This window comes from Podarcis tiliguerta (assembly GCF_965153285.1).
Source record: "Podarcis tiliguerta genome assembly, chromosome: 6".
Taxonomy (NCBI): Eukaryota; Metazoa; Chordata; class Lepidosauria; order Squamata; family Lacertidae; genus Podarcis; species Podarcis tiliguerta.
Genome location: NC_139539.1, coordinates 52,926,055 through 54,079,487, shown reverse-complemented (window position 1 = coordinate 54,079,487; position 1,153,433 = coordinate 52,926,055). Strand labels below are relative to the sequence as shown.

Genomic DNA, 1,153,433 nt, shown 5'->3' with positions numbered 1-1,153,433 from the left:
CAGATCTTCTTGCTTCAAATAACTCCAGAAAGCATAAATGCAACCCTATGCATATTTTCTCAGAAACAGATCCTATTCCATTTAACAGGACTGAGATGCAGATAAGTAGGTATGGGATTGCATGCTTGATTTTGGTTCAAAACTGGAATAGTGTACTACATTCTACTACCATCTTGCTTCCCATGATGATCCCACCTTCATCATTCTCACAAAAGCCCCTCCAGCTCACTATGTGCAAGCAGAATAAAGCTCCTAAACTTCTTTTATGTACTAGAACATATTTTTTTGTTTCCATGTTTTCAAGTTTGCCTAATTTAATTGGTTTTTGCCTATTGACACAGGAAGCACATCTTCCTTCTTTGCTGAACATAAAATTAGCTTTCACTGCTGATTCGTGTTTGTTTGGCTCTGTATAAACTCTGTCTAAATGAGTTTGTTCTTTCGAAAGCAAATATCGCTCACATATTTTGAAAGTGCAGGAAAAAATGGTAATCTCCTTTCTTCATTCTCCTTAGTATACATTAGCATGTATTTGCATGATTTATTCATTTAAAACTGTATGTGTTTATTTGTATAGTGGCTCAGCAAGCTTTATCACAAAAAGGAAAGACTAAGTTTCCGTACCATTCATGGATTATGGTCTTGGATTTTAGCCACAAAAAAGAAATGATTCTGAGGCTTTGTCATTGCAGTAAGAATGTTTCCAAGCAAGATGTTTTCACTCTTTTAGTAGTACTGAAGTTTAGCCCAATAAAAATGAGTCCCTAAGGTGAAACCACAAGGCAAAGGAACTCCTCCAGAGAGACTGTGAGTGCTTTCTCTACCAGTGATATGTAGGTCTTTATTTCAAATCAAGGCATGGGCTGAAGGTACATGATTCATGCAACTATTCCACCTGGGAACCCAAAATTTAGTGCCTTCAGCTCCATGGAGAAAGGGATGGAATATAAATAAATAAATAAATAAATAAATAAATAAATACCATCTAATTAAATAAAAAATTATGTCCCATCTACAAAAAAACTAACAATAGATTGAATACCACTGATGCTATACATTACTACAATAGAGATGACGTTTGAGTTTTAATTGATTAGATAACACTAATTACTGTATGTTCATAATTTTAATAAAAATGGATGTTGAGGCAAATGAATTAATAAATCTTATATCCATTGTTTTAAAAGCTTTTGTGGGATACTGATACTGTACTATTGTTGATTAGATTGCTTTTCTTCCAATAATGTACACTTAGGAGACTATCTAAAATTGACATTTTGCTCAGTTCTTCAAAGGGTACAGTCAGGGTAAGTTAGCTCACAAACCTTTCCCCCTCTGTCCCCATCTTCATATTTATGTTTACTTCCCCTTAGAGTTAACCATGCAATTTCTGGACTGATCTGTACATAATCTCTTTATAAATTGTTCAATTACCCCCACCTCCAGAAAGCTCCAGTGCTTCTATTGGTTCACCACCATTCTTGGCTCAGGACCCAAACACATCTTCCTCTTGTACATGTGAAATCACTGACGCATGTGTTTGCGAATATGCACTAACAAGATCAATAGTATGACACAATACAAGGCACCTCAGAGCACAATAGTGATCATGTCAGGTCAAACCAGTATCAATCTAGTTAAGTAGACCATGCCTGACAGCGGCCTTGAGACAATTTTGCAATGTCCACCATCTGTCATTCACAACTGAAGTCACAATTGTTTGGTATTCCATCCAATATTCTGAATTGAAAGCAATGCTTTGATTGACACAGTCATATAGCTACACATTCGTATTAATTCTATTCATTTTTAGGAATAGGCTAATGTGTTTAATGGGCTCCATGATCACTGCAGATGGTGACAGCAGTCACGAAATTAAAAGGCGCCTGCTCCTTGGGAGAAAGGCGATGGCAAACCTAGACAGGATCATTAAAAGCAGAGACATCACCTTACCAACAAAGGTCCGTGTAGTTAAAGCCATGGTTTTCCCAGTAGTAATGTATGGAAGTGAGAGCTGGACCATAAAGAAGGCTGACCGCCGAAGAATTGATGCTTTTGAATTATGGTGCTGGAGGAGACTCTTGAGAGTCCCATGGACTGCAAGAAGATCAAACGTATCCATTCTTAAGGAAATCAGCCCTGAGTGCTCACTGGAAGTACAGATCATGAAGCTGAGGCTCCAATACTTTGGCCACCTCATGAGAAGAGAAGACTCCCTGGAAAAGACCCTGATGCTGGGAAAGATGGAGGGCACAAGGAGAAGGGGACGACATAGGACGAGATGGTTGGACAGTGTTCTCGAAGCTACAAACATGAGTCTGACCAAACTGCAGGAGGTAGTGGAAGATAGGAATGCCTGGCGTGCTCTGGTCCATGGGGTCACGAAGAGTCGGACACGACTAAACGACTAAACAACAACAATGTGTTTATCAGAAACATAGAACCCTGCTAGGTCCATCTATCTAGCATCCTGTTCTCACAGTGGCCAACCAGATGCCTATGCGAAGCTTGCAAGCAGGATCTAAGTACAACAGCATTCTCCCCAGCAACTGGTATTCAGAGACATAGTGCCCCTGGCACTGGCTGATTATATATATGTAACAGTTTTTCAGGAGTAAGACCACTATTCTGAATTTTCTCTTGCTAAAATCAGCAAGAGGGTCCTGGCTGGGCTCTCAGATGGCATATAACGTAAACAAGTTTCGCCTCTAAAATGTGATTTTTTTAAAAAAATAAAAGGATGCCCACCCAGCCTCTTTAGTTTCTGCTCTGCTTCTCCTGCATAAATCTACTCCTCTAATGTGACTAGCGCCATATATTTAATATCCTAAAGAGCTATTACCACCTCAAGTCCATTCTGGAACTTCTTTCAAAGATTTGAAAAAGTGCCAAATGTGACATATACATAGTGAAGTTAAATGGAAAATCTGTAGCACTGCATGGCACTGTGTTGAATAATTGACATTAATTGCTGTTTGGAGCAGGAAATCAGTAATTTTCAATTGATGCTAAATGGAAAAAATCACTTAATGACAATTGCTATTAAATTGACACAATGGTAGAGAAATATAGTTTTAGAAAAAGAAAGATTTGGTGCATAGGAAAAATGGCATTAAGAAGGATTTTTCCAGTAAATGAATTGATGATAACCAGACTCACCAATATATCACAGTAGTATCTGATGTAGCTCAATAGCACAGTCATTGTTCTGGCCAATGTTTTAGTCTACTTTCAAAACTGAGCCAAGTGCTACAACAAAAGGTAACACTGGGCAGCTTTAATGGACACAGCACAAATTGCTATGAATCAGCCTTAAAGGGTTGGCCTTAATGGATGGAGTACAAGCCGCTCTTTGTGCCTTGGGAGCATTCCACCTATAACTGGGTTCAAAGCCAGCCCATCCATGAGGCGGACTGAAGCAGCCACCTCAAGAGGCGGAATCCAAGAAGCACCTTCATGGGCACACACATCCCACCAGAGAAGTGAAGAGAAGTGGCTGTGGTGACTTCTGGAGTCCTCCTCATGACCTTGTGGGGTTCTTGCAAGATCTCACTAGAACCTGGAAGACACACCTGCCCAACCCCAATAAGCGAGGCCGGCAGGGGCAGGCGTGTGAAGGTCTGTTTTGCTTCAGCTGGTGAAATAGGATGGGTTGCCCCTGACTGGGTCACAGTACTTCAAAATGAGCCTATCATCCCTGTCAATCCCTGAGCATACCCCAGGCTGGAAGAAGAAGAAGAAGAAGAAGAAGAAGAAGAAGAAGAAGAAGAAGAAGAAGAGTTTGGATTTGATATCCCACCTTTCACTCCCTTTAAGGAGTCTCAAAGCGGCTAACATTCTCCTTTCCCTTCCTCCCCCACAACAAACACTCTGTGAGGTGAGAGACTTCAAAGAAGTGTGACTGGCCCAAGGTCACCCAGCAGTTGCATGTGGAGGAGCGGGGAATCGAACCCAATTCACCAGATTACAAGTCTACCACTCTTAACCACTACACCACAATTCATTTTCTATACAGTTGTACCTTGGTTTTTGAACAGAATGTATTCTGGAAGTCCATTCAACTTCCGAAACGCTCAGAAACCAAGGCGAGACTTCCGATTGACTGCAGTGTCTTGCAGCCAATTGGAAGCCATGGAAGCCGCGTCGGATGTTTGGCTTCTGAGGCAAAGTTTGCAAACTTCTGGGGTTTTTTGTGACGTTTGAGTTCCGAATTGTTCGTGAACTAAGTTGTTGAAACTCCAAAGTACGACTGAATACTGTAAGATTGGAAACTGTAACAACTCTTGCTTGGAGAAGGGGCACCTAAAATTAATATGCAAATCTATGGTAACCAAATGCCTGTGGAGAGAACTCCATGTCAGGCTGCATCACCAAGCTTTTTGGGCTTATAGGCACTTTAGAACCACACACATGCTCAAACCAAGCACACACCAAAACCTTTTTCAAGACTGATATCAGCAGGAGTGTGGAGAGGTCCCTGTGGGCAGCAGGGAAGGCCTCTGTGGATGCATGTGTGCCTACAGTGGCCATGTTGGTGACCCTGCGTTAGTGAATGCCCATTGTCTGATTGTGATTATAATATGCTGCAGTGCTCTTAAGTGAAGTCTAGCAGTAAATACTCCCACGCTTTATAGCAGATCTAATTCTCTATGTCAGTGTGCTACAATCTGTCTTCTGGCCTGCCTCTTCACAACATCTGCTGTAGTTTGTGGTAGCAGTTTGATTTCACTCCCATATCCATGCTTCCCCCCCACTCTAATACAATATGCAAAAACAATACAAAAAGGTACTTTAAGATCATAATACTACAAGAAAGACATCACAAAGCAAAACTATTTAACCTAGAGATTACGAACTTTTAAATAGAAGGCAAGACAAATGCTTGCCTAAAGAAAAACTTGGAGCTTCTTTACAGAAATCCATGTCCAAAACATATGAATAGCACTAAGTCTGAACCGAACTCTCATTTGAAAAAATGGAGGATGGGAATAAGAAAGGTGAGACTAAATTATAAGGATACCCAAAATCAATCTGGTAAATAATACTGGAACTAATGTCTCAGTTATCCAACAGCACCCCCCCCTATATATTGGGCAGGAGGGTAGTGGAGTTGTTACTAGATTTGTTTAGGTACCTATAAAAAAAAGGTAAAGGACCCCTGACAGTTAAGTCCAGTCGCAGACAGCTCTGGAGTTGTGGCACTTATCTCACTTTGCAGGCCGAAGGAGTTGGCGTTTGTCTGCAGACAGTTTTTCCGGGTTATGTGGCCAGCATGACTAAGCCGCTTCTGGCGCAATGGAACACTGAAACCAGAGCAGCGCATGGATACTTACACTTTTTGGCGTGCTTTTGAACTGCTAGGCTGACAGGAGCTGGGACCGAGCAATGGGAGCTCACCCCGTCGTGGGGATTCAAACCGCTGACCTTCTGATCAGCAAGCCCAAGAGACTCAGTGGTTTAGACCACAGCGCCACCCGCGTCCCTTTTATACGTGTGCCTATAAACCTGTATCCTGAGGTGGCACAATCCCATTTTACTGTTTGAGGTGAAACAGGAAGTGCCATGCTTTCACTGCACTGCCACTCTGCCACCTCTGCCACTAGTGGAGAAGCAGCACTGACATTAGTGCCCATTTTGGGTCAGATGGTCTCAATTTCTGGTGCGAGCTCACCAAAATTACACAAGCTTTCATATGACTTTGATGAGATTGCACCCCAAACCAGCATGATCTTACTTGAAATCGGCACCAATGCAAGATCCTATGTAGATCGTGGTTTTGCTTCTCCATGATCATTTTACTTCAGGCTGGATAGATCAGTTGGTTAGAGCGTGATGCTGATAACACCAAGGGATAGCTGCATAGTCCTGCGTTGCAAGGGGTTGGACTAGATGATCCTCAGGGTCCCTTCCAACTCTACAAGTCCATGCTTCTGTCATTCTAAGACAAATAACCACTATGTGCCAACCCTTTCACTTTTATTTACATTCCTTATTTTATGGGTCTTGCTCACCTCTCGCTCCCATGAGAACTGGACATTGAACCTCAATGATTTGCACGTGAACTTTTCATCTTCTAATTCTCCTTTCAGTTTTGCTTGGTTTAAATGCCAACCCCAGAACGCCATATGAGTCTTGTGTCCACCTATCTTTACCTCTCTATTGGTTCATGTTGAAAGCATGTGGTCCAGGCAACCTGGGGTGTGTAGCCTTTGTCAGATGTACAAACTAGCCATGTCCTCTTTCATATTTGTGTAAGTGCAAAACCATCTTATTCTTTGCCAGCCATTTTTTTGTGAATAAATATGATACTTATAACTATGTGTGTGATCATTGCAAATTCCCCTAAACAAATAAGATAGTGTTGGAAGTTATTAGTCATTGCTAAATTCTCCAAAAATAAACAAGGTAACTTTGGATACGTCCCAAAAAGTAAGTGCTCAAGTTACTTGACAAAAGAAATTCTCTCTCTCTCTCTCTCTCTCTCTCTCTCTCTCTCTCTCTCTCACACACACACACACACACAGTCTTGAATACTGAAGGAAGCTTCAAGAATTTCATTTTAAACTGCACAGCTTGGAGTTCGCACATGCCTACTCTCCTCATGCTCTTGATGTTCTGCAAATAAACAAAAGAACTACCCCAGTAGTGAGTGGGTGAACAGAAAGCCTTACATTGCATGGGAGTTATGTAGGCATAGAAACTTGGAAGGGGGTGGTCTGACAACATCTGGAAGATACTAGGTTGTGACAGGCTCACCTACAGGAGCATGGCTCCCATTGTTTTTACGCAGCTGTTTGCCCATGTTCCAACACCTGGAAGGTTTAAAAAATGTTATCTGAAAGAGCCCCTGCTATTTACGGATTTCTGCAAAATACACCCAGGGCTGCAGTCAAGGTTTTGTCTTTATTTTAAAACATTTTTAGGGAGTGATAAAAAAATTCCTGATTAAGCTTTCTAAATAAAATGTAAATGGCAATAGCTCCTGTAGGAGTATATGGAGGTTTGTTATTTCTCTTTTAATGTGCTTTCCCCCCCACAGCAGAGATGCCACAGCCATTTAGACTGTGCTATGAAACCCTCCCCCCCCCAACTAATTTCTGCTTTCTTGTGCTTACATAGAGCTAGGTCCGCCACACCTTTAGATGCTTAATTAGTAATTTCTCCTGACAAGAAGAAAGTGTGAGTTAGCTATACAATATTTCATCTTATATTCCACTTCTGGGAACATAAGGAGAGCCTACTGGATCAAGCCAATGGCCCATCTAGTCCAGCAGAATGCCCTCACAGTTGCCAACCAGATGCCTGTGGGAAACCTGCAAGCAGGACATGCGTACAAGAGTACACTTCCCTTCTGTAGTGTCCAGCAACTGGTATTCAGAACCATACTGCCTCTGACTGTGGTGGCAGTAAAGGTAAAGGTAAAGGTAAAGGTAAAGGGACCCCTGACCATTAGGTCCAGTCATGACCGACTCTGGGGTTGCACACTCATCTTGCTTTATTGGCCGAGAGAGCCGGCGTACAGCTTCCGGGTCATGTGGCCAGCATGACTAAGCCGCTTCTGGCGAACCAGAGCAGCACACAGAAACGCCGTTTACCTTCCCGCCAGAGCGGTACCTATTTATCTACTTGCACTTTGACGTGCTTTCAAACAGCTAGGTTGGCAGGAGCAGGGACCGAGCAATGGGAGCTTACCCCATTACGGGGATTCAAACCGCTGACCTTCTGATCGGCAAGTCCTAGGGTTTGTGGTTTAACCCACAGCACCACCCGCGTCTCTCTTGTGGTGGCAGAGTATATGCTTATTTTCTAATTTGGTGGGATTATTACTAACAGTTTCTATCTGATCTTCCCTCTGGTTACCCATTCCTTGGTTACACCCAGATGACGCAATTGTTACATACCTTCTGTAGGACTGCCTTTGATTATGCTCCAGAAGCAAAACAGGATTGGAAAACAAAACTAATCACAGGAGCTAGCGAATGAATGGAGTCTTAGCTCCAGCCCAAAGCAAGGGGAGACAGTGTTTCACTCTTATCATTGCCCATTGCTACAAAGTGAAGTTAAGTCAGTCCAACTTGGCTCTTGAGTTTCATGAGAAAAGGTGTGTAATGGGCATAGCTGTCAACTTTTCCCTTTTCTTGCGAGGAATCCTATTCGGAATAAGGGAATTTCCCTTAAAAAAGGGAAAATGTTGACAGCTATGGTAATGGGGAATGTGATACAGGTGTATAAGGTTATGTGTGATGTAAAAGGTAGAAATAGATTTTTCTCCCTAAATAGTAGAACCCGGGGCCATCCAGTGAAGATGACTGCTGGGAGGTTCAGGATAGGCAAAAGAAAATTCTCCACACAGTTAAGCTATGATATTTACTGCCTCAAGATGCAGTGATGGCCACAAAGTTAGATGTCTTAAAAAAAAAAAGATTTAGACAAATTTATGGAGGATTATAAGGCTATCTGCAGCTACTAACTACAATGGTGATGTTCTGTCTCCACTGTCAGAGGATCTGCAGGCATGGGGAGTGCTGTTGCACTCAGGTCTGTTTGTGAGCTTCCCATATGCATCTGGTTCAGAAGAAGATGCTGGACCAGATGTGTGGCCTGAGCCAGGAGGGCTCTTATGATGCTCTTCACTTTTTAAGATTTGGCCATCATCTTCTATCCCTCTTGGGCTTTGCTCCCCACTTTTCTTCCACCTCCGCCCTGGAGATAATCTCTTCTACAGCATTTTCAAGCATTTTCTCCTCCAAATTGATTGAGGTCTCTAGGATCACATGCTAAAAGCTTAGCTCTGTTCAAAGTGCTATGAAATTACCGCAGCAGTAGCAGCAAATGACAACAAAGTGCCTTCCTGTTCTATCTGCTTCACCCTTGGCCCACATCATCCCTCACAGACTCCACCTCCACAATTCCCTGTTTCTGTCTCCATCGACTGGCACGCACTGCCCAAATTTTCTGTTCAATTCACCTTTCACAAGGTTTATCAAAAGTGGCCATGCATTCCCTAGTTACTTTTACACATGACAATGCCAGCCCTAAGAGCTTGATTCTTATTAAGAAATCTAAAAGGGTGGGATTTATGTTCTCAATTTTAACTTTAATAATAAAAAACTGGTCAAAAGCCATTTCAGTCGTTGGTTAAAGCTGCTCAAAACTGTGTCTGCCAGACAGACCCCTTAAAACGACTGCTTCCCTCTTTCTCCCATAATAGTTCCCATTTTCAAAGTTAAATCACGGGGGTATAGTATCATCCCAATGACAGAAGGGACAGTAAAAAGTGGATGATTCCCTCCCCCCCCCCCAAGGAGTGCTTCAGAAATGTAAAGTAACTGAAGATCAGTACCTTTTCACTGCTGGCCAGGGCTTTGATTTTGGAAATGCAGCATTTTGCTGCTTCTGTGCCCAGGATCAGAAGCCTAGAGCTTTCTATTTTCTCTGCTCTGACTCAGTGGCTTCCTTTATTTAAACCATGTCAGACTTCAGTTCAACAAATCTAAGATCTCTAGGCACAGGCTACGTGACATACAAGAAATGGAGCAACCTCTCGTTGCCATTTTGCACTGAGCACTTTCTGCATGTCCTCTGCCGAGATACTTCCCCAACAGTGGTTTTAGCCTTACTGTGGAGTCACAAATAAGCATATCTTTCCATGAATTTGTAATTGCTGTTTGCCAAACTCTTTTGAGTTTCCTGATGCTCATATATTTTGCAGCATACTCTAGTTTGGGATAGATGTTTTATTACTCTATTCTACTATACCTGGAACATTAACCATCATTTTACTTTGGACTAATTCTCCAGTTCTGACTACAAAGCATGGGGCCAATGTGGTTTGATCCATGCCTGCCCCACTCATTATGAACTACAGCACTTCTATATATTCAAAGTTATTGTGCAGCCTCAAAATGCCACTTCAGTACAGTGTGCTGTTGAAAAATTAACCTTTTCATTACACTTGAGTCTGAAGCAACCTGCAACCATCAATAGAAAACCTTTATGTCTTTTTAAGTGCATCGGAACTGAACTTTCTCTGGCTGGGATAGTCAAAGTAGTTACAATTTATTTCCTCATTATCGGATGTAATTGCTCTATTAATATGGAAATAAGGCTGTCCTCTATAGATTCATCAGGGTGTTTAATGCAGTAAAAGTAGGAGAATTGTTTAGGTTAAAGCAGAACAAATGAACATGTTATTCATTATTATATCTAGGGTAAAGATCAAAAGAAGATTTCTATCTGCAAGGGTGAAATTCTGGAAAAAGGGTTCTTTCATTAGCCATGGAAACAAAGGCTCCCATTTGTTTTAAATATGGATGGCATAAGTGCAGAAAAAACATTTAAAGATGGAGTAGAGTTTTATTTTGCTTCATTTACAGTTGGGAAGGGTAATTGTTGTCCTCAGATTCTGAGCTGTTTCTTGTGTCCTCTGAGGACTGCCTTATATGTTACTTTTTCTGACACCGAGGCTCAAACCAGTGTTTGAATAACGCATGCAATCTGTAATGCATAAAAGGCAGCACGTGTGCTTCTTCCAGCACTAAACTCTCAACTTCTCTCATGAGCATCACAGAATCATTCTGAGAACTTCCCATGTGTAGACTATGAACAGTTCAGTGAGTGTGAATTTCCTGGTGAATATTATTCATGTCTGCCCTAATGAATAACCATTTACCCTGTTGAAAAATCAGATCTCAAAACAAATGCCTGGTTATGAAAAACTTTTAGTCTTGAAGACGAGATGTTATTCAATATTAATGGGTGGAGGATTTGATCCTATATAAATCCTTATACAGGATGACAGATATTACCTGGTCACCTTGGAATATAGACCATGGTGACACCCACACCATACATTTAAAGCACTCTCTTACCACTTTAACAGTCATGCCCCCTCCCCCAGAATCCTGGGAACTGTAGTTTGTTAAAGGTGCTGAGAGTTGTTAGAAGACCCTCCACAGAGCTATAATTCCCAGCACCTCCTGTTCCGTCTGGAGATTTCTCTCTCTTTCTGGATAGGATTAACACAACTCCACAAAGCTCTCATACAAAGATTTATTGAAGAAAATCAAGGCACATGTAGAAATATTACTCACATTCCAATAGGCTGTTCTATGACTCTGAGTGAAGATTGTTAGAAGCTTTTTATGAAGTTCTCTGTGGAGCTCTGTAAGCACAAAGTGAATTCTTTTTGGGTTTGCCATAACTAGACTGCCACTAGATTGCAAAGGAGGAAGGGGGGTTTCTTTCGGCTCTGTCCAGAGCCAATAGAAGGGAGGTCCTTTCTTGCTATCTGACAGAACCAATAAAAAGTAGAATATTGTGCCTACATTTCCCAGTCTGCCTTGGGGTCTAAAAAGGAGGAAAGACACTATTTTTTCTTAAAGGAGCAGCAAGAGGCAGCATTGTTATTCCTTCTACCTAATACTAATACACAGATTTGCTATCACTAAATAACTGAACCCTGTGTGGGCAGAACACCCCCAACAAACTATATTTCCTAGAATTCTTTGGGGGAAGCCGTGACTGTTAAAGTGATACAGGAGTGTTTTAAATGTATGGTGCAGATGTGATCCACATGGTAGGTCCTCCAGTACTTGCAGCCCACTACAAGAAATATAACATGCATTACCAGAGAGAAGCAGCAAATCCAAATATAGGAGTGCTGCCATTAGGCAGAGTGAGGTGCCCACCTTGAACAGCAGTTGCTTGGGAACAGGAAGTGGCAGTGAGGTGCTGATGAACATAGCTAGGTGTGCCACACAACCTGCCCTGCAGCCCTTAAGCTAGTTGACTACCGTCGCCTGCAATGTGGAACATTGTCCCATCACTTGTGTTGACATAGGATTGGCTTCTTTATGTGGAATAGAGCAGGGAAGCCATCCTGTTCTTTGCCTCAGGCGACAAAATGCCCTGGTTCACTTTTTTGGTGTTAGATGTACAATATCATTTGCAAAAGCAGACTCTTCCTTAGAAAGTATGACATCTACCTAATCAGTGGCGTAGCGTGGGGGGTGCAAGGGGGGCCGGCTGCACCGGGCGCAACATGGGGGGGGTGCTCGCACTCGCAGCTCTCTGCCCCCTGCTAAAATCCACGGGTTAGGGGGCACAAATTACTTGCTTTGCCCCGGGTGCTGACAACCCACGCTACGCCACTGTACCTAATTGGTAGTGTTGCTATAGACTAGACTTTGGTTAACATCAAAAGGGCCTTCCCTTTAGTATTGGTTTCATTAACTAGAGATCCAGAAAGTTGTACTGCAGAAGAGGGATACAAAATTGTACAGGAGAGAGAGAGAGATTTTCAGCCACAAGGAAATGGCTCATTTGGATTGGATCACCTATTGTAGTCTTCCGATCTACATTTGGGACTGGGGATGGACACAGTCCTGTGTGGCAGGACAACTGAATCAGCACCCTTTGCCCCCATCTATATTTGGGAAACTGCTTCTGTGCTGACAGCACTGTTAAGCAAGCAGCCACTGCTTACATTTGCACACGTCCTGAAGATGTTATATAGGCTCACTCCTGGTTTCACAACAGCAGCTCATACTATTAGCGCATTAACATAACACCAAAGCTGTGAGGCTGGGTGATGAGAACGACAGAAGTATCAGCTTCACACTGCAGCCTTATTCCTCTGCTTCTTCAACTCTCTGTGACTCACATTTGAGTCCTGAAGTCAGACGCATAGCTCTCGGCTGTCACTTTGCACCTATGAACAATCTCTGTGTATAATAATTTGTAAAATGCTTTGGGATTAGGCTGGATCGAATGTGTAATATAAACATCAACTAGAGTTTTTGCCTTTGGGACAGCAAAGGAATCTAAAAACAGAAACCTGAGGCCAATAAATTAAAAACCGAGTCAAGCACATGAGCCTGTATTTAGATACCCAATGGTAATCTGAGAAGTGTTACATTGTGGGCTGGAGCAAAGAACTTCCAAATTTGTCCTTCTCCATCCTGCTGCACAGACAGGTTTTTAATTTGCTAATAAGGGTGATTTTCATCCCCCTCAGCAGCCATAATGCTTGCATGAGTTATCATACAGTGTCCCCAAGGAGCACTGGGAGCATTTGCTCTCTTTAGAACACTGTACAAAACAGAGTGGGGGTGGGGTGGGGAGTTCCTGTGTGAAAAAAAGGGTAGCTGGAAGAGCAAGGAAATCTATGTATGTGAATAATCAAGGGTAAACAAAGCTTTTTGTCATGGTCACCACCTCAAATGCCTACAAAGCTGTATCACCTTGGTGCTGATATTTTCGGGGGGGGGGGGGGTTCTTCCGATTCAGTAAGGCTGCTCTTACATTGCTTACAGGCAACAATGATTTCTTTCTGCCCATCCAACCATCCTTTTGGCATTCCCCACTGTGTTCTCAGCTGCTGTCCCCTTATGACAGCCATGGGGAATTGGATCTGAATGGTGGGCTAGTTCCTGGGATCTCCCATTCTTGGCTGGCCTTTCTGGAGGATGGGCGGGGCATTTCTCTAAGGCTTATGGTCTGAACCTTCCTAAATCCCAAGCTCTGCTTTCACCATCTCTGCTAGCTTCTCACTTCCCCACTTCCTCAAAGTTATCAATTCCTGATTCCCATTCCCTCCATTTTCCTATCCTCCTTTTACCTTGCTTGTTGCATCTCCTCTTCTTTCCTCCTTTTGAGCAAGGTCTTTCATTCACCATGCAGCTTTAGCCAGTCTGGCTGCCCTGCCATTGTAGTTTTCCCTCTAGGCTTCTCTCATCACCATCTAGACAATTAGCAAGGGGATTTGCTAAGGGGATTTGCTTTATGGGATACCAAGAGAGGCAATCCTCACCTCACAATCCTCACAATCGTCAGTCATATATTCACTCACTCACTCACTCACTCACTCACTCAGGGTAACCATGTGTCCTACTCTACAGAGGTCCTGTTTCCTCCTTCATCATCATCATCACCATCACCATTGACTGTTCCTATAGAACCCACACTGTGATGCTGTGAAGTGAATTTTTTTTGTGACCCTCCCAAGCCCCTTCATTTGCTAGTTTATATATCCCTCTAGGCCCCCTGATGTGATTCTGTGATGAAAAAAGGTATTTGTGGACCTCCTCCAAACTCTGCAAAATGTTCCATGTCTACTTTACACTTGAGCCTCTTCAAGCCTGACCACGAGTCAATGTGGCTCCTGGCCTGAAAGAGGTTAGCCACCCCATGTAAGGTCAGGCACAGTGAGAAGAAATCCCAATGGCCTCCTTTGGAGCCCAGCTCTTCTAGATTTATTTTACTATATTTTTTTGACAGATTGACAGCCAAAGCAATTTTCAACAACAAAAACACACACAATAAAAAGCATCACGGCCACAATAAAACCACCACAAAACAACCATGAAATACTCTCACTGTGTAAACACTTGGTTATTGCAGGGCCAAGAGAGCAGGTTTATTTCTTTTTGGTTCTCTTTTGTACTGTGTTTCCTAGACAGCTGGTATAAAGGGCCCTTTAAGAGTCCTACATGCCTCTTTCAGTGCCATCCACACACCAAACGGTTGGCTGCATAGTTTAATTTGAAGTTCATTTCAGTTCAGTGAAGATCATTATGGTTTACTGAAATTCGTGGTCAGCAGGTGCAGGTCAGAAAATGGAGAAACAACAACTGGAACCATACCAGTGTGGGGAGGGTGGGCAAGCAGTGCTTTCTGTTAATATAGAAACATATATAGGAAGCTGCTCAGTATGCTAGGTCAGATCCTTGGTTCATTTAGCTCAGTATTTTCTGCAATGGCTGCCCAGAATTTCAGAGAAGGTCCTACATGAGGTCTCTGGGAATTGATCTCAAGACTGCCTGAAGGCAAAATTTGCGCTCTGCAACTGATCTACCACACTTTGCCTGAGCAAAATTTTTCCCGTCCTTTGACCTACAATAGCAGCAGCACATCTAAGTATAGGATAATTAAGGAACATTACTATTATCAGTGCTGTTTATGGGACTACAAATGAGACATTTCACTATGAAGGCATAGATAATAATAATAATAATAATAATAATAATAATAATAATAATAATAATTTATTTATACCCCGCCCATCTGGCTGAGTTTCCCCAGCCACTCTAGGAGGCTCCTAATCAAGTGTTAAAAACAGTACAGCGTTAAATATTTTCCTGAACAGGGCTGCCTTCAGATGTCTTTTAAAGATAGGATAGCTGTTTATTTCCTTCACATCTGAAGGGAGGGTGTTCCACAGGGTGGGCGCCACTACCGAGAAGGCCCTCTGTCTGGTTCCCTGTAACCTCACTTCTCACAATGAGGGAACCACCAGAAGGCCCTTGGCGCTGGATCTCAGTGTCTGGGCTGAACGATGAGGGTGGAGACGCTCCTTCGGGTATACAGGACCAAGGCCATTTAGGGCTTTAAAGGTCAGCACCAACACTTTGAATTGTGCTCGGAAACGTACTGGGAGCCAAACGTATGTGGTCCCGGCGGCCACTCCCAGTCACCAGTCTAGCTGCCGCATTCTGGATTAATTGCAGTTTCTGGGTCACCTTCAAAGGTAGCCCCATGTAGAGTGTGTTGCAGTAGTCCAAGCAGATTTGAGTTAAGATAAATTAAAAGGATAACCATGGGGGTGGAGACAGTAAGCAGTAAAAAAATGCAGGGCTTGAGGGATTTTTTTTTTGGGGGGGGGACTGTGTGCAAAATCAACACAAATAATGTTAACTATCTTATAAAATAAATTGATGTAAACAGTGCTTTTTTTCTTAAAAAATGTTTAGGGGTACTCTCATTTTGACTCAAGAAAATCACCACTTTATAGTTCAAATTGGGGAGAATAAATACAGTAAATGGACAAAAGTACAAAGATTCACAAAATGTTTAGGGGTATGCATCTCCCCTGAAAAAAGCACTGGATGCTAAAGCAAATGCCAAACACACCATGATATCTGGTTGAGAGACAATGGGTTCTATTGTCATTATGGACCCAATAACAATGAAGGGTATTTTGGGTCCTAAGGTAAAGGTAAAGGGACCCCTGACCATTAGGTCCAGTCGTGACCGACTCTGGGGTTTCTGCGCTCATCTCGCTTTATTGGCTGAGGGAGCCGGCATACAGCTTCTGGGTCATGCGGCCAGCATGACTAAGCTGCTTCTGGCTAACCAGAGCAGCACACAGAAATGCTGTTTACCTTCCCGCCAGAGCAGTACCTATTTATCTACTTGCACTTTGACGTGCTTTCAAACTGCTAGGTGGGCAGGAGCAGGGACCAAGCACAGGGAGCTCACCCCGTCACGGGGATTTGAACCGCTGACCTTCTGATTAGCAAGTCCTAGGCTCTGCGGTTTAACCCACAGCGCCACCCGTATCCCATATTTTGGGTCCTAGTCCTACAATAATATAGTCCTACAGCTTCTGTTGTCCAATGAAATTGTTGGAGTTTATTGATTTTCCCTGGTTGTAACTGGAAGGCTGTTTGGTGGGCAGCACTTGTATCAACTCCAGATTCAATTCAGAGACTGAGCTTAACATGAATAACCCACTGGGTTCGCAACAATAAAGGGACTCAAATATTTACAACAGATAGGGACCTGGAAGTTTAAAGGATGCTTCAAAAGATGGAAATGCATTTTATGTTGTTTGAGATAGAGCCATCTCTGAATTGCACTTCAAAAAAATTGCATGCATCTTTAAGGAGCATTTGCAAGGGCATAGATAATTGTGTGCAGTGTTTAAATGTAGACAGTGCATGCTCACTAGTAAACTTTCATCATCTTGAATAATTTAAGACAATATGTGCATTATTATCTCATTGCAAGTTAAAGAGAAAATTTGAGAAATGAGTAGATCCCTGCTTGGGGCTGATGACTGTGTAATGCTCTGAATGATTAGAGGTGTTCTTTGGGGAATCCGTGAGGAGTTATTCTTGTATATTTATCAGAAACTGGGGTTATTAAAGATGCTGCTTTCTCTCTCTATAAAGCTGCAGAAAAACAGGAGCCCCGGAAAACGAATGCAGGAGTATTTGCTAATGTTTCAGAAAATGGAATTATTAACCATGACACACTGACACACAGAGGCTTCTAGATGTTGCCAACTGTTCAGTCCACCTTGAAATTATGTTTATTTGCTTAAGTTGTTTTTTTGTTTCATATTCTTTGGAAGAGGGAATTTCTCTATGCTTGAACCCAAAATTACTTAGGCTGTGTCCTTTTTACTGCTGTTTGTGATACCGCGGCAGCGGCAACAGCAGCACACACAGTTGCTAGCTAGGTAGCTTATTATTGTGGTCACACTCCAGCACACAGCTTACTTGTTGGAACTTTCCAGAAATATTGCACTGCAGTCATTTTCCTCGCCGTTATGCTAATGGAATCAGGAAAATCAATTGTCCTTAAGGAACAGGGGAATGAGATGTGCTGTAAATGCCACAGGATGAGTGATTGGTTGATTGCAGGGATGGTGATTCAAACGCGTCTCATCTCTACATTATCCTGATGAATTTTTATGGCCCTGCCTTTTCTCTCTCTTCTTCTTCTATAGCTGTGGAGGAAGGTTTATGGCTTGCAGCTTTTTAGTTGATTGAATGCAGCTGGCATTGTTGCAGTGCAGAACAAATAGGTGCTTTTTCTTTATGGCCTTAAAAAAATAGATGGAAGTAATTGCACACCAACATTTTTGCAACAAAAGCATTATTTTTTCTTTAAAAAAAATTGCAGATATTTTATGAAATTATATGGGTTCTCTTTGCTGCTAGGGAAAAAAAAACATAGCAGAAGAAAAGGTAAAAATTCTAAAGGATCATGACACCATTATATATGGGAAAGATAGCTGATGTTCTTTAATTAATTAATTTTCATGTGTTGTTTTCTACTAACAAACAAACAAAGGTTCTCCAACCTTATCATGTGTGGGTTTGCCCTTAGTATTTTTCTGTAACTATTTCAGTCATTATAGGCAAGGTAGTAAAGATATGTGATTCAACTCAAATCATAATAACCCATATTGCATACTGTACCTGGTATTATAGGGTGGAATTAAATAACACAGGTGATTGACTTTATGAGGGCTGCTGACAGCTTAAGCAGGGCATCCAGGCTCCTTCTATTTGGGTCAAATTAAATTGCTGATAATCTATTCTTCTATTCATTTCTTTGTACACCACATGTGATGCTTGGGCTGCACATAAGAAATCTCTGTTTTTAGGAAGAAGTCCTTATGTAAGAAGTCTTCTTCTCTGCTTCACATAGCATTCCTATCTGTAATAGCCTTTTCTTTCTTTCTTTCTTTTTTTTTTTGAGGTGGCAGTATTTTCTGACCCAATTTCCAGCTGTGATGTGTTCATAGCTTTGGACTTCCTGTGGCAATATTTTGTCTTCACCTGAATTTATTATTATTATTTAGTAAATTTAAATACTGCCCTTCATCTGAGGATCACAATAGAAAAACACAAAAATACACAACAGAATAACAAACAAAACATTAACAATACTTCAGCATTATTGAAGTGAGAATCCAGAGGCTGGCACATTCCAGGATTGCCTCTCATACACACATGTACTGGACTCTAGGGCTTCTGATGGACCAAACTGCTAAGAAAGGTACTTACCACTATGTGGGCTAATATTATCAGTGGTTATTTCTCATACTGAGGCGCACAATGTATTTTCTGTGATCCATGAGCATAGATGCTTGCTTCCTCCCAGATTTAGAGGCATGAAAATCTCATGGCTGTACCCTCCTATAAAGTGAGAGAGCTTCCTGAGAATAAGGAATTATGTGGACACTGTACATCTTCTTTTTGTCAGTTGTTCAATAACAAGCAGAGGGGGTTTGTTTCCAATGGGCCCATCCTGCATATAAATCTTTCTCCCATGCGCCATTAATACATCCATAGCTTTGTGTGAGATAATTCTGGTTTGTGAGAGAGAAACCATTTACTTCTATAACAGTCACATCATGAATGATGATTGCAATGAGCATGGCACTCGGATTTCTGATCGAACCTGCAAATAACACAGTATTTATGTTTAGGTTGGAACTCTTTTTGGTCAACATTTATTCATTCATTCATTTATTTATTTCAAATTATTTCTATCTTTTCACCTAAGTAAAACCTCTTTCTTTCTTTCTTTCTCTCTACACTCCCCCCCCCCATATAGCAAATAAAAACACAGCAGCTCTAAAACTATTTACCTATGAAAAAGGTAGAGATCATTTTTATAATTCCTACCAGAACTAAAAGTAAAGAAATAACTAGGCAAAAGCTGTTGCAAGGAAGGCAAAAGATCATGGGTAGAAACCACTTAGGTAGGCCTTCTCTAGTCATATTAATCTCCTGTACACCTCTCATTAATTTGGATGAGACTTCTTTGGTGGAATGCTTCTGATATATTGAGTTCCAGACTTTATTTCAAGAAAATTCTACTATCATAAAACACGGGGGAGGGGGGAAGAAGCACTGCAATAGCTGTCCTAATTATCTACTCTCTAAATCAGTGGTGGCACCATCGACTTAATTTCTTCCTGGTGGTGGGTGCGGGGGACAGAGAGAGACACAGACAGAGAGAGAAGGTGTGGCCCACAAACTTTTGGTTCTGACTCCACCCAATTTAGCCCAAGCCCACTCACCTTTGGCTCTAGCAGATTCACCCTAGGGAGTGTGCCCCTTGACAGAAAAAAAAAGTTGCCCACCCCTCTTCTAAATAGTCCCAAAGCCAAATGGATTTGCACCATGATCCCAATTATGTTTACCCAGTCCCAGTAAATTCAGTAAGACTTCCTTCCAATTAAGTATACAGGATTGCATCCTTAAACTTGTAAAAGCATGCAAACAAAAAGGTGCTAGGAGGCCCCCTCTTGCTTTGTCAACTGTTTCTCAATGACTTGTAGGGTTAGTAATTCACTGCTTTCATAAATTAATGGTGCTATAAGAATGTAAGTACTGCCTTGCTGGTCCATCTAGTTCAGCATATGGTTGCCAACAGCAACCAGAGAGATATTTCTGGAAGCTTAATTTCATAAGCAGATCATGAAGGCAACAGCCACACCGTATTCCTGGTTCCTAGTATCTGGTAACTCCAAAGGCTACAACATCCAAGTCTTGAGTTTTCATTTGCCTATTAATAGGCCTATGCTCTATGAATTTGTCACCACTTGTGGCATGACTGTGGCTGTATACAATGTTACCCACACCCCAATCTCTCAGGGTCGAGAGACTTATGGAGTACGAGCACATATCCTGAGTTTGGTTTCCTTGAATGAAACTGGTCTCATGCCTGAAGAGGAAAAGCCTGTCCTTTTCTTTTGGAAGCACCACTAGCTAGTCATTTCTCTGGCAACACATCTGGATTGGGTCAGCTTTTTAGCCATGCAAAAATATGCTTAACAAACTTGGTCAGAGTTTTGCCATTTCAGTAGTTCCTTCTACTACAGAATTTCATCTTACAAATTAAGCTACAGGCATGGATGAAATGGTTAGAAAAACACTGGGGCCTAATTTGAATAGTAGAATGACTGGTATCTGGTGAGCGGGGCTTTTGTGTTCTGCTCCAGAATCAGCCCCTCCCTTCAAGTGTTCAGTTAAGTTCAGTTAGAGAGACCAACTGTCATTCTTGCTTCTTGCCTCATGATGTTGTTTTAGTTTCTCTCAGACAGTTTGTTATTGTGTTACAATTTTCTTTATTATTAAAGCTTTGTTTGACATACACATGAGCCACTTACTTTGCTGAAAGAAAAGAAACTCTGCTGAAAAATGGTGGAATACCCTGAACTCGGTAAGTGAGGGCATATTCCTAGTCTGACAGGAAGATTTATTTTTTAAATCACCCCACCCTCCACATATCCAGAGTAACTGCCCAGGCCTATAAAACTTTTTTATTCTCAAGCCTCCCAGGCAGTAGGAAAAAGAAACTCAAATAATTCACATTTGTATATCTGAAAGCTGCAAATGTTTTGGATTGGTTTTACATGCATCGCTCAGATTTAAAACTGTATTCCAAGGACTGGACTTGATTCTTACTTCATAAAACATTTTAACCGTTGGCTTTTAATTTTGTATTATGGTATAATAAAAAAAGAATTCCCTGGATGTCTAGACCCAGGTTTGGGGTAACGACTCTTTGTTGAGAGAGCCCCAGCAGAGATTTAAAATCATAAAACGTGCAGCAAAGTAAAGTGTGGAAATATACGCTGTTAGACCTTTAAAACATTCCCTTCTGAATTGCTTCCAAAGTTTCCCACTTCCCTTAACATAGAAAGGGACCACACGTTTGGTAATTTACTTACAAGCTTTGCTTACAAACTCTTCAAAAGTCAGATTAATGTGTTTTTCCATACAGCAGCAAGAAAAGACAGGCAGTTTAACTTATTTTTAACATGATAAGGGTTTCTAAATTATTTGTATAGAAACACAAGGATGGCTTGCTGAAGCCATGCAGTCTAAGCTTCGAGTATCCAGCTCAGACCACCTTATTGATAGAGTTCATCTTGTGGAAGTGAGAGAACAAAGAGTTTGGTAACCCTTCCTCCCAATGTAATGGGCTGTGACCTAGCTAAGTTTGGAGGACTGGTTATTCTATGGTCTTAACTCCATTCATGCATTAATTAGGTTAATCATGTTGGTTATACAGGGTGTCTCCTTAAAAAGAGGCCCCGTGAATACAGAGTACACATGTTCCACAGGGCCTCTTTTAAAAGACTCACCCTGTATAAGGCTACATATATCCTACAATAACTTTGAATCATATTTTCTTTGCATAAAACATACACTGGGAAACTATCAACGTAGGTGAAATAAATGGCACACATAGCTTGTGTTTCTATGATTCTGAACCATCATCAGCAATACTCTGGAAAGCAGCACAGGTGAATGCTCTTCAGGCTTACCTTAGGAGAGACAATAATATCATGCTTTTTATTCTGCCAGATCAGATGACACATAGGATATTGATGACACTAACAGTTGTAAGGATATGGGAAATTATTTTTTTCTCTTTCATTTTGCTATGCCTTCCCCAACACAATCTTATGTTTCTTCTGTTTTCTGTCAGAAAATGATGCTAAGGGGAAAATAGTATTTTATAATTTTATTATTTGCTGGTTTTCAACCTGTTGTTGTTGTGTGTGTATAAAATCTACTATGGACTATCAAGAAAAGCTTATGGTGGTGGTGAATTTAAAGAAATAAATATTTTTTAAATGTAAAATGTTCATTTAGACAAAGGGACCTTTTAAAAACAAAGCACGTTATCTATCCAAAAGTTATGCACTTTCGTATTTCATCAATTTCAAAATTAAGAGTTCAACACATGAGGAAGATACCTGCATGTGATTAATCTCTTCCATTGAAATATGTAGGTTAGGGCCAAACAACACATTCTGCAGGAGATCTACAGTTGATCTCCTAACTCCTCTGCCCCCAGCTCTCCCTGAAATGCTGTCATGGCAGGCTGTCAATTTGTTCAGAGCAGTGGTAGGCAGGAGGAGGGAAGAGGTATAACCTCCAGAGGTGTTTCTCTGAACAAAATGGCATCCCTTCACTACTTTACTTTGTCAATGCAGCAAGCTGCTTCGCCTGCAAGTCAGACAGTACCTTAACCTTGAATGGTTTGGACCCATATTTCCTATAGGTAAGACTGAGCAGTTAACCTCCCCCCCCCCCCACCGGTAAAACAGTGGTTTCTGTACTCTAGGCTGCAGACTTTTGTAGGGATATTGTACCACACTAATGCTGTGTGATTAAGAATAGAGCAACTGATTATAACTGAGTTGTGCTGGTGCTAGGCAGCATCCTATGACATTTGAAAGTATCTCATTAGCAGTTTATGAGCAGAGGGCTGTATGTATCCAGTGTGCCTACATGTGGTGCCATTCAGCAGAGTATCTGAGAGAAAATCTTGTTTCCCGAGAATCTTTGTTTTCCTTTCTTTTTAAATCAAACATATGTCTGGCCCTCATTCCCATGAACAAAGGTTTTTAACTGTGAAAGACAAACGACACACCATGTGGTAACTTTTGTGTGTGTGTGGGATGCACCACTTCAGACAACAAATGGAAGGATTGCCTGATCAAATGCTCCACCGTAGGAAAACTCCAAGCAACATCCTGCACAGAGAAAACCCAGCCAGAGGAAAGGAGTCTAGGAAAGAGGTTGACAAAACTTATTATTACTTGGTTCAGAATATGAATTATAGCTCATAATGCTTCCCTGTATTGCAAATTGAGCAGCATTTCTCCCAAAATTCATCCCAACCTCATGGTTTGGAAGTGTGCAGGGTTCACAGTGGACTTTGGAAGCTTATTCCATTCATCCAAATCTTTATTACGGTCATAGATCAGCAGAAGGTAAAAGCACCTCCATATGTAAATAAAACATGTTAGAAGGGCAATAGAGTAACTGCAGAAATAGAGGATACACATACTCATATTCTTACAGTAGACAAGCATAAGATAAAAGCACACAAAACATGTAAATCAAACATTCAGTTTTAGAGCTGCTGTGTGGCACATACCACCCTCTGACGTATGTCAACCATAGCAATACAATATCTGGCCACTGAATGTGTTATATCAGGATTTATATCTTGGAGCAGTAAGGAGATATAAAGCTTATTGGAGGAAGCATTTGAATCTCATGTTCACAATCATGTAATAAAAAGTGCATTGAACTTTTCAAAGTTTCGAATGGACTCACAAGAAACGGGTTTGTTCATTTTGGAAAACAACTTAAATTATCCGAGATCATTTTGAACTGAGCTGTGGGGAGTTTTTATATCTCTAGAACTAAGGCAGCCTCCCCCCGCCCCATGAGATGGACAAACATTCAAATATGCAACCCAAATATGTATTAGTGGTTTACCATGCAATGAGCAAATTGTCTTGCCAAGGCCCACAGTTTAAGGCTAATCTTATAATGTACATAATTGATTCTTTAAAAAGGCATTATTGTTGTGGATTGCCAAGGGCTTGTGTTAGTGAGGTCGGTAAAGTATCATGCTTGATTTTGCAGACTTTTCATGTGGCTATTTTTACACAGAATGCAACCATCGTGTCTTGAAAGGCAAATGAACTAGATTCATGAGAGGGACATTGATTTTTTTTTTTTGGGGGGGGTACTCAGTTTTAAAATACATCTAAATGCAAAAGATCAGCTAGATATCTACTTTCTTCTTCTTCTTCTTCTTGTCACCCAGTATCTGAGATTGTTATGCATATCCTGGTACATTAAATCACAGTAGCAGAGAGAAGCATGGTGATAGATCTTGCTGTGCATATTTAATATAATACACCATGTCAGCAGAATTTGCATTAATTATCAAGGGGGTAACGACAACCGATTAGATTTCCTTCCCCCCAAAAGTTGCATAGACTTGGTCAATGTGTGTATTATAAATGTACAATAAACCTGATCATGTGATTTGTTGAATCAGGATTTACCATATGTAAAGCTAGGTGTATATTACTGTGGAGGAAGGGAATGTGCATGTGCAGAATCAATGCAATGGACAAAATGAAATCAGATTGGCTTTGCAGGCTTAAGGTGTCTGTTGTGCTCCGCTTAGCTGGAAACAATTGGCTTTTGCAATTGTATCCTACTCTTCTTCTCATGAGCTAACAGGGGCATCCACAGGGTGGCCTCCCATCCAGATATAGCAAGGCCTAAGCCACCAGAACTGAAGCAGGTGCCTTCAGACCATTCTTACAACTATTAGTGCAACTTCATCTGCACTTCGGAAGACATGGATTGGATCAAATAGACACTAAGAACACTACTGCTACTTCATTTTTTCACCTGTAAATATGGATAATGCATCACAGGGTAGAGGAGACAATTCACCCCCCAAAATATGACTCTTTGATTGGAATGTATTTGTGGATCTGCATTTTCCTGTTCTAGCCAGTCATGACCTACATGTGTGAATCATCAGTTGAGGTCACCTTTGCAAGCTTCAGAGGCTGGTTTATATGTGGCCTTTTCAATAGGTTCTGGTATAGCATTTTCCATATACATGAAAACATGGTAAATACGTGACAAGTGACATGATCTCAGATTTCCTATGGCTACATGTCATGTGTTTATATTATGGAAACCTGTCTGCTGCAGTGACATGTTAGAGACTTCACCATGCACAATGTTACATACCTCTGTTGTGTTTTTGTGTCTTTCCTTTCTCACTTTTTCTAAACTAAAAAGCCCCGAGCACTGCAATCTTTCCTCACAGGAGAGTTGCTTTAGCCCTTTGATTATTTCCTGGAATCTCTTCCAGCTCTACAATATACTTTCTGAAGTGTAGCAACCTGAACTGTACACAACATTCCCAGTATGACTGCACTGTAGCTTTGTGTAAAGGCATTGTAATCACAATAGTTTTACTTTTGATCTTTTCTCTAAAGATATCTAACATGAAGTTTGTCTTTTGGCCTTTTCCACAACTACAGTACTGCATACTGGGCCAACATTTTCACTGAGCTGCTCAAGGTAACCTCATGAACCATCTCCTAGCCAGTCATTGCTAACTCAAACCCCCATTAGCATGTTTGAAATTCGGATTCATGTATTTTTTTATTTCAGGAGTTGATAGACTCCTTTCTATTTCCACTTCTCTTTCACCTCACCTTCCTAGGAAACCACCTAAATAAAGAAAAAAATTAGGTGTGTCAGTTGTGGCTCTGCAAAATGACTTTATTTTTGCTTGCTATATGCAATTCAGTTTTCCTGTGCCATTTCCATTGTCACTGTAGTCCAGCATAAGGGGCCCTGACTTTGGAAGAGAACAAGCCAGGATTGTCACAAATGGCATTGAATTGATGTACTAAATGGCTGAATCTTTTTATTGCACTATGTGTTCCTTCCCCCTGTTTTTGTCTCTTTTCTTTCTCCTTTGTTATCTTCAGCTGCATCAATTTAATTGCTACTTTTTAAGCTAAAAGTCTGATAAATGGAAGTATTTTTTTTTAAAAAAATGTGAGTTCATCCTGTATATATTGCAGATGTCAACCAACATGGCAAAGCATAATAGCCACATGGCAATTAAGAAATAGTGGTGGAATGTTCAGACAAAAGCAAGAACAATTCTTTGTTAAAGGTATTTAAAGTGTTGCACTAGTAAGTCATTGTGAGTATGGCAGTGGTTTAACACAGACAAAAAAAAAAGGAGATTAAGAAGCAACCTTTCACACCGCTGACCATGTATAAAATCCACAGAAGTTAAAAAAACCAAAACACCACCTGCTCAAAACCAGTGGCAGGATTGCACCATGAAGCCTCTGAAGAAAAGGTACCGGTATTTGTATTAATCTAAAGGAATCCACTAGAGGGTGCAAGTGAGTAAATTATATCCTGCATGCAAATGTGCTAAAATGAAAAATTGCTTTTTGTCATGAAGCAGTTCCTAGAGTGAAATATGAAATGTACTAACCTTCTATACCTGAATTGCCTGGGGGATCTCCAACACATTTGGATAATCAGAGGTTCGTGCAAAAGGAAAAGCTGTTTGCCCAGGGTTACGTTAACACGGGTCTGCATAGAGGATGCATTGTGAGCACCCCTCTCACCTGTTAGTTCTGCTCACTTGCCAACTTTGGGTTGCAATCCTGCATGCAGCTCAACAACACATGTCAGTCCCATTGAAATAAATGAATCTTAAGCACGTGCAGCTGTGTGGCAATTCCCCCCCCCCCAGGGGGGAGGATCTGGCAAAAAAATCAATCAATCAATCAATCAATCAATCACATAAAGCGCAATCTGTACTGTTGCTCATAACATGGATGTCCACAACTGGAAAATGGAGCAGAACCATTGTATTGTGACAAAACCCACATTAGCTGATTTTTTTAAAATGTCAGTGCTGGGATGGTGAAATAGCATGTAAGATCTACCCTACGGCATCAGTGCCATATTATACTTGCATAATATACTGGAGTCAGTGTGCAAGACTGGCAGAGCTGTAGCAATGCTGGTGCTGTTAGCGGGACTGCCCAAGTTGTGCTCTGAAGATTCAAAATATGTGTTGGTGTTGGTGTTGTTTTAAAAAAGTCGTATTATATCTGGACAAAGAGAGTTGCACTTAAAAAAAAGAAGACCTGCTCTAGATAATCAGTAGGCAAGATGCATCGAGGAAGATCATGTTGCCATTTTAACAGCATTCCCCTTTTCTGCATTTACAATGCTCAGTTTCTGTGCTATATTCTGATAGTAACTGTAGGTTACGTTTAGATCTTTATTTTAATATAGGGGAAATGATTCAACCGGATACTTCTTAATTAACAATAAAAACCCATCTATGAACAATCACAGTATAATGACATTCTTAGCTGAAGGAAATTTACAGATGTGTGCAGCTTCTGCCAATACAATAACAGCTAGCATTAAGCCAAAGAGTTTACTGTAGGAAGCATTCTAGCAAGAGAAACCATTTTATGTAGAAATGCAGCAGATCACCCCCACCTCCTGCTCCTAAAGCAGAGATGGGCAAACTGTGTCCCTCCAGATGTTCTGTACTACAGCTCCAACAAGTTCCATCCAGCATGATCAACGGTCAGTGATGATGGGAGTTGTAGTCCAATAACATCTGGAATGCCACAAGTTCTGCGTCTAAAAAACAATCCAGTCTTTGAAGAAACCAGGAAGGACACATTCACAATAAATTCACATAAAATGATTTTGCCTGTTTGAAAAGTCTTTGCTTAATGCTATTTATTATTGTTTTCAATGGACTTAAATGTGCCAAATGCTGTGTGCTGGATTAGGACCAATGAATTAGCTTTACCCTCTGATTTAGCTAGCCAATTCCATAACTAAGCATACAGTCATCTGGCCCATAACAAGCAGTCCTTGTTTAGCATAAGCCTTCTTCTACCACTTTAACACCTATGGCTTCTCCCAAAGAATCCCAAAGTTTACCCTTCACAGAGCTACAATTTCCAGCACTCATAACAAACTGCTGTTTCTAAGATTCTTTGGGGGGAAGCTATGACTGTTAAAAATGGTATAAGAGGAATTTAAATATTTGGTGCAGATGCTACCTGCGTCCATAGACAAAAACCTAGTATGTTTACTCAGAAGTAAGCCCTACTGTTTCTAACAGTCCTTACTCTCTAGTAAACATGCTTAGTGGGACTTTGGGGGTGTGTATGTTGTGGCTGATTTTATTATGCATGCATTGTGGTATATGGTACAAAGTGCATGAATTGAATTAATATGCTGTTAATACTAAGGCAGGTTTGATTAGTGTCAAGACAGGATAGAGATGACCATTGGACAAGACACACAACTTCCAGTCTCATAACAATACAGTCTGGTGCCCTCCACATGTTTGAGCTCCAACTTTCACAGTCCCAGTCAGTATATGCTGGCTAGGGTTGATGGGAAGGTTACTCACGAGAACTAGAAATTGGGATATTTTCCCTCCTGTAGTCATCTTGACGATGATGCTCAACCACTATGGTCTCATGCTTTAATAATACACTATCTTAGGCATCTGAGCTACTGAACAACCATTAAGAAGCTTTAAAACTTACAGACATCCCTGCTTGCTCCCCTGAATTGGCAGAGGAACAACAAAGCAACAAAGCATAGCTAGCACGTTACATTAATTCTGTGTTATCTTTAGGTATGTGTAGATACTCTAGAGGTAAACTGGCTTTCAGTTACCACAAATAACCTCTTCTTTCTCCCTTTGGGCCGTCACAAGGCATGAAAACCATGAGTGGAAAGGTCATGGGTGGAAAAAAGGGGAGAGGGAAGAATGAATGTATGCTTTTATGCCATGCGATGGACCAAAGGAAGAAAGAAGTGGTGGTTATGTTGTGCATTCTAATATCATTTATTCTGTTGCCTTGCTTCCTTCAAGTTAATGAAGTTTCCTCCAAAATATGATAGAAATTTGTTCCTGGTATGCTAATGGTATGGTTTTGGTGGGTCAGTGATGCCTCACTGAAATATTTGTTGTAGTGGTTTTGTTCCACCAGCTAATCCATCATGTGGTCCATTTTGGTTAAAATGGTTGAGATCTCTGTGGTCCAAGATAAGCTAGAGACAGGCAGGTCATTTATGGGTCTTTAACCTCCCTTAAATTGATTAGGTGACAGCTACCATATAGACTACTAGCCATTTATAGCACAACAGCTCCCTTCAGTTAACAATAGATTCAAGAAGAAAGATGTAGTGCAGACATTAGATGCCATGATAAGGACAGATCCTGTTCAGTATTACAAATAGTGACCCATATACTAGTGAGGCAAAGCAGTTGATAGGCACACCTTCTTCAGGGCTGTGGACTGCAGGGTTTGCACAAAGGAAAATGGCTTCTTTTCAAGCATCAACAGCACCAGATGGTGCCTTTTGTAGCACAGCCAGTATGGCCTGGGCTGAAACAATCAAGAGAATGAAAGCTGCTTGCAGCTCCTGGCACCTCAATTCCATGGTATTTGGATTTGTCTAAAATAAACTGACAATGAGACAAATAGACCCAATATTATGGAACACATTAATAATGTGTTCTGTTAAATAATTTTTTTTTTTTGAAAAAGTGAATTGTTAAGCCTATTAATAACTGCTAAATGACAGAAAAAAACCAGCTCCAACTATTATGTGGCCATATGGCTATGTGGAGAAATTAACATTTGCCACCAAAATGTCATATATCTTTTGCCCATCCTGAGGCTAAATTTAATAAACTCACTGTCACCAGCCCTATCACGAAGTTTGTGAAGGAAGAACATGCTGGTTTTCTTTTGGTTGAAACTTGCAGTAGAAATGACTTTGTTGAGAGCTTCCATGTTGATGATCTCAGAGAAGCGCTCAAATGGGACAGGCCCAAGACGCACCAGACTCCACATCCTGTTTCCTACAGTGGACAATCTCTTATACTATTGCTCCCTAGCAGTTGGTATTCAGCGACATACGCCTTCTAAACCTCAGAGCAGCCATGTCAGCTAGTTGCTGTCACCGCATCTTCTGGTACCAAATTCCACACTTTTATTATGTGTTTTGTGGGGGGCCCTGCTAGGGGCGCATTGGAAGATGGCCGACAATACCATCTCTCCAGCTCATATGAGGTAATTAAGAGGCTAATATGGGAGTAATCAGCCTCCCGAGTTTTCCCAGGGGGAATGGGAAAACACTGCCTCGTCTGTGGTTGCTTATAAATCACCTCCAAGTTTGAAAGAAGGAGGGGGTGAGGGCACTAGATGGAAAGCCCTTGTGTGAGTTTTTTTCGCTCTCCCGGACACTACAGTGGTGCCTCGCAAGACGAAAAGAATCCGTTCCGTGAGTCTCTTCGTCTAGCGGTTTTTTCGTCTTGTGAAGCAAGCCCATTAGCGGATTAGCGGATTAGCGCTATTAGCGGTTTAGCGGCTATTAGCGGCTATTAAAGGCTTAAGGGATTAGCGGATTAGCTGCTAAAAGGCTATTAGCAGCTTAGTGCCTTAGAAAAAGGGGGTGGGGAGCGAAAAAAACCCCCCAGGAATCGCAAGACATTTTCGTCTTGCGAAGCAAGCCCATAGAGAAATTCGTCCTGCGAAGCACCTCCAAAACGGAAAACCCTTTCGTCTAGCGGGTTTTCCGTCTTGCGAGGCATTCATCTTGCAGGGCACCACTGTACTTCTGATCGTGACCTGGTTGCAGGAGCTCAAGATAAATAATTAGAGAACAGCAAATGCACATGTTTTGAGTGAAGAAAGGGAGTATTGATTGCTAACTGAATCGACCTCTGTGAAGCTGAGCGACGGGTTGGACTGAACAGGAAAATATATCAAAGAAGACTACATCAAAGATGTCGGTATGTCGGAATGGGGCGGAAAGCGGGGAAAAAACTTTTCTTTTTTTCCTCTATGTGATTACCTAACAACCCCCCTAAGAAGAACTGTTGCAATGACCGATAACAAGTGAGATGGAATGATGAACTGTGTGGAAATGAACCATTAACTAAAGGCTTTGCTTTGTGGAAGATCTGGAAAGGAAATAGAAGGCTTTTGGGATGACGCAGTTCTAAAAGAGAACTGCCATGACAAGACAGGCTCTGTTGCAGGATTGACGGTCAAGAGGGGGAGGAGGCTACGGCTTTGTTATCATATTTGACTCTGCGTTTGATCTGGCCGAACCCCCTGAAAAGATTGATGTCGGAGCAACAGGTCTGGGAAAGTTAATGAGCAGACGCTGAGACTGTATTTTATGGAAATGTTTAAATGGCGTCTGCCATCTGAATACGACTTTTGGATTAATGTGAAAATCCACACAGGACTATAACAACATTTGTTTCAACTTGCTTGTGGAGACTTTCAGAGGTTATAAAGAAAGGGAAAAAATACGATAACAACAAGAAAATTGAAAGATGATTTGTAAAGGAAAACAATAAAGAGATGAATGGACAGAACTGTGAACATCAAAGCAGCAGAAATAAGAGATGATTGGACCCTTTCTGAGCTCAAAGCATGGGTACCCCCAACAAAAATTTAAAATTCGGTTTTGTAATTTGGAACTAATGTGATTTGATTGGTTTGTTAATAAAAATTATTTTTTAAAAAATATTATGTGTTTTGTGAAGAAATCTTTCCTTTTATCCTTCATCTCCTGCTAATTTATTTCATTTGATGATCCTGAGTTATATGCTTTCCCGAAACTCACCACATCCCCATCTCAGTGACCACACTGCTGCTGTAGTGACGGGGGCACCACTGCCTCAGAACCTATCAAAAGCCACCACTGTTCTAAACTAATAATTCCCAAATACATTAGATTGTTCTGGGGTAAATTTTTGAATACAGAAAACAAAAATAAAAATGAGGGAAATATAGGAGTCTGAAACAGTTCGGCCTTTCTTTTTAGAATAATGTCATTCAGTCCTCTGAATAAATTGAGAGCCCCCCTAAACAGACTTAGGACTCAGCTATACAGCTTCAAATAAAAAGTTTTAAGTGTGTTGTGAAGGGCAATATACAAAAGTGACACTAGGTGATGATGGTGAGCTATGGCAAATTCAATATATTTTTCAAAACGTTTTTTTATAAAAGCATTTTCACAGTGTTTTTTATATGTGTGTAGATTCCACCTTTGTCTTCCCGGTGAAAGTAAACCATATCAGTACCACAGAAAACTGTAAGGGGTGTTCTTTGCTTGAATGATAGGGCAGCTAAGTTGAACATGATGCAAGAGTCATGTTCCACAGAAGGCCCTCGGCGCTGGATCTCAGTGTCCGGGCAGAAGATCATGGGAGATACTGCTCTGAGGAGTTTCACTAGAGCAATATCCTGTTATATTCCAGAACACATTATGGATTTATACCAACATCTTCAAATGAGCAGAGCATTCTGCTGCAGAGCATTGTGTTGCCAAGATACATAGGTTACATTATGTACGTTACTGGTGAGAAAAGAAGGGTCATATAATAGACTCTTCCATTGTAGTGCCTTGCTGAGATGGCATTTCAGAGTAGATGTTCATTGTAGGAGATTGACTGTGATTTTCAGGACAAAGCCAACATAGAGATGGGAGACAGATTTTGAACAAAATTCTGAGAATGAAGAAGCCATTTTGTCTGGAGCAAGCTAATTGGAAAGCTGTTTCTTGTGAGATAGGGCTCTGGAGAAATGGTGATTTTGTACCTTTGGGAACTTTTCTCTCACTTTGGTCTGCCTTTTCCAGTATTATTGAATGCTTTCTAGGCACTTTCCTCTTTAGGTAATGCACTTAGATTTGTAATTATAAAAGAGAAGTTCATTATCAATTCATATGAAAATATTGTGTTTGTGCTGTTTTTTAAAAAGATATAATCACAGCATGACCATTTAGAGAAAACAAAGGATATGACAGTTCCCCACACAGAACAGATTACTCACCTATAAACAGATGGATCCTCATGGATCTTTCCCCCACTCACTAAAGATCAGTAAGAAGACATCAGTTTTTGTATTTGTCACATGCAGAGGTGTTTCCACTCCACTGCGGTTCATCGTCTGCTGAAAACTTCTGTGTCAAAATTACTTAACATACATAACTAATTATGTAAATTATGTCAGCATGACTCTATTCCACACTATTCATCTCAGTGTAAAGGAATGGGAAGCTAAAGGGGTGATGCAATCAATTACAAATTGTTTGCAGATGGAAAGCAAGAACATTAGTGAATACTGATCATATTCCCTGCAATGATTTCTGTTCCAAACAAGGGATAAATAAACGAACATTGGCACTTTCTGCTCCTATTTCTGTTTTCATTTGACTTATCCAAAATACCTACTCTTTACCTCCATGTGTGCACATGAGCACAGGCATCAGCAAGGCAGTGTGGAGAATGGATGGTTATGTGCACCTCCTGCATTGCACATCTTTCCCTTGGATGGAGCTTGCATAACTTTACTGAGCAGAAGAAGAGGGTCACATGAGGACTTGGGAAAAAGTGGCAGCAGGGTTCAGTTGAGTCCTATGGGGATTGCTCTGTGCAGGGACATGGGATGTACATAGCAATACCGTATTTACTCTAATGTAATGCACACTTTTTTTTGCCAAATCGCATCATGAAAATTAGGGTGTGCATTAGATTCGATGGCACATTTACATTCACTAGCAAATCCTTTTTTGGTTTCAAGGTTTTCAAAATGGAAGTGTGCATTAGATTCAATGGCACATTAGATTTGTGTAAATACGGTAGATTGCATCCCTGAATATCCCTTGAATGTAGATTTTTAAAAGAAACATTAGCTAGAACTTTTGAAAAAATAATATTGTCTTACTAATACAATTTAAGAGCATTTATATATATTTTCCACTTCACCATCTGCACTGTCTCTACCCCCTCCTTGCACAGTGTCCAAATCCAAGCCTAAATTACTCATGCGTTTTCAGATTCTTTTGACAAAGGAGGAAAAACATTTTTGTATGTCAAAAAATGACTTATTTAAGGGCAATTTGTGACACGCCCACCCACCCCTTGGCATTTGTGTACCTGTTTTGAATCATGAAGCCCTGTGCTTGTTCAAGTGACCTTGCCATGCCTCCCATCAGTACATGATGACATACAGTATACTATTTACTATAAAGCATTTTGTTGGCTTTCGCCATCTCATGCATCACAGTGCAACGTCAGCCCATTTGCTACATGGCATCTGATTTGGCACAGAGATCCATTTACAGAACTGTTGCCAAAGATGGAGGCAGAAGCAGCAACAGCTTTGGCAGCTCATGGGCAGCTTGACTGGAAATGTAGTTGGCGATGAGGGAAGGATCTGGCCTTTTTTGATAATTTGCTGAATGTGATCTGATGATGATGAAGTCTACCCAACTGAAATTGCAAATTTTAGTATGACAAATGGAACCATGAAAATTTGGCACAGCCTCTTGAGTTTACGCCACCATTTAAAGATTGTAGAGCATTTTAGAAAGCCGTTTAGAGACTTTAGACTGAGCAACCTACAGGGAATCGTTGGCTTCTGTGCAACTGGGGAGGCAGAGGTGCTGCAGGAGACTCACCCTCTGAATCAGAGGAACGTTGCAAGACTGTGGCGTCTGGCCGGAAGAGCCCTAACTGAGGTCCTGGTGGTTCTCTCTCCACTCCCTGGAAGGATCCTGAACCTCATCCTCATCAGAGTCCTCTGCCATGTACTGCAGGATCCCCAAATTGTAGGTCATGACAGCATCAACTTGTTTACTAGGGACTGCATATCTACAGTGTGTGTGTTCTGTGTATTTTTTTTATGAATTGAATGTAGTTTTGTATGAATGTGTCAATTTTATAATGTATCTACGTCAATGATTTTAAATGCAAGGTCACCTGGAGAGTTTTGTTTAACAAACTACTAACAAGTCTAGCTAATAATAATAATGTATACAAATATAAGAGCAGTTATCCAGCCTTCTGCTGTTCCTACAACTTTTGAGTTTGGGGCAATTGCCTATGGCAGTGAAAAGCAAGGGTTCTTTGTTTTTGTTAGCAGGCCTTTGATATTGGGCATTTGTTGTGAAGACTTCCCCTGCTGTCATTTCCCAATGCTAGCATTATCTATTTCCTTTTGCTTTCTCTCAAATAGCTTCCATTTTCTCCTTCCAGAATCCTGGATGGTGTTTGGACACATAGACATTTGATAATGCCCTGTAGACTCTTGTAATAAGGGATATATGGTTTATGTCATCAAGACAAAAGAACAAGAAGGAATTAAATTGGATCTAAGAAGTGATTTGTTTTGCCAGAAAGGCAGTGTGAATTGGCAAGCAAAGACAATGATAGAGTGATTACCTATGAGGTTGGAAACATACTAATCAACCTGAGCAAAGCAGCCTCAGTTCAGGTTGATAATTATCAAGTGTTTGACCTCCTTGTTGACCTGGCCAAGGAAATAAATCTACACAAGTTGAAGGGGTGCAAAGGAGGAGACTACAACATTCAGCAGAGAAACAGGGCAGTTTGCAATTCAGAGGCACACAAGTAAAAGTGAATTGTTTAGAATAAATACTCCACAGTTAGAGGAATGAAAAAGTTAGGAATGGAGGGGGAGATGGAAGGAGGCAAAACAAGCAGCGGGAGGCAGGGAGGAGTGAAGGAGAAGTAGCAGTTTATGCACATCTCCTTGAAGACGGGGCTTCTAGTAATGGGGTTCAAACAGAGGAAGGTCTAACAGATAACATTTGAATTAATTCAACATGGAACAAGCAGCTGCACTGAAAGAATATATTGGTCTCATGGAACTGACAGATTTGTCTGGAAACTGGAGGTAAAAAAAACTACTACTCTCCATTGTGAAAAGATAATGGAATACAAAGCCGTTTCTTCAAAAGTGGCTTCAAAAGCTGCTCAAAAATACTGTTCATTATTATAGACATGCTCCTGTATTGTGAAAGAACAGCCTTTAAAAGACACGAACTTTTTCTGGGCCAACAGGAGAGAGAAACTGAAAAACAAATGGGACTGTGCCTTTCTTTTTAATGTAGACCCCAGGTCTACCTCTGCTTCCTGCTGCTGTTGCAGCTCCTCTTCTTCACAACTGCAAGGGAGTTGCTATTCCTGCCCCTCCCTCTCTTGTCAGCACCCCCAGGAACTGATCTGGCTGAGTGTAGGTGGCACCTGGCAGATGTTCTGCATGGACCCCAAAAGCTTTCTTGTCTGCCTCTGCCAGGCCAGCTGTACCTTGACTCCAACAAGTCACAGCTGGTGACTTAATAGACAGAAATGCAACCTGGACCATTGCTCCACTATCTCTGACATGGAGATCTCACAGGGAAAACTATACTTGAAGAAGCGGAATATTTACAGGTGCCAGTAAATTATGTTTACAGGGTGCCACAACTCCAGAAAGGGCTAGATTCTGTGATGTCTAATGGCTGGAAACTTGAGCAGCTACTAGCATCAGATCTTCCTGTCTCTGTGGGAGGGAAGCCCAGGCTGAATTTCTGTGTGTCACCATCCCTAAGGAGATGCATACTACTCCACATGGCATATGAGCCCAGTGAGAAGGGACACGATCTTGAAGGTGCGAGGCTCAAAGGTGTAATTGCTCCAGTGCTGAACATTGGAAAGCTTTTCTTTCCAATTGTTTCACAAATAATCTTGACAGTATGATTAAGTCACCGGTGTTAATGTGGATTGGAGCAGGTTGCTTGTCAATGCCTGTCTTGTCCTGCTGTGACAGGGTTTGTGTTGCCTCAGGTGTTGGCCTGTGCTGATCTTAACCCTACAAAGAATCAGCCCCACTCCAGGTCCTCCTGCTCAAGAGATGAAGCCTTTGGGCATGCAAAGGTGGCAGTTGGCTAAGCACAGTGCTTTAGGGATGCTCGATCATAGCAGCAGAGTCAGGCCATTGCTCCATCTAGGTAAGTATTGTCTACTTAAGGGATCTGCTTCGAGCATGCCCCAAACTTGGATCTTAGCGTGCAGGAATTCTTATTTTATACAATTTTTGTCATGTGACAAAGACACATTAGAGCAGAAGCAGCAAAGCAGGCTGGGAAGTGCTGGGACTGCACGATCATTTGGTCCTACTAAAGTTATTCAAGCCTAACTGCTAACTGTTGAGTCATTCTGACACGTGACTTAGCAACCAGTTTCACTTTGTGCTCTCTGTAAGATTTCAGTGAGAGTCTGTCTGCCTCAGCTGTGAACAGAGTCAGTATGTAATCTCAGTCAACCTGTTTGGAACCATGTTGTTTATAAAGAAGTTTATTTTAACTCAGTAACGCTTTTATTCTTTAAAACTCTGCATTATTAATTTACGCTGCGCGTCAATTCCCCGCCCCCCTTGAACCAACAATAAAGGCACCAACACATCTCCCATTGGTGGTTTATTCCGTTCTATGTTCACACTTTCCCCCTCCTGAAGGCATTTTGGTGTATAGTTTAGATGTGTATCCAGAGCCAGCTCTACCATTAGACAGAGTGAGGCAGGTGCATCAGGTGGATGATTCTGAGTGTCATGAAAGGGCAGCAAAAACTTATTAATTCATCATTATTCTGTTTTCTTCCAAGAAGCAGGAGATTTGTATCATTTTTCATTTTTGGTTTTTTGCCTCAGGTGCCTAAATAACCTGGCTGGCCTTAGGTATTATTATGCAACCTGATTTGTGTGTGACATTTGCTTTTCCACATCAGGAAGCAAAATGTCTTGGGCCAGCTCTGTGAGCAGCATATAGTATTTAAAAAGTAGAAATCAGTATCCCAAAGCATTTCCCTCTTGTACCAAAAGGCCTCCAGCAAGGATTGTCAAAGCATAGGTGGAGAATAATATTTTAAAAGCAAAGCCACATATACATTAATTATTAAAAGCAAATTAAAATATGGAACTCTTAAAACCTCACCATCCAGCTCAGCTCTGGCTATCAAGTGGCAGGGTGGAGAAGAAAACAATACTATGGCACATCTATTGTGGTGCAAGGCAAAATATTATAAAAACCAGAGTTTGGCATCCAGTATTATAAATGCCCCAAAGCAACTGGAACTGTAGAAGAGGCCCCTGGGAAATTGCAATGGCTTAGGTATAGCCAGAGTATGTGGAGTATGTATAAATAAATAAATAAATAACCTTCTAAAATTCACTGGGGTATAGAGTTAAATATTTATTTCAATGATATTTGAAGTGGATATATATATATATATATATATATATATATATATATATATGCACGCCTCTAGGGATAAAGCAAATAGCTCCATTTACTCTAACCGTTTGATTAAATTCCCAAAGTAGCAAAGTCACTGGGCAACACTAATAAAGTTTGTAGCTATGTAAGCTAAAATAATGATTAGCGTAATCAAGTCTAATGCTTCAAGGCATAAGTTGATCATCTGTGGAAATCAGGAAGAAAATTTTCTTCCCCCGTTCAGCAATGGATAATTTGCTTGGCATGTTCTGTAGCTTTTTATTTTACCGCCTTCCAAGCACCAGGTATTAGTTACCATTGTATTAATGTGGCTGGCCTCCCACTGATAAGAATAACTACAACAACAATATGTTGCATCAGAAATCATATTTAGCCTATGCTAATTGTGTTTCTAGAATGGGCAAACCAAAAGCTAACAAATGCCATTGCTGCAAATGCAAGTAGGAAATAAGACTCAGTACACTGGAGGATATGAACAGAATTACCTAGTTAATGCTGTCTTCATCCCCACCCATGATATGCTGTCAAGAACTAGTCTTCCCCTAGCTGATTCTCATACAGTATGTATCAGGGGAGTTGAGCCTGGTGCCTTCCAGACTCCAACTCCCATCATCCCTGACCATTGGCTATGCAAGCTGGAGCTGACAGGATTCCCTTCAGCGTCAGGCCTTTCAGAGAGCAACAGACACAGTTTGTCACTGGCTGCCTCTCCTTGGCTATCAGAAAGGGTATAAAAGGTAAAGGGACCCCTGACCTTTAGGTCCATTCGTGAGCAACTCTGGGGTTGCGGCGCTCATCTCGCTTTATTGGCATACAGCTTCCGGGTCATGTGGCCAGCATGACTAAGCCGCTTCTGGCAAACCAGAGCAGTGCACGGAAATGCCGTTTACCTTCCCGCCGGAGCGGTACCTATTTATCTACTTGCACTTTGATGTGCTTTTGAACTGTTAGGTTGGCAGGAGCAGGGACCAAGCAACGGGAGCTCACCCCGTTGCGGGGATTCGAACCGCTGACCTTCTGATTAGCAAGTCCTAGGCCCTTCAGAAAGGGTATAGCATTTATTAATTTGAAACATCTGCATAGCTATTGTACAGTTCAGAATGCAAAGCAGTGTACTACAATATGCATGTTCTCACAAAATCAAATAACATTGGCAGCCCCACCAGAGTAGGGGACCGCATCTGATGTGCTTCCCAAAGGGCAGCGATGTCAGACGGCCCTTTACTGCTTGAAGAGTTTTGGGATCAGATGTTACATCTTTAAAATCTCAGTATCTTTTGCTCCTCCTAAATCAGGCCACATTTAACACATTTGACTTTTGATCTCTAGCGTTCATGTTGAATACCAGCTGGGCTGTGTCTCACAGTATTATTCAGTTGACAGTAAAGCTTCTTTTAGCAAAAGGGGGAAGGAATTTCTGTCAGTTTCCCCTTCAGAGCCCTCCTATATCTATGGCAGAGTGCTGGGAGGTGGAGGGGGGGGGCTGCAATGGGAGAAGGAATCACTGGCAGTGGGTACCATCCTTCTTCTGCTGACAGAAGCCTTGTTGTCAGCTGAGCAACATGACTGGATATAACCCATTAACTATAGTATGGATTTTTTTTACAAGGATACTCAAAATTATTTTAAAATATCAAGTAAACTGGAGCTTGGGTCAGGGGTGGGAGAAATGTCGTTCCTCAATTGTTGAACCCCAGCTCTCAACAGCTACAGCCCAAACAACCCATGGTCAAGGACGACAGGACTTGTAGTCCAACAAAATTTGGAGGGCCACATACCTGGCTTAGACAATTTAAAGCGTCTAGATAAATAAACATGCTTTGGAATGGCAAGGAGCTTGCTATTAGGCGTGCCATTGCGAGCCCCTTCCTTGTCATTAGGAAGGGGCTTGCAAAGCTGGGTGCCACTACTGTAAAGCTGTCTCCTTTGTGGCTGAATAACCACAGAGAAGGCAATTGTAGAAAGACTTTGACAAAAGATAGTATGACATGGGCATCTGCTGGCAGCGGCCACTGCCATTATTTTCTGAAACCAAGCAGGCATATTTTGCAGGTACGTGGTTCAAGATAATTATCAGAATTGGGGAAAGTGCAATAAACCAGGCAAAAAAACACAACGGGGAGAGGAGGAGGATGATCTGGATTGTGAATCTGCTATAAAGAGAAAGTTTGTATGGCTACATGCTATTTTCAAGATAGAGAAACTATTGCGAATAAACCCTAGTTCCTATAAGGGCCTTTGAAAATTTAAAACTTTAGCCATTTTCTTTTCTTTTCTTTTCTTTTCTTTTCTTTTCTTTTCTTTTGTTGGAAATACACAACATATCAGTCCAATGGCCCATCTAACCCAGCATCCTGTTTTTACAGTGGCCAACCAGTTGCCGATGTGAAGCCCTTATGAAGGACCCTTGTGGAATGCACACTCCCCACTTGGATTCTAGCAAAATGGTATTCAGAGGCCACTTGTAAGTAAGAAAGGTTGCTTTCATTTTTCAGTGTGCAGAGTTGTTAGACCAAGGTTTGGCAGTAAATATAAAACTGCTGTATAATGATAGAAACAAATACCAGATCCTTCATTTTTTATTCTTATGTATGTGGTGTACACTAATGGACTAAATGCATTCTTAAATACTGCTGCCAATTCCTCCCCCCACTTTCAATGGGACGTTTATGACTGCCCTTTGTTTAAGTGCACATTAACAAATAATGATGTTTCAAGGGCTATTAAGATAATCATCTAAGTGCAGAAATGGCATTTGAGGCTATCGCATCTCAAAATGGCTGAACAGGATGTGATGGGTGCAGGCATCTTTGCACTCTAAAAGTTAGCAAGCATACCCAAAGGAAACAAAATGAGAACATTGGAAGCAATTTGTATGTTGTGCACAGAAGCTATCTACACCCTCCTAAAAGAGAGTGGAAGAAAGGCAGAAGAGTAAAAAGAGCACTGCTTTTAAAAAGAGCAGAAATAAAGAGAAGAAAAGAGTCCAGCTGATCTAAAATGAAAGGTGCAAAATGAAGGGGATGCAGAAATGAACCAGCTTCATAATGAGGCAAACTAAGTTGCTTTCCTCAGGCAGCAGCAGAAGAGGTGGTGGCAGCAGCCCTTCCCACTGCCTCCTGCCCTTCCCTCTCCAAGCTACATTTTGGGGTCAGGGCTGTGCTCAGACTCCGAGCTAAGATGCGCAATGTGTGGTCTATCCTTTCCTCCATTTTCTTCCACTGCGCTGCTTTGCCCTTTCCTTGGCTTCTTCCAGTTGTTTGAAAGGAGAGAGGAAAAGGGAGGGGGAGAGCAATATGGTGGTCACAAAACTAACAGCATGATTGCTGTGGCAAAAGAAGCATTATTGTTGGTGTGACGACATCCCCTATCTTGAATTACCTGGGGATGCTAGCTGCAGCAGAAATTGTGTGCCTGACTGCCATCATCACCTGCACAGACCACACTGTGTTTTGAGCTGGCCAGCTGCAGTGGCAGGAGCTGTGGTTCTTGTCTTGTATGATTGGTCAGCAGTCACCTGGTGATAGTAGTAGTATGCTTCGTTGTTCTCCCTGTGCTGATGAGTCAGCCCATTTACACCAGAAGTAGGTTAGCTGGTTAAACAACATTATTTTGGGTCAAATCAGGCCACAACTTTACTGATTACAGGTGTAAAGGTTTTGGCATAGGCATTGGGTATGACCATTGACAACCATCCCACTTGCTGGATGTACACCTTGTAGACATCAAGCAAAGGTGAGGGGGTCCTATGACATACATCAAGTAAGAACCCCAACTCTTTCCAGACCCCTTTAACATGATACCCCAAAGTCTGGAGGGGCAGGCAACAGCTACAACATTTTGGGGCATTGTGGACAGTGCCAGTGAAAAGGCTCAGCAGCAGCAACCACCAACACTCCCTTTGGAAAAAAGAAATAAGCTGCACTATTGCCACCGCTGAAGGTGAGCATCACCTTTTAAGACACTGTTGGATAATTTTTCTTCCCCAGGATAAATCTGGTGAAACGGTACCTCTCCAACCCCATAATTTCTCTAACCAGAAATAGGTGGCTAATTTTGCGAGGCCATTTGCACAAGCTCTAGCGCCATACGTCTTTTGCACAAGGAAGAAACCCCAGGGCCAAATCCATCCTTAGTTTGACTGCCAAGCAACAAAAGAGTAAGCATGCAATCGTATAAACAGATAGCTGATAGTAATACTCACTGAAAATAGTGAAACTGAATTTTGAGTAGGCATGTATAGGTAAGATTGCACTGTAGTCCCTCACTTGGCCAATGGTGATCACAAGCACCATTGTAAATGTTGTGTTTTGAGATTCTGATCATAAGATCTCTCTGATCATAAGTTCTCTCTCTCCCTCTATCACACACACACATCTTTCTCTCAACCTTCCACTCTAATATGTATATATTTCTCTCACTTGGTAAGGTACCAGGCACTCACTGCATGCCCCAAATTCTGCCAATGTCTTATTACACGCATTAGGCAGCCCCCCAATACAGTTAGTTGTGATTTTTTAAAAATCAACACAAATACCAGGCATATGATTCTCTTCTTATCCACGGCATTTGTTTATACCATAGGAAATGAGCTGATGTTTTATTTTGTTCCCAGAACCCTTCAGTAGTAATCTGTATCAAGCGAAGTAACAAAATTCACAAGAAGCAAGACTGAGCTCAGTCAAAAAGTCATTTATGACTCAATTCAATGCTTCAGCTTTCTAAGGGCAGCAGCAAATGTCAGCATGGTTACAGTCTGGAAACTCATCACTTGACATCAGGAAAGAATGGTGACCTGCCCAATAATGGAAGTTCTTTCTCTCCTTCCTTGATGGAATGGCACAAAGCAATGTGAGGAGTTTACTGGGCTTCACCTTGGCATTTGAAGAAAGAAAAGAAACTGTCTCTGCCCAAACTGTGTTAAATTAGGGGCCCCATACAGCCCTGCCTGCGAAAAGCAGAAGGTGCAGGAAAAAGGAGCGGCGTTCCTGACATAAAACAGGCCATCTTCTGGAGGGGGGAGGGTTAATGAAACATTGATGCCCTTTGTGGGAAAAGGAGGCCTGAAAGCTGGCAAAGCCACTTGTCAGGAAAACTGAAGAAATGAGAAAAGCTCTCATGGAGTGTGACTTTTTGTCACCATTAACCTCCTACCACATGCTAAAGCAGATGGGATTTCTCTGAGCTTTTGCCAAACACTGAGTTCATAAGAGACTGGAAATAAAAAGCTCAGCACCAAATGCAGCCAATGATAACAGTGAGCTTATTCTCGCACATTTCAGTGCTTGTAAAATAAAGGCAATTGCTCCCAAAGTAACTGCAAGTAGCAAGCCTCATATCAGCTTTGTTCTCACAATCTTTTTTCTTTCTTTCCCCTAGTCCACAATTCAGTTTTTAGCACTGTTCTCCACTGTCTAATGGTGCCCTCCATGTGTGTGTGTGTTTTTTAAAAAATGGACTACAATTCCCATCATTCCCAACTATTAAACATGCTGGCTGTGGCTTATAGAAGTTTTTGTCCAATAACTTGTGAAGGGAACCACATCAGCTACCCCTGCTGTAAGGTCCCATAGTGGGCTTATATTCAAAGTAGCACAAAGTCACTCATTCCATGAGCTCAAATATTTCTGCTTGCGCAATGGAACTTCCTCTCCTTTCTTTCCCCATGCATTCCCCAAAGCTATTTTGGGGGGGTCCCCACACAACCCTTCAGAGCAGATTTGGGAGAATGCAGGGCATGTGAAGGGGGAGAGAAAGGGACAAGTTCCTCTGTGCACACAGAAATCCTTTCACTAATGGAACAAGGGCATTGGATACCTCCAGCTGAGTCCTGCTAAACTTGTTGGTTGCCACACTGTAGTGGACTGTCTTTGGGTAGGATGACACCCACACCGAAACATTGAAGGTTACATTCAGGGCACACAAACCTCAAACAAGGCATGCAAAACCTCAAGTACTGAAACTTACTAATGCAAAAGTGTGTAGCCTCATGTAACCAACATGCTTAGCTCTACTTAATGTACAAAGGGGTTAAGACTATAGAGTAAGCATTCATACCAGACCTAGATAGGTCACACACCCTCACCTTGAGAAGGGTTACCAAAGCCTTTGTTTATTCTCTTCCACCATGTTAATCCGGCCAGAAAGGACATCTGAGATAAATGCTCCAAGCCTAGACTGCATGGCTTTGTCAAGCCATCTTTGTGTTTCTATACAAATAATTAAGAAACTCTTACCTTTTTGAAACTAAGTTAAACTCCACGGCTTTTCTTGTTGCTGTATGGAAAAGCACAAGAATCCGACCTTCGAAGCATTTGTAAGTAAACAGTTTTAACTTACCACATGTGTGCTCTTTTTTTCTATGCTAAAAGAAGAAGAACAAAACGGGAATTTTGGAAAGATATTTAGAAGGCAATATTTTAAATGTCTAACAGCCCATATTTCCACTCTTTACTTTGCTGAATGTTTTGTGATTTTAAATCTCTGCTGGAGCTTTCTCTCACTAAGAGAATATTTGCCCCAAACCTAGATCTTAGGGACCCTGGGATTTTTTCTTTTGTTCTTTTAATCCAGTTACAACCAAACATTAAAATAGCAACTAAAAGTGGGATCAAATGCTTGGCCATCTCAGTGGTGAACCACCAGTAAAATCAAGACAGGTAACTGGAACCAAAAATCCACACCTCTTCTAATGTTTCCCCCCAAAACAATTCTCCTAGGTCAATTCAGTCCCTCAAGGTCTCAGGAGGTAGGAACAAAATAGTAAATGTTAGCCATGCTCCCATGATCAACGGATACTCAAAAGATCCTGTATTCAAGACAGGACACGTCATGTATAGAAGGCAGGATTAAAAAATAAACAGCAAAATGAATAAAACATGCAGTTGTAGTCATGGCATGATTTATCACATGAACTGTCCTGTAAATATGAGAATAAGTGGAATGAGCCAAATGCTGCTTCTTTATTACCCAGCTTCTGATAATTATACTTCACCATTAAGCAGACTAAAAACCAATTCATATGATCATTTTTTTAAGATGACAGAGTTGTCTAGCGTACTAAGTATGTGGTAACTTGATTTATTATGATATAGGATTACTTTTCTGAAACCAGTTTGCCATATGAATATAGATGTGGAAAATCATCTTGCCTCAAAATCTTGCCTGAATCTCTATGTACCATAATTGCCTTAATTTAAATATTAAAAACTCAGTTTTTCTTATGTCCTCTCCAAAATCCCAGGGTTTACTTCCCCACAAAATTCAATTTTACACAGTGTAAAATTAAACTCCTTCTTCTCTCCCATCTTTAGCTGCTGTCTTCATTTCATTCAGTCGCTTCCTGTTAAAAAATATACATATATAGAAAAATATTCACAAATACTTCATCCATGTGAATGCAAATAAAATCAATAAATGTGCTGCTCCCACATCAGTCAGAACATTTAGCTGTCTTTTTTTCTGACTCAAAGAACAGAAAGAGGAAGAATATCTAGAAACCCTGACCCAATGAGAATTGGCTGCTATAGAGATATCAGATGGCCACTGCAGTCTTCCAGGTATGCAGAGCTCTAATGATGCAATAAGTGGCTTGATTTAGCAACATACTTCGTAGGGCAAACCTATCCTATCAATCCTAGTATTAAAGCTCACTGCAGGTATACAGATATGTAGGTTTGTTTATTTATTCCGGTTCTATACTGCCCAATAACTGGAGTTCTCTGGGCAGTTTACAACACACATTTTAAAACCCAAACTGTAAAAAAAATCTGCATGTGAAATCTAAAACAAAATAAAACAGCAATGTTTAAAACTGATATAAAAATGTATGACAGAGGAAATGGCATTAAAAGCACTTTTTCTAAAAGGTCTGGGAGAATAAAAAGGTCTTCGCATGATGTTGAAAAGAATTCAAAATGGGTGCCAGGTGAGAATATCCAGGGAAAGCATTTCACAATGTCCCTCCTTTCATCCGTTCATTTGAAATATTTACAGCCTACCCTTTAGCCTAAGATTTCAAGGTGGGGAACAATAAAACTTTCATTTAAACAGCAAACTATTCCCCAATAAAAGCAGATAAATTCACACTTTAGTAGCCAGTGGCACCCGCTTCACTTCATTTAGTGGTGGCACCCGGAGAAGGACCCCAGAAGATGGATAGATATATGTGAGTAGGTCTGTATTGGGAGAGAAATTCCTTCAACTTTTCTGGCCACTAGCCCCTTGTCCCAATCCTTCCTTTATTTTGCCATTCCTACTTTCATGGGCACTAGTCTGAAAACAGAACATCTTAAAGACTCGGACAACTGTCTTGCTCGAGGAATCATTGGGTGTATCCACACTTCACTGACCAACTAATGCTGGGTCACAGCAAGTAACAACTTGATTGTTCCTGGACATAATTTTGTCTCATTACAAGAACTCATTGTGTGCAATTGGTTCCCAGAAAATTGTTTCCACAGACTCTCCTCCATCGCTGTTGCCTATCATCTTGGTTCCATTTGTTTGTTAAGAGTGCTGAGAGTTGTTAGGAGACCCCTATTCCCCTCACAAAGCTACAGTGTGTGGCTTTCCCCAAGGTAAGGGTGCTGAGAGTTGTTAGGAGACACCTATTGCCCTCACAGGCCTTCCATTCTTAAAGTGGTTTAACAGTCAATCTCTAGAAATTGTAGCTCTGGGAGGGGAATCATACTTCTCACTGTTTAAAGTGAGATAGTGTATGATACTGTTTTAAATGTACAGTGCAGATGGGGCCTAGTTCTCACTGGTGGCTTGTACTGCTCCAGATTTCAGGTATGACTAACCTGACTGAATCCTCCTCCAGACAAAATGGCTCCGCTTTTACCTATCAGTCCATTTCCACGTAGCTTGCTTCTCAGAATGTAATCACTGTGTAGATGGCAGCTTTATGCTTCTCATCTCCCTAGTAAATATTGCCTTTGGTCTTGTTCCAAAGGAGACATATTCTTGATCTGCTCATCCTAATCTAGCCAAAGCCCCCAACCACTCTGCCCACTTGTCTCCCACATACAGGCTGTATGTGACATCTCTGGTGATGATGGCTGTAATATTTGAAATGGCAAACTGTCCAAAATGACACGAAAGACAACTGAATCATGGAACAAGAACTGACGCTGCGCAACTCTTTTTTTTTACAAAATGGCTGCACCACTAGGTTTAACTGCCCTGCTGCCTGTGCCCATCCACCCAGTCATTAAATCACAATCAGCAGAGTAGTAGTGGTTGGCAGAGAGGTCAAACCATAGTGAGATAATGGGCTAGCTCACAAGGCCACAGCAATGACTTGCTGGTGTCAGGGTCATTGTTCTTCCTCCCAAGTACTGCTTTACAGTACAATGGATGGTAGAATGAGGCTGTAAAACTGAACCTTCAATGGCCTCCATAAACCCATCCCCTTCAGAAGCTAAAATAAAGTGGACTAAATGATCACTTTCTTCCGGGCCTCACCTTATCACATCCCAGAGCCGAGAAAGTACTCTCTATACACAAATAACAATTTATTCACAGTTGTTTGTATAAAGTACAAAATAACCAGAGGAAGCTGATACATTAAAGAGCCCCAAATAAGTGAACAAGGCAGCCAGGCAAATATAGGGCACAAGAGAATATGAAAGTTTTAGCTCCTCCATATAGGCATAAGCCTATGCTCTCACTAAGATAATCATAAATAATAAACTTTTCATTTTAATAAAAAATGTACTTCCAGAGAGATAAGAATGCATTGATGTTGTTTCTACTAAACAGTGCTTGGAATATTAAGAAACTGTGTTTTATAATTTAACTACAATTGTATTTTACATCCACAGAATGTTCTTAGTTCCTGTTGTTAATTAACACACACACACAAATTGAAATGAACTGCTGAATGAGAATTTGGTAAATTGCTTTGATGCTGATCTCTCACTAGGAAATGATTTAATTCCCAGGTATTTTGCAAATTCAGCCTAGTGCAATAATTCTTGGGAGCACTTAACATTTCTATATAGTTGGCCAAGGCTTCATTGCCAAAAACTCTTTCAGATAGATGGTAATATTGAAACTCCATTAATATTCATTTCAATTATTTGGGAATACAGCTAATAAACTATTCTTCTACCTTGTCCTCAGATCCAGCTGCAGTCAACTATTGGGTAAAGATTTGGCATGGATTAAGGAGTCCACCAGAAAGGCCTGCCCATCTGCGCATAACTCTGCATCCAGCGTTTTGGACTTAAATCAGACAGGTGAATGAATATTAAACCATAGAATCATAGACTCAAAGAACTGTAGAGTTAAAAAAGGCCCCAAGGATAATCTAGTTCAGCCCCTGCAATGCATCATTTCCTAGTGAGAGATCAGCATCAAAGCAATTTACCAAATCTCAACTAGATCATACATGACAGATGGCCATCCAGCCTCTGCTTAAAAATCTCTAGTGAAGGAGACTCCACAACCTCCTGAGGGAGTCCATTCCACTGTTGAACAGCTCTTACTGTGAGAAACATCTTCCTGATGTTTAGTGGGAATCTTATTTTTTGTAACTTGAAGTCATTGGTCTGAGTCCTACCCTCTGGAGCAGGAGAAAACAAGCTTGCTTCATCTTCCATGTGGCAACCCTTTAGGGATTTGATTACCATATCTCTTCTCAGTCTCTTCTTTACCAGGCTAAACATACCCAGCTTCCTCAACTGCTCCCCATTAAGGCTTGGTTTCCAGACCCCTGGTCATCTTGGTTATCCTCCTCTGCACATGGTTCCAGCTTGTCTATATCCTTCTTAAATTGTGGTGCCTGGAACTGGACACAGTATTGCAGGTGTGGTCTGGCCAAGGCAGAATAGAGTGGGACTATTACTTCCCTTGATCTAGACACTATACTTCTGTTGATGCAGCCTAGAATAGCATTAGCCTTTTTTGCTGCTAAAACCTTTAGAACCTTTTCACATGTACTACTGGCAGTTCTGCTGTCCCCCATCTTATATTTGTGCAGCTGGTTCTTCCTGCCTAAGTGTAGAACTTTGCATTTGTCTCTATTGAATTTATTTTTAATACCTATATACCTGCCAGGAGGTAACACCCATTGAATTTAGACTCACTTTTGAATAAACATACATAGGACTGGGCTACATGTCAGTAGTGGCAACAGGCAGAAATGTCAGTTCCCTTTCCCTTTTTTCTGTTTCATGTTCCTTCATTTCTATCCTTTCAGTTCTCACCTGTGAATTCAGTACTTTTGCATGTATGGTAGCTGATCCAGTCAAAACTCTCCTTTCCTTGATGAAGCCAAACTGTAAGGCCATTAGCTGAACCCAAATGATATTGGATGCAGTATTTCAAGGCCTGTAGGGCTTTATTTTTATATTTAAACACATAATTTCCATATATAGACACATTTCCATGGAGCTAACGTGCTCCATGATGGAAAAGTAATTGTTTTTATGGACATAATTTTTCATATGGTGAGCTGGAGTTACATGTAAAATCTGAAGAAAGCCCAAGTGGTTTATTGTATTGCCACAACGAGCAAAGTGATATCATTTATAGAGCGAGTCACCATGACCTCTTTGGAAATGTACACTTTAGGGAAGCACCCTAACTTTTATTAAAGAACTGTCGTCCTACTCATCCTTATCAAACAATGTGTGTTTTTGCAATGAATCCGCAAACGGAGCTTTGGTGTTTTAATGACTAGAAATCATGAATATTAAACCCAAGAAAAGTTGACAGTATTTAAATGAGCATCATTAAGAGACACATAAATTAACAGGATTTTTAGTTCTTGTGGAACTGCCGTTTCAATGTTAATTAAACAACTGGAGTGCTCTTGTGCATTCCCAGCAAACTGTCCCTAATGTGCACTGCTGAATATCATTATGGGTGGCTGACTTGCTGTTTAATTATTTTCAAACTGATATTTTTCCCCCTGCTGCTGCAGTAGTTTTATGCTTGTCTTGCATTCAGAAGGTGATGGGGCTTATTCCCCAAGGAGTCTGTCAGTTTGATCTACATGTGGTGCTTATAGCGAAATACCCCTTTTTGTAACTACTATAACATGCACATATAACATTGCTCCCTAACCCTACTGAAAAAAGGCTTGATTACTGACTGCACTATCTTTGTACATAACAGCCATTTGATGACTTACTGGGATTTAAGCAGACATCCTCCATCACAGTGGCAATCATTACTCATTCCATTCTCAACACGCAGGTGATAAAGAATCTGAATTTAAGAAGTGGGAGGGAGAGGGAGAAGTGAAATAAGCTAGCATCAAACTGATTGATCTCCTCTTGTTATTTCTCACATATGAGCTGAAATGGTATACTGACTGTTGAACCAAACCCAAGTAGCAGAACCCTTCATTGTTTGGATGCTCCCATTCGGTTAGCTATGTTCTAAATGTGTATGAGCAAACATGTACAATGATCACCCATGTGCGATTTCACACATACTTGTCTGCACTCTTTAGACTTGCTTGTGAGTGATTGTGTACTGTAGGTGAACACATTAGCCTAATTTTGCAGGGGTTGTGGGGATTACCCTCATTTGAAGACCTCTAAAATGGTTGTGGGAATCATATGATTTGAGGGTGTGTATGTCTGTGTGATTTGGTATGATGACCCAACAAAGCCCACAAGTGACACCATCAATTTCTATACTGGAATGGAGAGCATGGAGAGTAGAATAGGGGTATTTTAAAATGAAATATAGTTTCAGAAACTGAAACTGATCCCACAAAGTGCATTGGATGCTGTCCCAGACCTATCATAACAATGGCGAAGCTGGCATGGAAATGAGTGGTTTTATCCTCTGAGTGTCTTGCAAATCTGTCACAGCAGGCCTCTGGCTATAGAGTCCCAAATATTAAGCTAAAAAGGTAAAGGCAAAGGTACCCCTGACCGTTATGTCCAGTTGCAGACGACTCTGGGGTTGCATGCTCATCTCGCTCTATAGGCCGAGGGAGCTGGCGTTTGTCCGCAGACAGCTTCCGGGTCATGCGGCTAGCATGACTAAGCCGCTTCTGGTGAATCAGAGCAGTGCATGGAAACACCGTTTACCTTCCCGCCGGAGTGGTACCTATTTATCTACTTGCACTTGACGTGCTTTTGAACTGCTAGATTTAATCAATTCTGAACTAATTCTCAACAACGCAGAATTGCTCTACTGGATGTCTTCTTGAGGACTCAAATTACAATTACAAAACTCTCATTTGGGTTAAGCTTTGATGCTAACTTTAAACCTGCTTCCAAACTCTGGTTAGAATACAAACTCTAGTTGGTAACAGCTGTGAGTTATATGCGTTCAGATGCCATGCTAAAGCATAGAGATTCAAATAAAGTTAAGGAAACCAACCAACGTTTCTGGAACCTTGCTATCAAGCTCAAGTTTTTGTGTGTGTATTTTAATATCTATGAATTACTCTCAGAAACATTTAAGTTGGATAAGAAGAGGGTTTTATGTCCAGAAACTTTTACCTACTTATAATTAATATGTTCCTTAAATATAGAAACACCTTGGGTAAAAAGGGCAAATTCGTGGGTGAATTTATGCAGGCTATAGAAGTGTGTAATGGAAAATTAATTACAAACACCTTGAACTAAATGACTCATATTTTTGTTGTGTTATAAGAATTACGGATTTTAATAATATGCAGTCACCCACAGCAATCACTTTTATCCTTGAGTAAGCATTATAAAAGTAACTCACTGGCTATACTTAGACAAACTATAGTTTAACACAGTTTTAAGAAACCTTTGTGGCCTGGTATATACCACAGAGCAGAATGATAATATTCAGCTGATTGGGGTCTTATTGTGAGTGTGTTGTAATGGATGGATCATTCCCTAGTAAGGTTTGGGCTGAATTTCGCATTGCAGGGGTAGAGGATATACTGAAGTGGTCCGCCCTTGGATAATTATGGTATATGATGGATTCCTGAATGCTCTGGGGGATTTTCTGGCTGATATGGATGGTGCTTCTGTTGAGACTGTGGTCATAATGTGAAATAGTAAGCGATAAGTCTTCAACACAATCACTCCTGAGTGTCCTCGTGTTCAATAAAACAGGAAGTTTGACAGGTAGAGTACAAACGGTGTAAATCTTGGTGTAAACCTGGCCAAACACATGTGAGGTTCCATAATTGTCCCTACCACGCGACCGTGATGGCAAAAACTTACTGCTCCCTTACCATTGCATCTGCAGTTAGCAGTCTGGAATAGTTTTTCTGCGTGGTGAATGGGCTTTTGTCACCTGGCCAAGAGAGAGTTGCTCGGATACCCTCAGCAGCTCACAAAAACAATGCTGAGAGGCACTTTGGAGCAAATTTGCTCAGATTCAAAGAGTTGGATTTCACAATTAGATCAGATTCAATGGATGTATCCAATATACTGTCTGTTCCATCTGTTCCATTGCACCCTGATAATGCAAACAAATTGCTTGAAGAAGGACAGCTAACCACTTGCCCCCTTAATTGTTGCCTATGTTGGCTTCTTAAAGCTAACCATTAGGAACTGCCTGAGTCGATCCAGGGAATGATCAATTCTACATTGGAGGGGAGGCGAAGAGGCACCATCTGCCTTTAATGAGGCAGCGGCTATGAGTGCCCATTTCTAGCTATGGCTGGTCTACCAGCTGTAGCTCCTTTTTGACAGAGATGGCTTGACAATGGTACTCCCTGTTGTGATAACTTCCAAATTGGCTTATTGCAATGTGCTCTTCATGGGGCTACCCTTGAATACAACTTGGAAACCTCAGCTGGTTCAAAATACAGCAGCCAGATTATGCCTCTTTATGCTAGCCTTTGACACCCGAAATGTGCATTTTCAGGACCCACCTTATTCCTGTGACTGTAAATTGTTTTAACTATTTTTAGTATTGAACCTGATGGTGAAAAGTATATACTGTGGTACCTCGGGTTAAGAACTTAATTAGTTCTGGAGGTCTGTTCTTAACCTGAAACGGTTCTTAACCTGAGGTACCACTTTAGATAATGGGGCCTCCCACTGCCACCGCCGCACAATTTCTGTTCTCATCCTGAAGCAAAGTTCTTAACCCGAGGTACTATTTCTGGGTTAGTGGAGTTTGTAACCTGAAGCATCTGTAACCTGAAGCATCTGTAACCTGAGGTACCCCTGTAATAAATATAATGATAATATAATTATCTACGGTAACAACAAAGAAAAGAACAAATCTTTTGTCTGTTGTTCTATGTACTTAATAGAGCTGAGATGCATTTCGCCTAATATATGAAGAATGTATATTGTGTGGATTCAACATATTCTGGTCCTGTGGGCTTCAGGATTATCTTTCACTCAGAAATAAGACTGTGGAAAGTTTTAAAATGGTTGTCAAGGAGACATGATCAAGCATTTGTTGAGGTGGGAAAAATGTTTTGCAGCCATACATCAATTTAATTAACTAAAAAGTTGTTCCTGAATGTTCTTCCTTCCTACCTACTCATAGATGCCCATATTAATAGAAACAGTTGATAGATGTCTTTAGGGGAACTTCCTATCTAATTAGTGGATATTTCATACTGCATCTTGCCAATAGAAACAGAATTAAAATAACCTAACAAAACTAATTATGAGATACTATGAAACATCTATCATGTAGCAAAAGCAGTTTTTGCTCTTAATACAATATATTGATTAACATATATCTGCACATCTGTATTGTAGTGCATCAAAGCCTAAAATTATGGCAGAAATAACATTTTGTATGCTTTTTCCTATCTGTGCTTAGGGGAATATTGCTGACCAATTTTGTCTCATAGTTCTAGAGCTTCAATTGTTGACTCAAACTAAATTTCATCAAAATGTTGAACGGGTCCTAGAAGTGCTTTTATGTTGGAGGTTCAAATTCTTTCAAATCACAAAGTACCAATGCTCTATACCAGGGGTAGGCAACCTAAGACTCGTGGGCCAGATATGGCCCAATCGCCTTCTCAATCTGCCCCGTGGACAGTCCGGGAATCAGCGTGTTTTTACATGAGTAGAATGTGTCCTTTTATTTAAAATGCATCTTTGGGTTATTTGTGGAGCCTGCCTGGTGTTTTTACATGAGTAGAATGTGTGCTTTTATTTAAAATGCATCTCTGGGTTATTTGTGGGGCATAGGAATTCATTCATTCCCTCCCCCCCAAATATAGTCCGACCCACCACATGGTCTGCGGGACAGTGGAACGGCCCATGGCTGTAAAAGGTTGCTGACCCCTGCTCTATACAACCAGTTCTAAACTGGGAATTGAGCTGTTCTCATCTCTGCCATGATGTAGTTCTCATTTCAGCTTTTCCATATGAAACTCATTGACCTTGTTTTTGAACAAAGATTATGAAATTTGGGGAGCCTGTGGTATTAGTTTTCTGGGAATTTGTATATTCCAACACTGCTTTTGCTTTCCAACCAGTATATTTAAGGACCTAAGTAGCTTTAGCAACTTCTCTTTTGTTCCACTGTTCACTTTTGCTCCTTGTACAGGGATGTGGCCTTACTTGTGAAGCTTGAAGCCCGAATCAATTGTGTGGCTTGCCCACACTATCTGTGGTGCTGATCTGTTGCTCAAGGAGCTGCTTGCCTGCATACAAAAGTCAACGCTAACTCATTCTTCCCCTGAATGGCAATCAGATATATGATGGAGTGTGGAATGAAAAGTGCAACCAAGCCACAAATAAGATGGGAGGTGGACAGAGGAGCTCTAAATGGCCAGGCAGTGACTGACTGGCTGGACCCACTTGCTGCAGTGGGAAGATTTGAAGTGCACATGAGTAAGAGTAAGAAGGATGTCTCAGTGAGTGACTACCAGCACCAGCTGAGAAGTGCTGGTGCTGCAGAGAAGTTCTGCAGAGAAAAATTAAGAAAGGAAGAAGGAACAGAGCCGACTGATTTGCTGTGTGGTGCTAGTTGGTGTGTAGGATGATGAGACAGGCCTGCAAAAAGGTCTGAGGGATATTATAAGCCTGATAAAGACCTCCAAGAGATACGAATACCTATGAAACGCTTTAAGGTGCCCTTGGAAAATGGGAGGGGAAAGGAAGACCTCTAGTGGCTTGTGGCCATGAGAGGGGCCTGGGGAAGAGAGGGGAGCAGGTCTGCTAAAGGGCTTGTGTCCTCTTGTGGAGGTAAGGAGCAGAAGGTTGCCCAGGAGTGGCCCAAATTGCTGAATACTTAACTGGCCTGGTGACTTCATGGCTTTCCTTTATAGCTTCTCTCTTCCATCTTTTGAATAAGAAGGCAAGGTTGTGTTAAAAAAAAATCAAGAAGGAACTGTGAGGAAAACAGACAGACCCCACAGCTCCCCTCCCTATTCTTCCTTTACCAACCTTCCTTTTCCGGGAGTGCAGATGTGGAAGGGACATGGGCTGATATTGTTGTATTGGCCACTTTAGGATTTGAAAATCTGAAAGTATTTAGTAAGGTTTACTAGACTAATAGGATTTTTTTCTGCCTGATTCTTGTGATTGGGTCTCTCTGTGATTTTGCCCATTGTGATAGGTCAGGAATTTGAAACAACAGCAAAGCATTATTGTTATTGTTGTTAAACAACTACGAGGGTTTTTGGATGGGTGGATCTGAGATGAGTTTGGCACACTGGATTTGAACTGATTTCCTAGAACGGAACCTCTGGTTCATGGGCTACTTAGTATACTTGTTCTAATAAGCTGCCATGTCTTGGTCAGTGACTTCTGAAAAAGAGGCCTTTGCTTGTTATTGGCTCTGATATCAGTGCCTGCTAAGAGCATGGAATCTTACACCTATAAAGATTTAAGTTGTACTCTCATCTGAGAACCCGGCCTGGCACGGCATGTATATACTCATACATGGAGGAATGAATTAGATGCAGGATAGAACCTAGGTATTTTTAGAGATCATTTGAATGTGATAAAATAGTAGCCATGATTGAAATGCTGACATTGATGAGTCTGAGCTATAAAGGAAAGACTGAGCTAATGATAAGATTGCATTATACATCCAACAACACAACTGTACTGATGATAATAATGTGTGAACAATCAGTCATAATCAGTGTGGCCTAAGATCTCTTGAAGCAAGAATGACAAGAGTGGTTCCAACTGAGTTAAAATTAAGGGTGTGCTATAGACCTGCAATCTTGGACAATATACCAATCTGCATTATGTTATCATGAATGACTTTAATTTTCCTGATATAGATCTGGAAATAAATAAAAGCCACCAACAAAAGGAGACCCCAACTACTCATGTATGTGATAACCAATCCTGTTCTCCATCATCTATCCTCCTACTCAACCAAGATGAGATGCTAAGTCAAATTTGGTTCCAGGAGAACAGCAAAATCATGAGAGAAAAGTGGTAAATTGGACATAACTTTGGCTCACATAATCATGAGTTGATCCAATTTCATTTAATAGAAAGGTCTCCTGGAACAGCTACCGAGTTCAATTTCTTAAAAGATATGCCTTCTGAAATATAAGAAGTCAACAAACAAAGTGAATTTAGATTAAAATCTGGCAGAAAAATGGATTTTTAAAGAGTATATCAGTACTGTACATAACATCCAAAATTTAGATATTGGGTTTAAAAGTATCTCCTAGAAAAAACTTCACTTATTGCCAGACCATTGGTCCATCTGGCTATACATTAACTATACTGAATAACCCTGGCTCTCCAGGATTTCTGACAGGCTACTCTCCTACCTGGAGATGCCAGGAATTGAACCAGGGACATTCTGCATGCAAAGCAGATGCTTTGTCATTGATTTATCGCACTTCCCTTTCGGATTCTTATTTGTGCTTTTATGATATATAACACCTTGAGGTGGCTTGCACATAACAGTGTCCAAAGTGTACATTAAAAAAGAGGGGGGAAATGCTGTGATGCCTAAAAATATATATTTTGGCATGATCTTTTGTAGTCAACAACCTACTATCAACAACCTACAGACTCTGAAGATGCTAGGTGCATATAGACCAGACTTCCTCAGCCTTGGCCCTCCAGATGTTTTTGGCCTACAACTCCCATGATCCCTAGCTAGCAGGATCAGTGGTCAGGGATGATGGGAACTATAGTCTCAAAACATCTGGAGGGCCGAGGCTGAGGAAGCCTGAAATAGACATTGGTTGATTATACATAGACTCATAAAGTAAGACATGAATGTGAGATTTACAGATAACAGAAATGTAAAGCACATATGCACACACATAGCTGGCATGTTAAAAGTGAATGCAACCCATTTGTTGGACTATGAAACATGAATTCTAAACAATTCCCAATTCCCTGAATAATGCCATTTATAACAAATGGGAAATTGTTATTTTGGAGGAGATGTTATTCCATCTTTCCTAAAAGTCATGAGTTAGCTTAGGAAAGAATATGTCAGGGATTGGGAACCTTTGCCACATTCCCTTCTGGGTAACCTTGCAGAGTCAGATACAAAAGTAGGTGGAGCAAGAAATGTATAAGACATCAAAGGATGTCAAATATATTCTTCTGGGGATCCTCTGAAAATGGTGTAGTAGGTGCCACTGGAGTTTATAGAGGGTAGGGGTATGTCTACCCCATCTGCCACAGATCACCAAGTACAGAAGAAGACTCTCCATCCATAAAATCTAGATCCAACCCAATGACCAAAAACATTGGAAGCAAAACAACTTGCAAATGACATAATAAAAACAGGCTGGTTGTTGCTCCAAATTATGGTTCATTCTTGATGTTCATAAACTCAAATTTGTATATAATGTCTTGAGTCCACTATTTTAGCTACAGATTAATAACTTACTCCTGAAACATGTATGATATTATAGTCTAGTGTATTTCTGACAAGCCAGTATTTTGATGGCACAGAGTGCTTCTAGACAATTTGATTATTGAGCATTCATCCTGATTTGTTTGCAGACAATGTCGGCTAACAATAACAATATTTAATGAACAGTCATTTGAATTTGTTGCAGAGAGATTAGATGATGTTGCACCAAAGTGTTACCCCATAATTTGCAGTGCATTTACCTGTCACTTTCCTTACTGCAAAAAATTCCAATGGTTTGGGAAGTGACTTTGTTGCACAAGACCTCTCAATCAACTATAACTGCTAGGGCTGGCCCAAGACATTTTGTCTTTTTGGTGTTTGTAATGTGTTTCTCCTCAGACAAATCAATTTCACAAAAATAATAGAAATACAAAAAGCAGCACAGTATAAAATGCATTTTAATCTGTGTTTTATTATTGTAAACCGCCCTTAAACAAAATGAATAATAAATAAAATTTCACATAAAAACCATGAAATAACTATATAACAGATATGTAAAGATGTTTTAATAGCTCTACTGAAGTGATGCTAATAATTTTGTATGGAAGTATCTTCATAATAGCATTTCTGATCACTATAGCTCCCATTGTTTTGCTGTTTTCATAACCACCATTCACTAACTATATGGGTGCTGGTTATAAGAATTCAGTTTTGGTGTATATGCATTAATTATTTCAGCTAGTTATGTAAATATGCTGTTTATGCATTAATTATTTCAGCTAGATGCAGAAATATAGTGCTTGTTGAAAATATATTCCATCATCAAAACTACAGAATATGTCATTCCCTTTAATGCTGTTTTCCTGCCTGTCTGATAGGTATATCTATTAATTTCCATATATGCTTAGTAGAATATATGAATTTCAAACAATATGCCATTTCACGTATTACTCGGAATTTTCTAGAACAGTGATTTGAGAGAAGAGGACTCTGGGAGTCTTGATTTGTCCTTCTCTGTGACAACGGAAACTCAGTATGACATCTGAAAGTGTCCTAAACTGCTGCTTTCTACAGTTCTGATTCTAGAAAGCAACCATCCACATACCTAAGCAAGCATGTTCATCAGACTCCCAGACATGCAATCAAATGTTGTTTTCAATAACTTTTCTTTCTTTAAATTTTCTAATGTTTGTTTCCCCCTGTTTTTAATGGCAGGTCTAGTTAAAATAATATTGCATCATTTAGCTCAGGTTACCAGATAATTAGGGTGTCTTTAAAAGAGATTTCCACATCTAAGGTAATGGAGACAATTTATAGTAGAACAGATGGTTGGCCTTCATTTGCCTGTTGACAGGTAGCGTGTTGTCAGCACTTCAGGTTGTTATCATACAGAGAACAGCAGTTCAGTATCTTAATTGGGACCCTGAAGAATACACTGTGCAGCTATTGTTGGGCATTTTCAGACATAGGAATCTATGGAAAAGTTTATATATCTGTAAATATATAAATTTAACTTTTAAGATTCCCCCCCTTTCTTTTCACCTTAGTTTGACTTTGAAGTTAGTAAAATTGCTTGTATTTGCCACAAGCAGCACTGTAGTTCAGATCTAGAAGTGTACAGAGTGCCCTTTGTTCAGATAGTGTGGGATCAGTTTCAGTTTTTGTGGCCTGGTGAAGTGTACAGAGTGCTTGGGGGAGTTTAGCCTACCATATGTGTTCTCAACCCTTGTCTATCTTTGCTGGTACGAGCCAGCTGGAGAGATTCACTTGGTGGGTCCAAAGAACGCTGGCACAGTTCCTCCTCAACAAGCCTTCCATAGTTCTAGAGGTTTGCGACAACTATTGTCAAGTCACAAATATCCCCTTTCTGGCCAAGGTGTCCAACACTGTTGATGGCTATTCAACTTCAGGTGTGCTTGGAGGAAGCTAATTATCTGGACCTATTTCAGTCTGGTCTCCTGTAACCTGGTTTTCCTATATCAATGCTTTCAGGAAAAATTGTAACTCCAAAAGGGCACATTAAGGCCTCCTTTACAAATGCAGCAGAATTGGGGGATAACATGAGGCAATATAATTATGGTATGTACCATTTCAAATTTCAGGTGGGAAATACCCTTTTTGAATAGTCCCTGGTGTAAACAAACTCCCTGAAAGTTAAATAAAATAAAGAATTCCACACCAGAGAATAATATACTAAAGACATCTCCCTTATAACATGGTAAGGTAAAGGGACCCCTGACCATTAGGCCCAGTCGTGGCCAACTCTGGGGTTGCGGCGCTCATCTCGCTTTAGTGGCCGAGGGAGCCGGCGTACAGCTTCCGGGTCATGTGGCCAGCATGACTAAGCCACTTCTGGCGAACCAGAGCAGCGCACGGAAACGCCGTTTACCTTCCCGCCAGAGCAGTACCTATTTATCTACTTGCACTTTGACGTGCTTTTGAACTGCTAGGTTGGCAGGAGCAGGGACCGAGCAACGGGAGCTCACCCCGTCCTTATAATATGGAGGAACATTTAAAAATGGGATTCTATGCCTGCCTTCTGAAGTGGACAGTGCATTCTGCCACCTCAGCAGCTCATTCCCACTTTCTTTTGCTACTTATGGAGGCCACGCTTTGAGGACCTCATTCTGCTGAAAGAAAACATGAAACTCAAAAGGAGGACTTAATTTGGAAAGGAGCTATATAGCATACTCTATTCAGATTTAACCGGCCATAGCAGGGGGAAGGCTATTTGGACATATTTTTGTAACGTGGGTAATAATGTTCATACCACTTGACTCTGACCTTCATCTCCTCTCTTCCCAGACTGGCACATGTGCTGTTTGTGGAGAGGCTTCATGGCTCAATACATGGAAGAGAATGTGCAGTGGATGGTTGTTAAGTGCAATATACAAAAGGCTAGTTTGAAAATGCATACATTTAAATATCATATTAAAGTCAGAGTGTGTTTGTTGTTATTTACTTCACTTATCAAGGCAATTTATACCGACTGGAAAAGACAGAGACAGCGGAGGTTAAATATTCAGGGTGGGGATTAAGCTGCATGAATCCCCATTAAGGTTAATGGGAGTCACACTGCTAAATCCCTAAACATAGCATGTTGAATAGTCTGCCACCCCTGTCTGCCAGGATTTGGCAGGAACTAAGAAGTAAACATCAGCGGCAGCACTGGAAAGGCAGCTCATTGGATGAGTTAAATGAAACTGCAATTTTGCAAGACAGTGAGAAACCGGTTTTAATAATGATTACATTTGGAATCTGAGGTACACTGAAAAATAGAAGAGAGATTAAGACAGAATCCTTTGCATACACACCTTCTACTGAGACAGAACTTCTCTTCCTGTGTATCTGTCAGCCTGCTTGTACGCCAGCCACTAGAAACAAATTGGCCAAGTGGGTTTAAAACTTTCCAGTTAGTAATTTTAAGTGCTGAGCACCCAATATGAGCTTCGAAGCACCAACAAAACATCATGTAGTTTGAAAGGAAGGGAAAACATTTTACCGACATAGATCATTCAGTTCAGGTTATAGAAAGTTAGTTAAAGAAAAGCAAACATTCCATTTTCATTATTAAACTCAATCCTTGGACTAGGTCAGGTAAAGTAATTGGATTAGAAAGTTGAAGTATGCAAGACTTTGAACAGACCAAGCCCATTGTGTCATTCAAAAGCTTGCATGTTCTTCCCCCAAATTCACTACAAATAGCTCTATCTATTCATAAGCACTCCCAGTCTTTTGTCTGTATCACTCGATTCAAATAAAGATAGCATCTTACCAATTTTGTCTCTCGCATTTTCCAGAACCTACACAACCACGACCCTCCAGCTCAGAAATTTGGGCCTTCTGCTTTAGAGCTCAAGTGAGATCTCATTATGAAATAATTAAAGGAACACAAAGACACAAGGGGGTAAAATGATCCTTTTTTATTGGACCGGCATCTGTTGGTTAGGGAATGTGCAAGCTTTTAAGTGCTATTCTTCATGCAGAGTTCACTGGGGTGAAAAGCTTGAACTCTCTCACTAACAGATGCTAGACCTATAAAAGCCATTTCCTTACCTTTCTGGTGTCCCTCATCCTCTGGGGTCAATGTAGCAACAGCATTCTATTTGAAGCCATTAAAGAAAGGCTCATATGGCCCTAAACACACCACTGGATTTCTGCTGCTTTTAAAATGCTATCTTTTTTGCAGCATATAAATGAAAAGAATTTGGAAGTTATGCTGTACTCTATGGAAACAGATCAAATTCTTATTTACTTGAAATTAATCCCCATCTTAAATGGGATTTAGGGCCAATCTATACAATACAATCAATCAATCAATCAATCAATCAATACATAGTTCGTATTTGTCTTTCTTTCTTTCTTTCTTTCTTTCTTTCTTTCTTTCTTTCTTTCTTTCTTCCTTTGACTGAGCCAGTGTGATGTAGTAGTTAGAGTGTCAGACAAGAATCTGGGAGACCAAGGTTCAAATTTCAACTCAGCTGTGAAGGTCACTGGGTGACCTTGGCCCAGCCACAGTGTCTCAGCCTGACTTACCTCACAGAGTTGTTGTGAGGATAAAATAGAGAGAGGGATGGCCGCTCTGATCTCCTTGGAGGAAAGATGGAAAATAAATTTAATAACAAATAAATAAAACGAGCCACAAAGGAAGCCACTCAGAGTGGGACCACAGTCGGGGTAGAATGTGGTTCACCACACTCAGAATACTGCACTTCTGGTCATCACACTTTGGAAAGGATATTGTAGAGCTAGAAAAGGGCAACTAAATTATGACGAAGAGGGAGAGACTCCACAATGAGGAAAGATCACGACACCAGAGGCTTTTCAGTTTAGGAAGCAAGGCAAGTAAATGGAGACATGACAGAAGGATATAACATTAAGCATGGCACAAGGGAAGTGTCTAGAGGTCATTTTCTATCTCATAATACACAGGGTCATCAAATAACTAAATATTGGAAGATGCAGGACAGACACTAAGAAAGCGCTTTTTCAGAAAGTGCAGAGTTAAACCATGGCATTCCATCCTACGAGAGGTAGTGATTGGACAGCTGCAAAAGTCAATTAGACCAATTCACAGAGGATAGGACTATCAGTGGCAAGTAGTCATGATGTCTATATTACTTCCAGTATCAGAGAAGGTATGCACCTGAATACTAGATACGAGAGATTGTGACTGGGAGAATGCTCTTGTGTGCATGTCCTGTCTTTGGACTTCCCATAAGCTTCTGGTTGGCCATTGCGAAAACTGACTGCAAATGATGCAGCAGGGCTATTCTTATGATCGTAACCTCCCCTACTTCCCCAACTATGGTCTCCACCCAAGTCATTCCCTAGTTACTCTTTGCCCTGGGAGAAAAACAGCTACTGCATGTGTGATAAGCCGCTGCTGCTGGTGTGTGTGTGGTAATTTTCATTGCTATAATGGCAAGGTGTACCCACACAACCATACCAAGCACACCCACAATCCCTGATTCAGTCAAGATCCAGACTAGGGCTCCTCTCCCTGTGGCAGCGGTTTTTTAAAAGATGCTACATATCTTTAACATAACTGTCAGAGCTGGCTCCAGGTCCCAGCTCACAGAGGACCAACGCTAGCCGGTAGTAATGTACAAAAGTCTTTATTGAAGTACAGTTTCCATTTTCAAGCCGGAGCGCCCCAGCTCTACGTCTAGGGTTTAGACCGGCGAAGCTCCATCTGAATCTCCGCCCCCTGTACACCAGTTTAAGATTCTAGCCTTACTCCACCTCTTCCGTCTCTCCTTTCTCCTCTGGGTCCTGCTACCCCCCGGGGTCCCTTCCTTCCTGGATTCTTCCGACGCAGACGTTGACCCCCCTGACTCCTCCCTCTCTCTTCGGCGGGCTTTGGGACCTGGCTCCCTATCCGGGCTGCCAACTGCGCCGCCCTCCTGTACATTTGAACTTGGTGCGCGCGCCCAGCCTTCAACCTTCCTCTCGACCGTTTCCTCGCTCCCCGATGGAGGCGTGGCCAGTCCTGCCTCCTGTCCTCCTGCTGGCAGCGCGCCGCCTGATCCCGATGCCTGGGACTCCTCCCCCCTACTGCACTCTGGTGTGGACGCTGGTCCTGATTTCCAACTGCTGCTCTCTGAGTCCCCTCTGGCCCCTTCTTCCTGGGGTGTCCCCCTAGGCACCCCCCTTGCCCTGACCATGGGAGCCCCTTTCTGTGAATCTTCCGATTCGCTGGAAAGACTCAGAGACCTCGGACCGCTGTCATCGCTGACATTTCCTTCGGACTCCTCCCCCTCGCTCTCCATTTCCTCCCTTTCCTGTGCCTCTGCTCCTGAACCCCTGACAATAACATAAGATGAAGTTATGAATGCAGAAAGGGGGAAAGCGAGCCATTTAAAAGGTATCAAAACAAAAATGGATATACAGGGTTTTTCACTAAATTTGGGTAAATGTATCAATAGGGGTTGGGGCAAAGAGGTTTGACATAACTTGTGAAAAAATGGCCTTGGTATTTGTAATCTTAAATGAATGATTTCATGTTGGAAATTCACTTCATAAGTGAACAAAAATACTTTTCTTGTTCAGGGAGCTCCAGCTGACAACATAAAATGCCCACAAATTATTTTCATCATTGCCAAATGTTTTAAGGCGTTCTGCCTGTTTTCTCAGGAATGCTCCAAATCCCTAGATCCGTAAAGTGTAGTAAGTAAGCTTTCCTTCCTTCCTCCTTTATTTTGCTTTGTGTACTGCAGTGCTCAGATATTGTGTTAATATTGATAAAAGGTGACAGCTGAGAAGTAAGTGCTACTCACAATTAGCAAGAAACAAGGAAGAGAATAAGCAACAAAACAAAACCTTGCATTCACCTTTGGCAACTTCTTAGTTGATTGATGACTCTGTCACATTAAAGCAAGAAAAAAATGACACAAGTGAGGGAAGTTGAATAAATACGCAGACATGACCCAAGATGACCCAGGGCAACATAGATGAACATTCTGGAATCTAAATCTGTTACACTTGCATGCTCCGGGATGTTGCATACACCTGTGTAACTTAAATATCTGCCCATTGGTGCCACCGTGCACATCAGGGCTTGCCTGTGACACTTTGCTGGCTGATGAAGAGCTTCAAGCACCCACCCCCACCCCCAATCAAGGGACATAGCACCCAAGGCCAGCCAAGTTATTTTGGCATCTGAAAATTCTGCATGCACCTCTTGCCATGACCCCATACCCCAAGTTCTCACATGCAGAGTCCTTCATGAAGGAAACAGACTACCTGAACCATACTGAGCAGATCCACTAGCACCAGCTTCTGTACCAAACCCTCAAAACCCTGAGGCTGCAGCTTTGCTGCTGATGTACTTCTCTGATGGTCAAGAAAACACTATACAACTCTCACACACCAACTCCCCACTGCCCTAAATCCCACTGCCAAGAAGAGCCAATGGCTGCACCAAAGGACACTAGCCTTCTAATAGGCTGTCGCCTCACTCTGCCTAATGGTAGAGCTGGTCCTGTGTGATTTTTGCTTATGGCGAATGACATACTTCCTGCAAACCTAATCTGGAATTTCTCACATCGCTGCTCAAACCCACACTGTGAACATAGAGAGGAGTTGTGCTGGTGTACAAAATTCAAGCTTCTGCTCAAGGGAAGCAAGTCAAATGCCTCCTATTCACCATGTGCAAAGAGTCACAGGGAATCACCAAGCATCACTGAGCAGGAATGAAAAAATACTACCACTCAGCAACAATGTTTAGGAGAACACACACACGCACACACACACTTTTCAAACCAGAAATTCTCATATAATTGGATATAAAAATGTGTATATTGGGAGAAATACTTCATGAGGCTTAAAAAAAAATGCAAAGTCATGTGTGAATATGGAGAAATGAGCTTAAGAATGGAAAAATGACAAACCAGAATTGTCAAATTTGCCCATCTCTATGAAAAAAAAAGAGTTTCTTCCGTAGTATAGCACCCCCATATGGGGTGAAGTGGGGAGAAGCTTGCATCCTCCTTTCACTGCCTGCTACAGATCCTCCAAGTGTCCCTATTTTCCAGGGATGTCCCTGATTTAGAGGAGCTGTCTTGGTTTCTTATCCCGGAATGTCCCACATTTCCTTAGGATGTCCCTATTTTCAGTAGAGAATTGTTGGGGGGTATGGAGTTATCCGCCCCCCCCCAAGCTGTCTGGAGGCAATCCTGCATAGGGAAGTTTTTAAAAAAAAATTTAAATGTTTTATTATGTTTTTATATATGTTGGAAGCAACCCAGAGTGGCTGGGGAAACCCAGTAAGATATGTGGGGTATAAATAGTAAAATTATCATTATGGAATGGGACGTCCCTATTTTCATTGGAGAAATGTTGGAGGGTATGCTGGTATGCTCTGCTCAAGATCAGAACCAAACATCAGGTGGTGATACGGAAGACCAACAAACATGGCAAATGCCCCACACAAACTCAATGTGTGGTGCAGATCGAGTGGTAGAATCCTTGGCAACGTGCTAACCTTTCTCAGCAGGGGAGCTGATCTCGAAAGGGATCCCTGAAAGTAAAAAGCTATTCATTTCAAATACCCAGGGGCATCTTAGGCATCATGATTTGTGAATATACCCTCAGTGACCTCGAAAAAGAAGCTGCTTTCAGTAAGCAAGAGGAAGACATGAAATCTACAAATATGCACAGCAAACGCCACAGGCTCTGCAAAGAGCAAGCTTGTGACTACCACATGTATAGATTTTTTACCCCTTTAAGCTAATATGATGTAGCAAAGAAGATGTGAATGAGGGAACTCCGAGCCCAGGTAAATTCAGCTCACGTTTGAAAGGAGGTTTTGCTTGTTGATTAGGTAATCCTTCTCAAGGAAATGTGCGGCACCAACTGCTTTTCATGCTAGATTAGTGCTCCCGTGGTCAATTTGCTTTTACTAATGTCAGGGCCCTACGGTGCAGGTTCATCTGTCGCATAGCAACTGCATCAGCAGCAGTGGAGGTAGCCATGCATAAAAGATTACACATGATGGCAGGGCACAAGTGTGAAGATTTTCAAAATTAGATACAATCTCAGCATGAATATGAACTGCCGAATTGACATGGAAGGTTTTTTTCTCTCTCCAAGTCATCAAGTTTTCCATATTTATCAGTTAAAAGTCATTTAACTGCAGTGCACGTAAAACTGAGAAAATTCAGAGGGCAGTCATTTAGGTGGAGGAAAAACCAATAAGGGAATACAAATAAATGTAAACAGAAAGGGCCTATGCCTCTCCTGTAGCATGCTGTTGACAACAAGGTCTACTTGTGGTGCATTGCATTACAGAGCTCCATGGCAGGGAAGATGTTTGAAAACATTTCCTCTCCCCTCCCTCCCCAAGAAGCTTGATCTCTTCAGCTGTTCCCAATGATTAGCAAGAGAGTAAGTTACTTAGATTACTTCAGTTACAAGCGGCACTTGACTTCAGTATGCAACTGCTCACACCGAAAACTGCATTAACATTGCAAGCTTTTTACCAACATAGCTTTGAATACTCTCTTTTCCATGTTGTTGTTTTTTTTTGGGGGGGGGGGTGCACACGCACACACTATTGTTGGACCACTCAGCCACAGATGTTACCTTGTTTATCTGTTGACACAGAGCACAGGATCTTCTTCCACTTGACTTGAAAGAAAAGAAACTATGGAATTGTGGCACAAACACGGTTTACGTAAGTTGAAGTGACCACTCATTCTGGAGCAGGTTCTTCTGTTATCATTTGGGACTTCGGTAGTGTTTAAAGGCACTTGTCTTCAAATGCTGCTTCATTATAAATATATACAGTGGTACCTCGGGTTACATACGCTTCAGGTTACATACGCTTCAGTTACAGACTTTGCTAACCCAAAAATCTTACCTCAGGTTAAGCACTTTGCTTCAGGATGAGTACAGAAATTGTGCTCCGGCAGTGCGGCAGCAGCAGGAGGCCCCATTAGCTAAAGTGGTGCTTCAGGTTAAGAACAGTTTCAGGTTAAGTATGGACCTCCGGAACGAATTAAGTACTTAACCTGAGGTGCCACTGTAAAACAGATTGCTTTACTATTTGGGTGGCCACATGTCCAGTACAGTGAACTTTTGGGGTATGCAACCCACGATTTATGTGTATTCCAATTCACCAGGATCAAGGATTGCTCCACTCCAGGTCTTACACACAAACTTTAAAGGCTAGGTGTTGAGGCAGCTGAGGGCATCGATTTCTCATGCCGATGTTTGAGCTTGTTACAAATAATGTATGTTGGCCATTTTACTTTATTCCAAGAGTACATCTTACAAACTATAGCTTTGAGGCCCACCCTTTCTCATATCTGTTTGCAAATATGGTTGCTTGAAAAACAGCTACAATGGCAAAAAAATGGTTTTGTAGACTTTGAAAAAAGATATAGAAAAGAGCTTGGCAACCAAAACCAGCAAGGTGCTGGAGTCCTTAGGAGGAAAAGCTGAAGTATTTGGGACCCTACAGCTTGGGCGGGGGACACACAACAAAGAAACAAGTAATAGGAGGTTAATAGAATTTTGACTGGTATAGAGAGATCAGACTGAGGTAATTTTTTGAACTAGTCACTATGTATGGGGCCATCCAATGAAACTGACTGGCAGGACACTTGTTCGTTTGACGTGTAATTTATGCTCTTGCTATCACAAGATGAGGTAATGTCCACTAACTGAGTTGGCTTAAAAATGATTGGATATGTTTATGAAAAATAAATCTATGAATATTTGTTGATGGCTTAATGAAGTTTCCATTTTCAAGAGGAGTATAACTTTGAATAACAGGGCCTGGGGAGAAACAAGAGGAAGGCTGTTTTGGGAAGCCACAAAAAGAAAAAGAAAAAGAAAAAGAAAAAGCTTGAAAATGAGATTAAATGAGGTTGATATCATTTTTAAGTATATATATATCCTGGCAGATACATATATTGAGTTTATAAGAATATAAATACTACCATATTGTTGTCTCCATGTTATATGAAAATACTGTGGTCAAATCTGTGCTTCCTCAACAATGTTATTTACCCTCCCCTTTTAATCATGTAAACTATATTTTAAGACAGCCGTCCTCAAACCGGTGCCCTCCTCCTTATTTGGACTACAACTCCCAACAGCCCAAGTCCCAGTTTGGGGAAGGTTGTTTTGATGGATACAATGGAAAGTCTGCTATTTCATACTAAACCATGAGCTACTGAACTCCTGAGACTTGGTTGTTTTTCTGTAGTAGAAAAATCAGTAGAATAGGCTGGGGTTTTTTTTCTAAGAAAAGAATTCAGAATTATAGTGGGGTTGAATTTTAATGAACTTTGAAAAATAATAGAAATTGAATCTGAAAAGGTGGCCTTAAAAATGTGCTAGACCCACCCCCAGTTGTTCTAAAAGAGTCTTATTTTTATTTTGGTGTGTTTGAGTTCCTGTATATTGGCTGCACATATTGCTTTGATTGGAAGGACAAAAGACTCTGAGAACTCTGGAGGGAGATTGTGCCTGTTTCTCTCTCACACAAGAGCAGCAGACTGCTGAAAACAGGAACCTGGGAGGTAAATCAGACTAATGAAGCAGCTCAGGTGGTGCAACTTGCGTGGCTTCGTTTGTCACAATGCCTTGAAAGCCGTGTTGCATATGGCAGTGGGAGTATGGAAGGCTAGGATACGTTGGGCGGGGGAGTCTAAGAGAAAGCTGTTTCATCAGTTCCTCTGGGCTTTGGTTTAACTAGTAGTAAGTAATTAACTCCCTTTCTCATGAGTTAGAAAAGTAGCAGCCATTCCTGTCCCTGGACAAATTTGTATTTGGGCGAGAAATTATATTGTGACAGTTGCTGCCTTTTGATGCTAAGGTACTTTTATTAGGACAATTAGAGCTGCTTTTACTCTGGGGTGAGGAAGGCATTGAGACAATGATGCTTGCGCAAAGAAAGCAGTTTGTTAAAAATGGTGTTTTACTGCAAAGAGAGGAGGGCTTTCTAGATTAATTTTTGGATTACACAGATTTCCCAAGGATAAGCAGCTAAATCATTCTCCATCTCAAAGGAGGGCAAGGCAGGATCTGATTTGGCTAATCTAAAACAGCTTTCCCCTGGGAAGGTGTCAGTAATCTTCATGATTGGTAGATACATCTTTTAGATTTAGGGGAGCTAGTCTCAAGCCCAACGACACATTCTCAAGATGGAGGGGGAGGGAACAGCTGCAGTCGCCTGCGGTTCCTGCGGAATGTTTGCCATCTTGCCAAAGGTTGCAGGCAGCTTTACGTGCAGCAATTGCATGTTGATTGCCCTCCTAAAAGACAAAGTCCAGCAACTGGAGGAACGTGTAGCTACGCTCCAAAGAATTAGAGAGCTGGAGCTCTTCTTGGAAGCAACAGAGCACACCGTCTCCACCAAGGAGGAGACAAGGGACTCCCCTGAGAAGGAGGCTAGTTCACCAACACAGGAGCACGATATGTGGAGAAACACGACTCAAAGAAGTAGGAGGCCCAGGGTTCGCTCTGATTGTCTAGAAATACACAATCGCTTTGAGGTCCTCTCCCCTAGTATGGAAGACGAAGAGCAGACTCCATTTGAGGATCTCTCCCTCATTACAGTCAATCACGTATATGAAGATGAGCAGCAAAGTCAGTCCTCAGGGAATGTGCAGGCGACCTTGGAACGGACCGCTCACGGAAGAACCCTGACCAAACCTAAGAGAAGGCGTGTAGTGGTGATAGGGGATTCCCTACTGAGGGGAACAGAAGCAGTGATCTGTGGGCCTGACAAGATGTCTCGGGAAGTGTGCTGTCTCCCCGGGGCTAAGATCCAAGATGTAACTGAACGACTGCAAGGAATCATAAAACCCACTGACAAATACCCCTTCCTCTTGGTTCATGTGGGAACCAATGACACTGCAAGCAATAGCCTCCAGAAGATCAAAAGAGACTACAAGGCTCTGGGCAGGAAATTGAAGCAATTAAATGCACAAATCGTCATCTCATCTGTCCTCCCAGTTGAACGACGTGGCCCAGGGAGAGAGTGGAAAATAGTGGAAGTAAACAGCTGGCTTCGCAAATGGTGTAAACAGGAACGGTTTGGATTCTTAGATCACGGACTGCAGTTTCTTGAGGATGGACTTCTGGCAAGCGATGGGCTGCACCTCACAACGGTTGGGAGGAATGTTTTTGCCAAAAAACTAAGAAACCTCATCAGGAGGGCTTTAAACTGACTAATGTGGGGGAGGGAGACAGTGCTCCTGAAGGTAGGAGTCTATTAATTGATGAAGATGATCATCCAAATGTCATAGACCAAATGGAGCAAACAGCAAGCAGACCTAGTGGTGGGAGGAAAAAATCCTTAAATAAGAGACACGGGGGAATGACTAATGGACTTCAATGTCTGTACACTAATGCACAAAGCATGGGAAATAAACAAGATGAGCTTGAGCTCTTGGTACAGCAAACTAAATATGACATAATAGGCATCACTGAAACCTGGTGGGATAAGTCCCACGATTGGAATGTAAAAATGGAGGGATACAATCTATTTCAGAGAAACAGACCAGACAAGAAAGGAGGAGGAGTGGCGTTATATGTCAGGGATGTGTATACCTGTGAAGAGATCCAAGATTTAGAACCTCAAAGCCAAAGTGAGAGCATTTGGGTCAAAATTAAGGGAGAGAAGAATAATAGTGACCTCATTGTGGGAGTTTACTATAGATCCCCAAGCCAAACGGAGGACATAGATGATGCCTTCCTGGAACAGATGGCCAAGCATGCAAAAGGAAGGGAGATAGTAGTAATGGGGGACTTCAATTACCCAGATATTTGTTGGATGTCAAACTCAGCCAAGAGCATAAGGTCAAACAGATTCCTCACTGGCCTTGCAGACAACTTCATTGTCCAGAAAGTGGGAGAAGCAACAAGAGGAACAGCCATTTTAGATCTGGTCCTAACCAATGTCGATGACCTGGTTAATGGGGTAGAAGTGGAAGGATCATTAGGCGCAAGTGATCATGCTCTTCTGAAGTTTACTATACAACGGAAAGGAGCAGCCAAGCATACTAGGACTCAATTTCTTGACTTTAAGAAAGCCGACTTCATAAAACTTAGGGAAGTGCTGGGTGAGATCCCATGGACAGTAATACTAAAAGGAAAGGGAGTTCATGATGGCTGGGAGTTTGTTAAGAGGGAGATAGTAAAAGCACAACTTCAGGCAATACCAATGAGACGGAAACATGGAAGGTGCCTAAAGAAGCCAGGGTGGCTATCTAAAGAACTTTTAACTGAGTTAAGATTAAAAAAGGATGTGTACAAAAAATGGAAAAGGGGGGAAACCACCAAAGAGGAATTCAAACAAATAGCCAGCACGTGTAGACACAAAGTCAGAAAAGCTAAAGCACAGAATGAACTCAGGCTTGCTAGAGAGGTTAAAAGCAACAAAAAAGGCTTCTATGGGTATGTTCGTAGCAAAAGGAAGAACAAAGAAACAGTGGGGTCACTCAGAGGAGAAGATGGTGAAATGCAAACAGGGGACACAGAAAGGGCTGAACTCCTCAATGCCTTCTTTGCCTCAGTCTTCTCCGATAAAGAAAACAATGCCCGACCTGAAGAATTTGGAGGAAATGATTCAGCAGAGGAAACACAGCCCAGAATAACTAAGGAGATAGTACAAGAATACTTGGCTAGTTTAGATGTATTCAAGTCTCCAGGGCCAGATGAACTGCATCCAAGAGTATTAAAAGAACTGGCAGATGTGATCTCAGAACCACTGGCAGTCATCTTTGAGAATTCCTGGAGAACAGGCGAAGTCCCGGCAGACTGGAGGAGGGCAAATGTTGTCCCTATTTTCAAAAAGGGGAAAAGAGAGGACCCAAATAATTACCGCCCAGTCAGTCTAACATCAATACCAGGGAAGATTCTGGAGCAGATCATTAAGCAAACAATCTGTGAGCACCTAGAAAGGAATGCTGTGATCACCAATAGTCAGCATGGATTTCTGAAAAATAAGTCATGTCAGACGAACCTGATCTCATTTTTTGACAGAATTACAAACCTGGTAGATGAAGGGAACGCAGTGGATGTAGTCTACCTTGATTTCAGCAAGGCATTTGACAAGGTGCCCCATGATATTCTTGTAAAGAAGCTGGTAAAATGCGGTCTTGACTATGCTACCACTCAGTGGATTTGTAACTGGCTGACTGACCGGACCCAAAGGGTGCTCATCAATGGTTCCTCTTCATCCTGGAGAAGAGTGACTAGTGGGGTGCCACAGGGTTCTGTCTTGGGCCCGGTCTTATTCAACATCTTTATCAACGACTTGGATGATGGACTCAAGGGCATCCTGATCAAATTTGCAGATGACACCAAACTGGGAGGGGTGGCTAACACCCCAGAAGACAGGATCACACTTCAAAACGACCTTGACAGATTAGAGAACTGGGCCAAAACAAACAAGATGAATTTTAACAGGGAGAAATGTAAAGTATTGCACTTGGGCAAAAAAAATGAGAGGCACAAATACAAGATGGGTGACACCTGGCTTGAGAGCAGTACATGTGAAAAGGATCTAGGAGTCTTGGTTGACCACAAACTTAACATGAGCCAACAGTGTGACGTGGCAGCTAAAAAAGCCAATGCAATTCTGGGCTGCATCAATAGGAGTATAGCATCTAGATCAAGGGAAGTTATAGTGCCACTGTATTCTGCTCTGGTCAGACCTCACCTGGAGTACTGTGTCCAGTTCTGGGCACCACAGTTCAAGAAGGACACTGACAAACTAGAACGTGTACAGAGGAGGGCAACCAAAATGGTCAAAGGCCTGGAAACAATGCCTTATGAGGATCGGCTAAGGGAGCTGGGCATGTTTAGCCTGGAGAAGAGGAGGTTAAGGGGTGATATGATAGCCATGTTCAAATATATAAAAGGATGTCACATAGAGGAGGGAGAAAGGTTGTTTTCTGCTGCTCCAGAGAAGCGGACACGGAGCAATGGATACAAACTACAAGAAAGAAGATTCCACCTAAACATTAGGAAGAACTTCCTGACAGTAAGAGCTGTTCGACAGTGGAATTTGCTGCCAAGGAGTGTGGTGGAGTCTCCTTCTTTGGAGGTCTTTAAGCAGAGGCTTGACAACCATATGTCAGGAGTGCTCTGATGGTGTTTCCTGCTTGGCAGGGGGTTGGACTCGATGACCCTTGTGGTCTCTTCCAACTCTATGATTCTATGATTCTATGATTCTATGAAAATAATTGAAGTTCTCAGGGGTTGTGTTTGAATGCTAGGGACATTTCTCTTATGGAAGCGGTTTATTAAAGTGACAAAGTTGCACTTCAGTGTGGCTCAGCCCAACAGTCTCTCCAACACAGGTAACGAAAACATCATTTTCCCATTTGGATTTGAGCATGGAAAGTATGTGGGTTTTTTGGCAAGGTGGAGGTAGTGTGGAGAGGCAGCGGAAAGGAACGTAAAAGCCACAGTTCTACAGTAAAGGGAAATTGTCTGAGCTAATTTGAAAAATAAGGAAGACCCCAATCTGGAGACATGGGGTGGCCATGTGTCTTACTTTGTAGAATAGAGTCTTCCATTTGAACGTCTGACTAATACAAGTTGGGCTTAGGACAGCAGCAGCCTTGAAGTTCCCCATCAACATGTTGCACCTGGAGAACAGACTGAGCAGGCACACAGCTACGTCTTCCTCACTATGAAGAGAGATACTGTATTTACATTTAAATTATAGTATATAATGTTGCTTCTGTGCATATATTTTAGCATATGCATATCTGTGCCCTTTCTTGTCCTTCAAAGATAACGCATAAGTGTCCATCCTAGGAAGTACACAAAATACTGTTTCTTTGGTCCAAGTTGGGGGGAAAATAGCCCCCAGGACTACTGCAAAACAAAATACCATGCTCCCAAAATAAAGCAATTTATTTATTTATTTATTTGCAGATGAAGAGTCATTTAGAAAAGGGTATTGCTGGGACAGGGCCGCATTTGAAAGAGACTGCTTGCTCTCTGCCTGCTCAACTAAGAGCAGGATGAAAGGTCTAAATATCAATTTGCTCTTCTGAGGTACTGTGTGGAGTTCGCAGAAACACAATTGTAGAAAATAACTTTTGGGTTGGATCCAAGAAAGTTCTACCAAATGGTAGAACTAAATTGACCTAATAGACTACCAAATGGTAGAACTAAATAGATCTAAATTGATCTTGACAAAAAAAAATCCAAAGAAAAAGAAGCAATTATACCATAATTAGTGGTCAGTGTGGAAAGGCCCCAAAATTGACATTGTACCAGAGTGCTGTTTGTTGTGTAGCATTCATATTTCTTGGGATCTCCTGGCTATTCTAATTTGTTCTTTCATTTGTTCTAAGCCCTAGACCAATCATGTTTTCTGTGAGTGATCCCCCTCCTTGGAGGGGATGTAATTTCCCCCTTTCTTCTCTCTCATGAAAAATGCCCATGCTCTTGATATTTTCTTACTGCACTCTTAACTTTAACATCTATTGCATATATGGACTATCAGTTAAGAGAGAAATTTAAGTAAAAGGAAGTGTAGGGACCTTTTCGCGTTTCTAGTGTAATATGCTAAGGGGAATAAATGATCTCCCCAACATGGAAAGCAGCCAGAAGACTGTCCAAGCTCCCAGAATGTCCCCATACTAGTAGGTTTCTGTTTAAAGAGAGAGAAAAAATGACTTTCTGTTTTATCCCAAGATACAGCTGATGCCTTCTGAATTGTACTTTTAAAGAAATAAAGGAAAATTTAAGTTAGCCAGCACAAAAAGGCCTGGATCTGATCTGTCTGAAATTGGGCAGAGTTAATCTCCTCATGATGGGCTACCAAGCTTCCAAATTTCATGCGCCTATGTGGGGGGGGGGGGGAGAAAAATGTTATGCCCATTTTGGTTTCCCAATGTAAGTCAGTGGGTGGACTGAAGATCAAGATTTCTGAAATTTGATCCAGAAATTGGGGGCCAATCTAAAATGCCACATCCAACTCTGGAGACACCACCAGGTGGCTGAATAGTGGTTTCCCCACACACCTGTCAGGGACACGGGTGGCGCTGTGAGTAAAACCTCAGTGCCTAGGACTTGCCGATCGCATGGTCGGCGGTTCGAATACCCACGGCGGGGTGAGCTCCCGTCTTTCGGTCCCAGCTCCTGCCCACCTAGCAGTTCGAAAGCACCCTTAAGTGCAAGCAGATAAATAGGTACCGCTTTATAGTGGGAAGGTAAACGGCGTTTCCGTGTGCTGCGCTGGTGCTGGCTCGCCAGAGCAGCTTCGTCACGCTGGCCACGTGACCCGGAAGTGTCTCCGGACAGCGATGGCCCCCAGCCTCTTAAGTGAGATGGGTGCACAACCCTAGAGTCGGACATGACTGGCCCGTACAGGCAGGGGTACCTTTACCTTTACCTTTTAACACACACCTGTCAGAGTGTACCTGCATGGGTGGAGAAATCTGGCCCACTGGACAAAAGGCTTCACCAAAACCATGAATATGTCTGCTTTCTTTTCAGTATCTTTCCTAATATTCCCTTAACATGCCATCTTCTGTTTATCCCTGCTATTGAATGCTGAATAGATGTTTTCAATTAGCTGTCCTTCACATACCCCTAATACCTCTTTCCTCCTGGAGAATCTCAGCCAGTTCAGATCCAATCAGCATGTATACAAAGCTGGATCATTTGCTTCTGCGTGCATCCCCTTAGACTTACCCCAGTGATGAGTTGCAGTGAAGCTTCACCATATATTGCATTATTAGCATACCTATATTGGGACTGCGATTCTTATCAAAGTATCTACATTTCAGCGAAGGTGCAGCTTACATGTGGGATTCAGCTCACAGCTAGCAGGATTTCATTATGATTTAGAGGGTTTTGGTTTTGGAGTGGAATTCATTTTAATTAAGTCCTCTGTGTCTTTTTCATCTTTTTACTGTGTTTTTCATAACAAATAATGTATTCTAGTTGTGTAATAAGTGGCAGTGGCATTGCTACTGTGATATTTCAAATCTAATGGGATGATTAGTGAATGCCAGTTACACAACCGGAACTGAACCTTGTGCATTTTAGGCAGCAAGCTGAATGCGACAAATGCGTTCTACTGGCTAAAGCTAAAGTATTTTCTTATGGCTTGTTTGCCATTACAAAGTTTTTCATATGAGGAACTGTGATGCATGATTGTGCTGCTAATCCTGGCCCCTGAACTTGTATGATACTGCATACAGGATGATTATAATCCCATGCTTGTTCATGGCAGAAGTAGAAAACCTTTGAACAGCATTAACATAGAACGCCGGTCCCAGTTTGAGAAAACAATTGTGCTTTCTTGGTAGTGCTAGCATCCTTAAACAATAGTCCCATCAGAATAGTTCCTAGGATTAGGCTTTATGGCCCAGGTGCTGAACCTATGGCAGGCTGTAGAACTGTAACAGATTTCAGAATTCCTACATTTGACCCTCTACGTTCAGAATGGAGAACCTGTGGCCCTCCAGTTGATGTTCAACTCCCATCCCCATCATCTCTGAGCTATAGCAATGGTGCCTAGGACTGATGGGAGGACCACAGGTTCACCACCCCTGATCTACAGCCTTATTAACTTCTAAACATGTCAAACAATTCCATTTGAGAAACAGGCAAGAGACTATGCAGTGGTCAGTTGGCAACTTTTATGAAAGCCACAATTGTCTCTGGATATATGTTTTGTTCAATTCTCTTGGGAAAGACCTACACACTTTTAGACTTTTCTTTTCATCAGAGTATCCTGGACTAAGCGTGTGCCAAATTAGCTTTCTAGGGAAGGACCCAGATTTGCCTAACAACAAAAGAATAATCAGCTAGCAGCTTTTATAACACATACCTGTCTTTCTAGTTAAGCTCTAGTGAACTCTTCCAATGGCAATACCTCTGTTTGCACATAGCACAGAAAATGGTGTGTCTTCCTTCTCATGACATTTTTGTTACCTGCAAAAATAAATAAATTTTCTCTTAGGTTAAAAAGTGATGGTTTTGTGTATTTGGTTAAAAAAAGAAAAAGAGAATTTCGGGCAAGGACTTTGGTGAGAGAGCCCCAGCAGAGATTTAAAATCACAAAACACGCAGCAAAGTAAAGCATGGAAATATAAGCTGTTTGGCCTTTAAAATATCCCCTTCTACATCGCTTACAAAGTTTCCCACTACCCTTAGCATAGAAAGAGACCACACATTTGATAAATTAAAAATTGTTTACTTACAAATTCTTCAAAGGTCATGTGCTTTTCCATACAGCAGCAAGAAAAGACAGGCAGTACAACTTTCAAAATTGGCAAATGTTTCTAAATTATTTGCATAGAAACATAAATATGGATAGATAAAGTCATACGATATTAGCTTGGAGCATCCACTATAGACATCCTTACTTGTTGGGTTCGCATGGTGGAAAAAATGAGAGAACAAAGAGCTTGGTAACCTTTCCTCCCAAGATGAGAGGGTATGACCTAGCTAAGCCTGGCAGGACAGTTTACTCTATGGTCTTAACTCCATCATACATTAACTAGAGTTAAGTATGTTGGTTATATGAGGCTGGATATATCCCACAAAAAGTGGGAGATGGATACTCCTCACCTACCCATTGAAGTCAGTGTCTTGAATATATAGGCTATAGGCTATTCCAATTTATGAAACCACAGAGTAAAATGACACTTGTGTCCTGGACTTTAGGAAAATGTTATCTCTGGTCAGATTGGCACCCTGCACATTTTGATTCAAAACTTGCCATCTAGCAGGGCTAGATTCCTTTTTTAAAAAGAAAAGAAAGAAAGCTCAGGTTCTGGGCCCCCTTGTAGACATGGGTCCTTGTGAAATTGCTCCAGTTACACCATGGATAATCTGGCCATGCCCATCACTCCTGATGATTGGCCATGTTGGCTGAGGCTCATGGCACTTTGAGTCCAACATCCTTGCTTGTAAAAATGGTTTGCTAAAGTTATTGGAATTCCATTTTGGTAACAAGGAAATGCGTACTATACTCTGCTTGTTTGCTGTTGTATTTTTCTTATGCTATCTTCCACATCCTTCCTATAAGAGTGTATCCATTCTGAGTAGATTTCCCCCCTACTTCACTGAATTTCTTGATTTATCCAGCTGAATTGTCCAAATTATAATATATTTCTTTTTGAACTCATATGCAAATGGGAAATGAAACAAGAACATATTATGGATGCCTTATACAGAGTAGAAAGAAAAATAGCCTTCATTTATTTTTGTCAGGTAATAGCATTTTGCTGCTTGAAAGAACAATCATGCTTCCCTTTTTATCATGTTTTGTGTTTTTTGTCTATCATACCTTTTCAGCATAAGAATACTTTGCTATCTTCTCTTACCACATGATATTTTGCTCTTGCACTGAATATTCCATTGTGCAATTAGCATTTGCTAATTAAACAATACAATTTTTCAGTATTAATAGCTCCTATATCTTTTTTCCTCAGTACAGATACCCTAACAGTACAATCCTATGCATGGTTGCTTGGAAGTAAGCCCAAGTGAGTTCAGTTGGATTTACTCCTAGGAAAGTGTATATAGGACTGCAGCCCTAATTTCTCATTAACAATTTCACTTTACACCAATGCAGAGTCCATAGCCTCTCCATCAATTAGATGTGGGAATTCTGATCATTCTGCTGCTAGTTTATGGAACAAAACCAACAAAATCCAGCTGTAATCTCTGACTGTGGCAATTATAAAAGTGTGCAATTTCATTCATCCAAATGGCTGGGACATCTAAAACATTAATATAACATTTTAGATATCAGTGCTTCTAGGGACATAGTCATTTGTGGATACATGGGGAATCACAGAATTATAGAGTTGGAAGGGACCCCAAGGGTCATCTAGTCCAACCCCCTGCAATGCAGGAATCTCAGCTAAAGCATCCATGACAGATGGTCACCCAACCTCTGTTAAAAACCTCCAAGGAAGGAGAGCCCACCACCTTTTGTGGGAGTCTGTTCCACTGCCAAACAGCTCTTACTATCAGAATGTATAGAGATTCGATCCAGTTTTAGCTACATACAACAAAGACCCCTGAAAGGAAATTCACATTCCCTATGCAGATAAGCATTATGATGCAGATTGACACCTGTTGTTGCCGCCAGGTAAGCGTGCATAGGATTGCAGCCTAAATCACCCAAGATGGTTCTGAATTTGTTTCCTCATTCTACCCTATGCTTTTATGGATTTGTAGATTTGCAGCATTTGGTGTGTGATGTAGATATTAATTTTCTTAGTAAGCGCAAGCTACATCTGTTTTTGAAACGAGATAAGCATAGTTATAACCAGCATAATTTAAGTGGCTGAAACAATGAGTGAATCATTGTGAATACTGCCACGGGAGAAAAGAAATAAGCAAAGCGGATTCAAATGCACAATTCATGGCAAATTGGTACTACGTAGACTCTCCACTGCATAGTAGTTTTGAAGTTCTCTCTAGTAACCTCTGATAGATTGATATTCCAGCTTGATACGATGGTCAAACTTTTTACATAGTTCGATAAGCTCAGCTCTTGATCCCTTTCTTTTCGCGTTCATCTCCTTCCATCTTATGCTCCCCAACTGACTTTCCCCTCCTCCAGCTAAGGTGCCCCCGTAATCAAAACCATAATGGCAGTAGCTGAAAAAGCCCGATATGTTCTAACCATAACACATGTATAGAGAAAGCAATTGTAACAAACATATTCAAATATCACATAGTATTTTGGCATCAAGGGGCTATTCCATGTTCTCATATAGCAAGGGAAGGATAAGCCGAATGTACTCCTTCATGCACGTGCCTAAATGCACTTATCAAAACCACCACCAAATACCAAGTGCTGAAAGAAGTGTCAATAGAAAAGGCCAAAAACACAGAGCAAGGTGCCACAAACCCATCTAAAGACAGGTGGTCTAGCCAAAACTGGCAAGATGAAGAAACAAACACACAGGGCAGGCAGAATCTTAGATGTGGTAATCGTGCAAGCAAGCATAGATGCAGAAGACATAATAAGGCACAGTAGGAGCACTGGGTGGCTGAGGGACTCATGTAGCCAAGGCCCTCTTAATGAGTTTGCAAGGTTTGTACTTATTACAAGTCAATCATATCAAATGGGTATGATGCAAGTTTAATAAACCGACTCAAATCAAAAGTATTGCAGTTCCTATCTGCCACAAGGTCACCTTTGTTAATTCACGGTTGAATGGTACAGGGTGCCGCAGCAGCAGAGCGAGGGTCCATGCTCAAGATGTGTAGTGCTGACAAGAAACAACTGCACTTCATAATAACAAGCAATCCTGGCTGGGTAGTCAGAGATTGTTGCAGTCAATAGTGTTCATAAGAGGCCATGGTTACAGGGCCTGAATCGATGAAGGAGACTTGCTCAGCACAAAATAGTGTATGGGAATCAAACTCCTAAAGATTCTTACTGGCAGGAATAGAAAATTTGTAATCTAGACAGAAAATGTAAGTACCAGGTGAGCCGATGCTAAAGCAGCTTTTTTTAAAAGAGAGAGAGAGAGGAAAAAGATCCACAAAGGTATTTAAAATTTCCTGTCTAATGTTTCCAGTCCATTAGACTGTCTAAATCTGTCCATCTAAGGCACCAAGAATATTCTGTAATAAAACAGCTGCACCCTCCTTCATTCTAGCCACTGCAGTGTCATTTCATTATATCATCAGCAAATCTAATATAGTCATGTGTAAACCAAAGCAGGGGATGGAACGATGCAACTGACGTTGAAATTTCAGATGCTGTTGGTACACATACTTCTTGGAAAAATGATCTTAACCTTTAATAACAAGTTGCTATCTGATTAGTTCCAAAGAAAATCCTATTAAAGAGACATATGTACAAACCCCTTTTCTTGTTACAAACTAAAACGATTCTCCCCTTCTAATCAAATTCATGGGCATTTAAGCTTTCAAGGGCTTAATGGGGTCTCATGGCTAGATGGCACATTAGAGAGAGTAGAAGATATGCCATAAATGTATTATGGAAGCTTTTACTGGGAACCTCTCCCACGTCACAAATTAGTGCAGTTTTAATCTTCTCCTAATGCAGATAATAGAATTAAATGCTTTACCAGAAGAACATACAATGCATGTGGAGTATTGAATGACGTTCCACCCATTTCCTATTTTATTGCATTTCCAAAAATAGGAAGTGACTTCTATAATTCTACAATGCAGCGAGAAATATAATAGATGTATATGTCTGCAAGGTAGCAGTTCTACACACACTTGCTTGTAAGTCCCAGTGAACCTGATGGGACTTGCTTCTGAGTAGACCTGCAGTTCCCAGAGTTGCCTGTCGAGATTGAATGGTTATAAAGGTTTTGGTCTTAAAAACTCTTGGAGTTGGTTTGCACAGTGTGGTGAGCGAAACGATGGCTTAATAAGATTATGTGAACCTGAAGCCTTTGCTCCTCCCTGCTTCTTGTCCTGAGCTAAGGCAAAGTTGGCTTAGCATGTCATCTGAACTGGGACTTGTGGTTAAGCTCTCTTCTCACTAACCACAAGCTGTAGCCAAGAATGAACCTTGGCTACAGCTCACAGCATGTGAGAAGAGACCTCAGCCACAAGCCTGGGTTCAGTCAACACTGAGTTCAATGTGGCACAGGAGTGAAAAAGACCAGAGAGGAGCAAAGCAGCAATAAGCTGCTCTCAGGGTATCCACCTACATGGTACCAGTAAACCATAGCTTGCATTATTGTATCATGCAATCCAGCTCTTATTAGGGAGTAAATCCCACTGAACACAGTGGAATTGACTGGCATGTAAACGTGGACAGGATTGTTCTGCACACCAGTTTAACTTTGTGGTATAGGTGAATATATCCCTTAAGTGATATAAGATTATTTTATTCACTTTACGGACAACAATGAGAAGGGAGTTGTGCTAGTAGTTGTTTTTTAAGCAGCATTTTAAGATTTTTGTTCTGAATGTATGAGTCATGAGGCACATTTGAGACTTAATTTTTTTTATTGTAAGGGGGAAATTCAGGTTTTTGTTTTAAATTAGAACATACGAACACAAGAGCAGCTCTGCTGGATCAGACCAAAGGTCCATCCAATTCAGCCTCTTTTCCCCACAGTGGCCAGCCAGATACCTATGGGGAGCCCACAAGCAGACTGCAGCCTACCTCATCTGTTTACCAGAAATCGAGTGACTGTTTCTATAGCCTTGTTGCTATAACTCCATTTCCTGGCATCCAATGAAGTAGACTCAACATGTATGAAATCTTACTGCCTTATAATATGACATTTGTCTCTAAGGAGCTACACAAGCTATACATTTTTTAAATATATACAACCACTGCCACAGCTTACTACTAGCATTTTGATTGTGTTCTTAATGTTATATGTCCCGAGACTTCAGGGATAAGGCAGGATAAGATTCCATAAATAAATACTGCAATTTTATCCTCTTAGAATTCAATGAATGTTGTACTTTCAAGAGGGCAGGGGGAAAGAGGTGTAAAAATCGTCTAGTCCCATTGGATCCCAATAACTGTCACTGAATATGACATTTTTAATTTCAGCAACATTTTTGAATGTTTGTAATTATTTTTACCCTACTGATTTTTTTTGGGGGGTGGGGATGGGATTCCTTCTGGGATATTCTAGAATGGCGAAGTGCTCTCCTTCTACCTTAAAGTGCCCTAGGACTAAAACTGGGCCTGGTGTCTGGCATAACTGGATTGAATCTTAGCCTGACATACCATTGTTCCCTCTCTCACAGAAGAGGGATAGTGGTGGTTAGGCCTTGCTAGAGTGAACTGAGGCTTAGCACGTAAGCATAGCAAGCCTGGATAATTGCTGATGACCCATCAAGTTGAAGAGCATACCCTCCTTTCCATGGAGACAGTGGTAGAGGATTGGGCATGGAGCTAACAAGATGTAACAGGTAAGAAATACTCTAAAACACCAGAGAACATTCAGCAAAACAAAATAATACCCTTGATGCTACAGAGTGAAGTCTAATTTGAATGGCCTTTGATGCCTTCTGTCTGTGGGGACACATTGAATAACTGTTTGCAACCATGACAGAGTGCTTTGATAATTGCATTGCTAATGGGCACTTCAGCCAGCCCAGAAAGTAAACGATGCTGCCAGAGGTCATGTGACTCAGATGTGTATGGCACCTAACCTCCATTGGTGGGTATTCAGTCTTCTGGTGTGTAAACAAACACTGAGGAGAAGTTATGTTGCCACTCTCCGAGTTAGAGCTCCCCACAAGGCCAAATTCTGAAGTGGGGAGCCACCCTGAGTGATTTAAAACCTTGCACAATCAGCAAAGTTGGGGACTGTCCAGGATGGGAATTGGGGACACTGTGCTCCAGCCATCACACTATTATCTAAACAGTCATTTCCATAAGGACTACTAGCTCAGTGATTTGATCCCATGACTCTTATGCTGTGGCGTGCCATCAGACTGTTTTGTCTTGTAAGCTGTTTTACTGTCTACATGAAATGGCTCTATGAGGTCATCTGGGGAATTTTAGGTGAATCAGTGTTAAACTGATGTTACTCTGTTCCATCTCTCCTTTTCGTCTGCTTCAAGTGAGATGCTAAGTTTGTGTTTGGAAGCAGTAATGGGCTGGAACAGGGCCAAGGAACTGAAGCTTGCACTGTAGAAGATTGAGCTATTGTTAATGAGTGGTTTGTCTGATTTGAAAACTGGTGTTCAGCCTATCCTAGGCAGGACTCAAAGATCAAGCTCATGGATTGCGGGTCCTTTTTTATTTAGCCTTATCTGGGGAGTCAAGTGGTTTCAATGGCATGATATACCTTCACTAGCATCAGTCACCTGAGACAGTTTCTGAATAGAGAATGCTAAGGCACATGCTCTGGCAATAGTTAATTTTAATTTAGTTTAGATTACTGTAATGCATTGTCTGTGGGCTATCTTTGAAGACCCCTTGATTGAGACAAAGTACAGAGGCAAGATCATGCACTGGGACCAGTTGAAGGAAACATATCGCATCAGTCCTAAAACCAAAACACTGGCTACCACTGCATTTTTTAACACAAATGTTGGTTAAAGCCCTAAATAGCCCTTTAAAGCTGTAAATATCTTGAGACCTGGGAGGCTGCCTGCTCTTGATGGGAGTAAATTCCCTCTGAAGGAATGAGTACATAGTTTGGGGGGTATTTCTGAATCCTTTGCTGTCGTTTGAGGCTCAGGTAGCCTCAGTGCTGCAGAGTGCCTTTCACCAGCTTGGGCTGGCGGCCCAGCTGTGCCCCATCTGGATAAGGATGGCCTAACTTCTGTTGTCTATGCTCTGGTAACCTCTAAACAAGGTAAAAGGTAAAGGACCCAAGGGAGCCGGTGTTTGTCTGCAGACAGTTTTTCTGGGTCATGTGGCCAGCATGACTAAGCTGCTTCTGGCGAACCAGGCAGCGCACAGAAACGCCGTTTACCTTCCCGCCAGAGCGGTACCTACTTATCTACTTGCACTTTGATGTGTTTTCGAACTGCTAGGTTGGCAGGAGCTGGGACCGAGCAACGGGAGCTCACCCTGTCACGGGGATTCGAACCGCCGACCTTCTGATCAGCAAGCCCAAGAGACTCAGTGGTTTAGACCACAGCGCCACCCGACTCCCTTAACCTCTAAATTAGATTACTGCAATGCATTATAGGTAGAGCTGCCTCTGAAGATAGTTCAGAAACTGCAACTGGTGCAGAATTTGGCAGCCAGGTTGCTCACCTGGGCAAGTTGGTTTGAGCATATTACACTGATCCTGCCCTGGCTGCCCTGGCTGCCAAATGGTTTCTGGACCCAATTCAAAGTGCTGTTCTTGACCTATAGAGCCTTAAATGGCTCAGGACCACAATACCTCAATGACCGCCTCTTCCCATATAAACTGATCCAGTTCCTAAAATCACCATCTGAGGCGCTTCTTTGTATGCATCCTCCACGAGAGGTCCAGAGGGTGGCAACATGAGAGTGGGCCTTTTCTGCAGTGGCTCCTCATTTGTGGAATGCTCTCCCCAGGGAGGTTTGTCTGGCACCTTCACTATATATCTTTAGGCACCAGAAAAAAACGTTACTCTTCAACCAGGCCTTGGGCTAATTAATAGTCTATGTCCTTATAAATATATTTGTGGGAGGTGTGATAATAATATTAATGATTATTTTCTGTTACTTATAACCTGCCCATCTGCCCCAGCCACTCCAGGCGGCTTCCAACAGAATATAAAACATAATGAACCACGAGACATAAAAAACTTCCTGATTCAGATGTCTTCTGAAAGTTGTATAGTGGTTTATCTCTTTGACATCTGATGGGAGGGCATTCCACAGGCTGTGCTCCACTACTGAGAAGTAGTTTTATTTCTGTCCTTGTTTTTATTATATACTTTGTGGTTTTATTCTGTATTTTAATGCTGGGAACCACCCTGAGATCTTTGGAGGAATTACAAATATTAATAATAATAATAATAATAATAATAATAATAATAATAATAATTAATAATAAAGTGTTAAAATCATCACCATAGGCCCTTTTCTCAGCTTCTTAGATATTTGTTACCATCTCTTTCCTTTGTTTCTTTTTAATATTTGTCAGCTGCTCTGGAAATCTTTTGTCTGAGAAAAAGCTGCAGTAAATAAGGGAGGAGAAAGAAAGCAGTCTATTGATTACATTGTCATTTGCTGAGATAGCTTCAGCGTTCGTCCAGCTTTCTTTTGACACTCAATAAGAGAAGTTTAAAAATGCGTGTTTGCAAGTTTAATTAACTTGTTGTTCATTGAACAGAAATCCTGCAAACACTTTGCTATGTAGCCACCCGCCACACACCTTCACTCAATACTCCCAACAGCTATTCTGGAATTTGAGCCAAATGTCCTCAAAAATTGTTTTCTACACTGCATTGAGCACCCGCTCAATTGGAAAGATGACTAAGAAGTGGTCTCAATAAATAAAAGAAAATGTATAAAAAACAAGGTCTAGAAGACAATATTAGCGGATGCAGTGTTTTGTGTCTGCTTAGAGGAAATGTTAATAAGGCAGCATGCTTTTTAATTTGTGCCTTGTTTATACTTCCTACATCTCTAGCTTTAAAAAAGCATAGGCAATTGATCAGGAATATTTTTACATACAGACATTTACTACCATTATTCGTACTTATTTTATACTACATAATTATTATTTTAACCTGCAGAGTATACCCTTTGTGGTCAAATAATAGCATGTATTTGCAATAAAACCCAGGCAGACAAAGACTCTCAATACACATGTGATGAGCAAGTGGAATGAAGTGAGCCAACTGAAATTTAGGACATTGCTTACTAATATGAAAAGTCTCTAGAAAAATGAGCTCAGAGATAAATAGCAGGAATGAAGCGTGTCTGTGTGTTCATGGATATATGTGCAAAGTTTCAAATAGTTTCTGTACCTGATAATAGCCATTATCCTGAGCCATGGCTGGCTGGCTTGATGGCTTCTTGGGGTAGCAATATGCATGCCCCCAAATGGTGGTAAGTAGAACTGGTGCTACAGTCGAAACTCTGTGCTGTGGAGAGGTGGTTGAGTTGCACTGGCATAGAGTTTCATATTGGGCTTTCAAGAGGATAAGTGGTGAGTTGCCAAAAAGCAGAGGAAACTGGGCAGCTCTGCTCCAGCCACTGTCCTTTGACTTCTCACAGATGACAAAGTATATACAGTGGTACCTCTAGTTACAGACTTAATTCGTTCTTGAGGTCCTTTCTTAACCTGAAACTGTTCTTAACTAGAGGCGTGCTTTCACTAATGGGGCCTCTTGCTGCCACTGCGCCCCCCGGCACATGATTTCCGTTCTCATCCTGGGGCAAAGTTCTCAACTCGAGGTAACTCTTCCAGGTTAGCGGAGTTTGTAACCTGAGGCGTTTGTAACTCGAGGTACCACTGTATATATACAAGAGTAAATGTGTGTGGCATATGTCTGTGTCTCTGTGTAGAAGGGTGCATTCAGACACCACACTATACTGTAAATTAACATGGCATGAACAAGCTGCAACAGGTCTCAAACTCTTCTAACAATACCACAAGACATTCTGAAGTTTTTACTCCCATTTTTGCTTAACCACCACCTGTCATGTTGTCCAAACTGATAAACTGTGGTTAATGGGACACAACCGTGAGCAAGTGTGAAGTGGGACGTGTGTGTTTGCATGTAATGGGTGTGAGAGAAAGAGGGAATGAATAGAGGAATAAGATATTTGCATGGGCTTTGACTTCTCTCCATGGATTGCTTGACCTGAAGCTTGTAACTTGGTTCAGTTCCCTGGGAGATCTTCTTTACATAGGTTTTGAGTTCCTCAGTACTGACCGATTGTCCTTCAGACTTGAAATTCTCAGCTCCAGTGTTTCCTGTCTGTGAAATGAGTACATGGATTTCCAGAATTTCTTTTGAATGCTCAATTCCTTGATAACATGCTGCAAATATTTGTGTTATACATGTGGCTATGTAAGCTATGTATGCTTACTGGAGCAATGCAATTTTTGTTCTTGATTTGTTTGTGTGACATTGCTGCAAATGATGAGTGTTACAAACAGTATTTTGACCAGTCCACAAAGCCTGTTTGCAACAATTAAGAACTTTCCAACTTATTTCTGGCTAATAACTGGGTCTTGGAATCATGTGACCTGATTGAACAGCTGTATAGGTCAACTAGATTTTGCCTTTCCGTGGGTATGCTTCAGCCATTTTGTTTGGTTTATTCAGTGGTCAGTCATGAGGACCTGATAACTTCATTGAGGAGAGCCAGTGTGGTGTAGTGGTTAAGAGCGGTAGTCTCGTAATCTGGGGAACCAGGTTCGCGTCTCCGCACCTCCACATGCAGCTGCTGGGTGACCTTGGGCTAGTCACACTTCTCTGAAGTCTCTCAGCCCCACTCACCTCACAGAGTGTTTGTTGTGGGCGAGGAAGGGAAAGGAGAATGTTAGCCGCTTTGAGACTCCTGAAGGGGAGTGAAAGGCGGGATATCAAATCCAAACTCCTCCTCCTCCTCCTCCTCCTCCTCCTCTTCCTCTTCTTCTTCTTCATTGGCTGGGTAAGTCTGCTATGTTTGATGGCGTTTCTATCAATTCAGATACTTAGTGAAATATTGTGATGGTAGTAGGATAAATGGCTGCTAATAAACTGCTCTTCACAGTCACCAAGAATGGAGCTGCCCAGAGAATAAAAGCTTAGCCGATGTCACTGTAGCAGAAACGCGTTCTTGAAGCGTTAACAAAAGGATTTTTGGGACCAGTTGCCAGGTTCTTTCAGCTTACACCAAAAATGCATTTTGTTGTAACGCTTTATATTTGGAAGTCAAACTCACAGCATGAGCTCAGCTATTGCTCTGAGAGATATATGTGATTATCCAGTGTAAGATTAGAAAAGCTGATTTGGGGATTCATAGAAAGGAAGCATGTACCTTCTCTAAAGGTTAACTTTGAGTTATACAAAATGCATTAAAGATGAATGCTCTCTGCCAGTATTAAGACTCTTCAGAATTTCACAATGAATGAGCTACATGTCATCAATTATTTACGGAGGGCTTCATAGTGTAGCCGTTCCAAAGTAATATCAAGATCCATGTATCCTGAAGGTTGCTGGAATGGAAAGAATGTTGCCGGTGATATTTGGTGAAATAAGTACAGTAGAAAGGTCATCACGAGGAGGTGTAAAATTACAGGATATCTTGGTCATGAAATTCAGCTGAAACAAGATAAGAAATTATTAATCTGTCCTCGGAGTGAAACCATGCATTGGCAATTCTATAGTGAACTGAATTTCACTTTGGTTTTTGTTTTAAGGGGAAACCTGAAAGGGGAGGAGGATGGACTAAGATTTCAGAATTTCCCTACAGTATAAATGTTGTTTTGACAAGGTTTTAAGTTTGATCTGGCAGCAGCTCCTCAAAGAGTCCCCCCCCCCTTTTTACTTATACAAATACAGAGTTTAGTTTTCTTTCTTGCTCCTTTCCTCTCTGTGTGTGTTTGCCTGGAGCAATCAGAAGTAGTACGTTTTCCTAATAGCTATTCACATTTAGTTTTCATATTATTGCTCTTCAAGGTTTGCAATGGTATTTTAGTTTTAATTTGACAGAAATTAATAAGTAGATGGGGAAAGAAATTGTACATCATGCCTGCATGGCAGTAACTGTCACACTTCCTAATTTGTTAGACAATAGGAATAATCTACCACTTCCAATTTAGGCTCAGCAAAATAAACACATGTATATTAATGATCTTCAAATATTTCTGTGCAGCCAAGCATGTTGCCTTTATATAGAACAGCATCAGATCAATAATTAGTGGCCGTACATTTTAATAATTCAAAGTTTTCATTAATATTGTTTTTGTTTTGTGCATTTTGCATTTTAATGTTTCACAAATTCAGGAAACTTATTGGATTTGAAGGGGAAACTATTAATAAATAAAAATCACTTCATTTTGTGTTAATGCCGCTTATCCAATGTACTATGCAAATACCCGGTAGAACCTCTTTTTATAGTAATAGGAAGAGGCTCACCAAAAGCTTGCAGAAGAAGTCCCATTTAGCACCACTTTGTTCAGCATATTAGTATTCTCTGTGGTACTTAATTATTCACTGTTTTAGATTTTAAATTAAAAATAAATACTATGCATGAATGATAATTTATGTTGAACAATGGGGATGCTCTCTTCAGTCCAACATAGAGTACATTTCCTTAAGGTGTGAATTCTGGTCAATGATATCTTCTCTTGACATATATTCTGATTGCTAGGGATTAAAATGTATTTCTAGGGATTAAAATGTATTTCTTAAAGCATTAAAACAGGAAAGATGGGTAGGACAAGCTGCAATGGCTAGACTGTTAAAGTTAGCACAGACATTTTAATTCTAATTACATGTGGGAAAGACTTGTTTCCTTCATTAGGTGGGCAGACAACAGTTCAGAGTTTCCGTGCTGTGTTGTTTGCTTTTTAAAATGGGTTTCTGTCCTGATAGAACATAATGCAAGCAAAATGTTTCACTACATTCTTGAAACATACATCACCTGAATCAGCACACAAAGTGTCTTTGTAACAGTGAGAGCCATTCATATAACCACTTTTGAGCCGTGTTTTCCATTTGGCAATTAAAGTGATTCTTTATGTCAACTCAGAATTTAAAGGTGAGGTAGTCATGCAATTGTCTGAATGTTTCACCATGAGTCCAACCCTTAATAGTGCACCGCTACAAACACTTCAAAAATATTGTGTCTAGCACTGCAATAAATCAGTGTTCCATGACCATGCTGGGATATTCAAACCATTGTTTCCACATTTGGTCCACGATGACCAAAGAAATAAGACTGCAATCCTATACACATCCAGGAGTAAGTTCAAACAAAACTCAGTGGGGCTTACTTCTGAGCAGACATCTCTATACACTGTAAGTCTTAGAATTAAAGATGTGAGTTAGTCCTTATTTTCTGTTTAGTAGAGAATTTTGACACTACCAGATTTTCCCAATAAAGGGCTGTGATTTAGTAAATTTAACATTTGTTTACAAAGAATAATAAAATATTTCCCAAAATGGGAAATAAACTTTCTAAGAAGTGTAACTGTCTACAGCAGTTTGTTACATATACCATAGCAGGCCACACAGATTACCAAGGATGCAATATAAAAAGCAAGATATATTCTGCAGCACTCGCCTATACCCACCCAACATTTTCCTGATGAAAATGGGGACATTCTATTCAACACCACCACCACCCTGCCCTTCTAACTGGGTTGCTAAAGCCACTCTGGGCAGCTACCAGCATATATAAAAACATAAAACATTAAGCACTAAAAGCTTCCCTATACAGGGCTGCCTTCAGATGTCTACTAAAGGTTGTATAGTTATTTATCTCCTTGGCTCAAGGGTCGCATAACTCCATACCCTCCAATATTTGTCGATGAAATTAGGGACATCCTAAGGAAAAGCAGGACATTCCAGGACCAAATCAGAAATCAGGATGGCTTCTGGAAAATAGGGACACATGGGAGGTCTGCACATCTACACACACAAACACACACCCTATACCTATCTCTCTACCCGATTTCTGTTCAGGTTACTTGGGAGCAATGTTTACTGGACTGCGCTGCCGATAACTATTACCGTAATTACAATGGCAACAAGGGACAGATTTGACAGAAAACTATGTGCAGGAGCTGTTATGTGATGGTTTCATTTTCTCCGTAAGGACAGCATGGTTGGGTTTATCCCCATTGCTTCACATTCAGAGAGTTTAAATAAAAGGGGGGCGGGAGGAAAAGGAAGGATAAAAATAATTCACTATTATCTCAGTAACATGGTCCTGTTAACTGGGGCACCAAATCTAGTGATCTGGTCTTAAATTAATAGCAGGGAACCAAAAATGTGGGACATTAATAATCCTCTTTATATATTAGGGTCATGGATAGCCTTTTCTCAGTGTCTCCAAAGTTTTATGCAAAGCAGCGAAAAACTTCAGTTGTATATTTAAGCTTCCTCCACTTTGAATTTTAAATAGTTTGTAAGCTGGTGATTTGCTAATATGAAAAAGAAATGAACTACAACACTAATAGATTGAAAACGGGCTTCTGAGTGAACTCCACACGTGAATATGTTTTTCCAGCCTGTTGGCTGTTGCTATAACACTTAGAATCTTGGGCTGCAATCCTATACCTGTTTACCTGGTTGTAAGCCCGGTTCTTGAACATGTGTGATAAATGGTTTTACACTGTATTTCTACTTACACCTTCTTGAGTTCTTTTCCTGCTGTTTACAAGGAAAAACATCTGAACAAGGCTTAAGGCACCTAGTTATTTGAAAACGTGCCATTCTTTGGAAAAGGGATTCCGGCCTTGGCTTGGGTGGTGGACCTAAACCCTGAACAGATGTGCTTGGAAGGGAGGGGCCACCAAGTGGCACTTAATACTTCTTGGGAATTTTGCTTGGGATCACTGCACAAGTAACTAGTCCTGGGAATGACAATTGTTCCATCAGGGTTAATATGAAGTAGCCCACTTCTCCAAAGCTCTTCTGCTATTAACAGCGGTGTGACAGGTAGAAGTGCACCAAGGGCAGGTTTCCCATTCACAATAAGCAAAAAAGTATTGCATGTCTTTTTGTTCACCTGTTAAAGTTGAAATAACCTCTGCGAGAGACAAAACAGGAATCATTGTGACATTTACCATGCAGAATCCTGAGGAGAATCCAGCTCTCGGTACAAAGGAACGCAGTAAGCACTATTAATCGGGAGAACAGAATTGTCACTTTCCAATACAGTACTCATTTGCAGAACTTAATTAAGTTATGTACAAATTGTAAATAACGCTAAGGCTGATTTTTTAAGAAACTACCAATGTAAACAAAAAAATCCCAGTTCAGGTTGGTTTAGAACTGGCCAGGTGGCTCCTAACAACATCTTAATTTCATGCAATCTGTTCCAGTGCCAAATGGTCCAATGTTATATTTATAGCATCAAACACCACACTCAAAAAAGTCCTCATCATTCTCAAAGCTGAAGTATACTGTGTGTAAAGAATATGAGCAGTAAAATGGGATATTTTTTCCCTTATGGGAAAGTGTTCTCTTGTAATCTTTGCCGATCTGAGAAATGTAACAAGTACATGAAAATTACAAGCTGCTATCAAAATTACTGAGACTAAAACTGCCATTTTATCCTGCATTAGACCCATTTTACCATTGTTAGAGGAATACATCTCAGCAATTTTAAAATTATTTGAGTCATGACAGAAAGACTCATAACTGCAATATTTATCTTTCAATTTCAGATTAGGATGTTCCTTAAGGCTTGGAAAGATGACACATGATGGTGTTTTTTTGTAGGTACTGCAGAAAAGTTTCACTAGTAAGTAATGTATTGAGATTGGAGCTACTGATGATGTAGGATTTAATTTTATCTGTTTTGCATTCATAGTATAATAAATAAAAAAAGACTTTGCTGTTGCTGAAGAGCTGTGCCAGCTACTAAGAGAAATTCAATTTATAGTTGCATATTTTTTAACAGTGAGCTTTAGAATGCATTTGATTAAATTCTGCTTTCCCGTGGACTTAATGAGAATTTTAATTCTCCAGAGGTTTTCAGCAGACCCAATGGTAAAATGAGACTATCGAGTCTCAGCGAGTGCAAGTAACTGACTTCTTTGAACATAAATAAAATCCATAAGTGTGCCTGCATATATTACAATATTGCTGTGATACATATTGGCAGAACAATAAATAGCAGAAAGATTTACAATCCATTCACTCTTCCCCTTTCTCAATATAGAAAAAAACTCTATTGTGTATACTCTCCAGAGAGCCAACATGGCTCCTCCCCCCAGGAATCCATTATTAGCAGAGTGGATTAGGTGAATTAGTTGGTTAAAAATATGCAAAAATCATAGAAGTTACTACCAGTGGCCTATCAAATGAGCTATCTTGGGTGCATGTTGTCAAGACTGCTTATCTTGGATTAGTATACCCTTGAATGTGATTTAATCATCATTAGCCATCTTTTGTTCACACAATCTGAGCAATTAAAGTGTGCAAGGAGGCTGATCCTTTCTTTCAAATTCTTTTCATGTATGTCAATTAAAGGATTTTCATATTCCGAGGTTAATCATGGTATTTTGCCAGTGTTGTAGCATTGATTGATGATATTTTGGCATTCTACCAATTTAGGATTCAAATATCTACCTGAGTTCAGTGATTAACTCCGTTTGGTGCACCTGGCCTCAATTGCATCTCAAGTAATTGCCCCCTGCACCCTCAGCTGTATGCAGCTCCAATTTCTCCTCACCAATAAGACACAACAGACATGTTGGTTAACAATTGCTGTGCGAGTGCATGCTGCAATTAGGGTTTCCACCTTTCCCCCTTTATATGAGGAAAGCTTATCTCCATCTCCTTACTCTGTAGTTGTTAAAGGCAGAGAGAGCCACACAAGAAGAGCGTAGCAATCATGTACAGTTTAGGATTGCCAGAAATTAAAAAAGGAGAGCATGATTGTGACAGGATGATCTTTGTTGTTGACTGACATGTAATTCAAAGTCTCATTTAGCGGTGGCATGGTGGACCACCACAAAACAGAAAACATGATAAAACCCAGGAGTGCCTGTCTTCTAGCTCTTTTGCTAATTTCCCATAATAAGATAAATCCTTTAGACCAGTCTGCCCCAACCGTTGGTCCTCAGATGTTGGACTGCACACACCACCATCCCTGGCCACTGGCCATGTTAGCTAGATGGGAGTTGGAGTCAAAGAGCATCTGGCCACCTGCCAGGAGTGAACTAGCAATAAATTGTATGGAGTAAGTGAAGTTAATTCTTTATTAGAAGAAACAGGATCCGCTTGGGAGTACCAGGCCTAATGAACACAGCAACTCTTCTTCAATAGGTCTTGACCCTGTGAGGCAAGTTGTGGAGACTGCCTTCCTACAGCTGCCTAAATCTCCTCCTCTAATGGGTTTTCCCCAATGCAATCTGAGACTACATCATTGTGTCTGCCTTTGCTCTTCCCACTTCATACCTCTCCTGGTCCTGGGAGACCAGAGGGTTGGGGAGCTTGTTGCAGCAGGAAGGGGAGACACCCTTGCTTCTTCACTAGCTTGACTCATCTCTGCTTCTTGGCCTCCATTCTCTTCTGCTTCCGCTTCTGATTCTGGAGTTCTCTGCCACAGATTCTCCCTGCTCACTAAACCCTGTTGCCTCTGGTAAGATTCACCTTCTGTTGTGTGGGTAGGGCGGTCCCTCCCCTTACCTGGCCGATCCCCTGGCAACACCTCCCCAGGCGGGATTGGGCGATTGGCTGAGGTAGGCGGAGACCTCCAGGTATCCAGCCTGGGGAGGGTGAAGCTAGCCCAAACTACTGGGAGCTGCACTGGGATCCGGGGGGTTGTGCATGACCATGCAAAAGGCACCCCCCCATTTGATGTGGGGAGCGGTCATTCCCTCTAAAACTCATTGTCATCCTACCACAAGTGCCTGGGCTCTTGAGTCTTCTTCTCTTCAGCATTCCCCAGATGGTGCCTCTTCTGTCCAGCCGGTCCATGACACCACCCAATATAACCATGTCAGCAAGCTGCCTCAAGCAAGCTCACTTAGAGTGGATCTACACATCATATCCGCCATCCATGGCATATTTCTCACCCCCCAGCCATGCCGTCTATTAAAACTAATTGTGTGATCTAATATCGTCATGCATAGAGTTTCAGCTGCAGCAGAAAATTACTGTATAATTTTGTTCCAATAAACAGTGCTTCAGGATCCATCTTCACATGGCTTTAATCAGAAATGTATCAAGCCAGTTCCAAATGGGAGGGCTTTTCCTAAGTGTGCATTTTTAGTTCCTGCAAGAGATTAAAAATAACTTTCCCAAGCAATAAATTGAGCAAGACAGTAACAGGACTACAATCATAGTGAATTCTAGGCAATGAAATATTAATGCTACAATGTTAAGCTGGGGGGAAATCATACAAAATCATTTTGCAGAGCTCTGTAGATCAGATTAACTAACATTTTAACTACATTTTAATGGTCAGTGTTTTCACCCACTGTACTGCTCACGTCTATGTGTATGTTTCTTATTAGGAGCATGGGCTGACAGATTTTCCACCTAAATACATAACAGCTTCCGGAATCAGAGAAAATGAGAGTATATACAGCCATAACTGACTAAAACAAGGAGTCATGTGGAGAACAATGCAGGAGAGCTGCTCTGCTCACACTGGAGTTTTTTGCAGAAATAGAGAGGGGAACTTTTATTTCTGAGGTGACAGAATTTCCCAGTGGAAGTGAAATGAAATAAAAACAGGTGGTAGTGAAGGGATATTGGCATTGCAGTTAGTGCTTGATCTTTGCATACCCCAAGGACCTACTCCAAGTGTGGGGAATCTTTGGTTCTCCAATGTACTGTAGTTCCCATCACCTTTGGCCATTAGCCATGCTGACTGGGGCTGATGGGAGTTGTAGTTTCTCAACCTGCGGAAGGCTTTACTTCAGGCAAGGAAATACACTGAAGTCAGACCCAGTTTAAAATTTCTGTATGCTGTGGCTTAATATAGGCTGTATGATAGCTTGCTTGGTAAACAGGGAATGTATTTATAGACTTGTTATATTTTTATCTCTTCCTTTTCCCAAAGCATCCATGGTAGCATAGACTGTTTCCCCCCATTTATCTTTACAACAGACTTGTTAGGCTGAGATATGGAGATCAGCCCCAGTTAACCTTCAGAGAGCCTTATGGCCTAGCAGGAATTTGAACACAGGTCTCCCCAGTTAAACTCCAAAATGTCTGCACAACTCATTTTTGTAGAGCTGGGTCAAATCAAATGTTAACAGGGCAAAACATAGTTGTAACTGAAATAAAAATTACAAACCTTAACATTGACACTGCTCAATCTGCACTTTGGAACTTTAACTTTGCCTACTAATCAATCCGGATAGGGTATCTAGAGTATAAACTGTGTCTGTGAATGATCTTATCTTTTTACATATGTGATTACATGTGTGGTTTTATGATTGCAAGCCACTTGGTGGTCATGTTTTTGTTAGGATGCAGATGTACATATGGTGTATTTAAGAAATGTTACGTTTATTGAAGGCCTGACCTAATTGGGTGCCGCTTCATAATTATAATGGAGCAGTAGTGGCATCTCAAAGAAACCACATGGGGTTAGTTGTTGCTGTTGTTTCTGCACAACATATAGTGATATAACTACAATATTGACTCAACATCTGCATTGTCTGACTTACACATCCCCTTTATATTGACAGACAACCAGTGCCGTTATTTAAGCCCTGGGTTCAAATGCTTCATGCTCCTGGTCTCAGTTTGTAACCTCACAGCTGTATTCTGATCTAAGGGACATTTCTGGGCAGTCTTCAGTTTTTGCTCAATGTGTGAAGCATGCATGTGTTTATAACATATGTAAATATATTTATGATTGGGCTCATAGTTGGCAGGGATTTCCAACATGTGAGCTCCTCATCTCTCTAATGGATTCCTAAACTTTGCAAGGAGAACTCTTAGCATTTGTAGATGTTAGATTATCTACAAATAGTCTGGTTATTCTGCTTGATTGGTGGTAGAGGGTTGCTCTAAGCAAGTCTAGTCTGTTTTTTGGGCCCTTCCAAATCTATAATTCCTTGAAAACAATTCTTTATTCAGTATCTGTCTAGTGCTGCCTCCAAAAGGACTTGTGCAGATTTTGATGGAGCAATTTTAGCATAATCAATCTTAATGGGCACAAGCTACATCCAGAAATATATTATAATAGGAAAGTGTCATTTCACTTTCAAAGTTATAAAACTTCCTCGTGCAGTTTCAATTACCCAAGATCCTGCTCTGCTCATACTTAGTTAAAAGTGACACTAATAGCAGCACCGTAAATTAATCCAGTTGGGAAATCTGAGTTTGAATTACAGAAAAGCTGTGTCGTACATAAATCTTTGCCATTGTCTTCAATGTTCTATATAACTGGGTGAGTTTTGGGGTTTGTGGAAATGGAATGTAGAGTGTATCTCAGCTGCAAGTGTCACCTTTCAGGAAACTACGTATGTTAGCTGGCAGTGCTTTCGATGTAATTTAAAAATAAAACAATTTTATGAATAAGTGGACAAATTATGACCTTGTCCTCCGGAATGCCTTCACTGGGCCAATCCTATGGTCCTGAACCCCAGAGGCAGTGATGCTTGTTGCTGGATTTGGCTTGCAGGCTGCCTTACCATGTTGCCTTCTCCCAGTGTGTTAAATACTTTGAAAGACTCCTAAATCCTGACCGAGGGAGCAGGCAGAGAGCCTGCCAACTCCGGCCACACACTCCAGCAGCCGACTTGTGTGTGCATGTTCCACTCTGCTCACACAACGTGTTTGAGTAGGCAGCAAGCAGGTGTCAGGGGAAGCAGTGAGCAAAGCAAGTGTTGGGAGGATAGAGAGCTGTGTGTGCCATGGGGCCTGCTCTGCACCACTGAAGCTGCAGCTACCTTGCTGCCTTCAGGTGTTGGGGAGGGCACTGTCCTGCTGCACATGTTGAAATAAGATACAGTTGCCCATCCAGTTCCCTTCTATATGTAGAATGTGGTGGTGGCAGGGGGTACTGACTATCCTTTACTGCAGGCAGCAAAAAGCCTTGCCCATTTCTGCCTGCAGCAGTGGGGCAGAAGAGACCCGCCCCCCTCCAAATATCTAGTTAGGTTGGCCTGACAGAACACACATTTCTGAAAGGCTGAGAAACAGATGGGTAGATCTTGATGCATGGCACCTTATACTAAGAGATGAGAGCCTGAATCCCATGTGAGGGCACTTTGGATTTCAGTATCTTGAACCACGGAGCCTCATGCTGCAAGTCAATTTGCTGTTGAAACTTAGGAGAATTTTACAAGTAATTGACACACGTGTTTGTGTGTGTGTGTGTGTGTGTGTGTGTGTAAGAGAAAGTTTCAGAAACACAAGCTTTTTTTTTGCGCCTAAAATAAGCTCTTTGTATCTCGCCGTAGATATTGTGTAAATCTGAAATGCCTATAAGAAAAAAGAGCAGTTGCACAAAACTTGGTGGGGAGAGGCCTGTTAAAAAAGCTCTGCTCCGGATGCATTTCAAGAGCAAACAGTTCCCTCAAATTGTGTGTAATAAATAAACCAAACATCCGAAGGACACACAGTGTGCTTGCTTGTTCCTGCTCTAGAGTGCTTGGCACTTTCAGAAAATGCTTGCTCAGTGTTTGCCTTTGAATAATGAAACAAAAACCTGATGGTCAGCAAAGTGAAGTCATTAAGAATAAATCAGCTCTGTTTCCATCCAGAAACAGCTTAACGTTACACTTTGCAGTACACCATTGCACCCGTTCTCAGCTCTCATATTGATTCCCCCCCACCCCTCCACAGCAGTGAACATACAGAATCAGCAGGCTCTCTCCTGCACTCAGCCACATTAAAAAAACAAAACAAAGAAGCCCTCCACAACTCCCCCATCTCCTGGCTTCCGGTATGTGTACGTGCAGCTATGACACCTGGTCCTGACCAATGCATAAACATGCACAAGGAAGGCAGGAGCTTGCTGATTCTGCATGTTCATTGTGGGGAAGATAAAATCAGCAGGGAGCAATGACCCGCATCCTTTCTGCAATGCACAGTTGTACAGAATCCCAGTAGAGATTTTTTAAAAAATAAATCTCGATTTTTTTCTTTTTGCCAAGTACACATTGAAACTGGAAGGTCTGAATCCATCTCTGAAATTAAAAACAACCTCTCCATATTTTAAAATTAGCTGAAGTCGGAGAAAAGCATCTGTTTCCCAGAAAAATGCTGCTTTGGCTTTTTAGATTGATATATTTTGTGGCATTTCTGAGAAAATTCCTATGTAGATTCTGCAGTGCCTAATTTCCATTCAGTCTAATTTTGTTTGCCATGACTGAAGACTAGTGGTAATTCCATTTGCATTTGAGATTTCTGATAGACATAATCCATTAGGGTTTCAAATGTTTGAAAAGAGTCTTTACTTTCACACCTCTCAGCCAGCAGTGTTTTAACAGCAAATGACAATTCCTCTATCACTCCTTTAATTAGACACTCCAAAAAGTGAGGAATAGCAGTAATGAATGTGAAAGTCCCACTATTAATAACTCAGCAACTAGCTGTATATTTAGACACTTTTAAATCTTACTAAGTTAAAGATCAGTAACAAGTGCTTTTCACAGCCAATGGTTTCTTCAGATTCCCAAGTAAGCTGGCAGCCTGGTATCTATAAGTGTTATGCTGACACAAATGCCTTTTAGAACTTTGCTAGTTCATAAACTCCAGATTAATATGCATTCTAGGGACTCAGCTACATTGGTAAAGAAAAAATGCTTTATATGCCTTGTTTATGCATTCTAACACCGTGACACCAGATGGTGCTGTGGAGTTCCGTTTTTGCTAACCCAATTTCTCATACAAAGTTTGCAACGCTTTTAACTGGAATGCTTCTTTGATGTGTCTAGATCTAGTCTAGGTTACAGATGGCGCTCAAAAATTTAGATCTCTTTCCTGCAATACTCTGAGAATTTTGACCTTTAAAACGTAAATCACCATACATATACTCAAATCTGTAACCAGATTATTTGACTAGTCATTTCAAATCAAGGAACCAAATTCCTCCTTCCTTTGGTCTCTCTTCTCCCCAGTGTTCCAGACCTATGAATCTGTGTGATTTATCTGCTCTGCTTCAGTCAAAAAGCACATCTATCGCCGTTTCTAAGCACTGTGTGGAATTGTTCCTCCTACACAACATTTTCAACAACTCATCCTTCCTACAATTCCCTGCCTCCTCCTCACTATTTCTTCCTTCCTTCTCCCTTGATTCTCCCATTTAGTTCCTGCTTCAAAATTCAAATGTCTATGTTTGTCCCATTTCATCGACCTAACGTGCGATCTGGGCCCTTGCTCCTCAGGTACCTTCCTCCAAGCTTTCCAGGTATGTGTTTCCACACCTTTCTGTATCCTGCCTGTGTCCCCACATTTTTTGCCAGTCTTCTGCGTCCAGTTTTGCCAGCCAAACTGATATACATTGTTTGCTTCATAATTTCCAAAGGAACTGGAAATTCCTTCCTTCATAGAATCGGTTCTGCTTGCTGATGTTCTTTGATGGAAACTTTCCCCTTAGCAGTTAAAACGTTTGTGAACATTTCAGGACACCAGAAATTGAGAGACTGGCTGGATGGGTTTTACATGGGACAACCAGCTTTGAGCCAATTATGCAGAAGATTAATTGTGTATCATAAAGAATTATGATGCAGCTGTGGATAAGAGGCAGGATCCTCCTGCTGCCATCAGTAGCTCAACATTATAGTGTGCTGCTGGCAACGTATACGATGCTGGAGGACAAAGGATTACCGTGAACAATTAATTAAGAAAAAAAAGACTGGATGGGTTAAACAAATGAACTGTTCCATAATATTAAATCTCAGAATCAGGGAAGCATAGTGCTCTCCCTAAATAGAATGCATTTCCAATATATTTCAAGATTCTTTCAAGGCCCATGCATCAGACAATATAGTTCAGTATGAATCTTCTAGGTTTAAGTGGAAAACATTTGTCATATAAAAAGGAAGCTCACAGTGCTGTAAACACGCTGTGAGATCTCTCTTTAGCATTAATATCCATCTCTAGCAACCCAGAGAATCAAACAAACTTGCCATTGGCACTCCTCACTCACTCTTTTACCCAGTTGCTGCTACTGGTATCACCCTCCGTCTGGGTAGCAGGGCACCCATCAGCTGAATGCCTCTGACTGCAGGAGGCTGCACTGCTCCCATCTTTGTCACCTAATTGCTTTATTTCCCAGTTGGATGAGGAGGTGGACAGCAGTAGGAGATGGGTGTGCATGAGAGAAAGTGGGGCAAAAATGACATAGTATTTGATTGGCTGATACACCAGACAGGTTTGGGGGAGTCCTTTATCAATATGTCCTCAGTAGGTCCCTTTCTTGTTTGTCACAGTGACAACTGCTCGTTTGTTTGTCCTCTCTCAAAGGGCAAGGCAAGTAGAAGCTGCTTCTCCTTGATGTCACTGTTGCTCCCTCCCTCAGAGAAAGGCTGACGAACTGGCAGCAGTGTCAGGGGCAGCAGTCCAGGAGTTAGACGTTGGCTGCCCTGCTGTGGACTGGGCCTCGGTAGGTGCCCAGTGATTCTGACCTCTGATAGCAGCACAGATGCTCGAGGCAAAGCTGGCAGTGTGTTCACAGCACAACAAGCTCTTCTTTTTTTGTATTGCAATTGTCTTCTGATACTTCTTTAAGCATAAAAGTGTTTAAGCAGCAGCAGCATGCTGGATGAGGTGGAACCACTATGCTAACTTCCTGGCAGGTGGGTTGCTTACCAGGAGAGCAGGGAGACATGAGGCAATGCAGAGAGGCCACCGTGGTGCAAATGCAGCAGCAGAAGCAATCAGACACTCCTTGCACTGAGCCAACCTCCCCACCACCTCTCCCTTTCAGCAAGCAACAAGGACCCACCTGCTTGGAAGTTAGCATACTGGCCCTACATCACCGCTCCGCCCCCAGGAAGCTACGTCTGGCATCAGGTAACAACTTGAAGGAGCCAATGCTCCACCAGTTTGAAGACAACTTTTGTGATCTCCATCAGTTTGAGGCCAATGAACTTCATTGTCAGTGCACAATATCAGGTTCTTATTGACTCGTGTATCCTATTTTGATTTCTCTGTCTATTTATTTTACAAGATTTATCTACCACTTGATTTAATAAGACTTTCGGGTGGCTTTCAAAAGGGGGGTGGGAGGGAAACAATAAAAATTTCAGTAAAAGCAGTTCTTTACAACATCTGAAGCATAACAGTGTATGTCCTAGTACCCCACACTGGCAGCTGTTGCTTTAACCATACCTTTAGAATCAGTCATTTGGTTGTTTTATCATGTCCGCTTGAAAATATACTGGAACTCTCTAACCTTTGAACTAACAGCACTCTTCTGACATGCTTGATACTTGAATGGCAATGTTCATGCCACACCATTGTGATTAAACCAACTGAAGGGTGTCATAAGGTTTTGATGCTAAGAATAGGCTCTAGCTGCTCTCAGTAAATTTCACTGTCTTTTCTTTTTTTAACAACTTCAGAATAGTTTGACTGAAGCTAAAGGGACTACCCAAGTAAGGAATCCACTCTTCCTGGGGATGCTCTCATTTGGTAGAGCACAATACTCTTCAGGGTCTTTGGTTCAAGCCCCACACTGGATGAAAGATTCCTGTATTGCAGGGGTTGGACTATAATCCTTGTTGCCCCTTCCAACTCTAGAATTCTATGATTCTATGAATGCTCATAAGATTATGTTCTCCCATATAGGCTTAGCTTTCATTCCCACAGTGCTTCTTGAACTTGGGTCTCCAGCTGCCAATGCACTACAACTCCCACCATCCTTAGCTAGCAGGACCAGTGGCAGGGATGATGCCCAACAACAGCTGGGGACCCAAGTTTGAGAAACACTGCCAGCCTTCCCCTAGAAATAATCCTGCAAAAGCTCCTCACATTTGATACTTTGGTTCTATCACTTGTGCTATGCATGTATCCTGTAATGTGTGACCTAGTAAATGTATTTTTCTTTTTCCAATTGGATATCGTGTGTACCTGTATGAGTCCCACTGCAGTCCTGTGCAGTGTGTACACATTGCGTAAACATGGAGGAAGAGCAGCAAGAAATCTTCTCATGTGTTACAAGGTAGTTCACACAGTGAACCTGCTAACGTTTGAATATGTGAAGAGGCTCTGCGATTATTCTAGGGCAATGGACTTGTTGACGTCAATCTTCATTTGCTTAAGTGGCTTAGTTTGAGATGGATACTATTCTTCTTCGTAATGGTGCTGGAGAGCTAGTACTATTTCAACAGCCCCAATCTCTCAGCACTAGCTAAATCAGCACAATGGCCCTGCATAGAGGCCAACTTAGAGTAAGAACTCATCAATACTTGCCTCATGCCTAGAAAGCATGGGTCCAAGTGGTTTTCTGCTTGACCCACAGTTTCTAGGCACAGGTCTGGGTGGTTTTCCCCTTGCCTGCTCCTTTGCCATGGAGAATCCACTCTTTAGTGCTAAATTGGAGCAAATGTGAATCTGGAAAAAAACCTGTATTGTTGTTTGCTCCTAGGTAAAGGTACCCCTGCCCATACGGGCCAGTCTTGACAGACTCTAGGGTTGTGCGCCCATCTCACTCAAAGAGGCTGGGGGCCAGCGCTGTCCGAAGACACTTCCGGGTCATGTGGCCAGCGTGACATCGCTGCTCTGGCGAGCCAGAGCTGCACACGGAAACGCCATTTACCTTCCCGCTAGTAAGCGGTCCCTATTTATCTACTTGCACCCGGGAGTGCTTTCGAACTGCTAGGTTGGCAGACGCTGGGACCGAACAGCGGGAGCGCACCCCACCACGGGGATTTGAACCGCCGACCTTGCGATCGGCAATCCCTAGGCGCTGAGGCTTTAACCCACAGCGCCACCCGCGTCCCATTGTTTGCTCCTATTGAGTGTTAAAGAGCGGTTTTCCCTGGGTGGAAGCAATGGGACAAGAGGAAGTGTGGATGAGCCCTTAGCAGACATTTTTGACTAGAGTGGAAGGACAGAAGGTTGTTGAGTTGAAAACTAGGTCTAAGACTTTCTTTAAGAACCTAGTGAGAAAACACACTACACATTTATTTAGTTTTTAAAATTGTACCTCCTATTTCCACTCAAGGCAGTTTACAATATGCAATTTAAATCCCATATATAAGCCAGAGAACACAGATGTTGTTAAGAGTATAGGAAGAATAGAGAAGAATTAGTTAATCCTACATGGAAAAAGGTTTATGCATTTGCTTACTATTTTTGTGAGGTATTCTGTTTATTGCTGCTTTGCATTTATTTTGAAGCTGTCTTAAATAGTCACCCACACCATTCATTTGTGAAACCAAAACAGGTGAGATCATGAAGTGTTTAGAATTATGCCTGTCTTGGGATACTTAATAAATTAAAACATATTTTCATAAATACTTTCAAACTGGCTACAACTTGTATTAGTTAAAAGCATATAAAATTCTTGAAACACATAATTTCATTTTATTTTATGATGTCCTTTTGCTAAGCTCATAAAAACATACACATACATACATACATAGATACACATGCATAACCCCCATAATCTTATCTATAATAATGTTAGAGAAGTAACCTTTTGCTGGAATTCTGTTTATGCCTCAAAAACTCCCCCTTTAATATTTTCCCACCCCCTCTTCTGTCCGCATTCCTAATCAAACAGTTGCTTGACTATATTTATTTCCTGTGCAGTCAGAGCAAATATAAGTCCAGGATGATTTGGCATTGTGCAAGAAACTGAATTGTCTGATTCTGATTAATGATGCTATCCATCTCAGAAGATAGTAATTCTCTCCTTCAGAGCTTAAGGGGGTGGGGAATGAGAAGACCATAGAATTTATACTTCACTGTTTTTCTGGGGCATTTTTAGCATTTCATAAGCTGCCGGACTGTCACTGTGACTGTGCCTTTTGTGCTAGAATACTTGGTGGCTATTCCCCAATGTTACTCCGGTCACCAAGAGCAATGAAGAAGAAACAATTCCAGACAACCATAATCAAGCCTCAAAATGTCTACAAAACTCTTAGAACAGTAAGAGGCCGTCTAACTGCATGCCACATAAACACCTATTGTTCCATCTTGCCTGCTCTATTATTGTTCCATATTGTCTGCTTGGATTGGCAGAAGCTCTCTAAGGTCTCAAGCAGGGGTCTTTCCCAGCCTTCCTACCAGAGATTGTGGAAACTGTATAAAGTCTTAGGATATTGAAACTGGAACTTAGGGCAGGGAGGAAAAAACCATGTACTCTACCCATTTGGCTTCAACCCTTCCTGCATCTGATTGCAATTTTCCCCCTAAAGAAAAGATTCCAAGCCGAACCACATGACACACAGGCACTGGTGTCGGACCCATAGATTCAGTCTGTGTGGGCTGTTTCTCCTCCCGATAGGAGCAGGAATGCATCGTCATATCCACACAATTTGAAAACAGTGACCCTGGCCACCTCTGTTGCCAATTCTGGTTATTCATAGTATTATAGAGTTAGGAGAGATATTGGGAGACCATCTATTGCTTGAATATCTTCATCTGAGAGCTTACCACCTCACAAAGCTGTTTGTCCCACTCCTTTAACAGTAAGTAAAGGTAAGGCGACCCCTGACGATTAGGCCCAGTCGTGACCGACTCTGGGGTTGCGGCGCTCATCTCGCTTTATTGGCCAGTGGGATCCGGCGTACAGCTACCGGGTCATGTGGCCAGCATGACTAAGTCACTTCTGGCGAACCAGAGCAGCGCACGGAAACGCCGTTTACCTTCCCACCTGAGTGGTACCTATTTATCTACTTGCACTTTGAGGTGCTTTTGAACTGCTAGGTTGGCAGGAGCAGGGACCAAGCAACGGGAGCTCACCCCGTCGCGGAGATTCGAACCGCCGACCTCCTGATCGGCAAGTCCTAGGCTCTGTGGTTTAACCCACAGCACCACCCGTGTCCCTCCTTTAACAGTAGTCACTGCCAAAAGTTTCTCTTAAACAGCTTTAAACAAGGTGTTGGATACTTGGGCCCTCCAAATGCTGCTGAACTACAACTCCCATCAGTCTCAGCAAGCATGGCCAACATCAGGGGAGAGCTGTACTTCAGTGACATCTGGTGGGCCAAAGGTTCCCCATGTCAACTTTAAACAATCTGAGTCTCATGTACCCTAGCGATTGCCCTTTTCCATCTGGCCATTCCTCAATGTGACTTCGGTCACCTAACCTTTAAAATCTGGGGAGAGGGCAGCAAACAAAGAGGGGCAGCTTGGCAGGGACTTGAGATATGGACTTCTCTATTGTTCCACCACGATGCAAAACAGATTACCTGCTGAGATCTGTGAAAGTTATTGCCTGTTATTTGTAAAGCATTTCAGTTTAGGCATGCTGTTAAACTCAGTTTTAATTAACATGTTTGATTTTGGGGAGCTTCAGATTTATTATTTTTTTGGTATGCTGGGAGTTAAGTTTTTTTTCCTTTTAAAGAAATTAGTTGAGTTAAAAACGATACAGACTCTGTCCATGTTGTCAGCTCTGGACTGTTCACCGGTGGCATAGGCACACTGTTGTTGTTTAGGCTCTCTTCCCCCATCCATGCTTCAGTTTGTGGTGTATGTGGACATGTATTTGCAGGTACTAGTCACACTTCCCATCATTTATCTCAAATGCAGAAAAGCAAAAGTAGAAGCTCCCCCATAAACACATGGCAAAGTCTAGGAATATTCGAGATGGAATCCTATGTTCTTTAACCAGTCTAAAAGGCATGTTCAGGGATGATAACAGAATCAAAATAACTAAATCAGTTCTAATGGAAGTGTCTTCACAGAAGACAAATGTTTCTAAAGCAGGTGTTTTTACCTTTCTTAAAAGTGTGGAGAATAGAACTCTTAGGCTCCACAAGAAATTTTAATAGTTCCAAGCTTGTAGTCTTGCCTATTGCACTGCAGAAGCTACTAGTCTGGCTGGATGTTTTCAGGTTTGTGTCTGGGGAGCACAGCGGTTGCTTCTGTGTCGCTCTAAGAATTTTATGATAGTGGTTATTTTAATTCATTTGGTTTGCTACGCTGCAGCTAAAAATGAGGTGTGGCATGCATAGGAAACTAAAAGAAAGGTGGATTGCTGGAAATATTCACCTTTTCTTGCAGCCAGGCAACAAGAAGATCAAAACAGAAAGGGTGGAGAAAAGCAGGCCTGCTGTTCCCCAAAATTGTCATCTTTGGGACTGCTGGCTACCACTATTGGCAAGCAGTGATTGAGGTTTAGTTTTGAAATGCATTGATTTACAGACAGTTCCACTCTGTTTTCTGGTCCAAACAGGCAGAGTAAGGAGTTGCATTTTTTCGAGGAAGCCTATCTCACTTGGGAAACAATTGCCCTTGAGAAAAATAAAAGCAAAACTTAAAAGCTTCACCCCCAGTGCTTGTGTAACCATAGAGCCCTGAAGCCGGTGTAGTTTTGCACTGTTTTATATTTAACTTCCCTAAGCGCCTAAAACTAAATGGAGCAAGTTCATGGCTGGCACATCACATTGAATTACCTGTTTGGTTTATCTGGTCAAAAGAGCAGCAGAAATCCCTCTGTACCATTTGAAGGAATCTGTCAGCATTTCCGTTATGAAAAGTCCTGCCTCTCCTGTGCTTTTAATTACGTTGAAAGAATTTGCATCTGCATATAAATGCAGTTTAATATATAGCACAAGCACATTTTATTTCTAATAATGAAAAGGAACAGTTTTGCAAGCTCAAACTTATGTTTGTTGCAAGCACATTCATTTGAATGCCCAGGGGGTGAGGGATGGAAACCCAAAACACTTGGATAATCTATGGTTCTTCTCTCTCTCAGGAGGACCACTGAAAATGAGAATTCATTAAAACGTTGGCAAATATTTAAAATTCCCATTGACTAGCTCTGAGGGAGAGCTGCGGTAAAGACTGTCTAGGGGAACAAAAGAATATTTCATACTAGTTTAAAATCAGCAGAGTAGTAACCATACAACTGTAAGATGTTGCAGCACATCCAGTATTATTTACATCAATGCTTACATTACTGAAACAGAATGTGAACTCAGCAGAGGGTAGTGTATCTTTATTAACATTTATGAACAGTCCATGGTGCAGTGCCATGGGCTGGTGTGGTTGGGCACAGGTTGAGACCCAAGTTCCTGACTGAGGGCCAGCACAAGAACTCTGTCCAGGGTGCTGATCCTTTACAGCATGGCTGCCTGCGTTCTGGTCCAGAGGAGGCAAATGAGTGACCAACAGAGCAAGCAAGGCATGTGTTGCTAGGGATGATGGGAGTTGTAGTCCAAAACATCAGGAGGGCACCAGATTGGCAAAGGTTGAACTATACCATGCCTTCCTATCACCATTATTCATATAACTGTCTTGGCCTAGGAATACAATGAAGACACATTTTTGATACCTGTGCAAATGTTCCTAGACCATGGTCATCTCCAATGATCACCCAACGGTTGCTGAGCAGGAGGCATTTCAGGTACCACCAAACAGCTGATCGGTGGTGCCTGCAAACCCAGCCAAGGGGCACTTTTATGCTGCCCCATACCGGCAATTAAGTGTGGTTGGGCCAAAATGGTCTGACAGGACCAATTAAGCCTGTGGGTCAGAGATGCTTTAAAATAAACATCCACAATTAAAAAGTACAACAAACAATTTCATTAAAACAGTATAATAATCAAAACAGTTAATTAAAGCAGTTTCAAGTCATGAGACATAAGGGTGTGTTGGATTTTTTAACTTTCAAATTCCGAAAAGGAATGAGGATTGCTAAAAAGTTGTAACATGATTTGGGAATCCAAAACATACATTGGTTAAATTGATACAATTTACTTTTGCTTGTAAGCAAAATGTGTGTAAAATTGCATAGAAATCATTAAAAATGATCACCAAGTAATTGCTGTTTTATTATATATATTAATATTTGTTATTATTATTTAGCATTACCTGAGGTTTTCATAAGGTAAAATTAAACATCTTTGCTTGACTCAAAGCAGTTTATGTGCTTTTTTATCCAATGTAGACTTGCCAAGATAAATGTCCAATCACAAAAATAGCAAATGTGACTTCATCACACCCAGAATTGTATTTTGAAGACCGCCTCACTGAAATTTGCAAAAAAAAAAAAGTTCCACTCTTTAAAATAACACACCCTACCTGCAAGAACTAAATCTCCCTCCCCCACTATTGCTGTTAATCCAACCTTGGCAGGGCGGGGCGGGGGGAGGAAAGTAGTGGAGGCAGGTTGAGTGCAATTTCCCCTTGCAAACTGAGCCCATCCAAGGGCGGTCTCGTAGCAATACCCATATTTCTCCTATTACCTGTTCTTATGCAGCCAAAATGGTACTCTCCATGCAAAATAGGAAACAAGCAGGCCTGGGGAGACCACAATGTTTGCAGAGCTGCAGATCTAGGAGGGAATTCCACCAAATAGTGCAAACTGGACTGATCATACTAAATGGGCAAAGAATGCACTTACTGGAAGGAACAGAAAATGGAGTGGGTGGAAATATTCAGCAGCACCCTGCCTTCTACTGTGGAATCAGGGTTAGTAGCCATTGGTAGCCCTATGCTCCAACAATTTGTCTAATCCTCTTGTAAAGCCATCCAAGTTGGTGACTATCATGCCCCTAGTTTAACATTGTGTGGAAGTACTTTCTTTTGCCCGTACAGTCTCCCAACATTCAGCTTCATTGGTGGTCCATGAATTCTAGTGTTATAACAGATGGAGACAAACATTCTCTCCATCTACTTTCCCTATATCATATATAATTTATACTTTTACCATCTCTCTTACTTGCCTTTTCTCTGAACTTAAAAACTCTAAAGGCTGTTAACAGTTCCATTTAGTGGCGTAGTGTGGGATGGGCCATGGGGGCTGTGACCCCGGGTGCAAAATCTGGGAGGGGGCATGAACCAGGCACACCCCCAAGACCCCCCTCGCACCCTGCTGGCAGTGGGGCCAGAGAGCAGAGGGTGAAGATCACTCTCTGCGTGTCCTTCCATGCCTGGCACGCCCAGCTGCAACTCCAGAGAGCAGCTGTGGCATGCCCAGCTGAGGCTCCTCCTTCCCTGGGGGCGGAGAGCGGCTGCCACCCACTCTCCTGGACTGGGCCACCCCTGCACATGTGCCACAGCAACCTCCTCCCCCCAACCCAGGCACTATTTAGATATGCTCCGCCACTGGTCCCAATGAGCATTCTGGCAGCCCTTTTCTGACCCCTTTCCAACCCTACAATATCCTTTTTGAGGTGAGGTGACGAGAACTGCTCATATAGTATTCCAAATGCAGTCACACCATAGATTTGCATAATAGCACTATATTGGCGGTCTTATTTTCAACTCTTTTCCTAATGGCCCCTAGCACTGAGTTTTCCTTTTCCACACATGGGGCAACATCTTCATTGAGCTATCCACTGTGACTCCAAGTTGCTGTTCCTAGTCAGTCACCACCAGTTCAGACCCCATGAATGTAGATGTGAAATTAAATTATTTTTGCCCTGACATGCATTACTTTACTTTTACATACATTGAATTGCACTTGCCAATTTACTGCCCGGTTTGGAGAAGCCCCTTTGGAGCTCTTCACAATCTCTTGTTTAAGCCACCCTGAACACTTTATGAACAAGTTAAAAATCACAGGTCTTAATACTTACCTTGGGAGAATCCCCTTTCTACATCCCTGTTGGAAGAATTGTCCATTCATTCCTATTCTCTGCTTCCTGATTACTTAACCGGTTCCTGATCCACAAGATGACCTCTCTTCTTATTTCTTAACTTACTTGGGAGTCTTTGGGGAGGTACCTAGTCGAAAGCTTTTTGAAAGTCCTAGTGTACTATGTCAGCTGGATCACGTCTGCTTGCTGACACTATTGAAGAACTCTGAACAGATTTGTGAGACAGGATTTACAATTTCCACATCTGCCAAATTTTCAAATAGACAATCTCAACTTTAAAATTTGACAAGATGTTTCATTGATAATGTCTAATCCAGCTTAAATTGGTCTAATAGGCACAGGTACGGAAATTAAATAATACCCCGGTAACACTCAGAAGAATGGTTTAAAAATGACAACTTGGTTTTATGGTAAATAACTTTATTACTTTCTTAACTCTGGCTTACATTGCTGGGCTAATCATAGACTTAATATGTTTGAAAGCTTTGGCAAAAGCAAGGCAGTACAATCAGAAGCTGAAGCAAGAATTTTGCATATGGAAAATTAGCATCAAGTGCAAATGTTCTTGCAACAGAACCAGTATATGAAAAACCACTGTGAGAATGACTCACTGATGGACACATTTGTTGTTGTTTTCATGATCTTTTGCAATGTGTTTGCTGGTTTCCACAGCCTTGTTTAAATTCAAGCAAAGACCTTTTTGCACCAGCTCTGTAGGATTTCATTTGCGAGTTGTACATTTAATTCTCCACAGCAGATGGTGTTGAGTGGGTGAAGTGCTGTATATTTGCAACAGATTCCTTATCCTACAAAATTAATTAAGTGCTTCATACTGAGACTTAAAATCAGAATTGTATTATTTGTTAAAAGCTAATTCATGCTTGTGGTTTTTAAGGATGTACACAACACAAGATTTGGTGTTTCGAGTATTTCCTTTAATTAGTCAGTAAATGCAGCCATGTCTTCTAGACTGAAATGCTACTGCTGTTGTAAATTTGAAATTCACTTGTAAATAAGTGTCATATTTTTGGCTGGAGTATTAGTTTTTCCAGATGTTGCTATGCAGAAGGTTGCTAAGGAAATCAATCAGTGTTCAATTATATGCAGTACAATGGAGCTCTCAAAATGCTTGTTTTCCACAAGCTTCCATATCCTACAGAGTTCTTTGAAATAAGAAATGTAAATGTAAAAGGATAACTTCTTGCTTTTTACAGAGAACTTAAGTGTGCTTGAAAATGTTTGGAAACGGTCAAATACACGGTTAAAGCACCACCATACTATTAGGCAAACAGGCAACTCATCTAGCCAAATGTATTGCCTGCAATAGTGACAAATACCGAATCTCAGAAAAAGTTTAGGAACATGAAAAAGTAGCAGGATTTAGTTTTCATCACCCATTCTAATCTCTCCTCGTCCTTAAACATTAGCAAGATATCCTCATGCTCAAGATGTGACTATAGTAATCTTGGCTAACCATTCTTGGGAAACACACCCACACACCTGGGTGCAGAGCTTCATATTAAATATACATTTTGGACAATCCTGCTCTAATAGCTGAAGTAAATTATAGGCACTCACATTACTGCAAATATTTATTATAAATGTAGCAATTTATGTCAGAAATAGAGCACCAAAAATTGACATCAGGGCCATTAGATGAAACGGGCAGGCAGGAAGCATTGAATGAAGACAGGGAAGAGCCGATTGCAGAAAAACCGGTGGATGTGAAGTACTCTTATATTCACTGCAGAAGTTGTTGGAAGGATGCCCATAGCCAGACTATTTTTTTTCCTGGTAGTGCAACTGAAGTTGTGTATCAAATACAAGTGATAGGATGAAATATCTGACAAGTTAACAGTATCCTTTTTCTAGAGCTCTGTGGTCATGCAGATGTTGTTATTGAACTATGAACATACCTATGCATCATCACAATTAAAATCAGTCTCCTTACCTAAGGAAAGTGTCAGCTCCAGGCTGTGACACGAGCAGGTATCAACAGAAATCCAGCAGAGGTGAAGTCTAGAGTAGGCTAGTTATCACAAAGGAGTCAGCCTATATGAATTCTTGACAGCTCAGTCATAGTAGTCATCAGAGAGCAATACCTAGATCTGTTCCGATGCAATGGAAACTGGGACCACCAAGCAGCACTGATTAGACTGGAAGTTAAGCAAGGTTGGGAAGTAAAAGAGAATAGCGAAGGGTACCTGTTCTCTGTCACATTTCTATATCTAATGCTGGAAACTTCTAGACACTGAGGGTCAACAGGAAACAGTGAGTTTTCATGAGACTAGCCAGATTTGATGTCCCCTCAGGAGGTGGTCTTCAGTGAAAGGTATCTATGCCTCTGAGCAACTATTGAAGCAATTCTTTTTTTAAAAGATTGGAGAACAAGAGAAAGCTGACTAGAATCAGGGATTCCAGTATTCATAGTCCAGAGGGCACACAGTTATGTCTTCTTCATAAGGAAAAAAGATCAACATTTGGGGACAATATTGCAGTTCCCAACCTCTGGTGGATGTGCTTCCACTAATTAGAACCCATAAAATACATGGATAAAGAGTTTCTATATTCCACTCTCCCTGGAATACAAGCAACCTCCTTCCACACATAATCCACAATCATCAATTGATCAGTGATCTACAATGCACACATAAACGTGATGATCTTGCAATGTTAAAATGAATACTCAAATTTATTTAAGACGGCCGTAAGCTGCAAAAACTCATCCCACAGCATGAAACTAATTATTGTCACCATTGTTAATCTCTTGCAAAAAAGAAATATTTGTTATTAGTAAAAGTCCTGTAGAACTGCACACCATCAAGCAGATAGCTGATATATTATTCCAAAGCTTGGCCATGAAGAGCAGTGCTGCAGTTTTATGTATTTCCAATTAGCAACAGAACCTGAAGGAAAGATAAATGTGGAGCAAATTTTTGTATTTATGAGATTCATATAAACCTCTAGGAGGCTGTCCGGGCTATAAACAAAGTGGAGAAATCTGTTTAAACTGCAAATGAATGTCAAAATATTGTGCTACTCTTTAAAGCAGAGAAGGGGAACCTGTGATACTCCATGTTGCTAGACTCCAACTTCAGTCGCCCCTGACAGTTGGTCAGCTGATAGAAGTGGGAGTCCAAGCATACTTTGAGGGCCACAGGTTCCTCATCTCTGCTTTAAAGGTATCCATGGGAAAGTGCTGAAATCTAGGACAACCTAGAGGATCATAATTCAGCAGACACTACTGCTATGCAAGTTCCAGTAGGGTTTAGAAGTATGAGGGAAATGAACTGATTTCATGCAGCCACAGCGTCCAATTATTTATGTGCATTAGAAGCAAACGAAGGCTGCTGAAGACAGTATTGTAGCAGAGATGCTGAATAGAGCAATTTCTCTCTGGACTCCAGATGCTTACAAAATATACAAACACTCAGGGATTCAAAATGGATGGCCAACTGGCAAACCGTCATTTAAACTATTTCATGCTATTTGAAGTGATTCATTGCTTCTTTATACAGGTTAGAGATTATCATTGGACGGTTAAGATGACTAAATCATTTGAAACAGGAGTTCCAGGTGTTCCAGATTCAACTTGCTTTGGCTTGTTTGTTTTCTAGATTCCTCTACCAGTTTCTGTATACTAGAGCCAATGCGTCTTGTGTGTATGGCCACTTAACCAAGGATACAAGGCAGGTGAGTCAAAAGTCTAAATGTTACCAAGTGCTCTTGATTCTTTCCGAAGAATTCTTTCTTGATTCTATCTGAAGAAGTGTGCATAGACACAAAAGCTCATACCAATAACAAACTTGGTCTCTAAGGTGCTACTGGAAAGAATTTTTTTTATTTTGTTTTGATTCTTTCAGTAAGCTTAGAGACTGATTCACTCTTGAAATTCTAATTCCAGGGGCTATGGGCATTTAAGGTGCTGTGATTATAGGTTGATTGATCACTTAAGTGAGTTCTCTGATGCCACTCAAATCACCAGGTTTACTAAATCCTGTGAAATTGTTTTCAACAACATCTTCATTGAGCTATCCACTACGACTACCAAGTTGTTGTTCCTAGTTAGTTAATCAGTCAGTCAGTCAGTTATAGGATTTATGTTGTGGTTTCTCATTGTCAGGATATATACAAAGGAGGTAATAATCATCAGGGGCTCAGCCTGTATTCTGTTCAGCTTTGACTAAAAGAGAGAACTGCAGGAAAACCAATGAGGTGGGGAAGAAGCCATTCAAGAGGCCCAAGTGGATCATGGATACTCTCTGATCCCTACAAACACTTAAAGGTTAGGAACAAGATTTGGCTGCTATGATTCCATTTTCACTGTTGTCCCTCCCACATTTTATTTTCCAGCTGCCACACGGTATATTTGTTTCTTCTGACTGGATTATTCAGCGGCACTCTCTCCAAAACTGTGATTACTAAGTAGGAAGTACTATTTTTCTATTCTGCACTAGCAATATAGTTAATCATTAACAAAAGCCATGAGAAATGCCTTTCACTGCTAGGGCTTCTATGGTTATGACCCGCCCTTTGCAGACAAGCATCACTCAGACAATAAAGACCTACAGCTACATCATCACAGCTCCTGAGGAATAGACACTGTTCCACCTTATCCCAAAGAGAATCTGGTTTTGGTTGGCAGCTTATAATTATGAGACAAAAATGTATACATTCTAGATGAGGAAGAGAGACTTGGGCATTATGTAGGAAACCGACTCTCTTTTAATTCCTATAAAAACATCCCTGGAACTATTTGTCTACAATTTGGGAGGCTAAGGCCACTCTTGAGAGACTTCCTTGTACCTGTAAATTTCATTCACTTTTTTTAAAAAAATGGTAAATTTGTTTAGATGTTTTTAGATTCTTGCATTACAGTTAATGGGAAAACACACAACTTCGTTTTATACAGAATGGTTTGGAACTCAAAACACAAATTGAAGCAGAGCAAGTACAGAAACAGACAGATTCAAGGCAAATCTTAGTGCCTGCATACACCCCTAGTAAGTGCATTGTTAACTGCATGCATGGAAAAGTTATAAGCGCTGGAAAGATGAAACCAGAATTTTTAAAATGGGATCTACAGGATTAAAAACTATTAAGATATATGGATGAAGCTGTGGTTATGAAAACAGCTGAACACTTTTAAAAATATGGCAAGTCCATAGCCATTCTACACACTTTCATTTATTGTCTGGACAATTTAAATACAAATAATTCAAACACAACAAGGTTATGAAAAAAAACATTTACAATACTTTCCCTCAGAAATGATCTAAACTAGCAAGTTAAACATGAAGTAATACATTATAACTAAAATATACAACTGCCTGGTCCTAAGAAAGATTTTTTTATTTTAAATTTCAGATAGTAAAACACATTGTAGAGAAAAGATTCTGACATGCCTTCCCCACTAATGCTTAGAAATTGCATCAAAACTTTCCCAGCAAACTGCGCTCATTCACAGCAGATGGTGTAGAAAGGTTTTCCCCAAACATTGAATGAGGGCATTTTCTGTTTTTTTTTTTTGTTTTTTTTTGTTTGAAATTTAAAATCATTTCAAAATGTAAATGAACTGATGACATTTAGGATGCACAGCCTTTGCTGTTAAATTATTATTGTACTACAAAATGTTTGCTGCTTCAGTGTGGAAAATAAATAAATGAAATAAAACCAGTATGTTGTTTACATGCAGTTAGTGGGTATAAGCATGGGGCGGGGAGGGGGGAGAATGCACAAAATAAGCACAAGTTATAAAGAACCATAACGTTTTATTACCATTAAGACTAAACTGGTATTGAAAAAATTGTATATAACAAGACAAGAAAAGCAATAGCAAATTTAACTATCAACTAGATTATGCATAGCGAGTAACTGTTTCTAGTACTCAGGGAAGAGCATGACCTTTTTTTTCTTTTAAATATATAACCATACAAAGCACAAACATACGAAAAGGATCAGTGCACTGAACATGGGAGAGGACTCCCTCAGTCATTTTGTTCCCTTAGCTCTGTTTTCCCCAATCTGAATTACATTAAAATAAAGACCCAGTTGTTGTTGTTGTTTTCTACTGTGCAGTAAGAAAAAATAATAATATTCACGACAAACATGACAATATATCAAACAATATTTCTACACAGGTTACCTTGATACCTCTTGCCACTTAAGTATCATTAAGAAAACATTTTAAGACATATACAAACGAAACTAGCAAAGTGTTACAACTTAGAATAAGTTAACCAAAAGGAAAAAAATAACTTCTTTTTATATATATATATATATTATATTATATATACACATATTTATATTATATATACACATACACACACAACAAAATGACACAATAATATGCTTCTTCCCATAGTTTAAGTAAACAAATAAGTAGACTAGCCAAACTAGCAATATTTGATTTTGGCATATGCGTCACATCAGCAATTAAATAAATAAGTGTTTCAAGCAACGTAAAGAGTGTTTCAAATGTGCCAACACAGCCCAATTTATATCAGTATGGGCTAGAAAGTGAATCTGAAAATTCTTAACAAATTTAAAGCAAATGTACTTTTCCCCCTCTAAACACATTACATTTAACTATGATACTAAGATATGTAAATAATTTTGTAGCACCTACTGCTCAAAGAAAGGAACTTTTTGATTAAAATTAATTTTTTTCCAAAACTTTTGTTCTGCTGATATCCCATACTGATGACTTAAAGAAAAACCATCCTGCAACTCATCTCCTTGCTTTTGGGTTTTGACTGTGGGTAACTGTGTGCCTGGGAAGAACACTCTCCCGTTCTGTATTTAATATTTTTATTACATGCTATGAAAAGATACGAAGATCATCTGTTTGTAGCCCATCCTTCAAAAAACAATCTACTTAATCCAGTTTAAAACACACATCTTGATCTCTAAAAAGTTACCAGTGCAGTATGAACATGACAAAGTTGTCAATTTCCCCTAAATTAGCCAGTCAAAATATTTTTTTCTCAAATCCAGATTCTCTTGTAAAAATTCTTTATATTTTATAAAAATAGATTTTTCTTGAAACCCATTTTCAGCAAAGAGACCACCTCTTTGGCAACATTGTTAATGTTATTTAAACTGTTATGTCATCAGGTATCCCCCCCTTTTACCCTATCCCTAACAGAAGACTGTTTAGTTCACATGATATAAAATAAAAAAGGAAAAATAAAAAAGTTGCAAAATTATGTTTCTCTTTTTTTTTTTCATTTTGCAATTTTTATTGTTCCTCTTTAATTTATGTTGGGGGTTTACCAATCTGATTGGATCAAACATTTTGGAAAAAAAAGAGAGCAAAATCTGCTAACCCCATTAGTCTGTAAAAATGGTTTTAGATTTTTTTCATTTATTTATTTATTTTTCAAATGAGTGAATGGTCATCTTAAAAAGACCCACCTTCAAGGAAGGTAGTAAAACTAGCTGGCCGGGTAAAAATCCCTGCACATTGTTATCTATGTATATTATATTCAACAACGACAGCTATGAAAGAACATTCAATGCATCAAAGGTTTTTTGTTTTTTTTTCTAAGCATTATAAAATCCTTTCCTGTTCACAGGATATCAACGTTTTAATACTTAGGCAACACTGGCTTATAAAAGTCCATGGTTGAGTATAAGCCTTGAAAGTTTTTTGTTTGTTTGTTCGTATATATATTTATATATATATATATTTATAATAATTATTAAGGATATGAAATTCAGGATTTATGGGTTTTATTGGTTTTAAAGGAAACTTGCAATACTCTGTCTCCTAAGCGATATCCGTTAAGGCTGGCAATTGCCATGGCAGCTTCATCGTAGTTGGTCATGGTGACAAAGCCAAATCCCTTGCACTTGTTGGTGTTGAAGTCGCGAATCACCTTGACGTTATTGACTGCCCCAAAGGGGCCAAAGAGCTGCCACAAGACACTTTCGTCGGAGTCAGGGGACAAGTTGTAGACAAAGATGCACCACCCAGTCCCAGTATGGCCAGGGATGTTCATTCCTACAAGGCTCGTCATCCCATCAATTGTGATCGGAGAAAACCTATCGGATTAACAAAGACAAAAGACAAAAAAAGAGAGGAGGGCTAATCTACAGATCAGTTTTCAAGCATACGTTACATAAAACCAAGACCAAGAAAAGAAAAAGAGCCTGTTAAATTCTCTGCAGTGAAGAACGCACATTCAGCACACGGCGTAACGTTCAGTTTAAAAAGCACTACTAAATGCCTCTGAAACAACAGCTGCTGAACTCCATATAAGGAACTGAAATTGAGTGTGTATTAGCGGTTCCCTTGGAGAACTTGGCTGCACCCTGCAATCAAATGAAGTCTCCTTTATGTTGTGATGTAGTACATGGTTTTATCTGAGTAGGTTGTAGCTACTACCTTTATTGCCTGATGAAAGCTTAATTGGTTCGATCAAAGGTATCTAAAGGGCTGCCACATGGCAGATGGAGCAAGCTTGTTTCCTCCTGCTCCAGAGGCTGGGACCCAAAAGCAATGGCTTCAAGTTACAAGAAGATTCTGACTAAACATCAGGAAAAACTTTCTGACAGTAAGAGCTGTTCAACGGTGGAACTAACTCCTTCGGAAGGCAGTGGGCTCTCCTTCCTTGGAGATTTTTAAGCCGAGGTTGGATGGCCATCTGTTATGGATACTTTAGATGAGATTCCTGCATTGCAGACTTCTAGACAAAATGACCCCCGGGGTCCCTTCCAACTCTACAATTCTATTGTATTCACACAGGCATCAGTGAATTACCAAGTACCTTTATTTGAAACTACTGAGGCCCTAGAAAAAGCATTGCTATCCTGTCTAAGATGTTGTGTGCAATACGAATGTGTATTACATGTGTGAGTTCTGTCTCTTTACATAGATATATTTAAATCTGTGTGGGGCTAGCTTAGCTGAACCACAACTGTTGACCCCCACAGAGGGCAGCAAGCACTTTTGTTTTCTGTAATTTACTAGACTTATTACTCGCTATACCATTAACATGACAAGTTATGAAAACTAAAGACTGCTTCATGCAAATCTTTGTCCTACATGGATATAATATCTAGGTCCTGGTAGTCAGCAGGACACCCTCCAGTTGTTGTGGACTCTAGTATTTGGGAGGCCCAGCCATGGTGGTGAATGGTCAGGGATGATGGGAGTTTTAGTTCACATTAGCACCCTGATCTAGATGGATTCCAGTGTCCAGAAACTATATGGTAGCTGTTTAAAAACTTACCACATGGTCACCTGAAATCACATGGGGAGGTAGTATTCAGTAGCATGCAATTTAAGCCGATTGTAACTGGTGCGCCCCAATCACCCCAGAAATCAAGGGAAGCGGGGAGGTAAAAAGGAACAAAGTTTAACGCTGAGATTATTCAAGTAAAACTGCTTAACCGCCCTAGTTTAAATTCATCCTTTCAAGCACCAGGTGTTAAGTTCTGAAGTGACCACTCTCAACTGAATCTGTGCAGGAAAAATAGGTACTGTTACTTCTAAAGTGCAGTAGGAATGTTTTTTCCCTGCCAGAAGTACAATGATCAGAAAGACTTGGGGAATGTATAAAACAACTGAAAATCTCTAAATGTTGGGGAGCATGGCTGCCCCACCCTGTGTGATTTCATAAGGCAGACCAGGTGCTGGTTCAAAGCTACAATCCAGAAATATTGCGTGTGTGTGGTTGCACCTACACTGTGCATACAGTATTGACATGCAGCATGAAATATTATACCTGCAGTCTGTGGGTGGCATTCTATATTTCTGATACCTACACCCTGTAATAAAAAGCTAGCCTCCAACCCACCTCACGCTGTCCTTTTAAGAAAATATCTGCACCCAGAAATTTTCATGTCATTAACTAGGAGAGATCAATTCACATCCAAAGGAAGTCAAAATTTTATGTTATTTATGCCCCCCTCCGTTTTATTGTTGTCCTGATGTATCAATAAAATCTATTTTTTGAAAAAGCAAAAGCACATCCAAAGCATCTCCCTCCCTGGGCATGTCCCCTCCTGTGTCTGCCATCTGGAGGTGAATGACCCCATTCACACCTCGCAGGAATGTTGGCAAATGCTAATGATCAAATTCTCTTCTGTGGATGTGACAAATGTGGTGTCAAGGAGAGGGGGCTTCCCCACTGGTGAATTTCTGTCCTACTTGGAAATCCACAGAGTGCCTTGCAGCCCACCCCATCTCAAAGACTGGAGTGGGTGGGCCTGTTTTGTCACACCCTACTTTTTCAACATGGATGGATCACAAGTGGACATGTGTGCACACAGCTGTGTATGTTCCATGTCATGATACGGTGAGAGGCTATACATACAGCATTTTTGGATTATAAATGTAAGAAACAGTCCTTTAACCTCTGTGCTGATGTATGTGGATTATTAACAGAGAAGTCATACTAATGTAACAGTTTCATGCCATCAGGACAGTATTTTCAAATTTCCAGTAGTGACACTATGAAATAAAAATCAGAACAAGCAATTTAACTTAAAAGAAGGCAAACCACAAGCTCCAAATTACTGGAAACACTTGTCAAACCTGCAACAAAGAAAATAAGAGGCCTGATTAAGGTGCACACAGTTACAGCGTTTTATGAAACTTGGGCAGCTCCCTTACCTTTCTAAACAATACTGGGTTTGAGTCACATTTTCAGTGACAATTTCACACTATAAGCCCAGTGACACCAAATCTTTGTTATAATAAACTCTGATTGAGTGAGACTTTTAAAGAGTCATTTAACAATACACTTAGGAAATCAGAATGCTTGTAGCTGTTGCACCTAAACCATCTTAGAAGACCTGTAACAAAAGAAAAAGTAGAACATGCACACAAAAATCACACACTATTTGTGTGTGTGTGTTTGTGCATGGTGTTAAAGAAAACGAACTGAAGTCCAAACGAAAAGACAGAAAACATTTGGCATGCTGGTGGGGGGAAAAAAGGAAAGAATTAAAAACAAAATAAAGTTAGTGATTAAAAAAAAAAATTATAGCACCAATCTGTGCCAACATGGACATCTGGCAATCTGTTCAATTCTAATTACCTCTTTACGCCATAGGCCATATTAAGCAAATTGTCCAGCCTGAAAAGAGAAGGAGGGTCTCTGGGTTAATGTCTCACAGATGGCAAGATTGCTCAATGGAACTTTTATTAATAATGCTCCATTTTCAAAGAAGAAATTCGTAACATCAACTCCTGTACATCTAGCGGGTCTAATGAATCAGCAGCCATAGAGCTGCTTTTACTTCCACAATAAACAAATGACATTTAAAAATGTGCTGGTAATGAAGAAAGGTAACATTCCACCATCTTACAATTTGATTCATCACAGAAGAATTCCCTTGCGGTTTTGCTTCTGCACACTATATTAGCCTGAAATTGTAACTTTTGCTATGATTTCCACTATTTACCTTTCCATTGTCATTAAACCTGTAAATAGAAATAATAGTAATAAATACGCTGGTGGCAGCCGTTTAGGATTGTACTAGTATTGTGAATTGTAGACATTTTTCTTTTGTTGGGAGAAATTATTTTTGATGCCTAAAAGCCAGAGCAGATTATCCTAACATTTTTCAGATCAGATCATTAAACAAAGTTGATAATGTTTAGTATGATGGGCAGTCACAATGTAGCATGTATAAAGGCCTACCCAACTTTAAAAATACGGAGCTTTCCATATTAATGTATTAGGCAAATGGGTTTTTGTTTTCCAAGGGGTCAGGGTTGTAGGCAAAAAATAACGAACTGAAATTAGCTACATTGTTCAGAAGAATTAACTTTAAAATAAAAATGTAACATCCATCACACTTCATCAGAAAAACCAAGAAGTGTTCTGTAAATGCTTTAAATGTGAAACAATTTGTGAATATTCTGTTCAGAAATCTGTATCTGCACAGAATGCTAAACTGTGGTTTTGTTTTAACCTTGGTTAGTTTAAGCAAATATCAATTTGTCTCAACTGACAAGTAAACAAGGCATGGCTTGTTTCCCCAGAACTTGGGTTTACATTCCAGCTGCTCTTGCCGCCACAGTTCGGCAAGTATCTAGCAAAGGTGGCCAAACAAACCATCATTAGGCAAGACTGTTGAGAGGACATAACATTGAATCACAGTTAAAACAACCTAGGATTTGTGTAGTCAACAACAAACCATGGCTTCACATTGTGATGGTACCAGGAAAAAACTATGGGCTGACACTCAAACACATGCCACTTTGGTTAAACTAACCATGGTTTAGTATTATGTGTGAGGGAGGCCACTTTATATTTATTTCTATCTACATATGTATTATACTCAATGAACAGATACTGAAATAAAGCTGTGTGTTCTTTGCACTTTATCTGAGCGCTTTAAAAGCAAGGCCAATAGGTACTAATGCTTTCTCTATGGAAACCAATCCAAATGTAGAAACAAGTTTACGCAAAAGGCTGCCATGAATAGGGAAAGTCCCCACAACAGTAGTTCATAAGCAGGGCAACTATACTGTGTTAAGAGACATTTAACAGGTGATCAGTATTGTCAACTTTGATTGCCAGAGGAAAAGATCTAGTATATAACCTGCTTCCTGCACCTTTTGCTTAACAAGGGATTGCTGCAAGCTAATCATATCCTGGGGCACATGGCAACAAGTACATAGTTTTTTTTTACTGTAACTCTAGTTCCCTCAACTGGGGCTTTTATTTTTTATTACCCAACTGCTATGTTAATCTTTTGTATCTTTTTGTATCAATGCACCATGTATAAATGAAAAATGAATTCTGTTTCTCATTTTTATGTGGGGTAATAATTCACACATATTCCGTTTCTTGTTTACATGATTGTCCTATCATTCCTTTGCCCGACAAAATCTGGTCAAACCACAGTTCTGTCAACTCAGGAACCTGCAAAAAGATGGCCCACCGAACTCCCAGTCATAAGATACTGAAAATTAACCTATAACTTGGTAAACAACAATAAAATAAATTATTTGGAGAATGTTACCTGAATCTCTGAGCTTGGTGGTGGAGAGGTCCCGGATAGCGTCTGTTGGGAGACTGGTACAGCTGGGAAAGGAGGGCTTGGCTTGTTTTCTGACTGGGGTTATTAGCAAACTTCACAGTAATCGGTTCTGTAGCACCACTAGGCTTCTGGCCATTTAGTCCCTTTATGGCTTCTTCTGCCTCTATTCTCTTATCAAAACGGATAAATCCTACACCACGAGAAACACCTGCGAAAAGAATATTGCATTTAAATAAGCAAAAGAAGAAAGGGAAAAAAGTTTCAAGAACCTACTACACAAGGCCACAGGAAGTTACGTAATACCACAGGAAATAAAGTGTTGCATGCATTGTTGTCGTTTAGTCGTGTCCAACTCTTCGTGACCCCATGGACCAGAGCATGCCAGGCACTCCTGTCTTCCATTGCCTCCCAGAGTTTGGTCAAACTCATGTTTGTAGCTTCGAGAACACTGCCCTCCATCTTTCGCAACATCAGGGTCTTTTCCAGGGAGTCTGCTCTTTTCATGAGGTGGCCAAAGTATTGGAGCCTCAGCTTCAGGATCTGTCCTTCCAGTGAGCACTCAGGGCTGATTTCCTTCAGAATGGATAGGTTTGATCTTCTTGCAATCCATGGGACTCTCAAGAGTCTCCTCCAGCACCATAATTCAAAAGCATCAATTCTATGGTCCAGCTCTCACTTCCATACATCACTACTGGGAAAACCATACCTTTAACTATACAGACCTTTGTTGGCAAAGTGATGTCTCTGCTTTTAAAGATGCTATCTAGGTTTGTCATTGCTTTTTTCCCAAGAAGCAGGCGTCTTTTAATTTCGAGACTGCTGTTACCATCTGCAGTGATCATGGAACCCAAGAAAGTAAAATCTCTCACTGCCTCCATTTCTTCCCCTTCTATTTACCAGGAGGTGATGGGACCAGTGGCCATGATCTTAGTTTTTTTGATGCTGAGCTTCAGACCATATTTTGCACTCTCTTCTTTCACCCTTATTAAAAGGTTCTTTAATTCCTCCTCACTTTCTGCCATTAAGGTTGTGTCATCAGGATATCTGAGGTTGTTGATATTTCTTCCGGCAATCTTGATTCCGGCTTGGGATTCATCCAGTCCAGCCTTTCGCATGATGAATTCTGCATATAAGTTAAATAAGCAGGGAGACAATATACAGCCTTGTCGTACTCCTTTCCCAATTTTGAACCCATCAGTTGTTCCATATCCAGTTCTAACTGTAGCTTCTTGTCCCACATAGAGATTTCTCAGGAGACAGATGAGGTGATCAGGCACTCCCATTTCTTTGAGAACTTGCCATAGTTTGCTGTGGTCAACACAGTCAAATGCTTTTGCGTATTCAATGAAGCAGAAGTAGATGTTTTTCTGGAACTCTCTAGCTTTCTCCATAATCCAGCACATGTTTCCAATCTGGTCTCTGGTTCTTCTGCCCCTTCGAAATCCAGCTTGCACTTCTGGGAGTTCTTGGTCCACATACTGCTTAAGCCTGCCTTGTAGAATTTTAAGCATAATCTTTTTAGCAAGTGAAATGAGTGCAATTGTGCGGTAGTTTGAGCATTCTTTGGCACTGCCCTTCTTTGGGATTGGGATGTAGACTGATCTTCTCCAATCCTCTGGCCGTTGCTGAGTTTTCCAAACTTGCTGGCATAATGAGTGTAGCCCCTTAACAGCATCATCTTTTAAAATTTTAAATAGTTCAGCTGGAATACCATCACTTCCACTGGCCTTGTTATAAGCAGTGCTTTCTAAGGCCCATTTGACTTCACTCTCCAGGATGTCTGGCTCAAGGTCAGCAACCACACTACCTGGGGTGTACGAGACATCCATTTCTTTCTGGTATAATTCCTCTGTGTATTCTCGCCACCTCTTCTTGATGTCTTCTGCTAGGTCCTTACCACTTTTGTCCTTTATTATGGTAATCTTTGTACAAAATGTTCCTTTCATATCTTCAATTTTCTTGAACAGATCTCTGGTTTTTCCCATTCTGTTGTTTTCCTCTATTTCTTTGCATGCATTAAGTTGGCCTTTAAAGAAACTATTGCAATTGCAACCGTTTTATTTTATTTAAATAATTCACACACTATTTATGTAATCTCTGCGCTGTTTACAAAGATACAGCCTTAATAACTCCACCTATATACGAACATTTATGGTCCTATACACAGTTAGGTAAAAAAGAAAAAAATTTAAAAATTGATATAGTTGTAAACATATGGCTGTTTTCCCTCTTATAAATGTGGAATATCATATTTGTCGAAATGTTTTTATGATGAAACCATGTTTATTTCAGCCTGAACCAGAATTCCCTGCCCCCATTCCAACTGATCACACATTTACAAGACTTCCCCAAATTACTAATTTGTCCCCAACCCACCATTTGGAAATTACAGCTGATTATCAACCTCCCCTCCCTTTGTCAGCAAATCTAAATATGCAATTTCCTTTATACATATTCCTGTGTAGAAAAAGTAGAGCGAAAGCACTTGAGAGCTTTAATTAAAACAGCAAATGAAGGACCTTCCAAACAAATTCAAGTTTAGAAATGTGCTTATAAATAAAACGTTTTTCAACCTGTGACTTGATCAACCAGAATTCTTGAGGTGATGATGCGCCCATATTGCGAGAAAAGCTGCTCTAGCTCTTTCTGGGTCATCGTTTTTGGAAGGCCGCTGACATACAGATTAGCATCTCTGATTGATGCCGAACTTGGACGGGCATAGGAAACCTAGGAGTTAAACAACACGTGGTTAAATAATGTATTATGTTTTAAACATAATAATAGCCTGCTGATCAGACCAGTGGACCACCTAGTCAAGCATCCTGTTCTAACAGTGGCCAAAAACAGATGCCTGAAAGCAGACAAAAACACAACAGCACTCTGCCCATTCTCAGCAAGTGGTATTCAGAAGCACTGCCTCCGACAGTGAGGGAGGAACATCACCATAGTCCTCCATGAATATGTCTAATCCCGATTTAAAACCATCCAAGTTGGCCATTAAACGTGGGAACGAGTTCCACAGTTTATGTGCTTCATGAAGAAGCATTTTCTTTCGTCTGTCCTGAGCTTTCCAACATTACTGGATGTCCTAAGTTCTGGTACTATGAAAGAGGAAGGAAAAAAACTCCTCTCGACCCACCTTCTCCATGCCATAATTTTATAAACTCCAGCCATGTCACCTCTTAAATGCCGTTCCTCTAAACTAAAGGCTATAACCTTTCTTCATAGAGGAGTTGCTCGATCCCCTGAATAATTCTGGCTGCCCTTTTCTGAACTTTTTCCAACTCTACAATATCCTTTTTGAGGTGAGGAACCAGAACCGTTCACCGTCTTCCAAACACAGCTGCACCAGGGATTAGTGCTTTTTCAAAGCTGCCACACACAGGTCGACTATCCACCATGACCCCAAGGTCTTGTACCTGGTCAGTCACTGAGTTTCTCATGAGTTTTAAGAGAAATTAAGACCTTTTTGTCCCAACACGCATCACTTCACACTTGCTTACACTGAACTGCATTTGTTATTTTGCCACCCATCTTTTTTGTTTTAATGACCTTGAACAATTTACTGTTATCAGCAAACGTGGCTGCCTCACCACTCACCCCAATCCTAGATCATATGTGGACAAGCTTAAAAGCACAAATCCCACAAAGACCTTTACATCACACACTTGGTTAACAGACTGTTTTCAACCTTTTGAGTTCCGACAGCTTGTTTAAAATAACCTTCTCACTTGATTCTACCTGCTCTTACTATAGAAACTGAGAAGTAGAAAAAATGTTGAGAACAAAAGGAAAGCTGGAAATAATTTTAAAACACATGCAAGGATAAGGTCCTTAAATGCAGGAATAAAAACAGTGACTGAAGATAGGCAGATTAATGTGCTGCCTCCCACACATCAGCTTTGTAAATTTACCCCTTTGGGCTGTGGGTGTATAAAATGATTTACTGTATCCAGCACAATCTGAACGAACCTGGTATGTACAGGTTCACTGTTGTTTTGCTTTAATAGTTAGAAACAGATGAGGCTTTCTACAGAGAGATGTTTTCTCTTTATGTATTCATACTAAGCTGGCAGGATCTGCCCTGATTGCATTACAGAATAACTAACGAAACATCTGCTTAGTGAACCCATTCTCAGCATCATGCTATTTTCAACTCAGTTCTAACTGCCCCTCAAACTGGAAAAACATCCAGCTGATGCTAGTCAATACATATTAAAATATTATGCAGAATTCTAATAATGCTTTAGCAAAATACAACACATTTCGGTGAAAGAATGATTTAATATTCATTTTAATAACTGCAGTCAACATGCAATGTATGATTTATATATAGAGGTCTGTTTAATTTGTCAATATTGTTTCCTATTTCCACCAGCTCCAGTTTGAAAATATGTATTTTTCATCTTACAAAAAGCCATTTTGCCAACCCATTCCTTGTACTGCTAGCAATTCCACACAGAGTATAAAGAGATTAAGCTTTCCGGCACACTATAATACTGGAATATACAAACCCAACAACTTTGTGAAGCTTTTCACTCTTGTCTAAAACTAAGTATTTAAAATCTAGCTTATCCATAAATTGCTGTATTACATTCAACCAACAGCATGTGTGGAGGGGGTTCAAGTCAGTAACATGACAAGCAACACCTATCTCTCAAAAAGGCAACTGATAGATAAATGTATTTTCTCCACTTCTAAAAACAGATGAGTCAACAAAGAAAATATCAGAGAAAACTAATATTTGCCTCCACAATCTTCATTAGAAGAAGATAAACACGTTACACATGTTTACACTGCAAAGAATTTAAAACCACATTTCAATATTTAGGAGTCAGACATAACTTATTTTCTAAAGTATCCCAGGGCATATAAATATAAATGTTAAAAAGAATTGTGATAAAAAGGGAACAAACAATTAGAGGGACTGGTTATAGTGTATGACAGTGGTTTTCAAATTTTAGGTTCAGGGAACATTGAGTCTTTCACAAAACTCTACAGAGACATAGGATACTGAGACACAGTGTCTTCAAGCCCCATCAGCTATCATTCGTCATCAGCAAAGCCTGTGATGTGGCAAATGTACACTTATCCACAATGGGTTTGTGAAGATAACATTTCCTTACTTACACCTCATCCCAAATTGTTTTGGGGAAAGAGCTACTGCTCTCTTCTTTTATTTCCCCATGCAAGGTTGTAGGTGGATGTCAAAGATACATTGGCTATTCCTCTTGTAATACTTGCACAATATTATTACCCCAGTCAACAAGTCCTCATATGCTGGAAATGGGCATATCTGCATGTGAAACAGATTATAAGAGTTGGGTTGGGGGCCATTAGGTAGCAAAGGTTTGGAAGTCAGCCTAACTTCAGCATTTTAAAAACACCTGTGTATGCATAAAACTAGCTGCAATAAACATAGCTTGTCAAAAACATGTTTATTTTTATCAAGTTAATTCCTATTTTGTTTCTGCAGTGATTACAATTTTTTTAAAGAGGCTTACATACAAAATACAGCCATCAGTTCTATTCCTTTGTGGGATGTAATCAAAAAATCCCAACATTTAGTCAGGCATCAGACCTATGAAAGACTGCCTGCAGTGATCCTGTAACTGCCTACTCACTGGATTTTCTTCCTCTAATCTCACATGATCTTGCAGATAAGCACAAAAATGTACTAGGCCATGTATTGTGAGGAAGGATTGGGGAGCAAAAGGAGAATTAAAAACATACTGGTAAGGCGTATTAGCAGCAAAGTACTCACTATATTTCTTCTGGCAATAAAACAGTAGCCTGGCTACTCACCACCACCAACAATGTAGGAATATTGCCAGGGTACTATGATTTGCAAGCTAGAGGCAATGGAGTGCCCAGGTAGAGTTTGATTTTATCTTGAAAAAATTAGATTCGTCATAGCAATGTAGCAAACACCTACTGTTATCCCCTAACTGTAATGACTTTCTGGCTCTACTATATACAGACTTTTTCACTTCTTCTCAGCACTTGTGTGAATGTAGGATTACATGGCATGCATCTGATAAAGTGTGTTGTAATTCACAAAGACCGATGTCACAATAACATTGTCTAAGGAGGCAAAGGTTCTTTTTTATTTTAACTATACCATACCAACACAGGTGCCACTCAAAATTTCATAGCCTAAATAATACATGCTATTTTTTTTAAGTCCTAGTGTTTTTATATAAACTGTGTTTGTGAACATAATTTCATGCATTCATCTGTATATAGTAAAACTACTTGTTGCCATTGTAGTGTCTTCAAAATATGTGGATCATAAAGGTAATTGTACCCCTGACCGTTAGGTCCAGTCGCAGACGACTCTGGGGTTGCGGTGCTCATCTCGCTCTATAGGGAGCCGGAGTTTGTCCGCAGACAGCTTCTGGGTCATGTGGCCAGAATGACAGAACTGCTTCTGGCAAACCAGAGCAGCGCACGTAAATGCCATTTACCTTTCCGCCAGAGCGGTACCTATTTATCTACTTGCACTTTGACATGCTTTCGAACTGCTAGGTGGTCAGGAGCAGGGACTGAACAACGGGAGCTCACCCTGTTGCGGGGATTCGAACCGCCGACCTTCTGATCGGCAAGTCCTAGGCTCTGTGGTTTAGACCACAGCGCCACCCGCATCCCTATATGTGGATCATAGGTTTGTCCTAATTCTGACTCCTAAGATACATATAAGACCACAAGGAGCGGAAGGGGGGGGGGGGAGAATGGAAAGTACTCATTCAGGTGACATGCACAAATACATCAGATGTAAGACTTGGAGAATGAAAACTACATGTATTCAAACTTCAATACCCAAGCAACCTGAGCTTTAACTTTCTTGGTAGCTGTCCTCTAATAATATTCTAATAATTATACGAAGCAGCTAATGCCTCTTTAACATTCAATGTTACTAGCCTCATGGTACTCTTCCTTTTCTCGTTTACCAAGACAAGTTGAACACTGGAAAAACAGGGAGAAAGCAAAATGGACAAATCTAACTTAAATAATACAACCTATGCTTTATATGAATGACAACAAAACATCCCAAAATCTTGGAATGTAAAGGACACATTCCTAAAGCTGGAATTTTAAAGTTTTGTTTATGGTGGGTAAGCACCTTCCTATTCACATAACAAGATAATTGTAATGGCTAAAGTCAGGCATAGGCAAACTCCGGTCCTCCAGATGTTTGGGACTACAATTCCCATCATCCCTGACCACTAGTCCTGTTAGCTAGGGATGATGGGAATTGTAGTCCCAAAAAATCTGGAGGGCCTGAGTTTGCCTATGCCTGGCTTAAGTGTTAAGTTACTACAGGAAAAGGGAAGGAGGCAGTAGCTCTGTCTCTTTTGGTCATACTGGTCACCATCCAACTTGTGGAGGGTGAATGTCTCAATTGCATAGCTTCCTATACTCATTGGGGTTCCCTGTCTGTTTCAGTACCCTGGAAAGTCAGGGTTCTAGAATGTGCAGGACAGTGTCTGATAAAGTGGTAGAAGCAGCAGCAGCACGCAGAGCTGCGTGAATGTTTCTTGCTGCTCCCTTCACTTACTTGAAATGGGGGGGGAGACATAACTGTGGAATTTAAACACAGTGGTAACTGGGTAGTTGTGTAGATCATATTAAAGGATGCAGATAAGAAACAGGGCTTCAAATAAGAGCGGGGTAGGTCAGAAGACCTAACTGTAGTTCAGCTGCAGAGACAGCAAAGAGAAAGGACTCAGGAGACAGCTGCAAATAAAATGTTTCACTCCAAAGAGAGGTGGGAATTATTTTCTAAGCCTTGTAGCCATGCAGCGTCTGTGTGTTTTGTGGCACCAGAAGACAGGGATAAACCTCCTTTCCCCACATGCTGCAATCCCAATAACAGAGCCCCCTGAGCATGCAGTTAAGGACAAACAAGCAATGTAGCTGCACACTATGTATTAAGCGCTAACATGCAGTTTGACCAATACATCACAACTGGAAAGAAGAGCCTAGAGTAGTAGTTTGACAAATCCTAAAATGAAGGCCAAAACACACATTTATTTACTACGTGTGGTTAGCAACTGCATATATTTTTTTTTTATAAAAAAAATTAGATACCAGGTGTGACGGTCATTTCCAAAAGGAGGGAAGATTTAGCCCTCCCTTCCCGAACCATGATTCCCAATGATAATCAGCCCCTCTTGCCCACAGAGTTACAAGGCATAGAAAAGTACAGTGGGAGCTGTTTTTCAGACAGAGCAATCCAAATACCTTTATGCTGGCATAGAGCGCTCACTACTGCCCAGTGAATTTGTGTGTGTTAACGTCCTGCTGGAAGGATCCAAAATGAAGTGTTGCAGGGAGGGGCTCAGTAGGTAGTGCATTAAACTTTTAATCTTAGGATTGTGGGTTCAAGCCCCATGTTGGACAAAAAGATGCCCACATTGCAGGGGGTTGGACTAGATGACCCTCGTGATCCTTTCCAACTCTACAATTCTTTGATTCCCTCCTGCATATATTGAAGCTTCTATATTTATAAAGCCACTTTTTAAGGCTCGTTTTCAGTGGTCACTCTAGATGGCACAATTACTTCTGATCGTCATTCAATTTTCTGCCATTTTCTTATAACATCTATGCTCTATTCCAGATGTGGGACGGATATATAGATACGTGGATGTACTATTTAGTTAGAATCATGGGTCTGGAAAGTTTGTTGAAATGTCTTTTAAAAAACAAGAGGGATCTCTGGGAATGCACGCAGCCAGAGCCTTTTCAGGATCTGCCCTAAATCCCTCCATGATCCATCCAGGAAGAACAAAAATTATATAAGCTGTCTGCAAAGTAGGGATCGGAACAAATTTGGTTCAGGTCACATTTAAAGGCGAATCTATCAAACCTGCGCTTTCCAAAACAATATGAGAACCAAAACACAACCATCCCTTGAAATTCACACTTAACCAAATTTTGTGATATAGTTACCCCATCAAACAATGGGTAGAAATCAATATAGTGCTAAAGAGACTATTCAGCTCAACTATTTCTGCTTTCTTGACAAAGCTAACTCCCCTCTCCTCTCCCTATATGCTGTTCTGGGGCTTCCTCTCTCTTCCCCTTCCCAAGCAACGGCTATCAGTTACACCCTTTGTATATTTATTCTGTATCTGTTAACTCTGAACTTCCACGGAGCGTAAGTACTAAATATGTTGGAGCTTAGTAAGTGTCTTGCTGTGGTACCCATGGAGGCAGCACAGGAAAAAACCGAATTCATGTGCAGACAGTACTTTCCAGAATGCTTTGTTTACCTTTCATAACAAGCTGCACAGGGGGATTATGTAATTGTAAGTGAAATAGGAGCATCAATAACTATTAAGTCAAGATGTTCTAGGGGATACAGATAATGCTTCAGGATATACCTAAACCAGGAAGTTCAATGAAAAGGAAAAGAAATAGATCACTCCATTTGTCACCATTTGCTCTTGGGTTTCATCAACTGCTTGAGGTGAAATACGCTGCAGGAGTTGGGCCATTTGATCACGTCACCTTTATCCTAATGTAATGTTTATTACCATGTTTATTATTAATATTTAAGTTGTGCCAGTCAGTAGCACAAATAGGTAATTTAATATGGAGGTGACTAAGTAGCTTCTGAGGGTGCACATTAAGGAGTGTAGGTAAGATGCAAGTGAGAGAGAAAGATTAGACTTGATGAAAAAGCAACAAGAAAGGAAGAAGGGAATGTGAAGCATTATGTACCTAAATGAATGGATGCACAACAGTTCAGGAAGGGTTCTACAGGGGAACAGAGAGGAACCTAAAGAGATCTGCTCATGTTATGCATATTTTCGGGATTAAAGAACCCTAAAATCCAGGTGCTTGTTTTCATGCCTGAAACACAAAACTGGATGTGGCATTTATATAACACACCATGAATATTCCTTCTTGTACAGCATCTTTTTGGTAACACCGTTAACTCTTCCAAATGGAGAAATGTTATTGTTGGGGAAGCAAAGAATTCCCCACTTACCAGAGAGCTACTTTTGAGAAAAGTGAAGAAAAATGTGCTCTTGGCAATTTAAAAAAAAATGTGTGAATCCAAATATATGTGAGAAGCAAGATAATAATCAACTCACTCCTTTCCTAAGGAGAAAAAAAGACCAAACTGGATCCTATTAGGAACATCATTATCAGAATTATTTATTGCTAGGGGCTGTGTCCCTGCTTGCTTCGTTCGTCACCTCCCCCCCAAGACCTCACCAACCCCCTCCACTAACCCCTTTAGGTCCACAAAGAAGGTCCTCAGATGATGAACACAGGGTCTGGGTAGGTTCATGCGTGAGGAGCTGGTCCTTAAGGTACTGGAATCTTGACCAGCACTTTGAACTGAGTCTGGAACTTAATTAGCAGCCAACTGTGCCAGAATTAGTATGGTATCACGAGATCACCTAGTCTGCCCTCTGAATCCTGCACTATGTGCCGTTTCTGAACTGTATTCAAACGCAGCCCGAAGTATAACACACTGCAGTAATCTAAAGCAAGAAGTTAGTACAGTGTTTATAATAGAAGTTAGGCTACCCCTGTCAAGACAGCGTCATAACTGTGCCACCAGTGAAAGCTGATGGAAGGTACTCTGTGCCACTGAGGTCACTTGTGTCTCCACAGACACCTGCTGTGTCCCTAAGCACCCCTAAACTGTATTCTTGCTCCTTTAGGAGAAGTTCAACTCTATCCAGAACAGGTAATGAAAAACAGATTTGTGTCTCTTCTGAATATTGATGGCATCACAGTCCAAATCCCTGGATGAGCCCAGTCAGTGGTTTCATGTAGATGCTAAACAGCCTGGAGGGACAAATCTGGTCCGTGTGGCATCCCACACTGGAGAATCCATGGGGCCAAGCAGCATCTCCCAACACCTCTCTCTGGAGATGGGCATCTAAGTAGGTTAGGAACTATTTTAAAGTGGAACCACCCACTCCCAAATTGGACAGCCACTCTAAAAGAATACCAGGGTCAATCAACACTCTCCCCATTTCTCATCCATCCCTAACCCAACAAATACAGAGCGACCAAGGCAGTATCTGTGTCAAAACAAGGCCTAAACCCCAGTTGAAATGGATCTAGAAAACCAGACTGGATCCAAGAGAACCTGATTCTGGTTAGCAACCACCCGCTTAAGGACTTTGCCCAGTAACATAAAATGATTAGCTTCATATTGTTATTTTCAAATTAATTTGCTATTCTAATTCAACATCAAATGGATTAGAATAACTGCTTGGCTGAAGTTATTCAGTTGGTCTGCCATCTGGTAATTCAGTCCTAGGGCTTAGAACATGGTAAGGAGGAGGCAAGAATTACATGAAGCCCTAAAGCAGGTGTGTCTGAGCTGAATTTATTTTAAGCTAGATATAAAAATATGATCCAGGATACTAGCATTATAATTATTCAGACATCGCAACTGTTTCTAGGTTAAGAGATCACACTATTTTGGGGAGGGGCAGTTAACACTAATTCACATGGACCTCACACTGAGCCAGTGTAGAGTAGTGTATTAAATGCTGGTTTTGGCCCAGATCACTCTCAGGCTAACCTACTTCAGAGTGTGAAGATGAAATGGGGAAACCCCATGTATGCTGCACTGAGATCCTCAAAGGAAGGATAGCATGATAGTACTAGGATTGTTTTCATGTAAGAATCACTTACCACGAAACATGCCAAAACAGCTTTATTGGCTGAGGCAGCCGGTGTACAGCTTCCGGGTCATGTGGCCAGCATGACTGAGCCACTTCTGGTGAACCAGAGCAGCACACGGAAACGCCGTTTACATTCCCGCCGGAGCGGTACCCATTTATCTACTTGCACTTTGATGTGCTTTCAAACTGCTAGGTTGGCAGGAGAAAAACAAACATACATCAACTATAAAAAGATATATAAAACAATTTCCAGATCAATGCAGATAAAGACTAGGTAAAAACCTTCACTTGAAAGGCTTGTGATAAGAGGAATGTCTTTATTAGGCACCCAAACCACACTAAAAGTATGATTCCTATATCATACCTCCTGATGAGAAGACATGCGCAGGGTATAGTGTTCAATTGGGTGAGTTAATCTGTGGGTGAGTTAATCTTTTAGATACCCTAGCCTTAAAATCTTCCAGTGTTCGAAACTCCTACTGTTCTAGGCACATTTTGCGACAGGGAATTTCATTAGCGCGAGCAGTTTCTGAGCTCTGGGCGCAGTACTGCAACTAAGATATCAGATTAAAACTGCAGAGTGGAAGGAAAGGAGGACCTTTTGCGGCCTCCCCACTTCTAGCTACTCTCTGAAGACTGGAAAAGAGACCCTCTTAAGAATTTAAGGGGGGTGGGCAGGAGAAGGACTAGACCATGTGAAAAATGAACACAATATTTTAGCTGCAGTTCATTCATTTTCAGCTTTGCATTCTTGTTATTAAAAAAGTGTGCCTAGACAATCTGTTGTTGCACCCATAACCTCGGTTTAAGGTGCCATTTAGCTCCTAGCTTTCACATCTCTGTTTCTAACACTGAAATCTCCTAATGATAGCTCCCAATGACTTTATACACGCTAAATGACACCGGGGGGGGGGGGAGGATGGTACCGTACAGCACCCCACTGCCAGGGGGCTGAAAAACCACCACTCTATTCTCTGAAACTGACCTCAAAGAAAGGATCAGAACCACTGTAAAATAGTAATAATTTATTATTTATATGCCGCCTATCTGACTGGGTTTCCCCAGCCACTCTGGGCAGCTTCCAACAAATTAAAACACAAGACAACATCAAATATTAAAAACACTGCTCATCTCATCAGTTCCAGACCACATCATGTTCAATGGTATCACTCAAGAATGACAGGGTCACACACCCCTTGTCCTCCTGATAAAAGTCCTATGTTAGGGTGCTCACTGTTGATTCTGTCCCCAAACCAAGCCTGATTCTTGACTGGAATATGTCAATAACTCATATCACTCAATAATACTTGTTACTGTCCTGTCATAGTCTCCTCAATCACCTTTCCTCAAGAATTGGTATTTGTGACTGGGCAGTGATTGTTACAAACGAGGGGGTCCAATGTAGGTTTTTCCAGGAGTGGTTGAATCAAAGCACCTTTCAAAACTGCCAGGACCATTCCATCCTGCAATGATGTGTTGACCACACCCAGGTCAACCTCGCTTGGCATGCTTTCATAAGCCAAGAGGGAACAAGGGCTGAGGAAGCAAATGGTTGGGTGCAGCGTTCGAAGCATCTTGCACACATCTTTAGGTGACATCAGCTGAAACCCATCCATGTCACAGCAGCCACAGCACTGGATGCCTCACTGGAGGCTGAAATAAATGCGGTGTGAAGATTGTGACAGAAGTGACAAATGTGATCGTTATATAGATCTCTGAGTACAAGGTGGACGGCAACTTTGGGCATGCTGTTATCTTTCAGTGCATGGTTGGCATCTGACAGTTAAACTGTGAGACCTGACTTTGCAATCAGCTCCTCGTGTGCACAATGGACATCTATCACGGCAGCAAAACAGACAGGTGCCCGCGGTGTCTCACATTGTGGACTCAGCCCCCCCCCCCCAAGCTGCAACTTCCTCTCTGACAAAACTGTATTTAAGAAAATTTGAATTCATGCATTTCTTCCCTGGCCTGAACTCCCCAAGCCACTGCTTTTATACTGGTCAAAAATTCTGTCTGTGTTCAAACAAAAGGTTTATAACTTCTCCACTTGTTACGCCTCCAAAGATGAAGACCAAAAATTTAAATGTTGCCCAATGGCCAATGTTTGAAATTTGATGGGCATAACAGGGTGACCAACACCATGACACACACTATAAGATGTCAAAATAATTTCTGTAACAAGGCTATTTGAAATTTGTGTTGTCTCATGGGAATGTTCTCATATATGGTGATCACTACTCCATTAAAAGTGTGATTATTTGCTAACATCTTTTTTCTTAAATGCTTGTCATTGCAAGAGCTAGGGCTGCAGATAGATGCTCTGGTCATCTACAGTGGTCTCTGACATCATGTCAAAGATGACACATGAGAGAGTTTAAAAACCTAATTATACCGGACACTAGCAATGTATTTCCTTTTAATGACAACCATTTATGTGACAAATTTTAACTACTTGCCCTCATGCAATTACTTGGCCTGTTGTTGAAGTGGAAGGAACAAAATCACTCACTTAGGTCACCCAAAAGCAGTCACTTAAAAAAAAAAAAAAGCAACAATACTGTTGACAGGCCAATGACATTAACTAATGCTAAAAATGTCAGGAATATTTATATGACTAAGCATCATAGCAACTATTACTGATTGTAAAAGCAACTGTGGTCCTGACAAGCAAAACTTACACAGTAACTTATTTTGGCAATACCATGGGAATAAAATTCGCAAGTGGGTTAAAGCACCACAGCCAACAGAACGCTTCCCATTGGTTATTGTAAGGCTGCAATCCACAGCCCTTATCATCAACTAAACTTTGCCATTAACTTCAGTGGGATGTGAATCACACCCCTAAATCTGCAATTTTCTACTTCCACATGCTGAGACAAGTATGGTAGAACAGCTATGGTATTCAAACAGCAAAATAATAAAATTTATTTCCCTGTCCTCTCCCTTTAATAATAGGAAATGTTTGAGAAAGAGGATTCCCTCCTTCCCCGACACTTTCTACCAATTACTTCTCCCTACAGAAGTTTCTAGGGCTACAGTACGTCTCAAGAATTCGATTTTGTTTCGCCCCTGCTCCCAAGCTTTGTACTTCCCATGTATTTTCTCACTTGACTGTTTGTGAACATCATTTCAAGTTTGATCTCTCTGCTCTCACATCCCGCTTCCTCGATCTCCCACCTGCTCTCCCTAGTTTCGACATTCAGGTTTCAACATTGGCCTTGCTATGGACCTCGGCTGGTTGCCGTTGAAGGGCCTGGTAGGAATTTTTCCACTTGGCAAATTGGCATGGGCCATTTGGGTTTTGCCTACCTCGTAGCAATTGTCACAGCTTTGTAAGGTTTGGCAGTTAGGCATTGGTTAGTCTTATGATAGGGGAGGGGAAGTGTAGCCATCACCTGCCCCTCTAAGCTTAAGGGTATTCCGTTAAAGGAATCCGGGGTTGTGGATCTCATCCAAAGCCTGGGGCAGGGCTAGGGACATGCTACGACCCCGTTGGGAACCCAGGAGGAGATCGAGTTGGTTTGCATCGACAGGACTCCCCCTACCAGTGGCTGACCCTTACAGGACTTCCTGCATGACGGGTAGGAGTCAAAATATAGCCGGGTCAATTCTAATGCCTAAGCCAATACCGCTCACATTCTGTAACCAATAAAGCTGTGGCCTAAATTTGCCCAATAACCATTAACCGAATATCCGTGTCCTTGTGTCTTATTCATCAACGAGGGGGTAGTTTCGGGTCTCGACATGCAACATCTCGTCTCCTTCAAATGGCTTCTTGAAACCCAGGTTTTCCATTAAGCCTTCAGTGCAATATCCTACTGTAATTAAGACTAAGGGTGTGCCACTGAAATGTAGACCCACTCCTTCCTTCTCTCTCTCTCTTCTCTGCAGCTTGACCAGCATCAGATTTCACACTGTAAACTCCTTGGAGTAGAAACCTATCCTCTTATACTTCAAAGTGTTATGCACATTGTCAGTGCAATAAAAAATAAATAAAGATTCTAGATTCTTTGATGCCATTTGCGTTGTTTCATCTTCTAGCCAACCAACTTTGTAATTCAGTACCAGAAGTATGATAAAATGTAAACTTTATTAAAACTAAATAAACTGTCACGAAAATAGTGGCAGTTGTGTAATTACACTTTTTATCATGGTCATTGATGGACAGAAGGAGCCAACTTAAAACTAGACAATATTGTTCAACGGCTGTATTTCTTCAGGAAGTATTTTCATTCATTCATAATTTTAAATGAAGCATAAAATTATGAGGACACTGTAAACTTACAGCACTGAAATGCCTCTGAATACCAGTTGCTAGGAACCAGAGGTGGGCAGAGGGCTCTTGTGCTCAGATGCTGCTTGTGGGCTCCCCACAGGCATCTGGTTGGCTGCTGAGAGAACAGGATGCTGGTTTACAAAGGCCACTGGCCTGATCCAGCAATATGTTCTTATGTACTAGGATTACAACAAGATGACTAACTGTTATCTCATCATCTAGAACAATTTACATACAGATGTTTTATCCCGGTTCTGTAATTCTACATGCAGATCACTAACTACCCTTGTTTTGAGAGCAACTTTAGTTAATCAAACTCCACCATAGTTTAATCAAGCATTCTACCAATCAGAAGGAATTAAGCAAGCTCTATGTCCTTATTTCACACATCTATGGTGTTTTAAGTACTGGTAATTGTGGTGGCTCCCCCCCCCCCCCCGTTTTTTTAGTTATATGGTAACAAATATAATTCTTTAACATGATCTATATATAATTGTATCACTTCAAACTGCAGTTAGGTGATCCTGCTGTCCCATATTTTTTTTAAAAAAACCCCTGCTCACAGAGTGTTAGTTTTTGGGGGAATTCTAGCATTCTTCACGATATATTCCCCCCGCCCCCCATGTGCAGAGAGAGTTTAGGCTTTCTTTCATGTGAAGAAATGCAAAAACAAATCCCTGTCTATTTATTGTTTTCCATATTCAGTGCATATGTGTGGGAGGCACTTTAGTGTAGGAAACAAGAAGGTTTAAAACAAAGAAGCAGTAACATTTCTAGGCCATAATAATAAAATAAGTAATTGTTAAATTATTAAATTTCAAGGTGAAGGTGTCCCATTTAACGCCAAGGAGAACAGCCTGTCATTTTACAAAGCAGATACTAAGAAGAAAAGAAAACCTTCAATGCTATAGGAAAAATTACGGATGAACATAATCCTCTCTGGTGTGTTTACACAGATCAGAACATATCACAATCGAAAAATAAACAAGGACACAGAACGAGTTATACATAAACAAATGAGTTGAAATGGCTGAACATTCTCTTTTACTTTCACACCCTAACCAGCAAAACAAACCTTTAGGGAAGAGATAGGATGTTTTTAAAAAACTTATTTAGTGCTTCTTACATATTATTTTATACCTTTGCACAGCACAGTTCTATTGGGTTTTTCCTTTATTATTTCTTCGCTAACCACCTTGATGTACCCTGGACCAAAATCATAGCCATAGTCTTTAAAAAACAATAACTATCCAAATTTAATATGGTAGACATATTCGAATTAAAAGAAGTTTGTCCTTTTGATCAAGACCACCCCTACCCCTCAAAATACACATTTTACTTTGAAGAGTAAAAAAAAAAGAGATAAACACTATCAAAATATAATGGTTTTTTAGTCATTAACTGGTTAAGTATGAAAACCTATTTAAATGCGTGCATCTAAAAGTGGATACTAGAGTCCTAGTCAATAAATTCTGCTGTTCTAAGATCCTGCTTATTATGGTTTCTCCCCACCCTGAATTTGAGTCTATAGCACTATGATAATAACATGAGAAAGCAACTTATAAAACAGCAAAGATGACCAAGCTTTCAAGCAGAATAATAATACAGAAAGTGAACACAGCACTAAAAATCTCTACCTTGAGGGTAAATTTAATGCAAGTTGGACTATTTAAGACACATACAATCTATTTTTCCTTTCTTTCTTAAAAAAGTGGAGGACCCCCCCTCTTTTTTTTTTGCTTATGGGCTTTCAGGTGAAGTCAGCAATTTCTTCCTTTAATTTGGAAGGAGACAAGGAAGCTGCTGACTCAGTACTACACTGTAATGATAAGAATATTTTTGTTTTGTTTCCTCATATTAACTCACTGAAGCAAAATGTGTAGTAATTGCAGGGAATCCTATAGTAAGCATTTTCTTAGTGTAAAAGATATCAAATTTGATACCATGTTAAGTGGATTTAGAAGGAGTATGCTAAAAATAGAATATATATTAAATTACTACAACGTACATGTAGCTATATTATGAAAGAATTTGCATGGAGTTTTTCTCTCTGAAATCAGGAAGACGTTACAGCCCAGTACTATAGTTCCCCCCATAAAGAACTACAGTACCAAAAATGCTAACAGAATGCAGACAAATGCTTTAAGATCACTTGATCTTGAGTTTCCTTCAGAATGTTCTGCTTTCTGGAAAACAAACTTAATGCTAAAAACTGGTACCTGATCACCATTTACTCTAGGATAACTACAGGTGCATCTTGACAAGAGCATCAGTCGTATGCCCAGTTATCTCATGTCAAGATAATGATAGCTGAAATAAGCAACCAAACCCCATGTAGTAGCTATTTCGTAAAAAGCCTATCCCCCCCCCCTAATTTTCTGCTATGATTTTTGTGGATGACTCTCTAAACGTTGTGCTTTTGACATGCTGACTTGAAATCCTGTAATAGTCATTTAAAGATTTTCTGCTTGTTTTTTTCTTTTCTTTTTATAAACAAAAACAATAGGCAGTTTGAAAAGAAGAAGAAAGTGCCATCTGCTATACACCTTTCCTTTGTTCCAAAGTAAGAGCTAGTTGCACCCTTTGGGCTGTGAAGAATGCAACATTGATGAGATAGCCAGACACTGTCTTAACTACACTCTTCCTCCTGAATTTAGCAAAATACTCTTTGTATTCTCTTACCTTTATGGTTTTGGTCTGGAGTCTGAGTCCATTTAAAGTGTTAATGGCTTTCTCTGCATCCTTTGGATCAATATAGTTAACAAATCCATACCCTAAACTCTGCCCTGTTGAAACATAAGAAACAAAAAAAAAGGGCTCAGTATTCTTTGCAGCACACGTGTACGATTTCCAAATGGGGGAATGAAATCCTTTTTCTCTGATAAACTTTTTCACCTAACACTTCCATTCCAATCCAGAAAGCATACCCACACAGCCAACACAGCTTTCAGGAGGACTGCTTAGAAATATTTTTATCCTGAGAGTCTGTCATTAACAGGTGCTGATTCTTCTAGATTCCATAGTGCCCTTAAAACTAGGAAAACTAAACGGATATATTAAGAATTTACTAGTGGCCACACTTACTGAAGCTTTTCCCTACAGGAATCACATTAAGAGAATAAAAGACAAGAGAGAGGTAGCAGCAGGATTACATGCAGAATTTATAAACGATTTGTGTTATTTTAATCAACAGACAGAATTAAAAAAATAAAAATTAGTTGTACAAGCAACTCAACTGCAATTTAAAGTGAAATAAATGAAATGCTTAAACTAAAACACATATCAGTAGCTAACCAAATTCTTACAAATAATAAACCTTTCTTTAGAAACCCTGCATTTATTTTACCTGATTTGGTTGAAAATAGTATTTATTTACAATATTTATATACTGCCTTTCAGCAGGGAAGGGCTCTTATTAATAAGAAGCTTAAAGAAACAGAAAGATTATCTAAAAATCAGGATGAATTCTAAAAATGAACAAACATGTAAAAGCCAATAAATTAGCATCTATGTTACTGCCTTATCTGTGACAGCACATACACCATCAGAAATGACATAATATCACATGGTAGGATAGATGATTACTTTGTGCTCTTTGCACTGTGCTCATGTGGTGATGCTAGGAAGAACAAAACAGTAAATCTGCTTCTGCATTCGGATGGCAGGAGCCCATTTTAGCAGCCAAAATTTCAACAGCTTCTGTTTTATTGTCGTGTTTCGTGTTTACGTTTCGCAGATCAACTTTATCCAGTACAAACAGCTTAGCTTTTTAACATGGTGCTAACTACATACCATAGGGCTTCACACAGGTCAGGGATGATCTTGGCCTTGCAACGCAGTAAGAACATTTGACCAAGGAAAACTTTTGTCACTCCCCCTATAATCTATCAGAACCCACCCCTCGTTAATTCAAAGGTAATGAGTATAATTACAGTAAAAATGACAACCAACGCCAATCAACACCATGCACATGCAGCTTACAGGTTTGCCCAAGTTCATATTCAGTTCTTCTGCCTCAATATATTCAGCTTTTCATTGTTTTACATATGCTATGTCCCCCCACAGGAGGCACACACCATCCAATTAAAGCGTACCCCCCCCTGTTCAAAAAATATATCATAGGAACTGCAGCTTAATCCTCATAGCTCCCATAACAAACTACGGTTCCCAAGGTTCTTGGGAGCAGTGGTGGCAAAGCTTTTAAATGTAGGGTGTGTACACAGACTAAATGCCCCTTTATCTCTATATAGCATCTTCCCCATTTGATTTGATTCAACAGCTTTTAATACACACAACTGATTTCAATGTACATGGAGAAACTGGCTGACTAAATGATAAGCGGAGGCAGCTTTCCTACATCTAGTGGGAGATCTCCATCTTTTTCCATTATGAGGCAAGAGAATGAGAGACTGAAATTCAGAAGGAGATGCCATGTTTTCTGCCTGTCTTAACACTCTGAATTTACAAAATGCCTGACTACCCACTGGGGACTAGATGCGGACAAGGCAGTGAAAACTGCACCTAGGCAAGATGAAAGGACGAGTTTTCAGGTTCAAACTGAATTCGGACAGGGAACTTTAAAGCAAGGTAAGTGTGAAACAGCCCTGAGTTACAACCAAGGAAACCTGGATCAAATCTCACTAGGTGGCTAAACGGCTCTCTCTCCCCCCACCTTACTTCCTGCAATATGGAGTTAATACGAACCTACCTTGCAAGACTGTTTTAAAGGCTGCAACAAGATAATTTACGTGATTGACTCCCTGCTAGGATTTCTAGCCACCGTCATGGGATGCATCACTGTCTCTTAGCAACCTCACTTCTCTTCCTCATTCAGGGGAATTACGCTAAGGTACGAGGCAATGATACGTGACGGGTCTCATCATGCACCACAGATTCCCAGCTGATAACCACAATCAAGGTGTGAAGAACTTGAAGTACAAATTCAGAGGAAAGTAATCATGGTTAGAAAGTCCTGTCAATGGGAATGTCAGCAGCCAAAGCACTCTACATGCACTGGGATGAAATTCAGTGATCTACTTCCTTTGCTACTGCCGTCTCGGCGCAAGCAAAGAGGAACAGAAGTGCTGGTTCAACTTCCAATCAACTGCAACATTTCTGCTGCAGCGGAAGGCAAATGACATTTCCCCTATGGTGACAGCTACTTAACTAATCTTTTAATTAAACTACGAAGTGAAGAATTTGTCACCTGCCTCCTTTAGAACATCTGTAGCATTCAGTAAAGGGTGAAGAAATAGTTTTCACACTTCTACGCACTCATGCCATAGTTTCCAGTGTAATGCTGTGTAGCAGAGAAGGGAAGATGGAAACATGGCAATTTTGCTGCCCATGAATCGGAAATGGTCAAACAAGCAGTGCACAACAGCTCAGTCCTCTATTAGTGTTCTCTATCACCAAACTTCAAACTTATTTTTAAGCATGCTCTCTTGTAAACTCCCAGGAAGAGAGAATGGACATGGGGAAGAGAAGTATTGATTGTCCAAGCAAACAGAAATAATGAGTGCCTGCCATTTGGTTTCTGATCTCCCGCAGCTTAATGAACTCGCATGGAAATCAAACAGTAGTATTCATGTTTAAAATGGGCTTGAAAAGGCCTGGCTTTTGTTTTTCTTTTAAAATAAAGGAGTATTTTTTTTGTTTGCAAAGGTACAATTAAAATTATTTAAAAATCGCCTGCCCTTCAATATTAATCCAATGGGTGTGTGTGTGTGGAGTAGGCAGCTTCAAAATATCTTGGACCAGCACTGGTCCCAATGAAATGTGCAAAAATTCCCAACCGGTGCTACAATGTAAACTCTCAAGAGGAAAGAATAAGAAGACTAATAGAAATAGCAAGAAAGGTCTTCTCAATATCTTGTGGTTTCTGCAGTTGAAACAATTTGGACAGTGCAATATTGAAGGAGTGTAAATACAAAAAAATGGCTGCTTTCAGGAATAAAGTACATGTTAAGGTGAAGCCCACATTTCTTTTTTAAAGCAAAATCAGCTTAGACAAGCTGTGTAATAGGGAAAGGAAGCTTGCTTAATTCTTTCCCCTCTGGCTATTCTGTTTAAAACCACTTTTTTCCTGGTGCTTTTCACCTACAAGAGGGGTGGGCAACCTGTGACCACCCAGATGTTGTTGGCCTACAACTTCCATCACCCCCAGCAGCCTACATCTATATTCTCTCTCTCTCTCAGTCATATGAACAAAAAGATCAATTTGAGGAGGGTGATTTTGAGCTGAATTATCAATAATTAAGTAGGCCTATATCTTCCCTGCCTTGCAGCCCGATTCCTGAAAGTATCTTGTTTTAAAAAGACATCTAAAACTGCCAATGAAGTAGAGGCAGCAAGCATTTCGCACAAGGGTTCTGTTCCTGACCCCTGTGCGCATGGGCAGAGTGCGCATAAGCCCACAATGCTTTGGGGGCTCTTCTGGGTCGGCAGCAAGGAGCATGTGCACGATCAGACACATGTTAGATGGTCTCTGCCTGTAATATGTAATTTGAGCCTCAGTCCAACTTGGTCCACTTGGTTGCCATCTTAGATGACTAGTAATTTTTCTTTGGTGGTGAGTGAGCAAGAAAGCCAAAGTGGGAGCAAGTATCCAGTCCCTTCTCCAGCTACTTCCAGCATTTTTATGCTGGGTGTGGAGGAAAGTACTTTGACCCCTCCATGCCTAATGCAGAAACTGAAAGGCCCCCAAAGGGAGGATGAAACAATTGGGGCCTTCTGTGGGTGGAATTCAATGTTGCACTGTAAAAATAATTCAGCTTGCAGATGGAATGATTCCCCCTCTCCTCCCTGCCCCCTAGCTGCTCTGGGGGTTCCCCTGACCTCCCCAGAGCCATTTCTGCAGGGGTGGTGGAAAGCCCTGTTGCACAAGAAGAGCTCCTTGCATGGGGCTTCCGCTGATAGGGCTCATTAGGTGAATCCTGCCCTGCGTTTCGAGAATGGAAAGATCCATGCTTTCTACCCAGCCTAGAAACCAAGCAGGTTGCTGGTGAAGCTATGAATCGTTCCATCCTTCTGCTGGCAGCCCTTTAATGCTTCTATACTGAAGACAGAAGAGGTGAAGCTCTTTCCTGTGTGATAAGAACAGAAAGCAAGAGGAAAAGAATGCTCCTTCACTCCTCTGCCGGCTTGCTGTTTTCCTACGAAACCCAGAGGACTTACTGCGGACTGGGTGTGCAGGAAAGTTTCGCTTCCTGCATATCCAGCACATAAATGCCAACTTAGGTTGATGGCAAAGGGATTGAGTGGTTTTGTGCCACCACTTGCCACATGATTGGTTTCTATGCTGGATGTACATCTAGCACAGGTGCACAGTGGGTGAAGGGGTACAGTAATCTATGCAGAGTTTTTTATGCTGAATGTGCGAGAGCTGAAGCCCTCTCCCGTAGAAATAAAATGGCATGGATCACTTCACCTCTCATCTGCTTCAAGGCTGGATGTGCAGGAAGCAAAGCCTCTTTCTGCACGGTCAGCACAGAAACCAAGTGGGCTGTCAAAAGAGGCACAGAGTGCTCATTTCTAGCTTATAAAATGTTTTATTCATCCACTATTTACTCATAAGAGGGACTGGCAAAGGAGGAACAGAGTGATCTGTCCATCCTCCTCTGCCCTGTTATATAAAAAGCAGATGAGTAAAACATTTTGCTGGCTAGTAAACCTTAACAGAGGTTATTTTCCAAGGCTACCTTAGCTTCATACGACATGTCACAGGATTGACTGCCTTTAAGTATTACCAATTGTAAGGATGACCAGACACAGCCGTGTTTGGATCAGAAGTAAACAACTCGATTAAAAAGAGACCATATACTGAAACTTAAGTACATTAAGAAGAGCCTGCTAGATCAGGAAAGTGGCCCATCTGATGAAGCATCCTGTTCACACAGTGGCCAGCCAAGACCCCTATGAGAAGCCTGCAAACTCCCCTGTGAGGAAAGGTTACAGCAATTGAGGCTTCAAGCCAAGAGAAAAGGCAACCAAGAGGCAACACAATAACTTTGGTTGTTCTTTTCTGAACCTTTTCCAACTCTACAATATCCTTTTTGAGGTGAAAGAACCAGAAGTGTGCACAGTATTCCAAGTGTGGCCGTACCATAGATTTCCATAATGGCATTATGACATTGGCAGTTTTATTTTCAATTCCTTTCCTAATGATCCCTTAGCATGGAATTTGCCTTTTTCACAGTCGCCAAATATTGGGTTGGCATCTCCTGCTCCAGAGGGTAGGACCCAAACCAGTGTATCCAAGTTACAAGAAGGGAGAATCAGACGAAACATCAAGAAGACGGCAAGAGCTGTTCAACAGTGGAACAGATTCCCTACGTAGGAAGGCGGTGGTGCACTCTCCTTCATTGGAGGTTTATTAGCAGAGGTTGAATGGCCATCTGCCATGGATGCTTTAGTAGAGATTTCTGCACTGCATTGGACTACAATTCTAGGCACTCATTTCTAATCAATAGTGCTAGTTCAGACCCCAGGAAGGTACATTTAAAATTAATACATTTTTGTCCTGACGTACATCACTTTATGGTTGTTTAGACTGAATTGAATTCTCAATTTCACCACCCATTCATTCAGCTTAGAAAAATCTTCTTGGGGCTCTTAGCAATCCCTTTTTGTTATAACCAACCTAACCATGTAGCCTCAACAGAAAACCTGGTTACCTCATTGCTCACCTCCTTCTCTAAATCATTTTAAAAGCCCAGGTCCCAATTCTTTCCCCCTGTGACTGACTCCACTTTTTACACCCCTCCATTTGGAGAACTCTCCATACAGTCCTATTCCAAAAGAGGGCCTCTCCTCTTAGTCTATGACTGTTAAACTTAGTCATGGGTCTATGGTGATGTTGAAAGCTTTTTGAAGGTCCAAGTACACTATGTCAACTGGATCGTATGTACAACTATGACAGCATTAGTTTAAGAGGTAATATTGTTTGGGACAGTCCAAGGGTGCAAATAGATAAGAATGTAGGAGTCCCCAGTTTTTCAAAAGTAAACACAGCTGGGGGAAATTAGATTGAAGCTTCCCTCCATCACTCCCCCATCTAAACTGCCCCTTACAAAGGTATTTGCTGCAAATAAGAAAACACATTTTTTTTGCAAGTAGCACCGCACATTTTCCAGTTTGATAACAGCTGCGTGGGGAAATTAGCCACTCCTCCCACACAAAAATGACCCCTCACACAGCAGTTCAACTATCACACAAAAAGAGATAGGCCCCTTTAAAGTCATTTGGCTACTACAATTTACCGTATTTTTCGGTAGGGCGCACCTAGTTTTTTGGGGGGGAAATAAAGGGGAAAAAATTATTCCCCCCCCCCCCCAGGCGCGGGGCTGGGGCGGGGGAAGCCGGAGCTTCCCCTGACCCCATCCCCCAGAACAGGCAGCTGCGACTTCGCGCAGCCCTCCCATGGCTTTTGGAGAGCTTCCTGAAGAGCGAGAGGGATCGGCGCGCACCGACCCCTCTCGCTCTCCAGGCTTCATAGAGAGCCTGCATTCGCCCCATAGGATGCACACACATTTCCCCTTCATTTTTGGAGGGGAAAAAGTGCATCCTATAGGGCGAAAAATACAGTAAGTGAATGTTAAATATTTTCCTTGCCTAATTCCTTCTCCTCTCCTCTATTTCCCCTGTGGGGAGACTAAGTTCCTCAGGGTGTATTGGTGTGTTATAATATGTTGTACACTGCCCTGTGACTGCATGGTGGAAGGCAATATAGAAATAGCCAAACAAGCAAACAGCTGATGTGGAAGAATCCAACCATAATAGCTGATGTGGAATGAATTGAGTTAGCTTCACTAGGAGCTCAATTTATATTCTTCACATAAAATTAAAACAGTATGGAGCTTGCTTCATTGAAAAGGACCTCTCTGTTGTTATCACTGAAGTGTTTCCATAACAGATAAAGTAACTACAGAATTTCAGCAAAATATTGCCATCCTTATGTTGCAGAACACTGTATCCTGCTAATTTTGATAAATGGAGTGGGGATCTTGAAATACATGACAGCATGAAGTTTGCACAGTATTCCCCTGAAGTGGGAAGCACCCTACCTTAAGCAAGGCAGGCTGACAGCTACAGGAAGTCAGCAAGCACCAGTGAGTATGACTAATAACTGATGATTCCCTATAAGAATCAGGAAAATAATCTTAGGACAAAAATTGTAGTAAACTGTAAGTAAGATGGAAAAATATATTTAAGCTTTAAATGCAAGGAAATGTACTCCGTAAAGTTGCTTTTTGGCTGCCGAAAAACATTTCCTTCAGTAAATGAGAAAGGTCAGTAACAAATCTATAACAAATGCACCAACATTATCTCGCAAGTATAATGCCATTTACAGTTTCTGGTCCTGTGCTCTTCTCTCAAATCTGTTTTCCAGCCACAGCCCTAAACTGCTTTTGTAATATTCAAAAAACCAATAATGGATTGTGCTACCAAACTTGGCAGGTCTAGTGATGAAAGCAAATTGGTTTATATGGATATGTCATATCACTGAAATGCTGGAGTACTGGAGTGTTAATTGTGCTAGCAGGTGTAAAAACTGCCATTAAATACTTAAGCCAAGGCTTGGAAATATCACTGGGTATTTGAAGATGATTTAGGTTTTGACTAGGAACAATTCTGCAGGACTGGTTACTAAGCCGTGATTTAAAAGGACATCCTAATCCAGTGGTTCTCAAAGGGTGTGGCAGCATAAATGGCAAGTATGGCGGGAAGATTCAAGGACAAAGAAACATTTAAACATTTTAGTGTAGTGTAGTGTAGTGTAGTGTAGTGTAGTGTAGTGTAGTATAGTATAGTATAGTATAGTATAGTATAGTATAGTATAGTATATTTTTAAAATTATTATTTACAGGATATAATATTATCAAAACAAAGTGCAAGATAATCACATGATACTGCAAGTTCACACCTCTCATTGGGTTTGTATACATACCTAAGGTACATATGTAAGAGGTTCATTTATAATTATATTTTGGGAATGATTCATGTTATTATGTAGCTGCATTGTTTTATACTTTCTGGATGTCCCATGATCGTAATATAAAGTAGTCGTGCTCTACATTATAAATCAAACACTGCTAGTTGTTCTTTCTTTTTGTTTTTCCAATGTGGAACGAGCAAATTTCTATTCTTAAAAGTGTGGCCCAGAGAAAAAAGTTTGAGAACCACTGTCCTAGGCAATATAGGAGAATGTATCAAAACAGCTTTCCTGATACAATAAAAGAATGTCCTTTAGTTAAAGTATATTTTGTGAGATCTACGGATGAAGGGTGGTATACAAATTTAGCTAATAATAATAATAATAAAAATCAGCTTATGTAGATATCTGGGCATTAAGTGGTAAATTAATAAATAATAATTAGTTGCGTGGAGACGACAAGTGGCCAACTTCTGACAACAAGAGTCTCAAGTTAACACACTGCACTCCATGTAACACTATGCAGACACTGGAAGAAAATGTAAAAAATATGTTTGGGGCAAAGGTCTGTTTTGCAAAAACAGGATTGCTTCTGACCAATATAATAAAAGAACAGCATTGTAAGAGAAAGAAAACTTTGAAAACAGAACGGGCCAGAGGACTCTAAGGGTAGCATTCAATGTTGGTTTAAAGTAAGCTGAACCCACTTATTTCAATGGGTCTGCTCTGAATTAGCTCTTACAGCGGGGCAGAGTCATCTATAAATAAGGAAAACAATGTTGGAAATTCTGAATACAACTATATAAATTATATATTTTGCTCCGTTTGTTAAAAACATTTAGAATGTACCATAATGCATCCCCTAGAAAAACATCCCGTATCTTCGTCTGTAACAAAGTAACAGCTAGCAAAACAGTTGCCTCCCTACACATCCAACTTCTTTCATGAAACCAGTGAGCTAGACAGACCTATCCTTGCCAGATGTTATTACTCCTAATTGCTTCTCCTTGATACTAAGAAACTAGACTGCAATTCTATACACATTTACTACGGAACATGTTCCACTGAAATTAGATCATACTGTTGAGTAAACATGCACAGGACTGTGTTGCATATCTGCATCTAGGAATGCAGGAATTCTCTTTGAGAATCCACCATGGCACTCCTACAATATTGCAGTATTATGCAGAGAAAACAAGTGGGACAGGCTTGATATGTCAACTAATTGTAATAATGAACTGATGCTTCTAAACATCATGCAGGAATTCAACTGTTCATTTTCTTCTATAGAATAGAAGAAAATACAATGAGAAGAATCTTGCAAACAATTCACGGTTGGAAGACATAGCAAAACATCTCAGGACCGCATCTCCCCATATGAACTGACCCAGACCCTGCGCTAATCATCTGAGGCACGTCTTCAGATGCCCCCTCCACGAGAGGTCAGGAGGGTGGCAACACAACAGCAGGCCTTTTCTGTGGTGGCTCCCTGCTTGTAGGCTGCTCACCCCAGGGAGGCTCGCCTGGCGCCTTGTTTACATATATTTAGGCGTCAGGCAAAAACATTCCTTTTCTCCCAGGCCTTTGGCTATTTAAACAACCTATGGTTTTTGAAACTGTGGGGAGGGTATGTTATGTATATGTTATGTAAAATACTATGTTATGTATTTTTATGTTGTAATAATAATAATAATAATAATAATAATAATAATAATAATAATAATAATTTATTTGTACCCTGCCCATCTGGCTGGGTTTCCCTAGCAACTCTGGGCGGCTTCCAACAAAGACTAAAAATACATTAAAATGTCACACATTAAAAACTTCCCTGAACAGGACTGCCTTCAGATGTCTTCTAAATGTCAGGTAGTTGTTTATCTCTTTGATATCTGATGGGAGGGCATTCCACAGGGTGGGCGCCACTAGCAAGAAGGCCCTCTGCCTGGTTCCCTGTAGCTTTGCTTCTCGCAGTGAGGGAACCACCAGAAGGCCCTCAGCGCTGGACCTCAGCGTCCAGGAAGAATGATGGGGGTGGATACGCTCCTTTAGGTATACTGGACTGAGGCTGTTTAGGGCTTTAAAGGTCAACACCAACACTTTGAATTGGGCTTGGAAACATACTGGGAGCCAACGTAGGTCTTTCAAGACCAGTGTTATGTGGTCTCGGCAGCTGCCCCCAGTCACCAGTCTAGCTGATGCATTCTGGATTAGTTGTAATCCGCCCTGTGATCCTTGGATGAATGGAGGTAAAGAAATTTAATACACAAATAAATTACATAAATTGCCCACTCAAATGTTGATATTCGGGCTACAAGAAATAGATCAGCAAATACCAAATACATTGGATTATGCACCTATTGAAAACACACTCATTCATCTATCTTACACACATATACAGGCAACTCCTAACTTGTGCAGGAGTTCTGTTCCTGGCCCTATGCACATCAACAGAACATACATAAGCCCGCCCTGGTCATCTTCCGGGTCAAAAATGACCTGTGTGCCAGTGGTTATGTGTCAACTGAACGCACGCAAAATGGTCGCCACCTGGACTCATGTTTATACTGAACCATAAAATCAGGACAGTAAGACTGCAATCCTAACCTCCCATACCTGGGAGCAAGCCCAAATGTAAGTCTCAGAAGTGAACTTGCTTCTGAGTAGACATGGTTAGGATTGCTGCAACTGATGATTTTGTAATGGGCCATCAGCCCCTTCATAAACGTTGTCCTTAAGATGCCACAAACTCTTGTTTTTGCTGCAAAATAGTAAGAGGGCTACCCCTCTGGAAATGCATCAACTTTGAAAGGGGATACAGTGGATGATGAAATAAAAGAAAAAGTTGCACAAAATAAACCAATTGCAGGGGAACAGAAAATGCCAGGTGAAAGTGCAAAATGTCGGAATGGATTGAGGACTATTCACACATCCTTAATACGTACACACACATGCGAGAGGATACAGAATTATTTTTGGGAATGTACTAAAAGCCTTAGCAGCCTACGTGTATTTGAATTCTGCCAATACTAATGGGGAACAATTGCAATTATTCTGCACTATAACTGGATATAGATGGCGTAAGGATTCAAGTGGCATTTCTAATGGGAACTCTCCTCTTTGGGTTGCTTCTGCCAGCTACTTAAATCCTCTATAAACATCTAATCCATTTTGTGCATCGTTTGCTGAACAAACAAAATGCAACCATTTATAAAATATAGGCAACTTGCAGGAGAGAAATTAGAAGGCAAGCTCCCTCTTCATCAAATGCTATACGAATGGTTAAATAGATTTGGAACATGTAAATCAAAAGCACTGTTTATGTAGACATCATGAATTGAAAGGTAAAAGCTGAACGTGTCTTTGTGCCCTATCTACTTCTACAACTTAAATGGACACAGTCGCCAAATTGGAAAAAGTAACTGGGGTGGGTTGGAAGCAATGCAAACTCTACAGATACCTAAAAATAAATGATAAGAGAAATCACATCTATTAATAATACACCATCTTAAAAGAAATAAAACTGCTATTTAGATGTCATTAAAAATTATTAAACTGCAGAACTTTAAGCAGTGCATGTTTTGGAAAACAGTGTTTATGTTTGTAGGAAGGGCAAGATGCATTTGCAGAAATTAATAGAAAAAAAATGAGGGCAACAGCAAAAGACACATTTATTTTGAAACATGAACAAAACCAAGTGCAAACACCTGGCTTTCTTGAAGTCCATAGAGCTAGGTGTAATCTTACCCTCTGGTGCTTAGATTTTAAGAAAAGTGTTTGCAATTTGGTCGTTTGACAAAATCAAAACCATTTCACAAAATACAAACAAACTACCTTGTACACAAGCATTTATGCCCCACCCAAGCAATCCACCACTGAGATTTCTTCTCATCCCCAATACTAAGAGACATGCAACCATGTACATATCCTTAGGTGGAATATGCAATGTGGGCATTGCATGTGGGGTCCCCCTCTCCACTGCTTAGGAAATGGAAACGTACTTAAAAAGCTAAGCTTCCACAGATGTTGTTCAAGAGAAAAAGGTGTCTTCCCTTCCAAACAAGTGATCAGACAGATTTCAGCCTTTTAAAAGGGCTCATTGTGAGCTGCACTGGGACTGAAGAGGGGTCATTTTGAACAATGTTTCAAGACAGCCTTCTTAAGGGCAAAATCCTACTTCTTCTTTTAAAAATTAAAAAAATGGTGCAAGCTCAAGAAGCTAGTTTAATTCAGAAGCACCCATTAGGATGTATTCAGTAGAGGCAGCCCCCCGTTTACGCACATTCAGTATATACATGACAGTGAATACATGTATTGCGCCGAACCCAGAAATGCCATAAAAATGTCACTAAAAGGGTAGAATGAAGGAGGGGGACATTACGGGGTGTTTGCAGGCTTTTTCAATGGGATACAGTGGTACCTCAGGTTACAGATGCTTCAGGTTACAGACTCCGCTAACCCAGAAATATTACCTCGGGTTAAGAACTTTGCTTCAGGATGAGAACAGAAATCGTGCTCTGACGGCGCAGCAGCAGCAGGAAGCCCCATTAGCTAAAGTGGTGCCTCAGGTTAAGAACAGTTTCAGTTTATGAACGGACTTCCAGAACGAATTAAGTTCTTAACCCGAGGTACCACTGTACAAGTATATGCGATTTCACTGATGGGCATGGTGCCTTGGGATGTAATACCTGTGTAAACAGGGGGCTGCCTGTACTTCAATTCAGCTACTCAAGACATCAATTAAAGGCAAACCTAGGTAATATATATTAAACTCACAAAACATTACCCTTGGATAGATCTCCAAAGGGCAAATCCCCATCCCTACTTCCCCCCTGCCAGAATCCACCCTTCTTAAACTCAAGCCTAGTTAGTACCTCAAATAACTATCGATGTATTTCAAGATACTTGTTTTATAGCATACATTATTTGAAAACCTTCACAAAGCCTAAAGCCAAAAAGAGCAGCAAAATAATTTTAAAAGAAGTAGCTTCTGAAATTTATTTTTTTATGTCCAGGAAGACTCTTGTCAGGTTCACACATTCACAGGAAGCTGTATCTACAAATTCAAATTTGTCAAGGATCTCATACTTGGGGCACTTTGAAAAACCTTTAAAGCTGTGCTGGTTGGTGGGGTGGGGGGAAGAATCAGCTGAGGAAACCAATTCACAGAGCTAAGTAAAAAGGACACTGTCAGAGCTGGCTCCTGGTCCCAGCTCACAGAGGACCAACGCTAGCCGGTAGTAATGTATCAAAGTCTTTATTGAAGTATAGTTTCCATTTCCAAGCCTCAGCGCCCCAGCTCTACGTCTAGGGTCTAGACCGGCGAAGCTCCATCTGAATCTCCGCCCCCTGTACACCAGTTTAAGACTCTAATCTTACTCCACCTCTTCCTTCTCTCCTTTCTCCTCTGGGTCCTGCTACCCCCCGGGGTCTCCTCCTTCCTGGACTCTTCCGACGCAGACGTTGACCCCCCTGACTCCTCCCGCTCTCTTCGGCGGGCTTTAGGACCTGGCTCCCTACCCGGGCTGCCCACTGTGCTGCCCTCCTGTATATTTGAACTTGGCGCGCGCGCGCGCGTTTAACCTTCCTCTTGACCGTTTCCTCGCTCCCTGACGGAGGCGTGGTCAATACTGCCTCCTGTTCTCCCGCTGGTAGCGCGCCGCCTGATCCCGATGCCTGGGACTCCTCCCCCCTACTGCACTCTGGTGTGGACGCTGGTCCGGATTTCCAACTGCTGCTCTCTGAGTCTCCTCTGGCCCCTTCTTCCTGAAGTGCCCCCCTGGGCACTCCCCTTGCCCTGACCATGGGAGCCCCCTTTTGTGAATCCTCCGATTCACTGGAAAGACTCAGAGACCTCGGACCGCTGTCATCGCTGACATTTCCTTCAGACTCCTCCCCCTCGCTCTCCATTTCCTCCCTCTCCTGTGCCTCTGCTCCTGAACCCCTGACAGACACTAACAATTCCTCTTGCGTGGCTAGGTACAATAGAGAATCAGTTCATTTTAAAATAAAGGCATCTGCCCTCAAAACTGTCGGGAGAAATCAAATGAGGAAAACTAGTGGAAAATTTAACTTTCTGAATACTTATTCATCCCCAGCCCACAGATTTTAATGTGCAACTGCAGATGTGGAACTTTGCACATTAATCTGCCCAACGGGTGGATGATGGTGGATGGGCAGAGAGGATATGGAAGACAATGGGATTTCCTAAGAAGAGCCCAAGTTCAAAAAGTGAACTTTGTGACCAAAAGGTAACAGATCACAACTGTCAATGGATCAGGACTGCCATTGAGTCAACTATATCTGAAAGGTCTCCATGTACATGGAGCATGAGGTTCAGTGAAATATCTGGAAGGGTCTGCTATCCTTTTGAAGACAGCATTTTCTGAATTCTCATTCACTTTTATTTAATACTGTTGTAGAAAATTAATGTTTAAGTACTTGGCTATTATTTGGTAATATTTCTCTAAGGTTTTTTGGGGTTTTTTTTATATTGGTTAAATGCCAATCTTAGAAACACTATATGCCGAGCAGTATGTGAAGGCCATATGGGGTTGGCACTAGCACAAAATCTATCTCTAGCAAATCTACAAATGGGAAGAAAAAAACCCATAAAAGGGGTATTTTTATATTTCCTGGTCCTCGTTTATAACACATTTTATTCTTATGAGCACACCTGGTATGCAATCAGACCTACGTTTAATTACCTCCAAAAACAAAAAGAAGTGAGTTTCTAGGTGCATGTATTTGGCAAATATCTGGTATTTCTAGTATCTTGTTTACAAAATTGGGAGATGGGGAATGACACATGTAATGTGCCTAATAGTGATCAATTTGAAAGGGATTCAAGTTTCTATTTCCTAACTAGTCCCTGAGGAGAAGATAGCATGAGAGATAACCATCTGTATTTCAAAATGAGGCATTTAATCACTTCCCGCTAGTTCACATCAAATCTTACCCTTCTAAAAAAAGACAAGAAAAAAAAGACTGTGTACAGCAGTTCAAAGTCTTAAGTATTCTTCCTCAATAAAGCTGACCATTCAGAGCAACTGGCAGTGAAATGACAGGGTGCAGGCAAAGGTGACAGAGAGATCCTCTTTTCAATCAAGCCCCTTTAGGAAAGTATTCCATAGAAAAGGGGCTACTACTGAAAAGGCTGATTACCTTGTTGCCACTGTCTGAACAGCCGCAATTCAGAACACAAACATAAAGGCCTCTGATGCTAATCGTTGGGCATGGGAAATGGGGTCCTGAGTCGTAAAAGGCTTTATCAGCACAACTTAGAAACAAATTGACAGCCAGGTTTTCTTGATGGCATTAATTGATAAAATAAATGAGGACTGCACTGATTCTTTCTGATTAGAGGTTAGGGCACATCATCTTATCTGCTGAAAACACAAGGCGCACGTTAAAAGAAAATGATAAAACAAATACTAGAAGGGCACTTAAAAGACTTCCACAAAGCTGAGTCTAAACACCGCTAAAAACCTCTTCCTGTGAATGGAATACCTCTTGCCCTGTGCGGAGGGCTATCCCACCACTCTCAAGCAACGCAAGGGAGAGCGGCACTCAAAGCAAAACGAAAACGTATTTGAAGTAAGAAGTGGATAGGAAACAAACAAACAAAAAAAGTTACTACAAAACCAGCAAATGAGTCCAACACTAACAAAGCAGCAATTAGCACAATCTGTTTGAGAAGGATTCATGTGACTATCCAGGGTGGGCAGATTGTTCTTTCCAAGCGAAGTACAGAAATTCTGAAAATATTAATTTCCCCTCCTCCCATCACATTGAAAATTAGAACAGCAAAAAACTGCTACATCTTAAGGAAGGGTAATAAATCCTACACACGCAAATACCATGGTTCTAGATTCAGGTAGGTAGCCGTGTTGGTCTGATGCAGTCAAAATATATTTTCAAAAAATTGTCCAGTAGCACCTTAGAGACCAATGGTCTCTAAGGTGCTACTGGACAATTTTTTAATTTTTGAAAATACATTTCGACACAAATACCATGATAAGCCCTAGAGACTGGAGCAGACCCTGCAGTACAGCAGTGAAGTGAAGGTGTCTGTCCTGTTAACACTCTGAAAAGGTCTGAAACACGTGACCACCCCAGAATTTTTATTTGTAGGTGGAGGTAGCAGAGAGCTTGTGGGGAACTATGCTGGACTCAGCTTGGCTTTGCAAATGTGCTAGCAGTTTTATTTCTGCGCGAATACTGTACTGAATTGACTGGGTTTTTAATATTCAGAATCAGGTTGGAGAGCATGTAGCATGACTGGCTACAGGGGTCAGTAAACTTTTTCAGCAGGGGGCCGGTTCACTGTCCGTCAGACCTTGTGGGGGGCTGTACTATATTTTGAAAAAAAATAATGAAAGAATTGCTATGCCCGCCCCACAAATAACCCAGAGATGCATTTTAAATAAGAGGGCACATTCTACTCATGTAAAAACATGCTGATTCCCGGACTGTCCACGGGCAGGATTTAGAAGGTGATTGGGCCGGATATTAGTTTGCCTACCCATGGGCTACTACCAATCCCTGGATAAGTGGAAGTTAAGTAGCCTTTCAAAGGTGTATTGGTAACCTAGAGTTAGATGGGAGAGGAAAGAGTGCTTCTTGCTAAAATGCTGGATTCTGATACGAAACCTACAGCCTCCCTGAAACTGCTGGGGGAGGTGTCCCTCCTCCTAGGAAGATGCTTTTAGCCATGTTTGTCTGGTTCCATGGAGGGAAGATCCAACCAATGAACAATGGTCTCTTACAGGAATATATTTTAACTCTCTGCAAATTTGCAAATCAGGTATTAATCACCACCACCCCAAATTCATATTTCACTTAACACTGGGATAGTTCTATGCAGTTTAAACCCATCAAACTACATGTTTAAATACATGTAGTTAGAGAAAATGCACATTTAAATGCATATTGTGAAGCATTTTTCTAAAATAAAAAACTTATGCGGGAGAAAGGCAGGATTATGGGTAAAAAAATGTAATGGCAATGCCTGGAAACAGACAGAGCAAACATCGTATCAACCAAACGTATTTTATAAATCCAGGTATCAGAGAACTGTTATTTTCTACTTCTTGGTGCTAAATGACATACTACAAATATTGGGTTCAATGATTTACCAAATGATGGTAGAACACTGCATGGTCTATGTAAATGAATTTTATGACACACAGACGTGTATGACACACACACACAAACAGATACATTTGAAGAAATAATAACTCTTCCCCAAAAAAACAAAACCAACAGTGGATTAAGTAGCAAAAATAATGCACCAAGCTAAAAACGTATTTAGTAACTCTAAGCTTCACAGAACCAACATATCCATATTTCAGTGTCTCTTCTTTGAATTTCTGCTTCATGGCTATAGTGCAGCAAAAGGCAGGCACTGTTAAGAATGTAATAGCAGCCTGCTAGATCAGACCAGTGGTATGTATCTAACAGTAGGTGGCCGGATGCCTTTGTGAAATCTACAAGTAAAGTAAAAGCAACATCACTCCCCAATTGTTTTGCTCCCTGGCAACTGGTATTCAAAGTTACGCTGCCTCCAAACAGGGAGGTTCCCATTAGTTATTATGGTTAGCAGCCGCTGAAAGAACTAAGAAATTTGTCTCAATTCCCCTTAAAAGCTATTAAAGCCAGTGGCAGTCACAGTATCTTGTAGCAGCAAATTCCAGGAGACTTTCCTTTTCTCATCCTGACTCCACTGCTCATCAATTTAACTGGGTGACTCTGACTTCTATTATTACGCCAGAGAATGAGAAATCAGATATACTCACTTCCTCTGCATTCTTTAAAGGCCTCCTCTATCATGACCCCTCCTTAGATATAATTTCTAAAGTGAAAAGCTTCCAAGTGCTTTAGAAGCCCCCGTGGTAATTTTGGTTCTACTACATCCCCTTCGCGTTGGATGCCCTTCTGGCAGACATTTATCTGGCTGGTGGGACAAGGTAAAGGCATTTTTCAACACAGCATCCGAATTATGGAATACTCCCTTCAGAGAGGTCTGACTTGCCTCACCTTTGCTCACTTTTAACCAGGTGATGAAAACCTTATAGTTCTTGTTTATTTCCTCCTCTCTCTTGACGTTTGAAGACATTACTAAATATAAATTTTAAGATAATATTGTACACAATAGTCCAGATGTAGCTACACCATCCATTTGTTTTAATGTTTGATGCTTTATTATGTTTTTATATGTGTTGCAAACCACCCAGAGTCGCTGGGAAAACCCAACCATATAGGTAGGGTATAAATAATAAAATTATTATTATTATTATTAACAGCAGCACTACAATACAGGTTGTATTAACTTCCATCCCTAACATGGAAATTTCCTAGTTCACTAAGTGCGTATTTTCACTGAGCTATCTAACATGAACTCATAATCTATTTTTCCATGCAGTTAATTATTTAATTTAATTTACGCAAATGGATTAATTCCTCACAATGACTCTTTGTGGAATTCTAACATCCAGTTACATAATGGGAAAATGTCCTTGCAGAACTCTTTACAGTAGGACTGGGCGTCCTGGCCAGCGACTCAAACCATTAAAAAAGAAAAAAATCTACCCACTGCTAGATGGAAGCTACTTCATCACATCATTCAGAATAAAATGGGCTCTCCCCCATAGTTCAGGAAAACAGATGAAAACCAAAGCAGATATACCACTTTGCCCAAGGGTTTGAGAGAACCAAGTGGTGCTGAGCTCCAGACAAAGAATCATACTACACGTTGTACTTTTCTGTGCAGCATCCAGCTCTCTGTCTCTTGTTTTTCTTAAATTGTATTTTTGCTCTATAAGACGCACCAGACCACAAGACGCACCTAGTTTTTGGAGGAGGAAAACAAGAAAAAATATATTCTGAATCTCAGAAGCCAGAACAGCAAGAGGGATCGCTGCGCAGTGAAAGCAGCAATCCCTCTTGCTGTTCTGGCTTCTGGGATAGCTGTGCAGCCTGCATTCGCTCCATAAGACGCACACACATTTTCCCTTACTTTTTAGGTGGGGAAAAGTGAGTCTTATAGAGCAAAAAATATGGTAAGTACAGCTGCGAGAGCCCAATGTTATTAGGGTTACAGTTTACCCCTTCCTTCCCCACCACAATCCCCTGCAAACTGGTGCCTATTGGAACATTTTTTTCTAAGCCTGATATTCATGCTGAGGAAGAAGGATTTTCAGGTGTGCATGTCCAGACAGGTCAGGAATCCATGCATTGTGACCTCAGCAATTCTCTCCCTTCCCCTATGGCTGTAATTAATTTAAAGCAACACCACCACCACCACAAGAGACCTATCTGGATGCTGTGCATTAAGCACCATGCATGGTTTCAAATTATTCAAGTATGTACACAGGCTATTGGGGAAAGTAAGGTGCACAGTTACACAGAGTTCCCCCTCTAATTCATGCCTCAGCCCTGTGTTTAAGCACTAGCCTGGTAGTTACAGGCAACTAGGAATTACATGTAGGTGACTGAGTGGACTGACAGCAGAGGAATGGTGCACCCTGTTCCTCTTCTGTGCCCAGCACAGAACAAAGAACTATCTCCTATATGTCCAGTATAAGAAGGGAAAGGAATATTACCAGAAGGATGAAGCTTTCTTTCTGTCTGTCCCTCTTCTGCCAGCCTCCAGCAGGCTATGGCTATTTATTTACTACAGGCCAGCAACTGTCATGGGTTTATCTACAAGGCTTCCATAGGTTTTCAATTGTTAAGATGGTACTACTTCGCAACTGCTGCTTCGGGTTATATGGAAAAAAATTAAAAAGTCCTGAATATAAGGAAACTAGATCAAAACAGGCATAATATACTTCTTAGGAATGCACAGAAAACTGACTTGTATTTTAATTATTGGCCAAAATACTCTGGCACTATTGCTTATCTGTAGGAAGAATCATATCTTGTTTATCATACACGAAGAGTAATATAATTTAGGAAAATAATTTGCTTCAATTCGGTCTCAATTTTTAAGCCCTAGGTTTCAAACCCCACCCCACCCAAATGAGAAAAGTATTTCCTCTTTCTGATATTATACCTTCGCTGTGCAAGATAGTTCACTGACTCAAGGTTCCATTGTTTTGTTTTTGTTTTGGAAGAGCAGCTGATTAAAACTCACAACTGGGTTATTGGGCAAAATATGCTGCAGCTTCGAAATGATACAGCAGGGACCAGTTTCAGAGTTAATTTAAAATGCTAGAATTAATTAGGTAGTGTAAATGAAGAATTTAATAAGCACACTTTACAACTAGAAGTTATGCTTTTATTAAACATCTCTGCCAAACAAAGCTAAACATCTTTGGCCTATCCTGACTTCCTTTTCTTATGGGCTCATTCTTTTAAAACTCTGAAATTAAGACATTTCCCCTATTGCAAACTCTGTCACAATTAAAGTTTGTCCCAAGTTATAGCAAATATAGATCACTAGCATTTTATGCCTGCTCCAGGAAACTACTAAACACAATTGAAGTTTACAATTTTGGTTTTGAAGTCCAAATTAAAGGCTGTCTCAGAAGCTGTCATTCCCAGTCAACTTGGTTTGATATACTACCAAATTAGCATTTTTTCTGTAAAAGAATATGCTTGTTTAAAAGCATATTCAAAAGCAATGCGCAACATTATGAATCAGATTCTAAAGTCTACCTACCTAAAAGCCAGCATGAAGACTCTGAACATTATTATTAAGTTAACTGAAAGCTGGAAAAATATTTTAAATTCTGTTGTGTTAGCACCCCCATTTTAGGTACTCCAGCAGGTAGATATTTGGGATTTATTCAGCCCTACAATAGCCATTTAAATACTTGTCTAAAATATCAGAACTGCACACACCCTGAATTTATCATCAAATTATTTTGGATGTTAAGTGTTAGCCTATTAAAATCTACTTCCTTTGCAGAAGTGGAAGTACTGAGGTTTTCATTATGCCAGTCACTCTAGACTATAAATACTGTGGGTTATAAATATGAACAGTTTCATATAGTACAGGTGTGAAACCCGCAATATTAACTAATTCCTCAAAGGGAATGCACATGGCCATTCCAACATAAAAGCCACTGCAAGTTGTTTTGACATAAGAAAGAAGTTACATGAATGCTTCCAGCACCTATCAATACATACCTTCAACACCTATCAATATATTACCCAAATATGTCAAACTGTGTAATGCAAATCAGTCACAATTTATGAAACTGAACTAGAACTCAACGGCATCCTGGAAACCAAGTTTTGGGGTAAAGGAATCTGGGTCAATACCCGCCCTGGAATGTCCCAATCTCCAGATATTGCAGACAGTATTTCCAAACTACAGGGGATCTCTATGGATATAGGCCAGCAGGTGCTTGCCTCAAGAATTTCAGACTCAAAGCCAGATTGAAATCTAAGGCAATGCAGAAGAAACATTGTAAGACCAGGGATTCTCTCGAAAAGAGAACAAAAAATGTACAGCTCCACAACCTCAGTTACAGCCCAAGACCTATCATTCCCTCTAAATTGCTGGCAGAGAAGAGAGAACGCTCACATGGAGACTAGCAGGAAATGCTTGAGCATAGCCGTCAACGTTTCCCCTTTTTAAAGGGAAATTCCCTTATTCTGAATAGGATTCCTCACAAGAAAAGGGAAAAGTTGACAGCTATGTGCTTGAGTGAAAGGCTCTACCCGATTCATTGTCTGGTGGCTCTTCGCGAAAGAGAATGGATCTTGGGGCTCATGAGGCTGCTTTGCCATTTAGCTTATGAGCTCATGCCCCCGCCAAAACAATGCCTGCTGGCTCTTCTAGAATCTTGAGCTCTCCATGCTATATGGAACTGGCTCCCAAGAATGTTGCTCAATGGCCCCTAATTGATACCATGCAACTCCAGCTCCAGCTGAACCTTGCTTGGCTCTTAGTACAGCTGGGACAGGATAAGCATGGGCCAACAAGTACCCAAAAACAAATTTCTTATGAAGGCTCACTATCAAGAGGAGCAATGCAACTTAATAATTAGCAACTTGAGTCTACCTTGAATCTCTTCAGATTTATTCTGTCCACTGCTGCATTGCCTAAAATGTAGTGCAGCTGGTGACAGTGTCACAGCTCAGTGGTACAGCACTTGAGATGCATGCAGAAGATCCCAAGCTCAATCTCTGACTTTGCCTGGTAGACAATACTAAGCTAGATGAACCGATGGTCTGATTTGGGATATAGCAGCTTCTTGTGTTCCTTCCAACAAAGTATCATTCACAAGGGTGACAATTCATATATAGCTCACATATGTAGAAGTAAACATCCTATCAGGAAGGATGCTGATGTTGCAAGCCATCTCTCTGTCCACAGGACTGCACAGCGACTAACAAATGCAGTTCTTTCTTCACTAAGATGCTGATGAGAAGGCCAGGTGCCATACCGCTTGTGCCGCACATTACACTTTTTTGAATTCAGCACATTATATGGCAGGGCTTATTTGCTAAAATATATACTAAGCATTTAACATCTGAATCTCAATAGAAATACAAATGAGCACTGTTCACCTACTAGACCCATAAATTCATCTTCCATATAACATAAACCTTCCCCTTACCCTACAGGAAATGTTGTAGCCAAGCAGAAGTGGACACAATCCAGTTAAAATTTCTATCTACTGTACATTCTCCAACCCTCCATATGATCTTCTTTGGTCTCTATTTTCCAGCTCTGAATCAGCTTCAGTTCCATTACCTGCATCCCATCTCCTTTGGGGTTTTTTCAGCCTTGCTTCAATTTTCTCATCTACTTGCCTTCAGCCTTTTCTATCATCCTCTGCTTACTTCTTGTTAGCATGCCTACACGTAGATGATATCCATTCTCATTGCTTTTCCCACTAACTGTATATAGATATTTTTGGTCACTCTTTGAGATACCAGTTTTTCCTTGACTCCTCCTGCTTTTTTCTTTACTTACACTCAAGCAGCCTCTAAATCTCTTTCAATGTCCTGTATTCAATTTCCTATTTATAGCTGGGATGGAGATTCCCACGGATAACCCCAATAAATTTTTGGCTCCAGCTTCAGTTTTTCATGGTATATATATATAGGGTGACACTCTGGAGAGTCTCATGAGTTTTGGAATTGGGTTTTGAAATGATGTACGGGTCTATTAAATGTGGTAGAGGGAGGTTTAAGTCTCTCTTAGATAACCAAACTTCCCCTTTCCTAGTCCTCTTCAACCACTTCTACTCTCTTCAACCAAGTCAAAATGTGTCACTTCAAGCCTTTACATTGATTCCTTATCATGTTCTATGCTTCTAGTTCTTACTTTTAAATCTTCTCAATTACTGCACTCTCAACTAGCTCTTCTCATCTGCATTTTCTTGCCTTCTCCATGATCATCTGAACCACCACTGTTCCCCTCTGCAGTCTCATGATTATTCACCAAGGTCTACAGGTCTTCTGTGTTCCACCTGAAGCTTCATCACTGTTCCCTTTGTCTACAAGTCTTCCCTGTTATTCAAGTCATATCCATTCCTGCTTCAGCTGATTTTATAATACCCATTCTTTCACCAAACCCTTTCCTAAACATCCCTAACTTACCAGCCCCTCCCAAGACACCATTCATCCTTGACCACATGCTCCTGTCAATTTAATACAGTTCCTAAACCTTCTGGATTACAAGGCTTGCTTCTTCACAATGTGTCGTATATTATTGTTGTTACCATGAAATAAAGAAACTAAAGCAGGAAGTTTGTTAACTCCTCTGCACATTTTGGCAGCAGTCATCTCTTCTCAATAACGAATGAAGCAAACAAGATGAGCTGTTTTACCAAGCTAATTGGGCAACCCTGGCTTGTTAACCCCAACAAACTATGTCCAGAATACACCAAATTTAGTGAACCTTTCTGGTACTGGGAAAAGGTTGATAACCATACTGTATCTAAGCTGTACCAAACTGTCTATAGAAAACAACCCATAATGATGAACTAAACTGAATCAACATAAGAACCATATTTTAATTTATAAAGTGGAGGAGGGAGAGGAACAGGATGATAACTTAAAAGAGAATACACATTTTGATTACAATAAAAGAAACTAAAATGGTCCTAATTTTGAAAGGGAGCTGAAATTATGAGTTAGTTGTGTGACCTACTTGCAAACAGGTTCACTTCCATGGTTCCAGCCCTTTCTGCGTTGATTTAGAAATTCAGTCCCCATGAGAACTCCTGCATCTACTTCCACCACCTAGGCCTCATGGTACTACATTCACAGTAAACATCTATACGTATTCATTGGGCAGTCTGTAGGCGTGTTGGTGGGAGCACTGGACTGGCTCCACCGCTATATCCACATATTGCTGACATCCCCACTCCCCTCAGCCCCTTACCCCTCACCCCCTTGGTAAGTAGCAGTGTAGCCTGGAGGTGAGGTGTGCAGCAGCGCCCCTCCTCGTGTGTTACATCAAAGCTATGGTTAATGCCTGGTCATATGGATGATACTACTTTCATCTAGGTCTAAGGCATCTCAGCTTCCTCATCTTGTAATTTCACACACAGGCACTTGTGCGATTTGCTCTTCTTCAGAATATCTAGCATACCTCATGCCACTGGTGTTGGATGACTGAGGGAAGTATCGTAATGAAACACAGACACATGATTTCTATATTGCTGGGCAATGTAAAGTGTTTTTATAAAAAAGATGTAGTAAACTTTGGCAACTTGTAAAGACCTTGTCAGAAGTCAAAGAAAAAGAAGCCCACGGCATGCAAGTCCCAATCTCAAGTAATAAGAAAACAATGAAGCACTTTACCTGTAATTTTGTCTCTCACAAGCTTGCAGGACTCTATTTCACCAATGCTCCCAAAAAGGCTCCTGAACTCTTCCTGGGTCATATTCTGGGGTAAATAGTTGACTATGAGGTTTGTTTTGCTGTCATCTGTAGCAGCCCCCGTCTGCATAGGGGAAGGGCAGTTCCTACTGTTACTGGCAGGTCCATTGGTTGTATTGGATGTTGGGCCATTTGACACCTGAGGCTCCATGGTGCTAATTATCTAGAACAGAAAGGAAAAGGGAGGGAAATACCATCTTAAAAGTCTGAGATACAGTTGCTATTTTTAAAAAGATACTTACAAATGAATACGTAGGTAGCATTCATGGCCAATTTAAGACAGTTAACAAAAAAACCCAGCTTGATTCTTCTGCTATTGTTGTAAAGTAGGTCATGCTAGTCTTTGGCAGAGAGCACATACTAAGATGCAGAGGCAAATAAAACCTCCCCGTCTATTTTTTCTCCTCCTCTTTTTGTTAATGAAAAGCTAATTTCTCTTTTCCTGGTGTAACCTTTTTCACAAATGTGTATTTACACCACACCAATTTAATTGATTTAAGGTATAATGACTATGATTAAAATCATAGTTCCATTTAAGTGGAAGAGTCCCATATAGAAGTAGAAACTGAAAAGGTAAAAATACATTAGCTATTTAATTACTGTAACACCCAGCGCTGTGACAGGTTTATCTAGGGCATTCAAGCTACAGAAAGATGTGACTGTGATCAGCTTGAAGCAATAACCTCTCAAGTCTCTACCGAACACACTTACTTGTATCACTGAAAGGCCTGGATTCTTCAGTTACATTTATCACCAAGGGCTTCTTTTGATTTATTCCTACACTAAAGGCCTGAAACTGCAAATACTTATATATTTGAGCTAATGTTGCACAAGTAAACAGCCCCACTTTTGCTGAAACTGGAAGAACCTCTTCATTTTGTTTGTTTGTTTAAAAGGGGGGTACAAGATAGGGAATGTAAAACTCTTATTAAGCCAACTTCTCTTCTTTTAAGGATACGTAAGCTTTAAAATCATACAGAATTATTCAACATAATTCATTAAGACGTAAGAAATTACCTGCTCGATCAGACCAAATACCTATCTAGCTCAGAATTCTGTTTCCCAGTGGCCAACGAGAAGCCTATCATGCACTTATGCTGATTGTGATCTAGGGATGTTTGCTTTTCTTAACTTGAAAGAAATGGGGATTGGAAAAAGGGAAATGCTATCATTATTTCCTTTTACCAACTGTGCAAAACCAGTGTCCTATCTTCCACAGCAGATGGGCAAAGGAACTGAAAGAGGAGGGCAGAAAAGTTGTGCACTCTTTCAGTCTTTTAAAATGATTCAAATGGAGAGCTACCACCTCTAGACCTAGTGACCCCACCTGGTCCTAAAGATGCTTTAACTTTATTTCTAAGAACAATCTCTCACTGTTCCATCACACTATTATTGGGTATGCCATAGTGAGTTATGAAAGCAAACTGATGCATTTAACAGTTCTATTCTTATCATAGAAGAGAAAAAACAAAAACATGGTTCTGAGCATAACCTACAATTTTCAAATGCTACAGATTTCAAAGTTGTCTCCTTACATAGGCCAATAGCAATGAAAGTTCAGAACTAAATTTTACATATGAATAAATGAAAGGAAATTAGTTAGGCTTTCATTATGCAAGATATTGTGCAAAAGGAACATAAAATAGTTGGGGGCAAACTACTGATGACACAAACTACTCTGCAACAACCAATTAACAAACTGTATTTGTTCATAGACAGGTTTGTGAACGTAAGGTGCATGCTGCCTTGTGTGAAATTCTCACAAATATTCACCAGGACTGCAAATGTTAGGAAGCGGGAAGCCACAGCTCTGTCACCATCATCTTTTGATGCATGCATAGACACATCCTTTGCCGCATCAGAATCTTCTTGATGCATAGGAGTAGGAGAAAAATCAAAATACTTATTGGGTTCCCAAGGAATCCTTAGTCATCAGTGGATGGTTACCCTTTGAACTGGACAGCCACTTTACAGGAAGGTTCACTGCATCTTTTGAAATAATAGAATTACCACCAGGAAGATGACACTTCCTCTTGCAAAAATGGCTAGGAGAACAATTTTCTTACAAGCCTCAGAAAAACTATCTTAGGGTCTGTTTGGGGGGGACTTGCTGACTTGGTAGAAAAAGTAAAGACACGGGGGTGAGGAAGTTAGGCAAGGCATGGGTTCCAATCTGCCCCTCCAAAATATACATACCTGCCTAATATGATATCATATGTGACATCAGGTGTGGGGCAGAGGCACAACTGGGCCAGCTGTGTGACCGAGTTCCCTGTGGGGAACTTTATCATGCAGCCAGTATATGCACAAAGAAGGGTTGAAGTCACCACCTATCAGCTGGTGGGCAATGTCTTCAAGTCTGCCAGATAAAATATGCAAACTGGTTCCCTGTAGGAAACTCTAGCACAGCTGATCCTTGCAGAAAGTAGCTCTGCCAGCCATGTGTTCAGCACTTGGAAAATGCCAAGGACAGGGCTGGCACAAACCCTTACACTGCGGTTCCCAAGTGCCTGGCAACCAGCTGGCTGTTGGATGCTTGGGAAGCACTGGGCAAGGGACTTGGGCAGGTGGGCAAGCTGCCTCGCAGGGGCGGAGACCAATGTATAGTTATGGCAAACTCATTCTCAACCTGCCAACTGTTACGCAGCCAAAGCAACACCATTCATGCAAATAACATTGCCTAATGTCAATGGCTCAGCAGGCATGGAATGCTGACTGGCAGGGCGAGGATGGAAAAGGGGAAGGGGCTGAAACTGGGTGAGGGCACAGCTGGCTGTGATCTTAGGCAGAAGCACTCCACATTGCAGTATTTTGTTTCATGCACCACTTGTAATCAAAAGCTTTTCTCAAGAGCTTTCTTGTTTCAGAAAGACCACATACATGATATTGGAAGTTGTGGAAGTAAGGGGGATTTAGCCTACTGCTTAATACTCTGCTTCAAATTCTAAGAGTGCTAGCAAAATCAAAATACGATTATTCTCGGTGTTTAACTTGATGTTGGTTTTTGAAATTCTGGAATGCAATCTTTGCATTAGTATTCTAGATATAAACACAGGAAGCACATATACCTCAAAGTGCAGTTCTGAGAACCAATTTGTAAAGACCACTTTGCAGACCTAAGAACAGTGGAGCTGGCAGCGCAGGAGCAGGTGGCAATTAATGACAGACACAAACTGTTATTGGATTAAATTGGGCCACAACTTCATGGGCTACAGGGGAATCCTGGTTATGCAGGGGCATCTGTTCCTGGACATGCCCAAGTCCATTCCGCCCCCACCCCCTTTTGGCACTGAAAACAACACACGTGTCAGCCGTCACACGTGTGCTGATCATGTGCAAGTGAGGATGTGCCTATACAGTGCAACAGGTATAGCAAAGGCACTGGACATATATCCTTATGATCTAGCAGTGCACGTTATAATAGCTGCAACAGGCATAAAAATCATTAAGTGCTCCACCAAGACCTTCAGTAATTTTCAAGCGATCTCTTGGTGGTGGTGGTGTTTGTGTTGGGAGCCACTGATGTAGAAGATCAAGGTAATGGCTCCATCTTACTACCAGTACACAACCAAAATACATAACCAACCTGAATAATTTCCACATAAATCAGAACAAGATCTAAAATAAAGACAAAGCCAACAGCAAGAACCTCCCTCAACAGAAAAAGCCCCCAAAGCCCAGCCCAAGAGTCTGTTCAGCAGCTTCAGCTTTGGTAGCTGGAATCAGTCAGGGCCCCACCCTCCCAAGCCAGGTAAGAAAAGGCCTGAAATGCAGGGAACAGGTCTCCCAGGACTCACAGCCATTCAGGAAATTTCTGCCTTGGCTCTTCCTCCCACAACTGTATGTTCATGGAACATGGAAGATTCAGAAAAAGGCTATGGCAATATGAGCGGCTGCTAAAGCAACATTCCCCCCCTGCTCCCACCCACATTTCAAACCTTAAATCTCCATTTGTATTCTAGAGTCCCAATTCAACTGAACATACCCCGCCCCCCCGTGCTCACACAGCTGCATCAAGCAGATTTCAAATCTAAATACTGATGGATGCTGTGGACCAGCAAAATAATTCAAGAAGCAAAAATCCGCATTCCTTTAAATAAGACAGACAAGTCAACAGTCAGCCTGTATATACTTCATGTAGAGTTGCCACTTTTTGACCCATGTTTAAAGAGCTATCTGTGCAGAACATAAAGCTGTTCCTCTCCTATCCCCTGTCCATCAACAAAAAGTTTGGACTAAAAGGTGAGAAGAGGAAATGGAGCTCCATTTGCCTTATGCAAGTGCTGCACCTAAGCATTAGCCTCTAATTCTCTGCCCTTTCCTGGAACACCCTTCCTTTTTCTTCAAACAACGCTCAGCAATAAAAGGGCGGGGCAGATGCAGCATGCTGTTCCACAGAGCATTAAGGACCAGAATATTGTAATTCAAAGCCTAACACCCAGACACACATAGAGCTCCTGATAGGCGGGCTTTCCTATTCCCATACACACTCCATGTTGAACACTTGGTAGAGCCCATCCCTCTATATTTAAGTTAGCAAGGAAGCCTTCAGGATGCACAAGCATCATGTGCATACTGGAGTTTCCAAACCTAGATGGAGCTGAACTGGGGCACTGCTGTGAACTTTGCAGTAGATTGAATCTTTCAGAGACAACACACCATTGCAAATATGCCTGAAATCTCACAGGATATACAGCTATATGTCGGGAACCCTGCAAGGGAAGTGTGGCTTGAGGAACAATCACTTGGAATAGTATAATGGCAGGTCGATAGGTGGTTCTCCCTGTTACTCTATATCCACTCTGTTACTCTTGCCTCTTCTGTTTACATTCCCTCTTCCTGTTATCTCCACTTGTTTGGCAAAGTGGTGGTATCAACAAGGACAACTTAAATGGCAATAAACTTTATTGCAAGCTTCTAAACTCAGCTGCCCCATAGCCTAAAGAAGAAGTTGCCAACGTGGCTTATTCCAGACATTATTGGACTACAACTCCCACTACCCCTGATCAATACAGGCAAGTGATCATTTTCTTTAAAAATGTTAATATTCCCAGATGTCAAGCAACATCTGGGTATTGAACTGGAAAAAACCTTGCATTGTAGAAATAAAATCTTTTAAATCCCAATCTGACTAGTGCATGTACATTCAATAGGAAAATATGTTTGAATGAGCAACAAAAGTAAAAAAAACACACCCCAAATTATTAAAACAAGTTTGATCAGCATTCACAAACTAGCAATTTCTAAGTGTGCAAAGGGAACTGGGAAATATGGTAATAAAATGGAATCACTTTCAAATTGGTTGGATGGGTTCTGAAATTAAAAGGGAGGGAAAATACGCAAAGGGACTGTGAAAGTTTATAATGGCAAAGAAAGTCACTGTGGTAAAATATAACTTATCAAAAATTCATTAACTATAATTTCATATTATTTCTAAACGTTAATTAATGAACAGACTTAGAAAATTATTCCATAAAATAAACACTGATAAATAATGCAGCATTCTGTTGTCAAAGGCAATTCTTTCATTATCATTCCAACATGCTTTTGCATGTCACAACAAAGTGTCAGAGGGGACCCATTGCAAACTTAAGACTTGTAGAAATGCACTCCTTTAAAATAATTATTTTCAACACTGTGCTCTATTCTGCAATTGCAAACTACACCATATATAACATCCATGTTTCAGAACCTGACTTGTAGCTGAAAGATTATGGTAGCTAGTCTATGCATTTAAAACAAAATACAAAACAGTTATACTCCAAAATATATATATATATATATAAAATTGTCCAGTAGCACCTTAGAGACCAACTAAGTTTGTTCTTGGTATAAGCTTTCGTGTGCATGCACACTTCTTCAGATACCATGCCCATGAAAGCTTATACCAAGAACAAACTTAGTTGGTCTCTAAGGTGCTACTGGACAAATTTTTAAAATATTTTGACTTCGTCGGACCAACACGGCTACCTACCTGAATCTACAGTTATACTCCTTTCTTGATTATCTGAATCCAGTATGAATCCCTATATTAACTCAGTCCAAGTTACAGCTAATAGACAGAAAACCCATGTCCAATTAATCAAGTATTTTGAACACACACATTAAGTAATTAAGTTAATATGATAAACTCAATCTAGGGGTATTAGTTCCATCCATCATGACTTTAGTAGTGTCAATTGCCGACCTGTGGTCCCCTGCATGCTCCTTTTACAAACAAACAAACAAACAAACAAACTCCCTTCTTGTTTATACAACACCTGGCATCATAGAGGTCTCACTCCGACTATACTTCTAAAAAGCTGAAATGAACTTTGCCAATAATATTGCACTGGGAGATTGTATTCTTGATCCCCCCCCCCCAAGTCTTCAGATTCCAGTAAATTAGGTGGTGAGATACTCCTAACTTTTTGTGCCACACACTTTGGCAGCTTCTTGATTCTTCCCTTGTGGCTGATAGGGATGTGGGAGAAATTCAGTTTGCATTTAAAAGCAAATTTGCCCAATTTACACTTTTTGAAATAATATGCAAACTATAACACAGCCATCCTCCACAATTCACATCTCCAATGTTTGCAATATTGTTCTCCAGCCATGTAATATGTAAAATATGCCTACAGTGGGGTACAGTGTGCATATAAATGCATTCATTAGTGAAAAATACAAATAGTTTGCAAAAAATATGCATGTTAAAAAGAATCCATGCAAAAAATTGTATATTAGGAGAAATTTGCATTTAAAAAATCACAACCTGATTTGAAAATGTGAAGAATCGAACTTAATATTGCCAAAAAAAAAGAAGAAGAAGAAGAAGAAGAAGAAGAAGAAGAAGAAGAAGCCAAAAATTAACATAGTCACCCATCCTCAGTTGCTGGTATAGCATTACTACTCCAGGAAATGAAGAATTAAAATGTGAGACCCCAAAACCTTCATCTTGTGCAGACATGATAAACCCATATTTCCACTAGCCAAAATGTTGGAAGAATACTAGATATACTCATACATGCAAACTCAAAAGGAAGTCTCAATAAGATCACTGGGGCTTATTCCTAGAGAAGTGGACATAAGGTTACAGCTTTAAACGAATACTTAATTTCTTCTATTTAAAACATTGGGATAAATGCTTAAATTTGTTTAGATTGTGCAATCAATGTCTTCTTGTTATGTGTTAGCTATTGCATAGTGTTTCAGTATTTTATTGGAAGTAATCCTGATAATGTGCTTCAAGGACAGGGCATAACTTCTTAATATATCAATCAATAAACTTATTCTTGCTTAAGTGGGCTGGTATCTGAAAAAAACGCCATGGAAATAATATAAAAGCTTATCTGTGGGACCTTCAAAAGTGTATTTTCTTCTCAATAACACAACTGCCAAGTTTCAATGTCAATTACTATTTTTATTAAAGCTTCTGTACTGCACAACAAGACTTGCTATTATTTACTTAATAAATACATTATGAACTCCAAATAAAAGTGGAAAACTAGGTTTCAGAGTATTTCTGCCTCCAGGCAAATCCAATATCCCCAAAATAAATCTTTAACCCTCTGCATTTTGAGACAACAACCTGCAAAAATGTATGAGGGTATCATCAACATTTTCCCAAAGAACCTTGGTGAAAAACATAACTTCTTAGTTGCAGAAAAATTAAGCTTCTGGTCTAACGGATGCTTATCAATGTTTAAATTTTTGAGTGACAAAACGTTACAACTTTTTTATAAAATGTAAGATTCAGCCTGTAACATGATTAAGATAAAAATTGGCACTTTTATGGTTTCATACTACTGGGCACCGTAACAGGCAAAATACCTGCATAATAACTGAACTATAAATAACAAAAATATATTGAAGTTTATGTTTTAAACGTTTACAGGGTTTTATATTGTATTTTATGGGGTAAGTATGCCTTCATATCATTGTAAATTGCTTTCTAAAATCATATATAATAGTGTCAAAGGCCAGGGCAAATAGGTGCATCTTCAGCCATGATATACACTGTGTAACAGATGCACCTATGCTAGGCAGAAATTCCACAATTTCAGAGATGCTAGAGAGAATCTTCTCTCCTGGGCTAACAACCCCCAAGATTTTGAGAGGCAATCTTTCAGCTATTGGGACCTAAGTCATTTAGGGGTTTAAACATTAGCATGAGCATCTTAAACTGGGCCAGGAAACAGGCAATCAATGCAGCTGTTCTAAAACAGGGTTTATAAACTCTAAGTGGAAACCGAGCCAGTAATCTGGCTGCTGCGTTTTAGACCAACTGAAGTTTCCAGGTCATCTTCAAAGGCAGCCCGAAGTAGGTAATAACAAGTGCCTTGAATTGGAGCAAGAAACAAAAGTGGAAGCCAGTGTAATTTAAGCAAGACCAAAGTACCATATTTTTTGCCCTATAGGACGCACCTAGATTTGGGGGGGCGGGATAAAGGGAGGAAAATTATTTTTCCCCCCCCAGGCGCGGGGCTGGGGTGGGGGAAGCCCAAGCCCTCGCTCCGACCCCTCTGGCTCTCCAGGCTTCAGCGAAAACCTGCATTAGCCCCATAGGACGCACACACATTTCCCCTTCATTTTGGGAGGTAATATGGTCAGAGAAGTGAACAGTAGAAATTATTCTGGCCAAAACGTTTTGTACCAGCTGGAGTTTTTGAACACTTTTCAAGGACAACCCCACATGCAGCGTGTTTCCATAATCTAATATGGATATGATTAATGGCTGTGTAAGAATGGACGATCTGCTTTCTTCAGGAATGTGGGCACTTGTACGCTACCCAAAGCTGGGAAAAGGCATTCCTAGATATTGCAGCTGTCTGAACATCCAGAAACCCCTCTAAACAGATCCTCTAGAGAAAGTACCAGAACAGGTTGTAATTCTGATCCCGGACTCGCATTTCTACTTTTGCATTTCTACTTTTGTCTCAATTACATTTGTTGGTTTTTGACATATTGCATGAGAGAAATGGACTGGTATGCACATCATATGTACAAACTGTATCTTAATGTACATGCTTCTGAAAAGTTATTGCTCTGCTTATGCTACGCTACCAGAAACAAGCCAGAGTCTGGTTTGTCACAACAATCCAAATCCAGGCTCTTGGTTTGTTTCCATCAAACCGTTGGGTTATCACTTTTGGTGTGTGAATCTGTCTGGTTTCAGATGCAACAAGCAAAGACACCAAGAGTAGGGTCCAGAGCAGAATGAGTGTGTTCCAGGAGCAGACTGCACACTCACATGAAATGACCATTTGTTTTTACTATACTTAATGTGGTGCATGAATTAGGCCAGTGATGGCCAAACTTGGCCCTCCAGCTGTTTTGGGACTACAATTCCCATCATCCCTGACCACTGGTCCTGTTAGCTACGGATGATGGGAGTTGTAGTCCCAAAACAGCTGGAGGGCCAAGTTTGGCCATCACTGAATTAGGCCAATGTCAATTCCAAAAAAGAGAGAAGCATACGCTTATGGCTACGACTTTATTTAAAAAGCATCCAAGCATAATGTTAGGGCCAAAGAAGACTTGACAAGGTCTCCTGCTGGTTTTTATTTTTCCGTAGTATAACAGAAGTCATTGAAAAGGGAGAATCCAATCAGAGAGGCAGTAGCTCAATGGTACAGCCTGTGTTCTGCATTCAGAAATTCCCAGAATTTTAAAAGATGGCTGTGCTTCAGTTTGAAAAGTGCAAATTAGGTAGGTCTGCCTTTAAATGAGAATCATAGAACAGTGTCCCAAGAGTCAATGGACTGCAGGTATCACAGCTAAGAACTGAATCAGACATAAGAATCGAATAAAACCTCTGCTCCATCCCTATCTCACACGCTATTACATTTGCTTTAGCCCTTGCTCTGCTACTGAGAGAGCCACCCAGACAGGAGTGGCGCTCTCTCTCTCTCTCTCTCTCACACACACACACACACACACAGTCATGGGCTGGTCAAATCAGGACGATGCAGGTACAGTGGTACCTCGGGTTAAGAACTTAATTTGTTCTGGAGGTCCGTTCTTAACCTGAAACTGTTTATAACCTGAGGTACCATTTTAGCTAATGGGGCCTCCTGCTACCACCGCCCGATTTCTGTTCTTATCCTGAAGCAAAATTCTTAACCTGAGGTACTATTTCTGGGTTAGCGGAGTCTGTAACCTGAAGTGTCTGTAACCTGAGGCGTCCGTAACCCGAGGTACCACTGTAGATGGTTTGTAGGGACCCTGGGGAGGTGCCCGACTTGGGGGAGCCCGACAGTGAGGATACTGGGAAGGAGCTAAGTGGAGGATCCCTCAACCTGCTCGCCTTGCCTGTCCCTGCAACAAGAACCCCATGCCCTTCCTCCCTCTTCAGCCCTGCTTTCATCTCCAACACTTCCTCTGTGCCTCTAATGCCACCCATCTCAGAGCTGTCAGACACACCCATCACCTAGATTCTGAAAGTGGCCCAAGAAGGCATGAACAGATAGAGCAGAACCTGTCTACCAAAAAACTATCCCAGAACTTCAGGCTTGGGGGGGGGGGGATGGAGAGGACACCACAGAATGCAGGAAGAGTAAAAGATTCTCTTACTATCTGCTCCCTCAGAAATTCCAGTAGCAATTACGTTTTTAAAACTGCCTGCCAATGGCAGCGCCATGAGGGGGCGAAGCCAAGGAAGATACAGTGCAGGCATTAGCAATCGTGCCACTGCTCTCTCAATGTGGCTGCCCTGCATGTGTTAGAAGCTGCTGGGAGTGTGCATGGGGTGAACCTTCTCACAGCTCACATACTTTTCTGCTGTTATCTAGTTTGCATTCGAAAATAAACTTGCTTTCTAGCCAAGAAATTCATTTTCTGTTTAAAATTACAGTGGTAAGGTTAAGAACTTAATTCGTTTTGGAGGTCTGTTCTTAACCTGAAACCGTTCTTAACCTGAGGTACCACTATAGCTAATGGGGCCTCCTGCTGCTGCCGTGCCACTGCCACATGATTTCTGTTCTCATCCTGAAGCAAAGTTCTTAACCCGAGGCACTATTACTGGTTTAGCGGAGTCTGTAACCTGAAGCGTATGTAACCTGAAGCGTCTGTAACGTGGGGTACCACTGTATTAAGCAATCTTTTGCTGTTTTTGTTTTGTTTAACTACAGTGTTCCTTATACTTGAAGCAAGTATCTGCAGAGATGAGAGGCTGGAGAATGACATATACGAACAGCATCACAATGCTGAGAACGTCTATCTTTAAAAATAGGATTTTATGCTTTGCTTCCAGTTTGAGGCAGTAATGCTTCTGAATACCAGTGGCTGGAAATCACAGGAGGGGAGAGTGGCCCTGTGCTTGAATCCTGCTTGCTGGCATCCTATGGGCCCCTGGTTGGCCACTGTGAGAACAGGATGCTGGACTAGATGGGCCACTGGTCTGAACCAACAAGCTCTTCTTACGCTCTTATGATCAGATCACTCGTTGTTTTAACTCCTGAAATCTCTCCAACAAACTATGCACAATGGGAAGGTGAGCTTTCAATTTCCGCCACCTATCTAAAAAATAAATAAATTTAAATTTCAGAAATGTATGAATACATAGGCCATCTCTGCAAACACTTTGCAAATGGCTTAGCCCGTGACCAGCTAGAAAATGCTGAGGTTGCTAAGGAGGCAAGAGGCAATCTCGGTTGTGAGTCTTGGCGTTTTATTAAGTTATTTTTCGTTTTATATCTTTACGTTACTATCTTCAGATAGATAGAAAAGAGCAAGTAAGTAAGTAAGTTAATTTTATAACGGTTGCACCATAACCTATCCTCATATAGGGTCAGTGTTGCTTTCCTAAGTACTTGGGGGATGATAATTTAACTATCTGTTGTAATCTTCTACTGCTAGGAAATAAAGGACATAAGGGTCATAGTTCAATGACAAACAGTTTAATAGCAGAACATGTCATTCATATATTTAGATTTCAGATTTAATTCCTCCAGTGTAGGCCAGGGGAAACACCTCCCTCCCACCTCCACCTGAATAACAACCCAACAAAATTCACCGCCACAGAATAAAGTGATGATGACGAGGCTAAGTATGTTTCAGAGGACATAATCAAGGGATATCTGCCATCAAAGCCAGAAAGAAAATATACATGTGCCAGGTGATAAACCTCTACTGCCAGTTGCTGGGGACAAATAAGAGGCTGGCAATCATTCTGTCCTGTCTGCAAACATCTTGGTGACAAGAGACTGGCCACCATCACAGACAATGCTATTCTAAACAGACCTCTAGTCCAATTAAACAAGTCCATTTTTATCAGAGAAAGTGGGTCAAGTATGCATGGGTGGTGAGCCCAACACTATGGATTGTATCCAAGTAAACTATGCTCAAAGAAGGCCGTTACTTTCAATGGGTGTACTCTGAGTAGGACTGGATACAACCTTGAGGTGCTACACATCTACAAAGCAATGGGCAATGCTAATGATCTATTTCTGCTCCCCCGTTACCCAGTCCTAAAACACACTTTCATTTGATGAAAATGAAAACAGTGTGATTAATGATAATGTATTTGATTCTGTACAAGTAACTATCTTGAGAGAAAAAGAAAAAGTAGTGCAGAACAACATCAGCAGTGATTTCTTAGGAAGGGAATTGGGGCTAGAGTGAAATTTGTAGAAAGCAGTGCAAGTGTATAATGTCCGGCCATCTAATGTTTGAGTCGCTCCTTTAGCGGGTACTTAATATTAAAAGCTGGAAATAAAAACATACTACTTTCTCTCACCAAATACCTGGAAATAAAAACATATAATCCTGTCTCACCAAATACATATCTTTTTATCTCCTATATCCAACCTTAAAATGGATTGTGGCCTTTAACAGGCAGGCACCAATTACGAGTTTGCAACAGAATAACAAACCATTCCTTGGGAAAGTATTTACAACCAGTTTATCTGGCAGATCTAGGATGAAGATAGAAAGTATTTTAGTGTTTCTTATTTGTGGAAGAGACATGACCATCTAAAGTGCTAATTCACTGTAAAATAAATGAAGTCTCATGTATAGACTGATGTGAGCATGGTTGGAAGGGAATGAACAACTTTGCTGAAGCAGCATCTGATGAAATGCTCTGGGTGGGAGCTCACTTGGGACTCCTTTGCATGCAACCTTCAGTTTCACGATGAAAGGAAGGTAGGACATAAAAATATATGTTATTAAAACAGATCCTTAGAAACATTTGATAATACTGAAATGTTTGTTTTACAGGTACGATTCTTTGGATATACACTGGTGCACACTTTGTCATGTAATCTAGGTCTGAAACAGGGGTCAGCAAACTTTTCCAGCAGGGGGCTGGTCCACTGCCCCTCAGACCTTGTGGGGGGCGGACTATATTTTGGGGAAAAAAGAACGAATTCCTATGCCCCACAAATAACCCAGAGATGTATTTTAAATAAAGGGGCATATTCTACTCATGCAAAAACACACTAATTCCTGGACCGTCTGCGGGCCGGATTTAGAAGGCGATTGGGCCGGATCCAGGCCTTAGTTTGCGTACCCATGGTCTGAAACATATTCACAACTATTTTTAAAGGGGGTGGGGAGAGCTGAAATGATGGAAAGATTAGAAACCAAAATTTAGAGAGTAAAGGTATGCCAAAATGTTAAATTGTGGAAGAAGCTGAGAAGAGGGCACTAAATACTTCATGTAGTCAGATATTACTATCACTGATATTACCACTACCTGGATGAACACAAGAGTATTTGTTTTCTACTTCTATCAGTTGAACATCATGGCACTGTTACTCAAGTTCCCTCAGCAAAACTATACTACTAAATCAGTTTACATATTTTGTTTACAATTAAGTAGTATCTAAATTTTTGTTTTGTTTTTAAATGTATTTTTATTAAAGATTTCTTGGTGTTCAAAAGTATGTGCAATGTCTCTTTCCAAGTTACAGTTTCTACAGAAAAGTTGATATGTTGTTTTGCCTTTGAAAACATTTCTGATGATATATGGTTATATTTAGAAGTTTAACACTATCACACCTGTAATTACAGCTGCTCACTAAAATTCCAGCAATATTTATTTAATAGATGACATTTTTAAAATACAGTGCCTCAACTCCTTGAACAGAAAAACTAACAGTCACAAAACCCCCTTCGAGGAATGTGGTGGAGAGTGTTGTGATAGGGCAAGCTGCAAGCATTCTTGGATAGCACTTCTATTGAGATCCATTTCTGTTTGGGTTATGATCTGTCCACGGAACCTTTACAGAGATCATGACTGGGGGTTGGGGGTGGGACTGCGACCTGGTTCTCACTTCTGGACCTTGATGCGGTGTTTGATATCACTGAGCATGGTATCCTCAGCTTGGCTAGAGCAGCTGACAGAATGAGGCGTACAAGGAGCCATCCAACCATCTTAGGGACTCTACTGTGGATTTGTGTAGGCTTTAATCCTTAGCCTTTTCATCACCCAAAGATATCCTCATCATCAAGGCTCTGAATTGCAGTTGTTGCAAAATGAAAACTACATGTCCCAACAACAAAAAAACTCCAGTAAGTTTAGCTGCTGCATCTGAACAAACTGGAGCTTCTGTAGACAATTTTAAAGGCAACCCCATTTAAGGATGTGGCAGCTATCTAGTCCCAAGGTAACTAAAGCATTTCTCAGCAGTCTGAAATGCTCAGGAGTAGGTGAAGCTGAATAAAAGAACAATACATTTTTGGTGCTTTGAGGTGCACTGTGTACCATGGTGAAAAGAACACTAACCAAAGGGATGGCATGGTATACATGTGGTCTAAGGGTCATGACTCCAGCATAGCTCTAGGTATGAAAAGTATATTCCAAGGGCAAAAAATGCACAAGATCTGCACAGAGATACCAAACACCTACTGCTGCAACTTTTCAGTTATTCTAAAGCTTTTGAAAGACAGACAAGATGGTATATTGCTAAACCAGCAAGTTTTGCAAAGATGAACTTAAGTTTGCACGTGAATAAAATACTTCATTGCTGTCAAATGTGACCAGCATGTAACAACACAGGTGAATGCTACACTGAAGAACAAACTGCAGATGACATATTACAAATGGGATATACCTCCTGCATAAAACTCTAAATGACCATTCAGTTATAGTCAGCTGGACGTTTAAGGCAGTAATAAAGCCCTCTAATATATACTTTGACAGAGGAAAATAGGAGCGCTTGTGTTACGTTATGCAAACAAGGTTTCATCATTGTGAACAAGTCAAGCCAATAAGAAACTATTTTCAAATATAGGTTATAAATGTGTATAGTAATTGTCATGCAAAATTTCACCCTGAAAATATTAAAGTATACAAAATTCATTATATTCTATCAAAGCCAATATCTGATTCCCAAGACAGCTGAAGTTGTGACAGTCAAATAGGTAAACCTGACATATTAAAGTTTAAACTACAGTTGTATCCAATATAACCATACAATATAAATGGTGTTTCCTTTCTTCCTATGTGCACCTCATCCTACAAAGAAATCTCAGATTAAAATGGTAAAATATAGATTATAGGATTATTATTATTATTTTAAACCACACAATTGGTTACCCTAAATTAACTAAAGTTTCCTCACCTGAAGTTGATCATGGCACTGCATACCATAACAAAATAATTGTGAAGAGAACAAGACTGATTAAATTCTGGTTACAAAACAGCTCTGCCCCTACAGGATTAGTAACACCTCGCAAATGGTGCATGATGTTCAATTACTGTCCACCTGCATTCATACTGTCTCCTACTTTGTTCACAAATTGAGAATAATCTATCAGTTCATTTCAAGTGTATAGGACATGACAATGAAGTGATAATACAGAGAGCTAGCTATGTCGCTATGTGCAACTACAGCCGCAGAAGGGCAGCTTAGGTCTGGTCTGCATATTCAGCAAAACGAGGTGACACAGACAGGTCACAGGATGGGCTACAGGTATAAATAATTTTATATATATATATATTAAAAAATCCCCCTATGCAGAAGTTTCTCTGCAAGTGGAAAGCTAGCATCTTAGGGCCTGGCACTCCCTATCACCTGCAGGTTTAAGTGGGTACTGCCTCATTCTACCATCTCATTCTGTTGCATGCGTATGCCAGGACTTGCGACCGCTGGGATTCAGACTGAAGCCTTTTAAAGACCAAAACTGTGGTGGAAAAATATTGTTTCCTCCTCCTTCACTAAAATGTGTTGCTAACTCACACCTCATGATTTCCACACCTAACTAAACTTCCAACTAAAGTTGTATAAGAAACACAGTGTTAATTTCAGCTTTTATTTTCCACTTCATCAAATATTCAACTTACAAATATTTTTTTCAGATCTAGTGCTGGCAAAGAAAAGATACTAAAAATACACTCATTTTACGGAAATAGCAGTTCTACTGTTAAATATATACCACACTTTCTGAATGATCAAACATGATGTCAACTCATTAACCACATTCAAGATTCTCTGAGTAGGTTAAACTCGCAGTAAAGTTTTTGAAGTGTTCCAAACACATATGCTACTATGCAGAGCTACTGAATTGGTTCCTTAAAATGGGCACATTCAAAGCCGTTTTAGTTGCTATACTAACACTGCAATCCTAAATACACTTACCTAGGAGTAAAGATGCAATCTAAACCCCTCTTAATTGGGACTAAGCCCCACTGAATTCAGTAGAACGTGTGTTGATGTAGCCATGGCCAGGATTGTGCTGCAGGTCAAAATGATTTCAATGAAGCTTACTTCTGTATAGATATGACTAGGATTGCATTATAAGTTTGCCTTTACAATGCATGAATCTGTCTAGACCTGGCTAATTCGCTACAATAGCTGTTCTTACAGAAAGAACAACTGATGCTCCAAAGCTGTAGCCCTCCTTAAGTAGGATTAAGCCTCAATGAATTCAGTGGAGCTTGCTTCTTAAAAGACTCCTGCAATGTTTCACGGTAAAAGCTGCACCTTAACAGCACACCTGGCACACATTAGAAAGAGATATGGATATTTGTGTAATCAAAAATACACGCATTTCAACAGCAGCACAGCAATACAGGCCAAAAGAAAAAGGGGGGAAGAGAGACATCACTGTATATGTTAATTATAAAATTATAAAATATAAATTATAAAATTTACAAGTTCAAAGTTAACACTGAAAATGAGCTGTTAAAAACTGCTCACTGCATTCAAGCAACGTTTTGTCTGGATCCCATTTCTATTTCTGAAATACCACGTTTGTTTCGGACTAAATGTAAGAACAAAACCTGTAGATAAAGTTGGACCAATATGTTATACCATTGCTTCCCATGCCTTTTGTGTGGGATGCTGCTGTCTGGTGGATCAGCAGCCGCCAGGCTACGGCCTCCCCAGACAGTTCTTGCAAGGTCCCACAGGATCTGGCAAAAGTACTAGGTGGGCAGGATGGTCAAGGTCATTCTGTTATGCATTCTATACTTTGTGATGACCTTGGGTGGAACAGCATTGGGCAGGATCTAAACATAAGGAGAACCTCCATAAGAGGCCTTGGGATGGGGGGGGGGGCCTAATCAAGCCACACCCCTAACTCAAAAAGGGCCCGCCCCCCCAGCTGCCCAGTGGGAACCCAGATGCCTCATCTACACCACATCAGAGTCTAATGCTGGCCAACTCTCATGGGTGCTTCCCAACTGTCTAGCAGCAGTATTTATTCCAACACTGATTCAAATGAAGACCAGATCCTTGCCCGACTGCCACGCCAACACTGCTTATCTGCTGAATAATCCAAAATAAATAAGTGGCCTGCTTCATCCCAAAAATATGTATTTGTTGCGCTCATTCCCACTGCACTTATGAGCCGCAACTGGTGAACTAGGATTACCTTCAGTTCAATAACTAATTCAGTACTAAGAAATGCTTAGAGTTGGAGCATGCATTGAAGGCAGCACCAAAAAAGTGCCAGTGTTAGATGGATGGTGGCAGAAGAAAAGACCACGTATGCTTCTTCTTTGACTTTATGAGCAGACAGTTAATGTAACACATTTTAGATGGTGGTTCAACCTTCAAAACACATGTCTCGTTCAACTCCCAATAGCTGGTGGGCATACCCTGTTCTAGTAGCTTCATTTTATATGGTTCAACCTTCTCCCTTTGTATTCTACTTGAATGCTTCACCTTAGTTCAACTACTAGCACTTTTCAAAATATCCTAAAGGTTGCAGAAGATTTTGGAAAAGGTAACTGAATGTTTCAGTGGGCATTTCTATCTGACTCCAAAGGGAATTAAAATCTAGTTTCTAGGTCTGCAGGTAAAAAGAATACTGTAATTCAACTGTCTTTAGGCCCGGATTTTGACAGGAAATTCTGCAGTTAGACTTCTTAAATTTCATTGAGGTCACTAAGATTTAAGCAGCTTGAATGCAGAATCACAGCCTTTGTCTTTTAAGCTTGTGATAAACACCAGACTGATTTCCATTTTTATATGCACTGACAGGAAGCTTTCAAGGCCAAATGTATGTTAACACAATTCTCATATGAAATATGTCTAATCTTAATTATCAGTGTGCTTTAGTGATGATAAACATTAACAGAATAAGAATACCCTTGTATTCCACAAAAAGTAGAACACAAGTGTAGGGTGTTGTTTTTAATGGAAAAGCTGTTTTAGGGTTAGGTTTTTCTTATGACAACCAATATGTCTTGAAATCCATGGGGCAGAGGCTTCTGCAATTCTTATGTAAGCTGATAATACACTAGGGTCTTAGTCATTAAAAGGCCAGCTCCGGTTAGAACGAATTGGTGGGCAAAGTTACCCCACTACAACTTACTTCTATGTTAATTCCAAAATACCTTTGTTAGAGAACGCGATGGAAAAGACAACACTCCTTTATTAGCTATAATTCAGCTTGGAGAGTTTTTAAACAAGTTTGACTGCTACACTTTATTTTTCACAGCTCTTTCCCACTGCTAAGTCTGCTTACAGAGGGCACTTTATGAAGATGGAGCCTGTCTGCTATTTTTCAGGTGCAACCTGGAGAATAAATACACTAACCAGCAGAGTGAATATCAAAAAGGCTATTCTGCAAGGCCAACTTACATTACCAGCCAGAGTGAAGTACTGCTTATTGTTACAATACAAGTGAATTTCTAACATTGCCTATAAAACTTCTAGGTTACAACGCAGGCGTATTTCTGGTCAATATTCCAATCTACAGGGAGTTAGAAATTACGAGTGTCTACGTATCATATCAATCAAAAAGCAAATATGCCTAGGGCAATGCAAAAGTGATCAGAATTTAAAGATGTTGTCTACTGGAAAGGGTCCAGTGGTATCACAGTCCAAAGCCAACACTTAAGCATGCACAGAAGCGCTTTGCAAGGATTTTCCTTGAAGTGTTACAAATGACTACAACTTCTACATTCATGTGCATCAGTTTCAAGTAAACAGGCAAACAGAATATCCTCTGTATCATCAAGGTTTAGGATCACTGAAATGGCACACAACACATTGGATCAACACCCAATCCAGTGCTCCTGCATGTGCAGATAACCACATATGCCCACAGCATTGTCTCTGCTGGTTTTAATGATACAAGCTAATTTAAAGCTTTAATGATACAAGCTAATTTAAAATTAAAGTACCTCTTAAGAGGCCAGGCCAAGGACATCTCATCTGCCCATCACGGTAGAGTACTGGGCATAATTGTGTTCACCTTAGCAACAAAGGAACATTTCAGCATTTTATATATGTTCTCATTCCCAAATATAGCCCCAGCCAGCCTTGCATAGAGCATTTCTAAAAAGCATGTTCAGCCTTTAACTGACCTTGTTTCTTCAATGTTCTCTCTGCCTTTTTATCCAATTTAATTAAGGGTTTCTCACTGCTTCTTGGTATTTCCTGGCTCTTCTAGATTACTACTTCATATTAAAAGGTACAGTTAAGGGAAGAATAATGGATGGGAATTATTCTCAGTTTCCTCTTTACTTCTACAGGGCCCCATGGGCACAAAAGCTGTGCCATGGCTAAAGCAAACTAATGTAGTTATTAGAGAAAATAAATAGCCCTGGCCATGGAGGTAATTCTTAATGAATTAATAGATAAATGATTTCTAGTTGTGGGAACCCCATCAAATTATTACAAATATTAAATATATGTTCGCCATATACAGCTATACGGCTTTTTAAAAACACTGCTGCTTCAAAACTATTGTCAAAACAATTAAGAAGGGATTGTTTTTGCTGCCCCATGCTATCATTTAAGAAGAAACATAGATAATATTTAAAGCAAAAAGCATACGTACTCAAGCTAGTGATACTTCTACTACACAAATTCAAAATTTGTCCATTATCTCTCATACTGGATTGGTACATTCCCTCCTCTGTTTATCCCTTCATTTTCCCTTGACAGCTTAGTTTACACAATTTTTGCAATAGCATATAAATTTACTACCTCTGCTTTCTTTTCTTCAACTCTGAAGCTAGTGACCCATAAGTCTTCTACACTTTAAGGTGTTTAGGAGATCGCCTGAAGGAATAGCTAAGTAAATTTTGAACATTACTGATAGCTCTCCTGTACATAGTAAATCTGTGTTTAATGTAAACGAACATATTCTACACTGATTATAATAAACTAAAAATATAGGATAAGTTTAGCCAAAGTACTTTTTAGAAAGGGGTGAAAAGAACAAATGTTTTCACTGAATTATGTATTTTTCTGCCACAGGATTATGTACATCTCATGCATCCTTGTCTGTTCTCACAGAAGACCAAATGTGTTTAGCCTTACTAAACCAAAGCAATCGAAGCACAAGTGCGCACATGCTCGCATGCATAAACACGCAGACACATACACCCCACTCACTCATCTACCTCTGAGAGAAGAGCAGAAATGGCACAAGATGGGTAATTGCCTTTCCAAAAGGTACTGGCCAATTTTACAAAATCTGATGCCATCAGTGATTCAGCCCTGCCTAAAATTTCTTGCAATTCTTTTCTCCCTAAACCCCAATGACATTGAAAAAAATACTGCATTGCAGTATTTGCCAGTGTATCAGAGGGTATTCTGTCAGATGCCCCAAAGTCAAACCAAATAAGAAGGCATATAATCACATATAGTAAATGCCACACAACAGAGAAACTGAAAAGTGTGACAACGCTGCGAGTGCAATTAAATATTCAAGCTGTACTCCATGCCCACTCTATCTTAAGGTCCTGGATTATGTACAAAAATATCAAGGATTTATATACTCCTGAAGTTACTTTATGTGGGTAATCATACACAACCTAGAACCATAACCTCTCCACAAGGTCATGCATACGCAAGACTTAATGTTACATATGTAGTAACTCCTAACATGCATTCCTAGCGACATACTAGGCATTCAAAGTTTTTAAAACATAACTTAGGGGGCAAAACGTGTGGAAGATTGAAAAAAGAAAAGGTATTACCAAAAAACAATTTATTAAGATTCCAGAACACTGAAAAAATAATCCATTGAAGTTTGAACTCTAGAGGTTTAGAACTCTTCTATGCCTATTAAGAACAGAATATAACCAAGCCCACCACTGGAAGCATCCTTTTGTTGTGATTCTATTCTTGGTCACCCTTTTGTTGTGATTCTCTAATACAGCATGCTAGTTCTTCCTTTACCAACGCAGCCAAAAGAGGCAACAAAAAGAAAGGAGCCAAAGGAAAGATGTCCACCTAGAAGAGCATCTTTCTACATAACGTGCCAGTTTCATTAGTTATGTGCACTGCAATAGGAATAATTATACATTAAAGGATGGAGTCAATATTTAAACAATCCATAAACTGGACTATTTGTCCTGACTAGAATTTTGTAAACTATAGATATTTAAATAAAATGCTTCGCACATCTCACCTGCTTTAGGTATCCAATTAAAGGTTCAGTGCAGAAACAATCATAAATAATCTGCTGGTTTTATATATTTTTCTTCTACAAAGGTTCTATTCATAAGCTTTCATGTTACCCAAGAAAATCTCCCGTGTATAAACTAACAGTAAATAAAGAGCTACATATACATAGAAGCTATGGATATTACATCCATCTCTGGCACCAAAAATCTGATAGCTCAATGCCAATGAGATATATGTAAGGAGGAAATGAAAATCTACACTAAAATTGTGTAGAGTAGATGAAAGGAGAACCCTAAAAAAACACCTACCAAAATGATTCAAGAAAACAATAGAGCTGTATGCCGATACTCTTTGAGAATGGGGAGGGAGACACTCAATAATCTGAATGTGGAATCAAGATTATGAACATAATATTGCATCTGAAAATGATTTTTAAAAATTCATCAGTGTTTCCATATATGAACCCATACAACTTTCTTTTCCTATATAGCGACATGGTCAATTTCGTCTACCCTGAAGTCTCCAAAAGAATTAGTTAAGGAATGAAATCCAAGCAGACTTGATTTCTCGTCTTTTAATCCTTCTAAACACTAGCATTTCCATTCTAACTGATCATTCAAATAATGTGCCAAAGAAAGGGAATGCAAAATTTGGCAAGCATAAAAGGTGTGCCCCTTTATTTCTGGTATGCTTCTCTTTTATCCTTGCCACACATTCCGGGCATGAGCATCCTTAGCCTTCTGTATTATATTTACCATCACCTGCCAACCAACAAAGTCTTCTAATGCTTTACATGCCTATTACCTTCTTTTAAGAGATGCTATGCTATTATTTTGTGCCCGACAACATATGGCACCATAAAAATTAGCAACAGATACTTAAGTTTGTTCTTAACAGCACCTAGCTTATATTTTTGTATTTTAAGTACTGCTTCACAAAAGACAGATAACGTATTGCGATAAAAGATCTGTAAGACTGTGGAAATTAAGTTGGGTAGGAAAGAGAGTAGTTTCATTATATTTGAAATCTGCGATTCCATGCATAAACTAAATGATAGGCTGTATTTGCATTAAATAATGATTCCACTACAGAACCATGGCATTTCACAAAACACACAACGAACAGCACTTCCACATAAAAACCTTTACTTAGGGTAAGTTTGTGCACAGTTCTCACCCTGACATTTGATGAATACTCTAAGAGAGCATTTGCAAGTCTGCTAGTTCCATTCAGCATCCTGTATCCTTATAGTGTTCTGCTTCCCTTGCGCCTTGTACTTTCTTGCACATGCAATTTCACATCAGAAATAAAATGGTTAAAGAGCCCCCACCCACCATATGCAGAAAAAGAACAGATGCAGAAAAAAAAGGATTCTAGAAATCACTGTAAGCTTGAGCCAGAAATGTAATTAACACTTATTTATAAAGAATAATTAAAGTTGTGACTGCCACAAAGAACACCAAAGATAATTGAGGTAGCCCCAGAATTTTTTTACGCTGTTTGCAGTATTCCCACATGACTGCCACCTGCTCCCCCACTCAGCTTCCCCAATGCTCGTTTCCCCGGCAACCTTTCATTGGCTTTTCCTCCCAGCTATCGCTTTCAGTTCGGCTGCTCAGTCTAATCTTATTTGTTTTACACCCATCAAAACAAGCAGCTAGACAAAGAAATCCTATAAGAATAGGGAAAAGACCATAGCTTTGTTTCCCAGTTTATAATAAATATCCAGAGAGAGAAGAGGGAATGCCTGCAAAATGTTTAATTGAAACAAAAGTAGGAAGAATGAGGTGAATGTTAATGCCTTTTCCCTCCCTCCTGCTGCCCCCCACCTCCGTGATTTGCTCTGTTCTGAAAGATTCAAAAGTCCATATTTGATAGAGCCATTTTGCACAATCTATAAGGAAAGCACAAGAAACAGCGAAGGGGGTGGTGGGGAGAGGGGGGGGGAGTAGAGAGAACAAGTCATGTAGTTTCTGATTTTTCTCTGCTGGAAGAATGCTCCAAAAATAGAAATACTACTATCACACCAATGGATTTAACTTCCTTCGGCAGAAAAGAAAGCACCCTTGTTTCACAATAGCGTTTGGATTCTACGGCAACACTACATGCAGTCATTAGATTTCAACTTAGCAATCGTGTAGCACAAATGAAGATTAAAAGGCGTCTTGTGCTGGGGACACACTACAAAAGCACCGCGACTGTCAGCGGAGATCACCCAAATGCATGCTCACTGGATGAAACACTCAGTGCCACGACACTTGACTATATTTATATAATAGTTGTACATACACATTACATACACAGGTGCCCCCATTAAAAGCCAAAACGACCTGTAATTTTATTTATGGCTCACAATCTGCCACCCTAAGCAAGCATAATTCACAAGGCATACCAACTGCCTATATGGACAGTTTGCTGCCGGCATCCACTTACCATTTTCAAGCCATTCCACTCCATCTGTGATCACAAAGATGGACCCTTACAGCCCCACACAGTGTCAAAAGCAAAAAGAACGTTATGTAAAAGCTGACATTCCTTCTTACAGAACTCCTGCCCAACGATGCAACAAATCGGCATATACTAGGCGCTGGTACACATACAAGCCGCCTCCTCTTTTTATGAGGTCATGACAGGAAACTCTTTGAAATACAATATGCAGCATTTACTGAAGCTCCTATAAATCACTCTCTTAAAAAAAAAGGAAGGAAGGAAGAAATACCATGCCTACTGCGCAATACACCAAACCAAAAAGTATCAGTCCCAAGGCAATTGCCTCCTTATTTTATTTTTTTCAAGGATTCCATTTTGCATGTGTGATGCCCGCGTGTGAATGTGGGGGCAATAACCACCCCAACCCCCGCCTTCAGCATTTCTGTTGGCCACACGCAGCCTCGTGCTGGAAACCAGCCTTTTCTTTATTCCAAAAGAGAAATGATAATGACCTTAAAATGGCAAAGTACATCGCGGCTGCCCTTTATTAAAAGCGAGGCAAGTATATCAACGCGAGAGAGAGCAGGAGAGAGCGAGAAGGAAGATAAATGAAGGGAGAAAGACATTTAACAAGCGAGTCAGCGGGAGCAAACTAAACTCATGTGACAACACAGACTGATCAAAATGCAGACTTGGGGAAAGCTATATGTTCTATACACAGACTATGAAAGACTGCTGTAACAAACAGATTTTAAAAACTACTAATACCTACCATAACCATTCTTAATGGCAAATAATAGGTCTTGCAAGGCTTCAATTCCTCTAAGGATTTGATATGGTTTCAGGGAACTAAATGTGTTAGAATTGTATCTTTTTTTATAAATTAAAAAATCAAAATCAAAAATCCACAAAACACACAGTGCTGTTGTAGGGTGCAGCAAAATGAGGAAAACAAAACAAAAACCCAAGCACTGTGATGAAGCCCCCTGATTTTAGAACGTAGCTAACAACTGAATAGAGCCTTGATGAAATTGGCTAGCAGCTTCTCCTTTTTACATCCATTTATGGGACCATCTGTCAGCTGAAAGCAAGATCCGATTGGCTAGGGAAACTAAAGGAGGCGTTGCAACATCAGGTGCTATTGAAATTAGCTACTGCCAGATTGACAATGTTAATGATTTGGTGACCTCTACAACAACAGAGACCAGATTTCTGAACTGCTGCTTGTGTCTAGTAATTAAGGGCCAGTTTAGGAACATCACACATGCATGGATTTTACCCACACCTCTTTCCCCCTTCCTCCATCAGTCACTCAGAGAGAGGGGCAGTTTCAGGCCACACCTTAGAGTTTCCAGCACTTTGACACTCAAGTGTTAGACCTCAGCCATGCTCCACTGACTCCATCCTCTCACCTCTTCCATGCAAGGCTGTGAAGTCTAGACCATTTAAACCACCTTATCTTTCTCGACAGTTGCTTTCCAGAGAAATGCATATTTAATGATCTGCCTCTAGGCTTAAAAGATATGACAAAAACACTTTAATGCGAATCTTAACTGTATTTATTCACTGGTGCTATAGTGTTTAGTCTCTACGTAATTCCCGAAGATCTGCCCATAATAAAGGACGTTCATGTATTTTGTAAATTTGATTTACAAAATTACAGTCACGGGATATTTCTCAGGACAAAAATTTAGTCAGAATGTTCAGGTAGAAAATGGGGGGGGGAGAAAGATTTTAGGGATTTGTTTTAGGGACTGTTCTGTTCTGGTTTAAGACAAAAGACAGTAATGCCTTTCTACACTATACAAGAGAGCATTTTTAAGTCTTAGTATGGTTGTGGAAATTTCTTTGCTTATTTGCATCTGAGAAAATAAAAATCACAAATGTGACACAAAATGTCACAAACTTTTCATTGTCCACCCACTTAGTGAAAACACTTTCGATAAGGATATTTTCATTTACATTTGCAATTAAAAAGAGTTTGTTTCCAAAACGCATTCACTATTCTTATGTTTGTTTTAAGCAGCCTAGTCTATAAACTAGAACCTGCTCATACTATAGCCAACTCAGATTAACAATTTTACACACACACAAAATATGCTCTCACTGAATGTTCTGAGCAAAACTATTCTGTGTGCGATCTGAAATTAGCTAAAACGTTTCCAAGCTATTAGAAACTGATTTGTTTGTCAGTTTCCAATGCAGCCACATCTGAGTAAAACACTACCATGGGCCATGCAGCATACACATCTTCCACTGAGACCACAATATTACTACACAATGAGCAAACATAACCCATAACGAAAATAAAGAAGTGAAAACTGAAATAAAAGCAACTCACTGAAAAAGAAAATTGTACATTGTTTAAATAACTGTAAGCTTCCCTTTTGCTTCTGGATCTGATTGCTGTCTACTTAAAACTAAGAAATTCAACTAACCAATTTCAAAACTTAAAAACATCAAGTAGTACGACGGTAGAGTAAATGGCTGGGCAAGAGGATGGTGAACCCCAACTGTAACAGGCAAGTTTCATTTGTAATAGTGATTTTGAATTCATTTCTGAGAGGTTAAAAAAAATTAAACAGAGTAAAGAAATCCTTTCTCCATCCTTTTCTCCGTCTCAACGCACTTCATTAGCCACCGTTTTTTAAATGTCCAGAATCATTATTCAGCTCTTTGTCTTAAAATACAATTGCAGATACAAGCATAAATTGGCTGTCTTGCCAACCTAAAAATCCATGCATTTTGTACAATGTGCACCAACACTGAGAACCACATAAGAAAAATATTTAAGAGAATTGAAATAAATAAATAATAAAGCAAGTGGGGGGAAAAACCACAAGGCAAATACACCAATGTCCACAGAGGCCTCTCTCTAAAGACAAAGGCAGAATCCTATTGTTGGGGCTGGGGAACAGTCTTATTATCAGATTTCCAATAGGACCATTCATCTTTCGGGGGGGGGGGGGCGGCTGACCAGTGCATCACCAGCAGTGACACAATTTGTAAAGCATCAAAATTTTCAATAAAGTCTCTCAACCATAAACCGAGAGAAGCCTCCAAGTGGAGATGCTATTTTCATGAAACCCCCTTTATCTCCCCCTCCCCCCCAAAACTTGACTCAAAATGCAGCTAATCCATTTTCAAAATGAAACCACACGAGTCCTTTTGCCCTCCCCTCTTCTTCCTTACCATAAATGAGCAGTTTCTTGACTCATTAATGACAGTTTCCCTTAAAAGAAGTGATCTCATAGCACTGTGTCCCTCTCCACCATGCATACATCCCAAAGGTTGCGGGTATCTTAGCATCAGGAACCGCCAGCAAGCTTTCTCATACAGAGTCCAGATGGACTATACTAGAAGCCAATTCAGCGTTAATAACTGCCTACACTGTGCAGTTAAGAAGGCTTGCGTGGCATAATGTCCTAGGCAACAGCAGCTGATTAAAACCACAAATAAAAGAGAATCCTGTTATCCAAAATGATTGATGGGAGGTGTTGTTTAAAAAAAGAAAAAAGAAAAATAAAGCGAAGGATTTCTATTCCCCCCCTCTTTTTCCCCCCTTTTAAATCTCTCACTTTTGAGGATGGAATCTTTTCTAAACATATGGAGAAGAAGAAGAAAAACCAAACACTGCCCAGAAGATGTGACAAAATATTACCTCATTATTTAACAAAGCAGCACTAAGCGTCCTGGTGATTTCAAACATCTTGCCACAGATTTTGGTTTTAGAGAAACGGAAAAGAGAATCCTTTGCAAATCCAGTCCTCTATCAGCACAGGGGAAGTCAAATTTCCTGCACACAACAATGTTTTCTCCCTAGATTTAACACATTAAAACACCTAGTCAGTGAGCTGCATTTTCCCTCTTCGCATACAGAGCAGACTCACTCCTGTAACATGTACTGCTCTCTTTTGCCTGCTACTCCAAAGCATGGTTGTTACTTAAACTGTTCTTTAAAGTAACAGTTCACTCTCTAGCCACCAGGTGGGCAGCGTGGAATGATTCAAAATGAACATCTTGAGATTGCAACTGAACAGCTCCTAACTGTGGCTCCTTATACAAATAAAATGCCAAGTATTTATAAGGGACAAAGGTGTGGCTTGCATGATTGTATCATCTGCTTTGTCAATGAATCATGCACAGCTTTTTTTTGGGGGGGGGGGATAAATGAGCCATTTCAAAAATTACTTACCAGGGTTCTCCCCGCACCCCTAAGAAAACAAGGCATCTTAAATGAAAAGCCCCAATTACCACTTTTGAAAGGGTTTAGTAAAATGTTCATTAAACTTCAGCACTGTCCCCTTTGCTCAGTTTAGCGGAATTCTACAACAATCCCATTTAACTTGTCTAGTTGCTTGGAATACAGTAACCCTGCAATTTATGTGCATTTTACCTTGTGCGCATTCAGCTTTACATGGTTGGCAAATAAATAAATAAATAAATAAATAGGGAGCGGAAAGGGGGTGGACTTCCAGGAAAAGAGACTTTGGCAATCCACCCACCATTGAATCCAATGTATTTTGACTACACACGATTTTGGCTTTAGATGCGATCGCTGGAACACGACCCCCACGTAAATTGCAGGTTTAGTGTAATGTTTGGATGAAAAATTTACAATGCCTACAGAAAAGCTGAGCATCCTAGCTTTTATGCCACTTGCAAGTTCTTGCTTGATGTTTATAGTCCTTGTGACTGAACGGATAAGCTAAAAGTGATGATTAAAATAATTTTTTAAAAAATCATCTCAGTGTCTTCAGTGTGTGATTTCCAGCTAAAACAAAGCACCCTTGATTTCAGGTTGTGGTACTGGGAACAAAACAGTAACTTTTCTAAACAACTGCAAGGCCCCATTCAGGTATCTACAATTCAGATTTGTGTATGACATTTCATGGAGAATATAAACAAGATACAGAAGACTACAGGAATACTATATTTATTAGTAGCAGTAGTTGTAGTAGTAGCAGTAGTAGTACTCCATAAAGTTTAAAAGGTCTGCTCTCCGTCCCGAGGAGCTTAAAATCTAAACATGAGCTCAGAAAGACAGCAGATGGAATGAAGAGATATTGAGAATAATGTATGTTCATTCAGTTGCATATACTTCACCTTAGGCTGTGTACACATGCAACCCATTTGTAGCACCATTTCATTTTTCTCAATCAAGAATTGTCCTCAACATGCTGTTTTTGATCTACATTTAGTCCTGCCTTCCACAAGGGTGGGTGTGGTTACTTGATACACATTGGTACCCATTTGAAAACCCACCATTGTATACGCCCACCCACAACATCACTAGGTAAGTGTGGATATAATCCCAGTGATGCAGAATCAATGATATTTTAATTTGGGCATGAAACAAGTTTTTCAAGAAGAGCTTTTCAAGGGCAAAAAATATGCAGTGGATCTAGACAGCATGTGGACTACGTAGAAAAAAGAAGAACTTCCATCTCCATTAATTCTAGAATGTCATGTGTATGCAGCCTTAAGTTTCAGTAGGTGCTGGAGATTTCAGGAATTCTGTCAAAAGCTTAACAGAAAGCATTATTTTTGGTAAGATTCAATACGAGAGAGTGCTGTAATGATCCAGTCCATATGCACTAGAAGACTCAACTGTGTGCTGTAATCTACACTTGGACAATTCATATGAAGACAGCTTCTGAGTCCAATGAATGATTGCAGGACCTAGGGGACTGCTGAGCAAAAAAGTCTACAGGGCCTCTTCTTGATACCTCAGGGATGCAGGAGTATGTGGCTTATTGCATCTAAACTATACCCCCTTAAGGAGAGACACTCCCCTTCCCTACTCAGCTATAACAAAGATTTCCATTTCCACCCCCATTCAGCAGGCACCTACCTAAGATGTAGCCTAGGAGGTTTCCAATTTTAGAATGTGGCTTAATAAGCTGCGATATGAATGAGCCTCACACACATGCATCCACTTTGCTGCTTCTTTTGTGCAAGCAAGGAAACAAGACAGGGAGTTGCTGTTAACCATAACATCCCAGGAGGAAACTATTGTCAATGGCCATCAAGAAAAACAGGCCCTGCTTGGAAGGCATTAACCATAGTTTAACATATAGGAACATCTTCCAGTTCATTAGTAATGAATGGAGGCCAACTGCAAATACATTATTGGGCAAGCTTCATCGTTTCCACGTTTTTAACTTTGTTTACTAAGTAAAAGTGAAACATGCATTGCTAAATTAGATCACTGAGACCATTTGAATTTTTGTTGACACAAATATAAAAACCACTCGTTCACACAATATGAAAACCAACTGCTCTAAAAACACCTCACTACAAAAGTCAGCAGCCTAATACACAAAAGTCTCACTTTTAAACTTGGCTACAGAGTTAAGGTTTTAGCCAGCCCTGAAAACTAAGCAAATTTGGCACCAGCCAAATTTCACAGCGGGAGGTCACTCCTAAAGACTAGAGCCATTGCTGAGATCGTAGCTTGACAAGTTCAGAGGTGCAAATCTCAACTCAGCAGTGAATTAACAAACAGGGCATCTCCAGCAGATTGTAATTCCCAGAAAGGAATATACAGGAAGTGGTGGTCTTCAGCTAACTGGGTCATGTATTAGAACCTTAAAGTGAGCTCAGTAGCATATAGGCAGACAGCAAAGACTTTTAAGACAACACTCTTGCTGCAGCATTCTGCACCAGCAGCTTCTAAACAGTCTCCAAGGGCAGCCCCATGCAGAGTGCAATTCAGTAACCTAGACTGGAGGTTATCAAGAGCATGGATTATTGTCGCCAGACTACTTCTATCCAAAAATGGCTGTTCCTGAACTTTTAGAAATTCATCAATTTTCTATGGTTTGCCCATGGCAAGCATTACAAATCCATCAGTTGGACCATCAACCATAGTAACCATGGAAAAGACCAGTTCAGAGTATGACCTGCCAATATGCCAGGGCAGTGATGTGTTGAGAGCTCCATGGTTGTCCTGTTAGCCACGATGTCCTGAGTAGGCACAATTCAGGTGGCTATGGATTGCATGTTGAAATTGCCCAGGACAACCCTTTGAGGTGCTCTGGATAAGGGTCTTGAATTTAGATTAGGGTCCCATTTCTGCTGAAATAGCCCCCCAATGTTTGTGGGTAAACAGCAGTGATGTGGAGAGTGATTTCAGCAGAAAACTGGCACAGAATGTTTGTTGTTTCTCCAAATGACTATTTTTTATTGAATTTATATACCACCCTATACCTGGAGGTCTCAGGGCAGTTCATGGAATAAAATCAAAATATAAAACCACAAAATACATAATCAAAATAAAAACAACAACCCAAAAGCCCCTTTCGTAGTCTGGACTATACCATATTTAAAAGGTCTGGAATGCACCGATGCAAATTTATTAGTATTTTTATTATCCTGTTTGTTAAGAGCACTGTTTTTTAATGGAGCCAAACAGCAAAGGGAAATGACCAGGTTAAGTACTTATTTAACACATAACTAATGTCAACATCTTTTTCTCCTGGTTAGTCACTGCCAATGTAGGCAACATCAGTGTATATATGTTTTTCTTATTGCCCATATGTGCATCTCTGCACTTACACTGATTCACCAATATGGAGGTCCATGTGGAACTCCTTGCCGTATTGATTTGGCTTTTCACTTTCCTGAAACATTTGGTGTCATCTGTAAACTTGGCCACACTGCTGATCACCGCTGACTACAGCGCATTTATAAATTAATTAAATAATTCTTAATCAGATAGGTCAAACAGGCAAGTCATTGTTTGTTGCTGTATTTCTCCAACATTAATACTGTTGTATGTAATAAAATAAAGCATGGTCCTAATATAGATCATTGTGCAACCTTACCACTAATCAAGCTACCTCCATTATAAAAACTATCCCCATTTTCTCCTATTTTCTGCCTCTGGAAAACCAGCAACACAGTGGCAATCTAAACTGGGCTACTGCTCTTTTCTCAATACAGTGGTACCTCGGGTTACATACGCTTCAGGTTACATACGCTTCAGGTTACAGACTCCGCTAACCCAGAAATAGTTCTTCAGGTTAAGAACTTTGCTTCAGGATGAGAACAGAAATCGTGCTCCGGTGGCATGGCAGCAGCAGGAGGCCCCATTAGCTAAAGTGGTGCTTCAGGTTAAGAACAGTTTCAGGTTAAGAACGGACCTCCGGAACGAATTAAGTACTTAACCTGAGGTACCACTGTCCTAATAAATCTACTCAGGTGACTTCGATTTTTAAAGGCTAAGTATGAAGGTACAGAACATTGAAATCCAGGTATATGAAGGGATGCATCCAATTAATTGTCCAAGCAGAACAACTTTCACTTGTGCAAGAGGATGCTCACTCTCTCCCCCTGCCCCTGAGCCCCCACACTCACCCAGATCTGCTTTGGGTTTCTCTTCAATCCTCCAAGCAGATTTGGTGGTAGGGATGGATACCTGGGAGAAGGCAAAGTTCCATGGTGCAAGCAAATTTAACTCCCCTCACATAGTGACTTAGTTAGATTCCCCGCAGAGAATTCCAGACTCAACGGTGGTGGTTGAAGAATATGTCTCCTAATGTTATCAAAATGTAGTGCAGTTTCCTTTGAGAGGCATACCCTCACCTGACACAATTAGTATTTCCCAATGAAATATATGATGATCCCAATCATTTTCTTTTTCTTCACATAAACATCACATTTCTTCCTGCCTGCTATTACTATTTCCCCATATTTACATTGAAAATAAATACATCCCTTTTCCAAGGAAGTATTGATGTACACATTTTCTTCTGTTCAATTAGGTCCCTCTGTTAATCTCCCGAACACTAATTTTAAAGTGTAACTTCAAAGCATAATTACTGTTTTGAATAAAATATTCATGGTTTCCTAGATTTTCAAGATTTTTATTATCCTGTTTGTTAAGAGCACTGTTTTATAATAGAGCCAAACAGCAAAGTGGAGGTGAGCAGACATAAGACACATTTTTAAGAAGCCGAAATCCCCAGAGCGAAACGCAGCCAATCAATATCAAACAACTGACATACCACCATATGCCGCACTGCACACCAGACCAACGTGACTGAAACAGATCTCCAACAAAAAGAGCAGTACTCTCATTTTCAATCTATTAGTGAAGGAAGAAAGTTTTCATGTGCAAGGAGTCAACACTACAGTTCAGAATACGACTACACACCTTTCTCAAACCCAATTCAGATGTTATACAGACCCATTAAATAGTCCCTCAGCTTCAAAACATGCAGGGAACACACCTAAGGCGCGGGCAAGGAATGAATGTGTCAAATGCCATCCTGAACCACATTATGAAATAGAAATCCTGTTAAGATCCCAAGCTAATCATAAGTTATTTAAAAGATGTGCTGAAAACTATGAAAACCACTTTGAAACGACAAAATTATGCAGCAACCACAATTATGTCCTACATAAACTAGTACAGTGGACACTCGGGTTGTGAATGTGATCCGTGCGGGAGGCACGTTCGCAACTCGCAGTGTCACGTCTGCGCACGCGCGGGTTGCGATTCAGCACTTCTGCACATGCGCAAAGCGCGATTTAGTGCTTCTGAGCTGAAACCCGGAAGTAACCTGTTCCAGTACTTCCAGCTTTGGTGCAGTGTGCAACTCAAAAACACGCAACCTGAAGCGTCTGTAACCTGAAGTATGACTGTACAGTGGTACCTCCGGTTGCAGAAGAAGAAGAGGAGTTTAGACTTGATATCCCGCCTTTCACGCCCCTCAAGGAGTCTCAAAGCGGCTCACAATCTCCTTGCTCTTTCTCCCCCAGAAAGGGATCCATTCCGGAGCTCCTGTTGGATCCCAAAGTTTCTGCAACCGGAGGGACTGCTTCTGCGCATGCGGCGGTAGAGCACTTCTGTGCATGTGCGCGTGGTGAAACCTGGAAAAATACTTCCGGGTTTGCCACGTTTGCATCCTGAAGGATACGCAACCGGAGGTGTGCGTATCCAGAGGTACCACTGTACAATTAACGGACACTACTACAGAGCAGTCATTTGGAAGAGAAATATTTTTTAAGGAAATGTTCTAGGTACAAAAAGTGGCTCAGAGGACCTCTTGAGTAACCAAAGTTTGTGACATAACACTATTAAAGCTTTAATTGTATAGTAAAGAGGCCTTTGAAGAAATTCTGCAACTTCCCTGCATCTCTGTTCCTCAGAGTTCCAAGCTGGTTCTGTTCTAAATCTAGGACTCACACTCGCATAACAGGACATAAAACTCAAATGGGAAGTCTTTTTCAAAACCCCTGAGAAGGATGAGCCTTTACCCATGTGGAAACAATACCATTTGGGTCAGAAGGAAGCAAGCAAGCAAGCTGGGATTTTCTTTTATCCTCCATTTATTGAAGTCATTTTTATTCCGCCTTGAATAGTAATTCTTTTCAAAGGCAGCTTACACAATTAAAACAATGGAACAGGAATAAAACGATTAAAACTGTATCGAGTAAAAATAATAAAGAAATCAACCACATATATCAACATTAAAAATTTATATAGAGGCAATCACAAGTCACTCATTAAAAACCTTATGAAATGAAAATGTTGCCAGAGCCCTTCAAATGCAGAAGATAGTGGGCATGGCAGATCTCTCTAAAAAAAGGAATTCCTAAGTTGACCTTCCTTTCGCCACCTCCCCTCCCTGAGTATAAACATTGCACATTTTCAAACCAAGAGGTTTCTTAAAATATTCTAGCAATGAAAGACAATTGGCATTAACTGTAGAAAAACTAGCAGCACAGAGATCTACACTGCCATATGCTACTAACTTCCAATGGAACATATTCCAATCCAGAAACAGATTTATGGTTCTCCCCCCCTGGCATTTCCCCTCACGTTTTTAAAGGATTCTTCAATGAAACAAGCGCTCTCTCTTAATATCACTACGTGCTTTGTTTACCTGTGTCTAGAGACACCCTGCTCCGTTCAGATAAAACTTAATTGTTCTTCTGACACTGGACAATAAGGGACCTTTAAACTACCCTAATAAACTAGCCGTGCTTTGTTTTTAGAGTTGTTTCGGAACAAAAACAATTGCACCAGATTACCTGTTCCTACACTGCACCGGGTGAAAATTTTTTATTTTACCTGTGTCAACAAAGCAAAAAAGCTCAGTCAGTAGGGCTATGAGGCTCTTAATCTCAGGGTCGTGGGTTTGAGCCCCACATTGGGCAGAAGATTCCTGCATCGCAGGAGGTTGGACTAGATGACCCTCAGACCCCTTCCAACTCCACCATTCTGATTCCATGAACTTTGCAACTGCCACATATTTATCAGCAACTGGCATCCATTTTCCACAAAACAATAAAGGACTGTAAGAAGGATCCACTCGTCACTGAAAAATTCAAAAATAGCAAAATAGCAAATACAGTGGTACCTCAGGTTTAATACGCTTCAGGTTACATATGCTTCAGGTTACAGACTCCGCTAACCCAGAAATAGTGCTTCAGGTTAAGAACTTTGCTTCAGGATGAGAACAGAAATCGTGTTCTGGCAGTGCATCGGCACCAGGAGGCCCCATTAGCTAAAGTGGTGCTTCAGGTTAAGAACAGTTTCAGGTTAAGAACGGACCTCTGGAACGAATTAAGTACTTAACCTGAGGTACCACTGTATAACAACAGGAATTAGAAATGAATTCACCATAATTTCATTCCAGTTACAGTCATACCTTGGGAGGAATACGCTTCGGGTTAGGCATTTTCGGGTTGCGCTCCACGGCGACCTGGAAGTAACAGAGTGCGTTACTTCCGGGTTTCGCCGTGCGCACATGTGCAGACCGTCAAAATGACATCACACTCATGCGCAGAAGCGCCGAAACGTGACCCGCGCACACGCAGACACTGGTTACGTTCACTTCGGAATGCGAACAGGGCTCCGGAACGGTACCACTGTACTCATCAACCCCTTTTTTAAGACAGTTATCCTTTTATTTACATTATCACTACAGTTGAACCTCCGTTTATGTAACCCTCTGGTTACGTAAACTTTGGGATGCACGCGCGACAAACCTGGAAGTATTTTACCAGGTTTCGCTGCGCATGCGCAGAAGCAGTCCTCAGGTAGCAGAAACCTCGGGATCCGACCCGACCTCCGTAACGGATCCCGTCCGCAACTGGAGGTACCACTGTATGCAACAATCTTGTTCAAAAAACTTAAAATCAAAGTTTGTAAAAAACTTGCTTTAAGTCGTTCTCTCTAGGAAACACATACATTTGTTGCACAGCTCCTCAGGCATGCTGATATGTATGTTTTCAGTGCCTTTATATTCCTACCACCATCTAAATAATGGAAGGGATCTATATGCTATTGAATGATCTTGTCTTCAAATATTTACAAGTAATCCAATAAAAATAATTTCCAAGTAAAGCTTTGAATTTCTTATAATACATTTTTTATACCACTTTAAATGTGCTTCATTGATTTTTCCTAGTCTAATATTTCAGATCAACTACTTCTGGCTATTGGGGAAAAATGAGATATTTATACAGCACATAAAAAACGAAGGTGGCATTTTTTTTTAGTTTTGTTTGCTAAGGCTTCAATAGTATGCACATGCAATAGGAATAAGCTCCATGGTGCTCAATGGGACATACTTCTGAACAGACATGCATAGGGTTGCACAGTCTGCTTAACTTCATTACACGTTAAATCAGATCTCAATCTATTTACTGTAAAACTGTATTAGCATCTTTATTTGCTGTCTCTCTTCTCCATTTTTAAACTCTGTTTTCAATCATTTTATGGTTTTTTTTTTTTTACTGTTATTTGATGTAAGTGCTTATGAATGTCTCCTTTGAGACAAAATGTGGGCCATAATTAATATAAATGAATTAGAGAAAATGAAAACTTTCCAGTTCCAGTATTTTCTGGAAAACTTTCAAAGCTGGAAAAAAAGCATGTTTGATGCAAAGTCCCATGAAAACAACCAATCTCAAATACTGTATGTGATAAATGCACACATGGACAGGAGGCAACTGCAAAGTGTGGATAACTCAAACTCTGGATTATGGTACCACAATAAATCTCCTGACTTTTTTAGAGAAGTAACAGAGGCACAAACCACTAAAAGCCATACAAAGATTACTTTTAGGCCATATTTTTAAACATATGTTTTTATTTTGTGAACTGCCCTGAGATCTACAGGTGTAGGGTGGTATACTACCGTATTGGCCCGAATATAAGCCGCACCAGAATATAAGACTCACCTTTAAAATTGGAGGGGGGGAAGAGAGAAAAAAATACCAGAATATAAGCCACTCTCTTCCTCGCTGCATACTTGGGGGGGGGGGGGGGGGAGAGAGCCGTGCTGTGTTGCTGGTGGCCTATCCCCTTCCTCGCTCTCTCTTCCTTCCCAGCCTTGGGGAAGGGGATGACGGACTTGGCGTCGGCTGGGCGCCGCTTTGTCACACTCCTGCCACTGTTTGCTCCACGTTCCTGGCTGTATACTGTAAGGTCGCGAATATAAGCCGCTCTTTAACTTTTCAATCGGAATGTGGGGGGGGGGGATGTGGCTTATTTTGGGGCCTATACGGTACTACTACTACCTTATCCATAAACTATATTGTATTTTAAAGGACATTTCAAAACAACAGTGAAAATTTAAAATGTTGGCCTAAAATGTGGAAGGATTTCAAAATTGCCTGATGGCTGGAGGTATCATTATAACCGTTCCCAATTCACCACCCCCACCCCATAAACGCTGGCCTTTGGTGGACCACTTAATTTTTTTTTGGGGGGGGGGGATTGCTGCTATAGCAATTGTGATGCACTGTACTAGATACTGTGTGATTCTTAATTGCATTTTATTGCTTCTTTTATTTCTTATATTCTATTGTATTGTATGACAAATTGCATTCCCTTGAGTGTTATAAGATTGAGGGGTCAGTCTGGATAACATCCATGTGGCCCTTCCAGGACTGTGATGCTGTGTCCATGATGTCTGGAATCTAATAAAAGCTTATGAAATAAGTGCATGAGAAAAACGACTAGGGAAGAACAAAGCGACCCCAATCTGCTCTCCTGCACACCCACTGCTAAGCTATCGTTTGATTTAACATGCAAACTAAGCCTCAGTTTAATTTTGGTCAAATAAATAAATTGGACTAAATTCAATGGTGTTTCTCCAGGGACCATTCAGGGACGATTTAGGGGAGACACAGGGGGGGGGGGGGCTGGGGAATTACCTCCCTCCACTTTCCACTGACAGAAACCTTCCACCAGCAAAACGACAGCTGGGCACAATCCATTTACAGTGGAACCTCTACTTACGGACGTAATCAGTTCCGGAGGTCCGTCCATAAGTCGATCCGGGTCGCTGGTAGAAGCACTGCTGTGCGCAGACGCATTCAGCGGCAGTGCACTTCTGCACATGTGTAGACAGTGGCAGCCGCATCTGCACGTGTGCAAACAGCAGAAGCCGCTTCTGCGTGAATTTACTTCCGGGTTCACCACGGTCACAACTTGGATCGGGCCCAAGTAGAGGCAGTCGTAAGTAGAGGTTCTACTGTACTTCCATTCAAGTATTTCAAAGAATAGCATTCATTTATTTCTACTCAACCATACAGTGGTACCTCGGGTTAAGTACTTAATTCGTTCCGGAGGTCCGTTCTTAACCTGAAACTGTTCTTAACCTGAAGCACCACTTTAACTAATGGGGCCTTCCGCTGCCACTGTGCCGCCGGAGCACGATTACTGTTCTCATCCTGAAGCAAAGTTCTTAACCCGAGGTACTATTTCTGGGTTAGCTGAGTCTGTAACCTGAAGCGTATGTAACCCGAGGTACCACTGTACTTATAAACGTACTTACTTTGATAAGAGAAGCCTGTAGAAAAAACAGAAATAACTCAATAGCATTTAACTCAATTTTTAAATACATTATACTCATATAAACACAACATCTCCGTTTCACCTTTTAGAAGAAAACTGAAAAATATTTTGCATAGCACTGTGGTGAAGGTAAGTAATCGAGAAGACTAATAGCTTGCCTCTGAGCAGCAAGGGAAGTTAAAGCTTTTTTTCAGGGTTGTTACTCTGAGGCATTCCACCCTTACTTTATCTGGCTGCAGAGGTTGCAATCCCAGGGTTATCATGAATTAGCACCTGTCTACATACACAAGGGTGTTTCAGCCACACTTCCTCTCTAACGTTCTTGGGTCACTGGCTTCACATTTTATAGTACTGTACAAGCAAGGTATTAATTAACACTTGCTCTGTATGCACTTATATCCTGTAACATATGAGAAAGTCACATACCTCATATTATGAGGAAAATGTGGGAAAACTTAGAAATGTAGCCATGCCACATGTTAGAGTAGAAGTGGGCATGCATGACTTTAAACACCCTGCAAAAAAACTTCTAGAAACTCCAGTCCTGGGGATTACTTTCAGACACACAAATGCTCCTAAAAGCATTGCAGAAGAGACCGGATGGAGCAGCAATAGAAACACTAACTTTGCTGAAATGTATGACAAAGTGAGGAACTGATCTTGTGAGGAACTGATTGATGATCCACTTTCAACTCATGTCAACTTTAGTCCCTGAATGTCCAAATAAGTCAGAGATTCAGTGAATGCACTCAATCTGACCTCTGCATTTTTTTTTAAGGAAATCAACTACAAAGAGAAAAGAGAGCTCCAATTCTCTGTCCGCTTTAATTTTTATTACAAAATCAGAATGTTTTACAAACATCATCATCAAGATTTATTATAGCAAATATGAGAAACAAACTTGGGGGTGGCCATGGATATGTTTTTCTGAGTCCTCTATGGACTCAGTTCTGTCTACTTTCCAAGGCACACTGGGGAACAAAATCTAGTCTACTGTATAAAACAAGCAAGTTTCAGATAAGAAGTCAGCTTCTATGTTTTTATCCAATCTCATTCTCCCTCCTCAGACATTCAAAAAGGATGTGGAAGGGCTCAAACTGAGGAAGGAGAAGTACACTCTGCCACTGCTCCCACTGTTCCTGCACATGGCAGACATGCCTGCTCCATGCTCTACCTTCCTATGTTGAGCTTCTAAACAGGTTCAGCTAAACGCACTTGGTAGCTTCCCCAAGATCTGAAACCCTATGCTATAAGTGTTTCATATTGTGAAAAGCCTTTCTGCTTCATTGGGGAGGCTGAGAGTGGAACAGGTACCTGTGGTTTGAGCCCCTTAAGACTACAGATATTCTCAAGTGTTATGGGTTAAAACATTTGAAGAGAAATTTAATCGTGCCAATTTTATAGAAAAATTAATGGAGAATAGCATGGAGAAAGTGAAATTATTCATCACTTATTGTAATACCAGAGCTACGATCACCTAATAACACTGACTGAAATCTAGCAACAGCTTTAAATTATGAGAACTAAATGGAACGTTACGTTCGGAGGCAGTATAGTTCTCAGTACCTGATCCTGAGGACATATAGGGAATGGTCACTGCCAACATGCCCTGCTTTGGCGCTTAACTCCCTGCCTATTAACATTTAGCAGGCACCTTATTATCATGCTTCAGATGCCAGCTAAAAACTTTAAGTTATCAAGTAGCCTGGGACATATAATTCAGTTAAGTATACTTACTTTTAAATTCCGCGGATTTTATCTGTGTGGTATTGAAAAATATTTTCCTGTTTTATTAAATTTTCATTATAAGTACGTTCCATATATATACGGTTTATAACATTTCCCAAATTAAAATATTAAGGTGAGGAACCTGAGGCCATCTCAACGTTCTTTTAAGTCCAAATCCCATCATAAGAGACAACTTTGGGATTGGATCTTCTGGACAGAACCCAGAAGGGATTTTCATTTAATTAGGAAACCCAGATTCTTACCATGGCTCTCATTTCTGAAAACAGTATTTTAGAGCATATTATTTGACCCAACTCATTCCTGGTGCCTTAAGAAACGCCTTTATAGAGCTAAGATTCAAGGTGATGCCCATAGCGGTCTTGGATAGCCGCTATCATAGGGTTCCACAAGTAAGATAGGTATGAGCTAGCACATTACACTAATTAACTCTTGACTCCCTTTCCTTAAATCCTTGATGCCTTCTATTACATAATTGATGTATGCTGTATGTTATGGTTTGTAGTTTGGCAAATTGTAATGAAATTGTTATTGCCTTTGGCTAATAAAATAAATTCTTTGGTTGGTTGCTATCTAGGGTAATTTGTCTTACTACAGTCCAAAAATGAATGCTGCAATAGACAGACTGATCTAATCCAGTAGGACAGTTCTTATGTGCTTAGGTATTATCAACAAAATGTTAAGGTTTCATTCCTCAGCTGATCCACATACTGTACAGATATATCCAATAACATAAGCGTGGGTTCAGGTTTGCAGTGGAAACTCTCATCTACTTCTAATGAAAGCAGTACTCTCACTACTACTTTTAATCGGCAATTAGGGGTAACTAGAAAATTGTAAGCTTCCATTAAACTGCTATTTGCAAAAGGAAAAACACTTTGTATGGGAACATATTTTGTAAAAGTAGAAAAAAATATTTTGCAAATGTTTATAGAGCGTGTATGCAGCTGCCCTTTTTTATACAATTGACTTGCAAATTATCCTTCCTTTAGATGTGTTATCTGTAACATTTTCCTGCGCCTTTTGTAAAAGGGGCGAGGGAATAAGTAGCAGCTTCCAAATAAATATATATTCTTGGGAAACTGTCAATTGCGTTTTGATAGGTTTGTTGCTCTTTCATAGACAGAAGCTGTATGCCTTCAGCAGGTGAAGTTATTCCCATCACTGTAACAAGGAGCAGCTCCAGCAGTTGATTTCCGGTATGCAGCTTTTAAAGGCACTGAGAAATTGTCCATAAACAGCAGTCCCGGATATTACCATCTAAATTGCATATACTTGAAAACATGTGACATATATTAATTTAGTGCGCATTTTAAGGATCCTGTAATGCAGATCTTGCAGATGGGAGGTGGAGACAGCATTTCCATTTGCAAAGGCCCCTGAAGATGCGAGATTCTAACCTGCTAAAATTCTTAGGCACCACACTACACTGAGATTTTCATTATCCACCCAGCATTGACAAGAGACTTCAACAAAACAAAAACCACTGCTAAACTGAAGAGACCACAGAACTATAATCTATACCCCAAGCAGCAAATGTGGAGATTTCAAATGCTTTATGTTGTGCAACAGCAATGCCTTTATTTTAAAAGGGGGAACGGGGCTAACTAGGAAACGTCTCACAATTATTAAATAACACTTGGATTGAATTGTTTTCATATTTGATCTTGAAGTAAACTTTACACTGAATATTTCAGAGAGTTGTCTGAACTTCCCTCAGGACCTGGAAAACACTGATTTACTCAGGCCAGAATACCAAACACACTTCCAGTAGTCTAAGCCACAACGTGCAGTGGAGTTTACCTGCGAGTAAACATGCTCTCACTTTAATATTGTAATCCTACGCTTACTTTCCTTGAAGCAAGCCTCACTAAATTCAATTCACGGTTAGTTATAAACCTGAAATAAATCTTATATCCACCTAGGGAGTAACCTCCATTGAATTCAAACGGGACTTACTTTTGAGTAAGATACTTATGCTAAGGTTATCTCCAAAAGCAAAGGAAGCCCCTTCTGCCCCAGGCAGAAATTTGGGGGGAGGGGTCCCCGACCTACAAAAGGGGCTGTTCTAATCCGCAAATACCTGAGCGGATGAGATCCTGGCCGCATTCTGATCCCGGCAGAATCGGCCCTGCTGCACGAGGCGTGGAGGGGTGGCCGTTACTTTGCCTTTCAGGCGCATTTTCCCCTCTTTTTCTTGGAGCAACGGCCAGGAGAAAGCAAGCGAGGGACGCGCTCTCCCGCCCAGGAGAAGGCAACCCGCCCTGGGAAGAAGAAGCTGAGCTCCGAAGCCTCGGCGTCTCAGCAGCAACGCCCGAGCACCACGGAACGCTCCTTCGAAGGCGGCAGAACTTTCCAAAGCGCGCCACGTGACGGCGGCGTGCCAGTAAAGGGCAACGCAACGTTCCAAGCGCGCGCGGCTCGCCCAATGGGAATGCAGCTCTGAGCCTGGGGAAGCGGGAGCCGCTGACACGAGGCAGAACAGGCGGGCGTTGCAAGCATTTACGTATCTTTGGCAGGCGTTCTGAGCAATTGCTTTGGGCGTTAGATTTCGACTTGACGGGGCTGGATGGAGCGCGGCCTCTCTTTCTTTGTTTGTTTTAGCTGGATCCAAAAGCCCTACAGCAGTATTATTATTTTTTATTAAATTTATATACTACCCTTCGCCCGAAGATCATAGGGCGGTTTGCAATATTAAAAAATATCAGAAACAGCAACTACTGCCCCGTGTCCCATCATGCCATTGCCATGCTGCTCAGAGGCACGGTGTGTGCATGGAATTAAGGGTGCAGACGGAAGAACATCGGTACCAATAAAGCAGGGAACTTATGTTGGCGAGGATCCCAAACAGGGCATGTTGTGAATTAACCCCGAAGGATCTACCAGAAAACACGATCGGGGCAAAGCGGGTGGGAATGGGTGACTAGGGCTGCGCACTCAAGCAGACAGGATCTCGCGCAGGACAGTTCCGCGACCAAAGCTTAACCATATAACGCAATTCAGGGATTTCGCCCCCGTTGCCGCCACGTAGATCGGCGATTGTGCAGAACTCCCAAAGAAGGCCAGACATTTCCCGCGCTCTCCTGGCGCCCTTACTCCTGCTTGTGTGCTAAGAGGGATGGGGGAGTATTCAGGCCAATCCAGAGGCTTTGCTTCTAGGTTTCTATAAATACTAGAACGTGGCTTTTGGGGAGGAGCTCCTCATAATCGCAAAATACGAAACAAGCCCTTAAAATTCTCTCCCAGCAGCCGGAGCGCTTATATAGCACCAATGGGAGGACTTTCACACATGCAAAACACGGGGTTCTTGCATTTACAACAATTGGACAGATACTAACTAGATAGTGGGGATATACGTGTAAAACGTTCGAATGCTATTAGAACTTGTGCATTTGGAAAACAACATATTTGCATATGGCACTCAAGGTGTGTGCTCGCTTACTTGGGTAGCAAACGTCTCTGAACACGCAGGAACTTATTTCTAGCTAATTTTGCCCAAGTACTTTTGGGCTTGTCAGAAAATGCACGTTAGAAGGTGATTAAAGCAAAACGTACCGAAGCCCCAGCTGTCAAGACAGCCTGTAATTCTAGCTCTTGTGTTTGAACAGAGAATATGGCTGCAGTATACAGTACAGCCAGTTGGGAGAACAGAACAAATAAGAATGGGCAATATAAATATTTTCTTAAGTAAAGAAATGAAAAAAATATAAATTACGTTTGGAAAGAGGTTGCAGCCCTCAACTTTACCATGCAGAAACAAAATGCAATTCAAAGTTTCTGCAACAGAAGAACTCTCATAATCTTTTTATCTTCATTTAAAACCTATGAAAATAGTAAGAGTGGTGGATTCCCTACCCTTCTTCATTTTTCCTTAGACTTGAATATCTCTGATCAACAATCAACAATATTGTAAAATTGAAAGTTAGGCCTTCCCTAACAATTCCCAGAGAGTCTCACTGGAACCAGGACCCCAGAAGCATATACTAAAATACATGGCACTTATCCTATTAATATTTTCTTCTTAAGCCATTCTTTAGTTTTTCAACATTTACAAATACCAGATACTCCTGTGATTTCAATGTCTTTAACAGAACTCTGCTAGTACAAGTGATCTCTGAATTGTCTCAATGCTAGAAAGTGGTAGAATTATCTCTACCAGTGTACCAATACTAAATTGCTACTTTGAGTGTTGCTATAATTCGTTTTAGTGGGGTTTCTATCACAAAGTGAAAATAATCTAACATTCATTAAGCTGTTTAAGATTTCCACAGGAAATTTCAACATTGATCAGATCTGTCTGGATGGGATTAGGTGGCACTACTGACGCTTGATTCTGTTAATTGACTTTCACACTGCTCTGTATTATCATTGAAACTAAGGAAGGTACTAAAGACATTTTTACTCCCTATGCCCTGTACTTGAACAAAGGCAGATTAGCATTGAATTACACTCAGTGTGTATAATATGAAAACCCATCTGTTTCTAATATTAGCATATGGACGTCTGATCTCTGGCAAAATCTGTTCAGTCCAAATGGACTCAGCTTTTTTTTATTAAAAAAATAAGAATAACCCTAGTTGCATATGATTTATATGATGATAAAATACAAAAAGTGTCCAATTCATTATGTAGGCTGTTTTCAGTTCATTAATAAACACTTAAATACAAAAATTGGATTGTTATTAATAATATGGTTCTGATTGGTTAAGTGTGTAGAAATAAAATACATGGTAAAAGTTTCTAACATGTGCAGAGCTATTCAGTCAGTTTGAAGGAAATGTTCATTTCCTCTAGCTCTGTGAGAACTTCTAATAACTTTTTAAATATACAAATACTCCCCAAAAGAAAGAAAGTGTCTAGAAGTGTTATAAAGCATAAGCTTGGTCACCAAAACTGATGAACAGTCATCATAAAGCAATCTAAAACAATACTAAAAATAAGAAAATGTAAAACGAGATGTAAAAAAGAAGTAAAAATATCAAGAGTATCAACCGCCCATCACAACACCTTCCGGAACAGCGAGGCTTGTCCTGCTGAAGATACATCCCCAACCAATCACTGCTCTGCAGGAGAGAGCATCCTGCAGATATCAAAAAGGTATCAAGCCATCTGTTATGATATTGGAGTTGGGCTTTTACTGTGATGACACCTGCCGTTTGGAACTCCCTCCCATTACATATCAGGCAGGTACCATCTCCGTAGTATTTTCAATGCCTGTTGAAGACTGCCTTTTCAACAAGTCGAGCTGTTTATCCCCGTTAACCTATGTTTATCCCAGGCAAGCTATGTTGCATTTTATTTTTTGTTAAATATGCAATGGTTTTAGCTGTTTGTATATAAGCAGTTTATAAGGGACGCGGGTGGCGCTGTGGGTAAAACCTCAGTGCCTAGGACTTGCTGATCGTAAGGTCGGCGGTTCGAATCCCCGCAGCGGGGTGAGCTCCCGTTGTTCGGTCCCAGCTTCTGCCCACCTAGCAGTTCGAAAGCACCCCTAAGTGCAAGTAGATAAATAGGTACCGCTTTATAGCGGGAAGGTAAATGGCGTTTCCGTGTGCAGCACTGGTGCTGGCTCATCACGTGACCCAGAAGTGTCTTCGGACGGCGCCGGCTCCCAGCCTCTTGAGTGAGATGAGCGCACAACCCTAGAGTCGGTCACGACTGGCCCGTACGGGCAGGGGTACCTTTACTTTACCTTTATGTAAGCAGTTGTTTTACACATGTATTTATTGTATTGTGAAATTGCTTTGAGATGCTCATAAGAAGTTGTTCATAACTTAAATAAATAAATGACAAAACCCAACAGAGATTGAGCTTGCAAAATTGAGATGGGTGTTGATTGCCAGATGGGTGTTCCTCATGCATTCACATTTAATCAATTTAATCTGAATTCCATCATTTTGTTTGTTTTAAAAAAACCTTGATGGTAATTTCCTGTTTGCAATATCTTATTAAGCCCCTGAACCAAATATACTTCAGTGACCAAAGCATTTCAGCATGTGGGCACCACTACTCTTAGCAGTTTTAATGACAGACATCAGACAGACACAGAACACACATGCATCTTCCTATGTTTTAGGGTAAGTGAAACAAAGATATGTAATTTTGTATACATTCAGCGTGGTTAGGATTTTGGACAACACTTACAGCCATGAGTTTGATATTAAATTTCCAGTCTAAAACCATTCCCAATCATAGTGTGTCTCACATGTAGAAATCTGATAGTTACCATTTTCCCCAACCTTTCACTTGCTGAAACTATTTTTAAAAAATTAATATAGATTTGATGCTTTCACATTTCATTTCTTCTAGTACTTTAGTGTTTTACATTCAAAACAATAATAACCACACACCAATTATTAATAGAGCAACTCTTTCTATATAACCTATTTTTAAATATGTCCAATTCAGAATACATCCCTTTGACAATGCATCCTTCATGTTTACTGCCTGAGCCATAATCCAGTTAAACCAAGGTTCATTGATTTGGGATTATAATGCGTCAAAAACTGTTGTTATTTTCAAACATCATTTCTGCAATAACCTATTTAAAATTATTGCAGAAGTAAGTATATTATACCAAAGTTGTTCACTGTTTAGAAATAAGCTACTATTCAAGTAGTAAACACTCATATTAGCCCTCTAAATATATTTATAACTTTCATTTAAAATAGAACAGATTATGAGCTGTTGCTCCAGATTGAATGCTTCATATTAATAATTTTGGAAAATTAATGGTTTTAATGTTAGAATAATTTTGCCACAAACAAAATAGCAATCGTCTTAAAATTAGTATGAAAACAATGAAAACTTACATTGTTCGCAGGAAAAAGTCTTGTATGTGTTGTATGAAATTCTTAATCAATTGCAAAGGTTCATTGTATGTATGAACTGAAAAAAACACCTGTTTTTACTTTGTCTATATAGCGTCCTCTGTACCTGAGCATGTAATTTGTGTTACTCCGCCCACAGACCGCCCTGTTTCTTTGTCCTCCAACAATAACAACCTCTGGAAGAAATGGATATGATTAGAACTGACCCAATTTATAGAAAACTGCACGCTCAGAACAAAAATCCAAAAGCAAAATATTAACTTTTGCTAATAGTGTTTCTTGACTAAGTGTAGAATCTGAAATTTGACAGTGCTGTTAGAGTACAACAGGCAAATTATTTTGTGAACTTACACCCCAAATCATTTTGTCATTTAGATCTACTTCACATTTTTTAAAATTGAGACTAGACAACGGAGTCTTAAAATAGCTGTTTGGTACGAAGAGAAAGAATACTATGCACATTTTTAAGATGTGCTAGGGAAGCTTTTATAATACTCTTTTTAGACGACAACGATAGTACCATTACTGAATAAAAGGGATGGCAACACCTGTCTTTAAACATTCAGAATTTCCATTGAGTCTGGTGTGAGTGCATTCATTTTTAGATAGCAGATCAAAACATATTTATTTGATCGGGTCTTTGGGCATGAGAGATGTGTTGCAGTACAGTGGTACCTCGGGTTAAGAACTTAATTCATTCTGGAGGTCCGTTCTTAACCTGAAACTGTTCTTAACCTGAAGCACCACTTTAGCTAATAGGGCCTCCTGCTGCCGCCGGAGCACAATTTCTGTTCTCATCCTGAAGCAAAGTTCTTAACCCGAGGTACTATTTCTGGGTTAGCGGAGTCTGTAACCTGAAGCGTATGTAACCTGAAGCGTCTGTAAACTGAGGTACCACTGTATGGATTTTAACTCCTGCTGTTTCACATGTGGCTACGGTTTTTATGGTTTTAAAATGTTTTATTGGTTGTTGTTTTTTATAATATTTTAGCCTGTAAATATCCCTGAGATTCTCCAGCAGTTTGGCTTCACTCTATTGTCTCTCGAGAAAGACAGAGGCTAACCATTGTTGTGAGTTTAGGTGGGGAAGGTAGGCTGTATTCCTGAGTCCCTTCTAATTCCTGGATCCATCAAGGGTTAAAATCTAATGGGGGATCCCATTGTTGAAGTAGGCAGGCCAGCTTCTTGGTAGTGTCCTTTAAGCATCGGTTGTTAGTATAATATAGGAAGTTGCCAAAGAACAAATGGGTGGGTCCCTTCCCTCACCTTTCTGGTAGTGAGGTGAATAATGAAAGCTGAGTGTGTGAACTAAACTAGAAGCAGGCTTCAGGAAGGAGCTTGAGAATGAGAGCCACGATTGAGTTCTGCTTCAATCCAAGGCTGTGGCTATGGGGAAGGAAGATCTTCTGAGGTGTTAAAGCTGTGAGCCCTTAGGCAGTGGCGGAGCTTCATGCTCTGGCACGGGGGGGGGAGAGCAAGGGGCCGGGGCTGGCACGCATCCTGGGGGCATGGCGCTCTTCCCGCAGGGGCATGGTGCCCAGCGCAGGCAGTGGACAGCCACGATGGCACCCCACCGGTATCGCGCTGCCGGGGGCGGTGTGCTCGCCCCGCACTCCTTCCGCCAGTGACCTTAGGCTCAGCTTGTATATACAGTGATACCTCAGTTTTCGAACATAATCTGTTCTGGAAAACCGTTCGACTTGTAAAATGTTCGAAAACCAAAGCATTTACTTCCGGAAGCATTTACTTACAAAAAACTCGACACGGAAGCCGAATGGCACGTTTGACTTCCAAAAAGCGTTCGAAAACTGAAATGTGCGGCTTCTGAGACGTTAGAAAACCGAGGTAGCACTGTATGTGTAAATAACCACATATCAAAAAGACACCACAGTTTCTGCTGTCCCTCATCCCAAGGAAACCAAATCCTGGGTAAGCACTAGGAATCCCTGGAATCTCATACCGCTCTGAGATTGGGATGGTGTACAACAATGCACATGAATAGCATCATAGTGAGAGAAACTATATAATGAAGGGGCGTAGACCCTTTAACTCTAAATACTCACCTGGGATTAAGGTCTGCTGAACTCAATTGAGCTTACTTCAGAGTAACTGCATAGGATTACATTGTTGGACTCATATGACGGCCTGACTCTCAAGAGCAGTTACCCGTCTATAAGATGGGAGCAACAGGGTTGTTGTGAGCAAACCCAATACAGACCGAATGAATCTTTGCGGATTAAAACACTTTTAAACAACTGAAGGGGATAGCTTTTATTGGACATACTAGATTACATTGTCTTCTAATGCCTCTTCTTTCAGACACATGTAACAATGCTTCGGTGGAAGATACTACCATTTTCTATATTTATAGTCTTCACAACAGGAAACAGGAAACTAAATTTATCAATAGCTTTTATTAAATTGGCCCAGAAAATGAAATCCCTTTTATTGACAGCATTCTTCAGATTGCTCTGCTAACACACCACTCTTTCATATAAATTAGTACCTTCAGTAGCTGTCCCATTGCTGCTACTGTCCATGCTGTGAAAAATCCTGGCTGAATAGTTCTCAAGTAGCAAGTGAGTCAGTCTGCGGCTGCAGTAATGCTTGTAATGAGCATCTGAACATATCTTAGGATAGCTGCAGAGGCACTTTCAGTTTGTGGCAGAGATAGCATTCTCTCCCCACATGCGATTATTCCTCTGAAATAACAATGCTTCTAGTCTCTCAGTTCTACACGCAGAATAACTAACCTGTGGTTGCTGTTCTCCAACTCCCATGATCCCTAACAACATGCTGGCAGGGGCTGATGGGAGGTGGAGCTGAACCTCATCAAGTCCCCCTCCTGGTCTACACACTTACTATTGATATAAATTAAGTAGGCATATGAATGCAAGAGCAATAATCCATGTTTTTAAAGTGTGAGCTATTTGGCATGTGTTGATTAACACTGATATAGTTATTATGAATTATAAGGGAGTGTCTTTAAACCTTGATGAGAATCTGTGCTTGCCCTTTCACACTGAAATAGCAAAAATGGTTTTTAGGCATACTAATTTGGAACTAGACTGAACAAAAAAAAAACTATTAGTGAGTGAAAATAAAAATAATGGGACGGAATTTTGCCAACATAAGTTTTTCATTCTTTCTAGCAATATGATAAAAATGGAACTGCGGAGGTAAGAATCATTCCAAACCTTTTGTGTGGTTGTGAAGCCTGATATTTAAGCTGTTCCTAATCAAACAGTATAACACCTGCTGAATGCTGCAAGACAGATTGTACTTAGTAGAAAATAAGCAGTTATTTGAAGTATAGGTGTGAAAGGTATCATAAGAATTGAATAGGGACCATATGTGAAATGTGTGCTAAAATGTCAACATAGCAAAAACCATTCTAATCTGCTATTATAGGATCATGCATTTTAGTTGTTCAACAGAAGTAGGTCAAAATCCTTAGCAGATAAATGTCTAATCCAAGATAAACATTAATAAATCCAAAAATAAGATTAAGTCTTTACCTTAAATACCCAGCAAGCCAACTGAAGTGAAAACCTTTGTCATTTCATAGTGTGCCACTGGCGCAAATATTTGGACCACTCTTTCAAAATATAGAAAATAGGTGTTGTAGAAATGAATTATGTTATGAAGACAGCCATTGAAAGACAAGCAACAGGAAAACAAGTCTGGCACAACAGGTTTCACTAGATACCAGCCAGGATTGCTTTAGGTTTGTTCCAAAGTTATCTTCAGTCTCTGCAGAGTCACAATATGTGGCAACTGACTGTGCATGTCACTGTTGTTAAGAGATGTACGCAGGCTCCCTTAGCCCCACAGATATGTCTGCCAATAGATTACGGTCATGGTTATAATGTATGCAATAATAACACTTATGTTCTTTAGAGCATCCTTTGTCCTCTTGGTGGCTCCAGATATTTTGAATTACAACTCCCACCAGCCCCAGCCAGGAGTTGTTGAAGTTTGCTTTAAAGCATGGGTAAGCAATCTAAGGCCCGGGGGCCGGATCCGGCCCAATCGCCTTTTACATCCGGCCCGTGAATGGTCCAGGAATCAGTGTGTTTTTACATGAGTAGAATGTGCCCTTTTATTTAAAATGCAGCTCTGGGTTATTTGTGGGGCATAGGAATTCATTCATTCCACCCGCCCCCCAATATAGTCCAGCTCCCCACAAGGTCTGAAGGACAGTGGACTGGCCCCCTGCTGAAAAAGTTTGCTGACCCCTGTTTTAAAGCATTGGTTGCTTCTTTTGAAACCTGGCCTTTTGCCTACTACCTGCCCGTGGCTGCTTGTTTGCAGTCTCTGGATCTATGCCTGCCCTGGATTCATTCAGTCATCTCTAGTTCTTTGGACTGACAGCCAGTATCCCAATACAACACACACACACACACACACACACACAGGGTTGCAACATTTGACCACTTGTGGTTATAACCACACTGGGAATAATAATAATACTGCAATAATAATACTGCAATAATAATACACCAAATTATAGTTTGGACTATTCCATTAGAGGCACAGCCACTTCTGCTGTGTTGTTAATGTGAAAAGATGAACAGGAGATACACTGGGCAGTTATATGGACTTTTGTGTATACATTCAGGCTAGATACCAACACCTCAACCAAGTGTCATTTTGTTGGAAACTCTTATAAAACATAAGACTGTTGTTTATATAGTTGTCCTGTTGTACTGCCTGGGATGAATTACTTTTTTGTATAACTGCAATCAGATTGAACCACTGATTCCAAAGAGATAATGGTAATTTCTGTACTTACCCAGCCATGAATTTATATTTTTCTGACCTCGTTTTGGGGCAATCTATATCTGGAGACCATTTTGCTGTTAGAGAGGAGCCACTGGAGAGGGTGTTGGTTTAATGTATCCATGCAGGTCGTACATAGCACCTCCCCTGTGTACACAGTTTACTTGGTTTTAATTATTTTTATCTTGGAAGGTTATGACCAGTCTATGATTTTGGGAAGTTGATTTAGACTCTAAACATTAGAGATTGCCTCTTCAGAGTAAATATTTTTACAGTATTATTCTCTCAGAAGAAAATAAATGCAAAGGTAATCCTGGAATTTTTCATTTTTTTTGTTCCCTTTTGTGAAAATGCAGATTGTAGGTTGCTTCAAATACAGGAACATAGGAATATACAAAGCCATCTTATACCAAATCAAGCCATTGGTCCAGACACTACTTTGCTATTACTTAGCAGCTCTCCAGGGTTTCAGGCAAGAACCCTTTCCCAGTCCTACCTTGAATGAACCTGAGACCTTTTGCCTACAGAGTAGATGCTCTACCACAGGGGTAGGCAACCTAAGGCCCATGGGCCACAAGCGGCCCACAGGGGTCGTTTAACCGGCCCATGAACCACCCACAAACTGAGCTGCCTGCTCGGCGAGTCCCCGCGTGCTGCGCTAAACCGGTGCAGTGCAGCATAGTGCGGGGACTCACTTCCATGGTGCCGGAAATCGCACATGCACAGACGCTGGAAATCGCGGACGGGCGCACTCTCTCTCTCTCTCTCTCTCACACACACACACACACACACACACACATGATCTGGCCCATGGAGGGATCTCTGCTGGAGTGAACTAGCCCAGGGGAGGTAAGCCTTGCCGACCCCTGCTCTACCAGCCCTTCCCATGTTCCAGAACTGCTCTGTCTTTACCACAATACACACCTACAGAAACGTGATGCTGTATGATAATCTAAATTAATGATGTTCTTCTTGTTGGTTTAAAAAAAGTGAATAGTGGACTCTCCTTCATTAGAGGTTTTTGAACAGAGGTTGTATGGCCATCTGTCAGGGATTCTTTAGTTGTGGTTCCTGCATTGCTAGGGGGGTTGGACTAGATGACGTTTTGAGCCTTCCAAGTTTTTGATTCCATGTTTATTGACCACTTTTGTAACTATACACAAATACTTTTTTCAAATAAGGATTCCCTTATAATCAATGAATCTATTTGAGTGCTTTTGATTTGCCTCTGAACAGAGTAATGTGTTTGTTTTTTCTTGTTTAGCCGTAAGATTCATGCTTGAAATCCTTAAACTCACTTGACCCACATGCTAAAATCCCAGCAGAGCTGACTCAGCTGTTCATCTTCCCCACATGGATGTCACTTTTATTGTGTGTGGAAATGTTTGTCAGATAAAAATCTAAAAAGAGAAGACCTACATGATCAGCAAGAAAATAAAATGCACGGTTTTGAGGTTTATATCCACGTGCCATGTTAAAATTTACTTTCTAGAAGGCTCAGTCTCCAATAGGACATTCCAACTGTGAGCTACGTGTGACAGAGCAGGAACAGGATAGGATAGCTTCTAGGCACTCTTGAGATAGTGGAGCACAGCGCTACACAGGTGGGGGAGATTAACATTAGAGGAGATATATTCTTGCACTACCAGAATGCCCATGAAGCATTCCCAATGCCAAAGCCAAAAAGGGCAAGAGCAGGGGAAGAATAGAGCTTAAGAAAAATCATTGGCTTATTTAAAGCTTGTTTCCAAGCTCTGCAATGTGTAATATCACACTTGCAAAGGAGACAGTATTAAAACATTCCTACTGGAGTCAAAGGACAGGCCAAGATGGCTTCCCTCTACCCACTTTCTGCCCTCACATCGTGCAACAGAGGACGGGATCTTGGATAACTCTGAAGCCAATAAATTCACAAAGCTGTGTAATTCAATAAGGTATACGGAAAGGGTCTACATCTGTCAGTCCACACATGTCCACAAACTTAGAGCACCTAAGCAGAAACCAGTTAAAGGGCATTTTGTACAAACGGCGAAGACTTCCAACAAAGAGGGAAGGACAGATTATCAAGATTTGTCATGTCAATTGTGCATAGCATATTCCTGCACAATGATTGCTAAGCATAACTATGTGACAGATATATAAGTATATAAATATTGAATGGCAATGCCCATCGACTTTGGCTGGGGAGCGACGGTGGCGATGGCAGGTGTGAGCAGGTGGGGGCAGCAACATGGTGGGAGAGGTGCCTCGGATTTAGGGGGGCCCCAATGTGAGTCATGTGCATGACTGTCACGCTCGGCCTCCTCTGCTCCCTCAAGAATGGGGGCTCAGCCCCATCCCAACAGAAATGGGGGGCTCATGGGAGGGGCTGAAGACACCTCAGCCCTATAGAGTTGGTGCCTATGACTGGAGTTTAGTCCCCTAAACCCAGGGCCAGATTTAGGTTTCATGAGACCCTAAGCTACTGAAGGTAATGGGGCCCTTTATATGTCCAGCTGTCCTTTGTCAACAACAAATTGTCACTGTTTTCTTGTGTTGAATATATACTATATGGTAATTTATGGACCTAACAGGTATATAAAGACATTTGCACTTGCAGAATGTAGGCACCCTATACATATATAGAAACATGCAAACCAATGATATTTTAGGGAGCAGGCTAGCAGATGGGGCCTATTACTAACATCATAGGAGCCTACACAACACAAAACACTGTTGCTGTATATAGGTTTTATTTTATTCGTTTTTTATCTTATATTTTGGAAATGTACATCCAGGTTTTTTTTTCCTTTAAAATTTTTGGGGGGCCCCAAGAGACCGGGGCCCTAAGCTATAGTTTGTTTAGCTTATACATACATCCGGATTCCTCAGCCCTACAGAGTTGGCGCCTATGACTGGAGTTTCGTCCCTTAAACCCCAAGCACAGGGTATATTCGGAAAGGGTTATCGTGTAGTTCGGGTGATGCGTGCGAAATTCCTGTTGAACTCAGTAGGGCTTAACGTCCGAGCAAGCATGGCAAAGCTTAGGCACAGATATTTAGCCACGCGTCTCGATCCTGTGGCATGTTTACTTGCAAGCAACCTCCACTGTGCTTAAGGGGGCTTATTCCCTCCCGTGCCAGCGTGCCTTTGGACATGAGCCTTCCTCAGAGAGTCGCCTGGAACTGGTCGCCGTCGCCTCTCTGGGCTCTTGCTAACCCCTTTCCCCTCCCTCGCGCCGCTCAGCTTTCCAGGAGGAGCAAAAGAAAAGGGGGACTCCCCTGGCTGTGACGTGCGTTGCCATGGTGACGTCCGGACAGCGTCTCGCGGAGGGAGGGGGAGGGAATGAAGGGATGAAAACAAACATGGCGGAGAGAAGCAAGACGGCAGAAACGGGTCAGTTATTATTCTAGCGGCAGTCCCGGGCGGCGTGGGGTTGAGGGGCGGGGGGCGAGGGAGGCGAAGGCGGGAAGAGCTGGCTGGAGTCTATGGAAGCGAGCGACGGGCGGTGGAAACAGCCCTCGTTTAGGCGGCAGGGAGGTGCGGCCTTGGCGGAGGGAACCACCGAGGGAACTTGGGGCCCCGCTGAGGCTTTGGCGGGGGACGACCTTGTGGGGGGACAGGAGGGGCTGTGTGAGGAAGCCCTGCCCAGAAGGCAAGGGAAGCGTCGCCCTGCTGGAATGCGGGGGTCGGAAGGAAGCCTGCTCATAAAGGGGATATCTGAGGGGTCAGACCCCCCCCCACTTTGGTGAGGCAGAAAAGGAGGCCCCCGCTAGCCTAAGCACAAACACCCAGCTGAGGAGAACGGAGGTTTAGGGCGCAGGGAGGTTTAGAGCACATTTCACAAGGTATGAGGTAATGGTGGTGGGGAGTCAGCCAGAAAAGCAATTCGGGGATCGGCTGGGATTGCAATCCTGTGCAGACGTACAGGGGAGCTGAGCAAACATGTTTAGGGTTGCTCCGTCCTTCAGAAATCGCAGCCCACTCTGGAGGAGTTTGATTATGTTTAACCCCAGAGGAAAGCGTTGCTGAAGGACTTGCTCCATACAGATGTGCATCGGATTGCAGTCGTTTTTAAAAGGGATCATGCTGACAGTTCAAATATGTAAGAGGAAGGAGGTACTGAGAGATTAAGATTTGCCCTCTGAAGGTAACACACTGATGTATAAATTTATGAAAATCCTACTGATGGGGATTAAGTTGCTTGCTATCAAGTAGGGTGTGAAGTTGCAAACTTTTGAATGAGAGAAAGACATCTTGCTCTGTTGGGTGCTGCATATAAATATGCAGAGAGGTGTGAAAATTAGTAAAAGCATGAGAGGGAGGAGAGCTGTTCACACAACTTTGTAAATCTCATATTTAGCATCAGATCTATTTTGCACCATCTTCCCGCTTTGGGAACAGTGCCTAATCATACCTATGCTGCCATGAATAAAATGCATTTTGACCCTCCTGAATTCTAGTTTTTCTCAAAGGCCCCACGTATTTCACTAATTTAGTACAGTTTACATTTCTAGATGTATATTAGAATGTCAAACTGGCAGACATCACAATCCTTGACATGTCTATTTAGAAATAAGTCCTGCTTTGTTCAAAGGTTAATGTCTGCAGGACTGCACCCTAAAGATGCAGTCTTACATCACTGTACATAAAATGGATTTTAATTTTTTGTAAAAAAAATATATGAAGCAAGGGAGGTGAGTTGGGCCCTTAAAAATGATATCGACATGTGCAGTAAATGTAGAGAGAGTCCCATATTTCAAGGGGATCTAATCTATTTTACCAAGATAACACTTCTTTTGTGGGGCTATTGCATTTTCCTTGCAATAGAATATTGTGTTTTGTGTGCTGGAATTATAGAGGTTTTCCCCCAATACCATGCAAATTGTGAAAGCTGTATATAGAATTCAGTTGTATGAGTGTCACTGGGACCTCTTTGACTGTGTCTAGGCCATTATTGTAGTGCAGTTTCCCCATTCATTGCTATTATGTGCTTTTAAATAATTTCCTTCTCATTCTACTGAGGTAAACATTGCCCTACAGTGCCAATTAAGCATAGCAGTGTTAACATGACACTTTGGCACTTTTTGTAGTTGCTATATATCAGGGCTATTCTTCTTCACATTTGGAGGAATGTCTTAGAATTTCATTAACTTGAAGTGGGGGTAGAACTTTAGTTATCTGCAGTTTCTTTGGATTTTTTTTTTTAAATTAAAGCGGAGAACACAGTCTACCTGCAGTGAGGTCATACTCCACCTCAGTTATACAGGGATGAGTTTCATGATGCTGTCTTTTAAAAGAGACTTGTGGGAGTATACTGCTTGAAGCAGCTCACTTTCTTTTATCATATGGAAGAAGATTGACATTTTGCTTGTGGAATCAAGACTTTCATTTATTTATCTGAAGCATTTTTAACCTGCTCTTCAGCCAAAAAAGGTTCCCAGAGAGACTTACAAAGATCAGTAATAAGACAGTCCCTGCACTCAAGCTTATCATCTTAATGACATGACACAAAAGGAAATGTGTTTGGAAGGGAGGAGGAAAAAAGCAAAGTCAAGCAGAAGGTTTTGTAAGGACCACTTGAAATGGTGATAATGTGAGGAGCGGGAACCATAGTTTCTGGTCCCTCAGAGCAGAGCTAATGGAGTGAACCTTTTCATTTCTTTTGCATCATGGTGAAATGTCTGCTGCTAGATGACAATTGATAGAAATAGGAGCTGGCTTGTCAGCAGAGATGATGGTGGTGTGCTTTCTCTCCTCTCCATCTCTGATGCAGCCTTTATAGCAAGAATAGTGAATCTATGACTCTAGATGTGGTTGCACATCAACTCTCATCAGCACCAGCCAGCATAGCTAATGGTCAAGGATAGTGGGAGTTGTAATCCAACAACATTGGGGAGCCATAGGTTCTCCATCATTTCAGGAAGATCTAAAGAAGATCTTCTTGGTCTGATACCTTGCTGGGGAAGTCACCTTCTTTAAGTATTACTACTCTCAGTGTCTGCTAGTTGTACTCTCCTGGACACCATGTCTCCTTATGTGAAATTGTACTTTGTTACCTTCCTTAGATTTTGTGTCCATGTGTTTTATAGTATCCATGCATCACACAGAAACACAGTACTAGCTGGTATCTGTATTGGAAATTGATTTTAAGTATATGTTGTTTTTATTTTAAACTAGATAGCTAGATAAATAGACAGACAGACACACAATTGTTTTTAACTATTTATATATATGTATCTGTTTTAAATATTTATATATTTATTATAGTGTAAATTTCTTTGAAATACCACATAGGAAGCATATAAGGAAATAAATAACAATAAAATGATAGCCAGAACTAGGATTTTGGAAACTACTAGTGTAAACAGCACAGTGTGCAGGGATTATAGACTGGTCAGAAGAAGGGACAAAGTCTGGATTGTTGCCTATAGGGACTGACATTCTTATTTATCCCTCTCTCACTCAAAACAAAAAAGGCCTCTTGTGAGGCCAGTAACAGTCTGGGGATCTAATTTTCACCAAGTAAGTAACTTTTTAAACCAGCTTATTTTTGTAGTTGCAATAGGGGTAGTAACAACCATAAGAAATGTGGATTTCAAAGTAACAGACATCTGTCCTCTTGTCTGGCTATCATTTGGGATACTTTCCAAACCTGTTGGAACTTTTCAAGCCACACATTTACCCTCCGTTATCTTAACATTTCATTGTTCCTTTGAAGTGGTAAACTCTGCTGGCTAGATTGTTACTCTGCTGGCTAGATTGTTTTGTCGTATAAAAACAACAGCAAAGAGTTTTGTGGCACATTAAGGACTAACAAATTTATTAAGGCATAAACTTTTATGGGCTGAAGTACACTTCATCAGCTGCATCAAATGTTATCTTTAGTTGGTAGGTTCTGTCCACATGGGTGTAGAAAAAACTAACAAAACTTGTACCACCATCTTCAAATGACATAATATAAATTATTGAATTTAGCTATTCAACAGTGGGATCCTAAACTGGGGGGAAAGGATTTTATACTACCTGAAGATTCTATTTTATTCTCAGAGGAACATTTTCTCCAATTTCTAGATAAAGCTACTGAATTCAGTTTTCTTTTGTGTATGTGTTGTTGCATGCCAGCCACCCCAATTGCTGAGTGGTGCAAGATTCCAGGGGTTCTCGGCCCTTACCCAGGGTTTGTGTTTCCTTTTGGAAATGAGGCACAGCAGAGACCATGGATCTTTATGATACATGGTTTATTACACCTTAAGCCTGTGATGGAGGTGTTCACAGCATTAACACCCCAAATGGGTCTTATTTCTTCCTTAGTCACAGCGTGGCTCGCTCTCTGTGCTTGCTGCTTTGCTTCTGGCCCACATCACTGCAAACTCAGCTCTAAACTCTGCCTTTTGTCCTTCTCACTAACTTCAGGCTGGGGGAGCAACCCCACGGAGCTCCATTCCTTTGTTTCCCTTGTTGGCCCATCCCCCAGGCAGTCACCTCATGAGGAAGCTAACCTGGTTTGTATTTTAACACTTGCTGGATCCAGGGGTTCAGGAAGCTAGCCTAACCTGATTAGCTTTTAACACTTGCTGGGTCCAAAGATTAGAGGGGCCTGGCACATAGGCATAGGATTTTTGTTAGGAATTTTTTTTTAAAAAAATCACGGGTAAAGATACCACCAAATCGGTGACATTAAGAGGGGCACGCTTGGGTTGGGAGGCTGGCTTCTGCTGGGGTGTGTGTGTAGAACCTCAGTTAACTGAGTACTTTCAATGCTTTTCAATAATTTTTGTGGCTCGGGGGAGGGGGAAGCTGCCCCGCTGCCCTCCCTAGGTTATGCCCATCATCTGGCACCCACAAACCCACACCCACCCCTTTGTATATTTACCTGCCAACTGAGAACAGCATTACATGCATCTGATAAAGTGGGCTCTGATCCACAAAAGTATATCCCATAATATGTAGTCTTTAATGTGAACTAACAAAATTGTTGTTGTGGCTACACTAATGCAGTTAGCCTTCTGGAAGTAATGTTATAAAGGAATCTAAACTGGATAATGCTTTGTACCTACTGTTAACATATTAAGGTTGAGATCATATTCATTGTACATGAGAGTAAGTTAAATTGACCTCCGGGATTTACTTCTGCTTGCATTGTTATCATTTGCTGATCCTAAACAACATCTTAAATTAGCTTAGGGCAAATACTAAATTCCTCCTTCCCTTGAATCCCTTCTCTTGAAGATATGACTATGGAAAAGGGAAATGAACCTTCTTGCTGCTGGAAAGCAGGCCCTTACAGATTACCCAAAGGGAATACAGTGGTACCTCGGGAACTTAATTCGTTCTGGAGGTCCGTTCTTAACCTGAAACTGTTCTTAACCTGAGGTACCACTTTAGCTAATGGGGCCTCCCACTGCTGCCGCACCACCACTGCACAATTTCTGTTCTCATCCTGAAGCAAAGTTCTTAACCCAAGGTACTATTTCTGGGTTAGCTGAGTCTGTAACCTGAAGCATCTGTAACCTGAAGCGTCTGTAACCTGAGGTACCACTGTATGGTCCTTTACAGAAAAAAGACCTCCCACTCTTGAGTTAGATGTCGGATGATTCATAAGTCCTGCCCAGAGAAAATAACCTCTTCAACCATCTTTCCAATGGTGCTAGGTCTTTAGTGCTAGGTCTTTACCTCTGAGGCACAATCTGGAGGGATAGTGTTGGGTCAGACCCTGTAAAAAATATGAAGGGTTAACTTACTCAGAGGAACAGTTATGTACAACAACTGGCCCTTGAAACAGTTTCGTTCGTATTGCTAAAGAACACAGTGTTTCAAGCTCTGTTCCTGAATACCATGCAGACTTAAGCACTTCTCAGTGTTTTCAGTAAAGTACATTTTAGGATAATTTGCCCTGTCTTTTTGCTATTTTAAACCACTTTTCTTTTCCAAAGATTAAGGAAAAGACTGGCGATTGCAGACTTTGGCAAGAGTAATAGTTTAGCAATAGCAGTTCTTTCTGATTTAGTCCTATTAAAGTCTACTTTGCTGTACACTCTCTGCAGAAGGAAATGTTTCATTCTTTGTCAGATTAGACTACTGTAGTTTGGATCTTTCTTTTACAGAAAAGTGTAGTGATGTTATAATAAGTATGAGCTAGATAAAATAAAACACAAATGACCAATTTCTCAAGTGATTTCATTAAAGAGGTGCTAGGTTTGTTGCAAAGAAACCATGCATTATATTTACCTAACTAACTGGGTTAAACAAAAACTAACAGATATCAAAGTCTTTCCAAATTCTAATTTGAAGAGGATATAAAAGTAATCAGTCTCAGAAGTATTGAAAGTAATTGTGCTACACTCTTGCTTTTACTGATGTTGAAAAATAATTTTTGGTAGAGCAATTGATGTTGGCATCTGTGCATCAGGTTTGGTATTTTAGAGCAAGCATGTAGGAAAATCACCACAGTTTTCTTAAAGGAAATACTGTGCTTTCCATAGATATGAACTCCCAGATAATTTGCCTGGGTTTAGGGATGCTTTCAGAATTGTCTTCATTTGGAGTTAGTTGTGCTAGCAAAGTAGAGCTAATGCATTAGAAATCCTGCTCTGTTTTGCTTGTTTCTATTTTATTTTTTATTTTTTTACAAACAACTGCTATGCATGCACTGTTTGCTGCAGCTTTCAGTTCCTTCATGTTTTATTACTGCTGTGCACACATGTATTGATAAAATATTGTGTGATTGTGTATATGATTAAACCAAGATTCTATTTGTATAGTGTTTTACCTATGCACATGTGCACAAGGAGCATTTGTGAAACATTAGAGGAATGAATTAGGTAATCCACTAATTTCTAACCAAAAGCGTATGTGTTCATTTTAAATTAAAAGTTGATTTCCCCACATAATTGAATATAAATGTAACCATATATTTACACGATAAAAGCAGTGTGTCAAATTAACCCAATATATGTTTTTCTGAAATCAACATTCCCAGTTAGGACTCTGAATCATTTGAGAATGTGAGTTCTTGATTACAAAGGGAGAATAAAATAGTTAATGTAAGTAAGTAGAGGGCTGCATACGGCAGCCATATGTTGGCTGACCAGCAGATGGAAAAAGAGGTCTCCCATGGCCGTACTTATTTGACCATGATTGGAATTTTAGCAATTTTATGCAGTGATATGGATGAACCCTATGTGTATTATTCCATTATCAGTTCATTTGGTTAGAACAAAATTCATAGGATTCCAGCATAGGAGTGCACAAATGCTTGGATCCATTCCCTATTACAGTACGCTAGCCACCATTAGCAGTCCACTGAAGTTACTGTGCATGGCAGCTGTGAATTTTAAAGCCCATTGTAGGAGCTCTGTTTTAATGTTTGTGTACCACCTTATCTAGTGCACAATTCACTGGTTGAATTTGCTGGCCATCTGATCTGGGAGATGGTGATCAGGTTACCACAGTGTCTTGCTGTGGAAAATGTTTATAATATATGATGAGGCTGTCTCTTTAGGGAAAGCTCTGAACTTCATGCTCTGCAGTGCAACTGTGGGTCTATTCTAAATAATAATTAGCCTCACACATGTTGATGGGGTCCTATGCAAAAGACATTATCTAATAAGGCCTTGTTTCTAGACCACCTGTTATTGGGGGGTGTTGAGGCAAGGTAATTGCCATTGCCAGATCATTAGCTCCTGAAATCTCATTGCTACTGGGAAATGCTGTTTATCAGATACTATTATAGAATATACTTGGAAAACATCATAGCATATGAGTGAATATTATGTTTCATCACCTGTACAAACTATTAAAACTGCAAAGGAAGATAATCTCTGTGTTCTATTTTGGTATCAAGTTTACAATAATATCTAATTAACTTATTTTTATTCCAACAGGTAGTGACATAGGAATAGATGAAATTATCACAGGAAACTTAAACAAATGCACTGCTGTTCCACCAGGGTATTTTGGACAACCGAAAAAGGGACATCTCATATTTGATGCCTGCTTTGAGAGTGGTAAGTATAATGTTGTTTATAAAACAACAATGCATGTTGCAGACATCTATGAACTTGCCAGCTTAGACCACAAAACGTTTATAAACAGTGATAACCAAGAATTGCATATTTGGTGAATTGATTTCAATTAGTCTATTGTTTTGGATGTTGCAAATGTATACAGCATGTGTTGAATGTTGCTTCAACATGCATAGACAGACTTGTACTACTGTGGACATAATCTAGAGATATGGAACACTGATGAATTATTCTGGCCACTGTCATCATCATTTCATTTCTGTTATACTTTTCTCTATATGTTACTCTTAGACCATGACAAAACTTCAAGAGAATAAATACATCAGCAATGCATTGCTATCCTTCATACCTCCATGTATATACAATTTAAAACAGTTTCATAATCAGAAATAATACAATAACCTCAAAATAATTCTTTCATAATTCATTACTAACAGGAAGAAAGTGAGATGCCATGTCGCCCAGCAGGTTGTAGCAGCAGAGTAAATCTTTTTAAAGACCCACAGAAAAGGATGGGTCAATCCTTAGTCCTAGATGTTTGCAAGAACAAGATAAAATTGGTTTTGTCTAGAATGGTTTTATCCAGTCTTTTCTATATAAATATTCACAGGACAAGGAACATTGTTCATGCTTTGTAAACAGAAAGTCCTAGGTTCAGTCCTTAATATTGTTGATTTAAAAAATCAGAGGTGAACTCTCTTTCCAGTTGCAGTACTCATTAGTGGTCTAGAACGACAAGTATAGTATAGGACAGATTTCTATGTCCACAGGGAGTAGTGTAGTTGACTGTTCTTCAGCTCTCTAGCTGTTATTTTGCAAGGTGTTTTCCATTTTGACTTCAGGTGACATCTTTGAGAGATATATGACTAAAATGTTTTGCAACTCTGAACACTTATTAGTGTTTTACTTGTGAGGTAGAGGTTTCATGAAATTATTTTTCTGACATTTAGTTTATTTCTTCCAGAAAACTCTTGCAGTTTCTAATGTGGAATGTTGTCTCTTTGCCCTATTTGAACATAATGGATTGGGGGTCATAAATAAGTATTGGTTAGGTCATAAGTTTTAGTTTTGATACTTCTGCTCAGAACAGAGTGCTTTCAAAATACTCCGTAATGATGTTGAAAATAGTTGGCCTTTGTAAAGGTTCATTTTTTTCCAGCTTGTTAACTTTAAAATGGTAAGTAACCTTCAATCATCTTCTAACTTGTATTTATCCATTTTATCTATATAATAGTAAAGTGATAAACAATGTTGCACTTTTAAACTAGTTAATACAGCTAGGTGCTGTTATAATCTCTAGAATATGACCTATCTTTTGTTGGGCAGTACACATGACAAAGTTAACTAGCTATATTTTTGTTTTGAAAGCAGTTATAATAGAAGCAAAGAATCTGAGGGACCAACAACAGCAACTAAATGTTTAAAGTGCACCCTTTCCTCACCCATTGTGGGCAACAAAAATGTTATCCACTCCCCTTTTCGTCCTTGCTCTAGATATCATTTGGTTCCTATCCTTTTTGAGAAGTAGCATTCTGTTACATGTGTTTGCATGCAATTTTTAGTCAGTATTAGAACTGTGGATTCTAGAATTGTGGGGTGTCTCTTGTTCATAGCCTTGAACTCAATAGGTGTCTCTAGACAATCTCAAGCACAGCCTTCCCACCCAGCATATGCAGAATTCTTGCAGCTGTTTTACGAGCATTTATATAAATTATCCTGAGCACTCAGAAATACTGTATAAACATCAAATGTTGCTTGAAATTTTAATGCAGGCACTACCCTCCATATCTTAGTGGGCAACACTTGAAAAATAGTTTTGGACAAAATTGGTTGTTTAGGTTTGAATAACTGCATAGACTTTTCTATGTATATTGTCAGGGCTGGCTCCGGGTCCCAGCTCACCAAGGACCAACGCTAGCCGATAGTATATTATCAAAGTCTTTATTGAAGAATAGTTTCCATTTCAAAGCCTCAGCGTCCCAGCTCTACGTCTGAACTTTAGACCGGCGAAGCTCCATCTGAGTCTTCCCCCCCTGCGCACCAGTTTAACACTCTAATCTTACTCCACCTCTTCCTTCTCTCTCTCTTCCTCTGGGTCCTACTACCCCCCGGTGTCTCCTCCCTCCTGGACTCTTCTGAAGCAGATGTTGAGCCCTCTGACTCTTCCCCCTCTCTTCGGCGGGCTTTAGGACCTGGCTCCCTACCCGGGCTGCCCACCTTGCCGCCTTCCTGTACATTTGAACTTGGCGCGCGCGCGCGTTTAACTTTCCTGATGACCGTTTCCTCGCTCCCTGCCGAGGGTGTGGTCGCTCCTGCCTCACGTTCTCCCGCTGCCCGCGTGCCACCTGATCCCGATGCTTGGGACTCCTCCCCCCTACTGCCCTCTGGGGGGGACGCTGGTCCGGATTTCCAGCTGCTACTCTCTGAGTCCCCTCTGGCCCCTTCTTCCTGAGGTGCCCCCCTGGGCACTCCCCTTGCCCTGACCATGGGGGCCCCTTTCTGTGAATCTTCCGAGTCACTGGAGAGACTCAGAGACCTTGGACTGCTGTCTTCGCTGACATTTCCTTCAGACTCCTCCTCCTCGCTCTCCATTTCCTCCCTCTCCTGTGACTCTGCTCCTGAACCCCTGACATCCATATTCACACATACACACATGAAAAACAAGCTTATTGTGGGTAGCATCACATCATTTTGACTGAGTGTGTCCTAACGATAATCATTTTTAGCTTAAAATGTTACATCAATGCTGTTGATAGATATCCTTATAGTAGTATGTTGAAGATATTGTTACGATGGTTCACAAATATTGCAACCGCTACTCAAGGAAATTGTTTTATAACTACTTTTTTGTAGCAACTCATCCTGTTTCCAGATGCCTGATGTTTTATTATTTCAGTGTAAGATAGAACTTACACTGTTATTATATAATCTCACTTTGTGTGTATCATAGAATTGTAGAGTTGGAAGCAATCCTGAGGGCCATCTAGTCCAACCTCCTGCAATGCAGGAATCTTAACTAAAGTATCCAAGGCAGATGGACATCCGACCATCTGCTTAAAAACCTTCAATGAAGGAGATCCTACCATCTTCTGAGGGTGTCCATTCCACAGTCAAACAGCAGGATAGGATGTGGAGGATATAGATCTAAACTAGATATTTGTCATAGCCTGTTTCAATAAAATTTGAGACCAATGAAATTTAAAGGAGATTCCAACTAAACATTAGGAAAAACTTTCCGACAGTAAGAGCTGTTCAAGAGTGGAATGGGCTACCTCAGAAGGTGGTGGACACTCCTGTGTTGGAGGTTTCAAAACAGAGTTTGGATGGTCATTTGCCAGAGATCTTTATCTTTGATTCCTGCATTTCAGGGGGTTGGATTATATGACCTTTGGGGTTCCTGAGTAATTCTCTAAGTGAAAACTGTGGCTCATGTAAGCACCATGAAGAAACCCACGTTTTGCATCAAGAAATCCATAACACACTTCACTTGAAAATACATACAATCACAGAAATAAATGTGCATGTGCAGTTATTGTTATTTTATTTGGATAATTTATATTCTACTTATAGTTAAACTCTTAAGTGGTTTGCGTGTATATTGATGGTGAATATTCCAATAAATATAGCAGTGTTTATTTTGAATTGTTCATGTTCATTTGGACTGTGTAATATATTTGTGCCTATGTATAGCGTAATAGATACAGTGGAAGCTAATTAAAAAACTGGAAATGGGGAAGGAAATGTAAAGATTGGTTGTGACTCAGTCTTCATTTAATTTTAGTAACTACCTGAAAGATGATAATATGCTATTAAAATCACTGCTCATAAGTATTTTATGAGACATAATCTGGCAACACTTGTGTAGGAATAAAGAGGGGGAAGAATAATGCTTTTATTTTAAAATTCCTAGATAATGAAAACATTTGTTCAGGAAATGCTTTTTGAAAAAATTGAATACTTTATAACCTTTTTGATATGTTAAACCATTTTCTGTTCTCTTGAAATTGCTATCTGTATCACCACAATCAGACCAGGGCACTGAATTTATTTACTCATTTATATTTTTTTATAATAAAAGCAATAGACCTTTCCCTCCCCCTAACCGTCCCCATAGGGACATTTGAAGGGCTATCTTTCCATGAGAGCAGGGGCAGGGGAGAAGAAGCAATGTGACAGCTTTTTCTTAACATGCAAGAATTATGCATGCTATGGTTATGTTCTGCTTGGACTACTGCAATGCACTCTGTGGGGCTTTCTTTGAGGGTGACTCAGAAACTACAACTAATACAGAATGAGACTGCCAGACTGGTGACTGGGAGTGGCCTCCAGGACCATAAAACACGGGTCCTAAAAGATCTGCATTGGCTCCCAATACGTTTCAGAGCACAATTCAGTATTCATGCTGACCTTTAAAGCCCTAACAGGTAATACCCGTCCCACATAATTGATCACATGATGTGGCACATGCGCATCATTCAAATGGCAGTGCCCATGAACTGGGGGGTGGGGGTGGCCCCCTCAAATATATTATTGTGAGGGCTGAAGGGACCTTGTCCCCTAGGAGTTGGCTGCTGTGCGTGAAGGAGAGCTTCACTCCCATTGTCAAGTCTGCACATTGAGATCCAGCTCTAAGGACCTTCTGGTGGTTCCCTCACTGTGGGAATTGGAGTTACAGGGAACCAGGCAGAGGGCCTTCTTGGTAGTGGCGCCAACCCTGTGGAAAGCTGTCCCATCAGTTGTCAAACAGATTAAAAAAAACTACACAACTTTCTGAAGACATCTGAAGGCAGCCTTTTATCAGGAAATTTTAAATATTTGATGTTTCACTGTGTTTTTATATTATGTTGGAAACTGTTCAGAGTGTTGGGGCAACCCAGACAGATGGGTGGGGAATAAGCAATAAAACAACAACAACAACAACAACAACAACAACAACAACAATTCTATTGTGGGTGATTCTTTTTTTAAAATGATGCTGGTTGTTGTAATAATTTTATGTAAACCATTTTGTGATGTCTACCTGAAAAGTGCAATAGGAATTCTTCAAGTAATGAATAATAGAAAAGCATACAAAACCATTAAAAGGCTGTACATAACAATCATTAAAATGACTAGCTACTCAAGTAAATTTTAAAAATCCACTTAGACGTATCAACATAAAAAGTTTTTAAGAGATGTTCAAAAGTCAAAAGTGAGTAATTGCGACCCATTGCATGACTTAGCTGTCTGCAGTCTACAGATACATTTTGGGCAGGTTTCATGAAATAAACAATGGTCCATATTTTCTATTTCTTTAAATTATATTGCTTAGAGAACCTATTTAGGAAGATTTGTTGCTGCAAAATCAGCAATTTTACTCTATTTCAAGATGAACATGCTCTGTAATGAGACTCAGAGGGAAATAATTTATTAACATCTTTCCTGATAAGCTCAAAATTCATTTGAATACAAAATGTTACCTTTGAAGCATAATATTCCACTGGTTAAGCACATAAAATTCCTCTGATTAGGCACATAACTCTTCACGTTTGCCTTTATTGATTCTGTTCAGTGGTCTAATTGCATTCTAGGTTTAGCCTTTACCATGCTAATTTTGATTTAGGGTTTGTATTTCTTAAAAACAAACTGGGTGCACACCATCTATTATAGCTGCATGTTCTTGCTAAAGCTAGTGGGAACTTTGGGATCAACTATAATGACACAAAGTGGAGGTAAATTACTACAATATATAAAGGGGTTTTTTTATATGGTAGCATTTTGCAACAGATTAATAGTCTGAATTGCACCTAGGAAGAATTATTTGTTTTCTGTGGTGTCTGGTGTAATTGGACTTTTGGCATCACAAACACTGTGTATTTTAAAGAATTGTTTTTAGTGTGAATGTATTTACTTGGTAGTCAATCCACCATTCCTGCTCCCTGGAAGTACAGTTGGAAGCTTGCTCATGTTGAAGGTATTTTGTGTCCAAATTAAACATTATTATCACGCTTGTTCATAAACCAAAAGGTAATTTGTGTCATGTCCATTTCATTGTTGTGGTTTCATCTGCTATTGCACCATCAAGAACATTCTTTTTCTCTTCTTCAGTGCAAGTGTCATTCCATACTCTCCAACATTTCTCCGATGAAAATAGGGACATCCTATTGACCTGGAAGCTGTACGCCAGCTCCCTCGGCCAATAAAGCGAGATGAGCACCGCAACCCCAGAGTCGGCCACGACTGGACCTAATGGTCAGGGTCCCTTTACCTTTACCTTCTTGACAAAAGAATGCACACCTATACAGCAGCTTCTAAGGTCTACCACATGCGTACACAATTTTAACTTCTATGTAGCTGTTTTCCGGGACACGGGTGGCGCTGTGTATTAAACTACAGAGCCTAGGACTTGCCAATCAGAAGGTCGGCGGTTCAAATCCCCATAACGGGGTGAGCTCCCGTTGCTCGGTCCCTTCTCCTGCCAACCTAGCCGTTCAAAAGCACATCAAAGTGCAAGTAGATAAATAGGTACCGCTCCGGCAGGAAGGTAAACGGCATTTCCGTGCGCTGCTCTGGTTCACCAGAAGCGGCTTAGTCATGCTGGCCACATGACCCGGAAGCTGTATGCCGGCTCCCTTGGCCAATAAAGCGAGATGAGTGCCGCAACCCCAGAGTCGGTCACGACTGGACCTAATGGTCAGGGGTCCCTTTACCTTTATTCAATAATGATGATGATGATGACAATACTTATACCCTGCCCTTCTGACGGGGTTGCCCTAGCCACTCTGGGTGGCTTTCAACGCATATAAAAACATAATAAAACATTAAACATACCTCAGGTATCTTCTAAAAGTTGTATAGTTCCTTATCTCCATAACCTCCAACATTTCTCTGATGAAAAAGGGATGTCCTACCATACCCACCAATATTTCTCCACTGAAAATAGGGACATCCTAAAGAAAAGCATGACATTCTGGGATCAAATCAGAAATCAGGATAGCTTCCAGAAATCTGGGATTCCAGAAAATGGGAGGATCTGCCATTCATGGGACTCGAGCAAAGCCATTCTTCGCATTAGTAACTGAGTCTTGTTAATTTTTTATCAGCAGCTGCTAAGCCTCTTTGCTGTTTCTCTGTAATTTCTCAGCAAATATGTTTGAAGTGTACAATCCATTTCCCATTTCCCATCACAGGTACTTATTCTTACAGCTTTTTAGTATAAAGGTGTTTCAGTGCTCAGATTCACAATATGAGTCTGGGGTTTTCTTGCAACTTGACAATTAAAAATAGTGCGGGAAGTGACCACACATCGATTCCTGTATGATTCAATGCACAAAAGGGGTCTTGGGAGTGGGGGCGATGTGTGTTTGTGTGTGTGGCTTTGTGTTTGCAGGTATACAGGAAGTGCGGTAATTTTCTGCACCATTTAAAAATGCATTTTTACTTAATGTTGTGGAGGTACCATACATTGAAGCTGTATGGTATTTACTTTGTTAAAGCATGATAGCAGTACTTAGTTCACCGTATAAGTACTACGTGTAGTCAAACTAGCTTTCTTGATAGCTCTGCAGAATAAACCACAAATCTAGGTTTTTTCCTGAGGTCTGGTTCAATGGGACAGATGAGGGTGCACTTCAGCAAATTGTGAACTGGACTGAAATCCGCTGACATTTCTACATGTGAGTGTTTAAATCATTAATATGTATTTATGGATGACACAACTAAACAAACATATAGACACTTTGCAGTTAATAATAATAATAATAATAATAATAATAATAATTTATACCCTGCCCATCTGGCTCCAAGTGTCCCTATATTCCTGGGACATCCTTGATTTAGAGAAGCCATTCTGGTTTCTGATTTGATCCCAAAACGTCCCGCTTTTCCTTAGGACGTACCTATTTTCACCAGAGAAATATTGGAGGGTATGGAGTTATTCAACTCCCAAGCTGTCTGAAGGCAATCTTGTATAGGAAAGTTTTTTAAAAAATGTTTAATGTTTTATTATGTTATATATGTTGGAAGCTGCCCAGAGTGGCTGGGGCAACCTAGTAAGATGTGTGGGGAATAAATAAAAATTATCATTATGGAATGGGCTGTCCCTATTTTCATCAGATAAATGTTGGAGGGTATGATAAGTAGGCCCCAGAAGCTGCTGCACAGTGATAGAATTCTCTGTCTTTTAAAATTCTACAAAGTTCTACCTTTGGCAAGTTTTGAAAGTGTTTTAAATTGAAAATTGGTATTTAGGATTTCTGTTTAGCAAGATTTTGAAGCTAACATTGTAGCTGTTAAAAGACTGTTTATTTCTCATTTTAAATTGGATTTTATATTTGTTTTATTATATTATTAGGCATCACAAGACTTTAGGGCAGGCTTTGCAGTAAATATGAACAGATTATTTTACCACTGTTGTTGTTGGTGTTGTTATTGTGCCCCACCTTTTCCCTTGACAGGCTGCTTCCTTGAAGTTTTTTTGAAATGTGTAATAATTTCCTGAAGATAGAAATCAAGTTAAATGTAATCCCCTGTCTCCATGTTGTTGTTGTTAAAATATAGGCACTCTGTTTTTCCCTTTGCTATCCTTACATAATCTTGCCAGTCTTTCAGTATTTTCAGATATAATTCCTGTGTGCTCAGAATTGTTTGCATTTTTTCTTTGAGCAAATGTGGGTGCTTTAATCTTATCCTACCATGCTATCCCCTCTTTTCCTGTCATACATTTGGGATCAGCTGATGATAACAATGTTTTTCCTTCAAATACTAATGTATGGGATATATTGTGTTTCATTTTCTTTGTAAGAGCTTGTGTTCTCTGTTGATTATGTTACTAGCTGCTACGCCAGTTCCCTACATGAGGTTGGTCAGCTCAGGTAACCTCATAACATAAATCTACAGTTCTCAGAATGATATAAACCTCATATGATATAAATCCATGGTCAAGACAGCCAAAACTGCTGCTGACATCAGCAAGGAACTCCATCAAGGACTTCAAGACTCCTCTACCAGTTGCTATCAAGTCAGCTGTCTGTGCAAAGAAATATATGGCAGCTCTCAACATTGCTACCTGCTCTTTTCCTAATTCTGAAATCACCCAAACTCAAGCACTTTATGCATAGTTTTCTTAAAGTTAAATAATTAAATGGGGGTGGGATGGGGGCTTGCCATGTAGCAATATGCCCTCATAGCTCTGTATCCTGGCCCAACTGCACTGGTAGTAATTACTGGTAGTAACTACTGGTAGTTTCCGGGCCCAATTCAAAGTGCTCATGTTGACCTATAAAGTCTTACATGGCTCAGGACTTCAATACATTAAGGACCACCTCTCTCCATACAAAACAACCTGGACCCTGCACACAAGTTTGAGGCCCTTCTCAATGTTCCCCCTCCCCAAGAGGTTTGGAGGGTGGCAACACAAGAAGGGGCCTTTTTGGTGGAGGCTCCCCATCTATGGAATGCTTGCTGGTGCCATCGTTACATGTTTTTAGAAGACAGACAAAAATGTTCCTGTTTACCCAGGCCTTTGACCATTAAATAATCTATGGCCTGGTAAAGCTGGGGAGTGGGGGCAGAGACTGTTATGCCATTTATTTTTATGATTTTTAATATGCTTTTATTATTGTGTTCCATAACATGTGTTGCACACCACCCTGAGATCACTTGATAAAGGGGCAGTATATAAATAAAATTAAGGACCTTTCAAGGATAAATCAGCTGATATCAAATCTCTTATAAAACCAAGACATGAATATTAAAGGAATGCAAGGCTCCAAAACTAAGCTTGAGTTTTGAATTGTAGCTGTCAGGCACTAAAGAAGTTGACATGGTGTGTAGTAGTGCTAAGGCCGGAAGGGGTTCAAATTTACTAATGACCTGTCAAGTGATAGGAACATGGCAAAAGATTTTAAAATCTGCATAAGTAGTTTGTGGGAGACTGGCAAGTAATGTTATCACCATTAGATAATAAATTGTCAAGTGGTTCAATCACAGGTGGCAGGGATAGGAAAACAGCTAGTGAAGCTCTTGACTTCAGTCTCTACCATCATTTGAAAATGGTGATGAGGTGCAGATTCTTTGGGAGCAGCAGTAGAATAAATCCCACAGAGTCAATATTTGGGTCCAAGAGGTGCCTGCCTGAACTGGCTCCTCTTCTCTTGGACTGAAGGATACTAAAGGGCCTTGCAGATGTAATCTCAGAGCCTCTGTCTATAATCCTGGAGAATTCCTGGAGAACAGGTGAGGTCCCTGCAGACTGGAGGTCTCCCTTGATATTCTTGCAAGGAAGCTGGTAAAATGTGGGCTGGACAAGGTAACTGTTAGGTGGAATTGTAGCTGGTTGACTGACTGACTTCAAAGAGTACTCATTAATCATCCTGTAAAAAAGTTACAAGCGGAGTGCTGCAAGGTTCTGTCCTGGGCCTGTTGTTGTTCAATGCCTTTATAAATGATTTGGACAAAGAAATTGAGATGCTCATCAAATTTGCAGATGACACCAAACTGGGAAGAGTATCTAATGCTGCAGAAGACAGATTCAGGATTCAATATGACCTTAACAGATTGAAGAACTGGGCCCAAACTAACAAAATGAATTTCAATAAGGAGAAATGTAGGGTTCTGTACTAAGGCAGGAGTTATCAGCTGCACAAATATAAGATGGGGGGCACCTAAGCTTACTACTAGCACATGTGATAGCACAGGATCTATGGGTCTTAGCAGACCACAAGTTTAACATAAGTCAACAGTGTGATGCAGCAGGGAAAAAAAGCTAATGATATTCTAGACTGCATCAATAAAAGTATAGTGTCAAAATCGAGGGAAGTAATAAAAGGTAAAGGGACCCCTGACCATTATGTCCAGTCATGGACGACTCTGGGGTTGTAGCGCTCATCTCGCTTTATTGGCCGAGGGAGCCGGCGTACAGCTTCCGGGTCATGTGGCCAGCATAACTAAGCTGCTTCTGGCGAACCAGAGCAGTGCACGAAAATGCCGTTTACCTTCCCATCGGAGCGGTACCTTTTTATTTACTTGCACTTTGATGTGCTTCCGAACTGCTAGGTTGGCAGGAGCAGGGACCAAGCAATGGGAGCTCACCCCGTCATGGGGATTCGAATCACGACCTTCTGATCGGCAAGCCTCTGCTTAAAAACCTCCAGTGGTTCTCGGCTCAAGTGATGGGGCTAGGCAAGGAGACACAGACATTCTTGTGGGTGGACTGGGTCTACTTGCATCCTTGCATATTTCTGATGGGGATCATCCCATCTTGCAAGCTGAAATGCTTGCACTGACAGATCAATTGCCAATGCACTACATTAAACTTCTCCCAATGGGTTCTGCTTCCAACTAAATACGGCTATGGGATGTTTTATAAGTATTAATGTGAGCTTTACATGTATTTTATCACTTATTGCTATTATATGCTTTGTTCCATGGTCAGTGCAATTAAATAAAAATAAAGTGTAAATTAATTTTGACTTTTCTTTGCTGAAGTTCATAGTACTACTTTCATAGCCTTTTGCCTTCCTGTGTTGTCCTTGGTGCTGAAATTGCTTTTGCATCTAAACAGCAAATTGTATTTATAGGGCTATAGAATGTGAGATAAATCTAGCTGGTCAAAGAGATTGGAAAGGAAGGTGGAGGTTACATAATGTTTAAAAAATTGATTATGACTACTAGGCTTTGATTCTAAGCCTTGTGTATTTTTGGACTGTTTGCAGATCTGTATATAAAGCTACTTCTGTTTTGACATATGACCTTGCTTGTATAGATTGTGGATCAGATTTTTTTTTCTCATTTAGTGCAACAGCAACTAATTATGAGAATGACAATGTGTCTTTCATTATTTTAAAGCAGTCACTGAATTACACACACACACACAAAAAAGGTTTAAATTAAAGTGAACTTTACTAAGGCAATTTTGCTGTGAAAGTGATACATTCAATGTGGAAGTGAGACAGAATTTCTCTTTTCTCCTTTCATGATATGAACACAGTTTTCTAAGACTGGCATTTCTTTCTTTCTTTTCTTTTCTGTTTTTTAACCTTTCATGCTAATGTGGACTGGATGGTAGACCAATGATTTTTTTTCCTATGGAACTGTTTTGACATTCTTAGTATTTTTGTAAATATCAAAGAAAGGACAAAAACTGCAATTTTATTGCATTAATATTAATAATAATTTATCTGCCAGGAAAACATTTAAATATCACTTGACATTTACAGAGAAAGATTAATGTTTAATTTGCCACAAACCCTGAAATACATTGAAATAAAAGAAACTGCTTCTGTATTTGGTAAAAGGAAATAACAGAAAAAAGCTAGTCACTTGAAAATAGTCTAATCATAAGGAGGACCAAAATATATTTCAAAATGTCAGTATTTTAAAAGTATATGGGTGGAATGGAGGGAAAGAGGATCTCACTAATGTGATAAGCATTTAGAAATAATGAAAAATATCACATAAGAAGAGCAAAGAGGATACAACTAAGGAAAGAAATTGTAAATATGATCTATTATGTAAAGAAACCAGCCAAATGTGACTATTCCAATGCCATATGATATTTTAAACTACAATGCAATATATCAAGCATCCAAACAAATTTAGCAACACCAGCAAGAAAATATTCCATTATAAACTCCTGGAACAGAGACTAGGGTGCAGATAAAAAGAAGGGTCCCTTATGCGTCTGTTATTTAGTCTGTGCTACTACACTCCACCCCTAGGTCACCTCATCAAATCCCATGGCTCTCTGTACCACCTGATACTTGGTACGCCCAGAACTTTAGTCTAATCCAGTTCAGTATCTCTAGCTGCCTATTGGATAATTTTCCTTAGATATTTCATCACTTTGTCAAGTTCATTATGCTCAGCAATGAAATTCTTATCTTTTCTCCCAAGCCTCCCTTCTCTTTATACTCTGTGTATCAATTAATATCATGACCCACTCTGCTAAACATGCACAAAGCCTTGGCTTTGCCCACAGTTCCTTTCTCTTCTTTGTTCGTTATATTCATATAGTCATGTCACATCTTCTTTTTCAACACTGCAAAAATACAGCCTCATGCACATGTCATCTTTCACATTGACTTGTGTCCTTCTGCTTTCTTCAGAGGAAGCTTGTCAGATGGTTAATGGGTGCCCCCATGTCCTGTGCACACCCAGCCAAGGAAGGCAAATGGCAGATAGTTAATTCTTTCTTGACAAAAACATGCACACCTATACAGCAACTTCTAAGGTCTACCACACGCGCACACAATTTTAACTTCTATGTAGCTGTTTTCCGGGACACGGGTGGCGCTGTGGGTTAAACTACAGAGCCTAGGACTTGCCAATCAGAAGGCCGGCGGTTCAAATCCCCATAACGGGGTGAGCTCCCGTTGCTCGGTCCCTGCTCCTGCCAACCTAGCAGTTCAAAAGCACATCAAAGTGCAAGTAGATAAATAGGTACCGCTCCGGCAGGAAGGTAAACGGCATTTCCGTGCGCTGCTCTGGTTCTCCAGAAGCAGCTTAGTCATGCTGGCCACATGACTGTATGCCGGCTCCCTCGGCCAATAAAGCGAGATGAGTTTCGCAACCCCAGAGTCAGTCACGACTGGACCTAATGGTCAGGGGTCCCTGTACCCTTGTCTGATGGAGTGCACACATGCAACCTGAGACTTCTGCACAGAAATCATTGTTGTACCTCCCTCTTCAAGCCCCTCCTGGTTCTAAGAAATAACTGTCACGATCCATTCCAGATAAGGAAGACACACGTCTGATATTTAACTCTTTATTAGCAAGAGAAACACTGCAGCTTCCATGGTGCTCTGGATACACACACTCACACGCTTCTAGCCTGAATGCAGCTGTCCACAGGTCTGGGCCCTATGAAGCAGTTGCAGCAACAGTGTGGCACCACCTCACCTCCTCTGGCTTATATACCCTTCTCTGACAGGTTGCATGTCCACAACCTGAGACTTATCCTGCATTGAATTCATCCATGCTCTTCCCTTTTCCAGTCCTTCCTGTTTCTAGGAGACAGTGGGGTGAGCGAAAATCTACTGACCCTCGCCTGAACCATCCCTTCTTCCTCTGCCACATTCTATGTGTCTTCCTCTGCCTCAGACTGCCCTGATTCTCTCTCCTTCCCCAGGCTCTTGTCTTGTGGGTTGTGTGACACTCCATAAATCACTGGTCCCCTCTCCTGGGTCTCTCCCCTGGTTCCCTGCCTCCACCACACTCTCTTTAGAACCCTGCCAGTCCCTGACAACAGTGGGGGCAGATACAGTTGAGATTTGACTGGCCTGCCCCCCACCTGGACAGCCTCTTCCTCTGCTTCCAACCCACCCTGTGCCCCTAGCTCCATCTTTGACTGCTTGACCTTTCCCCTTCCCTGTCCCCTTCCCCAAGGTCATGAAATGGGAAAGGAATGGTGGGAGGCCTGTTGAATGTCAGGGATGAGGGGATAGTCCTACTCCTGCTTTGATGGTTGGGGTGAATGAGCAGTAGAGCTAAATCAGAGACCAAAAAGACGAATGAACTGGCAGCTGCTTTGCTTTCCTTGGTTGCTGCAGCCACCATTCTGTGGATCCATCCTTTCACATGTTTAGGGATCTGTAAGGATCATGGGCAGTGGGAACAGGGCTCCAGGAGGCAGTTGATGGTTTGGAGAGCTGGCAGAGAGAATGGGCTACCCCATTCGTATAAAAGTCAGGGAACCACATTCTTTTTTAAAAGTACCTCATTTATAATTCTCATCAAACAGTAAGAACAATAGGAGCGTAAGATAAAAACCAAAGGCCTTCAGCCACTTTCTCCAAAGGCCTGTGAAAACAGATAATTTTTAACTTGACAGAATCCCCAAATTATAGTTGCACCCTATACCTTCTGGCTGGGTGCCACAATTTTATTCATTTATTTATATAACAAATATACTGCCTATAGTGAAAATCTTCAAGCAATTTACATGAAACTGTTTTATCACACAATTGCAGCTTTTGGAACAACTGGTCCCCTTTTTCAGCAACTTAGATGCATGTTCGTTGAATACTTACTAATGTTTCCCCTTCCTTTTGTAGGAGTGTTGGTGGTGAAGCAGTTAGGCTTTTACTGGGAAAACAACACTTTGTAGGACCCCAGAGGGGGAAACAAAGTGGGATAGAAGCTTTTAGATGTTTAGCTGGATCTATGACTTCCAAGATTTTGTCTCCATTACAGACTTGGCTGTACTTGGTTCATAAGAATGTTTTGTGACTTAAGAGCAACAGAAAGCTCCAAATATACTCTATGCACCTCAAGAGAGCATGGTGATAATGGTGACAGTATCTGCATCCCCATAGGGGACAACGCCATCTACTTACGTACACCAAGAATAGGTGTGTTGTTGTTTTTTTTAACAGATGCTTTCTGAATAGTGGTGTATATGGTGAATATGATTTTTTAAAAAAGTTTTATTACTTTTTGTAATTTTGTTGTCTGAAAAAATGGATTTGACTGCTTCCCTTCACTGTATTTATCTTTTTTCATGAGTAAAAAAATGAAATGTGTCACATGGTTCTCTGGGAAAATATTTTTAAAGACTTTTTTTGAGAAGTTTCCGCTTTCACTTAGAATATAATCTATATAATTGCTTCATTTTATCACCTCAGTTTTGTTATCTTTTCAGTAGCATTCAGCTGATGGCCCATTCTAGAATGAATATTAAAGTTCAATGCTTTTTTAAAAAGTTTATTTGAAAACATAGATTAATTCTGCTTGGCTATCTTGAGCACAATTTCAGACTCCGAGCTCTGTAAATGATGTATGTATTATGCAATTCTGCACATTTGTTCCCAGGTTGTTTTTATTTAAGGGTTTTGTATAGATTGAAATGCAGCTGCAAGTGTATTAATGATTTTCTATTGCCATCTTGTCCAGATTTTTATTGTTCAGATGAAAAATAGTATTTTGAGGCCTGGCAATGTATTGACAAAAACAGAGGAGTACTTTATATATTTCTTTTGAAAAACTACTCAAAATTGCCTTGGCTAATTCTATTCACGTGTATTTTAAAGAATGGATTAACTGTGAGCTTTCAGTTAAGGTTTAATTCTTTTTTCTTCTGTTCACCATGGTGCTCACTTTTCTCTATTTAGTCAAACCAGAATTATATTCCTGCAAGCAAGGCACACAATAGCCAAATGTTCTAGGTGCAAAAGAGGGCATCTGACCTTTTGTTACTAAGCTTTGACAGGTGCAACCTATTTTCGTCCAAATGGTGTTAATTTGCGTGTGCAAATTCATCTCCTGAAATCTGTATTCTGTATAGCAACCACAGGGGAATTGATCATAATCATGAATAGTGTAATGGACAGCTGAGAGAGATAATTACTGATATTTCAACACATTCATGCCTGCAAGTTGGATTTTTGAGTGCACTCCTGTTTTCATTGCTTGTTAGGGAAGCTGAAGTTAGTTATTCATTGCTGGACAAAAAAAAAGGTGTCTGCAAAAGTTCATGTGCAAGGAATAGCACATTGTTACAAATTAGTTTCCTTTACCATTTCTGGCAAACTCATTACAAAGTAATCGTGACCTGTGTTGAAGTGCACTTCCTCTGGGACCAATAACTGTAAATAAGCAGGGCTGCAAGCTGGCTGATAAGTTGTTGTTCTGAAGATAACAGTCCTTTTTAGCAGTGTGTTTGACCTTTTTCCTTTATATTGCCTGAGGCTTGTCAAAGACCCTCAAGGTCTATTTTTCATCTTAAAATTCTCTGTAGAAAAGCACAATGTGTGGTTTAAGAAGATTTTAGGATTGCTTAACATATCTGTGTTTTCTTGCATTTTTATAATAATTGTTGGCATACTTAAAAACTCCAGCTAGCATTTACTGGAACAGGATTTCTTTTGTCCTGAAATGCAGCCTTTCTTATTGATCTAGGATGCACCATGTTTTAGTATTTGATGAAGAGTTAAGTTCATATTGTAGGTTAAATAAAGTGGTAGTAATCGTATGTGTGTGTATTCCTAGTGACATTCATCTTTAGAATTAGTTTATAGTGTTTGTATTTTAAATATGTTACAGAACATTATTCTGAGGAAGTTGTTCTTTGTGAATTCCAATGTGAACTGACCTGATCCACACCTCAGAGACTAATGTGCAAATCAGAGTGCAGTTATCCCTCATATTTCACATTTTCCTGAATTTTGTAGTGTAGTTATTGACTCAAAAAAGTACCAAAATGCATATGAAATGCATATTATATGATAAAATGCATCTAGAAATGTAAGAAATGTTTATAAATATTTATTTAGACACAGACCTGTATGTAGTTAGGAGTAAAGTTGAACTTAGTCCTAAGTAAACATGCATAAAATAGTACTATAAATTATTAACCTCTTATTGCAGAACAGATCGATATTCTTTTTTTACAAAAAAATTTTCCTTGATACAATAGACATATGGAATAAAATATTAATCTTTTGATACATATATGTTGTTGTTGTTTAGTCGTTTAGTCGTGTCCGACTCTTCATGACCCCATGGAGCAGAGCACGCCAGGCACTCCTGTCTTCCACTGCCTCCCGCAGTTTGGTCAAACAATACATATATAGTTTCTGTTTAATAGTTTTTAATGCATTTCAGTGAAAATAACTATTTTATTCTGTTCTGGGTACCTTTTTTTTTTACAATTCTTTTAAAATTAAAAGATGAAAGTTAAAACCTAGTTTTAAAAATCCCACTATATGCTAAACAAGATTTTATTTAAAAACTACTTTCTAACTTTATATCATAAGCTTAGTATAGGTATTCGTGATCCTTTCAGTTAATTAATCTAAAGTTATTGGCCACTCTATTTCTGCCACCAGCAGAATGATTCTTTATTACGGGTGATGTTTATGGGCACAGCCAAGGTGGGACAGGGGGCAATCAAGTAAAACAACAAGCAAACTTTACTGAGGTTCTGCCCCCCAACATAAAGCCTGCCCCCCCAACATAAATCCTGGCTATGCCTATGACAATGTGCTGAACTTTGTCATTACTTTTGTTTTGAATATGAATTTACCTAACAGAATGCTCAGATGTACTACAAATTAAATGTCATTTCCTGCAAAAGTAGTTGCGTGGACAAGCGGAGTCCCCAGATCCCGAGCAGTCCCCCCCCCCCCCCGTCATGTGAAATAACGACTCAAGACAACGTGCTATGACATGGCCAGGAGGTGCTCCCCTGTATACAATGAATAAACTCATCTGCCCTCACTTATTAATTGGCTCTTGATTTGCTGATCTTATATTTCAATAAATATAACCATTCTGCCAATATGTTGGCTCTAGAGGCTTCTTCAGGAATGTGTGGGCTGTCCTGAGTAAGGCATTGTGAACATTGTAATATTGTAAACAGCTCATCTGGAAAGCAAATGCACTTTATTTTATTTTTTAGAAATGAAACAGCCAACAGTTGTGGATTAGAATTTTCCATACAACTTTACTGAGTCTTTTGGTAGAATATTTCTCTAAGAGAGGTATCACTGATCAAAGGGCTTTTCTGGAATGTGTTAACATAGCATTCTGTTTTCTAATTTTTTTTAGGTAACCTTGGACGTGTGGACTATATTACTGAATTTGAGTATGACCTGTTTATCCGACCAGATACATGTAATCCCCGTTTTCGAGTCTGGTTCAATTTCACAGTTGAAAATGTGAAAGAATCTCAGGTAAGTGCAATTTAAATGAGAATGAAGTAAACTTTTGCTTGACAACTAGAAATGTTCTGAATATTTAGATAGCTGTTATTTTCTGGCTGTTCTGTAGCTGAATTAGAGATGGCCTGTACTAAATTGTTGCTATTTAGACATGTTAATTTGACAAGAAACTTGTTTCCTAGGTGGTAAAATGTGTCTCTCTCTCACATATGCTGGGCTGAGTAAGATATTTGGCTAAAAGATACCTTAAACTGGGGCTGAAGATCTCATGCTATGGTTACTGCTAATCTGTCACTCATAGCTGCTTGCCTCAAACCAGTGTACCAGCTGTCTAGGAGATAAGTTAACTGATCTACTTTTAAACCAGTTTTTCCTATTTATACTTCTGTCTGTTGGTAACTAGCTTGTTGTACTCCAATACACATTATAATGGGATGTAGGATGCATTCTCAGCTTCCTTTTATGGTTCACCTCTTATCTCTGCCTTGGTTGTCCCCTAACGAACAGATATGTGCATTCACAAACAGCCGAAGTACATGGGCTGTATTCAGTTCCTTTGTGGGCATGTTTGTGCTTGGCTCCAAGAGAGTTTTCGTTTTGCTATGTTTAAGATTTAAGACACCATTTTAGCAGAGCACCTAGTTGAGTACTTTGCCATTTCTTATTGAGCACAGATGAAATGTCATCTTGGTAAAAAATTCCAGTAACATTTTTAGAAAGGAACTATAAACAATCCACATATGGATGCCTTTGTGAACTTTTTCTGTAATGTTTACTTTTTGTACAGTTACTGGCTTTTAAAAACACACATAATATTTTAATAGAAAGACACCATTTTCCTTAAGCTTCCAAGAAGTGTAAGACTATCCTAGCACAAATTCTTATGAAAGATCAATTGCATGTCGACAACCTTGCCTTCATGCTCATCTAGTAGCTGTATGTTATAGAAAGTGTGTCTGTGGATAGTGGTGGAGGCAGATCATAGGGCACATGAGTTAAGGTTAAGAAATGTCTCCTTGGACTGCACAAGAGCCAAATGATTAATCACAATGTTGGCAAGACAACTTACAAAATGTTTTGTTCCTAATGGACAACTAATTGTAAGGGGTGAAAATGGGATAAAGATGTTTGATTAGAGAACAAGAGCAACACCAGTGTAATAGTATAAATAAAACCCAGGAAAATGTGACAGATCATAAATATTGTCTGTCTGCTTGGCATGTAGAGGTCCTTCAGTTGTGAAAAATTCCTCCCCGGCCCTGAATTCATCAACCATAAAACCATAGCAAAGTCAAGCAAAGCACAACACAAGTAAAAGGGGCGCCAACCATGAGATAAGGGAGGATGGATGGAAGATCCTGAAAGCACATTGCAGTCCCTAGCAAAGGTCAGGGCAGTTTTTATGCCCAGGGAGCAGACCTGAATGAAGTCTTCTAAGAGTCTTTGTCAGACCTGCCCCCCAGGCTCAACCCCTTCACCCACCTGTGATTGGCCAGTTGTGCCCAGTGGGCAAATTTGAATCCAATAGCTGGTGGGAGAGGTTGTTGCTTCTCCCGTCAGCTGTTGGAGCCTGGGACTGAAGAGCCTGGGACCACTGGATGGCAGTGGGGCTGTGCCAGGCCATATATACCACTTCACCTTCAAGCAGGTGAGTGGATGTTGTCCAGATTTAACCCAGTGATACTACTTTGCTTTTATTCCACAGTTCTTTCCTTAATGTACATTTTCTCAGTACTAATATGGCCCAGCTGTTCACAGTATGTAGGTCTGTATACATGTATGTCTGTGCATGATTTTGTATCATTATGTCTTGCCTGGAAAAATCCCATAACTAAAATAACATTTTAATGGAAGAATTATTCAATAATAATTCCTCTTTTATATGACTATTCTATGTTACAAGGAAAAAACCATGAAATGTGTTATCAAAATTTGTGGCGCTGCATAGAAGATTGGTCCCATTCCCCTGTTTTGTTCCTTAGTCAACAATGATGAGATTGTAAAGCCATGAGATGATTGAGTACCTGTCTCAATGAGCACCAAGATCTCATGTAGAGATACAATATATATCTAGAGTTCACAGGATATTTGTTTTCATGGTTGTATACATGAAAAAGAATGGGTTTACTATTAACTTTGACTTGTGAGGTGTGTTTTTATAATATGTCTTCCTGCAATCTGCTTTTTTTATCTCTCAAATTTCCGTTAAAATGAGTCCTACATGAATATAATGAAATCTTAAGCATCTCTCAGACTGGGCACCACCAGACACTGCAACCTTAGTGTATTAAATAAATGTTACAAATTGTTGTATCAAATGTATGTGGTGTGTTTTTTATTAACTATATTGTGTCATATAAGAAACATATTGTAAAAGTCTCTTTGTTGTATTCTGAACAGGTTGTAAAATCATTTAAAGTGATTTATTTAATATTATAAAATATAATTGCACCTTCTTCATAACCCCTCCTTAATGGCATTAGAGCTGCAGTCCAGTTCATAGTTAAGCATGTTTATATGTCATTATTTCAGTGTGGTAGGTCTTGATTAACTTGATATAACATACTTACAATAAGCTTACTTATTGATGTAACATTTATTATTGTTATTGATGTGGCACAGAGAATGTAAAGAAAGCAAACTATGTTTTCAGTATCATTAATCCACCTGTGATACCCGTATACAATTGTATGGCCTGCTACAGTGATTTGATGAGATTCTATCATGAAGAGTTTGCAGTCCTTTGACAAGGATAGCTTTGCATAGATTTTTTGTTTGTTGCAAAGGGCTGAACTCCACAAGATCCCTTTACAACTCCAAGTCTATAATTGTTTAATTGCAAAATTAAACCTACAAAGCGATTACTTAAAAGAAAAACTTTTTCACAAATATACTGCCCTGGGTTTTAACATAAGGAAGTTTCCTGCCCCCTCCTCCCCTCTGCATCTATTTGTGCCCTTGAAACAGCTGATAAACAAAGGTCTCTGTGCCTAAACGGACTTTTACAGTTATTCCTGGTGTGGCTAGAGAAAAGCTTTTCTCCCTTTCCCACAACAGTAGAACATGTGGACATCCAGTGAAGCAGAATGTTAGAAGACCTGAGATGGTCAATCCAGAGCATCATCTACTCTGATTGCCCATCACCAGCATGTGTCCTGACAGATTCACCTAGATTTGTTTGCTTTGTTTTCTTACCAAAAATTTAAGCTGTTTCAAGCTGAAATTGAAAAGTGGTTGGGAATAGTTTCTGTATATTACATTCCCATGTTATGAAAAACTATCCTTTTATTACGTCTCAACACTGGAGGATGGACAAACAAACAAACGAATGAATGAATGTAATTAGTGTTCATTATGAGCAGTTTTTTCCCTTGTAACCTTCTATTCCTGAATTGATAAATGTTGTATATGATTGCATTATTTGTTTGCTACTCTGTGTGAAATGTAAATTAAATGCAGAATGAAGCAGTGATATCTAAGAGTTTTAGACATGCCTCATATTTTATATAGAAATATCAGTTCCATACATACACCATTGTTCTAAAATTAGTAACTTTGCAGTTGTGGAAACTTTTGCAGATTAATAATCTTCCAAGTAGGATTCTTTCAAGTAGAGACATTTCTTTTGAATCATTACAATGTAATGCACAGTAAGCATTTTATGTAATGCTTCCTTAACATGTTCCAGCTTTTAGAATATAATTAATATGGATTGACATAGACAAAATTGTGTTAAATTTATACACTTAATTTCTAATGTCTATGAAACCATCTTAGTTGCCAATTTTTTGAAATTACAGCAAGCATATTCATACTTTTGATTGTTACACTGATGTTTCTTGAGTAGGATCTAAATAGCCAGGTGTGTTTACTTACTTAATATGATGACATCTGTCAATCAGAATGTCAAAATTCTAAATAGTACAAACAAGAAGGATGCTTTGTTGTAATTATCATGATATTAGTGATGTGACACATTTAGTTTTGCTTCTATTTAGGAACTTATTTGTAGCATGCTTTTCAAGTCACACTTGTTTTTGGCAACTGGCAGACCTCAGGACAAATCCAGCATACAGAAAATACTGCTGCAATATCCCACTTTAAGCATTCACAATTTCTCTTCCTCTTTTCTTACTACTTCTCTCATATTCTTCGTTCTAGGGGTTTGGTACCACCTACCGTATATATGAGTTTTAGAGTCTTAATAATGGCTAAAGTTTTCTGAAGCATTGACCTTAACTATGGTTAATTCTAACCAGGCTTCATTATTATTCAGAGTTTGAAATCATGTTTGAAGAATAGAGAGTGGGAGTATGTAGCTATTACCTGTAAGTGCCTTACATTCACTTTGGATCAGAGGACAATTTTTAGTGGTGGGGAACCTTTCCTTTCCTTTCCCCCCTTGAATCTGCATTCGACTTTGGACAAGTCTCTGAGGGCTGTGAGCCAGCAGTGGGTAGACGTGGGGGCATATTCCAGGGGAAATTGCCTTGTGGGCCAAATTAGGACCCATACTAAGCTTAATTTGGCGCACTGGCCAAAGTTTTCTACACTTAGCAGATACATCTGCTGGGTCAAAAGTCCTTGCAATCATGGAAGGGCACCATTTGGATACAAGTCAGTGACTTTTCTTTTTAGGGTACAGCCCTCAGAAGAGGTTGTGTATTTATCAGTATAATTTTCAGTTCTCAAATGTATAATATTACTTCTGAAATATTTCGTTTATTTAAAATGTAAAGTTTCTTACCATTTTAGAAGGATAACAGCTATCATGAATATATATGCATTATTCTTATGCAGTCATAGACTTTCAAGTAACGCCTTTCCTAATGTACATATAGTCACAATATTCTAACTTTAAAATAACATGGAGAAGCTTTCCCCTTTTTGGTAAATTGCAAGGGCTTATACAAAAGGGATGTATTTTATTGCAGAAAACTTAACACGGTATCACCACAGGGTTTTTATTTTTTATTTTTTTTAATCATTTCTTTGACATTTTTGGCTTACACAACAGGGTGCCAAACATTTATGACAGCTTACAGTGGAAAAACAATATTGCTTTTAGTTAACAACGTTAGCTATGAATATATATTGACAGCATTTTCACTACAGATTTGTTACCAACATAATACAAAGCAAATAGCATTCAATATGTTGGAACACTCAAGGGAATTAAAGAGTTTCAGAAACAAATTTATGGTATTAGGTGCTGAATGTTGAAATCTAATGAAAATGCAAATCTAGAAGCATCAGCAGAACATACTTTATGCAAAGGAATATAGTTTATCCAACTGATAAAATTAAGATTAAGCTGAAAAGAATTACTTTAGAATATCTCTACTTGTTTTAGTAAACTAAAGAGTGAAAATCAGCATCAATGTCTGAAACTTTCTTGCTGACTTTTTAAACAGCCAAACCCAGGTGAGATGAAAACGACAGCCAAAACAGGCCCTCCCCCATTTTGTTTTCAAGGTCTTGCACCCCCCCCCATTAATACCATAGAGCAGGCTTCCTCAACCTCAGCCCTCCAGATATTTTGAGACTACAATTCCCATCATTCCCTTAGTCATGCTGGCCACATGACCTGGAAGCTGTATGCTGGCTCCCTCGGCCAGTAAAGCGAGATGAGCGCCACAACCCCAGAGTCGTCCATGACTGAACCTAATGGTCAGGGGTCCCTTTACCTTTTTACCCTGCTTATGGTTATGTTTGGTCTGGTATTTTCTTCTCTTGTGAAAATTCCTTTGTTTGAGCCAATATGTTGAATTTGTGTGTGTGCCTCCTTAGTTTTTCTTTCTAGTGTTTTTCCTTCTCTCTTTTTTTGTCTGTATATTTGGGACCATATATGGTTATTTAACTACCATCTACCTTCCCCCCCCGGGAAACGCGGGTGGCGCTGTGGGTTAAACCTCAGTGCCTAGGACTTGCCGATCGCATGGTCGGCAGTTCGAATCCCCGCGGCGGGGTGAGCTCCCGTCTTTCGGTCCCAGCTCCTGCCCACCTAGCAGTTCGAAAGCACCCCTAAGTGCAAGTAGATAAATAGGGACCGCTTACCAGCGGGAAGGTAAACGGCGTTCCGTGTGCTGCTCTGGTGCCGGTTCGCCAGAGCAGCTTCGTCACGCTGGCCACGTGACCCGGAAGTGTCTGCGGACAGCGCTGGCTCCCGGCCTCTAGAGTGAGATGAGCGCACAACCCTAGAGTCTGTCAAGACTGGCCCGTAAGGGCAGGGGTACCTTTACCTTTTACCTTCCCCCCCTGTCAGTTTCCTTAGGGGCTTTTCCTTGTCCTTCCCTGAAACTTTCTCTTAAAAGTAAAAAAGAAAACTTAATTTCCTTTTGGGGGGCATTTTCTGTTAGCCTTGGTACCCTTTTCTCCCCCCTCTCTTTCTCAATACTGTTTTCCCAAGCCACTCCACAACTGGCTCATGGAAGGCAGTTTCTTCAACTGATATTTTTTTCCCCTTCCTCCTCTTCTACAGCTCCTGCAAAGGACATCCCAAGTCCTGAACAGTTTGACCTGAGTTGCATGGGTTCCTCTGCCCAATTTCAGGCGCTTCCTCCTTTCCACTGTAGCCCCATGCAACACAGCCAACATTATTCAAGGGAGCTCCCACAACCCCCTGGAAAGTCTTTTTAGAGGATGCAAATGAAAAGGCGAGAAGAGAAATACCATATGTTTGTGCAAATTGCTTTCCACCTGCACAACTGCTGGGTGCAAACCTTAAAATTTAAAATGTCTGGATCAATATCTATTTGGACACCCCAGTCTCCCCAATTATAGTTAATCAGAGACCCATCATGGAGCTTTCCTAATTTGGTTTGTGTTTGTTCAAAACACTGTCCTCATATATATGACCAAGTAACAAGCAAAATGTCATGTATTTGCCAACCTAAATACAGACCAGGGAAAAGGCAAGAGGAAAAAGGAGGAGGATCAGAAGCAAAAGTAAGAAGGGGCTAATGGGGCCTCTTGCTGCTGCCGTGCCGCCGGAGCACGATTTCTGTTCTCATCCTGAAGCAAAGTTCTTAACCCGAGGTACTATTTCTGGGTTAGCGGAGTCTGTAACCTGAAGCGTATGTAACCCGAGGTACCATTGTATACATACTTTCTAAAACCTGCTAACGATTGTGCATATTGACTGGAGAATGTACAAAATGCAGTTGCGATATGCACATTCCTCAAGGCTTGTTGGAAATTATGTATATTGACTGAGAAATGTGACAAAATTCCTTTTTCATGGACAGGTTATATGCATATTCTCTATGAGGCCTGGTGAATATGCACAGTGTTTGGATGTTGTGCACATGAACTGTTCAACATACATTATATGCCTTCCCTCATATTATCCAAACCATCATAATTATTGACACCTTTCTAATTCATAAAATTCCTTAGTTCTGTTTAGTTCTGTGAGTTTTGGTACAGTAAGGTGATTTCTTTGTGAGCTACCCATAGGGAAATTAATATTTTTTTTAAATAGTAAAACTATTTAATAATCCAACATCGAGAACTGGATTTAGGGCTGTTTGGGAGGTTCCACTGCACAGGGTACCAAGCCAAGTGGGTGCAAAATAATAAAAACAAAAACACAAAACCCTGTATTTATACAGGTAGCTACTGAGAAGATCCATAAAAAGCTGTACTTAAAGGAATTATTGTGAAAATAAGAAATATTTAGGGAAGGGCACCAAATTTTCTCATTGCTCAGGTTTCCATATTATCAAAGTCTGCCCTTGCAACATAGTCACTATAGTTTACTGGTACTATCCTCCCCCCACATACCATACTATGAACTACATTGGTGTCTTCCTTTGTTTATGCTTCAAAATGTTGAGTTTATAAGTGAGGGAGACTCTTTTTTCCTTGGAAGAATGAAGTCACAGAATTCAATAGGACTTTTGAGAAGGCTGTTTCTAGACTGTTGGAATTAAACTATTGGTACCGAGAAATATGCACTTAGGAAAGGCCTCCTCCCTGATGAGTTATCCCCCTTTTCAGCAGAAAACAATTACTTGGAATTGTCCCATGAGTGACTAATATAGAGGCTGAGAAGTGAATATAGTAAATAAGAAAGATAGTAAATATAGATCAAAACATCCTCATTTACTGTCAGAAATAAGATAGGAGCAGTATTAAGGCACATCGATGAAACAAACCAGCACTTATTCACGGTGAAATCTGTAAAGTGTCTTCGATTGCTCAAGGGATCTTTAGATATAGCATTATTTTCTCTGTCTTATGGATGACTTGACCACCTTTGCTATGAATTTTTCATGATTTTCCTGACCCAGCATCTCTTGCCTGTGGAGAGAGTAATACAGTATTGATTTGGGTGTTAGATTTCTACCTTTTTCTTTTCTTTTGCGACAACAAGATTTTGTAGCCTAGAAACCTCAATCCCTGATTACTCATTAGAGAATTGAGCAGTTCTTTTTAGATCTAGAATGAAAAAGAGAGGTTTGAGTGCTTGTGTTGTAGGCAGTCTTTACTGGAATTTCAAATGATCTCCGTGCTAAGGTTTAATGTTGTTAAAAGCTTCCTTAATTGAACCAGGAGTGCAAGGAATACAGATTAAAGAGACAAGACCTCTATCTGACAATTAGAATGTTGTGGGTGATGTTTGTGAACATGCTCATTTAAAAGCATACCACAAGCTAGAAAACTAGGGGGAAAAGGCTCAACTGCTGCATTTTTTCCAGTCAATGACTTCTGCTGGCTTATTTTCTGTGCCTCTCAGGCATATTAGAAAATTGAAAAGAGTCCATGATGCTGCCACTTTTCAGCTAAATTGTTTTGTAAGAGAAAAGGGAAAAAGCCGTATCTTACATCCCATGCAAACTTACTGTCAGCATTGCCATGGAAACAAGATTTTTAAAAAGGAGTTAACTGAAATTTAGCAGCATTTTCATTTCTTTGTGATTCATACGTCATAAAAATGCAAATCTCACACTAATACATGTTTTACCTTAATATTTTATACTACCATTTAGATTTAACTGATCTAATGTTTTGCTTAATTAAATTTTGAGCTTCTTTGAATGCTTTACATTTATATTTTTAAAAAGTACTCTGGTCCTATCAAGCTTCAGATTTTGACAGTGTGACACACTATTTAAAATACTGTCATTGAGAAAATCATTCGTTTCAACCTGTAATCATAAGCAGAACAAAGTATTGTAAAAGCATGACTGATTTTTTTTTTTTGCCATTATAGTCTTTATTTATGCTGCTTTATCAGATTAGAAAGTATTGTATTACTTCAGTTTCTTTCTCTTTTGTTTCATTCCATGCTAAAGAAGAAGAAGAAAAATAGTCAAACTTATTTTTCTTTTCTAGCACTCAAACCGTGTGTGTGTGTGTGTGAATATTTGGGTGGGCACATAACGACTCTAGCAGATTGATAATATTTTGAACTGTTTTCTGATACCTTTTTCCACAGTGTGGCTGCTTGGTTTACCAGATGCTGGTTCAAGGACATTCCTCATCTGTAAACAGATTATCACAAATAAGGCAAACTCCATTTTTAATCATTGCCTTTGTGGTTATCTATAAATGGTGCCTTCAGGTGGATTGATGCTTCTGTTATGCCTGTAAAACAAGGGTGGGCTATATTTAGCCCTTCAGATGTTGGAATACAACTCCCACCAGCCCCAGCAAGCATGGCCGGAGATCAGGGATGGTGAGGGTTGCAGCCCAAGAACTACTGGAGGGTCATAGTTTACTAGTCTTGGTGTAAAAAATGTTAACCAAGTGTAATTTCCAACATCCTAAACTAGCCTAGCCAAGCATTTTCTTTATGTGCTTTACTATTGTATGGAATGACCAAGGAATACTAGGGGAAGGTTGGGTTTGGTATCTAGAAAGATACAGTTTCATTGTTATGGCTCATATAGTCCCAGTGCAAGAGCTTGAAGAATGACAGCAGAGTCCATTATTTTAAAAGAGTAGTGATTCAGATAATTTCTTTTTAATGAATAATATAAACAGACAATTGGGAGCCCTTTAGTTCCATTACCTAACATTTAGTTCCATTACCTAACATCTTTACACTGTAGTAGTAATTTGGCAGCATTGATTCAAATATCATGTATAGGCAGAGTGTTTATTTTCTATTATATTTTTCTAATCTCCTCTACAGAAAATATTCATCATGTTTTGTTGTGTATTTTATGCATTGTAATAATAATTTTCAAAATCTGTCTGCACAACAAACTACCAGACTCCATCCTTCCTTTAAAAAACCCAAACCAAACCGCCAATTATTCTGCCAAAAATGAAATTCAGAACTAACTCAGGATCCAGTTATATAGTGGCAGGGTACCCAACATGTTGCACTCCAGATGTTGCTAACTACAACTTCTATCATCCCTGATAATTGAACATACTGGCTGGAGCTGATGGGAGTTGCAGTTTAACAACATGTGAAAGGCACAACACTGCTTACATCTGTTCTATGGCATTCAGACTTGAGATAAGTAGATGAAAAAATGTCAGATAGGCAGGCGAGAACATGGTTAGCATTGCACTGTTATACAGTCACACTTTGGAAGTCGAACAGAATCGGTTCCAGAAGTCTGTTTGACTTCCAGAACGTTCGGAAACCAAAGAGCGGCCTCTGATTGGCTTCAGGAAGCTCCTGCAGCCAATCAGAAGCCATGGAAGCCCCGTCGGATTGTCAGGTTCTAAAGAACATTTGCAAACTATTCTGGGTTTGCGGTGTTTGGGAGCCAAAGCATCCAAGTACCAAGACGTTTGGGTTCCAAGGTACGACTGTATATCTAAGGAGCAGTGCTTCTTTTCTTAAAAAATGTTTAGGGGTATTCTCATTTTCCTACTCATATTGAAATACTGCCCCTCAATGAGGCCAAACTTAGATTCACAAAATGTTTAGGGGTATGCATCCCCCTGCACCCCCCCCCCAGAAAAAAGCACTGCTAAGGAGTAAATACAAATAACTCCAGTGTATTTTATCAAACGATTTATGAGCATCTATTGAAGCAATCACACATGGATTCCACAACAGTTTCCCATAATATACTGCATTCAGCATCTTCTGTATGAGATCTGCTATATGTCTATGTTTAACAAAACCTACTTGTTCTGCATGGATTATACTAGGTAATATATTTGCCAGTTGATATTAGCTAGAATACTAGTAAATGTTTTAGCACCCTGCCCAATGCATGAAATGTGTCCAGAGTCTCTGAATCTTTACGTGGTTTCAATATTACCACTATTCTAGACACTTTCAAGGATCTCAGGACAATTGCCCCGTTAGAATGCTGTTAAACATCCTGCCCATATTGGGGTTCCCTCCCTGCCCCAATATTTCAGAATTTTTTAAAAATAAAATTTATCTGTCAGATCATCTATATCAGGTGCTTTATGCAGTTTAAACTTTTCCATATATTTTCTAGTTGTATACTAGCTTTCACAGAAATTAAAAACCTTTTAAACATGGCTGCACTGTACATTTATATAATAACACTAAAAAAAAAATATTTCTAGCCCATTTCCTAATCATTTGCAAAACTGAATTTTACTGTTTCACTGGTATAGCAGTGAGCTCTGCACTATGCCTGCAACCTCTGTTTCTTTGTGTAGTAACAGCAAATTTAGACCTTATCAGTGTATATGTGAAGAAGGGAAATTTTCTTGTCCCATGTGCATCACTCTTTATTTAAGGAAGGAAGAAGGCTGAAGCGTGTGATAGAAATTATGTAGATTAGCCACCATAATTAGCTCAGCATATTTGCATGTTATGCTAGTTATCTTGATTTAGGGGTTGGGTTATGGCAACCCTACTTCAGCTGATTAAATAGTGGTTCTTGCTTGAATAAAGAAGGCAACCATTTTGAAGTCTTGAACTAATTTAAATAAAATTACACTGTTTTACAATGTTTATCTTCCTAGTTTCTTTTCCTCTGAACATGTAAATTACGGCTCCTTTGGCAAAGTCTTCGTTGTTTTTGCTTTTATAAAGAAATGGGTGGGAGGAAGAAGAGTTAATTATTGGGTTATGTCCTCTTACTGAAAGGTTAAAAATTGTTCCTCACTTTCATTGGAATGACAGATTATAGAGCATGAGAACAGAAGACAATAATTTTAGCTAGGGGTTGTAATTCTCAGGAGAATGTAATTCCCAACACAGAAGGAAAACAAATTAGGATAATATTACAGTTGTGTGTATATTTTTGGGATCTTAGTAGCCATTCTCAACATACACACCTCTCATATTGCTGAAAACAGAAACAAAGAAGATTTGACTATATCCTATATACTCCTACAAAGTTCCTAGCAGTAGTATTTATGTTTATAGTTTTTGTGGTTTTTAAATTATCCACCAATATTCCTAAAACTGGGAGTCTAAATGTTTCCAAACTGAGCCTCTACTTTAAGAATGCACAGACTGATGGAGACCCAAGCACCATGCCACTCATCTGAAAATCCTATAGCTAATCTACAAAGAGTTTTCTGGGTCCTTGGGAGAAGAGGTGGGAAAAAGCATGAAATGAAATGAATTGGCTGCTGTTGGCGACCAATTATAGTTTGCCTTTGATACACCTCCATTATTTACTTATTTAAAATATTTTTATGCCACTCTTCTTCAAAGGTATGAGGGTTTCCCCCAATAGGCACAAAGAAACAATCATATCAAAAATAAAATACAGTGAATCACTTAAACTACATTATTAAAATCCTATAGAGAGGCAGCTAAACAAAGTGAATGCCTCTCTAAATGCCTGGACAAAAAAAAAAAAAAGTTTGGATCTGGCACAACAATGATTCTAACATTGGTTCTAGCCGTAATCCTTTGGGAAGGGCATCTCAGAGAATGGGCAGCAGCACAGTACAAGCTTCCTCTAACACATGGGAAAGTGTTTCCATTGAATTCACAGGCGTGTTGGTGTAGAGAAGGCACTTCTTCAGATATCTGAGTTCTTTTAAAGGTTGTAATGGTAAGTACCAAGAGATTAAGAGTCCCTACCGATGATCCCATCCCATACATACAGTCTTGTGAATGATGAAAGAAATGGTTTGAGTTTGATTCTAAAGTTACACACTAGGGCTTTTCTAAAATTCCTCTCCCATTTTTGTTGGTGAAAACAAGTCATAAACTTGCTTATAATTTTATTAATTGGATTGGTCCTATAAAAATAGTCTTCTGTTAGGAGCGAGCCAGCAATAAATCACATGGAATAAGTGAAGTTATCACTTTATTAGAAGAAGCAGGATCTGCTTAAGAATGCCAGACCTAATAAGCACAGTATCTGTCTTTGGTAGGTCTTGCCCCTATGTGGCAGTTGTGGAGACTGAAGGTTCTTGCCTTCCCACAGCTGCCTAAGTATCCTCTTCTTCTGGGTCTTTCCCAAGCAATCCGAGGCTACACCAACATGTCTGCCTTTGCTCCTCCTGCTTCATACCAGGGAGGGAGGGGAGTTTGGTGCAGCAGAACAGAGAAGACACTCGTGCTTCTTCATCTCTGCCTCATGCCGCTTCGCCGTGAGTTGTGGGGAGGGCTCTTTCCCCTGCAAGCCCACTCTCCATCTTGGGCCTGGGGACAGGCCCCATACCCCACCTCAGCACTTAAGGCTCCAGGGAGGCCTCGGGACACTGCTGCTGCCGCTTTGCCGGTGAGTCTTGGGGAGGACCGCTCCCCCTGCAAGCCCATTCTCCATCTTGGGCCTGGGGGCGGGCCCCAGACTCCACCTCAGCATATAAGGCCCCCAGGAGGCCTCGGGACACTGCTGCTGCCGCTTCGCCGTGAGTTGTAGGGAGGGCTCTTTCCCCTGCAAGCCCACTCTCCATCTTGGGCCTGGGGACGGGCCCCATACCCCACCTCAGCACTTAAGGCTCCAGGGAGGCCTCGGGACACTGCTGCTGCCGCTTTGCCGGTGAGTCTTGGGGAGGACCGCTCCCCCTGCAAGCCCATTCTCCATCTTGGGCCTGGGGGCGGGCCCCAGACTCCACCTCAGCATATAAGGCTCCCAGGAGGCCTCGGGACACTGCTGCTGCCGCTTCGCCATGAGTTTGTGGGGAGGGCTCTTCCCCCAGCAAGCCCACTTTACTAGGCCAGGGGGCGGGGCCCACATTCACCATCGCCACAACTGTAAGGACACTGGTGCTGCAGCAGCAAATGTTTAAAATGTTTTTATATATTTTTAAAGGGTTTTTAGTTTTTTACTTTGTTGTACCACCATAAACGGTGGTTTTTATCCATGTATTTTTATTTTGTTTTGTGTTATTTTGGGGTGGGGTGGGATGGTTGTTGAGTGGGGTGGGGATTGGTTTTGTTTTAGTGTAACTGTTTTGCCTGTTTGCTTGCTTTTATATTTTGTAAATCGAGGAGAGTATGAGGCTTGGGATTCCTACTGTGGAGGGGCGAGGGAGGTATGGCGGTGGGGGCAGATGTTATAGGCGAAGGGGATCGAGATACGGATATGCTCGTACCCCTTCCAATCTGCGCCCCATCCCGAGAGACGAGGGTAGGGTGAACAAGGATTACTCACCTCCGTCACTGGTGTTGTGCAATGCCAGGTCTATAGGCAACAAAACCGCCACCCTGCGAGATTTCTTCATCTCGCAGGGGGTCGACCTGGCTTGTGTGACGGAGACCTGGGTGCGCGAAGGGGATACTGTTACCTTACGACAGATGGCGCCCCCGGGTTTCTCCGTCCTCCACCAGTCACGGACTGTGGGCCGGGGGGGAGGGGTGGCATTATTAATCCGGGAAAATTGTTCTTTCAGGGCTCTACCATCGCCATCGATCCCCGGCATTGAATGTGTTGGCCTAGTGTGGGGCTCCGAGGTGAGCTTGGCTGTCTGGCTGGTGTACCGGCCACCTAGCGCACCAGCAGCCACCCTGTCAGGCCTGCTGGAGGCTGTGGCCGGCTGGGCCTTGGAGTTTCCTAACCTATTGGTATTGGGGGACTTCAACATCCATGCTGATGCCACTCCCTCCTCACAGGCTCTGGACCTGGTGTCTTCCATGGCGACACTAGGGCTCTCCCAGTTTGTTTTGGGCCCCACACATCAAGCAGGCCACACGCTGGATTTGATCTTTGGGGCCGGTATAGATGTGATCATGTTTCCTTCGATGAAGGTGCCATGGTCTGATCACTACGCTCTGAAAGCCAGGATTGATGTTCCACCCCCACCCCGCTTAGGTGGCGAGCCGATTTGGGCTCGCCCGCAGAGGCTGATGGACCCTGATAGATTCCGCCAAGCCTTGCGGGACCTTGCTCCCCCTGGCGACTCATTGACTGAGCTTGTTGAGGGCTGGAATACCCAGCTCCTGGCAGCCATCGATGAGATCGCACCTAAGCGCCCTCTGCGACCCCGCAGAAACCGGGCTCCCTGGTTTACCGAGGAGCTCCGGAAAATGAAGCGGGACCTCAGACGGCTAGAGCGAATATGGCGGGGTGCCCGTGACGGAGCTTCAAGAACATCTTATAGGGTTTTTATGAAAACCTATGAGATGGCAGTGAAGGCCGCTAAGAAGTTCTACTTCTCGGCCTCCATTGCATCCGCTAGCTCTCGCCCGGCGCAATTATTTAGTATAATTCGGTCTTTAACATCCCTTGAAGGACAGCCAAATTTAAATAATAATTTGACACACAGCTGTGAGGCATTTGCGAGCTTCTTTGCGGAGAAGGTCCTGTTGCTCCGCCATGACCTCCCTGCCAATTTGGATACAATAAAGGAACTGGAGGCCCCTCGACTGTCCTCGGGTCCAGTATTGGACCACTTTGACCGGATATCCCCAGCCGATGTGGACAGACTCCTCCGAGCTGGAAAGCCCACTACTTGTCCTCTCGACCCGTGCCCGTCCTGGCTAATTAGAGCGTGTCCAGACGAGGTGCGGGCCCCCCTGGGGGATATCATCAATTTGTCCCTTGGCACCGGGACATTCCCAGGGGAACTGAAGGAGGCAGTGGTGCGCCCGCTCTTAAAGAAAACATCATTAGATCCCTTAGATCTATCCAATTACCGCCCGGTCTCGAATCTTCCATTCCTGGGTAAGGTGATTGAGAGAGCGGTTGCTGAACAGCTTGGTAGGTTTCTGGATGAAACATCGGCTCTGGATCCATTCCAGTCCGGCTTCCGCGCTGGTCATGGGACCGAGACGGCTCTGGTCGCCCTAACAGATGATCTCCGCAGGCAGCTGGATCAAGGCGGGTCGGGGCTGCTGATTCTTCTAGACCTGTCAGCAGCCTTCGACATGGTCGATCACGAACTCCTGGACCACCGCCTTGCCGATGTGGGGATCCAGGGCACAGTCCTTCAATGGCTGCGCTCGTTTCTCTCCGGTCGGGGACAGAGGGTGGCGCTTGGGGGGAATTGTCATCCCGCCACTCCTTGGTGTGTGGAGTGCCCCAGGGTGCGATACTCTCCCCGATGCTTTTTAACATCTTTATGCGCCCCCTCGCCCAGCTTGTCCGGAGTTTTGGGCTGGGCTGCCATCAGTATGCTGATGACACCCAACTCTATCTGTTGATGGATGGCCACCCTGACTCGGCCCCAGACACACTGACCAGATGCTTGGAAGCTGTGGTTGGATGGTTACGTGGGAGCCGGTTGAAGTTAAATCCTTCGAAGACAGAGGTCCTCTGGCTGGGACGGGACGATATGGGATTGAGGGGGCAACTCCCATCTCTAGCGGGGGTGCAATTAGTGCCAGCACCGTCCGTTAAGAGTTTGGGTGTAATCTTCGACACCTCCCTCTCCATGGAGGCGCAGATTGCAGCTATAACAAAGGCGGCATTTTTTCATCTCCGCCAAGCTAAGCAGTTGGCTCCTTACCTCTCTCGCCCTGACCTAGCCACTGTGATCCATGCGACGGTCACCTCCAGACTGGATTATTGTAACTCGCTCTACGTGGGGCTGCCCTTGAGACTGACCCAGAAACTCCAGAGGGTGCAGAATGCCGCAGCGAGACTCCTTACAGGGTCTTCACTGCGAGATCACATTCATCCGGTGCTATACCAGCTGCACTGGCTCCCGGTGGAGTACAGGATCAGGTTTAAGGTGCTGGTTTTAACCTTTAAAGCCCTATACGGCCTAGGACCCTCGTACCTACGGGACCGCCTCTCCTGGTATGCCCCACAGAGAAACCTACGCTCGTCAAATAAAAACATCCTGAAGGTCCCAGGCCTCAGAGAGGTTAGGCTGGCCTCAACTAGAGCCAGGGCTTTCTCGGCTGCGGCTCCAATCTGGTGGAACGCTCTGTCACAAGAGACTAGGGCCCTGCGGGACCTGACATCTTTCCGCAGAGCCTGCAAGACAGAGTTGTTCCACCAGGCCTTTGGTCAGGTCCCAGCCTGACTCCCTCCTCTGGCAACCTGCACAGAATTTTGCTCAACGGTTGCCATTAATTTGACTTTAATTAATTTTATAATGGAATGTTTTTAGAATGTTTGATTATTTGATTGTTTGATTATTTAATTGTTGTTAGCCGCCCTGAGCCCGGCTTCGGCTGGGGAGGGCGGGATATAAATAAAATTTATTATTTATTATTATTATTATAACCTCCCTCCTCACCTGCTTCCATTTCTGATTCTGATTCTGGACTTCTTTCTGCCACAGATCCCTGTTCACTAAAACCTGTTGCCTCTTCCTCCCAGTCTTCTCTCTGACCACTCATCTTTGTCCCACCATAAATCCCTGGGCTCTAAGCCTTCCTTTGAGAAGAATGGGGGTGCCTCCCACCATTCCAGTGGCGTTGCGTGGGTTGTCAGCACCCGGGGCAAGGCAAGTAATTTGCGCCCCCTAACCCGGGGCAAGGCAAGTAATTTGCGCCCCCCGCTGCACTGTCCCTCCCCCAGATAGTCCCTCGCTCTCTCTCCGCACCGCACCGCATGCCTGGCACCCCCCCCTCCACAGTGGGCGGCGACCCGGCGGCTCGGATCGGATTTGCACAGCCAGCACTGCAGTGAGAGAGAGTGAGTGAGCCAGGTAGGGGCAGAGAGCTGCGAGTGCGAGCGCGCCCCCCCAGATGTTGTGCCCGGTGCGGCCGGCCCCCCCTGCACCCCTCACGCTACGCCACTGCACCATTCCTCTGTGTCTAGATAGTCTGTGACATCTTCTAATGGACTAACATGGCTGCAAACATTTGCCAAATAAACTAGTTCTCTTTAAAGCTTTTTTCTGGGTGTTCTCATTGCAAAATCATGAGTTAGCTCCCCAAAGTCAGTTTCTTAGGAAAGTTCAACTCAATAGACAATATAATGATGAAGATGAAGATGATTTATATCACCTTTTCCACAGGCCAGAACTCGACTTTCCGATAAAATAAAAACAACTAAAAACATAGAAAATAATAATTAAAAAGCAATTAAATACGAATAGAATTAAACAATATATACTTATCACAATAAAAACATAACAGTACCATCCTTTTCCTTCACAGCCGTTAGTTCCCAAAATGACTACTATAGTTGGCTTAGTAGTTCTTGCCCCATAGTAAACTCCTGCAGTTTTTACAAGGGAACTTATCAGAAAAATCTGTAGGATACTTGTGAAGCTTCTTTCAGTTCTTCTGGAACATAAAACAAATGTTATTGATTACTCTGAATCTTTGCAACAGCTTTCTTTCCATTTGTGATTCCCACCAACTGGTATAAATAGATCATTTTGGTTTCTCAGTAGCCCATGCTTTTTTGCAAATATTTCGTTTTGTATTCTTTACTTTTCAAATTCTCTGTTGGTTGTTTACAATGTAATCTGTTCTTATTTGAACACATTGAAAAACAGATGGTTTGCTCTCTATATCGTGTATGGCTTGCTCATATGTTTTAAGTCATACCTAATTTTGATACAGATATAACCTGCTGGTTATCTATGTCTGGAAATTTCCTAGTTGTCCATTTAACTTAGGTTTCTTATTGTTAATTACTGATGCTATTTTGTTAATTTCTAGTTATAAAACTTTCTTATATCTCTCTCAGGTTTTAAACATATATTGATCACGTAACTGCGCCCATTTTAATGTTGTTTTCCTGGTGAGTTTAGACAACCATAATGGATTCCGGGTGTAGTTCTCAGTATAGACCCTTCTGTTGGTCTAAAATATTTATTTGCTTCTTTGAACAACTGATATTCACTGCAGGACTCCAGCACTGTAGTAGCTAAATAAATCGGGAATGCCCAACGCCCTTTCTTTTCATGTCTTGTAGCTTACATTCTTGTCAGCTTTAGCTCTTTTCTCATCCCAAATGAATGAATTTGTTTCTGGTATTCCTCCGTATCTGCTTATGTTAGACCCGTATATTACTATAGTATCTGCATATAGTCTCAACTTGTGTTCAGTATTCTGACTTGCTATTTCTGTAATGCCTTCATGTTACCTTATAACAGTAGTCACTGGCTCTAATGCACCCTTTCTGTGTGCCTCTTTCAAGCGTAGTTTCCTGGAAATTCTTCCATTAATTAGTAACCTGGCAGTTGGTTCCACATACATTAACACTATCTGTCTGCAGAAACTGCTGCCAAACATCCGGGTTTGCCATACACCCGGGTGTTCCTTGACATTTTGCCGATTCACCAAAATTTCCCCCATATACCATTTTTGAACCCCCAAACCAGGACATGTCAGGAATTTTCCTGATGTATTGCAAGCCTATTAACAACACAAAGTTTTACATAGCCCTTTATACCTGGGGACCAGTATACCTTAAAAAAATATTTTCATACCTTAACTTATATAGTCTTTATAATCTCTATCACCGCAATCTGCAGGATACCATGTTATCAGGAGTTCCACTGCATATGATATAGCAGTCGATCCCATAGGGTGGTGGCACCTACCCACTGGAATTCACTCTTGTTACATATTGGACAGACACCATCTCTGTTGTCTTTTTGGCACCTGCTGAAGAGCTTCCTCTTTCAACAAGCCTTCTAAGTTTGTGTTTGTATTCAAATTGTTTTTAGATGTTCTGATTGTCTTATTGCTTGTGTGTTTGCCGCACTGGACTCCTTTAGAAAGAAGGGCAGAAAATAAATAAATAAATAAATAAATAAATAAATAGTTTTAGTCTTGCTGATTGTTGTATTTCCTCCCTTAAAGAATAAATAAACAAAAACTCATTGTTCTCCCCCCCAATGTGGTCCTTGTGTTTTATATAATTTATATATTCATGGATCTCATCCCATCTTGTCAGGTTAATTAACCTATCTTCTTAGTAATCAACAGATATTTATACGTTTTATTTATATGTATCTATACTATTTAGTTTATTCCATGCTTCTTTCACTTTAAATTTTACTTCCTATGATCACTTATCCTTACAAATCTTTTCTAATTTGGTTAGAAAATGTATCTAAAACTTAATCTGGGTTGCACATAAACCTATATTAGATGCAAGAGTTAGAAGGAATTGCATCTCATTTGATAACATACTAATGTCCTTGTATTTCTGTTGCTGCCAAACATTTTGGATGTCTAAGTACAAGCAGATAAAAAATTTTGGGTTTGGGGGAACTGGAGTTTGTTTTCTTGGAAGGATAGGGGTATGGGTAATCTATTTTACTAACAGATAAATAAAATTTCTGATAATTAAATTGGTATCTTTTTAGTTCACTCAAGCAATTCATTTGGGACTAATAAATTCTGTACTGTTTTTGAACAAAACCATCAGCCCAAAGTTGTAATTGATGTTCAAGGACATAACTTTATATCTTAAATTCTAAGCACTTTGTCATATTCTGCAGAACTTGTCTTTTTGCCATTTTATTTGGAAATTTATTTCCCTCAAGGGAATAGGCAATTAATTGATTGAGATGTCCAGGGTTGTTGCTGTTGCTGTTGTTGTTATGAAAGTTAAGGATCTAGACCTTCTGCTTGGTGTGTGTGGTGTGAACATAGAATCATAGAATCATAGAGTTGGAAGAGACCACAAGGGCCATCGAGTCCAACCCCCTGCCAAGCAGGAAACACCATCAGAGCACTCTTGACATATGGTTGTCAAGCCTCTGCTTAAAGACCTCCAAAGAAGGAGACTCCACCACACTCCTTGGTAGCAAATTCCACTGTCGAACAGCTCTTACTGTCAGGAAGTTCTTCCTAATGTTTAGGTGGGATCTTCTTTCTTGTAGTTTGGATCCATTGCTCCGTGTCCGCTTCTCTGGAGCAGCAGAAAACAACCTTTCTCCCTCCTCTATGTGACATCCTTTTATATATTTGAACATGGCTATCATATCACCCCTTAACCTGCTCTTCTCCAGGCTAAACATGCCCAGCTCCCTTAGCCGTTCCTCATAAGGCATCTTTTCCAGGCCTTTGACCATTTTGGTTGCCCTCCTCTGGACACGTTCCAATTTGTCAGTGTCCTTCTTGAACTGTGGTGCCCAGAACTGGACACAGTACTCCAGGTGAGGTCTGACCAGAGCAGAATACAGTGGCACTATTACTTCCCTTGATCTAGATGCTATACTCCTATTGATGCAGCCCAGAATTGCATTGGCTTTTTTAGCTGCCGCGTCACACTGTTGGATCATGTCAAGTTTGTGGTCAACAACATGAAAATAGAAATCATTCAAATTGAATGATATAACTCAGTTCACCTTTAGTTCACCTGGGAACTTATGGGAACTTCTTTCTGGTGCAATTCAGAGATTTTTCAAAACAGTTCAGTGCACTTCATTCAACTGAACTAGTTTGTTCCACTGTAAATATTTGCCAGCCCTACTCAGAGTAGACTCATTGAAATTAATGAACCTTAGATAGTAATGTACATTAATTACAATGGGGTTTTTCTGAGTAGGACTAGGATTGGATACAATTTTTAATGAACCATTGTGAACCATGCATATACAATAGATGACAATATAAAGTAACAGAGGGATATCTGCATTTATAAATACCTGTAGCATTAGTTTCATTCACATGCAATTTTTGCTATTGAATTTCCAGATTACTTTGATAAAGCACAACATTGTACATGCTACTATGTTAGAAGAAAGATAAAGTTCACATCCATGCCTGCATATGTGTCAATTTAAATAGGTTCTTAACTGCCATGGCGATACAATTGAACTTGTCAGTATGGTAATAGAGTAGCTCAATAATAAAAAGTCAGTCCAAGGAGAATGGGACAAATTTTGTAATAAGTAAGCTGGTTTTAGTATTAGAGATTTATTTTTCTAAATGGTGAATGTGGAAAACACACTTTCTTGGTGTGTGCTTGGTGGCTGAATTTCTATACTCATGGGGATTTCTTTTATCAGACCTTCAGCACTTTGCTGCTGGGATCAGGTTTAAAGCAAAATTATTCCATCTATACGGTAATGTATTCCAAACCAACATTAAAAATAAATTAAACTGAGACAAGCAAACCCCTTGGGTAAGTTTTCTTCTAAGTCTAATGTCCCTTTCTACAGTCAACTTATGCCCTTCGGTAGCTGTACACACTTCCTGCACTGCTAGATGCGACTGTGCCCTCCCCAGTTTTCCATTACACAGACTGCCGAGCTTAGCAGTTTCTGTTGACTCTGAAGTAACTTCGATCACCAATTGCATCTCTGCTTTGTGTTAACATTTTGACTGTGTATGTTCGTCAATTTTCTATACTATGCGTGCGTTAGCAGGTTACACAGCTTTTAAAACTGCAGTGCTGTGGAACATAATTGGATTCTTCATAAATAGTGAAGAAAGAAAGTTCTAACAAAAACTAGTTACCTTTGAACTACATTTTTAAAAACTTGAGTTATGTTATTGCTCACACAAAAATAGTGCAATCTTAGTGTATCATTTTTACCACTAGAGTGGAACTATTTTTATAACCTTTTTGTCTCCACTTTCCCCTTAAACTAAGATTTTGTTCTTACTGCATGGAACTGAAAGTATTAAACTACCATTGCCCTTGATTTAGTTTGCTGCTTCTTCTTGGCAGAAATTGCCCTTCATGCATAGCTGAGCTTGTAATGTGTGCCCTAGATGCTGAGTAAACGCTTTTGCTGTCTGTCCCTGGCTTACTTACTCAGGCAGTCTGAGTCACCTTCAAAGCATCAAGATTATGTGTGTATACACTGTAATAAATAACCACCTGTGCCAGACTAATGCAAATTGAATTCATTGAAATATAGCCTCTTACACAAAAATTTATGTTTCTATTATAATTTTTATTATATAAAACAAGTTGAGCAGTAAAAATAGAGATCTAAATTCATGTTTCAAAAACTGTTAAACAATATAATCCTACTAATCCTGTCTTTTTAACACACACATTTTTAAAATTTTAAATACAAGTTGTAGAACATTTGCAGAACTGCGAAGGGTATTCTTAAACATAATAGTTTAAGTATGTTCCAATAAACTGAGAGAAGATTGCTATCACATTTCTGCTTCTGTAACTTCAGTTTTTTTTATTTTAAGTACCGTATTTTTCTGTGTATAAGACTAGGGTTTTTTTTTACCAAAAAAATAGGGGCTTGTCTTATACATGGGTAGTGCTGAGGGGTGTTTTCTTAATTTGGAGTCCCCCAAAATAGGGGGCGTCTTATACATGGGGCATCTTATACTGTACATGGAAAAATATGATAGTTATTATTTGTTAAACTTTTATATTGTCTATCTAACTGTGTTGTCTAGGCAGTTCATAACATGAATTATTGAATAAGCATGAAGACTAAGGTAAACAGAACTATAGAGGATGGGATGGTTCAGTGGACTTCTACTTCCAAATGAATAGATGTGGGCTAAAGTAAAGGTCTTTGTTTGCATCTCAATATTTTGGTAAATGCACAGGGAAAATAATTAGAGATTTTATGAATTTTCTATAGATTGGCTCTGCTACACAAACTCCATCTGTCTTCCAACTTTACATAGACAGTTTCCGTAATTAATATTAGAAATCATGCATGTTCAGCTTTGATCTGAATCTTGCTGCACTTTCTGCTGTGTGATTTACTACTTTTGTTACATTTAGCAAAGCGATGTGCTGAAGCAATTTTATGGGGTATCCCCCCCCCCCCCCGCTTTATGCAGTGATTTGCACAATTGCATTAACAACATTCATTTTGGTTAATGAAAAGGTCCCCAAGTGTAAGTAGTTAGGTGCCTGTATATACTTTTTATTTTAAATTGAATTTACTTGTTCTGATTCTAAGGAGCAGATTAGAAAACTTCTAAACTATATTATAAATAACATAGCAAAATGATACAACAAAGACAGGCATTAAACATGTTTTAAATACAGTGGTAAATATGCAGGCTTTGAATTAACCTTCATTTCATGCTAGTTCAGGATTATTGAATTAAACTACTCTTTAAAAAGCTTTTTCTCCTGTTCAAAGTAATATACAGTATATCCCAATTAGCATTCTTCCATTTTGGCTGTGAGAGTAAAGCTGAAAAGATGATCAAAAGCAGTGGAACAAAAATGCTCAGAATCATAGAATTAAAAAATTGTAGAGTTGGGACAAACCCCAAGTGCCATCTAATCCAACCCCCTGCAATGCAGGAATCTCAACTAAAGCATTCATGACAAATGGCCATCCAGTCTCTACAATGTATTATAACACACAAATGCACTTGCATGTGTGAACAGTGCTGACTTTGTCCCTATAAATCTCAGACATTTCCCATCTTCCCTGCATCATATTGTGATCACCAATCCTGAGAATGAATGACAAAGGTATTCCCAACCATGGTGAAGGGGATGCAGCCTAGACTAGTGAGACAGGTATATTGGTTGCTGAATAATATCCTCTGTGCATAAATCCTAACTTCCTGTCATTTTATTTATTTATGTTGCTGATGATATGATGCAAGATTGCCATTTTATTTCGCCTTTACAATCTAATTCCCACGTACCAGTGGGGAAGTGAAAGGTCATGCTTCCATTTCTCTCTCAAGAGTTCACTTTGAAAACTGCATGGGCATAAGAAAATGTATCCCTTTCATTTCCTACTGTCTTTCAGATGTCTAGAAGTCACAAAAGACAGCTTCAGTTACACTCCCAAAGCAGGTAGTACAGTCTGTATTATGCTGTGCCCTTTGCTAGTATGTAAATATTTATAACATACACACAAATACAAATGTGCACACCTCCTTTCCTTTGAGCTGGTGTTACAGACACCTTTTGGAAAGCAAGGGCCTTCCAAGCCTTTGGCATATATAGATTTCTCTGCACCTGCAAAGGGACTGCTCATAGCGCCCATCAGCTAATCAGAGAACAAACCCATTTAAAGTCTGATTGCAGGCATGGTTCGGATTCACTTCCTGCCTGTAAAGACACATTTATTTTCCTTCTGCACAGCAGCAGTTTGAATCAGCAACCTGCTGATTGATGCCAAGGGGCAGCCCCATCAGGTGCACTCGATCCCAGCCGTGCCTTTGCCTGTCCCACACCTGACATCACATATGACAGGTGGGCATGCTTTGGGGGGGGGGGGGCTTCAGGAGCCTAATTATGTAAGTTCCCCACTTCTGATTTAAAGCCCTGAATATACTGAGACCAAGTTGCCTAAGGATTGCCCCGCTCAGCTTGGATGGGGCACTACTAAGAGTACCACATGCCCCGGACGTACATTCGGTATGTACTAGAGCCTGGGATTTTGGTGTTGCATCTCCAGCCTTCTGGAGCAGTTACCAGCCAAGATTAGACAAATCCCTACTGTTTTGACGTTTAGGCAGCCATTTAATGCTTATTATTATCGAATAATAATCGAACAATTGTAGAAATTGTTTTAGTGCTTTAGTTTACTGTGTTTGTAATCTTATTATTTTGTTTGTATTTTGTTTTACTGTATAGCACTTCAGAAACTTTTGATTGTGAAGCAGTTTGTATATCTGCAAATAAATAATATTTATTTATTTAGAAATATAGAGGGCCGCTCTCTTTCCCTCCTTTGCCAGCCCCCAGTGGTAATCTTTGTGTGCTTATTTATAAGCCTGACAATAAGCATGAGCCTATGACTTGCATTTTGGCATGGATGATCTGGTTCAGATCTGAACAAGCACATAGAAGTTTCTGCACAACTTCAGTGATTGGATGTGGCAAACTGGGCTTTCTTCCAGCTTACTCTTTTCTGTTTGTGACTCAAGATCAATATCACAAGACACAGCAGCTTCAGAGCCATGGTCTTAAAGAAATGGGCACTATTTGGAAGAACTCTTTGGTTTACCACTCCTTGGATTTTTCACTGACGATATACACAATTATCTTAAACTAGTTTTTAGGATTTAACAATTTACAATCCAGGTATTGACTTCTGGATTTTTATTTAACCACCTCAGATTATTTCAACGAAAGTAATTTGCAATTTTTAACTGCTACCATTTATTACTCTTCCAAAATAATTATCTCAAACTCTCATTAGTCTAAGTACCAAACGCTTAATCAGGAGCCCCAAAAGAAGTCCTAAAATCATAAAAGAAGTAAATTGTACACTTGAGAAGTATTGTACACTTCTTGTGTTTCAGCCCAACATTAGCCCCATGCAGGTGTTACCAGTAGGTAGTATGGATGCATGAGGGGAGGACAAGTGTGCAAGTTTCAGCTCATGGAAGGTGACATCTTTTGACATCTTTAACTCATGGAAAATTACTGAAGTGAGGAGCCTTTTGTATTCATGTAGGCTCCCATGTATTTTAGAACCCTGATTTTCCAGATTTCTAAAATCTTCAGAGAACCTCCACAGATTTGGAATGTCGTATTCCATGAGTTAAAATATGTCACACTGATGTGGGGTGGAACCCTTCTCCTATTTATATTTTTCCTATTGGTAATTCTTGCATAGGGCTGTGATCTGGGATAAAAAAAGATTATAATATATTGCTACAAGATTATCACCTAAATGAGCAAAGGAAGCACCCTGTAATGCAGTCTTTCAACTATTCCACATGGTTATTGATGGTTTTCATATGCGGAATTTTAGAATTATGCTTAGACAATATATTGTTATGAATTCATTTTAATGAACATAGTAGAGTGTGCTTATTTTAGATCCAAGAGGGGCATCACTTTTAGGCAAGCAATGCTCTGATGGTCCTTTTCAGAATGACTGACACCCATATGCCCCCTGCTAAGAGAGTTTGTTCCTTAGTTTAGAAAGGTTTCAGGGTACTCTGACACTTGAAACTTATTGATGTGAACTCTGTGTTGAATTGTGGCTGTTGTGTCAAAGATGTGGGTTGGTTATTTCAGTTCATGATGAGTGCTGTTGTTTAGTTTAATGTTGTTATTTGTTTATTAATTTATATTCTGCCTTATCAACAAGTGCTCAAGACAACTTACATTCAGTCACATTATAACCATGTGTGAAGCAGGCTGGGCTAACCTTGGGCAGGCTGCCCAAGGCTGCTAACTCAAGTATCAGAAGCATTAATTGTCCACATGCTTTAAAATAATGTTTCCTGTTTCTTTCTTGCATTTTCAATTATTTTAATGTTGCTGAAAATGACAGCATGCATGTTGGAATATTTTCAAGGTTTTTCTATGTAGACCATGCCCTTTTTAAAACACAGCTTTCTCTTTCAGGCTATTGCTTTAAGTATATCTTAACAACCACAATACCATCCTTCAGTTCCTTGAGAATGGTGCTTGTTGACTCACACAAGTATGAGGAGTTTATATCAATATAGTATGATAAAAGCATATTCTTTATGGATGACATCTGCTGTTACCTCATCTTCTTTCATTAGGAGTGGGTATTCATTTAAAAGATCAGATACAAGCATTCAGGCTTATCAAAGAAAGTGTGTATAATTTCCTATTGAACTGCATCCTTTAGCTAAACATTCTACTAAATCATTCTAAATTTCATGTGATTATTCCCACTTAAAAGCTCAAACCTTAGTTTCATACTTAGATGTCTCAGCTATTGTTACCTTTTGATATTACTGCCTCCATTGTGGTCATCTTCCAAAGGAAGTGTTTTAGTTCTGACCACTCTTGTCAAGTGGCAAAATAAATAATGTCCTAGTGTTTTCTGTTTATCTTTTTTTTGCCAAGGCCTTGAGAAGCATACTCTCAGAGTTAACATGAAAGGAAGATTTACCAAACAATTCTTCACTCTGACATTTGGTCCAATCTAAATTTTGATGAGAACCTTTTCCAGGCTTTTTGTGGCAGCGCAGGGAAATTATGGCACGTTTCCCACCAAGAGCACACAATTTCTTTTTGTGATTCTTGAATCTAATTTTTCTTATAGTCTAGTAAATACCAATGAAACATCATGGAGGTAATTTTTTATTATAGGTTGTTAGATTTGTTATAGATTAAAGTTTTAGGCAGAATATAAGGAAGAAGCACAGTGTACTCTGATTGAGGAGGGGCTCACTCAGATTGAGGTGGGTTCATCCGCCGCATTACTTCCACAGTCCTTAATACATACTTCTTGCTACTTTTCTTAGTGTCTGGAAAGCACATGGGAAAGTGGGTTACATATCAGGGTATGAGAATTGCTGGTGCCCAAGTACTGACACTGGCTGTGGGATAATTCTCTTTGTTTGTTGTAATCTGACCATTTCCTAGACACAAAAGCATTTAAGGTGGATATAAACCAACTAACTAACTGGTTATTTTAAAACCACCCCATAAAGTTGAAGCTGGTCAGTAAATTTGATTAATTGTATTTAAATTAAATCAGTTTTCCTGGAAGCCCAGTTTCTATAAAAACTGGATTCTATAAAAACAATAACGTCAGAACCAAAGAAAATAGAGATAGTTCAGTATGGAAGATATGGAGTACAGTTGCTACTGTTCTGTTGTCAAATCTAATAATACCTGGTAATTCAGCCTTCCTGTTTCTTGTACCTTAGTTCGGTGGTCCATAGATGGAAAGCCAGTTTATATGTAGCCAAGGTATGAAGGCTATACATATAGCAATATGCAGAAGCAAACCCACCATACATATACTCTTCATTGTCAATGACCTATGCAAATAAATGCCCACATGAGAATGCTTTACTCATGCAGTCCATCCATCTTTTTTTCCTTGGTTCCTGGACTAACTCTTTAAAAGTCATTAATAGTTTTGATGGACTCAGCAACCATGGAAATTGCTTTCTCATTCGAGAAATGAATTATCTCATTTTAGATGTCAATACTATCTTCTTTTGCTGTGCTGATTTATCACCAATGACCACTAGGGAGTGTGTCACACCAAGTCATCTTTTCACTGCACCTATGCATCTCCTTATGCAATACAAAATTAAAGTTAGCATCCCAGGTTTCCTTACAAGGGCATAAATAACATTGAACTTAATGGGGTTTACTTCTGAGTAAACATGCATAGGAATGGGCTGTAAGGCTACACTGTTTTACGTATAAGCCCGATTGAACGCTGAGGACTTACTTCTGGGTAAACATATGCAGGCCAAGCCACATCAACTGGTGGATATTAGCAGTAAGGCCTAAAAGGTTTAAAGTACAAACATGTATTTTTAAAACAACCTATGAGGGGGGAAATCCCCTGAACCGTTCAACAAGGAGTGAACATGCTCAGTAGGCAAAGAACACTGAATCGGTTGGAAAAGAAAAAGGGGGAATGGCGTCAGCTGGCAGTCTGGCTGGCAGTGGCTGATGAGAAGAATATTGCTACAGCAACCTCAGAGACTTCAGAACACTGGCTGGAGAGGCTGGCTGGCTAGAGAAGCTATCTGACAGGAACACACAGTCAAGGAGTATGTTGGTGGTAAGGATGAGAGGAGAAGGCCAGTGGTATCTCTTGTCTCTTCCTCTGTTGCCTCTTTTCCATTTTCTTCTTCCTCTTTTTCCTCCTCCAAGAGGAAAGGTATTTTGAGAGCAAAAGAGAATGATTACTGTAGTTTACCTTATACCGTATGAGGGTCAGACTCTGAGTGGTTTACAGCACCCCATGCAGTGTTGTCCAGAGGTACTAAACCCATGTTGCAGGTTGGAGGCTGGGCTGAATCTGATAGAATAGATTCCCACAGTTCTGCAATGCACCATGTTGCAGGTCAGACTAAGAGAATAGTATGCTACAATCCTGCAGTGTAGTTCACAGTTTTAGCCCTGTTGTGGGTGGAGAGAGGGGAGGGGAGAGGGAGAGACTCCACTGTTGATCTTGCTGGTCACAGGTGGTCCTGTGTCTGGCCAGCGGCGTATGAAGGGGGGGGGGGCGTGATGGAAAAGTTGGTTCCACAAGTGTTTCTTTTTACTTTTTTTTCTTGCCAGCAAATGGTTTAGAACGGCAGCCTCTGATTGGCTGTGGTTCCAGGAGGGAGAGTTTAAAAGGAGAGGTTTTGTAGGGAGATAGAGTTAGTTGGGGAGTTTAAGGTGGTTGAGGTGAGGTGGTTGAGGAGGGAGGTTGGGAGTTAGGTAGGGAGATAGGATAGGAGTCAGGTTGGAATACAGAGTGTTAAGGAGGGAGAGTTGGTTCTGGAGAAAACATCCACACCGAGTATAAAGTGAAGGACTGAGTGTAGTGTCCTGCAGGAGTAATAGGACCGGATCTTGCTGGGAGACTGAGGGTGAGACAGGAAAAGTAGGAGCTGAAAAAGATCAGTCTACTTAGGCCTCAAACTAGTCTGGAGGGGAGAGACTTCTGAGGAAAGAAGAGACTTCCAAAACCCAGTGAAGGGAGGGGTGTGTGGTGGGCCCTTAAGACTGTTACTGAAAGTACCTCAGGAGCGGGATTTGTTAATGGGTGGGTGGTGAAGGAAAGTACCGCCTTGGAAAGGAACCAACCTATAAAGTCGAAACCTCTGAAAACGAATTGAACTGAACTAGCATATTACAATGGTACCTTGAGTTACAAACGCCTCAGGTTACAAACACCACAGGTCACAAACTCCACTAACCTGGAACAGTTACCTTGAGTTGAGAACTTTGCCCCAGGGTGAGAATGGAAATTGTGTGCCAGCAGCGCAGCGGCAGCAAGAGACCCCATTAGCAAAAGCGCGCCTCTAGTTAAGAACAGTTTCAGGTTCGTAACTAGAGGTACCACAGTATTATTGAAGTAACCTAAGTTTCTCCCCTTGTATTATACTACTTTGTTTTGAAAATAAATATTTATTGTTTATTTAAAGAACACCCGCTTGAGACTCCCAACTTATTGGTTATCCCCCTCACAAAGATGCCCCACAGGATACTCTGGGATAGTTAGGTTTTGTTTTTAAGCCTTCGGGTAAAAGGTTGTTCAGTGAGGTGGGGGCAATATATTTAAGTGAGAACGGGCACATCAGTGTGAGCGGTAAGTGTGGTGCCAAGCCTGTTGCAGGGGGTGGTCTGCCCCAGGTGCCACCCTGGGGGGGGTGACAAGATCGCCTGCTGCCTCCCCCCAGCTGTAAAGTGGCTGAGGGCGCGCAGCGCCCATACGGGCTGCCACTGTCTGTACAGGCACCGTGTGTGTGCTGCCAGGCAGTTTGCCCCGCCCCTCAGTGCCCCCACCCTGGGTGCAGGAGAGGCTTCCTTCGCCACTGTGTCTGGCTTCTGTGCCCAGCCAAAATTTCCCACATCCTTTGTGTTGCAGTAAAGGTCAATCTAATTAAACTGGTCCCTCAGACCACTCAGTACAAATCAAGGACTCAGTTGTATGCACCACTGACCTATGTTTAAACTGGTTGTACCTTAAATGTCCAAAAACAAATAGTAATTAAACTTTGCACATAAAGTGAGGCCTGAGTTAGAGCATCCTGGCTTTGATGTCAATGTTTGTTTTTTCAGCTTTTTATCACTGGTTCAAGTGGCACATGCTCACCAGGGATATGCTGCAGTGAAGGTGGAAAGAATGCAGTTGTTGTCATTTAAACTCTCTATTCTTTTTCTTTGGGGTTGGTTTTTTTTTTTTCAATATATCTCAACTTCTATTTTAATGCCTCTGAGGCATTCATTTGTGACAGCCACAGAAGCATGCACCCCGGTACCCACAAGTGCAGGTAAATCTGCTGTAGTGATATATTTTAATTACAGATGGTGAATCAGAAGTAATTAATGTTTTTTGTTCAAAGGATGGTGCAGAAATTCAAAATATGTGATTTTAGGCTTTTGGAGTGCAGAGTTTGTGACATGTTGCTATGCAAGATAACACTATACCCTTGGTGTTAGATAAATTAATACAAAGAAAATGAACTTAATGGGGCTGGAAAGGGGGGAAATGTGTGCCCCTCCCTTGTATATCACACAGATGGAATGATCATCCTGGGATTGTGATGGGGGACAGTAATTGCATTTTAATTACAATGCTGATGGCTTGTGCTTCCTACCAGATGGAAGGCCCTTCTAAAATAGCAACACAATAGCAACCCTCTGCTTATTTTCTCCTCTGATGCTGGCTAACATATACTGACACAGGACAAAAGCTATTATGTTATTATTTGATCAGAGAGACTGTCAAACTTCTAATACATTTCGTTTTGAAGCAAATATATTCTCAGCATAGATATTAAAAGGGCATTTCTTCAACTTTCAGATTTTTTTAAATCTAGGAATTATCTATTGCTTTTATTAGCAGCATCCCTATTTAATTACACTAGTTCCAGGTTGGTAATTTTTTTTAGATGGCAAGATTGATGATGGGGACTGCCTTTTTGAATGGAAAAGTAGTTTAATGATTCCAGTATACTGAGCAAGGTGATTATACTGGCTCAGAATTTTAACAAATGCCAAGTTTACTCATATAGCTGTGGTTTTGTGTGGTTTCATAATACCATTTAGTTTATGTTTTTTTCATAATAAATGTGCACTTATTTCCTACATTCCACATATCTTTGTTTAACTAATTATTTGGATGTAGGAATGCACACTTTTTGAAGAGCCATGGTAAAGTAAGAGTGGCCATTAAAAAAAACATTATATTTCATTCAAGTCTCCAAACTGAAAAGTGGGAGTAAAAATAACCTGGCTATCACAGATCATGTGAGGATAAAAAAAAGGAGGGATTATGATTACGTGCCCTTTTTAGTAAGCTTTATTACCTACGTCTTCCTTCTGGGAACCTGTTATTTAGTCCAAAGTAGCCTTTCGTCACAGTCTCTTTACTTCTGAATTGCCTGTTCCTTAATTTCCCTAAGTTTCAGGTTCTAGTTTCATTCATCAGCTGTGTGAGGTTTTAATCCTAGCAAACAACTTTTCTTAAGTGAAGCTAGACTAGTTTTGTTCCCTGGACATTGATCCAAGTGGGAGAAACTTGGATGCCACCACAACGGCTTAGCCAGTTGGTGCCAGAGGCTTCACAGCTGCAAATGCAATATCATAGAGATTTGGAGGTGGCAAGAAGAAGATATTTCACATGAAAGTTTGGTGTCCTAAAATAAGGCCTAGTACAATGTGGAAAGTAAGATATGATGTGGCTTTATGTGTCTGCAAGCAAACTATGTGTGCACAACCGCTGATACTCTGGTGAAATTACCACCTACTTCTTAGGAACAATGTTCAGGTGGACTTTTCCAACCATGCCACTACTGCACAACATGCTTAGACATCTCAGCATTGTGCTCTATGCTTAGCAGTCTCACCTACAGCAATGATTTTGTGCTTTCTGGATTCCATCAGGAATGATAAGATCATGGCCTAAATTTCTATATTATATACAAATTTGTTAGCTAGGAACAGAAGAATATTGATTTTCCAGGAATGACCTTTCAGTCAAAATAAATTATAGTAGCGAGTACATTTATTTGCTTGTATACTTATTAGATTTGTATGTGGTTCAATAGTGTGATTCACACTAAGTAATATTATTGACATGAAAACAACACTTGTAGATTGAAACAAAAAAAGCTAGCTTTTCAGTATTAGGATGGTACTTGACAGAAAGGTAAGAGTTAAGATTATTAAAGCAAATTAATGGAACACATGATTCACTGAACATTTCTCTAATCATTCATGTTCAAATTGTTGAACTGTTGAAAGGTAGTCTGTTTATTTCATTGAATATTGAATATCTTGTTTGTGTAGAAAACCATTTATATCTTGATTCACTATGCACTGAAGAAAAATGTTTTAGGATTTATTGATTATTTTAAAAAGCACCAGCAAATTTCTAGGTAAATTTAGAGTATTGACTTTTCACAATAAAAATGGCAATTACCCAGTTAAAATAGAACTCATCCCTTTTGCAGCTTTGTGCAGTTGAAGAAGGCATGAGTGGAATGATGATATGCATATAAAATAAACATCACTATCTACATGCTCCTGAGGTTAACACAAACAACCTTTCCCAGACAACTTATATATGTTAATGAATTTATTCGAGTAAAAACAGATGATAAAGAGAACAGATGACTCAATTGTTAAGAAAGCTTTTGGTTCTTTAAATTAAGTGTGCACAACATAAGGCACAGACTTGCATGGTGGCCCACCAAGTGCTGGATAACCCTTGCCTGTGCCTGTGTCATAGTGTGGGTTGTCAGCGCCCAGTGCAAGGCAAGTATTTTGCCCCCTCTTCAGCAACTCCCCCAACACACAAACACATCCCTCACACATCCCTACATATTGGGGGGGGGGGGGAGCTAGGCTCCCTTAAGGCTGCACACAAAGTTCTGGAGTTGTAGTGCTTCCCCGGCAAAAGTGCTGAAGGCCTTATTCTAGCTACATTGCTGGGGGATGGCCGAAGGGTGAGGGGAGAGGAGGGGTTGGGGCGAGCAGCAACCTGCCTCCACAAGAGGGTGTGAGAAGAGAAGAGGAAGTTAAAAAGGAGGGAGTTTTCCTCTGCGCCACCTTATATGCCGTGCGGGTGCCACCGAACAGCTTCAGTTCTGAGGCAGAAGCAGGTCTCCGTGGCCAGGGTGGGGTAGAAGGGAAGGGAGCAGTGGGGGGCCCCTCAGCAGAGAAGGAGGGTGTTGAGTGGCTTCTCTCTCTCCTCAACCCCTGCCCAGGCCATTAACTCCCCGCTCCAAAGGGAGTGAGGGGGCTACGGCTCCTATACCCTGCACTCCTTCAGCTAACTGAATAGGTGCCACAGCCTCTTCCATCTCTTAGGGATGGCAGTTTTGAGCGGGAGAAGCATAGCCTCAGCTCTCACCAGTCACTGCCACTGCCACCAGCTATTATCTCTCCCACTCTCTTCCCCACTTTTATATAAGCATAAGGCAAGGAGAACAAAATGAAAGATGGAGAAACAGAATGAATTGGCTGTGGTGAGCAAGGGCACATCTCTCCGTCACAAGCCCCTTCTTGCTCTGTTTCACCCTGTTACAATCCTTACTGCCTACCACTCCCCACTTTTGCTCTGTCCCCTATCTTTCTGAGCCTAACTAGCAGCTGCTTCCATTATAGTAGAACCTGCAGTCCCTTGCTTACAAGCACAAACCCAGGTCTAGGTCCCGTCCTTTCTGCCCTGCCACTGGCTGATGGAGCCAGTGCTCTGCAGAACTGGCTGTGGGTGCTGCTGAGAAAATTTCTGAGGTGCAGCTGCAGTTCAGGGGCTTTGAGGGCTCAGATGAGTGAGGAGCAGAAATTTTGCACCCCTAAGAATTTTGTAACCGTTTCTGTGCCCCTCCTATGCTCTGCATGGAATGAGCAGTCTACATAGAACAGAAGAAATACTAATGCCTTGCACACAATCATACTTCTTGATATTCACACACACAAAAAGTTCCTGGTTATCAGATTACCTGAAATTTTAGGTAATTGTGTTTGCTAATTGCTCTTGAGGGATTCTTAGAGGCAGTAAATCAGAGGTGGATAATCTTTGTTCTATGAAATCAATCGAGGGCTGGAATCAATGCCAGAGTTGTTGATCAGCAAAGCTACTCTCCTCCTCCTCCTCTTTTTTATATAATAAAGTTTTATTAACCACAGTTTTGCCAATTATACAGATTCCAATTAATATCAAAATAATTCCAATTATTTTCAGATTTATGCAATTTAATCAAAGTGATTTCCTGTGCTCCTTGATCAATGTTTTTTGGCCAGTTATTATATTGCTGCAGCATATTTTTTATTAATATCTAATTACCTTTCAGTTGGTATATTAATCATTTAGATAACAGCTGCATTTTTAGTGATTACTATTTGTGTTAATAAATGTCCAATTATCAAGTCCTTGGACTTTGTCTGCTGTCCCATTCTTGAAATTCCTCCAGCTGATGTTGTCTCTTAGCTTAAGGCTGAGAGGTGGGGCTATAATCCTGGAGAATTCTCAAAATATCTCATTAGCTTCCTTCCATCATGCTCTCATCTTGCTTGGTGTTTCCAAACAACAACATACGCCATCAGTCCACTCTTCCTCACTACTCATTCAACATTTAGAAATTTTGACAGCCCAAGAAAGTGGGATCCAGCTTCCACTGCATGGGATATTGGAGTACTTTCATTTTAATTAATCACCAATTAACAGGAGAACCTCTGCTTCTTAATGATGGTGTAGGAGGGTTTTCACCAGGTGAAGTGCTTTTACACTCAGTGCCTCCCCACTGAGGCAGACTGCAAGTGAAGCCTGTTCCTCCCTTCCCTGGGAGGAATTTCCAAGAATGATTTACCCTCTATCATTCTTGTTTTTCTCCACCTTTGATCCCTGTGATGTTGTGGGGACTGCCTCCACTAAGGCAGATAGGAACCGAAAACCCTCCTCTCCCTCATTCTTCAACCCTCATTTCTCTGTGAGGTATTTTTTTTGCCTTCCCTCTTTCTCCAGGTTCCTTAACACTCCTCTGCATTGCCTCATTTCTTGGAACTTCAGAAAGTGGTTGGGTTCTTGCTGTCTGTATGGAGCTTGAAAAAATAGGGTTTTTAATATTAGGAGCATGACAGAATTCAAATGTTCACAGGCAGACTGCAGCCCCCCCCCCCCTTTTCTGAAGGGAGGTATGACCTAAGAGGGACAAGTGCTTCCCCCTTCATTCCTTCCCTGGTTTTGTGCCTTTCCTTCTCCCCAGCCTTCCTTCTCCTCTCTAGAACTTCTATTCATCTTTCTCTGTCTCAGCTTCTTCAGGAGCATCGCCTATTCCTCTGGCCACCTTCCTAGAATTCCAGCTAGCTGGGAAGTTACGACAAGCTGTAGCACAAGGTGCATAGAGAGAGAGAGAGAGAGAGAGAGAGAGAGACCTCATTCCCCTTCCTGTTTCACGCTTATTACCATTTAGTAGTCTGAAAGAAGGGCATATGACTGAAAACAATGAATATAAAAATAATGTCTCTGTTACGTAAGAGGAGGATAGTATTTAAGCAGTTCAAAGCTGACAGATCCCTTAATCAAAACAAATGGATTATTTTTATCCTCCAACTGCTCATCTAGGACAAATAGACTATTCTTAGTTGTGAATGTTAATTCATTATCTTTCTTTTCAAACTGTACATTGTAAGGAATGTTTGGAGAAGTTTCCATAGTACAATGAAAATAAGTATTTTAAGGACAAGGCAATTGTTTCCATTATTAGCATAAATATTATTATTATTATTATTATTATTATTATTATTATTATTATGTAGTCCCTGATAACCTGAATCATCAGCAATAGTTTATTTAGGCTATAATTCTGTATTATCCTGAGAGTAAGTCTTATGCTCTGTTAAGACTACACTCTTTACACAGTTTTCTTTTAGATTGTAGTATATGTGCACACATATGGACAAGTAGGTATGTTTAACAGTTTACAGAATTGGAAAAAACTGTGATTCAGACATCAATGATTACATAAATCTGCGAGTAAATGGAATAATATTCTTGGTAGGCTTGTATTTCCAAGCAGACATAAAACATATTTGGAATTTTGATTTCCTGAGGATTTAAAAAGGCCTTTATTTTATTTTATTTTCTAGTCACGTTTCTTACACTATGGAACCAAGACTACCTTGTGCTTCTGAGCAGACAGGGGAAGCAATCTCAAAGGCTTACAATCACCATTAACTCCCATAGCCATTGCAGATATTAAATGTAGAAAATTCAGATTTTACATTATTAGGATATAGCTACACTTCTTCGTCAATGAAATTATGTAAAAAATTATATACCTTTTTAAAGAACAGATTTCCATCTCTTGAGTAAGTTTTTAAAATACCCCACTTCTGTGCATATTTTATGCTGTCTTGCTTAACACCACATAATAATGGATTGCTTTCTTTGTTGAGTATAATTTGTTTCTTCCATACTTTATGAAATCTTGAGACAAATAGGAAAATGATGGGAAACAGTAAAGATACACTTGCAGTAAACTGATGTGTACTCTGACACCTCAAGTATTTTGTTTTACAGTAGGTTGGATTTTTTTATTGTAAGTAACATTGATATAATAAATTTGAACGGGTATAAATCTAAAGAATAAGCAAATAATAAAATGCATCTAGGGGAATGCGGAAATGGATATATTTATATTGACTAGAGATACCTGATATGCTACAATGGTTTTAATTGGGCTGTCTGCACTACTACATGTGCCACATAACACCTGTTTTGCATTTGTGAGAAACCAATCATTTAATGTGGCAGCACCTACACTTTGGAACTCCCTTCCTATTGATATCCAGCAGGTGTCTTCACTGCAATTTTTGGTACCTGCTAAAAACATTATTGTATAGACAAGCCTACCCAGATGCTTAGTCTTTTCAATCAAGCGGGGTATAATTTTTATGAAATAACTAACTAATATCAAGTTATGCTGAGTTCACTGATGCCATGAACTACAGAAATAAAGCATGTAAAATGGAACCATCTTCACAGTACCACTGCCTTTAGCCATGCCGTTTCTTTTTGAATCTATATATATATCTGCATTTAAATACTTTAAATGGTTGGCATCCATTCTCTAAGAACAATCTCCTCCCAGGTTTAATGGAAAGGCCCTATTACCTCCTTCTGCTGGCAACAGTATAATTATATTTCACTCACAGCCTTTCCTAGAGCCTTGTAGCTTTCACAACCTGTTATAAACTCTCCAACACTGAGCCCCAGAGATTCTTGTCCTGAAGGTCAGTCCCTAAAGATAAATTTGTAGCACCCAAGTCACTAAACCTATGAAAGAAAGGCCCTCTGTCTTCCACATACAGCAAACAATCCCATAGAACATAAGCAACCATTTAGAGTAAATTCTGCTTACCCTCTACAAGCCACTCCAAGGAGCACAATGCTTCCTCAAAACTGAACAGACTAACTTGTCTCTGCTGGCCTTTCACTTTAGAAAATAAAAAATCCTCCATCTGTGAGCAAAAGAAGAGTATCGTCCTACCTGTAGACCCTATCTCCCACTGTCTTTGTTTTTCATCTGAGTCTCTTTAACACAACTGAAAATATTCAAACAGGACAGTGACACCACAAGAAAAATGTCCCTCTGTCCAGAGACTTCCTGGCCAGAATAATCTGCCGTATATTTGCATTCTACATTTGTCACAGAATTGTTTACATTTAGTTATAAATTTCTGTTGCTAGCTATTTCAGCTAGGAGGAGCCCAGATTGTTGAAAAGATGCCATTTTGTGTTTGCCTGACTGTGAACTAGAGCAGTCATAATTTTAGTTGTAAAAAGGACAAATTGGTGCTAAAAAGCATTGAGAGATAATAAACATTAGCTCCACAATTCTGTGTTGCTGTCATATTCTTAAAAATTGGTTATAGTTTGAAAATGCAGAACAAACTGATATGAATAAATAGTAGATACTAATCATTCATATACATGATGCATCTTATATTGCAGATACATTTTAAATAATCAGCTCTTTCATTCTGTGAACAGAGTGGGTGGGAAGAAAGACAAAGTTTGTGTTGCTTCAAGTAGATTTCATAAAATGTCACATTTCAAATATATCAAACTGAAAAATATGTCACCAGTGGAAATAGAGGTAGCTGATTCTAAAGAGCTCCTCATAAATCATAGGACTGGAAAGAATCAACAGCAATCTGTTCTAGATAAAGGTATACCAAAAATGGCTCCCAGTTTTGCAGTCTATTCCACACACAACATGGGGGATGGCATTTTTTCCACATACACTTTTGTATGGAAGGAAAATAGGAAGGAGAGACTTTAATATCAGTCCATATACAGATGGCTTAGCACTATTTATGCATGGTCCCAAGACCTCATGTGGAATATACAGTGGTATATTAAGAACGTAATTCGTTCTGGAGGTCCATTCTTAACCTGAAACTGTTCTTACCCTGGAGCACCACTTTAGCTAATGGGGCCTGCCGCTGCTGTTGCGCCACCGGAGCACAATTTCTGTTCTCATCCTGAAGCAAAGTTCTTAATGCGAGGTACTATTTCTGGGTTAGCGGAGTCTGTAACCTGAAGCGTATGTAACCTGAAGCATATGTAACATGAGGTATCACTGTATAGCACGCGGAACATGTTGGTGAAGCACACCCTTGCACCCACAGCCAAACTGAGCAGGATTGCATTGTTCGCTTACCAGCTGGTGAATGCAGGGTTCAGTCCTGCAGGGTTCTGCTTCACCAGTGCATTCCATGTGAGGAGCAAACTAGCGAAGCAGCTCCCTGCAACAAGCTAGCGAGCAGAGCATTCAATCCTGCTCAGTTTGACCATGTGTGCAGTTCCCCTGCTGGGGAGAGTCATGTACAGCTAAAGGGCTGCTAGAAAGCCCTCTTGTAAACAGTTTCATGCTTCTCTTTCTGCAGACTCCATGTGTCTCTCTTCCTTCTCACTGCCCTGCCCCTTGACTCTGGATTGTTCCTGGCTGCTTGATCAGGGGCAATCTGGTGAGGCACTTAAATCATATTTACATTGAAAAATTAAGTAACTTCATTATGTATTGGTGCAATAAATGGCAAGAACATGTAGAACTATCTACACTTTTAAGAATACTGAAAACAAAAGAAGACAACAAATCTGTATTATGAAAATACCATAAATATATCTTTTAAAAACAATATTAATTGTAGCACATAAATGATCACTTCACCTGATTAATCTGTGGGGTGTATTTGTATTACCAGCACTGCTGGAAACTTTGACACATATGAACAAGTTGTGATGCTAAAAGAAGAAAACAAATGAGCAATTTTAGATCAGAACTGATGCATTTGAGGAAGAGAACAAACAGAAAGAACAAATATTCTGCAAAAATGAATTGATTGTTCCCTCCAATATCACAACTAGGATGGAAGCCAGCAATAACATTGATTTGTTTAATCTGGTCAGTCCCCTGTTATTCAGGATAAACCAGTTTTATTTCAGTGCATATTGTTATTATTATTTTATGAGTTGCTCTTAATGTTTTAGACTGTGCAGAGACCATGAAATCAAGAACAATAGCCATGATTATGACCGTCAAGCTTTTCCTTTTTAACTATATTCTTTTTCAGTTTATTATTGCACTTTGACTGAGTTCCATTTCAGTGATCTCACCTGTAACAATGGACTTTCTTCACTGGGTTTCAAAATACGGAGAAAGATAATGGGTGAAAAAATACTGTGGCAAAGCAGTAGTAGTGGCTTGTAAAATAGTAAAACAAATGCCTATGGTTCACAATCCAGATGTTTTGATTGTAACAAGGTTATGCACATGAATTCATCAATGGTAAAGTTTGTTAAATTCTCATTAAATTATGGCATACTGTTCCGTCAAGGCTGATTCATTAGTGCCCCCCCCCCAAATCCTGTTATATGCCTAGTTATATAAATAAAAAATACAAATAAAATGGGTGCAATCACTATATAATAAAGGAGGGGGAAGAAGGAAGTTATGAGGCAGGGCCCAGCAGCTCTGCATGGATTCATGTGTCTGCCTTCCTCATTCTCCACTCGTGGGCCTTTGAAAGGTGAAAGGCATGCTTTCACTCAATTTTCATGCCTCTCTGTGAAAAACTTGATATTCAGTAAGTGCTACAGTAGGGACTGATCATTGCTCTCTTTGCGCCTGTAAAATCCAATAAATGGAATTCCCCAGGCAAGCGCTCAAGGAGTAACATTTACAGGTAAGTGGAATCCTGCTTATTACATTACAGGGAAGAGTATTTTATCTGTCTGTTTGGACAGTTTGAGTTCCATAAATAAAAGGGACCTGCTTCACAAAAAGAATGCATTTTTATTGCATTCTAAATGCCAGATCCAAAGTTCATTTTTGTTTGCACATCTTGATTCTGGGCATATTGTTCATTGTGTAATATACTGTGATGAGAGCCATATGCCTGTTCAGCACAGGTGCAGAGGTAGACCAAAATGTTTTTTTTAAGAGACATAAACGATATAACAACTTACAGACAAATTCTTAAGACATTTAGTCAAAAAGAAACTCCATTGCATTCACTCTTTCTGTGGTAAGTATATTTCACATTATTCAGCTATTTTAGATGAGCCCAGCCTTGGCTGGGGAGGGCGGGGTATAAATAAAAAATTATTATTATTATTATTATTATTATTATTATTATTATTATTATTTTATTTTAGATGAACGATTTTCATCTGGCAATACCTGTATTCAGAAAACCTTGTTCACACTCATTAATGACATAAATGGGAACTAAAATACATATTTTTGTCCCACTTTACATGTTAATAGTGTGTCATCACATAATTCTTGCAATAGGTATACAGAGATGGGGTGGTTTGAACTTTCAACTAACATTAAACATGTTTATATTTCTAGTTATCATACATTGTGCAAATTCAGCAGAAGATTTTTTAGTTACCAAGTCAATAGGCAGTATAATAATAATAATAATAAAAACAGCTACAATAGCTGCAATAAGTGTCACATTTTGGCCAGTGTGTCTTTATTCATTTTAGATTAGCATTTTACCTTTCAGTTTGCAATTCTGTATGTTTACTTGAGTACAAGTACCACTGAAATAAGTGAAATTACTTTTGAGGAAATGAGGATCAGGCTACATGCATATGAATGTAATTCTCATTCTATCAATTCTGTATTAATTTTTAAGAAAAGAATTATTTTTTTATGAGAGCTCCCACAGATAATCTGTTCTTGCTGTACTTTGCTGTAGAATCATTAGATATTTGTTAGGAGAACAACAGAGAGCCGCATAAGGCTGCATGTGTGTTGCAGAAGGTAGAATGTTTGTTCATTTGTTAAGCAAAACAATGCTTTTCCTGCCAGATGAACTATAATGCACACTCCCAGATTATTATTTTTAAAAATTACTTTTCTAGCATTTGTAAATCTAATATATGAAACAAAATGTATACTCCCTATTTGCTTTGCAACAAATTAGCTTGTACCAGCCTTTGAGTGTTTTTGCCATTAAATGAAGTTTACTATATAGCTAAAGACTGCAGAAAGCTGAAAACAAGCACTTTTGCATTTCCCCCCTAGAGGCAGCAAATTGTTTCTGACATGGGGCTGTCGAGTGATTAGTCAAAGAATCTGGCTGCAGCTGTATCAGAGATGTTCTCCTGTCTTGTTGACACTTTGTGTTGCCTCAGGCTGGTGATTCTTTGCAGCTTTTCCATCATCTCCCACACTTCATTTAGGGAGGAAGCACTCAATTATTTCTGCTTTGTGCTTAGCATCTCCAGTCTCCATGTCTATTAACTCCTGGTGACAGCAGGAGCAATTCTAAGCAGTGACTGCATGGTTAGTTGCTGCAAAAGGAGTCGAAAATGTATTTTGCACTGCCGTGTGAAAACAACTTAAGAACAACATACCCACATGGCTTTTGGGCTCATTAGACACATACTTTCTCAGGGGTATACTACCACAGAGGCTAACTTCATAATAAGGAAATACTATTGCCGCTGAAAACTTAATTTTCATCATTTTTGTTAAATTCCATTCCAGTCAAAGCAATTTAAGTTAACTCGTTTAGACAAATTTCACATGGAATTTTATAGAACTGGTAAGGATTTTGAAGGTCAACTAGTGCAATGTCCTGCTTGATGCAGGACCTGCAATACAACGTGCAACTACAGTATCCCTGACAAATGTCCACCCAGCCCCTATGGAAAAATACCTCTGGCAAAGGATTGCCCACCATATCCTGGAACTGTTTGCATATTAGGTGACTTGGCTTGGCAAGGAATGGGAGATTCTGATTCAAATTCCTGGTCATTTAATGGAGTAGTTTTGGAAATGTCAGTATCTCTTTTTAATACCACATATATAGCAACGGGAATAACTAGATAAGTTTGTGGGGCTTAGATTGTAACAAGTGGAGACCTATGAAATTGGCTGGAAGTCTGTAAAGTTGAAGAAATAGAGCTCTTGTATTTCTACTTCCTAAATATTGGGCTCCATGTCCTTCAGACAGTTCTAATGAGAGGATTTGGAGCGAAAATAACCATTCTGGTTTGATTTCCCAGAGTTTGAAAAAGGATATAGATGTGTGAAATTTTCTGCAAAATGTTCTGTCTGTAGAGAATATTGTTATGGGCTACTCTAATCTCTGCCAAGCTGTAGCAAAATTCCAGGGGTCTTGGTACTTAATCGAGTTTGCATTTCTTTGAAATAAAGCACAGCAGAGACTACGTTTTGTAAGAAATATGGTTTATTTTGCATGTATTCTCCTTTTTTATTTTTATTTTCTCAATTTACAAATATTTTAACAAAGAAAAAGAAATTACACAATCAATCCAAAAACATTTTTCGAGCCCTCTTTCTGCAGTTACTTATGTTATATATTTTTCTGGCTTTAAAAGCCTCAGACACACTTTTCCTGTGGTGACATCACACCCCCTGTTACCCTGGCATCTGCCTCCTCCATGCCGGGATCCTGTTTGGCTGATGGCTCCCATTATCAAACAAACCAAGACATCATAAGCCTTTCTGAGCCATCACCTGGATGAACATATGAGGAAGCTGGTTGGTGTTATTTCATGAATTTAAGAGTTCAAATTCTGACCCTTCACTGAATGTAGAGATTATGGGGGGTCTGCCCCCCAACTCATAACCAGTGCTATTTTTCTAGAAAAATGAACACCTCCCTTGTTCTCTTATAATAGCAATGGCACCCACCGGAGAGGTGCCAGAACTGAGTTCCAGTGAGTTCTGGCTGGAAAAAAGCCCTGCTTATAGCAATATAATATGCATGTGCTATAAGTGTGGTTCATGAAAGGATGCACTGAAAGCAGGAGAATTATATGGATCACTGACAGAAGAAACCACAATATCCAACCTGGTTTATTTAAAATTTAGGCAACATTTCTGCTGTTGAAATAAAAACACAGTGGTTCTGTTGTGGATAACCAGAAAGTGCTTCTTCACCCAAAAGGTCTGTATGAACTTTAATGTGCTTTGACAATGCTGCTGGCTTTAAAGCACTACCTACTATCCTGTCAAAGGAAAAGCAGGAGTTCACATATGAGTATCTTCCAGAACAAAGCACTATACTCCTCATGCTTTGGATCAGTTAAATTTTCTTACACCTTTTCTTTGTATAAATAAAACATTTCAGATGTTCAATTAAGATAAGTACCCTTGATTTAAAACCTCAGCCAGTTATGTGCTATAATTATTCAGAGCACTGTGTTTGATATTTCTCACAATTACTTTCCTTTTGTGCTCCAAGTGAAATTACTGGTAATTTCTGGTTTCCCATTTATTAACAGGACAAAAGCATGGCTTTGCAAAGCTGCCTTATAAAGAGACTAATGCTTTTACTTATTAACAACCACCTCCTGTTGAGTCCTCTGTTTGAGAATTGGAAAAAAGCACAAGACTTGTGTATCATTCATGTGATAAGCAGCACAAATGGGAAACGGTAGTATTTTGGTAGCCCATTCTGCATTAAATCTGACCAATTCACAAATAGTGCATTTGCATAAAGATTGACTGATATTTTACTTTAAAAAAAGAAGAAAAAGAATTAGCCATAGGAGCCTTTAGTGATACCATTTCTTGCACTAGAACTAAAAAACCAGTAGAGGTTATTGCTGTGTCTAAAGTGTTGCAGAAATACACATTATGATTTCAAGATATACATTTATGTAATAAAAGAAAGTGATATGGCTGGCCCCATGAAGTCCAAATCACCTGGATAGCTATTACAATGATTGTTTGGATTAAATGTGCTGCCTTTTATCTGGGGTAGGGTAGGAAGAGAATTGCTGGATATCCAGCTCCCATAATCAGCAGGGGCAGTTAGTCTTTTTGAAGAGTTTTTATTTTGTATTTTATATTATTCATTTAAAAAAAAATCTTTATATTATATATATTTAATTTAAAGTGCAGTAGCAGGGTATTGCATCATACCATATACAAAGCAAACAATAATAATAAAAAATATATGTGGATATGCACTTAACAGAAGAGTTTGAAATCAGAGAACTTGTAGATACACAAATAAGATTTTTCTTTCCTCTCATATACTGCCTTTTGGCTCAGGGAGGCCCTCAAAGTGGCATTCGGATATAAAGCAGTGTCATGTCTAATACAAGCAACACCCATAATTCACTGTCCACTGTTCCCTTGTTAGTAAATTGTTCCCAACTGTCAAGTACATGCTGTGCTAATTAAATGAAGTATCTTCTTTCTTTCTTTGTGCATTTCATGAGAATTCTCAAGTTTACCTCACTTAGAAGGCAAGAGCATCTTGCCAAAAATATAGATTGAAATGCCGCCATTTCGAACAGTGTTTAAGCTCTAGCCCTGCAGTGGGATAATTAACTTGATCACCGATGTTACAGAAACTCATGCCTATGTTATTGTCTTCTATAATGGCACTCAGGTCCATGCCTACACACTTTTGTGGAGGTCTAGTGGAGTCTTCCTATTTTTAATCATATGCATATGAACCACCCCAGCTCCTGCCAACCTAGCAGTTCAAAAGCACGTCAAAGTGCAAGTAGATAAATAGGTACTGCTCCGGTGGGAAGGTAAATCGTGTTTCGGTGCACTGGTCTGGTTTTGCCAGAAGCGGCTTAGTCATGCTGGCCACATGACCCGGAAAAACTGTCTGCAGACGAACTTCGACTCCCTCGGCCAGTAAAGCGAGATGAGCGCCGCAACCCCAGAATCGTTCACAACTGGACTTAACTGTCAGGGGTCCTTTACCTTTTTTTATATATCGGTCCACAGTATAAAACATCTGCAGGGGGGAAGTGTGCATGCCTAAGCCTTTTCAGCAATATTCCTAAGGGTGGGTCTGCAACACAATATTCCTGTGTACCTCCATCCCCATGTTTTATAAAGCTGCAACTGGGATAAGGTAGTCCTTTCCTTGATAGAAATGGATGACTTAAACTGTAGGTGCTGCCATAGGATTTGGGTTGTGATGGCCCATTCAGAATCTGAGGGCTATCACCAGAGACTTCAGTGCCTCTTTAGACAGTAGCGTAGCTGGGGGGGGGGGGGGCGGCTTGCACCCCAGAGCCCAGCACGTTGTTCCCCAAAGCAGCACGGCCTGGGGCTGGTCTTGCAGCACGCCGAAATGCAAAATTTGCAGTGCTCAGAAGCATGTTTGTTATTTTGGCTAGCTAGTTGGTTAGTTACAACGTTTGTAGAGAAGACTGGAGCAAGTTAGATTAAATAATATGGAGTATGAGGAGGCTGAAGTGGACATTAGTATTGTTGACCCAGAAATAAACATTGTAATGGTGAATGTAGAGTCTCCTCCAGGAATGCTGGAATAGAAGAGGGTAGACTCTGCCTGGGTAATGGCAAGAGAGGAAGCCGTGCACATCTGGACAGTGACTCAGAGGCAGAAAGAGAGGACTGTTTAGTGGGAGGTGCCGGGGACGCAGCCAAAGTAGAGGGCATAGAGATGAAGAGGATTGGACGCAGTGGCTAAAAACTTTCATATCACCCCATCAGTTAATTAAGGACAATCAACTCAGTCCGACTGTAAATCTGGAGAGAACTGGGAGAGGGAAAAATCCCTGAATTTCATGCTGGAGAAGATGTTTGCACATATTTGAATCGCTTTGAAGTGACTTGTGCCTGAAGATACAATGTGCCTGAAAGGGAGTACAACCAGATCCTTCGCTTGCATATGTCAGGAGAGCTTGCAGAAGTTCTGGGCGAGTTACCCGAAGAGGATGCACAGAACTATCACAAGTTTAAGCAGTTGGCGTTACATCAATTTGCTTTAGTCAAAGACCAACTTAAGTTCAAACTTTGAAGAGCATTCCCTAAGCTAAAAGAACCTAGTACTGTCTATAAGGCAAGGATTAGAAAGACTGTGAATCTATGGATTCATACAGCTGGTGTAACAACTCTAGCTGAATTTCATGATTTGATAGTTAGAACAATTCTGTCAATCACTCCCAGAGGAGGTGGGTGATTTATTCCAGGCTCGAAACCCACAGGATTTAGAGGAATTGGCCATTTTTACTGAGCAGATTATGGCCAAAAGGAGCAGGCAATACAAGTCTTGTTTTAGTAAATCCACAAGTGAAAGTTATATTCCTCAAAAGGACAATCTGGGAGCTAAGCCAAAAAACTGCTTAGATGAGACCTGGTCCAGGGGCAGAGTTGGAAACTTTTCTTGGGGGGGAGAAAGGTTTTCAGCCGGTTCTTCTTCAGGTCCGGTGTGTTTTTATTGATGTCAGATCAATCATATAAAGAGAGACTGCCTTAAATTAAATCAGAGACAATTAATAAGGCCAAGAGTGTAACTCACAATGGAGGTGGTAGAGCTCAGAATCCTGTTAATTCCCCAGGCAGCTTCGAAAGCTAGGAAGATGACTATTGAAGAGAAGAGCCTAATAATATGGCAATGAGAAAAATCACTGAACAGTCCCATATACAGCAATCTGATTGGGCCACAACACCAGCAAGAACAAGGGTAAACTATGCATCTGGTACCGAAGTGGCCTAGCCTGATGCAGATGGGGGAGTTGTTAGAATTGCTTCAGCTGTAGTAATGAATCAAATGGATTGTGTGGATGTTTCACAACTTATTCCTCCTGAGCAGCAGGCCTGGCTTGATAAATTAAGAACTGAATCTGTTATTTTGGACAGAAGTGTGATCATTAGGGGTTCTATGGACTCTGGGGCTATCAGCTCGGTTAATTGCAAAGTGCTTGAGGGTTTAAAGTGGGAACCAGCCGGCTTTATTAAAGTCGAGCCCTACAAAGGCCAACTTAAATGGGTGGCTCTTGCTAAAGTGCATGTGAAATTTAGAAATTGGGAGGGTGATCACGTACTCTTGGTTCATCAGAAGTGTGGATATTATTTTGTCATGGGGCAGATTTGGTAAAAGTTAGTAAAGTGATGCCAATTTGAACGTGTTCATGAGTCAAAGCATCTGGGGGAATTCGGCAGTAACTTAAAAGGGAGCAGATAGTCAACCACAAACAGGAGTTAATCAGATTGTAACTTCTGCATTGTTTAAAGTTGCAGAGCCAGAGGGTCCAATGACATGTAGAGAAAGGGCTGGTGTGATATTCCCTATTTCAATCCAAATTGGAAATAAAGAAGAACTTTCTGGATTGGTTCTACTGGTGAATGGCGGGGATGATATTGGTGAAATTTAAATGCCTGATATCTGATTGTTTAACAACAAAGGGAATTTGGAGAGGAGTTACGATGTTTAAGTCATTATTTGCCACTGTGCAAGATAAATCCAGTTTGATTCCACATTATATTGGTAATTATCCTTCCATTAGAATGGATGTCTTTCTCTTTAAAAGAATTGGCTGTTTTGATCCTGTATAAAGCTATAATCGTGTCTATTGCCACTTATTATAGCCTTTAAAAAGGGCTTATGGTGATATCACCCCTTTAAGACTGGTTCATGGGAATGGGTTAGAACAGGCATAGGCTACCTTGGCCCTCCAGATGTTTTTGGCCTACAACTCCCATGATCCCTAGCTAACAGGATCAGTGGTCAGGGATGATGGGAATTGTAGTCCCAAAACATCTGGAGGGCCAAGGTTGCCTATGCCTGGGTTAGAACCTCAGAAATAATGAGCTTACATGCAGCTGTCTCCCCTTAAGGCTTCAAAGCCAGTTTCACAATGTAATTTAGGTGGAAGAGGTTCGTGCCCATGGTCTATATTCCCATAAAACCTGGGTTAGTGGAAGTTCTCAGCAGCCAGCCAACTGAAATGTCTATTTAGGCTTTTGACAGAATTTTGTTCTGTTGCTCAGCCTACTGAGATTTAAGTATAAGCGTTTATGTTAATTAGCGGGATAATTTAATTTAGTGTTTGTTGTTTTCTTACCTTCTGAGCCATTTTAATCTGTGTAATTTGGAATTTTTCTCTCTTGTAGAGTTTTGTTTTAGTAAAATCTGAGTATGATTTTATAAAATGTGGTTTGGTTATAGTTCTTGAACCCTTTAATTTTCAGATCAAGGTTCATCCACCACACCCTGTTTCGGCATGCCCCGCCTCCATGGTGCAGTGCACACCTGCCCCAGTGGCAACCAGGGCTCCCTATGCCACTGCCTCCAGATATAGACATAGTTGACATTGGTCAACTAAGTGACGAGTGAAAGAACTCTGGATTCTACCTTTCTGGTCACCTCACCCCCAAAGCATCACCATTAGTTATAGGATTGAGCATCAATGGAAAGCATTACTGAATCAGTCTTTTGGCATGATGAGGAGTTAATAAATTCTGTCTTTTCTCAGACATGGAGAACTGTGCTGACTTGACATGTGCATTGCATGCAAGATGGACACAAAGTAAAGGGAAAGTAGACTTGACATGTGCATTGCATGCAAGATGGACACAAAGTAAAGGGAAAGTAGTATGATGAGATGGCCAGATCTATGTGTTCCAGGGGTCATTCAAAGTTTTACTATAAGGACATTTGTAAACTTGATTTAAGAGACTTTCACATGAACAAATGGGAAATTCTGGCACGTAGAAGGGACATCTGGTGTTACAGACTCTAGGCTGGCAGACAAACCTATGATGAGAAATGAGTTCGTACAGCTCCACAAGAACTATGAGCATAAGAAGTAGAATGCTTTGAACTTCCTAGTGAAGTTTATAAATACCATACTATAGCAGTTCCTGCACATCCAACATTAACTCTTTCAGCCACACATGGAAATATGATACAAAAACCATCCAAGAAGGATGATTGCCTTACATACCCGCCCCAGAGTGCCTGGGGCAACCCAGTCAGATGGGCAGGGTACAAATCATCATCACCATCATCTATGCAGTCCTAAAAACTGGGCACTTACTGTGCAATCATATGCATGTTTATTCAAAAGCAAATACTATTTAGTTCCATGGAGATCATTCCCAATTAAGTGTGTTTAAGGCTGCAGGTTCAGTTAAGATAGTTTCCCAAGTTTAAATTTACTTTGACCCTCATTTATGTATATAGCTTTGTAGTGTGTACCTCCCCAGTATGTTCCCAATTAGCCTACTTCCACCATATAGCCATCCTATTTTCACCATATACTATGACTTCTAATGTGAATTAATATGTGCTTCTATGAATCACATATGGACGGTAAGGCTTCCATTGGCTATTTGTCATAATGACTGTGTTCTGGCTCTATCATCGGGGCAGTATACAGTGGTGCCCCGCAAGACGAATGCCTCGCAAGACGGAAAACCCGCTAGACGAAAGGGTTTTCCGTTTTGGAGGTGCTTCACAGGACGAATTTCCCTATGGGCTTGCTTCGCAAGACGAAAATGTCTTGCGAGTTCCTGCGATTTTTTTTCACTCCCCACCCCCTTTTTCTAAGACACTAAGCTGCTAATAGCCTTTTAGCAGCTAATCCGCTAATCCCTTAAGCCTTTAATAGCCGCTAATAGCCGCTAAACCGCTAATAGCGCTAATCCGCTAATGGGCTTGCTTCGCAAGACGAAAAAACCGCTAGACGAAGAGACTCACGGAACGGATTCTTTTCGTCTTGCAAGGCACCACTGTATTTCTGAATAACAGTTGCTGGGAATCAGTCCCTGGGGAGAGTGCAGTTGCACTTAGCTTCTGCTTGTGTGCTCTCTATAGGCGTCTGATTGGCAAGTACTACCACCTTACTGTACACTTGTGAAACATGGACCCCTTACAAACACCATCTCCAACTCCTTGAAAGATTACATCAATGGTGTCTCCAAAAATTTTTATATATCTTTCGGGAAGACATGTGAACAAATGCCGGTGTACTGGAAGAAGCAAAGATCACCAGTGTCGAAGCAATGATTCTTCAACGTCAACTTTATCGGACTGGTCATGTTGTTCGGATGCCTGATTATCATCTTCCAAAGCAACTACTCTATTCCAAACTTAAAAATGGAAAGCGTAATGCTGGTGGTCAACAAAATAGATTTAAAGACTCTCAAGACAAATCTAAAAAAAAGTATAAACACTGACAATTGGGAAACACTGGCCTGTGAGTGCTCCAGTTGGAGAACGTTTACCAAAGGTGTCATGGACTTTGAAGACACTCAGACTCATGATGAAAGGGAGAAACATGCTAAGAGGAAGGCAAGTTTGGCAAACCCTCACCTTCATTAACTCCTGCCCGGAAACCTACGTCCTCACTGTGGAAGAATGTGTGGATCCAGAATTGGCCTCCATAGTCACTCACTGTTAAGACTGCGTTCATCTTACTTGGCAACGAGTGATCGCCAAAGGAGGAGGAGGATTGGCCACTGCGAAAGCAGGTTGTTGGACTAGGTGGGCCTTTGGCCTGGCACGGTGTGGCTTTTTTATGTTCTTATGAAAATGTGCCATGAAAATTATGCCTTGAAAATGTGATAAAATGTTTTGTTTTAAAAGCTTTCTCTTTGGAGAGCACTCCCTTTTTCTTAAAAGCCTAATAACTAATGAAACTGAAAACTATTCGGAGATTATTTTCTTGAGACTTCTGCAGAAGAGTATTGTGGCTTTAATTTCTTAATATAAATTGTGCAGACTATAAATAGATGAATATTAATTAGTCTTATAGCACCCTAAATACTTCTATGGTACTGGAGATTTTAATAAAGGAGATATTTTTTATAGAAAAGGCAAAGTAACAAAGCTTCTTTAACAAATTATCCTTGGGAGATTGCTAGAGTTTTAATCGGTTTCTTCTACTTAAACTCATTTTCCCAGCATGATGTACACTATCTGTGGGAGCTTTTTATAAGAAACTCACACTATGATTACAGCACCAGTTATTTCAAGTGAAAACATTGTGAAATGTTACCATTGTTTGGGCAGTTGGAACTGAAATGATTGAGTGAAGGATGATCGTTATGCTGTAGGCTAATTACATGGCTAATGTCTTTGCTTTACATATCAATAGATACTTTCAGAGACAAGCAATATCTGTGGCTCCATTATCAGTCAAATACAATACACTTAAATTAGCTACCATTTAAGAACACTTAAAATAAGAGCTGGCTACTACTTAGTGATGATGTTGCACTTGACATGTTTTTTTTTGTTCTTGTTATTGGTCTATAGATATAGCATATGGGATATGGAACAGTTTTGACATAAATAGAGGAAATACTTTAAAATATTTTGTGATTAGTTCAGTCTTTAATTTTCTGTAAGAAAAATAATCATTCCTGGGTATAAGTAGATATAAAAAGGTACTTAATATATATTCCGTTTGGCCTTTCCTAATTGATTTTTGTATGATCTGTAAGGTTTATATCCAAATATACAATGAAATATACTGGAGATGTCTCAGAGATGTTCAGTAGTTAAGTTTTACTAGATATGTGCTTTTTGTTTTATCCAAATAAACTCATACTAAAGGTATGAAAAAGGTAATATTTAGAGCCTTGTCCTAGTGTACATTCAGTTCCAGTACCATTTGCTGCATGGATTTGCACTCATGTGATGCTCTTAATTAATTTGCAAAACACAAGAATATAAATTACCCCAGTTCAATGTATTAGTTCTCTGAGAACAAACATCCAGATTATGTCAGAAGAGCAGTGATCACAGGATACTGTTAAGACTGCAGTCCTGTGCTCACTTAAATGGGAATAAGTCCTATTAAACACAGTTGGGCCTACTATTGACCAGGGATGTTGTTAGGTATTCTAAACACTCAGAATATAGGCCCACAAATTTGCATAACATTTGCATATGCCAAAGTAAACATATAGATACAAATTTAGGCTGTTTTTCGGGGAGAAAAGCATTAGCTCTTGATATCAGGCTTACTCTGAGCCAGGGGTCAGCAACCTTTTTCAGCCGTGGGCCAGTCCACCACCGCTCAGACCATGTGGTGGGCCAGACTATATTTTGAAAAAAATAAATAAATGGATTCCTATGCCCCACAAATAATCCAGAGGTGAATTTTAAATAAAAGGACACATTCTACTCATGTAAAAACCACACTGATTCCTGGACCGTCCGCGGGCCAGATTGAGAAGGCGATTGGGCTGCATCCGGCCCACGGGCCTTAGGTTGACTACCCCTGCTGACTATGTGGTGGCAACAGGATTTTCTGGGCCCAATACACTGTGTGTGGAATGGGCTCTCCACCCAAGCTTTTGGCAATAATTTTATGTACATATTAAAAGTAAGTATCTTACTTAAGAACAGCCTTGTTGGATCAGACCAGTGGTGTCCAAACTTTTTCCAAAGAGGGCCAGATTTGATGAAGTGAAGTCAGACCAAATATCATTTAGTATCTTATTCTCAGTGGCCAGCCAGAAGTCGGAGTGGAAGAGCACTCACTGCATTTGCGATTTCCCACAACTGGTATACAGAGGCATTGTACCTTTAACAGTGGAGACAGAACAAAGCCTAATATCTACTAGCCATTTATAGACCTATCTGGCATGAATTAGTTTAATGCTGTTTTAAAGCAATACAAGTTGGTGGCCATCAAATCTTGTGTAAGCAAATTCCATAGTTTAGCTATGCACTTTGTGAAAAAGTATTTTCTTTTGTTTGTCTTGACTCTTCCAACATTCTGTTTATTTAGGTGGTTCTAGTATTATACTACCATGCATTATTTCATAAAATGTTTCTCTATAACCAGGTCCTTGGCTGATTAAACAATCTTTGGCTTTTAAAATGTGTTTGTGGGAGTGGGGTTATTGGTTGGTTTGTGAGGTATTTTTGGTTATGTGTTTTGTGTTCTCATTTTGTATTTTTATGTTGTGAACCACCTTGTGATCTTGGTGGTACAATCAATTAATCAATTTCATACATTAACACATCCCCCCCTTATTCCCCCCCCTGCCCATACCTGCCAGCCAGGATCACTTATGATACAGCTTAATTTACACAGGGGATACATTGGCATATCTGCCTGTTGTCAGTTATCCCCACAGAGCTTTCTGTTTTCAGCTGTTAATGCTGCTTTCAGCAGTTTACCCTGCTTCTAGAAGTTGTATTGTCTTCACTTTGGCAAGTACCACTTTCATAACAATAATCTGAGGCTGCTTTTTTAGGACTACTCCAGAAGACTGTGCTATCATGATTACAATACCTCAATTACCTTTCAGATTGCAGTGTTGGTATTCTTTATAGCAATGTGGGTTATGCTAGCTGGGTTACAACGTTTCATAAAGAGCTCTTGTGTTATAAATGAATGAGTAAATTTCTACAGTAGTTTTTGTCATGTTTGCTTCAGTATCAGTACTAGCAAGAAACAGAAACTTGTTTATGCTTCGCCTTAATATTGCCTCTTGTTGCATCCTATCTGGGCTGTTTGTCTTGTTTATTTACTTATTCACTTTATTATATTTTGTCTATTAAAAGTAAGGTCCTTAGAGCATGAATGTTCTTTTATAAGTGTGTAATAATATATAAATTGCTACTGTGAACAGTTTTCACTGTAGCAGCAGCAAAAATAAATAAATAAAGGCTTAGTTTTCAGGCAGACTGCTCTGAAAGATAGTATCTTGTTTTTCAAGCACATAAACACACTTAAAATACTTGACCATATGCCATCGACTATATTCTTCTAATTTTAAATGCCACATCTTCCCTCTTTACCTGTAAAGGGTGTAGCCCCCAGAGGTTCTCAAGCAGATAAATGTTTCTCTTCACTCTGTGCACGTAATGCAATGCTGAGGTAATAACCTCAAAGATTAAAGTTTCCTCAGTGAGTAACTGTTAGTTTTGCAGACTATAGAATTGCTGCAAACACACTTTTACTCCAAGTTTTGTCCGAGTGTGGCAAAGCATTTTCTTCTTTACTTTGTAGCAAGCTTAAATAGGAAAAGATTGGGATCTTGCTGCAAAGACCTCTAACAGGTTATTTTTTTGTCTGATCAGTACCAAAGGGGATTCATTACTTAACTTTGAGGATTTCAACAAAATAAAAGCAATTATCCATTTAGTTTCCCCTTCACATAGGTCAAAGATGTTGGGTTGTCTTTTAAGTCTAATTTGATTTTGTTTTTATTCATTCAGCCAATTTAAAGTCCCCAATGACCCCAGGAGTTATTGGGAATTTGTATGTTAGTATTTTTGACAGAAAACACATTATTGATTTTCTGTTTCACAGCTGTTTTTCTTTAACACTCTTATATATTTGCCATCACCAGCACCAATATTTTAGAATACAAGCCTGTATTCAGGGCAATGCTTGATTTTTATTCCTGAATCACAGCCAGTAAATTTCAGCACCTAAAAAAATAGATAATTATGCAGCTATCTTTATTGCCTTATACCATTACTGATAATTGAAACAACCATAGGCCATAGTTAGACATGGCAGCATTTTCTGTGTAATTTAGTTGTATATTTGAAGATCTGATCATGTGAAAAAATGGTTAAAAATCATTTTTCACTATTTTGTTTTGCATTAAGATGACCTCACAGTATAGTTAAATATCTTTAGTCAGTGCTATCCTGACCATTCAAAGCAATAACCTATATCCATAAATAACAATGTGACTAATTTGCATGTATTTATTCTCTGGTATACGGTATTACTGTTAGTATTGATTTGCCTGAATAGCAATATTCACATTAGCTTGTTTGGATAGTTGGTTATTTTCAAAAACTTGTGGTTATTTTCAAAAACTTCTGGTTATGTTTCAAGCCAAGCCAATGATTCTCCCCCAAACCCCTTCCTGTTAAAGACTTACTGGCCATTTTTAATAGAGAAGTAGAGGCATGAAGGAACATGTTGTGTAGTTGGGAGATGTGGTCCTCCTGGGCAAATGCAGTGGTACTTCTAGTAGCTGGTAAGTCCCTCGCCCCATCCTCCATTTTTGACCTGTGACCTGAGGCCCCCCCGCCAAATGGGATGGATCACTGCCAGTTTATTATTTTGTGAGTAGATCGCAGTCTCTTGGGAGTTGGATGTCCCTGTTCTAGACACACTGCTTCTCTTTTTTCCAACCATCTGGCCTCTTTTTCTAGTCCTCAACTGCTCTGCAAAACTACTTTATATTGTTAAGGAATGTTTGTGTTCCTTTCATCAAAGAAGTGAGACTGCAAAAAAATACTGACAGCTTTGTGTTTTGTTCATTTAGAATGTTTATGAAAATTCCATGCTATCTCAGTAGATTATCACAAGTGTAACACAATATAGATGTCTTATGTCTTTTTAAAATAAATTTTAGTTCCAAGGATGAAGTGTGATTAATAATTACAGTACATGGCTGTACTATTCTTATAAATGATCAATTTACTTTATATTATTGTTACCTTAACTCTATACTCTGGATTGCTTAAATTCTTATTTTTTATCTTACATTAAAGAAAAATAATATGTATAGCAACATGTACCGTATGTACTACTGAAAAGTATTTATTTCTGCCTATAAAATTCTGAAGTAGTGATAATGCTAAGACACAGTTCCCTATCAGCCATTGCACAGATATATAGCTCTTCAACCAGACTTACTGCTAAGAAAACAAAATTCATGGTAGATTTCATACATTGTTTTACACTAGCTGTATGATTGCCTGTGGGAGCCCTGAAGCTACTCACCCCCAAAATTCACCGTTTCTACTGATTTGCTGAGGAATCTTGGGCATTAGACTGACTGCTATCTCATGAGCTTTACTGGTGAAAATAACATGCTTTTAGAAAGCAGGAAGACTCTTAAGACCTTTAGAGATAGTCAGTAAGTATTATTTACTATAAATTATTTTAAAAGTTAATTCAGATGTTTACTTACGCAAGTGCAAACATGCAGAGGTATATATAAGCAACTTTCCGTCACTGTTTTGGAAACTGATTTTAGTATATGTGCTGCCAAACTGCAAACTGATTTAATAGAAAGTCATTATCAAGAAATGAAGGACTGTATTCAACCAGTGGTGGAGAAGGCCTCTCAGGCACCTGGGGCAGAGTGCCCAGGGGCGGGGCGAACCACCCATAGGGGCAGGAACACCCATAGGGACGGAACAGGGTGCCACACGCTCTATGCTGTGTCATCACGTGCTGTCGCTATGGGTGCCGCATGCCACGGGGTGCACAGCGTCCATAGGGATGAGACCCATAGGGATGAGACGCTGCGCACGGCACTCATAGGGACAGGGCGCGCTGCGGGGCCTCAGCTGCCCTACAGTTGAGGGGGAGGCAGTGGGCAGACAGTGTGGAGCCTGTGGGCACTGAGACGCATGGCTCTTGCATGGTGCATTCATATATATATGAATGATGTTTTAGTGACAGATTAACTGTTTTTATTTTGTTCATATAAAATGTACACCTTACTTCTGATAAAGTACTTAGTTTTAATAAAAAGAACTTAACAATCACATTGAAATGTGGATAATATTTAAAAAGGACTTGTTTTCCTTGAATAATTCCTTCTTCCATCCTGGCAAAGAATATTGAGCCAGATAGTCTTTATACTCCTTTTTACTATTAAAAATCCCCAAAGAGGACTCATCTATATTTTATACAGAAGCACAGAGAAACAAAGTGCTCACAATGAAGCACAAGTCAAAGAAAAACTGTTTGGGAAAATAAGTCAGCCCATAAGGTCCACCAGCAGCCTTGACCCTAAGGCACTCCCAGAGGCAATTGTGAAGATGCTAACTGCTCTGGAGCCAGTACACATTCAGCTAGAGACATAGTTTAGAAAGCCCTTAGAGACACAACTGCCATTGCTGCTAGGGAAATATTTTCCAGGTGTTAATTCTGTAAAAGAGAAAAGACTATTAAAGCTGCAGTGTTCAGTGCAAGAATATGCCAAAACAAGATCTATACTCAATTTGTAGGCTTGTACTAATTTACCTTGTGCCTGTCAAGCTATTTCAAAAGGGTTCTGCATTCCAGTGCATGCCCATAGCTTTTATTGAGCTCAGATTTCTGTAGCTGTGGTTTGCATGTTCACTGAGCAGCAATATGTAGTGCTTAAATTAGACATTTTCCCATACTACTAAATATGTTTCAACAGTGTATATTTGTTTAACTATTAATAATAATTTCCTCTGTGTGAAAACTGTTTGACTTGTGTTGGAAAACTAGAAATTATCTTATTTGGTGCCTTTAAGATGAATCTAGAAGTCATCTATCAGGGGTATTTTAAGTTTTAAGTTTGTAGCTTTTCAAGTCTTGCCTTGGAAGAAATGCCTTCCTTTCTCTTCAGTTGCTCTCAGTTCACTGCTGGCATCTAGTGTCTCCCTACAAGGTTTATTCAACCTCCCATGGCCAGGCACACACACTTCAGACTCCATCAATTTCACAGTTTCAGCTGTTCATTGTGTAGTATTTCCATTTTTCATGCACTTCTGTATTTGGTATGCAGCAGTTCTTTAGGTGTAAAAGATTTTCTGTCTACACAATGACCTCTGTACATATAATAGGATTTTACACTCACTTCAGTGTTGATGTGAGATCTTGGAATGAATGACCCATACTTACATGAAATTGTTCTCTTCTCCACCCCCCCCCCCGCCCCGTGTGAAGACTACCCAGGAGTTCCTATACCTATGTTAGCTATTTCTAGCTATAGCTGATGCATAGAGCGGTTTTTAGTCTTATATTTTCTTTTTATTACATAACCTGTAATAGTTAAGAACTGACAGTGGAAGAGACAGGGTAAATACAGATGACCAACATCCTCAGTATTGAGAATGGATGCTGGTCCACTCCATCGGTGCAACTGAGAGACCAGCAACATTTGGCCTCTCTTTGAACTTTTCCATCCTACCTGGTCATTCAAGCAACTTGTAATTTAAAACTTGTATTTGCTTATTTTTTCTCTGTCCCAATCTATTTTTCTTTTACATCATGCCCTTTATTACTGTAAGCCTGGAGGGAAAGACTATCTTGTTGGTACTGATCTGGGAACCCTTTGTGTCTGAAAAGCTGGATAATATATTTTTTTTAGATAAAATAAAAAAAAATACAATGTGGTAAGCTTTCTGTAGTTGCTAGGTTATCTGCATTAATACACATTTGGTGTGATTATTCATTTGCTGTATTTATTTATTGCCCCACACTCTAGTGAGTAGTATAGGGCTGCCATATTTCAAAAAGTAAAGCCCCCCAAATTGTTGAGCTTTTTTATTTTATTTTTTTACAAAAATGCCCCAAAAAACCGTTTTTGTGAGATGTTCCAAAATTGTTTTTGTTTTCGTGCATTACAAAGTAACTATACTGTGATGTCTCTAAGCCTACTAGTTCACATGGTGTGTGATGAAGCTGCTGGGTGGAGCATGGGTCTCCAACTCAATTTGTACATTTAAATGCTTTCTGTCAAACACAGGTGTCTTAACTTAATTACCAAGGGGAAAAGAAGAAAGGGGTCATCTATAAACTCCCAACCAGACAATCCCTTCAGGGAACGTATATAAATTCTATATAATACAGAATTTTATATTGTATTCTATATAATAGAGGTTATTATGTGGAATAATTGAGCTTTCACTCAATTAGTATATCACTTTAAAAAATAAAAACACCTCTTCCTTGAGACCCTGAGGTGTCACCATTTTTAACTTCAAGATCCATTATATTTCTTTTCTGAGTAAAGTTATGTGTGTGTATCAATAAACACCTTTTTGTCCTGGGTCTACAAAGTGAGCAACCTTGCCTTAGATTAAATAAGAACTTAACAACAAGAAAGGGACGCGGGTGGCGCTGTGGGTTAAAGCCTCAGTGCCTAGGGCTTGCCGATCGAAAGGTCAGCGGTTCGAATCCCCGCGGCGGGGTGCGCTCCCACTGTTCGGTCCCAGCGCCTGCCAACCTAGCAGTTCGAAAGCACCCCTGGGTGCAAGTAGATAAATAGGGACCGCTTACTAGCGGGAAGGTAAACGGCGTTTCCGTGTGCGGCTCTGGCTCGCCAGAGCAGCGATGTCACGCTGGCCACGTGACCCAGAAGTGTCTTCGGACAGCGCTGGCCCCCGGCCTCTTTGAGTGAGATGGGCGCACAACCCTAGAGTCTGTCAAGACTGGCCCGTACGGGCAGGGGTACCTTTACCTTTACCTTTACCTTACACTTGACAAAATCCAAAGCTCTGGGCCCTCTGAAATATTTATAGAGTAGAACCAAGCTCCATTTAAACTTTCAGATCAGTCAGTGTTCCTACACTGGGTTTATATATTGACTTGACATTCAAAACACTCAACTTTTAATGATATTATTAATTTTTTGCATGTTAAATAGCTCCTATTTTGTCTGTCTCATTTGTAAAGTGAAAGCAGTTACAATTGTTAATGAGTAATATGAGCCTAGACTGGTATCATGAGTATTACATTACTAACTAGTGAAAATGTTTAGAGCATTTAAGAATTTCTCTAATTAGTTCCCAAGTAGCCAATTCCATTGTGAATTAGTGCTGAAACACAGGAAGATACAGCTTTGCTGTTGAGTAATCGACACAGTGAAGTGTAAATTTTTAAAAATGTAAATCCCATGAAGAAGAGCTGAAATATTCCTCTGTAATCCTGAAGAATGTAGTTAAAAGATTTTGTCAGATAAAAGTTTCCAAAACCAATGTCAGTGGCATTTGGTGACAGGATAAATAAATTCCTATATGTGATGGTGAATAATATATGTTCATGGTTCATTTCACTAGTGTATCTTTTGTGAATTTCATCCTAAAAATTATATCTTAAAACTAAAGAGAATCCAGTACTGAACAATTCCTTGTCAACCAAGTATTTGAGCTAGAAAATGAAATACGGTATTACATTACCATCTACATTTTGATGTAACAAGAAGCCAGGAATGTGTTGCTACTGTTTTCAAATCATGAAAACATTATAAAGTTCTCTGGAATATCAATTGCCATTTACAAAGACTAAGTAGAGTAAGAACAATAAATATTACACAGTGATGGTAAACATTTTATTTTGAAGTATGATTTGTAATGTTTACAAGGAAAGTTTTAATGCCCCCACCCCACCCCATGAATGGCATTTAGGACACAAGTAAGTAGTATTTTTCACTGAAGCTCATTTTCAATAGGAAAAACATTATACAATATAAAATATATTACAGACATAGTATACCCACCTGCAGATATCCACTGTACCTAACTGTGGATAAGGCAGAGTAGGCGAGGGTCTCCACTGATTATAAATACTCCTGCTCTTACAAATGAGGTTGGAATTATTAGACTAATTAGGTTGGAATTATCACTGCCTCCTTCAAACCTTTCAAACTGGTATGGGTCAAAGACTGTGGATGTTTGTGGTCCTTGTGTTGACAGGGGTAGCCTTCATAGCAAAGGGAGCCAGCTAGATGAGCAGTTCATTTCCCTTCAGTCTGGAATCTAAAGGTGGTGGGAGGATGTGGTGAGGCCTTACACCTCATCCAACAAATTTCCAAGGGCTCTTTCAGCATGAAGCAGAGCTGGTTGTTCATTCATGGGTAATTTCTTGTAAGAATATATTGTCCTGATGGTTTTACCTTCATTCATGATATACATAAATGTACTTTGTGTTTTTATATTGTGATTTTATGTTGTAGCTGCCCTGAGACCTGTGGTTATAGGGCAGTATACAAATTTAATAATAAGAATAAGAATAATAGCAACAGCATTACATTTAAAGAGACTGTTAAATGCTTGCTGGATAAAACAAGAACAAAAAATTATAGGTAATTATAGATCAGCTAAGTGGACCGGAATTCCTGGCAAGTCATATACATCAAACAAAATAGGAATTAGTTGTTCCTTTGTTTTGTTAAGATACTGCTCCAAACCAGTGTACACTGTCTTTAAGATTAATAGCCTAATCATATCTGGGTTTACATTAGTCTCATTTATTTAAATGCAACTTCAGTAAAATGAACTTAGTCATACTTGGAACTTTATTGAATAGATACCTGCATTATTATTACCCCCATGTTTTGTTTCATGTTTCTTATTCTTTCGCCTAGTGTTTGTACTGCTTTTGGTTCGTTTCATTGTGCTTCTTCAGATACCATTCAAGTATTAAGGGGGAAAAGAAAAATAAATGTACTGGTTCAAAAAACAAGATGGGACACTTACAAATAAATTTACTTATGGATAGGCACTTCAACCAACTGTCTATCCAAAAATGGGCTTATTTATTGCACTGGAAATGGGGGTGCTGGAGCATGGACTCCAGTACTTGCACCTGTCACAAGTACTTGCATGTGGGAGCTGTAGCCTGCCACGTGTGAGTGAAAAGAAGTGACAAACATATTGAATCAATGGTGCACTTACATACGTGTTGTACTGATGTTGATGCAAGTAGAAAGAGGAGTCTTACATTAGATCTTCCATAGAATGAAAGGCTAAGTGTTGTCTGTGGCCCCAAACATTGGATTTTTTCTTTTATCAATATGATGCTCAATTGATCAGAATAGGAATGCCTAATGCCCCTGATATTCTTCCTTAATTTCTCATACTTCCCTCCCCTCCCATTCTCTCTTAACTATTATACGCTAGGAAAAGGCTGCATGAATGACCTTGTTGCAATATGTATGAGGTGCCCAAGTGGTTTAAATCATTGTATGTTGATCTCACATATAGCCATTGCATGGGAGTGTTCCCATACTGTTGTGCTCTACTCCATTCTATGATACTATATACTGTAAAATACAAACTTTTCTTGTTGCCATAAATTTGCAGACTGTTGACGCTTTTTAATGAAATGTTACTAAGTACCATAATAAATGGACCATAACAGTTTAATGAATAAAAACTAATTATAATTTTGATTCCTTTGTGAGGGGAGGGTATTTTAGACTATCTGAAAGCAAATCAAGCTCTGAATACCTTTTACTTCAAATAGAATAACTATATGAAGAAAAATCTCTTATCTGGGCAGGCTGGAGTCACTTGAACCTTCCCCCACTCTTACATATTTTTGTCTGTCATTGTAGTAGCAGTGACTTTTCACAGTGACATCCAACCATCTTTGCACACTGTAGCTGTCTACAGTCACTGAAGTGTGCCTTGTCTGCTTTTCATGGCTTGATTTAAGAACTGACATACCTGAGTATTGTATTGATTTTAGCAGTCTACTTTAGTCTATATTTGGAACTTAAATACTTTCAAATATCTTTCTTCTTTGATTACAATAATACTGAGTAAGTGCAAATTTGGGCAGTGGGGAGGAACAGAAAATGCAAAGCAGAAGCTAACATTCTATCATTAATTCACCCAATTTGTTTTCTTACAAAGTGTCAAATTCAGCTTCCTGGCTTTTGTCAGTGTCTGTCACAACTCTTTCGGATGCTGTTCTTGGAAATTCAATGCAAAAATAGAAAGCCAAAAGACTTGTCTATTAATCCCAAAGTGTTTTTGTAATTCAATGGGATTTATATATTACACTGGATATAGATAAGTCTTTATTGCCTTGAGGAAACTTTCAAAATGAGGATATAATATTGAATGGAAAGACAACCAAATTAAACTTATTCTGCACCATTAAACTCTAATGATTAAGGCTGCAGTCTTAATCCCATTTACCTGGGAGAAAGCCCTATTGAATTCAGTGGGACTTACATCTGAGAAAACATTTTTAGGATTGCAGTCTTAGATGTCACTTTTTCAATTAGTCATTCCAGAGAAGGATCCAAAATACTGCCTAACCTGGTTTTGGGGACTGTGTTTCAGTTGTGACCTGAGGATGTGGATAAAGTGCTGTGGGAATCTGGCACACTAGTTGCGACTTTGGCTCCTGCACTTCATAACTTCTTTTGTCTAGTGAGACGGACTGACTGGCTGAGTTTCAGAGGTAATAAGTGCCCTGTTACTAGAGTGGGGAGTCCAAGTCACTTCAAAGGAAATAGTTGTAGGACCCCTCATGAAAACACTTCCTTGGACCCTCAGAATATTTTTTTTTTACAATTTTTAAAATCAATTTTCCAAATTATTACAGATTAAACCAAATTTAATTTAATACAATTACTTAATAAAACTGGTTTCCTGCCCCATTACAAAATATGCCCAAGATTTTTCCCAATTTGCTGGGTCCATTGTCACTTCAGTCTCTAGGTGACAACATTTCACTTGCCGTTGTTTTCCATTCTTCAGCTGCCCTTTTTTTTATCACCTTACAAACAGCAACTTCCATTTAATCCTTAACATATATAATCCATCATGCATGTGCAATCCTTTATTTATTTTTTCCAGACATGGTGTGTTTTTACAAGTTCAGTTCCTTGGCTCTTTGAGCACTCATACATCCTTCCCTGGTTAGAGGTTTCACTGCAGTGTTATCTCTTCAAGGCTGCATTCCAGTCCGGTAATAGCAAACAAGCAGGCAAAACCGAATATAGAGTGAATTTTTCTAGGATTTATCTCCGCCATTAATTTCCCTTCTGCATTTCATTCTCGGTCTTTCTCAAATTCAACTTTTTTTGCAGGTCCATACCAGTCCAGTTGGTGCTCATTTTACCATAGCATTTTTCCTCCCCCAGCACCATGTCTGGAGATGGCCATAAATAACATCCATTCACCTTCAGTTGGGGGGGGGGTTAGGCATAGCAAAACAATAGTAAATTGCTTGTAAAACATAAATCTGAAGTGCATCCCCCCTCTTTTTCAAAGTACCAGAAAAAATAGAAACTGCACACATCTCTTCATTATGTTGTTGTATGGGGAGGGCAAAGGAAAATTGAACCATCGCGACAAGAAAAACACAAAACACCCTGCCCTCCCCCTTTCCTTCATGGCTGTTGTAAGGATTTTAGAGCTTAGAAAAACCATTCAGGAATCCATCCAAATACCTTCACAAGTCCCAATTCTGTTGGCATCTAATTTATTGCAGCCTATTTGTATATCTTGCTTTGGGGCACCTCTAAGTTAATGCCAATGATCCAAATTGTGGAGGAACCTTCCACAAGTCATGCTGGTAATGGAGGCTCATCCACTGCAGGAGCCCAGATCACTCCCGTTCTGCCTTCTGAAGTGACAGACACAGGACTGCATGGTGCTGTGGGATGTGGACTCCCCAGAAACCCTGGAGAGTTTAAGGGGAGGATTTATGCCTCATTTCCTCCCTACTTCCCTGCCTGAACTTCTTCGCAGCCCTGGAGGGGCTGCAAAAAGCACCCGGCATGAATTGGGGTGTGTAGCCGAAAACGGACCTTCAGAATTGTAACAACAATTGATTGGATGCCAGTCTCCCTTTACTAGGCAATATGGTGGAGTGAGTGCTTGCCAGCCAACTCCAAGCACTAATGAAACTGACTTATTTGAGCCGTTTCAATCGGGATTTGGAACTAAAACTGGCTTGATTGCCCTGATTATCTGATGCCATGATGAATGACATGTACCAGGGGAGAGAGAATGGTAATTTAACTCCATGATTTCTGTTGGATCTCTTGGCAGCATTCAATACCACTAACAATGGTATTCCCTTGAATAAAGGCCGTTTGGAATAGGGGCACAATTTTCCAGTGCTCTACTCCTACCTGAAAGCAAATTCCAAAAGATAGAATCTGGATACTTTACTTCTGCCCCATGACATTTATATCATTTTGTCCACCACATTGCTAAAAACTTATATGAAGCTTCTAAATGTGCTTCTCAGAGGATTTGCAATTGAGTGTCATCAGTATACAGCCAGCTCATTCTCTTGCAGCAGAGTCAGGCCATGCAGTGTTTTTCTATATAGATCTGTATACAATTAGTTTGTTTTATGAAGGGACAATTATATCTGTGCAGATGGAAGCCATTATAAATTACCACATTAGTTGGAAGCTTCACATCTTTTCATCCAGTGGCCTTATGTACACACTGAAGGGGGGAAAACAAAATGGAAAATTTTTAGAAGAAGATGAAATATCTGTGATCAGTGTGTATAAGAACTGCCTGCCAGGAAGTAATGGAATACCAGCCAAGTCCTGCATCAGATTGCTTGCATTGTGATGTAATAGTTTATGAGCATAAATGTAGAAGAGGAGATTATAAGAGGCAGTGGAAGACAGATTATTTTATTAAATGACCCTTTATATGGTTGGTCTATAGCACAATCATAAGGTCATTGTGAATTTGAGCATGTATATTTGCGCTGACACAGTGTTAAACTGTTTTATCCCATAATAGCTAAGGTGGGCAAAATTCAGTGTTGATTTGTTCTGTGTCTCAGGAAATCCTGTTGGTTTCAACAAGAGTCCCACAAGTTGTAAATCAATGCCAAATTTGGAATAACTGGATGATTAAATAACTACTTGGAGTAACGTGTCATAGAGCCCCTTGTGCAGTCTTTCATGCAATGGCAAATTCCATGCATCTTGATTTATAACCATGGAAGACGCAGCAAGTTTATGGCAATGTGCATGCAGTAACAACAACATTTTATCCAAAGTGATGAGCACTGCAGTATTAGGTATACTGTTGGTTATTGTTTTTTATTAAAAAAGTGTGGTGTGCACTGAAATAAATTAGAATAGCTTTTAAAATGGAACAAAATTATATTTGTGAAAAACGGGTAAAAATATAATCAAGCACAATAAAAGCCATAGGAAGTTGGAAGTTTTAAACCTTCCCTTTCACAATCATGATGGAAATCACCCCCTTAGGAAAAAAGCTATTAGCAGCAAAGGGGCAATCATCATTGAAATCCCAGGAGAGGGAAGAATGAGCCAAGTGAGGAAGCATAACCCAGCAGGAGAAAGAAAGGGAAGGAGAAGGGAAGAGTATAAAGAACCTCTGGTCCCACCTATTGCCATTTGTGGCCCCGGTTCACAGCAGGTAGATTACCACCAAGAGAATTTTGCTCATGATAGGAAAATGTTGCCCATTCCTCCTGTCACTGCTGTAGTCTTTCCAAGGCTCACACCAGCTGGGGTGGAAGGTGAGCGGACAGAAAAATGGCTGCATGTGCATGTAGACCTATTGGGCCTGGTGGCATCATGTGGTGGCAGTGAGGCTGGCTATGCTCCTTCCACCCACCCATCCCTAGGGATTTGCCTGCCCCAGCTGGCACTAAATGTTCTCGGATTCACTAAAGTGGTGTGGGAGTTAGTTACTATCTGTTAGTTTTTTCACAATGGGATGTAAGCCATAAATCTATAATATTTTGCCCATTTTTAATCTGTTTTGTGGGATGTTAGAAATGTTCTCATATTGATTGGAAGATGAATTTTCCTTCTATCACATGACTTCAGGGATTAGGTATAGGGCCTGTGTCATTTTCTGGCAAGGCCACTGTCACATTTGCAGCCCTCCTGCTCATGCCAGCTGGGCAAAAGCTGACAGTGGGGAAAGCAGTTTGCTTTGAGGGTAGGGCGGAGCTGACTCCATTGCTGCCACATGATGGCCTCAGATTTAAATGGGACAAGGAAACCGTAATAACATTTGAACCCTTACAAACCAAATTCACCAAATATTTTCACTAGTATGGGCTTTACTTTGCAAGAATATTTTTTTTATATGTCAGTAGCTTTCACCAAAATTGGAAAGAAATATATGACTTGCTGTCTTAATAACTTGAAAATAAGGGGTCAAAGTGTTAATTTTCAGCAGTTTTAAATTTGATGTATCTGTGACGATTCTTATATGCAGCAAAAAGCTCAGTGGCCACGATGGAGCAAACAGTTCAACTCCTCTGCAGAGTGATCAAACTGTTGGACTGGCAGCTCCAAGAGCTTGCTTTGCCTTACATTGGCAAATATAAGCATCTCCCAGAAACAGAAGCAGGAATGAGGGGATACAATGCATGTATTCACTAATTAAAAAATAATAATGGGCAGGGCAGTTCAAACCTCTTGCTGGGAGCAGTGAAGCAGCATATTCAAAATCCTGCTGCTCACAGCCAAGGTGAAAGTTTCAATGTGAGTTTTCACCCTTTTTTGCAGCATCAGCACCAAGACCACACTCTTAACATCTGTGGTGGCTTTCAGTTGGGCTTATGGGGTGCTGCATCACATACCTGGAAGGAACTGGCTCCTGTGGATCTAAAGTTTCTGGTGCCCAACCCTGCCCTGAAACACCCCAGGGGGGGAGGAGTTTCCACTGATATCATCATCAGCAGAATCACTGGTGGTAGATTCCTATCTGTGTGGTTGGGGGTCTCTGCTGTAGTGGAGCCTCCCCCCCCCATCCCACCATGGTACTTCTCTCTGCTGGGCAAGGTCAGCAAAGAGGGGCCTGTACACTAGCCTCTCAGTGAGGGGTGAGGGGTTAATTATCTGCCCTTCATGCCAAGGCCCCAGGTTGGGTTGCCACATTAAATCACAGTATTAAAAATAGTTTAAAAATCATTTTAAACAACTTAATATCACAGAAATAAAGTGGGTCCTGAAAACATACATGTCAAGTGTCAAAGGCCAGGTTTTTTTAAAAATGTGGCTTCAAAATTTGATGTACTCTGTATAATGAAGGTACCAGATGCACATCTGTGGGGAGAGAATTCCACAATTTAGGAGCTGCTACAGATAATGCCCTCTCTCAAGCCACACACCCCAACCTCAGCTTCTGAGGGCAGTGGTGGAATAAACCCCTCTGCCAGTCTTAGTACCCAAATGGGACTGTAGGGAAGGAGGAAGTCTTTCAGGTATTTGGTGCATGAGTTGCTTAGGGCTTTAGACGCTAACATGAGCACCTTGAATTGGGCCTGGAAATGAACTGTGTGTGTAAGTCCTATGGGTGTTTGGAGAAGCTAGATTATATAAATGATCTTTCTTTGGGCGGAGAGCATAATTTGGCCTTCAATAAACCTCAAGCAGGTGCTGATTTAACTGATGTTATTCTTCAGTAAAATTTTAATTTCTGGTATTATTATGCTTGATGCAACTGTCAGAGCCAATGACAATGCTATCTAGCTTTCCTTTGCACAAAATGCAACTAATTTCTGTATGAAAACAGCAGATGATACTTTCAATGCTGAAAAATATAGGATAAAACAAAGCCATTTTCTCTGTGTAAAGTAGCAATTATGACCTCTTTGACTTAGCACTTACTCTACAGAAATAAGCAATTGCCATTTGGCTCTATTCATTTTGTACTTGTTTCACACTTTCATAAGATGTATCAGCAGGCTTTTAATTATCCTGCAAATGATTCTATTAAGAATTCTCCTTGCATATTAAATGCAGGAGACATTGTTTTAAGCCTCCATTACCTCCTGTGAGTATAATGTGTGCAGACACAGAAAAATGAAATTATTTTGCTAAATGAAAACAACCTAAGCAGAAGAAATCATTTTGAATAATGACAATTTGGGTTATAGTGTCACCATTCCCTATCTGTTTACTCTGATGGAATGTTTAAAAAAATGTGTCTATTAAAAATAAGCAGCGACACTGTCTAAGTAAATGAAATAAATCAGGAAGATTTTCAAAGGGAATAAAAAGTGTCATTTATGATGGTTACAGCTTATACGCCCACTATGATTCTTGTACTGGTACATTTATATTCTCTCATGGTGGATAACATTATTACTTGATCTGTCAAAATGGAGTGACAGAATTTCTGAGTTTAGACAGCTTATTTAAGAACAGTAAAATTCTATTGTGTGTTTTCTAGCTTGCCTCAAAGTACTATTAGTAAGAAAACAAGAAATGAATAAAACCAGTAATTGTCCAGAACGTTGTTTTATAAAACTGAAAACAGAAAGCACTAGCAAAGAAAACTGAAAATCATAGTGTTACCCACAGGAATTTGCCAGGAAAGCAAACACACATTTTCATTTGAAGTGATAGTATTTCAGTGGCCCCTGAGATCTAAATTATAACACTTTTCCTGTGGTTGTAATGAATTTGTTAATTCTTGATGTATTTTTTAAAAAAACCAACCACATTCTCTGGATTATAATATACCTACAGTATCATCAAGGGAAAGAGCCTAAAGTTGGGTATCTCTTGACTGGACCCAATTGACAGTTGACATGATTAGTCCCAAGAGCATGCCTCTGCTGAGCACAGCCCATGCCACTTCTTGGGTATACACTTGAGTTCAGGGCAGTGAAGCAAGTTGTGTGGGTGGTGGGTAGGAGAAGTATCTAATGCAGATGGAGGAAAATGTATGATGAATGTAAAAGGTAAAGGGACCCCTGACCATTAGGTCCAGTTGTGACCGACTCTGGGGTTGTGGTGGGGAGTGTTTGTTGAAGGTATGAGTGAAGGAGGGAAGATGAGCAAGGGAGAAAATGAAGGTATGAGCTCTCATCCCAGTTCCTAAGTATATGTTGTGACTAAGGGTGTAAGAAGGCAGCCTTTCCATTCCACTCTGTATTTGCTGGGTGCAAAACTATTTCCGTTTTGCAGCACTTCATCTTCTACCCAAAACTATGTTATTCACCTCATTGCTCACTGTGGCAAATTTATGTAACTTAGGTAAGTTACATTGTCATCACATTATTCCACCCCATTCATTTCAATGCAAATTGTGCACAAATTGTTTGAGGACTGCTAGCAACAACAGTAAATATGAATCATACTCAGCTGACTGCCATTCCAGACATGGGACACCTCAGCAAACATCAGCAATTTCTGTACTCATTTCTCTTTTCCTCAGAACTCTCCAACTTCCCAGCTGTGACTGGCATATGCTTGCATGTGGGTTTGCACTTGTTTTCATTCCTCTTAAACCAGTCCAAACCAATATGAGAAAACCCTGTCCTATATATTTACAGTGGACTCATTCTCCTAGCATGACTTCTATCAGCAAAATAGACAAGGTGGAAGTATCATCAGGCTCAGAAGAACCCCAGTATTGTAAGTTCCTTTGAGCTGTCATGGCAAAAAAGCAACTAGTAAATTTAAATAATAATAATAATAATATCCTGGAGAAAGGTACGAGTAGCAGGCTGAAACCTGAACAAAAGCAACCCAGACCACAGTTTTGTTGCAGGTCCCACATATTAAATATTTGGCTTATTTGGCTTCTGATAAACTTGAAAATTAGAAATGAACATAAGTACACAGGAAGAATCTGCTGGATCAGGCCAATGGCCTAGTCCAGCATCCTGATCTCATGGTGGCCAACCAGATGTCTGTGGGAAACTGGCAAACAGGACCTGAGAACAAGAAGAATCTATGTTCCTTTGACTTCCTGCAACTGGTATTCAGAAGTATTACTGCCTCCCACCATGGAAGCAGAGCATTGTGATTAGTAGCCACTGGCAGTCTTATGCTCTATGAATTTGTCCAATACTCTTTTAAAGCCATCCAAGTTGGTGTCCATCACTGCCTTGTGTAGAATCAAGTTCCATAGTTTGATTACGGGCTCCTGGTTGGTATTCCACAACTTCAAGAGGGACCTACGAATCTGCATTAGCTTACTTAGCCCCACATGTTGGGAACTAGGAGACATCAACAAAAAATAGTAGTACTTTGCATTTGCTAGCGGCATATTGGTTGCCTCATGTAATGGAAAAAGCATGAAGTCAAACAGACCTCTGCTATATTGAGTGAAGGCTGAAGTGTATGCCGCATTGTGCAAATTCACTGAGTCCTCTCAGACAATATGGGTACAAACAAAGCTGACCCCACTATGCATCAGGGTGAAGCAATTTGTTTTGGGTGGCATCATGGGTGTCTATGGGTATAACAGACAAAGTATCTGTTGCAGCAAGGCTTTTTAAAATGTTAGTCCAAGTTGCAGGGGGCAGGTAGTGCAATCTAGGCTCTGCTTTTGGCAGTGAAATGGCTTGGGCTGGCCTAGGTTAATTTGTACCTCTTTCAGGTTGCTTTATCTGCATTGGTTTATCTGTATCTGTCTCAGCTTGCTCTACACACTGCAGTATGGGTCATTCTTGTAAAGCTTATGTAAAGATTGTGTATGTTGCTTTCCACAGAATGTGCTAGAAATATAAATGAATAAATAGAATCATGAGGACTCTTGCGTTTTCAAACAACCATATCCTTTTGGTTTGTTGAGTGTAGTTATTGAAACTTTCACTTCCTGGATTAGTCAACTGTGTGCATCATTCAATCACTGTTATCTGAGGAAAAGTGCCAGGGAAACAGTTAAGTCCACAATTTTGAAATCACTGTGTGGGATAAGCCAAAAGGTCATAACAGAGGAAAATGTTTTCCTGAGCTTTTACCCTGGCTTTGCTTCTGTTAGAATTCAGAATGTTTGTTTTCTTTAGCTTTGATGATTAGCTTGTTGTTGTTTATGGCAACTGTGCACTCTGTCCTTGAAATAATGGACATTCTAAGGAAATGGGGGGAAAATCCAGTATCCATTAGCACAGCAGATAGTCTTACTTGGCAAATAATAGAATTCATGGTAAAAGTAAGCGACATCAAACATAGTATAGACTTTCTTTTTAAAAGCAGTGTCTTCTAAATATAGATTATAGTAATTTACTTTCAAACAACTCATTTTAAGCATGTGACATGTTCATTAACCCCAGGTAGAAAAATTATTGTGGTGCATTAATTTTTCACCAATGAAGACATTAGTCATATTTGCAAGTATCATTAGTGTCTGCCACCGAGGTGGAAAAGTCTTACTGTCTCGGTCCAAATGAAGGAAGCATTTGAATGTTAATGAGAATCTGTTAAGTTCTGTGGGTTATCAGCTCTTGCACACTTTTATGCTTTGAATCTTAATTAGAGACCTCTAAAGCACATCATTAAAGGTATTATAAAGAACAAGGATAAATATGTAATCCTTTAGTGAAATAACATTAAAAAAATTAAAGGATTTGGTGCAGGCGTTCTTCTGTCCTTGTGACCATATTCAAAGTGGGGGTATGTAGATTTCTTCATGGAACAAATGTATTCTGCAGGTTTTTTATAAAAATAATAATAATCTGCCTCTCTTAGTTTTGATGGTGACTCCATCTGCAAAAGTAATCCAGCAAAAAGCAGAAGCATCATATGGCAGTAGTTTCTGACCCAGCCTGTTACTTGGAAGAAAGAAGAACCAAAATACTCATTGGCTAATGTCATCAGAATGTAAACACACACAAATGGTCAGATGCCCTTCTTGCTCTCACAACTAATTTAGCAGTGCCTCTAGTTATGGAAATGATTCAGGAAGCTTTTAAAGCCCCTGTGAAATCCAACAGATCAAGGAGTTAATTTCTTTAAGTAGATTAGGGAATATTTAACCTGAATACTACAACAAACTTATGCCAAAACATTCCTAATGTCTAGTACTATGCTGTGTCCACAGTTTTAAGTTGCTTTAGTTTTTTAGTAAAAGATCTAGAGAGAATTCATCACAGTCACTTCAAAATACAAAAAGAGCAATGTGATAAATTAAAATATACAGAATTATATTCAGCATGATTATGTAGTTTAGTTTTGCACTTAACTGAGCCACACATTTGTTGGGGGAAGGAGGTACAAACTAAAAACTCCTAGATACTATAGTCTTTCCTAGTTGGTACTCCAAGTTCTTGACTATTTTGCCACGTGTCCACAATATCCTTCTTGATACAGCGGTACCTTGGTTCTCAAACTTAATCCATTCCGAAAGTCCGTTCCAAAACCAAAGTGTTCCAAAACCAAGGCGCGCTTTCCCATAGAAAGTAATGCAAAATGGATTAACCCATTCCAGACTTTTAAAAACAATCCCTAAAACAGCAATTTAACATGAATTTTTCTATCTAACGAGACCATTGTTCCATAAAATGAAAGCAATAAACAATGTAGTGCAGTCACACAATCAATCAATCAATCAATCAATCAGTCAATAAATCAGTAGCTGAACTGGGTTCCACACAGTCACAAAAACAAAAAAGAGCCACAAAAATGCAAAATAAATAGCAAAAACAGACAGACCTCAGCATAACACTCGAAATGGGAGTGTGGCATTCAAATCGGAAGCACAACACTCAAAATGGAGCACATTCGGCTTCCAAAAAAAGTTCACAAACTGGAAGACTTACTTCTGGATTTGTAGCGTTTGGATTCCATGTTGTTTTACTACCAAGGTGTTTGAGAACCAAGGTACCACTGTATTGGGTAATCATTGTAGCAGGGCAGCTGGTACACTAGCAGAGCTCCCAGTCTGTCCCTCATTCCCAGTGTTACAAACACGTGTCAAAAGTTGGACAAAGTTTGCACGAGATAGTGAGTGAAGGAAAAAATGGTCTTGCTGAAGTTATAAAATAGGAATTAAAAATGGAAGGTTGTTTGTTGGATAGGGGCTTTCCAGCAGTGCTCAGAGGAACATAACTAAATGTTGAGTGAGGAGCCCACCATCGTGTATTAGACAGTGTTACTTCTTGTTGTAATCTTTGTCTTGTTTTATTAATTACATGCATAAACACATTTTTTCCATTCTATTTGCATTGTCTTTTAAAAGAATTAACTAAATTAAAACATATTTTCCATGAACTTTCCACTATATCAGCCAAGTAAGTTTTTTAAGAAGCAAAACCTTAGCTATAAATTTGTAACAATAATCTTGTTTAGTAGCAAATAATGTTTTACTGATATTTACACAACACAAAAGTTGTGTATATCACTTTCATTTGTTTGTCTTTCAGTTCGGATGAAAAAATTATACCTCTCTCTAGACAGTTTTGTTGTATTATTTAAGCACTTTTTGTTTTTGCTGAAAATTACTTTGGTAGGATGAAATTTACCGCTTTGACTGTGATCAGGGCCACAGCTCAGTCTGTAGCATTCAGTGCTGACATGCCTATTTCCTACCTGTCAGAATGAAATACTAATGGTAGGTCCTATCAATTCTGACATTGCCTTCTTATATTTTATATCCAAGGTCACTTTCTTCATGTTTACATTTGACATGGAAATAGAAATGAAACTATACAAAATTTTAAAGCAGTGTTATGCTGGTAGTTCTTATTGCAACAATTGCTGTTGTAGGGGATACAACCTTTGGAGAACACAGTGAAACTTTTGCTTGTAGGAAAACAACAGAAAACTTGAAGGATTTTAAAACATTATTATTTAATAGATATCCAATATTGGACTTCTCCATCTATCATAGTATGTCAATAGCTAAATAAAGTATTTGGAAAATTATTATTATTATTATTATTATTATTATTATTATTATTATTATTATTATTATTATTATTATTATTATACCGCCCTATACCCATGGGTCTCAGGGAGGTTCAGTTCACAGAATAAAATCAAAATATAAAAAACACAAAATAAACAATCAAAATAAAAACAATCCAATAACCCCCCCCCCAAAAAAAACCACACCCCACATTTTAAAAGGGCATAGGATGCCAATCAGATGCATTTCCCAAGTAATGCCCTCTGGGAACGACCATCCAATTAAGACTGGAACCACTGCAAAGCAGTGCCACCCACCCCTAGTTCTGACAGTCACTCCAGAAGGATACCATGGTTAATGGTATTGAAAGCTGCTGAGAGGTCGAGAAGAATTAACAGGTACATGTTTCCCTTCTCTCTGTCTGTCTCTCATCAGAGATTATCATACAGGGTGGCCAAAGCTGTTTCTGTGCCAAAACTGGGCCCAAACACCGCTTGAAATAGATCCAGAAAACCAATTTCTTCCAAAAGCACATGGATCTGGACTGTGACCACTTGCTCCAGAACCTTGCTCAGGAAAGGGAGATTAGCAACTGGCCAGAAGTTAGGTTTTCCAAATCTAGGGAAGGTTCCTTAAGGAATGTTTTTACCACTGTCTCCTTCAAACAGGCAGGGACCACCCCCTCTTGTAAAGAGGCTTTGATGACCTCCCTGGCCCAGCCAACTGTTCCCTCCCTGCTGATTTGTATCCAGTGTATTGTGTTTTAAGTCCTCTAACAACAAATTATGCAAATATGAAGATGCTATATTTTTTTAGGTATAGAGAGGTCAACCTCAGATATCTGAGATCTCAGAACCTTTGCTGTTTAATCATTTTTCATTATTGTTTTTTATCATGTAATATTTATTCTACATTTGGCCCAAATAAGGATGCATGTTTAACAGGAACAGCACAATTTATTTCCTTTGCCTACTCAGGGGTATTACATAGAAAGCATTCTAACATTATACTATCAATAACCTTAGTCCTAAATTACGATGTCTTCCTCCTTTGCAGATCAAGATGTAATTTAGCATGGTTGCCAAGTCAGCCAAATCGTATTTGGGAAATGTCTAATAAGAATTGTTATTTGTTATGCATTTATTTAGTTTTGACATGAATTGACTGTCACCTACCTTCCTCCCTCTGAGCAGTTCACAGTTTTTCAAAAAAGCAGTAATATATAAGCTATCAAATAAATGTAAACAATAATATCTATAAAGTAGTGTTGGGGAAACTAGTGTTGGCTGAACCCACAGGGTATTGAGCATTGAACCCCAAATTTTCCCCAACACTAGCATTAAATTATTCCAAAACAGCATGAAATCCCAGCCAAGAATAAATTGTTCCAAGGACTAAAAAATACCAAAGCATAATTTTAATAAACCTGGAATAATTAAAAGATCTTCACATAACACCTAAAAGATTTTAAGTGCCATGTAATCTTCAGTGGGGAGGGCATTCCATAACCAGGGTGCTACCACCAAAAAGGACCTCTACTTAGCCACCTGGCTCACCATACTTGGCAGGGGAATATAGAACAGGACCTCTGATTAAGATCTTAATGTTGACAGATGTACATAGGAGGAGATGATCTTTCAGGTAACCTAGCCTCAAGTCATTTAGAGCATTAAAGGTTAATACCGGGCCCAGAAATTGATTGGAAGTCAATGCAGATAACAAAGGTTGAATCTGGCTAGTGCTGTTGTGTTTTAATCAAAATTATTTGCATGTTTTTAATAGATCGTATAATTAATGTGTGTGTGTGTTTAGTTGTTGTTTTTATTGCCCCCCCCCCAATGTTTTAGCTGTTCTTAATTTATCTAAGTTGCCTTGAGTCCCAGTCAGGGAAAAATGTGGGGCATAAATAATAATTCTTCTTCTTCTTCTTCTTCTTCTTCTTCTTCTTCTTCTTCTTCTTCTTCTTCTTCTTCTTCTTCTTCTTCTTCTTCTTCTTCTTCCTTGATACATTCAACCAGTAGTATGATTCAGTGGGGTTCCTTCAGTGGGGTAAAGGAATAACATTCAGGAGATCAAGTCTTCCAAGTGTTTATATAGAATTATTGAGACCAAGATATTCCATCCCTTCACACATTGCTTCTTTGTTTTATTTCTAATACACATCTTCCTTAACTTCTTATACACTACTCAGTTTCTTCCTTTTCCCTCAATTCTACAGGCAAAGCATGGTACTCCCAGTCATGCCATATGGGTTCACAGTCTAAGCTGAATGAGTGTAAAGACTGAGGCAGTACCTGCACAGAAGCATAGATCGTATTGCAGGGCACGTGCATGGAGTCTGTCCAAAGCAGCACAATTGTAGGTCTTCTAATAATAGTCTACAGTTATGGATCAGATTTTTAATAGTCATATTTTTTTTAGTATAGGTCCTACTTAAACTCCCATCACTCCTATTTCAGTTATTCATGGTTTTTCATTCAATTGTTCTTTTATGACACTAATTTTGAGAAGGCTCTAATTATAGCTACTATTCTTCTTTTCCTTTTCTTTTTTTAAAGAAATGCCTAAATGCATACTCAAAGGGGCTTTGGAAGTGCACAAATGAGAATTAGTGATGTGATAAGCAGGCATCAAAAGCCTGCTGGGGCTTTTTCACTCACCAAATCTCAAATGAGAATTAGAATATTCAGATGCTAACTAGAGACCTGGGAAAGAAAATCAAATGAATAGGATTTTATATAAATAAAAGATAATAGAGATATTTAATTGTGTGGATCGATGCACTGTGTCAAGTTATGCCACATTTTATCTTTGTTTCAACAGAGCTGTGCTTTACTTGGAAACACTGTTTTTTATAGCGCAAGGAGACTGGAAAATAAAAACGAGGAAGTGCTAATAATAGAATGTGTAGGAGTTAAATTGGTGAAGGTGCTGCAGAGAACTGCTTTGTTTTAAAACACACACATACAAACACACAGTTTCGACCCTTGTTATATCATAAAATAGTTACATTATAACAAATTACACTAATAATGTATTTATTAATTAAAGCAGTACAGATTATAGACACACACATAAAAAGCCTGTTCTTTTCAAGCCTTGGTTTTCTTTTTCCTTTTTAAAACTTTTCAGTCTGCTCTTTATTTTTAGTAGCTGCCTCATATTATTGTTAATGCTTTGATTTTATTGCATTAAAATAGATTAAAAAATAGTGGGGCAGTGATTCATGAGTGGCATTAATACACACACTTCATTTGAGTGGAATTGTGCAGGGCATACCTGTCTGTGCTTCAAGATGAGAGAGCTGGCAGGGTCTCAAGGTAAAGTTAGCTGTGGTTGCAGAATGTCTAACCTCTTAAGGGCAAACTCATTACCCTTGCCATTTCTGCACAAGCCTTCTTAAGGACCAGATATGTCACTGCTGTAGCGATTTTCAAGGCTAAGAATTTGCTGTAGGATGCTTTAAATCCCTGCCTGATAAAACATTTAAAGACTTAGATGCTTTTTTCTTTTTCTTTTTTGCTTCTTTGCTCCCTATAAAAGCATTTGTCCAATTCCCATTATTTACTATCCCTGTAATCTTTGTAATGCATTTTATGTGTTAGCATCACTTCTACAACAGTATGAATAACGCCCTGTTTGGAGTGGCCTTAGGGCCAAACTACATACTATCTTAAGTGGGGCTAGCGGTGTCCTGGGGACAGGGTGCAGCAAATTTGCTTCAGGAGAAAATAACTTAGGGGAGGATTTTGGACAGAAAAACACAACAAGAAAAGGGTTAAAATCCTCATGGTGTGGTCCTGATCTGGAACACACACACACTCATCATCAAAGCTGGAATTTAGGAATGAGGCATGGTGGGTCCTAATTGTGTTTTTAACATACAATATACTTTGTACCATCAATGTAGTCAGAAGCAGCTTAGTCATGCTGGCCACATGACCCAGAAAAACTGTCTGTGGACAAACGCCAGCTCCCTTGGCCTGTAAAGCGAGATGAGTGACGCAACCCCAGAGTCTTCTGCGACTGGACTTAACTGTCAGGGGTCCTTTACCTTTACCTAAAGGTCATTACTTTCTCTGCCTGATGTATTTCCAAGTAAGAGGATTTCTCCCCTTCTCCCCACTATAAGTCATAATGTCTTCAGGCAAATGCATGAATAGGGCTTGTGTTGAGTGGGATTTGTTTCTAAGTAGGTGTGCATAGGATTGCAGAGTTAGCCATATAACTTTTTTCCTCCCTGCGTTTCCATATCACAAACATTTACACTCACATAATTCCTTATCTTTCTTTATCTCCTTTTTAGGACCTCTGCTTTTCTTATCCCAGTACACCTAATTTCTCCCTCCTTCTTATAATAATAATAATAATAATTTATTATTTATACCCCGCCCATCTGGCTGGGTTTCCCCAGCCACTCTGGGCGGCTTCCAACAGAGTATTAAAAACTGTCTCCCTTCATTGTTTTTTATGTTTGAAATGCTTTGTACTGAGAAAACCCATCGGATATTTTGTTTATTTCTCCCTTAGTAATTTATGTGAATTGCTTGCAAAATGGTTACATCATTTATGATTGCACTAGCAGGGCTTTTTATCCATATATTTTAGGGCTTACCCCAATTCATTTTTGGTTTGTCTTGAGAAAAGTGGTTGCAATTCTCTATGGTAGATTTCTCTCAGATTTAGCTTATTAGAGAAAATAAACATTTTGTACATTCTCTTGTAACCATGAAAGTAGCTATTATGTAGACCAATATTATACTCAGCTGACTATCAAACAGAATTTGCAGTACTTGGTTGCTTACATATTAAAAGATTAAATCTGCAATACCTAAAATGTTGTGCTGATATCTTTGGACATAGTTTTCACTGGGACAGTTTGTTTGATGTCACAGCCTTAGGGTGATATCTGACTAAATCATACTTGGAGTAAACATGAGTAACCATCGTATGCAACTCTTAGTGTTAAATTAAACATAGGTCTTCATTCACAATTGCTGTGAAAGCTTCCTGCCAAGCAATCTGTGTGTACCAAATTATTATTTAAGTGTTCCTGCCCTATGTACTGATTTAAAAGCATGGAGCATTAGTGTCACATAGCCCAGGGGGTAGCTCACACCAATGTGAAACTGTTCAGATGCTAAACTGGCACATGCTGAAGAGGCATTTAAGCATTATCCTTGCTAAATGGATTGCATGGACAGGGAAGAGGTTTTTGGTGGGAGTCATGGTGGGAGTAGCATCTTATGTGTCTCTTTGTTACATCAAGCAGGCAGTGGCCTAATTACAAAATCTTTAGCACTTCAAACACCTAGAATTCAATACATTAAGCAGCAGGTAGTGACAGACTGCTGCAGTGATCCAAGATGCGATCATCACTTACAAGCAACAAGGGCTTGAAGTTTAACTCTTGGCCACTTCTTTGAAAGTGTTTCAGGACAAAGTCTTTATAGTAGGATGAACAGTTAGTTATGTTGGGAGAAAAGGTCCACCCTGTGTAGTCTTGTCTATAATAATGCTTTTGTATAATCATATAGCTATATAATATAATTTGAAATCAATTCACTATTACTCACATATTTGCCATTGGGATACAGTAATGGCTTGCAACCCCTTCATGGATCACTGCCTTGCCGTGGCGAAGGGGCTTGAATAACTCAGAGAAGCTATGAGCTATGCTGTGCAGGGCCACCCAAGATGGACAGGTCATAGTGGAGAGTTTTGACCAAACGTGATCCACCTGGAGTAGGAACCGGCAATCCACTCCAGTATCCCTGCCAAGAAAACTCCACAGACAAAGGCAACAGGCATATAAAAATTATGACGCTGGAAGATGAGCCCCTCAGGTCGGAAGGCGTCCAACATGCTACTGAGGAAGAGCGGAGGACAAGTACAAGTAGATTCAGAGCTGATGAAGTGGCTGGGCCAAAGCCGAAAGGACGCTCAGTTGCGGATATGCCTGGAAGTGAAAGGAAAGTCCAATGCTGTAAAGAAAAATATTGCATAGGAACCTGGAATGTAAGAACTATGAACCTTGGTAAGTTGGATGTGGTCAAAAATGAGATGGCAAGAATAAATATTGACATCCTGGGCATCAGTGAACTAAAATGGACGGGAATGGGCGAATTCAGTTCGGATGACCATCATATCTACTACTGTGGGCAAGAATCACGTAACAGAAATGGCGTGGCCTTCATAGTCAACAAAAGAGTGGTGAAAGCTGTACTGGGATGCAATCTCAAAAATGATAGAATGATCTCGATACGAATCCAAGGCAGACCTTTTAACATCACAGTAATCCAAGTTTATGTACCAACCACTGGTGCAGAAGAAACTGAAATTGACCAATTCTATGAAGACTTACAACACCTTATAGAAATGACACCAAAGAAGGATGTTCTTCTCATTATAGGGGATTGGAATGCTAAAGTAGGAAGTCAAGAGATAAAAGGAACAAGTTTGGCATGAGTCTGACCGAGCTGCGGGAGGCAGTGGAAGACAGGGGTGCCTGGCGTGCTCTGGTCCATGGGGTCACGAAGAATCGGACATGACTAAACGACTAAACAACAATGGCTTGCAAAATGTATTTCTTTGTAAGTAGCCATACTCCTAAAACAGAAGGCTGCAATTTAAAAATAAATTATCATCAGTTGCCTGATGTGGGGAGTTGCTGCTATATAAACATTTTAAAATACAAATATTTTAGTGGTTGGGTTTATGGATGGTCTTAGTAGCCTGTCTTCATATGCTTTAGAATGTTTTGGAAAATAAAAACACCTTTTATTCCAGGCAGAGGGCTCTATTGTTCATAATGCATTTTAAATGCACATGTAGTGTGCCTTCTACTACTTTTTACAATGAGACCCATGTGTAATTCAATGGCTATCAGAGCCAATGACTGTAATCAGTGGCTCAGCCAAGCCTCACAACAGAAAAGGATATAATGGGGAACAAAATATATTGAAAACATGGTTATTACATGCTTTCCACTGCCCCCCCGCCGGCTAAAATTCACTTGCTAAAAGAGTTCCTCTTTGATTTATAGTGATTAGATACAATTTAAGTTGTTTGGGATTAAGGATTCCCCTTCCCCCCACTTCCTAGATTGATCTACCATTTGCCCATTCTAAAGGACATGATAAGGATTGAATATTGCTCTCTTGCATATGACATGACAGCCTATATTCATTATGTGAATGATTAAAATTCATCAAGGTATACAATTTAAGGCAGGGTAAGCTGACTTTTCCTGTGTACTATAATTATATGAAGACATTGTGCATACTTGGGAGCAGTGCCACAACGATAGAAGCTCAGTGCAACTTATAAGTCGGTGTCTTGAGCTAGCAACTGATGTGGGTGTGTGTGTGTGTTTGGGTGTAAAAGTATCTAAGTAACTGGTATCCCTGTAAAACAAGTAGGAAGCTGGAATTTGAGAGGTGTCCATCTTCCAAGAGGGAAGGCATACATGCTGGGGCAGTTAAGAGGGCATGAGGGTTCCAAGGGAATTGAGGAGTAGTTTAGCTGAAGAGTAGTTCAATTGACTATTTAATTACTATTAAATTGACCTATTTGTTTATTTAACAGCATTAAGGTGCATGTTGCATTACAGGGTACAAGAAGTTAGATCTCTGCCTCGGGGAGCTTAAGATTTTAAAAAGTTCACTGGGTACACAACAGAGGAAGAGGAAGGAAGGAAGTTGAGGCAGAAACAAAGGGAAAAAATATGTGATGGTTTTGTTTATATATTGTTATAGGCTACCCCAATCTCTGCCGAGTGGTGCAAAATTCTAGGGGTCTTGGCACTTTACTAGGTTGCATTTCCTTTGGAATGAGGCACAATGTAGACTGTGGTGTCTTTAAGATATATGGTTTCATTTACACATCTGAGTCTACTGTGCAGACAGGTCAGAGCATTCACATCTCAAGAGGGAGTGCAGCATTAGATTCCAGAGTAGCCAGAATGCCACCTCAGTGTCTCTGACCCAGCTTGTCTCAGCCAGCCATTCCAAGAGTTCTGCCTTACCCCCACTTTCCAAGCATCTTGCCATGATTTTTCCTGCAGACTACGTCACTGTCCACTGCCAACATGGAACTCCCCTTCCCAGTTTACACCATCCAACGCTGAAATCCTAATCCCGGCTGTGGTCTCTGCTCAGCATTCCCTCATAGGAAGAGGGACTCACATTCCTCTGCTGCCCAACACAGGGTAACTGTTTTGCCCATTATCTTTCTTTGTACTACATGATTCTTCTCTCCAGCTCTTCTTCTCAGCCTGCATTTTTAAACTGTTAACCTGCCTGGCACCCAGGTGAAGACACCCAGCATTTAGTAATTCCAAATATTTAGTAATCTTTGCCATTTGCTAATTATGCCTTTGCACCCACGGACTCCACAACCAAGCATCAAGGGCAGCAAGGGACAAAGGACTGTGTCTTTTGAGAGAGAAGGAGGTGCTGAGGCTGGTGCAGCTGAAGCAGGGAAGGCTATGTGCAACTAAATATTGGTAATTCAAGACCAGAGAGATAAAGGAAACAAGGCCAGGGAGCGATTTGAAGGTAACAAGGAGCTTGTGTTGAATTCTAGGAGTGCACAAGAAGTCAGTGTAGGAGTTTTATTGGAATAAAGTGTTCCAGTTTTATGTTTCGTTTATCTGTGTAAGCCACCTTGGGATTACTTTGACCAAAAAGGTGGCACACAATTTCTTACATACACACTTTACTAAGATTTTGTTAAATGCTCTCTTATGTAATGGTAATTCTTTTCTAGAGGCTTCTATCCTCCTCTTCCTTCTGTGGGAAGAGATGAAGGGAGTGAATGCTTACTTCCCCCATTACTCTCCATGATGGAGGTGGCCTAACAACTATTCTGTGCAGATCGCAGCACAATGAGAGGCTAAGTCTCAGTCATTCCTCACCACTTTTCTGAAGTGTGGGGAGAAGAGGAATAATAGCTTAGCTGAACACCCATCTGCTCAAGACACAAATGAGCCTCTAGGACCTCTCAGAAAACAGACAGAAAACACCCCCATCCCCATAAAATACCTTACTAAAAAAGAAGAAGAAGAAAAGTGAAACTGTACTTTTCCCTTGCAGACTTTAGTATGTGGTAACTGAGCAACTGAAATTTCTGTGACAACATCCTGGGATTTTCTTTCCTCCATTACAAGACTGGTTATAATTTGCCACCAAACTACAGTTTTAGCTACAAAGCACACTTTCTAGCATCATTATCTGAAAGCTAATAGCCTAGTTCACAAAAAGGAGACCAGCGATATAAGTTTTCTTAGCCATTAAAATGCTATTCACAATCCTTTCAGAAATCACTATTTTATTTTCAGAGTGATACAATATTAATGCCTATCCGCAGAATGAAGAGAGCTATCCCAATTCACACAGAAACAATTTGTTTCATTAAATCTATATTACATAACTATGTGGAGGAAGGAGATACACTAAGTTTCCATATCTACCTATACTACCTATGTCTACTTACTGGCATGCTCCTATTTATTTACTGGGTCTGACCTTGAAGAAAGTGGCCAGTGAGTTGTCCAATATAACACTGAAGTAAATTTGTTCTTAGATTCTTGAATCAAAGGAAATAGCTTCCTGCCTGGAAGGCACTCATAAGATTAATTATGAATGAAAGTAAGAGATTCAAATGGTTCCTCTCTCACATGGGAAAGGATTTATACCACTGCTGAATAGTAAATGATAATTATTGACTGACTTCACTACTGAGGTCAAAATCTTGAATAATATAATCCTTTTTTTAATCAACTATGCAAGGAAGTGGATGCTGCCTTAATATTTCCTGAGAGACGTGATACAGCTAAATATTTCTGAGCCATATAAAAAGGTAGAAAGAATTGTAGAATTATCTAGGATACTTTGGGTTCATTCTTGCCTAATCAATTGTAATTTTGCAAGAATCACATGCCAAGGAGAGCAAAGTATGATTTATAGTTGTTTCTGTTTGACGATATGCAGGCAATTTGTTTGCTAGTGCACATGCTTTGTATTCAGAAGGTCTTAAATTCAATCCATGGAGAGTCACTACCAGTCAATGCAGACAGTACTGAGTTGGACGGATCAATGGTCTGATTCAGTGTTAGGCAGCTTTGTATGTCCCTATGTAATTATAATCCCATCTCCATCCATACCTCAGTTTCCCAACAACTTGAACATGTGATCTAAATGCAGTGCTTTCTTTGCATACTCTTTTGTTCTTTTCTTTATCCTCTCTGGTCTTATCCAGTCTGGTTTCCAACTTTTCTGAATAAAGCTGTTGTTTACTCAGGTTTCCAGCTATCATCTTCTGAATATGGAATAGTTCTTACTAAAAGAACTAACCCCTTTTTGTTTTGGCAAGCCTACTCAGGCATGTAATTTTAACATGTAATTTTATTATGTATAATCATTTTTAAATTGTATTTTGTATTTATTTCTATTTTGATATAATTATATGTCAACCTGCTTTTAATATTTGCTTTAATCTGTATCTAAAAAAATTGAAAATTTGTTTATTTTTATCTGTATTTTTAATGAATATTTTAAATTTGTTCTTTGTAAACCACTTGGAGGTTTTCTATCAAGTGAGCAATATAAAAATGTAATTTAAAAATAAATGAAATAGTAAACCGTCTGTGGTCTGCACCACTTCAGACAGCTGTAGGGGCTGCAATTGCACATACCAAATGTTCTTCATGCAAAAATAATAATGAAAACCTGACACACGAAGAGCTAGATTTCAGGGGAACGGTAAGTGCCATGTTCTTATAAAATAAGTACTTTTTAAAGTTGTCTCCATGCAGCACAGATAATCAGTTGTTGGAAACTGATTTACTAAAATAACAATCGTATCCAGCTGAATCATTGCATGCACAAAGTGACTTCTGCAAGTACAACAGAACTTCCCCTCCCTCTCCTCCTTTCACATGCCCCCCCAACTGCTCTGGGTTTCTTCCCAAACAGATATGGGGACAGTGCAGGGGGCATAGGGGGTGGGGAATAAAGGGGAGGAAATTCTGTGGGACTTTTGGAAATTGCTCCCCACACAGAACAATTCAGTTCAGGGATCCTCAAACTATGGTCCATGGGCCAAATCTGGCCCGCCAGGGTCCTGAACCCGGCCCGCTCGGCAATTGCAGAGCCCGCTGCTGTCTAATGGGTCTATGGCGCAAAGAAGTATGGCGTCCCATGCATGACTGCGACCTCTGCATCTGGTGTCCGTTGATACCATGAGTGGTTGGTTCATTGGTTGCGGGGGGGGGGGCAAGCGATGCATGTGCAAAAGGAGGGATGATGCGATCCTGCACACGCGCAGCAGGCGGGTTGGTGCTTTTGCGTTCTCATCTCTCTATGGTCCATGGCTGAGAGTTCCTTCAGCTGCTCTGCGTAAGGTGAGTGACTCAGGTGAGGCAGCCGCGGAGCGGGGGGGGGGAAGCTTGGCTGCCCCCCACTTTCTCTTTTCAGCCGTTATGCTCCAAGGCAGGACAGGGAAATGGCCGTTTTGGGGCCGGGGAGCCTCATTCTACTGCCCAGCAGAGCAGGTGGGAGGAGGCCCCGCCTCAGGATTGAGACTGGCAGCTGCTGAGGCATCTCTCCTCCAGCCTCCTTGGTCGGGGGTCAACCAGCAGTTGCAGGAAAAACCAGCAGTTGCATTCCCAAACAAAACAAATGTGGATTTACTAGAAATGTTGCAAAAGGAGTTTCAAATCAGATTTAAAGAGCTTCATCTCCATGAACAGGACATAGAGCTTTTCCGGAACCCATGTTCTGTTGATATTGAAATTGTTGATCCGATTTACCAAATGGAATTGGCCGAACTACAGAATTTTGACTCTCTGAAAGACGCATTCAAATCAAGCAGCCTCATTAATTTCTATGCATCTCTCAGCTCTTGAGACATAATCTCAATTCTTAATTTCAGGAACCATGCACTCAAAATTGCAACCATCTTTGGCAGCACCTATGTCTGTGAACAGACTTTTCCCCGAATGAAACATCTGAAATCTCCAACCACATCCAGACTAACTGGTGAACACTTGCATCGCTTGCTACGACTAGCAGTGACAAATATGGAACCGGTTGTTGACCATCTCATTAGCCAAAAGCAGGCATATACTTCCGATTGAAATACTTATAAGTTTATGTTGATTAAAATCGTTTTTCAATTTAAATATTGTATTGTTTTTCCTGTTTTTTTGTGTGCACCACAAATAAAATATGTGCAGTGTGCATAGGAATTCATTCATATTTTTTTCAAACTATAGTCCAGCCCCCAACAGTGTCTGAGGGACAGTGAACTGGCTCCTTTTTAAAGAGTTTGAGGACCCCTGATTTAGTTGGATACAACCCATTGTTTGTACAAGCTGGGCTGGCAAACAAATGTGTGAAGGGTTTTAGCCACTCCACTCCCCCCCTTGTTTTATGCCCTCCCCAATATTCACTCTGCATTCTATGCCAACTGAACATGCTCTCTGTTTTTAGGGGATGGGTACATTCTTCGGGTTTTTCTCTGAAATTTTCTTTTACTTTTTGGTACTTCCAGAAACCTTGGGGTTCCCCCAAGCTTGTTGCTATCTTCGTCTTGTGGGTGGTGCCATTTTAGGTACAGAGGGACCAGTACTCAGAGAACTTAGCTTTCTGTTAGTGAAGTATACACGATGAATCCACTTACTTCACATTGCCCACTCTCCATTAAGAACAACTTTTTGACATAATATTATTTAATTTAACTGCTTTCAGTGGGCAGTAGTTCTCTGATCCCAGTCGCCAGAAATATTGTTAATAGCTGCTTCTACTGATATGTTTTTGGTCTGTGGTCAGAGAGCTTCACTTTTTTGGTAGTAGTGGGAGACCTAAAGCATTCTGAAATGATACCAAAAATCATTTGCTGAGCGATAAGAATTTTTCCTATCTATAGCCTGCCCATATAGAAAATTCTGTAATTGTACTAGACATACTTTGGAAACTTTCCCAGAGGAATAATAGATAAGTTAACAGAGCACTTTTTAATTCTGCAAAGTGCACTCTTCCTTATAATTTACTTAATATAAAAATTTAATGTACTTCAGTTTACTGAACAAATTGCATTTAAAGTATTTTAGAGTTAGCAAGGGAGTTCTGCTTTGGTGCCCAGTTGGACTTTATGATTTGATTATCCAGATAACAACAAGCAGTAACAGAGTTCTCTCAATAAGTGGGTATGGAGATTGTCTCTCAGTGATGTTACTACTAAAGCAGAATTAGAATCCATAAAAGCAGGAAGAAAATTGTGCATGTCATGTGTGATTTCACACACTTTGGCTTAGATTCCTAAGGGCAATGCCATATGAACAAAGTCTTTTAGAGATATTCCCTTTGTTACCTCCTTCCTCATCCTGGGACCAGATTTGAGGGAGGGGTTTCAACAGTAGTATAGTTTCATGTAGAGTGTGATATTCCAGTTCAGTCCCTGGCATCTCCATCTAAAATGCTCCCAGGTACCATAGCAGGCTAGGGGAGACCTCAGCCAGAGATTTTGAAACACCACTAACAATCAGTTAATGTATAGGCTAAATAGATCAATGGGTGGAATTGGTATTAGACAGTTTCAAATATTTAAATAAATGGGTCATTGTTTAGGCACTTTGACAATGTTTAAGAAGGGGAAAGTACTGTAGATTGTTGCATTATGAATGGATAAACCAGTTTTTTCCACAGGTAATAACTATATTACTTAATACTTCATTCAGTGAGTACACTAGTATAATGTTGAATTTACTCCAGGGCAGTGTTTCCCAACATGTGGGCCATTTTCCAATGCAGGTTGTGAAGCCTGTCTAAATGGCTCACAGGCTTTAGAAGTAAACCCCAAATAATTATTGGTTACAATCCTTAACTGGTATGATAAAAACCAACTTTGTTTTGTTGGCATACTCTAAAGCTGTATTGACACTTGTAACTGATCATCAAAAAGTCTGAATTTTAACATTTGCAAACTGCTCTCTGGAGGCTGGCAGCAGAGCTGGTGACAGTTCACCGCAAGTTGCTTACCATCAGAACTGAGCTGTAATAGTAATTCAGAACAACACCCTGTACAAGCACCTTGTGGTGAACCATCACTGGATCTGCCAACTAGTCAATAGTTAAGCCAAGGGTGATAGAAGTTTGCTTAGTTGAAATAAGGAATAATATGTCAACATTACATATCAATAATTATGTGAGACTATCTCTGACAACCATCAAATCCTGCATTGACTTCCCTATTGGCAAAATACAAGTTCAGGCACCCCACTGATACTTGCTAAAATGACTTTATCATGAATTAAACTATAAAAGATAGCCACAGTTAATTATATCTAACACTGCTCATTTAAGCATTTGTTTTTAGAATACATTGTTATAGCTTATGAAGCAATATCCTGTAATCATATGGTTGGTGTACTTACATTCCCATAAACAAAACTGTGAATAACTTTGTAAGTACTATAAATATTTCAACAAATTCCACATGAATAGGGATGTTAAGTATTTTTTTGTTTGGATCCCTCATGTAATGGCTGTGAAATAGGCAAACACGTAGTTAAAAATTAAATGCAATGTCTACCAGAGACCCACGTTCCAAAATTCATGTGTCAATAAAGTGATGAATCATCATACCAAGTACATCTGGACTTGTGGGTCACCATAAAAAAAGTTGGGAACTATTGCTGTACAGAATGCCTTTGACAAAATAATTATTGGTGCTTGTGGCATTTGTCAAGTGTAAAAGGCCTCTACAAAGTACATGTGTGTCTTCGTTGACACTCAAATAACAGCAGTTCCATGTACAGACAGTTGTTTCAATGCCTGTCACTTCCACTCCTAGTCACATAGCCTCCATCCTACATCAGACCTGTTCCTAATGCACATGCCCAACCTGGTGGTTTAAGCATAACTGTAGGCCAAGAGCCCAACTTTGTATCCTCTTTCTTTTCCCCATATTCTGTTCCCTTCCTTTCACTTGTCATTCATTCTCTGACATCATTGATGTATAGAAATAGGCATTTGCACTTACCTCATTAACTGTAATAGATGGCCAAGGGATCTTTAGGCTGTTAAAACTTTAGAAAAGTCCTGTGCACGTTTGCAGCACACGGTTCTCTCCTGCAAATTCCCAGCTTGGCAGCATTTCCAGGAATGTGCATGACATCACATGTTACTGTCTGGTCCCATAGGCATGTCAGGAAGTTCTGCCACACTGGAGAGCCTCAGGCCACTTGAGCACTCATGGGGTTTTTCTAAAGTTTCAAGAGCCATAAAGACCTCTCAGTCACTTCATACACTTAATAGGCTAATTACGGTAACTCATATTAAATAAGTTAATTAATCTACAGTTAATAAGGCAAGCACCAACCTACCCTCTTCAAGGACATCTTCAATATCCCCCCATCCCAGTCTTGATCCAAAGGAAATTGATTGCTTAGCAAGATGTAAATCAGTAGGCCTAGAGTTTTGGAACAGGGCTTATTCACAATTGCTATTTGTAGCGCTTCAGCTTTAAAGAGTGGGTTTTTGTGGGGAAAGCTCTGGGATGAAAAAAAAAGGTGCTCAGGGAGGAAACTTTAAAGCACAGCCCTGTGCCTGGAACCTGAAGGGCAAAAGCTAAGTGTGGATAAGCCCTAAGGCAAAGAGAGGTTATGGTCCTTGTCCAAGGTGCTGAATGCTTGTTCAGGACTGTAGTTAGCAGTCCTGCAGCTGAGGCAGAAGATAAAATTTGTCAGCTGAGTCTTGCAGCAATTTGCACAGCTATACAGTCTAGTTTGGGTAGTCAGGATGGAAGACCCACCCCTGAGTGTTGCAACTGGCCATTTTCTAATAGTTCTTGACTGTTTTCTAGGCTCTGGCAACTGGTTTGAGGGACACTCATCAATGTTTTTTTTTTATCCTCCAAGACAAGGAGTCTATGACCGAGTCATAGAATCATTGAGTTGGAAGGTGTCCTGAGGATCATCTACATATTATTAATATTAATATTAATATTTCATATTCCACCCTTTCTACCAAAGGAGTTCAGTGACATAGATTTTTTCCTCAGACTTCAAGAGACAAGATGCAGGCTTTTTTTTTAGTCAGTGGATCCACATGGGAAGGACAGCAGAGTGGATTCATCTTCTCAGGGCTGCCATCATAGGATTCTGTAGCTGAAGAATTCCTGTTTGGGGACCACAACCACCCCTTTCAAATGGGTGGAAAACATTAGTTGAAAGATTTGGCTGTGCACTAGTTTTGTGAGTGTTCCTATTATCGGGCCCCAAACACGGTGCATAGGGGCTGTCATCTCCTAAACACCCCATCTGCCATGACAGTTATGGGGATAACTTAAAACTGCTAAATGTCTGTTCCATAAGTGGTAGTTATCTTGGCATGGCTCCATAGACTAATAGGTTTTGCTTTCAGAGTGGGATGTGGTTTGTCCTAGTTTTCAGCAAGCCTAAATGGTCTCTGTCTACATAGGTATGCAATCTTGATGTGAAATGTGTGCTCCAGAATCAAATTTAGATGTTATAACTCTTTTTTGTATGTATGGGTTCTTAGTGATTATGAAAATTCATGATTCAAATTAGATGCATTTATTATTTTTCAGTACATTTTGTGCTGATTGAGCAGTGTGCACTTGAATTCCAGAGGGCAAGTATAGCAGCCTTTACCAAATAAATAGCTGCACCAGGTTTAGAAATGGTTTTAGCTGTCCTCCAATGAGCAGCAGGATGGATAGCACTGAAGTGGGGCAAATTGCTTAAAATTCTTAAAAGTGACATTTTTGTCTCCGTTCTGTTCATAAAAGTTCAGGGTAGTGTGATGCAATTTTGCTGATATGGTAAAAGTTTGACAACCTGCTGGTTTCATAGAATGCATCATTAATATACATTAAATTCTTCTGAAATGCATTTTAAACACTTTCTCTCTTTTCTATACAGCTGCTTACTAACTGCAATGCATCCTTCTTTGCCCTCCTCCTTCCTTCCCCAGCCAATATTTTTCTCACTTATCTCCATTGGGAAATTAATATTTCTCAACTTCTGTACATTGAAGACAGCGCTCTGAAAAAAGACTTTCAGATGTTTAGAAATGTCACCCATTGCAAGAGCCTTTTGAATTAATATCTACGCAAAAGGTGGTGGAGTGAAGGGTGAACAGATTGGAGAGATCACAGCCCAGTAAATTCTAAAAACCTGTTCTCCCTTTGTTTTAATGGAAATTTCAAAGACTGGATAGCAGATCAACTGTGAGATAAATGTGAGGTGTGAGCTAGCTCAGTCTCTCTCCCACCCCATCCGTGCTTTTCTGCACATCTTCTGTACGTTATTTAGGTACCATTGCAGAGAAGCCTCTTATCAAATTTATGCTTACAGTTGAAAATGACACACCTGCCCAGTATCTATGGTAACAAAGGTTCTCTTCAGTCTCAGCTTTCTTATTCCTCTTTCATTAAAAAAAAACTAAACTCCAGAAATAGTAGCATTTAATAGCAGTTTTAAATCTGTTTTCATTTTTTAAAAAAAGTATTGCCATTTCTTAGTATCACTTCAAAAAGGATGGGATAATCTTTTCACTTAGAAGCATTTCAGTGCTGCTTAAAGAAGTTTGCATTTATCATCTAGATTGTTACAAAACAGAAATGTGCTCAGACATGCTCACCAATGCAAAACCTAGAGAATAAACCAAAATCTTTATAGGCCACCATCATAAAAAATCCATTAGAAATTGAACTTTTCTGCATAGTAGAAGCAACTTGAGTTGCTGCGAAATTTTGCCAACATCAAATTTGCAAGGTAAAATTGGAGATTTCTGCTTAGGCAAGGAATTTCAAGGAATGTAAAGGTTGTTTTTAAATACAGTGTGAACTTTTCTGGGGAATTCTGATAGACCCTGGTAGGTACAAGCTATCATTGCAATACCAGTTTCTGGGGAACAGTGCAGTTACATTTATGTTCCGCTTATGGTCTTCCAAAGAGCATCTGGTTGGCCACAGTGGGGAAAGAATGCTGGACCAGATGGGGCTTTGGTTTTGTCCAGCTGGGCTCTTCTTATGTGTCTCTCCTGCGAGTCAGGAAGTAATCCTAAAAACAGTTCCTTGGCAAAAACTGTAATTGTGTTGTTATTGTTCTTTTTTTTTTTTTGCAATACACTCTTTCAAGGATTTTTGTTATAAAGCTTAATATTCTTTAGTTCTGTAGTGATTTTTTACCAAAAACAAAAGCTTTTAAATGGTTTGATGTGTGTTCCAAAAGGAAAGCAGATATGAAATATTAGGGCAAAATAGAAACCTAAAGCATAACCTTATGATGATGGAGAGTGCTTCTGTCTTTGCTGTACATAGCTCCATTTCCATTAAATAACTGCAATTCTTGGTCTTCAGTAAACCCATTTCTTGGCACAGTCCTTGAGCGTAGAGTTAGAGCCAGGGGAAATAATGTCATATACTGATTTCCTCCTGATGATATAAGAGTCCTTGTAACTTTGCCTAGAATCTTTTTTTAAGGAGGGATGTAAATGGTCAGTTATCAATTTGCACCCCTGGGGTGTGGCATAATAGTTGTTCCAAGAAGTTATTTATTTATTTGTAAGTGCCTCAAAGTAACATACATTAAAACCAATCAAAACAAATTCAACCAGTAAAAGTCTCAAACGACATCTATACTGATAAAAGATGAGTCTTACTGATCTTGCCCAATATTATTCCTCTCAACCTGTTACTTGAAGGGGGTTAAAATTTTGTCACTGTGACAAAATGGTCTTTAGGCCAGATAAGGTCCTTGTCTACAACATGATTTTTTTTCTTACACAGTGATCAGGAAATAATTTTACCCTCATTCTTAGCTAGTTCTACTCATCCTCAAGAACACCGTTGGTATACCTTAGATATTTGTAGAGCACTTTGCTTTTATTTAGTTTGCAGGAAGTCTGGGGTCCATTTATTTGTTTGGATGCAAATGTATTGGAAACAAATTCTCTAAAACAGGGATGTCCAACAGGTCAATCTGGATTGACTGGTCGATCCCCGGGAGGTTGCAGTCAATAACTGTTGATCACGGGCTCATTTTCCTTTCCTTTTGCCTAAGAGCACCTGGCCCCGCCCCCTCTCCCCTGTCTGGATTTTCTCCTGATATCTGCAACGGAAGACAGAGTTTTTCACAGCGCTGATTTGGTGAGCGACTAATCCTGTTTCCCCTTAAAAGTCCCCCCCCCATTGAACCCCCCCCCCAACATAATGGGCATAAAATGGTCCATTCCCCCTCCTTAAAAAACTTTGACCTAGATTTTAATTCTGAAAGTAGCTTGCAGTCCCTTGGGAGTTGGCCGCCCCTGCTCTAAAACTACCATTTCTAGCTGGTTAAATGAGTAGATGTTTCAGATAGCATAGGCAACCAGCTGCCAGGAAGTTACAACCCATAATCGGAAAGCCATCCAGAAGTCTTGGAGAACAGAAATTCATGGTAAAGCAGTTTCCATCTTGGGAACAACTGCAGTAGTTTTTTCAAATTCTATCCTCATTTTCTGTTTTGTTTGAGCAAGAATAATGGTACCTTGTCCACATTAAACACAATGGGAGTGCTTGCCCATGACTTCATTGGAGACTAAAATGAAAGTTATATTATAAACCAGAGGAAGCTTTTGTGTGGTGTTGTAATGTGAACAGCTGTTTAGATTGAAGATAATTTAGGTCAACTGTTCTGTGGTGGGTTTTTGTTTGTTTGTTTCTTGGTAGTGCAACACTTTTCCCCCACTGCAGAAATTTGTCAGAGAAATATATAATCTGTAAGTAAATGTGTTATTTTGTTTGTTTGTCAAATTACACGTTATGCTTAGCTATAATATTTCTTAATGAAATTAACTTGAAGAAATACAATTAATTCTGTTTGGAAAATCCCCTAGGAAAAAGCTGTACACAGTTAACTATGATTTTTGATGAAGGTGACATCCTTATCAAATTCTGTTATTGCATACTATATTAAATGTCTGCAGCTTTATAGGTACCGTAGGTGTTTCAAATATTTTAATTATCACCCTTAAAGTGAAGAATAGTACAAACCTACAGTTCCATAAATATGGAGCTTGTTCTGATGTATTCGTTTTGATATTGTTCTTTACTTAATAATCATAATAGCACATTTGTGATCAAAAGAAAGTTAAAGCTCCTGGTGTTACTTTATTTTTTAATTGTTGGCTCACATTCTTCTAAGACCCGTGTTGCTTTGGTCCTTTGTTTATCTTGTGCATCCCTATTTTTCCATCCTAGGCACTAAAAGGCTATTTATATAAATCTGAGCATGCTTTCAGAGCTAAAAGCAATTTTGAACTTAAAATAATTTATCGCTTTGACACTGGCCTGGTTCACATGTAACATAAAGCTGAAATATGTCTTGGGGCAAATGAGCAACTTGTGTGCATTCCTGGAGTGAAGATCATGACCACAGTGCTTCTTTCCTAATCCTGCTCCTGCTATGTTATCCTGGACTAAGTGAAAGTTTGGCTTCGCATGGCATATGAACCGAGGTTCATGGTTTCTCTCACTCTGGACGAGGTTTGTTCTTGGCTTAATGTGTGTGGTTTAGTGAAGGGAGACAAATCACAAGAAAAAAACTGAACCATTGTAGAACTGTGCTCCAAGCCCCATGGAAGTAAAACAAGGAACTGTAGCTACCTTGGAGGTTGTATCAACAGAATAGGGAGTGCGGGACATAAAGATTTTGATAACTAAATAATACTACTTCAAGGAAGTATGAGGAAACAGGAAAAGGCACTTCTGTTGAGGAGCAGAGGATCTATGGTTGTTTCTCAGTAGCCATCTCAGTTCAAGAAAAATGTAAATGGCAAACCTTCACATATGAAAACAACAACTGCATGATAATGACGTTATAAAATGAGCATGAACAATATGCTAATAAGGATGGTATGAGCAATGATATTGGAGGTGTAAAAGTTATTTAACTACATAAAAATTCACATCGGCACTTAAATGACTGAAAGTGCACATGCTTCAACAATGTACAAAAATACACAACCCTGTTTTTCTTCTTCTTTCCTTTGCTTTGCCAGCAGACCTTCTTTCACCATGGGAAGAGAGGAGGAGACTGGGCAGCACAGACAGAAGGCACACCACCAAATTGATACTCTGGAGGAGCTAAGCAAAGGATCTGGCTGTTAGGATGGGCTAAGTGGAATGGACATTTGTTTCTAAAGAAAGAATGTCAAAAGATAATTCCTTATTTTTGCTAAAGGGAAGCACTACTTTTGTTGGCCAACTTTTGGCTGAAATGATAAGCATTTTACAGATGTTTACTTTCTGTTTTTTGTTTTCATTGTCAAAAATAAAGGTATCTCCTGTTGATATTCTTCATTTTCTCATGTGGTTATTTTTAAAACTAACATACAATAAAAAAATAGACAAACAAGGTCTATTTGTGGAAATCTTCATGGGACACGGCTTCTTCAATGTCTTTTCCCTCATGATTCTGTTCATGCTATTCTACACCTGAGACCTCTTCCAAACCCTACTCTTCCTCCTGCATTACAGGTGAGAAAAGAGACTGGGCATTTTATTTTTATTTATTTATCTATTAAATTTCTATAACACCCTTCATCCGAGGATCACAGGGCAGCTTGCAATATAAAACCACAAAATTTTATAACATAGTAACAAACAAGCAAAATAATGCCCTCACCACCAGTTTAAAAGGCCATATGTTGCTTAATTAGCCAGAGGCTTAGGAGAAGAGAAATGTTTTTGCCTGGCACCTAAAGATTTGCAATGAAGGTGACAGGCTTGCCTCAGGGTCATGTCATGCTACTGTTTCTTGTAAAAGCAAGCATCTCAACATTTGAAGGCAACAGACAAGTTTTCCTGATACCAACAACAAACCCAGCTTCCAAACAGCCTCTCTGAAGAAAGTCTTGCTGGTAGGCAAGACAAATGGTAAATTTATAAAGACGTTGAGCTGGCTTATTATCATTATTTTAAAACTTTTAAACTCCAGCATATCCAGATATTCTACAGCTCCATTTCAAGTACCTTACCATTGAATAGACCTTTCACTTTTCCCTCCAAACCAGAGTGTAAAAGGTCAGAGACTTCAAACTGTGTCACCCCACTCCACTCTTTTCAGGCTTCCTGGGACTTCTTTTTTCATTTTCATAACTGCATTTTCAAGATTTCTTGTCAAGAGAGATAATATACATAGTCCTTTATCCTTCTTGCTTTTCCTACAATGTCTCCAGGTGAGCAGACATCAAGGATGGTCTCTGAAGGATAAGGGATGGGTCAAGAAATGCAGCTGTGCAGTAGCTCAGACTCAGTCTGATTTATTGAAGGTGTTTTTGTTGAGGGTGTATGTAAGCAGTTTATTAAGGCCCACATCTTTGTTGACCACCTCAAGCCTTGCAGCACTCTTACCTTGTGCCCACTCACTGTCAGGAGCAAAGTAATTTCCCCCACTGCTGTGCCGTCTCAAATAACATAGCTGGCTGATCAGCACACATGCTCTAATTATGGCTTGGGTCTTAATCTATGCTACATGAAGGAAATTTATGGAAGGAAAGTTTTGTATCCTTTTCTAGATCCAGCAAAACCCCTATTCCCAGAAAGCTGCTCTGAAAAGTTGGTTAGGTCTTCCTCAACAATGTTGGATGGGGTGTAGGAAGCTGTTGGGGGATAGATAGAGTTATCCAAAATTGGACTTGGGTCCTAATGATAATTAAACTCTCAGGCAGCCTCTTACACCTCATTTCAGAACTACCCTTTGACTTCCTGGGGCGGCCTTTTAAGGGGTCACAGGGAGCTACAGGGAAACAAGAGATTGAAAACTTTCCTTCCTTCCTTGAACTTGCTTAAGTTACCTTATCCATTCCTGTACCTGCTTTTTTTCTTGCATTATTTGTTACTTGCTAGATGCTGGCTGTGTAGCCTCCCAATCATATAAAATTATCATTCCAATGGGTAGTTTTGTCTTGTAGTATTTCAGAGTAAGGCAAGTTCATGCTGTTCTGCAAGTGCTTTGGGTCTTATGGTGCTTTTGCAGACCATCTGAACTGGGCACAGAGGTTACTTGCTGTTGTGATACTGTGCCTAGTTCTGCACCAGCTGTCCTAAGGAAGGGGTTTGCTGCTGGGTTTATGCGGTACAAGACGTGGCATCTGTTGAAGACCTAGATCCTGAAGTGTATTGTCACTTGGCTATAACGTAACCCAACTATTGTCAGCCATTTTCAAATTATCAAATGACTTCCAGCGTGTCCTGCTATGTTAGTCCTTGGAAAAGTTGACAGGGAGAAGACTGCTTCCTCACCTACAATCCTTGAGCCATGATCTGAGTCCATGTTTATGACCACTGACTAAATTCACTATTTGTGGGCTGGTCTACATGTAAGCTGTGATCTGCACCTCATTGGTCTTCAATCGGGTCTTCAAGCCACCACAAAGGACAGTTTAGCGCAGTTTTCCTGGAAAGGTAACAATGGGGAAATACCTTCAAGGAAGATAGTGATAAACCAATGAAAGTCAGAAACCTTCTCCTTCAATATACAAGCATGGGGGAATATCCACTGCATTGGAAGCATAGTGCATTGAGAATCTTCACTTTCCTGTCAAGTGGTTGCCACTCTCATGGCTGTTTCCAGTCTACCAATTTCTCCTGGTTATTGATATGTGGCTTTTTTCTCCTTCATCAGCTGAACATAGCCCTCAGGCATTGACCAGCAAATATAAAGGCATCAAAACCACCAACCAACAGATAACAGCAAATATAAAGAAGGAACTATAACACAACTGCAAGAAAGAAATATGCCAAAGGAGCATTAAAATACATCATAATTTATCAGTGGCTGTTAAATCAGCTGGACAAAACTACTCAAGTTACACCTTCAAAGGTTAATCGAAAGACAGTATTTTAGTATTTTAAAAGTAAACACTTTGAACTTTAAACTAATCGAAGTTTTCAACAGACTTCAAAGGCAGCCTCATCAACTCCAGCCTGGAGGTTGCCAAGACCTGAATGCCAGTGACCAATTTGACCTTCTCCAGGAGCAGCCACAGACTCACCAGTATATGTTGCTGAAAGGCATTCCTTGTGATAGATGCCAGCCAGGTTTCAGGAACAGAGTTTAGGTCTAGGAGCAGCTCAAGAGTGTATATGGGAATACAACCTTCTACTGAACCTTCACCTTCTCCTGTGTTAACTGGAAGAACTGTCGTCAACATCTCCATTTTGTCTGGATCGAACCTTACTCATTCAGCTCCTCCCTGATTCCAAACTCTTGCAATTTCAAAATTGCAGTATGTATAAAACTGAGAAGTTCTGAACAGAACTCCACAAGCTCCTTGATTCCCCATAGCTGCACTAAAATAGAGCATGGTCTGTTGTAAATAGGATTTAATAAACCAAGGAGATGTCAACAATTCAAAATTAGACTGTCTAAACTTCTTCTGAGGGCAAGATGTTGGTGATCATAATGCACAGCCTTAGAACATAAGCAGTATCATTGCAAAGAAAGGATTTTCTCTAGTTCCCTGTAAATGTTTTGCTACCCACTGTATACATATGACCTTCTCTATCCAGATATGCTCGCTTAAAACCTATTTAACTGAGTGCATGATTGCAAACCTTAGGTTATACTGTCATGAACTCAAAATTATATGCCTCTGCTAGGTTTTAATAATAGCTGTTATGTGAATCTCAACTAATATTGTGTGTGTAAATGTATTGTTTCGTCTTTCTTCAGCTCTCCTTCATTCACCATACGTTTTTTCAGGCAGACTTGCACAGATAAGATCACTTTCATTCTCCCTTTCTAAGCATTCTTAAAACAGTACGATTGTTGTCATAGTGATACTGTAATATCATGAGAATGGGGATGAGTATTGTAGGAGGAGGAAGAAAGGAAGTGACTGACTTGTATTTAAATGCATACACAAACAGGATTACTGACAATTTCTAAATAAAGTAAGATAACTTATGAACACATTAATGGTAAATTAATGTTTGATTAAATGTGGTTTTAATTTTTTCTCTTGTGAGAAAATTATTCTCTAGATAAAATGACATAAATCCTTATCTCTATGTGAAGACAGTGCAGAAATTTCCAATTAGAAGCACGCATGAGCTGCAGACAAAGTCAGAAGCTTCTATAATGCCTTGTTAAATCTTTTCCACTGTAGTTATAGGTGTAATATCAATAGAGATAACATTTACAGGGTTAAAAGGTAAAGCAGGAAGCAGCTGGTTTATGTTTGGTAAATGCAGCCACAACAGTTGGGATCTATAGAGACATGCAATTCCTGCCCACGAGCCAGAACTTCCTCATTTTTGACTGCATCAGAGACAGTTGAATGTCACCTCTGAAACCTTATTGTTATCTTGCAAAGTTCCTTGAGCAATCTTTTGGATCCCCACCCTAAAAAAAGAAAGAAAGGTCATTTAATTTTCATTCTAGAACATCAGCTGTTAATTCAAAATTAGGTACAAAATATTTCAGGGGCTATACATGTAGGGGTTTCATAGCCAAGTACAGTGGTACCTCGGGTTAAGAACTTAATTTGTTTTGAAGGTCCGTTCTTAACCTGTTACTGTTCTTAACCCGAGGTATCACTTTAGCTAATGGGGCCTCCTGCTGCTGCTGTACCGCCAGAGCACGATTTCTGTTCTCATCCTGAAGCAAAGTTCTTATCCCGAGGTACTATTTCTGGGTTGGCGGAGTCTGTAACCTCAGGTACCACTGTATTGGATTGTATAAGTGGGGAAGAAGCTAGGTGACCTATATACACTTGTTTATTTGTTGCATTTGTTCATGGCTTTCTTTACAAAAATGCGAGGATGCTCAGCACCTGCTTGCTCCTGGAATGCCTGATTCCAGAACTTTCCACTGTCCCCTTCATTGGGGAACACACTGGCCGCACTTCCACTCACCTGCATATTGGGTACATGGAAGCAGAGCTATGTGTTATGAGAGTGACTCTGGCATCTCAGAGGCCAGTGGAGGGAAACCTCCACCCAATGCTGCAGTACCCCCAAACAACCTAGCACAAAGTGGGGTGGATTGTTCTGTAAACCATTGAGATGATTGGTCTATATTTTTCTGTTGATAAATCTAATCTTGGATAAACCAGCAAATTTACCAAAGTACTTACATATCTGTTACATGCAGATGTTTACTGTTTTCATTTTTTTGTCCATTAAAAATATATACTGCATTGTTGATGAACAAAGGTTTGAAAATGAACAAATAAGTACCGTATATTGCATCACAGATACTATTCATTCTTTTGAAAGTAGCATAGGATATGGAAAGATGAGACAAGGAACATAATGGAATTGGCTTCTGCAGGGGGTGTTCTACGATGCAATAGCTATGAATTTTTATTATAAACATTAATACATTTTTACCAGTTTTCATGTCTTAAGCCACCAAGGGGCAGCATGGTGCAGTGAATACTGTGTTTGGATTGGGTGTGAGAAATTTAGGTTCAAATACCTGATCAGAATATAGATGAGCATATTACTATGGTCACAATCCAGAGTTGCATTACTGGTTTTACATGCCCACTGAAGTTTGGGGCTTGTGTTTCTCAGAAGCTAAATAGCAAACTGTGTTTTTAAAATTTGAGATAAGAATTGCAAATTATTTTGCATTTTTAATATATTGTTGGGAGCTGCTCTGAGTGGCTGGGACAACCCAGTTAGATGGGAGGCATATACATAATCCATTATTATTATTATTATTATTAGTAGTAGTAGTAGTAGCAGTAGAAATGGCATGTCTTGAAAATATTATCTGTTGCACACCCCCATAGTACTGAGGCAGTGTAACTGCTGAACTTTTACCTAAGTAGAGCCAGTGTGGTGTACTGGTTAAGAGCGGTAGTCTCGTAATCTGGGGAACCGGGTTCGCGTCTCCGCTCCTCCACATGCAGCTGCTGGGTGACCTTGGGCCAGTCACACTTCTTTGAAGTCTCTCAGCCCACTCACCTCACAGAGTGTTTGTTGTGGGGGAGGAAGGGAAAGGAGATTGTTAGCCGCTTTGGGACTCCTTCGGGATATCAAATCCAAACTCCTCCTCTTCTTCTTCAAGTAAGCATAGTTTGTTGTATAACAGTACATTCTACTCTGATTGGCAACAGCTTTCCAAAGTCTCAGACAACATTCTGTTCTAGCCCTACTATCTGAGGTTTTTTTTAATCAAGTTTGAACTTGGGATCTTCTCCATGTGACATATACGCTCCATCACTGAGCTGTAAACCTTCCTTCTTCTTCAGCTTCTTTAGTCCTTTTAACTGCATCAACGTAAGTATAGTGTCCAGATCAAGGAAAATAAAATAGTATCATTCTATTTTGCCTTGGTCAGACTATTTTGCCTTGGTCAGGTTTGAGCAGGACTTCCCTGAATTACATTCTCATTGGATCCCAGAATGTCCCTTTTTTTGTCCAGTGCTCTGGCGTGAGTTAGCTGGTTCACACCAGAGTACAAGACCAAAAGACACACATTTTTTTGGTCTTGCACACCTACAAGAGCTCAGGACACTCCCCCCCCCCTCCAAAGAGTGTCCTGATATTGATAAATGGGATGATGGAGGATAAGCAATTCTGTGAGATCGGGGATTTAATCTGAGACCTCTATGCAGAGCATGCACTCTATCTACCACAGAGCTACAACCTTTCTGAAGCAGCTATGCTTAATTCCAGTCTACCATTCTGCATATGGGAATGCATATCGAAAATCTGTTGTAGCTCATGGACCTTGGGAAACACAGATAAAAAGGAAAACAGAGAACTGTAAAGGGCAGAAACAACAGAGCAACATGAGGCTTTGCAAGGGCCCTAATCCATTGTAGGCAGTTTGACACTGTGCTTCAGCGTGATGGGAGAGGAAGAAAATGCATCAAGTCACCCTGCTTTACCTCATTATACAGACCACACACTGAACTGCTGTACACCTTTATGTAGTTTGTTCTGGAACAACAGAGTAACTTTTTTTATTTTTTCATGACAAATACAGATGTGGTCTTTTATTCTGCCCTGTGTTACAAATGCTGTACAACTTAATTGGGCATTGGCAGAACGCTTGCTTAAACCATTATACATTACAAGAAATTAGTAGAAATCTACAGGTTAAGAACAGGGAGAAATGAGAAGGCAATGTTTTATGTGAAAATTAGATACAAATAAATAAACTGTGTGAACATTGGTATAAAAGCAGGAAGCGATATCATTACTAATCAATCTTGAACATTCTGTCTCTTGCAGATGTCGATACAAAGTTATGTGCTACAATAATTGTAGTGTAGGCTCTCTGGTAATTACTGTTGTTCATTTGGCATGTTTGGAAAAAAGAAAGAACGAAAGAAAAGAGTCTTGCAGTCAGCAGCTGCAAATCTCTAAGGAACAAGCAAAAAGATAGCAGAAGGGTGATAGTCATCCATCATTCCTGACAATTTCACAGCCTAGAATAACTTGACAGAGACCCAGAACAAAATGTTATTGAGAATTGAATGCTGCTAAGCTGAGTGAATTGACTTTCTGATGACAAAGTGGGACTTGCTTAAAGTGGCTGGTCATGTTTTTGTTTTATTTATTTATTCTGCGCTATACCTGCTCCTCTGTAGTGGACATTCTGGAATCTCTTTCTGGCCCAGGGTCATTTTGGGATGCCACATCTTTGCAGGGAATTACCTTCTAAAAAAAGTAAAAAAAAAAGTAGGGCTGTCATGCTTAACGAATTGCATAGTTGATTAATGATCTCATTTCCACCAATTAATCATTCAATTAAATCTAAATAAATATGCATGTTAACACAAGCTTCCATTCACTGTTAGAAAGAAAAGCCTATTCTGATTCTTAATACAAGAGGAAACTGAAATAGACTCAAAAATAGAAAAAAGTGTTTTTAATTCATATCTTCACTGATTAACATTGACCCCACAACTCAGACAAACAACTCAGACAAACTATAATATGCTAGCCATTATTACAACAACATAGCCTAAATCTAAGACAGAAGTTAAGCATGATTAAGGCTAAACATTTCAATGGGTTAAGCAAGATTAAGTCTGGGTTGAATTCACCCCAGTTGTTGTTGTTGTTGTTGTTTGCCATAATAGATAACCCTGGCTATTATTTAAAAAACACGTTAACGCAAGTATGAATATCCACTTTAGCCTTAGTTCTCCACTGGTAAAAGGAAAATGGAGATTCTCAGGAAGATTATAGGGATGAAGTGGAATTGCAAGGCACTCTGTACCTTTAACTTGTATCTGTTAGTGCTATTGCAGTAGTGGAATTTTAGTCCACTACAGGTGTTAATCACTTTGCCAATGCGTAATCGTATTTGCATAATCAGCAACACTGCTTTGTGAATGGTCACTGCAATAATTCTACATACATTTATGCTTTAACGCAGTATCACTGTATTTCTTTCATTTCATTTCTCTCTGGCATCACTGCTAGCATTTCTCTCTCTCACTGCCAAGTGTACCTGTGTCTACCAGCTGAGGATAATGCTGCATCTGATGAAGTGGACGATAATACACAAACGCTTATGCCATAATAAATCAGTTAGTCTTTAAGGCTTGAAAAGACTTTCTGTTGCTTTCACTTTGAGAGACTGACAAAGGTAGCCCTCTGGAAATTGCTTTCGAAACTTGTTTATTTCAGGCTTGGCCAACTTTCAAATTCTTGAGGGCCACTCTAGACCAGGTGGTGGAACAATCCAAATCCCTCACAGATGGTCAGGCTTTATAGCAAGGTTGGTTTGCTTGGTAGTAAGTGCTTCACAGGTATGTGCTCAGATAGCATTAAGTCATTGAAGGGAGAGTGGCTGCAAACCAATGAATTTAGCAAAATACACTTTCAAAAGGCAGAATTGACAGTGAAGAAGAAGAAGAAGAAGAAGAAGAAGAGGAGTTTGGATTTGATATCCCGCCTTTCACTCCCCTTCAGGAGTCTCAAAGCGGCTAACATTCTCCTTTCCCTTCCTCCCCCACAACAAACACTCTGTGAGGTGAGTGGGGCTGAGAGACTTCAAAGAAGTGTGACTAGCCCAAGGTCACCCAGCAGCTGCATGTGGAGGAGCGGAGACGCGAACCCGGTTCCCCAGATTACGAGACTACCACTCTTAACCACTACACCACACTGGCTCAGTGTTCTTTGCCCTTCATAATATGCATGAGAGGAAAAAAATGGGTGGTATCCACTGTTACTCATAGTCAGAGTAAACCCATTGAAGTCAATGTATTTATTGAAATGCATTTATAAACCACTTAATATTTCAAAAATCTCCTAACAGTAGTTCTTTTATTTTAGTAACTCAACTCTGGTTATGATTTAGTTGGCTATCACCCAATAATGTAAAAAAATACATTGATCCATTGATTTTTGTACCATTGAAGCTGCTTAAAAAAACCCCAACTACTACTATATCTTGATTTGAAATTTGTTGGCATTACTTAGAGCCATATACATTTTTTTTAGGGGTTAGATCCAATGTAAGGCTCACCATCTGTCCATCTCTGATTTATTTAATACCAATAAGATGTTAGGTGCAGTGTTGTTGTTGTTTAGTCATTTAGTCGTGCTCGACTCTTTGTGACCCCATGGACCAGAGCACGCCAGGCACTCCTGTCTTCCACTGCCTCCCGCAGTTTGGTCAAACTCATGTTTGTAGCTTTGAGAACACTGTCCAACCATCTCGTCCTCTGTCATCCCCTTCTCCTTGTGCCCTCCATTTTCCCCAACATCAGGGTCTTTTCCAGGGAGTCTTCTCTTCTCATGAGGTGGCCAAAGTATTGGAGCCTCAGCTTCACGATCTGTCCTTCCAGTGAGTACCCAGGGCTGATTTCCTTAAGAATGGAGAGGTTTGATCTTCTTGTAGTCCATGGGACTCTCAAGAGTCTCCTCCAACACCATAATTCAAAAGCATTAGGTGCAGTAAAAAACATATACCGGTAAATCCCTAGCTACAGTGATCATCATCCAACACACAGGACATTGTGTGTATATACACAATATGTGTATTGGCACGTATATACATCATTAATACAGTTTTCTTCATATGTTTTAAATTCATTTTAGGAGGAAAGCACCTGCCTCAGTTCAGTAAAGTTGCTTTTGTGTTCATGCAGCTTTTAGGAAAGTTTACTGTTAAAAACTGCCATTCGTTCAGAAGCTCATGGTAGCTATACACATTTGTTTGAAAACAATAACACATTTACTTATCATACCTCCAATAAAAGTGCACATTATTTTTATTACCCATCTATCTGAATGACTGGAAAATTTATGCCAAGCACTGCCCTATCTGAAATGACATATTTCATGAGTTTATAGTTCAAAAACTTGCACTGTAAAAAACTATTGTCTATTATAAATATATGGGAAAATATGGAATTTGATCAAGATGAATGGCAACTTAAGCTTAAATCCAAAGGACCACAAGCAGAGTTATGCTCATTCAGTGGGCATTTCCTACCTTCTTCCCACTATTGAAGGTTGTGGAACCTTTTCTAACTTTGCATGACACATTGCAGGGTGCTGCAGGTGGTGGAGGAAATTGGCAGAAGTGGTCACACACCTGCATAAGTGGGATCGGTATCACAAGTTGCTCTTTGGATCCAAGTTGGAGGAAGCATTGTGTTTAGCTGGATGTATTTATTAATATGCCTTTACACATTAGATTAGCAGCAAATGACTATGGAATGTGTATACTGTGTCAGAAATGTTCCCCAAAGCTCAGCTGAAAATTTGTGCTTTTGTTTTTTTTAAAAAGGTTACTGAAATACATGAGATGTTGCCCTAACAGACTTTGACAACAACAAGCTTTGAGACTGGTTCATTAAGTCCTTGACAAAGGCATTTGTGGCCAAAACGAGTTGGGCTTGTTACAAAAATAAAGAGCCCATCCTTTTTCTTGGCATCTGTGAGAGATGTATTTCTTTTTTTGTATGCAACTCTTCAATGCTTCCCTTTTTTGGCGCGTTTTACTAAAATGTGTGTGCCTGATAAGTGTCCTAATCCAACTCTAGGCATATTTTAAAGATGTATTTATATATGACTAGTTGTACCAGAATGTGGATGGCTATTAAAATTCAAATATATACTCAGCTGAAAGCAGTGCAGTATGGATGAACAACATCCATATTCAGATGCATATGCCAATGCACACTTGAATCTGAATCAGATTGAGGCCCCTAGTTCCTGATCCAGCAAGTGAAAAGCATATTGATTTCCTTAGCAGAATTGGGGTAAAGGGCTGCAATTTGCTGTAAACTCCTCTTGTGTACCCCCTGTGGAAATGAGTTGCAAATTGTGTGAGAATGTAACTTGTTCTTCTTGAGACATGTTCAAGAGGATTGTAGAATATGAAAAATGCCTTGATGCAGCAGAAGTGTCTCATACATGCATAGACCCTAATCTGGTTTCACACATGCATTTCTGGCCACATAATTGGCAAGAGTGCAGATGAGATGTTAAGGGAAAACAGAATGGGGGCGGTCTAAACAATTACCTGACTAGGGCTATGCACATGCAACTGGTTTTGGATTGAGCTAGGGAAACTGTGTGAAATATAGTTCCTCATACAATTGGGGTGTGTGTGTATATATGGAAACGTCATTCTACGAGTACAGAAACATGCCCCTTTCTGGACCATGTACACAACCTAATTCTAACATACTTTCAAAATTTGGACTTAAATACTCCCATAAAAGGTAATCAGCATTTCAAACTGACATAAACTGAAATTACAAATTAAATTGAGACATGAGCATTATTTTCAGAATGCCATCGCAAAACAGAACCCACCCCCCCAAAAAAAAACCCAGCCAAAGGGTTATAATATATACAGTACTGCTTGCAAACCGTAGTTGTCAAATATCTCTGTTGAGGAAAATATAAACTGGTAATATAGAGTCAAAGATTAAGTGACCACATTTAATTTAAATTTGAAAGTAAGTTTAGAATCCACTACATTTAAGTGTGAGTTTTCTATTTTTGCTTGTGTTTGTATGAAAATAGTAAAATACACTGGAGTTTGGGCCAATAAGAGTTAGGTTTTTGAAGCTGATTACAGTTTTGTGCTGTATGCAGTGCAATGTGATCACAAAGATAACTGTGTAAGTTGCCTCTACCCAGTTTCTCCCACTGCAGTTCCCTGTCCCACATCCCAGGATTCTCTCGATGATCCTCCAACTCTGTTTGGGAGTGCATTGGCTGGAGTGGAGAGGAGCAACTGGAGAATTCCCCTTATGCACAGCACTGGGTACCTTGCTACATTTGTGGAATGAATACAGTGATTTGAACTATGGCACTAAGTGTCATTCTACCTCAATTCACTGAAATGGAAAAGACCTAGACATCCTCGTGGTATTTTGCAGTATTCTGCCTCTAAAGAATAGAAAACATAAGAATGGCCAAAACCTGTCCTCAGATATACATTACATTTGACAAATATGGCTATACATTTTCATTTTTCAAAATGAAATCAAAATTAATTAATTCCAAGGCTGATACATATCAAACACTGACATAAGCAAAGTTCCAAAAGAGCTCTACATTGCATACACATTTTTATCCTAGCAAAGAACAAGGGCAATTCAGTTGTCTTTGCTTCTTTACCCCTTGGGATGACCTTTCACAATAAGAATTGTCAGTGCCTTATTTATAATGGCAGATCTCAAGTTTGATTCTGGCAGGTTTTGATCTCTTGATGGCCCAAAAGCTTTCAAACACAGAAGAATCTGATGCTTTTTTGGCATCCTGCAGTGTGTTTAAACCTCAAAAGCAACTTTTAGTCCCAGAAGTGAATTACTGAAGTGGTGTAAACAAAACACGAACGTCACAAAATGATGAAAATCTCATACAAAATATCTTTGTCAGATGGATGACAATTCCACATTGCCTGAAAGGCATCTGCAACAAATGTATATTCTGTAAATAAAATTCTGATTTACCAAAGAAAGCTGAAAACAAACAAGCAGAAACATCAATAATTTAAATGATTATTTGCTTATGAAACACAGAAAGCTGCGCAAAACATCAAATATCAATTATTTATCACTGCTCATTGTTCTGTGACAGCAGAATTTTAGAAACATACTCTTGGGTCACATTAACATATGCAATATAACAGGTCACCAAGAATGACAGACTGCTTTCACAAGACTTGCTTGAGTTTGTTCTTGAATTCCCTGCACCTGCATTAAGCTTATTCAAACATTAATGTTCTGTTTTGCTTTTTAGCAAAAGGTTATGCCTGCACTTATATACACTGATATTGCTCAAATATTGTGCCCCTTTGTGTTCTGTTGCGTGTAAGGTTGTGCTGAATGTTCTCCACAAAGTATTTTCAGAACGAAAGGGAGGCTTTCCAGGACATTGGGAAAGTTTCTCAGAATACAGAGCCCCCTCCCCATGCAGAATACAGAGCTCCCCTCCTCCTTTCAGGCCTTTTCTCTCTAGCCATGACTTGACCAGCAGCACCAGTTTTGACATGAAGGCATTTCGCCCGTTTGCCATTCTTCCAAGTGAGGTTGTCATGTAGCAGCTCAGAAGTGTTTACATGACAGCATTGCTGAGGGCAAACAAAGCTAGTTCAGAATGATGACAATGTTTATATATTTATGGTATCACAAACGAGAAATGGGGTGTTGAGCAGGGACAAACATTTGCTCACCTTGTTGGACAAAGAATGCCAATTAAGATCATGTCCTTCAAGAATGCCATTCTACCTATCCTGTGCTGCGGACAGGGCTTAACATACTTTTAAAATGTATTGACTAGTAACTTCCACCACTCCCTTGATTCTATGTAGGTCTGGGTGAGGAAGAAGTTTATTTACCTGAGACGAGGGAAATAGTTTTTAGCAAGCTCTCTGGTTGCTGCCCGGACAGGGCCTGAGTGTTCGCTTTCTCTCTCCTTCTTAGCTTGTAGCATGCACCAAACAACTTGGCACATAGAGGGGACTATCAGCTAGATAAAATACCGTGTCAATTCCAGAACTCAAATCAAAAGATTTATTCACGTTGTCAAAATAAGAAATAGCAAATAAAGTGAATAAAACATTTCTAAATAATTCTATCCTAGGCAGTCCTACAGAGTATCGACAACTTGCCATGCTAGGCAAAGACGCAGATCAACCTAGTAACGTTTATTTCCCTATGGTCAGGAGAAATAGATTGATGTGGGGTGAGGCAATTACAGATTAGCCTTGGATGGACTTCTCTGGCAAGAGATCCTTGATTTGTGTATCTTTGTGTTTGGAAGTAAATATATTGGGAGATAGTAGGAATATTTCCTCATTCCTTCCTGCTAAACTGAACTTTGATTGAGTACTTTGGGTGTGACCAGCCAACTCTTGTGGAATGGAGTTCATAGTTTATTGACTCCATTCCACATATGGAAATAACATTAAAGAGGCAAGTCCTGTACCTCCACAATGACCAGTGATCAAAGCTTCGGAAAGCTGAATGGAGGTATCTGAGCTGGCAAGCACTTCCTCTCTTGCAGATTATTATAGCCTTCTATTTTGGTCATGAAGCATTAACACAGTAGTACACTCCCTTTAGAGATCTGCCATCCTTTTTATTCTGCAAAAGTGTTAAAAACGCACAACAGATTGATCCTGCTCACACACAATTACCCAATACTAGTGTCCTCATTAAGCTGATGGAGCAGGGGCACAGAAACACCTCCTTGCCAGCATAATAATAATAATAATAATAATAATAATAATAATAATAAATTATTTATACCCCGTCCATCTGGCTGGGTTTCCCCAGCTACTCTGGGCGGCTTCCAACAGAATATTAAAATACAATAGTCTATTAAACACTAAAAGCTTCCCTAAACAGGGCTGCCTTCAGATGTCTTCTAAAAGTCTGGAAGTTGTTTTTCTCTTTGTTATCTGCTGGGAGGGCGTTCCACAGGGTGGGTGCCACTACCGAGAAGGCCCTCTGCCTGGTTCCCTGTAACCTGGCTTCTCACAGGGAGGGAACCACCAGAAGGCCCTCAGCGCTGGACCTCAGTGTCCGGGCAGAAGGATGGGGGTGGAGACGCTCCTTCAAGTATACTGGACCGAGGCCGTTTAGGGCTTTAAAGGTCAGCACCAACACTTTGAATTGTGCTTGGAAACATTCTGGGAGCCAGTGTAGGTCTTTCAAGATCAGTGTTATGTGGTCTTGGTGGCCGCCCCCAGTCACCAGTCTAGCTGTCACATTCTGGATTAGTTGTAGTCACCTTCAAAGGTAGCCCCACATAGAACACATTGCAATAGTCCAAGAAAGAGATAACTAGAGCATGCCTGCGAGACAGTTCGTGGGCAGGTAGGGTCTCAGCCTGCGTACCAGATGGAGCTGATAAACAGCTGCCATGGTCACAGAATTGACCTGTGCCTCCATGGGCAGCTGTGAGTCCAGAATTCAGCATCTTGGGTGCTTACTGGAGCCAGGCAGACCAGTAAGGTTGGGGGTGCTTGTGCACACTGGCAGGAGCACCAGACTGGCTTTACTCATGTGTTCACAGAGTCCTGACATCACCTCACTGCTGCCTGTCCCATCCCCACAGTGCAATCCTGCTGTCTGATGGCTTGCTCTGCACTCTCACCTCACTGCACCAGCCACTCCTGCCACTTGGCTTCCACATTAAGAGTCCTAAAATGGTGCTTACAGTACTACTTTTTTCACACTTGAATGCATTATGCACAAGTCTTTTTCCCTGAGTGGGTGCTTTCTCCCTGGAACTCCCACCAAATATATCCCTTCTGAACTACAGTAAGCTGAGGTTGACTTTGTTGACTCAAAACTGGTTTTGGTGTGTTGATACTGCGTTTGTGGCTTTCATACTGCGAATTCATCATTTGGGATTACCTCTATTGCTTTGTTTTATCTAGTGTTGTACTTTACATTTTGCTGTTGTCATGGGCTGTATTGAAACCTTTTGGAAGGCCAAATCGCAGGTTACAAATATTTAAAACAATTCATTTAGCAGTCAAGCTTAAAGAATCAGATATCCACATTTCTCTTATTTTCTTCTGAGCAGATGCATGCTCAAGAAAGAAATTATGCCAAAAAAAACACCCAGTAGTGACATTACAGTACATAAGAGATTTTAATTTTAGCACTTAGAAAGAATAAAATTGGCTCAATGCAGTTAGATTTTCCATTTTTATAAATCCCAGGGTTGCTCTAAGGTTACAACAGATACTATAAAGTACTGATTCTATGCCTTAATATAATAGGTATCATTTATTATTTGGGTGACAGATAGTGGGAGGGAATGGTATGGACAAATTGCTTGATGCTATAATATTTTTATAAGGCTATAACTACATTAATATTCAAATTACAACTGATATAATAGCATCATTTGGTGCTTAGGAGTTCTGAATATGTCAGCTTCACTTGCCAGTTTACTTTGGAAGCAAATTAGTAGTCAAGTTGAGCATCAATCAGTACCTATCGTTGCAATGCCTCCTTTCATAAGAAAATATAGAAAACAGGGATGTAAGAATAAACATTGACGGGTTGGGGGACATCGTCAAAAGCAATTTGGTATGAACTTGGGTATGAAGTATCACAGGTGTGAAAATGAATGTGTGAAGCTTCTCATATTTAGGAATTCTGGTCATATGGTATATGTTTTACCCTATTTAAATACCAAATGTGAAAGGGGATAAATCTTTTGCTACACATTGACCGTGAGAGGGCATAATAATAATAATAATAATAATAATAATAATAATAATAATTCCCTTAGCCGTTTGCTCACCCACTGCCCCCTGCTTAAGCAAATGGACAGGCTGCATTGGTTCCTTTCCTGCTGCCTGGTGAGAGGAAGAACAGGTACTCTTTTTTCTTTAAAAATCAGGACGGCTGTACAAATGCCTGGTCATAGGAAACTAACCAGCTAATTAATACCACAATTATGCAGATAAAAAACTGTTGCTTGATGACACCAGCTTCAATATCACCATTTATTACCAGCATTTTTGTCTCCAATTAACAAAGCAGATGGAACCTGCTACTATCAATGGGAGCGAGGACTACAGAGACAGACAGGCAGGGTAGCCGAGTGTCTATCAGCATAACACCCTTTCTGAGGGTGACATGGAGTGGATGTTGTGGTGGGAGGGTTTTTAATTTTTATTTTGCCACCACCATTGCCCCAGATAAAGGTCTGTGATAAGCTGTAGCTTGTGTTTGACCATATTTGTCACAAATCTGCCATTATCACTTGAGTACTCTTCCCTGTCATTTCTTTGCCAGCATTCCTCAAATCACATAATAATTAACTTGGCTGAGCTCCACTTCCATGGAGAGAATGTTCAGGAGCAATCATGTAAATGTCCCTGGCTATTTCTCTGTTCCAGAAGTCGACCGCAGGTTTGACAGGATCAGCAGCTGGTGTGATAGGGAAATCCACAAGAACAATCAGGAAAACATTCTGATCCTTTAGTCTTTTGGGTGGAGCCATCAGAACAGATCCCCTGCAAAGTTTTGGGATGCCAGTGATCCTAATTCTGACCGGATAACCATCTGTCCATGAAAACAGAACTGTATCTAAGCCTGTATCTAGATTACTCTTATCCTATCCAGCACCAAAAACCTAGTCCAGGCTGTGTCCAGCTGAATGTGTGGGGCCAGAAATCACCAATTTTGCAAATCAACAACAATGAAAACCTTTCAATTTTATTGTTGATCTTACAACTGAAACTAGTTTTCTGATATTAGAATAGTAATGCTATACAACAACAAACATGCATTGTTCCACTACCATTATCAATGAAATTTGAAATTAAATCTTACTTTTTTTTACTATTCTGTAGTATGAAAGATTATGAGACCCCTAAACTTGAATAGCAAAGCCTGTGATTAACCTTGTAATAGCAATAAAAGCCATTCAAACTACTACAAAATATCACCAACAAAATGTCTACCACTGAATTAAACCCAATCTGTGTTTAATTATTGGAGAATCTCTTATTTCTTTTCTTTTTTTTAACAGAAAGACATAATCCCTGTGATGCTACCAGTAATTTAGCTAATTTGCTTTTCTGGAGACCATCTGTTTTCCCTACATTCGGCAATATAGTAATAATTTTTTGTTCCCTCCTTATGTATCAAGTCTTCCTGCTTCCTTCTTTCAACATTACACTATGTATTGCTCAGTTTCTCAACAGTCATGCAACAAAGTGTCCGTTGGCACCTTAAAAGCTAACACATTTATGATGGCATAAGCTTTTTTGAGATAGAGCCTACAGCATCAGATTTATAAAGGGATAGCCTAGCTGGGAGAATTATATACACATTGATAATTGAAGAAACATACTATTTTGGCATTCATTGTTTTAAGACCACACAACCATTATATATCTGCCTTCTGAGATGCATCTTATAGAAGGAGATGTGAAAAACCAGAGGATGTAGAGAGTCAAAGTTATAGCCTGCTCATATGATCAGGGCAAAAAGTAGATAGGATCAAATGCAAGGGCCATAGCATTAGTGCCCTGTTGCAAATCTTGGTGTTGCATGATGACTAAGGAGGCTGCAATTTCATTGCGAAAAGGCTTTCACTAGTCTAATAGGGAAACAGTAGGAGATAGAATGAGGAAACAGGAACCATAAGAGCAAATCTATTCTCATCACTATGTCTTGTTGTTGTAGTATAGTCATCTTAGTCGTGTTTGACTCTCCATGACCCCATGAACCAGAGCATGCCTTGGAAACTCTCACTTTCTTCTCAAAGCTTCTCCTTTTTTATGTCCATGGAGTTTTCTTGGCAGAATACTGGAGTAATTTGCCAGTTCCTTCTCCAGATGGATCACATTTAGTCTAAACTCTCAGCTATGACTTGTCCGTCTTGGGTGGCCCTGCATGGCATAGCTCATAGCTTCTCTGAATTATTCAAGCCCCTTCGCCACAACAAGGCAGGGATCCATGAAGGGGTCACTATGTCTAAGGGACCACAAAACGTTAACTGAAAAATACGTGTAAGCTTCAAGGCTGGTAGCCCAATTATTTTCACACAACACAGGTAGACACACAAATGACTAATTTTGTAGCACACACTGACCACGTCACAGACACAGTTGGGCATTGTCAGATTCTATTTCCAGACTTTGATTTACATATCACAGGCAAAGGCAACCTCGGCCCTCCAGATGTTTTGGGACTACAACTCCCATGATCCCTAGCTAACGGGACCAGTGGTCAGGGATGATGGGAATTGTAGTCCCAAAACATCTGGAGGGCCGAGGATGCCTATGCTTGACATATCACATCTGGTAATCTACTATAAAAGCATTGCTTCATTGGTAAAAAGACCAAAACTGTGAAACCTTGACTGATAAAAAGTAAATAGAGAGACTGCTGTTACAGTGTTGTCACTCAATTGTAACAAGAGAACAGTTGTGAAGAATTCAAAGGCCTGGAAACGATGCCTTATGAGGAACGGCTAAGGGAGCTGGGCATGTTTAGCCTGGAGAAGAGGAGGTTAAGGGGTGATATGATAGCCATGTTCAAATATATAAAAGGATGTCACATGGAGGACGGAGAAAGGTTGTTTTCTGCTGCTCCAGAGAAGCGGACACAGAGCAATGGATCCAAACTACAAGAAAGAAGATTCCACCTAAACATTAGGAAGAACTTCCTGACAGTAAGAGCTGTTCAACAGTGGAATTTGCTGCCAAGGAGTGTGGTGGAGTCTCCTTCTTTGGAGGTCTTTAAGCAGAGGCTTGACAACCATATGTCAGGAGTGCTCTGATGGTGTTTCCTGCTTGGCAGGGGGTTGGACTCGATGGCCCTTGTGGTCTCTTCCAACTCTATGATTCTATGATTCTATGAAAGGGTTTGGCAGTTTTTATTGCATCAGATTATTATAAGAAACAAGGTTAGACCACTACAAATTTTCTGTAGGCCATGGATTTTCAGTTTGCAAATGAAGGTCCTGTAGCTAGAATGTGGTAAGGCCAAAATTGCATAGGATGACATTCATTATCACACTGTTCCAATTACTTCATGTGAAGAAGCACTACAGATTGCCTTATGGAACAATCCCCCCTCTCCTCCTACAGCACAGTGTTCTGGAGGTTCTCCTGACCCTGCCCCCTAGCCTATTTCAGGGTTGGGGTGCCAGGGTTAAAGGCCCACTGCACAAGGAGAAAGCCTTGCACACGGCTTCCATTGACAGGGCTGGTTAGGTGACTCCTGCCCATGCATTGAAAACTCTGTTTTTGTGCACAAAATTGATCTGGACTTCCTTTGTTGTATCTCTGCACACAGTGGCACTGCACACGTAGATATTGTCACGTATTAGCAGCACATTATTTTTCCTAATACAGTGGTGCCTCGCGAGACGAAATCCATTCGTTCTGCAAGTTTTTTCGTCTTGTGAATTTTTCGTCTTGTGAAGCACGGTTTCCCATAGGAAATGCATTGACGGTTTCCCATAGGAATGCATTGACGGTTTTAAGAAAAAGGCGCAAGACGTTTTCGTCTTGTGAAGCAAGCCCATAGGGAAATTCGTCTTGCGAAGCAACTAAAAAAAAAACCTCTTTCGTCTTGCGAGTTTTTTGTCTTGCGAGGCATTCGTCATGCGAGGTGTCAGGACTGGTCGTTGTCCTCTTCAGATCACCACACAAACGCTTCTTGTTCTTTTATAACTTTTTATTGTGCATTAACAAAATAATCTTATAAACAGTTCTTAACTATTCTTCCTCAGAGTCACTTATTTCAGATATCTTCTGAGCTCTGCTTCTCCGTGACCAGCCACCCTCAAAATGGCGAAGGCGCCTTTCCCTTCGTTTTTCCCGCTCTTTTTTCTAACCTCCTGGCTAGAGCTGGCCTGTATCTCCCCTCCTCCGAATCTGAGCTGGAACTTAACCCTTGCCTTTCCTGGGAACAGCCGGTCCTTCCCTGTTGTTCCTCTTGCTCCCTTCTATTAGATTCACTGCTCTCCTCCCCCCCCCTTGGGGAATGCTTTCTCCCTCTGAGAAACTGGAAACTTCTAACTCTTCCCTGACACGAGGTACCACTGTACTTTTGGAACAGGACTCCCATGACGCTGGTTATTGTGAAGGAAGGAGAATTTCATCAAAGACATATTAAAGCAATATTACAAAGAGGGGGAAAATGCCCGTGATGAAACATTCTGTCCGTACAACAGTTAATGCAACAGAAGTTCTGTCCCATGGAAAGTGAATCATGGAACCCTACCCAGTATACAGTTTCAATTGCAATGTTAACATTCCTGAATCTGCGGTAATTTCTTGCTAAACTTCATAGTGTTGCTTCTTTCTGCATAATAATGCTTACCCTTAAGAATGGAAACTTGAATCACTCAGCTGCCTTCTCTTGAGGATTAAGATATCAGCAGATTTTGCAAGTAAACTTCTAAAGCAGCCAGCTGTTACCACCCACCTGCAGCCATAATAGTGATTGAAAAGAACATGGATGCCTAAACATGGATAGCTTCTCTAATTATGTGGAAACTGAGAAGTTTAATGCATGACTATACTTAAAATACTTTGTTGCAAAGACTACTACCAAGGTACGGAATGTGCATTGTGGAATTTAAAAGTTATAAACCAAAACAAACCACACATGGATTTTATACCAACTATCTTGGAGTTATTGCCAGAACAAAATAATCATTTCCAAATACTAATTGTCAAAAGTTTATTCATAAGAATGCACAAAAAAAACCATCTGGCTATATTTTGTTAAAGGAAAGATAGTTGCTTTTTGCCATGTTTATGTTATAATGTATTCAGCTAAATACAGTCATTCTTCTCTGTCTTATTTTTGGGTTTTTTTCTCCTCTTAAAGCATCTTTAATAGGAAGTCCAAGAAGTGGGGGAAAGCATGCAAATATGTAAGCTCTCCTCTTCATTGCCATTTTAAATGAGTTCAGTAGCTACCTATGCTTTGACAACTTAAACATAACAAGGCACAGGTGCTCCTGATTAACAAATCAGCTAGGGCTCTGTACAGTTCCCTCCACAGGTGGGAATGAATTTTCTTGCCCTGACAGCAGACAGGCTTTAAATATTTGTTAACTGGTAGGGGAGGACTAAATGCCATAAATATTTAATTTTTTTAAAAAAAGAAGCAGCAGTTATGTATTATGTGAAAGGAGTGATTCAACTGGATATTTAAAACTGTAAATATTGCTGGCTGAACTAAAACTGAAAGATGTAATGTTTACCAGTCTTTCTTGGCAGGTTTGTACAGAAGTTTGATTTATTTGCACAGTCACAAGCGGTACAAAAATTGGTTAGTGGCTGTTGTTATTAGTAGGCACCATGGTTTGAACACCCAGAAAGTACAGTAAGCCCATAACCTATGTGGGGGTTATATTCCAGGGATCATGCCTAAAGCCAAAATTATGTATAGTCAAAGCACATTGGTTAATGGTGGGTAAGATTGCCAACGTCATTTTTCCTGGACACCTGCCCCCTTTCCATTTATTTTTTTTAAATTGTGAAGGTCATAAATCCAAATGCATCCAAGTGAAATGTGCCTAAGTTGCAGGCTGTATAAAAATGGTATTATCTACCTTTGACAAATGTTCACATGAAATTTAACACATACAGGATTAAGTTAATAGCTCAGTTGTAGAGCATTTGCTTTTCACACTGAAGTTCCTAATCCCCAGCATATCCAAACAAGACTGGAGAACACTCCTTTCTTAAACCCTGGGGAATCAATGCTAATTCATGCAGAATAGGGTGAGAGAACCATTGGTCCTCCAGATGCTGTAGAACTACAACTCCCATCTGCCTTAGTCAGCATGACTAATGACTGAGGATGATGGGAGATGTAGTTCAGCAACATTCTGAGGGCCAAAGGTTCCCCACACCTGAAATCAAAGGGCTTTAACGTCCCTCTGCCCTCAAACATGAAATAACATGAAATAATGTAGCACATAAAACACTATCTACACTGCTTGTCACTGGTTGGAATGGGATGGTGGTGCTTATCCTGGAAGATAGGGTAAGTAGTTGTTGGTATGGGGGAGGGGGGTTAATTCAGGAAGTTTGAGACATGTTTCATTATGTTTTTATATATGTTGGAAGTTGCCCAGAGTGACTGGGGCAACCCAATTCAATGGGTGGGTCATTGTTGTTGTTGTTATGCTGGTTAGTATCACCAATATGATGCAAGTATTGTATTGCTGAAATAAATGCCAACTTTGTATTGCATGATTTAGTATCAGACTGTCACAATTAACCAAAAAAACGTGTAAAGAAGGAAAAAGTGCTTACGTAAAGCCAGCAGGAATATTTAAATTGCCTGCAAAAGGGATGTGTGTGTCAAATCTAGCAGCTATTTATTTTATTAATGTCAGCAAATGTTTCCTTACTGTATCACAAACTTGTATTACACTATTTCACTTCAGGATATATTTGTATACTTTAGTGAGCAAGCTGCATATTTTCTGTTTCTGTTAAGGTGTGTATTGACATTATTACATTTTATATACTTCACTTGGTAGGCTATCTAGTAGAGTTTTACATGTACTGATAATATGCCAAAGCTCCCTATTTTAATTTTAAACCTGGGGTTTATATGTTACATTAGACTAGGGGCATAGTTTGATAAAGTTAATCACTGCTATGAAACGATTTTAGGTAGCATAGCTTCCTGAAAGGACTGAAACTGCTTGCTAACTGCACTTTGAGAGAAAGTGGTTGAAGCTGTATAATTATAATTTTTCAAATATTTATAAATTCACTGCTTAACCTAGTTCATTAAATTTACCCAAAACAAGTAGCAGAGATGTGTGGGCACCCACTTGGTTGGGATGAGACCATTCTTAGTGTCTGCCACCTGTCCTGTGTTAGTCATTATCCACTTCGTAGAATTAGAAAGTTCCTTCCTGCCAACCTCAGCATAATTGCATTAAAGTAATAGAGGCACTTTGTTAGTTTAGATTATTCACCAAGAACATCAGGTTTAACTAACCAATTTGCTCCAGCTTAATTTGGTTTTATAAACAGAAGTCAAATTAAACAGCTTCTATTTTATTTAAAATGTTTCTATTTTACAGTTTGGAATGAACACATTTTTACTATTGAATATTAATATCACAAACTGCCATATTTCTATTTTGGGAATGTAAACAGCAGAAACACAGAAATTGTACTTCATGGACATCCTGCCCATTAAAAAGTCAGCTTGAATATAGCAAATTGAATACTTAATTCAACAGACCCTCAAGAGCCCCAATTTTGCCCTATTGGCAGTCCCTGTTTTCAGTCAGGTGCCCCAGGGTTTTATTTTGGATTTGGGGCACCCCACTTTTCGGCTGCGACAGCAGCATCGGAAGGCAGCATGAGGGTTTATTCCCAAAGCCTCATTAATGCTTAATAACCTTTGGGATGGAGAAGGTTGGATTCTAGCACCCTGCGGAGCCCTCAAGCTTCCTGCCCTGTTGGTCTCTCCTCTTCCCTCTCCTGAGGCCACAAATGAATGTTGCTTTGCTTTACTGACAATGCCAACATAGCCCCTTCACCTTGAGCCTTATTAGAAATGGACTAGAATAAATTTTGGGGAAAGAGTGCACTTCCTGGTTTTTTTCTTATACATAGCTTGAGACAGTTGTTGGCATTTAGCATATTCTCCATGGGCCATAGATAAAATGGAAATCTGATCATTTTGTTTTGGATTACCAAAGGAAGCAAGGGAGAGAGGAATTTTTCTGAAAAGCATTGAGGTGCTTCAAAATAATCACACATGTACCCTGAAAGCACGGGGAGATTCTCCTCGATTAAGTATAGAGCTACAGAGCTCAAGGGATACGCGCTTGTTTTCCCCTCTCCTCTCCATGGTTGATTGTAGGACTCTATGGTTGACTGTAGGAGTCTTTGAAGTCATGTGCGTTTCAAGGAAAGGGCCGAGGATTGAAACTGGGTGGCAGTTAGTGTGGGAGTAAGAGGGCAAGATGGGGGAAACAGTAACTGCTAGCAGGCTTGTAGAGAGGGAGATAGTAACGTCCCCATGCACAGGAGAAAGCTGTGAGGAGGAAACATGAGTCAACTGACTCCTGCTCGCCCCGAATTTGTTCAGTCAAATGTTGGACAGTATCATTTAATTCTAACCTACAGTGGAACCTCAGGTTAAGAACTTAATTCGTTCTGGAGATCTGTTCTTAACCTGAAACTGTTCTTAACCTGAAGCACCACTTTAGCTAATGGGGCCTCCTGCTGCCGCTGGGCCGCCGCTGCATGATTTCTGTTCTCATCCTGAAGCAAAGTTCTTAACCTGAGGTAATATTTCTGGGTTAGCGGAGTCTGTAACCTGAAGTGTATGTAATCCGAGGTACCACTGTATTTGCCAGCTGCTGACATGAAAGACAAAAGCCTTCCAGTTGGCACTGCCCATTGGTAATCTAATCAGAGTGCTCATTTACATTTTTTAAGGGTGCCCCCCCATTCTGCACATGAGACAGCCTTGTCACTCAAAAATATGGAATGGACTTGGGACACTTTCTCCTTATTGGCTCACGCAATCCTCACTTTTGCTCTCCAAGACTGTCTAGTCATCCTGTGGTGGGAAATTTATATTGTCTTACCTCCATAAACCTTATGTCTTAAAGAATCCTGCCCCTCCCCTAGCTTCAGCCTCAGCTTAATCACCTTTGTCTCAGGTAACCCACTTAAGAATCCAAGTCCTTACAAGACTTATGTTTTTGAACTTACTTCAGTCATTTCCCCCTGACTACCCAAGGGAGTGCTTGTTGGATTAATGTCCTAGTTTACTTATCTGTGGATATACCCTGCTGTGTCTTTGAAACTTATTTGACCTACATAGTATATTGGTTTGAGCATTAAAGATTTTGGCAGAAACCATACTTCATATTCTTCATCTTCTGGTTAGAACCAGCACACCTGACACAATATCTATGCCATCAGGTGTAAGGCAAATGGCCATTGTTTGTCCAAAATGGCCTGGTGGGCCTAATTAGGCCCATGGGCTGGAAGTTCCCCACCCCTGGTGTCAGGAGATTCATCTAGGCCCCATCTTATTAAATATTAAGAAATTGCTTACTTTTTAAATTAGAAACTATTTCCACTAATGGCTACTTTCTCAAATTCATTAGCCAGTTCTTAATCTGGTTCAGGTGTTCCACAAATACACTGTTACGATTTGTTTTTTAACTGGAATGTCACACTGTGCCTAACATAGCCTGTGGTGTCTTATTAGGTAGGAAAGACCCCCCCCCCAAAAAAAACCCCAACAACCTGGTGTTTTGGTTTTGTGGTAGGTTCAAAACATATTCCCATGGGTTTTCTTTCATATCTTGTTTCTGGCAAGGAATACACTAGAGGCCGAGTAATAATAAATGTTTTCTTTTTTTACACATTTGCTCATAGCTCCTTTCTTGTCTTCCCGTTTTCTTTTCTCTTTCTTTTCCCAACTGGAATGATTACCAGTAGAACACAATTAGCAACTTTCAGCCGTGCAACGAGAATACTGGGAAAATTAAATATATAAGCAAAAGCATTCTACATGCCCCTGAAGGATTTTTAAAATTATTGTCTTGTTTATATTTCAAAATTTGGTATCTGGTTACACAGCTCTAACATTGGTGATCTATGTGAAATATATTTAATAAACAACTGAGATTCTCCCTCACCTTGTGTCTTTCAGAGAGTCATTTTCAACATTGTAAACTTCAGTAAAACAAAAAGCCTCTATCGGGATGGGATGGCTCCAATGGTGAAATCCACAAGCAGGCCGAAATGGTAAGTTACCACACCAGTTAATAATTGTGGTTTTGGAAAAAGCTTTGCCCACAATACATCTTGGAACTGCTGCTCTTTGTTTTATTTGGTTAAACTTGGATAATCTTTGTTTTCTTTGTATATACTTCAGCTATTGTGCTATTTCTCTCTCCACAACAGAAGCTAGTTGTTTTTATATTATGGCTTAACCTTGCGAGTGGCAGCTTTGGCACAGGAGGGTAGTTATACAGCCCATACCAGAGTCAGAGTCAATAAACAATTTTCCTTTGCATTTTCACATATTATTTGGCAGTTGACTCAGTTGGATGCTTTGCTGGTAAAGATTGTTGCAAATTTTCACCAGTAGTCTCTTATAGTAAGATATGTGTATACAATTTACCTGATAAATGTGGAGGAGGCATTTGAGAGGTTAGACACAGCAGAACAAGCATGGAAAGCTAGATAAGATCAGGCTGCCATGTTTTAGTTTTACTTCATGCCACCCAAGAAGATCCCAATTAATTGGGATTTTAGATGCTGAGATCTTGCTAGCCAAGATGTCCTTTGTAAATTAGCCTCTTAGAACTATGAAACTACTAATTTTGGATGGAGTAAGACCCATAAAGTACCACATATGCAGGCAGATGAACTATTATTGTTCTCTCATCCATTCTGTCCCCCAAAATCTTATTTGTAACAGTTTCAAGCCAAATACATCAAGTACACCAAGCACCTTCTGAATCTTTCTATTTACAGAATTAATTTCTAATTTTTGCTGTTAATTAAGTACCACTGATTTCCTCTTCATTATTCCCCTGATGTGGTTTCACATTGAAACATCAATCTGTAAAAATCTGTGTAAAATAGGCCTACAAATATACAGACTTTTCTGTTGTCTTAAGGGATATTCTTGCACATATTCTTCAGTAACTTAAATATTTCAGTGTTTCAAATTGTTGTTCATATGTACATTAAAACAAAGATTGCTGTGCTCCCGAGAAGGAACTTTCCCTTGTTCTTCTTCTTTGCCTTCAGGCATCTTTCCCACTATATACAAACAAGCTGACTAAATCAGACCAGTTACAATTTCATCAAACAGTGACAAGTATCAAATACTGAAGGGGAAAATAAAAATAAAAGGCAGAAGGGGTACCACTCAAATAAATAAAGCTATTTCTGCATGCACACAGAATGGCATAGCTTCATTTGGCAGCTATGTTGACTGTAATCTGTCTATAGATGCCATGTGCAGAACTTATTTTATTTCCTATATGGAAAGGGGTATGGCCATTTTCCTAGATTTGTCTGGAAATGGTTGGAGCATAACTAATGCCCCTACACTTCAACAGTCATGGAATATAAGATACATTTTAGAAGTAGATTAAAGCATCTAAAATTATGTTATTATTTACTTACATAAAATATTTTAAAGCCACACTTTCATATAAACATCACAAGGGGGCATACAGACTAAAGACACACTATTATGATAAAAACATTGAGCTTCCAGTGGTTCCACTCCTCTAGGCATAGGAGCCAACTCCTAGGGGCTGAGGGGTTTTCATCTTCCCCAATAAAATATTTAAGGGGGCTGGACCCCCCCAAAAGTTGATGGGCATTGCCATTCAAATGGTGTGCATGCGCCACATAATGTGATCAGTTATGTGGGGCAGGGCTTATCTGCACCCCTTACTCCAAAATTCAGGTTGGCACCCCTGCCTCTGGGAGAGCTGTCTGCAATATTTAAAGCAGCGCTTTCCAAACTTGTAATGTTGGCGACACACTTTTTATACATGCATCATTTCACGACAGAGTAATTCAGTTTTACTAGCAAACTGGAGGTTAAGCAAACTCCTTTCCAGCCCCGGCGGGAGAGTGGGGAGCATTTGTGCGACACACCTACACACTGCAGCCGACACACACAGTTTGGAAAGCTCTGATTTAAAGAGCCTGTACTGTAACCTATTCTACAGTTGCAGTTTCCTGTGTGGTTCTGGAGAATGAAAAGCTACAGTGGAATCGTCCACAGATTCTGAGGCGGATGGAAGAGCCATGTCAAAAGACTCCCATCAGGTTGAGGGGCTCCCTCGAGTTGGGGTGACTGCTGTAACATCTGTATCAGAGTCCTTCTTAGACCAACCAGGGACATGACAGCCCCAGGAACTCCTTGTGGTTGCTGGTTGCTTGTGCGGAGGTTGTATATGAGAAGCACAGGCTCAAGCTGTTCGACTTGTTGGCATCTATTGTTAGTAATATATCAAATATATTGCAAGCCGCTAAGTGACAAATACTAAATATCATTGTATGTTATCAGATGCCATCATATATATTCTGAAAACTCATTGTTAGGGGTTTTATGTCAATTATGTCAGTCAGAACTCATGGCACTAAACCACAACTTCTGTGAAGTAACATAGTGTTATGTCATATCAAGCTATATTGGTTGCATTTCACAGCAGATAAGAAAGACACAATGAAACAGGTAAGATGCTAAATTAAACCAATGAGATGTGATGTAACTTGTCAGGTAAAATTGATCAAAATGATTTGCTCATTAAATGGCAAAACCTCAGGTCTTTTTTTCTTGATGATTCCTCTTACAATTGTCAACAAACTCTTATTTTTCCTTTTTAAAGATGTGAAGATGTTTTTTGGGGAAATGTGTTTATGCTTTCGTGGATCTCTTTTGTGAGTTGATACAATAGACCTGTGTATACTGCCCTTATTAGTGATGTGTGAGCTCACACTAGCTTACCATAGAAGGCACTCCCTTGTTCTTTCTAGGAAAATTATCAAAAAACTGTTAGGGTCTTACAGTACTTAATTTTTTAAAAAAAGAAAGCTAGAGATCAGCCCCAGTCCTCTATGCCATCTCCATACTTCCCAAGCAAGCTTGTTTTGCAAATGAGAACTGGGAGTGGAGATAAAAAATTAAAGAATAGTCCAGTAGCACTTCTGAAGAAGTGTGCATGCACACGAAAGCTTATACAGTGGTACCTTGGGTTAAGAACTTAATTCATTCTGGAGGTCCGTTCTTAACCTGAAACTATTCTTAACCCGAGGTACCATTTTAGCTAATGGGGCCTCCTGCTGCTGCTGCGCCGCCGGAGCACGATTTCTGTTCTCATCCTGAAGCAAAGTTCTTAACCCAAGGTACTATCTCTGGGTTAGCGGAGTCTGTAACCTGAAGCATCTGTAACCCAAGGTACCACTGTACCCAGAACAAACTTAGTTGGTCTCTAAGGTGTTACTGGACTATTTTTTATTTTGACTGCATCAGACCAACACGACTACCTACCTGAATCTGGGGGTGGAGAGAATTTGCTGAAGATAGGAAATGTCTTAATAGTTCCCTTTTTAACTAGCCAGGATGCTTCTGAGCTTGCTTAGGATCATTAGTTCCTACTAGGATGCGTGCAACATGTAATTTTCAATGCTTTCTGTATGAATTGGGCAGAGACACATTCTGAACCAACAGTGTTCACATTTGCTGCCACTGCTAGTTACTGTTGGGTGTGGTTTTCCCGACTCACCTAAGTAGTTTGGCTTGTCTGAGCTTTCTCAAGAGAATTTTCAGAAGAAGGTGGGGACTTTCACACAAGTTCCCTGAGAATGCTTGGAAGGCGTTGATGGGCGAGAGCTTGAGCCTAACTTCTTCTGCCATCTTCCACCCAAGGAAGCATACCATTGTGTGGAGTGCGGGGCAGGGGGTTGATTGTACAGAGATGAGAGAGATGGCAGTAAGAAACGAGCTGGGAACCAGGAGATGCACCAGAAGATCAGAGTCAAGAGACAGAGCCAATAGTCAGGACCAAGGTGTAAGTAGCAGCAAGGAGAAAGTCAGAGGCTAGGACCAAAGGACAAACCAGGAGGCAGAATCAAAGGGCCCAAAGAATACAAGATAACAGTGTTGCTCAGGCAAGGCTCAACTAGAACTGTCATATATTCCTTCCTGTCCAGAAGAATCCAATGGCCAGCCTCACCAGACAGTTCAGGGCTTGAGGGCACTTTGCTGCCTAGGTAGATGCTGAATTTGATAGCTTATCTCTTGAGGAAGCTACACACAGATGTACCTTAAGTCCCAGTAGCTCCTCCGACAGGAGGGTTGGCCAGTGGAAGAAAAATTAGATATTCCTGAGCATGTTCAGGAGCATCTTTTTGCACTTGCAATGCATAGGATTCAAAATTTTAGTTTCTTAAACCACTAGCCCAATTCATTTCATAGAATAATAGAGTTGGAAGAGACCACAAGGGCCATCAAGTCCAACCCCCTACCAAGCAGGAAACACCATCAGAGCACTCCTGACATATGGTTGTCAAGCCTCTGCTTAAAGACCTCCAAAGAAGGAGACTCCACCACACTCCTTGGCAGCAAATTCCACTGTCGAACAGCTCTTCCTGTCAGGAAGTTCTTCCTAATGTTTAGGTGGAATCTTCTTTCTTGTAGTTTGGATCCATTGCTCCGTGTCCGCTTCTCTGGAGCAGCAGAAAACAACCTTTCTCCCTCCTCTATGTGACATCCTTTTATATATTTGAACATGGCTATCATATCACCCCTTAACCTCCTCTTCTCCAGGCTAAACATGCCCAGCTCCCTTAGCCGTTCCTCATAAGGCATCATTTCCAGGCCTTTGACCATTTTGGTTGCCCTCCTCTGGACACGTTCCAGTTTTTCAGTGTCCTTCTTGAACTGTGGTGCCCAGAACTGGATACAGTCCTCCAGGTGAGGTCTGACCAGAGCAGAATACAGTGGCACTATTACTTCCCTTGATCTAGATGCTATACTCCTATTGATGCAGCCCAGAATTGCATTGGCTTTTTTAGCTGCCGCGTCACACTGTTGGCTCATGTCAAGTTTGTGGTCAACCAAGACTCCTAGATCCTTTTCACATGTACTGCTCTCAAGCCAGGTGTCACCCATCTTGTATTTGTGCCTCTCATTTTTTTTGCCCAAGTGCAATACTTTACATTTCTCCCTGTTAAAATTCATCTTGTTTGTTTTGGCCCAGTTCTTTAATCTGTCAAGGTCGTTTTGAAGTGCCCTCCTCCAGTCTGCCGGGACTTCGCCTGTTCTCCAGGAATTCTCAAAGATGACTGCCAGTGGTTCTGAGATCACATCTGCCAGCTCTTTTAATACTCTTGGATGTAGTTCATCTGGCCCTGGAAACTTGAATACATCTAAACTAGCCAAGTATTCTTGTATTATCTCCTTAGTTATTCTGGGCTGTGTTTCCTTCTGAATCATTTGCTCCAAATTCTTCAGGTCGGGCATTGTTTTCTTTATCGGAGAAGACTGAGGCAAAGAAGGCATTGAGGAGTTCAGCCCTTTCTGTGTCCCCTGTTTGCATTTCACCATCTTCTCCTCTGAGTGACCCCACTGTTTCTTTGTTCTTCCTTTTGCTACGAACATACCCATAAAAGCCTTCTTTGTTGCTTTTAACCTCTCTAGCAAGCCTGAGTTCATTCTGTGCTTTAGCTTTTCTGACTTTGTGTCTACACGTGCTGGCTATTTGTTTGAATTCCTCTTTGGTGGTTTCCCCCCTTCTCCATTTTTTGTACACATCCTTTTTTAATCTTAACTCAGTTAAAAGTTCTTTAGATAGCCACCCTGGCTTCTTTAGGCACCTTCCATGTTTCCGTCTCATTGGTATTGCCTGAAGTTGTGCTTTTACTATCTCCCTCTTAACAAACTCCCAGCCATCATGAACTCCCTTTCCTTTTAGTATTACTGTCCGTGGGATCTCACCCAGCACTTCCCTAAGTTTTATGAAGTCGGCTTTCTTAAAGTCAAGAAATTGAGTCCTAGTATGCTTGGCTGCTCCTTTCCGCTGTATAGTAAACTTCAGAAAAGCATGATCACTCGCGCCTAATGATCCTTCCACTTCTACCCCACTAACCAGGTCATCAACATTGGTTAGGACCAGATCTAAAATGGCTGTTCCTCTAGTTGCTTCTCCCACTTTCTGGACAATGAAGTTGTCTGCAAGGCCAGTGAGGAATCTGTTTGACCTTATGCTCTTGGCTGAGTTTGACATTCAACAAATATCTGGGTAATTGAAGTCCCCCATTACTACTATCTTCCTTCCTTTTGCATGCTTGGCCATCTGTTCCAGGAAGGCATCATCTATGTCCTCCGTTTGGCTTGGGGATCTATAGTAAACTCCCACAATGAGGTCACTGCTATTCTTCTCTCCCTTAATTTTGACCCAAATGCTCTCACTTTGGCTTTGAGGTTCTAAATCTTGGATCTCTTCACAGGTATACACATCCCTGACATATAACGCCACTCCTTCTCCTTTCTTGTTTGGTCTGTTTCTCTGAAATAGATTATATCCCTCCATTATTACATTCCAATCGTGGGACTTATCCCACCAGGTTTCAGTGATGCCTATTATGTCATATTTAGTTTGCTGTACCAAGAGCTCAAGCTCATCTTGTTTATTTCCCATGCTTCGCGCATTAATGTACAGACATTGAAGTCCATTAATCATTCCCCCGTGTCTCTTATTTAAGGATTTTTTCCTCCCACCACTAGGTCTGCGCGCTGTTTGCTCCATTTGGTCTATGACATTTGGATGATCATCTTCATCAATTGATACTCCTACCTTCAGGAGCACTGTCTCCCTCCCCCACATTAGTCAGTTTAAAGCCCTCCTGATGAGGTTTCTGAGATTTTTGGCAAAAACATTCCTCCCAACTGTTGTGAGGTGCAGCCCATCGCTTGCCAGAAGTCCATCTTCAAGAAACTGCAGTCCGTGATCTAAGAATCCAAACCGTTCCTGTTTACACCATTTGTGAAGCCAGCTGTTCACTTCCACTATTTTTCCCTCTCTCCCTGGGCCACGTCGTGCAACTGGGAGGACAGATGAGATGACAATTTGTGCATTTAATTGCTTCAATTTCCTGCCCAGAGCCTCGTAGTCTCTTTTGATCTTCTGAAGGCTATTGCTTGCAGTGTCATTGGTTCCCACATGAACCAAGAGGAAGGGGTATTTGTCAGTGGGTTTTATGATTCCTTGCAGTCGTTCAGTTACATCTTGGATCTTAGCCCCGGGGAGACAGCACACTTCCCAAGACATCTTGTCAGGCCCACAGATCACTGCTTCTGTTCCCCTCAGTAGGGAATCCCCTATCACCACTACACGCCTCCTCTCAGGTTTGGTTGGGGTTCTTCCATTTGGCTGAGATGTATTAGAAACTACAACTGCCATACAACCTGGTGACAAAGGATGCTCCTAAGCATATTCAGGAACACATAGGATTTAAGAATAGGCCTACAATAACTTTTCTGCCACAATCTAGCCTACCTTCCAGTCTGCCTTCCTGAAAATATAACTTTGATGGGAAAGGAGATCTACAGGAAATGATGGCTGGCAGTGAACTCATTGCATACTAGACCTGTGCTCTGGAGGAAGTTTTGGCTTGATTCTAAATGGCACTAACATTTCTGAATAGCAGATACCTTCTCCAAACTCCAACAATTGCTTTCAATATGCATCCCTTATATTATCCCATTTCCCCTCCCTTGTTCTTCCGCCTTGTTTCAAAACTCCCTCCTTCCCCCTTGTTCATTTTAGTGTTTGTTGTTGCTCCCTAATTTCATATACTAGTCTTCACTCTTCCAAACCATTAGTTTTACTGCATAGGCTCTAATACATTATATTTTATGCGTTTCACACACATGCATTGCCATTCCCTTGATTCCACAAGGTTTTGCAACTTTTCAAAGTGAAACGGAAAAGTGACTTGTTCAGTAAGCAGCAGATTTTCTAAATGATGAAGTGAGCAAGCACTCTCTTTGGGTAGGCTAGCTATAACTCTTGATTATTCAGCAAGAGCATTGCCTCATTGGGGACATTAGTTTTCAAATTGCGCTAATCTTTTTAAAGTAACAACTGGCCACTCATCACCTTAGGTATTCCAGCAAAGATCCTGTGCAAAACTCTAATTAGTATTTATGAAACAGCAGCTCGTCCCTGTAGAATAATAGCTGTAGCTGGCAAATATCTATTTGACACCTGTTAAGTCTTCAAACATTCTGCATCTTAATGAGGAGAGAGTGCTAGGTGAAGTCCAGACAATTCAGAGGTAAGTGTTAACAAAGAACAAATCAGCAGTGGTGATGGTTATTCTCTGCAGGTGACAATCTTGTAACAAGCCTAGTATTAGCAAGTGACATAGTCAGGCATATGCTGAGGCCCATTGACCAGTGGGGCCTCACAACTGCTTGGAGATGCGGATGAACTCCAATCTGCTGCCATGTTCTGCATGCTGTGGCCAGGCTAAGCTTTCTATGTGCTTCAGAAGCAGTGTGTGAAAATTGCTTCTCATGCCGCTGTTGTGTACTCGTACAACTAGGAAACGGGAGCTCATTCTAGAAGCATCTGCAAAGTGTAAGAGAATGAGAGATTTCCCCAGTGGAACGTGCAATGACATGAGGGCCACTGAGGCAATATCCAGTTTTCTGTTGGGAAAGCTGACCAGCTCAACTGTGGGCCACGTATGTTCACCTGAACTTCCTCTCAGGGGAAGGAGGCCGTGACTAATGTCACCTCTGTACCTGCAGTATGACAAGGAAGGCGAAGGAGGGCCCTGCAGTTCTCTTGCCCAGGGTATTCAACTCTCCGAGAAGCTTGTCAGGTGTACATTTGTCAATAGTTATATCAGTCAGCAAATAATAGGACATTAACTGCACGAAGAGAGAAGTTATAACTCTCTTTATATATAACATCAGGTTCCAGGCTTCTGGCCTTGGCAAAATTGTCACTAGTGTTCCTTTTTTATATTTCATTCTTCAAAATGGCTGTTAAACATGGACTTGTCTTTCTAGTCAAGCAGTGCTTTGACATCTATTACATCTGCTACAAAATTATTTTAGACTCTGCTGTAGTATTTCTCCCTGTAGTGGTCTGGGTGCCGGAGAGCTTCCTGTGGAGTAACTTAAATGTTAATTTATATAGATGTCAGTAAACTTGTTTTCCTTTCACATCAGGAGGGTTACTGTTTGCATTGCTTTTCTATAAATCTATCAAATAAAATGCAAATGTAAAGAGCTGTATTTCATGTTTTATTGATCAGGAGAAGGCAGAGTTGTTGTGACAGCATCTGAATTTTGATTAGCTGTAACTTGTCTGTTTTAAAGTTTATTTTTGGGTGTAGACTGCAGTCACCTCAGTTTCGTGGGTAGGTATGCCCTTGTCACTTGCATTCTGTAGAAGATGTTATTGGAGGTTAGGTCATTGTGCGGGGGAAAGTGAGAAGAAATCTAGTAGTTAGTGACCATTGTGTTAGGGGGGAGAGGGGCTTCTTAACCATAGGGGTCTTCTGGCTTTCTCTTCTTCCTTCCACAACTCCAGTGCTCACACCAGCCAATGGAGTGAATGGGCAAAGAGGCCTGTACTGCCTTCTTCCTCAGCATGTGGAATATACTGGAGTAGAATGCACAGTGAACCCTGGGAGATGTGATTTCTGCAAGGCATTTGACATTTCTCAGGCACTGGGGAGAAACAGCACCTCCCAGGATTCCAGGCATATACCTCCCTAGTAGCATTTCAGCTGCTGGGGAGGGAAAGAGACTGAAAAAGGGGAAACTGAGACCTCTTCTTCCCATTACAGCTGTTGCTAGAGCAGAAGCCTAGCAAGGCGGGTGGAGGGAAGAAGAGTGGGAGGGAGGATTAAAATGAGAATTGTAATGTTCATCTTCAGATTGAATACGCATTCCTACCTCTCATTCTTTCCAAACTCTTTGGGGGAAAAATACAATTGTGAAAATTGGTTATTTGTATAATTAGCATTTGGTAACATAAGGGATTTTTCTCTAATAAATAAGAGGGATTCATAAAAGAATCACTGCCAAATTTCTGGGATGACTGATATGTGTTGGCAAAAGTTACTTCCTCTGATAGTGAAGTGGAAAAAGATAATAGGAATTTTTTAAACTGTTGTAGTTTTTAATCACATTTTAATCACATGCCTAGGTACACAACCCTGTGAAAGTTAAGTATGTGCTTGGTTAAAGGGCAGGACCTTTAGCTAGAACCTGCCCATATATTCTATTTTAAGCGAATGATTAAGTGTTCTTACCTGGGGGAACTGACCATTATGATTACTTCACCTGCTGGTTTCTGGAAATGGAAAAGTGGATGAATGTTAACAGACTGGAATGATGAATGCAGTTCATTTAATTCAGTGGTCCTTCAATGTTTTTATTTGGATATTTTTTTTGTGGACCGTAGAGCAGGAAGTACGCAGTCCAGTGTGGGGCCAGCCAAGATAAAAATAATATATAGAATCAATATTGGATTGAAATAGCCACAACTTTTATTGATTACAGATGTAAGTAGGCTTAGAGGAAGGCGTGTCAGTCAGCCCACCTGCTGACTGATAAGAGGTTAGGTCAACCCTGGGTAGAGGGTCACCCTGTGATGCATCACATTGGGGTGAGCCCAGCAGGGTTGCCACTTGGAAGGGTGCTATCAGCCCCTGTGTGGACTCCCAGACCGAGACACCGCTTCCAGGATCCCTTTAGCAGGATACCAAGTAAGCTAATATGCAACTCAATGCTTTACCCACCAAAAGTTGTGATGATTGCTATCAGGTAGGTGATGAACCTGTAGAGCAGCCCATTTGTCTAGAGGGAATGCGGCAACTGAGTCTTCCATAGCAAGGTCTGCCCACTGCCTGCCCACTCGCCTTTGGGCAGGACCTATAAGAAACAGGGCAAATGATTTGAGGTGGCCATGACCAGGTATGGCATGGCTTTAAAGGAGATAGGCAGTGGTTTGTGCAACATATGTATATGAGAGCTAAGGAGCATGAGTGAATATGGATGCCAAAATGGTATGTGTTTGCATGAAGAATGTGAGTGGTGTTTATTCATGAAAGAAATGTGTGAGTACTGTGCTCACGTGTGTGTAAATGTACACAGACTACGTATGACAAACAAAACATTTTCAGAGCCCTCTTCCTTCATATTCTTCACATCCATTAAGTTGCACAAGGCATGATTTATAATAAGTATAAGCTGGGATACTGAACCAAAAAACCCACAATGCTCCCCACATATAATTTGTGCCTTCCAAATAGATATGAATGAATAGCTGAAATAATAGGAACTGTATGAGTAGGTTAAAAATACTATTTTGCTAGTAATTGCAGTTGGCAACAGTGAGTGCAGAGCCAGTGCCCATGAATATACAAAAGGGGAGATCATATATGTTCAAGGAAACATTGTCTACTCAAGCCTTCCATTAGCTTCCCACTGGAGCATGAAATAAGGACATTCTCTGCAGTAACATTGCAGCACATCCCTAGTTAACAAGGGCACCCCCCTTAAGATTACAGAAATGTGCATTAAGACTAGAAAAGTCTCAGGGTAAGTGAAGGCAAGATACAGAGAACACACCATCGTTTTCACAAATATCAGTTTCACATCCTGCCTTGTAGCATGAATCATATGCTTGGGAAATTTCTAAAAGCTGCTTTTGTCTTTATCACTTACTTTCTTAAGCAACTGTTCTTCTAAGTAGCACTCAAATATAATTGTCCTGGTGCTTCCCTCAGTCTGTCCCCATATTCACTGTGCAGATTGATAGCAATTGAATTTTTGGCAGGGATTCTAGGACTTGACAATGATGTTCTAATTATCTAATTCAATATTTGTTTTTAACTCTCTTTTTTTAAACTGATAGTTTTACAGTGGTACCTCGGGTTAAGAACTTAATTCGTTCTGGAGGTCTGTTCTTAACCTGAAACTGTTCTTAACCTGAGGTACCACTTTAGCTAATGGGGCCTCCTGCTGCCGCAACGCGATTTCTGTTCTCATCCTGAAGCAAAGTTCTTAACCCGGGGTACTATTTCTGGGTTAGCGGAGTCTGTAACCTGAAGCGTCTGTAACCCGAGGTACCACTGTATTCTTTTTGTAAACTGCTTTGAGATTTTACTACAGTCAAGCACTATATAAATGTTGTGAAATAATAAAATGATAAAAATCTCCGCTCTTCACTTTTACAGCCTTATTTGGGGGCCAGAATCCTTCTTTTTGTGCATGGGTCCTGAAGATGTTATGGCTCAGTCTGGGTGTGGTGATTACTCCTGGTGTCCATCAGTGACTTGTGATTAAGTGAGGTTGGGGAGCCTGTAATCATGCGCCAGAGAGGAAGTTTAGCCAGGTTCAAAATGGCTCTTGAAAATACCATGGCCATGAACTTGTGACGCTGGGCCTCAAGCAACTGTAGATTGGCCCAGCTACCTGCTTCTGCCTACCTACTGCCTCCACAGCTGCAAGGGCCTGACTACTCCATGCCTTTGACTGTGGTGAAAGTCTAGGTCCCTGGAGACAGGGCTGCCATGTGCCTTACTGTACAGCGAGCTGTCCTCTGTTTAGGTTATCAGGTCCATGGTTATGTTTAAAGAACCATAATAATGGAGAGCAGAGGCCTTGAGGTTGCCCATCACCAACACTTTGACAGCAGACTGAGCAAGCTTACAGGTTTCCTGCCTTTGTTGCATTGCAGTGCAATGGCAGGCAGGAGTGCTTCTGCATTACGCTGGGGGAGTAGATTTGGGTTGATGCCAGAGGATATGTTATGCTTGTATGCGCAGAGCACCAAGCCTTTGTTGATATGTAATATTCCATACCATCCAATTTTTCTGATTGAAAACCAAGATGCATATCTTCTGGACATGCTTCCAGGAGAGTCACATGACCTGCACCAGACTCTTGCCCCTCCCCTTAAAATGCTTTTTTCAGGACACAATCTTACATGGTGCCCCCAAACAAGCATTTTGGGGTGCTGCATGAGATTGCGGCCACCCAAAAGTGCTTTTTTCAGGGTCAGAGCGCAGCGCATGAGCATGTGAGATCGTGGCACCCAAAATGGCTACCACAATCTTGTGTGAAAAATTGGGCACTTGGCAGGTATGATATTCTATTAATTTTTCCCCCCACTGCTTATTTAGCTGATGCTTTGCTTGTTTTATTATTTCATTATTCTAGTTATTGTTTAATTGCATGTGTTTTATTTTGACAATGTTTTAATAAACTGCTCTGAGGGTTGTTGTTTTACAATCAAGCAGTATATGATTTGTATGAAATAAATAAATCAAAATAGTATTTGCTGGTAGATAACTCTGGACATCAGTTGCTGGAAAAGCAAGGTGTAGTATTTTAGAACAAATCACCCTAATAAAAACCAGGAATACAATGGTACCTTGGGTTACATACATTTCAGGTTACATATGCTTCAGGTTACAGACTCCGCTAACCCAGAAATAGTACCTTGGGTTAAGAACTTTGCTTCAGGATGAGAACAGAAATCGTGCTCCGGCGGCGGCGCAGCAGCAGGAGGCCCTATTAGCTAAAGTGGCGCTTCAGGTTAAGAACAGTTTTAGGTTAAGAACGGACCTCCGGAACGAATTAAGTACTTAACCTGAGGTACCACTGTAATCAAGTTTATATAGTAGCACAGACTAAAACATGTACATGGGTGGCTGAAAAACCATCTAAAAGTTAGCAAAAATCCATGATGAGGAGCCAGCAAAATATAGTCTCTTATATAGATCTTTTTTCTTAATATTTTAAAATCCTGCATGCATTCTTTGATGGGAGATAGTCCCAAAGCACGCCTGTAGTGAGAAGCATTAGATCAATGTAGTTCAGGTGTGGTGGACGTAGCACCAAGTGCATTGCTCTCAGTGGACAATATTTCTGAGATCTAGAACTTCTGTATACCGAAATCCTCCTCTCCCCAATTAAAGCGTCTGAAATGTGGATTTTAAACTTTACAAGAACAAGAGAATCTGATCCATTGTTCATGCAATCCCCAAGGCCACTATTTCTCAAAAATGCCTGCATACATTTTACTTCCTCAACAACAATATAAAAATCTATATAATTGCCCAGCATATGAGTGAGGCTGGCTCAGAAAATCAAGCAACATGGGACCTACTTTATGCAAACACTGCATATTAATCATCTTAATATTTATAAGCAATTTAATTTGATATAAAATTGCAATTGTGATATATTCTGTATACAAGCAAATGAGTCATTTCTACTGCTCAACTGAAGAACTATAGGCTTTGCATACTAGAGAACAGTCACGGTGTGCAGGGAAATAATGACTTGCTTGGGAGAGTAAAACAAAATACATAAATCTATGCTAGTGCTCAGACAAAAAAAGTGAAGAAGAAAGAAGGAGGAGGAACGGAAATACTAAACTGGAAGAGGAAAAAAATATTTTTAATTATAAGCTGCCAGCACCTCAAATAATGCCAACATATCCTCTTCCTCCTCCTCCTCCTCCTCCTCCCATCTAACTCTGTTGCCCAAGCCACTCTGGGTGGCTTCCAACAGAATAAAAACACAGCAAAGCATCAAACTTAAACAACTTTCTGAAGGCATCTGAAGGGACGTTTTTTAATCTCCTTGACATCTGATGGGAGGGCATTCCATAGAGCGCATGCCACAACCGAGAAGGCCCTCTGCCTGGTTCCCTGTAACTTCACTTCTCACAGTGAGAGAACTGCCCAGAGGTGCTTGGAGCTGGACAGTGTCCAGGCTGAATGATGGAGATGCTCCTTCAGGTATACAGAGTTGCAGCTTTGTATATCTGCTACATGGGACAGCAGTTACTAGACGGTGAGCTAGTTCTGGGAAGTGGCTCATGACTTGAATGGGGGGATTTTCTATAACCTGCTACTGCTTTCCTGTTTGCAGGTGGGCAGGAAGTTGTACGGATGAAATCCCTTGATGAAATCCCATGGTGAGCCAGTTCACCACTGATGCAATCTCTACAATGTGCACTAGTCCTTTGACCAATTGATTTAGAAACTGAAAAAAAATACAGATTAGTGGTAGCCACTTGGCAAGCAGTTATTGTGCAGTGCCTCTCCATCTGAATATTACTTCAATATAAAGAAGTAGCATAGGATGAATAAAATTATTGGTATAGATCCACTGGCGGAGGAAGAGGGGGCAGGGGGAGTGCACCGCCCCTGGCACCACAATCCCGGTGGGGTGCCATCGCGGCTGCCCCTCCCACGCTGGGCGCCATGCCCCACAGGTGGTGCACCACACCCCCAGGATGGTGCGCCATGCCCCCGGGACTCGTGCCATGCCTCCGCCTGCTCTCCGCTCCCGGTGCCAGAGTATGAAGCTCCACCACTGTATAGATCCATGTCATTATTTTATTTTATTAAAAACTGCAGGTCGATGCACCACTTGAGATGTGGGCAACTGGCATTGCTTGCTGCTCCATCCTTGCATCAAGTAAGGCTGGTAGCAGCTAGAACAAGAGTCTTTATGGTGGTGACCCCTAAGCTGTGGAGCCTTCCGCACAGTTACATAGATTAGTATCCCTGCTGGGATTCAGAAGAGAATGTGAGACTTTGCTTTTCCAGCAAGCTTTGGGTTGGTATTGTTTCATTTTCTCTGGTGACTATATTGCTTTCTTGTATGGTGCCTGTGTGTTTTCATCTCTTTGGTTAAGAACAGCTCCAGGAATGGGACAATGTCTGTGAGGGAAAGGATGGAAATCTTTTCACTCTCAAACCCCTGCACCATGGCCATGATCCATATCGCCCCTCCCCATTTGCTTTCAAGAGAATGATATGACATCCAGCCACTGATCTTGCAGTTTGTTCCCATGCGACCAGATGTCAAACCTTCTATGAAAAATCTTGACTTGCTTTTTAGACCTTTAGGAAGCTATGGAAGTCCTACCTTCAGGTGCACCATTTAGGGAAGATGGAGTGTAGTCACTGCCCCTGTGTTTCAAGCCATGCAAGATTATTTCTCCAGTACCCTTATTTTCAGCCAGCCTACCTGTTTGTTGTATCATACAGCACTGCTATAAACAAATTATACATGCCAAAGGCACAAATTCCTTGGCTTTATTTTTAAACAAGGGAAGTTCCTTTTGTTCTGGTTTCACAACATTGTTTCTGAATCAATGATTTAACTTTTCATCCTCTGAAGCATTTGCATCTGCTTTACAATGTGACTGTGGCCTCTTGCCCCTATTCCTCCAGTTCTCTCTTACACACATTCAATGTTAAGTCTTCTGTTGTAAGTAAATGAGGTTAGTACTGGGTTTAACACTTCTTGGAAACACTTTACTATTCATTCTTTCCCTGTATAAAATGAAAAAAAACAACAACAACAAGGAAAGACTGCTTGCCTCATCAATTTATATTTGAAAATAAGATAGTAATATGACAGAAGTTCACGTCCTGCAAATGTCACATTAAATTTGTTTCTGTGACTTTGTGATTTGCTCTTTTAACCATTCTGAAAGCAAAGAGCTTAGCTTGCTTATGGATTCAGATACACAGAAGCTTTCTTATGTAATTTAAGGAACCTCTTTACATCTTTTCCTATATAGCAGCATCATCCACTGGTAACCATGGGCCACACTTAGATCAGAGTAGTTTCTGATTATTTGATTTTCTTACTTTCATGAATGCACTGCAAGTGTGTTATTCGCCTGTTCTGTAAATGTCTTGGTCTGGGTTTGGCCTTTTGAGTTCTTTCCACAATTGCTCATAATAGCAAACGCCCGTTACAAACACATAATATGGGGTGCAGACCCTGATATTGGTGTAATTGTGCCCCTTCCTTTTACCGTCAATGTATTATTGTCAAATTGTGATATAGATCATCACTGTGAGTTTCTGTAGCCACAACAAATGAATACAGTAAAAATCAGACTAAATGAATACTTTTAAACAAGTCAGAGCACATTGTTAAGCCAAAGGTTTGACTAAACAAATAGGCCTTGTGACGATGAACATGGATACTTGATCAGAGCTTTATCTTGATCTGAGGGTCTAAAGTTGCAATCCTGGTGTCTGCTACCAGTGAGTAAACCTCATGAAATTCATTAGGACTTATTTATGAGCAGTCATTTCTGAGCCATTCTCAGTTAACTTTCCCCATCAAGGCAGTCACCAAGGCAAATGTTTCTTACTGCTTTTCGTAGTTTTGTTCTTTCTTTGAAGAGTTGCAGCCTGCAAGGTTGCTGCTCTGGGGCAAAAGAACACCATACTCCTGCTTCAGAAGGTGAGCTTCTGCACAACCATCCAACAGCACTTTTAGCAAGGACAGCTCTTCAGTGTAGCACTTCAGCCCACAATCTTCTTTGGCTCCTATTTTAATATGAGCTGGAAGAACTGGCTGTTTTCTAATGCTGGCTTCTGCTTTGAGGTAAATATTAGTAAGCCCCCCCCCCCCCCCGCAACTCCTCACTAGGCCCTGAAGCCAGTGACCTTCACCAGCATCTTTAATTGACATGAATGTGAGCAAAACACTCAGCGTCCCTATGTATATAACAGTCTAAAAACCACTGTGCTGTAGAGGGAAATGAGAGGATCTACTGGGAAGGAGCTATTCAGACAATAGTTAGCCTTGAGAATCCACTAGGGATGTAATTTACTTTAACGGGAGAGAAATGTTCCTCTTCTATTTATTTGCCAATTCAGCAAAGGTTCCTAATTGAACATGTCTATGTTTTGTTGCATGTTTATGATATGATGATCATTATTTGGTTTGACCTAGTAAAGTACTTAATAAAGAATAGCCATGAGCTCAAATTATATTCTCTAGTCCAGATGCAGCATACAGAGGAAAAAAGAGTGTGAATTTTTAATTTTATTTAAAGCTGTGAGCATATCCACAGTTGAACGAATAATGAGAGGGGTGGCATGGGTGAAAGTAAGCAAGAACAAGAAGAAGAGGGGGAAAGGGGGGGATTTTAACATTCTATATTTTCCATTTAGGGGTGGGTGGCTGTGCTTGGATTCATTGCAACAAACACTCAACTCTGAGACTGGATGGGCTAAAATCCTAGAAAAATCAAATCGGGGATCACAGTCAAGTTTTTAAGCAAAAATTATGATACACATGCTTTCATAAATATCCAGACTGAGGGTACTACAAAGATTTAACTATAAAAATATGTTCAAGATACTATTCAAAAACTTTAATAGTATAGGAGAACTGGAACTGGCTGAGAGTAGCTCTGAGACAAGTGCAAAGTTTTCCAGGAATGAAGCCAGACCATGTTTGTCTCATAATTAATATCTAGTTCCACGAGACAACAGAATTCTCACTCACTTTTACATCATCTCTGTTTATGTTGATCTAGATATCAGTGGTGTTATCACATTACAGAAAGTGTTATCCCCACAATCACTAATGGGTTACCAAATCAAATGTGAGCTTTTCTGAAGCATTCTCCATGGCTATTTCACAGTGCTTGGCTTATTCCATCCATTCTGTGGTGGGTGCAGGCAAGATAATTCACTCATATTTAAATTCTGGACTGATTTGCTGCTAGGAGGTGCTCAATATTAGTTTACAATAGATAATCAAGATCATAAAACACAAACACAATTCAATTTAAACAATTTCATTCTGAAACCAGCAGTCCAAAACAACAATAGAAAATATCTTACATTCTTCCCCAACCCTAAATATTGGCATTCCCCAGAGCCCATTTTAATGTTCTCCCTTCAGCTCTGTTAGAGGGCAGATATCATGATATCCCAGTTGAACAAAGATTATGCCCATGCAACTCTAATGACAGGCATAGGCAATCTCAGCCCTCCAGATGTTTTGAGACTACAATTCCCATTATCCCTGACCACTGGTCCTGTTAGCTAGGGATGATAGGAGTTGTAGTCCCATAACATCTGGAGAGCTGAGTTTGCCTATGCCTGTCTAATGAGATTGAATCCATTGGGCACGTTCTTCTATACTGCCCATTGTATTGTGATACCCAAAGAGAGCTAATTCAACTATTATTAAGGAAATTACCTAGCCGTTTAGAGGAAACTTACGTTAAATACCTTCTTGCTGATTAAGTTCTGGATATCATCAGGCATGTTGTGAAATTCTGTTTTATGGCAACAAGGACAAGACAGGCTGCGGTGGGACAAACTCCTTTAAGCTCATTAAAATTTCCACAGCCATAAGCGATCGCTGCATTCATATATGTTGCCAAACTACATGTTGTCCACATTTGCCAAATTTTGTCTGCAGTATTTCTTGTGCATATATACACTATTAACTGTACATTCACACCCATGGGGAGCATCTATATTTATTGCACAAGAACAGACCTTCTGCTCATGATCTGGGAGGAGTTTAAAATGATTAATGCAACTTTTAAGTAGCTAGGTGATAGGAATTTTCTTATATGAATCTAATAAGCCCTCTAGGGGAGGCAGGAGCTGATGATGCATAGAAAAATTGAGTTATTAAAATATGCTTACTTTAGTAGCTTATTTTCATTTGTCCCAATCCAGAGATAAACCTGCATAAGAGTGGGTTGTCCACACTCTATTGTGCTATTGTAAATGTGTACTTAGCCACCAACTGATGGTAAATTCCCATTTGAAAAGTTTCTGAGTCCAAGCTTCACTCCATCTTTCCCATTCTAACCCACTCTTGACCTCTATCATCCTCCATTTTAAACCATGGGACCTTGTTGAGCCTTGTAAAATCAAAATAATATTGTGTGAGTGGAGTCTTTATACTACTTTAGGTTAGGTATTGCTATACCCCCTTCTTTCTTGAACCAATAAAAGGTTTTATGAAGTAGCCAAGTTTTCTTGTTTGCATGAATAAAATTTAGTAGATACCTCCCCCCCAATTATTAACATGAGAAGTGGGTATGCTTATTGGTGGGACTCTGAATAAGTAAAGAAGGTGTAGTAATAACATCATTTTTGTTATAGAAATTGTCCAACCATGAGGATGTTAGCTTTGATAATGTTTTTATCTTAGTTGTTCAATCTTTTATCGAGGGAGTAAAGTTCCATTTTTCTAGTTTGGCTAAATTCTTAGGTATATTCACTCCCAGGTATCAAAAGTAGGCATGACAAAGTTTCAGGCCAGATGTTTCGTGCCAATGCAGTTCTAGGTTTGGCAGGGTGAAGTTGATAGTGAATCCGAATACTGTGCCATCTATAGCAAGTTGGTGCATTAACAGCAGGTAACGAGGTTTCAGAAAGGAATACTCAGTATCACCTGTGAACATATGGATGAGTTTTTCCAAATAATTCAAAACCTTTTACATCACCACCTGCTTTTAATACCTCAGCTAAGGGTTCCATGGTCGGGGTGGGGGTGAGGTGGAGCAACAGAGGAAACGATAATCCCCCAGCCAATGGGAAAAGCCAAAGAATGTTCCTCATTCACCAGAACTTGGTCCAGTGTTCCATAGTATAAATTATACAGCATATCAACCCAGGATGCACTAATACCAAAGGAACATAGAATTGTAAAGAGATAATTGCCAGTTTAAATGATCAGATGTCTTGACTGTGTCCAGCATCAGGAGAACAGTAGGTTCTAGATGTGATTGCCTCCAAAAAATTGTATTGAGAACCCTTCTAATAGGGAAGGCTATTAGATCTTTGCTTTATGAATCCAACTAGGTCATGGTGGACATAGTTCGGCAAGGTTTTTGAAAGCCTACTGGCCAGTATGCCTGTAAATAATTTAGTATCCACATTAATCAATGAACAGATCTATAATGGGTTTTCACCCCAACTATTTGGCATATTCTTCTCCCTGTTGCTCTCATTTGCCTTCAGCATGACAAGACAGGGTGTATATCCATTCAAGGAGTGACAGGGGGTCTGTTCAACCTGGCACATCTCTGTGGCAGGACAAAAGTGTAGTGAGTCCTTATCAGAGAGATACAGTTTGTAGATTATGCAGCCTTAACAGTGCACTCTGGGGAAGCCCAACAGAGGCTCATCAACTGTTTTGCCCAAGACTGCAGGGAATTTGGACTTGCCATCAGCCTTATGAAGACCAACATCCAGGGTCAGAACATCACCAGCACTCCACACATCAAAAGTGGTGATCACATGCTTGAGGTGATGGATGATTTTATCTACCTGGGTTCTATCATAATCAGCAACGTCTCCATCAATGCTGAACAGGACAATTGTATTGGCAAGGCAGCTATAGCAATGGGTTGACTTGCTAAAAGTGTATGGGAGAATGCCTTGATGATGCCTTGATGATGTCACCATTACCACTTTCTTTCATTTTTAAAGGCTGTGAGCTGAGGCATCATGAACATAAACTGAACTTTGCATTCTGTAGTTGCCAAAGCTGGTGAGAAATTAAACAAATATCCTAATGTATCTACTTGCTTTACAAACTGAATGGTTTTTCTATTGAGGGGCACTGTATAACTGATGAGCCAAATAGAAAATTTAATTTCTGTTTGAGTATCTTAAAGAGGTTGCAGTAGTACTCTACACCACCTTGTGAAAAAGCAGGTCAAATATTTTTGCCTTTTTGCTACAAGCTTCCATAAGATCCAAGGTGAATGGTTTTAAATAAATTATTTGAAATATTTTCTTTTAAAGTTGAGTGGCTATGAGGGCACTTAAATAAAAAATGTTTGAATAATGTTTTTGAAATGTTGGATCTTATGGAAACTTGCAGCAAAAGGCAAAAATATTTGACCTGCTTTTTCTTCAGGTTGTGTAGATTACTATAGTAACCACAGAAATTAATTTTTATCTCTGACTCTTCAGTTGTACAGTTAAATCTGGCCATCCTAAATCTTCCCTTCAGTTGGAAAAACCACTCAGTTTGTAATAAGTTTAAACTGATACATTGAGGACACATATGAGCCAATTTTACTTTACTACTATAACTTCAAATATAGAGTTTATATGTAATTATGAAAAATCAGATAGCATTGTCACATTTGATTGGTTTTCCTATGAAGATTTATTTTTATCCCAGCAAAGGAAGGATTTCTATTAAAACGAGGAGAGAGACTTACAATGAATAACTGTTATAGCTCCATTTGGTCTAGAACAATGAGTGTCTAATTCAAACTAGCAAGGAATGAGTGTTAACATTTTCAAAAGCACTTTAGTGACTTTGAAGTCTAAGTTCCATTGAAGTTCTGGCTTTCTGTCACACACTGAAAGCACTTTTGTTCTCTCAGTATTTACTTGAGGGTCAGGAGAGGAAATATAAGCAGTGCTTTTAATACTTCAAAATGAAAATGCCTCTTAATGCTTTCAATAAATAAAAGGAATGGATTGGTAAAGTGGTGGTATTCTTGTTGAGCCAAATTACAAAAGGCTCAACAATGTTCACTGTGGTTGTAAATGAGTAATATCACACATTCTGTTGTTGCTTTCAGCATTGTTCCTAGTGTATACCCTTCTGTGCTCACTACCCTTTTCAACACGGCTGTGACATGCAGCTGTTACTAGAAAAAGTATAATATGACAGCTGTGTAGGCAGATGTTGAGATGTGAAGGAAACATCTCAAATTCTTCAGGGCTCATCCTGGAAAGAATTGATATCTTTAGAGAGGATACATCAGAAAAGAGTGTGATTATTTAAAATGCTCAGGATTTTTTAAAAATTCAGTATTAATGCAAATGATGGTTTCCAAATAAATAGTCAAATGAGTCACAGCATGAATCTCTCTCTCCAACTAGTAACCTTTTAAATATTACTATTACTTGACTTCTCTTTCATTGTGTGGTTTGACTTGTACTTTCTTGGGCATTATTGTTTGCTTTATTCTTTGGTCACTCTTTGCAGTCTCCTTGTGATACATGGTCCCCAAAACATGTAACAAAAACCTCCACATAGATGGCACAATGTGAAAAGATTTGGCCTTCAGGCAGTTGGCATCGATTATTGTGCTTTCTGATCCCTGAAAGTTCTCTGATCATATGATTTATAAACGTTTAACATTAAAAAGTAAAATCTCATCTATTCAACTTGTATCCCATTTCTCTCCCCTATCTGGTGACCCAAAGCAGTTAATACATTACATAAAGGATGTGAAATAACCATAAAATTAACAAGATAGAATTATATAAGATCAGCAGTTATGGCCTATGGAAAATCCAGTATGCTTCTACGCATGTTCCAAGCCCTCACAAATCTTGCTTTGAGCTAGGTAGAATAGGAATCAGAGCTTTGGGTGATGATCTCAGAGAGCAAGGAAATTAATACAATATGACTCAGAGATAAAAGTAGATCTGTGTGAATTTGTTGACCTCATAAATGTGAGCCACATAAAACCTATAGTGTGAGATTCACCCTAGGAACCCTGTGGGTGGAAGTCCTACACAAAGACTTTCACATATGCAGCGGGATCTCTCCACTGCCTCTCCCCCCACCAGTCCTCCCAAAATGGGATTGGGGAGGTTGAGAGAGCCCCCAGAATAGCGCATAGTGGGAGATGAGGGAGACTGTTCCATTTGATAAGCTGAAATGCTTGTGCAGGCAGAAGGTTTGTAACAGCATGAAGTTGAATTCCATGGATTGCTGTTCTTTGACTCAAACTTTCTTGCTCTAGTGAGCAACCTTGCCACTGAATTCTACCTCAGTTGAAGTTTCTGAATCATCTTCAGAGGCAGCCTTGTGTAAAATGTGTTGCCGTAATCTAACCTAGAGGTTATAAGAGCATAGACAACATAAGTTAGGCTAGCTCTGTCCAGATAGGGGCCCAGCTGGGCCATCAGGCAAAGCTGATGGAAGTCACTCTATACCACTGAGGTCACCTGAGCCTCACGTAACAGCAAAGAATCCAGAAGTAGCCCAAAGCTCCTTCAGAGGGAGTGTAACCCTATCAAGAGCAAGCAACCTCCCATCCATCCAATCTAGGGAACCACCCACTAACAGCATCCCAGTCTTATCTGGATTCAGCTTCAGTTTATTGCCCCTCATCCAGTCCATTGGTGAGGCAAGACAATGGTCTAGCATATCCACTGCCACATCAGCAGTTGTAAAGGAGAGGTAGAACTGTTTCCTTCAAAAGCCCCTTGATCTGGTCTGTAACCATCCACTCAAGAAGCTCCCAAGAAGGGGAGATTGCCCCAAAGGGCAAGATTTTCCAGTTCCAGGGAGGGCTTCTGCAGAGGAGAGCCTAAATCTCAACAGGAAGTGATCTGGCCATGACAAGGGACAGATGTCAATATCCCCCCGCTTTCAGATCACTATATTCCTCCCCAGCTGAGAAAACAATGTCCAAAGTATTACCTGAATTGGGTTGATGATACATTGGGACAGCCCTATGGCCATGAAGTCCTGAGCCCCCTCAGAGCTGGTCACCCTGGCATGGAAGTTGAAGTCCCCAAAACCAGTAGTCTGAGAGTCCTCGACATTGCCTTTGAGACCAGCTCTGTCGGCTCAGGCCAGGAGACTACTGGATAGTGAGGCAGCTGCTAAACCAGCAGAATCCCTAATCTGTCCCAAATACACAACTCCAGGAACACTCTAGACCCCCACTCAACTGGACAGAGAGCCTGCTGCAATCTCATAATGTATCCTTCTTTGAGTCAAATTCTAATCCCTGCCACCTTACTCCCAACACAGTCATTATCTATATTATCCTGGAGTCCTGGCTGTCTATGAACCCTGCATTATATGGCAGCCCCCCCATCCTGTGACCCCTATAACTGCCACCCTAGTTTTCTCACACAATGGATAAACTGCTTTGAGAGAGATCATACTTTCCTGCTTATTTAGTTTGTAAGGGATAGCGTCTGTAACAGCATTCATTTCTTGCCAAAGAGCAGCAGTGTGATTTTTCCCATATAGCTTTAATATGGACAAGGTTGACACGATGGAATCCCTATTTGTAGAGTTAGTATGTCCAGCTGTGCTGAGAATTGCAAACGTTGTGTAGCATTGCGAGAATATATTAAAAAACATATTGTACACTGTCTTTGAAATGTATCTGAGATTATGCATGACTCATCTTCCCGAGTTTTAAAAATAAGAACAGGAATAAATTATAACGGCATATGGTGCAAATGGATTTTGTAGTCCATAAGGGAAAGCTCAAGATCACAATGAACGAAAACAGTAACATTCAAAGTGTGTCGTTAAAAAAATGACTGCAAGTTAAATATAATTTCTCACTAAGTATATGAGAATCACACAAGAACAATATTGTGTCCTGTTGCTTATCTTGCCTGTTTTGTGGCTAAAGAATGCAATGGAGAAAACTCATCTTTTATCACAGTTGTATCCTATTGTCCTCCTAGAAGCAAAATGTGGTGTGAGGGACTGGTCTCCCATTTTACCTGGTGGTGGGTAGAGCACTTCGTTGCTCAGTTTTTCTTTTGACAGGCTGGCTTTGATTTCTCTCCGATTTACTTTCCTATTTGTTGAAGTTACCTGCTAAATTGTTAAATTGCAGTGGGAAACTTTGTCTGCATTTTACAAATTCCCAGGCACTCTGCTTAAATACAGTTTTCACCCACACAGTTTCATTTGCACAAAAGTCATAATGGCAGAATATCAGCAGTTCCTACGTAGCTGACAATCCAAACTTGTATTTCATAACTGGTGGCATTTCCCGAGAGAATGTCAGCAATGGCATATATATCTTTTGGTCTCACCCACTGCCACCCATTTTAACCTCTTAGTACAGATGATTGCTTGTAGGGCTTTAATAACTTGTTGATTTTTGTGGAAGCAGAACAAGAGAAACTATTCTATAAGAGTATGATGGAAATTAAACTGCAAATTTAACTAATCCGTGTACGAAAGCAGCAGGGAATAATGAATCCCCAGTAAAAACACCTGAAGAATACCTAATTGAAAAGCAGGGTTACAGAATTAGATTTACCACTGAACATTCAAATGAATAGTGTTACAAGTTTTTTGGGGGGGTGGGTGGGTAGGGCGAATGCCTGGGGCCCTTCTAATTACTGGGAAAGCTGAATTAGGTTCCTGGTAAGGTGATGGGCCATTAAGGAAGTAGCTCTGTGCAAGACAGAAAATGGGTGGGGCCCCCTCCCTCAACTTGTGGGTAGTTAGACGTAAAAAGCCAGAGTTGTGAGCAGATAGTGAAGTGATGTGAGCTAGAAGAAAAGTAGCAAGCTGGGAGAAGAGAGAGAAAGAGTGATGTAGATTTTTGTTTGAATCCAGGGAAGCAAAGCTACTAGGGAAGCAAGGCACTCTTGGGGTATTAATGTTGTGAGCCCCCCCCCCTTCATTGTAGGTTCAGGTTATATATATGTGTAAGTAAACCACATATCATAAATACACCACAGTTTCCACTGTGCCTCTTTCTGAAGGAAACATGAAACCTGGGTAAGTGCCTGGAACCCCTGGAACAAACTGCTCAGAGATTGGGGTGTCATGCAACAGTATTCTTGGGCAAATGATGGTAGTGGCTTCTTCAGTGCTATTTCATTGTTCCTATTGCTGCTTTGTCCTGGAACAGCACTGCATTTTAAACTTATCCAAAGACATATGTCATTGCTTATTTGTCTTAGCACATATGTTTTCATGCTTCAGAAAAGGCAGATTTTTTTATAGCAGTGCTGCTAGTCCTTGGAGAAGTTTGGTTGACAGTTAGAAAAATGAATAACTCTTTTAGGAGAAAATCCAAAGAAATTTTGGTCCAGTGTGCACGCAGCATTAAACCAAACCACAGCTTGCTTCAGACAAACCATGAACTGTAACCAAAGTTAGTTCTTGGTTTACTACTTGTGTTATGTCCAAATGTGGGTTCATGGTTTGTTTCCCCCAAACAAATCATGAGCCCACATTTAGACACAACACATTAGCACTAAGTCATGGCTTGATTTAGTGTTATATGTGAATCTGTAACATTTGCTCGTGTTTGTAACTACTCCCACCCTGAACCTGCCATACCAACTAAGGTTTCCCCCCCACCACGTTTAGTTTAGCAAAGGGAATTGCCCATATACTCAGCTGTTTTAGCTGTTACTTTCAAAATAATCCAGAAAGTATTGCCCCCAAAGCGCTGGCTTATTAAGAAGGCATTTGAGATCCACTCAGTGACTATTTTCTGGTGTGCCTGCCAGATGCATGTTGAGTTTGTTTTCTTAAGCTTTTGGTGTATACCAGTGACGGTGTACACAAAATAGGGCTGTTAATTGTACAGTATGATCTTATTTAGCATGCTTGAGATGTAGTGATCTGAATTATGCTGTATTTATTATTTAAACATTTTGCTTTTTATACTCTGCACTCTGAATGCTGCAATATCAATGTCATACATACCCCTATGCATGGATTACATCAGGATGGGAGAACCTGCGGCCATCCATGTGTTGTTGCACTACTAGTATCTGTTCATATAGTATACATTTGTCTAACCCCTTCTTGATTGGTTAAGGGGCCCTTGAAACACTAACTTAGTCACGTGGCAGCTACTTTTTATTACCACGGAGGCTTGTAGAAGCTGCTGCCTATTGGGGCTGTTACAGTAAAAGGCAGAGGGATTGACAGTAGGGAGAACTAGAGCCAATGGCAAATGGAGCTTCAGATGACTTGTTAAGCCAATCCTTGACTTGGTTTAGCATGGCAGGCAAAAAAGGGCCAGGGAGGAGTAAGGTAGGTATAAGCTCCTTTTCAGGAGCCTGCACATTCATGCAATCCGACTAAACTGAAGTTTGGCTTCTGCATATCATATGAACCAACACGGTAATGTGTTTCTTCATCTATGCTTAGTTTTGTTCATTCTTAACAAAAAAAAAGCAGCTGCTGGTGGTTGTTGTTTAGTCGTTTAGTCGTGTCCGACTCCTCATGACCCCATGGACCAGAGCACGCCAGGCACTCCTGTCTTCCACTGCCTCCCGCAGTTTGGTCAGACTCATGTTTGTAGCTTCGAGAACACTGTCCAACCATCTCGTCCTCTGTCGTCCCCTTCTCCTTGTGCCCTCCATCTTTCCCAACATCACGGTCTTTTCCAGGGAGTCTTCTCTTCTCATGAGGTGGCCAAAGTATTGGAGCCTCAGCTTCACGATCTGTCCTTCCAGTGAGCACTCAGGGCTGATTTCCTTAAGAATGGATACGTTTGATCTTCTTGCAGTCCATGGGACTTTCAAGAGTCTCCTCCAGCACCATAATTCAAAAGCATCAATTCTTCGGCGATCATCCTTCTTTATGGTCCAGCTCTCACTTCCATACATCACTACTGGGAAAACCATGGCTTTAACTATACGGACCTTTGTTGGTAAGGTGATGTCTCTGCTTTTAATGATCCTGTCTAGGTTTGCCATCGCCTTTCTCCCAAGGAGCAGGCGTCTTTTAATGTCGTGACTGCTGTCACCATCTGCAGTGATCATGAAGCCCAAGAAAGTAAAATCTCTCACTGCCTCCATTTCTTCCCCTTCTATTTACCAGGAGGTGATGGGACCAGTGGCCATGATCTTCGTTTTTTTGATGTTGAGCTTCAGACCATATTTTGCGCTCTCCTCTTTCACCCTCATTAAAAGGTTCTTTAGTTCCTCCTCACTTTCTGCCATCAAGGTTGTGCCATCTGCATATCTGAGGTTGTTGATATTTCTTCCGGCGATCTCAATTCCGGTTTGGGATTCATCCAGCCCAGCCTTTCTCATGATGAATTCTGCATATAAGTTAAATAAGCAGGGGAGGAAGGGGTTTAGCCTCAACACTGCAGTCCTCATGTGGATTCCTCCTCACCCCCACTGCCGTTGGTTAAGCAATAATGAGCTAAACATGTAAGACGTGCTACAATTAGTTTGGCCCAAAGGCACAACAGTGGTGCTGATCATCTAATTTGTTCTAAATAAAGCTACAGCTTGACTAAAAATATTCTTCTTTTTTCCTGAAAAATCATAATAGTATGCACATCTCTCAACCAAATCCACAGTTTTAATTCCTAAAAATAAAGGGTAGCTCGCTGTTCATAACATAATCCATTAAATAGGTCTTGAACAATTTATTTTCATAAATGTTTAACTTCTTAAAATTATTGCCAATAGACAATGGTACATATATGAAAAGCTATATTCAGAATAACATTTTTTAATTAATTTCCATGAATGAGACCCTATTAGATATTCATTCTTACAATGTTGTATTGTGTTGTGATGCACTTTGGCGAAATTAACTTGAAGAACTGCTCTTTGCAATTTTAATATTCCACTGGGTTTTCCATTCTAGAAAAACTCATTATTATACATGTACAAAGCTGAAAAGAAACAAGAGAGAGGCATATTGTGTGAATAACAGTCAAGGAAAAGAGACAGCTGGCATGATAATTTTCTAATAAAGCTTAGAAAAGGCTGCTGTGTCTTGGAGAAAAAAATGAAAGAGCTTTAATTTGAGTGTTCTCTTTGTTTGGATTTGCTTTGTACTAGAAAGTTTAGAATCTTATTCACACCTTTTATGAATGCTAACAAAAAACAAATATACCTTGTCAAAACTTTCCAGCAGCCATGTGTACAGAAAAAAGGGTGGTGGCAAGAGAAAACAAGTGTCTCTCTCTCTTTCTTTGTTTGTGTACATGCAGGGGATGGGGCCTTCCTTGTAGTGTTTGGCTTTTAAAAGAAAGATATCTTCTTTAACTCATGTCATGAAAGCCCTGTGCAGATGGCTCAAAAGGTATAGAGGTATGAAATGAGACTATGTTGATTGGAACTTATGCATAGGGGCCTCTATACATATGACCCAGGCTCTAGTCCAAACAATCAATCAGTACTTTGCCAAATGACTGGGAGTTCAGAACTTACAGGTACGTTTGTAGGCACACATTTTCTGACCAATGAATGGAGGTTAGGGGCGAAGCCAACCTAGACTGTGTGTGTCCCCATTTCTGTTTTGGGCTTTGGCGGCAGGTTTGTGGTCCCACTTTCCACTTTTTGTAGCCTTTCATTTGACTGCTTGTTCCCGAAACATAGCTAGTATGCAGCCCTCCTCACCAAGGAATAGGCTGTGCAATGATTTTAGGGTTCTGGAACCAGGATGTAAAATGACACACACAGGCCTAATAAAATACAATCACTGCCAAAAAGAAGGGCTACCATGTTGGCTACCCCTGCATTAGAGGTTGGTGCTTCCTCACTGCCACCTTCTCCCCCCACCTGCCCTGAATGAAGACATCTGCCAGTATGTGGATGCAAGGTCCTTAACTTTACATTATTATTTTTTAATTCAGTGAATTTATTATTTTTTAAATACAATGGAATGTTATAAGAATACAAGAAACTCCAGATATAAATTAAGTCATACTTGCAACTTTATTAATCAGTAAAGATCTGCAACAAGCATTGAATAACTAACATTCTCCACAACTGCACAAGTACTCTGTAACTCACTGGTAGCCAAGAGGTTTCACCTCAAATACTGTGGACTCCATTTCCCATAAGCTTTAGCCAGCATGGTCCCTGGTAATAGACAGTACAGTGGTGCCTCGCAAGACAAAATTAATTCGTTCTGCGAGTTTTTTCGTCTTGTGAATTTTTTCGTCTTGCAAAGCACCAATGTGTATTGACGGTTTCCCATAGGAATGCATTGGTGGTTTTTTAAAAAAGGCGCAAGACGTTTTCGTCTTGCGAAGCAAGCCCATAGGGAAATCCGTCTTGTGAAGCAACTCAGAAAATGAAAAACTCTTTCGTCTTGCGAGTTTTTCGTCTTCCGAGGCATTCGTCTTGCGAGGTACCACTGTACTTTTCCCCAGGGAGTACTCAACAGTACACAGAACCAGCACCTCTTTTTGTTAAAAAGAGTGGCGCTTACTGTAACAACTTCATGGTGAGTACTGACACCTATTCTAGGGGAAAGCGCTGGTCATGGACAGTGGGAGTCAAGAGTGCAAAGCATCTCAAGGCACCACATGGACTGTTGCTGCTGTAACTTGAGGAGATATGCCACTCTCCCTCAGTGTACTGGATCACACTTTATTGATCCATGCTTTTCATCATTTGCTCACCTTAAAGGTGAGCTGAGGGGGCACTTGGCTGCTCCCCCTCCCCGCTGCTGGCCAGCAATTGAGATGCGAAGTTTGCTTCATACCATCAGACAAAATCCGAGGTACATGTGGGAGTCTCTTTTACATTTTCACACATACAGCTTCAACCTTAAGATTTGTAAATGAAATCTGGGCTTCTCTGGATTTCATAATGGGAGCTGATGAACTAAACATGGAGCCTAAATGCAGTCCATGTCCACATGCTGTCCATGGCCACAGTTTTATGTATAGCATCCAGTTGTTTGTGTGTGTGTGTGTGTGTGTGTGTGTGTGTGCGCGCGCGCATGCACACACACACACTTTTTGGCATCCACGGATATGCCAACACTTTGCTTTGTACGTTTGTACCTTCTGCTGATAGAGCTTTTATATCCTTCAGCATCCAAATAGTTAAATGATTTTTTTTCTATTATTCCTGTTCAAAAAAATATGGTGGTTATTTTAAAATGATAACATAATGCTAATTATTGTGCGGTTGGGAGTGCACCTCACAATGTTCACTTGTTAATAGATAATAAATTGTAACATGTGAACCACAAACCATTAGTGGATTCAATAGATTGTGAAGTACAGTTTAGAACCTTGTATTTACAAAATAGTGGTAGTTTCTATGGACCTTTTCAACACGATAACTTTGTAAAGAACATCTGAATTCCAGAAACTGCATTAAAGCATGCAGCCATCTGTGGAAGGAACCAGGACACTCAATTGAGGAGACAAATTAACCCATTAGTCCTAGTTTGATTTCCTGGAGTGTATTTGAGCAAAAAAACAGTGGAACTGACATTATCTCTGAGCCATCTCCTAGTGATGAATCTAATGAACCATCTTACACAGGAAGCTAAAATACACAGTTGGTATTGTATTGTCTTCTGTGACATCTAAAGTTTGAGTCATTTTTGTTACTGTAACTGTTTTCCTGAATTTCCTGAAATGATGGAACAAGGCTGTGAGATCGAGTCATTTATTTGAAATATGGGGGCTTCTAGCCTGAGGGATTCTGAATTCAGAAATATCTTTGACAAACTACAAGCATTCATCTGTCTTAAGGGTTCTACTTCAATAGAAGTGCATTGGCCTGGGCTGAAAGAGGCAAGTGATGTTCAGACATGAAATTGGGTTTGACGTTTCACAGAAACCACTTTTACTTGGAATAATAGCACAAATCCTTTCCCTGCACCTTTACTTTTTGCCGTTGCCCTAAAATTTGTGCAGCTGTTACTGCGTTGTACGCTGCTAAATCAATACTGTATATTTTTGCATCCAATTTTGAACTTTGACTTTGAATTGCTCTTTATGTTCAAGGCACAATCAAGTGAAAGCACTGCATTGACCGTAGACACTCTACCACTTGTTACAGTAACCTGCATGCTGGTAGCTGAGCTAAAAGGTCTAGCAGCCTGAGTCACTGAGTGAGAAAATTGGCTTGATTCTTCTTCTCAAGATTTTTATGAATTTTAGTTTTTTATTTAATGTGTGTGTGTACACACACACATGCATCACTTCATTGCTTTTTTACAAAACACACCCTCAAAGTAGTTTACAAAAAGATAAAACAATAAAATCACTATTGTAATTTTTAATGAGAGAACTTCCCCCATTTACATGAAATGTGAACCTTAAAATATGCAATATAATACAGAATACAACCCATTTAAACAGTTTTACAACATGTTTAAGACAGAAATTATGTACTGAAAGTGAAAGTAACTGGCAGTCCCCTTCACTTTTGTGTAAGCCAGCCTTTCTCAACCTTGGGTTCCCAGGTGTTGTTGGACTACAACTTCCACCATTCCTAGCCAGTATGGCCAGTGGCCAGAGATGACGGGAGTTGTAGTTCAAGAATATCTGGGAACTCAAGGTTGTGAGATGCTTTTCTATGGCTTGAATTATTAAACTGTAAAATTTTCATCATATCACCCAAGAGCCCAGATTCTATTTTAAATTCTACATGTTGTTACTGCCTTAACACGCTATAAACGTTTGCATACATGACGACCACTATCTTAAATAAAGCTGAATACATAAGTTTGGATTTGCAGGTGTTGTATTCCAAGAAGATAGTGGCAAGAGACACGGTGGCCCCTTTGTGTTTCAGCTGCCATGTTGTGGGTGGATAATACTCTCATTTTGCAATGCCACATCTCACAAGTTGCACCAGTGTAGAGAGAATCAAAGTCCCCACCCCCACCCTGGCATAAAGAAAACTATTCAGCCCATACAAGCCACTGTACATGAATGGCATACTGTATGGTAATAGCTTTCAAGTGGAGTGATCTGAGAAATCCAAAGTGTGTGCTCATATGTTTTAGTTACTGGCTGCAAGCTGTGTTGAGTACCTTGCGGCAGAAAAACAGGATATACATAGAAACATAAACTATATACATTTAAAATGTCTCTCATGTGATGATTGTAATGTGGGTATGTGACCATATGTGCTCTTTATGCCTGTTGAGTTAGTTTCCTATGCTTTTGATGGCTGCTGCTTCTGCATGAGGTTGTGCTAGTATTATTAAAACTCTCTTGGCTTCTGTACAAATTACTCCGATGTTTCACTTGAGGAGGAGCCCCCTCTTTTGCTTTGAATTTAATTTTACACAGGATTTCAGTGGCAATTCTAATCTATATCCATTTATCCCCATCACTTTGAACCTTGTGTACCAAGACCAGGGAAGAGCTAGTTGAGAGCTGCAATTTGTCTGCTGCAGCCAGGTACTATGCCTCTTAAAATACGCTTTCGGGCCTCCCCTGCCCCCATCCACAAACACCTTATTTGGCTTCTGAGCCAGATATCTATGCAAGCGAAAGCTACAGCTTCATGACTGATAGAAAAAGTGGCAAAGATTAATAAACTTCATGGATGGCTTGCAGTATATCAAAAGAAAAATGTATACAGAACTGCACCCATATTTTATCGTTGTTTGAAGGTATCCTTTCCTTAAAATGGTTACAAATGATGTAATTTGCACCATTACTGCTGAAACTGCTGCTCCAGATATGTTTCTTGTGCATTAGATTTTTGAAACTGGCATATCAGGAATTTTGTTATTATCATTCTCAGGTAATACTAAGCATCAGTCACATCGCAGTAAGGTATTGATAAAAATTGGAACCTGAAAATAGAATGTGGGGTTCTGCTTTGCTGGCTTTGATGGTAGATGTAGCGTCTCTCCGACAGATTATATAGTCAATTTTACTGCGCTGGATTAGATGATTCAGTCACTCACAGCCACAGGCTTAATAGCATTTCTGTGGTGAAGGCAAACAATAACTGTTTTGAACTGGCGCTGGTAACATATATTAAAAAGCTCTGACATTTTTATCCTAAGAGGACTTATTAATAATTTAATGCATATTTCATACAAAATGGACAATGGCTATGAAAATGCTTTCCCCATCAGTGATTGTATTTTGATTACATGCCATGTCATGGTTGACTTGAATAATATTTGGTTACGTTGTTTCTTCTTGATTTTAGCTTTAAAAATACTGCATCTTTTAGTTACATATAAGGGACCCAATATAAAACAATATAAACTTCAATAGCTAAGGATGGCACACCAATAAAGGATAGCGGAGGTGCAATAAAACAAGGATTATTTAAGATGCCTGAACACCTTTGCATTATGACTTGACAGAAGCCCTGGGCTCTTCAGCAAAGCTGTGAAGATCTGAAGGTAGCTAGTGTGAGGGGGGGGGGGGACCTGTGATCCTCTCGATGTTGCTAAACTACATTTTTCATCACCCATTACCATTTGCCAGGTTGTCTGGGGCCGATGGGAGCTGGAGTCCATTAACATCTGGAGAATGACAAAGTTTCCATTTCTGACCCAGTTTTATTTCAAGTAAACATTCCACACCAGCAACAGAAGGCATGGCTTCTGCCTTTCCCCTCAACTCTCCCTCTCTCTCTCGCTCTGCTTGCTATTGCTGTAAGAAGACACAGCGATTATGTTGTCAAACTGGTTACCATTTTGCATATTCTGCCTTGCCCCTGACTCAGCATCATTACAGGGCACTGTGAGGAAAAAATGGTGGCCATCATAGGAGCCAACTCCTAGGGGCTATCGGGGCTTCAGCCCCCACAACAAGATATTTGAGGGGGCAGGGCCCCCACAAAGTTGATGGGCATTCCTATTTAAATAGTGTGTGCGCACTGCGTCATGTGGGGATGGGCTTACCTGGCCCCCCCCCCAATATTTTATTCAAGTTGGCACCCCTGATGGCAATCACCAAAGTGGGCAGGGCAGGGGGAGGCAAAAATATTTTATTTTTTCAGCATTTGATGGCACACCATAAAGTGAAACTCTCTGGACAACTCACAATCAAACAAACAATGGTACCTAAATGTAGCAGAAACAAAACAAAATGAAAATACTTTGCAAAATGGTCCTTTTTTCAGATGTGGGTTATAAAATTCTCAGAAATAGTATCAGAAAATATCTTCTCTGGCAAATTTCAGCTCAGTTCTAATCGGAGCATTCATTTATGATCATTTTAAGATTAGCACAAGAAGCATAACTGAGAAAAGGCAAGAATATTCAATAGCAAGAGAAGTATAGCTAAACCTTACCCTTTCCCTCACCACAACCAACCAATCAATAAAACCAGCCATAGTTGTTTAAAGAGCATTGAAGCCGGGACTGGGAAACTTGTGGCCCTCCCAAAGTTCATTGGACTCCAACTTCATCAGCTCCAGCTAGCATAGCCAATGGTCAGGGATGATGGAAGTTGTAGTCCAGCTACAACTTGGGAGCCACATATTCCTTATCCCTGATCTAAGCAAACACAAAAAGCAAAGGATGCTATGTAGGTTCTTAAGAAAAACGGCAAAATCTACCATAGGGTCATGCCTTTGTTTGATGTCACAAAGTAGTAAGCAAGCTTTTGAGTTCTCTAGAAAAATTCCTCATGTTGGATGTTTAGCAACTGTGTGGGCGGAGGTGAAAATGGTTTGATATTGAAACTATAGCTTTTGTTTTTTTTTGTTACAGTCCTAAAATGAATTGTACAAGAGAATAGCAAACCTGTAGGTCGTATGCAGATTCCAGGTTTCATTTAGCATTCATGATACAGAGAAATATGGTAATTTTTATATTGACAAATCTGGAGATTAACTTATTAGGTGGTGAACTAGTTAAAAAAAGTCAGTGAAAGCCAAATCGGATAGCATTACCTAATGGATAGGGAAACTATAACCATAGTGTTGCCATATTTCAAAAAGTAAAATTTCTGACACCCACAAAGTTGTTTAGCTTTTAGGAAACCACCCAAATTGTTGAGTTTCTTTGGGGAAGCCGAACCCCAAAATTGTGACTTAAAGCTTTTTGAGCTGTTTCTGCTTTTTCCATTACGTTGCCATACATCTGGGTTTTCCCTGACATTTTGCCAATTTGTCAAAATTCCCCCCTGATGCCATTTTTACACCCCCAAACCAGGACATGTTAGGAATTTTCCTGACGTATGGCAAGCCTACTATAACCATCAGAAAACAAAGACCATTTTCAAGTGGCAAAAATTAATTTTCCTCCAGTTAGCAAAATTTCTCTGCCCACAATATTATGTAATTGCCAGGAAGTTGGTCATAGATTAGGAGATTTGAATGTTCATTTTAGACTATATTGCACTGCAATGTTTGATTAAGAGTATGCAAGTGCTTACATGGTACAAGCTGAATTTTACTACAAAGCAGTATTGTTAAATACAGCTAGAGCCAAACTTAATATGATTACATTCCGAAGTAATTCTGTACTCAGTGCATATAACAAGAGTTTAAAAATTGGACTGTAAAACACATTTAGCTACATTTTAATTAATGCCAGTCTGCATAACACTATGCAGTACTTGCTATGGTTTACACTGACCAAAGAATCAAAGCAAATTGGTGCACATAAAAAATACCCTGTTTTGCTTCGGGAGCAGGAAGGTAAGAGTACTGGAAAAAAATTCTTTTAAATTAATTGCACTCTTCACATATCAGTCTCTGTTTGAAGAGTGGAATACACATTTAAATAGGAGATTTTTAAAATACCTTGTTATGAAGGCTTTTCTATGGTTAAGAAATATGCATAGATACTCCTAGAGGAGTTGGTGGTGATCAAATGTAGTTTGTATGTGTAGCTTGCCTAATGAGACTAGTGCTTGTAGGATCCATTTCAAAATTGCCCCTCTTTTCCTGAAGGCCTTTCTGGGTTTTAATTACAGTATCACATATTTAGAAATTGAGTTTGTAAGTGCTGAAACACTTGGAGTGAAACATTTTTTTGTGGCATACAACTGTTTCCTTGAATGATAATGAATGTGTTGTATATAATTTTTTTAAGTGTCTTAATCTTACACTTTCTTACACTTGCATTCATACCTTGTAGGGGGTATAATCAAACTTTATGAAAACCGGGATAATTTAAAAGAATACATACAGCTTTCTACTCCCCCACCTCTGTTTTTATACATTAAGCCTTTTTAATGAATTCCCGTGGTATTTGCAGCTCTATAAAAATAAACCTTTCAATTGCCATACAAAGATATTTAATATAATGGCCTCAAAGTATATAATATACTTAACATTAAGAGAACTCTTACTGTAAACTGTCATCATGGAACTGTATGCCAAGAATCCAGCTGGGCTCTATTCCAGAGTAGACAAACTGGAAATAATGTCAGCAGGACAGGAGTAAAGTAGTTTAGGCATTTTGGTGAGGAGCATTTCGGTTAGGGGCTTGATGCGTACAGTTGTGCTGAATTGTCAGAGCCCTGAGTAAAATTTGTGAGGCTCATGGGAAACTTGAGAAAATCTAGCTATTTAACACTTCTCAGTGCAGTTTATGGAGACATCTACAGTCTGCAACTCTATTCATTTTAGATGCAAAAGAATTATGTTAGTAAAGGAACTTGCTGAGAATCACTTCCTGAGTCCCTCCAAATTGTTCCAGATGACAGCAGCTCACCTTTCTTCTCACTGCTTTGGCTCAAAGAGGAACCAGTCTGGTGGTAGCAAGGCAGCTGCTGTGGCTGCATTTGCTCACTAGCTTACTGCAGAAGCAACTTGCTTTGTAGGATGGAATCACCACAATAGTCTCCTGGCAACAGGGTCGCTGCCCCTTACAGACAGTGGGGGTGGAGCTACACATGGAGCTGGATTGGCTCACCCACACAGCCCCGATTTTACCCCTCCCAGTATGTGGCTGCAGCACTGCTGAAGGGAAGCTATTGCTATGGCTCCACCATACTGGCCAAGTCCCTCTTGACTCACCCTCTAGCATTTGTTTCCCATTGTATGGCAGCTTCTGCTGTGGTGGAGCCAAAAGTTATTTCCAGAACTTTTTAAAATTGAAGTTGGGAGCTTCACAAAACTGCTCCTCACAAGTCTTTCTCAGCAGCTACCACTCGAATGTGTGCACTCCCAAGTACTGTCTGTGCTGTGTCCCCCCCCCCTTTTGAGACCCCCGAGTAAGGGCAGGAAGCACTGCTCTCAACTGGATTTAACCTCACAATGATGGCTCCCGCCAGCAACCAAGGGTGTTCTTTCTTTACTTTCATTCCTTTTATGGTTCTTCCCTTCTTAATCACTGTATCCCCAACTCTGCATTTAGTAAACAAGGTGGTGTTTTGGCATGGTGGATTTTAGATCGTCCCTAGTTTATGCTCATCCTCCTTGCTTCTGCTATCCCATTGACTCGAGGAGGTGGAAGCAGGCAGATAAAGCAGCAATGATAGCAATTGCTTCTACTCCTCAGTCCTACTAGTGTGTGTCCAAGGAGCAAGTAAGTAAATGTAGGAAGCTGCTTTATACTGACTCAGACTTGGTCCATATAGCTCAGGATTGCCTACACTGACTAGCTATGACTCTCCAAGGTTTCAGACAGGGTTCTCCCTCTGCCCTACCTGGAGATGCCAGGGATTGAATCTGGGACCTTCTGAGTGCAAAGTAGATGCTCTACCAATGAGCCCTTCCTCGTAAAGTGGAAATGGCAAAGTGGAGGAGGAGCAACAGCAGCAATCACTGCCAACCTAGGAGAGAAGACCATCTCATCCATTCAGTTGCCCCAGTGTGTGTAAGAGTGTATGTTCAGGACCCACAATAACCTGAAATTGGGCCTGTCATTTTGTTAGTCAAGTTTATCACAGAGTTTATGAATATATGACATTTCAGGGCTGGGAGCCAATGAAATAGACCCAAAGAGTCCCCTGAATATATGTCACCTTAACAATTATATAGCAGTCCCTTCTGCTATTATTATTACAATTTCTCTGAGGAGGAGAGCTGACCTTGCATAGCTAGGGAATAATTTCAGATTCAGTATGTCAAGTGTAGTAAATTCCACACAGGTGATTTTGGTTCAAAGACTTAAAGCACTGATGTGAGTTTTCCAAGTCCCCATAGTAGTTCTCTGTCAGAAGTGATCTGGTGATTGCTGCTAACCCATCATACAGTATTTCTCAGTCTGGAATCAGTGTAAAATTTATGTCCAGTTACTTCCTAGTGATATCCAGATGCAAAAAATAATAGACACTCAGATGTGATTCACTTTCTCTACATCCCTACATGAATTTAAAAACACTTTCATAATAAAGTTGAACTAATGCTGTTAGGCAGCTCTGTGATTCTCATCTTCTCTGCTTCCTTCTTCCTGTTATCCTTTATGCTGCATTGGCAAGGTTACACTTGCATATAAAAGGACAAATTCTCACCTTGACAGCACAGTACCTACTGAGGGATGCTTGAGGAATTGGATCTTTGCAAATTCCTATATGAAATAAGACCTGACCCACAGCTTTTGGACTACTGTGCAGTTCAGACCACAGCTATTCACTGTTTTTCACAGTTCTCTTTGAATATTTATAAACCATCAAAACTTGCAAATTACCATAGTGTTGTACAACAACAGATAAAAACAATTTTCCAAAGAAAAATATAAGATTGTCAACTTATCCTTCTGGTAAAGCCTGTAGAAAATAGGAGAGTTTTAAAACATCCAGCAAAATCTGTGAAATGGTGGAGCCTATCTAACTTCAAGGGGCAGCATGTTCCACAAGGCAGATGACATGGCAATACAGTTCTCAGCAGTTTAAACATAGCAAAATAAATCATTTAAATATATATTGGCAGGGTGGTGGATTTTTTAAAATAACAGCACTGAATGGTTGCAACTGCTCTACCAGCTAGAGCTAATAAAAGGTGCTTCTAGCCACTGGGGGCACCTGGCCTTCCAGTGACAAATTTGGACCCCTAGGCTGCATACCTGCTGCTTGACTAGGAGTGAAACGTCTTTAAAAGTTCTTTAGGCTTCTTTAGGAGTAGCCGTCCACCCCTTCACACAGTGAAAAGTTAGCCATGCTCAGGACCCAACGAGTCAAAACTCTTCTAGGCTTAATAAGCCCAAAGGGACAGAGATCAATGGGGCATGTGGTGAGCCATAGGGATTCAAGCACCTTATTTACACAATCAGGTTGCATAAACTGAAAGTGATCCCATAGCACATCACAGGCGGTGGCATTAGACGCTGGTGGGGACATCAGTAACAAGGTCTCTCAGTGTGCTGCCAGTTGGTCATAGTGGTTCTTCATGTGTTCCAGGGGTCAGGAATCACTTGAATCAGGTTCTTGTCCCTTGCACCCCCAGAAAAAACTGTTGGTTTCCTGTACAACCAGGAACAGTGCCAGGCTATTAACCAGCAGCCTTTCTACATATCCTTCACTTTTTGATGAAGCAATTTGTTCCCTCGGAGCTCTCTCCACTCCTGCCTTGTGCCCTGTGGACTTCTCATCAGGAGCAACACACACTTTTCCTTTTGGGCACTGAGGGGGAAGGGATGTTGATGATGTTCTGAAACTCTCAATGGGGCGGGATCCCCCCCCCCAGGTTATTCATTAATTACTAGTCCTGAGGTGCTTACTTTCTCCCTACTGAAATATCACTTCAACTCACATTCCGAAACTATAGAACTGCTATGGATACTTTAATCAGAGTGGTATATGCAAAACCTTGTTGCAGTTAGAGGAGTTGTGTTTCAGCGTCTCCCTTTTAAAACTTTCCCAAATATATACCATCTGTTCCACACTAGAGACATACTGGTTTGATCAAATTAAAAGGCATGCCGAAAAGGAAAATAAAGGTTTCTTCAAGCTGCAGCACTGCTGTATTATGCTGTGAGTATTATCACCAGTTAAGTACTATGAGGGTGAAGGTGAATATAGTGAAAAAAATATCATATAAAAATTCAAATTAAGAGTGAGGAAAGCACTTGAAGCAGGTGTGCTCAACTATGAAATCCAAGCAGGGCTTCTCACAGAGAACAGAATCAAAACAGGCATGGCCCTGGCTTTGGGGAGTAGCAGATTTTAACCCTTCATTCCCCACTGTTGGCCAAATATAAAACTCCCAAAGGAAAAAATAAATACAGATTAATTATTGTATATAGAGATAAAAATGTAGCTTTCTATCTTCAAAATGGATTATCTAGGAATGGAAGAGGTATAAAATCACAGAATCATAGAACTGTAGAGTCAAAAGGGAGCCACAGGGTAATCTAGTCCAACCCCCAACAATGCAGGGATCTCTTCTAAATCATCCACAGTAGATCGCCACCCTCTGCTTAAAAACCTCCAAGGGAGGAGAGACCATCGCCTTCCATGGGAGTCTGTTCCACTTATAAACAGCTCTTACCGTCAGAAAGTTCTTTCTGGTGTTTCATTGGAATCTTCTTTTTGTAACATGAATCCTTTGATTCACGTCCTATCCTCTGGAGTAGGAGAAGCCAAGCTTACTCCATCCTCCATGCAACAGCCTCTTAAATATTTGAAGGTGGGTATTATATCTCCTCTCAAGTCTCCTCTTTTCCAGGCTAAACATACCCAACTCTCTCAGCCATTCCTAATAAACCATGGTTTTCAGACTCTTTAAATCAACTTGGTTGCCATCCTGTGCACATGTTCCAGCTTGTCAATACCCTTCTTAAATTGTGGTACCCAGAATTGGGCACAATACCCCACATGTGCTGTGACTAAGGTAGAATAGAGCAGCACTATTATTTCTCTTGATCTGGACACTATTGGTAGTGTCCAGGCCAAGGTAGCTTATGCCTACTTGCACCTCTTTGTGCACCTATTAGTTCTGGTGATGCATTTTGTTAACAGGCAAGTCTAATCATAGTTACTATCTCCTTGAGTTTAAAACAAGTACAAAATTCAAAATGTAATGTGAGAAAATATCCTAACCTTTAGTTTGAATATGGTAGGATTATTTTAGATTCTATACCTCAGGCATACTTCTTAAGAACATATGCTCCAAAGTATCTTGTTTTCAAGTCGATTTTTTAAGGACCAATCTAAAATAGAGCTTTAGGCATATGAAACATTGTCAAACTAATGGGAGAGGCTATGAATATTGTTACCAAGACACCTAAAAACAGGGTCTACTGGAAAAGCTAAAGCTTCATTGCAGTTTTCTCTATAAATATGTTGCATGCCATATCTAACTTAGATTCTACTTCCTGTTAATTTCTGAGCTAATGGAATTCTCCACATATTTCAGTTGGATAAGAAATTCCTGACCTAATATACCCTAGGTATACTGAGAACATAATTTCTCCTTGCCATCTACCTGATTGTATTTTCAGTGGTCTCATCTTGGTTTAGTCCACAGTATCTAAATGCAGGAGAATGGATTGGCAAGGAAATGGAAACATCTGTCAAATTTTTATCTATGCCTTGAATTATTTTTGTTTTAATCATTCTTCTAATCTTGAGACAGCTTGCTTGAGGCTAAAGTCTTTACCTTTAAAAATTCCATCTGCCTTACTTCAGGACTTTTATATCAATTGACATTCTTAGAGAAAAGCACAGTTTTGGAAGATTTTGTCAGGAGCTTCAACAATAAGGAGCTATAATTACATAAATTCAATGTCACTGTATTCTGAGTGATGGGCAGAGCAATTGTAAGCATATTTACTCAGAAGTAAGTTACAGGGACGCGGGTGGTGCTGTGGTCTAAACCACTGTGCCTAGGGCTTGCCGATCAGAAGGTCGGCTGTTTGAATCCCCAGGATGGGGTGAGCTCCTGTTGTTTGATCCCAGCTCCTGCCAACCTAGCAGTTCGAAGTGCAAGAAGATAAATAGGTACCACTCCAGCGGGAAGGTAAACTGCATTTCCGTGCACTGCTCTGGTTTGCCAGAAGTGGCTTAGTCATGCTGGCCACATGAACGGGAAGCTGTCTGTGGACAAATGCTGGCTCCCTTGGCCAGTAAAGCGAGATGAGCGCCGCAACCCCAGAGTCATCCGCAACTGGACTTAACATTCAGGGGTCCCTTTACCTTTAAGTTACATTACTTTCAATAGGATTTCTCCACTAGTAAGTGTGCTAAGGATTGTTGGCATCCGTCTTTTGGGAGACAAGGAAGGTGTGCAGATTTTGGGGGTGAAGTCAAACTGTTGAAAGATTGCAATGCCTGCTGTGACTGTAGAGACCAATACGAGAGGGACATGTTTTGTTGCAGGTGGGGCAGATGAAGGCATCTGGTTGTGCTGATGCAGATGCACCATGACATTTTTTCTCTTTGCACTCCTGGAGAGGAGAGGTCACTTAGGTGCTGCAAATGCAGTAAGAATTCTAGCCATAATAATTAAATAATTTCCATTCAAGAACAGGAAATATTTAAGCCTGAAGAGAGCCTCCCCCCAAACTTGGGAAACACTCATTAAGCCTCCAGTAGTTTGGCCAGTTGCAAAGTAATACTTCTGAAGCAATTTTTAAAATACTGTATGTTTTATCCAAAGCAATAATATATACAGTTGCCACCTTTCATGTCTTTCGAAAAGCATATGGGCAGAAAACGACATGACTTGAGAAAAGTGTCAGATCCCCTAAACCAGGCTTCCTCAGCCTCGGCCCTCCACATGTTTTTGACCTACAACTCCCATGATCCCTAGCTAGCAGGACCAGTGGTCAGGGATGATGGGAATTGTAGTCTCAAAACATCTGGAGGGCCGAGGTGAGGAAGCCTGCCCTAAACCATCACTATAACCTAGGATTCCAAGTCAACTGCAGATCCAGAAGCACCCAATGACTACAAGCATGCGAGGTCTGTCTTTGGAGGCAATGGAGGTCTGCCTTTGGGGGTAAACCCAATCTACAATGGAAGTGTCAAGCTCTTCCAGGTCAAATAGCCAGTTGACCAACATTACTTTTGTCTTGTAAAGATTTAGCTTCAGCCAGCTCGCTATGAACATGCATTGGATAAAACACCAGTGCCTGAATCATGAAAAAATAGAAGCACAGTTAAGAGTCATCAGCATTTGGGTGAAAACTAACAGCATACCTTGTAAGAACTTCACAGGCAGTTTGTAGAAGAGAAGGGACAAGGTGGATCTTTTGCAGGACCAAGAGGGAATTTTATAGGAAGATGCCAAGCCATTTGGGACCTGCTAGCAATGAACAAGTAGTATCAAGAGCAGTCCAAGAGCCTCAAGCTCCTGCAGTTATAACACCCATACATCAGGAATCAACAACACTAAGAGCAACAAAATGGTTTGGAAAGATTGGTTGGCAATAAAATAAAATAAAATAAATAAGACAAGACAAGACAAGACAAGCAGCCAGTAGTGCAGTATCCATTCCATGTCTGAGACACCTGTAGAATTTGATCTTTACAAGTTCTAATATGAACTGATCTGATTTGCACCTCAGGGAATGATTTGCAGGACAGAACTTAAAGTACAATCCTAGCCTAAAGTGCAATGTCTACTCAGAAGTAAGCCCTAATGAATTCAGTGGGCCTTAATCCCAGGTAAGTGAAGGTGGGATTGCAGTCTTAGTTAATCACTGCACTTCTCAATTGTTCTCATTTCTTTCTCAGCTCATAGTCTAAATACAGGGGGATAAAATAATAGAAGTATTTTAAGGTGGATTTTCATGCTTTTATGTGTATGTTTTAATAAACAGTAGATTATTACAAAAATAGAACAGAATGAAATCACGGCTGAGCACAAGCACTAGTGACACAGACTGAAAAAGGACTGATTCAGCCATGGCTAGGTTGAAAGCTAGACTGGTTGATTTATAGCAGGGATGTCCAACAGGTAGATTGCGATCTACTGGTAGATCCCCGCGAGGTTTTGTTAGATCGCGGTCGATCTCTTGCTCCCTTTCTTTAGAGCTCCATCGCCCCGCCCTCATCCATAGTGATCTTTCTGTGAGTGACTTTACCTCTTTGTCCCTTGCCTTTAACTCCCCCCAAAAATGGAAGTCCCCCCAAAAGTTTTTTCCCACCCCTAAAAAGCTCAACAACTTTGAGCTGATCCCCAAAATGGGGGTAGATCACTGCCAGTTTTTAATTGTGAAAGTAGATTGCAGTCTCTTGAGAGTTGGCCACCTCTGATTTATAGGAAGCTGCGGTTATCTATGAATGCCTAAAGCTGCTAGGCAGCCACCTGCTAAACTGCTTTGTCCCAAAATGGAAGTTTGGGAATTGACAATATCTGACTAGGGAATCCATATCCAAGTTCAATTTTTAAAAAATTAAAAAATAAAAAGAACAGAAGCTGAACAAATCATTGGGAGTGTTTTCCTATCAAAATATACAGCCAAATGTCCCTCAATCTTGACCTTACCTGCTATTTCAAAGAGGAGATGCATTCCATCAGTCAGAGCATCTCTCTGTGCAGGAGACAGACTGGAAACCAAGTCCAAATTTCATTCCCTCTTCACAGTGCACAGTATAGAATATTGTAGTTCAGAAGAGAAATCAGGTTTTTTCTTTCTTTCTAGACTAGTTCATAAAATATGTTTTTGAAAGTTAACCCACCTATTGAGTGGCATATGCTGCTTGGGTTTTGAAAGAAGTGCCTATCACTGAAATTGTCACATATATTAGTGTTAGTTGGCATGATGTTCATACATATCTTATTAAGCTCTTTGCTTAAAGTCTTTAGATTTCAGGGATATACTTGACAGCCCCCAACTGTTGGACATTCTTGAGGGTTTCACATCAGTGGAGAACATAGTGTTACTTGACAGCTGCATCTGACTAGGAAATTTAAAAGTAGTTTACTCTCCTTGACTCTTTTGTAATGGCCACTGCTGGGTGGCTTTTGTGAATGCCGGGAGATACATATATTCATATATTTTATTTTCCAAAAAGTCGGCAAATATTTATATTCGTTAACCTGAATGATGCTGAAATGTTTTTCTTTTTCCTCTTTCCTGCTGTTTGACAGCCAAAATCCTAATAAATAATATTTGGCTATAATGTAAAGCATGAATTGCTGACTTGAAAGTGGTGTGCTGAGCTAAGTTAAGCCTTCTGCCCCACTCTCAATAGTGAAATTTGAATCAAGAATGGAAACATTGTATATTCCTTCCTTAAAGTTGTAGCTAGTTGGTTGCAGTGTGTCCTCAAATGTCCCTGAGGTCCGTCCCCACAGTGGGAGTCAGTAAGCTCTGGGGCAATCAAAATAACTTTGCTGGCAGACTATTAGAGGTTGCAAGATAAGCTGCAAAATTAACCTCCTTTTCAGCTTGCACTGCCACATGGTAGTTATATGTGATAACCAGTGTTTTGTTGGCTTTGTTGGTGTGAAACTTGCACCATTTATGGTTTAGTCTTCATGAGAGCTGGACCATAAAGAAGGCTGATCGCCGAGGAATTGATGCTTTTGAATTATGGTGCTAGAGGAGACTCTTGAGAGTCCCATGGACTGCAAGAAGATCAAATGCATCCATTCTTAAGGAAATTAGCCCTGAGTGCTCACTGGAAGGATAGATCGTGAAGCTGAGGCTCCAATACTTTGGCCACCTCATGAGAAGAGAAGACTCCCTGGAAAAGACCCTGATGTTGGGAAAGATGGAGGGCACAAGGAGAAGGGGACGACAGAGGACGAGATGGTTGGACAGTGTTCTTGAAGCTACAAACATGAGTCTGACCAAACTGCGGGAGGCGGTGGAAGACAGGAGTGCCTGGCGTGCTCTGGTCCATGGGGTCACGAAGAGTCGGACACGACTAAATGACTAAACAGCAACAACAAAAGCTTGCATAGCCCATCATAGCCCAAAGCTCACCAGAATACCAAGGAGCCATTCTCAATCCACAATGCTGGAGAACAGACTGGAAGCAATCTTATCAGTTGCCTGCTTCATCTTGCTATTTCCAAGCAAGACCAGATCAGATCATCAGCTTTCTCTGCTGGAAAATACCCCAGGGCATTCAGGAACACATTATTTTCCCTCAATCTCCAAGAGAAGGCCATTCAAATGGGCCCACCACCCTTACAGGGTGTTTATTCAGGATGTCTTCCAGCTCATCCTGAAACTGGTCTGTCAATGTAGCCTCACTGACACACGTAGGTGACACTTATTAACAACATAGTGACCAGCCTTTAAAACCAGAGAGCCAATAAATTAGAGTGGGGAAGTTTTTATAGAATTCCCAGCTTATGGTGAATCTATTTTTCAGTCTGATATATTGTATTTATTTTAAACATTCCAAGACAGAAAACATAACACCCAAAGAATTATTTAATTAATCTTACAAACACATGACTATTTCAGAAGATCACTAAATCAAATATGCTTGCCATTCAAAAGAGAAAATCTGAAAAGGCTACAGAATTATGTATATAGACATGATTTTTGTTTAACTTAAAGTATGAAGTCTGTTTGAAAGGAAATCCCGATAACAAGGCACCCTAATTGTTTGCATCTTGTGGACTTTAAAAGTGTCAGAGCAATTTAGCCTTTAAAGAACTACATAAAATATTTTATCACATCTTTGCCTCAGTAAGTTTAATAAACTACACAGCCTTCAGGGACTAAGCTCCTTATAAATTAACTGCCTTCAGCTTACTGAACAAGGGTCTTTATCTCCTGTCAGCTTAATTATGTGTTTAATTTTATTTTTAACATTTTTAAAAATGACCCACACAAAGAGAAGCCTAGATTGTTTAATTAAACAAATGAATATAGTTATATCTAGCATGATCAAGGTACTAATTTGTCATAGCTATGTTTTATTCAAAGCTGAAATGCCAGCCCATCCTATCCTGTCCTATCCAGTTCACCCAGTCCAATCCAGAGTGGCTACACCAGTCCATTGTAAAGTTTATCTATGCTCCTTCACAACAGTATGTTAGAATTTTAAATTAATTTCATGGCCTTCTTAATGATAATTATCTGCAGGTTTTCCCATATGACTTTACATTATGGTTTACATATGACTTTACGTTATGGTTATTTCAGATTACCACATCAGTTTAGTGTTATATTTTAAAAAGGTCCTCATCAAACTTCATCATAATTTTATTGCATGTTTCTTCCAATAAACACCTTTTATGCAATTTTGCCACTATATATTTTAAAAGCGATTTCCTCCCAATAATTGTTATTTTCATTAATACGTGTCTTTTAGATACCCATATTTAAACATATATTTTGGTTGGAGAATTGCATCACTAAATTCAGATTGCTCTATACTGCCGTTGACACAAGGTAAAGGGACCCCTGACCATTAGGTCCAGTTGCGGATGACTCTGGGGTTGCGGCGCTTATCTTACTTTATTGGCCTGGGGGAGCCGGCGTACAGCTTCCGGGTCATGTGTCCAGCATGACTAAGCCGCTTTTGGTGAACCAGAGCAGCGCACAGAAACGCCATTTTTCTTCCCGCCGGAGCGGTACCTATTTATCTACTTGCACTTTGACATGCTTTTGAACTGCTAGCTTGGCAGGAGCAGGGACCCAACAATGGGAGCTCACCCCATTGTGGGGATTCGAATCGCTGACCTTCTGATCGGCAAGCCCTAGGCTCTGTGGTTTAGACCACGGCGCCACCCGCGTCCCTTGACACAAGATAGCTTACAGACAAAATAAGGCAATCAAAAAACATGATACACAATAAGCAAAAATATTAACAAAAATACTTAAATAATAAGTGAAATTTAGTGGCACACTGTTACAGGTGTTCTGTCTGTGCAAGCATTGCAGCTTGCCAGATGGGATGAACCTCCCCTCTCCTCCCCTGTGTGCTGTTCTGTGGGTTCTCCTGATCCCCCCTCCCCCAAGACAAATTCTGGAGAAGAGGAGGGGGAAGCCCCGTCGCACAAGCTGATGACCTTGCATAGGGCTCCTGGTGCTGGTGCTGGTTATGTGAATCCTACCCAGTATAGTTAGTAGTATCAAAACTTAAAAATGACCTCCCATCAACTTCTAAAACCTGATATGAAAGATGTGGGTTGATCCCATGTAGAGCCAGCAGGGCTCTGCTGCTGTGGTGGGACTTCTGCTTCTTCTCCCTTTCCCATTTCTCCAAAATCTGTTCCAGATGCTTCCTTTACCCTCCAGAATTGCTTTTGAATGTGTCCAGGTGGATGAAGGGGAAAGAAGAGGACAAGGGAGCCTTGTTGCATGCACGGAAGTCCAATGTACCAGTGGAACTACAATGCTGGATAGATCCATTGATTACAGCATAGTGCTGATAACGCCAAGGTTGCATACACCCCAAGTTTTTACCTAGCATCCAGGTAAAGAGGCTCTTCCATGGAGCCTCACACCAAGCCCTTCATTTAACCCAGGAACCAGCAGCAACCTCATCTGCTGATCTTAATATAGGCACGTTTATACGAGAGAAGCTGCTTTCTCAGATATTTGGGTGTCAGGTAATTCAGGGCTTTAGACATCACTAGAAACTCATTGAATAAGGCCAGTGCAGTTGTTTGAGAATAGGAGTTATAATGTGAACCGAACCTAGTTTATCCCCCATCCCTAATTGTAGACCTGCTAATGGCCTGGCTTAGAAATCCTTACAAGTCCCAAGTAATCTGCTCAGCACTTTTACAACATGTTTAAGGCAAAAATTATGTACTGAAAGTGAAAGTGTCTGGCAGTCCCAAATAATCTGCTCAGCACTTTCCAGAGGAAGGGGGTATGCAGATATAATAAATAATAGTACTTATGAAGTAACAAAATGGGCATGAGGAGGTCACATGTTGTTGGAATCAAGATCTCATCTACAAATAACTAATTTCATTCCTTTGTCTCTGGTCCAAAGCAGACTGCTTATTGTACTTAAAATATTTATGTGCTTTTGAATTATTAATTTCACCAAGGACATCTGCATTTTTTAGCTACTAAAATAAGTACTTTATCTCAACAGAACAGAGTATTATAATAAATCTATAATGTAAATAATGTTTGACTGAGGAGAGCAGGGATATTGGTGTGAACAAAGACCTCAGCCATTATTCCTTTCTCAGAAAGTGTGTGACTGAAGAATAGAGATCAAACTGCAATTGTTTCAATCCTGCTTCTTTCTTTTTTATCATTATATTATTACCGTCTGTTGTTAAAATAAGGTAGAATATGACTTAGATAATTTCCCCAACGCCCACCTTAGGAAAAGCTGCTGCTGCTGCATCATCATCACTGTTGTCATATTTTCCTCTTTGTTTAAATTAGACTTTTTTGTGTTTGGTTGCTGAAATTAGACCACCTTCTTTGTCTTTTCCTCTGCATGGGAGTCTTTGGTGTATGTGACCTTGAAGCTGTCATCCAGCCTTAGTATGCATAGAAAATCTGTAGGTAGCAGCTATTTTATTTCCCAAACAGAAAGATAATCAGAAGCAGTCAAGTGCATAGCATTTAGGCATTCCTTACTAGAGACAGAAGCTAAAAAGAGGCTGATGTCCCCATGAATAAACTAGAGAACAAAAGAATTAAGATTATTCCAAATTTCAGACAATAAAATATATAAACACAAAATAATAAATATGATCAAGTATAAAGCAAATAAGTTCAAAAATATGAAAAATCTAGAATGACTATATAGCCTTTCTTTCTGTCTAATATTGTTGCATATGCGTCCATAGGGATACTGCAGATCCTGTATAATGAAAGATGCAGTTGATTCAATCTGGCTTGGTTTCTTGGGGATATGATGGATTCTCTAAAGTAGTAAGCAACTGACAAAAATAAAAGCATCTCATTGGTTTTGAATATATTTGTTCTCAGTGACCACAGAAACTGTGGCGGGATTTTCCTGTCAATTGATTTTTGTAACTTTGTGGCTTTGGTACTTTTGGAAATATTGCCATTTTTCAATCACCCTGAAATAGAATTGGGAATTAATTGTAACAATGGGATATATTGTCTCTGTTTATTGACTTATGAACACACTGATATCATGCGTTTCCATCTTGTATTTTTGGTAGTGGTTAGAACGTTGGACTAGGACCAGGGAGACACAAATTCAAAAATCTTTCTTAGGTGACCTTGAATCAGTCACTATCTCTTAACCCAGCCTACCTTACAGGATTGTTGTGAGAGTACAAATGTGTGAGGAGGGGAGAAGAACCATGTAGCCACCTGAGATATGGCTTTTGAGGGGTGTGGGTTTTTTTAAAAAAACTTTTATTACATTTATAAATCCTGATTATTATGTGTTGATATATTGTTTGCTTTTCAGAGTGATCCTAATTTTTGTTCCCTAGTTGCTTATTACTATTTATCACCATTATTAATTTACTAATACCCTTCTACATAATTATCGCAAGGTAATATACAATAAAAACAGCAAAAACACAGTTAAAAACATAAAAAGCAGATATATTTAAAACAATTAAAAATAGACACTCGTGGCAAAGACCCATTTATCCAGTAGGAACAAAAATGTCTCAAGTTGTTTCTGTAAAGTGCAGGTCATGGGTGCCTGTTGTATCTTGAAGGGTATGCGGAACACAGAACAGAGACAGCCACCCGGAAAGCTCTACTCCAAGTAGGTTTCTGAGATTTTTGGACCTTAAGGAGAAACTCTCCTGCAGACTACAGTGATCTACTGGCTATATAAGAAACCTGCTGGTTTCTATCCTCTTGGGTTCATTTCTACTGGAGGCCATGTTGTGCAGAATCATTGTAGACAATAAGTAGTCATTGTGGTGTGTATGGTGGAGCCGCCACCCAAACACCAGCATTGCTGCAGCTTATTTGGAAAGGACTTTTGCTGGGTGGTTTCACCAGCAGAAGAAGTGGTTTGGCTCCATCAGTGCTTCTGCACCAACCTCACTGCCCTCCTACCCCACCCAGGTAATCTGCAGTGACACCTGTGTCAGGACTCAAGAGAACAGCTCTGCCCCACCACTCTACCTGCTACTGATTGTAGAGATTCCTAAAGACAATGGGCCTGCTTGTTTCTCAAATTGTAATCATTTGTTTCAAGTTATTTTCCTATCTTGCTGCTGTTTTACATTCACTATGCCAACAATGAGGGACTGGATTACGGATTTCCAGTAGAGGCTTCCTATTTAGAACTCTTCTCACTGCCTGGTTGTTGGTTGTTTCAGTCATTACATTGCTTTCTCTCATTAATTTTATGTTTGATTTACACACGTCAGTATCTTGGGCACCTGTCACAATCTTTATTGCTGGACTGTCTGCCAATAGTTGGACTTATTATCCATTTCCTTGTAGATGTTCACTGCCTTTACATGACCTTCTTGTGGTTGTGCTATATACAAAAGCAAACTCATTGTGGTTCGAGGGCCCGACCCCCGCGATGTGAAATGAACACACAAGGACACGTGATATAAGGTTAATGGGCAAGAAAAGGCCACAACTTTATTGATTACAGCAGTGAGAAGGTATTGGCTTAGGCATTGGATTTCTAAACAAGGGGGGTTTATTCACCAGTAGGTGGAGCCTGTTGATGCTAATACAACTAAAGGCTCACCCCCTGATGTCACCGAGGGTCGTGCCATGGCCTCCCGCCAAGCAGGCATCGGACAGAATACACGACCGCCAGATTCCTTTAACGGAATACCCAAAAATTGAAGGCATAGGCGATGGCCACACCTAGCTCTTCAACACACCACAACACAATTCCAATGCCTAACCTACCCACCAATACCACAAAAGTTGTGACGATTGCTACGAGGTAGGCGAAAAAACCAAAAAGCCTAATGCCAAATGGAAAAATTCCTACCAGGCCCCCCGGACAACCAGGGCGACCAACCTAAGGTCCATAGCAAGGCCAATGAACTAAGACCCTGAACTAAAAGGGGGAGTGGAGGGTGGGTGACTCGCGATGAGATGACGAAGGTGAATGAGGCAGAGGAGGGGCTGGTGTCACAGCAAAAGGCTGCTGTAAACGCCCCCTCGGAGGCACCTGATTGGGTGCCTGCCGTGGGGGGGCGTGGGCACCAGCCAGGTGGGCGGAAGAGGCAGGGGGCTCACGCCCCCCCTGCAAGAGGCGGAGCTCGGGCTCCCGCCCACAACCACTCCCCTCTCTTCCAGGGAGGAGAATCTTTCTCTGAGTGTGGATCCTTATGTAGCCAAAACAGCATCATCCACATACAAAAGAGTGCAAGAAACATTTAGAAAAAGAAAAGAAAAGAAAATCTGAAGGGGAGGAGAAAAACCAATGGTGACTGAAGATGCTTGGTGGCCATAGGAAAACAACTGGATGTCAGGGAGATGGAAGAGTAAGGGAAACGGGAAATGTAGTAGAATATCTTCAAAAAGGGCATGGCTGACTTACTGAACCTCTAAACAATAGCACTTCACACTGCAACAGTTTGCTGTGGGTCCCCCTTGTTGTATCTATCTAAATTATTTCATTCATCTTGTATTATTTCATTCATTCACTTTCTACTACTGCCTCATCTCTGGCCCAATTTCATCCACATCTTCTCTTCTTTTTGCTTCCATGCCTTTGGGGAGGCTGTCCTAAAGGCCAGTCAGGGACTCAAGGAACCCTTTGCATTAGGCTCGCTCATGCACTTCAGTTTTGCTACTCTACCATTGCAGACCAAGGGATTGGGACTCATCCTCATGGTTATATGGGGAAAATATACTCTGACCTCAACTAGAAATGCTTTTTTAAAAGTCTACCAGGAATATGTATAATGTCTTCATGGAAGAAATTTAGCAAAAGTGGTGATTATGATAATTGTTACGCAGGTTTGGGAGATGTTTTTGTTTAAATTGAAAAATGATTTATGTCCTAAATGGATTAGCATATAATGAAACAAAATTAGCTTTCTGTTTAGCATCTACAGTAATTGTGTGTGTGTTTAAAATGTGAATGTCAATATTGTTTGTATAATATCGGACACATCTTAGACCATATTGGTTAGATTTGTCATATCAAGTTATGCTCACATTATGAAAGAAATAGTAGTTTACTTCTTGCTTGTAGGTAGGAAGCTACAGTGGTACCCCGCAAGACGAATGCCTCGCAAGACGGAAAACCCGCTAGACGAAAGGGTTTTCTGTTTTTCGATGCGCTTCGCAGGACGAATTTCCCTATGGGCTTGCTTCTCAAGACGAAAATGTCTTGCGAGTCTTGAGATTTTCCCCCGCTCCCCACCCCCTTTTTCTAAGCCGCTAAGCCGCTAATAGCCTTTTAGCAGCTAATCCGCTAATCCCTTAAACCTTTAATAGCCTTTAATAGCCGCTAATAGCTGCTAAACCGCTAATAGCGCTAATCCGCTAAGCCGCTAATAGGGTTGCTTCGCAAGACGAAAAAACCGCTAGACGAAGAGACTCGCAGAATGAATTAATTTCGTCTTGGGAGGCACCACTGTATATTACTTCCTTTGCTATGCCGCATACTCCCATTCTTTTAGCAGACTAATGTTGAAATTCTATTTGTACATATGTGACAGCCAGCCAAATTGAATCCATTGGAGCTTGCTTTTGAGCAAACATGCACAATATCAAGTTGCACTCCTGCCACTTGCTGTTGATTGTAAATATTTAAGCTCTTTTTACCTGGTTTGAAAACATGTATAAGGAATACATGGAAGATGAACAGAGTCGCATGTGTCTGCTGCCCCTGTCTTCCATATGTTGGTCAGTTCCATGTTCACAAAACCAATAAGCCCATGGAAATCAAAAGTAAAGCAAAGATGTTACCTTGTTCTCTCTGCATGCATTCTGTATACATAATTTCACAAGCTGTGGAAAGTTTTGAAGATTCAGATACGAGCACTCAAAAAGTGAGTATTCCTACTGGAATGCTCACAGTTGTGTGAGAAGAACAGATAGGACTGTTAACCCAAATCCTGGAAGCACCAACGGCCTTTAGGGCACAGAAATGTGAACGTACCTTTGAGCAGGGATGGGGCTCTCTGCTATGTGTCTGCCTGTTTGCAGGTCTGCTTGTTGTCATCATGCAGGTTCCGTTCCTGTCAATACTTAGTCGGTATAGGCTCGGCCCATATTGGAAATGTTGACCATGAACTTGACTTCTCAAGATTTAGACCATTGAACCAAAAATGTTGATCTCTAGCTCAAAAAAGGCTTGACTGATGTTGACTCTAATGCAAATCATTTGCCCCCAAGGCACACAAGAGCAACACAGAGAAAAATGGTGTGTTTTGAAACTTCTTTCTGTCTACTATATATTTTGGAAAGTGCTTTGTCTGTTTGTCCATCTGTTCAGCTGCCTCTTGAGATGTCATTGCCCAGGGGTCAGCAATTTTTTTCAGCAGGGGGCTGGTCCACTGTCCCTCAGATCTTGTGGGGGGCCAGACTATATATATATTTTTAGGGGGGTGAATGAATCCCTATGCCCCACAAATAACCCAGAGATGCTTTTTAAATAAAAGGACACGTCCTACTCATGCAAAAACACCAGGCAGGCCCCACAAATAACCCAGAGATGCATTTTAAATAAAAGGACACATTCTACTCATGTAAAAACATGCTGATTCCTGGACTGCCCGTGGGCCGGATTTAGAAGGCAATTGGGCTGGATCCAGCCCCCGGGCCTTAGTTTGCCTACCCATGTCATTACCAAACACTGCACATGTGTTTCTGAGGTGGAGGCAGCAGTCACCATTAATGTCTGGATGGCGGCTGTCATTCTGAAACAAGGTGGTGGACCAAAACATCATTTTGGCATGACTTTGTCTGGTTGTTGTTTTTTGGCATAGGTTTGATTACTTCTCAAGATGTTGCCAAACTCTGCTTGAGGGTTCCTGAGGTGGGGGCAGCAATCTTCATTGATGTTTGGTGGCTGCAGGCCAGTTTGATTCAAGATCAAGTGATTCAAAAGTTCCTGGGTGGGAGCAGTCTTAAATGCGTTTTGATGCTAGCTGCCATTTTGAGCCAAGATCATGACTTTGGCATGGCTTTATCTTATATTTGGTGTGAGGGGTCTAAACTCATAAATTACACTATCCATTTAAAAATCACAATATTTTTTGCTTTGAACAAATTTCTGGGCCACAGTACTACTAGTACTGTATATTCTATAATATGATATGCACTGTACTTGCTTTAACTCTATTAATGTCACCTCCACAAAATAAATAGTATTGCTCCCCCATAGTTCTGCCATATCTGCATTATTATGAACATTTGTTCACCCTCCAGTCCTCTTCACTTCAACCAGCCACCTCCTCAGCACCCACTTCTTTGTTTGCCTGCAGGGCAGAGACAGCCAAACAAGCAGCATTCATTGTTCTTCAGCTTAGCCTTCTAGAATCATAGAATCATAGAATCATAGAATCATAGAGTTGGAAGAGACCACAAGGGTCATCGAGTCCAACCCCCTGCCAAGCAGGAAACACCATCAGAGCACTCCTGACATATGGTTGTCAAGCCTCTGCTTAAAGACCTCCAAAGAAGGAGACTCCACCACACTCCTTGGCAGCAAATTCCACTGTCGAACAGCTCTTACTGTCAGGAAGTTCTTCCTAATGTTTAGGTGGAATCTTCTTTCTTGTAGTTTGTATCCATTGCTCCGTGTCCGCTTCTCTGGAGCAGCAGAAAACAACCTTTCTCCCTCCTCTATGTGACATCCTTTTATATATTTGAACATGGCTATCATATCACCCCTTAACCTCCTCTTCTCCAGGCTAAACATGCCCAGCTCCCTTAGCCGATCCTCATAAGGCATTGTTTCCAGGCCTTTGACCATTTTGGTTGCCCTCCTCTGTACACGTTCTAGTTTGTCAGTGTCCTTCTTGAACTGTGGTGCCCAGAACTGGACACAGTACTCCAGGTGAGGTCTGACCAGAGCAGAATACAGTGGCACTATAACTTCCCTTGATCTAGATGCTATACTCCTATTGATGCAGCCCAGAATTGCATTGGCTTTTTTAGCTGCCGCGTCACACTGTTGGCTCATGTTAAGTTTGTGGTCAACCAAGACTCCTAGATCCTTTTCACATGTACTGCTCTCAAGCCAGGTGTCACCCATCTTGTATTTGTGCCTCTCATTTTTTTTGCCCAAGTGCAATACTTTACATTTCTCCCTGTTAAAATTCATCTTGTTTGTTTTGGCCCAGTTCTCTAATCTGTCAAGGTCTTTTTGAAGTGTGATCCTGTCTTCTGGGGTGTTAGCCACCCCTCCCAGTTTGGTGTCATCTGCAAATTTGATCAGGATGCCCTTGAGTCCATCATCCAAGTCGTTGATAAAGATGTTGAATAAGACCGGGCCCAAGACAGAACCCTGTGGCACCCCACTAGTCACTCTTCTCCAGGATGAAGAGGAACCATTGATGAGCACCCTTTGGGTCCGGTCAGTCAGCCAGTTACAAATCCACTGAGTGGTAGCATAGTCAAGACCGCACTTTACCAGCTTCTTTACAAGAATATCATGGGGCACCTTGTCAAATGCCTTGCTGAAATCAAGGTAGACTACATCCACTGCGTTCCCTTCATCTACCAGGCTTGTAATTCTGTCAAAAAATGAGATCAGGTTAGTCTGACATGACTTATTTTTCAGAAATCCATGCTGACTATTGGTGATCACAGCATTCCTTTCTAGGTGCTCACAGATTGTTTGCTTAATGATCTGCTCCAGAATCTTCCCTGGTATTGATGTTAGACTGACTGGGCGGTAATTATTTGGGTCCTCTCTTTTCCCCTTTTTGAAAATAGGGACAACATTTGCCCTCCTCCAGTCTGCCGGGACTTCGCCTGTTCTCCAGGAATTCTCAAAGATGACTGCCAGTGGTTCTGAGATCACATCTGCCAGTTCTTTTAATACTCTTGGATGCAGTTCATCTGGCCCTGGAGACTTGAATACATCTAAACTAGCCAAGTATTCTTGTACTATCTCCTTAGTTATTCTGGGCTGTGTTTCCTCTGCTGAATCATTTCCTCCAAATTCTTCAGGTCGGGCATTGTTTTCTTTATCGGAGAAGACTGAGGCAAAGAAGGCATTGAGGAGTTCAGCCCTTTCTGTGTCCCCTGTTTGCATTTCACCATCTTCTCCTCTGAGTGACCCCACTGTTTCTTTGTTCTTCCTTTTGCTACGAACATACCCATAGAAGCCTTTTTTGTTGCTTTTAACCTCTCTAGCAAGCCTGAGTTCATTCTGTGCTTTAGCTTTTCTGACTTTGTGTCTACATGTGCTGGCTATTTGTTTGAATTCCTCTTTGGTGGTTTCCCCCCTTTTCCATTTTTTGTACACATCCTTTTTTAATCTTAACTCAGTTAAAAGTTCTTTAGATAGCCACCCTGGCTTCTTTAGGCACCTTCCATGTTTCCGTCTCATTGGTATTGCCTGAAGTTGTGCTTTTACTATCTCCCTCTTAACAAACTCCCAGCCATCATGAACTCCCTTTCCTTTTAGTATTACTGTCCATGGGATCTCACCCAGCACTTCCCTAAGTTTTATGAAGTCGGCTTTCTTAAAGTCAAGAAATTGAGTCCTAGTATGCTTGGCTGCTCCTTTCCGTTGTATAGTAAACTTCAGAAGAGCATGATCACTTGCGCCTAATGATCCTTCCACTTCTACCCCACTAACCAGGTCATCGACATTGGTTAGGACCAGATCTAAAATGGCTGTTCCTCTTGTTGCTTCTCCCACTTTCTGGACAATGAAGTTGTCTGCAAGGCCAGTGAGGAATCTGTTTGACCTTATGCTCTTGGCTGAGTTTGACATCCAACAAATATCTGGGTAATTGAAGTCCCCCATTACTACTATCTCCCTTCCTTTTGCATGCTTGGCCATCTGTTCCAGGAAGGCATCATCTATGTCCTCCGTTTGGCTTGGGGATCTATAGTAAACTCCCACAATGAGGTCACTATTATTCTTCTCTCCCTTAATTTTGACCCAAATGCTCTCACTTTGGCTTTGAGGTTCTAAATCTTGGATCTCTTCACAGGTATACACATCCCTGACATATAACGCCACTCCTCCTCCTTTCTTGTCTGGTCTGTTTCTCTGAAATAGATTGTATCCCTCCATTTTTACATTCCAATCGTGGGACTTATCCCACCAGGTTTCAGTGATGCCTATTATGTCATATTTAGTTTGCTGTACCAAGAGCTCAAGCTCATCTTGTTTATTTCCCATGCTTTGTGCATTAGTGTACAGACATTGAAGTCCATTAGTCATTCCCCCGTGTCTCTTATTTAAGGATTTTTTCCTCCCACCACTAGGTCTGCTTGCTGTTTGCTCCATTTGGTCTATGACATTTGGATGATCATCTTCATCAATTAATAGACTCCTACCTTCAGGAGCACTGTCTCCCTCCCCCACATTAGTCAGTTTAAAGCCCTCCTGATGAGGTTTCTTAGTTTTTTGGCAAAAACATTCCTCCCAACCGTTGTGAGGTGCAGCCCATCGCTTGCCAGAAGTCCATCCTCAAGAAACTGCAGTCCGTGATCTAAGAATCCAAACCGTTCCTGTTTACACCATTTGCGAAGCCAGCTATTATCCTTTCTATTATTTGAAAGGATTACCTAAAGTACCAACTACATCCACTGCCCCATCAACTGCCCATGCCTCATTTCCCCTGCTCAGAGGTGCACACTTAACCCTTTAATTGTTGGATCACTTCTGTAAAAAATATTTTATTATCTTGGACTGCAACTGTGTCTGGCTGGCTTTCCAAGTCTGCATCCACCATCTCCTTCCTGCTGCACTGAAAGTGTTCCATCCCACCAGAAATACAATATTTCTAAGCAGATTTAATGTTAGTGTAACGTTTTTAGTTTACCAAGCTGCACTGACAAAACAACCACTTCCCAAAAACAAAGTGTATTCAGTTATTTCCTCTTTTTTTTTTTTGCTTTGGCAAATGCATCTTGCTGATGGCTGACAGTCACATCAGCAGTGGAGAGAATCTGCATTAAAGGAAACAGAACAGACAGTTTCCAATACACATTGTAATCACGTCAGATCCAGCGGGAACCACAAGAACAATGACAGCAAGTCATGCATAATTGTGAGCTTAGGCTTGGCTATTGAGAACAGCAACAACAGCTTTGGGGTGAAAAGTATATCTGAAGATTGGTATCAAATCATGAGGTATTGTGTGTGAGTTATGAGACCAGTTTGTATATAAGTGTGCAAGCTTTGATGGAGCTCACTCTTCTGCTCACCTGCTAAGTACTCACAAAGGGTGTGTGCTTTTGTGAGTGCTCAGTAATATGCTCGCAAAAACTCAACTCCTTGGGGGTCATACATCAGGCAGCTTGCGTATCCATAATGAGAAGGGCTTTTGGGAACCAGAAAGCTTGTTCACCAAGCAAGGAGCATATGAACTTGGCTTTAACTGCTATCTCTATGTTAGTGGGACTCCCTGTGTTCTTATAGACAAATTCCTGGAGCATAAGTACTGGTCATGATGGCTGTATTACCGTCAGTATCAGAGCTGGCATGCAGCTAAATACCAGTTGCTAGGGATCACAAGCTAGCGTGCTACTGTGGGCTCCCATAGGCATCTGGTTGGCCGCTGTGAAAACAGAGTTCTAGACTTGAAGGCAGGAGGGCTTTGCCTGTTCTTAACACCACCAGTCCACTGCTGTACCACAGTAAAAGGCTGCTTACTATTGTTTGCTGTCAAAAAGGCCTTTTGAATAATGAATTTTGGAAAGGACCCTCTTTTTCTTTAAAGGAAGACTGGACCTTCTTTAGATAACAGAGCATGTGAATGGTGCTGAAAGAGAAATTTGGACCCAGGGGTCAACTGCTCCTAACTATTGGCCTTTTGTCATTGTAAAAAAACACACACCCCACCTTTAGAAACACCAATAAAAAAATAGTTACTGTCAAGTGCAATATTAGCAATGAAACCAGCATATTCTGTACACTATGCTCACACCAAGTCTCTTTTTAACATTATAGATTTAACCATCAAAACCTTGTGGGTTTGATGAAGCAAAACTGATAGTCTGAAATATGTTATCCCTTTTAGATTTGAATTCTTATAAAGACCAAAGGGATTCTGAGATCCCCATCAATTTCAGAATAGCAAGGCCACCTGGAGCTTCTAATTAACCAATCCTGTTGGGGACTAAATTTGGGAGACAAGGAACCTGCTCAGCAGTGGCCTGGGTGGGATATACCAATGTACTGATGCATTTCTGCTGGGCATCTCAAGCATACTTGTTTAACAGATACCAATGTATATTTTCCAGTTGTTAATAAGAACAAGAAGCAAGGAACCTTGGAGCAGTGGGAGTTATTTGTCAGGATCTATTAACAAGAGCTGAGACTTTATAGAGAAATCATTTGAGAAGGAAGCCATTGGTCCCCTGCAGAGAGGCCAATTATAGAACACCACAGCAGCAGCAGAATAACAGGGGAAAAGAACACGGAGTCCAGAATCCATCATTGTTGTTAACATTACGGTTAAGTGTTGCTCCTATTAACAAATGTAAAATACATGTGAGTGTTAAGGGCTGCCAGCAGGGTGCCAAGCACTGGGAGAAAAAAGATGCAATGTCACCTGTATTTTCAAATACATTTTCTCCAAAGTGCAAGTAGAGTTATGCATCAAGTCGTGTTAATAGGCAACTATGATGGATTTGTGATAATCTTTGCTGGAATGCACTGTGTACAGCTATCATATATTTTTTTCAGAATTTCAAACACACTTCCATTGAGTCATTCACTTTCCCATTAGCTGAAGGCTTTTTGTCTATGAGATTTCATCTGAAGTTTGCTAGACCTGGTAGTGGATTAGTAGCTCTGTATTTAAAAACATGGAGATGAGCATAGTAGCTGTATCTTCACATTAGGTTTACTCAAGAAAACTAACCCATTTCCCCTGTTCAAAAAATAATATGAGTTGGTTCATATTAGTTGGTTCATATCAAAAGACCCTAGTCTTTTTTCTTGACTTTACTGCTAATTTTATTTTAATGTTTTCAACATAAAGCATTTTTTGGGCCACCTTAAAATAGAAGATGTCCAAAGCGGCATTTAAAATAGTAAAAACACATCAAATCTATTAAGGAAGAAAATTTAGAGGATGTGGACCATTTGGATCCCTTCCAGTTGGGATTCAGGTCTCATCATGGAACTGAAACCACCTTGGTCATGCTGGTCGATGATCTCCGGCAGGCTAGGGACAAAGGTGAAAGCTGTTTCCTATTTCTGCTGGATCTCTCAGCGGATTTTGATAACATCAGTCATGGCATCCTTCTGGACCATCTAGAGGAGCTGGGAGCTGGGGGCACTGTTATACAGTGGTTCTGCTCCTTTCTCCTGGGCCGTGTCTAGTAAGTGGTGGGGGGGGGATGAGTGTTCAGACCCCTGGGCTCTCACTTGTGGGGTGCTTCAGGGTTCCATCCTCTCCCTCATGCTTTTTAATATCTACATGAAGCCACTGGGAGAGATAATCAGGGGGTTTGGGCTGGGTGATCATCAGTATGCAGATGATACCCAGCTCTACCTCTCTTTCAAATCAGAACCAGTGAAGGCGGTGAAGGTCCTGTGTGAGTGCCCGGAGGCGGTTGGAGGATGGATGGCTGTTAGCAGATTGAGGTTGAATCCTGACAAGACAGAAGTACTGTTTTGGAGGGATAGGGGACGGGTGGGTGTGGGGGACACCCTGTTCCTGAATGGAGCAACTGTGCCCCTGAAGGAGCAGGTGCACAGCCTGAGAGTCATTTTGGACTCACAGCTGTCCATGGAGGTGCAGGTCAATTCCAGGGCAGCTGTCTACCAGCTCCATCTGGTACGCAGGCTGAGACTCTACCTGCCTGCAGACTGTCTTGCCAGAGTGGTGCATGCTCTAGTTATCTCCCGCTTGGACTACTGCAATGCGCTCTACATGGGGCTACTTTGAAGGTGACCTGGAAACTGCAACTAATCCAGAATGCGGCAGCTAGAATGGTGAATGGGAGTGACCGCCAAGACCACATATCACTAGTCCTGAAAGACCTACATTGGCTCCCAGTACGTTTCCGAGCACACTTCAAAGTGTTGTTGCTGACCTTTAAAGCCCTAAATGGCCTCGGTCCTGTATACCTGAAGGAGCATCTCCACCCCCACTGAGGTCCAGGGCCAAGGGCCTTCTGGCAGTTCCCTCACTGCGAGAAGTGAGGTTACAGGGAACTAGGCAGAGGGCCTTCTTGGTAGTGGCACCCTCCCCGTGGAATGCCCTCCTATCAGATGTCAAGGAAATAAACAACTACCCGACTTTTAGAAGACATCTGAAGGCAGCCCTGTTTAGAGAAGTTTTTAATGTTTGAAGTTTTATTTTGTTTTAAATGTTCTGTTGAAAGCCGCCCAGAGTGGCTGGGGAAATCCAGCCAGTTGGGCGGGCTAGAAATAATAAATTATTATTGTTGTTATTATTATTAGAGACAGTAGTAAAAGTAATGTTTTTCTTTCTCTGAAATTTATTGATGGCTCCAATTATTTCTTGACTATCTGTTACCACAGATTTGATGGTTCAGAGTTTCCATCCGGTAGGTTTCCACATTCCAAGCTAGCATGAAACCAAAAGAGATGTGTGATTTCCAGTGAGTGGCTATTTCTAATCTCTCAGCCACTGAGAGCAAGACAATAAATCCTTATGCAATACTTCTTCTGCAGAGTTCTCAAATACTGAGCAGGGTAATTTAGAACTGTGAATTGCTCATAGCTTTGCTCTGAAAACTCCTGCACAAATAGGCACCATACCATATTCAGTAATATGATCATGTGAAGTTCAAATATACGAGAAAAATATTGATGGTTAGTCTTAAAGAATTCAGGAGAGTGTGGCACAAAAGTATTTTCAAATTGTCTCAAACTGATTGCCAATATCTATGATTTGGGGGGAAACTCTTTAGATCAAGTTTACAGTTAAATACAGCAGAATGGGAATATTTAATCTTCATAAAGTTTTTGAAAATCAGAACTCTCACCGCACATCACTTTACTCCACACTGATTTTAGACACATTGCCTTCTTTAAGTCTCTCTCTGTCCCTGTCCCGTCCCCCCCCCAATTTATTCTATTAAAATAAAAACCGAATGATAACCCAGAATGCACAGAAGCTGATCAGTTAAATATATTTTATTATCTGAATAACCTGATCAATTCTAGCCAGCAGAGTATGGGCTATTCCAACTGGCAGTGGCCAGTGACAGATTACCAAATAGGCAAAGTAGGTGCCAGCCTACAGGCCCCATGCCTTTTAGGGCCCCCACCACTTGGTTTATTAAAATTGTTGGTTGGTAAAGTCAAAAACAGATAATCTGTGAGCCCCCCACCCCAAGATTTTGACTGCCTAAGGGCCTCCACAGGGTTTAATCCGGCCCTGGCAGTGGCTCTCAAAGGTTTCACACTGAGGTCTGTTGAACTGGCACTTTGGAGTTTCTTTTAGCTGAAAATGCCAGTGGTTAACTATGGGATCTTCTCCATGCAACACATGTGCTCGTTCCCATAACTATGTTCCTTCTTTCAAAAACCATGAAATTCACAAACCTAAAACTGTAGCATTTGAAATTTGCTAGCATTGTACACTGAACAGAAGACAAGTTACCTAATCTCCAAAGAACTTTTCTTTGTCTCTTATGTAATTAAAGTGTATATAAAGAAGGATGCACAGAGTAATCTGGTACGATGCCATCAATGCCCAGCTTTGCATTTAAGTACCGAATGGCATATCATGCTTTACGCTTAAAATGATAAATTCCACATCTACATTCTTGCTAAAATGCCAGCTCCCATATCCCTGTAATAATCTGTATTGCTGGTGGGTGTGTGGGAGAAAGCATTTGTTGGCTTCGTAACTTATAAGGTTCCCCATCATGCACCATGCTCCTTATGATGATATATTTACTCTCACCATTTTCCCTGAAAAGTCTCTTGCAAGATACATTAGTTTCTCATTTTCCAAATGTGTATTTAAAACCTCACTGTTGCATGATGTGTGATCGGAGCATCTGCTGGCAGTGATGCTTCTTTTATTTGAATAAGCATTTAATGGATGAATATGGAAGAATCTGTACATAGAAAGATGTATCTTTTTTTTCATGCGAAGGTTATGTTTTGTGATATTTTAAGCTGTAAATTGGTTTGGGTAGGGTTGCAATTTGCCCTGAGAATAGGTGCTTTATAAATCTAAAAAGAAAAGACCACAATGATATATAACAATGAGAAAGGCGGAGCAAAGTTCTATTATTACAATAATACAAATCTAAATTGACTATATCAGCACTTTACTGGTATCACAAACATGCTACTGTGTGCTAATAGGACAATATCCGGTCTTTATCGCAGTCTTTATAGATAGAAAGTAATGGTAGTCTCTGGAATTTGTCTGCCAGATATAGCTCAGACTGGAGCCAATGAATGAAAATCTGTTTTTGCTTAATTTACAGCAGACACCAATCTAATCATTTGGGTAGACATGAAGAGGCACAGTTTTCCATCTCCCTGTAAAGCATGGAATCCTTCACCCCCCACCTGTCTATTATTAGACAAAGAATGATTTCCTGTGAAATCAGCATTGTGACTCAATGCATTAGAGATTCAAAAGATGACTATGTGCTCAAGAACATTCAGAACAATTAAGTTACATTAATTATATTATGAAGCAATTATAGTTACAAAGAGCTCGGGGCTTTTGAAAAACCCCATTTAGGGAGCATTTTTGCTTTGTAAACCAAGGGGAAGCAGGTCATGGTAAAATCAATGTAAGAGCCTGGGCCAGAAAGCAAGAACTCAGTAGTTGCATTAGCAAGGCATAGACTAGCTTTTCAAAGTAAGGAAGAATGTAGCTAAGCACTTCCAACATCTGACAGCTATTGGGGAGAAAGACTGTGATTTGGTCTTTGCTGTTCAGTAGAAGAATCAAAGACCTTTCGTGGCCTTCTGAGCCAATATGCAGTTTCTTCAAAGTCCCACACTGTAGCTATGGAACCTGGGATAGCATGAGGGACCAAGTATCTAGGCATGAGTGACCTGGAGAGCAGAAGAACTGCAAACATATTTATTAAACCAGGAAGCCGAGATTGTACTGCTAAGTCTGCTGTGGTGCCAGAGTTATGGTTTAAACTGATCTGATGTGGCCTTTCTTGGACATTTTTCTCATTTCATTCTATGCTAAACAGGCAACTTTATATTCAATATATTCAAAGATCAGAAATAGCCCTTTTGTCTTTTAGTTAGCTCATTGATGCATAATATTGGAGGGTGAAGGCATATCAAAGAGTCCAAGGTAAGAAGGTTGAGTGACTCAGTAAAGTGCCAGCAGTTATGTTAGGGAACAGGTAGTCTAATTTTCAGAGAGCTGATTCTGTTAAACGTAAGAAATAGCATGTTTAAAAATCAAGGTATATTTTCCATGCATTTCCCCAACATGGATAAAATTGCCATAGGTTAAGCCGGTGCTTTTTTCTGGGGGGTACGCAGGGGTACACATACTCCTAAACATTTTGTGAATCTTTGTACTTTTGTCCATTTACTGAATTTATTTTTCCCAATTTGAACTATAAAATGGTGGTTTTCTTGAGTCAAAATGGGTTTTTAAAGAAAAAAAACCACTGGGTTAGGCATATATACAAATGGATCTTACAAATCCAATTCATCATCAATCAGAAATAGGAAAATATTAATATTCCTCATCAAGCAATATTCACCATCAAGCAAAAATGGGATAAAATTGAAATAAAAATAGGACGCAATGTTTGCATGCAATATTCTAGGATTAAAACAAAAAAAGCAGTACTCCTTTTGCTAATATTATTTATGTCTAGTATATATAAGTGGAATAATTTAGAAGAATAAAAGCAATACCATGAAATGAATATATAGATATGATGCTTATTGGGTGGGAAGAGTTGGCCCCAAGCCACAGTTAGATTGGCACACTTCTAAAATTCTGTTCATAAAAAACGACAGGCACTAACTTTGTTGTTAGCTGAGTTACCATATGCCTTACCTGGAGATCCTGAAAGAATGTTAGGTGAGAGCCTTCCACAGGAATAGTTAGTTTCTCTTAGAAGATTATGACCACTAGTCACCAGTTTTCTCTTGCCAGAGTTTGAGATCTTGGTTGTGATGTGTCAGTCGCCAGTGAATTGTATAGTTCTGAAGTGACAACCCAGGGCTTAAGAGATGTTGCTATTTACTAAGTCCAAATCTTAGAAGTAGTTGCTAGAGATGAAAGTATATTTGGGTTATGTAGTGAGCTTCTTCCATAAAGAAGGCTGATCGCCGAAGAATTGATGCTTTTGAATTATGCTGCTGGAGGAAATGCTTGAGAGTCCCATGGACTGCAAGAAGATCAAACCTATCCATTCTTAAGGAAATCAGCCCTGAGTGCTCACTGGAAGGACAGATCCTGAAGCTGAGGCTCCAATACTTTGGCCACCTCATGAGAAGAGAAGCCCCCCTGGAAAAGACCCTGATGACAAGGAGAAGGGGATGACAGAGGACGAGATGGTTGGATAGTGTTCTCGAAGCAACCAGAATGAGTTTGACCAAACTGCGGGTGGCAGTGGAAGACAGGAGTGCCTGGCCTGCTCTGGTCCATGGGGTCACGAAGAGTCAGACACAACTAAACGACTAAACAACAACAACAACAACAGGGAGCTTCTTGGTTTGCACTGTAATAAATCCCAAATAGTCTTGTACTTCTGTTAATAATGTATTTAACGTACTACTCTTTTGTAGTACCTAGTTTACCTCTTGACAATTTGACCCTCTCTTGGACTCTCTCTTCAAAGTTATTTTAAACTTTCCCTTATGGTACTTGTTGACTATCGGTCTCATGCTGGTATTTAGCCTTAGGTGAAGTTTACCACTTGCTTTGGACTGCATGATATAATATATACCATATTTTTCGCTCCTTAAGGCGCACCTGACCATAAGGCGCACCTAATTTTTAGAGGGGGGATTCTAGAAAAAAAATATATTTGAAGGGAGTGCTGAGCAGAGCCTGCATGCATCCCAGGCTCTGCTCAGCACTCCCTTTCACGAGCTGTGTGGAGCGTGTGTGTGGCGCTTGCAGGCTTTTCCCCGAGGAGGGACAAGGGCAGCCAAACTTAATCCATTCTGGAAGTCCGTTTCACTTCCAAAATGTTCAAAAACCAAGGCGCAGGTTCTGATTGGTGCAGGTGCCCTGGAAACAGTAGCTGACAGTGGCATCGGATGTTCAGCTTCTGAAAAACGTTCGAAAACCGGAACACTTACTTCCAGGTTTTCAGCGTTTGAGAACCAAGACGTTTGAGAACCAAGGTACCACTGTACATAATCTGAAAATATGTTAATTTATTTCATGGTCTGGTTATCAGTAGTATTTGAACAAAGAACTACTAGCCCAGAAATGTATAGAATTTCACTGAAACTAAATTTTGATTGTTTCCCTTATCTACCATTTTTGTTCAAACATACTAAATAGAATTTTGTGTCTATAGACAACTTGGGTATCACATCAGCCATCAGTAATGAGGCATCTGAGTAAAATAGCTGATAATATATTAGATTCACTTGCTGATGTATTTCTATTTACAGCCTGCTAACCTCAATAGGAAGGTTGTAGCTGTTTCTGTCCACTCCCTGGTGAGCATTAGTGAAGCAAATTTGCTACCTTAGTTTGACACACAAGATATTCCTTGATACACAGTTGACTATTTTATTTTATTTAATGATTGTGAAGTTTAAAGGGTATATATATTTACTTTCTCCCCCACTCTTCACAGACCCTAGGTATACATACATACAGGCATGGCATTGCACCAGAAACTTTAAGGAGGGTTTTTGGTGGAAATACTTCTACTACTAATGCAGGATGAGAATGATGACAGGCAACTGCTCTGACTAAAGAAATACATTCAGTGTACAGTAGCAAAAAAACCCCAAAAAACCTTGTAAGGTTCTATCCTGTAAAATCAGACAGAAAGCAATTTTCCATTATTAACTTAGTAAACACTTGCAGTATTGCAGTATCACAGTATAATCTTATTAAGATAGTATCTGATTTAATTATAAGCACACCATAAATATGTAAAGCACAGTGTAACCTTTACTAGAGCAGATGTCTGCTGTTTTTAACAGTAATTTAATCGAACGGCACGTGCTTGCCCATTGTTCTGTATGTGGTCTAATAACACAGAAGGTCACACCACAAATTCCCTTAACCCCGAGGAACAGATGGCTTGAAGGGAAGTCCTTTCTCTTAGCCTGACAAAACCTTGCATTGAGTAGTTTCCATTGTCTGATTTCCTGTCCTTGATCCATTCATCTGAATACTCTTATATGTCCAGATTTAATTGACTGAATTGATGGGGCTTTTACTATATGTGTGAGCAAAAACATCTAGTATTGGAACAATTGTGCACTCTAATGGTGCTTACTTATAGGAAGGTTTTGGCTTGTCTATTTGTCTTCTTTGTTCCTTAAATTGGGGTTTTTGAAATTTTAAGATCTTTCATGACTCTAGGCTATAGTTACAGCATGACAGTACGGGTACACATAAACAAATATAACAAATAGTATTATTTTTGCTATAATTCAACCACATATGGATTATAGGGCAGTGTTCATTAGAACTTTATTTCTCTATTTATTTATATGTTGCCTATGCAAGAAGCCTCTAGACTGCTTACAATGAAAACAAAACATGTAGAATACCATTTTTAAAAATACCTAAATTGAAACATCAACCAACAGGACAAGTTTGAATAAAACAAAGGATTGCCTTTCAGAAATAAACAATGTGAAATAAACACTAATAACTGTTAATAGCTGCTAAAAACCTGGAGAAGAAGGGCCTTAGAAAGCACTGCAAATAACAAGGCCAGTGGAAGTGATGGTATTCCAGCTGAACTATTTAAAATTTTAAAAGATGATGCTGTTAAGGTGCTACACTCAATATGCCAGCAAGTTTGGAAAACTCAGCAGTGGCCAGAAGATTGGAGAAGGTCAGTCTACATCCCAATCCCAAAGAAGGGCAGTGCTAAAGAATGCTCCAACTACCGCACAATTGCACTCATTTCACATGCCAGCAAGGTTATGCTTAAAATTCTTCAAGGAAGGCTCAAGCAGTATGTGGACCGAGAACTCCCAGAAGTGCAAGCTGGATTTAGAAGAGGCAGGGGAACCAGAGACCAAATTGCAAACATGCGCTGGATTATGGAGAAAGCTAGAGAGTTCCAGAAAGACATCTACTTCTGCTTCATTGACTATGCAAAAGCCTTTGACTGTGTCGACCACAGCAAACTATGGCAAGTTCTTAAAGAAATGGGAGTGCCTGATCACCTCATCTGTCTCCTGAGAAATCTCTATGTGGGACAAGAAGCTACAGTTAGAACTGGATATGGAACAACTGATTGGTTCAAAATTGGGAAAGGAGTACGACAAGGCTGTATTTTGTCTCCCTGCTTATTTAACTTATATGCAGAATTCATCATGCGAAAGGCTGGGCTGGATGAATCCCTAGCCGGAATTAAGATTGCTGGAAGAAATATCAACAACCTCAGATATGCAGATGACACAACCTTGATGGCAGAAAGTGAGGAGGAATTAAAAAACCTTTTATTGAGGGTGAAAGAGGAGAGCGCAAAATATGGTCTGAAGCTCAACATCAAAAAAACGAAGATCATGGCCACTGGTCCCATCACCTCCTGGCAAATAGAAGGGGAGGAAATGGAGGCAGTGAGAGATTTTACTTTCTTGGGCTCCATGATCACTGCAGATGGTGACAGCAGCCACGAAATTAAGAGACGCCTGCTTCTTGGGAGGAAAGCAATGGCAAACCTAGATAGCATTTTAAAAAGTAGAGACATCACCTTGCCAACAAAGGTCCGTATAGTAAAAGCTATGGTTTTCCCAGTAGTGATGTATGGAAGTGAGAGCTGGACCATAAAGAAGGCTGATCGCCGAAGAATTGACGCTTTTGAATTATGGTGCTGGAGGAGACTCTTGAGAGTCCCATGGACTGCAAGAAGATCAAACGCATCCATTCTTAAGGAAATCAGCCCTGAGTGCTCACTGGAAGGACAGGTCGTGAAGCTGAGGCTCCAATACTTTGGCCACCTCATGAGAAGAGAAGACTCACTGGAAAAGACCCTGATGTTGGGAAAGATGGAGGGCACAAGGAGAAGAGGACGACAGAGGATGAGATGGTTAGACAGTGTTCTCGAAGCTACAAACATGAATCTGACCAAACTGCGGGTGGCAGTGGAAGACAGAAGTGCCTGGCGTGCTCTGGTCCATGGGGTCACGAAGAGTCGGACACGACTGAACGACTAAACAACAAAAACCTGGAGAAGAAGAAAAGTCTTTGCCTGGTGCCAAGTGAACTTCTCTGGTGTGGGGATGAGGAGAGCATTACGGAGGCAAGGTGCCATTGTTGCTGTTTTACAAATTGCAGCAGTAGAGGGCAATCTGAAGAATCATAGAATCGTAGAATCATAGAATCATAGAGTTGGAAGAGACCACAAGGGCCATCGAGTCCAACCCCCTGCCAAGCAGGAAACACCATCAGAGCACTCCTGACATATGGTTGTCAAGCCTCTGCTTAAAGACCTCCAAAGAAGGAGACTCCACCACACTCCTTGGCAGCAAATTCCACTGTCGAACAGCTCTTACTGTCAGGAAGTTCTTCCTAATGTTTAGGTGGAATCTTCTTTCTTGTAGTTTGGATCCATTGCTCCGTGTCCGCTTCTCTGGAGTAGCAGAAAACAACCTTTCTCCCTCCTCTATGTGACATCCTTTTATATATTTGAATATGGTTATCATATCACCCCTTAACCTCCTCTTCTCCAGGCTAAACATGCCCAGCTCCCTTAGCCGTTCCTCATAAGGCATCGTTTCCAGGCCTTTGACCATTTTGGTTGCCCTCCTCTGGACACGTTTCAGTTTGTCAGTGTCCTTCTTGAACTGTGGTGCACAGAACTGGACACAGTACTCCAGGTGAGGTCTGACCAGAGCAGAATACAGTGGCACTATTACTTCCCTTGATCTAGATGCTATACTCCTATTGATGCAGCCCAGAATTGCATTGGCTTTTTTAGCTGCCGCGTCACACTGTTGGCTCATGTCAAGTTTGTGGTCAACCAAGACTCCTAGATCCTTTTCACATGTACTGCTCTCAAGCCAGGTGTCACCCATCTTGTATTTGTGCTTCTCATTTTTTTGCCCAAGTGCAATACTTTACATTTCTCCCTGTTAAAATTCATCTTGTTTGTTTTGGCCCAGTTCTCTAATCTGTCAAGGTCGTTTTGAAGTGTGATCCTGTCCTCTGGGGCCCTCCCAGTTTGGTGTCATCTGCAAATTTGATCAGGATGCCCTTGAGTCCATCATCCAAGTCGTTGATAAAGATGTTGAATAAGACCGGGCCCAAGACAGAACCCTGTGGCACCCCACTAGTCACTCTTCTCCAGGATGAAGAGGAACCATTGATGAGCACCCTTGGGTCCGGTCAGTCAGCCAGTTACAAATCCACTGAGTGGTAGCATAGTCAAGACCACATTTTAACAGCTTCTTTACAAGAATATCATGGGGCACCTTGTCAAATGCCTTGCTGAAATCAAGGTAGGCTACATCCACTGTGTTCCCTTCATCTACCAGGCTTGTAAAAAAAAAAAAAAAAGAGGCCCTCCATAGATGATCTCAAGGCCCAGGTAAGCTCAAATGGGAAAAGTCACTCTGTTAGCTACTGGAGTCCCAAGTAATGTGAGGCATTGAAGGTTAGAAATCCTCTTTGAAAACCATCCAAGTTGGTGGCCAACATTGCCTCCCATGGGAGTGTATTCCATAGTTCAACTATGCACTGTGTGACTTCTTTTTGTATCTTGTTTTCCTGCTCAGGAGCCCTTTATATTTGCAACAGCCCTGTGAGGTAGGCTTGGCTAAATTAATTAACCTACAGGACTGGTTATTCAAGTAGGTGCAAAATCATCCTGTCCCTAATTTGGACATCTATCCCAGAAATATTCAGTGATTGATGATAGTGAAAGCCAGTGAGAGATCTAGGAAAACCAATAGGTCACAGTCGCTTTGTCTCTGTCCTGACACAATTATCCTACTGAGCAACTAAGGTGGTCTGAAATCCCAGTAAGAATGGATCCCAAAAATAAAGTTTCATTCAAAACCACATGTATCTGATCTGCAACCACACACTTCAGAACTATTCCTAGGAAGGAAATATTTGCTATTTGTTTATCATTACTTTCTGGGTCCAAGGAAAATTTATTTACTAGTGGCCTTAACACCCCAACCATGAAGCAACATCAGACCAATACCACTCACAGTGAGGAATTAAAACCACATTGGCCCAATGAGCTGTTCCTTCACTGCTAGATTTCAGAAGCCAAAAGGGACAAGAATTCAGAACACATGCATTTCTTTCTTTCTTTGATTAATTCATTTCCTGCCCTTCCTCAGAAAGGAGCCCATGGCAGAAAAAAAAGTGGTGAAACAATAAAAATACATTTAAAACAATTCCAATACAGATGCTGACTGGGAAAGATCTCAAGTTAAAAGGCTTGTTGGAAGAGGAAGATATTTACTAGGCACCAAAAAGACAACAGATGGTAATTGTCTAGTTTTTAAGGGGAGGGCATTCCAGAGGGTAGGTGCCACAACAAACGGACTGATTTCTGTATTGTGTGGAATGGACCTTCTGAATAAAATGTTATCTGCAAGAGGACCTCATCTGCAGAACACAGTGATTGACTGGGTATGTAAGGGCTTAGACCAGTGGTTTTCAACCAGTGTGCACTGGCACCCTGGGGTGATTTGAATGGTGGTCAGGAGTGCCGCGGGCAACACTGGCCTCCATCCCTTTTCCTTCCCTGCCTCCTCTGATGCCATGGCGGTGGCAGCGGCTGCCCAGAGGACTACCCAGGAGAGGAGAGGAGGCAGAGGGAACAATCCACAAGGGAGAGTGTTCAAAAAGGAGTGAGGTTGCTGGCTCTGCAGGCAAGAGGTGACATAACTGGGCTGCTGAAGCTTGGAGTGCTTTTCCCCACAGGGGAAGCACAGAAAAAAAGTAGTTGGTCAAGGGAACCATGGACTCTATCTTAGACTGTCCTGGTCCCAAGCTGTATAGGGTTTTATATACCCAAACTAGCAACCTGAATTTAGCTTGATAGCTAATTGGCAGTCACACACACATACATTTTAAATTTATTCTATGCTGCATCTCATTCTTGAGATTTATTATGACGGTAGTATGTGTGTGTTTTATGTGTTTAAATACACATGCTCGTGAACAATACAGGGAATCATTCAAACCTACAACATTTGCCATTTAGATATGCATTTGGTACAAACATAAATTCCAGAACTGTTTGCAAATGGCAAACAATAGTGCACAAGCTATTAAACACTGCAGAACCATAACAGCAGCATACACTTACTAGGAAAATGCATCTAAAACAATAAACTTCATTCAATAAATTAGTTTGTAATATCTCTAAGCACTAGAATATTTAATTTCCATGTTGGTGTTTTGATGGGGGAAAGTAAATTAACTTGTGGAATTAATCATTTTATGTTTAATGAAAAAATATAAATACAGAAACACTGCTGTACCTATAATATGACTAGAGGAGATAATGATTCATATTGAAAATACGATTTTACTGGAATTTATTCTGCTATTTGAGATAATTTAATTTGTGTGATTTCCATATGAAAATAGGCAGAACCTAGCAACCAAATAGACCCTTTCACAATTCTACTGCACTATAATATACAGGACATTACACCTATTGGTAAGATTAAAAGTACACATTAATTTTACAAAGAAAACATTTCAAGTTTAGGTATCATAATCTTATCCATGCATTATAGTGTGCAGTATATTTTGTATGTGGCTTATTCTGTATGCTCTCTTTTATTATTGATGCAAAATTGCATATACTATTTTTATGCACTGACTCAGTGGTTTTGCAACAGCAAATGTCTTATTGGTTAGAAACCTCTATGGGTGGACAAAAAACACATAAGCTGAAATTTAGCAATGTAAGAGTGACATTTATATATTAGGTGACTTTTGCTGTGAGGTTTGTGTTGGAAACTGCCTATGGATGTCAGGACTAACAGCATCATCCCATGTGCATAGAAATGACACTTACTGTAGGTGGGAATTAGCCTGACTGAATACAGTAGGATTTACTTCCATACAACCACACATGGTGTAATGCTAATAGAATCAGCTCCATGTTTTACGTGTTCCAGTTCACCAGGAGGAGTTCCATTCCAGGTGTTGTTGTCATTGTTTTAAGAGCTCTAGAGAGGACTTTTTTTTTCAGCCGGAACTCACCAGAACACCGCCATATTTTGTTGCAAGTCTCATTTGTCAATCTTTATTTTTATCAATGGTGTACCTTGGAGTCTCAAATTTCAGTGGCACCCTGTGCGATGCCAAAATTCAGTGCCCCCTGTCTCTTGCCTTCCATTCTACACCATACTTGTGGCACCTCCAAGGCTCCGCTCCCAGTGCAGCCAAACCAGTCACACACCCCTAAATCAACCTCTGGTTTTTTAATATCTCTCCCTCTGTCTGAGAATCATCTGATTTTGCATACACTCTTTATAGGCCCTGTGATGGAAACTACTATGAGAAAATAGCCTCCTAATCAAATTGCAGATAGTGGCTAGTATTCAACTAAGTTTTAATCAGAGCAGACCCATTGAAATTAATGGACCTAACTTAGTCATGTTCATTCATTTCAACAGATCTACTCTGAGTAAAGCTTAGTTGAATGCCACCCAATATCCCTACAGTTAGCGGTTTATGAATGGTTAATTACAGTAATTCAACAATTCTCCCTGTTGGCCTATCACTGGTTCGTTTAGGCTGCCTGTACTAACTTTCTGCAGCCTGAATCTTATGAACAGAATGAATTATTCTGGCCATCTGTATTTATTTACGCCTGTGCCATAATCTGTCCTCTGCAAGCTCTTGTACTGCTTACACATGCAGTTCTTTAATGTGGGCATTTGCCAAGCCAGTTTTTAATGAACTACATTCCCCGTATTTAAATGAGTAAGATACTAATAGCAGTTAAAAAAAAAAAACCTCTGTGAATACCGCTTTTGCAAATAGCACATCAACATACAGCAGAAGCTAATTTCATTAAACTACTTGTTAGTTCAGATGTCTTCCCATACCTACCATAAGTGTATGTTTAATTTATCTCTAAAGTATGTGATTTGTTTCTTGGCATTGTCTTTAAGTAAAAAAAAGAGTTGCTTTTCTTTTTTTGCAGCTGTTCGAAGTAACAGCAAGTAGCTCGTATGATGCGGCAAGGGGCTTTTGCTTTTAATTCTCAGATTGATTGGGACAATTGAATGATAATGAAAAACAGCTTGTTCCTCTGTTCCAGAGGTGACACTTTCCACATAATACTACAGAATATAACAAGAAGGATTTCTTGGACATGACTTAAAGTTAATTGACAACATCTGGCATTTGGAAAAGCTAGTAAGAAATACCCCTTTTTGCCCTGAAATATTGTTGCACGTTACCCTAATCTCCAAGTGGTGCAAGATTCCAGGGGTTCCAGGTGCTTACCCAGCGTTTGTGTTTACTTTTGGAAATGAGGCACAGCGGAGACTGTGGTATCTTTAGGACCTATGGTTTATTTACACACATATACAACCCAAGCCTACAATGGAGGGGTTCACAGCATCAGCACTCCTAAAGTGTCTGCATTATTTATACATGGTGTCAAATTGAAACAGGTTATCCAGTTCCCAGCTGTCATGTTACTGCTTCAGTGTAAGTACAGACTTGATATTCAAAAGCAAGCAGTCACTCCCATGTGAGGCATCCATGCAATTTTGTCTCATTTGCCATTTCATAGCCCTTGCTGCATCTCTATTCCCTTATTACAATATTTTACTGGGGTGGTGTTATAGCAGTGCTAGGGACACAGGACTGCGCCATTGCTCTTGGGAAGCATTGCAAAATACATTTAATACATTACCACGAGTTACGTGACTTGTATCTTCTCCTGAGATGGTCCAGCCTTCTTGTCCCCTTGCACTGGTTAATGCTAACACTGCTTCTGCATAGCCAAACATAACTAGTTTCTAAATAAAATGGCATGCTTGAGACAGAATATATCATTGCTTTGAAGAAAACTGATAAAACATCCTTGTATACTGGTCAGTTCTGCACGAATCATAGGTGTCTGATTGTTTCATCTTTTGCAAATCTACTGCCTTCGTTGTTGATTTTTAATCAAATGTGCATTTTTCTAATTTAATATTTTCTTTTTTAAGTCATTGATAAATTGCTCAGAATGTGTGGGGGGGGATAAATCAATTGAAGTTTTTGATTGGCTGAAATGACTGGCAGTTGTTGCAGCAGGTTGCAGAGAAAAACGATGATTAGAATGGTAGCTCCTCCTTCCCCATTGTTATAAAGAGGCATCTCCTAGATTTGACATTGTCTATAATATGAGCAGGTAAGACTTAAAAGTGCTGTTTTAAAAATGATGAGTACATATGGTACTGCACAAATCTACATAATTTGTTTCCTTTGGAATTTTACCACAAAGGGTATATACATAAATTAAAAGTGCTTATCTTGGAATTCAAAGCTGAAGTCAGTGTGTGAGATGCTTTTATGATACAAAATCTTGCCATTAAGATTAATGTTGAGATCAACTGATTATCAATTAATGCATCTTAATCCACTCATTTATGCTTGCAATTTTGATGGCTTTTATTATATTAATGAAATATTGATCATGAATACATTTGATAGTTTAGAAATTGAGAATAATCATTGACACTTGAAATATTTAACTGATTTATATGCTGCAAATGCAAATGATTTTGTTTGAAGGGGGAAATGTATTAGGAGCTGCTTTTCCTCTTATGTTACAAATAATGATTAGCTATGTATATTTTAACCTGTATTTTGAATAGTAAAAGATTTCGGGTGAAACAGTGAAAGACCTGAGAAAGGTCTTCAATTTGTGCAACAGGGCTTTACTTAGATAGCTTTAAAAGAGGATTAGCCAAATTATGGAAGATAAGGCTACAGATTTACAGATCTTTGTTCTACCTCCACTGTCAGAGGCAGTGTGCTTCTGAAAACCAGTTGCTGGAAATTGCAGGAAAGGAAACTGCTGTTGTGCTCAGGCTTCTGTAGGCCTCTAGTTGGCCACAATGAGTGCAGGATGCTGGAGTAGATGGGTAGTGACTCTAATGCAGCAGACCTTTTACCCCTCTTCTTCTCTTGCATGTCCTGCCCTGCCAACTGGCTGAGGGTGGAGCTCTCAGGAGAATCTTAAGAGCTGTCAGGCAGCAGAGGAACCAACCCCCACGTCAGGTTGCCAGGAATGGACAAGACCAGGGGAAAGTCCTTACCATAGGCTTTTATTCAATATTCACAGAAAGAGGCTTGGGAATGTGGTCCCTCTGAATAATGGCGTTGCTCTGAGTGAGTCTCCACCCTCTCCCTCTCTCCTCTCCATGTGTCATCACTATGGGTGCTGAGCAGCGCCTTCTGCATCTGAGCTGTCTGCTCTCCTACTTTCAATGTTGGCCGGGTTCTGGGAGGGGGGGTTGGAATGCTTTCTAAAGACACTGTGGCCCTCTGGTGCTTTTTCTTCCTCCTCTCTCATTATTTCACAGCTTTTCCCCTCATCTGCCCCTGAGCTGTGACCTCCCTCAAACCCCTGTTGTAATTCTGAACTGCCTTCTTCTTCTATGGAAGGGTCAGGGTGGGAGGCACGGTCTCCACCATTACTCCTCTGCCCAGTCCCTGACAATAGCAGTGCATAGAGGAATGTGAAGGGGTATCATTCCATCTGACAAGCTGTAATTTTTGTGTAAACAGAATGGATGGAAGAGTGCTACACTGAATTCCACCCTTAAGTTTAATATCCAGTGTGGTGCAGTGGTTAAGAGTGGTAGACTCGTAATCTGGTGAACCGGGTTCACGTCTCCGCTCCTCCACATGCAGCTGCTGGGTGACCTTGGGCTAGTCACACTTCTTTGAAGTCTCTCAGCCCCACTCACCTCACAGAGTGTTTGTTGTGGGGGAGGAAGGGAAAGGAGAATGTTAGCCGCTTTGAGACTCCTTCGGGTAGTGATAAAGCGGGATATCAAATCCAAACTCCTCCTCTTCTTTTTTCCTATAGAATACATATTCAATAGTATCTCTAATTTGTTGTTTATTTTTCATTTCCTTTAAATACCTGTATGCTATATGCAAGTCATTGTGAAAATGTGTGTTCAGGAATTAGAAGTATGTCATTCAGTGTATCATCACCACAAATTTTATATATATATATATATATTAATTACGTGATAAGGACTAAAAATACAGTACTGCTCTTGGCCTTTAGCTTTTGAGTATAGAATGGGGCAAAATCTACACACTGTACATGCATAAATAATACTACCTCAGAATTTAATTTAAAGGAAAGTGTCTCACAGATTAAATTCAATGCACACTTACTTGAAAGTAAGTTTGGTTATAATTTGTAGACTTGCTTCCAAGTGAACATATGTAGGATTGGACTGCATTCACTCTGTGGAGTTATCACCCAAAGTTATTGTTATGATACAAGCCAATATACCGTATTTCTACTCAGAAATAAGCTGCATTGTGTTCAGTGGCACTTAACTGCCAGGTAAGTTTGTATAGATTTGCAGCCTACAACTATGAGTTCTGAAATCATGCCATTAATATCAACTGGGTGGTGGCAGTTAAGGTAATGTAAAACGATGCAGTAATATATAAGAAAAACCATCAAGATCTTAAATATTAATGCAATGCAAATCATACTATGAAAATTGTTCCATGGCACATATTTAGGGCGATGCGATTTTAAAAGAAATTCTTAATGTTATTGTAATAGATTAAAAGCCTGCTTCTATATATACTAACACAGGAGTTCAGGAAATCCATCCGTCCCATAATATTTTTTCTGTTCCCTTCTGGATTGGTTAGGGCTGATCTCAGCAGTGTCAGTAATTATTATTCTGATGACTTGCCCCTGAAAGGCACTAGCTTGTACCTGTGGGGACAGCAAATCCATTTGCCTGGCGCCGGGGAGTCGGAGGCACAGGCTGGCGCCAGAGAAGAGAAGGGAAAGATGATTAATATGTCTTATAGATTCACTGCCTCTTCACTTGTCCTAGACCTGCCAGTAATTCCACTCCCCTGTGGTTCCACCTTGATCACAGATAATGGAGGCAGATTGAAAGTTTGAAGACAGAAGCCTCTCTCTTTTCCTGAACTGACATTACTCACCCAGGCTAAATGAGCTGTACAGCCACCTGCACCTGCCTATGGGAAGGCATCTCAGCACACTTCACAGTAATGCTACAATAAAGCAGCAACTGCGCTCTAATTAAACAGTGTTTTCTTTTTTCCCCCCTTTTGAAACCAGATAGCAGGCTGCCATTAGCAAACATATGATAATGCCGCAGAGAAAAGTAACTTAGGGTGACTGGGTTCCTCCCGTTTTTCTTTTTAACCTTTCTCATTTCTTTCTACCTTTCTCTGGCAATGATATTCTCCAAGGTTATTTTGAAGCAGTGCTGTAGTTATTACATATTTAAAGATACAAGTGGCAACTATAAATAAAACAGTAGAAGAAAACGTTGTTTAAGTATGCCTATAGTTATGTCCTTATAAAGATAAGATTTTTTTTTTGGAAAAAAAAGTTTGACTGAAGCAGATCTCAGTCAATACATCAAAGACAAATAGTCTTGGGACTCACTTTGTAAAACAAATCTTAGCAGCCACTCTGAGCATATAAATTAAGATGATATGAAACAAGGCAAGAAAGTGCTATTTACTTGTTATTTATTGTGTGTAAAAGGAAAACAGTGTATGTGAATGCAACAATAGACACAGAATGGTAAAATATCTCTTTTGCATCTATCAGTGAACCACCTTAAAGGAAAAATAAGCTTTAAAGGAACAGAAAACTGTTCTGAATGCTGAGTCAGACCACTGGTCTGTGTAGCTGAGTAGTGCCTGCACTGATTGACTGATGTTATCCAGGGTCTTAGGCAGCGCTGTCTTTCCCAGCCCTCCATGAAGATGTGACATGGGATACCCAGGGTTGTGTCCAATGCTAGTCAACAGGTGCAGCTTTCCCCTTAATTGTACTTTTATTCTTGAAAAGGCTTACCACTTAATTTCTGCCTGCCCCACAGCTGGGTTGCTCTACCCCCCATGCCAACCACAAACCATGTAAAGAACGAAAAGCAACAATAGCACATTAAGAGTAAAAACAACAGTTGGGCAACTCTCTTGTGTGGATCAGGGTAGGGGTGGGAGCCTAACTTTGGGGTGCAATGGGGAAGGGGAGCGTGTTACTCTGGCTTGCTCCTGGCTCAGGACCCCTGTCTCCTTCCCTGCCATTTCCTAGCTGGGCATTTCTCCCCCTCCTTTCCCTCATCTCCTCCCTCCCCCTTGAGATACAGCAGGGGTCAGGAAACTTTTTCAGCAGGGGGCCGGTCTACTGTCCCTCAGACCTTGTGGGGGGCCAGACTATATTTTGAAGAGGAAAAAAATGAACGAATTCATATGCCCCACAAATAGCCCAGAGATGCATTTTAAATAAAAGCATACCCCAGGCAGGCCCCATAAATAACCCAGAGATGCATTTTAAATAAAAGGACACATTCTACTCATGTAAAAACATGCTGAGTCCTAGACCGTCCACAGGCCAGATTTAGAAGGCGATTGGGCCGGATCTGGCCCACGGGCCTTAGTTTGCCTACCCATGAGATAGAGGATAGAGGGCAGGACAGGAAGGCAGATCAGATATCTCCCCCTTCTCTCTGAACCCTTCCAAGGCCAAGCAGCATCTTTACTGTCCTCCAGGCAGGAGCTCAGGGAGGGAAAACTTGGATCGGCATGATGCCAGTGGGGGCAGGTCCTTATTTGGGGGAGGGGAAACTCTGAAATTTATCTACTGTGATGCAGACAAAGGGATCAAGTCTGGGGTTTTTGTTCTTCTTTTTTGCCACCCTTTCTTTCTGCAACTTTCCTTCTCTGCCACCCACTTTCCCCCTCCCTTTTTCTCTCTGCCACCCCCTTTACACCTCCCTCTTTGCAGGTTCCTTCTTCCCCCTCTTCCTCCTCCCCTCTCCACTCACACTGGTGCTACTGTAATGCACACAAACACAAGCTCCTCCTCCTCTTTTATATATCTGTCATAGCAATCCTCCATAACTTATTGACACACTGGAATGTCAACTGAACACTGCCCTTCCTTATTTTGCCCCCCTTCCTGCCCCACCCCCCTGATCCAAATAGCACTATAACATTTATTTTCGTGGCTGAGTAGAATCTTGAACAAGAGCACTCCTAGTATTCCACTTGGAGTTTCATCCTAATTTGCTTTTACGTTTATTAAGTTGCTTCATATATGATAAGGCCTGGTTGGGGCAAGAGGTCTCATTAAATTCAGGTTGCATATTCTAGATGATATTAATTATTTTAGTGAGTGGTTGTTGACTTCGGCTGAAGTGAAAAGTAAAGAGCAACTGCTGAGTTATTTGGAACATAATAAAAGCACTAGGAAAATACAACATTTGGAAATCAAGTCTGCTGATGAGATAGAGCGGTGGGGGGTGGGATAAATGTATGTTGTGCAAAGATATTAAATCACAAATTTCTGTACCTGACTCAGAAATGAATAACTGTGTTCTATTTTTGAAATAAGGTATGATTGCAATAAAGGCCAAGCTGCCTACGCTGAGTGTCATGTTTGAAGCTCAAGGAAGCATAAATCCCCAACTGTTGTGAATAAAGGTAGATTTTGAAGGTCGGGACCTTCTGTGTATTTGGCAATTAAATCAACCTTTTGAACTTCATTGTCCCTCCATACTGTTTCTGCTACAGCACTCATGGTCTGGAACTGAGGGTGATAACAGGTGTAACATTTATTTCAGGACAGCAAATGTGTGTTAAAACCACACCTAACACTGTTAAATTGTGGTCTTTACCAGAAAAAACAATTTATTTATTTATTTAGCATAGTAGCTTAATATCTAAGAGACAGCTAACTTTCACACTCTTTCTGTCCATACGTTTTATGGAGAAGGGGAACATATGGCCTGTCTCCCCTACGCATTAGGAGATGAATATTAAAACTGAAAATGTAAGCTGTTTCAAGTCATAGCCTTTCATAATATAAGGTTTTTTGTTTTAAATTCCTTGCTGGTATAATGTGTGTGTTCTCTCTCTCTTTCTGTGTGTGTTTAGTGTATTTGGCTGTTACATTCTAGAGTGGTGACATTTATGGGAAGTGAATCTATTAAATTCTTTATAATGAATAGCATGTAACAGTGAAACATATACGTTTTACTCATTTTACCTTCCTCTGGGAGACTAAGGCAACATTTTGGCAAGTAGGAGTAAACAGCTTTGTGTTGGCATGCAGTAAATTAAACCGAGTAATTAAAATCAATAGCAAAACAGTAGCTAGGCAGAAAGGTCATATAGCACAGCAGAAAATGTTGGGTAGCATATTGCTCCAAAATAAAAATAAATTCCTCAACTTTTAATTTTTCTTTACATGTCTAAAATAATTCTTAAGATTCATGAGGGAAATTGACACATCACAGGGCTTCCTTTCTAAATCCACACTGCCCATATGAGTGCCCTTTCTGTGGTGGCACCCTGGTTTTGAGTAGTATCACTATAGATGACTTGTGTAGTAACCAGCGTTGTAGCTAGCCACTCGGGTGCCCAGTGTGTGCGTGTCCTGCAGCCAGGGGTAGGGCAAACTACCCATGGGGGTGGGGCAAGCTGCCCATGGGGGCGGAGCGAGCCAACGCAGGGTGCACTGTGTGGAGCCTCTCTGCAGCCTCCCCCTCAGCTATAGGGTGGCTGAGGCGGTGGGCAGACGCAAGCCCCACGCTGCTTGAAAAAGCAGCTGACTCCGAGTATATTTCAGCGCAGAGCTTGCAGGCAGTCCGCCTGCTACCTCCCCTCAGGAGAGACGCGTGGCTCAGGCACGCTGCAGGTGTGGTGCCTGCTGCCTCACCTAGCTACCAGTGATGTAGGAAGGGGGGGTACAGTGGGTGCGGGGTTATTTTTTTTTAAAAGTGTCATGAGCCCCCCCCTTTTTTTACCTTTAAAACACATATTTTTGCCATTTTGTCACCCCCCTCAGTGATAACACCCGGGGCAATCCGCACCCACCGCACCTCTATTCCTACACCACTGGTGGTAAACACTTGTCTTTTCAGTGTCAGATGAAGGCCTTTTTCTTTTCAGATAAAATCTTTTGTTGATGGTTTTACCTGAAACCCGCAGAAGGGGCTTCCATCCTGCCAATTCCATCAAATTCAGGATTACCAATGATGTGCTTTACAGGGAGCTGGATTTAGGTACTGGGCCTATTGGCAGACCAACTCTGCTTTCTAAAAATGTCTGCAAACATAACATGAAGGCTGGAAACATTAACCCTTCTGCGTGGGAATCCTCACCTGGAGACAGTCAGGTTGTGTATCCACAGCAGTGACCAGAGGAGAATTGACTGCTGGGAGGAGCGCAGAGGGAAGAAACACCATATAGCATCAAAACAGGAGGCCACCTTCTGCCCCAGTTGCAATAAAATATGTCTTTCCCATATTAGTCTCCACAGCCACAGCAGGTGCTGTAACTCTCCAACAGTTTGACTTTAGCCCTGATGACACTCTTCACTTGTCTCTCAGAAGAGGCGGATGCCAACATGGGACAGCAAAGAAAGCAACTAGAGTACCGCATTATAAACCTGTGTAGCCATCATTGAAATTCCATCTTGGTAGTTAGCACAGAAAATATTTCAACAAAATCTTGTCACAATACAAGACTGAGAGAACATTTGATATACACAGTGTAGCCCACAACAGCAACAAATATGGAACTTTGTATGGTGTTGGAAGCTTTCACATACATATATTACAGCCCACATTTTAGACATTTGTATATTTAACTTGATAGCTGCATGAATTATACATCAGGTACTTTCTCAAACATTTTATGTAAGTGTATTGACAAATGTCCTTTAGTTCTTGATGAGATGCATGGTAGTGTTGCAACATTTTAAGACAATTTGCTTATAAGTTTTCTCCCATATGCTGCTTTTCCTTGATTACATCTGCCTCTTTATTTGGTTAAACAAAAACAGCTATGGATCTTTCCCACAATCCCACAGAACAATATTGAAATGCTCTCTTTACTACTCATAGAATTGCTGTATCAGTACAGTTCGGAAACGGGCCAGCAGGATGCATATGGTCCCTGAAACGCTCGTTTTCAACCCATAGAATGTCAGCTTCTGAGTGAGACTGATTTCGTTCCATTTTCTGAGGATCCAAAGATAGGCCAGCGGAAGAAATTCTGCTGAGGTTTTGCAAAGTGCTGCACAATAGATAGCAGAATACTTTGTACAGCATAGACTTAGCACAAATCCATATACTGAGACATGGTGGAAGAACCTCTGCATGCCTTTTGACTTGCAGAAGAGGCCGTCCCCTTTCCTGCTCTCAACCCCTGGGCAACCAGTGTAATGGGAAAAGCTCACATCAGGTGTCACAGAGCATGCTGGTCAGCAATCACACAGTTCAGAGTTGGAGTTAACTATTTGCAAAAACACAGTCTCCACAGTCTTGACTGTCAGGCCTAACGAGCACAGCAGGTCCTGCTCCAAATCAGTTGCCGAGATTGAACGTCTCCACCTCTCCACAGGCGTCTACGTCCCCTCCTCTCCAGGGCTTCCCCTACGCAGTTGGAGACTTCGCCTGCATGCAGCCTATTGCTGCTCTGCTTGTTTCTGGGTAATGGGAGGGGAAGGGGAGCTTGTTGCAGCAGGAGGGGGAGACACCCATGACTTTTCACCATCTCTGCCTCTTGGCCTTCCTCCCCCAATCACCTACTTCAGCTTCTGCCTCTTATTCTGGACTTATGTCTGCCATAGACCATCTCAGCTTGCTAAACCCTGTTACCTCTTCAGCTTCTGACACCTCCTCTTCCCCTTCTCCCTCTGACCACTCATCATTTTCCCACCACCACTGCCTGGGCTCTGAGCCTTCTTCCCTTCTTCCCTTCTTCCCTTCCCTTCCAGCTTCTTCCTCCCACAGTCATCCACGTCCAACCATCAGGTTGCTAAGGAATGACAAGGGCGACAAATGCAGTGCTGAGTTGAAAGAGGTCACAATCTTGTTGTTTCCAGGTTCCATGGAATTTGGCATAAAGCATGTAGGAATACTGCATTGTAGTTGACAATCGAACTGCTTATAAAAGGTAAAGGTACCCCTGCCCGTACAGGCCAGTCTTGACAGACTCTAGGGTTGTGCGCCCATCTCACTCAAGCGCCTAGGGCTTGCCGATCAAAAGGTCGGCGGTTCGAATCCCCGCAGCGGGGTGCGCTCCCGTTGCTCGGTCCCAGCGCCTGCCAACCTAGCAGTTCGAAAGCACCCCCGGGGGCAAGTAGATAAATAGGGACCGCTTACTAGCGGGAAAGTAAACGGCGTTCCGTGTGCGGCTCTGGCTCACCAGAGCAGCGATGTCACGCTGGCCACGTGACCCGGAAGTGTCTCCGGACAGCGCTGGCCCCCGGCCTCTTGAGTGAGATGGGCGCACAACCCTAGAGTCTGTCAAGACTGGCCTGTATGGGCAGGGGTACCAAACTGACTCTTCCTGCTGGGTAACCCTGGGCATTTATGCTGTGGGGTATTGCAAGGTTCCATTGTATTCCTCATACTTTTTTTTTTTGTATTCCTCATACTTTTAAACATCTATAGAAAGCCATTGGGAGAGATCATCTGAGATCTGGAATGAGGCTCTCAGTTAAGAATTTAAGAAGAGCCTGCAGGATTACACCAGTGGTCTATTTAGTCCAGCATCCTGTTTTCACAGTGGCCAACCAGATCTGTATAGGAAAGCCTGAGTAAGGCCTGAGTACAAGAGCATGCTGCCACTTGTGATTCTTAGCAAGTGTTATTCACTGCCTATGGCAGTGGAGGCAGAATATAGTCATCATGGCTAGTAGTCCATGATAGCCATATCCCCCATGAATTTGCCTAATCCTCTTTTAAAGGCATCCAAGTTGGTGGTCTTCACTACTTCTTGTGGCACTAACTCCGTAGTTTAATTGTACACTGTGTGAAAGAAGTACTTTTTTTGTCAGTTCTGAATCTTCCAGCAGTCAACTTTATTGGATATTCCTGAGTTCTAGTGTTACAAGAGAGGGTGAAACTTTCCTCTGTTAACTTTCTCAACAACATGAATAATTTTATACATCTCGTATGCCTTCTCTTACACACTTCCCCCCCTAAACTAACGCCTCCTGCCATTGTTGCAATGTTATAAGGGTGTTGCTCCACCTTGCTTTATAATTTTGCTTGGTCTTTTATGAATTGCTTCCAGTTCTATAGTAGCTCTGACATGGCTGGCAACCAGTGCCTATAGTATTCTGTCCTAGTTAGTACTCACAGTTCATTGAGACTACTTAAAGGGTTCTAAAAACTATGTAAATAATACTGCTCCTGCTTATTCCTGCGCTGAGCTTTGCCCATATTAAAACTCTAGGCACAGAGGAGTAATTTTCATCTTGGTAGCCCTGCTCCTTAGCTATCCAGTTTTAAGATGATTGGCTGGGTGCAGTGGGCCTCTCCAGCTGCAGGCAGAACCAGCCACAAGCCCTACAGCAAAGTAAATATATGAAGACACTGAGTGAGCATGCTAACTTCTAAGTATTTGCCATTTGAGGCCTGAATATATAGAGCAATGTTTAAACATTAACAAATAACAAGTTTCTCATGTAAATGCTCTTTCTAATCAAGGTCCTTTGCTAGTAACAGAGAACTGTTAATTGTAGTGGGAGTAAGATTTGACCATAACTCTGGGAGACAAATAAAAAATGTATGTTAAGTACAATGCAGGGCAATTCTTGTTTAACTAAAAAGCCCATGGGAACATCCAAATTGAAAAGTGAGAGTAAGTTAAGAGAATGGCAGGTAATTGCATCCCCGTCTCCCTCTGCAATGTTTTATCACTGTATGAAAGGGAATCTGATGGAGCGAGAGATTGTTTTACATGCTAGAGGGAAATGTGAATCTGTAAAACAGGATGCATCAGTAAATATTCATGCAACATCTTTGCTTTTGTGAAGCTGTTAATACAGAAGAAAATCTCCCTTCTAAACTGTTGTGCTCTTGTTTTACAAATTACCAACCTCTTGATGTTAATGGGCAGGGATGGCGAGGGGTGGGTGGGTTATTATGCAGTGTAAGTACCTCTTTGTCACCCTCCACTGACAGAGAATATGTTGGTGGTAGAGGTTGTTCTGTGCTGTGATGGAGGTCCAAGCTGCACCCAATCAGGTGGGTAGCTATCACTGGTGGTCCTTTTGTCAGCAGTAGCCCTGAAGTGGTGTGGTACTGTGCGGCAGGTGAGGGCAGCTGGATACACTTGCTCCAGGCCTCAGAGGGCTAAACTGGCCCCACCAGGGACAGGCTGGTTTTTTTTGTTTTGTTTTGTTTTTTTGCATTTAACACGATATTCTAACAAGACATTTACCCTGGGCCTCAGACAAACTCTGCATGGGCCTAAGTTGCACCAACGGATCCAGAGCTCTGTTGATCCTCCAAGAGACTCAATTCTCAGGTCCCTCGGCTGTGTCAGTCCTATTGCTGGTGCAGGAAGAAGCAACAAAACACCACCACCACACCTTCTGTCCTGACTGGAAGGAGCTAGCAGGGTTTTGAATACAGTGGTGATTCTGCTACTCTGATATTCCCTCACCCAGTTACGATTGTTCTGCTCCATTTTGTTTTAAATCTTTGCAGTCTGTTTGGTACCAGCTTATAGGGCAGCATACAAATGTCATAAACATCATATCTGGTTAATACCACATCTACCAGTTTGAAGAGCAATGCAAATTTATCATTATGGACAACTTAGACTGGAATCCTAAACACAGACAAACTGTGGTCATTTGTTTGCTCTGGGGTACTTTTTACCTTTGCTAGAGGATAGTGTTCACTCAGGTTATTTGTGAACCATATTCTACTCTAGATCAGTGTTTCCCAGATTTGGGTCTCCAGCTGTTTTTTTGGACTACAACTCCCATCATCTCAGCCGCTCTGAGCCCGGCCTTGGCTGGGGAGGGCGGGGTATAAATAAAAATTATTATTATTATTATCATCATCATTATTATTATTATCCCTGATCTAGAGACCCAAGTCTATGAAAACGGCTCTAGTTGAAGGGAACTGGAGGGGGGAGGACAAGAATCAGAGTTGTCTGAGACACCCCCCATCACTTATAGTTTTGTCATTTCGTCCCACTTCAGTACAGTGGTACCTCGGGTTAAGTACTTAATTCGTTCCGGAGGTCCATTCTTAACCTGAAACTTTTCTTAACCTGAAGCACCACTTTAGCTAATGGGGCCTCCTGCTGCTGCTGTGCCGCCGGAGCACAATTTCTGTTCTCATCCTGAAGCAAAGTTCTTAACCCGAGGTACTATTTCTGGGTTAGCGGAGTCTGCAACCTGAAGCGTATGTAACCCGAGGTACCACTGTATACCCTTTCATTTTGCATTGCTTTCAATGGGAGACCCAGCTGCATTTCTGCAGTCTATACTTCTGCATGAATTTTTCAAATCACCATGAATTTTTCAGGCCTTCTTGTTCCTTCTAGGAATTATATTTGCCAAATTTCAAATCAATAGGGAAAAGGGGTCCGTTTTAAAGCAGTGTTCAGATCAGTGTAACTAATAAATCAGAGTTGATCAGAGTAACTAATATTGCTCTCTCAAGTACGAACTACAAGTAATTAACTAAAGGGAATGTGAAAGTTAGGCTAGCAAGAAGTGGAATGGTTTGAAAATGCTTAAATAAATGCAAGAAGCATTTGAGTGTGAACTCTTCTTTCACAAAGACAAAAAGCAGACGAGAGAAACCTGTAAACGCTCACTCTCCAAGGAGAAAGAGTTCACAGAAATCTAAGCCAACCTCCTCACCTCTTGTTTATACTTTCCCAAGTTCTCCCCCTCTCACAACTGTGATTCGAGGTTTCCATATGGAAATAAGGTTTATCAGAATGTTGGACACTTGTTAAAATGTGTTCCAAATTACATTGTTAATCTTCCTTTCCCCAAATATGCTTTCTCCCCAGTCCCTGTATAATGGATTCGTCTGACCTATTCTTGATGAGGGGATGACTTTGAATGAGTATAAAATGAGCAATGAATGAATATATGGCATTAAATAATCATAGAATACATCCAATTGTGCACCACCAGAAAGAGGTATTGGGTGATGGGGTCAGTTTGCTCATCTGCAGAACATCTGGGGTCAATGGAAGTCATGGGAGTGGCAGGGATACAGTTCAGCAAGGGCTACAAGATGGTAGGAGGTTTACAGAGTCCAATGTCTTACCGAGAATCTTTTAAAAAAATAATGCATGTGCTGTCAGAAAATCATTTCTTGGGAAAAGAAAGTGGTGAGAATTCAAAGCTCTTAAACACAGAGAAACATATTGTAAATGTTTTCTATTGAGATTATGTAGTTTAGTTTATTCTGAAAGTGCATCTGAAAATGTTTGCCCACTTGAATCACACATTCCACAGTAAAAATAAAAATCAACGAATATATGCAATACTATTATAAACCCAAAGAAGACTCAACAAATTCTGTTTGATATTCTGTCTACATCATATTTGTATTGCAGCTACTTTAATTTCATATTAATAACATGTTGTGACCAAACAACAACAAAAACCCATTATGTTTGTAGTTTGAAAACAGCATCTGAAATTCAGACATCACCAAATTACTGCTGTAGTTTTTTGCATTCTTGGGAGGTTTTTAAAGTTAGTCTTGTGTGCAAGATATGCCACCCAAGAGTACCCTAAATGAAGTTCACATGGATTTTAAAAATTATTTCTGCAGAAAGGAGGGGAATGGGAATAGATGAACAGATGGGAAAGGGAGATGGGAAATAGTGGAAAAGTCTAATTGGCTAATTGAAGCTAAGAGGCTATTAAAGCTGACCGTGTGGTCTACTGACAATGTACCATAGAGACTGGGGTGTGAGATTGAGGCTGGTTTCTTGTTCCCAGGCTGCTATGGACTGCAAAAAATAAAGTCAAAACATTCTGTACCATAATGATAAGTTCTAGTCAATTAGACTGAGAACTGAAGAATAACATAAAGTGAAAGGACTAAAGGAGGAAAGGACAAGGAAGGAATCTTCTCTTACCCTTACATGCAATCCTCACAGAACTGGATTCATCCACTGTAGGGACTCATGTCTCCAGCTCAACCTGGCAACATGCTCAAATGAATTTCTCAGACTGGAGGAATGCTAGGCTCCAAGCCAGAGATTTTACCCTTTATGTCTTTTATTCCTCAAGGAAGAGGTAGAGCCTTGGGGCGGGGGGGGGGGGGTGAATTTGTTTCCAGAAGCATAAAAGTGGCTTGTTTTGCCCGATCCTGCACTGTACATATAACACATTCATATTATTCCTAAACAACAACAAAAAAGAGCTTTTAGCAGGTGCCAGAAACAGTACAGTGAAAGCAGTAAGTTTCAAAGTGTAGATGCTGCCACGCTGAAGGATTGATCCATTACAAGTGTGGAATGGGTGTTGTATGGCACTTGTGCTAGTTCTGCAGACGAAACTGGTCAAGCAGCCATGTATGGGGTAATGTGGTTAGACCACACCTGGAATACTGTGTCCAGTTCTGGGCACCACAATTTAAGAAGGATATTGACAAGCTGGAGCATGTGCAGAGGTGGGAGACGAAGGTGATAAGGGGTCCGGAAACCAAGCCTTATGAAGAACAGTTGAAGGAATTGGGCTTAGTAAAGAGGAGACTAAGAGGAGATATGATAAGCATCTTCAGATATCTAAAAGGCTGTTGCATGGAGGATGGAGCAAGATTGTTTTCTCCTGCTCTGGAGGTTGGGACCTGAACCAATGGCTTCAAGTTACAAGAAAGAAGATTCCAACTAAACATCAGGAAAAACTTTATGGCACTAATAGCTGATTGACAGTGGAACAGACTCCTGTGAGAGGTGGTAGAGCTATAAGCAGAGGCTGGATGTCCTTCTGTCATGTATTATCTTGCAGTTGAGATTCCAGCATTCCAAGGGGTTCAACTATATGTCCCTTGGGATCCCTTCCAACTCTATCATTCTACAATTCTATGGGACTGAATTGTGTTTTGAGAGGTTGTTTATAAGTCAGCTTGGCAGGTAAAGAAGCACTGTCTTTGCAGTGTGTGTTTCCCCCTTTTCCTAATTAGCACACAATGTAAATGTACATTGCATTATTCCAGTTACAAAGAAATCTGTGTATAGCATATGCTTTGGGTGCATAAGGTCCCTGGTTCAGTCTCCAGCATCTCAAGGAAGGGTAGGGTCTTGCCTGGCACTCTGGAGTGCCGGTTTCTTAACTTTTAACTAAAACACTGAAGGTTATGATATTTCATTTTATTTTTCTTCTGTGCAGAGAGAAACAGCCAGATGTTCTAAAAGGTATAAAAGCTATGGGGACTGCAATCAGGTGGTTAAAGAGGAGATATATATGCAGAAGTGTTTCTAATTAATTGCATCTAGAATAAAAGCAGTTATATCACAGTATCTGAAACTGCTTTGGAAAATGGTTTCAAAATGTTTTTGTGGTTACCCTTCCCCCTGATAAGGGCCGTTCAGTTCCATGTCAAACAAGCAACCCCTTCTTAACCCTAAATTCTTTGGGCAGTGTTAGGTAAAGTGTTGGTCAGCGTCATGTTTCCATTTCTAGAAGGAAACAACAGCAATGTTGATCGAAGGCTGCCATCCCTCAAGTGACTTCAAGGCAGCAGTCCCGAGTGAGGGAAGGCCAATTTATTTATTTATTTTGTGATGACTCACGTAAATGTGGTCATGCATGAGTGGAATGCATGTAAAGGTGTCTGTACATCTTATGGTTAAAATCTATTCAGGGGATAGTAGTGTTGCTTGTCTAGACAGGAAATTGCTGCTTCCAAACATTTTACACCTTGCGCCTCAATGTCCTCCATCAGGAACTTGTGGATTGTGTACAAGCTTTCCCATAAGTTTGTGTGACTGTTCGTGCATGTGTGTTAGGAATACCAAACGTTGTTTCAGTATCATGCTGAAGCCAATGGAGTGGGAGATGATGGATGTTGTTATGAATGGACTCATTTTCATCAAATCACCATTCAGAAGTTTAGTTAGTTCCACAGTGCACATAAGTATTAGTTAGCAATGTACATTTGTAGTCCTAACTAAGGCTCTTGGAGGATATATGTAACTAGAAATATGCTCCAGTATGGCTTCCTCACTTTAGCTGTCATGTACTGCATGGCCTATAGCATGAAAGGGTGGAGCATTTCTGCAGATCTGTGATAAGATATATATTTTCCCCTCTCTATTCAGAAATGCAGCTAAATTTCACATTCTGAATCTGTTCCTGCCAGGCCTAGGTCACATTAGTATTCTACTGGCAGCTGCCTATAGGTAGTAATATTGTTTTGTCCATAACCAGAGGGAACAATCAGACTCAGCCATTCTCCGGCTATAAACCAGCCAAAGTAATTGGGTTTAATTTTAATTTTTGTAATAGCTTTAAATTAATAGAAGCAGCTGCTGCTACAGTGTGTGGGTGTCCTTTTCCAGCAGGCGTAGAACAAAAAGAGGGAAAGACTAAACAATGGTATGTCTAGGACACAGAGGTTAATGCAAGAACTGAGCAATGTCTTTTTCTTATCAAAACCCCCGATTGGCCATATCTAGCACCTTGTCTCTTGTGCTCCTCTGTCTCTCTCCCTTCCTCCCTTTTTAATTCCCAGATAAAATCTAATCTGATTAGGCTCCTGTATGTAAAGATGTTTTGTTGGTATTGAAACACTCAGTCTCCTTTTCCCTTTGACTTGGGAACAGATTAGCACTGACGAAGTGTTAAAAGTGATAAGAATAGATTAACAGCCCCATGAGTCCCATTACAATTATATTTAGGGGGGACAAGCTTTGTATTAAGAGTTTGAACCTTTTCTGAGACTTTGGATTTTTATCGCTCAAGTAAGGGTAGGTTTTCCTCCAGTGAAAGGCACTGGGTTGTGAAATTGACTTATGACTTGTCTTAAATTATAAGTTTCACTATAATATCCAAGCATATAGATAAATAATTTTTGTTAAAACTGTTGACACCCAGATGTTTGACTTTTTCGGACCAGAATGGAAGAGAGCAATAACATCAAAGCATGATTGCAGAAACACACAAGCATGTTACATTAAGAGATTAAAAATAAAATAAAACAGAAGCAACCTGTGCTGTGTGCCATCTACTGTGTGCTACTAGTGTGCTACTAGTAGCAAACTAGTATCAAACAAATCTCAAGTAGCTTTTCCTAGCACTATGAATTGTTTCATTATAATCAATGCACTTTCTCCTGTTGCCAGCATAGAAACAAAGGTTCTGCACTTGCCAATGCACTGTTTGAACTTGCATTGCATTTTGAGGTCTGGGGGCTTCAGTTTATTTACTCACAACCGTATAATCTGTTTGATCTTATGTATAGTGAGAGATACCTGATAGAAATATGTTAAGATATTTCTGGAAGCTATTTGCTTAGCTGGTTGTATTCTAAACCACTGAGCCTCTTGGGCTTGCTGATTGGAAGGTCAGCAGTTCGAATTCGTGCAACTCCTGTTGCTTTGTCCCAGCTTCTGCCAAGCTAGCAAATCGAAGGGACACCAGTGCAAGTAGATAAATAGGTACTGCTGTGGCAGGAAGGTAAATGCTGTTACCGTGCACTCTGGCACTCGTCACGGTGTCCTGTTGCGCCAGAAGTGGTTTAGTCACACGACCCAGAAAGCTGTCTGTAGACAAACGCCGGCTCCCTCGGCTGAAGCGAGATGAGCGCCACAACCCCATAGTTGCCTTTGACTGGACTTAACCGTCCAGGGGTCATTTACCTTAACCTATTCCCCCACCTTCACTGCTATTTACCGTATTTTTTGCTCTATAACACGCACCAGGCCATAACACGCATGTAGTTTTTAGAGGAGGAAAACAAGAAAAAAATATTCTAAACGAAATAGTGGATATATGATTTTTGTGGTTCATGCTATGGCCACAGACATGTGATCTGACAGTGAGTTTGGAGTAGCCCAATGCAAAAATCCTGAGGATCCATGTGGATCCATGCTTTGTAACCATGGAGGAGGGAAGGAAGGGGAACCATGGATCCTCTGCTCATGACTGCTGCAGATCCCACCCGCAGGCATTCGCTCCATAACACGCACAGACATTTCCCCTTACTTTCTAGGAGGAAAAAAGTGAGTGTTATGGTGCAAAAAATACGGTATATCAGATTGAAAACTATAACCCTCTGCCCTTTTGTCTTTGCGGTCTGCAAAAATAATAGTAGCAGTAGTTTCTGGCTGGTTAACATCAGGATCTTTAGTCTGCACAATGTAAATAAAACCAAGAACAACAGTCAAGAGTGGTCCCCTTTATTCACTGGAGTTTAAGAGCCAAAGCAATACGAAGGACAAATAATTTTTATGTCATCTCTAATTAACTGCATCACTGAGTCTTCATTGTATTTTGCCAGGAAGATGTCCGTTTTCTTTGCATACTCCTTAACAGCCGCTAATTGGAAAGACTCTTCTATCATGAGAACTTTCTGTCCTCCATTTCATATTAGCAATGAAAGGCCAAAACTGATCCTCTCCAGTTGTCTCATTTCTCAGAACTATTACCGTAGGACACATTACTACTGCTATGTCTGTAAATCATATTACGTTTTCTTCGCCATCATTGCCTGACGGTAGCTGATTTCTGCTACAAGCATTAGATGGGACCTGTTTATGATATTCCTTAATTGAATAAGCTACTGTCTGCAGGATGATAGTATGCTTTTGCCAAATAGGATTGGAAAATTTGTTGTATTTAATTGCAAGACCCTTGTGGAGTCTGTCCAGGCAGATAAAGGTGTACAGCCAGTACCCACAGCCTGCCTGCCTAGGGAATGGTCTTTTACTCACCCTTCCAAGATTGCTACATAATCATATTGAATTATTGTGCTAGTGCATAGATGCTGCACAGAACAAGGTTCTCTCGTTCAAATTAAATAAGAAATCTACTGTGTTTCCCCCCTCTTACTTCCAGAGCCGACACCTGCATTGCCTTATGATGAGGTTTTATTTTATTTATTCTAACTATTAAGATTTTTCATAAAATATTGACAATTTATGCAAAAAACAAGAAGGAACAGCAGCAATATAGAAGGAAAGGCTGCAGTCCTATAGCCACTTGACTTAATACCTCACTGAAGACCCCACTGAACTTAATAGGTCTGTCTTCTGAGTAGACATACCTAGGATTGTGACGTATGGTAAAGCAGAGGTGAAGTTTTTCAAAGAACTAGAGTGATCCAGATTTCAGTTGTCAGAGTTTTAACTTCCTTCTGCATTAAGCTTGGAAGGTGGTGGATGATAACATGGAAAATGGAGGTGGATTATCTACATACGAAACCTGATTCAGATTTATTCCTCTGCAGTCAGAGCCATAGAGCCATTATGTCAGGGAAGAGAGACTCCCCATTCGCCATATATGTACAACTTCACTGTTGCATTTAATTTAGCCAATGGATTTTGATTGTGGCATTTGTCTTATCTTTTAGGCAAAGGCTGCCACCCAAAAACGTGTATTATTATCGCTGCCCTGATCACAGGAAGAACTACGTTATGTCATTTGCTTTCTGCTTTGATCGAGAGGATGACATATACCAGTTCGCTTACTGCTACCCATACACTTACACACGGCTTCAGCATTATCTTGATAATTTACAGAAGAGGAGCATGGACTACTACTGCAGAGAACTTCTGGGACTTAGTGTGGTGAGTAATAAATGCATTTGCATATTTCCTTATTGATCCCTGGACCATAATGGCAATACAGTAGCATTCATCATCTAAGCTGATGCACCCAACATGTATTTGTTTTGTTGCTATCAAGGACACAACAGAGCTTAGCTTCACTGTGAAATATATGCAAATACAGGTTCTCATAAAGAATTATGACTGTGACATGGAGAAATTGCCACGTAGTTTGAATTTGCCTCCAAAGATATTAAAAGAAAAATGTAAACAAGAAGAAAAACATTCTGGCATGGATTTTATTGCTAACACCTTTACTCTCCCATCCTCTCCCTCCACATTCACCATGATTCTGTTACCAAAGTAATGTGTTTCTCCAAAATGGGATGTTACTTTGCGTGGGCATATGTAAAACATGCCCATGTTGTGTCCAGCATTTATACTTCCTGTTGCAACTGCCACTGTTGTTAACAACAAAACTATTTAGGCTTGCCTCTGCTCAGTTTTGCCAGAGCTAGCTACATAATTCTAGTATCAAAAAGTATGGCCTGCATTACAACTGGTGGCCACCAAGATCAGGCACTGATATGTACCAAGACTGGTTAGGGCCAACCAATGAGGTGCAGAGGACTCTGGAAGTATGGTATTACAATTGAACCGTCAAGTCAAAGGGAGGGAGCCCATTGATGATATTCCACTCAGGTTCCCATGAAACCTGAAGTTGGGTCTCAATAAGGAAAATCCCAGGCATACATATGGATGTTTATATTACCCCTCATGAATCCTGTCCAGTCTGTTCCTTTTCCATGTCAAAAGGGTACTTTTCTTACTATAAAGTAATGCAGGACTTGTATTAGGTAGGATTGGTTGAGTTGAAGATCATCATTGTCCAAAAGCTGTAAATGCTATAAATGGTCCTTTTATAAATTCTAGAGTTTATACTACACGTTTATCAGCTGCTTCCTTGATTAATAAAAAAGTGCAAAAAGTAGAATATTGTTTCAAGTTTATCAGAGTGGAAACTTAAACAAAGATAAATTCAGAAAGAATAAAACTGTTGGAGCATTCTATTCTATGCTTCCCTACATGAGAGTCAAAATTTAAAAGGGGGAGGGAAGGAGAGGGCAAATTACATAAAAGGAAAATGAAGTTGTTATTGTGATACTGACAATGTTTAAATGTCCATCTTGGAGGATGCATATATCTGTAGTCTTTTCTTTTATTTTCTTTCTTGATTGAGCACAAACATTGGCATAATGTTCAAAACAATCATGAAACTCCTTATAATGGAGGCACAAAGATTTTATTTTTTCTCTTTCTACATAGCTACATATGTTGAAATAATGGCTTTAGAGTACATTGGGTCGTACCCAATTATTTGTGATATAGCTGCAATGCAAAAATAGCTTGTGTTCAAAATATGGTATAAGAATTTACTAAGTTATCATTCTAAATATTGACTTCGAGTCAGATATGTTTAAGCTGATGCAGTGGGCTTCTGCTAGGCTAGTGGATTTTTTTAATAAAAAAAACTTTAATAAAAAAAACTTTTGTTCTTCAAGCAGGTTTTCCCCCATCCTCTCCACCATCATATCGCAAACATCTTTTTAAGCTTGCTTTTCCTTAGCAGTTGGCCATATGGCATTGTGGAGTGGGGAGTTATATGGTAGATTTTTAATTGTGGACTTATAGAGCTAATTTCACGGTTCTATGGGTTATGGTCATTATAGCTTGGTTTTTCTGTAACAGGCATATTGAGTGATGGAGGATTTGCAACAGAGCTACTCCATTTTTTATCACAAAAAACCAACATCTACTACTGCACAACTGTTGAACCTTGCTCTCTGTCAAAGCTTGGCAAATAATGTAGTACTTTTAAAATAATCCTAGCTTTTCTTCATGTGACATTTTCCTAGAAAGCTTAAAAATGTGAGTTAAAGATTTTACAGTGTTTGTTGCTCATGCTCAGTTTTAAGAGGTTGAGAAAAGGTGAGCTCCCCTCCCACTCCCTTGGTTATCTTGAACAACTTAAATTATCAGTGTTTGAGAGAGTTCATTGAAAGCAGATGCTTTCTGTTGGGTAATAGATTAAAGTTGCAGCATATAAAGGAGACAGAATAAGGTTATTATACCCAGAGATTGGTGAGTCACTCATCATGCTGCATTAATATTTTGACACTAATCACATTTATACTTTTTCTCCTCTGAAAACTTCCACAATTAAATCCATAAATGCTTCCTGAAATTCTTTGAAAATTAAAAATGGAACAGCAGTACAGGACATGCAATTTCCATTAGATTACCAAAGTTCACAGTGGTTGTAGAGCCAAATGGCACATGTTCTTTTTGCTAGCATGAAGATAAGCAGATCTGAGTCTACTTTTTATGTCTGAGAGCTTTTGAGCATTAAAATTCTGTGAAATGATCTCAAGAATATGCAATCCTACAAGCTTGGTACCATGGCAGATACCCATTTGGTACCATTTATACTGACATGATTGTTGTGCCTTAGAGTGGTTGGTTTTTTAAAAAGAAAAAAATCAGCCAGGTAATTAGTGGCAAATCAGTTATTATAGCTTTGGCATAGTATTATAACTATGTCAAATGATTTTTTTAAAACAATATTTATATAGAGCTTGGTTGTAAAAACAAACAAATCTCTAAGGGGTTTACAAAAATATAAAATAAAACTTTTAAAAACAGGTGTTTAAAAACATTCAAAATACGATTAAAATAAACAGTAGCTTAAAAAGAGATAAAATACACATAACTTCTACATTTCTGAATAGGCTTGCCTTAAAAAAACAATGTATTAAGCAGGTGCTGAAAAGAATACAGAGTATAGCAAATCATAATCTTACAGCAATCAAAATACTGTGCAAAGATGACCCTGTCTCCTAGGCAGTGATTGCACTGAAATTTTATCCTCAGTCATTTGGGGGCTACTTAATTTCAGAAAGATGCAACATTAATGTTGCTTCAGAAACAGCAATATGTGAATAGCTAAGCAAAATAGAAGCAGCATGTCATTCTTTATGGTGCAATCCACTGTATAGTCATGAAAACATGATGCATTTTTAAATTCTTTTGCTGGGTCCTTTCCGGGAGTTTCCAGGTGTTCAGATGACGTCTTCAAATACAGTAATGGGCAGTAATAGTTTTCTAGGGGTATTAATGATGAGAAGGAAGCCAACTACAAGTTATTGACAGATCCATTTCAGTTTTTTGATTCAGCTATTATCTACCTGTTGCTTTATTCTGCTGTAAGCCTGGTATATAGGACTAGATGGCCTTTTAAATTTAAATGAAAGATGAGGAACCTATGGACTTCCAGATATTGTTGTGTAACAACTCCCATCATTCCTGAGCATTGGTTTTGCTGGTGGTGGCTGAAGGGAGTTGTAGTCCAATATCTGGATGGTCACATTTTCCCCATCCTTCTTTTAAATCCTTCCACCGTTTGGTTTTGTGATTGCTAAATACGTAAGTACATACTGTTAATTAATTCTTGTACTGTGCATAGAGACATGGACATAAGATTGCTCTGTCCATTGAAGCACCTCAATCAGTAGAGGGTGAGACTCTTAATCTCAGGGTAATGATTCAAACCCCACGTTGGGCAAAAGATTCCTGCATTGCAGGGGGTTGGACTAGATCACCCTTGTGGCCCCTTCCAACTTTATAGTTCTATGAAACAGCTATGAAATATAGAAACACATACATCTGTATGTACTACAACATCATTGGGGCTCTGGCTTGGGGCAGACTTCTTTCTTCTTCTTCTTCTTCTTCTTCTTCTTCTTCTTCTTCTTCTTCTTCACAAACTCTTCACCATAAGGTTCCAGGTCAACTTACAACATTAAAGCACAAGATTAAAAACAGTTTAAAACAGCTTAAAATCACAAAAAATAAAATATCCTGTTATCCTTTTTTTTTTTTTTAAAAAAAGGAGAGATTATGTTTTATAAGAATTAGGGGAATGGAAGGTTGTTTGAATTTTATTTGATTTTACCCTATGCAGAACTATCTAAGCATATATTGGGGATACTGACCTGTCTGATGATCTCTACCTATGTTTTTCTGTAGTCATAAAAATGGGAGAGTTACTAAATGTTCTAGTAGAGTCTAGCATACTTTCATTATCCCAATAAATAAATAAAAATTGTGTGATCAAAGGTGTAAAAAAATTACAAGAACTGTGTCATGTTTCTTCAAGTGATAGTCTTATGCCAAATGACCACAGAATGAAGTCTGTTTAGTGACTTCTCCTTTCCCCCCAGTAGGCTTTGTTGTACTGTCCTCCTTACAAACGCTGCAGGTTACGAGCTCCACTAACCCGGAAGTAGATGCTCCCGGTTGTGAACATTGCCCGGGATGCAAGCGGAAGTTGCACGTCGGCAGCGCAGCAGCAGCAGGAGGTGCCATTAGTGAAAGCGCACCTCATGTTACAAGCAGTTCCGGCTTAAGAACGGACCTCCGGAACAAATTAAGTTCGTAACCGGAGGTACCACTGTATTGCTAATACCCCCAAAGCACTTCTAGGTTTGTCACCACTAATTCCTGGTGCTCTGCAAACATCATCAAAGTGGCTATAAAGAAATAATATGGCCACAGTCTGTCATTCACAAAACCTTGGGTTATTTTATATATGAAAATCACTCCTCTAGGGATTGTTCTGTGTTTGATTGGTTATAGTATAAAACAACGAAAAGTCCTTCAGTCACAATTTATGGTTCGTTTAGAAACACAGGTTTGTTTGTGTGTTGTTGTTTTTTTAAATTATCAGTAAAGTTTGCAGGTCATCCCTGCCCTCTCCCTCAAATTCACACTTTCCCTGTTCTGAACTCATTGAAAAAAAAGCATGGAACTGGGTGAAGTTTCAGGGAAGTTTGAACTTAATGGCTCTGCTGGGATGAGAAAGCAGAATCAACTGCAGATTGTTATAACCCATTTTATGGCAGGAAAACCTGCTGGAGGGAATAATGATCAATGGACTGTGTGTTATGCTGTTTACTGTCAATCTATACAAGCCTATTTTGTATAAGCCTATTAAAAGAACCGGCTGTGATGCTGTTTCTACATTAGTATAAGATAGTTAACTACATCTTTCGCTTACTATTTGCTTGACTGTACTCAAGGACAAACAAATGATGCACAGTTGGTAAAGAAAAGAATGAGCAACAGATGCCGTGTCCTAGAATGCCTTGAAACCATCTAAACTGCACCTTTCAGGAATTTGATATCCATATTTTTCTCTTGAATATTGAGCAATAATTTGTTGACTATCAGATTGGAAAGAAGGGTTAAATCAAAATTTCAGAAGTAATTGGCATTGCAAAATTTTGCTAATTCAGATTATTTTGATCTATTTTTCCTTCTTGGAAATATTGAACTGTTATAGTCTGTGGGATTGTGATATTCTGGAACTAGGAACCATTATATAAACTATCAGTACAGGACTCCTGACACGCTAGGACTGTAGCAAACAAGTTCACCTTTGATTTGCCAGGTGTCCTCTATTTGTGAGGTGCATTTGGGAATGGTTTATAGAATTTGGACTAATGATGCTGGTGGAGAAGGTTTGACGTGGGAACTTGAAGTATGAAAAGTCTTACTCCACTATGAGTGAGTTCAGGCCCTCCAGAATTTTGGTTTGGGCTTGATTTTTTTCATGGTTCACATTCCCCAACCATCACTGCCTGCAAGTCTGCTATCCCTCTCTGGTTTCCTTTCCCCAAACTTACTTGGAAAACACTCCCTAGGAAGGGCAGTGGCAACAGCAAACTCTCTCCCCCCTGTCAATCTTTCTCCATCTACCAAAGCACAACTGGATTCAGGAGCCATAGGGAGCTATGTTTCTCAGTCTGGGAAGCTGTTCTTGCATCTTTCTGTTAGGTATCCTGGCAGAATGAGGTACAAAAGAGGAGAGAAAGTTGCTGGTGTTCTTGCCACTCTCCCTTTGCCAAGTGAGTTCATAAAAATGAAAGGGGAATTTGTAGGGTTTCGGTGTTCATGGGGTGGAGTGATCATGGAGGGTTAGTACAAGGCTCATCCACATGCTTTTTTCAAGCTCTTTGAAAAGCCTTTGAGAGCCAGTGTGGCGTAGTGGTTAAGAGCAGTAGTCTCGTAATCTGGGGAACCGGGTTCACGTCTCCGCTCCTCCACATGCAGCTGCTGGGTGACCTTGGGCTAGTCACACTTCTCTGAAGTCTCTCAGCCCCACTCACCTCACAGAGTGTTTGTTGTGGGGGAGGAAGGGAAAGGAAAATGTTAGCCGCTTTGAGACTCCTTCGGGTAGTGACAAAGCGGGATATCAAATCCAAACTCTTCTTCTTCTTTGTGTGGGGTTTCAATTCTTCAGAAAAAGCTAATCCACTGAAGTGAGTCCAGGAAAAGTTTGCCCATCAGCGAGCAGTAATCCATGTCCCAGTATATATATTTGTATGCCAGTTGTGTTTTCTTCTAAAGGATTGCAGGGTAGATTTACCAAAAACATGAAGGAGATGCTTGTTTGTTCAGCTTGGTACTAATTTTATTAGTAAAGAAGGCCACCTCCAGTGAAATCTGTGATCTTAACTCAATCTTTCACTCTGCAAATTATTAGGGAGATGATTATTTTGGGTAGTGACTGAGAGACTGAAAGACTACCTGGTTACATTTGGTGTTAAAAGTTCTATGTGACCTGAATAATTTCTGTGTAGAAGGCAAGTTAATAAGAGCTAAAGACCTGGTGGTTTAGAAGTGAAAGGATTATCTCTGAGTGTAGCACAGTCTGGTTTCAGGTTAGGTGCAGCCTTGAAATATCAGAACAGCATATGATCTGTTAAATTGAATGGAACTCCACTGCCTTACACGTGTGTTTTAATGATTATGCTTCCATTTTAAGGAGCAGTCTTGCCAACCCTAAATATTTAAAACAAATCACTGACTCCATGTTTCCATTATACCAATGTTACCCTTGCAGCAGTCACTCTCATCCTGAAAACTAGAAATCTTTTTTATTTGTAAGAAAAGCATGATTCTCAGGCTTTTGTTAGCTGATGATTGAGATAAAATAGCCCCCCAAAGCAAGGCGTGAGTTACATTTTACAAGAGAAAGATAGTACAAATGGAATTTTATTAGAGCATTTTTTCTTACTTTAAGAAAGTATGTTTTTTATTTCTTATACATTTCTCAGGTTCACATTTTACAAAGTGCTTAATAAAATGTTATTTGCTTTATAATATTCTAAAGGTTGTTTTATAGCTTATAAATTTCTACTTGACCTCAATTTCCTGTATGTAAGTAGATTATACTACTGCCTTAATATACATCATGCAGTTTTAAAAGGAAATCTGTTTCAGCTACAGTTCCACATAGCTGAGGATGACATTTAAATATTAATCAGCTTTGTTTATAACAGTACAAGCTGTATAGCTTTACAGTATACAAACTATTATTTTTTATAATTTTAAATATGATAGAATCTTCTATTTGGTTCCCAGAAAGTATCTGATAAACATTCATAAGCTCAGAGCCAAACAAGTTTCAGATTTGTGTTGAATGTAAATAGCAACTGTGGGGGATTGGGGCTAGCAGTATTGGAACCATGGAGATGGGAGAGAGGGTTAACCATTTCCTTACCTGCTATGGTCCCAATGAAAATCAGACCCATTAGCACTAATGGGGGTATCACTCTTAATGCAAATAGTAGCTCTGCTAGAGGATTTTATCAGAACCACAGCTGGGGACAAGAGTTAAATTCTTCTACCCCCTTGCATGGTGTGATATTGTGTGATAGTCCTTTAAGAAACACACAGCTCCTGAGTTAATAGCAGGCCTAGCTGTCCTTGGATGAGTTCCAGCAATCGTCTGCCACACTGGCCTGTCCAGGGTCCTGTGCCTTGTCTTGCTTTCCATGATCTGTTATAGCCTACCTATGTCTGCTCATCCAGTAAGGGTGACTGCCTCAATCAGACCACCAGGACACGGGTGGCGCTGTGGTCTAAACCATAGAGCCTAGGGCTTGCCAATCAGAAGGTCAGCGGTTCGAATCCCCACGACGGGGTGAGCTCCCATTGTTCGGTCCCTGCTCCTGCCCACCTAGCAGTTCGAAAGCACATCAAAGTGCAAGTAGATAAGTAGGTACCACTCTGGCAGGAAGGTAAGTGCTGTTTCCGTGCGCTTCTCTGGTTTCGCCAGAAGCAGCTTAATCATGCTGGCCACATGACCTGGAAGCTGTCTGTGGACAAACACTGGCTCCCTCGGCCTATAGAGTGAGAGGAGTGCCTCAACCCCAGAGTCATGCGCGCCTGGACCTAACAGTCAGGGGTACCTTTACCTTTATGTCTGCTCATCCAGTAAGGGTGACTGCTTCAACCTGATCACCAGGAGCTTAGTTGAGACAGAACACCTGAGCAGTAGTGGGAGAAGAGTGGCTACAAATCTTTCAGTGTGCTGATTGTTTATAAGCTATGTAGGAAGATTGACACTATAGAAAATTGTTGATTCTACTAGCTTTTTAAAAAATTCAATGCCAGAAAAGTAGAGAAGTTGAAAGTTTATTTTAAATTAATATGTATAGTAGATAATGATATGTGGGTGAACTCAAAAAGTCCATTGTGGGCAGAGAGAAACAGACAATGATTCAATTAGGTCACAGAGAAACAGGCCAGATTTCAAAGGTTGCTGCCAGATGAAGGACACACACCTTTTGGTCTGATTCAAGAACAATATTTCTCACTGTGCAATCAGCATGGATTTGAGTTTTGGCATGTCTGACAAGTGCTTCAACATGTGTCTGATCATGACTTGCAGCACTTCTATGCAGGTTTAGTCAGAAGTAAGCCTCACTAAGTGCCACAGGACTTACTAAATAGTGTGTTTAGGATTATAGCTATAGGGTTGGATCCAAAGGTACCCTTCTGTTTACTGCTGAGGCTCTCACTAATGGAAAGGGGGAGGCATCTCCCCCCCCCAATACTCAATTTCAGACCAGCCCCCAACTTGAATGGGTCCATGTTAATCTCAACTAGGTAGGCAAATTACTACATTTTTGCCTTGCCCCTGGCCAGTTAGGCTGCAAATTCATAACTTGTCCAAGGATTAAGCACACCACACCACACTGACTCATTCCCATTGAACTGACACTTGAAGGAATTTATTCTCACATTCATGAAAGTGCAGAAAGAATTCCCTCAATATGAGTTACACAAACGTAGCAATCAGAAGACATCCATTTGTATCAACAAACTTGTGTAGGTCTTCATTCAATATAATATCCCACAGTGAAACACATTCAATGTCCTCTTTTCCCCTTTTGCAATTTCAAGATCCTGGAATGATTGACTGGATAAGGACTAAATATTTAATGTGTGGAGTTACGTTAACTGGGTCTTTGATCTGAACCTTCTCAAAAGCATCTTAAAAGCTCTTCAAAAACTAGTTTGTATTTCATTATAGTCACCTAAAATGGATCTACTTTATGAAAGCATCCTGTCAGAAAGCAAAGATCTATGATTAAAACCTGTAGCCTTTTGACCAGAGTGTCTCAATTGGTCAACCACTGTGGGTGGGCAGTGGGAAATTCCTCTGCATTGCTTCTGATATTCTCTCCAACGTATTATGGTCCCACATCCTTTTCCCTACAAAGAAGCCCACAAACAGGAAATGAGGGCAGTAGCCTTCTGCCACTGTTGATCCCCATTAACTGGTATTCAGAGGCAGGCTGCCTTGAGGTAGCGTATATGCACCACGACTAGTGCCTACTAACAGTTTTATCCACTATGATTTAGTCTAAATACCCTTTTAAAGCCATCTAAGTTGGTGGCCCTCGCTACATATTGTGGTGGTAAGTTTCATAGTTTTAACTATGTCCTTCTTTTCTTTATCCTGAAACCCCCACCATTCAGCTTCTCTTGTTATGAAAGGGGGCAAAAATGTTGCTTTTCCCCGTTTTTCCACACTGTGTAATTTTATACACCTCTGCAATGTGTGCATTTTCTTTTCATAAAACAAATAATGTTTCTAGCCAGGTCTTGGTCTGATTAAATAATCTGTATGACCTTTTATGGGGTGGCAGCGGCTTGTTTGGTTGGTTGTGTATTTTGTGGTCTCATTTTGTATTTTTATGTTGTGAACTGCCCTGTGATCTTTGGATGAAGGGTGCTATAAAAATAAAATAAAATCTGTAGCTAAGCATTATAATATTAGTAGGGTTTAGAAAACAAAACAAAACTTTCCTAGCATGAAATTCCTACCATGAAATTCACCTTTTTCGCAGCTGCCACACATGAGACCATGGATCATAAAATTGGTCAGTTTGTACCAGAATTCACAAAAATTAACCCCCTCAATTTTATTATCATGTGTCTACATATAGACAAAGCATCTCCTCTCAATTTGCAGGAAATGGGTTGGGAAGGGTGGAATCTGACTTGAGTTAAAAATGCAGACTAATCACTCTAAAGGGGGGAAAAAAGAAAAGCATTGTAGTGGCTGCTAAGAAATTGTTCCTTCTGCTCCAAGGTTGTCCTCAGGCTCTCAGACTCTGCTGGCCATATATATACCACAGGAGAAAAATGGAACTCATCCCTCAAATGTGACTTCCTGTGCGGTAGCGTGGGTCTCTGTTAAATTAGGAGCCCACTGGAATCTGCCTATTACCGTCATATAATAATAGCTCAGTCTGATGGCATTTAGAAATCAACAATCACCACTCTGGAACGAAAGAGAAAATGACTTAGTTTGAATGTGTACATATAAGTGTGTGTGTGTGTGTGTGTGTGTGTGTGTGTGTGATCTCTTCCATGGTATTAGTGAGAGAAATATGACTAAACTCTCATGCGCTACTTTGGAAATGTATCTCCCAGTTCTGAAAGGGAATTCTCTTCTGTCAGTGCTTAGCTTGTGTCAAGAGCCGTTTGCATATAAAAGGGTTTGGGGATGGAATCTAGTTATATAAAGCAAGACTTCTTTGTGTGGAGTCCTTTTGTAGTACCAACATTAAAAGGCTTTTTATAAATAAAAGTGGAATATAATTATAAATGCCCTTCTAGGGGAAAATCCTTGATTACCTTTGAATTTTTCTGCCCTTTGAAAAGGTTATACTTAACGGGTTCAGTTTCTTACTTGATGTTGCTGTTCCCAAGGGAAATCAGCCTCCCATACAAACTGTTTCAATTGGGTTACATGGCTTTACTTTGTGTCATGCATTTGTTAACTGACAGGTTATATAACACTGCAGGCTAAATATATTTTGCTCTGTATTCAGGTACTGTTGCTGTCCTGTATTTGAGGATTAACCTGAATTGGTGATAAGGTGGGTGTAGAGGCAGGAAGACTAGCTCTCAGAGGATGATTTTTTGTATGAAAATCACGTTGCAAGATTATGCCTCCTGAAAAATTACTTATATCTTCTACTGAGGAGCTGAAGTAAATCCAAAACTAATGTGGAAAGATCCATCTAACATGTATGCGACATCAGCTCAGCATCATACATGCTGCACTGGTTTCAATCTGAAGAAATTTGGAAGTTAGATTCCCAGCACTTTAACATTCACAAAAAGCAAGAATCTCAGTGGAATTTCAGGGATTGAATTTCTAAGTAATTTTCTATCTTGTTAGTTTAAAATGCCTTTAGGATTATTTAGCTAGTTAAATCACCTGCCCTCCCGATGAGGGAAAAAGGTGAGAAACATCTCCCTCAAGTTAAAAATGAAACTTTCAACCCAGAACTGTGTCCTTGGAGAGAACAAGCTAGAAAGATTCTTATCTAATTAGCAAGGGGGGAAAACACTGTACCAGTGTTTTGTGATATCACAGGGAAACATTTATACGGACTAATATTATACACAAGAAGACACTTTAACCCCTTGTCTTTTTTGCTCCATCAATTTTCCTGCTGAATACAGGTTTCAAAGACAAGTTCAGCTTGATTTACGGATTGTGTAATAGAAATTGGATGCAGACCAGATAAAAATATCAATGAAAAATGTTCTGTGAATCCTGGCCACAATCCTGTGCATGCTTCCTTAGGAATAAACCTAATTACACACAGTGATACTATCAGCGGGAACTTACTTGGAAGTGATGTATATGCCTCTCCCACTTTAAGTAACACATACAAAGAATCCACAGTAGTTCTTATATTAAAAGGCACTCAGTTTGAGAGCGCCTTGGGCAAGGTGCCGTCCAGGCCCCTCTGTACCATCTTGGTGGCCCACCCAGAAAATCAAGTGCTTTTCTGGTTGTTGCCAGGCTGATTGCCACCACCCATCCCTGCCTGCAGCTTGTCCTCCCCTAATAGTATTTTTTTACTTGTGTCCAGACTTCTGCAGTGAGGTGGATGGGTGCATTTTTGGAAATATAGAACAGGAGGCATATAGGCAATGACCAATTTAGGCATGGCAGAATGATGTGTGATCACACACACATGCATGTTGCCAAACCTGGTAGTAGCCCTAAAAAGTCATTAGTAAGTCATGAAAAGGGGTGGAATGGGCTTACAGATGCTCCACTGGCACGCACAGGGGTCTGGAACAAAACCCCTGTGCAAAACAAGGATTGACTGTGCTACAGATAGCATGGGTATGCTGAGAAGTTTGAAACAAATACATTAGCTATTCTCCCCAAAAGCAACTTTTAAGGCATAGATGGTATTGTATTTCTTTTGATTTTTTTAATAAAAAAAACAACAGGGTGGGTTTTTTGGTAAAATCATTTCATCTCATGCGAAAGGCTGGGCTGGATGAATCCCAAACCGGAATTAAGATTGTCGGAAGAAATATCAACAACCTCAGATATGCAAATGACACAACTTTGATGGCAGAAAGTAAGGAGGAATTAAAGAACCTTTTAATGAGGGTGAAAGAGGAGAGCACAAAATATGGTCTGAAGCCCAACATCAAAAAAACGAAGATCATGGCCACTGGGCCCATCACCTCCTGGCAAATAGAAGGGGAAGAAATGGAGGCAGTGAGACATTTTACTTTCTTGGGCTCCATGATCACTACAGATGGTGACAGCAGTCATGAAATTAAAAGATGCCTGCTTCTTGGGAGAAAAGTGATGACAAACCTAGACAAACCTAGACAGCATCTTAAAAAGCAGAGACATCACCTTGCCAACAAAGGTCCGTATAGTTAAGGCCATGGTTTTCCCAGTAGTGATGTATGGAAGTGAGAGCTGGACATAAAGAAGGCTGATTGCCGAAGAATTGATGCTTTTGAATTATGGTGCTGGAGGAGACTCTTGAGAGTCCCATGGACTGCAAGAAGATCAAACGTATCCATTCTGAAGGAAATCAGCCCTGAGTGCTCACTGGAAGGCAGATCGTGAAGCTGAGGCTCCAATACTTTGGCCACCTCATGAGAAGGGAAGACTCCCTGGAAAAGACACTGATGTTGGGAAAGATTGAGGGCACAAGGAGGGAACAAGGAGAAGGGGACGACAGAAGACAAGATGCTTGGATAGTGTTCTTGAAGCTACCAACATGAGTTTGACCAAACTGCGGGAGGCAGTGGAAGACAGGAGTCCCTGGCATGCTCTGGTCCATGGGGTCACGAAGAGTCGGACACGACTAAACGACTAAATAACAACAATATCATCATCATAATGTGTGTAACATCTTAAGGGTCAGGGGATTTTGCTCCCTGTAATGACTTGGTCAGCTGGCAGACAGAGGGAACTGCTGGCCTCTATTCTCTGCAGTGTCACTTCTGCAGATGGCCAGAGGGCAGAAGATACTTTTCTCTCCTGGTCAGGCAGTTGTTTGAGGAGCTAATACGCTCCCGTTTGGCTCTATAAAACACTGTTTCTGGCATGTGCTCCTCAATCTTCTTGGTGAAGTTTGAGGTACCACAGATTGCTCGGACCACCATCAGTCTTGACATTGTAAAAGCTCTTGAATGCAGCATCTGCATCTTACAGTCCCTTAAATTCTGTCATGAAATCTCTGGTGCGTCTTTCCTCCAGTCTTTTAAAATGCGTGTATACAATAAATTTGCCTAGATTATGTCTGAAATAGTCATTATTGATTATGGAATCCATTCAACTGTATAAGAACTAAACTCTACCTCTAGAAAATGTTCCTTATCTTAGCCTATTTTTTGCATAGATATTTTAATCAATAGCTGAATAATGGCAATTCCCGAAGCTTCACATTTCTAGCAGGGATCCTTTATTTATAGAAACACTTTGTGATCTACTTGCAAGGGCCCTGAAGTTCAGCAGCAGCATCCAGAATCCATCCAACTAAATCATTGCCATGAACACCCAGTCAGACCACCTGCCCAAAATATTTATTGTACATTTGCTGAAGCCAGCATCCTCCCAACTAATTTTAAGCCCTTCTCTTGCTGTTTTAATTCTGCACTAAGATGTGAAGAAACTGTTGATCTAACTAGGTAAAATATTTCATTTTTACCTTCCATTTTTCTCTTGAAACCTTCTCTTTATTTTTAGATCATTATAGTTATCCTTGGAAACAGGTAATATGTATTCAGTAGTTCTGTAATGGAAGTTGTAAAATGTTACTGTCACTTTTCATTACTCCATGCTGTCATAGCCAAAACAGCTATTAAAATGAGGTCCTGTTTCTCATACAAAATCCAGTTCCTCACAACCTTCATTAATTCTTCAGCTGCTATTAACCACAATTGACAAATGTACAGTTGGCACTGTAAAGTCAATGTCTTCATGAGAAGTTCTGCCACTTTTTTATTGAGGTAAACAGATGCTAAATGTATGCTGTACATTGAACTCACATAATTCGTGCTTCTTGGAAGAAAACGTACAACTATTAGAGAGCCCACTAGTGATGACTGAGTATGCTGCTTACATTCAGGTCTGGCTGGATTCTGCACCAAATTAGTCTGCATTCTGTGCTTAGAATAAATGATAGAATCACAGAATTGTAAAGTTGGGAGGGACACTGAGGGTCATCTCGTCCAACCCCCCTGCAAAGCAGGAATCTCAGCTAGAGCATACAGGACAAATGGCTATCCAACCTCTGATTAAAAATGAACTTGATGTGCTTAAGTTTGCATGTTGGATAAGATCACCAAATTTAAGTTGGGAGTGCAATGAACAAAAAGCAGACACGGGACAGGGACAAATGTCTGTGAGAAGAAATGGGGTGGTTGACCTCCAGACCCTGAAGCATTGGCCAATGTTTCCCTTTGATTCCAAGCCCTTCACCATACTCCATGAATAGCTTACATCAGAGGGCTAGTAGGATCATCTCCCCATCCCGAGGGTCTTGCATTACCTTCCTTCTGGTCTTCTAAAATAAAAGGTTTTATACAACCATTAATTAAAGCATTGAAATGTAGAGTTATTCAATGCTCCTAGGTGAATGCTGATTAATTTGAATTTTGTGATTCCTTTTGTGGAATTTTAGGGGAATTTGACTGAAATGCCTAACAAATCTATTGACATCTCAAAGGTCTTTTAAAAAAGCATGAAATATTAGTCAGTGACATTGATGGGGGTTTGCAATGGTATTTCCATGATCTCTAATGATTCAGTATTGTTCGCTGGATTTTATTAAAATCTGGCAAATAAAAATGTTCCACCTGTTAGGAAGGAGAGCTAAGGGGGTACACATAAAGAAAACACAGATGATAATTAAAAATATGATAGTATTTGTAGTTTGCATAATGCCATGATATTTTTTCTATGTTTTGAATTTGTAATAACTTAGTGCTGGATTCTAGGTCTGGTTTGCATTCCAGCAGAAAGACAGGAATGCAAGAATCAAGGAATTACGGTCACTGTATCTGCTTGGGACCATTGCCGTGTTGCCTCAGTCAATTAGGTGTTATATATTTTATTACCTTTGTTATGGATCAAAAAGTGGTGTGACATGAAAATGCCGTGCACTCCTTTAGGAGGAAAGATAAAATTTAACAAAATAAACAAAAATCCTAATACACCAAATAAATGTTGGTGCAGTTATTATTTTAAAAGTATGCAGTTATTGTTTTCCTTGACATTTTCACTTTTATTATAGGTGTTTCTTTCCCCTTCAACAAAGGGGTGCAGTGCATTTTGAATGCAGTGTTTTTCATATTATATAATGGAGAATGGTCAAAAATGCAAAAAAGATTTTCAACACAGCACTATTCTAGGTTGTGAGAAAGAAAGGCAGATTTTCTGGCAAGCGACTCCCTTTTTTCTTGCAAGAAACATTATTTAGAGAGTGGCATGAATGTGTCTGTTGTCATGTTTTATTATTTTAGATTTTACTTTGTTTCACTTCATGCAGCTACAAGACTGCTTCAGCAATAAGATTATTGACCATTGATTACACTGCATTAGTAAGACAAAAGGTGTGTTTGTGTCTGTGTTCATGCGCGCACATATGGAGTTGGTACTACTATAAAAATATTATCCTCTGTCAGCAAAATAATACATGCTGTGGTATATAAATAATGTCTAAAAGGTCTCCTTCTCCCTAAGAGTCTCTTAGTCCATCAGCCAAATGAAATGAAAAATTGCTGCACTTGAGTGAAATTTCCCTTGGGAGATTAAATTATAGACAAACTTCCAAGGACACCCCCCCCCAAAAAAAGAAAGTGGATTGATGCTCATCCAACCTCTCACATGCTCTCTTTTATCCCACAAGGAAGCACTCCTATTACAACCTCCTTGCAAAATTGAATCTTCCTCCTTATTGTTTTTCTATGTATTGCAAGCCTGAAATTTTTATATCAATAACTGGCACTATTTTTGTTTCCCCCCAAGTGCTACCCAGAATAGAATGAGGTTGAAAACCCTCACTTAAATACAGATTACTCATTTTAATGTCCAGTATGTTTTATTCGTTTTTTTAAAAAAGGAAACACCTGCTATGTTGTTGTTGTTGTTGTTGTTGTTGTTGTTGTTGTTGTTGTTGTTGTTATAATACTGGACCCATCCAGCTGACATATATAAGGTAAAATTCTTTGTAAAAGGTCTGATTTAAATGCCTGATTAATTAGAAAACCTATTTAACTTCACATTCAATGTCATGTGGTCACATCCGAAATCTTGAAGTTTTTTCAAAAAACATCTAAACGTGGCGTTTCTTGTGTATTTGTGTTTTTAATTCTTGTTTATGGCAATCTTTGCACTGATTTGTACTTCCATGAAAGATGGAGCCCATAGAATGTGGGAGGGGGGGATTCAACTACTACTCAGCATATGAATCAAAAAGAATCTACAAGCCGCTGAAAGGTTGAGATAAAATGTGGCAAATCATTACTGTCAGTTTGCCTAAAAGTACCCTTTTGAAGTGCTTTAGCCCTTTCAAGTCACATATGTAAAGTGCATAGTGTACAAATGAACAAGACAAAATCTTGTTTATATTCTAGCCCTCATGTGATGAGGGTAAAATGGGGACATCTCCCTGGTCCGTGCATTGCATCCCCATTGCCTGTCCCTACCACCCTCCATGCATTGGAGGGAGTCTGTTCTAGGCATGAAGTCTCCCTGCACAAGTTAGAACTCTGCACAATCAGGATTCTAAGTTACATGGGGAGCGTGCATGCATAGAACAGACTGCCTGCTGCATACCACTGCCCTCCAGTGTGGATGCTATGGAGGGGGGACACCCAGTCCGTGCACCCCCAGTCTTCCCTCGTTGCATGAGGGCTGAACAGGTCTAAACAGAGCAACACCTTTTAGAAGAAATAGACATATGGCAGTTGTGATTTATAACTTTTATCCAGGCAGCTCCTGTGCTTCTTGCTGTAATACCATAATAACAGTAGATAACTTCAAGGCTTCCTTAGGACAGAACCTCTAAGAAAAGATCCATATTGCACAGTAAAGGTCAGGTGTTGGGCAAGAAATGAGGCACTGCTTCTGCCTTCTCTGCCACTCACTCTGCTATATCATCGTATAACAACTGGGGGCTTACAGTAGTTTCTTTAAAAATTTGCATTAGTGAAAAGAAGTGAACTATTCTCTGTGAAAATCATAATACTGGAAACATAAATAATAGCTTTCTAATTTGTGCTCCCATGTAGTTATTTTGGTGTAACATCTGCATGCAATTGGCAGTATCTTGTCAAGAATGTATCCTGAACCCCCGTCAGGAGAAAACTGGGAGAATATAATCATACATATATTGCTCATGTTGTGGGAAAAGAAGACCTAGCAGACTGCCAATTAAAATATAGGGGAAGAATATTCTCCAGTCCTTAAGCATGTGCACGGGGGTTGGAGAGTGTAGGAGGGAAAGCTGTTAGAAGATTTTCTAGACTACAAACTAATGCAGTGGGCTAATGATATCTCTCCAGGAAACTTGTTTTTGCTCCTGCTTGCCAAGACATCTTTCCTTCACAGCTCCCTGCCAAAGCTCAGTTCTGGCCTTTCAACAGAGTAGCGGAGGTGGAGTTGCAATTCTACATACATTAGATGATGCACAGTCAGAGCCCAAGCTGGCAGCAGTAAGAACAGCCTCCCAGTAGTCAGGGATGCTATCAGGCTGGGCTGTCTTGTGGTGGTTCGCCTTTGTTTCTGAGTGGCAGCAGGCTGGGCTCGCATGGCTTAGAATCAGCAGAAGCCTTTTAAAAAATAATCTCTGAATTGCATTGTCTTCTTGCCTTTTTATTAAGGCAAGTTCAAACTTTTTATTTCTCAGGCCATTCCATAAGCATAACCTTATTTGTTTCTCTATTTATTCTATTGCTTTCAACCCTTCAGGCAGGGTGGTATATGGTAGGCCATTTCTGGCAATATTTTTCTCGGAGACTTTCTCCTGCATGGAAAGCATTCCCTCAGAACCCTTATCAGAGTTCTTGCTCTTCTCTCTCTGCAGGAGCATATCTGCATGGAGCTCTCCTTATATGGGTTTTTGGATGGTGACTGATCCAATTCAGTAAACTCTTTGAAGCTGTTCATGCAGACTTCTGCAGGCCCATTAATGCACTGACTGTGAAAGCTGCTGGCCATTCTGATCTTCCAGCACAAAGATGCAGTCAAAATGTGGAAGAAACCCAGAGTGGCTACACTTTAAGGAAACAGTCTAGCAGCACACTTTGGGATCTCCGTGTTAATGCTGTTAGGATGCTTCTTTTGGCTAGTCTGCTATCAGCGCCTTACACAAATTTTCAGACACCTAACAGTTTGAGACATATGGGTGTGCTGGCAAAAGGGCCCAGGTCTTTACTCTTTTCCAATTGACACCTGAAGGTTCTCAACAGTTTTCTCAAGCAAGTGAAAATATTCTCTTGGAGCACATACTACAAATGTTAACTATGCATGACTGTTCCGTAATAAATAACTACATTTAACCACCAGTGAAATGAAGGCGCATAAGCTTTCTATGAAATAGTTTCACATAGTTTTCTATTAAAAAATGCTGATGTTTGGTAGGCTATGCCAGGAGGACACAGAGGCCTAGAGGCTGATGGTTTTTAAACGGCAATGTTACTCCAGGTGAAAGGGGTGCTTGAATCACAGCGACAGATCATTAATAGTAATTTCCTCTCTTATACCTTTCTGCTGTAAATGATGACTTCTTCATATTTGGATCACATCCCCCACTTTTTTCTGAATGAAGCAATTTTTTCTGCATGGCTTCAAGACACATTTTAAATTTAACTTCATTTGACATTTATAGAAGAGGTCTAATTAGACTGTTAGCTCTTCACAGGCACAGGTAGTTACTGATTTATATTATTTACATTTGCAGTGTTGTGATAAAATTAAGAGGATTTTAATTCATTTTTGTTTCAGTGTATAATGTAAATAGGGTCCAATATTAAATAATAACTTACCCAGTAATATGCACTCAAAAAAAGTGTACACTTGCCTTTCTCGTACACTCACCCAGTAGTGCTGCCGCTGCTGCTCACTGGAAAGGGCAAGACAACAAGGAGTTTGGGGTTGTGTAGGAGCACCAGCAAAACTAACCTGGTACTCCTGCAGGTGCACCCACATAGGCCTGACCTTGTCGCTTCCTCACACCTCCTGGTAAATGACAGCAACTCCACTGCCGGGAGGTTATTGCTGCGGCTCCACCTCATTGGGTGAGGCATTCTTGCAGTGCACATGTTCAGCGGGCTTCAGAAAAGTAAACTTAAGCTTATGCCATGTTAGCCCTGAGCATCTTGTATTCCTCCTTCATCCTTTTAGGTAAGCTTCAGTTGGTAAAATACATTCCAATGATAATCTCGGTCTGCAGTGGCACATGTAAAAGCACAAATATGATCACCCCAAAGTGTCACGACAGTAATGGAAGAGGTGTCATCTGCATTCGTTTACTTTGATGCTATTATGGTCTTGTTCTCAGCAACTTTTTTAAAAATCTGACTCGAAAATTATGCTCCACACAGTAACCCATAGGGGCAGCCTTACAACAAAGCAATGTGAAACTGTCACTTTGAGCAAACACAACACACAGGAGCTATTTTCCTCCCTTCAGCCTCATCTCTGATTGTCACTAAAAATAGGAAATGGAGGAGAGACATCATTTTGACTTTGCTTCAAAGACTACACTAGCTTGCTCTTCTTTATGAGACACATTCACACAATCAGACAGTGTGTAGCAATTTTAAAAAAGCTTAACCCTGAGTTCCTTTTAAAATATTTAATAAATTGACCATAACACAATTAACCCATCATTGTGAAATATTCAGCAGAAATTGTCATTTCTTATTCAAGGACCTAAGTTTACTGTATAGTTGTGATGACATATTACAACTGTTAGCTTTTTGGCTAGATAATATATCTGGTTCCTAAAGAATCACAATTTTAAGTTTTTTAAACACACCCACATTTATATCCCTCACAACTGGAAGATGCATTTAAAATGTGACATACAGGGAAATAGGGATTCATAAATGTGTGTAAAAGTATGGATTGAAACAGAGATAAGGACACATTTCAATGATCTTTTTAGCACATTCTTGCTCAAAGGAGCTCAGGGTAGCATACATAGGTTTCCTGTCCACATTTTATTCTCACAGCAACTCTGTGTGGGAGGTTCAAGTGAGAAATAGTGATTGGCCAAACGTGACCTTGTGAGTTTCATAGCTACACAGAGATTTGACATCAGCTAATGTCACTCATAGTTCTACACTCTATTTACTTACAACATATGGGATGTTTTACAATGTTAGTGATAAGAGATATATTATTATTATTGTTATATCATTTTAAATAAAACATCATAAAGCACCTTAGAAAATATTAAAATACAGAACAGTGTATCAAACATTTAAAATCCAAAACACAGAATAAAACATAAGAATAATAAGTGTTCCTTATTATTGGACTGCTGATGATGCAGTGATTTTTAGGAAGTCATTAGCTTGCACCAGGCGTCCTATTGGGAAGACCCAGTTTTCTGAGTGCATGTTCTGGAAGTTGGGCAATAGGGGCAGTACAGGATTCCTTCTGGTGTACCGACCTCCCCGCTGCACCAAGGATTCCCTGCCCGAGCTGCTTCAGGTCGTGGCGGATGTCCTCCTGGAGACACCTAGTTTGGTTGTCCTAGGGGATTTTAATATCCATGCCGACACGACCTTACAAGGGGCCGCTCGGGACTTCGTGGAAAGCATGGCCTCCATGGGGCTGTCCCTGAATAAGTTTGGCCCAACCCATAGCCGCGGACATGCCTTGGACCTGGTGTTTACCTCAATGGATGTTGGTGATCTGACACTAAGTAAAAGCGAAACAAAAGAAGTGCCATGGTCAGATCACTTCCTGGTGCAACTTGACTTCTCTGCGACCCTTCCCCTCTGCAGGGAGGTGGGACCGATTCGGATGGTCCGCCCCCGCCACTTAATGGATCCAAATGGTTTCCAGAGAGTGGTAGGGGATGCTTTATCCCATGTTGATGGCCTTTCAGCTGATTCCCTGGTGGCCCGCTGGAATGTGGAGTTAACCAGGGCTATTGACTGTTTGGCTCCGAAGCGCCCTCTCCGATTGCATGGAGCCCGGACAGCGCCGTGGTTTTCCACGGATCTGAGGGCAATGAAACAATCGTTGAGACGGCTAGAGCGCCGGTGGCGGAGGACCCATTCTGAAGCTGACCGGACACAGGTTAGAGCTCAATGTCGAGCCTACCAAGTGGCAGTAGCGACGGCGAAGAAGACTTTCTTCACCGCCTCTATTGCATCTGCAGAAAACAGCAGCAGGAGACTTTTTCAGGTGGTCCGCAATCTAGCGGAACCACCTGCTACATCGGGGCCCAGTACGGGCCACATGATCTCCTGCAATGATTTTGCAAAGTTTTTTGCAGATAAAGTCACTCAGATTCGGGAAGAGGTCGATGCCACCGTGGGAGCAGGGCCGGGGCGGGAGAGTGCTAGAGTCCTGTCTTGTCCAATTGCGTGGGATCAATTCCAATCTGTTACCTCCGAGGATGTGGACAGGCTGCTTGGACGAGTGAAACCAACCACCTGTCTCCTTGATCCTTGCCCATCCTGGCTTATAAAAGCTAGCTGGGAAGGGCTGGGCGATGGGCTTCGTGGGGTGGTGAATGCTTCCCTCCGTGAGGAAGTCTTCCCAGACCCGCTGAAAGAGGCGGTTATTAAACCGCTTCTTAAAAAACCATCTTTAGATGCGGCCACGATGGCCAACTATCGCCCAGTCTCAAATCTTCCATTCTTGGGCAAGGTGATTGAGCGAGTGGTGGCTGAACAACTCCAGGCACGCCTGGAAGAAACGGACCATTTGGATCCCTTCCAGTCGGGATTCAGGCCTCATCACGGGACTGAAACTGCCTTGGTCGCACTGGTTGATGATCTCCGGCGGGCTAGGGACAAAGGTGAGAGCTGTTTCCTAGTTCTGCTGGATCTCTCAGCGGCGTTTGATACCATCGACCATAACATCCTTCTGGACCGTCTTGAGGGGCTGGGAGCTGGGGGTACTGTCATACAGTGGTTCCGCTCCTTCCTCCTGGGCCGTGTTCAGAAAGTGGTGGTGGGGGATGAGTGTTCAGACCCCTGGGCTCTCACTTGTGGGGTGCCTCAGGGTTCTGTCCTCTCCCCCATGCTTTTTAACATCTATATGCAGCCGCTGGGAGAGATCATCAGGAGGTTTGGGCTGGGTGTTCATCAGTATGCGGATGATACCCAGCTCTACCTCTCTTTCAAATCAGAACCAGTGAAGGCGGTGACGGTCCTGTGTGAGTGTCTGGAGGCGGTTGGAGGATGGATGGTGGCAAACAGATTGAGATTGAATCCTGACAAGACAGAAGTACTGTTTCTGGGGGACAGGAGGCGGGCAGGTGTGGAGGATTCCCTGGTCCTGAATGGGGTAACTGTGCCCCTGAAGGACCAGGTGCGCAGCCTGGGAGTCATTTTGGACTCACAGCTGTCCATGGAGGCACAGGTTAAATCCGTGTCCAGGGCAGCTGTGTACCAGCTCCATCTGGTACGTAGGCTGAGACCCTATCTGCCCGCGGACTGCCTTGCCAGAGTGGTGCATGCTCTGGTTATCTCCCGCTTGGACTACTGCAATGCGCTCTACGTGGGGCTACCTTTGAAGGTGACCCGGAAACTACAACTAATCCAGAATGCAGCGGCCAGACTGGTGACTGGGAGCAGCCGCCGAGACCATATAACACCGGTCTTGAAAGACCTACATTGGCTCCCAGTACGTTTCCGAGCACAATTCAAAGTGTTGGTGCTGACCTTTAAAGCCCTAAACGGCCTCGGTCCAGTATACCTGAAGGAGCGTCTCCACCCCCATCGCTCTACCCGGACACTGAGGTCCAGCACCGAGGGCCTTCTGGCGGTTCCCTCACTGCGAGAAGCCAAGTTACAGGGAACCAGGCAGAGGGCCTTCTCGGTAGTGGCGCCCTCCCTGTGGAACGCCCTCCCACCAGATGTCAAAGAGAACAACAACTACCAGACTTTTAGAAGACATCTGAAGGCAGCCCTGTTTAGGGAAGCTTTTAATGTTTGATGTATCACAGTATTTTAATATTCTTTTGGAAGCCGCCCAGAGTGGCTGGGGAAACCCAGCCAGATGGGCGGGGTATAAATAATAAATTATTATTATTATTATATTATTATATTCCTCCATCAACAAGAATGAAGGGACAAATCCTACCCTATTCCCTCTAAAAAACGGACCAAAAAAACCAGTCCAGTATCAAAACAGAGATCAGGGATTAGCTGGAACTTTATTTAAATTTTGTTTCCTCAAAAAGAGATGCCAGGGTTCAAGCACACCTATGAGCCCTGAGGGCTAATTCCAGATGTGTAGAGGCTGGCTGTGGTTCCATATGGGTGATATAAGTTCACTATTTCATTTACTGTTAATGTGATGTGCTCCAGGACTGAGCCAGGAAACAGCTCCCTTATATTAGCCACTGCAGATCTGCTGCCCTATTAGTCAATACTTAGGCAGGCTCTTTCTGTGACTGCTGCACAGCAAGGGGGTTAACCAACTGTTTGCAAATGGAGTATAATATTCTCCTCAATGCAACAATTTATGAAAAGACTATATTTGCAAAATCCATTGGGGATTTTGTCTTAGTGTTTGTCTGTTTTTGCCTTAAGGATCCAAATTCAGATTTCTGACTGGTCATCAATTAAATGATGGAGGATTTATATCCAACTGCTCTCCTCAATCCTCACCCAAATGTTTTGCTTCAGGGCACGCTTGGCATGCATAGCCGATCAATGGCAAAAAAGATCAATTTTAATTAAGCACTATGCCAATGGTATGCCAGTGGTATTAAACATTCATTGTCATAGGATAATGGTCCCCTGCTGCTGCATAAATGTTGGTGGGGGGGGGGAGGGAGCTGTGACATTTATGAAATGTAAATGTGGAAGCAAAGCAAGAAATAGCATTTTATTTTAAAGGTGGAGAAATTGATCCTACGGCAATGTCCTTGCAAAATAATTATATGGTTCTTATACTATTAAGCGAAATAGCAATTCACATGACCACTGGAGTTGTATTAGGCGCTTGCAGTTCATAGACATGGACTGCTGGATTTGGGCAGCTACTGACACATGCAAGATTGCGTATTCTACTTGGTACCACAGTTTAGACCATGGATATCTGCTTACCCCATGGTGGCAGCAGGGTGGAGAGCAAGATGGATCCTCCTCCAGGTGTGGTCAGCAGATTACTGAGTGTATGTGTAGCCCAGACCCCATCCCAGGAGGCAACCACCTGAGTCTGATGGCTTCTGGGGATGGGCTGGGATGTTGCTGGGTGATAAAAGGAGGTCCTGATTCTTGGCTTTGGCATTGGCCTTGTTGATTGCCCCCACTTCCGGACCTCTGCTTATTTCTTACCTGACAATGGATGAAAGTTTGCCACCTTGGGGCTATAAATGTTTATCCACAGTTGTGACTGTCCTCTGAGGTGCTGGTTCTCCCCACCCCCCGCATAGAATATGTATAGAAAGATTCCTAAAACAGCATTGTATAGAAGAATTTATTTGCCTTTCTGTGACAACATTTCATATCAGGTGTTGAAGGCATACATAGCAGGGATACGTAGCAGGGTTAATGTTGTGGCTCCTCATGCCTCGCTGGGGATTCCATTAAGATATCTAGGAGGTTGCTTCAAGGCTGCAGTCTCTATTGGAAGGAGTAATAATTGTGCCATTTCTTTCCATCAGAACAGGATCAGGGCCTTAAGAAATATAATTTTGCAGTTCTTTCAAGAACATCACATGTGAATTGATAATTACTCTTTTCTCTGGCTGGTTGACACTGTACATTCTAAGCATCAGCAAAGAATGAAATTATATTCCTTCAGATATTCATTAAGGACAAGAATATCAAGTGCAATTTGCTGAGATACTCAGAGAATGTATCCTCATGCTTGAGATTTTAATTAGATTACCGGTAACTTGGAGTGATTAGTAAGGAATAGAGGAAACCATTGTTCCTGTTTTCCATTATGCATATTGATTCTGATGCACAGCCCCATGCGCCCATGGGGATCCCACATGTGTTACAGCAGATGGAGTTCCACAAATGTACAGGTGCTTTTCTTTGTCATCGCCTACAGTGGGAGATTCCAGCTTGTATACACACAGGGACAAATCGCTGGTGCATGGTCTTTTCTGTAGCATTTGACTCAAGGCGCTGTAATTGATAAAGGGCTGATATTGGTGAATTTTAGGTCTGACCAATAAGGGGTTCACACATCATACATTATTAGGCTACTTTGTTTCAATGGAAGTCACGGTGTCACAGTGCTCCATCCAAATCTGAGGGCTTTGGGGAAAGGGTTGTCAGGGGAAAGTGGTGCAAAGCTCTCTCCAGTTTCCTGCTGACGGCATTTCCTGGTGAGACCCTGTAAAGCAATTGGCAACATGCTCCCGAAGCTTTTGGAGAAATTCCTCCTTCCTCAGCAAAGCTGCATCAAATCAGCCCCTGTTTTTGAAGAGGATATTTTCAGGATACCCGAGGAGGGGAAAATTTGGACCAGCCTTTGAATTGGCCCCCATTTCACATGCAAGCAAAGTAGGCCAATCTTAATAGATTTGGGGAAAGAGGAGGGATATAAAACTGGTGCCCAGAAGGGAACAAATCTAATAACCATTCAAATATATGTGTTGCTCCTCTAAAATTCTAATCCTAGAGAATCCCTGGGGTCTTGCATCACTTCTAGAAAGAGAATTGATGGCTAGTTTTACAATAGTCTGATTAACCTACAGGGATTCTAGTTGGCACTTGCCTCTGTTTGATTGGGAGCCATAATAGCTGTATTTCAGACATATTCATAAATAAGGGTGATTCACTTCCCTATCATTTCTGTGAGACCTCTTGAGAAAAATCACTTGTCATGATTTGTATACACATTTATTTCTCTATTCTCCCCCCCAAAAAATCTGTATCAGGACAAAAGGCCAGAGTTTAGCCTCTAGATGGTTAGATATTTAATGGCTATTCTATAAAGCCCCTAACTAATAGTAATTTCCACAATATTTCTTTGTCCTTGGTCTGTGCTCTGTTTTAATTCCAATAAATCACTGGGTAGAAGTGAAATGAATTACAAAAATCAGCCACTGCTGATACTTTTATTCTCTGACGTCCAAGTTATTATAACTTTGTTTGGTTTTCTTGCACAGCAGGCAATTTGTCAACCCAGTAGAATTAATAGATTGTGGTTTTAAGACATTTCTGATTGTAATCCATTTGGCTAGAGTTGGGGAAAAGTTTTAAATTGCCAGTTTGTGCTGACTGTAATTTTAATATTCAAAATTGGAAAGTGTACTGTAAAGGAAAGAAATTCAGTCAATGGGAAAGCTTGTACAATCTGGCTTGGGAAAGGAGAGAAATGAAAGATGGAACTTGAGCCAAGTGTGAAAGGTGTGAAACTAGTCAACCTTGATAGGATTACCCGCCCTATTTCATGTGTTCTCTCCAGTGCCCCTGTTTTTAGTACTTTGATTATTCCTGTTTTTATGATGTGCATATTTTGAATCTCTAGACATTCTTGACATCTAAATTGCCAGTCCATCCCAGCATTGATTCTTCACTCAATAGAGATAGATCTATTTGGGTGGTATCCACGGGTGACCATCCCCTGGTTGAAGGGAATCTGCCAGCAGAACAGGGATAGAGGCAATTTCCGTTACCCCCGTTTTCTCCCTCTGGAGCAAATTTGGTGGAGAAACTTGTGACTCCAGATGCTATCATACTCCAGTTCTCATCAATCCAAGGCAGCATGGCCAATAGTAATGAACGATGGGAATTGGTAGTCCAACAACACATGAGGGCCACAGGTTTCCTGGTCCCTGGCAAATACCTTTCTGTCACCTGCAATACATAGAAATTTGAAGTGATCAAAAACATTTAGAACTTTTAACTCAGATCAGTGGATTAGCTGCTCATTTTTGGTAGGAAGGGGCTGTCAAGTGTGAGAATGACTCTAAGCCACAACATTTCCTGATATATGTAGCTGCCCTGCTTAGATGTTATGCCAATTAGCTATATAACGTGGTGAAAAAGCCACAGGCTTCGTTTTTGCTTCTAAATTTGGACCTCCCACAGTCCTTGCTTCATTGAAAACTGATCTGGTCTATTGCCACTCTTGAAACTGGAAAATCATGGCAAAGTTTTTTCTGGTTTCTTCGTACTGTGAACACAGTGGAATATTTGGAAGCCAATTCTTCCCTCTGAGCAAGCCCTTTGCTGGTCATGTGTTTAATTTTACTGAGGTGAATCCAAAGCTCTTCAAACTCTATAGCATATTGTGTGTATGGTATTCTGCATAACCTGGCAAATTTTTGTGAGTTCAGTAGCAGTAATGACATGTAACCATCTGTGATTTTGCACCTGCAGAAGCCCGTGTCAGCTGTTGAAGTTCAGCATCCCTCACTTTGTGTCAATTCAATGCCAAAAAATTGCTCACTAACCTTGAAAAGAGCTTAACTCTTTCAAGGCAATTAGAAGAAAGCCGTTTCTTTAAAATAAATCAATCTACAAAATTTTTCTCTCTATATGAAATGTACTGTAGTATTTTTAGTGCTCTAAATCACATATTTTGAGTAAATAGCATGCAATGCCTTGTCTTGCAAGCTAAAACCCAGTACTGTTTTGTGCTGCACTTTCCACACAGTTGGTGCTAAGTGCTGAATTGTAAAACAGAAATTATCCTTGACATCATGCGATCATATATGTGGCAGTTTAGAGCAGTTGTCCTCCTGAGAGCATAGGGCCAGCTCTTTATTTTGCTCATCACACAATGGCTCATCAGCTGATTCCAAACCAATCAGAAGCAAGGAAGCTTGGCATGAAAGTTTCAAAATGTTGAATGTAATGATTCATTAATCAGGAGAAATGAAGCCAGTGGGTTGAATCCAACCAAATTACGGTGCAATTGGAATAACTTCAAGTTGCGCAACAGAACCCCCTCCACTGTTGGTGTCACTGTACTGGAGCAGTTAAGTGCATGTATACAGTTTCTGAGAAGTTCAGTGGAGTCATCATGTTCCAAATGATTTATCTATTTCTGAAAACTTACTGTTGTTAAAAGTGGGATCTGCAAATCTTCCTCATCAGGATTCCAGCCAGCCAGCAATACTCTTTTCCTGGATAATGTGATTCATTTCTCTCCCCCTACCCCAGTTTTTTTTCTTTTTTTCGTAACAACCAGTCATCATTCTAAGCCCTAGGTCTTCATTGGGCTATTTTGTATCCCCTCTTATAATACTATTCCTTAAAGATTTCTTGCATCTGCATATATTGGGGTTCCTCTGAGCTTGTAGATATCTGCCTCTTCTCATGGGTGGTACTGCTTTGGCTACACAAGAAGCCACACACTGAACATGAAACCACTTTTTCTCTTTATAATTCACATTTAAATCACCTTCTTTCAAGGAGTTCAGAATAGTATACATGAATCGTTCTATTTTATTCTCCAAACAACCATGCAAGATTGATCTGGCTGAGAGATAATGGATGGTCTAATGTGACAGAATGGACTTCATAGCCAACTTGATATATGCAGAGGTGCTCTCCCAGCAGAGGTGCTGCCATATGCCAAGACAGGGACAGGATGGGGTGAGTTGGTGGCAAGGTAAATGGATTTCCAGGTTGGTGTGCACCTGCTGGGCTGCCACTGCTGCCAACCCATACCCCTCCTGACCTTTCTGCTGCCCCAGCAAGCACAGCAGGATCCCTCTGCTCCTCATGCACCGCTGTTGGGTATTTGAGCCCACATCCCCAGGCTCAATGCTCTATCTGCTATATCAACATTCCTCAGAGATGTATACTGAAAGAGCTTAATTTCTAGAATGCCATAAACCCTTATTTCAACTGGAGGGTGAAATAAGGAGTCAACACACAGTGGCTGGATTGAAGTACACCACTTCGGTACCACCTTCCTGGAATTTTGCTTTGCCATGTGTGTACCGCACCATTCACAATGACCCCAGTGCAGACTACCAGGGATAAGATTTGGACACTACTGGCTTTTGCTTGGCTTTCAGCGAATGGATGCACTGAATCAGCATACCCACATCACCAAAAATCCTCTGTGAACATACCCTCTTCTGCTTGTAGTAAACCAATGAGAAGACTAGAGAAAAGTGAAGAAGCCAGAAGACTGCAAAGAGGAGTTAAGATTTTCCTCATTGCTTGTGGATTCCCTTCCATACTGATTGGTATGTAGATAGGATATTGCCAAAGGTTTATGTCCATAACATGGGATTTATCCCTTAGCCATTCTTTTAAAACTACTGCTTGCACACTTCTGGTTTACTACTGTGAGAGCAGGATATTGGACTTAATGGGTCTTTGGTCTGTCCAGAAGGGCTTTTCTTATGTTCTTACCCAGCATTCCCTGGAGACAATATCATCCATCTGGATATTGTATCAAGTTAATAACTGTAAGGCCACCTATGGCTTGATAAGTGTGTTGCGCATTATCAGTAGTGTGTTCTGAGTTCAACTCAGTTTTGTTTGCCTTTTTTGGTAAATATTTGCCAAAAGGTGTTTTCTAAGTTCCTAGCAAAGACATATGATTCAAATCAGCCACAAAACCAACCCCCCACACAGAAAAATGCTTTCTTCCACTATACTGTCAACATGCACATCCAATGAGATCCAAAATAAATAGTTTTCTGAAACCTTTCAATTTTTTAATAAGTCAAAATACACTTTTCTGACAGCATAATTGCTTTTCATAGTGGGTCCTAAATCTGCAGCACTATAAAAGAATAATGCTACAGTAGATCATTTGTGAAAACTTAATGAAAACTGAGTTAGTGAACCTCGGAGTCGCTAGACCTTGAAATTCACTTTCAAAAACTAATTTGCAGTAAATGTATGAGAAACATATTTAGACATGATAAACTTTCAGTCCTGTGTTCGCCAGGTGCAGAAGTTTATCTTGATTAACTCTTTTTTCCTTTTAATTAATCACTTGCAAAAAAAAGAGAGAAAAAGCCTGGTCGTTGTTACTTCCTGCTGTGTTGACAACAGTAATCTAACCATAGTGAAATTATTTATTTTTTCCCTAGCTTGTGAATGCAATATAATATATCAAAATGTAATGTTTCTCCTGCATCTTATCTTGTGGGAGATGCATACTTCACTTTTTTATATATAATTGGCCAACGGGAGAAAATCTATGAAAGCTGTAATAGTTTTATATACCCTAGCAGCATTATGCAATACTCTAATATTACATAATACCAATGTGTCTGAAAGCACATGATGTGCACACCTTACTGAAGCTAAGCAGGATTTGGGCTAGTTAGTGCCTGGATGGGTGACCACCTGGAACTACATCTACACTCACTAGAGTTACATGATGAAAGAAAAGTAGGATATAAATATAAGAACATAAACTCAATAATAATAACAACAACAATATATGCATGTAATCAGGAAGTAGCCAGAGTGGAGAAGTTTGTTAGCTAGGGAGTAATTTTATTTGCACTAGCACTGAGAAAGTTACGAGTTATCATTTTTACCGCAAACAGTGTAGACTTCCAAGGAGTTGTTTTAATCTACAGTGGTACCTCGCAAGATGAATGCCTCGCAAGATGAAAAACTCGCAAGACGAAAGAGTTTTTTGTTTTTTGAGTTGCTTCGCAAGACGAATTTCCCTATGGGCTTGCTTTGCAAGACGAAAACGTCTTGCGCCTTTTTCTTAAAACCGTCAATGCATTCCTATGGGAAACCGTCAATGCATTTCCTATGGGAAACCATGCTTCGCAAGACGAAAAATTCACAAGACGAAAAAACTCGCAGAACGAATTAATTTCGTCTTGCGAGGCACCACTGTAATTAATTTAGGAGGTCTTTACCATTGTAGCATTAGACAACTTGCATTTCTGAAAATGTATATGTTTAACATACTCTTGGCGTGTGCTTTTTATAAGTTGTATTATAATAATCATTGGTTACAAACAATAAATCAGGAAGTACCTTATGGAACTCTTTTTTATTTTTTTATTTTTTAGAATTAATATTATTTTGACAGGGCCATATCTGCACTGTCATTTAAATCTTTGGCCCATTTACTGCTTTGTTTTGTGATATGTTCTGGTCACCTTATGTCAAATTTTTGTTGTAGAACTAGAAAATTATGGTTAAATGAAAAAACAAACAAACAGAAGTGTGGAACATTTTCTATGTGAGGAGTTTGAACACAGGATACTTGGACTTAGAAATGAGATGTCTGAAAGCAGATGGGGTGGACATTTAAAAACAAAAAAGGATGGGAAACTTAAATGAAACATTTCTGTTACTAGAGGGTCTTGACTTGGTAAGCCAGGGGTATCCAAACGGAAGCCATCCAAATGTTGTTGGACAGTGACTCCTGCCAGCATTGTCCAGTGGTCAGGGATGATGGGAGTTACAGTCAAACGACATCCAGAGCGCAACACATTGGCTACTCTCATAGTAAGTAGCACGTTTAAATGAACATGACAAAAATATATGTATGACTGCTGATTAAGTAGAAACTGGGATTAAGGAACCAAACAAATGCATAGTCTTTATTGACAATGGTATTTTCTTTACTATTCATTTACTGGCTCCTCATTCAGATATGACCACTGTTGTCCTTCGTACATATTTTCTGTATCTCCTTCATCTCTCAGGGGGTATCAACATATGCTACACTATCAGAGGGTAATTTAGAATTTCTGAAAAGGCAGAACTTAAGATCACCCCAAAATATATCTTTTTGCTAAAGGTAGCTATCCCAAGACAATATGCTGTTGAAAGCTGGAATTTTCTAAAACATTCCAAACTGGCCACTGTCAAAAGGTAAACGATTGAGTATGATTGATTGCTCATGTGACCCAGTAAGACTCTTCATATGAAGGAGATAATTGCATTCTCTGGTCTACTTTTTCAATATATTTGACCTAATTTCATCCAAGTATTCCTCTGTGGAGAAAAGTACAGAGTCACAGAACTTTCATCTGAACATACTTTGATAGAAATGCGGGAAGGGTAGATAAGAGTGGGGGATGCCTGGCTCATAATATAGCATATGCTTTGCAAACAGAAAGGTAAAATATTCAATCCCAGTCATCTCCAGTTAAAAGGACCCCATGGAGCAGGGCTGGAAATGTATTTGCATGAGACCCTAGTGGTCTCACTCAGTCCAGGGCAGTGTTGGAGTTGTGGTGCATTGTGGCGTCTCTAGTTAGCTAACCTATTGGGTTAATTTTTCAAAGATTTCCAAAATATACCATGCACAAAATTCTTAGGCCTTAAAGCCCCTGCAATCAATCTTTCTTGGAGACACTCTGCACTTATTAAAAATGGACTATTTTTAAAACCTGGGTCTGAAGTATTAATAGAATGAAAACTCTGAGAATGTGTTCATTAATTCAACATCACTGGAAATTTCATGCATTGTGCCTCTAGTGTTCCAAACTGCTTTGTATTTAGACTTTGGCCATTGTCTCACAATATGACAAATTTCTTCTGGAGCGGAAGGTCTGTAAGACCCACTCCAAATGCAACAGAAACAATGGTGAATGTCACTAGGCTTCTCTTTCCCTCTCCTTTCATATTTCAGAGGAGGAGATTGGAAGCATCCATTTTTTTAATCTAGCGGGTTCTCCATGCTGTCCCAGGTTGTGGTTTATGCACAGTCAAGCAGTCCCTCGGTCTCTTCTCACCCTTTTCCTTTGAGCTGCATTTTGCAGCACAGTGGTAGCAGGAGCAGGAGCACTCCAGCTTTGCTGAGAGGAAAAGAAGGTCTCTTCCTAGCGTTCATCTTTGGCTGGTGCCTGGTGCTGGTGTGTAATTGGGAGCTTGAAGCTCTCCAGATTCTGCTGGACTCCAGTCCCCATCAGCTCCAGCTAGTGTGTCCAGTTTGGGATGATTAAAGTCGGATGACCACAAGTTAGGATTCTAGCACTAAAATATACCTCCCAGCAATGGACCTGTATATAGGTGCCTTCATATATTATGGTAGTTGGATGGTGGATGCTTCCATGTAACTGTGGCTGTAGATTGGGGCTGTAATATTTGAAACCTGTGGACCGGTTGTTTAATATGTACAGCTACCACCAGCACCAGTGGCATAGACAGCAATCAGGCTGGTTGAGCGCCTTATACCCACCCTGCAGCAGCATTTCTTTCCTAATATGTGAAACAGTCATAAAGGTGCTTATCTGAGGACCCAGCATTGCTGATGCTTTCAAGGGACCTGCTTTGTCATGTAGGTATGATAGCAACCATACTAAGTGTTTTAGGACTAAAAGGTAGAATTATGCCACTTCATATTTTCCCAGTGGGTGGTTTTAGGTATAGTAATCATCACCATCAGAATTTGATACGTGTAACAAATGCTATCATTTAATATGTCTGATATATTAGTTTGAACCTAAATTCCTGCTGTAAGGCTGGGCTAGTAAATGGTTGTTCTGCCTCTTGACTTCTGTGAGGATGCTGTTGAGCTATTTTAGCATTTACGTTATCAGTCCTGTCAGATAAAAGTCAACAGTAAAGCCCAGTGGAGTTCTCCTGAATATTTAGACTTTGTGCAAATAATCTGTTTGGCATAGCTTTTGAATATTTGCAGAGGCAAGGCAGAACTTACCTATGAGCAGAAAGACCTGTGCATATATACCTGCACTATGAATGTAGAGTGGAAGCCCCAAGTATTAACTGGCTTGCTGTAGTATATACTACATCATCTGGCTTATGGCTTTTAAAAAAAGTTTATGTAGCCCTGTCAGTAGCTATTAGCCATGATGGCTAAATGGAACCTACTTCTTCAGACATAGACAGTATATAATGTGGACAAAAGAAGGCTCCTTAATCAGATAACACAGGAGTCATTATGTGATGAATATAAGGATCAATTAATGCCCTTAGGGCTGCAATCCTCTATCTGCTTATGCTCTGAACTGTTGCATAACTTACAGGGCAGTATTGCTGTGGATGTTAACACCAAGATTTTCAGTTTGGTATCTACCAATGTTGACTGAGGAAATAAACCAGTGAATATTTTTGCATATGGACTAGATCACAGCAAAAACCTGAGAGCCAACCCAGTTTTGACATGCAAATTGCATCTGGGTGTGTTGGTGTGGGTATGAAAAGATTAACAAGTGTGGAGAGGGAATTTAACCTTTCCTCGCCTCCCCTGCTGCAGTCCTGAAGCAAGTATTGCTTGGCAATGGGAATTTCACCCCTTTGTGAATTAGCCCCTTACCTGATGTGTAGTTTGGCCTTGAATCTCAGGCTCTTTACATTTTTACTCTATGACAGCTCTGATCGCTAAGGAAACAAAATTCAGTATTTTTGATATGGAAGGTTTTCTGTTAGTAATTCAGTACCTACATGGTGATTACCGGTAATTGTCTTTAAGCCTAAAATCCTACTCAGAAGTAAATCTTATTGCCTTTTTGCAGCACATATTCCTTATTTACCACTGCATCGTAGTGCAGTAGTGCATTTGTTTCAGTAGTTCAGTAATAAAACAAAGACAGTTTAAAGCCATAGATTATAGATCTTTGGTTCTTATTCAGATGAATTCTTGAAAAACTTCTGCCTCTGTTGAAAATGCTACCACTAACATTGCGCTGTGTGTGTGTGTGTACTTGGTGGCTAATTAATATGATGTCACTTATGTAGCTTTTCTTGTATGCATGTTACGTCTTCATATAATTTTGTGTTTAGCCCAATACATCATAGCTACTGCTGTGCCATAAACCTGAAATTTACTTATTTACCTTTGGAACACTTTATGTTTGACATTTTGAGACTTTGCCCAGATTAGACTTGTTTATCAAGAGAGAAGACACATTTCTACTGTAAGGCAAGGCAGAAACAGTGCAGGTCTTCATAGTGACAATGTCTTGGTGTCCTCTCCCCACCAGCTGTGAGGAACCTGGCAACCTGCCACTTCTATACCTACTATTGCCTTTGGAAATAAAGGACTCTTAAGGTGTGTTGTTTTAGGATAAAGCAAATTGCTTTGATCAGTATATGCACTCGCTTTGCCTACTGGAACTTCTCATGTATTGGGTTATCCGTGGTTTAATATAATCTGCAGAGGCCCTCTCTAAAGAGGCTCAACTGGCATCTATTTTAATGTCTCTCCAGCACTAAGTAAGGACCTTCTTTTTCTCCCATGCCTTTTAACATCATAATGTTATTTTAACAAGTCTAATTTTAGTCTGTGTTTAATCTGATGGCAATTAGTTTTCGCTTGCATTTGGGGTTTTTAGTTTTTTTATATGATTGTGCCGGTGCCAATTACTTGCTTTTTCTTGTTGATCATTTGGATTATTTTTGAATTGTTTATATTTTGTTTCAGTGTTTTATATTGTTTGCCATATAGAGGCATCTAATTAATATAACAACTAAATATGGATTCCTAAGAAAAAGATGGTTCCCAAAGGAGATCTCATTTGTCCCCAGACTGCCTTGTAAAAATTCCCTGCAACTTCCCTTCTGCCTCACTACTCCCCCACCTTCTTCCTGTCCATTCATGGACACTGCTCCTGCATCAGGAGACCTCTGCAACTTAGAACTTTTACACTGGGAAAGTTAGAGGCCAACGATGTCCCAGGAGCCATAGGATATGGGTGGACCTTGCCTTCCATGGGTTGTAAGGGCAAAAGGGGGGCATTAAAAGGGCATGGCAGGTGCATCTCTAGGGTGGGGGACTACCACAGTCTTCGAACTGGCATCTTTTATCTCCCATTATAACTCATGGAAGGCAGGAGGAACAGTGTTAAAAAGGGAACCAAATTTAGTAAGTCCTAGTTCCTGCACCATGGAATCTTCCTACTCCCCACCCCCCAATACACTTGATCTGCCCATAACAAGGAACAATAAATTTAGAGGGGAGGAGGATTAATAATTTACTGTCAGTGGTGGTAAATTGTATTGTCTCTAGACTGAATACATGACCTGCAAAGATCCTTTCTTCTTACATTTGCTATTTCCTTCATAAGGATGTCAGTAAATATAGACTGTTAGTTAATCTGTGATACAGTGGCCTCTAAGTGGGCCGCTGGATGTATGACCCAAAATGCTAATATTACGGTATTTTATGCCGCTCCATGATTCTTTTATGCTGTTTCATGTTGGTGTAATTATTACATTTATATTGACCATGCTTTGTTTGTATTTTATTAATTTTCAAAATTTGGTGCGCTGTCCAGAAGGCCTGCTAAATTGGCTGATATTTATATGTTAAATAAATAAATAAATAAATAAAGTCCAATCTAGGAAAGCAAACTCACATTAAGAGATTTAGACTGCAGTCCTGTACATTTCAAGTTAAGTAAGACTTAATTCAGAATAAACATCTTTTTAAGGTCAGGCTAGTATCCATCTGAGCACAAATGGAAACATTTTCGAATCAGAAATTTGGGTTTGTTTCATCACAATGGTTTGGCTACCCCCCTCCTCATACAAATTACATAAGCAGGGCAAACTTGTTATTGAGATTCAGTTTGATTGACATATGGTTCCTTTCTAGTGTCTTGCTGATAAAAGAGATGGAGGCAGGGAGAGAAAAAAATAGGAGGGTGAGAAGAAGAGGAAGCTAAGTGGCTGCTATGGTCTGGTGGCTTGATGTTACCTTGTGACTGCCAGCATATTGATTGAACTGGATGTCTTTGCCAACTAGGAGGTAGACAGAACAGAGAAAGGGCAAGCTTTTAGTTCTTGTAGCTTCAAGGCAAAGAAATAGTGTTGTGATAATTTGATGGGGATAAAAAAAGATAACACTGCATAACTGACTCTGGGCTACTGATGTAGACATTCAAAGAAACACATCTGGATTCCCACTTGCTTATCTTCTTTTCTTTAGTACCATAGAGATTCTGTAATGAGAAATAAATCTTCAAACTAGGTAAGTGTTAAAATTAACAATTTTACAGGCACACAAATTACTGTGGATATTACTGGTGGTGTCGGAATTCATTTACACATGTGTTCCTGATGATCATGTTCAATTTAAGTTTGCGTCTTAACATGCCTTTCTATGTAAGGGCCAGTTATCTGGTTGCAACAGGCACAGATCACACCATATTATGAAAACAGCTTCTGCTCTGATGGACCCAAAATGGTCTTTGAACTCTGAATTGCATTTCAGACAGCAGTTATTATAAAATACCAGCCTGTGTGCATGGAAGTTGGAAAGGCACTGTTACACACGCACACACACACACCCTCTGACTCATTTATCCTTTAGTCAGCCCTCATTTCATATACGTATATATCTAAAGAAGCTTTCAAATTATAAGATTCTAGTTGACTGATAAAACTGACATTTGCTCAGAAAGCTCACTTTGACACAAAATAGTTTTACTGTTTGTAACTGTATTAATGAAAGGAATTATTTTGTTATGTTCTGTTTTTTAAAGACTGATGTATTAGTTCACTTGACACAATGCCATCACTACTAGCTTACATCTTATAATTGAGCCTGGCAACATACTGGAAAAAATTTGGGCTGCTATTCAAATGTCTGCCCTTGGATTTCATTCCCATCAGGGTCAGTCCTGTGCCCCTAACTTCTGCTAGTTGACTGTATCTGTCTAGTATGGATGCCAGATTCTGTGAACCAGAAAACAGCTCATACTTATCTCTCATGCTGTTATGGGTGGGAATGGTGGTGGCCAAATATTCTTAGGCTGCATCTAGATAGCAGATTCTCACAATATAATGTAGCAGAGAAAGAAAGAGAAAGTTCAAGGTTGCATAGGGATTTGTTCAACTATCTTGACATAATCTGTTATTTACCTGTGTTTACCCATTTATCCCATGGTGTTGAAACTGTGTGTTGCCATCAAAAAAAATATTCCATCTGGAATACACTAATGTATCACATGCATTGAATCGTATACTGTACTTCTGTGCAATTAAACTTTTTAGCTGTATTTTGCCTAAATCAAGAACACATTGGGTCAAACAAAGGGTCCATCTAGTCCAGCATCCTATATACATCAATGATCAGCCAGATGCCTCCAGAAGACCCACAAGAAAGCCATGAAAGTGATGTCCTTCCCATACCACTAGTTGTCGGCATCCTGTATGCAGAAGCATACTGTCATTCTCTAATAATATAGTATGCATAGAGATTGAGGGAGACTTGAGGTTTGTCAGGGAATGGTGAGAACCAACTGCTGTCATGCTTCCCAAGACATCAAGGGCCCTGCTCATTTTATTTCTAATTCCTTTCTAATAATCTCTAGCATTGAATCTACCTTTTTCACTGCCACCTCAGTCATACATTCAATTATTTCATTAAACTATCCACACAAATTCTTACCAAGGTCACTTTCTTGGATAATCACAGCCAGTATACACACGTGAAGTTAGGATTCTGTGCCTAACATTGTAACACCCCTTACTTTCACTTCCTTACACTCAATCTCATTTGCTATTTTGTTGCCCATTCACCAAGTCTGTTTAGGTTTTACCTAATTCCATTGATTTTAGTGGGTCTAAGAGCAGATAACGAATGTTGGATATCACAAATGTTTACCGTATTGTCTCTGTTCATATATTTGCTGTCCCCGATGACTGGAGCTTGGTGAAGTAAGCTTGAGATTCTATTTGTTTGATCATCCAAACTTGAATAATGGTGCCTACCAATCCGTTTGGCAATCAAGTTGCAGGCTGAGCTATTATACTCACCAATTACCCTGGGTGGAGTGGGGTGGGCAGAAGATGCTGCTAACTATGCCAGAATAATGTCCATCAAATCCTATACTCACCCAGAACAGGAGGAAGAAAACACACCACTCCAAACAGCACACAGCAGAGCAAAAATGACAGGCACCACCCAACACTCATGGCAACACTTGTGGTACCACTCAAGCACAGGCCTTTGCAGCAGTGATGCCCCTGTGCCCCTTAGACATGGAAGGAGCCAGTGCACTGGCACTGGTGTGAGTTCACTCCCATGCCCACTTCCTGCCCTAACTTATTTCATGACTATGTACAGAAGGAAATATAACAGAGTTAGTTGGAACCCTATGGTGATGGCTGATGCAGGAGTACCCCAACCTGCCCTTCTGTGCTACAAAGGGCATGATGCATGTTGTAGCTTGATTGGATCTAAGTTATAGCATACAGTAAGCATAATTGCATATCACTAGCCTTCCCTTAAAATGAGCTGGCAATTTTCATATAAAGAAACATACATTCCATTATTTCTTTAAATAAGGAGATTGAACTCTCAACAGAAGTGAAAACAGACCATATGCCTTCTCTTTGAGTATCCCTTGGCACTGAGGTTCTGGCATTGCGCTACTTGGCGTCAGAGCCAGCAAAAGATGTTTAATGGCTTTCAGACTCCAAAATGAGCTCTGCAGCCATGTGTGTCCCTCTCCAGTTGTCGGAGGAGATGAGCTTGAATTACAGCTCAGCCTCTGCTGCCAAATGCTCTCCATTATTCCAGCAGACCAGGTTGCCAAGGAGGATTTATGGTCCTTTTAACTCAATATCTGTTGATGGAGCAGCAGCGGATGATCCAGACTGTATACCAGAGATTCTTATCAATGGAGCAAGGCTCTTGAAAATTAGGAAGATAATCAAGTCTGTGACTAACTCATTGGTAATTGGCATCACTTGGAACATAGTTAAACAGAAAAATATGAACTGTATAGCTGGAAGAAATGGCTTTCTTTCCCATGTAGATTAATGCTTCCCACTGATCAGAAACTTATTTTCTCATTCAGATTTTGCTCTTAATTCTAGGGGATCTGCCCCCCCCCCGCTTGAAATATTTTTGCAGTACAATAGTTCTTACAGTTGGGGATGGTACAGCTAATTACAATTTAGTATTTTATAAATCAGTTGCTAGCTGAAGTGAAGTGGATTTGCCGGTTGCCAATAGCAATGAACTAGCTCTTGAATATATTAGGCTTTATATTCTTGTGAGTAAAGGGAAGTAAACATTTTAATTCCCATCTAACATAACCACTCTTTTGCATAGTGACAGGGGATACAGTAATTTTTTCATTTTAACATTTAGTGAAGAAATGTAGTGTGTCAGCATAATGGGGCAACCAAGATTCACATTCAAAAAGATTTCTTCTTCTTCCAGTATTTTAGTTATACCCAGTGAAAGAAGCTTGATTTTTAGGGGGGAAATGATTATGTGGAGCAACCCACTAATGAATGCATAATTCCAGGTGGAAGTCTATTTGCTAGCCTTTTATTACTCCCTGAGCCACTCCCACTTCTTGGCATAATTAGATCATTTGTAATCACCTTTAGCCATTGATTTCTTTGAGTATTGATTGCACCTCAAGCATTTCTAAGGCCACCTCAGCCTGGTTTTGTAGTCATTTGTGAAGCAGGACTGTCCCATATGAGCAGTTAGTGCATCCAGGAGGAACACTTGCACCATGGGAGAGAAAGCTGTGCATCCTCAGCTCAGCTCATGTGGAGAATCAGACATGCCAGAAGCAGAGCCCAGAGAACTTCAAGTGAGGGAGGTGGCCTTTCAGTTATGCTAGACAGCTGTTTGGCCTCATGCAATTAAGTGCATTTTGCTGCATGCCAGTGTGGTCAATCAGAGCCCTTGTGATATGAATGTTCTATGTTTGAGACTGGCATTGAAAGGTTGCCATGAGAAGGCTTGGAAAGGACAGATTGTACGTTATATATAGTAGTATAATCTCTTGCCCACATTTGTCATTACTGGTTTTACTGAAACAAATGAATGAATAAGCAAATGAGTTGAGTTTTCAAAACCTATTGGTGGATTTATTAGCAGCAGCATCCCCTCCCATGTGCAACTGGGCAAATCTCTGCCTGTATTTTTAGATCCAAAGGCATGTAAGTAGAACTAGAACAGGGAGAGTTGCAATACAGAGGCAAGGATGTCACTTTCGGGAAGGAATACCACCAAAAGCAGCAGCGTTAATTTGTGTTGCCAGATTAAATGGAAGATCGTGGTATAAAGATACAAATAGTCCTGCTGACCTTTAACCAAAGGACAAACATGATCATAATTAAATAATAATAGGGAAATGACAGCATTGCCTATGTTAGTGTGTTATTTACAATCCAGTAAAAAGATAGGTAAAGGTAAAGGGACCCCTGACCATTAGGTCTAGTCATGACCGACTTTGGGGTTGCGGCGCTCATCTCGCTTTATTGGCCAAGGGAGACGGCGTACAGCTTCCGGGTCATGTGGCCAGCAGGACTAGGCTGCTTCTGTCGAACCAGAGCAGCGCACGGAAATGCCGTTTACCTTCCCGCCAGAGCAGTACCTATTTATCTACCTACACTTTGACGGGCTTTCCAGCTGCTAGGTTGGCAGGAGCTGGGACTGAACGACAGGAGCTCACCCCGCCGTGGGGATTCGAACTGCCGACCTTCTGATCGGCAAGTCCTAGGCTCTGTGGTTTAACCCACAGCGCCACCCACATCCCTTCAGTAAAAAGATAGAAAGTAATAAAACTGAGCTCTGTTTTCAGTTGTCTTTACCCACCCACGAGCGTCTCAAGAATTAAAAAAATATTCCTCTGAGTAAGGGTGACTGGAAATACCTGAACACTAGTTTCAATATCAGAAAATGCTCTAAATAACAATTGTTTAACATGCATGCTTCCTAGTAAAATGGATGTCCCAACCTTTGTAAGAAGAAAACAACTATTCATGTGGAAAGATGTTTGTAGCCAGATCTGTGTGTGTGCTGTTGTTGTTGTTTTAAAAAACACACTCTGAAGTCTTAGGGAAGCAACATTGCTTTCAAGGTATGAGGAATCCTATCACAGAATATGTGCGCTTTTTCTTAGCAATCTAATAAAGTCACATAGGGAATTTGCATTCATACTTCCTGTTCCTACTAGAGTTTTGAATGCTTCGGAGAGTCCTTTATGAGGCTGAAATAATGACATATTCGATCCCCTTCTGCTTTTCTGTGATTTAATAATGGCAGCCTTGTAAGAAGGCGTCATTTATAAATAATTCAGCATCACCATGAAAAATGTATTTTAATCCAAACTTGATTGTTTGATAATAAGAGCATCATTATAGGAGCAACATACAACAACTTTAAAGTATATCTTATTGGGGGCTCATGTGAGCTTGGAAGGCCAAAGGAGAACCAGCAAAGGTCTGCAATTGGGCTGGGGTAGTGGAGCAGAGACCTTGCAAATCAGAGGGAGCTGTCCAGTGCAAGGCAAATAACTGTCCTCTCCAGATACACAGACTGTAGGTGAGAATTCGTATAGCAGAGTTCACTGCAAAAATCACAAAGGTGTTGGAACAGCAGGAATCAGATCCAGACCGAGCCATTTTACATCTAGCTGCAGGACCATATCTTTGACCTTCTCTTTCTGAAGCACTTTCTGATAGTGATGGGTGAAGTCCCCTTAGCTTGAATTGGATGGTGGTTGATTTGTGAGTGTTTGGGGGAAGTTCAGCTATCTCTCCAGAGTTCTCGGGATAATGGTGCTTGAATCACAGTAGAGCTTAGCATTTCCAGTCTGGAAAGATACATATTTTCAGCTGAGGCAATTAATTTTTTGGCAACTAGGGATGGAGGAGAAATTCAATTTGGCTTTTATTTCATGGCAAATCTTTCAAATTTGCACATTCTGAAACAATATGAGAACCTAAACACAGCCATCCCAATTTTTCAATGCAGTTTTGCAACCAAACAGGTTTTTTTAAAAAAAATGCATATATGAGGGGAAAGGACGCATAAATATGAATATATTGGTGAAATGGAACATACAAAAATCCATTATATGTGGGGAAATTGCTTCCAACTGCATTAAAAAATATATTATTAGGAGATATTTGCACTAAAATGCTGATGGGTTTTCATGAGGATTAAAAAAAAAAATACATTTCACAAATTGTGGAGAACTAAATTTAACATTAGAAAAATGAGAAGATGAGAGAACTCAAACTGGCAAATAAGCCTGCACAGCACTAGAGTTATTCTCCCTGGGGAACATCACAGCCATAGACTGATCAATTTGTCTTTGCTGTTCCTGGCATACAAAGGGGTGAGTCTGGATTTTGGCGGCAGTGTCACTCTAGGAATGGTGGGAGTGTTTGGATTAGAACTCTTGTTGGCAAACTAGGCTCATTCTGGGCTAAGTGTATTAGCAGTACCTCATTATCGTTATCAAGGAAAGGTTGGTGGATACTGCTCTGGGGTGTAGGGGGGCGGGGACAGAGGATCCTGCAGGGCTGTTGAGTTGACTAGTCGCTTCCCTAAGCTTGTTGAAATGTTGGCTCTTAAATACAGAAGTTTCTCCAGCTCCTCATGAAAAACTCTGAATATTATTTAGACTCACAGAAGATGTGCCCATACATTTTATTATTCCTTTGGTATGTTCTGAATTTGTATAACTTTACAAACTATTGAACTACAATCTATTTATACTTTTTCTTTTAAACCCCCCCCCCATCCAAGTGCTGAGCATTAAAAAGGCACTTTTACATGGTTCCAAATTTCCATAATACATTATAATATTATTTGACTGTAGTTTTGTTATTATGAATCCATTAACACATATTAATAAATGCCATTGTTAATAATCATTACAATGTATAGAGTTTTTACTCCAGTTTACTGCATGTTGTGAATGTATATGGAAAAAAACAGTACAGAAACCCAATTTTAACTGCTGTGAATGTATATACATAATATCAGCTGTGAAGTTACCCTCATGGCATATGAATGACAACCTGAATAACTGATTAACATACAGTCTTTAACACTGCCTGAGTCTGTGTGCTATTTAGTGGGCACCACTTTGTGTCAGCAGTTCAACTGCATTTTGCATTTAAGGTGAAACCTTGGCTTCCTAGGTACTGTATTTAACAGGTTGAGCAACATTCAGTACTCAGGACACATTGAAACCACATTTCAAGCTGCGGTTCTCAAGATAACATGCTCATCCAAATGTACATATGATTAACCTAACTTGCATACAGTTTGCATGTATTTAGTCAAAATGCCAGAAGAATCTAACTTCTACTTTTCCTGTGTTCACTTTGTTGCTATGGCTCAGAAGGTATCCTTGTTCACAACTTGCTTGTATGCCCATTCTGGAAAGATTAACAGTCTTTCAGACTGGTATTTTTGCTTTGGCAATCATGAGTAATAATTCTATCCCCACTTCCAGAAATCTAGCCGTTGTGCAGGTGTACCTGGGTGATTGTTTTAAGAAGCTCGCCGTGCTTCCTGATTTCACCAGCGTTGGTAAACAAAACAACAACATATCCCAAACACCAGAGTTTTGTTGCTGGTGTGCTTTTCAGTAGAGTGTTGTTGTTGTTTTTGCAACACAGCAGCAGCAGCAAAACACAGGCTGGGCATATGGTGGACAGGCAGCAGTGGTTGAGGGAAGGAGGCTTCTGGGCCCACTACAGGTAGTGAAAGCAGCTCCTCCACTGGAGGTGTGCGACCAGGATTTGAGACAAGGCGTCTGTGGCTATCAGCCCCTCTGTACCTGCATATTGTCAGACACTAAATGCAATTACAGCAACCCATCTCATTCATGCAAAAGCAACAGTAGTGATCTTCTGCCTCTAAGTTACCTGACCCAAACTGCATAGAAAGTTTTGAGAAGTGTTTATCACAAATTAAGAACTTTTTCTATGTGAGAACAGAGTTGTCCTGGGAGGAAAGTGGCAGCTATACTGGGGGTTGCCATTTTTTGTAGGGCTGCTATTTTAACCAAGGATATCCTGGAATTATACAACATCTGTGCCAATGGGGGGGGGAGGTGCTGGCTGACTCTTAGCAGCCGCCGAGAGGAGTTCTGTTGTGGTTGTTAAACAATGCCCCAATGGCAATGATGAGGCGAACCCCAAACTCTTTAAAGATTTACCTTCTGAAAAATCTCCTCAAATGGGATGGCAGATCATGGGCACATTTTTTTTAGTTAGTCCACATTGAGTAGCAACCACAGGGAACCATTCAGGTTCAATAAATTGTTCATAATGTCATGTGATGAAGTTTTTATTTGTAGGATTTAACAAGTGGCATTTGCAACAAAATATTCCTCTTCATGATTAGCTGGCTGGAATCCTGCCCTTTTTCAGGATACCTCATTCCACTCCTCCCCCCATTTTTCTTTAATCTTCCATCAGTCAGCGTTCTGTAGTCACTGAACATGTTCAGTCCTCATTGGGCTTTGTTTTGTTTTCATCCTCCTCCAAAGACTTTTCTTTCTAAAGATTATTATTTTTTGTCATTCTGCAAACCTTGGGGTTCCCTTGAGCCCGCTGATATGTCTCCTTTTGTGTACAAATGGATGGCACCATTTTGGCTATATACGAACTAACACTTGGAGAATCAAATCACTATTCGTTTCTATGATTAATGATTGATAAATTAGCAAAAAAATAATATTTTCTATCGCCCTAGATGATTATTTGCAAAGATGGGAAACCTATACTGAGAAAAGAAATCCTTCACTGTATAATATATCTGAACCTTGGGAATCATTTCATGCCTCTGAAATCCTACATGATAGCTATGTGGCAAATTTGTTCTTAGTGATCTATCCATTAGATCAATAGTGCAGTAAAAGTTGTCTCAATACACCCTTTCAATTCCATATAAAAGTGTCAAAAACTATTCCCCCAGTGTTCAGTGTGGCAGTAAATATTATATTATAGGAGGCATAAAGATTTATTCTCCTGCCCAGCACAATACTGTATTAGTATTACACATGGTGATCATTGAAGGAAGTGAGAGAGTTGAGATTCCACTCATATGAATCCATTCAGTCTGGGCCAACCATGGCAGTCTGGAAAGAAACTTTATTATCACCACTTTTGTCTCCAACAATTCTTATCCATTGTGGCAATGGGATAGTTTTGCACCAAGCGTCTGGCTTAGACTCAATGCAGCATCCTTCTGCTGCAAAGCACAAGGGCAAGCACACTGCCTGAGAAGCAACATGTCACCCTCTTGGGCCAGGTAAAGTACGCTAGATGAGTGGGTTGCAAATAAGTTGGGGCTGTGAGTACTTGCTTAAGGAATTGATGGTTTACTGGTGGTACAGATAAAGACGGTATTGGAATGGGTGTGTATATTTGGACTGTCTTTCCATGAATATGGTTGTATCCAGCATCCAACAAGAACCAAATGGTTTAGCTTAGTAAGTTGAAGTATGGTGGTTCGTGCCTTAGAGGCCAACTGCCCTTGAAAGGAACTTTTCCAGCTCTCTTAATATATTCCCCTCAATTAATAGCTGAAGTGTGGAGAGAGGACAGCCAATTATCTCTAGTAGAAACTAAAATTCCAAAATCTTTAAATTGCATTTATAGCACTAGCATAGTAGAGAAAAGGAAATAGAGAATGCTGGATCAGCAGGATCCAATGGATCACTTCAAAAATGTAAGGGAGGCCAGTTAGGAACATAGGAAATTGCTTCATATCAATTGAGATCATTGGTGCACCTTGCTCAGGATTGTCTACAAGAACTACCGGTAGTTGTGGCTCTCCAGAGTTCCAGAAGGGGGCTTTTCCATCGCTGCCTAGAGATACCTGGGATAAAACCTGGACGTTTCTGCTTCTCGTGGTCTACCACTGATCTATACTGTAGGCTTTCTCCAGATAGTTCATTCTTACAATGCATTACAGTGGAGGAATATTACTGTTTTGGTGGGGTTTTTAAGCTTTGCCTTCCATGTGTTTGCCTAGTGAAAATTAATAATTTTGCTTGCAGGGTGCCATCCTTGTCTTTCAAGATGTAATATCTGTAGTTTCTTTTTACATGCCTTTTCTAAGTAAGCAGTTTTAACCAGTATGGTTTTCTTGACAAATAGCAAGGTAGTATCACTGCCTCTTTGAATTATGGGGTACTTTTAATTGTTTCTTGTCTTCAATCAAGCTTTCCTTGAAAGAAGCTAGCAATTGCTTAAAGGTTTATTTTTAAAGCCCATCACCTTTAATTAGGTCCTGTACACTTCTTTTTCTTTTATACCACCTCTAAATTGTATTCTAAATTGTCAGCACTTTTCAAGTGGAGAGATGCAACCCCTTTGGAATGCTACTCTCTTGTTTGAATTAGATTTATTGCTCCTCTTAAAAAAACCCAGAATTAAATAATGCAATTATGTTCTGTGCTGGTGGTGTGTATAGAATAGGGATGAGTATCCAGAAACAGACTTGAAAAAGATAGTTCTGATTATCCTGTTGCAGGGGCTTATTTTGCACACAACAGCTCACATGAATAGTCTAGAATGTAGCATGGAAGGAAGGAGCTCACAGAATATTGTAGGAGCAACTTCTGTGAACAATCATTTCTGTTTTTCTAGGCTGAGTTGGTGTTAGTTCTCTCCTAATGCATAACACTGCTCATACAAGTAGACTGCTTATGGGAGCTATTAAATTTGCAAATGCATGTGAATCAGCTATAGAGTTTCTTTCTTTCATTTCTTTCTGCAGCTTATGTTAAGAGGTGCAGCTGCAGAATGCCTAGCAAAAACCACAATATTTCCGCTATATTTTGTAGTTGACTTTTTTTTCAGGAAAGGCATTCTAGAACTGGCTCTTATTTCTTGTCACAGTTCCCATCTAGGCTCCTTGGAATATCCATAAAACACAGTTGATTGCCAGTTGACCAAATACCCAGAGCACCAGATAAAGAGCCATGACTCTTGGATTCAAGTCCCAGCTAAAAAAAAGACTTAATTTCTTTTTACAGCCTTAGTTCTTTATATAGGGATTTTGATGTTTGAGGATGAAAAGATAAAAGATATCCTTAATTCCTGCATTCAAAGACCTGTATAAATAATCCACAATAACTGTAGGTGAATAAACCCATAATCAAATCTGCAAACTGGTACTGGTTCCTAGAGTTCTTCACATTTATCAGTAAAATATCACAACTCTCAACTAGGTAAACATAAGAGCAATAGGTGACTTTGTCAGTCACTTTGAACTAGGGTTCAGCTTTCGAAATATTTATTTGCACTGCAGCAAAATATTTTGAAAACTACACCCTATGTATTCTCCCTATTGTTATTATGTCAGAATACAAGCTAGCTACCGGGACACGGGTGGTGCTGTGGGTAAAACCTCAGCGCCTAGGACTTGCCGATCGTCAGGTCGGCAGTTCAAATCCCCACGGCGGGGTGCGCTCCCGTTGCTCGGTCCCAGCGCCTGCCAACCTAGCAGTTCGAAAGCACCCTCGGGTGCAAGTAGATAAATAGGGACCGCTTACTAGCGGGAAGGTAAACGGCGTTTCCGTGTGCGGCTCTGACTCGCCAGAGCAGCTTGTCACGCTGGCCACGTGACCTGGAAGTGTCTGCGGACAGTGCTGGCCCCCGGCCTCTTAAGTGAGATGGGCGCACAACCCTAGAGTCGGATACGACTGGCCCGTACGGGCAGGGGTACCTTTACCTTTACCTTTACCTTTTACAAGCTAGCTATCTGCACTCTTTTTGTTGCTTCAGGCTCCCTTCTTGCAAGCAAAGAAGGTGGTACAATGATGCCTGCGATAGTATTGACACATTTCCAGCCTTGTAACATGACTGTGCCCTTCAGATATCTGGAAGTGCAGCATTCCATAAAGGGAAGTTGAAGAAAATTAATGCTGTGACTGCTCCCTGTTTTATAGTGGCTAAGAAGGGTGACAAGGCACATACCTTTTTGCAACTAGCAAGTACGGTGTTTGTTCAGAATCAGAAGAGCTCCCTATAATAACTGTGCAAGGGGTTTAGCTTTAAACACAGTTTGTTTATTTTCTCAACCATACTCATGAAGATGCTATCAACATGCCAGAGTGTTCAAAACCTTTAATTTATTGTCTCCATGGATCTGCTTGGGGCTTTATTATGCTCTCTGACTGAACTGATGTAAGTTACAGAGCGGTGTGTTGCAGCAAGTTCCTACTGGGCATATAAACTACTGGATTTGTCTCCTGATTCCCAAATATCCAAGCTCTTATTTCCATTAACTATTTATTCATATAATTTAAAAACTTAATGTCCAGATGAGAAAGATATCCCCTCAGAGCAAGTTAATTCATGCAAGATTAAATCCTCCATTTCTAGTATCTAAGATACATTTCTTTGCAAAATTTAGCAGGTATTGCTATGGGAGCAAGAAGCTGAGCTACTGCAATAATTCAGCACAGCCAAATTTTGGATTTTAGTCTTCTTGACATTTGATTGTAAAGTCCCCCCACAACCCCTTCTTTGCCTACCGAACTCTGTAGTTTTGGAGGGCAGACACAGATGTGAGTTTTGCTAGAGAACCATTGAGGGGTGTGTGTGGGGTGTGTGTGTGTGTGTGTGTGTTTGTGTATATATATATATATATATATATATATATATATATATATATATGTATATATATTGCTCACAATATTTTTTTCCTTAGTAGCATGATTCTGAATACTTTTTGTTGTTTTGCATGAGGCTGTCTTTTTTCAAGGATTTGTACCGAAACTGTAACAGTTCTCTCACAATTATATTTCTGTGTTAGCTGGTACCTTGCATACGATTGAAGTTTTTGGAGCTCGTGTCTAAACAAATGAATACTGGATTGCATTGCTCACCTGGAAATCTATGAAATGATTGTGTTGCCACATAATTATGGACTGTTCAGTAAACTCTTGGATTTATATTTTTAACCTCAAATGATAATATTAAGAAGTTTCAATTACAAGGGGAACATTGCATCAGAGCTTCTACTAGGGCCATTTCACTGAGCAGATTTTGTAATTAAGAACCAGATTCTAAGTTCAAAATGCATGTGGCATGGCAACATTAGTTGTTAAGGGTGCTCCTGTATAAAGGAGGTGCTGGAGTACATGCTTCGGATGAAGAAGGTATCAGTTCCAGTCTGCAGTATCTCCATTTAAAAGGATCTCAGGTAGCCAGCCTGGGAAAGACCTGCTGCCTGAGTCCTTAGACAAAGGCCACAGTTAAGTGATAGAGCACATGGTTTACATGCAGGAGGTCTCAAGCTTAATCCCTGGCATCTCCTGGTAGGACTGGTGACCGAAACCCTGGAAACCTACTGCCAGTCAGTGGGTTGCTGTCTTGCAGATGGAAAGACTCTTTAAAGTCATGGTAGGTAATGACATCCAGTAGACATTCCCCACTGCGGGAAAGGGGTGTCATTTTTTGTTGAACCCCTGCTTTTTCCTGTAGGCCCCTACACCACCTCTCTAGTTGCTCCCAACATGGGCATCTTCCAACCTTCCAAAGCATATTGCAGTGGCCACAGGGCTATAGGGGAATGATGAATTGGTAAAATTTGGTGGAAGTCACCCTCAACCTACCACTTCCTCCAGCCTGAGCAGAGGACAGGTTCATCATTCTTTTATTTCATTCCAGATTTGGGGATAAGCAGACTCTTCTTGTCAGTTCTACCATTCTTTGAGACTTTCAATAGCGGATTCTAAGCACTGTGGTTTTCTTAAGAGCAAGCTCAAAACAATGTCCTTGTTGATTAGCACAGTATGCGTCATGACATTTAATTGGGTAATGATCTCTGCTCAGTGAATGTTCCAAAGAGCAGACCGCTTTGAAAAGAGGTACAGCAGTAATCATGTTTCCATTGATATTGTCAACTGAAAATCACAAGTGATAAACATTAGATCCCAATATGTAAACTATTTTCTCCCCATGGAGTTTGGTCTCAGACCAATCACTTGTCTCTTTTAATATGATTTATCCTGACTATTCAAAAGAAGAGCTCCTCCCTCTCTCCATATCTCTGCTAATGTAATTAGCATCTAGTCAATAATGTTCAGCATTTCATTTTACCACTTTAATTAACAAATTCAATTTGTTCAAACCGCTGTGAAAACAAATTAAAAGCCCACTGAAAAAAACAAACAAACCTCCAGTGCTTTTGAACTATCAAAAATGCTCACCCAATCTACTCTTTTCTTTTTGATAAAAAAAAAATCACATTTTGAACCATTGAGTACATCTCTGTTTCACTGTGGTGCAAACCTAGATAAATACTATTAGATCAGTAAAATGTATATTGTTTGTGTTCATGATTATCTTACTCAGGTGAATGGGCAAGGAATAACAAATCCTATAGCACTGGAAAAAGAATTATGGACCTCATCAATACCTCAATGGGAGACTTTTGGGGACCACATATTAGCAGCTCTGAGCTTTCAGAAAGAAGAGAAGTATGATAAAGAATTGGAAAGAAGTATATAATATTTTCACTTTGGTGTTTCTACTGATAAAGTATGTTTTTAATTATGATCTCTGGCCTGCAGAAATAAAAACATTTAGCATCCATTTTCAAACAAATTCTCATATTTAGGATATGCTTACCGAATTCCTTTTTGAAAAAGACTTTTTCCAAGAAATGGTTGCCCCTGCAGCCTCTCCCCACCCACAAATTGGAGCCATAAAACTGTTAGCTCAGCACTGATCATGGACATCACCGATGATATCATAATCTAGGGTGGAAATAGCAACTGGGAATAAAACTTCCCCTGGATGTTATTTTCTGTTCACTGGGGATCATCTCCCTTTAGCTATTTGTGCTATATCTGATATAATAATTAACTGCTTAAATTATCATAATTCCTGAGGTTTCCCCTCAGGATTTTAGTGATTTTGTCTAATTACAGTTTTTTTTCTGTGAGTTTTTTTTCCTTCCCTTCCCCGAAAGCCTTTCAATCGCTTATCAAAATAATAATAATTAATAATGATGGGCGGGATTTGCCTCATGACTCAATTTGCAGTTTAAGAATCCTTCATTTCCCTTTTTGTCTTATGTCTTTTTTGAACATCTATGCCTCACATATTCCATAGCCTCTCTGTTCATGAGTTGTCATCTGAGAATCAAATGCTAATTGAAACGGAATCTGTTTGTCAGTGCCTCACAACTGTGGCACCCTCTGGTCTCATTAGCTGGCTGGTTCCTAAGAGGGAAACTTTAGTATTTAGTTTAGGAGCTCAAAGGTATATGTACCGGCCCTGCAGCAGCATATTATTTTTTTATTCTGAGCTGCTGGATAGCCAAGCACCAATGGGAACCATCCAAAACAACATGGATGTTCAGCTGCACTTTCCCAGGTGTCTTCTCCTTTCATTGGTACATACAAATGCTGCTTCAGAGGTAGTTGTTTTTAACACAGATTTCAGGGCTAGTGCCCTTGATCAGTACCAATGCCAAAACAGTTAGATTTGTGCCAGTTTCTGCTGTCCTTTTATCTGGTAACGGTCAGTGGGGCAGGGTGGCAGTGCTCACCTGACCTCCTGTTGCCCATGTTGCTAGGTGGGGTCAATGATCTCTTTGCGCCCATCCTAACTTTGTCAATTTATTGAAGAACTGATAGATAAGTCTATGAAATGCATAAAGCATACAGGTTCACATCGTGCAAAGAAAAATATATATGGGATACTCACAGCTGTAACATTAGTTCAGTTTGCATAGAATTATAGAGTTGCGACACTGAGGGTCATCTAGTCCAACACTCAACCGGATCATACATGACAGTGGTCATCCAACATGTGCTAAAAAACCTCCAAGGAAGGACAGTTCACCACCTCCCAAGGGAGTCCGTTCCACTGTCAAATAGCTTTTACTGTCAGAAAGTTCTTCCTGATGTTAAGTCGAAATCTCCTTTCTTCAAGCCATAAAAACCATAATCATGGAAATGTGGTATTCACACTTTTGAAACTTAAGTTTCTTTTATATTTATTGCAGAAATTGTAGGAGAAAGCTCACCTTTCAGTTGAAGAATTCTGTTACATTAAGGTCACTATGTTTTCCTATGGATGATCTCTATTCTGAATCACTTTTGATGCCAATTTAAGAATTCACTTTTAGCACATGTACCTACATTAACTTTGGTACTTGGTTGTCCTGGCAACAATGCAATTGCATGAAACAATAGCTTTCTCCTGTGTAACATTTATGTCAAGTTTAAAAACACACACACACCAAACAAAAAACACATGCAAAAACCCTTTCCTGTCATCAAAGCAGAATATGTACTCTTTTGACAGCTGAGGGAATGTTTGGGGCCATTATTCATCTCCATTTCCCCTTGTAATTTTAATAGGTTACCATCACCTTTCATTTTATTTGCATTCTTTCCCCCCTCCCCTCCTTCTATAATACCAGCTGTTTTACATGAAAATTCTAGAGTAGGCAGGGAAAGCTGGTTTTTTGTGTGTGAAAAAAATAGCTGAAGGAAAATGCTCCAAGCCCCATTCTTCCCGCTTGTAGTCTGTGAAATTGCCAGCATTTAATTGATCTTCTATAAGCTTATCTTTCCAGTGAGATGTACCATTATTGTACATTAATCAGTGCCTCCAGACATTATCACTGTGGTAACCAAGAGCTAATCAAGCAAGAATGGAGCTGGCAGGCGCCAAGATGTCACGGATGCCTTGCTGTGTGCAAAGTCTGTCAGAGCCTGTGCTTCCAAAGGATCCTGTTCTTGCAGGGCAGCAGACTTTGTATAACCTTGTGATGACAATCGAATGGGGAGAGGCCTCCTGAATGTCATGTTGGTGGGCCACACAGGGAGCTCACAGTCCAAGAGCAAATGATAGCAGCAACAATATAATATAATAATATAACAACAATATACCGTAATAAAATGTGACCAATATTGTTGACAAGTTTTGCCATTTTTACTAAATAGCCCTTTTTCACACAGAGGTGCTAAGAATAGGTAGAAACCATTTTAACTGACCACAGTAATCGCTTCCAAAGATGGTTGTGGAATTATTTTTTCCATGCAGCAAGTGTTGTGCATTTTCTTCACTCCCTGCAGACCAGGAACCCTTTAATGATATATGATCTGCATGTCAATAAACATGCATGGGCAACAGGATATATATGCTTTAATCAAACTCCTGAATGGGGCTCCCACAAGTATAAGCAGGGTTCTTTTCAGATGTTCAGTTAATGTATGTAGATCAGTAGAGTGGGTGCTGGTTGCTGCTCCAGTGATGCTGCCGTATTTATTGAATGCATGGATTATATTGCATGGGGAGGGGAAAATCATCCTTGGGATATATATGAATTGCCTACTTATGGAAGTAGGTTATCTTTCTACCAGAGCAAGAGCTGTCCAGTTAATAAAGCCACAAGGACTCTAAGCTAAAACATTATGTGAACATGGAAAAGTAACGTTGGCTGTTGCTCCTGACTCCCAAAGAGTTAGTGTAGCCTGTTGGTTATGAATGTTAACTCTATGAGCTAGATACCAACTTGCCTTTCATATCCAAGCTCAGCCATGAACTCACTGTCCTTCAGTCCAATCTCATTTCCTGATCTGTGATTCAGTTATAAGGATTACTGGGAATATATGTGAATAGCATCATTCTATGAGTCAACATTACTCACTTTTTCAATTAAAAAACTGGAGTAAAGAAACTGATTTTCTCCTTTCCAGTTATTGCCCTGTGGACTGGCTCTGTCCTGAGTTCTATTCCTCCTGAATTACAATTTAATGGTGTGAATTTCTAAAATGATTCCAGAATTGGAGCATGAAGTTTACTGCAGATTCATTTCCTTCTATTTGTTCATATCTTCTCCTTATGCTTTGTTTCTGGTGCTCATTAACAAACTCACACTCAGAACTTGACCTGTTGCCACAACTTGAAGTTTTAAAAGCTTCTGATGAAATCAGAACAGTGTCCCAACATGAGGTTATAGGTTAGACAGCTAAAGCAGAACAGATCACTCTGAGGCCTGGCTAGCCTCAGCTAAGACATTGTTCCAACAATTGACATGTCCCCTGTGCTCTCCTTTTGAAGAGCATGACAGACACAGCTTTTTGCATGGGTCATATCCAAACAAGTGGGCAATGCTCTGTAGATGCTGGGCATGCATGACTTGCTTGTGCTGGAGCTATTGCCTCCATGTCCTTGGAGACAGAGGGAGTCAACAAACCTGGGTTACTGTCAGATTTATTCTGAGATGCCTCCCCTAAAGGAAAGGGCTCTTCAATGACAGGGGACTATAGAGCCATCTCTGATGCAGCACTTGAGGTGTCCAGTATCCCAGAGGTAGGCTGCTCCTCTAACAGGCCACTAGACCTCAAATCCGTCTCCCTCTTATCTGCTGGGACCCTCATCCAGATCACATGCTGGAGTCCCAATTTCTCATCCCCCAACCCACTAGGACCTCCTCCCCAAGTCTCTGAGCACCTCCCAACCATCATCATCTGATCACCTTCGCCGCAATATCTCCATGGGATATCACTTAATGTGATTACATGAGTCAAGTTTTCTTTTGCAAGTCACCTTTTTTGACTGCACAAACTAGAAAACCCTTTGTCCATTTGGCCATTGGCTACCTTAACCTTCTCCCTATACGAGGCACTTAGGCGTGAATAACAAAGCCTCAGACCAACGTTTTCCCAAACAACCCATGCTTTTACTTGTGAGATTTAGTAAAGCAACAAGACAAACATTTTTTGAGAACATTATTATAGACAAAATATATAATTTTACAGTTTTGGTCATCACCCGTAAGAACAAATAAAGACATACAGCTATACCTATTCTAGATAGTTTACATAATCCAGCCAATATTTATGCATTTGCATTCCTCAGTTCAGCTTCTGGGATCCTTTGGAGCTTTCTCTTAGTCCTTTTCTGTATACTTTAACCTTCGTGAAAACTTTTACCCTCCTTTGTAAAAAAAAAAAAGCCTCTAAAACAAATAGCAATCACTGCAAAATACAAGATGGTGGAACATTTTCATTCCTTCACAATTTTCAAAGAGAATCTTGATATAATCATATCATGATAACTGTTTGTGATGTTTTATCAATGTGCTTATTTGTGTAAGTAAGAAAGAGCACAGTGAAATGTGACAGAATTGAAAGCTGTGGCAAACCACATGATTGGCACTGTATATGAGACTCAGAAAGTAGAACAAGTAGAGGATTTCTAATGCATAATTTTCACTTAGGAATTTAGAATTCCAACGTCCATGTATAAATTTAGATGAAGAGAATTTTGGCAGCATTTCTACAATAACTGAATCCAGGGTATCACAAATGCATTTAGCTTAAGCTTCTGCATATCTGAATCCAACAGGTATTCCCAAGGATATTGAGGCAGTATGTAAAAAGCCCGTCAGTTTTTCTGAACTGAATGCCCAAATGATTTTCATTCCACGGTGGCCAATCTACTATATTAATATGTATGCTAGTGAACACGTGAGTTTCTCCTTTATTTCAAACATAATTGAGTATAAAAGAAAAAGGCAAAATCAATTCTGCTAAGTGAGAAACATTTCTGCTAAACAACAACAAACATGACACACAGCAAACAGATGAAAGAAATTTAAAACAAAAATACCGCTATTAGAAAAAACCAAAACATTTTCCCATTTGGAATATCTTGGCAACACCTCACTATTTACTTTCACAAACCACGTAAGTTTTGCTTCTGCATTTATCTCACAGCAGGAGTTCATTATCCTGTGACAAAGTTCTATTCCACTGATATATCTCTTAATTAGAATCCATTCTTTTCTGGTGTTACATTGCCATGCTATAAATCTCTACAGTCTCATAAACCAATGTACATTTTCAAAGAAGAGATGATGGGTGAGGGGGGTTACTAAAGCATATAGAGATCAGTCTAATTAATTATTTCTCTTGTATCTCCCTCCTCTTTTAGCCTTTTAACCTTTCTTTTTCTGTTTACTTTCTCTTCAGGCTTTTCTCCATTGTTTTTCCCTGTATGTTGGAATAGGATCAGTAGTTTAGACACAATAAAAAGGTTGAGTTTTGCTAAAGAGAAGATAAATCCCATTTTGAGAAGGCTGGGTTTTGCTAAATAAAAATATGGAATTGGGATAACAGTTTTTCACATTCTCTCCCTCTCTCATCTATGTATTTCTCTCGTGTATGTATTTACGTATTGCTGCATTCATATTCATATTCCACCTTTTTTGTGCAAGGAGCTCAAGGTTCTCCCTATCTCATTCAATCTCCACAACAACCAGGTGAGATAGGTTAGGCTGAGAGGCAATGAATAAAGAAAAAGATGGAATTTGGTTGCCCTTTCTCACATTGTCTCTCTCTTCTAAGTATTGCTCACTTCACACGGAAGGCTTTTCTGCTGGGTGAGCAGATTTGCTTCGTTGTGGCCTTTGCTAAAAGCTACACTAGTTTATTTTGAGCCTATTTTGTGTTTGTGTGTTTTATTACCTAAACATTATCTCAATAGCCCTAAAGGTGAATCCAAAGGAACATTCTTATACTTGGAGGGAAATCTGAACAAAATATTGAAGACTGCATACTGATCATGGAACTTACCGCATATGACAACCTTGCACAACCTCTAACTTATCTGGTTGAATGCAGCCCCATCAGTCATCTGATCCAGGCAACTGGGCATTTGAAAAACCTTCTGCTTGGGATTGCAAGCCACAATACTTGGTTGGTTAAAGGGCTGGTGGTGTTGTGTCACAGCTATATAGAAACTACTGACTTGTTTTTAGTATTTTTTCTTGCTCTTTGGCAAATTAGTAGGACTTTGTTATTTGGGAGATTTAAATTATCTGACAGGCTTTACATGAGGAAAAACCTGAGTTCTTGATTTATTATGATAGTTGTACCCACTTGAGAAGTACAAAGAAATTGGTCTTGTAGGCCACAAAAGTGTTGGCCAAAGCTTGCGTTCTGCTATACAAAGTCTTCCAGTAATGGTAATTTAACCAGATAATCTAGATGTACATTTGAGGATCACAATTCTGTTTGTAATGAATGACCCCATGGTCCTCTATACACAGAGAGAGAATTTATATGTTCATATCTGTTACACCAAGAGAACAAGACTACAGTGGTACCTCGGGTTAAGTACTTAATTCGTTCCGGAGGTCTGTTCTTAACCTGAAACTGTTCTTAACCTGAAGCACCACTTTAGCTAATGGGGCCTCCTGCTGCCGCCACACCGCCGGAACATTATTTCTGTTCTTATCCTGAAGCCAAGTTCTTAACCTGAAGCACTATTTCTGGGTTAGCGGGTTCTGTAACATGAAGTGTATGTAACTTGAGGTACCACTGTATTTTTAAGTGACTTGGAAGCAGTGAGGTTGTGTTGCCCTGGAGAAACAAATAGGAACTTCAGCTTTGCCATTCGTATATTCTTGTCAATCCTTCTTCCATACTGAGCTAGGAAACCTCAGTAGGTAGTAATCAATGGTTTCATAGGCTCCCATTACTTCAAATAAGATTGCAAAGATTCCTCAATGTGCCAGCTGTGAGTTAATAAAGTTCACAGTTTTAATTGCATCACCAAGGGCACTCCTGAGTTTCTGGAGAATCTTCTTGGCAGCCATACTTGTCTCTGTAGCATGTAATGACTCCACCACAATGCTCTGGATGGCACAGGCTTGTTGCAAGATAGCTATGTTGTTGTGCCCCAGCCTTCATCATAACAAATTCCAAAGCAATGTGGCCAATAAATCTCCCCTTTTTAATATAATTATTTTATAATATGAAAACAACTCTTTTCCAGTTGTTTGCACTGGCAGCAAAGATAGATAAATGTACTTGTTTTCTCTCTCTCTGTTTCTCTCCAACTACAACCGTTACCAATAAATAAAATACAAAATTAAAAATGCACCAATACATGTGCAGCACACCAACACCTACTTAGGGTATTTGCACACTGGATGTTTTAATGTGGAATTTGCAGTCTTTGCCCTGTAGTTTATTTAACAAGATAGGGGGAAGGTATATCTTCTGAAGGATGAAAAGTTATGTAGCTTACAATAGTAGAACAATGCGTGGGTGGTGCTAAATACTCTCAGCCTGGAAGCACCTTTGGATATTTTCTTTTTAGCTAAATGAAATAGCTTGGCCCTGACGATCTTATATGAAATTAATATTTTTCATGCTTGGGTAGATCAAAGGGCATGGACTTATTATCCAGGTTCACCAGGCCCCTTCTCTTTCACTACCAAGTAAGTCGGATATGTATTTTTATTTCATAGTTTTGAACTAATGAGACATGATGTGAATGGGGTTTAGGCAGCTGTCGCTCTTGTAGTTACAGCGTTTTTTATAATTCTAGTTTATTTAATTTTTATCTCTTTATATTTTTGATTTAGGTGTGATCACATGGTCTGAAATCCTCCCCTACTCTGACCTCTCTATACACAACATAACTCTCACAACTCCAGGTACATCCTCTACATCCCCCCAGTGTTGCATACCAATTGGAGACAGGCCTATCTGTTTCAGACATCCCATTCCAATGCCCATGACCCTTAAATGTTCTCTCTCTCTCTCTCTTTCTCTCTTTCTCTCACTTGGTAAAGTGCACATGTTTTGTTTAAAAATATCCAAAGCAGCTATTAGGTATATAAAGTGGTTTCTAATTGAAAAGTTGGTCAGGTTTACATTATAAAATGCAGCTATTAGAGCTGTTAAAACTTTATTGTACTGAATTATGCAACATTGTCCTCCATTGCAGAATGATTCCTTGGCTCTCATTAAGTGCTTGATTCATTTTACCATTACATCATTTAGACAGGATCCTCAAACATTATTTTATTTGCTAATTTATAGAGTGTAGCTTCAGTGTAATATGGCACTTCACTATACTAAAGCAATATAACGTATTAAGCAATCTAAACAAACACTGATATATAAGGAGATCTTATAGATAATATAAATGAAGTAAATGTGCTAGCACTGATTAGGGTTGTGCTGAACTTTTATGAGGCTTTATTTTTTGAACAACAAAAACTCGCTTTTGAATGATGTAAAATGTTGCTCAAAGCCTCTTCTTCTTCTTCTTTAGATGATCTTTATTGAATTTTTAGTTACATACTATACATACACAAACATTATATTGCAGTAGGCTTTCAGTCCTCTTCACAAGCCAAGTAGGGTGCTGCTTCAGTGCTATTTTTAATTTTTTGTTTCTTCTGTGCTGTACAGTCCCAACCAATAAGGGACCACTTAAGCATTATGACATCGTGATGCCATGTAACCAATCAGATATGATTATTTGATACAGTGGTGCTGTAAGGGCAAGTCTTTGAGACAGGGCCTACTCAATAGAATGAGGAAGAAGACCCCCAAGTGCAGCAGGGCTAGCTTGCTGTAATTTGAGGCAAGTGAAGTAATACACATTACCATCTAAAGAGTTCCCAAGTCTGAAATTACCTAATCACATCACTGCATTGATGCTGTTAGCATGGACAAATTACATAACTATCACGTGATTGTGTGAAGCTGTCATAAAAGTGGGTGAGCTATCCTAAAAGGATCTGATCTTGCAAATGGTTACATGAATGTCACTGATAAAAGTGCACAGAGCATCCAACTGATTATATGACAAAATATATTTTACTTTATCACGAGACTGCATGTTTAGGCTTAATGGTGGAAATGTACATAGTGCAGAAAGCAGTACTCTTTTGATGTGTCTTTGATTGCATGTGGTTTCATGCATTTTAGACTAAAAATCACATAAGGTATTACAGGTGATTGTATAATGAAAAATATTACTCCTATATATCCAAAGCACTGTTCAATTTCCTCTGAAATCTAAGCATCTCCTGTATTTAAAATTTCATGAAAATCCTCCTATTATCTGGATGCTTGCTGGCTTTTTTCAGATCTCTTTCAGATTTTAGGAAGGACTAACAGGACTAGCCATTCAAAACCCCAGAGTTTTTCCACTGTTCTCAGGTTCTCCATTAGTGGTCATTATTTTCTTGCCTTTGTCCTTTTTTCTCCCTCTTACAATTCTGCTGTGTGAGTGATTCTCTCTGTCATCTTGCTATAAATTGATTAATACTGCCCACTGATGCAGTGCACCACATGGCTAATATATCAGTTAAATGGAAACAGCAAACACCACCTGCTCCTTCAGGCAAATGGCACTTTGGAAATGGAATGTGTAATCAATAGAATTAAACCTTAAGCAAAGCGCTGCAAACAAATCCAGGGGCAAGGTCTTCCAAGCTGGTACAGTAAATTAGATTTCTCTTTTCTTTTAAAGCAAATCTGTTTGACTGTGTACCAACAAAGTGTCTATTCCGTATATAATATTGGGTATTCACACCGTTCTTCTCTGTGAAACTTTTGTTTAGTATTAAAAGTTGCATCGATAATACGGACTTACAGAATTGGATAAATGTCACATATGGATGACTCAGTTTTTAAATTTTTCCTTTTCAACTGCGTTAGAAAGTCGTGAGCATTCAGAAATTTGCCTGGTTAAACATTTTAACAGATTTATGCTTTACTCCAGTGTACAGTTATGTACATTTAAATAACACGAAAACAAACAAGTCTTATTGAGCAGTGCACCAAACTCTAGCCAGGGTAAGCAATTCTATAAACCAATTATGCTGGGAGTGAAATATGCTGTAGCTATGGGAACCAGGAGGTGTAATTTCCAAGTGCACCAGGGGCAAGTGAGTGGGAACAGCCACACTCACTTTTTCCAGGCCTGGCCAATAGCAGTCAGGCCCAGGAGGGTTTTCTCTGCAAATACCACATTGCAGTTTAGCCTCAGCAACAGATAGGCAGCACACACATCATGGGGCATTTGCCTTCCCACCCACAACCCACTCCCTCCCTCAAGATCCAGTTCTATATTCCTGGATCATGTGGGCAACAATAGGAGCACTAGCTTGGTGGAACATCCAATGTTCCTCATGCTGGGGAGACCACATTTTGCCATTCCGCTAGCATGTTTTCTCTGGTGTAGCAGGAACACTAGTCGAGTGTTCCGCAGCTGTATCCAAGAAGTTGGGCCAGCATATCTAGCATTGCACTGGCTTAAAACACTTTCCACTGTTGCCCCTCAGCTAGCATATCTTCATAAAATGGTTGCTTCCATAGGTTCTTAAGAAAGTATAACTTGGAACAAAATATTTATGGTTGTTAAATGATATGGGGCCAATTTGTTGGGAGTTGTGTTGGTAATCACATGTAATCACATGTCTTGACCTCAGACCAGCCCAGCAGTGTCCAGGACACCAGTATTCAGGATGTTGTTCGTTTAAAAATATGCAGACTTTGGTAAAAACAAACAAACCAAAAACCCATTTGTCATATGGATGCTCTAAAAAGATAATGAAAAGAAACTCTCTCTCTCTCTCTTTCTGGAACATCAAAGATTACTATACTCTCTCTCTCTCTCTCTCTCTCTCTCTGTGTGTGTGTGTGTGTGGTTTGATGTTCTAAAAAGATAAATGCACACATATGTAAATATAAATTGGACAGAGTTTAATGTATATATAGTGTAATATGTCAAGTGTTTCAGAAGCATCATTTTTCAGACTGGGTGCTGCTTTAAAACTTGGCTGGTGGCTCCAAATTCATCATAAATCTATACATAAGGATACATTTGTTAAAAAATAAAATCCTGGCCATAAATAGTTACAAGTGCTATCTCTGGCAGATCTGTGAGGTTTGTTTGGAAGTACATTTTGCACCTGATAAACCTTGTTAAAAATGAATGAGCTTCATCATTAATATCTACCAACAAACAAGTAACTGGCCGGCTACAGTTACAGGAAAATAGCAAGGGTCTCTCTTCATTTCTGTTTCTAACAACTCACAGCAGACTCCGTCCCCTGTTTGCAGCGTACTAGTAATTATGGTCTTGCTGGCAGGATTTAGAGTTTGGTTGCCAGGGCTCAAGCGCTATGTAGCAAGTGTTTTGGTAATGAATAAAGACGGCAATCAGCAGCAACCTGAGAGTTAGCTGAATGAGACAGTCTGGCGGGCACTGGGGGGGGGGTCCTGCTGGCTTCCTCAGATGGGCAGCAGGCAGAGATGAGATAATTGACAGGAAAGGGTAAAGAAAGGAAAAGAATAGCGGTGTAGAGAGTAGGAACAGAAAACTGAAAATGATACTGATCTTCTAGGTAATATGCTACTTAGGCTAATACCTTCTAACAATCAGAATAGCAATAGAATGTCAGAATAAAACTAAACCTATATGATTGTAGAAAATCCCCATGTGCAGATTTAGATTTGTTCTGAGACGATGGCTTGTAATAACTGAAAAGTCTCTCTCCTTCAAAGGCTGCATCGCACCACTTAGAGAAATGGGCTGCAATCCTAAGTGCACTTACCAAGGAGTCAGGCCCATCCAATTCTGTGGGACTTAATTTTGAGTGACTATATTTTGGATTGCAGTGATGGTGATCTCTCTGTCTGTTGGTCTCTGTCTTCAGGATGCAAGCAATCATGCACAGAAACACATCTACATATAAGCCCTGTTCAGGCACTCAATCTCATGTGTAAATAGACACATAAGAATTAGGGGGTGCTGCTATGTCCCACCTTCTCCAGTGCAGAATCTCTACACACTTAGAATATGAGGGTGAAGATCCAAAGCAGTGAGCTTCCTCTATTCACTGAGACTCCCAGCATCTAGTGCAGAGCTCTAAATCACACAGAAAGGCTCCGCCAGTGGAGGAGGTTTCCCACTTCAGCCCTTCACCTTCAAACTCATGGAGGGTTCTAAATTGTGTAGAGATGACACCCTGGCTTGGTGTTTGTTTGCCTACCAAAAGCCCAAATGGAGCTGTAGATATATGTGAATGAGTGCTAGACAAAAAAATTATTTTTGAGTGCTAGACAAAAAAATTTATTGTTGTTAGTCACTTTGGGAATTTTCCATCTGAAACAGCATAAGTAAACAAAACAAGCAAACAAACAATGTGCTTTTAAAAAGTTTTTTCCCCCCATTCATTCCAGCAGGGGTAGCCTTGACACCAAAAGGTACAGAACATCAATTTTTCACTAACTTAAGGGGTGTGGGATCTGAATGAAACATCATAGGACAATTCATACCTCTTTTCATCTGTGGTCTACCTGCAACAAGAAATTGCAGGAGAGTGAAACTGGGCCAAATATTAGAGAACTGGGCCAAAACAAACAAGATGAATTTTAACAGGGAGAAATGTAAAGTATTGCACTTGGGCAAAAAAAATGAGAGGCACAAATACAAGATGGGTGACACCTGGCTTGAGAGCAGTACATGTGAAAAGGATCTAGGAGTCTTGGTTGACCACAAACTTGACATGAGCCAACAGTGTGACGCGGCAGCTAAAAAAGCCAATGCAATTCTGGGCTGCATCAATAGGAGTATAGCATCTAGATCAAGGGAAGTAATAGTGCCACTGTATTCTGCTCTGGTCAGACCTCACCTGGAGTACTGTGTCCAGTTCTGGGCACCACAGTTCAAGAAGGACACTGACAAACTGGAACGTGTCCAAAGGACGGCAACCAAAATGGTCAAAGGCCTGGAAACGATGCCTTATAAGGGAGCTGGGCATGTTTAGCCTGGAGAAGAGGAGGTTAAGGGGTGATATGATAGCCATGTTCAAATATATAAAAGGATGTCACATAGAGGAGGGAGAAAGGTTGTTTTCTGCTGCTCCAGAGAAGCGGACACGGAGCAATGGATCCAAACTACAAGAAAGAAGATTCCACCTAAACATTAGGAAGAACTTCCTGACAGTAAGAGCTGTTCGACAGTGGGATTTGCTGCCAAGGAGTGTGGTGGAGTCTCCTTCTTTGGAGGTCTTTAAGCAGAGGCTTGACAACCATATGTCAGGAGTGCTCTGATGGTGTTTCCTGCTTGGCAGGGGGTTGGACTCGATGGCCCTTGTGGTCTCTTCCAACTCTATGATTCTGTGAAACAAGTTTTGTGATTGTGTGTGTATGGGGAAGGTCTTTCCCCAACCCAAAAAAGAACTGATGCTCAGTGGTGAATTGAGGGAAGTAATAATTATTCTTATTTATTTATTGAAAATAGTTATTTATCACTTTTCTATTTAAAATACCCTAGGTAGTTTATAACTTCAACATGAAAAAATGGGAAATGCAGCACTATAATAACACACAAGCAGGGCAGAAGAAACAAGCAACAAGTATCAGAAGCAGATAAAAAAGCTGAATTAAAGTAGGTTGCTCAAAACACAGAAGAATAATAAAAAAAAACCTTAAAATTAGCCAATAGAGCGATTTGATTCTAAAATAAATAAGAAATATAATAAATAACAAAAATAAAATAAAATAAATAATAAAAAGCCTATCAGCATTCGCAACCCCACCATCGAGGGGTCCAAACTCACAAATTACATTGCATTCAAACCCAGGTGCAAGATGTCTTCTAACACCAGAGAGATAATGTCTAAGATAAGAGTTTCTTTTCTGTACAAAAGCCAGAACTGGATTTAGATAAAATATTACTTTGCTTCCACAGAATTTTCTGTAATATTTCGTAATTCTGGTTTTGGTGGTTAGCGTGAACTTTGAATGGTTTTTGACATCCAAAGGCATGGGAAAACCTATATATCAGTTGGGTAATTTGCCTTTTCGAGTGCTGCGCATACCGGAAGACGCTTGGAGTTTGGGGGCTGCAGGTGCACCCCAGGGCGTTTTCCAACATCCCTGACTCTTGATGAAATATTTTGGCTTCTCACGAAGTTTGTGGATATTTGTATAATGTCTTGGGTTCTGACTTCACCAACATAGTGGTCTTCTTCCTTTAACTTTGCTGTGAATCGCCTTGCATTTTATCAGCTTCTCAGGATGTTCATTAGCAAATCTCATTTTGTACCTATTTATGGTTTGGAGCAGAGAGGGAAGCAGACCTAAGCAGTGTGCATGCTTGATATTTGGCTTTTTATTTGCTTCTCTTTGAGTTTGTTCTCTTAATGGACTTCCATAGTGCACTGACGTCTTCTTTACCATTAGTTTATCGGGTAATTTTAGAAATGAATTTGAAGGCTTGTCTGTGGATAGCCTTTTGGAAAACAGTGATTCCATCTTCCCTAAATCATTGGGGTGACTCATGCTGAGCATTGAGTCATTTTTATTGAAGTACTAGATGATTATTAATTGTCTATTCGGAAGAAGTCATGTTCTGATCGTCAATCTTGGAATGTCATTTTTAGTGATTGAATCATCTGTATTAGATAGAAATTTGAACATACAGGTGATATTATAAATTCAAGGAAACACATCTTCTTTGCAGAGCTTCTAGCTAACAACTAAAAAGCAAAATATTCAATCAAATGACATTTAGTGCTTGTTTGGGTCACTGTGACTCTTCATAGAAAATAACAAATGTGGAGCGGCAATAGTGCACAGAGTGCTTTGCCATGATGTCAATAGATGTGTCTTCTGAAATCCTCCATATACCTCAGATCCATCCTGTTATGATACATGTGCATTGTAGCCCATTTCTACCATTTATTTCCTTTCGTGGGGGGGGGGGGGATGGATAGGTTGCTGCCAAAATCACAGTCAGCCATGCTATGCATTTCTTTAGATTGTTGCTGGATTGTCTGGGAAATGTTAATGTTTTCTATTTAGATGAGTTAGATATGGCCTTGAAAGAAAATCTGATAGAATTCAGATTAATAAATGAGAAGGACAAATACAATCAAAGAGGAAGAAGAGATTGGATTTGATATCCCGCCTTTCACTCCCCTTCAGGAGTCTCAAAGCGGCTAACATTTTCCTTTCCCTTCCTTCCACACAACAAACACTCTGTGAGGTGAGTGGGGCTGAGAGACTTCAGAGAAGTGTGACTGGCCCAAGGTCACCCAGCAGCTGCATGTGGAGGAGCAGAGACGCGAACCCGGTTCCCCAGATTAGGAGACTACCGCTCTTAACCACTACACCGCACTGGCTCTCAAAGCACAGTTGAAAGTGTTTGTGTACCAGACCACACTAGAAAGAATCCTCCTGGCCTATTCTGAAATTCTCCTTACCAGGGTCTGTAGGCCTCTGGGATTTTCAGCCCTTTAGATTCTGCTCAAAGAAGCAAAGTCTCCCTCCTTTCCTGTGTGATCACAGTCATTTTCTCCACTGAAGAGCACCATAGGGGGAATCCTTGGGAGACAGTCTGTGGCAGTCTGTTGTCAAATGTGGAGAGGGCTTGACAGTTTCCACCATAGTCTCTCTATTAAGCATTGTAGTATAGCATTTTGAAAGTGATATTGATTAGGGTGGTTAAAAGACAGGAGACTGAAGGCCTACATTAGCCTCCTTATTCTCCAGTTTAATTCCCTTGGATTTTGAGACCTGGGCAACAGGAATAAACATTTAAAAATATGTATGTCACTTTGACTGTTATCTTAGAGAACACCTTTTCCACATGTTCCTTGTGATTTAAAATAATCTGATGAAACAGCTCTTCAGGTGCCACTCTTATCAGTTGTGAGGCTCTCTGAACTATGAACATGGTTTTTTCCAACAGTGGCACTCTTTTCAACTGAGATCTGTCCAATCCAATCATAACTTTTAAATGACACAGGGGACCTGCAACAAATGTTGCTGTGTGAAGTGCTCTATTTCAGTTTACTAAATAGCCAGGAAACTTGTCTCCTGCTATCCCTACACCAAGAATACTCAATTCCAGTCCCCGCCAATGCACTGAGCTGATTTGGAGGGTCTCCACCCCCGCCAAAAAAATGAGTTCTTCTTCTTCAAACCTGGGGGTTCTTTAAGCTTACTGATACCTCCCTTGTTTGTGCATGCCACCATTTTGGCTACGTTAACATTAGTGCTTGGAGAATGAGCTCACTACAGTGGTACCTCAGGTTAAGTACTTAATTCGTTCCAGAGGTCCGTACTTAACCTGAAACTGTTCTTAACCTGAAGCACCACTTTAGCTAATGGGGCCTCCTGCTGCTGCCGCACGGCCGGAGCCTGATTTCTGTTCTCATCCTGAAGCAAAGTTCTTAACCTGAAGCACTATTTCTGGGTTAGCGGAGTCTTTAACCTGAAGCGTATGTAACCTGAAGTGTATGTAACCTGAGGTACCACTGTATTTGTGAACCTGGAGCTGGTCTAGAAAGACGAGGTAAGGAATCTCACCAGACAGCTTCCCAGTCAGCTGCAATGATAGCGTAAAAGAGCAGTTGCCCAGCAGCACCAGAGGATACAATTTAGAAGCATAAAGAGGAAGAGGTGATATAATCATTCCTGAAGAAAATGCCTGGGTAGCAAAACTGTGTGTGTGTGGCCTGCTAGGATCTGACAACATAAAGATGGGATGATGGGATTCTGGTGATAGATGTCTTATTAATTTATTAATTAATGTACTGCATTTATAGTCCAAGGAGCTCAAGGTGTACATGGTCTTCCCCTTTTCTCATTCAGTCTCCACAACCGCCCTGTAAGGCTGGTTAGCCTGAGAGACAGTGGCTGGCCCAAGGTCACCCAGCGAGCTTCATGGCTGAATGAGAATTTGAAACCTGGTCTCCCAAGGTGGTCCCCCAGTTCCCCATTGTGTCAGAGGTCACCCTGAATAGTTCAAACCTGTATGATATGGATGACAATTAGACATCACCCTGTCTAAGTCTGTGTCAAAGAAACCCAGAGCCAGCTTTTTATAGATAAAAAAAAGCAGTGCAATATAATGCTTACAAAGAATCTGACTCACCAGGGTACTGGACTCTTTTGGCAACCATAAATGGCCCAGTGAAACTGTTGCAGCTACCACTTCCTCCTGTAGTGGCTTTTTATCCAACTGCTAAAACAAACTAAAACAAACAAACAAACAAACAAACAAAATTGTTGGGCTGAGTGAGGAGGCCCAAGGTACAGAGACCCCTTGTATGCCCCCTTGGCAAGTGTCACAGTGGCCTCTAGTGGCTGCAAGGAACAACTGCAAAGTTGAGAACAGTGCTTTGTAAGTGCTACTGTGTCACATAAAATAAGAATTATGAGCAGGCTTGATTTGCCCAGTTTCAGAATGTCATTAGGAAGCATGTTTTGGCTTAAAGAGAAAATAAAATTTGAAAATGCACATGAGAAAATATTAAGATGGAAATTCGTTTTTACAAAAGCTATTCAAGTTTTTCAAACAGGTCTGAGTGTGGGTAGCATCTAGCATATACAAATATAATTTTAATCTGATTTGCTGTAGATCGGGGTACTAGCACAAAACTCTCATAGTGGCCACTAAAACTGCACAAAGAGCTAGTCAAAAGCAGCCAATACTCATATTTTACAGGAAAGGTACACTGAGGTTAAAGACATAAGTGATTAGGACAGGGCCAGCCGTGGCAGAGATTTTTCTATTTTACTTGCTATAGTTAAACTATTGGGAGTAAGAGAACCCTGCCAATCTACTGCAAACCACTCAGAGATTATTTTTTATTTATTTTAAAAACTTATACTCTGCTCCCCCCCCCCACATTTGAGATCTGCCAGTAGCTTCCGAATCTGCCATCCCTGGATATACTTAATAAGGATAACATTTTTTTAGTAATGTGAATTTTTAATGTACAAGTATTTTTTTAGAAAAAGATCACAGTGTGCTATCAAAAGATAGTAAGAATTAAAAACTATATAAATGAGCACCAGTGTTTGTAGATTACTGGAAGAAATCCACAGGAATTCACTATATAACAGAACAATCCATGGACTTAATGATTAGCCACTGACTGCTCAGATAAGACATCTTTGTGATCATGGGCACCCACTTCACAGTTTTTGAGGTGTGTTGTGGAAGGGGCTGGCACCCATGCCCATTATAAAACAATAGCTGCTGCCTCCCACTTGAGCTCATATAGGTGAAACATTGCCAAGAGAGAGACAGACAGAGACAGGGAGGGTCAGGGATGTGAGGGTGAGACCCCAAATAAGAGCAGATTGTGTATACTGGAATGTACCAGCCTTAACATTGCTGCAGGCTTCTGGTATTTGTGTTGTTCCATATTCCTTGTGGTTCAATTGCTTTGCCTCTTGGTATGTTGTGCATCAGTTCTAACAGGACACGATGAAGGCAGATGCTAGTTTTTAAAAATTCAAATCCTTCCATGCATCCACGTGCTTCTGTGTTGAGATATTATCTCCTGTTTTCCTTAGGATGCAAGTATTGTTGTAAATTGTATTTTCTTCAGTCTTTCCTAGATGGTTATATCTGTGGCCAAAATAGATGGACATTTCCATTAGTGTCTATTGTTAGAAAGTCACAAGGCCTCCACATGACAATGATTGTGTCTGAGCTGTCCTTGAAGGTTGATTGGATTTTGAAATTAAATTCATTCATGTGGCTTCCAAACAAAAGAGCAGCCTTCTCTTTTTGTTGGGTGGGGGGCAAAACAAAGTAGGAAAGCACTGCATGTGTGTGCACATATACAGAATATATAGTGTATACAGGGATGTGAGAATATCTTTATTTTTTTCTTTATCTGTAATATACGGCTAATAGGTTTCCCTCAATGTAAACATCAGCATATATATTTGCAACTCAACAGAGTATTCTATCTGAGTTATAATTTTAAAATTAGTGGTTGGAGGAAGAGATAAGCACCATCAATAAATTAAACTGTAACCCAGCAGTTTAGTCATGAAAGGTTAAAATAAACTTGCTTGATTGATTATGAATTTTAAACAGTTTTTCTTCATGGTAATCAGTGCTCCACCAATGTCATTTCTCATTAAAGAAAAGATTTTCATTCCAACATTTGATTGAGGATGTTATTTCTCATTTGCATTTTGCTTTCTACCGAGTAAGCATCTTGCCTTCAGAATTATTAGGGCCCCCCCCCCCCCCGCTTTCCTTCATCTGGCTATAAAAACCATACACTAGGAGAGAGAGCAGTGATTTAGAGGGACAGTACATAAAGATTAAATGAAGATATTGACTGCTGGGTCCTAATGCAAATAGCTGCTGCCTGATGGACTGCCTTTGACAGGATGATGGAAAGGGGCCTTGTGGCCTACTTAGCTGCCCTTCTAATTGGCCTTTATGAATATTTAATGAAATCAAGATGAAATTCAATCAGAGCTTTTACCTGCTGGATCTTCGCGTAAAAGCAGCCTATTATTAGATTCAAACCCCCCCCCCCCGCAAGCCTTTCCACTTCCATACAATAAAACTGTTCCGAAATGTCTTTGTGTTAGTGAGCTGGCTGAGAAGGGCTTCTGATGCAGAGACTTGTTTTCTTACGATGGAATTTTGCCATTGTTTATCACGGGAAAGCAGTGTACCTACCACCGCCACATCCACACACATTTGCATGTATCGGTGGCACATAATAGAGATGGTTATGTGGCCTCAGGTTAATGTCATTTAAGAAAGCTGTGTCTTTACCAAACAGTAAGTCTGGTGTGATTTTGAAGATCTTTTCGGCACCCACAGCCACCTAAGCATGCTTCAGGCGAACCTTATAATATTTCGTGTTTTCAATCATGTTGGTTGGCTTATGATGAGATCTATTCAAGAATTTGTTTCCGCCCCCCCAAATATAATCTGGGTTGTATCCATGCCCTTATGCTTTCACAACAACAGGGCCTGATATACAGTAGTAGCCTTTTACATACATTTAAATGTAGATAGGGTGGGGGTCTACTTACTCCCTGGCAGAATGCTGCAAAAGGTTTCCATTGAAGAATAATGGACAGATTAATCTATAAGTGGCAAATTCAGCAGCAAAGGTTTCTCCTACCTTAATGTTGTCCATTTTATCTTTCTCTCCCAAGATAAGCTGTTTATTTACACTATATTCCTTTTATGTTTGCCTGATATTCTTTTCTGGTCTACAAAGGGGTTTGGAATTTAGAGATAAATTGCAGCATATTATTAAGCAGTGCATGAGTAAAATGTTCACATTACTGCCTGAACCAGGAGAATTCTGTGCCATTTTAAAGGTTTGATTTATTTCTTTTTAAAATTATCTGTGTAGTTGTCAGTAAGTATCCCATAGGTCTTTAGCACTACATCTAAAGCAGTTTGGATCAGGTCTCATCTGATCATTGTAGCCACCCTTGGTTATGGGCAGTTTATGATTATCCACGAAATGCCAGCATAGAACTGGTGGCTCCTTTCAAACATACAATATTTGTACGTATGTACCTGGGAACATGTGTTTGGGAACCTTGGCCCAGTTGGCTTCTCCAAATTCATGCATAATTGTACTTGGGTATTTAAAAGTATACACACATGCACCACATAAGATGTGTTTCCTGCAGAAATCATGGCTCACTAAGCTGGTTGCTCATTAGTTCTTCAAGAATTTTCTTTTTTAATTTCAAGGGAGACACTGTACAGCCATTTTTTTTAAAAAAGGGTGGCACGTGGGTTTTGGTTCCTCTCGCTTTCTTGTTTTCCCAATCTTAAATTCAGTTTGTCACTTTTCCACATCAGTTTGTGATTCTTGTTAAGTCCTCATGAAAAATAATCACATTTCTCCTAATTCACACATTTTATATGCATTTTGCCTAAGCTACAGAAGTTTGCAAGCTGGGAGGGAGAAGTCAGTAGAAGATTGGTGGGGAGGTGCATGCTGTTAATTTTGTAGGGAGACATTCCAAAAGCATTTTCAGCAAATTGACTGTTGTGATACACAAAAACCCAAAGCAGCTGCGCTTTGATGAGCATCAGACTAATTCTTCCACCAGTGCTGATGCCCCATAAGCCCAGAGTTCATTTCCTACTACCAATATGTTTTATGATTCTCAAGTGGAACACAAGTATCATTCTTCTTTCTCCCAGAGCACATAAATAGGCCAAGACCAATACTAACACAAGCTTGTTGCTGCCCTTGCTCTGCACTAGATTTATTGGCGTCATATCTTTCAAAATAATGGAAGGTGGCACAAAGCTGCCCTTTCTATCTGCTGCTGTATGAAACTTCTTTCCTGCGTTTGCCTTCCTATTTTTAATCCCTTATCAGCTCAATTGGGAGGAAGAACACTGAAGAAAATAGAGAATCCCATAGACAGCACTGGGATGGAGAGCCGATTAAATGCCCTTCATCTATAGTCGATACTATTGACATTTTGTCTAAAGCTATCACAACTCCAATTCTCTGCCTCCTTCCCAAGCTAAATCCTCATTTAATTTTTCAAATGCACCCGTGGATCCAGCACTGTAACACATTCTGATATTCTGTCCCAAAGGATTCATATTGTGAGTGAGTGAGAGTGCTGCCGTTAATTGTCTTGGAGAATTATAATCCTGTTTTCAGAGTGCTATCCCAGGTGAATGGAAGAGACTCCTTTTGAGGTCTGACTTCGATGTATTTAAAATATTAATTATAGTACTATATACCAGCTGGGCAAAAGGAAGTGTGGAGGAGCCCTCAGTTTGGTGCCACATTACACCACCCACTACTGTAAGACTGCTACACATACTTATGTGAGAGTAAGTCTCACTGAACTCAGCAGGGCTTATTTCTGGGTAGGAATTTGTTTATCTTTAAACTATTTGCTGTTGATATTTCTGTATCATAATTTTTCTCAATGTCCTGAGCTAACTAGATTTTTGCCATTTTTCACATCTCTACTATATTAGGATTATACACCCCCACCCCAAATCACACTATCATCCACATAATAGTTGGGATAATTATATTGTTATGGAGTTCTCATCAGTAATATCAAATGTACAGGTATTTGAATTACTGGTTTTTAAGATAATTTTGTTTTTGAATTCTACTCTAAATAGTGGGATAGAATAAAAGAAAAATAATAATTATATGACCTTCCATTGAATGCAATTTTTCTGTATGGCAGTCTCCCCTTTTCCTTTATACAAACTTAACTGGTTTGTTTGCTTGTTTTTTGGCTTTTCCCGCAACACTTGTTTTCTTAGGGTGGGGCAAGTGAAAAATGAATGGCATCCTCTTTATTGCTCAAGAGATTCACATGTCTGATCTTTTCAAGAATTCAATAGCATCTTCTCCAGCCAAATAAGACCTATGAAGGAAGCAGAAGAAAACCGTCAAATCCTATTTCTTCACATAGAGCTTCAAAGTTGCCCTGACAAATCCATAACTACATCTTGGTATCCAAAGGACACAACATCAGACAGGATATGTTGTTTTTATCTGTTCAGGCAGTATCCGATTAGAGCCTGGTGGATGACTTCATTAAATAGATGGAACTTTCCCCCCTCCCCCACCCCTCAAAAATAGCTCGAGCAACATGAAACGTTTGGCTTAAGCCTATAAAGGCAAAGAAATTTGGGCATAAATGTGATAGCTGTCCTTGACAAATGGAACTTTGATTCTAGGGGCTTCTGCTTGTAGCTATTATTTAATGACCAAACTAGGCATCAACCAAATACATGGTTAGAATCCCATGCAGTTAGAAAATAACTGATCAGTAGGGAAGAGGACAATTGAATCAAGTCTATTGTCCCCTTAGATGACAAATAGTAGGAAGAGCCTACTGAATGGTTCACCTAGGCCAGCATCCTGTTTTCTCATTGGTCAACCAGGTGCCTATGGAAAACATGCAAGAAGGACCTGAGTGCCTCAGTACTCTTCCGTCCTGTGGGTTCCAGCAACTGGTACTCAGATGCATAAAGCCCAGCAGAAGGTACTGAACCATTAATAACAAGCTTATTCTCTGTGAAGGTATCCTAACCCCTAAGCTCCTTTAGCAAATGTCTGGCTCTTGGATCCATGGATTTGATTAATTGTGTCCAGTTTACTCTCTGTATTTCAGTAAACATACAGGAGTTCAGAGCAGAATATTTCTGTTCTGATCATTGGATTTCATTTTGACAGTCAATCATAAACAGAATTGTTTTGCTGCCTGGAGATAGAGAGTGAAAAATGAAGCGACGCCCACAGAAAATCAAAGATTGATGAACTGGACCCTAATAGTCACAACTATTATTGTCAGATTAATTTAAGGAGAGCTTTTCTCTTGTCTGAAAGGTGTGCACATCAAGGACTAATTTGTTAAAATGTATAGGTGACAAGCTCTGAGGCTTGTAACTGAATTTAACTTTTGATAAATATTTTGCAATTGTTACTAAGGCAACTTTTCATCAGCTCTAACACTGTTAGTCTGAGATTCTCTGCTCAACAACACAGAGACACCAGTCAATGTATGTGCCATTCTTGAGATTTATTTGAGATTTATTGAATGCATAATTCTCAGACATATTAGGAATGTAGTTCAGGCAGAGGGCAGTTTGCAATCAAATGCCACAGTGTTGGCAGGTAATAAACATTCAAGGAAGGAAAAGAAGTATGCCTGAAGGCACTTATTGTTTCTTTTTAATGCTCTTTTTAGATTATTAGGATGCATGTACACTGTTGCCCATCACTAAAAATGTTAATTTACGCTGAAAATGAAGAGTGAAAAGATTTCCCAAGATACTGTCCGGTTGGCAATATATTTTCATTTTGTTCCAAGGAAAATACGGATGGTATGTTTTCTGAGGGAAGGGGTGGGGAATGTGTAACCCTCCAGATTACAACAACAACTGCAGATTACAACTACAATTACTACAACTCCCATCATCCCTGACCTCTGGTCATGCTGATTGGGGTTGATGAGAGTTGGAGTCCAGGAACACCTGGAGGTCCATAGGTTCTTTAAATTTGTCTTAGAGTAAGCATGTCTGCTGGAGGCTTTTCAACCAAATGCCAGGCTCAGTGATTCAGTAATATTGACTTGGAGCACAAGGACAGGACAAACAACAGAATGCTGAAGTTTGATTTAAATGTGCTGACCTAGTTATAACATGCCCTCCCTAGGGAAGCTCACCTGGTCCTGGCACTATCCCCTTTTCAGTGCCAAGTGAAGACACATTTATTTCCAAGGCATTTGGACAGCACTAGCAGCCCGGTTTGGGGTGGTTCTTCTGGCCTTCTTTCCTGTGCTAGGTGGGGATGGATCTTATTCCATATTGTAATCTGGTATTTTATAGTGATGTATGGAAGTGATAGCTGGACCATAAAGAAGGCTGATCGCCAAAGAATTGATGCTTTTGAATTATGGTGCTGGAGGAGACTCTTGAGAGTCCCATGGACTGCAAGAAGATCAAACCTATCCATTCTGAAGGAAATCAGCCCTGAGTGCTCGCTGGAAGGACAGATCCTGAAGCTGAGGCTCCAATACTTCGGCCACTTCATGAGAAGAGAAGACTCCCTGGAAAAGACCCTGATGTTGGGAAAGATGGAGGGCACAAGGAGAAGGGGACGACAGAGGACGAGATGGTTGGACAGTGTTCTTGAAGCTACCAACATGAGTTTAACCAAACTGCGGGAGGCAGTGGAAGACAGGAGTGCCTGGCATGCTCTGGTCCATGGGGTCATGAAGAGTCGGACACGACTAAACGACTAAACAACAACAACTATCTGGTATTTTTATTCTCTTGTGAAGCACTTTGGGGCTACCTTTGGTTGTGGGAAAGGTAAAGGTAAAGGTAAAGGTACCCCTGCCCGTACGGGCCAGTCTTGACAGACTCTAGGGTTGTGCGCCCATCTCACTCAAAGAGGCCAAGGGCCAGCGCTGTCCAAAGACACTTCCGGGTCACGTGGCCAGCGTGACATCGCTGCTCTGGCGAGTCAGAGCCGCACACGGAAACGCCGTTTACCTTCCCGCTAGTAAGCGGTCCCTATTTATCTACTTGCACCCGGGGGTGCTTTCGAACTGCTAGGTTGGCAGGCGCTGGGACCGAACAGCGGGAGCGCACCCCGCCGCGGGGATTCGAACCGCCGACCTTTCGATCGGCAAGCCCTAGGCACTGAGGCTTTAACCCACAGCGCCACCCGCGTCCCACTTGGTTGTGGGAACCCTTCCGCAAATTTAATAAACTCAACTAACTAACCAAAGAGAAGTCTTGTAGTTAGTGTGGAACAAAGGCTGTTTGTGAGCTTCAATTAAATTTCCATTGCTTTTTAATGGTTACTCATACAGTTTTACAGGGTCATTACTTATGACTAAACTTCCCTTCATTATCCATGCTGTCATGTGTCAGAGCCCACACATCCTTCAGAAACAAAATAAAAAGAACGGAGTAAGGTCAGTTTAAATTGAATGGGTACATATAGCAACTTCTTCACCTAGTCAATACATTTCTCTATATAAAGTCTCTTTCTCATCTCCTTGTGAATTGTATTTTCCCTCTTCTTTGTTGTTTCTCTTTATATCACCTTTTTATTTTATGAGCACACTACATAGGCTACTTTGTGCTATGCTGAATGTGTGTGCATGGCTATATTTGTTTTGCCAATTTAGGCCTTATATCTGAGCTGAAATAAAGGAATCAGTACCATCTTCCTTATTAACCAACTAAGAAACATCCAATAAAAAATGTTTTAGCTGGGAAAACTTGTTACCTTTTTATTTAAGAGCTGTTACCAAATTGCACTCATTTGGATACTAAGCTTTCTTTGTTTCTCCAAAGTTTACTCCAAAATAGCTGTATAAAACAGTTGGCAATCTAGCTTCATCTTGTTACTTGTTTCTACAAAAACTATGTGTCAAAGTTGAGAATTCAAGGGGAAAGTTGATCATTCCATCAGGGCAAGCATCTCAGCTTGGCTCTCCTCCCCCTGTGCTTTCTTCTGCTGGTTCTCCCCGTCCCTATAAGCCAGTTTTGGAGGGCGTGGGGGCACATGGGGGAAGGAGAGGAGGGAAAGCCTCAGTGATCAAGCGGACGTGCTTACATAGTCTCCTACTGATGGGACTCATTCGTTGACGCTCATCCTCCGTTTATTCATCCTGTTCTATTCATCCTACAGAAAATATCTGAAGGCAGCTCTGTACAATGAAGTGTTTAAAGGTTGCTGTTCTATTGTATTTTTGTTATTTTATTGGGAGCTGCCCAGAGTGGCTGGGGCAACCCAGTCAGATGTGTGGCTTTTATTATTATTGTTGTTGTTGTTGTTGTTATTATTCATATTATTATTATTATTATTATTATTATTAGACTAGGTTTTCTGTTTCACCTCAATCTCTTCAGATCAGCTCCTCTTTTTATTCTTTCTTCGCTCTTGGATAGCTCAGTTGGAAAAGCATGATATTATTAATCTTAGGATCGTGAGTTCGAGCCGCACATTGAGCAAAAGATTGCCGGGGGTTGGACTGGATGATCCCAGTAGCAGTGGCAGAGCATATGCCCGTGCTGCCCAGGATGGGCATGCTTCCAAGGGGGGCATGGCATGGAGGGTGCCCTCCCAGGTCCGGGATAGCCGCTCAGGTGCCCGTGAGTCCCAAGCCTCCCCCAAGCTGTCAAAACAAAGGGAGAAGGGGGGAATGCCACCAGCAAAGCGGTGCAACTCCCCCCTTATCCCGATAGCTTGGGGTAGGCTTGGGAGTCGTGGGTGGGCAGCACGCTGAATGTCACTATCCTCAGTGAGGGCACTTGGGGCGGTCTGCCCCCACCGCACCCCCTTCCTTCACCCCTGTCTAGTAGTCCCTTCCAACTCTACGGTTCTATGGTTCTATGACTTTACATACATTATCATTCCTGAGACATCTTTAAGTCAGAAAGAATGAAATACTGTAGTGAGGGATATAATAAAAGTCCCGCTAGCTCAGGGAACAGTCCATCCAGTTCAATCTGCTATTTTCCATGGTAGCCAGCCAGATGTTTCTGTGAAGTCCACAGCAGGGCATGAAGTCAGCGGCCCCCTGAGCGGCCTTTGCATTACATTATCATGGCTAATATTATGGCAGTATCTTCCAAATATTGTTTAGCTGTCTTCTACATGAGTTTGACCAAACTGCGGGAGGCAGTGGAAGACAGGAGTGCCTGGCATGCTCTGGTCCATGGGGTCACGAAGAGTCGGACACGACTAAATGACTAAACAACAACAACAACATCCCTCCAAGCCAGTGCCAATTGCCACAGCTTGTGGCACAAGTTTATACATTAATTACTAGATTTTTCCGATTGGGCCCAGTCTGAGGATATCTAGTTTTCTGCCTCTTAGACACCCCCACCCACCTCACTCCTTTCTAATACAAGTGCTTTAGCAGCCAAGGTCTTGTGTGAGGGAAGGTTCAGCTGTTGAAAGGTTGTAGTGGCTAATGACTAAACAATAAAAAACAACTGAACTGAAGAGCTATTTTGGAAGTGCTGACAGAGAACGCACCAGTGATTTCTGCTTCTTCTTTTGGGCTGCTTGTGTAACATGCAGCACAATAACCTGTAAGGTGCTTGGCCAATTCAGATATGTGGAGTTCGCATGCCTCATTGCTGAGGAAATGTGCCTACCATGTAAATTACAACAGATGGGGGGAAGGGGGAGTTTGTCGTGCTTCTTTCAGTGTGCAGACCTGCATCAGCTGCAGTGAAAAAAGGGCCATATTCACACTATACATTTAAAGACACCACGTTAAACTTCCCAGAGTTCCCTGGGGAGAGGGAATGAGTGTTAAATGACTCTGGAATTGTAGTTCTGTGAGGAGAAGATAGTATCTCCTAACAACTCTCGGCACCCTTAACAAACTACAGCTCCCAGAATTTGTTGGGGGAAGCCACAATAGTTTAAAGGGTAATCATGGTGCTTTAAATGTGTACTGTGAATGTGACAATAAGGCAGCTTCCTGTGTTCTCATGTGGAACAGAGGCACAGAGGAATTCTGTACACTGCTTTCATCAGCTTCCCGAAAAAGATTAGTGTGATTTCTATGATCAGCGCCTTTTCCTTTCTCTGCAAAGGGTTTCTTTAATATCTGAGGTTCAGAAATCAGGGAAGTGGTGCCAGAATTTCTGAAGAAAGAGAGGGAGAACCATATTCAATCCTACTGTCTTTTTCTACGAGCTTCATCAAAACTGATGGTCTCTGCTGTATTTATTCCACACGATCAAAAAGAACCCCTGATTAGCTTCAGTTAAGATTGTGAAACATTTTTTTTTGTTGTCAAAATGGGGAGTCTTAATAGAATTCTGGATATTCAGTTGAATACTTCTCTGGTAATTATTTCTCCATAAGACAAACAAAAGAGTTTAACTGAACATGCTGTCATTCCTTTATTTACAGTAGTGCCTTAATAGCTTTTTTAGGGCGCAAAACATTTGAGATGCAAAATTGCTTGAGAAGAGAGTATTGTGATATGATTCTCAGAAATGTTAATTGGGGTGAAGCTTAGTGCCAAAAGCAATACTGATGATAGCAAGGCAGCCAGACATATCTATGGACCCCCTTAACTAGGAAGGGATATAGACAGGGCTGTCTCTGAGGGAATACAGGCAGCATTGCTTGTTGTTGATGCCAATTCAGTATATTTTGTCCTAATTCTTTTATCGCAGGTGCTAGAGCTTGTGGCTGGATCCACAGCATGGATAAGCATGTGGCAGGCAATCCATACAGGTCTGGCCAAGGACATTTTGTACTTCAGGCAAAACAGAAAATGCCGGCCACCCCACAGCAGCTGCTGCCTCTGTGCCTGACCACCTCCTCTGCCACTGCCCTCTGCCACCACACCCTCCTGCCACTGCCTCTTCTGTGCCTTCCCAGTGCCATGGCTAGGCGCAGATTAGGTGGCCAGGTGGGTGTGGCGGCCAGATACAGAGGAAGCTGGATCTGCCACCTAAAGTTACTGCCTCACCTCGCCTCATGGGCGGGGCAGCCTTGATACCATTTCACATTTGGGGGTGTTGTTTCAAGGTCTCAGCCTCAGCTTGGGGGACTGGCTTGGCCACCACACTCCCAAGTTGCTTGATATGTATCAGTTTTATTCATGGTGGGCCTGAGGTTCATGCAACTCCAAGAAACTCAGGCTAGCTGGTGTATTGGGCAAAAGTCAAGTAGTCCAAGGAGCGGATCTCTGTCCTATGCCAAGCCAAACTCTGTGAGATATAACTAATAAAAGCTGTGGACATTTTAACTCCTCCTCAGCCTATGCATAATTATTTGCTCCTTTAGCCAACGCCACCACTCTGTGCTGCGGACACAATGTTCTCTTCTAGAAAGTCTGGCCAAGTTATATTGGAGTGGATGAGCTGAATGATGCTTATATATATATATATAGCTGACAAAGGGAGAATTGGAAGTGACTTGGTTTCTTAACTTTCTTTTCTCTCACTTTGAAACCTTCTTCTATCTCTCCCTCTCTTTCTCTCTTCTTTTTTCTTCCTTGCTTTCTTTTTCTTTCTCCTCCCCCCTTATTTTTCTCTTCTTTTCCTTGGGATCAATGTTTTTATTTTATCTAGATTAGCATTTTAGTTTGGACAAAAAAGAATATTAATCTTTGTAACTCTTTATTAATATCTAATAAAATTTATTTTATAAAAAAATAGAAAGTTTTGCCAAGGCTGAGGTGACTCAGCCTTGGAAGAGAAGCATAAGTCCTGTTTTGATAGTCTTCCCTTCCTCAGTGAGCAACATGGAAACAAGGAGCAGTGCTTTGCTGAGTAGCCCTAACCCTGGTATCCATGTGTACAAAGTAAAGACCTGCAGCAAGGGGGCATTTGCACATATAAGCTTTGCATATGAAAGTTTCTCCAGAATTTGCAATCATAAAGAAGGCCACTTGGCAAAATTTTCTCTTCAGTATTTGCTATCAGTTTGTTTGTTTGTTTTGTGGTGCCCATGATTTAACACACAATGTATCAGAAAGATGCTAGATCTGGGGCAAAGTGAAGAATACAAAATGTTCCAGTCTGCACCCATTTGTGGACCTGCCTCCACTTGGAGCAGTGAAAAAGGGGGGGGGGGAGAGACATGGGGGGAAGATGTGCTATTCCTGATGGTGAGTCCCACCCCTATACATCCTGAATGGTTTTCCCTCCCCAATTTCTCTCCTTAAATAAGGTGGCAAATTTTGAGAGTCCATTTGCACAAACCTTTAGTGTGCAATTATTTTGTTGAAGACAAACACATATGCAACACACCCCAACGCAACACATAATAAATCTATATCTATTTGCCAGCCTGAGAGGTGTATGCATTTGACACTCGTGGCTTCCTGGAAATTATACCCACATAAAAAAACTTGTCATGTTTCAATCAGCCTGTAGGTTGACTTCAATTAAACTGGCTCATACTGCTTATGCTGGAGTGGGTGATAAGTAGAAGGCAGAGCTCCCCTCAGTGGACACTAGGGTCCTTGCAGTTGCCAGACCAAACATCTGCCATGGGAAATGTCTGCCATGTCATTTACCTCTGGGAGAGTAGCCAGAGAAACTATGAATAGCTCGGCACTTTGCTCTTGAATATTTTTAGCTAATAACAAATGTATATATAAGTAGTCATCATTCTTTCCTGAATGATATTCATCAAAAAAGCAGTTCCCATGTTGACCATTCTGCACACTAGATAACTGGATGGTGCTTCATGGTTATGGACTCATAAATCGTTGCTGGTTTCGCATGTCCACAAAGTTTCTATGTTTGGACCCATAACTACTCAGCAGCATTCTGTATAAAACCACCCTGGTGAAAGTCGCTTGCAGGAGTCCAGTCATGCTTGTGTGAAGATATCCATATATTTTAGAAAGTTTCTAATTCTTCATGGTTATCATTTGTGGTGATATTACTGTACTAATGCTGTGACATTGTCAATAGAAGGGGCAGACTTTCCAGTAATCTCTGAAACACAGCCTAGTGATTTTGATGTTCTTGTTCCTTTAGTCTATGACATTAATGCATTGACCCCTGTTTCCAGCACCCAGAATTTATAGCCTAAAGTAGTACGCTGGAGCTACATTTCACAAGAAAATCAATCTTTCTCTTTAGTACCCAGAAGAGCAATTTAAGCTTGATGGGGAGACAAAGAAATCTGATACTTATTTTTATCCTATAAATTGAAACATTTACATTTGTGTTCCTGTGTTCTTATGTTCTACTTCTCCCTCCCTTCCATAAAACCCCAAATATAGCTGTCTGGTATAATGGAATTCACGATCAGAATGAGGATAAATTTTCCTTGCTCATTCACGTATGGAAACTTTGTTCACCTTTCCTGCAACTGTGAAATTGGTTTGAAACAATGGACTGATATTTCTTCATGAGTTACTCTTTACATACCAGAGCCATTCAAATGACTACAAAATGTGTTATCCACAGGGAAACAAAGACAAGCATTTCCTGCATAAAATTGTGAATGTTGGTGTTGCTGGATATGCAAGGAGAGCAGAATTCTGTGCTGAGAATTTACAGGATCCTAGCTTAGTGCTTAGAAACATAAACAATTATGAACAGAGGTGTTTTGGTTTTGAACCATTTTAGCCTAAGATGCTAGACACATTCGTAGCAGGACATTTTGTGATTAAATGCATCTTGACTTGCCCACTTCAATGATTGGCTTGGAAACATAAAAATCTATTAAGGGTAAATATTTTATGTTTTCTATCTCCTTTGAGATCTGGTACTGACAAAGAAAGAAGCCTTTAGACCTTAGGGAAACACTTCCCTTAGAACTTGATTGTCCATAGTATATATTTACATAAAGACTACTGTCTGACATGGTTTCCTGTAAATATGAACCATGAGACATTTGTGAGAATCTGAAAGGCTAGATGTTTCTTATTTTCAAGTGGGACTACAGGGTGTACTGCTTTAATTATCAACATTCAGTGCAGCAAAATGTTTTGAACATATGACCAGTTTGCTGATGCAAACATTTAAACTCTGAACCAGATTTTTCTTTTCTTTTTGGCTTTCCTTTGACTCATGTTGTAGATAGAGCTGTTGTGTTTCTGGCTTATTTTGTCCCAACCATCCTATGAATAATGTACTAAGCTGTGACGCATTTCCCCCAGAATGTATTCTGTGGGAGCATTTAAGTATGAACATGAGAAATCTAACCCAGCTTTAAGAACAATATGTTCTGTCTAATTTGGGTATAACTTCCAGAGCGCAGATGCTGGGATTATTTAATTATGTTGATATTTAATTTGTAATAAGAGAATTGAATATTAGAATTTGAAAGGTTAGAGTGTGCTTTAAAAACAACTGGAATACAATGATATAACACATCTAGGGCAACAACTGGGGCTAATGCAACTGATCTCCAGGCAACATTTTCAGCATGTAAAGGAGCTGGGGTGTGTGATCAAGTATTTATTCAGGCTCCTCATGGTGTATATTTCCACCTGCTGGTTCATTGCCCCAACCCAGTCATCTGGAACATGGGCAATTTTTTGTTAGATGAAGAAAAAAATGCATTTCTAGCAGCAATGATATCCTCATGCAGCTACCCAGATTTAACTTCATGGTGATGTACACCGCTAAGAACAAACGAAGCTAGTGTTGAGCAAAGGCATTGCTCTCACTTTGAATTTGCTTTATTTGCCCCGTGGTTTTATCTTGAAGCCAAATCTTGTTTGACGGCATGTTGAGGCCACTGATATTCAAGAAGAGGACCTGTTTTGAACAAAACAAAAATAGCCCTGAAGCTGCCAAGAATAAAATGGAGCACTACGGTGGGAGTGGGGTTGGTTGCCTCAGAGCATGTTTTGGATGCACCTTTCCTCTGTAGTGGCTTTTGTGAAAAATCTTGCCTTAAAGTTCCCGTTAAAGGAGGAGCTGAATTTTATGGGGAAGACTGTTTACAAAAGCCACCTAATCCCAAATTCATTGTCTCATAGTTTTGGAAGTATCTTCATGATATCATAATCAGTTACAGTAATTTCAGGATTATGAAGTATATGCACAACCATTTACTGATTGTGAAACCATAATAATGCAATTTCTGCTAGGATCTTAGCAGTTACGACTATGATTTCCAAATGGCATTTTTAGAACAGAAACTTCAAGTTGAAATTAGTATTAGCTAAGATCGTAGAAAATAATAAAGCACAGAAAGCTACCTTATACCAATACAGACCATTGGTTCAACACAGTATTGTTGACACTGACTTGACAGTGACTCTCCAGGGTTTCAGGCAGGGAATATTTCCCAGCCCCGCCTGGGATCAAACCTAGGACTTTGTACATGAAAAGCATATACTCCATCACTGACCTGCAGCGCTTCCCCAGTGTCATACATTTGTCCATAAACCTTGGTTTGTATCATAAGAACCACAAGTGGTTTTTTGCCTTCTCCCTACTGCAACTCACTGAGCTCCCAAAAAGCAACTCCTGTGGGTCAAAGCAGGCTGCAGCTACAGGAGGAATAAAAATATATCAGAGACTCACTCCACAAGTACCTTCTATTGCTGGGCTCTGTTGGATCAAAGCCATTAGATTTTCTTTTGTGGTTATTTTGAGCACGTCATCATCCACACAGATTAGAAGCTACGCATGGAGTGAATAAATGTCATGACAAAATGGTACAAGGAAAGATTGCTCAATAGATTAATCCCTCAAAATTAAAAAGCAGGAACACTATGTAGCTGTGTTCCCTTTGAGGCATCCTGATTAACTGGATACATTGTTACCTTTTAGAGCAAATTACTGAAAGGAGGCTTGGAGAGATTGAACTAGCTGCCCCCTTTCTGTCAAGACACAAATGTTTGCTTCCTCCTTTTTCATTAAACAGTATCTACTGGGATCTGTTATTTTCCCATCTGTTTATTCCGTTTTGAATAATTTAAATAGAATGGAGATTTCTGTTTGACACATGCATATGATTTTCAGAAAGTTAAATGGTGACATCAAGATAGGTCAAATTAAAACCTGTCAGAAACCAAATGTACCAAATTCATGATGCAATTATTGAAGCGTGGAATATACACAGCCTTGTCAGTAGGCACTGGACACACAAACAGACCCCTTGAGACAAATGTTTTGATGGCCTTCATCTCAACAATGATGCCATTAAAATGGAAACACCAGGTAAGAAAGCAGGCTGATAGTGCTCAGGATGGAGCGAAACCTGATTTTGATGAAGATTTTGAATTTATTATAGGTACACAAAGGGTAAGTTGGCTGAATAGCACCCCAAAATTACAAAGAAAAATTGGGATGGGGAAAATAGGTATTACAGCTTTTAGTTAAAAAAATGGTTCAACAGACTGATTTTATAGCATGAGGCTCTTAATCTCACATAAGGCAAAAGATTTCTGCATTGCAGGGGTTGGACTAGATGTGGTCACTTCCAACTCTACAATTCTATAAAACTTGGCAGTGTATGAGAGGTTAGGATGAGTATGGTCCATACCACATTTGAGGTGGAAAGGATAATAAATGGTGTCTTATGAATGAGCTAAATGTGTGGTGATCAAGTTTGAGAAGTATGCTGATTTCTTACACAAATTTTGCTGGAGTAGTTTTGAAGGAAAAATTCTCTATTTATACTGTGTCCTTTTGGAAATCGTGCTAGGTCAAGGGGAACATCTAGTATGTGTCATTGCCCACGAATTGTGTAACATGTTTACAATTTTAAAGGCATTTTTTGTGGCCACTGTTATTAAATGGGGGTTTATAATAAAAGACCCTGCAAGTGCCTGTTGTGACAGAAGGTTATGTTCAGGGGAGAGGGATGAATGAAATGTTGAGTGAACGACAAGCAGAGAGGGTTGGTTGGAATATGACCATTAGTGTAGCTCTTTGAAGGACAGAAAAAACACTGGTGGGGAGAGGGACAGATGAGAGAGAGAGAGATGGAAATATTCACAGACTAGGCCTATCAGCCTTGAAGTGTTTACAGCTCAGGTAGTCAAGAGGTTAGAAATTACAGGTGTGAAAATATACTGGGTGAAGAAACCACAGGTGATAAGTAAAAAATAGTTTGTAAGGCAAGAGGGGAGGGGAAAATATAACTGAGATGCACTACAGCTGCATTCCTGACAGCATCTTTTGAAGGCACAGAAAAGCCTTCAAACTAAAATGGAGGGAAGGGAGATTTAGGGGTCAACTGTGTGGCTCTGTATGTGTACCTGCTGAATATCCTCTTTTTCGAGTGCAACCTGTAAGGTTAGGTATGACAATTGACCTAAACAAGAGCAACAACCACCTAGCCACCATGCTCCTGGACCTTTCACATTCATAGAAGGTGCAGAAATTTGCCTGGATGATTGCAAGGCACATGAACCTGCATAACCCCTTGCCCAGTGAACTAATTGTTACAGGTAGAGAAGTAGCGGCCTGTAAAAACAGGTAGAGAAGTAGCGGCCTGCAACCCCAATTTTGGGGGCCTAGTTAAGAAAAAATATTAGCAACCCTTATTTATAACTTCTTCTTAAAAAATGAGCTGGTTGTTACAGGCAGAAAGGCAGCCGGAGTCATTAGAGGTTTGCAGCCCATTAAACATAGGAGGCTGGTGCGAATAGGGGAAGTTGGCAACCCATATTTCCAGCCTTTCCCCCTTGTTTAAAAAAGGAGGCAACTGTTATAGGTAGAGAAGCAGTGGCAACCAGTAAAAGCTGAAACACTTTTAAAGAACTAATCACATGATGCGATACCATACAGTACCATATCAGTATTGCCTAAATAATGTCTGTTAACAGCTGTCTTTTCGCAGCATTTTGGGGAGTGAACACGAAAAGCCCTTAATACGACGTGTTAAACTGAAAGGTTTTTTGTTAATTGAATTTATCCATTGCCTCTGCTGTTCTTTCTGACAGCAGCAAAGTAAGAGATTAACAGAGTCATTCTAAACTTGAATTCTGCCAGCTGAATGGTTGTAGGTTTCAGCAGAAGTCCTGCTATAGAGGCTGAGGAGCAGATAAACTGTCTCCACACAAAAAATGTGGTGATACGCTGCTGGCATGGTTGTTCTGCAAGCAGAGATAAAGTGAAACAGGATGGATTTGAGGGCAGGATGTGGACAGCACAGGGTAGGAGCACACTCACACTGCACCAATGGTACCAGGAAATGGTGGGGGAACTGTGTGAATTTGAGCTAGCAATCTCCTGCTCTACATTGTGTGCACTTGCTGCTGCTTTTGCCTAGTTTGAAGGTGGCTTATTGTGAAATTTACTTGAGCTTGTTTGAAACCATAACCTCTGATTCATATATAATGATAAGCCAGGTTTTTGTTAAAAGTGTAACTAAATTTGCTAGAGCCCTCTTTCTGGCCATTTGGGAGAAGAGTTGGCCAGGGGAGGATGTGAGCCTAAGACTTTCAGCAGCCCTTTGCTGTTTGTGTTTATAGCACTACTAAACCATGGTTTCATAGCTCCTTTGTGGACAGGGAATTGTTCTAGGAATGTAATTTGATGGTTATTGTAGGCCTGAGGTTAGACATCTATGAGCCAAGGCACTTCAGTTGGTTCTTCCAGGTCCTCAGTTATGCTGGGTTTCTTCACAGGGTCCCAAGCCTCTTCCTCAGAGGAAGTCTTCTCAAAGTCTGGGTCAGGTGGGAACCGGACTGTTGGAAGCCATTTGGAATCCTACAACATTTGGAAGGCCATAGGTTCCCCTTCCCTATCTTAGAGTAGGAATGTCCTTAGAGTAGGAAAGTTATTTGAATGGCTTGACACTAATTTCCAACACAAGAAAAGGATTGCCCTACCCTGGCTTGAAGAAAACACCCAATTGGTATTAGATAAATTGATCTGTGTTTTTGGTTTGAAAATTGTGTAAACCTTATTTCTGCTATCAATAATACTCCCATAAACAAACAGTGGTTGATCAATATCCTATTACTGCTATAGGCAGATGCACTTTGTTTCTAATTAGAAATTCATTGAATTGCAAAGCCCACCTTCCCAACAAATCGTAGGCCCTAAATGTTAATAATTGCTTTCCCTAATCTATACTTTTTTCTGTCCGAATGCTTTTCCTGTTATTTAGTATTACTTAATATTACACAGAGGCTAAGTCTGACAACGAAGAAGCAGTTCTTCCAGGCTGAAGTTGTAATCCATATCCTATATAGATTCTTTTTTCCAATGTTAATAGCACCACATGTGGCCCTTATTGTTTTTATTCTGTTTATTCTTTCTTTGAAATAAATAGCTGTTTAACACAGATTTTATTAGCTCCTGCTGCTTATTTCTCACATTCAGGCCTAATTCTCTGTTTGTGGCACTAGGGTGATCTGTATTGGTATTATAGTAATTGATGTCACAAACACAGCAATAAGGCTATGACTTTGTAATTTTACCAAATAAAAACTCCAGGCCACAGGAAAATCTCCATGTTATATGTGCACCAAAACAAAGCTTTTCACATTTTTAAAGCAACTTCAGGAGGAGTAGAACTTCAGTTTGCACAGGCCTGCCAGATGGTTAAAGCTTGTTTCTAAATGGATGGCCTTGATTTTAACTGGTTCACACCTTTTTTTTAAAAATGATAGTAACTCAGTTCAGTTAATATTTGAGATCTCTTAAGGGAAGTAACATTTTTTATTGATCAAGTAGTATAGAGAGGAAGATACGGAAGGCATTTTACACATATTGAGTCCAATTGGGAAACTGAAATTCAATTTAGTTCATATTTAAAGGCGAACCTACCCAATTTTCACTTTTCAAAACAAGATGGGGGCTGAAACCAATCCATCCTTCAAAATTCACATTTATCCAAATTTAGCAATACCATTCTCTAGGGAAATAATGTGTATGAAATGCATATACTAGGGCAAACTGTACATAAGCTGCATATGCTAGTAAAAAAATAGCATACAAAAATGGGCAATGTAGGAGAAATTGTTCTGCAGGATAGATAAAATTGCATACAAACATGTGTTAGGAGAAAATCACATTAAAATGCTGGTGAATTTTCAAGACTTCAATTTTTATTTTTATTTACAAACTGATGAGGTAGTGTGGAGAGCTGAACTTTAGATTGGAAAAATGAGAAACAGAGAGACAAAAACTGACACATTCACCCATGCCCAGTGCTTTTTTCCAGGGAGTACAGCACAGGCACCTCTTTTTTGTTGTTGTTAAAAAGTGTGGCACTTACTGTAACAATTTCATGGTGACTACTGACACTTTTTTTTTTTTTTTTAAAGCACTACCCGTGCCTAGGTCCAATCTCATGACAGGAGTGTGCTTAGTCCTCTTGAAAACATCCATGCTTAGGGCTGCAGTCCTATACCTATGGCACATACCTGGGAGTAAACTCTGTTGTAATCAATGGAGCTTGCTTCTGAATAGATATACATAGGATTGTATTGTAACAGTGTCTTTCCCCCTGATATCAGTGGGAGTTCGTTAGCCTTCTCGAGACTGTGCCAACTCTGTAATGCAAGAGATGTAGAAACCTTACCTTCTACATTACCATCAGCATGAAATAGTCTTTCCCAAGATAATGCATCAGTTTAAATGCAATTACAACTCCAGTTTTAATATTTTCAAATATTGAATGATGCAATTAATCATACTCACCTGTTTTCCAAACACTTTGATTTCTGAATAACTGGACCACTATCCTACTCTAAATGAATAAAATGAGAGTCAGGATTACTAAACCACAGAGGTTACAGGGTAAAATCAGGTTTTCTTTCCCTTGATAAAGCAGGAATGGCCTCACAGTACATATTTAATCATGTAGCAAGAATCATTAGAAGAAGTGTGGCTTTCAAAGCCTTAAGAGCACAGTTTCTTGCTCTGTACTGCCTGTCTGAGAAAGAAAGTGTTGAATTTGATAGTGATATTTCTTTTCATTTAAGCTCCATCCATTATTCCTGGTAGTGGACTTGTAGGACTGTGCATTTATGTTTGAACTAAAAAAAACCCCCAGTCTTCCTTGGGGGAGTAAGTACCATTCAGATTTGAAAAGTCTGCTTTTATGATTTCCTATTCCCTTAATCATTTCTTTGCCAACCTGTACTTCCTCAGCTATTTTAATCTTTCTTCTTGAATTGATCTTGTAGCACCTGATACCTTTCAACACTTTTCACTGAACTGATTTCTAATTTGTCATATTGGAATCGATTTAAGTGTTTTCCCGTGCTCCTAACAAGTAGTAAGAGTCACCATATTCCTCCAGTTCAGGGTCATCACAGCAGAGGAAGCCTTTAAACATTTGCTACCGCTCTCAAGAGAAAAAAACACTGAAGAGTTTTCTCTTAATGTGCTTATGAGATAAATCAGATTACCACAGCTCCACATTCCACAATATGTCCAAAATTACTATTATTGCTTGAAAAACGTGCCTTGTGAATATTCAGGGCCTCCACCATGGTAATCATTCCCAGTTTGACCTCACTTCAGATATGCTGTCCCAGCCAAGGGGTTTCATAAATTGGATTTCTTCCATGTTGTTTATTTTTATCTTGACCTTACTGTTGGGTTGACCAGAAAAGAAAGTAGTCATATACAATGGATACATGGATGGTGAGTCTATGGCCCTTCAGATGTGGGACCAACTCCCTTCAGTCAAGAATGATGCAAGTTGTGTGATAAGAGTGATAAATTATTTTTCAACATTCCACCCTGAGCAAGTGGATGAAATTCTGAGCATGGGGAGACATCACTGGTTTTGCTGTTTGGCTGTTCTGAAAAACAATATCTCGTTCTTCAAATGGAAGCTGTTGTGTCACAAATTAGAATGCCTTTTTTAAAACAAAAACTTTATTGGGGGGATGAGTCGTTTCATAGGCATGCTAGTACATCCACTGGTTCAACCCTGGTTTTAACCCTGAATACTAAAACGTCTAAGACTACAGCCATATGGAAATAGCATCTTGAAATGTTCTATTGTATTTGTGGGCAGAAAAAGTAGGAGAGGACATTTCTCTTGTGGGGGAGTAATCCAACAATTTCTTGTGGGTTTGGGTGCCCACCAGTAGCAGCAGCAGCACAGCTTCTTATTTGTTCCTGAGTTTTTTTTAGTTGCTACTATTTTTGCTGCCATTGTAAATGGCAGGAGGAGCACCAGCTGTGTTGGCAGCCCAACCACAACCTTGCATCTGCCACAATGCCCTAGGTCTAGCATCCTTCTGGGGTATTGTGGGGGGGGGTGATGGCTGCCACCCCCCCCAATATGGTGGTGAATTTTCAAAAAAAATCTGCAAAGTGGTTTTTTGGGGGGTGAACAAAAGGAAAATGACTGAGAAATTTCAGCTCAACTTTAAGACCAACCTTCTGATGTGCAAAGTTTGCAAGTGTGAGCAGGGATGGAGGCAGAGTATAAGTAAAGAATGGGAGAAAGAGGAAATCTTTTCATTTTTATGTGCTTCCAAAACTCATTCATTGCCCAATTATTGCTTTCTACCTTGCTAATGGATATTATACACTAAGGAATTGGTGTTAAGAATCTTTATGATCAGGATTCATCCTGTCATCGGCCACACTGAGCCACATGGCTCAGATGGTGAGCTATACACCTCTTATCTGCTGCCTGCAGGGACAAATACTACCCTGGCTGGACAACTAGCCACTGGCACTACTGCCACCAATGATTCTTCCTTCCTCCCAGCTGCCACTCTTCCCTCCTACCTACCCACTGTTGCTGCTGCCCACAACCCAATCCTCTCTGGGGAGTCTATCTTATGCATTTCTCTGAGTGCACAGCCCTTCCTCAGAGTGATGCATTGTCGATGAGGTCACACCAGAGATTGCTATGCTGCCGCCATATTGCAATGATGCTATAAAGTGTCTGTTAGTTCATCTCTGATTTTAACATTTTTGTATGGTTTTTGTTGTATGGCTTTATGTATGATTGCTTCAAACCACTCTGAAATATTTTATGGATAGTGCTATATAAATAATTAAACAAACAAACAAACAAATAAATAACTAGTGCTGCTTTATGTATCTTTGCATTTTAAACTTAAAGTAACTTTAAACAGTATTTGCTGCCATCATGGCAAAGTGACAGTGGTGAAGGCACACTCTGGAGTGACTTCACCCATAGTGCCTTGCCTTGAGGAAAGACATCTTTCCCAAGCGAGGCATTGAGTTCACCCTGTGCTCCAATTTCTTATGCATCAGCAAAAGGGAAGCAATAAGAAAGAGCTGGGATTCTGCCACATGTAGAGTTTGACTTTTATATTGCATGTTTGTGCGAGCTTTGCCATTATACCATGGAAATAGCAGGATTGTATAGGGATAGTTTTGTTTCCATGCATGATACTCCCCCCCCATACCTTTGCAATAGTCATTAAACTACCCATATATGTTCTTTTGTATTATTCATATTGGCCTCTGCTTTTGAACCACGACTGGAAATACAAAGATATAGAAAGTGTATAGGAAGATGACTGACCAGATGCTTCTGGAAATTCACAAAAGCTCCTACGGAGAGTGTTCACATTTTATTGGAGTCCACCTACACACCTGCATTATTGATAATAAAATCCACACAAAGTAATAGGCATGGGTAGTTGAGTTTTACTAAGATCCCTGCCAAGTGTCAACAAGATGAGTGGCACATTTTATCATGATCCGATGATACATTTGCAACTAATAATAGAGGGCAAAGGAAGTATGAGATTGTGCTGTATGGAGGGGTTAGTTGAAAGAATTTATTATTTAGTGCTTGAGTGTGATAACTTTTTATGTTTTTAATTATCAGATTATCTGCTTTAAAAGGAACAGAAATAGCATTTTTGTCTTGATCAGAGGGTATATCCAAATTGTACTGCAGGGTGTTGCGGCACTCCAACTAAGGAATATCCAATCAGAGAAAAAATGTAGAAACTTCATCAAGAGAACTTAATTTCTCCGAGTTTGATAGCTTAACATTTTGAGGAAAACATGCCACACTTCCTTGTCTGGATCAAGAACTGATTGCAGTCAGATGTACCGTAATTTGATGATGGTGTTAATGAGGAAACAGTTCTAGGTATCACTAGGTATCTTTGTACTGGGCTTCTTTTCACAAAATGTATGATAAAGGAAGGAACTGAACAATCTGTGGTACCTTTACACGTGGGTAGTGACAGGTGGGTAATGTACCAAGAAGAAATAAGAGTGGTGCAGGAGAACATCTTGCAGATAATCTAGCCTTAAATGAATTAGTTAATTTACACAAAAAATAATTCCTTCTTTGCACTCTTCCAACTCACCCTGAGTTAATTAAGGTTAGAATTAAATAGAAAAAAGTCAGCAAATATCTCCAAGGGCATCAATACTAAGGAAAAGAAGTAAGTGCTGAGAGAGAGAAAGAGAGGGAATATATGCCAGTATAAAAGGTTAAAAGAACGCTGAAAGTTTAAAGTCTTAAGTCAGGAAAAGTTAGTGAAGAAGTAAGCAATGAAGAAATTTTAAGGTCAGCTTAGAATTGCAATTTAGAACTATTCAGCAACAAATCTAATAAAGACAGTTTTAGAGTCTAATAAAAGTTTGGCTACCATACTGAAATGAACAGTGCTTGATGGCATGCGTTGGTGGGTTGTGTCTGTATAATGGGTTCAACTCATATATTCTGAGGGGTTAGAACAGCTCAACATTCTGGCTCAATTGGAGAAAGGTGGCTCCCGTGGTAGTAGAAAGATAAATTGAAGTGTTGAGGAGATTTGTTTTAGTTTTTGTTCTAAATGCTGGTTCATATCGAATGAGGATAAAAAATATATATATGATACAATGTGAATTATTTTGGTTCTAAAAATGTCCCTTTGTTAAAGGCAACCACCTAATTTTCCACATGATAAGAGTCTGCGGGTGTCATATCGTAGCCCATATAACTCATTATGATTAAAAAATAGTTCAGTTCTTTCTTAATAGGTATATTTTGGTTTAGGAATGTATTTGTAAGAAGAAGTCAGACAGCTTGGCATCTTATGAATCTGGCCTCCCACCCCAAGGTATCTTGGGTTTAAATATTGTTTAAACCCTGAGTCCTGCAGTGGGAGGGGACCTGTTGGAAGACATAGAAAAAGGCTGACCTAAGTAAACCAATGCTCAGAGTTGTCCACAATGCTCTTCTTGTACAATAACACTCCCAAGGAAACAGGAGATGGCCAACCTTGCACCATTAGTGCCATTTCATGGACATGAATTATATCTTATGTTCAGTTGCAAGTAGGAACTAAACACACTTGACTGTCAGTAAAGTTCATATACCATCAAATGAATTGCATTCAGCATTTCGACTGCACAGACATAAGTTTCAATCTTTTAGATGAGGCCTTGAAAGAGCAAGATTTTGGGAAAGGCAAACTTTTCAGTTTAGTGTTCATGCAGGCGTGCTTCCATTTTCAAGGACTTCCAAGTGTCACCAAAAGAATAGAGACAGCGTAATGATGAGAATTAGATTAGAAGTGGATCAATAGGCCTGACAATAAATGAAAGCAACACAGACATTATTGAGCAGATTAGGAGAGATAAATTAAAGTGGACAGTATATTCTGCAATGCCAGTGCTACACAAATGTTGGACGAAGAGAGTTTAGAAGAATAACAACTATTAGGAAGTGTAAGGAAAAAGAAGTAAATGGCTGTAACATTTGAATGATGAAGGGGGGAAAACTCTCTGTGCTGTAGTGAATGTCAAACGAATGCTGGATGCACCAAAATAAATGAATTGTCAATGTGAATAGCACTAGTACTTTCTTATAATTTAGTTACCTACCATTGATGGGTGACGAGTACACAGTGACATGCTTAAATATTAAAATAATTATAAGATAACTTGTTCAGAACATACTTTGTCTAAACACCTTTGTTAGTGATTCTGCGAACCAGAAATATGAGGATTTGCAAAACTTTTTAAACAAAAAACTATATGTATGTGAGATCTGCAGAAATAAGGCTTATCTTTTCAGAGCTCATTCATTGTTCTACTGTGAGTTCCAGATCCATACTGCTCATGTTTCAAATTCATTGTACTGTTTTTATAATGTTTCGCCTGAGCCAACCTATTCTGAACAAATTCTGTAAATGGTTTTGGACAGGTAAGCTCACCTTTCAGATGTGTGGGTAGATCATCACATCACAGTGACATTTGCACTCTTAAGTACACAATTATACAAATATGCTTGGAATTCATATCAAATATATGCAAGCAAAGCCAATATTGCAGCTTCTTAACCAAGATATCAAAACTGTATTTTAGTCAGTATTTTAGTGGAAGAGGATAAAATATTGTAGGAATTTCTACTTTCCCTAATCACAGTACAGCTCCAATGCCAATTTGAAGAAATCACATTCATTCACTTATACTGATGAAGTTACAGGTAGGTAGTTGTGTTGATCTGCTGTAATCAAAACAAAATAAAAAAATTCCTTCCAGTAGCACCTTAGAGACCAACTAAGTCTCTAAGGTGCTACTGGAAGGAATTTTTTTATTCTACAGATGACGACAGTGGAAAGTTTCCAAGTGATTTGACTAGAGAGCAGTGGACTTCAAAGTGTGTTCCTACAACCCTGGGCGGCTTGCAAACTGTTACTTATTTCTCCTTCATCTGACATTTGCCCCAGCAAGGGGGAGTAGGGGACATTTTAGGGCAGTTTGTCAATTTGCTAGGGATGCCAAACAGGTAAGCCACCATGCCTTGCTGGTGGCCAAGGCAAACCGAGAGGCCCTGTAGAACAAATATGCCCCACTCCAATTATTAGGTTTTAAGAGTACATAGCACCATGACTGTGAAATCAATGTGGAAAGGGTTCCCTGAATGTAGGATATCTGAAATACACTGAACCGTCTAACCAAGTTTTGGAAAACTGTATCTCAGAAAAGCATTGAAGCAATTCTTGCTTTTACTCACTGAAAATTTGTGCATATATTTCCTGAATCCAAGGGCTGACATTTTCAGAGGTGATGTGAGAACAGTTTCCATGTGGTTGAATTCCACACCTCTCTAGCACCATGTGACTTAGTTCCTGCCCTCTTTTCTCCTCCAAGCTTTCCCAGTTGGATGACTAGGTCTCTGCTGTTTGGTGTCTGTTTTTTATTGTTTCTTAACACTAAACACTACTGTTTTAATTTATTATGTTTTGTACATTGCCTTGAGATATATATGTGAAAGGTGATTGATTGATTGATATATGTCAGGGAACTGCCATCAGCTCAGGGGCGAGAGGGGAAAAGCCGGATGGATTACAGAGAGCCCCCAAAGATAGTGGGAAGCAGCTCCTCCTCCGCGGAGGAGAGTAACCACGCCTCCAGTGGAGAGGAACTTCAGGGCTCAGAGGAGGCAAGGCGGTGCCAGCACACCTTGCCTGGGCAAAGCAGGGAGGAGAGAGGTCCTCCGTTAGCCAGGCCTTCCCTGCGCAGTAAGCTTCCCTGCCGAGAGAGGAGGCGCAGACTGGGCGTCAACAAACTACTCTGCTGGGGAAGGTTTAAGGACCGCCCACTCACAGATTCTGCCAACAAATAAGCCAGCCACGGGAGAGTGGCGCTCTGCACAGAGAAAGTTTATTCTGGCATCAAAAGCAAGGCTTCACAGCTGATCAGGGAGGCATTTGCCTACTTGCTCTCGAGCAACCCCTTGGTACCCTAACAGTATATGTTGCCAGAATGGTAATGGGAGCCATGCAAAGGTAACTTCAATGCTGTTCTGGTCATGAAGTGGGCCTCAGTGTTTATAGTTCTGCTTCCTTGTTCTCTGTATTGTTTTCCTGCAAGTGCTGGTATTGTGTCCAATGGCATGAAGCTTCTGGAAGGATAGTTACAGGATCAGTTATTTGTGGTAACAACAAAGCCCTTGATTATCCAAGGCCTCTTTCTCTCACTTTTAATTAACTTCTATCTCATTTACTCCTCCACTGTGAAAATAAGGTGTTGTTTTATTTTTATAAAAAAACCAAGGATGCTAATTTGTGCCACAGAATCCTGCACATCGGTACCAAACTTTAAATCATATAATATCCTTTGCCGATGTGTTAAATGCTTCCTTGGTTTGACAAAGGTTGTTAAATCTAAGCAGACATGCATATGTGCATTTTTACCACTAAATTAATTACCAACACTCTAAAAGAGTGCAAGAGAGAAGGCATTCACAGGGCTGGGCACGGTGCACATGGCTTCCATCCAAAAGAATAACATTGAGCCATGTAAGTCATAATTAATTCTATTGCAAATGTCAGAACACTTGCTTGGCATGTCTAAGCTGACCTACGAAAATTAGTCATCTTTCAGCAACTCCTTTTATCATTTGTTTTTCAGCAACAGCGGCAACTTGACCTCTTGACTATAACCAACCCTGGTGAGTAAGCCACAAGGCTCAGCTCTTTTTATGTTTTCTTAAAGAGATGGTTGTCTGAATGTGTCTCTTTCTCCCCTCCCTGACATGCAAAATGAAAAACACTGTTCACCAGAAAATCTTTAACATAATAACAACTGACAGCTATATTGTGCTTGGTAAAGCCGCGGGCAGTTATCCGTTCACAGAGCTGCCTCTTCAGACCTTTACTCTGTGAATTTGAGTGCTGATATTTCTTTAAGCCTCCTGGGGTTACTGTTAGTGGTATGTCTGCAGGGTAGATATGCTATAATTCACAATGTATGTTCAAGTATCACAGAAGCATTCCATTTAACTCTCTGCAGTGGTAAACTTAGATATTTACTAAAGAACAGAGGGAGCCGATATTATCATTGCTCACTGCTGGAAAAAGAGAATGTGTTTGTCATCTTGGAAAATATATTATTAAAAAATACTACATTAAAATAAAATGTTTCTGAAAACTGCTTTCTGAGGAACATACTAGCATGGCTATTATTAAGTGCTACTTGTCCGTTTAGTACGGTGGCGATTAATCATGCCAATAATGTTCATACTAGTTTTGTTTGTTTCCTGCTAAGTGCTCAAAACAACAGAATTGGCCGTGTGGGGTGAAGGCTGGATGACTCTGCTTAGCAGACACGGGATATTGCAGTAGCTGCATGGCACACCCCGTTCTGTGTCGTCGTAGCTAAGCATTGTAGTAAGTCTGAGTTGTGGGTAAGAAATAGAAAAAAAACTGAAAGCTGATACCATGTAGCATTAATGGCAAGGATCCAAATCCAAAGCATTTGGCTTCTTCTGATCTACTCTGAGAGCATGGTGATCATGGTGCATTGGAGGATTAGAGATGAAGAAGGCTAATGTAGTCCAAGGGAGATCCCTTGAGACCTTGTATTGTCTTGTGCAAAGCTTCTGGCATATATTGCTGCCACCTCACCAAAAAGGAAACTCCAGCATAGAACACAGAGGCAGTGTGATGTTACCAAGCCTACACATATCTCAGGTTACGCCTTATGTTTTAACAGATCGCTATATAGGTGTAATATTTTGAGATCTTGGGTCTAGAGAGATAGTGTGTCATGAAGAAGTTGTACTGTAGTCCTATTACTAGGGGGAATTAGCAAGGACCACTGAATAACAATTTAGGTTTTTAAAAAAGTTTATTATAACAAGTACCAAAAGAATCAGAAGGTAAAATGCTGATGCTGCTTGAGACTCCAAAATGGGATAATCACAAAACTTAAAATGATAACAGGGCTATATACAGACTGAACAACTCCCATGTGGTCTGGGTCAACAGCTTATTTGATGCTATAAATGAGATAGATGGAGGCAGGGAGCGTTATGGTTGACGTGTGAGAGTGGAGAGTGGTACTAGGGGTCTTGTAAACTGCATGGGAGCCCTAGATGTACCAGACTGAACAAAAATGATGGGGTTTGGGCCTCGTGAGGGAAGAATAATCAGTGTCATTTGTGAAATAGAAGAGAGAGAAGTAAACAAGAGTTACAGATATGACTACAATTCCAAATGGCCCCACCCAAGCCTGTATGTCGGGGGGAGGGATAGCTCATTGCACTCAAAAACTTGAACATACAAAATTGCCTTGGTATATCCAATACTCTATGCTCTGTCTTTAAAAACTCATTTAAACATGAAAATGTAAGATTATCTCCATTTCATTAATTTGTGACTCACACATGGATAATTTTCAGGTGGCTTTCATTTCTGCTAGAGCTGTTTTATTGTGTCAAATTATAGATGCAGTTCTGCATTGCTCAGTTAATTTTTCACTGGTTAGAAAATAATATGTTAACCTTCCTAGAGTTAAATGGGATGATATGTGAGATTTACTGTATTTCTCCTTTGATTGAGGCTTGCTTTCCTCCATACCACTGCCTAGGAAACCGCCGTGCAAAATTAGATGAAAAGAAAAGCTTCAGGATGTGTTTTTGGGGAAAAGTTGCTTAAGAACAAATTCCACTATTAAAACTCTCTGAAAAGCCATTCCTATTACAGTCCTGAACATTCTGGACGCTTCTGACTAATTGAAGCATGAAAATAATATGAACTCAAAGTCATGAAGCTATAATACACCTATTAGTAAAAATGATACAGGGTAATAAAATGTGACAGAAAGTTGTTCACCACAGAAACTCATGCTCCAACTATTCTTAATAGGCCATGCTAATTATTACTACATTGATTCTGATCAAAGTACACGTCAAGGGATCCTGGCTGAGTTTTCAAACAACCACACATAATTACTCTTCATGTTTGTTGGTGAGAGCTTCATAGGCTGTTGTATTTTAAAATGAATTCTTACATATCTTCCTATTAATGACAGCCTGCGCTGAAGAAAATATAATAATGCTCAGAAGAAGAGGGCAAATAAATTAGCAGGTGGGGAAGTACATTAATCTGTTTGCGGGGTTAAATAGTAATTCTGGAGATAATGTTTACACAACTCTATGGAAGGTGGGAAGAGGGATTAGTTTTCAAGGCTAGTTGATGAGACCTTGGTCTTATGCATATTTTCTCGGACGGACATTCCACCAATATCAAGGGGATTGCAGCGTTAAGCCATTACTACTCATGTAATCATTACAGTGGTACCTCGCAAGACGAATGCCTCGGAAGACGAAAAACTCGCAAGACGAAAGAGTTTTTCATTTTCTGAGTTGCTTCGCAAGACGGATTTCCCTATGTGCTTGCTTCGCAAGACGAAAACGTCTTGCGCCTTTTTTTTTAAAACCGCCAATGCATTCCTATGGGAAACCGTCAATACACAGTGGTGCTTCGCAAGACGAAAAATTCACAAGACGAAAAAACTCGCAGAACGAATTAATTTCGTCTTGCGAGGCACCACTGTACATCTTAGTTTTCCTGTTTTTAACCAGCAATGGTCTGCTTTGCACAAACCGCTGCTGGGTAGTAGACCTGTGTTTGGACTATACCAATTCAGACTGCTGGTGAGGAGCTGAATGCTTCTTTACTGGGGGGGGGGAATAATCCCTACACTTAGAAAGTTAGGGGGGGAAATCAAGCCTTACATTCTACATTTCTTTGGGTAGTGTGTGTGTGTGTGTGTGTGTGTGTATGAGTGAGTATGAGAGCATTTTATAAAATGAGCTCCCACTTACAGTCTGAAGTGGTATTGTCCAGCTGTAGATTTACAATGGGTTCTCCCAGCTTTGTATTCTACAGTTACTACAGTACGGACGTGTTGGATTTGCACATCCAGTGCACTCAACTGCAACATTCTCTAATCTGGCACCCTCCATATGTTGTTTGACTACAGCTCCCCTCATTCCCAGCCAGCATGGCCAATGGGCAGGAGGATTATGGGAATTGTAATCCAAAACATCTTGAGGGCATCAGTTTTGGGAGGGCAGCTCATTTGGTTCTTGGCCTATGCAGGTCTCACACAGCACGAATGGCACAGTTGGAGCAGCTGGTATAATGCCATCATGGAGTTTTCTAATATCATAGAATTTCTGAGATAACAAAAGTAACTTCTGATACTGTGCCTCGTCCGATTTACCTAATTCCATGACCAGATAAAGTAGTAGCAGTGGGACATGGAGAAGTAGCCTAATAAATCCCAACAGACTACAAAAATAGCATCTCAGTAACTTAGTTCAGCAAAATACTTAAACCTGCTCTGAAATATTGATTCTGGCATTTTTATCATCCACGGGATACGAAAAGATCCTGGGCCTTTTCAAGGAAAACCTCAACCATGTAAGAGAATTCACAATAGTATTTATTTATTTATTGCGTTAATATCCTGCCTTTCCTCCACAGAGCCCAAGGCAGCGAACATGAGTCCTCCACACACACCCTCCCATTCATTCTCATAACAACCCTATGATATATGCTAGGCTGAGAGATAGCAACTGGTTCAAAGACATGGCTGAGGAACAAGATGCAGCAATCCCAGTTGTTCTTTTTCCAAGCTTGCCTCCTATCATGATCCAATATTTGTGTGTCCTTCAAATGAATCCTGGCTGCCTGCAGAAGAATATTTTCACAGTAGAAAATCAGCAGGCAGGTGTACAGAGGGGGTGGAACAGCAATACCTGGGGAGCAGAGGTTAGGCTTCTTTTTTAAAGCCATAAACGGAATGATTTATTGTGTGACAGCTTCCCAGTTTCAGGTGCAGAAATGGCCTTTTCAATCCTTGTAGCCTCTGTTCCTCATAGCTTTGCATCACTTTGTATATGTCCACCTAAACTTCTAAAACTGCTGCCAAATTATAAGTGTACTCTGTTTACACAGCAGAGAAATATCCCATGCGCAAAGAGCTGTGGGGGGGCTATTGTCAGGTTCTCCTATGCCATTGCTTGTTTGTCCCCTCATGCAGGATATTCATATAAATTCTCCTCCTAGTAGCCATTCCGTTCCGTCACAATCAATTGAGCAAAATGGAGATCCAACAGCTATGGACTCCCACCCTATTCTTCCATCTTGTTTGTGCTCTACTGCATTATCATGCTTCATTGCCTCTGTTCTTCAGACTAGCTTTGCATCTTCCAAATCATGATTCCAGAATAAGTCTTTGCTGTTTACATAAGCTCCCTTCACTGGACTCATATTCGAAACAGGAGTTTTATTTTATTTGGGGTCTGAGGCTGAAACCTGACATTATGTTGTATGAATATTCACATCTTGAAGTACTTGACCTTCATCTACTTTTGTCTATCCAGCCTAAATTATCTTTTCTCTTGTATCATCAGTCTTTCTCCAAAATAATTTGTATGCCTGGATGACTGAATGATACTTAAAATTTTGCAGCAGTTTTAAAAACTAGATGGTCATATACAGAGTGTTGCAAGCCTTGCTAACGATACAATCCAATATTTTGCTGTGGTGGGCAGACAAATTAGCTACTCCGGAAAGGCGCTTCTATGCATCCCCACAGAATATATAGGGATATTATATTTTCTCCTCAGCCCCCCCCCCCATATCTCTTGTTTTGTGACTAAATATGGGACTCTTCTTTAACCCAATTTCTAGCATAGCGACTTTCGTTGCTAGGTGTTATTTTAAAAATAGGAATTACAGCAGAGCTGCTTGTAACACTGTAAGATTGGTCTTTTTGCTTGCTTAACATTTAGTTTTGGTGCACACACACAGTATATAGGAAACCTGAATATTAAGTGTGTGCGAGCGTATTTTTTTCTGTCGGGAAATGGTTTTTCATCAAGTTAAATAAAAACCATAGAGAAGGCATTTGAAAAGCTAACACCATTACTTTTGAAATCTTTCTGCAACACCTTATTATTATTCTAGGTCACTGTGATGTTTCCATGCACCTTGGCATGTCCCTTTAATTGGATCCTTGCCTACGAAGGTCCAGCATAGTTGCATTGAAAGCTGACATTTCCAACTAACTGACCTTTTCAGGCCCAGTGATACTTCTATAATGATTATCCCTTTGCATTGTTTGGACACAATACCACATACTTCACAGCACATAAAGAATATGGTCTTTGAAAACTATTCAAAATTTCCAATCTCAAGTTAGCAAAATGAGAAAATTGGGTACAAACATTCATCAGAAGTGTTATTGTGCAGGTATCGATTTGAATGCCCTTTCATTTCTCTGGGAAAAAGTGTTGTAGTATAGAGTTCTAAATTAACTTTTGTTCTGTTTTTTTTTTCTCCCACTAACTATAAAAAGGTCAAATTCATTCATAAGCCTGAATAGATTTGCTGGATATAAGCAATAAGATAACAATCAACCTTCAAATAACCTTTAAAGAGACAGTATCTTCCTCTATGAACAATAATTGATCTACTCATTAAGCAGGAGGGAATTCTTTCAGGCTCACCTAAGCAAAAAAAAATGTATAGGAAAAGGACACTATCTAAAACAACAAGGAAATGAAGTTTTAATATCAGAAATGGTTTAATTCTGCACATGTCAGTGACGTCAAAGGCCTGTTCAGACCTTTACATATTAGAAATGAAAGCCTATATTGTTGGGTCATGGATGGAGATATTACATGTTGAGAAAATATAGAATCTCTTAGTATATAGATAGTTGTTACTGTCTACACACATCATGAAAGACCAAAGGAATGTATAAGCCCTCGACTCATTTCCTGATCTGAATATGCATCCAGGGGAAGAAATGGTATCTGAACAGGCCACTAAACAACAAAAGGTCACGGTTGTTGTGGTGCACATACTGCCTTTTCTATAGGACAACAAAATAATGAGAATCCTCTGACTATCAAGTGTTTTGGAGAAGGAAATGTGCTCATTTCTCCTTTCATTCAGGTCCATGGTGGCAGGAAGATGCTAAGATAGTGGCACATTGCCACTTTCTTTTCACACTTAATGAATGGCTAACTTTTAAAAGTGACCACTCCTTTCTTCTGATAGTACTCACCTTTGTCTAGTCAGGGTAGATCAAAACTCCTTAAGCTTTGTAGACATCAAATCAGTGATACCATGATAGGATCTCATGAAGCTTCCTTGATAGAATACGCTGTGTTCATCTACTCCAGTATTGCCTCCACTGTCAGTGACTCTTCAGGGTCGTGGGTCTCTAATGTCTTTTTACTGAAGCCTTGTAACAGCCCAAAGCCATAATTTCAGGATTTCTGTTTTAATGTTCGGCTTAACGTTTTACTGTATTTTTATCGCATTTGAATGCATTTGGATGCATTTTGCTTGCGTTTCTATTGTTAGAATTTGTGTGAACCACTTGGAGATTTTGTTATATTAAGCAGTATATGAATTATTAAAATGAATGCAGATAAGCTGGTAATGGAACAAATGAAGAACTGCATTTTGGGGGGCAAAGGCAGCTAAAGGTAGCTGAGATGGATGGATTAATGTGGGCAGCTGTGGCTCTGCTACATTATCTTTTCCAAACATACGGTATGGAAAGTTCTGATCACTGTTCTGATCACTAGGTCCATGAAAGCTACTCTTCTTACTATTTTGTATCCTTCATAAGTAAAAGGACCATTTTTAACCTCATAAAGGAATAAGATGACTAAAGGAATAAGATGACTAAAATGTTCCCGGTCCTTGATGAAGTATATTTATGCATTTGCAAGGCTCTCTAGAAAGTACTAATAATTAATATAAAAGCTTTAGTGTCCACTTATAAATTTTGCCAGGAAATTTTAAGAATTATGCTCTGTCAGCCCTTTCTTCTTTTTTTACAAAATGAATACTTAGCATTACCATATTCCATCTTCGACAAATAAGTGTGACATTTTTAATGATTCATTTAAGTTGCCGGAGGGGGGTGGGGTGGAGAGAAAATGAAACCTTTGAGGTACCAAGAGATGTAAATGTTGTTTTTCCACATTTTATGATTCCCAGATGCCTCCTCTAATTGCTTTGCTAACCCCAAGTTTATGAAGTTATTTTCCAGAGTCAAACTCATTTGTATACATGTCAGAATATAAGCTGAATTTTAAAAATAAGACCTCTGGATTAGAATTCAGGAATGATAAACAAATTCATTTTGAATGTATTTGCATGCAATTTACATGTGACAAAATGTACCAATATGCGCCTTTCACATACAGGTCCAGCATCTGTTTAACATGATGGAATAGCATGAGGGGATTTTGTGTTGCTTTATAAAATCAAATAAAATGATGAATGCTAAAATTCAATGAGTAAAAAAGACTGGTGAGGGTAGATAAGAGTGTAGGGAATCTATGAATACTAGTTGCATCATCTGCAGCTTTCAGAATAGAGATTTTTGTTCTATACCTCTCTATTGCCTTAGAATCACAAGGCACTTATTATTTATTTCCTAGAAGTAAATGATACTTCTCATGCCTCATACACTTTAAAAAATGGGCCTCTTCTTCTCTTTGAATTAATATATATGAAAAGATGAGATAATGGCTTCTGCTTGAAATAGCTCTAGAAATCTACAAACTTTGGGATGGATGGATGGATGGACAGAATTTACTCTTTGCAAAATAGGATTAAAATGCATCATGTGCTTAAAGTAGGGTTGCCATATTTCAAAAAGTGAAAATCCACACAGAGAGGTTGTTGAGGTTTTTTTTGGGGGGGGGGGGAGCTTTTTTTTTAGTTTTGCGCTAGCTTCACTTAATTTTTAAATACCACTGTGTGTATTTGAAATGTTTAGATAGTGCAGATCCAAAAGCAATTTGAGATCATTTTCTCCATACTGAAACTCTACAAGGTCCAAATGTAAATTGATGGTGCTTTAAGAAATAAAGAATTATAAAGAATTAATAATCACAAGTGACAGTGGGGATTTGGATACAGATTTTGTAGGTCCATAGAATTTATATGCCTAGAAACTAGTCTGCTAAAGCAGACTTTGCATAAACGAAGTTTAAAAATAATTATTTCCTGTTCCCCCCCACCAAATATGTCTCTTGCTCAATTCAGGTCTGGTGACATAGGTACAGCTACATAGTTTTCTTCAAAGCTGTATTTAACCAGTTGATTGGTCACATAATATCAGTAAGTTACCAGGTTGTGAAGAGAATCACAGGTTCTGACCCCAAAGGCTGAGGCAGTTTATGCTTCATGTTTCATTCAGTGCCACACCAACACGGTTTGAAGCCTGCATAGTGCGTTCCCCTCCTGCTAGGGCCATCACTTTAAAATAATAATAATAATTAGTGATTATTTTATTATTTTTTCAATTTTTTTTTGTTCTGTTAAGATTCCATATCAACAAAATATGAACAAAAATGATACAATAAAGAAAAATATATGAAATAAAGAAAAGAGATCTTTCTTTTTAAAAAGGTTTATAAGAATAGACAAAAAATCAGAAAACATTCCTTGACCGATTCCTAACCTCTCCTTCCATGGTTCTGTTTATCCCCTCTTTTCCCCATGTTTTCTTAGTTCACCCTATCACAACAACTTTTATGTACTTTATTATTTCTTACTCTGCTGAAAATCTTGACATCCTGCTAGGTAAATTATTTGCTTATAGTACTTCTCCATATATTCCATAAACAATATCCAGTCATCTTTATATCTTTCGTCATTTTGGTTTCTTCTTCTAGTAGTCATCCCTGCTAGGTCCACATATTCTAACAGTTTAATATGCCATTCTTCTTTTGTTGGTACTTTAGCGGTTTTCCATTTGGGGGCTAATAGTACACTGGCAGCTGTTGTTGTGTATAGGAACAAATTTCTCTCTCTATTTTTTGAGACTTCTGTTGTTATTAATTCCAGGAGCAATGCTGGAATTAGTTAAGTATAAAATCATTTTCCAATAATTTTTGATTATGCCACATGACCGCCACATGCAGGAGAAGGTTCCTTCTGCTATTTTAAAACGTGTAGTATGCTGTAAATCTTATATTTACTCTCCAAAGTTGCTCCCATAATAAAAAATCAATATTGTGTCCAATGTCTCTAGCCCAATTTATCACTGAAGACTTTACTGTTTCCTCCGTTGCCTCCTGCTCAAGTAATAAGTTGCATATTGTTGATAATTTTTTGACCTTGCATACTAACAACTCCTTTTCAAACTGAGTTTTTTTCAGTTTGCTACTTGTTTGTTCATTTGAAGATAATTCCTACTTGGACTAGGTAATCTCAATCTGCACCTCTCTGCTGAAATGAACAAAGGCTATGCTGGTCCAGTGTTTATTGGATGAGGCTGTAATCCTCTCATTCTATTCTTTGTCTTAAGGACCTGATTGGACAAACTGCTCTGAAGACCACAGGTATATCCAGGAAGAGCAAATTTTTGGTCTAATTTAAATGTCCCCCTAAACTGGTAGTAACAAAACCAGTCTGTCACTTGGTATTTTATCTTTTCATACTCTTTCTATTTACATTCCTCCCCAGTGATGTTTAGAAGCTCTTTGTATGTACTCCAGGTTGTCTCTATGTTGTTGTTTTTTCATGCCAGGGCTTCTGTTGGTGATAGCCACATTAGTGTTTTTCTTTACAGTAGTTTTTTATATTTTCCCCATACCCTATAAAGATCCCCCCCCCCCCCGATTATATGGTTTGAAAAGCTCTCATATACCCTTGCCTTTCTGTAGCACAGGCATGCATGCCATCCAAATTTTAAATCATGCCCTTCCTGGTCTAACAGATGGCTGTTCTTTAGTAAAATCCAGTCTTTCAACCAACGTAAGCATGATGCTTCAAAATATAATTGTACGTCAGGGAGAACAGAACGAACCCTCTCTTGGGTATCATTCATAATTTTATGTTTTATCCTGGGTTTTCTCCCCCGCCAAATAAACTTAAAAAGATATTTCTGCAATGCTGCTTTTGATGGATAGGAAAGCTAGTGATGTGAGCCTGTCATGGTAGACTGCAAGTGTGTTTTGATGAGCTTCAGTTTTGAAAAGATAGGCTCACCAATGGCAACTGTCACTTGAAGTATCAGGGGAATTTGTAGCGCTATCCAGACATTTTGGAAGCCACATGGATGTACTGCAGGGTGTCTTGTGCTGAGCCTTTTCCATGAGCTAAAATGTGAAAGAGGTGGCTGCACTGAACACAAAGATCTGTACGACCAATGTCAGAGTGGTGGCCATCGGTGATGGCTATGGATAGATCAATACCTTGGGTGTTAAGCATCTGTTGTGGAAGGTTTTCAAGGCTGTATGAAAATCCTCATATATTCCTGTGAGATTCAAGCTGCTCAAATAACACTGCTACACTGTTAGTCTGTAATCCAATGTTATTTACTTGGAAACAAGTCTATATAATATTTCCTCCCAATTAAATTTGGGGTAGGGTTGTTAGACTTCAATCTACAATCACTTGCTGTAGAAAAGCCTAATAGATCAGTAAGGCGATGCTAAAATAAGTTGGCTGTGAATTTCTGCTGTATTTAAGTTAATTTTAAACAATACTATTTTGCATAAAATAAAGTTATGCCCTTTGTCAGGAACACTTATTGTTCTAGCTCCATAACATTCACACATTTAGGGTAAATGAACCACCTTGAGATCTTTGGCCTTCTGGAGTGTGTCAGATTAGTTCATGCTTATTGAACAGTGTCTTTGGCTCTTGTGAATTGCAGTAATACCATTGGATGTAGTCCATTTATAACAACACAAGTGAGACTGCAATTTACATTAAAAGCATAAGAAGTAAAGGTAAAAGTCAATTATATTTAGAGATGGGATAAAATTACTATATATGTACGGAATCCAGAGTTGATTATCTATCTTTGGGGTAACTTGTTACAAAAGACATTTTCCATAAAATATTTAGCCGGCGGGCCCTCAATTTCTGTTGCAATTGGCTTTCCTTCGTAGCATATATGCCTACATATATAATTGCTCTTGCCTGGCAACAAATGCTACTTCCAGTTAGCTGTTTTTAGATACTTGGGTTATAGTCTTATACACACTATATAGTCCCATACACATTTAGTTGAGAAGAAGCTTTTAGGCCATAGTGGGACAAAAGTCTGAGCAGGCTCAAGGTGAAGTGTGTAGATAACCAAAATAAATTGTTCCCAATTAAGCACAAGAGTGTCTTAGAAAGTTCTGCGCCTCTCAAAATGCAAAAACATTCATATGGTTTTCTCTGGAAGCAATTTGTTGCCAGACCCATTATACCTCACTTTAGAAACTTCTTCCTAGTTTCCTTTCTATCTTTACTTCTTCCAAATAATATTGCTGTAACTAGAGTTAGTGACACTGCCTAGTTCCAGGTATGAGGCCAAGGCATTTAAGCACCTTTGAGATTGAATGCTAAGGCTTGAACCTGAAACATTTGAAATAGAAGGGAAATACTGCATATCCTTACCTGGTGTTAAATGAACTTTGCTCACCTGTCACCACAATGGATGAGTTTAGAGCAAATGATCCCACTTGCCCACGATGTCCAACCTTGGTGATCTCCCTCCCTCTGTAGCTCTCCTGTGCCCCTGAAACAGGAAAACGTTCATTGCTACAAGCAAGTGAAAACGTGGGTCTAAATCATGGTTTGTTTGTTAGTTTGTTACATTTCTATCCTACCTTTCTCCAGGGAGCTCAAGGTGATGTGCATAGTTCTCTGTCTCCCCATTTTATCCTCAAAACAACCCTGTGAAATAGGTTAGGCTAAGATAGTGACTGGTCAGCCAGCGGGCTTCATGGTTGAGCAGGGACTAGAATCCCCATCTCCCACATCTTAGTCCAACACTCTAACCACTACAACACACTGGCTCACACTGTGTTAGAGGAAAGGAGCTGCGATGAGAGGGTGTATAATGAGTAATGCCAAATTTACAAGTTTATACATCTTATCATTCCCTGTTTCTGGTTGTTGTTGTTTTAAACACAAATCCTGATCAGAATGAAGTTCATTTATCCCTCTAACAAGACAAGAAGCCATTATTAAGCTCCGTATTATTTTAGATATAAGCTGTTTGAGTGCCTTTAGTCTTACTTGATGAGAAAAGTGACATCTTGAGGAAATATACAACAAATTAAAAACAAAAGTCTTATTAGTCTTGGCAGTTACCTATGTAGCACAATTGATTTAGAATCCCCTGGATGGGCAGCATTCTCCTCAAGCAGCTAACTTGACAAAGGGAATGTTTGTTTTTGTTTTTTTTTTAAGAATTAATGTTTGGATTTCTTTGGTGGTAATAGCATTTTGCTCTTGAATGCAAAACAATTAAATCAAGACACTCTCGCTACACTGAGATTTAAAGTGCTTCACTCAGGCTGCAATCCTCAGTGCTACAAAGTCACTGGCCAAAATCCAACACAGAGTTAAGTGTGTTTAAGCCCTTTAAAATGAGAAGCAAACCACACATTACATTAAATGTGTATTCATCACATTTGCATGTTTATGCATTTTTAGTAGCAGCCAAGGGAGCGCAGTAGCAGTTCCCCTCCTGGGCCAATAACAGATTTAGAGGTAGTGATTTTTGCTGCAGTTGTGATATGGAAGAAGTGGGTTAAACTACCCTCTACCTGTTCTAGAGTACTGATTCTATCTGAAACCTCCACAGCTGCTATTTTAAAATACACACACTCACCTGAATGTGAATGTGGTTTTACCATAATATGTGGTTTGACATTAAATGGACTTAAATATGCTGGATTGTGGCCAAGGTGTTACTTACATCTTGGTTTTAATCCAGCAGCCTGCATACATTTTCCTCTAGGTATGTATGATACAATTATTGGGCTTGCATCTGGGAAGCACACTTGTGGAGATACCATTTGTATGAACTGCAGCTGTAAATAATTCACACAACTGTCATAGCGGCTGCATGGACAGCCCCCATTTGCAGGTTCATAAAAACTTGCCTCCATATTAATAGGCTCATCCGTCAAAGCCTATAAATATACAAAGCAACTCTATGCATATCTTGAAGTAAAATGAATTACAGACAATGCTGTGTAGCTAGAAATGCTAAGAGTCACACTCTCTCCTTAAGAGTTGGTGAATTGCATGCACTTGTGTATACCACCCTGATTTTACAATCCGTACATTTCAGAATCCATGAGGTAAAACTCTCCCATTAAAAATATATCTGATGATGGGATGTGTCAGCACAATGTTACAAGCCAGGGTGTCAGGTTGTTCTGGTATCACAATGTATACTTTTCATTGTAGTACCATACTATGTTGCTACATCTGTATTTAAAGCAGCCACCACCGTATCACAATCAGGATCTAATTAGACAGAGGTGGGATGAGTCAGCTGCTAGGCACAATCTCAAGATGATTTCTGCCACTAAAGGTTACATCACTTCTGCATCATTGTACGCCATTAAGTCTGGTACAGAATTGTAAGCCTGAGAGTGACCCTTGCTAGAGCCTTCCCTCAAAGCAAAGAATGAGTGGGAACAACTTTTTAAAATCCTTGTTTTTCTGAACACTTGAGTATAATGAACAAAAACTGGGTTCCTCTCTCTTCCCCCATTTGTTGTGGAAAATATGGTATGCATATATACCCATGAGCTGTTGTTTTTCACCTCTGCTGTTGTGCATAGCCTGGGAGTAATTTTGGACTCACAGCTGTCCATGGAGGCACTGGTCAATTCTGTGTCCAGAGTGGCTGTCTACCAGCTCCATCTGGTATGCAGGCTGAGACCCTACCTGCCCACAGACTGTCTTGCCAGTGTGGTGCATGCTGTAGTTATCTCCCAGTTGGACTACTGCAACACGCTCTACGTGGGGCTACCTTTGAAGGTGACCCGGAAACTACAACTAATCCAGAATGTGGCAGCTAGACTGGTGACTGGGAGCTGCCGCTGACACCACATAATACTGGTCTTGAAAGACCTACATTGGCTCCCAGTATGTTTCCAAGCACAATTCAAAGTGTTGGTGCTGACCTTTAAAGGCCTAAACAGCCTCGGCCCAGTATACCTAAAGGCTCATCTCCACCCCCATCATTCAACCCAGACACTGAGGTCCAGCACTGAGGGTCTTCTGGCAGTTTCCTCACTGCGAGAAGCGAAGTTACAGGGAACCAGGCAGACGGCCTTGTTGGTAGTGGCGCCAGCCCTGTGGAATGCCCTCCCATCAGATGTCAAAGAAATAAACAACTATATGACATTTAGAAGACATCTGAAGGCAGCCCTGTTTAGGGAAGTTTTTAATGACGGATGTTTTAATGTATTTTTAATCTTTTGTTGGAAGCCGCCCAGAGTGGCTGGGGAAACCCAGCCAGATGGGCAGGGTAGAAATATATTGTTGTTGTTGTTTGGCTGAACAGTGTAAGAGATTCACAGTTCCATGTCTGAAGAAGTTGATCAACTATAACTTGCAGCTGAGTAGGCACAACTCTCAAATTTTAACCTTAAGGCTCTGCATCTTGATGAAGAAAGCAAAATGTCAGCCCATTAGTCATACTTGGAGTGCCATTTCCCTACTTTATGTGTACAAAGCATGGTTTACTTTCATCTCAAAGAGTGGAACTTGAGGTCTGCAGCTCTTTAGAAATCTCTTATTTTGGCACACTGAAGGTATCTAGTTACATAGAGGGCAGGTGTGGCCCTGGGGCAGTTCATCGCATCAACCTGACAGTGTGTCTCAACTCTCATTTGGGCAAAATGAACAAGTAGGTAATTTAATCTCATCAATGGCATTTCACAGATCAAGTAACAATTGTAGCAGTTCAGTTTGCAAAGCAAAAAGAAATGAAATATTGCACATAGTTGATAACAATGGCCCTATTTTAAGCTTCTAGAGGACAATGGTGTGCTTAAGCCTTACTTGCATTTGACCTGTGGGTAAAAGAAAGTGCAATGCCCATTTTCTTCTCATGCTGGTGTGTTGAGTTAGTGTACCTATGTGAAATCAAATTATTAATTCATAAGCATCAAAGGAACTATTTATATAACAGAGGCAAACATCAAAGTGAGATGCTCTAAGGGCAACTTGTGTGCATCCACTCAGCCTTTCATTCTCTTCACAAATGCACTTGATAGAGCTGAATTCCTCACACTTGTGTAAGGGTCAAGAGACACTGTATCTAGAAGGCAAACAGACTAACCTCAGCAAAGCAAAACTGACCCAGACAAAACAGGCAGCTCTGCCAAGAACCTTTAGACTCAGACCTCAAAATGCCTCTGCTGGAAAACAGGAAGGGGAAAGCTTTGCATCTGTCTAGTTCAGTTGCCAAATGCACCTCAAGAGCAAGAGAGGAAAACAATGAGAAGGGATGCCAAGGGTGGAGGAGATATTTCTGCCATAGAAAGATACTGGCATATCTGCATCTTTGAAAACAGGAGGATTGCTTATGAAAGTTCTGGACTGCAGAGAAGGAGTCCTTGGATGAGCATCAGTTTTTACAACTTGCCAGACATTGATTCAAAGTGACTGGAGCTACAAGAGATGCAGAGGTAAGCTCTGCCCTTGCCAGCTCATCAAATGGAGTCAAGTCAAATTTGCAGTAGAGCCAGTGAGGGTCCAAGTTTCATAACAATGTGGCAAGGCTCATCACTTGGGATCGACGGCTGCCATTTAAACAGGTGGCAAATGGAGTAATCAGAATCCACAGAGCCATCTAAATTGGAAGCCAAAGAGTTTTGGGGTGATTATGACATGGGGAAAGATGTGTGGACAATCAAAAGGTGGGAGAGAGCATAAAAATTTGAAATGATTGGGGATTTGGCTCATATAATAGGCACGTTATATTTAGAGGAATCTCCTTGTGAAAAATCAGTGTGATTTTAAGTTACCGTACCTACAACTGAGATGTTATGGATATAACTTCTTTGAGGCATGTGACATGGTGTATAATTGAGCTTCAACAATAAGTGACAATTTAGAAGGTGCATCTAAAACAAAGAGTCAGTGGCATTTCTGTGACAGGAGTTGGCCCATAACTTGAAACTGAATCCTGATTGGACAAAGGTTTTAGTTTTCTGAAGTCTTGGGCCCAAGAGATGGTAGAAGCTACCTATTCTGGAAGGGGCTACACTTCCCTGGAAGGAGCAGGTCTGTAACTCAGGGGGTGTTCCCAGATCCAGCATTGCCACTGAATGCTCTGGAGACCTTGTGGCTAGGAGTGACACTTCTAGTTCCAGCTGGTTTGCCAGCTATGGACACTTTTGGAAAGAGATTACTTGGCCACAGTATTCCATGTGCTGGTAACTACCATGTGCTGGTTTACTGCAATATGCCATACAGAGACTGCCCTAGAAGCACAACTTGGAAGCTTCAATGGTCCAAAACTGAGCAGTCCTATTATGGGCTGTAGTTTCATTTAGAATGCATGTAACCCCTGTTTTGAACCAGCTGCATTGGACCCAATTCAAGGTGCTCACATTAGTGTTTAAAGTCCTGAATTACTTAGGCTCCAAATACATGAAGGACTCCCTCTGCCTCTACAGACCCTCAGTGTTGAGATCAGCAAAAGGGCCCCCCTTGAAAGTTCTACCACCATCAGAATTATGGAGTGTGTAGCCCTGAAGACAGCATTCTCTGTGGCAGCACCCTAACTGTGGAATTTCTTCCCCACAGAGGTGTGTCTGGCACCTTCATTGTATAACTTTTATCACACACTGAAGATGCACCTCTTTACGCTGTCTTTTGACACCTGGATGTGGGTGGTACTGTGGTCTAAACCACAGAACCTGGGGCTTGCTGATCAGAAGGTCGGCGGTTTGCATCCCCGCGACGGGGTGAGCTCCCGTTGTTCGGTCCCAGCTCCTGCCCACCTAGTAGTTCGAAAGCACGTCACAGTGCAAGTAGATAAATAGGTACCGCTCCGGCGGGAAGGTAAACAGCGTTTCCGTGCTCTGCTCTGGTTTGCCAGAAGCGGCTTAGTCATGCTGGCTACATGACCTGGAAGCTGTCTGCGGACAAACACTGCCTCCCTCGGCCTATAGAGCGAGATGAGCGCGCAACCCCAGAGTCGTCCATGACTTAACGGTCAGGGGCCGCTTTACCTTTATATATGTTTTAGAACCCCCTCCTTCCACCTCTTGATTATAGATTGTTTCAACTGAGTTTAATGTTGTATTTTTACATTGCTGTAACCCACCCTGGGACATTATGGTGAAGAGCGGGTAAGAAATAATAAATCATAATGCAATATACTAGGCAAATGGGAATAGAAATGCTCTTTTCTTTGTGTGCCAAACTTGATATGTGATCAAACATGACTCACTGTTTTCCATATACTTCAAATAAGGCTCCTTTAAACATATCTTGGTTAATAGTAAGGAGTATATATGGATACAGTTTTCTTTCACAATGAAAAAGATTAAAAATACCTGGGGGTTCTTGGGAAATTCTTGAACAAACTGAATGATTTTGTGGCTTCGATCTTTTGCTTAAGGCCATTAATTCATAATTAAGTAAGTGGAGATGGGGAGGAATACTGGCTTCACTTATTATTGGTATGAATATGGAACTGAACTATGGGAGGTTAAAATGTATCTTGTGAAGAACTCCATAAACAGAGTTGTCTTGTACGGTCTTTTACCATAAGGCAACTTCTTAACTTGCTTCACCTTGGATTTCTGCACCATCAAGAGGCATGGCTCAGGTTGAAGCAAGGTAGATATGAGCACTTGAATAATGCAGACTTTTCTCCTTCTGCCATTTATATTTATAGACTGTACTATTCAAATGGCCCAGAGAAGGTTCTGTAAGTTTCTGCATTTGCATTCTAAAAAGGGAATGATGTGTCTGTTCCAAAGCACCCACAAATCCTAAATATTTCTACTTCGGTGGCTGAGATGCTCAGGATTTCTTCTTTCCATTTCCTCAGTGCATTTAGTCCTTTTCTTTCATCCCTTAAGAACCATGTTCACTACTTTAAGAAACTCATCTAATTTGTTGAGGATAATTACATTTCTGCACTTAGTATATATGGACTGACTGAACAAAAAAGAGCACTTCGGCACTCTGTAGAGTTTTTCTCTTAACCTGCTCACTGTCAGTTAGTTCCACTGATGTAGTTAACCCAGGATGTCCATAGAGCAGATTTGATTGTTTGTTTTTATTATACCTTACCTTTTGTCTATATAAGACACCCAACTTGTGTTAAAGCTGTTGGTTTTGAAGCCTCTCACAACCTTGGGACACTCAAGCATATAAACAAACATTTTCTTTAGTTCTATAGAGTTGTACCAACAGCCTAGAAAGAAAGCTGTACCACAGCAGCCTGACTTTGAGATTATTGACAAGGTGTGTATCTAAAATCTAGACCTTCACTTCACCCCTGCAACTACACTTTCTGTCACAGACAGCTCAGAGAACAGGCGCCGTTTCTTTTGCCCATCAGTTCAAAGTATGTTTTCTGTGCTATTTCACCAGGGCAGGTATTTATTAAGGACAGTCACGCATAAAACATACTGAAATAGGGGGGAGGGTGGATTCTGGTCACTTGGCTTTGTTTTAATAAGTGTGGCAGAAGTGATACCATGTATTACTTACACTAGTGTTGCACCATTAACTTCAGTGCAGTTACATTATTGTAGGCAGTCCATGAATTGTCCCCTATGGTGGTTTAAAACTAGTGGAGCAGGTCTGTCCCAGGTCTGAAGAACTAGCAGATTCAGTTTAGATATAGCATCATAATAAAGGATTTGTATAAAGAGTTTGAAATGGATTGTCACTGATTTTTTACTTTCTGTTTCTTCTGTCAGTGGTTAGACTGTGGTGGGATGAGGGAGATAGGACCAGCTGTCCCTCGACTTGTAGAGTTGGAAGGGACCGAGGGTCATCTAGTCCAACCCCTGCAAAGCTATTGCAACTGGAAGAACCAGTATGGCTATTTTACGTGTTTCACTCCAACTTCTACTACAAGAATACCTTTGAGTTCTTACCTCTTTCTGCTTCTTCGCCCAAATAAAGGGTACTTTTAGTTGGAGGGATTAAGTGATATGAACATAATATATATTATTCATCCTTTTGAGTGGAGCTGATGGAATACTGGGGCTTATACCCACATTAGATGTACTTTCACAAAAATGGGAATTGATAGGCACAGTTGTACCAGTAAAAGGTAAAAAGAACTGTTGTACCTAAATATGAACTGGTTAATGAATTTTTAAAAAAAACACTTTTTGCCTGTAACCAAAGATCACCACACTAATGAATTAGTTTGCTGCAGAATAATCGATCACATGATGCGGTGCATGTACACCATTTGAGTGGCAATGCCCATCAACTTGGGGGGGGGGGCATATTTTATTGAGGGATCTGTAGACCCCTCGGCCCCAAGGAGTTAGCTCCTATGCCAGTGCCCTTCCTCTGATCTGACTTTAGATATGCTTAGTGATTTGCCCTATGTGATCCTGTTCATCCTACATGGATTATAGTATGATGTTACCTAGTGGCAAGGAGAACTGATAATCACACCGCTGTCACAGTGAAAGCATTGACCCACATTATTATGTGTGTAAAACACAAGTAATATATATGGGTCATATTCAACTAACCCATTCTTCTAGCAGAAACCAACAGAAGGACTTTCTTTAGAGCAGTGGGTCTTTGCCTTTCCTCTCTTACCCCCACACGTCCCTGTGCCTCCCTCCTATCTGGAGTAGACTGTAGATTTTTTTCCATTGGGCAAGCAGAAATAGTTGTGTTGAAGCAACAATTTCCTTAGCACTGGAATTCCACCCGATATTTCCAGAAAATAAGAAAAAGCAACAACCCCAGTACAGCACTGTAATGCCATTCTTATTCTGTGCTTCTACAAAATCCTTTCAATTCTATAGTTTGCTATAAGACTTACAAAGTTCTTGTATTTCCCATAGTAATGAAGATTTAGATCGCTCTTTGCATGCTTGGCATCCTCTCTGTGCCTATACTGCTCTATTACTGTTGGCAGCCTATTGTAGAATAACACTTGATTCCCTCTCCTTGCCTCTCTCTCAAATGCCTCTCTGTCTCTCTAAAAATATTTGAGCAACAATTTCTAGATTTATTTTGTGATCTATTGTTGCTCCCTTTTATGCAGCAAATGATGGGTATCATTCAGCAGGGACAGCTTAGAAAATGATAGCAGCCAAGTAAATCTCACTCAGAATTAAACATTGTAGATCAAATGGGATTTGTTCCAGATCTTCCCACTGGATTTAATGTAAGACTTTGACCCTTATGATTTTACAAAAGTGGGTCAAATTTCCTCTTCATGTTTGCCTGGTCTTCTGACATTTTGCCCAATGCCTGTAGTAGCAAGCAAGGTTTTATCATCTGCTGCCAAAGAGATAACTACAGCTTTTGAATTCCAATAAAGAGTGTAATTGAATAGACTATGTCTCCAGAAAATAACATTTCATGCCAGCTGCTCTGTTTTGTAGTACTGGAACCCTGAACTTTCCCTGTAAAACAGGCTTGGCTCAGAGAAAGCACACCTTTAAAACCTTTTGACAAACCACCAGTCAGTGTATGTGTGCCCTAAACACATTGTTTTCCTTCAGCTATCTCCACTTTCAGAATGACAGATGCAGAATTCTGTTCAAGATCTTTACTTTCATGCATCAAATTTATCTCATGTCAGTACCATAATAAATTACCTCATCGTGTTCACTTCATGTTAACTCCTCCCCTTCTTTATAGCTGACATGAACCCCTTTTAATCTGGTGGATATTGTTGTGCAGGAGCTGGGGATAGCTAGCTAGCAAGTGTCTATGCACCAACACCTGTCTTCTGCAAGTGAATTTATCCTCAGAACTTCTTCCTTTGCTGGTTCTGGTACATTTCCCTGTTTTCCCCAGAAAGTGTTACTTGTTTATATGGCTGTCTCCACACTGAGCAGCTGTTCTCTGCAGGTACAAGTCATATCTAGTGCTGGAAGAGTGAATTGTGTAGGTGGCTAGACACACAAATTCTCTGTGTGTGAGAGGAGAATGGGTTTTAAATTAATGTCATGGCTGGCAATGCCTTAAAGCCACTGCAGCCTCACAATATTCAAAGCTAGTTGCAACTCAGCTGTAAGTGGCAGAAAAGTTAATTGTTTCTTTAAATGCTTTTTACAAGTAACATCAGAAAACACATAAATAAACAGTACAGTAAAGTTTGCCAACGGAGGCTGGTAATTAATTAATTAGGGATAATTTGTTTTCAGATACATGTTTTGTAATTTCAAGGTTGTTTTTTTGGAAAAAAGCAAGATAAATTGTCTAAGAGATTTAGGATGTGTCTTCTATGCTGACTAATTGCCCCAAATTTGGGTTTACCTCATCCAGTTCGAGGGTTTGAAAACAGATTAAATGGAGATAATGAAGCACTTATTTGTGCTCTAGCTGTATTTTTAAGACAGGTGCTTTCCCCTCTTCTCTCTCCTACAAAACCTGGGCCGCTGCCACAGTTCAGATCTTGACCTTTTCAAAAGAGAAATGTCTTTGAGAATTGCAAATTCTTGTCAGAAGTTAATGAACAAATTGCAGTGCTAATCGAAGGCTGGCCTCTTCCAGGCCTTTGCCTGATAGTCACGCCACAAAGGTCACTGTCTAACTAATGAGGGCTTTGGGTGATACTGACACAACATGTGGGCATTTGTGAAAGGCCAAAATTTATGGGTGCCACTTGGGGACCATCCTGCTCTTGCAGGCATCTTAGAACTACAAGAACGGATGACCCATCCATCACCCCTCCTTGATGATTAGACTTAAACACTCAGTTCATATGCATAATTGCTAGACCTTAGGCTCCTCCAAAGGCCCCAATGTCATTATGATAGATCCTCCTCCATGTTTATCAAGAAGAATGAACGTTAGATGGCCCATTCTGACATTTAGCATTTCAGCCTATCAAGGTTTTAGGGTGATTTGCAGATATCAAGTCACAGAGTGGGTGATTTAAATGGATGGAACATTTGCAGAACCATAAATTTAGCCGATGAAATCTCTTATGCTGGTGCTATTTTGCAGTTGGCAAATGGGGAAAAAATATGTCTTAGGCTTACATTTTCTCCCAATTTTATGCTCACCTTTTGTATTTAAAGGTGTTTTTTTAAAAAAAAAAATTTGGGGAAAGTTATTATTTAAACCAGCATGTCCTCTAGCTGCCAAAGACTCTTCAAATTACCAAAAGTAACTTTCAGGCTCCCATTTTGATTTTCTATAGTACTATTTACCTGTTGCTGTTGATTTAAAAAACACTTTCATGTGATTACAATACATAAGCAGTAAGATAACTACTTCCTTGTGTAGTTATGAAGATAGGACAAGGTGGTATTTCAGGCAATCAGAGCAAAACCTGTTTTTTTGTGATTCTACAGTAACAACTAATAAAGATAGGTAGACTGCTGCTTATTGTATAATGCAAATTGCTCTCTGCAATTTGATTTGTTTATAAAACCATATAAACCCAAAATGCAAAAACCCTGTAAGTGGTATCTCTAAAACAGTTATCAAAACAGCACACATAAAAGCATAATGCCTGTATTCATTTTCACTATAGCTTTGTAAGGTATATCACTTATTTTTTACATTTTACATCTGTGAAACTGAGGCTGAGATAGGGTAAGATATGTCCCAAGGCCATATAGAGAGACCACAGCAGCTCTGGGGCTTGAACCCATAGATACCAGATTTCTCCTTAGCCTTCTTCAGGCATTCTTCCATTCCACTTCCCACAAGCAATTCCAGTGCCCCCACATTACTGTCACAGTTCAAGGCCACATGTTGTTGTTGTTTATTGGACTTACAACCCACCCTTCATCATAAGGACCCAAGTCAGTTTACAACAATATAAAAATACAATATTAAAATCAATTACAACAATTTACCATCAGCTAGCTCTCTCTCTCTCTCTCTCTCTCTCTCTCTCTCTCTCTCTCATCACAAGTGTCAAAGGCCAGGTAAAGAGAGGTGTCTTCAGCATACAGTGGAAGCTATACAATGCTGATGCTAGATGCATCTCTGAGGGAGAGAATTCCATTATTTAGGGGTTGCCACAAAGCACTGGGGGATGTATTTCCAGAGATAGGGAATGAGCCATTATGTGTTTTCTCCTTCATATGATGCCTAGATGCAACCTGGCTCTTGCAATTACCTGAAAGAGTCTCATTTAAATGGCTGCTTCTTTCTCCCATACTCCATCTTAAGACTCTTACAAACAAGGGTGGCTTGAATACTGCCCCTTGCCCCAGACATAGACAGGATTTATGTGGTTTTTTGTGGGAGGGCAGAACTGAGCTATCTGTAATATTGGTCAGTTAAGTATTTTTATTTATTTACTTGATTTGGGGGGTAGCTGTCCCCGCTTGGCTATACCCCCCCCCCCAAGTTTTTAACTATCTAACCTAATGCAGAATTCCAGGGAACTCAAAAACTTGTGCACCATTTTGTGACATTTGGGTTGGCATAATAAAAGCATTGCCCTAACATGTATTTTGGAATGTTACATTATGTTTTTAAAGAGCTTTTTTGACAGCTGTGTTATTTAATGGCTGAGATTTAATTACCTCAAACTGTCATTTATTCAAAGGAGGAGACATGAAACCCTTTTATTAAAAACAACATAGGGAACCCTAAAAGGTGAAAAACTTCGTAGTTAAAAAGGTAAAAAAAAAAGAAAGAAATTATAAGCTAAGAGGCTGATAATGTTAGTAGGAAACTGTACGTGTGAGTTTTGCTGAAACACCATCTCAGGTTTCTCACTCTTCTGCCACTATGTGGTTATTTGATCCTGGTTTAAATGTATTTCCCCACCAAATCTTCTAAATGCTGCAAACCAAATAGAGCCTTGCTTATGACCCAAGTTACCTCCTCGCCTTTAGCTTACCTGTACTTTGGATGGTGTTGAATGGAATAGATCCTGTAATAATAACATAGCATGAAATTGGCATTGGCACTGAGAGAATATCAAAAGTAATCTTATTCCCTTATATTTGCTTGTGTTCTTTTGGGGTTCTTTTCTTTATCCTATCTTTATGATAAATGATTTTCATACAGCGTAATTTTTATGATAGGCATGAAAACGGAGAACCTCTGGGTTTATCAGTTTCAGGAACCAAAAGTATATCACATTTCATGAACAGAGTACATGCATTTTGCCTGTTTGTAGTTATGAATATAAATGAAACCACATTTTATCTACATCCCCTAATGGCAGAGTGGGAAATTATTGTTATGAGATGGAATCTACCTTCACACTTCAAGCATGGTTATCTGTTGCTGCAAAGCACCAAAGGATACCTGCGAACTCTCACCATATCAAGGTGTTAAGCCTCATCAAATGGACTGTTCTTTGGCCTCTTAGAATCCTGCTGGTATCCATTATAGCAGAAATAATTTCCATCTGGTTTTTCAGAGCACTGGAGAGCTTGTTAACATTGCCTGCTGATCATATGTCACCTCTCCTTTTCTTCCATTTTTAGCTGCACTGAAGAGCCACAGTCTATATAGTTTCAGAAAGTTGTTTATCAGCTGATTAGTTTTTGCACAACTTTGAGTACCTCACTTACAAACTAAACTCAAAGTGTTGCTGTTCATACACACACACACACACACACACACACACACAGACACAGACACAGACACACTAACCACTGCCAATAGTGGATTATTTATTTACATAGTTGCAGTTGTACACTTGAAAATGTAGTGAAAAAGGTAATAGGTCTTTTCCATTAGGGCTGAATGGAAACATCCAAACATATCAGCAATTAGATATCATGAAGTTTTCAGAATAAAGTTTCCACTTGTTTGGTATCAGTGATGTTGAGATGCCCCAGTTCAAATATATACAAATATTTTATTTGTGCATTTATTCATTTCTTGCAATTTATCATTGCTCATATCTGCTTCCTAAATACTTCATTGATTTTTTTAAAAACTCAGCATTGATACTTGGATGTTGGTCAACCTTTGTGTTGTCTAGAATTTTCAGGGTTTCTGTTATATTTCTGCATGCCTCAGTCTTTGGCTTGGTTGCTTCTCTCTCTCTCTCTCTCTCTCTCTGTGTGTGTGTGTGTGTTAGTGTGTGTGTCTTTCACAAACACACACCACTCCCCTCTAGAGCGCCAGTGGTTTCTTAAAAAGCATTGTTCTATTCCTGATGCAAGATGGCTGGAGCCCTGCTGTCATTATGGATATAGTGATAGAATACTAGTAGAGTTGTTCTTATCATGGAAGCATTATAAGATCTGGAGAGGAATTTGCATTTATCTTTACTGGATGTAGAATGAAGTATTTCTGTCAACTTAATTTCCACTGTAAATTTAAAAACTCTTCTTTGGAAGTAGGCTTGCCATCTACTTATGTGCTAATAACTTTTAAGGCCCCAGACATGGCACAACATGAACAATATGGTCTATGTAAATACAGTGGTACCTCGGGTTACAAACGCTTCAGGTTACAGGCTCCGCTAACCCAGAAATAGTTGTTTGTTGTTTAGTCATTTAGTCGTGTCTGACTCTTTGTGACGCCATGGACCAGAGCACGCCAGGCACTCCTGTCTTCCACTGCCTCCTGCAGTTTGGTCAGACTCATGTTTGTAGCTTCGAGAACAGTGTCCAACCACCAGAAATAGTACCTCAGGTTAAGAACTTTGCTTCAGGATGAGAACAGAAATCGTGTGGCGGCAGCTGGAGGCCCCGTTAGCTAAAGTGGTACCTCAGGTTAAGAACAGCTTCAGGTTAAGAACGGACCTCCAGAACAAATTAAGTTCTTAACCCGAGGTACCACTGTATAGGGTTTGGTATTCTGCCATTCCTTATAGAGGGAATTGGGACTATCATCAGCTTGATACTTTTAAGGAATCATAGATTTCCCTGTTTCCTCTTTCTTGTAATAAAAATCTTGTGCCAGCCCTTCAGTTTCAAATTCATGGTTTTTCCTTTAGGCTTCCTCAATCGTGCTACAGTGGTCTTACATGATTATTCTCATAGATAAGACATCTTGTTGAAAGGTGATTATAATAACAATTACCCCTACTTTGACCACTAAAGCCTAATCTTCATCTTAATATAAAAAAGCTAAAAAGGACAAAAAAAAATACCACAAACCGTTACAAAGTTCTGCTTGAGTTACTTTTCAATTACAGTGGGTGAAGCAGAACGAAATTGTTACAGCCACTTATTGATTGTGTTGCTATCCGTTAAGGTACAACAGAAGAAGTCCATCATATTGTGTAACAACTCAACTATTTAAAATAACAAAGACTTCCTTTTGTTTTACTTTCTTTTGCCTTTCTTTTGCCATTATCCTGACAAATACATTTTGCTTCAGTGCCACAATCAAATTCAAGAATCATAATGAAGAAATTTTGTATTAGAGTTGACATTTCTTCTTCTTACTTAGCTGACAAAATCCTTCTGTGTTTGCATTCAATTTGAGCAGCTGAAGCAGAACAAAGGTAATGAAATATATTAATTACATTAATGATGTTTTAGTGAAACTGGCTGCCTCCTAAAGAGACTGCATATATGAACTATAAGTGCAGATCCTATCTGTAGGCAAGTGATTAAAAGCCACCATGTTGTAGTTATAATTATAGCTTCTTTTAATAGTTAAACTATGTCACTGGGATCCTTGAAGATTTGATAACAAAGAGCAAAATCTCAGCCCTTGAGCTGGGGAAATGTTCAACCTTTGTGAAACCTCAGGGTTGCACTGAGTGAGATCTGAGCTATATAGAATTAAACATACTCTTTGACTTCCAGTTGCTTAGGACTCATTGCCTGCATTCTTCATTAGATCTCTTACTCATATGGGACACTATGAAAAAACCCAAAAACATTCATTGTGAACTGGGCTGACCATGGATACAGTCCATTAAAGTCAGCAAATGTTGTCATAGATATTGCTATCTAGCATGCTTAATCTTGAAGTGATGTGGGAGACACACACAAATTGAACATATCAAGTGGCGTGCTTTCAAGCTGCTAGGTGGGCAGGGGACATATCAACAGTTTGATTGGCCCAGAGCAATCAGGGGTGAGGGTGGAGGTGCATCTGTGATACAGAAGAATCAGGCTAGATGGCGGGGGGGGGGGTGAGACCTGCCAGACCAATGATTGTGTCTTCCCAGGAGAAACAAGGCCCAATTGATCCCATGGGATCCAAGTGGATTGCAGTGACCAGCACCATGCAGGATTGGATCCTCCCACTTTTAAAGAGAGGATTGAATATTTTGTTGTGCCAGTACACCGCAAGCTTTTAAAAACCCTATTTTAACTGTATGTTGCGTCTCCATCTGCAGATTATGTATATTTGCCAGGAAATGTATGAAAGAAGTTGATGAATTTATATTCTCCAGCATTTGAAATATTTATATACTGTCCTTCATCAGAAATTTATTCCAGGCTGGTTCACAATAATGCTGCAGTTGAAAATGCCTAGATATTGATTGGACTATGCACAAAAATCCCTATTTATGGTTTCTATTTTTTATACCTATTCTTCATGCCTTAATGTAAATGTGCACAATTGCTGGTGTTAGTGCATTTTTCTCAATTCAACTCACAAATGCAGTAGGTTTGCACAGCTTGTGAAATCAATGACCAGCTGAATACACATAACCCCCCAAAAGTCTTAGGTATGAGCTTGTTTGACACATACAATGATATGTTCATTGGAAATGATTACTAAGTTCCCTGATTCCTAAAATATTTGGGTTCATATTCTGTTTTCACTTTTATGTCCACATATCTTATTTTTGAGTCATTTAAATAAGAGACATATTATGGAGCTCTGTCATTTAAGCAAAATTGCTATTCTGCCATCCATAAAATTGCTTGTATCTCATGGACACCTCTGACTTATTCCAATTGGTTATTACATATGTTTGCTTCTGTTTCAAAAAATATGAAAGTGGAAAAAATGCTTTAAAATTCAGGTCAGAGAATCTGGCAGAGAAACACATTTTCAAAATGATGTTTTACTTAGTGGTCTTTCTCTGTCTCTCAATTATTGGCTGAGTAACAAAAATACTTGACAATTCTTCACCAATCTCTGGGACAATTCAGATGCTTGAATTAGCCAGTAGGTTAAAAAAAAAGGGGGGGGGATTAAGCATCAAGGCTTCTCTGTTAATCTAGCCATTTGAATACATTTTCATAGCAGCCAATGCCAGAGCTGCCAATATACAGAAATGGAACTAGGGGAAAAATTGACAGAACTCCAAAATCTAAAATTAAAGTTGCACAGTCTGATTTACATTTCAAATGCAAATAAAAAAGACCCAAGCAATTGAACACCTATTGCTCTTACTGTTATCAGTTTAAACAGAATAATTAACTATCTGATAAATGTTGCTAACTTATGGAATTCAGTGTCAATATAAAATCATATGTTTGGAAACAGTGGGTGATATCCTGCTAAACCATACTTACCGTAGACCCATTGAAAATAATTAACTTAAATTGGTCAAGTCTATTCATCTCAATGAATACTCTGAGTACAACTTACCGGTAGTTGGATTTTTAGGCTGCAATCCTATGCAAGTTTGCCAGAGAGCACACACCATTGAACATAATGGGACTTCTTCTGATTGAAACAAGCATAGGATTGCACTGTAACTCAGTAAAATCATATAATTTAAATCTCTAGAAACAAAGCTATCCAAACATTTCATGTTGGTGACACCCTTTATAGACATGCATCATTTCACAACACAGTAATTCAGTTTTATTAGCAAACTGGAGGTTAAACTAACCCATTTCCAGCCCCGGGAAGAGTGCGGGGAGTGTTTGCATGACAAACCTACACACTGCACCCAACATAATAACGAGTCACGACACACAGTTTAGAAAACTCTGCTCTAGTATGTAATCTCTAAGCATTTTTGCTGTCGCCTCATAGGACCAAAATCAGCTCCATTTCTGTCTAATATAGGCCATAGTATATTTTATTTATTTACAAAATATGTTTATATACCATGATCTGACTCTGGTTTTTAGCTTGAAAGAAATGCAGACAGAGTTGAAAGATAAATAAATAGCTAGTCCAGCTTTTTCACTGTGCAATTATTAAACAGTATGTCTATGTCCTATGTCCTTTACGATCCATCCTTATTTTCTCAACAGTTTACTGGCTCTTGACCAAAATGAATGGGAGCATATATATCTGTACAGATTCTGTCTGTTAACATATATTTAGTTGTTGAGCCTTTGGCATTTAGTTGCATTCTTTCCCCCATTTGTAGTATCAAATTTCTCTAGGTAGCATGGTTACTATTGTACCCGAGGAAGTGCAGCTAGCAGTTGAGTTTATTTCAGAACACTTCCTTGCGTGTTCTTGAAAATAGGTCATTTTTCTCCAGTGGGAATTGCAGTAGGTTTCTCTAACACGGCAAACATTCAGCACATGGTCCACAGGCAGAAAGAAAGATGTTTCTGCTAGCTTTTCCTCTGATTAAAATGTGTCCCAAGTTGGGGGTCAGCCAAGTTGCTAAACTTGTCGGAAGAGTATTTCTCAGATGAAACTACAGTTTTTAAAAAATCATAAACTATGATTATGATGGCCATGTCATAAAGACTTTGCCTACAACCAAGCAAGTAATTATTCAGAACAGTCTGTTACATTGAAGAGACCATAGATTGCTCCATTGCCTGGCTTTCTGAACAGATATTAGTTCTAAACCATTGAGTACTATCACAAATTAACCACTGTACCAGAAGGGCAAAGTTAAGAGATGTTGATCCCAATGGGAAAAGACTGACTAGTTTCTGTGTTGATGTGGAATCTTAGCCTCCTACTTTTTAGCCAGAAAGCAGAGTGGGAATAACTTTCTACTTGAAAGTCAGAAAGGAACTTGAGTATGAACAGGAGAGTCTTGTATATTGATGTTATGCCTATTTCGATGATTTTTAGATATTTGCTGGGGTGGGGGATGTGTGTCCCTTTGTGATTAAAACCCTGGGATATAGGGGAACAGACTGTCAGATTTTCTCCAATCACCCCTAGCTTGCTGTCCACCAACCCACTTTCTCTCATTCAAATAAACTTCTAAGCTTGTCAATTATGCTGAGTTAATTCTAATATTTGGAAGAAATAGTCAAAAGGTTGGATCCAACCAATTTCTACATGCAGTAGGCCCATTGAAATGAATGGACTTGAATACTTAGGTCCATTAATTTCAATGGGTCTACACCGAGTAGAACACAGCCCAACGTGCACAATACTTAAATACAAAAGTATTACAAAAATGGAGATGGTGTAAGTCAGGGATAGCTAGCATGCTTCCCTCCAGAGGTTGTTGGACCCCAAATCCCAGCAGCCCCAGGTAGCATGGTCATGGAGCAGTTCTCCAACAATATCTGGAGGGCACTACATTGACTACCTCTAGTGTAAGTCATTAACAGAGACTTCGATACCACTCACATTCTCTTTTGTACAGTTTATTTCCTTCCTAGCCCCACCTGCCTATTTTTATATGCACAGCAGTCTTCCCGAACCACAAGGGATGGGGGTGGTAAAATTTGAATTCATGCTAATTTTTAAATATCAGATTTGAAATTCAGAATACGAAGTCATATAACAGTTAGTTCCACCCATTTTAAAAGAATGTTGGGTTCATTAAGGAAAATCTTTGGGTACCATTTACTTGTCCTAATTTTGTTTACATTGAATAGGATTTTGTTTGTTTATTGTTGATAGCAATTGTAGAGCTTTAATCTTCCAAGCTGATGTTCCTGTACCTCTTATATCATATGGGGTGTTGAGATATAGTAGTTTTCATTAAAATAAAATTGTTGACAGACGTTGCCTGTAATTTAAGTTAGGAAGGGTATGTAGGCATTTTGTACAGCCTAAATAAACTTTATTTTGTATCTGTACTCTAAAATATGAAATGACAGGCAACACATGGTCTGTAAATTATAGGACACAATGGTGCAAGGACATATGGTGATAAAATTGAAGCAATTTCAAAGTACAGCCATATCAACCATTTCCCAATTCACCCTTGTAATCACAAGCATGTTGCTTGCTTTGGAATGGCATCCTTAGTTATATTGCTTTCACATGCTTCATGTGGTCTCTGTTAAAAATCTGTCTATGCGGGAGACTCACTATATTAATTTGCTTTGTTTTAAATCTTTATTTTTATTTCATGTCTTGTCTCTAGAGAGAGATTATTCTGTGCCTTGATCCTCCAGCGATTTACATATGTGTAATGCAGGGCATGTACTACCATCCTTAGGAAGCTTAAACCACATTTATTACTCTTCCCTTCATAACAGTAATGTCAAATGCAAAGTTCTGCAGCATGCCTGTGGGTATTCTAGGTGCTGTGACACTTCCCTTGAATTTTGCTTAGATCCTAATGAAGTCTTTTCAAGTTTTTCTCCTATGTGTGTTCTAATTATTGGATGTTTCATAAGGGATCAAAAAACTTGCACAGAAAGATCATTTGTTGCAAAGTAGCTTTGTGTGTGTGTGGGGGGTGTATTTTCACTTCTTTGGGAGATTTAATTTAATCAGGATAAAGGCACTCGCATCTTCTATCTATCCAGAGACCCTAAAGTTTCAGCTATTCATGGTAAATTCAGATGAGCTGCCATTAATCCCTGTTGTTATTTCCTATCAGAAACATATATTTCCACTCACTTTTGTGATACTGCAAGAACAACATTCAGTTGTCTCCTATTTTTTCTGCCATTTGACCTCTGTCTACTTTCCCAGTCATTAGGTCTTATTCACAATTAGAGAGGAGAGAGAGGTGTTTCTTAAGCACTTCTCTCTAATTGTTAATCATGATAACAAGTTAGGTATATAGGTACAAAAGCTACTGTATTTTATATTATCCCAATAGGATGGTTTCGACAAAGAATCAGATGAACAGCTCAAATAGCTGTACCAAGAATGTATATTGTTCATGCTGTTAACTCTAGGATAGTGTCAGAGTATCCTTGATTCATATGTCTTAATTTGCATAATATAAAAACTGATTCTTCTGAGAGTATTTTCACAACAGAAGGTCACCTGGAAATATATAAAAGCTTCACAACCTGGTTCTTTTACAACACTCTGTGCAACTTTCACAGCCTTGAAGGATTGATGAACAGAACTTGAAATATATTAAAATTAAAATTCCATCAAGGTATTCTACCTAATTATATATGAAGTATCACCTTGATTGATTGATTGACAAGTGGTAAATGAGCACAGAAGAAAGCCCAGAGACATTTCCCCCTGGAAAACATAATGTGAACTAATATATCAGCTGGTGGCATTAGTTTTACTAGTTTTTTTTCCTGGTCATTTCATTTGCTTCTGCCAGAATTCTGAGATCTTTATAGTACAGACTGTTCAGTTTATTTTCATAATAGTTCTTTCAAAGTCTTTTGAATGATCAAAAGAAATAAGGAAGGTCAAACTGCATTAAGTCACAACTATGAAAGGGAAAAGATAGGATGTGAAGCTAGGAAAACTTCATCACCTAATCCTGTGAATTACGGTGTTTGGGTTCCAGTGTATCAGTAAAGGCGGTTGTTACCAATGGCACTGCTGTACAAGGTTACATCCATAACTTTTGCAAATTGAAGCTGAGATTTAGGATGGGACAAGGGACATTTAGCACAAGGATGGTCCAGCAGCACCAGGTAACACTAGAAAGAGACAACAGCAGGTACAACATCTAAAATAGGTAAGGAGAGAGATAGAGCACAGTAGTTGAAACCTGAAAGGGGAGGAAAGGTAGAGCAGGGAATGTATGCTGCAGAATGTGTGCTCATGTGTGGGTATGTGAGTGCATATACTGTGGCAGAACATTTGTCCATCTAGCTCTGTATTATCTACATAGGTAAACTGATGTAATACAACTCCCATCAGCCTCAGGTAGCATAGCCCAGTAGTCAGGGCTGCTAGTTGTTGTAGTCCAGCCTATATGGAGGATACCCAGTTGCCTACTCCTGATCTACACTTACTGGCAACAGCTATCCAAGGTTCCACAGTTTTTCCTGACCCCAGCTGGAGATACCAGAGATTGAACATGCAATCTCTTGCATATGAAACATGCACACTATAACTGAGCTGTGTCCACAACCGACACCATTTGGTTGCACTCAGTACAATTGTGAAATGCCATTATTTATTATGATTTTCACTGCACAATTTTACTAAAAAGTAGAGGTAAGCTACCCTGCTTTGGGGAGCAAAATGCCCTGCATTGGCCCAAGTGCAATACTATGGAAGGAATTAGACAACTGAACTGTATAGTGCCTGGCCCTAAAATAGGATGTCAGTATATCCAAGAGATCTTTGGCACCTGTTATTTAGAGGAGTAGATGCATTCTAGAGTACAACTAAGATTTACTGCCATGCCAATTTGCAAAGCCTGGAATCTGCAGTTCAGAATGATCTGGTTAGCTGGTGTCACTAAAGGTTCAACACTGTTTCCTAATTAGGTTAGAAATAGGATGTCTGCATCAAACCTTACTCCTACACATGCTTATTAAGATTCTATTCACACACCTACAGAGATGATTCTATAATTTGCTATAGCAAAAATTTACACAGCCCTTCTGCTTTCTGGAGTGTCAGTGGTGTGTCTGTGACTGAGCTTTTGCTGGCCAACTTAATCTGCCTGGTTGCAGTTTAAAGCTATATTTTTGTTTTGTTTTTTTCCTTTAGTAGACCTGATAAAGTACTGTTCTGCCTCCTCTTACAGCTAAACTACATGTGTCACCAGTGCATCACTGCAAGTACTGGGAATTATTAAAAACAAACAAAAAACCTATCCACTAATCCACATGAAGCTGACACAAAAACTCTGTACAATCACTATGCAAAAGAATTAAAAATCATTACCCCCTTCTTTCTCCCACCTCTTTCTCCCCACTTCTCCCTCCCCAATGTAACTGACCTGTAGAAAGGACTCTATGAACTGAAAACAGAGATGTTTGTATGTTCCCTTTCATTCTCTTCATTCTTCTGGCAACTGTCTCTTTATTAAGCCAACCACACTGTGCACTTTCTCATTTCCCCTTTTTGTTATCAATTTGTAACTCCTTGAATTATCTTCTTACTGATGTTTGTTCTGACACTTCTTTATTTATGCTCACATAACTTATTTTCCCCCTCAGGCTTTCTCTGACTTATTTGCTCTTTTGTTGCTGTGCTTTTAACGTCCTGCTCCTCCCATTAACCACTGAAAGACAAACCTAGATGGGAGTTAAGCCTGCTACGCTGTCCGTAGCTACCAGTGCAGTCCTTTAGAATCAAGTCTGCTCCTATCTGCATTGTTTCATTCTGGACTCTGTTTCTTGGTCAAGCTTATGCATGGTAGGCTGTTGAAAGACTAAGGCAGAATTATTATTTCAGTGTATTATCTGCCCTTCACTGTAAGGTCACATGGCAGATGACAACCATTTAAAACAGAATATATCAACACAACAGATTGTGGTTTGGAGTGATGGTCTCACCAGCAAGATAGGGGAGCTGTCCAGCTGAGAATGAAGGCAAGTGCCAGATCTCAGTACAAGACATGACTGCTGAAACACAGCAGTGGTTTTGTCCATAAGACAGCTATAACAAGGAGCTGAGTGGTACATAGAACCATAGAGTTGGAAGGGAGCCTGAGGATCATCAAGGCAAGAATATGCAGTTTCCCATATGAGGATCAAACCTGCAACCTTGGCATTATCAGCACCATGCCCTAACCAGCTGAGCTACTCATGTATTGCACCAGCCAGGTGGAAACTGAGGGCTCTTTTGCAGATTTTGTGGAGCCACATTTTCTGCATCAGTGTAAACTACATGCTCTGGAAGCACTTAACTCTCCAGGAAAAGGGAAAACTTTTTGCTGCAAAGTAAGCACCCCCAACTTGTAACTGGTTCTTTCTGGGTTCACAGCTTCCTTTGCCTTTGCTGTGTGGGACACCCTCTGACAAAAGAAAGTCCCAAGTTATGGCAATGTTTTTGACCAAGTCCAACAGCAGGCCATTCTTCATAAGGGCTGACCTGGAGACCTGGCTAGTAAAATCACACTGCTTCTGGTACCAGCACATAACCCAGTCTGGGCTGGTGGGGCTCCCCGTCCTTTTCTAAGGTTTATCCTATATGACTCAGGCTCTAGGAGCTGACACATCCTGAAAGGAACTTTTATTTTTAGAGAGATGTGATCAGTCCTTAAACAGTTGCATCAACTCACTCATAACAGATAGTAATTAGCATGAGTCTTATACTTGATACTCTGGTTTCCATGAATTTGTTGGGGTGATGTATGCTGCACAGTGTGTTTCATGTTAAGATTGTATAATACATTTCTTACATTATGTAGGATTTTATGTATTGAAGTACAGTGCCCTGAAATTGTCAGATGAAGAGTAGCTTAGAAATAAAATGACAATAAGAAAAGAAGTTTAGATGAGAGAAACTAGAAATTAGAAAATGCAAGCCATCAATAAATACTTCACACATCAGAATATTCCAAGGTTTAAGTAAGTCATCAGCAAACAACTAGGAACCAATGTGTAAATTTATATTGAATTTAAATACTCAGCCTCTCTTCACACTTCAGCTGTTACAGTGAAAAAGGTAATACACTATCTCCTTTCTCAAAATCATGAAGATGGCAAGGATGCCTTTCACAAAGTCAACATGTCTGCAACAGTGCCTTCCTCCCCTGCCCTCCTCATTGACTCTTATTTTCTCACCTGTTTGGACAAAGCTGTAGCTGAAGACTGTATGTGCTTCAAAATATCTGAGTGCTGTGTTTTGCATACAACATTATAAAGGAATGGTTATACCAAGAGTGTGTGTAGAGGCATCAGAATTTGATTATATGTAGAATGTAATCTCAGTACTGCACTATCCTCACAGAACAGTGTATTGCAAGAATATTCCAATTGATATTCTGAGTGGTGTATTTCTCTTCAATCATCCTCCTGAATACTATTCCAACCAGGAGATGATCAGAATACTGAACTGAATCAAAATGTATACATTAAATTGCTTATTCAAATGTCTGGCTTTGATGTTTGTAGAGAATTTAAATAGCGGGCAGCATATTCTGAGTTTTGTTTGATGAGTAAGAGATGCTACTAACAGCAAAGATTATAAACGCACATAACATGCTGCAAATGTGGAAAAATGCAGATTTTTGCTATTAGTTTTCACAGCTGCATTTGCATAATATCACTCTAAAGGCTGCATGCCATCCCATGTAGGAGCCATCATAAAACATATTAATGTTAGCATCACTTTTTAAAGATATCTTTAAAAATTCTGTTTTGAGTTTGTAAAAAAATAAATGCCACAGTTATTAAAAACTTGCAGAGGTCCCCCCCCCCCCTCTTTTAGAAACCAATAAAGGCACACAATAATGCTCTATTTTTGAAAAGGCGATGCTGGTTCTGTATAAATCACACCCTTCTACCTATAAATTATTTTCTCAATCCTAGTGATGATGTGGCTATTTGCAATTCAGTACTGAACAAAAGGCTTCCCTTTCTTTATTGTTGCTGCACATTTTCCAGAGTTGAGCTCTATAACTGAAAACAGGATTTAATAGAAATTGGTCCTGGTGATCTCTGACTCATGTTAAGATTTTTCATGGACCTAATTTTAGTGTCACTTCAGGAATTGCTGGTAGCCCCTCAGAGTGATGATCCTAAAAGCACCTTCCACTTGGCTTGTCTGGTTCTGCCCGTCCAAGCACCTCCCCAGCTTCTGAGCTCTGTCTATCATAAGAGTGACTGGCTAATCAATGTAAACATCTGCAAAGGCCTGCCAGCATAAAAATGTCAAGAGACACCTGGAAGTCAAGAGTGAGGATGCCTGCCAAATCCCTGCTGGCAGAGTGTTCCATGGCATGGGACTGGCAAGAGTAAATGCTCAACTTCTCCTGGAGGCTCTGTAACATGGAGGACAACTCCAGAGAGAATGCATGCCAACAATAAATTCTCTGTAGGGATGAGCAGTTTTGCTCTGTCCTGTGTTTTGTTGTTGTTTAGTCGTTTAGTCGTGTCTGACTCTTTGTGACCCCATGGACCAGAGCACACCAGGCACTCCTGTCTTCCACTGCCTCCTGCAGTTTGGTCAAACTCATGCTGGTAGCTTCGAGAACACTGTCCAACCATCTCGTCCTCTGTTGTCCCCTTCTCCTTGTGCCCTTCATCTTTCCCAACATCAGGGTCTTTTCCAAGGAGTCTTCTCTTCTCATGAGGTGGCCAAAGTATTGGAGCCTCAGCTTCACGATCTGTCCTTCCAGTGAGCACTCAGGGCTGATTTCCTTCAGAATGGATAGGTTTGATCTTCTTGCAGTCCATGGGACTCTCAAGAGTCTCCTCCAGCACCATAATTCAAAAGCATCAATTCTCTGACGATCAGCCTTCTTTATAGTCCAGCTCTGTGTTTTACACCTCCCAAATTCTGCTTTAATTAGCTCTGGCTTCCAACTACCTACTGGGGTAAGTTCAAAGTGCTGTTTTTAGTGTATAAAAGCCCTATTCAGCTTGGGACCAGGATACCTGAAAGATGGTATCACCCCTTATATGGATCACTCTGCTTTGCAGCCTAGAGCCCCCTGCAGATCCCATCTTATCAGTACATTCATACTGCACAATACAGGAACCAAACCTTAGTGTTGTGGCACCTACCCTTTGGAAGTTCCTCTCCTTAAATATTAGACAACTGTCTTTTCTGTCATCCTTTCAACCTACCTCTTTCAACAAGCCAGGGCTTGCCTGCCCATGAGGCAGGCTGACGCTGCTGCCTCAGGTGGTGGAACCCCAAGAGGCAGTGCACCTGCAAGCACCCTGCCACCACTGGTGGGGAAGCAGCAGCGACGTCCAGTGAGAACTTGTGCACTCTATAGCATCTCACAATACCGCAAGGCTTTTTTCTAGCTAGAACTCACTGAAACTCAGTTCTGACACCTCTCAGGTGAGTGCCATTGCCATTATAAGAGAACAAGAAAAATAGCACTGCCAGAACCCACCACTGGCATTACTGCTTTGTGGGCGCTCCCACATTTCCCAGGTAAGGGAGGCTTCAGGGGTGGGGGAGCTTTGGCAGAAGTGGGACCTTGCCATTTCACCTTAGGCAATGAAATGGGACAGGTTGCCACTGCAACAAGACTTTTGAGATCTTTCCCAGTGTGCATCTGTACCTGAATTTTTATTTTATCTTCATAGAATCATAGAACTGTAGTTGGAATGGACACTGGGGGTCCTCTAGTCCAATCTCCTGCAATGCAGGAATCTCAATACATGGTCCCCCATCTAATTTGAAACCATACACAACCCTTAGCTTTGCATTGTGCTAGCAGTTTTATTGCTGCAACACTAGGAGGACTTTTTTTAATTTCTTGTTGTTTGCCATCCTGGGCTCCTGTGTGAGGAAGTGCAGGATATACATTTAATAAACAAGAATATTCTCCCCTTCCTTTTTTTTAAAAAAATGAGATTGCTGCCGCTGGGTGACTGTGGAAAAATAAGAGGCCTGATGGAGCTGGTCTTTCAGCACTGTTGTGTTGGTTAGTGTGTAAGGCATTCTGCAAGAAAAGTAGGAAACATTTTTCTAAATAAATCTTTATTGCTCCGTGTCCCCTCTTAATGGTATGAATTGCATTTCAACATGGAGTGCTTGTTCAGTCAGATTGCATTTGATAGCTCTTTGAATCATGTATAAGGGACCACTCTCTCTCTGCTTGCTGTGTATCCTGAAACAGGCTACCTGAAGCAGTTTCCTAATGCAGGTGTGTGAGGTAGCTGCCACTGGATGGGATTTGGGGTGGGTGAGTCAGATCTTAGTGGCGAACAAAGGGATGTGATGTGCCCTTGCACCAGCTCAGAGCAGTAAATGTGCTAGTGTTTGCTTTCTTTGTTCCTTACACTTTCCCTGACCTGCAAAGGTTTTTTGACTTCACATTCACCATCACAGTAAATCCATGCAATGTTTGGATGGGTGGTATTTGTTGGTATATGTTGGTATTTAAGTTTAGCCGACTGAACTTGCTTATTAGTAGACATGTATAGGATTGCACTGTAAAGCAGCCAGAGCAGGTACAATGCTTTTATTAAAATTAATAAGAAAACTCTCATTTACTTTAAGATGGTAGCATCTTGCAACCCTTAATCATGCATAATCTGTATCTACCATTTCAGATTTTACTATGTTACCTATTGCCACAATTGCACAAACCCAGATGTCCCCCTCTGCTTTTCCATATGCTGTATATGTATATTGTATTCCTTAGACCTGTAAAGTATGTTAGCTTAAATTATGTGGTGCAAGTCTACTATGAAACATTACTTTATTACATATGGCTGCAGGAATGCTTTAGGATGGGTATGATTCTGCACAATGTCTTGCATTATAGTTTTTTGCTATATTCATGTTGAATAATTCTGAGACACAAGTGTAGCCTCCCCCAACCCCTCAGCCATAGGAATGTGCATTGTTATTATTTCTTGTTCTGAATGGCCATGATGATTTTGCCTATGTTCATAAATTGTATTCCTTTTATATTGTATCCATTTTGCAGATCCACAGAGTATTACAAAGCTGTGTTTGCAGAGCTGATACTGGATGGTTACAATGCATATCCACCCAGGCATTCTTATGGGCAAGGATGATAGATACAAGTGTATTCCTATGACCTTGAAGCCTACTATCATTATACAGTACTAGAGAATAGATCCTATTGAACTCATAGGGAGTTATAACCAAGTAAAAGTTCTTCTGCACTTCTACAGCAGAAATGTATTACTCATTTCATAGAATCTCATCCCTTCCCCATGGAGCCCAGAGCAAGATCCCTGGGGTGTGTGATAGGTTAGCCTGATAAAATGTGACTGGCCAAAGATCGCACAGCGAGCAGTGATTTGAATCCAGATCTCCCAAGTCTGAGACCAAGACTGTTAAATACTTTACCACACTAGTTATAGCCAAGCCATGGCTTCTGATGAAGCTTAAAGAATGTGCACATTCTTCAAGCTTCAGCAGAAGCCATGGCTTGGCTATAACTAGTGTGGTTTTATATATATATATATATATAAATACACCCACTAGCATAGGGAGTTACAAGCAAATTCTATGTAATACAGAGAATGGAGGTTTTAAAATGGTTGGTGCATTCATAACACAAAAAAGGTGCCAGGAAATTGAAAGAGCAAAAGGCCCTTCTCTATCAAATACCCGCAGAGAAAATTGTACTCAAGGGTCTGTGTGGCAGCTCAAGGTGCTGACATGTTGCGAAGACTTCATAGCAGAATGTCCCAAAGGGTTCATATTATCACTGTGTAATAATACATACCTATGACCATTTGGAAGATACACTATTTTCCAAAGGCAATTCTGAATGAATTTGTACATTTCTGTGATCACTCAAGAGTTGCTTTCTAGGTGCTGTCTTCTCTGTGGAAGTGGGAGGGGTGTTGAGGGAACTTCAATATCCCCATGCCTTTAAGAGCTGCCTCAGGGAGGAGTGAAGAATGTGCCTGGAGGGGCCACAGGAGTGTGTCACCTGTGAGGACAGCATTGGCACTTCCTCCTCTCTCCTCTCCCCACTCAGAGGGCACCACATAGCTGCTGCCTGCTCTTCCACCAAGACGGGCAAGTGAAAGGAAGAGCTATTGCTGCCTGCTTGCCACTCACTCATCTCTAGCTGGTGGAATAAGGCAGCTGAGGACCCAGAGATCACTGGCTCCCTCTCTGAACTCCAAAGTCCACAGCCGGGCAATACAGTACCTTGCGGCCAACTGAGGCCTGCATGTGTCCTGTCATTTGACTGGGACAAGCAAGACTACTAAGAGAGCAAGATCTAACAAGAAGAGAGAACAGTGTTTGATCCCTACGGGAGCAGCTGCTCCATACTTGTGCTCTTAACCGGATGGAGCACAATCGGCATCCCCCGGGGCTCTTGCACGAACAGCCAGGGTTACTCTCCTTTTCCAAGTATCTCTGCTGGGCCCAATCCTCCATGCTACGTCTCTGAGACGAAGCGTGGGAAGCAGCTCTTTCCGGGAAGCGTCCCTGCCCACCCGCCGCCTTTCTGGGGGTGGCGCGACAGGAAGGATCCGCCAGGGCTGCCGGTGGGGCCTTGCGAGAGGAAGCGGCTGCTGTTACTTGTGCAGGGACCTGCCGCCTTTGCACGCTCTTCTGTAGCCCTCTGGGAGCTGGAGGGCGTGCAAGGCACAGCTCGCTTTCCCTCGCCTCGGCGGGTGGGAGAGAGAGAGGCCGAGCTAGCAAGAGGCACTGGCCCGTTCGCCTATCCCCTCTGGGTGGCTCACAAGCTTCCCACCGGGAGAGGAAGCAGCCGCCGCCGAGGAGGCATCCAGCGGGCCGCCGGGGGAGACGTTTAAACTGTGGCTGAACTTCGCCAAGGGCAACTCCCCGCTTGCTCGCCTCCTCATGGGGATCGGCGATGGGGAGCCTGCGGGAAAGGCGCTTCCTCCGCAGCACACGTGCGATCTCGTTGGCCAGCCCCGCCCGCGAGCCCCCAGCTTCCCCCGCCGCGCGTGGCACGGAGGATCGGGGCCGCCGCGCCCCAGTCCCCGCAGAGAGCGCGGACCCGCAGCTGGCATCTCACTCTCTCTCTCTCTCTGGCTGATGGGAGGCATGCTCCCGAAAGTCGCCCATCACTTGGGAATTCCCTCTTCCTCCTCTTGCCCTCCGCCATCCCCTGGCAGGGAGCGAGCGGCACTTTCCCCGCCGCACGCGCCGGGCCGATTCTCTCTGAGACGCGCGCCAGGCTGAGGTTCGCTCCGCTCGGCGCTCGACTCGTGCTGCTTGCTCGCAGCCCGAGCCCGAGGCTGCCTTGGCAAAGAGAAGCCTGTGCAGCCTAGACCGGCTCAGCCGAGCGCCGAGCCGGATTTTCAGGAACAATAACAGAAAGCGCTGGGGCTGAGGGAGCCAAGCCGCGCGGCCCCCTCCCTCCCTCGCTCGCCCGCCCGCCCCGCCAGCTCGTCGCCGGGCCGCCTCCCCCCCCCCACTCGCCCCCCGCTCGCGCCACAATAATGTACGCCTTCGTGCGGTTCCTGGAGGACAACGTGTGCTATGCGCTGCCCGTGTCGTGCGTGCAGGGCTTCAGCCCCAAATCCCGGCTCGACTTCGACAACCAGAAGGTCTACACCGTCTACCGGAGCCCTGCCCACGACCCCGAGGACGGCGACGAGAGCCCCCGCGAGCTGGGCGAGCGGCCGCTGCTGCACAAGGCCCAGATCCTGGCGCTGGCAGGTGAGGCAACCGGGGGGCGCGCGGGGACGGCGGGCGGAGGGGAGGAGGGGGGTGCAATCCGGAGGCCAGACCAGTTAAAAAACCTCCCTGCTCCTTGAAGGAAAGGGTCGGGGAGAAGCTGCTGCTCCTGCTGCTGCTCCTGCTCCCCTACCCGGGGAAATGGGTGGGAGGGAAGAGGCCCGACTGCAGCCCCGCTATTTGTAGGGCCTGCCCGTCTCCGTGTGTGTGTGTTGCTGAGGGAGGGGTTTCATGCGTCTCTAGGGGTCTCTGCTGCAGAGGCCTAGGATGGGGCTTCTCATAGGCACAGGGATGCTCATTCGTATGAGAATGGCAACAGTAATAATCTGGGGTTTTGTTTTTTGTTTGTTTATTTTTAAGAGAGTATTTTCCCAAGGTGCTCAAGAGTGCTTGAATGAATGTTTCTGGCTGAAGAAGGAATGGCTACAGGAAAGGATGGGGGCGTTTGGGTCAGGGGTAGCATGCTGAAATGGGCATAATGGCAAGGACTGGGAAGTTTGTGAGATCCTAGAAAACGAGGGTCCAGAAGGAACTGTTGCAGCGATTCTGTGCATGGAATGAGGAGGCCTTTGGTTATTTCGCCACGTGTGATAGGCATGGAAACCAAAGGATGAACATGGGCAGATTGGTCATGAGGAAGTTGAGGATGTAGTTACCACAGAAAAGTCATGAAAAGAGCCCTGCTGAATAAAACAGAAGGATCATCCTGCTTTCAAAAGTAGTGTGCCAGATGATTCCAGGGATCCCACAAGCAAAGTATGAATGCAACAGTCCTCTGTTGTTTGCAGCCAAACAGCTGCTATTCAAAGGAATGCTGCTCTTGAATGTGGATGATCTAGTGAACTACCATGGCTAAAGTCATTGATCAATCGGTTTTTCTTTACATCATCATAACATCTTGGAGCAGTGAGTTCCATAAGTTAGCTATATTACATGGTGGGATATTTTTCCCTGTATCCTATATCTGTTTTCATTCAATTCCATTGAGCAAATGTAATAGCATTTTGTGAGAATTAGTTCTAGTATTAAGTGAGCTTGTATGGACTTTCTTCAAAATGTGTGTCATCTTAAAAACCTCCATGAGGAGTAGCATATAGAGGCCATATTATTACAAGAATTGCTCCTTCCTGTGATCCATTAGAAAGGTGACCTACATGCATAATAGCACAGCTTACCAAAAAATCAGAGGCTGAAGAAGATAGATGGTAGAAAATACATTTTCTTGGTAGTATATACCAGGCTAGAAATAAAGTGAGTCCCAGCCCCCAGATTGCAGACAAATGAACTGTCATTAGCCATGAGTGCTAAATGGAACTTTCATATTCAGAAACCATATACTTCTGAGTACCAGATATTGTTGACAATAACTATGGCTAACCATAGTTTTCTGTCCTTTCTGCTCATGAACTGCCAGATGCGGTGCAACAAGGTTTTCCATATGGCTGGTATTTTTACAAATTAACAGTGTAGTCCTATAAACGTCTACTGCTAGGTGAGTATGTATAGGATTGCACTCTTAAGTCCACAGAAGTACACACAGGAAGTATGCCTCACTGCACATAATGGGCACCTTCTTTTATTCACAGAGTCCCTCTCTTCCCCCACCCCCCACCCACATGAATTAAGGGAACCATGCTGGAGATAGGTGGACTTTATCCCAGGTAATCTTATCCCCTTCTAGCCCCAGCATATAGATACAGCTTCACTATTTGAACCTAAATTCTGGCTAATACCGCCATACATTGTTTCAACAGTTCACAAGGAGAAGTAGGCCCCTAGGCATATACCTCTCTCCTTTCCTACTGAGGTGTGGAGAGCAATTCAGACCTCTGGTCTGCAGCAACATGGCTTAACAGAGCAGAGCAACAAGTTTCACACATCCACACCTCTTGTACCAGCCTGGTTCATTTTGTTAGCCAACACCTAAGCTGGTGCACTGAAGAGGCCCAGATCGTGTCCATTGCTGTCATGTGACAGAAGCAGAGCCTGCTGAAGAGCCAGTGATTCATTTACTTGCTCCCTCTCCACCCTCCAGAATGTCCCATTTTGTAGGTTTATGCTTACCACGGGTGAGTGGGGTAACTGCTGGTGATGGCTCAAAGTGTTCTGTGGCTTAAAGTGTTCTGTGCCAGTGGAGCCACACAAGGCTGGGCAGAGGTACACCTCTGCTGCATGCACACACACACACACACACACACACACATCCTGGCAGTTCAGAGAGTTGGATCACAGTGATATTTCACGTGTCACATTGCAGACCTGTTAAGATGGCTGCAGAGGCTGATGGATTCTGAATAATTCCTGAGAGTCTTTGAGATTTTGTTGTTGTAGCTGCTGGTCCTGTTGAAGCCCTGATCACATTATGGAGTTCTGAAATGATGTGGACTGTAAATTCACTCCTCTTATTATTGAGCTGAGGCTGTACAGTGCCTTAGCTTATCCAATAGCTGATGAAGAAGGTGGGGGCAATGTCTAGAATACAAATATGACTGGACAAAAGTGAGAGCTCATATTTGAGACCACTCTCTGGCAGCGATACTGCCCAACGAGTATGCTGTTCTAGCACTATTGTATCATCTCAGTGCCATATACTGATGTGTCTTTGAATGATGAGATTTCCCCAAATGAGTCCACAGAAAGATCTTAAGGAAACCTTGAAGGCCTATTGTGACTTACTTGGGGATAAAATTGCTGACATTCATCACAGCCTGAACAGCACAATTAAAACAATTTAGTCACAGATTAGGGTGTTGCCTAATTATTTTCATAGTACATGCTCAGGAAGTGGTTATTAGTGTCAACTACTGGCTGGTCATGGGACACGGGTGGCGCTGTGAGTTAAACCACAGAGCCTAGGACTTGCTGATCAGAAGGTCGGCGGTTCGAATCCCTGCAACGGGGTGAGCTCCCGTTGCTCTGTTCCAGCTCCTGCCAACCTAGCAGTTCGAAAGCACGTCAAAGTGCAAGTAGATAAATAGGTACTGCTCCGGCGGGAAGGTAAACGGTGTTTCTGTGCGCTGCTCTGGTTTGCCAGAATGACCCGGAAGCTGTATATCGGCTCTCTCGGCCAATAAAGCAAGACGAGCGCCGCAACCCCAGAGCCGTCTGCGACTGGACCTAATGGTCAGGGGTCCCTTTACCTTTACCTTACTGGCTGGTCACTAATATTACTTCCAGTACAAGATATCAGTCAGATGGTAGCTGGACAATTACACATTCCTAAATAATGTTGATTATTTAGATCAGGGTTTATGCTTAGGTTTGTCACAGATACTGATTTGTTGGTTCTGATGACTTGCTGTGGAAGGACAGAAGAAGTGTGATACTGATAATTTTCTGGATACCTCAGTGGCATTTGAATAATATCAGCCACACCATCCTGGACCAGGTTATTGGAATGTAAGCACTTGGTGGATTCCAGAAGGCTGTCCTGGGGTCCTTTAGGTGTGGTTAAGGACAAAGGTCCAGCTGTAAAATGGAGCTTAGTCCAAACAAGATGGGAATTTTTATTTATTTAAATATTTTAAAGTTACACATCAAGGTGGGATGCTACCTAAAGCAGGTTCTGTAGATAAGTAGTCTGCCTGACTGAGGATCTGTTCTGTTTAGGGTTGTATGCCCTCTTAAGTCTGCAGTACTGTTAGACCCATCCTTTGCTATGAACACCCAACTCGTGTTGGTGGCATGCAGCACTTTTCACAAAGTGCTTCAGACTAGAGTGCCAATTGCTACTCCTTCTGAGCAGACATATCCTGGCCATGTTTATCTTTGTACCATTCAGGCTTGACAACTATAATACATTATGTGGAGCTGCACTAGGAACATAGGAAACAGCCTTATACCAAGTCATGTTATTGATACATCTTGCTTAGTACTGTCTGTATTGACTGGCAGATGCTCACCACCATTTCAGGTAGGGAACCTTGCATCCCTACCTGAAGATTCCAGGGATTGAACCTGCATTCAAAGCAGGTGCTCAACTGCTGAGCTATACAGTGGCACCTCGGGTTACATACGCTTCAGGTTACATTACGCTTCAGGTTACAGACTCCGCTAAACCAGAAATAGTACCTCGGGTTAAGAACTTTGCTTCAGGATGAGAACAGAAATCATGCTCTTGCGGCGTGGCGGCAGCAGGAGGCCCCATTAGCTAAAGTGGTGCTTCAGGTTAAGAACAGTTTCAGGTTAAGAACGGACCTCCGGAACGAATTAAGTACTTAACCCAAGGTACCACTGTAGTTCTTTTTCAGAAGTATCTCATATTGAGAACATATCTACCATGCTGATGATGGGCAGGCGTTATCTTGCCACCTTAATTTACTTCCTGTATGTGTCCAGGTGTTGGTGTTGCCTTGATCCCAGGATTTATAGGTTATGCCAAAGACCACCGGTTCTGATGATCTCTTAAGAGATTTTTTTCAGTCTTTTGCTTGTTGAGGTTAGGTGTTGTGCCTTCTCTGTAGTAGTTTCCAGTCTGTGGAATGATTTCCACTAGGCACATGCTGGATGATTTATTTTATTTTTTACTAATTTCTTCTATGCCATGCAAAAATGGCTTTAATTTATTGTTGCTTTTTCAGTTCTGCTGCTTTTATATCTGAAATTTCAACTTGATTGCTTCCTGTGCTGCCACATGTTATTTTGAACTTGCTTATTCATATTAGTTTGTTTTGTTTTTATTGTTAAGCTACATGTTGCTAGAAAATACCTTTCTGAAGTGGGATAATACAAGTCTATCAGATAAATAAACAAATCCTTTCTGTATGTGCTGTGTAAAATCACAATCTTCTATCTGCAAAACAGCACCCCCCCCCCAACTGCCATACAGGTCTTGCAGAATTATAGAAAAGTGCTTATATCAAGGATAAGAAGGAAGGCAAAAGGGGGAGAGAGAAAAGGCTAGCCTTTAAAAGGCCTGAGCTACTGAACTATGATTCAAAAACTGGAAAAAGTAAATTAATATCATCACTGCTCCTTAGTTGTTTGCCCCCCTCCCCCTCGCGAATACAAGTTTGTTTGTAGCTTTAAAATATTATTTTTTAGTATATCTCCAGAGTGAGAAAACTACTTGCAGCACACAAGAATCCCAAGGGTGTTGTTATCTAAGAAAGGTACACATTGAGCAGAACATTCTGGGGGCATGCATAGAAAAGAGGCTCTTCTTTCTAAGTATCCATTCTCAAGTTTGGGCATTATGAGCTGGCAGTTGAGGTGCCATTTTTAAAAAACAAAAAACCCCTCTGTTTTACAGAGTTCAAAAGCAAAATGTCCTTTACCCTTTGAGGATTGTTTGATCCCAAAGACATGCTGAAAAGTTGGGGGTGTGGTGACCCTGTTGGCAGGACTGAGAATTAACAATCCTCTGTGCCGCAAGAGGAAAACCTTATATAATCTAGAATAACGCTCTGTATTCAAAATGCCAAACAGCAGGATTTGTGCTAAACACACTTAGGGGGCAAGAAGCATTTCAGGTCACAGGATTATTTATGCAATCAGTAACATTAAAAATCCCCATATCTGTGTTAAAATATGAGGTGAATATCATATCTGTTGCAAGACAGGAAGTGAAGCTCTAGCTTGTAAAAGGTACCTGTTGTTCTATAAATCATTATATATGCTGAGTACAACATACCTAGATGCTAAGTTCAATCAGTGCAGAACAAATGGTAGTTAACAACAGTGACAATTCCTGATTAGTATCAATTATTTAATCAGGGTGGCCCACTGCAAAGTTTTCACTGCTAGACTGTAGTTCAAACATTTGCTGTAATTTCCCCCAGGGTTGTGACTTTGATATCATCATGTATATTTTACTGAAAGAACAACACCATTCTATGACTACAGCATAACAATTAATCATTCGTATCCAAAATATAGGTAATTCAGTGGTGATCTTGATGCAAAAATTAGGTTTTTTTATTGTCAGAAACTTCAAGCAAGTGCTTCATACAGTCTTTTAAAAACTCTTCCCTTCCTGGTTGGCTGGAGGTGATTTTTACCTGCAGCATGCCTGGTCACAAACGTGATGTAGGAAAATAAGAATTCTCAGTATGGGGAATGATGACTCTCTATTGAGAATGCCTGATTTGGGGAAGACCCTACTCTTCTGAGGGGTTCCCCACCTCAAAAGCAGTAATACAGAATTTCCAACATTCATTAGACTCATAGAATTGTAGAGTTGGAAGGGACCCTGAGGGTTCATCTCATCCAATTCCCTGCAATACAGGAATGACAAGGATGACAGCAGTTTGGACTAGTGAAGTGAAGGTTCTTGGAGCAGGCTGAGTTAGCTGTCTACCACTTGCTCATAGTCTTGCTCCTCATTCATTTATTTCGTGATTGTAAATATTGAAATTGTACAAGGTGTGGTCCATTCTGGCTGAGTTTTGTGAGCTAGGAAATTACATATTGCAGTGTGTATTTGAATTTCTTGATAGGTATTCTGCCTGTGACTGAGGTGGGTAATCTGTGGCTCTTAGATGTTGTTGGACTCCCAACCCCAGTCACATTGGTCAGTGATCAGAAATGATACACTGATGGGGTTTGAACTTAGAATGGCTGACAAAGAAAGAGAGGTGGGGCAGCTCTATGAAAAGGATGAATTTCCTGTGATGGATCATTAGGAGTGAAATATGCCTTGATACATATACATAGTACAACTGTGCTTGAAATACTTTATCTAGTTCTGGTTGTCACATTCAAAAATGTAGAGCCAGAAAACCACAGCTAAAATTATTGAGGGGAGATATTGGAATGTTTGGATGAATAAAGGGGGACATGATAGTCAAAAAACCATGCATGGCTTGAAGAAAGTGAATATGGAGCCCCCCCCCAAAAAAAATTATATATATTAGAATTGTTGTCACTCAGTGAAGCTGAATGGTGCAAGATTCAGGACAGACAAGAGGAAGTATAGCACAGAGTTAAATTATGGAAGTTGCTACTACAAGATGTAGTGATGACCAACTTGAATGATTCATGCAGGATAAGACTATCATTGGCTACTAGACACCACAGCTGTTATAACTCTTTCGAATCAGAAACAGGATGCCTCTGAATACAACTTGCTGGGTAACATGAACGGGAGAGTAATTTTGTGCTAATGTCCTGCTTGTGAACTTTCATAGGCACCTGGGAACAAAATGCTGACTTGATGGGTCTTTGGAATGATCCAGCAGGCCAGGTCTTGCATTATTATAATTGGAGTTGTAGTCCAACAACATCTGGAGGACCACAGCTTCCCAACCCTAGTTCCTAGCCTACAAGGTTTGGATTCGCTGATGTGATCCAGCTGATATGTTGAAGTTGTCCTGTGTAAAAATTGGCATACAGTAAAGTCTTGAGATTGCTTCATCATCTATCTGTTACAATGCACTTCATGCTTGTTATTCTATTGCCCTATCTGCTTTTGACGGCTTTATGATAATATGCTAGCTTGATTATCAGCTGTCTATTTTGCTTTGCCATGTATTGGGCTGTGCATGAATCCACACATATCTAATTGAACATGGAGAACCTGCTTCCTTCTGTTTTCTTCTTTTAGTATTAGTAATACTTTCTTTGGGTTTAAGAAGGATTTCAGGAGCTATCAGATACCAAAGAAAGCTACAAGCACTAACAGATTCTTGAAACATCCCTGTGTGGAGTGTTCATGGGAAGCTGCAAAGAAAAATAGGGCGTTGTTGAGCAGTTATAGTAACAGCCAGCTTAAAAATTCTCTAAAGATCAGTAGACCATGATGTTCTGCAGCTTCATTTTCTCTAATATCAGGTTCTCATAATTAGTTTGTTTGTAAGGCTTAGTAGGTGTTGACGGGAATGGGTTGGTTAACGATAATATAGATTGAGCCATTGCTTTCTTCTGATGTTACTTGACAACATTTTGCTTTCAACATTATCCAAAGCAACCAAAATAAATAAAACAAATCAGTTTTAACACTGGCAGGATCTTTATATGGTCCCAGAATACTGGTACTTCCTTGGTTTGTGCTCCATGTCGCAAAAATGTCCCAATAGTTGCTTGCCTGTCAGAACTGCTTCCAGGTGCCCAGACAAAGAAATCTTTAAATTTGAGGGGTTTCTTTACCTTCCTTTCCAGCTGTTGAATACATGACTGACACTTTTACATATAGATAGACAGGTTCGTGAAAATTTTGTGAGCCAGTAACTCTTTTTTACACCAATCCAAGGCGTAAAAAAGCTGACTTGCACTTCTGCTTCATCACTATTTGCTTTCAGGATCAATAGAAAATCAATGAGAATTATGTTATTAATATTTATTTAAAGTCTTTTTTATAAATCTATTTTGAATTACCCTTTTTTTTCTTACATCCGTAAGCCAGGACTGGACATGTCAACAGGGATTTATCTCCACCTCCCCACCGTTAAACCACAGATATTCCTCTTCCCTCATCACAAACTGCTCTTGATTTTTCTTTCTTTTAAAGGCAGTTTTCCTTGCAAAACCCAGGGTTACCTGGTGTTTGAGAAACACATCCAAGGCTTATGTGGGTTTGCAGAAGTAGTCACACACTTACTTCAAACATAAGCTATTTTGTGTCATAGAATGTAGCTATGCTATGTTGCAAGAATGTATTTTGTTGATACAACAAAGACTGGAGATTGGGCATTAGCTTCCAACACTCTCTTCAGTGTTGAAAGGTTGTTCAGTGCTGAAAGGTTGTCCAGTTTTTTGCCAGTTAAGCAGTATTTTTCCAAGACATGCCATGCCTAATATAGTCTAATGCAGCCTTCCCCCAACCTGGTGCCCTCCAGATGTTTTGGTTTACAGCCCCCTCTCAGCTGCAACTAATCAGGTGTGATGGGAGTTGTAGTTCAAAACATCTGGAGGACACCAGTTGGGGAAGACTGGTTTAGTGGACATAAAATTTCAAAGCATAAAAGATGCTGTATTGCTGATAAAGTGAGGTTAGAATGTTTGTGCTGTAAGAGATGCTGGTTTTTCCACAACATATTGTAAACACATGATTTAATATATCTTTAGGAGTTGCTGATTAGGAAAAGAACATGCACGGAAACACTGTGTTCTAAGAAAAAATTCCATGAAGCTCTCTGAAACACTTCCATGTGGATGCTGCTAGTACCGTATGTACTTAGTTTCATTTTCCTGAAGCAGCAGCTTTCAGTGGGCTCACAAACGGTTAGTGTTGACAGTGCAGAAAAGGAAAACAAAGGTAAATCAGGGTTTAATGAGGAGCACAGCATTCATTAGGGATGAGTTACACAGATGAATGCAATTCCTTTTTGTCAAAGACAGAAATGGATCTCTCAACTAGTGAAATTGTATCCTGAGGCAGAGTAAAGAAAATACATACAAAAGATGCAAAAAAAGGGAACCGAGACAAGCTAAAATGAACTGCAGATAGTCATAAGAAATACCAAGCCAGATGCAAGAAGTAGTGATGAAATAAAATTCTAAACAGCAATCCTCAGAGTCCTCTTCTCAGTGCATTTTATAAGTCTGCCATTTTTAACAACACATCAGTCTGACTGCTAGGTCTGGATAATCGCATTTTCATTTCCACAGAGAAACTATGTAAAGGAGTCATCAGATTGATGTTGTCATAAGGAGCAGGAGATTAAAAATGAGAGAGTGGGGGTGGGAAAGTTAGGTTTACATAGAAGAAAGGAAATTACAGATAAATATTGATCAGAATTTTAAGTTTGTCTCACGCATATATTACGAAATAATCATAGGTAAATATATTAAAATTTGCAGGGGTACACCAAAGCAAACTTCCTTTCTTTACAAGATTTATTAGACACCTTTCAAAAGATCAAAGATGCATACAATAAAAACATTGTCAAGTAAAGTCAGCCCATTAAAAAAATAATAATTAGAATTGATCCAAAAATCAAGAGCAGCAGAGCAATAGATAATATAATCCCTTGATAAAAGCTGAAAGAGCATGAGAACAAAAAAGCATTAACAAATGAAAATATATTAACCATCTTGCAGAATGCAGAGGGAGATTATGCATCTCAGTAAGCAGAAACATCAACCCTGTTTGATTTCTCAGATGTCTTGATAATATCTGCCTTGGTCCCAAATTATGTGTTGCTTGCCAGGAGCTGAGTGACAAATGAAAAGTATAGGAAGGAAACTATCGGGGTGATACGGGTTCTGAACAGTCTGCCTGGAAATTGCACCTGAAGGCTCCAAAGTTCTGCAAATAAACATACACACTCCTGTCTTGGTTCTCAAGCCACTGGACTCCAGTGGTGGCCTCTGCTTCAAAAAGCAATAAACATAGTTAGGATTGGAAGGTCCCATTCAGGCCTCTGCCTGTCCCTGTGATGCAGAAAGTCCTGCTTGTTGTTGCCACTTAATCTTTTCCTTGCCAGAGCAAAGGAAATGACATATTTATATATAATGAAAATATTGACAGTTTTATTTTGAATTGGGCTCAGTAAAACATGGTCTAACTCCTTTCCGCAGCAAGCCCACTTGCCTGGATATTGACCAGTGGTGACATTGGTTCAGTTTGTACGGCACATTAAACCATAGTGTAACACACACTGCGCAGACATTCCCACAGCACCTTTCCCTCGCACTTCCTGCTGCCGCACGGCAGATGAAACAACCCAGAGTCTGTGTTGTCATGTCATCTGAACCTAGGCTCGTGGTTTTTCCTCCAAACAAACCATGAGCTGTAAGCCAATTACAAACCTTGGTTACTGTTCATGGTTTGTTTGGAGGAAACACATCACAATCCAGACTCTGGCTTGCTTCGTCCACAGTTCAGTGGGGGAGAGGAAGAGTGCTGTGGGAGCTTTTGAGCACTATGCACTAGTACATTAATGTAGAGAGCAAACTGGGCAAATGACAGTGGCAGTGACGGTTTTTTTTTTTTTTTTAGCAATGCCATAGTGGTAATGTTGGGAGAGTGGTCTCTGTTTTTCTCCATCTGACTCTTGTAAGTTGAGCTGCTACCTGCTGCAGGTGTCAACAGTGCTGAAAGAACTTCATTTCTCAGTATGCCAGCTGCTTGGGAATTTGCTATAACTGTTCTGAGAGATAGGGGAGAGGTATTCTTAATGCATATATGCTGGAGGAATGCCAGCATATCTTCTTTAAACATTGCCTCTTCCTCTTTTTTTTGGTAAAAGAATTGTCCTTTTGCAATAGAAAGTTTAAAATTTTCATACATTTAAATGAAACAACACAAATACAAATGTGGTGCTTGTATTTTTTTCTGTCTTGGAAAATACAGAATTAAAAAAATGTAGAATTACATGTGGCACTCTTCATTTTGGTGTTAATGTTTAGAGTCTGTGGAGCAATTGAATTCCACTGCACACTGAAGACAGTTGAGCATGGGAAACTTTAAGTGGTCTGGCCTCAGTGATACAACATTTGAATGATAAGTTTGATGAAAAGTTTGATGAATTTGACCATTTTTATTTTTATGTAAATTTTACAGAAGATAAAACTGATCTTGAAAACAGTGTGATGCAGAAGAAAATTAAAATCCCCAAGCTTTCTCTCAATCACCTAGAAGAAATAGGAGAAATTACAGATTATGGGGATGAAGATATGGAACTTAGACACTGTAAGGTATTGGAAGTTTTTTTGTTGCTCTTTTTTAAAACTTTGTGGCTTCAGACCTTAAAGGAAAGCATACAAAGCATTGTATTACTGGCTATGACTGATGGGAGTGTGAATGTGATCCAGACTCCTGAATTGCTTTAAATGTCTCTCTTGTAAATGCATGGGGCTTTTTCATTCTATTTGCTCAAGTTCCTTTCTTTAGTCATTGTTGGACACTGTTTCACTTTGGCCCAAAGAGTTGTTTTGCTAGTTTTTTAATTGAAGGTCAGCCACAGGGTTTTGTGAATATGAGTTTTCAGCGTTGTTACTCATTTTGTGTTGTAAATTTAAAAGAAAGTTTTACGACACTTCATGAAAGAAACTTCTCTTTCGCATTCATGTCTGTTGCAGAACTCCTTCATTGGCTGCCTTTTCTTCCCTTTGGTTACTGGTGTTAACTGGTTAACACCAGTAAATAACATCAGAGTGGAGTGGCATTCTCTAAAGTGTGGCATGTGGATGAAGTATGATACATGTATAATCCATGTGTTTATGGGTTTGAGAGTATCAGCACCTGCCTTTTCTAGATATTTAAAAGGTCTAATCTTAACAAAAAACATCAACCCCACAATGAAATATATACAACATAATTCATTCTGCTATTGAAGGGGAACATCCAATTCCCTCATCCTATCAGAAAAGGATTTCCGCTCATGCAACAGGCCTCTCCTCTCTCCTCCCTCAATATGCTTTGGCCAAATCTGCTCTAGAGAGTTGGGAGAATCCCCCAGAACAGATTTAGAGTGTGCATGAGGGTGGGAAATATTAAACCACTCAGGGTTGTTAAAGGAGCATCAAAGAGCTACAAAAGGACCTCTCCAAACTGGGTATTCACCCAGTGTGGCAAAATGGCAAATGCATTTAAGTGCAAACTAGTGTAAGGGGATGCATGTAGGGACAAAAAGAGAGAGCATAATTCCACATATATTCTGTGAACTGGAGGTGAATGACCAGGAGCGAGAAACCTTGGAGTTGTAGTAGATAGCTAAGTGAAGATGCTGACCCAGTGTGCAACAGCTGTGAGAAAGGCAAATTCCATGCTGGGGATCATTAGGGAAGGTGCTGATACCCAAATTCATGTGATCGATGGGGTTACCGTGACAGCTTTGGGGCTTCATCCTATGTTTTTCGTTACTAGATGGAAATTATAGTAGCCTACTTCACAAGAAGCACATGGTAAACTGAAAGTGTCACATAAAAATATCAGTATGAAACATAAAACAATACACAGTGTGCTTGTCTTTTTAAGTGACTGGCTGAGCAGGAAAATGTGCTCAGTGATTTTAGTCTCACCATCTGGAAACTATTTTTTCCTCAGTGGATTTAGGTAACGAAATACACTGACCTTGAGCTAAAAGTTCTCAGGAAAATTCCTTCCTGATTTTTGTCAGGATGCATCTAAAGACATGTACCCTAGAAATAGTTCTTGAACTCATCTGGTTTAAAAGTAAATGGAGTGAATAAATGCTCAAAATGAAGAGATCTCTGATGCAATGAAGAAACATCATACAAAAAGTACACAACAGACATGCAAAAATGTTTTAATATATGTTTGTATTCCAGGTTTTGCTTATGTGATAAAATGGTTTGTGGGACACATAGTTCTGGGTCATATTATTTGCCAAAGCTTTCCCTCTTTAGCCTGCTACCAGGTACTGTGTAGTAATCAGCCTTTTATATACTGAAGAAAACATTACCTGGCTCTCCTTTGCCAATACATACCAGTACTCAAGCCTGCTTGTGGAGGTGTACTTCATTTTAATTATAGGAAAATCAGATAGGGAGCATATGCATGCACATTTTGACTATTTTAGATTCATGATGACTGCCAATGTTTTCATTAGAGTCAGGGAATAGGTGTTTGGCTTAGTGACAACGTTATAGAGAAACAGCATATACAAAAGCTATTACGTACGTATGCCACAGGCATACTGTTTGTGTTTTAATGTTGCAGTGTAAGTTTATTTTATTTGTTTAACAAGAAAAAATGGTAGAAGCATGATAACCACACCATATGATCAATGTATAAGAATTGTAGATCAGTATGATGCACACATGCAAGCAACTATTAATTTACTGCTGGGTTACGTTCTGGGAATAGTTCATGCTATTCCCATGCTAAGGCAAAACCGTGTGAGATTGCCAGTGTATTTTTTCCTCAATGCCTGTCCCCGTCCCTCACCCTTTTTATTTTTTAAATTTGCCAAGTACATAAAGCTGAATGCGCACAAGTTAAATGTGCCCAAGTTGCGAGTTCCCTGTATTTACATTCTGCTTTTACATTGGACTTCATGGAGTAACCAGGTCTCCAATCTTATTGCCACCAATACTGCCACATGCCGGGCCCAGAAAAGCACATTTTGATTCCCTTCAACCAAACTCACCAGATATATATTTTTCTGAATTATGGGAACAGTTGCTCCTCATTCATTCTCTAACACACATTTCTTAAATCTATATGTAGGATAATCCAATAGCAATACATGGAAAGTTCCATGCTAGTTAGTTCATTTGCTTGTTGCTGTAGTACACAGTATTCAGTGTGCTATGAAATGCTATACCTCCAGGTATGGCAAGTACCGTATTGGCCTGAATATAAGCCGCACCTGAATATAAGCCACACCTTTAAAATTGGAGGGGAGGGGAAATACCCAAATATAAGCCACTCCATTCCTTGCTGCTCCTGGCTGCATACTTGGGGGGAGGGGGGAGCCACACTACATTGCCAGTGGCCTTTCCCCTTCCTCACTGTATCCCTTCCCGGCCTTGGGGAAGAGGACGGGGACTACACACGGGGCTGGCGCAGCTTTGCTGTGCTCCTGCCGCTGTTTGTCCCACGCTCCTGACTGCATACCGTAAGGTTGCGAATATAAGCTGCACTTTAACTTATCACAGTCGGAATTTGGGGAAAAAGTGAGGCTTATATTCAGGCCAATACGGTATGTTTTCTCATAAATGCTAGCTATAGTCAACATGGGGAGGAACACACCCAGTTACCCAGACTGTCAAGCTGTTTTGAAAATAGCTTAGTGGCTCGGTTTTGTCAAGATCTTGCCGCAATCTCGTCTCTCAGAGTCCAAATGCCTGCAAGTTCACAGTAAGATGTTGCTTGATTTAGAGTGACTTTTGAACCCGGCCAATATCTGCCTGTCTTTTAAGACAAAAGGTTATTTTCAGTCTGTATTATGCATTCTGCTGTATTATTTTATTACTGCTCCATAATGTGTTTCATGTACAGTTATGGTAGTTATTTTGTCATCTTTGTTGTAGCACTTGTTTTTGTTGCTTATTTTATGATTAAGTTGTAAATTAGTTTTGTCAACAGCTTAGGTATGTAGGATATGTTGTATTTCTTATTTTGGACATCTTGATGTGAAAAAAATTAAGGTCTTATACATAAAAAAATTAAGAAAAGCAGCTTGATTTGGTGTGACAGGTATAATGATGACCTTTTCTGCATAAATAGCATTCTTAAAAGTTTGAGGTGCTTGATGCCCATGAAGCACTGTCCTTATATCACATTTGTCATGGTTGCATCTTAGTTCTGATTGTCAGTGAAAACTGAAGCAGCAATATGGTAGACTATAGCCTGCAAACTTTCATCCTCCTGATAAGTGGTTCTTTATTTTTGCCATAAAAGAGAAACATTTTCCTCTGAATTGTAGTTTTGTGCTCCATTCCAAATATTTTAATAAGATGAGAATGACCGGCTTCTCAGTGGCACAATTTCACATACTGTGCTGTGCCCACAATCCATATAGGTATAGTTATATTTTGCTGAAAGTTGAGACCTTGTCACTAAATTGTGCGAAACGGGCTCAACAGCCATTAAAGGAACATCCTATAGTTCTTAGATATAAACTGTGCCATTGAATATTGTTGCACCATTTCCTATAAAATTATCAACCAGGAAACATTTCAAGAAAGTCAAGAGATGTTGTGATCCACCAGAGAACTTTAGAGCACTATCAAGAGGATTCAAAACAACCCCCAAATAACAGGATAAGATTGCCTTCAAATAATTCTCCCCCTGTGGCCTATTAAAAGTATTGGCAGAGAATTTCTGGATGCAGTGAAGAACAGTGTATTATCAGAAAATACTGTTTTTCTTTTGATTAGATCAGTGGATGTTCTGGCATTTGGGCATTTTGATTAGAGGGACTGATTCCTTTAAGCATTCAGCACACTTATTATTCAGCAGATAGTTAATAATTTTGGAAATGCACTTGAATAAATACCTGGACTTAAATACACTGGACCATCTGAAAGAACTGATAATGCTTTCAGTAGCGGACAAATATGTTAATTATGGCTCTTCATCTTTCAGAATTAATATGCTGTCAATATCTTTATATTTGCATGCACTTGGAGTCACACCTGCTATTTTCTTAGATTCATCATCATGGTTTCCTCTTGTTGTGACAAGATCAACTGTGGAACAGTAGAAGAATCATTCCAGTCGATGCATGTTTCAGTTTTGAATTTTGCATGATTCTTCAAATTCTATAGCTAATTGGAATTCAGACCTGGAATTTCTACCCTTTTCAGAAACTGATCTCCTTGTTAAATCCTGGATTTTATACTTCACAATTACATTCTTATTTCTATTTTACAAAATAGTTACCCACTCTTCATTACTTCAGGCACTGCCAGAGTGGACTACAAGACTTGAAATAAGACAAGTCTCTCTCTCTCTCTCTCTCTCTCTCTCTCTCTCTCTCTCTCTCTCTCTCCCTCCCCTCCCCTCCCCTCCCCTCTCCCTAACTCCCCCCCCCCCCAATTTTAAACTTGCAAGAGAAGTTACAAAATTCTAAAACAATAGGCAAAACACTATTGTTTGGTATACACTTGTGTAAAAAGATATGTCTTCAGAAAACATTTGAAGTTCAGAGCTGTATGTTCTTTAGAAATAGGTGTGGCATTCAGGAAAAAAAGCACTAAAGCTTTTGAACGGGTTTGCTGTTTTTATGTTGCAAGTATACTCAGGGATACCATACAGTGAAAAACTGGACATAAAAGTTGTTGAGCTTCCCCACAAAAAATTCACAAAAATGAAGTTTTTGAGCATTTTTAAAAGGACAATCGTTCGTGCGGATTCTGACTGCAGTGTTCTGGATATGTCCAGGAAATTCCAGACGTAGGGCAACCCCAAGTATGAGTATACTTTGTCATACTTGAGTAGTTCTCATTTAAGTTCAGGCTGGTCTTCTGTATGTTTTCTTTCAGAATTTTAGATCTCTGTTGGTGATGACTAGAAAATAAGGAAAAGTAAATATTGCAGCTCTGACATTCTTCTCACTCAAGAGCTGTGCACTGATCATTACTGTTAACATGTATAAAAATGTGCAGTTTATTGTTCATGCACATATTATATCCAAATACAAATTTAACATTTGATACATCCATGTTTTATGATACTGATAAACTCTTTAGTGCTATTGTGACAGTATATTGACATTGTTTTTATTCTGCATTTATTGCCACATTCTCATTTTGTTATGAATTTAAAATAAACTTTTAATTCAACATGAAAACACGGGCTGTTTGATATTTTTGCATTTACTAGCTACATATGTAGTGTTTCTCTACAATGTTGCCCTAAGCCAAAACAATGCAGTTTTATCATGAAAACAGTTATTATTTTAAAGCAAACTCTTTCAGTTACACATCTGCTTTGCTTGATGTTAAAATGGGGCACAAAGTAGCTGTAAGAAAGCTTAAGTACTAATACTGAGAGTCAAAGGAAGGGCAGATAAATTTGCCTTGGAGACATTACCTCAGTTGAGATATGGCTGATTATTGCACAGTACTGGATTGCCTGATGCCGAATGAAATTATTTCATTAATAATTTTGTTATATTGTGGAATTATTCCACTCAGTCACTTGGTTTGAGCTTTGATGCCCCCCAATTAGGTTAATGGTGTGAAAGTTGTGGCCACACCAGTAGCGTACAAAAATTTCTTTTAAGTGTGTATGTATGTATGTATTTCCCACCATTTACTCCAAGGAACTCAAGCTGGTGTACATGCTTCTTTCTCCCAATTTTTCCCCTCACAACAACCCTGTGAGGTAGGGTTGAGAAACAGTGACTGGACCAAGGTCACCCAGTGAACTTCATGGTTGAGTGAGGATTTGAACTGTTCTCTCCCAAGTCCTAGACTGACACTAACCGTTACATAAATGCCAGGAAATTTTGCAGAGAACTATTAGCTAGCCTTCAGCAAATCTGTTTTGTCACCTCAATGCACTGAGAAAAATATAGTTTTCAGCTGATGGAATGAAATAACACAATATCTATGCCTATTTTTTCCCCCCTGGGAGCATTCAACACTTAATAGTGTTGTTGAAAAATATCTAGGTGCTAACAACTTTCTTAGTTTGTGTGTTGAGAAAATAAATTTCATACAAAAGGCACAATTGCAAACCGGCAAAGGAGTTCATGTAAACCAGTGTGGTCCCATTCTCTTCAGCATACTAAGGACTCTCTGTGCATTGTGGAGAATTCCCACTGCCAATTGTCCGCAACTTTTGACTAGCTTTGGTAGGCAGCCCTGCTTTCTCCAAATGCTAACTTGAAAAGATTGTGATTATTTATTATTATTATGGTTCAATAAAAAAGAATGACTTCATATTTAGTATAGTTCATTATAAGCACATCATTTACTTGAGGACTCTGGTGAATTCCTGTTTTAATTAACTATAGATCTCTGTAGCATGCTACGTATTATATGTTAACACAATGTTTGTTGTAACACACAGAGACAAGATGGAAGGAAACAAAATGAAGGTACGCACAAAAGCATTGAAGCAGTTGTTGCGCGCCTTGAAAAACAAAATGGAATGAGTCTCAGTAGCAATTCCAGTCCTGAAGCAACATTTATGGAATCTTCAGAAAGGATGAACAATATGGACGATGCTGTAGTTCCTCGAGTTCTTTATGAAGAATTGCTGCGAAGCTATCAGCAGCAGCAGGAAGAAATGAGACACATTCAACAAGAACTTGAGCGAACAAGAAGGCAGCTTGTTCAGCAAGCAAAAAAACTAAAGGAGTATGGGACATTAGTGTCAGAAATGAAGGAGCTCAGAGACTTGAACAGACGGCTACAGGATGTACTGCTTCTCAGACTAGGCAGTGGTAAGTACTTGGATATATGTGGGACAAGTTCTTAAATAATTTAATTTTAAATTAGAATGGCTGAAATAATCACAATATAATCTGCTTCATTGCGTATACCAATCTTCCATTTCATACATTGAAAATTCTGTATTCATGTTCCTTTTTTCATTCTTTTTATTAATAGAAATTTTCATCCTAGTAATATTGGCATGCTTTTCCAGGGCTGCACACAGCCATGCTGTGCTGCAGCTGTGGAAACATACTCTTTTTGAAAACCACTTTGAGGTTTTATTATAATCAGGCAGTATATAAATGTTTTGAAATAAATAAATACATCTAGGTATCTCTTCCCACCCAAACCAGAAAAAAGCATGCAGAAATATAAGAATATTTTATAGCACACTGGTCCAGTTATGTCTGCGACATCATTTATTGCAGCTTAAGTATTGTTGCCAAAGTTCTTGGTAGAATGAGAAAAGGAATCCAATAAATATCTTGAATAAATATAAGAGTTCCATCTTACAGCATGATCCTTTGCATGTGTACTCGGAATCTCACTATTTAGCAGGACTTGCTTTCAGATAAGTGTTCATAGGACTGGAGAACCATAAGCCAAACTTTCAAAGTGATCTCCTTGAGCAAACAACATTTGCTCCAATTTATTTTTCAGTCCCATGTCTGTAAATTCCATTGATTTTTAAAATTCAATTTAGATTTTCTCAAAATGTATATTATCTAAAACTTTGTTTGGTTTACACAAAACCAAAGACACTTTTGCCACATTTGGACAATCAGGTACTGGCTTGACAAACAAGGCTTGTGGCACTATTATGAGTGTGTTTCCAATGTTTCAAAGTCTCCAGATAGGGGTACAGTCATACCTTGTTTCTCGAACGTAATCCATTCCTGAAGTCCGTTTGACTTCTGAAAACCTTTGAAAACCAAGGCGTGACTTCCAATTGGCTGCAGGAGCTTCCCGCACTCACTCGGAAGCTGCGTCGGATGTTCGGCTGTTCGCAAACTGGAACACGCACTTCCGGGTTTGCAGCCAAAATGGATGAGTACCAAGGCGTTTGAGAACCAAGGTTCGACTGTATAAGGAAAGGTGCTCCTTTAGGTAACCTCATCTCAATGTGTCCAGTGCTTTATATGCCAATAGCAAGACCTAACACCTGGCTCAATAGCAAAATGGCAGCCAGTGAAACTCTTTCAGCCCAGGTGTTATGCACAGTTGATAGGTGCCCTTTTCCACAGTCTTGCTGTGGCGTTTTGCACTAGCAACAGCTTCCAGTTCAACCTTAAGGGAAGCTCCACAAAGAGTTCATTGCGGTAATCTAATCTGGAGACTTTCCGGGCTTTGACCACTTTACCTAGGCTATTCCAATAAAGGGATGGTCATATCTGTTACAGCAGCCAAACTAGCAGAAGGTGCTCCTTATCCACTGCTTCTCCAGTGACAAAGATGGATTCAGGAGCACCACCAAACTACTTACTTGCTCCTTCAGAGAGTGAAACCCTATTTAGAACAGTCAGTTGATCTGTTCCTAGGCCTGGGAAGTGCTCCTAAACAGAACCTTAATCCTAACCAGAATTCAAGCTCAGTTTATTGACCCTCATCCAGCCCATCATGGTACCTAAGCACTTACCCAATTCCTGCATAGTCACTTGATTCAGAAAGAGTTGAGTTATGTTTTGACACTCACGTGATGTGACAGAAAATACATAATAAAAGCAAAACGAGCCAATAACACCCCCCCCATCATATTTTAAAAGGGCATCAGATGTCCTGGTTAAAGGGGAATGTTTTCATCTGGTGCCTTAAAGGGGTATAATGAAAGTGCCAGCTGAACCTCCCTGGGGAGAGCATTTCGCAAATGGGGAGCCACTGCAGAAAAGGCCCATTCTTGTGTTGCCACCCTCCAGGCCTGCCATGGAGGTGACACAAAGAAGAGCGTCAGAGGATGATCTCAGGGTCTGGGTAGGTTCATATGGAGAGAAGCAGTCCAATAAACTGTTTAATCTATAGGCTTTCTGCTAGACCACTGCTAAGCCACTGCCACAACATATTGGATCTGTGCATACATATGCCATGCTCATCTTTCAGTCGTGTTACTCTACAAATACCTCTTATTGTCAGTGTTCAGTCCTTCTCTGTGCAACTTTTTTTGGTTACTTTTCTGTTTTGGAAGTTGTGACAAATCTCTTTCTTAGCATCTGACATCTTTTCCACTGGGAAGTATTATGAAAAGGTTCTGCTCATTTCCTTCTTCTAAGCATGATGTCGTAATTTTCTACTTGATATTCCCCTGCTTATTCTTCTTTGAAGTTTCATTTAGCTCATTGAAATATAGGGATGGCTGGGTGGCTTCTCTTACATTCTCCAGTACTGTGTGAATGGGTATTTGAAGAAAATATGAAAGTGTTAGATTATTTTTTTTCCTCCAGTGTCTTGGAGTGTGCTGTCACTGAAGATGTGATAGCCCTATATTTTGACAAATCGGATTTCTTAATTATAGTAGCCAGTTACATTTAAAACAAGGAAGATAAATGTTGTGTTTCTTGGTAAGAGATAAGATGCAGTAATAAACAATATTTAGACTTGAAGTTTAATTTTTAAAGAAAGTTATTACAGTTTTATCAGATATTTAATTAGCTACAAGTCTTTTCTTCTTTTATTAAGCTGGTTCTCATGCAGTCAAAGTAAGTTGAACTCTCAAAATGTTTGCACTTCCCTTTAGATTACCCTTCTAAATACTACCATGCATTTTATTTTATTTTTAGTAGCCCACTAGGAGGCTAGTGGCCATGGAAATGCAGTTTGTTAGTAGGCTGGTAAAAACTGCCCTACCAAATAGGCTGGCACAGGAGGGGCAGAGCTGAGGGATGAGTTTCCCTTCCTCCACAGCTAGCCTGCAAACTGAATGGGCAGGCGGAAGAGGGACGGAGATACGTGTCCATTCTCTGCCAGTTCACTGACCTTCATGGTCACCTATGGCTATTCGGCTAAATACAGGTCTGATTTACGAAAAGGTCTGGTGAGAAGGTACTTTTCTATTTTTACTACAAATACCTTTCAGAATCAAAGCGTTAAGAAGCCAGCATACTTCCTTATGTGAGTGCATAGGTAGTACTCTTTCCCTAAGTGATCTAATGTCAAGTGTGTCAGGAGATAAAAACTAGTTTCCATAAATTTTTAGAAGGCATAAGCAGGCACAGGTGAAGCAGGGAAGCAGAAAGGATTAATTTCTGCATATTTCATTTTGTTTCCTTTTGATAGAGAAACATTTTAAGAGCTGAGAAGCCCAGTTCATATTTTTTGCACACACTCTAAAATCCCAAGCCTGTGCTCTTTTGATCTCTTAAATATTGTATGTTGGACTCTTACCACTTCAAATACATCTCAGGAAGTGTGAATCTACATTCAAGGCTTTCCCCGCTATCTTTTTGAAAGAACACTTAGGCTGTGCTGTTATGTTGTAGTGTGTACTGGAATTAAAGCAGCAAATCAGTGGGTCCCTGTCCACACTGAAGTCCCAGTTGTGCCTGCTGCCTGGGAAGGCAGCAGGAGAGCAAGGCATTGGAAGCAGCTGGATTGTAGTCTGGCTCACCCAACCATCTGGCTGTGCTGCAGCCCAGGGCCTACCATGGGAGCTGTAAGTCTAATTAAAGGCCTGGCCCAGACTTCGATGTTGCTGTTTTCAACCGCTGGTGAAACCGCCATCGCACTCTGCCCCGTCAGAGGGAGAATCAAGCTGAATCTGCAAGGAGCTGATACTGCTCGTTCCTTCCCCCACTTCTTTAAACTGCTTGGCTGAGGAGTGAGCTGCTGTCCTCGCCTCAAGGAACCCCTGACCCACCACCAGCGGGATGGGAGCTCAGTTAAAGTGCTCCCCCTCCCCAGCTGAAAGAGCCCCACCCCAACTCCTGCTTGCACATGAGTAGGAGCGGGGCTGCTCAGCTGGGAAGCCCAAAGCCTCTTCTTCCCAGCTGAGAGATCCCCGACTGCAACTGTTTGCACCCGAGTAGGAGTGGGATTGGGGCTGCTCAGCTGAGAAGCCTGTAGCCCGCCCTTCCCAACTGAGAGAGTCCCAACCGTGCCTGACTGCCTTCTTTGGGAGGGTGTGTTGCACCTTTCCTCCCAGAAAGATGGAAGGCAGACCAGGCAGTGTAGGGGCTCTGGGATGCTGCTGGCGGGCCCAGCGCTCACCAGCAGCTTCCAGCAGCCCATCCCCACAAGGCATGGATACAGTAGCTTTGCACCCCGTGCCTTGCAGACTTCGCCCTGGAGTGTGGGCTATATCATTCCTCCTGGGGTGAACAACCCCCCACCAGAGGAGAGAGACAGCGCACCCGCACAGGTAAAGGCAGTCAGACACATGGAGCCTGACAGGCTACTGCTTGGCTACTGCCTCTTGGTCTGTCTTTCGGGAATGGGGGGCAAGCTGGCAAGGTAACTGTCCCCCCATGCCAGCGAAGGCAGAGGGAGCTTGGCTAAGGAGCCCCAAGGTCCTTGCTGCTCCAGTGCGAGCGGCAGGGGACTTGGGGCTGGCTCCGCTGGGAGCAGGAGCTCTCCCGCCACCAGCGGAGCCTGGCCAAGGGATCTTGGGGCTTGCTTAGCTGGGCGCAGGAGCCTTCCCACCCCCAGCTGAGCAGCAGGCTTGGGCCAGCTGTATTGGCCACAGCCCGTGAGGCGCTGGGGTGAAAACACCTGAGCTCCCACAATGAGAGCTGCAGGAGTTTCACCCAGTATATTGCCAGCTGGGGCCAATGCAGCTCTTTTCAACATAGCTGTATATCATCAAACCACAATGTTTGGCTGGCGATACACCATTATGTTGAAAACCCAACATCGTCCAGCCCTTGTGTGAGGTGCAGCCACAAGCTTTTAGTGGCCTCATATGCAGGCATCAGCTTTTAGGTGCCTCTGGGCAGAAATGTGGCTGCATTGTGAGAAACAGTCTGCTACTAGTCCCCTCCCTTTAGCCAATAGATTTATATATCTGCCTTGGCTGTCTGTTGGTGATGGTAGCCAAGAATATCAGTTTGCAGTGTCCCACAGGGCCAATGCTAGACACGGTCTTTGCCATGAGTTAAATGTATCATCTGAAAGTTATCTTACTGTATAACCTGGTAATATTTTATCCCAGAATGCCACCCTTGGGGACTTTGAAATAACAAAAATGATTCACAAGAAACTTAGGAAGCAAAACTATGGAAAAAATATCTAACACTGTTGTATTTATTTTCTAATTCTAGTTCTGGATGTTCTACACCTCACAAATGAAAAGATTTATTCACTGATACAGGGATTTTCCTTACTCCACACTTGTGTTTGCTAGGTTAAGATAATTTTGTTGACTTTCAGAAACCTCCCATTACTGCACAATTTCTTTCTTGCTTACCGAAGCACAAAAGCCACAAAGAGAGAGAAACTTTAAAAGTAGGCATGGTGCATGGCAAATTAGGCACGCAACACCAATTAGCAAAAACACATTAAAAGGAATTGCATGTCTAATTCACAACACGCTGTGCTGTAAATGCAACTCTTAGTAGTTTGTGAAATCACTGTGAAGTTTATCTAGTTAGAAGAGGCTTTGATTTTGGAAATAAAACTATCCAGAGATATAGACTCTTAATTTTACTGCTTTCTGTCAGTGGCTCCTAAGTAATAGAACCTCATTTATATATTTATTTTGTAGTGGTACTGTGGATTGCTGTTTTGGTAGAGGTTACTAGTCATGCTATGTTAGGAAGAGTTTAATTTCATACGTACAAATACATAGATTATCAGCAAACAGCAGAAGGCCACCAAATAGAAATAGCATAATGGTTTCTGGTGAGGTAACCTTTTCTTTTTACAAATAAATATTTAGTGTCCGCATTTTTGGTTGTTCTCTGTATTATTTCTCCATGCTGCAAGAATTGTATGTGGCTAAGGGGAATGCTGTTCACACTCCTGTTACGAGATAGAAATAGGTCTTGCCCGTCCCTTGAATTGTTGATACAGGAGTGAGCCATTCTCTTCTCAGGTTCTCTAGTTACGGAATTTCTACATTCAGCCAGGGAAGGATTGAAGAGAAATCCCTGGCTTAGCATCATTACGGTAGCTGAGTTGGAAGCAAGCGCTTCCTGCTCAGCTTACAGAAAGGGATAGGCAGGACAACTCTGCACAAGCTGCTGCTGTGTCCAAGAGCTCTTGGCTGCAGTGCAGACTTCCTCAAGGTTCTTCTATGCACCCAGTCTCCTGCCCTGAAACCAATTGCTCTTTGGGGGGCAAAGGGAGACTCAGTCTTGCCCTGTGCTTTTGAAGTAACCAGGATAAGTGAAGGGGAATTGGGCTTGGAGATAGCACATACCTTTTGACATGTTGCCTCTGGGCCCATTTCCTACCCTCCCCACCATACATGGCTTTGGAGATAGATTGTGTTTCCTTCCCTTCCTCTGTCTGCACTGCAGAGAGCAGGAAGGTTCAGTCCTGCTGCATGCTGCTTCACCAGCACATTCCATGTAGGGAACACACTAGTGAAGCGGACCCCTTGCAGTCAGCAGTATTGAACCCTCCACTTGCTACCACACCTTTGGGGAATATGCTTATGAAGCAGCACCCAGCAGCATTGCAAGCTAGGTTCTATCCTGCTAGCTGCAAGGTGCTGCTTTGCAAGCATGTTCCCCGCAGGGAAGGCACTTGCAAAGCAGCACCCAGCAGGATTGCGCACTCTGCTTGTTTAAGCCTGCCGGGTACAGGGCAAATCACTCAGCTGGATCAAACCTTCCTGTTCTCCACAGTGCAATCAGGGGCAGTGGAAGGAGGCACAGTGTCTCCTCCTTTCCTGACCCTCACAGACTTTTTCAGCCGTGGGCGGTCCACTGTCCCTCAGACCTTGTGGGGTCGTGTGTGTGTGTGTGTGTTTGTGTGTGTGTATAAAATGAACAAATTCCTATGCCCCACAAAGAACCCAGAGATGCATTTTAAATAAAAGCACACATTCTACTCATGTAAAAACACGCTGATTCGAGGATTGTCCGTGGGCCGGATTGAGAAGGCGATTGGGCTGCACCCGGCCCCCGGGCCTTAGTTTGCCTACCCATGCTCCTGACCATATGTTGACTTTACCCCTGCATGTGCACTCCTCCATTGTCTCTCAAGACAGACCGATGCCAACAACAATTGGATGTTGCCCATATCTGGATTAATCTGGGATAGAGTTGTGCTTTCCTTGTACTGAATGTGGATTACATGTTTTGAGCTCTGGGATTTTGAGTTAGATCCAGTTTTTTATAGAATCAGTGTAATCTGTTTAAATTAATGCTGTTTGATATACTCAAATGCTGTTTTCTGGACTGTGTAGGTCCTGCGCTAGACCTTGAAAAAGTTCAGCCAGAATCCATTGAGCCTGAGCCTGAAGTACAGAATGCTTTCAGTGAGGAAGCAAATACATCAACATACTATCCTGCTGCTGTTCCAGTAATGGACAAATATATTCTTGAGAATGGAAAGGTAATTTAGGAGGCTACTTCATAAATATTTCTCATGTGGAATTTAGGTGGATTTCATGTTCCTCATATCAGGCCAAGAGAAAGCTAGAAGACCTTTACAGACATTTCTTGAGTTGTGGTTTCCTTTCCTGGTGGTTTTTGCATTTGTTCGGCAAAAGGTACTCACAGACCACACACCTGATGGAAATCATAGCTTTAGAAGAGCTGGAATGTCTTCCCTTGTGTTAGACACAGTTATGTGAGAGATTTTGAAAGTAACTTGGAACTCCTAGATCTGATTCATAGATATCTGTGTGTGTATATGTCTTTTGGAGACTAGTATCTCAATCATCGTTGAGCCTATATGGTTGTATGAATTCACTTTCTGATATAATTGTCTGTAGAACAACTTGCTTTCAATTTACATGAATGTACATAGAACTCAGTTTCAAGTTAATTCTAACATTTCATACCTTAAGATATTGCAGGAATATTATTTTTTAAGATCAGTGGCTGGTTCTTATGAAATATTAAACAAATCACTACTAATCTGGATGCTCTTTGCTTTTTGAAAACTGACTGCATTTCCCTCCCTTTACACTTCAGGTCCATCTTGGCAGCGGCATCTGGGTAGATGAGGAGAAATGGCACCAACTGCAAGTAACGCAAGGGGATTCAAAGTATACAAAAAACTTAGCGGTTATGATCTGGGGAACAGATGTTCTTAAGAACAGAAGCGTCACAGGAGTCGCCACCAAAAAAAAGAAAGACGCCGTTCCCAAACCTCCTCTGTCCCCTCACAAATTAAGCATTGTCAGAGGTACGTGACTTGGAGCATGCAATACTGCTGTGATGAAATGGGAGAATCTTTCTTCCTCTTTTTTTTAAAAAAAATATTATTCAAATATGCAGCACAATTCCACATTCCAGTTACACTGTTGTGGGCAGGAGAGATATGCTATTGCTACAACAACAGAAAAGCCCATATATCCTATGCAGAAGAGGTGGGAAACACATAACCAGTTTTTTCTTTAATGGTGGGAAAGCAACAGATGTGCCCCTAGCATACATTGAAAACTGACCATCGCTATCCCTACTCACACATGGAGAGAGTCAGTGAACTCACAATGCCAGGGTCGTACCCCAACACACAACATTAGAGCGCCTCACTCCACCAGCCCCATTGGCATAGCCATCAATGACCACAATACTGCAAGTCCCCAGGTATCTCTCCTGGCAGGGGTTTGACTTGAGTTACTCTCTTCACAACCACCATTTGGAGCACCACACACAGAAGAAAAGGAGAGTCCAGATAATGCTGCCCCCATCCACCATACGCAGCCATAGATACCAGGAGCATAAGGAATGGAGGAGGAGCCATAGCTGGGTGGAACAGCTCACATTTTACATGGCAGGAGTGCCAGTTTAAAATTCAGGGTACAACCTCACACTAGGAAAGATGGGAAGCCCCCCTCCTCCCACTTGACACACCTTAGCAAATCAGGAGGAGCACTGCATGAAGCAATAGCCTGGCTGCTGCATGGGCCAACCAGACCATTTGGCCCACCCTTTCCCCTAGCACCCCATGTGACCAGTCACCTTCCTTGCTAATTTGCCTGATAGTCCAGCGCTGCTGACTAGAATCTCAGTAGGCCTCTGCCTCTCTCTTTTCCTTCTTCCTTGCCAAATGACTGCCTACTACACACTGTCACCGTCGAACTTGTGCAACCTGATAGGCCTGCCCACTCATGAGTGAACAACCATTGAAAGCACCACTTCAAGCTTCCTTCCTTCCCCTCTCAGAGTCCCATCCTGAGGCCAGAGCTTACTTGAGTACGACCCTACAAACAGCAACAAAACAAAAAAAAAACTTGTTGCAGAATAATTGCCTTTATTCAACTCAGTGCATCTGGGATAGAGTGGACCCTGAAAGAGAAAAACACTTTTCTGGGATGGCCAAAGCAGGTTCTTTATGATGGTTGCTCAATAGACAGAAGAGCAGGTTCTCCTTGTGGCACCAGCTGCATCCTAGGGACACCTTCATCTCTTTTGTGTCTGTGATGAATCTTCCAAGGATGTATGCACATGCTTGGAACAAGTAGGATGCTATGAGCAAAAGCTGGAAATCTCCTAGTCTCTACTGCTTGTCATGTGTTGGACCTTTCTCATGGTCTGCGCAGAATGAGGTTTCAAGTGGATCCTGTATCTGTTAAGAGAAGGGAGTCACTGACAGGGAACAATGAGTAATAGTCAGCAGCCCATAGCCACTGAAGCTGGAGCAGGTGTTTTGGGGTGAGTGAGAAGACAGGGTCTGGTGACGTCTGTATGTTGTCCTACATGCCCAGTCATAGAATACTTGAATTTGTAGAGTTGGAAGGGACCCTGAGGGTTATCTAGTTAAACCCCCATGTGATGCAGGAATCTAAATCATACATGACAGATGGCTATTCAACCTCTGCTTAAAAACCTTCAAGGACGGAAAGTCCATCACCTTTCATTGGAGTCTGTTCCACTGTGGGACAGCTCTTACTGTCAGAAAGTTCTTTCTGATGTTTAGTCGGAATCTCCTTTCTTGTAACATGAAGTTATTGGTTTGAGTCCTCTGGAGCAGGAAAAAAGAAGCTTGCTCCATCTGCCATGTGACACCTGTTCAGATATTTGAAGATGGATACCATGTCTCCTCTTTAGCAGGCTGCTCCCCCTGTGTTGGGTTAATATGCTAGTGGTAGTGTGCTGTGATTGGGTGCTGAGTTACATTGTGTCATATGGCCTGTCATATGACAACAAAAGGGATGCGGGTGGCACTGTGGTCTAAACCACTGAGCCTCTTGGGCTTGCTGTGCAGAAAGTTGGCAGTTCGAATCTCTGTGATGGGGTGAGTTCCCGTTGCTCTGTTCCAGCTCTTGTTAACCTAGCAGTTCGAAAGCACGCCAGTGCAAGTACCACTGCGGCGGGAAGACAAACGGTGTTTCCATGCGCTCTGGCACTCGTCACTGTCCTCCGTGCGCCAGTAGCTGTTTAGTCATGCTGTCTGTGGACAAACGCTGGCTCCCTCGGCCTGAAAGTGAGATGAGCGCCACAACCCCATAGTCGCCTTTGACTGGACTTAACCGTCCAGGGTCCTTTATCTTCATGGACTATTTTTCGTTTCCCACCCCTTGCCATCTAAGTCAGTGGGAGGAAAATTGCATCATGGCTGGGCATGATATAATGTTCAGCTGTTGATGGGGCCATGTCTGTAGTCTGGAGAATTGCAGGTCATAGTGTCTCCTGCCTGTAGCTCTGCCCTGTTTTAGCCATTCTGTTGCTGTACTTGATATTTTCACTAGGGTGTCTGTCATGGTAGTGATGTGTTCTACTAGCACTTGTACCATATTCTCTGGCCCTCAACCAGTGGATCTTGAGGACACCTTTAATCAATCATTGCACTGATACTTTGTTAATATATTCTCTCACACACAAAAAAGAGTATAGCTGCATACATACAAAAATATATGTCGATATAAAGCCTTCCACTTCTCTAATCTCCAAATTTTCATTCAAAATGCAGACAGAGGATCTGCAATCCATTTTAAAGAGGAAAATAGACACCTTAAGGCAGTTTGATAAGTAGAAAGGCATTGCCATACTTAATCTGGCATTTGAATGAAAATCCCTGCTTCTGAAAATAAAACTAATATGAAATTTTGTTTGACAGCACCTTTAGAAATGGTAAAAGAGTATGCATGTCTGACTATCTTTTTCAATCAAGGAACTATGTTTCAAAGCTTCTTCAAAATTGGTTGCAATCCAGAGAAAAATAAACCCAGTTAAAAATGCATTGAAATAGATGCAACTTAAGTACTTAATTAATGTTCTTAATTGTACAATTAATATGCTTAATTGTACAATCCTATGTATGCTTACTCAGAAGCAAATCCTATTGTATTCAGTGAAGTTTACTCCTTAAAACGCATGCCTAGGATTGAATATGTAGGCTCTAATCTCAATGGGATTTAGGTGTACCTTGTATATTCTGACCTGCATACTTTATATTAGGGATAGGAAACCTGTCACCCTCCAGTTGTTGCTGGACTACAGCTCCCATCATCTCTGACCATTGATCGTGCTGCCTGGGCCTATCATGGAAATTGAACTCTGGCAACATTTGGAGGGCATCTCTACTAAATGTATTCAGATTTCTCCTTGGCTGTGCCAAATTGACTTTTTATGTCAGCCTTGTTCCCACGTACCATGTCTTGATGTGTATCCATGTATAGCACAATCACTTCTTTATATCACTGAAAGGGAATACATAATCACAAGGAACCCTCAAACATTCTTTTCACATCGCCTAAGTCTGGTACTATCTAAATGATGCATAAGGCTATAAATATCAGTTCTCCGTAGCTTAAGAAAACAAGTGGATTCACTAAGTATTATGCACATCCAATTCAATGCATAGTGCAAGAGAGGGTAAGCCCCACTTCATCTGTTAACCAGGGACACAGATATATGTGCATGGCAACTCCTTGTAGCACTTGAAGAAACCACAGGGACAAGGCTGGTCCTCACACCAGCACTGCAAGACTGTCAGCCAGTTTATCATTGGCATGGAAACCAATGATGCTACTGGAGCAGCTCTTATGAATAGGAAGTTAACTTGGAGTGGTGCAGAAACTGCTTTCAATCAAGGAAAGAAAAAAATTGAGATGCTCCAAGTGCTACTGAGAAGGAGCAGAAATGAGCATGGAGAAGGGCTGTAGCTCAGTGGGATAGCAAATGCTTTGAATGCAGGTTGAAGAGCCCAGGTTGACTCTCTGCTATCTCAGGGTAGGGCTGGAAAAGACACCTGTCTGACTGGCAGCAGCTCAGCAGTGTTCACTGTGAAGAGTACTGAGCTATATGAACCCACTCTCTCACTTGGTAGACTATAAGACATCTTCCTGTGCTGCTAGAGATAATCCTGTGGAGCCCAATAGCTAGGAGCTCTTTCCTTTCTCCCAAAATATTTTTAGTTATGGGGCGGCATCAGGCTTAGTTAATCAGCTGTCTTGTGTTTCTGGGCTCTCGAGCCAATGTTCTGGGAATGAGTAAAATTAGTAGTGTTCAGGGAAGCTGACTTTGTGGCTCCTTAAATCCTAGTAACAGCTGAAGTCTGCAGAGTAAGCAGAGTTGTCGCTCAACATTCTGCAACAGTTTAACAACTCCATTCTAAACTTATGATCCTGCACAAGCTATTTTGTGTCTAGGAAATTTTAGTGAAATCAGTGGAACTTTCACACTCATCAGGGTTATGCCTGTAGGCAGTGATGCAACAATGCACTTAGACCAGATCTGTGTGCACATCAAGGTTTATTGTACTAGTTTTTCCCCCTCACTGGCAAGACTGTGAGATGGATTTTAACGTTGGGGTGATGGTTCATCTGGGAATCATGCTGGAAATAAAACAGCAACAGCCAGCATGGGTAGATTTCAATAATACACAGTAATAACTTGAATTTCCTTCTCTGTGTGTTTATGCCTTGTTTTTCAGTTCAAATATTCAGTGTTCTGGTACTGAAGAAGGGGTGGGAGGTAGTTTTCCTTGATCACAGTTCATCCGTCATTGTTTAAATTAGAACACCATTTTTAGCCACGGTTCTTCCCCCAGCTCTTTCAGACCTCATTTTAATGCATATTGGCAGCTACCCTTTTCAGCTTAGATTATAACTAGGATTTTAAATATATTTTTCATTGTCCAATAATTTTTGCATTTCAAGATGAGAGCTCATAAAATCCATGTTTGATGTGGTTTTTACTTTTATTCTCTGGTCCTAGAATAGCTTCCTTAAAATACATCTTTTTAAAAAATGGAGCAAAGCCTTAATGGGGCTAATATGTCTTGCTCTTTAGTAGTCCCTGTTGCGTAGTTTATTTTAAGGAAGTTATTAAAAAGTATGGTATGCAAACATTGTAAACCCTGTCACTGAAAAATAACCTTTTCTAAAACTTCTGAAAGGTGTCAGAGGAAACTGAAAAGGGTATAGAATATTTAATTGTCATAACTTTAATATGGTACATTAACAATGCTATAAAACTTGTTAATTAAGTGAATCTCTGTGGTTTTCTACCATATGAAGCAATAAATTGCTGGTGGGGAAAATACTAGGCAAAGCAGAAGTTGTTTAATCAGTTTGGAAGCCATTAAAGCAATAGTAAGGACCAGCAGGCACAATGGCTATATTTTTTGCCACTTTGCCACCATGGGTGTATGTGTGTTTAGAGAGAGAGTATATGGAGTTCTAAGAGTAGCAGGGCTCTCCCTCTTAAAGTTGTGCCTTTGTAACCAGGCTATTCACAGCCCATTTATTCCTTCCAAAATCTGGAACAAAGATTACAATGACTTTATAGTTTCTGGATTATATCCTCATCTCTTTCAGCCAGCTGCCTTCGACTATCCTTGGGCATTAAAGATGCAGCTCCATTGCTCCATTGCTTGGAAGTATCTCTTGACTACACCTTTCTTGTGTGCTCTTTTTCCAATAGAATATGTTGGCCAATGTAACCCTACTTCAAATAATGTTTTTAGAGCACCTCAAAAGTCCACCAGAGGAGGCTTCATAGTTCTTTGTCTGTCACAGAAGTATGCTGTTGCTGGAATAATGCATCACTTATATGTTCAGCATAGGTCAGCTTCCACTTCTTCAGACTACCAATGTTAGTGTGATTCAGGAAAACAAAATCTGAAAAAGTGGGAACATTTGTTGGAAATGACTAGGGAACCTGCTATCTGCAGCAGCAAAGGGAACATTGAGAAACATAGATTTTTCTCTGGAGTTTGTGACCATGGTTGTGTGATATAGTGGAAATGTTTAGCCTGGAAAACAAGACTTCAGAGCTAGAAAGTGTAAATATGTGCTAGATAATGGTCAAATAATGCTATATGCATTCCTTTTTGGTGTAATCCTAAACCTGTTTACTCAAAAGTGTTTTATGAAGAAGTGTGCATATAATTATAGCCTTTAATTTTAATGGAGTTAAATGTTGGGTTGTGATTAGTAGCCTATCATTCAAACTACAAATCAACCAGAAACATTTCACACTGCAGTATTAAAATGTAGCCGAAAGTATTATTGTACATTATTTTGTTCATGATCCAGAGATCTGCATGCACAAAACCATGTGCATAAGCCAAATTTTTTGAAGTCTGTCAACAAACTGCTGCCCTCTTGCTATCTCTTTCATGTGCCTGTTACCTTGCTCAGTCACATCGGCTGTGTTTTACATTTGTTGAGGCGTCATTCTTAATGCCTTTTTTTTTTCCATTTCAGAATGTTTGTATGACAGGATAGCACAAGAAACTGTGGACGAAACTGAAATTGCACAGAGACTCTCCAAAGTCAACAAGTACATTTGTGAAAAAATCATGGATATCAATAAATCATGTAAAAATGAAGAAAGGAGAGAAGCAAAATATAATTTGCAATAAATTTTGAATTTTTAATAAAGTATTAGTGTTTTACTCTGGTGGTGGTCTTGATTTCATGGTGTTGGGGTGATGGGCTAAAGTGACCTTTTGGTGTGGATTGTATTATGAAGTACTGGCTTATTTTTAAACAGTTTTGAGAAACTACTCATCTAAGTACTACAGCAAAATAGAATCAAATTCCCTGGTTTTTCAAGGAAAGTGACATGCTGACTGTGGTTCAGCCTGTGGCAGATCATTTTGCAAGTCCCAGACCTATATACTACATTGTCATTCTATTGCTCCGTGGAATAAAGATACTTCATTCACAAAGTACTTTTCAAACAGCTTTCTTTTTCATTGACTTGTTTCCTTTAATGAACTAAACATCTTCATGCTTTTTCATAATGTTTTATTGGAATGCAAGCCTTTTAGAGTAGATACCATTAAAGTCAGTATGATTGTTCCAGAGCACGTATGATCTAGATTGTGCCCAAAATTGATTTGTTCAGTTTAAAAGAGGGGAAAACTATATTTTATCTGCAAAATGTTGTATTTGAACTGTGGTTCCTGTTTAGTACGTATGTTGCAGTTATTCTTGGAGGCCATGTAGTCTAATGGCTTCGTGTTTTTTCAGAGAACAGCTGCTGAATTACAAGAAAACTAAAGTAATAGTGTTTTCAATAAACTATAGGGCTCATAGATGGTATATGGATAATTAGTTGATCAAAAAAGTTAAAGTCTTTAAATAAAGGTAAAGGGACCCCTGACCGTAAGGTCCAGTCGTGGACAACTCGGGTTGCGGCACTCATCTCGCTTTATTGGCTGAGGGAGCCAGCGTACATGTGGCCAGCATGACTAAGCTGCTTCTGGCGAACCAGAGCAGCGCACGGAAGCACCGTTTACTTTCCCACCAGAGCGGTACCTATTTATCTACTTGCACTTTGACGTGCTTTCGAGCTGCTAGGTTAGCAGGAACTGGGACTGAACGATGGGAGCTCACCCCGTCGCGGGGATTCGAACTGCCAACCTTCTGATCGGCAAGCCCTAGGCTCTGTGGTTTAACCCACAGCGCCACCCACATCCCTAAGTCTTTAAATACCTCGTCCTTATTTTCCAGTCAGCAGGGTCATGGGGAGCACATCAGAAATATGCAAAGGACAAACCATCTCAAAGTGCCAACATTCTGACACGCTTTTTCCATACAAAAAGTAGCAATCACATACCGTCAGCCCTTGTGTTTAAAACTAAACCCCTAGCACAGTTATTATAGTTTAGTTTAAAAGTAAACCTCTAGCACAGTTATTATATGGGGCTCAGATTTGTACAGGCACTTGCCTTGTATCTACAGAAGCTGTTCAATCTAAGTTCCTAAGGCAATTTCCCCCCTCTTCCATCCTGTGTTCCAAATGCTTCATTGTGCTTAGAGGCTAATCTCCCCTCTGTTGAATTACAGATTTTGTGTAGGACGTTTAATTATTGGCTTCACCTAAATTTAAACCCCACTGGTATACTATCCTTAGTATTGCAAGATTGTCATGAGAGCGCTTGGACTAAAATTGTCAACCAAAAGCTTTACTTTTCTGGTTTATCACAACAGTTATTAACTGTTAATTAAACAGTCCCTATATGATATCGAATGACAGAATAATTTGGCTACAATAAGGACATTTTGTCCATAGTATGATTATTTTCCACTTAGTCATTTTGACACTTTGGCACCCTATTTGCAAAATGTAACAATTGCAAAATACAGTTACGCTTTCACTTTCGTAAGATTGAATATACTGCCTTCAGCTGTACTTGAGCGTCTGTTTTAAAAAATTCCACTGGAAAAATGGTTCTATCCATGTGGAGATGGCAGTATTGAATCAGTGGCTCATGTCTTCTGGCTTGCACTCTTTATAAAGATTTGAGGAGTGAGGTTACTACCCCTGTATTATTGTCCATGCTGGGTCACTCAACCATTGCTACTGTGTCCTTTCTTTTAGCAGATCAAGATGATCAGATGACAGCAAAAACTGCAAGGTTTTTAGCGGAGGCAATTACAATAAGATCTATTATTTTATTATTGATGTAAACCTCCAAAATGTATTTTGTATAGTTAAGTTTTTACCTCTATCTTCAGTACATTTTATTTTATTTTATTGCTATGGCTAGTGGCTGATGCAAATAAAGATTCTTCTGATTCTGATTCTAATGTAGTGTAATAGAAAAAGCTAAGATGTGGTACTATTAGTCTCTATAAATCAACTATGGAACTATAAGCGATGGAAACACTGGCTTTCTCATTAGAGCTTTAGAAAAGTGAAGGAGTGTGTGTTGGTCCTATTTGTCATTGATGAAAGCATCATTTTTGTAACATCTGTGTCTTATTTTATAAAGCAACTATTGACAATACAACCCTATGCATATCGACTGAAAAGTGAGTCCTGTCAACTTTGGTAAGACAGTCATAGTTAAGTGTGCATAAGAACAGGATTTCCAGAGGAGGACATACTCATTCTAAATTTGTAAAACTAGGCAATTCAAATTATTTTATAACTAACATATAGATCACTTTTCTTTATTGTGTATATTTTACAAAGAAGGTTTGAGTAAGCATCTTTCTTTTCTTCTCATCTATTGTACTTCCAAGTTGTGTGCACTCTGCATTTTTAAAGATTATCTTTGGGGAAGGTGTGCATTTTCATAATAGTGTAAACAAAACTACATGATTGGGATGGAATAATTTGATGGGCAGAGAGAGAAGCAAACAAATCCCTTTAATGAGGGCACTGGACTATACTCGTATATAATCTGCATTTAATCTATTCGAAAAACAATCCAAGCTCTGATAATTTTTTTTATTTAAAAATGTGTTGAAAATACAAGTTGAATCTATTGCAAGGAAGATGAGTGAGTTGCTTTGCCTTTCCTTTCTGTGTTAGCAGAGGCGTCATCAGAAGCAAATAAATCCACAACTGGACTTAACCCGTTGGGTTACATTAATAGCCTATGGCAACTATCTTAAGTACACTTACTATAGTATAAGCCCTGTAAGCAGAGCTTCTTGTGAATAGCCTTCCATAGGATTGTATATACTTTTTCTATATACTAGGGACTGAAAATTTGTGGGTCAGCAGATTAAACCACAGTTTCCTGGAACGACTAGAACAGAAAACCACAGTAGAACTGCTGAAGTCCATGCAACTGGAGCGCGCAGGCACCACACTAATTTGTGGCTTAGTACACCACTCATAATTCATGGTTTAACTAGTGTGTTGTTGTCTGTGAATGTATTTACCTTCTTGATTTCTGCTGCCTGCAACAGTTCAAACAATACAAAGAGTGGTTTTGAGGGTTAACACTGCAGCTGTATGCAAGTTTGTCTACTTCCAGGAAATTGTTTGCATTGTTGAGCACCTTAAAAATTCTGAGAAATGGCCTGCCCTGGACAGGGTTGCACTTCCCCGAAGGAGCAGGCGCACAGTTTGGGGGTGCTCTGGATCTAGTGCCATAATTAGAGGCCCCAGTAGCCTCGATAGCTAGGAGCACCTTTTTTCAGCTTTGGTTTGTATGACAGTTGCAGCCACTTCTGGACTAGAATAGCTTGGTCACAGTGGTCTAGGAACTGGTCACTAGATTGGATTGGGCACCTGCTACAGATTCATGTGAGCCAACCCAAACAAGTAATGTTTACCTATAATTTCTAACAACTGCCGGTTTTATATTTTGATAGATTTTTCAGTTAACTAGGTTTTGATGTTCAGTTCATCAACATTTTTGATACAATGAATGAATCTTTTTATATTCTATGTAAGGAGCTTAGACCTTATGAATGATTAAGCAGTATATAAATCTTATTAAATAAGTAAAACAAGCCATTTTTGTGAAAGACGTTTAAAAACGTATTTTAGATTAATGTGTAAAAGTTTAGACATGTTGAGATACACATCCCTGCTCTTCCTGTCCCCACCCTCCACCCTGCATCCTTATTTCTAGATGATCAGAGCATGTGGAAGAATAGAAAGTGTGCAATGGAAGAGGATTTCTGATATGTCTTTGTTCACAGTTGCTGCCATTCCGGTTCCAACAGGCAGCGTACCCACTGGAGAATGCTTTCTGTCAACTAGATGGCGTAATCAGGTTCTTTTTTTAAAAAAATTGCATATTTGGGCAACTGATAGCTGACAGTCTGGGTGCTTGACTTTGGAGCTGGCATTTACTATTAAATAAAAACCCTGTGAAGTTTTGTCCAGATTGAAGTTGGGCCGTCTTCAAGGTTCTATTACAATAAATTTTCCATATTGTATTTACTTTCTGGACCTGGTTGTTCCTACTATATGCCTCATGTGCTTTAAAACCGTTGCATATAGCATCTGTGCATGGATGGTGAAATGTACAAAGAAGTTTTCTTAATAGGCTTGGTCAGGATTCATCGGTATCTTTCTCAGTTATTACAGGCAAATGTTTTAGCTGAATGTAGGGAAGTTAGGATAATAATGTATTTTGATACTGATTTTCTAAAAGTTGCTATATGTTGGAAGTTCCTTGCTAGAAGGCTGGTCTGGGTTCACTGGATTTCTTCAAAATGTTCAAGCTTTTCTGAAGTTTATATAAGCCTATTAAAATTGCTGTGCTGCATTTTGCTTCAGCACTTGGAATAAAAGTACAGTTGTGTCTTGCTTAGTCACCTACATCTTATCTCTTTAAAAGGAAAGCAAATGTTTTAACCAAGCTTTCTGAATGCATAGAATTACCTTAATCATCTTTGCCACAATTCTGTAAGTTCAATGGGAAAATAATGCTTTGATTGGTGGTGGCATGAAGTGATTTTTAGCAGACCAGGAGCATTGAATGTGGGCTTCTCATGTCCCAAATATTAGACAACACCCGTTCTTCAAAAGCTTGACTAGTTCCAGCTCAATTTCATATATTTACTTTAAAGATTTATATGCCACCACTTTAGGGTGTTACCTTCCCGAGATAACTTGGGATTACAATGCTGCAAATGTGTGATTTACAATCAGGGAATGGGCCTGTGGAATCCCACATCCCAGTGGCAAATAACCTGTTCTGTTTAGGCTGGGAATCATGGGCATAGGCAAGTGCTGAGTTGATTTTTCAAAATGCAAGTCCAGATCTGTTAATATGTAAGGAAAGAGATATTGCTGGATATCAGTGGGGTACTAGATGTCAGATATGCTGGATATCATTGGGGTCTCTTTATTTCCCCTGAATGTGAGGAGCATAATAGTTGCAGAAGAGTTGTTGAGCCTGATATTTTAAACATTGTTGCTATAATTCGTGATATCCATGGCCTGGTTCAAAATAAAGTACTTCTGGCACACGTGGTTTTTTCCTGGTGGTGGGTGGTGGTGATATAGGAAATCGCAAAAAGGGCTTCTTTAGACTATGATGTTGCTGGTATATTTGGTGGATTTCTGGCATGGGGTTTGACATCTTCACTTTCACACCATGGACATTAATCATTATAACATTTAATTTCCATTTGGTGTCTTCGTTTTTCTCCCATTCGGGTGTCCATTTAAAAGAAAGAGGAATTGTGAAAGAACTAGAGAGAAATACAGCCTAACAATGAGTTTTTCCGTAAACAATGATGCTAATATATACTTTGCCATTGGAGCTATTCAGGGTTGTATCTTGGTCCTATTTGTAGTATGTTGTTCCTCATGCTTCTATACAGGGATAAGCCACTTATGACCCCTGGTCATAACCGCATTGGATTCCTGGTACACCTTTCAGAACAGTGCAATTGCTCTTTAGAGTGTCAGCTTGCATATTTTTTAATACTGTAGTCCATGAGAAGTCCATAATCAAAACACTCCTGGAAGTAATGTGCGTAGGCAGGCATTAGGATCCCATGTGTGTATTTGTGTGTGTGTACACACTCACGCAAAGTGGGAGCCACTTCCCAGTTGTTTCTTTACTCTCATGCCACTGAACTGACCTCATGTTGAGAGCTGTGTGAATTTCTTACCCATAACTAATATATGTTAAATAAGTATTTAAGAATTCATTAACTGTTGTTGTTTTTTTGGCAAAGATTCAGTGTTTACTTTCATTAAGAATGTAAGACACGGTGCACAACATCTTAGAAGCAAAGTAATTCTTAAAACTCAAACTGCATATATAATGGCACGCAAAATCATAGGATGTATGGATTTTGATGTGGGCATAACCACTTGCCCAAAACACCCTGGTAAATGAAATGCGTGGGTATCATTATTGCTATGAATTAAGAAGAAATGTCATGAAAAATGGTTTTACTTTGGCATGCCTCCGATTTTCATAGTCTTAAAGTGATAAAATCTTAACATCAATCACACATACTTTATTGATACCATTTTTTTCATCGTAATGGCACAGCGCAGTTTAAAGCAATAATTCAAAGAATGTAGAGGCAATAAAAATGTTATGAAGAGCAATTATTGCATACTTCATGCTCAGTAGCTAATTTTTAAATTTTACCATCTCAGATATTTCAAAAGACTCTTCTCCCCAGGCTTTCTAATAGGAAGAAAAATGACTTAGATTTTAAAATTGGAACAATTATTCAACAAGAAATTTTACATAGCTGGTCACTGACTTCTTTCCTTTGAGAAATGGATGTGCCGCTTGCATTGAATGAGAGTTTTCCTTCTACTTGATCAAATTCTACTTCCGCTTAACTCTGCAGAGGACACAATCCTACAGAGAGGCTGCTGCTATGGCAGCCTTTCGGTTAGTGTGTCACAGCAAAATTGTGGCAGTTCTTTCCACTCTTCAGTGAACTTCCACATAGATACTGCTACACATACCCAAATTTCCAGGAGCTGGAATTTGCTGTGTGGTGATACTTAGAGTGAGCAGGATGTACTCTTAGGCTACTTACATATGTAGGTCTGATCATTGCATAGATGGTGAGATGTGATGGAGGACTAGCGGCTTCTTACAGTTTTATTTATTGCATTTCTGTCTGGCCCTTCAATTATTTTTCCGTCGCAGTTTAGAAAAAAATGTAAAAACAAACATATAAAAACCTAAAAGCCACAGAAGTATAAAAAGGATAAAACAAAAGGATTAATGTAAATTTTTGTTTGACCAAGCTGCGGGAGGCAGTGGAAGACAGGAATGCCTGGTGTGCTTTGGTCCAGGGGTTCATGAAGAGTCGGACACGATTAAACGACTAAACAACAACAATGTAAATTTAAAGTTATTTGTAGGCTGTGGAAACACATCAGCGCCGCCACCACCTCTTTCTAGGAACCACTTCCTTCACATCAGAAGGTGGGGATACCCCAGGAAGCCCTCTATGGAAGATAGTCTCTAGTAGCTACCCAAGGAGGCAGATGTTTCATCAGTTACCTTAGTCCTAAGCTATAAAGGGCTTTAAAAATCAAAATGAGCATTTTTTTAATTAGATGTGGAAACAGACTGTAAGCCAGTGCAGTTGAAATAGCACCTTCCAGCAGTACCTCCACCTTGTCTAGATTTGAGTTTCAGTTTGTTCGTCTCCATGCAACTGGTAACCATGATGAAGCAGTGATTATAGCACTGTCACTGAAACAGAGTTGTGTTTGATCCACATATCAATAACACTTCTCCCTAAAGTTGCATGATCTCAAACAGCGGTTACATACAGATATTAAATAGCTTGGGGAATAAAAAAGAGCCCTGTAGCAAAAATTCTATAGCAAAAATGCTAGGGATTCTTAGCAGGTAAAAATGGAATTGCTGTTTCAGTGCTAGAACATGCTCTGAGCTCAGTCTTAACTATCCAAGAGTGTGAAGTTGTATGCCGCAGTGCAGTTGTGTCCTTTGTCTTTGTAATTTTAAAATGTCATTCTCACAGACTGGCTATGACTTAAATCTTTAGTTAGTTAAACTTCTATCAGAACTGTATTATTTATTGATTAATTCCTTTTTATATAAGAGTTTTACCCTGCTTTCTATTGTGTATGCCCTCTCAAGGCAGCCTAATATCAGCTGTCTGGTTTAATCCAATCTAGACTTAACTGCAGAGATGTGCTGGCTTGCGCTTTGCTCAAAGCTGAAACAAACTTTTGGGGCGTGGTCTGAGGGCACATGCTGGAATTACCTTGCTGAAGCTAAGCAGGTCTTTGCCTGGCCAATACCTGGATGGGAGACCGCATGGAAACCCTATGTATACTACCATGAGCTCTGTGATCTAAGAAAAGCAAGATGCAAATATACTAAAATAAGTAAGACTTCAAGCAGGTATCTGTTCCTCAGCACAGCACCTAGTTTATGCCCACCCTCTCCTTTCAAGCCAAGTGACTTTTAAGTTACAAAACAATAGCAACAAAAGGGTCCATGACTGCTGAAGCTGTTCTTTGACCTCAATGAAATGTTTTGCATGTTCGAACTGATTATGACTTGACAGTGTTGGTTGATTTCCTATCTCTGAGGAATTATGCTAATTGAGAAGGAGAATTCATTTTGGAATGATTTGCTAAAATTCTGAAGGAGAAAGTTGATCTAAATATGTAGATGGGGGAAAACCTAAACTTGTAATCCTTTTTCATTAAAAAAAGGGAAGAAAATGAAGTATTTCCTTAGAGATTACTGAATGATGTCAAAGAAAGATGCCTTCATCTTCTCTGTGATGATTGACTGTTAATTAATTTAGCAATTTAAAAACATGGTGAAACCACTGTCTCAGCTTGTTCCTATTTGTAAGGGCATCAGAAAATTAATTATGAATGTTGCTTTTTGAAATGTAATTAATGTCCCTTTGCTGGATGCCTGATTATTATTTTCCCTTTAATTTGTAATTTGTTGCCATCATCCATCTTCCCAAGTTGATTTTCTTCATTCTTCTTGCATTGGGTCACACAGCTGCTGTTGTAGAAAGCGGTTCTGGGTGATTCATCCCAAAACTGGGGATGTAGTAAGCCCTATTCATCCTGTCCAGTCCCACCACACTTCCCTTACAGCTCCACCCATCTCTTCTCTGTTCCATCCCAGACTTGTCACTGGAAGCCTTTCCTGTTAGTCATGCTATCTAAATTAAACTTCCATGTTCAGAGACATTGTCTTGGAATTCTAGATGCTCAGGACTGCATCAGTGGTATGTTGGTGACCTCATGCCTACCTCATAAGCTTGCCAGGTAAATTTGGCTGGCCTCTTTTGTACTGGAAACAAAATGTTGGCCTAGATGAAGACATGCTGCTTGATCAAGGCAACAACCTTGGAAGGTAAAAAATGGATCTAAGCACCAAACACAATTGCCCAAAGCAACAAAATGAATACAGAGCAGAAGTGGGATCTGAACTCCCAAACCTATGAGTTCAAAGCTGACATGAGGAACCTGTGGTCCTCCAGATGTGGTTAGACTCCAGTGTCCATCAACCCCAGCCAACTTGGCTAATGATCAGTGATGATGCGAGCTGTAGTCCATTGACTCCTGCAGGGCCACATATCCTCCCTCTGTCCTTTACGCCAACATTAAGCAATGCCCTGCTGTGCGTTGCTCCCTTCCCTGAGTCTCATTTGCAGAGATAAAAATAAATCCAAGGAGCCTCAACAAAGCAAAGCTACACATAATCTAATTATGAGTTGGGTGAAAGTAGTAATCTAATTCATTTGTTGTGATGACATTTTGTTAAAGGATTAGAGAAATTTAGGGAACTTAGATCTGCCAACAGCTATTAGCTATGAGGGCTAATAATTACCCCTCTCCCAAATGTTCTGGCGCACTTTACCTCTGAGCTGCAGTTGCCGAGGGTGGTGGGAAACAATGGGAAATGCTATCATGCTCATACCCTGCTTGTGAGCTGACAGAGGCACTTGGAGATGGAATGCTAGAACAGATGGAAGTTCGGACCGACTCAGCAAGGATCATATCAAATTCTTACAAAACAACTGCACCCAGTCTGTCCTCTGCCCCGCATGCACCAAAATAAAAACACTTTCTACAGTTCCCCCAATCACTCACTGGTGCAAATGCAAATAGCAACTTCACAGGGGTGATTATTGTCACAGACACCATAGGGAAGGAAATGGAAATGGTAACCGCCCCTTCTCCTAGTACTCTGGTCCTGAAAATTGCTAGCTTTCTCCCAGTAGGCAGCTATTTGTATTCCCCCCCCCCCTCACAAAATGTGTGTTAAGTGCAAAGACACACTTGAAGTTATGCTCAGTTAAATAATGAAGCTGCCTTAGAAGATCATGAGGCCACTGATGTGCCTCTTCACCATGCTGCAGTACTGCGGTTATAGGATTACATCCCTCAGCAGGGGATTTGAGGGCACTGTTTGCCCTGAATAACTTTTAAGGGTTTGGTTCTCTCTCTGCCAGTCACTTGCCAGCTAAGCAATTATTCCTGAAGCTAAAAAAGGTAAAGGATCTACTAGATAGCACCCACCATGCATGTCATATATGAGAGTTGGTGGCAGCGGGCATCTATCCTTATGGTAATGCAATCATAGTGCTGTTGAACCAAGGCCAGCTCCAGGTTTGCAGGGCTGCTTGGTCTGGCTCCTCCACCCTGCCAAGCTTCTCTTGTGTTCTTGCATCCTGCACAGCAGAAAGGAAGAGGAAGTGCAAGTGGCAGGAAGAGGGGACAGTGGCAAGCAAGCAGCACCAGCAATAGGGGTTTGAGAGCCAGTGTGGTATAGTGGTTAAGAGCGGTAGACTCGTAATCTGGTGAACCGGGTTCGCTTCCCCGCTCCTCCACATGCAGCTGCTGGGTGACCTTGGGCTAGTCATACTTCTTTGAAGTCTCTCAGCCCCACTCACCTCACAGAGTGTTTGTTGTGGGGGAGGAAGGGAAAGGAGAGCATTAGCCGCTTTGAGACACCTTCGGGTAGTGATAAAGCGGGATATCACATCCAAACGCTGCTTCTTCTTCTGCTCGGTGCCATTGGGCCTGAACTGGGCTGACTTGCCTTGCTTTTTTTTAGGGGGAGAAGCAGGTGACAACCTCAGATTATGAGACAGATTATGATGAGCATTGTTTTGACCTTGTATGGAAGAGAATAGTTCAAGGCAACTAAAATAGACATGATCATGGTCCTGTTGTGGCTGTTTGCCGAGATTACAAAACCTCTGCTCCTAACTTCCTCTGTGGCACAGCTGGCCAACCACCATAGCAGGAGGGCAAGAAGAAAAATGGTGGTCAGCAGCATTACCTTATAGTTATGGAAAGGCTGGTTTAATAGAAGCGCTTTCCCCCACAATAGGATGCTTATATCAATGTGCTTGTAAGGCCCAGTGCTGCAACCCTGGAGGCTGTTACAGGCCCATTTGGCCAGGGTTGGGCAACACTGGTTTTTCAAGAGAGATTAGAACAGCTTTGGATTCCTGCTGCCTCTTGCTGTGTTCTGAGCAAATACACCATATTCTCCCTCCATGTATCCTATGAGTGGATGTATGGCAGGTGCCAAAAAAACTAAGGCAGTAATCTTTATAAGCTGCTTAATGGACTTCCACAGCTTTTATCCAACTTGGCACTTGGATGCTGTCCCTCTTGCAGTGTACTGAACCACACACAAGAAACGATGGATTTTGACTTTAATAATCAAAACAAACTTAAATTGCATCAGGCCATTCCTATTTGCCTGGATTTGTTGTTCAAGTACCCACTTACCCTGAGTATACTCTTGGCATGTTTTCTGCAGGAACTCTACACACCTCAGACTGCATACCTAACATCTGCAAAACAAGCATCCATGCAAAAGCTTTTTAAAAAATGCTATAATGATGCCTTACGTGCTCTTTCACCCTCCCCCTCTTTTCCTTCTGCTATGGTGCTAATTTTATGTGCAGATTAAATTTCAATCTTGCTGTAATGGTTGTTAAGTTTAAGTAATAACTCAGGGAGAAATCTCCTAAGCAACATAGGTATCGAATAGGCAGCCAAGCAGAAATCACCATTGCTCTTCGCTTCCTGGCTATTTAACCTGGCATCTCTGTGGCAGATGGGATTAGCAAAGCTGGAACTCTCTGGCCTTGGCAATGCCTTTGGTTTATAACTTTTTCTCTGCTTACAGAATCCAGAGCCACTGCCCCCCCCCCTTCAGCAGGTGCTTCAGGGACCATCTCACCTAGGAAAGAAGGTTAGGCAAGTGAAGTAGAATGATTCCTTATGAGACAGGCTGGGGAAAGTTTCCTCTCTCCTTTATTTCTTACAGATATTTGCTAAACAAACTGCATACAGTCAACTCGCAACATGTGCACGTTTAGCTTGTGTGCGATCGCAGCATTATGCGCTTGGCAGCCGGCTGGCACGCAATCACGAAAAGGAAGTGCACACAAGGCAGAGAGCTCAAAAGCTTTTCATGCAGTGGGGAGACATAGCATGGAAAGAGCTTCTTAGTTCTCTTCTTGCTCAGTGGCTGCGTCTTTGGAATGTACTGGTAGCAGGGAGCTGGGGTGGCAAAAAATGTGTGCTGTAACCCTTTATTCAACAGAATGTTCAGGTGCTAACTATAAATATCTTCATTTAGAGTCAAAATATGTTCCTTTTTCAGTTTTTCCACTCTGATGTCCTATGTACTTTACTGTGAGACAATGTTACCGAATGCTTAGCACTTCAAATCCTATAAACACTGCAAGCACTATAAAAAATGAAGTAAAGCCATAAGCTGTAAAAGGTCAGCTGGATACCTTTTTTATTCATAACTTTTATTTTTAAATGAAAAAATAATTGTTGCTCTAAAATAAAGAATGCTTGCTGAAAGACAGGAACTGTTACGAAACAAAATAAAAATATTAAGAGTAAAAGCTGTGATAGTGGAGGTGTGTGTTTGTGGTTCTGTGTCTGTGTCTGTGTCTGTGTGTGTGTGTGTGCGTGTGCGTGTGCGTGTGTGTGTTTTGAAGGCATATCTCACCCAGGGCACTAGTTATCCTAGGGGAGGCCCTGTTCACAGTGCATGTCATAGAAGCCTTAAAGGACATACTGTACCAGAACTTTATTTTTCTCTCTTAAGCAAGAACAAAACAGTAACAATAACTCACATTCTCTCTGGATACAACTTAGTTCATTGCTAGCTGATGGCTAAACTAGTCCATATAGTGCATATGGTATATAAAAATGAATTACGATGGCATTCAGATACACTGTCTTGCTTAAAGAGTGCAGAACAATTATTTTGGCATAAAGAACAGTGTTTGGATGGAGTCGGGTTGCTCAGAGTCTTCCCTCTTATGCACATGCACGATATGCTATATATCAAGTCAGCCTTGAGAAAGTTATTTGAAAGACATGAATGTGAAATTTTAGGATGGTGACTGTTGAAATGGTTACATATAGGAGTAACAAATAAGTTTGGTCTATTATTATCGCTTTTGTTCACCGGAATGATTTTGTTAGACGTTTTGTGAGATATATTCTTAGAAGCTGCAAAGAAAAGTATAAGAAAGCCTAGCTGCCGAAAATAAGAGGCACTATGAATTTGCAAATGTTCAAGAGGTCAAATAATTAGCCAGTAAAATAATTTACCAAGGGCTACTGGATTTTCCAACCACTGAGAGTTCTTAAATCAAGACTGGATGTCTTTCCAATAGACAAGCTCAAGCTTAGACAAAAGTTTATGGCCTTCATGTATAGTAATTATTCAGGCTATCTCTGTGGGATCTTTTATGCTGGAAGCCAGAGTGGGGATTATAATGACCCCTTTTGGCATTGGAAATCTGTCTGTAAATCATGATGGAAGTTAATTTGTCTTCTATCTGAAATTAATATTCCTGAGTAGGGGAGGTCATTGGGCTTAGATCCTGATAATAAACTTTCCTGCAAATATGCTAGAAGCTCTGGACAGTTTATTAACAAAACAAGAATTATGTTTTTGTTGGTTTGGGGCTAGATTTTTTTTGCTCAGTTTATGGCAATTCCATCCAGAACACAATTCTCCTGGAGCGGATGACCCAGAAAGCAAAATGTTTCTGTTCAGACAAGTAGAAAAGAGAGCACAAAGGCTGAGAGATCACAGAACATGGAAGGACCTCCAAGCGCATCATAGACCAATGCAAGACGAAATAGAATAAGGCATTTTTTGCTGGATGTTGCTCCCATGTCTTGCTGTAAACCATGTATCAATTACTTCCTTGAACAATTTCTCTATTGCTCAAGCAATGTTAGATTTTCTTAATATTGAAAATATCTCTACATTGTGGCACTTTAAGTTGCCTTGGTACAGATTTGGAAGCACAGTGTGCACTCGGCGCAGGAACGGGGGCTGGAGTCTTCAGAGGGTGGCTGTAGACATGCACCCTGCATTATGCAGGACACCTAACTGAGCTGCAGTGGCTTCTTCTGCTTGTGATAGTAGCAAGCTCCACGCAGATCTCTCTGGTAACTGCCTCCTGTTCTGTTAAGGTGCAGACTGGCTAGGGGAGAGAGCTTGGCTCGAAGATAGAACTTCATATATTTAATATGTTGATATTCCTCATGGCAGTATTTAAACATCGTGCTTATTCGTGTTTCTCCTTCCTCCTCACTTTCTGTAAATAAATATATCTAGTTGCTCCTCCCTTTCTTCATGACGTCATGTTAACACTTGGACTGTGTACACATCAGACATTTAATTCACATGTCTTCCTCAAACGAATTATGGAAACTGTAGCTTCTCACAGAGCTGCAATTTCCAACTATAATTTATATTTTAGTCATGGTTTGTTTGAACTTTTTTTTTTAGCAAGCAGTTTATAAATTTTCTAAATAAATAATAAAATAAATACTGTGCAGGTATGCCCTAACACGACTGATTGCAATTCAATAGAAGGTCCAGCAGCAGTCTTTAATGGATTGCTCCCTCTCATCTTTTTTGGCTACCGATCAGAGAATAGTGCCTGCTCATCACATTACCATGGTGAACACACACATTCCTGGAGTGACACTCTGACCTTGGTGAATGGGTGGCTCTGGAAGGACACTGTGGCAGCAATGGATTAATATTTGTTCACCTGCCTAAAGTTCCACACCATCCCTATGTGACTGGGGGGGTGTTACTTTAATATCCTTCTCTTTTAATAAACTCTGATGTTATTGCAAACACATCTGAGGAAATTTGTTGGCTTTTATATGATTTTAATCTCAGTTGTCGCCCCTTTGAAACAAGTCTTCTTTAGTTGTGAAGATAGGAATTCATCTGCTGATTATCAGATCATGGAAGGACAATGCCGTTATGTTTGCCATTTTAAACAAGTCTAAACAAAGATACAGGATGGGGGGAGCTCTTACCTTTTGATCTTTGTGTATCCTCTTTGTTATTAGCTCCTGACGTATTCTGCTGCCATTTCTTTGGGTGTTATCTGCTTTGTATGTGCCATTTTAATCTCTTTTGTATATGACAACAGAGGAAGGCTTTTGTTGTATATCTTTCTTTTTCTTTTTAATGAAAAATGAAAGGTTCCTCCTGGGTTTTTTTTGTTTTTTAAATTAGAAACTAAAGCGGATATTACTTTTCTCCTGGAACCTGCATTTCTTTTTAAGGGCCTGGTTACCAGAGTCTAAGCACGTTTGTTTGGAAGTAGTCCTTTGCAGGTGATGGATGCTCTGAATCCCCAACACCAGTCTCTTGGAATGATCTGTACATGCTAATTCCAATGCTGATTGCTGCCCATCTGGATCAACTGACATAATCAGCACCATACTGCGGCCATATGCAAGAGCAAGAAAAAGTCACTCTGATGTTCTTGTTTTGCTGCAACACTTCTAATCCCACAACAGATCCTGACCCATGTTCTGAAGGACACCAGGAAGGGACTTAACCTGTGCACCTATTCAGCTAAAGGATTAACCTGTCAAGGATGAGTCCCATCAGTCAAAAGTGATGGCTGTTGACCTATAGATGAGATGATGATCCAGTCTTACTCAACTTTGCCTCCCTCTATCTTGGCTGCATAGGAACTCAGCCACATATTCCATACTGGAAGTGAGGTGTGGAAATGTCCTTAGTTTAAGATAGGTAGTTGCGTGCTGAGATCCCCCAAACACCCCAAGCCCAATAACTCACACATCACACGTTAATTTTTGTTTAAGGTTTTTTGGCATAATTTTGGCCACAACTTTATTCATATACAAATTGTGAGTGGTTGCTTAGGCATTGGTTAAGACTAGCTGTCCCCCCCGCCTTGGGGGACAGCACTGAATTCTGGATTCCAGCGGAAGACAGTGTGGAGGAACAAGATCAGGGATGACTGGAGCTGCGCCACAGACCCTCAGCTTCTCCCCGCATGCTCCTAGGGGCAATACGCGGCCCAAACCCGATTCCAGGGGTTTGGACGAAAGGATGGTAAGCCCCTGAATTCCTTTACCGGAATTCCCATGCAGCAGCAGCATTGGAGGGGCAGGCACAGCCAATCCATACCCCTCCACCAACCAATTTAAACCAATGCCTAACCGCCAACCTTACAAGTTGTGACGATTTGCTAAGCAGTAGGCGAAAACCAGATGGCACACACTAATCAGCCAAATTGAAAAATTCCTACCAGGCCCTCGCATCAAAGCGAGCAACCCCTAGACAGGCAAAGCAAGGTCAAAGCGCAAGCCCAAACAAGGGAGGGCGGGCGGGCGATCCGATGCCCACAGCGAAAGAGAAAGCAGCTAGCTGTGGGCCAGACTTAAATAAGCTCTGATCCCACCCCCAAATTGGCAACATGCTATTTGCCCCAGCAACATCACCACCAATCCACGCCAGGCTCCCTCCTTCAATTCTGCCTGGCAATTAAAGGGTGCTTGTCTGGTCCCAGCCGCAACACGTGCTCTCCCTTAGTGAGAACACGCTTTCTCAATAGGTGCTTCACCCAGTGACATGAATCATAACCCAACATCTTTTCATAAAGGTCTTGCTGAAGATAAGCCAGTCTGGGTCTGGTCAGTGACTTGATGGGAATCGCAAGTATGCCACCTTGGATTTAATTTTGAAGAAAGACAGACTGTAAATTTGAGAAAATAAATAAAGGGAATGATACCCTTTCAACTAGACAGCACAGTTGCTGAAAGAACTGTCCACAAAAATGTTTTCTTTACTTCAGCATAGGAGCTTAAATATTGAGGTAGTAACATTGATTGGCGTATATCCATAGAGAGCTTTGGAATTTTATTTATGCATTCAGTGCTTTTTTCTAGAAAAAAGGTGTCTGTACTCACCATGAAGTTGTTACAATAAGTGCCACAATTTTAACGAGTGCTTTTCTTCTAGAAAAAAACAACAACAAAATCTGCCAGTGCTCCATACCCTTGAGTACCCCCAGAAAAAAGCCCTTTGTACTGAACTGCAAAAGAGCAGCCACAAAATACCAGATTAGGGAGCAGCCTGGAAACAAAGGTAGGTCCTGCTGTAAAATAGTTTTATACTATATACCTGCAAAATTACTGCAGAGAAATGCTGTGCACATTCACTTATTAAGAACCTTTGAAGGTGCGATGTGCTGAATATTGTTACATTTTTATCTAAAAATGCTTTATGCCATAAACTTTAGAGAAGGATCTGCATAAATTAGCTCTTCTGTAGATTGTGTTCTATCTTCCCTTTTAATCTGGCTGTATTAAAAGGGGCCGTATGAATTTGTAATCTAATTTGAACATCAAAAACAAAGGCAAATTTTCTTTCTACTCCACCCTGCAGATCATTCCACATCAGAGAGAGATTTCTTGCATGTCTCTAGTTCAAGTAATGAAGTTGCATATGTAGATTTAAAGGAAACTTTGATTTTTTTTTTAAATGCACATTTCCCTAAAGCAGAAAATGAAATGCAAAAACTCAATTAAAAGACACTGGGACACAAATATAAAAGTTTAGAAGACAGATGTAGGAAATAAGAGTCAATGAGTGTGTATGGTGTTTTATTTTCTGCAAGAAGCCAATACTTGATTCATCTATAATTACACATCTATCTGTTAAACTCCTAGTAAACCAGAAGAGTGAAATAAGAAAAGTGATGGTGGTTAGGCAAAGATGACTACCTTTATTATCCTGTTCTACCTCTTTATTATCCTGTTCATCCCCAACTCACCAAACCAACAAATGCCAGCTCTAAAATGGTGTTAGTGCCAATGACCTTTGCTTAACTTCATTGGTTAATTTTTTTAAAAGAGAAAACTTGCCAAGAGAACAGTAAACATCAGGAACATTCTATCTGCTCTGCTAAGTGGAAGGTAACACCAAGAGCATGTGCTCAAATGGAGCATCTGTGAAGAAAACAACACATCCATTTGGCTGAGGGGCAATCTCACCCTGATCTGTGTTTCAGGAAGCCTACTGTTCTGTTGGCAGGAAGTGGGGAGTGAGGTGAGAAAGCTGAGCTAAAAAAGCCTGTAACTGTGAAGTGAACCCAGAAACAGAGGGCTGAAGGAAAGGGGAGAGAATAGAAGGAGAGAGAGAAAGCTTGTGGAGGGACTAAGGCCAAGAGTATAGGAGGGAGTAAGGGGAAATTGGGGGAGGGATGGCAAAGAAGTGGGAAAGTAAGGGCACTGTGGATGTAGGAGATGTAGGGCGCAAGTGTTTGTGTTCTCTGCCTTTCTGAGGGAGGCACAGAGATGAAGCAATTCAATTCAGTTTAAAGGCAAACCGACTTAGTTCATACTTTCTGAAACATAACTATCCCAGTGGCTTGTGAAGGTGGTTTTCTTGGTGGGTTTCTGGATTCTCTTTCCCTCCCTTTCGCTGTCCTTTATATTTGCTGGTCATCACTGAAGGTAAAGAAGTTAAATATACTGGCAGTGTGATTACTGTTGCAGGGCTATTAATTTCACAGGAAAGTAGTACTGTATGCTCCTGCCAGCTCCTGTGAAAGGCCTTCCCTTTGGCCAGAAATGGAGTCAGTATTCCACATGGAGTCTGGGGTTTGTAATGCCTGTTCTAAAATGCCCCCCCTGCCACGACCCTGAGGTCCAGTGGCGTAGCGTGGGTTGTCAGCACCCGGGGCAAGGCAAGTAATTTGCGCCCCCTAACCCATGGATTTGCGCCCCCTAACCCTGGATTTGTGCCCCCTTACCCTAACCCCCAGATGTTGCGCCCGGTGCGGCCGGCCCCCCCCCCTGCACCCACCACACTACGCCACTGCTGAGGTCAGAGCCCCCTTCTTCAGGGCATGAACTTGAAGGGGGATGGCACCCAGGGTCAGCCTCAGAAGCACTTCCACCAGGCAAGTCTGTGATGCTAGTGCCCCTCCCACCCAAATTTGTCACATTTCCACCCTCTAACTAAGAGGACTCCCATTGCAGGAGCCCTGGGTAACCAGAATCTCTTCCACTCTTTCAGAACAGAAAAGTTAGGGAGAGGGCTTGGCCCTTGTAACTGGAGAGGCACATATTAGTGAAGGCAGATCTTGCAACTGGTTCAGAACTGTTGCTTAGTCTAATGTTAGCTGTTGCTACAGCAACATCTGAGCGCTGTTCTCCTTTAGCAATCAACCATAGCCCCCTGCACAAGGCAATTTAGCCTTGGCTTCAAGGTCTCTCTCCCCCCCCCCCCCCATGAGGCCGGAAGCAGATTTAGGGCAGTGTGACTACTTCCCCCGCACAGGGCGCAGGGGCCAAGGCGGTGCCTTCTCGCCTCCTTTCCAAAGCCTTGGCTTTGGGAAGGAGGGGTGAGGACTCTAACAGGGTCCTGAAGTCATCTCATTGCCTTTCCAAAGCCTAGTTAGTGTTTGCCCAGCTTTGGGAAAGAGGTGAGAGGGCTCTAGGTCCCTGCCAGAGCTTTGCATTTCCTCCCCAAAGCCCAGTGCCTCCCTTTCCTGGCTTTGGGAAGGTGAATTTGGGCTAGGGGAAGGTGTCCAATTTGGCCTTGCAGGGTGCCGTCCTCCCCTGCTTGAGGCCCTTGCTTCCGCCCTGCCTCTGCCTTCCCTTGTCCCATGGTAAGCTGCTTGTTCTTGGAGAAGGCAGCGTAAACTTTTATAATGCGCCCGAGCCTTTTCAAATGTCTGCTTGGAACATAGGCAAAGCCTTAAGCCGTTGTGAGTAGTGGGATGCAATATTGCCACCCACCAAAAGTGGTATTACTCCCCACCCCCCCAAAATTAACTATTCTTTGGTGGACAAGTGGAAATGGAATGCTTGCACTCATACGAAGAGGAATCTTTGGTGCCATATCCCCTTTTGTAAGGAAGCGGAGGAATCCCCAGTAGCCACCAGAGGAGTCTGATACTTTTAAGCCCTTCTATTAGTCACATTTCTGTCTGCAAGTAATTAAAGAGGCTGGATACCAAATATCCTGTATACCTGGAGCCTTGCCAAGTGCTTTGTCCCATCTCTTATCATGCTTGTCCATTTGGGATTCTTCCGTAAGCTTTGTTATATTCATCATGTAGATTAACAGCGCTTAACTGCGAACACCAAACTTTGATGCTACAAAGTGGGAATTGCTTGAGTAAACAAAATCAAAAGTAAATGGAGCCACGGCATTGAATCAAAGTGCACTCCAAACTTGTTTTAATTTACAAAGGTTAAAAGCAAATGCGGCTGTTGCCTGGGGACAGAACTTTGGGAAGGCATCGTACACTGATTTATAACAAAGGCAAGAAGGATAACTGGGGAGAGGGAAATTTGATTTCCTACTGCTGCATTCAGCTTTTTTAATTGACTTCAATTTCTCCATCCCTAACAAGATGGCTGTGCTACAAAGGTGGCAAGTTATTAGAGGAAGGGTCTTTCCAGGTGATAACACGGTTCCAGTTTTTCTGTGAATGTGTGTGCTCATGTCCATATTCTTCTGTGCTACCCTGTCACAACTAGAGTGAAATGGGGGCAGCTTTGCCCCAGGAGCTAGCCTTGCTGCTGGGGGGGAGTTGCATTATCCTTTTTTGCTTCTTTTAAAAAAATTGAGAGGGGGACTTCATGGTTAAAATTTCATAGGAAACATAGTGGTGAAATATGCAAAAATAGGCACTAATGTAGAAGCAGGAGGGTAAAGGATAGTAATCTCACTTGTGTTTACCCCACTTTGTATGTTTAAGTATGCATGTGTTACCTTTTAGTTTGAGAGCTCTCAGAATGGCTCACAAATAAAAAGTGCCCTGCAACAAGAAAAAGTCAATCAGAATAATAAATATGGAATCAATTACCAGCTGAAATTAGAGAAGCACCTAATGCTTTGATATTTTGGCAGCTATCGATGGTATTTTTGGTTAAAGAGGCTTTTCCCTGGTGTTTGATCCAGTCATTACATGGAATAATAATTGCAGAAATGCACCAATAATTATATAAACTAAACACAACAAAGGATTGTTTTATTCAGATTGATAAAAGCGAGCAGAGACCTGTAAAAGGGTGGCAGCAGCTACCCAGGCCCAGGCTGTGTCTGTTGTACTGGGAAAATATCAAGTTTGGTACCAGAGAGCTTTCAGAGAAGGGCACTGACCATATGGAGAGACACAAGTAGAAAGGCCCATCTGATGATCACTTCCCCAACTTCAGAAGGTGCAGGGCAGAGAAGCACCCCCAATTATAAATGTAACATCGGTGCAGGCTTACATTAGAGATGGTATCCCTGATACCCAGGCCCCAAGCTCTTGAGGGCTTTAAAAATAAGCATGTGCACTTTGAATTGTGGCCAGAAATGGACTGTCAGTCAATGAAATTGTCTAAGAACTAGCAGTGTATAGCAGCCCCCTGAGAGTAGCCTAGAAGTTGCATTCTGCACAAACAGAAAATTCTGAGAAGTCTTTGAAACATGCAACATCTGTTTTGTTTTAAGGGCTGCAACTGAGCATTCCCATATTTGATTGTTCAGCTAGAGTAGGCTTGGAACAGGTGAGGGTCACCTGCCTCATCAAGCCCAGGTGCTGCAATCAGCATGCAAAGTACCAAAGGGAAGCAGAGCAGAGGTGCTGTGTCTGCTCAACTGCCCATGTTGATGGACCTCAGCTTGGATGTTCCAGGATCTCTACAGGATACTGCTTTGGTTTGGATTTTGGACACATGGACTGATCCTGGACTGGAGACTTGGCACACTCACTTGCTGCCAGGTAGGCCGGGTGTTCAGGGCACCAATTAAGAAATCCAATCCCCCATGCTACAAAAGTATTAGAGAGTCGCATGGAAGTTACAGGTTTCATGTTGCTGTACTCCACTGCTTTTGGTATGAAATCAAAGCTACAGTTTATATGAGCTGTTTATTTTTTGCAGATAGGGACTCTTCTAAGAAATCCTCAATGTCACTTATTCTGAGATCAATTAAGTGCCCTAAGAAAGGGGTGTGGTGCTGTGTTAGTGATTGCAAGCTGATTTCTGAATGAGGGGTGAAGTGTAGTATATGCTTTTGTCTGAGTAATTAAGGGAAACACAGAGGCAGGGAAGCACCCAGTTTTCTTTAAGTGTGCACATAATCAAAACATGAAGGGCTTGTTCTATGCTACAGCACTCACAACTTCAGGTGTTTGCTTAATATTCAGCCTTTGTAGGCTGCAGAAGCCAGTACATGCGTTAAAATGTCACACTATGGCTGTGTATCATTGCACATTTTTTTCAAGGCCCTGACAGATGGCAATGCTTGTTTAAAACTAATCTCTCTATTAAACCAAGCCCCGTGTTGTCAATAACTTTTGATATGAGTATAGTTTATTGTAATAGGACATTTGCATCATTGGAACGCATGGGCAAGAAGATCAGGAGCTGAGGAGGCATACAGATTTGCCTAGTCCCACTCTTCCTCACTACGGTGAGGTGCACTGCAATTCTATTTAAACTGCAGCTATTTCAAAAGTTGCAACTCTGTGTAAATTAGTCTGGTGAGGGGAGACATTGTGGATGGGTGATCGATAATGGAACAGCCCGACTGGTGTTACTAAGGCAACGGAGCCATAATGGAGCCATCCATCTTTGCACCCTCCTTGTGGAATACTTGGCAAACGTGTCAGGGCGGGGCCAGGTTTTAGGAGAAGTTCCTTGACACCCAGGACTTGCATAAAGAGTGGGTATTGGCGGGTGGGGTTAAAACTGGCTCAGAGTGGTACAGTATGGGCTTGGAAGCAAAGAGGCTACATTAGGAAGGATGCTGTGAGATTGATTAGGAAAGGGGAAGTTACAGCCTTACAGGATGTAAGACTGGGGAGAGAAACAAAAGGACTGGAGATGGATATATTGGAGACACGCCTTTACAGAAAACTGGTCAGGAAGCCTAGTGGCGAGCCAGAACTTACACAAATTGAAAGAGGTGTGCAAGGAGTCCTATGATGAGACAGACCTCTGGGCTACTGAGGGCAAGGGAAAGGCTTCTGATTATTGGAATGAAGCAACTGATTTGTATGGGAGAAGACAGACCTTCAAATCTCCTTATGAATTCATAGATTAAAACTAGCACTTTGAATTGAACTTAGAAACAGTCCGGAAGCCGCTGTAAATCTTGTGAAAACCACATTATCACGGTGTGACTGAGACTAAGTGGTGAAAAGAAAATCAGATATATTATTTAGTTGCTGAAAAACCTGTCTTTCTGGTTCTCCGTATTTTTAAGAGCTCTCACAGGAACTTCAAAAACTGAATAGATGCTTTCTCAAAAATTATTTGGCTCTTGGGATCACACTTTAATCAAAACTGTAGCTGCCTTTGGGAGGAAAAATAAAACTTCTTTAATGGCTAAACAAACCTAAATGGTCTGTTTTGAACTGTGTGGTCTCACCTGTCATTTGTTTCATAATGTGTCCAAATCAAATTTTGTGATAGGGGCACTCTCCATTAAAATGTCATTTATCATAGCAAGAATAAAGACACATTCTTTCTCTCCACTCCCACCCCGAAATTGTGGCAGAGGAAATAGTATCATTAACTGCTTTCAACTAAATGGAAAGCTCTCTTTTCAAACTATGTAACTCTAAAATATTTAAATAAATTTATTTTGGATTTATTACGCTGCCAACCAGCACGAATAAAAGCCCATTAAATTATCCTAAATGCACATGATAGAGAGGAATTTGTTTTGGTTTTTAATATCTTTTGCAGATGAAGAACGAGGTCATTTAAATGTAACATTTTAATGTAGGCCTGAAATTATGTCACAAAAAAAATCCTAGTTTAATTTCAGATACAAATGGAGGGCATGATCCAACCAAAGTCAAGCACTTTCCTCTGAGTAATTTCAATGACAAATTAAGCATGTGCTTAGCTCTCTTCCACTGGATTCACTAGCACATAACAGTGCTTACTTTTGCTCTAGTTTGTTAAGGTGCACGATCAAGGTTTAATTAAAGTACTTGAAGCTTAACCAGTGTTGAGTTCTTAGATCACATTTGTAATAATGGATATCTGAAAACTATGTGTGAAATACAGGATGTGTATTCATAATGTTATATAACACAGTTATATATATTCTAGAGCGTAATTTTAAATTGACAGCATTAGATTTTCCTGTGAAAGTTAGTCTACGCTCTCCTCCTGTATCGTTTTTCTGGCACAGATGGGTGAGGTACCAACTGAAAGCTGAAAAAGCTGAGAGTTTCCCCCTTGAAGACTTTCCCCCTTGAAGAGAGTCCCAAATAACATTTCTCACTTGAAACTATAGATGCCCACTCTGTTTGCTTAAGGTGCCTTTGTGACCTCAGAAACCATTGCACCAACCTCTGCTCTTATGTCAGTCTTGGAATGAGTTCTTGAATTCTGATAATGCCTCGTGCTTGTCTGCTTGGAGGGAAGATAGAGAGAATATGTAGAAAGCATCCTCCGGTATAAAGGCAACGTTTTAATTTGGCGCTCCTCCCACTTTTGCCTCTGAACCCACTCACAACTAACATTTGTCCCTCAGAAGGTTGGCATTGGTGGAAAATGGTTCCCTACTCCAGCATATGGCTGACTAGGCAGGTGCCTTAAGCCAAGATAAAATGATTACACCCAGAGGCTGCCTGATTCATAGCTTAGTCTCTTAGCCACTATGCTGCACTAGCTCTGCGCTGTTTCAGCACTTTAATTCCTTCAGCATGCATTTCCAGCACAGAGAGTTCATGTACAGCGACAGACTGGTAAGAATGGTGCAAGTACCACTACTGTCTGCCCCCCTCCAGCTTCTGTGTTTTGAGGGCCTCCACCTTTCAATAACAATTGGCACTTTCCCTTGTATGCCACGTTACCTCAGCCATGAGCACAAGGAGTTGCCATGCCTACATCTGTGAGGCTGGTATTGTTTTATGGCTGGCTATAGCTCCAGTCTAGAAAAAAAAATCGTCCCCCCCCCCTTTATAAAAATCCTTATTTAGAAAATCTGCATGTGAAAATGACCTTTAGATCAGCCCATCTTTTTCACAGCTTCCACAAGAGGCAGACCAGTGAGCTCTATAGTCCGACATAGTCTTAAACTGTCAATGGGCAATACTGGAACATTCATTCAATACTAGAACAGAATCATTTGGAGATGATGCACTGCGTAGTTGTAAATAGTATTCATTTTCAGCTTTGGGGTAAGTGCTGAGTGGAGACAGTAGGATGAAAATTAGATTTGGTATAACTTTCCTGGTGGTAAATTTCTACAGACATCTTAAAATGTGGATGTTCATTCTCTGGTCACATCTGCACTGTACATTAAAACACTCTTATGCCACTTTAACAGTCATTGCTTCTGTCCCCCCCCCCCCCCATAAAAATAAATCCTGGGAGCTGTAGTTTGTTAAGGGTGTTGGGAACTGTTGCTCTGTGAAGCAAATACTGACAGCTCTTGGCACCCCCTACTAACTCTCAGCATAGAATCATAGACGTGTAGAGTTGGAAGGGACTACAAGGGTCATCTAGTCCCAATATACAATGAATGGGTATAATGTGGTCTTTACAGTTCTGCTGACTTATTCTGGTTTGGTCTGGGAGGAAGAAAGACTCATGAAGCTGTAACTCAGGCTTCCTCAACCTCGGCCCTCCAGATGTTTTGAGATTACAGTTCCCATCATCCCTGACTACTGGTCCTGCTAGCTAGGGATCGTGGGAGTTGTAGGCCAAAAACATCTGGAGGGCCGAGGTTGAGGAAGCTTGTTGTAACTGAAATGCATGCGCCCTAAGGCTACAACCTTACACTAGTAGCTTATTCCCCCCCCCCCATAAGCACATTGAACTTCATGGGACTCATGTCTGAGTAGATATGTTCAGGAATATGCTGTAAATGGAATATTTTGCATGCATGCAGAATTTGCAGTGTGTACTACTAGATCTCCATTAGTTGTGATTTTCTTTCTCTTGTTTTCCATGTATACAAAGCATATAAACATAGATACAGTATATAAACTTAGAAGGGAGGGCCTGAGGAAGAGAGGCCAAGTGAGAGAACATCCTGGAAGCTGCACTCATTTGCAAGGATGTGCTTCAGTCAGACAGAAAGAACACACTATTTTTGCAGGAATAGTGCTGAGCTGATTGATTCTGAATGGTGGTTGCTTCTGAACTCAGAATGAGTCTTGTAAATAAGAAAAGCTGGTGATAATACAGGGAAATGATCAAGTGGACAGCGTGTCCCAGACTCAAATGTCTTGAATGCTATCACCTACACTTGAAAATGTGAAGGCAGGGTCCTTACAAAGACGAAGCAATAATTTGATTAGTGTTTTAACATGCACCTTGTTCTCCAGTGCCACTGGCACTCCAAGAGCAATTGGCACCCACACAAAAAGGGGTGGGTGGGTCTCTAAGCTTCGTGCAGGTATAATCAGAAGTGCAGATGCAGCGCTGGGTTGTTTGTTGTCTTTGTTTCTATCCATTCTAGAATGACACAACAACAAAGGGTGGAATTACACAAACAGGGCATGTATGGGAAAACACTGACTCTCCAGATGTTGCTGGACTCCAGTTTCCATCATCTCTGACCCCTGGCCATGCTTGCTGAGGATTATGGGAACTGGGGTCCAGGACTATCTGGACACAGGTCCCCCATCTCTGAAACTGGGTTAGTTCCATTCTCAAGGTTATGAGACAAAGTAAATAGCTTGCAATATAGGACACAGCTGAATGTCAGCCTGTCCCAGACATGGAGTGGCATGGCTTTCATTGCCGGAGGTCCCATGAGGGAAGCAATGTGTCTGCCGGCACAGAGCAATCAAAGACAAATTGCACCCCATATGCAGGCTCCTGTTATAATGCCAGCCATTTCTTGCATATTTAATTCCCCATGACTATTCTTTTCAGATGTAGGATTCCTGTAATGACAGGTGCCTTACAGAGTGATTTGTAGTAGATCTAGGAGGGGTTTTTTTTTTCCCTGTCAAGGTTTCTGAGAACTAGGGCTCTTTCTTAATGTGAGGAACTGCTCCTAGCATTTGTGTGTTTTATACATTGTTTTGGAAACTCTTGCTTCTGGCATTTTGAGGTGTTTTGTTAGGATTTGATTGGAAGCTGCTTTTGAGAGCAACTGGAGGCCAAAAGGTGGCCCCTAAATTTAAATAAAGACCATGGCTAAGGAGATAAACAGGTCATTGATGCAATCTATCAAGCATTCTTCCCTCCTTCAATATGTGCAATCAGCTAAATGTATTTTCTCAAAAGCAAATAACCCTTTACAGCTGAATGCCTGTCTTGCCACAAGTTGTACATTTAGAAACTTAAAAGGGAAATATTTTACTCGATCAAGATTTTTTTGCTATAATAGATAGAATAACAAAAATAAAGTAAAAACCACCCCACATTCCCCTGATGAAATCATTCTGGACTGAATCAAGGTGGTGTTGATATTTTATCTGAAATCACTTTAATTTGGGTGACTGACAGATACAGAACACTAAGTGACAGTGGATTGCTTTGTGATGTAGTTTAAGAGGCATCAGGTTGGATTGTACACAATCATTTCCTTCTAAATTGGAAGTAGTTCCCTTTCAAATTGTCAGAAAAGCTTTCTTCTGCCTGGTTGCTCTTGAGAAACAGGTGGATGGCAAACTGCTCAACCTTGTTTGATCCGCATGCTTCTGTTCAATGGCTATGGCAAATCAAACTTGAAAACCACTCTGATACAGTTGTAATGTTGGCTATCTCAGTGGCCAAATTAACAAGAAAAGTTGCTTGGAATTTGAACAGAAGGAATACATTCACCAGTGCCATCTTACGTTGCCTCAGACAAGTGAATTGTAAAGGTAATTTTGAGAGGCACAAAAGCCTTGGATATTTACCATGGCACCAGTTGAAAAAAGCACACTGCAGCTGAGTCTTAAACACCTTGCTTTGAAGAAATCCTCCTTGATTTCAGAAGTGTTCATAAGTTCATGAAAGCCAAAGCAAGAGACACATTGGTGCTGCTACTCCATGTCCCTCCTTCTGCTCTTCCTTGTAACACCTAGCAGTGGCTCCTCATTTGTGCAATGCTTTACACAGGGAGGTTTGTCTGGTAGCTTCATTATATATCTTTAGATGCTAGGCAAAAATGTTCCTCTTCAAACAGGCCTCTTGCTGTTTAATATTTTAACCCTTTTAAATGTGTTTGTGGGAGGGGTTTTTTGTTGTTTTGTTTCTGTCCTAACTACTTATTTGTCTCTTTATCTTGTGAACTGCCCTGAGATCTTTTGATGAAGGGCAATATATAAATATAATAAGTAATAATAATAATAATTAACAATAAAGGCATGGGCTGCCAGCAACTTCTTGATGGTGCCAACTGCTGACACCAGCTTGTACCAATAGACTTTGCTAAATACATGGTAACTTAACTCTGAACAGGATGAATCGTTTAGTCTGCTGTTAAACATTGTTGCAGGCTTGGGAGTAGTCTTCTAAATTTTCATAAATTTCTCATATATCGCCCCCCCCCATGCTATCTAATAATATACAGTGTTTAATTCCAATAGTTAGAAAGAAGCTATTCTTAGAGGTAATGTTTGGACTGAAGGAAAGAAGGTAGTTGAGAATGAAGTCAGATGTATGAGCTTGATTGACAACATCATTGAGGATAATCAGCATAAATTGGAGCACTTGCTTGGTTTTCTAATTGACAACTCCTGTTTCTGAGATCAGTGTATAGAGACTCATATGTGAAGCAGGCATAGCTTTAAATCAGTCTATGGAAGAACTGTCCATTAGGGAAACCATCACTCAGTTTTCCCTGTGGCAACAGCGCTGAACGTCAGAGGAATGAATCGTTGATAGGGAAGGCCTGGAGCTCAGACTAAAGAGAAAAGGAGACATGGAAGAGATTGGAGAAAGCACAGGAAGTGATAGAGAAAGTATGAACAAAAAAATTTCATAAGAAACCCTGAGGACTAGTACTTGAAAGGCAGCCTTAAAATGCAACAATTTCCTTGCTGATTTGTTTTATGGCTTTTTGTTTGAGCTAAGTGTAAGAAGGTTTAAGGAATAAGATTCAGTGTAATGTTGAAGTTAGTCTTTTGCTTGAAGTATCTTTGCTTGAAGTTGATGTTTTTCTAGGCGAAATAGAAATGTACAATGGGGAAAACCAAGAAGTGACAGATAGGATGTGGCTTAATTTTATTTTAAAACCCTCTTACCCACAGATACTGTGACTTGGGATGGCATAAAATTGCTGTACATTTGGGAAGTCTCAGGTCACAGGAAAATATTGTCTAGCCAGTTATTTATGTATAGCATGCTTGATACCAGTGCCTCTCTTTGGAACTCACCCCTCCTGCAATCACATGAGCGAAGATTCCAAAGAAAACCCAAGAGTGTCAGACAACGTAGCCTTTTCACCTGCAACTTAAATAACTTACAAAGAGAGAGACAAAAAAAGGAGAGGAAAATGCTTTTCTGCCTTTACTATTAGGGGGTTATATATTGCACATTGGCAACCGTTCCCCTTCTTATCTGTCCTTTCTCGTTACTTCAAAAATATTGTCTCTCACGAAAAAGAACAAGAAAGGGGAGAAATGGTGGGACATCTTGTGATTTTAGTCCCACCTAGATGTTTCCTGCCATGTTGGGATGAATATTTTTTAAAAGCCACATTCACAGACATGAATAGTATAGCATGGCAACAAAGTTGGCTTGCGAAGACAGAGGGTGGGATTCAGACTGATTTAGTCCTTCCAAAACTTGAGAAACATCATCTGCTATCTGCTGAGAAAGATTAGTATTCAAACCCTGCTGTTTTTTAATTAAAAAAGCCATTTAAATACAAGAGTTAGGGAATCTGCCAGCAACCATTAAAAATACCTGTCTTGTAATTATCCCCCAAACTCTCTTTCCATTAAATTCTTTCCTTCTGTGTTTTCTGCCTATGCAGTCTCTTGACAGATTCCTCCCCCCGCCATCCCCGGTTTCATCTACCTGCAGTGGTGACATTGTACCTCCTCTTAGGGTTAGCAGCTGGCTGTTTATCTCCTGCCAGCTCTGCTGGATGCAGCTGTCGGGAAGTGCTGGGAAAGAATGTGCTCGGCATTGGATTACTGAGGACACCCCCAGGTGGTTTTGTACAAGTTCACTTCCAGGTTTTGGAGACGAGGGATTCTGGGGCGGATGCCTCTACAGGGATATGGGTGCACTTTGTCAGGCTGTAATGAGAGCTTTGAATAATTTGGAGCAGAATCATGGTTTATAAAAGAGTCCATTGGAATAGAAAAGTCTCATTGGCTTCAACTGAGCTGGGGTGTGTGTGTGTGATAGAATAATAGAATCATGGAATTGTAGAGTTGGAAGGGACCATACCTTAAATATCAAGGTAATTTTGTCAATGCTTAAAAAAACCCCATGCTTCCATCATGCTTCAGCATTCCCACAGACCTGGACATTTTGCTGGTCTATTTTTGTGTTGGCAGTGATTTTATATATGAATGTTCTGGGAGAAACTGGGATTGTTCTGCTCAAGGCTATATAAGCCTTCTTTGTTGTTGCTCTTGCTGGCTTCATAAATCGCCTCAAGACTATTCTTAGTAGTAGGCCTAACACAGGCTTCCTCAACCTTGGCCCTCCAGATGTTTTTGGCCTACAACTCCCATGATCCCTAGCTAGCAGGACAGGGGTGATGGGAACTGCAGTCTCAAAACATCTGGAGGGCTGAGGTTGAGGAAGCCTGGTCTAACAAATGTAATTAATTAATTTAATAAACCACATACCCTTTTGCTAAAAAGAGGGGAGAGAGAGCCCATGAGAGGAGTATGAAATTGGGCTTATGTAGGAAACTGTTAAGATTCCTGCTCCGTGATTGCAGTCATGAGATTGTTGTCTATCACATGATGGTGTATGTTTTCATTCCACAGAGTGGGAAGTGACAGAGACAGGATGTTTTGTACTGCTGTGTTCCGTGAAGTGGGACTATTGTCCTTTGTTCTCTCTCTTTGCTGTCTGATGAGAAAGAGGAAGGAGCTAAGTCAGAATGCTCCAAGTGTTCTATATGTAAATAAAGTAGATTAGCCATAATGCTGAGTTGCTGAGGTCTGTTACGCAAGCTGCGAAGACTCTGCGGGTCCCTGGGCTTGGGAGACCTGGGTTCAAAACCTCACTCAGTCACAAAGCTCACTACATGACACTGGGGTAATTGCTATAATTTTATTTTGGCAAATGATATATACTGCCTGCAGTCATCTGTCCATTTGCATGATAGTATGTTGCATTGAGCTCCTCCCTTAAAAGAACAAGGAAACAGGCTGCCTAGTGGTTGACTTAGTATCACAACATCCTCCTCACAAGGGAGGAGACTGGGGACCTACGCGCCACCCACGTGACTTCCTACGCACCCACCATATCTAGGTTCCACCAGCCTCCACTGTTCTCATCACCATCCCCCTGTAAGTTGGAGGGATAACTTCTGAAGTGTGAAGTCTTTTCTATTTACTTAACTTCCTGTGGTATTAAGAAGTATCACTTTCCAGGGTCCTATACCAGGCTTCCTCAACCTCGGCCCTCCAGATGTTTTGAGACTACAATTCCCATCATCCCTGACCACTGGTCCTGCTAGCTAGGGATCATGGGAGTTGTAGGCCAAAAACATCTGGAGGGCCGAGGTTGAGGAAGCCTGTTCTATACCATTCATGTAGCCTACACAATTAGAGCAGGCTCTCCATTGCAGACATTTGCCTCCAACTCGTGAAAGGTGCTAAGGACACTCAAACAGGGCTCTTGTGTATTCTGGTTCACCTGCATGAGACACACTTAAGGACACTTTAATATAGAAGAAACTGGGGTTTACTTTGAAAGCCTTTCAAGTGGTCTCCTCTGGTGCACATAATGTAAGTGTGTGGGTCTGCAGTGAACAAGTAAACCAGAATTGTGCTTTCAAGCACCATAAAGTTTAAAAATATGTCACATATCTCATATGTCAGGATAGTCTCTGTGGTGCCCTCCAGATGTTGGTGGACTACAACTCCCATCATCCCTGACTGCTAGCCATGCTGGCTGGGGCTGATGGGGAGGCCAACAACATCTGGCATTGATAAGAATTGTTTGGTTGGCCATGTGCAACAGACAGCTCTGGAAGATTGCCAGTGTTTTTAATATGTGCATTTTCAGAGAAGGTTTATATTTAATTCTATGTGCAGACTGATTTGAAACCTTATGTTCTTTTGAGCTGAGACAGAAAAGGGAAAGAGGGAAAATGGAATTCTTCAGAAAAGCTTTATTGAATAATATTTTTCAAAGAATGAAAACATAACTGGCATAATATTTTCAGCAGTAGAATTCCAAAGGAAGCTGGGAACAGTGGTGCAGTCTGCTAAGGATTCCCTTGTCACTGTCAAAATAGTTTCAGAAGGCAAAATTAATGCACAACGCTGCATTTATTAAAATGTGAAATAATCATAAATTTTTCATTCTTTGTACACTTAAGCTAATTTTCACATAAATGAAGCACTGTCAGTTGAAATTCACATATAGTTGACACTGATGTTTGATGTCAGAACAATGCCCTGAGCTCCATGCAAATTAAACATATTTTAATTATTCCGATGATCCATTCTTCTTGCACTGTGTATCGTAGTGGAATATTAATAGGAATTCTAAGTGCAACATAGCGACGCTAAGTTCCTCAGCTTGAATGACTGGTCTTGTAGTGTGGCACTGACTTTTAAAATAGTTCATTATTATCCAAACAATTGCAAACTTTTCTCAGTTTTCAGATGAAGCTAAAGCGCAAGCTAACATCAGCTCCAACTCCTGCAACGGAATACCTTTCCCATACTGGTGAATTAAGCTCTCAAGGAAGATATCAAAATAAATGATGTCACTCTTATTACAGTTAGTTCACGAGGAATGTAAACGAGAGCACTTGCAATTCCTCCCCACGTATTCATCCATTTTATCGTTTCATTTTGAAAACGGTACAAATATCATTTATGAAGCAGTCACCACCTCTAATCTTGTTACCAGCACTGCTTATTGCGTATGCTGTTTTAGGGTTGACCCTGTTATCTGGCTTGCCTGCTGGAAGCTGCACCCTACTTTTCATTCTTTCTCATGTGCATGCACACACAAACACTGCTGGTTTTTTTTACCATTTAGTGCACTGCTTCTATGTCCAATAAATTATTTGCAGTTTTATTGTTTGCAGTGTGTCTTCCATATATTTGTTTTATTCATTTATAGAGGCATTTATATACCACCCACTCACATAAAATATCAAAATATTGTTAACCAATACAAAATAACAAAAGAATGACTGGCTCATCTAAAAAAGAAAAGTAAGCAAGCAAATAGGACTGTCACCATTAAGATATTCATGAGATGTCTGAAGCTTGACACCCAGGCTGTCTACTGAATTTCCACTGGAGGGTGTTCCACAGCATGGGACCAGCTACACTAAATGCCCAATTCTAGGAGAGCCAGTCAGACTTTTGAGACACAGGGGACAACTTACAGCATTTCTCCTGATGATCTCAGTGATGGGGCTTAAGTGGGCCCTTATTCTGGGCCCACGTTGTTCAAGACATTGTATAGTAATACAAAAAGCTTGAACCTGGCTTGGTAACATGCTGACTGCCACCATCAGCAGCCTAGCTGCTGCATTCTGCACAATTTGGCATTTCTAGACCATGCCCAAGGGCAGCCCTACAGAGAATCTAGACTTGTGGTTACCAGTGCATGGACTGCAGTGGCCAGTCTCTCCCATTCCAGATGTAGCTGGCATACCAGATGTTAAAATGCAATCCTACCCATGGAGGTCCCATTGGGACGCGGGTGGCACTGTGGGTAAAATCTCAGTGCCTAGGACTTGCCGATCGTATGGTCGGCAGTTCGAATCCCCGCAGCGGGGTGAGCTCCCGTCTTTCGGTCCCAGCTCCTGCTCACCTAGCAGTTCGAAAGCACCCCTAAGAGCAAGTAGATAAATAGGCTTTATAGCGGGAAGGTAAACAGCATTTCCGTGTGCTGCGCTGGTGCTGGCTCGCCAGAGCAGCTTCGTCACGCTGGCCACGTGACCCGGAAGTGTCTCCGGACAGCGCTGGCCCCCGGCCTCTTAAGTGAGATGGGCGCACAACCCTAGAGCCGGACACGACTGGCCCTTACGGGCAGGGGTACCTTTACCTTTACCCATGGAGGTCACTTGGGCCTCTTAATAAAAGACATATCAGGAAGTACCATGAAGCTATGCACTGGGAGTAATATAGGGCAGAGGAATAGCATCTGAATTCAAATGTGCCTTCAGAAATACATTAGAATGCAGATTTTCATTTCATTGTTATTTCCCTTTTAATTTGTATACCAGGTTTCTGTATTGCTATACAGTACACAAGGTAGTTTAAAAGCCAACAAAACCACAAAATGTATAGCAAAGATCACACTTAACTGGATCCAATACAAATAAGTCATAATAAAATAAACAACTTGTATCAAATAAATTTTCGATAATAGATCACAATAAGATTAACTCGCAAAATACCAGCAAATAATAATTAAACAGAAAATCACTCACAATATTTACAATAAATCATGACTAAACTACAATCTGCCCCCCTCCTGAGATCTTTTATATCAACTTGGTGACAGGATTCACCATTTTGGACCCCATGCTTCAACCATAGCAAAGTCCAAAGAGAATATTAATGTGTGGGCTTTCACACCTTGTGTCGAAAAGACTTGCTTCAGGTTTCAGATCTGGTCTGCAGCTGCTCCTGACTGGAAATCTTATATCTGTTTGGGAATGGCCACTTGTTCAGTATTGGCAAGTAAAAAATGGATGAGTTTTTCCTTCCTCACCAGGCCCCTTTTAGACTACACTTCACTTAGGATGTAATTTTGGGGACTTTTCCCAGGACTGGATTGCTGTCTGGCAGTAATGTGGTACTTGTTACACAAATCTGAGGGAAAGTTAAGGCTTGTGAATTTAGATCTGAATCAAAAGGAAAAGAAAACTTGAACCAGGATGCCAGTTGAGAAGGACTTAAAAGGCATTAGAAAACCCTAGCTCACTTGCTCAAGCGATCATCAGGTTGTACATAAACCATCCTCCTTCAACTCTGCACATAGCTGTAGCAGGATTAGCAAGAGACAGAGTTTGGGAAGGTATTTATTTCTTACAGCAAAATTCACTTCCACAGTGTTATCAGTGAAATCCAGAGTAGACGCTTAAGCAAATAAAATGTCCCTCCACTGTGCATAGAGGTTAATAAGGTTAATGCAGAAAAACAATGGAATCCAAGAAAAATAGGTTTGCATCGATTGGCTACCGTGTAGGTTTGTGACAAGTCGCTTTCTGCAATGAGTTGGGAGGGCAGAGTACTGCTGGCTGTTACTTAGTAGATTACATCAGTGTAATGAATCAGTAGCAGCAGCAGATGTTGAGGTGGTGGAATATTTAAGATGGATGGTGCTGAATCAGCAGATGTCCATGGCTCCAACTATTTTCTCTCTCTCCTCTCCGCCTTCTTTCTTTGCCATGTTATCATTCGTTTCATTAACATGCAAGAATACACCCTTGAAATAAAAATGTGCATAAATGTGGCAAAATGAAATAATTCTGTGCCATAGGTAATCGTTTTTATGAAGAAAACTGGTATAAGAGGTGTTGAGAAAGTATCTTCCCCCAAATGGATGGATTTATTTATTTATTTATACCCCACCCATCTGGCTGGGTTTCCCCAGCCACTCTGGGTGGCTCCCAACAGAAGATTAAAAACACGATAAAACAGCAAATATTAAAAACTTCCCTAAACAGGGCTGCCTCCAGATGTCTTCTAAAAGTCAGATAGTTGTTTATTTCTTTGACATCTGATGGGAGGGCGTTCCACAGGGCAGGTGCCACTACCGAGAAGGCCCTCTGCCTGGTTATGTCAGACTTTAACCTGACACTCCTGAATGGAGCCTGAAATAAAATTATTACATATAGAAGACACTGAAGGCTGTAATCTGTTGTCCATCTGTGTCAGCTTGGGGGGGGGGGATGTGGTTGCTTGCTTGGAAACTACAATAAAGCTTATGATTCAGCAAATACGTTATTTTGTGCACTCTGCTATCCAAACTTCATTTCTATGTGCCCTAAGTAATTGTTAAACTCCACCTTTCATTTACTTATTGCTATTATTTCTAATCCCAAAAAGTCAGGTTTATATGAAACCAATCTTAGTAGTTGTTGTTTTTTTGTTCTGTCCCAGTTAGTCAAATACTTCCTACCTCCCTTTACTCCAGTTGCTGTCTGAAAAGCTCTGACTGGTTATAGATCCACATGAGCTTACATGTATTTATTTATTTTTATTTTGCCAGCTTTTAGTAAAAACCTCCAGGGTAAAGAGGATCAATAATAAGCTTATGATAAGCCTAGTTTTACATGTGAATGTTAAAGTAACAGCGAAGCAATTTTTAATGACATGTGCACCAGAGGATCAGGATAGCTTAATGGGATTTTGCAAATTTATTATCCTAATGAATGCATTCCTCTTCACATTATTCCAGTCACACCAATGGGGAGAATGGAACTGCACTTGCTGGTATTGGCCCACGGTCAGGTTGTAAGCAGCCTTGAGCATGGATTTAACTGGGGGAAGGCGACATACAAATAAAAGTGTGTCCCCACCACAATGCCCATTGTCCTCTTAGTGTTGAAGGGCTAATCATCTGCAGCAGCAGTAGTGGTTTTACTTGTGGAGTCTTCCTGTGGAGTTTAGAACCTTGGTTGTGTCATTTTCTAAATCTTGTGGAGAACCTCTATGGGCAAAGATGCAGATATTCAGCCTCTTATATAGAGTCTGGCTGTGCCAGAAACTCACCACAGGGAACTGCTATCTCTGTTCACTTGCATTAAACACTGCATTATAACTAATAATTGATTTTTTAAAAAACAAAACAAAACATCATTTTAGCTGCTAAAATAATGTAAAGAAAAATCTATAGCTGTTTATTAATTTAGTCCAATGTCTTGAGAGTAAATAGAAAGTCCTAAATAAAATTGCTTTTGAAAGCCCAATGATGTTTATAGTGCACTTGGGATTTTTCCAGTCCTGACTTTATAACTGTTTCAACATTTGAGAGTGGCAAACTTGAATATAGGTAAATTCAAATTGACGGCCTCCTGAAGCTTTAAGAATGGGCTTACATTACATGAGACAAATTCCTTTTGATTATTCCCATTTTAAGAACCCTTTAGAGATCAGTAAAGGGATTATTAACATACAGGAGAGCAGAGCCTACAGGTTCAACTCCAAAGTGCCTGAAAGGTCATTGGAGGATTTCATTTGGCTCCAGTGTGTTTGGATTAGACCAAATTTGAAACTGACTATTGAATAGGAAAGGAGGATGAACCAACAATATTGGATATGTTGGGTTAGCAATGTAATAATAAAGCTTATTTCTTGAACTTCCACATTTCAAAATGTGCTTGCTGATATTACTATATTTGTATAGTTAAACAAATATTTCTTCCTATCCTCTTCACACAGTATGTATGTTACAAAATCAACCTCATTGTCATTGGTGTTTGGTCAGACCAGTGCTGAAAACAAGCACAGAATCAAATCTTCCTATTTTAGGAAGCCATAGCAGATTGTGACTATTCTAGTCCTATAATTAACAGGAATGTATAATAGGAAAGTGTTTTCTTCCCATTTTGAGATTTTCAGTTTTGTCTTTATGCAGAGAATTTAAGTCCGCCTTTCTGCTAGCTTTTAATGTTCCACCTAGGAAATGTAAGGCATGTACAAAACATTAACATGTTATTAGAATGCCAAAGAACCAAGCATGATTAATCATAGCATGATGCACAAAATATCCATGCCTGTGGTATTCAGAGTTCCATGTGTGCTGTGATATATAATTTCAGAGTTGACTTTGATGTAATGTACAATTTGCAAAGGCCTCTGTAATTAAATAAGTCAGCATTCAATTAGTAAAAAATACAATCAATAAGCATACAATGAAACCTAACCAGTAAGAAAACAATTAAGTCAGTGTAGTTAGAGCAATGACCAGTGCTAAATCTATTTTCTTAGATAGTATTGCATGTTAATCACAAGAGGGACTTTGGATATAGGATGTAGGTTGTCTTTTCCTATGGCCCACCCCTTTGCCATCCATAAAGGTTGTTGGTTCTGAACTGCTATCAAAGGCAACTCCCTCTCCAGTAGTTATTATTGTCCTTCCAGCTATATTGAGTTGCAAGCCAGAATCTCACCCGTTTGTCCTTTGGGGTATGATTGGTGTTAGGCAAGTGCATCCTCATTTAGTGATGAGGATCTGTTTGATGTTTTAAATGTTGTCATACTTAATGTATTGTCTGATTTTATTCACTGCCTATGCTCCCTTTTTGGAAGAAGGGCACAATATAAAAATGACAAATAACTAAACATGAGTTTTACCTCCTAGGGTTGCTCAACAGGCCTGCACAACTACACTAATTTGGAGTAGAATGCTATGGTATTTGCAGACTACACCAGTTTTAGTAAACAATGCTTTACTGGGGACTGTTGTGGAAAATACCTGCTGGGCTGCTCCACTTTCCTCCACTAAGCAGTGCCTACCATGCATAGCATGCATTTACAATCCCTCTTCAAGCATTATTAAATTGTAAGTGTGTAGGAGGGGAAAGACTGCATCCCTGGCCAACCCCTTCCGCCCCTCATCTTGCCGCATTGAACAAGGTCTGAAAGGGATTTGTCAATATGCCCACAGGGAGGCTTGTAAGTACGTTTGCATACTTGTCAACCTTGAAGGGGGCTACAGTTTTTGTCATTCCATTTTGAGTCCTACATCTGATCATTAAAAGTGATTGACCCTGCAAAAATGTGGAGCTATTCCCGTGGCTTGTTCTCTATGGTTAGTAGGCACCTGCAAAGTACATTCTGGGATACTGTCCAAGTATTTGTGTTTGGAGATAAATGTGCTTTCCAATAAATGACTGCCAGATTATCATTGGATTAAAACAAAACAAAAACTCCCTGAGATTAAACCCCCTTTCACTTAGCATCATAACCCTACCAAATCAGCCCCTCCCTATGGTTGCATTTAGGAGAAGAAAAGTATGCAAGGAAATCCAATCATAGTTTGCCTGTGCAATGGCTGAGTTGTCCAGGTAGGGGTGAATCTTATCATATCTTCAGGAATGCGACCAAATTTTAGAGAAGGGAATCCAGTGGTTCACAGCCCATGTATAGTTTCCCTAAGTGGAAGGTGATTTTCTTTTTGCTGCTGAAGAAAGGAAAGAATTAACATGACCGCCAAGCAGCAGAAGACTGAACTGATGCAAATACATGAGCAGGAAGCAGTGTGTTGGAAATTTTGTTCGGTCCATATTGTTAAGCAGGTTGACCTCGTTTGCAGTTCCCTGAGTAATGTTGGGGTTGTTATCCTTGGGATTGCACATGTCTCTGAATTTTGCCATTCTCAGTTCATCAAAAGGATACAGAATGCATATTTTAGGGGAAACTGTACAAAGATGCATATTTTGTGGGGAAATGTGTACAATTTGATTTTTTTTTTTAATCATAGAAAATGAGAAAGAACAGACTTATGCCTTATCCATCCCTATGTAGGAAGGTATCTGTAAATGGAGTGCTGTGTGTGTGTATCCATATATGTATGTGTGTGTCCAGTTTTTAGTAGCACGTGGGTTTGAAATGCTGCTTTTTCCTACATGGGAATTAATGAGTATCGGAGGTGGGGGGTGGGGGGTGGAGAGAGATGTATTTTGTAATGTTTGCATGGTATCACAAGCAGCTTTTGGTTGTGTGAACATAGATTAGAAAAGCAGTCTGCACAGCAGCTGCCTTGATGGAAAAAGTAATATGTAAAGCATGATACTCACATGAGGTTTTCCAGTGCTGTCAGAAACACCTTCACATATGTGTACAAGTCGTGGTGTGGCTGGACATTATTTGAATGTGTGACATGTAAAAATTTGGTCCAGTGATTTTGTTGTATTATAGAGACCTAGCATTATGCCCATTTCATGCGATGGGCAGAGGCTTATCACTGAATTTTGTGCAACTATTGGTTAAAACAGGAAAAGTGAGTAGGGAACCAGAGCTGAAGACCCCTTGCATTTGAGGGAAATCAGCATTGAAGTCCTGGGAACATTATGTTAATGGCATTGCTCAATTTCTGGAAGCAATGCTGATTAAATATTCATTGACTTTGATTATACTGAAATTAGGATGAAAGCGTGAACTCAAATTGAGTGGAATAATGGCAGTGTAAATAATGCATAGTTTCTAAATTGAAAACACCAGCTTGCAGAGTTCTCTCCCACCTCCCTCGCCGGTTTGTCATTGTGCCATTTGTTTAGGAGAATACTACACTTGTGCACACATCTAGCTTTTAGTTTTACCAGCTGAAGGGGGGGGGAATGTCAAATTAAAGGTTTTCTGCATTGTTTGCTTTTCCTTTAGTATTGGGAAAAGCAGGCGTGGCATACTACAGCATAGTTGTTTTAGGTTTGCTTCACAAATGAAGGCTAAAAGTGTTCTTAATTATATTGCTATTAACTGGGCAATTGAGTAAAATAAATCATACCATATTTCACTATCAAATGGTATTTTTATGGATGCTCTGATTAGGACCATATCCAAGAGAGTAACCCCCTCCCCCCTTAGGTAAAAAAATACACAAACAGAGAGATGCAAACAGATGGGTTAAAATAATGCTGTTCCCAGGACAGCTCAGATTTTGAATCCATTTTTAAGTGTCTGATTGTTTAATCGATCCATCACATTGATTACATTAATGCTTTCAGTCCTAATTAGAAACTTTAAAAGGCATTAAAGAGCTGTCTGTAACATTTAGAGGCTGAGGTTCTACCTCACTGACAGCTCCTATGATACAAATATAGTACCATGTCTTGGGTCTCACATAGCCTTTGTATTTTAAAGGATTTTAAATATAATTTTTAAAATCTATCTATTTGTTACTGTTTTATGTTTTATATAAACTGCCCTCACAAGGTTTGTAACTTTAAAGGTTTTTTTTAAAAGAAAATATTAATAATAAAGGCCTTCAAAGGTAGAAGACTTTACACGGTTTAATTGCATTGTATGGTGAAGGGTGGCTATAATTGTCTGTAAATAATGCATTTTAAAAATGTAGCTAGTCCTTTCAGAGGGCTTTCTAGAGCAGAATTTTACTTATATGCTCTCTGGTGTTCATTTTAATAGGGTTCAGTGGAACAATATGTTGAATAACAAGAACATTTGCAGTGAGGGATGCCGCTTAAAATCAGGGGCATTAGCCAGATCTACTGCTTAGTAACCTTATTGTGTGGCTATAGGATAATAGGCTAGATGCTGTAGGAAAATACTTCTTTGAGGTCATACAACATGTGCTGCCTCCTGTCTCTAAACCAAACCAAAGCTCACCTGCTGATTCACAGATGAAAAGCTTATTAAAGAGCAAATTGTTTAAGGCTCAAGATTCTTTTCAAACCCCAGGAAGCTTGTTCCTTTGACAGGGTGATGAAAGGGTTTCTTATTCATACTCCTCTGTTGCTTTATACACATCAGGGCTTTCTTGCTGTTTCTAGTTTACTCTACCATGAATCTCATGCTGGAAGATGGAAAAGAATACCCTCCAATCCTGACCTTTTTAATGCTATTTTTCCAGTCCCACAGAGCGGTGCCTCAGAAAAACTGTGGTATGTACACAATGGCCTATGTCAGTGGAAGTTCTACAAGCCAATCCTTCTTAGGGCATATATTTACCCACAAGACTTAAAACATCTCAAGTGTCATCCAAGCCTTCTTCACACTGTAATTGAGAAAGACATTTCTCTGTTTGAGTGATAGGTAACGGTTGCTTCGTGGACAATACAAATAAGCCACATAATGGTACATTATGTCTTTCACATACCCATCAACAGTCCTGATTTGATTGGGATATCCCAGAATTACAGAAGCCATCTTGGCTTCTTGTTGGATGTACCATTTTTGGTGCCAAGCTCTCGCATGAGTCAGCTGGTTCCAACAAGAGCTCGCCACCCAAAGATATGTGTCTTTGATGTGAAAAAGGCACCTGAGCTGGAGCCCATCGAAGAGAAGAAGGGGGCTGGGAGAAGCCAACGAGGATGAGAACAATGGGGAAGAGGAAGAAGAGGAGCTGGAGGTGCCAGTGTGGCCCTTGCTGAGGGAGCTTCTTCCAGTAATGGAGACGGGGGAGTGGTGAAGCTGGCTCATTTGGGACCACGGCCCCAAAAGATGTGTGGCCCAATTTTAATTGGCAGGATGTTGGAGGGCTTGCGTTCACAATGTTTAATAGAACTGCAAGGAATTTCTAAGTCTGCTGTAGGAAAATATGACCAAGGCTTTCAAATTGAACTCTGCTGCCCACTCAGACACTGAGAAAGTGTCTTTGTGGTTCACAGGAGTTGCATTACAGTTTAAATCTTTGAATGCACATCAACACATTTCCACATGAACTGTGGTCATTCTAAAGTTTAAATACTGATGTGAATGTATCTGGCAAAGCAAGTAAACTGTAGTATATCCTTTTGTGCATATTACTTGACTATAGTCCAGTAGGCCAGTACAGTGGTACCTCGGGTTGCATACGCTTCAGGTTACGGACGCTTCGGGTTACAGACTCCGCTAACCCACCAATAGTACCTCAGGTTAAGAACTTTGTTTCAGTATGAGAACAGAAATCGTGCTCTGGCGGCACGGCAGCAGCGGGAGGCCCCATTAGCTAAAGTGGTGCTTCAGGTTAAGAACAGTTTCAAGTTAAGAACGGACCTCCGGAACGAATTAAGTATTTAATCAAAGGTACCACTGTAGCATGTTGAATTGTTGGTGGAGGAACCTCTGCCATAGTGCCTGCTTCCTGTAACAACCATGCAATATGCTCATGTTGGGGCAATCGTGAGATTGGGGCAGCTCACAACCAGGTGGAGCCCCTACACATGAGCAGGGACTCACCTGTTGGCAATTGGCTGATGTGTGTGGTTGCTGCAAGAAGCAGACATGACACCGAGGGCACGGCTTAAAAACATGACCTCACTTCTGACTCAACATGCCGCTTCACTACATGTGACTGATGCATGCATAGGTCTAAGAAGTAGATCCAGGTCCAATTAATGTCACCATTTCTGGCATGAAATGAGTTGACCTTGCCAAAGAACCAACATATCCACAAGTATATGTGGGGGCCATGAAAATTTATGGACAAGTAATTCTTGGGGAAAGGGGGACTCAGAGGAAGCAAGTTCTCTGGGACCCATGACCTTTTGTGAATCATGTCTGTGCCACCAAAAGAATCCTTGGCAATGTCTGTGAGGAAATGACCTTGAAAGATCAAGACTACACAAGAAACAAAAGGTGCACTCCCACCACCCAGGATGTGTGATGGGAGCATGCTTTGCTTTGTGTGGGGGTGGGCATGTGGTGGGGAGAGGTTTCCATTGAAACTACCGTTCAAACAGAGGAGGGGATATTCATTTTATTTACTGTTTCAATTCCCACCGCAACTCTGTGAGCTTCTGAAAAGTGGGGGTTCAAAGAACAACATGAGGCGGTTTACAAAAGGGCTTTCAAATAGCCCTGCACTGCTCTTTGAAACCCTGGTTTTCATTCTAGTAACTCAGGTGAAATGCCTCAGAAAGTAATGGAATCGCTGTTCTATTAGGTTTTCAATGAATCGGCAGAAGCATCTGTCAGAAATGCTTTAGACATACGTTATTATTGTTGTTATTTGTTTATTTATTTATACCCTGCCTTTTTACGTGACAGGGACTCGTGATCTTGCCCTATATCTGGAAGTTGGAATAAGTGATCTATTCTCCTTTGTTACTGGGCAGTATTTCCATATTGATATTTCTTTCCAGAGCTTTAAGTTCTGTGTTTTCCTCACACTTTTCTCTCATCTTTGCTCTCTGCAATACAGCGGGGCTCACAGATACTTAATAACCCAGGCTTGTCTCTGTGTAAATAATTAATCAGAAAGAGAAAATAATATAAATCCCAGCTTTCATACTGCTATTAAAATTGCAGAAGCATTAATGCAGCCAATAAGTATTTTTTTTTTTTTTAGTAATTAGATAACTTTCATGGTGTTGTGGAAGCACACAGGAAGAAAAAGAAATCACAGGATAGGCAGCTGGCAGAAACTAACGTGACTTCCGTTGTGAAAGAGAAGCATCTGTTAACTTATTTTCAGTCCTGTAATCATAATATACAGCATTCTTGTACAGTTAACAGGATCCAGAGAGAACTGCTTATATTGACATTGACCTGTGAACATACTACTGATTCTGCAAGAGGCTGCAACATTAGGTGACTAGCAAATTTAAATTGTAGCAACAGTAATCCATGCATTATGTTTATTTCTTTTATGAATATAAAAGACTTGCATGCCACCCTTCAGCAGAGCTTCCAGGGTAGTTTATTCAAACAACTGACAAGATAAAATACAAATAAAACAACATTTTAAAAATGTTAATATATTAAAATACATTAAAATTCCTGGGAGGAAATAATGCCTTCACCTAGCACCAAAAAGATAAAAATGCTGGTGCCTTTCTGGGGAGAAAATACAACAAATGGGCTCCCATTGCTGAGAAGGCTCTCCGTGTGGTCAAAAGGTAAAGGTAAAGGGACCCCCTGACCATTAGGTCCAGTCGTGACCAACTCTGGGGTTGTGGTGCTCATCTTGCTTTATTGGCCGAGGGAGCCGGTGTACAGCTTCTGGGTCATGTGGCCAGCATGACTAAGCCGCTTCTGGCGAACCAGAGCAGCACACGGAAACACCGTTTACCTTCCCGCCGGAGCGGTACCTATTTATCTACTTGCACTTTGACGTGCTTTCAAACTGCTACGTTGGTAGGAGCAGGGACCGAGCAACGGGAGCTCACCCCGTTGCGGGGATTCGAACTGCCGACCTTCTGATCGGCAAGTCCTAGGCTCTGTGGTTTAACCCACAGCGCCACCCGTGTCCCTGTGTGGTCAAAAGAGAGAGCTTCAAATGGTGTGGGAGCAGTCATTCCTCTCAGATAGCTGGACCCTAAGCTGTGCTGGGCTTTGAAAGTAAGCAACCATAGTTTGAACTGTGCTCAGAAATAAACCAGAACCTAGTAACATTCTTTTGTTCTGCCATAGGTTCCTCTGAGAGGAGGGATGGGATACAAATTGAGATGATAATAATATGAATAGACCCTCTCCTTTCCTCTGCCCTGCGTCCAGCCTTCCAATTTAACCAGGTGGATGTCTAAAAATGACATTCCATGCTCAGTTTGCAGTAGTTTTCAATTCCTTCAGCTCATTTGCATCTCTTCTCTTTGGCCCACCCCAAACTTACCAATGAGTAAGTGTTTTTCCGTGTTTTATCACAGTGGTCCAGGGGTGACTGTATCTAGATTCTTTTTTGTTCAGCGTAAAATGGTGCAGTCCTGCACAATATATAAACATCACATGAAAAAACTGTATGTTTAATGACATAACTGCATGTGATGTGAAATGTGACATTTGCGATAAGACCCCTCATTTTAATTTATTTAATGGACCATCTCTTCAGGGGCATAGCATGGGCACGGCTGGGGGGCCCATTGCCCCTGGCAGTTTTTTGGGGGGGCTGGGGGCACATTCCTCCTGATGCCCTGCCAGCCCACTGGAGGGCGGCTTGACAAGGACACAACAGGCATGCACTCCTTTTGCCCCTTCAGCTTGCAAAACTGACTCTTTCCCCACCTGTTCACTTACCTCATCGCCCACTGCAATTCTGCCTCTCCCTCCTGAAATTCTGACCCCCCCCCCGAAAACTACCTCTCACCTCAAGGAGGAGCTTTCCTCATTTTCTGTCCAGACCAGAGAGTCTCTGTTAATGGCCTTTTTAATAGGTTAATGACACAGCCATTCCAGTGATTACCTACTGATGCTTCTTCCTCAGGCAGCTTTCTGGACATGCAAAAACTGGTTTAAATTCCAGCCCCACTAGGCTCCCTAGGAATTTAGGGGTTTGCTCAAATTCAAACCTTTTACTGAATCCAGATATTTTAGAGGAATCTTGCACCCAAAAAAACCATGTAACAATGTAACTATTTTGTTATTTTAAATCTTGGTTTCAAAATGTAACAATTCACTTGTAGAAATAGTAGCCTAGCTATTAAAAGCAAAACACTTTCTTTTAGAAATTTAGAGTTATGCCCTCTCGTAGAGAGAAGGAAGCCACTTTGTTTTTATTTCTTCCTTGTACTTCTTCCAAAGCCTTTTACATGATCAGACAAAAGAGTGCAAATGAGAAAGCAGCTAAGAATGAAAGTAAATTCACAGGAAAAAGGAGAAAAATGACAATTTTGAATAATTTATGTTTATGAAATAAGTGCCTGGCATCTGGAATTACACTTTTAGAGATAAAATGTCTGAAAAATGATTTCTCCACTCAGAGTTAATGTTCATATTTGTGGTCTTAAATGTAAGGACAACCCATGCAATGTTTTAAGACTCCTCAGTGCAGTAGATTTGCAGCTGGCACATCTGCATCTTGGACATTTTAACTTGCCCATCTTTTGCCTGAGAAAACCTCTCTCTTTATCTTCTATTTTTCTAATTGTTCTAAATATTACTTAAAGGTAAAGGTAAAGGACCCCTGGCATTTAAGTCCAGTCGCAGACGACTCTGGGGTTGCAACGCTCATCTCACTTTACTGGCCAAGGGAGCCAACGTTTGTCCTCAGACAGTTTTTCTGGGCCATGTGGCCAGCATGAAAAAGCTGCTTCTGGCAAAACCAGAGCAGTGCATGGAAACGCCATTTACCTTCCTGCTGGAGTGGTACCTATTTATCTACTTGCACTTTGACGTGCTTTCAAAACTGCTAGGTGGGCAAGAGCTCGGACCGAGCAACGGGAGCTCATCCTGTTGTGGGGATTCAAACCACCGACCTTCTGATCGGCAAGCCCTAGGCTCAGTGGTTTAGAGCACAGTGCCACCCGTGCCCCAAAATATTACTTACTGTGGTCTAAACCATGGAGCCTCTTGGGCTTGCTGATCGGAAGGTCAGAGGTTCGAAACTGTGTGATGGGGTGAGCTCCTGTTCCTCTGTCTCAGCTTCTGTCAGCCTAGCAGTTTCAAACCATACCAGTGCAAGTAGATAAATAGGTATCACTGCGATGGGAAGGTAAACAGCATTTCCATGCACTTTGACTTCCGTCATGGTGTCCTGTTTCACCAGAAGCGGTTTAGTCATGCTGGCCACATGACCCGGAAAGCTGTCTGTGGACAAACGCCTGCTCCTTTGGCCTGAAAATAAGATGAGTGCCGCACCCCATAGTTGCCTTTGACGGGACTTAATCATCCAGGGGCCCTTTACCTTTTACCTTACCTTTACATATTTTATTAGTGCTATATTTTTAATAGTAAAGTGGTGAGCCTTCAAATTCAAATAATTTCTCTTCCATTCAGGAACCTGAATTAGGAGTGTGTTTCCAGTAGGAATCAAGCTAGAATGGTCTCACCCAGGATATTGTAGGAGCTGCTGATTTCTCTTGATGTCTGGCTGATTTGTGGAACAGCAGGCTGCACCCAGTCCTTCATCTGGTTGCCCCTGGGTGACCTCCACTGTTACCTGTTTTGACCACACTGCACAATCCCCCTTTGAGAGTATATGGAGAGAGAAAGAAAAGGCTAGTAGGTTTCAGTTCTCAGAACACAAAAGCTGACAGAATACTAAAGTGATGCCATGGCAGTGACAGCAAAGAATATGTCATTTTTCTTAGTGGTAATATAGCACCTGCAAAGTACTATCTAGTGTCTGTTGCTCGTTGCAGTGTATTTGACATCTGCTTTTCAAATAAAATCATTCATCAGCATGGAAACCTTAGCTATCACAGAATCTGAGATATCAAAAGTTCAATTAATTCTCCCTGTGTTTGGTTGTGGCCATCCATAGTAGAACACAGCAAGGCATGAGATGGTTTCTATTGATGGTAAAAGTGGGAAGAGGGAGTCCTATCCAAAGTTAGTCATCCTCAGAGCAGACCCATTGATTTTAATGAAAGTCACTAACTTAAATCAATTGGTTTCAATGGGCCTACTCTGTGTGTCTTAGTAGTGTCAAATTGACACCCCCATCTTGAAAGTGCATCCCAAATTGGTGGGACCTGCAATTTGCACATATGTTATATCCTTATGCTGCTAGAGAGCAGTGTGCTAGAGCTGTGTCTGGGACTGGGAGTTTGTGTGGCTGAAGGGAAGCAAGCACTCTGCCTCTTGATTCCCTGCAGCCTAGGCCCAAAGAGAGGTTTAGTCATTTCTCACAAAGGAGACATTTCCCCCTAAACCATTCTGTGATGTTGCCACATTGCATGAGGGTTGTTGTTTTCTCAACACGTAACTGAATGGAAATTTTGAAATGCGATCAAATACAATACCTAATTTGTTATTGGATGCCCTCTTTTCACAGTTCAAACCATCCTCATGGTGGCTTACAACATGAAAAAAATGGCATAACAAAGGTAGTCATAAACATATGATGCAATGTGGTCCATGTGCTGCTTCAATAGAATCTCTACTCTATCTACCTATGTGCCTTGACTGATGGGGAACATGAAGTAATGGGAGCCTACAAGGCAAGAGAAACAAAGATTTGATGGAATATGAAAGATCAGTTTACTGGAAGTTTTCAAATCCCCAGTCTCCAGGCCAATTCTAAAATAAATACAGGCAAACTGAACTTCAGGCTTGGTTTGTATTCACCACTGCTACTGTAACTTCCTTACATTTCTCTTAAAGCTACCATTTGCCAGTTGCATTGAAGAGATCTTGCTGTGGCGCTCCCACTGAAATTGCCGGAACAGTGTCTGAATGCAAGGATGACGAGGAACCGTCATTCTCATAGTTCCTGATTTACTAGTATTCAGAGGGAGCATATTTCCCATGGATCTTTCACCTAAGACTGTTGTAAACATGCACAGCACTGGCCCAGGTGCAAAGGTCCTTGGAATGAGCACCTAAAATGAAATAATTTATTTGCCTTTTTTTTGGGGGGGGGGGATACATACATTGTTACCTGAGCCTATTCCAAATTGGGTTAGAGAGGGCTCACCAACCATCATTATTTTTATTTGCAGCTTTTAGAATCTTATCAATTCTGTTTTCTCTCAGTTTCTGATGTTTTTATCTTAAGTTTAGTTCTCCACATTTCCACGTTTGCAGTTTTTTTAAGGGTCTCGTGAGAATTCATCAGCATTTTCGTGTGAATCGCTCCTAATTGTACACATTTTTTTCATATGCAGTTTTGCATAATATATACATGTTTGCAAGCCAATTTCCCCCTCGTATATGCATTTCTGTACACGTTGCTGGACTGGATTGCAAAATTTTGAGAAATGTGGATTTCAAAGAATAGGTATGTTTCCGTTCACATTATTCTGAAGGTGTAAATTAGGTATGTATACCTATAAATGTGAACCAACTTGAATTTCTCCCCCATCTCAAGCAACTATGTGAGAAAGGGCTGAGAAAATCACATGTCTTTTATGGGTCAGAGGAAGGAGAGATTACTGGATATGGTTGAGCCAAAGGCTGTTTTGAATCGCACTCTGCACACTTAGACTAAAATTATATTTCTGTATAACATCATTAAATGTATATCAGTAAACATATTTTTAAAGTTAGATACAGAAGTTGGTAGTACCTTTCTACCTTATGTTTTTCCTGATAAATATTCTTGCTGAAAATACATAAAGAAGAATATATTTTTTTTTGATGAAAGATACAATAATGGGAAGTGTTATCAACAAGAGAAATGTGCTACTTTGATCCGCACCTTCTTTGCTACAAATTCACTCTCTATCTGTGGGAAGGAAAAGAAAGGAAAGGCTGTACATTTTCAAATATGGCTTTAAAGAAAAGGTTTCTGTTTTAATGTGGACCAGTGCATATCTCTCTGTAAAGCAGCCAAACTGTTGACAAACACACTGTGATGTTCAGCTTCTTTGTGAAATTTATTTCTGAAAATCCTGTTGCTCTCAGATAAATGTGTTGTTGTGTTTCTTGTGCTTTATCTTTTAATGCACTGGATGGTGCACAGTTTAAATTCTAGGGGGGATTGTGAAGAGTAATTCTTTTAACTATTTGAAGTGTGTAGAAGAATGTAGAAGAATGGCAGGTTTGTACCAGGGACAGGGCAGAGCTGTTCCATGGCTAAAGTCACCGAAACTATTCAGATACTTTGTGTGTGTATGTTTGAAGAATTCGCCAGGTGCTTCCTCCGATAACTTAGAAAACCACTGCCGAAGGTTTCTTCCCCACATAGATAATGAGCAATCAATTCTACTTTATTGAGCTAGCTCTAAATTACCCTTGTGGGCTGGATCTTAAGGTTTTCATTGATACCCTAACAGTGAAATAACTGAAAATCTCTTCTGTGTTGGGGCCTATCTAATTATTTAAGTTCATGAGAGTACATGATGTTTTATAGAGGAACTTACAATTTTATAGAGGAACTTACCATTTGAATTTCAACAGCAGGCAAAACAATAAAGGGCTGAGATGGAGGCTAAAGCAAGGCTAACAGAAAGAAAAAAGGTGGATAAAAGAGAGCCAAGGGTAATAATGTAAAGGTAAAGATAAAGGATCCCTGGACGGTTAAGTCCAGTTGAATTTGACTATGGAGTGCGGCATCCCCGCTTTTAGGCCAAGGGAGCTGCCATTTGTCTGTAGACAGCTTTCCAGGTTATGTGACCAGCAAAACTATACTGCTTCTGGTGCACGGAACACCATGATGAGTGCCAGAGCACATGGAAATGCTGTTTACCTTCCCACCACAGCGGTACCATTTATCTAGTCACACTGGTATGCCTTTAAACTACTAGGTTGGCAGGACCTGGGAAAGAGCAACAGGAGCTCACCTCACCACACAGATTTGACCTGCTGACCTTACAATTGTCAAGCCCAAGAGGCTCAGTGGTTTAGACCACAGTGCTACCTGCATCCCTCTGGTAACAATGTGGTTACACCTACGCAGGTGTAGTTTTTCAGATAGGGATAGGATGAAGGGGCGAATCCAACCAAAAGGTGGATTTTGAAAAGGAATTTTGGACAGAACGTCCATGCACAACAGTCAGCAAAAAAAGAATGTAGTCAGAGCCTTTTAGCAGATCAAGAGATTTTTGGGGACACAATTTGTAGCCTTTGAAGTGTGATGTACCATAGGCAGGAATATATTAAGATATAACAGCAGAAATATAGGGTTGGCAAGGTTGTATAAGACTTCCCATACAAGGGCATGACATTGACACTGGATGTGGAAGGGTATGGAAAGATGGTTTGAGAATATTTAGGAAGCAGAGGTGAATGGTTTTGGTACCAAAGACTAATTTTTTCAATGATGGTGGTGGTGGTGATGTTAGTCACTTTTCTTACAAAGTGTCCCAAAGTGACTTACATTATTATTATTATTATTATTATTATTATTATTATTATTATTATTTATTAAAAGAACTATAGGACCTAAAAATACAGCTATACAAATAGAAGGTGGGACCTACAAATCCTGCCTTATTAAAAGAGACCACAATGCCACCCTTCAGATTGAGGGCCAAAGCCTGCATAAAAAGAAGTCTTTGCCTGGCACCTAAAGATAGATAAATGGCACCTAAAGATAGATGGAGAGAACATTTCACAGGCCTGGGGGGCCACCACTGAAAAGGCCCATTCTCTTGCTGCCATCCTTCAAACCTCACATGGAGGGGAACACACAAAGAAAGGCCTCAAAGATTTTCAGATACAGGTATTAATTTAATTTGTGTTCTTTCATTGGATTGCACCCTGAGGTGTCCTGCAGAACTGTTGTTTCAGGACATCATGAAAACATGTATGTCAAAGTCACATCACTTGTGATTACTCTTGGTTTTGTTCCATCTCTTGACAGTCCAAGCACATGAGCCTTGCAGGCAGCTTTAGGTTTCCAGTGAACAGCCTCCCACCCACTCCTAGTCTTGCGTCTGCAAACTGGCCAAGGGATTCCTTGGACAATATACTTCACCCTGCAGCTGCCTCAGTCAAGTCATGTTCTGATGCCTTTGTATCACATGATGTGGACAGGAACTATTGCTAAACAGTGAAGGCATCAAAAGCTACTATTTTGCTAAGGCTTAAAGCTGCACACCATATGATGCTGGCAGGGGCGGGCCAGCAGGCAGGCAAGTGTAGCACAACCTGAATTCCTGGTTCAGAATTCAGTTTATCAGAATCCATATTATATAGTACTCACAATGTACTGGATCATATTTCAGTTGTAGATTTAATCTTTTGTTGTACTTTTGAGATCAGTTGTCAGCAGAGTCCATTCTGAAGAAATAATGGGATGGAAGCATAAAACCAGCACAAAACACTCTCTGTAGACCCCCTCCCACCCAAAATTGTTGCCATCTCTTTTTGAGAAGAGAGCCAAAGAGTAAAATTGTGGTGTGAAGTTATAGCCTCTCTTTTAAAGTCATGACCAGGCTAGTACTTCCCAAAGTTGCTCTCTGATTGAATGTGCTCCTTTGTTGCTCCTTTGAATGTGAAATACACACTTGTAATACAGGAATCATTAACCAAACTTATTTTGGATTTCATTTTTGGGCACTGCACAGTGCATAGTTATCCAGGTTGGTCCCAATATTCCTGTAACGTTCAGCTAGATTCCCCCCACCCCACCCCACCCCGATTTATCAGATCACAGGCATACTAGGCTCTTTGGGTGGTTTTTTATTTTTTGGCTAAATGTTGTGATTTGTGCAAGTGGCATTAAAGCACTTTTGATCTTTCAATTAAAAAAAGGGAGCTATTTGAAGGGATAGGCCCGGCTGCTATTTCTTGATAAGGAATGAAAAGATTTGCAATTCAACATCAAGCTCTCTTTTTCCTTCTCCCACACATTACACTGCTGCCAAAAGTAAAGAGAAATGCAGAAAGAAAAAGAAGAAAAAACCCCAGCAGTTTTTGCCTTTTTAAAGTTATCTTGTCTGGCAGTGTGTCTTTTGAAGATAGACGTTCCCAACCTGCAAAGCTCACCTCAGATGGCTAATGTGACTTTGCTGCTGTTCTGGGTCTTCACCGTGACCCCTGGCGTGGTCTTATGGCCTAAAATCCCCTCTGTGGTGGTTTACTAAAACCTGCAGGCTGAATAGGAAATAAAGTCCCTAAGCCTACAACTTTCCCTGTTAATCCCAAACATTTCTGTGTTTGGGCATCAAAAAGCTTAATCATCTATCATGTATGCGACTGCTGGGAGAACACAGTGCGTAAGTTGGCTGCGGCGGACTAATTCCTACAGATGTTCTAGCGTTTGTTTCCTTAACGTAAGCATTTGGCTTGAGAGAAAACAACTGCCCAAAGGTTAGGGGGAAGGTGTTGGTGTTGGTGGTGGGGAACCAAACTTCTTCAAAGCCCCAGGCTTTCTGGGAAAGGGATTGGTATGTGAACAGCAATGTGTCTAATCAGCTGAAATAGAAAGAAGAACATTGTAGGATTATTTTAGGTAATGAACATTATGTTTGGCGATAAGACTGATTTCTCACTTATTAAATTGTTGCTGGAAAATGTGTCTGAGGAAATTATTTCTCTCCTTGAGTGTTTTGTTCAGAACAGAATTTGTGCTAAGCCTTCTTTTAAGCTGTTGGTTATCCTTTAAGAATGGTGTTCATTGACAGAAAGGGAGGGTATTGATGTGCTTTTCACCGAAAGCAAAGGAAGGAAGTGCTGGTGTTAAAACAGCTTCCCTTGCTTCCCCAAGGGGGCATTTGTGTGTATGCTTTATAGGCAAAGCAACAGTAAGGTTGCCAAACACCTTTCAATATGAGATATAAAAAGAAATGGCCATTTCTTCTCCCGCATTGTCCTTTTCACAGAACATTAACTCTCAGCTACACTTGTGCATTTGTGCCCTTCAGGCCAGAACCATAATAGTCACTTATTTCTTTAATTCTTTATTGATGTTTACTCCACCGAGGGATCCACAACAGACACATGAAAATATTGTTTCTATATCCCAGCCTCCTCCAACAGATTTGAAAACGCAGTCAAATCCTGTTAATCAGAAAAACCTAGGAGCATACATTTTTGCCATGCTACATTTTTACCCTTGGGTACCTTGTAACTAAGTTCAAAACTTGTATACTGTATCTGTTTGGAAGTGTTGGCATATGTATGGATTGCTGCTTTGCTCTTTAAAATACCATATTTTTCCATGTATAAGACTAGGTCCCCCCCCCCTAAAAAATAATGTCCAAAATTAGGGAGCGGTCTTATATACAGATAGTGCCAAGAGTGGATTTTCTTACATCTGAGTCTTATAGATGGAAAAGTATGGTACATATAATAATAATAATAATAATAATAATAATAATAATAATAATAATAATATTTATACCCCACCCCATCTGGCTGGGCTTCACCAGCCACTCTGGGCAACTTCCAACAAAATATTAAAATACAGTAATGCATCAAACATTAAAAGCTTCCCTAAACAGGGCTGCCTTCAGATGTCTTCTAAAAGTCTGGTAGTTGTTCTTCTCTTTGACATCTGGTGGGAGGGCGTTCCACAGGGTGGGTGCCACTACCGAGAAGGTCCTCTGCCCTGGTTCCCTGTAACTTGGCTTCTCGCAGTGAGGGAACTGCCAGAAGGCCCTCTGCACTGGACCTCAGTAGAACGATGGGGGTGGAGATGCTCCTTCAGATAGAATGGAAAACAGCAGAAACAGTGCTTCTTTAAAAATGCTTGTTACCTTTCAGAGTATAAAAATATGGAACTTTAGTTTTTGCTGTTGTTCTAACTCTATTCTCTCATGCTGTATTTTCATTATCCTTGCTCTTATAACTATCTTTGTGTTGTTGTTTTTTGTTAGATCGTTTATTAACTACCTTTGTGATATATTTTAGTTTGCTGTTTTATGGTATTTGTATTTTTTTCAAGTTTTTTTTAAGCAAGATAAAATATTTGAAAATATTTAAAGTTATGTACTTTGTCTTGTTTCCTATAAATACTGTAATCTCTCATAGTACAGTGGTACCTCAGGTTACATACGCTTCAGGTTAAAGACTCCACTCTCCCAGAAATAGTGCTTCAGGTTAAGAACTTTGCTTCAGGGTGAGAACAGAAATCGTGCTCCAGTGGCGCGGCAGCAGCAGGAGGCCCCATTAGCTAAAGTGGTGCTTCAGGTTAAGAACAATTTCAGTACGGACCTCTGGAACGAATTAAGTACTTAACCTGAGGTACCACTGTACCATTAAGTGTTTTTTTCTCAATAACAGAACAAGTGTTTATTTATTTTATTTTTTTAATCAATGGAGCTGTTATGAGCTATGGAACAAGATACTCAAGAAACAGGAACAATTTTTGTCTTCAGAAGGCTTTCAGTCAAGGGCTATCCAGTGGGCTGCAAAGAGAGGGTATCATGGCTGATTTGTACATTTAAAGGGATATTGTAGAGAATTTTTTCTCATTTTCTTTCCCTATTTGTTAGAAATACAGTACATACAAGAAGAGTTAACTTGGCCAAGGTCAAAGACAACGTCTGAGGACAGAAATGGAACATTTGTCCCTTGCATCTCAGCCTCTTCCTCTGTTTCCTAGAGCAGCCAGATCCCTTTCTCTGAGCAGTGTGATGGGACTAATTTTATTAATGCCTGCAAGGGAATCAGTTATTACACTGTGGAATGCCTGTAAATAAGCCAGCTCTCCCTCCCTTCTCTTCTCTGTGTGGCTGGTTTTTAATAATCTCAGCTACCAATTCACAATGCCTGACCCACTGCACAGATGTTGATTTCTTTGAGCAGCTGGGAAGTACAGGGTTGTTGCTGCCAAGTAAATATCTCCTGCTTTTACATCCTCAAAGATGAGAAGAAGAGACTCATTTTCTTGAAGTCATTAGACATTTATCTCCCCCTGCCTTTCTTCAGCTATTGTCATTTCTGGTGTTTGTTTGGAGAAGCAGCCAGGGCTGCCTGTCATTGTGTGTGTGTTGAATGCCTTGTATTTTTGTGCCAGCTTATATTTTGAAGAACGGCGATGTGGCACTGGCTCTGCCTGTCTCACAGCAGGCATATATCATATTTATTGACACATGGAGAGTGACTGACTTATACTAACATAAAAACAATCCTGACAGAACCAAGGGCTTGATGTAAGGAGAGGGGAGAAATCTATATCTATCCCATATCTCTATCATCTATCTATGTATCTATCTGAAAACAGAATGTATTCTACAGATGTGAAAGCCTTTGAGTGAAAGGTTTTCATTTGTGATAAATATTCATTTTTAAATGTTTGTTTTGACTGAAGTATAAAAATGAACAGAGCAGAATTTAAAAAGCAGCATGGACAAATGGTATCTACTAGAACTCCCAGCTTCCCATTAACAAAGATCTCAAAGAGTGACTCACTCATTATTAGTGGGGCAGTAGACCTAGAGCAAACTGATGAAAGATAACAATAGTATTCCCAAAGATATAAAATTTGGTGATGAAATATGGGAGACCAACATACCTAGGGAATGCTACCAAGCATGTACTTCTGGGTTTGGAAGCATGCGTATTAGGCAGCTTGTAATGCTTGACTCATGGGACACGGGTGGCGCTGTGGGTTAAAGCCTCAGCGCCTAGGGCTTGCCGATCGAAAGGTCGGCGGTTCGAATCCCCGCGGCGGGGTGCGCTCCCGTTGTTTGGTCCCAGCGCCTGCCAACCTAGCAGTTCGAAAGCACTCTCGGGTGCAAGTAGATACATAGGGACCGCTTACTAGCGGGAAGGTAAATGGCGTTTCCGTGTGTGGCTCTGGCTCGCCAGAGCAGCGATGTCACGCTGGCCACGTGACCCAGAAGTGTCTTCGGACAGCGCTGGCCCTCGGCCTCTTAAGTGAGATGGGCGCACAACCCTAGAGTCTGTCAAGACTGGCCCGTACGGGCAGGGGTACCTTTACCCCCAGCATCACCCCAGTGCTGTTTTGGAAGGTTTTCCAACCCTAAAGAGCAGATTTTGAAGGGTTTAGGGACTGCAGGAGAATGTGGCAATCAGTGACTACCACCTTCCCCTTTTCCTTCCACAAACAGAAGGGCTCCTTCCATTCTAGCAGAGGAAAAGTCAGAATCCAACCCAAAATGTTTACTTTTAAATCTTGAGGGGTTTGAGTACTAAAGTGGGAGTGAAGCATCTGTCCATTCTAAATCTTTTTCTTAGTGAAGTTAATAACTTTTTTTTTTGAAGTTTGCATCTTTTTAAGTGTCGATAGTTGCTTTGTTCTTCTGAAAGGGATCAGTAGTCTGTTTATAAGCAGATTTTATTCATTCAACTAGCAGAATCAGAGACACATGCAGAAAAGAGAATTATTATCTGTATATCTCAGCTATTCATTCTTCCAGCTGCCTTTATCTCCCAGAATGTTCTCTTTCCTTAAAGCAATATTTAATGTAAAAATAAAAACCTTCCTGGCAGGTGCACACTTTGTCAGTATATCAGGCTGCTGGCTTTCCCTATGACAGATGGAGTTGTCTTCCTTGTTAAAATTTGGGGCTTTAATACAGCAGGTCCGCCCCCCCCCCACTTATTGTTTATGTCCTGGCAGAAAGACGCCACACAAAGAACTGCAAGTAGAGAAAACTGCTGGGTCAAAATACCAGCTCTGGGAAATGCCAGCTCTGGGTCCTGTAATCCTTACGTGATTTCCTACATCTGTATCTTGCCCTTCCTCCAAGGAAGTTAGCATGCCATTTTTGCACTGTATCATTCCTGAGAGATAAGTTCTGCAAATTGAAACTAATTTGTCCAAGGCTATCCACTGAGCACCATTGCAGAGAACAAGTTTGAATACATTCTGAATACTTGCCACATCACATCCCCCCCCCCCCGTGTTTATTGTACTTCCAGTTTCAAAATAAAGAAACTGTATGTTCTAGGAAGGCAGCTTTCTCTAACATAGCAATCTTCTCAAAGTCATCATGCATGCAAGGGAGCAGGATGTTGACCAGCAGTCTCCTCCCGTACTAACTAGACTTGTTGCATGGTCCCAGCACATGTACAAACTGCACACATGTAGACCCTGTATGCTCACAAGCTCGTCGCAAGTACTGTATATTTCTATAGTGGCTAATCTGCAGAAAATGCAAAATTGTTCCAAGCATAGATCCATAAAATATAAAGTTCAGGTAAATGATTCCTCTTCCCTGGATAAGTTAAAGTCTTAACTTTTAGTTGATAATGGACATTTCAAGTGATGTTTTTGGAGAACTTTAAGACAGCATAATGAGCTATAGAAATGATAGCAGCTGCTTCAGATTAGGAAGCTGCAATTTGAGGAGGGGACTTATAATATGACACAGAGGCTTCTTACCTTCTTTAACCTTAAAAGAAACCAAGTTTTTAATAGGTTCTGGGTTCTAGCAGCATAGCTGACAACATTCTTCTATTCCAGTCACTGGAAAGGAAGGTAATATCATAGTGGTAGCCAGAGCACTGGTGCCACACTACTGAAGCCACTGGCAGTGCTAGCAACTTCAAAAAGGGGGTTGGTTTTGTTTTTAAGAGAAAAGATAAGAAGCCTTTGTTATTGTTGCAGTGGAATAAATCAGGGATCACTAACCTCTTCCCTGCATTGCCCTGTTTTGGGATTTGCACAAATACTTCCCCCCAAAAATCAGCCAAATCCAAAAACGGAGAAAGGAAGCAATCTTATAATGAACATAATACAGCTGAAAGCATGGCATATTCCCAAGGGAGGGAGAGAGTTATTTTTTCATTACCAAAAGGTAAAAAGGCCATTTTCTTCAAGTGGAGAGAAAGATGAAATACTTGCCAATTGTATTTGTTCTTGTTAAGATTGTTCTTGTTAAACACACATACACCTTCTGCAGTTTTATTACCACCCATAAGTGGTTCACCAGAGTCTTAGTTTTTGGACTGTTACATTCTTCTTATTAGCTATAGCTGGTTGATGCACCAAGCCATTTGATGCACAATCAGAGGTAATTATGCCATTCATAGAACCGTTCTTACTGCATCTAGTTTTTCCTTCAAGTCCTGTACTTTGTTCAGGTAGCCCTCAAGTGTTTTGCCTCTGAGGTCTAACAAGCTAACAGGCTGGAATACTTTAGATGGTAAAGGAGAACAAGCACATTGAATGTTAGTTTTTCACAAAGCAGATCTTGCCATTGTAGATAATTAAACAGGACTCGTCTGTGCTTATTCCAGAATGGTGAGTTGCAGAGAAGCACTTTAGTGCGCTTCATATTGCCCCTAATTGTGTATTGGACTGATGAGAATGAAAACCCTGGCAGATTGGTTGCTCAGAGGCCATCTTGAAAATAACAAAAAAAAAATATTATATAAAAAAGCGTGATTCACACTGATTGCACCAAATTCTTAAAAGTAAGAACACTGGAGTGGACTATTAAACTTTCACCTCTATGGAAATGAAGCTATCTGTGTAAAGTCGAGGGCCTGACAAATGATTATTACTTTCTGTGCCTATGTAATGGCACTGAAGTACAAATGGGAAAAAGCTAATGCTCCGTTAGATCTAATGGGACATGTTAAGTGCTTCTATAAGAATATCTACATGTTGGTGGCTAGCTCATAATCATTCTATTTTGCATTAGCAATAGTTTATGCAAAAGATAGGAACACATTGCAGTAACCATTGTAAATGGTATTTTGTGAAATGGAAGTAAATACTTGGCAACAAATTAGACATGACATGCTGTTGTGTATCTTTCCCCTTACTTTTGAAAAAAAAGGAATAAAAAGTAGTCTCAGAAGGTTGTGAGTGGATTGGGGGGGAGGGGCTTGACCCTTTAATCTCTGGGTGTTTTCATACTCAAAATTGCACGCACACCCATGTTTTTCTCTCCATAGCAGAAAAAATGTTGGGGGATTTTTAAGGGGGAAAGTGAACAAAGGGGTTAAACAGTCCCTCCATTTCTCCACTCAAAACCCTTGCCTTCTGTAGCTGTGTTTGATAAGGGGGGGGGGGATTGGGCACCACCTCCAAATGAGGCAGAGTCCATGGGGTTCCAGGCATTCACCCAGGGTCTGTGTTCTTTTGGAGAATGGAGTCACAGCTGACACTGTCATAGCTTTAAGAAATGTGTTTTATTCACCTATTTACACCTTCAGTCTGCATGGAGGGAGTCCAGATCTTACAGTGTGGCAATTCCAAGATGAACTTGTCCCCCACAGCAGTGCATCCCTGGAGTCAAAGGCATCTCTCCTAGCCAGTCTTCGGCTTGTCTGCCCAAGATCAATCCCAGTCTTCATTCTTTCCTTTCTTCTTCCTAGCACACCTTGCTAAAAAGTACTGTAACCTCAAACACACATCTTGGCAACTTCTGTCTGCAAAGGCCTAGGATTCCTCTTAGATGGGCCAATAACACCTTTTGTCATGTTAATGCCTGTATCCCAGGTGAAGCCCTGGCTTGGAAAGAAAACTCAGCCTGTATTTTCCCACCGACTTCCAAGCTTCCCTTTAATACCCCAAATAATCAAAATCCTACAATTTATTAATTTCTAGGGTTTAGGAGAGGTCCCCACCAAAATCTGTTAACATTATGTAATGTCTCATTGGAATTTATAGACTGAGGGCAGTATCCACCTAACTAGGTCCTCTAGTACAAGGATTTCAATTTTCACAATGGCACTTTCCCTCCCTCTTCCCTGCCTGTGTCCCCCCTGTGTCCCCACCAAACCTGCTCTGTAAGGTTGGTGATTAGAGGCCATGGGGCGTGGGCAGGGAGAGGAATGGGAGGGGAAGTTCCTTTGTGCAGCCAAAAGTCCTTGCACCAGCATACTTATTTAGCTGGATACTGACCAGTGTTCAAGTCTTTAGTCTAGCATCTTAACTGGTAGACAAGAATACCAATTCTGAGCTTTAGCCAGCCTGACTTTCCCCCTGCAACTGTTGGCTACTCGTGTATACTCCTCCTTTGTGACTTCCACTTTCTTCCATTTCTTATATATGCCCTTCTTAACTTTCAGCCACACCGGTTTCCTTAGATGCCTCCTACTTTTCTTTCTTGTTGGTATTGTCTGCATTTCTCCCATCCTTCTTGGGCTATTTTCTCATTGAGTAATTCTGACCACAGGATCACACCCAGTAGCTTTTCAAAATTGGCTTTCTTAAAGTCCAGAATGTGTGTCTGACTACACTCAGTTTTCCCTTCCCTCTGTATCCTGAAGATCCGGGAGAACATGATCACTTCCTCCCAAGTCTCCAAGCACTTCCACTTCATCAATCACTTCCTCCCTATTGGTGAGGACCAGGTCCAAGACAGATGACCCCCTTGTTGGTTCTTCCACCTTCTGGGAAATGAAATTGTCAGCGAGGCAATGGAGGAATTTGCCAGACCTTACACTCTTGGCAGAGTTTGAGTCCTAACTTGGGATAATGTGACTGCTGTTCATTATGGCAAAGTGCTGAACTTCTTCCTTGCTGCCATCATAAGTTGATACTATAATAAGGTTCCAGACCAACAAAGCAAGGAGTTCATAAGACCAGATGTGAGGGCTTTTTGTTTTTGTTTTGCTTTTTAACATTTCTGACACTAAGCCCAGGGTCATTGGCAGTGGCTTGAAGTAACAAGCTCTGCTGTAAATACATGGTCCCCAGCTGTCTGCTTCTGTTAGACGGTCCTGGGTATTTTATAGCAAATTAATCATGCATTCTGACAGTTGCTAGAGTGGCATTTTCTGCTAAACTTATCCCTTTAATTAAACGTGGATGCTCCATCTTTAGGCTGACAATCTCTGGACACCTGTTTAATTTTTTAATTGAGGCCGTGGGTTTGCTTGCTCACTGTGCCTTTACTTTTTTACATCTTCCCCTCCCTGCACATGTTCACATAATGTTCCAAGCTGAGCTGCGGATATTGAAGAGGACAGCCTATGCTGACAGCTAAGGTCAATTCAATGCAAAACTTGAGCACTCATGGGCTTGAACTGAGTAGGTTGCTGTGTTTGCTAAATGCAGATTGACAGAAGTGTCCAAGGGACAACCTCTCCCCACTATACAAAAAGCATCTAATTACTGCTGTGCTTAGCAACTTCACTCCATTTATTCCCCATCCTGGTTCAGGAGACTATGTGTGTATATATATATATATATATATATGCATAAAACACTGTAAAATTACACACACATGCACACACACATACGGAGTTTGGAACATTAAAAAATAAACCAAAAATACAACGTTTACAAACTGCATTCTAATATATTTGTAATTCAGATTTCATCACACAGGGCAGCAGATTTTCCCACAATGAAAGTGGATACTTTCATGTTTTGATATTAGGTTTTACCTTTTTCATAATATGCTAGCCAGCCCCACAAGATGCAAAGCTTCTATGCATACATAATTCTGGGCTGCTTCAAATGTGCACATACCACGTCCAAGTCTGTGGCTCTTTTTTCTGTCATTTCTGACATTTTTTTCTGTTACTGGATGCAAATTACTGGATGCAGATGTTGCATAGTGAGCATCACACATATAGCTATGGTATGGCACAGTGATGGTTGAAGAAGCCCCCATGTACCTGATTTTCTCCATTTTCTTGTTGCGGGTGGTCAGCTCATTTTGGAGAGAAATGGAATTGCTGAGGGGTGGGAGGCAAGGAAGGTAAAAGTGATACCTATACTCCAGTAGAGACAGGATAGTGGCCTGAGTAGACCTTTTGAACTTCTGCTGTTGGTTTACACGTATCTGAAATGTAAAATAGGTATTTGTCTGATTTTGTTGACTATGTCTGACTTCAGTTTCAGAAAGATGCTGCAATTGAATGTAGCATGTCTGACAGATAGACTAGTAAGTTTCTTGATCCTAATTATTATTGTTGTCTCCTCTTACTGATCTTCACCCTTTTTGTGAGTGGTGCCCTACAGAGCTATATACCACTGTGCAGTACAGTTCACACCAAGAGAGAGGCTTTCAAACACTATTTTATATGTTAGTGTGTGCCCCCTAGGTAGAAAATGTGCTACTAACCTCCTGGGGTATGTGATACCCTTTTTACACTGTGCAGTGCCAGGCCTAATTTATTTATAGTTGGCATATATGGGAAGATGGAAAGGGTTGCCCTGTAAGTTTGTTTCGTTAAAACTGTCAACTACTCTGAAATTTGGGCTGGGTGTTATGCCTTCCAGAAAGATGCTTGACAAGGAAACTGAGTTTATTTTACCAACATTTAACTTACCACATATATAGATTCCTCTGTTTCTCCTTTTAGAATATGGCCTGAGATGGCTTTTTGGAGAGGTGGTTGCAGGTAACAGCCCTGGAAATAGCATCTTTTGTGTTCTCCCAATGCTTTAATCTGATTTATCAACATTGTTATGAGGATTGAAACTTGAGCAGCAGAGAGTAATAGCAAAATGAAGTGTTTCAATCTGTAGGTTACTAGGTTAATTCTAGAAGTAACAGAGTGAGATTGGGTTGCATTTAGGCAATTTCTGCTGCATGGAGGAAAGACAGTTGATATTAGGAGTGTGCACCAGCCACAATATTCAGCTTCTTTTTGTATCTTTGGTTTTGGAAAGCAGCCCAGACTATTTTAGAGCTGCTCTGTGTCTTTCTAATTCAACTCAGTATAAATTGGGACCAAATTAAATTTGTGAAGCTCTATCCTTCCCCCCTTTCCCAATTTACTATAGTCCAAAACCTAAAAATAGCTGTACTTCTCCCCCGACAGAAATGGGTGAAATTTGCAGGCATAGCAGCTCCTTCAGAGAGGATTAAACCTGCAACATTGTGGGAAGATACATCCAGGGAATTTCATGCAGGGCATTTGTGGGATTTCTTGAAACAAATAAATGAATATTACTTTTCATTTTCTGCAACTTGGATGCAATTTTCAAGCATGATCTGAGGGTATGAGGCATGGCAAATTTCAGAATACTACCTACAGTGGTTCTCCCTCAATGGCAGACTATAACAATTTGGGATGGATACTATAGGAAACATAGAGGGGTTAGAGGTGGTGGTGGAAAAAGGAGAATAGATACATAGGAAAGACTGGTGTGGGGAAAATGCCACCCCTCCAACAAAGAACCCTGTTACTGCAAGCATTGTTGGTAGCAGTGGACATTTCCTTGCCTCCCCGTGAAATTATAGGGATACAGCGTCTCCCTGGGAAAGAGTTCTCCGTTCACTTGTATCAGGGAAAGGGGCAGTGAAGAAAATAGTATAAAATCCTAGGAAAGACAGGGGTGGGAAAAATGTCACTCACATGCCCAGCAAGAATCCTGTTACCTCAAGGGTCATTGGTGGAGTGGAGCTTATCCCCCACCAATTTATTTCTGTGGATGCAGCGGAGATATCTTCATTGACTTACCTGGAGAAGACAAAAATCCATGTGTAAAACAATATCTCTCCTCCAGCTCCAAATCGCTGAGATTTGGAATGTAATTCATTGCGATTAAAAGCTAGAACTGCCTGTCAAAGTGAGAGATCATCCCACCTCTCCATCCATACCACTCTTGAACTCTGTCAAAACTCCAGTGACAGTTTTGTTTCTTTGGGGCAGAGGTATTTCTTTTAAAAACCACACACACACACACACACACACACACACACAGCTGAGAGGCCATAGAGCCACCCAGAAGCTCATCTGACTTGAGCTTCCTTTTGTTAACTGCTTGATATGAGTCAGAAATGCGAGGACCTTCCATTAGATCCGTGTGATTTTCCTCATAAATTGGGGCACAAATGAAGTAAATGCACACCTCTAATTAATACCGTTGAGAGATTTTATGACTCTAAATAACCATACATTTAATACAAGTGAATTACAATTTAAAAGCCCCAAGATGTGTTCCCTTTATCTTTGCTTATGTTTTGATTCGTTTATATTGGCTGAGTTTCCTTTGCACATTTCCAAATTTGTATTTCCATTGCATACCACATCTTTAACACAGCTATAAGCAGTGTCTGTTAACAGCAATCTCTTCTTATATAAATCTAACAATGGCCTTTTGCATTTCCCCCTTCTGCCTTGCGTCAACTCATGCTTTCCAAGGATGCAATTTGAAATCCGTTTCTTCCCTATTTATTCTCCATCAGTGACTTCCATATCAGATTTGTTCAGTTTTAAAGTCAAAACAAGGTTTTTGTACCTGCCAGCCAGCCCTGCAAGCTCATTGTGGCATCTAAAATTCAAGCTGTGTTCTTTATGCTTCATGCACCAGCATCATCATCAACAGTTAAGATTCTGGGACTGGAATTTAGCAGGCAGGTTTGTTGGGGAAGCATGAGATGGAACATAATTTTGATGCTTTATGTATAATTTTATTGCTGACAGTAAACTCAGCACACATGAAGCTTGATTCTCTACACTGGAATTCAGCTGTGTAAGTTGAACTCATATTGCTGTGAAGAGGAACCAGTCTTGTACATGATACATCGGGAGCAGTTAAGGATTGTAGCAAGATGATCCTTTGTATAATCCCGTGTTTGTAGTAGTTTGGGTAGTTTCTTCCTTCCACTTGGTAAACCCTATTTAGAATAACAGAATTTTATGACAGACCAGAATGTGGTTCAAAATGTCATCTGTGGCTGACAGATTGACAACTTCCTATGTGTGCAGACTAATTTTTAAAGTCCAGTTCTCTTGTGGCTTCCATATGACTGCACAAGTGTAAACACTGACTTCCTCTTCTCAATTTCTCAACATTTAGAGTCAATGTTTTTCAGCAGATATGGGTTTGTTTTCCAAAAAAAGACCGCTAGTGTGAACTGATTAGTATTAATGCAGGTGACACTGCACTGTGAAAACTTAATCAGAGTAGGATGCAAGCAAGGCAGTTCTAAGAGGCTATTTTATTCAGCAAAGTGCATATCAGAGGAAAGTAAGGGAAGGTAAGAAACTGGAAATATCTAACAAATTAATAATGAAAAAGAATTGGTTTTAAAAGGAAAATCAAGAGATACTACAAGAGATAAAGTCATTACAGATACAATACTGAGTGCTTGTAAACCAAGAAATAGAGAGGAAATTAAGGTTATATAACAAATAAACTTTGAATTTGCAAATAAACCAGGGAAGTTGCTGGCTTGGCAACTTAAAAAAGAGAGTAGACAAAGAGTAATTAGCAAGCTGATAAAGGATGGATTACATATAAATAACCTAAAGGAAATAAGACAAGAATTTGTGAAGTTCTATACAGATTTGTATAGAAAAGAGAAAGATACTAATAGAGAATTACACAGAGGAAAGTAAAATGGGTAAAATTTTGAGAGAAAGTATAGAGCTACTAAATATGCCAATTTCAGTGATGGAAATCCAACAGGTGATAAATCTGGGAAAATCTGGGAAAGCCCCAGGACCAAATGGCCTCTAGGTGGGCTACTATAAAAAAAAATCCAGGATGAGCTAGCCTCCCCCCAAAAAAAGATATTATGAACAAAGTGTTGGAAACAGGACAAGCACCAGAAACCTGGAAAGAGGCATATATCACTTTGATACCCAAACAGGATAATGACATAACAAAGCCCAAAAACTTCCGTCTGATTTCACTATTAAACTGTGACTATAAACTATTCACAGCAATATTAGCGAACAGACTTAAGGTTATGAGTGATTTAATACACAAGGACCAAGCAAGCTTTCTTTCTGATAGACAGTTAAAAGATAATGTTAGAAATATAATAAGCATAATAGAATATCTAGAAGTACATAATGAAAAACAGGCAGGATTGATCTTTCTGGACATGGAGAAAGCATTTGACAACATCTCTTGGCAATTTATGAAAAGAGTCTTGGGGAAAATGAATCTGGGGGAAGTAATATACACAGAACAACAAGCAAATATTATTGTAAATAACACTATATCTGAAGGGTGCAGAATCATGAAAGGAGCCAGACAAGGGTGTCCACTGTCTCCATTATTGTTTATTTTGATTTTGGAAGTATTGGCACAAAAGATAAAGAATAATAATAAAATAAGGGAATAAGAGTGGGCGAGCAAAATTATAAGTTGAAAGCATATGCCGATGATGTAGTCTTGACTTTGGAACACCCAGTAGAAAGTGTACCAGTGGTATTGGAAGAAATAATGGGGTTTGGTAATTTGGCAGGTTTTAAACTGAATAAACGAAAAACAACGATAGTCAAAAACATGGATGGTCAACTCATGAAAGATTTAGAAAGAGTTAGTGGTATGAAGAGTGAAAAGAAAGTGAATTACCTGGGGATATGGTTAATGGTGAATAATCATAACATCTTTATTGATAACGATGTAAAGGTTTGGAAAGAAATAAAAAAAGATCTGCAAATTTGGAGTAGACTACAATTGTCGTTGCTGGGGGAACATTTGGTCATAAAAACGAATATACTCCCAAAGATGCTATTCCTATTTCAGACAGTACCTAGAGTTAACGACATCCAAAATTTTAATGAATGGCAAAAAGATCTATCTAAGTTTACTTGGCAGGGGAGAAGTAGGGGCATAGGACGCACCGGCCCATAGGATGCACCAAGTTTTTTGCGGGGGAAATAAAGAAGAAAAAAATTATTTTCCCCCCAGGCGCTTGTGGGGCCGGCCTTCAGACCAGGTCTGGGACAGCGGGAAGACGGAGCTTGCGGGGCTGGCGGCGAGGAGAAGCACGCATCTCCCTGCCGTCAGCCTCCAAACCACATCGGGATGGCAGCGTTCTGCCTCCCCGCTGTCTCCCGACCTTGTGGGACTGGCGCTGGGGCTCTCCAGGCTTCAGCGAAAGCCTGCATTCGCCCCATAGGATGCACACACATTTCCCCTTCATTTTTGGAGGGGAAAAAGTGCGTCCTATAGGGCGAAAAATACGGTGTATTTTGATTCATCATGTTTAAGTTGGTTGAAAGAATGGATTTTACTAAAGAACCTATTTACCTATTGGGCTTGGAAAGGCATGACCTAAAATTTGGGTGGCATGTGTGCCTGTGGTACGGGAAGGCCAAGATATATAAGTTTCTCAAACCACATAATTAGGAAAAACCTTTATAGGGTATGGGGAAAATGCAAAAACTTATTAGAAATGAAAACACTGATGTGGCATGCTGACGTCACACAGTTCTGGCTTCGGCCCCCTCAATCATGGGGACAAGATGGCTCTAAATAGAGCATCGTCCTACTGCCATGGTAGTGCTGATTTCTTCTTATCCAAGCTTAAACTTTACTGTGGCAATAATAGGGTCTGAGGATGTTGCTCCAAACCTCTTTCAAAGATCATGATATATTAACAACACAGGTATGTTAGCCCAAGACTGTTTCTTTCTCATGCTAGAAATATGCTACTCCCATGCCCAAGAAATAATAAATAACAGTTCTAAATTTGCATACATCCTCCCAAGGTGATATCTTACAATTCCAGTCAAAGGAAAATGTGAAAATAATCATATTAAGCCAGAGACACATTTAGCCCAATAGCTGACTAAGTTCTGTCTATCTGTAAAAATGTTTAACTAATTTGTCTTCTGCTAGCCACACAATTTTGTTTTAAAGTAAGATTTTACATCCAATTACATTCAACCCAAAGTTGTTTAAAACTGTCAGCCGAGCACATACAGTACTTTAAAAAAAAAATCCTTTTGTTTTATTGTCAGACAGGACAAAGTGTGAATTTTTTTTTTTTAATTTGGAGAATGTATCAATCACTAGCGTTACTAGTGTTTGGAATTCATGGCAAAGCCAAAAGGGAGACTGTCCTCTTTCTATGAGCTGCCTATCAACGGTGACATTACATGCTCTTAGTCTGTACATTTTCAAAAGTGTTGTGAAATTTCTCAAAGTGAATGGCAACAGGTGATTCCTTTGTTTCCTGAACTGTGTGCATGCCAAAATCTTGACAAGGTGAAGCCCTTTATAGCAAGGTTGATGACATATTTTCCTGCCTTTTAAAAGTCTGCTTTGATTTTGTTGCTTCTCTGTTTAAGTTCTGTTAGCTACACTTCAGCTTTAAAAATATATAAAAATCTTCAGCAAAACTACCATCACCACAGGGAGCTATTTACACATGTCCTGGTTTTCTTAGAAGAATAGCTTTAAAAGAATCGTATACTTTCCTCCTCATCTATTAGACTTGCGCTTTATTCCACAGGCATTTTTGTTCACAGTAGTTTAATGTCAGATCTACAGGAGATTGCACCAGAGACATGCTCTCTGTTCCCATCCCTATCCCAGATCAGGCTATTATGCCAAGGCCCAGACAGACAGTTTCTAGAGAGATAAGGTGTGAATCTTCCAAGTGCAAGTCATAAAATTGGAGTCTGCTAGCTGAGCTGTGGATGACGAGCACAGGCTCTGCATATTAGGAGGCAAGCAGGATGGGTTTAACTCCTCCACATGAGCTCATTGAAAATAAACAGAAAATGAGCAATTTGGGATGCAAGCATATATCTGCATTGCAGACCTATGGTTCTGTTTTATGGTTTTATTTGGCTGTTCAGTTGGGGTTCATTGGCAAGTTGCAAAGCCCAGGCAGCAAGCCAGTGAAGTGAGCAGGAGCATGCTGACTCTGCTGTACTTACGCAGGAAGGGAAACAAGTTATTATTGCTGAGTGTTCTGTTCTCGAATGGAAAGGGAGCCAGTTGCTGTTGGCCCACCCATATGAGTGTTCTCCTAGGAACACTCAGAAGAGCTTAAAGTAGACTGCATTTAGGGAATGGATCTAATTCCTCGTGAGAGATGCCTGGTTTTACACAGGAGAGCCATACTTTTAGGCACAAGTCCTGAAAGCTTATTGCAGGCACAGCAAGTGGATATCTTGGGGATTCTCTTCAAGGTTCATTGAGGGAGAAGAGGAAAGAAGCTGAGGTCTTACTGGTTGCGACTGGAACCCAGAGGAACAAAGGGAAAATAGGACTTACCTAGTGAAAAAAAACTAGTATTCTGTCTGAGGTACAGAAAATGGTAACTGTACCTCAGTTACAGCTATGGTAGGACCCTGTTATATGAGCCGTAATATTTAAAACATAAGAATTAGTCTATATATGACTAGCACACTCCTTCTTTGTGTTGATGCTTGCGTAGCACAAACTGCACTACTTGTGCACAAGAGAGATACATTAGCAGGATGAGGGCAACTCATGAGGTGCAGAATGACAAAAAAGACAACAAATCCTAAGTGGTGGAACCACGTCCTAAAGCAGCCCAGTGAGGACTCAGCATGATTAGTTGCCATGGGGTGCTGAGGGACTATTGGGGGTGGGAAGGGGCAAGAAATGGATGGAATAGAATCCTGGAAGTGGGCTCACATAGTCAGCTTGAACCCTGAGCAAGAGCACCTCACACTGTAACACTTCATTGTAGGTCCCATTTACCTCCAAGTTACTCAGTGATTTTATTTGATCCTTGTTTCCTTACAATACCCCATTATTCATATTTGTCTTGTTAGATGCAGAGTGGTATTTAACTACATTTTTTCTGGTACCGCAAGGGGGGGGTGGTGGTTGCCCCTCTCCTCCCCCTGCCTGCACCCATGCCATCCCCAAATCTGTTCTGGAGGATTGGGGGAAACCCCAAACAGATTTAGAGGGTGTGGAGAGGAGGAGATCATTCAGTTGTGTGAGGAAAAAACTGATACACTTTATGTTATGTCGAAAGCATTCTCGTTTCATTACTGGCTGTGTAACTGACATGCTGCAGCTGGCATTGGACTCCGACTCCTATCATCCCAAGCCAATGTGGTCAATGGTCAGTGATGATGGGAATTGTAATCCTGCAACTAGGGGCCATTGCTTGCCATCTCTGCTGTATATGGTTCAGGGAACTGGCAGATAGCCCTGCTTCTCAGGGTCCTGGTGTGAGACCCATAACATCCGCCAGCTATCTTGACACAATGGCTTTACAAAGTTCTCCACCTCAAACTTCAAATGTTCCTCCTCATGTTTTATTTTTTTGGGGGGCGGGGCGGGGGGTATGTTGTCTGTATTTAAAACATTTAAATACAAAGGTTGGAGCCAAATCGAGTCAAGCTTAGATCAGGTCCACTGAAATCAATGGGATTTAAGTTTTCAGGGACTCAGTCTGGATTAGTGTTTTCTCCTTCCCAACCCAACCAGAGTCCCAAACCACAGTCCTAATGAAGAACAATATTTTCCTAATAATGTAGGCCAAAAATATCCTTGGTATGACAACTGAACTTCTAATTTTTAGTCAGTGTCATGTTTTAGAAGTAATTTAGTGTGAAGATGATTACTGCCATATCTCCTTGGAGATACTTCAAAGACCTTTACATAAGTAATCCATCCCTTTCATTTAGGTAACTTGTTCATTTTTCACTTGGACATTACAGAAGCAGTCACTAGAAGTGAACCATAATATAATGTTGGCATGTTTGCCCATCACACAAAAATGATAATATCTGGACGTCATATTTTTTCTTGATTTGTCCAGGCTATTTGTAATGAGAGTCTGGATTGTATTGGACAAAATGATATAACATGTAATGAAGCTTTTCAGATTATTTCACGTTGCAACTTTCCCATGAGTCACAAAGCACTTTAAAGGCAGGTACACCAGAGGATTTCTGTTTCAGGCAGAATGTGGGATTATAAGGAGAATGACGTTCCTGTTAAGCAACACTTGTTGTCTCTGATCTTCAGCTCTTGCCATTTGGCATGACCGTTTGGATCTAGGAGACACCGAGTAGTCATAGAAGATGAAATAAAGTTTTCAGTTTTTACAATGTGATGAGCACCTCTGTCCCCAAACTCGAGAGATGAAAAGCCCCTGAGTGAAAAATGTTGACAAAAGTGAGATGAGCAGGCACTTGGGGCCAAATGACATGTTACATTAATTGCATTATAGCATTTAATATAAATGTAGTTAAAAAAATAATTGCTGCTCCAGGGTGGTGGTGATGGCTGATGTGTGGTTCAGCTGGTAACTTTTCCCTCCCCTGTTGAGATCATAACAAAATCAATTTGGATTTTTTTGTTCTCAGCCTCTGACATGGCATAGAGCTGCTTTTAAATTCAACTGCCCCAACTACCAGAGCAAAAGCACCTCGGGATAAAGAGGATTTTGAGACCTGGATGAAGGACAGCAGCCACATAAGCATTTACAGGAGAGAATTAAGGGAACTGACTAAATTGGGCTCCTTTGGTATAAAATTGGAGAAGTTGCCCACAATTAAAAAGCTGTTGGGTTCGATCACTCTCAGCAACCAGTGAGTTTTGAGAGTAAGGGGTTAATGTTAAGGTCTGCATAGTACAGGGTAAAGGACCCCTGACAGTTAAGTCCATTTGTGAACAACTCTGGGGTTGCGGTGCTCATCTCGCTTTACTGGCCGAGGGAGCCGGCGTTTGTCCACAGACAGTTTTTCCGGGTCATGTGGCCAGCATAACTAAGCCATTTCTGGCGAAACCAGAGCAGCGCATGGAAACGGTACCTACTGGAGCGGTACCTGTTTATTTACTTGCACTTTTGGGTGTGCTTTCGAATTGCTAGGTTGGCAGGAGCTGGGACCGAGCCACTGGAGCTCACCCCATCATGGAGATTCAAACCACCGACCTTCTGATTGGCAAGCCCAAGAGGCTCAGTGGTTTAGACCACAGCGCCACCTGCGTCTGCCTATCCGCCTACAAATCACTTATGTCATGCCTTTCCAAAAAGTTCCAGATGGCTCCCAAGAAAGGTAAACCAAGAGAAAATTAAAAATACAATAAGAACATATAAAACACTGAAATACAGTTACTTACAAAAGAAACATAAAACCAGAAAGATAAAATCACATGAAAACCATCACTACAAACACATCAGCCAAAGTTCACTAAAATCAGTGTTGGTTGGCATCCGTCTGTCTCAGGAAACAATGGAAGAGTCCATCTTCAGAGTTGAAGGCAAACTGTTGGAGAGTTACAGTGCCTGCTGTGGCTGTAGAAACTGATACAGGAGAGACACTTTTACTGCCAAAGCAGTCAAAAAAACAAAGTTCTCCACACTGCTCTGAAAGACCATCAGGGAAGGAGTGAAGTGGGTCTCTCTGGGCTGAGAATTCCAATGTCTAGGTGAAGCCACTGAAAAGGCCACTGAGAGCTTATCATCCACAACTCCTAAAATAACGCTCCCTGTTCAGACTTAGCACACAGATGTCATGTTATGTTTCTTAACACTATTCCTGTTGTTTGTTCTCCCTCACCTTTGCCTTTCTTCATTTGCTTCTCACTTGGCAGGGGTCATGTCTGGCAAAACCTTGAGTTTTGATTGGACCCATTTGCATAAAGTCAACACCAAACCTGTTTGTTGCCATGACACATACCATGGTCTCACCACAACGCGGGAACCTTGGAAGTTGCTTTATAGTGAGTCTGATCAATGATCCCTCTAGCTCAAGGATCGCTTCTGAAGCATCTCTCCCAGCGCTACTCGGAGATGCTGGTGAATGAACCTGGGACCTTGTGTGTGCAAAATGCTGGCTGTTTGGAAGTCAGTTTATGAAGGATTTTCCTGTGGCTGTCACATTCACACACGGTGATGTGGCTTTGAAGAAGAGGCCCTGAATCTTTGAACAATGCCTAACGCGTCTGTCATTCTTGAGGGAGACTAAAATATCTATTCATCTCCAGGGATCAAGGGCACTTGTCGAATTGCTAGCTATTGTTATAGCCCAGATAGTTGGAGTAAATCTTTAGTTTATGACTAAACAGTAAATGTAGTATAGCCATAAATCAGCACTATGAACACTGGCACAGTGCATGCTGGAATATGCTTCCAACTCCCCTCAGAACACACCATTTTCTTTTGTTAACACCAGAGATGCCTTTTCTTCACATAACTCTGTCTTTTAGGAGTTGCTAACACTTTCTGCACTTAGTGTAACTGAGAGGCATCCACAGGGAAGAGATGTTGAGATTATTGCAGAAACATGTACAGTCCTTCACACTGCAAATCTCTCTCTGTGTCTGCAAGTCTCTCCCTGTGTGTTTCTAACACATTTTTTGTTCAGTAAACAAGAAGTCTGGAGTAGAAGTTTTAATATTTTTTCATGTTTTGTTGGCAAATAAAGCCCATAAGCTACCAAACGAAATAAAAGTGCATTTAGCCAAATATTCAGGCAATCCAAACACTAAATAAAATAATAATAATAATAATAATAATAATAATAATAATAATAATAATAATAACAACAACAACAATAATAATAATGTAATAATTTGTTATTTATACCCCACCCATCCTGCTGGGTTTCCCCAGCCACTCTGGGCAGCTCCCAACAGATTAAAAACAATAAAACAGCAAACATTAAAAACTTCCCTAAACAGGGCTGCCTTCCGATGGCTTCTAAAAATCAGATAGTTGTTTATTTCCTTGACATCTGATGGGAGGGCGTTCTACAGGGCGGGTGCCACCACTGAGAAGGCCCTCTCCCTGGTTCCCTGCAACCTCACTTCTTGCAGTGAGGGAACTGCCAGAAGGCCCTCGGCGCTGGACCTCAGTGTCTGGGTAGAATGATGGGGGTGGAGACACACCTTCAGATACACTGGGCTGAGGCCGTTTAGGGCTTTCAAGGTCAGCACCAACACTTTGAATTGTGCCTGGAAACATACTGGGAGCCAATGTAGGTCTTTCAGGACCGGTGTTATATGTTCTCGGTGGCCACTCCCAGTCACCAGTCTAGCTGCCGCATTCTGGATTAGTTGTAGTTTCCGGGTCACCTTCAAAGGTAGCCCAACGTGGAGCGTGTTGCAGTACTCCAAGCGGGAGATAACTAGAGCATGCACCACTTGCAGCATGGGCTTTTTAATTCCAGTGCTTCTGCTTATGAAAACTAATGTATTAACTAACTAGTAAATAAATTAGTTTTTAATGTCCCTCTGAATCCTCCTGTCACCCATTTTACTCTTCTGGAAAACAACAACTTGAAAGTGTCTTCCATATGTACAGATTAGAAATTAACTCCTTTCTCATAATAGATTTCCACAAGGCATTTTGTAGTAAAAGAACTATCCACCTGTTGACTAAAGTCATGATGAATTCCTGAGTGACTTTCATGGTTTACATTCATTGCTGCCATATATTGTTTGCCATCAGCATCACATGCTTAATGCATGCTATTTGCAAAACACTGATTTCATAAAGGATTCCTCTTGATCATTGTGGTTTTTAGAGCCTATTTTTCACATATTAGCCCTGAAGGCCTCTGACAATAACTTTGAATGCAAACCCCTAGATATATGAATTCAAAGCAAAAACCGAAATGCTCTTTTGTTCTTCTTTAGCATCAAATTGCAGCATCAAGTGCTTTGTCTCACATTAATGGACTATCCGCAGTGGAAATTTAAAATTTGGGTTCTAATAAAAAAAAGGCAACCTTGCTGCAGCCTTGCTTACCAATTTGGATAGCAAGTGTCATCACTTAAATTCTGCTGCAGCCAATTTTGGCCACAGTTCATGACTTGGATAAATAGTTTTCTACATATTACAGCCAGGAATGCTGCCTCTTAAAATTAATCACATGGAAATTGGAGGTGGAATCTTAGCTGATATCACACTTGTTGGAGTTCATAATTTCATTGGATAGGCTACTTGAATTGTCATTTATGTAGAGCTCCCAAAGTGCTGGACTGTGCTTGCAAATAGCCAACAGCGGTCAGGAGGGAATTTAACTTATGATCTCATTAATCTTCTGCCAGGCAGCATACAATCCAGTTGAGCTAAAGTACCTGGAATTAAGCTGATTTAATCATGCTTAAATCTCTCTTAATACCATTTTAAGTTAATGGAACTAATGTCCCATGCTGTAAAGCATGTTGCAAAAGGCAAAAAATGGATAAGAGTCATTGCACGAACGCAGCACTGTGAATTATGAGTTCACTAGTTGGGAAAATCGCCCAGGAATTTCCATGCAGTGAAGTTACACTGTGCATGGACGGTCTGGTTGAGCCAGATGTGGGTAGAGAGGGGCAATGACAAGCCCAGGTGAGGGTGTGGTGACCCTAAGCACAAGGCTGCTTATGTGCAAATTGAAAGTGGGAGTCAGATTGTTAGCCCTGTCCCCTCCTGCATGTGAGCATAGCCTTTCTGGCAACACTCCATGTGTTTGGGCTGAGTACAGAAAGTAGTGTCCTCATTCAATTTGTTTGTTGTTGTTTAGTTGTGTCCGACTCTTCATGACCCCATGGACCAGAGCACGCCAGGCACTCCTGTCTTCCACTGCCTCCCGCAGTTTGGTCAAACTCATGCTGGTAGCTTCGAGAACACTATCCAACCATCTCGCCCTCTGTCGTCCCCTTCTCCTTGTGCCCTCCATCTTTCCCAGCATCAGGGTCTTTTCCATGGAGTCTTCTCTTCTCATGAGGTAGCCAAAGTATTGGAGTCTCAGCTTCAGGATCTGTCATTCCAGGGAGCACTCAGGGCTGATTTCCTTAAGAATGGATAGGTTTGATCTTGCAGTCCATGGGACTCTCAAGAGTCTCCACCAGCACCATAATTCAAAAGCATCAATTCTTTGGCGATCGGCCTTCTTTATGGTCCAGCTCTCACTTCCATACATCACTACTGGGGAAACCATAGCTTTAACTATACGGACCTTTGTCGGCAAGGTGATGTCTCTGCTTTTAAAGATGCTGTCTAGGTTTGTCATTGCTTTTCTCCCAAGAAGCAGGCGTCTTTTAATTTCATGACTGCTGTCACCATCTGCAGTGATCATGGAGCCCAAGAAAGTAAAATCTCTCACTGCCTCCATTTCTTCCCCTTCTATTTGCCAGGAGGTGATGGGCCCAGTGGCCATGATCTTCGTTTTTTTGATGTTGAGTTTCAGACCATATTTTGCGCTCTCTTCTTTCACCCCCATTAAAAGGTTCTTTAATTCCTCCTCACTTTCTGCCATCAAGGTTGTGTCTTCTGCATATCTGAGGTTGTTGATATTTCTTCCAGCAATCTTAATTCCAGCTAGGGATTCATCCAACACAGCCTTTTGCATGATGAGCATACTCAAATATGGGAGGAGCGTTTTTAGGACTAAAGTGAAACTATGAACTCCCTTTTTATTTTTGCTATTGGATGTTGCATGTTGTTTAATCTTGTTATATTTATAGTATTGAAATGTAGCTTCTTGCATACCCTCCAACATTTCTCTGCTGAAAATGAGGACATCCCATGATGATGATGATATTTATACCTCACCCATCTAATTGGGTTGCCCCAGCCACTATGGGTGACTTCCAACATATATAAAAGCTTAATAAAGCATTAGACATTAAAAAGCTTCCCTCTACAGGGCTGCCTTCTAAAGGTTATATAATTACTTATCTCCTTGGCTCAGTGGTCACATAACTCCATACCCTCCAATATTTCTTCAATGAAAATAGGGTCGTTGTAAGGAAAAGCAGGACATTCTGGGATCAAATCAGAAACTGGGATGTCTTCTGTAAATCTGGGACTATCCCTGGGAAATAGGGACACTTGGAGGGTCTGTTTCTGTGTGTTATTATATTTTTGTTTCACTACACTATTATGAAATTGTTTTTGTAATGTTTGCTTGCAATGCATCCCTGTTTCTTGGTTGTATTTTTGTGTGTGTGGAAAAGTGGCATCTAAAGAGAATGAATGAATGAACAAAATGTCAATAAAGCAGTCTCTTCGGTTCAGATGTTCAGCCCCCAACACATGGGAGGCTGCAGGAACAGCAACAGGTGTGGCCAGTGGGTTTCCCCCCACTCCCCATCCTGTCCACATGATGGAAATCATGTCAGGAGGCAGAATGGCTGAGCAGAGCTCATAAAAAGAAGTAGACGGAGACCCAGGGAACAGAAATAATCTTTAACAAAGGACCAACCATAGGATTGAGTTGCAGATCATTTGAGCAGCCATCATATTGATGCTTCTGGTTTCCACATTCAAAATTTTTGCATATGCTGCTTTCATTTAGATTTCTTCTTTAATGGAGAACAATTATGGAACTGGTTATTGTATTCCAATTTGAGGGTAATGGAGTGAGAACATGTTCTTCCAAACATTTTGTTTTCGCTAAAATAATTTTATTAGTTTAATGTTTCCCACTTTTAAAACAAAAACATAAATGGCACATACAGTGGAACCTCGGTTTTTGAGTGTCTTGGAAGCTGGACTGTTATGTACTGAGTTGAATAGGATCCAAACTGCAGCAGTCTGATTGGTCCTAGAACAATAGGATTCAGAATGCAGCAGTCTGATTGGTCCTAGAACAATGCAGCAGTATGCTTGGTTGGCAGGAACCACCCAATCATGCTCCAGATATAAGTGAATCCACAACCTGATTGGCTTACAGTAGAATTCCAGAATTAGCCAATCATGTGCAGCCCATTGTGTAAATAATGTATATAAAGCAGATACTTTGAGGGGACTTTCATTCATTCCTCCTCACCACTATGAGCTGAATAAAGAGCATGAAATCACTTTGCGACTCTGAGTATATTTCATGGACATTTTGGTTTTCGAACACGCCTCAAAAGTTGAATGGCTTCTGAGGCATGTTTCTCCATTATCCCAAATGATTTTGCTGAGAGCCCATTGCACCTTGGTTGTCGAACGTTTCAGAAGTCAAACGGTCTTCTGGAATGGATTACGTTCGACAACCGAGGTTCCACTGTACTTACCAAAAATACAGTACCTCAAAGGGGGTTTTCCATTTCACAGATGTAATTTGTGATCTCACAATAAAGGCTACAATCCTGTAGCTGCTTACCTGATAGTAATGCCAACTAAGCTTCCTTCTGCATAAAAATATATAGGATTCTGCTGCATAATACTTAAAAAAAAATGTTTCTGACTCTTAGAATCTGTTTCCAATTTTTCTAGAAAAAACAAAATTGCCTGAAAACAAATTGAAAGCAGCAGTTATATACCATGTCTTCCTTGAAGACAACACTAAAACTAATAGACACATCACACACAGGGGCGGGGAAAAAGAGAGAGAGAGAGAGAGAGGCAATGTAGTCATGTACTTGCATCAGTACCCTAAAAGCTATACTAGAGAAGTCAAGCATGGAGAATGATATTTTATTTGCAATGGCCGCAGTAAATGATTGATAAATAAAATATAGGGAGTGAGAGAAAGAGAAGAACATATCTGTCAACTACTGGAGAAAAACCTACTTGAATTTAAACCCTTGGAGAATTTGTTCAGGAACACTGTAGTTCAGCTGTGTGAAAATATGCCCCTCAGATGTTGCCAAGGTCAGTGCAACCCGTGGAGCATTGGGAGAGATGTGCTGGTCACACAACATAAACCAGGCAAGGAATTTCTGGCTGCTGATTTCATGCCATTCACCCCTCTGGCTTTTGCAGTCACTGAGTGATCCAAGCATGTGATCCGGGGCATGTGATTTGGGGTACTGAGGTTTCCTTGTTTTACCTTTTTGTAAACCACTTTGAGGTTTGTTTGTTTTTTGTTTTTTTGAAAAAGAACAACAATCAAGCCGAGTGTAAGTTTTATGAAATAAATAAATAAAAATCATCATAACTCCATGTAACTAATTCATAGCGAGGGCAATACTTTTGTCCTCATTCTGAATGGGCAATTTATACAGGCAATTTGATTTGGTTACCTGACAACATCCTTAGCTAATTCAGAATAAAGGCAGCTTTTACCTATTCAGAGTGAAAATAGGAAACTTTTGCTACCCCTCTACCTTATCCTCACAAAGAGAGCAGGACTTTTCATAGCTGAAAACAGCTTGGCAAAAAGTCTCTTGGCGGGGCAGTTCTAATTCGGGTTCCTCAAATGTTACATCTAATTTGATCATGCTGTGGATAAGAAAGTGGCAAACTGGCTAACAATATACTCTGGTGGGGTTTGTTTTGAATTGTAAGCTTGCAAAGTTTGAGATCAGCCATTATGGTTTCTTCTATTTTTGTTTCAGAAGTGTAGTTATTCTGATTTGCAGTTAGTCCAGCATTAAGGATCAGTTTACATGATGATTGGCTAGAATTCTTTAACTTCAAGATTGTGCTCTTCCGCTGCACATAGAGGGCTGAATCCAATGCAATCATACTCTGAGGAGAAGTGTTGAAAGCATAGCGTTAGTTGAATACAACCCATGGTGTTTCTATTTAACAGCTGTGTGTGAATAATTTTTTTCGTGGAACCCATAGTTCTGTAGTAGAGTACATACCTTGTATGCTGATGTCTGATTAAGATCCTGGAGAGCCACTGCAAGCCACCATAAACAACACTGGACTAGTTGGGCAAGTAGTATGACCTGGCATAAAAGAGCTTCCTAATGTAACATGCCACCCCATCGCCACAGCAGTGCACAATTCTAGGGGTCCAGGTGCTTACCCAGGCTTTGTGTTTCCTTCATAAATGAGGCACAGCAGAGACTGTGGTGTCTTTATGATATATGGTTTCATTTATGAATACATACAACCTGAATCTAGGATGGAGGAGGGCACAGCATTACACCCCAATATGGTCCCTTGAGTCTAAAGACAGAGATATCCACCATGTTGTCAGCCTCTTTGTTATAGCTTTTAAACCAGCCCACATGGTGTTCTGCCCTCCCTTTCCTCCAACTTGCCACTCTTAGACTGGAAATATTTTTGCACATTACAGTTGGCACATCAGGCCAACTATAATCCTGCACCCAAATCTACTGGCTTTGTCTTTAATAACTACCCCCCCCCCCATTTGCTGATGGCAAGTCTTGATGGGTTAACGACTTGTCCACCATCTTCTTTGGTCCTCTTAACAACCCACACTCAGTGAGCTCTGCCAGGCTGGCCTAGCTCATTAGGATTTCTGTGTTTGGCACAGTTTAATCAAACCCTGATTAATCCAAGAATCATGGGTGACCAACACTCACAAACTCTGGCACTCAGAACTTATAACATGATGCTCCTTTAGCCTGGTGAAAAACACAATATGTTTATATAATCTCATTATAGGAAACATCTGTTTCAATCCCAAATTGTGAATTCTTATATGATGAGCCCTTGTGCAAGAACTTTCTTTTGTCTGAATGGAAGTCACTGATCCATGCACAGAGTAGAACCATTGCAATCAATGGACTTGTTAGTCCATTGATTTCAATGGGTCTTCTCTTAGTACGACTTACCAATAGTTGGATGCCACCATATGAAGGAATGTGCCCATGAGTTGACTCATTGCATTTAAATTAGGGGGGAAGCCACTGTGGTTGAAGGAGGTCTTGTTCATATTAATTCTCCTGTGTCTGGAATAGATAATTGAATTATGGTGCACCATGCATTTTGAAAAGAGCTAACTGACATGATCTCAATTTCTTGCTAAGCAGCTTTAGCACATGTAATTGGTTACAGCCTGATATTTGCACACAAACCACCTAGGGCTCTCAGTAGATGTTATATATGGCATACTTCTAGAATCAAGGCAGCAAATGCATTCACATTTGCCTTGTTTGCACAATTCCTATTACAGTACTTTGTGCAAAACTACAGTCATGTGATCCCCCCCCCCCCAAAAAAAATTCAAAGGGCTTTCCTTTTTGTGTGTGCTGAGATCACTTTTTTAAAAGTGTGATCATTTAAAGAATATCAAAATTATATTTTCATTGATTTTCAAAGCATTTATGTTTTGTTTTCCATTCGCCTAGATCAATGGTAAAAATAGTTTTTAAGCAATTTTTAGAAATAGTGGAATATATCTACCAAAAACAGGAAAGGACAACTAGACATTGTAACCCTCACTTGTCCTTCAAAAGGCTAATTTTAATCTTGACATCACTAATAACAGTCCCCTTCACCTATAAGGAGAAATATAGTATGGTCTTGAAAGTTTCTCTCTCTCTCTCTCTAACAAAAAGCAAAACTAAAACCCTTGATTGAACTGGCAGAATATGTGTTTATAGCTTTTCTATCACTGCTGTAATCTACATTCATTTCTCCCTAGCTGCAAAGCATTCTACACCCTTCTCTTAAAAGCATTTGAATGATTACTTGCCCATGTCAGAGTGTGCACTGGAGCAAAAGAAAACTTTCCTTTACTAAATAATATCCCTTGAGAGTAAATATTGCTTAAAATATCTGCTGCTTTCCATGATCTACTTCATGCATGTATAATAATTTCAATGGATGGGTGATCTCCTTTTAAATCTTCTTAGCAACCCCACAGTGAATTTATGAGTTGGGTATAGTTCACAAAGGTGCAAAAGAACTTTATATTTGGTTATTTCCTATTAGATTATTTTTGAAGTGTGTAAGAGTGTGCCTTGTTACAGGAATATGCCTATTTGGAGAAGTTGCTCAAAGACCTTTATTCTTAAAAGATGTTAGCTTTCATTTGGAAGTAAAAAAAGAGATATCACAGTAATACTTGATCTGCAACATTGAAGCTCTTATCTAGCGTGCAATAGAGTCTTTCCATGTTTAAGAAGAATGTTGACAAATTCAAGAACAGTCATGTTCAATCAAAACATTAAGAATACTGGAATCATAAAAAAGAAACTTCAGAAGTTTGGATGATGGCAGGTCCAGTTCAGGCTAACAAACAGAATTGTAGGAATGAGGCATACAAGCAGTCTTCAGATTCTCTGTTTAAAATTAGAGGTCACATCTGGCATTAAAGACTACAGTGGATTTGTTGTTTGAAGATTGTTTAACATACTATATACAGCTTTTAGTGGCTCGTCATAAATACAGATATTTATTCAAATAAAATAAACACACAGTAGCAGTTTAGTCAGGTCAGGAGTTCCCTAACTTCGATGTTCAACGCTGGTAGTTTTGTCTGAATTTTTAAGAATTGCAAAAGTGAACAAAAACACTTTAAAACCCTCCATCGTTATCTAGATAATTCCTTAGAAGCAAACATCTTATTTAATCAGGGAGACATGAACTATGTATCTGTCAAGAAGTGGGAAATCCAAGTATTCAAAAACAGGCCAACCCATTTGAAAGCCATACCCTTTTTTAAAAAAAGAAACCACTTTGATCCAGAGTGATATCATAGCTTCCGTGTCAGAGAGTGCTGCTTTATTTCAAATTATCCAACTTGGCCGACACTGAATTCTCCTTCCATTGCAAATAGCAGGTGATGAGGGGGTGCTTCTGACTGAGACTGCACTGAGTGCAAAGGGTTAAAGCTCCCATCCCTCACTTCAGGGTCCTAATTTAACTCCTGCTCTCCACACCAGCAATTTCTTTTAAATAGGTCAGCCATGAATGGGCCCTAGTTTGACCCTTAGAGTGACTTGAATTAGGCGAGCATTCCATCTAACACTTATATTCCCAGTCCTTGTCAGAGATGTCAAACTCTTGCTTTTCTTTGTATGAGATGTTCAGGATTACTCTCTTAATACTCCATTGGCTGGTTGTTAAAGAGGCATTGAATTATGCTGAAAGAGCTGAGCTATCTTCCCATTAAATAAGCAATGCCAAATATAGATTAAGCAGAGGAGGAATATAAAGTAAACAATGAATAACAAATTGAATTATTGTACTTTTATTCTTCTTGGACATATTTTTTTAGACATCTACTAAAATGCTTCAGATGTTACAAAAGAAATTGTTCTCTCTCTCTCTTTCTTTTCTTTTTTGCTGAATTGGGATGACAAGGGGAGTCCATGGAGTGTTCCAATTAAGAAACCACCACAGCATCTGTTTAAACAAACTCTGTTTTGAGTTACCACAAGGAATAATTATGTCTCCCCTAATTTCCCCCCTGAAGATTTCTTTTTATTACTTGCTATAACTAAATCATGCAGCAACCTAGCTAGGCACTTTAAAATTAATCTAAATCTGATCAACTGTCAAAATACAAGATGATGAAAACAGAAAAATGGGTTGGAGAAACCGAACACAGAAAGAAAGCAACAGAAGGAAATATTTTTGGCAAACACTTTAAATTTCCCTAAGACTTTGTCATTACTGACAAAGCACCTCTCTTTGATGTTCTAGGTCTGTCCTTCAATATTTTCTTATATAATCGTGAAACTCTTGAAGTTCCATGATTATATGAGTTTGTAAAGTTTCATCACTTTCCTCCTCCCATTTGCTTGTGTCCATGTAAGCTGACATAGCTCAGTTGGTTAGAGTGTGGTGCTGATAATGCCAAGTTTGCAGGTTTGATCCCTGCATGGGACAGCTCCTCAGGTCGCTTCCAACTTTCCAATTCCATGATTCTATATTTTGCACTACTTCTTTGGCACAACATTCATGCATGTGGCAAAGGCAGTATAACTTAATAAAGTTTCATTAGGTAATGGCTCTTTTTGCATTCTAAATAGTGCTATTATAAGTTGGCCCTTACAAGTCAATGAGAGTGTGGCTGCTCCTTTGTACACAACACACCCTTTTTTCTTTTACAACTCCTACTGTCTCTGGAACCTGAGTTTCTCTTCTTAGTTTCTACAGTCATACCTTGGAAGTCGAACGGAATCCGTTCCGGAAGTCAGTTTGACTTCCAAAGCGTTCGACTTCCAAAGTGTGGCTTCTGATTGGTTGCAGAAAGCTCCTGCAGCCAATCAGAAGCTGTGGAAGCACCGTCGGATGTTCGGCTTACCAAAGAACGTTCGAAAACCGGAACAGTCACTTCCAGATTTTGATCGTTTGGGAGCCAAAACGTTCAAGAACTAGGCTGTTTGAAAACCAAGATACGACTGTATAGTCCTGAAAGAGCATGATCTATATCCTTGACCCTTATGTTGGGGGGAAAATGCTCAGCTTTTATGGGACTATTTGTCTCCTGAAAAAGTGTGTATGTGTGTGTGAATACAAACCGATTGGTAGGGTGTGAATTATTCTGTGTTTAGCAACATTTAGCAACATTAGCTTTGGACCATTCTGTTTGCAATGAGGAATGCCACCACGTTGCTGCTTTTTATGACTCAACTGCTGTTGGAAGTAGCAGAAAGCTTCTTTCAAAAAAGAAAGGATGCAATACTCTGCCACCTTGGCTCTCTCTTTAGTAAGCAACCATGCTGTTGAAAAACATTAGCTTTGCCCAAACCTCCAAAATTGCTAAACTAATCTTGTCTGTCTTTGTATAGAAAAGGCAGCTATTTGGGATTTCTGAATATGGCAGTTTTAACTTGAATTAGCAATAGAAGAAAGCCTGCCCACATGGTTTTCCAGCTATACTAGTTCGTGGCAGGAGACTGTGTGCACCCTACTGGTATGTACATGCTTTCCTTGAGCCACCTCAAGGAAATGGCCACCTCAATGGCCACCTCCATTATGGTGTAAAAAAGGTGATACAGTTATCATTGATTTGAATGCCTTTGTGTCTGCAAGTATACTCATGTACCATAACCTAGCTTTAGAACAGGAGCAGGAGCAAAGTGGTTGCAGTTAGTGATGCCTTAGCTTATTTCTACATTGCCACTCAGATGGATCCATGAACTAGATTCCTGTTTGCTTCTGCAAGAAAAAACAAGTTCTTAAGCAAGCAATAGACTTTGTGTTAAATAAGAAAAAACAAAGTATTTTCAGAAATGGTGCTTGCCATCTGCAGTTTTTTTACAAGCACTTGTATTTATTTATTTATTTATTTTAAAAAAGAATCTGCTACTCTGTTTATTAGGGTCATGATGAGCAAATATTTGACAATTCTGGATTTAAATCATCATTCTTTTGATTGCTGTTAATTAGTTGTTTCGATACATGAAGAGCAGATAAATCTAACTTTATCTTTTGGAAGTCAAAATTAGTAGGAGTTTGGAAAGAACACTGGGAGGGTTTTCATTAGTACTTTTGAATGCTTCTCTGTTCTTGATTTTCTTTTCTTTTCTATGCACTGCTGTGATTGCTGATGACAACATTCTTCTTGAAGCCTCCTGTGTGAGTAATCAGCACAGGAGTCAATGGTACACAGTTGACTGTGCTTTCCAGCAGAGATCTGTGAAACATTATTGTCTACAAATTATTGAATTGCTGTAGACAAAATGCAGCCAGGCCAACATCATTTGTGATCATTTGTAGGGGGGGACTGTCCTAGGAGATGAAGGGAAACTTGCTTGAAAACTAACTGCCAAAGTTCTTGTTATCACTGCAGACAATTCAGGGTGATAACATATGGAAATTTAGTCTTGATTCATTACTATTCATGCAAGTTTTTTTGCTGTGTCCACATGATGCCGTCATATTAATTTACAAAATCTGGAGCAACCCAGGTGCAGGGTACCTTAGGGACTGCCTGAACTCCTATATCCTCACTAAATCTCTGAGATCATCCGCAGGAGCATCATTGGCCGTTCCCCTTATTAGTGAGGCTCATCTGATCACAACGAGAAAGCGAGCCTTCAGGGTCATCAGCCCAGTCCTGTGGATACTCTGGCAACAGAGGTTCAGCAGGCGCCTTTTGTTTCAACTTTTAAACACCTGCTCAAAACTTCTGTATCCTGCCAGGCCTATGCAGGCAATTAATGCATCTTTCCACAATATTTAATTGATGTCTGGGTTTTAACTTTTTAATATGGTTTTTACTGTATGATTTTATGTTTTTTTGTTATAAACTGCTGTGATATTGTTATGAAATAGCAGTTTACAACAAAAATACATTAAAAATAAATTTTCATTGAAATTCAGTTTACTACTACTACTACTACTACTACTACTACTACTACTTTGTTATTTATACCCCAGCCACTCTGGGTGGCTCCCAACAGAATTAATAATAATAATAACGTGATAAAGCATCAAACATTAAAACTTCCCTAAACAGGGCTGCCTTCAGATGTCTTCTAAAAGCCTTTCCTTGACATCTGCTGGGAGGGCAGGCACCACTACTGAGAAGGCATCCCTTCCTATAGTTTAATCTGGATTTACAATTTGTGTAGAAATACCCCCACCCCACTTATATCAAACCACACGCAGCTCAAATTTGGACACATTGTAGTGCCATGTAATATCATGTTTTTGTGGTGGTTCTTCACATTTTCAGCAGGTGTTTTCTTCCCCCCCCCCCCCACTTCCCTTTCGTCATCACTCAAGGAGACCTGAGCCATGGATCTCAGGTGTCATGTGTGTGCTTGGTTTTGCTTCTTGGAGCAATTGGTGGGAAATGATCCTGCAGGTGGTGGTTTCAATATACGTGGTATTTCATGGCAGACCAAATAAACCTTGGATCTTCCGGACATTTGGGAGAAACAAAGCATTCAAAAGCAGCTACACAGCTGTCACTGGAACACAGAAATGCCTGAGCGTGTTTCTCATCAGATGTCCATCTGCTGACATGACTGTCCTGTGGCAGTCCAAGGTTTTCAAAACCAAGGTATTGAAATTAGAGTATGTTGTAGGGCACAGTTTCAGGTCTGGGAACAATGGAAAAGCTTGTCCTTTCTGGATTGCTTGATGATCATGTCAAGTACCTCTAAAAGCACCTCTAGGTAAAATTTGACCAGGAGGAAAAGTGACCATGTGTCACCTAAAGTCAGGATCTAGCACAGCACCTTCTTCATCACTGGGGCTTAGTAGCATACCTATCCTACCCAGTTGGAATTACTGGAGGATGAATTCATGCTGTGAGTATTGTTCGCCTCCCAAAATGTGATCAACTTCCAACTTCATTAGACATGAAACGCTGGATAATTTTTCAGTAGTGATCTTTTATAATGTATTTATTCTTGAATGAATAAATAGCAAATATACTTCACCTGAAGATATTTAAGGAATACATATCTAGAGGTACTTGGGATGTGTCCTTAATTCTTTGCTAAATTGCAAGTCTCCCTGCTGATGTGTGGCATAGGTGACTCATCAAACAAGACTCCTATCTGACAGGTAACATAATGCAGTGTGACTAATTTAGCCAGCTCTGATGCACTGAGGTGAGAAGTTAAATCTTCAAACTTCAGATGCAAGAATTCCTACTGAATAGCCACAAAACCAAGTTCTAAACACTTCAGAGCTTAAAATCTTGCCTTTAATGCAGAGTTTGACTTTTGTGTTTTTGTAAGAAAGAGGCCTGTGTTCAATAATTATGACTAAGGGTTGACATTTTTAACTTAACCTATCTTTCAGAAAACATTTCCACGTGGGATCCCTTTATGGCATCACAAATTTTAGGAAATTACAACAAACATTTGTATGCCCTCAGAATCCTGCAAACAGAAGCCCACTGAAAATGGGCAAAAACCTCTGTCATTTAAAGGGCAGACATTACATTGTGCTCTCAAAAAGCAATTTGTGATAAATGAGGTTCTCTTTATGTGGATTACTCTGCCATCTTTACTGGCAAAGGGCCAGGTATTTTTGTATTCTAGGTGAAAATATGTCAGTGCAAAAATGTATTCATTTAACAAGTTCTTCCACAGCCACCATTATTTCAGAAAATACTCATGATTTATATTATTATATTCATGTGGTGAATATTTCTTAAGCTGGTGGTGGCTGGAAGTTACCACATCAGGGACAAATTTTGTAAGTTAAGAAGCTCTCTCATGTGGTTCACATTTGCTGTTTGGAGGTATAGTCATGGAAGACATTTCCTATATCAACAAAAGGAGGCATAGTTGACTTTCTGTACCTTCACCATGTTAATAAGTACTGTGTGTATTGGTCCTTAGTTAGCTAATATAGGTACAATGCACAAAGTAAGTACAAGTTGCATTGGGAAAATTAACAAGACTGAAATTGCAGTGAATACTGTTAAATCTCCCAACCAACGTCATACTTGTTGATAGGCCAGGCAAGGTCACATGACTGCTGCACTGTTCTATTGTCATGTACACAATCCTCTTTTCTAAAGCAAGCAATATTTCTATCATGGTATCTGGATGTTGAAGTTGGAGGTGTCACCTTTGTTCAAAGACAAATCTTACATATATTTATTCCCCATCTACTAACACTTTTCAGAGAAGTGAAGGGACCTGTAGAATCTGCATGTTCATATTTGTTCTACTAGTCAGTCTTTCCAGTGTGTGTGTGTGTGTGAAGGATGGGAGGCAAAGATCATTTGCTAATGTGCATAAATATTCTGTTGACGAAGGAAGACTATATTACTCATGTTGTGACTTCTATTTAATATGCATATAGCACCCAACAAACCCGTGCAGAACTACCACAGTTCTACAAGGAGTGGATGAATATCAGATATGTGCATACACTCAGGAATGGGGGTGAGTTGGGTGAAATCATGTGACGTATGGCTATTCAGGAAAGGCATTGCCTAAACATCAGGCTTTGAGAAGGAATTTGTGGGAAGAAACTTAGCAACTGAAAAAGAGGGGAAGCCATTCTGGACAAAGGGGTGGGCATAGCTGAAAGGAACCAGAATTACGCTGCAGCTCTCATGTTAAACCAAAGGGGCCCATTCCATTATTCTTTCAGTTTTCAGACCTAAGAGAGACTCTGAGGGTGAGTTTGAGAAGTAAGACACCTTTGCAGCATGTATGGTTTACTGAGGTCTAGATATGAATTGGTTGATTTGTGGGAGGCTTGTGGATGGACAGATGAGCCTCCTATCTAAATGAGTGGACTTTGGTCCTTTCAACTATTTTATTCCATTTATTTTAGCCTCACAGATGAACCAGAAACCAGAGAGTTTTCCCCCCAATCAGTAAAATATGTCTAGTCCCTTTTTTTTTACCATTAAGAAAGCTCAGTAGCATCACCCTTCGTTCTCCTGGTAGTTTAACTCTCATTCATTTTGACACTTCTCTATAAATAAGTTTTCCCTCTAGCTTATCTGTGATTAGAGCGAATGGCTGATTTAGGAGCTTCTTACTATGGATTGTATTTTTGCTGTCATTCTTTTGATCGCATTGCAAGGGTAGTCCCTGTATATATTTTTCTGCTCTTAAGGAAAGAGACACAATGAAGGAAATAGCTTGGCTTGGCTATTGCTTTCAATATATTCTGACTGTGATCTGTTTCTGAAGCTAAAAAATCAATCCCCATCCCCAGGCCCAACAGAGAACATCCTAAGAGACTGCAGCTGATTTTCAGTTTTCTAATATTGCCAGGAGTTTTGATTTGAAGCAGGATATTTCATCCTCAAAGACTTAGGTAAGAATTGTATTTCACCAAGAAAATCATCGCTTTTCATACACAGGAAAGAGGAAAACTGCATTAAACCCATGTAGAACTTTTTAATATTTTCTGTTTGAATGATACATCTGCTTACTTTCACTTCTCCCTCAAACACATCATTTTAAAAAAGAAGTATATTTCCTTATGCTGCACAGAAAGAACTAAGTGCACAGTTTCTGATCTTTTCGAGTAGGTTGTAAACCGCTTTGAGATTTCCCCCCTTATTCATAGCATTGAAATGAATAATAATAATAATAATAATAACAATAATAATAATAATATTACTAGTAACCCTGCTCTGTGGTTTTAAAGGGTGTGCCATAAAGTAGCTAGAAAGAGCTACTGGTTTTACTTGCTTAAGCAGGATGAGACTATAAAGGCTGATAGTATGACTGTTGTGCTCTTCTGGTCTTAAGAGCAACTGCTCCTTATCATAAAAACAGAATGAATCATGGGTAACCATCTCCAGTCAGTCCGAGATACTCTGCTACCCTAAGTGGTTTCAGCACATGATTCTAGAGTTGCATTCCAACATCCTCTACAATGCTGCATGAAAGACCATGAACCTCACATGCTCTGCATAACTGTCACCTTAATTGATCCCTTGAGTGCCCAAGCAGTCATGGCACCTAATAATTATTGCAATGTCAGTTTTGCTGAAAAATCAAATGTGATGTGGAAAACTTTCCTGTTTCCTACAAAGTGTTTCTTTCACCATTAACTCACATCAGCCCCAGGATGGAATTATACACATGAATGTACCGTATTTTTCACCCCATAGGACGCACCGGCCCATAGGATGCATCTAGTTTTTTGGGAAGGAAATAACGGATTTTTTTTTATTCCCCCCCCAGGTGCGCTGCGCTAATCCCGAAGCTTGGGGCATGCTGAGCTCAGCGCGCCCCAAGCTTCTGGGTGCCGGCAAGTTCTCCGCTAGCCATGGGAGAGCTGGGTCTCCCACGGCTAGCGGATAGCTTCCTGAAGCCTGGAGAGCAAGAGGGGTCGGTGCGCACTGACCCCCCTCACTCTCCAGGCTTCAGCGAAAGCCTGCATTCACCCCATAGGACGCACACATTTCCCCTTCATTTTTGGAGGGGAAAAAGTGCGTCCTATAGGGCGAAAAATACGGTATGTAGCAAAATCCCAACAGCTTCCTTTCCAGTAGCTTTGGGAAGAGGTAATTTGAGCAGAGAAGCAGAGGGAGAGAGGAGTATTTCCTGGCCTCCCTCCCTCCCCCCTCCCCCCCGCTTCAATTACCCCACATGGTATTAGATGTGTGATTAAGAGTATCTGGAACCCTTAAGGAGAACAGCAATTTGGGGAAACTACTGCACAAAATGGTCAGTAGGTGACCACCCCTTCCCTCCTCAGTGGCGAATTCTGGGGTCTCAAATTTCAGTGGCAACCTGGTGCTACACCAAAATTCAGCACCCCCACCTCTCACCGTCCATCCTACAACATAGCTTTGGCACCCTCGGGGGTCCACACGCAGTGCAACCAAACCAGTTGTGCTCTCCTAAATCCACCTCTGCTCCCCCCCCTTACTTTGTCTTCTCCTGGAGCTGCTTTTCCTTAGAGAAAAGTAGCTCCTGGCATTTGATTACATGTGTAGCAAAATCCTTTTGTTTTGCCTAGTAGAATACATTTTCCCATGAAACATTTGGTTTTCTAGCTAAATAAATAAATGGCACGTTCCAATTTGATGCCAATACAAAGCAATGTGTCTTGTGAAGGAGGTGGAGATCACATTTACTGTCAAAATATTTTGCAAACAATCCACAGTGGGCTGCCATAGGGCCCACCATCTCCTTTGGGCTAAAGTGTAAAAGATCCCTTTTAGATAAGCTCCACTAAATGGAACAATGAGGATAATGGATAATGGACTTTTATCTGTGCAATGTGTATGCACACACACACACACACACACACACACTCTTTTGTAGAACCTTCCTTGAAGGAAGTCTGTAGTGCTTGCAGATCGTCCCCACTCGGCAAACCTAAAATGCTTGCTACAAGAGTCTTTGCATGCAGTATTCATTTAAAGGGAGTGCAAGGAAGGTCCTCTTGACTGTAATGCCATACTCAGTTCTTCTAGCAGTATTGCTAGTCATAAAGTGTGTAACATAATTTCCAAGATGCTTTACAGTCTTTATTGTGCTCACCCTCAATGGTGATTCATTTAAATACATTTTGCCTTCCTTTTGCCATTCATTGCCATTTACTCTCATTTTCTATGCACACTGTATGCCGGCTGCCTGCTAACTGCTCTTCAATGTCTCTGCCGCATAGCAGTGCTGGAAAAGGACGTCTTTTTAATTTGGTTATGCCAGTATGATTGAGGAGTCCTTTGAGTATTATGCAGTTTGAACTTGGGTTGCTCCAAGCATCTGGATAATAGATGGTGAAAGATTTCAGGTACAATAGGGTAAATGGCCCGGAGGTGCATCATATTGAAATGAAAGACTACAACAGACATCAAATATTCAGCAGCAAGTATTTTCACAGCATAATGGCTTCCTCAAGCCTTGTTAACACTTTCTTTTTTACTCATTCCACTTCTCATTAAGGCCTGCACCCACTGCCTATTCAGGATGATGATGATGATCGGACTAGACAGGACCTATTGCTCCGAATATAGAAAGGCTTGCAGGAGCCAAGTGTGAATGGTTCTGTCAGTGAATAAAAGTTGCTATGGTGGACTTTGGAGTAGTGTTGCAATGGCCGACTGTAAAAGCACATATAGGGTGCTTTGACAACATGCTAAAATAACTTCCCACCCATTGCAAATAGCAGGCTCAGAAGGAGAGTGGTTTCAGTTGGGGGAATCTGGCTAGTTGTTCAGCCAAGCAAGGCCAAATCATGTGATTAAGATTACTAGTTAGTAGTGTGGCCCTTCCATTGCTTTAAAATGGGGGCTAGAGGAATTCATGGAGGACAGGGTCCATCAGTTATTCTTGCAGCACACAAATCCATGTCTGCCAAGAACTAAGTCCAATGGGACTTAGGGCAAGTGTGTATAGGATTTCAGCCTTAGTTGTGACGGCTTTGTGAGTGGAGGCAGTATGATTTGAAGGATAACTTGTTTCAGGTACACCTTGTATGCTTCCTGGGTGTGTCTGACTGGTTATTGTGGGAAGCGGGGGTTTCAAATCAAGCAGAATTGGTCCTCTGTGCATGCACTGTATGTGGATGTCTCTACGTGTAATCAGCAAGCACATCTTGACCTCTTTACATGTTTATTATCTCTTAAGTGGGCTTTGGTAGCAATACTGTGGCTCCTTTGTGAAATGTGAAGAATACCCCAAAATACCCATTTGGAGAAAAGTAATTTGATACCCTTAAAAAACCCATACAAGCCTTTGGGAGGAAAATAAGATTGGTTGTGCCTATTTATCTGTATTAATCAATACATTTTTCTCTGATGCTTTGATATGCAAGAGAGAAACTTCAGCCTTATGGATTTTGACAGCTTTTTTACATTCATAGGGCATCTAAAAGCTCTTCTCCTCTCTGATTTGAACTCTGTGACCAGCACGCAAGGCTTCCTGTAAGGGAAAGAAAGTCATTCCATACAGAGAATTCAGGGGTTGTGAGCAAAGATCCTGATATTGCTTTCCTTTTCTTTGAGCCTTTTCACAGCTTGACAGTTTTCTGACTAGAGATTATTCCCTTTATAGCTAGCATGACTCATAAAATTAAGATCCGACTTCCAGCTACCACACTGTTTTAGAGAAGAATCAAGGACTGTGAAAATGCCCCCATGCCACCCCAGAGATGCCACCTCATTCACAGGGAGTGAATTTTAGGGTTTATTTTAGTTGGATGAGATACCACTCTCTCTCACACACACATTCATGGGACCATTTGTGCCTTGTGAGTTAGTTTTTTTTTTTTAAAAAAAATGAAACTAAAGCTTTGGTTTGCCTTGAGCAACCTAGTGTTACTTCTTTCTAAATGGAAAAGAATGGCCCAATGGAAACAACAATACTGGTTGGCTGGCACTGCCTAGATACAGACAAAGTGGATTTGACCCACCCTGAGGGTGTGTTTCAGGATGGAGAGAGAAAAGCCAGGTATGCTTCAAGCAGTGGGCTGCCCCATGATGGGCCACTGTTAGCGGGAGTCTCCTTGACAGGGAGATACCATAGAGAATTACCCCTCTGGTGTCTCCCACTCTGGGCTGCCATTGGGAGCCAAGGGCTTCATCCATGAAGCAGTGGCAGATAGTTTGTGGAAAGACCTTGAGTGAGAGACAAGGAAGTAAAGATCTGCCAGGTAAGAACTGGGAGGGTCCATCATTTTCCGTGGGTGGCCAGAATTAAGTGCTACTTTTGAGAGATGGTTCTGTATTTGTGCACTATCTGTTTATTTTAGATACCCTGATGCTGATTTTCTGTTTATGCTGTTGCTGTTACCAGAATCTGCGTCTTATTCTGCATTCCTTATCATAATTGTATTCATAGGGGTTTTGGTTTTGTTTGTTTTTAAGTTATGTTCTGGCATCTGGGCTGTACGTTGTAAGCTGCCCTGTGGTCTTTTGATGAAGGGTGCTGTATAAATTTTAATAATAATAATAATAATAATAATAATAATAATACAGAATCTTTTCAAACTATATTTTGAAGTTCAGTCCAGCAATGTGGTGTCTTCTAGGAGCTCCAACATATTTAACTATCATATTATAACCTGAAGACTAGTTTTAGAAAGTGTTCTTTGGAATGTTGCTAAATATAAATATGAACACACAAACAAATTCACAAGTCACTTTCGTAATAGGAAAATATTTAGGAGAAACTGCCACGTGGATGATTTGAGGTTCATAATAAGGCGAAACACCTACAGGCTTCATTGTTATTTTTGCCCATTGGAAAGGAATTATCAACAGCCAGGATGTGCACAATTTGAGCATGCCCCATCATAATGAAAGTGAAGGCAGTCTGTGGTTACATTTCCATTTTCTTTGAATGGGAAATCTATAAGGAGAAGGAAAGGCAGAGCAGAAGTTATGACCCAGACCATCAGGAAGAGGAAAGAACAGTGGCTACAGAAAGCAATCATTATGAATTGGTGATGGTTTTTGTCCACCTTTGGTTAGAAAATCTTGGCAGTTATAATAATTGCACCAATGAAGCTTTTATAAATTTTAAAAAAACCCAAACTTTTGACTATTGTATACACAGACCTAAAGGCATGGAGGGAGGACCAAATCTATTTTTAGACACCAATTAAGTAGTGTTTGCACACAGCTTTGAAAAACAGGAGCACTTTCCAGTCCATGCATTCTAGGGTCTTAATAAGAAGTGATTAAAACACACACACACACACACACAGACACCAGGCTTGCTTTTCTCTTTGAGTTTTGCTGCTTACCACGGTGTCAGCTGCTTCAATTATTTCTATTTAATTACATCCTAGCATTTGAACTATCCTCATTAACCTTCATCAGAGAGTCATCCAGGATAACACAGTTCATGGAGCCAACATCTTGTGTGAATCTCCCCCCGCCCCTTTCCTCCCTTTCCCTTTCCCCGTATCCCTCAGATTCATTAGCTGAATGTTAGAGCACTGGGCCACTTAGGTATTCAAATCATGAAGCAATGTGAGTAGTGGGAGGCTGCAATGGCTCAGTAGCCCTCACGTTCTCTTCTTCATGGTTCATTTGCATTTTGCAGAAGAGACTACAGAAAAGGAGGCGCTGAGAAAAACGCTTCAGCTAACATCAGCAGGATGTGAAGGACAAATGTTTACTCTGAGCAAGTTGTTAATATGTCACTGTTATTCTGCCAGTTGAAGTGGTAGCATTTGGGACAGATGAATAGCAAAGAGACAGACACTAGCCTTCCCGGTATCACAGTCAACCACTGTGATATCTGTTTATGCAATGATATGCAGCAATCATACACTTTCAGGGCAAATATAGATTTGACTAAGGTTTAGAGTGGTAGAGAATTGTGAACTTGTGACCCTACAACTGCAGCTTCCAGTTTCCTTGACCATTAGCCATTCTAGCCGGGGTTGATGGCAGTTCTGGTTCTCCATTGCTGGATGAGAGTGTCAAATGAGTGCTATTTTTCCAGAAAAAGAGGTGCCAGAACTCACCATGAATGCCTCCCTCTTTCTCTTAGAATGGCAATGGCACTCACCTCAGAGATGCCAGAACTCACCTGAGAGGTGTCGGAACTGAGTTCCAGAGAGTTCCCCCTGAAAAAAGCCCTGGACCTAACCAACCTTACAGAGTGGTCCTTGAAGGACAGGTGGGATATAAATGCAGTAGTAGTAATGCCCATTCAGAAATATACCCAGGGGTGTACTGAGTGGTTGGGCGCAGGACCAAGGGCGCAGGACCAGGATGGTGGTGCAAAAATCACCCCAGAAAGGACTCAAACTCCAGGCAGGACTTAGCAGACATGGCTCTCTGTGCATGCCCTCCTCCTCCCCACTGGTCTCAGCCACTCAGCATCACCCTGGTGCCAGGGGAGGAAGCACTTGTCACCTATGGGAGCCCAGCCAGGGAGGGATTCAACTGTGCAGGCTTTCTCTGAGGTTGCCCCTGCCAGCTGCCTGATTCCAAGGGAAGGCTGCTCAATTTGGGGGCAGCAGCGAGGGTCCAGGAGAGAAGCACATCCCTAGCGCCTCCTGGTTTGCTGAGGAGGGGAGGCAGCTGCAGAGTCTGTGCAGGGTGGCGAGCGGGCAAGGCAGGGCCACTGCAGGTGGCAGCACTGCTATGGCCATGGTGGCATGTGAGAGAGAGTGGGGAAAGAAAATGGGAACAAAGAAAGTTGATTGAAATAGCGGGGGGAGAGCAGGAGAAGGAAGTGGGGACAGAGAAGAGGATAGAGGAGAGAACCAGCCACAAAAAGAGGTATAAGGTAAAGGTACCCCTGCCCGTACGGGCCAGTCTTGACAGACTCTAGGGTTGTGCGCTCATCTCACTCTAGAGGCCGGGAGCCAGCGCCGTCCGCAGACACTTCTGGGTCACGTGGCCAGCGTGATGAAGTTGCTCCGGCGAACCGGCACCAGAGCAGCACACGGAACGCCGTTTACCTTCCCGCTAGAAAGCGGTATCTATTTATCTACTTGCACTTAATTGTGCTTTCGAACTGCTAGGTGGGCAGGAGCTGGGACCAAACGACGGGAGCTCACCCCGCCACGGGGATTCGAACCGCCGACCATGCGGTTGGCAAGTCCTAGGCACTGAGGTTTTACCCACAGCGCCACCCGCGTCCCAAAAAGAGGTGTGTGTGTGTGTGTGTGTGTGTGTGTGTGTGTATATATATATAAAAGGCGGTGAAACAGAAAATGGGCCTCTGGGAAATTTGGCGGGGCAGAAGCTTTCTTGGACTGGAGGAACCGTGTGATGCTCCTTTATTTAATTTTTTTAGACATGAATCTGTTAAATTTGCCAGTGGTGCAGCTAAATGATTTTAGAACCTGGACTTAATACTCTTAATACTCCCCTAATGGCTGCATGTATTGTTTTAGTTGTGCAGTGAAGTGCAGAAGTAACACTTCTCGTCTTCTCCTCCCCCCGCCTTCTGATTCCATGCTTTATAACTGCTTTGACATTCCTGATATGTCACAACAAACATATGTTTGCTAAACCAGAATAAAGGGGGGAAGAAATACTCTGTGGCTCCTTTGCAAGGGAGCAAGAGATGGGGAGGGCACTGATGCAGCTCCTCAGCAAGAGCGCAATATATCATATATCGTGAAAAGATTTTTCAGGGAACCTGGAGAAGCCTAATAAAGTATTCATGGTCACACCATAGTTTTGGTAGAACCAAATATATAGAAGAAGCAGGCTGGCTAGAATCTCACATGGCTTAAGCAGGTGTAGCATGGCGAAAGAGAAGTTGAGTCTTGAATTATAACTGGTCCAGATTCTGCTGTTGAAAAGCATGGAGTGGACTTCTAGACACTCGATGGAACAATCCCATCTCTTCTCCTGTGCCCTGTTCTGGGGCTTCTCTTGACTCTCCAGAGAAGATTGGGGGAAAGAGTGGAACGTGCCTGGCGGTTGGGAGCTCCATTGCACAGGTGGAGTCTTTGCCCTGGTTTCCACAAGTGGAACAGGTTAGTTAAATCTGATCCTTGATATGACTGAACTTAGGCGTAAAAGCAGCCCAAAGCCATAGGTGTTCTAATGCAAACATTATTGCCTAGAGCTTGTGCACACGAACAGGCTTTACACAGTGTTTTTGAACTCCAGTTTTAATTTGCCTGCCACTGTTATCTCTACGAGGTTTGCTGTATGGTACAATATGGCTCATGCGGCCGCTCTCCTATCTCCTCCTATTATAGGGTGCTATTTTTCTCTTGTCACGTTTTGATGGCAAAGTCTTTTATAACCCGATCATCAGAGAAAAATGGTTTTGTCATTCTCCTCAACGTTTGGGAAAGTGAAGTAGATAATATCTGCAATTCTGAAGCTATGTGCTCTGGTGTAAAGCCATTGAACCCAATGTAACTACTCTGGGTAAATGGGTAAACAATGGCAGACTGTCACCTGAGATGGGGGAGTCATTCCTTCTGTAGATTACATTACACTCTCTGCTGCACACTTCTGTATGTTTCATTTTGGCTTCCGCACAAGTGAAGTGTAACCTGTGACCCTTCCTCTATGCAAAGCCTTTGGACAATTTCAAGTGGCTAAATCAAAGCTGTCTTCGCCACCTTTCTCCCCTTCTTCCCTTTCTGGTGTTGAGAACTGGTGTCATTTCTTTCTCTCTCTCACACACACACACACCAACCCCCGCATCAGAAACTATCAGAAAATAGTTATTCTTGCAGTTGGAAGCAAAAGTGGCAAGGAGAAATGAAGGAGCCGTAAATAGTGTAAAGAAAATGACAGCCTGCTTTGTGTCACTAACGCTGGAAAACAGGTCACCAGTCTGAGACGCTTCTTGCGTCTTTATTGCTGCTGCTCAGTATTTCATACTTTTGATTTGTGTTTACCTTGATTTAGCTGATGTAGCAACACCCCCCCCCCCCCCAGCAATCACCGTCCAATAATGCCACATTTATCTGAGAGAAAATGAGATAATCATCATATGGCTCAGTATTATAGGAAGGGTAAATTAGATTTGCTCTTACCCAATGGCATTTTATTGCTACTTTTTATGCTCTGTAAATAGAAAAGGGGCAGATTGGAGCGATTACTTTACAAAAATAAAACCTTCTACCACCAAATGCAATTTTAAGTCACTGGGGAAGTAGGTAACCTTGAAAACTGAACTTTGCATAAGAATGCAGTGGAAAAACAGGGAAGCATCAAGATTTCTTACTGAAGAATGTAATTACCCATGCCTTTTCCTCTGTCACATTCATTCTCCACCTTGGTCACATGGCTCCTCTCTTAAATATGATTCTGTGCACATCTACTTAGACTCACATTTCATTTTAATGTGTTGTTTTATTTACTCATGTATTCAGATTAGTTGTCCTGCCTGCCCTGTGCCAAAGGCTCAGGGTGGGTTTGCAGCACTTTTCAATCAAACACATAAAATCCCTCTAAAAACAAGATTGATAAAATGCTGTGATACAAATATGCTCAGGCTTTGCCTTAAACAAGCACACATGGTAACAACTCAAGGCCAGCTTATCTGCCACAAAGACAAATTGCCTGTCGGGGCACTTAGTTCATGAGGGTACCAAATAGCCTTTTGCTGGTAGGATGGGAAAGGAAGCTGGCATATTTTCAGAGAGGAAAAAAGGAGGATGGAAACAAGGGGAAAGGATAAGGGAAAGGGTCAGAGCTCAAGTTTGTAAGGACTGTGATATAAGAGAGCGTGAAGATTCACACCAAGGGAAAAGGTTCACGTACAAGTTATTTCTAACCACTGCACCTACTTGAGATGCTAAGGAGAAGCAGCTGCATCTCCTCAGTATATTGATAATGCACTCAAAAGCACCAGCTGACACCACTCAGCAGTTTTGTGTCGATGTGAAACACAACCAGGGACAAAATCAACCTCTGCAGAACCCCACATTGGAAGCTCCACAAGACTGAGGAGCCCTCTTCAAGCACCGCCTTCTGGGGGCAGCTATCCGAGTAGAATGGAAGCCACCTTCCTCCAAGAAAACGTCCGCAATGCCATGGTTGATGATGTCAAAAACTGCTGAGAGAGCAAAGAGAACCAACCTGGTCACAATCCCTCTGTCTCTCCTCACAAAGCAGCAGAGTTGCCAAGGCAGTTTCTGGGTCTTAACCCCAGCTGAAATGGACACAGAAAATTACAGTGGTACCTCGCAAGACGAATGCCTCGCAAGACGAAAGAGTTTTTTGTTTTTTGAGTTGCTTCGCAAGACGAATTTCCCTATGGGCTTGCTTCGCAAGACGAAAACGTCTTGCGCCTTTTTCTTAAAACCGTCAATGCATTCCTATGGGAAACCGTCAATGCAGTTCCTATCGGAAACCGTGCTTCGCAAGACGAAATATTCACAAGACGAAAAGACTCGCAGAACGAATTAATTTCGTCTTACGAGGCACCACTGTAATCTCATTCGGAAGAGTTCAGTGTCACTATTCAGTGACAACCAGCCCAGGAAGCGAACACTAGTGACTAAACAATAGATTTTCAGATCTTTCTGGTCCAGGGAGGATTTCTTATTGAGCGGCTTTACCACCATCTCCATCAGGAAGAGCTGAAAGTAGCAAGAGTTGATCCTGTAGACATTTCAACTTACCCTGATCTACCCAAAATCAGGCTAGTAAAAGAAAAGATTTAATTATTTGTTTATTTTTAAAAAGCAGGCTCTAAATCAGGCTGTGAAATATTCGGAATGAATTCTATATTCGTGGTCAACTACAAATAAGAAGCCCTCTCCTACCTATTCTCAGTTCTCAGTTAAAAGTCAGGCACATATGAAACTTGCAGGAAGAACTGTAACTTGTGATTCTGTTCTCAAATACTTTGCAGAAGATTTTTTTGCAGAAAAACTGACCGCCTGTCTGAATTTTGAGTGATTTCATATTTGTAGCCATTTCTTCAGGGCACCTCAATATGATGTCCCACATGCTTTCACAAATGTTTCACTCATCCATGATTGAACTGCATCATGGGCTTTGTACTCCTAAGGGTACTTAAACAGTTAGCTTTTCATATGTGTGCATGTTTTGCATGTTCATACAGAGATGGACTCCAAGTGAATGGCATTGTGAGATTAGAGTTTGTTTAGCATGGTTGTTCACACTCTTGGTACATGCTTGGAGGAGTAGTGCTGGCACAACTAGTCCAGATCTTATGCTGTCAGCTATATAATTGCCATAAGGAAAGAGCACTTTCTTTTGATCTGCTCCCAAACTTCCTCATCTTCTTTGTATGGATACATGCAGTCAAACATCAGGAAATGAGCCACTAGAAAGTCTCTAGTGCATTGAGGCTCTAAAAAAGAAATGAGGCAGGGCTTCTTCAGAAGCAAAAGCTTGGCATTTTTAGCAATTCATCTGGATTTGAGGGTCCCTTATCCTGCACCTTGCAGGCCCAGCCCCTGTTAAGCTTTCTTTGTGAAGAAGCAGCTCTGAAAGGGCACAGGGTAGCCAGTTTTTGAAAACTTGAAATAATCCCACTTTCTCTGGCTTCTCTAAAGATGTTGTGTTGTTGGAAAAAAAAATATACACTTTAATAGAAATACTTTTCCTTCATTAAATTAAATCTCTAAAGCCCAATAGCGTTTCTAGTGCTTATATGAAAATGCCAGTGGGGATTGGAGATTAAAAGCGGTGTTTTTATACAAGCCAATGAAGATCTCAATAGGAAAGAACACTCTTGAAATATAAATTGCTCCAGTGTTGGAAAAGACAGCTTTTTATATACTGAGCTCCTTGATAATGCAGTTCCCAGCTTTGTTATGATAATGTCTGTTTACATGTATCTGATAGGAGAGTGTTACACATTAGCTCTCCATTTAATGATATCTTATTAATTGTGCCAGTTTTATTACACAGATATGCCGATATACTCGGATTTCACAATAATCATGAGCTGTTGACCTATTTGCATGCAGCTCAAGAGCTTTATTCTCAGCTGAAGGATAGGAAAGTGGAATGTTTTTCACGCATTGTTTTATGTAGACTTCATTCTATGACATACTGGCACCAAATCATCAAATGCATCTTTTTTCCTTTTTTGCATGACCTTCAGGGGGTAATCCAACATCATTTATGTGGAAAACAATGGGACTTGTCTCCTCAGCAAACTTACGTTCTTTTCTCTAATGCCTCCTGTCTTCTCAGGGAACAAATCTTGATGTCTGATTTTTAAAGCTAACTCTACAACAGGAAGGTTGTCATATGAATATGAATAGATACTTAGTGTTCATACCTTCCTCCTAATCAGATTAAGAAAAGTTTCAAAAATATATATTTTTAAAAATCAAGTTACACACTATACGTTTATGTCCCCTTGGTTATGATTGTTGCATTTGCAATATTCAGCTCCTTATGGGTGAATTTAATTGCATTCTGCGTCTCTCAAGGTTTCATTAGCTTTCCTGTTCCTCTTCTGCGTTGTACTTATTCCCTTCTTTCTCTTCCCCACTACACATGCACCAGCCTCCTCAGATCTGTACATGGTCAGATGGCAAAGAGCTTTATGGTGATCTTCTAATGTAATGTGTTCTTTATCGAAAAAATTAAACTGGTTGATTGCTAAAGCTGCAGTGGACCTGAGGTTGGCTGTTATGTCTGACTGTGAAAAGGGAAGCTTTTCATGGATTTAAGCTGTGCTGAGAAACCATTAACATTCTTCCGCTGTATTGTATTGCATGCAGATCTCCTTAGCTCACAAGAACGGCTTTACAAAGTGAGAACAAAATTAACAAGACGAGAAACACTTATGTCCACACAGCTGAAGTGTAATAGATTTATTAGAAGGTCTATATATGTAGGCACAATAGGACAATGGATTCTGCAAGCCAAAGACAATGCTAAACTAAATCAATATTCCTTTGGCTATTATTTTGGGTTGAGATTGTATGCCCTCCCCCCAGTGAAATCCTTACTTTGGCACAAAACCTGCTATCTGTGGAATTGGGGTGTTTGTGAACCCTGCTTTATTGGGGTTTCACCTGTCTTCACAGGATAGATTTCAGACTTGCAGTCTTAGTTCATTAAAGCCAATGGATATCAGAAAAGAAAATTGGTATAGAGATGTATGAACACCGTTATTTTTTTTATTTTACACTTTCTCCAAGGAGCCCAGGACAGCATAAATGGCTCTTTCCCTCCCCATCCATTTTATCCTTACAACAGCCCTGTCAGCTAGTTTAGCCCAAGAGTGAGACTGGCTCACAATCACCCATTGAGCTTCATGGATAATTGGTGAGTTGAACCCTGGTCCCCTGGGTTCTAGTCCAACATTTTAGCCCCTACATCATGGCTCTTGGGATCTCCTGAAAATGCTTCCATATCAGCACAACATAAACCAAGACAGTTTTATGCTGGTCCTGGTGTTTTAAAAGGAACTCTGCCAAGAATTCCAGCTAAGAATCTGTCCTAGGATAACATATCATGGGCAATGTCTTCTGCTGTCTGCTGGTCAATGTACAACAGCTGCCCCAACACGCACGCACGCACACACACACACACACACACAAACTGAATGAGACACAAGCAGCAGAAGCTGCTGTCAGAGAACAGTCCTTTATTTAGAAATATATTTTGGTTTAAAGATAACCATAAGAAGGGAGAGCAGGAGGAGGGGCTCTTGAAATTGCCCATCAATATTTAGCACTGGGACAGCAAACTGAGCAGGTGCACAGGTCACTTTGTCAGCCTTCCACACTATGGTGAGAGGTATTGTATTTCTGTTTAAATTATAGCAATTACTTTTATGCTTCAATCAATGTATGGAACATGCAAATTTAATGCAAAACTGTCTTTTCCCTCTTTTCTGGTGATGCATTTCCTTTGTGTGTGTGATACTTAAATGGCCACTCTACCGTTAGCTAAACAGCTAGGTTTATTATATGTTGCTGGTCCTTAACTTGCACCAGGAAAAAAGTTCCTCTCGTGGTCAAGAGCAGTAATAGTGGCAGGGGAGGAACATGAAGTGGCCTTGTATGCTAATAGCATATTACTTCTTTTGTCACAAACCCAGAGAGAGTCATCCCTGATTTGACATTAGAACATACGATCTGGTCTTGTCCTGTGGTGGTTCTCTGAATTTTTTGGATGTTCGCCTCACACTCCATTATATCCTAATATCCTGGAATTTGAAGGAGGGGCACCACAGTGGGACCCTGCATGTTTAACGGGGGCCAAATGACTGTGGGTTTTTGTTTCTTTGTTTTTCCAAAACTGGAAAGACTGAACAGCTTCCCTGATACCTCCTTGTTTGGAGGGCCTTTCCTCTCTTGCCTATGAAAAAGCTACTTTGTCCCAGAGGTGCAAAGAACATAACTACAGTGGTACCTCGGGTTAAGTACTTATTTTGTTCCGGAGATCCGTTCTTAACCTGAAACTGTTCTTAACCTGAAGCACCACTTTAGCTAATGGGGCCTTCTGCTGCAGCCGCGCCGCCGAAGCACGATTTCTGTTCTCATCCTGAAGCAAAGTTCTTAACCTGAGGTACTATTTCTAGGTTAGTGGAGTCTGTAACCTGAAGCGTCTGTATCCTGAAGCGTATGTAACCCAAGATACCACTGTATTCTGAGATCTGGGAACCCTTTAGAGCTATTTGCATGATATGTCATATGAGCTCTGCCAGAGGCTCCCCCCCCTTCCCCCTTCTGTATCCGACCCTCCTCTGTCATTTTTTTCTTTTCTTTTCCCTTGGCGTTGACCACATGTGCCTGATTTTGTAAAATGGTATTATGAATGGTCGTGTTCTGCTAATGTGTTTTCTTTTTCCTTTATTTATTGCTTATTATAGGTTTTTATAAAACAAACAAACACCCAATAAACTATTCATTAAAAAAGAGAATACTAGTGCTAGTGCTAGTAAATATGCCTAGCTAGATTCTGCCTTGACAAAATCAGGCATCCAGTTTTCCATCGCGTTTTTTCTCCTTCTTTCTTTCACAGCATCTCTCCACTGACATATCCCATCCTTTAAATAAATGATGGCTGTGAACAAGGCCCTTGGGCTTCAGCATGCTGCATTTATTTTATTAATTTAGTTCTTGCTGTGCTAGATTATTTCCCCCCCAGACTATTAAAGCTGCCTTTGACGTTAATTAAAAGCTCTCCCTAGGCTGGTAGACTTGGGTTTTTCCTTTCCCTTTTTTAAACACATTTTGCTGGGTAGGCTTTTTAAAATATTTTTTTAGACACATAATTTAATATTCTGCATAGCCTGTTTGCGTGTGTTGTGTGTTTGTGAGTGATAGAGTGTGCACAATAATCTGCATTTTTATAGCCTCATTTATCTGGACATTCGTCCTGTAATTATAACCCCTTGACATTTTATATTGGATTTTACTATATGACCAAACTCTAAGGCTGAAATGAATTTAAAATAAAAAAGAGCTCCAGAGTAATCAAAATCTCCTTGCTTGTTCATGTTGTCATCGCATAGTAATAGTTATTTAGGTAGACCACTAAACAGGCAGTGACAGCATTAGGCATGCTATAAAGGCAAAAGAGATGTTCCTAGTGAATTGATGCCCTTTATTATCTTTCTTGGTGACCACTCTGAAGGACACCAGTAAGAAGATCCATGAAGTCCAGGATCCTGTGACCCACAGTGGCTCATCCATATGCCTACAGGCTTGACCTGAAGGCAATTGTCATCTTCTATGTTTGCTTTCCATCATCTGGGATTCAGTAGCAAATTGCCTCTGGGTGTGGAGGTTCCATCTAGCTATCCTGTGTGCTAATAGTGAACTCATTCTCTCAGTTTCAAGCTCTGTGGAGCCGAATTGTCATCATCCATGCACAAGAGGGAGGTATCGGCAGGCTTCAGGAAGCCATAAGGTTTGCATCAGTGGTCAGTGCAAAAAAGAGTCACTATGGCTATTGGAAGGGGGGGGGACAGAAAGGGGAATTGGGAATGGAAAAGAGCCTGGTTGACTGACACCTGAAACAGAAGCATTCCCCACTGCAACATTTTCTGACAGATTTATTGGTATGAATTTGTCTAAACCCAATTTTCCTGGCACAACTCGTACATGGCAACGTATTTCTTCTGCCTGCATTTTTGCCCATGTACAATTACTGGCAAAACTGTTGTTTTTGCCCCAGACTGCACTGCAAACTCCCCCAGGGCTGATCTTCCCTCATAGCACCTTGCACTCCCTATTGGTATGATACACTATCAGGGAAAACCTATTATAATAACGCGACGTATGCTGTGCATTAGCAAGCACTGCATACTTGGCTGGAATATAAATCCTCTGCCCCCTTGCAGGACCATGTTTCATCTTCAATATTTCATTAAGTGTGTGCCCTGCAAAAGTTCAAGCCATTCAACATGATCAGATTGATCTCTGAAACACAACTGATGGTGGCAGTGAGAGGAAAATCTAGTTATGTTAGTGTAACTGCAGCATAATGAAAATATGCTGCTCTGCCATGGCTTCTGTGATGTCATTTTTAGGGTTGCCATATGTCCTCTTTTCCCAGGACACACCTTCTCTTTCATGGGTCGGTAACATGAGAGTCGTCATAGCGATTCATAGTTAAAAGTAGAAGTCGGAAAATGTGTCCTCTTTTTTACTCTTCGAAATATGGCAACCCTAAGTTATCTAGACAAAACGAATACAGCTTATGACCTTCTAAGCTGAAGGAAACCCCCTAGCTATGCAATGTGTTTTGTTAGGGGCTGGACAACTGCCCCATAATTGCAGTTCTAGGTGACCGGGCACACAAGGAGGGAGGAGAAGAGCTTTATCAAATCTTTGATTCATGCAATCCAACTGGATGGGTTTTCATATAGGACTGGTCTAGACCAGGTATCAAAGTTTTGTTAGTGTCAGACTATTAACATTATAAAAATCTTATTAAATTGAGCATCTGTCCTGGAAGTGAAAGCCTTTTGTACTGCATGACAAGCCCTAGTACCAGCTGGTGAACCCATGGTGACCCACCCATCAATATAATAAAAACTACTAATTGGGGGATCATAATGCAAATGGAAGAATACTGTACCTTTATGTATTGTAACTGGTGCCTACGGTACTTTCTCGAAATTCCAGATGTGCCCACTGCTCCAAAAAGGTTGACAACCCTTGCAAGTTAGGAACCCCTTATTATGTATTGGCTGGGAAAGCTCACAGGGCTTCATCAAGTTGCTCTGCATTAGGCAGAGCATGGCTGACAATAAAGCCCAATGTTGCTCAGTGCTGGGGAGAAACTCTGGGATCAAGCCCTCCTTCTTTCCTTGGTGCTGCAGTCTATTTTCTCCTGTTTCCAATAGTACCAAACTACAATGATTGAGGCTGGAGAAGAAAGCACAAGACAGATCTGTCACCCTTCAGACCTGTCACTGCAAATCTTGGGGATACCTGGTTCCAGAATTCATCCTTATTATGTGGTGTTAAGTGTACCAATACTATGTGACATGATGTGGCAGCCAACTAGACTCAACCGTTTTCTTGGGGTGGTGGTGGTAAAGTTAAGTTAATCTGAAGTCAAATCGGCCTAGTGGTAGATATTGCTGACCCATCTGTGCTTACCGATCCATATTTTAATCACATATAACAACTAGTTGCCCAAGATGGTGATGCACATCTGCATCCAAAAATGAGCACAGATACTTTCATGGGTCTTGAGCAAGCATTATGATGCAGATCTGCCCCCATATGCACACCATATGTGGACTTGGCATCCATGTTGATGGCACATGCAAAACCCTGATTCCACAACATAATCCCTTTGCTGGAATAGACCATGGTATTTAGTATTCAAGGGAACAGAAGACACATACCCAAAACACCTTTCTTTGGAAAATATCATCTAAATAATTATGCTGTGGAAAAGAAATGGCTTGAATTGTATGTCCTGAATATTATTTCCCCTCCCACTCTTGCTCTAGTACTACAACAGATGACATTTTGAGGATATTGGGGTGGGTTTTTGGAATTTTGGGATTATACATCAAATGCAAGCAGATGATCTATGCCTTTGAGGAGGCATGTTTTTAATGTACCACTTATCTTTAGCATCAGAAGCTGTCTTTCTTTCATCTCTGAGGGGCATGGGGGTTTATCTGTTCTATGGTCTTATAAATAGCAAAGCTGGAAAGGGGGAAAGAGAGCAAGCAAAGGACTTGTCTGCTGAACTATTATGCTTACAGTGAGGATGCAGGCAGGTGACAATAAATGCTATGTGCTGCACCCTTAATTGCACATTACTATAATCTTGGCTGTTGGAATAAAATAACATGCCACTCATACTCCTCTTTTTTCTATTCCATTCCATGGGAAACTACATTCCAAAAATGCAGATGCCTGTGAATAATCTAAATGCAAAATCCTGTCCAGAGGAAGAGGGAGGTGGGAGGAAAAGCATAAACCTAGCAGCTTTTGTGTGCTAGTTAATTTCCTTTCCTTGCAGGGGCATTGAGCATGACAGTGTCAGAAAGCACAGATGCAGAAATGTTTGCTTCCAAGACTTCATGCAGATTAAAAACAAACAAATAAGAAGTGGGGAGGGCAAAAATCCCCTCTCTCAAAATTGCTTTGCCATTTCTGACTTTCTGTATTTGGAAATAATTTTACCAGAAGACATTGCTGGCCTTTTGCTTGACAAGAACATTCCCTTGCTGGGCTATTAAGTTGAAAACGCAGTCAAGTATTAACACTGAAACAGTTTGCATAATTTCGCCCTCTGCATAGAACACCTTCAATGAGGAAAGTGTGAGGGAGAAGTACACTATTTCCATTAAAGGGGGTGGGGGGGAATGGGGGGGGGATATGGTATTGAGTAGTTCAAGGGCTGGCTTGTTCCTCTTGGATCTAAGCAGATCAGCTGATTTTGGTCTAGAGATCTCAGGCTGCTGATCGGCTGCCTGCCAAAACTGCCATCGCAGTTCACTTTCTCGCAATCCATTGGAAACTCTTATATTTCAGATGGTGCAAAAAGAAAGAAGAAAAATAACAGCTAAGTAAAGAGATCACACATAATATATTTACACTTCCAAAATCCCAGTGTCACAAAGATTAGTGGCAAGTGGCTTCAGCCTTTGACTTCCAAATGTCTTTATAAGATTTATTTGTGTTTACCTGTCCCTAGTGGGTTCTCTTTCTCTCTTTCTCTCTGTGTGTGTGTGTCTGTGTGTGTGTGTAAGAGAGAGAGAGAGAGAGAGAGAGAGAGAGAGAGAGAGAATGCGTAAGATGGTTTATGTGGGATTCAGCCCCACAAAATTTAGTGGGACTTACTTCTGAGTAAGCAAGTATAGGACAGCACTGTAAATGCTCCATTTCTCTTGTTTGATCATGTTTGTCTCTATGCTTTTCTCCTGACCGCTCACCAGGGCTTTAATAAACTGCATATGTGGATGGGAATGAGGCAACAGATGTGCTAATTTCCTGTCACTCTGTCTTAGAAATGCTGCACTACATTAAAGTGATTTTGCAAATGAAAGCTAAAAGCTAAGCAAAAGCCCCTATCTATTTTCCCTAAAGATGATTATAGCGTTCTTTATGTTCCCCTAAATGACAAACCAATTTGTTACCTGCCTGCATAAACATTTCCTTGCATTAGGACCAGAAATGTTTTATTTTTATTAGCCCAAACTTTACCTTTTTATGAAGACACAAGGGCGCAATAAAATTAGCGTGCAAATATAATGCCCAATTTGCATTTCCCCCCTATGGTCAGCAGAAAAAAGCGGAAGAAAATCAATTGTCTATTAGGTCAACATCATACACATCAAGAGCTCAAATTAGATCATTGCAATGGCTCTAATTTTCAGACTGCCAGATTAATATGAAATGGTTGGAATCCACCTCACTTTCACAGGAACATTTGAATTTCAGCAGGGAACACAAACCGCCATGGGTTTTCTGTTTTGAATGCCTATCCTCAAATATCTGGGATGGCAGATTCAATGACATGTTCTGAATGCATAATGAGTATTAGCATTGTTAGTGCAACCAGACAATATTATTTTTCTGATTGGATTGAAAGCCCGTCAGCTCTCTCTTTTGGCTAGCTCTCAGCGTGATAACAACACAGCAGAGAAATGAAACTAAATGAAAACAAACACCCGGTAATTCTACATATTTCTATCTGTAATGAAAGGTCATTTCTGCAACTGTGTCGCCATTTCACTTTGGCAGATGGACAACCCGATCTTCTCAGTACATCTGCATAGCGTGGGTTGCCAGTGCCCGGGGCTGGGCAGCGGGCGGGGAGGGAAATGGTGTGTGCACATTCAACCGCCTAACGGCATCTGCTTCACTCAGGAAGTCACAACCACAGAGATAAGAAAAGAAGAGCTGTTACGTTGTCTGGAGAGGTCACTTCCTGGTTTGCATGGAGAAGCTGTTTTCAACGGAGCCCAGCAACAGAAGCGTGCAGCTCCATTGAGGCAGAACCGGGTGTTGCACCCCTAACAATGTTGGGGCCCCTAACAATGTTGCACCCAGGGCAGCCACCCCTGTGCCCCTCCCCTATGCTATTGTATCTGAAGGCCCCTTGGCATGAAGGAGGCAGATTCAGGCAGTCAACAGAGCAGTCTGAGGGTCAACCTGTTATTGATATGTCACCTTTCTTGAATAGCGGAGCTGAATTGTGTTTGTGTGTGTGTGTGTGTGTGTGTGTGTTGTTGTTCTGTGCTGACAAGTGGCACAAAACAAAAACATTTCCTTTCTGTCTTTTCTCTCTCGTCCACATCTCCTTCCACATTTTATAAATATCTTGTACATTCCAGCATCTACCTATCACATTTCTTATCTTACTTCAGTTTCTCACAGCCTGGCTACTGTCCCAAAATAGAAAGGATGTGTTATCTTACACTGAAGTCAATAAAGGAGACGATTCCCCCACCTGCTCCAGCAGATATACCACTAACAGTAAAGACAAGACTATATACAGTATCGTTTATTTTATCCTGAGTTCTGTTTCTTGGTAGCAACATTGTCGCTTCCTCATTTTTTTCATTTAAAGGTGTTATAGCCAGTGAGAAATGTTATTGCTTCATATATAAGAATAGTGAATACACACACACACACATACTGTTTTGACATTTAAGACACATGGCAGAGGAAAAGGTTAGAGAAGATACATAACATGCTAAAACACTTCAATGCTTGGAAATGTGTATAACTGGGCGGGAAGTTGTAAAATATGTTTTATTAACTGAGTGACTGATTTCCAAAAAAATAAATCTGGTAGTGTGTATTCGCTAATGCTACTTGAACTGCCCCACCATGTTAATGAGGGAAAAGATGCATAAACTTCATACCTGATATTTTCTAGTTTCAAACTTTCTGTTCATTTTTACACGTTTTTTGGCCTTGAATGTTCCCACCACACTTGCCATCCCCTCCTGCCACACCAGTGTGGTGTGCCACACCCTTTGAGAACCACTGCTATAGGCAATAGCAACACCCCTACCTCGACCCACTTGTCTACCCTGGTGCAGCACTGAAAGCCAGGTGGGCACAGTTGGGTAAGGTCAGGCCCACCCAGTTCACCCACCCAAGTCTCAGTAATGCAAGCCAGATCCCATATTTATCCAAGTGTGGTAATATTTGTCTTCCCTGGTTGCTATTTTCTTCCATCTTATATTGTGTAAGAAGAGCGGATGTTTCCTCTTACCGTTAAAGGGGATATGCTAAAGGAAATGTGTTTTGAGAAATCCATTATTAGACTGCCCTAGTTATTTCCTGCCCCCCCCCTGCAAACTTCAAAGCTTCAAACAGAGATCTGATCCAATCACTAGAGCAGTGCCTATGGCAGGGTCCGTGCCCCTACACCATTTTCCTGATCAAGTAGGTCTCATCTATTAGCCCTGTATTACAGTTTGGCACCTACCGGTATATCACGGTTTCCATACTGACTGTAAATAAATAGAATGATATACATTATTTAATGGAGCACAGCAGAAAACATAATAAAAAGTAAGAGAAACACAAACTGTGGCACATGTTACCTATTGATGGTTATTTAACATAATTCTCTCTCTCTCTTTAACAATATGTAGCTTCAGAAACTACAGTTTCTACCTCTCACCTTGTATAGTTCATGGCTAATTTATCTCCACCCTTCTTCATCACTCTGTGCTAATCCTGATGACACTGGTTGATCATCAGTTTTTTGCTGATATTATTATGTTCCTTTCTGCTGCTTCTCATTTTTCTTCTAAAGACAGGGTTGACCCCACCAGCTGCTGCTTTTGTCAGAAACATTCTCTTGAAAGATTTCTCTGCCTCGAGGGCTCAAATTTGCACCAGGGATGTGTGATGTTAGCACATCAAAGACCAAATAAATGGTTGGACTACAGGCTAAGCAGTTGTAGGACTTCCTAAGAGACCAAAAGAATACAAGAGAAGAGAATATTTCCAGGGCTGGTTGGCTAATTGCTTCTGGAGAAGAACTGAAAATGTATTGATAAGTGTTGTTGTTTTCTTTCAGATTTTCAGGCTTCTGATTGACACAGGCTGGAACAACCATTTCTATTAAAAATAAAAATAATTAAATATGACTTTCCTTTCATAGTTCTGTGAATACGACTATCCAGTAGCTTGCCTTGTGGCAATACCTGGCCAGAGCCTGGGACTTAACAGAAGAGTGTTAATAGCCCACAATATGTTTCTATGAGAACTAATTGTTAGCCAGGGCTTGCTTTCTTTTTTCCATCTGGAACTCAGTTCTACCACCTCTCAGGTGGGTGCCATTGCCATTATAAGAGAACATGGGAGGTGAGTCCCGGCTCCTCTTTTTCTAGAAAAATAGTGCTGTTGTTAGCCATTCCCTTTTTAATGGCTTAGAAATATCTGGATTTTTTTCTACTCACATTTATTGTCCAGCAGCTAAAATCATGTTTGAATGGGTAAAAACAGAAGATAAGGCCAGTGCAATTATTTGATGTACACTATGTGCTGTAACTCTCCAATGGTTTAACTTTACCCCCCTCCTTGCCATGGCACACTCTTCTATTGTCTCTTGAGACAGAAGGATTGCCAACTCAGTATGCATGGAGGAAAAGGGGGATAATTGGCATGTCTGCCTGTGCCCCCCCCCCGCACACTTCATCTCCATCAATTAGTGACCTATGTGTGTAGACTCCAACTGTGCAAGGAAAAAATAGGGACAGTCAAGATTTTTCTTTACAAATTTGAGTCTCTTACATATCTGATGGTTCTGAAACTCCAATTCATTAAGATAAAATAAATAATGGGGGGGGGGGGAAACTATGCCCTGCATACAAGTACAAAATTTCAGAGTTGTTACTATCAATTTTTTGTCTCTTTGTTTTCCTCAACAGTAAACCTTCGTCCTGGAACAGAGCAGAAAGTTGTGTTTATTACAGCCCGTGTGCACCCTGGCGAAACACCATCATCTTTTGTGTGCCAAGGTAAGTAGCTTCATATGACGGTGTTTGAAATGAAAGCTAGGAATGGGAACTTCTCATCCCTGCATTTGATACGTCCATGGCCTTTAAGGTCCTTAGAGCATCTCCAACTCCTAATGCAGGTGTTCCCTGATTTTAAATTTAAAACAAGGTCTTAATAAGCACATTAATTAGCTGGGGGGATGATAAAACTCACATTTGTTCATACTTGAGAGCTTCCAGAAGCATCTGGCTGTCTGGATCTGCATGTAAACCATCAAGGCTGTTATAATCTAGCACTGGATATTAACTGGAATGAAATAATTAAACATGTAAAAGGGTAACCTGACCAAAAGGCCCCAAAGGAAGCTATGGTCTGTTTTTCAAGTTTTGACTCCGAAAGCATCAAAACTCTTTGTAAGACAATAAAAGAACGAGAGCTGGAAATGTATATTGGAATTTTTCCTGTCTGCAGTTATGGTGCATGCTTGACTTATTTGGGAATTCATGGATTGGAACTTGGTGAATTTCTATGTTCACTGAGCCATTCTGCTTAATGCCCCTTGCGAAACTGCCTCTTGTGTACCATTAGTATTGTAAGGGCTGATATGAAATCAGCGTACCCCAACCCCTCTGGAAAAGTAGACTTAGATGCTGCTGTACCATTGATCACACAAAATGAAGGGCACAACTGTATATTCAGAGGACTCAGTGACATACTTCTGAGAGCCTATGACTGAAATGACATTCTACTGATTGCATTTTCAACTTTGCTTTGGGTTTAACTGATATAATGACAGAGGTTTTGCTATATCCATTCTATGTCTTACAGTTGATTAGAGATGCACAGAAAATTACCTGAAAACTGTAATAGATCTGATCTATAGATCATCTCTTCTCTGAGCAAATCTGGCTGAACAGCTGCCCAGTTACTATTGGTTACATGCACCTAACAAATTAGACTCTCTCACACACAGCCTCAGCATAATTTGGAGAGAGCTTTAGTCTGCTATCCTAGGCACATTTTCCTGTGAGCAAACCCTGTTGAGGGGTGTACGGAGTGTTAGGGGAGGAGTAGTATCTCTGGTGGGGGACTCGTTGTGGTCCCTCTGGGGTAGTTGGTCTACCTTTGGTCCCCACCCAGCACTCAAGCTCTCACCTGTGGCTCCTAGAAGCTGTCAAAATGTGACAGCAGTCACACCCTGAGAATGGCTTCAACTGGCTTGCTAAACCAGGTGAGGGTTGCAGATGGATCTCAAACCATCAAACCCCTGCATACGAAGACAGGCTCTGGCAGACGAGACCAGTAGTGGGTCCAGTGGTCAAGAAGGTGGTTACTGCATGTGCTATAGAAGTAAATGAGGGGCAGATGGGGCTCATCAACCTGGGAAGTTAGCATATCTGGGAGAAGGAAAACTCTTACGCTAAACCACCACTGTCATTCAGGAGAAAGGCTTTGGGAGTAAATCCCAAGGCATAATTCATACCTGCTGCTTTGCAGGACATCTTGAAGAGGAACAAAAGGCTAAGGAATAATAATAGTAGTAGTAGTAATAAATAATAATTTATTATTTATACCCTGCCCATCTGGCTGGGTTTCCCCAGCCACTCTGGGCGGCTTCCAACAGAACACTAAAATACAATAACCTATTAAACATTAAAAGCTTCCCTAAACAGGGCTGTCTTCAGATGTCTTCTAAAAGTTTGGTACTTATTTTCTCTTTGACGTCTGGTGGGAGGGCATTCCACAGGGCAGGTGCCACTACCAAGAAGGCCCTCTGCCTGGTTCCTTGTAACTTGGCTTCTCATAGCGAGGGAACTGCCAGAAAGCCCTCAGTGCTAGACCTCAGTGTCCAGGCAAAATGATGGAGGTGGAGACACTCCTTCAGGTATACTGCACTGAGTAAACCCTGCACAAATCCAGAGTGGAGTCAGTTGGATGGTATCTTGTACTCCTCCTTCCGAGGACCAAGCTGGTGCAAATTGTATTGCTCTGCTTTCCTTTAGACCACATCAGTCAGGCTGAGGGTGGGTGGGTGGGTGTTGTTTTCTGGGCAGCTCAGGACCTCCATACACACTTCCCAGGCTTGCCCTCTAGAGAGATCTCTTTGCTAATGCTGTAGGGAGCAATAGATTACCCAGCATTGGATGAAGTGTGCCTCTGAATGCCTGTTGCTGTGAAGCACAACCAGGAGAGGGCTATTGCACTCCTGTACTGCTGGTGGGCATAGGAATCTGGGAGCTGAGTGCTGGATTAGACGGGTCTTTTGTCTGATTCAGCTGGACTCAGGTTGCACCCAGGTATGTTCTCTGTGATGTTAGTTGCTCCATTGCCTGACCTTAAGTGAAGTAGTCACATAGGAAATGTCCTCAGTTATCTTGATATTTGACCCGTGGATCATCTCCTTGCCTTGAGATCACTGCAATTTTTTATTTACTTCTTTCTTGTGTAAACAAAGCTCTGTCAGGAGTTAAAGATCTGATTGTATAATAAGTCCACTCTTTGGCTGTGTTCTTAAAGGCTTCTGTTTCTTCACATTTTCATGGCATGTAAATGAGGTCTCAACCCTTGTAAATCACAGCCTGCAGAAGAGCTTCACAGAATTACTAAATCTACTTCAGCAATTTCCCATTTCTAGTTTCATTGTTCCAGGCATTTTGTGTGTGAGAGAGAATACCACCTTTGCACCCTGGTCTTTTTACTGTAATATATTCTGCATGGTTGTAATGCCCTCCCTACAACCTTGGAACATTTCTTTATCTGGGGGCGGGGGGGGGGCACAGAATATCCAATGGCTGGACACATATAGTTCATCTTCAGCTAAGCATAGTTTGACCTCCAAAAGACCTTGACGTTTTGTAAACTGCAAAATGAGCATGTATTCCGATGAGCAAGAGGGCAACAGCAAAACTGACATCTGGGATTGTAATATCTTAAAAGAGTGGAGCCAAAACGTGGCTTTTAGATCTCTTCTCATTACACAATGTAAGTGAATGTTCTCTCTCGCCAAACCAAGTTAAATCAAGTGGCGTGAAATGAAAATCTATTCAGTGCCAAACAGCAGGTTGAGCCTAATGTCTTTACTTTTAGTACATATCCTCTTTCCGTTATGGTGGGGAAAGAACCTGAAACTTTCTAAGTAAGTTTGGATCCACTGGGGCTATGGATTTGGGAGTTGGGCACAGCATCTATTTAATGCATCTCATGCTAGGTGACCTGGATGTTCCATCATATACAGATGCTCACTCTTCCAACATGTAATGGAACGTCTAGTGATTACAATGTTTCTTTGTGTTCTGATGGTCTTGGGAATTTATTCCCTGGAAGAGTCCAATGTAGCCCCTCCAAATGGGTGGTGGTTTTCCAGCTCACTTCTCAGAGACATCATCCAAGGGACTTAACCAATAAAAAGATATTCCCATGAGCATAAATATAAGAGACCATTACTTTTCTCTACTATAGTCACAAGAGAGCTTTCTCTCTCTCAGCCCCCAATAATGTGACCTTAGGGAAATTGTAATACATGCAACTATGAACCATAGTTGCATGTGCCTGAGTTTGGGAACTTAGGAAAGTTGTTCTGCCCTACAGTAGTGAAAATAGCAAATTTCTTTAAAATGTCATTTTGCATTTTTTCAGGTAATTTGAATGGTCTTTAATTACCTGTTTATTCTCCAATAAATTTTCAGGTAATATACATATATGGATATATAAAAAACACTAGCTTTTGAAAATATTTATTTAGAGTTGAATTTAATTTTAGGGAGTAATTAAGGAGCAGAGATGCCCAGAGGTTTTTTTCAGTTGTGTGTGTGTGTGTGTGTGTACATACATACACATCTATATGATCAATCCAATCACATTCTGTCGTTCTATTTCCTCCACCTTTAGCTACTTAAAAAAAAAGGTCTTTTATCTGTGTTCAGCAGCAGGAATAGCACTAGGATTTAATAGTAAGTTCTAAAACAGACCAATAGCTTCCTATCTATGAGTAAACCCAGCAAATAGGCCAGACAAAAGATGGCAATAGGTGATGGGGCCTTGACTGAAGAGATAGGATCATTGCAGATTTAGATTTCATTTTTGTGAAACATTTCCATTTCTCTAGCGGATTAGACAGTCCCCTATGGGGAAAAAGAACTGAATTAACTATTTTTCTACCTGTGGGCCTGCTGTAATCTCAAAATGATGGTATCTGCGGATTGAGATATGAAAGTAAATTTGGCTCAATACCCTCTGTGCAGCTCTCTGACCTGAGACACCCACAAAGATGCAGACACTATGCTTCTTGCTATAATCCAGTGATACCACCACCGGGAGATGTTGCTTAAACAGCATTTCAAATATTCAGTAGCAGATAAGTCTACGTACTGTTCACCCATATGAACTCCTGCTATGAAAGTTTGTTAGAACTGTTCCATGATCCTTCATTTCCAACTATAAGAGACCCAAGTGAAGGTAACCTCTACTGTTGCATGGCAATGTGTTTCAGCATGCGTATTCTATAGCAAGCCATTGTAAAGCCATTTTCAACAATATTAGATTCACACAATATTAGAATTAAAAACCAGTCTAGCAGCGTCCTTAATTGTGCTCAATGGCCTGATAGTCCGGGTAAATTTGTTGGGAAGGTAGATAGCAGAGCTACTAGGGAAAGGCACTTTGTATTCATGGCACCGCCACTTAAAAGGCTGTCTCTGAGACCTCATGATATATACCACCCTATATAGGATGGGACCTGGAGCAAGTCTTCCCCAGGTGAATTTAACTGCTAGGAGGGATTTTTGGGACAAGGTGTTTGCTAAGGTATGTTCCAGTATCACCATGTATGAGGATAATCATTGAGGGCTCATATTCTCAATATTCTCATGCCCTTTAGAACACCATACCAGGGGTGCCCAAACTTTTTTCAACAAGGGCCAGATTTGATGAAGTCAATGTTTGTGAGGGCCAACCGAAGTTGTTGAGCTTTTTTAAAAGATTGAGCTTGTTGAGATTTTTGACCCCAATAAATAAACAAACTGCCACACAGCGGACAGATAAAACCAGCCAGGGGGCTGAATTAGGCCCACAAAACAGACTTTGGACATGCCTGCTACCATACACCTGGGAGCAAAAGACTTGAGATTCATTTCACATGCTCCTTTGACGTAGTAAAAGTATCATGCCTCCATGACAGCATACCAAATTTGCATGGTGAATATGTTTGAATGCAGCCTCACTGGTGAGAGCGGATATTAATCAAATCACTTCAGATGTTCCAGATTTTCACCATGGGGTATGCCCCCAATTCTGGTGCAAGATATTTTGCTGCTGGAAATAACACCCAAAATGGTGCGCGCGCGCACACACACACACACACACACGCCTCCAGGCTGCTGGGGCAAATATTAAATAAAACCTTGCTACTCCATTATTGCATTAGTTTGTGCCCAGGGAGTTACTTAAAGCAATTTCCTTCACTCTACTACATGGCAGGGCTGCCCCCATGGCGGGGGGCATTTGCTTGGAGAATTTAGCATGCAACCTAGAGGGGGGGGAAATCAGCTTCCCGGTTGATATTTCAAGCTCATGGCACCCTACCTCTCAGCTGCCATGATTATGAGACTTGCTTCTGGGAAGCTGTAGCTATCTCCATGGAAACCACACTTTACACTTTCCATGGGAATGCCACCTGATGACATTCACAGAAGACCTTGAATGTCTGAACCAGCAAGATATGTCAGTACTGTGGCATACTAAGATTTTATTTTTGCGCTAAAGATTAGGAACTTTTCCTTTCTTTGGATTAGTCCACATATTTATTTGGCCTCACAAAGAAAAAGAAATGTCTTTTAACCTTGAACAAGAAGGCTAAAATGGTCCCCTCTTTGTGAGGTCAAAGTTTGCACCATTCAGCATGCCCACTTGGTGTCTGTCCACTGTAGTACCCCTTAAATTGGTATATGTTCTTGATTTTCTTTTACCACAACAGCTGATGCACAGCTTTAAAAGCTGCCATTGGTTCCTTCTTTCTTTATTTTTTGAAGCAACTAATATAAATAATACTAATTTCCACATTAGCTATCATTAATATGAGCTCAGTTTCATAATGAGAAAATGGTTTCAGGGTGGGGTTGTTCCCAGATTTGACATATGGTGGGGTAGAGTGATATGAGCTGGGTTAATGATTTTGGTGTCCAGCCATGGTTACCTTCTGAAAAAGCCTTTTTTCCATTTACCTTCAATAGTTTTTGAGATTTCCCCCGCAACTGATATTAATCTTGCTAGTCTATAGTTTCCTGCTTTGTCTGTTGACCCTTTGTTCTTTGCCTGCCCTGGCACAGTTCAGCTGAATTGATTTTTATTTTTATTTGGTTTCAGTTCTTTTCTTTCTAAATTGCCCTCCACTTGCTTCCTGCTCTCCCTGGATATCTCCACACAGTGCTGTGAGAAGTGGCATTCATGTGTGACTGTGACCCAGCCACTGGAAACGGTTCCTTGTTGGGAGGCCATAGCTGTGTAATGTCTCCATTTATAAACTGGTAAAGAACTCTTGTAACAGCAGTGATGAAAACAGCCTTACAGACAGGCAGCCTTGAGTTGCTGTCTGGCACAAATGGTATATATATCAGGCATGGAGTTATGCTTCGCTTGAGTGTTCCTAGTCTTTTATATTTCCTTACATCATCATCATCATTATCATCATTTTACCATTTATATGCCGCTCATCTGACTGGGTTACCCCAGCCACCCTGGGCAGCTTCCAACAAAATACTAAAAGCACAAAAACCTCAAACATTAAAAACATCCCTAGCCTTCAGATACCTTCTAAAAGTCAGATAGTTGTTTATTTCCTTGACACCTGATGGGAGGGCATGACACAAGGTAGGCATCAATACCGAGAAGGCTAGATCTGATTTCTCATTCATTATTGTGTTCCTGCTTTCTTTCTTCTTTGCCCTCGCTCATCGGTTTTTAGCCTTCTTTGCTCCTTTCTAAGACCAAACCAGACCTAATACTAAGTGTGTAACTTGCTGGTGCATGTTTTGTTCTTCATTGGGGTTTTTCAATAGGGTTTTATCAAAGTTGCAGCATTTGATCTTTTCTTGTTTTACTGCTGTATTAACTGTTTTGATTAATTGTATGGATTATACACCACTTTGTGATGTGATTGCCCCCTAAATGATACAGAAGTCTTTTGAATAAAGAAAAAGAAGTGAGAGTCAGGTGTAACCTGAGGTTCAGTTAAAATTATCCTTGTGGCTGCTTTCACATATTTGTGAAATAGCACTGAAATGAAAGCACTTTAATGCATATTTTAAAATTTGATTTAAAATAGGCTTTCTACTAAATCTATTTACTTTATTTTTTATTTATTAGATATATATGCCACCCTTCCTCAAAAGATTTCAGGGTGGTTCACAAGATAAAAATACAATATAAAACCACAAATAAGTAATCAAACCAAAAACACCGAAACAATAGCACCCCCCTCCAACATATTTAAAAGGCTGTAGAATATTAATCACCCAAAGGCCTTGTTGAAGAGGAACATTTTTGCCTGGTGCCTAAAGATATATAGCGAAGGTGCCAGATGAACCGTTCCACAAAAACACTAAACGGTGTGGTATAGTGCACCACAACTCACTCACCCACATGACTCACTATGTGTGTGGAACACAGCAGGCTGCATACACACAAAAAGAGCTGCACCCCAAAGTGTGGGAAGCCTGGTACAATTCTGCCTGTTGCTTACACTGGAAGACAAATGGCTGGATAGTACTAAAACAATCTGGACCCACCTCTGGCCTACTAAACTGAGAAAGCAGCAGCTGCGCAACATGCAAGATGTGACAGAATTGTAAGTTTGATTTTTTTTTTACTTAAAAGGTTTTTTAGATCACCTTTCAGGTGACGCTTCCAAGGTAGCTAACGGTCACTACAACAGTTAAAAATAAAAAATAAAATCCACACTCACAATTAAACTATAGCTAACAAACACATATAAAAGCATTAATAAAGCAAGATAGATGGAAATGAATGTATTAATTAAAACCCCATGAGAATAAAATCACCTTGAGCAGGTGCTGAAAAGTTAATAAAGTCAGCACCAGCTAAGTCTCACTGGAGCTATTCTGTTACAGCCAGGCCTGGGGGTCAAATCAAATCCCTTTATTGGCATCACAGTATAAAACATTTCAAGTCACTGGGATAATTAAAACAACAAGTGTTAAGCTGTCGGGGTCATAAGGTCATACCAGGGGTCTTTCTTGCCCCTGTCCACTTTTAGCATCCATGTACTGGATTGACTTCTCAAGACATAAGCATAAGGAAACATCTGTTGCTATGTATATTGTGTGAGACAAGTCCATTTTGTAAAGCAAACAAACAAAACCTCTATTTTCTCCATCAGCTATTATCATGAGCTTTACAGTCCCTGACATACCACTGCTTCTACAGTGAACTATATATATTTGCTATATGAAGCTTGTAGCATAATATTTGTGCTCCGTTGCAGCCATCAGAAATGGGCAACCAAGTCTTCATTTTTATGAAACTCAGTCGGGCCATGTAAATAAAAGAACAAACTCAACCTTGCTGATAAGGGGCATAGCTGATCGGCAGCAGTACTTTATTCTAATGCACATCTTAGACTGGGGCGGAGGGTGGTTGGAAACCTTTCCTATGTAGGAGTCCAGTTGATATGGCAACCAGCAAACTCTCTCAGCAGCAGAGTAACCTCCGTGTGTGACTTTCATCTCAAATTCAGAGATTTCTGAATCTGAAGAGATTTCTGATGCATGCAGGATTCTGTGGACATAGGATTCCCCAGGAGGTTTAGCCTTTCATCATATAAATCACTTCTTTTCTTCTTCTCTTGTCTGAAATACTCATGATCCATCCTGAAGAAATGTGGGCTCTTCCACTCTCATTGATTGCCAGATATTCATTATCAGACTTTGTCAGGCAATTTCAGCATTTTCTACTCACCGTGCTCCGGAGCTTTTTTTCAGGAGCCAAATTCACTCACCCCCAGGATGATAACGTCCAGAGGTTCATATTCCTCCAAGAATCAGCAGGATTTCTGGAAGCAGCATTTTGCAAGGCACAAACCTAGATATTTAATTAATGTACTTGCCATGCTGTAATTTTTAGCTTACCAAACATGTGCTCTCTTTTCTATGTTGGAGAAAGAGGGAAGATTTGTAACTCACTTTAAAGGGCACATTGTACGGCTTTGCAGCCTATATTTCTCTGCTTTATTTCATAGCAAAAGTTGTGATTTTAAATCTCCGCTGGGGTTCTCTCACCAAAGAGTACTTGCCCCAAACTTGGATCTTGGCATCCAGGAATTCTCCTTTTATACATATCTGTTCCTTAAACCAACATTATCTTCAAAATATATAAACTGAAAATGAAATTATATTTAGTGAACTTTCCAAAGAAAGTCATCCATAGGTCATATCCCCACCTACAGTGACTCAGTATGGCACATTACTTTGCAAAATGGCCCAGCAGTATTTTGGCAGAGATGAATGAGAAGCATTCAGAACACACTTAAAAGCTATAGGTTGTTGACATTGTTCTTTGCACAATATTTGATGTTTTTGATTCTTTACTTCTAAGGTCATTGTTGGGGAGGAAAAGGTCTCACATTGTGGGGTCAGCTATAGTGCTTACATTAATTCTGCCCATAATTGTGTCAATTTAACTATTGTCCTTTCACTCAGAACTTATGTCTCACCCCTGAAATGCAGTAATCGATTTTTTCAAGGTTGTGACCCTTTCATATTAGACATCACAAAAAGCCATATTCTTATTCATTTCTACGGCGTTAACATTTCGGCTGCATTTAACACTAGCTAATTCTCTTAAAATGAGCACCATAATCCGGCAAAAATTTACTGCTGTCTGAAGCACACCAAGTCACAAGAGGGACTAACTTTGAATAATAATGAACAAGCTTGCCATTCTTTTGCAGAATGTCTTCAAAATGATTCAGATAAATCCAGCATCGTTCATTAAGAAAACCTATATCATATGGTCCCGGCATGGTCCTCCGGGGATCCCTCTTTTGTTTGCTCTGCAGTGAGAAAAGACAAGCTACCTCACGGAAAGGGCAGCAATAGATTTCATTTGGGGGGCAAGAAATTCTCTAAGTGCCTTACTGTGTGCATTAGGAAAATTAAAGAAAACAAAAGCCAAGCAACAAAACCACCCACTCAGCTCAGGATATGCAAGTGAATTTATGAATCCCCGGGGCAATGTGAGAGCAGCTGCACTATCCCTCAGATATGTCCTCTTACTGATGGGTCTGACATGATCTTCCAAACTATAATTTTACAGGCTGTTCCTGTAGCATAAATTAAGCTCCTGTAGATAATTTTTATAGCTCCTAAAACATTTGGTTGCTAAGCAAGTTAAATGAGCTGCAAGGGTGATCCGTTACCAAGTGCTGGAGCTGTGGGTTAAACCACAGAACCTAGACTTGCCAATCAGAAGGTTGGCGGTTCGAATCCCTGCGACGGGGTGAGCTCCCATTGCTCAGTCCCTGCTCCTGCCAACCTAGCAGTTCGAAAGCATGTCAAAGTGCAAGTAGATAAATAGGTACCGCTCCAGCGGGAAGGAAAACCGTGTTTCCATGCGCTGCTCTGGTTCACCAGAAGCCGCTTAGTCATGCTGGCCACATGACCCGGAAGCTGTACACCGGCTCCCTCGGCCAATAAAGCTAGATGAGTGCCAGAACCCCAGAGTCGGCCACGACTGGACCTAATGGTCAGGGGTTCCTTTACCTTTACCTATGTATACAGTATTTAACTCTATTGTCTGTCCCATCCTGAGGATTTTTACTAAGCGAATATTTAGTAAGAGAATAAAAAAATACATGTTAATTTGTTTAAAATCCAGGACAAACCCCAGCCCCGACTGATTGAGACCTAGCTCCAAAAAGGCATTCTTTCAATAGGATCTTTCAAAAGAAACTAGGGACTCAGCTATACAGCTGCAAATAAAGTGTTTTAAGTGTGTTTTAAGTGCAATACACAATGTGACGCTAGATGGTGATGGTGAGCCTTATGGAAAATTTTGTGTATTTTTTAAAACGCTTTTAAAAAAAGCATTTTCAGAATGTTTTTAATATGTTTGTAGATTCCACCCAGGTGTCTTTGGAGCAGGGTGCAATAGTGGAGTAATCTAACTACAAATACCTTATGCAGCTTTTGTGTGTGTGTGTGTGTGTGTGTGTTTGTGTGGACCCTTCTATTTTGAACCTGGTACATGGATAAAGGATATTTATTCCTTAAAACATGTTAAAAGGATGATCTGAGTTCATCATCTCACTGGAACTTAGGACAACGTTATATTGGGTTCAAATCATTTACAGGTCACAAACAAGATCCCTAAATTGTAATTTGAAGACAATTTGGTATTGTATGAAATGCTAGAACATGAATGTATGACATGCTAAAACATAAGAAAAACTAGAATTAATAAGATACAGCAAAGGATGACATTGTCTATGGTGAATATGCTTGTGTATGCCTTAACTCTAGTTCCAGAGAGCCTTGCAAATCCAATAAAACATATTTAAATATGAAATTCTAAATAAGATATTGGCAAGTGATAAATGCCCTTTAAAAAAAGAAAAGAAGAAGCCCAAAATGAATTTTGTTTCAGCTTACTCCATCTAGACACTGCCAGCAGCTTCATATCCTATCATATATCCTATCATCATATTATATCATAATCATATCATTTCATCATATCATATCTCTAATATAATATTCCTGAATATCAGATGATGCATATGAGGAATCTTCTGTCACAGCATCTCAGCCACCGTTTTTGCGGACGCTGTACTGTTGCTGTATTTTGTTACTGGGATTGCTGCTCATAATCTTATTTCCCAAACCAGGAGCTTTTTTTACAGCTTGAGGTTTTTTCCTACTACAAGTCTACATACATCGCATCAAAATGGGGCCTGAGGCTATGATTTGATGGTTTGCAACAAAATGAGTGATAGAAGTTCAAACCACCATGTTTCTAGGAATCTTGGAAGATAACTGGTCACCCAGACAACAGAGTGAGCTGGAAGAAATGCCAGGAGACTATTTTATTTTTACCACATTACATAAAATCACACGCACAGAGTCAAGATCTGGTGTGATTCTGCAGCAGTTCTTTTATTCTTGAGTCACTGCTTCTCGTGCTCTGTTTGCCAATCTCATTTTCAAGGTAATCCCAGTAAAATAAAAAGAAGGCTTCCAAGCAGCCAGCAGAAGTATCTTCTATTGCTTAGGACTACTCTGCATTTCAAAACCTCAAGATATAGTTGCCTAGTAGTTATTCCAGTTGTGTTGATACTGTGGAGCTGTTTTCACATCTCCAGACATGTCTCTGCGCTCCATGTGGGGCTGCCCTGAGGTTGACCAGGAAGTTGTGCAAAATGCAGCAGCTCTACTACTCACCAGGGGCAGACTATTGCCGTATGTTATCACATTGCTGAAGGAACTGTACTGGTTGCCAATTAGCTACCGAGCCAAGTTTGTGTTGGTAGGAGTGTACAAAACCCTACACAGCTTGGCGTTAGGTTATCTAAACTTTAATCTCACCATTTAAATTATGGTTACCAGACGTCCCCGTTTCCCAGGGATAGTCACCAGATTTACAAATCTGTCCCTGGACAAAATCCGTCCCCGGAATGTCCCCATATTTCATTTAATGTCCCTGGATTTATATTTTAAGTGTTGTCGATTTATTAGTAGGGATTAAATGTTGCATGATTGGTTAAATGGCACAATACACGCCATATGGGGACTTCTGTCGATGCAAAATGGTGGATGCCATGGCAGCGAGCAGCTCCTAAAGCCATCCAGAGCGAACTGTGCTACCAGGCTGGCTCCGGGCTAATGTGACTGCCGCTGCCACTGTCACTGCCAAGGGGGAACTGGGGGCGCCGGTGCATCAACTGGGGGAACTGCTGACCCAAATTGAGCCAGGAGCGAGGAAGAGGAGGAGGAGGAGGAGGAGGAGGAGGAGGACGAGGAGGAGGAGGAGGAGTTTGGATTTGATATCCTGCATTATCACTACCCAAAGGAGTCTCAAAGCGGCTAACAATCTCCTTTCCCTTCCTCCCCCATAACAATCACTCTGTGAGGTGAGTGGGGCTGAGAGACTTCAAAGAAGTGTGACTGGCCCAAGGTCACCCAGCAGCTGCATGTGGAGGAGCGGAGACGTGAACCCGGTTCACCAGATTATGAGCCTACCACTTTTAACCACTACACCACACTGGCTCTCCAGCTACTCTGCTGACTGCCCAGCAGGTTCTGGGCCCAGGAAAACCCCAGAGCCGATTCAGGGAGAAGGAGAGGCAAAGGAGAAGGAAGAGAGAGAAAGAGGAAGGAGAAAAAAGAGGGGAGCCCTGACACTGCCGCGCTGCTGCCACCACTGAGGAAAAGAGGTAGGAGAGCACCGGGAGGGCAAGGACATGTGGCCAAGCCCAATCCAAGCCTACTCCACAGCGGCTAGCACTTCAAGAGAGGAGGCTGGGGTCCAGAGGAAGGCTGTGCGACAGAGGAGACCACAGAAGATAAGATAGTACTTAATTATTATTTTCTAAATTTAATATTTTTTTCTCTTTTTTTAAAAAAAAGTGTCCCTGGATTCTTTGGAAAAAATCTGGTAACCTTAATTTAAATGCCCAGCTGATCACTGGGCTCTTCAGGGGAGGGTCTCTTGCAGATGTCAACTCATCAGCACGTCAGGATCCCTGTCACAAGTATCCACTCTGACTCAACTCTGATAGCGTGGTCAAATCATTCATTCATTTTCTGTACTGCCCTTCATCTGAAGTTCACAAGGCAGTGTACAATGCAAACACACCAAAATACATGCCGTAATAGCAAACAAAAACAATGCTGCCCCCCCAACACACACAGATTAAAAGCCCATAGATGAAGCAGCAAATGTTGGCTTGGAACCTTTGATGTTGTTGGGACTCCAGTTCCCACTGGTCCAAGCCAATGTGGCTTACAGTTGGGAATGATGGTGAGTCACAGTTCAACAATATCTGGAGGGCATCACGGTAGCTCTTTCTGTATTAGACAAAGTGAGGCAGCTGATTCTGGGTGTCATGAAAAGGCAGTAAACTGTGAGTTACTTGCGTTGCTGTCGTTGCATTGTTACTACTTGGGAGAGGCAGTTGTGGAATATTCTGATTCAGGTGCCAAAATATCTTGAGCAGCCTTGGGTACTATATACCATGATTGGATTGCTGCCTCAGGCAGCAAAAAGTGTTAGGCTGGCATTGCAACCAAACCTGTAATGCTGCGTGCTTTTAGGCATCTGTGTGGTTTACCCTCATGTTGTTCTATTAGACAACAGGGCTGTATTGAATGGTGTGACATACTGCAGAATATGCGAATTGCTGATTTGAGAACGTGGGCATTTTCTCATTTTAGTGGAGCACCAAATTACCCAGATGCCTTGCATTTTGTAGTGGAATCCACTCTGTTCCATCCACTGTAATCTAATTCAATCACTTATTTTCTACACACTCGTTTTATCCCATTATTTGAGATTTCCTTTGCTTTTAATCCTGTACTTCAGGGAGCCCCTTAGTTCCACTGGAAATGCAGAGAACTCCGATATGGTAAATAAAAGAACAAATCTGCTGTAATAAAGCTCAGCATTCCTCTAAATCAATCAGCTTTCTTTCCCCCAGTGGACAGCATAAAGCCAGGCAAGTGACTCTTCTTTCATCTGTTGATTAAAAATGGTTCCTTCAGCTTAGCTAAAATTGGAGCCCATGCAGGTAATGCTTTCCATAAGGCTGCCATTCTAGAAGCACATTAACCAAAAGAAGTGCATGAAAAGACACATTACATACCTGTGAACTGAAGAAGAGGTTAATTTCATTATATCTCTCTAACTGCCCACCCCCATAAGAAATGAAAGAAGAAATTGCACATTATGCATTGTCCATAGGAATTAATGGGGGGGGGGCTTTTTCTGAACACATCTTGTAATTGGAGTATATAGCTGGATTTTATGTATTCAAAATATTTATAATGTTTAATTGACCAGGTTTTTAAAGCTGAAGAAGCAATGAGGAACCACCCCCAGCCATCATGACCAATGATCAGGGACAACAGGAGTTTAGAATGCCACGAGTTATGGAGGGCACCATGTTAGCTACTCCTCTTTAGCTTCTGCCCAGATTTAGCATGTTTGAGTCATATGGGATTCAGTAGAAGAAATCTGAAATGTGTTTAACTTTTCCATTTAGGTTAGTGACTCAGTTTTGACTGGGCCATGTTTATGATAATCATGTCGTATTTCATATAATGGTATAAGATTTCCTGCTAGTTAGTCATTGCTTTTTATTTTTTCTATTTTTATTTTTGAAATGTGTACCTTTTAAAGAGTTATACTTCAAAGGGTCCCCAGGGCAGCTTATCTTTCATCATGCTAATCACTAAGATGGCACATAGGAGCGATAAAATCAAACCAAAAATGTTAAGCACAGTTGCTGAAGAATGCTATGACAGCAACCAATAGCATCTGCATTTGTTTTTATTTTGTGTTATTCTTCACAAAATAAGTGATGCCCAACCTGGTGATAACAGAATAAATGATGTAAGAAGGGAGATAGGAAAAGAGGTGGTAAGGTCCATGAGCATTTAGAAAAAGATGCTGTGATTACTAATATCCAGCATGGGTTTCTCAAAAATAAGTCATGCCAGACCAATCTGATTTCTTTCTTTTCTTTTTTCTTTTCTTTTTTTTGATGGAATTACAAACTTGGTAGATCAGGGAAATGCTGTGGACATTGTGTATCTTGATTTCAGTAAGGCTTTTGACAAAGTCCCCCATGATATTCTTGTGAGGAAACTGGTAAAATGTGGGTTGAACAAGGTAACTGTTAGGTGGATTTGTAGCTGGTTGACCAAACCCAAAGAGTACTCATTAATGGTTCCTCGTCATCCTGGAAAAAAGTGACAAGTGGCGTGCTGCAGGGTTCTGACCTGAGCCCATAGTTGTTCAGGGCCTACCAAGTTATGTGTCCAAACATATTATAAGAAAACAGCATCAGCATGTATCTGAACAAAATTGGGGAAAGCATTTTACTAATATTTATATTAAAATATAAGCATTGGGAGACTCTTGAGAGTCCCATGGACTGCAAGAAGATCAAACCTCTCCATTCTTAAGGAAATCAGCCCTGAGTGCTCACTGGAAAGACAGATCCTGAAGCTGAGGCTCCAATACTTTGACCACCTCATGAGAAGAGAAGACTCCCTGGAAAAGACCCTGATGTTGGGAAAGATGGAGGGCACAAGGAGAAGGGGACGACAGAGGACGAGATGGTTGGACAGTGTTCTCAAAGCTACCAGCATGAGTTTGACCAAACTGCAGGAGGCAGGGGAAGACAGGAGTGCCTGGCGTGCTCTGCTCCATGGGGTCACGAAGAGTCGGACACAACTAAACGACTAAAGAACAACAACAACAACATAAGCATTGGGATTTTTATTAAGCTGCCTTTTAGTTAAGAGATAAGTAGTGCACCATGCGTAGCAGTCAGTCTTCTAACAGTTTCAGTTGGTTCATGTTTCTTTTTTTTAAAAAAAAAATCATTAAGTTGAAATTAAGTCATGAGTGGCTATATATCATGAAGCATATGTACCTGTCTTTGCTGCTCGATATGCCCTTGATTGACTGCCATCCTTTCTGTCATATGTAATTATCTTATCCAGCTGGTTTTCTCTTGCCGTGAGATTAAAACTCTTTAAGATACTTATTTGCTGTGGGCTTAAAAGAGTTCTCTCTCCAGTACTGAAAGTTTGTCTACCACCTGTCACTACTGAAGTAGTGCGAGAGTTGAATGTGATTCCTGCTTCTGAGAATTGTGCATTTAAAGGCAAGATGCAGTCAAGGCAGATACATGTCATTAGCTTCAGGGAACTCAAGTTCAGTATCCAGTGTGGTGGCTTAAGGCTCAGGATGTATTATTTATTATTTATATTTTAGGTTAGTTTTCTGCCAAAAAGCCTTCATCGAAATAATCTGATAATAGGAGAGCCTGCTGGATCAGGCCAATGGCCCAACAGCATACTGTTTTTCACAATGGCTAACCAGATGCCTGTATCTAGAAGAACATGTGTGCAATAGCACTCCATTAGAATACCCCAAAATAATGCCAGTCAATAACAGTTAAAGGCACAAGAGCAGCAAAAAGCTCCAAACTGCAGCTGCAGAATTTTGAAACAGCTAAAAGGTAAAGGGACCCCTGACCATTAGGTCCAGTTGTGGCCGACTCTGGGGTTGCAGCACTCATCTTGCTTTATTGGCCAAGGAAGCCGGCATACAGCTTCCGGGTCATGTGGCCAGCATGACTAAGCCGCTTCTGGCGAACCAGAGCAGCGCACGGAAAAACCGTTTACCTTCCTGCCAGAGCGTTACCTATTTATCTACTTGCACTTTGACGTCCTTTCAAACTGCTAGGTTGGCAGGAGCAGGGGGGAGCTCACCCCGTTGCAAGGATTCGAACCACCAACCTTTTGATCAGCAAGTCCTAGGCTCTGTGGTTTAACCCACAGCGCCACCCGTATCCCTTGAAACAGCTCAACCATGTGAAAGAAAAACTGCATTAAAACGCTGATCATCTGCTGTGTGGAATGAATGGTCCTCCAAGGAAACAGATATATAGCTTACCCTATACCTTCCTCCCATGAATTGATATGATGAAATACAGACACTGCCCCTGAAAGCAATGTACAGGCAATGTACAGGCACACTCACATGGAGGTTATGTTCCCATGCGCATAAGTGAAATCATGTAAAGTTGGGGAGCACCCTGACTTAATGGGGAGGGTGCGCAGGGAGGAGAGAGGGAGAAAGAGAGAGACTCTCCCTGGAAATCGCTTGGGGCCACTGCCCAGCCTTTATCTGCCTGCCTGAGGGGAGACAGTGTACACAGCTGGCCACAGAGGGTGAGAAGGTGCCCAGCGGAAATGGTGCCAGGATGGGAGCGCGGATACACGGCGGATCAACGGAGGTGGGGAAAAGTCCCCCCCTCCCCTGCATCACTGGTCAATCGGAGACTACCTTGCCTCACTTGGGCAGCAGCTCAGAGTGAGGGAAGGTCTGTCTGTCTATCATCTATCATCTATCTATCTATCTATCTATCTATCTATCTATCATCTATCTATCTATCTATCTATCATCTATCTATCTATCATCTATCTATCTATCTATCTATCATCTATCTATCTATCATCTATCTATCTCTATCATCTATCTATCTATCATCTATCTATCTATCTATCATCTATCTATCTATCATCTATCTATCTCTATCATCTATCTATCTATCATCTATCTATCTATCTATCATCTATCTATCTATCATCTATCTATCTCTATCATCTATCTATCTATTTTGCAGTGACCTACGTAAATGCAGTAACACATGACACATGGGCCTTACTTTCTTTGTCTGGGAGCGCACTAGACACTTACAGTGATTTTGTGATAATTGCTTCCCTGCCCCCACCTCCAGCAAATATAGAAGCAGAGTATAAGTGGAAGCAAATACCAAGTACTCCTATAAAGTAACAGAGCAGTTACCCAACATCAGATCCCGAGATATGCACTGCACACACTGCCCCCCCCCCGCAAATATGTTTAAGCTTTAAACCAATATGCACTACGGTCTCCTCCAAATTATTTCCACTCCCCCCTCATACACCCCTCTATGCAGCTAGAGGAGTGTCATCTTCTTAAGCTCTGGTGGCAATCTCCTTAAAAATGCAGAGAGAGAGAGAGAGAGAATGAGAATACCAGTTGTATTATCACCTTCCATCAAGAAATCATCAACCAGCCATCATGGGCTATTAGCCTAAAACCAGATCTGTCATCCATGTATCAGCCCAGCTGTAGACTAAGTAGCTTCCTAGAAAATCAGTATGTGGGGTGTGGGGATCAGAACGTTGGACTAGGATTGGGAAAACTCAGCTTCAAATATCACATTAAACCATGAAGCTGACTGGGTGACCTTTGCCCAGTCACCCCCTTTCAGCCAAATCTACCTCAATACATGAACTGGGGGAATAGGAGTATGCATACCACTCTGCACTCCTTGGATATAACCACCAGGCAACCCCTTGATGATTTGATGGAAGAATGTTTTTAACTGTAATTAAGCTAATCTTTCAAACTCTAATAATGATTGAAGTTGGAGTTTTTCAATTAATAGGGTCCTCTCACTCTGCTTTTCTGCTCTTTTCTTCTTCTAGGTTCTCTAGTTTATTGATGCCTTTGATCTAGCACTGGCAAGTTACATTAGTTTAACTCAAAGGATGTATCACAATACAATACATCATGCGGTTTATATAATGGACTTAGGGCTATCGCCTGAATAAAGAAATCTATAGCCAATTGATCATATGGGATTTAATCAATTAGTCAGTGCATTTGAGTAAAAATATTAGTTCTGAAGGGACTGCTTTATCCTACCTTGTTCAGATGATGTGCACATGGGCTACTGCAATCACCACCTTAGAAAATAGATTTCCTTCTGTGTGGCAAATAAGAGGGGGATACCTCTTCTAAGATGGCACCTGACATCTACTGGTTTTGTAAAAGCTGTTGTTAAAAAGTAATTAACTTTTTTTTAAAAAAAGAAAAGCCTTCTCCTTGATTAATTTTAACTGTTCAAAAGTTTTTAATTAAATCTAACTGATTAATTGATTAAATGTTACAGCCTTAAATGAACTTGATGACCTTAGAGGTCACATTCCTGTGATTCCACAATGTTGGCTTGGTAATTATTGAATTTGTCTAATGATATTGTTCACTGCATACCTGCTTCGGCAGAGGAACCACAAAACCAGAACACAGCTGCTAGCTTGACTGGCGTGCACATTCTATTTTTGTGAGAGTTTTCTGAATGTAGAATACATGATGATGACATAAATCAAGACTTTGCTTTCCTCACGGGGTGGACTGAATTTACTATCTTCTTCCTTCTTTCCAGTGCATAGTCAGTCCTGTCAGTGACTTATCTGAAAAGGTATTAAAGATTTCTTCCTTAGCAGTGCATACTGTATACTGATGATAATTTTGCTTAAAGAATGGGAGGCCTTGACCCAAGGAGCTTACGATTTGAAAACAGATGCATGTTTATATTAATTTTGCATGTCAGCAAAAACCTACTAATAGACAGGCAGGCTAGACAACACATGTCCTCTGAAATATTAAAGAGTAGTGTTGTGTGTGCTAAATAAAACAACCCTTGGTAAAATATTTAAAAATAAACATTGAACTTCACCTTTCCTCACAAATTTTTCTACAACTTGACTCTCACACAACTTAACTATTTTTTAAAAACTAAAAACTCGGTAGCAGACACCCCCCACGCCTAAAATAAGTAGTGTTAGCATTCACATTGACCTTCCATTATGGATTCTTTGGGGCAATCATCCTTTCTAGAGAAAATTCCCATGACAGCACAATGCTTGATCTTGTCGATATCTATTATACTAGCCAACATGGGTCATTTATCAACATTCATTTTGAATGTGTATCAGAAAAACTTCAGGACAGGGGCTTCAATGAGTAATTCCAGTGAACAGCGCTGTGGTGAATATGCATTGTGCACAGAAATGTGTTTAATACTGGCATTACCCAAATATTTGGTTTTGATTTTCCAAATAATTAAGGTGAAAGTAGAGGATGTTGTTATTGTAGTGGTTCACACATGGCATATTTATTTATATTTCTTAAATTTGTATGCCGCCCTTCATCCAAAGATCACAGTGCACAACATAAAAATACAAAATGAGAAGACAAAATGCATAATGAAACAAAAACAAACCAATAAACTCCCCTCCCACAAACACATTTTAAAAAACATTTAGAGTGTTAATCAGCCGAAGGTTCTATATGAACTAAGAGCATGGTCTCTATCCTGAGAAATGTACTGTGTACAGTTGAGCACAGGTAAAGTACCTCAGTTAGGACCAAAGGAGAAAGAAGATATAATAATAGCTGAAGCATATATATATGAAGAAATGCTCCTTTCCACAGCACATAGCTTAAGTGCAGTGTATGAAAAGTTTTCTGGAATATTTTAAGAGCCACTTGAGAGAGAGGGCATGCCAGCATTATTTTTATTATTATTAAAGATTTTCTTGTTTTACAGAAGTATGTGTAATGTCTCTCATATTTTTTCCATGTAACATTTTTACAAATCAGTTTCATTTGATGAGACATTAGGAAGAAAAGGGGTGGAGGGGGGGATGGGGGGTGGGGTCGTGTGGTGATGTTTCTATTTTGCTGAATGTATGTAGGGTTTGGTGTCAGCGTTACTCGTGCAGGTTCTCTGCTGTTCACTTGTGTTCCTTTGGTGGTGAGAGAGGTTGGGGTTGGCCTAGGGTGTGGTTGTTTGTTTGTGATTGGCTGTGACGATCTTTGTTTTCTTGTGTGAGTGGGGTGGGTGGGGGGGTGGGCATGCCAGCATTATATGAAGGAATTCAATGTGTTAGGAGCATACAGAAGGAATGGTGAAATCAAGGGATGTGTTTAGTGTGAGCAATCTGAATAGGCAAGTTGTATAATTTTTACAACAAAGTTTTGGTCATAGATCAAGGAAGCGTAAAAGAACACTACAAAGGGAAATACAAGAGATCAACAGGCAATATCACATGTCTGACACCAAAGTTGTAGAGAAGCCTGAATCTGTTTGAAGCATTAGGAGAGTAAAACTATGTCTGTGTGTGTGTGTGTCTCTCTCTCCCCCCCTTTTTTGTGTACAGTTAGTAGACTGTGTTTGAAGAAGGAGGGCACCAAAGAAATAAAGCGTATTCATTTTGGTACTGCCCATTGCCTCTGTAATAAATCAGACTATTGAATCATAGAATCATAGAGTTGGAAGAGACCACAAGGGTCATCGAGTCCAACCCCCTGCCAAGCAGGAAACACCATCAGAGCACTCCTGACATATGGTTGTCAAGCCTCTGCTTAAAGACCTCCAAAGAAGGAGACTCCACCACACTCCTTGGCAGCAAATTCCACTGTCGAACAGCTCTTACTGTCAGGAAGTTCTTCCTAATGTTTAGGTGGAATCTTCTTTCTTGTAGTTTGTATCCATTGCTCCGTGTCCGCTTCTCTGGAGCAGCAGAAAACAACCTTTCTCCCTCCTCTATGTGACATCCTTTTATATATTTGAACATGGCTATCATATCACCCCTTAACCTCCTCTTCTCCAGGCTAAACATGCCCAGCTCCCTTAGCCGATCCTCATAAGGCATTGTTTCCAGGCCTTTGACCATTTTGGTTGCCCTCCTCTGTACACGTTCTAGTTTGTCAGTGTCCTTCTTGAACTGTGGTGCCCAGAACTGGACACAGTACTCCAGGTGAGGTCTGACCAGAGCAGAATACAGTGGCACTATAACTTCCCTTGATCTAGATGCTATACTCCTATTGATGCAGCCCAGAATTGCATTGGCTTTTTTAGCTGCCGCGTCACACTGTTGGCTCATGTTAAGTTTGTGGTCAACCAAGACTCCTAGATCCTTTTCACATGTACTGCTCTCAAGCCAGGTGTCACCCATCTTGTATTTGTGCCTCTCATTTTTTTTGCCCAAGTGCAATACTTTACATTTCTCCCTGTTAAAATTCATCTTGTTTGTTTTGGCCCAGTTCTCTAATCTGTCAAGGTCGTTTTGAAGTGTGATCCTGTCTTCTGGGGTGTTAGCCACCCCTCCCAGTTTGGTGTCATCTGCAAATTTGATCAGGATGCCCTTGAGTCCATCATCCAAGTCGTTGATAAAGATGTTGAATAAGACCGGGCCCAAGACAGAACCCTGTGGCACCCCACTAGTCACTCTTCTCCAGGATGAAGAGGAACCATTGATGAGCACCCTTTGGGTCCGGTCAGTCAGCCAGTTACAAATCCACTGAGTGGTAGCATAGTCAAGACCGCATTTTACCAGCTTCTTTACAAGAATATCATGGGGCACCTTGTCAAATGCCTTGCTGAAATCAAGGTAGACTACATCCACTGCGTTCCCTTCATCTACCAGGCTTGTAATTCTGTCAAAAAATGAGATCAGGTTAGTCTGACATGACTTATTTTTCAGAAATCCATGCTGACTATTGGTGATCACAGCATTCCTTTCTAGGTGCTCACAGATTGTTTGCTTAATGATCTGCTCCAGAATCTTCCCTGGTATTGATGTTAGACTGACTGGGCGGTAATTATTTGGGTCCTCTCTTTTCCCCTTTTTGAAAATAGGGACAACATTTGCCCTCCTCCAGTCTATTGGCTTACAAAATTTGCAAAGCTTACTGTGAATTTGACTGAAATACCACTTCTGTGTTAGCTCTAATAAATTATTCGATGTATATTTATTATTACAGTAACAATGGAGTTTGAAGCTGCATTTGAATCTGTGCCTATATTATTACTATTGTATGTTGTGCCAGCCTATAACACAATATGGTTTTCAGTAGTTGTGGCTCAAGCATATCTAATATGCTCACTTTTTGCTTCCAAACCTTTTTCTGAGTCCATGGATTTGGGACAGGCATGAGTGTGATGTGGAGGTGCCATAAAAAAAGACTGTATTGAGCATTGCTTTGAAAATCCTCACTATTTAATTCTGGTCTTAGGCAAAAGGTAAATCTCCTTGAAGACTAGCTGGCTATCCACAACATTTTTCAGTATCTTACCGTATCTTATAGTTCTTATGCAATAAGAAGAGGGCAATCTTGAATTTAGTACCAGCAGTAACTTTATGTCCTGAGAAGCAACTCATGCATTCTTTTGCATATGCAACCAGACAGTAATATATCTCAGATTATCCTAATTGATCCTGTCTGAGCTGAAAGAATGATGGTTATTTATGCTTGAGTCTAGCAATGCAATGGAGAGCTGTTTTCTTTTTGAATTTCCATTGGTTTCTTCCAAGTTTTATTTGGATGCTACCAAAAGAACAGCTGTGGTGTTATTATATTTTATTTTTGCATGTGATTTTCCATTCAGTCCAATGGAGGAAGCAAATATATGTTCACAAAAATATGTGAGTTATAGCCAGTTATGTCTCCCTTCAAGTGGAATAGACATCCAGGAGTGGAATGACCTCCCTCTCATTTCCTTTCCTTTCCCCTCCAGCTGCCCATGTGCCCCCCAAATATTCTTTGGGGGGTTGGGAAATGCTCCTGAGCAGATGTGGGGAGAGGAAAGGGGTCCAGTCACCTGAGTGGAAGCCCATTCGAGTGATGTTGAATATCACATTCTGCATATAGATATAGTTATTTTACTGACATAAATAAGGAAGTATCCAGCAGAGCTATGCATATGTATCAGAGCAGTACAAGCCCAATACATTTTGTTCCCATAAGCAGAGCCCAAATAGTGCTCTCAATCCATACTGGGGCCACCATTTTGTTCTACCCAAACAACAGTTCCTACCCCCATGGCACCACCTGAAGCAGGGCACTCAACCCTGCTGCATGGGAGGGCTGGATCTGTATAAATTCATCCAGAACTGAATGCTAGTTTGAGGAATTGATCTTTTAGCCATCAAGACATCTCCCCCCCCCCTTCTTTCAAAACTAACTTACTTATATTTCATGTTTGGTTTGCTGATTCAAACTGGATCACACCATTTGACCAGGAGCAGTGTAATAATTCCAAAATCCAAACAAATATATGGGAATACATTTATTATTATTATTATTTTTAAATAGGGCACTAATTGGCAACCCAATTAATCTGCTCATCTGTGAAGAGAAAATATATTGCAACAAGTAGTTCCATTTCCAGAAGTCATTCTCAGAGGTAACATTATAGTGGTCTTGTTTTCTTCCAGCACTGCAACACGGTCCAACGCCTCAACAGTAGCATAGGTCAATTAGTGGACAAATTAAGCAATTATTAGCCACTAACAAGGGTGACTGGCATCATTAGTCTTCCTGTTTACCAGCAAACTGTTATTCTAATAGAAGGACCAACAAATAAATTAGGGCATCTGTTCTATCACAGTGTCTGTCTTCAAGTAAATTATATTAAATGGACCTGGTTTCTGCCAGATTCTTCACCTTGGTTTAACGAAATACAAGATATGTCTCTTGCTGATTATAGAAGATGTAAGTTTTAGTTTGCATTGATTAATTAACACAACAAGCAAATTATTTTAGTTTTAAACCTTCTTGATCTGAAGGCTATCATCTTCATCTGAAAGAAAAGCTTTGAGATAATAATACTGACTGAGTCCTCACTATAATTTGATTGTGGGGTATTAACATACATATAAGGAAGGTTTCATTTGCATCTTTGTCATGATGATCAATAGACCATTTCTTTCTTGTCTTTAGAACTGAGATTTGCCTTTGACTTTTGCTATAAAGGTTTTAAGATACAATCTTCACTGAAGGCTGTCATAATGTTTGTTTTTGTTTTTCTTGAAGCTGGATATATATATATATATATATATATATATATATATATGCCTATTTCCCCATCCTCTCAGCAATTTCTTTTGTCTCAAAACCTTTCAGTGAAAAAGGAAAACATAATGGGAAAAACATTTGGGAAATGTAGTTCAAATAAGGCAGATGTATATGGTCCCAGTTTTTAAAGCAGAATAATTGGAAACACAGAAACAGCATGTTTTATGGATACTTGTATTGTTGAGGAAAGTGATGCATCTGTAACATCATCTTTACCCCACAATACTTGCACTGAAATGGTTTTCTCCATTTCTGCCACTGTAACCGCTTAGATCTGTTGTGTATAAAGCAAACACTCATTATGCCAAAATTGGTCAGTTTTGAGAGAGCATTGCTTTGAATCCTTCCCATCACCATGTGCCTCAGTTCTGCCAAATGGATTTTTAATGTTCTTTCATGCAGTGCATATTAGTTTAACACCAAATGTTGACTGTATTATAAAAAACAAAAGAGAGAGAAGGCTTTCCAAGGCATCCAATTAGTCTATGCCCAACCCATTTTGGAGATACAGTGAGAAAGCCACTTCTGGCTTGCCCCAGGAGGTGGGGTTGCGGGCGTCACGCCCCCCCACATGAGCAGGGGCTGGTTTAGCGCCTGCGAGAATAGGAATGGGAATCCCCGGGAATCCCGGGGGCTTCCCTCCCCAGCCAGCCAATTAGCTGGCTTAGGGGGCGGGGCTTGCCCCTATTTAGCGCCGGGGTGAGGAGGCTCGCCCTCCTTTCGCCGGCTGGGACCCCATGTTTGCCCGCCCTCCCTCCCTTTAGGTAGGTGTTAGGTAGGTCTCTGACTTTGCTATGGACCTCGGTCTGTCGCCGCAAGGGGCATGGTAGGAATTTTTCCCAATTGGCGATTTCCAGCCTTTTGGTTTTTCGCCTACCTCGTAGCAACTCGTCACAACTTCTCGGCATTGGCGGTAGGCATTGGTAAGAAGGGGTTCAGAGGATGCGTGTGGGGGGGGAGGAACGCCATCACCTCCCCCCAGTGAACGAAGGGTGGTCCGTTAAAGGATTCCGGGGGGCGTGGCCCTGTCCGAAGCCTATGGAGGTGTGGGCCGAAGGCACGCCCCAGAGCGGTGACCGGGGGAGCTCCTAGCTGACGTGCCTCGGCGGGTGACTCCCCCACTAAGGTGTTAACCCTTCACCGTGTCTCCAGCAAATGGGCTGGAGCCGGATAGTCGGTAGGACCAATGCCTAAGCCAATGCCTCTCATTCCTGAATTCAATAAAGTTGTGGCCTAATTCGCCCATTTAACCTTATATCATGGTGTCTCGTGTCTTTATTTATCCTGGTGGGGGGCGGGAACTCGCCACGCAAGTTATATTTCTTTCGTATTCCATAGATCTTTTTCCTCTCCTATTTTAAACTATTCATATGCCTTTCTTTACTTCCCAGGAGAGATTATTCCAAAGTGTAACATCACATTAGAGAAGTTATGCTGATCAGATTTAATTCTCATTTCCAGTTTGCTTTAATCCAACCTGTTACAGAAATTAAACGACAGACATGTTGGTAGGTGACAATTCATTACAAGTGTTCAGCTTCACAGAGTAGCCTTTGCAATATATAGAGTAATTTGCCACATTTTCACCGCACTTTCCCTCTAAATAGCCCAGGGCAGCTTACATGGGGTTATCTGATTTTATCATTGCATAAAACCTCTATGGTAAGTTAGGATGAGAGATTGTGATAGACACAAATCTACTCACTTTGTGAGATACATGGCAGAATGAAAATTTAGTTTCCCTGGTTCAAGTTCAGTGTTAGAGACACAAGACTGCATTTGCTCTTGATTAGAAAACTTCTGTGCCTTTAATGAATTATGTTGAAATTCCACATTCTCATTTAGGACCAAACTAGATGTGATACTAATTGTGTGAATGTAATTCATAGGTATTCTAGTGTAACTATATTCAGGGCCCCATACAAAGTGGCCTTGCAGTATACAATTGGAATACCTGTTGAAGAATTTACTATAGCGAAGCACAACTTGCTGCCTTGTAGATGCCCTAGACTGGGGCATTCACAAGAGGTCCTGTGTAGGCCATCCCACTGCACCACCCTGAGCTCATGAGTCATCTTGCCAACTATAGCTATATGCCCAATGGCTCAGTAGATCCTCCCAGCAGTGAATCTACAAGACATGACAACCTAGAGTCCCCTAGCAAACACAAAGGAACTCATATCATCTCAAATCCTATTTGTAGAGAAGTTGCCTTCTGCTTAGTTGGTAGGAAAGCAGGAAAACCTTCTTGAGAGCTGAAGAATTCAGCTGTGGGAGGTATGGCTTGTGTTTGCACAGCTCTCCTACCTTCTAGGAGACCTCCTGTGTTTATCAGCTTTCTGCTTTTCTTATTCATTTCTTTCTTTCCTTCCCTATGGTGACATTCTCTTGCAGTTAGTTTTAGCTGCTAAATTGTTCTCCAAGAAATGAGAGCGTAAGTAGAGCCTGCTGCCTCAGGCTAATGGCCCATTTAGTCAGGCATCTTGTTCTCACAATGACCACCTTGGACCTGAGCACAAGAGCACTCTCCTCTCCTGCAACTGCTATTCAAAATAATAATAATAAATAGTGCCTTCGACTATGGAGACCAAACATAGGTGCTCCTCTCTGTAAGTTTTTCTAGAAGTTTAATTTGTGCTTTCAGAGCAACTAAACAAAAAGGATAGTGTGACTAACTTCCCTTGATATCAAATGATGATGATGATTTTATTTGTACCCCATCCATCAGACTGGGTTGCTCCAGCAACTATGGGTTGCTTCCAACATATATAAAAGCATAATAAAACATCACACACCAAAAAAGCAGAATATAAATGCTAGATAGCAGACTCACTCAGACCCTGAGCAAGTTCTAATTTTTGCAGAATGGAATGGAAAAGGCAATGAAAATTTCATAGCCCACATGACTCCACCCATAGCTCTCTGGAGTGCTTAAGGACCAACAGTGGCAAAAGCAGGCGGCCCCATGCGGGCAGATGCAGACAGTGGGTGAGCTGAATAAGTCTCTTCAGTGGGAAACTTCTGGCCATGGCCTAGCCCTACCTCTGCAATATCAAGTTAGCTATGTCAAACTAGGTTAAGATGAATATTTTGAGTATCGACAGTATCTAGTCTTTGACAAGACTTCAGTTGCCTTCATTATTGGGCTTTTACTGGATTGTATAGGCTGCAAAAGAGTATTTTTGAGCTAAGTAATGCCTAAGTAACTCCTAAGTAACTTAAATTTATTCGATTCAAGTACCAACTTCAGTAAGTAGTACAAAGCTTTTAGAGAGGCAGTGACCATAAAGCACCCTTGTTGACTCATGCATACGGCATGTGGAAGAAATCTATATTGTTGTCAGAAATGTGCATACTGATTTTTGTACTGCTGAAATGTTTAATTGCATTTTATTTTTAATGTATTTTTATATCTTTTCATTGGATTGATTTTGATATCTTATAAGCTGTGGTGTGACCATATTGAAATTGAAATACTTTATTATCACTTGTACAATTTGTATACAGTGAGATTACATGAGCACCCCCCACTCAGCTCTCTTAGTCTTAATTCCCCTCGTTTACTGACACACACACACCAAACCCAAAAGTCAGTTGCCCTGACTTTTCATTCAGCAGCCTAACAGCCCATGGATAGAAGCTGTCCTTTACCCTGTTGGTGCGACTAATCATGCTTCTATATCTTCTGCCTGAGGGCAGGAGATCAAGAAAGTGCCGGCCAGGGTGTGAATCATCCCTGAGACTTTTCCTCTCTCCTGAGGCAACGTTCTTCCGCTATTTCATCCAGCAGATTCACGGGACAGCCCATAATATCTTGTGCTGTATTCACCACCCTCTGTAGGCACTTCCTATCAAATGATGTCAAACTTGCATACCACACTGTGATGCAGTATGAAAGGACACTTTCTATTGTTGACCTGTAGAAGGAGATCATCAGATGTTGATTGACATCGTTCTTCCGCAATACTCTGAGGAGATGGAGTCTCTGTTCGGCTTTCTTAACCACCTGGGTTGTATTTAGTTTCCAAGTAAGGTCTTCACTGAGATAAACTCCTAGGAATTTAAAGGAAGAGATTCTCTCCACACAGCCCTCCCCAATGTACAGCAGGGCTAGTTCTCCTCTCTTCCTCCGAAAGTCCAACACCATCTCCTCTGTCTTGCTGATATTAAGGTGCAAGTTGTTCCCTAGGCACCATGTAGATATTTTTTGGACCTCCCCTCTATACGCTGATTCGTTTCCACCTGTTATTAAACTCATTATAGTGGTGTCATCTGCAGACTTAATAACTGCAGTAGATGGGTTAGATGATACACAATTGTATGTATACAGGTAGGGACTTAGCACACATCCCTTTGGTGTGCCAGTGCTGATTTCTAAGGAATTAGATGTTACATGTCCAATCCTCACTGTTTGTGTGATGGGCGGGATATACATTCATACATAAATAAATTATCTGTTGTCCGTTCAGAGCAGCATCCTGGGTATTCTGTTTTAATTTTAGAATTTTAGTTTTATTATAATGCAACAATTTTCATGTAAATATTTATTATGTAATTTGGAAAGTGTTTTTGTTTTTCTAGTCTAGATAGGAAAACCTGCCTTGAGACATTTAACTTTGGGTTGAATGAGAAGGATGGTGTCTAAACTGTACATAGGAAGGGGATGGGAACTGAAGCAGTACTTATCACCATTTCTACACATGTACAATCAAACCAAAGTCTACTCATTTCTTTCATTACTTCATATTAACATTATGATATGCGGAATCTATGTTCTTATTAAATTAGTGTGTGGGTAATGGAAAGCCTTTGTGAAATCTAGTCAGCCAAATGCCAGAATTAAATATATATTGTATAACATATTTTGAATTTCTGATTTATAATAATGGCAAATTAATATTTTTCCCCTGTTTCTCCCAGGTATCATTGATTTTCTTGTGAGTCCACATCCAATTGCCAAAGTGTTGCGTGATCATTTGGTCTTCAAGATTGCGCCGATGCTTAATCCAGATGGAGTTTATCTTGGCAATTACAGGTATGAGTTTTCATTCCAAGACTGTGGAAGTTTGCTTATAATGTGCATTATAAGCAAATTTTGTATGTTGCCAGAAAATAGGGGTGAGAGGTTAAAATGGTGGCACAAGGTACCATCAGTTCAACTTTATTCAGAATAATAGATTGATGATGAAATGATGTTTTTAATACTGCATACTTTCTTGAATGCAGGAGTCAAATTTCACTATACTTTGTTCAGCTTTGATTCATTTTGCCAAAAACTAAATAAAAAATATCCCAACCAGCCAACCTTTACACAATTTAACTGGAGTTTTCCTTCCTCTTTTGGAGTTACTCAACAATAACTGAGTGCATTCCCCCCAATTAATACTTTACTTTTATAGCTCTGGATGCTCTGAGGAAAGTAGTAATGTTATCCTGTGTTACTTTTGCTTCATTTTTCATACCTGAAATTCCTCTTACCCTTCTCAGTAACTCTCAGGCCAAATCAGGTGTTCAACCAAAGCACATGGTATGTCCTGGGACCACACCACTTAAGAAACCAGGGTGGAAGAATAATGTTGTAAGCCTCCCTGCATTTTGAAATCAAACAATTCAGGGAGAAGCTTTCAATATGGAAGCATTCATGTGAAGCATCATTCAGGCTTCCATTTTGAAGTATCATGAGGCCTTCTGTGGGGAAGGAGAGATTAATGCTCAGAAATTGGTGCTTTAGGTCAGATTTTCTATCTGTGAAGCACACAAGTTCTGTTGTAAATGCTTGGATGCGGCTGAGAAGGCCCCATGATTCAAGACTTGTTTTGCCTCTGTAGTAGAAATTTGAGGTAGGGGTAAGATTATGTTGTAGCAATAACTGTAATAACTACAGCGAAGTAACTTTTGCTACCTGCATGCATTCCTCCATCCTTCAATTATTGCTTTTTTATTTTGATTTTTTTGTGAGCAGGGTTATGATAATTTATGGTGACTACAACTGAGGTGCCCAATATTTCTTAGACACATCTGGCCCATCATTTTCAGTGTCCCCTGAGAAGCTAGGTATTATTACAAAAAGAAAATTATATTTCGTTCCTTAATTGCTGAACTGATAGCACATTATAATTTTAGCCTTTTCATCAGATGCAGGAAATTTAGCTATTCTGAAGTAAAAGGAGTGCTAATGAGGTGGATGGAAAAGCATTAGATTTGCTTGCATTTCACCACACCATTTACAAAAATGCCTAATGTAACTAATAACTTAAAAATGAATATAGTAAGCAGAATGCTGCCTATTATTGGAAGAAGGATATTAAAATCTTGATAATGTGAATACTTGATGGCTATTGAATAATTCACAGCAAGAGTTTCATTTGCTGAAGTTTACTAAATGACCTTTTATCAGTCCCATTTGAAATCTGAGTTCTGGTACTCCAGTAAAATGTAGTTTCAGTGTGATCCACCAATTAATTAAGTCAGTGTTTCTGGACTTAAGTTAATTTTGCTGAGAGAAGTACCCTGCCTAAACTGAATTACACTCCACACCAGTAGCTGCCTGTGACAAGGTACTTAGTACCTTCTTTCTAGCAGTTGTGGGATGTATAAAATATCCTTTAAATGTTAGTCTGGCATGGTCAGCATTAATCAATGTCATTTATTGTTGGGCGGCAAACCAGAATAGTTTCCCTATGTTGCCACTATGCTGTTGAAGATAAGGCTGTATCGGCCTCATTAGTTATTAGCCAATTTGCCAGGTCTTAGATAGAAGCAGTATGCTGGCTCTATGCATCCTGTGCTCTTGACCCTGAATATATTTGTTTGAGCACTTCATATCATGCTGATTTTTTGCTGCTGCTGCTGTTGTTATATTTATAACCCACCCTTTATTAGCAGGTCCCAGATACATTTCCCAATGCAAACTAATTATCCCACTTCCTAAACATCTATTACTTATCTGTATTGTTTGATCTGTATTTTTGGGACGCGGGTGGCGCTGTGGGTTAAACCACAGAGCCTAGAACTTGCCGATCAGAAGGTCGGCGGTTCGAATCCCTGCGATGAGGTGAGGGACCCGTTGCTTGGTCCCTGCTCCTGCCAACCTAGCAGTTCGAAAGCATGTCAAAGTGCAAGTAGATAAATAGGTACAGCTCCAGCAGGAAGGTAAATGGCATTTCCGTGCACTGCTCTGGTTCGCCAGAAGTGGCTTAGTCATGCTGGCCACATGACCCGGAAGCTGTACGCCGGCTTCCTCGGCCAGTAAAGCGAGATGAGCGCCACAACCCCAGAGTCGGTCATGACTAGACCTAATGGTCAGGGGTCCCTTTACCTTTACCTATTGTTTGATCAAATTGTACAAAGTGCAATCCACAGGAGCTTAGACAATACTAGTAGTAGCTAGAACTGGTTGATGCCCAGACACTTTGTTGTTCAAGAGGATGCAGCAGAAAGCTTGTGATTTTGTTACCCAGTCAACATAGTTCTGTCCTGTTTCTACATCCATGTACAACCTTTCTGAAAAGCACAAAAATCTTTTAAACATTTATTTCTCTTCACAAAATACACTGTTTCCTACAAATTTTCCTAAAGCATACATTTTTATACTCATTTTATCTTCTCTATACATTTCAACCTAAAATATGCTTCAGGGGGTGATTTTTTTTGAGCCAATACATATTTCACAAGATTTTGCAGAGTGTGAAACCAAAGGATAAATGCATTCTGATATACATACTCATCCTGAAAGTGAGAATCAGGTCCGTTTGCTTAACCATGTGGACCAAATGAAATCTTCATGCATTCTCCCTGAGAAACATTCAGATAAATACGATCCCATAATCTTTAATGCTTGGCAACTTCTGAGCAAGATCCTTTTTTGGATTTTGGATATGTCTTTCCGTCTTTCCCAGCAGTTTACCATTAACACCTTCTGGATATATTCCGATACCTACGGCAACAATAGACAGGCCAAGGAAAGGCAACATAGTTCTCTTGATTTAAAAGCTGCACCTCCTGAGGCCTCTGCTGAACTTTCCTTTATCCCAAGCTTGCTCTAAACTTGTCACTGTGTAGCTGAACGAGTGAAATCTGTTCCTGCAGGCGAGACGGCTGTAATTGTGCCATCTTCAGCTTAGATTAGTTCCAATTTGTCATTCTCACCTTGCCGAGATGAGAGACCCCAAGATGGCATGGAAGGGAATATGTTTTTTAATAGTGGCAGATCTCTGCTGAAGCACCCTTGAAATGCAGTGACAAGGCAGCGGCAAAAGATGCCTACACTCCCTCTGAAAGCTTTGTAGTCTATGAATCGGGAGCTAGCAGGTAGCAGCTGCTGTTCTCTATTCCACACCCTTTCATTATTGCTTTCACTTATTTGCTGTGACAGTGACACACGTTGGGCAAGGAAAGTATACATGCTAATTATAACATGCAGACCTGTCACATCTCAAACCTGAAATCTTTGCAGTGTCTGTGCTGGTAGGGAAAGGTCTTTCTGCTGCTCTCTCTCTATACTAGCATGGTGTTAAGGGTCAGTGGTGATAGAGAGCTGTCTAATTTTTATAAGCGCCTTCCTATTTCACTTCAGCGCTTCCCATAGGATGTTCTAAAGCCCAAACAGAACATTACATACAAATGTCTGTAACAATAACCCCATAAGCATTTAATAATAATAATAATAATTTATTATTTATACCCCACCCATCTGGCTGGGTTTCCCCAGCCACTCTAGGCGGCTTCCAACAGAATATTAAAATACTACGGTCTGTTAAACATTAAAAGCTTCCCTAAACAAGGCTGCCTTCAGATGTCTTCTAAAGGTCTGGTAGATGTTTTTCTCTTTGACGTCTGGTGGGAGGGCGTTCCACGGGGCGGGTGCCACTACTGAGAAGGCCCTCTGCCTGATTCCCTGTAACTTGACTTCTCACAGTGAGTGAACCCCAGAAGGCCCTCGGCGCTGGACCTCAGTGTCCGGGCAGAACGATGGAGGTGGAGATGCTCTTTCAGGTATACTGGACCGAGGCCGATTAGACTTTTAGAATTGGGCATCCTACTTCTCAGCTCCTATCTGAAATCCAGCAGTGAGGAAAAAGCCTCTGAGTCGGGGGGGGGGGGCAATTTGAATCAGGGAAGTGGTGGTGAGCATAGGAGCCAACTCCTAGGGGCCAAGTTCCCTTCGGCTCCCCAATAAAATATTTGAGCTCCCCCCCAAAGTTGATGGACATTGACTTTCAAATGGTGTGCATGTGCCACATCATGTGATCGATTCTGCGGGGCAATGCTTACCTGCTTCCTCCCCCCCCCCCTAATATTTTATTCAAGTTGGCACTCCTGGTGATGAGCAACATGGTTAAATGATCCCTCCCCACTGCTTTTCCATTCCTGATCACCCTCACCTCACTGGAAGATATGAGATGGATGGGATCTTCTCAGTGATCTAGTCATTCACAAATGTGTAGGTATGCATTATGAGGATGTGGAAACAAGTATATATTATTATTATTATCTCAGCACATCAGTTCAGTCCCTCTAGAATCCAAAATGTTTTGCTTCTCAGCTCTGCTTGATGTTCAACTCTTTTGGACAGGATTGACTCCAACAGACAGGAAGGGATCGTGGAGGGGTATCATTTCCCCCATTCATATCCCTTAGGTGTCAGTCATCATATATTCATATTTAATGTATATATTTCTTCTTTCCCCCAGAAGAATTGACCTTACTACTCCTTCACACACTCCAAACTAGTCCCCCCCCCCATGGAGTCACTCTTGTTTTTCACCCCAACTCATATCATCCCCCTCCCACCCAATGTATATTGAGGAACACCCATCAGCAGATCAATGTTCCTCAAAATGCATTCTGAACTGGCTTTAGAAAAAGAGCAATATAATTGCCCATTAGTATTCCTAGTATCCTACTAATAATGAGGCCGTGCAAAGCCCAAAGGGAGGCTTTTAATAATAGGACAGGATGACTTACACCAATAGCATTTCGGCATGGCAATTCCTTCCCCTGCATTTATTGAATTTTGTGTTGCATAACCCTAAAATGTTTAAATTTGAATTTAATGCAATTACAGTTTAAAACTGTATATAAAGCTGCACCTGCCGCCATTTTAAAACAAAGGAAGTCTGGTGGCAACTTAAAGCCTTACAAATTTGTTATGTAGTTTGCAAACTAGTCTGCTTCATAAAATGCAAGTTCCTGAAAGTATATGCTTTCATAAATTTGTTAATTTTGTTACTAAGCTGCCAAGATTCTAAGCCCCAAGAAGCTAACATGGCTACTCTTCTCTAAATTTTGAAACAGAACAAATTGGGTTGGATCCAAAGTTGTGCAAGCAGGAAGTGCTTTTTTGTATAACTGTCTCCCACGATGACACCACCCACCAAATAGGCTTTTCTGAGAGTGCAAGGGACAGAAAATATTCGTTACATGAGCGGTCTTCTACTTGTGCAATTTTAGATCCTACCAATTAATGTTATTAACTTCAGACTAGTACATTTTTGCCAGGTAAGAAAAAAACCCTAGCTTTTCCCAAGGTAGCAAAACAAAACAAAAACCATTCCAGCCATGCATGGGAGATAAGCTGGCAAATAAATCTTTCAAACCCAAGAGTACACACTAGCATGCAATGGTTACTTAGAGATTTGTTCCTCTGAAGGCCATCTCACAAAGGGAGAATAATAGTGTCCCCAGTGGATGTTGTCCAACCTGAAATCATCACTCAGTGCAAAAACCAAAAAGCCCAAACTTTCTCCTTCCCAGCTGGCATCGAACTGAAATTATACTAAGACCTGCTAGGAAGAGATAATAAGGAATCACAATCTTGTTGTTTATATGTGGAAGTAGCACAATCCTTAGGTGAGGTATCTGCAAGAAAGATGGCAAAAAGAAAACCTTCTGTGGAGTTGAGAGCCTTTCCTTTCTTTCTGAGTCACTATTCCCCCTTTTATCTCCTCTTCACATGCTCCTGGGAGAATGTGCTTTTCCCCTCCTTTGCACTCTGGTGAAGATAGTGAATGCTGATGAGAGAATGCCCTGCTAGGGGGATGCTCCAGGCAGTCATTTGCCAGACTTATTCTTAGGAAGTTTGCAATGTGCCCAATTAGTTGGGGGAAGCGATGGGGAGCCAGCGTTAACAAATTCAGTTACACCCACCTACTTTAGAAGAGGAATGCCACAAAGCGCCACTCTTTCTCTGTTTTCACCTCTGTTGAATGGAGCTGGATACATTTTTATTTTTGTTATTTGCAAAATATAGTGCCTGTGATACCCGAAAGAGGATTCAGTATTATTTCTACTTTCAAATGGAATAACATGGGGAAATGTGAGGACTGCCTACTCTATTGTCCTATTTCCCCTAACCATCCACAGCATTTTTTAAATCGGGTCTCATTGTTGGTTGATTTATCTGACCCTCTAGGATATTATTGTAAAAATTATGGCATTCATATCTGTATAACCTGCCTTGGAATTTAGGATGAGATAGATTTTTTAAAATAAATAAAACAAAACACACAAAGATCGTGATTGGGTGAATGGGAACATGGGAATGGCTTGTATATTTCATTATCCCCCCCCCCCCCCAATTCCCCTCTACCTTTCCTCTAAAGTCAGCATTGTGTCTACATGGGCCTTGCCACAAACCATTGTTAGCTCCAAACCAAGCTCCCTGTTCTTTATTGTTTCACCTACTAAATGACTGGCCCTGATGCTGAAAACAAGTTTCAGGATTGAGACCAAACATTTGAGGGCTGAACGCTGCCTCAAGGCAAGAGCCCCTGTCCCCTAGTCCATACCCAGTGTTACACCTACTATTACCAAAGCATTCGGGAGTGCCGTTTCAATGCACCACCAGATGAACATGACATGTTAGCATTGCAACAGTGGTTTCCCACCGCCATCTTCCTTTGGCTTGAAGAAGAATTCATTCTCACATGGAAACTTGTTTCCACATTTACAGTATCATCCTATAAATTTCTACTCAAAAGTAAGTTTGTGTGAATTCAATGTGGCTTGCTTCCAGGTACATGGGTAGCATATTAAAGGTTCTGTATGACACCCCAGTCCTCTTCAGGGATTCAGACTGAAAACATAAAGGCAAATGTGTGTAGGGGGCAAGGGGCATTTTGCCAAACACACCCTCAGCAGTGCATTTTTCAGGGGGTACTCAAGGGTACACAGTACCGGCACCTCCCCCCCCCCCGAAGAAAAGCACTGGTGTCGCACTTACTGTAACAAATTTATGGTGAGTACCAGTAATGACCCCAGCCATGTTCCCATACTTACTAGGCTCATCCCTAGGGCTGTCATATGTCCAGATTTTCTTGGACATTACTGGAATTCCAAAGGCAGAATAGATGTCCAGAGGGTTTCCTTAAAAAAGCTCAACAACAACTTTTGAGGTGTTGAAATATGGTGACGCTACTCATCCCTGACCTCCTGACTTTTTCATGTTTACTGTGGCAGTCCGGAGGGGACTTGTGAGCAGGGCCGTCTTAAGCATATCCGGCGCCGTGGTGCAAAGCTCCCTCCGGCGCCCACCCACCCCATTTCCCAGAGTTGTCCACCTTTTTCTAGGGAGGACGGCGCTGCCAGTGGGGCTGGAGGAGGTGGGCAGTGGCTGGAGGGTGGCTCCTCTGGCGGGGAAGAGGCAGAGGCTGGACAAGGCACCTCCCGGTTCAGCTGGATGCTTCATGCTGTGGTGGTCACAGCAGATGAAGGTGCCGGGCGTGGCGCTGCTTCGGTGCAGCATGGCTGAGGCGGGTGAGGGTGGCGAGGCGCCGCAGCCAGCCTTCGCCTCTTCCCTGGTGCCCTCCAGAACTTGGCGCCCTGGCACCCTGTGGCACTAGCTTCTATGGGTAAGACACCCCTACTTGTGAGCATATCTGGCTGAACATTCTTAGGATCTTCCTAAAACTGGGATCTCTGTCTTAATGTGAGCTCCCAGTCAGGGCCAGCCCACCCATGAAGCCCAACCACTTCAGATAGCAGAATCCCATGAGGCGCCACTCCACCTTCTAAACTCATGAATCCAAATGTATTAAGAAACCCCTTCAGACTTTCCTGCTGAATGTGGGGATTTGGGAGCGCCTGCGTCACTGAGGGTGGGCTGGTGCATGTGCTCCTTTGTGTTCCTAATTCAATCCCAGACACATTCATTCTCATGAGATCAACACTCACTATCATGTCGTAAGGGCAGATTTGATAGTTTTGTAATAAACACACTGCCTCTTTCTCTGTTGAGCCCAAGTCTTAGTTTTAGTTTCATTTCATGTATGTGTAATTTATAAATTACTTCAAGTTGTAACGGGGAATATCCATCTCAGGATGACAAAACAAAGCTCTTCATGGGGCTTATTTTTCCTAATTAGGCATTTGTCATTGCAAGTGCTATATAGTATCATTATTATTTATATAGCACCTAAAAGTGTATATAAGTAAACAATCATAAACCTACGAATAAATGTATTGGTTTATTTATGCTTCTAGGCGTAAAAAAATCTATAATTACCAGGTACAGCCACAGCATAACTGCTATTTAATGACAATTCCTTTTTGTTACCATAGAAATGGGTCTGGAATAGTTACCTATAATTTCTCATTCCGATACCTCACACATGTTGTATTGCAGAATTACCATAGTAATTGCCTATTAGTCATCATAAAATAAGCAGTTATCCTAAAGATATCTGGATGCTGTGAGATTTCTCTTCAGTTTCTTCAAAACTTACCACTGCATGCATTCATTTTCCTCTTGCAGAGTCTGAATGACAAAATCAACAGTACAATTATCTCAGTGAAAGGCAAAGCTGTGGGGGCATCTCTATGGGCAGAGCATTGTGTTCAGATGTGGGAAGCGCAGTAACGGGATTCCACTCAGTCATGAAATTTGGATTGCTCCCTGTTTCTCATCCTAATCTCTCTACATCATACCCTTGTGGTTATGTCTATAAACTAATAATTGAACAATATTCTGTCTATTAAAAGGTATTTACTTACATATTTTAAATATTTCTTAACTGCCCTTTGGAAGAAGATTCTAGGGCAGTGCACAAAAGTGCAAAAGCAATTCACACAGTATAGATACAATCTTTTTTAAAAAAACCTAAACAACAATAAATAATAAACTAAAAATACTAAAGCTAAGTAACAAAAGCATAGGCTCACAGAATTGTAGAGTTGGAAGGGACCACAAGGGTCATCTAGTCCAACCCCCCGCAGTTCAGGAATCTTTTGCCCAACATGAGGCGCGAACCGATGATCATGCGATTAAGAGTCTGATGCTATAGCGACTGAGCTGTCACAGCAGTCCTAAGCAAAATTCCATCTCAAAATGCCCAGACAAACAGGAAAGGCTTAACTTCGCTCCAGAAAGATTGTAATGTTTCCACTAGACATGTCTTTTTAGGGAGGACATTCCAAAGTTGGGCTGCCACCACAGAAAAGGCCCTCTCCTGTGTGACAGTATCCACGACCTTTGTCCTTGAGAAAGCACAGAGTACAGTATCTACTACCTTTGCAAAAGATCATAAGACATAAGCAGACTGGAATGGGAAGAGACACTCCCTCAGATACTGGGTCCCAAGTGGATTATTTGTTTATTTGATTTCTATACTGCCCTTATTCATAAGTGATCTCAGCACCTACACAAATATTTATACATTGAAATTGTAAAAGAGAGTATAAAAAATTAAAAACAAATCTGAACTCCATACCAAATCAACAGCAGAAAGGTAGTCCTCAATTACAAACGGACAACACTGGCTTTGTCTTCAGCTGGCACTAAAACTCATACAGTACTGGTGCCAGCCATATTTCTGGCAGGAGAGTGTTCCACAATTGGCGTGCCACTACAGACAATGCTCTGTCTTGAGTCACCATCCACTGTACCACAGTTCCTGATGGGACTTCCAAAAAGACCTCCCCTGCAGATCTAAGGACCCAGGCAGGTTGATATAGGGAGAGATGTTCCTTCACATATTTGTCCCCCAATTTATTCACAGCTTTACACGTCAGCAGCAACCTTGAAGTAGACTGGTAGCATATAGGCAACCAATGTAGATTTTACAGGTCTCTCCCATTCAAAGCAACAACCAATGTGACCTCTGTTGCATTGGTAAGATTGGCAGGGTATGCAACCGATGTCTTTCTTTTGGGGTGGTACAGCTGATCAGGGCAGTGGTGTATCGTGGGGGCCACAGGGGGTGGTTGCCCCAGGTGCAAAATCATTAGGGATGCAAAATTTCAACAACCAGGGCTGCCTCAATACAACTGCACACTTCTGTTGCAGGGCTCCGTTGAAAACCGCTTCTCCATGCAAACCAGAAAGTGACCTCTCCAGAAAACAGAATGGCTCTCCCTCGCTCCCCTTATTTCTGTGCTTAAATGCATAAGCCATCTGTTTTCCTTCCTCCCTCCCACTAACCCACTCCATGCAGCCCCAGGCACTGGCAACCCACTCTATGTCACTGGATGAGGAACAGGTAGTTTTTCACTTACTGTGAAAAATTATCAGAAATTCACTCCCCAGGACACCCAAAGATTAAAACAAAAACAAACAAACAAACAAAAATCCCACATGTTTTAAACAGCTTTGGCACAACCCAAAATTATATGTAAGAAGCCATTCCCTTACTTGTAATTAGTTACATTAAAGGGGCTGAGAATGAGGTAAAGAACTCCTTGACTTATTTTATCACCCTTTGGTCAAGGTGTACTAACAGGAACTGCCTTAGAGATAAGTACCATCCTTTGCATGAAAATTGTGGTTCAAACATGTGTGTATCATACACATGTTTATGCATATATATGCATGTATATATTTCCATTCTGGTTTCACTGTTCATTTTGCTGACAGTTTTAATACAGTTTTTCAGTCATTTTGAGATTTTTCTTGCCGTTGCTTTAAAAAACTCCCTTGTAAAATGGTTGTCATCTCTTATCTTAAAACAAATACCAGCTTGCAAAAGGGTTTCTACTGCCTGATGCTGAAAATGCTCTTTATATTGATGTGGTAACTGCTCATTTAAACCATATTACAGCTCCTGAGTATTTTTCAGTTGCTATTGATGTGACAAATTCTCTTGCACAGAGGATTGCACCAATCAATAGCGTGTGCGTAAGCGCTTTAGCAACAAAACCTCACACTTTGGGATGTCAATTGAATCTGAACCTTTTTAGCAACATTAAATAAAGCATCCTTTACTTTTCTTTTGGTGCAGAAATGTCTAATTTAATCCGGCATGTATAAAAGGCTGGGCAATTTTGTGGTGGCAGTCTTAATAATGTGTCATATTGTAGCTAGTTTGAGTGTGACTGCTCTGTCCTTCACCTTCTAGTAACATTGATCTGAAAATACAAAGTAACCCATTTCCTCTCTTGAGAAGATGGCAAAAGGAGACCTAATGTGAGAGAATTGAAACCATAGTTCTTTTTATAACTGCCATTATTCCTCCGGGAATGAGCCGTGCCCCCTTAAAGCAACAAATCTATTTATTTTCCATTTAAACAGCCTTGATCCTGATTGCTGCTTTAGTCATAGCCAATTTCTAATCAACTGAAACTGGAGGTTTATTTTGCTTAAACTCCATTGAAATATGGAAATACGTTTTTAGATTTCCTTCTTGGTCTTTCCTTGACCTTTTTCTGGGCTTGTTTCCACTTTCTGAATGGCTTACAGCTCCTCTTTGTATTAATTAAAGGATATGTGTTTTAATGAACCTTTGTTAGGTTTTCTTTTGTTCTGATGCTTGTGCATTCATCTTAGATATGGAGCTCAGCTCTCTCTGGGCTTCATAGTGGCAAAGCCTAGTCCAGAGCCAAGCCATTTTATAGGCCCTTTCTCCATCTAGCAAAACTTGCAGCTATTTACCTATCATGCCCAGGCATTGGTTTCTATCCCATCATTGCTTGTCTACCAAATATAACTCTCTAGATCAGTTGCTATACAGTAAATTCATTTCTGCCATGATAGATAGCCTCACAGCTGTTATCCATGCTCTGGTGGTTAATTCCCAGGCTGGCATTTGTGGGGCTACCTTTGAAGACAGGCTGGAAGCTCCAAATAGTTCAAAATGTAACTTTCAGACTGCTAACAGGTACCAAGAGTTGGAAGAGTTTATTACCCCAGTTTTGAAACAACTTTATTGTCTTCCCTGTTCTCTTCTGAGTTCAGTTCAGTGTGCTGATACTTGACTTTAAGGTTCCATATGGCCCTTCGTTTGTGTTAAGTAAACCATACCCTCCTGCCCACAAAACCATTCATTGAGGTTTGCCCACACTCTCCCACCTTAGGATCTCCAGGAAGTGTCTAACCAGAGAAAAAAAGCCTGGATCCTTGCCTATGAAATGCCCACCCCAGAGATGCTCACCTGGTGCCTTCTTTGCTTTCATTCCAGTGCCAGATGAGGCTCTTCCTGTTTTTCCAGACTTTAAAAAATGGTTAATTTTCAAAATAGGACTCTTGTGAGTCCTTCTGAACTGGAGTTTTGCTCTGCTGTTGTATTATTATTGTTTGTTGTTGTTGTTGTTGTTGTCGTCATCAATACTTGCATTGATCACTTTTGAAAGATGTCCACTGACCACTGGAGGGCAGGGTAAAAAGTTTTGCTAATTCAATCACCATCTTCTAAATTCCATAATTTCAAAAATAAAAATAAAAATTGTATTGAATGCTCCTTGGACAAGGAGCTTGCCCTTTTCACTCCACTCTGTTGTTACATACAAATAGAAATCATGGCCATCAAATGGGCATGATTAGAAATTGCAGACAAATTTGCCCAAATTAAAATGCTCTTGGATTCATCTAGGATGTGTCTTAGGGGTCCGTCCCCCCCAGTGCCATGGTAACAAGCATTCTTTTCTCTCACAGTTTCCGTAGTCTTGCTCCAACTGAGGTGAGATTAGATACTGCATCAATATGAGTTCATTGGATTTCTCAATGAGACTGGAGGAACTTCCTATTCAGGGTTTCTGATAGTGTGGGCATGCATAGGCTATTTCAGACATTCCTCTGAATGCTTGTAGGGCTAGAACCAGTGTATGTGGATGGAAATGCTCCTCCTCTGTCTTTTAAGCATGTTGTTGTTGTTGTTTAGTCGTTTAGTCGTGTCCAACCCTTCGTGACCCAATGGACCAGAGAACGCCAGGCACTCCTGTCTTCCACTGCCTCCCGCAGTTTGGTCAGACTCATGTTTGTAGCTTCGAGAACACTGTCCAACCATCTCGTCCTCTGTCGTCCCCTTCTCTTTGTGCCCTCAATCTTTCCCAACATCAGGGTCTTTTCCAGGGAGTCCTCTCTTCTCATGAGGTGGCCAAAGTATTGGAGCCTCAGCTTCACGATCTGTCCTTCCAGTGAGCATGTTAGGGGTAATATTACTCAGAATCTTCTTTGGTTGTTTTGTTGTTGATTTATTATTATTTCTCACATTTCCTCCAAAAGGAACCCAGGGTAGCTTAAAATGATCTGGAATTTGATAGCTAGGATTCTTACTTATTCCTTGAAAGACATTAGGCAAAATACATGCATGCATACATAATTTTATTTTTATGCCACCTTTCAACAGTTCAAACCACGCTCTAGGCAGCTTACAACCTGAGAAAACTACATCACTACAACATAACAAAAGTGGGCATAAAAATAAATAAAGCATGGGAAAAGACAGAAGCAAACTGAACAATTTCCACATAAATCACAAGAAGATCTGAAATAAAGATGCAACCGAACAACACCCCCCTCAAAACACAAACACACACACACACAAAAACACCCAACCCAAGAGTCTGTTCAGCTGCTTCAGCTTTTGTAGCTGGAGTCAGTCAGGGTCTCACCTTTACAGGCCAGGTGGAAATAAAGCCTGAAATGCGGGGAGTAGGTCCTCCCTGACTCACAGCCAATATGGACTCACAGCCAAACATCACAGCAGCAGCTTTTGGTTATTTAATTTGTATTTTTAGGTGTTGGGGCAGTGTCAGTAGCAGAACATGAAAGCAACCCCATTATAGTCCCCGCACAGCTCCATCTGCAGCACAACTGTACAATCAAATCAAAGGAAAGTGAATAGTAAAAGTTGATCACTTTTAAGAGACAGCAGAAAAGTGACTAGACCGTGCTTCATCTTGTTGTCATTTATTATAGGCTGTGGTGCTTAGGACTAGCAGGGCAGGTCCACCCCATCAAAATGCGGAACTGGGGCAAAACTTGGAACTAGCAGAAGAGATGTGGGATTCTGATCAGGGAAAATGTCCTGCCTGGTGTCCATTTTTGCACAGATTTAAATTTGGGCAACATTTCCATTTGTGTCTTGTGAAAGAGCTGAGATGGTTTGTGATGGATTGTAGGATTGCATAGAAACATTGGAAGCTGCCTTCTGCTGCCCATTGGTCCATTCAACTAAGTATTGTGTATACAGTGACTGGCAGTGGTTCTCCAGGATTTCAGAAAGGGGTGGATCCCATTCCTACCTGGAGGTGCTAGCGATTGAACCTGGGACCTTCTGCTGGCAAAGAAGATGCTCTGCCATGGGGGAAAAGCTTCCCCAATGGAAAACGATGCAACCATATTAGTGAAAGGTCGGTAAAGAGAAAATAAGCAAATAATAGATAAATAATAATCTTGCAGCCGGGTCTGCTAAGAGATCAATGGACAATAAGTCAGTTTATTTAATCTTGCAGGTGAGCTCTTGCAAGAGCAGATCACTTTGATTTCTGCTCATTTGTTTGATCTTACAACTGAACTCTTCTTACATTGGCAGCCACTGAGCTTTGCTTAAGGTTGTTCCCGATCTGCTCTTTCAACATGGCAGTTCAGATTGCTTTTCCAAATGTGATGTACTGAGATTCTGACCATGTTTATAAAACAGGCGAGAACTTATCTTTTGATTCAATACAATTTAACTTAAGCCTAGCTATAAGCTGTGTGTAAAGCGATTACTTGACCTAGGACAAAGAGACACTCTTGAAAGTCGTCCCCAAATCACTGAGAGGAATAGCACATTAGAAACTGTTGGTATGCAGAAGATGTGGGATAACTATGGATCCAGGAGAGGGAAGCATTTTATTTTATGTCTCCCTCATCCTCCTGACAAGCCGGAAGGGATGTGTATTAATAAAACCGTAAGCGAATTAACTTGCAGCTACTCAGTGTTAACCTAAGTCCCCGGGGAAAAAGAAGAAGCATTTATTTCAGGTTGTGCAGATCATAAACCTTCTGCCTTGTATAACATCCGTGCTCTGGTTACTAATGGACTCTTCCCCCTTTCATTCCTGATGTGGCCATTGAGCTGATGAATTGCACAGATTATACAGTGATAATGGATGGGGAAGGGGGATTTCAGCAGTCACTTTAAGCAAAACACGAACAGTAAATTTTGCTGATTCCCTCAAGCGCACCTGGAGGAGTAATGCTGTGTTGATGCAGAGGTGAGAGGAATTCAGGCATTTTAGGGGAAACGTGCTTTATGTGTGGGTCCTGCTTGAACCTGTTGAAGAAGCATTTAGTTCTGGCCTCATCAGCTGAGCTGCAATGGTTCCTCTTTCTACAAACCGTTCTCATAAATGTGCGTGTGCAAAATAAACGAGCAGTTACTTACTGATTTATTGCATGGGATCCAGGCATCTTCCCTCAAGACAGAACTACGGTTGTAGGGATTTTGAGTTTTCTGAACATTGCAATGTAGAGAAGGTGCTTGTCAACATTTCTGAGCACCGCAGTGGGGAGAAGGTGGCTATCAATGATGCGTGTCTTTCTAGTGAGTGGAAGGTGTTTTTTCTTAAAGGTTTCTACATGTTGTTTGCTCCAGTATACCTGGTGAAGAAGATTTCAAAGTGCAATCAAAGCCTGTAACGCTTGCTTACCAAAGACAGATAGGGGGATGAGTATTCATATCACAGGAACTGCTGTCTCAGACATCTACTTCTGACATCCTTCTTGCACCATTGCTATTATGACTGGAGTGTTTTTGAGTGAGCATCACAAGAATGTATTTTTTATAGAGGCACATGTCAGAAATCCAGAGGTGGTGGGGTCTGACCAGGAACTTGACCAGGAGGGCTCTGATCCATGGCCTCTTCCTCCCCCTCATCATCCTTTTCAAGGTCCTCAGTGTTGGAGGTCCTATGATACATAAGGGAGAAGACCTGAAAAACGCTGAAGTTCTCTGAACCAGCAGCTAGTCACCTCAGAAGAACACCCGTGTCATTTAGAACTGTGCCAATTGGATACAGCATTTTCTGAAGTTATGAATTTCACATCATGACAAATATCTGGCTCATCTTTCAACAAAAGCTTAAATAGAGAACAATGCAAATGGATGCTGAGAATCGAATATCTGTTGGGAATATACGAGTTTATGTATTTATTAGCTAAGCTCTTGCATAACAGGGGAACGAATAACAAGGCAAATATTGATATTCATGTCTACTTGATGCAACAAAATAAAAGCAGGATTAATAAATTATGTTAAAATAAATTCACGTGCATGTTGCACAGTGGCACCTTACAGTGATGTACTCAGTCTGGGAGAACAACAACCCCCAAATGCACATAATCATTATTGGTTCAGATATAATATCAAGTGTGCTGCTGGGCATCTGCATTGTAGCTTTTTGGATTAGAGATTTCATTAAACTCTTTTGTCGGAAGTCTTTTCATGCAAAGTTTTTCTCCCCCCTTTTCTCCTGTAACTTTCATGCCATCCAATTAATTTTTCCACATCTTTGAAGCTGAGCCAGGACCACTGAGACTTTGCCTGGACTCTCTGAGAAGCCACTGATAGTGGTACAGACGTCACAGTGGGCAACAGGGCTCCTTTAACTGCAGCAGGAAAAGGCAGGAAGGATTTGAGAGCCCTTAAGCTCTTGGAGTTCATTGATTAGAATTGAAGAACTGGGAGAGACGATTGATGCAGGCCTTTCATTTTCATTCCGTCCCCACACACCCTGGGAACACCCCATAAGCACATACATTTATTCAGCAGCTCTGCACATATTAATATCTGTTTGCTGTGTAGCTGATGCCTAAATAAAATGAAGGAAAAGATTGCAGAAGAACAACCATTCTCCCCTGCTGATTAGTGGCTATTGTACAAAAGACGGGGAGAAAGTATGGCAGCAAAACTTTTACCCAGTAGCATGAAAATAATATTCCAAAGGATGGGCAAAGCAGGAATATCATACAGCTAATTTCTGTTTTGCAGGCTACAACAAATACCCTAGAAGCCGAAATTAGAGTTTGTGTTAGGTTTCATCTTCTTGTGTGTGATGACACAAAACTGCATTGTATGGATGCATCTAACATTTGGAGCTGGTTTGCCTGCAACATTAAACTACATTTAAAAGTGTGCTATGGTTTAGTGAGCATGAGCTGCCCTCCCCCCGCCACTCCTGACTGTTCCTTGTGGTGGGGGGAAATAAACATGCCAGAGTCTGGCGTGACTTAACATGTGGTTCCAGGATCATGGTTTGTGGCACTCAAACAAATCATGAGTGGTAATCATAGCTTGGCTTCTGCCCATGATTTGTTTCAAGAGAAACAAACCATAAGCCCAGGTTTGCACATCACAGCATGCCCACAGGCAGATTTAGGAGAACGTGCCCAGTTTTGGTTGCGCTGGGTGCAGAGCCTTCCAGGTACTGCAGGGGACGCTACAACTGTGATGTAGAATGGAAGGCAAGAGCAGAAGGTGCCAAATTTTGGCATTGCGCAGGGCACCGCTGAAATTTGCGACCCCAGGGTCTACCACTGACATGCCAGGTGCTGGCTTGTTTGGACTTCTTTACGCTGGCCAGAGAACCCCTCCAGGAACTGGCTGCTTTTTTTGTTTGAGTTTATAGCAATGAGATGCTGAGAAAAACCAAAATCATCAGATATGCCCACCCCTAGTTACTAGTTGATTGAACCATGGTATTTTGGCTTCAGCCAGCACCATATGGGTCATCTATTTTTTGAAGCAAGCAAAATCCATTTTAATTTCAGCATCCCTGTTTCATCTGTTAGTTCCAAAAGTGAAACATTAAACTCTGTTCCTGCAGCAGCACTTTTGAAAGATTCCTGCTGGGAGAGTCCCGACAGCCTAATCAGAGACACTGTTAATGAGGTTCACCCTTAAGCAAACTGTGATTACACATGCAGCTTTTCCGGAGACTGTCTTGATAGCTGCTCTTCACTATTATTTTTTTAATTTTTTTTGCATCACCTTGCATGGTGTTAGACCATTCAATGACTTTGAATATTTCTGCTTATCTGCAGTTTGTAAGCCACCTCTCCAAATTATTTTAAGGTGTGGATTTGCTGACTAGTGAAAGCAAAGTACCTTTTCTAATTAAGATTTCATTCTTCCGCCACCTAATCTGAGGACTAAATCTCTCCTCTACCCACAATATGCCAATCTGAAACATCCTTAAAGATGCCCCCCACTTTCTTTAAATACTATTTTTTCCTGGTTTTCTCTCCTCCCCACCCCTGATAGCCTAATATATCTTTAATGTTGCTTTCTGCCGCTTAATATTGAATATTAAGGATGACTTTAACGAAAACCTTTGGGGCATCTATTTGCAAAATGCACATGCATCTGCCTCTTAATTAAGGGTTGGATAGCCAATCTGGGAGGACAGGCTGCATCACCACTGTGATAGAGGTGCACATATGCAGAAACAGATAGGCAGAACTGTCCTGCTGATCTTCATCAGATTCCCCTGATATCTTTATGCACTTATGGAAGACGTGTTATATTGTTTCTTTTATGGAACTGTGGCAAAGTTTTATGGAACTGTGGCAATGTCTAACAGTTTTTCCTAATGTGCATCATCATTATTGTACACAGATTAAGACTGCTGGATTGGGTCAATTTCCTTTTCCCTTGGTAGAAAGGAGAAAAAGTTGTTCTTCATGTTCTGGTAGATTTTCAAGCATTTAAGAATATTCTTCATGCTAGCTCAGTATTCTTTTGCTTAAGACATACAGCTTTTTTTAAAAAAAAATCATATATGCCGATCTGTCTCCTGTGCTGTTCTACTCCATGCTTGACTGGAAATAGGAAAATCAGTAGTAGCATTGTTTTTCAGCAACTCCTCCAACAAAGACAATTGCAACAAAAGCAAGAAAAATAAATTTTATTGAATTATTTTGAAACCATGCTGCTTGGTATTGAAAATGTCAGCATTTCCCCTTCTCCTAAACAGTTCAACCATCTCCGTTTTCTACCCATTGCAAATACTATGTTTGGTGTCACAAAGTCAGCTCTAGCACATGCTTATCTGAATGAGCAATCTGTGTGAAATGAATAAGATCTTTTTCTCCAGCTATATAAATGATTCAGTCTTGCTGCTGCATCTCAAATGCTGTTCCTTCCTTCTTTTGTTTTTAAAGGACTCTATCAATGTTCTCTTCTTATGCCCTGTATTTCTATATTTTTTAAAAATGCTTTTTTTATGTTATGCCCTTGGAAGCTTGAAATTGAAATCTGTTCCTTACTTACCCAGAAATATATTTTGACTTTTCCGTCAGCAGACAGTGATAGTGGTTTGCTGTAATTCAGTAACTCATGAGAGCCCAGTTGTGGAAAGCCTGTGCAAATTATTATGAAAATAGCAAATAGAAGTTAGGTGTTGTGCTGGCTTTCCTCCAATAAGATACAAAATAGGCGATACCTTTTATTGATCGGACATCAGTTGGCAATAGGATACACGTTTTCAGGATCACAAATCCACGCTGAGCATAACTGAACTATATTCAAGGGATGCCCGAAAATTATGCAGGGCATTCTTAACATTCAAAATAGCCCTTGGGGTATCTGTATTCATAGAAATATTGTTGTGTGAATGTGTGTCTTATGCATCTCTGCTACCACCACCAGTTTCAGTGCTCTGAATATATGTATAAAATAGGATAGGAGAAATTGCTGCTGCTGAGATCTGGGGTGTTTTGGTTGACATATGCACTGCTCATGCATATACAGATATCAGACTGACTACTGTGAGTGCAAAAAGCACCCCAATATGATCAGAATCAACTAGGTAGAAGAAAAGGTTTTTTATCAATGCAGAGACCTCTTGCTATGTAATATAGATACTGGCCTGATATTTAAATATATTTATGTGTGTGTGAAAAGAAAAGAAAGTGCAGTAGTGTCCTCCAAATGTTATGTTTGTACTGTGCAACACTGTGATATGCAGCCCCGATCCTATGTTTGTCTGTTGGGATGTAAGCGCTAATGATTTCAGTGGTAGGGTTGAGGGTGGGACTAGCACACTAGTGGTGCCTAGCTTGTTAACAGCATTCCAACTATTTTTGGGATTGAGTATGCATATGATTGCCTGATTTTTTTTAATCCCAGTATTTATTTTTGTGTATATTAAGTGATTAATTTATGGATTTGAATCCCACCCCCTTTTTCAGGGCATAGCTCTCCAGAGGTAGCTTATTGACATCAGGATAAAACAATTAAGTACAAAATAAGCAACCCTGCCTCACACTAAAACAGCAGCAGCTAAAATGTCCAGCATGCAGCATTTCAGCAAAGGACAGTTTGAAACAGAAATATCTTCATGTTTAAAGGCTAATGCAGATGCCACATGTGCCTTTCAAAGGAGACGGTTTGAAACATATAGAGCCATCAGTGAAAAGTTCTTGTCTATGGGGACTAGCTACCAGTTTGGTGGATCTTACTGCCAGACCAGAGAGCAGGACTGAAGACTCTGGCAGGCTCGTATGGGTGCAGGTAATCCTCCAAAAATCTGGCAAACAATTTAGGGACTTCTCTCAATCAACTGTGCAAGGTTCCCAATTGCACGGAGTTCAAACACACATACAGTGGTACCTCGGGTTACAAACACTTCGGGTTACAGACTCTGCTAACCCGGGAGTAGTACCTTGGGTTAAGAACTTTACCTCAGGATGAGAACAGAAATTGTGCAGCAGAGGCATGGCGGCAGCAGGAGGCCCCATTAACTAAAGTGGTACCTCAGGTTAAGAATGGTTTCAGCTTAAGAATGGACCTCCGGAACAAATTAAGTTCGTAACCAGAGATACCACTGTACAGCTATATGTATGTGAATGCCCCTTTGCAGACATCCCGCTGCATAGGCAGGCATGGTTCTCTTCCCACCTCCAGAATGAGGAATGCAGGTCTATATTAGAAAATAAGACTAGTGTCTCTTAACTAGTGATTTACATAGCCAGTGGAGGAATGTTTGATAACTATTAAAACCAGGCTACTTTTAAAAATAGCTGTATGTGTGATGAAGACTACTTAGGTCCTCCCCCCCCCCCCCAAATCTCAACCATTGGTGCATTTTCTTTTTCATTTCATTTCTTGCCCACTTAGCTATTTATAGTGGAGACTTGTGTTAGTTAGGCAAAGCCCCATTTATACATTGTGTATATTTAAATGAAGCCACACATGCAGCTATGCACAGACTGGTGCTTTCTCCCTCTGGCCTTACTGAGATTTGTGTGAAAGAGAAGAAAATAAACATTGAATCAAGGTATTTCTTGCTGATCTTAGAGGAATGCAGTGCATGCTGTGGAATGCCCCAGTTCTTCCTTGATGTTCGTGCCAGGAAGTAGCACTCCCACAAGTTAGGAGGGGGGAATGGGTGGGCACATGGGAAGGAGACATGTATCACTGCACATTTATTTTTATTTAACAAGAGAAAATGGAGGAGTGCTTTGTTAACTATCACTCGCTGTTTAAAATTGTGTCACTCATTCTACAAACGTCGACTCCACCATGTGGCCTTCAGCAGCTAATGCTGATCTGCCCACTCTGTCTGTGCTAAGAAACTCATTATTAAATATTCTTTTGTGAGTTCTCTTAGAGTTATAAGTCCACATGAGCAAAACGATGCAGAAAGCTGGCTGGGTGGAAATGCAGTCAAATGCCATGCCTCATTACCAAATTGCCCTGTGGGTTTGGAATGAATGAAAGCAAAATGAGAAATCTAATCAGGATGCCCTGCTCCTGCAAAGCCACTAACTGCTGTGGTGCAAACTGCTGTTCATGCCATATCTGCTAACCCAGAATCCTGCATTGGCATGTGGAGCCGAGCTAACAAACTTGTATCACTTGCCATTTAAAAAGCCCTTAGCAATGCACTAGGTTTTGCTAATGATGTTGGCTCCTTTGGGGCTTTAGATGGCCTTGAGGATGCCACATAATGTTGGCACCATCTGGCCCACTTCTGCAAGTGGAACTCAAGCACTTTTGCACCGAATGCATAAGACACGAGCATTGGCATAACAACAGAAGTGACTGTCACTGGAGTCAGGTCCCAATAGTGTCAGGCCACCAGAAAAGTCCTTCCTCAAGCACAGTGATCCAGTCCTATATATAACTTGCATTGACATGAATGCTACAATTTCATGGCCAAAGTATAAAATAAAAAGACACCGCATGGAGAGGGAAATGACATTTGAGTTTAACCTAAGGGGGAAAATAGCATGTCAAGCCCTGGTCTGGAGTGCCATTAGGGGGGTCCCATTCACAACTTTCCTAATTTATGCTTCCCAAATTTTCATGAGAACTTTTTTATTATTTTTAATGCAAACCAATGTGGAAAAGTAGCAAACCAAATTTAAGTTTTGGGGAAATTGGGAATTAAACTGGACATGTTTTTCCCATCCCTAAGTGCAGCTGATTTTGAAATCTGACAACCTCAGATAAGTTAAGTAGTGCTTAAATAATTCTTTTAATATAGGAAGCAAAGTGTTGATGTACAGTTTTAAGACTTTGGTTTTGTGGATGTTGCATGCACGAGACTTTTCCTGCTACATGCTACAGACTCAGAAGAGTTCCAGCCAGCATTCATGCCTTCAAGTAAAGTGGCAACACAGTCCAATTATGCCCGCTCTCAACTCTAATGGGGAGGGGCAGAGAGAGAGAGAGATGGTACTTTAAGGCTCCCCTTCCCTTTTTCATTTTCAAATCCTGACCCTTCCCACTAGTGCCATTTGTGGATTTGCACTGGCAGGCTTTGTGTGGGGTATTATCTGTACATTCACCCAGTACTGATTCAGTGAACCAGCATTTCCTCACAAAGCAGACGGGAAGTGTGTGCAGTTCTTTTTGTAATAAATCATGGGCATGAAAAAGGATTTCTTTAACTCCTTTAGCCCATTCTTCTCCATTTCTCTCACCTTCTGGGAATAGGCCTGTAAGAGACTCTGCAGGCATCTAGTGGGTGCAGGAAATAAAAGACAGGGGAAATCAAAGGAAGAAAAGTCAGAGGTCCCAGCGATTTTCTATAGATTGAACACTCTTGAAAGCAAGGAAGGACTGTAAGAAAAATAAGCAAACCAAAAATAACACACATCTTCAGGCATGTTATTAAATCTTCCTTGACAATAGCAGGCAGCCAAGAGCTCTTTCAAGGGATAAATTATATGCCCAGGGTGAATCAGAGCTGCTTCTCACAAGATTTTTTCCCTAAGTACAAATCATACATGCATCACATCAGGGTGCATGCTTGTTTCAAACACAACCTCCAAAATACTTGAAAGTGGGGGTCCAGCCTTTTCTTGGCCCCTTGCAAGTATTTGAAGGGAATCCCCCCCTCCCCATCTGAAGCAACTGTATATCTGAGTGAGGAAGGGTGGTTAGATTTTTCAATTGAAAAAGGACAGCCTTTCAGCTTGCTCAGGCCAAGATACCTGGGGAGAAGGGGACTGAAGAAACTGTTGGGTTCCCTGCAGTGTGTTTTGCTGTGGGCTGATTCTCGCTCATCTTAATGCTGTCCCATTAGTACATTTCCCTTCCAAAAGACCAAGAAATGGTCTGATTTAAAGGCAAGGTTTTTGGCACATGGGCCACAGTTAAAATCTAGAATATGGACAGAGCCATTCTGGTGGCATTCCAGTGCAGAATGCATTCCCCACTTCCGGTGCTTTGCCGTGGCATCTTGCAGTTCTGGAGAGCCAAGCTGGAGTGTTGCCCTGACTGTATACCACATGCCACAGCTGGGTTTCATGGCCTCCCAGCTCCTTTCAGAGTTACCAGATGGATATCTGTGCTGCTTAAGACATTTATACTACAGATTGGCCCCCCATGTTTTAAAACGCTAATATGCAATCATACATATGCCTCCTCAAAAGTAAGTCCCATTCAGTTCAATGGGGCTCCCTCCCTTATAACACTGCAGCCCTAAGACAACTGAATAGGAAATAAACTATTGTGCAAAACACATTCAGTTCAGGATCTACAGCTTAATTAGTTTGTGGATTACAAACTGTTTAATTTTCTATTTCAGCCTCCCTCTCCTCTACTTTCTCCCCATTTTTAGCTGGAGAATGTGTGGCTTAGTATTTATGAATGTTCTTTCTCTCTCCTTATTCCTTCTCAGACATTGGGGATTTTCATCAGACAGCTTTACAAGAACAAATCTCAGCTGTTTCCATAGATATGTTTAAATAATAGATTGTAATAGCCATTCACCTAGTATCAAGTGAAAGCTCTTTGCTTCTCTAGAAGCTCTAGAGTATAGTAGCAAAATGGCTTTTTTATTGTTTCATTTTACATATAGCAAAAGTTGTGACTTTGTGTGGTTCCTCCTTATTTTCAGGAATTTCTATATTGTACCCTTTGATATAAAACCCAAATCCATAATTAGGGCAGTACTTTTATTAAAGGATACAAAAGAGTGGGCAAGCTTTCTCTGCATTGGGGTGTTAAAAACACAAGGTGGGGAAGAGAGAAAGGCTGCTGGTGTAAATCAAACTATCTTGGTCTTCCTTTGCTGAAAGTCTTGATGCAGTGTCTGGGAGTAGGTAGAAGACAATCAGATGAGACCCTTTTGGGCATATTAGTTTCAAGCTGCGCACCAGCCTTATGGGAAGGAGAAGCACAAAACGTGCACCTATTACAACCAAAGTTGATTGTTAGAAGCCTTTAGTGTGACTCCCCCTATCCATTCCAAGAACACAGAATTACATGGAGTGAGATGAGTGACAGACTTTCAGCCTGCAATTGGTGTCAGTTTGGCAAGGCAGGAGTTCACCTGGAGTGGTGGGCGGCTGAAAGAAAAGTAGGTAGTGTGAGAAACCAAACTTCCATCACTCAAACTGGCCTCTTGAGCCCTGACGACTTGTCCTGTCTTTGCTTTTACAGGTGCTCCCTAATGGGCTTTGATTTAAACAGGCACTGGGCAGATCCCTCACCTTGGGCTCATCCCACTCTCCACGGTGTCAAGCAGCTCATTGTTCAGATGTACAACAATCCGGTGAGTGAGCAACCTCACACTGAAATAGTAGCTAAGCATCTATCTAAAACTGTTCTTTTATCTTCCGCATGCACCATCACACAGTGTCTTGATGATTCAAGAGCACATTGAGACATTGTGGCAATAATTCAGCACGGTAGGGTTGTGTTTTTTACTCAAACATGCTACTACAGCGCCCTGTTTTCTACTACCTTGGTTCTTCTGCATATAAGCTTTAGCTGCATGACCAGTTCCACATTGCACAGGTCTGATCAAGTCTCTGTTGCAATTCATCTGCTGTCTGGGAGACTACCTATTGCAGCCTTTCCCAACTTGGTGTCCTCCAGATTTTTGGGGCTACACATCTCATCAGGGTGACTCTTTTAGTCCAAAATAACTGTAGGGTACCAGGTTTGTGAAGGCTGATCTGTTGGAAAACATCTCCTGTGATTAGCATTGTAAAACTTCTGAAATGTCTCTTTCTATGGGACTACCGATGGTAATAAAGCCAAAGAACCTACCTATTTCATCAAGAGTTTGAAGCAACCTTTGTGATCACTCTATGCTGAACACATGGTCTGAATTGAACATGCTTGATTTTGTAATGTTCTAGCTGCAAAAAGGGAAAGTGTTGCTCTAATAGACATAGCCCCAAATGCAAATTTTGAAATGGTGTTGCTGTTTAATGCAGTGCGGGGGCAGGTGTTGCTATGTGAAACTCAGAGCAGAAAGGAAATAACATTTGCAAATGTTACATAAACAGAAAATCAGTCAGATGCTTGGCCGGAGAAGCAGGGGTGTTTTGAAGGTGAAATTGCTGCTAATCAGGGGAGATGGATTAAGGAGCAAAGAAGAGTGGAAGACAGACAATTATTGAATATGTGACATCAAAGTGTGGAAGGATTATTGAGTATGTGACCTAAGAAAAACCTCTCAGCACAGATGGAGGTGGATTTGAAAATATAAAATAAATAACAGGCATTTTCTGAGAAGTGTAATGGGATTTTATAGATGGCTCTTGTTGAGTAAAATTCCTGATGCTCCATCTCACACTGACAGCTTCCCTTTCAGGGAATAGTCGTGTATTAAAGCAAATATTGCTACCATTCCTTTTTGTGGGGTGGGGGGTAGGTTGTATCAGATCACACATATATCCCTTCCTTCAAGGACTGAAAGCAGCTAGTGGATCACTATTACAATTCATTGTCTAATTCCTCATTCTGCTCCAACATGGGATGGATTAACATGACAACATATTTGGGATTGAAATGGCCACAACTTGAAACTATGAAAAATAGTGAAAAAAATGTGGTCACGTGAGTCCACTGTTGGCTCCAAATCCCCACCTTGGTATACAAAAAATAGTCTTAGCTAGAAGGTAGCTTTACATATTTATTCTAAGAAACATTGCAAGGTGGCTCTGCCATTTGCTGTAGGATGCTTTATCTGATTAAAAAAGAGAGAGGAAAGGTCTTATTTTCAGGAGACACATTACATTCTATTGGAAAAAAACTAATCCACTAACTTGCATTCAAGTGGTCTGCAGTTTGCAGCCAATCCATATCTCACAACCTGAGCCCATTTCAAATGATAGCATTGCTTAAATTACCTCCCACTTTTGCACCACTTCTGTGATTCCTGTTCATCACCAAATAACTCATATGCAAGAATAACACTCTGGTCTCATGAATGCACAGACCCCGCTGGTGCCTGACATAAATTTCCCTTTTGTCAGGGCAGCAAATTGTGTCCATTTTCAGGCTCTGCTTCCACTCTTGAAATGATGCTATTAGCATAGTCATCAATGTGAAACTGTGCAGTGGACGAATAAAATATAATAATAGACTTGGCAGGGGTTTTGTGTCTAAATTGCACACTTGAGCTCTCTATACTATGAGTCTACAAGTGGTATCATCTCATCTAACATTTGGATGGTTGGAAGCAATTGTTTTCTGCTCAGTATACCTCCTTCCCCTCCCCCATTTCCACTCCAAATAATTCCATATCTCTCAATAGTAAAGATCTTGTGGCCATTTTGAATATGAATAAATGAAGCAGACTAGGTTTGCATTTTGCCCTAGATAACCATTAAATAGATGGTGTCTCCTGTTTCTCTGAGGGCCTTAACCACACATGACACTGATGATGTGACTGGCAATTATGTTTTAAAATTAAATACCAGATGTGTGAGAGAGCCATTGTTCCCAAGTCTGCAGTGTATGTAGTTGTGTATCTGCAAGGCAATCAAACATTTGGATGGTAATGAAGGTGGAGGTTGCAGGTGCCTTCCTCTGCCCATGACTGGCAACCCTTTACATTTCTCCACATGTTCTTGGCAGCCATGATGCCAGATACCCTGCAAAGCAAGTAGTACTGGGGGCTGGAAGCTAGTGTTGACATTTCCCCACCCTCCAGAGGGATCAGTGCTCCTGAGTACTGCAGGGCAGCTTGGAGTGCTCTGCCAGCCTCTGTTAGGTGTGTTTGTGGCTGCTGCTGGTCCTCCACATATGAGATGGGGGTATTATCGGGGCTTCTAGCCCTCCCAAACTGACTCTGTGGCTGCTTCTCCCTGTGGGTCAATGCTACTACTGCTCCTTATTTTCCAGGGTGTAGCTTCTACTGTGTTCACATTGGTGATCTGCTTACGATTGTGTCCTAAGTTAGTTGTGTTTAATTTCCGCTGAAATCAGTGGGCCAAGTAGTGTCTTGAGTAGTTTACCCCATTGCTTTTAATGGCATCTAAGTCTGGATCCAACCCATAGTGCACCTCCTTTCCTTTCCTTTCCTTTCCTTTCCTTTCCTTTCCAGATAAACAAATATGACAACAATAAGCAAGGGTTCAACAATTGTTCATGCAAATCGTGTTTCTCACTTGACTGTCCGCTAATCACACAATGTATGTATACAAAATAGGTTCAAGAAAAAGTAACTATCAAAGCACATATAAATTTATACTTAAAAAGGTAAAGGACCCCAGTCAAAGGCGACTATGGGGTTGTGGTGTTCCTCTCGCTTTTCAGGCTGAGGGAGCTGGTGTTTGTCCACAGACAGCTTTCCGAGTCATGTGGCCAGCATGACTAAACCGCTTCTGGTGCAACAGGACACCATGACGAGTTCCAGAGTGCATGAAAACACCATTTACCTTCCCACTGCAGTGGTGCTTATTTATCTACTCGCACTGGTATGCTTTTGAACTGCTAGGTTGACAGAAGCTGGGACAGAGCAACAGGAGCTCACCTTGTCGTGCGGATTTGAACCACTGAGGTTCTAATCAGCAAGCCCAAGAGGCTCAGTGGTTTAGACCACAGCACCACCCACATCCCTTACCTTTTACCTATACTTAAAGAATCCCCCCCCCCTCCAAGGTAGAAGTCTTCCAGGTTCCTCTAGGTTGGAATTAAACAATGAAAGAAAGGGCACCCAAATTTCTTGAAATGTGTCATGCTTAATGTCTTCCCTAGCTAGACTGCATTGGTACATAAGCTTGTCAGCCAGTGCCAGCTGCCAGACCCTTTAGGAGAAATCCTCATCACCTTTCCAATATCATGCTATTTCCACGCGGGCAGCTATAACAAAGTAAGCGGTTAATTCCTTGTGGGATAAGGATTTATTTTGACCACAGAGCAAATAAAACAGAGCAAAATCTGAATCCATATTCTTGGTGCACTGCATTCTGTACAACTATGAAACTATTTTGCCAAAATTCTCTCACACTAGATATATAATAACAACCCTCATTCCTGGCATTTTAAATGTAGCTAACACAAAAAAGAGTAATACTCAAGTGGATGAAAGCATGACAACAGAAGGTTGTAGCTGTAGAGGGGCTGTATATGAAAGGGGAATGGCTACAAGGCAGTTAATATATGTAACATTTTTTTTTCCAATACACCTTGTCTCTAGATCTGTCCTGTTCTCACAGCATGTTCCCCTACATGCAAACAGCCCTTATGATCCATCCTTTGAACACATTCATAGGGAGAAATGTAACTTTAAAGTGGACTGTGCACTTACCTACATAGCTATGTTATATATTGTTACGATGTTGTTATTGTGTTCTTGGGTGGGGGAGTTAGGCTGTAGGCCAAGACCCTTCTTTGCAAGTACAATGGTACCTCAGGTTACAGACGCTTCAGGTTACAGATGCTTCAGGTTACAGACTCCGCTAACCCAGAAATAATACCTCAGGTTAAGAACTTTGCTTCAGGATGAGAACAGAAATCGTGCTCTGGAGGCGCAGCAGCAGCAGGAGGCCCCATTAGCTAAAGTGGTGCTTCAGGTTAAGAACAGTTTCAGGTTAAGAATGGACCTCCAGAACGAATTAAGTTCTTAATCTGAGGTACCACTGTAGTGATTTTTTTTGTTCTAGAAATGTGAGATAACTTTCTTTTTAGACTAATGGTTCAATAGTAGAACAGGAATTCAACATCTTGGAACTGCCAATGAAAGACTTATATTTCATTTACATATATGGTGGATATATCATTCTACTAAAAAGTATTGAGGTAGAATTATGGAATATGATCCTGTATTGTTTTTATTGACAACTAAATCCAGACATATGGCAACCCTATTTAAACCAAGTCAGCAGCAGTCCAGACATGGATGGTCTTATCCAATTCTGTTGAGTTCCTTTCTAGGTACCACAAAACTAAATACAAACAAGCCAGCCCACCACAGAGTAACAGAGTGGCACCAATCTGTTGTACACCATTTCATTTCTGGCATATACAGGAGCCCCACTGCACATTTTTAGTATCACTATAGCTTGGTAGGAGGACCATGTCCTTTCCTGATCCTGATCTTGAGCAGAAGCCCACAGGGCATCGGGGAACAAGACAGGCTGAAATTGCAGTGGCACAGAGAGCTCTGTTAGAGCGAGTGAGTGTGACCGAACTGATGCCTTTGATCCATACGGGGTCAGATCTTAACCTGCTTTGGACAAATTAATTTCTGATACACTGTCTCCAGTGTATCCAAAAAACACACCTTTGTGGCAAAAGGCAATCTAATAGAAGCTTAGTGTAACAATTAGAAATTGTTTTTCGCCCCCCTCCCCCAAATTCTTGTACTTCCCTTGCCGAGAGAAAAATACTTGAATTAATATATTTTTGGGGCAAGGTCTGAATGCAAAGAATCATAAAATGTATTATTATATCAGCCACAGTGTATCAGGAATTGTATTATAGCATAAGAAGTATGGTGAGTAAGGAAATAGATACTATAACATAAAAACATCGGTAGGTTATAAACTGGAGCTGCTCACCAGATTCATTCAAGCTCCAAGTCACATTGGGCCTATTCAGAGGGGCTCAGGAGTTGGACAAATCAGGTACAGACATCCATGGTTTGCTACAGGTCGGGTTGGATGGCCCAGAGCTATCCATGGCTGTCAACAGGTGGGGCATCAGACAGAAAGGAGAGGAGGCATTGGGCAGGAAGGCCTAGCACAAAGGATTAAAGCTACCCTGACTACCAGTTACATCTTCCCTGGAGAAGGTAGGAACTGCCTGACTCTAACTCTCCTTCCTGCTCTAGAACAGCACCATGCAGAATGTCAACAGAGGCATCAGTACTGTCAGGTGCAGAGTGGCTTCCCATTCAGCAAAATTGACCTTCCTCTCTACTCTTGGTTGGGAGCCAGGGGAAAGGAGATGCAACATCTATTTCCCCCTTCCCTTCCCAGGCTATATGTATAACTAGGAGTTTTTGTAATTTAAACAATCTTATTAAACATTAGCCATACCTTCAGACTAATTCAGGATGGGATCCATGGTGGGGCAGGTTGTCCACAGGTTGCGTCAACCTGTTAGGGGCCCCCAGATCAGGGGCACAAGGCAGATAACAACTTGCACAATTCAAAAATTCATCTGGAACTCTGGCCACTTTCCCATATAGTAGGGGTGCCATATTTCAAACAGTGAAATGTTGTAGAGCTTATTTGACAAAATCATCAAAAAAGTAGTTCCCAGGACATTTCTGCCCATAGACTGCTTCTGACTGCAGTGTTCTGGATATGTCCAAGCAGTGCTTTTTTTTTCCTAAAAAAATTTTTTAGGGGTACTCTCATTTTGACTCAAGAACATCAACATTTTATAGTTCAAATTGGGAAAAATAAATACAGTAAATGGACAAAAGTACAAAGATTCACAAAATGTTTAGGGGTATGCGCACCCCTATGTCCCCCCAGAAAAAAGCACCATGTCTGGGAAATTCTAGGCATATGGCTCTTCCACTAGGTCAGAAACAAGCCTTCCATAAGTGGAAAACATATTCTGCTAATGGAGCCAAGCTACATTGCTCACATAGCTGGAATGTATAGGTGGCAAGGGGTCCTTTACTTTCCTCTCCCCCCACCCCCCACCCCCCACTGATTCGTTCCTACAAATCTCAAACTCTGCAATTTTAAGGTTTTCCTGCTACCTGGATTCTGAACCAAAAGGTAGCCCAACTGGGGAGAAATATATCATCCTTTGCACCTGCCAGCCCCCCTTCAGAAATGTCACCTCACCTCTGTGTTCCCTATTGCCTCAGCAAATGTGGGGCTGGGACCATATTACCAAGATAATGCCTGGCTTGGCTTTTAGACAGTGAAGAATTTGATCTTCTGCGTCTTGAAATCGCTTCTATACACCAATCCCAGATGGTCACCATGCTTTCTAACAAATGGGTTCTCTGCTATTGCAGTGGTTTTAAATCATAAAGCAGAAATGGTCTTTTTATGTTGTTTACATCCCTTTGATAAGAACTCTATTGATCTGGCTGCAGTTGAGCTGGAGTTCAGCATTTACCAAATATTGTTAAGGGCACCAAGCTTTCATTGCAAGTGGTAGGCATATTCTATCAAGAGTTGGCAGGGAAACTAAAGTAAAAAACCAAGCCAGATCACCTCCTCTTGGAACGCCCCCCCCCCCCCATTCTAATTATCTAATTCAGGAAGCACAGGTAACAACTGATATAACAACAGGGTTACCACTTGACTACAGTAGTTGGTTTTTCAAAGTCAAATATCATGAGACCTTTTAAAGAAATAGTTTTAATTTTTAGGATGTAATTGAGAGTGGCTATCTTTACATCCTGGACAGTGAGAAGCCCCTCTTAATATTGGTGCTTTGTGTGTCCATTTTACCCTGGTACTTTGAACAGATTAAGTAGAATGTGGCATTATATTGTGTGCAACTGCTGGATATCCCTTCCGTCACTCTTCTCCCGTGGCGGCCCCCAAACGTTTCCAAGAGATCAATCCACCTCATGTTGTTTGTGGAGAGTTATAAGCAGAGAATATGTACATAATGTACCAGTTAGAATGTTAATCAGTTAGAATGAATACATTTATAGTACAATCCCATGCAGGTTTGCTCGGAAGAAAGTCATATCGTGGTCAAGGGGGCTTACTCCCTCCTAGTAAGTGTGTTTAGCTTTGCAATATTAGACTGCACGGTGGGACTTTTAGTGAGCACACATGGCGTTGCATGGTTGGGGCTGCAGCAGAGGGTCTTGCTTCTAAATAAACTTGCATAGAATTGCACTGCATGTTAATCAAAAAGGTATCCACAGGATGGAAAGTCAGAAGCTGTAGCAAGTCAGATGCATCTGTATTAGGCCCTATATTTCCAAAGGTCCAGTCCCCAAAACCTCCTAACAAGGTGCCCAGATGCTACTGACAACTGAAGGAAGAAAAGATGAGGCCTAACCTTAGTCCTTATTTCCCTGTAGCAATCCTAAAACTCTTTCTGCCAGAATTGAAAAAGTATCTTGTTGGGGCACAAGGACATATGCATCTTTATTCTCCATGTTATCTCATTACACTTCCATATACAGCATGATACAAAAGCACGTCCATGTCCTTAATGGAAATGTTTGTTTTTCTGACAGTAGCTGAACAGACCAATATGAGAATGTTGATCACCCCCCCAGATATTCTGTTGGAGAAAAGGAGCCAACTGCATATTCAGCTCCAGGGACCATGGTGTGCCAAGTAGTCTTTTGGGTATCCAGACCAATTGCCAACTTCCTCATCTCTCTGCTCTTGAAGGAAAGTTAGGATTATGTGCAAAAGATAGATAAGAGTGCTGAGAAAGAAATGGCATTTATTCTATACAAAGCTGGATCTACAGCTTCCCTAGTGAGATATAATCCTCTCAATGCTGGGGTTATTTTAATCAACCTTAAAAGGCCCCCTATAAATCTGGCTACCATTCAAATTGATTCACCAACAGAAGCAGCAAAAGTTGAGAAAATTAAATCCAGGAGATTCTTGATACCCTGCCGGAAAAGGATGTGATTCACCATTTGCTGTTTAATAATCAGCTAAGACTCAATGTGGGGTGTACATGGGGTGGAATGCTGCTCCTCTTATTCCGCGGGCAGCGGGTGGTTAAGGCAAGCAAGACTGGGTAGGGAGGCCCCAATCCATCTGTCCCCTTCCAGTGCAAAGGAGAGGGGTTGAATTGTAGCCATAGCCGCCAAGCATTTTCTTATATTTGACTTTAAGGATGTGGGCGCGCAGCTATTTTTTATGGATGTCAGTGTGGTGTTTTCACATATCAAATCATCATCACAGTGCACAAACAAAATGCCCATATGCCGTCTTGGAGTGTTTGGAGAATGGAATCTTTGTGAAACTGCACACAAAATGGGTTACTCCACACCTTTTAGCGCAGATCGGAATTTAGCAATCCGTCAGATTTCACACTTCCCTGCATGTTGCAAAACAGTTCTCGACAGTTTAAACATATAAAATAATGCATTTGCATATGTATTTTGAGAGGATTTTTTAAAAAAGAAAAATCTCAGATTGATGCAGGAAAGGAACTGCTATAGGTAAAACCAGGGGCAGGGATGCCATAGACTAGAAATAGATTTGTCCACCCCCTGCAAACAGGGATAATCTGCAGTCCCTTTGGCTAACTTCCCACTTCTGATCCAATAAGGAAAACTGGCAGGGTAAAAGTACCTGCTTTTTCCCAAAGTCTTGGCTATGTTCTGCAGTAGATAACTAGGAGTGAAGGAAACCACTAGATAAACATGTCATAAGAGTCATGGTTTAAGAGAACTGAAAAATTCAGTGGATATATTCCCCTAAGGAATATTCTGGGGCCATAAATGACTTCAACTTTTACAACATAGCTGTATGCCAGACCTTGACTTCAACCATAGAATCTGAATGAACAGATGTCTAATTAGTGTAATATTTACCACAGTTGACTTTACTGAATTTATTATGATTCTGTGATTATTAGGCTGACTTTAATAATTGATTCTTGACATGAAGTACTAAGCTGCTTAACTTGTGATAAATAAAATTCTCCCTGTATTCTCAGTTGTAAATGTTGACAACTATCCTCTTTCTGATCACTCAGTGAAGCGCTCTCTTTTCAGCTGAATCTTGGAGCCCAGAGTTGTTGTTTTTCCCTTAGTCCTGAAAGTGTGCTTAATATTACATGGCTGGAGTTAGGAGTGTATATATTCTTACATACCCCCCAGTGCATTTTAGTAATTTGTAGACCAGGCTAGATGGACACAGCAGTAGATGTTACTCTTAAGATTTGGAGGGCCATTTTGGCTTTTGCCTTGGGCGTTTTGAATCCGAGTAACTAAGCTGGAAACCTCATAAGAACAGGCTTACAAGATTTCCTCTGCTTCCTGTCTGCAGCTGAGCCTGGATTATTGCTAAACCTAGCTACTCGTGCTGCGAACCTACTTCTTCTGGAAATTTTTTTTTTTAACTCTTCCATTTCTGTTCTTCCACTCTTCTGAACACCTTATTCCTGAAATGTTTTGCAATATAGCAGCCAGCAGATTCCATAATGTTACTTGCACCAGTGATAGTCTGGGCATGTGGGGACTGAGCAAACCACTCTTGGGTGATTTCCTCCTTCAGCACTGAGCTCTGGTGGTTTACCTTGTGGTGTGGCTAGGTTGTAGCAGTGCTTTGAACAGCACTGGGCAACAGGGGCTAGTTTCCATTTATATTTCTTACAGTGTCCAGAAAAATACCATGCCAGGTGCATTTGTGGAAAATTAAAATGCTGCCTAGACTCAGCCCACTAGGGCTGATTAGAGATGCCTGCCTCTTGTAATAACTTAAGCATCTTGGGTTGGAAAAAAGTTTGGTCAAATTTGAGCCCCGGGGCAGGTGTCAGTCATGGCCCTGCTATAATACTGGAGCTCCAGCAGCTGTTCAAGGATAACAGATGCTGAGGCTAGCCCTTCTTGCACTGATATACTTCTTGCACTGATATATATGCACCAAATAACATATCCTTTCTCCTCCTGTGATGAGGCTGCATTTTAATATTTTAATGTTTCAATATTTTAATGTTGTATTTTAATCTTGTTTTTAAGTTGTATTCATTCAAATTGTTTTTTGAATGCCCTGAGCCCGGCCTTGGCTGGGGAGGGCGGGGTATAAATAAAAATTGTTGTTGTTGTTGTTGTTGTTGTTATATCACTTAAAGGTCTATGTGGCACCCCGTGAAGGCAAAAACTCTTCACAATAGAATGGTTGGAATAGGCAGCAACCTCTCTTGAGGGCAGAGGACGATTGTACCATGAGTGAGATCTTAAGGCTTTGGACCCTATTTCATTGCTGTTTGATTTGTTCGTAATGTTATGGGCCGGCCACCCCAACTGAGGCACGGTGGAGTCTGCAGTGTCTTTGAAATACGATTGAAATATGGTTTATTTGCACAGGTTTACACCGGAAGCTTTCAGCAGAGAGAGATTTCAAAGCATTCACATCTCAGGAGAAGCCCTTCCTTTATAGCAGCTCACCACTGGATTCCTAGACATCTCTCTGCCTTTCTTCTTGCCTTGCCTTCATCCTGCCTGCCATGATAGTTCTGCCCTCAGCCTGGAGTTCTGGCTCCACCCTTCTCATTCCCAAGATTCCTTGCTCCAAGCAGCTTCTCCCCATCAGTCTGCTCACCCCCCTTATCCAGACCTGCAAAAGGACCACATTTTTCCTGTGTAACATCATGCTTCTTCTAACCTCCCCCTCCCAACTCTGATGTTTCTTCTGCTAACTAGCACACAGCTGGGGGGGAGGACGCATCTACATGGTCAGTTGCTCTTTAATGGCCTGGAATTGAAGAATTGGAAGGGACCATGAGTAGGGCTGCCAAAGGTGGAATTGATCTCTGGGGTGGGGATTTCTGAAAGGCGGTGCTTTGTCCTGGATTTTAGGCAAGTCAATCAATTAGTATTTTTTTGGAGTTTTTGTAAAAAAAACAAGGGGGAGAATCTCAACAATTTTGGTGGTTTTGTTTAAAAAAAACCTCAACATGTTTGGGCTCTTTCTCTTTCGGGGTGTCCTGGTTTGTTTCTTTTTGAAATATGGCAACCCTAACCATGAGGGTCATCTCATGGTTCTCCTTGTGTTCTTAATGGCAACTCTATCAGTGATCTCTTGAACAGGATCGCTGGTTCAGCCTGTCTTTTAAATCTAGTGTCTGGCAACTTCCCATCAATACTCCAAATATTATCTAAATTCTACCATTTCTTAATTTCTAATATCCACTGACTCTAGCAGTTACAAGTGTCCTGGTAACCCCAAACTCTGTTATCCCAGATCTGTTACAACAATATTGGTCTAGCATGCCTATATTTGTATATCAAATACCACATTCAGAAGCAGCCTTGATATTATATATTCATGTGCTGCCCTTCTGCTGTGCCTGATTTGTTTCATTTCTGGATTTGGGCCCTATGCTTTGCATAGGTAGGTTACTAGCTTCTCAGGTATCCATCAGTACCATATTTGGCCAGTGCTGCTTGAGAATACGGCTTTTTGATGAGCTTTGTTTTGTTTCCGTGGCTAGTAACCATGATGGCGTGATCTACCTCCCCTGTCAGAGGCAATATGCTTCTGAATACCTGTTGCTGGAGACGGCAGGAAGGGAAAGTGCTGCTGTGCTCAGGTGCTGCTTGGAGGCTTCCTGCAGGCATCTGGTCAACCACTGTGAAAACAGGATGGTGGACCAGATGGGTCATTTCTCCACAAAATAAATCATTATGACTCAAATTGGCTTTTTAAAAGAAAAGCCAGGTTAGGGAGGACTGTAGATATTGAATGGAATTAGAGGGGAGGGGTTGTGAGCTGAAAAATTCCGGTTATGAATTACTTCCATACTTACTGAGATGCAGTTGCTTTCCTGTGGGACATAACGCAGACAAAGAGCAACTAGGCAAGTTTATTTAGTTGTAGCACATGTATCCTAAGATTTTGTGTGTGTTATATTGCAAGGATTTTCAATGTGATATAGACTTTTGCTAGAGGGTATGGGAAACTATCAGGGGAGGTGCAAGCTACCTTCCCTATCAGTCTCTCGAATGTGTTTCATGACTAAGCCAGACATACAGCCTACTTTCTCAGTGTAAAATTGTGTTGTTGATAACAATGTACACAATATATCCTAAATCATTCTAGAGACATCATTATTGTTTTCACACACACACACACACACACACACACCCTGCCGTACCTTGGTTCTCAAACGGAATCCATTCCAGAAGTCCATTCGACTTCTGAAAACATTTGAAAACCAAGGCGCAGCTTCTGATTGGCTGCAGGAGCTTTCTGCACTCAATTGGAAGCTGCATAAGTTGCATCGGACATTCGGCTTCCCAAAAAAGTTTGAAAACTGGAACACTTCTGGGTTTGTGGCGTTCGGGAGCCAAAATGGACAAGTAGCAAGGCGTTCGAGAACCAAGGTACAACTGTATATAAATGCTTTGTCACCAGCCCTGGAACCTTTGGATGAAGGCTGGAAAACACTTTTAATCTAACCTTCACCCACCCAAAGATCTCAGGGCAGCAAATACATACAATATTAAAATAAAATAGTAATGCATTAAAAATAACACTACACTGACAATATAATTCATCATGAAAAGCAGTAAATAGCAGCAGCAAAAATATGCACTTACCTTGATCTTCTGAGAGTGAGGTTTACCCTCTTTTTCCTGGGATCTTTGCTGGGTTTTATCTCACCTACTAATAGATACACCATCACATTTAGAATAGTGCAAGTGTTTCCCCCCCCCCTAACATCACATGTAAGAGCATTTGTATTACTTTGCAGCACTCTGCAGTACCAACCCCCAAGGCTGCGTTCAGTTGGCTTCACATCTTCCCCCACCTTTTACGACTGCATTATATTCTGCCTTCTTTTCTCATTAGACGTCAATAGGATGCTAACAGCCTTGCTCATTCAGGATTAGCATGTTCCATAAGATCTTCAGATTCTGCAGCTACAAATGGACTGGGATTTGGGGTAGCTAGATGGACTGGAGTTTGGGAAAGGAATATTATCGTGCTCCTGTCTACTACCATATGGATCTGAGGACTTTTATCTGTGGTTTAGCTCTCAAAGAAACTGACCTTGCAGGAAGTGCAAAACATCATTAAGAAGCTGCTTAGGTTTGTTTGTTTTTATTGTTAAGAGATCTGTGTGGTTGTTTGAGAAAGCAGAGAGAGTAAGAAGCAGTGGAGGTTGGTCTCTTAGGGTATGTGGGGCTTAGCCTGCCTTGGCCAGTCCCCACTTTCCTGCCTTCCCCCCTTAAATCTAGCCCAGGGGTGGCACTGCCTATCATCTTCCTCCTACCTCATGTTGCCCTTACAGAACTTGGCAGAGAAGAGGATAGGGAGAAAACCAGAGTTAGTTGGCTCTGACTTTCCTTGTTTCTTGCTCCACCAGCCATTTGCTCTGCTCCATCTGCTCTTGGCCTTCTGCCCCACTGGTTCCAATGGGCATCAGCCTCCATTAGTGACAATATGGGGTGGGCTGAGGGGGCTGGGGAAGACCAGAAATAGCTGCAGACCCATACCTTGCAAGTGTCCCAGAAAAACTGGGACATGCCCTTTTTATCATGAGAGAACGACAGCCATTTTGGTTGACATGATCTCTAATGATTTTGTGGCATGATCCCCCCGCCCCTCCAGAAAAGCACTTTTAAGGGGAGAAATCATGATGTGTAATCACGGCAACCATGATAAAAAAAGGGAAGCTGCCATCCCAATTTTGGCTTCAAAGTGTTAGAGGCTGTGCAGACCTCACCCAGTCAAGGCATCTTTGTTGGTTAGATGTTCTTAGATGTCCATTTTGTTTGCAGCAAGAAAGAAAACCCCTGCAGGTGTTATTTTATCTACAGACACAAAATCCTTGTAGATGTATTTCATGTCATGTATTTCATGCTGTTTCCTGTCATAATCATGTCTATACCTATGTAATCCACCACACCTCACTGCCTGCCTCTTGGAGTAACCATCTGTGCCTATAGCATATAATAACATCATAAACCATTGAAGTGATCAACTAGAAGCAGTCAGTGGCAAATTAGCAACTGAGTAACCTGAGAACACCTGAGTAGTATCCAAAAGCAGAATAACTCTTGAAGTTTTGTGCTTTTCAGGGCTATGGGAGGATGTTGTGGTTTGCTCTTTGTTCTGTATGATAAATGGCATATTCTGTGTAATGCCGATGATGGATGTTGCATTGAAAGGTCAGGAGGAATTCCCAGCACAGAGCCTGACCTTTGTTTAACTCACTTCTGCACTATGGATTTGGAATAATTTCACCAAGTTGTGAGAACCTCTCTTTTCCTTGTGTTTCTAAATTATTTCTTTCACTTTAAACTTTTTTTAAACATAGGAAAGAAAAAAAGACGGCTGGAAATTTACCCTGGGCCATTTTCTTGGTTGAACAAAGAAGAGATTATTTTTATTGGTGATTACAAACCGATCACATTCTTATGGACAGGCTGATTTCTTTGTCCTTTTAGGCCCTTTTTGAGTTGATTTAGTGTTTCTGCCTCCATTTTCCCAATGAGTTTTCTGGGCCATGAAAATTATAGAAGCAGGGTTGGGCATTTTGAGATGTAGAGGGGAGAGGAGGAAGTAGAAGTAGAAGGGCTTCATTCTTCTCTGAGAGCCAGTGTGGTGTAGTGGTTAAGAGCGGTAGTCTCGTAATCTGGGGAACCGAGTTCGCATCTCCGCTCCTCCACATGCAGCTGCTGGGTGACCTTGGGCTAGTCACACTTCTTTGAAGTCTCTCAGCCCTACTCACCTCACAGAGTGTTTGTTGTGGGGGAGGAAGGGAAAGGAGAATGTTAGCCGCTTTGAGACTCCTTAAAGGGAGTGAAAGGCGGGATATCAAATCCAAACTCTTCTTCTTCTTCTCTTTCAGACCCCTTTTAGCAGCACCCAAAAGAGAGCATACACATCTTATTCTCATGTGCGAAGCTTTCACCACATTGGAAACACACTTTTATTGTGAGGGGAAAATGTGAAAGTTAAGCATGGAAAGCATACAATCTAAAACATGTGCCTTCCTCTCCCCAACTCTGAACATCCAAAACCATTATAGGACTATGGCTTCCACCACTGCTAATACTGTGTACTTTATTGTACTGCATGGGTTCACAATGGGAACTATTACTGAAACATTAAGCCTATAATTGAGAGAGCCTGGGATCCAGTAGTTAGAATGCTAAACTTGGACAAGGAAGCTTTGGGTTTAGTTCAGCCAGAATCAAACTATGGCCTTTGGCAAAGCATTGTCTCTCAGTCCCAGTTCGCCATCCACACAACTGCAGAATATAGAAAAATAAATGTTGCCCAAAACAGAAATGGAATGAATCTTGTTTTATTTGCCTTTTTAAAAATTTGAAAAGAGACATTGGTCTCATCTCATTAACTGACAGTTGTTTCCTCTCCACCCTCAGTCTCTTTCCTAGAACTTGTCTGTCAAAATAGATTTCTATCCGCAGACCGTTTAAGCCACATTACTGATATGAGACGTTTGGTCTCATTCCATCTAATTGATGTCAGCCTCCCAAAACACAACCCTGTAAATCTGGTTGCAAAAAGGCCAAACTGCAAATAAGTGAGGGGGGGGGGGGAATTAAATCAATGGATCTGTGCCTTCCAGATATATCCACTTCCTGGAAAGAATTAACTTTGACCAGCTAGTAAGTATGAACATTTATTACTCAAAATGTTATCCCTTCTGATCTGACAGAGCTGTTTTGGATAATTTGTTAAAGATGACAAAAAGGCTCATATTGCTCTAGTTCATTTTTGACCTTTCTTACTATTAGAAAATTAATTTAAGGAGTGAAACAAATGTATTAGTGTTGTCATAAAAAGAAGATGAATACCTTACCTTCAAGCTGTTTCTTCATATTTATCCATCACACCTTGTAACATGATTGCTTTTTGAAACATAACATCTTGCAAAGATATTTTCTACCGTCACACCAACTTTTATTAAATATTGCTCATGCATTTCTGTTTTTTAAAAGTTATGGATGGAATGAATTACTAAAGCCATTGAAACTGCAAATATATTTCTCTTGTCCACCGTTTTGGAAAAGTTCTACCAGCTGTGGACATAGTTAGGAGATTATCTAGTAAAAAAAAAAAAAAACCAAGCAAATCCTCTGGGTTTTTTTATCCTTCTATTATGTAGCTTAAAAAAACCCCCACCTCTCATAAGTATATGTAGTTTGCTGGCAATTTCTTTGTCTGGTTTTGTACCTTGTTCCTTCAGGTTTTCTTAGGTGGGATCTGTCAAAAGATAGAACACAGCAATATTCTGCTACTATGGCAGATATGTCTGTTTTAAAAATAATATTTGAAACAGTCACTGAAAAATGCCCAGCCCTGATATTGTCAAATGCCTCCAACTCCTATACCAGGGGTAGCCAACATGGCGTGCTTCAGATGTTGCTAGACCACAGCTTTGTCCCATGCTATTTATTTCCCCTGTCTCAAATGCATGTTGTCTGCCTTAACTTGTAGGTCCCGATGAAACCTTTTAAACAGAGCTGCCACCAAATGTATCCTTAGGTGAAAATTGGTGTTTCGTGCTTGGGAAAACACAAATGAGAAAGGGAAGTTAAGAGAAATTAAGGTTAAGATGAAATCAGCAAAATTCATTGAACTCACTACTGCCAAATTTCACTTAGAATTCAAGGACTGGTGCTTTCTGTTTAGACAGAATATCAAAAGAATTTCAAGACCGGTAAATGCTGACACCTGCAATCCTAAGCACACTTATTACCGAATAAGTCCGTTCATAAACAATGGGTGATACTAGGCACAGAAGAAAGCCATTGAAATCAGTGGACCTAAGTTGCTTCCAAGTAGGTATAGGCTTGCATACTTATGTGGGAGTGGGGTTTGCACCCTGCCACTCTAAAGGCACGAAAGGCCTGGCACCCACTTTGATGGCCCTCTATTCCAATCCCAGCATATATTTGAAAGAATGTTTTTTAAAAAAACAAAAAACCTGAAAACTCTGAGACTGTAGAATCCTCTCTAACAGACCAAAAAGTGGGGCAGGGGGTTGAAGGCAGACAAATTGCCTTGTCCTGTGCCTTACCAGGCATGCACCAGCAGAACACAAGGCATTTCTCTGTTCTCTGTGTCTTTAAAAAAACAGCATACATTTTCACTACCATTGGAGTCAATGGGATGCAAATGAACTGTATTTGTCCCATTCCAGGGGTATGTTAGGGAGGACTCTCAAATGTAGACACACCATTCACACACCTCAGAATGCCTCCTTTTTGTTCTCTCCAAGTTAGAGGAACACCTGCTGAGGACCTTTCTGCAGCTTCACGTAGGGAGCAGAGGAGGTCAGATCTCTCTGGGTCTGTCTGGGCCTGTCGCTCCACCAGTGGCAGAGAGATCCAGTGACTCCAGGGGCACCCTCTCCTGCAACCCGAAAAGTGTTTGGTCTATAGCATCTTCCATAGTGAAATTTGTGTTTGGGGGACTGGAAAGAAATATGAGTGTTGTCTCCTGGCTTCCTGCTCCCAACCTACTGCCTGCTGTGCACTCAGGCAGAGAAAATGGGAAGCTGCAAATATTTCTTGAATTGTATTTGAGCTGCAAGGCAGCATTTGAGAAACGCATTAGAAAATCACATTAAATCATGAAGACACACAATAAGGAAGTGTATCCAAATAGGTGTCTACAAATAATATTGGCTGTGCACACAGCTTGCATTGTGAGGGCATAAATTAAATCACAAAAGACAGTGATAGTTACAAAGTTAAAGCTGGGGAGAGATTTTTACTGTTTCGGGTTGCAGGGCGAGAGATTGATCAGTGTATTCAGAGACAATGGAAGGCAAGGCAGGCATCTGAACTCTCCCACTCCGGCCTAGAATCTCCCTGAAAGCAAATAATATGCAGTTTTTGTCACCAGCTCCAGATCATCCAGCTCCAACAGTTTGGCTTTACATTTAGGCTTTAAACAGGGTGCTCTCCTCCTGTTTTTCAGCAGATTCAGTGGTGCCTAGTGCTGATTAGAACATTAGTTTTTAGGGTGATAGAATATGAATGCCTTGATTTCCCTCTGTATTTTCACATAGAGAGACAAGCTATGGTTAGAGGAAACCCAGATAGGAAGTACTGGATTGGAGCAGCATCTGAATGGAGACAGGATGTTGGGGCTGCCTGCCTTTAACTATCAGTGCAGTGGAAAAAAGAAGATTGGCAGGTGGATCTGAAGGTTAAAGCCCTAAGCAGATAACCCAGTGTGGGAATTCAAGTCTCAGGGCATGGTTTCGGCATGATGAGCCAACCTTGTGAGATGCAACATTGTACCAGAAGAATCCTGCTGGGATAGCTCTGCCGGTTGAGCAATAGACTCTAAATCTCAGGGTTGTGGGTTGGAGTTCCATGCTGAGCAAAATGATTCCTGCATTGTGGGGGGTGGGCTAGATGAACCTCACGGTCCCTTCCAACTCTACTATTCAATTCTATGATTCTATAAAATGTAACCAACTGTAAGAATAAAGGGGATTGCTTTAGCTGGTCCTAATCCCACCTCATCCTCCACCCCTAGTTCAGCTCCTCTGCGCAGAGCCATTGGTCATGCCTGGTGCCAGCACACAGCTCTGGTCAAGCATGGTGCATCTTAAACTTCTTTATTACACTGCTACGATTATGGACATCTGGGCAGGGGTGGGGGCTGATGTACTTAAGCTGGCAATGCTAGCAAGATCACTTGTGGGAGCTCTGAGCAGCATTTCCAGGCCAGAACCACTGTGCAGCTAAGGGCAGCCCAGTGGTTACACTGAGGAGGATTCCAGGGCTGTATGCATTCTCCACCCCACCCCATGGTGCTGTCCTTGCCTTGATGTAGGTTGCATCATGCAAGCCTGGAGGTCTGCTCAGTGCTGCCACCATTGGTGGGCAGGAAGGCAGGGAGCCTGAACAATAATTGGTGAGGGATCTGCACCTGGCAGAGAGCCCACTGTGCCAGCAGGGGTGGTCCATTGAGGGCAATGTATCTGGGAGACCCATAATCTGTAACCTACAAGCTCTTTGTTTAATAGCCACCAAGCATGTGAATGTTGGGGTGGGACGAGTGCTCCTTCCCTAGGCCTTGATGACTCCATACTAGCGGTTTGCAAAGGCTGTAAGATGAACTGTCAGAGCCCCTGTCCTAGATCCTTCTCGGCTGAAAGCAAAGAGTTGTAACTATTATAGACAGCTGCAAAAACAAACAAGCCCCATAGAAAAGTTGTGTTTTCCCATCAAAAAATCTGCTCAGGGAACCTTTCTTTTGTGGCAAGCAAATAAAGCCCCTGGATGCTGCTATTTTCTTAACAAGGGAGTAGTTACCAAATGAATTGTTATCATTCTTTCTGGCAGTGACTCGGCTGACAGCTCTGTCTGTATGTAAATTAACTTTTTTTTTTCTCCAGGAGCCTTTCATTTTGGCAGCCTCATCAAAAAATCATATTCTACTTTAAATTATTCCCGCTTCTCCAAAATATCTCCCCTGCCACCCTTAAAAATCATTCTTTCTATCTCTGATTGGGAATTTCTGCTGCACTGAAGTCTTAAAATAAATGGGTTGTTTGCAGCTGAATTCTGTCCCATGTGAATGTGTTAGCAATGCTTATTTATTTGCTTATTTATTTATTTGATTTCCCATGTAAAAAGAAATGTACAGTATCTACAGTGCGAAACACAAAAGCTTTGTCAAAACACGGTGTGGAAAGTCTTTTTAATACACTTTGCATTCATTTGGCAGTGATCCAGGGTCATTTATTTATCATAAATTGTCATCCTCATCAGATTTTTATAGTAGCCGATTAATCAACAGGAATGGAGAGGGGTGTATTCTGGGCTTTTGAAAGGAAGGCAGAAATCTAAGAAGCCATCTATGTTCCCCACATATAGATGTTCTGCCCAGTGCTTAGATTCACGCTTTGTTATCTGTTCTTTAAAAAACAAACAAACAAAAAACCTTCTTTGCATACCATGGAGCAAATTTAGTGGGTATAAGGCTTGGTATTTATTATAATGCTGGTAGCAGCAAAGTAAGGTAAAGGTAAAGGTACCCCTGCCTGTACGGGCCAGTCTTGACAGACTCTAGGGTTGTGCGCCCATCTCACTCAAGAGGCCGGGGGCCAGCACTGTCCGGAGACACTTCCGGGTTACGTGGCCAGCGTGACATCGCTGCTCTGGCGAGCCAGAGCCACACACGGAAACGCCGTTTACCTTCCCGCTAGTAAGCGGTCCCTATTTATCTACTTGCACCCGGGAGTGCTTTCAAACTGCTAGGTTGGCAGGCATGGGATCGAACAACGGGAGCGCACCCCGCCGCGGGGATTCGAACCGCCGACCTTTTGATCGGCAAGCCCTAGGCACTGAGGCTTTTACCCACAGCGCCACCCGCGTCCCCTAGCAGCAAAGTACCAGGATGTAAAACCCAGAGGACCCTTACAGCCTCATCCTATTGATCAGCAATCTGACTCCAGACAACAAAGGATCAAGGCTGAGGGACTTCTCTCATGCATAGCATCCTACAGACCTTTACAGCCCACAACAGAAAGAGAAGCAAACTGGCTGCAGTTGTGATTAATCACTACTTGTACTGCACTGGTGGCCAGTAACTCCAGTATGAAGAACTGGATCTTCCCTTTTTAAAGAAATTAGGGACGCCATCCCACTGCATTCTTAGCCTAAGGAGCTTTTTAGGATGCCTAAAGCCCTTTCAGACTGAAGGATCCACCAAGGACCCCTGCTTTCTACTCTTAAGTGTACTTTTTTGTTTTGCAATTTGTAGAAGAGCTTTGATGTCTCTTTTGCTGTGTTAACTCTGCATTGAGGTGGGTGGTAAGCAGGGAGAAGGGCTTTTCGGTGGTGGCACCCGCACTATGGTTTGCTTGTTCTCTCAGGTCAGGCTTTTTCATTACAATAAATCTGGTGCATCTGTTTCTCCATGTTGCTTTATTCTGACTTTAACTGTTTTTGACTACAGTGTATTATTCTAGTTTTAGTTTCTGCTGCCCCCCCCCCCAAGTTGCGGTCTCTTTTGTTCTGGTTTTAGTGTTTTATTATGAATTTTTATCTTATACGTTAGGGTTTTTTGGACACCACCCAGAGAACTTATTACAAATGTAATACATAAAAAATTAAATTTGGGGAGACAAAAAAAAATGCAAATCAGTCATGTCAGTTTAAATCCATTGTTCGTTACTAGTGGTAGGGGCTGTTGCATGAAGTGAAATGAAATGCAAGGCCCTTGGCCTCAGGCTGACAAACTGGAAGATAAGACAAGCAAAGAAACTGAAGTTGAGGATAAAGGTACAGGCGAGAGTTCAGTTTGACAAGAGCTAGACTGAAACAAAGTGGTGAGTTTTTAACAGGGCTTTATATCCAGTTGGAGCCAGGTTGCTCTCTCCTGGCTGGTGCTCATGCCCTTAGTCTTCTGGTTGGTGACAGGGTGACCTTGTTACTACTGAAGTAGGAGGACAAGTGATGACTGGAGCAGAGTTCCTTCTGAAAAGGAAGAGAAAAGCAACGGAGCCACTTCCCAGGCTCTGAACCAGACTGGCCTTCTGCTCGCTACAACAGTCTTCCTGGAGAAAACCGGTGCAGGCAAATGTATAGAGATGGCGTACATCAAAATGTCCTCCCTTCATTGCTACAGTATGGTGGTGGAGGTGGGAGACCCAACCCTGCCCTATAGGGTTTCTGCAAGGAATAATTAGATAATGTACATGAATGGCTTTCAACAATGTTTGTTTTTATAGCCCATTCTAAAATAGGTTTAGCCCACCTGAAGGAAGAAAAATGGGGTGGGGCTGTTGCCATGTCGTATGAATTCGAGGGCAGAAACATACCATATACATATATGTCCATGGAACAAGGAAAGAGCATAAGAGAGAATGAGAGAGAGAGAGAGAGAGAGAGAGAGAGAGAGAGAGAGAGAGATTGGCTTTCCCCCTCCTTGCATTGTGTTCCTAGCTCAGGTCTTTCATCCCCATCCCTTTTATTTCCTTGGCGATCGCAGCTGGAAATTTTGTCCGATTAGTAGAGAGTTTTCCCTCTATTAAGCCCCTGAATCTCCTTCAAGAGGCTGATAGACTGGGCCCTAACGGCAGCCGCTTTACTTCTTTTCAGGCGCCATCCATCAGGCTGACAGTGGCTGCCGATGGGCCAGTCATATTGTCTATATTTCATACACAAACATCAGGCCTGCTGACAGCACTTTGCACACTCGGAAATTGCTTTTGCTGTGAGTTGAATTTCAACGAGAGCATTTCCTCCAGCTCCCCCCCCCCCTTCTCTCCCTGGCTCCGTCTCTCTGTGTTTATGACCCTCAGGAGGAGGAGAGCTGTTGTGAATAGATAATGCTGAAAGCGCTCTTGTATCGCGCAGAAGGTTTTGTGTCTGAAGTATTTAATGTTTACAGCAAATTTGGTGTTTGTTAATTTGCACTTTGATTCATTCTTTAAAAGAACTGTCATTCCACTCTTCCACTTGTCCTTTGTACAGATGTGCAATGACTCCTGCTGTGGTGTGTGTGTGTGTGTGTGTGTGTGTGCTGAATGAGCAGGATGGTAGGGGGCTGGGGCAGAAAGAAGACTGTGCAGAATTCCACTGTGCCCCGTGGCCTAAACAGCAACTGTGAGCAGCCGCCTGAAATTACTCTGCTAGGAAGGATGTAAAATATAGGCTTGCAATTGGAGAAAAGCTGCCCCTTTGGCTTGGAGGCTGAGCAGATATGTAAGATTGTATGTGAGGCATATTGGGCATCTTGTGCATGACTAGGTACAAGGCGAGGGAAAGAGGGCCGCCGAAGACCAGACGAATCGCTTTTGGCCCAGTCCATTGCACTGCACTAATGGCAGGGCCACTGCTTGAAAACAGAATCATGAAAAAGAGATTTTGCCAGCAGGAAATCAGCCAAACCACATAGGAAGTTGTCTTGCATTTAATAGCTCCCCGTGTGGTATGGTGTTCATCTGGCACAATTTACAACTGGATGCATTGCTGCTAGGATTATATACAGATCAAGCCTAGTCCTCAAGGACAGGAAAAGATTGCATAATAACCAATCATTCCCATTCTTCATGGCTGCACTGGGGCAAAGAGAAAGAGGGATGCTGCCCTTCTGCCTTTTCCAATGATTCTCTGAGATACCACTTAAGTTGTTTTCCTGCGAGCCCTGGAGAAAATGGATGTAGGAAAACAAAGGTAAGCACAAAAGGTTTTGTTTCTGGATGGATGGATGGATTTTTGGGTGCCAGAACACTCCAGGTTCGTGCATAGATACCAATCTGGAGAATTTCTCTGAAACCCCTAATTTAGGCACATGGTACAATCTTTCTTTGTCATGAGTAAACACCAGTCCAGGCAGGTATACACTCAGTCAGGCACCATATAGGTGCTCCTCAATGCATGGAACAGAAGTGGGACCACCCATGCTTGCCAGCCACCAATCCTATGTGCCCTATATGACCAGCCACCTACTGTTCCCCCAGTGGGGCATCTGCTAAGGGGAGGCTGTGTGTGCTCATGACTGAAGCTCTCACTTGCAAGCAACACCTACCTGCCTTTGCCTGCAGGTCCTTTGCAGATGTCCTGCTGAACACATGGATGTCTGTAACAGGGTTGGGGGAATGGTCCCCCTCCACCTGCATATATGCAGTGGGGGAGGTAACATCTAAATATGTCTCCTGGGACAATATGAAGTTGCACTCGGCCAGCCTTCATAAAACAATGGAATGTTTTCAGCCGTATTGGACCATTTTTCTGATGTATTTAAAATGTTAAATGGCTGGTGATTAATTACGCCACTTGATATCTGAAGTGATTAGCACTCTGGTCCTATAGATCCATGCAACTGTGACTGGCCCTTAAGTGCTATCTGCCTGTGATGCATCTTCAGAGGCATCCTAGCTGAAGCAAATAGCGCAGATCCTTCTTGCTAGGCTGAAATCCCAGCCCAGCTAGTCACTAATTGTGAGGTATAGAATCTGATATTCAAGCAGTGTTTCAAAGAAATAATGCAATATATACAGAAAGACAGATTCGTTTCCTCTGCTCTCAGTGCCAACATTTTATAGATGAGTGAAACGGAAAAAACGTTTAAGCTCAAACATTAAGCTTCTTAATGCTTTTTTATATTGTTTTTGTTTTACAGTTTTGCCAGCTGAGTAAGTGAATATATTTGCATAAAGTTGTTCAGCTGTTTGTAATCTTGAATTTTTCAAAACCTTATCATGAGCTTCATGCTTCTTTCGTCAAGTGTCAGCTGCACAGCTAGAACCTTCTTATTTTATGAGAAACTCTGCATGATTTTTCTCCCCAGTGAAGTTGCCTATTTTTGTGTGTTTTGTGGTGAAGCAGAATGTCAGTTAAGCAGTACATTTTGTGCGACAACAATTATTGCAAATAATCTGACAGAAATAAAGTTCTGCTGAAATATCTGTAACCTTATCCCCAGTCATTCTGATATCCTGTTGTATATGTACTTTCTAAGGAGTATCTCTTTTAACTGGGTAGTAAAAAGCTCATATTGAGTTGAATGAGTTTGCCCTACAGTGCATAATAGGATTCTGTATTAGCATCAATTTTACCTTTAAAAATCTTCTCTTTAAATGCCAGCATTTCAAAAGGTAAATGGGAAATGCTGATAACATAAGCAGCTTGTTTTGAGTAAAGTGTTTGGTTATTTGATTTGAGAACAAAAAAACAAACAAGCCAGTGGATAATAAGACTCTGTTTTAATCCTGAAACTTTTTCATTGTTTCCCAGTTTGTGCTAGGTTATCTCTTCTGTTGAGATTGACATTATTGACTCCCCTCATTTAGAGATCTCCTGACTTCATGAATTTGCAGGTCTTTCTTACTTTGAGGTTTTTCATCTGTTTCTAAATAAATGGTTTGTTTGATGATCATTTGCTGCACACTGGCTAGTGGTTTATGGTTTCTAATCTAACAGGCTGTGAGACAACCACTTTTGAAAAACACACATACCTAGGGCATGATGCATGAATATCTCCAAGAGGATTTCTTTAAAAATGTAAATATCTAATTATCTGCTCCTTGTGCCACTGGTATAGATTTGGAAACCGACTGAGATCTTGGAAGGAAAGGCTGGACATCAACCATTTACAATTAGGCTGGTAGCCATTCAAAGCAATTGGATTAGCCTGCTGGCTTTCTCTTTTCAAATGGTTGTCTTAATTAAATGTTTGAGATAATGCTTGAATAATGAGAGACTCAAGTCAAACAGCCTCACACTATTTCACTGTAATTTTGTTGTGATTAGATACTTACATTCTAAACTATACAACTTTAGCAATATATGAGTTGCGTTAATTACTCTGTTTATAAGGAATTTTTTTAAAAAATGATTTGGATATTAAGCACTAAGAAAAGTCCATTAACTTATGCAGCAATGAAACAGGATGCCTGGGGTGGTTGGAGAATTTCCATCTTTGGAGATTGTAGGGGAAGGTTGGCCGGGCATGTGTCAAGATGCTTAGTCTACAAAATGTTTGGCTTCAGGGTAAAGACTTGAACTGAGACAGGTCACCTATTGGTTCCCTTGCAAGTATTGAATTCTATAGCAACTGGTAATCCATTTTTTGCATTGGCTGCAGTTCCCAAACTGATTAATCCAAAGTAGCAGGCCTGACAGTTAAGAGAGGAACCAATAGCCAAACTGTATAGGCCAGATGGGTCATGGATGATCAGATTTTGCATTCCCTCTGCTCTGATGTACCACCATGTTTCTCTCCTGCCAGACTCCCTGTAACATACCTGTTGATATGGAAACATAGTTTAAGAAATGTAATTCATAGGAGAAGCCTAATTATATGTGACATTTCATACATCATGGACAAAGCTTCTCCCGAGGAAAGTAGCGATGTTCTGTCTCCTTGACAGCAAAGAAACATGACACCCTGATGAACCAGAGGTAGCAAACATATATATTCTGCTATACTTCAAACAACAGCATTGTAGAGTAAAAGAGCAAATACAAAAGAGCAAGATCTGACATGAGTAGGAATTGAAGCTTGGAGAGCTTCCTAAAAGCTCTTTTCAGTTAAAAAACAAATTGTCCTTCAGGAAAAAAAAAAGATTTTAAAAATAGCAGTACTCTGCCAAGCAATTCATTACATAGATGTTGTAGCAACAATGCTTAACCCCAGTGGCTCCTTCTCTACTTTGCTTCTTCCACAAGTAAAAATGTTATTTCCAGGTGCAGGCCTTCTGATGCATTCCAACAGGGAATAAGAGAGGCTGATTTTGTTTCATCTGTTTCTTCCCTCTCTTTTGTTCCCTCTTTTGGATTCTCCCTAAATTTTCATTTGTAAACTTATGACTTCTGCTTGTGCATAGCAAGTTGGTTTCAGAAGGACTCATTCTGTTTTCGGAAGGACTTGAAGTCCAGTGAAGGCTGGAAGATACAGAGTAGTATTCCATGCTAGTCCTTCTCAGAGTAGACCCACTGAAGTTAATAAACGTGACTAAGGTTTGCTCATTTCATTGCATCTATACCAAATAAAAGCTTGTTTGAATACAACCCTGGAGCCTATTCTGAAGGGTCCCAAATCTGTTGCGAGCTGGTAGAGTATAATGTTTAAAATGTATGAGCTGTGATGTCCTTGATTCAAAACATACATCAAATGTGAATCTAACAGTTCTCCAGCTTCAACCTCCCAGCTGCAATGTTGAGATAACAATATTGACTTATTTTGCAGGGCTGTTGTAAGAATTGTTCAGATAATGTCTGTAGAGCACTTTGAATACTCTAAATGAATGCTAAAACATTTTGTTGTAACTGAATAAATTCCCACTCATTAGTGGAAATGGGCATGGAAATGATGCCATAAAGATGGACTATTAACTTAGTGGATTGGCAAGTCTTTGTTGCTGCTCAATACTCTATTGCCACACTCAGTGTTTTTTTTCTGGGGGGATGCAGGGGTCTGCATACTCATAAACATTTCATGAATCTTTGTACATTTACTGTATTTATTTTTTCCAATTTGAACTATAAAATGGTGATCTTCTTGAGTACTCCATTTGACGGGGGGGGGGAGCACTGGCCACACTCATTCCTGAATCTTCATTTTCAAGCCTTTTCAGCATGGCAAAATATATTTTGCGTGAATTGTGATAAAAGGTTACAATAAGAACTTTAATAGCTACAAAGACATGGTGAACATTACCGTGCTAGGTGGGAGGCACTGGCTGTGCATAGAAACACTTCTTTTTCTTCCAGACTTGGTTTGGCTTATTACTCACCATGGTTTGGCTTATTATTATTATTTTGTGGCAAGACAGAAAATGATCTGAAATCATCTGGAATTTGTCACCCTGGGCTCCTTTGGGAGGAAGGTCTAGGTAGGATATAAATTTAATAAATAAATGTGAAGATTTAGGCTGTTTTCACAAGTAACACTTAACATTTTTGTGTGTGTGTTCACTACATGTCTGATTTGAATGTGACTCCTACATTTGCTAGAATGTGTTGCATGTGATTTAAAAATGGCTCCCATTTTATTCTGCGCTACTAGAACAGATGCTAGGCATTCTTACACCCCAACCCAGTAGGAGAAAACTGATGCACAGTTGGAGATTGTGTGCATATTTCCCCAGCTGAAAAGCTGGAACATGAGCTTCATGCATGCAGCCCGCAATAAAATAGTGTCAATCATTTGCAAGGAATGGCAAAGACTAAATCCAGACCTCTGCACCCAAACATGTAGTCTTCTCTACCAAGGGCTGTGCTTGGCTTCTGGAAACATCCTCACAATTTCTACTTGAGGATGTGAGCTTTCTTTTGTTGAATCAGAGCATTAGCATCACTTGCAAAATCTGACATTTAAGCAAAGAATATAGCATGCATTTGAACAGTTTAGGCTTCTGCCATTGTGTGTCAGATACCAAGCCATCATTACCTCCCACTCCAGAAGCTCATCAAGGGTGTATGCTGCCTCTGCTGAAAGCTTGTGACACTTTAAATAGCTGTTTGGTCCAATAAAAGATATTGTTTGATAAATTCTACGGTCCTCTGAGATAACGTATCACATGATCACCTTGTGCTGGGTGTCAGTCAGACTTCCAGCTTCAATCATTTAATCAAACAGGCTTAAGTTAAAAATGCACACACTAAAATACGCAAATGGCAGATCAATTGATCTTTCTTATTTCCCCACCCCTGAATATCTTATCCAGAATGCCAGTGAAAGAAGAAATGTTGGCACTTTCTAACAGCTTTTCCTCCTCTTGACCTTTTAGTTAGGAAGCGGCTGGAGTGGAATGAAATGCTGAGGCACATTTTCTCTAATTGTTTTCTATTTTGTAAACAAACAAACAAACTGCCATTATCTAAGAACACTTCCTGGTCACAGTGGTGTGCAAAACTGTATGTTTGGTGCTGCAGTTCCTTATCACATGTAGTTCTGCCCCCTCTTTTTGCTAATCACACACATAATCCCAGAAACATACATCATAAGCAACGTGGTATCTTGCATTTCTTTTCTATCAGGTTACCAATAGTAATGGTGTGAGAAGAAGTGAAGCGTTATGTAAAATCCTGCATTGCAGATCTTGGGGCTGATGCAAAGAACTCAATAAAGTCTTCTACTTTAATCATGGAGATAAAAATCACAAAAGTGGTTTCCAAGATGCAGAGCCTTAAAGACAAAATAGAAGGGGAAGAGATAAGATGATGGAGGAGGGGCAAGACAGAAGCACTTTGTTCCACAAAGTTAACAAAGAAAACAGAGCTGGGGGTGGGGATCTTTCTTTCCCACTGGAGCTTCCTTTTAGACTTTGTATTCATGGAAGGAAGGCTCGAACTTGGTTGCACATGAATCTTTTCCTACACTTTAAAAGACCCAAATGCCATAGCTTTATGAATGAATCAATGACATTTACAAGGACTTGGGTAGCTACTAATAAAATCAGCAGGGTGCTACAGTAGCTGCTTCTAAAGTGTGCACAGGAGCACAACATTTATCACACTGTGCTTACCCTGACAACTGATCCCATATGACTGTCAGCATTGGTGTCTAGTGTGGGCTGATCAGGGCAGAGTGTGATCAAAGCTAGTCTACATCAGAGGCGGAGCTGAGCGGTCATTAACTGGGTGGGTGGGGAATCTAAGCAATGGGGCTCGATGAAAAAAGCATCGAGATTTGGGATAAGCATGGAGAAGGTGATTCTGAGCACAGAACAGAAAGCATGAAGCTCGTGCAGGGCAATTCGTCCACTATCTTATGCCGCACTACATCAGAACACTACAAGCACTGACGTGTAGCGTTTTGTGAGAAGGATTACACTGCATCGCAGAGGGCCTTCGCACAGCATAGGAGATGCAGACAGACCACCAGTGTGGAATGTGTGTGGATTGCAAATAGTTTGCCACTGGGTTGCAATCTGAACATGTACCAGTGTGTATGGTGGATCATGTGATTGCAGGGGGTGAGGAGGTCATGGGGGTAATGATATTGGAGATGGGAATAGAGAAACAGCCATAGGCAAAGCAACAAGAGGCTGGTTAGCTCTAGAACATGGCTCATCCCAAACTTAAGCTCTAGAGTCTCAAGGCCGCTGAGGCAAGAAGAGGATGTAGAACTAAACTGGATGCAATGTCTTCTCTACCAGTGGATAAGCTCCCTCAAACTTGATTTGAGCTGGCAGTTACAAAGAAAAATGGAGAATGCGCAGAAAAATGCCCCCCTTCCCACATTCTAAGTGTGCCCATAATTGTTCTCCCTTCTCATGAGTCCCAATGCCTCTTGTCTGGGGTCTCTCTTACTCCCTCTCCAGCTGCCCATCTCTCTCTTTCAGATATTGTGGGAAGTGGAATCTGAAGTAGACCGGAGGGGTAGGAATAGGCTCAGGGTTCATAAGACACACAAATCGACAAAAGTTCAGAGATTCCCCCCCCCCCCCCAATAATCTGTTGAGTGGTGCCGATGGTGAGGTGTATGATCCTATTTGATTTAGTGATTTGATTTTTACCCTGCACCTTCCTCCAAAATAACCTAGGATAGCAAACGTACACAATTAAAAGTTTCTTTAAAAAAAACAAAAAACAAATTGAAACAGTTTAAAACAGCTTTCTCAAAAGCATTTTAGAATTCCTAAAAGCAATCACCTACTCTCAAACTAATAATTTCAGGGTTGGCAGGGACAGAACTTTCAGCCATCAAATGCATGGGTAAACAGGAATGTTTTTAAATTTCACCTAAAAGTTAATAGTGAGGGAGACAGATGCACTTCACTGGTTGCAAGCCTCTGGTGAAAATAAATATAAAAATAAATGTTGATTTGTTTGTTTGCTTGCTTGCTTGCTTATTTGTAAATGTTTATTTATTTTTAAAAAAGAAGTCCACATCATTTTTTGACCAGAATCAATCTCTTCCAAACCTTGTTCCCATAAATTCGTAAGCTTTGTCTTCAATGGAGCTTGTTCTGTGAAAATTGTGTAATACCTTGATTCAGCTTAATTTTAAGGACAAGCATTCTCCAATTTAAGTATATGTTAGATTGCAGTGAGACTTAGCAGGCTTTATGTTATAAGGCAGCAATTTCTGTTTCTTGCATTAACCTCTTGCGTCTGCGCATGCAGCTTGTTTTCTTTTTTAAAAAAATCTGAACCAACTTCAGAACTGGATGAATTGCAATTGCAGAATTGGATGAATTGCAAAATAAAAAAATTAGGTTGGTTGAAAGCATTTATTGAGGCATATTTAAATCTGATGAGGAAAGTACCTTCATTCCTTCCATGCTGTTAAATATTTACTGTGTATTTGTATATTTCAAACTGAGAGCTTTTAATAATAATATCTAATATTACTGGTTGGTGATTTAAATTAATATTCTCATGCTTCACACTGCAGTGCTCTCTCTCTCTCTCTCTCTCTCTCACTCTCACTCACTCACACACACACATACCTTTATTCTGTAGATATCTTCGGAGAGGATAGCAAACAGAATAGCAGAATGGAATGCTCAAAAGATTTCTTGTTGACTATGTGGACACAGTCTTAGCTGCAGATAAGCATACCATTGCTCCATTTATTGTCGAATGATTAAAGAGACTGTAAACAATGAGAAGGCTGGAACTTCCAAAATATTGAGGGGGAAATGCTATATATATTCATGTTCTTTTTTAAAAAACAACAACAACCAGAAAGCTTCTAGACAACAGGAAGGGTCTGGAGAGGCATGCAGGAACTATTTTGTTCTCCAGCCTGGAGGACAAACTACCACACTGCATACATACATCAACCCATCTGACCAACAATTATCAGCTTTCTAGGTTTTTTTTTTAAGTAGCTGTGCTCTGCTTAATCTGGAAAAAAAACTACTCTCCTGTAACACACAAAAGTGGCTGCCTTCTGAGAAAACACAGAACGGCAGTTTTCCAAAAGCTAGTTGCTATGGTTGCCAGATTAGAATGAATCTATGTGTGTGGGAGGGATGTACGAGTTCCCCATATCTTGCCCCAATGCAAGATTCACAAAGCATCCTCCCCTACTGTCACCCTTTCTCTGTCCCAAGGTCAAAAACCTCCATGGAGGCAAGTGGTCCCCAGATCCCAGTAGAGCATATTTTACCACCAGGAACTGGAACTTTTTGGAAGCACTGTTGTTTGCGCATGACACCTCTAGAGTGCAATGGGGATTAATTCTGCTGGTCTTCAGTGTGGAATGAACTGGAATATCCTGGAAGAGAGCATGGCTGGCTTGTTCCCTGGACAAGGGCACTCTGCACGACAGCATTTTGTTGCAGTCCCTGTTGCAATATATTGCTATGAGCTTGTGGGTGCCAGGCTCCCCTGAATTCCTGGATGCAGTAAGTGTTTGGATTTAATCAAACCTCTTGAACCCCTGGATTCAGCAAGGGTTAAAAAACAAGACAGGCTAGTTTCCTCATGAGGTAATCGCCTGGGAGATGAGCCATTAAGAGAGAACAAAGGGAAAGGTGATGGACCATTAACAAAGCTAAAGAGAGAAGGCTCTGGGCCAGATGGTAAATGGATGGAGCCTTCCTACAGCTCTCAGATAGTTAGTTAGAAGACACAGCCAGAGTCTGAATTAGAGCCTTTAGGGTTGGCTGTGATGTTACCTAGAGGAAGAAAAGTTTGCAGACTGGTAAAGGCAGCAAGCTTGATGGTTGCCTTTGAATCCAAGGCTGCAGCTATGAGAAAAACAAACCCTTTTGGGGTGTTGATGCGGTGAACCCCTTCATCAGGTTGTACATATGTGTGAATAAACCATGTATCCTAAAGACACCACAGTCTCCACTGTGCCTCATGTCCAAAAGGAAAAACAAACCCCTGGGTAGGTGCTTGGAACCTCTGGAATCTCACACTGCTTGGAGATTGGGGTGGTATGCAACAATATCATTATTCCTAATATTCTTTTCTTATCAAGTAGAAAGTTCGTGCAAGCCAACATAGGAGTTGGTTGTCGTTTTTTTACTGCAATATCTCCATTGAGCTGATTCTTACCATGATTTTTGTTGCAGTGAACATGACATTTATCATGGTTGCATTGGGGTCCATTCAGGAGAAATGATTACCACATGAAAACAACAGAGCAAGCCAACTCATTGAGAAGGTCATTGTGTCCTAGGGGGCCCTTCCAAATAATGATCAGCATAGTATCTTCATAAACTTTATTCTACTCCTGTTTTAAGGGTGATTTTGTTTCATTTCTGTTCAAGCATCAGCTCTTACATAAAGTAATACTAAACACTGGACAACTGGCAAAGCACAAAGTCATTTTGCAAGGAGATCAGCGGCACTGCCAGGCTTGAGGGGATTCTGAGTGTGCATTCGTTCCTATACCCCATCACCTGGTCCAGAAGGAGCTGAATAGATGGGGCTAAGGAAGAAGGTTTTCTAAGGCCAGATTCACTGGTAGCTTAAGATTCTTGCAGGATCTGGCTTGCCTGCCAAACTGCACTGCTTTGTTTTATTAAAAGACTTTCCTTTTGCAGTGGACACTTTTGCCATGGGTGTGATGCTCTCTCTTGCTTTCTGGACATGGCACACATGTTTGTTGGCCAGGGACACTTTTTTGAGCATCAGGATTGTACTTCATTATGGTAGGTTTTGATTGGTGATCTTTATGTTCCCCCGGCTCTTCATCTCTAAGGTTTGGAGAGGCATTCAGAAACAGTGCTGTTGGGTTTACAGATCACAAAATTTTGGGGAGAGGAGATGAGGGCGTACTATTTAAACCCTCAATAACATTCTAAAATCAAAGTGAAGTCTTCCCAGCTGTTGTTGTTGTGATCTGCCTGTTTGTTTCCTCCTCCCAAATAGAAGCCATCTCATAGTACTAGCAAGGGTTGACTTGAGGCTGTGTTGGCCCCTAGGCACTGGCTAGGGAAGTAACATACTTGTGGGGAAAATGTTCACAGCAGTTGCTAGACCAGAAACTGTCACATTCAATCAAACACCATCACAAGTTAGCATTGCACAATGCAGAACACTCTTTGGAATAATATGGACATTTTTCTGCAAGTACCAATAGCAGAGTCTGTTATCAGTTACCTAAATCACTGGAAACATCCATCTCAGTTGACAATGTAACCACCAATTTCTATTTTTCTACAGGGGACTTAATAGCAATTAGATGGTGCACTTGTTCTTTCAGTCTTAGCTGATCCCAAATTAGTAAACTAATAATGCAACCCTATGCATGCAGGGTGCCGCTGTGGTGTAAACTACTGAGCCTTGGGCTTGCTGATTGGAAGGTTGCGGTTCGAATCCCTGCGACGGGGTGAGCTCTCATTGCTTGGTCCTAGCTCCTGCTAACCTAGCAGTTTGAAAGCACATCAAAGTGCATGTAGATCAATAGGTGCCGCTCCAGCGGGAAGGTAAACGGCATTTCCGTGTGCTGCTCTGGTTTCACCAGAAGCGGCTTAGTCATGCTGGCCACATGACCCAGAAAAACAGTCTGAGGACAAATGTCGGCTCCCTCAGCCAGCAAAGTGAGATGAGTGCCGCAACCCAGAGTCATTTGTGACTGGACTTAACTGTCAGGGATCCTTTACCTTTACCTTTATGCATGTCTACCTCGAAATAAAAGCCCCTTCTTCCCCCCCCCATGCAATTCCCCTTGGGAGTGCCAGAATATCATCATCCCATCACTCTCAGGGGGACTAGTTCTATGTGCATTGAAAGTGTGTGGCAGCAAGAAAACTGTAATGTGCTCCTTTTCCTCTATGGCCATCTGCGGCATCAGCCATTTTGCTGCCTTACTTTTAGAAAAAAAACACACACATATCCTTGGAGAAAGACATGAGGAGGCACTTCAATTAGCTGCATCTTTTAAAAGTCAAAGCATGTGGTAACATTGTTCTTGTTTTCCAGCTGAAGGCGCAGTTCTGGGAAGCGTGCCACTGTCTGTCTATAGGCCTTGTTTGTTTTATGAAGGTTACAGGCACCTGGAAGGGTTGGTAGAACTGTCTCCTTAATAACATACACAAATAAAAACAAGGTTCAGATGGTGTAATAAACCCAGCAGCCGACTGACATCAGAGCTTTCTTGGCAGCTTGGGATAGGAAGAAGTTTCAGAAAGGATATAAGAAAAGATGCCAGGAAGGTGTGGAGTTGTCAGGGCGATAATTGGACTGGCGTGGTTACTTCCATCCCGGGTTAAAAGGTTGGAAAACCCACAATTTTACTCAGCAGCTGCAACCTTGCCTCAGAATTGTTATTCAATGGTCAAAACACAGGCTGGTTTAAGACCTGGGTTAAAGCTATCTCACGTTGGCTAGTGATCCAAACAGCCTGGAAATTAGAAGCTGAGGCTCAGGCCTTTACAGAAACACACTCTGATCGGTAATGATATTGTGCAAGGTCACAAATTGTGCTTGCTAACAATTTATCCTCCATGCATCCACAATTTTCCTTGGCCTTTTAGATCCAAATCCAGGTCAGGAGGACGTGCCTGGGACCAGCAGAGATGCCTCATGTTGTTCTGGACCTGTAATCTCTTACATTGTCTCTGAGCCTTATTGTGTTGCTAGAGAAATCTTCCTGTTGTGGATGGACACAGTGGCAGTATGTGTAGAATTAGAGCCTCCCTGTGGTTGAGGAACCCTCAGGTTATTCATTTACATTGTTAACTGAGTCGAAACATTGGAAACAGAACTGCAAACAATTGCCATTGTTGCCATCCTAGTGTTTCAGTTTCAGCTTTTTCAAGTTGTTGTACTTGTGGCAGTTTTCATCCTATTGTTGTCCACCAGCCCAACCTCTGAGTGCTACAAGGTTCCAGGAGCTCCAGGCACTTACCCTGGGGTTCATGATTCTTTTGGAATGAGGCACATTGGAGACTGTGATGTCTTTAGGATATATGGTTTATTTACACATATATACATCCTGAGCCTACTTTTTCCACTTGAAGATATTTTGGACCACGAGGCCCCAACTATCAGGCCTCATCTAATAGGTTCACAGCATTAACACTTCAAGAGATGTTAATTCCAGCAGAATTCCAGCAGAAATTGGGCATGGTTCTGTCTCTTAGGTGCCCGGCCTGTATCTTTTCTTCCCCTGAAGACATGCCGCAAGGCAGCAGAGGTTTAGGACCAGAGTTTTCCTTCTCCTAGATGGGCTACCTTCCCAGGTGGATAAGCCCCACCTGCCCCTCACTTCCCTCTACAGAAAAGCTTTTAGAACTTCATGTTGGTGACACATTTTTTAGACACACATCATTTCATGACACACTAATTCAGTGTTACTAGCAAACTGGAGGTTAAACTTACCCCTTATAAGAGACATGGACACATGTCATCCAACACACCTACACGCTGCAGCCAACACATTTCCATGTCGCAACCCACAGTTTGGAAAGCTCTACAGCCTCTGCAGAAACTGCCTTCTTGACCATTTGCCCAACTATTGGTCTTGTCTGCTCAATCCTCTGGAGCTTGTCTTCACATGCAGGGTAAGGCCCTAATTCACTGGATACCTTCACCTGGTTTAGCCAGCCAATCAAAGCCATATCCTATGGTGTGGCCACTATGGCATGCTAACAGCTTCTAGGAGCCACAGGTGAGAGCTGAGTGCAGGGTGGACCAAAGGTGGACAGCATGAGGTGTCCCCCACTAGAGGTACTACCCCTCCCCTAACACCACTGGTGGTGTTATGCAAGTGATTTCTAGCTAGGAAGAGGCTTAGACTGGTCGGTGTTGGAGTTCAACCACATCTGAAGGGCCACAGTTTCCCCATCCCTGCTCCTGAGCCTGGTCTGATGGGTGCAGATCACGTCATCTGATGTAGGAAATCCACACAAACTGGATTCTGCAGATCATTGTAAGGATGCCTGCAGAATCCAGTCTGTGTCCGTTCCTATATTAAATGACCTGATCTTCATCTCTCAGACTCGTGTGGATTGGAACTTAGCTATAAAATACCAGATTCTGCACTTTCCTGCCATGCAGTTCTTGGTAGTTTAAATGTATAAAAATATTCATTGAAATAATATTTTGAGGGAAAATATGCATTTAAATACTTGCTTTCAGAGGAAATGAACATTTACATATTTAAATATGTATTTAAATGCATAGTTTGAAAGGGGTTTTTTATTTTAAAAATGCAGATTAATGCAGATATGGAACAGAACTGTGAGTGAAAACCATGCGGAAGTGATATGGATAGAAATAGACAGATTTCCCATCCCTATTTGAGAGTTTTCAGCATCATGAAATGTCTGTTGAAACAGGTTAGCAACTGTTAAGTAGCCTGTGAATCATCTGGGCACTTCTTATGCTTGCCAGTTTGAACCCTATGTGTAGTTAGTGAAAGGCGAACCTCTCTGCTGTACTTCCATTTGTGAGAATTGAGAGATCTAGTAGTTTGTGTTCTGCACTTGAGAGAGAAGTGAGGGGGTGGGTAGGTAGCCCAAATTACCTCAATTTAAATGCAAATTTTGACTTTTCACGTCTGACTAGAATGTCTATTTGTTTTTGTTTTTTAAAGACTCAAACCTGAAGCAATGAAAAAATCAAATCTCTTTCTTGCTGATATTGATATATTTTCCACACAGTAATCTTTGCTTTCCTTGTGTTTCCCCCTCTCCACTTAAAAATTAATTTTCTTGAGAGAAAAAGGTCATTAGGAGAAGGTACTCCATTCTAAGCTAAACAGAGAAAAGATGCTGTCTGCTTAATATGTTTCATCATTTCTTAGTTGAAGATTTCCTATTTGGGGATTTTAAACCCCAGTCACTAACTTACAAAGGGACACTTGAGGGATGGCATAATGGTAAGTTAAGGGTTTCAAATTGTTCTTAGAATTTTAGATCAGTCACCTATAACCGAAGGGAATAATATATACATCAGAGCCCCTGAGATTTTTAATGACATTTCTTCGCCTCCTAAACACCCCTGTTAAACATGTCCTGTTAAAAACCTCCCAAACTCAAACTGAATCAAAATAGGAACAGCTCCATTGTGGAACTAGTTATTACAAGAACCATGAAGCTATCCTTATGTCACATTTCTGCCTCATGATATAGTATACCAAGCCATGTGACGTCACCCTTCTCTGTGTCCCTTCCACGCATTGAGCCATTATTGTGGGAGCACAAAACCCACAGATCATGTCACATATGAATTATGTTACAGAGGTCACATGAAGAGAGTAGAAGGTAGAGCAATGGGAAAGTGCTGTTTTCCTTTATAACATTAAGTTACACCATGGTATACCAAAGCTGTGATCCAGCAAGCCCCTTTGTGTGTACACACACACACTTACAACAGCCCTTGTCAGTCATTCTTCCTCCTGCCCCTACAATAACCAACATGTGAGGGGGCAAACCGGGACAGTCCTGTTCATCTTGTTGCCTCTCTGTCACCAGCTTCAGCACATTCTGTAATGATTTCGCCATGACTTCCGTTTTGTATATTTCTTGTGAAACATCCTGAATTTTTTCCAGCTTATCTGAGTTTTACAGCTTTGACCACAGCCTTTTGAAATGATATATATACAATATGTGCTTGTGCAGGGTAAACTAGCCATAATTTGTCATATGGTCTGCAATAAAAACTTTTACTTATTTTTTTTATTGACACAGAAAATACTTACAGTTGCCTCATGAGATTCATCTAAGGACACCCCCACCACTGAAAAACAAATACTCAACCTGAATTTTGTAGATAACTTGTTTTCATTGAGAGAGAGAGAGAGAGAATCTCAAAAGTTGTTGTTGTTGTTTTTTTTTTTTTTTAAGGTTGATAATAAAAATAATGAATGCTGGGCTTTTGAAACTGGTGTCTGGAGACATAGACAGTTGTGGGATTTGAAGGGCTGAAGAGCTGAAAATCTCTCGGCAGGTAGTTTCTGTGAAATGACTAGCCAAGCTGCCTTCTGCCGTACAACTGCGTCGGCACAGGCAAAGTATCTCTTTGGAAGTAATGATGACAGAATCAGACTCAAAATATCAGTAAAACCTCTTGCCTCACTTCTGATAAGTGCAAAGGTAATGGAAAGCAATTTGAGGGATGGGTTTTTATATATCATCATGAAGCTCTTGGCATTTTCAAAACTTGGAAATTTTAGTTGCAGGGGCCACTGCCTGCACGTGTATGATGACATGCTCCAGGGATCATTGGGTAGATGAAAATTACAATTAAAACACACACACACCCCAAAAACTTTTTTTTAAAAGCATTAAAGTGTCTTCTTTTTGTTTTTTTAAAGAAACTGACATAAAATGAAGCTGTATCTCCAGCTGACATTACGGCTCCAGGGTTGGTAGGGCCAGGGCTGCAGAGGCTTTTGTGGTGATGAGGAAGGGGGCAGGGTACAACAACAGATCTCCTCTTGAAGACTGGGGCTCTTGTTTGAGAGGGCGATCCAATGGGATGCCTCCAGATTCCTTAAAATTAAATGGTAAGGATCAAATAGATTATGTTCAAAGTAGTGCTCTGTTCAGCACTCTTCTCCCACAATGTGGATCCTCATGCCATGGCAGATGGTCTTTGGGTTAGGTTGGCCTACTCAAAATGGCAACCTTCTAAGGCTGCATTTCATTTTAGAAACAAACGAACAATGCTCCTAGCTCTGGCATTGCTGCTGCTTACTGAGAGGCTGAGGGGAGACACTTTAGTGAGGATGGGGCTGCATGAGTGCATTGGCAGGAGGGCCAGGTTGGCTGCACTGGTGCCCCCACAGAGCTTGACCAAACTACAGTCTTGGCTTACCTACCCCTGGTAAGTGACAGGGATGCTGGTGCTGGGAGGCTGTTGCTGCTGACTGCTCTTGAGAAGAAGCATGGGAAGGTATAATTCTAAAAAAAGAAATACACAACCATATTTAGCTCTGAGCTTCTGTTCTGCAGCAAAGTCCTTGGGAGAAAAAGAAGAAATACTTTCAAATGAGCACTGGTGTTAACTCCATGAATTAAATCCTCCATAAAGTAAAGTGGGAGTGATGATTCCATTCTTTTCTTGTACAATATCTGAGTAAAGGAAGGCCTTCAATTCCTTCTTAGTTCAGGGTTATAGCAGAAAATTAATAAAATCTATATTGAAGTGACAGCTGGTTTGCAGCACTACCTTTTCCCTACATTGCTTTCCTCTCCAGTGACTTGTGTTTGGGGCTAAATACACATTTATCCCTTTTTGTTTTATAGCTTTTATTGATTTTTTTTAAAAAAGAAATCTCTGTGCTTAAGAATCATAATTGCATTGGGATATCAACTGTGGTCCTAGCAGCCCAGGCTGTTCGTATCATTTTTCCTTGGGCTGTTTAATTAATGGTCTTCCAAAGTCATCAAGATTATGAAATGAAAATGCAGAATGAACACACTTTCCCCAAATACTTCATGGAATGCACAAGGAAAGGTTGGGAAAGTATGAAGGATGATTATTGGGTTTTGTAACATCTCAAAATTCAACATTTTTGTTGTTTCTAGATTGCTGCCTTCGATAATTAATTCTTGATCCCCATCCTCATTTGGTTGAGGCTAGTTATAAGAACAGACATGCTCAAAGAGACTTTGGCTTGGAAAATACTGGCTTATAATAATGAAATGAAGTATACCTTTAATTATCTAGGAAATCTGGAACATCTATGCAACCAATGTTTATCTTGATAATACCTGTAAGGTATTGTTATTATCGCTAAACATTGCATAGTGGCTTCTATTATCATTTGCTGGTTGATTTTAAATTCAAAGCTTCACAGTTTGATTTGCTTCCACGTATTTTTGGCTTTTAGTTACAGAAAGCTCCAGGCAGTGTGATTTTGGCAACTAATGTTTCTTCAAGTGCTGGAGAACTCTAAAACTTTTTTCTTTTCTTTTTTAGCATAATTATCAGCAAAATTGTGTCTGTCAGTGAAATGTGGTCTAGCAATCTTTAAGCTGTGAGAGTACACACCTGCCACTCAGTGTAAGAGGCAGGAAGGGGCGGGGTGTCAAATGGCTGAAGGGGAATGTGCAGGACACACCATGGTGGTTTCATTTCCTGTTTCTTAGATTGGGTTAAAGGGACAATTTGCAACTTGGCAATTGAGGTTACATTTCATCAGCCAATTAAGACATGGTATTTTGATTTTGGGTGCTTTGAGGAGGGGTTTTTATTACAGGATCGCTGCTGCTTATGCATGCAAATCCTTCACAGCATCCACACAATGCCATCAGCACCAAAATTCCCCTCTGCATTTAATCCAGATCTATCCTTTCTGCACAAAATCTAAAGAGTAAAAAACACCTTAAGAACCCTTTGCTGATAACCTGTTTACAATATCTGAATCAGCCTTTTGGGATATTAGGCTTTGCCTGGAAGCCCCTTTGAGCCAACATACCCTTGACTTTGGGCCAGGTACTCAGTTTCATTTGGTTGGAGATTGGCATTAATATTCTGTATATATCAACAGCCGAATGTCGAGGCACATTCACAAAGATACTGTGCTGTATCCAGAGGTGTCCTTCCTTTCTGAAAGGCTGTCTGAGCCAGTGGAGGGATCAGTGAAGGTGAAGGGAGGGGATACTAACAAATTTCCCTTTCCCATGCAACTTCCTCTGTCACCCCCACACATATCCTTTTCAATTCTGCAGAGTCCTGCAAACAACTGGGTCAGATTGGGGTATGCAGAGTACAGTGGTTACTCAGGTTAAGTACTTAATTCATTCTGGAGGTCCGTTCTTAACCTGAAACTGTTCTTAACTTGAAGCACCACTTTAGCTAATGGGGCCTCCTGCTGCTGCCGCGCTGCCGGAGCACGATTTCTGTTCTCATCCTGAAGCAAAGTTCTTAACCTGAGGTAATATTTCTGAGTTAGCGGAGTCTGTAACCTGAAGCGTATGTAACCCGAGGTACCACTGTACTGCCGAGGGAAAGGCACCTTCCAGCTGTCACCCGATCAGAGACAGTGTGGTGTAGTGGTTAAGAGCAGTAGTCTCATAATCTGGGGAACCGGGTTCGCGTCTCCGCTCCTCTACATGCAGCTGTTGGGTGACTTTGGGCCAGTCACACTTCTGTGAAGTCTCTCAGCCCCACTCACCTCACAGAGTGTTTGTTGTGGGGGAGGAAGGGAAAGGAGAATGTTAGCCGCTTTGAGACTCCTTTGGGTAGTGATAAAGTGGGATATGAAATCCAAACTCTCTTCTTCAGAGACATTTCCATGAACAGAAGGGCATTCGTGGACCTTGGAACAGGGTTACCAATCATTTGTGATAATTAGACCTGGCAAATCACCATGCTTTCTATAAATCACTGCCATATTTTCTTCTCTGCTATCTTCATCCTTCGCCGTAAAGACTTAATTCTTCATTACTGTGGCATGATTGAATATGGCATTTGCCAGGTTTTGAGCTTGTTGGGTTCTTCCCCACTCATGAAAGTCTATAAACCAGAGTAATTCCTGTGATTAACTTTGGCAGCAGACAAATGTAGCTGACATGCCATTGGATCTTGCGCCCTCCATTTTGAGTAACATTGCTGTAGCCTTTATTTCCTTTTGTATCATAGATGCCTTCTATTCCAGAAAAATTTATACAAGAAACAATTGCATTATGAAGTGAGATTGTTGTTTTCTTTGAAAAAATAGAGTACGTACCTTAATTCAACTGTGGCACCATGCTCCAAAACAGCTCTCCATAGTCATATTCCGTAACACAATGAATACCAGCAAAATGAAGTGGAGAGCTGAAGTGTAGCAGTAGAATAACTCTGCAAGTGCTGGCCATTATAAGGCCAGGAAGCCTTCTTTGTAGTTCCAAACAAAGAGAATCTTTCTGCTACGAATATTTGTGTTACATTAACAATGAATCCATTGCTGGGCAAATGAATGGGAAGGATGTTTCATTTTTTTATCATCATCAAATGTGACTCATAAAAAAAGAACATGTATAATACTAAAATGCCATTCTCCTAACTGGTAGAGCTGCCCGGCAACTGGACCTCTAAGAGGTAATTACGAGTGCAAAGTTGGCCATGTTACTGAGAGGGGTTGGGCTACTGTGTAATGAGAAGAATAGTGAAGGGTTATTTGATTGTTGGTTGATTTTCACTCTTCTAATTGAGTTCTGGCTACAGCTTACAAAGCATTGAAAATATACTCTTCCCCAACCTGGTACCATACAGGTGTTCTTGGACTACAGTTCCCATTGGTCAACATGGCCAATTGTCAAGGGTGATGGGGGTTGTAATTCAAAACACCTAGAGGTATATATTTTGGAAAGTTTTTGTTCAGTATGCATTTGGACACCTCTTGAGATACTGTGAACAAATTTTGCACGATGGTTCCCGAGGTTCATCTAAGGTTGGAAACAACAACACCATTTGGATTCAAGGTAGTGGAGTGAAGCTTTCAAAACTGCATTGATTTTAACCAAATATTTCATGATGGTTCCAGGGATCAAGGGGCAGGTTTTCACCTGTGTTTGGATACAATTAGATGCCATTTTGAATCAAGATGGAAGGCTCACCCTTTTAATACTGCATTGATTTTAACCATCAGTTTTATTCTTCTTTCCCATGTTTTGGTTTTATACTCTTAATGTGTTTTATTCATTTATTTATATGGTACATATCCTGCTTCTTAATCACAAGGATTTCCAAGGCCTTCAGAATCTTTACTGTAGCTTGCGTGTCGAGGTCCCCAAGACACCCCCCAATAAAACACAAGTGACACATTATTTTTGTCTAAGGTTTTTGGCATAATTTTGGCCACAACTTTATTAAATTACAAGCAATGTGAGTGGTTGCTTAGGCATTGGTTGCGACTATCTGACCCCGCACGGGGACAGTCTGACATTCGCATGCCTGCGAAGTCAGAAAAGGGTAAGACACCCGGGGAGAGAGACGGGACTGGGAACCATGCCTCACCCTTCCCCAAATGCTCCCAGGGGCTCTTGCATGGCCCTAGCCCCTTAATAGGGTTCGGACAAAAGCATGGCGAGCCCTGGGTTCCTCTAATGGAAAACCCTTGCAGCAGCAGCACTTTTGGAGGGGCAGGCACAGCCAAATCCATACCCCTCCACCAACCAATTCCCAAACCAATGCCTAATCGCAACCTTACAAGTTGTGACGATTTGCTACGCAGTAGGCAAAAACCAAATGGCACCAGCCAATCAGCCAAATGGACAAAATTCCTACCGGGCCCCTGCCCCAGGAGCAGACGACCCCATGACAGGCATAGCAAGGTCAAGCAAAAAGCCTAAAATAGGGAGGAAGGGCGGGTGATACGATGTACACAGTGAAAAGAGGAAGCTCAACGCTGCTTGCAGGGCATTTAAAAACTAGGGCTGTCAATCAAAAAATGGCAACATATAATTCTCCCCAGCAACAGCCAACCCTCTGCTAATGGTGACCAAACTCTTTCCCACCCAGCAACAGCGGGGTGTCTTGCTAGCCCCCACTGCAACACGTGCTCTCCATGAAGGACAACACGCTTTATAAAATCGACAGTGCAACCCTATACATGTCTACTCAGAAATAAGTCCTGTTGAGTTTAATGAGGCTTACTCCCAGTTGAGCAGGTATAGGATTACAGCCTAAAATATTTTTCTCACTTTCTTTACATGTCCATCTACCAGATTTCACCTTTTCAAGTGCTCAGATTGTCTTTTGTATAAGGAAATGTCACCATGAGGTGAGAAATTCCTACAAGCATTCACTACACAAGGAAATAGTTTTAGGTACAAATGTACAGAAGCTTTATAATGATTTATCATCCGTAGTGACTTCTTCCTGAAAAAATGATTGTATGAAATAACCTGTAGACTGTAATTGTTTGGCATGGATAATCAATGAACTCCACCATTCTCTTTTTCTTACAGAGATGTAAACTGAATACTTCTTTTTCTCTTCAGTTCAGATCTTTAGGTCTGGGTAAAACCAGCAATTTCCATATGGATGAGTGGAAAATTTCCATTCAAGAGTGGGCCGAGATGTGTGAGCATCTCAAAGAGAAACATCTGCACAGGAATGTCAGCTTTAGGGCTGTGTGTGCCACTTTGGGAAAGACCTGAAGCAGCCCTAATTGGTACACTGTCTTCATTCTGGCACAACACTTCCTACTGCTATATGTTTTGATTTTCAGGGATGACATTGTTGCTTTTATAGCTGAGTTCCCTTTTGAAATATGTTTTCAATTTATCTTTTGTGTGCATGTATATATTTTCTATACAGAAAGTTACCCTGGAATTCTATATCGACATCCATGCTCACTCCACGATGATGAATGGCTTTATGTATGGGAACATTTTTGAAGACGAGGAAAGATTTCAGAGACAGGCTATTTTCCCCAAGCTACTCTGCCAGAATGCTGAAGACTTCTCCTTTGTAAGCAACTCTCTCTCTCTCTCTCTCTTTTCCCCCCTACTGTATTTCATTCCCCTTCCCTTCATTTTTTTTTTTTTTGTTTTGTTTTTTGGTATTATTAAATAGGTGTCTATTCATACAACTCATTCAGCCTTTGGCAGCCCATGCTCCATACAAGCCATGATGGCTGAGATATGTGTGTGTTGCTCCTACTTGCTGGATTCACTTTTGTTGTGGCAGCATTCTCACAACCAGTAGAGCCTGGTCACATTTGCAACTGACTGCATATTGGGTTTATGAGACGGGTGAGGAACATGTGCCTTCAGACAGGGCCAGATTTAGATTTAATGAGGCCCTAAGCTACTGAAGGTAATGGGGCCCTTTATATGTCCAGCTGCCCTTTGTCAACAACAAATTGTCACTGTTTTTTGCTGTTTATGGACCTAATAGGTATCTAAAGCCATTTGCACATAACAAAATATGTATTTTATCAAAGTAATTTGTTTTTTATCTTATATTTTGGAAATGTACATCCAGTTTTTTTCTTTAAACTTTTTTGGGGCCCCCAAGAAGGTGGGGCCCTAAGCTATAGCTTGTTTAGCTTATACGTAAATCCAGCACTGCCTTCAGATGTTGCTAGACTGGAACTGCCATCATTGCTGACCCTTGGGTCATGGTGGCTGGGGCTGATGGCAGAGGACAGAGTTAGAATAGATTTTTGCCCTCAATGGAAGTGCCATGTTCAGAGGCAATACAGTGGTGCCCCGCAAGACGAATGCCTCGCAAGACGGAAAACCCGCTAGACGAAAGGGTTTTCCGTTTTGGAGGTGCTTCGCAGGACGAATTTGCTATGGGCTTGCTTCGCAAGACGAAAATGTCTTGCGATTCCTGGGTTTTTTCCCCCGCTCCCCACCCCCTTTTTCTAAGGCACTAAGCTGCTAATAGCCTTTTAGCAGCTAATCCGCTAATCCCTTAAGCCTTTAATAGCCGCTAATAGCCGCTAATGGGCTTGCTTCGCAAGACGAAAAAACAGCTAGACGAAGAGACTCACGGAACGGATTCTTTTCGTCTTGCGAGGCACCACTGTATAGCTTATCCTTGACTACCAGGAGTCGGACTTCAGGGGTAGGCTGTGAGCTGCCAAAGACATATGGCAAGTCACTTTTGGAAGTATTGTGCTGAACTAGATGGAACAATGGTCTGATCCAGCAAGGTGGTTAACTGAAAAAATGTCCTTGATACAATAACTTTTGTTTGTCAAAATGGGATGTTATATTGCATCCCTTAAATGCTATATTGGACAGATATTTCTCTCCCCTCCCACCCCCAACCCCAACCCCTGCAACCTGACCTGGCCTTTATTTTTTCCCCTTTTCCTTTCTCCTCAGTGCTTAATTTTTTTCTGAGGCCAGCCAGCCAGCCAGAATATGCCATCAGTGGATGTTCCAGCTGCTGTGTTGTGTTTAATCTTGCATTATTCTAGTCACAGCCAATATCATCCTAATAACCCATATTTTGAAGGTGCAGGAAGAGGGAACATGCTATAAAGGGCCTCCCTGGCTTTTCCTGCACAGAAACAACGTAAAGCAGCTGAGTCTGCATATTGGAAACAAAGCAATCAACAGAGAGTCCCATTTGTCTACTAGCAATAATGCTAGCCTGAAGGGCTTTCCCCACCTCACAGTACTGTATAGAAATTGTTTGCATCTCATGGTTTCACTTAATAAAAATTGGCCAAAAAAAAGAAAACACTTTGCAATGCAGAGCTGATAAACAAACTAAGGTAAGACATGCACTTGGATTTGGTGACAGTGCTTGGGTATCTATCTGCAGAAATTGTAGGCCAAGGGTCAAAAGTGTCAAACCCACTTTTGAGGTCAAGATCTTCAGCATGTTACTAATAGCTTAAGGTCCTGCTGCTGAGAAATGCTTTCACTACAGTGGTAAGGTTACCATTAGGCCCACTGGGATAGATTTTCCATGAATTCTGGATCATTACGCGGCCCAAATTCCAATTCCATTTTTCTGTGTCTATTGGAAATATATGGCAAAAGATGCAGCCAGCATTATGCCCTGCCATGTAGTGTTCCCACCTTTTATTCAATGCAGGAAGTTGTGTCTGTGATAGTATCAAAACTGGGTTTTTTTGGGTGGGTAGGGATGTGTGCACATTAAAGTCATAATTTAATTGTCCAGGGATCAAACCTGTTTGATTCTTTTGATGGAAGCAGTGTGCCCAGTCCAAACACACACAAAAAGCATCTTGGTCTTTTTAGGGGTCCAAATAGATGTGAAGTCAGTAGAGTGATTGCAATTAGTGTGTCATGTTTTAAACTTTTAAATAGCACCTACGGTGCCTTTGGGGGTAGAAGCAAGATGGTGCCATTGAGGGTGGGAGTTTGAACAATGTTCACTTAAATAACGATGCATCGTGGGGCAAATAGCAGCTCTAAAGAGGGAGGTTTTCATCGTGAACTTAGCCCAAGGGAGATGGTGGGTTTTACATAAAGGCTACCCATGTTCTGCAGTTCTAATGCTGTGGTTTCATATTTACCGGTACTTGTAAAGCTGCCAGTCTGTGTGGCCAATATTGCATTAACAAAATTGCTATATTTTATCCTTGTGGAAATTTACCAAATTATGTGCATATGACTGATTGTGATCAAATCAGTGCAGGCAAACATATTGTCTTATATGACAAAGATAAAACAGGCTTGCAGATTGTGCATTGAAATAATGAACTAGGCTACAAATGAAAAAGGTGGGGGGGAATGCAAATTTTTAAAAACTTGAACAAATGGAGTGGGAGCCAAACATTTTCCTTGTCTAGATCACCATTTGGTTCAGGACTAGCTGGGGCAACTTACTCGACTGTTACTATATGCCAGGCTTGAATTGTTAAACTGCTGCTACTATGTATCTTCTCATATTGGATAAAATACAAACTAAATTAATTCTATTTTGGAAGGAAGGGTGCATATCCTTGTCATTTGGTAGTGATGGTTGTTGTTGTTGTTTTTAGAGGAAGAGAAGCCTTTTAGGAAGAGAGAAAGTAGGTGCCAACAATCAAATAAGCATTGTTTGCCTCCTGCTCCAGGTCACTTCCAGAGGCAACTGGCAGGCTTCAGCACATGCTGGCAGCCAGCGTATTTGAGATTATTCTGGGAGCTGCTGGCTCACAGCTTCTCACACTGACTCAGCAGTTTTGGTGTGTGACCTTGTACAGGGAGAAATTCATTTGGAACAAGACTCAAATGCCAGTTATCGCTGGACAAAATAGCAGGCCCCAAACTAATAGCCTCACTGTCTTGTTGATCCACATGTTTAAACTGGCAGCTCACATTCCTTCTGTTGTACTTGGATGTGTGTTTTTTTTAAAAAAGAAATCTTGCTTAAAAATCTTGCTTAAGATCTGCAAATGTTTAACCAGAGGGATGCAAGATCCGTGACATGCTTTATTATGGATAGCCCTTCCCCACCAGGTACTACTGGTGGCCGTTACTGTTCTCTATTGCTGACAGGCTACTATAATCTGGATGACATGAGCTAATCTTTGGGTACTTTCCAACATGTAACAGGGATGCCCCTGTTGCATATCTCTGCCTTAGTGTCAGAAACCCTTGTCATGTTGAGGTCTGTGACCGTCCCACATGGTTGCAAAACTCTCGACTCTTTCTAAATAAACAAGCCCTAGTAGTGTCTTGAGCTATAGTAGTAAGAACAGCAGGGAATACAGTTGGCCAGGCTACCAGGATTTCTTTGTTAAGAGATATGTGCAGATATGACACTCTCGGTATAAGCCTTTGTGGGTGTGAGGAACAAAGCGGTGACAATTAGAAAGCTGTGTATATAAATACACAGCAGGCACCGAACGCTCCAGAAGGACGGAAAACTGCACAGTAAACGTTATCATGCCCATGTTTGAGAAGTGTGGGAATGGGCCACTGTTGTAGCTAATTATTTTTCTGAAGCTTCAGGAGGTCTCATTTACATTGTATGCTACAGCAGACATTTGTAAGGATTAGAATACTTCCCTAGAATTGCTTCAAGTGAAAGCTGGCGGCTGCATGAAGTGTTGTCTGTAATTGACTAGCTTCATGTCTTCACACAGCATCAAGACAATGTTCCATTATGTTATCCATTGACAGTATCATTGAAAAGATTACTCTCCTTAAAGTATCTGTCAAGCTTGATTGATTTACAAGGGACAAAAGCACCGAGAGGACTTGAAATGCAGGTCCTTCTTTTCTCTCACACCACCGTTTAGCATACATAATGGATCCCCTTTGATGTCAAAAGCTCATATTCCATTAATAATGAACAGGCTTTTTGAATGCAGGCTCCTTGTACAGAGTCCCACACTAATAACCTGTTTGCTGCAAAATGGGAATCACTGGCAAAGCAATCATTTGTCTGGATTTTACATGCTATCTGTGAGTCTACACTCAAAGGGATTTCTTTCAGCACTCTGCATGACTGAAGCTCAGGCAAATCCTGGTCTTCCACTTCAAAAACAACATCCTGAAGATGGTCACTTGAATGGTTTACTTTAATTAGGCTGGGAAAAATTAGCATTGCTATATTGTGGAGTGTATTTCATGCATAAGGAGCTTATTCCCATTGGTGAGTGATACTCTAAATATCTGGTTGTGCAAATGCTCCATCTACATGTTTGATATGGTGAGTCCCCAGATACAGCTATTGCTGCCTTGGGTGATTCTTATAAATAAAATGGGGCATTCTTCTATCAGTGGAAAAATGGCTGTTCTGTCTAGGGATGTGCTTGGTCAGAAGCTACTCCCTCCAAACAGCTGGGTCTCTGGGGAAGTTTTAGAACAACTTTGTAAATCCCTGAACTGTTCTTTTGCTAATTTCATCTGCTATTTTTTTCTACCACAAACTAAGTCTGATGAATTCAGGGTCCATCCTACATAAGAACACATAATCCCCTTTTCAAAGCCATCCAGGTTAGTGGTCATCATCCTTTAGATTCTCTATCTCAAGATCACCCCGGGCATTTTTGTGAGGGGGATCATAGTAGCAGTCAATTAAATGAAGGACAAAACAAATGACATATGACGTGTTTGCTAATTTGGACATAGCCTTACTTTCTTTATAACCAGAATGGTTCTCATCCATTCAATCTGAGGGAGGAATTTGAAACTCAAAGTTTTACCTGCAAACATTTTTCAGTAAATGATCATACCTTACTTATTTATAGTTTCATGAACAAAAGTTAAAAGTCACTAGTACAAAGGCTGAGTCACCAGATTTTGAGTATCTGCTGATTTAATTACCAGTGCATCTGATGTCATTCATAATATAAAGCTAAAGCTGGATTTGGAGTGTGCTGCTTTGCTAGGCATCACTTATTTTACTTAGCAGATTAGTCATCAAAAGCAGCTGAGCATTTCAAGAAGCCATTAGAGCTTGGGGATGACTAATTGTGCTCTTTGCAATGGGATCAGAGAGGCCTATTTGCTCTTCTTTTTCCAGGAAAAGGAAATGGACAAAGTCAATCAGAGAGGGCTTCATTCCCCATCCATCCACCCACCTCAGGTGGATGCTAGGTCTAGCTGTAATCATTGAGATGTCTTGATTAGACCCCATATTGGTGACCCCTTCCTTTTACTCTTTTCACCCAAAGTGGGCCAAGTGTTGACTCCTGCAGTTTTTCAACCAAGTTCAGATGACAGATACATTTAGTCAACAACCAGCTCCTGGGCATCGTTCCTTCTGCCAAGGGTAGCAATCTTAAAGAGACAGGTTTGGCAGAGCACAACTGTGCCACAGGCATTTTCTCACCTTCCTTTTGTCCAGGTTGTTGTTTTGTTTAGTCGTTTAGTCGTGTTCGACTCTTCGTGACCCCATGGACCAGAGCACGCCAGGCACTTCTGTCTTCCACTGCCTCCTGCAGTTTGGTCAAACTCATGTTCGTAGCTTCGAGAACACTGTCCAACCTTCTCGTCCTCTGTCGTCCCCTTCTCCTTGTGCCCTCAATCTTTCCCAACATCAGGGTCTTTTCCAGGGAGTCTTCTCTTCTCATGAGGTGGCCAAAGTATTGGAGCCTCAGCTTCACGATCTGTCCTTCCAGTGAGCACTCAGGGCTGATTTCCTTAAGAAGGTTTGATCTTGCAGTCCATGGGACTCTCAAGAGTCTTCTCCAGCGCCATAATACAAAAGCATCAATTTTTCAGCGATCAGCCTTCTTTATGGTCCAGCTCTCACTTCCATACACTACTACTGGTTGTCCAGGTTAGCTGACTGGTACTTGCTCAGAATCGTGCTGCCTAGAGCTGCTACTGCCCAGTCATGGATCTTGGATAGTCACTCTCCCAAATGTCTTCTCTTTTCCTATTGTGCTGCATTCCTTGCAATTCTGCATGGGAACCATGCAGAATAAAACTTTGCAAAGGCTTGAAAGACTTTGACATAGCTGATCTGTTGGGAAACTATTTTTGGCTACTTACATTAATCCTCTGAATCCCTAACAATTATGGACACTTATTATTTCTGAGAAAATGTCACTCGGTTTGAAATACCACCACTTTCTAATCTAGGTATTTACATAATTTCTTATCAGAAATCCCTAGCATACATTACACGGAGCAATGGATCCAAACTACAAGAAAGAAGATTCCACCTAAACATTAGGAAGAACTTCCTGACAGTAAGAGCTGCTTGACAGTGGAATTTGCTGCCAAGGAGTGTGGTGGAGTCTCCTTCTTTGGAGGTCTTTAAGCAGAGGCTTGACAACCATATGTCAGGAGGGCTCTGATGGTGTTTCCTGCTTGGCAGGGGGTTGGACTCGATGGCCCTTGTGGTCTCTTCCAACTCTATGATTCTATGTAAGCAGGGCTGGGAAAGGTCCATATCTGAAATTTGAGAGAGCCGCTGCCCACCAGTACTGTATAATAAACAGTGCTGTGTTAGATGGATAAGTCAGTTAAGTCTGCCTCAGTATATGACAACTTCCCATACTCCTACCTAAATTTCAGAGAATTGCCATGGCTTCAAATTAGCCATGGAATTAGCCCAAGCAATCTCTGGAATTGATTTCAACGGGAGAGAAAGTTAAGTACATAATTAAATATCCCTCCTTTGAAATAATGGGACTTAAGCTCTTGGAATCCGTTCAGCCTTATTCACAGATACAGACTCTCAAGCTGACCACTGGGTCTTCATGTGGAAGAAGGAGTATAAAATTATTTATGTTTCAGCTAAACCTTGCTTGAGCAGCAAGGTCTTCCCAAGCACTGTATTCCTGTATCCTGACTTGCTCTTTGGCCCCAAATAATCCTTTAGTCTTGAATACTGGTTTTCCTGGAGTTCATGGCTCCTCTCAGTGTACACGCTCTGACCCTGACACAGCCATAGCAAATTTGATAGCGACACTTAAAATTGAGATAGCTGGGATTAAAACCAGCTACATTTTCCTCCTCGTCACAAAACTGGATTCTGCTTGCATGTGAAATAACAGATAAATTTATTGCAGTAGCTCTGCAATAGAAACTCTCCTATTCCCCTTTTTTCTAAGAAGACAAATGGAACTATTATTTTATTTTTGTTCCTTTGGAATACATTTCTGTACATTGGACATGCCATAGGAATTTTGGTGTTCATTTTGGAGGCAAACAAAAAAATAGGATGGGAACTGTATGTGTTTTAAGACTGCAAATGCTGGTTGCTCAGGAATGAGGACCCTCTGGATATTCCTGGCTAAATGAAACCAATCTGTCACATGATGTTAAACCAATCTGCTCGTGTTAGCCACAGGGCCATCTTCAAATTAATTTATAGCCCCCAAAAATAGCAGAAAGGAAGAAATATCCACACAACTGTTTCTTGTTTTCTTCTTGCCACTTCTTGTCCACATACATTGTTTTAAAGGCCCAGGGGGAAGAAATCCCATGTGCTTAGGGATGAAACCAATTTTCTAAGCAAACATACCAGTAAAAGTTACACTCATAAAAACCACCAGCAGGGACCTAGTTTATATATTATATTTATATAGGAGGAGGTTTCTAGAGAACTTGGCAGTTCTACTGATACAAGAGGAATGATGAAAGTACTTTTGCCCCCAGAACTTGCAAGGGTTGACTATACAAAAGAGTTTGGGCTTGTTGTAGTAGTTTTTAGTTCTTCTCTAGCTCAGTAAACAAAAACAAAGCACCTCTTGAAAGGCACCTAACATGGAAAGTGTTATCTCAGTGCAAATATATGTATCCTATTGATCCTGATATCCAACTTCTTGCTTCTCACCCCCCAAGGTAACAGGGACCTATAGAAAATTATGGTAAAATAATACTGAAAATGAGCATCCAAGATTAGCACCTTCCACCCTGGAAACCAGTTCCATTTCCTGATGAATGACTGCTGCAGAATATCTTGCTTCGCTCAGTGCAAACACAGCATTCATCGTGTGGTGATGTAGCACCCACCTATAATCTCTTTTTGTGTATGTCTGGGTAGGAGGCATTGGAAGAGATGAAAAGGGTATTGCAATGGGGTCTGAGGTCTTCCTGACCCATCTCTACTTCCATGCCTCAAAGTCCAAGATCATCGATGTAGGTCTGGTTGTTAGATTTTACTCTTAATCAAATCTGATGTAGGAAACTAGATATTCTTATGGTGTGGCCATTTCAGGGTGTTCTGAGCTCTACTGTGCCTCCTTTAGAAGGCTTCTGCCACTTATCACAGCTGTTGGAAATGTGGCAAAACAGTAGCTTGACCTACCGGGGTTTTTCAACTCATATGGGTCTCCATTCTCCAGTTACACTGTATAGAATGTGAATAAGACTCCTTCTCTCATCAGAAGATGATGTGAGATTGCATGTGGTGAGTTTTGCCTATGATCCATTGGGCAATTAGATCTGTGTGCCTGCGGCTTTTATTGGTGTTTGTTTGTACCTCGAGCCTGAAATGAAAATCCTCTCTTAAAATTAGCTCTCCTACATGTTCCTGCACATATGATTCAGAGCCATCTACTTAAAAGACTCAGTACAAAAGAAAGGAGTAATGGAAATCCATAGGTTTAACTGTTGCTTGCCTGCATTGGTAAGGAGCTGATAGAGGATTAGGAAAAATTAAACCTGTTATACATCCTATTTTCTGTTCTGCTTAGGGAACATATAAATGTAGTGAACTATGGATGGAAATGGTGTATATTGGCTTGTACCCTTAGGTTTTCTTGCTATATCTTTGAGATGTTTTTGTTTGCGCATAATCCTTCATAACATGAGAATAGTTTGGTCTGTGTCTGTTACATAAAGCTGGCAAAATTCCTCAAGGCAGGAGTCAAACCCCTTTTCAGCCCAAGGACCACTTCCCATCATGGGCAACCTTCCCAGGCTGGGTAGCAGTACTGGACAGAGCAATATATGTTGCTCTTTAAAGAGGAGGGTACACTCCGGTCATACAGCAGCCTCCACATGTACCTCTCCATCCAGGCAAGCACTTCAGTGATACATTCCACCACAGCAAAGACACTTAAGGAGGGCACAGAATAGATCCAGTGTGGCCTGGTGAGAGTCCTGAAAGCTGAATAGAGAGACCTGGAGGGTTGCATGCAGCCTGCAGTCTTGGTCACTTGCAAGATTAAAGGGCATTCAAAATTCTTACGCTCCTCCCACAGTTGCCAGCATAAATCAGACAGACACTTAAGGCTTTGAGAAGATTGTTCCATGACCGCACCATGAGCTTTTGACCTGGGCTCAGGCTCTGACCTACATGGGGAGGAGCCAGCCAATTTAGAGGGGAGGGCAGGGGACTACTGGCTAGGATTGCAGAGGGTTTAGATTGAGATACAATCCCTAACACTGAGATTGAGCCCAAACCTCTCAGCCATGAACAGGGATCCCTGAGACTGCAACCTGTGAGCCTGATGTTCCTAAGGGAACATCTACCCACCTGGGGCCCCAAGTTCTCCATTGCTAGTTCACAAGGGCAGGCTATGAACCAGGGACAACTAATGGAGAAGAGATAGAATGCTATGTTCTGGGCCAGGAGACAAGCTTTTTCAGCTCAACCATTTCCAAGACAGAGCCTGAGCCTGAGAGGAGTAGTCTGAACTGAGAAGTAAGAAAGGTCTCATTTGGATTTTTAGACCTTGTTGGAGCAAGTGTGCAATTGTCTTGCTTGGAGCTCTCCAAGGTCCTGCAACTCAGGTTTTAAACTAAGCTGTGTTCTGTCAAGCAATCTGACTACAGCTTGAACTATTTTTTATTTCCAGCATGTAGAACTTTGTTTCCTGTGCCCATGTCTGATTGTCTATAGTGTAGCAGTTCCCTTTACCTGCCTTTGCTATTCTGCAATTTTCACTTACTTGTTCTGTACTGGAGTTACTCCCCACGCCCGACTTAATTTCCCTCCTTTCTAACTCTAACTGAAGCCGGTTCAATTTATTTCTATCTTCCTCGGTCTTGCCCTTTTCCCTCTTCCAGTGTCTGTTCTCCACCATTAATAAATTTCCTGGGACCTCTATCCAAACACTCCCACACCTTGCCTTTTATGCAGCCACCCTGGGTATCTGATTAATGTTCTGCAGCTGCTGACCTCCAGCTGTCCCTCCCCTGGCTCACCTGTGTTTTCATTTGAGTGAGCCAGGATAGGAATGTTGTGGGAGGCAGCTGAAGCTCCTGTGTCCTCCTGACACCAGGATGTGTTTTTTTTGTGTGTGTGTGTGTGTGTCTGCTGCTGGTGGTCATATCAAACTAGGATGCTAGGAGAGAGTTTTCTGTTGAAGATAAAATGTGGAGTTTCTCATATGACACTGCAGCCATTTCATTACAGAAGTATTACTTAGGGCAGTGGTGAGGAACATCCAGATTACAATGGAACTACAACATCCATCATCCCTGACAATTGACAATGCTGGCTAAAACTAATGGGAGTTGGAATCCAACATCATCTTGGTAGACCACAGTTTTCCCTATCCCTGGCTTAGGGCGAAAGCATTTGCCACATTATTTTCGAGATTTCATCTGCAATCTTAAGGACTAAGAACTTGTCTTTTATAGATAAGTAGTCTCAGGAGACTATGGATTTGCATCTCTACTTTAAGGAAGCACTACTCCATGCCAAATTTGTGATAATTCCACAGTTATATCTGTACGTAGACATTCTTCTATCTGCATTCCTTCCTTATGGACATTTTAAGAGCATAAATGCATATGATGCATCTTCTCTGGACTTGGAAATCTCTAAGGCTTGGATTTCCAAATGGTGAGTTTCACCATTAGCAGCCACAGAAGGTAGAAGATGTGGTGACTCTACTGATTCCAGCCATACATGGCCAGCGGAGCAAACCTGCAGTTGCCATTGCTGCAGTGAATGTGATGTGCGGCCCATTGCCAGTTCTAACCAGTGGTTGACACAGCAGGACCTCCGATGCTGAACTTCAGGTTCATATGGGGGCAGGTAGTTGCTCTGAGAGTCTGATCCAAAACCATTTTCTGCTTTAAAGGTTAATAATCAGTCCATTAAATTGGGCCTGGAAACAGATTGTCACCAGATAAGTATAACGGGATCTGAATGCCTAGCTGCTACAGTTAAGGCATTGAAGGACTGCCATGTGTACCTCATAAGTTGCTAGTGAAAGCCTTTCTAAAATGAAGCCTTCTTCTCCAATAGTTCCTATTTCTGCTCCTTCACCATTTCTACAGCCCTGCCCTACTTTTCTCTTCTTTAAGGTTCCACTTGTCAACCCTTCTTTCATAATAAGATGGTCCACTCTGCTGCTACAGAGACTGAAAATCAGTACTTTGGATCTCATTAGAGAGGATGCATTGGAGTACTGCTTGGCACAAAACAGTGGGAATGTTACTATCATAAAACATTAGTGAAACAGCTAAAGCTTCCTACATTTAATGCTAATAGGAAACTGGGTTCCATCTACTTCTAATTAGCCGCAAGACTTGCCTTATTATAACATGAGAAGCTTTAAAACATATCAAATGCTGATAGAGCAGCAGGTATTTTTTGAACTGCAGTCTCCCTGCATATCTCATTTATCAAGAGTTGCCATGAATTCCTACGTATCTGTTAGCTCTCAAGCTAGTTACAAGGAGCTAAGGAAATCAAGCAGCGGGATTGTGTGTGTGTGTGTGTGTGTTTAAAAAATCATTTTTATACTCTCATTTTCTCAGGTACTGGTTCCTGGCAGTCCTGGTATTGCATGGAGTGAATGAGCATATGTTCTAGGCTGACAAGACAGCTGGCTTCAGGGGCTTGTGGTGGGCATGGGAAGTCTTTTATTGCTTTGTCAGTAGCTCACCTGCAGTCTAGGCAAAGAGTTCACTCCACCTAGTGGCTGTTACACTTTCATGGTAGGATACAAATTCATTCTGGATTTTGTGACAGAACACTGCATTGCCCAAGGCTGAGTGCAGAAAAGAAGGGTTAGATGTTGCACACATTTGTTGACCAACAAAGAGACTTTGCTGCTGCAGTAAATTAAAATGGCTACTCAGTGGAAATAGTTCTAGCTGTAAAATAAGATGTTGTCCCACCCTGCAGAACACAGAGCACTGCATGAAAATAAGAGAGGAGCGGGGTGGGCAAGAAGATTCTGGCAGCACTGGGACAGGAATAAAAAAATCATCTTTGCAATCTCTCAGGGTAGTGAAGCCCATCCAGAGAGCCAGATGCGTAGGAACATCTACAGAAACAGCCCCCCCAGAGCTCCTTCTTTGCATAGAGAAAATAAAATTTATTTAAAATTTATATGGTGATGCTGAGTGTTAAAGCAGAAGTGAGATTTGAACTTGCAGTATCCCAGGATACAATTCAACCTTTTGACCAGTGTGGTGTGCTTGAACCTCCTGTCTACATATACGCACATTGGGGTGAGGGGATCTGAACATTCCAAGAACTATGGGAACGCCTATATATGTGAATGTGTGAATAAAATTGTGTTTTGAATAGACTGTGTTTGAGTGAATTCTCTCTTTAGAACCAGACCTAACTAGATAAGATGACGGAGATCTCTAATTACATCTCCTGTTTCTTTAAAATTTAGGAAAGAGCAGATGTTTGGGGCAGGGGAGAGATTTAGATGTAAGTAGAGGCCTTCTGGATCAAACCAAAGGCCCATTTAGATCTGTATCCTGTTTTCACAGTAGCCAACCAAGCAAGGCAGAAGCCCGCAATAATTTTCACCCCAGCAACTGGTATCCAGAGGCAGACTGCATCATTCGGTTTGGATTGAGACTGAAGTGCTGGGCCAGAGGAACTTAACCCTTTCCTCAAGTGCTAAATTCTCAAGGCAAAGCTTCCACCCTCTAGTTGATATCTGCCATATTATGGGAAATTTACAAACAGCAGCTTCTTCATTCTACTGAGATAACGTGCATATACACGAGAACAACTGGCACTGGTGTTCTCTTTAGATGCAGGAGTTTGGACTCAAATATGTGGTTTGCATGTGCATGGACTTTTTCTGGTAAATACCTTTCCAGTTGTGTTTCAGTAGTATGGCCTCAGCCCTGCTCCAGCTGATTTCTCACCTTCTCTTTCTTACAGTCCAGCACCTCCTTCAACAGAGATGCTGTTAAGGCAGGGACAGGCCGTCGGTTCCTTGGCGGGCTACTTGATGACACCTCTTACTGCTACACCCTGGAAGTCTCCTTCTACAGTTACATAGTTGGAGGGACCACTTCTACAGTCCCGTACACAGAAGAAACATGTATCCTTTGTGATGCTTTAGTTTTTGTTTTCGCTCTACCACGACCTGGGAATCTAAGGTAAGCAAAGACTTGGAATAACAGCAGCTCAAAAAAATACCTTCTTTGCTCAACCACACTGTTATATCATCTTTTCAAGGTTTCTCAGAAGTTTCTGGTAGGACATGGCTTGGATCCTGAGGTAATTTAGTATCAGAAAAGTGATGGGAGGAATGTTTCCCATCTCCTCATTTTCCGTGCAGCATTTGTGTCACATTTGCCAGAGTATCTGGGAATAATGTGGGATAGGACATGAGGGAGCTGTTGGGTGAGAAGATAAAGGTAAAGGGACCCCTTACCATTAGGTCTAGCCATGACAAACTCTGGGGTTGCGGCTCTCATCTCGCTTTATTGGCCGAGGGAGCTGGCATACAGCTTCCGGGTCTTGTGGCTAGCATGACTAAGCCGCTTCTGGCGAACCAGAGCAGCACACGGAAACACTGTTTACCTTCCCGCTGGAGCGGTACCTATTTATCTACTTGCACTTTGACGTGCTTTCAAGCTGCTAGGTTGGCAGGAGCAGGGACTGAGAAACGGGAGCTCACCCCATCGTGGGGATTTGAACCGCCGACCTTCTGATCGGCAAGTCCTAGGCTCTGTGGTTTAACCCACAGCGCCACCTGCGTCCCCAGGTTGGGTGAGAAGAGAACCAGGCTAAATTGGATAGCTTTCTGCCTGATCTGGGGTGAACCCCCCATTTCGCCATCAGTCTTTTGTTCCCCATCACATGTTGTTCTGGGGGCCCTTCTATACTCTTGAGGTTTTATGAGGGGTGCAGGTGGCTGCAGGATGGAGGAGGTGATATCAAGCTTTCCTTCCAAGAACTTCAAGTAAAATAACCGTAGAATCAAAGACTATGTCTATATAACTGTCTCCCCCCCTCCTCTTTTAGGGCTGTATATTGTATAACCTCATTAATGTGCACCTTTTCTGTTTATTCATACTATACTATTCTATAATATTCTAAAGGTTTGCCAGAAGTTTCTATTAGCTTTTATATCCAGTGGCAAGTGTTAAATTTGTTCTGTCGTCAACCTCTTCTGAATCCTGGTCTAAGCTGTCAAAAGCAATTTTAGCCCCTGTGAGAAAATGCCAGTCACTATTCAAAAAAGACTGTGCTGTCCTTGATTATGCATTCCCTCCGTGATTTACATCTCCCACTTCCTCAGCTCCCTGCTAAAAGTCATCCTTCCTTTTTATTTCCCTTTTTGGGGAATGGGGGGGGGGTTGGGGCTCTTTATATCTCTGCAGGATCAACTTGTCTTATGCAGATGGAGCTATATCACTCTTGCTTCATACATCATTGCCATCAGCCAGCCAGAGCAGAAAATAAGTTGTAGATAGCAGTGATTATCTTTGGTGATGAGGTACAGAAAAGCTGAGACTGCAGTTTGATTTCCATAAGCATGGCTGACCCTGCTGTGCTAAAAGTAGCACAAGCTGGTTTGAACAGGCAAACATGGAAAATGTTAGCATAACCTGTGTATTAATGTGGAGAATCTTGCCCTGCTTGGATGTAACTTCCTCTCCACAGAATGATTGTGATGGGAAGTTAGAAGCAGGGCTAGCAAGCTTCTTGAAAATCATCACTGCAGAAGCTAAATTAATTGGCACAAGAATGATTAATTGAATACTATTTCATTATAATTGAATACTGTTTCATTATAAATTCCACGATCCTTTAGAGTGCCCAAGCTTGGATATAAAGAAATTTGTTGAAGATTATGTTGTGGAGCTATTGAGGCATGTTAGGAAAGCATAAAAAGACAGCCTTATCATGGGAATGGGGATAAGAGTTCCTGTCTCAGTCAGGGATTGTACTCAAAACACCAGCTTTTTATCTAAGAAATCACTCTTGTCAAATCATCCTAATTTACAGAGAGACTTGGTGATTGCGATTTCTAGTTAGCTGCATTTCTTAAGTAGAAGACAAAGCAGAGTTCTTTAATGTATTGTGTGGAGCACTGTTTTTCTAATTTATAAATGATCAAGCTTAAGAAGACAACACGTCAGCGCTGAAAATCACCCTCTTTAATGTCAAGATGTGTCCTGGTAACCGACGTATTTGCAGCTAAAATGAAACCATGCTAGTTAGGTTGCAGCAGCTCTTTATGGGCATGTTTGCAAATTGGTAATTAAATAACATGGTTGAGGTTTTTTTTAATGACCTTGGAGTTCATTAATGACTGCAGGGAAAACATTTTTTTCTACTGAACTGTGTTGAGATGAACCCTTCTGTAGCTAATTGTACTTTTTAAGAGGAGAATTTAAAAGTGTAATTTGATTATGTTAATTCAAACAATATGTTAATTTTATTTATATGGCCCACAGTGAAATCTGTGGATTGGATCCAGAACAAGTTGGTAGCACTTAGGTTCGATTGAAAGTAATATGAAATATTAGTTACGACTAATGGATATCCAATTAATTTCAATAGGACCTAAGCTGGTCAAACTTGGGCTAGATCCAACCCAAGAGCATGTTTTCTACTGAAGATGTTGGAAGAGGAAGCAGTAACCATTTCTGGTAGCAGTGAACAGGGATAGCCAATGTGATACCCTCCATGTGTTGTTGGACTAGAATTCCCATCAGCCCCAGCATCTCCAATTATTAGGAATGTTGGGAGTTGTAGTCCAGCAACATCTGGAAAGTACCACAGTGGCTACACATGTACTGAACTATGGGCTACAAAACAGGACCACAATATTTATTAGGGCTGTGGTGTACATTTCTGCATTTCACCATTGAGGCTGAAAATAGCTTTCCTCTGTCTGATAGTATTTCAGCGTATTTTTTTTCCTATTTAGGGTTTTCCTCACTTTCTTAAGAGAGATCTATCAGTAAAAAGCCATGTAGCAAGTGTGATGATATCCAGGTGCAAGGTAGCCAATCAGATTTGACTGTGTGATGTCATCACTTAAAGGAAACAAAGCCAACTGATAGAGCTTGCTGCATTAGTCACATGAAGAATTCCAACCAGTTGTATCATTCATTGCCCTCGTTCTGTATGGGCAAGCATTTTTACACTGCCTTTCATGTTGTCCTCTCAAAGTGCTAAAAGGGTAGCTTTTGATGCTGCTGGAAACGTTGCAAAAATGCCTCACCTCTGATGCATGTATAACCCTTGTGCCACCCATGTGATGTGCTCATAAATTTCAATGGGGTTTCACTAGTGTCAGGGTGGAAGTTCAGCCCAGGTTGGGGTTTTTTTTTTTGGGGGGGGGGGGAATCTGCATGCAAAACAGGAGCTGAAAATGTCTCCTATACTTTACATTTCAATAAGAACACAGAATAAACTGTGTGCCCCCCCCCCCAGTTCACTGCTTTCAACTTCTTAGTTTGGTTATTTAAACAGAAATGGACAATGGTTATGATTTATGGCGTTTGTTCAGAGAAACAAAAAAATTACAAGGAGAAAAGTGTTTAAATGGGAAACATATTTAAAGGGGAGCACCACAATTTCTTTTCTTTTCCTTCTTTAAGCTTGTCCTTACTCTTTTCTCTTACATATAAGCAAATTGGAAGGAAGTGAAGCAGATGGAACTGATAGCTAAACTCTTGGCTGTTCAGAGAACCATAAAAATGCTATTAAACCTATAGTTGAAATAATTCTTTGGTAAATGTTAAATTCCTATTAGTTATACTTGCAAAACTTAGGTGCAACAGAAAGGGCAATACTAAGCTGAAAGGCAGTGGAGGCAATGAAGGGCTTAAAAACTATGAACAGTCTACAAAAATTATCTGAAGAGTGTAAAGTTGATAGATAGCAACCATGTCAGATTGGAGATTTAGCTTGGCAACTGACTTGGTACCTGTGTGTTTGTATCTGTCTGAAGTACAAATAAGATGGGGCAATGAACACTTTGAATGACCCCTGGGGCATAGATTAATTACAAAAATCTGTGTATCACTGGGGTTTTTTGAGATGTTCTGCCATGTGTCATGTTTGTGAGTGTAGCTTCTAAACAGAAGTGTGGGGGGGTGCGTGTGTGTGGACTGCTCAGATTAAAGGATAATATAGATGCATGTATGGTGCATATTGCTAAATTTAAAATATGATTTCTTTCTATTACCTGAATAGAAATTCTGAGAATGTCTTCTCTAGAGCTGCCATGTTGCTAGTCTTCAAACTGAATGCATTTTTAACTTCACACCCCACCTTGTTGTCAAATCTTATGTGTTTGTATGGCACAATGAATGTGCTAAACATGTTGGATCTCATCCATTTGCTTCCTCCGTGGTTGGCCTTGCCTCCACAAAACTGACCTAACATCCACACATCTCTGATCTTTCCCACCCAATTGTGTGGGATAACTATTGCATATTATTGGGCTGGACTTTATGGGTTGAATCCAACTAAGTCATTCTCAGAGCAAACCCACTGAAATAAATGAAAGCAACTAGTTTAAATTCCTTCCAGTAGCACCTTAGAGACCAACTAAGTTAGTTACTGGCATGAACTTTCGTGTGCATACAAGAAGTTTGCATTCACATGAAAGCTCATACCAATAACTAACTTAGTTGGTCTCTAAGGTGCTACTGGAAGGATTTTTTTTATTTTGTTTCGACTACAGCAGACCAACACGCCTACCTACCTGTAACTAGTTTAAGTTCATTTCAGTGATTTTAGTGGTTCTATTCTTACACTGCCCTGTATACACACATGCACCACTTATGCAGAGCAAGGCAGAAGCCGACCGTGTTCCTGATTTTACAGTCTTCTGTTTGAAAGGCTATTGGAAGACAGCCCTCTGAATATGTGTCCAGTCTAAGAGTAGTATTCAACTAAGACCACTCAGAGATGACTCACTGAAATTAATGAGCCTAAGTTAGTCATGCCTGTTCCCTTCAGTGAGTCTACTCTGAGTTGGACTAGCATTGGATGTGGTGATGCATATCCTCCTTTTCAGCAATATGTGAAGGCAGGTTTCTGCTGTTCCACATTCTCTGCCATACCCTTTTCCCTTGCCTTCTCCATTAGCAACATTTGTTTTAACTCAGAACTCAGCTCCCTGGCCCCTGCCTCTCCCCAAGTTCTTTTTCTTCACATTCAAATGTGCTTGGTATCAAGAGGTAGTTTGTTTTTTTAAAAAGTGTGCTCCTTTATAATGAGAAAATGAAATGCTAGTTGCATATCTTCTGCCAGTTCTCTTCTGGAAAAAAGTAAGTGTCAGCAGGAATCTAGTTATCAATTAATTGCAGCCAAAGCAAATGCTACAGTACCCTACTAGCTTCCACATGCACCATTTGCCAAGTTTATAATAGTATCAGCCTAGCAAGCCATTAGTAAGATCCTGGTCCTCGGTACCATCTGAGAAATGCTGCTTTATCGCCACACTAAAACAAAAGCTATTTTCAATTATTGCACACATACTTCCTCACTCCATATAAGTTCCTGTTTGCCTGCAATAAGCTTACAAGTTTACTGTACTGTATTGTGCTTCTAGACTTCTTGCAGGAATGTCTTTGGGAAATTCCTGTTCTAGCCAGAGATTCAATGGGGCTCTTTACAATAGCAGTGGAGCTTCTACGTTTCATAGAATTGTAGAGTTGGAAGGGACCCTGAGGATCAGCTGGTCCAACCCTGGCAATATAGGAATTGCAACTAAATCATACATGATAGATGACCATCCAACCTCTACTTAAAAACTTCCAAGGAAGGAGAGTCCACACAGTACTCCTGGTGTGGTCTGACCAAGGCACAATGTGTGTGTGTGTGTAATACAGTCATCAGACCCTATCTGATATATCCCAATGCCACAAACGGTATACAGGGAAGCCAGAGAAATTGTTTTGATGGGCAATGCAAGGAGGCAAAGAAAAACCTTTTAAGAGCTATTAGGATTTTTTTTTTTTTTGAGGGGGGACCCTCTGTAATTAATAAGGGGGATATGAGTAGGATTAGAGTAAGATATAAGAAAATCCTTAAGAAGAAAATAGCGAATTTTGTAAAATAGCGAATGTTGTGAGATGACAGTGGCAAGAACTAGGGCTGGCGGTGTCTGAGCAAAGGGAAGATAAATTGTGGGACCTGGCAGCTTGGAGCATGAACAAAACAAGATCAACAAAACAAGATGCCACCATATTGGCGCAAAGCTGGGTGGAATATAATAATTAATAATTATTAATTATAAGAATTTGCACCTTGTCCATCTGACTGGATTGACCCAGCTTCCAGCATATATAAAAACATAATAAATCCTTAAACCTTCAATGCTTCCCTATACAGGATTGCCTTCAGATGTTTCCTAAATGTTACATAATTACTCATCTCCTTAATATCGGATGAGAGAGCATTCCGCAGGGTGGGTGTCACCACCAAGAAGGCCCTCTGCCTGATTCCCTGTAGTAGTAGTAATAATAAGGGCAACCAGCAACTGCCAAAGTGACCACTGATTGGTCAAAACTGCTGGAATGGTAGTATCCCCTAGGGCATCCCCTACAGAAATAAAATCTCTCATAGACTACTACATCTCACCTTTTTGAATGCTTGGTAATCTGCTCTAGGAAGGCATCATATTCTTTATGCCATTCAAATTCCAGAGACCATGGGAAGCCTGCATGCCTATTTTGTATTTATGTCACAAGAGAATGCAGCCAATATTGATTTAATTTAGCAATAATACTCTCATTTTTTGCTTTTGCCTTTGTACTCTCTAGAGACTTTAATTAATGACAATGCACAGCATCCTGCTAGGTACGGATTTTTTTCTCCCTGCCCTACATTTTAAAAAAGTAACTGGAGTAGCTAAGAAACAAATTGAATCCACCTTTAGTATAGCAAACAAAGTTCCAGTGAATTCAGCAAATCTGGCACACTTTCCTGTTGCTGAACAGCCCTAAGAGCAGGACCTTCGTTACAGGCATCTTTGTTTCTGTGTTAAATGTAGTTTGTTTTTTATTTTGGCTGCCATGTACAAAATGGCATGATTTGTCCTAAGGAGTAAAATATTGCCCTCCTCATAAACAATGAACACCCACTCTTCAAATCTTATTTAAGCAGTTTCTAAGATAGCACTGGTCATCACCACTACTACTCAAAAGCTATTTTTTCTAGAAAAAGAGGTGCCAGAACTCACCACGAACACCTCCCTTGTTCTCTTACAATGGCAATGGCACCCACCTGAGAGGTGCTGAAACTGAGTTCCAGTGAGTTCCAGCTGAAAAAAAAGCCCTGGCAGTGACAGATCTTGGATTTGGGGGTATGGAAATGAATGCCCATTGTTTAGAATTCCCTGGTCCTTGTATCTGGGACATTGTTGTGGCAGCATCCTCAGGCATAATTAGGAGAACAGTACCAGCCCTTCTCAAGAGTTCCCCGTGTGGTGGTAGTGCTGCTGCCAAATATGTTTTGGGAACAGGAAAGAGGCTGTGTTACAAGCACAATCTCATTCCTGTTGATGTCTGCAGGACCATGTTGAAGCTTAAAATTTGGAATGGACTTAGAAATGAGCTCTTTTTCCAAGGTGTTTTTTTTTTTAACACTGTTACTTTAGATGACCCCATTCTGTATTGCAACTGCGGCATCAGCTATCGATATTCATTTGTGTTGCTGCTGCTTTTATATTAACAAATTCTGTGCTATTTCTCAGATCACTTTACCAATAATTTAAGTGGAACTATCTTCCGGGGTTGATCATTTCTTCACATGTAAGAGATCTCCACACTAGCGCTACTTTATTCCATCACTTGCCAGGTGTCCTGCATATGTCCGCAGAGTTAAAATGGACATGTGCAGGATATATGGCAAGAAATGACTCAGGCCAATGGAATATGCTTGTGTGGGACCCTACCATTTTAAAAGATCAAGGAGACAGCCACCTATGTGATGAGTGCATGATCTAAGATTAACAGTAGGCCTTATGTGGGTGCAGGAAGCAAACAACCGAGAACACTGGAGAGGTGTATATCCAAAGATGGATGTGAGATGCTGAAGAAGAAGAAGAAGAAGAAGAAGAAGAAGAAGAAGAAGAAGAAGAAGAGCAGTATCTGTCTATCATTGCTCCATCTCATACTTGTCACCAACCAGAACTCATGGTATCATTGTGATTGTATATTTTTCTGACTTGCGCTTTAATCCCCTGGACATGAGATTTAGAAGCTGACCCAGAGAACAAGCAGCAGTAAGGTGCCTAAATCCCCATGGAGATACAACTAGATCTCTCAGGCTCCTTAGAAATCCTTGCCTTTCAGCAGAATAACAAATCCTAGACTAACTACAGTTCTTGCTTTTCTTCTCCTTCACATACATTCCACTCTGCCATACTTAAGCAAGTCAGCAAAGAAACAGTTCCCCACAAATTTAACTACTAACTACTACCTATAACTAGCATATATGTTTCTCCATTCAAAGTGACGCAGTACTTCTCAGCTGGGCATGGCTAGTTCTCGCTTTATGATTTCCACCCCTCATCATGGGTAAGCCGGCGCCATCCAGAGGCAATAGGGAAGGGCACAGGAAATTGCTAGGGAACCCAGATGTGCATCCTCGCCCACTTGCCCTCTTATGCCAAGGGTAAGACCTTAAACCCAGCTCGATGTGTCACCTTAGCAGAAGCCCTGCTCAGAACTCCTTGCCACTGACCAGTGGCCCCACAAACCAGGAACGCAGCGCTCATAACGCTCCGTTCTTGGCCCTTGCCCTTAAGTTATTGGTTTAAGAAAGGCTAGACAAACAGTGTGCTAAAATCCTTTTCTGAGACATACAGCTTATTTCTGAGCCCGCCATCCTGGAATGACATTAGTTAAGTTGTGGCACAGGTGTGCGTTGTCCACATATCTACATTTACAGGAGCAAAGACATAATGGTTCAGCTATTGTCCGAAGCAACTTCTGCAGTATGCAGCTACTAGAGATAAATGAATGAATGAATCTTTATTTGCATCAGCCACCGGCCATAGCAATAAAACAACAATACAATATACAAAGAATAAAGATAAAAAATCAATTATATAAAATACATTTTTGGGTTTTGAATCAATAGTCAAATAGTGGATTTTATTCTAATTGCCCCAGCTAAAAACCCTGCAATCTTTGCTGTCACCTGCTCACCTTGATCTGCCAAAAGAAAGGACACTGTGACAGTGGCTGGGTGACCCGGAATGGACAATAAAAGAGGGGTGATAACCTCATTCCTCAAGTCTTTATAAAGAGTGCAAGCCAGAAGGGCATGCACCACCAAGTTGAAATGGGTAGGTAGGAAATAGTCGTACCATGGACAAAATTTCCTTATTATGGCCAAGTTGTTCTCTCGCTTAATATCATTTAGGCGCTGACTAATTAGACTGTTTGCTTTACTAAAATCCAGTGTGAGTAGCTGTTGTGGTGATAAGCCACAAGAGTGAAGTTTTTGATAGACAGTTTTAGTCCAGGCACTCTTGTGACAATCTTGCAGCACTAGGGATATTAGACCAGGGGGATTTCAGTTTAGGCAAAGCCAATAGTTAAATGTCCTATGCCATATCTGTAATCCTACCGAGGGAAGATTAGCCTCTAGGTGCAATGAGGTGGTACAGAGAAAATTTGCCTTAAGAACTTTGATTGGACAGCTTCCATAGATCCAAGCTGAGTGGCTGTCCAAATCTGAGCCCCATATAATAACTGTGCTAGGGGTTTAGCTTGGAACACTTCCAGGGCTAATGGTATACGTTTACCACCTTTTGTGTAGAAAAAGCGTGTCAGAATTTTGGTACTTTAGGATGCTTTTTCTTTTGCACATTTCTGGTGTGCTCCCCATGACCCCATAGACTGGAAAATAAGGCCGAGATATTTGAAAACTTTGACCTGTTCAATGAGCTGGTTGTCCATGCACCAGCTATGGGCTCTATAGTTTCTTGAGAAAACCATGACTTGGGTTTTCTTGTAATTCACGGCCAGCTGTTCTCTCTGGCAATATCCTGAATATTCCCTCATCAGTCTTTTTAGGCCTACTTTTGTTGGGATAGAAGAATGGAATCTACTAGAAATGTATTCCTAGTGGCTGGCACCAGTGTTATCCTTTTCGCACAAGAAGTCTTCCTGCTTTCCTCTGCTTGCTTAATACAATGCTCTCCCTTTCTTTTTGAGGCACAGTTCCTTGATTTGGTTCCATTTTCAAAGCCTTCCTGGAAGACAGCATTTCTTCAGCCCAGGGCCAGGGCAAGTGTGAATCTTGTGAACCGTCAATATTTTTCTTGAGATGATAAATGGCCTGCCGATAAACGAAGGCAGCTGCCAGCTCTGTCTGAGAAACACACCTTCATCCCCAGTTTGTCCGTGCCTGGCTTATTTATGTGCCTGCTAACTTTAAACACTTACACCAGACAAACTTAAAACAGCCTTCTGGGTTATTCCAAAACCGTAATTGCCGTCGTGTGTGAGGCAGATACCAGTCACAAGATTTCAGCAGCTCCAGTGCACACAGAAAGACTCATGTTCACATGGAGCTCTGTGAAATCAGGGAGCTGTGCAGGTAAGGGGCTGCAAATAGGGAGTTTATTTGGGAGGGGGTGGCTTTCAAGCCTCAAATGAGCATAATTTCACCATATAAAAATGTGTTCTGCTAGTAAAGTTTGTGGCTATATCTGCAAAGGTGCCCTAAAGGTTTCCCTCTCCACGCAGAGTGCAAGTAAAGAGAAAGATCCCTAGAAAGGGGATCAGAAATAGTACGGGGAGTTAAGGAGCACATATAGTGACAGGCCAGCCCTACTTGTGACCACCAAGCCAGATTTAGCTTCCCATCCCTGTATTGTGGCCTCCCATATATATGCATAGCAATCTCTGCCTTCTGCTTGGCAGTTCCAGCCAAAGTGCAAAAGAAAGGATCCCCATAGGTTTCTCAAGCCCCGATGAACAGTCCTGTCCTGCATGGCTGGCGATCTGCACTTGGGTTGGTGGGTCATGCATGTCCAATCTAGGAGACTGATTTGGACCCATGGGCTTTGATGTTCTTGTGGCTTTTCATTTGAAAAGCAATGCCATGTGTCCTGCATCTGGTCAATACGATCTTCGTTTTTCCTTACAGTTTGCCCCTTTTGCAGTATATATGGGTTAGCCCCTATGACTTAAAAAAAGAAAAAGAAAACAACAACAGGCAAATAGGCAATTCTGTTGCAAACTACTGGCTTGGTGCATCTTTCTGTATCTCTGCAGTCAAATGCCATCATCCTATAACCTAGCAGATAACTAAGCAGTTTTCCTCTTCCTCCATCACCTTCTTTCCTGGGTGATTCCTAAACAGCATAGATCGCATTTGTCTGTAGTTAAACTGCCCTCTTGTGGCACAAAACGAGATTTTCCTCCTTCCTCCAAATGTCCTTACAGGAGAAATATTTGTATGTTTTCTTTGTTGCTGTGAAATAAAGTCAAGCCACTGCCCCTGCTTTTAAAATCTTTATAGCTTCAGTTTCACTTGGCAGGCAGCGATGGTGGCCAGTAGTTATCATCATGGTGATTCAAGCATTTCTGTAATAGCTGGGGGAAAGAAATTATCCACATTGTAGCTATAATAGGTTGAGATTCATCCTTTTCTTACATACAGAAGATAGCAAATAATCATATTTAGGGTTACAGATGCTGCTGTAAATAGATGAAAGACATTTGTCTCTGCTCCATTCTTCTCTTTGGGTTATATCCTCATCAGGCATAAACTGGAGCACTAGCCTGTCAGACCATGCCAGGATCAGCCTAGTATATGCATCAGCCTCAATTCATCCCCTTACTGCAGTGTGCTATGCCAAACCATCCCCCGTTAACATCAAGAGTAATTTTGCCAATGATTTCAGTAGCTTCACGGCTTATTGGTTAGGAAAGAGGTGACTGAAGAACAGGCAGACATTTGTCTTAAACGTTCTCAAAAGTGATCCACACAGAAAGCCAGTTGCGGACACACTTGCCAATGTGAATTCAAGGTTAGCAGTCACTGTGGAAGTATGTAGCTGGATTTAAACGAGGCTTTAATAAAAGGAAGGAGTTAATTGCTTGCTGTTGCAGGTGTTTTCGCATTCTCACAATATTTATGGAACGTTTCACGCTGCCATTGATTGTAGCTGAAGTTTGTGAGTCAAGTTAGGGATCAGTTGATCTGGACATTTACTTTGTTGTTGTTATAGGAGGCAAAGCTTGGTTTACATTTGGGTTTTTGTTGTATTGAAGAAGGGCATTCTTAAAAGATAACTTCATACTACAAAGTTGTTCTGCAAACCTTTCTGCAATATTTCTTTCAGTGTCATCATCTCATTATAGTGGGAAGTTCAGGAACAATCTTTACGGGGTGTGTTTCTGCCTACGGGGTACCTACGGGGTGTGAGGTACAAGGGTTATAGGGTATTTTTTAAAAAAAACAACAACAACAACCCATTTGTTTATAAATGTGTATCATGAACCAACACCTGTACATATGAGGGTGCAGGGACAAGTGCACAGGCAGCAACAGATGATGTTAATCAACTCCAAAGCCAGCCTAGCTCTTGTCACATCAAAATAAAAATTAAAAAAACTAGCTGTTGCTTCCCAATCAGCATGTTGAGGGAAAACTGGACGGTGACTCAACTCAGGCAGGTGTTTTTGTCCTCAGCTTTTGCATTGCAGCCAGGTTCCTATTAGAGTCTGTTTTAGGGAAACAGGGTATACCATACCAAATGTCTCTCCACCTTGTATAGTTGGGCAGTGTGATTCCCAACAATATTGTTGTATATTGCATTAGTTCACAAAATTCCAGAAACATTCTTTAGATTGGTATAATAGGATCATGTTTACAGATGACCTGATTGCCACTCAGACTTGTTTACATTTGAACAAGTCCATGACGAGATCAGGGAGTCTTAACTTCTCTTTAATCTGCCTGTGGCTTGTGAGCAGGTGTAGCATATGGAAACAAGCCACCAGCACTAAGTCACAACCTTGGAGGAGTAGAGAGCAAGGGCAGAGGTGGATCTGAACCAACAACATTCTAGCGTGGAGTTGCTGACAGAGTGCCCATCAGACTAGAGATTTCACAGAGAAATACAAGAATCTGTGACTGGTCTAGGGATTTTAACTGGAAAATCATCATCAAAGATTAACAGTCTTAGGATGAAACCTGGGCATGGCAACCTCTAAATCTTAATGCTGTAAACAGGCATTGAGTCTTTATGCAGCATGGATATATGTTTCCTTGTATCCCATAGGGAATATATGTTCGTCATCACCCAGTGCAGCACAAATGTAATGGACATACTGTCTGTCAGTCCTTGGAGAAATGGTCCGCCCTTTTTTTTGTATTCTCTGTTTCAAAATCCTCCAGTGCTGCAATCTGTTCAGTAACTCCCTTCTGGGATTATTTATTGTCAAAACAGCAATCAACAGAGTTTTAAAACCGGCTCAAAAGCTCTCTTGGCGTCCCTTTAGGATAGTTTCCAGGCACCACATTTGTTTGATACCAAAGCTGCTGTAAATCACTCCAAAATGTTCACTGATGTCATCTATTCATTCATAGGTGTTCTTTGGGCCTCCTTCTAACATTGCAGGAGTTGTTTAGGATTTTGTGTGGAAGTGTAACTGAGGTGCCAGTGGTGGGTCTCACAATCATTAGGTGCCGGGAGCTATGTCAATAGATGATCGTGTTGCAGGGGCATTTCTGAAACACTGCAGAACAAAAAAAGAAATAAATAAAAAACCAACATTGTAGAGCATAAAATAGTTGAGCATGGAATACTGAAGAACTGACCCCTCCAAGTCATTCTTAGGCAAGACTTTTGTCCCTCAGTCTAACAAGGTTGAATGGTTAAATAAAATAGGATATTTTGCCAACTGCTTTGAAAATAGGGTGGAAAAGAAACCTAAGAAAGGCATTGAGGGAATGCTTATTCTTGGCTATGCTCTTTACACTGTAGTAAAGGGAAAGGTGATACAGTATTCTTTCACAGAGCTGATAGGCCAACAAAGAACTGCTACAGTTAAATAGGCTAATTCACTTGGGATTGGTTCTGCTGTCTGTTGTGGTTGCTTTTCTACCAGTGGGGCAATGTTAATTAGCCAGAGTACAACACGAGATCAGCATAATTAAAATCATGTCATTTCATTTCTCAATAACAGTTCAGTGGAAAAGTAGCCCCCCCCCGCCCCCGCCCTGCTGTAGGTTAATGGGCAAATTCATTTCAACCGCCCCGCCTTCACCTCTCGTTTAGTCTTTTCTGCTTAGGGCCGCACCTCAACTGTAACATACCCATTTTGCTTTCAGCGCATTCACCGGGATGAGTCTCCCTTTCATTTGGTATGGTGTTCATTGTGATAGACATGCTGAAATCATGTTGGCTGTGCAAAGTGTTAAACAGCCCTTTGGCAGTCAGCATCCGTACTGCAGAAGCACTGGCAAAACAGGACACAAACCCCTCCCTTCTTCCACGTAGAAAACTCTTGCCTGTGTGAGCTCAGTCTCATGGCAGTCCAGTTCACAGACCGCCTTCCCCGAAAGAATCAAGTGAAGCAGGCCTCTGTATCTTCCAGGCATTCCCCCATAGGGTCTGGCTCAGATGGGAGGTTATTTGCAAAGAGGGACCCTATGCCCCACTATTTCATGCAAATGTATTAACCAGAGCTGAGTTGCTTACCGTATTTTTCGCCCTATAGGACGCACTTTTTCCCCTCCAAAAATGAAGGGGAAATCTGGGTGCGTCCTATGGGGCGAATGCAGGCTTCGCGGACCTCTCCGCTAGCAGCGGGAGCGCTCCCGCTGCTGGCGGAGAGGTGCCTGCATGCCGAAGCCTGCGCGCGCTTAGCTCAGCGGGCCCAGGCTTCGCGGACCTCTCCGCTAGCAGCGGGAGCGCTCCCGCTGCTGGCGGAGAGGTGCCTGCATGCCGAAGCCTGCGCGCGCTGAGCTCAGCGCGCCCAGGCTTCGCGGACCTCTCCGCTAGCAGCGGGAGCGCTCCCGCTGCTGGCGGAGAGGTGCCTGCATGCCGAAGCCTGCGCGCGCTGAGCTCAGCGCGCCCAGGCTTCGCGGACCTCTCCGCCAGCAGCGGGAGCGCTCCCGCTGCTGGCGGAGAGGTGCCTGCATGCCGAAGCCTGCGCGCGCTGAGCTCAGCGCGCCCAGGCTTCGCGGACCTCTCCGCCAGCAGCGGGAGCGCTCCCGCTGCTGGCGGAGAGGTGCCTGCATGCCGAAGCCTGCGCGCGCTGAGCTCAGCGCGCCCAGGCTTCGCGGACCTCTCCGCCAGCAGCGGGAGCGCTCCCGCTGCTGGCGGAGAGGTGCCTGCATGCCGAAGCCTGCGCGCGCTGAGCTCAGCGCGCCCAGGCTTCGCGGACCTCTCCGCTAGCAGCGGGAGCGCTCCCGCTGCTGGCGGAGAGGTGCCTGCATGCCGAAGCCTGCGCGCGCTGAGCTCAGCGCGTCCAGGCTTCGCGGACCTCTCCGCTAGCAGTGGGAGCCAGCACTGGGCTCCCACGGCTTGCAGAGAGCTGCCTGTTTGGGGGCTGGGGTCGGGGGAAGCTCGGGCTTCCCCAACCTCGCGCCTGGGGGGGAAATAATTTTTTTCCTTTATTTCCCCCCCAAAAAACTAGGTGCGCCTTATGGGACGGTGCGTCCTATAGGGCGAAAAATACGGTACATACCCTGTATCCTCACAATGCATACATAATGTGAATAAATAAAAAATGTGAATAAATAAATAATTAAAAATCAGTTGGGTGAGATGTGAGCAGGTGAACTATGCAAGCATATTGTCAAACCAATAGGAGACCTTCATTTTTAGAAGCTACTCCTGCTGGTGCCATTTTTAATAAAGGAAACTTACTGGAATAGAACATAAATCAATGGGCCTCTTACTGGGATGGCTCCTTTCAAACACCTGCTTGTAAATTAAAAATGAATAGAAACAAAATGCAGCCACCCAGCGTCAGGAAACCAAAAGCAGCCACGCAGTTTAGATGTGTTGTTCCTCGAAAGAGTAAAGCCAGAGAATGCTGTAGAAATGTAGCAATAATGATATTTTTAAAAACCCACCAAAAACCAGAGCTTGGGCCAATGTTTTAAGAATGCTGAGCGCATGTTGTTTTTGTGAGCCTGTAATAGCACCACTTATATCTAAAACAGTATGTGTTCCATAAAAAGGGCTGAGTAAATACTGATATAAAGCAGTGCATGGTAAGCTCCAGCCAAAGAAGGTAACAGGGGAATGTGAGCAAGCAGTAGGCTACTTTTCAGATAGTCTGCTCTTGGAACCCCATGGAGCCAATCACTACTGCCTGGCACATGTTAAATCTATATTAAAATTTTGATGAAGAAAATTGGGTTGGGGTTCATACATAACACATTTGTACCCTGTGGGGACAGACCTTTATCGTTGCTGGTGCAGTTGCCCACCCGCCTCAACTTATGTCTAAATTGATATCCATGTATGCTGTAACTAGTGGATTAGCAGGGTCATTCCCCAGTTGTGGTTCCAGGGTATGGTGTGAAATCTTGCTGCCTCTGCTTCTCGCATGGAAAGAAGATGGGATGTAAATTGTTTAAAATAAATTTATAATGGCACATATTCCTATAGGCTTGGAGGTTGATCTGAGCCTGTTGAGACAGAAGGTCGCACAACACCTTCTGCCAAAATAAAGGTTTCTTCCCCTTCCCTTCCATCAAAAATTGGCAAAACTTCTTTCTGACATTCTCTTAAAAGTATCCTGCAAAATTTAAGCAAATAGATGTCCTTTTCAGAAAAAAGTGGTCCCATCATCATTTTCAAACCGAGTTATTTTAGATTTCTTCATTGAGTAGGAGGGTAAATGGTTATGTGCTCCTGGGGGCAAATGCAATCATATCGAATAGGTTTAAAGGAGGGGTGTGTGTGTCATGCTGAATAATGAAGTTAACAGACACCAGGTTTCCATCTTGAGCTGCACAGTGCTTTGTCCATCTTAAACTGTTTCCTGAAAGTCCCAGCTTCTGTTTAATGCAATCACTTTTATGCTTTATGTTCTGTTCTGAAGCAGTTTAAGAATTACAACTTCATAGATATCGGCAGTGAGCTGAGGCTTCCTCATACCAATTCACTTAATGGCCAGTTGTATTTCTTGACATGATCGAGTCATTTGGCCTGTTAAAAACAAAACAGCCCTCCCCCCACCTTAACCCACTGCAGGGAACAAAGTGGTCCCTGTTGGTGAAACTGAGAACAATCCCTAGGGCTGTTTTTATTTATGGTTGCCTTAGCTGGGCTGACAAGATCAAGATTTCCTGATCTGCTGAGATCTCTAGACCATCTTGCTCTGCTTGGCGAGAGTCTAAATAGTGTCGCTTCAATGAACTACCTGTGCTCTTTCACGGTGGCAACAACTTTTCTACAGCTGCAGGTCACACTTTTGTGTCTGTGTGGTATAAACTAGGCCTCATCGTGGAATTGTAATAAATCGCCTGCATGTTGAACTGGCAATGTAACCCTTTCAGGAGCCAACTGTTCATTGCAAACTGGACAGCAAGCAGTGATAAAAGGAAATCGGTTAGGGGGCAGAGACATTCCTTTTCCCCCTGCTGGGTCTGCCAGTTAACCCTGCCAAGAACCAGAAAACCAGGCTAGAGGTGTCAATGGAAAATAAGCTAGAGGAGGAGGGGAAACATTGCAGAAGTCAGAACAGTTTCCTAGCAAATCTACTTGACTCCTGCTCTGACTGGGGATGAGGACCCTCAACAGCCTGAGCTGCATTAACAGGAACAGCATGATACAATTTGCAAACTCTTCTACACTTTGGAAACTGCTGGGGGGGTGGGGAGAGACACAAATACAGAACAGCCTCTGATGGAATCTGGATTGTATTTTATATGGATGCGGTATTTGTTTCTTAAGAGTCACGTGGATTTATGTGGCATGTTTATAAGAAACTAAGGATCTGTGTGTAGGTGCTACTCAAGTGGGGTCAGAATGTAAGCAAAATCCCTGCTCTCCCTTATCGCAACCTGCAAAAAAGATTTGTGCATCCTCTTCCCTCCTCATTCTGGTACTCGTTTCTTTCCGGAATTACCTTGTTTCTAACAGGTGTTGTTTCTAGCTCCATACCGCAAAGTATTTAACGTATTATCAGGACATGCATGCTTATTTGTTGGGATGTAGTGCAGTGGGTTTGCTGCGTGAGAGAACTTTTGCTTTGATTTCCCCTTAATATGGAACTGGGTCCATCAGAGCCTATGGGGAGTCCATGGGAACTGCAGGGGAAGTGCTGTACAATATATTTGTGTTTGACCTTGACATTTACAAGGGCATGCATCTCTAGCCTGTATGAAGTATATCAGATGCAGCCACAAGCATGTGGGAAATGGGCAAGGGCTAATGTGCAGATTTAACATAAAAAGCCCCAAGACGTACTACTGTGTTTCACTGTGTTTAAAGAATATAATGAACCTGCTCCCTAATATTCTGTTAGTATTTTTCCTGTTAATCTATAGCACAAGTAATCAGAGGCCTGTAACCAGGGCTTCCAGAAAACTCTTATTCTTAGGTGGCATTCCATCATATCTCCCTAAAACATAAAGAGCAGCTCTTGTTTCAAAGCACCCCGGGCCCATTAAACTACCTGGAACTAATGCTGCTGCTACAGGGTGATTTGTTTCTGAGATTTTCTTCTGACAGGCCCCTAACTTGGATCATATACTGGCTGATCTTGATGACCTTTGATGCAAAGACTCCAGATCTAAAGAGCAGTGAAAGCCCAGAGCGAAGTACACCTTCAGACTCCAGCCATAGACAGTTAATGTTCCTTCTAGGAGGCCGTGAAATCAATCTTCCAGGTCAATATGTGGCCTGCCTCAGCATTATGTTTATGCATTTCTGACAGAGCTGGTTGCCGCCTCACTTGCATTGGTGAACCTTTCCTTGTTTTAGCTGATTTCAGCTCATACCTCTTTGAACATTTCATTGCCAATATGCAGTCTTCTGTCAACCAGCTGCAACAGTGAAACCAACACTCTCTTCTACAGATTTCAAGGGCACAATGTTCTACTGCTTACTCTTAGACCAGAAAAGGAGAAGTAACTATCAATCTGTCTTTCTTCCCTGTAGTGCACTAGGAAATTATCACAGTGTTTGTTAAGCACAATGACTCAAATGAATCAGGAAGCTCAGCCCTTAACAGCCTTTGGCTTCAACTGGTATCCTCTGCCTCACCCACAGTAGTGGTCCAGCCTTCATCATGTCCTCCACAATTGCTAGTCTGCTACACTACCTCATATTAATGAGAAGCTGCATCTGTGCCCCAGAGTTAAGGGGGCAGTAGGAATCCAGGCATTTTGAACCGCCAAAAGTTTGGTTGCTGGTCAGAACCAGAAATACAGACATTCATCAAGATGTTGCTAATTGTCAACCACTGCATTTTGAGCTTCCAAATTGTTAAAAGCGAAGGTGGTTCTATCTTTTGTTATCTAGTGTTGCTGAGAACTCAGTTAAACTGAAACTCTGCACTTGCCCGGAGACTGTGTGTGCATTTTAGCTTTGCTCTGAGCAGCGCACCTGGTGCCATTGTGGTGAATCAGAGAAAGTGATTGTTGTTCAAATTTAAGCGCATCCCAGTTTAGCAGTAAGCTAAAGAAAGTCCCCAACAACAACAGTACTTGAGATTGAACTGTGCAAGGGTCTGAAAGACATATGCTCAAGCCTAATTAGTTCCTGGAACTTTTGCCACTAAACTCTTATTCAATTATCAATTAACTCTAGGAAAGTAACAATAGGCCATCCTCCAGCAAGCATCTTCTCCCACTAATTGGATTATATTCCTTTGGAAACATCCCCACCTTTCCCAATGAGGGACATCTCAGTCACCTGGCTGTGAGTTTTGATTAACCAGAGCTCTCTCATGACCTCCCTGCCTCTCTCTGGCAGGAAAATTGTATTGTGATGTTTATTGACAGCTATATCCTTGGCATTCAATGCCCCTTCCTTCCAGCCCTGTCCTTAATGAGATCACTCTTTGTGTTACAGCTCATGCCCATCAAGAAGTTTCTTTCTTACAACTAACTGGACACTTCTCATTCTCCACTATGACCAATCTTTCTCCACTGAAGCTGTCCCATGTCTCTATTCATTCAGCTTTTTGAAATCCTCCAGGATGCTCTTCCACAACATCCTGTTCCAACTCTCTGACACCATGGATGCCATTGGGAGTCAGACTACTTCTTCAGCTTACCTGGATCACAAATCTTGCCTCCTTTCTGCTTCCCTGCTTCTTAGCCATGCCCATTTCCTCCTCTTACATCAGTCAAGACCCTTGCAGGAAGCACAAGCCAGTGTTACCCTGAAAGGTAGCCTACCTAGGGTAGGGAGAGGATTTATCTCAGTGGGAATTTATGAAACCTAGCCTACCCTGAGCTAAGGCACAGTTGAGACTAGAAAATGTTTTTCTGCTCGTTTACTGAAAGCTCACAAGCTTGCTGTTAATGATGTCCAGGCGGATTAGCCTCAAATAATTTGTGCTTAGTTTTTGCTGAGAGTCCGAGACCCAGCCCTGACCTTGCACCCGCAGGTCACAGTAAAACTCTGAAAGCAATAAAACTCTTTACTCTCCCTTCCTTGGGACAGGTAATTATTAATGTCTTCCTCCTACCTCTATCTTGCTCATTCCCATAATCTCGCTGTCTCTGAACTCTAGTGCTGCTCCAAAGACCAGGGATTTGCATTTGAGCTTTTTCCCATAGTACCTTTTCCCTGCCCATCTTCACCCGATATAAGGCACTTTCTCTGCTTCTTTTTAGCTTTGTAACAGGAAATGTTTACACTTATGGTTTGGGCAATGCGAGTTTGAGTAGCTTCTGTGACAACATGGATAAGATACAGGTTTGTGAGTTGTATGTATGTATAGGAACATGAGCAGATCTAGAAGCACGAGTGTTTGCTTGAATCTTGTCATGATTTTGATCTTGTGTGTGTCATGAATTTGGTCCCAAAAGTTAAATACGATCTATACAATTAATATTGTAATGATTTAAGAGGTGACTTTCAATGTGACTGTCAGTCTTCTCTCTCTCTCTCTGTAATAAATTTGCTATGAACTTCTCCACCAGAGGGGACCACTATCAGTAGCAATCAAACTTTAATAATCAGGCAATAATTTCCTAAATACCTTATTAGTTATAGTTAACGGGTACTGAAATTAACCACCATGAGATTTGTAGTTGTAGATGTGTGAGAGGAATAAACAGAGGATTAAATAGACTCATAGATATTACAGGTTCAGTTCCAGACTAGCACAATAAAGTGAATATTGTACTAAAGTGAGTTACAATGGTTTCCCAGTGCATTTAGAAGTTATGTTGACACTATAGAGTTGCTTATTAAGCCATGACCTGCTGGCTGCAGGAATGGGAAGGGAAAACCCACCTCCAGCCCTAGCCAGCTCCACTTCTGTGGCAAGAAGCGGGACGGCAGGAGCAGGGGGCTTCCTTCTCCTGGAAGCAGCTGGGCTGCCTGCAGCTGCACCCGCAACCTCCTCCTAAGCAGTAATGTAGGTGAAATACAATAAAACAGGGTGTTCCTGTAATAAGTTTCCAAGCAGTTCTTGCTGATTCAAATATGCAAAAGAAGTGATGACTTGTCCAAAGTATTGACAGTTAAACCAATTGCATGGAATGAGGCATGATGGGGAAGAATATGTTCTGATTACAGAGTAGTTAAACGAGAATGCAAATGACCTTTGCAGCAATGGTATGACATATAACTCTAATGAGCATAATCACCCTGGGCATGCAATATCACTGTTCCACAAGGTGGATATATCCATAGAACTAAACGGGTAGGTTTCATACATCCCTGATTTTAAATACCTTAAACTTTTGTTGTATAATTTGGATAAAACTGGAGATAGTTTTTTCCCCTCTGCTAGCACAGAAACCACTTGTGCTATTTACCACCTGCTCTCTAGGTTAGCAATTTATGACCTGCTCTCTAGGTGTACTTTCCATTGTTTCTTTCTTTAGCAAGGTGTTAAGCAAGTCTCTTGAAATCTGCCAATGGCCACGTGCCCTTGAAGGATTACTGGGGGTGGGAATTCGGATTCAACACTGAGTTAACAGTGGTCTTGCAGAGATCTCTGTACTATTTGACTTGTGCTTCAAGTGGTTTAATGCACAGAGAAGGTCTGAAAGCTTGAGTTGATTTGTTTTTAAAGGGGTCACGCACTGGGATTTTATTTGATACAGTACATCTGTGTCTAGCCCTTTATATTACCTTTCCTTTCACAGGTCTTCTTTACAGTGGCTTAGGACTTTTTATTCATTTAGTCACTCTAATGCTGGTGTCAACAGACGCTTCTTGCTTCACTGGAACTTTTAGACCGAATGTTGTTTTAAATGGAGACACCCTTTAATTGTGCTATAAAGTTGGTGGTCAAGGTAGGACCTTGCATTTTATCCTCAATGTCCTCCTTTTTTACTTTAGACATTGCTTTTTCTCCTATTGTAGTTGCAACTATTCCTTGTGGCTTCTATGGTAATTCTGGTGTGCGTTGTGCTTCCCAATGTCTGTATCATTAACCTGGATCCGGGATGAAGAACCGCAGGTCTGCAGGGCTTCTCTATCCGGCCCTTTGTACTCCCAGGACACACACCCCTTCCCAACCTTGCTTTCCATTCTTCTTGAGTCTTTATGCTTTCCTGAATGGATGGAGAGGGTGTGGCTGTGTGTGTTTGTGTGTAGAAACTAGTCCACAGAACACAGGTAAAATTCATATTCGTTCCTCTGCCCACCTTTGCCTTTGGCTCTACCAACACCTTGCATTTAGCTTCTGGTGGTTCCTCAGAAAGAAAAGCGGGTCTTGAGCTGAAAAACATTCCCACTCCTTTTCTATACCATGCTGTTATGGATGCTGTCTGGTCAAACCCTTTTTTGCTTGACATTGCTTGCTAATGTGCCAAATGTTTGACAGGTGTTTCCTAATGGACCCAATGGCTAGGAAGCAGGGCCAGCCCAAGGCATTCACCGTTTAGAGCAGAAGCAGATGGTGCCCCTGTCCCCTCCATTCACACAAACAAATGGAGACAGCAGGTAACAATAATAGGAAGGCAAATGCCAACTTTAGCTTCCCCAACTCTTCTTTACGGCATCTGTCTTGCACCTGTGGAGAACAGCAGCCTGTTGAGGAGCCAGAAGGTGGAGCCATCTAGCCTCACCTGTGGAGAGCAAAAGTGAGAACTTGGCCACACCTTAGCTGTTTCTAAGGAGAAGTCTGTTTAATTGGAGGTGTCTGTGGGCTGATTGAGGCAGCACTAAAGGGGGAGCTGATGCTGAAGGTGAAGGTTACTCTTTGAGTTGGTCCTTTGGGTTAGGATGAGAGCGAGGAAACTCCCCATTGGCAATTGTTTGTGAATGGGCTTGCTCCTACGTCAAAGATGGAGGGGTGGGTCAACCTGACTTCTAAGTGAGAGGTAGATGCTGGGGAACTGCCTTTGTGGTGAGAGCATTGATGCAGCTCACTAGTGCACAAAGTGTGGATGATGGGGCACCTGATGTTTGCTATTTTGTATTATATTTGCTTTTGTATTAATCTGTTCACTGCTTGGGGGACCTTTGAGCCAAAAAGTGGAATACAGACAAACCAATGAATGAATGAAAGCCAAAGTGTGTAATAACCAAGGCCAGCCAAGTTATTTAGTACCTGAGTCAGAAAATCCCACAAGTACCTCCCTCCCTCCCTGGTAGTAAAAGTAAAATAGAAACAAATTAAATAGCAAACCATTTATTGCCCTTTCATGACACCTGAAATCAGATGTCTGACATGGCTCTCTCACTCAGCCTAACAACAGTGTTTCTCGTTTTACATTTTGAATGGGAAAGACCACTCTGGAATGCCTGGAATATGAAAAGCATCAGAGTTTAGGGGAAATGACTCCTAAACATGGCCCAGCTAAGGAGACCCAATTAGCTGGCAGACCTGTAGGTTATACTTTCCCTTTCCCACCTCTAAGCCATGTAGATACATGCTAAATGAACTCAGAAGCATAAATTAAGCACAAAGGCTATCCATCCATCAGCAATCATCATGGTGGGAATGAAAACCCCTCAACCTGGTCTCCAGCTAATCTCTGGCTATTCGTGCTATTTCATTTAGGGGTCCCCAGCGTGGAACCCATGGGCACCGTAACACCCTCAGACATTCTCCTTGACACCCACCAAGGCATCCTGTCACTTCCTCCCCCCCCTTTTTTTTTAGTTGAGGCTTATAGGCTTTTTATTGTTGCTTGTTTGGGGGTGCTCTCTGCTTTTTAAAATTTGTGTAGCATTTGTCTGAGGGAGGTATAGGTATTTTGCCTGTTTACAGGAGGGGGCAGTTCTGAGCAGGATAGTAATGGAGTTTTTACTATTCAAATACATCTTTTTGCAAATATATTTTCCAATTCATTCCTTTTTACTTAGAAGAAAAGTTGAGCAGGTGAAAGTTATTTCTGCAGTTCTGCTTTCTTATTCCTTATGTGAAAATGCATCTCTTGGTTGTGCTATGTGAAGAAAGAGCCTCTTCCCCTCCTTCCCCCTTTATCTGCTCTGGATGTTGCAAACTTACTCCTGCTGAGATCCCAGGAAAGTCCTATTCTGTCATCTGCTTTTGTTAAGAAATAAAAAGCATTGCTTTTGCATTTGTCAACATTAAGCCTCATTTGCTGCGCATCAGCCAAGCAACATGGCTGGGAGAAAGAGACTCTAACATTTCTATGCTGGCTTTTCTTTCTTCTTCTGGTCTCCCCCCTCCTGCTGCATCCACTCGGATGCCCAATTCCATGTTGTCAGCAGACTTAACCAGTTTTCAGTCAGCTTCTCAGAGCCATTTATATAAATTAGGCCTAGCAGGGGCTCCCAGAATCGCACAGCAACAAACATTACTTTGCATTTGTTGACTTTAATTTTCACATTGCCGTATGTTGACCCAATTCCGGAGTAGCTGTAAATCGTGGGTTGCTTTTTGGCTGTGTTTTCTCAGACCTGCCAGTGAATTTGGGAAGCCTAAAAATTCTGTCTCCCCGAGTCATTTGCATAACCTAAAAACGGCAGCAGGAAAGTCATATGCACTGACCTAATTTAGCTACTTCGGCCATTTCATCTCCTTTCTGTTCCACTGCCTGATCTGTAGCCATTCTTATTTTGTAACCCTGACTCATTGCTGCTTTCCACTAAATTTGTCACTTTCTCTGGGGAATTTAGCTAAGCTGCCTACAAAACCTGGCTGGGTTGCTATAAGGGCAAATAGTACTTTAGCAGTTTAAATGGGAGAGAAGGAACAGAGACTTAACAGAATTTCTGGAATATTTGCTTTATTTACAAATCTACAAGTAGATAAAGGGAGGCAAAGAGGCAAGTGGGAGATCTCCCAGAGAGGATCAGGACAACCCTCCAGCTTTGGGCTTCCTCTAAGCACCTTGGTTATGGATCATTCATCATGATTTGTTTTCAGGAAGATTAGATGACACTGGTTACTTACTAAGAATTCATTCTGATTTGTTTTCAGGGAGGGTAGATGATATTATATCAAGCAAATGATATTCCACACTTTCCAGTGCATCACCTTTCTTATCGCAAAAAGTCTGATTTTTTGAGGTGTGTAGCTTGCTCCCCCCCCCCATATCCATTTTAATTGCACAGCCTTAATTTTCCAGTATGTGATTGAATCCCACCAGAAAATAGTGGCAGTTTGGAATCGCTCTTGTTAGTAACTCTCATTTCTCTCCCCCCCCCCTTTCCAACAGCAAATATTACTGTTTCTCTTAGATTTATGCATATTTTCTGTTATAAAAAATTATACATTGTCTTATTGCAAACCAAACATCAAGTGGGGGTATGGGTGGATGTGTATGCATGCTGGATACTATTTCTGCAAACCCAGGTGTACACACAAGCTTGCTGATACCTCTTGGACATGTCTTGTGCCATTACATAAGCTTTGACAGTCACCTCTGTCAAATATCAGAAAGATCTCTGCCATAGATCATGTATGTGTGTGTGCACATATACAAAGTGCTTCTATGTTTTAGGGAGAGGTCCTGAGATTTTTTTTCTCCCCCACTCCTCCACTGTTTTCCCCAATGCTTCACCCAAATTAAAGCTTTGATTTGGAGCTGGGTTTCTGCGATTCAGTTTGACTAGTTCATTTCTCCTGGGAAAGGCAGGTTTGGTTGCCTTTCAGTACAGGAGAAAAGGTGAGGTCTTTTCTGTTAGCGTGAATATGAAAGAAAAGCCTAAAGAGAAGAAATGCCCATTCGAAGGGCAGAAAGTCACAGCATTTCTGCTGCTACTTTCCGGGAACAAAAATAGCAAGAGCTGGTCCCAGCTGCTGGCCACTGTGGGTTTGAAAAGGTTATCAAGACATTATAGCATATAAACAGCAGAGCTATTAGCTCTGAGCTGTGAAAAGTTTCTAACCTTCACAGCGAAAACCTTAAATTATTTTTGAAGTGTTAATGAAAGTCAGCTCTCCAAAGATGGATGTGGAGCAAGGAATTGCATCAGACAAATGGCAAGTAATGTATTAATAGTTATTGCTTCAGAAGGCCCTAAGGGGGGGGGGGGTCTGAGGTGGCTGAAAGTCAGCCACCTTCATATGAATCTCTCCCATGAAAAAAAGAAAATCCTGGGTGTAATATTGATCATGCCCAACCCACTAGGAGGTATTCCTCCTCCAATGGTTCCAGGCAAGGAAATCATAAAAGAGCTCCAACTTTCTGGCTGTGATGTTACATTATGTCCCATGGCGTCTTGGCTCCTCCTGCAAGCTGCAGCAAAAGGGGGAGGAGGGCAGAAGGAGAAGGAGTTCAGCACAGTCAAAGGAAAAACAAGATTGACTCAATTTCTCTTCACTGGAAACCACACATTCAGATTTCATTTCTCCACAGGATTGGTCTCAGCGAAAAATCATAGATGGGGGGGGGGTGTCAGTGGTTTATTCCCCCAGGGTTAGGGGAGACTTCATGTTCTAATAACTACAGTGGTACCTCGGGTTACAGACGCTTCAGGCTACAGCCTCAGAACCCAGAAATAGTACCTCAGGTTAAGAACTTTACTTCAGAATGAGAACAGAAATCGCACGGCGGCAGCGGGAGGCCCCATTAGCTAAAGTGGTACCTCAGGTTAAGAACAGTTTCAGGTTAAGAACGGACCTCCAGAACGAGTGAAGTTATTAACCCGAAGTACCACTGTACTGTTTTGGTCCACTGCTAATAGCCCCATGGAGAAATATTATCAGGTATAGCTCAGTACAGCACAAGACTCTTACCCTCAGGTTTGTGGGTTCAAGCCTCATGTTGGTCAAAAGATTCCTGCATTGCAGGGGATTGAACCAGATGGCCCTCATGGTCCCTTTCAACTTTACAATTCTGTGATTCTGTTATCTGAACGGCGCCATGAGCTAATCACAGGCTTTGCTTTTAGCAAGCATTTGGATAAAGTATATGCATCATTATTGAGCATTTGAGTCTGTCTTGGCACTGTCCTTTCCCAAGACATTGTAATATAGCGGCTAAAGTGCTGGACTTAGACCAAAGTTATCAGGATTCAAATTCCTGTTCAGCCTGAAATTTTGTGTTAACTTTGGGCCAATCTTTACATCTCAGTCTAGCATACTGAACTTTTAGTTCGGGGGTTGCCCAACTGGTGCCATGATGCCTGCGTAGATAGGGTCCCAAAACTTCCTAGAAAAAAGTTATGCAGCAAAATGTGCAAGTACCCTTTATGAGGTTCATATTGCCCCATACGTCAGAGCAGTTCCTAGCCTTGGAAGAATCCACCCCCTTTTATTCCAATTGGTTGGGCAGTCAACAGCTCCCCTCCTTTGAGGGACAGATAAGCAGCAGGGAAGAATTCCTAACTCCCCTTATAGTTGACCTTCCTACTTCTCTAGCATAGGAAGGCATTTTTATTTGTGGGGTAGTGGTGAGGGGACTGTCTTCCCCCTTTTATTGCCCCAGAGGGCATTTTGGTGAAGGTGGAGAAGCAGGGAGGGGTATACCTTTCCTCTTTATTTAGACCTCGAGGCCATTTTGGTGGGGGGGGGGTATAGAGAGAAGAGGCAATGGGGATGCCTGCTCAGCTTGCATCATCTTAGAATCGGTGAGCTTTCTAAGGGTCCCAGAAGGTGACAGTAAAACCTGTTGATTTTTAGGAGTGCTGTATTAGCCATTTTAGATGCCTTCCCCTCCCTTGCTTCATAGACTGCCTTCCTGCTCTTTTATGCATTTTGGTTTAGAGTGGGGGAGGGAGCGGCAAATGGGATGCCCCCCCTGCCTTGAGTCTTGTCTCTTTGCTTTTCCTTGCCCTGAAGGGCATTTCTATTTGGGGCTTTATGCCCTTGGTGTCAGGTGCATCATGTACCCATTCAAAGCAGTCCACAGTGAGTCACTCTGGGTACATGAGCTGCAGAGCACTTGATTTCCTTTTCTGTCCCCTTTCTGCCATTTGTTTGGCTAGCTCTTTCTTTCTAGTGAAATTCTCCTCCCACTTTCAATCTCTGTAGCAACAAATGGAATACGGTTCAACTGGTAGCTTGAGCCCAATGCAGACTGGGTTCCTCTTTCTGCTGATTGGGTTCCTCCTCCCATCCTTTTATTTGCTGGCTGCAATATGTTTTGTGTCATATAGGGGAGGAAAGTAACCTATTTGCTTCTGTAGTGGAAAATGCCTGCTGTATATTCAACTCCTTTCAATGTTGTGGCCACTGCAGCAGGTTGAGATGCTCTTTCTTAGTTAACAAGATCCAAATAACACAGGACTTAATGCAAATAAACATCAGAGTGGGATGGGGGGCAGGGATGTAGGTGACTACATTAGCCAGGTTGGGTAAGTTCAATTATATATATAATCATTAAAGTGGCTTCATTAAGAATGTATCTTAAGAGACAGCAACACTACTTGGTGTGGAGTCAGCGATCCAGAAGGAATGGCTTCACAGTGTGAGCCTATGCATGTTTATACAAAAGTAAGTCCCACTGTATTTAGTGATGCTTACTCCCAAGAAGGTGTGTCTAGGATTTCAGTCACTGGAGAGGAGACCTTTTAGGCTCCAATCCTATAGCCAATTACCAGGGACTAACACCCACTAAACTAAACAGAGTTTGCTTCTGAGTAGGCATGTCTAGGAGTCCAGATAGAAATTGTAGTTATGCTAGCCCTTGGAACGTAATGTGGAGAAATTAAATTAGATAGATTAAACATTTGGGGCTGGCTGTTGCAGTTTTATCTTCCAGGCAGCTGAAATATATCCTGTGAGGTAAGTCAGATTGCATGACAGTGACTGATGCAAAATTGGCCAGTCATCTTCGTGAATGTGTAGGGATTTGTACTCTGGTCTTTCAGGTCAACCAATCACTTGTGGCTTTTTATATAGGAATATGAGCATTATCAATTTTCTTTCAAGTCACACTCTCTTGTGGCAGCCATTTTGTGACTGGAGCCCACAACATACTCTCAACATTTCAAATGTGCCCCTGGGCCCAAAAAGGTTGGCAGTCACTATTCTAGTCTGTGTATTAAAGCTTATTTTTTTAGCCCAACACTTTCCCAAACACACACTGTTTCTTCTGAACTTGTGCTTCTATACATATTTGCCTCCTGCTACTTACATGCATGAAGCTCTGAGGCATAGATTTGAAAGAGTTCTCTCATCTCTTACTATAGATAGCAGGAGCTTAGGGAACTCATACAGTATCTTGCTGCTTCCCCCAAAGAGCTTGGAACTGCTTAAATATGGTTCCCATGCTGTTTCTCAGTGATACAGCTTACATGGCCAGGCCAGACCTGCTTAACTTCATCAGCAGAATTGTATCATGTGCTTTTCACATGTTCTTTCAATGCATGAATGGACAGGGACTGGGATAGTGCCTGCTGATCTCGCTCCTGATCGCCAGTTGTCCATCAGAAATGTGAATAAGGCAGTGGAAATTCAAGTTGTCCATGTGTAATATGCCTCTCCTCAGTTGAGAAGTTTGAGGGAGTAGAGGGGGAGGGACAATGGTGGTGCGAACACACTGGCAGAGCAAATCTAGCTCTCCAGCCCATGTGTTTGCACCATGCTAATCTGCCCACTGCCTCATCTCCTAGCTCTGCCTTTCAGAAAGCAGTAGTATCATGGCCAACCAGAGGTTGAGTGACTGATGGTGCCCCACCAAGCCATCCACTACTGGAAATGATGCATTTGAACATCTGAACTAAAGTGAAACCCCTGTTTGAACATGCATCTAAAGAGCAACATTTTTTAAAGTGGAAAATTCATGAGCTACTATGTGGTCTGAAGATACTGACTGTGCCAAAATGACTTCTTAATTTAACTGACCCAATAGTGTGTGGCTTTACTTCACCTAAAGTGGTTTCTGCACTGTTAATTAACTACTTCCAGTTCACATTACTTATATTCTCTTGGATTTTAACCAGTACTGTTATTTTTATGGCTTTGTAGGGGGGCAGCTTTGGCCTGCCCAGTTAACTGTTGTTCAATTAATATTAGCTCTAAGAAGCAACTCGTTTTCTCTGTTTGTTTGGTTGCACCTACCATTATTGCCTTACCTGGTGGGAACCATAAACGGATGTAATTATGCTTCATTAAAATGGTGATTGATAATGGCCTGACTCTACAAGGTGCATTATGAGACTTCCTTTCCCCCCTGCTAGCTGGGCTTATTAATTGTAATGTATAGCATTTTGCATATCCATTAAGTCACAATTAAAATGCACACAAATGAAGTTCAGATTAAGTTTAGTCATTGGTGTAAATTCACAAATGGTAGACTTTGTGGAACTTGGGTGAAGACTGCAATGCCTGATGTGAAACTAAAACTTAAGAGATTGCAATTTATCTTCATTCTCACAGAGATAAGCTCTCCAGAATAAAACATAGTTGGAGCCAAAACCTATGGTTTGATCTACCCAAAGATGTTCTTACAGTGCTAGCTGAAACTACTAGAACAGAACAGCACTATTTTCTATGGTTAATGACTCTAAGTAAGTGAACAATAAGTAAATAACTATGGATGACTCAGCCTCCTCCTGACTTGTCTGACTGGCAGATTTTGCATAGAAATACTTTTAGAACTAAAGGATAAACAGGGCAAAACACAGCAGTCTTCATGCTGCAAGATGTGGCTTTGAGTCCCTAAGTTGGCTAAACAAGTACATTGTGTTGAATCTCATGTTCTGGGAGGTGGGAGATGAGCTACATCAGATACATAATAAATAGGATGATTGTTGGGCCTTCAGCTTCATCTTGTTGATTACGATCTGACCTTTACAGCTGCCTCTGTCTTTCACTACCAGAATTGATAGCACATTCACATAAAGCACATGACTTTTAATAAATGCCCATTATTTAGGCATTTTATCAAAAATCTGCAACATGATATGAAAATCTCTTTCTATATAGGATGAAAGAAGCAGCTAATGCACTCCTTTATGCTAAGGATGATTGAGTGGGCAAGAGCGGCCAGAGCTTAATAAAAAGGAGGCAGGGATTCAAACCGTGACTTCAGGAGATTGAGTCTATAGATCTTCATTAGAGCTTTATGCCTTAAAAAGTGGTAATAGTCCCAAGGATTTACAGAAAACCACTCTGAGCTGCATGCTAACTTTTTTCACCACTGTTTCTCTGTATAATAGAAATAGAACCATGATTATTGTTGCTGTTGCTGTCTGTTAATAATATAGTATCATCCATGTACTTTGCACTTTACAACCTAGTGAATGAAAAACCAGTTTCCTGACTGAGGAGCTTATTATCTAAAATTGGAGGGAGGGAAGCAGGGACACAAGGAGACAATACATTCAGTTGAGCAACCAGTATGGTGAAAGAGAGCCATGTCCCTATAGTTTACCTGGATGGGATTGGAGAAGAGCAGGGTTGTCGTGGTGACAAGGTTGTGGGGGCCCACTGGCAGTAATGGCAAATGGCCGTGGTGGAAGTTTCCATGCAGCCCCATTTCCATCTTGATAAGCTATAGCAGTGCCAGCATTAGCAAAGTGATTCTGCAGCTCTGCCCCCACCAGACTGGCTGCCACTGGCAACCAGGCTTCAGTTTGGTTAAGCAGAGTACAGTCGTATCTTGGAAGTCAAACAGAATCCGTTCTGGAAGTCCGTTCGACTTCCAAAACATTCGGAAACCAAAGCGCAGCTTCTGATTAGCTGCAAGAAGCTCCTGCAGCCAATCGGAAGGCATGCTGGACGTTTGGCTTCCGAAAATTGTTCAAAAACCAGAACACTCACTTCCGGGTTTTGATAGTTTGGGAGCCAATTTGTTTGGGAGCCAAGGCATTCGAGATCCAAGGTACGACTGTATAAGAAACTGGTAAAAGTTCTCCAACCTCAGACTTAGAAGGAAATTCTAGAAACTCAGCGAAGTCCATTTCAAAAAAAGAAAGAAGGAAGGAAAGAAAGAAAGAAAAGGTGATCTAGGAGAATAGTTTACTGGAAGAGAGGAGTAAACTTCTCAAGTGTTGAGGACAGGGATGGGTTGCTGGTAGAATCTTCAAAATCTAAAGAGTGGGCAGATGTGACAGAAAACACAAGAAATGGCTGTTTTTAAGCAAGATAGCAGCACCAGTGCACTGTGCGCATGGAGGAAGCAAGAGGCGGAGTGTCTGGATGATGAGGATGTCTGCAGTGTTGAAAGCAATGGCAAGAGAGAATTTCACAACAGAAGTTACAATATCCTTTCCTGGATATTCTTGGCCATGTTCACTACAGGCATTTTGTGTCCAAAAGATACCAAGATGCTAGGGGCAAATCATGATATCCTCTGACAGTCTTTATTTTGCTAGTAATTTGCAATCCTGTACACACCTACTTGGGAGTAAGTTCCATTGAACTCAGTGGGATTTACATCTGAGCAGACATGTCTGGGACTGTGCTGCAAACTTCTTAAGGAATGATTTCAAAAATGTCCTATGATTCTTTGACCCTGTTGTGCCATATTTCATATTCTGAACACCCTAGAGGGAAGAAAAACAAACTCTGTATGCCAGTACACTTTAAAGAAGGACAATTTGTTCTTCACAATCATTTCCAGCTACGGTATAAATTATTTGGAAAAATTGATACTGCATACATTAAGGAGTGTTATTTCTCCCCCTCTCTTTTTCGTCCCTTTTTTTGTTCTGATTAGACAAATGAATCATGCGAGTGAGCATTCCCTGTGATGCTGCTAATTGATGGTACACTATAAAATTGTATTGCAATAAGCAAACACTTTCAGCCTCCCTGTGCTTAGCTGCATTGGCCCACGATCAGCAAAGCTTTGAAATCCTGAATTTAAATTACCATTCTTTTGACTGCTGTTCATGACGTTAATTAGCTGTGTTAATTGGTTGTTTTGATACATGAAGAGCAGAATAATCCAACTTTATTTTTTATTTTTTGGAAAGCCAAAATTATTAGGAGTTTGGCAAGAGCACGGGGAGGGTTTTCTTTAGTACTTTTGAATGCTTCCATCTTCCTGTTTTCTGTGTGCACTGTTGTGTTTGCTGATGACTGCATTCTTTTTTAAGCCCCCTGTGTGAGTAATCAACACAGGAGTCAATGGTACATGTTTGAATATGCTTTCCAGCAGAGATCTGTGAGACATTGTTGTCTCCAAATTATTGAATTGCTGTAGACAAAATGCAGCCATGCCAACATCATTTGTATTGTAGGGGGGTCTGGCAGATGAAAGGATACGTGCTTTAAACCATTTAGCTGCCAAAGTTCCTGCAATAGCCACACAGCAGGTGACTCAGAATTGAGATAATGGTTCTGAAGTCATGATGCGCCAACTCATCAGAACAGGGCAGGCTCTCGGTTTTATCACACTAAAGCAAGCAGGAGGAAGTGGTGCTCACGGACACATGACCTTTAGCATTCCAGCTTATAGGTGGTGTCCAGCTCTGTGAGATAAATGGTAGGTAGCTATCTGCTTTTGTAAACAGTTGCTAGGGAATGTGCTTGCTGTTGTTTTGCCCTGTGCTGCGCACACTTCACAAATATCAGCATGTGGGGTCACTTAAATAGGCAACTACTCCATATCTTGTGGACCTCCTATATTCCAGCTCCACCTTTTATTGCTCCTCTTGCCTTTCTCCACTCTGAATTTGCCCGCGGGTGAGGTGGAAAGGAGACAGGGAAAAGGAGGTTCTGGGAAACTGCAGGTCAAGTTTATATTTGATACAAGGGGAGACACTATAACAGATTATAAAAAGAGTTCATTTGTGTTTTGTTGAAAATGCAATGATTAGTAAGAGCCAGCATGACTTTGTCAAGAATAAATCCTGCCGGGCTAATTTTATCTCTCCCTCTTTTACTTCGATGACTAGCTTAATGGGTTGTGGGAATGCCGCACATGTAATTTATCTTGATTTCAGCAAAGCATTTGACAAAGTTGTCCATGTTTTTTGGTTAGCAAACGAGTTAAATGTGGGCTAGACGGCAATACTCTCAAGTGGATTCACAACTGGTTGGAAAGCCATACTCAAAAGAGTGCTCATCAATAGTACACATCAAACTAGGGCTGGTCCAAAATGAGAAGAAGCCATTCATTTCTATTTCACCCACCTTAACATTTGCTGTCTGGATTCATCTTTCTTTCCTGAGGATGGTGAATCCTGCAAAATCAGAGCAAAAAGAAAAACGGAGCCACAATGAGCCATTGCTGCTCACTAGAAAGTGGGGGCGGTGAGCCGGGTTTCACCCTAATTCTATCCATGCCACCCACTGCCTGTTTCTACCATTCATTAGCTTGGAGTCCTTGTGTCCTTGTAGAATCAGAGATACATGGCAAAATGTGCAGCTACTATTCTTCACTGATGAGACTAGTGTCCCCAAGTCTGCCTCCATGGAGGACACTGCAAAATATCTTACCTCTTGAACTCTCTTGTGCAAAGAGAAGCAGTAAGGACACTGAGCGGCGTTTCAGCGTTCTTGAACGAACCTTTTCCTGCGCTGCTTGCTACAGACTAGGTAACCAGACAAAGCCCCAAGCCCTTGGCCATGCCCTCAAGCACTCATTGTTTGCTGGGATAGAAACAGAGGAAAACAATGGCATAAAACAAATAGTGAAATAAAAGTAGTCTGAAATTACAGATTATTCTGTAATTGTCACTTATATATAATGACAGTCAAAGGGCTACAGCTTTTTGTCCTGTTCAGTTGCCTTTCCTTTTATACATTTAAAAGGAAAAGAAGCAGTAAAGTGGTGGAGGTTTGCAAAATGCATCTATTTTGGCTGCAGCCCTAAACCTGCTTACCTGGGGACCGTCAATTCAATGGGCTTATATCTGAGTAGATCTATATAGAATTTCACTATGTGTTTGTGCACATGTGTGGCACACTCTTCTCTGTGGAATTTTATTGATTTGCAGAGCAGGGCTTTTTTGCTGTCAAGATTGTGGAGGCTTTAGCCTGTAAATTTTATTTCCAGCGAAGTGTCAAGCAATGTAATCCAGCAAAGCTACCATGATGACTGCCATTGGAGGAAAGTGACAGTTTCTCTGCCATTTTCCAAGCTCTTCCCATCCTCCAAACACTTTCTGTTTTACCGTGTGGGCGGATTGATTGGCAGGTACCTCAGTAAATAGGTTGTGAAAATATCACTTAAATGACTTGATATTGCAGGTGACTTGAAGGACTTGTGAAAACAGCGTCAATTAAGCCATGTGCATGTGTGCATGTGTGTGTTTGAATATGGCTTCTGAATGCTTTTGAAAGTAAAAGCACCTATCATTCAAAGTGTTACGCAAGAGGCACTTAACAGGTGAAGCAACATACTGAAAGTGCAGTGTAATCAGTTGCTACTGAGAATCCTCACTTGAAAAGGAGAAACTGCCAGGTGCTGATCTCTTTAACTCCATGTGGTTAGTCTGTCCAAGTTGAGAAGTGATCTGAACACACTCTGATGTGTGGATTGCTGCCATATTTAAACCAAGGCAGGGGGAGGAACCTCACACTCTCCAGATGTTGTTGGAGTCCTTCTATCCACTCCAGCCACCTTGGCCTATTCTTAAGAATGCTGTGAGTTGTAGTCCAGCAACATCTGGATGCCCAAAGCCTCCCTGCCATGTTTCGGCTTTAAAAAATGAAAGTGGTTTGGGGTTTCTGTTTCATTACTGCTGCCCAGTGGATCAGGCAACTGACTCTGTGAATTCTAAAGGATAGCTTAGCCATGGAATCAGCTACAAGAAGATGTAGTAGTGATAGCCACTAACTTGGATGGCTTTAAAATGGGCTTAGATAAATTCAAAGCTAAGGCTGTCATTGGCTACTAATGGCTACCTATTATCTACGCTATCAGAGGCAGAATGCCTCTGGATTCCAGTTTCTTGGGATCATGAGGAGGGAGTGCTATCACACAGATATCTGGTTAGCCACTGTGGGAGCAAGATGCTGGACTGGTTGGTGTTGTGTGTGATGCAGCAGAGCTCTTATGTTCTTGTAGGAAATGAATCACATGTGAACTCGCCCTACTTAGACCTCAGGTCCAAATAGCTACAACTACTCTGCTGCTTAAGTACAGTCTGATATTAATCTTCCCATTGCCACCACTGCCACGATATTTGCTCTTAAAGAGTGCTGGGCTGGCATAGCCTGATTACCGACGCTTATGAGATCCTGCAGTTTTTCAGGGTATGTCTCTTTTCTTTCATTTGTTCTTTAAAAAGAAAAGAAAGGACTTGATAAGAAAATCCAATTCTAGATGCAATATCAGTCCTGGACCAATCTTACCTCGGTAGCCTAAGCTTGCTTCAGACACCAGTGGACAGTTGACTCATCCCAGGAAATGTAACACAATTTAGTGCAATTTTCCACAGTTGACATATGTTGATCAATATAGGACTTAGAATTTAACAAGCGTGGCATTTCAATTAAATTGAATTACTGAAGAGTATAGTCATCATCGTACCAGGAGAAAGGTGTTTTAGCAAATGAAACGGCCAACCCCCCACTCTCTCCTCATGCTGTGTTGCAGCTGGTCTGTGAATTAAAAAGTAAGCTTTAGCTTTCAACTTTCATCAACACTTAATTCTTAAGCAAACCATGTCATTAAGGTAAATTGTTTCTCTTCCCTCCCCTCTTTCCCTCGGGCTACTGCTACATTTTTATTTTTTTGAAAGCATAAAAGAAGGATGCTTGCTACAGAACAGGCACATATACTGTCCATTAGATGATGCATTACTAAACACCCAGCTCCGCTGTCCTCAATTAATAATTCCACATTGTTCATATAATGGCTGAACTGCAACGCAAAAACTCTTCTACACACAACCATAGTCTCAATGAACAGCTATTGTGTTTGTGTAACATTTGATCTGCTTACCTACGAGTCTGCCTTACCCCATACATGCCCACACAACTACTTGTGTGGAAATGGCACTGTTACAGGTGTTCCATAATACCCATTGCAAAAACTTGATCTTTTAGTGTGGCAGCACCTACACTTTGGAAAGCCCTGCCTATTGACACCAGGCAAGCACCTTCACTGTGCTCTCTTCCGTGCCAGTTAAAAACTTCTTATTTAGACAATCCTACCCAGATGTTTAGAAAGTTGATGTGAGTTTTAATCAGTTTTTAGTTTATTGTTATTTCAGCTTCTTGAAAATTTTAAATTGTTGTTAATTTTTATAATGGAAATTTTATTGTTTTATCTTTTTTTGTAAACTGCTTTGAGGGGTTTTATTTACACTGTATAAATTTTATGAAATAAAATCAAAATAGGGCAGGGAGGGAAACATTTTCATCCCAAAGGCCACGTTTTCTCTTGGCTACACACCAGTGACAAGCACAGCTAGATGCAGCCAGTGAGTGTAGTCAGAGGCAAAAGTGGGGGAATAAGCAGATGTGGAAAAGATCAGCCATATAAAAACCAGAGGTTTCTACACACACATACAGACATATCTTTGCATCCTCCATCTAGGTAATCAAGAGACACTTTCACAATTTGGATATACTTCTAATATAAAATATGCCCCTTGCAATTATATCCCATCCTTTGTCCAAGGAGTTCAGAACATTGTACATGGAAGGAGTTATCTCACTTTGTCTTCATTACAACAACCCTAGGCTAAAAAACAGTGTTTGGCTCAAAGCAACCCAGTGATGTTCATGGTCCAAGTGGGGTTTTGACCATAGGGCTCCTAAATCCAAATCTTCTAACCCAGTATTCATCCACGTGTAGCCAATGCAGTGCCCTCTGATATTGTTTGCCTTCAGCCCCAGCATCCTTGACCACTGACCATGCTGCCTGGGGCTGATGTCCAACAATAGCTGGAAAGAACCAGACTGACTTCCTGTACAGCCACCATGTGAAGAATGAGTGCCTTCTCACTTGTTTTAAACTGATCTAGCCTAGGAGGGCTAGTGGATGAACACTGCACACATTAGCAACTGCATATGAAACCACATATGCGGGTGAATGTTAGGCAGATTTTTTTTTAGTTCACTTGAAGCCAAGTTTGTTTGCAGTCCCTTCTGCTCTTTCTTTTACCATGCTAACAGACACTGTAAATTCAAGTGTGAAGGAACCATGCCTGCACAATTATCTTCTGTCACAGGAGTTGCAATCTGCATCATTAGCCAGGCATTAATGTTGGCAGAAGAACAAGACAGGAAGAGGCAGTGTTTAATATAAACACCAGTAAATGACAGCAAGCCTGCGTGCACAGTTTAACATCCTTTGGTTTTTTTTATCATTTCCACATTGGGCTTTACTTATTACAGTTAAATAAAACATGTAGCACAATTAGAGGAATGTAATAAAGATCACTCTATCTTATAAGTGCATATGTCTGTTGCGGTATAAGCATTTAGGAGGCAAGCTTTTTTAGATAAGAGTGTTGAAGGTGGTTTAATACAGGTGCTATTTCCTGTGGAGCATACAGTCAACTGGCTTATGAAGGTTTTTTAAAAACAACAACAACAACAACAACAAATAAGTACTGCAGAAATCTGAGAATGACAATGGGGTTGTATTGGGAAAACACATACAACACCTCTATCATTTTATTCGCAGCTATCTGAAAAGAACTGTCAATGGCAATTATAGAATTGGAGTATGTTTCTCTTTTTAGGAAATCTGAACTTCCTGGTTACCATAGCGTGGGAGGTTGATTGGAGGCAGACTTTGGTAATTTTTCAAAATATGGCACCCTTTGCAAGGCCAACATTTGGCACCCCAAAATCTTCACCATTATGGATCATCTCAATTGTGTGCCCCCATGGCTCAGCTCCCTGTATGGCAGAACAGCTCACACCACCTTAAATCCCGCACTGGGTTGATATTAAAGTAACGAGAAGGTCAGTTCTGCAGCAGTATATCTTTGTCACTGCCACCCTTGTCACACACACCCTTCTTTCCCAAGCAAAAATGCTAGGGAATCTGGAATGGGGTACTCTACATTAATGACACATTGTTGACATGTTCTACAAGAATTTGGCTGTTATTTAATGTGCAGACATAGAGACGGCACTCATGTGGCATCTGAATTCTGTACCTACTTTAAAAATTGCAGTGGATATGTCTGTTAGCTGGGGAAGCCATATGGGGGCAACTAAGTAACAGTGCAGTCAATTACCTGCCCAGATATGGTGGGTGCAAAGCATTTTCCAAGTCAAAGAAAATGTTTGATGAGATAAAGGGAAGCAGTTCATGGCAAATGGCAAATGTGTGGTGGAGGTGGAGGAGGAGAGAGATTAATTCCCCTCTTGAATGAGAAGTGTGTTTGAGACTGACAGATGGGCTGTAAATACTCAGAACCAAGGACAGGAGCTGCGAAAGAGACAGTCTGGTGATTGAAGTGTGATTGTGATTGAGGTAGTATGTTTCCTAGCCAAGGTGACAGGTTTTTTTGTGCTGGGGTTGAAGCGAGGAAGGGGAAAGAACTCAAGCCAAGGGTGCAGCACTTCACATCAGCCTAGACGAGGGCACAATCTTTAGACTCGATAAGTGATATCTGGGTCCCATAGGGGTTATCCTTGCAGGTAAAATTCACTGCCAGCCTTTTAAGTGAGTCGTTGAAGGTGCAAGAAAGGTGAAAAGACTTTGTTCCTTGCTAAAAACATTGAGCTGTCTAGCAGCGTTGACTATGGTAGCCATGTGACTGGAAGTTAATCACGCAGTGGTGAAATGGTGGCCGATGTTGATCATGAGAACAGCCACTACACATCAGTAGCAATTCGGCCCCAAAAGTAGGCATTACCTAAGAAAGGGGGGGGGGCATTTCAGATCTAGAAGAATTTCTGTACATATTCCCTCCATGTGTGTTGCTTTGCTGTGCAGATGTAAACTTATCATAATGGCTTTGTTCAACATCACACATCATTCATTCATTCTACTACTACTACTTCTACTTCTACTACTATTACCTGACACACCCTCCATTGTTACTTTTAATACATATTATAAAATGTCTGAAATGCTAATTCACCAGTTCAGGATTTGAGCAATGGCTACACAGATTTATCTCAGCAATTTAAATAAGATTCTGGGCAAACCCCCGTAAATAAAACCCATGGGTCAGAGACCAGGGACAGGTTTAGCGTTTAGAGATTTTCTTCTTTTATATTTGGTTCTAGCTAGAAGAAACCCCCCACCCAAAAAAACAACAACCACACACACCTGGAACCCCAATCTGGATGTCTGGATAGCTGCTTCTGTAACCTCTCACACACACCTGAGAGATGGCCAAACAACCATATTTTTAAAAGGTTCTTTAAAAACCCAGCAGTATTAGCAGCCAGAAGACTGTAGATACATAGATATTCTGAACTTCAAAACTTCCCATTTCCTCCCAAGGTCTAAATGCACAGTTGAAAGTCTGTTTCCTTTGGCCCGTCTCATGGAGTTGGAGTCCCTTGCTTGCTCTGCCAAAAATTGAGAGTGTAGAATGGGGGTAAGTGGGAATCAAGAGCATTGGAAAATGGAAACATTTGGAGCACTGCAATCGATCCTGGTCCAGCAGGTGGCAGCAGAAGGCTCTAATAATTCCTCCCAAAAAAATTTAGAAACTTGCAGTTCCTGATTTTGCCAATAGAAAATTGAGAAAATGAATCCAGCTGCTAGGATATCTCAACACTTCCCTTCCGGCCTGAGTAGAGTCTTGGATTTCAGTGTATGTGATTCCCAAAGGAGAACTATTAATCATGTGACTATTCATCACGTTAATGGGAAATTGTGACCAGTGGAAGCCAGTCCCCCTTCTTAAGACAGAGTTTAACATGGACCTATGGCAAACTAAGCTCCATTCCTTATGCACCTGTTGAAGGGAGCCAAACATAAATTTATCTAGATAAGTTTCCACCTTCTTCATGCTTCTGAACCAAACATTTCAGAGGATCAAGCTGGGAAAGTGGACTGGAGACAAAGCAATGGATTTTCATTCCCCAGCAGGAGTTCAGAGTCCCAGAAACGCTTAGCCTCTTTCAACCTTGGTTCCCTATATGCAACTCCCATCACCCTGGAACACTGGTCCTACTAGCTAAGGATGATGGGAGTTGTATTCCAACAATAGCTGGGGACCCAAGGCTGTTCTAAATGGTGCTGTTTGTCCTGCAGGGATTATACTCTCTGTATTAACTCCCTGTACATAGAGCAATGAAAGATGCTCACCTGTCAGCAGCACCTCCCTCTCCCCCATACACACACACCTTAGAAAAGTCAACCCAGAATTCCCATTAAATCTCCCTATAGTCTTAGCCCAGCAAAAGCTCCCTGTTTCCTGACACTGAGCAACTTAGTGACCTGGAATGTCTGCCTGATATCTTGCTAGACTTTCTACTGCATCTATCATATCATATGGTTTATTTATTTTATGCATTGTACCTCACTCTGGTATCTGTACAGTATATTTATATTTTTAAGAGAATTGTGTGGGCTTTGTCCTACTTGCCATGTCTATAATTCTGCATCAGCTGCAGGAGGGCAAACTGACTCTCTCACTCTGGCTTTTATTCCTCTCCCATTCCAGCTCAAAACAGTACTTTAGTTCAGCTTGCTTATGCTTCTTCCTTCCCCTTGATTGCTTTCTGCACTTTCTTTATTTGCCCATACTGGCTTGCTTTGCCGCAAAGTGTATTTATTGCTAGCTAGCACACATAAATGCTCAGACATACATTCAATTACCTTTGAACAATTTCCATTTACTTTCTATTTTTTGCTTTCCCCCTGTTCAATTTCACCAAGCTCCTGCATTCTCCTGAGTGTGTTCAACTGACATGCACTCTTCTTCTAGTTCTTCTTTAATTAAGGACTTGCACTAAATTCTCATCAGTGGGATTCAGTGGCTATCTTGTTTATACATCTTGGGCTGGGATTGTAAGCTTAGCCCCCAAAACACAGCAAGCGGTGCTGGTGTTTTGTTTTGTTTTTTCCATCTACCATTGCAAATTACGCATAAAATCACTTTCCTGCCATGCATCTTCAGAATTGTTTTTGTCCAGACATGATTTCCAGTAGTAGGGTCTAGGAAACAGACTATTTTGGCAATGTTTTCTGGCCCTTGTATTTGCTCCAGCACTCCTTTCCTTCTTCACTCATCCAGTCTAGGCCTAGACCTCAAAATATCCTTGCCGGTGGATATGACAACACTGTTTTGATCATTTGCTCTTGACTGTATCTGAACTCTGTCCATAGTCACATCTTCCTTAAGGCAGATGGTGGCCCAGGAATTCCTTGGGAGACTTGACACAATTTGAGAGGAGCAAGAGGATTCCTGGAGAGAATGAACTATAAAAATATTACTGGCCAGGAAATTAAGACTACTTGGGGTGGGGGAGACAGGATTTAACAACTGCTTAGGGAGTCTATCAGGTTATGACTACTTGGGGTGGGGGGAGACAGGATTTAACAACTGCTTAGGGAGTCTATCAGGTGTGGGGATATAAGGGGAGGGGCTGAATCAGAGCATTGGTTTGTTTAGCTTATTCTGAGTGAGGGCATGACGGTAGGCTTGCACAACTTGCGATCTACCAAACTAAACGCAGCTGATCTGCAATGTGCTTTAGCCTGCATTTGCTGACAGTTAGTACTGATACCTCACACCGGATTACTGTGCTGTTTATTTTTGTTGCTTGATGCTATTTTATCATTGATTTTAATAGGATTTTGTATAGTTTTAATACACTGGAAACCATTTAGGTATTTTCCTATAAATGAAAAGTGGTGTGGGGGCATACATTTTCTCTCTCTCTCTCTCTCTCTCTCTCTCTCTCTCGTTATAGTCTGCCTCTCAACCCCATGCTCCATCTTTCCTTGTTAATGGGCACAATCAGAACTACAATTGTGCTTGGTCAATATGTAGCTCTTCAGATTGCTTACTTGGCAGGTGCCCAGGATCTAAGCAGGGAATGGAAGCTGAGGCTGGGGAAATCTATGGGCCTTGAGGGATTGGAGCTGACAGTGTTACTTATTCTCCTCCAGTCAATTATTTTCCTCCAGCCCCTTCTAATACCCCATTTTTATAATAAATTATAGATTACTTACATAAAAGCTTTTTAGAAAAAACAGTGCTCTTGTACCAGGATTTTATCCTATAAAATTCTAATCTGCCATAACTCATGGGGCAAGCATCCCTCAGCAGGTTCTTTCTCTCTTCTTAGCAACGCAATGCATTTAGGGTGGGGGGAACCAACACACCTGAGGACAAAAACAACACCTAGAACCCATTGGTAGAGATGGTTACAGTGCTTTAACATTTGCAGATGGATCTTAATCAAAACTAAATCATGCTGCAGTCTTATATACCAATACCTGTATGATCTATGAGGTGCATGGGTATCTTCAGGAATTTTTCCAGGGGTGAGCAAAGTAAAAACCTGGGGGGGGGTGTCCCCCAGGGATGTGCAGGGTAGTTTTCATGGCCGGGAAGCTTCAGTCCCAGAGGCCAAATGTGCCCCTTCAGGCCTCTACTTTTGCCTTTGTCTACACCCACCATTGGCATTCAGGTCGCATAAACTTGCCCACAAGAAAATGTGGCCCTCAGACCCTCAGAGGACTAAACCCCCTTGGTTTAATCCTCTGACTTTTCCATTATTGCCTCTTCCTCATTTTGCTTGTCTCCTCTTTCCCCAATAACACTACTCTGACTAACCTTGCAGATCACCCCATGTAATTTCTCCATTTGCCCTTTGCCCATTCTAGTCTGAATCTCATGAATACCGCTGTCTATTCCCCTCTTCACCTTTAAAGGTGTCTAGAGTAATGTTTTAACCTACTGCAGTCCTGATAAGCACCTAATAATTTTGTTCGGGGCTATAAAATAGGTTTTGCCAAGTTCTTGCTTCTTAATTCATTGGAACTGTGTTGAGTAGAACTTTCAGCTGAATTCCCGCTTTCCATTGCATACAGAAGCACTACATTTATGGAAGCGATTGAGATGCAATATCAGGAGTTGTTGTTGTTGTTGTTGTTGTTTTAAAAATCTGAACTTGCACTATTACTGAGATGCCTGAATGCAACTAATGTTCCTAAAAAATGCTGAACTCCTTCAGATAAAAGATGCAGCACCTTAAATTAGGCTGAAAAATCCTGACCTCTGCAAACCTTGTTTTCATCCCCCTCATCACATACATTGATGCTATATGAATAATATCTCTAGATCTCATTCAGATGCAACGTATGGTGCTGTGGACTGAAACAGCTCTCTGATTGTAATTAATCCCCAGAACAATTCCTTGCTCCCATTAAATATTAGCAGACATCATAGATAACCGAGGAGGAGAGATAACATGAATGTTGTGAAGGAGAGAACAGTAATGCTGGTAGGTTCTCCCCCATTTTAATTTTGACCTTCCCTTGAAAAATAAAGTTTCCTTAGTCCCCCTTCCCTTTGGCCCCTATTTGCAGCCAGAGAATTACCAGAGCTTCTGCCTCTTTGAGTTATTTTCTTCTCACTGATAAAACCTTAAATCTTTTTAAAAGACTGCTTGTTTTAATTGAAAAATTTCAATCAATCTACAACCCCCCCATCCTAAATAGCCCCACATGCAGTAAATAATCCGTAGTGAGGCTTTCTGCAGTAAAGAAATAAATAATTCTGAATCTGCTGTATCCTACTTGATCTCCAAGCTTTAAATCACTGTGGTTTGCACTGAGCTCAGCCAAAATACTAAACACACTGGAGCATGACTATTACTTAGGGACTGCAAGTCTTTTTTTAAAGGTACAGCATCAGAGGCTGTCAACCTTTCCCCCGGGGAGCTCTATCATGATAGAGCCTGCTGGTTCTGTGCAAGCAAATTGGCTTCCATGCCACTTCATCTGCTCTTAACGTTAGGGGTGAAGAAAATGCTTTAGACATAAGAACAGGTGGGCTGTAGAGCAAATACCACAAGGAAGTTGCAGAACAGCCTTCCCAAAAGGTCTCCAAGAAAGGAATGGATGGCTGTTAATCAGGTATTGTACAGTATAAGGCTGGGAATCCTGATTTGGCAGGGGGTCAAACGGGATAAGTTATGGGAGCCCTTCCCTTGTTGTGATTGCATGACAGCAATATCCAACATCCAACGAGAAGACTGAAAACCTTTCTACTTAATTCAGCCCAGGTCCTCGGACATCAGATTTCCTTACTCTTTTCCAGTAAATCTGATCCATTTCAATTTGGCGTGCCAAGTAGCGTTTATAAGGTAATTCCTCTCGTTTCTTTGTGATGCATTGTACCAGGCAAGACATTTGAACATTGCCCTTGGTTTGCATGGAATGTTTGTATTTGTTTCTTCTGTGCTCAGAGGCCGCACCCAAACTGACATGTGCAATATGAGTTCTGCTTAAGGTAATATCAAAGTCCCGCATCCTGTCAGTGCAAGGATTTCCACATGCGCATTAGGGCTCCCCCTCCCCCAATGCATGTGACCTGCATTCTCTCTATATCTGTTCTGGAGCATTGGAGAAAACCCCATAATAGATTTAGGGGATGGATGGGGAGAGGAGACGGAATGGGGAGGGGGGAGGCCAAGTTACAGGGAACCAGGCAGAGGGCCTTCTCGGTAGTGGTGCCCGCCCTTTGGAACGCCCTCCCATCAGATGTCAAAGTGATAAACAACTACCTGACATTCAGAAGACATCTGAAGGCAGCCCTGTTCAGGGAAGTTTTTAATATGTGACATTTTAGTGTATTTTTCATCTTTGTTGGAAGCCGCCCAGAGTGGCTGGGGAAACCCAGCCAGATGGGCGGGGTACAAATAATAAATTATTATTATTATTATCATCATCATTATTATTATTATTATTATTACTAGTGCAAGTGGAAATCCTTGTGCTGACAGGAGGCTTACTTAACGCCTCACTGGATACGAGCTTAAGTATGCCATTCCCATGATTTCCACTGCACGTGTTAGACCAGATTACCATTGACCAGGTTGTGGTAGCTAATTTTAGTCGCTTAGTGGACATGCTCATCTGAGAGTAATTCCTATTCAATTCAATGAGATGGTCTTCTAAACAGGTACAGTATGTATAGGAATGTGCTGTAAAGGGATCCATTTCTGATTCAGCTTGTAGGCAAGTAGTTGTAAAGCAGTCTGTGCCACCATCTTGACAGAACATAATTTTTGAAGTACAATTTATAACGCTTTAAAATACGTTGTGGGAACAGCTTATATTCTTTTAGAAAGAATCTGTATTAAATCACTGGGCAGTGAATTGTATCTCCTTTCACATAGATATAGAGCTATTGATGCTGGCAGTGCTTTTTCTGGGGGGTACTCAAAAATACACAGTACTGGCACCTTCACACACACACACACACACACACACACCCATGTTAAAGCGTGTCACTTCCTATAACAACTACATGGTGAGAGTACTGGCACCTTGTTTCTAAAAAAGAATGAAAGAGAGAAAGCACTTGATGTTGCTGAGTTTTCTCTGCTTGCTAATGTATATGCTGAGGAGAAGAATAAAGTACAGTCTTTCTTGGATTGCACCACTGCAAACCACAGGTGCAGGACCACATGTTTGAACACAGTCCACTATTGAAAACAAACAAGCTATATCCGGACGCTTCTGTCGTTGTCCATATCAGTTGCAAATTTCCTTTCTTTAAAGGGTCATTGTGAAAATCCATTAGCATTTATGTAATGCATTGATGTTGTCTTCACAAATCTATGCATTTTGATGCACACTTTACTCAAGTAGATGCATTTTTTTGTACACATTTTCTGGAGAACTGCATTGCAAAATTCAGAGAAGTGCAAATAGCTGTCCTCCAGTTCACTTTTTTGCTTCGGGCAGAGCAAATTACGGTAGGCAGGTTCACCTTCAAATGTGAACTCAACCAATTTTGTCCCCCATCCCTACAAACAACTATCTGCAAAGAGAAAATTAGCACTACACAGAGAAGGCTAAGCTCATTCACAACATGCAGCTTTTCTACATGCAAGTATGTTGGGAGGTATTTATATATACATTCTCATTATTCTTTTAAACATGCAACTCAGCTCAAAATCTCATATGGAGTGTCCAACCTGCAACCCACTACAACAGACTTATGGTAACTGAATGCGGGTCTTTCTATTATCCTGTTTTTAAAAATCCATGTACATAGAAAACTAGCACATCAGGAAGTTGACTAGCTTGGACCATTCTCTTTGATATTCTAATTTTCTACATGCATTCACAAGTGCAGGTGACCATTAAAGGGGGGGAAATTGCATTTTGAAGCTGAGAAAATATCCAGCCAGATAGTGGGGAGAATTGTTTGGTTTGCTAGATGGGGTGTGTGAGAGGAGAGAATGATTTATATTGCTCATTTAGTGCAACTGTGATGAAAGAGACATACATGACAGAGTTTCAACTCAGGAAAAGCTTCCATAGTCTTGAACATCAGTACCCACACACCTAAGGACCTATTTCTTAATGAAACCGACAAAAATATATTCCTAGGCCATAGTTACATGAAAGAGAGGAAATTCTTTTCTTGATAAACACCGCAATTTCTGTAATGGAAAACTGACTTTCTAGCAAAGTTGGCATACTCAGCAGAGCTGTATCTTGTTGTTGGCTTTTTCCTCTGTATGCATCTCCCTCCCTCTTCTTCCTCTTTTTTCATAATTTAACTGCTTGCATAAAACAAAGAAGCACACAGGTCTGTCAAATGATACCTCCAGTCTAGAAGGTCATAGTTCTTAATCCTCTTAGGGGGATAGACTTGGATGAGTTCCATAACTAATAACCCAGCCAATAGCATTTCAGGCTGATGGAGGTGCTGTCCTCTAGAAGAGACATAAAAGTTAAGATCCAATCCGTTTGATGGAGACCCCCAAAGGACTTATCAAATATTGAACGGCGCTGCTAACTGGCTTTGCCCTTGTCAAATCCTTATCGCGGCAGAAGCCTCACTCACTGTGGCATAGAAATGACACAACAGATCTTATTAAAATGAGATTGTGGCTTTGAAAGGAGTCTTATTATTTCCAATAATTGCCACTGCTTTGCAAAACGGGGGGTGGAAAGTCAACCCACAATCTTGAAAGCAAAATGACCCCACATTTTAAGAAGTAAAACAAGCGCAAGGATGGATCATAGTGCGACTGGTCTCTGCAGTGGCAACATTATTAAATGATCAGTGAGCTATTAAAGCTACAGTGCTTAGTATCTCCCCTAAAGACTCATAGCGCTAACAGGTTTCCAAATTGAGGTTTTTATTGCTGGAAGAAGGCTCTGTGTGCAGTTCTTGAAGCTGCGATTACAGGGAATGGTTGTGAGCAGACTGACACTAAACAGGAGCAACAAATCTTCTTGAGTGAAAACTGGCAATGGATGACTCCCCAAAGTGTTTCAATATGACAGCAAAGAGGACTATAGAAGTGGAAAGGATACTGCATAATAAGAAACTGAAACTAATCAGAAATATGGTGTTTTACTTGGATTTAAATAAAGAGAAAGGTTTTACGCGCCTTTATCTGACCAGTTGGGATGGGTAAAAATGGGTAATTGATAGCGTTACAGGAAATTTCACCCACCATTAACTTCAAATGATATCCTTTCCTAGGGGGCTAAGGTTTCTTATATTCCTTCCAAATGTATTGAAATGTAGCCACTAGCAGAGGAGGAACTGCTGCCACTTCTGTTTTTCCAAGAGCAGGTCTTTCACCATGTCATTTGGGCCAGAAAAGAGAAAGGAATACTAATCCAATAGCCATCACGAGGATGGTAATTAAGGCAGGAACCAATGTTCTGGGGAACACCTCTGGAAAATTGAAATCCAGGGAAGCAGCCATTGTTAGTTCCATTGAAGTAAGCACTGCATTGGGTCAAGTAAGTTCTCTCTCTCTCTCTCTCTCTCTCTCTCTCCTGTGGCATAATTTTATAGATTGCAAATGCAGGATAGTGTAAGAGGAAAAACTGAAAATAAAAGTCACGCAAAAGAAAGAAAAAGGAACCAGTTGAAGACATTGCTGCGATTATAGTGGACAAAGAGTGGATTTTAAGAACCAGACCGCCTTTTTCAGCACCCTTATTTCATTTGTTACCAGCTCAACTGATTAGAGGACAAAGACACATGGAGCGCATCTGAAGTTGAGATAAGAGAATCATTACAATAGCAAAAGTGCAAAGCCTTTATCTCCTTTGCATGTGAGAGATGCAATTGTCTGCAAAAAGTGACTGAGAAACATCCCAAGATCAAGCTTTTTCAGACTACCAATGCAGCTTTCTGCAGGAGATCTATGAAGTACTAAACACCTGGAGCCAATGATAGATGAAACAATTGACATCTCATATGCACCTACATCAAATGTAGTTAAGCTGAAATCCGGAGAAAGAATAAATGAAACAGGTGCTGCACAGTGTATCTGCAGGACTTTAGAAAAGGTCTTGGTCGCTGAGACTTGTGCTACATTAAGAAGCAGGGTAATAATACCTTCTGAATGATATCATGAATGTTTTCTTTCTTTTTTAAAAACTTTCCCATCAGACCCAGCAAGCATGTTCAAGGATGATGGAACAATAGTTTTGTAATATCTGGAGGGCCACAGGTTCTCTAGCCCTGCCTAGATCTTGGGTTAGGTCCCTCATGACAAACAGTGGTTGGTTCTGAGCTGACATCAAACATTACTTGAAGCGATTATTGTCCTTGTCTTAAATGAAAGCTCAGTTATTTCCAAGAGTGTGAAGTCTTGTTCTTACAGATTCCCATGATGTGATTCCCCCACCTACAGTCAGAAGTGGAACAATCCAGACTCAGGTTTACCCCCCTTATGAGAAATAGCTTGATTCAAGGTGAAACCTGGCACATTCGTGCTAATAAAAGTTGGTTCTGAATATATATATAAAAAGGTATTTCTACTACTTTGTCTCCCTTTGCCCCAGTTGAATAATAATCCTGCAAAGGCTTCAGGGTCATTTCTACAATTAGACTGTAGCTCATTTACAAACCTCTTGGATTAGTTTCTCTGTATAATACTTCCAGCTTTCAGCCACAGAGCTAAGACTTTACATGATTTCACATTAGTCATCTTCTCCATTTGAAGAAAAAATAATGAGCAGAGATATTTCCCCCCACAGAGTGTGAACTCTGCATCTTAAATTCATTTGTTTTGATATCCCTAATGTGAGTAGGCGGGTAATAACAAATGCTTCATTTAGAAGTTGGCATCTTTACATAAGATGCCTGGAAACCCTGAAATGTTATACTTCTGGAATTTCCCACTATTGGAAATTGCATCAGGTAATTACTGATAACTGCATTTGTACAAGACACAAATAGATTTAAGTTTCAGAATGGACGAAAAGCTAATAATATAATGTATGTGTGCACAAAATGGAAGTGCATACAAAATCATGGACAATCATTGGTGTTTGCTGAAGGGACAGGGTGTTTGGTTCAGTAGGTTATGTAAAGGTGATACATAATAAAGCTGTACATAACATTCCCTTTCAGGAGCTGAGAATCCTCTTTAGAGTAGCCAAGTCACATGAGTGTGCGTGAGGTAATTCCAGTGGGAGCATACGTTACAATTTTAGCAACATATTATTGTTTGGTTTGAACAAAAGTGATACCCAATTATGACACTTGTAAACCTGTTAATAAATATTAAGCTCAGATCTATTGGAGTATTAAACTCAAATTTGCTTATGCATCGTATCACTGTAATTTACCTTTGCAGCTGGTTTGGATTTTAAAAACCCCTTTTAAGCAGTTCTCCTTAATTAGACACTCACAGATATGAAACTAGGAAGGAATGTGGCCAGAACCTTTTTGGATTACTACAGGCTAAACAGCATCACAGAGAGACCATTGGCACCAATCTCCAGTACATGGTAGGTTTCAAAATGCACCTGGCTGCTTTTTTGAAAAAGAATTCTTTACCTTTTTTAATGTAATTAAACTTGGTCAGTTGTGTACCTAGCAAAGCCATCCTGATTTAGCATGAAATCTCCAGAATGTGGTATCTTATGTTCCTGAATGACAGTGATACAGTGGTGGGTGTGGGATGGAATCGTTGATGAGCTTGCTTTCCACAATTTTTTTTAAAAAATGTTGCTAGTATTATTAAAAACTCAGTTTTACTCCCTGGGTAAAAGCTTCTTCAGGAAGAGCTCCTTAAAAACCTCCAGGGATACATGCACTTGCTTGGCGACCTGCCTCCCTAATGACAAATTACTTTCCTAAGCTTTCTGAGTTCAGTAAAAGGTAAAGGGACCCCTGACCATTAGGTCCAGTCATGGATGACTCTGGGGTTGTGGCACTCATCTCGCTTTACTGGCCGAGGGAGCCGGTAAGCTTCCAGGTCATGTGGCCAGCATGACTAAGCTGCTTCTGGCGAACCAGAGCAATGCACGGAAATGCTGTTAACCTTCCCGCCGGAGCGGTACCTATTTATCTACTTGCACTTTGACGTGCTTTAAAACTGCTAGGTGGGCAGGAGCAGGGACCGAGCAACGGGAGCTCACACCGTCGCGGGGATTTGAACTGCTTCTGATCGGCAAGCCTAGTATGTGTATTTAAATGACATAACTGAGAGGGCTATGCTCTCACACAAGTACTAATGATTGGGAAGTGGTAGGCCAGGGGTTGGCAACATGTAGCCCAAGAGCTGAAGTTGGAACTCAGCCAGCTTGGTCCTTTTTCATGCATGGTCAGGGATGATGTTCTCTAGCAACATATGGAGTGCCACAAGTGCTCCACCCCTGAAGGCATGTAGACAAATAAGAATGAAGGTATCTCACTTGAAATAAGTAGATCTGGATCTGGAAACCCCACCTACACCACCATGAGCTCAATGACGGAAGAAATGCAAAATATAAACATACAAATAAATAATAACTGTTTCTTTGCTACTACAATTTATACCCTGCTTTTCTGTAAGCTGATATCTGAGGAAGCTTGCCATAAAACTATAAAACAGTAGAAAAACATATCTTCCAAGAAAAAACTGCAACGGACAGAAACAGTGACATAAGGCCACAATTGCTTACAAATTTGCTGGAATGATGTAAGCTTGACTGCCTACCTAAAAGAGGGCTGTCATGGGGCAGGAATACCACTCTTGGGGCACTGTTCCACAGTCTAGGCACCATATAAAAAAATCTTGTCTCTTGTGCACCCTCACCACAACTCTGAAGACAGAAGGTGTTCCACTGAGAGGGATTCACAGACAAACTCATATAGAATGAGGTGGTTATTGAGACTGATGAAACAAAACTACCAGAGTGCGAGAACGGGGGGTGGATTATTGAATTTCCAGGTTTTGTGCATTTTCACGATGCCACTATCGTTTCTTTCACTGAACCTGCACTCGGGCTGCGACACCTCTGCACCTTTTACTTTGCCCCACCTCGCAGCCAAGAGTGATCACAGATGCATTGTGAAGCAGCAGACTTTGACAAAACAAAATACACTTCTCTCAGCTACACAATCTTTGATGTGTTTGTATTACATGCAGCTCATAGTCCATCCATATGCAGTCAGCGACTACAGAAATACTGAGCAAATCATATTTCGCCTGTAAACAGATAATTCTGAAATCTTTCAGTGATTATATCAGCTGTATTTCTTACACTAGAATCGGCAAGATAAGATCAGAGCATGTCCCTCTTTCTATTTTAGCACAGTGCTTCGAGAAGGGCCTGGCCCTGGTAAATCTTTGAGCCTGAGCACCATGCCTGCGCTGTTAAGACACCACAGCAGGTAGAGAAATAGCCTGCCTGTGAAACGCTTCAGTTAATTGGAAAACAGGCTTTCTGAACCATTTAGTAAATCCAATTTAATTAAATGTCATCACAGACTGAGAGTATTTTCATAAAATACACATTCTTCTACTTCTGATGATAAGGAAGTGACTCGAGTATTAAAGTTTACATTTCAGCAGCATAAGATGCCACACATATTTTTTTTAAGAAGCTATTTGTGTGAGGTAGAAAGGGGAAAGTCTATTGCTTGAGTGTCATAATTTTGTCATTTTGCCCCTAGTTAGTCAATACGAAGTGATACCAGTGTGTGAGATCAAGGGAAGTATTTGGGCTTTGGGGGAACCTTCCTTCAGATTCCATAACCTGGATCTGAAACCCATTCCCCAAATCACAAGTGCCATGTCCTGTGAAAAACATATGTACATTCCTCTAGGACCATCATGAGTGCCTTTTTAACAATATCTGTGATATCACTGAGGATTAGGCACAATCCTGTGACCCATCTCCATCGCTACAGTTTATAATAGTGAGTGAGTGCTGACTTGATTTATCACACAAGTTCTCATGCAGGCTTTTAAAAACAAGGAAGGGCAAGATTGCCTCTCCAGAGTAATGCTGTATCATTTCGGGGATTTTAAAAAATCTGTTCATTGTAAGATATGCACTGCACCCTCACATTACCAACGGACTATCCTCAGGTCCATCACCATTCTTTGTTCCTAAGCATTTCTTCTGTTGAAAGGTTATCCCTCTATCCCTCTATTACATTTATTAAATTTACATTGCATTTTCTTAAGATTACATTTGTACAGCAATTGCACTGCTCTTGCAGGAGTGAGGCCCGTGCCTTTCAGCACGATGAGAAAAGCAGTTCCAATTGATCTAACACACACACACACACACACACACACACTACAAGCCTATAGGAAACTGCCTCACACACATGGCACTGTCCCCCCACCCTATTCAAAGCAAGTGTTGCTATCTGAGATGTTCTCTTGCATTGCATTATCCCACCCCTCTAGAACAGATTATCAGAAACCTTTGGGGCTGCAGGGCGGAGAGGTAATTGTCAGATACTTTCCCTTCACCCCCATTAGCAAATTCTCCAGTTACAACACTACTAGGACCACCAGTTGGATTGCACCCATAGCCTCTGCTGTCTGCTATCTTTGCATTTTCATATACTGTCCACTGACATCCACTTGAAAGCCCACATCACACTCCCATAGGTCAATGTAATTTGGGGCAGGGGAGAGATGCTGGAATCCCAAACAACTTAAGTCTGATTTTGTCGAGCAGTAAATTGCATGAGGAATGGAATAGCTATTACCGTTTAAAGGCAAATTATATGTTTTGCCTCAGAAATTAATTTTTGTTTCCCCCCTTGTCTATTGATAATTATAATCTGTCAGTTTTACTCCTACATGCGTCTGCACATTTTAATTGCAGATCTCAATGCTTGTAGCTGCTGCTGGAGGCAGAAAAATAAAACCCTTTCAGTTTTAAACTGTGACACATTTGCGTGGGCTCGGTGAAAGGGATCCATTTACAGAAATCAGAGAGATTTGCATTGCTTGGACAGCCTCAAGCAGAGGGCTCACCAAAATACCCTATTACAACAATTACCCTGTCAAGGGCTTTAGAAATCAAAATGCCGTCTGGAACAATGCAGCCCCATATTTTGCGCACAGGCTGCATGGATGCAGATGCAGCAAACACACAAATTGAGGCTGTGCCTTTCGGCAGAAGCACAAGAGAAGGAAAAGTTGGGCAGTTAACCTCTTCATCTCAGCAGGAGCAGCACCAGGAACTGTTCCGACCCATGCACGGCCCTCCATGTAATGACAATGCCTTATCCTGCTGTCTCTTTGAGATGAAGAATCTGATAGGCAATGAAATCTCTGCTTTGCACCGTACGGTTAAAGTCCCAGGTGTTTCAGTTTAGCAGGGATAACCTACATGTTCTGATCTCTTCCCCAAGAAAATTTCCACCCACCTATAAACTCGCTTTTAAATAAGTCACTGTGTTTTCCCCTCTTCTTTCGTACTCTGCATGCCTATGTTATCTGATGCTGCGAGATCATACATAATGAAGGAGCAACCTTTTAGAAAGTGTGCTTCATGTGTTTATCTTAAGCCATAAGGCTTATGGTGCTACCAAGAAATATCACCTCACTAATCATATCACTTTAAGTTCTTACTGTGGCAAGCAAAGAAACTAGTACAAAATATTGGTACAAGGCCAATGAGGGGTGTGGTCTGGAGAGTGTCTCATATTCTAAATATAGAGGTCTAGAGGGCCGTTGCTTGCCCCTCTTCAGGATGGAATCAATATAAACTGGGAGGATTTCATTTGCAATATTACAGAAGTTAAAGCTGCCCTTTGGGAATCTAAGGCAGGGTTAGCAGACTGGCTGCATCTTTTAGGGGTGTTGATTTGCTTCCAGCTTGCTCTGGTATTCCATTTGCAAATAAGACAAGTATTACAAAGACACCACAAGTCTTCTGTGTTGTGTTGTGTTGTGTTGTTAAAAGAAAACTGTGAGTGCTATCCCTGAAACGAGAGACAGAAGGAATAAATCGTATAGCTAGAATAGCTTTCTCTCTGTGTTTGTTCAGTGCCTGAATAGGACTCATTTTGAGCTTTTTAAACAAATTATATCTTTCTTTGGGATTTTCCTGGCAGCAAACAATTGTGCTCTGAGATTCTTCCCAAGTATTTTCATAGGATCATTCCACATATGCAGCACTGTCAACACTGGAATGTATTTTACCAGTATATCTTGTTGTCTTCACTTCTTGGCAGGAAGGACAAAGCATCTTCCAATAGATGTTCCTACCATCGGGCTCAAGGGAATAACCAACCTTCCACTAAGACCGAGAAGAGAACTCAGGCAACTCTTAAGGAACCCACGCACTCATCATAAAGCACTAAAGCGATAAACCCTTCAGAGAAGCTGGGACAACAAAACTGGATTCAAAATGGCTTCCCTTTCTCTTTCCAGCCAATCATTTTTGAAAGGGGGGGGGGAGGTGCTACTTTACTTGCAAATGCTCCTGTTGATTTTGTTATTGGTTGTTTAATCGCAAGCCTTTTCCCTCAAAAGCAAACCAACAGATTACTTCCTGCCATGTTAAGAGCTTTTCGAAGCACTCAGCAAACAGAAAAATGCATTCAACAATGCTGGGTAATCTCTACATTTATTGCGTAAGACATATATCATTTGCAAGTGTTAAAGGGGTTAATTCACATGGATACAGGTCCTGGCAATATTCCCTAGGACACTGTGATGTGTCATCTTTAATATCTAAAGAGTGGATGATATCCAAGTTTGTGTGGACAGGAGTAAATGAATCCCTCCCCTCCTTTCCTGTTCCCTTCAGTACCGGCACCATGCCCCTTCGATCTGCTCTGGAGCATCCCTGAAACCTCCAGAAAAGATTGAGGAATCAGGTGCAGAATTTTCAGGGGGAATAGGGGAAAGAGAAATCCTTGTAGGAAAAGGGAAACTCCTGTAATACATCCACTGAATGCCAATGTATCTACTCTTGGCTCCTCTAGAATATATGCAAAGTAATGACTCGCAAAGACAGTTTGATAATCAAAATGACCTCTTACCAGTATGGATTAAAAAGCAGGCAGAGGGAGCCTTGTGCGTGAAACTACTGATACTATGTTTGAGTTTTGTAAGGTTTCAGTTGAATATTTTCAAAGTTGGTTGATGTGTGTGTGTGTGTGTGTGTGTGTCCATTCAACATGTTGATGGAATCAAAATACTTGCAAAGTTTGCTGCTGCTGCTTTCTGAATGGAGTGTTGTTGTTATGTTATGTTATGTTATGTTATGTTATGTTATGTTATGTTATGTTATGTTATGTTATGTTATGTTGTTATGTTACTTACGTTATGCTATGTTATGCTATGTCATGTCAGTCTTCAATTTGGTGCCCTCCAAATGTTTTGGATTAAAACAATTGTACTGCCTCAAGCTGATGGGATTTGCAGGACAAAGCATTTGGAAGGCACCGGGTTGAGGAAATCTGTGCTATGCTATATACAAGAACAGCTGAAATCTGGTTACTTGCTCTTGGAGCACTTAATAAAGAGTTAAATGCAACTGTTGCTTTTATTTTTTATTTTGGTCCATGCTCATGTTTCTTCATTGGCATGTTTCTTCACTTAGTTACCAAAGGCAAATAAGAGCTTTACTGCTGCTGCTTTTCACTTGTTAGATGAGATTTTATTCAGTGTATGTATGACTTCACACGAAAGCAGTCCCGAAATAATTTACAGAGAATATCTATAATATATAATAAAAAATCCACTAAAACCAAACAAATATGATAAAAGTGTTCACCCAGCAGCATAAAATAACTTCCCACCCACGTTAAGGATGAACACCAGAAGAAATGCCAAACCATCGGTGCTGTCCAAATGCCCAAGAAAAGAAAACTGAGTTTTCCAGGTGCCAGGAGGATAACACCGTCAATGCCAGGTAGGTCTCCCTGGGGAGAGAATTCCAGAATCAAGGGGCCACCACAGAGAAGGCCTGTTCTCTCATTGTCACCCTCTGCACATCTCTTGGGAGGTGGACACAGAGAAGGGCCTCAGATGTTGATCTCAAGGTCCAGCTTGGTTCATATGGGGGAAAGGGATCCTAAGGGTCAGATTATAGATCAGACCCCACGCCATAACCTCAGCTAAATTGTACACAGAAGCCATGTTGTGCAATGTCTTCTTATCTGCTTCCTTAACACACCTTTGTTATTCTGTCTTAATATATTTAGAATCACTTAATGCCAGCTTTAATTCAGCATAGCTATTTCTGCTCTGTTGAAAAACCAGCTCCATCAGGCTCTTCCCTCAATTGTCATTTGCAGTCATTCCTACAGGCTAGTAAGAGGACTAGTACCTCAGGGCCTCTGAGCCAGCTCTTCTCTTTCAGCATTGTGTCTTTTAGATTATGAACCTGAGGTAGAATCTGAGTCTTGCAAGCCACTTTGGGAGACTCTTGGTGTGCAAGAGCAGTATAAAAAGGCTTTAAATAAATAAAATTGTATTTTTTCTTCTTCCCTTGTATCTTCTACCCTAACTTGTTTGAGTGTAACCACCATCCCTCCTCATTACAGGCTGGGTGCCATTTTTCAGTTTTCTTCTCCTTCACGCCTTCAAAATTCTTCTTTCAATCAATTGAAATGCTTCTACCTCTTCTAACTTCTTCTTTACATCAAGGGAACAGCACAGATTGAGATCTGTGGGAACTACTATACTACATCTCCATTCCACAGAACTTTATTTCCTTCCCCCAACTGTTTTTGCAGTCTTCTTCGCAAATGTTTCTACTAACATTTTGCCTTGAAAATATACTATGCAGAATCTGCTTCTTGCTCCGAGTGTGGATTCCTGAGAAATATTGAAAGTTGGCTTTCATTATTATAATTTTTTCAAAAATTGTTTCTAGTCCTCATCCGTGTTAAAAGTTGCAGGTGATCATATAGCATCTACTGGAAAAGTAAAAGAAGCGTAGGACAGGAAATTCATTGCTTAGAGAGAATGACTTCTAAATGCACAGTTCTTTACCATGGCTCTGTGCTGTTTGCTCAAGACTTTGTCCATGTTCAGAGACCTAGACTTTTTCTTTTTTTTTTGTAACAGTAATGGCAAAAAATGCTGAACTTCCAACAAAGCCCAAATAGACCATTCAAAATACAGTGGTACCTCAGGTTACATACGCTTCAGGTTACAGACTCCACCAACCCAGAAATAGTGCTTCAGGTTAAGAACTTTGCTTCAGGATGAGAACAGAAATCGGGCTCCGGCGGCAGCAGGAGGCCCCATTAGCTAAAGTGGTGCTTCAGGTTAAGAACAGTTTCAGGTTAAGTACAGAGCTCCGGAACGAATTAAGTACTTAACCTGAGGTACCACTGTACGTGATGCAAAATAAGCAAGGTTATGCTATATAGCAGCATAATTTGTTAAATTGCATAGGGGTCAATAGCACTGGTAAACTCAGGACTCAATTTGAACCAACCCTTGGCCCTGGAAGGAACTTCCAGTCTGTAGTAGCATGCCATGACACCTATCCAAACTTTCAAAGTGCCTCTGAATATAGGCAGAGCTGCTAGATTTAATTTCAGACAACAGCTCTGAGTCCTGGAATTAGTTTTCAGTACTACTGCTGAACATGTGTTGTGAAGAAGAAGAAAAAAGGAGTCTCTGAACATGTGCAGGACTACTTTCCCTCATTACTGAATGAATTCATGGGTCACCTTGCAACGAAAGCAGATCCCTGGACTGTCAACAACTGCAATATAGGCAAAAGCATGATTTCCTGAACGAGTATGCAGTTCCCTTTACATCTTCTGATCGACAAGCTCTGCGGGAAGTTTCAACTCTATACAGGCAACGTAGGTAAGCCCATTATTTCATTTTTCCTTGATGCATGTATTGAGTTGTTTCCCAGCATATGCCACTAGAACTTGAAATTCACTGTCAGAAATAGTAACACTGTGTGCATGTGAAAACAACTGTATTTAAGTGTAATACAGGCCATATGGTGGGGAATTTTATGGAAATGTAGCTTTAAGCAGGCCTGTAGTTGAGGGGGTTGCTTAGCTCAAATTCCCTTTCCAATTGATTGCTCCCTCCTTTCTTTCTGAAGTCCCTCGGCTCTTCTTGCTCTGAGTACCTTTGGGTCCTCACCTCTGCCCATGCTCTCCTCTGCACCCTTCCCTCATTCCCATTTCTCCCTTGTATCCTGTGCCTTCAGTCATGCTATTGCACAACTTCCTAGCTTTACCACGGTCTGTTTCTTGGCTTTTAAAGCAGCTCACCATTTGCAGTGAAGACTGCAGATCACTCATAGCAAAACTGTCCAAATATGCAAAAAGGAACTTGGCTGTCTACCAACTAGCATTAATTTGCAGTGTGGACTACTGGTAGCTTCTTATTTAAACGGGACATTTCCGGGTGGAAGATCACAAGTCCCTCAAAAGCAGTATTCTTCCATCCATCTCTTTCGGCTTTCTGATGGTACCTCTCCCATGCTTGCTGGTGAAAGAGTTCACAAAAAAGGAAAGCTGATTAAGGTGCCCTGACATGTACATGTGTGGCACTGTGTTACAAAGGACTGACTGGCCACAACTAGAAGTTGGACATTTAGTTCCCATGCTGTGGAACGCTGTTCCAGAAGAGATGCTGCAAACACACTCGCTTTTGACTTTCAGGTATCTCTTTTTCATGCCAACAGGCCTTGGCAGCTTTTAAATGAGCAACTTGCTTTAATGATTATGTATATTGTTTTTAATTGTGTGCTTGTGTTTTTAATTGTGTTGTACAGTGCTATGATATTTTGTGAGATAGGTAAAGGTAAAGGGATCCCTGACCATTAGGTCCAGTCGTGACCGACTCTGGGGTTGCGGCACTCATCTTGCTTTATTGGCCAAGGGAGCCGGCGTACAGCTTCCGGGTCATGTGGCCAGCATGACTAAGCCGCTTCTGGTGAACCAGAGCAGCACATGGAAACGCCATTTACCTTCCCGCCGGTATCTACTTGCACTTTGATGTGCTTTCGAACTGCTAGGTGGGCAGGAGCAGGGACCAAACAACAGGAGCTCACCCAATCACAGGGATTCGAACCGCCAACCTTCTGATCAGCAAGCCCAAGGATCAGTGGTTTAACCCACAGCCCCACCCGTGTCCCATTTGGTGAGATGGTGGTACAGAAATACACATTTTCTCTTAGGTACTGTTATGAGTTGGGGGTGGGGTTAATCTGGATGGAACCCTGGTTCCCCTTTCTGAGCCTGCAATCCTCTATCTGTGAGCGTAAAATATACAAAGGGAACTTTGCCAAATCAGTTCCTTTGTCAAGGTAATAGCTTTGGCTGGCTAGCTAAGGACCTGGATTTTGCATAGCCAAATAATTTGCTCTGTGCCATAGAACTAATGGGTGGGCCTTTCCTCACCCCACCCCACCCAACCTAGCTGCTACATAGAGGAACAAAAGGCAGAGTGTCAGGGGTTATATTTGGGCAGTAAAATGAGGTACCTAGCAAGGCTGTGGAATCTTCACCAATAAAGAGTTTCTAAGAAAAAGCAGGAGACATTTTAGGAACAGTACAGGGGGTAAATAAATAAGCATCTGAGGTCCCTCTTAATTTTACAACTCGATTGTTCCACTGGTGTTATTATTGATGAAGGGGTTAAGCAAACAGTATGTGACCCAAAGGTGAACCACTAAAGATGACCTTTCACCATATATATTTTTTAAAAAAAAGAATAAAATTACTTTGTTTTCTGCGCATTCTGCTCTTCTGACAAACAAATCCTACCATAACCCCCAAACACAGATAGTCTTAGGTTGAATTGGACTCTCTCTGATGGTGGAATTAGGCACTTTTCAGTGACAGGGTGGGGTGGGCTTCATTTAAAATTATTCTTTTTGTCCTGTCACACCATCAAGCACCTTTACTGCCAAGCTGCAAACCTGTTACAGAAACACAAAATGAGTTGACTCTTTTGCTAGGGGAACATTAATGCAATCTCAGGTTGTGTCCATTACGGCTCCGACAATATTGTATATGGAATTCCCGGGAGAAGGTTCTGCAGACAGAAAAGGAATCTTTCTATAACCATTTTATGAAATTTACTGGTGTGGATAAAATGAACAGTTTCAAATTGCCAGTCTGGCTATCTCTAAAAGACAGGTGAAGTCTTCTGGCTATCACTGCTCCATACTATTACAAATGGAAAAGCCCTGAAGTAATTGAATAGTTCATCTGCTGGAAACCACTGTGAACTGCTATAACCTAAAAAGAAACAATATATATACAGCTGCAAGTTCAGAAATAAAAAAGCATGCCTGCTGCCTTACCTGGAGATAGTGCAAACACAACATTGTTCAGAGATCGTTTTCTCTCACTCGCTCGCTCCACATGTAATGGGAAACTATGGCTTTCTACTATGTGAGCAAGCTGCTGCAAATCTACTGTTCATTAATGAGAACAAGCCAGGATTAAACCATGTTTTCAGGACCTGACTTGATTCTCAAACCATAATTCAAAGAAGCCAGTCTCCCCAGTTCAGATGTCACAGGGAGTTTTGGTTACTTTAAAATATGAAAGACACCCATTCCTTCTATGATGGATATGGATGATGAAGAAGATGATTAAATGGGATCCAGGCTGGTTATATTTTTCTCAGAGTTGAAGGCAGTTTGGAAGATTTGTGTTATAAACAGATGCTGTGGTTGAGTGTTGGGTTTTTAGTTTGGGTTTTTGGTTTGACAAGGGGCAACAGTAGGACAAGAATCAGGAATAAAAAAAAATCATAGGCAGCCAACTAGGGACACCGATATCTGGACCAGAGAAAGCTAGGTTTCATTTTCCTCTTTTGATCAACTAACCTAGGCATTACTGAAACTTGGTGGGATGAGACCCATGACTGGAATCTAGAAATTGAGAAAAGTGTCTAGATCAAGGGAAGTAATAGTCCCACTCTATTCTGCCTTGGTCAGACCACACCTGCAATACTGTGTCCAGTTCTGGGCACCGCAATTTAAGAAGGATATAAGCTGGAACCATGTGCAAAGGAGGACAACCAAGATGATCAGGGGTCTGGAAACCAAGCCTTATGAGGAGCAGTTGAGGAAGCTGGATATGTTTAGCCTGTTAAAGAGGAGACTGAAGAGATATGGTAGCCATCTTCAAATATCTAAAGGGCTGCCACATGGAAAATGAAGCAAACTTGGATGGGTTCAAGTTACAAGAAAGGAGATTCTGACTAGACATCAGAAAGAACTTTCTGACAGTAAGAGCTATGAGACTGTGGAACAGATTCCCTTGGGAGGTTGTGAATTCTCCTTCCTTGGAAGTTCTTGAGGGCCATCTGTCATGTATGATCCAGTTGAGATTCCTGCTTTGCATGGGGTTTGACTAGATGACCCTTGGGGTAGACTCCAACTGTACAATTCTATTATTCTAAGATTTGTAGAATTTTCTCATTCTAATTCACTGGGTTGAACATTGCAACACTGTGCAATAAACTGATGATCTTTTAAATCAGTTCACTCTTTTGCATATTATCTTTTTAATTGGGCAAATTGACTGCACAATCAAGATTACAGCATCTCTTATTTGCAACCCTGCCCACCATTTCAACATGTGGCTATGTGTAACTGATAGCAGAACAGGATCCTCTTAGTATAGATTAGTTTACCTTTACTTAAATAACCCTGGCAGCTCCTTGTTTAGAACATCATCAAAACACATGGCTTAATTCAAGAGATCACAGATTCATCACAATGATGCTATCAGCACTGCAACCCCTGGGGATAGCTCTCATTGAAAAGGCTCCTTGAATTTGTGATTAATCAACTGGTTAATCACATGGACTAATCAATGAAGACTTTCAGCTTTCCCTAACATGTCAATACTATCAGCAGCTGAATGGAGACCCAGATCGTTAATACTTGACTTTGCATAGTTTGATGATGTTGTGATTTATAATACTGTTTGAGTGTGCATCTGAATAAAATACCTGATATTTGTTGAATTTCATATTTCTGGCTAATAAAAGCAATATGCTTGCCACTCTTTGGGGGTCTGTATGTGAGCTGCATTTGTATGAAAAGCAGGAAGCAGGCAGTGACCATTTTAAGATTGATTAATCACAGACATGTCTCTTTCTTTCTTCTCATCTTTATTTCTTATTTATGGATGATATAGCAGGATGAATTTTAATCAGCTCTTACCCTCTTGCTGTGTTCATCACGTTTCTCTCTCTGGAAACCGCAGATGTTAACCATTTAGGGACACCTGGTGGAAACAAATCAGCTAAAGTAATATCAGGATCAGAAGCTGACTGACTTTGTGCTCGGACTGATTTATTTAATGCCTGTAAAGGGGGGGGGGGGTAGGGAACTGAGCAAAGGTCACACCCTGAAGGGCTGTGGGGAGTGATGATGTATGTTTGATTAATAATATTGCAAGAGTGCAATGGATTTCCTAACTACATTTACTGGCCGTTTCTCCAAAAATCTAGATCTTTGAAAGAAGTGAAGACACCATAAAGTGCATGTCAAGATGCCATTAGTGGAAATGAAATGGAAGGAACCAAAGTGAGCTTTAGACTGATGCAAACTATCTACCTACCGTGCGAAGATCATAATCGAGCATGACCAGCTATGCAGCTAAAGGACCTGAGCTATGGGAATACTCCCTGCTCCTCATTGCCACTGCAGTGACAGGACCGGTTTGGATTGAGGTGCAAAGGCTGAAAAGGTAAGGAAGACACCCTGTGTTGGCAAGTGAAGCTGTTGCCACATTAGCTGAGCCATCCAAATCTCCCACTTCTACTCCTGAGAATAGGAGTGAGGAATACACCCATTTTGAAGATGTACATGGTATTGTCAAAACCTCTCCTTCAATATAAATAGCCTCAGAATGATTTACACAATGAAAAACGCAATAAATAAATATGAAAGCCAAACCGGTAGGCAAACAACTGGAAGTAGTACTATTTTGGTTTTAAAACTAAGACCATGGAGAATGTTTAATGGTCTTCACTTGGTGACAGAACGATAGCAAGAATAGGCATCGGGCAATCCTCTCTGGGGAAAGCATTCCATAAACAGGGCCCACCACCAAAAAGGCCCTCTTCCAGTCTTAGGGATTGTGTGTCCAACACTTCATGCAGGATGTCGCCTTGTCCACTTGCCTGATCCACTCTTTTGCTCTCCCTCACCTGTTAACCCTTTTCCCAAGGCAATATTTCCCTCCTGTGGAAGATGGGGGGGGGGGGGGGGGACTGGCAGGAAGGGTGGGAAAGGCAGATGCAAGAGTAAGGTAAAAGGTAAAGGAACCCTGAATGGTTAAGTCCAGTCAAAGGTGACTATGGGGTTGCAGCACTCATCTTGCTTTCAGGCCGAGGGAGCCGGTATTTGTCCACAGACAGCTTTCCAGGTGTGTGGCCAGAATGACTAAACCGCTTCTGGTGTAATGGAACACTGTGAAGAAAACCAGAGTGCACGAAAACGCCGTTTACCTTCCCGCCACAGCGGTACCTATTTATCTACCTGCACTGGCGTGCTTTCGAACTGCTAGGTTGGCAGGAGCTGAGACCAAGCAACGGGAGCTCACCCCATTGTGGGGATTCCAACTGTCAACTTTTGATCATCAAGCCCCAGAGGCTCAGTGGTTTAGACCACAGCGCCATCTGCATCCCTACGCAAGAGTAAGACCTCGGGATGACAAGCAGTAGTGTGCATGTTGAACATTTTAATAAATGCACTGACTACTGGTCAGTTAATGTTTGGGACCCTTAGGAGAGTGCTTTCCTATATTTAAATATATGTGAACTACTCTGAATACTCCAAAGTCGTCAAGCTTTATTATTTTCAAATTCTCGTTCAATTCCTCCTCATAATTAATTTGTACTGTAGGCCAATGTTGGCTACTATTTCTTCACCCATGGAATATATTTCATATTGTGAGCACTTTGAAGGTATATAATGGAAAACAAGATAGCTGTATAAATTGGTATGTGTGTGTTTCTAAATACTCCCAGAAGAACTGGAACTCTAGGAAGGCAGGTTGCTCCTTAAATTAAAAAATGAAGGGGGAAATGGTTTCCTGTGCACAAAATGCAGTTGTGCAGCACAACAAGAAGGGAGATTGTTAAGATCTTGGGTCATCTCAGAAACTGGTGCTGGAAAATGACTTGGCAGCCTTGGACTAGATGACCTACCCGAGGACCAGCGTATGATGAGATACTTTTCCAGGCATTTAAGACTTTGCTGGCCTAGCCTAAAATAGGAGATCAAATGAAAGGCATTACTTTATAGTAGATAACGCTGCCATTTCCAGATAGCTGCGCTTCAGTTAAACCCACTGAACCAAAATCCTCTGTGCATTTCAGCCTGGAAAATTAGCCTGCTGAAAGATATGATACAGGACAAGCAAAGTGACTGGACTGCATACGTTTTACGCTCATTACCATAGATGCAGCCAGCTGATCCATTTTCTAACCATGCTTCTTTTTAATTTGAGAGGCTGATTTTGAAGCGGCAGAGATTCTCAGGCTCAAATAACAATCCCTCCCCCCTGAAAGGATACAGAAAGAAAGAAAAAATGCTGGGATTTGGGATCAGTGGCATGTGCTCCCCTGTATCCATGCGCCTGTTTTATTGAGAGTCCCTGTGGAACGCCCTCCCATCAGATGTCAAGGAGACAGATAACTATATAACTTTTAGAAGGCATCTGAAGGCAGTCTTGTATAGGAAAGTTTTTAATCTCCCATGTTTTAGCATGCTTTTATATTTGTTGGAAGCTGCCCAGAGTGGGATATAGATAGGTGGGATACAAATAATAAAATCCTCATCATTTTCACATATTTGGAACCAACTACCTGCTACCCAATGCAAATGCCTTCTGATTCTGCCTCCCCTTGACCCTCCCAGCCACCACCACGGTTCATTTCTGCTATGACCATTTTTAGGTTTGATCTTCTGAACAGAGCCTAATATGCATAAAATAAAAATGGCAGCAGCAGTTAGCAAGCGGGTACAGGCACCGTGGCAATGGCAAAGTGTACAGTGACTGTAGGGATGGAAACAGCTCAGTGGCAGAGCACACACTCTGCATGCAAAAAACCCCCAGCTTTGATCCTTGACATCTCCAGCTATCACATAGCAAGTGATGGGAAATGGAACTCATAAGAGATTTCTGAGTCTGTCTTGACTTATTTAGAGGTTTCTGAAAGTATAAGCAACGTTTTAGCCTAATCTAAGCAACAGCCACTAGGCCTTTGGAACCCACTGCGACAGGATCCCTGATAAGACTGTCCAGACTCTGCTTAGAAGCTTCTAATGAAAGAGAGTTAGTTTATTTATTGGTTTAATTTCAACAGCTTGCATACTGCTTAATTATAGTCAGTGTGCAGGAGACTAAAAATGAGTTAAAACTATAAAATCAGTTCAAATACCTGCTGCAATAAAAGGCCCAGGAAATTCAACAGGGAGAGGGTCTGTCTGACCTCAGCTGGAAAAAAGTTCCATCAAACTGGGACCGCAACACCGAACACAAGCAACTGGTGGATATAAACTGTGCATCCGAGCCGCTAACAGGCAGTCCCAAGTTGGACCCAAGTTGTTAAAGGCCTTGTAAAATAATATAAGAGCCTTGAATTTGGCCCAGCAGCATATGTGCAGCCAGTGGAAGCTTTTGAGCACCTGAGTTATCAGCTGGCAACAGTCTGTCTCCATCAACAGCTTAGCTGCAGCATTTTGCCCCAGCTGAAGCCTCTGGATCAGGCCTTCTGCGATTAATAAATATTGGCTTGCCTGTGAAAATTTCAAGGTTTGCTGAGAATATGTATGCAAAGCACTATGAAGTGCAATATAAATGCTAAGTTTTCATTCTTCATAAAGTCCCACAGTTCTCATGACTACTGCTCAGTGGGCTCCGTCAGTGGCCCAGAAAACATTCAGCGCTTAACTCTATCAACCACCAAAAAAATTAAGGAATGAAATTAACAACTCCACTGAAATTGCTCAGGAGTTTGCTGCACACGAAGAGTCATATTACTAAAGTTGAAACATCTCATTGTAACCACTCATTGCAAACCACTTGATATTGAGGCTACATATAAAGGCAGTGCTTATGCAACTTAAACTCTACTGGCACAATTGTACTTCAGTAATACTTGTTTATTAGCCAAATGCATCTGATCTCAGAGGCCTGCATGACAAGTTCATTACATATCAATTTAATTAGCCAATTTACATTTAATTTACATTTCAATTAATGTCTTTAGCAACAAAACGTTGCATTAATAGGGTAATTGCCTGTTAGGCAATATGTAAAAGAATAAATAGCCACATTCTGAGGAAGCATTCCTATTTTCTACATTTTATTACCATAAATAACCTAAATAATTATTGTTCTTAAGGGGCCATGTCCCAGTTCCCTTCTGGGCCTAATTATAAAGACTTAGTACCTCATTAAGCAAAATGGTTTTGAAGTCACAGAAAAGCATTACTCTAATCGTGACTCATTAGTTTCAACAAAAGGGGGTGTAGAAACTGCAAAACAGCACATTTAGACATAGTATATTTGGTGGTAGAGAAGCAGAAACCCACTTATGAGGTGGCTTTCAGAGTTCTGCAGGTGTTTCCATTGAAACCCAGCTTTCCAAAGGCTTTGTGCAACTTTGATGAATGAAAAAGATAAGCCCAGAAGAAAAATTAGGTCAGACGGAGCCCTGTCATGGCAAGGTCTATCATGTTCCAATAGCTTTGTTCCCATAAAGCTGCAGTCAGTCTGTTTGAGCTTCAAATTACTATAGACTTAAAACACATCAAAGATCAATTCTGCTTCCGAAACTTAAAAGTCAGACAATGCAGAGCAGCAATAATCTTATGTTAAAGTAATCTCCTGCAGACTTAAGAGGCATGATCAATAATAGATGGGCTGAAAACCTAGTTAGCCACCAAGCTCTGTGGGCGGGATCAGTTCAAAGGAATGTTACAGCATATATTTAGAAGACATTCTAGAACCCGCTACCACGGAGAATCCCATTGGTGCAGCCAATGCTCTATAGCAGCAAGAGAACCCAGATCCATGTATTGTTCTAGCATGCTGGCTTCCCACAGGAAATGGGCAACCTACCCCATAATCTGCTTTTGTGGTGTTACAGGGAGTCGTGAAGCACTCTTTCAGCTTACACAGGTTGCTGGTTATACTGAAAGAACTGCAAAAATCGACAGTTGCATGCTGATTCTGACATACTGAATGGCCCTTGAATTGTCCTCTTCCTATATGGTTGATCTAGCCAGTTCTCCTTGTGGAATAAGGTGGAGAAGATGTTGAGATTCACCAAGGAGGAACCAAGAGGTAATGCTTAGTTTGAGTCCACAGTGTAGCATGCGCAGGGTAACGGGGGGGGGGGCATTGCCTCGGGGATGATTGGAAGGGCGTGTGCCTGCCCTGTTGCATCCTCCTCACATCACTCTGGGCACGGGGAAGATACACTCCACCGCTGGTTGAAGGAAGCATCATAGGCCACCTACTCCACGCACATGCATACTCTAATCTCAAGACAGGAAATCCAGAACTGGAGCATCTGCAAAAGTTGACTGTCCAGTTCCTTCTCTGAAGACCTTCAACAAGGGAGGACTACCATCAATTGTTCCACTATCGAACCATTTGCTTGTCTCCAGCTCATTCGCCAGGATTTCTCGCAGTTTATGGACAGAAGTTGTAAAAGCAGGCAGAACTGATTTCAATCAAGGTAATTTAAAGAAATGTTTTAAATTGGCAGGGGCGGGGGAAGTGAGATACCTACTTAAATCAAGTTTCTCATGGAAACTTCATATGCTTGATGAACAATGGTACAAATTTGAGCAAGGACTTGTGTTAAGTTGCAAGTAAATGGTGCATTTTTTGCACTGTTGTTTCATTTTTACAACCAGGTGTAGCATTTATTTGTTGTACTGAATGTGTTTTCCCTTTTTCCCTACCTATATATTCCCATATATAGGGCCTGCCTTATGACTATCTGCCATGGTATTTGTGAAGCTCAACGTGCGTATATAAGAAACCTGCACACAGCACATTGCCTCCTTTTCTTTCCAGCGTTGCTCCTTTCTGCTTTACTCGGCTTTGGACCAGCCCCCCACTCACAAAAACAAAGTAGCAAAAATGAAAAGCTCATAACTGACAGGTTGAAGAAAAGTGTGATAATTACTGGATGAACTGGAGCAGTTTATTTTCACTATAAAGTGAATATGAAGTACCTGTGCTTGGTAGGTAGAGTGGAAAAGAATCCTGAGAAATGATCAAATTGGTTCATTTACATAGAAGAGCCTCCTTTAGCTCAATGTATCTGGAAGGAGGCATTAATTCAGTTCTGAAATTAAGTGTAAGGCTTGCATACTTGTACTCAGATTAATTACTATTAAATAAGTTATTATTATAGAGAAACTTGGTGTTTACTTTAAAAAAAGTTTTCTTTTATTATTTTATAAATCACAATTTTTTATTCACTCTGTAGGAGAGTATGTCCAGCAGGGCACTATTCCACCCCCCAATGCGCCATTTCCATGTGCTCTGGCACTCATCACAGTGTCCTTTTGTGCCAGAAGCGGTTTAGTCATTCTGGCCACATAACCCGGAAAGCTGTCTGCAGACAGACGCCAGCTCCCTCGGCCTGAAGCGAGATGAGGTCTGCACCCCCTAGTCAAGTTTGACTGGACTTAACTGCCCAGGGGTCCTTTCCCTTTAATGTATATATGAAGCTATTGGAAATAGTTATTAGGCTTGGGGCACAATGATGACACCCAACTTTTAAGCTGGTGCCTGGATGCAGTGCTAGGACTGGTTGGTTTGACGCTGGAGAGAAAGGTATATGCTAATGTTAGCTGGGAAAGCCTTTCTTACTTTAGTGTGTACTGGTTCTATACTCCAAGGGTCCCTGAACTTCTAATTTGTTTTACTCATTTATATTGCATTGGGCTACAGGATCTTTTTCTGTTGTTACTTAAATAACCCCAGTAAAGTTTGCTTCTATAAAGAATTGATGTGTGTCATTAAGGAGAACTCAGATTCTAAATTCAGCGCCTAGGCTGCACTGAATGAATGAATGTATGCAGTGCCTAGGCTGCTGGGTCACTGAGGCTGCTGGGTCCTCACCAGTCATGTTACTTATGTGAGACAGTGTTATGTATAATGTAGGGGAGGGGGTGCTGTGGTTCAGCGTTAGTGCTCTGGACCACTTGAGTTCCCTTAGTTGTTTCCTGCAGTGCCTCACAGGTGGAATTTCTCCCAAATTTGTTATGTGGCGCTGTGGATTAAACCACAGAGCATAGGACTTGCTGATCAGAAGGTCGGCGGTTTGAATCCCCGCGACGGAGTGAGCTCCCGTTGCTCGGTCCCTGCTTCTGCCCACCTAGCAGTTCGAAAGTTCAAAGTGCAAGTAGATAAATAGGTACTGCTCCGGCAGGAAGGTAAACGGCGTTTCCATGCGCTGCTCTGGTTCGCCAGAAGCGGCTTAGTCATGCTGCCACATGATGGAAGCTGTATGCCGGCTCCCTTGGCCAGTAAGGCGAGATGAGCGCCGCAACCCCAGAGTCGGTCACGACTGGACCTAATGGTCAGGAGTCCCTTTACCTTTACCTTTATGTTTGGAAGGGCCTGATTAATGCCTGTTTTCCTGCTATCCCCACACAAAAGAAGACTTAGTAATACTTGTCCACTGTAAAGAGTTCCATCTCTGCTTTGTGTGGCAGCCCCAATCCCTTCCCTTGCTCCTTCTTCATTATCTCCATTCTGGCCCTGATGTCTAGCTCTGCTTTCGGTTTTCATCTCTTACTGCTATTGATACTGAGCATATTATGATTTAGAATATTTGCTAAAGCAATTTCACTTGTTTAAGTCATTTCCTATATTTGTCTCTACTTTTGTTCCTGACTCTTGCTTCCTAGTAGTAGTAGTAGTAGTAGTAGTAGTAGCAGCAGCAGCAGCAGCAGCAGCAGCAGCAGCTGGATAAGGTTTACTCTGGGATTTCTGAAAATTCACCATTGTCCAGAGCTAAACTGTACAGCAAAGGGCCAGTCCTATCGACTGCTTGAATGTGGAATAATTTCAGGGAAGATTTTACCAAAAATCAAAGAATATATTGCAACCGAAGTTGTTGCTTTTTCATTTCCTCACTATCCATACTCTGGATGGTGCCTTAGCCAGTCCAACAATGTCTTTCCCCCTGCTTTTCAAATACAAAATGGTGCATACATAAGAAATAAAAAGCTCTAATTTATTCTACAAAAGTGTTCATCAAGTAATAGATGGGACTCGAGGAAAAGATTAAGAGCTTACATTTTTCATTTGACTTATTTCACATAAAATTTTATAGAGGATAAAATGATGGGAGGCAAAGAAGCAATGATATTTCTGTTTTATCTCCGTCTGAGGCCCATAAATCTTCCTGAAGTATCATTAATTATAGCAGCGTCTTTCATGACGCTATTGTTAAAGGTCTAGCTGCCTTCGCATTATAAGCCCCCTATTTTCATGGGTTTATAATGTGAGTAGAAGAATTGTTTTAGGCTAAACTTTGCTTAGGCAGCATAGCTGCTGAGGAAAATTATTAATTTTATATAGAGAGACTGAGCTTTTGAACAAAAGCAATCACCTACTGGGCATTCTAATTTAATACAATAGCACACACGTACTGTTTCAGTGCAGGGAACTAAGCACAGTTTTGATGTGTTTAGCAGCATCATTTCACGTGTCTCTGGGATAAATTTGCTTGAAGCACCTGATCTACATCAACGTTGGAAGATGTGAATCAGTAACAGAAACAATGACGTCTTAGGCTGGAAACACTGATCTGGATCTCTGCTATCATAAACCTAGGTTGGCTATATAAAGACAGTGCAGCTTGTTCAGGCTCACCTGCCACTTTCAAGACTGGTCCACGTACTTCTGGGTAACTTCCAATGATGTACCCCCACTTGCGTAACAATATAGTAGTACCTTGGTTCTCAAACGCCTTGGTACTCAAACAACTTGGAACCCAAACACTGAAAACCTAGAAGTAAGTGTTCCGGTTTGCGAACTTTTTTTGGAAGTCGAACATGGTCCGTTTTGTGTGTTACGCTTCCGATTTAAGTGGCACACTTCCGTTTTGAGTGTTACGCTGAGGTCTGTCTATTTTTGCTATTTATTGTGTGTTTTTGTTTTTGCGGCTCTTTTTGTTTTATTTTTTGTGACTGTGTGGAACCCAGTTCAGCTACTGAGTGATTGATTGTGTGACTGCAGTACATTGTTTATTGCTTTCATTTTATGGATCAATTGTCTCGTTCGATAGTAAAATTAATGTTAAATTGCTGTTTTAGGGGTTGTTTTTAAAAGTCTGGAACGGATTAATCCATTTTGCATTACTTACTATGGGAAAGCGCGCCTTGGTTTTGGAGCGGACTTCCGGAACAGATTAAGTTTAAGAACCAAGGTACCGCTGTACTTCCATTACAAGTCCCATTGCACAAGAAGATGCCCTCTCACATTACCTTTGATCTCACACATCAAGTCAACATGTGCTTTTTCTACTTCTCTCATATTTTGCCTCACAATGTCCTCAACTCCTGGTTCACTCATGACCTGGTTTTCCTTCTTTTAACTGCTGCTCGTCCACTTAATGACATTACACAGTAACAAGTAATATGGTCAAGCTACATATTACCATAAGGGAAAGGGCGGTGGAAGGCATCTCAACAGTACAGAGGTTCAACATAGATGTGGAGTGAAAATATTTCTGTTCTACTAATTTTGCAAGCTGGTTCTTGACCGGTTAAGATTTTAAGAATAAGATGTTTTGGGGATTTTTAAGAACTCACAAGCTTTTCAGGCTCCTGTAGAAGTGTTTTACTCTGAAACACACTGAGGCACAAAGGGTTTTGCATCAGTGAGTACTGGAGCCTGCTCTCTCTTTTATTTCAAACTACACATTATGCAAGAGAAAAACAACTGAGCATTTTTATTCCTACTTTAAAGCAGCTGTAAATAAGTCTGAATTTTATTAGAACAGTGCTTAGCCCTTCCCCCTTTGTCTTTTACTATTCTAAATCTCCTTTCCTAAGGCCTCTTGTGAAGTAGGGAAAGAACAAGCATACTTCAGAATACCACTTTCATCCCCTACAGTTTTCTCCCCACGGGGAAAGGCTATAGCTCACTGGCAGAGCATCCATTTTCCATCCAGGAGGTCTCTGGTTCATTTCCCACCATCTCCATATGGGCTGGGAATATTACTTGTCTGAAATCATGGCAATCCACTGCCGGCCAGTGTAGACAATAGTATAAGGCAGCTTTTATACGTTTCAAATCTAAAAAGCTTCTAGTCTACCCTTGAAGATTCTGGAAATGACACATGGGGGTGGAATTATAAAGGGTGGGAAAGAAACACCATAAACAAACAAATAAATAAATCTTCCACAGCTGTTGGGCAGTATACTTGTCCTTCCTTATTGCAATGCCAATTCTGTTCCCTTAACTACTTTAGTACACCAGGGAATTTGCAGGGAAACCAAAATGCTTGTTTACAAAGCTATTGTGCTACCACCTTTACTGTGAAACATGGACCATTTATAAACACCTCCAACTCCTCAAAAGATTCTATCAACAGTGTCTCTGAAAAAAATTATATATCACTTGGGAAGACAGGCAAATTAATGTCAGCGTACTGGAAGAAGCAAAGATCACCACTGTCGAAGCAATGATTCTTCAACATCAGCTTCATTGGACTGGTCATGTTGTTTGGATGCCTGATTATCGTCTTCCAAAGCAACTACTCTATTCCCAACTTAAGAATGTAAAGTGTAATGTCCGTGGATAACAAAAGAGGTTTAAAGACGCTCTCAAGGCCAAAAAAAAAAAAAGTAGTATAAACACCAACAACTGGGAAACACTAGCCTCCGAGCGCTCCAGTTGAGAACAGCCTTCACCAAAGGCATCATGGACTTTGAAGAAGCATGAACTCAGGAAGAGCTAAGAGGAAGGCACATTTGGCAAATCTTCACTGTGATCAACTCCCACCCAGAAATCTATGACCCCACTGTGGAAGATGTGGGGATCCAGCACTGGCCTCCAAAGTCACTTACGGACACACTGTTAAGACCACATTCATGGAAGACAATCTTACATGGCTACAAGTGATCACCGAAGAAGAAAGGAGTACCACCAGAGGACCAGGCACCATCAGATAATATTGAGGGCTCATTTGCCTAAACATCTTCTAATGGCATGAAGAAGCCATTGTCCAACAATCTCCTTTTCCTATTTAAACAAGCCAGGGATAGAAAACTGTGATCCTCGAAATGTTGTACGCCTGTGACTCCCATCATCCTGACTATTGACCATGTTGTCTGGCGCTGGTGGGAGTTAGGACCTGCCAACAGGTTCCAATTCACATAGGTTGGGCCAAGTTCCCATTGATAACATAGGTCAAAGGCATTTAAAATAGAAACACTCAGGAATAAGTGAAGTCCAACTTTCCTGGACATTTGTAACAGACCTTATAATCACTTTTCTCCAACATTTCCCCTATCTGCTCCCCCCGGCCCCCGCTTCAACATGAATCTGCTGAATTGGAATTAATAAGCAAATTTGATATTATAGTATCTGGTCTCTAGCTGACTGCAGAAAGTAATTTCCCCTCTTTAGGCGTTTGTATACATTATCGATCTCGCTCTTTCTAGCTGGAAATGGGTCTCTCTCGCACACTGATTGAATCTTACTCATATGCTTGGACGCCATATTCATTTGTGTTCTGCTCCACATAGTACTGTAGCACACCTACTACTGTCTTTGCATTGCTTCACTGTTGTTTTTTTAACCCACTTCTTCCCCCCCCCCCCACCTTCCTGATATGAAAATTGGTAAGAGGATATATTAGTTATATTTAAAACTCTAGAGACCCACGTGTGTGGATGAACACAAAGGAAAACGGCTGGTCCCTGTTTTCAAAATACAGGGCTTTGCAATTTTTCTGGTGGGAGAAAGCCCACAGCAGAATTTAATTCCCATCATTAAGCAGTTTAGTGAAGTGTAGGAATACAGGTTATTAAACCTTACTTATTGTGTTCAGCTGTGTGAAGCAGCTAACCCCCTTTTTATGCCCTTTCCAATAAACAAACCACATACCAACAAAGTAAGTTTAAAATACTTACAGTTTCTGGCATGCATTTTCCTTCTGCAGCAGCAATAAAATAATACAGGTAAAATACTTGGGAAGAACTACAACAATGTGCCTGAGGTTGTGAACCAAGATGAGACACACCCACCTGGGAAGGGACAGGAAACAGTCTTTACTTCCTCCCTTTCAGGAGAAAAGGGGGCGTGACCTAACTAGCCTACTCTTTCAATTAGAACCCTGTGATCCTTAACCCCTTCATATAAGGTAAAGGTGAAGGGATCCCTGACCATTAGATCCAGTCGTGGCCCTTCATATACCAGCTAGCAAATATGCATTGTTAGGTTTGACTGCTTAAATCTCCCACACTTTCTTCTCTTTATACTCAGTGTATATTAAGTGCCCTAGGCACACCAGTCCAAACCCTCAGTCTGCCATACTGGAAGGGGCTGGATGCAGCAGAGGCACCCCACTGCTTAGCCTTGTCTGGATCCACCATTTGCTGCCATCAAGGGAGCTCTGTCCCATGATAACTGGATCTCTCTGTGATTTTATTGTAATATTTTCAACCCAGTACCTTCATTCATTCCCCGCCCCAAAGCTGGTCTTGAAATGCATTTGAAACTATGTATACTAAAGTCCATGTCTCATTGGACCAGTCTACCAATAGGTATGATGAAGAGACACTAACATAAAAACAAGAGTAATAAAAAAGAGATCTGTGGTGTCATAAAGGCAAGCAGATATATTATGGTGGAATAGAGCTCGCTTCAGAATAAACCTGTTAGTTTCCAAGGTGCCACATGACTCCCATTCTGGGTAATTTTAAATGGAACTTCTCCATCCCCACCCCATTGTAGCAAGAAAACTGCTTTGCACTAATAGAGTATGCACATTTGAAAGCTGATTGGCAGGGGGAGCGTGCCTTCAAAGACGCATGCTCCGTTCGTGTGGTTTGCTTTGAAATGTTTGCTGAAATTAATATATTTTTCCTTTGCAGAGTTTCTGATGTAGCAAGCACTTTCAATGCAAATTGCTTCAAAACAGAGCTCTCTCAATTGCACTGGGGAATTCCCAAGCAGGAATTCACTAGTGCAGCTGATCCATGCGCGTCTCTCTGTCGGAGCTGATCAGCTGATTGGCACTGACATGGAGCCCCTCTTGCAAAGGGACCATTGGGAGCTCACTGTAGGCTCCTGATCGTTCCACTGTACCTGCCCCCACATGTGGTAGAGTGAGGCTACTAAGCATGTTTTGGTAAAAATAGTTTGCAGGCTAAATTAGGGCCTCTGCTGGGCCAAATTAAGCCTGCCAATCAGAGTTTTATGACCCCCAATTTAACAGGGGGACCACATCCTAATGGTGTGTCCCTGAGTTCACATCTTTACTTTTTTGCATCCAAGTGAAAAGCTGCTATGTCTATGGGGAAAAGGAAAAGTAGTAAAATAGGTTCAATATTCTTGACACATGTGATTGACTTCTCTCTAACAAGGGTCCTGCAATAGGCTGCAATATGTCTTTGTTGCGAGTTTGTACAGATGACAATTATATATAATAAAATCCAGAGAAACATCACCCATCATAACGTTGAGCATTTGGCAAGTATAAAGTCAATCCAGGAATGCTTTTGCCTGTGCAGAGCAGAACCCCCATTGCAAAAAAAACTGGTTATCTGATAAGTTCATATACTCTACTTTTAGAGGGAAATACTGTAATATCATGAGGTGACATTTCCCTGACGTTGTTCCATAAACTCACAAATGCATTCCAAGTGGCAAAACCAAGATGCAACCATAGGAAGCGACAGCTCAATCTCAGTGATTGAACTTTCATTGGTGGTGTCTTGATTTTGCCTTGCCTGGCTCACTTAACGAGGAACCACTGAAAAATTACAGGGAAATGTCATATTGTGATGAATCTTCTGTTAGTTTCAATTTACTGTCTGTCCTCCAAGAACCTTCATCTGAATATAAATAGGACTCAAATTTCCAGATATGTGATGATCAAAATATTGAATGCTTTTGTCTCTTTCCCTCCCCTTCTCCATTATACTATATTATGTAAATGCAGTAAATAGATGACAGATAGTGCAAATGAGTGATAATGGCTGAGTAACTGTGTTTTTCATTAATTCACACAGTATGTGTGATTACCCAGCCAACACACATTCATGTCTCATGTTTATGGCTTCGATGCTTTACAACAGATAAGGGGAACCTGTGGACCTCTGGGTTTTGCTGAACTATAACACCCATCAGCTGCAGTCACCACAGCCAAAGGTAAGGGCTTCTTGGAATTGGAGTCCAATAACATCTGGAGGGCCACATCTGGATTGCTTTATAATATTAATATTTATAATATTAATCACCCTCACGGCCTGAAGACACTCTGCGGAACCTGAAGCATTTATGAAGTGAAAATATGTGCATAGACTGCTGCTCACAACAGTTTTAAGATATACGTAGTCCAATGGGGGGGCTGATGTCCCTTCAACCGGGTGATGAATGTATAATATAATGTGGAACACAAAGTGAACATGGTCTCTATCTGAGCAAAGAATATCAGTGTATTCTAAAACATGAGCTCTTTCCTTTTGTGCTAAAACAAAAAGATTGTGTAAAAATACAGTTTGTGAATTCTTCTAAAACCCTTAGGTAATCTCCGTCCTCTAATCTCATCTATAATCTATCATTCTACCTTCCCTGTTTCATTACGCTTTGATAATGTGATTCATTTTGCTCCCACTAGAGCTAGTTATAATCTCTTTTCTTATAACATTCTGCCTGTCTTTGTTGGATTGTTTCATTTTAATGTTTTTGGCTTCTTCCCTTGACTAAACAAATTTGTACAAATTGCAGTTTGGTTACTGTGAAATGTACTATTAATCCGGTAATTAATTAATCAGAGATGAACAGATGAAATGCCATCCAAGATAAGACAAATGGTCCATCAAGTCTCATAGATTTTTGCTTTCTGTTGAGGGCATTTCTTTACAAAGAAATGTACTAAACTACAAGTAAACAGGCAAACATGGAGTTTAAACTGACAGGAATAATTTTTCACTTTTGTACCAGCATCTAAGGAAAACTGATATGCACATTTTTGCTTACATCAGGCTTCCACAACTTGATGCCCTCCAGTTGTTGTTGGACTCCCTATCTAGCAGCAGCCCCAGCATGGCCAATGGTCAGGGATGATGGCAGTTGTCCAAAACCTCTGGAGAGTATCAGGTTTAGGAATGTTGGATTATACAAATAATTCAAAATGTAGGATGTAGTGGATGATCAGCACTCAGCTAAATCTCACTGAGTGCAGTATTCACTATTAGTAAAGACAGCAGTATGTAGGGCACAATAATTAACGTATTCTCCACTACTGCATTTCTTATTATTTAGACCAGCCTTATTATTATTTAAACCAACCTCCAGATGCGTTGGAATACAACTCTCATAAGCCAGAATTGCCAATGGTCAAGAATGTCAATTTCTTTATTTATTGTATTTATATCCCACCTTCTTCTCCAAGCTCACAGTGGTGGTTCTCCCCCTCCTCATATAATTCTCACAACAATCCTGTGTGGTAGGTTAGGCTGAAAGGCAGTCACTAGTCCAAGGTCACTGGTCCAAGTGACCTTCATGACCAAGTGGGGATTTGAATGCTGGTCCACCAGGTCCTAGTTCAATAATGGGGAGTTGTAGCCCAAACATCTGGAGGACTTTGGTTTGGGGAAAAGCTGATTTAGCCACTTGGTGGAACATAAGAGCACAGCTTATTTGCAAGATATGAATAAACAGAATGGAGCTCAAACTCAGTGCAAGGTAGTGAGGAACAGGCAGCAGCAATATTGAGGCTTTCAGCAGCCACCATTGCCAGATATTACACAGTAGTGGCACACAAAGCATAGGTGTAAAAGAAATGCATGGACAGGTGTGGGAGAAGAAATGTTGACAACTTACTTCTTATATAAAAGGTGTTTTTGGCACCAGAGGCTGCATCATTTGAAAATAGTGAAGCATTTCTGTTTCAACTAGTGCAGTAAGCAGTTTTCATGAGAATGCTAATGGGTAATGGGAAATAGAGGGCTGGACCTGGGCCCCACAGTTGCTACCATGTCATTATAGTAAGGTGCACATCATGTTCTGTGCTTACCTGACCTGTGAGGTGACTTCCCCGGTTAAGGAACTATTGGTCCTCCTGATGTTTTTGATCTCCTACTCCCATCAACCCCAGCCAATGATGAGATGTTGGGAGTTGGAGTCCAATTCCCCTAAAGGATCCAGTTTGCAGCTTAAGGGTGCAGTTTAGAGCTACCTCTCTCTTGATTACCAATAAGCATCTGAGGCACCATGTGCCTTTTGCCAACATCAGCCCTGACCCCTTGGCAAGTTATCCCAGACAACATCCAGATTAGTCTGCTCCAGTGTGTTGTATGTAGGGATGCCTCTGATACTTCAAAGAAAATTCATTTGGTCCAAATGCAGCTGTTAACCCACCCAAGAGACTCCCTGCTCCCACACCAACCTGTTTGACTATTAAGGTAATAATCTGAGGCTCTTGGGTACTACTGCCCTTAGGCTAGGTGAGCAATCTGGGGAAAGGGTCTTTGCAGTTGTGATTCAAAGGCACTAAAACGTGACAAGCAGAGGTTGGATGGCCATCTGTCATGGATGCTTTAGTTGAGATTCCTGCATTGCAAGAGTTTGGACTAGATGACCCCTGAGATCCCTTCCAACTCTAGAATTAGAGATTGTATTAGTAAATTTATGGTTTTTTCTGATATCTTCCTTGTTTCCTGGTTGTATTTTATGACCTTTTAAAATATAATTTATCTATTGTGAGTGTGGGATACTTTGAAAATTCATATTCGGAGACGGAATAATTACTTTGATAATTAAAAGTCCAAAGTGTTGTGCCAACTCCAAGAGATTTCTTCCTGCATATGTAGCGCCTCTACCTCAGCATCTGCCACACAGCAAGAGTGCCAGCTGTTTGTAACGCAGGTCTGCATAACTCAGCGGATAGATTTGATTAACGACCGGTGAGCGGCAGTTTTCGTGAGGTCTGCAAGCTTATTTATTTATTGACATCCCACCGGAACTCCATCTCTTTAATGATTTTTAATCCCTGCTTTTAACTGGTTTTATAATCATTAATTTTTATAATAGTTTTTATTATTGCTTGTAAGCCGCTCTGAGCCCGGCCTTAGCTGGGGAGGGAGGGTATAAATAAAAAATTATTATTATTATTACTTTTATTTTATATTCCTGTAGTCCACTTAGAGGTTTTATTACAAGCAAGTCGTATACTAATTTTGTTAAATAAATGAAATAAAGAAGTAAAACAGTGGGGGCTACAGGACAACCCTGTAGACGTTGCTGGCCATGGACTGTGCTGGATGGGCAAGATGGGAATTGGCTTAGAAGCCACAGGTTAGCCACGGGATTAGGCACAATTTTCTGGTCCACCTCAGGTTTTTTTAAAAAAGGTTCTGCACAGGCCCTGCAGAAGATTAACTACGCAAAACGTTTTAAAGCGCTTCTATGTAGGGGAACCCAATAAACTGATCAATCTCGGCCTTTGTTTCCTTCGGGTATTTACAATCCTTCCATCACCCAAAAGTCCCAAGACAGTTACAAGAGCACACGTTTAAAAGGTAGATAATGGATTCAAAACGTCGCCCTCAATGAAATACAGGTGTTGCGACCTTCCCTTGTCACACACATCTGCCATGGGAGCTTTTCCTTAAAAATAATAATAAAAAATAATCCCTCTTTACTTCACCACTCTCGCGCCCTACATGGAGGAAGCCAAGCGCTGCAATCGGAACCGGAAGTGACGGTCGCCGGGGGCTCTGAATTAATTATTTTTTCCTTTTCAAAATCCCTCTTTGCTTTTCAAAGCAGCGAGGGTTCCGTTAGCCACGCCCCCTCCCCACCCTCAGGGGCCCCGTTAGCGTTCCGGCTGCCATAGTTACCGAGTCCGTCCAGGGCGGGCGGCGGGCCGGCGGGCGGGGCCTAGTTGTGCAGCACGTCCTGTGTGGGGACCGAAAGGTCCCCTTCTCCGACCTCTCCACCCCGTGCCTCCCCACCCGGCGGGTGGGACAGTAGGGCCGCCTCCGCCGCCCTCCTCTTCCTTCCCCATAATGTCGCCAAGCAAGGGCTTCCTCTGCGTTCTGGAGCTGCAGATCCGCTCGGTGAGGCGAAATAGGCGGCGGGGAAAGGGTTAAGCGCGCGCGGCGGGGGCAAGATGGTGGCCTCAGGGTGGGACATGGGGGGATGCGAGAGGGGAAAGGGGGCAGAGAATGGGGGCCAAGATGCCAGGGCGGAGGGGGCGCCTCGGTGTCTACGGGAGAGACCTGGAGGAAGCGATTTGGGGGAGCCTTCAAAGTTTTCTTCCTTTGTGGGGCTGCTCTTTCGCCTTCAGGTTCTTCCGCTCTTGCTTTAAAACTAGATAAAAACCCTCTCCCCAAAAATGAGAGTGGGGCGCACTCTTGATTTAATCCTGGCAGGGGTTTTTTAATTCCTCCTAACGGTGTTGGCGGAAATCGGGAGGGTGGTGGACCCGGTTAAGACTGATGCGCCTGGTCTGTGACCCACTTGCTGCCGCTGATGGATTTGTTACAAGCAAAGCTGCCCAATCAGAAAACGTGATTTTATTTGATTTGTTTCTAAAATACTGGCCCATCCAACTTTTTCTTTCCCCCTTTCTACTGACTGACGTTCTCGAGTACATCTGGAAACTTCATTTTGCCTCTTCTCCCCTCCCCACCCCCCAAACTTCCTGAAATGCTTCAGTAACCGTTAGATTAAGTCTCCTCCTCTCCGTTTCCTCCTGACCAATTAGACGCCAAGGTTTTGCCTTTTTTGCAAACTCTGCACCAATCCCTGTGTGGAATGTGAGTTGGGCACATCTGTTGCTGAATGCAATTAATCAGCTGCTAAAATACTTGCAGGAGTGACAAGTTTTGCATGTAGCACTTGGGTAAATCATGGCTTAGTGTGAACATGCAGGTCCCCAGAGAAAAGATCATGGTTGCTTTGCTCTTTCTCCTGTCCTCCAGCGGTTGTACTGCTGTGAGCTAAGCCATGGTTTGACTTAGTGTGCTCTTCAAACCTGGGCATGTGTCTCACTCCAGACAAACCACAAGCTGTAACTTTGTTCATGATGATGGTTACTTGTTTCCTGTTCTTTATTTGCTGGAAAGCTTGGAACACGAAAAAAAGAAGTGGAGTTCATCTTTCTCTGAACCCCAAAGTAAAGTTTTTATGACCCTGAATCCCCAAATAAATGTTGGGATGCCCCATGTCATATGTCTCCATGATCCTGGGGGACTTTCCCCCTTCAAGCCCAACAATAATGGTTTTCATGTCTGGGGAGAGAAGCAGTTCTAGATGGAGTCTCTCTCTACCTGAAGCAGCAGGTACTAACTTCAGGCCCAGGTGGCTTCGGTGCTTAGGAGTGTCAGGGATAGGCTGACCACAGTGACCTGTGCTCTGATACGATGCCATTTGAACCACTGTAATATGCTATATGTGGGACTTCCTCTGGGGACAATGTGGAAACTGCAGCCAGCACAAAATGTGTCTTCATGGGTTGGGAGTTGTTTGTGGATAAACAATCATGTAACACTCTAGTACCAGCTCCCTTTCTGCCAGTCAGCCCAATTCAAGGTGTTGGCTCTAATGTGTAGAGCCCTAAATAGGTTAGAGCCCAATTACTTGATGGAACATCTCACCCATATCTGCCAAGTTGAGTTCTGCAATTTGGTGGTGTAGGATCTTACAGTTTCACTGGTTGAAAGGGCCTTTTTACAGTGATGCAGGTGGGATCCACAGCCTTCTTTGTGGTGGCAATCTGCTGGTGGAACTTCCACACCCCCCCCCCGGGCATCCAGCTATCCCCATCCTGACACCCCCCCCCCATAATTGATGACTTTTAGAAAACTGCTTAAAACACTTATTTTCACCCAGTCATTTGAAAGGTCTGTGAGTGGAATTGATGATTCTAATGCAGCTGCTGAGCTGTTGTATTGGTGTAATGTGATGCTTTAATTATGCTGAAATTGTTTTATTGTTTTATCTTGTGTGTTCATTGCCCTGGGATCCTATTGGATGAAGGGTGATCTATAAATGTAAATAATAAATAAACACACATTTCAATATTGGTTTCATTTTTCTCGTAGCTTGAACTAAAAATTCAATACAGACTGCACTCTTTGATTCAGGGCTGCTCCTGAAAATGGCATCGCCATATCTAGTTTCCCCCCTCTCCTGTAACATGTAGAAATACGTTTTTCTTTCATTTTTAATTGAAACAAAACTATATGAAATTACTGCATTATCACATCGATAGAAGTTTGTGTAGACATACTTAATGTTGTGACATTATGATATGCTTCATTTCCTTGCCTGTGGCAGCTGCAGCCAAAGATGCTGAGCAGGGGCAGACAGAGAATTCAATATAGGGATGCAGTTTTTTTAGCAGCAACCCCATGTTGGCATCAAGTAGCTATACAAATTTTGTGACATAATTGAACATTGATCTTCCAGATAACATGTCCGGGAGTTACCCTGAAAGCCAAAGATGACCTTTACATCAGTGCCCGCATTCTAGGACAATATAAGAAGACATCGTCTGTTCGTGCAATATTTCCCCTTCTATTTAATGAAAAACTGATATTTGAAAAGGTAAATGTTCACCGTGTCCTGGGTATGACATTCAGTGCATTACTGGCATTTTGATCTAAGCACTACTTACATGGATGGAAAATGCAATGTACATACAGTCGCATGAACAAAGGTTTCCTCTTTGCCTTAACTGTTTATTGTTAGCCCTGTGCACAGTTTCCTGCTATTCATACATGTCTGACTTCACATTGAAGTCAACAGGAAAGCCCACCCACATGGGAACTCAGTTCCTGTGTTCAAGTGTTAATTGATATTTAGGTTGGAAACTGCGTATTTTACAGTTAATAAGTTGATTCAAGAATAGTTGTAGGGCAGGAGTGTGACCCCTACATGTTCTTGAGGTGCAACTTCCAACATCGCCAGCTAGCATGACCAAGTGACCAGGGATGATGAGAGTTGTAGTCCAACATCAGAAGAGCTGCAAGTTCACAACTCTGTTGTAGGGTGCATATGTGAGTCCTTCCCAGTCTTGCATTATCCATAGTCTCCTGGCCTGTTTGCTGTTCAGTGAAGGTAGCTATTCACAGGCAGTTTTTCAGACTCATGAGGTTGTACAGTGTCATGGCTTATGGCACCACCCACCCACACGGGTCTTTGTAGCCCACACAGCCTAGCTTGCTAGAATTAACACCACTTTCAGTCAGTTCTCACAAGTGTATCTTATCATGCACTCTAAAAGTGAGTTGATACTCTCATTACTCTTCATTAGTAAGTGCCTTATAAAGTAACCAATAAAGAATACCAGCTCCCATTTGGTAGTAAGCAGTGGGCTTTTCCATTGTGTTGAAAGCAACACATATATACATTCCTGTTATTTATGGTTGAATATATGACTAAAGTAATACTGGAAAGGGCAAAAATCAGAGAAGAAAATGGGTTATTTCTGTGAAAAAGCTTTTGTCTCTGTGCCAAATTATGAATCTTGGTTTTTGCTTTCTCTTTGAAAGAAATGAGTGCAGTTTTCCTTTTCCTTTCCTTTTAAAATTATGGTGGCCATATTCTATGTCCTTGTTATAGCTGAGGCTAACTTGTTCCATTTCATTTTCTTAAATTTTCATTTTAGGTATATACTGATGTAGTTGACCCAGGAGACCTTGTTGAACTATTTGAACGTAGGTTTTAAAAAACTTTTTATCTCTATTATATTCTTTGCATGAAATTACTTTAAAGTGTAGAATATGAAAAGCCAATGGGAGATTAGGAAAAAAGTCAGAATACACTGGTACCTCAGGTTAAGTACTTAATTCGTTCCAGAGGTCTGTTCTTAACCTGAAAATATTCTTAACCTGAAACACCACTTTAGCTAATGGGGCCTCCTGCTGCTGCCGTGCCGCCGGAGCACGATTTCTGTTCTCATCCTGAAGCAAAGTTCTTAACCCAAGGTACTATTTCTGGGTTAGCGGAGTCTGTAACCTGAAACGTATGTAACCTGAAGCGTATGTAACCTGAGGTACCACTGTATGGTTTTTTTTATGAATGATGAGAAAATGACAGTTGCAATATACTATAAAGTCACCTTCACTTTCTCAAAAAATAAAATAAAATAAAGTTTCAAAGTAAGGTGTGCAAAGGAAACAAAAAACACCCTAAGTTAAGATGAGAATGTGTTTGTGTTCATTGGAATATCTCACTAAGTTTTAGATGAAAACCCATAGAATTAGTTTAATTATGGATTGCTATGTATTCAGTTGGGAATATTTTTGATTATCTTTTGAATAACTGGTGCTTTTGTAATTTTAAAATTCAGTGAACCTTTGCTCATTATCACACTTGCAGAGATTTCCCATAAGTCTAATCTCTGCCCCCTCCCCTGAAAAACACAAAATATTACTAGTCACTATTGAATATGAGAGAGAAAGAGAGTGAAAATAGGATAGCAAAGAGATTAAAGACAATACAAGAAAGCAAGTTAACAAAAGCTCAAGTTATCTTTTAATTCTGGGGAAACATAAAATGGTCATTTTGATGAAGCTGTGCAGATCATGGTCTGACCCATACCTGGGCCAAGACCACCTAGGAAACCCATGTATGCTTCATTGTTTCATAGAATCTTAGAATTGTAGAGTAGGAAGGGATCCGGAGGATCATCTAGCCCAACCCCCTGCAATGCAGGAATATGCAATCCCATATGGCAGAGCTTTCCAAACGGTGTGTCGGGACCTGTTAGTGTATCGGCTGCAGTGTGTAGGTGTGCCATGTGAACGTTCGCCACGCTCCTCCCAGGGTTGGGAAGGGCTTAGTTTAACCTCCGGTTTGCTAATAGAACTGAATTATTGTGTCACGAACTGATGCATGATGTGTCACCAACATGAAAAGTTTGGAGAGCTCTGCCATACGGGGATCAAACCTGCAACCTTGGTGTTATCAGCACCACACTCTAACCAACTGAGCTATCCATGATTGAAGAAAAGTGGGGTATGTTAAATAAACAAGGGAGAAAGATTTAGGCTAAATCTTGACTTGAAGGCTGCAATTTAATACTACTACTTGGTAGCTCTGTCCCAGCTTCTGCCAACCTAGCAGTTCAAAAGCACACCAGTTCAAGTAGATAAATAGGTACTGCTGTGGTGGGAAGGTAAATGGCATTTCCGTGTGCTCTGGCACTTGACACGGTGCCTCGTTGTGCCAGCAGTTTAGTCATGCTGGCCACATGACCCAGAAAGCTGTCTGTGGACAAATGATGGCTCCCTCAGCCTGAAAAGCAAGATGAGCCCTGCAACCCCATAGTTGCCTTTGACTGGACTTAACTGTCCAGGGGTCCTTTACCTTTACTTTTAATTGAGCAGGTGTCAACTTTATGAATTAAATGTCACTAAATATGGAAATTATCTATGTCATATGCTTATGATAGCAAAACATATTGTAATCACTAGAGGATTTGAGCCTACCTTCACACTTCAAGGGTGTTATACTGTCACAGTGTCTCAAATATTAGTCTTAGGGATGCAGGAGGTTTTGACTGTCTGCCACATACCATGACATCTACATATGTTATTCTTCAGGTAGTGCATGTCCAGTGTCTGCTTCAGTACTGTCTAACTGGTGGAAAACAGCAGCCAACTGAACAACCAGCAAAGGGCATTTTTCCTGTTCCCCCTCCAAAAGGGCAGGAATAAAGATTTCACTTAAACAGCCTCAGGAAGCAGCTGTTGTACCATATGTATCTGGATTATCTGATGTATGATAAGCTCTAAAAGTATATTAAGTGTCAGAGCAGCCAACCCATCTGCTCTTACAAGCTAAAAACTAGTATCTTCACTACTATTTCACACTTAATGTGTCCACTATCCATCTCTGCTAATCATTGCCTCGTCAAAATTGTGCAAACCTTTCTTGTTCAGGTTAGAGAAAGTTAAATTGGTGTAAAGCTTTTTGTTTGCATCTCAAAACAACTTCTGACTATAGTTTCCTTCTTTTTTTCTAGGTGACACAACAGTACTTGAATTGATACAAACTGTTCCTCCAGGTATTGATAAATTCATGAATTATGGAGGTTTTTAGAGAAATTTTCATGAATGCCTAACATATTGCAGAGGACTCTGCTTCTCAGGTTGCAAACAGCATAGTTCTCAACTAATCAGAGTCAGCGTAATAAACCTTCCTTAGCTGTGGACCTTCCACTGTTGCATAGAATCACAATACACACTATCCTTACGCTAGGGAAGATGATGGCCTCTTCCCTGCTACCTCTCTGGGTTTGACCATATGATAGCTCAGTTAGAGCGTAGTGCTGATACTGCCAAGGTTGCAGGTTTGATCCCCATATAGGATAGTTGCAACTCTATCATTCTATGATTCTACGATCTTCACTCTGCAGTTTCCTCATGTGCAGAGCCTACACAGGTGCATTTATATTTTAGCCCACAGATATACTAGAAACTGCCTTTCTAAACCACTTTTGTAAAATGTCTGATGAATCTCCATACTGAGTGTCTTGACCACCTGGGCAAGGGAGAGCAGAGTGTAATGTTCTTCCTCATAAGATCCCTATGGCTAATACTCTCCAGGGTTTCAGGAAGGCTAAAAAAGCCTTTCTCCTTCAAAAGTCTGTTTTGTTGGTGGGCTGAATTTTTTAGGGCAATCACTAGTTTACATTTGGTTGGATCCAGAATATTTTCAGTGGAACCCAATATCTAAATGTTCCCACGGGATGCAGCCCTCTATGTCCAGGGGGATGGAGGATTCTCTTGCGGGACCTGGTGCAGGGGGGTAGAGATTGAAAAAGGGACCACTGAAAATCTCCTCGCCGTTCTGCCTCTGGTAGAATTCAGTTAGCAGACTAGGAGCCTGTGGTTGACAAACAGGAGTCGCTTCCATTTTCAGATGTCTGAGGTGTCATTCTGCTGCATCTGGGTTATTTTTATTGGCACTTTTAATTGAAAGATTGTTTCAAACTTGATTTATTGTGGAATTTTGTATTGTATTTTAAATTCTTGATAGTCTATTTTGTAGTTGTAAGGTTGGTTAAACTGATAAAAATAAAATTTACATAGATAACTGAACTGCCAATCATGTAGCTGTTGTCTATTTATGTAATTATCCAATCATGCACTGGGAATTAATCTTATTTTTCAGTATCTACTTACAAGCAACATTCCTTCTCAGGCACAGACATTGCTAATAACCAATTATGTTCAATACACAACATAACCTTCTATCACTTTTGCTCTGGATTGTTTTGACAAGGTGCTCTTTTTTGCTGATGTGTTAAAATTTGAGACCATAAATTTTAAACAGGGAGCTTTCTTAAATGGATTTAAAAAAATCAGTTTAGATTTATATTTTTTGCTTCTTCCTGATGGCTCTGATCTGCTTTTTAAAATGCCATTATCAACTAGTAGAATTGCTTAAATGGTCTTTAGGATAATTTTCCATGTCAATCATATTGGGAGTAGACCTATTGAAGGCAGAACTTGATAATCCATTGATTTCAGTGGGTATGTATAAAGTTGAATATAACCCATTGGTTTTAATTGGAAAAAATAGGTCTGTATTTAATTCTTCTATTGAAATTAGTAGGATTCAAAAATGCTTAACTTCAATTGGGCTATCCTTTTTGTATACAGTCTGGCTTGCCTATATTTGATAAAAAAGAGAAAGCAGGTGATATCTCCCCCCCCCCCCAATCATATGTATAACTATTATTTTCAGTTGGAGAAATTCTAGCCACTTATGAAGAAAATACAAGAGATTTCCTTTTCCCTGCTCCTAAATCAATCACTGGACAACGAGGGTCAGTTCGTGAAATTTTAATGAAGAAGGCCTTTGGTTTTACAGTAAGTGGTGAAATTGTTCTTTTCTCTGAAATATTGCTCAATACTTTGATATGCTCCATATACAATGTGGATTATTTAAGGTCCACATTATCACAATATATGATTCAGTGTCCAGGCTTTGGGGATATTTGTTTAAGAGATGTGCTGAATTAAGGCCTGATCCATTTGTGCAGTACATTTTGTTTCACAGTGCATAAACTTCCTCTTGCTTATTTGAATTGAGTTTTTCTGACATTTTGTTGCTATGCGACTTGGTTGGGTGATATGCTTTTGACTATTGCCACCACATGCTATAAACAAGAATGATCTTCTGTGAAGGAACCATAGTTCAGTTGCAGAATGCATGCTTTAGATTCATCTGGTATCTCCAGTGAAAAGGTTCTCAGTATAGAAAATCCCTCTGCCCAAGACCCTGGAAAGCTTCTGTTGGTCAAATATTTTATTTGTTTATCTAATAAATTTATTGGCTGTCATTCGAAAGACAGTATTTTCCGATGACAGCTTACAATGTTGAAATGTATTTAAAACCGTATAAAATAACAACATAATCACAGTTATGTCAACATTTAAGTCAATGTACCACAGCAAGCCATAGCAGTATATAAGACTATATTCAACACACTAATTAAAAGCAATCCTGAACAAAAATATTTTTAAAACCCACCTAAACACTAAGGAGTGGACAGTACTGAGCTAGATGAATAAGTAGTCTGAACCAGTATGAACTTCCCATAATATTGAGGAATGACTCCTATTATAGAAGCCAAGCTGCTGCTGCTGCTTAAACAAAACTTGTTTTTCTCTATGCCATTCCTACCTTTTGCAATTATATCCATTACTGTACTTGGAACAAAATATATCTTGACAGATCTATAATTACATAGATTTCACTTTATTGTATCTTTAAAATGGCATTTCATTGGCTACCTACAGATCCTTTGGTGAATGGCTGCTTTTAGCAAACATTTTTATTAGTTCAGCAGATTCCTATTTGAGTTGTGAGTGTGCTACAAAATTCCATGTTAACACCCATTTCTTCATATGGGGTCATTTGGTGCAATTCGTTTCACATGATATCAGTGCAAGTTGCCTGCAGTAAGTCTAGTTAGGGCAAGGATATAGGGTGAGGATTAAGACTGGACACAAATAACAGGAATGGAATGGGAGGAAACTTTTTCCCCACAAATGGCAAATCCTATGCTACTTCCCCTGTATTCCTTGTGCCACATATTTCTTCCAGTGACTACACCCTCTGCTTGCTACAGGGAGGAAAATGCAAAAATCTGCAGCTTGTCATTCTGGTTGACAGGCATTGCCTGATATTCTCTTTTATAACCATGATGTTGCCCTCACTGCTGGTGGGGTAGGGTGTTTACTTTTGGAAAAGTAAAAGGAGTTTGTTATAATTTGTTTTCCTTTGTCCAGCATTAAGATGTGGCAAACAAACATAGGGGAAATGTAGGTTTTGTGTAAACAAAGGATATCATAATGTCTCCATTGTCCATATCAAAAAGTTTGAAAGTGATGTGAGTAAAGGTTGTACAGCAATACTTGACTTTTAATTAGTGATATGTAACATGCCATGAAAATCTTTTTAAATGCTTTTGACAAAGCAATGTGTTGAAATAAACGGCAGACCTTAATTGTAGTACAAAAGCAATATAATCATCAGTAATTGAATTGTCAGAAATGCAAATGTTATCTTCTTGACATTTACCATTGCTGTTCTGTCTTTTCTAATTATCTTTATTAAAGGCTGAAATTAACAAAGGAAACTGTTAAAATTAGGAATGGTTTGTTGCAGTAGGTGACATTTACTTCTTTGATACCCTTTATCTCTCTAGTTGGAGCTTGATGTTCAATTATTGTCTCTCTTCTAGGGAATTGCACCAAAATTGAAGTTTTTCACAAGTTGTCTTATTTCTGAAAACCTGTTACGTTCAGAAAAAGCTCAAAAGCAGGTTAGCATAACTTAATTATCTGCACTTTAATTTTTAGATTGAGTATTGATAGCTAGATTGTTTCTTTTGGTGAAATTCCTCTTATGAAAGTTTCTCAGAAATTTTGATTTGCATCTGCAATCAAGTTCAGTAAACGGCAGCCTGAACATTGCAAATAAGTGAATCTAAAAGTGGCAGCTACAAGAATCTGTGTTTACCCAAGTATTTAGTATTTAGCAATGAAAGATAGGCAAGTAATATTTTATAGGAATAATAATAATAATAATAATAATAATAATAATAATAATAATAATAATAATAGATAAATGCATTAGACACCCTACTCCAAGGGTAACCTGCTGGCACTAGTACCCCCTATGATGCCTGCAAAAGATCCTGGGTATCATATGCCTCCTCAAAAGACCACCATTCACAAGACACTGTTTGCTGTTCCTGTTCACTTATTGTTGGCACTGCCTTAACTTCTTCTGCATTGAACATGTGGCCTTGAACATGCTCATATTTCATAGATAGGAAGGACTGGACATCCACTTTTCCATTTGTTCTGAACAGAGGAGAGATGCAAATAGGTTCTCTGAGAGTGAGTGCAGCAGTGGTTGATTTGGGTACTTTTTAAACCCATTAATGGAGTGGCATGCCCTCACCATTCTGTGGTCTAGTCTCTTTATCTGCAATTTTAAGGTCCCCCAAATGTTTGACAACTCCTGTGTATGCAACCCCTGCATATGCAAGCAAGGCAAAATACTCCTTCTTGGACCACCACCCTTTGGACCACCACCCATACACTGTTCTTGACTAAGTAGGCCAATGCCAGTACAGTGGTACCTCCGGTTACATACACTTCAGGTTACATACGCTTCAGGTTACAGACTCCACTAACCCAGAAATAGTGCTTCAGGTTAAGCACTTTGCTTCAGGATAAGAACAGAAATTGTGCTCCGGCGGTGCGGCGGCGGCAGGAGGCCCCATTAGCTAAAGTGGTGCTTCAGGTTAAGAACGGACCTCCAGAACGAATTAAGTACTTAACCCAAGGTACCACTGTAATGGTGGAGGAAACTCCTCTGAAAGGAGCATCAGAGTGTTTCTTTTTTCTAGGTGGTGGAAGATGGTTCAGTGTTCTTGTAGGGCAGGTGAACCTAAGAATAGAAGAGAAGCAGAGAGTGGGAAGAATGAGACACCTCCAAGAATGAAGCTGTGTGTGATCTTGAGGTTTTGAAGTTTGTTCTGGAGACTTTGTGTGTTAAAAGCAATATAATTGTTGAATGCTGTGTTATTGATAGTGCGGACTTATTCTCAGAAGCCGTTCATTCTTTCTTATTGACTCTCTTCAATTCAGGATAACTTAGACCAGCACCAACGTTCATCCAAAGATGGAACGCCACAGATAAGGTCACCAAAAAAGAATCCTCCCTCACGTGAGAGAAACAGGCAGGGCTTAGCAGCAAAAACGTATGAGCAGCCCACAGTAGCCTCTCTTTCTCGATCTCCATCTCCTTACACAAAAAGGCGAATGTGTGAGCTTCAGCAACTTAGACAACGCCTGGCCCATCTAGACCTAGGACCTTTTGATTTCAGAAAAGAATCGGATAGACCTCCATTTGTAGTTCGACGTGTATGTATGCCCTACAGCAATTCCAATTTAAGCCAGGAGCAAATCTTGCTGTTCACAGTTACTCTAAGAAGCCTTTCATTCAGCTCTTTCTCTTTGTGGCTGCTTATTTTCTCCTAAGCGCTCTAAATGTAAAATAAAGCACTACTCAAGTTCTTTTGTTGATGCTGGCAGTTGACAAAGAACCTGTTATTTCATGAGTGCCATGTTGAATTATTTGTGTGTCTATTTTCCCACTGCACTGGATAGCACAATGGTTGTATAAATTCTACTTGATAGTAGCTGAAAGTTCTAAAAGGGCTAAAGCCCTTATGTTTATGTGTGTGTGTTTTAATTAGGCTACTTTTGTAAAACAAGGAAAACAAAACAAAAATATTCTGGAGAAATGTCTAATGTCATGATTTCGTTGACCAGGAGTATGATGTGCATGGCCAAATAAAGGCCTCAGGCCACACATATCTCTGGGTTTGAAAGTATATCCAATGGATTTCCAACTATTTCCTAAATATCATGTAATGTATAAATTGTAATGTCTTTGATTCTTTCAATAGACACTTTAAAAAGGCATTATTCAGACATAATGACAAACAAGTGTGTATGACAAACTGAGGTAATGATAATTTGGCAGGGCTGGGAATTTGGAAGTCTAATAGCTTGCACTTCTGTTTTAAGCTAATCATAATTACGTGATATGTCTGAATCTAGACAAACTGTGGTTGGTCTTAACTGCAGCTTATGGAAACAAGCCAACTTGAAACCAGGAAGCTGGCTTGTTTCCATAAACCATACTTTAGATTAATCATAGTTTAGGATTCAGAAGTAAAACTAAGCTGCAATTAAACAGCAATGGAAGCATAAGCGACTAACCTTATGCTGTAGGGTAGGGAGGAGTGCACGAGTCCAGCACTCATGCATTGAACAATAAACCATTGTTTGTATGTCCAAACTGGGTCACTGCATACAGACACACGTTTTACGCTATAAATAAAACACTTAAGAAATTATTTAATTTTCAGCCAGAACAGCTGTCTGCTTCACCTGATGTTTTTACTTGGTGCCGTCCTAAAGACAATTTAAAAGATGCTTGGCCTGAGACAACCTATGGTAAGTACTTTTTTGTATACAAAAGATGTGTGCAATTATAGACATAAACATGTTTATATTTTACAATGTGTAATTGCTACAGTGGCCTGAATTTTGTCTGTGTTCATAAAAAAATTCCGGTTTTTAACATAGTATCTGATTCCTTATATTCTTGGTAACAGCATAACACATTTTTGTAAATATTGCTAGTGATGAGATAATTCTAAAAGATCTTAGCTTTTTAACAGGAGCAAATACTACTGTGTATTCCTTGTTGATATGTACCATCTTCCTGACTGGGGAGTCTACAAGTCTTTTTGCCTCATTCCTTACAATCTAGACATTTTGTGTTTCATATCTCTCACTTGACTTTAAAAATACAACCCCATACTCCTATAAAGTCAGCCTTCACTGCTGACTGTGTTTTCAGGAAGTTTCACTGAGCTTATGATCTCTTATTTCCCATTTACACCCCTTGGATTATCTGCTCTGTTGCTTCCAGTAATCCATGGATTAGAGTTGGAACCTGTTAGAGAAAAGCCGTGTTGAAAGCCATTGCAATTCCATATAGCGTTCTCTCGCGGTGTTACCACCTGTCATGTTCATTTGCAATTAAGGCACTATACTGCTTTGAAACATTTTTGTTAGGTTTTTGGCATTTGTGCATACTTTTATGTGGATTTTTGTTTGTGTGTCATAGTCTCTAGGGATCAAAAACGAGGTCTCAATTATTGTTTAAGAGTCTCAGGGTAGAGCATCAGATAAGAGAGCCCTTTTCTTTGTAGATCATCCCCGGGGTGGAACGTAATTTCCCTCTGTGAACTGTTCCGCTTGAGAGAAGAACCTTTCCACGTAAGATAATATTATCCACATCCTTGTTTGCAGTGTGGCTTGAACTTTGGTGTATCACATCATTCTCATGTTAACTTTCCTAGTACCCAGAATTTCTGTCTCTCCCTGTTCTGCTGAGTGGCATGGAGGCTGCCCAGCATGGCTTTTCCCCATGTCACATGCTTGCAGTCATGCCAGAAGAGTTCATGCAGCAAGATTTATATCTTTTAAAAATGTCAGAGTTACTTTATTGTATACCAGTATGGGCAGTTGCTGGGACAGGAATTTCTCCCACACGTCCACAGGCTTTCAGTGTTAACCTAGTGGCCCATGAACCTAACAGTAACATGAAAAAGAGGTCCTATGTAATTCTTTTTGCAGTGCAGTCCTTTACAGCAGAGGTTCCCAACCTTTTTTGTTTGTTGATCCACAAGTTCAAATTTACTTGATATGGTGACCCATTATTTTATTGATACATACATTTCAGACCTTAGGACTAAGGCAGCCAATTAGTTTCATGCATTTTAACTGCAAGTTTGCCTTTTCTATCCAAGTCAATTAATACCCCCATTAATGTGTGGTGTTGATACAGTCCCAAGGATCAGAGGTTCCCTACCTCAGGTGTATAGAATTGCAGCCTAATACTGTGACTCCTGTTAATAGGTGTTACAGTAGAGACCCAATCCATTGCTATTTGTTGTGAACTTACTTTTTTACCTCTGTGCTGTGTTAAGTGATAATTACTAATGAATGAGGTTTTTTTAATTTTAAAAAAATGAACATTGTTTCTAATATTGTTGTATATGTGGTTTTTTACCTGTAAGCAGCATTTTGGTCAGAAAATTGGATGGAAATACATATAAATGCTAATAATAATGTAAGCTAATAAATAAAGCTGATCTTGATTGTTAGTACTGTATTGGCTTTAGGTTGCTTCCAGTGAGATTTTAGTAATATGCTGCTGATGTCTTATAGCAGGCATAGGCAAACTCAGCCCTCCAGATGTTTTGGGACTACAACTCCCATCATCCCTAGCCAACAGGACCAGTGGTCAGGGATGATGGGAGCTGTAATCCCAAAACATCTGGAGGGCCGAGTTTCCCTATGCCTGACTTATAGGGCTGGCTCATTTCTGCTGCTGCCTCCCAGCTGCTCCAGTGTGGAGGCTCAGTTGTGGCTCCTGGTGTTAACAAATGAGGTCACCTAGAAGTTGGGGGACCTGGGGGAAGAGAAGGAGAATAAATCTTCTGTGGGTTTTTAGGAGGCCTGGAGAGAATTGGGAATAGAAATCAATTCTCTCTCTGCATGTACATGCAGAAGAGTGGGACTTGGCCTTACAGTGGGACTATAAGGCAGAAGGGTTGTTACTTAAAAGGACCCAGAGTGGGAAAGAAAAGATGACAGGGATCCCCCCCCCCCCTTCTGTGAGGGAATAGAGATGACAACAGCCTGTAGGAGAGCATGGAGCAGGGAGGAAAGAAGACAGAATCCTTCTCTCCACTGGGGAGACAGGCCTGCCATGGGGTGAAAAACTCTTAACAAGATCCCATGACAGTAAAACGGAAAGCTTGGATACTAGAACAAACATTATTGGGCTTATTTTTCCTATTAATTTTCTGGGACCCTTTTGTGTAGTTGCTTCCTGTTGGTCCTGAAAAATCCTTATAAGAGTATATTTAGTCCATTTCCCAAATGATGCTCTCTTGTAAGGAGCTTCATTTGAAGAATGGAAGGAAGATTAACACATCCCAAAAAAATTGAACCAGAAAAGCTGTTGTCTTATGTGGAAAATCTATTCAGCAGAGATATTTCAATGGAAGTATCATGTTTTATCCCAAGTGTTTTACACTGCTGAAGCATTCACGCATCCAGAGACTGATACATTGGTTTGAATAACTAATTATGTCCCAAACTCTAAATTATTTCACTGTCCAAACAGTTTATGTGCTCAGTTACCATTAATACTGTGTGGTAATCAAACAAGCCACTGTTCTCAGAGGTTGCAGTTGAAGGTAGTGCAGTAGGACTAATACTTTGGGGACTTTGAACATTGGTATTATAAATGTGCACTCTAAAAGCAAAAACTCGTATTTGCAAATTAGACATTATCTTATTTTATTTTTTAGATCCTACCCTTCTTGGCAGTTATAGACCCAAGAATCGAAAAGTAAGTACTGAAAAGGAGGTTGCATAATTAAAGCTGAATGTGATGAGCTGAGTAAAACTATCTTAGCTGAGTGGCTTCCTGCTGTATAATGTTATTTCCTTACTATTGACAATTCTATATTTTGCGTTGTTAAAATATGACAGCCTCACAAATTTTGAGGAAAAATTGACAGCCACAATGAACACGTAAAATCTGAAGCTGCCTAGATTAATCTGTCTAGCCAAGTATTGTCAGCTGCAACTTTCCAAGTCCTAACTCAAAGGACTGTCCTCTTATCTTCTCAAGATAAATGTCATTGCATACATTGATTGTTGGACACTGACTTAATGCCAGTGTCAGTGACCTCTTTATAAATGAGGATTCTGGTGATGATTCACAACTAAGGCTGCAATCCTAACTCCACTTGTTGGGGACTAAGCCCCAATGAATTCAGTAGGAGTTACTTCTGAGTAGACTTGGTTAGGTTTGCTGCCCAAATGATCTATTAGACACAATCAATTCACCATCATGCATAGTGGCTCTTAGGACAGCCTAGTGAATAAGCCTGAAAAAATATTTACTCCCTGCTAAGAGGCTTATCACTTGTGTTTCCATCGTGGCAATGGAGAAGTCCTGTTCTCTATGGCCAGCATGAAAACACAGGTTACTAGCCCTCTAACAGACTAATAAAAACAAAAACCCCTGTGCCTTCTACCAAGTGGATAAGCACAAAAGTGATGGACTGATCCTTCCTCCTGCTATCCTGCTGCATTTCCATGCTGGTTTTGGAGAACTGCTCCATCAACTGCAGCTTTTGAAGGTGTCGTGAAAGCTGCTTCCCTCATTTATTGTGAAAATATTGTGTAGTTGGAGGAATTTGGCAGGGATGATTGGAGTAAAGTGAGTATCTGCCTAAACTTCAATCTCCTTGACAGTTGAGTCATTTCTGTGCTCAATTTTAAGGGTCGGTTATCACCTCTAAAGACCTGAGCAGCTTGGACCCAAAATATTTAAGGAATTGTTTCTTCCCATACGTTCTTGTCCTCCGTCCTAGGACAATGGAAGAGGCCATTTTTCTGTGTTCCAGCGCCATCCAAATTTCAGTAGGCAGTAACACAGGCAAGGGGCTTCACTTCCGTAGGGCTATGGAACTTTGGGAGATCCTTCTATCTGGCTTCCTCTCTGATGGATTCCAGCTCAAAATGTTTACATTCTGGCATGCCTGTGGCCTGAGAGGTTTCTGCTTTGTTTTTGTTTTTTCTAAACTGTTTTTATAATATGTTTATTTTAGATATATGTTGAAGCTAGACACCTTGAGACAAGCACACTGTTTTAAAATTTATATTCTATCTTGACTTGGGCAATGCTGCCATTCATTGCTTAAATCTCAAAAAAGGATTTTATTTGAAGGCATGTTGTTTCATTTTCATTGCACCTAAATCTTGGTAGAATCTCATTTACTGTGACATTTTAGTAAACATGGCCAACACTTTTGTCTTAGGGTTGCATCCAACAGTCATCCCATTAGCACAATTCTGCCTATTCAGTGGAACTTCCCCTTTCTCTTCTATCCCTGCTTGCTCTCAATCTGTTCAGGAAGGCCTGTTGTGCAAATGGAAGTCCTTGCACTAATAAGACAAATATGCTGGGAACAACCCCTTACCTTGAAGAAATTAAATAAAACATCCTTCAGGCAGTCACCAGAATTTTCAAAATCTGAAGTGGAAATTTCAGATATGTGGATGACCTGAGAAATGGCATTTAGGATATAAAGGACTGTGATTCCTTGGTTGTAGTGTTCTAGCTATTTCTGTTGCTTCAGAGTTTTAATATACAAAAACAATGTTTTCATTGTACTGCAATACTCAGTACTGTAGTACAGTGGTACCTCGCAAGACGAAAAACTCGCAAGACAAAAGAGTTTTTCATTTTTTGAGTTGCTTCGCAAGACGAATTTCCCTATGGGCTTGCTTCACAAGACGAAAATGTCTTGCGCCTTTTTAAAAAAACCGTCAATGCATTCCTATGGGAAACCGTCAATGCACAGTGGTACTTCGCAAGACGAAAAAAATCACAAGACAAAAAAACTCGCAGAACGAATTAATTTCGTCTTGCGAGGCACCACTGTACTCAGGTATAGCCAAGATGTTAAACATACTATGTATCTTTCTTTAAAATTATGCTCCTCTTTTTTTTGTTTCCGGCAGGCTACCAGGTCACATTCTGATAAAGACCTTCATAGTTTTTCTCACAGTTACGATGAGCACTTGATTTCGAGTATACCTGGTAGGCAGCTCCATTCAACTCAACTGCTAATGCATTCAGCACCTCCACAACTGCAGAAGTATTACTCAACTCCTATGTTTAATTGCTTGTCTCTTAGAGAAAGGTAATGTCATTTATCCACAAAATCTGAACAAATGTGCTGTCTTCTCAGTGTTACCTGTATTTTTAGTATTTCAGGTGGTTGGTTCTTTTACCGATAGGTTAACAACTTAAGGTTAGTTGGCGTATTGGCACATTTCTGCTATGGTGATAATTAAAATCTTAGGATGAAGTGTCTCTAGCAGTACGCCCGTGTAGTGATATATAAGCCATGCGGCAACTTCGGCTTTAAATATATTAATTTGGCATTGAAGGCAGATATTCCAGAGTTGAGATGCAAAGCAGCTGACCCTATTCAAGTACTCCTACTGGTACAGTCCAGCTGGGGAATGCTGTTACCTTCATTTCATAAATGCCTTTAATTCCCATTGTATGTACAGTACTATTCAGTTCAGTGTTGAGGGTTAAAACAGTCAGCCACTTTCAGCAGGTCAATTATATGTCATCTATCACATTCCAAATTTCCCCTCAGCTTCATCAGTGGCTTGCATTTCTGACTGCAAGAGGCTGGTGGGGAGGGTAAACCAAGTGGAAATACCTTGACACTGGAAGCTGCGTTTGCCTGTCTTGCCTCTCCCACCTTGCAGGTATTTTATTCACTTGAGAGCTACTTGAGCTAGGGACATGTGCCAAAGTGCTCTTGTTCTGTGGCTCTTTCCCTGTTGTTGATGCTATGGCACCAAGGTCTGCAGTGTCAGCTACAGTCGTATTAATCCTGACTCTTTGGAGTGGATGGCAATGTGCTCTCTGTATGGAAGTGGTCTGAGTGGCATGGGCACCTTGTTGTGAGCGGGCAGATTCCATTGGATAGCGGAATGCTAGTTTTGTATTTGGTCTCTGGCATTTTGTATTATTGTATTTTTGCTGATGTTATCTTGGTTGTTTGTAACTGATGAGGTGACATTATGTTACATTGTGGATATTATCTTACATGCAAAACAGATTCTTTAATTTTGTTTATAAAAATTGTCATTTTTTTAACCATTCAAAATATTACAATGTGACTTTTTCTGTACATTTTGTCATTCCTATGGTTGTAACGTGCCTTGGGTACTGTAATGTAGAAAGGTGTTATATAAATTAATCTGAATTGAATTGCTATGATTGTGTTGCAGATGTCTGACACAGACTGCAGAGGAATTAGGAATGGTGGAAGCCCTTGGTTCTGTTCCAAAATGGTTTTGCAGAATCTATTCATTTCTCTTTGTCAAAACTCCTGAATGATTGTGAGATTTAAAATAGATTCTGCTATTTATTCTGGACATGTATGCATGTCTGGAGCTTCAGATGTGGCAAGTGAAAGGTGACAGTGCTACTTCTTCATCACTCCTGAGGTCTCATGGTGAGTGTTGTGCTTCCTGGGGAAGTGTCTACACTGCCTGCAGTGTGCCTCATGCCAATTTTGGAACAGGCCCAAATCCCACCACAAAGAGACATATCCTGGAGACATTTTAGAAATGTTTCCATCTCAGCTGGTACCTGAGGTTCTGGCTGAGACTGTGGGTTGGAACATAACTTCTACCAAGAATGGACAACTACCCCCAACTCACCTGTAAAAATAAAAAATATTCCCCCCCCAAGCTCTCCACCAGGAACTCCCCCCTCCAAATAAACACATTTAAGAACAAAGCAGGAAGGTAACTAGCAACAGGAAACACTTTTCTTGCATCTCCATTAACTAGAAATGACTTGGAAGCATTGGGTTTTTTTTGTCAGGGATGGTGAAACTTGTAGTTTTCTTTGCTTCCCGAACTGAACTAGAAGAGATGGGAGAAATGACAAACAAAATCCCACATTCCTTGACCTCTGAGTCATTTCCAGTTAAGGAGAGGCTAGAAAGGTCCTTACTGATGAATCTGGATGAATTTGAAATGGGACTAAAAGGAGTCCTGCCTAAGATTTTCCCACAACAAGCATGCAATGCTCTTCTCTGTTTCGTGCTGATTCTGAATAGCAGCAACTGAGGTGAAGATGTGGCCTTAGAAGACAATAAGAGTCTGAGCTACAAATAAGGCAGTCTGATACAGATATCCATCTTACGTATAGACATCTCAGTAAGCTAGAAAATGGATTCTCTCGGCTACAGATCTCAGTCATTGAGATGGAGCTGTGAGCAGAGTGCCAATGATTCTACGAGGTGATACAGGCATAGAGAGAGGCTTACAGTTTCCTGTCGTTATAGGGGACTGCATATCTTGGGGATTGATTCACCCAGCGTGATGTGACCTTGTCTGTTCTGCAGTTGACAGGTATCAAAAACTGCCTGGCTGGCCTAGAGAAACAGGAAGGTGCAGCTCATCACGAGCAGTTACTCTTGGCCTCTGTAACTTGTCTGATATGGTTCATCAAGACTTGATCTTGTCTGCTGTAGGTCAGAACAATAGATTTCCAAAGTGTTTCTTGAGAAGGTTGGTTATTGTAATGCTCACCACATCATTCTTTGTATGCCAGATGCTCTAACCTACTTCCTTTCATATTCAGACTACTGTGAAATATTTGTCAAAACAGATGGAGTGATTTTACTTGAAATGGCAGTAGGTTTGGCAGCCTCCATTTGTGTTTTTAATGCTTTCCAGAGGTGATCTGTTCATACAACTTCCCAAGAGCTGGTATGGTAGCGCAGGATATCCACAAGCACTTGGGAACATTTTTTCCATCACAGTGTCCATTGTTCTGTGGGCAAGGGGAGGCATTGGCTACCTTCCTCCACACTGAGAGTGGTGTGGCCTTCTGGATGAGTAGTTTGGTGGGGAGGCCCAGTATCCAAGCCATGAGCAACTCTTTTAAATACAGGTGTTCAGGCTGGTAAACATTTTGTACTTAACTTGGAAAGCTGTAGTGTGCTGTTGATAGGGAGACAGAAAGCTGTAGAAAAGCTTTTCTTTTTAGCAGCACTCTTTCCACTGCACACCCAACTGCATTTACCTCCAGAAAGAAAATTACAAGCAGTACAAACACAGTCCTTTTTCTGGCAAGAATGACCAGGGTGAACCTGAAATCTTTTTCCTTTCTAGGATTATGAAACCAAGTGAAGGATGGGAGGCCCCTGAGCAGGCACAGGGAGTCTTCATTTCCTGTGTTCCCTCCTTAAGCCCAGCCTAATGTGTAAATCAGGCCTAAATTCACCGGGAGGGGGAATCATAAGCGACCTCATTTTATCTAATCTCTGTTTGATTTAATTAATTCTTGTTGCATTGTTTCTGATTTCGTATGGTTTGATATAGCTGTCTTCTATTGGATTATTCCAGGGCTAATTTCTTGGCATCTAAAAGTACTCCTTGTGTACTGAATGACTCTTGCTAGGCCATATTACGTTTAAATTAAATCTGGTTTTGTTAATGAGCATAATTGCATTGGTAAGCTCTCAGAGATTCGCTTTTGCAGTTGTAGTTATCCATGGAGCAATTTCTCCCCTTCTCTCCCCCGCCCTTTCTACAATAGTTGCTTGCTCAGTAGATGTGCATCTGCTACTATAGTACTTTATTGATTTTTACCCTGTGATAGTTTGTCCTTGTATGTTTTTTCCTCCTTCTCCTCTCAGCACAAATCCTCTGCCTTTTGAAACTGATAAATTCTTCATGGAAGCCACAGAAGTGCAATTGCACTTCTTGTTGTGATGCACTATGGCAGGGGGAAAGCACTACATTAAGAGCCACAAATGATTTTTGCAGAATGTGCCTATAATAACTTTGTTGATATGAGATACATTAGTATTCCTTGCTAATAGAGGATTTGAGCATTTATTGCTAGAAATGCTGTCTCTGAAAATACATACCCATTGCAAACTATAGAGTAGTAAGCTTCTATTTAAACAGTCCATGTGAACAAATCTTATTTTTTGTACATCTGAGGTCATATAGGCACTTACCTGCAAGTAAGACTCATTTTGAATTTACTTCAGAGTAGACATGAATAGGATTTCACTTAAATTGTCTACCTTATCCCGATGAATATGTAAAATTTAGATTGGCCACATTGATAAGATTTCTGGATTTGTTCCTTGATTCTTTTTGCTGAAAATACAACTCTGCTTATCATTTTTTAAAAGTCCTTATAAAAGAGGGAAAATGCTTTTAGCTACATTACAACAGAAAATAGTTTGTTCTGTTGATTGCTCTCGACATAGCATCTTTGAAATGAATTATGAGTAGTTCTATATTGATCTGGCTTACTCTAGGTCACCGAGCTATATATCCAAAGTGTTTATACAATCTATTGGAATCGATAAACAATTTAAACTGATGTAACTGCAGAATGTTTGCTAGTCCCGAGGAAAATTGGAAGTATGACAAAGAATACAGTTGTAGAAGTTTATTTGGTTTTGTCAGAGTAAAATAATATGACCATTCTGGCAGCACTGCAAGAAACTACCAACACCTTAATCCCATATGTAAGAAGTTGGTGGTTTTGCACAAGCATTATTTGAGTCTTTAGAAATTCTGTTTATTTATAGTTTTAAGAAATTGCTTTTTGAAAATGAGCTTCAGAGAATAACTCCAGTAGGAGTTGCACATCATAAAATGGTTTCAATTTAGATTATGAGTGTTAAATTTTAGCTTTAGCTTTGTTGTATGGTGACTTTGGGTGGTGTAAATATTAATGTAATGGCTTAAAGTGTGGATTAGGTTTTATAGTTATGTCTAAAATTAGACAATTAAAAAGGAGCTGATACTGTTTTTATTAATACCTAAATTTTTGAATGTAGAAAATTGAGGTGTGTGTGAGGAGTGAACATTTCTTATGCCACAGCGCACACTAGTGGATTATTTTGTCATTTCACTAAATAAATGTCCATAGGGATTTACAGGGTTTTTTTGTTTTAAGGGGCGATATTAGTCCTCACTTTGTCCCTCTCAGGGCTAATATTGTGACAATTACAGGAAGCTTCAGTTTGTGACAAATACAGTGCATCAGATAATTGGAAAATGAAGCACAATTGGCTTCAAAGTCGTGTTGAAATCATGCTTCGTAACCATGTTTAGCATTGTGCTGTACATCTCTTTGCCCCATCATTTAGTAAACATCAATACTTATAGATATTTTCTTTTTTGAATATTTTAGAAATTTAGCTAATGAATATGCAGAAATCAATATTTGCTTAATATATTCCTCTAATGTAGCATATGTTACAGAATATATGCTATACGTTACTGGAATTAACAGTAAGTTTTACACTTGATAAAATGAGGCCATCATAAGAGAGAACCATTTGACCTTGTAGCCATTTCTAAAGATCAAACGGTGCCCATAACTTAAAATCTTCCCTTTTTCTCTTTTGATTATAGGTTTCGTTCTGGCTGGAGTGCAACAGTAAATGGAGAAGAGATCCATAAACGAGTGAGAAATATTTTAAGGACTCACAGTGCAAGGCAAAGGCTAACTTTTGTACGTTTTCCTCTAAAGTGTTATGGAGAAAATACCCACCCACGCCCGCTTTTTTAAAAAATGTTTCCTTTCATTAGTACATGGGGAGAACTCAAAAATAGGAATTTTATAACATATATGAACAATTTTTGCCATTGAGCATTGTATCTGTCATGGAACTATTCATGACATTATGTCTTTATGTACAAATTGCTTTGTGAAACCCATTGTATCTTTGGGTCCTCAGCAGGATCACATGGTGCCCGCTGGCCACCCATTTCCAGATGCTCCCTTTTCTTCCTTACCTTTCTGTTTTCTTGTTCCCATCCCTTCCTCCCATGTCAATGGAAGAGCCAGTAGTTTGCTTACCTTACGCTGCATTGCCACTGTTTTCATGTCTCTGATGGCTGTTAAGTGTTCGTTTTGATCAAGATTTAATTTTTTAAATAAAATAAAAATACATATCATTGTGTTTCTTTTTTTAAAGGACTACATTTTTCAGTCACATGAGATTATCATCTTTGTATTGATTCCTTAGGATGAGAGTTGTTTGTCAAAAGATGATTCTGCTAAGTCAAGAGACTCTAGTAAGACAGAAGATTCCAATAAGAAGAAAGACATTTCAGACAGAGACCGTTTAAGCCACAGTGATCTTCAGAGCAGGTAAAGCTCCTATTCCTATTATACCCCCTTGTCCTAGTCCACACTTAGCTTTTCCATTCACTGCTGTCACTGCAATTGTTACCAAAATACTCCTTATCTATGCCTGTTGCAGTTGGAATAAATTATACAAGTGAACTAGACTTGTATAACTTTCTAAACAATCCATGCACAGACTTGGTTTACACTTGAAACACAGCCCACCATAACCTTTAGGCACTCTTAAGTCTATTGATTTAATCTGCCGCTATTCTCTTCCTTTTCATGTTGCCAGAATAATATGAGAAGCCAGGGCTGCTTCTCTTACTATCCTGTCAACACCTCCCCTGCCTCTCATACTCTAAGCCTCGTCTTGTCAGCTGATGCAAGCAAAGCTATGTGCCTATGTCTGGTGATAGTTTGGGACACGGGGATCATTTTGGGACCTACAGGCATGAATAAAGAATCTGCAACAACTACTGCCACAGCATTAGCGAAAACGATGGACTTTGAAATGTCATATGCAAGTAGGGATCTGGGCATTGATGGGTTCATCACATTCTGTAGAGCAGTCATGAGAGTTGGGGATAAAGAAAGGGACTCAAGGACATTCTGACAGCTTGAAGTCTGCCAGCATCCTCATAAATAACCGTACCAAGGCAGAGTTCAGAGGAGAATGTAGTTTTGCTGACCAAATGTTCACACTAAAGTAAATGATTGAAAACCATTGGGACTGCACAGAAGGTCCGTGATGCTGAAATATTTAAAGTGCAAGTGACTTTGAAAGGAACTTGTGGGACTCTAAAGGAGATGGAACAAAAGCATGTGACAGGTATATGACAGGTATTTCCGAAAGTGGAGCTGAGTGCAGCTACCCTGCTCTTAATATGATTTGTGCATGTAATCCCCAGATCACTTCAGCTCAGCTTGTCAGGATAGTTTCCAGTTAAGGCGGCAGACTGACGTTTTTCTAACATGGATGTAGCTATGTCCGTTCCACTGTTGAATTTCTTATGAGGAAAGGATGACTAATGGCCATGCACCAAAAGTGAGCACACTCAAAAAGTGTGACATTGTCAGTATGTTGACGTGGAAAGCACAGGAAGTGCTGCCGCTTTTCATGAGCATATCTCAGACTGTCATGATGACTGTGGTTCTAGGTGAAAAAGTATGGATTTTATGGAACCAGAGTTATGGGTGCTATTCCTTATACTGTGCTCCTGCTCTGCCTTCATTCACTGCATTCTACCTTACTAATAAGTAGTACATGGTCAGCTGGGCTTCAAATATAAGGCTAAAGTCAGCGAGTTTTATCATGGTCTTCTTTGAAAGGACCATTACATGGCTATATAGCACTGATAAACAGTTCCTTTTTCTCATCCACTTTAGCATCCACAAAATATGTATATATATATGTGTGTGTTTTATTTATGGTATTAATATACCTTAAATAGGTGGACCTCATGTAAGATTATTGGCACAATAAGCAATTGTCAGGGAACTGCCATCAGTGCCGGAGGGAGTGAGCAAAATCCAGAGGGATTCCAGAGAGCATCCCGGGATTGGGAGAGGCAGCCCATCTTCTGGGGAAGAGAATCAGCGTAGCACCAGTGGAGAAGGGGGGCAGATGGGGGAAGCAGCGAGGCGGTCCCATGACTCCTTGCCGGGGACCAGCAGGGAGAGTAGAGGTCCTCCGCTGCCTACGCCCTCCTTGCGCAGAAGGCTTTCGCGCAGAGAGAGTAGGAGGAGACTAGGCGTCAAAGAGCTTCTTTGCTGGAAGAAGTTTAAGAAATGCCCACTGACAGATTCCGCCAGCGATTGAGACAGCCACGGGTGAGTGGCTGTCCAGACAGAGAAGGTTCACTCAGGCAATCCAGCCAGGTGTTTGCACCGGCTTACGCATGAGCAACCCCTAGAACCATTACAGCAATAATTAAAAGGTTACTATAAAATAGACAATACAACAGTTTAGAAGCAGCTGTATTGGCTTCTCTGCTCCCCTCAGGGCAAAATGAAACTAATCTGCTGGTCAATCCAGTTGTCTCTCATCTAAAGGATAAATCATATGCTGCCTGCCGTGATGCAAGTTATCACCTACATTTAAAAATTATCTGCATTCAGCCTGGCTTAAGTTCCAAGCTGCTTCTTAGATTAGAGGTCAGGACACAATTATGGAAAACTTGGTATTTGAATCAAGCAGTGGGTCTTGCACTCAAATGCTGACAAGGTGCTTGGGGCGCAATCAACTCTCCAGCAGGTATGATATTTATCTTGACCAGTGAAAGCCATCCAGGAGATGCTGACGCATCTACTTGTTGAAATGACCAGTATCTCTTTTTATGAGAGCAGTGTAGAAAACTCTGACTTGGGAGCCACTATTCGCATGGTAGCATTCCATACTATTAGGGTAGTTGACTATAGCAGGCATGTGGCTGGGGTCTATCAGAGTGCTTGTTGTGGAAGACCAATATAATCGGCCCTGTCCAAATAGTATCTTAATTCAGTGGTGCAGTATTTCACCATGAAGAAAAAGCTCAGAAGCCACCAGGTGCGTGTTGGAGACTGGGTGGATCAAAACCTATAAAAATAATCTTGGGCTCATAGATGGCGAGGTGATTGACAAAGTGACTGTATCAGAAACTAATCAAGTGAATACAAACATATCTGCACATAGAAAGAAATGACACTGAACAGTCACTTTCCATATTTATGAAACTAGAAGGATCCAGTATATTTCTGAGGTGAGACATCTGTAGAGGATACTCAGAAAGTGCAGTCAGGACAGGTTTTCTTTAATACTGTCTATTTTGGAAACAGCAGTGTAAACAAACCTTGTAGGCTTCCTCAAGTGCCTATGCTACTTAAAGAGTAATCAAATAATAAATGTCATTCACTCTTTTCCTTTTTCAAAAGATCACATTTTAATAGATGCGTGTTTGGGTTTTTTTTGGGTATTGCTAGTTCATCTATACGGCAGAGCATCATGGTTCAACTGGATGATGATGACTATTGGACTAGTCAAGCTGCAGAATATAAAGGCAAACCCCACAGAGCAATCTTTGAAGACAGTCTGCAGAAAATCTATCGAAATATGTACCGAAAAGCTTCTGGATCAAAATCAAAGAATAAATAAATTCCTGATAGTGATGCAGGTGAAAATGAACAGTATAAAAGATCAATATTTTTAATGAAAATGTTGTGTGTCTAACAAATGTTTGTTTGTTTCTCTCTCTCTCTGTTTTTATATGAGTTTGTGAAATTCTGAGGCTGGGACTCTCAACAGGAAAATAAATAAAATCTGGAGGGTTTTAAATAGGGTACATTGTTTGTTTATGGGATTTATAGGCGTGTTAGTAGTTTTGGCTCCCCATTTCTAAAGCATCTGGCTTCCAATTGAATTAGGATAAATCGCACACATCTCCACTACATTGCTATCTATGTAGGTATGTGTCTTGCCTAGAGCACTAATAGAGGCACATGTGGAAACAGTTGTTCTATGGCTGCAATGTGTATCCAATACTGTGCTACTGAAAAGTATCTTTTTCAGGGGTGTTATATCATTCAGCATGTCACCGAAAATCTGTGGATCTTGCAAGGGTCTCTGGGCAAGTGGTGGGGAAGCCATGGACCTTTATGTACTGGATGATTGTGTAAGTTCACTGTTGTGAATAGTGAGGAAGTTGCTATCGGGAGCAGAGATTGCATTCATTATCAATACAAGCAGCCAATAATAATGATAGTGCCTACTTGGAATAACCACCACCACCTACAGGACATGTGAGAGTTGGGGATGAGGGAGAGTGAACATAAGAAGCCTAATACAGTATTCAGAATTGTTTTTTATAAGACCTGAAATATTGTCATGTGAACAATAGACCTTCCATATTTTGTTGTAAAAATCAAGTGGTTTTGTGTGTGTTTTTGCCTGCAAAGTTGTTGTTGTTGTTGTTGTCAGGCATGGGTGAAGTAAGCCAACTGTGCCAGTCTTCGGCACACCGATGGACTACATCTTCCTCCTTTCTCTCTGCTATTTTTTAATCATTATGCTTCTATTTGTAATCCTCTTTTAGCTTAATTACGTCAGCAGTATATCACTTCCCTTATATTTGCTCCCAATCATCCCTTGATCAAATAGGGCCCAGTGTCCTTTCAGACTGCATCAGAGATATATCAGTGCATTGTTGGATATGAAAAAGAGCAAGGCTTCCAGCACATCAGCTAATGCACCCACCCAAATGCAAACATTATGAATGTTCTGCACCTCAAACTGATCAAATTTGGAGTCTGTTCTTACAGGCTCAAGGGATGTATTGGCAGAGCGGCATTGGCAGAGCGGGCATCTCTTTTCTAAAGGCCACCAAATGTTCACCAGCAGTTTTGAAACATCCCCTGAGAAGAAACCTTTCCAGCCTTCCACTGAGTATATCCCATGCTAACAAATAAGGGCAGGCTGCCTGCTCTTTAGGCATTCAGAAATTTATAGAGGCAGGGGTGTTTGGCTTCTGCTTCTTTTCAGAAAGGAAAGAAGTAAACATACTCCTTTTGGAATACTTATATCATTAGAGCATAGAAATAATAGATGCCCAAAGGTGGTTTCAGATGTGTCTGAAAACAGTGTGAGGGGAACGCAATGCACAACATTACCGCCTGCCTATCTCCATTTTATATTGTGTCTTTCAGAAAGTCTCCTATCTCTGCCAGCTCTGTACAGACATCTACATTTTGTCAGATGTCGATTTATTTATTTAAAGCATGGGCAGGTAACTTACAGGCCTGAAAGTGTTGTTGGATTGGAACTCTCATCATTCTCGACCATTGGCCAGTCAGCGGAGGCTGATGGGACTTGGGAGTCCAACCCGTTAGAAGTATTTTTATACCATCCCTCAGCAAAACTGACAGGATGCATGTAGTGGAAATCACAGGGCACTATTATTATTTATTTTCCAAATCTTCTATAGAGCTCAACATAAGAATACATGGTGCCAGGCAAGCCTTCCTGGAGATGGCATTCCATAAGCCGAATGCCACAACTCAGAAGGGCCCTCTCTGGTCATCACTCATCTCATGCTGGATGGTGGTGGGATCCAGAGAGGTACCTAAAATAACAAATGCAGTTATCCAGGTCTGAAGTCATTTACGTAGGTACCATCACTTTGAATTGTTCCTGCAGATGGACCAACTGTGTTGTGGACACAGAAAAGTTGTAATTCCAGCATATGGATGAATTTACAGAAAGGTGGATGAAACCCAGCAAAACATTATAGCCAACAATTATTTATGATCCATACAGGTCATGTAGTGTACTTTTGGAATATCGGGTTGGGATGCATATGTTGGGGTGCATATGAGCCACCCAGAGTGGCTGGGGAAACCCAGCCAGATGGGTGGGGAATAAATGATAAAATTATTATTACAATTATTATGTGAACAGAAAAGCCCTGAGTGTCAAGTTAGACAAATTAATGCCAAGAGGTGGGAAGGAATCGTGAGTACAGTGGTACCTCGGGTTGCATACGCTTCAGGTTACATACACTTCAGGTTACACACACCGCTAACCCAGAAATAGTGCTTCAGGATAAGAACAGAAATCGGGCTCCAGTGGCGCGGTGGCAGCAGGAGGCCCCATTAGCTAAAGTGGTGCTTCAGGTTAAGAACAGTTTCAGGTTAAGAACGGACCTCCGGAACGAATTAAGTACTTAACCCGAGGTACCATTGTACCTTGTTTGGTGGCTTGCCCCCTCTGTATGACCCTATAATTCTTTGCCTTTTGCTTTCAGGCCTGTGGAGCATGGTGGTCTTCCCTTAGTATGAGGTATAGCTAGAGCTGAGATGAGAGTGAGTTATTAGTATCACAGGGTGTTGATTTCCCTGTAGCAAGGCAAAGCTGTGGCTTTTCGCCTATGCAATTGAAGCATCGGAGAGCTAGCGCTGTTAATACCTTCTCCTTCCTCCTTGGCTTTTACACAACTCCTCCTCCACACCAGCAAAGCAATTCAGAATTTTAGCAGAATGACTTACACACAGAGGTGTAGGACATTATTATAGCACAGGCATAGACAAACTAGGCACTCCAGATGTTTTGGGACTACAATGCCCATGATCCCTAGCTAACAGGCCCGGTGATCAGGGATGATGGGAATTGTAGTCCCAAAACATCTGGGGGGCCGAGCTTGCCTATGCCTGTTATAGAATATTGCTACAGCACAATCCTATGCCTAGAGATATTTACTCAGAAGTAAGCCCTAATGTGTTGAATGGGACTTACTCTCTAGTAAGTGTATTTAGAATTGCAGCCTTTGAGTGGTCATTTACATCAATAGTGCAAACCCATGTGTGGTCTATTTCAGAGCTAAGTCCCACTTAATTCAATGGTACTCGCTCTTTGGTCACTCTTTTTCCAGTAGTTCCCTACGAATCACTTTGTGCAATAGGTTGAGTTCCTAGTGATAGATGTCAAGACAAAAGAGGAGCGTCACCAAACATCCAGGAATAGATTTTTCCCCTTGTATTTTTATGACCGCAGGAGCTCATGGAACACTTGGACTGTTTCACAATTTTGGGGTAAAGTTGCACCTGTTTCTGCCCATAATATTTGGCCCCACAAATATCCCTTTTTATCCTAAATGCCTTACTTTTCTGCTTCACCTGTCTCTGCCTACAAGTCCTGGGCATGTTAATTATATAATTCTAAAAGTTGTAGAATAATACAGTCCGTTGAATGTTAATGATTATTTGAGATATGAAAGCAGGTAGAAATTCCTCATCCTTACCCATGTATAATCCCCAAATCACTTTCTGTGGTTGGCTAACCTTCTGTTAGCTGGCAAACAGCAGTGTGCATAGGGCAGACTCTGTCTCCTCTTTGACTTGCAGGGTGTGATAAGTAACATTTCAGGCAATGAACCAACATAGTAATAAACAGTAATTGTTTAGTGCACCTTGCCTTCTAATACAATTTAAATCCCTTCTATCAAATGCAAATGTCTAAGTTCCCAAGCAGTGCTTTAAATAACATTTTTCTGTGCTTGTTCCTTATCTTTTGTCATCCACAAAGTGGTGTGTTGGTGGCATGAGATGGCACAATTCCACCAGCTTCATTTTGCATCTTAAAAAGAGCTGTCTACTCAAGTGCAGAAAAAACTGGTTCAATGAAGAGCGAGCTGGAATTTAGAGAAGAAATCTTTTCTTTCCAAAATAAATAAGTAGTGTTGCGGCATGCGAAAATTCCTGCCAGGCATGGTATTTTCTGCAAACAATATAAAAATGTAATCAGCATAAAGCAGCAATTCCTTATATTGAAAAAGTGTTGACAATGTGCTCCGTGAGCTCAGAAATCGAAAGGAATGTAAAAGGAATCCCAAATGCTTTGTGGATTTAAGTATCTTAAAATTTCTAAACGCGTGCGGTGTGCAGTGATGAACAAGTTAGCCACTTTCGAGGCAGTTTTCATATAAGTACAACAGAGGATGGATGGAGAGAACAATTTACCAAATGGAAATTTAGCATTATAGTATGGAATCATAATATCCCTTCAAATCACAAGATCTTTATCACAAATGAACACCAAATCACAGCAACAAAACAATGGTGAAATTCTCAATGGCTAGTTTAAGATATGGTGGCTGAAGTCACCCTGAGTGGTTAATTCCTTGGGCAGAAGCTTCTAGTGATCAGCAGTGAGATATGCCCAAATATTGGCATATTAATTGTATTTCAAGGATATGTTGTTTTCATAGGAACCAACCCTTAGGGGCCGTGGGGGCTTCGGCCCCCACAAAAAATATTTAATGGGCATTCCCATTCAAATAGTGTATATGCACTGCGTCATGTGGTTGATTATGCAGGGTGGGGCTTACCTGGACCCCTGCAATCTTTTATTCAATTTGGCACCTCTGGTTGTTTTATCCAGCCAATCCAGATTTAGCTCAGCCCGTTTGGAAATTGGGTTTGTATTGGGTTCATTTTGAAAATAATTTTAAGAATGTTGTGGGATTTCCAATAATGCATGGAGATTTGGTATAGTCTGGAATTTCTATATGCTGATCCAAAAACCCATGTGTGGATTGGACAGCTGCAAATCTGTCAGATGAGGGTGCTTCCTATTCATTTCAGTGGAGGACTCTGGTCCAGACACATGGAAATGCAAGATGAAGTTGTAGCAGAAAGGGGGCACTGAGTTAAATCACATTCCCTCATCTGGAACAAATTGGCTGGATTAGTGCAATACGGGTTTCACTATTCACACTACATTACCCATTTGGAATATTCCTGATGAATCAAGGGTTCTAGATGCTTCAGATCTTATATGGTTTGGTTTTGTTCTTTGTACATAGAAGTGAATTTTGCAGGTATGAAGTTGTGCTGCAGTGTGAGCTTTTAACCTGTAAAGTATTCCTTCTATTTGTGTTGTTAGAACCCTGTGGATCAAACCTTGTGCCTTCTTACCACACAGTGATACAGAAATGAATGTTTGTGAACCTTTGACAGATTTTGTCATAAACGTGATTTATCATTGTGTTAAAAACATGCACCTCTTTTTAAGAAGCCCAACATCTAAAAAAAAAGAAAAAAAGACTTTGCTGTAGCCTTCCTGGTTTACTGGTTTTTAATCATGTAGCTGTCAGAAATAAACAACCACTGTTCTTTGTGTGATGGAGCCTAATGTTAAAGCTGTCAGAGTCCACTGAGAGAGTGCAAGTGTAATATTTATGTCTATAGGGCCTGCCATTCATGCTGTTCTCAACTTTCACTGATTTAGGGCTCAGCTGGTGTAAACTGGGTCTTGTTTCTGCACACCTGAAGTCAGTGAGGGCTTTTAAAATGACTCTTTGATGTGCAAAATGACACTGTAATGGCTTCCACTCAGTCGCTGTGTGTTTCTAATCTTTCAAAGGTATACCTGTTCCACCATGTTCAAGATTTTTTTCCTTGAGTATTGGAATAATTGGTGGTATTTTAAGATAGTGAACTGTGCTGAAATAAAGATGCTTACAAAGCTAAATATGTCACAGTTAATAATAAAACTACTTTGTTATTGTGTATATCCCCCATTTTAGTGGGCCTTCTGAGGGTGAATTTCTCTGAATTGTGCCTTGCACTTCTCCAGAATCCTTTGCCATATATTCACTTATCTTCTGCACATAAAACCTGGTTGAGTTACATATGGGAAGAAATTCAGCTTTGCTCATCCTAATTGATATTGAGTGGTTTTTCATTCCTTGGAGGCAGAAACAAATACATCCCAGAGTCTGGAATCTGATAAATTTATACCTTGGTAACTTGTGATTGTGTGAAAAAATATTCCAGCGTGAAGTGTCTTTTGATAATTACTGTATTCATGTAATATATATTTGGTCTGTATAAAAATATAATTTCCTATGTATACTGTACTAACAATATATACAGTGGTACCTCCTGTTGCAGACGGGATCCGTTCTGGAGGTCCGGCTGGATCCCAAGGTTTTCACAACCGGAGAGACCGCTTCCGCACACATGGCGGTAGAGCGCTTCTATGCATGCACAGAAATAGTCTACCACTTCTGCGCTGCATGCTGGGCAAAAAGCCGGAAATACACTTCTGGGTTTACCGCTTACATATCCTGAAGTTTACGTAACTGGAGGGATACGTAAGCGGAGGTACAACTGTATTGGCCTTGGTCTTCAGTGAGCTAGACTTTTAAAATATTGATTGGTTCTCTTTAAATCTGATGACCAGGTTCAGTTGCTTGCTGGCTTTTTCTGGCTCAAGAATAATGTATCATAGTGGCCATGATAATTGCTAGAACATTTGATGATATGCTAGCAAACATTTAAAATATGGATAGTTAAAGACTATCACAATTTTGGAGAGTCCCTGCATTTCTTACCTGACGTATGTTAAAGCAATGTGGTCTCCTCTAGCAATTGTAAATGCATTAGACAGCTGTGAAGTTGTTAGAATGTTTTTGTACTGCAAGCAACAAAAGGTTTTTTTTAATAACGTTAGGAAGGAAAAAGGTTTTTAGTAAAGTTAGGAAGGAAAAGTTATGCAGAACTCTTAAAATGCCTTAGACATTAATTACTTGAGCACTGACTTTCAGTTAATGGAGACAAAAGTGTGAAGTCCTCTCCTAAGCACAAAGACGCTGAAATCTTACCTAGTAACAGAAGTGGGGAGCGGTTTAGGCTATTCATCACAATAAATAAATGAGCCAAAGATTCCCAAGTTTCCTTTTATTAGTTCTTTCAGTTTGAAACTTACATGGTCTTCTTGTACTGATGGTTTGAGTTTAACTTTGCACAGCTCCTACTGGAAGAGAAAATTAGGCATGCACATTCTGTTATATTCTGGAGAGGTAGGAAAGCAGCACTCTTGTTAAGTGCTAGGAAGATTTTTACTGGAACACTGTTAAGAAGCTGGAACTTTGAGCATGGGATGCGAACCTCAGGCCCTGGGTCAAATGCAGCTCTTGAAGCCTCTCTATCAGGCTCTCAGGACCCTACCCCAGGCTACTGACCAACTTTATACTGTGCTGTCCTTGAACACTTTTGCTAGGCTGGAATGTGTCCTTGAATTGTGACAGTACCCCTTGCTTCTCTTAATGGAGGATGGATGTGTGTTGTATGTGAAACCTCAGATATTCATGTGGCAGGAATGTAGCCTAATATGCAAAGTGTTAGATCAATTTCTCCACCAACTTTTGCCATTGGTATCCAACCCCGAAAAGGTTGCCCATGAAAGAATGTAAACCACAGGGTGATTTTATTTCTTCACTCCTGATTCTAAACACTGGCATATTGTCTTGTTTCCATTTCTCCCCTTAGTCAACCTTGGATTTTTTCTGTGGTGCACCAAGACTCTTGGTTTGAAATCCCCTTTTCCAGCTGCCATTCACTTTTCTTTGACCCTCTCATTGTCAGAGGTTGAAAGAGCAGTATGGGGCTGTTTGCAAAAGGACTTTCAAACAAAGCACACTGTGCTTTGAAACCCCAACAATTGTGGCTTCAAAGCATAGCATCATCTGATGTCATTTTGCTGGCAGGTGACTGCCCACCAATCGAATTTGGCTTGGCAGGATTGGGGAAATAAGAATCTAGCCTGCCAACCAAAAAAGTTTCCCCACCCCTGTGATAAAATATCAGATAAATGATTCTTTTCCTGAAGCCAAAATATCTTCAAGTTAAAGTAATTACTAAGTAAATAAATGCTAAGGCAGTTCACAGTCTGAGAATTGATTTACATAGTTCCAATTTAGTACAGTGGAAATTGTTAAATTACATTTTCTGATCTGGGATTGGCCTGATATAAAATAATAGAGTGGGGGTTTATGATGCAGGAATTTAGTTTCTATCAAGTGGTACCTGTTTCAGCCTTGTAGCGGTTGCGTAGTTAATTAACAGTCCCTATTGCCCCTTTTTGGAGGCATTTCACCTTGGTTTTTTCTTGTTTTTTAAAAGATCTATACGCATTGATCTAAAAATAGTTTATTTTTTAAAGAAACCCAACAAAATCAGTCAGATTGGTAGTTTGAAATTGTGTGTGTGATTCCCCAACAGATACAGGTTGTTTCATCCATGTGCCTTCTTGATGTAATAATTACTTATTCCACAAAGGGAGCTGGAGAGGCTGTTACCAGCTAGACACCCCAGTGGTTGCTCATTAGATTGGAAGTTTTGGGAATGCCATGACTTTTGTAAGATGTCTAGATACCCATACCTTTTGTGACGTGCGTTTTTTGACCCTACGTCTTGGACTATTACTCCTGAGCTCTCTTAAAGCTCTATCCTTGCCTGTTAAGTTTTTTTCACACTTTACTTTTTGTGCAGATTGCTATCCAGAAAGAATCATATTTGGTGTTTGTACCTCAGGAATCATGAATTTTAGGTTGCAGCAGTAGCGTTCTTTCCATATACATCACTCTTAAGGAAACAGGTAAATATACCCATTTCACTGAGGTTGAGAATAAGTTTCTAGATAGTATCAAACAAGAAATTAAACTGAATTGGTTCAGTGTTAATATTGAAGGTTCTGTATTTTTACAGTTCTGAACTCACTCTTCATAGGCAGATATATTTTAATTTGTCAGCTGCCATTTTAATCTGTGTGGCATAAAATTAGTACAGGGCAGTTGTGAGTTGGCCCTCTCCTGGGGTGGGGAAAGACTTCAGCAGGATGGAAGTATTCAAAGGCTGCAATTGTGTGAACTGGCTTTCTCCACTCTCCAGCAGTAAACATTTGACAGAAGGTTGCTTTCCTTGCCTGCCTTGTTTTCTGCACAATCATCTAGTGTTTACATACATCTTAGCCTCTGTGGCATTTTTGAAGACTTTATTTGTCTCATTTACTTTTTTGGTGCGGATAATACTTAAAATACGAAATCCATCTGTGAAGCATATTGCCTAGTCACGTTGAAGGGTGAAACCAGTTTTTAATTAAAATTTTATGCAGCACTTGTATTTCACTTTGTCCTTTTCTATTATGAAACACTTCAATCTTTTCCCTAAAACACATATGTCTTGTGTGCTTCAAGATGTTCCTCGCTGCTCATGCAGAACTGGTTTCTTAGCTCTGTCAGCAGAGCACCATATGCTCGGGGTTCATTTAGCTTCTCTCCCTGGCATTTGTGTAGGCAGTATCTTGGCTGCAATGCAACTCGACTGTACTGTACCCCATTCTTCTATTTTGGGAAACTTGTCAGAAGATAAAATAGCAAAGAAACACAAAAACTGCTGGAGGATGCTCCAGGGTCCTGCATTCTAAATAATCTAAGATAATTTGGCCAATCAAGGCAGGGGCTTAGCATACACACGAGAGTTGCTTTCTTAATTATGCCTTGTGCTTAGTGTATAAAAGTGAATGAATGTTCTATTGTTAACACCAGAAATAAAGGCTGGAGATTAAGATACTATTTGGAAAGTTGCATGGATTCTAAATTGCTGTGCTGCTCTATATACCTTGATGAGATTTAAACAGAGAAGATAGCAGATGTCTTTTGTCTTCGTGAAAGTTAAAAGTTTCCCTTGCTGAAATTTTCACCATTGGAGGCAGTTTATTTATCATCATGGCTTTGATCATGTTCCATCTGCTGATTAAAAATCCATTCCTAAACAAAGCCGTTGAAAGGACAGCATAGCCTTTGGTGCAGGAATGAAACCACCACTCAGCATCACTAATTCTTGAGACTGAATGCTATGTTTTGGTGCTTCTAATCCACAGCCCATTTACCTCAGGTGTTCCCAATGATGCTCATCCTTGTTAGTCCACATGGCTGAGAAAAGCTTCAAGGCCTTTGGAAGCCATACACTAAAAAAACCCAAGATCTGCCTTTCCAGGGTTCTTCCTTTGCTACATATTGAGCACTACAGTAGCCATCAAGAAAAATGTGGGATATCTGGATGAGCTTTTAGAAGGCCTGGAATATGGTATACTCGTGTTGCATTCTGCTTTGACTACCTTTGGTCTCCTCACAAAGATGCTGGTAATAGTGGCCCATTTGGCCTCTTCCAGTGCAGACTCAGAGATCTCAAGATGTGCATACACTGCACAAAAGCACGATGCAGAGCTAATACCGCCCAAACACATTCCCATTCCACTGAATTTGGAGGATCAAATAGCAAGGCACTTCAACGTGTGGCTCGCTGCAAATGAATGTCAGAAGGCAACTAGAAAAACAGAGCTTTTAAAGTTAAAAGCTGAGCTTCTGCCACCTCCCTTTTCTTGATATTAAACAAAGCTTCAGTTCACTCTCTCTCAAATAACCTTTAAAGTTGTCCAAACTTTTTAGCCCTGCAGACGCTAAGAAATTATAACAGTAATCTGTTTTATGCCTGTCTGTAAATCTTCAGAGATGATGGCTGTAGGATAACAAAAAAACTAAAATGGTGGTTTGCTGGCGCTTCCAACACAGTGCTTCTGTCCCCATCAGTTGTAAATGGTTGCACCAACAGAAACGATTACAAGTCCCACGTGTAAGTGATCAGGACTCATTGCTAAAGGTTCCCTTACAACTCCCATTTTAAGCAACAATTAAAAAGGCGTAACAGTAATTACGTTATTCCAAAGAAGTGGCTTGAGTTTCCATTAATTTGCTAACAAGGGAGCTCCACCAATTCACAGCAAAAACTGGAATAAAGTATCTTGAGATATTTCTAGTGGTATTTTTCTGCACATTCAAGCTGTAATTTTTAAAAGAAAGTTGTCTTTGTTTCTTCCCATTTCCTGTGCCTCTAGATAGCAAAGGATAAGCCTTCCTCCTTTCTGTACTTTTGAAAAATTAATAAACATCTATTAAACATACTCTCCTAAAAAGTGTTGGAGACATAACTTCCCTTTCCCACACCACTGTTAAGTCTCTGTGCAATTACATGACTTTAGCTAGTGAGTCTCTCTTTGAAAAAAAGTGCAGCTTTGGGCAATATATTTGCTTAGCAACTTGATTTGCTGCAGGTCTCAGCACTGCAGAAAATTATGTGGTTTATTTGTATGAAGAGTAGAATATCTTCAGAAGCCTCTAAAGAGTACTGCAATTGTTTGTACTTTTACATGCAGAATATTATTATCATCATTAGATTTATTACCTGCCCTTCACTAGAAGGTCCCAGGGCAGTTACAGCAATATAAACAGTTTTAAAAAATTTAATTGGTGTGGGTTGTTTTGTGCTTTCTCTTATGCCCTCTGTGTAAAAAGCCCCATCATCTCTGAAATCTGCTTGCTACTTCAGTGGTAACACATGTGTAGGGTAGCTTTTTTCCAACTGAGTTTTAAACCCAGTCTTATTGTGATAAGATGAATGACCCAGTGGGCAATGAAGTCTTGCCCAGACACAATACAAAATGGCTTGAACAGAACCCACAGGCAACAGAGAAAGAGTGAAAAATGCTTTTGCCTTTGTTGATGAGGAACCACCTCTTGGAATCAATTCCATTGGCAGCTATCATACACATTCTTCACCATCTCCTTGCTTAAATGCAGACTATGGTAGATGGGAATCACCATCTCACCAGGGACCATCTTTGCGCTTGTACAGAGGTTGGTTTTCTCTTCTTCTGGGCAATGAGAACTCTAGCGTAACAGTTTTCAGTGTGGCCGATACTTAAGGACAGTGCTGCCTGCCCCACCACATTGTGCTAAACTGTTTCAGCAGCACTGAGTTACTGAAATGTGACTGCCTCTGTCCCACTAGTGCTTCCATTGCTCTGCAAAAGCTACGTAGCATTTTGTCACCTCTCAGTTCACTCAGTAATATCGCTCATGTTAACAGACCACTTGTGGGAACTGCCCTTTAAACAACACTGAGAGACTCTGCCACTCACTTCCAGCTCCTTAGCTGTGCCAAACAGAAGATGACACTTCTGCACTTGAGAACTCTTGCCTTAGCAGAGTGCCACACTTTCCAAAACAATGATGGTGGCCGCGTGTAAAAGGTAAAGGTAAAGGACCCCTGGACAGTTAAGTCCAGTCAAAGGGGACCACCGGGTCCGGGACTCATCTTACTTCAGGCTGAGGGAGCAGGCTTTGGCTACAGACAGCTTTCTGGGTGAGGTGGCCAGCATGACTAAACCGCTTCTGGCACAACGGAACGCCATGACGGAAGCCAGAGGACACAGAAACGCCGTTTACCTTCCCTCCGCAGAGATACTTATTTATCTAATTGCACTGGTGTGCTTTTGAACTGCTAGGTTGGCAGGAGCTGGGACATAGCAATAGGAGCTCACCCTGTTGGGTAGATTCGAACTGCCAAACTTCTGATGGGCAAGCCAAAGAGGCTCAGTGGTTTGGACCACAGCACCACCCGCATCCCCTTTCGGCTGCATGTACACTGGTGTTACCACCACAAATGAAAGATGAAAATATGTACATTTTTGAACACCCATACAGGTTTCACTAACCTGACTGGGCCAGGGTTCCTAGGTACATGGTTGTGTGACATCACCTGACATGAGGTGGTGGTGTAGCGCTGCCACACACACACCCCAGTTGTGTTTGCATAGCAAAGGAACTGTTCTTACAAAAGAGGTTTTCAACTATTTTATGAAAACTACTGCTGTATACTATTTAGTGCTTGCTAACATTGTAAGAAAACATCCCAGAATACTGTGTTGTTTTTAATGTGCCATTGTAGTTTGCCAGTATAACAATCTGAACAAAGTTTAGGATTTCAGGCTGGAAATGGAAGGTAATTATCTGATCTGAATGGTCTCTAGCAGCTGAAAGTCTTTTTAAATTTGAATGAACGAGCATGGAAGGATTTTCTTGGTGTTGGACAAAATGGATTGCAGTGTAATAAAGATGAATGCCTTAATTGGTGAGAAAGTCATCTTATTAACTCCTCTATATATTTAGAATTTATAGGGAGTAGTGCATAAAAGATGAAAAGTGATTTGCAAATCTGATGCCCATCTTCCTCAAATTTGTAGAGGTTTTTTTTTTTTTGCTTACAGTACTAAAAATGTGCCATAGAAGCAGGTTTTCTTTTTAAACCCACTATATTTCAGATAACATTTTAAAATATTTCCCCAATAAATTAGTGTAGTGACATGTTTGTAGGGGTTCATTGTTAATTTCATTTCCTCTTGCTCAGCCAGCCTGACAACAAAACAGCAAGTCATTAATCTTAGTTTAAAAGAAGATTTTTTTTTGTGTGTGGAACAATAATGAATGACCTTGATAGATTTGTCAGGAAAATGAATGATAATCATTTGCTGATCGACACAGCCCTAGCAAGGAAGATTAATAAGAAAGTATGCATTGACATCATTAAAAATGTCTGCTGCCAAGGGACTTACACGTCAATTACAATTGAGGTAACGTACTGCACCTAGGATAGTGCTGTTATATCACAATCTGTTTACAACACACACACACACGTATGAATTCTATAGTGCTAACAACTCATTTCTTGAAATGTCCCAGCATGAAAAAAATCATTCTTTAGTGATTTATCTGAAGAAGTGTGCATGCACATGAAAGCTCATACCAATAACAAACTTAGTTGGTCTCTAAGGTGCTACCGGAAGGATTTTTTTTTGTTTCTTTAGTAAGTCAGAGCCTCTGACCCATGCATGTCTGTACAGTATGAGACTGCATAGAGGTCTTCTAAACAGTTCTACTCGGTTGAACTGATGCCTAGTTCTGGTGCTGCTGGTTCTGATGGTGCCCATCAGTGGTTGGGAACAGAATGGAAATCTGGATTTTATATTCCATTGTTTCCAACGACCCCACCTGAATGCATTCAGAAACCCATTATGTTTCTCAGCACAATTCATGCAGCACATCTTGGCCGGACCTTTGAATTAAACATTGCATAGGCAGCTGCCAAAGGAGCACAATGAATGCACTCGGTATTAGCTGCCTCCTGTTCTGAGGCTTACCTGCGGATAGGAACATAGGAAGCTTCCTTATACCCAGTCACATAATTGCCCCATCTAGCTTAGTTTTGTCTACACTGACTGGCAGCCTGAGTACATGCCATTCAAGAAATAAGACTGACCGGAAGGTATGTTAATTGCATCTCTTGCTTTAAAAAATTACCCTGTAGTTCTTCTCCCCACTTTATATATAAATAAAGAAGATGTCTTTCCATTTTCAGAAGCATGGAGCTTTGGAGGAAAGTAACAGCTATTAATAATAAATATTTTTTAGACTTGTGGTGTGTAAATCACTTTATCGTGTGTCTTCACAACAACCCAATGAGGTAGGTCAAGGTATCACTGATAGGGGTGGAGGCTGAGAGAAGGGGACCAGCTAAAGCCACAGTGTAGGTCCACGGCTGGATGAATTGCAACTTGTAGCTTCCGGTTGATGCCTGTGCTTGTTCTAACTGGAGCAAGGCAATCCTGGGCTCATCCAAAGTATCCCCATAAGAAGATGTTAATAGCCAAGAGAGCTACAGCGTTGGCATTGCAAACAGCCTTCCACACTGGCTCTTCCTTGATGCTGGTGAGTTTCTTTTCAAGCGCCGCTTCCTCCTCTCTGGTTAAAGTGGGCTTGGGGTCAGTGGAAATCCCACAGAACCAGAAAAACACTTTCTTCCAGCAAGGATGCTTCGCTCCTGAATGGGGAAAAAAATGAGGAAAACGGTGTGGGGTTTAAAAAAATGTTCTGTGTGTTTATATGAACCACTACTGGTATTTTACAGTTTTAGCAGGATGAAGTAACTTTATGACAGAGACAGATGAAGTATGGGAGAGTCACGAACTCACACAGGTTCCCCAACTCCGAAGTACAGCATGGCTACTGCACTGGTTACCGGAGCCAAGAGGACATTATACTGCTGGTCAACGTACTACCCCAATCCCCGGGTGGCTTGAATCCCCTGAACTCCAGCATTGGCTCCCTCTTCTAGACCATAGCCCACTGATGACCAAACTTGGCCCTCCAGCTGTTTTGGGACTACAATTCCCATCATCCCTGACCATTGGTCCTGTTAGGGATGATGGGAGTTGTAGTCCAAAAACAGCTGGAGGACCACGTTTGGCCATCACTGCTATAGCCTAACTATTGAGGCTACCAGGAAGCAGCATTTAGAGCCCATGACACTTCATAATGAATGGGAACCAATACTATTGGGTGCACTGTTGGAAGGACACAGGTAAAGCCCTTGCTCCTGGATGCTAAGCTGTGAAGTACAGAGGCTCTTGCTTTGTTGTCCTGCTTTCCTTCTGTGAAGTCCCTCCAGGAAATGAGATCTGTTGGTTAATATAAGCGGCCATACTAGCTTTTTTGCTCAGTCACATGTGTGAGCATAGCATTGTGGCCCTGTCTTTCCCAGCTCCTGTGCCTTTAATAACATCTGCCTGCTAGGGAAAGCTTCACTTCACCTGTTGAACCTCTTCATCTCTCATCGTAGGACAGACCAGATATAAAACAGAAGAAAACCCTTATATCTTATATCTTTCCCACTTATTTTTCCAAGCGCAGCCCTTTGAGGTACTAAAATGGCATAAACACACACACACACAGAGCCTCATTATGCTTTTGCATGAAGAATGTTACATTTCCTTTGCCGTCAGTGCTAATAACCTCATCTTCAGGATAGCTGTTTACAAACAGATGCAAGGACAGATGAGTTTAGTTCATGTGAAAACAAAGGTGACAAATAATTAACAACATTAGGTTGAACAGCTGCTTCGAATGTGAATCAAATTACCTGTCAGACCCACAGATAAAAGTCTGGTCTCCTCGTTTTTCAGTGGTTTCCAGACCTGTTTCCTTTGGACCTCTCCACAATAAGGAGTTTCAGAGGATAATAGTGCCCCCGTCTCCTGATTCCCTGCCTTTTTTTCTCAGTTCAAAAGCCTGGACTTAAAATGTGGGCTAGCATAGCTGTTATTCCATAGGCACTAAGCAGGGCTAGGGAACCTGTGGCCCTCCAGATGTTGCTTCCATCATCCCTGACTATTAGCCATGATGTCTGGGGCTGATGGTAGGTGGAGCTCGACAGCATGTGCATGACCACAGTTTCCCCATCCTTGTACAAAGATATAGGACAATGAGCTAAAACTTAGGGAAGTGCTGGGTGAGATCCCATGGACAGTAATACTAAAAGGAAAGGGAGTTCATGATGGCTGGGAGTTTGTTAAGAGGGAGATAGTAAAAGCACAACTTCAGGCAATACCAATGAGACGGAAACATGGAAGGTGCCTAAAGAAGCCAGGGTGGCTATCTAAAGAACTTTTAACTGAGTTAAGATTAAAAAAGGATGTGTACAAAAAATGGAAAAGGGGGGAAACCACCAAAGAGGAATTCAAACAAATAGCCAGCACGTGTAGACACAAAGTCAGAAAAGCTAAAGCACAGAAGGAACTCAGGCTTGCTAGAGAGGTTAAAAGCAACAAAAAAGGCTTCTATGGGTATGTTCGTAGCAAAAGGAAGAACAAAGAAACAGTGGGGTCACTCAGAGGAGAAGATGGTGAAATGCAAACAGGGGACACAGAAAGGGCTGAACTCCTCAATGCCTTCTTTGCCTCAGTCTTCTCCGATAAAGAAAACAATGCCCGACCTGAAGAATTTGGAGCAAATGATTCAGCAGAGAAAACACAGCCCAGAATAACTAAGGAGTTAGTACAAGAATACTTGGCTAGTTTAGATGTATTCAAGTCTCCAGGGCCAGATGAACTGCATCCAAGAGTATTAAAAGAACTGGCAGATGTGATCTCAGAACCACTGGCAATCATCTTTGAGAATTCCTGGAGAACAGGCGAAGTCCCAGCAGACTGGAGGAGGGCAAATGTTGTCCCTATTTTCAAAAAGGGGAAAAGAGAGGACCCAAATAATTACCGCCCAGTCAGTCTGACATCAATACCAGGGAAGATTCTGGAGCAGATCATTAAGCGAACAGTCTGTGAGCACCTAGAAAGGAATGCTGTGATCACCAATAGTCAGCATGGATTTCTGAAAAATAAGTCATGTCAGACGAACCTGATCTCATTTTTTGACAGAATTACAAGCCTGGTAGATGAAGGGAACGCAGTGGATGTAGTCTACCTTGATTTCAGCAAGGCATTTGACAAGGTGCCCCATGATATTCTTGTAAAGAAGCTGGTAAAATGCGGTCTTGACTCTGCTACCACTCAATGGATTTGTAACTGGCTGACTGACCGGACCCAAAGGGTGCTCATCAATGGTTCCTCTTCATCCTGGAGAAGAGTGACTAGTGGGGTGCCACAGGGTTCTGTCTTGGGCCCAGTCTTATTCAACATCTTTATCAACGACTTGGATGATGGACTCAAGGGCATCCTGATCAAATTTGCAGATGACACCAAACTGGGAGGGGTGGCTAACACCCCAGAGGACAGGATCACACTTCAAAATGACCTTGACAGATTAGAGAACTGGGCCAAAACAAACAAGATGAATTTTAACAGGGAGAAATGTAAAGTATTGCACTTGGGCAAAAAAAATGAGAGGCACAAATACAAGATGGGTGACACCTGGCTTGAGAGCAGTACATGTGAAAAGGATCTAGGAGTCTTGGTTGACCACAAACTTGACATGAGCCAACAGTGTGACGCGGCAGCTAAAAAAGCCAATGCAATTCTGGGCTGCATCAATAGGAGTATAGCATCTAGATCAAGGGAAGTTATAGTGCCACTGTATTCTGCTCTGGTCAGACCTCACCTGGAGTACTGTGTCCAGTTCTGGGCACCACAGTTCAAGAAGGACACTGACAAACTGGAACGTGTCCAGAGGAGGGCAACCAAAATGGTCAAAGGCCTGGAAATGATGCCTTATGAGGAACGGCTAAGGGAGCTGGGCATGTTTAGCCTGGAGAAGAGGAGGTTAAGGGGTGATATGATAGCCATGTTCAAATATATAAAAGGATGTCACATAGAGGAGGGAGAAAGGTTGTTTTCTGCTGCTCCAGAGAAGCGGACACGGAGCAATGGATCCAAACTACAAGAAAGAAGATTCCACCTAAACATTAGGAAGAACTTCCTGACAGTAAGAGCTGTTCGACAGTGGAATTTGCTGCCAAGGAGTGTGGTGGAGTCTCCTTCTTTGGAGGTCTTTAAGCAGAGGCTTGACAACCATATGTCAGGAGTGCTCTGATGGTGTTTCCTGCTTGGCAGGGGGTTGGACTCGATGGCCCTTGTGGTCTCTTCCAACTCTATGATTCTATGATTCTATGAGCTTTAAAAGGAACACTTTGATGAAGGTAAATCCAACAGCTCTAAGCAAAGGGTGGGAATTCAGCCAAGTTAGAAAATCCAAGGATTTGGGGAGGGGGCTTTGTAAACGTTATCCCATTTCACTTGCTATGCAACAATTTCCAGAAGTGTAGCTAGGTGCTGCAGCAAAAACAACAAAGTCTTGTGGCACCTTAAAGGCCACAGGCTTTATCCAATGCTCTGGCTGCCAGTGCAAGGGTGAGTTTAAATGTTGTGCAGCAGAGGAATCTAGTGCAACAGATTGCACAAAAATTTGCTTATGCATTCTCTCTTGCAACAATGTTCCACTGGTACAAAACATTTCACCAGTGGAGCAAGTATAATGCTAAGTGACTTTTAGCTGTGCTGGATACAACCCCATACGTTTAAAGCACACGGCACCCCCACAATGAACCCTGGGAACTGCAGTTTACTCCTCACAGAGCTTGGATTTCCAGCACCCTTAAGAGATCACAGTTCTCAGCGTTCCTTGTGGGAATCAGTGTGTCATAAATGCATGTTAAATGTGCTTTAAATGTATGGTGTGGATGTGGCCAAACTAATTTATTATGCTTTGATTTATACTTCAATGGACTGCAGTCTATTTTGTCAGAAGTTCATGTTATAATACATTTATTGGTTTTTAAGCTGCTTTGTTGTTGTTTCCCATTATACCTGCGGATTAGACTGAGAGGCAAGGAGAATGGCTTTAATCCTAAACAAATATTTGTGGCATCTCCTCACTGAGCTGACTCTCGCATTCTGTATGAAAATGACTAAAACATTTTATGCAAGATCTTTTTGTGATAATGAATTATGATTATTCCAGCTAAATACAACACTTTACATCCACCCAACTTTCAAGTTGCAACCACTGGGTTTCCTTTTTCTGCTCTCAAATTGCTGCCAGAAGATAACATTGCAGTGCTGTGAACTTGTAAAAGAGTACGGTAACTCCTCTGACCAAAAGTGCAATTAAGCTTTCCAATCTTTGGTTTCCCTCATTTTAGTGGAGAAATGTTACACATCAAAGGAAATTGTTTCAAAATAGGCCACTTAAAGAACAACAGTCATGGGGGTGGGTGGGTTATAAAATGTAACTTATTGGATGCTACACTGATCAGTTTTTGTAGAATTTGGCACATGTTGCTACAAAAAACAAAACCTACGATGCTAATAGATTCGGCTAATTTCTAGGAACATTTCTCTCTCAATTTATTTCATAAAATTTATACACTGCTTGATTTTAAAACCCTCAAAGCAGTTTACAATAAGATACAACCATAAAATCAGGAAAAAGCACAATACATTGTAACCTGAGCAGAAAGTTAACACCTATCTACCATGGCGTGTCTAGTTTGGCAAACCACTTATACTAAGCAGAGGACACAAGGTTATGGAGCAAGCTTTCTAGTCATCTATTGGCTTTGATGGGCCCTGGATGTTCTATGTATATTGTGCACACACAAAAATATACAACTGGCAGGAGAAAACAGGTAACATACCTCCATGCTCTTTACATACTAAATCTCCATTCTCTGACTGAACAGTATCTACCGGTACATCATTCTCTCTCTTGGAGGAAATCATCTCTGTGCTTGGGCAGGTGTGGCTCTCCAAGTCTTTTCCAGCTGTTTTGCTGTGTCTAGTCCACCATGTCAGTCGAGCAAGCTGGGTAATTTGCAAATCAAAAACAAAGGTGTGAAAGCTGCAGAATATTTGTGTGTCATTTGCTTGCTTTAGATCTTGCCAGATTGACATAGAAGGGTTTAAAGGAGCATGGCTTTAGCCACACAAATTGTGTGGGGATAGGTTGTCCTGCAACTCATACTAAAAAGGCACATCACAATCTGATGCATGTCTACTCAAAAGTAAGTACCTTGTGATTCGCTGTCTCCCAGAATCACGATAATATAAAATCATAGAATCGTAGAGTGGCACACAGAACCTTTATATATACAAAACAGAAGAGAGAACCGGAACCTCCTGGGTATTTTGAAGAGGATGGCGACATGTGAACACTGAAAAACTTGCATGTGGGAGCAGCACCAGTTCATGTGGAAGCCACCCATCTCTCTTGTGTTGAAGCATAAAGCACACACACTCCACTTCTCTGCTCCAAACCGACCCCTCCTAAAGTTGCTTTTCTAAAAAACAAAAATGTTGTAGGGAGTTCTAATACAGACACATTTGCACATAGTATGCCATTAGCATACTACTCTACTTGGAAAGTAACTCTCAAAAGGTCACTTATAAATGAACAGTAGTTTTAATACTTTGAATTTCAGGCACAAAATCTGGAAGGCAGTTTCCAGCTGACACAAAAAGTTGTATAATCTCTGGAAGATTTATAGCTTTATTTAAATTATTTTCAACCAAGATGAGCATCAGGCAAGGCTAATCTTTCTTGTCACATTGTGCTAAATTGCTTTGATTTGATGATCCTCATCTTTCCTGAAGAATCCTTTTAGGGGCTTCTTTCTTTCTTTTTTACGTTCCTTTCCTTTTTTTTCCTTTTGGTTACTCATTAAATCTAACTAGAATGTAATGAAATTGGAGGACACAAAAGGATCCAGGAGACATTTCCCTCTTCCTCTGAACACAAATGGCTTGTGGTGAGCGAAGGGGAAGAGATACATTAGGATGAAATAAAATAGTTTTAGCAGTAGCGACAAAAACACTTAAACTAATTTAAGTGCAGGCGTGATTAATGCTTGTAACTCTAAAATGCACTTATTGGATAGGAAACAGATTCATGGGCAAGGCTCATCATGACTTTGGCTTGTGTAGGACACTTATTTCTGACATACTAGAGTTCATATGTATTTATCTGGAGAGAGACCATGTGTCTTTGAAAGGCCCATCATGCCAACCTGAGACCCCATTACTCCATCAGTTGCTTAGCCTGTCTTCTCTTGTTTTTTTCAAGCACATACTAGAGTTCTACAAACTACACTGAGCAGGTGAAGGAGTAGTAAACCTACAAGCTGGGAGATACAGTGGCTGCAGGACCTTCTTATTTGATGAATGAATGGCATTCAAATAACCATAAGGGTTGAGGGAGAATCCCACAAAATTGAGTGGAAGCAACATGGTAAATGTTTCTGCCTGAATTGGGAGGATCTTTCTTCCCCCTCGCTCCCCATGCTACAGCCCACCCCATTTAAAGCCCCCAATGGCTTGTCTCGACCTGCCCATGCTCTAAGATCAGCAAATGAAACCCACCTGGTAGTCTATCAAGGCTATCACATGGTGTGATAGCCTTGAAAAAGGGCCTTTTCAGTGATACACTGCTAAGGTGCATTTGGTTCCATCTATAGTTTTAGGTTTCAATGGGCATTTGGAGGAGGGGAGATGTGATTGCTGCTGCTATTAGTTAATTGTTATTCACTAATTAGTTGTTATGTGCTGTTAAAGGATTATTCTGTTTTTATGGATTTTGATCTGGGTGCTTTGCTATAAACCACCCTGGGCATATAAATCATCTAAAGAAATAAATTCAGTAGGGTTCACTAACCCTCAGCGGGGGGGGGGCAGGGGGGGAGCTGCTGTGAGTAGAAGGAAGTGGTGGGGAAGGGAGTCTGCACCAACCCCATTACTCCCACATAATTCTGACTCCCATTGTCTTTTTAGACATTTTACTATTTTTGCAATCTGTTCCAAGTTTATTTTATAAATAAAAGTGGGATATAGTTTTTAATTGAATTAATATAGTACCGCTATCCTCTTGTGACCTCACTTCCTCCTCTGCCACTTCCCACTTCCTCGTGTTCTCGTCTGACAAACCTTAAAAGAAACTTTGTCAAGATTTTGTGAAAAAGTTTTCCCTCCCCCTTTTTCCTCTGTCGAACTAGAATAAATCCTTCTCTTCCAAAATGCCATCTGGCATCTGGCAGTTGCGTTTCAGCTTCACAGTCTCAAATTTAATTGTAAGCTCCTTTGCAGAGTTTTCAAGGACGACATGACACAATATGGGCTATGTACAATGAAGACATATGAACTCTGAGGCATACCAAACAAATTCTTTGCATATTTGTTTTGCGGTACAGCATCCATCACCACAGGGATGGGAGAGTGTCCAAAACAGCAGGGAAAAATGCTTCTGCTTGCTGTTTTTAGGCTGTAATTCATTTAAAGCTTGGTGCATTAACGGTACTACTCAAACACCAGATACAAATCTCTCCTTCCTCTTCTGTCCATTTGCTACTGTCAGAGGAGAAGGTCATCAGAGAAAGTTTTGTGAGGCCATGTGTAGTCACTCTTTCCCAGATAAAACTCCAGGAGGATTGTACTCAACTCTGCACCAATGAGCCAGGGTCCTTATCTATTCAAGAGCATAGGTTCAAAAGATCATTCAAGAGATCATTTCAGCCTGAGGTTCACTAATCACTCCTTTGTGGCCATGCTAGGCCATGCTTTTCAGTCCTTGTCAGTTTTGCAGGCGTTCCATTACATATTTACATATTTTTTTTTATCTGTCTGAAATTCATATTTAAGTACACGTTTTATCACAAAATATGTACTTTAAACCTGCATTCTAAAATTTGGACCTGTGCAAAATCTGAAGGATAATTATGCTTCAGATTATATATTAGTCCAGCTCACTGAAAAATGCAGTCTGGACAAATCTCTTCACCATTCCTAGGCCACATAATTCTGAGAGCCCCACTCTGATATGGGAAGTTAAGTGGAGTTGAAGCTGTCTACCACCTGGAAGGAAGGCTACCTGGGAAAGCTGAGGGCTACAGGCACTCTGAACCCATGGATTATTGTCTATTCACATCAGTTGAGAATATGATCCATACTTTTGTTCATTGAGGAAAACTCTTTCCATTATTCACTAAGCTGACCCAGTAAAACCAGGATTGGACTGCTTTTGGGAAAACCAGAATTGTGAGAAAGTATTCAAAGCATCTCTTCAAGAACTCACTGAAAGAAAACTTTTTTTTTTACCAGTTTTATGCAGCAAATGAAATAAAGTTCTTTGCTACCAAACCTCAGTCGTTCAATGTAATTGAGATCACTTTGGGATGGAATGTTCTTTCTAAATGCCAAGGCTCCAACAATATTAATCTTGTTAGCTTACAAGATTGATGCCGTCTCTTCTGAAATACGAGAGAGGGTTCAATTAGAGCCATTACATCCCCTCCTCAGCAGCCCATTCTAATATGATTTCTTCCCCACTGTCTGCCTCTCTACTTGATAGGATGTGCCAGTAGTGTCCTCACAGCATGGAAGCCTGCTCTCCATTTCCAGTGCTCACTGAGTCTAAATGATTTTTAACCCTATAATACCTGGGAAGCAAGATCATTCAGAAGGAAGACTTCTTTGTAGTGCTTTCCAGTTTACAGTAGTACTGAGAGGTGCAATGTACAACAAGGAAAACTAAGCAAGTGTTTGGGTGTTTTGTTTTAAAAAGAATATTCATCCTTGAAAGCCACTTACATTTTCCTCTGGGACTGGTGGTGTGCAGAGGCTAACAGTGACGATGACAGCTGCCGTTAGCACACACAGGAGGATAGCAAAGTACAGATAGTGCACATCTTTCAACAGAGCTGGCCTTTGGTCCTCCTCACCACAGGAGGGTGCCATGTAGATAAACTCCATAACCATCCGAACGAGCCCGACTGCTAACCCAAACATCAGTCCCCAGAAAGCTCCCTGAGAAGAAAACACAGGGAGATGTGATGAAATTTGAGTGGAGGAGTTGGAAACATGGGGTGGGATTCAAAGCAGTGCTTGGGAGATTGATACATCAGTGCAAGTATTTCTGCTTGCCCAAAGAAGGTGTCTCCACTACCAACCCATGATGTTCTGCAGGTTCTCCTGTCCCTTCAGAGTGGAGGTTAGAGTGTGTGTATGGGGGGGGCGGAGTTGGGGAAAGCCCTGTTATGCTAGTGGAATTCCTTGGGCTGGCTTCCACTGGTGGAATGAGTTAGTTAAATCCAGTCCACCAACTTGCTTACTGATTTTGTTAAAACATCCCAGTTTGGAAATTAACACGATCCAATTTCATTCTTTATTGAGAGAAGGGCTAAAAACATATTTAGTTATAATTTAAACATATGTACTACATTTAAATTTTAACAGGTATTTATTTATGAGAGTCATTGTCACCTAATATATAAGATTGCCATACCTAGACTTAGAAAACCTTATTTCAAATCTTAACTTAGTTATCTTGGTTCTGGTAACAAAAAACCCCACACCCCTATACCAATAAGCTTTTGGCCACTCTAACACTTTGCCTCTGAGCCAATGTATTTACCTTTTTAAAGTAATGCCTTCAGAACAGCTTTTTGGACAGTTTATCCTACAGCAGTAGTTTAATGTTTAAAGGCATACAAAGAGTGGGACCAACCGCATGAGTCCTTAACACAAAACGGGGGTTCCTAATTCCATCCTGGCAGAGATTTTCAAGATAAGAACCCACATCGTTACAAGCCTTTAATTACTGCAGAAGCACAGTGGAAACTTCTAGAGAGGCTCCCGTGGGACTAATTACATTGAAAAGACAGCAAAGACTAATGAGTGAACTGATTATAGTGTTGCACTGCTACAGCGTTGGAGAGGATGGCTTTCAGATCTGGAAGAGAAGTTAGGATTAGCCTGACAGCATTGGGGCATGAACTCAGGATCAGATATCAAGTTAGTGCCCAGGACATAGGGCTGAAATTGCAAGGATGAGTTAAAGCAAGCAGAGAAATGATAAAACAGCATGCCTGGTTGGAACCCAGATTAAAAAGCATCCATATTATCAGGTGGAGTTTCTCCAGGGCCCCTCCCTCTTTGACCATCAGTCTCCCCGGGAACATTGATAGGTCCCAAATTAGCTCTTCAGCATTAAATGAGAATGGTCTCCTCCAAGTTCCTGTAAATTTCATCAGTCAAACTATACAATGAGCTGGAATACAAACAGAATTAATGCAGCCATTGCCCAAACCACACTGGATAAACAACAGACCTATGTAAATGACATTTATGTAGCTGTGTATGTTTGTGTGAGTTCATTTATGGAGTGGTTGGAGTTACAATGATGTAAAGAGCAGTGGAACTCTACTGAGCTAGAGAAAGAGTGCCCATGGGAAGGGGAGTGGAGGGAAAGCAAGCAAGGGGGACTGAATGGATAGAAAGTCCTAGGTTTGCATGAAATGTATGGCTTTCATGTGGGAGGGGGGTGGGAATCTAGAACAAAGCTGGTGTTGGAAACTGATGAAAGAACTATGGGTTCCTATGGGTTAAAAGGCCAGGAAATTATATTGCACATCTACAAGTAGCCTAGAATAATGGATCTCTGTTTTTGTTTGGTCTTACCTTACATCATGCCGCTTCTTTTTATTCCTTGAAATTCCCTTTAAACAAAAACAAAGCCCTTTCCTTCCACTCCCCACCCCAATACCCTTAACTGGGTTTGAAGGGGCAAAGACCTGAAGTGAGTTGGTCAATGTTTGGGTTGCCCCATCCCCTTTGAAGGAAGTATACCTATTCAAATTATCCTCTTAAATGCTATGGGTTTGGGACAGGCACAGTCCCCAAGGTCCTCAGGAAGTCAAGTCCTAACTGGTATTCCTTGCACACTGGGGCACCTGGGGTTTGAGTCCTGAGCCCCAGAAGGTGGTTACTGAATGCTCACTTGTGTGGGTTTAGAGAAAAGTGGCGCTCCCCTCAACTTGAGGTGCTGGTGTTATACCAGGACATACAGTTCTGCAAAAATGGGTCTATTTAGCAAGTTTGTCAAAAAGAAACAAGTGAAACTTGGCTTGATTTCACAATGTGGCTAGATCTCCCACATAATTATATACGGCTCAGCTCTCTTGAAGTCTCAAACCAAAGGAGATTTGATGACTGGAAGATTAAAGCTAGGGAAATTCAGTTTCTGAATAAGAATTACTTTCTAAGCAGTGGGGGGGGGGGAGAATAAGTTTTGGTGAATCTTTATGAAGTTCCTTCTTTTCTCCCTGCTCCCCCCCCTCTCACTTCCTGTGTCTTATCACTTCTTTCAGTTAAACCAGTAATCAAAGCCCTGAGAATCTTTTTTAAAGAGATGCTGTCCTCTAATGGGCCTAAATTCCACAGTTGTTGCATTCAAGGGAAAGTCAGTCAATATAATCATAATGAATGGTCTTGTCTGCCCTGAAAAACTATGAAACGATGACATTTGGGAGATGCTATTATTCATACGCACCTCCTCATTGATTCTGTACTTACTGGCTCATTGATCCTCTTGCAGAAGATTGCTAGGATGAAGAGGGCAGTGATGGGTGGCGCTAGGTAACTGGTTATTGACTGAATGTAGTCAAAGAGCTGACCGCTGTTGGCTAGCTGGATGATGGGGATCCAGAGGATGCTAATGGCAACGAGAATGAGGACAAACACCCTGCAAGAGCAGGACAAAGCATGTTACTTCTGCACAACTTGACAAATCTAACTTTTGATGTTCCCTATGGAGCCACGGAAAGGGGGAGGGAGATTTCCCCCCTCATGGCACAATGGGGTTTGGGGAAAACTCAGCAAGTGCTGCTTTGTCAAGACTTCAAACAGAGAGTACATTTCATTGACCAAAAGGACGTTAAGGGAAAGCTGCAAACATGCTGCTGCTGCAATGATCGTGGACAGCTCCCATCCCGCAGATATGAGGCCTCTCTGGCGGCCATGATTTTTTACAGGCAGAAGTCACTTGAACAGCTGCAGAGCAATCCCAGAAATGGGGAGAGCACACAGCCAACAGCACAAGCTGCAGAGTTGGGTATGAAGACAGGAGGACACCAGCTGTGGAGGGCAATGACATGAGTGTTTGGTCCAACCAAATCTGGGATCAGGTTCAGTGATTTGGATCAGAGACTTTCATGGCTCAGTTTGAGTTGCTTTCAGTTCTTAACTGAAGCGGAATACGTGGCCCTGGAAATGGAATATACACTGTGGAACGTTTCCTATGACTTTTGCAGCATCTCACAAGTTCTTGCCCCAGTTCACGCCTTGCTTGGGCTCCAACTGAACCTTAACAGGAGGGCACACAAGGAAGTTTGATAATCATGGGCATGAATCCTCTTCGGAAACTGCACTAGGTGCACCTGCAGGTAAGGGGCAACTGAGGACACTAGGCTGTTTGTGGGCAGTGTCTGCTCAGGGAGCATTTTTGATAAGCAAATTAAGGTGTGGGGAAGAAAAAGGACCTTCCAACGATCATGAGTTCCTGTTCAGTGGCCGTCTTGCGGAGTCGCTGCCAGATATCTATGGCAAAAAGGGTGCTGCTACTATTGAAGATAGAGGTGAGAGAGCTCATCAAGGCAGCCATGATCACAGCAATCATCAAGCCACGGAGTCCTAAGAAGTCAACAAGGAAAGCCTAGTTATCTTTCACCAGCGAACTCACACTAGCCCACTTCATCAGCAGGCCAACGCTTGCCCATGTGGTCCACCTCACTCTCAACAAGAATAGAATTACCTTACCTACAGGCATGAGCTCCATTACTAGCTTAGGGTAGGCAATGTTTGAACAACCCACTTTCGCTCCACAGACCTTTTCACAGATTTCTGGGTCTACACATCCCACTTCATCTGGAGCAAGCAAGTAAATAAAGAAATGCAGGTTTTAATTATAGGAGATATAGAGGAAACAGTTGCTGTTTACATTTATGGGTGATTAAGGGTGCAGCAGACATATGCTTTTCAGGTTGTGTTTGAGATCCATGCCATGTGTTTCCTGTCCCAAATGTTATTACTTCTGACAGTGCCACCCATACATATATAGGGTGACAGCAGATGACTGTGTTTACCTTGTGAACGCTGCTTATAAACTTACTGCAAATTGCTTGCAAACACAATATTATTGCCCATCCAATGATCAGTTGGGAAAGTTTGTCTCACCGTATAGCTGGATAAGTTCCTACTGTAGGTGGTTGCATGTTTACAGCTGTCCACCCTCCTTGTAAATGGCCACCTGTGGGCACTTGTAGCCTTAGTACAGCCAGCAGAAGCTTACCTGGATAGAGAGCTCTGCTAATCATGCCCGGCATGACAATGAAAAACATTGGGAAGATTTTCAAATATCCGCCTAGCACAGACCCGCCTTTAGCATGAGAGAGACTCTTCGCAGAGAGTGACCTTTGCACAATTACCTGAAAGGAGAACCAGTTAGCTTTAAGGAAACTTTGCACAGGTTGTTTCACATTTTCTTGGAAACAGAAGAGAACCAAGATAGTCAAAGCAATCTTTTGGCCAAATTGTTAAGAAATGGCAGTCGCTAAAAACTGAAGGCTAGGTTAGAGGGTTTGTAAAGTATCTTCAAGAGATAACCTTTCTCAAATTAAGAGACAATATCTGCATAAATACACGTGAAACATACGTATCCTGTTAAAATGTATACTTTTAATCAATGATTTTTTAAAAACCATTTGTGAGCTTTAAATGTACTATACAATTAATGCATGGTTAATTGGACTGGCTATTAGGAAAGTTTCTACAGTGATAGCTCGGGTCAAGAACTTAATTCGTTCTGGAGGTCCGTTCTTAACCTGAAACTGTTTTTAACCTGAAGCACCACTTTAGCTAATGGGGCCTCCCGCTGCCGCTGCTGCGCGATTTCTGTTCTCATCCTGAAGCAAAGTTCTTAACCTGAGGTACTATTTCTGGGTTAGCAGAGTCTGTAACCTGAAGTGTCTGTAACCTGAAGCCTATGTAACCTGAGGTATCACTGTATTCCATCCCATTACCTCAAGTAACAGGGCTGAGTTAGGGCTGTTTCTTCAGTTTGCTGAAATTAGTGAGCCTAAGTTAGCTGTGTCTATTAACTTTAATGGGCCTACTCTAAGTGCAACTAGCACTGAAGGCACCCATTGTTTTTTCTCGTAACAGTAGGCTTTAACTCTGTCTCTGAATTTTTTAGTGTGTGCTCAGAATCTGAGTAATGCAAATGATTCCTACGTGCTGTAAGTACAAGGAAACAGAGTTATGCTGATTTTGACTGAAATAATTCAATGGGCTTTTGATCCCATCACAATAAATTTGTCCTAAAACTCTCCTGTAGAGGGCAGTGATAAATCTATCAAACATGCAGCAAGAAAGACATATTTACTTTACCTGATCTGTGCACCAGCACCAAAGAGCAAGCACTGAGAGGCCAAATATAAGTCCAGGCCATGGAATATCTCCATTGATAGGGTCCCTCATCATATGGAAGGCATCTTCCCGTGGCAAGTGGCAAGTCGTGTTTGGCACAATGACACTGGGGATGGCTCTAATATACTTCTCTTGCAGTCCTTCGTACCACCCAACTTTATCAAAGCCTAAAATGAAAGAGGCCACAGTCCAGTCAGCAAGCTCATGTCAGCCATCCATATTTTTCCCCAGCCATGCATTGTCCCCTCCAGCCACATTTTGCAGGGTCAAACCGGATGTGAAGTTTGTAATGTGAATTGTTGATGGTTTCCTTTGTGTTGGGGGATAGTATTGCGTGGAGGGGCAAGCTGGATCTGGACCATGGCGTTTGGAAGGAAGGGCTTTAAGCTTTTGACTCCATGGATTACCAATAATTACCCCCTCCCCCATGGAAGGCACTTTAAGTGGCCAGACAAACCCAAAATAAGCAAGATTGTTGGGTTCAGGCACGACACCAAACTATAGTCAAAACAAGCCACATTGTGCAAGCCAACAACAAACCATATCTTTGCATTGTAGTTGGTTGCCAGAATACAAAATAGTTAAATCTGCTAGGCTTGGTTCAGATGCTCAAACAAACCACACATTGGTTAAACAAGCCATATTAATTGTGCAGAGCTTTTGCAGATATTAGATGAGACATAATAAACATATAACTAAACTTAAGTCCAGTTTTCTCTTCTCATAAAAAAAAGTTTGATGTAGAAGTTGAGATGACATCAACCCAGATGGTTTTTGGTGTTTCCCCCCCAAGATGTGTCATTCTATTAGCCAAAGAAATAAAGCAACACAACCCCATCTTCATCTCACCGATAAACATAAGAACCAATGCTCCAAGCACCATGATCACAGTCTGCAAAGCATCTGTGTATATCACTGCAGTTAAACCACCTGTGAAAAAGATTAGAAAGAACTGATTCAAAGACCAATATTTCTACATTTTGTTGATTTCCCTTACTCTGTTACAAAATGGAATGTGATTCTAATAAATGAATCGATGAAAAGAATGGGATTTTAACACATGAGCAAGAGCCTGGATAGCTCAGTTGGTTAGACCGTGGTGCTGATAACGCCTATGGGGCAGCTGCATATTCCTGCATTGCAGGGGGTTGGATCAGATCAGGGTCTCTTTCAACCTTACAATTCTATGATTCTACAAAAACTAAGGTTTTAAGTGCATAAAATGAATCATGAAATCATGGAATTGTGGAGTTGGAAGGGAACCCAAAGGCCATCTATCCAAACCCCTGCAATGCAGGAATGGAATAATGAAATCACTGTTTCTTCAAACTTTGCACATTTTGGACCAAACTTGTGACAAATCAGTTGCAGGAAACTGCAGTCAGGATCAGAAAGGGAAAGGGGCCATTTCTCAATCTTTCCCCTTAGGCTATTTTTCTTTTCCAAATTGCCTACTCTAAGCTGACGTTTTGCCTCTTGGAGAGGGAATATGCCTGCCTGGCCTTTGGCAGCCATATTTTGAAGAGCAAAAAAGAGGACACATTTGCCGACTTCCACTTTTAACTATGGATCACTGTGACGACTACCCATGAAAAAGAGGACACATGACAACCTGGGCTTGAAAACGGTGTTTTTTAAAAAAGAAGAAGAAAAGAATTGGTCTGCAGGGCAGGAGAGAAACACCTCCTCATAAATTCCTGTTGCAAATACAGTGGTGCCCCGCAAGACGAATGCCTCGCAAGACGGAAAACCCGCAAGACGAAAGGGTTTTCCGTTTTCAGAGGCGCTTCGCAAGACGAATTTCCCTATGGGCTTGCTGCGCAAGACGAAAATGTCTTGCGATTTTTGAGGTTTTTCCCCGCTCCCCAACCCCTTTTTCTAAAGCGCTAAGCTGCTAATAGCCTTTTAGCAGCTAATCCGCTAATCCCTTAAGCCTTAAAAAGCTGTTAATAGCCCTTAAACTGCTAATAGCACTAATCCGCTAATGGGCTTGCTTCACAAGACGAAAAAACTGCAAGACGAAAAGACTCGCGGAACGGATTCTTTTTGTCTTGCGAGGCACCACTGTACTAGCTCCTCACAGATGCTTTAACTTAAGCACACACTTCAGGGAAGACAGTCACACAGCTGAGCACCTCAAGTAGCTTGATCCTCAAACCCAGCGAAGTTGCTTTGAAAGCACAAGTCTGAATGCAGCACATTGGAGATATCTGAAGTTTACAACATTCCCCACCCACCAACTTGACTACTGGTGCTATACTTTTAAGTCCATTGTAGGTAGCTTGGTTGGTATCAGTTGAAATCCCCACCTACTGGATGCCCCCTCACTGGTATCCATGAACCATGACCTGAAACTGTCCACACTATCTGGCTATATAAAGGAACTCTGTGCTTTTCGTACTGGCATTATTATACAGCATAGTTACCAGCTATAGTGTAGATGGCTGTCACGACCAACAAGATCACTGTAGAAAGGTAAAGGTTCCAACCAAGGGAGACTTGGATGAAAAGTGCACCAGAGAAAATATCTGTCTGGAACAAATATAAGAAAAAGGACCTTGATACCAGTAGCATTGGATTATGACATCTCTAATAAATATTCCAACTGGAAAATCACAATAAAACTACTCTTGAAAATAATCAAACCAGGCATCAGAAATGCTAGAATCTCAACTAATGCATGTGTTGACAAAAGCTAGCAGAATCCATACCTGGTATCTTTGGACACCTGTCAAAACTCCATCACCCCAACAGGGCCTATGGCTGACACTTGCTCTGCCCCACCTATTAAACAAAATCCTGGGCTGGTTGTCCAAGCTGCATCAGGCAGATAGGTCTCATTGCATTTAAATTTCTCATAAGACCCTGGAGTAATGAGGGTTTTGGGGAGAACATTACAATGGCAGGTAGATCCAACCATTGCTTACTATCACATAAGCCCACCAGGGCCCATTGATGGAAGAGGGAGACCACCACAGGTTGAAGTGAAGGCCCAAGACAGGTGTTGATCATCATGTGAGCTGCGCACAGGTGGGCTGAAGCGAGCTGCTGCCATTCCTGTGGAGCCTCCTTTTATTGAGACAAATATGCAAGCTAGGCAAATACATTTTTGGGCTGTGACCTTTACACATCTTCCATCCCGAGATCGTGGGGTGGTACAAAGCTATTTTGGCACCTGTTTCCACAGCGTCATTTCCCCCTTGCACAGTGTATGACGAAGGAGACAAGAGGTCCCAGGGACAAAGGTTACAGACAGGACACCGCTGACTGCTGAGACTGCAAAAGGTCAGACCGAGGTGGAACGATGTACAGACAGCTGTGGCTTGTCTGGGGGGGGGGGGTGTCACGCGTGCAGGCAGACTGTGGCTGCCTGCTGGTGGAGAGTGTGCTCCCTCCGGACCTCACTGTCCACTCCGCGATATCCCTACAACAGGTCTCCTCCAACATGGAGTGGTAGCCCTGAAAGCTTGTATATAATGTATAGTGAAGGGACTGATCCAGTATTTAGGGCTAGTTCAGTGAGGATAGTGGAATGACTTGTCCACATTAATGACCCATTACCTCCCTGTGAAAGTGCTGTGCTCTAAAAGCTACAACTCTATTTCCCCAAGGTACATACTGATATCTTGGTGAATATATACAGGATGAGGGACAGTACAGACAGGTAGATTTGAATCCTCTGCCCTCCAAATCTTTTCCTCAGATATTCAGGCATGGTGACCACTCCCGAAGAGATGTAAACTGGTACAAAGATCCAGCCGAGGACCAGCAATGCCCAGGTGGCCTAACAAGGAAGAAGAACACATGCCATGGATGCCCATACTTTGTGCAGTGCTACACAGTCAATTCCATGCAACCAATAGTTTATCTAAAAATTGGAAAGGCAAATTGCCAGTATTTCTAATGAACAAGAATGACAGATTCAACATGTGCTACACAACTGGAATGCCTTGCTTGGTTCCCAACTACGTGAAGGTAGGGATGAATAGCTGCTCGAAGGCCATGGGATAAATTTAAGAATGGAGAAGGAATCTGCCTTACTGAGATTCCAGTGTGAACTCACCTGATCAATCTGGCCAGATTTTGACCCAGATTAGAAGAATGATCCACTTCAGAATCAGCAAGTTGGCAGATTCTATTAGTGGTCCAGTCCCCTCTCCCCCTTTAAGCGTTGGAGGCAGTTGTGGGTTTTTTTCCTGTACAATTCCCCCCAGGAGCAATTGAACGTCATTAAGCATTGTCACTGCAAGGGAGACTTGCTCTGTCTTCACTCAAGGCATGTGACAGCAAAAAGACCCACATGCTAGCTGCTCAGGCTATGGAAGGCTAGCAACACACTTTCAGAAAATGAGGGAAGTGAATGCAATGCTCAGACTACTTCATAAGATGCTTCTAAACACATATTCCTAATGTGTGCTTGCAGGTGGAATTTAAAAATACACCTGGAAATGGAACAGAATATACTTAGTCTTGTCACTTCTGAGAACTGGGATGGACTGGGCTTCTGTGAGTCCACCCATCCCTAGACAGATTGGAGTAAAGATGAGAATGGATACAATCTTTGATCAGTACTTTTCAAAGGACAAGGGTGAATCACAAAAGCCATGGGTGTGGGCTGCCAGAAATAGATCCTGGGCAACAGGAGATTTCAGGGTTTGGAATGTGATCACTCCCAAATGAAATGGGTTGACAACACTGCAGTAGTGTTGAAAAGGTTATGACTGCTGGAAGGCATCACTGTATTGTGTTCAAGTTCACAAAGTATGATGTGATTCTGTGAACTGCTATACTGAGGCAGGAGAGCCAGCCATAGGATAGGGCACTATGGCCCCACTCTATCTGGTATTATTATTATTATTTATTATCATATACTGCCATTCATCCCAAGATCCTTCTTGGTCAGGGCATTTGAATGGGGTATCGACCTTTCTCACCTTCTGAGAATATTTTTGACCGGCATATGTCATGAAGGCCAGCACAAATATATAACTGTGAAAACAGAACCAGTATGGTGTTGTGGTTAGATTCCACTAGGATCCAGAAGACCAGGGTTCAAATCCTCACCCAGCCATAAAGCTCACTGGGTGGCCTTGGGCCAGTCACTGTCTGCCAGCCTGAACTACCTCACCAGATTGTTTGTGAGGAAGAAATGAGGAGGTGGGGTAAAGGTTGGGATATAAATGTAAGAGAAAAGAAAGCCAGTAGTAGGGCAAGGGATAGAAGTTTCTGGCAGATGGACAAAATAAATGAACTCCATGCTACTTGCCAGGCATAGGATAAGGTCAGCCTTTGCCATCTTGGTGCCCTCCAGATGGTTTGGACCACACTGTAGTCTTAAACATCTGGTGGGGTGTTTTAAAACATTTTAAAGTGAAGGCTGGATTCAGACTTAACACAGGGGTGAGGAAACTATGGTCCTCCAGATGTTGTTAGACCAGGCATAGGCAAACGCAGCTCTCCAGATGTTTTGGGACTACAATTCACATCATCCCTGACCCCTGGTCCTGTTAGCTAGGGATCATGGGAGTTGTAGGCCAAAAACATCTGGAGGACCAATGCCTGTTTTAGACTATGACATCTGGAACTCCATGAATGCTGCACATCAGGGCTCACACTACTGTAGTTAAAGCCAAGCAATGGGATCAGGCTGCTTGAAGGTGAACACTGCTGATGGCTCAGAAGAATGCTGCCTTATTTTGGAGCCCTCTCTTTCATCCCACTTCACTGTTGTTCTAGCCAGAGTGAACTTTGTTGCAACAGGAGGTATATTACTGGGTGACCTTTTGCACCAAGAGGAGTCATTCATCTTAGAGACAGCCGTCCTGCCAGTTTTGTTGGCAGCAGAGAAGCTCACACATCCCTCAGGACAGCTGCAGACCTGCGCCGTGAGTGAAGCATTGTCACTGTATGCAGCACCAGCTCCTCCATAGCCATGATCTTCAAACAATGCTAGCACAGAGCTAGCCTCTTTCAGTTCACTTCTCCTGCCTTCTTCACACCCTCTTGAAATATATAGAAGTGGGAACCACATTACCTCTCAACTACCATAAATACTATATTATCATCATGTTAATAACATGAATTTGATGAAAGTTAAAAGGGACTTGTCATTTAAAACATTTTTTCCACAAGATAATCCTCTTATTTTAGAAACTCTATAGGAGTTTATTGCAGGAATGTATTAATACAACTGACGTTTGCTGCAAGTGACTATTATGAATCAACTTTTGCTCGAAGACAGTTTCACATTTAGGAGTAGAATACTGCCATTAGTAGTGTTCATGTTAGCATCCTTTTCAATTTTGAAACAAATTTGCCCCAATACTCTCTAAAATCCATAGCGGTGAACTAGAGAATAACTTATCCACTAAACATTTGTTTTTAATCCTTGGCACCAACCCTTTACTTGACATTCCTCATTTGGCAACTCTGGGAGAGAGTACAATTAGCTAGAACAATTCCTACCAACAAGAAATGACCAAGGGTACATGGTAAAAACTAGGGGCTCATTCTCCCATCTGGCTAGGGCAGATAGATAGTAAACTATAATGCCAAACCACAAAAAGTTTATTTAGTCACATTCTGACTTTTGTCATATATACATATCCAGCTAAGGTTGCCAGATTCAGACCAAGAAACTTGTTTTAAGAGTTCCAAGATCGCAAGTGACACCAGCCAATGAAACAGTGGCACCACACACCTAGATGGCACTGCAGGCTAAAGAAGACAGGGCAGTGGTCAAATGGCCTCTTTCAATACCATGATGCTATATACAATCTTTATGACTCAGTGCTCTTAAAGCTATAGGCACTGTTTCAAGACCCAGAACAGGCAATCTAATTCATTCATTCTTGCCAGATAGAATCATCTCCCCTTTCTCCATGCTCCCATGTGCTGTTCTGGGGGTTCTCCTGATCCTCTTGAGCAGATTTGGGGAGGTAACTGGGTTATGTGGGTCTTGTTGCCCTGGCTTTGGCTAGCACAAATGAATCCAGCCCAATGTTTCAAAAAAATAAAAAATAAATCTGAAGCTACAGAGGTTTCCAAGTTTCAGACTGTTGTTTGTTCTAGGAAAATGTGCTCTAGCATTAATTTTATCCTGCTTATTTACATTGCAATGTGCCACACGAGCCTACTAACGTTTCTGCTGAAATCAGTTATTCATTTCCAATTGTCTTGTTGGAGATAGAATAAAGCTCAGACATTGGGGAGTACCAAATAACCTCTTCACTTGACTAAGCAGATGCCCACACCCACATCCCTTGTCAAGAGCAAGTTGAATCCTTCAAGGACATCTTACGTTCCACTCAAAGCCCCCAACAGCCAAGCCTCCTGCAGCTCCTGTGCCCGCCAGGCCGATAAATAAGCCACTCCCCACATTGCTTGACATCAGAGATGCTCCAATCTAAAACACAAAATGCTGCCGTTAGTTGATAGAAAAAGGTCAGCTGTATGTTCTATCTGTGGCGAGAAAGCACAGAGTTCACACCTCAAAATCTAATTTCCCTGTTTAAAAACAAAGACTGCATGATTCATCCTAAGATCATCAGTGATGGAGATTCTTATTTTACTGCTCTGAGTGTTTGGCTGCCAATACTTGGACTACTCAAATGCCATAATCTTTTAATCTGCATAATTAAGCATAAATTGGAAGAGCTGACTGCATGCTTTTCTCTGTTTATTTCTCTGCTATATATTTTGGAAAGTTGTTTGCTACACATCTGGGCACCTCCTATGATATTGTAACCAAATTTTACATGATGGTTCCTGAGAACAAGGAGTGGATTTTTGTATATGTTTGGGTACAGTTGGGCACCATTTTAAATCAAGATGGTGGACTGACCCTTTCAAAACCATGCTGATTTTTCGGCTTCCTAATTTTTGAGAATTCCTGAGCAATGTCAGGTATTAGGCTGCTAGCTTGTATCTATATATGCCTCATTTCTCCCCAAGGTGAATTTCTATCTTGGTTTGTCTCCACTTCCTTATTCCTCCTTGTTCCAAGGAGCAAAATGTCTTAGGATGGCCCCAGATCCCACTAGTTTTAAAAGGCACACATAGCTACTAAAGGCCAGGCACACCCCAAACAACTAGTCTCAACGTGGGAGTGATAATGTCAGGTCAATCAGCTGGCCTGGTCACTTGAAAACTGATCAGGCCATTCCAATATCTTCTGGGTGGCCAGTCATGGAGGATGTCACACAAAATCTCCTACACTTCAGGTTAATCATTGCCAATGGCCAAACCAGCTGAATATGAAGCTCCCAACTAGCCAAACTTTTAAGTTTGCTACATGTACAAATATAAATATACAGATTTGGATAATGTGCATAATTAGTGGCACTGCCAAGAGGAACAAGGTTGCACAGCATGTAACGATGTTTTAAGAATGTTGTAACTGTGTTAAAAATGAAAATGGTGGTGCAAATGTTGAGACTGAAGATGTCAATCTATGCTTTTCGGATGGTTAATGGCTGAGCAGTGTGATCAGCCATGCCACCAATGGTGATCATGCATTTTAGCCACTTTACATCTGCAAAGGACAAATGTTTTTCAAAGTAAGTATATAAAATAAACACATTTAAATATTTATCATGTAATAATCAATTTTTCATTGTAATATATTCATTGTAATTAAGGAGAACTTCAAGGATTCACCAAAGTTACACGGATTGATGTTTTCTGCAATGTAAAGACAACTTGATTCAAGTCAAGTGTCACAACCAATCCGGAGCATCTCAAACCCGGGACTCTGGAGCAGGGTTAGGGTGGAACTGGATCATGTCTTACATGAAAGAATGCAGGACATATCTGCGGGCAAATATTTATACTGCATGCTGGAAGCTTCAGCTTGGCCTGCCATGAAGGAAAATATTGCCTTGACAACCAATGGGGCACCCAGCCCAGCAGTGTGTGTTCAAAGTAGGTGGCTCTGTTTGGTTAAAAATATACAGAGTGTAAACTGTGAAAGGTTAGAGACTGTGAAATACCTTGGGTTTATTTTAACAGTGCTGTTACTGAGGAGAAGATATGAAAATGTAGACATAAGTTATGAGGCACACCTCAGGTTGTATCCAGTACATACTGGCTGTGTACTGTTATTTCCTGATGTGATTGCAAGAAATATTTTTTGTTATTTTCTTTTTTTTAAAAGGAAAGCGCTTATGTGACTAGAGGTAACTTATGGCTTTTGACCCCATAGTTTATATCACAGAAATGTAGGTGCTTCGTCCATTCCAGATGTCTCTGGACAATATTCCTGAATGCTTACTCCTTATGTATATGTGAAAATAAGAAGACTCAACAACCTAACAAAATACTAGGGGAAAGGATTGCAGACTAGTCTGCTCCATTTTCCTAATTTTCTACCTGTTACTGGACCAATGTGACATTACTCCCTTGTTGCTGTTTGCTTTCAACACTTACACTTTTATTTTTTGTAATCCAGCATTTTCAACATTACTGGGTTCCCACCCCCCATAAAAGGTATTGCCTCCTCACTTGCTCTGTGATTTTCCTTTTCCAAGTAGCAGGTCTTTCTGCCTCTTTCGCTGCTGAGCCCTAAGCAAAGATTAATGGAATCTGACCTGCTCCTCACCTTTGGGATAGTTAAAATATTAATACGAGATAAGACTGAAAACCTTTCCTGAAGCAAACACTTGCAAACATCTCATCTGGGAAGCCTCTGATTGAAAGACTAACGGCTACAATACGCATTCATATCTTGGGTAAACAGAAAGGCTCCCAAGAAATGTAAACACTTACCTTAAGACACATGTCCTTATTGTAGTAGACAGTATAAAAGAGGTGACGTAAAGCCATGTAATACAATGCCACAGTGGCCTTAAGTAACCAGTTTATCATTTTCCTAGCAGCAGTTGGGTCTAAACCCATAATGCGCTCCCTATATCCTGGAACACAGAGGCAGTAAAAGGATGTTGTGCGGCGATTCATCCTCTACCAACATTTCCTCCAGGTTTGGGGGAGAAAAAGTCACACTAATCAGCCTGAGACAGAGTTAAGCATTTAGGCAAACATTACTTCCTATCCCAAACCAAGGCCTGTTATGATTTAGGTAATGGTCCTCTCAGCCCCAAAGTGAAACCCTGGAAAGGGAATTGCTTCATAACTGAGGCCTCATTGGCACAATACATGTCACTTTAGACAGTCATAGCTTTCCCCAAATAACCCTGGGAACTGTAGTTTGTTAAGGGTGCTGAGAGTTGTTAGGTGATCCCTATTCCTCCACCGCCAGAGAGCGACAATTCCCAAAGTAGTTTAACAATCAATCCCTCTTCTCTGGGAACTCTGTATGCTGCCTTTCCACATTATTGAACCCAAACTCTGGTAACCCACAGTGTAGGTAATCTGTAAAAAGTTGAAGGTAGTATATAATGTGAGATTTCATGCAACAGGAGCAGGATTATTAGATCAGGTCTTCATTTAGAAAGGACACTTAGGAGTCATCCCAAATTAAAGGCTCCATGTTGCTAGATATTTTAATCATTGTTTTATTATATTTTGTGTCTTGCTGTTGCTGTTAGCTGCCCTGGGCTTCCATGGGATACCAAAACAAGAAATAAATAAAATGAAGAATGCTAAACAGCCATCTTACTCAGGGTGATGGGAATCCTTGGATTCAGTTCCCAGGAAGTTTTGTCCCCCCTAAAAAAACTAAGTCCAGCAGGAACGATGATGGGGACACTTGACTTCTTGGCAGCCCCTTAAATTTCCTGCAATGAAACTGTAGAGGCTACAGGTAAGCCAATGCTTACATGTCACCTGGGAGAAAGTGAATCACAAAGCGCATTAGAACAATAACCAGGTGCGAGTGCGTGTCTCCAGGGGAGAAAACGTAGCCTATGGAATTTACAATTAATGATGGAGTTCAAAACTGCATTCAGCTTGCAGTTAAACACTTGCAAGATCTACAGCTTTGTGTTCTTTTGTGACAGGGCAAAAAGGATATTTACTCCTCTGACACTTATTTCTCTGGGTCTTTAAATTATTGTTATATTACCTTTCTGCTCCAAAGAAAATGTGTCCTTCAAAAGGTTTATGCCTTTCCAGTGAATCATTTTGGAGATTTATATCTGGGTGGTTTAGTGTGGAGAGTTGCAGTCCTAACACAGTTGCTCAATAAATGAAGAAGTTACTAGACAGTGCAAAAGAGACTCCTGCCGTTGTTTCATGAGAGGAATGGGAACTGCTCTTGAACTTGAGTTAATTTTCATTTTTATTTGAAAAAGGCCTTGTTTTTGTTTTTATCTTTAGGGTTGTTGGATGTGCTAGATTTTTAAAAAAGAAATTGGCTCTCTTATTTGCAACAACAATGCCACTTTGCAAAAGCCTGATGTTACCTGATATATATTAAATTCCAGAATTGATACGCTTCATATGCTCCCAGCAATATGGCTGCTTGAAATAGAGAAGAGCTCCTCCCTTGTTTATTGCTGTTCCTAAAGACTTTGCACCAGGGATGGGGAACCCAAGGCCTTCACATGTTAGTAGACTCCAGCTCCCATCTTTCCTGACCATTGCCCATGCTGGCTGGGACTGATGGGAATTGGAGGGCCATAGGTTCCTTATCCCTGCTTTACATCACTGGTGGTTCATTTGGTGCATGAGAATTTAACAGTGCAATCCTGTTCATGAATTGAGTTTCAGTGTGTCCACTAGGACTTCCCTTGAAACAGTGTTTTGGCTGCAATTGCCATATTCACATCCATATTCACTCACAAACACACACTCCTGTAAACTATGTATTTTTAAAACTCCCCTAAAGTTTTAAATCTTCAATATGTATTTCCTTCAGTGCTTGCTGTACTAATTGCTTTGCAACCGTGCAACAAGGCTATGATTTGTGATGCTGAGAGTGCAGCAGTTGGCACAACCTTCCTAGCTACATATTTGTTACAGCAGGAAGGATATGCCACATTCTTCCTTTCTTATCACCCCCACCCTCACCACTTTCCTCCTACAGCTAGTGCAGCGTTCTTTCATTTGTTTTTCACCACAGCAAGGATCATCCCAGTTTCATCTTCCCTCTTTCTCAGCCTTCAACTATCCCTTGACATCTGCATATATGTCAATTGCTTAAACCACACTGTAAGGAATACTGCTTTTTAAACATGGTGCCCTCAATATGCTGATGGATTCCAGCAGTACTTTTCTTCTAGGGGAAAAAGGTGCCAGAACTGTGTACCCTTCAATACCCCCTGAAAGAAAAGCACTGGATTCCAGCTCCCATCAGCTCAGACAACAAGCCCAATGGTGATTTGGTGATGGGAGTTTTACTCCAGCAACATCTGGAAGGCTGGCCACCTCTGATCAAGAGTAATGCAACCAACTGGGCACCCCCAGATGTTCTTAGACTCAGCGCCCATCAGCTCCCACCATTACACTGCCTGGGACTAATGGGAGCTGCAGTCATCTACAACATCTGGCAAAGGCTGTTCTCAAGCTGTGGGTTATTACATACTTACCGGCCACCATGTCATGGATCTTCCAGCCAAGAAATAGCCACCAACTGTTCCCCGACTGGCTCGAAAAGAAGACTGAAATGAAGAGGAGGGAAAAAATAATGGCTTTGCAGCTCTGAAAAGCACAGCTGAACACAGATTTATGCCCACCTAGGACCTTGGATGGGGGGGAAAAGGGAGGAAACCTGGTTCTGTTCTATGCAGCTAAAAGGAAAAGAGATGTTGTTAAATAGGAGCATCACTACAGTGCTATGTTGTTCAGTGAAGAGGCCTTTCTTAAAAACAAGAGACATCTAGCACCTCTAGTCATTGCAAAACGACTGACTTACCCATATTCCAACAGCAAGGACAAAGGCGAAATAAAGGACGACAACAATGATGTCTGGCACTTCAAAGGCAAGTTTCTTTTCTTCAGGCCTGGCAGTGGGTGGCTCAGTAGTGGCTGGTGTTTGGCTCATGACTGCCCAAAAAGGTGTCGCCTGTTGCCTCTTTATCTCACAATGGACTTCGGCACACGTTTCTCTTCATTACTCCCTTTTAATAATAATTAACCGGGTTGAGAATGTGAGAATGTTGATGAAGAAGCAGGCATGTCCATCAAAACAGACAATTCGCACGTTGCAGCTTTGGTATACTGTATGGATCTGTGCTGTTCAGCTGTAATGTTTGAAGCAGCTAAACAACATTTTCGTCACAGCTATTTCTCACATATATGCATTGTGTTCTGGAATTTTTAAAGAGAGTTGTGGCCAATTCAAATATTTCAGCCGTAACAGGTGCATAACAAGAGTCCATAAACCAAGCCTGCATAACCTGGCTTGATATGTCATTAGTTGTGTGGATGAGACCAAGTTTCTAACCCCATTTCAGTTCAGGCTCCTGTTAAATGAATGGCCTTTGTTGATAGAGAGGACCCCCTTTTGTTGATCAACAGGGGGAGTGCAACCCTGTTGATTCTTCTTGACCTCTCAGTGGCAGAACATTGTGTGACTTTTGCTTGGCCCCATGGGCTTCTGAATGGCTTCCCATAAGCCATCTTGAAGTGATTTACAGTATAAACAGGTCACCTGGTAGCAATCTCTAGCTTAACGTTTTGAAGAGAAGAACATATTAGAAATAAAGGCAGAATTTCTACACTCCCCTCCTGGCTGATCCCCTCCAGTTAAGGCACAAACAGAGATTAGGAGAAGAAAAGTTTTGTAGTAGAGATTTGCTATATCCAGAAGTGGATCATTTGCTGGGGCTTCCTGACAAGTTTGTTGCTGCTGCTTACTGGGAGTTGGGTTGGAAAGGACCCTGAGAGTCATCTAGTCCAATCTCTTGCAGGAATTTCTATGCAGGAATCTCCACTAAAGCATCCATGACAGATGACCAACCTCTGCTTAAAAACCTCCAACGAAGGAGGCAAGGAGATCAGAGCAATGAAGGCGTTTTGGTGGGAGCACCAGATTGTCTCTGCTGGTATGCCCACACCCCCTAGCCTCTCAGCCATCTTTCCTCTCTCCTGGTGGGTGGCAGAGGCTGGGCAGCTCTGCAGCTCTGCCTCACAGGGTGAGCCACTTCTGGCTGTAGCTCCTGGGCTCAGGGCTGCTGCTCTAGAGTTAGATGCCACCTCAGTACTAACAGCTTTTAAATAGGTAAGTAGAAGAGGATAAAGCAGGATCAACATTGGGCAATGAAATAACCCAAGTTATTTGAAGGTGGTGGTTGTGGGGACTGATTCCAGATCTGGTTATCTCTAAAATTGCCCAAAGCAGTGATCTCCATTAGACAAGCTATCTCTCTTCCATGACACTCTGACATTGGATGCATCTTCTTAGAAACAGCAAGCTTTCTCCAGCCCCCTTCCTTGGCATTTAAATACTGACAGCTGCAGCATCTCGTCGCAAAGCACATTTGCTGACGTGGCTGTACCACAGCTCGTGAGTCAGGGCAGGAGGGGGAATGTAGTTTAGCTCTGTGTGTCAGAGGGCTGAATTGCGCCATAATTACTTTATTGATAATTGTTATGGAAACAGCTGTTATGCGGGCTTGACTGGTACACAGAAGTATGGAAGATAGAGAAACCGAAACGAGGCTTGCCACATATAATGCTAACCCTGTCCCCAAAGTCTGGTTGTCAGAGCTTCCTCTTTGGCATAGATTCTCCCATTTTCAGACGGGGAGCCATTTTATGCCGCAATTTAGATGGCTTCCTTGGTTCTTACAGACACAGGGTGAGTCGTTTCTCCTTCAAGCGGGGTGGAGGTGATGACAACCCTCCCAGCTAGCTAGCCAGCCTTCCGTCACACACAGAAACAGAACTTAGAGCTGTTATGCTTACCGAACTCAGTGGGATTTAATTTTCAGTAAATGGTCACAGGCGCTAGCTGTAACACTGTTTCACCAATCCTAATAAAATAGTTTCTCAAATGGCAATTTAGGAACCGTAAAGACAATGGTATCTATGCATTCATGGGTAGCACAGCACCATCTTGTGGGGAAAGTGGTAAAAAATAAAATCTGCTTTAACATTCAGTCTGGATTATTTTCCTTCATTGGGGCCATCTATGTTTCCCCTCTGCTTTCATGTTCACTGTGAACAGAGTATATGCACTCTGCACCTTGAAGTAGGTTGGCGAGGATTGTTTGCACGTCACACTTGTAAAGGACTTCCAGTTAACTTTTCACAATAGCAACACAATTCTTCATTAAACAAACACTGGTAGCGTCACAAAAAAATGAACAAGGACAATTGTGGAAGAGGAGAAAGTGTACCAGATGAGCAAGGTAGAATAGGAGAAAGCTCGTCCTGTTAAAGGAAGAAGAAGAAGAGTTTGGATTTGATATCCCGCCTTTCACTCCCTTTAAGGAGTCTCAAAGCGGCTAACATTCTCCTTTCCCTTCCTCCCCCACAACAAACACTCTGTGAGGTGAGTGGGGCTGAGAGACTTCAAGGAAGTGTGACTGGACCAAGGTCACCCAGCAGCTGCATGTGGAGGAGCGGAGACGCGAACCCAGTTCCCCAGATTACGAGACTACCGCTCTTAACCACTACACCACACTGGCTCTTAATGGAGTGTTTCTGCAGCCTAGCACCGGTTAAAATGAAAAAGAAAAAAGCATCTAAGGGGATGCTTCCTACCTTTATAATAAATAAATTCCCACTGGCAGTCCTACTCACAGTCACAGGATTCTCTCCTTGTGGAGGTCTTAATATGTAGTCAGATAATAGCAACAGAGATGCTAGCAGGTGGGCAACCTGAGGATTTCATATAGCTTTGACATGACCTCCTGGGCACCTCCTCATGTTGCTCAGTCTTCCATTCTCTCATAGTTCCCTCCTCCTTTCCTTTTTGCTTCCTCCTTGTTTTCAAAAAGTGTTCCCTCATCTTTCTATGCATTTTCAGGACAATTGAAAGGGGGCAATATTGTCTGACGGGGGGGGGGGTGTTTCTTCTGCTGTCTGAGATTAAATCAGTAGACTTCTGCTATTTGTGTGTATAACACACTAAAATAAAAAAGTAAGTACTTTCCCTAGATTTCTAGATTAGAGCTGTATTGGTCTGCTGTACTAACTGTTCTGCATTCCTATTAAAGGGCTTACTTCTGAGCAGACCTGCATGGGATTAGGAATTCTGATCTGGCATAGACATGGTGACAACTGAATCAGGAATGTCATTTTTAAAAAATTAGTTAGTCCAGCATCTTTTTGTCTCTGCCAGCTTTGGTTCAATCCACTACTGGCAAGCAAACGTCCAACAGATTTCCCCCCAAAACATTGCAGCAGAAATAAGATTCTGAATAGATTTTGACATTTTGATAGAATAAAACCAAAGGGCTCCATCCCAAGAATAGGAAAAGGAAGCAAAGATCAGCAATTTAGACACAAATTTCCCACATGGTTACTAAATCAAACAAGTCAGCTTTTAGGTTACTTATTAAGATTGCATAGGTGAGCTTGCAGGAATGGAAGCCACCATCAAATAATGAAGCAGCATTTTCTTGAACAAGGAGCCCAAACCATGGGTGTTTTTTTTTGCTGAACAACCTATTTAAACATTAACTTAATGTCATGAAAGACCTGCCATCTCATTTCTTTAAGCTGCTGAAAGAGAGGTTTTAGGGAAATAGTTTCATGGTGCCTTTCCAGAAATATTATTTGAACCACTGTGTGACTTATAGGCAACCTTTGCTTTTTCACTACAATGATTTCTGCAAGAACCATTAGCAAACTGTAAAATCTTGTCTACGTGATGCACCTTGAGAATAGGTAAGCTTTGAAATACTATTGTGTTAAATAGTAACTCCAGCATCCCACAGGTCTTTCAAGAAGCACGTCTACAAACATCTGTCTACAGGTAAGATTTAGGACGCTCAGGTCAGGAGATCACAATCCTTGAAGATCACACAATGTGAATATATGGCAAAAGGATACAGATCTATATCCATACTGCTTTAGCAATGGGGTGGGGTGGGGGTGGGGAATCAGGAAAAATCAAAGGATACATAGCTCCAGACCCAATGGAGTCTGTGCCTAATCTGAAAACAAACAAACAATGACTGCATACCTACCATACATTTAAAGCACCAACCCCCTAAATCCTGGAAACTGTAGCTCATCCCTCGCAGTGCTACAATTTTCAGCATTCTCGAACTACCATTCCCAGGATTCTTGGGGGGGGGGGGCATGTATGCTGTGCATAAAATGTATGCTGCGCACAAAGCCAACAGCAGCAGCTGGCATCCTTAGGCATTGCTAATGTGAGGAAATGGCATTAAAGTAGCCAGGTGTTCTACTTTGCAGAACACAAACCAAAGAAGCTTCTAATAGAGGATCAACACTGGTTCAAAGATAAAGACCCCTAAGAAATGAGAACAGGGGCCTTAAAGTAACCCATCTTCAGTTAGCAGCTAGATGGCACATAAATCAGGTCACAGACTTCCTCATTATGTTGAGATACATTGCATTTTTATTTAACTTATAGTATTACAGTGGTACCTTGGTTCTTGAACTTAATCCTTTGCAGGAGTCCGTTCGACTCCCGAAACTGTTCGAAAACCAAGGCACGGCTTCCGATTGGCTGCAGGATCTTCCTGCACTCAAGCAGAAGCTGTCTTGGACGTTCAGCTTCCAAAAAATGTTCGCAAACAGGAACACTTACTTCCGGGTTTGCAGCATTTGGGAGCTGATCTGTTCGGCAACTAAGCCATTCGGGAATCAAGGTTCCACTGTATTTATTTCCTTAAATTTACATATATGCATGTGTGTACATATATGGTGCTGGTGGTGGGGATAAATGACATCCCTACACATCACAGACTGAAAACCTCAGAACCCAGCTCAGTCTTTGCTCACTGAATGAGACCTTTCTGCTCCCCTTTCCTCCAAATTGCATCAGAGGCTGACGGAAGGGGTGGCTTGCCCATCTCCATTCAAGACACAAAGGCTTCTGTTTCATTGAACTCTTGAATATCACTACATGTAAGTGGAAGCTGGGTACCATAAGAACGACGATTCCCTAGCTTTTCTAGTCTTCTGGCATGCATTGCACATTCAAGGGACTGCTTGCTTACAAAGCCTCACAGAAGCATGTGGCGCTGGCAATCACATCCTCCTGGCCATGCCACCACTCTCAGTAAGTACTGGGAAGTGGGCCCGGTAGGTACCTATTCACAAGATGACAGCTACAGGATTTGTGAGCTGGTAAAGCACACCCATTCATGTGTGGTGCATCTGGGAAAATTGGGTGCCATGGAAAATGCAATTCTACCAGCTCCACCTGGCTGTCTACCAGCTCCACCTGGTACACAGGCTGAGACCCTACCTGCCTGTGGACTGTCTTGCCAGAGTGGTGCATGCTCTAGTTATCTCCCGCTTGGACTACTGCAACGCGTTCTACATGGGGCTACCTTTGAAGCTGACCAGGAAACTGCAATTAATCCAGAATGCGGCAGCTAGACTGGTGACTGGGAGTGGCCGCCAGGACCACATAACACCGGTCCTGAGAGATCTCCATTGGCTCCCAGTACATTTCCGAGCACAATTCAAAGTGTTGGTGCTGACCTTTAAAGCCCTAAACGGCCTCGGTCCTGTATACCTGAAGGAGCGTCTCCACCCCCATCATTCAGCCTGGACACTGAGATCCAGGGCTGAGGGCCTTCTGGTGGTTCCCTCATTGCAAGAAGTAAGGTAACAGGGAACCAGACAGAGTGCCTTCTCAGTAGTGGCGCCCACCCTGTGGAATGCCTTCCCTTCTGATGTGAAGGAAATAAGCAGCTATCTTCTCTTTAAAAGACATCTGAAGGCAGCCCTGTTTAGGGAAGTTTTTAATATTTAATGCTGTATTGTTTTTAACACTTGATTGGAAGCTGCCCAGAGTGGCTGGGGAAACTCAGCCAGATGGGCGGGGTATAAATATTAAATTTATTATTATTATTATTATTAGTAGTAGTAGTAGTAGTAGTAGTAATAGTAAAAAGGTGCCCCACTTCAACCAGAAAGGAGATCTGGGGCACGTGGGACAAGATATTAATAACTCTCAGATATTTAATGGCAAGAAACAATGTATTGTGGTTCGAGGACCAGATCCCCGCGTAGTGGAATGAAAACACAAGGACACGTGATATAAGGTTAATGGGAAAGAAAAGGCCACAACTTTATTGATTACAGCAGTGAAAAGGTATTGGCTTAGGCATTGGATGTCCAAAACAAAGGGGGTTTATTCACCATGCTAATCCAACTATAGGCTCTCCCCTGATGTCACCGAGGGTCGTGCCATGGCCTCCCGCCAAGCAGGCATCGGACAGAATACACGACCACCGGATTCCTTTAACGGAATACCCAAAATTGAAGGCGCACGCGATGGCCACACCTAGCCCTTCGACACACCACAACACATTATTCCAATGCCTAACCTACCCACCAATACCACGAAAGTTGTGACGATTGCTACGAGGTAGGCGAAAAAACCAAAAAGCCTAATGCCAAATGGAAAAATTCCTACCAGGCCCCCCGGACAACCAGGGCGACCAACCTAAGGTCCATAGCAAGGCCAAAAGAAAACTGAGACCCTGAGCTCTAAGGGAGTGGGGGTGGGTGACTCGCGACGGGACGACAAAAAGTGAGGCCAGAAGGCTATTGCCGCAGCAATTTAGGCTGCTAAACACGCCCCCTCGCAGGCACCTGGTTGGGTGCCTGCCCGTGGGCGTGGGCACCAGCCAGGTGAGTGGGAGGCAGGGGGCTAACACCCCCTGCTTGAGGTGGAGTCCGGCTCCCGACCACAACCACTCCCCTCTCTTGCAGGAGGAGAGTCTTTGCCATTTTGGTGACATTCTTATTGTTCCCTAATAATTGTAGCAATGTTGTCAACAGAGTTCAGACTGTGCTAGCAGTCTACAACAAGACCATGGGTAAAACCATTCATTTTTATTTCATTTTATTTCTTCATTCATTAAAATATTTATACACCATCTACTACCTCAATCTTCAAGGTGGCAATCAATGGCATCAGTATTAAACTGCATCAGTACTGAAAGCATTATACAGAATAAAACACAGCTGATAACTCAAGCAGAGCTAAAATAAGGTAAAATAAACTAACCTATTGAAATAAAGCAGCAACCAAGTTCCGGGAAAATAAATGCAATGGTTACACAAGAGCTTGGGTTGGTGGAAATGCGGTAGAATTTCCTTTTCTTTTCTGTACAAATTGTATATACAATTGTATATACAAGCTGTCCAATGGCATAACCCCTTGCACAAGAGGAGACATTTGAACAAGACAATCTGTAAGGATGGGGAACCTGTGGCCCACCAGATGCCATTGGACTCCAGTTCCCAGCAGCCCCTGCTAGCTTGGGCAATGATAAAATATGGTGGGAGCTGTAGTCTACAAAACTCATGGAGGGCCACAGGTTCCTTATTCCTGAGCGAGTGAAACAAGTTCATTGCCAATCCTTTTAAACTTAGCACTACATTGGATACAACCCAAAGAAATTGCAGGGGGGTGGACTAGATGATCCTCGGGATCCCTTCCCACTCTACAATTCTATGATTTTATATGCTGCAGGGTTTCCCAAGCCAGCATTCTTCTTTCCCTTACTTATGTCCTGCTTGCCCTGCCCTTCCACAGCTCCTGAGTCACTCGCAACTCCTGTTGCAGATTGAAAGCAAAGTGCACCTCACAAACAACAACATAGTCATTTCATGATTCATAAGTGCTCCTTTCAAAATAATAGCTGAGAAAGATGTATTTTTATCTTGCAAGATACTAATAGCAAAGCTATTAGGGGAGAAAAGTCATACATCCAGAGCTTTTATAATTGGAAAACATCAATACTGCATAGTGGCTTTATAAAATTTTGTTACAAATGTTCCATAGGATGGATTCTATTGTTAGAATGCCTATTTCTTCCCAACTAGCAACTGATAAATTCAACCCTGCTATGGTATCTTTAGGATAATCCTGGCCCCTTGAATGATGCCAAGTTCTACAATACCTTGAGCTTCTGTCTCCTTCTCTCTTGCCCTTTTCCTCCTCCTATTGCCTCACCTTACTTTTGGCTCATCTCAAAGTGGAGGCTGGCTGGCTGGCTTGGACACTCCTCGCTAGCACTCCTTGATGTGTGCTTGAGGCAGCCTACATTTCTCCTCCCTCCCTCTCACCCCTGTGTTTGATAACTTGAAGCCGGGGCTGAATGACATTTGCTTTGGCTTGGATTCTTTACACTGTGGTAGTTTCATTCAAAATCACCTGACCAGAAAAACCGCTCACAGTCGATCAGACTCCACCCAAGACTGGTTGCAGATTACCACAGATTACCTAGCTCGATGTCTATCAGATGAGCACCTGCATCAACTTCTTGAATGTGTGTTTGCCCCATGACACCTTAAAAAGGTGAATAGGCATTTTTCTCAAGGAGAGGTTTTGCCACTGCCTCCTTCAAGCAGGCAGGGACCAACCCCTCTCTAGCAGTGGATTTAGGGCAGTGTGGGTGCTTCCCCCACGCAGGGCACTGAGCTGAAGGGGCACAAAAATGAGAACATCTATAATTGAGAAGATCCATTTAGGGGTGCTAAATTTTGGCCTTGCACAGGGAGCCATATTACAAAAGATTGCCAAACTCTACCCCTGAAACATTTGAGCCTTACTAAACTGCTGGAGAGGGGGACGCAGGTGGCGCTGTGGGTTAAACCAGAGCCTAGGTCTTGCTGATCAGAAGGTCAGCGGTTCGAATCCCCATGATGGGGTGAGCTTCCGTTGCTCGGTCCCTGCTCCTGCCAACCTAGCAGTTCAAAAGCACGTCAAAGTGCAAGTAGATAAATAGGTACCACTCCGGCGGGAAGGTAAACGGCATTTCCGTGTGCTGCTCCGGTTCGCCAGAAGCGGCTCAGTCATGCTGGCCACATGATCCGGAAGCTGTACGCCGGTTCCCTCGGCCAATAAAGCGAGATGAGCGCCGCAACCCCAGAGTCGGCCACGACTGGACCTAATGGTCAGGGTTACCTTTACCTTTAAACTGCTGGAGAAGTCCTTCTAGGAAGTGGCCCATGCCTGTTGGTTGCTTACATTAGTGATCTGTATTACAGAAGAAGAGGATTACCGTACTTCCTCTTTTCTGGTGCTAAACATCAAGAAAGTAGAGAAACAGGAGTGACTTGCTCTGGTGCTCTTTCAACAAAAGGTGCTTGTTCCCCAGCCAAATACCTGGGCAATCCCTTTTGGCAAGTGAATTATTAGTAGACAGTAATAATAACCATATTTCACCCTGCATCTCTAAGTCTTAGAGTAAATGTCAGGGAGGGAGGGAGGGAGGGAGGGAGGGAGGGAGGGAGGGAGGGAGGAAGGAAGGAAGGAAGGAAGGAAGGAAGGAAGGAAGGAAGGAAGGAAAGAGCAGGCCAGATCAGTGTTGAGACTAAACCACTCCTGGTGACAAACAAACTCATCTAACAAATAAAAGACAACCCATGGCTTGACTTAGCAGTACATGCAAAATGGGTCACTGTATGTAAAACACAATAAATTGCATGGCAGTACTATGAAGTATGTAAGGTTAGAAAGTGGCGCCTCTTTCCAGGTGACCACAGTTACTCTGAAAATCAACCCGCTTGAGTTGTTATTTAAAGCTCACAAGTGTAAGAAAGCAAACACTTAGTAGAATTTAAGATCAGGTGACACTCTCACACCGAAACAGTTGTGTTGGCTTGATTTAAAAAATGCACTCAGGGCTCATGACAAAGCAATCAGCATCTTTCAAAAAACTAATTTTTGGATATGAGTACTTGTGGGGGTGGCAGTGGAGAAAACCGTTTATAGCAGTGATTTTATCAAAAGCTCCAAATGCATTGGGTATCTCATACAAACACACATAATTTTATTTGTCACATTTCAAATCATGTTCAAAGCAGCTTACAACATGATCACAACTTGACAAAGGTAGTCACAAACAATAAATAAAGCATTTAAAAGTATACAACCAAACTGAACAACTTACACAGAAATCACAAGATCTAAGATAAAGATGCCAAAACAACCCTTTCAAAAGCCCCCCAACTCTATCCTAGCCAGTGTGGTGTAGTGGTTAAGAGCGGTAGTATCGTAATCTGGGGAAATGGGTTCGATTCCCCGCTCCTCCACATGGAGCTGCTGGGTGACCTTGGGCCAGTCACACTTCTTTGAAGTCTCTCAGCCCCACTCACCTCACAGAGTGTTTGTTGTGGGGGAGGAAGGGAAAGGAGAATGTTAGCCGCTTTGAGACTCCTGAAGGGGAGTGAAAGGCGGGATATCAAATCCAAACTCTTCTTCTTCTTCTATCCTGCCCCAGAGTTTGTTCAGCAGCTTCAGCTTTTGTAGTTGGAGTCAGTCAGGGCCATGCCCTCCCAGGCCAGGTAGAAAAGGCCTGCAAGGTAGGGGACAGGTCTCCCAGGACTCACAGCCAAAATGGCCATTAAAACTGGCCTTTTCCTTTTAGTTCAAGGTAGATAATATCCCATCCTGCTTCCGTGTGAGGAACTGCTGGGGTTCTGCCTACTGCACATGGCTTTCTTGCAGTATATCCCTTTAAGATGGCCATGGTTGGTCCCACCAGGAGGCACCACAGTCGGGCCTTTCAGAGACCATGCTGGTGAGAGCCGGCACCCTGAACAATAAATCAGGCAGTTCATGGCTCACTCACTTGTCAGCCCAATAAGTGAAAGGAGGGAAAGCTGGTTGAGATCAGGCTAAAGGAGGAACAGGATCAGGAGAAGGGTTTAAACAGTCCCAGAACAGAGTGGAGGGAGCAGGAAGATGGAGAAGCTGAGCCAGGGATGTGCCCAAAGATAGGATCTACAAGACCCCAAAACTGGCAGTTCCTAGCGGTCCCAGGCAGTGGATCTCATTTCTTCAATCTCAGGGAGGTGTTTGGGCACTGTCTCCAGAGTCCTATCGGGAGATGCTTAGAGATCCACTGAATCTTTCTCATATTTCCTTCGCAGAACCATCTGCAGTCATCAGAAAAGGATCTCTCTTCCCAAGTGGCAGTCCTAGCCTGAGAAGGCAAAAAACGTTACCGCCCACTTCCTGAAAGGAAACCAAAGGGCATGAGTCAGCCACCAGAAGGAGCCTCAGTTTAGCTGGCCAAATGATTTAGCTTGATCCCTGATGCTGAAAACTGGCCATTTTCAGGAATTGTATGGGTCTACCCAGAAAGGAAGGCAAATTAGAGCTCACCATGAAGGAAAGCCAGCACTTCTAGGTTTACAAAAGCTTCATTTAACTAGACTTGTCTTGCCCTGTTCCGACAGGTCTGTTATACATTCCATAATGGAATTGTAGGATTCATGTGACATAATATAGTCCCAATAATGACCCCTAGGTTGAATTTTGATTTTTCTGGGTTATTTTTTTGTAGCCAGATGCTGAAGGAGACAAGAGGGGAGAGCATGGAGCTGGTGGCCATGAGGCATTTGAGGTAGCTGCCTTATACTGTGCCCATCTTGCTCAGTACTGCCTACACCGACTGTAAGAGACTCTTCAGGGTTTCAGACAGAAGCTTCCCCTAGCTCTACCAAGAGATGCTAAGGATTCAACCCGGGAGCTTCTGGAGGCAAAACAGATGCTCCTCCACTGAGTGTCCCCTCACCCACAACTCTCCAACACTGCCTCTAAAGAAAACCAACATTCTCTTATGTTTGTGGTTAAATGGACTTAATTGGGCTGCAATCATATATACACACACTTGCTTGGAATCATCTACGTATACACCTTCTGTAGCCAAGTGTAGAATTGTACTGCTGAAGAAACTCCACAGACTTGAGACAGAATAGAAGAGTCTGCACTTGTCTTTGGACAGGGCAGAAGGTTTCACATTCATCCTCCTGAAGAAAATGTTACGAATCGTCAGGTTTTACAAGTGATAAGTGTTCACCATTATATTTTACCTGATTATGAAGGACAGCTCCCCTCTAGCAATGTCATCTGCCATAAAACACTGCCATAGCAACCCATCATTTTCTGTCTTATTCTTCCCCCTAATGGCCATTTTGAGGAAGTGTGCTTCTAATCGCCTTTCTTCATTTCTGAAACTGTTGGAAAGCGTTGTGCTAGGGTTTTTGTGTGTGTGGAAAAAGCAGACAAGGGCAATTTCCCAGACTTTGCTTTTCCATCTCACAATACAGGAAACTTTTTGCTGACACACTGATTGGAAATTATTTATGCAAAACAACCACCACTACCACCTACCCTTCACTAGAAGGTCTCAGGGCAGGCTATATCAATGTAAAATACAACATTAAAAACAATTATAAACAAATTACAGTTGCAGGAATAGGGTGGAACCTCCTTCTGTCTCAGTGTCAAAGGCCAAGGAGATGGAATTCCACAACTTAGGACCTGACACTTAGAATTACTTCCTGTGACGCCACCAACTTGAATGTCTAAGGGGACCAGAACTATCAAGAGGGCCCCCTCTGCTGATCCTAACATGCAAGAGAGTCTGTAGGGAAGGAGACAGTCTTTCAAATATTTGTGGCCTAAGACATTTGGGATTTTAAACACTAGCATGAGCACCTTCAATTGGACTTGGAAACAAACTGGCAAGCAGTGCAGCTCTTTTAAAATAGGGGTTATATTAGTTCTAAGTGGAAGGCCAGCTAGTAACCTGGCTGCTATATTTTGGACTGGTTGAAGTTTCCAATTTGCCTTCAAGGGCAGCCAACCCTCGTATGTGTGTGTTGCTTACTTTAATACAAGGACCACAGCTATTATTATTATTATTATTAGTAGTAGTAGTAGTAGTAGTAGTAGTAGGGCTCCCAAAAAGTTATGCTTTGAAATAATCAGTTGTGCTTCATTCTAAATTAATGGCAAATACCTCACACACTTTCATGGGGGACAAACAGCTCTGTATATTCTGTCTGTTTAAGGGATATTCAGTCCAGTCTTAATGCCAGTCAGAGATGCCTCCCCATACACTTACACAGATCAGTTTTGTCCCCTATGAAAGTGTGTGGGGTATTTTGGAATATTTTTGGAAGGTAGCCTCCCTTTTAAAGTTGAGGAGGTAAAAAGTTTTCCTTTTTCCTTTCTCAGAGTGTCTATGTGGGTTTTGGCCTTTTCCTCTCTAGAGGTGGAACAAAGCAGAAAAGGATGAAGCTGGTTCTCTCTTCCCGCAACTCCACTGCAAGGGGGAGCAGATAGAGAAGAGAACCAGCAATTCCACTGGTGCTTTGATTTAGGTTCCTCCACTTTCCCCTGTCACTTCAAACTCAGCAGGAAATTCCAGGGTTCTCGTTTTGTTGCCAGAAGGTGGTGCTAACGTTGCATTAAGCACATTATATCAGTCGAACGTGTGGAAAAGCTCAGCTTCTGGGTCATGTTGTAGGAAGAGAAATGTTCCACTAGCACGCTCTGAGCCGTTTGCTCTAATGCAATGTGCAGGCCTGTTTTTCAATAGTCGGAGAGAATGATTCACTAGCAAATGAAGAGAACATTTATGAGTCTGCCTGTCCCCTGCCAAACACTAGGGGATGTGGGGGAAGAGGAACGGGAGGAAGGAGTTGTGTCATCTGGGAGAAAGAGCAAAGGGGCAAGGCAGGTGCAGCTTGCTTGGAGACAATCTAAACAAGAGGGGAAACCATCCCTTTTTGCACATATTTTAATATCCTTTCCCCGGAACTGAGCCAGCAGACAGTAGGGAGCAATGTTAGCTGTGCTCTGGAGCCGGGACAAATAGAAACGTTACACTCCGTTAGTTGCAGCCAGAGTTATTAAAAAGGTTGCACAGCAGTTCGGAAAGATGGTCGCCTAGAAACTAAAGGAATTCACCCTTTCCTGTAATATTGCTTGACGAAATATATGTTGTAGCAATCTTTTTTTTTTTTTTTAAGCAAGTGTGGCTAACCTTTTTGAGGATGAGGGCTGCATCGCCCCTCTAGTGGTCAGTGAGTAGTTTGGACTGGCCTGAGACATTTTGGACCCTGACCCCAATCACAAAATGGTGCCCCCCTCCCCATCAGGGAAGAAGCAGGGAATGAAGATCTACATCAAGAACAAGGGGTGGATAAATATCTACAAGGAGAAGGGGACGACAGAGGACGAGATGGTTGAACAGTGTTTTCGAAGTTATGAACATGAGTTTGACCAAACTGCGGGAGGCAGTGGAAGACAGGAGTGCCTGGTGTTCTCTGGTCCATGGGGTCACGAAGAGTCAGACACGACTAAACAACAACAACAAAGATCTACTTCTTCGGGACCTTCTGCCCCTCTGGAGCCTACGGCCTGAGGCGGTCACCTCACCATGCCTCATGGGTGGACCAGCATTGGCAGCAGCGAGACAGTGATGCCCTTCTGGTGCCAATGCTGTATTCATCAGGGCAGGGATGGAATGGTGGCAAGGGTCAGAGAGCTCCAGGTTGGCAGTGCACTGCAGGGGTGTGCACAACCCCTGCAATATTTCTGAGAAATTTTATTTACCCCCATGACCTTTTTTGGGGTAGTGGTGGAGGGATTTTGAAAGGACTGGTTCAGTGGTCAAATGCACAGGTGTGTATGGGGGGTGACACTGTGATCCTCAGCATCAGGGTGCTCACAGCCTCACGGTCTCCCCATACTTGTTTTTCCAATACATGGGTGGGGACGATGTCTGAACTCCCTATTGTATTTCAGAATTAAGAATGTCTGACAGCCTATGCATGGCTCCCCCGACTGTGTTCAGTGATCCTTACTCCAAAGCCCAGGTAAATGTGTGGGTTGTGACCTTAATCTGTGACCACCATTCCAACCTCTGCTTGGCCTATACAGTATTCCCCAAAAATGTGCTCAATAAATATCAAGTGGTCCCTGAGGGCAGTGGTAGATTTATGTATAAGCTAAACAAGCTATAGCTTAGGGCCCCACTCTCTTGGGCCCCCAAAAAAAATTTAAAGGAAAAAAACCTGGATATACATTTCCAAAATATAAGATAAAAAAACAAATAAAATGGCTTTAGATACCTATTAAAGGTAAAGGTACCCCTGCCCGTACGGGCCAGTCTTGCCAGACTCTAGGGTTGTGCGCTCATCTCACTCTATAGGCCGGGAGCCAGCGCTGTCCGCAGACACTTCCGGGTCACGTGGCCAGCGTGACAAGCTGCATCTGGCGAGCCAGCGCAGCACACAGAACGCCGTTTACCTTCCCGCTGGTAAGTGGTCCCTATTTATCTACTTGCACCCAGGGGTGCTTTCGAACTGCTAGGTTGGCAGGCGCTGGGACCGAATGATGGGAGTGCACCCCGCCGCGGGGATTCGAACCGCCGACCATGCGATCGGCAAGTCCTAGGCGCTGAGGTTTTACCCACAGCGCCACCCGTGTCCCTTAGATACCTATTAGGTGCATAAATTACCACACAGCATATATTCAACACAAAAAACAGTGACAATTTGTTGTTGACAAAGGACAGCTTGACATATAAAGGGCCCCATTACCTTCAGTAGCTTAGGGCCTCGTCAAACCTCAATTCGGCCCTGCCTGGGGGTTAGAAGTTTGGGATGCACTGATATAGGACATGGCAAATAGACTTTGTCAAGTGTCATGATCACTCGACAATTGTTTTAAAAATCTGCACTCCAATGCAAATGACTTGTCAGGAGAAGAGTTCAGCTCATTTCAAAAGGAATGATGGGAAATCCTCAACTCCTATCGTTTCACTCAGTTGGACTTTCCTCTATCAGGTTATTTCTGTTGGGGGGAGCAGCAGTGAGTCACAGATGCCACAAGCAAGACTGGTGTCTCTCCCCCCCCCCCCCCCATTTTGAGGCTGCAATGAACTGAAAGGACTGTCTCTTCTCAGGCTGATTCTTTTTGAAAGCAAGCCACATAGCCCTGGCCTGTGTTTATTTTCCCCTCAAATTAGGGCAGCCTGATTTTAATTGTGAGATCTACTATACTAAGTCATGTTTGTGCAGCTGTCATCAGAAGTCTATGTTTGGGTATTTGCTCAAGACCCGGCTGCATCCCCCCACCTCAAGAAAGGGATTTTTATTCACACAAGAAGTCTCTATATTTTACTAACTCATCATACCAAGATATGCCCTTGTTTGACATCTGTTTATGCATGCTGCCATGTGCTGTGGGGTTGAACCGCGTCAACTGGAAAGGTTGGGTCATAGAATCATAGAATCATAGAATCATAGAATCATAGAGTTGGAAGAGACCACAAGGGCCATCGAGTCCAACCCCCTGCCAAGCAGGAAACACCATCAGAGCACTCCTGACATATGGTTGTCAAGCCTCTGCTTAAAGACCTCCAAAGAAGGAGACTCCACCACACTCCTTGGCAGCAAATTCCACTGTCGAACAGCTCTTACTGTCAGGAAGTTCTTCCTAATGTTTAGGTGGAATCTTCTTTCTTGTAGTTTGGATCCATTGCTCCGTGTCCGCTTCTCTGGAGCAGCAGAAAACAACCTTTCTCCCTCCTCTATGTGACATCCTTTTATATATTTGAACATGGCTATCATATCACCCCTTAACCTCCTCTTCTCCAGGCTAAACATGCCCAGCTCCCTTAGCCGATCCTCATAAGGCATTGTTTCCAGGCCTTTGACCATTTTGGTTGCCCTCCTCTGTACACGTTCTAGTTTGTCAGTGTCCTTCTTGAACTGTGGTGCCCAGAACTGGACACAGTACTCCAGGTGAGGTCTGACCAGAGCAGAATACAGTGGCACTATAACTTCCCTTGATCTAGATGCTATACTCCTATTGATGCAGCCCAGAATTGCATTGGCTTTTTTAGCTGCCGCGTCACACTGTTGGCTCATGTTAAGTTTGTGGTCAACCAAGACTCCTAGATCCTTTTCACATGTACTGCTCTCAAGCCAGGTGTCACCCATCTTGTATTTGTGCCTCTCATTTTTTTTGCCCAAGTGCAATACTTTACATTTCTCCCTGTTAAAATTCATCTTGTTTGTTTTGGCCCAGTTCTCTAATCTGTCAAGGTCGTTTTGAAGTGTGATCCTGTCTTCTGGGGTGTTAGCCACCCCTCCCAGTTTGGTGTCATCTGCAAATTTGATCAGGATGCCCTTGAGTCCATCATCCAAGTCGTTGATAAAGATGTTGAATAAGACCGGGCCCAAGACAGAACCCTGTGGCACCCCACTAGTCACTCTTCTCCAGGATGAAGAGGAACCATTGATGAGCACCCTTTGGGTTCGGTCAGTCAGCCAGTTACAAATCCACTGAGTGGTAGCATAGTCAAGACCGCATTTTACCAGCTTCTTTACAAGAATATCATGGGGCACCTTGTCAAATGCCTTGCTGAAATCAAGGTAGACTACATCCACTGCGTTCCCTTCATCTACCAGGCTTGTAATTCTGTCAAAAAATGAGATCAGGTTAGTCTGACATGACTTATTTTTCAGAAATCCATGCTGACTATTGGTGATCACAGCATTCCTTTCTAGGTGCTCACAGATTGTTTGCTTAATGATCTGCTCCAGAATCTTCCCTGGTATTGATGTTAGACTGACTGGGCGGTAATTATTTGGGTCCTCTCTTTTCCCCTTTTTGAAAATAAGGACAACATTTGCCCTCCTCCAGTCTGCCGGGACTTCGCCTGTTCTCCAGGAATTCTCAAAGATGACTGCCAGTGGTTCTGAGATCACATCTGCCAGTTCTTTTAATACTCTTGGATGCAGTTCATCTGGCCCTGGAGACTTGAATACATCTAAACTAGCCAAGTATTCTTGTACTATCTCCTTAGTTATTCTGGGCTGTGTTTCCTCTGCTGAATCATTTCCTCCAAATTCTTCAGGTCGGGCATTGTTTTCTTTATCGGAGAAGACTGAGGCAAAGAAGGCATTGAGGAGTTCAGCCCTTTCTGTATCCCCTGTTTGCATTTCACCATCTTCTCCTCTGAGTGACCCCACTGTTTCTTTGTTCTTCCTTTTGCTACGAACATACCCATAGAAGCCTTTTTTGTTGCTTTTAACCTCTCTAGCAAGCCTGAGTTCATTCTGTGCTTTAGCTTTTCTGACTTTGTGTCTACACGTGCTGGCTATTTGTTTGAATTCCTCTTTGGTGATTTCCCCCCTTTTCCATTTTTTGTACACATCCTTTTTTAATCTTAACTCAGTTAAAAGTTCTTTAGATAGCCACCCTGGCTTCTTTAGGCACCTTCCATGTTTCCGTCTCATTGGTATTGCCTGAAGTTGTGCTTTTACTATCTCCCTCTTAACAAACTCCCAGCCATCATGAACTCCCTTTCCTTTTAGTATTACTGTCCATGGGATCTCACCCAGCACTTCCCTAAGTTTTATGAAGTCGGCTTTCTTAAAGTCAAGAAATTGAGTCCTAGTATGCTTGGCTGCTCCTTTCCGTTGTATAGTAAACTTCAGAAGAGCATGATCACTTGCGCCTAATGATCCTTCCACTTCTACCCCATTAACCAGGTCATCGACATTGGTTAGGACCAGATCTAAAATGGCTGTTCCTCTTGTTGCTTCTCCCACTTTCTGGACAATGAAGTTGTCTGCAAGGCCAGTGAGGAATCTGTTTGACCTTATGCTCTTGGCTGAGTTTGACATCCAACAAATATCTGGGTAATTGAAGTCCCCCATTACTACTATCTCCCTTCCTTTTGCATGCTTGGCCATCTGTTCCAGGAAGGCATCATCTATGTCCTCCGTTTGGCTTGGGGATCTATAGTAAACTCCCACAATGAGGTCACTATTATTCTTCTCTCCCTTAATTTTGACCCAAATGCTCTCACTTTGGCTTTGAGGTTCTAAATCTTGGATCTCTTCACAGGTATACACATCCCTGACATATAACGCCACTCCTCCTCCTTTCTTGTCTGGTCTGTTTCTCTGAAATAGATTGTATCCCTCCATTTTTACATTCCAGTCGTGGGACTTATCCCACCAGGTTTCAGTGATGCCTATTATGTCATATTTAGTTTGCTGTACCAAGAGCTCAAGCTCATCTTGTTTATTTCCCATGCTTTGTGCATTAGTGTACAGACATTGAAGTCCATTAGTCATTCCCCCATGTCTCTTATTTAAGGATTTTTTCCTCCCACCACTAGGTCTGCTTGCTGTTTGCTCCATTTGGTCTATGACATTTGGATGATCATCTTCATAAATTAATAGACTCCTACCTTCAGGAGCACTGTCTCCCTCCCCCACATTAGTCAGTTTAAAGCCCTCCTGATGAGGTTTCTTAGTTTTTTGGCAAAAACATTCCTCCCAACCGTTGTGAGGTGCAGCCCATCGCTTGCCAGAAGTCCATCCTCAAGAAACTGCAGTCCGTGATCTAAGAATCCAAACCGTTCCTGTTTACACCATTTGCGAAGCCAGCTGTTTACTTCCACTATTTTCCTCTCTCTCCCTGGGCCACGTCGTTCAACTGGGAGGACAGATGAGATGACGATTTGTGCATTTAATTGCTTCAATTTCCTGCCCAGAGCCTCGTAGTCTCTTTTGATCTTCTGGAGGCTATTGCTTGCAGTGTCATTGGTTCCCACATGAACCAAGAGGAAGGGGTATTTGTCAGTGGGTTTTATGATTCCTTGCAGTCGTTCAGTTACATCTTGGATCTTAGCCCCGGGGAGACAGCACACTTCCCGAGACATCTTGTCAGGCCCACAGATCACTGCTTCTGTTCCCCTCAGTAGGGAATCCCCTATCACCACTACACGCCTTCTCTTAGGTTTGGTCAGGGTTCTTCCGTGAGCAGTCCGTTCCAAGGTCGCCTGCACATTCCCTGAGGACTGACTTTGCTGCTCATCTTCATATACGTGATCGACTGTAATGAGGGAGAGATCCTCAAATGGAGTCTGCTCTTCGTCTTCCATGCTAGGGGAGAGGACCTCAAAGCGATTGTGTATTTCTAGACAATCAGAGCGAACCCTGGGCCTCCTACTTCTTTGAGTCACGTTTCTCCACATATCGGGCTCCTGTGTTGGTGAACTAGCCTCCTTCTCAGGGGAGTCCCCTGTCTCCTCCTTGGTGGAGACGGTATGCTCTGTTGCTTCCAAGAAGAGCTCCAGCTCTCTAATTCTTTGGAGCGTAGCTACACGTTCCTCCAGTTGCTGGACTTTGTCTTTTAGGAGGGCAATCAACATGCAATTGCTGCACGTAAAGCTGCCTGCAACCTTTGGCAAGATGGCAAACATTGCGCAGGAACCGCAGGCGACTGCAGCTGTTCCCTCCCCCTCCATCTTGAGAATGTGTCGTTGGGCTTGAGACTAGCTCCCCTAAATCTAAAAGATGGTTCAAACTGTGCGCGCCGATAGGCACGCGCCGCTGCCCTGCAAACACTGATAAGCTCCTCCCACAGCTAATCACCTGCCTCAACAGAAACCCTGCCCCCTCTGACCTTTGACCAGGGAAAGCAGCTAATCAGCCACAAGAATCACACACACAAGAAACCCCTTTTGGCTCCTTCTTCAGCCGCTGCCCTGCAAACACATGGGTCTATCACATGGAGTGTTTGTGGTGGGCAGAATCTAGAGAGGGAGCTGCTGGCAGATCTGGGGGTGATGATCTTCAATAGAAGGGCAAGGATTTCTGGTTCACAACTGTACATTAAAATCACTAACCCCCCATTCTGCCCTAAATTATATTTCTGAAATTAATTGGAAGTGGCCTTTTTTTTTTTAGTGCGGAAGGACTGAGTTCTGTTCAGTTATGGCAGCTGAAACAAATTCTTGGTGTAGTGATTTCTGCACCTGATTCTGATTAGTGAATTTTGGGGTTCTGGTAAAAAAACCAAAGTAGATCCTGCAAGCCTGAAGTCTACAATACTCAATATATCTCCACTCTGAATAGAAAGATTGCAAGGCAGAGGGTCCCAAACTCTATCCTCCCCCCATAAACCATTGGGAAATTGATGAGCATCTGGGCATACCATCCTGCTGTGCAATATACTATGATTTTTAATTGTATTGTTATTGCTTCTTTTATTTCTTGTCTTATTCCATAATTCCAATCTACTGGAATAATTGAAAAAAAAAAACCAGTTATTGAATTCCATGTAATTATTATTGTATGTAATAAAAATACAATCTAATAAATAAAAGAAGCAATAAAAATACAATTAGAAATCAACATGTTTAATGTGGACTTGCCATAGACCATCTGAAATAAGCTTGTAGACTTTTATTTTTTTTAAAAAATCAACAACACCTAGAAATGATCATCTTGTTACAAATCTCATGGTAGAACAACAGAGCCTAGCTAAAGCTTACAGGACAAAGTAATTAAAGGAACTTAATTGTATTATCCTGCTTATCCAAAAACTAGATCCAATACAAATTGCATTTCACCTACTCAGCAGATAATTAGCAATTCTAATCAGACTGCTTCTGATTCTCAAAAAATGAGCAGGACCCCAATGTTTTATTGCATGATAGTTCATAATATATATTTCCTCAGGGAATCAGTAGATCAGAAAGTTTGACATTTTCTGCTTTCTAAGGATCTGTGCCTACTTGTGGTTTATGGCTCTCCTACTAAGTGACTCTAGAGAGCCTCAAGAGCAGCACTGCTGGATGTGTGAGAATTCAGGAGGACACAGAAGAACAACGGGCCTCTGTATAAGTAGGAAGCCCTTCCATTCTCAAACAGAAATGCGCAAGACTTCAGGGTTGCTCAGTGAAGCTCTAATATGGGTAGTGCTGAAAATGCTAATCAGCTCATTAATACAAACTTGCAGACTATCCCTTAGAGGTGTATTGTATCTGTTTGTACCGGGAGGGGACAATTAGCTTGTTGTCTAGGTTCATGTCTAGTGCATCCTCTAAACCAGGGGTGGCAAACTGGATCTAGCCAGTGGGCCAGATCATTATCTCCCCTCCCCACACTCCTGCAGGCCATGTTTGACATGTGGGTGGGGCTACCTGCCCATCAATCACCTGATATTACAAATGACATCAGGTGAACCTTTTGCCTACATAGTTTGAAATCAAATAATATGAGCTAAAGCACAGCCCACAAAACTCCTTTCAAAGAGTTCTATAAGACCCAACAATCAGCTTATTGTCATTTCTCGGTGAAGCTCATTGCAAAATGCTCTGTAAGACCAAACAATTGGCTGAGAGTGTGGTCTTACAGAGCACTTTGCAAAGGATTGTCAGTTCATTGCACGGTGCTTTGCAGGTCCTTACCTGTTCCACACCTGACATCACATATGACACAAGGCACAGGGTCAGAGTAGGAGGCCTTGTGAGCCTAAATAGGTTCATGGACTGGAGGTTTCACACTCCTGCTCCAAACCTTCCTGTCCTGAACCCCTGGCCTACCTGGCAGTAAGTCAATATGCAAAGTTCAAAGTCCAAGGGTTGATCTAGACAAGCAAAGTCCAAAGGTCAGGAAATAGGTTCAGGTCAATTCAAGTAGCCAAGTCCAAAGTCCAGCCATCAGGATACAGTCCAGAGTTGAACCCAAAGCACAGTCTCACAGAGGTCCAGGAGCATCCAGATCAAGGTCCATTAAAATGGACAGTTGAGCAGAAACAACACCTTACCTCTGCTTCCCTTTTGTATATATTGTATGCTGATTTCAGCACCTGGGCTTGATGAGGCAGGTGACCCTCACCTGTTCCGAACCTACTCCAGCTGAGGAATCACACATCTCCTCCCAGAGCTAGCGAGCCCCACCTGGCCAGCTAGGGAGCTGGGCTGTGGGCCCTTGCCTGCCTCAGCCTCTCCCACTGCTCCCTATGCCCCAGAGCCTGCTGTGTTCAGGGAGACAGGGCCCCTCTGGCTGTGGTGATGGGTCCTGCTGCTCTGGGTCCTATGTGCTGACCCCCATCCTTTCATTACACCAACCTCTCCTTCCCCACCCCCAGCTTGCCCTGGTGTGTCTCAGTGCCGGCTACATCCCTCACCAGGATCCTCTTCCTCCTCCCCATTGTCCTGCCAGTTCATAACACTTCCTGAACAAGAAGCAGGCATGTTGACTTACCAGCCACCCCCATGGCAGAAGTAGAGGGAGTTCTCCCTCCCTTCTCCCAGCCTTAAAAAAAAAGTGACTCTGGCTGTTACAAATAGCAGATGAGGTGGTAAACCTATATCTGGGTTGCACCTCTTCAGAGTTCAATTAGAACAGCTCCTTATGAGTTTATATGAATTATAAACGTGAGACAAGCAGCTATGAGCATCAACGAGGGCAAGGAACAATGCATTCCCACAGGGTAGTGCCTAAAAGCAAAGGGCACAGCAGAAATGTTTATCGCTGCACACAGTGCCAAGACACACATGCCATGATCTATCTTGAATCACTTGGGAGTCCCACTGTTTTTTAATGAGAGAGAGTTATGCTGCAGTCACATACCCACTTACTTAAGCTCCACGGCCTTAATGGGACTTCAGAGATGGCATGCATTAGAGTGTGCTATTAAGCACATACTAAAGTCTCCCACTGAAATAAAACAGAGTTCCAAAGTGCATAACCTTGGCTGGGCTATTTTGCAAATCACTTTGTATATTATGCAAAATATAGACCTTCATTTGGGACTGTTAACTTCATAATTTTGCATAAAGCGAGTATTTCTTTTTTAATAACAGATTTTAAAAACTTTTGACATATTACCCCTTTCAAAATTCCCGAGGGACATTGAATTGCAGATACTTCCAAATTGTTTTTGACTCATGGAAGGTATCAGAGATGCTGGAGGAGACATTCCATGGGGAATTTCTGATCATTTACTTATATCTTCTCCCTTTGCACTGCTGTTCCTCATGCTTAATCTTCAGCCCAAAGGTAAACTGTGGGAGGCTACTGTGGTATTTCAGGCACATCAGTGAGATACTAATGCACTCTTTCTCTCTCCACCTTTTAAAAAATATATATTTTCTTTGCATTCTGATAACTAAAATATGAGTTAATAATCAGATCAGCCAAAGTTACAGGTCAGACATGCTGAAATATAAAACAGATGTCCCACTGTAACAGAGGATGGATACATTATTGGACAAGAATCTGTCATCAGAAGCTCACAAGCACATTTTGGCTTTCGTATTGGAATTACTTATTGCAAATGATGGACTGTCATCTCAAAGAGCTCACTCCCTGATTTGCCATATCCCACATGCTTCTATCTATTTGCTGGTAGCATTAACAGTTTGGCATATATTCTGGATCTATCTGCCTAAAGGCAAGAAGAGGAAAAGCTGAACTATGCTTGTGTTCCTCCCAACTATACCTCTCTGTTAAGCCTAACACTTGTTTTTTCTCACCAACAGGAGGATCATTTGGTCAGCACTGCTGAAGGGGTTTGTATAAGATGCCTAAGATGGTGTCTGCTCAGCACCCAGAGAAAACACAGGCACTTGTGAAGTTACCACTTCCAGTGCTTCCACTTGAGGTAGTCTGCATAAAGACTCAAAATAGTGTGAGTCTCCCTTCCAATTCCTGAATCCAGGCAGGAATTCAACTGCTGGACTAGCCAAGCCAGCCTGGTAATCACCTGCGAAGTATGGGTTGCCAGAGAACAAATAGGTGGACCTCCCTCCCTCAACTGTCTGCTAGATGGGAAGACAAAAGGCCAGAGTGAAGAGTTGAATGAGCTAGAAGCTGGATGCAAAAGCAGCAGGCAGGAAAGGCAGAGAGAGAGAGAGAGAGAGAGAGAGAGAGAGAGAGACATCCTGATTTCTGCTGAAATCCAAAGATTTGGCTATAGAAGAAGCAAGACCCTCTTGGTGTGCTAATATTGTGAACCCCTCCATCACAGGCTCAGGTTGCATAGATGTATAAATAAACCATATATCATAAAGACACCACGGTCTCTACTGTGCCTCATTCCAAAGGAAACACAAACCCTGGGCAAGCATCTGGAATCTTGCACCGCTTAGAGGTTTGGGTGGCATGCAATATTGTTAAGAAGTCCACTCTGTATTTTCAGAGCAGTTATCTAGAGTCAAAACGTATTTCAATGCTGACCCGTCTGGTGATTGGGAAGTAATAATAATAAAATAATAACAATATATATTACGCAATGAGAAATTGTTTCATCTGCATTAACCTTTTCTCCCTGTAACGTGTTATTATGTGTTGTCAATATGATTGGCTGCTGTGGTGTTTATAGTTTCAGGCAACTTCTTCACGTGGCACATCTGCAGAGCTGGATATTTAATATTTCTGATTTGAAGTGCTTCCCTTTTCGCCATTATTATTATTTCCCCCCAATCAAATAAATAAGTTTCCCCCCAAAAGAATGGTCCTTATGGCTATTTGAAATAAACAGGGAGCAGTTGTCAAGCGTGGAGAAGTGTGCACCAGTCATAATCATAACCATGTTCAGAAGCCTTTGTTGGTTTCAATGGAACCTAATAATAACTCAAGTGTTGCAACATGGCTAAACAAAATTGCTTCCTGGCAGTGACATCCTTTTTCCCCATTTGCCTAGCTGTAACACTGTTAATAAACTGTTGAGAAAAAACAGCTTTGCTGACAGAACCCAGAAGCCAGGCCTGTATATAATGTGCCATGCACATAGATATTATTAGTACTGGCAAAGGAAATTGAAACTGGTGCTGGAAATAAAAAAGGTGGGGGGAAAGAAGGAACCAGAGTCCTTGTCATGTGGAATACTGGCTAAGTGAGAAAGGCTATTTGAGTGACTCAGCAGAATTGGGCAGATTAAGTCAAATGAAATCGACCCACTAAAAGAAATGGCCCAAGGAAAACATGCCTGAGATGAGACCAAAATAGATCATTTGATCAACAGCAGGAAACACACACAATGTACTGTACTTTGTCAATGTCCTGAATACAAATATGGGTTGGCTTTGGTTATGAAGAATGAGAACCCTCTGTGGTGAATTGTAGCTGAAGAAGAAGGACAAGGCATCTCTGGGGTCTGGCTCAAGGCCATTAAATTTGGTAGAAGGATTCTGATGATTTGCTTCTGTTTTGAGGGGGTCCCTTGAAGTTAAGAGAACAAACTTACTCCAGAGGCATCTTTTGAGAATGCTACCATTGATTTCAATAACTCCAAAAGATAGGGTCAATTTATTTGTTGGAAATAACCATTTTTCTGGGTGGAATCCCATTGGTCTGGGAGCACTTGTCCCCTGGAGGAACCACAACTGAATATGTTAAGTGTGCCTGATGCAGGAACAGGGACTTACCTGCAGGGGCGTCTTGCCCATAGAGGCAGGTGGCGAGGGGCGCCAGGGCACCAAGTTCTGGAGGGTGCGAGGGAAGAGGCAGAGGCTGGCTGCGGCACCTCCCAGCATCAGCTCGCTGCCTTCGCCATGCCGTGCCGAAGCAGCGCCACGCCTGAAGCCTCTGCCTGCCGTGGCCACCGCGGCACAGGCGCAAGGGAAGAGGCGGAGGCTGGGTGTGGTGCCTCCCAGCATCAGCTCACTGCCCTCACCCACCTCACTGAAGCAGTGCAGCTCCACCTTTTCCCTGCTGGAGGAGCCGCCCTCCAGCCGCTGCCCACCTCCTCCAGCCCCACAAAGCTGCCGCCAGTGCTGTAAAAAGGTGAGCAACTCTGGGAAATGGGGAACGGGGGGCGGGGCACCGGAGGGATCTTTGTACCACGGTGTCAGTTATACTTAAGACAGCCCTGCTTACATGCACTGAAAGAAAAAGCTGAATCATTCTTTTTTTAATGTTAATGATCAGTACTCTAGTGTTGAAGTTAATAATGTTCTAATCCCTGTAAGAGTTGCTGCAACGGAATCCCTGATCTTTCAGATGCATATTTGGCATAGGCTAGAAGACATCATAGGGACGTGGTTGGCGCTGTGGGTAAAAGCCTCAGCGCCTAGGGCTTGCCAATCAAAAGGTCAGCAGTTCGAATCCCCGTGGCGGGGTGCGCTCCTGTTGTTCGGTCCCAGCGCCTTCCAACCTAGCAGTTCAAAAGCACCCCCGGGTGCAAGTAGATAAATAGGGACCGCTTATTAGCCGGAAGGTAAATGGCATTTCCGTGTGCGGCTCTGGCTCGCCAGAGCAGCGATGTCACGCTGGCCACATAACCCGGAAGTGTCTCCGGACAGCGCTGGCCCCCGGCCTCTTGAGTGAGATGGGCGCACAACCCTAAAGTCTGTCAAGACTGTCCCATACGGGCAGGGGTACCTAGAAGACATCACCCCCCCCAAACCCCTCTGTTTATTCATATACCTTGCAGATGGCAATGACCAGATTTATCCCATGAGTGAAATTTGTGCAGTCAACATTTCATAATAGAACTAAAGCACCTGCTGCTGGATCTGATGTGTGGTGCCTGGAGGACTTGTGTTTTAGGGGAAACACTCTGAATAGAAAACTGATTGCTAGATGTTATGAAACCTCATGAAAGGTTTGAGAAAAATGAAAACATATCTACACTGTCCAACAGCTGACAAAGGTTCCAGAAAAAAACCATATATCATAATGCCACCCCTGGGAAGACAAGGGTTCAGGTATGCACTTGGACACCGATTCAGCAAGGGTTTTCCATCCTAAACTCAGTTCCCTAGCAGAGAGTTGCAAAGATTGCATCCTCTTTGATGTCCTTTTATGACATCATAAATCTACTCAAAATGTCCTCTCAATGGAATTACAGAATGGAATCATCAGTGTTTTTGCATTATTTGGATACCATTGACACACAGAGAAACATTTAATATATGTTTTACTGTATCGGACAAAAAGGGACAACAAAATAATTTGCAAAGCATACACAGTGCAGATAGATGGAACACATATATTTTTAATAAGTTGGATCGAAAGGTATCAAACTTACCAACTATATAGGAAAAGTGCAATAACATGGAAAATAACACGGCTGAGAAAAAAGATATTTCCCTTGTATTCTGTAATACTAATTTACTCTCCACTGCAACCCCTTCCCCCGTTACATGTATTTTAGGAGAAGTGACTGTGGGTCAAGACTTCATTTAGTGCTATAATGAAAGTCTGTTTTAATAGACAATAGAATGCACAAAAGTGCTGTGCTGTATAATAAAGGTTGCATTAACAATAAGCTGCATGGTTTGGCCTAAAAATGACCATTCAAAACAACACCTTCCAAAGGTGTTTTTTTTGCGAAGCATCACCATGACAACACACAAAATTGTACTGAGAACATTCTGTTGCTGCCACAGGCATGGAGCCACTTTATGAATGATTCCCCTTGTACTGAACACTCACAACAAAGAGAATCTCTAACAAAATTATCTGGGTAACAAATTGAGAAGCAGTTGGACTTGACGAACATAAAAGAAATTCCTTTTTTTGGTGACTCACCAACACCCACCCACCCCAAGTGCTATAATTAGTACTGTGCTAAATCTTTGCCTATTTTAATTTACTCCGATTTCACGGACTTTTGGTAAATAGGTCTAAAATATTAGTAGTTTTGGCACACACTTTATTTAGTCTGGAGCTATTAAGGTATTATGTGTTTCAAGTAGCGCTGAGTTTCTAGTAGTGCTGAGCTTAAAGGGGGTACCTTTTTACTGTACTGTGAAAAAGTTCTTTCTTTTAGGGGTGAAAATTGAGGTGAAATTATCCACCCATTCAGAGTGGGAGCAAAAAGCAGCAGCCTCAGTCTGACTCCATATAATTCATTGCTAAGCCAAACTATGAGTTAGCATGAATCAGCAGGTTTACTGGTTCATAGTTAGAACATCATGGACACCTCATTTCTCCCCTGCTTCTACTGCCATGAGTGAAGTATCATGGTTTGCCTCATTCCAAACAAACCAAGAGCTGTAACCAAGGTGTTTGCTCTTGGCTTATGATTTGTGGTTCTAGGCTTACCACTCCTGGGAGGCAAACCACAAACCTGGATCTACACATAGAATGGATAATTAAGATGATGGATTATGCCGAAATGGCAAAACTTACAGTGAAGATCAGACACCAGGACGAGAAGAAATTTGAGAGAGATTGGAAAAAAATTATAGACTATGTTAAAGAACACTGTAAATATGCCAGAACATTAGCAGGATTGGTGTAGCATTTATGAACTAATTTGATATTTTAGTTAAACATGAAGAAGTGAAAATTAATTGGAAAAGTAATTATATGCAAGGGGAAGAAATGGAAAAAATTGGAAACCGGGGGGTGGGATGGGGAGGAAGTCAAACAAGATGAATTTGGTGTTAAGATGAATGGGAAAATGTTGTTATTTCAAAAATTCTTGGAAAATAAAATATTTTTTATAAACCTGGGTCTATGCATAATGCTAAGCCAAACTGTGGCTTACCTCCTGGTAGCATGGCAGTCACAAAATTGCTTAGTCAAAGTTTGGCTTAATGTTACAAAGAGTTACACATAGTGCTGTAGCAAAATCATGTTTGTTAAAGAGCAATGTGTTGCCTTGTATTTTTGTAACATTTATTTGTAACTATTTTAAGGCCATTCTGCAGTAAAGCTTTGAAACACGTTCTTGGGTTGGAGAGCAAATTCATGTCTACTTTACACAAGGTCGAGATCAGGGATTCTGCTTGCAGAAACTCTAACAATGTTTTCATAGCACGGAGTTATCACCGAGATGACTATGTGGTCCCTGATAGGCTAGGATCATGGAGTGAATATATTAAAAAAGCAAATTTAAAAAGTTTTTCTAAACCATTAGCAAGTTAAAGGGAGTTATATAAAATATAGCAGGCGTAGACGGACAGATCAAATAAACAAATCCTTCAAGATGCATGGTCAGTGATGGGTGATTTCAACATATGTGAATGAGTTGCTTGGTCTGCCTAAAGAATCCACTGAGCTCATGAAATGGCTTTGGGACTGGAAGAATAACTGCCTCATTATGGAAGCATGCCAGAGGAATCTTCCTGGTATTGTGAAGAAGTAGCCCCATGTTTTTCTCTGATGAATTGAATTATTAATTGGTTACAACAGGGCAGTTAATGGACTAACAAATTGGTTGACAGGCTTAATAATTTCATGTCAAAGGGCAGGAAAAGAAAACATAGATCAGCATTTCCCACCAAATAGTTTTGCCCCTTCCAGAAAGCTTGTGCAATGAAAGACAAAACTTCTTTGATGAACAGAATATCTGAGCTGATTTATTTCATTCTAAACTGAACTGATAACATGGTGTGATAACGTCTCCACATACCTTCACTGAGACCCATTACCAAATGACTAAGCAATCTCCTGGGCATGCTTCCACAATTTTTTTGCCAGCTTTCCAGGTCACTTGCAGGGACACTCAGAATCCCAGAGTGAGATCAGAGACGTTGCCTTGCCTGCTGCTTTAAAAAAAAGGTAAAGGACCCCTGATGGTTAAGTCCAGTTGCAGATGACTCTGGGGTTGTGGTGCTCATCTCAGTTTACAGGCTGGCCTTTGTCCGCAGACAGTTTTTCTGGGTCATGTGGCCAGCATGACTAAGCCACTTTTGGTGAAACCAGAGCAGTGCACGGAAACGCTGTTTACCTTCCCACTGGAGTGGTACCTATTTATCAACTTGCACTTTTTGGTGTGCTTTCAAACTGCTAGGTTGGCAGGAGCTGGGACCGAGCAACAGGAGCTCACCCCTTCTGATCAGCAAGCCCAAGAGGTTTAGACCACAGTTCCACCTGCGTCATGCCTGCTGCTTACTTTGCTGCAAATGTGATCACAAGAATAGAACATATGCTTGGCAGTGCCAGTGGACTTCAGACCACCATTGTTCAATCATTTTGGGAAACAAATCATCTTAGACCCTCTGCTTATTAAACAAGTCTTGTCTTTCTTGCATAAATTATTATTGTTGTTATTGTTGTTGATTACTGCCCCCCTTCACTCTAAGTCTCAGGGCAGATTACAGCAATTAAAACACAATGTCATACCCTCCAAGATTCTGCATGAAGATAGAAACATGCTTTAGAATAGAATGTAGTCATTTTCTTTTAAAAAGTATACAGTACATATAATGATGTTAAAATCCTAGGTAGGTCTTCAGCATTTGCTGAAAGCTGTATAATGACGGTGTTTCTTTATGGAGGGGCTCCACAACTTAGGGGCTGCCATAGAGAAGGCCCTCTCCTGGGCCACCCCAAGCTTCTGAAGGTGGTGTAACAGCCAATAGGGCCTGCTTTGCTCAATACTTGAGGGGTCTGTAGGGAGGGGGGCAGTCTTTCAGGTATTTGGGGCCTGAGTCACTTTGGGCTTTCATCACTAATGCGAGTACATTGAATTGCTTCTGGAAACAAACTGGCAACCAATGCAGCTGTTTTAAAACAGGGGTTATGTGAGGTCTACGTAGATAGGACTGCAATGTCAAGCTTTTTCCTTTCTCAAGAGTGGGGAAAGGATGGGCCACCTTAGCTGGTGGCACTCTGAAGCAACAAGACTCCCCACTCCCCTATCATGTAGCAAAGTAAAGGAAACTATTTGGGGGGTGGGGTTAGATGAAGGCAAGATCTGATGTCCAAATGGTTGAGTATGCGGCAGCTAGACTGGTGACTGGGAGCGGCCACCGAGACCACATAACACTGGTCCTGAAAGACCTACATTGGCTCCCAGTACGTTTCCAAGCACAATTCAAAGTGTTGATGCTGGCCTTTAAAGTCCAAAATGGCCTTGGCCCAGTATACCTGAAGGAGTGTCTCCACCCCCATCGTTCAGCCCGGACACAGCCCAGCCTTCTGGCGGTTCCCTCATTGCGAGAAGTGAGGTTACAGGGGACCAGGCAGAGGGCCTTCTTGGTAGTGGTACCCACCCTGTGGAACACCCTCCCATCAGATGTCAAGGAAATAAACAACTATCTGACTTTTAGAAGACATCTGAAGGAAGCCCTGTTTAGGGAAGTTTTTAATGTTTGATGTTTTATTCTGTTTAATATTCTATTGGGAGCTGCCTAGAGTGACTGGGGAAACCCAGCCAGATGGGCGGGGCATTAATAATAATAATAATAATAATAAGCTGGCCCTAGCAGAGAGATGGGACAGCATTTGGTGCTCCACTTCAGGCAGCAAAATGTCTTTCTTCAGCACTGGCTGCTGCTTCTCAGTGACTTGACCTTGAGAAATCACTCCTTCCTTGAATTTCGAAGCAGGATGATTGGTTCCCATCACCCATTTTGCTGCAAGTGAGGCTTGCCAAAATTTTCTGCACCCCTCCTCATGGGTGCCGTGTGACCCCAGAGGCCATGGAGTGTTTCATTTGAAGGTTCTGACCTTGAACATAATCAGATAAGGAAACCATCTGAGGACCAAGTTGTTGGAGATAAGCAGATTTATCCTCCCTCTCACCCAGTTTGAGTGGAATGATTGAGATCTGCAAAGTGTAAGGGCAAAGATTAATTGTATTTATTTATGTAAAATATTTGTATATTGCCCTTCACCCAATAGATTCCAATGCAGTGAGCTCTATAATGCACTAAAATAGGCAATAAAGTCATAGCCTGAAGCAGCAGCTAAAAAATAGATGGCAAACTAAGGCATTGCACAAATTTAAAACCCCTAGGAAAATAAGTATGTTTTAATGTGGGGCTCCAGCACAGCTTTTGGGGAAAGTGTTCTATAACTGCGGTGCCACCACTGAAAAGCCCTCTGCTGTGTTGTTACATAGTACTCTACTAATAAGGAAGGTGCTGGGGAAAGTTTCAGCAAAAACATGGCGCCCTGCTCCAGCCATCACTACTACTCTTGGTAAATTACCAAGACCCCCTCATGGCTGCTCTTCATTACCAAAAGAAACTCTCTCTCACCCCCCCCCCCAATGATCCCATCACAAATCTCCTGCATAATGTATAGTTTGTTCCCGAGGACATTCGTTTTTACAGGTATGAGTCTAAGTGTTTGTTTAGTTCTAGTGGAAAATCATGTCTAACATGATTAATGCTGTGGAACCCTTTCCCCTTACAACCAGACTGCTTTCGTGAACACAAAGCAGTCAATCAACAACTCCCCCCACCCTGCCCTCAGCCCTCATAAATCATACTTGAGCGCAAATATAACTAAACAAGCATTTTATAATCAGAAAGTAGAGGACTGAGCGGATCCAGTAACAAGCTGGCTAGGTAACAGCAGACTGCTTTTGAGATTGATAAGACTTTTGGGTGTGATCATGACTGATTTTCTTTTTTCCTTTAAAACAAAGTGGGGGGGGGGGCATTTTCACACTGCAATAATAATAATAATCTGATGCATTTGTTGCAGAGTGTTTAATATTTTTTGTTAAGTGTGACATGGCAGTCTCTACCTATGTGCATTGTTTTACTATGGAGTGTGTGCTGCAAATAAATGAATAAATTTAATTGGGATGAAAAGAGGGAATTAAGCAGAACATAGAGGAGGGGAGCAATGTAACCCTGGTTGCTGACCCATGTCTCATACTTGCATATCAGCCTTTAAGATAAACTGTTAAAATACTTCAGAACAGCCTTGTCAGTAAGTCCACAAAAATGATTAGCCTGAATGTTTTTCTGGTCTGCTGGGGGCTGACAGAGGAGGGGTGGAAACAGCTGCCCCTTCTGAGCTGCCTTTTGCATTTTTGTGCTGGGCTCCCTTCCTTTGGCAGCCTGCTTGGTTCTGTGCTAGATGTAGAGGAGGGATGGGGATTGCTATCTCTCCCATGTCTTAAGCCTTACAGCTTACAACTTTGGATCATGGGCTTTTGATCTTTCTGGACCATGTTAACATGGTGATTTATGAATCCAGTGCTTTTTTTCTGGAGAGACGCAGGGGTACAGATACCCCTAAACATTTTGTGAATCTTTGTACTTTTGTCCATTTACTGTATTTATTTTCCCCGATTTGAACTATAAAATGGTGGTTTTCTTGAGTCACAATGAGAATACCCCTAAACTTTTTTTAAAAAGAAAAAAAAGACTGAATATTTCTACACACCTTTTGAATCTATGCCACTCCTAGATTTGTCCTCTAAGAAGCCTTCAAAATGACAACGGATCAACAGAAGTCAATTGCCACTTGCTTCTTCTTAAGTCTCTGATAAACTTTCTTTGCTTATTTTCTACATTTCCTTTCATTATTCAAAAGCAGCTGTTGGTTTTAATTGATTCTGAATTCTAACTTACTCGCTGGTTTAGATATAGACTGTTCAGCTGGGTGTGTGGATTCGAAATATACAGAATAACTGCTGGGTGACAGCTTTTTTTGATTTTGTAATAAATCATTTTTGCTGGATTAGTGTTTCCATAACATTAACATTCCTTTTGCATGATATTAAATGGGAAATATGAAAGACTTCTATAGAAGAAAGATGAGACTTGCATCCGAACCCCTAGCTTTCTATCTCCTAGCTTTCTATCTAGCTTTCTATAGCATTATGACTTCTTATGGATAGAAATATTGGGCCAGCACCTTACCAGCCCCATCAGCTGAAGTCTAGCAGAAGGACTTCCATTTGTGCAATGGGACTTTCTTCTCCTCCCCACCCACCCCACCCCTGAAATTTGGTTCTGGGCAGTCAGGACAACTGGTGAGGGTGGGGAGAGGGAGGACCATTCCATCTGGCTAGCGGGGGTGCTTGCACAGACTGAACCATTGGAAGAGTCCAATATTGAATTCCGCCCAATATTTAAATGAAGCATGCATCTATTCATATACTGAACAAACCAATTTGTTAAGACTTACAAGAAGAGTTTCTTTTGAAGAAAAGCACAGTAATTAAGTCACAACTATAGTACAATGTCTTGGGGGTTGTGCTCCTATGCATTTAGTCAGCATCAGCAGCATTAATGCCAGGGATATATAGCAATAATTGAAAGAAGTGATCTCGCAAGCCTACTCTCCCTGTAACTGTATGTCCGAGGTTGTAAACAGGATTTAGCAGATTTCTAATACTAACCATTGTGCAGCTACCTCTCTAGCTATAGCATGTTTCTGTTGCATGAGGCTCTAAATTATGTATGTTTGTTTAAAGCATCGTAGGTTGGAATTGTCATTTTTTAGAGTTCAGCACTATGTTCTTCCAATAGCTAAAGCAGTCTTCCAAATGTAGCCAAAATCTAAAACATATTTGGAGAAAATCTAAAACATATTTACTTGATTATTAAGAGGGCTCTGGATTCCGTCACATTCACTCTTAATTTAGAGCACATTCCAGGGGTTTCTCCCTTCCTTTTGCGCCCTGTACTAATCTGCTACAGAAATACAACCCCGATGATGTGGAGGGAAAATAGAAATGATTTTTGCAAGGAATGCCATGTTAGGTATGTACATTGAATGCTCCATTTAAGAGAGATCCTCTCTGTTAAAAAGTAGCAAGCTGACTTGTTAGCGTTTTATAGGCAACGTCTCCTAGGTAATGTAATGCAAAATGTGTGATATACAGATCACAAATACCAGATATATAATGAATTGGGAATTTGACTTTCAGGTTTCTTTCTGTACTGCCCATTTCTGCTGGAAATTAGAATGATGCTTCCCATGGTTTTTACTATGCAATCTATTTGAAAGTTCTGTCTGTCTGTCTGTCTGTCTGTCTGTCTCTGTCTCTGTCTCTGTCTCTGTCTCTCTCTCTCTCTCTCTCTCTCTCTCTCTCTCTCTCTCTGTGTGTGTGTGTGTGGAATCACTAATTGAGGAGAGGGTAACAGAGTACACCAGGGCGCACTAGCTAGTAGCAGCTGCTTTTGGTGATAGTACCACACAGAGGTGTGCACAACTGCAAACTGCTATGCACAGAAGCACCCTGAAAAAATGACCCCAGTATGTTCCAAATGCTACACAGCCATATAAATACCCCACAAGCAAATGAAAGCTCATTGTCATATAACTTCCCGGCAAACAAATCAGAGTCAATGCCCAATAAAGACTGGACATAGTCCAATCTCTTGTAAGCAGATGAGGAAGAATAAATAGGTCATCTGGACAAGCCCTTAAATAAACAACAACATTAAGCATGACATTAAATCATGTGTTCCAAATACATATTTGGAGCCTCATGGGAGTTTGGACCAGAGAGGTGGCAAGTGAATAAAGGGTTAAGGACTGCATTCCCCCCCCCCCAATTCCTCAGCCAAAGTTATTTCCTCCTTAAAACAACTTCACCTATGGAATTAGGGAATGTATGTAATGTAAGGGAGGGAAGAGAAACATCAAGATAGTGGGGTGGGAAGTCAACTTTTAAATTTGTATTAAATTTGAACTAATCTGATGTTAATTTACCCAAAAGTCATTGGTACTTCATGTTATGATCTGATTTTCAGTTCCCTAGTTGTAAACTCCATTGAACTTACTCCAACTGAACTTACTCAAGAGTAACGCACAGAATTCCACTCAGTTACTAGCATTTCTTCTGCAATGCACACGTATTGTTGTAGGTTTGAGTCTGGATGATGCCTTGAGACCCTTCCAGTTCTTGGGGGTTCTGGACTAAGCGAATGTTAGCAAGGCTAACTTTATAACAAGGCTTCTTTTTAGGACTTGTGAGTGGGGCAGATATTTTAAGTTTCTGAAGCAATTTTGTTTTTTATTGTTGGAAGCTGCAGTCAAAGGAATCTTTTCAGTAGAACCAGGAGTAATGTGGGAGAAGAACCTTCCTCAATGTCCACCGTTCTGATCCTACAATTTTTCTTTCAGGTGAATATTTTAGTTTAACTATCAGCACCTCAGATTTCCAATCATGCAATTGAAGTGATTCCTCTTGAATATAGCATTGGTGTATGAAAGGTGCCGTGTATAAACTACACTGGTTTGTTCTTCTCAAAAATAAATATATAACTAACTAATGATCTGGTTGTGAGTGGCCACAATTTTGTTCCCGTAAAAAATTCTGTATCATCAAATTGTCCCCACAAAAGTGGAACAAAAACTTGTATTTATTCCCAGGAGAATTTTACTAATGACACCACATCCTTTGTATTTGTGGTGCTATTCCCAGAAGAGACTGAGGTTGGTTGTGTTCTTCCAAAGGTTTCAGTTCTTCAGTATGGATTTAATGAGTGAATTCATGGGCCAAAGCGGAAGATTGCTGCAAATTACATCCCTTAAATGTCTCTATTTTGAGATTATCCCATATGCCAAAAATCTAATTTCGTTGAACATTAACAACACTGTGTGCTTTCAGAAATTCCATCTGCTTCCTTGAAAGAAACATTTTTTTTACCATCCACTGCACCCCATTGTTTATAGACAACACTAAAGTGGTTCTAACAGAGCAAACCGACTCTACTCTGAGACATTGTGTAGTCCACAATAATCTGTATTTGCTCTTCTGCAAACTATTTGACAAACAGAGAAATACATCCTATTTAGGACAGATTCACAGCATACATTTAAAACATATTCCACCCACATTTAAAGTACATGACTTTGTATCCAGAACTCAGTTAATAACAACAGAAGAACCAGCTTCAGTGCTAAATCTGAATTTCTTAAAAATGATCCCTCCCCTACATATCTCATACCCTGTGCTGGAAAATTAGTATCCTTACAAATAATGTGAATATCTGTTATCAACTTAAATCATTATTCTTTGCACAGGAAGTTATGGGCGGCGGCAGGGGAGGGGAGCTTCAAGTCATGTGCAGAATGCCTTTTCTTAATTGCTGGTTCCAAAGGCCATCTCCTACCCAAGTCCTGTTTCTGGAATTGCAACTGAATTCTGACAAGATGGAGACCCTATGGATGAGTGGTTCCCAGCTTAGGGAATTGGGTGGCATAGCTGCTCTGGATGAGGTTGCACTCATTCTGAAGGTGCAGGTGAGTAGTTTGGAAGTACTCTTAGCTCCAGTGACTAAGACCACCCTTAGATGGTCTAAAGGAAAAAAAAAAGGTGCATCAACCATCCTGGACAGGGATAGCCGTAGCATGGTGGTCCATACATTGGTAATGCGGGTGGCGGTGTGGTATAAACCACTGAGCCTCTTGGGCTTGCTGATCACAAGGTTGGCAGTTCAAATCTGTGCAACCGGCTGAGCTCCTGTTGCTCTGTCCCAGCTTCTGCCAACCTAGCAGTTCAAAAGCACGCTAGTGCAAGTAGATAAACAGGTACCGCTGTGGCGGGAAAGGTAAATGGCGTTTCTGTGTGCTCTGGCTTCGGTCATGGTGTTCTGTTGCACCAGAAGCAGTTTAGTCATGCTGGCCACATGACCTGGAAAGCTGCCGGCTCCCTTGGCCTGAAGTGAGATGAGTGCTGCACCCCATAGTTGCCTTTGACTGGACTTAACTGCCCATGGGTCATTTACCTTTACCTTAACATCATGATTAGACTGCTGTAATGCACTGTACATTGTGCCTAGTTCAGAAACTTCAGCTAGTGCAAAATGCAGCTGCTGTGTTTCTTGGTGGGAAACCCACTTATTAACCCAGTGTTGAAAGATCTTCCCTGGTTGTCTATTAGCTTTCAACCCAAGTTCAAGGTTTCATTGTAGACGCTTAAAGTCCTAACCAACATGGGGCCAGGATACTTGGCCTCTCCCACTACAGATCAAGTTGTTCTTTTAAGATCTACTGAGAAACCCCAGCTGGTCCTTCCACAACCAGTGGATTGTCATTGATGACAATGCAGAAGTTAGCCACTGCAATAATAACCCTCTAGAATACCCTTCCTCAAGTAATTTGTGAGGTGGGTGTAGTAATTACCTTTAAACATTTCTTAAAACCATATATGTTTGCCCAAGCTTTTTTGCTTCTCTGTTTTGTGCCCTTCTTCATTTTATTTGTGATATATACATTCCTTTTGTTTCTATTAATTTTTAAAGGATCTTTTACCTATGTGATGTGTTGGTTTTTATCTAATCAGCTTACATGAAAAAGCAAGAAGTTTTCAATTGAAATGATGAAATAGGAGAGCAAATCTCAAAGATGCTGAAGAGTGACATGCCATTCCATGCATTTATTTATTAGTAATAAAATATTTTTCCATGGTAATGTTTCCTTAGCCACCACAGCAGCTGAACATGGAGGGCAGGGTTGGGCTGCTTGCTGTTCATCTCAAATTAAATGAAACAATTGTTGGTGTGTGGATCAGGCTTGATAGCTGTGCTTGAACTTGGGCATATGTATCATGCCTGTTCAAAGTTGTCTTCCCCTTCCCACCTCCCTCATCTTGTCCACTTTCTATACTATTTTGAAAGAAATAGCAATAGAGCTGGAATAGATCTGCACAAACATCTAGGGCATGGAAATAATAAATAAATAAATTTTAAAATCCCCCCCACCTCTGGGACTTTTAATCTATTGCAGGTGGAAAGAAATGTTTAGGAGAGTTCTGGAAGAATGATGATCCTAGTGCCTTTTGTGGTGGCGTCCTTCCCACCCCTGGGGCTTCCTCTGTTGCTAATGATTCCTAGGTGTCTATATGTAAGAATAAGCCAAGATATTTCTTAGTGGGCCCCTGTGAAATGAAATTCTGCCTTTACACCACCTCCTTCTGTCACAGTAAATGGCATAATAATCACAGTGTGCAATGTTTCAGTTTGGGGCTGGTATGCAAGGGACAGCAGGATGGTGGAAGGCCTGTGTTTTTCATCTGCCTTTCCATCTGTGGAAATAACCATCACTTTCCATGTGTTAGGACCCCTCCCCTTTGAAATGGCCCATCAGGGACTTGCGGTCTGTTGAAGTAATTTGGTAAATCCTGTCAGGTTTCATCTCTTTATTCTTGTTCCAAGTGGCCTGGTTTTGAGAAGTATCTCCCTTCTCTCCCAGTTTCAGTCCAGCGGGGAAGTCCATGGTTGGGATGGATATTTATGAGCAGAGGGAAAGGTGAATCTTTCCCTCTATATCATTTTTCTTTACAGCTGCAGGTGTCACACAAGTAGCCTATCCATACTGGGGGAGTAAAAGGACAAAACAATATTGAGTAGGCTTTGGGAAAGGACTCTGTTACCCACCCCCACAGTCAGAGGATGCCTAAGAACCTCTTCCATGGTGTGTGTGTGTGTGTGTGTGTGTGTGTAAATACAGTTGGATGAATTTCCAACCAAGTGCCTGCTATGCCTTGTTCCCACGTAGTATTATCTTTGCTTCCAGAATTCCTTAGATACAATGCTACTCACAGTTTTGTGCAGGTAAGCCCCGTTAAAATGAGTTGGACTTTCCTGTGCATAACTGCAGTAGGACTGCTGTTGCAGATAGCAGCAAGATGACCCAAATATGTGTGGAAAATTCATTGGTAACAAATGCTGGGGCAGGGTATCAGCTTGCAACAGAACACCATACTTGGTGGTGCAACGACAACAGCAAACAAATTACTGCAATAAGGCATAGAAATAGCTATATTACTTGCAGGGGGAGCAGCAGCATTAGAATGCTATAGATGAAACAGAGCGTGTGGGGATATGCGACCCATTGCAGAAATTCATACTTCATGCTGAATTTACCTTCGTGTCAAAAGCTTTGGCGGCCACTGCCATCTCCCCCAGTCTCATTTATCCATCAAAGCTGTTGCCACCAGCAGTGAGCCTTCTATGAGGTAGCGTCTCTCCAGCATTTAGACATGTTTTGTTTCATTAAACAGATTCTAATTTACAGCAAGGGGTTTTTTATTTTTAGTTCTTAATACTCAGCTTGCTTGATTTTTGAAAGCAGCTAAAACCTTTTGAGTCTAAGGCAGCCCAACGCACTTAATAAATCCTCAAATCTTAAAAAAGTCCACTTAAACTGAACAGCAGTATGCCTGCCTTTGTAGAAGTGGATTCAAAAATTATAATTCAAATTTTTAGAAGGGTAGCATGTGTAGGGAGACTAAAATGCAACTGAAGAGCCGAGAACCATTTTTCTTTAATTTGGTGGATGTTATCACCGTTTGGACTAAATGAACACACAAGCCTTCTTAAACTTTTTGGGATGAGCACCAGAGTTGTTCCATTTTGTGGAGCACATTTTCTTACCTTATGGCTAACATGTGGATGGATGCTTGGAAGTTTTCAAATTAAAACAATGAAGTTGTATGGACATATGGGAAAGAGGTGTGCACACAGTGTACACATGCTCTGCTGAAGAGACAAGCTGTTTTCAATTTACACTGTAAAACTAAACTTAAAAGCACTTGTCTCTTCAGCATGTGGTAAAATGTTAAGGAAACCTGTGTTTCTTCAGCATTTTCCTCTTTTTGATTTCATTAGTGTTTCTCGGACCTCCTGAAGTACATCAAGATTTGGAGGGTTCTATATCACAGTCCACAATAATTTCTCTGTGGGGTGTGTTGTCGTGTGCTCTTATATCTCCTCATTTGTGGAAATTCTCAGTATTCTGCTCATATTTGTGTGGATGGACACAAGAAAGAGTACTCTGTGGGATGCTATTGATACAAGATTCTTACAAAACAAAACTCAGCTAAACCATTAACTGAAAAGAGACCTTTAGAAACCACCTGGATCTCTCTAAAACTTTTGATGACTCATGAGACTGTGTTTATCTTCCAATATATAGGCTTTGAAAACTTCTAACATTTCAGAATCAACAACAATCCTAACAATTTCAGTTCCTGGGGTTTTACAACCAATATTTTTAAGGTTTGTGATACAATTTGGGGGATAGGCACTGATATCCAGGTTCTGATAAATATCCAGTACCTTTGGCAATTTGTCCTTCCAAAGTAATGAGGAAAGGACCACCCTTTTCCACATTGTTCTCTTCATCCTTGAATAAGCTCAGAGAAATAAAAATGATCCTCCCATTTGTAACCTGAGAAATGGAGTCAACACTGTATGAATGTGGTCTCTAACCCAATGCCAATGTTGTCCTGGAACCACCAGTGGAGACCTGGAATGGAAAAACCTCCTTGACAAAGTGCTATTTCATCAACGACACCATTTATCATGGAGATGGGCTGGGCGAAACTGAAAGGAAAAGCAAACATTCATCTTGTTTTTATTAAAAGGCACAAAAGGTTTGCAGTGTAGTTGACAGAGGCCATATGTGACCTGCTTAGTGTTTGGCAGGGATCATTCCAGATAAAAAGTGAAAGGAGTGTCCTGTGAGGTAAAGTTATACCTCACCTTAATGAGCAGTAAAAACAGGGAGGAAAATGATTGGATTTCTAATGACCTGAGGTTCAACTTCCTACTTCATCAGATTTATATGTGAGTTGTTGAGGAAAGCAGAGATAGCTTGACCAACAGAGCAGCTTTTAAAAATATAGACTCTTGAGTGCCATTTTTCATCCCACTGAGGGACAAGTCCCACATCATCTTTCAAGCTGCTTCCAGCTGGTTGTCCAGTGCTATAAGGAAGGATTTTATTATTTCAGAGCTCTCCACTGAGTCTGATTATTTGAAGGGAATGAGATAAAGATACAAAATTGTAGCAGCTAAATGTGGAAGATGAATATTATAATTATTTACAGGTCTTCTTGGAGTACTCATGACTGTCCATCCCAAATATCTAACATTGTGTGTGTGTGTGTAATCTAGGAGAGGTGTTTGGACTTGGATCTAGCAGATATGGATTCAAATTTCAATTACACTTTGGAATTTTTGATTCATTTCTGACAATCAACGATGTCACAAGGTGAATTCAGATGACTACTTAACCAAACCATGATCTGCTCACATGCTAGTGTTTCTCCCACTGGTGATTACTGCCACCTTTAGACAAAAGGGCCATTGAGAAGAGTGGAGTGCCAGCTTCTAATTAAATCTTCAAAGGGACCTGGTTGTGATAACTGTGGCCATCATGCAAATAACATTGCTATCTGAATCCATTCTTAATCTCAGCTTCCTCTTCCGAATCATTTTGTCATGCAGATGGATGATGCTGGAATTAATTTTTATACACAAGCAAGCACCCTCATGTTATATCAATCCTCTCCTCTCTGCAGGACTGAAGGCAGAGTTTTCATTTGGTGCAAAGAAGTTTCATTGTTAAATGATGAAATGATACCACTTTAGGATAGCACAGAATAATTTCAATATTTTTGTCCTTGAGTTTATCCTTGTCCTGGTATTAAGACCTGCATGTACAAAATTATGGATTACTTTCAGTTGTGGTAACTGAACCATGGTAGTTGTAATTGTGATGGATAGTTAATCATTACATATGTAATGATTCCAAACCCAATTTAAAGCAGGAAAAAAATTGCAAATCCAAACAAGTGAAGTACACCAATATTTGTAGGAAACAAACTACTAGATAAAACCTGGGAAACTAGTATTGTGCTAACTAGGGAATTATCTGATCATGTGGAATCTACTGACTTCTTATAATTCTCTGTATATCTATAGAAGAATTCTCTGTATATCTATAGAATAATAGTAGATTTTAAAGAAATATAGAAGTACCAGGGGGAATGCTTCACCTTTTGTAAAAACTTGGAGAACATTCCCCGCCACATCTTAAACACTCATTTTACTTAGTTCTCTCAGGTTCCAATCAAAACCCCAGCCTTAAGGCTTACAAGGATGCATATGCATAGACCCAAAAGTCTCCTTCCTCTCAGAGGGACTCATACAAATGAGGGTGTCAAATGTTCTTTGGGTTATTTATTGTTTCCTCAAGTAGCAGCTTTTACACAGCTCTGTAACTTGTTGGCCCTGAATATTATTTCACATAATTCATATGGACACTTATATAAGCGCAGTTGAGGGGGGCGGGGATACTTGAATATTGCAAAGGCTTATCATTGTATATTACATGTTAGTTATGCCACCCCCTGCAAATCAGCTTGCAAACGGAGTAGCCATGAGACTGTGCCAGTGATTAATTACTTGAAGATAAACAGAGTTAATTTTCTTCCTTGATAGAAGTAATTACTACTGTGTTTATTTTTATAAGCCATGGATTTACTGTCTCTGTGACAAATATTTCTAATTGGGGAATCTGCTTGGGTATTGCGGGGGGTGGGAATCAAGAAGTTTTCTCTAATGTTTTTGAGTATGTGTTAACAAAGGAGACGGGGTATACCATAATTTGATTTTCTCCATTCTTGCCCATCCTCCTATAAAAATAAAAAGCACCTATTTTAAGTGGAGTTCTTCTGCTTTCCATCAAGCATTAACTATTTAACTGAGATCACATCACAGGTACATTGTTTTGGCCTGGTATAGTTAACATTTTTGTTCCCAAATGAGTACCTTGTTAGTACTGGAATCCATATTTAATTGTTTAGTTAATGAAAATATATAGTGCCTTTCAGTAAATGTTTTTAGGGTGGTTCATAAGCAAACAAATAAATACATCAAACCAAGTAAAAACCAGCAACATAGAAAATCTCATTGCATTCAAATAACATAAAAAATAAAAACGTAATTATGTGGCACAGAAATGACCTTCATGGGGCACTGAAATCAAGAAGGTCCTCTCCTCAATCACACCTTACTTCAGAGGGCAGGAGTACATGGAAGAGGCCCTCTGACATTTATTTCAGAACTTGGGAACTGGAAGTTTCCAAGTCACAGGAAGTAACAGCTGCCATTTATTCTGCACTAGTTGCTCTTCATGTAGGGTACTGTGTCCAGTTATAAGCACCACAGGCAATTTGGGATGGGTTGAGAAAAGGGTTAAGATGGTCAGTGATACAGGCAGAGGGGGGGAATTATATGAGAAAAGGTTGAAGGAATTGGATATGTTTAGTCCGGAGAAGGAAATACTGAGGGGAAACATGATAGCATTCTTCAAATGCCTGTTGCAGAAGAGGACAAACACTTGTTCTTGGTTGCTTTAGACAGCAAGGCTAGATCAAATCGGCTTGTTACAGCAGGGTGGATTTCAGTTTGATATTAGGAGAAATTCCTTAATGCTAAGGACTGCTTGGCAATGGAACCAATTAGCTAGAAGTGTGGTAGGTTGCCCTTCACTGGAGACCTTCAAACAAAGCATAGATGGTCATCTATTCTAGCTCTCTATGTTCTGCCTTGAGCAGGGGGCTGGAATAACTGGACTACAAGAGCCCCTGCAACTCTAGGGCTCCAGGACTCTCTACAGACAGACACCGGCACTTTAAAGAGCTGCCTGGTTCCCAGTCTATTTAAGCACCAATGAGCTATATTCCCAAGGCCTTATCCCAATTAGTAGTCTAGTTAGGCACCTGTGAGTTCTCGTAAATGAATCCATAGAGCAAGGAGCATTAGGTCTTCAGGTTTCTTTATCAGGTCCGCAGGACTCTCCCCAGGCCAATCCTCACCAGATGTCCTTGCTAGCCTGGATGGAGGATAGAGAAGGGTTTGTCCGCTACTGTACAAAGATAAATTTTGCATTCATTGCTTCACCTAGTTTTGCATCAGGGTGCACACCCCTGGCATGTGGCCCCCAATATATCTTGCCCATAAGGCAATGTGATCCCACCCACCCCTGCTACAGGGCATAGCTGTCAACTTTTCCCTTTTCTTGAGAGGAATCCTATTTGGAATAAGGGAATTTCCCTTTAAAAAAGGGAAACGACAGCTATGCTACAGGGAGTTTAATATTTTTATTCTGTCCTTAGGTAGACTTGAGTTCTTCCTTCTAGTTGCAAGAGCCAATACCTGTTGGGAAATTTCTCCTCATGTCGATGTATCACAGACACAATTATCTTGTGATATGATGAGAAAAGGCAACTAAAAATATCAAACTGGAGAAAAGTCAAGAGCCCTTGAAGTTTGTGGCTTGTTCATTTATAGATAATATGCTGGCTTATTTGATAATAATAGGGATTTATAAAATTATGTACCATGTAGAGAAACAGAGAATTCCCTGCCCTCAAATGCTTATTACACTCTAGGTCACCCACAACGAAACTTATTGGCAGTTTGACAGACAAACAAAAGTATCCCTTCTCATATTATTAACTTGGGAAATTCTCTGCCCCAAGATGGTCATTGGCTTATGGAACTTTAAAACAGGAATATGCAAGTTTGTGAAGGAAAATTCTTACATATGGCAACAGGTAATGATGGCTATATGCTGCTTTCAGGTTCAGAGGCAGTAAGCTGAGGACCAAGAGCAGGAGAGAACTATTGCCTTCATGCCCTGCTCATGGACATCATAGAAGCATCTGATTGGTCAGTCTGGGAAACCAAGGTCTAGGGCTAGATGGTCCTTTCATCTGATCCAGCAGGGCTATTCCGACAACTAAATTTGGCCTGAAAATACTTGAATAATAATCATAATCACAATCATAGTGCCATATTTATGAAGCAGAGGAGTTATTATAAACTGTGCCTGGGAAAGATGAAATAACCCCTCAGCTAGGCTATCAGCAGAAGAATTCTTTTCCAGCAATAAGCATAGTGATACTTAAAACTTGAGCATGATGCCTCTCAGCCAAGCGGACCCAAGAGGCCCAGAGAATTTTGCATTTGGCTTAAGAGGCATTCAGATTTGCTTAGTGGTTGAAATGTATCGAGGTCCATTCTACCTGAGGAAAAGAGACAAGCCTTCCCTTGCACTTTGAAGGCACCCAGCTTAATGCAATCAAGATGTCTTTTACATGACTGATAGCAGCAAACAGCAAGTAAATCCACGCGCTGGATGCTGGGCTTGTGTACTCCGTGCAGAGCCCATACTTTGACGTATGATGAGAAAGCCCATTGGCAGTTTGTAAATCCCCTCTAGCGCTGACAGCATCTGTTTGTGCCAGATTGTTCCCTGGGCCTTCGCCGGGTGAAAACAGAGCTCTGCAATAGACGCTCCTCCCTCCTTGACATATGCTTCCTGTTCTCACCCCCGGATCTCCACCAGCTCTTTTCTCTTTCTCAACAACCTCTGGGATCCTAGGATAACTCTGTGTCCCACCAACAGAGGATTTCCTCCAAAGGTTATTTTCCAAATCTCACCCGTTCCTTTGGCCATCCCCCACTTCCCTTTGTTCTGTGTGAGTTACACCATAATAATTATGCTCAGTAGTCTTTCCTCACTTCACTGCCAGAGCCTGTGTGCATGTAAGGGTGCACACATCCATACTCTAGGAAGAAATGGAAAGTGAGAAAGGAAGTTCAATGTTGAATGAGAGAAGGAGAAAATTATCTGAAATAGAATCTCTTTTTACAATGGCTGAGGGTCTGAAAGGGCCCCCTCCTCCCTTTCCCCTCCCTACATAGAAGGCTGAATAATTTTCGCTGAATTGCTTGGGTGTTTGATGATCTGACAAAATGTTCCTGCAATAACAGGTTCTCTGGTTTCCAGCAATGATTACCTAGAGGTTTGGAGGTGAGGCCATGGAATATGAAACCTTTGATCAGGCCCCCTTGTTATTGGCAGGCTTTTTCCAGCCAAGCCTATAATGACACTTTATTGAGACACTTTATTGATGTAACCAAAGACATCCCCTTTCTCTCCCACATCACTTTCTATTACGTGCCCTGTTTATTTGGACGGCGCTGCCGAGGCATTAGGGGACATAAACGACGGGGAAGCAATAATAGCTCACCTATAATGCTATTGGTAACCATTGCCCATTTTGGTGAGAAATGGGATGGGACAGAGCTACACATTGTAGCCTGCTCGGGTATGATAACACTGGAAACGGATGGTGTCTCTGTGATTTATTTATTTTTAATTTCTAAAAAGAAAGCAGGTCAGGAATAGGCACCCAAAGCAAGCAACCATACTTCTGATCTTTCAGAAGATTCCTAGATAAGTTGCCCACCTAGATCCCAGTTGCATCTTCCTCGTCTGCCTCCAAGCAAGTTAAACTCAAAGCTTTCCACCTCTGCCTACCTCTCTAGTTTCAAACTTGCTGCAACTTCTTTCTGTTCCATCTCACTGGCTCAGATGTCATATTCCAAAGGCAGCAGAAAGAGATTTCTAGGCTATTAAGCAGAGGATCCCCATTAAGTAAAACATTAACCAGCCTTAATGGTATTTTGTTAAATTTCTAATTACCCCATTAGTCTGGCAGGTGAAAACATAGTGATAGGTCTCTCCGTGCTAATCAAGACAGCAAAACTCATAACCGTATCAAAGCAGATTTTCAATAACTCTTGAATGAAGCCATTTAACCTGCTCACTAGTGTTCACCTGCCCACCACTTCCCTACAGTCTGTTGCCAAAGAGCCTTTCATTTTTTCAGAACAGTTAAGAAACGGAATTTTTACAGTGCAACCCATGTCTGCTCAAGAAGTAAGTCCCACTGAGTTCACTGGAAACTAACTCCCAAGTTAGGGGGTAATCCAAAATGCTGGCTGGCAGCAGGAGGGCTTGCTTGTGTAGCCACTGCCCATATCCACAGCCCCACCACTCACACTGGCCAGGGCAGAAGGTGAGGAGCAGGAAAAAATGCCTTCTTGGTTTGCAAGTTTTGAGGCTGGGGCAGCAAAGAAGCTCAGGTTGGGTCCATTGCCAACATGGCTGCAGAACTGGCTCAGGATCCTATGCTTGCCCTCCCCCAGCCCCAAACACCCTAATTCAGGAATTCAAACGGGCTAGTGCTGGCAAGGACAGAACCAGCAGTAGCTTCCACCCATTGCACATTGCGGTGCTCCTCTCCAGCAAGCCTCCCCTGACCCTGCCTGATGGTGGATTCAGGCAGGGCTGGGTGGAAAGGCACTTCTGCTTCATCTAAACCCCTCCAGCATGGCAGATGGGGCATTTGGACTGCTCTGCCAAGGTGTATAATATTATGGCCTAAGGCGATGCTACATATAATGATTCTAAACTTCTAATTCATAGTTGCTGGGGAGCAGCCAGGTGGTGGTGGTGGTGGTGATGGTAAATGCCTGCATGGCAAGGTTGTGAACTTAGGAAAACTGGGTGCTGGATTAGATGGGCCTTGGGTCTGATCCAGCAGAGATCTCCAGGTGTTCTTGAAGATCTTTCTGACCTTATTTAGTTTGCACCTTCCATTCCCTGAGACAAACACATGGCAAGAGGAATCTTCTTTGCCAGCCAAGAATATCCTTCAAGCCTTTTTAAGAATGCACATGCTTAAAAAAGAAGAAGCAAGGGATGAAAGCAATGAAGATAGCAGACGTGATAAATGTGGAGAGAAGCAGGGAACAAGGCAGGCGGACAGTACCAAGACTGGCTGGGTGGCAAATAGAAGCAGTGAGTGGTTTTTGACTTCCAACCTCGTTGGCTAGTTAGGTTGTGACCCCAAACCTAAATCAGCCAGAGTTGGATCTTATTGGAAGCTGTTTGTACAGCTTAAAAATAATTCAATAAAAGGCCTTTGGGCAGAGAACATTAGAGAGCCACTCCTCTGCATTGTGTATCTCCAGTTACGTTACTGGCAAGGAAGCAAAAGAAGAGTACTTTGGTTAATGTTGGATGCTTTCTTTGTAGTTCTACAATATGGAATGGAAAGTGCCTGGATTTATTCCCAGTGAAATTCCAGCGACTGCACAGAAGCTACGCCAGGGAAGAATCTGACCCAACACTTGGACATTTCCTGCAGTGGTTTCTTTTTCCCGCCAAGCCTGCAAGCTTTTTGGAGTCTCATACTCTGGCTGCCAGCACCGCAGACACACAGTCCAAATGGCCAGAAACGCTGGAACTTTCAATCCACTTCACTTGTTTGGAGTTTAGGAAGTTCCATTTGAACAGTGGCCATCAGGCTTCTTAAAGTTTATTTTGCATACGTCACACAATTATGTTTTTGTTCATTGAAAGGGGGAGCCTCAGGAGCAAGCTGCTCCCCCCCCCCCACCTTCACACTCTGTGAATTTAAGCAGGATGCTGATGGGAGAGGAAAGAATGTGTAATAAAGAACATCCACTATTTCCAATGGCAAGGACCTTTCCCCACCTGCATAAATAGAGCTTTCTAGAATACCGGCCTTCCATGATTATAGTGGTATTGTCTCCCCAGAAATATGTGCATCCAGCTGTTCTCCAAGCCATTGTTTTCTTTGCTCTCGGGGAGGATAGATTGCTCTCCTCAGAGTGATTTAAACTGGCATCCGAATGACTATATTGTGTGTGTGTGAGGAGGTAGAGGGGAGACAGTCTGTGTTCACATCTCACAGATTTATGATACTAAAAAGGTTGTCAGAAGAGCAACAAGGCCTTCCAGTAAATCAGTTCTCTGCTGAACCTCAACCCTGCCTGCCAAAGATGTGAAAAAAGAAATGTGTGTTAACTCTCAATACTGGGCAGCAATCTCACGGCCAATGTTGGCACAATGGATTCTATATTTTATTAATTGCCATTTTATTACCACTAAACTTCTATGCTCAGGGCCATCACCTGACTTTAGCACTCTACAGTGGCACCAATGGCCCCCACAACAGTCTGTCCCCTCATGGCCATGATTGTACAATATGTTTTTCTTTTCCTGTCACAGCAACACTGTCTCTGCTGGCCTCCGTTGTTTCTGGTGTCATTAAGTGGTATGTGGTCCTTACCGTTTTTGAATGGAAGCTTGGCTCCCATCCAGGGCAGCTACCCACCACGTTAATAAACCCAAAATGCAATTCCCCTTCCTATTGATCTATGAAACATACAGATTTCATTCCCAGATCTATAGGCTGGGTTTTATAGATCTTTTAGAACTGTAGGTCAGGGTATTGTACTCTGAGTAAATTAAGATGGTGAGCAGCCACCACGAATCCAAAAATGACACTCTTGTCTTTTCGCCACTATAGTAGCTGTCCTGGGTGGAGTCCTTTTGAGTCCCTGGGGTCCTCAGGATAAGCCTACCATTAGGTAAGGGCCCAACTTAACATGGCGTTCATTGTGCAAATGTATGTCTCTAAAAATATAAATGAGCAGCTGGGGGCAGGGGATGTCGTTAAACTCTTATTTCTCCACCCCTGCAGTCCTGCTGCTGTTCTGTAAGATCTGCTCCCACTTCCTGAGCTTAAAACACCTAAAACAATAACAACAACAACATTATTTTATTATTTATACCCCACCCATTTGGCTGGGTTTCCTCAGCCGCTCTGGGCGGCTTCCAACAAAATATTAAAAATACATTAAAACACCAGTCATTAAAAACTTCCCTAAACAGGGCTGCCTTCAGATGTCTTCTAAAAGTCAGAAACAGCCACGTATATTAATTGCATTCATGCAATTAAAGCCACATTATTTTTGACCTTAAGATAAGGTTGTTTCCCTCACAGCTAAGAAATTTTGGTAGTCCTGAGATATTTGGCGTTTGCCAATTATTTCACTTGAACAGGGAACTTCCATGTCAACTTTGAATTTCTTTTCTAGGTAAAGTTCTCTTAACATCCTAAGGATGTGTAAAAAAAAAATAAAAAAAAATCTCTCTGAGAAATGTTGCTCATTTTGCAGAAACACTTTCCTTGTAAATGGTTTGGATGGTTTGCCCATGCAGGGACCTCTGAATTCTTCTTGCACCTAGCTTTGGATAAAACTTGGTGGCAGCTTCAAAAATGGATATGCATTGGAACCAGTTACATAAAGGAGGGTGTTCTGTGCAGCTGTCTGTAGCACCGTTTGACAAAGCCCAGTCCAGAAAGAGCTGCAATGATTTTCAATTTCAACTGGCATGCAGTGGCTGAGGAAATGTAGGGTTTTTAAAATAGCAGTCTTATTAAAATACACACTTGATTCAATACCCTTGACCTCATTCAAAGGAAACAGAACTTGAGTACACACTGCACCCTTGGCGCTCCCCCTGCTAAGAGAATTGAGGCACAGGTAACAAAGAGGGCTGATTTCATGAAATCAGAATGCATGTGCCTGAAACATGATGGCTGTGATATAAGAATATGGTTTCAACTTCCCCCTCATACTAATTATATGCAACATCAGAGGTTGGGTGGACTTCCCTTGAGAGGCAGTCCTATTCTCAAAGAAGACCCTTTTCCACACACATCACTGCACCACAGCTAGGTAGAATTTGGACCATGGCCTTGCCTGAGACAGACAGGACAGGAGGTTCTGAAAAGTGCAAGGCGGAAGTCCAAAGCTTGCTCCCCATGCACGAAGACTCACCAACAGGAAACACAGGAATGGTTTTACAGCTACCCACCACTACGGTAAACATGCATCTTACGCACATTTAACATATGCAATCTCAACCACACACAGTTGAAGGTGAGCTGGTGAGGAAGAGGATCAGAGTTGGGAGGAAGCTGGAGTGAAAAGAGCTTTTAAGCTCTCATCTTTTCTCCCAGGTAAGTCCTGTTTGGCATACCGTACAAGTAGGGTGAGGGACGTGGGTGGCACTGTGGGTTAAACCACAGAGCCTAGGACTTGCCAATCAGAAGTCGGCGGTTCCAATCCCCGCGCCGGCGTTAGCTCCCGTTGCTCGGTCCCTGCTCCTGCCAACCTAGCAGTTTGAAAGCATGTCAAAGTACAAGCAGATAAATAGGTACCGCTCCGGCGGGAAGGTAAATGGCATTTCCGTGCACTGCTCTGGTTCGCCAGAAGTGGCTTAGTCATGCTGGCCACATGACCCGGAAGCTGTATGCTGGCTCCCTCGGCCAGTAAAGCGAGATGAGCGCCGCAACCCCGGAGTCAGTCACGACTGGACCTAATGGTCAGGGGTCCCTTTACCTTTACAAGTAGGGTGCCCTTGGCTGATGGCATGTTTGGCTTTGGGAGTGGTGGAGATGCTGTCATGAGATTTTGCAGGACAATCTGACTTTCTGCGAGATCTCAGGCGAACATCCCCACCACTCCCAGGCCCACTGCACAGGACACAGGCAGGCTGGCTAGCAGTAGCATGGCTCCAGAGATAATTTTGGTGATGTGTGATTTTTGTATATACACATAACCATTGGAACCAAACCCCTATGTATGAGGCAAGTTGCCTGAACTTCTCAGGGACTCTCCAGGAACATCTTTTTTTTTTAAATTGTGCATTCATGATGAGTTGTACTCATGAAGGTACTCACAGGGTGGTTATACACAACACTGCTTTCAATAATGTTTGTGCCTGCTAAAGTTCTGGGACTGTGACCCTGCTTCATTTTGAATAGGAGCAAGTCTTGTAGTTTCCTGCTGAAAACCTGTAATTTTTAATGCTTTGAATGTTCCAGGTTTGTTTGTTTGTTATATCACTTGTGTTGCACTATAGTGCAAGAGTGCTCCTCTAAATGGCAATAATGCAGTAACATTGAGAAAATATTTCAGAACAACTAATAAAGCAGAATGATGTTCATTGGTCCAGGGTAAATCGACCACTAATGCACTATGATTGTATCAGTGACATGTTGCAGAATACTACTGCAAAAAACCACCAGTTTGGAGGGGGAAATAGTTTCCAACCCTTCTTTAGTCCCATTAAGTATGCATATCAGACGCAAATATGTAGAGAAGGGAGCAAGCTTGCACTGTTGCCACATCTCTGCTACCCCATCCACACCTGCATGTTGTGTGAACACCTGAACATGCAATCTGTCTGTCAAGGGTTGGAGGGGCAAGGGTACACACAGGCAGGCCTTGCCCCATTGTCCCTGAGCAAAATGCTCTGTTAATGCATGAAATGAGCTTTCATGGTGGCTTTTTAGAAATCTGAATACTGCTCTTGTACCCTTCACTCCTTTTCTCAAACTGAACATTGCCTAGATCAGGGTGGTGCAACACGTGGACCTCGAGGCCTTTTTCGGTGAGGTTCAGCAACATTCATGTCCCCTCCCAGCCCTCGTGCCACCTTCCCAAAGTTGGGTAAGTGAGGTGCTGGGCTTTGGGAAGGAGATGTGAGGGCTCTGACAGGTGCTCCCACCTTCTTCCCAAAGCCCAGTAAGCACTTTCCCCAACTTTGGGAAGAAGGTGGGAGGGCTCTAGGACCCTGCCAGAGGCCTCCTTCCCAAAGCTCAGCATCTCACTCACTGGACTTTGGGAAGGTAGAACAAGGGCTGGGGCGGGGGGGGGGGGGGAGGGGGGAGACATCAAATTCTGCACAACAAGTGAATGTACAGCCCATGGGTTCCATGCTTGAGGCCCACTTGGTATGAAAAGTTGGACAGCTCTGTCCTAGATCCTTCTTTCAGCAATTATTTTATTATATGTTCTGATCTGAAGGAAAACAAACATTGGTGTGGCACCTTCTAGATCAATTTATTATGGCATAAATTTTCGTGGACTGTAAGCCACTTCATCAGTTGCGCAAAGTATTATCTGGATATTTACAGGTATGCACATGGTTGTGGTGTGTGTATTCCAAAGAGTGAGGTCAGAGGGAAATGAAATGCAGAAAGTACAGATGGTGATAATTATGGATGGTAATTATGTTTACTCAGAAGTAAGTCCCACTGTGTTCATTGGAGTTTACTCCCTAGTAAGTGTGTTTAGGATTGCAGCCTAAATAATGACTCAAACAGGGCACAGAACTCCAGCTGAGGCCTCACTAGTGCCAAATAATGTGGATTATTGACTCAAATGTCTTGCATATGATCCTTTGGTTAATGTGAGAAAAAAAGAGAAAGATATCTGTAAAGCAGGTTAGGTCCATTTGAAGCTAAATGCAAGAATGTGACATATGGGTGAGGCAGCCATGCTGTGTAATAAAATTCATCCTGAATATAAAAATCTTGGATGATGGAAGGCTTTGAAAGCCAGCCCTAAACTCGTCCTATTTTTAGTGATTGGCTCAATAAGACAAAGATATTCATACAACCAGCTGTACACACACACACACAAATGAAAAAAAATGGGGGGGAGGGATGAAAGTGTAACTTTTCCCAAAGTCACCACATGCACAACATTTCAGTACAGCTGGATAAAAGCGCTCCACAAGGCTCTTTGCTTTAATTTGTCGATCAAACAAATTCCAGTATTTAAAACAGATTTTTATTTTTTTTACACCAGATGAAAGGTCAGCTGTAGAATACAGCCAATGTTAATTGCTTGAAATGGTGCATAGAACAGGTCCTTTAATTGGAAGCCCTTTCGGAAACTTGTTAGGTTTTCAAATCTTTGATTACCTGCCAGCACTGGCACCCTTGGAGTCGCAGGGCCCGTGGAGCTCCATGGACATTAAAAACACTTTTCATCTCAAGGAATCTGCATGTTTTTGAACTGAAAATGTTTCCGGCATGGCTTTTATACTGATAAGAGACATTTGGTAGGCAACCTTGTTTTGTTCAAGCCTGGCAGTTGAAGAACAGCTGCCACTGCAGCAGCAGCAGGGAGGGCCACAGCCTTTTGCATAATGCTAGCCTTGCCGTAAAAAGACAACATCTAGTCCTCATGATTAAACAGTTAGGCAATCATGAGGCAACAGCATGTTCTAAACAGTTTACTGCATGCAAATAGTTACTTATCTGATAAATAACTATTTACGTATAGCAAACTGTTTGGAACATGCAAGGCTAGCAGCCTGGGCCACCATTACTTGAACTCAGCTACATTAGTAAAGAAACAGTGATTTGAATGCCCTATAAAAATGCAGCACCAGATGGCTCCAGAGAGCATAAAATTTTCAAACACCATTTTCCATGGAGATTTTTTCCCTTTTGTTATAACAAGCAATATCTGACTTATTTATAACGTTTTTGTCCTGTGTTTATATCCAACCCAGGTCCCAGTAATGGTATCATTTTTAAGGCTCCCTTTGCCTCCCAGTCATGCTTGGACCTGGTTATGATGAGTGAAAATAAGTGATCATAATTCCTTCTAGGTGAATCACAGACGTCAAAGAGAATTGATTCTCATGCTATCAGTGTGTCGCAAATTGTTGACACATATATGCCTGGGCAAACTGGCTCATAAAAATCAATGTGGGAAATAGTAACTTTGGGAACCTATTTGCAAAGCCATTCTGAAATATGAACCTACAATGTCTTGAGCTGTGATTCTCATATATAACCTTCCTTGCATGTTTAGCCCAGAGATTGCCAATATGGCAACCATGCCCCCCCCCCAGTGGCCTTTCCTGGTACCCTGCTGAAAGAAGGCTTGAGAGAACCATTTCATTGTGGCTAACAGGACAGGCTGTGGTGTGTGCTTGGCTGGGGTGTGAATGTGCATTCCCACAACATTTCTCCAATTTGCAAACTACTCCACGGGCCCAGAAAGGCTGGTGATCCCTGATGTAGCCTATTTTGCAGGGCTGCCAACTTCTAAAACGCTCTTTATAGCTGTCCGTTTTGCGATCTGTTGCATTTAGCAGGAGATATTGTTTTGCTCCATGCCACAAAAGCTCCATGCTTGATTTCTGAATATCAGATGCAAAAGAACTCCCCCGCCTGGCTGGCAGCCTTCGTCTCCTGACATTTATTGCATGACTCTATTGTGGAAAAGTGTCCATATGTGGGCATGAGCTGCCATTCTTGTGTGCCATGGACTGCATTCACAATGTGATTCTGAAATTCCACTGTGGCCTATAAAACAGGAGAAGACAGGCTGTGTTTGCCAGATGGACTGCAAATTGCCAATTCCTGTGACAAGGAGATAAAAAAGCCCAGATTATAGTCCTTTCAGTCATGAATTTCTAAACTTGTTGCCTAATTTTGAAGGAGTGAATTAAAAGTTTCTTCACATATTTGAAGCTAGTGTTCATCAAAAGCTCAATATCTACCGGTATCTGCCTGTTTTGGGTTTGAAGCCATATTATATAGTATATTCATGTAATGTTAATTATATGTAACAAAAGTATGTCCATTGACCACTAGCTGTTTTTGTAGAGAAGGTGATTACCTCTGAATATACACAACACATCACAAGCTTATACACTGTCCTTACTAATATGCGTCCATCATGTGAACCCTGAAATTATGAGCCCAATATCTATTGGTGGTCTTTTCTGCTGTGAGCACAATATTTGTTTAGCAGGGAAATAAGAATATTGGGCATAAGAGGAATTATTTGCAAACAGCTGCACTTTTATCATAGTTGGGGACCAAATGGAAAAGTATGTTTCCAATTTCTATTTTATTAACTATATTGAGCATAGCTTTTATAATTTGGCCTCAATACAAGCTTATGGGTCTGGCTGTAAACAAACAAGCAAACACATTCATGTAAATCACCAAAAGACTGCCTGCCTTAAATAGACCACATGCTCATATCCTCAAAAGCCAAGTGGAAGAGGGGGAAAGTGCTTGGTGTTGTTGTTTTTAGATCTCAGAATGAGATCCAAACACTATTCTCATTTGTTCTGCTTCCTAACAGTCACAATCTGGTAATAGGCACTATAAGGCAATTTGATTAAGGCTACAGTCCTACAATCACCTAGGAGTAAGCCTAATTGAACTCAATGGGATTTACTTCTGAGTAGGCATATATATAGGACATGGATGACGCTGTGGGTTAAACCACAGAGCCTAGGGCTTGCGGATCAGAAGGTTGGTGGTTCGAATCCCTGCGACGGGGTGACCTCCCATTGCTCGGTCCCTGCTCCTGACAACCTAGCAGTTTGAAAGCACGTCAAAGTGCAAGTAGATACAGTGGTACCTCAGGTTAAGTACTTAATTCGTTCCGGAGATCTGTACTTAACCTGAAACTGTTCTTAACCTGAAGCACCACTTAAGCTAATGGGGCCTCCTGCTGTTCCGCCGGAGCACGATTTCTGTTCTCATCCTGAAGCAAAGTTCTTAACCTGAGGTAATATTTCTGGGTTAGCGGAGTCTGTAACCTGAAGCATATGTAACCTGAAGCATATGTAACCCGAGGTACCACTGTAAATAGGTACCGCTCCGCCGGGAAGGTAAACGGCGTTTCCGTAAGCGTATGTAACCTGAAGCATATGTAACCCGAGGTACCACTGTAAATAGGTACCGCTCCGCCGGGAAGGTAAACGGCGTTTCCGTGCGCTGCTCTGGTTTGCCAGAAGCGGCTTAGTCATGTAGGCCACATGACCCGGAAGCTGTATGCCGGCTCCCTCGGCCAATAATGCGAGATGAGCGCCGCAACCCCAGAGTCAGCCATGACTGGACCTAATGGTCAGGGGTCGCTTTACCTTTACTTTAGGCATATATAGGATTGCACTGCAAGCCATCTTTCTATTGCAGCAAACCCCCGGCACATGTGCACATATTTTACATCATTTTGACAACATTGTTCATCTTTAGTAAAAAGGTAAAGGTACCCCTGCCCGTACGGGCCAGTCTTGACAGACTCTAGGGTTGTGCGCCCATCTCACTCAAAGAGGCCAAGGGCCAGCGCTGTCCGAAGACACTTCCGGGTCACGTGGCCAGCGTGACATCGCTGCTCTGGCGAGCCAGAGCCGCACACGGAAACGCCGTTTACCTTCCCGCTAGTAAGCGGTCCCTATTTATCTACTTGCACCCGAGAGTGCTTTCGAACTGCTAGGTTGGCAGTCGCTGGGACCAAACAGCGGGAGCGCACCCCGCCGCGGGGATTCGAACTGCCGACCTTTCGATCGGCCAGCCCTAGACGCTGAGGCTTTAACCCACAGCGCCACCCGCGTCCTTGTTCATCTTTACATCATACCTAAAAGTGTCATCCAAAGAAGGTCACATATTTCTGAATCTCAGTTATTTCCATGGAAGAGATGTAATATGAACTTTCCCCAATGAAACCAGTAGGATGCAAAGCAGCTTAGCTTGGCTTGGATTGTGACTATGTGGCACAGTCAGCATGTATTTGATCTGCTGGAGGAATGAAAATTCATCCATGTCATAATAACTAGAAGCTAGTAACTACACAGAAACTGGGGCAGGGAATGGCAAACGTGTCAGGTTCCTCCTGTGAGGTCAGTTGTCTTTGAAAAACTGTTGGCTGACCTAATCTCACTGAAAAGGTTATTTTTCACTTATTAAAATTGATGGTTTGAAAGTTGACATTGCCTGAAGACAAATGGCCTCCCTGGAAAGCTTGTCTTAATGTGGATGAAAACCAGCAATGAGATCCTGAACTTCTGATATGAATGCTATTTCCATCTGGGTCATTAGTAAATATTTCGACAATAGAAAACTGCCAAACGTGATTGAAACACCCCAGTTTGGCACCAGCTATATTTCCTGCATTCTATTGTATTCCTAAACACACTGCTAGGAGCTCATGTACAATCTAAGACTTAATGGAATAGAGAAATAGCTGAGCGCGCAACACATGCTGTTAGAGTTTATATTGTTCCTCTGTGCTCACAGGGCATGAGGTGTACATTTCTTAAATCTGGGGGCAGCCTGCCTTGCTAAACGGATAGCTAAATAAACGTAATATGAAAGGGGAGGTAATTGTTTCATTGCACCCGTCCTGTTCAGAGATTTGGAGAGGAGAGGTAAGTGTTTATTCTTGCATTGATTTCAACCCAATTGCAAACTTTTTCAGGGTTGGAAAATTAATCTGCAAGCTCATTCTAGGGCTATCTTGATGGGACACCTTGACAGTGTGAGTTTTTTCTTAAGTAGGTGGGGCTGAATGTAGAGACTTACAGTACAATCCTATGCCCGTTCCTTCAGAAGCAAGACCCATTGGGTTCCCATTGGGCTTACTCCCAGGTAAGTGTGATTACAGGGTTAATTGCCATCTTCTTCAAGTTGCAAATGGGTTTCAGTGGGTTGCAACAAGGCGGATCAAGAAGCAACCTGTTAGTGAGGTGCCTTAGAAACCATGTCAGTTCTGTGACCCATGCAGATGGTGTGAATTATTGAAGCATATACATACACACATACACACACCTTCCAGTAGCACCTTAGAGACCAACTAAGTTTGTTATTGGTATGAACTTTCGTGTGCATGCACACTTCTTCAGATAATTTTTTTATTTTGTTTCGACAATGGCAGACCAACACGGCTACCTACCTGTAACACACACACACACACACACACACACACACTGTACAGTGCTTTTTTCTAAAAACAAATGTTTAGGGGTACTCTCATTATCCTACTCATATTGAAATACTGCCCCTCAATGAGGCCAAATTTAGATTCACAAAATGTTTAAGGGTATGCGTACCCCTGTGTACCCCCAGAAAAAAGCACTAATGATATATATGCATATCAAATCAAAGTGAATTTAGCCAGCAGATTAATGGACGATCTAATTATTAACTGATTGGCATTTCTTTTACTAGGCTGCATTCCTACTATTTAGGCAGGCATCCAGGGGAGCATCAGTCTCTTACAGATCAGTTGACCAGAGCAAGGGCTTGATCAAAGCTTCCTAGGATCCTCAAGAATCCCTTTTCCTGCTCCCTCCCTCCAGATGTGGAGGGCACCTTTGGCAATCTCTGGGTGGCTCCATTCCTGTGCCCCACCCTGCCAACTGCTGAGTGATAACCCGCAGAGGGGGAGCTGCCAAGATGGGGATGGGCAGGTCTTTTTCTTTCCTGCTTTTCATAACTTATAGCTTTTTCTCTCCTGGCCTCAGCACGATTCGTTGTTTCTTTCTTCTTCTTTTTTTTATCAAGTTGGCTGCTGACTCCTTCCAGTCTACTGGGTCTTCGTGTTCCCTGCCAAAACCAATATTCCTGCAGCTGCCAGAGGCAGCTTTGACTGGCGCTTCATTAAAGGCAGTGGGGACCGTGGCTCCGAAATAAAATAAACCCAGCCATTTCAGATCTTTCTGACAATGTTATTTGACTTCATGATGTTACTCCACAGAGCTCCCTTGCCACCCCGGACCACTTGAAGCCGGCCATGGGAAATGGGTGGGTCCGCAGGTTTTTATGCACTGCTGATACAGTGTGATATAAAGGAGAGTGAGAGGAAATCAGGTTAGGGGCTACAGCCAACCATTGCTGGCATCGTCACATTTCAGAATTTGACCACACTCCCTTCAGATCAAGAGGACATGATGAGAGTACAAACCACCACACTGACTGCCACCACTGTAAAATGTTCTTAATTAGATGTTTTCAGAACTATTTCTTGATCTGTGGACACCACCATTTATTACATTTATATGCCACCAAGGACCTCAAGGTGGTGTACATGGTTCTCCTCTCCATTTTATCCTCACAACAACCCTGTGAGGTAGGGTAGGGTAAGAGATGGTGACTGACCCAGTGAGCTTCATGGCTGAGTAAGGAGCCAAACCCTGCTCTCCCAAGTCCTAGTCCAACACTCTAACCATTATGCCACACATTGAAGACATTGGATTGGCTCTGTTGCTGTGCCAGCACCATGCAGAGCACCTTGCTGCCTTGCCCCTCTCTGCCCCACTCTTGGTACTGGCAGGAACACACAATTTTGGGGAAATGGCAGATTGCTGCAGCTCTGACCCCACCACGTCCCCCTCTGTCACAATCACAGCTATGGCCAGAGGATGGTTTTGCAGGACACCTTTCTCCATACAGTGGTACCTCGGGTTACAGACACTTCAGGTTACAGACGCTTCAGGTTACAGACTCCGCTAACCCGGAAATAGTACCTCGGGTTAAGAACTTTACCTCAGGATGAGAACAGAAATTGTGTGGTGGTGGCATAGCGGCAGCAGGAGGGCCCATTAGCTAAAGTGGTACCTCAGGTTAAGAACAGTTTCAGGTTAAGAACGGAGCTCCAGACAGATGGAACCTGTATTGTCAATGGATAAAAACTACTGGAACAAAAGGCATTTGGTGGAAACTAAAGCCCGTGGCTGAGGATAATTGTTTGAACCCTTCCAATGGATATGGGGGGGGGGGGAGGGAAAGGAAAAAATTGTACGGGAAATTTAAAAATTGGAAGGAGATAATATAGTGTATGTAAAATTCCCGAACTCAAGTAAATTTTTTTTTTTTTTAAAAAAAGAACGGACCTCCAGAACGAATCAAGTTCTTTACCTGAGGTACCACTGTACTTCCATGTGGCGGGAATTGAACTGGCTACCTACCCTCAAAGGTCATAGTAACATTTGCCACACAATATTCTGGGATAGCTCAGTTGTCAGAGCCTGAGACTCGATCTCAGGGTTGTGGGTTCAATGTCTATGTTGGGCAAAAGATACCTGAATTGCAGGGGGTTGGACTAGATGACCCTCGTGGTTCCTTCCAGCCCTACTATTCTATGATTCACAAAAAAATGCTAAAAAGCTTTAGTGGTAATGTATAACAGGTTTCCTTTCAAGGCCGTGGTTGGAACAGACAACCAGACACGACTGTCACAGATGATAAAACAGAGAGAGGTGATCACTGAGGCAACTCATAGCACTGAAACTACTTTGGAATATCACTGCAACTGATAATATGTAAGAGGAGATACAAAGATGCTGATTCTCCTCCACTGCCACCCTGTCTAGGGCTCATATGATCAATGTGTGACAGCAACCACGTGCCTAAACACTACTCCAAAGGATGGTGATGAAGAGGAACCCTAATACTGTGCTTTCTCATAGTAGATGGACTACTGTGCATCATTGTAATCCTTGCTGAAATCAGGCAAAACACACCTCTGTAATCTCTTTCTTCAGGTAAGCCTGTCTTTAACACCGTCAAATGCTGGGACCAGGCCAAGTGACCTAGGGGAAAGACCTCAAAATATGCCTTTCCAATCCCTGTTTTTGCCGAATTTGATGGATGTTATCACTGATTGTTTTACATTTGTAATGGTTTATATTTCTACAGATGTAGGGAACGAGAGAGTCAGACAGGAATTATTTAATCACATTAGATGCTAAGACTTTAAATTGTCATGTTTCCATAATAGTTACAAATGGCTGAAGCAAAGAACGTTAAATTGACATGTGAAAATATACTAAAGAAATATACCATTTTTTGAACCCCCCCCCCCCCGAATTTGTTGTTGCTGTTAATTCCTTGGTAGTACTGTAAATTCCTTGGTATTACAATGTCTTCCTTTATAATAGTTATAGGCAGGAGGATAGGATAAACCAAAAGATGCTCTTTCTCCAAAGCCCATGTTATCACACCAGCCCAAAGGATTCCCCAAATCCCATGAGCTGAAATATTATATGAAAGGAGTCTATGAAGGAAGTCACAGGACAGTGTGGTCCAATGTTCCTCCGCCGCCACTCACAAGCACATCCATCTGGTATGTGGAGAGGGTCTATTCACATACTGATGCACATGCGTAGACCTCCTCCCTGCAAGGTGTGGGTGGACTTGATCAGGCTTGGGGCTACCATCCCTCTTGCGTACAACATTTCTTAGTGCTCTACAGTACTTGCATAGCACACCTGCACATGCCAGGCCTGCTAAACATGTGAACATCAGGACATGGGGCTAGCCCATGTGACCTTGCAAGCTTATCATGCATTTTTGGTGCATTTTTTTGGGGGGGGGTCATCTGAACACACACCCCTCAGCTCAATTTTAAGTAAGTAAAGAAATGGGGGTGAATGTGTCTCTTAAGCAGCTCCCTGCATAGCAGGGTCAAAATTGCCTGAACCCCATGGGCTTCAAACACCCAGTTTCCAATACCATATGGCTCTACACAAACTTGACTGCACACAGTTGTGTTTTCAGCTATGAATTGGGCATCAGGGGACATTCAAGGCATAAGCCAGGGGTGTGGTTGTGCTCAGAGCGGATTCATGTGGAGCAAAACGTTTGCAAAAATCTAATATCTGAAAAGCATGCAGACCAATGAGGTCACTTGAATTTTATTTAAACTAATATATTTAATGATAAATTTAGGTTACTGGAGATGTTTTGGTCCACAGCGTTTGACTCTGAATTTCTCCTAAGGCTTTTTGTTATTTGAATCTTGGGTTTAGACCTGATTTATTGCAAACACCAGATAGGCAAGTGCCGGTTCAACTCCAATTCCAGTTATGTCTCAGTGTGTTCATATCCGAGAATTTGGCTTCAACTCACGATCTCTGTGTAACCTGTCCAGCCACCAAAGTACTTTTTACATCTTGTGGGGATCTCTGCTGAAGGACTGCAACCTTTTATGGTGCAGATGTTTGATTTATATTTCCATAGTTTGTAATATTTGCAGAGTGTTTTACAATCCCCTGGACTGAAATGGAGCCATGCATAGCTTTAGGAGCTCACATACTGGAAAGGTGAGGACCATAAAGGTGACTAGTAAGTAGTCAGTGATAGAAGGAGGGAGCCTAGAGCCTATAATGCAACCACCCATTTGGACTTCTAGGTAATGAAAAATTCTATGGGAACATATGGACTCATTACCAGTGTAGTGTCATTTCCTATGGCAGAAAGAAACTATTGGTTGGGCCAAAATTCCATGGCTCTTAATGAAACCAACTCTCCCCTTGGGAGGGCCCTGAACTTTTCATCAAGGTCTAGACCACCACTGCCTTGAAATCTTACATGTGTATGCCACTCACGCCTGAGAACATCATCATCATCATCATAACTTTTAATTCATATACTGTCTTTCTATCTTACAATACTCAAGGCGGTTTACAAGCTGAAGAAACAAAGAATGTACACCTTATAACAAAATACAAAAATGTGATAATAAAACATAGCTTTAAAATAAGCAACCTACATCAAATAAAGTAGCATTCAACCATCATTAGAATGGTATAGAATAATAATATCAGCATATAAAAATTAAACAGAAACCCACTCTTAACTATTACAATAAATAATTTCAAAACTACAATCAATAAAACAACGGCAAGCCATAGTGCATAAAATAATACAATACAAATTGAGAAGCAGAGACTGGAGGGTGGGGCAAGGCAGGTAGAAGAAGGCCTTGCCTGATCAAGTCTCTCCCCTCACAGTTCTTCCTCCAGGACCAGCTCCCTTATGAGGACTCCCAGGGCCAAGCGGTGGGGCAAGGCAGGTAGAAGAAGGACTTGCCTGATGAAGTCTCTCCAAGAGGCAGCATTATATTTTCACTTCAGCAGATAAAGCAACTTCTCTGGGATGTTCTGTATCTGCAACCTACAGGGTTTAGTTCATGCTTCCTCAACCTCGGCCCTCCAGATGTTCTGAGACTACAATTCCCACCATCCCTGACCACTGGTCCTGCTAGCTGGGGATCATGGGAGTTGTAGGCCAAAAACATCTGGAGGGCCGAGGTTGAGGAAGCCTGGTTTAGTTGCTCCAGGGAGGGGGTCCTCAGTTTGTGTTTCCAGTGACCTCTGTGATATTCACTTACAGACCGGACTCAGCTTTAGAATATTTTACTTTTAAATAAATCAAATAAATTTCCTCTTGCCTTTCGTTACACATTTATTTAGAAAATAGTTCAACCTACCCTTCAGCCGAGAGTCACGGGGTTGTTGCGTTCTTACAATGTACCCAAAATAACAAGAAGAGGGTGAAACTGAACAAAAGAAGTGCCAAATTCTGGAAAATCTCAGTCTCAGATTCCATCAGGAGCTGTGACAACTCACGATACAGAGGACACACAGCTTCATTAGGTTTGAAAAGTGTGGTTGCAGGATATGAGCATGCTGATTTATGCCCTACTAAAGCACAGTTCAGTAGACCACACTAAGAGAGGCCCTAATAAGCTGTTTATAACTTGTTTCAGTGGTACACAAACGTAATAAATTTTATTGTGAAAACATTGGGTTAAAAAAAAAAATTAACTACTTCAGACCAGAGTGATTATCATAATCACTGCCTCAACTGGCTATTTTATTTGTTTTCTAGTTTTCCAAGTAAGTGTAAATGAATTGTGGTGATTGTGGGGCCCCCAAAGTTGAAGCGCATTGTAGCCCCACCGCACAGCCCATTGCCGGAGACAACAGAATCCCTGGCTTCAGGCTTACAATCTAAAAGGACACCACACAAAAGGAAAAGGGGATTGAGAGGGAAGAGAAAATCAAGCAAATTCTTACAAAGTTCCATTATAAAATGCTTGGAAATGGGCTGCTCTGAGAAATGGCGTGGCAACCCAACCTTCCTGCAGAGTAGCTGTAGAGGCTGGAACAGAACTGGAAGTTCTTGAACTTACAGGGTAGCCTTCTAAGCTGGAATTTGTCAGTTCCTTGTCACTTCCAGTTGACACCCTCAGCCCCAGAGCAGATGGTCCAACTGCTTTTCCTCACAGGTCAAGTGGAGCTGATGGCTTCTGTGAGATGAGAGGCCAACCAGGGGCATTGCTAGATATTTAAACCAGTGTGTAAAGGGTTAAAAAATCAATTGACTCTAACTTCCAATGCCTCAGTGGTGGGGCTTATGCTATTTCTCCTGCCTCATCCAATTCCACATACACTTGTAGAAAGGGACAAGAATATTACCTAACAGAACAATTCAGTATTTGGGGGGGGGGGGTCATTCTGTTGGCAGAACTCAAGCAATGACACCAAATCCATATTCCCTGGCTCCCCCCATCCCCACACGTTGGTGTTTTTCTTCCTTTCCCCATCTTCCTTGTTAAAAACCTAACTCAGAGTTGGACCACTATTTTATTTCCTGCTTTATGGTCCTTTCAGCATAAATCTTCCCAAGCAAGCTACTTAAAAAGCAGTGGGGCATCCCACTGAATATTTCCTGTTCTTTGCTTTCCAAATATTCCAGTTTTAATTATAGACGGGAAAGTCTGGGTGATGCTATTCAATATACAGGTGCTACAACTAAATCAGAGAACAGAAAAGATATCAGAGGCATGTTTAAAATTCTCACTGGTCATATATAAGATGCATGGCAGTGAGGGCATTCCAGAGAGATACTGTACTTTCCCATGTATAAGACGAGGTTTTTTTTACTCTAAAATAATGTTCAAAATCGGGGCTCGTCTCGGATAGTGCAGAGTGATTTTTGGCATCCCACCCAAAAAAGCTCAACAACTCTGGTCCATCTCCCCCCATTTTCTTAAATTGGAGTCCCACAAAATAGGGGGCATCCTATACACGGGAAAATATGGTATTTCCCATAAGCTCAAAACCCCACCCTCACCAAAAGAAAATTTAAAGTTCCCTGAGAATGAAGCAAAAAAATGGAAGCCTCTATTCACAAAGACAGAACACCTTAAAGAAGCTGAAGGTCAGATTCTGGCACAGCATTTAATTTAGATGTCTCATGCCACAGGGAAGATGAAGACAACAAAACATTTTTTAAAATGGTTTCACCTTTTCTCTCCCCACAGTAATGTAAACACACCTCACCCCCCCCCCCATCAGAGATTTGGTATATGAGTGAAGGGAGTCTTTTTTTAAAAAATAAATGAATTAATCTAATCCTTTTAAAAAGTTAGCATCTGCCACCATATGCTATGGCAGTAAATTCCATGTTAATTATGTGCTGCGTGTGGAGTCTTTTCTTTTGTCTGAACATACAACCCAAAATGCCCCCACATCCCATGACAGCATCTCAAAGCTGGTGGAAGATATTGCATTCCCAGGCTCCCAAATATGCTTTTGATGACATATATTTTGAGCTTCAGCTTCTGTTTTGTTTTATGGTGCCAATGCCATATGCCTCATACCAAATCAAGGGCTATCTTCCAATATTTGCCTACAGGGAAGTTACATTCAAGGTCGAAGCAGGGGAAAAAGAGGCCTCCCAGTTCATTTTAATAGATTTTATCCACAGGAGGTCCAGGGCAGCAAGGGGAATCTAGTAATCAATTTTCCCTGGTTAATTTTCTGAAGCAGCCTAGGGCACCACAGGATGCTGCATACATCTGGGAGGTTCAGTTCCATATTGAGAGTGATTTGTGCTACCATTTCTTTTCTTTTTTTATGCTGAGAGAGAGAAACTCATGAATATGAAACCACAAACATAACCTGAAGCTGAACCCTAATCATGCTTCTGCATTCATTTCCATTGGTTAGACTAGATCTACAGTGCCACTCTTAGAGAGTCCCTAGGAACACCTGTTGGTTGTCATAGCTATCCAGCAGCATAGCATGGGTTTTTGGTGCCCGGGGCAGGCATGTAGGCACCAAGGGCGTGGGCACACTGGGGGCAGGGAGCGCTGGCGTGTGGGGTGCAGAGGGCGAATGGACCCCACTGTGCCTGTTGTTGGGGCACCTGGTTGTGCCCTCCCAGAATTATGCGTCCGGGGCAGCCACACACACCCCATGCAGCTATCCAAGAATTTGTATCTACTCATAAGGAAGCAAACTTTGAGCAGGTTTTAGCTTTCAGATGTGCACTCTAGCCCATGGCCACTGCTTGGTCCTGCACCTTCATGTGCTGGCTCTCTCTCTCAGGCTTGGAGGTGGCTTGGCTTCTGCCTCTGAGCCTGGGCTCTCTGTAGAAGATAGCTGTGTTAGAATATTCCATTCTACATTAAGTACAGGCATAACTGTTGTGTGTCACATGCCTGTTTACATTCCAGCACAGATTGCTGGGAACTTCCGTTTGTGTATAGCTTTTGCTTATGCTTCTTGCTTGGACATGAAGGAGAGCAGACATGTTTTCATTGTCCTGATATACGCTGAATAAACTGCTTGTAAATATGCTTTACACAGCCTCTATCTGCCCTTCTGTTGTGAAGAGTTTGTTTTTTACTCTGCTGGCTTGCGTGCTCATCTTCTGAAGGCTTCTGAAGCTTGAGTTGTAGTTACATGCTGATCCAAGGACCAGAGATCGCCCGGCTACCAGCCGGTGAGCTGGGGCCAGCTGGGGGCCTACTAATTGCCCCCGTTTCCTTGGAAGCATACCAACAAGATGCAGCAGCTGGGATGCCATAAGACCTAACAGTCCTGGTTTGGCCCCACCCTTTCCCCTCTATGGTCACCTTCACGGAATAACAGGCCCTCCTCTGATTCCTCTAGTGGGGCCTTGGCAGTTAAGAGCCCGCACCTATCAAGGTCTGGGTGCATGGGTGTAGCCAGGATTTTTGTTGGGGGGAGGCAGGCCTTTTTGGTGGGGGTTCTCAGCTATGTATTTTTATTGATTTTTATTGATTAAGGGGGACAGCTGCCCCTTCCTGCCCCCCTTGGCTACGCCCATGGCTAGGTACCACAGCCACTAGGGTCAATTGCTGTGTGTCCATTAACTTTATTAATTCAAGTGCAAGCCTTACAGGGGTGGGTGGAATCCTTTGATGTAGAACTGTTTAGGACCCAACAGATATCGCAAGAAGACGGATATAGCTATCAAACCCAGGGGGTTCCAAAGCGAAGAGCTGCTGCTCTTGTTGCTATTGCAGCACTTTGTGCTCTTAAGTATGGATGCAGCTGGGATTCAAAAAGAATGGGTTCAGGATACAAGCTTTGCCAGTGTTTAATACCTGGGAATATTCCAGGGAGAGCTCTTGTGCTGAAATTCTTCATCTCGGTTGACATTTGAAATTGAGATTATTCCAAGTTTATGTGCCGATTTGGCTCGGCATTCATCAACTTGACATGCCACTAAAATCTGGCAGCCACCCTTAGCACATGCTCACAAGTTGATTACCTTAACCCAATGAAACTGTGCTGAGCTGCCGAAACTGCCTTGAGCTTTCTTCCTCTTTCTTTCTTTCTTTCTTTCTTTCTTTCTTTCTTTCTTTCTTTCTTTTTTGTAATGGAAATCTCATTTACAGAACATCACCTCCAGGGCACCCTGCATGCAAATGTGACTTTTAAAGCAGTGCGCACATCCAATCATTGTTTTGGTTCTGTTATTTATTTTAAAAAATGCTTCTGAATTACACAGCCTTTGCACACTGCTGCGCTTCAATTCCCAAGGAGCTGTGTACAAGTGCACATGCATCCCAGAACCTTAGTATGGATGCAGAAGAATTACCGTACAAGCCGACAAAAACACACACAACAACAGCAGCAACAAATAAGAACAAACTCTTGATAATACTGATGATCTCCCAAGCATTCTCCAATGATGCTCACAATAGCTGGTCCATTTCTGAACTGAGCTTCAGTGAGTTTGTCCATAACTAACAATGACTGCAACAATATCTGCTCATGTGCCAGAGCCATTTCTCAGCTCCATTTATGGATGCAGGTGACATACAATTCCCAAGAGGGTGAGGAACTACAGTTCTGTGAGGATCAACTGAAAATGGCACCAGACAAAGCAGGAGCAGGGGGTTAGAAGCACGGAGGGGCAGTGGCGTAGCGTGGGTTGTCAGCACCCGGGGCAAGGCAAGTAATTTGCGCCCCCTAATCCGTGAGCCAGGTAGGGGCAGAGAGCCGCGAGTGCAAGCGCGCCCCCCCAGATGTTGCGCCCGGTGCACCCCCATGCTACGCCACTGCGGAGGGGCAAGGGACAGTATTTGGGGACAGGAAACAACTGCCCCCCAATATAAACAAACCACACTGCAACCAACAGATTGCAACAAACCAAGCTCTTGACCTTTCAATCTCTTTCAACACCAACCTGTGTGTGTGTGTGTGTAGGACCTACCCCCGTGATGCTGACACACCACCCCTGCAAACATTATGCAATAGAACCAAATATTATTATTCCCCATCTCTCCCCCCCTCTCTTTCGTCCAACTGCATAACGTCTGTGACAACAGTGTCTCATACCGAATGTAAACAAACTGTGAAAAAGACTCAATGAATTGAAAGTGGAGAGACAATATCTACTTTTCTTTGTATGTTTGTTTGTTTTCTTACACAATAAAATATTTAATAAAAACTAATTTTTAAAAAATCAGATGCTCTGCCACTGAGCTGTGGTGCTTTCCCTGGTACAGAAAGAAGTGAAATAAGTAAAACAGAAAGACAGGCAGATATATACAGTGAACAAAGTGGCTCACATTACTGAATGTTAGAATTAAAAATCAGCCCTGGGTTTGAAAAGGTTAAACTTCACGGATGTAATGGTTGTAAGTTGCGTTTTTCAGTTAGCCACTGGGTGGTGCTCAACTGCAATTCAAATGTTTCTACTGGCAGGCAGTAATAGTTCAAATCACACATAGAGAGAGAGAGAGAGAGAGAGAGAGAGAGAGAGAGAGAGATCGCCAGGCACAGCATATAGAAAAGCCTGCAACTCCTTCAAGCCTCTGCAACCAGAAATCCAGATCCAGACCATTTACAGCTCTTCCTTTTCCCTTCCTCTCACATCAGTGTAACTTCTACCAGGAAATTTCTACAGAAAAAGGTGATCCAAGCTGTCCACAATTTCGAAAAATGAGGCACAATTGTGAGGAAGCAAATCTTAACTCCTTCAGCCACTTGATACTATTATTGAAGTTGACTTCACAGCGGCATTCCTAAAATTCTGCCTGTTACATTTCCCCCTTATCTGTTTGCAGCTTTTCGAAGGGTTTGGAAGACTGAATGGTATTGACAGCACTGATACGCCTCACTCCTGGTTTTCAAAGGGATTTCTCTGTCTGTCTCTCTTTGAAGAATCTGAAGAAGTGTGCATGCACACAAAAGCTCATACCAATAACAAACTTAGTTGGTCTCTAAGGTGTTACCGGAATGAATTTTTTTATTCTTTTTCTCTCTGTTTCACTCCCGGCTTTCTGGAGAGATTTTTTAATAAAATGAATTTTACCAGCCTTTCTTTCTTTCTTTCTTTCTTTCTTTCTTTCTTTCTATAAGCAAAATAATTCACAGTGCCTGTGAACTGGAGTACACAAGAAGAGCCCGCAAGGACCAGACCAAAGAGCCATTCTGCCCAGCATCTTGTTCTTACAATGACAAACCAGATGCCTAAGGACGCCCACAGTTGGGTCATAAACATATAGCGCTGGCTACCAATTAGTTTCTGGGCTCTATTCAAAGTCCTGGTTTTGAACCATAAAGCTTATGCAGCTCAGAAGCACAACACCTCACGGACTACCTCTCTCCATATGAACCAGCCCAGACCCTGCAGTCTTCATTAGTGGCTCTCCTCTGCATCTCTCACTCAAGGGAGGTGTGGAGGATGATCATGAAAAAGGGCCTTTCAGTGGTGGCTCCCCCATCTGTAGAATGCTGTGAAAACACAAGTGGCATCAACATTATCAGTTTTTAAGTGCCAGGCTAAGACATTATATTAACTCAGGCCTTGGGTAAGTAAGCTGGGCTTAATGGTGGTACTCATCTTTTAGTGGGATGTGTAAGTTTTTCCCCTATTATGTTACTGAACAAGCTGTCATAATCATCACCATAATCTTATTGCACATATATTGCTAGCAGGTAAAAAAAAAGTCCTGTTAACACATACATGAGCCGAGCTTCCATTCATTTTTAATTTTTATTATCTTATATTGCAGTTTTATTTATTTATTTATTTTTAAATACTCTCCCCTCACCATTCATTTCTTTAAATTGAGGTCAATATGGGTTTAGGCTAAAGCAGCCATTTTACTCATGAGGCAAAACGAGTAATTTAAAACAAAGGACCAGGTTTTGTTGAGTTTACATACCCACTAAAAATGTAAAATGAGACAAACAATAAAAATGGGGTACTAATTTTAACTACGCTTAACTAGAGATGGAACTTGCAGACAGGTCAATAATTATGTTATAATAAGACTTGCAGAATCTGCCTTCTTGACCATTGGACCCACTGTTGGTCTTGTCTGCTCAATCTGCTAGACCCTGTTTTCTCATGCACTGGATGTCCCTAACTCACCCAGGGTTTGAGACCCATTGGCTACCCTGACCTGGTTTAGCTAACCGGTTGATGCTGTTTCCCAGGGTGTGGCTGCTGTTGCATACAGACAGCTTCTAGGAGCCACAGGTAAGAACTGAATGCAGGGTGGGGACCAAAGGTAGACCAACTACCCCAGAAGAAGTATGACTTGTCCCCCACCTGAGGTTCTACCCATCCCCTAACACCCCTATACCTAATGAGCTAGCATTATTATAAAGTTTGGGGCCATTAAGATTTGCAGAACAGTCAACACTGCTTGAAGCACTCAGAGTCCATGTTAAATGTTCGATTGAGAGAGGTGGGCTGGAGCAGGCCCACTCTTCCCTGTGATTTCCCGGTGATCCATGAATGTTTATTGGGATATCATGTCTCTGACCCAGCAGTGGGACTGAAGCCAACTTATATAAAAAGATACCCTTATACCCTGACAAAGTTTGCAGAGACCGGATCCTGCTGTATGTATGCTTTACATTTCAAATTGCAGGGCTCTTTGTGGGAGTTGTATGTAATGCAGTTCAATATTTATTTGCCTTAGTTTTACAATTATGATGCAGAGACAAAAAGATCCTCAGACTCAGGAACTAGTCTCAATAATTTGAATTTGTATTCCTATATACACACACATTCACGTTTATGCATACAACCCGCATTGCTCCTTGAGTAGCTTTGCTAAACTGTGCATTTTATTCCTATATCAGCAAACTGTTGAACAACTGCTTCTGTCATATCATTCAGCTGAACACCCTGGATTTCGGCAAATGTATTCTCACTGAAATCCATTGAAATAAACTGATTAAGCAGAATCAGCAGGATTTAAGCTAAGCATGGGTTGTATTCAACTGCCTTCTCTTCAAAGTACACCCTTTGAAATTAATGGTCCTAAGTTAGTCATGGCCAGTAACACCACTGAGTTTGCTCTGAGTGGCAGTTAGCTGAATAAAGCCCTAGAGAATTCGTGATTGAGATTGAGACAGCCTTTCACCTACCTAAAGAACCTTTCTGGATGATGGCTGATGTCTCTTCTGAGTCATGAAATGCTTTCACAGGGGAAGGATGGACAGAGAGCAAGTTGTGCCTAGTCATATAGATAGTATCTCACATTCATTCCAAAATGCTGGCAGGTGTGCCAGGGAAAGCTCCTTGAGGCTCATTGGCACTATCTGAAAAGGCAACATCAATCAAAGTTTTCAGTTCCTGCATAGGAAGTAAAAATAATTGCCCTGTTATTTATTACTTTTGAAAAGTTTCATTTCAGCCAACAGGACCTTTAGAAAAAGTTTTTGTATTTGTGGATACTGGATCTGCGGCTTGAGATGTGTGTGTGTGTGTGTTGCAGGGGTTGGGGAGAGAATGGCAGAGCTATTTTTGTATTAAATATTGGCGCAAGCCAATCTTGTATTTTTATTTTCACCAGACTGTGAATGTGCTTCAGATTGGAGCAGATTCCCATGTAATAATACATCTACAGCCCTGGAGAAATTGCAGGTGTGGGTTTCTTAAGCCACACAGCCCATAACTGTGAGGTGGCCTGTATTAAACTATTGAAAAGGACCTCACAGTGCATATGGCCACATCTATTGCTAATGCAGAAAATCCATCGTGCTGCATCCCTGATAGATGGCTATGCAATCTCTTCCTAAAAACAAACTTAATAAAAATGAAGGATAGTTCATCACATTTTGAGTCAGTCCCCTTGTTAAGCAAGCTTGTACCATTAGGAAGTTCTTATTGTTTAGTCTAAATTCTTTTTCCTGTAATTAAAACCCATTGCTACATATCCTACCCTCTGTTGCAATGAAAAAGCAGTTCTTTTTCATCGTTTCATGTGACAGCCCTGCAAATATTCAGAGGTTAAAAACAACTCATCTTCTGTACTTTTACATTGTTATATCTCCATTATTGATTATTCCTAATTCTGTTGTGTTACACATTACTAGTGCTGTAAATAGGCAATTGAGCAAATGGTTGGCTTGCACCAGTAGTGTACTGTCAGAAAAAGGGATATCTGTGAGATTGTGGATTCCCACCCCCACAAGACTAGAAACACGGGAAGATGTAACTCTTCTGGCAATGGAAAAATAGTGTCAATCTTTCATGCAGTGAGACTTTCCCCACCCCACTCTGGTTAATGTTGAAGACATGAATTGGTAATTCCAATTTGCACAAGTCTGAACTTCTTCTGCCTGGCAGAAAAGAGTTGTACACATACCCAGCTGGCAATAAGCTTTTGTGCAAGAGCCTTCAAATGTATCCCAAGGCTTTCCAGAGTAGCTGCAGTGGGTCATTTCTGTGAAGCCATGCTGAGCTTTGGAGGTGCTCTGAGCAACTTCCAGGGATCTGCATGACCGTGAAGGTAAACCCTCACTTCCCTCTCCTGCTTGGAAATGGGTGCAGCAGGTGGGACTTCTGAAAGACATCTTGTTGTTTTCCAAATCCGACAAGTGCAGCATTGCATCTGGGAGAGGGTTCATTAGGTGAGTCCTTCTCCGATACTTGTGCATGTTAATGTTTGTGCAGAGCCATGCACACATACAGGCTTCCTCAATTTTTGAAGGCCAAATCCATAGGAAAACCCCAAGTGGAAACTCACAGGTGGTACCTAACACCAAGGAAACTAATGCTAATGCTGGAGAGGCTGCACCTCCACAGGCACATACCTCCCCATGTGGTGGGAACGCCCCAAAATCCAACTATTCTGGACAACAACCATATGAGAAATATGCAAAATAACTAAGCAAGTATTAGAAGTCACCCCAGAACTGGTCCTACTAAACATCTTCCAAGATAATAATGCCTACTCACATCATAAAGAGCTCATAACCCACCTATTCTCAGCAGCCAAAAACATCATAGCCTGACACTGGAGAGACCTATCAGAAATAAGCATGGACCAATGGCACCAAATAGTATGGAAAACAGTCTTATTAGAAAAACTAACCAATAAACTGAAACTGACACGGGGACAAATAGAAGAAGAGGCTCCCCTTTATCACATACACGGCCCAACAAGACAACGACAAGTATCCACCAACAGCATACGAATCAATATGGCTAGCCTGATACAAAAACACCCACCCACCCCACTCACACATGAAAACAAAGTTCACCGCAGCCAATCACAAACAAACAACCACACCCTAGACCAACCCCAATCTCTCTCACCACCAAAGGAACACAAGCGAATAGTAAAGAGAACCTGCACAAGTGACGTGGACACAAAATCCCACACATACATTAAGTAGAATAGAAGCATTGCCACCCGACCCCAATCCCACCTCTTTCCCCCCTTTCTTCCTAATGTAACATTAATGTCCCAACAAATGAAGCTGATCTGCATAAAATGTAACTTGAAAGAAGAGACATTGCAATACTTTTGTAAACCAAGAAATCTTTAATAAAAAATATGGTTTAAAAAAAGAGAGGAAAACCCCAAGTGAGAACAATCTAAAAGTCCAGGGGCTCATGATACACCCAAAGGCTATGAAGTTGTGGCGCATGTGGTGGAATGAAGCCCTGGAGCCACCTACCAACACCTGCATCACTGCAACTTTCCTGGATATACCTGGGGTAGGGTAGTGATGAGGCCAGGGTGGGACCAATCTGGACCAATAAGTGCAACGGTGGGACCAATCTGGAGTTTCCGTTGCTGTACCCATGCAGCCCCAATCTGCCCCACCTGAGCACTGTCTAGGTAAGCAATAGCAACACCAACATCTGGAGGGCAGCTCCACAGCATTACCTTACCACACATGCCACTACCTGTAAACTCCCTGACATCACATTGAGCTCTGGTGGTGAGCTGGCAGGCACTTGCCTTCAAGCATGCCTTGTTTTGCAGCAGAAATGTGGCATAAATGCCTTGTTTTGCAGTGGTAGGCTAATCTCTCTTCCTCCTCCCACCCTGTACAATGGTGGCAACTTCTAAACACGTCGACACCATGTGGTCCACATACATACTGCATCCTGATAAAAACTGATTGAACTTAACTACTTCAATAAATAGTCCCTTGCATTTTTTTATTATTAAAGAAAGGGCAGCAAAGAAATGTTGTATCATCCTGTTTGCTTTATCCAGGTTATTAATAGTAGAATCCTGTGCCTGGCTTACGATGTGAGGAGAGAAATTCTATCATCCCAGGACCAATCATATCATTTTCGAGGCCATTAAAGCCACGTTACAAATGAAAGGTTTTTTTTTTTTTAAAAAAAAGGAGGCTTGGCCTTCTGCATGCAGTACATTTTTGTATAAACCACGATCTGCGTTAAATCTTCTTGACACATCCAGAGTGCCTTAAGACACATTTCTGACAATAGGCATCAACTTGTTATAAATCACATGATTAGAGACAACATTTGTGGTTTGGAAAGAGCTGGGGGGCAAGGATATCCAGATCTTGAGTGATAGCTCTGCAACTCAATATAAGGCAAACAAGTCAACCCTCCCTCTTAATTAATTTATGTATTACACTTCTATCCTCCTGATTTTCTTTTCTGGAGGTCAAAGAGCTTTATCGGTTGCAGGGGGCTTCTAAAACATTTGCTATTGTTACAGAAACACAGCTTGCTCAAAACTATGGAACATATTTTTTTTTCCCCTGGCTTGGAGGGAGAACTTGAAACCTGTCAAAAACTAAGTTGCATTATTTTTGCATTACCTCAGAGAAGAATGAATTCTTAGAAAACCCAGTCTTGGAGCAAACAGGCATCTTTTTTTTTTCCACCTCAGAGGAGAGAATTTCTTAAACTTCAGGAAGTAATATCCATTTGGGGTAAATGAAAATATAGAACAAGAGCCTCAAAGACGTGTTTATGAAGTATTTCTACAATACAGGTTATAAGTTAGCCACAGAGTAACTTTTACTTTTAGGGAGTTCGATCATCAAGTGGTTTTGAATTTGAGGTCAGGGTATTTGACAACAGAGCTTGGAAATGTGAAGCTATTCTTACTTGAAGAGACTGACCCAGTTGGAGTTGAGAGCCAAAATTTGTACCCTGAAGCAGACTGGATTGCAGGGTTCAAAAAAGGAAGGAAGAAAATGTGTCAAAACTTTTCACTGGGGCTGAACTGGCCACTCTTCAGCATTGTGCATCTTTGTTTTCTGCATAACGCCGGTCACAGGCTCTTGTGGCACCTCTGACCAGCACTGCTCAACCAGCCATCTCCCTTTGGTCTTTTCTGAGGGAAACACGGCTGTGGTGTGTGGGTTTCATGATGATGGTCAGAGGCAGCTGGGGCATTTCCCACCAGCATCATACCTCTAACCACTGTCACACGGGTTTCTCAGTCTGGAAATGTATGTTGTGAAACACTGGCCAGAGGCATTCCAGTTTTGCATATCCAAATGGAATGGCCTAAAGTGGCTGGTGAGGGAGAGGCCTACCCCACACTCCAAGGACCTTTGGGGCAACAGGGTCCTTGCCATTTTGGGTGTGTGGCCTTTCTTTCCCCCCAATGCAAACTGTTGGCGATAGCTACAACCACTTGCAATTCATTTCCCCTTCCGCAGGTTAATGCCTTTTAGACTTGGAGAAGGAGGGGATTCCCATAAAGGAGAAGCAGAGGCTAAGTTGATATTTTTGAGTGTTTGTATTAAACATTCACAAGGCTTTATTTTTGGGGGGGACATGTAGAGATATGACTGCACATTCCTAGTGAACTTTGCTCCAAGTTGTATTTGGTGACAGTAGCAGATGGGTGTGTGGGGCGGCAGCACTTAACCTGTCCTCCCAGCAGTGCAGTCACTGTTGGATGGAGAATGTGAGTGGCAAGATGGTGGAGAGGTTGGTGCTGTGTGAACGCATCAGCAAAGCCAATGCGACACTCCCTCTGGTGCGTTTGCACAGTGCCGACCTTCCCACTATCTTGCCCCTCCCACTCTCCTTCCCTGTTAGCAGCAGTGATTCTGCATCGGGAGGCCCCAACCTCATAATTCACTACTGCATTCAGTGGAAATGAACTGGAACAGAACCTGTCCTTACAAGAATCTAGCATGTCCTACTACCATTCAAGGAGGTTTCTCAATGACGCAGTTTGTGTTGCATTTATGCAGGGCCCATGTCACCACATGGGTGTGACATGGTGATAGAATTGCAGTACCCCGGGGTAGAAGTCTTTTGCCAATGGCAGTCTATAAGGCAGAAGGGTCTCCAGAATGCTTTGGAACCTTAAAATGTATTGACGTGCAGTTTAATCAGGGACTCCCTTAGGAAGTGCAGGTATTCAAACTATAGTGGATGCCCTCTCAAGCAGAATGTCGAGATGTGCCTCAGCAAATAGCTTATGTAGACATTTCTAAGTATAATGCGTTTTCCACATTTGAAAACATAGCGCCAAGGAACAGACCCATTAACATCCACGCCTTGTTTCAAAAGTGGTCAGATAGAACTTTGTGCTCCTGTGTTTCTCCATAGTCTCAGTTTTCATAGGTGATTATTGTTTCGTAATGAAAGAAAAAGAAAACGACGGTATCTCTCAAAATTCTGTTCGGAAGCACAGCCGAGTGCCAAGATTTTGAACTTCATTAGCAGCTTGTTTATAGAAATGGGTTACTTAACCACAAAATAAATTGCTGTGCTGATAATTTGTTAAACTGTTTAGGGAGCCATGAGTGCGGTCAAGCACACGGCATCCTGGAGCTGTTAATCACCTGTCATCAGGTTCTTTGGCCGTCTTCTGCAGCTAAGGCTCTTGTTGATGGGGAGAGCAATAAAACAAGGAACATTAATAGACCTTTAAAAAGCATCAGTCAGGACAAGGGAGCTGCAGAAATCTGCTCTTTGAATTAAACCAGGTCTCTCTCATACCAAATCAAATTGTTGTCAATAAATAAGGCAGAATCTTCACTTATATAACTTTCAGGCTACTGTGTTGTTGTTGTTTTAAAAATATGTTTTTTGTTTGACACAGTAAATGATATTGATAGTTAATTCACGTCAAAGCATCACAAATCAAATAATGACCTTTTTTTTTTAGCTGAGCTGATTCTGCATTTCTTTAGATTTATTTCTCAGCCTATCCAAAAGATGGAGAAACGTTGTGTTGCTTTTCATTTTGATACTCCAACAGGGACACAGGAAGCTGTGTCAGACTATTGGTCCATCTAGTTCAGTGCTGCCTGTCTACACTGACTGGCAGTGGGTCTCCAGGGTTACAGACAAGGTGTCTCCCCCAGACCTACCTGGAGATGCCAGGGTCCTTAGGCATGCAAGAGAGATGCTCTGTTGCTGAGCATCAATCCTAAGGGTGGCATGAAAGCATCCCGGATTGCTTACATTCCAGGTAATGGCGCATGGGATGTATCTCATACCCATTGTTTCTGCCTACATGTCCTGTCCATTTAGCAAGGCCACAAACTGTTAAAGGCTCTAGCTAGTCTTGATTGTGTTGAGAAATCTTCTTTTAAAGTCATCACCAACATTTTCTGGCAGCAAATTCCAGAAATCCATTATTCCTCCACCCCAGCCAGTGTGTCAATTTTTGTGCGGTGGGTGCTTGGCACCCACTCTGTATTTCTTCACCCCTGTGGCTATAAACTGATGTGCAAGAAGGTCTGCTGCCAGAGTAAAGCCATGCAAATATATGTTATGTCATCGAGTTGTTAAGTGTTAGGTTGTTAAGTGAAGCTAAATCCCCACTGCAGCCTTGACAGAGGAAATGAGGCACATTCATTTTATGTTACACGGATAAGATCATTTTAGTATGGTTACCCCATCCTGAGAATGGAGGCTAGCACGTGAGCAATTTCTGCGAAGGTTGATGATAAATTTCATCCCCAAAATTACTGCAACATTTTCTTCAGAAGACATTTCCCCCGTATCACTGAAAGCGCGCACACACACATATATTTATCCCCAATTTTTGTGCCTGATTTGAATTACTTGAAGGCCACTCTGAGAATCTGTATAAATACCTGGTCATTAAAAATAACATAAACCAAATGCCAACACACAATGAAAACTGTGCACAAAAGCATGGTTTTATAAACTTTCTCACCAGCCTTGGGGAGAGGAGTGGGAATGTACAGCTTGCTGTACTTAGCCTCGAGATGGGAGACTGAAAGGGCTTTTAAAAATAAATTAAAAAAGTCTTGTGTCTAGCAATATTTTTCTGCAGAAGCACCAGACTGGTTGTCAAAAGTGTGAACTTCATTAATTGACCCTATTTAAAGGAATTGGTCAGTTAGCCACAGAATTGCTTTGCTGATTTTCTTCTTCTTGTTTTAATTACACAACTGCTTTGGGGGTGGAAGTGTGGTCAAGCACACAGCATCCTGGAACTATTAATCAGCCATCACCAGGCTCCTTTGAGTGTCTGTCAGCAAAATCAATAAATGCAATAATATTAGCAAAGCTTTAAAACCCTACAGGTGAGAAGGCAGGTCTGAGAAAATCACTGAGGGTCACTTGTGTAGATCGGCATGAAGCAAGCCATGTGGGCTAAATATTAACTGTGCATATTGCATTGATCAGATGCATCAATCAAAAATAACTTTTACAATAAATTAGCAATTAAAATTGTGCTGACCTAAAATGCCTTCAGTAAAGCATGGAAACCATAGAACTGTGTTTCTGAGAAAGGGAATCAGAGAAGGGGAGCACAACAGTAGACTGTGGTGCCCTTGTTGCTACCAAGCTGAAGGATTCTTGTGCACAAAAGAGGATGAAAACAAACATGTCTTATCTAGCCTGTCACAATGTTATTGTGGATTCATGTTCAGCATGGTGTTCTTTAGAACGTATTGTTCTAGGTGTTAACATTTGGTATGGGTTCACGTACAACTTGCAAAATCACATAGCTAGTTTGAGGATCTGGTTTGAAGCTCGTTTGATGGGTTCTTGATACAAGCAACCCCTGTGTCACAGACAAATTGACTTTAAGAACTCCAGGGAGTTCTTTCTAATCAAGAAAACCTGGCATCCCACATAACAAATGCTTTAGAGTTTCACCCAGTGATTCTTGAAAGGAGTCCAATAACTTTATGGCTGAACTAGAGCATGCCGTTTAGAAAGACATCCAGTTTTGATTTAAAGGCTCCAAGTGGTGGAGAATTTACCACATCCCTCGCTAAATGACTGCAGTGTTTGATTAACCCCCATTAAAATGTGTATGCTATTTCCACCCACAGGTGATGGATTGCACAAATGGGGGTGGGTGGGTGCTTATAATTGCTAAAAGCGAATTACATGAAACTGCAGAAGTCCTCCTTAATTTAGATCTGAAAAGTCATCGCAAGCTTGATCTATGAAGTTCTTCATGCATCAGCTTTCTAGATATGTATACTTTAAGAACATAAGACAAGCCCTGCTGGCTCAGACCAAGGATTCATCTAGTCCAGCATTCTGTTACAGTGGCCAAGCAGATGCTTCTGGGAAGCCCACAAAATCTGCTTTAAAATCTGCCAGCTTTTTAATTTCTTCCAATGCTAAAAGCACGCTCTTAAATGGAATGGCACCAATGGCACATACCAGTTTGGTGAACATCAGCTCACAGGGGGACTTTGCATTGTCAAATGTGATGTTGTTTATTGTTGTGTGTTTGTTTTTAATGGCCAGGTTCTCAGGGTAACTTTTTTGGAAAAAGTGATCTGTCCAGCTCTGTCAAGTTCTACTCATGTAGCCAATCAGTCCTCCAAGCGGGATAGAGTGAAATGTGACCCCTCAGCTCTTCAGGTGGGCCTAACACAATCCCATTTTTTACAATGGATGTAAAACCATTCTGAGATGCTAAAACAGAACAGAGTTATTGTAAAAAGTCAATTGATCTAAAGCAGAGCAGTTTGCAGAGCTATGGGATGCAGTCGAACCAACAGCTTTCTCTTTTACCCAACAACTGAAGCCCCAAGGGTCCTTGAAGGAAAAGGAAGCTGTCTATCCAAGTGCCTTCCTCTCCCAGATCTGCAAATGTTTCTGGCCTCAGCAAGACGAGATAATGCAACAGAGGCACAAGTAGTTCATAGGGTTATAAAGATGGTGAATGGACCATAGCCTAAATTTAGTATCACCTAATTTGCAACAAAACCTTAATACTTTCTTTCATCTCCGGTACAAGAATTGGTTAAGTGTGTAATATTATGGCTGCTTTTCACCCCAGTCCTAAACATCTCATTCATTCATTTATATGTTTAGAATCAGTGAATGTTTGCATAAATGTAGCCAGTGCAAAGACATTAGAAAACTGCTATTTTCTGTACCCCATACTAAGCAAGCTAGTATTCACTATACAGTAATGATTATTTTTGTAATGTATACAACAATCCCGTCCCGTTGTGGATCAGCATGACTTTGTATGTGCTGTTTTGGACTGTTAATCGATACACTGGGCCAAAACTTTGACCTTTTATCCAACATGCAGACTAGTTTTCTGATTGCTCCCCTGGACTGGGAAGCAGTAAGTCTCAGCAGTCAATGCATTGCAAGTCATGTATTTTTCATTAAAGGGATTTTTCTCTTTCTCTTTTGGACAGACGGATATTTCTACAGTACCTTGTAACTGTTTTTCTTCTAACTGAGTACTAATATCCAGTGATGGTGTGTATAACACTCATCATGCAACCAATAAAAACTCCAGCCTTATTGCTCTGTATTTTCACTATGTACAGACCTACAGTTCTCAAAGGACACTGGAGCTGTTCTTGGCGTCGCCATTGCTGCACGTCTTTACAGGAGAGTGCCATCTGGTGTCAATTCTAAAAATACATGCTTCAATTTTTGATGCTTTTTCACCAGTGCTAGAGTTGTTTCTCGATGTTATTACTATTATTGCTCATCAAATTTATTAAATCAGCTGTGTGAGTGGTGTGTTTGAGATCTGAAAATACTTATTTCACAACTGCAGCAAACATTTTCTTGTAATGGGATTATCAGACAGGAAGACTGCGTTGTGTGAGATACCGTCTGGGATGTTCGTGTGTATATTGTGTTCCACTTGCTTCTCCACTCATCTTGTTGTGACCCAGATGCGATTCCATTTTATAGTGATAACCAGGTCTCACCGATGTTGACTACAGTTAGTTGTGTGCCTATGTGTGTGAGATACAAATTCATGGAATGTAGGTTTTTATATCAACACCTATTAGCAATGACAGCTAAATGGACCCTCCATGGTCAGAGGGATTACACCTCTGGTATCAGGTGTTGCAGACAAACAACAGTGGAAGTGCATCACCTACAAATCCTGCTTTTGTAAGCTTCCAAAAATGTTGATTGCCAGAGAGTGCTGGACCAGAAGCAATGTGAGAAGCTGTCTTATCACAAGTCAGACCACTGGCTCATCTAATTCAGTATTGTCTATACCAGGGCTTGAGGGCCACATTCACCTTTGGCCAATCCTCCACCGGCTGCTTGTCAATGGTTAGTGAGTCCACCACACACTCTTACATGCACACATCCACGTAACACATATCCAGATCAGCTGAGGTGGGGGGCTATCACTTCTCTCTGCACATTAAATGATTGATCTAATTACCAGGAATGGAATGGTTTGCATCCCTATCAAGGTGCTGGGGGTTTAATCCTCTCTGTTCACCCCAGTGCCATGTCTACTTTTTTCTTTTTGAAAAAAACACACCTTTTGCTCCTGCTGCCAAATTCAGTAAGATTTTTTTTGGGGGGGGCAATAAAAGATCCCAGGGCACAGGGGTGCCAACTTGAATAAAATATTGGAGGGGGCAGATAAGCCCCACCCCACAATCAATCACAAGATGTGGCTCTCACACCAGTTGAATGACAATGCCCATCAACTTGGGTGGGGGGCAGCCCTCTCAAATATTTTATTGAAGGTGTATGTGAAGGAACTTTGGCCCCTAGGAGTTGGCTCCTAAGTCCAGGACACAGAGATAGCCACCCTTGGTCGATACTGAATGAGAGTGACTCTCCAGAGTCTTTCCCATCTTTACCTGGAGATGCCAGAAATAGAATCTAGAACCTTCTGCATGCAAAACAAGGGCTTTGCTATTGAGCTACAGTGCTTTCCCAACCAGATACTGTGGTATCTTGGGTTACAGACACTTCAGGTTACAGATGCTTCAGGTTACAGACTCCGCTAACTTAGAAATAGTACCTCGGGTTAAGAACTTTGCTTCAGGATGAGAACAGAAATCGCACGGCAGCGGCACAGCGGCAGTGGGAGGCCCCATTAGCTAAAGTGGTACCTCAGGTTAAGAACAGTTTCAGGTTAAGAATGGACCTCCAGAACGAATTAAGTTCTTAACCCGAGGTACCACTGTAAATGGTTCTGTTGCTATATGGTATCGGGGATTGGCAGTTCCACTATGCTCCATTTAGAATTGCCCGGGTATTTGTGAGCTTTTTGTGTGTGGGTAGAGGTGGGGGGCATTTGATGAAAGGTTATCTGGGTTCTCACCTATTGCACTGCATGTCTGCCTATTCATTGCATTGATTTCTGGGAACTGTAGTTTGGTTTTGTATTGCCACTCAGAAACGCCAGCACCTTATTCCTTACCTCAACTTAGTATAGTTTTGTAAATAGCAGTCGTATTTTAAAAGTGACTACCAGCAGAGTTTTTGTGTGCATAAGGCGTTAGCATTAAATAACTTAGCGCCTGTACCTGGAAAGCAGTTGGTTTTGGATACCTGGTCTGCTGGCTGAGCCAGCTCAAAATCTCAGTTAGCTTTTCAAGTCAGAGGACTTCTGTGGGGGCAACGGCACTTGATTGGTGATACAGGAGGTAATCAAGCTCAGAGTATCAATATGGCGTGAGACTCTACACTTCCAAAATGGTGTTCTTAGACTATGTATGTTCAGGTTAGCCACTCCTTCACAGTGGGCTGGGTTTTGCTCCCATCCCAGTGGGTTTCCTAGGTGGCAATGCTACCCAGGAGCATCTGTCCACAGCTGTGGCTTGCTCTCAGGGGCAGGGGCAGGGCATGGACAGGGAGCATGAAATGCAATAACTACTTTATAGGTCAAATGCCTGTCAAAATCAAAGGGTCTTTCCAAAGTGGCAAGAATAAAAGAGCCAAGGTGAGAACAGCAATTCCTAGGCAGTGTTGACCATTGAGAAGGTCTCTCGCACGGCCCAACCAAATGTACTTCTGATCCTAGGATAAAAACAAAGAGTCTATCTACCATCAAATACACAAGAAACTTCAGGTGGGAGGAGGTAGTCCCTTAGATAATCAGGGTCTAAGCTGTTTAGGGCATTAAAGGGACCGGTCAGCACTTTGTACTGCCCTGAGAAACATATCAGAAGACAAGGGAGTCCCAACCTTTATCCTGATGATGAGCTGTAATCAACATTCTAGCTGCACAGTTAAGTTTCTGAGCACTCTTCAAAGCAAGCCCACCTAGATAGCATTACAGTAGTCCAGCCAGGGCACAACTAAGGCTGTAATCCTATAGACTGTTTTCTCAGAGTAAGCCCCGTTGAAGGCATTGGGAATTACTTCCGCAAAGACATAGATAGGATTGCACTGTAACATGGTCAGATGGTTTTCCTCCCTCCAAGAGCTGGCGTACCATTATCAGCCTAAGCTTGTCAAACAGCCTTCCTGGCCGTAACTATATATCAAGATAGCAGTTTAACAAGCATTGTTATGTTTTCTCCATCCCGAGGGGCTTTGCGTATTTGTAACTGTTGCTTTATTCGTGGGAACATGGATAACCATTTTCCGTATAAAAGCTTCCACTAGGCGAAGCACAAAACAAGTCTGACAAGCTTTTGGTTTTACAACTTTCTTTTGTAGGAAAGGATGTAAGCAGACTTAAATTATGGCAGATTTTTTTTTTGTTTTTAAGAACTTGTAATTACTTGGCAAATAATCTTGCCAGAGGGCGATTGCTGTGTTCTGAACTGGATATTAATTCCCCACCCCCCTGTTTCAAGTTGAGTCATTACTTTATGATGGTATTCCCCTCCCCCCTTCTTTCTATTTCATTTGGCATAGTCTCCTTTTGGGGCTTTTATAAAGGAGGACACTTCCCTACAGTGAATCAAAGCTGCCTCACCCAGTGTGGAAATCAACTCCTCTGTAAGCAGGAGATGAAAAAAGTCTGGGGCACCTTCTGCCCCAAACTGTTGTAAATCAGTGCTCAAATTATCAGAACACCCCGTCCCTTGCCTTTTGTGCCTGCCCATCCCCTTAGCTACTGTCTTTAGAAGACTGGGAGAGAGACATGATTTAACTAAAATGGGTGGGGGGAGTCATGGCGTGTAGATTTCATTAGGGGTTCTCTTACGTCTTCTCCTCCCCCCCCCCCACTTAAGCATTGCTGTGAACACCACAAAATAGCGTTCAACTACGGCCAAAATATAGCTAGATATATTAATAATGCTATTTACAGCAAGCTATATGGTGCTATCAAAGCACTCTGGAAAAGTTAAGTGAGCATAGGAGCGATATGATCTGATGTTCACACCAGTGCTGGCTGTAATAGAATAAAATTAAAGTCTTCCTTTATATCATGAAGGGAATTTGCTGATTAGCCGAAGAGAAATGATATGGCTTCAGAGCAAAGACAAAAGCCTTTTAGCATTTCCAGCTGTGGATTAAGGCACAGCCAGTCAGAGGAGAGGCCTTCTTGCTGCTCAGCCAATGCTGCATCCATACAGCACCGATAACAATGGCAACAATTCCCGCAGACCTCAATTCCTGAATGGAATTTTTTTTGGCATCTCTCCCAAGTCAAGTCCACTGAAAAATTGGTGCCTGAGTGCTGCTGCTTCTTCCTCTGATTCTGTTTAGTCAGAATCTCTTTTCTTGCAACTTGAAGTCATTGGTTCGAGTCCCACCCTCCAGAGCAGGAGAAAACAAGCTTGCTCCATCTTCCATGTGGCAGCCCGTTAGAGATTTGAAGATGGCTATCATATCTTCATTGGCTCCCAGTATGTTTCTGAGCACAATTCAAAGTGTTGGTGCTGGCCTTTAAAGCCTTAAACAGCCTCGGTCCTGTATACCTGAAGGAGCGTCTCCACCGCCATCGTCCAGCCCGGACACTGAGGTCCAGCGCCGAGGGCCTTCTGGTGGTTCCCTCACCAGAAGGTTACAGGGAACCAGACAGAGGGCCTTCTTGGTAGTGGCACCTGCCCTGTGGAACGCCCTCCCAGCAGATGTCAAGGCAATAAGCAACTATTTTAATTTTAAAAGACAACTGAAGGCAGCCCTGTTTAGGGAAGTTTTTAATGTTTGATGCTGTATTGTTTTTAATATTCGGTTGGAAGCCACCCAGAGTGGCTGGGGAAACCAAGCCAGATGGGCAGGGTATTATTATTATTATTATTAATAATAATTTATTATTTCCTCTCAGTCTCCTCTTTACCAGATTAAACATACACAGCTCCTTCAAGCACTCCTCATAAGGCTAGGGTTTCCAGACCCAATCCACATGCAGCTGGAAGATTTAGGATGTGATACAGGAAATGGGAAACCAAAAATTACCCTTTGAGCTGTGAGTGATAGTGTAGCTGGCTGTTTTCACACAACCGTCATGCCTAGAACCAACACATGGAGGTGGTATTCGCCACTGCTGAATACTGGAGAGGATAGGGTGTGCAACAAGAAAAATCAGTGTACCCCTCAGTGCACCAAACCACTCTGCTTTTGCTGCCCCCTCTCTGTCCTGGCACGTGGCGGTGACACTGTTGCAAGGAGGCCAGCTCCACAGCACTGCCCCACTTCCTGCCTGGTGCTCTTGCCATGCATTGATCCTGACTTGGAACAGAGCTTATAAACTGGACATGCATGGGCTCTGCACATATGACCAGGAGGCCTGCAAAACGATATGCTCTGACCTTAGGATCTCTGCTTGGAGGTCAAGGGTGGAGCCACTAAACGTGATCCTGCTCATCCCTCCCCACACTGATTCTGCATGTGTTCGTGCTGCCACAGACATTGCCATTCCTTCCTTCCTGACATATTTGATTCCATTTATCAATTGCTCCTCACAAAATATCTCAAAGCAGTTTCGCAGTGTAAGACAATACAAAAACAATTCCATATAATTTCATTTGTTGTTGTTGTTTAGTCGTTCAGTCGTGTCCGACTCTTCGTGACCCCCTGGACCAGAGCACGCCAGGCACTCCTGTCTTCCACTGCCTCCCGCAGTTTGGTCAGACTCATGTTTGTAGCTTCAAGAACACTGTCTAACCATCTCGTCCTCTGTCGTCCCCTTCTCCTTGTGCCCTCCATCTTTCCCAACATCAGGGTCTTTTCCAGTGAGTCTTCTCTTCTCATGAGGTGGCCAAAGTATTGGAGCCTCAGCTTCACAATCTGTCCTTCCAGTGAGCACTCAGGGCTGATTTCCTTAAGAATGGATGCGTTTGATCTTCTTGCAGTCCATGGGACTCTCAAGAGTCTCCTCCAGCACCATAATTCAAAAGTGTCAATTCTTCGGCGATCAGCCTTCTTTATGGTCCAGCTCTCACTTCCATACATCACTACTGGGAAAACCATAGCTTTTACTATACGGACCTTTGTTGGCAAGGTGATGTCTCTACTTTTTTTTTTAGTTTTACATAAAACTAAAAGAAAAATCAGTGTACCCCTCAGTGCACCAAACCACTCTGCTTTTGCTGCCCCCTCATTTTTTAGTTTTACATTTTTTTAGTTTTACATTTTAGTTTTTTTAGTTTTACATAATTTCATATGTAAAACTAAATCCAGTGCAGGTACAGACTGGGATAAATACTTTTTGCTTGAAAGGGATTGTTGAAAAAGGGCTTCATTTGGCGCTGAAAGAACAATAAAGATAGTGACTTCTCTATTGTCTTCTGGTATTAATTGTGTTAAGTATCTTGCTCTTCTGTTGTGGCCTCTAACCAAAATGCAAGCAAAACTGAGCGTGTCAGTGTTGTGCAGAAACGGCTTCTGTGCATCTGAAGGATAGAAACACAGACAAGTCATGTGCCAAATTAACAGGATGAATTCAGCCCAACATTGTTCCTTTGCACTGGCTTAGACAAATGTATTTCCATGCTGATTCTTCCATACACTAATATTTTCCGTTATGGTTTATTTTATTTATATTCTGCCTTACCAGAAAGCTCCAGGCAGTGTTCAAACTATTGCCTGTCATATTTTATATTTTAAACCACTGGGTGCTTTTGTGCATTGTGTGGTTAGGGTTTATGTGAGGAAGTGAGTAGAAACTTACATATCCAAATTGTCTTTTCGGGGAGTTGTTGTTTTTTGAAAAGCAAAAATAAGGAAGAATGTAGTGTTTGCCTTGAGTGGGTCTCCCACCTCAACAAGGTTTGCGCGCACACACACACACACACACACACACACTTGTTTTCTCCTGTTCAAAGTCTCCCTCTATACAAGGGGTGGGGAACCCCAGGCACTCCTAGCCTCTCTAACCAGCCCTTGGCTCTCTGCCCATGACATACCCTTCCCAGGCCACACTTTTCACCAGGTAAAAGAATATTGGGAAATGATTTACAATGAGTTGGGGGGGGGAATGTTTAAAATCACCTTCCCTCAAAGACCAGAGTCCTCCTTATTGGGAATAACCCAGACAGAAATTCCCAGGTGCCAGAAAAACCTGCTTATGTATGCAACAACAATGGCTCGTGTTTTGTTAGCCCCAAAATGGAAAGTGAGCGAGGTCCCAGATAAAGAGGATTGGCAACTCAAGATGTTAGAATATGCAGAACTTGCAGGTTTAACACATAGAATAAGAGAGCAAGAAGGACATATATTTAAAGAAGAGTGAAAATTATTTATTGAATATATGGAAAATAATCATACACAGCTGAAAACGCTGGCAGCATTAAGATAAATTCAACAGTGTAAATAATGTCTGAATGGTGTAAAAATGGAAAATTGATGTGAATGGTTATAGTAAAATATGCAGGAATTGAAGCTATGCAAAATGAACCAGGGAAGGAGAAGGAGGAAGTCATTGGATAGTTAAAAGTTTGTAAAATGTTTGTTTTGATTGTAAAATTGAAAATTTAATAAAAATTAATATACAATATATCTTGAAAGCCTAAGTGCTCCCCCTTATTAATGGCCGCATGACATTCCCATGGTGTACAAAGCTCTGTATTGCAAAACTATGAGTTTTGACACTTAAAGCATTAAAACTTGCAAAATCCCACGGCATCTCTACAAACTTTCTTGAACTTTGATGTCATTATTTTTCACTGGAAAAGCATCAGCGCAGACAGGAGTGGCCGGGACAGCTTGGATCTTTCCCAAAGAACATAAACCATAACCCATTTTATACTGCATCTTTGCAGAGATGTCTCCCACACACGCCTGTTTTGAATCTATTTGGTGTAATTCTAGATTTCCTCTGCTATACCTGAGCTGAAGATTTGCCCTACAGAGTTTCATTTCTATTCTCAGCTTGGAAAGTGGGGAGGTGGTGGTGGGGAGCGATTCCTGAGTTTTCATTTAGCACTGGGGCAAATCTTACACTGAACGTAAGGTACTGATTAGGCTGTTGTAAGGAAAACAGGGTAGCGATGTTGGCACAAACTGGATACACAGAAGGGGGCTAATTAACTAGCAGAGGCTTTCAAACTTTAGCTATTCTTTATAAAAACAGTACAACTGATAGCGGACAAGTTCTATTCCTCACTATCATTTCCCCCATCTCCTCCCACTCATTCTGTTGCTACTGCTTGGCTACAGTTGAAACATTTTAGAGCCACACAAAATAATCTACTACCATGGCAGCAAAGCATTGCCATATAAACAGCTTAATTCTCTGTAAGGAAAACAAAGGTTTTTACAAGACTTGGGTTCCCTTCACCACCCCGCACCCTTTCAAGCTACCCCTTGAACATTACAGCTCAAATAAAACACAACAAGAGAAAATAGACCTTAAATAAACAGAAATGTGAGTGTTATTTACTATCCCTTGGTTATTTGCCAAGGCGACATTGGCCACGCAGACATAAGGGAAATATTTATGCAAGCTTTAATATATTCTTTGCACATGACACATAGCACGTCGTTTATTTAGTTGGGCTGATAACGTGGGTGCCTTGCTTGCTTGCATATTTCTCTCCAGCCTTAGAAGTTCTGAAAGCATTTTTAGCTTTGCTGGTAAATCACATCGGCGAGCTCTGATAGGGTTTGTATATGCATCCACTTTCCCCACAGCACTGGCGGCAAATGATATAGCTTCAAGGCGCTATGTCAGCAGGGACAACACAATAGCCCTGAGGGTTACTTTTACCTTCTTTTATAGGTGCTCTCTCTCAATTTTATTTAGAAACATTTTGAAACCACTTAATATTTTTAATATGGCCTTTACAACATTGCAAGGACAAACCTAGACAGCTAAAAAGTAGAGACATCACCTTGCCAACAAAGGCCTGTATAGTTAAATCTATGGTTTTCCTAGTAGTGATGTATGGAAGTGAGAGCTGGAGCTGATCACCAAAGAATTGATGCTTTTGAATTATGGTACTGGAGGAGACTCTTAAGAGTCCCATGGACTGCAAGAAGATCAAACCTCTCCATTCTTAAGGAAATCAGCCCTGAGTGCTCACTGGAAGGACAGATCGTGAAGCTGAGGCTCCAATACTTTGGCCACCTCATGAGAAGAGAAGACTCCCTGGAAAAGACCCTGATGTTGGGAAAGATGGAGGGCATAAGGAGAAGGGGACGACAGAGGACGAGATGGTTGGACTGTGTTCTTGAAGCTACCAGCATGAGTTTGACCAAACTGTGGGAGGCAGTGGAAGACAGGAGTGCCTGGCGTGCTCTGGTCCATGAGGTCACAAAGAGTCAGACATGACTAAACAACAATTACAACATTGCCCATGCACTTAAAAGAGTGGGTTTTCATGGGGAAAGGTCCAGAACAAAAAAGAAACAAAGGGGTGTCCGGACACAGAGCTTTAAAGCATGGAAAGCATGGAGGAAGTGTGGAGTTGATCTGTCATGGTAACAAGACCATACAAAACACATTTTAGACTGTCCATCACATACCAGCTTGACTTCTGGCCCAGACTCAGCCATCATCCCATTCTTTGTGTTCTTTGTGCTGGAACCTCTGAAAACTACTCCTTACAGGAAAAGTCAAATGGAGATTAGGTTGAACCAGAACACAGTGAGACCAATTTAACAGGCCACTTGGTAAAAGGTAAAAGGTGAAATGGAGATAGACCTTTGACCTGCTTAGTTTAAAACTTGTTAACCACCTTAAGATCTCCAGATGAAGGGCGGTATACAAATTTAATTGAAAAATAATAATTGTTCCACTGGTGTGGTAGCTTTCCTCAAATGTAAGTCAGTTGGAAAAGGCAGTGCAAGTCACTTTGGAGCAATGCAAAAGTGAGCTAGGAGTGATGAAAGTCGGGAGTCTGTATTATTTTATTATCAAACCACTGCTCTGCACATTGCTCTGGATTTGGAATGAATGAAGCAAAGAAAGCAACGGTGTGATTTTGCATGATATGCCTAAATTATTCTTTGGGCTTTGGACTATTTGGGTGTATCTGTGACAGAGCAGAGAGATGTAATGGAGGAGAAAGTCTGAGACTCCCAGAGTATTACTGAAGATGAAATATGGAAGGCAGGAAAGAATTATGGTTTTAGAAGTAAGTGATTCAGCATAGGAAGTGAGCAGAGTTCATTCCAGCAGCAAATTGTACGGGCACTGGAGGGTGTCTCTGTCCATTAGATTTGACCATCGGCAGGTCTCAGACTGCTTATTATTTGGAGGGCTATGTTCAGAGGAGATGGGACAGTACAGCTAAAGAGGTTATCAGCTATGGCAGCATTTCCCAGAATAACTAAAGAGTGGAGTGGAAGAGCACAGGGTTTGGGTTTTTTGTTTTTTTGTTTTGCCAAGAAGCTGTAGCCAGTGAGCATAGCAATGGATGATGACTGTGGACAATTTATAACACAGAGGGATGCATATTTGAGAGTATTCAGCTTGCAGGCACTAAAGCATTAAAACAGTTCTGTAACTAGCATTAGCTTTTGTTTCCAGTTCTGCTGAAATTACATCTGTAAAATGAAAGTGAGCATTGCTTTGAAAGCACTGTCTTCCCTCATCCCACACTACCATTTGCAAGCAGAAATGTGAAAATACATATGTATAAAAACAAATAAAGGAGCAGATTATAACTTTCAAAGAAGAGGACATTTTTGTGTGGTTGCCAAGGCTGGTTCTTATGACTGATCCAGTTGTGATATCAGCAATGATACAATTGTACTGCCTTCCATTTTATATTCCATTAGACCAGTACCTTAAATCCCAACCTTTTAAGAAGGTTTCTGAACAATTCTAGCCTCACTTTACCTGCAGTCCGCATGACCTGTTCCCAGTGTTTATTATCCACTTCTGAACTTTTCTTTGCCTTCTTGAGTCCATTACCTGTTGACAGAAATATGTTTAATGTCACTTCGATGTCCTGTGTTCATAACATTTAGCAATCTCTTAGTGCTGTATGTAAAATTTATAACAATAGAATCCCACTGTCCAGAGTGTGAGCAAGAAACACACCCATCACAATCATTGTTTTGATTAGTTTTGTACTGAAAGTCTTGCAGTCGGGAGAAAAGGTAAAGGACCCCTGACAGTTAAGTCCAGTCGCAGACAACTCTGGGGTTGCAGCACTCATCTCGCTTTGCAGGCCGAAGGAGCCGGCGTTTGTCCACAGACAGTTTTTCCGGGTCATGTGGGCAGCATGACTAAGCCACTTCTGGCACAAAAGAACACTGAAACCAGAGCAGTGCACAGAAATGCCATTTATCTTCCCACCGGAGTGGTACCTATTTATCTACTTGCACTTTTGGGTGTGCTTTTGAACTGCTAGGTTGGCAAGAGCTGGGACCAAGGAACTGGAGCTCACCCCATCACAAGGATTTGAACCGCTGACCTTCTGATCAGCAAGCCCAAGAGGCTCAGCAGTTTAAACCACAGCGCCACCCGCGTCCCCTTGCATTCAGAACCAAGAGCTAGAAAACCAGATTCCAGATGTGGCTTGCTTATACATACACCAAGCATGTATGGTGCTGAACTGCAGTAGGACACGGATTCCGTTAATACCAGAGAGAGATTCCATTTATACCGGGTGAGATTAGACTGAAGGCGATTGTAGATGGAGATTTGACTTGAGTTAACAATTTCCTTTTACCATTTCCCTACTTAATGTGGTAAGTTGATAGAACATTATTTCATCAGCCCTTTCAAAAAGGATGACAAATCCCTCAACAAAGGAAAGAATGACTCAATGGCACCAACTAGCCCAGAGCCTGAATGCTGTAAAGAAATGAAACATTAGGGTTTTGTGTGTGTGATATATTTGCAAAATTGGATTAACGGGAAGCCATGTGTTGGGAACCATAAGTTACACCTTATCTTGGAAAGGATTTAACTTTCTGCTCTTGCATGCCTATGCAGTTTGAAAAGAGGCTTTAATTTTACGAGCCTCCGTGGATTCCTACACAAATCTGCAGCTGAAAAGACAGTTCAAGTTATTTGATGTGGAGCTAAGAGTTAGACCAGGCCTAGAAGAATAACGATTTATGGTTTCTGGCTATAGTGTTGCAAGTACATTTTGGAATGTTGCTACAGTTCCCCACCCTCATCCACTACTTGCTTCGGTTCTCCATAATACTGATACAACTTGAAATCTTGCAATTATATGCAACTATATAGATGAACATGTATATCTGGATTACTGCAACATTCTCAATGTGAGGTTGCCTTTGGAAAGTGTTTGGAAACTTCAGCAGGTCCAAGGTGCTGCAGCCGGATACAGGGAAAGCAGAAACTCATTTTCATAGCAGCTTCCCTGGTTACCGGTTTGTTTCCAGGCACAATTCAAATTGCTGGTTATGACCTACAAAGCCATATATGTCTTGGATACAGGCTGTCTGAAGCACTGTATCTCTTTATATGAGCTGGCTCAGCCATTAGGCAGACTGAGGAGACTGCTTCAGGAGGCAGAAGCCCCCAAGGCAGCAGTCCCATAGGGTGGTGGTATGGCGGCAGCAGCAGTGGCAGCAGAAGGCAGGACTTTCTGTTTCACCTCAAGCGATGAAACAGGACATGCCACCCCTGCTGCCCAGGCTTTGAGATCCTCTGGGGAGGCCTTTCTTTCAGTCCTTCCCCCTTCACAGGCACATTTGGTGAGTGCATGAGAAAGGGCCTTCTTGTGGAACTCCCTTCCACAGCAAGCTAAGCTGGCCCCCTTTCTGCTTTCCATATGCCATCAGGCAAAAACTTTTTTTTCATTCAGACAGGCTTTTGTCTGCTAACCAGCTGTTGTTGCGGCAGGGTCTTCTGGGAGTGGGGGTGTTGTACATTCCCGTTTCTTTTTTGAACATTATTTTTTTTTCTACATTTCTGATGGTCCTCATTGATATCTGAGATAAAGAGCATGGCTGCAGAAGGCCCCAATGCTAGGAAACTGGATACCATGTATGACTGATGCTGAAGGAAGGAAGGGATCCCTGTGGTCATTGTTACAGTCTTTGTATGAATCAGTTACCACTCTCAGACCTGCAAAAACTGTAGCACGTAAATATAATGGCTAGGCAGCACCGTACTGTGCCTCTGTGTCTCCAGATGAACTCTGGAATAAGAGATCATTGGCAGCTGTGTGTGCTGTGGGGTGGGGGTGGGGTGGGGAATGGTCTTGCAGGCTAAACTGGATGCCCTGGTCGGCCCAGATTAGCCCATGGGCCAGAGGTTCCTGACACTGACTGGCAACAGTTTTCCAGGGTTTTGGACTTGAGTTTTTCCCAATGCTAACTGGAGATACCAGGATTGAACCTGTGACTTTTATATGCAAAGCCTCTGCCTCCAGATTTCTCCACTATTGAGTTTCCTGAGCCAGTCTGAAGGCTAGAAACGTCTTTTGAAAACTGAGTTTCTCAGCATTCCTAAGATGCACAGAAATCCTGATGTCTCCTGTGCTGCCCACCTCTGGGATAACATGTGCACCAATTACCATTGTCACATGTGTGTTGATAGTCATCAATCAAGCACATTCCATATATTTTAAATCCCTAAGTTTTCTGTCTGTAGTCTAATTGGTGGGAAATTGGTTGCTGATGATCAGGAAATAGCCAATTTTCTATCTATTACACTGAACCATCACTACTTTTCTTTTTAAAAAATACACATTACTAATATGTAAACTGCAGATTAAGGTTTTGAGCTAATTCCTGCATTCTCCCCCCCCCCCCCAAGGCAACTGCCTTGCAAAGTTATGATTAACTACTAGGGAGGACCAATTTTGCTGGGAGTATTTTTTAAATGTAGCCCAGATCTCTTCTACATAAATGTTGCTATTCATTAGGCACTTGCGGGGTTAAAGGGGGGGGGCAGGGAGTGGCAGGCTGCCAGATATGTAAAACAAGTCTATAAGCTGGCAGAGTAGTTTATAATTACTGCTATTAAAATACATATAGTTACAATGTGTTGAGAAAATGCCAACTTTCACCTGAGGGCAATATTTTGAGTATGATTTCACTCTATGATTAAGGATTTCGGAAGGAAGAGACAAGATATTAATTAAAGCAGGAGGAGAAAATACCTCCTTAATGAGCTGGTGAAATACAAGTTGTAGGAAAGCAGGATCTTTTTAATAACTGCCTCCTGAGTCACTCCCTGCACAGAGTGGCCCTTTTCCTTCTGTTATTCTTGAATATTTTGACATAAACATTCAGGGCCTCATCCTCAGCATTTGTCCTGCGATGCTCATATTCATTCTTTCATGTGGTTATACCTGAATATACACCATAAGAACGTTAGGTTTAAAGGTTAAGGCACATTATATATAGATAGGCAATAATAAACACTGACACCTATTAAAGATGAGTTGTTGCAGACATAAAAAGCACTATAAAAATGATTAGCAAACGTGTGTTCTGTTTTCCCTGTGATGCTCATTTCTTCAACTTGTATGACTGGTTTAAAGCAGTTCTTGCCAAAGTATGAAAGACTTGTGGTCAGACCATAGCACTGGAACTCATGTAAACCATTTTTTCAGGCCTGTTTTTGTCACATGGTGTATGTAAACTTGGGCAGGTCACTTGAACTTGGGTGTGTCCCAATTCTCTGAAAAATCAGGACAGCAACATATCCTGCCCAAGTTGTCTCTGGCTCATTTCATGAACTCCACTTTTAGATATGATAGCCATAATCAAATATCTCAAGGGCTGCCTCATGGAAGATGGAGTTGGCTTGATTTCTCCTGTTCTGGAGGGTAAGATCCAAACCAACGGCTTCAAGTTACAAGAAAGGAGATTCTCACTAAACATCAGGAAAAAATTTCTGACAGTAAGATCTGTTCAATAGTGGAACAGAATCTCTCAGAAGGGAGTGGCCTCTCCTTCCTTGGAGGTTTTTAATGAGCGGTTGGATGGCCACCTGTCAAGGATGCTTTAGCTGATATTCTTGCATTGCATGGGGTTTGGATTTGATGACGCTCAGGGTCCCTTCCAACTCTGCAATTCCATGATTCTAGGATAATTAGAAGTTAGCTGCATTGAAGCAAACAGAAATGGCTTCTGAAGAAGTGAAAGTAGGCTTTCAATAGCTGCAAAGTCCTGGAATCTAGTATTTGTTGCTTTTTAAAAGAACATAAATATATTTGAAGGAGATTGTGCCATGCCAGCTACCATCTGTTTCACACTGGCCACAAAGTAAAGTCCCCCTGGTATCACAGTGCTTTAAATTATGGTGTGAATGTGGCCTACGTGATGGTGGTTCACCCCTCACTACTAGGACACAGAAACCACCAAAAGTGCTTAAATGTCCTTTTATTTAGTACCACGGGAGAAAGTAACCCAAGCCTTTTCAAAGTCCTTAACTTCAAAATGAATAGTTCTGTAGCTATGGCAGGCCACTTCACACATTTAGCTGGCCTGGGATTTGAGATGCTTAGTGACTATATCACACATAAACTTATATGTGAACAAAAGAGAGGCCTTCAGAGGTCTTAGTCTAAGTATATTGACTACTTTGCACTATTTATGCCAACTTCCAAAGAACAACTACAGGTTTCTTCTTCTTCTTCTTCTTCTTCTTCTTCTTCTTCTTCTTCTTCTTCTTCTTCTCCTTCTCCTTCTCCTTCTCCTTCTCCTTCTCCTCCTCCTCCTCCTCAGAATGGGACTAGAGAAAGGTGAATGTTGTTCTAAAGCCAATGCCATTAAAAGCAGAGTGGAAATGATGATGGAAGAATTGGAATTTTCTTCAGACACCAGATTAACCACTCGTGTGTGTGCATACACACACACACACACACACACACACAGAACCCTGGAATCTTTAACAGCCAGAGGTGGACCTTCGTTTGATACCTCTTCTAAGGAATCTTGCAGATTGTCTCTCTGGGAAATCATGGACTGCAAAACTTTAATTCTTGCCAGGGAGTCCAGTGCATGATTTTTACAAAGAAAAATGTGATTCTTTTAATGCCAGCACCTTTTATTTGTAGAACTTGAAAGAAAGTTATAAACTACTTTGGGGTTCTGTGCGAGCCACTTGGACAAGTGCCCAACAGTTGGTTTCACTTATTCTCAACATTTTTGACTGCTCTCACTGAAACAAAAATGAGATAAAGTAGCAGAAAGAAAACAAACTCCTCATCTTTTTTGCCCCCATTTCTCTCTCTCCTGGAGTTGCTATTCTGGCTCATTTCAAACTGCTTGGTGTAGAATAGGCAATGCAAATATGTGTTGCTAATTGAAAAATGTAAATGTACCTGCATTCCTGTGTCAAAATCTTACAGCCAACAGCCCGTTCATGAGGGTCAGTTTATAGTTGTAGAGGAGCAAACCAAAGTTTAAGTCTTTGCAGCTAAGAAATATGTCATTTGCTAGGCATGTGAGCTATAGCCCTGCTATGATGACCTTTTTGACATAAGCAGTGTGCCGCAGAACCGGCTACTATCAAGAGTACAACCCTAAACACATATACTCATGAGTAAGCCCTACTGAACACAGTGGACTTCTGCAAAAACATGCTCGACCAGAACCACTCTGGGTAGATCAAAGCAAGCCTTAACTTATGTCTCCTCAAAGCTCAATTAACCATCTTTTAAAGTCTGATAATAGCATATTTGAAGTAACAATATCTGAAAGTGCCTTTGAGCACTGCTTTTTCCTGACCCTAGAGCAAAGGCAGGTGATTCTCCACATATTAGGGATTAAGAGAAGAGCTTCCAGACCTTTGGTGGGGTTGCACCTGGAATGAGGCTTATTCTTTAAAATGATATAATGCCAAACCATATATTTAAAATAACCTAAAATTTGGCATTAGTCATTTCCAGTCTCAGCCAATGGCACAATCTGCTCTTGTGTAACCCACTGTCCACAAAGAGTCAGTGGCTTACTAAATCTTCACTATCGTTACACTGAGCCTTTCATCTTTCTCATTGTCTACTTCCACCTCCTCATTGCCTCTCAAAGGGTCACACACACTTTCCCCACTTCCTAAAGTTGTGTTATTTTATGACAGTGAGCCTGACACAAATCTTTTCAGCAGGCATCTGATTTCTTCATGAAAGAACTAGATCAGCATCAGTCATCCTATGTGGGCTGAGCAAAAACATGTCTTCATCATGCACCCGGATTGCTGGTGAGCCTATAATGGGCTAAGAAGGAAAAAATACTCAACCACATCAAACGTTGTGTGTCATAAGGGCAGTTGCTTAACCCGGATGTATGTCTCCTTTCACTGACTCTTGACTAGGAATTTGTAGGTCTCAAGGGATGCCCATGACATGCTTGCAGCTGCTCAGTTGCCTAAGGGCTAACAAATCCACACACCCAGAAGCACATGGCAGGCAGTACTGCAGCATGGGATTGTCTGTCTACAGTGTGTGTGTGTGTGTGTGTGTGAGAGAGAGAGAGAGAGAGAGAGTGAGAGTGCGAGCACACTATCCCTGTTTATTAGAAGGTATCTCCTTTGCAATAAGAAGAGTTTGGATTTGAAGGAGTCTCAAAGCGGCTTTCCCTTCCTCCCCCACAAAAAACACTCTGTGAGGTGAATGGGGCTGAGAGACTTCAGAGAAGTGTGACTAGCCCAAGGTCACCCAGCAGCTGCATGTGGAGGAGCGGGGAAGCGAACCCGGTTCACCAGATTACGAGTCTACCACTCTTAACCACTACACCACACTGGAAATGCCAGAAAAAATGAATCAAATGTAGGTGGGCCCTCCTACTTACATCATATCCCTACAGCTGTCCCACTCCCAAGCAACTGTTCCTGTGTGCCAACATTGGAGGAGGTTGACGTAAAAGTCCAAGAGTAGTTGAGGTAAGGTTACTCCTAGCAACCCTTGCGCTATGGTAACTCCCCACTGCAGCCTAATAATTATTATTATAACAACAACAACAACAACAACAACTTATTTATATGCTGTCCATCTAACTGGGTTGCCCCAGCCACTCTGGGTGGCTTCTGGCAAATTAAAACATCAAAGACAGTAAACATCAAGCATTTAAAACTAAAAGTCAGATAGTTGTTCATTTCCTTGACATCTGATGGGGGGGGCATTACACAGTGTGGGTGTGACTACTGAGAAGGCCCCCTGCCCAATTCCCTGTAACCTCACTTCTTGCAATGGGGGAACAGCCATAAGGCCCTCGGAGGAGGACCTCAGTGTGTGGGCTGAAGGGTGGGGTTGGAGGTATATAGGGTAGAAGCCTCGCAATGAGCAGAAAACATACACCATCATCTCAAATCGAAACCCTGGAACATCCGGGAAGGAGACTGAGAAGTTCAGGGCCCCTTAGATCAATCTGGCTGTTTGGCTGTTTTGATGTGTTGTAGGAGCTGTACACAGTAAAATCCAACCCAGCTTAATATCTAGGCATGTTGAATGGTTTGTGACCCTTGTTGAAAGACTCTGAGAAGTACCTTCTGCATTCCTATCTATTTCCCTGCTGTTTTATTTCTTCTTACTTGTGGGGCTTGTTCAGTCTAACACAAGTAAACAATCCTAATCGCTGGCAGTTCATTTCACATACATATGAACATGAGTCATTTTGTGTTTTGACTATTTCTTGCCCATTTGCGTTTCCTGACCTTTTCCCAAACTGCTAGAGCTGGTCACATAAAACAGTTGCCATGCTGAGGTCACTTTGAACGGTTCCCTACAGAGTGGAGTTGAGCTTTCTATGCTCCAAGCTGTTGGCATGAAGAGGTTGTTTGAATAGGCTTTTAAAAATAGGAGGATTTTGCTCACACAGATTTCGCCTTGTTTTAAAGAGCCAATTGCATGCACATCTCAGTGCACAAAGAGAAAAGTGGGACTCAACATTCCTGGATTCAGTGGAACATTAGTGCTGTGTGTGAGAGAACATGGGTTCTCCACACCAGTGGAAACCCTCCTTGACCAGGGTTCCCAATGGTATGGGAAAATTGGGCATGGAAAGCACCAGACGTGTAGCCCCCACCACCTGACATTTACCTCAACATGTGGCCATCAGGTGACAGGGAGGGAGGCATACAGATGTTCAGATGGGTGCAGGAGGTACAGTCCCAGTTCCCCTTACATGTGTGGAGGGAGCTTTTCCAGGACTGGCCCAATCCTTTTTTGCTGCCTGAGGCAAATGACAAAATGGCGCCTCCTCCATTCAATCTACAAAAACAGGCCAGATGGCCTCTGGCAATGGGAGATTGTCCTCCGCAGCACCTGAGGGAAGCAGGCTAAATTAGGAGGGAAAGGGCAGACCAAGTGGTACTCACAGCTTTATCCTCCAAGAACTTACCCCTGCCCCCTGCCCCATGGCATCTGCTGCCTCTCACTCTTTCTAACAATAGGCCTAGCCCTAGGTCTCTTCTGAACAGCCCTTCTGCCATATTTGGGCTCAGAAGGGGATCTTCACTGAGACACATATGCATTGGTCCAAAAATTATATTATTTTGTTTTTATTTCAGTGCTGATTTTTTAAAGGGGAACCAAAGGGCGACCATATGTTCTACTTCACAGACGACAGTCTGCTACCTGAAGGCTTCCTCTCTTTGAAGGGTTGCCCAGTCTAAGTGTGTTTTCAAGGCAAAGAACTTGAAGAAGGGAGAGCAGGAAGGGCCTTGAAGTAGCCCATCAACATTTAGCACCCGGACAGCTGACTGAGTAGGCACACAGGTCACCTTGTCATATTATGGCTCTGCACCATGCTGATATTTATTCTATTTCTGTTTACATTACGGTTATTATTTCTAAATTTATTCCTATATCTAGAAATTAGCACATACACATTTGTGCAGATCTGTTCCTTCTTTTGTCCTCCTTTTTGGGTAATGCATGCTCTCTTTTTCGTCAATGCATAACTGGCCACCCTTAGGGGGCAATGTTTGCCTCTACACTGCAGACTTGAGGACTTTTGCATAAACCAGCTCAAGCAATGATGCAAGTGCCTTTCTGCAGAATCTGCACTTTTCTGCTCAGGGCACTGCTATGAAGCTGTTGCAGAGGTGGGGGACAGAACCACAGTTCCCTGGTAGAATGCCTATTAGGAGGCAAAGGGACCCATCTTCTATCCCTGGCATCTCCAGTTAATTCGGCCAACCTTTTTCCTCTGCCAGATCCTGCATTGTTTACCATGATGTCAAAGGCCAGCTATCAGTTTTTTGGCCCTAGGCTAACCTTCCAGGGGTCACACACCAGTGGTGAAGGTAAAGGTAAAGGGACCCCTGACCGTCAGGTCCAGTCGCGGATGACTCTAGGATTGTGGTACTCATCTTGCTTTACTGGCCCAGGTAGCTTCTGGGTCATGTGGCTAGCATGACTAAGCTGCTTCTGGCAAACCAGAGCAGCACACAGAAATGCCGTTTACCTTCCCGCTGGAGTGATACCTATTTATCTACTTGCACTTTGACGTGCTTTCGGTAGGTGGGGCCAAAAGTGGCATGCACATGGTAACACACGCACAGTGGGCATACAGCTCTTCTCTTCTTAGTGAATCTATGCAAATCAGCTGCGGAGGAGCTTATCAGCACTCTGTGCTGGCCAGATGATCAATATGACGACCATGGAGGAGCCAATGTGCATCACCGTCAGGGTTCAGTGCCTCTTCAGCACCGTGTCTCCTTTATTTTTATTATATTTTCTAAGTCTGCCTCTGAAGACAGTTCGGAAACTTCAGCTGGTTCGGAATTTGGCAACCAGGTTGCTCATTGGGGCAAGACAGTTTGAGCACATTACACCAATCCTGGCAGACCTGAAATGGATGCCAATTAGCTTCTGGCCCCCATTGAAAGTGCTGGTTTTGACCTATAAAGCCTTAAATGGCTCAGGACCCCAATACCTCAAGGAGCGCCTCTCCTCATATAAACTGACTTGGAGTCTGCAATCAACATCTGACACCCTTCTTCATACGCGTCCTCCACAAGAGGTCAGGAGGGTGGCAATAAAAGAAGGGCTTGTTCTGCAGTGGCTGCCCATTTGTGTATGCTCTTCCCAGGAAGAATATGCTGGCGCCTTCATAATATACCTTTTGGCACCAGGCGAAAATGTTCCACTTCAACCAGGGCTTGGGTTGATTAACATCCTACACACCTTTAAATGTGTCTGTGGGAGGGGGGTTATTGGTTTGTTTTGCTTGTGTTTTTGTATGTACTTTGTGTTTTTATTTTGTATTTTTATGTTGTGAACCACCCTGTGATCATCAGCTGAAGGGCGGTATAATCATCATCATCAGTGGGGTTTTGGGGCCCCAGAAAAAAATTGCTTGAGGGCTGTGTCAGACCCCAGAACTTTGGGTTAACCACCCCAGCTCAAGCCTGATTAAGAGTTCTGGGGAATTCAAAAGCATATTATTTTTAGAAATTTTGGTTGGCCTAATAAGGATTTGTTGTTCTTTTCCTATGCACCAACATGGCTACTGTTACTTTTGTGAAAAACGCAGAGGTCACTACAGCTATTGGTACCATCTACTTTTATATTCAGCTGTACAAGCTCAGCTTCATCTTGGAAAGCGGAGAGAAGGCAGACAACTCAATAACTTATTTACTGAAAAATGGAGTGATTTTATAAATATATTGGTGTAACAAGATGGAAGATCATATTTACCCATATGCTGTGCTGGAAGCAATTTAAGAAACATTTTCTTTTTTTGCTCTAAGTATTTAATCTTTTGGAAAATATTAATATTGTATCATTTGTTTTTATTATAGCCTATATTTCTATATGTACCTCTATTTTGTTACCCCCATCTCCACTTTAATATAACAGATTTTGGCCTTACTCACATGGTACGGTAAGCCAAACTGTGGCTTACAAGGAACATGCAAAGATGTGGGCTCCCCTACCATTTTTATCCAAACTGAGACTAGTGGTTTAGGCTCTCTCTACAGTCTGCACTGACCCCAAAATGTAGCTCAAAACAAACCTTTATCCTAGTTTGGTTAACTGTGTCATGCAATCTAAGCCATTGATTAATAGTTGTGGTGGTAGTCAACTTATAATTCTCAACCCCTTTGCCTTCTCCCAACTTTACATCAGCAATATCGCAGCAATAAATAATCTGTGGGAGAAATATCCTGAATTAACAGCCTTTGTGCTTTAGATGACATAACTCCAAGGACAGGATATAAAAAGAACCCACACAATCAGCCCAATAAGGCAAGTGATAAGGTTCTTTCTTCCCAACACAATCCTTGGTTTAGGATTTATTTAGTCTCCACTCTGATTTGTGAGTCATTGGCTGTCCTGTCAGTTACTGTCAGTCAGTGAAAAACATCACATCAAAAAGATAAATCCAGGCACACACAAGGCAAGACGACTCTAGAGCAGCCTGATCAAATACAGTCAGACACCTGATTTAATCTCTCCCCTGATAATGTCTTTAAGGTTAAAAGACTTTTTTTTCCTGTTCATGTTTGTTTACCTGCACCAGTCACATCCAATCTTCTGTCTCCCCACCACCACCCACATGCTCACTTCCTGGAGCTCAGGGGCAAGCTGTGATTGACAGTTGATTCTCCATTACAATTACAAATTTTTGAATGTTGCAGCTGGGGGCCTGTCACTTGTGAAAATAAATGGAGCTCAAATAGGATTATGCCAGCTTCCCCCATGGTGTGGTTAAGCCCCGCCAGCCCACCCCATGTGGACCACTGCCTTAATGGGAAGATGAGGAGAGATAAGTCAGCGTTTCAGGAGGAGAACAACAATGAAACACAGATCTCCCCGGACTCATTTTGTTGGTGGGGGAGGGAATCAACCTTAATTGTATTTGCTTCTCATCTGTCTCCGTCATTATAATTCCTCAAAGGAGAAAGTTGAACTGGATAGAGATGGTGACCCAGGGAGAAGCTGAAAGGTAAAGAGGCTGTCTTTGTTTGATGGGAGCTACAGGGGTGTTTTTCTCTTGGAGTTTTTTTCATCTCAGAAGATGAAATAACCAGGCAATAACAGAAGATGCACCAAGGTCAAAGATGCCTCCATATATTTGAATCGGAGAAAGAGGGAAGCTATCTGGTCTGGCGGCCCATGAGTTGGTCAGCCTGTACATTGCTTCCAGTGAACGGATGCCTGATTGATTGGTTTTGGTTACCTGACAGAAAGGCAGGCCCTATAAACGAAACTGCTAACAGTGAACACCTTATACATGTACTCAAAAGTAAGCCCCACTGAGTTCAACGCAACTTTCTTTCAGGTTTATAGCAGGGGGCACCAACCATTGGCCCTTCAGATACTGCAACTCCTCTCAGCCCCAGCAAGCATGGCTAATGGTCAGGGATGAGGGAAGTTGTAGTCTGGAGGTCAACTTGAGAGCACATTTGCATGCATTGTGAAGGTAACAACCTCAGAAGCTGTGAGGTGGAATGGAAGCAAACTTTCATCAGATGACCTTATTAAGCAAGTCCAGATATGGAAATATGGAAAGATTAAGGTGATCAGTTTTTGTTTTGTTTTTTTAAACCATCTGTTCATGTAAAGCAGGAAGCAATGTGATTAAGAGTTGAGACTGAATTAGACTAAATTAAGATGAAATATTAAAGCAAACTGGTCTGAGATCAGGTACTCCCTTGGGGGAAAAAGTTAAATACAGCTGTAGAGAGAGAATGGAGAAATCAGATTAGGAACATAGTGGCTGGTATTAGTGGGATAACCCATATATCATTTTCCTTATCTAAATTGCCCCTGAAACTGCTGTTTGTCTCAAGGAAAAACATACTGGCAACATATGGTTCTTACTTCTGGCGCAGCAATAAAACTGCTAGCACATTTGCAAAGCTAAGCAGGGTCTGGTATGGTTTCAAATGGGATGGGGAACCGCATGTTGAGACTCCTGAATTGCAGGGGGTTGGACTAGATGACCCTCAGGTTCCCTTCCAACTCTACAATTCTATGAACATATCTCAAGCATATTGGTGACAATTCTCCTTTGTCAAATGCCCTAGGAAAACAAGGTAAACTGAACAATGCAATAATACATTAATCTTGTGGGATCTCCGATGAAAGACATTGATCAGTTTTAATATTGATAGAGTTTTCTTGTGAGGTGCTGCTGAGCTGCAGAAAGCTGATATTTGCAGGCATGGATATGAATTTTCCTTTTGATTTAAGAACAAAAAAATAAATGCCAACTTTGGCTGGCTTGTTTACTTTCTGGAATATTTTTATATAAAATAGAATCATAGAGTTGGAAGAGACCACAAGGGCCATCGAGTCCAACCCCCTGCCAAGCTGAGATCAGCTGTGTGCTGAGATCACAGAGATTTCATCTGGAGTAAATCTGAAAGGACATGTCTTAGGCTACTTGCAGAAGTAACGTAAAAATGGAAACTGATGGAAAGGTGTGCAGGAATTGGCTCTTAGTTTCCCGATCCAGCCTATAAGCAGACAAAAGACAACTGAATGCTGGCAGACATCTCTCTCCTTTTCCAACCACAGGTGAATAGCTCTGCCAGAACCCTTATATCTCTGCCCTTATCACTGCAAGACTATTGTTATAAATGGGTAACTTGTAAGTGGTGAGCATTTCATATGACTAGCAATATATTTTTTGGCTCTGGAATAGAAAGCCCATCCTCTCGAACTTCACCCGAGTGTCTGAGCATCTGGCATACCTGTGGAAAACTATTTTGCCAGCTTCATGTCTTGAGTAAGGAAGTGCCTGTAATAGCTTGAGTATTTAATTGCTCTCATAATTTGGATCTATCATAGAAATTAAACTTTTCTGCTTGGCTACAGAGCAGACTGATACCCTCAAGGGGTCTCTCAGTTCTGAGTCATTCTTGTTCTCTGTTCTCACAATCAAGCGGTGTCATGTTTTACAGAAAACCCGTAACTGCTCACTTGAATATCACAGTGCCTCAGAGGATCTCAACACCTTCTTTGATAGCCCAGGTACTATTAACAAAGATAAGTGCAACATATAGAATTTCGAGTGAGCAAATTTAATATGATATATTGCAGAAGTTAGAATTCCAGATCACTCAGGGAAGTGGGCCTGTGTTTATATTCTGATTGTAGGATTCAGCATGGCATGGACTGAACAAAGAAAAATTATGGGACCGAAGGGCTCAGATATTAAATGATTCTATTTCATACTGATGAGGCAATTTTTTAAAAGCCCAGCAATTTCCTCTCAGCCTTTCTTTTACAAGTGATCCTATTCAAACCTTCATCATAAAAAGAATGCAGGTGGGTAATTAAGAAGGTGTGAAATGTGAAGACATGGCCAGCTTTTTTTTTTAGTGCTCCATACAGCGAGTTATAAAATGCTATCTGTATAAAAAGTGGCAACTGATTGAGTGACCTAACTTACTGACCTGGGAATTATTATTATTTCTTCTTCTCCCCAACAGAATGTGGTGGAAAGCTTTATATAGAATTTTAGTAATTTTCCCTTGCATATATAGTACAGCTAGTCCCGAGGCTCTTTAATAGTAGCAAACAATTATCTAGCCTACGGTGTGTTTCATATGCGTAAATCTCTATTAATAGTAGCAGCAATAGTAGCAGTTATAAGAGCAGGGTTTCATGTTGCTCTGAGATGCATTCAATAGCTGAGCATCCTATTCTGTACATTTTCCACAGCTGTATAGAAGAAAGCAACATCTCAGTATTTCATTGGCTGCCACTGAGCAACGCTCCACTTATATTAAGTATCATTATTTTTTCAAATACTGATTCAGGGTTTCCTGTACCCATGCAAATGTAACCATAATTGCATCACCCACACAGAAGATGGAGGTATCAGCAGAGTCTGGATACCCATGAGGTTTCTGGGATAGGAAAATACCCTACGGGTGATAACTCATTGGGGTACAATGACACTCAGCTTCACCTTTCAGTCTGATTCAGGTATGACTGTGCAAACCCTGGACCAATGTATTAATGCTGTAGTGGCAAGGTGAAGAAAGGAAGATGAAGAAACTGAGTTTGAATCCTGGCAAATTGGAGGCCGTGATAGGGTGATTGCCTGCTCTGGGCTACCAAAGTAGGTAGTCTGCACTTGGTGAGGGGTACTTCTTGATGCATCTTTGTTGCTTGGTGGTCAGGTGTCCTCAGTGGGAGGAACCCCTTTAACATTTTCAGCTGTACTTAGACTGAGATACATAGCAAGCACCAGTGGTCCAGGCATTGGTAACCTCTAAACTGTAATGTCTGGAGAGTGAGTTCACTGTAATGCCCGAGAGAAGATGACGAGTGGAATTTAGATCAGGAGTTTCTCACCTCCCCTGCTTATAAGAACTGAAGAGTTCCTCTAGCTTAGCATCCTCTTTCTCAGAGGGTCAACAATTGCTCCCCCCAGCAGAAGCTCGCATTGGAACACCTCAGTGAAAGCACACACAGAAAGGGAGGGGTAATCTGCTTATGCAACTGCTTTCTTGATGTTTGCATAACATTTGACATTGCACTTGGGGCTAAATGAGACATGATGTCTGAAGATCTGTGATGGGATTTCCTGCAGAAAATGTAGCCAGTCACAAAGGTGGTGAAGGATTTGGATTGGTGGCTGGTTGAGGGAAGAGAACTAAGACTCTCCCTTGCTCCAGTCCTTCAATTAAAATCCCTGCCAATGTTGCTATTTGCTATGGTCCCCATCCAAATCACCCACCCACTGGGCTTCTAAAAAGGAAACAACACTGGACATCCTGTTCATGAATCTCCCATGTCCCATCAAGTTGTTTGCCCAATCTAACAGTTCTAAGCAAATGTGAGGTGTAATGAATGGCCGGTACCTATAGATAGCTGCTATTGGTGATTAAATATTCCAAAACATCCTGTTTTCACAAAAAAAGCACTAATGCAATTTAAAGACTACTTTTGTTTTATGCTGTTTTAATACTTCCATTTATTTATTTTGCCTTTCAAAGATATGTCTCTAAACAAAATTTTACTCATACACTTACATCTGCATAGGGTCCCAGCAACAACTATGAACTTTGTAACATTTTTTTTTATTATTCCTTTGGTGTAAGCCGCTGTGAGAAATATGATGGAGTGACTGATACATATTTATGATGAGGATGGTCAACCTTATCATTCAAGAAGTACTGAGAAGCAGCTATTTTCTCAGCAAATCCAAATCTCCCCTTCATTCCAAGCATTTTTACACGCATTGCTTGCCCTGGTATGTAGCTTGGGCAGATGCAAATGCTGAAGTGTGGAGTGGAGAGCAGAATACTGAATAGATGACTGCTTTCCCCCCTACATCTATCAGTAGATCTGTGCAGTGAACTTGCAGATTGTCAACTGCAAGAAGGCTTGTGGTAAAACAATAAACAGGAGTATATCTCTAATTGGAAACAGTGAGTTTGTATAGTTCACTTCCATCGTCTATTCTGGGTCATGAGAAAGAAAATCTAAATATAACCTTTGAAAAGGGAGAAATGCCTCCCCTACAGAGGCTCACATCCAGCACAGTCTGGGAATGACAAACTACGCATGGAAGTTTGGGCAAAATATACCCTGAGCCCTTGAGCTTCCTTCATATGTGGTTACATTTTGGTGGAAGAAGCTGGAGCTTGTTTATCTCTTGGTAACTTTTGCATCCAGCTCCATAGCTTTCCTAGACGGCTAATTGTTGACTGCATGTTCTGCCATGGAAAGATGACCATTCCATTTGGTCCATTCTTTTTAAAAAAGCATAATTTGGGACTGGGAAGCAATTGTATCCCCTACAACTACAACAAGCAAACCAGAAATGTTTTGTCTTCCCTTCAATTTCCTTCACTGCATTTCAGAAATGTTTGCCCGGTTGTCAGGCACCATGGGTCTCTCATCATGGGCCCGCAGACTCTTCAGTTCAACCAGCAACAGATTCTAGGCAGCTAGAGAACTCAGTAATTCAGGTTAGAAAGTCAGACAAAGGTTTCATCAGCTGCTCATTCCTGCCTATATCATTCCGTGGATCTCATCACTCTATAGTGAACCCCGGGCTAAATAGCCTGTCTCTGTTGCATCAAGGAGAAGGAAAAGTTGCTACAGCATCACCAAGCTCCCAATTGCCTTCTGTGGGCTCAGCCTTCCACAGCAGCAACTGTTGTTATTACGACTCCTAGTCACTGCTGAAGGGCCATGACCAGAGCTGGCTCTGTCATTAGGCAGACTGAGATGGCTGCCTCAGGCAGAAGCCGCCTTCATGGTGGCAGCCCCAAAATCAGATACAGAGCATGCAATATCTCAGGTGATTTTGGCGAGACCTCACCCAAATTGAGTGACCTCTCACCAGAGACTGGCACTGATGCCCCTACTGCTTCTTGTTCTGTGGCGGAGACAGCAGTGGCAGGGCAGGGCAACGTGGCATGTCCCACTTCACCTCAAATGGCAAAACAGTATGTGCCATCCCTGGCCATGGCTCCATGGTAGAGGATCTGCTCCGTATGAATAGGATCCCAGGTTAAATCCCTGGATTTGAGTTAGAGCTGGGAATGTCCCCTTCCCCCAGGCCCAGAGAACTGCTGCTAATCAGCTAGATGGACCAATGGCATGACTCAGCATAAAGCAGCTTCCTGTGTTGCTGTGTACCATGTGACTGGTCCAGTGTCACCCATCAGCTTGGATGGCTGATGCCAAGCCATTTCACACCTGGCCTGCTTTCCATGCTTTAAATAACACACACACCACACCACATTTTGGACAAGGTTGGGGCTACCTGTTTGGGGCATGGGCTTTTTACAATCACATGCAACTTTGGCATTTGGTCCACATGCTTGTTTCTTTGCTTATTAAAAAAATATTTATATACTGCCATTTGTAAATGGATGTTGCATACCCTCCAACATTTCTCCATTGAAAATAAGGACGTCCCCTTCCATAATGATAATTTTACTACACATCTTACTTGGGTTGCCCCAGTTACTCTGAGCAGCTTCCAATATATATTAAAACATTAAACATTAAAAAAAAACAAAAACCCTTCCCTATACAGGATTGCCTTCAGAGGGCTCAGGGGTCAGATAACTCCGTACTCTCCAAAATTTCTCCAATGAAAACAGGGATGTCCTAAGGAAAAGTGGGACATTCTGAGATCAAATCAGAAACCGGGATGGCTTCTCTAAATCAGGGGCGTCCCTGGAAAATAGGAGGGTCTGATGTTGTGCTGCAAATGTATTGTTGTGATGCTAAATAAATAAACAAATAAATAAATAGTAGCATTGGAAGATTTTGACAAATTATGCTTGTTTAGAAATTTAGCCCTCCCAATTTCCCTGGGAATGCTACAATACATGAATGTACAGAGTAGCAGGGTTACAATACTTAATGGTGGCTATATGGTACCTCTAGGTTGAAGGCAGGGGATGCAGGGAGTGGGGCTTGCCACTGAAAGTGCCCAGAGACCTTAAGGTAAGGTTACCAGACGTTCCCGTTTCCTGGGGACAGTCCCTGGATTTACAAATCACTCCCCATACAAAATCAATTGAAGTTGAAAAGTGTCCCCTGATTCATTGAAAAAAATCTAGTAACCTTGCCTTAAGATAAAGGGCAGGTACAAAATCTAAGGAACAGATAAATAATACACTGAAACACTGCCCAGTCTGTGTACTGGAATCATATTTGCAGTCAATGTATTTCAGTGGAAACCTATGGTGGAGCACTTCACAAAAATCTGAATAAGCTATTAGGTGTTTTGCAATGCTTTTTTTATTAGCCTTCAGAGCAGTATGCTTGGAATGCCTAGGGGAGCTCTGCAATTCCTCGGTTTTCCCTTTGCCCCTTCACTGCTCTGTTTCACAGGATCCAAATGTCCAAAGGATGGCTTTCTCACAGTTAACATCCAGCTCTGGAAAAAGTCAGAGAATGTCCTCATGTTCACTTTAAGCTCATCACACAAGGTGCGGAAAGCTGCAATAATTGCATGCCGACTGAAATGTCTCCTCAGAGGACTATAATTTGAAGATTATGTCAATTTAAGAAGCTCAATACCCTACCTTGACTGCAGCGCAGTAAAAAGAAAATCCCCCACTCGACTATCTCTGCTCATAAAAGTGATTTAGATTGGTTCCCCCCATGCATGCTTTTGGCTTGACTGTCAGAATCAATTAACGTGATAAATAATCGATTGCAGTCTTCCTCCCTCCCCCCACCAAAAAATAAACTTGCAGCAAAACGCAATGTAAAATGATATATCTTTAAACAAAAGCCCTTTGACCTCAAAATTCACCAGCTGCCCAATGAAAAGGGACGAATAATTGGCAGGGCTCCAATGGTGTGCCTGATTTAACAGGCCATTTCCAACATTTGCATCCGACAGAAATACTTCTGCCCATCACCTTACCAAAATGTGCCAGAGTTGCCCTTCTTGGTGCAGCTTCGGGTTGACCAAAGTAGTTCAAGACAGGCACAGCGGAAGGTCAAGCAAGAGGCACAAAAGGTCAGCCGATCCAGAATGATGCCATTACCCTGCACGCACGCATGCACACCCAACAACTTTGGCATAAAGAGTGCAGGGACATGAAGGAGGCAGAGCATCAGAAGCAACTGGATCTGTTGCCAAGCCAGGCCCAGAGCCAACTATTCTTGGCTGTGTTTTTATGTCCATCCCTATTAGCCAAAGCTGAAGAAAGTAACTGAAAGTGGAATGAAGCTAGTGCACCCCTTGGAAGTCCCTGGGCAGAAGAGCTTCTGGCAACTCCACAGCCTACCTCAGTGTGTGTGGAATTTAACGCCTGCTTCCCTAAATGGAAGATCCTTTGGTTCCGAAAGTGCTGAAGTGGAGTGGGGAAAGGAGAGACGTATTCATTGCAGGCATCTCTTACTACATCTCACACTTGAAGCTGCTCTGCTTTTAGACAGGGGTGGGTGGGAATCACCAGAGGTTTAGCAAAATGAATTCATTATAGAGCTGAGCCAAAGGTTCTTGGGCGATTTTTTTCCACTTGAAAGGGGAGCTTTTAGAAGTGGGGAGGGTTGTGACCCTTCCACCCACCTCATTTTCTGCCTTTAGCCACCTATTTGTTTTCTGGCAGTAAAGTAATCCAGATGTGTGGAATAAAGTTTGCTGAGGTGATTCGATGAGTACCGTATCTCACTATCTTAAGAGATACTTAGCTGATTTAGCAAATACAAGTGGCTTTTCTTTATCTAACTTGAAAATAAGGCATGAAATGTAGAGTTTTCCACTGAGTCTGTGAGTGATTTTTGTCTATGCCTCAAACGCCCATTGCAAAGAGAGTGTGCAGCGTGCCTGTACATGAGAGTGGCTGATCCTGACCAGGGAGGTTGGAGAAACAGGAGCAGAAATTGCCAGTGTTGGCTTATTTACGCCATATCTGGAATGGAAATCAATCCAGCAAATACAATTGGTATTCACTGTCATTGTTGCTTTCAGTCCACAAATTACAGATTACATTTCCCCGCCCCTCCCGGTAAATTGTATTTCCTTTGCACTGAAATGAATGAGGTGGAGTAAAGTATTTATACCATGATTTATGTAATTAATTATGTAAATTATGTGAGTTATGTAATTTTGCCACAGCAGACAGTGATACAAATAATGTAGTTTTTGGCAGAAGATGAACTGCAGCAGAACAGAAAGAGTGCTGCGGGACAGAATGGAAAATGATACCTTCTTACACCCTTCTTACAGTATATAGAACCTGTCAAATGTTCATTCAGCCAATATGCAAGATGTCCTTTGAACACTGGATACATTTCACAAGCAGCCCTTCTTTGGATTGTGCCTGCCGTCAATAGCCTTGGAAGAGAACCATATCTATGTTTCTCTGGATTCAGGTAGGGGGCTGTGTCGGTCTGACGCAGTCGAAAAAAAAAAAAAAAAGAAATTAAAAATTGTCCAGTAGCATCTTAGAGACCAACTAAGTTTGTTCTGGGTATAAGCTTTTGTGTGTATGCACCCTTCTTCAGATACCACTGAAGAAGTGCGCATGCACACAAAAGCTTATAATTTTTTTAATGTTTCTCTGAACATCTATTGGGCGATTATGACAAATTCTTTAAGTATTCTTGAAATTTACTATTAATACTTCTGCCATCACCACCTGCACTATACATTTCCTTAGTGCCAAGATACACACAGTTTTGTAAGAACGACAGTATGCCAGGAGAGGAGTGAAATAAACAAGCCATTATGAAATAGCCAACTCTTTGAACGGCACCTTGGGAAACGAGAGCTTGGAGAGGTCCAGTATCCAGTGATGTCATATCAAGTATAGAGTAGGGGAACTAACATGTACTTGCATGCAACGTCAGGAAGCTCTCAACTCTCATGAACCCCAATGGGAACTGATGACACTTCACACTTCTCAAGATTGGGCCAATTCCTTGGGGGAGTCTCTCAGCTTTCAAAAATTGACCTGATCGCTATGGAAATCCCAAACACTGCCCATTTCCCATGCTGCCACTCATGAAACTGGTCAGTTTTGTAGCTGCTGATTTATCTCATCCCTAGGAATATAGGCAGACATGCAACAAAATCATGCAGTTTTCTCTCTACTTTTATCACATGCTTTAACATTAAAGATTTTTAGGGAGAGGGTCTTCCTTCCTTCCCTATGCGACTGAATCCATTTCCTATCTCCAAAGCTCTTTGTAAAACAATGGATTTTCCAGCACATTAGGGCCTGCCACTGGCCTTAGAATTTTCTGCTTTTGGCAACCATTGTGCTGGCATGGTTCCCTCGGCCTCAGAGACCCGCTGCTGATTGATCCCTGTAATCCAATCCATTTTCAACAAGGCACTTCAGTTCCAATAAAAACAAGGGGCTTTGCTGATTGCTGGTTTCAGTTGCAGCTGTTGGAGCCACAAATCTAAAGAGAAATACTTTAAGTAGATTTGATGGGAGGGAGGGAGGACTCTACTATTTAAAATGAATAGGTTTGCTATTTTATTAAATTAGTGTCAAATGGAAGTGGTCTCTTGGTCTGATCCTTACACACCATGGGCTATGACTTCACCATGTAGTTCAAGTTAATTGTGATGCTAGCTGATGATGATAAGAAGATGGGCAAAAAAAAGATGAGAAAGGCGAGCAGGCTGGTGCTGCATTTTCTTGAGGGTTTCAGCAATGCTGCCCCCATTCACCATTCCTTCCTGACCAATAACAACGTGCACATTTATGCCAGTCAGAAAATGGGGAAATATACTTGTCTTTTTAATATCGAAAAGGTTAGATGCAAGGATGAGATCTGCAAGCTCCGCATAACCTTTCCTGGACCTTAAATGACTTTTACTCCCAGGTTTCTCTCTTCTGACTTATCAAAGATAGCTCTCCTTACAGCTACGTTCTAGCCTAAGGTTACCAGATTTTTTTTCAATGAATCCAGGGACACTTTTCAACTTCAATGGATTTTGTATGGGGACTGATTTGTAAATCTGGGGACTGTCCCCGGGAAACGGGGACGTCTGTTAACCTTATTCTAGCCACTTCCCTTTATGTGATTTGAAGAACACACTTTTATACAAAATAATCCTGGGAATGGTAGTTTGTTAAGTGTGCTGGGAACTGTAGCTATGTGGTGAACAAACTATAGTTCCCAGGATTCTTTGGGGGGAGCCATGACTATCAAGGTGGTATAAGAGTGCTTTAAATGTATGGTGTGGATACGACCTAAGTCAGACTCAGAGAGGAACCAGGGAATTCAAGTGACTTAAGCTCCATTATTTTATTTATCAAAATTTATACACCCCTTACACAAGCTAAAGTCCTATAAGAGGCCACAGAACAATTCCACTTTCCCCATCACAAGCAGGCATATATATACAGCATTTCTCCACAAGGTCGCATGACAATAAGCATCTATCCTGCTTTCACTCTGATTTGCTTGGATGAAAGTTACACATCTTAATCATTTATCCATTGCTTAGTGCAAAATGTCATTTTTAACTGCATTCCTAACTGCAAAATGTCATTTTTAAAAAATTGATTTGTTGCACCAGAGCACTTTAATTGGCTTTAATTGCACAAACTGATAGCTCTGGAATGCAATTAAATCCCTCCTGCAAAATACTGGCAATCTAGAAGTGAGCAAAGACTCTTTGCCACCTATAGCTAGCTTGTCCCCAGTCAGCAACTTAGCCACACAGTTACACAAGTTGTATATAATTGAAAAGGAAGGTTATTCCTTTCTGGTGCCAGGTGTCTGAAAATCATAGCTTCTACCTACTTAGAGCAAATATCACCATGCGATCCGACATCTTAAATGATTTATCTGTGCAAGCCATAAGCAAATAGCATGCATGGTTCAAAGGAGCCTGCACTTGGACTCAGGATGGGCGACATCTGTTATTATTGTCTCAAATACTGGCTTGCTTCATCAAGAATAATTCTTTTCTCTTTGTGATACAAATGTGCACACATATTTTGCTGCAAATGTGATACACATTTGTGAGTACGTGCAAGACCTGATCAGTTTTACCTTCTACATTTAATCTTGGAATTGCTTTTGCAGGAAGAGATGGCCGGTACTGACTTTGTTGCCTTGTTACTCAAAGTGTATATCATGTGCCAATTATGACATAATAGAGAAAGTTATCCTGTTTATAAACAACAGCACTGTAGCATTAAAAAAACACAAAAAACTTCTCTGTTACTTTGCTTCGGCTATTTGGGTTTTCACTTTCATTAAAATGAGGCCGCAAAGATGTGAGAGGTATTGGGGAAGTGCCCTTTGTCCCCAGTCCAACGAGCTCAGCTTTACATTTCGTTCACAAAAGTTGATTGAATTTGGTTTTCACTTTTGTTTTTCATGCTTGCACAATAATATCCCAAAAAAGCCCACATCCACTTATTTGTACTGTGCATGAAGCTACACTTTTTAGAACTGATTGGATAGAGACATCAGATGGTGGAGCTAATCCAGGCATTGTTCTGTAGTTCATACATTCACACTTGAATTAACTGCTCACAAATCTGGTGATTGTCTTCCAAACTGAAAGAAAGCTTTCTTCTCCTATCCCGTGCTGCTGTCCCCATTTTCACAAATTCAAAAATGCCATTATAATAAAAGAGTAGAAAACCGTCTTGTGGTTGGGGAAAATCAGGTACCTTTTTACCAATTCCACGTTGGATAACCACAGATCCTTGGCAGATGTTCCCTTTAAAGGAGTCACCACATTATCACAAATCCCACAGTAGGCATGGGGAATGTCGCCTCCAGGTGATGTTGGATACCAGTTCCCCTCATCCCTGGCTGTTGGCCATGATGGCTGAGGCTGCTGAGAGACAGAGTGCAACAATATCTGGAGGGCCACAGGTTCCCCATGCCTGCCCTACAGGGTTAAGTCGTCGTCTGCTTAAATCACGACCATTTTGGTTCAAGCAAGAATCTGAAAAATACTATGATGGAGATAATTGTGTGGATACAGGGTAACAACTGCAATTGTGAGACCACTGTGAAACATCCAGGACTTTTCTAAAAAAAACAAATACTGCATATTTTATTAAAGCCGGTGCTGCTTGTATTCAAATGTGTTGTGGTCTCTATACCAAAGCTGAAAAATGCCATTTGCAAATATTGGCTGATATATTATCTGAGCAATGTAAAGGTTTTGCATTTCTTGGCAAAAAAGAAAAAGAAAAAAGATTCTCAGCCAATCCCCAGTGGTTTAGGAATTCTCAGCAGATTACAAATATTTATTTTCCAGTGTTGGAAATAGAATAAAGTGTGGGAGAGATATGCCTAGGTTTCTGTCAAACAAAACCAGGATTAATCTAAAGCCTAGGGCACCATTCACAAACTAGTCCCCCAACACATACTCCAATGGGAAGCTATTCTGTGCATCTCCCATTCACTTGGATAGCACACAGGGGAACCTCGTAGATTTTATACTCCATGGTCAGCTTGCATTTTTAATCTTTAGTATCATTTGTCACAAGAAATTGAGGCCTGATAGATGAAATGACTAATAAATGAAATGAAATGGGCTCTTTCTGATCTGCTGTGCCAGACTTTCTGAGTCAGCCTTTGCTTTCTTTGATTGACAGGATGTGCTGCTTCCGCAAAGCTGATTCAGTGATCCATTGGGAAAGGCAGCAAGAAGAAGGGAAAGTCAAAATAAAGTTACAGCCCCAGATTTCCAGCTGAGAAAACAGGTCGGCCAGTACTGCCGCAGGGATGATTGTGCTATGCTTGCTATTCTTAGATGACTCTGGAGAAGATGTTGCAGGAGGCAGAGATTTCATATCCAGGGTGGCAAAGCAGCTGGACTTCAAGAACTGGTGAAGCACCATGAGCCCATTTAATGATGGAGAGGGAAATACCTATTTAAAAACTGACGTTTAGGGTTTTTTATATGAACAATTGTTCTTGGTACAGCAAAACCTAACTCTAAATCAAATCAAAACATTAATTTGAAGACACAAGTAATGGGAATTTAACCCTGTCATGGATGCAAAGATGCACCAAACGGGTAGAAATGTTATCCTTTTGAAACATTTTGGGCTTCATTTTGTGCTGCAAATGTTTGGTTCAATCATAAACTTAAGTTTGCAACAATTAAATTGTCTGTTGATATTAACATGATATAATCCCCATACTACATCTTTCTGGATAGGAGAAATCAGCATTATAAACTTTAATATTCATGGATAGTGGTGTTCCACTACTGATTGGGTGAGTGGGGAATGTGGTACAAAGACAAATTAAATCAAATCTCCTGGTGGAAGGCAACCTGCCCATCATCTTTTTGTGAAAATATCGTATTTGCTGAAAATGCGTAACTCTCAAGTGCTCTTCTGTTAGGCTGATTTATGTATTGTCTCCGATTATGTGAATTTTCAAAAATAGAGCTGTGACTGCCATGCAAAAAAGAAAAAGAAAAAAAAAAAAGCCCAAGAGTTAAACGGAGAGCGAGGATGAACTATTGCTGCATTTGCGAAAACTGACAATATAATGTATGCCACATAATTCATAATTGGTGTCATTTCCTTACTAATACATGTGCTGTACAACAGGTATTTGCCTTGCCTTGGGAGAAAAAAAACATGCTATGATTTATTGCAGAGGAAAAGAAGTTTATACTTTCTCTTATTTTGCATAGGCCTTCTTCCATATGTGTAATGTTTCACCTGGTGGAATATACTGCACAGGAGGTGGCTGTTTATATCAAATGTGCCTGGGCAGTTAGCGATGAACGGCTGGTACTTCTTACTCCAAATTAGATTCCCACCCACCCCCTTTTTTTGCTTAGTTGATCTTGCTTTATTTGTGTAAATTGTTCAGTGGACCTTAAAGGAGCCTGTTTTTGTACTAATTTACAGTTTGAGTCACAAATCAATTAAGTCAGAGTAGTAGTGTTCAAACAAATTTATTCTGATTTAAGTCAGCGCGGCAAGCTCAGCAACCCAGTGGTTCCCCTACACTGGCAGCCTGCTCATTTCAGCATTAACATGGGCATAGTTGGGTTGTGACTCTACACACTTCCAGCCGCCAAGCTGCGTACAGAAAGATAGCATTGCAAGCCAGAGATAACATAACAAGAGCAACCAAGGCTCCATCTGTATTCATGGCTACACCGCCAAGACACACCTATCATGAAGCAGCATGCCAATGATGACACTCCTCTGCGTGGAAGGCTCTAGCCACCACATCACAAGAGGAAAGCATTTCCATGACCTTGAGCTATCCCACCAATACAACACCAGATGATGATGTTGTTAGAATTCCTGCTCCATGATTGCAGTCATGGGATTTTTGTCTATCACATGACGGTATATGTTTTGACGCCACAAAGTGGGAAGTGACGGAGACAGGATGTTTGTGTTGCTGTGTTCTGTGAAGTGGGACTGTTGTCCTTTGTTCAGTCTCTTTGCTGTCTGATGCTAGAGAGAGAGGGAGCCATGTTGCAGTGCTCCGAGTGTTTTTATATGTAAATAAAGTAGATTAGCCAAAATGCTGAGTTGCTGAGGTCTGTCAAGCAACTGTGAACTCTGTGGATCCCTAAGTGTGCTGATGTCTGTTGGCATCGGTAGCTATGATGTTCGGGCAGAAGAATGCTTTTGAAGCTCCCAAACGATTGACTAGGAGGGAAAGAACATGCCAGTCGGGCAGGTGTCTCTGCCAGCGTCATACTCGAGTGTAGGATGAGCTCCTGACAGTTGTGGGGCAGAGGCACTTACCTGACATCCCAGCAGGTGACCCTTCTTACCAGGAGGGTGAGAGATGAGGTGGCAGCCAAGCCAGGCCAGCACTTCAGCTGGTGCATCTACATCCTGCATGCTGCCTCTTTCCTCTTCCTCCTAGTAAGCAGCAGCGAATCACCTGCAGAGATGTCAGATAAGTGCCACCCCACTCTAAGAGGCCTTGTGCTACTGCCTGACACAAGAACAGTGCACTGCCATCAACAGTGTCATCAACCTTTTAATCTCCCATCGTAACTGGCATTGCTCGGGTTATTGTGTTTTCCTTGAACCTGCTGACCGCACCCTATGTCCTAGCCTTGTGCTCCCAGCCACGGCAGAGCTCAGTGGAGGGAGAAGACAGCCAACCAGCTGAGTCTCGGGGGGGGGGGGTACTTGCCTGGAGGCAGAGTCTGTATACAAGGTCCAGTCTAGTTCTAAGGTTAGGAGTATTCCAGTTCATGTAGTCAGACAATCTGGGGGTCAAGAAAGTTGAGGTCCAAGGTCACAAGAAGCAGCAAGGGCTGGTCAGGAATGACAAGTGTTGTTTTCAGCAACTGGCTGAGGCTGGAAACCCTGCTTAAGAAAGCTGGAGCCAGCTGGTTCTCATCAGGAGCAAGATGGCTGATCAGCAGCAGGTGGAGTCACTTCACCTTCTGCTCCTTCAGGCTGCTGTTCAGCAGGTGAAGCCAACTGCTAGCCCATGACTCCCTAGTTGGTCACTCTAAGGTTCAGTCTCATCATAATAGTGAGAAATCAAAGGGAGTTGGTACCCTTGCTCCTAGGATTCCTCCAAGGGATGACCCAACTGCAAGAATGCCTTTTGTCTCTCCTCTCCTTTTATGGGCAGGTACCAAGATCTAAGGGATCTTCCTCAGGCTTCTCACAGCCATGTTGTGATCAGCAATCAATCAGCTGCACTTTGCACAGTCAGTTTCCTAAGGCCTCAGAGCTGCAACATTTCAAACAGATTAGACAAGGGGTTCCAATTTTTATAGGTAATTTAAAAAAGGCTAACCTCTTCTAAGCTTCCCTTTACTTTCAACAAACACCCTGCCTGTATTCTCCAACTTTGATGTTTTCTATCTGAATGGCACAAAATCTGTGGGCATATTTTACTAACTCAGAACACACCAGACTTGTCAAGTTTCATGGAGATTCAGCAAGGGTCCCCATTTTATACGCAGTTAGAAAAGGATGACAGCTTACCATTGCTTTATGTTTCAGATTGGGTCGTTTTCACATCTTGCCACTTTCAGAGGCCTCCAAGATCCCCGATTTGCTCTGAATTTTCCCTGCATGTATCAATTTTAAAAGTCTCAGAGACTTTTTGCAGACATTGAGGTAATTCAGGGGCTTCAGACTGGGCCATTTTCATGTCACTTTCAGAGCAGTCGAAGATCACCATTTCCCTACAGGACATTCCCTGAATGTATCAATTTGTTCCAATCTGCGGGGCAATGTAATGCAATGCCTCTTGTCAGTTTTAAGGAATCCTTTTTATGAGAAATGGACCAGCAAAAGAAAACAAGATGATTCTCATTCATTTCCCCATTTGTTTCTATAAGAAAAGAGAGAAATGAACAGGGTTGCATTTATTTCATTTTTATTCATTTTAGAATTCCTGCCCATGGCTGTGTCCTTGATCCTGTAGAAACTTTGCTTTTCATGTTTGTTTCCCATTCGAGAGGCAGTGTGGCAGGTAAATCAAGGCAGATTCTTAAGTGGAGTGGGTGGGGACTTGAAAATACACAAGGCAGGAAACACAAGACAGGAAACTCGCTCAGTTATTCCCAGCAGTGTGTTGGTCTGAAGCCTTGCAAATCTATGAGAAGAGATGTAGGATTCCCCCCTCCCTCCATTACATATTCATACATTAATCATGAGCCTCTTTGGAATCTTGCCACAAGCCACTGGACCCTGCTGGGAAAATACGGGAAAAGGAAGAGAAGGGGCCATTATATTTTTCATGCCAGCTCTTGATGAGAAGTTAACAGCAAAACTACAAGCTAGCAACCCAGATTTCTTAGGGTGAAATCCATGACATGAGACATGTTGTGAAACGTTTGCCAGCTCAGTTCTGGCACCTAGTTACGCCTTCCTTTAGGATATTTAAAAGATTGTTGCTTTTCCATGTTGCATGGAACTACATATGCTTTAATTAAGACACTATGTCTTCAGCATAATGAAAGATCTATAGAATGGATAAGCCAAGGGAGGCACCATCCATATCGACATAGTACATGAAATTAAATGAGATGTGCAGAGAGTGACTGGGTGAGCCAAATTCCTTCCCTCTCCCTCTTTCCTGGACCAACTCGTTAAGTTTCCATGAATGAAGATGCCAATAGATGGTTTGGATGGCAATGTTATGCTGGGATGGTCAATCCCTGAAGCAGTCAAGGAGGCAGGCAAAAGAACAAATGCTTATAACTGCACGGAGTGACTTAAAGGGGAGGGAAATTGATGTCTGTGCTATTTGATTTATTTGTGACATTCTAGAAAGAATAAATGAGAGGCATCAGATGCACAGAAAAAGTGAGACTACAGGAAAGAAGTAGAGGATTGGTTTGATGAGAGAATGATGGGGGGAGCCCCTGTATCTCTTGATTTCTCATAAGAGAAATAATGATAAGGACCAAAACACATCAGGTTATTAAAGTTCACCTACAACTCTTTTTAAAACAAAAAAATGGGTGTGTGGGGTGGAGGACGTGAACAGGGTCACAACAGGTTGGGAGGACGTGTTTAATCTTTCCCCACATGCTGTGAGTCTCCACTCCACAAGCTTCTATTTGCATTGCACCGCTGCCAAAAGTAGCTTTCCTTAGAAGGCGAAAAGCACCTCTGGAGAGGCAGCTTTTTCATTGTGATTTTGGCACAAGAGGAAAGGACAGGTCTCTCCCTCCATGCTTATCATGGACAAATCCCCATCAAGGAACAACATATCTTTTATTTATATTCTTTAAAACCAATCACATGAAATGCAATAATACATTTAATTCAATGTGTAATTTAACCCTAAAGGCTAAAATTTACCTATGTAACCTCATGCACAGGACACAGCAAAATCACTATGATTCATATTACTGAACTTTATCATGTATTAATAGGCATGAATAGGTGCATTTAGCTTAAGAGAACTAGTATATGCATTAATAATAACGTAGATGGACTGAATATCTTCCTCCAAATTATAGTGGGTGCATGCTTTTCTATCATCAGCCTTTGATGACTATGTTCATTTAAATAAAAATCCTACAAGAGCTTCAGCAAATCTTGATTGACAGTGAACCAGTCACTTAAGTGGTAAATAGTTAATTTGTAATTAGCATTGGTATTTAATGTGTTCATCTCTTCCTCATGCAGAGTGCAAGACCCTGCAAATTGTTGTGAATGTTAAGTCATATAGTGATAGCTACTGACAAATATAAACATATTCACACCCAAGCAGTCAAGCAGTTTTCATAGATCCCTCATCTAAATTGTAGCATGACCTCCTCTGCAGCATGACCTCCTCTGGCACATTTTAACTCCAATTTCCCATGACAATTGACAAGTATGTCTGTGCAGCAGGTGGGTTGGATGCCACACACTTCAGAGCGACTCAAGTCTAGATTTCTGAATTGCAAGCATCCAAAGTTGGCAGCCCTTAGAAGAAGCCCGGATTCTCCAGTCAGAATTAACGATGCGGATTTGACTAAATGTGTGCAACTTCACAGAGTTAGACACTATCGTAACTCTACAACTCTTTGATTGTATATGGAGGTTTTCAGAATTCAATCCACAGAGAAAGCAAAGATGTGATTTTTCTGAGACAGAAAGGCAGGAGTATTCCAGCTGGTGGAAGAGGCAAGCTCTAAAATCCATTATAAACATGATGGACCCCAGTAGAGAGAAAGATGAAATGAGCATACAAGCCGATCAAATCAATATTTATTGCACTTATTTTGCGATCCTCTTCTTCAAACTTGGAAGGAAATAAATGCAAGTATTATTTAAATATCTCCTATGGACAAATATTTGAGAAAATGAAACCATTCCTTGGCTTGCATTCAGAGTAGTTTCTGTGAGCATGACTCCACTCACAGGATACTTCCTCTGGAGAATGGGGACAGTGACTTTTGTTCATTCTTCCTTCCTCCTGCAGTGCTCAGAGCCTCTGGAGAAGCTGCTCTGGAGGGTTCTCAGACCCTCCTGAACAATATGAAAGGTGGCACCAGGTGCTGCAAAACGAAGAGGGTAATTGACTCTCTTTGTCCAGTGACAGCCTCCTCCAGATCTCAGCCCCTTCTGTTTGTGGAAGAGACACCTTGGATCCAACACCTCATCTGGAATATTCAAGTTGAGGCACGTGGCAAGCTACTTGTTCTTTAAAGGGACAGTGTGTGAGGTTAGGATAGAAGAAGAGGGAAGCAGCCGTTTTCCCCGTCAAAAGAATATAGGCTTTGCTCTTTGCTTTGGTCTAGTCTTCTGTCTGAAACGCAGCCCTCTCTTTCCGTTGCTGGATTCCTCTTTCCAGGATGGAATTGACCAATATGTGTTGGTTGCCCTGGCACCTGCTCCTTCCCAGCAGTTGTAAATCTTCCTGCAGGTCCCATGGCTCTCCAGGAGAAGGAAAAGGAGTGGGCTGGAGGAGGAGAGAGGGGAAAAAACAAAAAAAGAAATTTTATTGGCCTGGACTTACAGGTTTGGAAGGGTCAGAAATATGTGCTCCGTCCAAAGAAAACTTAGCCTAGCTCTGCATTCCTAATAACTCCTGCTGGAAGGGCTCTTTCACTGCGAACACCCTGCTGAGGTATCCAAGATTTAACCTATAGAAACCCTCCCAAGATCTCAGGTTTTTCCTTCTTCTTCTTCTTCTTTTTCACTCACTTGCCTGGTCAGTACTTGCCAAGCATAAGAAATGAAGACAGATGGGAGAAGAAAGCCAGTGGCAGTTTTGGACCAGGGCCCAATTAAGACATTAATACTAAAGACTTTGGTCTTGGTTCTCAAGCATCCCTTCATATAATACTTCCCAAGGGGCAAGTGTTCCTCCCCAATCATTGAGTTGCTTTTAATATGAAGAATGAGGACTTGCATAGGTTAGCAGTTTATGTATTTCTAAGCAGAGTGCACTTTTCGCTAAGGTCACATCATACCATATATCTAAAGCACATGATTTCTTCCAAAAATCCAGAGAACTGTAGTTTGTTAAGAGTGCTGGGAATTGGAGCTCTGTTAGGTGTTGACTACAGTTCCCATGATTCTTTGGGGGAAGTATAGATTAAAGTAGTATAGATGAGCTTTAAATGTATAGTCTGGGTGGTGTGGTCAACTGGATGAATGATTACCTCTTCACAGTGCGTGGGGCCGGGGTGGAACTTTCTAGACTCCCGTGTTCCTGCTTTCATACAGCCATCAAGAGTTTTGCACAGATCTTGGCTTCTTGATATTATTTGCTGTCATATTTATTTTAAGAAAGCAAGTTTCTAGTTCTCATGGCTAAGAATAATGGTTTGGAAGGTGTAGGATATGTCTTGGTGAAATGACAGAGACCAAATAGGGTCTTACGACAGGATTTCCAGCAATTAAATAGATAATTTCTATGCCTTTATCTCTCTATCTCTCTGTCATCTATCTGGAGTTAGGATGTCTTCCAGACTTGCTTCCAGAAAAATATTACAAAATCATAATTACATTGTTGCACACACTGCAATTGCTGAGTGGAAAGAGACTTCAGGGTGTCAGCATGGTCTTGGTTTCATTTCCTTGAAATGAAGGTCACTGGAGACCATGGTTTCTTTATGATATATGGTTTTATTTACACATATTTACAACCTGAGCATAAGATTGAAGGGCTCACAGCAGTAGCAGTCCAACAAGTCTTGCTCCCCAATTCCATTCCCCTAGCTACAGACGAGATAAAACTAAGGCTAGCCCCCAACTATTGTTCTCATACCTCTAGGATGATGTGGCCTCCTGTCAGGTTAGTGGGGAAGGCCTGCGCCTCCTCCTGGAGGCATCACAAGCTAGTTATTTCTATGGCAACATGGCCAACTCTTCAATCATGTGAAAAGGGTGTCATTGGCAGGTAGAGCCAGGGGCAAAAGTGAGCAGAGTAATGAATATAAACTTGACCTTTGTACCACAGGGCAATTTCTGCATACACTCACACATCTCTCTCTATCCTCCATCTAGGCATCAGAGTTCAAGCTAGGACAAAACATTCAAGGTGAGTTCAAAGCAGAGACAGTGAAGGGTGTGGCCTGAGGTTCCCTGCACCTGCCATTCACTTACAGGAATAGCAAGTGTTAGAACAAGTAGGTAGCAGCTCTCAGGCCCATGCAGGTGGTGGGTCAGAGGGGTGGTTAGACATAGACTTCTGACAGCTCTAAGGGATGGCAACTTGCTCCAATATAAGGTAAATTCAAAGTGAAACCAAGAATGCTGGTATAAACCTGGACCTACATCCTGCCATTCACTGGTGAGGAGTGATTCTATCAAGGACCTCATTTGGACCTTTGGCGTTTTGTTGGCAGGTCCTCTGGCATCTCAAGCAAGGAGACCTGGGTGAACATGGTGCCAGGGCGATTGATGGGATCCCCAGTTGTGGACTAGAATGCTGACAGTCATTTTAGTATCAGTATTTAGTATTACCTGGTGAGTAAAAAGTATTCATGAATAAGTAACAACCTGTGAGATCAGCTTTGCAGTTGGAAACTGCATAAAACAAATGAACAAACAATGCTTTGATATTTCCTTATATCACATTCCCTTAAATCATGAAGGCCCCAAGTGTTCATCCGTGCACATTTATTTCCATAAAAAGCAGGAAGTCTGAATGTTTCAAATGCCTACTTTTGTCAAGGGAAGGACGACTATAAAGATCCCTGTTTTATAATTGTGCAAGAGACTGCCAAGAGTTGGTTCCAGAATCTTTGGATTAAATGTGTTTTAACAGGGAAATAAAGACCACCCAAACTTTACCAATTTTGACTAAGAATACACTAACTAAAAATAAATAAATCCCTTGCTTCCTTCCATTGGGTCACTTTAGGACTAGGTGGACATTTAGAATAGGCCTTCCACTGAGCACAGAGTGCTACATGCTCACTATTAGTTGCACAGACAGTGTAATCTATACTGATCTTGCTGCTTATTCTTAGTAAGAGACCCTGAGGTATGCTGAATCCTGGAGAAAGCCTTACAAGGGGTTCATATGCTTCTTAAGCTTTAGACTTGAAAAGAAATTTTTTTGTTTAATCAGCAAAGGGGTGATTAATCAGTCAAGGACACTCATTGGGCGAGAGTGCTTAATGAAACAATAAAGATGCTTAATGAAAGTTGTAGAGTCCAGCCAATTCCACCCCACCCCCGCCTGATTGAAAGTCAGGTGTTCAAAACAATTCCTGCTTGGGTGGGGGGAGGTATATAGAGAGGGAGCTTATTTCTCTTTTATGAGTCAACTTCTCCAGTAAGTCTAAAAGTCTAAACACTTTCCTTCTTTGTTGGAGGTACAGCAAACAACAAAAAGAGAGAGACACATCTTTTAAAATGCAAGATGTCTCATAGGATAAAGTCTTTTTGAGTCGATAATTCCTCTTTTCATCACCAGATTCCAGCAAAAGAAGTGGTTTAGAATTTGATCTGAAGTTTACCCATCAAGATACTTCCTGGAGTTAAATGTATTAGTGAATCAGGACTATTAATGATAGGCTTGTACTTTGCTCAACTGTTTTTGTATTCTTTCATCTCAGACCACCACTTATTACTGGGCAACTGAAACCACATGTATCAAGAGCACTGTTGAAACAGTTCTGAATTGTCTTCTTTTGATGCATATTTAATTTAACCAGCTTCTATTATTCTTCTCAAGGAAGCAGCTTAAATTTTGAAAAATCTGAATACTTTGAATCTCTCCAAGAGTTTTCCCATGAAAACATACAAGAGGAAATGGTGGCCACTACAAAAGAATGGTTGTAATAGGAGTTGTTGTTAGCTTGAAGTAAAGGGGAAGGTGCAATTTCATAGAATCTTAGAGTTGGAAGGGACCCAAGGGTCATCTAGTCCAACCCCCTGCAATGCAGGAATCTCAGCTAAAGCATCCATGACAGATGGCCATCCAACCTCTGTTAAAAACCTCCAAGGAAGGAGAGTCCACAATCTCTTGTGGGAGTCTGTTCCACTACCAAACAGCTCTTACTGTCAGAAAGTTTTTCTGAATGTTTAGTTAGAATCTCCTTTCTTGTAACTTGAAACCATTGGTTCGAGGCCTACCCTCCAGAGCAGGAGAAAACAAACTTGTTCCATCTTCCCTTTAGATATCTGAAGATGGCTTTCACTCTCTTCTTATCCTAAATGCTAAGCACACTCATCTCCCTCAACCATTCCTCATAAGGCTTGGTTTCTGGACCTTTTATCTGAACCTTTAGAGTGGGTTCTGCAAGTCTATTGAGAGGTGACTGTTTCTTATCCAAACTATGGCTCAGCTGAGTATTTCTTGTGAATAGAACTAATGCAACATGGTTCTGC

The 1,153,433-nt window shown here is 41.2% G+C and overlaps 4 protein-coding genes and 5 long non-coding RNA genes across 27 annotated transcripts; 4 read left to right on the top strand and 5 right to left on the bottom strand.

The window, feature by feature from the left end:
- Nucleotides 1-20,598: 20,598 nt before the first annotated feature.
- LOC310680858 lies at nt 20,599-117,112 on the top strand. Of its 4 annotated transcripts, XR_014512992.1 has the most exons (5): nt 20,599-20,748; nt 40,424-40,521; nt 93,512-93,588; nt 115,006-115,180; nt 115,841-117,112. It is a non-coding gene; the product is annotated as an uncharacterized lncRNA (long non-coding RNA). The 4 variants fall into 4 exon arrangements; XR_014512991.1 differs by lacking the exon at nt 93,512-93,588; XR_014512993.1 differs by lacking the exons at nt 20,599-20,748; nt 93,512-93,588 and adding an exon at nt 35,849-36,433.
- Nucleotides 117,113-119,204: 2,092 nt separating this feature from the next.
- On the bottom strand, nt 119,205-211,357 carry ELAVL4 (ELAV like RNA binding protein 4). Of its 8 annotated transcripts, none has more exons than XM_083447884.1 (7): nt 211,081-211,356; nt 168,129-168,369; nt 143,111-143,214; nt 127,063-127,216; nt 124,472-124,697; nt 122,536-122,574; nt 119,205-119,533 (listed from the first exon to the last, which is right to left on the bottom strand). In XM_083447884.1, exons 1-7 carry the CDS (start codon nt 211,177-211,179, stop codon nt 119,206-119,208), a joined length of 1,191 nt encoding a protein of 396 aa, XP_083304010.1. In that variant the 5' UTR covers nt 211,180-211,356; the 3' UTR covers nt 119,205. The 8 variants fall into 8 exon arrangements, with proteins under 8 accessions (XP_083304010.1, XP_083304014.1, XP_083304009.1 ...); XM_083447888.1 differs by lacking the exon at nt 211,081-211,356 and adding an exon at nt 196,092-196,330; XM_083447883.1 differs by lacking the exon at nt 211,081-211,356 and adding an exon at nt 195,623-195,754.
- Nucleotides 211,358-223,419: 12,062 nt separating this feature from the next.
- Nucleotides 223,420-930,343, top strand: BEND5 (BEN domain containing 5). 5 transcript variants are annotated; one of them, XM_083447871.1, is made up of 13 exons: nt 223,420-223,984; nt 231,475-231,597; nt 250,141-250,265; nt 373,813-373,907; nt 470,444-470,660; nt 569,019-569,058; nt 758,647-758,736; nt 789,131-789,245; nt 814,303-814,414; nt 859,343-859,495; nt 872,996-873,158; nt 924,256-924,352; nt 929,034-930,343. In XM_083447871.1, exons 1-13 carry the CDS (start codon nt 223,891-223,893, stop codon nt 929,152-929,154), a joined length of 1,545 nt encoding a protein of 514 aa, XP_083303997.1. In that variant the 5' UTR covers nt 223,420-223,890; the 3' UTR covers nt 929,155-930,343. The 5 variants fall into 5 exon arrangements, with proteins under 5 accessions (XP_083303997.1, XP_083304001.1, XP_083303999.1 ...); XM_083447875.1 differs by lacking the exons at nt 758,647-758,736; nt 789,131-789,245; nt 814,303-814,414; ... (2 more) ...; nt 924,256-924,352; nt 929,034-930,343 and adding exons at nt 623,031-623,164; nt 629,958-630,333; nt 637,665-637,813; nt 638,398-638,611; nt 645,084-645,274 and having other exon boundaries at nt 223,822-223,984; XM_083447872.1 differs by lacking the exons at nt 223,420-223,984; nt 231,475-231,597; nt 250,141-250,265; ... (8 more) ...; nt 924,256-924,352; nt 929,034-930,343 and adding exons at nt 610,291-611,569; nt 623,031-623,164; nt 629,958-630,333; ... (1 more) ...; nt 638,398-638,611; nt 645,084-645,274.
- Nucleotides 343,620-347,517, top strand: LOC310680853. The gene is made up of 2 exons (XR_014512984.1): nt 343,620-345,328; nt 347,224-347,517. It is a non-coding gene; the product is annotated as an uncharacterized lncRNA (long non-coding RNA).
- Nucleotides 351,479-411,665, bottom strand: LOC310680860. The gene is made up of 3 exons (XR_014512997.1): nt 411,595-411,665; nt 407,761-407,896; nt 351,479-351,569 (listed from the first exon to the last, which is right to left on the bottom strand). It is a non-coding gene; the product is annotated as an uncharacterized lncRNA (long non-coding RNA).
- Nucleotides 898,972-910,075, bottom strand: LOC310680859. 2 transcript variants are annotated; one of them, XR_014512995.1, is made up of 3 exons: nt 910,004-910,075; nt 907,660-907,709; nt 898,972-899,869 (listed from the first exon to the last, which is right to left on the bottom strand). It is a non-coding gene; the product is annotated as an uncharacterized lncRNA (long non-coding RNA). The 2 variants fall into 2 exon arrangements; XR_014512996.1 differs by lacking the exon at nt 898,972-899,869 and adding an exon at nt 906,368-906,624.
- Nucleotides 930,344-948,372: 18,029 nt separating the features above from the next.
- On the bottom strand, nt 948,373-954,785 carry LOC310680857. Its single transcript, XR_014512990.1, has 3 exons — nt 954,686-954,785; nt 950,668-950,790; nt 948,373-949,060 (listed from the first exon to the last, which is right to left on the bottom strand). It is a non-coding gene; the product is annotated as an uncharacterized lncRNA (long non-coding RNA).
- A 95-nt stretch (nt 954,786-954,880) lies between these two features.
- Nucleotides 954,881-982,789, top strand: SPATA6 (spermatogenesis associated 6). The gene is made up of 14 exons (XM_083447879.1): nt 954,881-955,102; nt 957,459-957,596; nt 958,660-958,708; nt 961,021-961,062; nt 962,748-962,872; nt 964,753-964,833; nt 966,170-966,445; nt 967,459-967,546; nt 970,483-970,523; nt 972,710-972,891; nt 978,173-978,272; nt 978,790-978,914; nt 981,852-982,042; nt 982,438-982,789. The coding sequence occupies exons 1-13, from the start codon at nt 955,052-955,054 to the stop codon at nt 982,021-982,023; spliced, it is 1,470 nt and encodes a 489-aa protein (XP_083304005.1). The 5' UTR covers nt 954,881-955,051; the 3' UTR covers nt 982,024-982,042; nt 982,438-982,789.
- Nucleotides 982,790-996,513: 13,724 nt separating this feature from the next.
- Nucleotides 996,514-1,032,783, bottom strand: SLC5A9 (solute carrier family 5 member 9). 4 transcript variants are annotated; one of them, XM_083447854.1, is made up of 15 exons: nt 1,032,600-1,032,783; nt 1,024,448-1,024,652; nt 1,024,122-1,024,193; nt 1,018,937-1,019,041; nt 1,015,256-1,015,420; nt 1,014,063-1,014,168; nt 1,012,486-1,012,566; nt 1,011,598-1,011,803; nt 1,010,501-1,010,636; nt 1,009,969-1,010,076; nt 1,009,692-1,009,842; nt 1,008,727-1,008,895; nt 1,005,964-1,006,179; nt 1,002,024-1,002,189; nt 996,514-996,920 (listed from the first exon to the last, which is right to left on the bottom strand). In XM_083447854.1, exons 2-15 carry the CDS (start codon nt 1,024,574-1,024,576, stop codon nt 996,712-996,714), a joined length of 2,019 nt encoding a protein of 672 aa, XP_083303980.1. In that variant the 5' UTR covers nt 1,024,577-1,024,652; nt 1,032,600-1,032,783; the 3' UTR covers nt 996,514-996,711. The 4 variants fall into 4 exon arrangements, with proteins under 4 accessions (XP_083303980.1, XP_083303981.1, XP_083303982.1 ...); XM_083447855.1 differs by lacking the exon at nt 1,032,600-1,032,783 and adding an exon at nt 1,031,702-1,031,721; XM_083447856.1 differs by lacking the exon at nt 1,032,600-1,032,783 and adding an exon at nt 1,027,163-1,029,818 and having other exon boundaries at nt 1,024,448-1,026,909.
- Nucleotides 1,032,784-1,153,433: the final 120,650 nt, after the last annotated feature.

Coding starts and splice junctions, on each gene's coding strand:
- ELAVL4 (XM_083447883.1), bottom strand. CDS start 195,739: ATGCTAAGATACCCGCAACCTTTGGGATGTATGCATGGTGGAGAGGGA. Junction 124,698..127,062: donor TCTGGTTGATCAAGTCACAG/GTTGAAAAACGT, acceptor TTCTTTTCGCAG/GTGTTTCTCGTGGTGTAGGA. Junction 119,534..122,535: donor ATGGCCTATGGCGTAAAGAG/GTAATTAGAATT, acceptor TTAATCCGATAG/GTTTTCTCCGATCACAATTG.
- BEND5 (XM_083447875.1), top strand. CDS start 223,891: ATGGTGACGTCCGGACAGCGTCTCGCGGAGGGAGGGGGAGGGAATGAA. Junction 569,059..623,030: donor CTTGACTATAACCAACCCTG/GTGAGTAAGCCA, acceptor TAAATTTTACAG/AAGATAAAACTGATCTTGAA. Junction 623,165..629,957: donor TGGAACTTAGACACTGTAAG/GTATTGGAAGTT, acceptor TGTAACACACAG/AGACAAGATGGAAGGAAACA.
- SPATA6 (XM_083447879.1), top strand. CDS start 955,052: ATGTCGCCAAGCAAGGGCTTCCTCTGCGTTCTGGAGCTGCAGATCCGC. Junction 955,103..957,458: donor TGGAGCTGCAGATCCGCTCG/GTGAGGCGAAAT, acceptor TTGATCTTCCAG/ATAACATGTCCGGGAGTTAC. Junction 970,524..972,709: donor ATAGACCCAAGAATCGAAAA/GTAAGTACTGAA, acceptor TGTTTCCGGCAG/GCTACCAGGTCACATTCTGA.
- SLC5A9 (XM_083447854.1), bottom strand. CDS start 1,024,576: ATGAGCCAAACACCAGCCACTACTGAGCCACCCACTGCCAGGCCTGAA. Junction 1,024,194..1,024,447: donor TCCTTGCTGTTGGAATATGG/GTAAGTCAGTCG, acceptor TCTTCATTTCAG/TCTTCTTTTCGAGCCAGTCG. Junction 1,012,567..1,014,062: donor AGCCATCTACACTATAGCTG/GTAACTATGCTG, acceptor TCTTTTTCACAG/GTGGTTTAACTGCAGTGATA.